This window comes from Lissotriton vulgaris, chromosome 3_1 (genome assembly GCF_964263255.1).
Source record: "Lissotriton vulgaris chromosome 3_1, aLisVul1.2, whole genome shotgun sequence".
NCBI lineage: Eukaryota > Metazoa > Chordata > Amphibia > Caudata > Salamandridae > Lissotriton > Lissotriton vulgaris.
In genome coordinates, this window is record NC_141689.1 from 1,188,853,420 (window position 1) to 1,190,006,852 (window position 1,153,433).

A 1,153,433-nucleotide genomic window follows, 5' to 3' on the forward strand; every position below is an offset into this window, starting at 1 on the left:
AGGGAAGCCCACTCTGGAGAACACTCCAACTAGGGCTCTTGCCACAACAGGTGCTGTAGTGGTCCTAAGGGGAATAGCTTCAGGATACCTGGTGGCATGATCCACTACCACCAGTATAAACTTGTGCCCTGATGCTGTCGGTGGTTCCATGGGACCGACGATGTCGATCCCCACCCGTTCAAAGGGCACCCCCACCACAGGCATTGGTATAAGGGGGGCCTTTGTCGTGCCACCTGACTTACCACTGGCTTGGCAAGTGACACAGGAGCGGCAAAACTCCTTGGTATCTTCGTTCATGTGAGGCCAGTGAAAGTGCGAGACAAGCCTGTCCCACGTTTTCGTCTGGCCTAAGTGACCTGCTAAGGGAATCTCGTGGGCCAAGGTAAGTAGGAAACCACGCTGAGACAAGGGGACGACCAGCCTCCTGGTCATGCCAGGCTTGGGGTCTCTTGACTCAGTGTACAGGAGTCCATCTTCCCAGTATACCTTGTGGGTACCTGTGGCGTTCCCAGCAGCCTCAGCAGCAGCCTGCTGTCTGAGGGGTTCAAGAGAAGGGCAGTCTAACTGGTCCTTCCCCAGATCTTCCCTTGAGGGTCCCCCTGAGCCCAAGAATTCAACTTGATCAAGTTCGAACTCTCTCGGCTCAGTTTCCCTCAATTCCTGTAGGTCAGCCTCCTCTGAGACTTGATCCTCGACCTGGGGCAAGGGGGAAGGCGCAGCCTTAACCCTACTGCTCTTTTTCTTGGGAGGTGTCTGGTCCGTTGTTCCAGGATCCAGCACCTGTTCAGTGGGGCATCTCCTGACCTGTGACCTAGTCACAGCGAACACATGTGCTGGCAGACCTAACATTTCCATGTGAGTCCGGTGCTCCACTTCTGACCATTGTGACGACTCCAAATCATTGCCCAACAAACAATCCACTGGGAGGTCTGGACTAACTACAACCTTCTTTTGGCCAGTTACCCCTCCCCAGGAGAAAGCTACAATTGCCATACTGTGATTGGTAGTGACATTGCTTGCATTGGTCACCAGGAATTCTGTACCTGGCATGATCTGTCCAGGGTCCACAAAGTTAGGCGTCACCATGGTGACGCTGGCACAAGTGTCCCTATAGGCCTGAGCCATCTTGCCATTTATGAAAGGCGTCTGTCTGTATTTGCCCAAAGTATTGGGGCTTACGTCAGGGGACACGTCCACGTCCCCTGTACTGACAAGGACAGCCTGAGTGAGCGTGCCAACTAAGTTGTCACGCCCCTCAGAACCCAGGGTTAACCCTACTAAACCCTTGGGAGGCGCACTACCACTGCTGACTGTACTAGGGGGCACAGGTGCCTTAGGGGCTGCAGTGGCAGGAGTCTGCCCTCCTCCTTTCTTGGTGCACTCACTAAACCAGTGAGATTTACTTTTACAGTACTGGCACCATCGTTTGGATTGGCCTTCTTTCTTCTTTTGGGGAGCCTGACCCCCACCCTCTTTGGGTTGTTGGGGACCTGTCGAAGACTTCTGGTCATTTTGATCCCCCTTAGAATCTTTACCCTTCTGGTCTGCTTTCTTCTGACCACCTTGATTCTGGCCCTGGTTCTGTTTAACTCTCGTACGAACCCATTTGTCTGCCTTCTGCCCCAATTCTTGAGGAGAGGTCAGATCCGAGTCGACAAGATGCTGATGCAACAACTGGTTCTGACAATTGTTTAAAATGTGTTCTCTCATCATCAAATTATACAATCCTTTGTAATCAGTAACCTTACTGCCCAGCAACCAGCCCTCAAAAGCCTTAGTGGCATAATCGACAAAATCAGACCAATCTTGAGACTGCGTTTTCTGGGTATCCCTGAACAGCACCCTGTACTGCTCAGTGGTTAGGCCGAACCCTTCAACGAGTGTATTCTTCAAGACTTGGTAATTGTTAGCGTCCTCTACCCTTGTGGTGAGGAGCTTGTCTCTTCCTTTACCTTCAAAGGAGAGCCACAAGATAGCCGCCCACTGACTCTGGGGAACGCCTTGCACAGTGCAGGCCCTCTCCAAAGCAGTAATCCATTTGTGGATGTCGTCCCCTTGTTTAAAGGGGGGCACTATCTTCCCAAGGTGTTTCGTATCGAAACTCTTTTCCCTATTACTAGGTACATTGCTGCCACCAGTGGGGACTGCCCCACTTAACTGTTGCTCTCTAGCAAAAGCAAGCTTCTCCTTGGCCAGGGCAAGTTCTTCCCTTTCGATCCGCAGATTAGCTGCCCTTTCCTTCGCTTCGTACACTCTCCTCTGAGGGGATGTCATCCCTCTTTGAGAAGAGTTGTGAGAGCCGTTGGTATGAAGGGATCTGCCAGAGCCTCTTGATAGAGATCTGGCTCGTCCATTCCCCATGTTAAGCGGAACCGACAGTAGCGCCGGGGTTCCCCCAGTACCACTATCGTGTCTGCTTAAGTTGGACCGTGTTAGTCTGACGACTTCTACCTGTCCCTTATCTGCCTCGTCCCCTGAGAGATCCTCATCCTCATCCTCCTCCACATCCTCGTTCTCGGTTGCGAGGTGAATGAGGTCAGGATCGTCCCGGGTTCCCTCGAGGGGAGGCATGCCTCCTTCTGGATTAGAAGGGCTAAGAAGCTTCTCAGCCTTTCTGGCATCATAAGTCTCTAGGAGACCAATCAGAAAGGAGGTGGTGGGGTTAGCCCCTTGCTTAATCTTCCTAGAGGTACATACTTGTCGTAACTCGTGGAAGTTAAGCGCAGTATATCTTGACGGGATGACCTGTGGAGGGTCAACTGACACAAGGGGAGACTCAGAGTTTCCTCCTTTGTCCGACATACTGTTTCTAGTGTGGTGTAAGTGATGCACCTACCTACACTATGTGTTTACCTACTTTTCCCTTGCTAAGAGTTGTAGCCAAGGTGTGCTAAGCCTTGAGGAGCTACAACAGCTGGTTCAGTAGAACTCAGAGTATTCTAAGCTTTAGTTATATGTACTAATAGTACTCGTGTGATCTTTCAACAAGATATTCTTAGGATACGTGTGGTAAAACAACAGCAAGCTCAAATCCCACCCGCTGCTCACCAATGTGAGAAGTTGGCCCGATATGCAACGTTCGCTATTCTAGCGACCGCTATGTATCGTTCCAACGACCCTTATGGTGTTTGGTTGTAAGTCAACCTATAGACCAGCTATCCTAGTAACGTGGATACGAGCAGTCTAAGGCTAAAGACTCGAGAGGGCGCGTTAAGCCAGCTGTTTACCACACATGTACCCCTTGAACACCCAGTGAAAGGACACCACACAAGTGTTATGAAAATAAACAGTATATTTATTAAGAATCACAACAGCCCTGTACTCTTTATGAGGACAGGGTACCAAGCACAAACCAAATCTCTTTAGTAAATACTTCAAGTGCACAGTTTAAAACAAGTGTCCGGGGACACGGAAAGGTTAAGGCAAGTCGGAAGCGAGGGACTCGGGACCCTAGAGTAAGGAGGCTATGCAGGCACTGAAATGCCGAGTTACCTAGCCACGAGGGCTGCGGCTGCAAGTCTTACAGGCGTCGGGGTCTTCGCTGACGAGCCAGGAGCCGGAAGAAAAGGAGTTGCTGGCCGGCGACCAGTGATGAATAGTTCGTAGAGATCCAAGCCTGGATCGGAGATTGATGAAACCTGAAAGCAGAGGGGACCAAGTTCGTACTACTAGCCAGTAGTCAGAGGGTACCAGGAAGGCACCAGTTGGCCGTCACCTCGACCAGGTGAGTGGGCGACGCTAGGCTCTGCAGTCTCTCGGACCAGGAGGCGTTGTCGGCGACCACGGTGGAGGTGCGAGCTGTCCCACGACGGATGTCGCTGTCGGCGTCTTGAGTGGACCAGGAGGGTCCGGGGTGCTTCTCGAAAAGATGGAAGCAAGGGCCAGTCTGGAGCAACCAGACCGGCAGTGTTGATTTTCGGATGTCGTCACAGAAGGACACAAGCCAGCGGCTAGTGACCAGACAACGTGCTGAGCAGCGAGCAGAAGGGCCCCACGCAGATCGTGGAGATGCTGGGAGACTGCACTTCGGTGCTGGAGCGGCTCAGGGTCGGGGCTTCTCGGACCCCAGAGCACTCACCAGAGAGTTACCTCGATGGTCGTGCTGGTTTTTAAGAGCGTGCAGGTTCTGATGATGGCCGGTCCCTCGAGGTCTCGTCGCACCCACAGATCACAGCTGAGCTGATGACGTGGGTAGAGGTCAGAGGTGCCAGGGAAGCCGGTTCTCGTCGAGCTGGGCCGTCGGATTCCTTGAGGAAGGACTTACAGCAAACCGCAGAGTTCTTAGATGGTGCCCGCTGATGCAGGGTGACTACTCCTTAGCCACAAGGGAGAAATCTTGAGAAGAGTCTTGAAGGTCCTTTCGTAGAAAGTAGTTCTTGATTCAAAGATGATCTAATTTGGAAGGGTCCCCGCTCCGGCCTTTATCCTAAAGGAAGGGGTGGGTACATGACTAGGTCCTGCCCTAAGGGTGGGACCAGGAAGGGGGGTAGTTACACCCCTCTCCCCTGCCGGACTTTCCCCAGGCCAGGGCTGTCGCCCCTGGAACTGGTTCTAACCGGCAGATGCGTAGTGAGCACCGGGGTGCCACTCCGCAGTCACCTTCTCGCAAAAGCCCTACCTACCCAGAATACACAAACCCTGTCTGGGACGGTGCGAACACCGCCCTTGACAGGAAACCCTTTGTCCAAGTGCTCCTCGCTGGAAGGACTCCCAGCAGCAGGAGGTCAGACTCGTGTCTGTGGTGGCAGCATCCATTTTGTGGAGCTGAGGCTTTCGTTAACTTTAACCGGGGTTCACAGTTACGTACATGTCGTGTCCCTCTAGAAGGGCGGAATGCTAACCTCGTCGCCAGGGTTGGTGAGAGGGCAGCATCCCGATTCGTATGACACCTTACTCGACATGTCTTGATAACGCGACACCGAAGTTACCGATATGGTACGCGTTATCATGGAACAGCCATTGGGTCTTGATTCCGCAAGCTGCAACCGGGCTCGGCTCGGGCCAGAGCTTAGTTCACACGAGCCCATGCACTCTGCCTTCAGGATTGTCAAGGCCTGCCATAGGAGTGACTAATAGGAACTCGGGTGTCCATTGGAGGGTTAGATATAGGGCTACTATATCTAAAGCAAAGGGTGATTACACGACTTTGCCCCAGCTGTCATGCAGCCAGTTGTGTCAGATTTAGGAGGCCAGCCAGGGGTGGCAAAATACATGCTGCAGCCCCTGGCGGCCCTGGGTACACCTATGCCCTGGGTTACAGGGTCTGATAAGGTGGCCCAGTGCCAATTGGTAAATGCACCTAGGGTACATCTCGTAATTTAGAAAGAGAACAGCCAGGCTGTGGGTCTGATTGGCAGGCCCACAGCCAGAGAAAGTCGTAAACCAGTGAAACAAAAGCAAAAAATCTGGGTGATCATGGGATTGCAGACCCTACTCTCCTACAATCAGGTCGTCAATGGGTTCAGAAATCATGATCCTTGGATTACTCATGGGTGTAGCACTGCGTAGTGCAAAAAAATCGTTTTTTCTTCCTCCCTAACCAGTACAGCTTGTTGTGAAGTCCAGTGTTGGGATGAGAACCTGAGAATCAGGGCAATTTCACTGAGTTCATGGTCTCACCTCCAACGATATGTGCAGGATGTAGGGGCGCTTCACAGAGTCTCCATTAAGCCCACAGTCAATGAATATAAGTGAGATATGGGAGACTCAGGACCCCTCATCAAATTCTGCAGGGGGGCACAACATTTTTGGGTACGCCACCGGCAGGAGATGTTTATAGGGCCTGTATGGGACCGACTGTAGCACAATATTCCTCACAAAACACCACCATGACATCAGTAACCCTGATGTTGCATGATTTCTAGTCCACCAGCTTGAGGCACATGCGCTATCTCCCCAGCTCGCTCAGCTTCTGGTCTCCCGCCTCTGGTGCTTCACATTTAGGGCAGCTGCTCCAGTTCCACAGTGGCTGTCCCATGTAAAGTTCCTCAACAAAGTTCTATTGGCCAACAAAATCCACCGATGCACTGATAGCCACTCCTCTCACCGGGGAGAGCTCCTATGCCAAGATGCCGCCATCAGCTCTAAAAACAGTTGCCTATCCACGCTTCTCAGAATGTCATCCGGGGTCAACCTGGGAAGCCACATTGGAGCTTGACCAGTGCTTTAAAGGGGCCGGTACTGTACGGTACCGAGTGCCAGCATTTTTTTATTTTGAGAGGGAGAGTACATGCACTTCTCAAGAGCAACATAATACTTTTAATTGGAGAGTGCCTGCACTTCCAAGAAACAAGCAGGTACTCTGGTACAGAGTACCTGCACTTCTATTTTTCCATTTCAAGCACTGAGCTTGAAACTCCTGCTGAGTTCCACTCTCAAGCCCTACAAAGTCAAACCATCTGCCTTCAGTTCACTGAGAGAGGCGTTACACAGACATCCCACTGTGTGCAAACTGGCATCAGTACGTGGGCGCTCTTTCAGGAGTCTGCAAGGAACAAGACCATCTTGGGGCCAGGTCAGTTTGCCCCTAACTTACAGATTAGGAAATGGTATTTTTTTTTTCTCCAGAATTTTCAAAAGGAATATATGACATTGTAACATAGAGTACACAACACCATAGATTGGGTGCTTATATATGGTAGGTGAGATAGATTAATATGTGAAGAGCGTGACAACCACAAGTCATACATTGAATAAATGATCAATTCCAATGCGTAGTAAATAAAGACATTGGAATATTTTCTGGTGATGCATTACCTGGTACGACAGGCTTGGCATAAAGGAAGATGGGGCAGTGGACACTGAGAGGCAATCTGTCAAACGGGTGTTCCATGGACCCTACATACAGCTTCAGGGTTGTTTTGAAAGTTGTGAAAGGAGTGCTGACCAAGAGATTGATGGGACGGTTATTCCAATAAAAGGATTTAGGCAAATTGAAAGAGCACGGCCTACATGAGAATTTGGGGTCACAAGATAGTTGAGACTGATGGATTGCAGAATTTAAGTGGTAGCTATCTAGATAGCAAGAGAAGAAAGCTGGAACCAGTGCTTAATTTGAACCGGTGGTTTCCAGTGCTCGGCACTTGTCAGCACCAGCACTGATGATAGTCTGCCACAAGGTGTCTCTGTTTGTCTAATTTAACGACAAGCCCAATAACAGTTGTTTGTTAATTCAATATACCTTAAAAATGACTGATACCTACCTTTCTTATAGCTTTGTGGGCCTGGAATAGTCTGATTCATCACACTTGGAGGAGCCCGATGGTCAGCAGTTGTGTTGACACTGTCTTTGGCAGCGCTGGCAGGGGCAATGTGTGGTGCAAGCAGCAGTGGCCTCCTGACAAGGGACCGGCACCTATTTTTTCACAAATAAAGCACTGGCTGTAACAGTGCTATTGATTGTTTTAAATACCCGGGGCCTCATTTATGAAAAGTGACGCATTGCTGCGTGAAAACAGCAATGCGTCACTTTTCACTGCGCCCTACTTGCGACACCAATGATGCGTCATATTTACAGTATGACGCATCATGGTGCAAGGAGTTACAGATGCGTCAGTATTTCTGACGTATCTGTATGGTGCAAAAGTGACGCATTGCTGGAGTGTGTCACAAAAATGACGCAACTCCAGCAATGTGTCCTTTCACATGGGGCAAGCCCAATGTGTTAGTGCCTGCGTCAGTCTTACGCCTGCTGTGAGGCAGGCGCAAGATATTGACGCATTTGTGACCTAGAAGTGGCGCAGTGAAATCTCATAGATTTCACTGCGTCACTTCTATGACCCTTTCTTGCGTCAGAACGCCCCCCTGCATACATTATACCTGGCGCAGGTATAATGTAGCGCAGGGGTTTAAAAAGTGACTTGTAAATATGGTGCATCAAGGCACATTTTTACACTGCTGGTGCATCACAAAAAGTGACGCACCGGCGGTGTAAAAGTGACGCACAGCCTCATAAATGAGGCCCCCTGAGCTTAATTCTGAATGATTGTGGTATGAGCGGGTGTGACTTACTCTTGTTGCACCTGTGCTTAATTGCTGAATTCCAGACGTAAGCCAGGAGTAATCCTTCTTCATCCAGAAGCATTACGTTGAGAATCATAACCACAATTCCAAATTGTTTTTTCTCACTAGATTCCCGTGCCAAAGTGTTACACTGAGGAAACCACTAAACAAACATTGACATTTATCAACAGTTGATCTGCCAATAAAGATAAACTCACTCCCAAGTCTGGTTTGTCTTTGCTGAGAAGTAACAATTTGAGGGACAAACTAACAAATAGCCTTTCAATGCCCATGGAAAGTATGGTGTACATGGACAGTAAAGTAGGGTTTCTTTAAATGCATAAATTGTTGTTTATGTGACTTAGCACTTAACAAATGTGAAAATATATGAAGTGTGAATGGTAAAAAAATGTCATTGATGCTTTTGTCAACTGAAATAGCAAATATGTCGTTTTCATACTACAGTAACCTTGTGGTCTGTTGTATGTAGGGTGTACTGCTAAACACTTCACATTGTAGAATATAATCGGCCCATCAGAAAGAAGGATAACACTTTTCTCATTTCACTAAAATGTTTCAAAACTCTAATGAAAGAATCACTATCAAAGTCGCTGGAATAGGTGCAGAGAATTATCACACCAGAGATGATAAGAGAGAAATAAATATGAGGCAAAAGAAGTCACCAATGTTCAATAAGCTACCTACCACAAACCCAAACGGACTTAATTCTGATGAACTTTTTTCATATTTTCTTTTAAATCATAACATTTGATGGACCCTTAACCGGCATGATGATTTGTAATCACCGTAAAAATGTTGATATACTATTAATACTTAGCAGCATGAATATTACATTGTAGAACCGAGTGCTGTTTTTGCTTTTTCCTGCCTTGTGTCCGTCCTTTCCTTTTCCCTTTTCTTCCCCTACCCCGTCCCCTTTTCCCTTCCCCTTTCAATCACTTTATTAACCTTCTTTTAAATCCATTTGAGTCATTTATATTGTTTTATTGGGGCTGTCGCTCAATACAACAAAATCCACATTTGTAGCATGCATTCTTATTGTTATTATTATTATTTAGAACAATTATGATGACCAATGCTGCACCAATAAACCACAAAGACCTTTTTTTGCATTAGATTCACAATGTGGCAGGGATCATATGTCGCCACAAGGTGGCGCAATATGATGAAGCTTGTTTATGACATGGCCTTCCAAGAGCTTCTGGTAGCCGTGGTGAGGTACGACAAAGTACCACGATGTCACCAAAGCCCCCAATTTAATGTCGTTTTGTTCCAGTTATACATAAAAGGTTGGAAAGCGTTTTTATTTGACATAAACTATAAACACAGGGGCAGATTTACAAGCCCCTTGCGCCTCTTTTCCATGTTAAACGTGACGCAAAAGTGGCGCAAGGGGCTTGTACAGCTGCCACAGTATACACTTTCGCCTTTCTTTTGAAAGAAAACAATTCGACTCTTCAACTTGATGATACCTTTGTTTCAAACTTGAGAAGGGCATTTTATGACTTACAAAGACAAAATGAATTTAACAAACTACTTTCACGTTGTTCATTTCCAAGCCTGCGTGTTCTTTAAGCTACGTCGACTTACTGTTAACACGTTTCTGAATGCAACATGTTATGTCAATATTAAGTGTGTTTAATCAAAGGCTGGAAGTATTTGGCCGCCCAACCATTTTTTCAAATATAAGATTTCAAAAAAATATAGATGTCGAAATTACATTTACAAAGTCATCTCCCTTGTATTTTCTTTACTTTATATCTTGACTGCACATTATTCTGTTTCACCTGTGATATTATAATTACCTAGTCAAATATTTAAAGTAAAATGAATGCAGCGCACGGAATTAAATGAAGCAGCTGCAGATGGTGTTTTGCTTCTTAATTTCTTTTGAAAGCGGGAACCCTGATACGGCGTACGGGCGCCACCAAGTGGTTCATTGGAAAATAAACGGTAGTTAAACTGGAGCTTCAACTAACGCATTTTTTGTGACCTGGGAGATATCTACGTTGCGTTTGTGTATCATGCATTGGAATCTTCGGAGACAAACACTACTAATCTTACCGTTTTAAACCGTAGATACTTGAATTATTTTAATCTGAACCATGAAAGGAACCAAAAACTTCTGGTTCATGCCAATTTATGATGACCGTATTCATTCATGCCAACATTTTAGAAGAGGAAAGTGGGATATCTTAAGAAAATAATCAGGAGAATGTACTTCCCCCACTGACTTCTCTTGCAGCGGGTCTATAGGTATGTATGGGACTTGCAAGTGTGCTGCTGCAGGATCGCATATCAGAAATGCAAATATATGTTTTTTCATTACCTGCCAGGAGCAAGCAAAAAGTGCTATGGTAGGCAGAGAGAATGTGACAAACATGTGGTGCACTGGTCTGAAGGAGCAGGTTACTCACAGTGCATAATCAGTCTCACAGAAGGCCAGTCCCTGTCAGCTGAAGCCCATAGAGGAATCCGATTTTTGCATGTAGATATAGGGAGGTGGAAGACTAGCCTTGAAATCAGTAATCTCCCGCCTGAATCGGGAGGGTTGGCATGAATGCACCATGTTGCAAGGGTGCCTGCATTGGTGTTAGGCACCACATTGTGCACCAACACAAGGAAAAGACAGGAATATGTTGTATAATGTTAAATACGGCACATTCCGTCCCTTTCCCTATCCCACAGTATTCTCTTTGTAATTGAAAATGTTCACCATGTCCCAGGGCCCTCGATCGAGGTCATGAATGTGACCAAGGGCTATAATTGCTTGCATCCTTAATTTCAGAGATTAGCACACAGTCCTTACAATGGCCAAACTCGATGGAACTGTTAAATTAGATAATACTCACTTGTTGCTGCTCCCAGACTATACTCAGGAAGTGCAGGTGAAAAGAGAATACTTCACCAAGGCAAAGGTAGAACTTAGTAGAAGGAGTGTAACATATATGACACTCTGCCCTACAAAACTGCAGAAGTGTCAGAAGGTAAATCCTGTTTTTTCCCGAATACAGGGGCATATTACCAAGCTTAAGCGAAAAATATCGCTAAGCTTGGTTAGCGGCCAAAATTATATCGCCAAGCTTCGCCTATTTTTATCGCTTAGGAGCTGTGCTATTATCAATGTTTATCTCCTAAGCGATAAAAATCGGCGGAAATGCATGAATATCGCTGAAAAGTCCGCGATATTCATGCATTACCGAGCAAATGCTCTTAGCCATATTATCCACCTTCCATTGGATAACATGGCTAAGAACTGCTCAGGGGCAGGCGTTAGCTTTTGGAGATAATCACGCTTAGCGCGATTATTCCCAAAAGTTGGTAATAGGGGATAGCGATGTTAGCGACTGTTTCCAGTCGCTAACATCTTGGCACGCCCACTTTGCATGTCATTAGTGATAATTATCGCTAACATGCAAAGTGGGCCCCTAAATGCCCGCTATCGCCTATTAAATGTTGCTAACTGGTGTTAGCGACAGCTAGGTAATAGGGAGATTTAATTATCGCCGCTTTAGCGGGAAAAATTCCTGCTAAAGCGGCGATAAGGCCCTTGGTAATATGCCCCACAGTCTGATAACGGTTAGAAGATTGGAGGAAAGTAGCTGGCACCAAAGAGCCTGCTTCATAGAGGTGCAGAAGAAGAGGTAAATCAAGAGAGAGGGAACTGCAAATGGAACCCACGGATGAGGGCAAGAAACACAGGCTTGACCAGCTGTAAGAAGTAACAAAAACAAATCAGACCTAAAACTTTATGAAATGATATACAGAACCTTATAAAAGCCTGTTCAAAGATATAAATTATTCAGAATTGTAAACTCAGTGTGAAGGATAATATCTTTACTACCGTTAAATATATCTTTGCAGATAAAGCAAAACGAAAATGTGGAAGTTGCCATTGGGGTTAGAAGCTCAAACAGGCCCCCAGAGACTGTTCTCATCCCTGGAATAAGCACGGCCCAATGAACAGTTTGCAAGCTAATCAAGGTGTTAAGTTGGGATTGACAGCTCACAGGTGTCTCAAGCATGGGGAGGTTAAGAGTTTTAAACCTTCCATGAGTGGCAGAAGGGTGGTAGCATGGTATTTGGGGAAATGCACACAGTTTTTGAGGCAGTTACCCAAAGGTTAACAGCAGAAAAAGGAGCTCATGAGAGGTCCAAAACAAACACAAAGTCTGGTTAACCCACAGGGGAATATAAACTACAAGAAGCCCTTCGTATATTGACTTAGAACATAAATGGCCTGGGTTTAGAAGAGTGGTAGGGGCATAGGGCCCGATGTAGGCAAATCTAATTTACCACTTCTAAAATACTGAATCATACCGATTCAGTATTTAAGAAGTGGTAAATTAGAGGGGGGTAAATGTAGGTAATTCTGTTTCGGTAAATACAGAATCTGTAAGATTCGTTATTTACCGATTCTGTAATTACCGAATCGGTATCCCCTATTGATTCCTATGGGCCTTGAAGCCCATAGGAATCAATGTGGAATACCGAATCAGTATTTACCGATTCGGTAATTACCTATTCTTGCAAGGGTGCAGGGGGTGTCACTTTGACACCCTCTAGCACGCCAATTACAGGCATGTGTGCCATGTGGCACACAAACATGCCCTAAGGTGTGCATGCACAGATGTCCATGCACACCTGGATTCGGTATTTTACCACCCAATTGGATTGGGTGGTAAAATACCGACTCTTGAAGGCCTGTGGCACTCTTCAGAGTGCCACCTACATCTCTATTTACCGATTCGGTATTTTACCGAATCGGTAAATGTACAGAATCGGTAAAATTACTGAATCTGTACTTATGTAGCCCCCGACCGGTATTAGGGCTCCTACATCGGGCCCATAGTTTCTTAACAGACATAACCAAGACATAACCCTCCTCCAAGAGATGCACCTTGTGGGCAATAATTTGAGGTTCCTGGGTCTGGGAAAATACAAAGTCATGGAACACTCATGGTTTACTTCTGGCACCAGTGGGATTGGAATCATAACCTCTAGAGGACTCCAAGTGAAGGTAAGCAACACCTTTATACACAAAAGGAGATGTTATGTGGCAACGAATGAGAAATGAAGCGGGGAAAAAATTGCAGTAATCTACACATATTTACGATCTGGACTGCAATTGACCACACTAGAGCAAATAGGAGGAATCTAATTCTCCAAACCCCAGAGACACTCTTGAACTTAGCAAAGATTTCAACCGAACGATGCAGGAAGCTCTAGCTATAGCTACTGCAAGCAACTGGAAATTACATGAGACGGAATCCCAGTCCATTTATATTTTTCCCACAAGCCACCTCTGTTTAAACAAGCCATATGCATATCAGTCTTGACCCTGCTCCAATGGGAATAGTCCAGACCTAACTGCCAGGCTAGGTACTACTACAAAACTACAAGGTAGGAATATACACAGCAACATAAATTTAGTAGGGCTATGGGACTCATGTTTTCTAGAAAAAGATATGATATAACACAAAAGTAGTCAGAGGACTACTTTTTAGGCATGATTGTATCTTCATCCCACACATTAAATATTTAGCATAGGGAATTTCTTAACATTCTCTACTGATCGACAAGGTAGAATTACTGACAAGTACAAGCTAGCTAGATAGAGATTAGACCCCTGGGACCCTATACAAAATTGTACTTTTAAGAAATGCATGGTTGGTACAATCAGAAGTTGCAATGTGGGAGGAATACTAGACTGTGATTGGGGGCTTGTCATGTTAGTAATCACCAGGTGTTGCAAGGTGAGAGAAGCAGAATGACTAGAAATGGAACAGCAGTTAATCCAATGGGGGTCTGAGATGATGCTGGATCCAACAGCAGACCTATCCCATCAGATAGGACTGTGCAGATAAGATGGCATGGCACAATATAGGGGAAAACAGCATTGATTATATGAAGTAGGCGATAAGCCTCCTGGCATGGTTGTCTAAGTGGGCGGAGGGCCAGAGGTGAGTATAATACATTAGATCCAAAATAGGGAAATTAGTGAAGTCTGCCAAGGATATTGAACATGTGTTTGTGCAATACCTGGAGACATGATATAAACCTAGACTCCAGTGCTTCACAGACGAAGTAGATAATTTTGTAGAGGACATCCCACTTACTGATCTATCAAGAAAAGATAGAGACGAAATGGAGGAGGAGATAAGGTTGGAGGAAATCTCAGAGGCGAATAAACAACTCAAAAGTTGAAAAACCCTTGGCCCAAATGGACTATCTATGGAGTTCGTCAAATGTCTCAGTAGTAAACTGTGAGAGCCCATCCTTCATTTGCTGTATGGAAAACTGCCCCCAGATGTAAGAAAGGCTGCTAAAGTAATTATTCATGAATAGAGGAAATTGCCTGAGGAGTGTGTCTCATATAGGTCTTTCGAAGGTTTCAGCCATTTGCTAATACACAATTGTGAATAGAATTATACTCTTAAACGAATAAAGGCTCAATCCATATATGTCTATACAATCTCAGGCTATTACACAGATACCTACTGGGAGAAACAAGATACGAGAACAAGCAGTGATATTGTCAAGAGATCCTGTAAAGGTATTTGACTCACTGCAATGGCCCTTACTTTTATCTATTCTGAAAAAATCGGCTTTGGACCGGAATTCAAGTCTTGGATATCTCTCCTTTATGATGGTCTCATTGCTAGGGTCAACAGTTCTATGTCAGAGGTGTTCCCACTGGGTTGAGGTATGAGACAGGGTTACCTCCTTTTCCCCTTGCTGTTGGCGCTGGCCCTGCAGCCATTGGCAAACTGGATGAGGAAGGATGCATTGATTAGAGGGCTTAGGTGGGAAACCAAATGGGAGAATGTTGTCTGCCTTTATATGTAGGTGATCTTCGCTATCTCGCAGGCCCCAAGGATTTGATTTCCACAGTTCTTTAACCCCTCCCCTGCTGATGACGGAACCGCTCCGTCATCAGCCGCGGTGGCGCTGTGCTGATGACGGAGCGGTTCCGTCATGGCCCGCCCGACGCTCCTGCGCGGCGCGAATTCCGCGCCTGCGCTGAGCGTTCTATTGAGCGGGCGGGGCCATGACGGAACCGCTCCGTCATAAGCTCAGCGCAACCGAAGCTGGTGACGGAGCGGTTCCGTCACCAGCATGCCCCCGTCGCATTTCCGCCCCGCCCCCTTAGCACTGCGGCGGAATAGCCGCCTCAGTGAAGCGGTTAAATAATAAACAGGTTTGGTGATTATTCAAGCATTTGCAATAACTGGACCAAACAGATTGTGTCCCACAGCCTACAACAGGTCAGTGTAATTTATCTGCACCGTCTGGTTTGCCGATGGGGTACTCTCCATACCCAACTAGGTCAGGGACCTCACAGCCCACTGGCAGGGGGACCCTGCCTCGAGCCAGTCTAACCGGCCACTGGGACTTGGTTGTGTTAATCCTAAATCCTGAAACTTCTCTGTATCTTCCCTGTTCCTACATTATCCGGGATGGAGAATTTTGGGCCAATCACTGTTTTCAGGACATTGTCGGTATACATTCTGAGGGTGAGAACCTGATTTTTTAACTATAACCCTTGAATATAATGTTTTTTCATAATCTATCCACCAACGCTTCCCTCATCAAAGTAAATAGGAAAGGGAAGGTGGCAGCCCTGTCTAGTGTTGCTCTGGATTGCAGTCAGTGGGGAGATACATCTGTTGAGTCTGACCTGGGCAGTAGGGTGCATGTACCTGAATTTTACCAAAAACTTGAATGTCCCCCCTATTCTGAAGAACTTTATAGTTTTTAGGCCGAGACACCAGTTCACAAAGTCACACGTTGGTCTACAACCAGTGACCACACCAGAAGATTCTTCTCGTTTTAAATATTGTATATTATTTGTATTCACCTTTCCATGGTGTCGCCACAGTTCCACCCGGGGACATAGTAAGATAGGTCTGAATGTATGTGTATATCTATGTATGAATGTGGTATTTGTATAGAGCAAACCTAGACAAAAGCTGCAGCAGAGCACTGTACAGAGAACCAGACAAGCATAAAGTCAATGAGAAATAGGAGAGGTCGCTGGTTATGGGATTGTTACTGCATTGTGATGTAGTGTTCTTTAAAGAGGTGTGTCTTTAACTCTTTCCTAAACTGGAGAATTATTGGGGCTGCTGCCTTGTGTTTTGTTACACTTCTTAGTCCCTAGTCTGATGATGGCCTTGCTGCAGGTGTTCTGGGAGTCACCAGAGATGGTGAGTTTATCCGCCTGATAAGCGGGGCTGCTGCTCATGAGAGCTTTACAAATGTTACGGCTAGTTTTGAGAGATGGGGCAAGCTTGCAAGAGGAGCCAATGGAGTTATGTCAGGTCGGGGTGGTGTGATCATATTTCTTCCAGTCCTGGATGCGACGTCCTAGGATTCCCTTTGGCCAGTGGTTCCCAAACTTTTTTGACCCGTGGCTCTCTTGACCTAATTGGCAGTTGGCACAGGCTCCCCACCATTTTTTTACCGGCACACCGCGGCGCAAAAACCGTACTAAATACACTTGTATTCTATAGCGCTATTTAACCCAAAAAGCGCTACTATTCACAGTTCCTACTACATCACCAATTATGCTGACAGCACTTTTACATGTGCCTGTATTTCAGTTCTCTTGCTGTCCAACCACCTCGCTTTACTAGAATTCAAGCTTTCTTACTGACAAGTTTGTGACCCCTCTAATCTGGCATTGATTTACAATATTCATTTTCACTGCAAGACTGCTTACCGTAACATGCTGATCTGTCTCTAAGTGAGACCATATTTAAAAGAAAATGTATCTTCTCGCGTTTCACTTTATTGCCGTCCATTTTATAATGAAGACCCGTGAAATACTCCCGCTCCTCTTGTGCATAGAAACAGCTTAACTACATCAAACGTCATCTTTCCTTCACTCCACCAACTCGCCCCAGGTGAATTGTCACGTGCCAACCAATAATACACGCTAAACTCAGCACCGGATTTCTAAGATTGCTCATTGGCTTTTCCAATGCAGTTAATTCACCAAACTCTATTACCCAGAATGCCCCAAACAAAAGATAAAGTTACACTTGAACTAATGCTCCCCGTCCTGGTGAACTGAAATGCTAATATTCTATACAAAGCAGTATTTCAAGCATAAATCACCACTTGAACTGACAAAGTTAGTGCTGTTCATATCACATTTCACAAGTGCATGATGATTACCAATGAGCATTAAAAAAAAGTCTGTTGCTGTATTAATTCTGTTACATGATCAAAAGAAATGTTTTTCAAAGTCTTTCATGACAAAGCAACATCACTCCTGCATCTGCAATATCTTGAACAATGTGTTCATATTAATGTTCCAACATGTAAATCAATATTTCATAAATTTCACTTCTCCTGGGTGCAATCATTCCGGTTTTGGACAGAAAGTTAATTCAAAGGCAATTGCAGATTGGTAAAATGCACACCTGACATTAGCTGTAATCACAGAGCCCCCACCCTGGCCGGCCTTATGTGCACAGACAATGGGAGTCCAGTAATTAGCAGCTCGTTACTGGGGCAGCCGGAGCAGGTAAGGCGCTGGGGCTGATTAGCGCAGCCCTGGAGCAACTCAAATGCAGAGGGCGAGGGCTGGGATCAATTGTCCAGGCAGCACAAAGGAGGGGGAGGACTTGTGGCTGCAGTTTTCACGACCCACATCCTGCACGGCGTCGCGGCGCCCCTGGCTTCTCATCACGGGCGCCGCGGCGCACATTTTGGGAACCACGGTCTTAGGGTTTGCCAGTGTGGAGTCTGAGAGGCAATGGAGCAGGGCATTACAGTCATTTAAAAATGAGAGTTGAGGGCTTAAACAGCAGTTCTATAGTCACTTTCTGGAAGAAACAATATGACTTTTTTTTTAGTAGAGATAGCTAGTTGTCTTTGCTGTTTTCAGTAATGTGTTCCTTGAGGGTGAGGTTGATGTCCAATGTGAATCCAAGTAACCTGACATGCACTAAAAGTTGTGTTTAAAAGTCATCAAGTATCATGTGTGTGTACTATATCTTGCTTGTTGCTCATGGTAAATAAAAGGAATTCTGTCTTGGTTTGGTTCACCCTTGGATACAGCACTGAACATCTAGTTCTAAAGGATTAGGCATTGGATGCCTGGAGCAGAGAAAGCTTTCAGGTAGAGTTATGTATCATCACCATAGTGGGGAATCATGATGCTCTTACCAGTGAGTAGAACCCCCAAGAAGCACCATGTAGACAGGAGAAAGTAAAATGCTCTTAGTTTTATGTAGACATTTGGGATCACATGGATGACAAACACAAGCTGGTAAGCAATGGCTAACATCTTTTGATGAAAGTGTTTAATTTATTAGTCAAGGGTATTTGATATGCCAAAAATGCAAACTGGTAAATAATTGCTGCTGTCATAAACAGTTCTGCCAGTGCTTGCATGTTGAGCGCAGCACCAGCCACAGAGACAAACTACAAGCAAACAACAAGCACCAAAAGATCCAATGCCTTCCATGTCAGTAAATGTGTGAGACCCCTTTATGAGGGCCAAAGGCCATGCAAGAGCTACTGGGCTCCAACCCTGAGGTTGTTAGCCACTGGTGTCCTGGGGCACAATCTACTGTGGCTCAGCATACTGGCCACATACACATTTTCTGCACTTGCCTCACTAGGTAGTAAAAGCAAGCAATAGGAGGCTTTTCAGGGAGGTAGGGTGGGTTGTATGAGACAGAATTCTACAACTAACCAACAGACATAATAAATTTACCTCCCATCCCGGAGGTTGTCTTTTGGAAATGAAATTACTTTTTAGTTACAGAACAGTACTCAACACTACACAATTCAATCCAAGTGGTGGTACCCCTGATCAGAAAATTCTCTTTTGGGTGCTACACCCTCAATTCATCCTCTCTCCCACATGAGTGACCCTAGTTAAATCTATCCCCCAGCAAAACTATGGTAGAAGCATGAATAAGGATCAGGTGCCTACTTCCAGTGTTGTAGCAGGTAGGATAGCAGTATTTAGTCCTTCACATTTTCTTTAGCACAGGATCAGCAGATCAGTCCTATCATAGGTGGAGGCCTACAGTGATCAGCTTCAACTTCAGCAGTGATCGCCAAGGGAGTCATGCGAGTCTCGAGTCTTCTCCAAGCATGGCCACCCTGGATTTTCTGGCACTGGTCGTTGGACCCTTGTAACAATGGGCATATGCTCCAGGCTGTTGTAACCACTTCTAGGCTGATGCAGACACAGCCTTTATGTCCTCAATCTGGCCCGGTGTGGATGTTGAGGCAGTTGCAGCCCAACCCGGGCAAGTGTGCTTGCAGTTAGGTTGGTTCAGACCAATCTCAGCCAGGACACAAGGCGTAGCATATACAGACTGACCAAAAGCAATACATACAGCAAGGCAAGTACCGTCCTGACTTTTTCCGATACAAATGGCAAGGTAGATGCAACCCTGACCTGGGATGTTGCACACGGAAAAGTAAATGAACCTACCTTGGGCCCATTTGTGGATGCATGTAGTCTTTCGCAGTTCTCATCAGGAAGAATGAAGAGACAGAGAGACCCTCTGCAATACGGATCACTCCTGGCTTTGCTCTCTGTTAGAAATTGGAGGTTATGGGTGCCAGAGTTATGCATCCTGTCCAAACAGGAGCACAATCCTAGTCAGGGTAGGTCACAGCACAACCTAAATTATCCTGTGCTCACCTTCTGGTAGCTTGGCACTGAGAAGTTATATCTAACTTAAGAGGCAATGTGTAAAGTACTTGTGCAGGACTTTATAAAACAACACAGTGAAAACACCTAAAAAAGACTCCACACCAAGATAGAAAAATAGATTATGCGTTTACAAATAAAATAAGACCAAACGACCACAATCCAATGAGTGGAAGTCCAGATATGAGTTTTTAAAGAATAAATGCCAAAATAATGTTTAGAAGCAATAAGTGCTTAAATGGGTTATCTGGGCATGCTAGACCGCGGCCTAGTCAAATGTCCAGGCCAACGTCTTTAGAGCATGGGCCAAATACAGGGACCCACTGGGGCCAGCTGAACCAAAGTACCTTGATCCGGGATATGGCATCATCAACGAGAATGTACAGTGCAGCAGAGGCGATGCGTAGGCATCCAGCCACGAAGTGGAGGATATGCATCGATTTTCTCCACACAACTGTGGCGATGTGTCGGTTCTGAGTGTGAGTGCTGGTCCCAGATGCAATGTGCGGCTGCTGCTTTTGCAGTAGGAGATGCGTCAATGCCACCGAAGGTGATGCGCAGAACCTGAGGATGATACATCAGGTCTACTCCACACAACAATGAGGAAGTGCTGTTTCCAAGGGTGAGGCTCTGTGTCCACTCCTCACAACAACGAGGATGCATGGGGTTCGACTCACACAAAGGCAAGGATAAGCCAGTACATATGAGGATGTGTGGGTTCTGGATGAAAAAGCATCTTAGGACTCACTTCCAAGGGGCAAGGACTGGGGTGGCACCACTTGGCAGGGCAGGCTCATAGCTTGCAGAGTCCAGGTGCAGATGCATGTGGTTCAAGTCTTTGATATCCCTGGGACTTGGGAACAGAAGGCAAGCCAGCAAGCCCCTTGGAGTTACTCTGGGTTCAACTGATGCATGTTTAGTCCTTCTCACCCACGTAGGAGGACAGCGGGCAGCAGGGCAGCTCAGCAAGGCAAAAACACAGCAAGGCAGAGTTCATCGATGCAGTGGCCAGCAGTGTAGCAGTCCTTTCAGCAGCATATCAGGTATTTTTCCTGACAGAGTAGTCACAGGTCCAGATGTGTACTCATTTGGTAGTGCCAGAGGTCCAGTACTTATACCCAGTGGTGCTTTTGAACTGTGACAGATGTCAAAGAAAGCTTTGAAGTGCACAGAGGTTCTCCCTTCCCGCCCTTGCTCCAGACATACCACAGGGAGGTAATCTATCTAATGTGTGGGGGCAGGACACAGTCCTTTCAGGTGTAAGTATCAGCTCCTCCTTCCCACCCTGCTCAGGATGGCCAATCTGCATGCAGATGACCACTTAGGCACATCTACCTTTCCTTTGTGTGTGACTGCCTAGAGGAAATGCAGGAATACAGCTGTCACACACCACAGATGTGTATTCCAGAAACAGGTAGAAGGAACCAAATGCCTAAAGTAAGTAAATGTCAACATTCTAAAAGTAACAACAATCATTATTTAGTCAACACTACTTATGAAAACGGTCAAGTGATTTATTTGTCTTGACCTTATTTGTAATTTCGTTACCCTTTAGTTTTATTCAAGCATTATACATATGCACTTTTCATATTCATTGGACAACTCTACCAAATTATTGTCAATCTTTTCCAGAAATGTAATGATTTTTTGATGTTTGGCCATACTAAATTTGATTTCTGGGATTGGTCAAGAGTGTGTTCTTCTCCAGTCCTTATACACCATATATCATCAATAGATCTAAGCCATTTTTTTACATTCTTGTGAAAAGAATTGTTGTTATATATGAACTTTTCTTCGAATAATGCCATTTACAAATCTGTCATTTATGGCGCATGAGAACAACCCATGGCAGTCCCCTTTATCTGGAAAAATAATTATTCTTCAAATTTAAAATAGTTCCTCTTTACTTCCAAAACTTCTAACTTTAGAATAAATTGTGTAGGAAGTCTGTGTGGCCTGGGCCTTGTCTCCAAATAATACTCTATGACCACTAGGCCATCATCCTGAGGAATTTGCATATACAAGGAAACCACATCAAATGTGATTAACCACTGTGTACTGTAGTCAAATTGGTGCCCTTCAATTTTATTGATGAAGTCAATTATATCTCTGAGATATGTTGGTACCTCATTAATACATGGTTTTAAGAATGTGTCCATGTATTGTAAAATTTGTTCCAAGACCGAATCACACTCCGAGATGACAGGTCACCCTGGTGGGTTGTTTTCATCTTTGTGTATTTTTGGTAGGAAGCATATTACCTTTTTTCAAAAAATTGAAGTCTTCACAATTGGGAGTACAATTAAAAGATGTAATAAGTGTCAGAAAGTCATCCTTTTTGCCCTGATCACCCTCATTTTTTGACTAATACTGGTGGTAAGTGACTCTGATTTCGCCCTGGGCTCAACTAACCAGGGCCAGTGCTCTGATTAAAAAGGTACACGGTAATTATGTGTAATTACCATCGGCACTGACAGCCTACCTGTAAGTCCCTAGTATGTGATAGGACGTGTAGGTGTAGAGGCCCAGCAGTTCTGAGGCACTTATGTGTGCACTGCTTGGTTGCCTGCTGCCATTGTAAAAGTCAGTTCTGCTTTGTAAGCTGCTTTTGAAATGAAAGTATATGCAAATTCGGCTTTGGATTTAAAGGTACTTTCAAAGAATTGAACTACCTTATTTTTACATATAGGTCAACCCAAAGGTCTAACCTTGGGGCATTTTAAAAGGTGCTTTATGTGCGATGGTGAGGGAAAAACTATCACTTTCCTTTGTTCCCCATTGTATTCCTTTTAGCTCTATTGGCTAACATGGTAATTCTGTAATACATTGTAACTAATGACTGGAGTGAGCTAAAATAATATTTTGAGGACTTGAAGATTGGTAATGATAAATTCAACAACTTGCCACTATTGAATTTGTAACTAATACAGAAGTTAAAGAATATTTTCTGTAAGCCAAAATCCAGCCTTCTAGCAGCCTCTCCTGATTGGCCAGCCCTCAACAGGCTTAGCCAAACTGCTTGGTGAGGTGATAAGCTGCCTTCACAGAGACAGAGGTTATCTGGTAGGGGAGCTCTGCAGCTACTGAGAAAGGGCTGGGTAAATCAAACTGGGTTTCAAAGAGAGAAGGACAGTAAGGAGTGCGAGCCAGGCCTACCTACTCTTCCTGGATCACCAGCCAGATGGTTGCCACAGGACTGGCCCATAGGAATGTATGGGGAGTTATTCCTTATTTGCGATTAGCAATTTGCTAATCGCAAATAAGGATGCGATTTCAAGGGTGCCAGGGGTGTCCAAAGGGCACCCTGTAGCACCCCTGAAATGTAATCTACATTGGTGTTGCGCACACAAATGTCCAAAGGACATGTGTTTGTGTAACATGCAACTTAGAAAAATGCATTTAAATGCATTTTTCTAAGTTTTCGCTATTTACCATGAGGTTTGACCTCGCGGTAAATAGCGGCCAGAATTGCGAATTCGCAATTTTAAAATAGTTCAAGAATTGCATTTAAGGAATCTCAAATAGAGATTCCTTAAATGCAATTCCTCGCAAATGTGCGAATTCTTTAATAGCGATTTTTGCATTTGAGATGATGAATCCCAAAACCAAAAATTGCACTCGCAAAGGGCCATATTCTCAGAATCTGGCCCTTTGCGAGACCATTTTTCGTTGATGAATCGAGCTGATATTTCCTATTTTTATCAATTGACTAGCAGCCTGTACCGACATTGTCCGGGTATGAATTGCTGCCGGCCAGTAGTATATTGTTTTGTAGGATTTCGTTTTGATAGCATTTCTTATCTGTGACCGGCCTGTGAAACGCTCCGATTCACAGTGCACTGCAGATGCACTTAAGATTGCGCGTTCAGTAGTGTGTGAACTCGAGTTTCCCTACTTTATTTTTCCTTGCAATATTATATAGCGCAAACTCGACAACATGGCATGAGCACTATTTACATTAAAGAAGAACACATTCATTTATGGTAGGCACGGGGAGACAAAGCGATTTGCCTGGAATCACAGGATGTTGAGCTGATGCCGAGATTCGAACGTAGCTCCCCAGCTCTAAAGTTCGCAATTCTAGAACTTGTGGCGTTAGGTGTGTCTAAAAGTGTATGTCCGTGCTGGTCATCAATGAGACAGACCTGTGCATTTTTCAAATGGATGGTGAAAAAATATGAGTATGTTGCTGGAGATGTGGGCCGCCGTGCCACCAATGTACTTACCGGGGGAGGGTAAACACCCATTATTCCGCAACTTTCTTTCCGCATACCATCACTCCGCATACCATCACTCTGCATACCATCACTCCGCATACTTTCATTACGAAAGTACCATGACTCCGCAATGCCATTATAACGCATGGCATTACATTTTATATGCTTTTACCACGCATACATTTACAACGAAATTCGTTGTAAATGCATGAATGTAAAAGCATTGTTTTTTTAATGTTTGGATAAGGTAAGTATGGGTATAGGGGTATATGTTTTGGGGTACTGAGGTATATGTTTTGGGGTGTTTGGGTACTTTAAGGGTTCAGATATAGTTTTGGGTTATGGGGTACAGGAGTAGTTTTAGGGTTTAGGGATAGTTATTGGTTTTGGGGGTACAGGGGTATTTTTAGGGTACAGGGCTAGGTTTGGGTATAGGGTTATTTTTAGGGTTCAGGGGTAGGTTTGGGGGTTCAGGGGTATTTTAAGGGTTCAGGGCTAGGTTTGGTTTTTGGGGTACAGGGGTATTTTTAGGGTTCAGGGCTAGGTTTGGGTTTTGGGGTACAGGGGTATTTTAGCGTTCAGGGGTAGGTTTGGGTTTTGGGGTACAGGGTTATTTTTAGGGTTCAGGGCTAGTTTGGGGTTTTGGGGTACAGGGGTATTTTTAGTGTTCAGGGCTAGGTTTGGGTTTTGGGGTACAGGGGTATTTTTAGGGTTCAGGGGTAGGTTTAGTTTTGGGGTACAGGGGTATTTTTAGGGTTCAGGGGTAGGTTTGGGTTTTGGGGTACAGGGGTATTTTAAGGTTTCAGGGCTAGGTTTGGGTTTTGGGGTACATGGGTATTTTAAGGGTTCAGGGCTAGGTTTGGGTTTTGGGGTACAGGGGTACTTTAGGGTTCAGGGGTAGGTTTGGGTGTTGTGGTACAGTGGTATTTTTAGGGTTCAGGGCTAGGTTTGGGGTTTGGGGTACAGGGGTATTTTTAGGGTTCAGGGGTAGGTTTAGGTTTTGAGGTACAGGGGAATTTATAGGGTTCAGGGCTAGGTTTGGGTTTTGTAGTACAGGGGTATTTTTAGGGTTTAGGGATAGGTTTGGGTTTTGGGGTACAGGGTATATTTATAGGGTTAAGATGGGTTAGTGTTTAAGGGTGTTGGGGTATTTTAAGGAGTAAGGGTGGGTTATGATTATGGGGTGCAGGGGTATTTAAAGGGAGCAGGGTGGGATTAGCACACGATATGAGGCATGGCATGAAGGGCGGAACGTACCACACTCCCCCAGCGTTTGTCACGCCCCCAGCACACGCCCACAGCACAACGCAGACACGCCCACAAGGGGCTACTTTCTGGCACGGTTCTTTTACCTTTTAAATGTATATGGTGGACGTCTGCATAGCCTATGTCCTTCTGCTGCAACTGCCCTTTCCAACGCTGTATTGGGTGTTGTGATTGGTGCTGTGGTTCCTGAGATTACCCGCCTAAAAGGTTTGGGCTCTCTCTTTATTATATTAGACTGGATGTAGATTTTTATTGTGTGTTGTGCCTTACTTATTCAATATATTGGTGTTTTAAAATGGTACACACACTTGTTTCCTAAGTTAGGCCTGCCTGTTCATTGCCATCTGCCATGAGTTGAGCAAGGATACATTTATTGAGACCTTGGCTCGACCTTATACTTCGTTGGTGGCCTTATTGCTAGTGGTGGGTGCATACCCACCCCTACTAATGATCCACCTTCCAACAATAAGATAATCCTAATGTTATTCCATGGGTGAGATAGGCCTTGAAGGAGTGAAAAACGAAATTGGGTGTTTTTCACTACCAAGGTATGTAAAGATCAAAATTACTGACTTTTAAATACACTGCAAACTGTCCTGTTGGTTATACCGGGCCGATTTTAGGAATGACTTATATGCATAAGAAGGGATGATTTAGGCCTGGCAAGAGTGTTTAATTGCCAGGTCGGCATGGCAGAGTAAAACTGCACATACAGGCTCTGCAGTAGCAGACCTGAGACATGGTTAAGGGGCTACTTATGTGGTTGGCACAATCAGTGTTGCTGGCCCTCTCATAGCATTTAATTTACATGTCCCGTGCAAATGTTTTTCACTTTACTAAGGACTTATAAGTAAATTAAATACGCTAATTTGGGGTGAACCAATATTACCATGTTTAGGTATAGGGGAACAAGCACATTAGCACTGGTTAGCAGTGGTAAGGTGCGCAGAAACCTAAAGCCAGAAAAAAGAGGTGAGAAAAATGGAGGGAGGCAAGCAAAACAATGGGGGAAAACTACCCTAAGATAGTCAGGTCTAACATTGTCTCAGCAATATGCTTTCTCTGGGTGCTCCTCATGCCAGGTACATCTTGGCCTTCTCCAGTGCTTAAGTTGCAAAACACTGAGTGAAGTTTTGCTGAGAAGCCCGAAGACATTGCTATTGAATGTTGAGGGAGCTGACTGTCAAGGCTGCAATATCTTGATTCCACCTCATTCTTCTTCCATTCCCCACCAGCCACTCACCGTCCCTTCACAACTGCATTTTGTTTTTCATTGTTGCTTTCATTCTTTGCCATTGTTTCACCATGTTTGTTTCCTATTGCTTTTTCCCTTTTGTGATGTACTTTCTCTTGCCCTGGCTGAAAGTCTGATTAGTAAAAATAAATGCTAGACCCCCAAAATAAATGCAGGTGGCCCCCACTCCCAACCACTAGTTCAAATTAAGCACTGGACATCTCCTTCTGGATAGGCCATCCTCCTGTTTGGCCAAGGAGATTCCTTCCCTTTCTCAGTGGACAGGCAAGCTTCTAGACACTAGGCAGACTTTTATCTACTTCATCAGAAAGTACAGACTTCTGGTGATGCCCCCTCTCCTCTCGGAGACTGGCTGTCAGACACACACATCCATTGTCACGCAACAGTCCTTTGACTGCTCTACAGAGCATATCTTCCTTGGCCATAAATAACTTAGAACTTGAGCAAATTTAGGATGGTTTGGGTCTAACTTTTATGACCATTTTTTACACAGGGGATGTTGATTCATTGTTTCAAACTTCAAAAACAGGTAATGGTCGTTCTCAGCGAAGTGTCCTTCTCAGGTTAAGCTGCTCTAAACACAGCCTTAGTGTAAATGTATGCTTCGCACAGCATGTAGTACTGGAGTTGTCTCACAACTGGAGCACTCACAACATGGGAATAATAAAGTGTGAGGTCTCTGGACCTGGATATCAGCATCCTCTCTGAAACATAATTAGGGACAGAAAAACCCCAACACTACCTAGACACCTCCTCACCTTGAACAACAGAAGCTGCAGTCCCATCCCTCACTTTTACCATCTACCAAATGGCAGTATTCAGGAAGTACTAATCATATGGCCCCTGCTAATGATGGGGCTTTTCCACAAACTTCAATCAGTAGAATATTTAGTAGTACTACAATAGTAGAACGCACAAACTGCGGAATGCTTTTCACAAAACCTACATGCTTAGGTCTATACCTTCTCCTGTCTTTTCTGTATGTTGATCTCTGCCCCAATTGCACAGATCTCCACAGACATTCACCTATATTTATGTAGTAAATGGGTTAGAGATGGGGGTGGCTGAAAAATGGGGAATCCTTCCTACTAAGGGGACTATTCCGATGTCGGACGGACCTGAGTTCGTCTGACATCAGTCAGTAGCCATAACCGACCGCCCTGCTGTCGTCGGTTGCGGCCCTGCTAGTACGATGCGACCGAACAGGGTTCGGTCGCATTCGTATACTTCACAATGCAAGCATGCATTCCGAGCGGAAAGCATGCTTGCAATGTGAAAAGCAGGGGTGCAGTTCATCCCTTCACCCTGTGGCCGGCACCCCAAGGTGCCTGCCACCGGGTGCAGGGATCCACGGAGGGGCACCATAGGTGCCATTTGGCAGCCTTGCACCCATGGGGGCCCTACTGGGGCCCCCAAAAGACAGTTTCTGACTGCCTTTTTGTGCCGGAAAGACCGTCACGAAAAGGCAGTGAAAAACTGCCACCATTCTCCCTCGGTCGCAAAGAGGCGGCCGGGGGAGTACTGAGGGATTTCTGGTTGGCAGACAGGCTCTCTGAGCCTGTGGTCCCCAATCCGGAAATCCACATTTGATTCCTTTCCGAGCGAGCCCATCAGAATGGCTTGGTCAGAAATTAATCTGTGCAACACGTTCCGGTTCGATCGGAGGGGCTCCGACCATCGTTCGGAGCCCTTCCGACCGAAATCGGAATCGGACCCTATGGTTATAAAATTACTACCAATGTGACATTATGCTCGTATTTTCTTTTTTTGCTGAGTGCGTCCTTTTTTCAGGTGGTGTGAACCTGTAAAGCTGCACTTTCAGTATATATACATTTTTAACTTGTGACTAGCAAAAGGTACTACAGTTACTCTACAGTGTAAGAGTACATTTTACATTTGTAGATTTAATCACGTGTAAATTTACTTTTGTAAATAGCCTCCAAAAGTGACAGATCTGCCCAGGTCTGAGAAAGGAACCGAAACTGTTTCAAATTATAAATGATTTAGTTTGTCACAATATGATGGAAAAGGGGATTATTCGGTGCTATGTCCTGATGCCACGGATCTTAAGGCCATATGCATCAACCCTTTTTCCCGTTTGCAAACGGGCCGATTCTCAGAATCTTCCCGTTTGCGAATGGGAAAAAGCCTTTTGGGATGTATCAACCTAAAAGGCTATTGTAAAATTTGCGATTTTCTATTTTGCGAATGCAATTAAGGAATTGCAAATTGAATGCAATTCTGGAAGCACCAGAAATTTGCTATTTGGCCTTAAGGAATCGCAAATTACCACCAACTTCAAGTTGGTGGTAATTTGCGATTTTCTAGAAAAAAGCACTTAGGGCATGTATGTGCGCAACAAGTGCACACATGCACATTTCAGGGGGTGCAACATAGTGTCCTTTTGGCACCCTTGAAATTGCATTTGCAAATTGCGATTACCTATTTTGTTATCGCAAATAGCGAATGTCTTCCCATTCATTCCTCTGGGCCTCTAGGCACATAGGAATGGATGGGAAGATATTACTTAATTGAGATTCACAATGTGTCAGTTGCAATTGAGGAATATGTAGGATTCCTAAATTTGTTTGCAAATCCTACATTGCATTTTGCGATTCTCAAATTTCGAATCGCTAAAAATCGCAATTTGAGAATAGCAAAACTCTTTTTTGAGACATATGCCTATGTGTGTAATTTTACTGAATGTTAAATTAACTGTATTTTACTTAATAATACAAAAAACCTTGCTTAAGATTGATGTACTTGTTTGATTTAATTTTCTTTGCCTTAGTTTAGTTTCAGTTTCAGTTTATAAACTTTATTCCGATTTGTTAAACAAATCACAAAAGTTAAAACAACATAAACATAGAGGCCGGATAAATGATACCACATAATTCTAAAACAGGAGACTTATCAATTAAATAGGTGTAAAGCTAATACCCTGGATGTCCTACGTAAAACAATAAATAGATTTAAAAAGTTTAAAACAAACCCATTGTTTGGGAAACTGATTAAAAAAATGTACGTTAACATTCAACTTTATATGCATGGGGGAGTGGAACCACGATACAAGAATGTGCATAGTGCTATAGTAGATATACAGGGGTATAAAACAACATAGACAGTTACAAATATCTCATATTATTCCATCATATCACCCACACCCAGCCCAGGAACTTTGCAGCAGCAACCACAATCGGGCCTTCCACAGAGGTTTTTAGCATTCTGAAGGCCTCGCTACTGGATCTAGTGTTCAGACTAGAGCCAACAGGTTTCAGCCAAGTGCGTCTGGGTTTTATGTAGGCTTGACAAACAATAAGAATATGAGCCGGCGAATCAATCATATCTGGACAAAAGGGACAAACGCTGGTGTTTGTGTTGCTCCATTTAGAGGTAAAAGTATGTATGGGCAAAGACCCCACCCTAAACTGGTGGAATAATTTCCTGTCTTGTGTAGAAGTAATTAGGTCCCAATACCCCTCAAACTTGGGCTCGTGTTTTATTTCAAGAAAAGCTTTAGACCGAGTGCGGATGGAACAAGATGCAAATCGTTTCATGTTAATCAAGTTCCAATAGGCTGCCTTTTGCTCGGGTTTACTAGGAAATGCACTTCCGGCTGGGGCGGTTCACAAACAGCTCATCCCTAACTCACATAATGCATTTTTAACAGAACTAAACCACACAATTTTTCGGTTAACATCTAAATCCCTCACTTCTAAGAGGGCCTGAGCATAATGTGCAAGCTCAGGAGTCACCCAAAGCCGCCTCCAATATACTAAAAGCCTGTAGTGTGCCGCATCCCTTATTGAATGGCTTCCCAAATACAGAAAAAAGAGGTACTAATGGAGTGGATTGGGGAGGCCAATTAGGGACCTTAAGAATTTATTCTGCCCCACCACTGAAGTATCCAAATTAGCATGTCCCCACAACTCCACCCCATATAGAATTGAGGCGCCAATTTTGGCATTATAAATGTGTAGCACCGGAGCTATTGGTTTAGTATGTGAGCGTCTATGCTCCTTAAGCAAGGCGCCAGAAAGTTGGGCATGTTTAACAGAAAGGCAGTCTAATTGTGGCTTCCAACACAATTTTCTGTCAATTAATACACCCAAATAGGAAAAAGTCTCAGTTTGACCCTTCCTTCATTGTAACGTCGCCAATGACTTTTCAAAAATTGTGCTAGACCATATACTTTGTTTTGTCGACATTTACAATAAGGTCGTGGTCTGCGCAAAACTCTTCAAATCTTGTAAGGGCACATTGGAGTCCCTGTCTTGACTTTGAAAGAATGAGAGTGTCATCGGCGAACATTAGTACTGGGGTCTTGACCCCAGCTAAAAATGGAGCATCTGTGGGGTAATCGTTCAAATAATTCACTACCCCATTGATGTACATGGAGAAGAGGGTAGGTGCAAGGACGCATCCCTGTCTTACCCCTTCTTAACCGGGAATTTTTCAGTGGTACCGCCTGCCGTGTCCATCTGACCTGAGCGAAATTATCTGTATGAAATTTGACCACAAGAGCCAAGAGCTCAAGCGGCATACCCAGTTTCAACAGGGTGTGCCACAACTTGGGTCGTGGGACGAGGTCAAATGCTGACTTCAGGTCTACAAAAGCAGCATAGATAGGACTTCTCCTCAGGGTTACAGTACGCCAGTATATAAGAATAAACTTTAAAACCTGGTCCACAGTACTAATATATTGCCAAAACCCCGCTTGTAGATCAGAAAGGATATGACGATCCTCCATCCATGCCTGAATTCTGCATAGCACCATCCTTGCTGAGACTTTTTTGATGCAGTCAATCAGGCTTATGGGCCTATAATTACCCGGTATTGAATGTCCCCTTTTTCGTGAATAGGAAGAATTACTGCTCCTGCCCAAGAGCTGGGCAACGATACTCCGTTAGCGATGTCATTCAGTAACAGTTGAATATACAGTGCCCAGGAATCAATATCTTGAAGGAACAGGTCCGCGGGGATACAGTCTAGCCTAGGAGTCCTACCTATTGGAACCAGGAGGAGGGCATTTTCCACTACTTTTTTAGTTATATATAGCGGGAATAAAATACAGCATTACAAAATTATTTTGGACTAGTGAGCCACATGCAAACTGGCCTTTATAATAGAGAACCCACTGTTCGGGCGCCACATATTTGTTAGCATTATACTTTGGTCCCCACTCCCCCACTTCACCAAATGCCAGAATGCCGTCATGTCTCTCCCGGTACAAGCTTTAAGCAGGTCAGCCCAGTGCACTTCATCCCAGTCCGTTTTGGCCTGGGATTGAGCTGCCTTGTAAGTCGACCTTTTCTCTCTAATTAAGCCACCATCTTTACTCCTGATGGCAGCTGCTAAAGATTTATAAGCAATGCGGCAAGAAGAGTTATACCAGACGGCAGGCTTCTGACAAGAAGGTTTAGCCAGTTTTTTGGGTTTGGCAATAAAACACTTTTAAGATTATTAAAAAGTTGACCATGAACCTGTACGGCTGTAGAGGTGGATACATCTTGCGCAGCATCAACCTGGAGAGTAACTATGGCGTTGGCTAACAGTGTACTCATTTGATTCACATGGTCTGCCTTATTTATCACATTAGATCATTTGAGGCGTCGTGTATCATTTGCCGAAAAAGATTCTACAAAGTCGACACGTGGTATCCGAAATTCTCCATGATTTGGGTGCTGATCCCGCAAGGAAAGGAGCAAAGGGTTATGGTCACTTTCCGTGCGAGAGTGGACCTTCATGTCTAGAAGATAGGTCCAAAACTCCTTATTAAGAATAAAATAGTCTATGTGGCTAATGGGTTGACCACAGACGTAAGTTGGCAACCCCTTTTTGTCTGATGTAGTACGCCCATTAGCTGCTCTCACGTCATGTTCCAAACAAAATACTTTTAATTGGAGTGCTGCGCTGGACCACCTTTTTATTGGCATAAGATCAGGAGAGGGAATCAACCAAATTTCATCCTCCTCTGCACTAAAATGCATATCCTTGAAATCCAGGGGTTCGAAAGTACATTTAAAATCTCTGTCTATTATTATGTTGTTTTTGCCTCCTTGGTTAAAAAAACATTGAGCAGTGCTATGGTGTTTGAGGCCTTCCCACCTTGCAGACCCCTGGAGTAAACAATAATTAGTAGGAAATCAGGAAGATTACCCTGGTATAACCTGATGATAGGAATATCCCTAGAAGCAATGTGAATTTCCTCTTACTTATAGTGAAGGCTCTGCCTGACCCAGGTTGTCAGGCCCCCTTTGGGCCTGCCCCTCTCGCCCTGTTCCGCACTTTTAAAAAAGTTAATATAACCTGGTCCGAATACCTGGTCCACTGCCCAAGTCTCTTGGAAAACCAAAATATCTTGTTCCTCAATGAATAAAGACCAATCGGTTGAGGCTGTTTTGCTTACAAGCCCCGCGATGTTCCATGAAGCGAATTTTAAACCAGCACAATTGTCCTTAAATGGGGACATGGACTACGCCTAGTCACAAGGGAGTTGGCAGCTTTTGGAGTGAGATTCACAGTAGGAAGCGTGCCACAATCTACTACCCTACTTGGTCCGAGCGGACCAGAATTGTTACACTGAAGTGACCCAGAGGTAACATGGGAAAAAGAAGGGTCGCTTCGCGTGGGGGAAAACTGAGTCTCCCACACTCAGGACGGACGCAACCTGGGCTTCATCCTGGACTCCTCCCTTTCCATGACCAGACAAATCAACGCCGTCTCCTCATCGTGCTTCAAAATCCTGCGCATGCTACGTAAGATCTCACGTTGGATCCCCACAGAGACCAGGAAGACGGTCACCCAGGCCCTCGTCACCAGCCGTCTGGACTACGGCAACTCCCTCTATGCCGGTACCACCGCCAAACTCCAGAAGAGACTCCAGCGGATCCAAAACGCCTCAGCACGTCTCATCCTGGACATCCCCCATCGCAGCCACATCTCCGGACACCTGAGAGACCTGCACTGGCTCCAGGTCAACAAGAGAATCACCTTCCGCCTCCTCACCCATGCACACAAAGCCCTGCACAACCAAGGCCCAAGATACCTCAACAGCCGCCTCAACTTCTACACTCCCACACGCCAGCTTCGATCAACCAGCCAAGCCCTCGCCGCCGTCCCCCGCATCCGAAGAGCCACCAGAGGGGGAAGGTCCTTCTCCTACCTGGCCGCCAAGACTTGGAACTCCCTCCCGACCCACCTCCGCCTGACCCAGGAACACTTCGCCTTCAGGAAGCAGCTCAAGACCTGGCTGTTCGAGCAGTAGCGGACCCCCCCTCCCCTAGCGCCTGGAGACCCTCCGGGTGAGTAGTGCGCTTTATAAATGCTTTGATTGATTGATTGATTGATTGATTGACGGCCACTGGAGATGGAATCTTTTTAGACGCAAACAAACAATCCAGTCAATCTATATCTTCCAAGTTAGAGAGTAGATTATAACTGTTGTGGGTGAGTACATTGTATTCATAGGTTCCCTGAGCATGGGAGATAGCCCGATAGTCACCCATCCCAGTTGGCAGTGTTAGAGGGTTTGATAAAAAAAAAACAACGGTAGGATGCTAATGTCTTTCTCACTCAAATGCCTTGACCCTGCCCTAACTAGAATAGTTTTCACTAGAAGGGAGGACCCAAAGTACAACACCCCACAATCACCTCTACTAATTTTTTGCAATCTACCAATCCATGGGATTCTGCGAATCATTTTAAACTCCTGAAATAGATGACTACCCAACCCAGTTTTGTTATTTAAAAAGTGGAGGGCCTTATTCCTGAGCGATGCCCAGTGTTCCTCATTTTTGGATTGTAATGGGGGTACGTTGGATAGTATGATAGTGTAGGGCGTAGCATCAGGAGGTAAATTAAGATGGTCATTTTGATTAGCCAAGTTGCCCCATGTCCTTCTTTTATTTTTGCCCCCTGTTAGTTCCCTCATGGGGACAACCTTTGGAATGCTAGGTAGTGTGCTACTGGGGTTCACGAGCGAGGTTGACACAGGTAAATTAGTGCTGGGGCCAACAGCAGTGACAGATGGATTTACTGCCTGGGCTAAAGTTATACTATGATCAATAGGATCACTAGTAGCTCCTTTGGAAGAAGTAAGTTTTGAAAGGTGCTAAGGTGTTGACGGTGGCAGAGTCTCCCCGGATCCGTTTAGACGCCAGCAAGCGCTGCAGGAAGCGAACTAGACTCAGTGGAAGGGTCAGCGCTGCACAATCTTTATTTCTAATGAAATTTTAAAATTACGATTCTTTTAAAAACGGCACTGTAAACTGATTTAATAGTTTCCACTCACTCGCACAGATCCGGTAGGGAAGTCTGGGCTCAATTGCCAGCCTGCATGCCTCGGTCCGACTCGGTGATTGCAACCGTTGAGCGGAGGGCGGACAGGCAGACCCAGTTACTTCCGCATCATGAGCGGTTAGCGCTCTAGCTTTTCCAGCTGCGAGGACTACATAGGCAGCGAGTAACGGCGGGCTCTGGGCGGTAAGGTGTTGACGGTGGCAGAGTCTCCCCGGATCCGTTTAGACGCCAGCAAGCGCTGCAGGAAGCGAACTAGACTCAGTGGAAGGGTCAGCGCTGCACAATCTTTATTTCTAATGAAATTTTAAAATTACGATTCTTTTAAAAACTGCACTGTAAACTGGTTTAATAGTTTCCACTCACTCGAACAGATCCAGAAGGGAAGTCTGGGCTCAATTGCCAGCCTGCACGCCTCGGTCCGACTCAGTGATTGCAACCGTTGAGCGGAGGGCGGACAGGCAGATCCAGTTACTTCCGCATCACGAGCGGTTAGCGCTCTAGCTTTTCCAGCTGCGAGGACTACATAGGCAGCGAGGAACGGCGGGCTCTGGGCGGTAAGGTGTTGACGGTGGCAGAGTCTCCCCGGATCCGTTTAGACGCCAGCAAGCGCTGCAGGAAGCGAACTAGACTCAGTGGAAGGGTCAGCGCTGCACAATCTTTATTTCTAATGAAATTTTAAAATTACGATTCTTTTAAAAACGGCACTGTAAACTGATTTAATAGTTTCCAATCACTCGCACAGATCCGGTAGGGAAGTCTGGGCTCAATTGCCAGCCTGCACGCCTCGGTCCGACTCGGTGATTGCAATCGTTGAGAGGAGGGCGGACAGGCAGACCCAGTTACTTCCGGTTCACGAGCGGTTAGCGGTCTAGCTTTTCCATCTGCGAGGACTACATAGCCCTCTCGTCACTCTGAGCGCGCAGCGATCGCGCGCAGGGGTGCGCCTAAGAACGCACCTAAGACAAGCCAAAGAGAAGCCCGTCTGCGCCCGTCCGCTACTGGACGAGGCTAGGGGCTAGAGGTTATGGCTCTTACATCTGCCCTTCCCGTTGACCAGGCCAAACCTCCGGTAAGATACTCATCACTGGATCTATTACGTATCTGGACGCCACCACACCAGGGTTGCTCAGGAGGAGGAGGAGTACCTCCAGAGGGACCTTTTGCCTGTCGCAAATGTAAATTCCAAGCCCTATATGATAAATCGCCATTCCTTCCATATGAAGCCACCGTTCTAAAGGCAATCCCACAGGGCCCTTTAAAAAGCAGAAACCTTTTATGTAATATCAGATCACTGTCTAAGCATTATAGTGAAGTATGGGACATGATCTCCTCTGTGCAACCGGAACTCTGCTATCTGACTGAAACATGGCTAAAACCCCACTCGGTCCCAGCTATTACCCTAGGGATCCCAGAAGGCTACAAAATAGTCAGGTTAGAATGTCCAACTAAGATTGGGGGAGGTATTGCGATCGTATATAAACACAACTTATCGATCACCATTTTAGAAGAAAATAGCACCCCAGATCTAGAAATTCTGTTTTTTAAAGTCTGCATCTCTAATAAAATCAGTTATAAAGGGGCACTAGTTTATCGCCCCCCAGGCCCTTGTGCCTGTTTTAACATCTCACTGCTAGAGATATTAGCCAGACACATTGACACTGAGAATGAATTCATACTCCTAGGAGATTTCAATGTACCGAGCGATCTGAAGGAAAGTGGAGATGCACAGTCCTTACTGACTGATCTTTCCTTGTTTGGACTAACTCTAATGAATACCGGTCCTACACATCTAGCAGGACATACTTTGGACCTTATTTTTACGAATAAATCTAACATCATGACATGTGTTCCTCCAACACAAGTAAACTGGACAGATCATTTTGTTATGGAATTCCACACCTCCCATTCAGGTAAAGCCCCCCCTCAGGTGCAAGCCTTTCTTACTAGACGCAGGCAATGGCATAAGGTCACCCCTGAAGCGTTCCAGGAGCAATTTGTTGAACCTTTCATTAGCTCTTCAGAGGATGTAGATACAGTTAAAGCCAATTATAATCATGCCATTCTTAAAGCGGTCGACTGTATTGCCCCCATGAAAACGTTTAAACCACGCTTAGCTCGCAAACAGGAAGCATGGTTTTTGGAGCATTTAAGATCACTTAAACAATCGGCTAGAAAGCTAGAAAGGGTGTGGAGAACGACCCATGGTGAAACTGACAGGAACCATTACTGGGCAGCCCTCACCACTAATCACAAAGAAATTCGATGCGCCCGAAAAACACATATTGAGTCTCTACTCTCAGGAAATACCCCCAGGATTCTATACCAAACCCTCCAGTTATTTGTGAAACCAGCTGCTTGCGAAACTCCTGAACTAGCGTCACAACAATTGTCCCCCAAGTATTGTATGGCGCAGAGGTGTTATACCTGAGCGGTAAACATGAGTGGGTCCAGGAAGAGGGAAAAATCTTAAAAATATTATTGTCCTTACCAAACTGTACTATGGTCCAAGCAATAAGAATAGAGCTTGGGCTAACTTCATGGACCGTACAATCGCAAATGGCCCTGGTAAGATTCTGGAAGCGACAAGACCCAGGAGTGACACTAAAGTTCTCACAGTGGTGTAGGGATGAGATACAAATAAGTAACCTTGCCTGGGCAAAGGATGTGAGCGAAACCCTCCAGAAAGTAACTGGGCGCCTTAATGTGAAATTCTCTCAGGACGCCTTGATAGCCGAGTTTACTAAGAAAACCCTTAGGGAACAAGGCCTGTCACTCTCCAGGGCGCAGGACTTAGATTATATGTCAGAGAAAAAATCGGTCCAGTGGTTAAAAAAGTCATGGGTTAATGATGGCTGGTTCCCGTATTTGGACATTCTGCCCAATCGAGTGCTGAGATATGAAATTCTTAGGACTCGGGTTGGGGTTAACCCATGGAAGATAGATGGAAAATAAAATCTGCACTGATCGCCCCAGAAGGTAATTGTAACTGTGGGCGTGGACTAAGACATGATATGCCACATATTTTACTTGATTGCTTATTTGTACATGATATAAGGAAATTGTTTTTACGTCCGATATTTCTATCACATAAGATATTTTCACATGCACAGGCGATCTGTTTACTTATCGAAATACCCACGTTAGAAATTGCAATTGGATTGGGTACATTTTTGAAGGGTTTAAAAGAATATGGAAGGGTCATTTCGAAAGAGGGGCACTGATTTTAACTTGTTTTAAAGTTTTATAAAATGAAAAATTTTCTTCTTATCCTTTTAGTGATTTTGAGATTTCTGTAAAAATAGGGCGTATTGTATGTTGTGTTTCTGAAGGCGTCACCCTCTTTTACCGTTCTTTTAACAAGTACTGAATTTTACCTATTTAAGATGTAGTAGAATTTTGTCTGTCCGTACTTTTTGAGCCTAATTGCGTGTGTTCTGTACAGTTTAAAAGACCAAGGTCTAAATAAACAAGTTTCTCTCTCTCTCTCTCTCACTTAAACAATCAGCTAGAAAGCTAGAAAGGGTGTGGAGAACGACCCATGGTGAAACTGACAGGAACCATTACTGGGCAGCCCTCACCACTAATCACAAAGAAATTTGATGCCCCCGAAAAACACATATTGAGTCTCTACTCTCAGCCGCAATAAATACCCCCAGGATTCTATACCAAACCCTCCAGTCGTTTGTGAAACCAGCTGCTTGCAAAACTCCTGAACTAGCGTCACAACAATTGTGCAACGAAGTTGCTCAGTTTTTCACTAACAAGATAAATAGGATACAAGACGACATCACTAGAATCAATTCATCCACTACAGGAGTTACACGCTTATTCCTGTAAGAAGGAAAAGAACCAGGATCGATGACCTTGGACACTTTTCCCCCCATCTCCCTGGTAGAGATTGAATGCTACCTAGGCCAGATTAAGAGCGGTAGTCCCTCAGACATCATCCCGGCCAGAATCATACCGGTAGGAGGAAAGATTCTTAGCCCACAGATTCAATGTCTTGTGAATCTCTCATTGATGGAGGGTCAAGTTCCTGGGGAATGGAAGAAAGCACTAGTGAGGCCCATCAGAAAAAACCCTTCCACTCCCTGGACTGATATGTCTAACCTTAGGCCTATATTCCTACTTCCTTTTTTGGGGAAACTTATAGAGAAACATGTTAATAAACATGTATCAAACTATATTGAACAGACCGGTAGGCTAGATTGTTCTCAGTTTGGCTTTAGACCAAAACACAGCACCGAATCTGCCCTGCTATCGGTGACTGATGACCTTCACATGTACCAAGATAGAGGATACTCTGTTATCCTGGTACTATTAGATCTGTCGGCAGCGTTTGACACGATATCCCATAAAATCTTAATCGAACGCCTGACCATGATCGGCATTGAGAGCACAGCATTAGCCTGGTTAAAGAGCTTTATATCTAACCGTACCCAAGCTGTCAGCATGGGCTCATTTCGGTCGGTTGAGACTAACATCACGAAGGGGGTGCCACAGGGCTCTTGTTTGAGCCCGACTCTTTTTACTTTTTAACATCTATGTGGCACCCCTGGCCAGAATTCTGAGAGAGTTTGGGTTCATCCCCGTCTCCTACACGGATGATACCCAGCTCTTATTTCCTTTCAAAAGTCTCACCGACGAAGTGAGGACGGCCTTTTCCGAAGGCATGAAAGCTGTGGCAAAGTGGATGACATCGAACTATCTCCAATGTAATGTAAATAAGACCGAAGTCGTGCTTTTCGGGGAGGCTAGAGCTTTTTGGACGCCAGACTGGTGGCCACGTGAGCTTGGCCAAGTGCCAGAACCTAAACAGGTTGTAAAAAACCTAGGGGTACGCCTCGATCGAGAGCTCTCTTTTAAACAACATGGTAACTGGGTGGTTGGCCAATGTTTCCATGTTATTGGACTCTTACGAAAAGTTTTTCCAATATAACCGGACTCCACCAGAAAAACCCTGGTACAGGCATTAGTATTGAGTCGCCTGGATTACTGCAATGGACTCCTGTTGTCAGCCAATGAAGGTGTCCTAGCAAAACTCCAGGTGATACAAAATACTGCAGCGAGGCTAGTATTGAATGCCCCTCCAAGAACGCCATCGAAACCCCTGCTGGATAAATTACATTGTCTCTCAGTCCGTAAGAGGATCAATTTTAAGACTTGCTGCCTGATCCACAAGAGCCTACATGGATGTGGGCCCTCCTATTGGAAGGAAAAATTCATCCCATATAATCCCACACGATCTCTCAGGTCAAGCAGCCAACTTTTATTCCAGGTCTTGGCCGCCAGGTAGGAGAAGGATCTTCCTCCCACGGTGGCTTTCCGGATGTGTGGAATCGTGGTGAGGGCTTGGTTGGACAATCGAATATGGCGGGTGGGGGTGTAGAAGGTCAGGCGAGTGTTCAGGTATCTGGGACCTAGGTCGTGGAGTGCCTTGTGTGCGTGGGTGAGGAGACGGAACGTGATTCTTTTGTTGACGGGGAGCCAGTGCAGGTCTCTCAGGTGACCGGATATATGGTTGTCTAGGATGAGTCTAGCTGAGGCGTTCTGAATACGTTGAAGTCTTTTCTGCAATTTGACTGTGGTTCCCGCGTAAAGGGTATTTCCGTAGTCCAAACGGCTGGTGACAAGTGCTTGGTTGACTGTCTTCCTTGTTTCGGTGGGGATCCATCGGAAGATCTTTCGGAGCATGCGTAGGATGTTGAAGCATGATGAGGAGACGGCGATGATTTGTCCGGTCATCGAGAGGGAGGAGTCTAGGATGAATCCCAAGTTGCGAGCATGGTCCTTTGGTTTTGGTGCGTTGCCTAGTGCCGGGGGCCACCATGAGTTGTCCCAGGCAGAGGGAGATGTGCCTAGGATGAGGACTTCCGTCTTGTCAGAGTTCAGTTTTAGGCGGCTATTCTTCATCCATTCGGCTACGTCTTTCATCCCTTCGTGTAGGTTGGTTTTGGCGGTGGTTGGGTCTTTGGTGAGGGAGAGGGTCAGCTGGGTGTCGTCTGCGTAGGAGATGATGTTGAGGTTGTGTTGGCGTGCGATGGATGCGAGGGGACACATGTAGATGTTGAAGAGGGTGGGGCTGAGCAATGATCCTTGTGGAATGCCGCATATGACTTTGGTGGCCTCTGATCTGAATGAGGGGAGGCGGATTCACTGTGTTCTTCCGGCGAGGAACGAGATGATCCAAGCTAATGCCTTATCCTGTATCCCGACGTCCCTGAGGCATTGTACAAGGGTGCGGTGGCAGACCGTGTCGAACGCTGCGGAGAGGTCCAGGAGGATGAGGGCCGCTGTTTCTTCGTTGTCGAGCAGGGTCCAGATGTCGTCTGTGGCTGCGATGAGGGCGGTCTCGGTACTGTGGTTGGCTCGGAAGCCGGATTGTGAGGGGTCGAGGGAATTGTTTGATTCAAGGAAGGCGGCGAGCTGACTGTTAACGGTCTTCTCTATGACTTTGGCGGGGAACGGGAGGAGTGAGATGGGGCGGTAGTTTTTAAGTTCGGTGGGGTCTGCTGTAGGTTTCTTCAGGAGGGCGCTGAGTTCGGCATGTTTCCAGCTTTCTGGGAAGGTAGCGTTGTCGAATGAGCAGTTGATGATGTCCCAAAGTTGTGGTGCGATGACGGAGTCGGCCTTGTTGAAGATGTAATGGGGACATAGGTCGGTTGGAGATCCGGAGTGGATGGTGGCAAAGCTTTGTCGGTTGTCGGACCAACTTTGTGGAATAAACTTCCTCTCGAGCTCAGGCAATGTCCAGAACATCTTAATTTTAGAAAAAAACTTAAAACATTTTTATTTTAGACCTAGCACATGTACCCTATGTCCATACTGAACTGAACTGTAAGCTAAACTGATGCTGCTGGTCTCTTTCTTTCTCTCTCTCTCTCCTCTTTCTGTGCGCAGAGATACTCTGTATAGAGTCGATTCTAGCGCGTTACAAACCTATAAATAAATAAATAAATAAAGAGAGAGCTGTTGCTCGATAATGACCAGTCGTAAGCCAATGTCAGACAGCTTGGTAAATAAAGGTTTACACATTGTAGTTAGTTTATCTTAAATGTTAGCTAAATTAAAGGCTTCAGAGTCGCTTAACACCTCACTAGGTCGAGCCTGTACACTGGTCTCTAGTGTACTAGATATACTAGTATCTACAATTCCCTCAGAATTACCTTGTGCCACTCCTCTAGTCTTAGCCACTTTATTAGCCTGATAGGTAGGAAGTGGCCGCCCAACCGCCTTCCTTTTCTTCGCTGCGGCTGTGGAGACATCCTCCCTGCCCTTTGCCTGTGAAAATCGTTGATTGCGAGTCAGAATCTTGGCTGGGGGAGGGGGAGTGGGGATGAGCACACTAACTGGAGTGGGGGGATCGGCTAGTGACACTATTGGAGACAGGATACCCTGATGGTGTGTGCATTCTGGAGATGGGTCAGTGATTAACAGAGGACCAATGAGGTGAGCTTCGGAGGAGGCTTGACGGGGCTCTAAGGAGAGTATCCTTTCTGTAAGCTTAATTTCGTTGATGAGGACAGATTCAGCCCTTGTCAAGAATGCATCGAGTGTGCCAACAACGCCTTGCCCCCCCTCACCCCTTTAGGACTACCCTTGTTCATGGTAAATAGCTATAAAAGAGAAACAAAAGCAACAACTAAATTAACTGGTAAGCAACAATTATGATTATACTTAAAAGGCACTAACCAGAGTTATTGCTTGCATACAGTGTCCAACGAAAGAGGGGTGGCCCTGCCCTGCCTCCTCCTGGCTACGAAAGGCGCGGACGGGCCCGCCCTTGGCTCGGGCTTCGCCAGGGCACACCCGCGCACGCCCCGCGCTGTGGGAGGCACCAAGCAAATTTAAGCGCCTCATGGCGCTTTTGAATGACTGTGATGGTGTTCGCCAGTGAGGGTTGCTGGGAAACAAAGTCCTTGGCCGCCCGCGTCCGGACCAGCGGGATCAGCGGGACTGCCATCAGGGCACAAGTTGTGCGGGCAGCGTCCGGACCTTTATGGCAGGTAGTTCAAATCCCGGCAAAGAATGTCCAAGTGTGAGCAAAAAAGAAACCCGCGCTTGTGGAGGCTCAGTGCAAATTTAAGCGCCTCCTGGTGCTTTCGAATGACGCTGATGGTGTTCGCCAGTGAGGGTTGCTGGGAAATGGAGTCCTTGGCCGCTCGGATCCAGACCAGCGGGATTAGCGGGACGGCCGTCAGGGCACAAGTGGTGCGGGCAGAGTAGCGGACCTTTATGACAGGTAGTTCAAATCCCGGCAAAGAATGTCCAAGTATGAGCAAAAAAGAAACCCACTCTGCAGGAGGCTCAGGGCAAATCTAAGCGCCTCCTGGGGCTTTCGAATGACGTGATGGTGTTCGCCAGTGAGGGTTTCTGGGAAATGGAGTCCTTGGCCGCCCGCTTCCAGACCAGCGGGACTAGCGGGACGGCCGTCAGGGTACAAGTGGTGCGGGCAGAGTTCCTAAGATTATTTGCTTGAGTGCTGAATTTCTAGTCCATTTACACACCCCTGTTTTAACCCTTAATTTAGTGACTGCTTTTAATGTGGAATGCAAAAGATATCTCAATCTCTTTTGCATAAGGATTTGCACAGGCGTAGAAATGAAAGTGTTATCAGTTTAACAACGTGTAATCTCCTATAATGAAACTCACAGTTTTACTTGTAGAAATTACTTTTGGGCAGCCATAGTACTATGCAAGGTTAGATTTACTGTGTAGTTACTCAATTAGATTATCTGGGCTTATGCTTTAGATAGTGATGAAGCCCATGGGACAAGGAGCTGCTGGAAATAAACGTGGCGACGAAGATAGATGAAAAGCTGCTGCAGCTGTGGAGAATGATGCTGGACCTGCATCAGCCAATCACGGATTCACTCCAGCTGCATAAACTGACTTGCACAACTCCCAGTGGTGATCACATTTCTTGCCATGCACAAAAGTTGAACATTGATTAGTGCAATACTTTGTTTGAAATGCATGTGGTGATGTGTCAAGCCCTAGTAACATACCTAATTAGAAATTGGGCATGACACTATGTTGCAATACATACAGTCATAGCATTTGCAGTGCATTCTTAGCACTGTGCTGCAACATTTGCAAAGTGGTATTAGAAATGTACATATTCTCAAAGGTAATTAGGTTGGTATCACTTCTGTTTCAGCCGGGGTGGGTGCAAATGCACAGATTATGACCTTCTTCAGGTTCCCAGCAACTAAGGTGACTTGAGTGAGGCTGCATTTATGGTCTGCAGAATCCATTGAGGTAAGGGTGCAGAAAGCCATGGAGCAAGGTGTGGCGTTATCCATGAGCTCCGCAGTCTTGGACAATATATTAATCTAAATTGAACCACTCAAGTTGTTAAAATCACACAGAAATGGCCCTAGAGTTGGTGTAAGTGGAGCAAAGATGAGATCATCTGAGGCTTTGACCTCCCGGTCCTTTAGAGCCAAGTAGTCCTACACAGAAGCCTAGCAATGGGTGCATGAGAAAGAGGTGGAGCTCCCATGACTGTTTTGCCGCACAGCGTGGACATGTGAAAAAGGCTCAGGGGGAGGAGTAGTCTGTCTTTCCCTTTGCCCTTCTCGAGACACTGGAAGCCTTTTGTCTGGTAGTTGCCTTTTAGGGGGTGTTGTGGCCCTTTGATAGTGCTGAACAAGATCTGCTATGTCTGATAGCTTTGGAATTTGCATGACGGCAGCACATGGACATTGAGTGTTTGCTAGAAGTGAACATCTTTGGAGCCATTCAGAATAACTCTTCTAAATACTGCACATGCTCCCTCACAATTTTAGGAAGAAGTGTCAACAACTGAAATAAGAAATACGGACTAGATCTTAATGGCAGAACCCGTCCTCATCACTGAATAGCATCAAATGGCACAAATTGGAAAAATTGCTCAAAACAAAGAAGTTGGCCTTCGACTGGAAAGGTACCAATGTGGGTCCATTGCACTGCAATCCAAATTCTGCAAGGGAAGTGACTTTGGACTGAAAGCAATATTCAGGGAAACAATATGAGCCTGTGCACCATCGATGGTAAAGATGCGTTGCTCACATCATGGCTAGACCGAATGAAGAAGAGGATGAACAAGCATGCATCACAGCTGGACATGGCCGAAATACGGATATCAGCAGCTGGAAGACGTTTACCAACACAACCAATGATAAAGTGTGTAAACTTGAAAAAATGTTCCTGAGCATCCGGGCCAAAAATGAATACCTAGAAGGGTGATCCGGCTCCAAGAACATCAGCATACAAGGATTTCTGTGAAGCAATTCTGTAAAAACTTGCTGACATCGATATTTGACCTGGGATCTCTGTCACTAGTATTTATATTTGAATGGGTACATAGAACGCTTGCACAACATCACAATTATTACCAGACTGTTTAGCTTTCAAGGCAGAGACTCTGTTCCATAAAGCTGATCTCACGTTCTAGATTCGCTCGAGAACCTCAAGTTGATGGTACTTTTTCTCAGCATGATACCGTGGGGGGGAGAAATCGTTAACCGGTAAATCAACTCAATTGAAGTTCGCTAGCATCATTTAAGAATCACAGACAGCTAAATGGGGTTAGTTAATTTATTACAAAGCCAGAAATAACTGAACTTACAGACACCTCAAGATGAGGCTGTAGAAATACATTGGAACTAATACAAAGCGAAACCTACGAAGGAAATTAAGGCGGGGTAACATGGACAAGATAATTCATTCAAGAATCAAGATACAAAAGAGCAGAACACAAGAGTTCAGGTTCCCCTGCTTTGGAGATTTTCAGAGAAATAAGCATTAATCTATCCCTACACTAGTGCTAAGGTGACATCCCTAGATAAGCATATTGTGGGGCAGGGTCAGTTAAGGTGTCAGCAAGAGGAGTCTTCCTTAGAAGTCTCTCCACATCAGTTGGTTCAAATAGCATGAAGCTACAGAGACAGAGCTCGTTCTAAGATGCTATCTCTCTCCAAAGACAGAGAAGAAGTAGGGCTCTTTCCCTAGTTACCTCACATCATTATTACAGGTGACTTCCCAAGATCCACTTTGGATAGTGCCATACGATCAGGCCACATTCTCATAGGTACTTTTCCACTGGACAGCGATACTCCCGGATGGTGGCTAGATGACCTTGGTTTCCAGGCTTTCTCTGGTGAGAAAGTACAACTGTTCTCCATTTTAGTATCAACGTTCAAGGTATCCCCTTCTCTCCTTGCCTAACTAGAAAAAAACATAGACATTATTCAAGCTACCAAGGATGCTTTTCCACCTGCAACATAAGCGAGCGAGAGAATGAGACCCAATGTGCACATGAAATTCAATGTATCAATTCTAATGCTAGAGCTTTCAGGGAAAATGAATTTCAGGCCAACATAATCCAGCTATCATAAGAGAAATGGAACATGATCTTTATGGAGTTATATGGAAATTGAATCATATAGAGGTAATAATTTCATCTATATATAAAATGACACGATTAATAGGCACATTCAATAGTGAAATGATTGTCAGTTGCGCAATACAAAGGTTTCAGTTAATGGTTTCTGCTAGTTACATTCATTTTCCACGTTATTTCTTCACGTATTCTACATTTTGGCCTAAAGATTAGGTTAACACGACAAAAGATTATATGAAGACTACATATGTGATTATAATGCAACACTAAAATGAAAAATTGATTTTGTGCTACATCAAGGCCAAGACTCAAGGATGACATTTATTACATGGTGTTCACTTATCCTTACTTTCAGATTTCACTGTTGCAGTACGGGAAGCAGGGAAATCCTTCTTAGAAGTATTGAAGTAATTGCAAGAAGTAAAGCTAAGTATACAATGTTATTCCAGGCCAATGTAGACATAATTTAAAGGAAAAGCTAACTTTTTTGACTTCCGTAACTGGGTTATGAATGGACCTCATGAGCAGAGTAACATTTCACCTATATGCGTGGCAGACAGGAAGGAGGGACATATTTATCAAACTTTCATGCAGCGCAACGGAGCAAGCCAACTTGCTACGCTCCATGAAGGGAAGGGCTGGAAGGCCGTCTTTAACATTATACGGTGCGTTCTTGTCCTTTCCTTGCTCTGGCACACTTTTGGCTTCCTGGCACCAACACAGGCATCATTGCGTCTTGGTGCAAGGGTGCCTGCATTGCAGGAAGGATTGTTTTGTGCAGGATGGGAAACCTTCCTGCACAAAAACAATCCTCAGAGGCATTTCCCTATTTCCATGTGTGCTACAGAATACTGGTCACGTAGAAACAGGAAATAATGAGGGGAGTAAAGATATGTCTCCTCGTTACGCCTCTCCTGGGAGGCATAGTATTTTGTCACATTATCAGGTCTACCACTAATGGTAAATCAGGTTTTTCCTGTCCTGGACGTGCTCGACTGACAAGGACCGACACACCCTGTGACTTTGGTGCACGTACCACATGGCTAATACTCCTGGACACATGTAGTGAACTGTACAACACACTGCGGTTGTATGTAGTCCATACTGAACAGTCAGACTACTGGTTCAGTATCAAACTTTTGATTTATTTACGCTTTTTTTTCAAGTTATTTTCACGTACACATACTTTATAGCTGCAGTAGCTAAACAAATTGACCCTGAAGAAGGCCGCAACACTACTTAGGTCATCCTGGCTGAAACATGTTGGTCTAGCTACACATGTGTCTCTAATGTTGGCACTTGTGTCCTCAACTCCTCACTGTTTTGGATCCTGACACTGGGTAGCTGAAAAAAGTTACAATATAGCTAACCCTGTAGCCAGTTTTAATCTTTCACATCACAGCACTGCACTATCTTGTTCCACCCACACACACACACACACACACCGGTTCACATAGGGGTTTAGTACACCCTGCCTGATCAAATAAAATCATCCCTGAGCTCCTCCCTCATAGAGAGGGGGTTGCAGCCCACATGAAGACTAGGTCTTTCGTGTGAGGAGGCACCCTCATGATGAAGCATGACACCTCTGGTGTGTGAGGGGAACCGTCCTGAAAAGGGAATACCCCCCTCCTGCATGACATACTAACCTGCTCCCAATCTGGACCCATGGCTCGTTTTGTGTGTTACAAATCTGGGAACGTACCAAAATCCATGGGTGGATGTGTGGCGCTCCACACATGGAATCCCTCTCTCGGGCAGAGTAATGGAAGGCAGCGAGTTGCGCTACCTTGAGTTACTCCAGATTTATTAAGCCATGCAGGGGCATTCAAGGTGGCTTTATAACTCTGACTTTAATGTTGTGTTGCCTGTTCGCTCCCTTGCATGGCACAAGGGTGACACAACACTATGATAAATCTGGCTCTAAGTAATAGATTTATAAGCTATACTTGATATGTTTGCTGAATAATAATCTGGGCTATATGTTTCCAGATATAATGGCATTGCAAATAATAAACGAATGAGAGAATATTAAATGGGAATTGGTAGACATTGAACTCAGAAAACAGTTCAACGCCACCATATCTGTGGTTAAAATGGCAGTCAAGTCATTGGCCAGCACCTAGAGACCACAACTCGTTGGCCTCAAAACAGAGTTTTATATATAATATATAGAACTATTGGTAAACCTCCTAACTATGTATGGAGAAGAGTAACAGGCAGCATGTATTCCACCCTTTCCCCCACCCCACAGTCAGAGAAGTAGTTTTCATAACTCTACAAAAGTCTGGAAGAACCAACTAACTACTCCTCCTACAGACCATATTCCCTAATACACCTTCATAATAAAAATATCTACAAGGTTTTGGCGATTAGGCTGATGCTGCTAAAGCCTCATTTGGCTTTAGTTGGGTTTATCCCAAAAGTGACCTGCTTTATACAACATACACTCACTGTTGTTCTCCACCACATAGACTTGTCCTCCCAGAGGCAGCCATTTTACTTGGTACTAAAAACAGTTTGATTCCTTTGAATGGTCATTCATATTGTAGGTATTGAAGAGCTGCAGGGTGGTTACATTCTCTCTGAAAATGATTTGCTGGTTATACACCACCTCTACTGCTTGTGTAAGTATAAATGAGCAAATATCTGAACTGCTGAGCATGAGTGGTGGCCCTAGCAATGGATACCCACTGTGACCTCATCTCCTTCCATGGGCAATGGATAATGGAGTTGATAGCATGTTGAGGTAACACACACACACACATATATATATATATATATATATATATATATATATATATATATATATATATATATATATATATATATATATATATATATATATATATATATATATATTCACTGAAAAAACCATAGGTTATAGACCATATATAGTTAGGAATTCGCATTTACAAAACCTTATTTTACTCACCCAAAACCATTGAAATTCCATATATAGTTAGTTGCACTAACTATATATCGCGCACCCGCAATTCACTGCTGATGATGTCACATATTACATCATTCATGACATGGTCAGTGACATCACTGATGACATCACTGATGACATCTCAAATGACATCACTGATGATATCTCAAATGACATCACTGATGACATCACTGATGACATCTCAAATGTCATCACTGATGATATCACTGATAACATCTCATTTGACATTACTGATCACATCACTGATGATATCATTCATGTGATAATACGATGAACCTCTTCAGACTCTAATATAACCTTAGATACACTCAGTGTAAACAGACACTCCCAGATTGTCACTCATCCATGGAGTTACTCATACATCTAGTCAGTCATGAAAAGAATCAGTCACTCCTCCATTTCCTCAACTATACAGTTATACACACCTTATTTATTCAAACATATACTAACACATATTTACTCTCTTATACAATTCCTGATACAAGTTTTCAATGATCCATTCAGCCACTCACACATTCACTGGCTCTTATACACAGTAATTTATATATGTGAACTCTCACATGTACTGTGTTTTACATATTTACTTACTTTGACATGTAGCACACAGATATCCATTCACTCACTAATACACTCGTACACAGTCAACCACCCATATAGCTGTTTCAACATGCAGTTTTGAACCCATAGATCGAGTGAATCAACTGTTCACACATGTATACACAGAGTCACACACCTCCCAGCCACCCCCACACACACACTTACTCTCCCATAGAAATACTTAGGCAACCAATCAATAACCCATATAGTTACTTATATAGCTACTGATTAACACATGCAGCACTTCATAGAACAACATGAAGTGCAATGATGCACAAATTAAGACAGTTTAGTCACTAACCCATGCACTCAGTGAGACACATTTAATCATTTACTCATACAGTCAGTCATACACCTACTAAATCCTTCATCCAGACACTTATACATCCACTCATTCTTCAATATGTAAGACATATTTTAACTTTACAGAAACATACAGTCACTGGATGATGTCATCAGTGATGTCATCAGTGATGTCACTGACCATGTCATTAATGATGTAATATGTGACATCATCAGCAGTGGATTGCGGGTGCGCGATATATAGTTATTGCATCTAACTATATATGCGAATTTCTATGGTTTTGTGCGAGTAAATTAAGGTTTTGTAAATGCTAATCCCTAACTATATATGGCCTAAAACCTATGTTTTTTTCAGTGAATATATATATATATTCACTGAAAAAACCATAGGTTTCACACCAGTTATAGTTAGCTGGAAATTTTACTGATATAAAACCATTGAAATTCCCACGTTATAGTTAGATGGACTCACTATAACTTGTGCGTGCAATGCACTGCTGATGACATCACATATTACATCACTCATGACATGGTCAGTGACATCACTCATGACATCACTGATGACACCATCCAGTGAATGTGTGTCTTTCTGAAAAATAAATATATTTTATATATGTATATGTAAAAGTTGATGGAAGAATAAATGTTTAAATAAGTGTCTAAATGGATGGTTTTTAAAAATTGATTGGTTAACTGGCTTAATAAGACATCATCAGCAGTGCATTGCACGCGCAAGTTATAGTGAGTCCATCTAACTATAACGTGGGAATTTCAATGGTTTTATATCAGTAAAATTTCCAGCTAACTATAACTGGTGTGAAACCTATGGTTTTTTCAGTGAATTTAATAGGTTTTTTAAATGCTAATTCCTAACTATAACTGGTGTGAAACCTATGGTTTTTTCAGTGAATTTCATAGGTTTTTTAAATGCTAATTCCTTTGTATGTCGAGTTTCTAACCTTTTTTTTTTTTTACAATTTGCTGTTTTTTTTTAAGTATTCATTTTTTTTATATAATTTTTTTCTTTTGCGCTCTGGGTGCGCGCTCCGGGAAGCTTTCAGCTAAGCTCTCCGGTAAGCTTTTCCGAGAGCTCATCTGAAAGCGCACCCAGAGCGCAACTGTCGTTCGTGAAAAAAAATATGAATGAAAAGTTAATAATAATGCAAAACATTTCGTACCATACAAATAAAATTAGTTTTTTTAATAAGGAAAATGATTATGCATTTCTATAAAAGATTGATGACGTCACTTCGGCGCGCAACGTAAGTGCCCTCGGAAGCGCCTACGTTCGCGGCGCATAAACGCACGCAAAAGCGCCTACGATCGCGCCACGTTTGCGCCCCGGAAGCGCATACGATCGCGCTGCGTAAACGCACCGGAAGTGCTCCGGAGCGCGCAGCGTAAACGCGTCGGGTCATGTGACCCTACAATAACACTTTTCATTGGTTGCTAACAGTTTTTTTTTACAATGAATGAAATCCCCACCCATTTCCTTCACTTCTTCTTTCACTTTTGTGACTGAAAGACCTGCCTTTTTTGCTGTTCCATATTCCTTGATTAATCATGGCTGCCAGACCATCCAGCAGTGAAGATGACTCCAATGATTTCATTGATGAAGAGCCTCCTCAGCCGAAGGTCAAAGAACATTTCATCTGGAAATTTTTTAAGTTTCCAGCAGACCAGAAGAAGGTGAATGCACCAAAAGTAGAGTGCAGGATATGCAAACAGGTCCTGTCACGGGGTAACCCCCCAAAAAAATACTCTTTTGGCAACTTCACCATGATTCGCCATGTGGAGAGGAGGCACCCCCAGAATTTTGCCCGGGAAAGTGTCAGGGCTCTGGCACAAGAGGTTCCCAGAGATGGGGCCTCTACATCAACAGGAGGAGCAACTTCTTCTGGGAGAGAACAATCACAGGAGCAGGTAGCAAACATACAACCTGCATTTAACCATGGGGTCATCAAATGCAGATACTGCAATCAACTCCTCACCTATGGGGAGCAAAGTGTCCTGCTCATGGTTCGAGCATTGGAGAACCATCGCTGCCCTTCCCACCCCTAATTTTTTTCTTTTCTTTTTGCTCCTGTTGAGCAGTTTCCATTCCCTGTTTTTGTTCCTGTTCAGTTAAAAGAAGAAAACCAAAAGTTCTTTTCAGAACTACCTCCAATTCTCATCAAAGAGCTATATTCTTAAAAAATGAAGAGTAAGTGAAATATAGTGCATTGATAATTGAAAGGAGAATGAGTAAGAAAGAACAGAAAGGTATGAGAGGTGAAAGGAAGTGAAGTAGGAGGAATGAAAGAAGGTGAGTGTTAGAAAAGAAAGTTATGACACAGTGAATAAAATGGAGGCCTCATTTCTGAAAAGTGACGCATCGCTACGTGAAAACAGCGATGCGTCACTTTTCTGGACGCACTCCTTATGACATTCCAGATATGTCATATTTAATATATGACTAATCAATTCGCAAGGAGTTACAGATATGTCAGTATTTCTGACGTATCTGTAAACACAAAAGTAACGCATTGCAGGAGTGCGTCACAAAAGTGACGCAACTCCAGTAATGTGTCCTTTCACATGGAAAAAGCACCATGTGAAAGGTTTGCTGTGAAGCAGGCGCAAGATTTTGGCGCAACAGCATCCTAAAAGTGACGCACTGCGTCATTATTACCAAGCTTTTTGCAAGGAACACCCCCTCTGCATGCATTATACCTGACACTATTTTTTAAAAAGTGACGCATCTAGGTACATGGGTCACTTTTTAAAACTCTGCGCCACATTGTATCTGCATCAGGTATAATGTATGCAGAGGGGGCAATCCCTCGCAAAAAGCTTGGTAATAACGACGTACTGAAATCTATGAGATTTCTCTGCGTCACTTTTAGGATGCTGTTGCGTCAAAATCTTGCGCCTGCCTCGCGTCACTTTCATGTTTACAGATATGTGAGAAATACTGACGTATCTGTAACTCCTTGCAACATGATTCATCATACATTAAATATGACACATCTGGAATGTCATAAGGACTGTGGACAGAAAAGTGACGCATCACACCAGCAGTGTAATAAAATGTGCCTCGTTGCACTATATTTAAAGGATGCAACAGCATCCTAAAAGTGACGCAGTGAAATCTCAAACATTTCACTGCGTCGCTATTACAAAGCTTTTTGTGGGGGAACACCCCCTCTGCATGCATTATACCTCACGCAGATATAATGTGGCGCTTGATTTTAAAAAGTGACCCATCTACCTAGATACGTCACTTTTTAAATATAACGCAACGAGGCACATTTTTTTACACCACTGGTGCGATGCGTCACTTTTCTGTGCGCACTCCTTATGACATTCCAAGTAACGCATTGCTGGAGTGCGTCACAAAAGTGACGCAACTCCAGTAATGCGTCCTTTCAAATGGGGAAAGCAGCATGTGAAAGGTCTTGCCTCAGTCTAACACCTGCTGTAAAGCAGGCACAAGATTTTGACGCAACAGCATCCTAAAACTGACGCAGTGAAATCTCAAAGATTTCACTGCGTCGCTATTACAATGCTTTTTGCGGGAGAACACCCCCTCTGCATGCATTATACCTGACGCTATTTTTAAAAAGTGACGCATCTAGGTACATGGGTCACTTTTTAAAACTCTGCGCCACATTATATCTGCGTCAGGTATAATGTATGCAAAGGGGGCATTCCCCCGCAAAAAGCTTGGTAATAACGACGTACTGAAATCTATAAGATTTCTCTGCGTCACTTTTAGGATGCTGTTGCGTCAAAATCTTGCACCTGCCTCGCATCACTTTTATGTTTACAGATATGTCAGAAATACTGACGTATCTGTAACTCCTTGCAACATGATTCGTCATACATTAAATATGACACATCTGGAATGTCATAAGGAGTGCGCACAGAAAAGTGACGCATAACACCAGCAGTGTAATAAAATGTGCCTCGTTGCACTATATTTAAAAAGTGACGCATCTAGATAGATGCGTCACTTTTTAAATATTGCATAACAATGCGCATTTTTTTACACCGCTGGTGCGTCACAAAAATTGACGCACAGGAGGCGCAAAACTAACAGCGCAAGGCCTTCATAAATATGGTCCTGGATTTTCCCCGTGCTTTGCCGGTGCGCGTACCATGCGCTTCCCCCGCGCAAAACGAAAAAAAAAATTTAATGCCCTGCAGGACCCTATTTTAGTCCCTACATCAAACCTAGGGGGTCAGAGGGGGTCTACTCTTCCCCCTTATGGTCATTTGCCCCTTTTTTTTTCAAACCCCTTGTGTCTCGATTTTACCAAAACACAAGATGGCGGCCGCTCCAGACTGTTTAGAATGTTTACAGACACCCAAGAGCCAATCAGCTTTCTGCGCGCAAGTCGCGTGTCGCGCCAGGAGCGCACTCAAGTGCGCGCACCGGAGAGCGCCTATAGATATATATATTTTTTTGAACCTAAATTACTCAAAATCCACTGGAGCACATATCTTGAGACATAGCAAAGGCACATCGGGCTACCAGTCCCTACAATTTTGCCAAGTTTGGTGTAAATCCATTCAGCCGTTCGGGCTAAAAGTGAAATTGACCGCCCTATGGAAATTAACATGGGGAAAATGCGTTTTGGGACCCCCCTTTTATCTCGGCCCCCGCTTGACGTATCCCCCCCAAACTTTCAGGGAAGGACCGGAGCTCGACGAGGCCATTTTCAGGAAATTTTCAGGCAGATTCGTCAACCGGTGCCAAAGTTATTCCAAATAGAATTTTGAGATTTAACATTGAAAAAAATCCTAACTATAACTACCTACTGGCGACCGCCAGTAGGTAATATATATATATATATATATATATATATATATATATATATATATATATATATATACATACATACATACATACATACATACATACATACATACATATATATATATTACCTACTGGCGGTCGCCAGTAGGTAGTTATAGTTAGGACCTAGTTTCCATAGGAAATCGTCAACATTCTATTTGGAATAACTTTGGCCCTGGTGGATGAATCTTTGCGAATTTCTCAAAGAAGATGGCTCGGTCCGTTGCGCTCCTTCCCTGAAAGTTTGGGGGGATTGGTCAAGGGGGGGCTGAGATAAAAGGGGGGTCCCAAAACGTGTTTTCTCCATGTTATTTTCCATAGGACCTTTAGACTCGGCTACAGGTCGAACGGCTGAATGGATTTATAAGAAATTTGGCGAAACTGTAGAGTTCGGTTTGCAGATTACGCTTTTTTTGGAATGGTGTAAATTCGTTCAGTAGTTGCTGAGATAATTAAAGTTAAAGTCAATTATATATCTATACGCGCGCACAGGTGCGCGCATCCAAGCGGCTGCGCGTGAGCGGAATTTTTTTTTTGCTGCGTGACATCTGTTAACGTACGATTCGAAGGAAATCAGGAAGTGTTGACCGCCATTTTGTCACTGCGCGTAAATATATTGTTCATTTCAAAGCGTTGAAACATGGAAAGGGGAGAAGGTAGAGATTGTCTTGCTGCATAGGTTTTCTTAGGGTGTGCAGTAAGGCCCTTAAACGCGAAAAGATATATATTTTTTTTTTAAAGTTGCGGGGTGCGCGCACCCGGTCGCGCACACCTATTTACAAGAGTGTGAAAATAGAGATAAAGTAGAAGTTTGAGTGCTTAGATATAAGGTGGCTCTGAAAAGAGCCCTTGTGTTAATTGAGTTTTTTCTGCATTTATAAGTAAGTACCGATGCAGAGCCTGATGTTGCAGAGGAAGATTCTGTTTCCCTCATCCGTGAAATGAAAACCGTCTCTCCTATAGACCTCTTGCATGTGGTAACGCAAGTGGTTGTGGTAAATAGAACCCATGCTATAATCTCTGAGGAAAGCAGAACAGATTTATTTACATGTCTCCTTGCTTTCTCAATTTGTGCACAATGTTGATTGGACCAATTCCATTTCTGTCTTTGGCATATATTGGAATATACCAAGGCAGATCGAGGAAAAAGTGTCATCAATTGTCGAAAGGTGTCTTTTAGAAGCATTTCCAGACCTACCCCAGTGATTGTGCCTAGATCGTTCCCACCACAGTGCACAATTATAAGGTCTGGTTCTGGGAGATGCATAAAAGTTTTCACCAATGGAATCAATTGGTGACATTTCAATCCTCTTTGGCCAATCCACGTTATGTGTACATTTGTTAAATCAAGGTTGCAAATTCCTCTGCTTGCTGCATATTTTCCACTCCAGTGAATATAACTGTGTCCTATAAGCCAGACCTTCATTTTCAAGGGATATGTAGTCGTACTCCGATCGGTTCTGGAAGTGGAATGGTAGTTAGAAGCTGAAAGTCAGGATAAAAAAAAAGGATGAGGCTGGGTGTGGTTGAAAAAGTAAAAATGATTGGTTGATTGTAATACTTTGAGATTGAAGAGTACGTTGCATGTTAATGTTTATGTTAAACGAAAAGTACTATTGGGTGTGAAAAAAATGACATGTAACAGAGCTGTGGATTGGCAGGTGTTTCTGGAGGGAAAACAGTCTTCTTAGTTTGCTGTAGAACGTTGAGACATGAACTTTTGACCTGTGCCTTCAGCCAGGTGCAGAATGAGGTGTTACCATGGAAACAGCCAGTGATGGCAGTTGGTGATGGGTGACTTTCACGTGAGATTGAAAATATTGTGAAGGACAACCAATTGAAATGTAAATTTGATTTTATAATTTTGCGTGACAAAATGTGATTGGCTGAAGAGAGTTATATGAGTGTGTATTGACTGGATATCTGTGCCATTGAATTTTGGTTGCAGTGATAGAAGCTTAATAGAAAGTTCCGTCAAACGAATATCTGTTTTGTGTCTGTCACTGTTGTACATCGTACAAAGCATTGGTAAAGGTAAGTCTGTAACAGTTTGTTTTGTCATGTACCGTAAAATATAGTTTAGTCACAAACATTGATTGATTTTCCTCGTAGCCTGAAAGAAAACGAATTTTTGGGTGTCATAATGTGTTATATTTCTAAAAGTAATTTTTTCATTTAAATGTTGAATACGCAGTATAAAATATTTTTAATATAGAGAGTAATTATTTTTGAGATTTTGAAGCTTTTATATATAATGAGAGAAGTTGTTCAGGAAGTGAAAAAATGATATTAGCAGAGAGACAGATAATGCAGAAAGAGAGAGAAATGGTAAATTACTAGTGATACCGTCGTCAAAAAATGCTAATGGGTAATGAAATCGTAAACTTTTTGTCAGTCGACAAAATTTCAGGCTGGTTGGTGGCCGTGGCCTGCACTGGTGGGGGTGGGGCGAGAGGGAGGGGGAAGGGGGCTTAAGTGGTAATGATTAAGGTATTCACAAAGTTTCTGTTAGACGACAAAATTATAGTGCGGTTTCTGGTCGCGGTTTGCACTGGTGGGGTGAGAAAGGGAGGTGGTTGAGTGAAATAAAATGAAAAGTTTTGACCATGAGGTTGTACACAGATTTGTGCAATAAATGTGTTCGTACATTGAGGTAGCAAACGGAATATAAAAATAACTCTCTCAGTCCTGCTGTTTGACTGCATCTTGATGTCCCTTCTGTTTTCCGTCTCCGTTGCCCTGTGTTATGTTATTGTGTGTGTGTGTCTGTCTGTGTCTGCCTTCAGTCCGAGCTGAGGAAGTTTGCTGTGGAGGCACACACAGATAGTCCTATCAAAGTAGTTGGAACGTTTTCAAAAAAATAATTATATAATTGCATTGCTATTTTTAACGCGCTACTGAATGTTTTGTTTCACAATTACCGCTTGGTTGCTTTCACAGAGCAGAGGGTATGTCGTATTTCACTAGTTAGTGCCTCTGCATCTGCAGTTTGTTCTCTGGTGGCTGGCGGAGAACTGTTTGTTATTGTGGAGATGAAAGCGTGATAAGGAGTGAAATACGACATAGCGTCTGGCCTGTAGAAGTGTGGGAGCAGTGATTAACTCTGAGTCAAGCGGAACTGTGGCGGTGCTTGGTAACAGTAATAAAACATTTTTTAACAGAGGTACAACTGTCTGTACGGTGCGCGACCTACTAAGAAAGAGTTCACGGGCCGTTATAGGCTTGCGGGTTTTAGTATTAGTAAGTGAGGTCGACAAAAGAAAATATTAGGTTAGTACAGCTGAGGTTACGTGGAACACATGAATAGTTTTTCAATATATAATCATTTCAGTTGAGATTATGGATTAAAAGAGAGAACGTGAAAATTTGAAATGTTTATTCAGAAATGCACTGTTTTGAAGGCAAATCATTATGTAATATGAGTACAGACATTGCAAAAAACTCAGTAATCGGTATTGTCAGTAGTACATGGAATACAAACGCTATAGTTGAAGAAAAATGAATATAGATTCGCAAAATTAATTGTACACTCTTATAAGGAAGTATATTATATTTTAATAAATGGAAGAAGGTCTCTGGCCTTTCAGTTTAGGAACGATATATGAAAATGCTAGTGGTTATACATCATCACTTTATCAATCAGCTGTCTACATGCGAAGCATTATCAAGTTTGTGTTATGTTACTGTGCGAGGGGAAAAAAAGGCGCCAAAAGCGACAAAATGGCGAGAGGTGCATGTATGTAATCTGTTGGATGGTGCGCAAATCACTGTTGAGAAGAACTACTGTATTAAGATATCTTTTGAAGGTTGCAGTATTGCATTTGAAATACAGCACAAAAAACAATGAAAATATTATTGAAAGAACATATTTTTCTCTTATGTATTTAAAAAAATATATTTTTAGGGAAAATTAAAGGAGCAGAGGCGTGTGAGGCGGAAATAAACAGTTGAGAGGCGAAATGGCGTTTACAGTTATAAAAAACTCGTTTTATATTTGCACATTAATTAGGGCACATGTAGCATATATAAGCGAGTTTTGCATCAAGTACGTTTGAAATAACATAAGATAAGATATGCAATAGAATTGTTGAGATTAGAGTTTAAAAAAAAATAAAGTTGAAAATCGAGTAGCTGAAGAAAAAAATGTTGTCCACATAAAAGACCAAAATTTAACCAGCACGAAATCATAATGTCCACTGTTAGTAAAGCCAATAGGTCTGTTCTTCATAAGAAAATATCCAAAAGAACGTGAAGAATATAGGGAGGCAAAAGTAAATGAGAACGTCAATGGCTTGCATAAGAGTTATCGAAGCATTGTGTAGGCAAAGTAGGTAGCTTCTGCTTCTAACAGGAAATCACTGTTATCATTTCAAAATATGTCAGCTATCCAATGGAAAAGAGGAAAGCAGCATTAATGATCTGTTATTATCGGAGCCTCTATTACCATCAGAGGACAGATCGGTGGGTTTTCGATGTAGATCTCTGTTAGGAAAGAGTTATCCGTCCATTGTGTAGGCAAAGTAGGCAGCAAGTGCTTCTAACAGGAAATCACTGTTATCATCTGAAAACATGTCAGCCATCCAATTGAAAAGAGGAAAGCAGCATTCATGATCTGTTATTATCGGAGCCTCTTTTACCATCAGAGGACAGCTCGGTGAGTTTTCGATGTAGCTCTCTGTTAGGAAATCTTGCGCCGCTGCGAATATATTCCAATGACCCAGAACTCCTTGTATCGCTGCAAAGGCCATAAACCCTCCGTTGTAACAAAGCTGTTCATGATCAATTAACGGATTCATGAGGTGATTGTAATTCGCTTCAGGAGGTACCAAGTTGCAGAGACATAAGTCCAGGGCCCACATGAAATCACAGCTCAGGCAATGAAATACAGGCTGCACACAGGTGAAATACGAATATCGAAATGATAATCGATATGAAGTATTCAAAGTCAAGAGTGCTAAGGTGCCGTAGTAGAGAAGCATTCTCTGTCGAAATAGTTCTAAGTGGTCCGGCTCGTTTGCGAAGACAGGAGGGACATCCATTTTGAATTTCCCAAGATGGTAGGGGAAACGTCGCAGGACTGCCAGTTGAACAGGAACTCCACAGAAATAGGTCGCCGGCTATGCAGTGAAGAGTAGCAGAATGACTTGATACATTTTCTAGCAGACTAGTCACTTAAATATTGCTTAGTAGTTATCAAAAAAATAGCTTGTCTTGAAGTGGAGGATGCGTTAAAAAATAAGGGAGTCATTTGAGCAAATTGTAAAGGAAGGTAAATTTTTTTTACACGAATGCTGTTCTCTGTGAATATTAGCTAAGTGAAAGATATGTGTGTGAGCAGATGCTACGTTAAGTTTTAAATGTGACTATGGAGCTCATGTTCATGTCTTCCGGTTCAAGGTCGGTATTCGCTGCCAAATGCAAATATCAAGGATCGCAGGCGTGGGGTAGATAATCTACATTCTTAAAGGAAAGCAAATGGAGAGTTATTTTTACCGCGTTAGCTTTGTCGTTTAAAAAGTTACAGTGATTTTCATTATATGTTAAGAAAGTATCACTGATGAAGAATGAAAAAAAATCCTTATAATAACAGGGACTGGTGTATTTTAGAAAAGGTGTGTAACATTACAGGAGTTGTAATTAAATAAAAAATGTAATTGAAAGTGTATGGTTTAAAAATGAAATGTAAAGGTTCAAAGCAGGAGTTTTGAAAGCGGTTCTGGAGGGCCAGTCGCATGATAGATTTAAAAAAAATACTACATGTTTTTCAATGGGATTATGTAAACAATATGTGTCTTTATGTACTATTTAGTTTATCTGCCTGTTGCTTATTCTTTGAGTTTTAGTAATGCTGTGTCTTATAACTTTACCAGGGGCGGTTCTAGGCTCATGGTGGCCTTGGGTAGGGAGGGTAGGTAGGGGGTTTGTAACAGGGGGTCCGGGTGGGGTGGAGTGCGGAGTTCAGTGAAGGGGGGGGGGGGGGGTCAGGGTGTTTGGTAGTGGATCACAGTCTGAGGTTGCCAAATTTCTGGTATGGGCTGCCACGGAAATATGTATCCATTCTCAGAGGCTTATTATATTAAGGATATATATTAACATGGTGGCCCTTGGGGTTTAGTCGTTCTGTGCAAGTGTACTGCTTGCATGTGTATAATGCTGGCCCTGTATTTTCTGTCTATGGAAATGGGGCCTTATTTATGAAGGCCTTGCGCCACCGGTGCGTCACTTTTCCTATGTTAAAAGTGACGCACTGGCGGCGCATGGTCTTCGTAAATAAGGCCTTTGTTTTTTTGTGACTTGGCCTTTTAGTTATGAAGGCTTACTGTTGCAGGTGCATGAATTTTAACATGGGGAAAAGTGCATGTGTATAATGCTGGCCTTGTATTTTTAGTCTATGGACTTGGGGCCTTATTTATGAAGGCCTTGCGCCACCGGTGCGTCACTTTTCCCATGTTAAAAGTGACGCACTGGCGGTGCAAGGTCTTCATAAATAAGGCCTTTGTTTTTTTGTGACTTGGCCTTTTAGTTATGAAGGCCTACTGTTGCAGGTGCATGAATTTTAACATGGGGAAAAGTGACATATCTGTGGCGTAATGGTTTTATAAATGAGAAATGTTGTATTTGGTTTTAATGCAGAGGATTTTGGGGAACTTATTAGTTATGCTTGTTCAATGCTATAATGACTGTATTTTGTGTAGGAAATAAGTTTGTAATAAGTTAATACAATTTTATTATTTCCTTTTTTAGAGTGTTTGGTGCCTGAAAGCAACAACCTGCCTTTTCAATTATATAATTTGAGGGAATATATTCTTTTTTTCAGGTGAGTTACTTTTTTTGCTTTGGCAATTTCTGTGGGTGGTGATGAAAATAATAAAGAATATTTTTTTAAATGTTTGGAACATGATTTTATCTTAAATTTTTCACATGTGGTTCTATCTGCTTATATTAGATGTGTATTTTCAGATGTTCTCCATTGACAGTTCAAATTATCTTTTAATGAGCTTGGTGCATGTGTTCTTTTGGAAGGAGTTGATATTTACAAATCATTGGAGTATAATTCTTTCAGGTTTCTTTTAATTAATTCTTGTAAAGTGCTCATTATTTTTGAAATCTTGTTGTATTATGTTTGGCAGTGTTTTACCTTTATTTACAGAGAGGTATTATGATATGGATCTAAATGTGATGGTCATGTTTCCTGCATATCTGTGATTATACTATGTATAGGCACTTTTTTACATATTAATGTAGAGCTTTATTATGAGGTGGTTCTTCATGGTTAGTATGACATTTTGCATATGCTAAGACATTTACATGGTGAGTATGCTGTTGTAACATAAATGGAACTGTCTCTGTGGGAAGTAGTAATCTGTTAAGTGAATGCTATGGTTTGTATAGTGTGATCCTTTTCTTCAGAGTGCATACATTTATATTGCACTTTGTAGTGATGAACTAAAAAAATGGGTCTCTAAAAATTATTGTACAGGTAATAAATATTTCAGATATCTAGAAAATCTAAAAATAAATTTTACAGTGAAATGTCTTTTAACAACAGTAATTATTTAATGGAAAAAAAGCTCAGTGTAAATGTTTAGAGTTATATTGCCAATTTCTTTTTCAAAACAAGAGGAATGTGGTATCTTACAATATATAGATTTAATAAGTTAGAGTTTATAAAAATATATGTAGTTTGAAAATTAGTAAAAGTACTTTTCAGTTAAACACTTATGGAAAAAGATATAATTTAGTCTCTATATTTTTTTAAAAGGATACAGAAGAATAAAAATAGTCTAGTTATGGAGAATTGGTCAGAAGATAATGAAATTCATTTTGACATCATTAACGAACTGATGGAGGAAATTTTAGACGCGGTGTTTGAAGAGGAAACAGATGAAAATAATGATTTTATGGACATATCTTTAGATTCAGCTTATTTAGAGCTGGTAGAAAAAGATGAGGACAATGGACTTGAAGAAGTTCCTGATGAACTAATGTTGGAAGTTCTTCTAAATTATGAACTTATAAATAAATTTAAAAAATTTGATAGCAAAGCATTCGTGACAACAGTTTTCTTGATATATTCGTTGATGATGTGCTTTATGAGAGTGATAAGATATGTTCTCATGAAGTGTAAAAGAGATTGTAGTAAAAAAGATTAAAACACCTATGATGACCGATAGTTCTTGAAAAAAGCGTACTGTTTGTATGCTTTAAAAATAAAAAAATAAAATTGTCTATAATGTTAAAACAGATATGGAGTGTGATAAATTTACAACATCCCTAGGGGGACGTTTTCATTGGACACCAAGATATTTGCAGTATTGTACGGGTTACCAAATTTACAACTAAAACAATCTGTTGGACCCACAAGTACTATAGAAACCTCATGCACACGGACAAAAGTTTATGTAAAATATCATTCATTTATTTTATAAAAGTTAAAAATTCATAGTAACATTGAACATGTTATATGAAACAACAAGGAATACACTTTCAATTTTTGCAAAAATATACACTCAAATGTTAAAAAAAGTTATAAGGTTAAAAAATGCTATTATAGCACTATCTGCATCAACATATTAAAACATCACATTTATTGGTCAAACAATGATAAAGGAACAAACTGTCGACGCGGCGTTTCGGTGCCCTTTGTTTTATTCTTGCACCTTCTTCAGGACTCGTTCCCTGTATTGTCACATCTACAAAGATCACAGTACATTTCATTAGGTCCCATTCCATTATAACATCAAACGCACTTAGTTTGCTACATCTATTCAATTTTGCCCTAGTATTTGGTAACCCTCACACATTACAATCCAAAGTTCATTTATATTGTTCTAATGCATCTCTAGTTTACTGCATATTCTCTTAAGAATTTATATTGAGGACATATATCATAGTTTTGCACTCTAGATACATGTTGGATGTTTATTTAATTAACATCAAGGACTGTTTGCTTTATTAACTCTGCAGTCCCCCCCACACGTTGACTTACCCAGGTACAATGGTGATATTGGCATAATTTGGCGATAGAGAAATGCCCATGGCAGTCCCACAGATTTGCTTATAGAGTTGTTTTTCAAAGAGAAATACATTATTTTTTAGGCATAGGTTGATCATGGTAATTATGCCAATATCACCATGGGATGGTGGGAGAAACATGTAGCCTGGAATCAAAACAATCAACAAGATCTTGACCGAATAATATTATGGGTCCGGTACATAGACGACCTGTTTGCTATTTGGAATGGTACAAATAAACAGTTCCTAAGCTACTTCAAAAAACTAAATGAAAACGATTTGGGTCTGCAATTCACATGTAATACCAGTGCGCAGGAAATAGACTTTTTGGACACTAAAATATACGTGGCCAATGACAAGCTTGAAACCACACTATTTCGAAAGAAAACAGCAACAAACAGTGTGTTGCATGGAACTAGTTTTCATCCCAAATCCCTTCTGGAAAGTATACCATATGGCGAATTTACACGCTTGAAGAGAAATTGCTCGTTACCAGAGGAAGCAGAAAGAGTAATTGAGGAAAGCAAAAGTAGGTTCAAATCCAGAGGATACACAGAGAGGGTGCTAAGTAAATGTAAAAGAAAAATTGACTTGAAAACCAGAACTCAAACACTAATTGAGCAGAACAAAAAAACAGAAACCGGCAAGTCTCCAAGGTTCGTAACCACATTTAACAAAGAAAGTGGTCATATTGCAGGCATCATGAAAAAATATTGGCATCTCTTGCAAGGAGATCCCGATATCGGCAGCACCCTCGGAGAAGCGCCGCTGATAACCTATAGAAAGAACACATCCTTGAAAGACCTGTTGGTCAAAAGTTATTTCCAAGAAAAACAAAAAACAAACTGGCTGCAAAATCAAAGAAAAGGCTTCAAACCGTGTAACTCATGCAAAGCATGTAAAATCGGAAAGAGCATGAAAGAAATACAGTAACCTGATGGAAAAACACTGAGAATTGACCAACAAATCACATGCTCATCAAAAAATGTGATATATATTGTGGAATGCAAATGCGGCATGAAATATGTTGGATGTACAACCTGCATGTTAAAAAAACGGATATTGGAGCACATCCGAGCGGTGAAAAATTCTAACATGCAATATGCCACGGCTAAACACCTAAGTCTATGTCAAAATGGTGACTGGAGACAGATGCAGTTCTACGGAATAAAAATGCTGGAGAAATCGGAAAGAGGCGGGGACACAGTTCGGAAACTCCGCCAAATGGAATCAAAAATGATTGTCAGACTCAGAACAAAGCATCCGAGAGGGATGAATTTCGGAGAGGACCTGCATGTTCATCTGGACTAATGTTCTTACTCACATGGGTACTACACCCAATACCTTTAACAAGACTGAGAAAAAGATTGTGGGTACTAAACCCAATAATAAGTCAAACATAGCCACAGTGGACGATTTGTCACTTTAGTGTAACAATTGTAAAAGCACACTAAGTCTTTCTTTTGTTTTTAATGTTTAATTTTCACGTTTAAAACTACATATCCCACAATGCCTCATAATTGGCAATTTGTGGGAGTATAAAAAGCAACACTGTGGAGGGACTAACCGACCGTGAGCAAGGCCAGTTGTGGCTGAAACGCGTTGGTGGGGTGAAGTCTAATAAACAGACTTAAAAAGTATCCTGGTTGTGCCGCCTCTTTTGTATGACAAAAATATATATATATATATATATATATGTATATATATATATATATATATATATATATATATATATATATATATATATATATATATATATATATATATATATATATATATATATATATATATATATATATATATATATATACAGAAGGCTGACTACTAAAATGGACCGTTTGGGAGTTCCTGTTTCTCGTTGGAGCAGCGACGGTCAGCCCCTTGGTCATCGATGAAAGCAGGCATTCTGACACCGCAGCGGGAGCACCGAGAAGTCGGAGGACGTTTCCCGGGAAGCTGCCGCTGTCACTGTGAGAGACGCCACAATTGTATGTGGTGAATTGACCAGGTCGGGGAGGTGCACAGAGGCGAGCAACAAGGGGTTTTGATAAGCAACACCCCTCTTTTCTGCCGAAATAACAACCAACATAACTAAGTGGGTAATATGTCTGAAGAGCGGGAGCGTGAAGAGGCTTTTGAGGAGCTCTTTCAAAATTTGCCGACGGTGGGGGCAGAAGGCAAATCTCACAACAAAAAAACAGATACAAATGAAAATCTGGATGTCAAAATGCTGCTGAAGGCTTTAGAGAAAAACAGCAGAGGGGAGCTCACTAAATGGTGGAAGATACGATCGCTAGAAAAATACAAAGTAGTCGGGCGGGTGCCTCGCGGACTCCGCATTATGTTGGTGCCTAGCTTTGAAAGCCCCAACCCCCTTTTATTAAAAGACTGGGCTGAATCAAACTTGGACGCCTCAATGTGTTTGCTTTGCCTTCTGGTAAAATACGCTAAGATCGACAGACAAGTGAATTTAGATGAAGTAATGCGCATTAACAACGAACTTTCAAAAGAGATGTACATCAAGGATAGAATGTACATTGATAAGACAATTGGCGAAATGAAAGAACGCTTAAGGAAGCAGGAAAATGTAATAAAAACGCGCAAGGCTTACAAATTTGCCTGAGATCAGCAAGATTACCAACAAGGGCGCATATATACTTTTGCACGTAAGTTTGATCATCTAAGGAACCAACGCAGCGCTACCACACGAAAACCGGTGGTTACAGTGCAGCACACAGAGGCAGGTGCAAGTGACCCTGAAGCATCAAGTTCGGATGCGAGTTTAGTTCCAAGTGAAGAAGATTCAGTCGAAGGTATCCCAGGTGCAAAACAAGGGGATCTGGGGCAATTGGCCCTTGGAGAAGAAATGGAGTATATGAGATTGCAACGCAAGGCGTCGCTTCGTCCAAGGAATCCAAATGTGAATCAAGGCAAAGGCGTAACCAACGACGAAAACAGCGACGCTGGTGCACAGCCTCAAATAGGAAAGAAACAGAAGAAAAAATTCTGGCGCAACAAGAACAAGAAAGTATAGATGAGAACACAATTATCAATCTTACAGATATTGATCTCAGTAAAGCAGAAAAACAACTACTGGCGCTTGGCTTGTCCTATTTTCCGGAGAGTAATTTCAATTATGTAAATACCCGGATTGACATCTTTAAATTCATACGTAAAATACAATTAAAAAAGTACTATGCGGTGAAAACATGTTTGGAAGCAAAGAAACAATCAGGGATTGCACCGGCAACTGAGAGAACTGGGGTGCAAACAAGAGACTTAGGGTTACTGAGAGATTTACAAGACCTGAGAAATGATGACAACAGCGATAACAGCACTCAAGAAGTGGCTATGGAGGAGGGATTCAACATCAATCATCCAGCGGAAAGCCCGTTTAAACCACTGTCAACATTTAACCCAAGTATGCCACGTGATTCAATAGATGTTTTTGCAGATCGAGTTATAGAGGAGATCAATATAATGCAAAGCAGGACCATGAAGTCTCGCAATAAACCCAATGACAGAACACGACCGTATACTGCCCTTATGAAAAAACTGAAGGATGACAAAAAAATTGTCATCAATAAATCGGACAAAGGGGGCAATGTGGTCCTGTGGGGCAAGCAAGAGTACATAGAGGGGGCCAATAGGCAGTTGGGAGACACTTCTTGTTATTCCAAGATTGACATGGCTACAGCAAGAAAAATCAATGACTCCTATCGCTCAGATTTGCACAGATGGAAACGTGAAGGCCTTTTGAGTAAAGATGAGTTTAAATTTCTCCAAAAGGATTTCCCTGTTTTGCCGAACATGTACTTCATACCTAAAGTGCACAAACAGCAGTCACCAGTGCCTGGTAGGCCAATTGTGTCCGCGATAAACAGTGTGTTTGAAAACACATCAAAGTACATTGACTTCTTTTTACAAGAATATGTGGTCGCATTGCCGGCCTACATTAAAGACACATCTGACTTTCTGTATCGATTGGGCCAGTGCATTTGGTCAGATGAGTTCCTGTTGATAACAATGGATATATCGACTTTATACACGAGCATAGCTCATAATGATGGTCTTCGTGCAATGAAACATTTTTTAGATAGACGCCCTGTGGAACTATGTAATCACAGTACAATGTTATTACACATGACAGAGAAATGTTTAACCAACAATACTTTCCTGTTCAACAATGAAGTGTATAAACAAATGAGGGGTGTCGCCATGGGGTCGTGTTTCTCCCCCAGCTACGCGGGGCTCCACGTAGGCTGGTGGGAGGAACGTGTCCTCATGGTGGAACACGAAGACTTTTGGTCCAATAAAGTGATTGAGTATTGGCGATATATCGATGATATCCGTATCATCTGGCGAGGGTCAGAGGCATCAGCTAGGCTGTTTGTGCAGGCAATCAACGTTTACCAACTGAATCTTCAGTTCACAGCCAACATCAGTAGTACCACAGCTAGCTTCCTAGATGTAAAAATAGACATTATTGAAAATGAGATTGTAACTAGTCTATTCAGGAAGGAAACTTCAGGCAATTCAATTTTACATGCGGCAAGTTTTCATCCGCAGCACACCATTAGGAGCATCCCCTATGGGGAGTTCCTGAGAATCCATAGGTCATGTAGCTGCCCTAAGTTAAGAGAAAAATGTCAGCAGGAAGCTAAAGCTAGGCTAATCAGCCGTGGTTACAAGCAAACTTTGCTAGAGTCAGCAATGAGGAAAGCGAACCAATTGTGCAGACAGGAACTGTTGAATCCCAATAGGGAGACAAAAACAACTGCCAGACAGACAGAAGATAGCAGTGCCCTTAGGCTCATCACATGCTACAGTCGCCAGGCCAGACAAGTCACTAAGATCATTAAACAACAATGGCCCATCATCTTGACAGACCAAGTTCTCAGAGACATTATGCCCAAAACGCCAACTGTCACATTTAGACGTGCATATGCCATGAGAAATGACTTGGTGAGTAGCAGTCCTGAGACCATCAAGGCCAAAGACTGGCTATCCCCCCGAAATGGGTTCTTCCGCTGCAGCTCTTGCAGAGCCTGCAAGTTTGGCGTCAACACTAGATCGTAGGTAACTCCTTTTGAAGTCAACCCCATAGCTTTGCATGACCATTACACCTGCCGCACTGAACTAGCTGTCTATGTCCTTACTTGTAGCTGCAATTTACAATATGTTGGCAGCACAAAGTTACCAGTGCACCAACGAATATTGCAGCATCTACGCGCCATAGTGCATGCAGATCAGAGTTACCCGGTAGCTCAACATTTTCAATGCATGCATAATAAAAATTTGGCGCACTTGAAATATTTTGTCATAGACGTGGTAGTCCCCAATAAAAGAGGTGGTGACTACGAGAAACAGTTGCGGCAACTGGAGTCATGCTACATAGCATTACTCAACAGTAAGAGTCCTGGAGGTCTCAATATGGGGGAAGACCTTCATAATTTTTTATGATCTGAACCCTAGCAATATTTATTTTTCATGAGGGCATAGATCATTTGTAAGAAACTCTGTTTTTGATATGCCATTACAGCAGCATTAGGACGCATGTACATGATTATAATTGTGAGATAGCCCAAACTCCCCCAGAGTCGAGATTGTTAGATCTGTTACATTAGTATGCACGAGCACTTTTTCACAACAAACAATGTTTATTTCTTTTTTCCTCATTTACTAGTCAATTCACAATTAGAGCACCCAGCTTTGCGAAGCACACAGGATGTAATTTAGTCACACACAAAGCCTAGAACGTAGACATACCGAGAAATGAAGGCAGTATTGTGATGCCGTGTCGTTTTCCAGTATGGTAACATATGGCTATCATAAGGGAATTCATCTTTAGTAGTCTTTGCTCATATATTATTCATGGGATACATCGATTATTATAAGCATTTATTATGAGCATGTATATAATGTGTTTTGAAATGTGGTAATCCCGATGAATGCATTGGCAATTTTGCACATATGCGTATTTGCACAAATCATAACTTATAGCATCGATGTTTTTATATGTTTCCCCTTTTCTTGATGAAATGTAATGCCATTCTAATTGTCTATAGTAAAGACGGTGATATGGGCTCATGTCCCCGTGACATACTACCATACTGATACAGAAACGTAATGTGGTATCAAATGCAGATACGTATCCCCTTGGGTCATTTGCGGGCATATATTTTTAACAGTATCATCAAAAGGGTAATACCTCGATAGTCACTTTATATTATAAAATTTATGCATAGTTTACGCATTTGTGCGGGATAAAAACAAGGCTTATAAGGTCACTTTATAATATCAAACATATGCATAGTTTAGGCATTTGTGCAGGAAAGGGGAAAAAAACATGACACGAGGTTTATTTGTTATACCCTTTGCAATGGTCTTTACATTATGAGTAACGTTATAAAATGGCGCCCGCAGTCTCAGCCCGAAAACAGTACATGCATATTTGTAGTCCTTCTACTCTGTCTATTGTTATTGAGCCTTGGCGCGAAAATGTGCAGCTGTTGTGATTTTAAATGTGTGCATACGCCGTCTGTCTATTGTCAGTGAGCAAGGGCACGGACGTGTCCGAAACGCGTCTGATGGCAGCTTTTACCCACATGTTGCACAAATAAATTTAGCAGTTGGAAATATACCTCGCCTTGGAGTGCTAATTCTGTTGTCTGCGTGCCTTTCTGTGCGGCAAGCACATCGGAGACGGGCTGGATTTGCATATATATATATATATGTATATATATATATATATATATATATACATATATTCACTGAAAAAAACACAGATTTCAGGGACTTTATAGTTAGTTGGACATTTTACTCATACAAATCCAGAGAAATTCAGCCATTATAGTTAGTTGAGCTAACTATAATTTGTTCCCCCTGCAATGCACTGCTGAGGATGTCACATCACTCATGATATCTCAAATGACATCACTGATGACATCATCCAGTGACTCTGTGTGTCTGTAAAGTTTAAATATGTTTTTAATGTATATATATATATAGGCCAAGATGTATTGAAGAATGAGTGGGTGTATGACTGTCTGAAGGATGATTTAGTAGGTGTGTGACTGACTGTATAAATGTGTGAGTAAACGTGTCTTACTGAATGCATGGGTTAGTGACTAAACTGTGTGAATGTCTGTATCAGTCTGTCAGTTGGTGTGTAAGTGGATGCATGGGTTGGTGAGTAGCTACATAAGTGTCTATATGGGTTATTGATTGGTTGTCTGAGTATCTGTATGTGTGACTGGGTATCTGTGTAGATGGGTTGGGGGTGTGACTGTTAATAGATGTGTGAGTGGGTGATTCACGGGGTGTATGGTTTCAAGAGTGAATCTGTGAAGGGCTGTATGGGTGGATGAGTGTGTGTATGGATGTGTGGTGAGTGAATGGATGTCCCAGTGGTACATGTCTGAGTAACTACTTATGTGAAAGGCAGTATTTGTGATTGTTGAACTATATAAATGACTAAATGTGAGAGTGAGTGATTGTGAGAGTGGCTGTATGGATGATTGTGTTCTTGTGTCAGCGATTGTATAACAGAATAAGTATGTGTTAGTATCTGTATGAATAAGTGAGGTGTTGTGTATATAACTGTATAGGTGAGTAAATGGGAGTCTGAGTCTTTGCATGACTGACTAGGTGTGTGAGTAACTCTATGGGTGAAAAGAGGCATGTGAGTATCTGTATAGGTATATGAGTGCATACATCAGTGGCTATATTGATGAGTGACTGCATGTATAAGTGACTGTATGGGTGAGTTGATGTGTGTGTAGACCTATGAATCAGTGAATGGGTATATACTAACTGGTATTGGTGTGTCTATGGTTCCAAGAATGGTAGTCTGTAATTTAGAGGGGTGTATGAAAGGTTATATTAGGGCATGAGGAGGTGCATCAGATGCCCATGTGGATGATGTCATCAGTGATGTCATTTGAGATGTCATCAGTGATGTCACTGAACATGTCATCAGTGATGTAAAATGTGACTCCATCAGCTGTGCATTGCGGGGGCGCGAGTTATAGTTAGCTCAACTAACTATAACAACCAAATTTCTCTGGTTTTGTACGAGTAAAATGTCCAATTTAATAAAACGTCCCTGAAACCTGTGGTTTTTTCATTGAGTTTCCAAGGTTTTTTTAAATGCTAATTTCTAACTTTAACGTCCCTGAAACCTACAGTTTTTTTCAGTGAATTTCTACGTTTTTTAAATGAAAATTTGTAACTATAACGTCCCTGAAACCTATGATTTTTTCAGTGAATTTCTAAGGTTTTTTTAAATGAAAATTTGTAACTATGACGTCCCTGAAACCTATGGTTTTTTCAGTGAATTTCTAAGGTTTATTAACTGAAACTTTATAACAATAACGTCCCTGAAACCTATGTTTTTTTCAGTGAATTTCTAAGGTTTTTTAAATGCTAATTTCTAACTATGCTTACAGAGGTAGGACATGTGCAGAAAGAGGACAAAATGTGAAGAAAGAAGCAAGAGAAATGCAGAAAGAGGCATCAAAAGTCCAGAAAGAGAAAGAAAGGTGCAGAAAGAAGCAAGAGATACGCAGAAAGAAACAACAGAGATGCAGAAAGAGGCCTTGTTGCAAAGTCATCCTGAGCCCTGGGCACCCCCAACGTTTTGCTGACTGGTACTCGTGGTAACTGACTCTGACAGACCCTGGGCTCTGACTAACCAGGCCCGGAGCCAGTGCTTTGATGAAATACACTTAGCGTACTGTGAAAACACCTACATACACTAGAGTGATTGGCAGGACCTTCCCTCTAAGGCCCTCGTACATAATAGGGCAGGGGAATGAACCCTACCTCCTAGTCCCTAGCCTATAATATGGCACGGCAGTTTAGAGGGCAGCAGCCCTTTTCTGCACTTGCATGTGTGCACTGCTGAGTCCGAAGTCCGTTTAAAAGTAGCCCTTTGTGTGCAGAAAGAGGCCAGAGAGGTGCAGAAAGAGACAATAGAGGTGTAGAAAGAGGGAAGAAGGGTGCAGAAAGAGGCAAGAGAGGTACAGAAAGAAGCAAGAGAAGTACAGAAAGAAGCAACTGAGGTGATAGAAAGAGGGAAGAGGGTGGCAGAAAGAGGCAAGAGAAGTATAGAAAGAAGCAACAGAGGTGCAGAAAGAGGCAAGACAAATCTAGAAAGAGGCAGCAGAGGTGCAGAAACAGGCAGACAATGTGCAGAAAGAGGGAACGGGTGCAGAAAGAGAGAAGCGGGCGCCAGAAGAGGCAAAAGGGGTGCAGAGATTTGCAAGAGAGGTGCATAAACAAGCAAGAGCAGTGCAGTAAGAGACAACAAAGGTGCAGAAGGAGGCGAGAGGGTTACAGAAAGATACAAAAGAAGAGCAGAGAGGGTTTGGAAAGCTACTATCAGAAGCTATATCAAAATGAAGATCAATTATCATTATCCGATACAAAAGATTTTTTAAATAACTGGCTTTCGGAGACAAACTTAGGCAAGACTATTGATGATTTGACTAGGGATGACCTGGATAAAGAGATCTCAACTACTGAGGTGGAATTAGCACTGTTAGAACTTGCTACTGGAAAGGCCCCAGGTCCAGATAAAATCCCTCTTGATCTTTATAAAGTGCTTGGAAAGCAGATCATACCATATTTATTAGATTTGTTTCTCGGCGTGCAATGGCATGGTAATCCTTCCTGAATTATGGAAACACACAAATATAGCCATTTTCCCTAAAAAAGGTAAGCCTCCTGAGCTACCTTCCTCATATCGACCCATCTCACTTATTAATTCTGATTCGAAGCTTTATGCCAAGATCCTTGCCAACCGCCTCAGCAGGGTCATCGAACATCTGGTCTCCCCGTGGCAGCATGGCGTCATCCCCTGTAAGGGTACTACAGATCACACCCGTAGAGCCATCTCCCTTTTTGACACCATGGAAGTTTCGGGGGGCCGGATGTCGATGATCCTGCTGGATGCCGAGAAGGCTTTTGATCGGGTCTCTTGGCTGTTCCTATGGGAAGTTCGGGAGTTAAATAACTTCGGACCGGCTCTTGCAAAATCCATCAAAGCATTGTATGTTGATCCTAAGGCTAAGCTCACCGTCTGGGGCAGCAAATCGGAGGTTATTAATATCCAGAGGGGCACGAGGCAGGGATGCCCGTGCTCCCCAATCTTATTCGCTCTTTATATCAACCCACTTATTTTAAAACTGCTTACCTCCCCTGTAATTGAGCCTGTGAAAGTTGGTAGTTTCTATACCAAAGTACTGGCATATGCTGATAACGTGGCGGTATTAACACCTAACCCCACAGAGGCAATCCAGGAGATTGAATTAATTACCCGATCCTTTGGCTCCTATTCAGGATATTCCCTGAATAGAGACAAGACAATGGTCATATGTACTGAAAATACAACTTTTGAAAGTACATATAGAGTTAATAATGCGGTATATCTAGGTGTATCCATTTCTCCTAAAGTAAATGAAATTAATCAACTTAATTACGACCCACTTATTAAGAAAATCAAAAAGGATCTTAACAGAGTTAACAATCTTCACTTGTCAATTATAGGCAGGGGGAACTACCTCAAAATTAGTATTTTCCCGAAAATATTGTATTTTTTCCGGGCAATCCCATTCTTGGTTGAGGAAGGTATTATTACTATCCTTGATTCCTGCATGTCGAAATTTATGTGGAATTAGGGAAGAATCAGGAGGGCCTTGCCAAAGCTAACATTACTGCAGCAAAGAGGAGGGTTAGCTATACCAAATCTGACATATTAATTATGGGCACCTCTCCTTCAACAAATGGCCCCTCTTTTTGATACTAAACCAACTGCAAACACTTTACCAGGCCATACTATACCCTCAATATATGAATTGTTATTAGGGGACAAAGCCATAGGACTGCTTTTAAAGCAAGTTGAACCCTCGTATTTTAAAAAGACTAAATTTAAGATCATTATTGATGCATGGAAAATCTAGAAACACACTAGCACACACCTGAAAATACCAAAGTATACTCAATACACTCCTCTCTGGCACAGCTCAATTATACCAATGCAACTAAATGACAGCATTTCTACGAAATGGGAGAGTTTGGGGTTCGTGAAAGTAGGTGATTTCCTTGGTCAAGATCTTACACCATCTTTTGAGGAACTACGGGAAAAATTTATGATCCCCTTTACTGACTATTTGAAATATATACAAGTTTAGACGATCATTAGACAACTTGTACCCAGAATAGAATTAAAAGATATCCCATTTTTAGAATTAATAGTTAGGCGGACCACCAGGATAGGAAATATTTATGAACTACTGATGAATAACCATCCTGACGATTTAGAACTGGTTGAAAGAGGTTGGGCTATAAAACTAGATAATCCAAATACTGATGTTGAAATGTCCTTGATGTTATCCTCTAAACTGTTTTTAGCTTCTAACCTAACGGCCCAAATCTATAAAACAATACATGATCTTTATTATACCCCTGCAAAACTGTTTACCTGGGGTAAAAGGCCAAACGATCAGTGTCCAAGATGTGCTCTTGGCCCAGCTAATCTTATACATATGCTCGCTGACTGTCCTAAGTTAGAAGTAATTAAAAGAAAGATCTCTGAATACTTGCCAGAAATTTTTGGGCTTGAATTAAGAACATCGTCAACACTCTATGTTTTGGGTTATGATGATTCCCTTGGATACAGTAAGGAGGAAGTAATATCCGTTTTTTTGGGTACAGCTGTACTCCGAATTATCCTGACAGCTCGTTGGAAAGAGGCAGATGCTCCTACTTTTCAAATGTGGTTACGCAGACTTTTGGGAATATATAAACAGGAGACTTCCATCTATAAAACCAGGGCGAAAAAATCTAGAATTCTTGGGGCTCAGATATGGGCTCCTGTTTCAGCCTGGTATGAGTATAAAAGAAATGTATAAGCTGCTAAAACGACTTGTTATGTTAACTCAGTATTTATCTGCATGTATGCTACAATCTTACTCAGCCATGTTTTTCTGTCTGATTAACCATGACTAAAACTATGATTATGAGTATGCAGTGTGATTTTGTAATGCTGGATGTAATGTAAGGTTTTTTAAGTATTTATACCTTTTCTACCTATAAATTGCATGTTGTATATTTTTGAACTTGCTCAAATGAATATATATAAAAAAAAAGGAGAGCAGAAACAAGTAAAGGAGACGCAGAAAGAGGCTAGAGGGGTGCAGAAAGAAGGAGGAGAGGTACATAAAGAGGTAAGAGAGGTGCACAAAGAGAGAAGAAGGCTGCAGAAAGAGGCAAGTGGTGTGCAGAAAGAATTAGGAGAGGTGTAAAAAGAAGCAGGAGAAGTGCGAAAAGACACAACAGAAGTGCAGAAAGAAGCAAGAGCTCTGCATAAAGAACCAACAGAGGTGGAGAAAGAGGCAAGAGGGGTGCAGAAAAAGGCAAGAGAAGTGCAGAAAGAAGCAAAATAGATACAGAAAGAGGCAGGGAAAATTCAGAAAGAGGCAGCAGAGGTGCAGAAACAGGCAGAAGAGATGCAGAAAGAGGCAGAAGAAGTACAGAAAAAGAGAAGAGGGGTGCTGAAAGAAGCAAGAGGGGTGCAGAAATGTGCAAGAGAGGTGCAGAAAAAAGCAAGAGCAGTACAGCAAGAAACAACAGAGGTGCAGAAGGAGGCAAGAGGGGTGCAGAAAGAAGCAAAAGAAGAGCAGAAACATACAAAAGAGATGCAGACAGAGGCTAGAGGGGTCCAGAAAGAGGCAAGAGAGGTGCAGAAAGAGGCAATAGAGGTGCACAAAGAGAAAAGAAGGGTGCAGAAAGAGGCAAGTGGGGTACAGAAAGACGCAAAAGAGGTGTCGAAAAAAGCAAGAGAAGTACAGAAAGAAACAAAAGAGGTGCAGAAAGAAGCAAGAGCAGTGCAGAAAGAACCAAGAGATGTGCAGAAAGAGGCAAGAGGGGTGCAGAAAATTGTAAGAGAAGTGCAGAAACAGGCAAGAGCAGTGCAGTACAAAACAACAAAGGTGCAGAAGAAGGCAAGAGGAGTGCAGAAAGAGGCAAAAAAAGAGCAGAAACATACAAAAGAGATGCGGACAGAGGCTAGAGGGGTCCAGAAAGAGGCAATAGAGGTGCACAAAGAGGAAAGAAGGCAAGTGGGGTACAAAAAGAAGCCAGAGAGGTGTAGAAAGAAGCAAGAGAAGTGCAGAAAGAAAACAGCGGTAAAGAAAGAAGCAAGAACAGTGGAGAAAGAACCAAAAGAGGCGCAGACAGAGGCAAGAGGGGTGCAGAAAGAATCAAGAGAAGTCCAGAAAGAATCAAGAGAAGTGCAGAAAGAAGCAAGCGAGGTACAGAAAGAGGAAAGAGGCATACAGAAAGAGGATAGAGACTTTCAGAAAGAACCAAGAGACATGCAGGAAAAGGGAAGACGCGTGCAGAAAGAGGCACGAGGGATGCAGAAAGAAGCAAGAGACGCTTATAAAGAAACAAGAGAAGTGCAGAAAGAAGCAAGAGAAGTGCAGAAAGAAGCAACAGAGGTGCAGAAAGAGGCAAGTAAAGTGCAGAAAGAGGCAAGAAAGTTGCACCAATAGGCAGAAGAGGTGCACAAAGAGGGAACATGGGTACACACAGAGGGAAGAGGGGCACGGAAAGAACCAACAGAGGTGCAGACAGAGGCAAGAAGGGTACAGAAATGATGTGCAACAGAGTAGCAGATAGAAGCAACAGAGGTGCACAAAGAGGCAAGAGAAGTTCAGAAAGAGGCAGCAGAGGTGCAGAAAGAGAGAAGAGGGGTGCTGAAAGATACAAGAGGGGTGCAGACATTTGCAAGAGAGGTGCAGAAAGAAGCAAGAGCAGTGCAGTAAGAAACAACAGAGGTGCAGAAGGAGGCAAGAGGAGATACAGAAAGAGGCAAAAGAAGAGCAAAAACAAGCTAAAGAGATGCAGAAAGAGGCTAGAGGGGGTCCAGAAAGAGGCAAGGGAAGTGTGGAAAGAGGCATGTGAGGTGTGCAAAGAGAGAAGAATGGTGCAGAAAGAAGCAAGTGGGGTGCAGAAAGAAGCAAGAGTGGTATAGAAAGAAGCATGAGAAGTGCAGAAAGAAGCAAATGAGGTGCAGAAAGAGGCAAGAGAAGTTCAGAAAGAGGCTGCAGAGGTGCAGAAACAGGCAGAAGAGGCGCAGAAAGAGGCAGAAGTACAGAAAGAGAGAAGATGGTGCTGAAAGAGGCAAGAGGGGTACAGAGATTTGTAAGAGAGGTGCAGAAAGAAGCAAGAGCAGTGCAGTAAGAACCAACAGAGGTGCAGAAGGAGGCAAGAGGGGTACAGAAAGAGGCAAAAGAAGAGAAGAAACAAGCAAAAGAGATGCAGAAAGAAGCTAGAATGGTCCTGAAAGAGGCAAGAGAGGTGCACAAGATGGGAACAGAGGTTTACAAAGAGGGAAGAAGGGTGCAGAAAGAGGCAGGTGGGGTCTAGAAATAAGCAAGAGAGGTGTATAAAGAAGTAAGAGAAGTGCTGAAAGAAAGCAGAGGCGCAGAAAGAGGCGAGAATGGTGCAGAAAGAGGCAATAGAAGTACAGAAAGAAGCAAAAGAGGTACAGAAAGAGGCAAGAGGGGTGCAGAAAGAGGCAAGAGACCTGCAGAAAGAACCAAGACACATGCAGGAAAAAGGAAGAAGCGTGTAGAAAGAGGCACGCGAGGTTTAGATAGAAGCAAGAGAAGTACAGAAAGAGGCCAGAGAGTTACAAAAACAGGCCAAAGAGGTACACAAAGAGGAACAGGGGTGCACATAGAGGCAAGAGAGGTACATAAATAACTAACAGAGGCAAGAGGGGTGCAGAAATGTGCAATAGAGTAGCAGATAGAAGCAACAGAGGTGCAGAAAGAGGTAAGAGTAGTTCAGAAAGAGGCAGCAGAGATGCAGAAACAGGCAGAAGAGGTGCAGAAAGAGGCAGAAGAGGTGCAGAAAGAGAGAAGTGGGGTGCTGAAAGAACGAAGGGAGTGCAGAAAGGTACAAGAGAGGTGCAGAAAGAAGCAAGAGCACTGTAGTAAGAAAACAACAGAGGTGCAGAAGGAGGCAAGAGGGGAACAGAAAGAGGCAAAAAGAGATCAGAAAGAAGCAAGAGATGCAGAAAGAGGCTAGATGTGTCCAGAAATATGTAAGAGAGGTGCACAAAGAGAGAAGGGAGGTGCGCAAAGAGGGAAGAAGGGTGCAGAAAGCAGCAAGTAGGGTGCAAAAAGAAGCAAGAGAGGTGTAGCAAGAACTAAGAGAAGTACCAAAAGAAAGAACCAACAGAGGTGCAGAAGGAGGCAAGAGATGTGCAGGAAGAAGCAAAAGAGGTGCATAAAGAGGCAAGAGGGGCTACAGAAAGAGGCTGAAGAACTGGGTTATCAAATACCCAGCGGCGCCGGGGACACGCCCAAAGTCCTCTGGGTTCCCTTGCCTTGGTATACAGAGACACGGAATACTTCTAGGTGGCATCAGAGATCAAATTTATTAGCTGCAGCTAGTAGCAGAAATCCCATCAATACTACATGGTGTACAACTCAAGAAACTGCTCAATTTTACTAAGGCGAGACATCCCTATTTATACACAAAAAGGTACATTTAAAATGCACGCCCCTGCACCAAAATTCAACCAATAGAAAATACATGACATCACACAGCATCATACAGTAAAGCTCATTTTACAGTGTCCCAACCCACAAGTTAATATTTAGGCATATCTAAATAATAATCTGGAAGGCCCGGACAAACCCTTAATTGAAAGCGTAACCCATAAAATGAAGAAACAGTAAAGAAAAGTAGTTTCAGATAATGTGCAAGATAACAGCAACGTAAAGAAACTTAAAAGTTAACAAATGTCTTGAATGGTGATTGGGAAAGTGGATAACGATGTTGCGGGGAAATTGGCTTGGCAGGGTCAGTTCCAGGTGAAAGGCCAGCTTCTGAAATTAACTCCAGCGCACGAAGAAAACCTTAGTTATTGTATACATGACCCACAAAAGGTCAGACTGCTTTGCTCGCAAACTAACTTCTGAGGCCTACGTAAAAGGCAACACCAGATGGTAGTCACGACGCATGGCAAAAACCCATGTTTAGAAAAGAAAGTTGTGAGGAAAGAAACAATTTAGATATTGTTTAGGATAAGATATGTGCAAGGAAACTAAAGGTTAACAAGGTCCTGAACAGTGATTGAAAAACTCAGACAATGATCAGCTAGTGAAACTGGTTTTGCAAAAGGTCAGTTTCAGGTGAAAAGGGTCACTCTCTCTGCAGTTCATTCAGAGTCAGAAAAACCCAAGTTAATATATGCACAAACTCAGAAGGCCAGGCCACTTGTTCGTTGGGCCTACTTCACAGGCCTACGTGAGGGCAAGACTAAAATGGAGTCAGGTTTGAGAATTACAGAACCATAGACCCTCCTTTTGCCATTACGTAGGCAATAACCTAAACTCATGTTAATCTGAATCTAGGTCTATATCTATTCTCATCAGGTCATCAAGGTGTTGCTGTAACATCATCTTATTATCCTTCACTTCTCTCGGGACTGGTCTTCTCACACAGATCGTAGCACAAAGACTACAAATGGCGGGACCACACTGGATGCATAAACAACACGAGAAAAGGCTAGCTAACCCCATACCAAGGAACATCAGAATCTTCCATCCCATTTGGACAGCGATTCCCATAACCATCCCATCAACGACCAGTTACCTTCGTCCACATGAATAGACTCAGAGATCTTATGTAGTCTAGAGATGACTTGGTACACTGTTGGGGTATAATCTGGTATGAAAACGCAGCAACTAGATCTAATCAATTTGCATACCCCAACTCTATCTGCAAGTATAATATCTAAAACAAAACGGTTCTGCAATGTCATAAGGCGATCCGCTTGAAGCTCAGCTGTAATATTGCTAAGGGCACCTGCAGTCTCACTTATAGTGGCCTCAACCACTCTCGTAAGCTGATGAATATTCCTGCTATTAGCCATAGGACCCCAAAAGGGTAGGAAACCCTTGAAGAAGTCTCCAGCTTCTTGTGCGACAATATCTTTTGCATCGATAATACCTCTACCATATCTTGTCTTATGGTAGTCGAAAACAGCAGTGTATGTAGGGGGAAGCAAAAATGCCACGTAACATGTGCCTGAAAAATCAGATGGCAACCATGTGTATGCTCTATCGTGACAAACAAAATACGTGCCTTTAGCTGGCACGAACGGAGGAGATTTCTGGGACGTATAAACGTATGTGTGAACACACACACTCTTACCAAGCTGAGCTCTCGGATTCTGACCATTACCTTGCAAACAGAGATGACCTCGGTGGGGCATAATCCAAATAGGAGGAGACCTTCGCTGCCTTTCTTTCTCCGTCAAGCTAACACTATATGTCGTCTTATTCCAACTGACATATGCTCGTACCTCATCTCTAGGGATAGCTTTATACGCATCGATATCTCTAATCATATCAACTATTCCCCGTATCAAGGCATTATTACTTGCATTGTCTTTGACAGAACGTACAGTAGAGGCTTCATTCGCATAGATAAACATTGATTGGAGTGCCCAAACTGACCCGTTAGGTGAAAAAGGCAAAACCAAATAGGGCATTCCCTTATCTGTAGTATGTGGCATAAGACCACACACCCAACAATTTGTGGTATTTATGACTAGCTGATGCTGATGCAACATCTGTATAAACAAATTGTTCACAAATTCTGATCTTCGTGTCTGTTCATGTTCAGGTAACGTATGAAACTCATGTGGAGAAACAGTAGAAAAAGAAAGAGTAGGTTGGGAGGTAGATGTAAGTGGCAATTGTGTGACATAGAAAATCCAACCCACACAAGCTAACGTAATATTCACAAGCATAAGAAAACACATTATTAAAAAACATTTGCTATGAATCAATATACATATTCGGACTTTAGAATCCACTTTCCTAACACATTTATCAGACTCAAGAAACTCCATCCTCTAACGTGCAGCTCACGGAAATGTTCATTCTTCACTTAAGTGTGCGCCAAGATCGCACTAACAACCCTGAACCACAGACCTTGTGTCAATACGCGGCTCACCCCTTAAGAACTTCCTACCGTGACCCTGCAGCTGAGTCCGGATGGTGACTCAAAAAAGGAAAAAGCAAAAAAGTCTCCTGATCTGACAAGGTGTAATTCACTATATAAAAAAATTTGGTTTTATTTGTCCATGGCAATAGGCTTTCTTGGCCTTAAATCGTAGCGTTCTTTATCAGGTACAGTTGGATCCTCAAATAAAAGTTCCGGATTGGTGGTGTCAATCTTTAGATGAGGAGGCACAGCAGCTTGCAGAACATCATCATCCTCGCGTTCTGATCGTGTCCATGTCAAATGAGCATCACTAAAGGGCACAAATGTGGGGACTCTCTCGCAATCTGTGTCAGCTATACCATCCCTCACCCACTGATCATACGGTAAAGGCTAAGGAACTTTTTTTGTAGGGGTGGCATGCACCCAGTTCTTTTTACCAGCTACTCTAACAGCAGTTCTAGTGACCAGCAATACCAAATAGGGACCAGTCCATCTTGGTTCCAAATTCTTGGATCACTGAAAATTCTTCGTCAAGATAAAATCACCAGGTTGGATCGTGTGCCCTGGATCTGTAGTAGCTGTTGGCAAACTGTCATAGACCTGTTGGTGGAGAACACGTAATTTAGCAGTCAAGTCATGTAAGTAATCCACCAACATAGGGTACTCAATACTGCTGTATTCTTTAGGACGAGGCACACCCAAAACATTCGAAGGACGACCAAACACAATTTCATACGGACTAAGTCCCACTCAAGAATGCACAGTCGTCCTTGTTGACAAAAGAGCCAACGCAAGGCATCCGGCCATGTAAGACCAGTGCTCGCTTGTACCTTAGCTAATTTCAGCTTCAAGGTACCATTGTAACATTCAACAAGTCCAGCAGACTGGGGGTGATTCGCTGCATGGAACTTCTGATTTATTCCCAAACCAGCACATACTTTCTTCATGATTTGACCCACAAACTGCCATTGTCCGACCATACAATTCTCGGCAAACCATACCTAGGGAAGTACTCTCTCAGCAAAACCTTGGCTGTAGACAAGGCAGTATTATCCTTAAGGGGGTAGGCCTCTATCCACCTGGAAAAGGCACAAACAACCACAAGTACATACTTCAAATTATTGCATTTCTCCATATGTATATAATCTAGCTGTATCACCTCAAACGGATACGTCGGAGGAGCAAAATGACCAGCTGGAGTTGGAGTTCCCTTACCAGGATTATACTTCAGACAAATCATACAATGTTTCACCACATTCTCTGCACATTTCGGAATTCCAGCATTCTGCCAAACTGGAGCCAACAACTTGCATATTCCCTTCGAACTTATGTGAGCCATTCCATGAGCCATTGTAACCACTGGGAGCACATACGCATCTGGCAACAGCCATCGCTGGTGTTCTGACAACTCAACCCAACAACCTGTTGAATCCAAAATACCCGTAGTTTCTCTCCAAACACTCACATATTTCTCAGTCGCTTCAGTCTGAATCATTTTCACACTTTCTATTGTGTCTTCGCACATTCCACCAGCCATAACCCAATTAGCTGGGCCTGCAACATACATACGGCTCATCATGTCTTTCGCCGTTTCCTTCGCAACTTCATCTGCAAACGCATACCCTCGACCAACATCGTCCACAACTTTCTTATGCGCACTGCATAATTGCAATCTGCTTTGGGAGAGTGAGAGATTCCAAAAGTTCATTCACCAACTGCCCATGCTGTATTTTTGTTCCGTGCGAAGTAAGGAACCCACGCTCTCTCCACAAACGCCCAAAACTATGGGCAACACCAAACGCATACTGGCTGTCGGTGTAAACATTCACTCGCTTTCCTTCTGACAACACACACGCTCTAGTCAGTGCAATCAACTCTGCTGCTTGCGCAGAATTCTGTGGTATGCGTGCTGTCTCAACAACTGTATGTAAAGTTGTAATAGCATACGCTGCAGTCGTTTCACCATTCGGAAGCTTAAAACACGAACCATCTACCCATAGGGTACCATTAACATCCGTAAGGGGAGTATCCCTTAGGTCAACTCTAGCCTTCGTTTCTTCCTCTGTACGAAGAAAACAATCATGCTGTTCCTGAGGATCCGTCTCTGTAGAGATCGGTAACAACACATTATATCTTTTAATGTGCACATGACTAGCCAACAATGTCAACTCGTAACCTGACAGACGTGTACTAGTAAGGTGCTGTGTCTTAGTCCTGTTTATTAAGGTATCCACTGCATGTTGGACCATCACAATGAACGTATTATCTAATACCAAACCAGCAGACTGTCGGATAGAAACAGCCGCTGCAGCTGTAGCTCTCAGACAACTCGGCAACGCCTTAGCAACTGGGTCCAACTTTGCTGAAAAATTCGCACATGGACGCTGCTTGTCCCCAAATGGTTGTGTCAACACTGACAACGCACAACCTTCTCTCTCGTGCACGTACAACGTGAAAGGCTTACTATAGTCTGGAGTACCCAACACAGGAGCCGAACACAATGCATCGCGTAGTTCAGAAAAACTTTTCTGACATTCGTCAGACCAAGGAAGAGGATGCGGAGTATCTTTCAGAGTCAATGGTAACAGAGGTTTCGCCAACAGTGAAAAATTGGGATCCACTGTCTACAATACAATGTAATACCTAAAAAGGCACGCACTTCTCTCTGTGTGGGTGGTACATTCATTTGCGCAATTGCTTGAATTCGTTCTGGGGTCAATCTCCTTCCCTCCTTCGACAAGAGATGACCTAAGTAGGTCATTTCTTGGCGACAATATTGCAACTTTGAAGGTGACACTTTATGATGAAGGTCAGACAAATACCGCAACAAGGAAAGAGTAGCCTCTTTACAAATTTTTTCATCATCAGCAGTAATCAACAAATCATCGACGTACTGAATAAGAGTAGCACCAACAGGTAACACAAAACCGTCAAGCTGAGTTTTCAACGCCTGACTATAGATGGAGGGACTTTCACAATAACCTTGGGGAGCTCTCTTAAACCGGAAGCTTCGGCCTCCTAATGAGAAGCCAAAAATATCCCTGCTCTCCTCAGCAATAGGAATACTGAAGAAAGCATTCTTCAAATCGATGACAGAAAACCAAGCTGCCAAAGCAGGAATCAAAGTCAACAAAGCAGTAATATCAGGTACCACAGGAAACTGTGGCACAACAATCTTGTTTACCTCTCGAAGGTCGATCACAAACCGGTACACAGGTGGCTGAGAAGCATCAGTACGTTTAAGGACAGGCAAAACAGGACTGTTACAAACATTACCTCTCGTTTCCTCAACTACACCCTTCTCAACCAGATCATAGACAATCGCTAAAAGAGCTCTCTCACCATCACTCGAGATCTTGTATTGGGGAATACGAGGTAGCCTAGCATTTGACTTAAGGGTGACAACATGAGGTGGAATCTGCGAAAGACCAACATCATTTGGACCTGTAGCCCAAAGTGTATCAGGAAGCTAACGCAATTCCAGTGGCAAACAATCCTTAGACAAATACATTGGGGAAATCACTTTCTTACCGATGGTAAGTTGTACTCCTGAAGGAGAACAATGTAATGTTGCATACAATCTTTTCAGCAGGTCCAAACCCAACAGATTCTCACCACAACCAGTCGTTAGAATAAGTGGAGCTTCCAATTCACAAGGGCCAATGGAAAGGGACAAAGGACTAGAAACCGGATTACGAACTGGGGCGCCTGAAAATCCTACTGAAACATTGGTCAAGCCAGACAAAGGTGCGCCAGGAAGTTTAGAGTACATAATAGAACTCTTCATTGCACCAGTATCCAAAAGAAAAGGTTCTGCCACACCTGATGTAATCACTTCAACATAAGGTCCACTCTGATCTACTGGAGCTGACACTACTCCATCACTTTGTCCTTGGCTGTCCTAGTTATCATTATAACCAGAACTCTCACCTTCGACATAGTAATCCTCAACATAGTACTGGGCAGACTGACCACTCTGAACATTCTGTCTGTCAAAATAATTCGCAGAATTCTGTAGGGAAGAGGAACGCTCATTCTGAGGGATCACACCACGTCCCCTACCCCTAGGAGCTTGCTGAAAACTACCACGACCTCTCTGACCAGATACACCATTCGCACGCTGTAACGAAGCCGGGCAACTATTCTTGTAATGACCTTCCTCTCTGCAATAAGCACACTGATTAGGGCCAGGAAAGAATCGCTGAACATAAGGCTCAGGCTTCTGTAACAATCTCTGAAATTGTGGAGGTTGCTGAAACTGAGGCTGATTCTGACGAGGCGGATAAGCTTGCTGCAAAAGAACTTTCGTCTTTAACTCTTTAGTTTTCTTCTCCACTTTATCCTTCTCATCTTTATCCCTATTCTCGTAATATTGTGCAGTAGCCAATATGTGGGCCGACGAAGAGACAGCCCATGAACTCTCAGAGTCCTTTAACTTATTAGAAAGTTCAGGAAGCAAATTAAAGACAAATTTATCCACAAACAACCTTTGACCACCCTCCGTACTCATATCCTGACCACTATGATCAATAAACGTTTCTTCAAACCTCGTGAAGAAATCAGACACACTGTTGTCTTTCTTTTGCTTACATGCTGCTAACTTATCCCAATTCACTCGTAAAGCGGGCATCATTGTTTTCATCAGATTAATAATTCTACCTGGTAATTCTGAAACTAGAGGTTCAGGTTTAGCACCTCCCTCCTGTCTACCATCTGCAGCAACAATATTCGCCCAGGTATCACCTAATTCAGCAGCATGCTTCTCATGACGAATCTTTGCCCACAAAGGTTGAGGGACTACATTACCCATCAACATATCGATGTCAGCTAAATTCATAATACACGCTTCAACTGTCTGGGACAACTCCTTGTAATAACCAGCAGTATTCTTACGAGGGTCAGGTAAGGTCTGCTTAAGAGCCAAGACCTCTGCTCTCTTCCAAGGGACATGTACCCATACTCGCTGAATATGAGCCGGAGCGGCCTGAATACCCAAATTTACATTAGCCTAAACTGCTTCTTTCCAGACAGGAGGAACTTCTCTCATAGGGTACTGTTTCACTTTCCTCCTAACAGAGGAATCAGGTTCATACAATGTCTGAGGCGAAAGTCTAGATCTGAAAGCAAGTTTTGTCTCTACTGCATCTGTAACATCAGATTCCACTATCATCCCTTTAGCAAAATCTGACTGAACATCGAGCACATCCTGCGGAATCGGACCCAACTCATTATATTCACATTCCTGACGCAGAAAAGTACACATTACATCAAAAACATACCTTTGCTTAGGCGGTTCCCACTGAAAGAAAACATCCATAACTGCTGGCAAATCATACCTCGGAGCATTTAAAATCCACCTACGAGCCAACAAATCCAACACTGTCCGTTCTTCAAAACTAGGAAGCTACGAGCCAACAAATCCAACACTGTCCGTTCTTCAGAACTAGGAAGCTGACTACGACTCTGTTTACGTTCCGAAACAGGGGTCATATTCAGTGACCCAAGCAATGGTGACAACAGATTAACAACAGTCTCGGTCATTCGTTTTCGAGCAGAAGGGGAAGAAGTAGCCATAAGAACAGGAGAATAAGTATTCTGAGGCAAAGAAGGTCTAGGGACAAGAACAGTAGAAGTCGAAGATGCAGAAGCAGAAGGCAAAGGAGTTTGAGGCAAAGCTGGTAGGAAGGCTGGCGACCCTAGAATGGGTTGCGCAGGAGGAGGCAAAACCATCTGTGGAGTAGAGGGTGGCTGAACAACAGCAGGAGGTTGAACAACAAAGGGTGGAACAACCGGGGGTAATAGAGGCGCAGTAGCACCCTGCACATAGGGAGGAGGCAATCTCAGTAAATGAGAGATCAAAGGATCTTTTTCAAGGTCTTCCATCACATTCGGAGGAGAAGATGGCAAGGCCGGATAACATTTATCTATGGCCATGCAACGCTGTCTATCTAAGACTTCACTCGCACGCTCTTCTCCATCTTCCTTAAACTGTCTAGCAGCTTGTAGTACTGACATATTCTTATCTTTCCTATCTCTCTTTGCTTGCTTAATTTCTTGCTGTTTGGCTTCCTTATGCCAAAGGCAGAAAGAGTCAAACATTGCCGGCCGGGCTTTCTTCCTAAATAGCCTAACTTCTAGATTGTCTAAAATCTCTGTTTCAAAACTTCCATGTGGGGGCCATTGCAAAACACCATCTTTTTTCGTGTAGGGAACCCATACTTCATTATAATAGGGCCCACTCCGTGTTTAGAATAGAGCTCATAAGTCGGAGTTCCAAACGGAGGTATCGGACATGAATCCTCCAATCGGAAATCCCTGTTACTACCACAAACAAACCAATTACCAAATTTACCAAGACCAGGCATCTTGCTCACTAGTCTGGTTTCAAACTTCAAAGGGAATCTAAAAATGATACAGTCATAAATATACAAGCCCTTCGGCTTTGGCTACTGCAGCAACCAAATCAAAACCAAGGAACCAAACAAAGTCGTGGGAGCGACCCACTTATACTTAACCAAATATCTGTCACGCCACCAGAAGACCGTCTATCGTCTCGCATTACAAACATCAATCGGAGGGTCCAAGACAAGGCGACAGTCAGGGCAGCAGTCCTTCGTAGCTGTTGGAAAGCGGGAAGCCCCGCAGAAAAGACCTTTGGTCCACATCGACATGCAGGGGTCGATGAAGTGGGGGCCCTCCTCCAGAATTTCCTCACGTGGCTCCTCGCAATCTTCGGGCTTGGACCGGTACCACTGAAGTCGCCCCACGTTGGGCGCCAAATGAAGAACTGGGTTATCAAATACCCAGCGGCGCCAGGGACACGCCCAAAGTCCTCTGGGTTCCCTTGCCTTGGTATACAGAGACACGGAATACTTCTAGGTGGCGTCAGAGATCAAATTTATTAGCTGCAGCTAGTAGCAGAAATCCCAGCAATACAGCACGGTGTACAACTCAAGAAACTGCTCAATTTTACTAAGTCAAGACATCCCTATTTATACACAAAAAGGTACATTTAAAATGCATGCCCGTGCACCAAAATTCAACCAATAGAAAATACATGACATCACACAGCATCATACAGTAAAGCTCATTTTACAGTGTCCCAACCCACAAGTCAATATTTAGGCATATCGAAATAATAATCTGGAAGGCCCGGACAAACCCTTAATTGAAAGCGTAACCCATGAAATGAAGAAACAGTAAAGAAAAGTAGTTTCAGATAATGTGCAAGATAACAGAAACGTAAAGAAACTTAAAAGTTAACAAATGTCTTGAATGGTGATTGGGAAAGTGGATAACGATCTTGCAGGGAAATTGGCTTGGCAGGGTCAATTCCAGGTGAAAGGCCAGCTTCTGAAATTAACTCCAGCGCACGAAGAAAACCTTAGTTAATGTATACATGACCCACAAAAGGTCAGACTGCTTTGCTCGCAAACTAACTTCTGAGGCCTACGTAAAAGGCAACACCAGATGGCAGTCACGACGCATGGCAAAACCCATGTTTAGAAAAGAAAGTCGTAAGGAAAGAAACAATTTAGATATTGTTTAGGATAAGATATGTGCAAGGAAACTAAAGGTTAACAAGGTCCTGAACAGTGATTGAAAAACTCAGACAATGATCAGCTAGTGAAACTGGTTTTGCAAAAGGTCAGTTTCAGGTGAAAAGGGTCACTCTCTCTGCAGTTCATTCAGAGTCAGAAAAACGCAAGTTATTATATGCACGAACTCAGAAGGCCAGGCCACTTGTTCATTGGGCCTACTTCACAGGCCTACGTGAGGGCAAGACTAAAATGGAGTCAGGTTTGAGAATTACAGAACCACAGAAAGAGATGCACAGAAAGAACCAAGAGATGTGCAGGAAAAGGGAAGAAGCATGCAGAAAGAGGCACGAGGGTGCAGAAAGAAGCAGAAGAGGAGTAGAAAAAAGTAAGAGAAGTGCAGAAAGAAGCAAGAGAAATGCAGAAGAAGCAACAGAGGTGAAGAAAGAGGCAAGAGGGGTGCAGAACGAGGCAAGAGAAGTGCTGAAGGAAGCAACAGAGGTACAGAAAGAGGCAAGAAAAGTGCAGAAAGAGCTAAGCGAGTTGCAGAAACAGGCAAAAAAAGGTGCAAAAAAGGGAACGGGTGCACACATAGGCAGGAGAGGTACAGAAAGAACCAACAGAGGTTCAGAAAGAAGAAGAGAAGTGCAGAAACAGCAAAAGAGGTAAAGAAAGAGGCAAGAGGGTTACAAAAAGAGGCTAGGGAGGAGCAGAAAGAGGCAATAGAGGTGGACAGAGAGGCACAAGGGATGCAGGAATTTGCAAGAGGGGTGGAGAAAGAAGCAAGAGAAGTGCAGAAAGAAACAAGAGAAGTGCAGAAAGAAGCAGCAGAGGTGCAGAAACAGGCAGAAGAGGTGCAGAAAGAGCCAGAGGAGGTGCAGAAAGAGAGAAGAGGGGTGCCGAAAGAGTCAAGGGGTGCAGAAAGTTGCAAGAGAGGTGTAGAAAAAAGCAAGAGCAGTGCAGTAAGAAACAACAGAGGTGCAAAAGGAGGCCAGTGGGGTACAGAAGAAGGAAAAAGAAGAGAACAAACAAAGGAGATGCATAAGAGGCTAGAGGAGTCCAGAAAGAGGCAAGAGAAGTGCACAAAGAGAGGTGAGCAAAGAGGGAAGAAGGGAGCAGAAAGAGGCAAGTGGGGTACAGAAAGAAGCAAGAGAGGTGTAGAAAGAAGCAAGAGCAGTGCAGAAAGAACCAACAGAGGTGCAGAAAGAGGCACGAGGGTGCAGAAAAAGGCAAGAGAAGTGCAGAAAGAAGCAAAAGAGGTACAGAAAAAGGCAAGAGGGTGCAGAAAGAGGCAACAGACATGCAGAAAGAACCAAGAGACGTGCAGGAAAAGGGAAGAAGCGTGCAGAAAGAGGCATGAAGGGTGCAGAAAGAAGCAAGAGAGGTGTAAAAAGAAGCAAGAGAAGTGTTGAAAGAAGCTAGAGAAGTACAGAAAGAACCAACAGAGGTGCAGAAAGAGACAAGAGGGGTACAGAAAGAGGCAAGTGAAATATAGAATGAAGCAAAGGAGGTGCAGAAAGAATCAACAGAGGTGCAAAAAGAGGCAAGAGGGGTGCAGAAAGGGTTAGGAGAGATGCAAAAAGAGGCAAGAGGGGTACAGAAAGAGGCAACAGAGTTGCAGAAAAAAGCAAGAGAAGTGCAGAAAGAAACAACAGAGGTACAGAAAGAGGCAATAGAAGTGTAGAAAGAGGTAAGTGAGTTGGAGAAAGAGGTAACAGAGGTGCAGACAGTGGCAAGAGAGGTGCAGAAAGTGGAAGAAAGCAGACCGAGGCAAAACAAGTACAGAAAAATGAAAATTGCAGAAAGAAGTAACAGGAATGCAGGAAGTGGCAAGAGAGGCGCAGGAAGAAGCAAGAGTGGTTTGCACACCGTTAGTGCCAAATTCCAATGTAATACCCACATTTACCAGTAAGTAACAAGTGACCATTCTAGGTTTGCAAAGATCCTTCAACCATGCTGTAAAACTTGTCGCTCCATTTTTGGTAACGTTTGAGCTAGAAACAAGTTTTATTTGTTCAAATCTACAGATTAGGCAGCAGATGATGGATTATCTGGCTAATGCGAAAAATGTATAATTGTACGAAAGTCGGTGCAGTCAAATAGTTGCATAATTCCAGTGGCCCCTCTGACTGAGTCCAGAATTGCTCCTCAGTTATTCCTTCTTTTTTTGTCTCATATAGTTCATAATTTAGCTTCTATGGAACTGGAGAAGACTAAACCTGAGGTTACCACTCCACAAAACAGACTACTATACCACATAATTACACTCCATAACACATACTCCCACTCTACATAATTCCTATACAGTTAATATCACATACTTTCTATCCACATAATTTCACCTCACAACATACCACATAATTCCACTACAAAAAGTACATCCACTCCACTCCAAAAAACATTAGTAAAAAAACTTTTAGATTTACAACACCAATAGCTCTAACTCTTGCAAATGCGAGACCTATTACATTACAAATGCTTCTTTAACTAGTAGTCGCGTTTGCAGAGTGGTGGAGAACAGGGGCTGGGCCTCCAACCAGCGCTCACTAATTCCGCTGCGTAGGACTTACAGGAGGTACCAGGAGGGCTTCTTAGCCCCCAAAGTCCCTCAGGAGTAAATTAGACTTCAACCCCCAACCAGTACTGTGCCGGAAGCACATTTGCACAGTGGTGGAGAAAGGAGGGGCATGGCCTCCAAAGACCTCTTAGCAATCCCACCGTGTGGGACTTAGTGGAGGTAACAGGAGAGGTAGTTGGCCCCCAAGGATAACCTTTGGGGCCAACTACCCCTCCTGTTACCTCTAGTAAGTCCCACAAAGCAGCGTTGCTAAGATCTCATAGCAGGCCACAAGCCCTTTCCCCACCACTCTGCAAACACGCTCCCTAGCATGCTCTTGCATGGGGATTAAAGTCACATCGCTGCGAGGGTCCTAAGGGGGCAACTAACCTACCTGTTACGTCCAGTAAGCCCCACATAGTGGGATTGCTGAGAGGTGGACACAGGCCATGCCCCCTTTGTTCACCACTCTGCAAACGTGTCTCCTGGCATGCTCTTGGTTGGGGGTGAAGTCCTCTTGCCTCCTGAGGGTCCTTGGGGCCAACTAGCCCTTCGGTTAACCTCAAGTAAGCCACACACAGCTGGATTGCTGAGAGTGGTCTGAGGCCACACACACTTTTTACACCACTCTGTAAATGTGCCGCCTGGTGCACTGCTGCTCAGGGGATGAAGTCCACTGCAGTCCTGAGGTCCTCAGGACACAAGTTGACCTCATCACCAGACCACCACCAGTGCGCCAAGAGGCCCGTTTGCAGAGTGGTGTAAAAAGGGGCATGGCCTCAGACCACCTCTCAGCAATCCCACTGTGTGGGGCTTACTGGAGGTTCCTGGTGGCCTAGTTGGCTCCAAAGGACCCTTAAGATTAAAGGGTACTTAATCCCCCAATTCAGAACGAGCCAGGAGATGCGTTTGCTTAGTGGTGCAGGGAGGTGGTGGGGCCTCCGGCGAGATGCCGGCTTTTCTTTTTTGTATGTATTTTTAGAAGGGGGGGCTGTGTGGCCCCCCTTCTTTTTGTATTTTAAATTCCTCCTTATAGTTAGTTGTACTCACTATAACTCGTGCACCCGCAATCCACTGCTGATGATGTCACATATTACATCATTCATGACATGGTCAGTGACATCACTGATGAGATCACTGATGACATCACTGATGACATCACTGATGACATCATCCATGTGACAATCAAATACACCTCATCACACAATCTTTCATCACTCACTGTAAAATAGAAAGTGCCATATTTGAAACCATTGACACACCAATAGAAATTTCTAAACACCCACTCAGTTACTCATAGAACTATACACACATCTAATCACTTACCTATAGATTCAGTGTTATATGCAGTGAATAATCAACAGAACACTATCAAATATACTTATACGGCTATTTCAACATTGCACACCAGCACACATTGTATTCATTTATAAAGACATCCTTCTGACTTATGCAAACAATTGATTATACTTATATTTACTCACCTACAGACTTATACAAACACCACTTCCTCTATTTATATAGATAGTAACTCACACTTAGTGTGTTATAAAATCACTATTACAAGTATACAGTTATCCATATAGTGACTCCTACAATCACTAAGTTTTAGGCACACTTATTAGATATAACTGTCGCATACAATGCCTTTTTTTCAAGTTTAATGGAGATGTACCATTGAGAGAAATATTTCATCACCACCACACCCATAAACATATACTCTCACTGAAACAACTGTTATAACACGTAGTCTTAACCTCATATACCTACTGAATGAACTATTCACACATTTTTTTGCAATCACACACTCCCCACCAAACCACATAGACATTCATTTACCCATACAAATACTCAGTTAAGAAACCAATAACAAATATAGTCTTTAACATAGCAATTAAGACACAGTTTAGTAACTACACATTATATATAGTGAGACTCTACAAATTAGTCAAGGAAACAATCAATGACACTGTTACTAAATCCACCATCCACACATTTATATTTTTATATCCACTCATTCTTCAATGCAAAGTAGTGTATTTATAATACATATTTAAATATCAAAGCAAACCACATTCACTGGATGATATCATCAGTGATGTCATCATTGATTTCATTTGAGATGTCATCAGTGATGTCATCAGTGATGTCACTGACCATGTCATGAATGATGTAATATGTGACATCATCAGCAGTGGATTGCAGGCGCGCGAGTTATAGTGAGTACAACTAACTATAACGAGGAATTTCAATGGTTTTGTATGAGTAAAATGTCCAGCTAACTATAACTGGTGTGAAACCTATGGTTTTTCGAGTGAATTTCAAAGGTTTTTTAAATGCTAATTGCTAACTATAACGAGTGTGAAACCTATGGGGCCTTGTTTACGAGCTCCTTGCGCCTCCGGAACGTCACTTTTTGTGACGTTCCGGTGGCGCAGAAGACTGAGTGATATTTATCAGGCAGGACTAAGCCACTTTTTGTGGTGTAATCCTGCCTGATAAATATCAGTCCCTTTAACGTAGTGTGCTGCATTAAAGGGGCGTGCAATGGGTGTTGCTGGGGGCGTTCCCAGCAGCATCCATGGACTTGAGTAATTTATAACATCCTCAAAGTCAGTCTTTCAAAAATTCCAAAGTATAGGACAACATACTCCTGAGGCGGAAGCCGGGAGCACGCTCGATTTTAAAAATTGAATTGTAATCATAGACTGTTTGTTTTTACCTTGGTACACTTCCCCCTGAGCACTCTCCCCCCCCTTACCTACTTCATAATTCCCGCGCAGCCGATCTTAACGCTGCCGTGGGTTGGAGATTTCTTTGCCACCATTCGCTTGAAGCCCACAGGGCATGCCCACGGCCGTGAGGCCACGCCCCCTCGAACCACTACATAAGGCGCGCTGACGCCAGAGCCCGCATTAGAGACAACATACTCCTGAGGCGGAAGCCGGGCACTGGCTCGATTTTAAAAATTGAATTGTAATCATAGACTGTTTGTTTTTACCTTGGTGCACTTCCCCCTGAGCACTCTCCCCCCCTTACCTACTTCATAATTCCCACGCAGCCGATCTTAACGCTGCCGCGGGTTGGAGATTTCTTTGCCGCCATTCGCTTGAAGCCCACAGGCCACGCCCACAGTCGTGAGGCCACCCCCTTTTCCCCTAACATAAAACTTGTGTCTCCCCTGGACGCGCCGACAGGGGCCAGGGGCCACCCCCTTTGGTCCCTCTCTTACGACTCAATATAGCACCAGTGCCCTCCTCAAACTTAAACCCCCCATGGAAGCAAACTGCCATCATCGCCACCACCCCTTGGACCTTCCCATCTCCTGCCAACACTGTGACGCTAGGCTCAAACTCGCCCGATACAAACCGGAACAGCAAAGCTTCACCTTACTCCTCCTAAACTGCAGATCCCTGCCTAAGCATAGCGCAGAAATCTTCCTGTTGATTGATGAGCGGAATCCGGACGCCGTCTTACTAACCGAGACCTGGTTAACCCCAGAATGCGATCCAGACGTAATTCAAGCACTCCCCCCTGGCTACCAGATCGCTCGCAGGGACCGCACTCGGGGAAAAGGAGGAGGTCTTGCAGTCATCCACAAGTCCCTATATCAGTGTCACTGTACGCCGGACCCTATCCCAGATTGTGAAAGCATGTCTTTCTGCCTCAAATTCACCCCCAATGACAGCCTAACAGGGATACTCGTGTATCGCCCCCCAGGCCCTCTGAACCACTTCCACTCCTCACTACCTTCGCAAGCGGCCGAATCTGCCATGTCCTCCTCCAACGTCACGGTACTTGGCGATTTTAACATGCACTTTGACAACTGCACTGAAAGCACCGCTAATGAGCTAGTCTCTAGCCTGGCTGCCATCCAACTGGAGCAACTAATCTGGTCCCCTACTCACAACAAAGCTCATTTGCTCAACCCTGTTTTTAGCAACTGTCCCAACCTCTCGGTTGGCACCATCACACACACCTCCTCTGGACTGATCACTTTGTTATTCCCCTCACTTGGTCCACCCACAAAGTCACTCTCCGTACCCCCACCCCATGAAAAATGAGAAACTGGTCAAAACTCCCTTTAGAGCAATGGGAGAACTTACTGACTGCCACGAAACCCTCGCTCTCCCAGGACCCCTTACTCGATAGCGGGAAATTCAACAAATGGATTGAGGACTCTCTCGACTCTATTCTCCCCAGCAGGAAAACCGTGTTAAAAAGATCACGAGAGACCGCCCCTTGGTACTCGGAAGAGCTCAGAGAACAAAAACGTCAGTGCAGAAGGTTTGAAAGGAAATGGCGCCTGGAATATACCGCCACAGATAAAATCAGATATAGGGAAGCCATAAGGGCGTACAAACTTGGAATTACTACAGCCCAATCCACTTACTATAAAGAGAAAATAAATCGTGTCCGCTAGATCCAAGCCTTGAGAAATTTACCAAATTGTCAAAAGCCTTTCCAAAATCTCCCCCCCCTGCAGTCCCAGCCGATAACCCCACGGTGCGCTGCAACGACCTAGCTGACTTTTTCTATCAAAAAATCAACAAAATATACTCATCCTTCATGACTTCCGCCCCCGAGCCCAGCATCAGTGAGCCCCAGCCTTCAACAGCTACAGAACTCCCCCGCCGAGTAACCATGAGCAACCTCCCACCATTAGACCTAGAATAACTTCAATCCCTCGTGCAACAGATAAAATCAGGTTCTCCCTCCGACCCAGCACCCCCTGTCAGATTTTATCACGCCTCAAGGAACCACCGGGTACCGCCGGGGGGAAAAGACTACATTTCCCAGAAGGCTTAGCGGCCGAGAGGCGGAGCATAAATAGACACTACTTCCTGGAGCCGGTGTCGGATATTCCGGTTCGTGTTTCCTGGCGTTCCTGTCGACTGTGCGCGTGTCTCCGTTGGCGAGCCCCCATTGCTCAGGCTCTTGCGGAGGACACGCTTTTGCTTCTTCCCGTTTCCTCCGTTGGCGAGCCTTTTTGCTACGGCTATTGCGGAGGAAACAGTTGTTTGTTTTCGCGCTATTTGAATTACCAGATCCTCTGTTGGACAGCCTTCTTGCACCGGCTATTGCAGAGGGTCTGCTTTATTTAGTTCCTGGCTGGGACTAAGAGTTTACTCCATCTGAAATCACTTGCCTTCAGGTAACTTTTGTCTCCTTTGTTTGTGGGTGACGTAACCCTTATTTTACTTTGTGGGAGTTACTGTATGCGTACTGCGCAGTCCTTAGAACCTGGTCTACGCTTCTTCAGGACTTTGAAGCACAAAGATTAGGGTACGTAGTGTCCTTCTTCCCCCATATAGGTATTGCTATTTGCAGGGTCTTAAGGGGGTGTTTTACTGTTCAGTTTTGTGTGTTCACAGGGAAAGGCAATCACAGGCTGATATACGTAACCTCAGTATAGAGAGGCATCTTCTGAGTTCGGGCGGTCAGCTTTCATCATACAGGTATAGCATGGTATAGCCTGATTGGTAGCTTAAGTAAGAGGGTACTTTCATGAGAATTGACACCAATCCCTTGTTTGTTTTCTGTCTTCGCAGCTCTCCCTCCCTGCAGTCCCATTCCTTTCCTTCCTGTTTATTATTTTTGCCCTCACCTGATCCTTCTCTAGCCCACGGCTATTACAGCATTCGGGGCTTGGATAGATCTGGAGGTGGCCTACTTGTACCACAAGCTGATCCTGAGGACGGAGAGGATAACAGAATATCCGACCCAAGTTATTTAGTCCTCCCGATCAGTTTAGGGTGATGGCAACCCTGGACGAGGTGATGGCAGCGTTAGTCGTGGTGCAATCTGAATTGATAGCATCCAGACAAGAAAGCACTGAATTACGGAACCGGTTGGATAACATCCAGAAAAACCCCTTTAGTGCTGGGGCTTCAGGGTCTGGTACAGCCGGTTCGGTAGTGGTGGAGATACCCCCTAGCATTCCGTTAGCCCATCCAGAACGATTCAACGGTGATGCTGGATCAGTGCAAGTGTTTTTGACGCAAGTTTTGATGCATTTTTCATGCAAACCCCGGTCATTCCCTACCAATCAGTCAAAGGTGGCGTTTGTCATCTCGTATTTAGTAGGAGACGCGGCTCAATGGGCGGTTCCCATGGTTCAGAGAAATGACCCAATGTTACATGACTGGGACGCATTTCAAGCAGAGTTCACCAAGGTATTCGATAGGAGAGCTGATACATATACGGCAGATAAAGAACTATTAGGCCTACGTCAAGGGAATCAAGACCTGGTAACATATTTGAATAATTTCAGACGTTTAGTCGCTGAAACTAAGTGGCCGGAAGCCAAACAAGCGTCAATCTTTCATCAGGGTTTAACCGAAGAAATGCAAGACATCATCGCTCAAATCGACCCTCAACCGGTGTCATGTGAAGATTTGATTAATTTGGTATTAAGACTAGACCATAGGATGAAGAATCGTAAAGGGGGTGGTGGAGCCAAGAACCGTCCTATTCCCTCTTCCGTGGCGGTAAAGACCCCGGATAGTTCGGTATCGCATGCCGCTGAGCCTATGGATATAGGAGCAGTTCGTGCCGCTTTGACAGCCACTGAAAAGGAACAGAGGCGCAAGTTGGGCCTTTGTCTTTATTGTGGCAAAAAAGGCCATTATGTTAGAGAATGCCCTGTCAAACCCAAATTTTCCAAATTTCGCTTGAATAGGGGGGTGTCAGCGGCCACTGAGAAACCAGCGGAAAACTGAAGAGCTCTGGGGGTGTTGAAGGGGTTCCCTGGAGTCAGATTACTATCCCTTCCATGTTGAGTATGGTTGTAGGAGCGCAACATTTATTCGTTAAGATAGTCTTGATGATAGGCATGATTGAGGTACATACACAGGCCATGGTGGATTCCGGGGCTACGGGTTTCTTCATGGATATGAAAGAAGCAGAAAGGTTAGGCATTCCTCTAATCCCCAAGGAAGATGGTACTGATGTGTTTGCAGTAGATGGGAGGAAACTGAACACAGGGCCCATAAGTTATCAAATGGCCTTAACTGAGATGAGATTCGGTCGTCATAGAGAAAGAGTGTCTTTCAGCATCATAGAGGCACCGCAGTATGGGGTGATTTTAGGCATTCCCTGGCTGAAAAGACACAACCCCGACATCAATTGGGAAACCGGCAATATTTCGATGAATTCTGCACATTGTGAAGAGCATTGTTTTAAATATGCACAATGTCCTTCGTTTGCTTTGGCCGGTGGGGGTGTAATAGCCACGGCCGCAGAAAAGGCAGTGTCTCTCCCAATGGCATATCAGGACTTTGAAGGGGTGTTTGACGAAGTAAGAGCTGAAGAATTACCCCCACATAGGCCATACGATTGCCAAATCGAGTTAGTTCCAGGGGCGGTGATCCCTAAGGGACGGCTGTATGCACTGACAGAGCCAGAGAACGCTTACTTGAGAACCTATTTAGACAAGCTGTTAGAATTAGGGTTCATACGTCCTTCAAGATCGCCAGCAGCATCCCCTTTGTTTTTCATCCCTAAGGCTAACGGGGATCTGAGAGCCTGTGTAGACTTTCGAGCCCTCAACGCGGTAACAATCAAGAACAGATACCCTTTGCCATTAATAAACGTCTTACTGGAGCAGGTGAAGAAAGCCAAGGTATTCACCAAATTAGACTTAAAGGGAGCATATCATCTGGTTAGAATGCGAGCAGGGGATGAATGGAAGACAGCATTCCAGACCAGGTATGGGTTATTCGAATACCTGGTCATGCCCTTCGGGCTCTGCAATGCCCCTGCTGCATTCCAGTTTTTCCTGAACGACGTGTTAAGAGAAATATTGGACAGACATGTCATTGTATATATAGATGATATCCTCATCTATTCAGAATCAGAGGACATGCACATACAACATGTCAAGTCTGTTCTAAGGATATTACAGAAAAACCATCTCTATTGCAAATTGTCCAAATGTGACTTTCACGTCACTACAGTTGAGTTTCTCGGGGTTATGCTTACCCCTCAGGGACAGGAAATGGCGGAGAGGAAGATCCAAGCAGTACGAGATTGGCCAAGTCCTAGAAACATCAAGGATGTCCAATGCTTCCTAGGATTTGCCAATTTCTACAGACGTTTTATTAACCAGTTTTCGAAAGTGGTGGCTCCCATAACTAGACTGTTGAAAAAAGACCAAGGGTTCATGTGGGATATGAGGGCTCAGGAGGCGTTTGCTGCTTTAAAGGAAGCGTTTGTCACCGCTCCAATATTGACACACCCCAATACGGATGTCCCTTTCAGAGTCGAGGCAGACGCTTCAGAGGTAGCTACCGGAGCCATTCTTTCACAAAGAAATGAAATCACAGGACAATTGCATCCCGTGGCCTTTATGTCACATAAGCTTACGGGGGCGGAACTTAACTATTGCATAGCTGAGAAAGAACTCTTAGCTATCAAGCAGGCGTTCACTGAATGGAGGCATTTCCTTATGGGGGCAAAGCACGTGGTGACGGTTTATACCGATCACCGCAATCTACAGTTCATGTCAGCAGCCAGACATTTAACCCCCAGACAGTTGAGATGGATGCTTTTCTTTTCGGGATATAATTTCATTATCACTTTCAGACCTGGAGCAGACAATCGAAAGGCGGATGCCTTGTCTCGGCAATCATCTACAAAGGTCTCGGAGGCCAGAGCAGAAACCTCTATAGTGGACCCTGTCAAGGTGGTTTGTGGCATCCAACCTGATGCCTTTCTGCAGGGTATACGATATGGGATTAGAACGGATCAGTGGAAGAGATGGCTACAGACGCATCCTGAATGGCAACTACAACATGGCTTTCCAATCAACCAAGGACGGATGCTGGTGCCCTCTGAATCCTTGCGTAAACAAATGTTCGAGTGGTGTCACGCTTCACCCAGTGCTGGACACGTTGGGTTAGATAAGACTATGGATCTGATTCAGCGTAGGTGTTGGTGGCCTACGATTAGGGTTGATGTTAGAAAATGGGTGACTGAGTGTGATGTTTGTGCTCGCGCCAAGTCTGATCATCGTCGGCCTGCAGGACTACTGCAGCCCATGCCTACCCCTTCTACTCCCTGGGAACGTATATCTTTGGACTTTGTGGTAGGTCTTCCCAGGGATCAGGGTTGCACAACAGTGTTGGTAGTCATTGATTATCTAACTAAGATGGGGCATTTCATTGCTTGTCCTCAGATGCCGACAACAGGTCAACTGGCACTGCTTCTTATGAGACATATCGTACGTCTGCATGGCCTACCAGCAGTCATAGTTTCGGATAGGGGCTCTCAGTTCACCGCCCAGTTTTGGAAGGCATGGTGCTCCTCTCTCCACATTAAGACAGCGTTGTCTACGAGCTTCCATCCCCAGACCGATGGACAGACGGAACGCCTCAACCAGACGTTGAAGCAATTCTTGCGATGCTATGTTTCTCAGGGGAAAAAAGATTGGGTGGAGCACCTTTGGCTTGCTGAGGTGGCATACAACAATGCGACACATTCTGCCACGAGAGTATCGCCATTTTACTGCACTTATGGTCATCATCCCCGATTTCTCCCTTTTGTGCAGCCGTACAGTGAGGAGACCGTGCCTGAAGCCGCCAGAAGGGTTTCTCGACTCAAAAGAATTCTGGAACAGGTGCAGGAGTCCCTGAGGACCTCCAAGGTGGCTTATAAGAACACGGCTGACAAGAGACGTCGTCCTGGTCCTTTGTATCGTGTGGGGGACTGGGTGTGGTTGTCCACCCGGAACTTCAGGTTTAGACATTACAGTGTGTTTAACCCTCGATACATAGGTCCCTTTCGTGTGGTGCAGCGCATCAATCCTATGGCAGTGAAGTTGCTGTTACCTAAACATCTGCGTATTCATCCGGTTTTCCATGTGTCCCTGCTCAAGCCTGCAGCTGCGGTGGTGCGGCGCCTCCCTCCCCCTTTGCTGGTTTCTGAAGGTCTGGAATACGAGGTGGAGGGGATTCTGGACTCCAGGTGGTGTGGCCGTGGCCTTCAGTATCTGGTGGCCTGGAAGGGCTACGGTCCCGAGGAGAACTCGTGGGAACCTGCATCGGGTGTTCATGCACCGCGCCTGGTGGCTGCTTACCATCGCCGTTTCCCTGAGCGCCCTGGTCCCCTTCGGCGCTCTAGGTGAGGGGGGATGTACTGTCAGATTTTATCGCGCCTCAAGGAACCACCGGGTACCGCCGGGGGGGAAAAGACTACATTTCCCAGAAGGCTTAGCGGCCGAGAGGCGGAGCATAAATAGACACTACTTCCTGGAGCCGGTGTCGGATATTCCGGTTCGTGTTTCCTGGCGTTCCTGTCGACTGTGCGGTGAGGATTCTTTGGAGCTTTGTTGTTAACTTCGGTTTCTCGGATTCACCCAGTTGTGTGTAATTCCGGCGCTGTTGCGTCAGTCCTGTCCTCTGTTGGAGAGCCTTGTCACCGGCTATTGCGGAGGACGGTCTTGTATTCTTGGCATTGTTTCTTCCGTTCTGTCCTCCGTTGGAGAGCCTTGTCATCGGCTATTGCGGAGGACAGTCATTGTGTTTTCCCAGTTTTGTGCGCGTGTCTCCGTTGGCGAGCCCCCATTGCTCAGGCTCTTGCGGAGGACACGCTTTTGCTTCTTCCCGTTTCCTCCGTTGGCGAGCCTTTTTGCTACGGCTATTGCGGAGGAAACAGTTGTTTGTTTTCGCGCTATTTGAATTACCAGATCCTCTGTTGGACAGCCTTCTTGCACCGGCTATTGCAGAGGGTCTGCTTTATTTAGTTCCTGGCTGGGACGAAGAGTTTACTCCATCTGAAATCACTTGCCTTCAGGTAACTTTTGTCTCCTTTGTTTGTGGGTGACGTAACCCTTATTTTACTTTGTGGGAGTTACTGTATGCGTACTGCGCAGTCCTTAGAACCTGGTCTACGTTTCTTCAGGACTTTGAAGCACAAAGATTAGGGTACGTAGTGTCCTTCTTCCCCCATATAGGTATTGCTATTTGCAGGGTCTTAAGGGGGTGTTTTACTGTTCAGTTTTGTGTGTTCACAGGGAAAGGCAATCACAGGCTGATATACGTAACCTCAGTATAGAGAGGCATCTTCTGAGTTTGGGCGGTCAGCTTTCATCATACAGGTATAGCATGGTATAGCCTGATTGGTAGCTTAAGTAAGAGGGTACTTTCATGAGAATTGACACCAATCCCGTGTTTGTTTTCTGTCTTCGCAGCTCTTCCTCCCTGCAGTCCCATTCCTTTCCTTCCTGTTTATTATTTTTGCCCTCACCTGATCCTTCTCTAGCCCACGGCTATTACAGCATTCGGGGCTTGGATAGATCTGGAGGTGGCCTACTTGTACCACAAGCTGATCCTGAGGACGGAGAGGATAACACCCCCCGTACGATGACCATGGCCAGCCAAGCCATTCTCCCTACTATCACGGAGCTATTAAACAGCTCCATGCAAAAGGGAGTTGTACCTCTCACCTGGAAACAGGCGATGGTGAAAGCACTATTGAAAAAGCCCAATCTCAATCCGAACGACCCTAACAACTACCGTCTCATCTCCTTGTTACCCAGGGCAAGCAAGATTCTGGAGAAACATGTCAATCTCCACCTCACAAAATTCCTCGAAGAAAACCTTCTACTGGACGCCACCCAAACAGGATTCCGCCCAAAACATGGCACGGAAACGGCTCTTCTAGCCGTAATGGAAGAATCTAGGAGGATCTTGGATCGAGGGGGATCAGTGGCAGTGGTCCTCCTCGATCTTAGCGCCGCGTTTGACACGGTGTGCCACAAAACTCTGTTGCAACGACTGTCCGATCTGGGAGTCTCCAGAGATGCTCTTGCCTGGTTAGGACCTTTTTTGAGCAGAAGGACTTTCCAGGTCTTCGACAGTGACTCCTGTTCCATCAGTAGACCTCTGATCTGTGGGGTACCGCAGGGCTCTTCCTTAAGCCCCACGCGGTTCAATGTGTACATGAGACTGCTGGCTGGGGTCGTCCGTCAATATGGCATCAAGATCATCTCGTATGCGGACAACACTCAGCTCGTGGTCTCCCTGGCACAGAAGAACAGCGAGCACCCGCAAGTCAACCTGGCTGCCTGTATGGAAGAGGTAAGAAGATGGATGACGGCATCCTCTTTAAAACTGAATGGTGAAAAAACCGAGATCATGCTTCTCGGTCCCCCCTCCCCTACCACCATCGACCAGTTATGGCCCTCCAGCTTAGGCCCACCCCCATCCCCGAAGGAGGACATCAAAAGCCTAGGAGTCTGGCTTGATAAATCTCTTACCCTCAACACAAAGGCAACAAAAACATCAGCAATCTACTTCAGGCTTATTCGGATGCTAAGAAAAATCCTACCGATCCTGCCCCTTGAAGCCAAACAAGTTGTCATTCAGGGCCTCATTCAGTCCCAGCTTGACTTTAACAACGCCCTCTACTTGGGAGCCCCGAAATACGTATTGCAAAAGCTTCAGCGGACCCAGAACTGCGCAGCTCGTACCATACTCCAGATTCCTCGCAGAGAATCGGCCAAAGCAGGGATTCGATCACTCCACTGGCTCCCTGTTAGGGAAAGAATAAAATGTAAGGCCCTCTGTATTTCCCATCAAGCCTTTTATAGAGCCAGCCCCGAGATCAACCACTCTCTTCTTACCCCCTACTGCCCCGGCAAACAACTTCGATCATCGAATGCATGCCTTGCCGCAGTTCCCCGAATCAAAAGGTCCAGGGTAGGAGGCAGGTCCTTCGCGCTCAATGCCGCCAAACTCTGGAACTCCCTTCCCCCCTCCCTAAGATCCAACCGGATCCTCTCGTCCTTCCGCAAAGAGCTAAAAACTTTCCTCTTTAGAAACTAACTACCCCCATTCCCCTCAGAGTACTACGCCCTCTATTCAGCGCTTGGACGCCCTCTGGCAGCAGCCGCGCTATACAAATCCCCTTTTCATTTCATGATAATCCAAATCCAAATGTTTCTCAAGAAAAGTCATAAACCGTGTCCGTGGGTCATATCTGCCCAAACGCCGATATTCCGAACGATTAAAAATGACTTTTCTTGAGAAACATTTGGATTTGGATTATCATGTCCTATATTTTGGAATTTTTGAAAGACTGACTTTGAGGATGCTATAAATTACTCAAGTCTGCCCGAATTGTGTGGGTAAAATTGATAACTAGTCACTTTGAATAAGAATGTACTTACGACTCGTCTAACATTTGGAAGAAATATCTAGTTATATGACAACAGGATACCGACATAACTTGAAGAAAATAAGAACGCCCTGAATAAGTTCTGTTGTACAGAACGAAACGCATAGGCTGGCTGTGGTACATAAACTTAAGGAAAATAAAAGTATTTGAATATACACCAAGATTCAGCGCTTTAATAAGGACTCTAAGTGATATGATTTGATCCGACTTGTTGTGCAAGTGGTGCTGTGCCAAACTTTTGGAATATTCTCCACTACTCTCTACTACTCACTCTCTACTACTCCACTACTCTCTAATACTCCCTCTCTACTACTCATTCTCTACTACTCTACTACTCTCTACTACTCTCTCTCTACTACTCACTCCCTACCACTCACTATCTACTACTCTCTACTAATCACTCTCTACTGCCCTCTACTACTCACTCTCTACTACTCTCTCTCTACTACTCACTCTTTACTACTCACTCTCTACTACTCTCTACTACTCACTCTCTACTTCTCACTCTCTACTACTCTCTCTACTACTCTTTACTACTCACTCTACTACTCACTCTTTACTACTCTCTACTATTCTCTCGCTCTTCTACTCACTCTCTACTACTCACTCTCTACTACTCTCTACTACTCACTCTCTACTACCTACTCTCTACTACTCTCTACTACTCACTCTTTACTACTCTCTACTACTCACTCTCTACTGCTCTCTACTACTCACTCTACTACTCACTCTCTACTACTCTCTACTACTCTCTACTGCTCACTCTACTATTCACTCTACTACTCTCTACTGCTCACTCTCTGCTACTTTCTCTACTGCTCTCTACTACTCTCTACTACTCACTCTCTACTCTCAATTACTCACTCTCTACTCTCTACCTCTCTATCTCTCTCTACTTCTCTCTCTACTAGTCTCTACCTCTCTACCTCTACCTCTCTACCTCTACACCTCTACCTTTCTACCTCTCTCTACACGCACACATATACACATATATATGCATATGCATTTATATATATATGTATGTGTATATATATATATATACATACACATATAAACATATATATTCTGCATATCTATATAAATACAAATATAAATGCATGCATACATATACATATGCATGGTATTTACATGAAAGTTTGAAAAACACTAATAAAAGCATATATATATGCATATGCATTTATATATATATGTATGTGTATATATGTACATACATATATAAACATATATATTCTGCATATCTATATAAATACAAATATAAATGCATGCATACATATACATATGCATTTTATTTACATGAAAGTTTGAAAAACACTAATAAAAGCAAAGCTAAAAATCCACCTCATTACAAACAGAATGGCTTTAACTTAAACGAGGGCGTGATCTATTTCATTTTCAATGCTTGTTTACTTTGGTTCCATCAAGAAGGCATTCAGATGTGTCACACATTTACCATACATTCTGAATGTTAGCACTCTAGTTGCTCATTAGATCACTGTAGTAAAGCTACTGCTCACCAGGGAAGACTGCTGCTGGTATTCAAAGTGCATGTTTCAGTCTGCATGTCAGAATTTTTTTAAGAAATAGAAGAGGATTTGAGACGTCAAAATGTGCCCTATTTTTCTTTCTTCAGCACTAATCATAATTTCTATGGCAAAATGAACCCCCTCATTGTGTTCCTTTGCAAATTAAATGTTTTAAATGTTACCACTTTATTCCAATCAAGATGACTTCAGGTGTGCCATTCTTTTGTCATAAGTAAGACTGTTAGCGCTCTAGTTGTTCTTTAGAACACTCTGGGACATTCTGTCATTGGGCTATACTTGGGCTACATCTGGGGGTATATTTGTGCTACATTTGGGCTCTTTTGTCTCTGGTGGCCATCTTGAGAGAATTATTTGTTATGAAGCTTCCTAATTTCCTCATTTACTAGTCTCCTCAGTAGGAAATACTTTCAGTTTTCTACTTTGATTCCATCAAGAAGGCATTCAGATGTGACACACATTTGCCATAAATTCAGAATGTTAGCACGCTAGTTGCTTATTAGATCACTGTAGTAAAGCTACTTCTCACCAGAGAAGTCTGCAGCTGGTATTGGAAGTGCATGTTTCAGTCTGCATGTCAGAATGTTTTAATGAAATAGAAGAGGATTTGATAAGTCACTCAAAATGTGTCCTAATTTTTCTTTCTGAAGCACTAATCATACTTTCTATGGCAAAATGAACCCCCTCGTTTTGTTCCTTTTCAAATTAAATGTTTTCAGATTTACCACTTCATTCCAATCAAGAGGGCTTCTGGTGTGCCATACATTTGTCATAAGTAAGACTGTTAGCGCTCTAGTTGTTCGTTAGAACACTCTGGGACATTCTGTCATTGGGCTATACTTGGGCTACATCTGGGTGATATTTGGGCTACATTTGGGCTCTTTTGTCTCTGGTGGCCTTCTTGGGAGACTGCATGTCTTAATTTATAAATGAAATAGAAGAGGATTTGAGAAGTCACTCAAAATGTGCCCTAATTTTTCTTTCTGCAGCACTAATCATACTTTCTATGGTAAAATATACCCTCTCATTTTGTTCCTTTTAAATTAAATGTTTTAAGAGTTACCACTTTATTCCAATCAAGATGGCTTCAGGTGTGCCATACCTTTGTAATAAGTAGGACTGTTAGCGCTCTAGTTGTTCTTTAGAACACTCTGGAAAGCTGCAGTAGAACACAAAGGAATCAACTGACAGTCTCTGTCCTTGTTGGATGTACATGTTTTACTGAGAATGTCAGACTTCATTCTCACATGACTGAAAAAGATAATGTGAATTTACAGAAAATATGCTTTCAGTTTAGCTTATAGATCCCCTTCCATACAACTGTGGGAAAAGCATGAGATAATAGTTTTCTTTCAAACATGATTCATTATATCCCAGCAGAAGGCTTTTTTCACATGGTAATATTACCTTAGAACACACCACAATTCCTAAAATGAGTATTGTACCATCAACAAATGATTTATAATGTAACTAAAGTCCTAAAACCTTCTATTAACTACAATGTTTTTTAATGAGGTGCTATCATGTATATTGGTCCCAACATGGCTGCCAACACTTCTTGGATGAAGTGCTGAAGTGCTGACTGCCCTGCTCCCGGCACAGCCGGGAGCAGGGCACAGATTGTTTTAAAACTGCACTAAATTGCTGAAAATAACTATTTTAACTCGCCGTTTCTGTCCCTCTTTCCCTGGCCAGCAGATTGCTTGCTGACGTAGGCAGGGACTTCCAGCTGCACCGACGGGATTGGCCGGTCGCTAGAGACACGCCCACTTCCGTAGCCACGCCCCCTTTAGTTTATAACGCGCGCTGATCTCGAGCGCGGCGTTTGTATAGCTAGAGCTCTTGAGGCACAGCCGGGAGCAGGGCACAGATTGTTTTAAAACTGCACTAAATTGCTGAAAATAACTATTTTAACTCGCCGTTTCTGTCCCTCTTTCCCTGGCCAGCAGATTGCTTGCTGACGTAGGCAGGGACTTCCAGCTGCACCGACGGGATTGGCCGGTCGCTAGAGACACGCCCACTTCCGTAGCCACGCCCCCTTTCTCTCCCACTCCACATTGCTACAAAACATGTGTCCCTACCGGAAGCGCAGCGGACGGGCGCAGCGGGCGCGCCGGCGGTGCGCCGAAGGCGCGCCAAAGGCAAGCCCGTCTGCGCCCGTCCGCGTCCAGACGGGACCAGGGGCCAGAAACCCTGGTTCCCCCACTCCTCAGAGCAGCACATACAGCTCGGCAGTCCTACATAGCATAGGAAGCACAGCTGCTGTCCAGTGCACTCACATCTATGCACCTACAGAGCTCCCCCCCCGTTGCCCTGACTGCAAACACTCCTTCCGCAATACCTCCCCGTCGGCCTTGTCACAGAAATACTGTATGTATGCGTTAAACTGCCGATCACTGCCGAAGCATAGCACACAAATCGCTATGCTGCTCGAGGAGCACAAGCCAGACGCGATTTTCCTGACGGAGACTTGGCTCACTGCTCAATCTGAGCCAGATATAGTCTCAGCCTTACCCGCTGGTTACCATATCTTTAGATTGGACAGGCCGGAAGGGAGAGGCGGAGGTCTGGCAATTATACTCAAGGACCAGTATCGTTGCCGTACTACAGCGGAAACCATCCCTGAGTGCGAGAGTGTCAATTTTTGCATAGAGTTTAATGCCAACAGTTCATTCTCTGGCACTTTGATTTATCGCCCCCCTGAGCCAGCAAAACTCTTCCATAGATCTCTCCCAGAAATTATAGCAAAAGAATTTTGTCTTCTGCCAACTATACGGTCTTAGGGGACCTCAATTTTCATTTTAACTCCCCCTTAGACCACATCGCTATGGAATTAATAGATGACCTAGGAGCTCTTCAACTGTCCCAGCTGGTTACAGCCCCGACCCATGAAAAGGGTAATTTACTCGACCCAATTTTTAGCAATTGCACCGACCTGACTGTTGACCAACCCACCCCCCTCCCATGGTCAGACCATTTTTTGGTTCCCTTCACCTGGATTACTCACAAAACCCCCCAGCTATCCCCCCTAGTCACAACCAGGAGGAATTGGACAAAACTCCCCTTGGAATCATGGACGCACAACCTGGACTCCACTCGTCCACCTCCCTGCCCTGACCCCAATGTATCAAACAAAAACTATGTGAGCTGGATTACGAATTCGTTAGATACGATCCTCCCTCTCTGCAGATCCTCTTCAAAAAGATTGCAGAAATCAGCTCCCTGGTTTTCCGACGCTCTGAGAGAGCTAAAACGCCTTTGCAGGCAACGAGAGAGAGCCTGGCGATTAGACTTCCTCCCGGAAAAAAAGGTATCCTACAAAGAGGCGATTAGAGCCTACAGAGAAGGGGTCAAGGCAGCCCAGGCAGCCTTTTACTCTGATAAAATCTTGGAAGCCAAATCCAAGCCCAAGGAGATTTTCCACATAATAAAGCAATGCACTAGCGTCAACACTGCTCCCCCCCCGAACAAAACTCAGGATCAATGCAATGAGCTTGCGGAATTCTTTTACAATAAAGTTTTGGAAATCTACTCCACTTTTCCAACAGTAGTCACAACCCCCGATGCGACTGACCCTTCCCCCCCCAGACCCCCTCCGCCCCCAGACCAGCCAACTCTTGAGCACTTCCCTCCTCTGGATCTTGACACTCTTAGCAAAGTGGCGTGCCAAGTCAAGTGGGCTCACCACGTGACCCAGCTCCACCGGAAGTCCTGATGCAGGCATGTCAAACCACCTTGCCTGTAATCTTGGAGCTTCTAAACTCATCCATATCCGCATGCACAGTCCCCTTAGCTTGGAAGCAAGCCATGGTGCGGGCGCTGTTGAAAAAACCCAACCTGGACCCTGACGATCACTCCAGTTACCGCCCCATCTCACTCCTCCCATGGGCAAGCAAGGTGCTGGAGAAATATATAAATGCCCAGCTGGTCCAGTTCCTAGAAAATTATTCTCTATTACACACGTCCCAGGCAGGCTTCAGACCGAAGCATGGCACTGAAACCGCCTTACTAGCGGTCACCGAAGAATCTCGAAGGGTACTGGATCAGGGAGGATCAGTGGCAGTGATCCTCCTTGATCTAAGTGCTGCCTTCGATACGGTCAGCCATGCCACCTTGCTGAACCGTCTCTATGACATCGGAGTATCAGGTGACGCACTTAGGTGGTTTGACTCTTTCCTGTCAGAAAGATCTTTTCAGATCTTCGACGGTGACACAGTGTCACACAGCAAACCACTCAGCTGCGGAGTACCGCAGGGCTCCTCTTTGAGTCCTGCGCTATTTAATATATATATGAGACCGCTGGCTGGGGTCGTCGAACCGTACGGCATTAAAATTGTGTCGTACGCCGACGACACTCAGCTAGTGGTTTCATTGGCCCATGAGAACAACGGGCAACCCCTGGGAGGTCTGCTGAAATGCTTAGAGGACGTCAAGGAGTGGATGACCAACTCCTTCCTCAAATTGAACGGAGAGAAAACGGAGCTCATGCTTCTAGGCCCAGCTCCGCCAGTACCTTTCACTTCCTTGTGGCCCCGCGGGCTGGGCGCTCCTCCCACCCCTAAGGAAAATGTAAAGAGCCTAGGAGTGTGGCTCGACAAAAAGCTCTCTTTTTCCACCCAGGCTACCAAGTTGTCCGCCACATGCTTCGGCCTGCTCAGAATCCTGAGGAAGGTCCTCCCGCTTTTACCTCTGGAAGCAAAAAAGGTAGCAGTACAAGGCCTCATCCAGTCCCGCCTGGACTCAAATAATGCTCTATACGTAGGGGCCCCCGAGATGACCCTCCGGAAGCTGCAGGTGGTACAAAACTGCGCAGCACGTACCCTGCTACAGATTCCGCGAACCCAGTCTGCCAGACCTGGACTAAAGAGTCTGCACTGGCTGCCAGTGAGGCAGAGAGTGGCTTTTAAGGCGCTATGCATTGCGCACCTGGCCTTCTGGAAAACAGGACCAGCAATCTTTGACAACTTTGTCATCCCCTACCATCCAAACAGGAACCTCCGGTCCACGGAGGCTTTCCTAGCAGTTGTTCCTAGAGTAAAGCGAGCCAGGACCGGGGGTAGGCTATTCTCCTGGAACACTGCTAAGCTTTGGAACGCTCTCCCCCTTCCACTTCGGTCCAACCCAGATCTGCTCTCGTTCCGGAAAAAGCTGAAAACGTTACTGTTTGCCAAATCCTTTGAGTGCTAACTCTTCTGCTCCGTCTCTTCTCTGCTTGAACTCAGCGCTTGGACGCCCGTGGGCAGCAACCGCGCTTAATAAATTTATTTACATTACATTACATTACATTTACATTACAATCAGATCTCACGATGAGATGTGTGGTTAGGCTCCACCCAGATATATACATTTTTTCTTTTGATTTTTTCAGGAACTACTGGAGGGATTTACACCATTTAACCAAAAGGGTGATCTGCGTACCGGACCCTACCATTTCCCCAAATTTGGTGTAATTCCATTCAGCGGTTCGGGCTGTAGCCGTGTATAATCGTCCTATGGAAATTAACATGGGGAAAACACGTTTTGGGACCCCCCTTTTTTCTCGGCCCCCGCTCGACAAATCTTCCCGAGACTTTCAGGGAAGGGAAGGGGCGGAGCGGGCCATCTCCTTAGAGAAATTCGCGAACATTCAACAACCGGTGCCAAAGTTATTCCCAATAGAATGTTGCGGATTTCCTATGGAAACTAGATCCTAACTATAACTACCTACTGGCGACCGCCACTAGGTAAGATATATATATATATATATATATATATATATATATATATATATATATATATATATATATATATATATATATATATATATATATATATATATATATATATTCACTGAAAAAAACATTGGTTATAGACCATATATAGTTAGGGAATAGCATTTACAAAACCTTAATTTACTCGCACAAAACCATAGAAATTCGCATATATAGTTAGTTGCAATAACTATATATCGCGCACCCGCAATCCACTGCTGATGATGTCACATATTACATCATTCATGACATGGTCAGTGACATCACTGATGACATCACTGATGACATCTCAAATGACATCACTGATGACATCACTGATGACAACATCCAGTGACTGTATGTTTCTGTAAAGTTAAAATATGTCTTACATATTGAAGAATGAGTGGATGTATAAGTGTCTGGATGAAGGATTTAGTAGGTGCATGACTGACTGTAAGAGAGAATGATTAAATGTGTCTCACTGAGTGCATGGGTTAGTGACTAAACTGTCTTAATTTGTGCATCATTATTTCTGTAGTTCTGTAAACTGCTGCATGTGTTGATCAGTAGCTATATGAGTAACTATATGGGTTATTGATTGGTTGCCCAAATATTTGTATGGGAGAGTGAGTGTGTGTGTGGGGGTGGCTGGGAGGTATGTGACTCTGTGCATAGATGTGTGAGCAGTTGATTCAGTAGATGTATGGGTTCAAAAGTGCATGTGGAAACAGCTGTATGGGCGGTTGACTATCTGCATAAGTGTATTGGTGAGTGATTGGATTTCTCAGTGCTACATGTCAAAGTAAGTACATATGTAAAACACAGTACATGTAAGAGTTGACATATATAAATAAGTGTGCATAAGAGCCAGTGAATGTGTGAGTGGCTGTATGGATCATTGTGAACTTGTATCAGTAATTGTATAAGAGAGTAAATATGTGTTAGTATATGTTTGATTAAGTAAGGTGTGTATAACTGTATAGGTGAGGAAATGGAGGTGTGATTGATTCTTTGCATGACTGAGTAGGTGTGTGAGTAACTCCATGGATGAGTGACAGTCTGTGAGTGTCTGTTTACACTGATTGTATCTAAGGTTATATTAGAGTCTGAAGAGGTTCATCGTATTATCACATGAATGATATCATCAGTGATGTGATCAGTAATGTCAAAAGAGATGTTATCAGTGATTTCATCAGTGATGTTATTTGAGATGTCATCAGTGATGTCATCAGTGATGTCATTTGAGATGTCATCAGTGATGTCATTTGAGATGTCATCAGTGATGTCATCAGTGATGTCACTGACCATGTCATGAATGATGTAATATGTGACATCATCAGCAGTGGATTGCGGGTGCGCGATATATAGTTATTGCAACTAACTATATATGCGAATTTCTATGGTTTTGTGCGAGTAAATTAAGGTTTTGTAAATGCTATTCCCTAACTATATATGGTCTATAACCAATGGTTTTTTCAGTGAATTTTCATGGTTTTGTAAATGCAAATTCCTAACTATATATGGTCTATAACCTATGGTTTTTTCAGTGAATTTCATTGGTTTTTTAAAAGCTAATATCTATAGCTGTAAAATATATTCTTTATTACGTGACGTATCACGTAGCCACGTGAGACGCCTCATGACGCGTCGCATAAACGTGACGTATCGTCTCTGCAGCGCAAACAAAACCCGTAACCTAAGCGCGCCAGAGCACGCTTACAGATATATATATATTTTTTTAACCTTAATTAGACAAAATCCACACGTGCACATATCTTGAGGCCTTGCAAAGGCACAACAAACAAACAGTCCCTACAATTTTGCCAAGTTTGGTGGAAATCTATTCCTTTAAATTTTATTTTACTGTTTCTCTTGGTTTTCCCCTTGTTACGCTTACCGGAACGCTACCCGGTACGCAAACCGGACGCTCCAAAAACACAAGATGTCAGACTCCCGTTACGCTGCTGGTTAGCTGCCCGGTTGGCGTACCGGGAAGCTCCTCTACCGCGAAAAATCGCAATTTTCTTTTTTTTTCTTTTGCCCCGCGGGGCACTTTAATATCCCCCTCATCAATCCTAGGGGGTCAGGAGGGGTCTACCTTGCCCCCTTTCCTTCATTTCCCCCTTTGTTTTTCACCACCTCTTGTCTCTCGATCCTACCGAGAGACAAGATGGCGGCCGCTCCGGACTGTCTACAATGTTGACAGCCAATCAGCTTCTCCTCAGACTCCCGTTACGCTGCCGGTTAGCTGCCCAGTTAGCTGCCCGGTTCGTGTACCGGGACGCGCCTCTACGGCGAAAAATCGCAATTTTTTTATTTTATTTTTTGCCCAGCGGGCCACTTTAATATCCCCCTCATCAATCCTAGGGGGTCAGGAGGGGTCTACCTTGCCCCCTTTCCTTCATTTCCCCCTTCGTTTTTTTTTCACCACCTCTTGTCTCTCGATCCTACCGAGAGACAAGATGGCGGCCACTCCAGACTGTTTACAATGTTGACAGCCAATCAGCTTCTCCTCAGACTCCCGTTATGCTGCCGGTTAGCTGCCCGGTTAGCTGCCCGGTTCACGTACCGATTTGCGCCTCTACGACAAAAAATCGCAAATTTTTGGTTTTTTTTTTGGCCCCGCGGGGCACTTTAATATCCCCCTCATCAATCCTAGGGGATCAGAAGAGGTCTACATTGCCCCCTTTCCTTCATTTCCCCCTTCGTTTTTCACCACCTCTTGTCTCTCGATCCTACCGAGAGACAAGATGGCGGCCGCTCCGGACTGTTTACAATGTTGACAGCCAATCAGCTTCTCCTCAGACTCCCGTTACGCTGCCGGTTAGCTGCCCAGTTAGCTGCCCGGTTCGCGTACCGGGACGCGCCTCTACGGCGTAAAATCGCAATTTTTTTTTTTTTTTGCCCCGCGGGCCACTTTAATATCCCCCTCATCAATCCTAGGGGGTCAGGAGGGGTCTACCTTGCCCCCTTTCCTTCATTTCCCCCTTCGTTTTTCACCACCTCTTGTCTCTCGATCCTACCGAGAGACAAGATGGCGGCCGCTCCAGACTGTTTACAATGTTGACAGCCAATCAGCTTCTCCTCAGACTCCCGTTACGCTGCCGGTTAGCTGCCCGGGTAGCTGCCCGGTTCACGTACCGATTTGCGCCTCTACGACAAAAAATCGCAATTTTTTTTTTTTTTTGGGCCCCGCGGGGCACTTTAATATCCCCCTCATCAATCCTAGGGGGTCAGAAGAGGTCTACCTTGCCCCCTTTCCTTCATTTCCCCCTTCGTTTTGGCCTCCTCTTGTCTCTCGATCCTACCGAGAGACAAGATGGCGGCCGCTCCGGACTGTTTAGAATGTTGACTGACACAGGAGAGCCAATCAGCTTCGCTTCGCAAAGCTCCGTTACGCGAAAAGTACGCGAACTGGTGCGCTATCGGGCACGCTGTCACAGATATATCTGTTTTTTTAAACGTTAATTTCTCAAAATCCACTGAAGCACATATATTGAGACCCAGCAAAGGCACATCGGGCTAATAGTCCCTACAATTTTGCCAAGTTTCGTGCAAATCCATTCAGCCGTTCGAGCTAAAGTGAGGCCAAACGCCCTATGGAAAAAATGAATGGGAAAAACGTGTTTTGGGACCCCCCTTTTTTCTCGGCCCCCCCTTGACGGAACCCACCCAAATTTTCAGGGGCTGCTCAGAAACAACATGTGCCATTGTCCTGAAAATTTCAGCCGATTCCGTCCACAAACGCCAATGTTATTAGACATAGAATTTTCAAAAGTTCCATAGAGAAAAAATCCTAACTAAATATACCTACTGGCTATCGCCAGTAGGTAATATATATATATATATATATATATATATATTTATATATATATATATATATATATATATATATATATATATATATATATATATATATATTACCTACTGGCGGTCGCCAGTAGGTATATATAGTTAGGATTTTTTCTCTATGGGATTTTTGAAAATTCTATGTCTAATAACTTTGGTGTTTGTGGACGGAATTGGCTGAAATTTTCAGGAAAGTGGAACATTTTGTTTCTGAGCAGCCCCTGACAATTTGGGGGGGTTTCATCAAGGGGGGGCCGAGAAAAAAGGGGGGTCCCAAAACGCGTTTTTCCCATGTTAATTTCCATAGGGCGGTTGGCCTCACTTTTAGCTCGAACGGCTGAATGGATTTGCACGAAACTTGGCAAAATTGTAGGGACTGTCAGCCCGATGTGCCTTTGCTAGGTCTCAATATATGTGCTCCAGTGGATTTTGAGTAATTTAGGTTCAAAAAAAGATATATATCTGGGCGGAGCCTAACCACACATCTGATCTGATTGGCTGTCAGCACTTCATCCAAGAAGTGTTGGCAGCCATCTTGGGACCAATATACATGATAGCACCTCATTAAAAAGCATTGTAGTTAATAGAGGGTTTTAGGACTTTAGTTACATTATAAATCATTTGTTGATGGTACCATCCTCGTTTTAGGAATTGTGGTGGGTTCTAAGGTGATTTTACCATGTGAAAAAACCTTCTGCTGTGATATCATGAATATTGTTTGAAAGAAAACTAATATCTCATGATTTTCCCACAGTGGTTTGGAAGGGGATCTATAAGCTAAACTGAAAGCATATTTTCTGTAAATTCACATTATCTTTCTCAGTCATGTGAAAATGAAGTCTGACATTCTCAGTAAAACATGTACATCCAACAAGGACAGAGACTGTCAGTTGATTCCTTTGTGTTCTACTGCAGCCTCCTAGAGTGTTCTAAAGAACAACTAGAGCGCTAACAGTCCTACTTATTACAAAGGTATGGCACACATGAAGCCATCTTGATTGGAATAAAATGGTAACTCTTAAAACATTTAATTTAAAAAGAAACAACATGAGGGGGTATATTTTGCCATAGAAAGTATGATTAGTGCTGCAGAATGAAAAATTAGGGCACATTTTGAGTGACTTTTCAAATCCTTTTCTATTTCATTAAAACATTCTGACATGCAGTCTCCCAAAATGGCCACCAGAGACAAAAGAGCCCAAATGTAGCCCAAATATCACCCAGATGTAGCCCAAGTATAGCCCAATGACAGAATGTCCCAGAGTGTTCTAAAGAACAACTAGAGCGCTAACAGTCCTACTTATTACAAAGGTATGACACACCTGAAGCCATCTTGATTGGAATAAAGTGGTAACTCTTAAAACATTTAATTTAAAAATAAACAACATGAGGGGGTAAATTTTGCCATAGAAAGTATGATTAGTGCTGCAGAATGAAAAATTAGGGCACATTTTGAGTGACTTCTCAAATCCTTTTCTATTTCATTAAAACATTCTGACATGCAGTCTCCCAAAATGGCCACCAGAGACAAAAGAGCCCAAATGAAGCCCAAATATCACCCAGATGTAGCCCAAGTATAGCCCAATGACAGAATGTCCCAGAGTGTTCTAAAGAACAACTAGAGCACTAACAGTCCTACTTATTACAAAGGTATAGCACACCTGGAGCCATCGTGATGGGAATAAAGTGGTAACTCTTAAAACATTTAATTTAAAAAGGAACAAAATGAGGGGGTATATTATGCAATAGAAGGTATTATTAGTGCTGCAGAAAGAAAAATTAGGGCACATTTTGAGTGACTTTTCAAATCCTCTTCTATTTCATTAAAAAAGTCTGACATGCAGTCCGCCAAAATGGCCACCAGAGACAAAAGAGCCCAAATGTAGCCCAAATATCACCCAGATGTAGCCCAAGTATAGCCCAATGACAGAATGTCCCAGAGTGTTCTAAAGAACAACTAGAGCGCTAACAGTCCTACTTATTACAAAGGTATGGCACACCTGAAGCCATCTTGATTGGAATAAAGTGGTAACTCTTAAAACATTTAATTTAAAAAGGAACACAATGAGGGGGTATATTTTGCCATATGAATTATGATTAGTGCTGCAGAAAGAAAAATTAGTGCACATTTTGAGTGACTTCTCAAACCCTCTTCAATTTCATTAAAAAATTCTGACATACAGTCTCCCAAGATGGCCACCAGAGACAAAAGAGCCTAAATGTAGCCCAAATATCACCCAGATGTACCCCAAGTATAGCCCAATGACAGAATGTCCCAGAGTGTTCTAAAGAACAACTAGAGCGCTAACAGTCTTACTTATGACAAAAGTATGGCACACCAGAAGCCATCTTGATTGGAATGAAGTGGTAAGTCTGAAAACACTCAATTTAAAAAGGAACAACATGAGGGGGTTAATTTTGCCATAGAAAGTATGATTAGTGCTTCAGAAAGAAAAATTAGGGATCATTTTGAGTGACTTCTCAAATCCTCTTCTATTTCATTAAAAAAATTCTGACATGCAGACTGAAACATGCACTTTGAATACCAGCAGCAGACGTCCCTGGTGAGCAGTAGCTTTACTACAGTGATCTAATGTGCAACTAGAGTGCTAACATTCAGAATTTATGGCAAATGTGTGACACATCTGAATGCCTTCTTGATGGAACCAAAGTAAACAAGCATTGAAAATGCAATAGATCTCGCCCTCGTTTAAGTTAAAGCCATTCTGTTTGTAATGAGGTGGCTTTTTAGCTTTGCTTTTATTAGTGTTTTTTCAACTTTCATGTAAATAACATGCATCTGTATGCATATAAGTATATGTATGCATGCATTTATGTTTGTATTTATATAGTTATACAGATGATATATGTTTATATATGTATGTATATATATATATATTCACTGAAAAAACCATAGGTTATAGACCATATATAGTTAGGAATTAGCATTTACAAAACCTTGAAAATTCACTGAAAAAACCATAGGTTATAGACCATATATAGTTAGGAATTAGCATTTACAAAACCTTGAAAATTCACTGAAAAAACCATAGGTTATAGACCATATATAGTTAGGAATTCGCATTTACAAAACCTTATTTTACTCACACAAAATCATTGAAATTCCATATATAGTTAGTTGCACTAACTATATATCGCGCACCCGCAATCCACTGCTGATGATGTCACATATTACATCATTCATGACAAGGTCAGTGACATCACTGATGACATCACTGATGACATCTCAAATGACATCACTGATGACATCACTGATGACAACATCCAGTGACTGTATGTTTCTGTAAAGTTAAAATATGTCTTACATATTGAAGAATGAGTGGATGTATACGTGTCTGGATGAAGGATTTAGTAGGTGCATGACTGACTGTATGAGTGAGTGATTAAATGTGTCTCACTGAGTGCATGGGTTAGTGTCTAAACTGTCTTAATTTGTGCATCATTATGTCTGTTGTTCTGTAAACTGTTGCATGTGTTGATAAGTAGCTATATGAGTAACTATATGGGTTATTGATTGGTTGCCCAAGTATTTGTATGGGAGACTGAGTGTGTGTGTGGGTGGCTGGGAGGTGTATGACTCTGTGCATAGATGTGTGAGCAGCTGATTCACTAGATGTATGGTTTCAAAAGTGCATGTGGAAACAGCTGTATGGGCGGTTGACTGTGTGCATGAGTGTATTGGTGAGTGAATGGATATCTCAGTGCTACATGTCAAAGTAAGTACATATGTAAAACACAGTACATGTGAGAGTTGACATATATAAATAACTGTGCATAAGAGCCAGTGAATGTGTGAGTGGCTGTATGGATCATTGTGAACTTGTATCAGGGATTGTATAAGAGAGTAAATATGTGTTAGTATATGTTTGAATAAGTAAAGTTTGTATAACTGTATAGTTGAGGAAATGGAGGTGTGATTGATTCTTTGCATGACTGACTAGGTGTGTGAGTAACTCCATGGATGAGTGACAGTCTGTGAGTGTCTTTTTACACTGATTGTATCTAAGGTTATATTAGAGTCTGAAGAGGTTCATCGTATTATCACATGAATGATATCATCAGTGATGTGATCAGTAATGTCAAATGAGATGTCATCAGTGATGTCATCAGTGATGTCATTTGAGATGTCATCAGTGATGTCATTTGAGATGTCATCAGTGATGTCATCAGTGATGTCACTGACCATGTCATGAATGATGTAATATGTGACATCATCAGCAGTGGATTGCGGGTGCGCGATATATAGTTAGTGCAACTAACTATATATGGAATTTCAATGGTTTTGTGTGAGTAAAATAAGGTTTTGTAAATGCGAATTCCTAACTATATATGGTCTATAACCTATGGTTTTTTCAGTGAATTTTATATATATATATATATATATATATATATATATACATATATATATATATATATATATATATATATATATATATATATATATATATATATATATATATATATATATATATATATATATTCACTGAAAAAACCATAGGTTTCACACCAGTTATAGTTAGGAATTAGCATTTAAAAAACCTATTAAATTCACTAAAAAAAACCATAGGTTTCACATCAGTTATAGTTGGCTGGAAATTTTACTGACATAAAACCATTGAAATTCCACGTTATAGTTAGTTGGACTCACTATAACTTGCGCGTGTAATGCACTGCTGGTAACGTCACATATTACATCACTCATGACATGGTCAGTGACATCACTCATGACATCACTGATGACACCATCCAGTGAATGTGTGCCTTTCTGAAAAATAAATATGTTTTATATATGTATATGTAAAGGTTGATGGAAGAATAAATGTTTAAATAAGAGTGTAAATGGATGTTTTTTTTAAAAAAAATTATTGGTTAACTGGCTTATTAAGTGTATCTTAGTGAATACATATATTAAAGAGTAATGTTTAAATATTTAAATATATGTATCAGTGTTTCACTTTGTGTATAAATGGCTGCATGGGTTGGTGAGTAGCTACATGTGTGTGTATATGGGTTATTAGATGTTTTTTTAGTATCAGTATGAGTGTCTGTATGGTTTGGTGGGAGTGTTACTTAGCACATAGATGCATCAATGACTGACTCACTGTTTGTATGTGTTTTGAAGACGGCATATGTGCAGGACTGTATGGGTGGATGAGTGTGTATATGCGTGTGTTAGTGAGTGAATGACTGTCTCATTAGTGTCTTTATCAGTAACTACATATGTTTTAATCTAGTATATATGAGTATTGATGTATATGAGTGAGTATATGTGAGAGTGAGAGATTGAAAGAGTTCTTGTTTAAATAAGTATGTGTTTCTATAAGTGATTGTTTAAGAGAGTAAGTATGTGTAAGTTTCCTTAGAAGTAAGGCGTTAGTGTGTGTATAGCTGTATATGCAAATAAATGGATGTTCAATAGTTTATTTGCATGTGTGAGTATGTGTATGAGTAACTTTTGGATGACTGTCGGTGTGTAACAGGATGTATGGGTGTATCACTACATATGATGAGTGTATATATGTATGAGTGCCTATATAGAACTGTTGGTGAATGAGTGTATGTGTATATAGATGGTGGAATTATTGAATTGGTTGTTGTAACTGGTATGGGTATCTCCATTTTTAAAAAAAATTTAATTTATATTTTTCAATATGTGTTTTATGGGTTACATTACAGTGAAAGGAGGTCTGTCACTCTGTCACAAGGATGATGTCATCAGTGATGTCATGAGTGATGTCACTGACCATGTCATGAGTGATGTAATATGTGACGTCATCAGCAGTGCATTACACGCGCAAGTTATAGTGAGTCCAACTAACTATAACGTGGAATTTCAATGGTTTTATGTCAGTAAAATTTCCAGCTAACTATAACTGATATGAAACGTATGTTTTTTTTAGTGAATTTAATAGGTTTTTTAAATGCTAATTCCTAACTATATCTGGTGTGAAACCTATGGTTTTTTCAGTGAATTTCATAGGTTTTTTAAATGCTAATTCCTAACTATAACTGGTCTGAAACCTATGGTTTTTCCAGTGAATTTCATAGGTTTTTTTAATGCTAATTCCTAACTATAAGTCTCACTTTATAAGTAAGACTGTTAGCGCTCTAGTTGTTTAGAACACTCTGGTACATTCTGTCATTGGGCTACAGTTGGGCTATATTTGGGCTATATTTTTTTGTCTCTGGTGGCCATCTTTGGGCTACATTGGGCTACATTGGGCTACATTGGGCTACATTTGGGCTACATTTTGGCTCTAACATATATATAGCCCAATTTCAATGGTTTTATGTCAGTAAAATTTCCAGCTAACTATAACTGATGTGAAACGTATGTTTTTTTTAGTGAATTTAATAGGTTTTTTAAATGCTAATTCCTAACTATAACTGGTGTGAAACCTATGGTTTCTTCAGTGAATTTCATAGGTTTTTTAAATGCTAATTCCTAACTATAACTGGTCTGAAACCTATGGTTTTTCCAGTGAATTTCATAGGTTTTTTTAATGCTAATTCCTAACTATAAGTCTCACTTTATAAGTAAGACTGTTAGCGCTCTAGTTGTTTAGAACACTCTGGTACATTCTGTCATTGGGCTACAGTTGGGCTATATTTGGGCTATATTTTTTTGTCTCTGGTGGCCATCTTTGGGCTACATTGGGCTACATTGGGCTACATTTGGGCTACATTTTGGCTCTAACATATATATAGCCCAATGTAGCACAATACATATTTTTTCAAAGTTAATTTTCGTAAAAACCACTTAAGAATAGGGCTACCAGTCCCTACAATTTTTCCCATTTTTTTATTTATTTTTGTATTTTTTATTTTTGGAGCGCTCCCGGTGCGCACCCCGGGGAGCACCCCGAAAAGCGTACTTCTATAAAGCGCCCCGGGGAGCTCTCCGGGGAGCGTCCCGTAAGCGCCAATATCGCGAACGAAAACATGATTGTGACGTATCGCGTAGCCGCATCCGCGTGATACGCACGGCGTAAGCGCACCCAGAAGTACTCGAGCGAATACGATCGCGCAACGTAAACATCCGACGCGCTTACGCGACGCGACCCGGGGCGCGCCCCCGGGCGCAGCGTAAGCGCTTCGGGTCATGTGACCTGAAAATAACACTTTTCATTGGTTCATAACAGTTTTTGTTTCATAATGATGAAGCCCCTGGTCTTGTGACCTGAAAATAACACTTCTCATTGGTTCAGGACAGTTTTTTTTCCCAAATGATGAAAGACCCCCACCTTTTTTCCTTATTCTGACTTTGTCCTTTGACTTAGGAAGACCTGTTTGTACTCTCTGTACCTTTTTGTTTTTATAATGGCTTCAGTAGCAGCAGCAGCTGGTGCATCTGCCCCACCACCACCACCACAACAACCAAGAGGACCAGCTCAAGATTACATTGGTGGTCAACAAGAGGAGGAGAAGGAAGAGGAAGAGGAGGATGGTGGAAGATGGCTGCCTGAACAAAATACCCCATACAAGCCCAAGTCACACATTGTATGGGAGTTTTTTTCACTCCCAGATGGCAAGAAAAAAGTGAATGCGGCCAAGGTAACTTGCCTAATCTGTAAGGAAGAACTCTCAAGGGGCAACCCAAACAAAAAATATTCCTTTGGTAACAATACCATGATTCGACATATGACCCGTAAGCACCCTAACAACTATTCTCGTGCAGAGCTCAGGGAACTGGCCAGTAACCTCCCCCAGTCTTCAAGGACCACCTCCAAAAGAAACGAACCCACTTCATCGGGACCAGAAACATCAGAGATGATGCTTTGTATTCAGCCACGATTTGCTGATTTTAAAATCACTTGTACTGCATGTGGCAAGCTTATCGCCTATGGTGAAAAGAGCGTAAAGCTCATCGTCCTTGCAGGTGACAATCACAAGTGACCCAAAAAGAAGTGATTTTTTGGGTTTTTTGTTTTTTTGCTCCAGTTGAGCCAGTTTCAATTCCCTTTTTTTTTGTTTCTCCCCCTAAAAAAATACAAAAAAAATATAAAACTGTTTTGAAAAGCCAAAAAAAGTACAAAATGTTCAAAAAACACCAAAAAAAATATAAAACAACAAAAAGAAGAAAACAAAAAGTTCTTTTTAGAACTACCTCCAATTTCTAAAAAAAGGCTTCATTTTTTAAAAACTCTGTCATTCTTTTTTCCTCATAGTACGCTCCCCGGTGCGCGTACCGGGCCCTCCCCCCGCGCAAAACGCAAAAAATATATATATTTTAAATGCCCCGCGGGGCCCTTTTATAGCCCCCACATCAAACCTAGGAGGTCAGAGGGGGTCTATCCCTGACGCCTTATGGTCATTTCCCCCTTTGTTTTAGCCACCTCTTGTGTCTCGATTTTACCAAGACACAAGATGGCGGCCGCTCCGGACTGTTTCGAATATTTACAGACACCCGAGAGCCAATCAGCTTTCCATGCGCACCTCGCGTAGCGCGCCCGGAGCGCTCCCCGGGGCGCTTTCATAGATATATATATTTTTTTTAACCTAAATTACTCAAAGACCACTGGAGCACACATCATGAGACATAGCAACGGCATGGGAAGATTTGTCGATATATATATACATTACCTACTGGCGGTCGATAGAAAATCTCAAAATTCTATTTGGAATAACTTTGGCGCCGGTTGACGAATCTGACTGAAAATTTCCTCAAAATGGCCTCGCTGCGTTCCGGTCCTTCCCTGAAAGTTTGGGGGGGATTCATCAAGCGGGGGCCAAGATAAAAGGGGGGTCCCAAAACGCGTTTTCCCCATGTTAATTTCCATAGGGCGGTCGATTTCACTTTTAGCCCGAACGGCTGAATGGATTTCCACCAAACTTGACAAAATTGTAGGGACTGGTAGCCCGATGTGCCTTTGCTATGTCTCAAGATATGTGCTCCAGTGGATTTTGAGTAATTTAGGTTAAAAAAAAAATATATATCTATAAGCGCTCCCCGGTACGCGCACCGGGGCACTAACCAGCGCGCTACGCGAGTTCGCGCGCGGAAAGCTGATTGGCTCTCGGGTGTCTGTCAACATTCCAAACAGTCCGGAGCGGCCGCCATCTTGTGTCTCGGTAGGATCGAGACACAAGAGGTGGCAAAAACAAAGGGGGAATAGCCATAAGGGGGCAGAGTAGACCCCCTTGACCCCCTAGGTTTGATGTGGGGGCTATAAAAGGGCCCCGCGGGTCAAAAAAAATTTTTTTTTTTTTATTTGCGCGGGGGGAGCACCTGGTACGTGCACCGCGGAGCGTACCGGGAAGCGATAGAGTTTTTAAAAAATGTAGCCTTTTTTATAAATTGGAGGTAGTTTAAAAAGAACTGTTTTTTTTCTTCTTTTTGTTGTTTTATATTTTTTTATGTGTTTTGAACATTTTGTACTTTTTTTGGCTTTTATGATCTATTTTATATTTTTTTTTTGTTTTTATGGGGAGAAACAAAAAACAGGGAATTGAAAACGGCTCAACTGGAGCAAAAAAAAATCAGGAAAAAATTAAGGATTTTTGGGGCATTTGTGGTTGTCACCAGCACGGTTGATGAGTGTTATGCTTTGCTCACCGTAGGTGATGGTCTTGCCACAAAAAATACAAGAGATCTTGTATTGCCCAAACTTTGATTGAATGTTTGGGACCGCCTCCCTTGTCTCTGGTCCCGATGGAGTGGGTTGCTTTCGTTTGGAGGTGATGGGTGAAGATTAGGGAGGGTTGCTGGCCAGTTCTCTCACCTCTGCAGCAGCATAGTTGTTGGGATGCTTGCGCTGCATGTGCCGGATCATGGTGTTATTACCAAATTAATATTTTTATTAGGGTTCCCCTTGAAAGTTCAATGCCACAGATTTGGCAAGTCACCTTTGGCGCACTCACTTTCTTCTTTCCCTCTGGGATGGAAAAAAACTCCCATACAATGTGCTGCTTTGGCCTGTATGGGGTATTGTCTTCTGGCAGCCACCTCCTCCCCTCCTCCTCCTCCTCTTCTTCTTGACCACCAATGTGAGGTTGTGGTGGTCCTCTTGGTGGTGGTGGTGGTGGTGGTGGTGCAGATGCTCCAGCTGCTGCTGCTACTGTAGCCATTATAAAGTCCAAAATATAACACAAAGATCTCCAAACAGGTCTTCCTCAGTCAAAGGACAAAGTCAGAATAAGGAAAAAAGGTGGAGGCTTTCATCATTTGGAAAAAAAACTGTCCTGAACCAATGAAAAGTGTTATTTTCAGGTCACATGACCCGGGCTTTCATCATTTGGAAACCAAAACTGTTCTGCATCAATTAAAAGTGTTATTTTCAGGTCACATGATCTGACGCGCTTACGCGACGAGCCCCCGGGCGAGCTCGGGGGTGCGCCACGCGTCAGATGCTTACGTAGCGCGATCGTATTCGCTCGAGTGCTTCCGGGTGCGCTTACGCCGTGCGTATCACGCGGACGCGGCTACGTGATACGTCACGATGATGTTTTCGTTCGCGGCAATAGCGCTAACGGGACGCTCACAGGTGCACGACCCAGGGCGCTCCGGAAAACTGCGCTTTCCGGTGCGCACACCGGGGCGCGCACCAAGAGCGCACCACCGTAAAAAAATAAAAATAAATAAATAAAAAAAATAGTATTATATACATATATAGTATAGGATTCATTATAAAAAATATTACATTTCATAGGTTTAAGGTCCTATATATAGTTAGGAATTAGCATTTAAAAAAACCTATGAAATTCACTGAATAAACCATAGGTTTCACACCAGTTATAGACACACATTCACTGGCTGGTGTCATCAGTGATGTCATGAGTGATGTCACTGACGATGTCATGAGTGATGTAATATGTGACGTCATCAGCAGTGCATTGCAGGCGCGCTTGTTATAGTGAATCCAACTAACTATAACGTTGGAATTTCTATGGTTTTATGTCAGTAAAATTTCCAGCTAACTATAACTGGTGTGAAACCTATGTTTTTTTCAGAAGTGGCCCCCCTCCCCCGGGCCACTTCTGGTCATGGGGACCCCATCCCCCAGGCCCTAGCCTTGTTTTTTTTTATTTTCCCAGGAGGGGGGCCGCATAGCCCAAGTCCCCTTGGTCACTTCTGGGCCCGGGGACACCATCCCCCAATGTCGGGCCAGCCTGTTTTTTGGGGGGAAGGGGCCACATGGCCCCGTCCTGAGGCCAGTTATGGTCCCGGGACCTCATCCCCCAGGCCCATTCTTATTTTCTATTTATTTATTTTTAAATATCAAAAGGGAGGGAGCTGAGTGGACCCCCTCCCGGGCCACTTCTGGCCCTGGGGACCCCATCCTTGGCCCTCAAGTTTTGGACTGTGGGGGGAGCCCCAATGCCCCACGGTCCCAGCTGGCTCCCCACCTCCTGCAGGAGCCGGCATTGCTTTTAAGCAAGGGGAGCTGCTAACATGCAGCTCCCCTTATCCAAAAGCAATTCTGCTTGGCTTGTTGGAAGCTGGAGCAGGTTTCTTGCTTTCGCTTCCAACAAGCAAATCCCTGTCATTGCAAACTTCAATGTCCCGGGGATGGGCTCCCGGGACATTGCTGGAGCCGGCCCCTTTCCCTTCCTGTGCAAAGCCCCGGGGAGGGGATGGTCCCTGGGGCTTGGGGGGATCTCGAGGCCCCCCAATAATTAAAATGCCCCGGGGAGGTGGCGGTACCCAGGGCAGTGTGGTGGGGGTTGGTGCTCCCCCATGCATTTTTTATTTAAGCCCCGGGGAGTTGGTGGTCCCCGGGGCTGCGGGGGGCACATGCCCCTGCATATAATTAGGTGGAGAATTGTGGCTCACTGGTTAGAGGAGGCAGACCTGGAAGCAGAGGTCAGCTCGGGACCAGGGTTCAATTCCCAGCTCGGTGGGGTCTTGAGTCCTAAAATGTTCATGGACTCGACAATTCTCGCTCCGGTGCCTACTCGATTCACGGGTTCACACTCTGTGACTCTGGGCAATAGCTTGCTTAAATTCCTGTACATTTACATAATTGACTAAGCCCTGGAGAGGTGGTGGTCCCTGGGGCTGCAGGGGCTCCCGTGGGCCCCCGCTACATAATTGCATATTGCCTCAGGACCATGCCCACCTTGGGGCTTAAGGATAACAAAGCTTCCGCGCTTCATTTTTTTTCCAGCCGGATTCGCACACCAAGTGCCAATTTGTCCGATTTAAAAAAAAAATAACATTTTTTGGTCTTGGGGGTACTTATGGGACGGCCTGAGCAGACCTAGGGGTCAGGGTGTTTCTACCCTGCCCCCTTTTCTTCTTTTTTATCTGTGTTGTATTGTTTTCTTGTGACACGGTTACCAAGTCCCAATATGGCTTCCAAAACATTCTGGTTTGGAGTGTTGGCAGCCAATCGAAATCAAGCTTGCACTCGGGAGGATTCGCGACGCCTCCTCAGTGCTCAGATATATACATTTGTATTTTTTTAATTTCTCAGCAACTACTGAACAGATTCCCATCAGTTAAAAAAAGAGTGCTTTCTGAACCAAGAGCTACCTTTTTACCAAATTTGGTGTAACTCCGTTCAGCAGTTCGGCTGTAGCCTGTTCCAAAATCTCTTATGGAAATTAACATTGGGAAAACTCGTTTTTGGACCCCACCCCTTTCTTCTCAGACCCCGCTTGACGAATCACCCTGAAACTTTCACGACAGTAGCTGACCAGAGCTTGTCATTAGTTTTGAAAATTTTGTGAAGATTCGTCAAACGGTGCCAAAGATATTGGCAAAAGAAAAAACGCTTTTGAATAGAAACAAGATCCTAACTATAACTACCTACTAGTGACCGCCAGTAGGTAATATAATTATATATGTTTTCATAGTAGTACATTTATAAAAATAACCCAATACATTTAATATAATGTAAAATATATATTTTTAATATCAGTGCTACATTTTATATATGTATAAAGAAACATACAATGTCAACAAAGAGAGGAGGGGGGCCAGGAGCTAGTTAATGGTCAAGTGCCCGTGCTCCAAACTAACCATGAAATCAACAAAAGGGGGGCACTGTTCCAGAGTGAGTGATGCCAGAAGTCAAGCCCTCACTAAGGGGGAAAGAGAAGTGAGAGAGAGAAAGGGAAGGGATAGGGTGCTAGGTCTGGGACTCAGTGGAAAGACATATCTATTCTCTTGTTGCCCTCATACACCCCGAAGGATGCCATGCTTCATCTCCTACAGGCAGGCGTCAGGACGGGGCAGGTTTATTGGAGCCGACACCCGAGCATAGACACCAATAAGGTGCCGGCTTGACTTCTGGCATCACTCACTCTAGAACAGTGCCCCCCCTTTTGTTGACTTAAAGAAACATACACTCAAATATATGTTTGCTTATATAAGTATTTATGTATGTATAATATTAAATATTATTTAAATGTATTTAATTTACTTTATATCAATTTTATATATATTAAAATTATTTCATATTATATGATTATATTATTAGAAGCGAATTATTAAAAAAGGATCTTTTGTATGTTTTTTAACGATATTAGTGTGCAATTATATTTTTTACGATATTTTTGTACTTACCATTATAAGTATAGGGACACGATATTGTTGAAAACACTATTTTTGACAGAATATTTCTGTTTCATGATATTGTTGTTTTGAATGTTGTGTCAGAGATTCCCTTTATCTACTAGGGGAGCAGATGTAATAATCTCAGCTGTACCAGTTGTCCACTGCCAGCTTTATTAAGAGATTTCTACCAGCTTCACGGAGATCTGAATGACTTGAATATTTGCTGAGAAGAAGCCATATTTCATGTAGCCCTCAGCAAAGATTTTTGTTTTACAAAAAACAAACTCCCATGTTCTTAGTTTGTTACTGTAAACAATATTGACCCTGTCACCCTGGAAGTTTTTTTGTTTTCAGAACTGCTAGTAATTTACTGGCAGTTACAGAGTGGAAAAAAACCCATCTAATCTGCTCTAAATAGAGCGGATGGTCTGATGCACCTATACCAACGGACCCATGTCCATCAGAACATTAGTGTAGGGTTTCCGCTGGCTAAGCCATCTGAGGCACCACCGGCAGAAACATAATGGTTCATCTGACTCTAAGTAGAGCAAGTGAAGCATCAGTTCAGTAGACAGAATACTGTATTGTATTGTATTGTAATTTGTAAAGCGCGATTGCTGCCCAAAGGGCGTCCAAGTGCTAGAGTGCAGAGAACAGAGCTAAGGGGTAACGGAGATTGAGAATTAGGTGGGCCTGGCAAATAAATAAGTCTTCAGTTGTTTACGGAATGAGAGTAGGTTGGGATTGGACCTGATTTGCAGCGGGAGTGTGTTCCACATCTTCGCGGCGTTTAAGGAAAACGACCTTCCTCCGGTCCATAAAGTTTGTGACAAAGTACCCTGTCTGCCAAACTGTAAATCGAGCATTAGTCTTAAATGATGAATTCATCCCAAGACAGATCTTTAAAGAAATTTGTGGACTTTCAGCACTAACCATGCCATTTTAATACAGGCTGAAACAAGCTGCCAAACCAGCCTGGTAATCATTCTCTCTGCCTCCAAAAGAATAAGAAGTCCTGCCTGAACCAATTATGAGAGAAAACACTAGACGAATCATATCCTATACACATACAAACAAGTTAATCGAACCCGCCAGGTAGCAAACCCAGCTGCCGGACAACACCGGATATCAGACAAGGGACCAGTACTAACTAAGTAGAAGCTCCCCATCTCCATTCACAGTATAAGTTCCTACCTGCCGTTCCAGAAAGCGGTGAAAACTAACCTCTTCCCTCCATTATAAGCTGTCTCGCTCTGTGACTTGCTTCGCAGTTTTCTGCTCTTAGCGCTGGGACGCCCCTTTGCTGGGGCAGCCGTGCGCTCGACAAATTTATAACATAACATAACATATAGCTGCATTCTAAAAAAGATTTCCATTTAACAGCAGACACATATTAGTGGATTTCGAGTTTGTTCATAGATTTTGACATTTCACCTCAGAATTTGACAAAGTATGATATTTGCATTGGCCATAATTGCAAACCATATACTACGGCTGGTACTGATGCTGATTGTATGCATAATGTATGGTAATGTCCGACCATTGCGAGCTACTGGAAGTACATTTTTACTTCACTGAATGAAATGGTGAATTCGCATTTAACTTTATTCCCATTAACTGCATTGTTGGGCTACATAGCAAAAGCCCACATGTCCCTCTAAAGATGTGAATAGACTAAATGTGTTTGTGTAGAATATATGCAGAGTAACTGTCCCCACTAGTCAGTCAGTCAGTCATTCAACAAGCTTTATGCGACGATTGTCATAAAAGCATATAGTACATATAGGAATGTTTAAAACAAATAAATATTCTTAAAATTTAGATAAAATAGCGCTAATAAAATATCATGAGTATACGCTTCAAAGGTACTATATCACAAGTCTTGAATAAAAAAAAAATTTGCATCCATAATATTAAATTAATTTGTTAACAATTTGATTCTTATGGACCATGCCCACCCCAGAAATGTTGCTGTGGCTACATACACAGTCGAATTGCTGCAGGTACAGATTATTCTAAGTGCAACCAATTCACTGTTGGTACCCAGCAACCTGCACATTGGGCGCAGCCAAAACCGGCGGGGGCCGCATAAACTGGACATTCAAACAATAGGTGGCCAATAGATTCAGAGAGTGCCGGACAACCAGGACAGGAAGGTTTATCCCCTGAAGACCATCTGCTGGTAAAAGCTCTTACAGGAAAACTCACAACTCTCAATTGGAAGTAAAGTTTACGGTCCAGGGGTTTCAGAATAGTGTCCCAAAAAGGTTCCAAATTTGGGCCCTCTTTAATGTCAAAAAACATACCGGTCAAGGAACAAGGGTCTGTTTTCCTAATGAGTTTCTGGGCCACAGTCTTCCAGTATAGGTCCTTGAATACCTTCTTGGGGGTAAACCTTGCGTTCACTGGGCCCTCCCACAATTCTCTTAGGCCAAGTTCACATAAGACACCCCGAATATGCACCAGCCACTTAATTTTATGTGAATTGCCACTGGTAATTATGTCCAGCAATCCCTGAGTATAAGTGGCCAGTTCTGGCGTGGTCCAGATCCGCCTCCAGTATAGAACTGGACGTAGGGATGCAATGAGGGCTATTGGAGACAGCCCTAGGTCATAAAAGAGGGGAGTCAGAGGGGTGCTCTGAGGTAGTTTAATTAAATACCTTAGAAATGAATTTTCTGAGACTGACATCCCCCTGAGATTCTCGTGCCCCCACATTTCTACTCCATATAGAGTGGAACTAACCACTTTGCCCTTATAAACCGTTAGTACTGGGGCTATCGGTTTAGTAAGGGACCTCGAGTGTTCCAGACACAAGGCACCTGCGAGCTGCCGGTGTTTTAGAGTAATGTGTGACATTGATCCACATTCGGTCCATCATCTGTTTTGTTTGCAATTGGTGTTTTAGAGTAGCCAGCTCAATCTGCTGCTTCCAGCATAAATCGTTCTGGATACACACACCTAGGTAACTAAAGGCCTGGACCCTCTCCAGGGGGCGTTTATTCATAGTGACAGTGCCTTTAAAAGCTTTGGGAGCATTAAAAGTCATAAACTTGGATTTAAGTACGTTAACTTCCAAACCCCGAGTGGAGCATAATTCATCAAAAAATACCAACGCCTTCTGCAATCCAATTGGGGTTTTTGCTATTATGAGACAATCGTCTGCGAACATTAAAATCGGTACTTTAGCTCCTGCAAGGATAGGGGCATCAATGTTAGAATTAATTAATATTCTAGCCACATCATTAATATAAAGGGAAAATAAAGTTGGGGCCAAGACACAGCCCTACCGCACTCCAGATTTGACAGATTCGACAGGGAACTGGGCAGTGACATTGCCGGGGCTTCCCCACCTAATCTGAGCGTAGTTGTGGTCATGGAGTTTTATTACCAATGATAGAAGGGGCCCGGGTAAACCCATATCTTTAAGAACATCCAACAAAGTTCGGCGGGGGACCAGGTCGAATGCCGCTCTCAAGTCTATGAATGCAGCATATAAGCTGCCACAGCCCAAAATCACAGTCTTCCAGTACAGCATAGTGAAGTGCAGTACCTGATCGACTGTGCTAATGGATATTCTAAAACCCGCCTGCAAATTGGACAAGATGTTATAGTCCCGTTCCCATGCCAATATTTTATCAAGGATCAGCCTGCCAAAAATGTTTTGGGAGGTGTCGATCAGGCTGATCGGGCGGTAGTTTCCGGGCAAAGAATTATCCCCCTTTTTGAAGACAGGAATAATTTCTGCCCCATACCATGATTTCGGTATGGGGGCACCCTTAATGATCATGTTTGACAAGAGGAGTATGTAATGGCCCCAGGAACCTCTATCCTGCAAGAATAGATCCGCGGGAATACCATCGATACCTGGCGCTCTACCAGGGACCACCAGATCTAGGGCACATTCCACGTCTTTCAATGTAAATGGATCTTCCGTGAAAGGCGATAAGGGAACCCCCATTGGGAGATGTATGGCATCGCCCTTCGCGTATTGTGGTTCAAAGTATAATACCCATTTATCCCGCGGAACCCAGTTCTGCGGCGTCTCCGGGTTGCCATCCACACCCCACTTGTAAACATTCCAAAACCTTTGGGTGTCTCTGTGGGATCCTGCCTCCTTTAGGTCATTCCACCTTTGCTCGTCCCAATTGCGTTTAGCTTTTGAGATGGCATTTCTATACGCAGCCCTGGCCAATCGGATATTTTGGCTAGACCCAGTTTTAATCGCTATACCCAAGTCCAAGCGGGCCTGTCTACATTCCCCTGAGTACCATCTTGGTGGTTGAGGTACGCGGGGACCATTTGGCCTACAAGGCCTAACAAAATAGTTTTTTAAATCTCAAAAAAGGCCTCATGGATCCCAATTGCCTCATTAATTACAACGGGTAATGCATTCTTTTTAAGTAAAATCTCTAAATCGCAAATTGCTTGGGCTAGCTTGCTGGATATAGAGTCAGGGCACTCTTTATTTAATAGAACCTTGGAGCATCAGACGTGACGCATGTCATTTGTTACAACAGTATCAGTAAGAGGGGTGGCACCCATCTCCTCTCCGGGTTGGTCAGGAGAATTCCAATAGGCGAGAGTTAAACACAAGGGGTTGTGGTCGCTCTCTATCCTTTCAGTAATTAACATATCTTGGAGGAATCTCCATAGACCCAGACTGACCAGGATATAGTCAATTCTACTAGTTCGGGGACCGTTCTCAAAGGTATTTTTCCCAGCCTTGTCACTAGCGGTTCTGCCATTGGTTGATCTTAACCCTTTATTAAGACAGAGTGAATTGATTTGAATCGTTACTTGAGTCCATCTTTTGATTGGTTCAAGATCAAGTTTGGGTACGCCCCATTCCCTATCTTCTTCGTCCGATATGTTACAATTATCATTTAAAAGGGGTTCAAAAGTTACGTTAAAATCTCCCCCTACAATTAGATTAGAATGTGCAGGTTGGGATTCCAACATATCTTCCAAAAGTGCTATGACTACAGATTTCTTCCCTCCAGTGCTGCGAGCATAAATATTAAAAATATAAATGGGCTCTTTATTGGAAAACTCGAGTTTTAATGCTTGCAGATCACTATGATTTGTAGTTATGGCTTTAATTTTTATGGCAAGATCCTGTCTGACCCATATTGTCAGACCACCAGATGGGCGGCCTCTCCCACGCCTCTCTGCTATAATGCTATAATTCAAGTATCCTGGGAAATGCAGTGGTTCTAATAACCAGGTTTCCTGAAATAAGCATATTTCATACTGATTTATAAAGGATGCCCACTCTGGTGATTCTACTTTGGATTTTAGGACTGCTGTATTCCATGACAGAACCGATCCAGGTTTGCCATTGGTAGGTGCAGTACCGTCAGTATGAACTTCCTCTGCGATAGCAAATGGAATAATAGACAGGGATGGTGTATAGGCCATCTTGGGGGGAGTTTTAGGGGCATCGTCCGAGACACTAGTAGGATCCTGCCCAGTGATTTAGTCATTAGTTTGCTCACTGGATACTTCTAAGGGGACTTGTGGTTGTAGTCAATCATTGCAATCTAGACTTGAATTTGCCATAGGGGAGCCCCTGTCTTGGTTTCTACTGTCGCTTAGCCAATTCGAGGGAGAAGTTGATCTCATCTGAATCTTGGAATGATCCGGGGAACAAGATCTAAATTCTACATTTAGTAATTCTCCTGCTATCATAGGGTCTTTGAAGAAAAGTTTGATACAATCATATGCATCACCTGGAAAAGAAAGCCTTACTGCACGAAGAATGTCCTCCCTAATAACTGACCTACATCCTCTAATATACCTGATCCAATGTATAGCTTTATTGGTTAATGCTTCGGGTGTTTCACGGTCCATTCCAGTAGGCAACTTTGGTATGTTAATTAGGTACACTGATAGGGACTTATTTAGGTGAATGTTATATGTTGAAACATGAGAGCTCATTAGAACAGATCCTTTTCCCTGGTAGCCGCCAGCAATTTTCTTCCCTCCCTGGCTTTCTCTGAAAGTATTCTTACTTCCTAGTTTCTCTGGAGCGTTGCTTGGTGGAATTACGGGGACTATGCCCCGACTTTGGGGTTTAGGTTTAGCTTGGGTTACTCCCCTCCCGTTTCTAACTACCTCGCTGAACGAGGAGCTGGGGTCTAGAGAGTCTCCCCGGGAGGTCGGTGGAGCGCAAACATTCCGGGTGCAACTCGTTGCACCCGGAAGATTTAGCCCCGGTGATTTGGCTGCCATAGGGCCACATAAACCTTGATCAGAGACTACCCTCATGTTAATTATTACGGTAGTCAAATGGTCAATCTTAGATTGCATACTTTTTACCATATTACATAGATGTTTTACAACTGATATCAAGTAACTATCGTTTGTTTCATCTAACCGGGACACCTCAGAGTGGTTGTTTTCAGCAAGAGCTAGAATAGAAAATCTATTGCTGCAAGGCAAGGCGTATGAATTTTCAGGGGTCTGTATGGGACTATTATGGGTTGGGTTTGATCTAAATTGGATTCACCCCCCCCCCCCCCAATGTTAGAACTGCGCCCATTTTTGCCCCAGCAGTGGGTTTATTTCAAAACATTCCAGGAATGACTGTTACCCCCCTCTTCTGAGGCCTCCCTTCGAAAGCCCCCTCAACACTTTCTCCCTCGGAGGCCCTCTCTCCTTCAATAGGGGCAGTTTTTAACAAGTCAGTACAGTCTTGAACCAGGTCATCAATCCTATCATCACGCAGTTTCCTCCTGCGTGTGGCAAACGTATTTTTGGTGGTTTGCACTTTTGTTTCTTGGCTTGCTTCCCTCCCTTGGACACCACACCAGAAGATTCAATTGGGTCATCAGTGGATTTACGTTTTCCCATTTTTAACGGGATGTGAACCAGCGTGTGAAAGTAGACAATGTATAGTACAGTACCTTCAGATGAACTTTACAGGGGGATGGCCCAGCTCTGCCTCCTCCTGCCCCGGACGGCCACAGACGACCCTCCCTTTGCCCGGGCTTAGCCCGGGCGCGTCCTGCGACGCGGTGGCTCACGCTGGACTTTGAGCACCTCCGGGGGCGGGACAGGGCGTGCGCGACTTCCGGTGGCGAGCGTCACTGGGAGTTGTAGTTCCTGGTTGGCCACGCCGTGATGTCCGGTGGTTGCGGCGGCAGGAAGGCTGGCAAGAGTTGCGGGAATGCTGGCGTGAGGATGTGGCGTCCCTCGGCGACCTCCGCTACACACAGGTCAGTCTGCAAGTGTCCCCACTAGATAAAATAGAGAACTGACTGATGGCTTGGGGTAAAGTCTGGGGCAGATATTGGGAAAACACTTTTACACCCCTCAACATACACCCACTGAATGACAACTGTATTGGGACTTGCATGATACATAACTGCTGTGTTAATCCATGTGGAGTAATATATAAATATGTGACTATGGTATTAATGTGCATATGCCTATAAAATACCTATAAAATGTAATATGACACATATGACACATAGACTAAAGTGTTAAGAGAAATTAATACAACTGATAGAATGTAGTTGTACATTAATAAACCTAAAAATAAAGTATAACATATGTGGAGCTGCACTCTTCGGTTCTAAAGATAAGAATGAGAGGGAGCATATTTCCTTCAACCATCGTTCTTATGTCCAATGTGTTTTGACACTGGGTCGAGGGGATATTTTCAAACTCGAAATCTGTTCACAATACAACTTTAACTTGCTCCCCCAGCACTCCTTCATCATTTGGGACCACGCAATTCGTTCAAACATAGTTTTTTTTTGTTAGGAACTGTTTCTGTATTGTAATGCTTGTTGTGTTTTGATGCGAAATAATCTTGGCGTGGGTACTGTGTTTCTCTTGTGTGTCGTATTTTTCTATTGTTTTGGAACACAGAAAAATGGTGCACACTGATCGATGCAAAGTCAAGCTCCATATGTCACAATGATGTGTTGTGTATCTCAGAGGGTGGATGTTTGTGGTCGGCCAAGGCATGGTCTTTCTCTGCGCTGACGATGGGATGCATGATATCTATAGCTCGTGCAAGTTTTTATCCATGATTGGGTGCCACAATGGAAGTGGGGTGAAGTAGTTTGGTACAAAGTGAAACTCTTATATTCCCGTGTGACGTTATGTGTGTCAGCTGATCTATGATTATTGTCTGCCAAGGTGTAGGCATCGCTAAGGCTACCCTTGGGGAGTGTGCTTTGCATATTTTTGTCCAGTATTCACAAACTCCATAAATGGTGAAAAGTGGCTTGGAGTAAACTCAGTGCATCCCAGAAAAGAATTGAAGGTCTTATAGGAAGTATGGTTATCATCTGCCAAGACATGGTCATTAGCCCCGTTGATCTTGTGCATACTTTCAAAATTGCTTGCGAACAACGACAATGGCGCAAAGTGCTTTATCGCAAAATCCAACTTTACATATGACGCACAGATGGGTTATGTGTGTCCGAGGACTTGGTTTAGGGTTTTCCAAGGCTTGGATATGAGTGATGGATTTTTACTCACCCAAGCAAAGGCAACAAATGACCAAAAGTGCGATATGTCATTTAAAATTCATAAGGTGAATCCAGCTATAGTATCCCCTTTTATCATTTTTGAAGCACCAAATTTAGCGAAGAGTTAGACGTGCTATGCATTTTTCTCTCCTAAACTGGTACAGATCGGTCATGGGGTGCCAAAGTTATTTAGGATACCAAAATCTGATTTCTTCTCCAGAAAGTTGTTAATCTTTGAACCTTAACTGAAAAGGCGCGATTGCGCCTCTGTAATTACATGGGAATTATATTTAATTAAAGAGAAACACGTTTATTTTTATTAAAAAATACAACACTGCCTGGACATTGACTTATTGTGCTGCTTGGGTTTAATGTGCTGTTTAAGTTAAATGAAGTAGAATTTACACAGCGTTGCACACTAGCGGGGGTGCGTTGAGTGTAGGATGGGCTGCTATGACCCAACCCATGCCACCATTGCCCAATTCGAGTCGTAACCACCAACTAAGTGGGGCTGCTTTGAAAATTTTCGCAGAACTTTATTTTGTTTTCCAGTTTTGCCAGGGACAGTGACAGCTTGTCATAAGAATTGCCTGTTTGTCTTTTTTGTTCCTAAAGCAGTGGGGCACTGGCCATATGTAAAGCATTAATCAGGAAATAGACTTTCTTTGTTAAATTAGTTTTACTTGCACGAAATAGTTTATAAACAATAAATGTGCTGTGTATAATTATCAATGGCTACCTACTGTCAATAGACTTCCTTTTGACCTGGTACAAAATATATTATTGTATTATGGTCTTGGGTAGGTTCAGTTTCCAATCACATTACAAAGAAAAAAACAGTGCATAATGGCGTTTCCCTATATTTTGCACCAGTGCAAGTATTTCTAATATGGCCGAAGACACATACGTTATTAAAAAAAAATATGCTGCCTAAGTAATCATGTGAATCTAACTGTAGAAGAATCGAATCAGATTTATGACAACGATCAAATCTTGTAGAAAACATGTAGGAGTAAAACACGTGGAGCATCAACTTGACCACCAGATGGCGCTATATCGTGCCCGATTTCAAGAAACATTTGAGTTCAACAAACTGGTAGAAAAATAAAACATTTCCCGCAAGTCAGTTGAACTTTGCTTCCGCTTACATTCTCTTTGACACTCGTTTATTGAGTGCAAACTGAAAAATCTCTTTTTTCAGGCTTCCTTTGTGTTCATGCAATTTAAGCGGTTAGATAGAGTTTAATCTGGTCACGAGATCTGACTGTGCAGAATGGTACAGTCCGCTAGTGATGTTTCCTGGTTGTTGAGTGGTTTCTTCGGGGTGTGTGTTGCATTCCAAGAGGTGTGTGCTACGAGTCTGTGCTCAGCTCTGTGGTGTTGACTCGGAGCCCAGCTGACACTGCAACCTGTTGTCTAGAGACAGGAACGCAGCGGTTCGAGGCTGCCAGAGGGTGGGCACTGTCTAGAGTTTCCTTCGAAAGAACTTGACTCCTGCGGTGTGTGGGCAGCCGCTGTGTGTAACTCGGAGGGAGCAACTTCCAGCGCACAGGTGACAAGTTGGAGCATGAAACGGGGATCGGCTGCAAGAAAACACATTCCGAGGAGCTCCCAGACAGCAGAGACCCTGCAGGAAGATCCCGAGCGGCGATTCTCGAGATAATGAAAAGTCGCAGTGTCTCAACGCACTTTGCGTCAAGGTAAACTCAGCACAGACGCTCACGCGGTTCTATAACTCTCGCGACATTGGGTTGTTTTAGGATTCAGCATGAAGTATTATGCGCTCGTTTAGTTATCTAATAATGCTAAAGTACAGACTGTATTGTTATTCAAGATGCAATGGTGTTACTAAGCAGCAGGACGAAAGAAACACTAGCTGTTCTTAAAAGATTGCATCTTTGTAATCAATGACAGGGTCGAGTGTATAGTTTAAAGTGCAAGTCTGTTCTTTTTCCCGTGCATTGCTGCGAGCAAACTGATTTAGCTCGGGGCCCTTAATTTAGCGCCTGTAAAAGGGAATGTATGGGAAGCACAAACTAGTTTAACTAGTATTGTAGTTAGTGCTCAGGGCGCAGTTGGGGTCACCATACTTGAGCAGGTGTGTATTTAGAACAGGCTGTATGTATGTTCATTCAATCTGTGGCCTCTGTGCGGAGGGTCATAAATAGGACTCTGGTGATTTTGGTGGGAGCTAGACTCCAATGGGGCTTATTTACAAGCCACTTGCGTTTGGGAAACAAGCCCCAAGACCGCTAAAGCAAGGGTTTAAGTGGGTGGTCCCTCCGGGTCTCAGACCAGGTTGTAATTAAATGTTAGCTTTGAATCTGGTGTCACTTTTGGGCCTTATAATAATGTCCCTAATTCTACAGACACGCACTGCTCTATTTCTTTTTTTTTTTATATATCTTTATTTGGTTTTTTACAACAAACATGCATTTTGTCTCCCCCCTCCCCCCTCCAGGACAGGCAATATTGATATGAATTTAGAAGATGATAAGAAAAACAATATTTTTGTAAAAGGAGGAAAGAAATGGAAGCTAGTAATTCGTAAGAGAAACAAAGAGAAAAAAAAACATTGAGAGATTGTGCTCTTCAATTAAAGTATAGCAAGTTATTTAAACATGATTTAGATATACAGATACTTCGATTTTCTGATATATAATCTGTAGTGTAGCTAAATGCTATTTTGGCGTTGAGACCATTCCCTTAGAGGAAGCCAAATTTGGAACCCTTTTATCCGTCGCTTCCTGCCTTTTGTCTTGTAAATAGCCATCTCTAAATTATATATGGCTAGCAGTCTTGAAAACTATTGTTGGAATGATGGGGCGATGGGGTCAAGCCAGGCAGAGGCTATGCAGATTCTTAAAACAGCCATTGCTATAAAAATTAATTTGTGCCCAATTATTGGATTAGTCAGATTCGTTATACCCAACATAACTGTTTCATCGGGGAGGGTGATTGCTGCATTTAAAACCGATGATAAAAAGCGTTCAATACTTAATTTCAAAGATGTTAAGCAGTCACACGCAGAGAATATATGTAAACAATCAGCACTTGGTAAATTGCATCTAAAACAACATGTACCTCACCCACTCCCCTGCTCTATTTCTGAACAATGAATGTAATCCAAATCTGTGATTTAGTTTCTGTTTATATTGCACGTGTTTTACATAGTCTTCCATTCCCTAGGAGCGTTTATTAATTCTTGGGTGTTATGTTTATGTAGTTTTTGGTGCAGCATAATACCATTGTATAGGGAATACTTTGTATTAAGTCGCATCCATGTGTTTATAATGGACTACCACTGAGTGTCCTGGAATTGAAGCAGAAGTGCGATTTTGTCACAGTTCCTGTCATTGGGCCAAGGTGTTCGGAATACGCGGCCATCCAGTCCTTGGCCTCTCTGCAGAGCGCACAGAGCAATGGCCACCTATGTCAGTTGCAACTGTTATTGTATGCAAATATGTGTGAAGGAGATGCACAGCTGTCAACATATTGACAGGTGTAAGTAGATGAAAAAATGCAGTGCTTAAGTTAGTAGGTGTGTTTTGTGTGAGGGGTCGTAAAGTGAAGGTCTAAAACAATACAAGCCACATCTATCATAACCCATACACATACATGAAATGTATTCAATAATCACTCAATGAGCTCAATTATATGTATCAGTATAGAATGGTTGCCTTAGAATTTACATTCTAATTATTGTTTCCCTGCCTCAGAAACGTTCACCTTTGCAGGGAGTCCCCTGGTATGTGCGTTGTTGTAGGTGTAGGTCTGTTGGTGTGTTAAATACCTGGAAGCAATACAGAACGCACAGCTAAGCAGCAAAATACCACTTGAGCAGCACACTTTGTACATTGTACACTGTTAAGGCATATCCTTAATTACATAGGCCAAACCCTTTTAGAGACCCCCCCCTCCACATTTTGACATCCCGATTAAAGCCCTGTAGCACAATTGTCACTCTGCTGAACCAGGCACAGGTGTGCTTGTGCTACATTCATTATTGAATCCTTAGAAGTAAGAGTTCATTTTGCTTTAAAGCGTCACTTTGTTTGTGGAAAACATTCTGCAAATGTGCAGCACTGAATAAAGGTCGAACTTCATTCCAGGACAGGGAATGTTCCTAAAATCTGAAGATTCTGGGTCATCCCATTAAGGCATGCTTTCATTCTCTATGATGTATGAAGTGCAGGAAGGGGAAAGAATACTGTTTTTTCATGTTCTGTTTTAGATGCTTTTTTATTATGTTTCTTGTCTGCTAGTGTCTGTAGTACACAATGTGTCTACTCTACAGACATGGTGCTTTGAGCAATGTGAGTGGCATGTAGCATAGCCGAGGTATTACTCGTTGACTGGTAGTTCCATATGGGAAAGAACTATAATACACAAGAGCGTGCCTTCCCCTAATAAAAGCCTTAATCTAATTTCCTTACTGCAGGCGAATTGTGACGTATCTGATGTCTTATTTTTTGCACTCTATAGGTCATTACTGGTCTGTGTGTTTCTACGCGTTCTGAGGTGCAGCATTTTTTAAACCTAATATTGAGGAGATTCTTATATCTGGGTTTTTTGCAGCAAATTGCTAACTGCTTTTTTGGTGTGTTTAATTTTGCACTCAAGATTCGGCTTATATTCTTCAAGTCTTCAACATTGCCACATATTTCTTGTGAAATAGCAAAACACCAAGGGTCTGTTTATGGTTTGTGGACAGGGTGAAGACGTGACAGTGCATTATAAGGATCAATCTGCCACCTGCCATACATTATAAGAATATTGCAAGTCACAGAAGAGCTCCATGACCTTTTAAACTAACTCTTTGGCTACTTGCAGTATTTTTCCAATGTAGAGCTGGGTACTTTATCCAGAGAAATATTGCACTGCACCACCTTGGTATATATATATATATATATATATATATATATATATATATATATATATATATATATATATATACCAAGGTGGTCAAGTCCGGGTTTCCCGGACGAAATGCGTCATGTTGCCGTTCCCATCGATGGAATAAAAGCACTCTATTTCACCAAGAAACCCTCGTTGTGGTCTGTACCTGGTTTGTGTTCGAGCTGTCTTCGGATTGCTGGTACTACAGGATTGTGGAGTCATATATATATATATATATATATATATTACCTACTGGCTATCGCCAGTAGGTATATATAGTTAGAATTTTTTCCCTATGGGACTTTTGAAAATTCTATGTCTAATAACTTTGGCGTTTGTGGACGGAATCGGCTGAAATTTTCAGGAAAATGGCACATTTTGTTTCTGAGCAGCCCCTGAAAATTTGGTGGGGTTTCGTCAAGGGGGGGCTGAGAAAAAAGGGGGGTCCCAAAACGCATTTTTTGCATTGAGTTTTCCATAGGGCGGTTGGACTCACTTTTAGCTCGAACGGCTGAATGGATTTGCACGAAACTTGGCAAAATTGTAGGGACTGTTAGCCCGATGTGCCTTTGCTAGGTCTCAATATATGTGCTCCAGTAGTTTTTGAGAAATTAACGTTCAAACCAAGATATATATCTGTAACAGCGCTCTGGGCAGCGATCCGGTCCGCTTACTTTTCGCTTATCGGAACTTTGCGCGCAGAAAGCTGATTGGCTCTCCGGTGTCTGTCAACATTCTAAACAGTCCGGAGCGGACGCCATCTTGTCTCTCGGTAGGATCGAGAGAGAAGAAGAGGTGGAAAACGAAGGGGGAATTTAATGAAAGGGGGCAAGGTATCCCCCTCTTGACCCCCTAGGAATGTTGTTGGGGTTATTAAAGGGTCCCGTGGGGAAAATAAAAAAAAATGATTTTTCACGGTAGAAGCGCGGCCGCGAACTGGTAGCGAAACGGGAATTCGCCATTTTGTGCTTCGTAAATTAAATTACTAGTTATAAGTGGGTGCGGGAGACGTATCCTAATCCCCTATGTTTCCTGAGGGTGGGTGAGGAGGCTGATATATGTTGATACATCTCTTCCAGCGGCTGTGCGTGAGCTTTTTTTTTTTTTTTTGCTGCGTGACAGTCCGGAGCGGCCGCCATCTTGTCTCTCGGTAGGATCGAGAGAGAAGAAAAGGTGAAAAACTAAGGGGGAATTTAATGAAAGGGGGCAAGGTATCCCCCTCTTGACCCCCTAGGAATGTTGTTGGGGTTATTAAAGGGTCCCGTGGGGAAAATAAAAAAAAAATGATTTTTCACGGTAGAAGCGCTTCACGGGCCGCGAACTGGGCCGCAAACTGGTAGCGAAACGGGAATTCGCCATTTTGTGCTTCGTTAATTAAAGTACTAGGTATAAGGGGGTGCGGGAGACATATCCTAATCCCCTATGTTTCCTGAGGGTGGCTGAGGAGGCTGATATATGTTGATATATCTCTTCCAGCGGCTGCGCCATCTTGCCTTTTTTCGAATGCCACAATTTTGTCGTGCACGGCAGCCATTTTAGATGCCAGGCTGGTCCCAGGCTATCACCTACCCCTGCGGATGTAGTTTATGGCCCCAGCTGTAGAGAATTCAGACATGCCAATCCTCCTGATTCAGGCGTGTGAGTACTGATTTCAGTGCTAGTCTCCCGCCTCCCGATTTCTGCAAGCAAAAACCCGGGGGCATATTACGAACAACTAGCGATAATTTTTGTCTATAACTTGTTTAGAGACAAAAATTATCGCCGCACATCGGCGATTTTTATCGCAGATAAACCTTGCTATTATCGCAGAAAAGTCAGCGATATTCATGTATTATCGACCTAATGCTCTTAGCCATGTTATCCACCTCCCATTGGATAACATGGCTAAGAACTGCTCAGGGCAGGTGTTAGATTTTGGAGATATTCGCGCTTAGCGCGAATATCTCCAAAAGTTGGTAATAGAAGGTAGCGATGTTAGGGACTGTTTCCAGTCGCTAACATCTTGGCACGCCACTTTGCATGTCATTAGTGATAAGTATCACTGACATGCAAAGCCGGGCCCAAGATGGTCGCTATCTCCTTTTAGGTGTCACTAACTGGTGTTAGCGACAGCTTGATAATAGGGAAATAATTTTATCTCCGCTTTCATGGTTTTTAAAGCCAAAAAAGCGGAGATAAACCCCCTTGATAATATGCCCCACGATTCCTTGGGGGTTTCAGCTGACAGGGCTTGGTATTGTGTTACATGGTAATTTTTCCATGAAACGTCAGAGGGTCGATGTAGGGGTTCTAGAAGAGGTGATAAACCATTTAAGCCTCATGAACAAGCGCATGGTCTTTTAAAGATTTGTGAAGTACTCGGGGCGGCGGTGTGTGTGTGCCCTCTTTCAGGAGCGGGCGGGGGGGCACTGCCAGCAACTTGCCAGGTCAGGTAGTGTTCAACACGTGCATCACCCTTTCTCTGCCTGCTATTGCGCTCCATGCTTCGGAAAGGTAAGAAAAAGAACGTGCATTTGAGTTTGAAATGTCCGATCCTGCAGCAGCACACTTCCAAAGCCCACACATGACAATAACCCGATTCAAGGCCCCATTCACCCGTTTTTCAAAAAATAGATAACACTCCAACAAATTAAGGTTATAAAACTTTATTAACTTTTAACGATAATGAACAGAACAAAAACTAAAAACATTTAAACATTTATTAACACAAAAAGCAACAATGGTTAGAAGCTGTCTTTTGTGCGAATAGTCCCAAGGCAGCACAACGTGCAGAGTTCTGGACGGCACCCAGGTGATGTCGCCTGGGTGCCGCACTGGTTTAGGGATCCTACAATGCTGCTCCGAAAATTGGCGTGGGGCGTCCCGGGTGGGGCGGGGGGAGGCCTCGTCAGTAGCGGTCTGTTGTGCGAATAGTCCCAAGGCAGCACAACGTGCAGAGTTCTGGACGGCACCCAGGTGATGTCGCCTGGGTGCCGCACTGGTTTAGGGATCCTACAATGCAGCACAGAAAAACAGCGTGGGGCGTCCCGGGTGGTGCGGGGGGAGGCCTCGTCAGTAGCGGTCTGTGTCCAGTGTCACATGGCTGACACAACATGTACGACAGGCACCCAGGTGATGTCCAGTAAACTGCCGCACTGGTTTTGGTATCCTACAATGCTGCTCCGAAAATTGGCGTGCGGCGGCCCGGGGGGGGGGGGGGGGAGGCGGCGTGAACGGGCCTCCCCAGGTGGCGGCCATCTAGCTGAGTTGCGCTCGCTCTTGCGGCCACAGCGTCTCGCTCACCATGTTGTGGAGTTGCTCCCACTCTTGCAGTGCAGCGATAGGCGGCTGCCACATGGCTGTCAAAATGGCGGACGGCTCTTCGGTTTTGGGCCTGGTCCACTGAAATGGCCCTGGGACACCTTGGAAGTCGGACGCTTGCCTGCTAGGGCTTGGGCTCCATTCTCGAAAAGCGTCCCCTCAGCCGTGAAGATTGTATAAAAGTCTTGGGGGCCCCCGACTCCCGCAGGCTTCCGGTGGGGAGCGGCTGACATGATTGCTCGCGGAATGACCACGACGGAGCCACGAGATGGTGGTGCTCTCATGCTGACGCCAGCTTCAGTCTGAATGATCCAGAAACAAGGTGGGGCTTTCATCGTTTGGGAAAAAAAAATGTTCTAAACCAATGAAAAGTGTTATTTTTAGGTCATATGACCAAGCCTTCCATCTTTAGGAAACCAAAAGTAAAATGAACCAATGAAAAGTTTTATAAACAAGTCACATGACCTGTTATGCGACATAGGGCTACAAAAAGCGTAGAAAATCCGTTGGCACGTGAGGCGGCGTTAGTAGCGGACCGATGTGCGAATAGGCCGAAGGCAGCACAACGCGCCGAGATCCGGATGGCACCGAGGTGGTGTCCAGCAAATTGCCGCACTGGTGTGGCCATCCTACAATGCTGCGCCGAAAGACGGCGTGTCCAGCTGAATTGCGGTCACTGTTGCGGTACAGTGACTCGAACGCGCCGAGATCCGGATGGCGCCGAGGTGGTGTCCAGCAAATTGCCGTACTGGTGTGGCCATCCTACAATGCTGCGCCGAAAGACGGCGTGTTCAGCTGAGTTCCGGTCACTCTTCCGGCACAGTGACTCGAACGCGCTGAGATCCGGATGGCACCGAGGTGGTGTCCAGCAAGTGGCTGCACTGGTGTGGCCATCCTACAATGCTGCGCCGGAAGTCGGCGTGGGGTGCCCCGTTGGCTTATGAGGTGATGTCAGTAGTGGACTGATGTGTGAATAGGTCGGAACCAGCACAAGGCGCCAAGATCCGAATGGCAAGTCCTGGATGTTGAGTGCCTCAGTTGAGATTTCTGAGCAGTGCTTGTAGAACTGTCTGAAGCTTATTTGCACCTGCTGCAGCTTCACTAGGTCCGGCGGAACTTGTTGCCTTTTCCTTTCTGCTTCTTTTCCTACAATGCGTTTCTTCTGAAGACACGACCAGGTCCCTGAATGTGTGCAGGGGGACGCTATTGAATGAATGAACGCGCCGAGATCTGGATGGCACCGAGGTGGTGTCCAGCAAATTGCCGCACTGGTGTGGCCATCCTACAATGCTGCGCCGAAAGTCGGCGTGGGGTGCCCCGTTGGTTTATGAGGTGATGTCAGTAGCGGACCGATGTGTGAATAGGTCGGAACCAGCACAAGGCGCCCTGCACTGTTGAGCCTTTTTCAATGTCTGTTTTTTGTTCTTTCCCCTCCATCAAAAACAAAACAAAAATACAAGGCGCCAAGATCCGAATGGCAAGTCCTGGATGTTGAGTGCCTCAGTTGAGAGTTCTGAGCAGTGCTTGTAAGACTGTCTGAAGCTTATTTGCACCTGCTGCAGCTTCACTAGGTCCGGCGGAACTTTTTTCCTTTTCCTTTCTGCTTCTTTTCCTACAATGCGTTTCATCTGAAGACACGACCAGGTCCCTGAATGTGTGCAGGGGGACGCTATTGATTGAATGAAAATGGCGGCTTGACACAAAGCTGACTCAAGCGTTACTGTTGGTGCTATACAGACAAAAATTGGTTTTCAGTTTGTACATTCTTCAGGTTTTTTTTTCCATCCAAGTCTGATTGAGAGTTTGTAGAAAAATGGCTTCAGATTTTCCACATACTACTCTTCAACATTCTTCCTAAATGTAACAATGTGAAACTCACTAGGAGAACGGCTGTTTCTGTTTCCTTTCAAAATGCTGCCACCAATATTTTCTGAATGGAAGACACCATCTTGTAACATAAAGGGCCGAAAGGGGTTCTGGTCTGGCCGATGGTTGGTGGAGACATTTTGACTATATCTTGGACCTGCCCGGCCTCGCCCAAAATGGCGCCGGTATAAATGGGACTCGTAACTCTTTGCCCGCAAATGTATATCTAGAAAATGTTATTGTAAGTGGCCCTGTCGTATTTTAATTACAAAATGTACGTCCACCGATTCCGCAACTGTTAGACACCTTTGTTCTTGTCACCTAATGGCCCGCTCGTTACGTTCTTCTACAGTGTAAATGTCTCCTCATCATATACGATTTGAGTTTGCTCCGTGGCCGGCCCACGTGGTTATAGGCCCGTATTTGTATACTGACATTTTCACAATAAAGGTTTTTAAAACAAAACACGGTAGTAGTATTTTCATTTGTAAAGTTTTTACTTTTAGTGACTGTTTTCGAATCAGTAAAAGGCAAGTGAAATAAAGCAGTCCAATTACATGACGGATAAAAGGTATAATATGTAGGAACGCAGTAAAGATAAATGGTCAAGGGCAGTTGTGTTTTTCATGTCTGCAACATAAAGTGATCGATAAGAATCTGATAATCAGGCGTATCGGCGACTAAGACAGCAGGCCGAATCTCTTTTACTCAACGGCTCCGTCATGGAAGGAAGAAACGCCCTTTTTCTCGAAAAAGGAATATATTTTACTTGCAAGACAGTTGTAAATTTTCCGGGAAAGTACATTAGCCTGGAATATTATAACATATGTTTGAAAAAAAAATATTGTTCGAAAATAATAAAAAGCGTAATTTTTAGGTCATATGACCAAGCTTTTCATCATTAAATTAACAAAAGTAAAATGAACCAATGAAAAGTTTTATTAACAAGTCACATGACCTGTTATGCTTACGTTACGCGCTGCGCGCCGCGCCTCGGATCACTTCCGGGTGCGCTAACGCGGCGTGTCATAAAACGCATTACGCGACAACGTAGGTCAAGAATATAGTCTAAATGTCTCCACCAACCAGCGTTCAGAACACAACCCCTTTCAGCAGTCCAAAAAGTTCTGTTAAATGACAACAGAGGGGACAGGCAACAAGAACCATCAGTCAAAGAGGGGAGGGCAAGTTCTTCTCTTCCGGGTCATGTTGGGGCGCTACCGGAACTGATCGAATTGGTAGTCTACAGTGTTTCTGGATGTTTCAGACTAAAGCTGGCGTCAGCATGAGACCACTACCATCTCGTAGCTCCGTCGTGGCCATTCCACGAGCAATCATGGCAGCCGCTCCCCACCAGAAGCCTGCGGGAGTCGGAGGCCCCCAAGACTTTTGTAGAATCTTCACGGCTGAGGGGACGCTTTTCGAGAATGGGACCCAAGCCCTAGCAGACAAGCGTCCGAGTTCCAAGGTGTCCCAGGGCCATTTTAGTGGACCAGGCCCAAAACCGAAGAGCCGGCCGCCATTTTGAGAGTCCTGTGGCAGCCGCCTATCGCTGCACCGCAAGAGCGGGCGCATCTCAACTACATGGTGAGCGAGACGCTGTAGTCGCAAGAGCGGGCGGAAAACAGCTGAATGGCGGAAGAGGCACAGTGTAGCAAAAGCGGGCGGAATGGCAACTAAAACGATAAAGGGGCGCCTCACTACAGCTTGTCTTCAGGTCAAACGGATTGTGGGACAAGGTCCAGAATTGAAGAGTCATCAAAAGGCAAAAAGTACCGCCGGACCCCGGGAGCCGGCCGCCTATGTCGGGGGCGATCTCAGGCTACACCAGTGCTATAAGACTTGGGGAGGGTGTCGGAGCCAAGCATCTTCTCCGAGTCCATGGCCATCACAGCGCCCCTCAGGGGCCTCCGTCAAGCTGTTTAGGAAGGTAACATATCACATTGTTTTCTAATGCAGTCAGGTCCACAAACGACACTCACTTACTTTGAGAATAGTGAAGCTGCAGTAGGTGGAAATAAGCTTCAGACAGTGTTACAAGCGCTGCTCAGAACTCTTAACTATGGCACCCAACATCCAGAACTTATGCTATTTGAGAATGGTAGTGACATCGAAGCATCTCAGGGACCAAAACCATTAACGTACTTTCACGTATGAAAATCTTACTTGGGGAGGGGGCAGGAGCGAAGCGCCCCCTCCCAGTCAGCGCCACCACACCGTATGTTGAAAATCTGAAGCCATCGTTCTACAAAGTCAACCAAACTTGGATTGAAAAATCTAGAAAAATGTACAAACTGAAAACCAGTTTTGGTCTGCATAGCATCAGTAACAACGCTTGAGTCAGCTTTGTGTCAAGCCGCCATTTTGATTCAACAAAGCACAGGCATTGAAAAAGGCTGAAATTCAGAACTCTAAACTATGGCACCCAACATCCAGGAGCTTGCTATCCGGATCTTGGAGCCTTGTGCTGTTTTCGATCTATTCACACATCGGTCCACTACTGACATCATCTTATAAACCAACGTTATGTAAATAGTTTTTTAATAAAATGTTTTACCCTGTTTCTTTGCTGGTATGTTGTCTATATTTTTAATATTTGCATAGGGTTTGTCATTATTTTGTGCGGGATGGGTGATGGAGCCGAGCTGTCTTGCAGCCCTCATGGTGTGGAGCTCAGTTCATCTCACTATTTTCGTATTTCTCAAGAAGGGTTGTTCCTAATATTTCTATTTTAGCGAGGTCAAAAAGAGATCCAATTAGTGGCCTACTGATTTTGCTCGATTACTTTTATTTTTTTACACGATTTTTCACTATCTGCAAAGACTAAACAGAGTATTGCGACTTTGTGCTTGTTTGTAAATAGAGAATGATCCAAAGAGAACCAATTCTAAAACAGTAAATGCTTGGACAACAATCAATCAAATGGAGAGACAAGGAGGTACGACGGATTACAACGGGGGTAAAGGCCTGCGTTAACTACCCTTCTGTATCTGCAAAGAGAGAGTACTACTAAGGCAAAAGAGGGGAGGGGGGGGGGCAGCGTTCAAAGCACATCAGCGTGCATAAATACGAAAATGTTTTTATCTATCACGTACTTGACATTTTAAAGCTTTTCATATTTGCTATTAAAAAACCAATGAAATTCACAGAAAAAACCATAGGTTATAGTGGATATATAGTTAGGAATTTGCATTTACAAAACCTTGAAAATTCAATGAAAAAACCATAGGTTATAGGCCATATATAGTTAGGAATTAGCATTTACAAAACCTTATTTTACTCGCATAAAACCATTGAAATTCCATATATAGTTAGCTAACTATAAGCGCTAACTATATATCGCGCACCCGCAATCCACTGCTGATGATGTCACATATTACATCATTCATGACATGGTCAGTGACATCACTGATGACATCACTGATGACATCTCAAATGACATCACTGATGACAACTCAAATGATATCAATGATGACATCTCAAATGACATCACTGATGACATCACTGATGACAACTCAAATGACATCACTGATGACATCTCATTTGTCATCACTGATCACATCACTCATGTGATAATACAATGAACCTCTTCAGACTCTAATATAACCTTACATACACTCAGTATAAACAGACACTCACAGACTGTCACTCATCCATGGAGTTACTCACACACCTAGTCAGTCATGCAAAGAATCAATCACACCTCCATTTCCTCAACTATACAGTTATACACATCTTACTTATTCAAACATATAATAACACATATTTACTCTCTTATATAATCCCTGATACAAGCTCACAGTGATCGATACAGCCACTCACACATTCACTGGCTCTTATGTTCAGTTATTTATATATCTCAACTCTCACATGTATTGTGTTTTACATACGTACTTACTTGCACATGTAGCAATGAGAAATCCATTCACTCACCAACACACCCATGCACAGTCAACCGCCCATATAGCTGTTTCCACATGCACTCTTGAACTCATACTCCTAGTGAATCAACTGCTTACACATCTATGCACAGAGTCACGCACCTCCCAGCCACCCACACACACACTCAGCCTCCCATTCAAATATTTGGGCAACCAATCAATAACCCATATGGCCACTCTTATAGCTACTGATCAACACATGTAGTAGCTTACACAACAACAAACATACTGATGCACAAATTAAGACAGTTTAGTCACTAACCCATGCACTCAGTGAGACACATTTAATCACTCACTCATACAGTCAGTCATGCACCTACTAAATTCTTCATCCAGACACTTATACATCCACTCATTCTTCAATATGTGAAACATATTTAAACTTTACAGACACATACAATCACTGGATGTTGTGATCAGTGATGTCATCAGTGATGTCATTTGAGATGTCATCAGTGATGTCATCAGTGATGTCACTGACCATGTCATGAATGATGTAATATGTGACATCATCAGCAGTGGATTGCGGGTGCGCGATATATAGTTAGCGCTTATAGTTAGCTAACTATATATGGAATTTCAATGGTTTTATGCGAGTAAAATAAGGTTTTGTAAATGCTAATTCCTAACTATATATGGCCTATAACCTATGGTTTTTTCATTGAATATATATATATATATATATATATATATATATATATATATATTCACAGAAAAAACATAGGTTTTAGGCCATATATAGTTAGGAATTAGCATTTACAAAACCTTGAAAATTCACAGAAAAAACCATAGGTTTTAGGCCATATATAGTTAGGAATTTGCATTTACAAAACCTTATTTTACTCACACAAAACCATTGAAATTCCATATATAGTTAGTTGCACTAACTATATATCGCGCACCCGCAATCCACTGCTGATGATGTCACATATTACATCATTCATGACATGGTTAGTGACATCACTGATGACATCACTGATGACATCTCAAATGACATCACTGATGACATCTCAAATGACATCACTGATGAGATCTCAAATGACATCACTGATAAAATCACTGATAACATCTCATTTGACATGACTGATCACATCACTGATGATATCATTCATGTGATAATACCATGAACCTCTTCAGACTCTAATATAACCTTAGATACAATCAGTGTAAACAGACAGTCACAGACTGTCACTCATCCATGGAGTTACTCACACACCTAGTCAGTTATGCAAAAAATCAATCACACCTCCATTTTCTCAATTATACAGTTATACACACCTTACTTATTCAAACATATACTAACACATATTTACTCTCTTATACAATCCCTGATACATGTTCACAATGATCCATACAGCCACTCACACATTCACTGGCTCTTATGCACAGTTATTTATATATGTCAACTCTCACATGTACTGTGTTTTACATATGTACTTACTTTGACATGTAGCACTGAGATATCCATTCACTCACTAATACACTCATCCACAGTCAACCACCCATAGAGCTGTTTCCACATGCACTTTTGAACCCATACATATAGTGAATCAACTACTCACACATCTATGTACAGAGTCACACACCTCCCAGCCACCCATACACACACACTCAGTTTCCCATACAAATACTTGGACAACCAATGAATAACCCATACAGTTACTCATATAGCTACTGATCAACATATGCAGCAGTTTGTAGAACAACAGATATAATGATGCACAAATTAAAACAGTTTAGTCACTAGCCCATGCACTCAGTGAGATTCATTTAATCACTCACTCATACAGTCAGTCATGCACCTACTAAATCCTTCATCCAGACACTTATACATCCACTCATTCTTCAATATGTAAGACATATTTTAACTTTACAGAAACATACAGTCACTGGATGTTGTCATCAGTGATGTCATCAGTGATGTCATTTGAGATGTCATCAGTGATGTCATCAGTGATGTCACTAACCATGTCATGAATGATGTAATATGTGACATCATCAGCAGTGGATTGCGGGTGCGCGATATATAGTTAGTGCAACTAACTATATATGGAATTTCAATGGTTTTGTGTGAGTAAAATAAGGTTTTGTAAATGCAAATTCCTAACTATATATGGCCTAAAACCTATGTTTTTTTCTGTGAATTTTCAAGGTTTTGTAAATCCTAATTCCTAACTATATATGGCCTAAAACCTATGTTTTTTTCTGTGAATTTCAATGGTTTTTTAATAGCAAATATCAAAAGCTGTCAAATGTCAAGTACGTGAGAGGTAAAAACTTTTTCGTGTTTATGCACGCTGATGTGCTTTGAACGCTGCCGCCCCCCCTCCCCTCTTTTCTCTTAGTAGTACTCTCTCTTTGCAGATAGTGAAGGGTAGTTAACGCAGGCCTTTACCCCCGTTGTAATCCGTCGTGCCTGCTTGTCTCTCCATTTGATTGATTGTTATCCAAGCATTTACTGTTTTACAATTGATTCTCTTTGGTTCATTCTCTATTTACAAACAAGTACAAAGTCGCAATACTCTGTTTAGTCTTTGCAGATAGTGAAAAATCGTGAAAAATCGTGTAAAAAAATAAAAGTAATCGAGCAAAATCAGTAGGCCACTAATTGGATCTCTTTTTGACCTCGCTAAAATAGAAACATTAGGAACAACCCTTCATGAGAAATACGAAAATAGTGAGATGAACTGAGCTCCACACCATGATGGCTGCAAGACAGCTCGGCTCCGTCACCCACCCCGCCCAAAATAACGACAAACCCTATGCAAATATTAAAAATATATACAACACACCAGCAAAGTAACAGGGTAAAACATTTTATTAAATAACTATTTACATAACTATTTTATACTTTTTGTTGCCCGATCCGGCTAGCTCAATCGATCGAGCATGAAACTCATGCACTCTGATAGCAAGCGTTGTTGCTGATGCTATGCAGACCAAAACTGGTTTTCAGTTTGTACATTCTTCTAGTTTTTTTCATCCAAGGTTGGTTGAGTTTGTAGAACGATGGCTTCAGATTTAAAAACATACGGTGTGGTGGCGCGGACTGGGAGGGGGCACTTGGCTCCTGCCCCCTCCCCAAGTAAGATTTTCATACGTGAAAGTACGTTCATGGTTTTGGTCCCTGAGTTGCTTCGATGTCACTGCCATTCTCAAATGGCATAAGTTCTGGATGTTGGGTGCCATAGTTCAGAGTTCTGAGCAGCGCTTGTAACACTGTCTGAAGCTTATTTGCACCTGCTGCAGCTTCACTATTCTCAAAGTAAGTGGGGGTCGTTTGTGCACCTGACTGCATTTGAAAACAATGTGATGTGGTACCTCCCTAAACCGCTTGACGGAGGCCCCCGAGGGGCGGTGTGATGGCACGGACTCGGAGAAGACGCTTGGCTCCGACCCCCTCCCCAAGTCTTATAGCACCGGTTTAGCCTGAGATCGCCCCCGACATAGGCGGCCGGCTCCCGGGGTCCGGCGGAACTTTTTGCCTTTTGATGACTCTTCTATTCTGGACCTTGTCCCACAATCCGTTTGACCTGAAGACACGCTGTAGTGGGGCGCCCCTTTACCGTTTTAGTTGCCATTCCGCCCGCTTTGCTACACTGTGCCTCTTCCGCCATTCAGCTGTTTACCGCCCGCTCTTGCGACTACAGCGTCTCGCTCACCATGTAGTTGAGTTGCTCCCGCTCTTGCGATGCAACGATAGGCGGCTGCCACAGGACTCTCAAAATGGCGGCCGGCTCTTCAGATTTGGGCGTGGTCCACTAAAATGGCCCTGGGACACCTTGGAACTCGGACGCTTGCCTGATAGGGCTTGGGTCCCATTCTCGAAAGCGTCCCCTCAGCCGTGAAGATTCTACAAAAGTCTTGGGGGCCCCCGACTCCCGCAGGCTTCTGGTGGGGAGCGGCTGCCATGATTGCTCGTGGAATGGCCACGACGGAGCTACGAGATGGTGGTGCTCTCATGCTGACGCCAGCTTCAGTCTGAAACATCCAGAAACACTGTAGACTACCACTTCGATCAGTTCCGGTAGCGCCCCAACATGACCCGGTAGAGAAGAACTTGCCCTCCCCTCTTTGACTGATGGTTCTTGTTGCCTGTCCCCTCTGTTGTCATTTAACAGAACTTTTTGGACTGCTGAAAGGGGTTGTGTTCCGAACGCTGGTTGGTGGAGACATTTTGACTATATTCTTGACCTACGTTGTCGCGTAATGCGTTATATGACACGCCGCGTTAGCGCACCCGGAAGTGATCCGATGAACTTTTTATTGGTTCATTTTACTTTTGTTATTTTAATAATGAAAAGCTTGGTCATATGACCTAAAAAATACGCTTTTTATTGATTTCGAACTTTTTTTTTTAAACATATATGTTATAATATTCCAGGCTAATGTACTTTCCCGGAAAATTTACAACTGTCCTGCAAGTAAAATATATTCCTTTTTCGAGAAAAAGGGTGTTTCTTTGTTCCATGACGGAGCCGTTGAGTAAAAGAGACTCGGCCTGCTGTCTTAGTCGCCGATACGCCTGATTATCAGATTCTTATCGATCACTTTATGTTGCAGGAGTGGAAAACACAACTGCCCTTGACCATTTATCTTTACTGCGTTCCTACGTATTATACCTTTTATCCGTCATGTAATTGGACTGCTTTATTTCACTTGCCTTTTACTGATTCGAAAACAGTGACTAAAAGTAAAAACTTTACCAATGTAAATACTACTACCATGTTTTGTTTTAAAAACCTTTATTGTGAAAATGTCAGTATACAAATACGGGCCTATAACCACGTGGGCCGGCCACGGAGCAAACTGAAATCGTATATGATGAGGAGACATTTACATTATAGAGGAACGTAACGAGCGGGCCATTAGGTTGCAAGAACTAAGGTGTCTAACAGTTGCGGAATCGATGGACGTACATTTTGTAATTAAATTACGACAGGGCCACTTACAAAAAAATCATCTAGATATACATTTGCGGGCAAGTACCATGGGTGACGTTAATTCGAACTTTCAATACTACAGTAATCAATAACATATCAGAACTTAATATCAATAGGGATGTCAAAATATTCAATCAATTCTTGTCCCCGCCCGCCATGAGCATCAAAACTGCATTCATATCTCGTGATATCAAGGTTGTTCAACCAGTACACAACAAGGAGTTACGAGTCCCATTTATACCGGCGCCATTTTGGGCGAGGCCGGGCAGGTCCAAGATATAGTCAAAATGTCTCCACCAACCATCGGCCAGACCAGAACCCATTTCGGCCCTTTATGCTACAAGATGGTGTCTTCCATTCAGAAAATATTTTTGGCAGCATTTTGAAAGGAAAGATAAACAGCCGTTCTCCTAGTGAGTCTCACATTGTTACATTTAGGAAGAATGTTGAAGAGTAGTATGAGGAAAATCTGAAGCCATTTTTCTACAAACTCTCAATCAGGCTTGGATGGAAAAAAAATCCTGAAGAATGTACAAACTGAAAACCAATTTTTGTCTGTATAGCATCAACAGCAACGCTTGAGTCAGCTTTGTGTGAAGCCGCCATTTTGATTCAATCAATAACGTCCCCCTGCACACATTCAGGGACCTGGTCGTGTCTTCAGGTGAAACGGATTGTGGGACAAGAAGCAAAAAGGAAAAGGAAAAAAGTTCCGCCGGACCTCAGGAGCCGGCCGCCTATGTCATGTGCGATCTTTGGCCACACCAGGGCAATAGTGAAGCTGCAGCAGGTGCAAATAAGCTTCAGACAGTCTTACAAGCACTGCTCAGAACTCTTAACTATGGCACTCAACATCCAGGACTTGCCATTCGGATCTTGGCGCCTTGTGCTGGTTCCGACCTATTCACACATCGGTCCACTACTGACATCACCTCATAAGCCAACGAGGCACCCCACGCCGACTTTCGGCGCAGCATTGTAGGATGGCCACACCAGTGCGGCAACTTGCTGGACACCACCTCGGTGCCATCCGGATCTCGGCGCGTTCGAGTCACTGTACCACAAGAGTGACCGGAACTCAGCTGGACACGCCGTCTTTCGGCGCAGCATTGTAGGATGGCCACACCAGTGCGGCAATTTGCTGGACACCACCTCGGTGCCATCCGGATCTCTGCGCGTTCGAGTCACTTTACCGCAAGAGTGACCGCAACTCAGCTGGACACGCCGTCTTTCGGCGCAGCATTGTAGGATGGCCACACCAGTGCGGCACCTTGCTGGACACCACCTCGGTGCCATCCGGATCTCGGCGCGTTGTGCTGCCTTCGGCCTACTGTAGCCGCAAGTGCGGACGCAACTCAGTTGGACGGCGAGTGAAACGCTAAGGGGCGCTCCACTGCAGCCGAGGAGCCTCCATCTTGGGGGAGACGCACAGCCCCCACTGACTGACGCGACCTCACAGGCCAATGGGGCGCCCCACGCCGACTTTCGGCGCAGCATTGTAGGATGGCCACACCAGTGCGGCACCTTGCTGGACACTAACTCGGTGCCATACGGATCTCGGTGCGTTGTGCTGCCTTCGGCCTATTTGCACATCGGTCCGCTACTGACGCCGCCTCACGTGCCAACGGATTTTCTACGCTTTTTGTAGCCCTATGCCGCATAACAGGTCATGTGACTTGTTTATAAAACTTTTCATTGGTTCATTTTACTTTTGGTTTCCTAAAGATGGAAGGCTTGGTCATATGACCTAAAAATAACACTTTTCATTGGTTTAGAACATTTTTTTTTCCCAAACGATGAAAGCCCCACCTTGTTTCTGGATGATTCAGACTGAAGCTGGCGTCAGCATGAGAGCACCACCATCTCGTGGCTCCGTCGTGGTCATTCCGCGAGCAATCATGGCAGCCGCTCCCCACCGGAAGCCTGCAGGAGTCGAGGGCCCCCAAGACTTTTGTAGAATCTTCACGGCTGAGGGGACGCTTTCGAGAATGGAGCCCAAGCCCTATCAGGCAAGCGTCCGAGTTCCAAGGTGTCCCAGGGCCATTTTAGTGGACCAGGCCCAAAACCGAAGAGCCGTCCACCATTTTAAGAGTCCTGTGGCAGCCACCTATCGCTGCACTGCAAGAGTGGGCGGAAGTCAACTACATGGTGAGCGAGACGCTGTAGCCGCAAGAGCGGGCGCAACTCAGCTGGATGGCCGCCACCTGGGGAGGCCCGTTCATGCTGCCTCCCCCACGCCCCCCCCGGGCCGCCCCACGCCAATTTTCGGAGCAGCATTGTAGGATACCAAAACCAGTGCGGCAGTTTACTGGACATCACCTGGGTGCCATCCACATCTCAGCGCGTTCTGCTGCCTTGGGACTATTCGCACAACAGACCGCTACTGACGAGGCCTCCCCCCGCACCACCCGGGACGCCCCACGCTGTGTTTCTGAGCTGCATTGTAGGAAACCAAAAACCAGTGCGGCACCCAGGTGACATCACCTGGGTGCCGTCCAGAACTCAGCACGTTGTGCTGCCTTGGGACTATTCGCACAAAAGACAGCTTCTGACCATTGTTGCTTTTTTTTGTCAAAAAATGTTTAAATGTATTTACAGTTTTTGTTGCGTTCGTTATATTTAAAAGTTAATAAAGTTTTATAATCCTACTTTGTTGGAGTGCTATATATTTTTAAAAAATCGGGTCAATGGGGCCTTGAATCGGGTTATTGTCATGTGTGGGCTTTGCAAGTGTACTGCTACAGGATCGGACATTTCAAACTCAAATGCACTTTCTTTTTCTTACCTTTCCGAAGCATGGAGCGCAATAGCAGGCAGAGAAAGGGTGATGCAAGTGTTGAACACTGCCTGGCCTGGCAAGTTGCTGGCAGTGCCCCCCCCCCCCGCCCGCTCCTGAAAGAGGACACACACACACCGCCGCCCCGAGTACTTCACAGATCTTTAAAAGACCATGCGCTTGTTCATGAGGCTTAAATGGTTTATCACCCCTTCTAGAACCCCTGCATCGACCCTCTGACGTTTCCTGGAAGAATTACCACGTAACACAATACCAAGCCCTGTCACCTGAAACCCCCGAGGAATCGTGGGGCATATTATCAAGAGGGTTTATCTCCGCTTTTTTGGCTTTAAAAGCCAAGAAAGCGGAGATAAAATTATCTCCCTATTACCAAGCTGCCGCTAACACCAGTTAGTGATAGCTAAAAGGAGATAGCGACCATCTTGGGCCCCGCTTTGCATGTCAGTGATATTTATCACTAATGACATGCAAAGTGGATGTGCCAAGATGTTAGCGACTGGAAACAGTCCCTAACATCGCTATCTCCTATTACCAACTTTTGGAGATATTCGCGCTAAGCGCGAATATCTCCAAAAGCTAACACCTGCCCTGAGCAGTTCTTAGCCATGTTATCCAATGAGAGGTGGATAACATGGCTAAGAGCATTTGCTCGATAATGCATGAATATCGCTGACTTTTCAGCGATATTCATGCATTGCGGCCGTTTTTTATCGCATTTGCGGTAAACCTTGCTAATAGCAAGGTTTATCTGCGATAAAAATAGCCGATGTGCGGCGATAATTTTTGTCTCTAAACAAGTTAGAGACAAAAATTATCGCTAGTTGTTGGTAATATGCCCCCGGGTTTTTGCTTGCAGAAATCGGGAGGCGGGAGACTAGCACTGAAATCAGTAGTCTCACGCCTGAATCGGGAGGGTTGGCATGTCTGGATTCTCTACAGCTGGGGCCATAAACTACATCCGCAGGGCTAGGTGATAGCCTGGGACCCGCCTGGCATCTAAAATTGCTGCCGTGCACGACAAAATTGTGGCATTGGAAAAAAGGCAAGATGGCGCAGACAATGTTTATCAATAAGGATTCATTTATAACAAAATATTTTATCGCACTGACAAATTGGCGGTCAACACTTCCTGATTTCCATCGAATCGAACGTTAACAGATGTCACGCAGCAAAAAAAAAAAAAAGCTCACGCACAGCCGCTGGAAGACATGTATCAACATATATGAGCCTCCTCAGCCACCCTCAGAAAACATAAGGGATCAGGATACGTCTCCCGCACCCCCTTATACCTAGTAATTTAATTAAAACAAAACACAAAATGGCGAATTCCCGTTTCGCTACCAGTTTGCGGCCCGGGAAGCGCTTCTACCGTGAAAAATCAATTTTTTTTTCCCCACGGGACCCTTTAATAACCCCAACATCATTCCTAGGGGGTCAAGAGGGGAATACCTTGCCCCCTTTCATTAAATTCCCCCTTCGTTTTTCACCTCTTCTTCTCTCTCGATCCTACCGAGAGACAACATGGCGCACGCACAGCCGCTGGAAGACATATATCAACATATATGAGCCTCCTCAGCCACCCTCAGAAAACATAAGGGATTAGGATACGTCTCCCGCACCCCCTTATACCTAGTAATTTAATTAAAACGAAGCACAAAATGGCGAATTCCCGTTTCGCTACCAGTTTGCGCCCCAGTTCGCGGCCCGGAAAGCGCTTCTACCGTGAAAAATAATTTTTTTTTTATTTACCCCACGGGACCCTTTAATAACCCCAACAAAATTCCTAGGGGGTCAAAAGGGGTATACCTTGCCCCCTTTCATTAAATTCCCCCTTCGTTTTTCACCTCTTCTTCTCTCTCGATCCTACCGAGAGATAAGATGGCGGCTGCTCCGGACTGTTTAGAATGTTGACAGACACCGGGGAGCCAATCAGCTTCGCATCGCAAAGTTCAGTTTCGCGAAAAGTAAGCGGACCGGAGCGCTGTTACAGATATATATCTTGTTTTGAAAGTTAATTTCTCAAAATCCACTGGAGCACATATATTGAGACCTAGCAAAGGCACATCGGGCTAACAGTCCCTACAATTTTGCCAAGTTTCGTGCAAATCCATTCAGCCGTTCGAGCTAAAAGTGAGGCCAACCGCCCTATGGAAATTAACATGGGGAAAACGCGTTTTGGGACCCCCCTTTTTTCTCGGCCCCCCCTTGACGAAACCCCCCCATATTTTCAGGGGCTGCTCAGAAACAAAAGGTGCCATTTTCCTGAAAATTTCAGCCGATTCCGTCCACAAACGCCAAAGTTATTAGACATAGAATTTTCAAAAATCCCATAGGGAAAAAATCCTAACTATATATACCTACTGGCGACACGCCAGTAGGTAATATATATATATATATATATATATATATATATATATATATATATATATATATATATATATATATATATATATATATTCATGGACAGTTTTAATTCATCGTGCATCCATCTTTGGATTTATGAATGTGACACAGACTACAATGCCCAGTGAACATTCCGTTTGAAACCCATCTGTGGGGAATTAATTTTGAATATGGGCGTGCCATAGCACGAACTTTCGCCGAGCCTCTGATGAAGAGTATTTAACTCAGAAACGCGTCAGGCTTCTTAATGATCGGCTAAAGAACTGTGAATCCTATCGGAGGACGAATTCCTGCCTTGCCTGGTGAATGCCGTTGTGCGAGCTACTGGAGGGTGCACCTTTGTGGAGGGGCAACTTGGAGCAGTGATATTAAACGCGGCAGCCCAGCCGCGAAAGGCGCACCATCCCGTGATTACTGGGGGTCCCGAGGCTCAGAATATTCGGAGTCTCATGTGGGAACCGGTAGCTGACAGGATTATGGCTTGGTACGAGTCGCCGAGGCCCATCCAGGGCTTTCATGGACAGTTTCAATTCATCGTGCATCCATCTTTGGATTTATGAATGTGACACAGACTACAATGCCCAGTGAACATTGCGTTTGAAACCCATCTGTGGGGAATTAATTTTGAATATGGGCGTGTCATAGCACGAACTTTCGCCGAGCCTCTGATGAAGAGTATTTAACTCAGAAACGCGTCAGGCTTCTTAATGATCGGCTAAAGAACTGTGAATCCTATCGGAGGACGTATTCCTGCCTAGCCTGGTGAACGCCGTTGTGCGAGCTACTGGAGGGTGCACCTTTGTCGAGGGGCAACTTGGAGCAGTGATATTAAACGCGGCAGCCCACCCGCGAAAGGCGCACCATCCCGTGATTACTGGGGGTCCCGAGGCTCAGAATATTCGGAGTCTCATGTGGGAACCGGTAGCTGACAGGATTATGGCTTGGTACGAGTCGCCGAGGCCCATCCAGGGCTTTCATGGACAGTTTTAATTCATTGTGCATCCATCTTTGGATTTATGAATGTGACACAGACTACAATGCCCAGTGAACATTGCGTTTGAAACCCATCTGTGGGGAATTAATTTTGAATATGGGCGTGTCATAGCACGAACTTTCGCCGAGCCTCTGATGAAGAGTATTTAACTCAGAAACGCGTCAGGCTTCTTAATGATCGGCTAAAGAACTGTGAATCCTATCGGAGGACGAATTCCTGCCTTGCCTGGTGAACGCCGTTGTGCGAGCTACTGGAGGGTGCACCTTTGTCGAGGGGCAACTTGGAGCAGTGATATTAAACGCAGCAGCCCAGCCGCAAAAGGCGCACCATCCCGTGATTACTGGGGGTCCCGAGGCTCAGAATATTCGGAGTCTCATGTAGGAACCGGTAGCTGACAGGATTATGGCTTGGTACGAGTCGCCGAGGCCCATCCAGGGCTTTCATGGACAGTTTTAATTCATCGTGCATCCATCTTTGGATTTATGAATGTGACACAGACTACAATGCCCAATGAACATTGCGTTTGAAACCCATCTGTGGGGAATTAATTTTGAATATGGGCGTGTCATACCACGAACTTTCGCCGAGCCTCTGATGAAGAGTATTTAACTCAGAAACGCGTCAGGCTTCTTAATGATCGGCTAAAGAACTGTGAATCCTATCGGAGGACGAATTCCTGCCTTGCCTGGTGAACGCCGTTGTGCGAGCTACTGGAGGGTGCACCTTTGTCGCGGGGCAACTTGGAGCAGTGATATTAAACGCGGCAGCCCAGCCGCGAAAGGCGCACCATCCCGTGATTACTGGGGGTCCCGAGGCTCAGAATATTCGGAGCCTCATGTGGGAACCGGTAGCTGACAGGATTATGGCTTGGTACGAGTCGCCGAGGCCCATCAAGGGCTTTCATGGACAGTTTTAATTCATCGTGCATCCATCTTTGGATTTATGAATGTGACACAGACTACAATGCCCAGTGAACATTGCGTTTGAAACCCATCTGTGGGGAATTAATTTTGAATATGGGCGTGTCATAGCACGAACTTTTGCCGAGCCTCTGATGAAGAGTATTTAACTCAGAAACGCGTCAGGCTTCTTAATGATCGGCTAAAGAACTGTGAATCCTATCGGAGGACGAATTCCTGCCTTGCCTGGTGAACGCCGTTGTGCGAGCTACTGGAGGGTGCACCTTTGTCGAGGGGCAACTTGGAGCAGTGATATTAAACGCGGCAGCCCAGCCGCGAAAGGCGCACCATCCCGTGATTACTGGGGGTCCCGAGGCTCAGAATATTCGGAGTCTCATGTGGGAACCGGTAACTGACAGGATTATGGCTTGGTACGAGTCGCCGAGGCCCATCCAGGGCTTTCATGGACAGTTTTAATTCATCGTGCATCCATCTTTGGATTTATGAATGTGACACAGACTACAATGCCCAGTGAACATTGCGTTTGAAACCCATCTGTGGGGAATTAATTTTGAATATGGGCGTGTCATAGCACGAACTTTCGCCGAGCCTCTGATGAAGAGTATTTAACTCAGAAACGCGTCAGGCTTCTTAATGATTGGCTAAAGAACTGTGAATCCTATCGGAGGACGAATTCCTGCCTTGCCTGGTGAACGCCGTTGTGCGAGCTACTGGAGGGTGCACCTTTGTCGAGGGGCAACTTGGAGCAGTGATATAAAACGCGGCAGCCCAGCCGCGAAAGGCGCACCATCCCGTGATTACTGGGGGTCCAGAGGCTCAGAATATTCGGAGTCTCATGTGGGAACCGGTAGCTGACAGGATTATGGCTTGGTACGAGTCGCCGAGGCCCATCCAGGGCTTTCATGGACAGTTTTAATTCATCGTGCATCCATCTTTGGATTTATGAATGTGACACACACTACAATGCCCAGTGAACATTGCGTTTGAAACCCATCTGTGGGGAATTAATTTTGAATATGGGCGTGTCATAGCACGAACTTTCGCCGAGCCTCTGATGAAGAGTATTTAACTCAGAAACGCGTCAGGCTTCTTAATGATCGGCTAAAGAACTGTGAATCCTATCGGAGGACGAATTCCTGCCTTGCCTGGTGAACGCCGTTGTGCGAGCTACTGGAGGGTGCACCTTTGTCGAGGGGCAACTTGGAGCAGTGATATTAAACGCGGCAGCCCAGCCGCGAAAGGCGCACCATCCCGTGATTACTGGGGGTCCCGAGGCTCAGAATATTCGGAGTCTCATGTGGGAACCGGTAGCTGACAGGATTATGGCTTGGTACGAGTCGCCGAGGCCCATCCAGGGCTTTCATGGACAGTTTTAATTCATCGTGCATCCATCTTTGGATTTATGAATGTGACACAGACTACAATGCCCAGTGAACATTGCGTTTGAAACCCATCTGTGGGGAATTAATTTTGAATATGGGCGTGTCATAGCACGAACTTTCGCCGAGCCTCTGATGAAGAGTATTTAACTCAGAAACGCGTCAGGCTTCTTAATGATTGGCTAAAGAACTGTGAATCCTATCGGAGGACGAATTCTTGCCTTGCCTGGTGAACGCCGTTGTGCGAGCTACTGGAGGGTGCACCTTTGTCGAGGGGCAACTTGGAGCAGTGATATATATATATATATATATATATATATATATATATATATATATATATATATATATATATATATATATATATATATATTACCTACTGGCGTTCGCCAGTAGGTATATATAGTTAGGATAAATTCCCTATGGGACTTTTGAAAATTCTATGTCTAATAACTTTGGCGTTTGTGGATGGAATCGGCTGAAATTTTCAGGAAAATGGCACATTTTGTTTCTGAGCAGCTCCTGAAAATTTGGTGGGGTTTCGTCAAGGGGGGGCTGAGAAAAAAGGGGGGTCCCAAAACGCGTTTTTTGCATTGAGTTTTCCATAGGGCGGTTGGACTCACTTTTAGCTCGAACGGCTGAATGGATTTGCACGAAACTTGGCAAAATTGTAGGGACTGTTAGCCCGATGTGCCTTTGCTAGGTCTCAATATATGTGCTCCAGTAGTTTTTGAGAAATTAACGTTCAAACCAAGATATATATCCGTAACAGCGCTCTGGGCAGCGATCCGGTCCGCTTACTTTTCGCTTATCGGAACTTTGCGCGCAGAAAGCTGATTGGCTCTCCGGTGTCTGTCAACATTCTAAACAGTCCGGAGCGGACGCCATCTTGTCTCTCGGTAGGATCGAGAGAGAAGAAGAGGTGGAAAACGAAGGGGGAATTTAATGAAAGGGGGCAAGGTATCCCCCTCTTGACCCCCTAGGAATGTTGTTGGGGTTATTAAAGGGTCCCGTGGGGAAAATAAAAAAAAAATGATTTTTCACGGTAGAAGCGCGGCCGCGAACTGGTAGCGAAACGGGAATTCGCCATTTTGTGCTTCGTAAATTAAATTACTAGTTATAAGTGGGTGCGGGAGACGTATCCTAATCCCCTATGTTTCCTGAGGGTGGGTGAGGAGGCTGATATATGTTGATACATCTCTTCCAGCGGCTGTGCGTGAGCTTTTTTTTTTTTTTTGCTGCGTGACAGTCCGGAGCGGCCGCCATCTTGTCTCTCGGTAGGATCGAGAGAGAAGAAAAGGTGAAAAACTAAGGGGGAATTTAATGAAAGGGGGCAAGGTATCCCCCTCTTGACCCCCTAGGAATGTTGTTGGGGTTATTAAAGGGTCCCGTGGGGAAAATAAAAAAAAAATGATTTTTCACGGTAGAAGCGCTTCACGGGCCGCGAACTGGGCCGCAAACTGGTAGCGAAACGGGAATTCGCCATTTTGTGCTTCGTTAATTAAAGTACTAGGTATAAGGGGGTGCGGGAGACATATCCTAATCCCCTATGTTTCCTGAGGGTGGCTGAGGAGGCTGATATATGTTGATATATCTCTTCCAGCGGCTGCGCCATCTTGCCTTTTTTCGAATGCCACAATTTTGTCGTGCACGGCAGCCATTTTAGATGCCAGGCTGGTCCCAGGCTATCACCTACCCCTGCGGATGTAGTTTATGGCCCCAGCTGTAGAGAATTCAGACATGCCAATCCTCCTGATTCAGGCGTGTGAGTACTGATTTCAGTGCTAGTCTCCCGCCTCCCGATTTCTGCAAGCAAAAACCCGGGGGCATATTACGAACAACTAGCGATAATTTTTGTCTATAACTTGTTTAGAGACAAAAATTATCGCCGCACATCGGCGATTTTTATCGCAGATAAACCTTGCTATTATCGCAGAAAAGTCAGCGATATTCATGTATTATCGAGCAAATGCTCTTAGCCATGTTATCCACCTCCCATTGGATAACATGGCTAAGAACTGCTCAGGGCAGGTGTTAGATTTTGGAGATATTCGCGCTTAGCGCGAATATCTCCAAAAGTTGGTAATAGAAGGTAGCGATGTTAGGGACTGTTTCCAGTCGCTAACATCTTGGCACGCCACTTTGCATGTCATTAGTGATAAGTATCACTGACATGCAAAGCCGGGCCCAAGATGGTCGCTATCTCCTTTTAGGTGTCACTAACTGGTGTTAGCGACAGCTTGATAATAGGGAAATAATTTTATCTCCGCTTTCATGGTTTTTAAAGCCAAAAAAGCGGAGATAAACCCCCTTGATAATATGCCCCACGATTCCTTGGGGGTTTCAGCTGACAAGGCTTGGTATTGTGTTACATGGTAATTTTTCCATGAAACGTCAGAGGGTCGATGTAGGGGTTCTAGAAGAGGTGATAAACCATTTAAGCCTCATGAACAAGCGCATGGTCTTTTAAAGATTTGTGAAGTACTCGGGGCGGCGGTGTGTGTGTGCCCTCTTTCAGGAGCGGGCGGGGGGGCACTGCCAGCAACTTGCCAGGTCAGGTAGTGTTCAACACGTGCATCACCCTTTCTCTGCCTGCTATTGCGCTCCATGCTTCGGAAAGGTAAGAAAAAGAACGTGCATTTGAGTTTGAAATGTCCGATCCTGCAGCAGCACACTTCCAAAGCCCACACATGACAATAACCCGATTCAAGGCCCCATTCACCCGTTTTTCAAAAAATAGATAACACTCCAACAAATTAAGGTTATAAAACTTTATTAACTTTTAACGATAATGAACAGAACAAAAACTAAAAACATTTAAACATTTATTAACACAAAAAGCAACAATGGTTAGAAGCTGTCTTTTGTGCGAATAGTCCCAAGGCAGCACAACGTGCAGAGTTCTGGACGGCACCCAGGTGATGTCGCCTGGGTGCCGCACTGGTTTAGGGATCCTACAATGCTGCTCCGAAAATTGGCGTGGGGCGTCCCGGGTGGGGCGGGGGGAGGCCTCGTCAGTAGCGGTCTGCTGTGCGAATAGTCCCAAGGCAGCACAACGTGCAGAGTTCTGGACGGCACCCAGGTGATGTCGCCTGGGTGCCGCACTGGTTTAGGGATCCTACAATGCAGCACAGAAAAACAGCGTGGGGCGTCCCGGGTGGTGCGGGGGGAGGCCTCGTCAGTAGCGGTCTGTGTCCAGTGTCACATGGCTGACACAACATGTACGACAGGCACCCAGGTGATGTCCAGTAAACTGCCGCACTGGTTTTGGTATCCTACAATGCTGCTCCGAAAATTGGCGTGCGGCGGCCAGGGGGGGGGGGGGGAGGCGGCGTGAACGGGCCTCCCCAGGTGGCGGCCATCCAGCTGAGTTGCGCCCGCTTTTGCGGCTACAGCGTCTCGCTCACCATGTTGTTGAGTTGCTCCCACTCTTGCAGTGCAGCGATAGGCGGCTGCCACATGGCTGTCAAAATGGCGGACGGCTCTTCGGTTTTGGGCCTGGTCCACTGAAATGGCCCTGGGACACCTTGGAAGTCGGACGCTTGCCTGCTAGGGCTTGGGCTCCATTCTCGAAAAGCGTCCCCTCAGCCGTGAAGATTGTATAAAAGTCTTGGGGGCCCCCGACTCCCGCAGGCTTCCGGTGGGGAGCGGCTGCCATGATTGCTCGCGGAATGACCACGACGGAGCCACGAGATGGTGGTGCTCTCATGCTGACGCCAGCTTCAGTCTGAATGATCCAGAAACAAGGTGGGGCTTTCATCGTTTGGGAAAAAAAAATGTTCTAAACCAATGAAAAGTGTTATTTTTAGGTCATATGACCAAGCCTTCCATCTTTAGGAAACCAAAAGTAAAATGAACCAATGAAAAGTTTTATAAACAAGTCACATGACCTGTTATGCGACATAGGGCTACAAAAAGCGTAGAAAATCCGTTGGCACGTGAGGCGGCGTCAGTAGCGGACCGATGTGCGAATAGGCCGAAGGCAGCACAACGCGCCGAGATCCGGATGGCACCGAGGTGGTGTCCAGCAAATTGCCGCACTGGTGTGGCCATCCTACAATGCTGCGCCGAAAGACGGCGTGTCCAGCAGAATTGCGGTCACTGTTGCGGTACAGTGACTCGAACGCGCCGAGATCCGGATGGCGCCGAGGTGGTGTCCAGCAAATTGCCGTACTGGTGTGGCCATCCTACAATGCTGCGCCGAAAGACGGCGTGTTCAGCTGAGTTCCGGTTACTCTTCCGGCACAGTGACTCGAACGCGCTGAGATCCGGATGGCACCGAGGTGGTGTCCAGCAAGTGGCTGCACTGGTGTGGCCATCCTACAATGCTGCGCCGAAAGATGGCGTGGGGTGCCCCGTTGGCTTATGAGGTGATGTCAGTAGTGGACTGATGTGTGAATAGGTCGGAACCAGCACAAGGCGCCAAGATCCGAATGGCAAGTCCTGGATGTTGAGTGCCTCAGTTGAGATTTCTGAGCAGTGCTTGTAGAACTGTCTGAAGCTTATTTGCACCTGCTGCAGCTTCACTAGGTCCGGCGGAACTTGTTGCCTTTTCCTTTGTGCTTCTTTTCCTACAATGCGTTTCTTCTGAAGACACGACCAGGTCCCTGAATGTGTGCAGGGGGACGCTATTGAATGAATGAACGCGCCGAGATCTGGATGGCACCGAGGTGGTGTCCAGCAAATTGCCGCACTGGTGTGGCCATCCTACAATGCTGCGCCGAAAGTCGGCGTGGGGTGCCCCGTTGGTTTATGAGGTGATGTCAGTAGCGGACCGATGTGTGAATAGGTCGGAACCAGCACAAGGCGCCCTGCACTGTTGAGCCTTTTTCAATGTCTGTTTTTTGTTCTTTCCCCTCCATCAAAAACAAAACAAAAATACAAGGCGCCAAGATCCGAATGGCAAGTCCTGGATGTTGAGTGCCTCAGTTGAGAGTTCTGAGCAGTGCTTGTAAGACTGTCTGAAGTTTATTTGCACCTGCTGCAGCTTCACTAGGTCCGGCGGAACTTTTTTCCTTTTCCTTTCTGCATCTTTTCCTACAATGCGTTTCATCTGAAGACACGACCAGGTCCCTGAATGTGTGCAGGGGGACGCTATTGATTGAATGAAAATGGCGGCTTGACACAAAGCTGACTCAAGCGTTACTGTTGGTGCTATACAGACAAAAATTGGTTTTCAGTTTGTACATTCTTCAGGTTTTTTTTTCCATCCAAGTCTGATTGAGAGTTTGTAGAAAAATGGCTTCAGATTTTCCACATACTACTCTTCAACATTCTTCCTAAATGTAACAATGTGAGACTCACTAGGAGAACGGCTGTTTATCTTTCCTTTCAAAATGCTGCCAACAATATTTTCTGAATGGAAGACACCATCTTGTAACATAAAGGGCCGAAAGGGGTTCTGGTCTGGCCGATGGTTGGTGGAGACATTTTGACTATATCTTGGACCTGCCCGGCCTCGCCCAAAATGGCGCCGGTATAAATGGGACTCGTAACTCTTTGCCCGCAAATGTATATCTAGAAAATGTTATTGTAAGTGGCCCTGTCGTATTTTAATTACAAAATGTACGTCCACCGATTCCGCAACTGTTAGACACCTTTGTTCTCGTCACCTAATGGCCCGCTCGTTACGTTCTTCTACAGTGTAAATGTCTCCTCATCATATACGATTTGAGTTTGCTCCGTGGCCGGCCCACGTGGTTATAGGCCCGTATTTGTATACTGACATTTTCACAATAAAGGTTTTTAAAACAAAACACGGTAGTAGTATTTTCATTTGTAAAGTTTTTACTTTTAGTGACTGTTTTCCAATCAGTAAAAGGCAAGTGAAATAAAGCAGTCCAATTACATGACGGATAAAAGGTATAATATGTAGGAACGCAGTAAAGATAAATGGTCAAGGGCAGTTGTGTTTTTCATGTCTGCAACATAAAGTGATCGATAAGAATCTGATAATCAGGCGTATCGGCGACTAAGACAGCAGGCCGAATCTCTTTTACTCAACGGCTCCGTCATGGAAGGAAGAAACGCCCTTTTTCTCGAAAAAGGAATATATTTTACTTGCAAGACAGTTGTAAATTTTCCGGGAAAGTACATTAGCTTGGAATATTATAACATATGTTTGAAAAAAAAATATTGTTCGAAAATAATAAAAAGCGTAATTTTTAGGTCATATGACCAAGCTTTTCATCATTAAATTAACAAAAGTAAAATGAACCAATGAAAAGTTTTATTAACAAGTCACATGACCTGTTATGCTTACGTTACGCGCCGCGCCTCGGATCACTTCCGGGTGCGCTAACGCGGCGTGTCATAAAACGCATTACGCGACAACGTAGGTCAAGAATATAGTCTAAATGTCTCCACCAACCAGCGTTCAGAACACAACCCCTTTCAGCAGTCCAAAAAGTTCTGTTAAATGACAACAGAGGGGACAGGCAACAAGAACCATCAGTCAAAGAGGGGAGGGCAAGTTCTTCTCTTCCGGGTCATGTTGGGGCGCTACCGGAACTGATCGAATTGGTAGTCTACAGTGTTTCTGGATGTTTCAGACTAAAGCTGGCGTCAGCATGAGACCACTACCATCTCGTAGCTCCGTCGTGGCCATTCCACGAGCAATCATGGCAGCCGCTCCCCACCAGAAGCCTGCGGGAGTCGGAGGCCCCCAAGACTTTTGTAGAATCTTCACGGCTGAGGGGACGCTTTTCGAGAATGGGACCCAAGCCCTAGCAGACAAGCGTCCGAGTTCCAAGGTGTCCCAGGGCCATTTTAGTGGACCAGGCCCAAAACCGAAGAGACGGCCGCCATTTTGAGAGTCCTGTGGCAGCCGCCTATCGCTGCACCGCAAGAGCGGGCGCATCTCAACTACATGGTGAGCGAGACGCTGTAGTCGCAAGAGCGGGCGGAAAACAGCTGAATGGCGGAAGAGGCACAGTGTAGCAAAAGCGGGCGGAATGGCAACTAAAACGATAAAGGGGCGCCCCACTACAGCTTGTCTTCAGGTCAAACGGATTGTGGGACAAGGTCCAGAATTGAAGAGTCAACAAAAGGCAAAAAGTACCGCCGGACCCCGGGAGCCGGCCGCCTATGTCGGGGGCGATCTCAGGCTACACCAGTGCTATAAGACTTGGGGAGGGTGTCGGAGCCAAGCGTCTTCTCCGAGTCCATGGCCATCACAGCGCCCCTCAGGGGCCTCCGTCAAGCTGTTTAGGAAGGTAACATATCACATTGTTTTCTAATGCAGTCAGGTCCACAAACGACACTCACTTACTTTGAGAATAGTGAAGCTGCAGTAGGTGGAAATAAGCTTCAGACAGTGTTACAAGCGCTGCTCAGAACTCTTAACTATGGCACCCAATATCTAGAACTTATGCTATTTGAGAATGGTAGTGACATCGAAGCATCTCAGGGACCAAAACCATTAACGTACTTTCACGTATGAAAATCTTACTTGGGGAGGGGGCAGGAGCGAAGCGCCCCCTCCCAGTCAGCGCCACCACACCGTATGTTGAAAATCTGAAGCCATCGTTCTACAAAGTCAACCAAACTTGGATTGAAAAATCTAGAAAAATGTACAAACTGAAAACCAGTTTTGGTCTGCATAGCATCAGTAGCAACGCTTGAGTCAGCTTTGTGTCAAGCCGCCATTTTGATTCAACAAAGCACAGGCATTGATAAAGGCTGAAATTCAGAACTCTAAACTATGGCACCCAACATCCAGGAGCTTGCTATCTGGATCTTGGAGCCTTGTGCTGTTTTCGATCTATTCACACATCGGTCCACTACTGACATCATCTTATAAACCAACGTTATGTAAATAGTTTTTTAATAAAATGTTTTACCCTGTTTCTTTGCTGGTGTGTTGTTTATATTTTTAATATTTGCATAGGGTTTGTCATTATTTTGTGCGGGATGGGTGATGGAGCCGAGCTGTCTTGCAGCCCTCATGGTGTGGAGCTCAGTTCATCTCACTATTTTCGTATTTCTCAAGAAGGGTTGTTCCTAATATTTCTATTTTAGCGAGGTCAAAAAGAGATCCAATTAGTGGCCTACTGATTTTGCTCGATTACTTTTATTTTTTTACACGATTTTTCACTATCTGCAAAGACTAAACAGAGTATTGCGACTTTGTGCTTGTTTGTAAATAGAGAATGATCCAAAGAGAACCAATTCTAAAACAGTAAATGCTTGGACAACAATCAATCAAATGGAGAGACAAGGAGGTACGACGGATTACAACGGGGGTAAAGGCCTGCGTTAACTACCCTTCTGTATCTGCAAAGAGAGAGTACTACTAAGGCAAAAGAGGGGAGGGGGGGGGCAGCGTTCAAAGCACATCAGCGTGCATAAATACGAAAATGTTTTTATCTATCACGTACTTGACATTTTAAAGCTTTTCATATTTGCTATTAAAAAACCAATGAAATTCACAGAAAAAACCATAGGTTATAGTGGATATATAGTTAGGAATTTGCATTTACAAAACCTTGAAAATTCAATGAAAAAACCATAGGTTATAGGCCATATATAGTTAGGAATTCGCATTTACAAAACCTTATTTTACTCGCATAAAACCATTGAAATTCCATATATAGTTAGAAGCGCTAACTATATATCGCGCACCCGCAATCCACTGCTGATGATGTCACATATTACATCATTCATGACATGGTCAGTGACATCACTGATGACATCACTGATGACATCTCAAATGACATCACTGATGACAACTCAAATGACATCACTGATGACATCTCAAATGACATCACTGATGACATCACTGATGACAACTCAAATGACATCACTGATGACATCTCATTTGTCATCACTGATCACATCACTCATGTGATAATACAATGAACCTCTTCAGACTCTAATATAACCTTACATACACTCAGTATAAACAGACACTCACAGACTGTCACTCATCCATGGAGTTACTCACACACCTAGTCAGTCATGCAAAGAATCAATCACACCTCCATTTCCTCAACTATAAAGTTATACACATCTTACTTATTCAAACATATAATAACACATATTTATTCTCTTATATAATCCCTGATACAAGCTCACAGTGATCGATACAGCCACTCACACATTCACTGGCTCTTATGTTCAGTTATTTATATATCTCAACTCTCACATGTATTGTGTTTTACATACGTACTTACTTGCACATGTAGCAATGAGAAATCCATTCACTCACCAACACACCCATGCACAGTCAACCGCCCATATAGCTGTTTCCACATGCACTCTTGAACTCATACTCCTAGTGAATCAACTGCTTACACATCTATGCACAGAGTCACGCACCTCCCAGCCACCCACACACACACTCAGCCTCCCATTCAAATACTTGGGCAACCAATCAATAACCCATATGGCCACTCTTATAGCTACTGATCAACACATGCAGCAGCTTACACAACAACAAACATACTGATGCACAAATTAAGACAGTTTAGTCACTAACCCATGCACTCAGTGAGACACATTTAATCACTCACTCATACAGTCAGTCATGCACCTACTAAATTCTTCATCCAGACACTTATACATCCACTCATTCTTCAATATGTGAAACATATTTAAACTTTACAGACACATACAATCACTGGATGTTGTGATCAGTGATGTCATCAGTGATGTCATTTGAGATGTCATCAGTGATGTCATCAGTGATGTCACTGACCATGTCATGAATGATGTAATATGTGACATCATCAGCAGTGGATTGCGGGTGCGCGATATATAGTTAGCGCTTCTAACTATATATGGAATTTCAATGGTTTTATGCGAGTAAAATAAGGTTTTGTAAATGCGAATTCCTAACTATATATGGCCTATAACCTATGGTTTTTTCATTGAATATATATATATATATGTCTCTACTTCAATGATGATGTCCCTGATGCTGCAAATGATTATTTATTCTTTTCCCTGTTTGTCGTCTGTCTTTGGAAATGTAGATATTTAGCCCGTGTGCTAGGAAAAGGGGTGGTAAAGCCTCCCCATTGCAAAGTATGTGGATGAGAATACATGAGTGTGACTGCCGCCATCTTCTACCCCTAAATGTGTGTTATGATGTCATAATAGTGATGTGACTTTTGATGTTATCTGTAAGATCGCTTGAGGTCATGAGATGCTATGGCAATTCAGTTCTTGTAAAACAACTCACGCACCCAGGCGAGGAGCCTGGAGCACGTGCTGTTTTATCAGAGGCTTTTATCAAAGCTTTGACCAAGAAGCACTGTCTTGTGCCAGAGGATCAGCTGCGGAAGTAGGAATAATAAAAAAAAAAAGTCAAGGCAATTGGTATCCGGTCCTGATAAGGTACAAGGTGTGTGCTGGAAGGTTTGTGTCAGCAGTTAGTTAGATTGTATGTTTACAAAGGGTACTATTTTGGACTGTGATTGTTTGTTTGTGTGCATTGCAGAAACCTTGACACCAAGGTGTCTATCTGACATAGCGAAAAACGATGAAATCACAGAAATTAATCTACCAGAGTAACCTCGGAGCTTTGAGCCTTACAGCCTATCAGTATACCAACGCTGACTGCAGGAGACCCTGGTTGGAATGTTTGATTCCACCAGCAGCCCAACCACCTTCAAAGCTCTTTCCTTTCCTTGGCTTGGTCATCTTTTCATTGCAGTCAGCATCAGAGTACCAACATGTAGGAACTGCAGAAGATTATTTGTCGAGGAATGCAAGTTCATTGTTGAAGATTCTGAAACTTGACTCCCTGGAAATGGTCGTGGCCAGCCCAGTGGTCGAACTGGGGGAAAAAAAAAGTAGGGGAACTGTGGTTGGAGAATGGGGACGGGAATAACCTGAGGATGGGTCAGTGGATGGGGTCAGAGGTGTGGCCAGAAAGAGTAAAACGTCCCAATTTTTAGTATTTGCCATTTCACTGACCAATTACAGCTTATAATGTTATTTAATTGATCCAATAGATAGTCAAGTTTATTTAAGGTTTTTGGCATTACAATACATTCACAAAGTGGGATGTGTTTCCAATCATAGATTGTCCCAAATTCACTTAAAAGTGGAATCACAAGCTATTTGTCTACGAACCATGAAGTTTCTGTCATCATTACTTCTCCTTTTTTCCGCAAGAGCAGTTCAAACACAACTAGTAAAATATCCTTGTTTGCAATTGTTTTCCACATAATTATGTCTCTCCCATATTTGACACATAATACATCATCTGCTGCTTAATCTGATGATTTTAACTAAACAAATTGTTTGTAGCTCAAACGGATCAAAAGTTACTTACAAATGTGACTTGTGTTGCTAAGAAGTGGATGGCCCTTTGAAAAGCTTGATTAGTCACCTTTCTCACTACTGCATTTGTATGTTACACTGGTACTAATGAGGCAAAATCTTAGCAGAGACTATTAGTATGTGTAAAAATTTCAAAATTATAAAGTATCAGAATCAAAATGAATCTAGACAGCAAAGCATTTCATATCCCTCGCACCAATACAGCAGTTCGAAACTGGCATGTTCAAGAGATTTTCCTTCAAGCAAGTGGAACCAGAGGCCCAATGTGTGCCCATCACATTATAGGCAAGGATTTACTGTAAAACAAGAACAAAATACTTTACCTAACCTGGTGTGGTAACCAGTTTTTGAAACAATTTGGCAAAGTTCTCCCCCACCTATAAATACAAACATGATTTGGCCACAGCATAACATTCCACATTTCTATTGCCCGCTATACTCAGTGCCTCCACTACCTCCTCCATCACTACACCACCCACCACCTTTAGCCCCGATGTCTGCAACGGAAAGCCCTTACCAACAATCCCATAGCCACCAATTCACAATTCCTCCTCCAACTCAGCAACTTTTACACACACATCAATTCCCATCACTGCCCCCTCTTCCATCTGCTTCAACTCCCCACTCATGTAACACTTCATATTTATCCATGCCACTAGTTTTCTCATCAATGCCTCAACCACTATCTCCACACCAGTTCCCACATTTTCAGGGTCCTCCATTCTCATTAATGTTTTTACCCCCTCCATCACCTCCTCTGGGTGATTTAAATTCATCTCCTCCATGTTGTCCTAATAGAGCCTTTCCTCAAGGAAGTATGATGAGTTCATTGCCACTCCCAATGAAATTGGTTTGTGTGATCTGCAGCTTTTGTTTAACATGGTTATTCTTTCCCTCCCTATTCAATAGAATTATTTATATGTCAAAAAATAAATACATCCTTTTTAAAGTGTGAACGCTATATTTCCAGAATATTTGCTATCAGTTCCTCAGTTTTGGGCATATGCAGTGAAATAGTGAAAGATATTAGAGATGACCTGTAGAAATGTATTTCAAAATATCTGTTTTCATCTGTTGCCCAGTGCCATCCTCAGTTTTTGCATATGTAGCAGTTCACTGAGTATATAACCATATACCCATGCCCCTGCACACTGTCTTTAATTAAAAAAAGTCCTCCATATTTAGATATTGGCGGAAGATTCAGACCTTCTCCCAATTATAAAAATGTTTAGATGCAGCTATTCTGCTATTTAGATGCCGTAATCCAGGTCCTCTATAGAAGCTGCCAATGGAGTGGCCATACTTGTTACATGATTGCAACATGCTTGGTTGATGATACAGGGCAACAGTGGAGCCCATGGTTCTCATTTTCCTTTCCTTTCCATAGAGGGTCAATTAAGGTTGCCCCAAACCCCACAACCCCGCCCTGCACACATGCAGCTTGGAAGCTATTCATGTGATGTTCTTGCGCATGACAAATAATTAAAAAAACTGAATTCTAGGGAGAGATCATTGGTGCTCTCCGAGTCCCAGGGAGGGGAAACACGGGTCCAATCATAACTGCACCATTTGGGTTCCAGCAGTCCCTAGCGTTGCCTTCTGTGGGGTACTAGGAAGAGCAGATTTACTCCTTGGCGTGGATTTTTGCAGTAAATTGTAACCCCTATTGGAACTGTCTTTTTAAATTCCTGTAGCTTAATGAATATTTTGTCATGATGTAGCTGCTTTACATAGAACTTGCCAGTAGAACTGTTTAATTATTTTATTTTTTTGCTCGATCGAACCTTTAGTTTACAAGTTACTTTAACATTGTATGAAGTTGGTTTCTTTTCTTACTAAGTCGCATGAAAGTTTTGACGACAGTAGTTTAAGTAACACTGATTTTGAAATAAGTACGAAAATGCCCATTTTAACTTGCATTACATTTTGAAAATTTACCAAATACAGATATGTTTGTACTTGAATATGTATTAATTCTGCCACCGTTTTGGTTCAGCTTTGTCAGTGATGTATTATTTACCTCTATATATTTTTTAATAAATCCACATCTTCGGCTAAAAAAAGATGGCATTTCCAGCAAAAGTGTTTCTTATGTTTTTGGATCCATTTAATAGGGGAACGAATGAAGAAAAAGAGAGAAATTGGGTTAGGAGACGTTTTTTGAAGTCACAGGTTTTGACGATGGGAGGAGAAGCGAGACAGAGACAGCAAGAGACGGGGCAGCTGCCAGAGGCAGAGCAGGAAGAGTGGATACTTCCTTCTCTGGGCAAGAAGGAAGAGACAGAGCCCTTTTCCTTCTCTGCCCACCCACCCGTCCCCGAACGGCCACGAGCAGCCAAGCCTTATCTATAGGTCTTGGCTATTTCTGCCATCTGGGGACGAATTTTTAAAATAAAAAAGTAGGGGAACGGTTTCTATTAAATTTAAACAGTAGGGGCACGCCGTGCCCTGCCGATCCTTCCCACTTCGACCACTGGGCCAGCCCGACCACATCAGTTGCTTGACCTCAGTCCCTCAAAAACTAAATGAATAGCTGTAGGAAGCCCTCAACACTACTATCCCACAGAAAAAAAAACTTCACTCAACTTGCACCCCTTCAGCTAAATGATTCACCAAAGAGCTTGCATTCCTTAAAACTGGGAATACAGTTCTCAAAGGAATTTGGAGAAAATATCTAGATTAGACAGCAGGAATCGATACTTCTGTCGACTTTACTTCCATAGGACAACTATGAGAAAAGAAAAATAGAAATACTACTCTCGCCTCTCCTTTGCAACTTGCCCTGTAAAGGAGATCTTCTAAATTGTCTCAATTCAGGAACCTGGAGGTTATTTTCAATGTCCCTTTATTTTCTTAATTTCTATGATGCCCTGCCTGGCTGCTCGTTTTGTGGAAAAGGTAAAAAACAGAGCGCTTTCGTTAGCTCAAACATACCACTGATCTTCCTTTATTTTTTAACAGACTTGCAGACTTGGAAAACTGAAGGAGGCACCTTCAAGATAATCCCTCCCACATTGAAACAATCCTTTCAACAACTAATTATCTCTTAGCAGAAAAATCTAGATCCCCACTGGCACATATCCACCTGCCAGCAATTTTAAAGGATAACAAATATATTAAAGTGATTAAAGGAGCTGTACGGGTTGTAGCCAATGCTTCACTTTCTACGGGTACTATGCCAAATTAGCTCAAATGTTCGTTCATAAAAAGTTGCCTAGAAAATCCAAGTTTGAATGCTAGTGAACCAGCCCTCTACAGAACAAAAAGCAAACGGATGCCTCCTGACCAACCTTTCAGAAAGTTGGCCTACATGTAGTTGCTGGGGTATACTGAAAAGAATACAACTTTCTCAGAGGCATAATCGTGTTTTCCCCCTTACATAGAGATAGAATGTGTCCTAATCTCTAGAATGGATTAGATCAGGCTAATTCAAATTAGGCAACAATGATCCTGTTAGACCCTAGCTGCATTTGTTTCGGTCTAACACTAACACCACTGAGCACACTCTGGAATGTGGGCATTCACAATAGAGCATTTGATTGGATTGCCAACCTTCCTACATAATCTCCATACCACTACATACCTATAAACCTTGTAGTGTGGTACTGAAAATTCTGGACCCAGCTATTCTGTGGTACCAAAGTTCTGCACCCGTGTCATAAATATCATCGTATCATGACGATTTTGGTACTAGCAGACCGGTAATGACTTAAATACTATACATAAGCATTTTCGTCATGATCGAGTGACGAAATCACCCTTAAATCGAAGTTTTCGTCTTGAACCCTCGGGTTCCATTTTGTGAGCGGCAGCCATTTTGTGATTGCCCTCACATAGCCAAATAACTAAGGCCGAATTCGATCTGAAGGACACGTACACCTTTTCTGACTCCTCTGTGACCTGGACGAGCTGACTCCACTGCCTCAAGCCAAACCTGTTCGGGCAGTTCCTTTCCCAGTGGCCGAATGAGATTAGTATCAAGGCACAACATGTGGGTGTACTTGTAAAGCGCACTGTGACTCCAAGGAGTATCCTGGCGCTGAAGACCGATGGGGAACCCGTCCTGGTTTTCCCTGTGAGATGGTCCCTTTCTGGGTATCTCCAAGGTGAAACCAGGCATCCCCGGCTTCTGTGGGGGGCCGTTGTAGAGATGAGGCAAGCTTAATGCCCAGAGTTGCCGAGTGTGTTCCCTGGTTAGAGTATGCACCGAGGTGAGAATTATCGAGTCCGTTTGACCCTGGTTCACGACCCTGCCGCGTCGGGGATTGAACCCTGGTCTCGGGCCGTTCTCTGCTTACGGGTCTGCCGCCTCTAACCAGTGAGCCACACCACTCCACTCCATGTCATAAACCTTTCATCGCATACAAACCATGCCTAATCTTGCACACACCTGTCCCTGTTTCTTGCTTTACGAGGAGGAGGTGCCCGATTTTATTGGGGGTCCGTTGATATCTGATTGAAATACTGGACCTTGCCGGGTAATTAATTATGAGCTGGACGAACAGAAATGTGGGCTTGTCATCATGACTCTGCTTTTTCCTTTGTAGTAAAAATATTTAGATGGTCAACTGTAAAATAAAGAATGTTTGCCTGAAGCTTATTATTTTGTATAAAAAGAGAAGGCTGGCTTTGTAAATTCGAGCAGTCTCCTGAGAACATACATGCTGTTGTACTTCTAGGATACCTGTTACTGGCTGCAGCCAATAAATACGATCTTTGACTTCACCCAGAAGACTCTGTGTTTCTGTAGTCTGAAACAGGAAGGACTCGAGGTCTTTGGGTGTTCTCCCTGGCACCGCCGGGTCCATAAAAACCCGGTACCTCAGTAGCCTGACCCCAGTGTTACTCAGCCAGATCTTCCCTTCTCTTTGGCATCTGCCTCAGCCTTTTTCACTTGGATCGTTTTAATTCTTACTTTCTTCAAATATGCTGATAATGCACAGGTTATTGTCAAGTCCCATCATGTGAAATACACCTTGGCCTCCAGATTGACACTCTGACTTGTCACCATAACAGATCAGGAGACCTCTAACTGTGTTAAAGTCAGCCCAGACAAGGCTAAACTCTTCGAGTATGGATGTTGACTATCAATACGAGATCTCAGCATGCCCTCAGATTTGTGACCAGCACCTCCCTCAGTGGACATCTCAAAAAATTTTGAAATCATCTTGGATGCACATTTGTTAGGAAATCCAGTAAGAATATGCTCAGAATCCTAAAATTAATATTCCTGCGCCTATGAATCCAGCACAGAGTTCAAGGCAATTTTTGCTTTTCTACTTGGATCACTGACAGAACATCGACTGTCAAAATATCGAGAGGACAAAATATCGAGGTAAAAATATCGATTGCAAGAATATCGACTTCCTATCTTCAAACAGGTAAGTACAAAAATATTGACTCCAATATATCGAGTGTAAAAAATATAGACTGTCAAAATATCGAATTTTTTAAATGTCCTAAAAGTTAATTAAAAGTAATATAATAATAAATTAAATTAATGTAAACATATTTAAAATACTTAAACGAAAAATTGAGAAATAATTAATGTAACTAAAAACATATATATATATATATATATATATTTTAATACATATATATATATATACATCTATACTACTATTATGAAGAGAGAACTTGCACCTTTAGGCAAGGTAAACTCGGGAACTACAGCGCCAATCCACACACCCAAGACATCTTAGAAAACCTCAGGGCAAGCAGAAGGACATAGGCTACATAAAAATCAAATTAAAACGTTTTTTAAAATATTAATAAATTTAAAAAAGTAGTCCCTTGCAACTAGCGCCGGCCGCGACGTCTGCGTGAGGGGAGGAGCGGCGTTTACCAAAACCAGGAAGAGCAGACGACATGAGCGACGTGAGGGGAGGAGCAGCGTTGACCTGAACCAGGAAGAGCGGAGGACAACAGCCCCGGTAGGAGCTCCGAGAACCGGAGGAGCAGTGGCAGTGAGAGGTACGTTGCTGGGGCGGGAGGCGGGAGGCGGGAGGCGGGAGGGAGACAGTTATGACAGAAAGGATTTGTGCAACTTGCCAGAAGCACAGAGCGCGGGAGTGAGGCGAGGAGAAGCTTTGGGTTCACGTGTTTCCCACTGCAGCTAAGATGTGTAAGTCGTAGCCTGCCTGCAGTCCCCTCCCTGGCTGGCGTGTGTGATACAGCCTGTCTGCCTGCAGCCCCCTCCCTGGCTGGCGTATAAGGGTGTAGTATGCCTGCAGCCCTTTCCCTGACTGTCGTGTAATGTTCAGCCTGTCTGCAGCCCCCTCCCTCCATGACGAGCATCCAAGCAGAGGCAAGTAGCAGGTGCAGGCCGTCACTGCAGCATCACCGCCCCGAGCAGTGCATCTCTCCAGCCCCCACCCTACAGCAGCACCGCTGGGACTGCCATGCGAGGAGGGCGCCTTTCCCGACGCTGTCGAGGGGCAAGCTGCCACTGCACTGCCAGGTGTGCAGCACTGCTCCCGCTACACTGCCGTACTGAGATGGGCTACAACACTGATTTACTTTAATTGCATAATAATGGCGATCGGAAATACAGACTGTGTCATCTTATACAGCATTGCATAATGCAAAGATCGGACACCTCGGCGATGCAATATAACTCCCATGCGCTGCAGTGCAGTGTACTGCATAAGGACAGCAGCCCCACTGGCAACACTGCATGGAAAATGGCACATCACAGCCACACTGCGGCGTCTCCGAGGTGTGTGCCATGGTAGACGAATATACGTGCCCCATATGTATACTCACCCAGAGATACACGCCCCTACACAGATATGCGCATCCGGGGATTTAACTAAACAATGGTACTGAGCTGCACACAGATCTGGAGGGCCCCAGTTATATACCTAAGAACAGAGGCGCTCCTGTGCTCGGGTACAGCGCCACCAGATATATACCTAGCCAAGGAACATGTGCATGGGCGTATCTGCACCAGGGTACATCACTACACACACAACATACGGGTACTCGAAGAGATCTGCCCTCAGTCAGATATACACGTACACATGGGCACCCGTGCCCACACATATCTATTCCTAGATACATACCTGAAGATGCGGGCGGGAGGGAGAGAAAGGATTTGTGCAACTTGCCGGTAATAACAACAAAATCACGCGGAGCCACTGCAATCACATTCGAAATTGGATATTCTTGGTCCGTGTCCGTGTCCATGCAGGAGGCCAGGCGACAGAAGCACGGAGCGCGGGAGTGAGTCGGGCGGAGGGGGGCGGGAGGGAGACAGTTATGAGAGAGAGGATTTGTGCAACTTGCCGGGTTGGCCCTGAAGCCTCATTGCCCCCAGGCAACGCTGGGGCGGGCTGCTAGTATTATATAAAAACATATACAATATTTTTTAAGTAGGATAGCAAAAGGGTTAAATTTACTGTAACAACTCCAGGGAGTGCAACAGTAGAGAAAGCATTGGATAGCGTAGGGGTAAAAATTACTATTCCCACTCCAGAGAGTGCAACAATAGGGAAAGCGTTGGATAGCGTAGGGGTAAAAATTACTATTCCTACTCCAAAGAGTGCAACAGTAAGGAAAGCGTTGGATAGCCTAGGGATAAAAATTACTATTCCCACTCCAGAGAGTGTAACAGTAGGGTAAGCGTTGGATAGCGTAGAGGTAAAAATTACTATTCCACCTCCAGAAAGTGCAACAGTAGGGAATACATTGGATACCGTAGGGGTTTAAATTACTATTCCAACTCCAGTGAGTGTAACAGTAGGGTAGGCGTTGGATAGCGTAGGGGTATAAATTACTATTCCCACTCCAGAGAGTGCAACAGTAGGGAAAGCGTTGGATAGCGTAGGGGTTTAATTTACTATTCCAATTCCAGTGAGTGCAACAGTAGGGTAAGCGTTGGATAGCGTAGGGGTAAAAATGACTATTCCCACTCCGGTGAGTGCAACAGTAGGGAAAGTATTGGATAGTGTAGGGGTAAAAATCACTATTCCAACTCCAGTGAGTGCAACAGTAGGGAAAGCAGTGGGTAGCTTAGGGCTGAAATTACTATTCCAACTACAGTTAGTGCAATAGTAGGGCAAGTAAATACTTCTTATTTAAATATAAATAATAGAAATAGTAACACCAATTACAAATTAATTAAAATATTTTACAATTGTGTAAAATATATTAAATAATTAATTTAAAATACACATTTTTTACGTAGGATAGCAAAAGGGTTAAATTTTCTGTAACGACTCCAGTGAGTGCAACAGTAGAAAACGCATTGGATAGCGTAGGGGTAAAAATTACTATTCCCACTCCAGCGAGTGCAACAGTAGGGAAAGCGTTGGATAGCGTAGAGGTAAAAATTACTATTCCAACTCCAGAGAGTGCAACAGTAGGGAATACATTGGATAGCGTAGGGGTTTAAATTACTATTCCAACTCCAGTGAGTGTAACAGTAGGGTAAGCGTTGGATAGCGTAGGGTTAAAATTACTATTCCCACTTCAGAGGGTGCAACAGTAGGGAAAGCGTTGGATAACGTAGGGGTAAAAATTACTATTCCCACTCCAGTGAGTGCAACAGTAGGGAAAGCATTGGATAGTGTAGGGGTAAAAATTACTATTCCAACTCCAGTGAGTGCACCAGTAGGGAAAGCGTTGGATAGCGTAGGGCTAAAATTACTATTCCAACTACAGTGAGTGCAATAGTAGGGCAAGTAAATACTTCTTATTTAAATATAAATAATAGAAATAGTAACACCAATTACAAATTAATTAAAATATTTTACAATTGTGTAAAATATATTAAATAATTAATTTAAAATACAAATAAAAATTATTTAATAATAAAAATTACCTACTAATGCAAATTATTTACCTATTAATAATAAAATAATTAACAATTTAAACGTATTTTGAAAAATTAACTCAATAAATGTTTTATTCAAAAATGTAATTACTTACAAATAAATTACTTTACAATCTATTCCCCTAAAACATACAACCCACTACAGAAATTAATTTAATAAAAGTAACATAATTATCAATTAATCAATAACAATAAATTACAAAATATATTTTATTTAATTACAAATTAATAATTAATTTACAATTAATTCTAAATAAATACCAATAATTAAAATAACATATTTAATTAATTATAATAAATTACTTGCCACCCGATTCCCCTATAAACCTACAACCCGTTACATAAAATAAATTACTAAAATTAACATAGTTATCAATTAATCAATCAAATTTAATTACCAATTATATTTTAATTAATTGCCAATTAATATTTAATTAACAATTAATTCTAAATAAATACGCAAAAATTATATTACATATTTGATTAATTATAATAAAATTACTTCCCACCCTATTCCCCTAAAAACCCACAACCCGCTACAGAAAATAAATTACTAAAAATAAAATATTTATCAATTAATCAATTAAAATTTATTAGCAATTATATTTTAATTAAATACCAATTAATTATAATTTAACAATTAATTCTAAATAAATACCAATAAATAAAATAACATACTTAATTAATTATAATTAAATTACTTCCCACCCTATTCCCCTATAAACCCACAACCCGCTACAGAATTATATTACACAAAAATTAAATATTAATATTAACTTACCTTAAATTCGATATTTTTGTTGTCTATATTCTGTCTAGTCGATATTATGTCCATTCTATATTTTTGATTCGATATTTTTGCAGTCTATATATGTCTAGTCAATATTATGTCTATTCTATATTTTTAACTCGAGATTATGTCTAGTCGAAATAAAAAGCTCGATATTTTGACTAGTTACCATTCTACTCACTTCTCTGGACTATGCAAATGGACTCTACTTATGAATGCAAAAATCATCTGAAAACAATTATAATGGGTGCAAAATACAATGGTCGTACTATACCTTATACACTGGGGTCACACTACCTCAGCCATGATGACTTTGCACTTTTAGTAACTCACAGGATCACAATCAAATTTCTGCACTTAGTGCACACAGAACTCTCAACCAAAATTCCAGACCTGCTACACTAGATGCGGCCTTTGTCCCAACACCCTGTTGCAGATTAAAGTACCACACTTTAACAAAGCCTGACCTGGAGTTCTTTCATTCACAGGTGAAGCCTGCAGACTTTGTAACTTCCTCCCCATCCAAATATTAAAAACCACAAACCTACCTCACCTCAGTGAGGACCATAAACCATAGCCCTTCAAGCTTCAGATCACTGTGTGTTCTCAAGTCTAATTAAAAACATGCTTTCTATGAGATGCGTCATCTATGAGGTATGTTCAAACAAAGGTGAATGAAGCAAATCCTGTCACTTCTCACATACCGTATAAATATTGGTGTTCATACCAGCAGTGATAAATTTGCCACAAGAAGACTAGACTATGCGTCAGGATTTAAAGTGCTGCTTCCATCTTTTTCCACATCAGACATTCTACATCATACCTTTCCAACCAAACATAACTGTCTGCATGTATCTGCTTTGCATGGTTTGTGGGCTTTGCTGCACACAAGTAGTACTAGTTACAGACTTTCAAATGCTAGCTTACATGTAATGAACAGTGCAAAGTGACGATGTTGAGGGTGATTACCTAGAAATAACTTCGTATTTTCAGTGGTTTTTAGGTTTTGGACCTTGAGCACAATATTTCTTCCACTTAAGTATTATTAAAGATATCTGAAATGTTTTATAATTATGTTTGTAAGCTGTGGGTCTCAGTACTACATTGAGACAATATTAATTGTAAGCTTTTATTTTTGCAAATTTTGGTATGACATACTGTTGGACTTGGCCCTCTCTGCAGGGTCCCCCCAAACCTTTGTACCTTCTCCTCCCATTTACTGAAATTAGTTTTTGTTAGCTTTAGGTCCAGGGTACACTTTATCACTGTTAACCAGTGTTAAAGTGCTTGTGCTCACTCCTTTAAAGTTGGTAAAATTGGCTTACACCCAATTGTCACATTTAATGTACTTATTCGTCCCTATTAAAGTGGCACTACATGTACCCAGAGCCTGTAAATTAAATACTACTACTTGGCCTGCAGCACTTATTGTGCCACCCACTTAACTAGCCCTTTAAATCATGTCTCAGGTCTGCCATTGCAGCTTGCATGCAGTTTTAAACTGTCAATTTGACCTGGCAAAACAAACATTTTTTCAGACCACCTAAACTTCCCTTTTTAATACATATGCCACCCCTTAGGTAGGCCCTAACATGCACATGGGGCTGGATGCTTTGTAATTAAATGGTAGGCTATGTGTTTTTTCAGTTTTACATGTCCTGGTAGTGAAAAAACTTCCAAATCTGTGTTTCACTACTGTGAGGCCCACCTCTCCTATAGGATAACATTCAATTATCTTACTACACTTATTAAGTGCTAACTTCTGATTTGAACAGGTAAAATGTCATGTTTGGCATTCAAATAACTGTAACCTTAAAAACATAATCATTTTGTAAAGTCAGATTTTAATACCCTGTTCTGAAAATGTCAGTTTTAGAAAGTTATCTTGCGAGAAGTTAGGCCCTAAGACCGTAACAAGGTAGGGCCTTTTAAGTGAAAACTGTAACGAGAACCTAGCTACTGTTTCGTGGTACTGCTATTTGATTGAACAGACACACTACAAGAACCAACATGGGTAAAGGCTTGGATCTGGTTATTTATTTAACCTTTTCTTTTTGCATTTCAGGAATACTTCTGAAATATTTTCAAGCGTCTGAGAATGAACATAACACTATTCGTTTTAACATCCAAATACAAAATTGTTTCAAACAAATCCATACACACATAACAAATAATACTGTGACAACAAATGTGTAACACTTAAAACATACAGTAATGCACCATTCTTTTTGCATACTAGTTTTTACAATAAACCTTTAGGTTTGATATTTGTACACTGAAGAGAAGCAAAAAATATCAGTCTGTTCTTTTAGAAAACATTTTTCCCAAAATGCTGACGCGTTTCAAGTCCCAGTGTAAATCATAGGGCTCTCATCAGGGCTTCTTTATTTGTTGTCTAACTCAGTTTGCAGATAAATCTAATGGATAAACATAAATAAAATATGTGTAAGTGCAATATACCCTCGTCTTTTTTTAATTTATATACGCTATACATTAGAAGGGTTACTGGCTGTATCCAGCTTTTAGTCACCGATTTTTGGTTGAACTGGAGTCATTTCTGTCTTCATTGGGGGCTGCAGGGGCAAAAGGATCGACTGTTTAATATTATAAAGTATCTAGGGCCCGATGTAGGTAATTAGTATTTACCGATTGGTAAATACCGAATTTTACCGATTCAGTATTTACAAATCGGTAAATGCTATGTAGGTATATTTGCCGAATAAATTAACGATTCAGCATTATTCGGTAATTACCGAATCAGTATTTACCGATTCAGTAATTGCCATTGATTCCTATGGGCCTTGAGGCCCATAGGAACCAATGGCAATTACCGAATCGGTAAATACTGATTCGGTAAAATTACCGAATTGACAAGGGGGACAGGGTGTCACTTTGACAACCTGTTGCACCCCTGATTCAGGCTTGTGTGCCATGTGCCACACATACATGCCCTCAGGGCATGTATGTGTGCCACATGGCACAGGTGTACATGCACAGATGTGCATGTACACAGGAATTCGTTATTTACCACCCAATAGTATTGGGTGGTAAATAACGAATTCTTAAGGGCCTGTGGCACTGTTTACTGTGCCACCTACATCTAGCTTTACAGAATCCGTAAATTAACCGATTCAGTAAATTTACCGATTCTGTGAATCTCAAGCCCCCTACATGTCAAACACCAAATACCGGTTGGTAATGGCCGAAATCAGCTGTTACCGACCGGTATTTGGTCTCCTACATCTGGCCCCTAGACTGCACTAATGATCAATTGCACAGTGTGTCTGAGCCGTGTACCTGAATCATAGAAGGCGATGTTTTTCCTTTCATACAGGCATATAGTTCACGATGTTTGCAGGCTGGTCAAATTAATTCTTCCCTGCAGGGGACATTTGTGACATCTACTTAATATCACTGTACTCTTACAATACATTAATGCATTCGCTAATACTGGTTGTTGCTGGGGGGACGTAGCGCATGCCTAATTGTTAACGGGCAGCGTTTCCTTTTTTGTACTGAATGCTTGCGGGTGCCGTTTAGAAAATTATTTACATTTGCCATTATTTTTGTAATGCATGGTTGCAACTGCTGATGTTTTGAAAGCGGGCCGCATACCTGTTTTTCATGAAGCGGTGTCTCCCTTTTGATTTGTGTTGCTTGCGGGTGAGGTACCGTATCAATTTTCTGCCTGCGGGCGATATTTCAATAATTTTTTTAGTAGCTGAAGCCAACACTGCACATTCATAACCGCTATAGCCCCGCTTCTGAATATTATGGTCTTACTTTTGTTATGAAAGCCCTTGCTTGCATCCATCTTCTCTCATTCACCTTAAATGTAAATGTGGGATATTTGTAAAGCGCACTGTTACTCTAACCGAGTGTCCTGGCGCTGTAGACTGCTGGGGAACCCGTCCTGGTTTTCCCTGTGAGATGGTCCCTTACTGGGTATCTCCAGGGTGAAACCAGGCATCCCTGACACCATTTCCATTTATGCAGCAGCAGTAACTTCCTGTTTTGCTCTCACTTTCCCACCACTCGTCTCCAAGTGTATTATGGGTTCGTAGTCTTTGTTATTAGTTTGTTTCATGTCCGTGAGAGTTCTGTCATCTCATTCAGGCCAGAGACAGTGCAATCTTTTTGGAAGAGCAACTCCTCCACATCGCCTCCTCTTGCGTTTACTGTGATTCCTGCTAGGACAGTCCATCTTAAGTAATTTTCTTCATGTTTTTTTTCAATATAATGAGTAACCATGGGCGCGTTTAGCACTTTCTTTTTAATTCTCGAGCGGTGCTGGACAATCCGTTGATTTGTTGTTTTGTTTTACCAATGTAGATCTTTGAACACGGACAAACTACGGTGTAAATTACATTTTTTGTTTTACAGTTGATAAATTGATTGTGTTTCCATTTAATGGTTTATTGGCAGAATTCTGTACCTTCTATCGTCAATTCGCACATAGAGCAAATGCCACACTTATGGTGGCCCTGGACCAGTTTAATTTTCCATTGTGTTCTTGAATCACTTTTGGGGCGGTTCGATGACATATCGCCTCTAATGGCAATATTATTGGTGGATTGGAGGGTTGTAGTGAGGAACTAGTGCACATTTTGTCGGTATTCTCAATGTCAATGTCATTTACCTCATCGGAATCTCTACCCACTATAGGGGGGGTAGATACATTCTGGGCGTAGTTCGTACCACACAGGGCATTCAGCTCCTCCCAGATGGACATGATGTGAAAACAGTGCAATGTCAGAATCGATATGAAGAGATACAGTACCTCCAACTTCGTAGCAGCCAAATGGGGTGGCCCGACCCGGCCTCTTCGTGCCTCTGAGGGCCACAGAGGGCCCGCCCTTTGCCCGGGCTTAGCTCGGCGTCCCGCGGAGCGGAGGAGAGTGCTGTTTGTAGGCGCCGCCTGGCGCTTCCGCCGTGTCAAAGAGCAGCGCCACCGCTCAGGCTGCCGGGAGATGTGGTCCCGGGGCGGCGGCGCTGTGGACTGGGCAAATTGACTCCTGGCGGTGGCGGCTGCAGTGGGGGCCTCCTCGCCTCCCCCCTTCTCCCAAAAGGTAAGTTTTTGTTATCGCCTCTAATGATTTCTTGCCCAATGGAGATGTTCTTCATCATTGCGAACAGCGGTCTTGGGACTGGACATTTGATCCCTTGTAACAGATGGCAGTTTTTTTAGGATTATCTGTCGAAACTTATTAGTGGCGGGACCATATGTAGACGCACACACCAATTTTTATAGCAGTTGTTTAACTTTTTTTTGGAAAGTACTTCATGTGGGTTAAACCCCGCCCTTTTGGTTGCAAGTTTAAGTGATTTCTTCGAATACCCTCTTTCCATCATTTGTTGGCAGAAAATGGACGCATGGATTTCAAAATCTTCACTTGGTGAACAGTTCTTACTCCCTCTTTCTAGCTGTCCGTAAGGAAGATTGTCCTTAAGATTATGGAGATGTGAGCTACTGTGATGCAAAATTGTATTCCTGTTGGTGGCTTTGCAATGTAATGTAGTCATCAATATTCCTCCTGGAACAATTTCAACATCCAGGAATGTCAAGCTGGTCTTACTCTTGGTAATACTAAATTTGATATCTTGCTGCCCCACAGAGTTCCAACAGACTTTATTCTATGGTTGGCAGAAGTAGCTTTAAAGAAGAACTACTTTAAATTTGAGGAATCATTCTACTTGCAAACGAAGGGCACCGCTATGGGGTGTCCCTTCGCACCAGAAATGGTGGGGCTCTTCATGGCCAAGTACGGGGAGAAATTCATTTTCAACAACTATCCGTTTGAAAGAAGCATCTTACAATGGCATCGATATATAGATGACATTTGGTGTTTGTGGATGGGCACAGAAGAAGACTTGAATATGTTCCATGGATGGCTGAACAACATGCACCAATATATCAAATTCAGTATTACCAAGAGTAAGACTAGCTTGACATTCCTGGATGTTGAAATTGTTCCACTGGATGAAGTATTGATAACTACATTACATCGCAAAGCCACCAACAGGAATACAATTTTACATCACAGTAGCTCACACCCCCATAATCTAAAGGACAATCTTCCTTACGGACAGCTATTAAGCATGCGTAGGAACTGTCCACAAAGAGAAGATTTAGAAATCCATGCGTCCATTTTCTACCAACAAATGCTGAAAAGAGGGTACTCGAAGAAATTACTTAAACATGCAACCAAAAGGGCGTGGTTTACCCCACGTGAAGTACTTCTCCAGAAAAAGATAAACAACCGCTAGAAAAATTGGTGTGTGTGTCAACATATGGTCCCGGTACTAATAGGTTTTGGCAGATAATCCTTAAAAACTGGCATCTGTTACAAGGGCTCAAATGTCCATTCCCAAGACCGCTGTTCGCAATGAAGAATAACATCTCCATTGGGCAACAAATCATTAGAGTCGATATGTCATCGAACCGCCCCAAAAGTGATTTAAGGACACAATGGAAAATGAAACTGGTCCAGGGCCACCATAAGTGTGGCAATTGCTCTGTGTGCGAATTGACGATAGAAGGTGCAGAATGCTGCTACAAAACTATTAAATGAAAACACAATCAATTTACCAACTGTAAAACAAAAAATTTAATTTACGCCATAATTTGTCCATGTTCAAATATCTACATTGGTAAAAGAAACCAACAAATAAATAGCTCAAAAATTAAAAAGAAAGTGCTATATGCGCCCATGGTTACTCATTATTTGGAGAAAAAAATTGAGAAAATGACTTAAGATGGACTGTCCTAGCAGGAATCACAGTAAATGCGAGTGGAGGCGATGTGATGGAGTTGCTCCTCCAAAAAGAAGCATATCTTATTCTGAAATTCAATTGCACTGTCTCTGGCCTGAATGAGATGACTGAACTCTCAAGGACATGAAACAAACTAATGACAAAGACCACAACACCCATAATACACTTGGAGACGAGGGGTGTTAAAGTGAGAGCAAAACAGGAAGTTACTGCTGCTGCATAGACGGAAACGGTATGACAGTGAATGAGAGAAGACTGCTGCAAGTGAGGGCATTCATAACAAAAGTAAGACCATAATATTCAGTTACGGGGCTATAGAGGTTATAAATGTGCAGTGTTGGCTTCAGCTACTGAAAAACTATTGAACTATCGCCCGCAGGGAGAAAAGTAACACAGAACCTCACCCGTAAGCAACACAAATCAAAAGGGAGACGTCGCTTCATGACAAACAGGTATGCAGTCCACTTTCAAAACAATGGCAAATGTAAATAATATTCTAAACGGCACCCACGAGCATTCTGAACGAAAAAGGAAACACTGCACGTAAACAATTAGGCATGCGCTCCGTCCCCACAGCAACAACCAGTATTAGCGAATGCATTAATGTATTGTAGCAGTACAGTGAAATTAAGTAAATGTCACAAATGTCCCCTGCTGGGAAGAATTAATTGGAACAGCCCGGCAACAGTGTGAAATATATGCTCATATGAAAGGAAAAACGCTGCCTTCCATGATTCAGGTACACGGCTCAGACACACTGTGCAATTGATCATAAGTGGGGTCTAGATACTTTAAAATAATAAACAGTCGATCCTTTTGCCCCTGCAGCCCCCAATGAACACAGATATGACCCCAGTTGAACTGAATATCGGTGGATAAAAGCTGGGTGCAGCAGAGAACCCTGCTAATGTATAGTGTATATAAATAAAAAAAAAAGGCAAGGGTATATTGCACTTACCCATATTTTATTTATGTTTATCCATTAGATTTATCTGCACTCTGAGTCAGACAACAAATAAAGAAGCCCTGATGAGAGCCCATTATTTACACTGGCACTTGAAACGTGTTGGCATTTTTGGGAAAATGTTTTCTAAAAGAACAGACTGATATTTGATGCTTCCCTTCAGTGTACAAATATCAAACCTAAAGGGTTTTTGTAAAAACTAGTGTGCAAAAAGAATGGTGCATTACTGTATGTTTTAAGTGTTACACATTTGTTGTCACAGTATTATTTGTTTATGTGTTTATGGATTTGTTTGAAAAAAAAATGTCTTTGGATGTTAAAATTAATAGTGTTTTGTTCATATTCAGATGCTTGAAAATAAGTCAGAAGCATTCCTGAAATGCAAAAAGAAAAGGTTAAATAAATAACCAGATCCAAGCATATCCCCACATTGGTTCTTTTAGTGTGTCTGTTCAATTAAATAGCAGTACCACAAAATAGTAGCTAGGTTCTCTTTACAGTTTTTACTTTTAGAAAGTTGGCGCTTTCTTGTCCTACCCATTTGGTGGTACCTACAGCCTGTGTTCTGGGTCACATGTCTGTGAATAGTTGGCAGTTGCCCTTTGTGTATTCCTCCCAGCCAGAGAGACAAAGGGGTATTAGGTGTTGGCAAGATTGGCCATCCTGTCAGGATGGGTGTGGTGGAGCTGCTCCCTGCCCCACTTACATTTCAAAGGACTGCTTCAGGTACACTAACAAAGGAACTTGATGCCAGCCTTTTCTCACCCTAGACTGCTTGGAGCCTGTGCAGTGGGAGGAAGGAAATCTCCAGAATCAGATGTGGGGATAGTCTATAAGTGTTACCCACCTTACAGGATGGCACCAGGTATAACTATTGGACCCTCAGGCCAACGTTTCAGTACACTCATGGACCTGTGGCAAAGCCCCCAAAGGACTGCTGTGTACCTCGGATGACTGCCCTGATGCAACCAGAGGATTTTCCTGCTGTTTGGAGCTTACTTTATACCCTCAGAAGACTGCCCTGCTGCTTGAGGCCTGCCTTGCAGCTTGATCTCAGGGCTGCCAGAGTGACTCAAATGGCTAATTGGAATTGACTGGTCTCCTGTGTGAGTGACAGTGTCATAGCAAGGTTCAGAGACCTTAAACCTTGCACATGGGCTCTGCCTGGAGTGAGTCCTGGCCTTCTAAGTTGTGCCCACCCAGTCCTGCTTCTTTGGAAGCAATGCTAATGGTGCCTTCCCAGCCAAAACCTGAAACAGAGTACTTTTAAAAATTCACCAAAAAGTGGCCTAAGAACTGGTAGGAGATATGGACCTACCTGCTCATTGATACATCGAAGGAGCATCACCAGTTGACCTGCCATCACAGTAGCTCTGCTACATTCTTCTCAATGCAAACACAAGGAGATGATGTACGGAGCGCTGAAACTTTTCAGACACTCACCCCAGTCACAGATCTGGGTTGAGTCTGTCATTGTTCTTTAGCTCACTTCGCCACCGCAGTTCAGACCAAGCTATATCCAAATCATTCTTGACTCTGTGCCTCATGGAAACAGTCCAGCCCGAACTGCCAAGCCAGGTCTTCCCTGAAACGTAAACAAGCATCCTGGGACTGTTCGGGGTAACACCCTCATCAGTCAGGATAGCTTGAATACAGTGGAAAAGTGAGCAAGGGACCCAGGTCTGGGCATACCCTGCCAACTTAGGGTGAACAAAGCAAACAAAAGGAGATAATGGAAGGAGAGCTGAAATGTTTCAGACACTCACCCCCAGTCACGGATCTGGGTTGAATCCATCATCGTTCATTATACTCACTTCGCCACCTCAGTTCAGACCCAGCTATATGCAAATCAGTCTTTGACCCTGTGCCTCATGTGAACAGCCCAGGCCGAACTGCCAAGCCAGGTCTTCCCTGAATGGCAAACAAGCATCCTGGGACCGGTTTCGGGATAACACCCCTCATCAGCCAGGCTAGCTTGAATCCAGTGGCAAAGTGAGCAAGGGACCCACGTCTGGGCATACCCTTCCCACATAGGGCAAACAAAGCAAACACAATGAGATGATGGACGTAGCGCTGAAACTTTTCAGACACTCACCCCCAGTCACAGGTCTGGGTTGAATCCATCCATCATCAGCAGCAGTTTAGGCTGGACTGTTCCCATTGGGCGCAGGGTCAAGACTGGTTTGCATATGGCTGGGACCAAACTAGAATGGCGAGCAAAAAACAATGGATTTAGGCCCAGATCTCTGTTCTGGGGTGAATGTATGACATTGTTCTGCATTCTGTCCATCAATTGTTCTTTTTGCATTTGCCAGCCAGAGTGGGACGGGTATGCCCAGACGTGGGTCCCATGCTCTCCATGCCACTGGAGTCAAGCTATCCTGGCTGATGAGGGCTGAAAGCCCGAAACCGGTCCTAGGATGCTTGTTTCCAGTCCAGGGAGGACCTGGCCTGGCAGTTTAGGCTGGACTGTTCCCATTTTGGCAGGGTCAAGACTAATTTGCATATGGCTGGGACCAAACTGGAATGGCATGGTGAGAAAAACACGATGGATTTAGGTGCAGATTTCTGTACTGGGGTGAAATTATGACATTGTTCTGTATTCTGTCCATCAAGTGTTCTTTTTACATTCTTCTCAACAGCAGCAAATCCTGTTCAGTAGGACATTTGAGGCAGGACCGATTAGTCCTCCTGAAGATTCACAAATCTCCAAAAAGTGATAAAGTCTGAAAGTAGAAATGTTCAACATCACTGCATCCAGTGGCTCACCGACAATGGCAACGCTTCGTCAGACTCCGCCGGCTGCTTTGGCCTGCTTAACTTTACCTTCTCAAGAAATTTTCTGGGAAATTTCTTCTAAATACGAAGATAAGCCAAGACAGAGCCGAATCCACTGTGTGTAACCAACACGCGCTGCATTGCGTTGGACCTTATCTTTTGACTTTGCCTCATGCATGCGCGACCATATACCCACGGTTGGTGCTTTGATCTTATAGGTGCTATTTTTCACATACAAATGTTAAAAATCATAAATCCAGTTCAACTAACTTGATCGAATTCATTTTTGGTATAATTTTATTTATTACATTTTACTCTATTTATCGAAATTGGTGTGATGTTTTGTTTGTGTTTTCACTTTAGCGCTGGTTGTGTGCTGTCTGACTGCTTTTGTGCCAAACTACTAGAAGGTTAAGCACAGGTTAATTTAGTGACTATTTGCTTCACCCTGACCAGGATTGCGATTGTTCCATGATTTGGGTTTTTGCCCTCCTCAATCAATAACCCAATTTCCTACACATACTGTATGAAGCCCAGTAGTCCACCACTGTTCCTATTGGGCATTAGCTTCAGTGGGCTTTGGGTGTTCCAAATCCTAGAGCTCAATGTAGGTGAAGGGCCCGGACCTTCACTGTACGTTGTGTCCAGTCCCATTTCCCCTGAAGCAGGTTTTGAACAGTGACCACACATTACATGGATTGGCCTTTGGCTATGACTTGTGCCCAATGCACCTCCACCCAGAACCCCCAACCTAGTTCCCTAACCATAAAATCAACATTTGGCCATGGCCTGAACCCAGGCCATACACTTAGCCCAACGTTTATTTATTGCTTTTCTGGCAACCTGTTTCTAACCAACATTTCCCTTACACATACTCCAAATGAAGGGCTAGCCTTGGCTTTCCACTCCACACTGTCCCACAGCACAAAATAGAAGGGACAGCCTTTGGCGCTGGCCAGTGGCCCCAAGTTATAGTCCTTGGCTATCGACCTAGTCCCCCTCTACACAGAGCTCTTCTTACAAAGACAAGGGGCAATGCATTCTGTTGTGTACTGCACCTGATCTACATGCACCCAGAACCCACTGGGGCACTCCCCTTCGCACTGCATGTCAATCATTATGTGCAGAGTTTACTTTCAATCACACTGAACATCCCATTGTCCGGCCACAGAAGTTTGATCACACCCACCCCGTGGAGTCTGCTGGGTAAGACCTTTGATCTTCCCAGTGAATTCTGATTGCAGGGCATGACCCAGAGCCCACCTTTGTTATGGCCGGGATCAAGTGCCCTTGCCTCCAGCTTTGTCCGTTGGTGCTGGGGTAGCATTTGCCAGGACCTGCTCCTAGCCTCTCCTTTATTATATTATTTTTCACCAACCAGGCAAACCCGTTCCTTAAACAGCCTTTTCTGGAACTTGGTTTTCAGAACCAGCCAGTCCTTTTATGAAAATCTTGCATGTTTATATGTACTTTTTGTTGGTGGGCACAATTCCAAATCTTTCATTATAGCAATATGTTGTTCTGCAGGAAGATGTATTTTTGTTCATCTTACTTTGATCACACATTATTAGTAGGTCAGATTTGGGACTAAGAGAAACAAGACTTAAGGAGGTGGTCTGCCTCCCCAAACCCCTCTTCCTGTATCTAGGTCTCACGAACAGAGTTGAGCCCTAGCTTCACTAACTGATTCGCAGGAAAAGCGCTTGGCCAATTCACCACTTACCATAATTAATTTTTGAACTTTGCGAACTATGTGACGTGTCAAGCTAAAAAGGGACATATTTTGTGATAGTTCCTCGCTTCTCAGAGCAGGTGAAGGATTGCCGCCACGTGGTTGCTTTTCGTTATCCCTTTGTTTGAACCCCCATACATGGCACCATTCTCTGCCAGAAACGTAATCCTGCTTCTCTCCTTCAAAGTCTCATCCATGGACCTCCACTATCTCTACCAGACTTAGCACTGGCCCCCTCCCTGCAAAAGGTCCCATGCCCAAAGTTCCTCCCACTACCAGCCTGGCATATTCTACCTTCAATCTTGATTATTGCCTGTTTTTTAATGCTCCACATGCCCCCCTGCTTACAGGAATGAATCCTCCTGAAAAATGGAAATGATCACTCTTTTGGGGGGTAGGAGGGCTGTGGGGGGGGGGAGAGAAAGTCTGGGAAAGAGTGACATTCTAGACTTTGCAGGTGACGTCTAATCTTTTCCCACCTCTACATGGAACAGGAGTACGTGTGCACAATTTGTGATGCAGGTTTAAATGTAATTTGTGGGAAGGTAGAGAGGAGAGAACAAGGATAGCTAGCTCTGTGGACAACAGCAATAACTATGGAGTCAACTAGCAAATTGGAAGGCTTCTTGGGTGGATCAGATCCCATTAGAATTCTATAATACCTTCTCTGGTGTATTTACACCAGTTCCGATAGATCTCTTTAATTCTCCCAACTTCCTTAGTCAAACTCGGCCGTCGTAGGGTGAGACTAAAATAGTGATTTTTAGTAGGAAAGGGAAGGATCCAAAGAGCTGTATTTTTTTAAAGGCTCTTTGCTAAACATTGAGTGCAGTGCTGATAGGCCCTATCAACACGTTAATATTCTATTTGCTAAACTAAGCTAAGACTTCAAACGGGTGCAGACTTTCCTACATCTGTACTACCAGGACAGAGGGCATAAATTGCATCATGAGTGGCCCAGTGACAGTTTAGTATTGCCTGCCCTCTTTGAGAAACTGTGTGGTTGAATGTGCCATTAGCCAAACTAAGTCTTGAGTATCTGAAAGGCATTTCATTTGATAATATGTGACAACGCCATGGAAGAACTAACATTTGAACATTCCAGTCCTTCCAGCTTCTTCCAGATATGTCCACTTCATGTGTTCTATGGACTCGTACATTTGCACTGAGTATCTGACCAATGCTTGTCTAATGTGCTTTTTTCTACCTACCCCTGCTTTCTGAGCCCAGTGAGATTTATTCTTATGTCATGTGGTTAAGAAGAGAGAACCAACCCTAGATCTATTAAGTCTGAGCACAGGATTTATATATAGTTATTGTCAGTTTTGTAGTGAAATTATATAGTTGTCGGTTTATCTGCCACATTAGCTGTGTATGCTGGAAATAATATCTGACAGTGGTTGAACTGTTTGACGAAATAACTTTGGCAACAGTTGGAGTAGTAATTGTAGGCATGCTTTTATTTGTGGCCCATTAGAGCCTGAATGTAGACACAAAGCAATGGAACGTTTTACAGTAGAGAGAAGAAACTGCAGCAAGTGAGGCATGGGGTTAACTCAAAAGGGAGTGTGGCAACGGGGTGGATGAGGGAAGTTTTGAGACATGGGCAGCTGACACCTGATTTCTGGCAAGATGGTGAATGTGCTTGGCCATAGATGTAGGGCTGCAGGTGTTTCATGGAACTTAGGCTTCGCGTAAAAGGCATGCTGACAAGATCCATGGGCAGGGTTCCCCCAATGGTAAATCATGGTTTGACAAAGATCGTAGGGCAGCAAATGATGGCCTGCATAGGGGCCCTAAAGCAAATCCCTAGAGATCAGAGCATAATTTCGGCCAGCAGAAAGGCATATGCTTTGGCATTGCGAAATAGGAAGTTACCCGTCAAGTATAAAAAATGGGAGGCTATTGTTGTCACCTGTCAGAACAACGATTCTCAGGGGTTCGTAACGGTGGTTCAGGCAGGTCTATTACCAATCCTGTCCCCAGATAAAGTTACCATTCACATCGCCCCCGAGGTTTGGACTGAACACTTTTCTTCTGTTTACTCCTCCAATTAAGTGATCTCAGATGAGAGACGGATTGAGGCTTCTTCATGCAACAGGCTCCCTTTTAAGGAAAGTTCTTAAAGCCATCCATGATAGTTATGTTATAAATGTTTTTATATCGCGTTCTGCTACTACAAAGTATCCTGGCGCGGTGATTGAGGTTATCCAGAAAAGAATGCGCTTAGAAAAAATGATTATATGGTAATGTTAAACAAATGTGTTTTGAGCCCCTTCTTGAACATAGAGGTTGTAGGAGACGCTCTTAGATGCAGTGGGAGAGTGTTCCAGGCCCTGGCAGTCTGGATAGAAATGGATTGACCATCCAGTCTTGAATACTTAAATTTGGGCACGGTCATTTGGTACAAATTTGCAGAGCGAAGAGCGCGACGGGGAACATACATGACAAACCTTTTTTGCAGATACAAAGGACCTAATTGGTGGGTGGCCCGAAACGAGAAAACCAAAGATTTAAACAGGATTCGATGGGCGACTGGGAGCCAGTGAAGACTGCGAAGGTGAGATCACACACTGGCTCTCCTAGAAAGTTGGAATAAAAGCTGCACAGCCGCATTTTGGATGACCTGGAGCCGCTGGATAAAATAGGCAGGTAGGCCACTGAACAGTGCGTTGGCATAATCGAGGATAGAAAGAATGAGGGCATGCAAAACCGTTTCTTTAGCCTCTCTCGGGAGGAGTGGGAAGAACCTTTTTAACGCTTTAAGAGTGGCAAAGCAGATACCAGTCAGTTTTTTTTCGATGGTCTTCAAACTTGAGATCCTGCCCGAACCAGACCCCTAGATTTTTCGCCGGGCCTCCTATTTATTTAGGGCAGGGCAGATCGACTGGCCAAATGACGTCTCTGAAATCGTCCGGGAAGGTACCATAAAGAAGAACCTCTGACTTTTCCTCATTACACTTAAGCTGTGCCAGGGCAAGCCAGCGGAAGACAGAGACAAGACACGAGCGCACCACCGAGGCATCCAGATTGTCCTTCGGCCAGGTGAACAACAACTGGGTGTCGTCGACGTAAGCCATTATTTTGGCCCCCAGCTGCTCTGCCAGATGAATTAAGGGGGTCATATATATGTTAAACAACAGGGGACTCAATGTGGACCCCTGGGGCACACCTGTAGTAAGATTCTTTCGCCGCGAGGCATAAGGCGGCATCCACACTTGTTGCGTCCTATTGGTCAGGAAAGAAGTAAACCAGGAGAGGACACGTCCAGAGATGCCCACTTCCGCCAACCTGGCCAAGAGCAGAGCATGGGGCACCGTGTCGAAGGCGGCAGAGAGGTCCAACAAAATCAGGACCGCTCTTATAGTCTTTGCAAAAAGTTGTTGGGCCCAGATGGATTTATTTAAAGAGGATCCTTGGTTTTGACCCCTGTGCTTACTAGTGTCATTAACCCAATTTGTCAGGAGAGTACTCCGCCTTCTTAGCGTATATCAATTATTGTACTTATCCCCATGACCCACAGTGCTACCCACCATTAACCATGCTCGATTCTACAACCAAAATAATTGGCAGAGGTATATTGGAACGGATTCTTTCCTGGCTAGGTGAGAATAATATCCTCTCTCGAGTGCAATTTGGTTTTAGGAAGGGCCTTGGGGTAATCAAACAGTGCCTTAATTCACATCTTATTGTGGCTAAATACAAATACTCAAAGGGCACCCAAATCCAAATCCATTTTGCATTTATGTATTTATCAAGTACATTTGATTGTATCAACAGGTCTAAACTATGTGCTACCCATGTGTCCAAGGGCCTCAAGGCAGGTCTGGTTTCCTTCCTAAAACTCCTCCACCAGGATCTTTCGGCTGCACTGAGATTTGCGAAGCCTGGCAAGAGTACTGCACCTTTTAAACTCAATCGTGGAGTACGCCAAGGGTGTGTACTTGCCCCCATTGTTGTTTTACTTTATATTAATGATCTTTAGAGAACACTGGTGTCTGTTGAGGCAGACGTCCCGCGTGCTGAGAAAAAAGGCTGTGCCCGCATTATTATAAGATGATGGTGCGGTGCTTCTTACCAGAATGGCTAACAGCCTAAGAAATTAGATTTTATGTTTCAGAAAATGTATGAATGGGCTTGATTTGGAGACTTCCTTCTCAAAAGCTTTTTTAATGGTGCGTGGCCCTAGAAACACCAAAGCTAGTACTAGGAGGGAGGAAATTTGACAGGGTGAGCTTTATTTCATATCCTGGATTTTGATGATGCTTGAACTTGGTCTGTGCAGGCTGTGCAAGCAGACTGACTTGTTTCTCTTGTGCTGTTGGAATCCGTTTTTCTCTTGCTGCCTGTATTGGTAGAAACCTTGTCACCCAATCTTAGAAATATATAAAGCGAAATGCCTCCCAACTGTGACGTTTGGTATGGGGGTATGGGGCTACAGAGATGTTGGGTGTATCCAAGCAGAGGAAAATAGATTTTGCCAACGCCTGCTGGGGGTCCCTCCTTCTACCCCTCACTTCTCTATGCATCAAGAACTAGGCCTTGAGTATGTTCAAGATCTCATTAATGTTGCTCCTTTATTTCTCTGGTGTTCAATTTCGATGAGCCAGGAAGCAGGGCTTCATTGGGCAGTTGTTAGAGATTGTCTTTTATGTGATCATGGGTTGAACATCCAGTGGCTAAATATAAGAGTGCTGTGGCAACAAATGAAGGACAGAATGCTGAATAAATCAAACATTTAACCCTAGTCAAGAGATCTGGGTTAAATCCATGGTTATTTGCTCACTACACCACCCCAGTTTGGAACCGGCAATATGCATATCAGTCTTGACTCTATTCCTCATGGGAACAGTCCAGTACAAACTGCCAAGTCGGGTCCTCCCTGGACTGGAATAAGCATCCTAGAACCGGTTTCTGAGTAACACCCCTCATCATCCAGGCTAGCTTGGCATCATTTGTTGTCAGAGCATTTTTTGCCCTAAGTGGGGTGGGTATTCCCAGACATGGGTCCCATGCTCGCTGTACCACTGGAATCAAGTTAGCCTGGCTGATGAGGGGTGATACGCAGTAACCAGTTCCAGGATGCTTGTTTCTGGTCCAGGGAGAACCTGGCTTGGCAGTGAAGACAGAGGTGGTACATGGTGAGCTATATCTCATGTCTTTAATTTAATTGGTTCAAATACTGCACAGTGTCACATAAACAGGATAGGGTGTTGGCCTTTTTTGGTATTTTTCATGTGCGGGATGGATGATGCCTTAGAGATTGCGTCTGGATAAAATTTCCAGTTATGTCATGAAATCAGGTTTTTTTCCTTTCTGCATTTTTTTATTCTAGACTGACAGTTCCACTATTGCACATCTTGCAAAGCCACCCTCACAACTTGACCCTGGTTGTCAGGTATAAAGGGGTGCCACCCTTGAATGCCTTAATGCCTCAGTGTGCTTGCTGAAGGCATGATTAGTATCAATGAAGAACCCTGTGGATTTTACTGCCTGTAATTAATAGCACAGAGAGTCCAATATTCATCTTGTTTAGCCATTTCTGAGCCTAATGTTGCTTAATATCTCTGGAGATTATACCAAACTCCATCTTGGTTAGGTTCAGCTTCAGTAAGATTTTGGAAATCCAGGTGTCAGGTATCCTTTTTGTATTGGGAACCAATGTACTGAAGTATGTTCGCCAGGTCTTCTGCAGAGAGGATGTGGAAGGTAGGCCATTTGGGGTATTGCATGATAGAATCATCACTAAAGTCTTCGAAGTAGATTTGTTGTCAATGTGTTTGGCAACTTTTGTCAATCTTGCCCTTGAAGAAAATATTGATCGCCGAGCACCTCTCGTTGAAATTGGTGAGCGAGGGGTCTTGTGGATTCAAGCAGTGCCCAGTTGTCTTGAAGGGTGCCCTTTTTTGTTGGAAGCCTCACTGATAACATTCTGGTAGTAAGCAGGCTTAGCCTCGGTGGCGCGTTGCCTGCATGTTGGTAGAGTAATTTTTAGGCTTTTGAGTAAGCTTGTAGCTATCTGCAACACTAGTACTTTTATTGCTTACTGACATTGAATTGTGAGCAAATGCAGAGGATTGGCTTTCATAGGTTGGGGTATCATCTGGCAATGGGTGTCTGTTGCCATCTAGAAGTTCCTGTTGAAATCCTGTTGCAGGATCACAACATCTGTTTTGGGGTCACTGAAATCACCTCGGGGTATCAGGTCATTCTGAAGAGCATTTTGTTGGGATGTAGAGATTACTGTCCAGTTGTGTCTGAGCTAAGATTGCTGGCTAGTTCTTAGAGGTGTGGTCTGTTGAGGAATCATGCAGTCGGAGGCAGCTGTTCATGTTGGTCTTTAAGTGCAGACGCGGTCCAAGATGGTTATCCTGCAATGCGTGAGTCATCAGCTTTAGAAGCTGGACAAAGTTGGCCAGCTAAGAGGACATCCGTGAGTGTCTTACTGGATGCAATTCCTTGGTGGTTCAAGTCAAACAGAGATTGCTTTCCCTACGGAAAACTGCTGTGCTTTGGCTCTGAGCTTGAATGAGATGAATTTAAGTTGCTAGGCGTTTGCAAGGCCAATACATTCTTGAATGTTTCTGAAGCCTCGTCCTAAGTCAGTCAGTTGATTGTGTTAGTTGTTGTCATGAAGAATTAAATATATTTGTTGAAATGTATTGGAGGAAGGAATACACAATCTTGTCTACTTTCTTTGAGCTGAACGTTAATGACCAGCTATCATATCCAAAACCCGGCTTTTAAAACACCAGCACAGGGATCAACTCTTGATGGCGATAACAGATTATTAAGAGGGGACAAAATAAAGCTAAGCAGTAAATGCTCCCATCCTCTGGGAAGATGCCACTGTTTGTTGCATGAGGGAAATTATTTGGTTTTACAGATTCTATGTTGACTAATACTATCAACCTCCTGTTGCCCTTAATTCACATCCCACTGAGTAATCTCTTTAAGACGTTCTATTTCACATTTATATATTTAGCTGTGGTCAATAAATCTGTTCATAGGATCCAAGTATTATTTTTTTAATACATGGTTTACTTGCAAAGGTTAGTGAATCTTAGGAAACTAACATAAAACTGGAGTTATGTCTTTTAACCCCTTCACTGCGGCAGCTATTCCGCCGCAGTGCTAAGGGGGCGGGGGGGCCACGCGGCGCGCCCATGCTGGTGACGGAACCGCTCCGTCACCAGCCGCGGTTGCGCTGTGCTCATGACGAAGCGGTTCCGTCACAGCCCCGCCCGCTCAATAGAGCGCTCAGCGCAGGCGCGGAATCCGCGCCGCGCAGGCGTGCCGAGCGGGCCGTGACGGAACTGCTCCATCATCAACACAGCGCGACCGCGGAGGAGTGGTTCCGTCACCAGCAGGGGATGGGTTAAACACAACAACGGAATCTGGAGTAAAGGTTCATTTAGAGAAACATTGTTATTGAAGCTTGAATGAGACACAACAAAATTGGAAGATTCATAGAAACAATAGCCAGTTATAACGTTACAATATATATATATTTAAACAGAGCGTTCTGAAACAAAGATTCATCAGTCCATAATCCTTGTTGCTCTTTGTTGCACATGATGTATAATTCAGTTGCAAACATGCATAAAGTGCGTTATTTCTAGATGGGTTTAGGATAATAATGATAAGCTGGGAAAACCCAACTGTGTAAATCCATCTTGTTAAATATGTCCCTTACAATGGTTATTTCTCATTTATATTTCAGGAGCACATTGCCTTATATACCTTTATAAAATGGAAGAAAGTCACATTTTGAATTCTGGTGCTGTAGAAGCCCCTCCTGAAATGACTTTACCATATCCTAAATATAGTGCAAGTTCCACTGAGGGCACCACAGACTCATTTAACAACTACGAGAGCCCTTTACAGGAGGCAGAGGACAATGCCTGTCTCAAACCAATTAAAGATGGAGCTCGGGTGCCCAGGAAGAAACTGTGTGGTTATCTGAATAAGTTTGGCACCAAAGGACCAATGAAGGGATGGAAGTATCGTTGGTTCTGCTACGATGAGAAGAGATGTCACTTGCTATACTATAGGACAGCAAATGATGCCAATCCCCTTGGTAGCATTGACTTATGCAACGCGGTGTTTGATTGCAAGATGGAAGCAGAAGAAGGAACCTTTGAAATCAAAACACCAAGCCGAGTATTTCTGCTTAAGGTAAAAAGTATATACAGTAAATCATGTCAGCAATCTTCTAGTCACCTTTTTAATCTTAGATGTAGCACAGGGTATAGGAGCAGGATCTAGCTTGTTTAGAAAGGTATGTCAAAACATCAGAAATGTTGTCAGTAGGATGGGCAAACTACATATCCTTGGACAATTTCCATTCCTCTGCACTGGTTGTATGCACTTGTGTGAGCACAACTGTACTGTAACCTGCTATATTTCTCTTGTTTTCTGTGTGTGGATTTAGCCATTCCTAAATGGATTAGGAGAAAGCTCTAACATGTGCTTTGTTCTCAACTCTGCTGAGAACATTTCTGATATGATTACTGTTATCGCTGACGTAGATCAGATGCACTTTCTTTTGCAATTATGTAATTAATGGTAACTATGTTAAGTTTACATTTTCTTGTACCTTAAACATTTTCTGACATCTTCAATGTTGAAAGACATTCTTAATAATACCTTAATATATATTTTTCCTGTAACCTTTTCTGATGTATTTAAACAAGCTGTAAGATCTTGGTATACAGAGGGAGGGTGTTGTATATGAATGTTTGTGTGTCAGCAACCTTGTAATTGTAAATTGTATTTGTATAGCATTTACTACCCCTGACGAGGCGCTGAAGCATTTTGCTGCAAGTGCATGCCTGTGCCTTTGTGAGTGCATTTGACTGTGTGTGCGTGGGATTGTGGGCCTGCTTTGCCCCTGTGCACCTTTGCTTGTGTTCATACATGTGTACATCTAATTCTGACTATGTCTTTTCTTTACTATATCTGTTTCTGATGTTCTTTGTATGTACTTTGTGCTTGAATCTGTCTTTGTGTGTGTGCTTATGCACGCTTAAATATTGTGTCTGTGCCTAGCTCTGAGTATTGTGCACATTAATTTTTTTGTTGCAATCACCACGCCTTTTTTTCTTTTGCACTTTTAAACCATGAACGTTAAGTTGGAAAAGACGGAACTTTAAATATATTTTTGCATTCTCTCTTGAGGCACTCTTTGTCATGTGTCTAGTGAGGAGGCTACGTGTGGCATACCTCAGCCTTGCTGGTCCCTTTGTATTGTACACAATTGTATAATTGTTCACACTGACTGAGGAGGTCATGATTTTTTTTTTTTTTTTTGTTTTTTTTATTTATTAAAGGAAATGTTTTCCAACAAACATTGTGTATCACAGTACAACCACCTCGGAGTGTAGGTTAAGCATAAACGTAAACATTTGAGCATATGAAAAAACAACATATAAAACAAAAAAGTAAGGTTACCAACAATCTAGATTGTCCCTTAGGTTACATATCTCTTCGAGAAAAAGGAGCATAAACGAGGAAAAACAAAAAGCAAAATACGGCAAGGATAAGAGTAATATCCAAGTATAAAATAAAGAGTAGGTATTAGATATCTAAATCATTCACTCAGATCATCTCTAATCCCTCCTTCCACCTCTGGATAGGGTCCCGGATTCTCAATCCAAGCAGCCTCCCTCTCTTACCTCTCCTTGCATATATTGCCTTTTCTAAATTGTAAGCCGCAAGCAGGCTTGCCAACCATTGCTGAAGCATCGGGGGTCTATTGTCTAACCAGGCCCTAGCAATTGTTAATCTATAGACTGCCATAGCTACAAACATGAATACACGCTGGGGAGTGTCAGGGTCTAGCCTAACCCCTAATAATATTAAAGTTGGTGAGAGTGCAATTTGAATTCCTAGTAGTCTACCTGAGAACGCCTCCATACCCTGAATCAATGTGTGCAGTTGTGGACAGGTAGCAAAGATATGTACAATATCTGCCTCCGGGAAATTGCATCGTGGACAAGTAGTCCCTGCGGTGCTGCCCCATTGTGCTAGCCTGGCAGGGGTATAGTAGAGGGAATATATTGTTTTGTAATGTTGGGACTGGAGCGGGGCAGAGCAGAGAATAGTGCACCCTAACTCCAACGACTCCTGGAACCAATGTGTTTCAATACCCAGTCTCTGAGCCCACTTATTACCCTGCGTGCAGAGAACGTCCGGTTTTCCTGCAGCTAAACACGCATAGAAACCCCTAATAATGCAATCACCCCTTTTCCCTATTCTCTCAAGAATTTCATTATTACCAAAACCTGTGGGGCCTCCCTGCTTAGTACTCAAAAAACTTCTAACTTGTAAATATTTAAAAAAGCTCCTACTATCTATATTGTATTTGGTGAGTAATTCTGTAAATTGAACCATCCCCTCTACATCCATAACATCACCAATCTGTACTATTCCTTTTCCGGCCCACCCCGCCATAACTGCATCTGCAAAGACTGCCTGCAGGAAGGATCTGTTTTTATATAGACGCGTATATCTATTGAATCTCTCCAATCCATATTTTTTCAAGAATGCAGGCCAGATCTTAACAGCAGCAATAACTGTCTCAAATCTAGTCCTTTTAAAATATGCAAAATCAGTACAGTTTAAAAAAACTGTTTTCAACCTCTGCTCCCAAAACCACTGCATAAACATCTAAAGAGGAGCTGGTGATCCTTTGGTCTACTCCACCACCTCCGATCAAACCTTGCATGTATTGCAGTGCAGACGCCCAATAATATAGCTTAAAGTCCGGTGCCCCCCAACCACCTCTCTCTCTTGGGTGGGAAATAAACCTGTATGCCCTTCTGGTTTTCCCCTGTGCCCAGATGAACCTATTTAAAATTAACTATAATGCGTGAAACCATTTATTCTCAGAAAAATAAGGGGATAGCTCTAAAAAAATAAAGAAATTTGGGCAAAATTATAATTTTGATCACATTAGTACATCCCACTAGGGATAGATGAAGGTTATTTATTTTTTCCAAGTCTAGCTTTACCCTTGTTATTAGTGGAGCGATGTTCAGTTCCACGACCCTATCTAGCTCTGCAGATATCTCAACCCCTAGGTATATTGCTGCGCTGACTACCCGGACATCATTGCAATCTGCATGCGGGCTTTTAACAACATGAGTCTTAGACCTATTAATTCTATACCCTGAGACCCTCCCAAACCGTTCACCTTCGAATTCCACCTCCCTGATTGCTATAGTTGGACTTGAGGTTAAGATGGCCACGTCATCCGCGTAAGCCAAAGTTTTAAATTTCTTACCACTCACTCTTAATGGGGGGATATTGATATTAGCTTCTAAACTTCGGAGCAGTGGGTCCATATATAGTGCAAACAACAGGGGAGATGAGGGGCAACCCTGCCTTGTCCCCCTACTATATTTGACCAGCGCCGAGTGCCCTATATTGACTCTAATTCTGGCTGTTGGTTCTTTATATAAAGACTGGATAGCCTTTATATAGACCTTCCCCTATTCCATACTGCTCCATTACGAACCAGAGGTAGTCCCAGGAGACCCTATCAAACGCTTTCTCTGCGTCTAAGAATAATACTGCCATAGGGTCTCCCGGGATCGCCGCAGCGTCGAACAAAGAAATAACTTGTCTGACATGCTGGGTAGTGCCTTTGCCTGGAATAAAACCATGTTGGGACGGGCTAACCATGCTCTCAATAATTCTTGCCAATTTCTTGGGAGAAAAATTTGTGTCCACATTCATTAGAGTAATTGGCCTGTAGGACCCAGGAACTGATGAGGGTTTCCCTTTCTTCAAGATTACCATGATGTCAGCGCCTCCCATGAAATGGGAACCGACTCCCCTTGCTGTGCCTGAGTTAAAGTGGAAAACATATCTGGAATCAACACACCTTGAAATACTTTATGAAATTCCACAGGGATCAAGTCGGGGCCAGCAGCCTTTCCAGAGGGCAGACTGCTCAAAGCTTCTATGATTTCCTCTACTTGAAATGGTCTATCTAAAGCCACCTTCTCCTCCTCAGGGAGGGAGGGTGCTGGAACATTACCTAAATACCCTAATATATCCACTTGTTCATTTCCATTATCTAGACTATAGAGATCTGTGTAGAATCGTCTAAAAACTTCCCTTACCTCTTCGGTTGTGACACGACGTTACCCTGTTCATCTATGATCTCCTTAATATCTGATGAGGAAAGCCTCTTCCGAGTTCGAATGGCTAGTACATGGCCCACCCTCTCGCTCAGTTCATACGCATTTTCTTTTTTGATTAGATAATTCACTGCAGCTTTGCTAGCAATACACTCTAAGTTTTTTGACTTAAGAGCAACAATTTTTAGAAGCTGCTGTTCTAATGGTGCATGCAGTTGGATGCCAAGGTTTAACTCTTCTCCAGCTTTGATCAAGCTTTTGATTAACTCCTCTGCCCTCTTTTTCTCGAACTTCTGTTTAGGAAGTACATAGCTCAGTGTCTCTCCCCTAGCACTAGCTTTAAAAGCGTCCCTTACGATGCCTGGGTCTGCAGTCCCTCTGTTCTCCTCCCAGAAATTCCTTATCCAAATATTCATATGCTTTATATATAAATCGTCCTTAAGCAATGCCCTCTCGAAAGTCCACTGTATGTCTTGTCTACGCCCCTGACCCAATTTAACTGTTAAAATCAGAAGATTATGATCCAAAATAATTTCTGGCTGTTTTTCAATCTGGGTACCACCAATCATAGAGTTAGATATCAAAAAGTAATCTAATTTGACCAAAACTTTATGGGGAGCAGAGAAGAATGTGCTACCCTCCTTTAATGGGTGTAGTTTAGCCCAAGGGTCTATCAAAGAGTTATGTAATACTAAGTCAGTCAGCGCTCTATGTGTTCTCTTCTTCCTCCCTGTGTATTGCCCCCCAGTTTGAATGAATGAGCTTGACGGGCCATGGATATTAAAATCCCGACAGCAGATTATGGGTTCCGGCCAGCAAGCCAACTCTGAGTCTAAGAATTGAAACACCTCTGGGTCATCCTCAGTGGAGCCATATATAGAAGCCAACGTGAATTTCTCCCCTTTATAGGTTAGCTCAAGCAACACCTACCTACCCCATTGGTCTTCTTTCTTTCTATCAACCTTCACATCTCTGCTTTTCCCCAGAACTGCAGCTCCTCTTGTCCTTTATCTCTGTTTAGAATTTGCTAATAGCGATAACCCCAGCTGTTCCAAGAGGTATTTGCACCCGCAATGTGTGTTTCTTGTAAGCAAGGCAGATCCAAGCGGAGTGGTTTAAACAGTGCAGCCAATCTCATTCTCTTATTGACATCATTAAGTCCGCATATATTGATTGTCTCAATTCTACAACTCATTAAAATATAACAAATATGCAGCCAACCAATACAGACGGTACCTTAAACATATTCAACATATTCAAACTCAGAAAAAAGCAATTTAAGTTATACTGTAGAACTTGTGCTCTGTGTGCTGTACTGTGCATCCTGTGCGTGATTACTCTCTTCTCTCTCTGCCCCCGCCTTCCCAAAATCCCCCTCCCACCCCACCCTACCCTCCCTCCCTTCCTACGGACAAATAGGTCACTCATTACCTATGTGTAACAGCTTGTGAGTGCAGTGGTCGCCGCCCCCCCCTCCTCCAGTGTAACTCCCTAGTGTACGATTCCTGACCTTAGACCAGAGAAAAGTAAGGTAGGCAACTGAGCCCTCGCCTATCTAGCCACCTTTCTGCTTTCTCAGCTCATGAATGTATTCCTGTACCTTCACTTCGGATGTTAACATCCTTACATGCCCCTTTACAATAGTCTTCAGCCTAGCAGGGTATAATAGATATGCCTCATGCCCTAGATTCTGGAGTGGTGTAATCAGCTGTCTGAGCCGCCACCGTCTCTCCACTGTGACGTGGCAGAAGTCGGGTCGTGCGAAAAAGGAAATCCCTTCAAATGTCCGCCTAGCCTCTGGTTTTGCTTTGTCCATTATATCCTGCCTAGCGAGAAAGTTGCCAACATATACAAGGATGGCTCTGGGTTTTGTGTCCTTTGAGGCCCCATAAGGTTTTCTCTGTACTAGAGGAAACCGATGTGCCCTTTGTACCTCACTTTCCCAGTTCCATATCGTGATATCTGGGAATGCTTCCTTTAACAACTTAATTACAAATGTCCGTCCTGGCATCCTGTCCCTCCAGTCCCTCCGCCACCCCCAGAAGTCTTATAAGGTTGCGCCGTTGGCGATTTTTGAAATCTTCCATTTTCCATCTCATGTCCTCTGACATTTTTTCTTGGGCTTCTTTAAATTCCTGCCAATGACTAACGTCATCTTCCAATCTGCCAGTCCGTTCTTCTACGCGAGATACTCTATCTGCCATTTCCTCATAGAGTTTATTCATTTTTCTCATGGAGCTCTGCATTTTTTTTGCCGCCACTTTAGCTCGCGGCTCTCTGATCTAGCCTCCGATTGCATTTGTTTAAAGGTTATGTATAGCAGATCCAGTGATGGGGTTTGAGAAGTATTTTCCGTCTCCTTTCCCTCAGTCTGGGCTCCCTCGTCTGCATCCTCTTGATATAGCAGAGAGGTAGCTGAGTAATCCCAGCAAAGCTTCGAGTCAGAGCCTTGTGCAGGGGGGCTATGTGAGGAATTCAGTTTAGATTTGGCCCTTTTTCTAGGTTTTTGTAGAGTTTTGTATCCTGGTGGTGCTCTATGAACTGAGGACTTTGCTGCGACTTCTGACCCAGAGTCCGACGTTAGAGATAGGCTACTTTCCCCCTCGCTTGAGAGGTAAGAATCTGAGTCCTCCTCTACTGAGTAGAAGCGTTCAGCATCCGGCGTACCTGGGATACCTCCACCAGCAAGGGCTGAAGCTCTACCCCTGCCGGCCTCCATCGAACCTGCCTCAATGTTTACTCCTCCTCTGAGTGTACCATTGGCCCCTTCAGAGCAGATTACTAGGGCTCCAACATTATTAGTACTCATGCCTGCCTCTTTACTTGCATACTGGGGTTGTGTGTTCATCGCTACTCCAACTGTACTCTCCACACATTTGTCCCCTGCTGCATCTCCGTCTGCGTATGCTACAGCCTCGCCTCCTTGCATGTTCTGTCTATGCCCCAGTTGTTGCCCAGCTACCAAGTTCCCAGTGTCTTTGATTCGCTCTGTGTTACTTTCTACCATACCGCTTGTCAGTGCAGAAAGCTCCGGTACCTTTGTTGAGAAAGCTTCTCTCAGTGTTGGCTGTCGAAGCGCAGAATCTTTGATAGCAACAGCCAGAGATTTCTTCCCGGTACCGCTGCTTGCGGTATCTTTTGGCATTTCCTTGACAACTTGCGTCTCGCTCCCGGTGCCATTACCCCGAGACGACTCCGCTTATCTGCCGACATTCTTCCACAGTTGGAATGAAGTGCGTGAAGCCGGCGCTGGTACATCTTTTCTCTCTCTACCGGCGCTCTCTGGCGGCGGTCGCTTTGGAGGATCCCCCTCCTTCAGTTGCCTGATCCCCTTCGGTGCCATTGCGGCGCCACTTTTACGGATCTTCCGAGAAAAGGAGATAAGGAGCCGGGCCGCGAAAGCTTTCCGAGCCCTGCACAACCAACGTACTGGAGCCGATTCTTGTATGAGGTAGGAGAGCTCAATAGACCTATTCATATTGCCATGTGTTCAGATTACTCCTTGGGAGGAGAGTGGGCTGATACGACCGTCCACCGCAATCAGTCCGCGGCCATCTTGCCTCTCATGTACTACGTTTTCCAGGAGGTCATGATTTCTAATACTGTATGAGGGGCCATTATTGCTTAAACTGCCTGGGCCTGCGATGTACAATTTGTTACAATTGTAGCACAAAAATAATTATTTTATCATACTTGAGTGAGCTTGGGGTACCCCCTAAAATTCGATACCCCAAAAGACACCTCATTACCATGCCCACATGTCGTAGAGTAGAGTGTCATAGAGTGGAGTCTCATGGTATGTTAGCACATTGACATTACAGACAACACATTGTAGACAACACACTTTTAATTGAAATGACCATTACATTTACACATACGGTTTTACTGATAAAACTCTAAAGCGCACAAATGATAATGTATGGAAATGGCATTGCCTAGTGTATTGATATCTTTTGATCGTATTAAAATATTTGTTTCCATCACACTTCAGAATTACAAACATTGTGCTTCATTTCTGCTTTCATAATTCAGACTTGTTCTGAAATATTTGTTCAGTTTATTTCCAGACATTTAAATGTGTGCCAGGAAAAAAACGTTTGTTTCTCAGTAACCAGCTGGATTGTCACATAGCTCTTCTCACTTTGAAACCAGAGAATGGATAGTAAGCACCATGCTCCTTTGGAAGACAGAGCCTGACATTTGTCGTCTGTCTTTGAACATGCAGCAAATGTGACAAGATAAGAACAACATTTAAAGGCCTGTGTACAGGAAGTGAGCACTTGTGGAAGAATACAAGAAGTGATTGTGGACAGGCTATACTCTATGGGAGGGACAAAGACATGCTGGGAATCCTAAAGCAAATAAAGTTAGCAAATAGAAAGCCATACAATGTGAGCTACTAACCACAAAGCCAATAGCTAGCAATGGATGGAATGCACTTCCTTGAGAGCTTTCAGAATGCCCACTAGAAGTCTTTTTGCAACCAGACAGCAGCGCTGCCTGGTAGGTTTTGACACAAAATAAATCATGCCTTACAGTTACAGTGTTATCTCCCACAAGGGTGTAGAATGAAAAATGAGTCCTCTGATCTGCGCGGTTTTCGGCACCAGAGAGTGAGCTTCACCCCGAGTCCCGAGACACACACAATAGATGCAAGAGGCCATTGAGCCATACCAGATCAACCCAAGGCACCCCTGCTTTGATCTTTAAACCATCCCCCCCTTCCCCTCTGTCTTGAGAAAGACCCGCCGTGACCACCTACAGGGGCACACCAGGGTCGAAACGTCGACGAATCCATAGGTACAGAATCACCAGGATTCCCACAGTAACCAAAGGAATCCTCGGTTGAGACCAAACCATCATCTGACCAAACCCTAATTATACCTATATATAAATCTGTATAGATTTATTTCCCGCACTGTGTATATTATCCTGTTCACTGAGCACCTATTCACAAAAAGTCACAAAATTGTTTATCACGGTCTTGCTATGTATGTATGAAATAATTTAAGAATGAAGTAATTCAGTTTTGTAAAGAATCAAACTTGTATTAATATGTACAATACAATACTTTTGAACATATAACTTCGTTCTTCCGTGTTTTGAGCAATTGTTTTCTCACTAAACACTATTCCCTGTATCAGAGAGCTGATTTGCTTTTACTTGCATCTATGAGCATTGTTCAAATAACTTGACTTACGCAACAAAACCAATTCTTGTTGAACCTCTTCCTTTGTCTGCACCAGGCGCGCCCAGTTGAAGGTGCACTGTAGCGAAAACAAGGATAATGTGCACTATATGTAATAGGTGCCGTGATTCTCACATTCATATAGTTCATATCTAACCTGCTCGCCCAACACTTGTGTCAGTCAACCTGCTTGAATTTTTGCCCAATAAATATTTTTTGAAGTGTAGTGATTTTACGTTTGTCTGTTTTACAATCCACAGCTATCTTCATGCAGACTTATGCATAGTCAGATTGTAATGTTGTACTCTAAAATGCTGGTACTATTTATGTTTTCAAAATAATATTTTGAACATCTGTATATTTATAAGCTATACCATCTTCATGAAGGTGACCCACCTTTTGGATGTCTGTTCTGCATAGGCTGAAAAGTCAATAGAAATGGGCACCTTCTACTTGTTTATGCAGCTGGAGCAGCTTCGTTTGGCTCCACCCTTACACATCACTTATTTACGTTGATTTATGCAAATAGGCATTTATGTTATTTGGTGTATTCTAATTTTCTAATAAACATGGGGATTTCAAATGTATTCCTGAAATGCTCTATGATACCTAATAGAATAATTTGACGTGTGTTTTAGTAGAAAGTTAGTTGTCATTCATAAGTATACCAATGTTTTAATATGTAACACACCATTCTATGTAGTCATGATTTATTACAAATGCTGTTTCATATGTGTCTTAATTGTGAATATGCATGTACGTATATTAAAACATCAAGTGCACTTTAACTGCTGTGCTAAATTAGCATACCTCAAAGCCTGAAGCTTTTGAATTTCAATGTTTAACTTTCACGTGAGAATCATTTTGCTTGAAAATTCTCTCCTCTGCAGTTGTAGATACAAGGCATCGGTAGATAGAGCAAGGCATTGTTTGTTTGTAGTGACAGTAAGGTGCAGGAGGAATTTCTCTGCAAGGAAGAGGTGTGGCGCAGCGGCCAGGGTGACTGACTCCAGAAACCGGGGGCTCACGTTTCGATCCCCGGCGCCGACAGCAGATTAGCCCAGCACCATGTGACTCTGGGCAATAGCTTGCTTAATCTTCCCGACGGCCCCCAGCGCCTAGAGACCCATTTGGGTGGGTGATTGTTCGCGCTTTACAAATGTAGATTATTAAGAAGACACGTTAACGAGGTGGGAGACAAGTTCTCTTGGTGGAGAAGGGATGCTCAAGGACAATAGAATGTGCCCAGTTGAAAGTGTGGGAGAAGAGCTGGGTAAAGTGGGAATGTACTGGAAAATGTTGACGCTGCTTATCTTGATTGTTTTGTGTGCTAATAGATGTTGTATAATTAGCTAGATAGCATAGACCGTTAGGATTTCACAAGGTACAGACCTCTTATGCGTGCGATTCCTCTCACAGTGTGGCTTTGTGCCCCTACTCTTTAGATGTGGAGTACTTTTACGAACGACTCCATAATGCTGACACCAACTCCTGATTTCCATAGCTTACTAGGTTTGCCTGAAGCTAGTACAGAGTAGGATAAGTTAGACTTTATCAGAGATACTAATGACTAGGCAGGAGGATCGAATTCTGCAAAAAAATGTTCAGATTCCTTTTCTCATTTTCTGTATCACATCCACTGAGTGTTTGGTGTGCTTTCTATTGTTTAGACTAAATTTCATCAGGGGATTTGATTTATTCTTGTGATGCTATATTTCTATAATGTGCTTCTTAGACTCATCTATATCACTTTGTTTCAGAGTCTGTAATAAAACCTTTTAACTTTCTTCAGTAGTACAAGTTTTATTGTGTGACTTGTTTGTTACACTGTTCTTGTGATATGAAATTTAGGTTTAATCCATTTTACCTCTCATGCAACTAATAAAAGGTCCAGAGACCAAGAAGAAAACATATTGACAGTTTTGGAGGGTACTCACAGATAAACCTACTGCTGTAACTCTTTGTGGAGCAGATATTGCTTATGGCTTCTGTCCACGATGTTAATTTTCAAGTTTAATTCTTCAGCCTCTTCATGCACAGCTGTTTTATAGAGATTCATAGTAGAAGGTGGCTACATTTACAAAGAAGAGGACAGATCGAAGATGCTTATGTGATCTTCTAAAAACCCTATTTTATGCTCTCTTTGCTGAATTGTAGCATGTTTATCCTCAGCAGTAGCAGAGATCTTAAATGTTGAACCGAACACCATTTCTACAGGCGAAAGAGCAATTTAGGGGTCTGTGGGCCTCTCACACCATCCTTAGAATTCAACAATCGGTGAACTCACTCTCTTAAGTGTCACTGCAGCATGCTAGTGAGATGTGTGTCACTTACTCTTACTTACTCTGTAATGTGTTGAAATTGGCTCCAGTACTGATACTAGTGTGCTGGAAATGATATTTTTCCAGCATTAATGAATATTTTTGTACAATTGTGCATACCTGATATTCGGTTGGAAAACATGAGATTGTAGGATTGCGCGAACGAAAAGCTACTCTAATTTCAAGGCAGGTTAACTGATCCACTCTAAGATGTTTTTATTAGTCACCCCAAATCTGGATTAGGTGAAAGTGGCAGTAGGGTACCTCCAGCCCAGCTCAGTCCTCCATTCAGAAATCATGCATTTTGTGATGTTTGTATTTTGGCTGATTTACTGGACCCGATAACCAGTTGCTATGGACTAACACAACAGCAAGGGTAATAATGTCGGTAGAGGCTTTTGCAAAGTTATCGCCATTTTATTCCAATGTGAAGTCCCAGGTTGGTTGCGGCTGCCCTTTTGTGCTGCTCCTGGATTTGGTGTGGAAGTGTGGGTACACCTTCATGAGAGTTGACAAAGGTTTCCTAGAGTGAGCTGCTTTGGGTCAAGGTCCGAAGGTCATAAATGAGTGGGATTTCTTATCCTGTGCTCTCCACTAATCTTGGCAGATTGAATCTCTGCTGTGTGAGCGAATTGAACTAGGGTAACTGAGTGTGTCTTTGTAGTATTTATACATGTCATGTGCAAGGCATTTCAAAATGCCTTGGATTGAGGTTTCTCGGTGTAAACAGAATTAAAACTGGAGTGATTTCAATGACTTTTAGCTTTGTTTGATACGGAATAGTTATTGACAAAGCATTATATGTTAATTGGTTTTGGGCTATGATTGGATATTGATGCTTTTTATTTGAAGATATTTTTTTAATTGGGAGGAAAAAATATCAGTGACTCTGGTGGTAAGTAGCTTAGGGCCCGATGTAGGTAAATCCCATTTACCGATTTTGAAATACCGAATCCTACCGATTCGGTATTTCAAAATCGGTAAATGGTATGTAGGTCCCAACATCTGGATTCGTTACCGAATCCTTAACAATTCTTTAATTACCGATTCGGTAAATACCGAATCGGTAATGCCCATTCATTCCTATGGGCTTTGAAGCCCATAGGAATGATTAGGCATTACTGATTCGGTATTTACCGAATCGGTAATTAAAGAATTCACAAGGGTGCAGGGGGTGTCAATTTGAAACTCTCTGGCACCCCCAAAACAGGCACAGGTGCCATGTGGCAGGCATACCTGCCCTAAGGGCAGGTCTGCCTGTCACATGACATAGGTGTGCATGCACACATGTGCATGCACACCGGAATCGGTATTTTACCATGGATTTGTATTCCATGGTAAAATACCGATTCTGTAAGCCATGTGCAGAAGGTACATTGCCTACCTACATTGCATTTTCGGTAATTTTACCGAATCGGTAAATATTACCGAATCGGTAATTATTTTACCGATTCGGTACATATTACCGAATCGGTAACTTTACCGATTCGGTAATGATACCGATTCGGTAAAATTACCGAAAATGTGCCCCTACATCTCGGTAGCCCTTTACCGATCGGAAACGGCTGAAAATCGGTATTTTCGGCCGATTCGGATCGGTAAAGGGCTACCTACATCGGGCCCTTAGTGACATGAAGCTTGATTCAGACCTTTAGGAAACGCAGTAGTAGATTTTCTCCTGTAGGGTGTTATGCGTTTTTATATAGCGCAGACTTTACCCGAAGGTAAAATTAATTTAAATATAGTCTAATGAAGAGAGCATGAGATGCAGGCTCTCTAATCATTCACACACCTGCAACTCTGTCAGAAAAGACACTGCTTTGATCTGAAACACATTGTGTTGGTGTGATGCCACATGCTGTGGATGTTTGGCTGATTTACTGTTGTTTCTGTAATATACCTGAATGGCGTACAAAAATATTAAATTGTAGATAGATTAGTTACTTTTCACAAATTTACTCCATATTCTTGTAGAGCTTGTAAATTTTGATAGGACAAAGCACTGGCTATCTGTTAGCGGGAAGCGGTGTCTGAAAAGTGTTGGATTTTGTGGACTTTGTGGCTAACATGCCTCATTGCTGCGGTGCACTGCACTTTAGAAGTGCTTGCTAGAGGGGATGCTTGACTAGTAAGCAGGTATGGTAGAACTCTAGCCTTTGGAGCTAATTTCCCGTCCTTATGAGACCCTCAAATTTTCTCAGAAGTGCCCTCTGCGATTGTTTCCAAAGAATGAAGCAGTCTGCAAAGGGTATATGAATGCCCATAAACTAATGTGTTTGTGAATGTTCACTTGGTGCTGTCCACAACAAAGGCACCCAGCATTGTTGATTCTGAAAATGTGACTGCAGGGGTGGAATTTCCCTATTTGAAAATCCCATGATTGTGAGAGTACTATTCTGCATATACTGATTCTAGTATTTTGCCTTATGTTAAAGTTCATTCTAGAAGTAGCAAAGCTTGATCCCCTCCTTATTCGTCTTCCTTGACCCAGTCCTCACACATGAGATATATCTTCAAACTGCAGAACAGAGGGGCATATTATCAAGAACGGCGATAAAATGATTAACACCAGAACCTGGGCTGCTATGGGAATTCACAAGAGCATATTATCAAGTCCATTATCGCTGCTTTAGCTGCAGTTTCCTGCCGCTAAAAGGGTGATAATTTTATCGCCGTTCTTGATAATATGCCCCATATTACCTTACTAACAAATAATAATTCCCCAAATATGGCTGCCATTTACCCAGCCATCCCATAAAAGGGAAAACCGTAACATCACTTCCTGTTGAAATACCAACCATAAATACAAACCCAATAGAGAGCAAAATATAATGAATCTCACTTCTGGGAGGGCATGAACCAGGAGTAAGTTCTGGAAGACCAGGACTTGAAGTATTGGTATTGGTAAGTAACCGGGGCATTCTGTAGGGTGCGGTGTTTCTCATACTGAGTTTGGCATGGTTTTGTCCATGATTTGACAAGAGAGAGCTAGCAGACACAAAAGCCCAGGATTAACCAATATTTGACGCAATGCAGTAAGACAACTTGCTGCACTGCATCAAATGGAGAGAGCAGGAATGCACCATATTTACTAACATATGGTGTATTCCAGCTCTCTCTTTGTGCTGGCGCACTTAGCGCTGCCAGTACCAATGTGGGCACCCTTGTGCTATGGTGCAAGGGATGACAAATGCAAAAACAACAGTTGATGGACAGAATGCAGAACAATGTCACACATTCACCCCAGTACAGAGATCTGGGCCTAAATCCATCGTATTTTTGCTCACCACACCACCCCAGTTCAGACATGGCCATATGCAAATCAGCCTTATGGGAACAGTCCAGCCCCAACTGCCAAGCCATGTCTTCCCTGGACCAGAATCAAGCATCCTAGGACCGGTTTCTGGCTATCGGCCGTCTTCAGCCAGGATAGCTTGACTCCAGTGGCGTGGAGAGCATTGGACTCACATCTGAGCATACCCTTCCCACTCGGGGTGACAAACGCAAAAACAACAGTTGATGGACAGAATGCAGAACAATGTCATACATTCACCCCAGTACAGAGATCTGGGCCTAAATCTATCGTTTTTTTGCTCACCACACCACACCAGTTCAGACATGGCCATATGCAAATCAGCCTTGACCCTGTGCCTCATGGAAATAGTCCAGCCCACACTGCCAAGCCATGTCTTTCCTGGGCCGGAATCAAGGATCCTAGGACCGGTTTCTCGCTATCAGCCGTCTTCAGCCAGGACAGCTTGACTCCAGTGGCATGGACAGCATGGGACTCACGTCAGAGCATACCTGTCCCACTCGGGGTGACAAATGCAAAAATAACAGTTGATGGACAGAATGCAGAACAATGTCATACATTCACCCCAGTACGGAGATCTGGGACTAAATCCATCGTTTTTTTGCGCACCACACCACCCAAGTTCAAACATGGCCATATGCAAATGAGCCTTGACCCAGTGCCTCATGGGAACAGTCCAGTGCAAACTGCCAAGCCATGTCTTCACCTGGGCCGAAACCAAGCATCCTAGGACCAGTTTCAGGCTATCAGCCGTATGCAGCCAGGATAGCTTGACTCAAGTGACGTGGAGAGAACAGGACTCATGTATAAGCATAGAAGTCTAACAAAAAGTGACAAAGTAAAAACAAAAGTTGAAGGACAGAAAGCAGAACAATAAGATACATACACCCTAGAAAGAGATCTGGGAATAAATACATCGTATTTTGCGAAAACACACCACCCCAGTTCAGACATGGGCCATGTGCAAATCAGCCTTGATCCTGTCAAGCTATCAGCTGTCTTCAGCCAGGATAGCTTGACTCCAGTGACGTGGAGAGCACGGGACTCACGTCTGAACAAAAAAACGATGGATTTAGGCCCAGATCTCTGTACTGGGGTATGCTCAGACGTGAGTCCAGTGCTCTCCATGCCACTGGAATCAAGCTATTCTGGCTGATGAGTGTGAAAGCCCGAAACCAGTGCTAGGATGCTTGTTTCCAGTCCAGGGAGGACCTAGCTTGGCAGTTCGGGCTGGACGGTTCCCATGGGGCACTGGGTCAAGACTAATTTGCATTTGGCTAGGTTCAAACTGGAATGGCATGGTGAGCAAAAAGCGATGGATTTAGGCCCAGATCTCTGTACTGGAGTGAATGCATGACATTGTTGTGCATTCTGTCCATCAACTGTTGTTTTTGCATTTGTCACCCCGAGTGGGACGGGTATGCTCAGACATGAGTCCTGTGCTCTCCATGCCACTGGAATCAAGCTATCCTGGCTGATGAGGGCTGAAAGCCCGAAACCCTTCCTAAGATGCTTGTTTCCAGTCCAGGGAGGACCTGGCTTGGCAGTTTGGGCTGGACTGTTTCCATGTGGCAAAGGGTCAAGACTGATTTGCATATGGCTGGGTTCAAACTGGAATGGCATGGTGAGCAAAAAAACGATTGATTTAGGCCCAGATCTCTGTACTGGGGTGAATGCATGACATTGTTTTGCATTCTGTCCATCAACTGTTGTTTTTGCATGGTGCAAGGGAGCCTGTGTTACAGCCAGGATTGTTTTATGCAGGAAGGGACACCTTACGCCCCACTTTGGAAAGCATAACATTTTGACACATTCCCAGGTTTACTAATCTTGGTAAATTTGAGAATGCAGCAAAAACCATGGGTGAATGAATGGGAAAACCCATGTTCGCCCCATGGAACGCCTTCTCCACAAAGAGCAAAGCAAGGTAGCGACTTGCACTACTTTGCTTTACTGCAGAATTTCTGTGCCACTAAGAGCATGCTAGGTGGCTCTTAGTGGCATAGTAAATCTCAGTTAAGGGTGTGCATCACCTTGCATGACAAAAGGGCAATGCAAGCCCTTGATAAATCTGGGCCTCTGTCTTTTGAGAACATTTCTGTATTCTCCTCACACCCGCAGGGCTAAATATCCATTTGAGGGGCTTGTGTGCATTAGTCAATATATGCCAAAAATGTGGTATGCTGTATTTTTTCCATAGACAAGACTTAACCTCCAGTTTCTGTTTCATGCACATTCAGGCGGTGCACAAGGAAGCTATGATGTATTGGTTGCAACAGTTGCAGTTGAGACGTCGGGAATTTTCCAGTGGTCAAATTACACGAATGGTTACCCCAGTCCTGCCTGTGACGGAATATGAGCACCGCATGCCAGGTATGCATTAAATGTGCTAAACAGTTTGCATTATTTGATGAAGTTTTTATCACTGTGGTAGTTTTATGCCCAAGGATATTTCTGCTTTTATTAATGTGTTGACACCCTGGGATAACTTGTCATAACTACTTCCCTTTTTATTCTATCTAGTATATGTGGGGGTTGAGGTTGGAGAGTTCAGGGCTCACTAGGGGTATGAACTGTTAGGAAGGTCCCACCATAGGTATTTCCACCCCCACCTTCATGTACCTTTGTAACTTAATGCGTAGTAGTGAGTAGTGTGTATAATATAGTACTTTCCTTTTTATAAGCAAAAGCTTCGACTGACCAATGATTTATTGTGTATTGTTTGGTGTGTACTTGCGGTACTAGCCAACACCACCTCCCCGGAGTAGTAGTAGGTTTTGGACTGCTCTGCCTCGGTACCCTGAGAGAGTCAAGTGCTAAGTTGGGGTACTTGGTTCCCAGTGGACAGACTGGTAAAGACTTAGCAATTGGGAAGCATCTGCATCCTTCACAACTAACAGCCCACTTTCTTAAAGAGAGATGTGTGAATGGGAGCAACACATTTATCTGTAGTGTATATTTACGCCACCCACAGAACAAACTAATTATGTGGTTGCAGGGAACACCATTGTGTGTTGGATAGGCTGCAGTTAAAACCACTCCAGTGGCAAATGACAAGAAAAAGAGCAATTGAAATATAGAAAGATCTATTTTGATATATTATCCAAGTTACCATAATATGTCCCTTGTAAACCCACAGTACTAGGCTCTAAATATAAAAAAGTGGCATACTGGACATTTGAGTAAAGTATACCCTCACAGTGAATACTCACAGGAAGCAGTATTCACTGTGTAGCCAAAGCTGCAGTTTCCAATGCCATGCTACTTATGAATAAACTATTTTTTCATAGGTAATTATAGGAAAAGTTTAGAGCAATGACCAAAAGTATTTTTCAGTTAGTTACAAAAATGGAATTCAGTGACGAAAGTAGAATTTCGATACGTTTAGTGAAAACGTGACTTCGAGAGCTTGTTCTTTGTGCTGCCTGAGGGGGAATTAGTTTAGAACTTGTTTGGCTCTCGGGCCTGCTGCAGAGGCCCCATGCATAGCCTTGACTGGCTTGCTAATGGCATTCCTTTTGAAAGACAATGGATTGCTTGAATAGCAGCGTTGTGATCAACAAGTGATCACTTAGCATAATTTAGCCATCTGGGATGGGCTGTAGTTTAAAAACACTCCAGTGTCAAATTGCAAGAGAAAGTGATTTTGACATGTAGAAAATCTGTTTTTATATATTAGCTAAGTCACTTTAAAGTGTCCCATGTATGTCTACTGGACTGGGTGGTTAATATATATTTTTTAAAACATACTAGATATTTGAGAAAAATATACCCTCCCAGTGAATTCTCACAGGGAACTGTTTTCAATGTGTAGATAAAGCTGCATTTTCCCTGCATCATGCCTACTTATGAATGAGATATTTTTCATAGCTAATTATGGGGAAATTATAGAACAATGTATAAAATTTATTTTCACTTAGTTTAAATAATCTAATTAAGAGGCAAAAGTAGATTTTTGGTAAATTTAGTGGATATGTGAATTTGGGAATGTGTGCTTTGTGCTGACTGAGGAGAAACTAGTTTAGAACTAGTTTGGTTCTCATCCCTGCTGCAGATGCTCCATGGATAGCCTTGGCTGGCTTGCTAACGGCATTCCTCCTGGAAGATAATGGCTCGGCCTCTGGTGGGAGAAAAGCATGGGAGTGGTCAGCAAGCGGTCACCTACCATAGATTAGCCTTCTGGGATGAGAACAGGATGAGCTGCTAGAACACATTGCTGCTTTCACATATCATCCGTTGACTTATAAATGCCAAATGATGCTTCCAGGAACAGCAGCCATTGGTTCTCAGAGACTCTCTATCTAGATCGCCAGCAGGAAGGAGAACCAGGTCTACCACTGACAGAGTGTGGTAGAACCCACTTTCTTGGGAGATAGGCAAGAGGAGGTGCTACAGCTTCTGTAGCTGAAAGATGTGCCATATCAGTTGAGGGATTCTGAGAAGATTGCAGTAAGCCATGAGAGGAAGTAGTAAAAAAGGAGGTGGTACTTTTGTAAGTAAGTAGTCAGGATTGGCTGCAGGAATTCTCCAATCATGTGCTGCTGCACAGAATAGGACTGACACTTCACCACTAACTGCTCAAAACAAGTCTGGTCTTCGGAAGAACTACCTGGAAAAATAAGACACTGCCTGAATGCTACACGAATGAAGATTCACATACACCTCCTACCACCCACAAGCTGGGACTGTTCTTCTAGGGTCAATCAGCTGCCTATTTTCTGCTCTATAAATGCGAAAAGCAGAAAACCTCTGGACTTCATGAAAATCAAGACTGGCCTTTTCCAGCAGCTGTAGGAAGAAGGACTTCGTCATTTTTCCACCTCTGGAAGACTGGAACACGGCGCTGAGGCTTCCATGGTGATGCAGGCAAGAAAAACAGGTTTGTCCAAAGCGGAGCTTTTTGCCACACTGATTGGGTTAGCTGGACCTTGTGGTAATAATATCAGGCCTAGCGGAAGCCAGAATATTTACTGCTGTCAGCCTTACCCACTGGTAGATTTTTGAACCAAAAAAGTGACTAACTTTGAAGGACTGAGGCAAGGCTTGGACTAGGGTGAGGCTTCTATTCTACCCCAGCTGAGAAGCGAGTGTGTGGCTATGACTTTCTGTTTTGTCCCTCTCTGAGCTTTTGGCTAAAAACAGTGGCTTTAGCGGGAACTCGATAACAGCATATCTGACTTAAAGGGGCTATTGCTTTCTTCATATTCTTGCCTACCTTTGCTGGAGGATGTGGAACTTCCGAAAAAAGAATAAGCCCTAAGAACAACAAAATAAATTACCATTGTGACTTGCTTGGCTTGCCCAAACCCTCTCCATCACAGTCAGCCTAAAAAATGTGATACATTTTTATCTCCAGTTCCAATTATCCGATTTGACTTTTTAAGTATCTTTTTTTAATTACATTCTTCACTATTTTCCTAAATTGTTTCGGAAATTATATTACTTTATTTTATTGCATGATCTTAATAAGTGTTGCCCCGGGGAAGTGCTTATTGCTTATACCACTCCTACTAAGAGTTAAGCAAACTTTATCTTAGAACTGTGTTGTGACTTAACCAGGGTGCATTCATTACATTTGTAATTGTTCCCTCGCCCAAATTAGTAACCCACAAGCCTATTTACTACCACCACTCTGTCCAGCTAGAAACTGATCACCCATCTGATCTTCCTGCTTGGCAAAAATCAGTTCTTGAAATATGTAAGGCTTCCCTCTTTGCCACAGTCACCATGCTAATAAAAAAAGAAATTTCTGCCGCTCTTATGTGCCACTTCTTCATTCTTGTCACCCATTTCAACATGATTGGGCAATAGTTCTCATCTCAAAGTTTGATGAGAACATTTATCACCACTGTCTGCTCGTTTCACATTTGTATGAGTTTTTTGCTGCTCTCTCCAGACGCCTTGATCAGTGGTGTTTCTGAGAAGCCATAGAAAAAAAGTTAAATGGATTATGTTAGAACATCCTCTCTTTCAGACACCGACCAGCCAGTCAGACCAAGGGCAGCGGCTCTTTGCTTATTCTCCAGCCATTCAAATATTTCTTGTTCAAATATGTCTCGGAGCTAAGATATGGATGTCACAGCACATGGCTGGAAATAAGTAGATTTCTTAGTTGCATGCTGCTGATTTGCCATGAAGCTGTTGCAGGGGCGGCCTTAGGCATGTGCAAGCTGTGCACCTGCACAGGGCCACCAACCCCCAGGGGCCACCACGCAATATATATCCTTAATATAATAATCCTCTGAGGATGGATACATATTTGTGTGGCGACCCCTGGCAGGGAATTTGGCGGTCTCAGCCTCTGTTCCACTTCCAAACACCCTTCCCCCCCTTCTTCACTGGCCTCCACGCTCCACCCGGACCCCCTCTTCCGGGGCCCCCTACCTACGCTCCCTGCCCAGGGGCGCCATGAGCCTAGAGCCGCACCTGGCTGTCGTCTGTGATTACCTTCTGCTCCAAGGCCTGGAAAGTAATTTTGACCCCATAGCTAGCTTTTCAATCCCCACCAGCGTGTCCTCCAGGGCTACAATTCTTAAATGAAAGTTATCCGTCTGTTTATGCAGTCTGTTCACGGATGGCATAAACACTTATTGTCACTTGGATGGCATGCCCATCACCGTGATTTGTCTTCTCCTGAGACTGAGAGTGCACATAAAAGAATTTATCTTGTGGGGTGGTGCTGCTCACCTTACTTTCAGCTTCTGGCATGGTCCCTTAGAGCTGCTTCATTTCGATTGGCGAGCTAGTGAAATGTATAAATAACTCTGTGCTTTATGATGTCACTCAGCTGAAACCTTACCCCGGCACTTCAAAATCTCTAAATCCAATCCACTAGGTGCCTTCCCTACACTGATGAACAAGGGTAGAGGTCTGTGCCCTGTTTTCTATTTGATGTGTTATGGGAAACCTCATCTCGAACCCATATCAGTGTCGCACTCGTGTTGCACTTCAGTCATGGCCTCTGGTTAACCATAAGCCTTTCTTCCAGAGGACCCCTCTAAAATGCAGACATTCCACTTGGTCTCCCACAACCAGATTGTGGCAGCTCCAAGAAAGAAGACAGCTGACTCTACCATTTTGACATCACTTAAGAAGGGGGGGGGATTCTTCACGTGGCAGTCCCTCATCACCATGGACTCAGTTTGCCCTCCCATGTAGATTAACAGAAGCACCTCAGATTCAGTTCTTGAGAGGTGTAAGATTATGAAGGAAACACTGGCTCGTTGCAGCAGCATGACTGGTTCAAAGCAGACATTCATTTTTGTTTTTTTGAAAACAGTTTTATTACTTTTCTTCACGTGATATAGGACTTAAACGGAACAAACTAAAAATTATAAACCAACAAAGCCAAGCCTCTGTTCAGTTGCATGAATTATAAACCAAGTGTTACTTTGTGCAGTGTAATAGTAAATGCACTCCGATGGATGTTCTTCTGCCTGGCCAAGTAGGTGTCTTTATATCTCCACCTCATAAACAATATTTAAAAATAACTAGCTGTGGCCCGTGCAGGTAAGAGAGGTGGGGCAGTGGGTCCAGGTTGGGAGACTTCGACAGACCACCACCAGGAAAAATAAAAGAAATAATTAATTTTCCCTTGTCTGTCGAAATCACGCCTGAATGCTCTTACCTGCACGGGCCACGGCTGAAAGTAACTGTAAGTAGTTGTTATATACCTCTTCATACTACACTGCCAATGTTTCTTGATATACTAAGAGACAGGTTTAAAAAAATGAGTTGCAAATTGCGCACTGCCTTTTTTGAGGTGTCTCTGATTTTACAATGTGACCTATGTACTAATAGTTTGCATCTCAAAATCTTCAGTCGCAGGGATTTGTAGAATGTTGTGTCCAATTAATATGGCTACAATCACAGAGATCATGGTTTGCAAGAAACGGTAGACCACTATCCCAGGGACTGTGTTCCCTATGGGAAAGTTATTTTAGCAGCTTGTGTCCCTTAAAGTAATTGGACCTGGAGTAATAACACACTACACTACACTACATAATCACACTATGGCCCTTATCCTATTGGACCTGAGTGCGGCATTCGACACTGTAGCTCACTCCACCTTGCTACAGTGTCTGAATGATGGAGGTATAACTGGAGCCGCACTCCAATGGATCCAATCCTTCCTAACGGGGAGAAGTTTCCAGGTCCGTCAAGGGGACCACTATTCCCGAGACATAGAATTGGGTCAGGGCGTTCCTCAGGGTTCGTCCCTGAGCCCAACTCTTTTCAATCTCTATGTCTCCCCAGTGGCTCCAATTGTAGTGGGACACGGACTACAAATTGTTACCTATGCCGACGACACTCAGCTGGTTGTCTCCCTCTCGCGTGCACCCGGTCTTGCTATGGACAGTTTCAGGGCTTGCATGCAAGATCTTGCAACCTGGATGTCCACTAATTGCCTGAAATTAAATGGCAACAAGACTGAGGTGCTCGTGGTGGGAGGCAGCCCATCTGTCTGGACGTCAGCATGGTGGCCACCATGCCTAGGCGAGGCCCCCACACCTCGGAAAGAAGTCAGAAATCTCGGGGTCTGGCTAGATACTGATCTGTCTTTCGGACCACAGATTAACAGGGTGACGGGCATGTGCTTCAGCATTTTAAAAACTCTGTGGAAAGTCCTAATTCTCCTCCCTACGGCCGCCCGCAGAACGCTGGTGCATGCTCTAGTCACCTCACGCTTGGACTTTGGCAACCTACTCTATTTGGGAGCTACCTGTAAAGCGATTAATCGACTTCAGGTGCTACAGAATGCTGCAGCTCGCCTCATTTTAAACCTCCCAAAAAGATCGAACTCCAAGGCCGCCCTCCAGTCACTCCATTGGCTGCCAGTGAGGAGCAGAGTTGAATTTAAGTCCCTCTGTACCTGCCACCGTATCCTCGCTAAAAAGGCGCCAGCACCACTCCAGAACCTTATTACAAGGTATGCACCAACTCGTGCACTGCGCTCCTCGCATGGAGGCTTACTTAAGGTCCCTAGGGTGAAAAAGGCCCGTATGGGAGGAAGATCCTTCCGATACCTGGCGGCAAAAAACTGGAATAATTTACCTCTTAATCTCCGTCTGGACCCCTCCGAATCTAGTTTCCGGAGGAAATTAAAAACGTACCTCTTTTCTAAATAAGTGGGCTCCTCCCCTACTTCTCTCTCAGAGTGCTTCAGTTCAGCGCGGGGACACGCATTCTGCGTAACCAGGCGCTCTATAAATGCCCCTTAATAATAATAAAATTAATAATAATAATAATAATAATAATAATTAATAATAATAATAATAATAATAATAATAACAAGCATTTGCAATGCAATAGGTCTCGCATTTACACAAGTTTAAGCTATTGCCATTGTAAATGACAATGCATTTTATTTATCTTTCAGAAACCAAAACATAAATAAAAGGCATTGTCCTTTTCAATGCCAATAGCTCAAACTCGCGTAAAGGCGAGACCTGTTGCATTGCAAATGCTTGTTTGCCAGTGCTACACTGAACTGAAGTGGACCGCGCTGCAAATTAATTAAATAAAGCAGTGCGGCCGCTAAAGTGAAAGCGGACTGTGCTGGAATATGGAAAGGCCATTAAAGAAAATAGTGCTCACCCACTAAATAACGGAGACTGTGTAATGAGCCAAGTAAAAGGTCCAGTCGTTATGGGCAGTAACAAATGTAGACAAGGTGGTACCAAGGCGGGACTAACAAGCCTATGTACTAATCAGAGGCCAGTATTTTCAAAGCACAATTACACAAGCCAATGACAAATATGGGGGGAGAGTGGGCGGGTCTTCTAGTGCATACCTTAACACAGCATGCCTCGCAGAATGAGTAGCACATGCCTGCTACCGCTAGGCTCGACCTAAAAAGTTTCCTGTGAAGAAAAACATTGAGGGAGGGTAGTAAGCTGAAGTTCCGAGGACACTTTTCCTTTGCGGAACAATTACCACATCAGAAATTCATAAATCCTTTGAGGCAACCGTTGAATATATGCCATTGCAACATATAAATCGAATGGGATGCCACTTTCACGCCCCCTCTTAATTACAATTCGAAATGGATCGCAACATTTGTTTATTATATAGAAAAAAAGCCCATTTACAGTCTCAAATCCTTTGACTGTGGGAATCACAGGGTATACAACTAAAAAGGGCTTTGTATTTTGGGGGCTCAGTGCTGTACAAACAGGTTCTCCCATGACTGAACGTATTATCTGGAGTTTTAAGACTTCACAATGTTTGCGTTTAATTATTGAAATTCAAATGCCTGTTTTGCACACGATGGACAGATGGTCTGGATCCAGTGTGGATTAAGGAGCAAGAAACTAAAATGCATATATTGTGTGAGTTAAGCATAAGTGTAAGAACTTTTGTTTTTTTGATGTCAGTAGGTGAAAGAACATCCTTCTGGGACCTTATTTATTACACAAGTTAAGAAATACCATGAATTTCTGAGTTAAGGATGATATGAAAGGGCCTATAAAAATAGAATGTGTGAAAGGGAAATAAAGTCAGAATTTCAATGTGCCTAGGTGAAGCAGCGCCATGTTCTCATTAATCTTCCCTTTTCCGCACGTGTCCCAACATAGCATGTCTCTTTGTTGGCTGTCATTTCATTGTTATCTGTTTTCCTTTTTCTTTGCCTCATTTTTCAATGTAGTCTTGCCTTCTTTCCGCCTTGTATTTTGTTTCTCCTATAGCTTTACTTTCCATTTAGACTTCTCCACTCTACCTCGCAAACACACTCTCTTCTTATTACCTGTACTACTTTAAGTTATTTGCTCTTCTTCGATATACACTTTGGAATTCCCTCTACAGCAAAACCGATCTAAAATGGCAATGGCAATGCTCTAAAGGTGGGTGACCCCCTCCTAGCTATCGGAAACATCATTCCATAATACTGCCCCCACACTGCTTCAGCAGATCCAGATTCTCGAGTTAAATTTGGGAATTACATTCACTTGGAGTTTAGGACAGTACCATGCACTGAAAAATTTAGAAAAGGTCTTCAAAAATCCTCTTTTAGTTTGAGTCTCAGCGAGGAAGGATTTTTGTTGGAGCCAGGATACCCTTGGGCTTAAGCGACTTACAAATTAATTTTATGACTGAGAGTACTAGGGGGTAAGTGTTCACAGAAGAGGGGGGAAAGCAAGACATCAGGATCTACTTTCTGAATGATTTGTGCCACGTCAGCAGCATTGCAGTGCCTTGGAGTTGTACCTTTGATGGGAATTATGGGAAGTGAAAATACTAGAAGGTTCTGCTGTGAAGCAAATGTGGTGGTGGAGGCTGTGCAGATAGTGGTGTGTGGGAATCGAAATTCGTTTTCCATAAAGGAGAAGGAACTGTGAAAGGTTAGACGACCTGAAAAACAGGTTTTCAGGGTTTATGGGACTGTGGTAAAATATATTGTGAGACTCTCCCAACTTGTTTTGCACTCACTCGTCATGGAACATTAATGTTTTATGTTACTGTTTAATGGACTTGCTATCCCCCTGCTGACGTTATTCTGCAAATTTCCTGCTGCTGTGTCCCTCTTCCTTTGCGCTTTCTTTTCTCCTCTTTGCCTCCTTTTTTAGGTCTCGCCTGAGCCAGTGCATGCCCTGCTCGGAGAGACATCTAGTATACGAGTTTCCAAAGTGCTACCAGACCTCGCTGGCCTAACGCTTGCGTTCACGCGAGCGCGCACATGCGCAGCCGCCATCTGCCTCTCTTACAGCATGATCACTGCTGCGCACGCACCACTTACCACACAGTACGTCCAGTCCTCGTGATCAATTTAGCTTTGATGGCGATCGCGATCACCTTCGCTTTCACGGCCGCGCAGATGTTTCTTTTATGGCCGCGCAGCCAATGCTTGTTAACTTTTCTATTAAGTATTCCATGAGAGTGCATGTTTTTTCGAACTGATGAGATTGTGTACTTCTCGTCCATGCACTTAATGTGTTCCTTCCCACCCGCCTCCCTGTTGTGCACATTTGTGTACTTCTTCCATCTGCCCTCCACTTCCTGTGTTGCTCCTCCCCACCCACGGTGCCTTTTTGTTTTGTTTTCTCATCTTCTCCCCCACCCCGTGTTGCTTTCCCATCCCTCCCAACTTTCCATTGTTGCTTTGACCCTCCGGCTTCCCCCAATGTTGTAATGGCTTCCTACCCTCTCAATTTTGCATTGGCTCTCCCACCCACATTGTTTCCGCACCTAACTTCCCCACACTTTAAATAACAAAATAAAATGTTTGCAAGTTGGATCGGCAACTAAAATGAAAGTAATAAATAAATAAAACCATGATTCCAATTTGTAGCACCCCGGTATGCCTTGTTCTGCACCTACAAAATGCCATAGTACTCCTGTCAATGGCATTTTTTATTGTTGCAATTTTTACACAAGCCATGTTCACACTATCAAGGTTGCTGTGCAGCGTGGTTACAAAATATTGTCAAAGCTAACAGGTCACATAAGCTAGACCTATTGACTTTGCCAATGCTTGTATATCTTAGCGTCAGAAGGGCACCATATGTATCTCCGCCCAGGGTGCCATCTTAACAATGGCCGTCTCTCTCTACTTACATTGTTGAGAAATACTTTACAGTTCAGAAGAATTTGGAAGCCATATAATTAAGCAAAAAAAAGAAAGCAGAGAATGTAGGAAAACATCCACACAGCGTGCGCTGGTTGTCGAGTGTTGGCGGATTATCAGTATTACAATGGCGGGAAGGAGGGGTGGAGGGAGGTGGTTGTTGCCAATACAAACTGTGCTTTCATTTCTTCATCACGTCTCAGTATAACAAGTGTCTCTGCTTCACTTACCGTGCCACCTTCTCCCATTCGTGTGAAACGACTAGGATTGGCTCCTGGATGGTTTTTACTGGTATTTAATGTCCCAAGCGGAACAAAAACACCAGTGCAGACAAGCAGTAAAAACAAGAAGGAAACGCTTTACAATGTTTTCTAGGTATGCATTGACGATCCCTGACTGATAATTAAAGTTAACTAACAGAGAAAAAGCATGGTAAAAATGAATCAGGCGGTTTATGCAAAGGTATATTAAAGTATCATGTTCGGGTCATTGCAGAATCTTTACACATGAACACGTGGCCAGTATTTTACTTTGGCAAAGGTGGCAGCCCGAGTAACAGCAGGGGCAGCTGCTGCCAACGGGCGTCTCCTACTGCTCAGCCCTGCTGTGCTACTTCAATAACAAGCATTTGCAGTGCAATAGGTCTCTCAGTTACACAAGTTTAAGCTATTGACATTGCAAATAACAATGCCTTTTATTTTTAAAAACCCCAATAAACAGCATTGTTATTTACAATGCCAATAGCAGAAACTTGCGTAACTGCGAGACCTATTGCATTGCAAATGCTTGTTTCCTTTGCTTACACATGTCAGTCTCACATTGCTCTTACATCTGCACTTCCCTTGTGTCTCTTACATGTACCTCACTCCTACTGCACCTCTTACTTATCCCTAGTCCACTACCACTCACATATCCCATGATACTCCAAGCATACTTGTCACCTACCCAGACGGGAACATTACAAGAGGAATCCTCAGAAAAATAACTCATGGCTCCCTCTCTGCCAGAGCTACATGTCTGCCAACTGGCCCAATGTCATGTTTGTCATATCAGCTCGTCCCTGCTTTTTAAGCAACAACCCTTTGGGCTCAGGGACTTGTGACTTCCCCTTCTCCTACATTTTAAGACCAATCCTACAACCCCGGCATGGAAAGTACTGTTAGCTTCAAAAAGGTTCACTGTCGATCAGGACTCGAGTCGGGGTACCACGCGGGTGGACGGCGTCCCCCACTTATTTTACCGGGAGCTCGATAACTGAACCAAACGGAACCACACATTCACTCTTTGTCCTCTATGGGGCGAGATCGGAGCTCATTCAGAACGCTGCTCACGCGCTGGCTTCTCTGATGCAATCGCATCTAAGGGGTGAGCAGGGGTGAGCGAGGGGAGGTAATGAGTCTGATGGTACCAGCCACCTTTTGTGATGTCAATTCCTGTCGTGACGTCAGCTTCCCCCCACTTCTTTTTTTAGGACTTGTGCCCTGCTGGCGATTGCCTTCACAAAAAGGTGTTACCTGATATATATGCGTGTGTGTGTGTGTTTGTGTGCGTGCGTCTGAGCATGTGTGTGTGTGTGTGTGCGTGTGCGTGTGTGTGTGTGTGTGTGTGTGTGCGCAAAGAGACTGAGAGGGTATTGGAAGAAGAGGAATATATTAACATTTGAGGAGTTTTTAATCTTTTGTTTGATATGCAACCTTGGGGTGTTTGCCCAGTAGACCGGTGTCAATATTTTGTTTATGAGGAAATCTTGGTGCCAAAGGAACTTGCAGCACCAAGCTGGGTAGACCATATGGGAAGGGTTGCAAGCTCGGTGAAAGTCGAGGGGGACAAGAGTAAATTGTCCTAACATTTAAGACCAACCACAGTAGTTACTAGGCTAGAGCTAGATATGGGTGTTACAATTGTGAGCAAAGGGTCACATCAAGGACAAATACCCAAACATAACTAGTAGGACCATCTGAAAACTTGTTCTTGCTGCCGTTACTGCGGGGGAACTGTCTACAGCCCTGTACTGCCCTGCTTCTGCCCACCAAAGTGGCTTATTGTTGTTTCAAGTCCCGCAAGAGAAGGCTCAAGATACAGGACTACATCGCCCAGGTACCTTTGAGCGGCATGCACTGCAGACGTCATCTTGCAGAGCCCGGAGGCGTTTAAAACACCGGTGCGCCTTCCGCAGCGCGGGACCGTCTGAAAACTTGTTCTTGCTGCCGTTACTGCGGGGGAACTGTCTACACCTCCTAGCCCTGTACTGCCCTGCTTCTGCATCACTAAGTCCGACACTATTTAACATTTATGTGCCGGACTAAGCAAGGGTGATTAAACATCACAGACTGAGCCTAACCACCTATGCTGATGACACCCAGCTTGTGGTGGCAGTGCACAAGGACGGGCCAGCCGTGGCATCCAGATTTCAGGAGGGGATGCTCGCTAACGGCTCCTAGATGGCGAGCAACTGCCTAAAGTTAAACTTGAGCAAGACCGAGGTCATGACCTTTGGAAACCTTTTGCCTAGATGGTCCCCCACTTGGTGGCCAAGCGAAATAGGCCCCCCACCAGTCCCAGTTACCAAGGTCAGAAACCTCGGGATTATGTTTGACGGCAAGTTGTTGTACAAACAACATGTTAATTTGGTGGTATCTGCATCCTTTCATATGCTAAGAAAAATCAAGAAACTACTGCCATACCTCCCTCCATCTGCAGGAAAAACGCTTATCTCTATCCTGGTTTTCTCTAAACTGGATTATGGTAATGCCCTGTTCCTTAATGCTCAGGAACAGGTTCCCCACAAATTACAATCAATTCAAAATGCGGCAGCGAGAGTTCTGCTTGGCATCCCTAAGCGCCAATCCACCTCAGCAGCCATATGTTAGCTGCACTGGCTAAGGGTCAGAAGCAGGATCAAATTCAAGGCGCTCTGCATCACCTACAAGGCAATGCACAACGTAGGACCACAGTTTCTGAGGAATGCATTTCACATCTATGCCCCCAGCAGATCATTGCGATCATCCTCGTCATGTCTTCTTTCAGTTCCCCGCACTAGAACCTCCACATGGGGAGACAGAGGTTTCCTGGTGGCAGCCCCCAAGCTCTGGAATTCGCTTCCTTTGCCCATCAGATGTAGCCCCACGGTCACCAGCTTCCTCAGATTGCTCAAGACGTGGTTATTTGATCAGTGATTCTCTCAGCGTGCTCTGCCATAAGAAACACATGCGCCGAAACACCTCCAGGTATTTGCGCGCAATACAAATCACAAGAACATAAACATAAACATAAACATAAACACCAAAGCGGCTCCTTGTTGTTTCAAGTCCCGCAAGTGAAGGCTCCCGATACAGGACTACATCGCCCAGGTACCTTTGAGCGGCGCGCACTGCAGACGTAATCTTGCAGCGCCCGGAGGCGCTTAAAACACTAGTGCACCTCCCGCAGCGCGGGACGCGCGCGGGCGTGCCCGGTCATGCCCGGCCGCTCCCGTGCCCGTCATAGCCTGACAGAGACTGGACTGGGCCACCTCTCTAATATTTGGACATTGCTAGAATCTTAGCTGCTTGGTAAGCTTTATTTGTTAGAGTGGTTGGACCTCCTTATTCCATTGCATCTTTTGCTTGGTGTCTTACTCTTCTCTTTTCCCCATATCTGTGCTAAAGGGAAGTGTCATGAGCAAACGCAAGGGGCCTGCTGTTACCCTAGATGCTTTCATTTTTAGGGCAGAATCCCTATTAAACCACGAGATTCAAATTGCCGAAAGGAGACTGTCCCTCGAACCAATACATACACAAAGGTGCTCGCCTAGGCTCTCTGGTACACCACACATTTCACCATTGGTATCCCTAGATATAGGGAAGGAAGATGGACTGGTTCTTAACTGTTCTAACCTGTCTGGTTCTACAGGGACAACCGATACAACCAGTTTGCCAATGGGAACCAGATTAAGAAACCAAAGCCAGACATTGGTGAAAAAAGTAGATGCTAAGTGTGCAAAAAAGAAAGGTCAGCTCCTAAGAAAGCTAGGGCCAGGGCTGTTGGGGGTTCGGTACAAGGAGGAAAAAAATCTAGTTTGGACTTACTAGAGTCCTTGTGAAGAGTGTATGCACCCAGACAGAGTCCCATGGCGATCAGATTTATCCTGTCACAGCCAACTACTTCCGGGATCTCGAGTCTATTGTAAAGTGATCCCTGGATTCCGCCAAGGAAGGTATGTTATCCGATATAGTGGACCATATTAGTGAGGCTTTAAGACCGCTGGAAGAGAAGCTGGGCCTATTGCAAAACACTATAGGACTGCTGAGCTTTGGTAGCCACCCACCTGGCGGCTGTGCCCAGAAGAGTGGGGTGGAAAAACACATGGAGATCCACCAAAAGTTAGTGCACAAGCAGTGAATAGGTCCATCCCGCTTGAACCAGAGATAATGATATGTCACGACAAGATCAGAAACAGTCCCATAATACACAATAAGTCCATCGCGGATAATAGAGCAGTAGCAATGGTGACTGAGGTAGGAGCCAGTATTGAACTACAACAGAATTTAGGAGGCACCCTACATGGTGTTTCAGTTTGTGACAGTTGTGGCACTCAAATAGATAAACCACTACTATATAGTCCGAAAGGTACAGACCATCATCCCCAACGAGGATGTCTTAAAGGTACCACCTGCCTCATGTCCCTATACGCTAATTTTAGCCAGGGGACCAGCGCTTTGGAGGGATCAGAAAGAGAACTGGACGAATTTGAAAAATAAGATGATTGACTAGCTAGTAAAATTCAGACAATTCAACCCAATGAGAGAAGCAGATATCCTAATGGTACGCAGGGTAGGCTGGGTGGGAGAATCTAGGAAGAACATCAGAGGGTATTGTGTGGTGGTAAACTTCAGGCGGCCATATATGATCAGGGCCATTCTAGCCACCAAAGAGATGACTGATTTGGGGAATACCAGCATTAGCGTGCTACCGCTGGGCTATTTTTATAGACCAATGGAGAGAGGTAATATAAATAGTACCGACCCAAGGGTCTCATTGAAAAAAAATTTTGAGGTCCTATCAACTTTTGAGGATCTGGATTGACATTTAAAGTCTATACATCCTTGGTCGGAAATACTAACAGCGTCCAGGAAGGACGGTTGTCTGGATAGGAGACTTGTATCTGAGTCACGAATGGCGGAGGTTTGCCAGCCACAAGGGCTAAGGGATTCTAGGGTTGAAATATTGACCCCGGTGATGGCAAAAATGTCTTTGTGAACCACAGGTGGCAAACATTGAGGTTCCCCTGTTTAATATGGTAGACACTATTGATCGATCCACAAATACTGGGACTTTGGGAAATTACTCACTGCGGCTTAGGGCCTCTAGTAGTATACCGAATCTGCATGTTACATCATGGAACATTGCAGGTTTAAAGAGGAATATGTTGGACCCAACATGGAATGATTACATAGAGGCTAGTGACATGATACTCCTGCAAGAGACCTGGCTCTTAGATATACCCCACAGAGTTGGTTTTAAAACATTTTGGGTGGGGGCGAGCCCCTCAGTGAAGGGAAGACCGTCAGGGGAACTGGTGGTTTGAATCCGGGTTTCTTTAGAGATCACCATTGTGCCTCTGAATGTACCGTCTCAAGATATATTGGGCCTAAAATTAATGACAAAGGATGGTGTGGTTGTACATATGTTTAATGTCTACAATAGACCTAGCCCTGCACATCGTGAGTCACTAGTAATAAGTCAGCTGGACCTCTCCCTTGATTCACTAGTATACAGACCAAATATTATAGTAGGAGGTGATTTTAATTGTAATTTTGAGCCTGTATCGGGATTTGGTAATTTTCCTGGCGTACAATATCCCAGAGATAGAAAGTAACAAAGAGGTTAAGTGCACAGTAGCTGTGACTCGGCTATTAAGGTTAACAATGGCCCATAGTCTTAGAGCCTGTAATGGGCGTCTTCCATCTGATAGACCCAATGCCTATACGTTTAGTAGAGGCAAATCACGTAGCAATATAGACTATATTTTAGTGTCATTGGGGTTTTGGAGCCACCTGGTGGACTTCAAAATAGTTGCTAGAGTTGAGAGTGACTATCGACCCTTGAGTTTGACGGTATCACCAGAATTCTTTCTCTCACCTCAATCTGGTTCTGATGAGATCGGTAGTAAGGATGATGACATTTTACTAAAGAGAAATAACCGAGCTGTAAAATGGCCACACATTTTAGAGAATACGAAAGCAATGGACAGTATTTTTTCAATTTTTGCAGACACTATTGCACCTCTTATAGAAAATCCCATAGACCAAATTAAGATGACAGACTTGCATGGTAGGTTGGTAAGTGCCCTAGGACCAGTACTAAGTAAAATTCCCAAAGAAAAGAAGATAGGAGCAATAGACAGGACTGGCCTTGGCAATCCGTGGTATAACAGGGATTGCCGAATAGCCAAGCAAGAGTTAATTAAGGCTATTCAGAGTGAAGATATAGATAAAATAAAGGAAAAAAGGAGCAACTACAAACAGATCCTAGAAGATGCAAAGAGGTCATGGGATGAGGAGATCTGGGCAGACCTAATCCGTGCGGCTAAAGCCAAGGATCAGGCAGGAATTTGGAACTTGATGGCCAAAGACAATAGGTCAGGGAGAACACAAAGAGACCTATTCCTTGATGAAAATACATGGGTGGACCATCTTTCTGCACTTTACTCCGAATCTAATGGTTAACAGAGGATATGAATAATACCGCAAAGGCAGCCAATTTGAATTTTACACTAAATGAAATGATTTTGATATTGGAATCAGTTAAATCTGGCAAAGCACCGGGACCGTAAAATATTCCTGGTGATCTTTTAAAACATAATTCGAGTATTTGGGAGTATTTGGGGTCCCTATATTAACCATCTCTACAACGCGATAGCAAATTTCGAACCAATACCAGTGGAAGGGGGCGGAAATAGTCACAATTTTTAAAAAGGGAAATAGATATGATCCGGCAAAAATATTGCCCCATTAATCTGATTGACATTCCGCAAATTATTTGCCAGGCATTTATTATCTCGGCTATCGACCTGGATTGAAGAGGTTGACTTACTCTCAAAATACCAAGCTGGGTTTAGAAAGAAGACTAGTAACATCGACCAAGTCTTCAGATTTTTGTGTCTTTGCTGGAAATATATAACCTTAAGACAAGGTAGTCTATATATTGCCTTTGTAGACTTGAGGGCTGCGTCTTTGGGGCTGCCTGAAAAACTTTGGGGTACCAATCGAATTGCTTGTACAGATAATTAGGCTACATGAGGGAAATTATGCTAAAGTGAGATGGGGCTGAGGGGAGAACTTACCAGGGAAATACCTGTGAGACGAGGTGTACGACAACGTTGTGTGCTGGCGCCCACCTTGTTTACATTGTATGTAAATGACATCCCTTGTTTCCCGGAAGGTTGTAAAAATGATTCCCCCAAGCTGGCAGGGGAAGTGATACCTGCATTACTTTTTTGCAGATGATACCATCCTAATCTCGCACACCCCCAGTGGCCTTCAAAACCTACTGAATTCCTTCCATTTGTACCGTACCAATAAGGGACTTTGAATAATACCAGCAAGACCAAATATATGTCTATTAATTCACAAAAATCGTTCAAAAAGAATCAAGAGTTAAAGCGTCTATTAAGGTCTGATACCACGTAATTGGTGTTTTTTGTGTATCTAGATTTTTCTGTAGTGTGATGTTTATTAGAGCCAGAAATGGTTTGAAACTTTAAAAACTGTTGCATAAAATTCTAGCAAATAATTGACATATCTGTTTTTAAACTTGATAATTGTCAAAAATAACCCAGTGATGAAATTTTCAACCACTCATTATCTGTGGAGCAATTAGATATTATATGTTATTGGCAAATAGTAATTTTGAGGTGTGCGACCAAACGCTTTTATATATAACTTCTTAATGCTGTGTTTTTAATTGTTAAAATATTTTTTATATATTTATTGTATCTATGAATTAATTGATTTTAATTGTAAATTTAGGACGGATCTGGGTAATTGTGACGCTTTCCACCCAACCATTGTGACAAGGATAGGCTAAAGTTAAGTGTAGGATGGAAATGTGTTATTTTTTATTCATGTACTTTTATGGCCTAAAAAGACCGAAATAAAGTTATAATTGAATTGAACTAGTAATCCACGGTTGCCGTACCTACTGTTAAATTTGGACGAGGGTTGCCTGCATGGCTTTATAGGAGTAGAGTTGGTCTCTGAGGCATTACTTTAACCACATCGCTGCTGTGGTTATTTTTCCCCTGTGCTGAAAATTGCCAATTTGCTGGTGTCATGACGAGCTCAGCTCGTCATCAGCACAGCTCAACTGTGCCTCATGACGAGCTGAGCTCGTCATGAGCATGGAAGGGTTTGAGACACTGTTGTGCCATGAGTTCCAATGATGTTGAGGTTGTAAGGTGGGCTTTGTGATGCCGATTTGACTATACAAGCATAGCAGGATGATAAGAATGTAATTTATCAAATTTCTTTATATCAGGCTTAGTTAATAAAAACAATTACTCGTGTTTATAAAAATAATAAAGTAAAAAATATTCTTGAATGTTAAAATTTTTGAGTAAGGCGCACCAATAGATAGATAAAATCTACATTCTGCGATTAATTAAAAACATTATAGTCAAAATCCCCACTGAATGGAAAACAATATAAAATAAAATGAACAATCGAAAAAAGAGCAGTTATAAACGGCATAAAAAGTAATATGGTGGGTTAAACTCAACATTGTAAAATGTTTCTAAGAGGTGGATGGAGAGCCCTTACCACCACAGTTTGGGGGATTCGTATTTTGAACTCCTTTTTCGGTTCAATCTTAATCTGAAACTTTCCTAACCCTGGCAGGAAGTCAAGTGTGAGATTCAGGAAATGCCCATGGCAAAGTCAGATTGCTGGGGGGGGTTGAGCCACTGTTCTGGACCGCATAAAGTGCATGTTGATATAGTGCTTTTAGGTGCAGTTATCATCTCGAGAGGTGCTGCTGCAGGTATGGAAACCTGTGGTGCAACAAAAAGTGCTTTTTGTCAGGAGCAATTTTCATCTCAAGCGCAAACAAACTTTTCTAGGTATAGACACAAAAAAATTAGTTTGATTAAATGCATATATAGGAGATAAAACCATGCCAAGGATTGAACCAAGATGTTATTGTCTTGTTATTTCACCGAGGGGCTTGGGGATCTACAAATCTTTGTAACTGGCTCTGAAAACATTGTGAAAAACAAATAAATATTGCAAAGTGGTCACAATTGTAAAGTAATACGAGTTAAATATGATTATTGTACTTCCAGTTTCTTTTATACCTGGGACATGAATTTTTATCAAAATAAAATGTAGTTTTGTTTTATCCTCCATCAATCAATGCGTGTCTATAAGTGTGAACTTCCATTTATTTTAAGCTCGACGCAGCTGTACTCTCCTCTCCTTTGCTAAAGATGGACATATTCAAACTGTTGCTTGTCTCGACATATTCATTACACAGTATGTAGTTTATAATGCTTATTGGTTTAATCCATGCCATTGTTAGATCAAATGTGGGAATTACTCCAAATCGTAATTTGTGTTCAACAATTTATTAAAGCATATACCATATACCATGGTAGGACTGTCCAAGCATGACAATGCTTTGAACATTTATTTTCGTCTTGAAAAATGAGATATCGCATTCATATTTGTATTTAAATACCTTTTAAATGAATTGAAGGAAGCCCACACGACCAGAGCTCTGTCATTTCCAAGTTTTGCAGGGCTGCTCCCAGGTAGTTTCGTGCCAGGGGTTTTTAGTCAAGTCTCATGACATGTAGCCAGTTAAAGTGGCCTAAAGTGTCTCCTTTAGATCATTTAACTTTAACGCACAATCTTATATAGGCCATTTGTTTTGCTATTTTTATTTAACCAATCCAAATTCCAAGCAAATTTGTGCTTGCAAGGTGTTTTTAGGTTGGCCAAATATATGCCTTAATATATTTCCAATAGTTGCGTCCTGTTGCCATTATATGGAGATGCCCCGGGGACGCAACCGGCATGTGCGCATGCTTTACGCACCCCTCGTGCAGTTTGATGTGACAGAAGGGATCAAAGACGCTTGTGTGGCCCTTTCTGTAATACAGAACGCACTGGTGAACATCTTGTGCATGGGGCATGACCCAAGCAGTTGAGCAAATCACTTTGCCTCTGTGCACGTGGTGTTTCATAGACGAGGGTGCAGAGCAAACACAACTTTAGGAGGAGCACTGAAAGTGTGCCACAAAAAGGTGGCGCACTTTCAGTACACCTCCAAAAGGCAGCCCTCTGGAGGGGAAAAAGTGGTGCATAAGGGCCGCCGCCCTCCCCTTGCTGGCGGGTGTAGTTACTCAATGCACCCCCCTGCCAGGGGAACTCTCTCACTTCTTAAAAGTGCAGGCAAGTTGCCACCTCCACAGTGAAACAAGAACTGGCTTGAAGCTCTGTATTTCAGTTGAATACGCTGCCCCCAGGGCAGCACAAGTTTGCGGCTGCCCTCAGGGCAGCACATTCACTTTAATACAGCGCATTCTCTCTATCTGCACACAGCGCTCCTATGTAGAGGTGCAACGTGGTGCAAACAGGGAAGGTGCACTTTATATGTAATATGGCCCCAGGAGTTTTGCTTCTCTTCCACATAGTGCCTGGCAGCCATATGAGATGTTTGGAAGTACCTTTGTGCTTATTATTTTCAACATTGGATGCGATTTATATTGAAATCTATTCATCTCTTTTAATGTTATAATGACCATGTTTGAATTATATACCTCAGAGTGTAGTATACATTTGTTTGATCACTTGAAATGTTCTCTTTGGCATGAGAAATGCCACTTGGTAGTGCAGCTCACATAGGAAGTGCTATTTTATTTTTGATTCAAAACCATGTCGGTCCCAGAGATCATTTCTACTCGTCTTCAGGTTGATTCGAATGGGATTTCTTTGGATTGTAGATATCAATCAATAAATCAATCAATCAAAACATTTATAGAGCGTGCTACTCACCCATGAGGGTCTCAAGGCGCTAAGGGGAGGGGTGCTGTCACTGCTTGAATAGCCAGGTCTTTAGGTGTTTCCTGAATCCTGATATCGCCTAGTCTGATGATAGGTTGGACCACTGTGTCTTCCATGGCTTTGAGTGGCAGTGCATCCTGACCTACATAATGTACCGGGCATGAGTTCAAACCCCAGCAGGTCTAACAAGGTCATTCACCTTTACTAAATTGATATGCAGGGTATCAATAATTTGGATGTTATTAATATAATTTATATGCTATAGTAATCCTGACTGCCACTAGAACAACTAGAGGTGTAACAGCAGTAATAGAGAAGTGAATTGTATTCTAGATTCGTCAGTTTCTTTTTAGTAAAAAAAGCAATTCTTAACTCTGTTGCACATTTTGGTAATTCATAGTGATTGTAACAATAAACTTTATTCGATTTCTTTTAAAACCTTAAACAGTCAGAAAATAACACCAGACAAGTACTGTGGAGAGGTGTGGTGCAACGGCCAGGGCGGCTGCCTTCAGAGCACAGGTTCAATCCCTGGCTCCGGCGGCAGCTCAGCACCATGTGACTCTGGGCATTTGCTCACTTAATTTCCACGAAGGCTCTTCAGCACCTTGAGACCCGTAAGGGTGAATAGTTTGCGCTTTACAAATACCAATTTACCTTTTACCCCAAGAGAGTAAAAAATCAGATAAATACAGCTATACATTTATATAAATATAATCTGTGTTTGTAAAGAATGAAAACAGCGTTGGCCTTTAAAAAATAAATAAAAACAGCTTGACACGTAAAAGTGGAAACTGCACACATTTTTTTTAATGAGTCTAGTTGTCGAAGAAATATCAAAGCTGTTATGCACTGCCTACACATTGCATTTTCGCAATAAAGGTAGAACAATATGTCTTCTAGGCACTTCATAATATTTACAAAAATAATAAAAAGTGCAATGTACATAGATCCATGTGACCATCACAAGGACAATTGACTAAAGGGTCAGATCATTCATTTGCCTTAGGGAATGTTACAAGTTGATGGATCATATTGGACCTGAATCTGGTTAAAACAAACCTGTGCTGATGATTGTGTACGTATTCTAAATAGGGTTGGAGACCGACCTTATTTGGGGCAACATGTCTCAAAATTGTAAATTGTGAATTTCTGAGAATCGCAATTAGTTAATCACAATTTACAATGTATGAAACAAAGAATTTCATGTAGCGATTCCTAGGTGGTCGCAAAGCGCAGTACCCCATTAATATTAATGAGGTAGGTCGCAATTTGCAACCCCATAGGAATCCCTAAAATCACGGGGATGGTGACCTGCTGGGGTCAGCAGACCAGCATGTCCATAATTGCTTTTGAATAAAGCAATCTTTTTTTAAAATGCAGCCTATTTTCCTTAAAGGAAAACGGGATGCGTTTCAAAAACAAAAAGTTTTCTTTTCATGTTTTAAGAGTAGGCAGTGGTTCCTGGGAAAATTGCCTGCTCTTAAAAATTGCTGTAACAAACATTCACAAAGGGGAAGGGGTCCCTTGGGTACCCCTTCCCATTTTCAAATGGTTTACCACCTACTTTAAGCAGGTGGTAAAATGCGAATGTTTTGCGACCACATTTCGGTCACTAAACATTCTTACATACTGATGCGATTCGGTATTAAGGAGGGCCGCCCTAAACACGCCCCTTCCTAGTAGTGAATCGACCATATTCCTGCCCCATATGCTGGTATTGATACACATTTCAGCCTGTTTATTATACACATCTCCTTCAATGGTTTCATCCCAAATGTTAACAAAAAGTTAAACAGTGCTACTATACTTTTTCTAATTAGTATTTTCTCATCATAGCCAACTGTTTCCAGGAACCTTGTATGCCAAATAGTACATCCAAGTACATGAATGTAGTGGTTTGCAATACATTTACTTGTCAAACTTTAAATTTGTAGGAACATTTTGAATTTTTGAGCCACACTCCTGAATAAGTTTTACCCAAAGTGACAATCAAAATCTAAGTCTGCCATAAAATCCACAAAGACATTAATAAGCCGTTGCAAACCAATAGGAGTCCGAACCATGAGTAACGTGTCGTCAGCATACAGAAGGGCGGGGACTGGACAATGGCCAATCTGAAGCAGATCCAGACACCAATCCTCCAACCCCCTGCCCAAGGTATTAATGTATAGGTTGAAGGGAAATGGTGCAAGGACACAGCCCTTCCGCACTCAATCTGTATACCGAACTATGGCATACATTTCCCCTTTGTTAGACCCGGGATCCCTGGCTGGCTGAGGTAGGTACCTTAGGCCAAATAGGGACCCGCGTTTCAACGTCAGGGAAAGGAAGGTCACCTTCTGAGATAGCCCCGCTCACACTGTCTCGGTAGGTTGGCACGGGCAGCCAGGCTTATATTCAAGGCAAAAGTGTAAAGTATTTGCAACCATGCTCACAGCAACCCAATGATGACACCACAAATAGACTCCACACGAGTTTTATAAAAACGGGTATAAACTTTATATAAAAAGATGTACAATAAGACCACACAATATAAATCCAACATATGCGTATTTGTATTATTTCTCCTGGCCGGTTGTTAGGCCAGCCAGCCCTTGTAAGTTCTGGCGATATTAATGAGCACTTCTAAACATTCTACTGTAATCCTAACACCATGTTATGCAGATTGTAATGCTAGAATCAGGCACTTTTGCAATGTAACTACTAAAGGCTACTTATGTGGATGGCACAATTAGTGCTGCAGGCCCACCAGTAGCATTTGCATTACCAGCCCTGGCACACATAGTGCACTTTACGAGGGACTTTACTAGTAAGGCAAACATACCAATCATGGACAACCAATTACCATTACACTTTACACAGGGAGCACTTGCACTTTGACACTGTTTGAGGAACACGGGTCTTACACGGTGGGCCGCGTCGCGCTCTTCCACTTAACTGTCCAGAATATGGGACAGTGCGAGATTACACGCGAGATTAAACGCCCTGGAATTTATTGGTTTTCCACCTACGCGAGCGGGATTTTAGCTAAGCGGTGTCAACAATACCCAGCTATATGGTCTTGATCCAACAACTGAACCACCGTTTGATTCCCTGTGTGCAGTATCCTGAGGCGATTCAACCTTGGGAATCGTGATTATCCACCTGAAGCAGACTATTTATGCGTGCAACTCCGGGCTACTAAAGGAGCTATTCCAAAGGACCAGTGGATAGGAATTGGTCTCTTTTTTCATTGACGCTAATATTCCTTCGTCACTTCCAATAATCCTCGAACTTCGATTGAACTTTCACTCTTACATTGCCCTGAGGAAACTCCCTGTGAGGGAGAGAAACGCGTTGGCTGATCTATTTTTGACACACATGATTAGCTTTTCTACGAACTTTTAAAAAATAAAGAAGAACTATTTTCATACATTTTTGCTTGTTTGGACTTTGTTTTTGTGCACCCCTATCGGTACCTAAAAACTGTTTAGCAGTGGCAAAGTGTTCAAAGCCTCTAAGTTGGCAAAACAAAATCTATCATAAATCCAAAAATGGAGGAGGTAGAGGCAAAAAGTCAGGGGTAATCACACCAAGAAATGCCAGGTCTTACACCCTTTATACTAAACATCACCTTGCATTGGTTCCTGAGTAAATCTCCCTAAGGAGGCTAATTGTAGATGTCTCCACCCCATATCACTGTCTACTGTCATTAGCACAGTTGAACGCCATGTTCATTGGACCCTTCTTGGCCACTGTGCACTTCCTAATAAGAAGTCTTAAGTTACCCATTGTTCGACAGTCCCTATCCCCTTATGAAACCTGTATTGGTTATCAGAGAGTGTTTCCCCTTCACACCGCGCTGTTTGCGGTTCCAGCGCCCCTCCAAAGGCTCTAAATCCTTCCTGGGAACCCAGCACTTCAGGACCTCGCCGGACCCGCTTCGCGGGTCCCGCAGCGCCCCCTGACATAGGCGATAGCAGTCCAGACCAGTAGGGGCACTTTGCTGGCATCCGGCAGGGCTGCGAGCATCAGCAGGGACTCCAAGGACCAGGAGTCCCTGCGCGCCCTTGGGACCAGCTGGGCTGCTCTCCCTGCCGGCCCCGCCCGCCCGCTCCTGATCTTAAACCGGCAACACCTGGGACTCAGTGCTTTCCCCTTCACACCACGCTGTTTGCGGTTCCAGCGCCCCTCCAAAGGCTCTAAATCCTTCCTGGGAACCCAGCACTTCAGGACCTCGCCGGACCCGCTTCGCGGGTCCCGCAGCGCCCCCTGACATAGGCGATAGCAGTCCAGACCAGTAGGGGCACTTTGCTGGCATCCGGCAGGGCTGCGAGCATCAGCAGGGACTCCAAGGACCAGGAGTCCCTGCGCGCCCTTGGGACCAGCTGGGCTGCTCTCCCTGCCGGCCCCACCCACCCGCTCGACTTCCTTCCAGCGATTTATTTAAAGAAGGCGTAGACCCCGCTGCGCGGGAGCGCGCGGGAGGGCGCCGGGAGAAGCCCGGGACAAGGGCGGGCCCTCTGTGACCCTCCGAGGCCTGTGGAGGCCGGGACGGGCCACCCCGCTTGGTTCCATCACAGAGGGAGGTATTGTGCCTAAACATTTTGTTGTTTTGTCTGACATTCCTTAAACTATTACAAACATGATGTCCATATGGGAGGATCTCAACGCCCTGTGCGGTACTAAGTACGCCCCTGATCTTATAACCTCCCCAACTGTGGACTCTTTTTGTCTTAATGCTAATGGCCTCACTGACAAAGCCCATAGCCAAGTAAATGCCGCGCCCCTGGGTTCCTACAATAGATGGAAGCATGACATCGAAACTAACTTTGGGAACAATACAAGTATACCATCACTTGCTAATCCAATAGCATTTATCGAGGACCCGGCCGCGGACATACCAGAGGACCCTCTTTTTTTCTCCCAACACGACTTTATTGGCCAAAATTGAGCAATTGCTGGTTGCTACTATCTCTCCCTTGGTCACTAAAATAAATGATTTAGGGGAAAGGCTGACCAATATTGAGTCAGTAATAAGAAAGCTCCCGCTTCCAGCTACCATTATGGCCACATGCGTCTGTCCTAACCCTACCACCGCCCCCGAAACGTTTAAATCTGGCAATGGGGCCATCCAAATACAGCCATTACGCAAACCTATTCATATAGGCCCCAAAGTATCTGTCAAACCTGCACCAAAAACCCATACTGTGGCTAGATCCGCACTGGCAAGAATGCCACATATCAACCTGCCCCCTGAGGCCGCCCCGTATGTCTCTGTCCTCTCCGGGGTCCCTGCCCTCACTCAGGGAACACGCGAATCCCAGCAGGATTTGTTAAATAAGGCCACCTATTGGCTAAATAAGAATAGACCGTTGCCGCCGGGGCTAGACGGGGGTATCTTGAGTGTCAGGAGGGTGGGATGGTTAGGGACGCTGCCCAAATGCATTGCTGGGGATTTGGGACTTATTAAATTTAAAAACACCAATGTTGCCCCCTTTTTACGAGTTTGTACCCCCAATGAAAGTGAAAGACAAGGCACAATTCGCATTTGGGATCTATATGATTTTTACCCGAGCTCCCCTCACATTACATAGGACAAACTCTTAAGTTTTTTAATGGTAACTGAATTTTGCACAATAATTGTTGAATGATGGCTTTTTATTGTGTCTATGAAATGAAATGTCCATGGTTTTTGTATTTTTTTGTTAGTATTTTTGTATTGTTGATGCTTTTATGATTTTTAATTTAAAAATCGAATAAAGCTTATTACTACTACTACAGAGAGTGTTTGTTGGTCCTTGGCCTAGGGTTATGTATATTAATGGTAATGTGCAACTGGTTCACGAAGAAACAGGCACCCCATACATCCGTGATACCCTGGCCATGCGTCCTCTAATCTTTTGGCTCAAATGTTGGCTAAATGAACATCTTGACCTTACACATAACATTTTAAAAGAGATTTTGAGCCTAGATCACATGATTTCTATTCCCTGGCTTAAATATCTTCAGGGGAGCTTCAAAGAGTTGGGACGTCCAGAACAGTTTTTATCACCAGGGAAGATGTGGATCTTGTAAAGAGCTCCTTTATGCTACGTAAAAAAATGGAAAGAGAGGAAAGAGAACTGTTAAAGAACAGTGTACGTATACATATACTACTCAGGACCTCTCTAGAGCTGGAACCATACCTACAATGGCCAGTACCCTCTTATGAGCGTTTTCTGTTAATCGGGTTTAGAATGGATTATTTCCATCTTTTATTAGCTGTTCCTAGAGGGTGTCACAAAGGGAAAGTGCTAGCTCCCTGTGACTGCGACAATATGTCTCCACAGGATCTGCCGCACTTTGTGTTCTTCTGTAAGTTCTATGAAACCCCTAGGAGCTTCTATTTAAAACCTCTTTTTAAAAAGTTACATTTTAGTTAGACCGGTACATCCCGCTCTCTATTATCTATTATTGTTAAGACCAGAATGTATCCCTTTTATAGCAGGCTTTTTGAGACGTTCAATGAAACTTAGAAAATGTTTGGACCCTTAAAGGATTTGGAATATGTATTGTACGACAAATCTGTTTAAAAAAAAAAAAAGATTTTAATATTGGAATCTCTGTGTCCTTCCCCCACATACCCCTACTATTGAACACTCAGTAGAACTTTTGCATTGTACACTCGGGCCTGTACTTTTAATGTAATGTAACATGTAACATGTCTTATGCTTTTAATAGATATGTATCAGAATTTGTAAGTTGTAACTTTTATGGTTTCATAATGTGTGAACCGCATAAAGTTTATTTGACTTGACTTGGTTCAATAAAGAGGCCTTTTACAACTTACAAGTTATCAGTGGTTTGTGTTCACGCCCTTCTAATTTTGGTGCTGAATTCTATTTATTTGTGGACGTTTTGGGGTACTGTACTTCCTGGTACTTGATATTCTTTACTACAATTGCCCTAAAATAATGCATTTGCTATCCTGCTTCATGAAGAATAAAAAGCGATAGCAGCAGCACCAAAGAAAGGTGAAATAATCTTATCTCATTTTGTGCAAAGCGGGGTCAAAAGGTTGTGCTTGCAGTTGTGTGGCAGAGCGACATGATTTATTCCCAGGTCTTGGATTCATACTGCTAGTGATAATTTCTATTGTGATGAGATTGCAGGTGGTTTGAATGTGGATTGCTTGCACAATTTGACTTGTTAAACTCTCCATAATTGGGTGTGCCTTTATCTAGATTTAGAGACGTACATAGGTATGGCAGTGTGCCCGGCTCCAGTGTTTCTCAGGACGTTGTTGTTACAAATGAAGATATACTCTGTAGACAGGTCATGTAGATTATGGCTGTAGGTTTATTCTTTAAATTGTGTCTTAAGTTACATGTTATCAGTAAGATGGTAGATTCCTATGTAATACCCCACCAGTAGCAGCCTCCTTGCTGCTCAGCCAATCCACTCCAACTGACACTCCTCCAAGCATAAACACTCTCAAAGTTCCAGTAACTTCACACGCTGGGAACATAGAGACTATGGGGAGGATGCATTATACAGCAACAGGTGAAAACAGGTGCTAAGAAGATTCAGGTGGAATGAATCAATCACTTACCTGTAATCTTCATTTCCTCGATTCGTAGTCCTCCTCGTCCCGACCCTTATTGAATGAAGTTTCCCCACCTCAGAAATGTTTAACCTCACAATGGGATTGATGATCCCATTATCTTGTGTGTTTCTTCTCCTTCCTTCAGATGGAAGTTTGAGTCTCTAGCCCACATCACCCGTCTGAGTAAAACCCTAACTGCGGGTCAGGCACTAAAATGGATCAGTAGTAAGGTTGGACCTGGGTATAAGACGTAAAAAGCTCTACTGCACAAAATTAAAACCCACCATTCTCTTCCACCCCTCTCTTCCTCCCCCTCAAAAAAAGATCCTTTATGGTTGGAGTACAAAACAATATGCTTTGTGATTGGATGACGGAAGACATTTGTGGCATTCAATGTATAGATGTTGCACCAATAATGTGGGACTTCCTCTTGTCACTGATGTAGTGCCCAAATTATCAGTTGCGATTCAAGCATTTGATGTTATTGCTAGAGTGTATCTCACCGCATTTCTGATGGAATGAAAAAAGATGCATGTATTGTGTTTTCCCTGAGGTACGCACAATATTTCATATCAGGCCTGCTTCTCTGGCAATTAAATCATTCATTTCTTCTATGGTAGCTGTTCTGTCTTAACATTTACAACATGTTAGCCCAGTTTCCCAAGTAGGGCGAACATTGGAAGCCTACTTAAGTTAGACAGGTATAGCTTTGTGCATCCTGTGGAAATCATACATACAGATCATGTTTTGTAAGACCTTACGAAGATGAATAGCAGACAGTACAAATGTTTGATCAAGTAGCTAGTTTGTTCGCTTTTGTGCTCTTACCTTGGCAGTGGGTGTTTTCTGATAGTAGCGGGTCTGCTGGCGCAGTTTCATATCCTGACAGGAACAGGTATGTGTAGTACTCAGCTGTCCTTTTCTATACCGTGCCCTATCAGTACTGGATGCACTACACTGATAGCGGGAGCAGTAGTCCGCTTAGTTGTGTATCGTGTCTGCCGGAGGAGGTGTGCCTTGTTCTGTGCTCTATTTTGGCAGTGGGTATTTTTGTTGCTGTATCCAACATTATTAAGGGAATCAATGCTCTGTGATGTACCCTATTCAATCACCTGGAGTGTTCTGTGACGTTCCTTGCCCTGAAACTATGTGCTCAGTGCTGCGCCCAGTACCCACACCAGCGCGTGTCCCCTTTGCTGTGCTTTGCCAATTTAATGCTGTACCCTAACTCAAGTGACAGTGTGTGACTCTTCCTTCTTAGTTCTAAGCATTTGTGCGGCTGCTTGCACAGTGGGTTATATTAAAATAACGTCACTCATCCCAGCTCTGAACATTTGCAAAGAAAGTAGTGCATTGACAAACCAATAAAAAGCATAAAGACGATAGGGAGGTGATTTGAAGTCAAAACCTGCCTCAGGTAAGTTAATCAACTCTGCTATTCATGTACAAGCCTTTGCATAGCAAGGATGCCACTGGTCCTACTGCACGCAACGGAAATGCTCTCCCGCCCTCACGGTTTGGTGGTAAGAACAGCTATAATTGGGGAAGAGTGGGTCCTTTCCCAGGTGCAACTGCATCTGGTGCATTATAGACTGCTGCCACGCACTTGTGAAATTCAGCACTGTCGCCTGGACAGAACGCCCAAGATTTTGTCGACCCGCTCCAGAAGAAATCCTCTTCCTGAATTCTTATTTCCGGTTGCCATTCACCGAACCTGGGAATTGATTGACAGTGTCCTGGTGCGATGCGTAGATTCACGGAAAACAACTCATGCAGTCCCTGTGAAAAGGAGGAGGGGGCAGGTTGCACACAAAAGGGGCTCACTCTGCAGCAGACATTTTTCCACAGATGCAGACTGAATTGATCACTGATCCTGTGCTCACAGATGCCTGGCTGACCATGGGGCAACGTCAGGCACTTAGACCCTTTGTTTAATGACAGAACACTGACTGTCTACTAGTCTGCACTGCAGGGGGGACTCTACCCAGAACAGAGGCCCTGAAGCATATAAACCCATTAATGGCTTCGTCCTTTCATGTGAATGAATGTAACATGGTGATGTGGTCACAGTTTGTGTAATCTAAATTTAGTTTAATTAAATAAATTCAACGAACAAATGAAATTTTGTATTAAAAAGTGGGCAGCCTACAATTTGCTTTCGAACTTTGAATTGTGACTCAAATATTTGTAACATCCGGGTATGCCTAATTGCAGCAAGTGCTAAACAAGTAGAGCATAATATAAGCAATTATTTATTAACGAAATATTATAATATCTATTTAGTGCAGCTAGTACTGCTGCTCACTAAAAGTGTTGAAGTCCTGCTGAGAGTACTGCCACTGCCCAGTAATACTATAACAGCTCTGCTAAGAAATTCTGTTCCTGATCATGATGTGTACATCTGACAGGAAGTGTGGACATTGGCAAACTAAAAATATAACAGACCTGCTAAGAAAGGTCTTTGCAATGCTTCTATATTAGCCCCGCTCAAAGTGTTTGGCAGTATCCCACTAAAAGTATAGAAACTCTGTTGAGAAGAACTAGCAATGCCAATTATCAGAATATCAACCCTGTTAGGATTTTTTGCAGTGTAACATTAGGGCCTCATTACGATGTCGGACGAAAAGCCTTCCGACCGACTCCTTGTCGGAAATCATTTCCGACTGACTTGGGTTCGGGGAGTCCGACCAACCGATTACGATGATCCTGAACACCATTCAGTCAGACTCCCATTGACTTCAATCGGAGCCTGTGTTCCAAACGAAAAACACATGCTTCCATTGAAAACTGGGGTGGTTGCCTAAAACCTTGCACCCTATGGCGGGCACCCCATGGTGCCTTCTGCACTATCTATGGTTGTAAAGAAGAGTCCCATGGGTGACCCACAGGCCCCAACCGGAGGCCCTCGGTGAAGGGTGCCAGCTACGGGCCGCCAAAGTCAGTTTCTGATAGCCATTTTGTGTCGGACAGACCGATTCGGAATGGCTGTCGGAATCCGACATCGTAATCGGTCGGTCGGAAGCGCGGTCCGTAGACCAGTACGATTCAGCTCCGACCGACTTGGAGTTTCCGAATGCCGGTCGGAACCGAGTCAGACAGACCGAACGGTTACTAAACATCGTAATCTGTCGGTCGGAAATGTTTCCAACTCGGATTGGGAAAATCCAAATGCCGTTCGGAGCCTTTCCTACCGACATCATAATGAGGCCCTAGATATTTGACAGTTATTTTAAGATGTATGTGAACAAATAAGCAAGCAGATTTGAAAACCCAGAAGAGATAGCAGGTATCCAATCATGAGTTGTCAGCTGCAGCTAACCAGCAGGCACCTTACATCTGAGCTCATGGGGCTGCTTTACAAGTCTGGAACTGGCCAATGGAAATTTCCTCATGGGTGCTGCCAGGTAGTGGCATGTATAAGATTGTGCATTCAAAGAAAATAAACACACATGAACTCATCATCATTTTATATGCATTCGCAAATTTCCATCTTTATGCCCTGACAGATTGTAGCTGTGACTCCGTCTTTGGTGTCAGACTCCCTCCCTTTTTAATCAAGGATTGACAATTTTAATAATGTAATAACCCGAATGACTCTTCCAGTTACGTAAAATTTTAAACAAAATCTCTGGTTGGTACACCATTTTAAAGTCAGTTGCCCCTCACTCAATTGTTCAAATTACTGGAGGTTTACCACCAAAACATGGGACAGTGCCCACAACCTGAACCTTTAACCTAAATCCTGCATTGTCAAACAGTGATTAACTCACTCTGTTACAACTTGCAATGCCTAGAAGCTACTAAGTATACATTGTCTGTGAAACCCGACTTATTCTGGAGTAACAGCATTAACCCTTTAACGGCCTATTGAACTTAAAATTGTACAGCGTCAATACCCAAGGACTACTAACCTTTTCTACTTCAGGCGCAAATTGTTTGAACAAAATCAATCTTTTTGTAGCTGTTGTGCCTTACTCCTGTTTCATGAATTTCCAGTAGTAAGAAATGCCCATTCATAGAAAAAATGCTTTTTGTGAGCCACGCCCTATATGGTTATCTTAACAGGGAAGTTGTTGGGATTGTACAATATTTTCCACGCGCTCACTACCCAAGCCTCAAACACTCAGATCCGTAATTGGCACAAACTGAGATCTGGTCAGCCTTTCCTGTAATACAGAAGTACCATGAATAATTGAGGTGTCATTTAGCGTTAGCCAAACAACTTAATGCTCCTTTATTGAGTTAAGTATTTTCCACTTGTGTGCCTTATAAGCAATCGTGTTTGTTTTTCATATTAACAACCATAACTAGACCTCGTACTCAGAACGTTCACAGGAGATACTCTGTGTGCCCTTATTTACTCTAGTAAGTTCTTAATGGAAGCAGGCAATCAAACCATTGTAATATGGATCCCTATTTTCCCTTTGGTGACAATATTATATATACACAGGGAAGCGAAGCAGTGGTGGCAAATGACCTCCCTTACCAGATATCTAGAATACAAGAGGATCCCATGAGGATTAAGAATCATGCTATTACCGACATATATGAGGACATATGAGGATGATGACCTAACAGAGAAATGGTGTGAAAACACAGAGGAATTCTTAGTGAAATTAATGAGGACTTTAATCAAACCCATTGAAAGAAAAATGAACATACACACTACTAAGATTGAGACAATCAACAAGGAATTGGATAAATATAAGGATGATACAGTCACCAAAGATCACATTAACATATTGGGAATATCATTACAAAAATATGATGAAGAGATCATGGAGCGAAAAGCGAGAAAATTCACTAGGGACAGGTTGGACTACCAATATGGCCGCATGTACACTTTTGCAAGGAAATATGACAGTGTAAGGGCAAAAGAAAAAGCGGGGCCCCAACCCAAAGGTAATTTAAGTGCGAGTGAATTGAGCTCTGGAGCGGGATCTAGTGCAGATGAAACACTGAGTGATAAATTGGATTTTCACAGGGAACTGCAATTATTAAGAATCACTACGCGGAGGAGGAGCTATGCTTGCAAACAAGATGGCTGCTTAGGCTCCCGGCTCGGCCGACCTCTGTATCCTGCCAGATGATCCTGTCGATAATCCTGATTTTACGCCCGACCTCCGTGTAGATGAACTGATGTACACTCCGATGGTGCAATTCCGAAAACTTAATCGGCTTGCTAGACGGAGTTGCGTCGAGTTGAAGTTTGCGGCCTAGTCCAGCAGGACAGCAGGGGCCTCGAGTTTTGACCCAGCCGGGTTGCAGTTGAACAACATCGGCCGTGATAATCAAGCAGGATCCGGTCTATCGCAGTGGAGGTCTTTTTTGCCCGAATTTGACGGCGGTCGTTCTGATTGACTAACATCGATGGAGGAGTGATGTGGCACGACAGTGGCTGTGGGTGGAGGTCCCTGTCCCGCGGACCCGGTTTGCCACCGCCGGGGTTCGGTGAGTCGGGGTCTTCGCTTGCGGCACCGGAGTGCAGATTGCTGCCGTAGAAACTGATCTGTCACCCTCCGACGCAGTCCGTTCCGCTCCTGTCTGTTCCCCCAGAGAAACCGGGCTCTCTGGGGGAAGTGAATATGATCGGTACTGAGCGAGGAGAAATGGACCGGACGGAGCGTGAGCCGTCGCTGAAGACAGTATTGGCAGCCATCAGGGCATTTCATTCACATATGGATGCCCTGGTTCACAAAATGATTACAGGCCTATTTGAGACGGGGTGTGTGGAACCGGACCCTGCTCCACTGCAGGAACTGCAACCAGCTACGATTCACATGACGACCATTTTGATTCTCGACGAGGACCCCGTGCGACAAGAGGCGCCGAAGCCCTTGGTCAGTACTCTGGAGAATCATGAACCCAGTGTTTCGAACGTATTGCTACGCCTACCATCATTTCTGATTTTGGGAGAATCGATTGGCGTTCCCTTCCCGGAGACTCCTGTTGGTGATTGTTCTTGGACTTCAGTTTCATCCTTTCCCTCTTTGGTGACTATACGATTGTGGAGAAAACAACATTGGGACTATCCGTCCATGAGGGAGCGTTTCTGTGCAGATGGGGTTCTTGAGTACTTACTGACTTTGATTTGTTTTGGACTGAATTTTTTCGGACTCTTTTTGCACTTTGATTCTCCTGTAGACGTAGTGGTCCTACCGGGAGGGGTTCGCATGATGGTTCGGAAGGGCCAAGGCTGAGATCGATTGACCGGAGTTGGTACTATGGCCTTAATGGAGAGGGGATTTGTAACAGTTGGACTCACGGGAGGCTGGGCTGTGTATCACAGCTCCCCCTAATTTACTTTTTTCTGTGATCTCAGATAAAGTTGTATTTTCATCATAGGGCGTGCTTGTCTCTGGCAGGGGGGAAGGGGACCGGGAGCCTATACGGAAATGCCCTCCCCCACTTTTTATCTTTTCTACTTTTAGAACTTAGTTAGTTAGGGCGACAGGCACACTGCTGGCTGGGGTTAGGCGATAGCCATATGCAGGGGTGCAGGGTGGGGGCATGGGTTTATTGTTTTATTTCTGTTTTTTGTTCTTATGGTTTTCTTTTTCCTCAATCTTTTCTTTAGTGTCTCCCTTATTAGTAATATTGGTGAAATATCCTGATTTTGTTTAAATTCCAGTGTCTGGTTGCCATGCTTCTTCTACTATTCTGATTTCATGGGTGGGCGGATTCTGAGGGCCTGCGCTTAGTTGTTTGTTGATTGTAATGCTGCAAATTCTGCTTCGTACTCACTAGCGCAGGCGATTTTTTTGTTGTTCCACGGTTATCCTGTCATTGTACCTGTCCACCCTATTATTATGTATGAATGTATGGCACCGGATATGTCTTCTTTTTCCTTGTTTTTAAAATAATAAAAAAGATTTTATTTTTTTTAATGAATGACTACGCAACAAGGAGCACGAGGCAAGCAACAACCGAATCACAAAAAAGGAGCTGCAGAACAAGAAGAGGCAAAAGGAAGAGGATGAGGGAACACAAAGCTCGCAAGTAGATCTGATGAATGAAGATAACAATTAGAAGCCACTGGTGGTGAACATTTCATCGGCAATATAGAACTCAAATCAAATAAGATTATTGAATTTGACCTTAACGTTTTGTCCAACAACACGACCAGACTTCACGTATTCTAGAATAGAGATTTACAAATACATCAGGAAATTAAAATTGCATAAGTATCATCAGCTGCAACCCAAAAAACTTGACCATAAATATAAAATGCCGAGGTGCCTCTTGTCGTTTAGAAACGCAGATTCCCCAGTCTCCTTGATATATATATACTGGAAACAATGAACTTGTCACAAATAACCAAGGATAATGGTTTGGACATAGGTGGTGGGTGTCATGAGACAAGTGCCATTAGGAAGTACGTTAATGGATATGGGATTTGAGACAGACCACTAGGTTGGGAGAAGTGTGAAACAACGTAGCAGATTTTGCCCCCAAATAAAAGCTTGCATTCAAATTGACCTGCTGTAATAACTAGTGATAGAAAATCTGATGGAGCTCTGAAGAAAACGGCAAAATGATCAAAAGAAAAGTAATTTTAATATTAAGGATTGGCAGGATATCAATGAATTGAAAAATACCCCCTCACTGATTATAAAGCCCTCTGACAACGGGTGAAATATTGTCCTAGTGGACTGCCAAACATGCTCCTCTGAAGTTAAGAGACTGTTGAATAATAGGACACACTATACCTACCTAACAGCTAATCCTGTGAAGGTTTTGAAGGGGGAGTACCATCTAAAATTGAAGACCTGGTATGACCTGAATCTCCTTGATTGGGAACAATTCCAATATTTGAAAGTGGAGAACTCTAAGGTTGCCACTATATAGCCTCCTACCCAAAATACATAAAAGTATCAGAAATCCCACAGGGAGACCCATAATCTGTTCTCTTGGTTATTTATTAGAGAACTCCTCTAGATGTAACACAAAATGAAGATGGACGGAATGTTGAACATTGTCAAACATTCACAACCAGTCACAGATCTGGGTTTAATCCATTGCTATTTTGTTCACCACGCCACCCCAGTTCAGACATAGCCATATGCAAATCAGTCTTGACCCTGTGCCTCATGGGAACAGTCCAGACCGAACTGCCAAGACATGTCTTCCCTCGACTGGAATCAAGCATCCTAGTACTGGTTTGGGGCTTTCAGCCCTCATCAGCCAGGATAGTTTGACTCCAGTGGCGTAGTGAGCACGGGACCCACGTCTGGGCATACCCTTCCCACTTAGGGTGAAAATACAACACAAAAAGATGATGGACGGAATGTTGAACATTGTCAAACATTCACCACCAGTCACAGATCTAGATTTAATCCATCGTTATTTTGCTCACCACGCCATCCCAGTTCAGACATAGCCATATGCAAATCAGTCTTGACCCTGTGCCTCATGGGAACAGTCCAGTCAGAACTGCCAAGCCATGTCTTCCCTGGACCGGAATCAAGCATCCTAGGACCGGTTTCAGGCTTTCAGCCCTCATCAGCCAGGATAGCTTGACTCCAGTGGCGTAGTGAGCACGGGACCCATGTCTGGGCATACCCTTCCCACTAAGGGTGAAAATGCAACACAAAAAGATGATGGAGGGAATGTTGAACATTGTCAAACATTCACCCCCAGTCACAGATCTGGGTTTAATCCATTGTTATTCTGCCTACCACGCCACCCCAGTTCAGACATAGCCATATGAAATCAGTCTTGACCCTGGGCCTCATGGGAACAGTCCAGACCGACTTGCCAAGCCATGTCTTCCCGGACCGGAATCAAGTACCTCGTGTGCTCCGGCCCCGGTCCACCACAGCTGACGCTTCTTTTGTGGAGGGCGGACCCGCACGGCCTGACACACCCCCTGGCACGTCTGACGCCTCGTTGCTAGACAGCAGATTCCCAGTACTTAATCAGTCAGGAGCGAGCGCACAGTGAACGAACGAATTGTAAGTACTGCGAGCGTTGCTTGTGTTTTTAAAAATACGAAGCCCTTCTTTTTAAAGTCTGATTTACCTGATTTTTGTAATTCTTATTATGTCCACAAACCCCACTTGCACTAGGCACTTTGCTGGCACGTGTGCTCCGACCCCGGTCCACCACAGCTGATGCTGCTTTTGTGGAGGGCGGACCCGCACGGCCTGACACACCCCCTTTCACATCTGAGGCCTCGATGCTAGACAGCAGGGTCCCAGTACTTAATCAGGCAGGAGCGCGCGCGCAGTGAACGAACGAATTGCAAGTACTGCGAGCACTGCTTGTGTTTTTAAAACTACGGTGCCCTTCTTTTTAAAGTCTGATTTTACCTGATTGTTGTAAGACTTATTGTGTTCACGGGACCCCAAGTGCACTAGGCACTTTGCAGGCAAATGTGCTCCGGCCCAGGTCCACCACAGCTGACGCTGCTTGTGTGGAAGGTGGACCGGCACGGCCTGACACACCCCCTGGCACATCTGATGCCTCGTTGCTAAACGGCAGGGTCCCAGTACTTGATCAGGCGGGAGCGAATGCGCAGTGAACGAACTAATTGTAAGTACTGCGAGCGTTGCTTGTGTTTTTAAAAATACGAAGCCCTTCTTTTTAAAGTCTGATTTACCTGATTTTTGTAATTCTTATTATGTCCACAAACCCCACTTGCACTAGGCACTTTGCTGGCACGTGTGCTCCGACCCCGGTCCACCACAGCTGATGCTGCTTTTGTGGAGGGCGGACCCGCACGGCCTGACACACCCCCTTTCACATCTGAGGCCTCGATGCTAGACAGCAGGGTCCCAGTACTTAATCAGGCAGGAGCGCGCGCGCAGTGAACGAACGAATTGCAAGTACTGCGAGCACTGCTTGTGTTTTTAAAACTACGGTGCCCTTCTTTTTAAAGTCTGATTTTACCTGATTGTTGTAAGACTTATTGTGTTCACGGGACCCCAAGTGCACTAGGCACTTTGCAGGCACGTGTGCTCCGGCCCAGGTCCACCACAGCTGACGCTGCTTGTGTGGAAGGTGGACCGGCACGGCCTGACACACCCCCTGGCACATCTGATGCCTCGTTGCTAAACGGCAGGGTCCCAGTACTTGATCAGGCGGGAGCGAATGCGCAGTGAACGAACTAATTGTAAGTACTGCGAGCGCTGCTTGTGTTTTTAAAACTACGAAGCCCTTCTTTTTAAAGTCTGATTTTACCTGATTGTTGCAATACTTATTGTGTCCACGGACCCCACTTGCACTAGGCACTTTGCAGGCACGTGTGCTCCGGCCCCGGTCCACCACAGCTGACGCTGCTTGTGTGGAGGGCGGATTTGCACGGCGTGACACACCCCCTTGCATGTCTGACGCCTCGTTGCTCGACGGCAGGGTCCCAGTACTTAATCAGGCATGAAACGAGGACGCAGGCCCGTCTGCGCCCGTCTGCGCCCGACCGGGACCAGGGTCCAGGACCCCTGGCTCTCCTAGGGGAGTGCCCGCTACTATACAACCGTGCAGCTGGCCAGTCTTAGGAGTTTGCAGATCTGTCAACACAGACTTGGGCCTCCTTTCACTACTAACAAATGCCCACACTGCACCCTAGTCCTGGACGCTGGCAGGCCACTCGACAAAACCCCCCTACCCAACGGCGATCTCAAAATGCTCCTGTTGAACTGCCGATCCATGACGAAACATGCCTCAGAAATCAGGTTGATACTGGAAGAAAAAGACCCTGATGTGATGTTCCCAACAGAAAACTGGCTCAACAACTGGTCAGATTCAGTTGTTGTTCAGACCTAACCGCCAGGCTACAGCATACAAAGGCAAGACTGCCCATTAACCAGAGGAGGATGTATTGCCATTATACACAAGAATACCCATAGCTGCCGCTTGAATGAGGGGTTGATTTGTGACTGTGAGAACCTTGTTTTCACCATCGAGTTCTCACAGATATGTACTTTTTCCGGGGTCCTAATCTATCGCCCGCCAGGAGCCCTTGGAAATTTTAATTCTGATCTTCCCGAAAATATAGCCACCTTAGTTAGCTCCCGATCCAATTTCTCTATAATAGGAGATCTGAATATTCATTTTGATGATGCCTTCTTACCCAGCACCAAGGAGCTAGTGGATAATCTCGCGGCCTTTGCCCGTGACCTTATAGTGAATGGCGCTACCCACATCAAAGGGCACCTACTTGACCCCATTGTTACTCATACCAATTTAATAGCTGACAGCCCAATTCCCTTACCTTGGAGTGACCACTATCTAATACCATTTACTTGGTCAACACCAACTAAGAAACAACCCGAAACATCCACAAAAAAGCTTGGACGGAATTGGGCCAGGATTCCTACTGAATACTGGGCAGAAATCCTGAATAACACCCGACCAGTACTAAAACGGGGTACAGAATTAGCTAATTCAGAACTCAATGGCTGGCTGGAAGCCTCCCTAGATTTGGTCGCCCGAAGAAACTCAGGAAAGATAAGACAGGTTTAAAAAAATAGCATGGTATACCCCTAACCTTAGAGAACTTAAGCTTAAGTGTAAACAAACAGAGAGACAATGGAGGAAGGATTTCTCAAAAGAAAAGAAACAATCTACAGGGAAGCTGTAAAATTATACAAATTTGAAATCTGCAAAACCCAAGCCAAATATTACGAAACAAAAATCTCCACAGCCGCCAACGCCCGCGTGAATTGTTTTGAATCTTTAAAACTATCACAAACCTGATTCCACCATCACCTCCTGCAGCTAACACATTAAAACGCTGCAACGACCTTGCAGAATTCTTCCACACTAAAATGCAGTCCATTTATCTAACTTTTCCTCCGCCCATCATCTAAAAAAAAAACCACAAATGGACACAGAGTAGCCGGTTTGGAACAGGTCTAGAGGTGTTTTCTCCAATGAACCTGGAATCCCTAATAGCCCATCTCAGTAAATTAAAATCAGGATCCCCAGAAGACTTGGCGCCTCCTACCGTCCTTAATCAAGTCTTGCATACAGTCGCCCCTACCATGCTAGAACTTATAAACTAATCCTTAAGCTCAGGCAGGGTCCCGTCTGCTTGGAATCAAGCAATGGTTAGAGCACTACTCAAAAAAGTAGGAGCCGACACAGAAGTCCTCTCGAACTATCGCCCCATCTTGCTGTTGCCTGGGATTGCCAAAATCACTGAGAAACATGTGAACGCCATACTCTCTTCATATCTTGAAGAAAATGGCTGCCTGGACCCTACACAGACAGGCTTTAGACCCCAGCAAGGCACAGAGACAGCCTTGATCGCTGTCACAGAGGAAGCCAGAAAAATCATGGACTCCGGATGATCGGCCGCCATTCTCCTCCTGGATCTGAGCGCAGCCTTCGATATCGTGAACCATCATCTGCTTATCTCCAGGATTAGAGAGGCCGGGGTATCGGGGGTTGCACTGGGATGGCTGGAGTCCTTCTTGGAGGGCCGGTCATTTCAAGTATTCGATGAAAACTGTACCTCCAATAGCATGCCTTTGAATTGTTGGGTGCCACAGGGCTCATCCCTGAGCCCCACCCTTTTTAACATTTATATGAGCCCGCTGGCCAAAATATTGAATCATTTGGAATCAAAATTGTTACCTACGCGGATGACACCCAATTGATAGTATCCCTCAACCAACAAGGACAAAACCCCGACAATCTAGCCAACTGTCTCACAACAATCACAGCCTGGATGGAGGGGTCCTTCCTCCAACTTAACGGAGCAAAAACTGAACTAATGTTTCTGGGTAAATCATTTCCAGAGGGATCAACTCCCTTGTGGCCCAACTGTTTAGGAAATGCTCCTGCCCCCAAAGATCAAATAAAAAGTTTGTGAGTCTGGCTGGACAACAAACTAAATATGAAAGTCCATGCACAGAAAGTGGCAGGTTGCTGCTTTGGACTGCTAAAGATGATGAGGAAAGTCTTTCCAATCCTATCCAGGGAGACAAAAAAACTAGTGGTCCAAGCGTTGATTCTCTCCCGCTTGGACTATGCTAATGCTCTCTTTATTGGACCACCAAAATCCACAATATTGAAACTGCAGGCAGTGCAGAACTGTGCAGCTAGACGCTCCTGGGCATCCCCCGCAGAAAATCAGCCCGAGGAGCTATAGCCTTACTTCACTGGCTGCCCGTAGCAGAGAGGATACAATTCAAGGCCCTCTGTGTCACCCACAAGATCATGACCTCTAAATGTCTGGAAATACTTCAGTCAATCATGGTCCCTTATCATCCTAATAGAGCACTACGATCTGGAAACAAACGCCTGGCGACCATTCCGAAAATCTGCAAGTCCAGAAGTGGAGGATAGCGATTCTCAAATGTCACTTCCAGAAGGTGGAACACTCTTCCAGATCAGATTCGTCTGGAAGAAAACCACCTGGTCTTTCGTAAGCGGCTAAAAACACTGCTATTTCCATCCAGCTAAATTGTGTACCTACAGTCCGGTTCCTCTGCGCTGGGAGGCCTTGTGGTAGCCATGCGCTTTACAAATACCTTTCCATTCCATTCCATTCTTGTGAAGGATCTCCAAGGGCTTGGAAAAGAGCTTGCCTCCTGCTGAAGTCTTAGGGACAACAGACTTCACTCCCCAGAGTCCTTTGGAAGTGCCTGCTGCTGTTTTGGGCCTTCTTAGGGACTGCGTGTCGCAAGAAGCTGGAAGCGCGACTCAATGAGAAGAAGCGTGTCACCGTTGCTGTGCCTGCCGTTGCAACTCCGAAGGAGGGTGTCGCCGCTGTAGTTGTCGCACTGCACCGCATCAGGAGACGTTGTGATGTATTTAACTTAATTTTGAAAAAGATGAATGTCATTTGAATATTATTTTGAATATGTTTGATGCATAGGTGAAACACAACATATAAATAATGGAATAAAATATAAGTTGAATGTCAAAAGCATACTAAGAGTTAACTCATTTAAGAGTGCACCCTAGAGCCCTGGTAGCCTTCAGGTGCCAGGCTAAATACATGTTTCACTAAGTGTTGCAGGCACTAATCAAAGGTAGCACTCGTACCGGACTAATCTTGTCAAAAGCATAAATACAGTGTGCAGTACCCACACTCATACATTGTTCTCAAGTTTCTCTGCAAACGGTGGGCACTAGCACCAGGAGAATGTCATTTGATTCAATATCAAGTATAACAGAAAATAGAGCTAATACCAAAATATATACCTCAGATGAGGCAGACTCAATTTATAAATTGATCAAGGAAACTAAAACTTTTGATGCGAAGAGCGGATCAGTTACACAGCAATTGAAACAACTTGAATATTTAACAAAACGGGAGTTAAACCAACGGCTACACGCCTCCACGCTAATTCAATATCACCGCGTGAGACGAATACCCAGAGGACTCAGACTAGCCATTAGACCGATGTTATATAGACTTAACAATAACCCGCAATTTATGGAAAAGTGGTTTTGTATTTTGAATAAATGTTCGCTCGATTTAATCTTGCTACTAGTGGAAGAATTATCAAGAATCATCAATGAGTTGGAAGAAGAAATATACAACATCAAAACGGATTTAGGAACACGAATGGAAAAAGAGCCTTGGGACAAATTTCTAGCAGATTTGGACATAAAACTTGATAAGTACGGAAAAGAGCTTCAAGAAATGAAATTACGAAAATTCAAACGTGACACGATTGACTATAAGCTCAACGAAGCTTACACCTGGGCAGAGGTCTATGCAAAAAGAAGATATACAAGCAAAAAGCAGCAACCAACAACATCAGATGAGAGTGGTGTTTCAGACAGTGATACTAGTACATCAAGGCAACCTCTAACAAAACAACAAACCGCCCCATCAACTTCAGCAGATACCACAAGCAGTACAATTCCCATGTCGGACCCTTTTTTAGAGATGGGCCCCCAGGCCAGCAAACCACCAGACCAGGCTACAATAACACAGGCAGACAAAAAACGAGACGAGGAAAAGGAAAAGGAAAAACAAAGGAAAGCGAGTTTAAGGAGTCAGACCAAAGCCTCGTGATAAATATATCAGAGTATCCTTTGACGCTATTTGAAAGAGACCTACTGAACAAAGGAACATCATTTGTAAGCACCTACCAAACGAATGAGCTAGAAACAGAAGTCGCGTTCTTTAAATTCATGCGTTCATTAAGGCTCAAGCACTTTTTCACGATAGTGAACCCGATACAAACTGAGGATAATGAAGATATCAAGTTCAAACCAAAGAGCACTTTTTTAGCTCCTATTTCACACAAAACACTTGACACCTTCGAAACATTAGTCAAGGCGGACCTAAGCAAAATACATTTCAAAAGAAAACTAAATAACCTAACCAAGGCTGAATACAGTGCTTTACAAACATTAGCCAAAAATCCTGCAATCACTATCCAGAAAGCGGACAAAGGAGGGGGTCTCGTGATAATGGATTCTACATTTTATCAACAAAAAGGTACAGAGCATGTAAATGATCCAACAACATATGCTAAATTGAGTAATGATCCGACAGCAATGATAGCGCAAACTTTGGACAAAATACTAAATAGAGCTGAAGAACTAAACTGGATCAACCCAACAGTTAAGCGTTATCTGAGACAAATCTATCCAAGGAGGCCGAGAATTTACTTCTTGCCAAAAATACATAAAGATCTGTACAACCCACCATTCAGACCTATAGTGTCTGGCTGTTCTTCAATATTTGAGAACTTAGGCATTTTCATTGACAGCCATATGCAGTCGTTCATACAACAATGGCCCACATATTTGGAAGACACTTCTGATTTTTTAAGAAATCTCAAAACCATTGATGCTAAATCAGCAAGTGAATGGACAATTTGTACAATAGATGTCACAGCATTGTACACATCTATACCGCACAAACAGGGTCTAGAAGCCATGGAATGGGCTCTGCAAAAGGGAGAAAAATCAGAAGAAGTCAAATGCATGGTTATCCAACTATTGGAATTTTGTCTAGAAAATAGTTATTTCACCTGGCAAAAGGATTTCTTTCTACAACTAAACGGTACAGCCATGGGCTTTCCTGGAGCCTGTATCTATGCCAATGTTTTCATGGCGAAATTTGAAGATGATCATGTTTTGAAACACCCAGAGTGGCAAGTAGGCTTGGTCTACTACAAAAGATATATAGACGACATCTTTATAATTTGGAAAGAATCACAGGCTAAACTCATTGAAAATATTCAAAATTTGAATACTATTGATCCACGAATTCAATTTACATACAGCATGAGTGCTGAAGCTCTGCCATTTCTAGATGTTCTAGTTGAAATCAAGAATGAGTCCATACACACAAGTGTCTATAAGAAACCTACAGACAAAAACAATGCGCTACTATATGGGAGCTTTCATCCTGCAAGTTTAATCAACAATTTACCTGTGTCGCAGTTCATGCGGATTAAGAGAATTACGTCAAATTCAGAGATTTGTGACAAAACTATTGAGGAGCAAAAACAGAGGTATTTGGAAAGAGGATACCCAAAAAAACTGCTAGAGGCACATGTTGAAAAAATCAAAACTATTCCGAGAGATGAACTATTACAAAAAAAACCCAAGAAAACAAACACAAGGATGGTATTCGTGACAAAATATTCAACAGCATCTTGGGAGATTAAGAAAATAGTCAACAAAAGATGGGAAATTTTACAAGCCGAAAAAGACTTTGGTTCTCTCTTTAGTGAACAACCTCTATTCGCCTACAAAAGGGCCCAGAACCTCAAAGAAATGCTCAGTAAACCCAGCAGACCTAAGGAAGACATTGGACCAACAACTTACAAAGGCACAACAAAATGTCACAATTGCAAAAACTGCAACAATGTAATAACAGGGAATATAATTCTGCACCCAAGAACTGGAGAACAAATCCAACTAAGGCACAATACTACCTGTAATTCTGAACATGTTATTTATACCATCAAATGCCCATGCGGACTCCTATACGTAGGAAAGACAGATAGAAAAATAAAAGTGAGGCTGACGGAACACAAAAGTCGCATAAGACTTAAAAACACAACGTCCCCATTGGCGCAACATTGGACTGAACATAGACACTCAATTGCTCAATTGAGATTTCAAATAGTTGAGCAAGTCCCACAAAAACTAGGCTTCGACAACGCAAAGACCCTACTCCAGCGAGAAGCTTACTGGATACGGAGGTTACAGACACTGGTCCCCTCTGGGCTTAATGATAAAATGGAAATGATATGTTTCCTTTAAACAGCTATATAATAAGGCTGGATCTGATACCCTGAGCATTCAGGCACCGCGATGATTTGAATAATAAAGTACACACACAAAGGTTCTATAAAAACACATAGAAGCATATCATCATAAGACATTTTTTATAGAATAATCACACATGAATTAGATTGTAAATAGGCAGGCATATAAAAAAATCTTTTTGTACATATGAGTGTTCCATAGCAATTGCCTTTCAAATTCACATGTTATTTTTCATAATAACATAATGACTACCTTTCTGATTTCTTTTTTCTATACTACTCATCTTTTCTTTGGTTTTCAATTAATATTTTTTCTGTTCGTGATCACATAACTAATAGCCATTAAAATTGCTTAAAATCCGCACTAGAATCCGAAGTTACGAGCATACATGCTTCAAAGACTTTCAAATATGGCCGCCCCAAATAGATACGCTAGTCCTTTATTTATTTTTATGCAAACACTGCCGACCAATATAGATGTAGGACTTCGAGTCCGTGGACGACAGGAAGCTACCGAGCATAGAACTCAGCAGGACAGAGCACCTATCGGTAAGACGCGTGAGCGTTCAAGTAGAAAGATTGAATGCCTTTGGGCATCTTTACGGCTTCGCCGGTAACAATCTTCTAATACGTGGTTCATATTTTTACAGACCACGCTGCCAAACACAGACTGCGGAACCGAAGCGCCTACGCCTAGGACCGCAGGTAGAAGCCACTTTGAATGTTTGGATAGACGCGTTAGTAATTGTCAAACAGTTAGCGAACGGGTTTTAGGTAGCGTGTTTGAGCTACCAAGCATACTAAAATAAGCTTCTCCGCCTTTTCGCTAGGTTGTTTGGAGCTGGTTATACAAAGAGAAGAATGACGCAACCAATACTACATTGAGAGGTAAACAATGGCTCATTGTAAATATAATGGACCAACACTTTTTTACAAACCAGATTTTAATTTGGTTTCTTTTTTCACCAGAAAGTTTTATTTGTCCTGAACACTGAAGCGAGACCAATGTGCCACATATAGGCTCGTAAGGTAACCATAAAAAGGTGGAATTCGACATATTTTCTATTTTGTTTTTAAATGGAGTAATAAGTTACCCTATTATTTTAATTTTTTCCAATATAGGCAAGCTGCATATCTTCAAAATTTTCTTCAGAATAACGGTAGGCAGGCTTTAAATTAAGTAAAGCACGCATTGTATTATATGTCTCAATCAGATTAATGTGAATATATCGCACTTTGTACAGATAAATAGCTCCCAAAGCTAAATGAAGAGAGTAATAATCTCATTAAATTCAAGAAATTGTAAATGATATAATATTAATATAACTGTGAAACCTCTAAGCATTGAGAGTAACGAGTTCTCTTGTTCTCTTTTTTCCTTTTCTTTTTTCTTTACTAACCTTGGTTTTCCTTATGTATGTTTACGTAGACCCCTGACGAAGGGGCCTAATGGTCCCGAAATGCATTGGGTTGATGTACTTTATATTGTACTTTCTGCTTGATTACGTTGTGATGTATTTAACTTAATTTTGAAAAAGATGAATGTCATTTGAATATTATTTTGAATATGTTTGATGCATAGGTGAAACACAACATATAAATAATGGAATAAAATATAAGTTGAATGTCAAAAGCATACTAAGAGTTAACTCATTTAAGAGTGCACCCTAGAGCCCTGGTAGCCTTCAGGTGCCAGGCTAAATACATGAAGTCTTAGGGACAACAGACTTCACTCCCCAGAGTCCTTTGGAAGTGCCTGCTGCTGTTTTGGGCCTTCTTAGGGACTGCGTGTCGCAAGAAGCTGGAAGCGCGACTCAATGAGAAGAAGCGTGTCACCGTTGCTGTGCCTGCCGTTGCAACTCCGAAGGAGGGTGTCGCCGCTGTAGTTGTCGCACTGCACCGCATCAGGAGAAGAATCTTGCAACAAGGTCGGAGCGTGTCGCCGTCGCTGTGCCTGCCGTCGCAACTCCATGGAGGGTGTCGTCCCTGGAACTGTTACATTGCACCTCATCGACCAAGAGCACCTCGCAACCCCGAGAAGTGCGCCGCCGTCGGAGCTGCTGCCGTCGCATCTTGGATGTCGCCGCTGTCGTTGTCACATCGAGCAGAAGCTTCACGCATCGTGGGAGAAGAGCGTCGCCGCTGGAGCTGCTGTCGTCGCATCGGGAGGGAGTGCCACTGCAGTCCACGCATCGAACCGAGAACTTCTCGCATCCCCGAGAAGCATGCCGCATCTGGAAGATCTTCACGTCTTTATTTTCTTGTATCTGAACTTTGACGCATTTCCCATCACTGCGACATTTCTTGTCGTGAAAGCGCAATGCAACCTAAGGTACATTGACGCAGAGTGTCGCATCTAAGAACTGAACTGAACGAAGCTTAAATCTACCATCTTAAAGTAATCGTATAGTGTACTTTTGTCATTTATGGTCTTGTGGTAACTCTATATAAAGTCTACTTATTTTTTATATAAAACTTGTGTGGTGTCCATTTGTAGTGTTGTCACTGGGTTACTGTATGTGGTCACAACTGCTTAACTTACAACGCCTCTGAAGTAAAGGCCTTCTGCTCGTGCCAAGCTACCAAGGGGGTGAGCAGGGGTTATTTTAGGAGTGTAATCCCCTTATCCTGACTTGAGGAGAGGGTCCCTATTTGTCACAAGTACTTACCTGTGCCAACTAGAGACCCCCAAATCTAACAATTAGGTAGACATATGTCAACGCTTATCCTAACTTCCCTGGATTGTTTAGGTTTTCGAGCTACCACAATTGGGGATACCCATGAAGCTGGACCATCAACCCTCTTGACGATTTTGCCATGTTCCTATTTCGTTAGTTCCTATTCCACCTTTGGTCTAAGGTGGAAGACAATCCTGCAGTGTTTCAGGGCAACAGGTTGGACCTAGTGGTCGTCACGAATATGTATCATGCAGTCTTTGAGGCATCCTATCTCCTCGGAAAGAGGTGCAAATTCTGCCAACAGACAATCTACACTTTTCTGATGCACGCAGAAGGCAAAGGCAACAAGCTGCAGACGCTCTGTGGTTCGGCAAGTCAGGAGCATTCCTGATCCCCCTTTTGTGACATACACCTTGGCACGAGTGGAAAAAGATTCATGGGCAATCTCTGTGGTGAATACTCCGGCCAATGGGAGGGGAATGGTGTACCCACATGTAAACACCTGTGTAGAAGTTCAGCGCAGTGTGCTTGATTAGGGAGTGCCTACATTTATGATTGAGCTATAATATTGATGAATGCTCCTGTATCAATCAACGGCTGGACTTGATGTCCTGCGAGGAGTGCACTGCGTTTCTGGACACGTTTTGTAGGATATACGCTTGGTTGCATAGCATGATTGACATGGACCGCCCCTTCAACGTCATCATCATCCATATCTTCCTCATCATCTGGGACATTTGATGTGTGGGTAGCATTGACAGGCTTCGTCTTCGGTCCCTTCTGGACCGTTGTGAGTACAAACCACCACACCCAAGCAAGTTTTGGGCACAGGATTATACTTTGTGCGCGTTTTCTTCTTGTGTGGGGTTCCGGCAGTGACAGCATTGGCAGGTTTTATCTTTATTTAGCGCTGTAACACTGCTTCCATGAGTGCTGCTCACACTTTGGACAGTTCTTTTGACCTACCCATTGTTAGCATATCTGCCATAGGAAATTTTGGGACCTGCAGAATGCTTTCCCTTAGCTTTACCGAGACTCACCCCTGAATGAATTGGGCTCGTATTCCATTGTTTTTGTCGGGTAGCATTTAGGTGCTAGCCAGATCTTTCAGGTGGGCGTGGAAGGTATCCACTGACTCATTGAATAGTTGGCCTGCTTGGCGCAATAGGAAACTTTCTAAAGTCCATGGGCCTCATTTATGAGGCTGTGCGTCACTTTTACGCCGCCGGTGCGTCAATTTTTGTGACGCACCAGTGGCGTAAAAAATGGACCTTGTTGCGCCATATTTACAAATTGACGCATCTAGGTAGATGCGTCACTTTGTAAACCCCTGCGCCACATTATACCTGCACCAGGGATAATGTATGCAAGGCGGGCTTTTGACGCAAGAAAGGGTCATGGAAGTGACGCTGTGAAATCTATAAGATTTCACTGTGCCACTTCTAGGACACATGTGTCAATTTCTTACGCCTGCCTCACAGCAGGAGTAAGACTGACGCCGGCCCTTTCACATGGGGCTTGCCCCATGTGAAAGGACACATTGCTTGAGTTGCGTCACTTTTGTGACACACTCCAGCAATGAGTCACTTTTGCGCCATACAGATGCCCCAGAAATACCGACGTATCTGTAACTCCTTGCGCCATGATGGGTCATACTGTAAATATGACGCATCATTGGTGTCGCAAGGAGGGCGCAGTGAAAAGTGACGCATCGCTGTTTACACGCAGCGATGCGTCACTTTTCATAAATGAGGCCCCAGGTTTGCAAGTGACTCTTAGTGAGCAGTTAATGCTTGTTGTAGGGTTCCATAAGTGAACAGACTGCTTATTGGAAGTGTAGCCTTGTTCTGTTGAGTACCATATCCTAGAGGTCAAGGAGCTTAACATCAATCTGAAGTCTGACAAGTTTGAACTCATGGCAGTCCATCTTTGATTTGTGGGAAGAGGTACAGTGGGTTCATGTAATTTCAAGTTCTCTGTAGGTGCAGGACATTTTTGACTGCCTGGAGAGACTAATTGTGCAAGGGCAGAAGCAGGGCAGACACACAGAGCTCAATTGCGGCCTTTGTTTTGCCTGCCCACCAGTAGAAAGGGCGCAGCTGTCAAGCTTCACACTCTGGGATGATTTCTTATTGTATGTAATGCCTTTTATACTTGTTAAAATAGTTATTATAGACTCTCTTCTGGCTTTGTTTGTGTAACATGCTCGTTACCATAGGAATGCATATTTCTTTTTGGGCTAGGCAGGACGCTCCTTTAAATCGATAATTAAGCCTACAAGCAAGGTATGATTCATGTAGTTTTTATATTTATACAACTGCTGTTTGAACACTGTTTACCATCAATCAACAATTCTCCATACTTCATTTGTAAATGTATGCATTTAATATGTTACGCTTCTATTGTCTGTAAGTGAGGATATTAATGTAATATCCTCTTTATTAATGCATACCTTGACATTTTTATGTTGTCCGTTTTTTAATGTATTGCTTTATATTTGTTGTCGCTTTGTGTAATCCTGGTTCACTCATCTGTGTTTGCACTCCCCTTGCTGCTTTCCTTTAAGAATGTGAATTTTTCTTTTGCCCCTCTTTGGCTTGGGGGTTTCTTCCGTTATTTGCATTTGTATTGTTGAGCGTGGTGGGTTGCTTCGTGAGGATGCATACTGGATGTAGCTGGACCAGTCGGTCGAATAAAGACGCACATGATTATGCCTTGATAGATAGGGGCACCTTTCATCCATTAATTCATTTGCTAAATACCTCGTATGAAACTACTAACTCTTGCTTATTGGTTTTCTAATTTTTATTATGGTATCAGGCCAGCGCTACCGATAAGGATACATGGTTTATTCCCAAGTGGCAGTTGCTCAGAATGCGAAGTGGTGGGGCAGCACGGCAGAAATACAAAAATTAAAAACACAGACAAAAAAATGAATTAAAAAATATAAAATAGTACTCACCTGCCGCTGTTGCCGCTGCCTTGCTCCTCTCCTGATCCTTGACTCCCACTGGCTGGTGCACACTGTGCAGGCTTCCAGATGCCAATCCTGATGCTTTCTTCGTGCTGGAAATTCTATTACCCAGTATGAGAGACGTCCTGGGTAGGGTCTGAGCTACCTGGTTTGCCGCTCAGACAGGGTCTGGGAGCTTGTGTGTTCTCCACCTGATGGTGCAACACAGCTCGGGTTCGAGAAAGGCTAAGTGCGCATGTCAGTTTGGCCATCTTAAGACGGCCAGTCAAACCAACATGCGCACTTACAGTATTTATTTATTTATTTATTTATTTATGGGTTTTATATAGTGCCTGAATCACCCCCGGATGGTTATCTCTGTGCTTTGGACGAAGCTACTGTGCGGGCTGACAGAAAAATTCAGAACAAGGTGGTCTTAAATAGTTTCCTGAACCGTGTATAGTCGGGGCATTGTCTCAGATGAATGGGAAGTTGGTTCCAGTGCAGGGGAGCAAGGTAGGAGAAAGATTTCCCACCTAGTCTCGTTTTCCTAACCCTGGGTACTAGTAGAAGAGATTCTGATCTGAGGGTCCTGGAGGGAACGTAAGGCTTAAGTTTCTTACAGATGTAGAGAGGGCCTTTCTTATACAAGGCTTTATGGACAATACAACAGATTTTGAATTTCATACGCTTGCGGATTGGGAGCCAGTGGAGACCCAGTGGAAAAGGGGAATGGAGGCAGTTTTGAAAGGAGCATTTGTGACGAGCTGCGGTGTTCTGGACCACCTGCAATCTACTGAGGGATGACTCATTTGCAGAGACAAGGAGAGCATTACAGTAGGTGAGGCGGCTCATGAGAGGCGGCTGCATGAGAGTTTTGCGGGTATGATCTGGCAAGAAGGGACAGACACGTCTAAGCAAACTCAACACATAAAAGCAGGTGCCAGCCTTGTGGGCAGCATGCTCCTTTAGTGTGAAGGCACGATCAAGGCGAATACCCACGTTTTTAACTAGATCTTTAGGGCCAGGAGGGGTGTCAAGGGCTGCAGGCTACCAGTCTGGGGACCATAGGAGAGGAGCGTCCCCAAAGATCATAATCTCCGTCTTACCTGCAATAAGTGTGAGAAGATTGCTTTTCATCCAGAGGGCAATTGCAATCATTCCCTCTGAAAAGGTGGACTGAGCCGACGAGGAAGATTTGTTAAAGGAGAAGAGGAGCTGGGTGTCATCCGCGTAAGAAACAGGCAAGAAGCCACAGGATCTAAGGAGGTTGGCCAAGGGGGCAATATAGATGTTAAACAATGTAGGGCTTAAGCATGAGCCCTGAGGCACACCCTTGGTCAGTTTCATCTTCTTAGCCAAAAAAGTCCTAGATTGCTAGTCTGAATTCGGGAGTACAGGAGGACAGGAAGCTAGTCATCCACTGAAGGGTAGGTCCTATAAGTCCAATCTCCTCCAATCTCCTGAGCAAAATCTGGTGTGACTCCATGTGAAACGCGGCAGAAAAGTCCAACAGCACGAGGATTGTAGTGTGGCCTCTGTCTAAGGTCATTCAGATGTTCTCCGTGACCCCCAGAAGGGCCGACTCCGTACTGTAGTTGGTCCTAAAACCAGGCCTACCACTCCTCTCTGCTGCAGCTGCCGTCAAAGAGTGACCCTGCACACGTTCAGCAAGTAGTGTCACTTTTACACAGAATGGGATTCACAATAAATGCAATGAAATCACATCTCTGTCTACAATAAATACAATCCTTCTCCACATGCAGAATAGACAGCAATCTCTATTTAAGAATCCAGCGGCAAAGGAGTTCATGGAAGGTTTACAATAGAGATTTATCCACCAAGAAAACCGCCAGTCCATTCATGTGGCAATGTCATTCTCACCTGGCTCATGGGACCCTCTTTTGAGTTATTACTTTCGTGACAACTGCAATTTATTTAATTTAAAATAGCCTTTTTCGTTGCAATCAATTTCTTGTATAGAGTCAGTGAATTGCAAGGCCTAAATGTAGAGGAGCTGTTTATTTAGGTGTACAACAATTGGGTCGTTGAATGAAAAAAAACGTGTTTTCTGCCTTAGATTGTCTTCAGTTCCATGTTAATCAAACTATTGACTTACAAAGTTTCGTTCCACAATGCCAGTCAGTTTCATAAAGAAAATTACAATTATTAGATGTCAAAGGAGCCCTTATTTATTTCATTGATCAAACAAAATCCTCTTGGAGGACAAACAAATTTGTGGCTTTTGCGCCTCCACACTTAGGAAATCCTATTTCTAAGTCTGGTCTTGCATGACGGATAATTATGCTGTAGATTCTCATTTCCATTCACCTCCTGGGATGCAAACGTCTATTAAAATATTAACCACATTATACACACATTAATATCACATTCTCAATACACTAGTACAAATCAGATTTCCTGGTTCGCTTCATTCCAAATAAAATCTCTAACCATAGAGCACTGTTTTCCAAACTGTGCGTCACATCGAAAGCTGATTTTTGGTGGGTTGCAAAACTCCAAGCAATAAATGAAGATGCCTTTAAATTCTTTATTTATCTTACCTCACTTGCTGCACTTCAAAGACAGAGGTCAAATGTCTGGCTATGTCTTCTGACAAATTCCTACTTATGTATTTACGGATATGTGCATACTAACTCCTCTTACTCTACAGTCTGAGAAAGAAAGTAAAGTAAATTGTGTGACAATCTTGCCGAGGTACAAGGAGTGTGAAAGGAAGGGCTATAAAATGTCATTTTTTTGTAACACAACAAAAGTTAAATACCTGTAACTGAATTGTACTGATTAAACAGTTAGAAAAGCAAAAATTGAGCACCTTGTTTGTAACTCCGAAATATGATGGAAAACGAGATTTTATTAGGATCAAAACTAATCAAGACACTTGAATTAGTGAAGCACACACGATAAGTTATCTCTTTAAATCGATTTCCACACATTATCATTTGTGTGCAATACACTTTTATCAGTAAAATGATATATGTAGGTGCATATTTTAGTGGAAAATGGGCTGCCTGGAATTGACAGTGCACTACTGCACGTTTCTTTAATTACTTTAAAAAAATTGCTTGCCACATATTCAGTAAAACTAGATAGGTTGCGAACATTTGTTGTTGGAAAAATTGGGTTGTGGTTAAAAAATGTTTGGGAAGCACTGCCATAGAGGGTGGAGTTAGCTGTTGTTTGGTTTGAGAGTTGTTTATGCTTCTCTGTGCTACTGCACCAGAACTTTAAAAGGCCTAATCTGTGAACAGGCATAGGCAGGATTTACGCCTGTTCGATTTTGCATCAGCCAGAAATATGTTGCTTGACTGTTGAACTAATTTTGGCACTTTTACTTGCTGTTCAGGATCATAAACAACGGTATCACTTATGCTCTAAACTTGTCCAGACTCTGCAGTGATCCTGAAAATCATGCACCATATTGGTGTACGGGTGTCCAACCTTTTCTGTAAGCAGAGCTAATTATGAACAATAAAAATCACCCTGAGCTATTAATATTCGTTTTGTACAGACAATATTACGAAAGTATCCTCAGATGCAAACTAAGCACCAAGCAGGGTTACCATCAGCAATGTAAAAAAGGCTTTGTCATTTTGGAATGCATCTAAATGGGTAATATATTACATATATGTAATGCTTCTGGCAATAAGGTAATATTATTAGTAATAAGCCTCCCCAACTCACCATGATTTATCACTCAAATTTAATCTTTAAGTATATTTTGGAAACTCAATAATTTTTCTCCAAACATCAGCTTATGAGTTCTGAAAATTCACAAATTATTGTCTCAAATACACACTTTTCAGTTTCCTATATATGCATTTATCCAAACAAGCAAAAGTTTCTAATTTAGTAGGCTGGGCTGGAACAAAGGTGAGCCAATTACTCATAGCTGGAGAGCTGCCAGTAGCTCGCGAGCTACTCGTCGGAGAAACATGGAAATACAGTTGTTTTCAAAACTCTTTAAGCTGTGCAAGAAAGAAGGTTGCTGGATATTATAGACATCCTTGGACCAATGAAGACTATGTTAACTTCCAATTCGTGCATTTTGTTTTAGTCTTGAATCTCTTTGAAATCCACTTGTTAGTAAAGACATAGGCCCTAGTGGACATTCAAATTATTGTACATTATTAACACTCTTAGGTTTTCCTGAGTCACATTCATTAGGATAAAGGCCATGACACTTTCATTCTGTGTATCACAAAAGGTTTTTAAGAATTGGTTGTTTTCTTGAATCAGTAAATAACTCAGGCCCTCATTTGGAGTTTGTTTTCATATTAAGAGATCTTCATCAACCAGGCAGAGATCTCTGTGCCTTCATGGGAGCTTCTGCCATGGCGGCTCCTCTGAAGGCACTAAAAGTTACCTGATTGGCTACCATTTTCATGACGCCTTTGCTGTGACATAAAAACAAACTTCCAATGGGTGAATTTTATTCTGTAAAACAAAATACTAATGACACTGATTTCTGCCAGGATATAGCAGGTTATTGTTCTTTTTTTTCTATTTGAGAACGCCAGACTTTCCCTGGTAGTCCTGAATAGAAGAAAAGTACATTTGACTGTCCTCGCTACATAGGCGGAATGGTCTGATGTACTTAAAGCAATGGCCCCAACTCTATCAGGATGTTGGTGTAAGGTATCTGCCGGCAGATCCAGCAGGGGCACCGCCGGTGGAAACTTGACAGGCCGCATGACTCTAAATGGGGTAGATGGACAAGCAGTTTGGTGGGCAGGTCACTTCTCTATTTTTGTGCCGGAGTACCCTGTCCTCCAAATTCTAAGTATCCCCTAAGTGTCAAAAGCAAAGATTGGTAATACAGTACTATAAGTCTCTGCACCTTTTGGAAATTCTTTGGTTGCGCCTGTTCAAGTTGTAGCCTAATTGATACTGGAAGCTGAGTTTTTTTTTTATATATATAAAATGCCAGATCACAAAATGAGCCTAAGATTTGTTTTCGGAATCGTTTTGAATGCATGATCTGTGACATGGATTTAGGCTGATTGTCATTACTAAAACTATAGAGCATGCAGTAGACAGTATTCTGGTATCTTGTTAAGGGTTTGTTTTGCTCAACACTCCAATTAGACATGCTGCTTTGTGACTAAAATATTGTAATTCTAACAAAACTATGCCACAAAGCAATATAATGTAAACTTCTAGACACACCCCGAAACGAAATAGTAGTTGCTGGTCATATTTTATTTTTGAGCATCTAGCAATAAGAGCTTGGTGGGAGTGGAAACAGCCTTTACAACGAGGTTTTTAACCACGTTGTGCATGTACTTTGCCATTTTTACCATGCATGTTTTTACAACGTTTATGCCTTTACCACACATTTAAGCTAGGTTCAGGGATGTGGGGGGTCTCCCCCGACAAATTCATTGTTTATATATATTATATATAGAGAGAGGAGGTGACACAGTTCGAAAATTGCGACAAATTGAGTCCCGCCTAATCATCCGATTACGAACAAAGATACCGAGAGGCATGAACTTTGGGGAGGACCTCCACATACATTTAGAGTGACCTTGATAGTACCAGCTGAAATGTGTAAAACTTAGTAGGGTACTATACCCGTCAACTAAACTAACAGTAACTGGGAACTATTCCAATTATGAACTACAATGAATCATTCTGCCCATGTGACTTAACCTGTAGGGAAATGTACTAATGATAGCACAAATGTTATAACAAGCCAGTCTTTCTTTTATTGTTTGAAATTTTGTATAAATTTGTTTCCGAACTACATATCCCATAATGCCACCTAAGGCTAAGATGGGCTAGTATTTAAAGGAAAATGGTAGAAGGACTAACTGACCGTGATCAAAGCCTTGTGTGGCTGAAACGCGTTGGTGGGGTGAAGCTCTGATTAAAAGGCTTCAATAAGGAATCTGGTTGTGCCGTTCCTTTTGTGACAAAAAAGTAATTTTGGGTCAGGATCCGACCCCTGGGCTGAGCACACACTGGTGAGCGCACTCGACTTCTGCTGGATCACATTGTGGCAAATATATATATATATATATATATATATATATATATATATATATATATATTACCTACTGGCGGTCGCCAGTAGGTATATATAGTTAGGATTTTTTCCCTATGGGATTTCTGAAAATTCTATGCCTAATAACTTTTGCGTTCGTGGACGGAATTGGCTGAAATTTTCAGGAAAATGGCACATTTTGTTTCTGAGCAGACCTTGAAAATTTGGGGGGGTTTTGTGGAGGGGGGGCCGAGAAAAAAGGGGGGTCCCAAAACGCCTTTTTCCCATGTTAATTTCCATAGGGCGGTTGGACTCACTTTTAGCCCGAACGGCTGAATGGATTTTCACGAAACTTGGCAAAATTGTAGGGACTGTTAGCCCGATGTGCCTTTGCTAGGTCTCAATATATGTGCTTCAGTGGATTTTGAGAAATTAACGTTTAAATCAAGATATATATCTGTAACAGCGCTCCGGGCAGCTATCCGGTTAGCGAACCTTTCGCGTAACGGAACTTTGCGATGAGAAGCTGATTGGCCCTCCGGTGTCTGTCAACATTCTAAACAGTCCGGAGCGGCCGCCATCTTGTCTCTCGGTAGGATCGAGAGACAAGAGGAGGCCAAAACAAAGGGGGAAATTACCATAAGGGGGCATAGTAGATCCTCGTTGACCCCCTAGGTTTTATGTGGAGGTTTTAAAAGGGCCTAGGAGGGTCCAAAAAAAAAAATTTTTTTTTGCGTGGTAAGCGCCAAGTTCGCGAACCGGATAGCTTTCTGGGCAGCGAACTTTATGGATAAAAGAATGAAAGACTTTTCTAATACTGTATGTTAATTGTTTGTTGTTTTTCTTGTTTTTTTTTGTTTTCTTTATTTATTTATTTTTTTTATTATGATTGTGTTTCATACTTTATTAAATTTTCTAACATTTCATTGTCAGAAATGTCATAATTTATTATAGGGTGTAATTGTTTTTCATTTTGAAGCAAGTTGTCTACTGCTTCAACACATTGTAGAAGTTCGTGGTCTCTACTGTCATCCATAAAGTCATCAAGTTTGTCTTGGCTGCTCTCCTTCAGTTCAATCGAAAATGAAACTTGCTGCTCGCCTTCCATTTTGCCTGAAATTTGGATTAAAAAAATATATATTAGTAGAGATAGGGCACTGTTGGGATTAATTTTAGATAGGCAGTTTTTATCAGTGAATTTATCTTTTGGCAGTGTATAGTATGAGAGTGGAAATAGGACTAAAAAAAAGTGTATGTGATTTAACCAAGACACTACTACTACAGAGGGATAGTGTATATGTAGCAGAAAAAGTCTACTATATTAAGTCATAGTGCACAATATATTAAATTATAACTTACCTTCACAAAGAAGTTGAAGTTTTTTGAAGCTTTTGAAATAGGAGGTACAACAAGAAGTAGTAGTCAAAATGGCTGTGTTTCCTTCTCTCCCTTTATATATATACAGGTATATAACCAATCAAATGTCAGGTAATAAAAGTAGAAAATGAAAGTAACATTTTCATTGGTTGTCAATTCCAACAATTCAGATGTGTTTTGTGAAGTAATTTACCTCACGGTACTTGGAGAGGTCTACAGGCTAAATGGCTAAATGGAATTTCAATGAAATTTGTGAGAATGGAAGGGATTGTTATGTAGTATGAGCTAATCTATATTTGGTGAGAGTGTTTCTAGTCGTTATTCTGTAAATTACTTTCCCGCCTTTTTTTAGGACCGCTTTCCGGGAAGCTGCCCGGTTAGCGAACCTTAAGCGTCACGGGAGTCCACCATTTTGTGTTTCGTTCGCATTAAGATACAAGATGGAGGGCAAATAATGTTTAGAATGGGTAGAAGGGGTCATGGTAGACTTATCTTGACCCCCTAGGTTTTCTGAGCGTGGCTGAGGAGGCTTATATGTGCGGAAAAAAATTTTTTTTTAAAAAAATTCCGCGAGGTTAGCTTTCGGTTAGCGAACCGGGTAGCGCTCCGGGGAGCGAATTTTGTGGAAAATTAGTGAAAAAAGTTAGAGAAAAATAATAATTGTGAGTGATCAGATGTAGGGTAGCTCTGAGAAGAGCTTTTGGGTTTATGGTACATTTAGGTACTTATAAGTAGGTACCAATGCACAGTCTTAAATTCAGAATGAAAATTCTGTTGCCCTCATCTGAGAAGTGAACTCCATCTCCTCTGTAGATATCTTGCATGTAGTAACGCAAGTTATTGTTGTACAGAGAGCCCATTCCATGGTCTCTCATGTAAGCTGAAACAGATTTGTTTACATGCTTCCTCGCTTTCTCAATTTGTGGACAAAATTGGTTGGACCACCTCCATTTCTGTCTTTGGCATATATTGGAATATACCAAGGCAGTTTGAGGAAAAAGTGCCATTAATTGCTCCAAGGTGTCCTTTAAAAGCATTTCCAGACCTACCCCTGTCAAAGTGCCCAAATCATTACCTCCACAGTGCACTATTAACAGGTCAGGTTTTGGCAAATGCATAAAGGTTTTCACCAATGGTATCAATTGGTGACATTTTAATCCTCTTTGGCCCAACCACTTAATTTCCACATCTTGTAAATTGAGGTTGTGTAAATTTCTGCTCTCAGCATACCTTTGAGCCCAGTGGATGTAACTATGTCCAACAATCCAGACGTTAAACATGGTGGAAGAAGGTTGTTCTGCAGTCAGATGAAGTGTGGTAATGAAAGGGCAGTTGAAACAGTAGGAGTTTCTAAAGAAAAAAAACTGTGGATTTACAATGCTAATGATTCATTAGCAGTGATTGGTGCATTTCCATTTCTGAAAACAGAAAGTTAGGGTGCATGGATGTGTTCTTTGAAAGATGTAATTTGAATGGTCAAGGAAGAAACATTTAATGAAAGATTGCACTGGATACGCAGGTGCACTGAGAGTTCAGAGTTCAATTGAAACATTGTTGTGTGAATTTGCAAACATGAGAGGTCTTCCAGGAGGTGGTTGCTATGGAAACAAGGCAGACAGGGCAGAGGGGGGAAGGGTTTTGATTTGAAAAAAGTGAGGGAAGAGGTATGATTGGCTAATATGAGAGATATGTGAAAAGAATATCTGTATTTCTGTGCTTTCAATAGCTGCAGCCTTTGGAGTGCATCCTTTTTCTTCTGCTGAAGACAATTTGGTGTATTTCTGAGACTGTTTTCAAAACTCAAAAAATATTTGCTAAGGTGAGAAAAGATTTATTTAATTTAGATAGAGAATAGTATGATTTAAGGAGAAAATGATGAAGAAAGCTGTGTTTTTAAAATGTGGTTTTGTCTCTAGTGATATACTAATAGAATTAGTTTCAAAGAGAAATTATAATTGCATATTTGGTGTAACATTCTGGCATGCAGTTACACAAGATATTGTAATACATGGAGGCCATTTCATGGTCTGTTATGTAAGCTGAAACAGATATGTTGCTTTTAAAAACGATTTAAGAAATCAATTACATTTCTAGATATGTACTGCTAGAGCTTCATAGGTTGTTTTGGGCCATATTTATAAGGTATTTGAGTGTCTAAGATGTTGTGTTCGCCTTTTAAAATGTAAAGTGTTCCTCATGGGACAAGTGTCTTGTAAATACGCTCCCACTTGTGCTTGGCAAATTTAGATTTTGATTATGGGAGTTACCTAGCCATGTTAATAGTGTCCCAAAAATGGTGCTAGGGCATTCCAGAAAACACTTTCATGTGTCTCAAGGACATTTTTAGTCATTTCTTCATGAATGCAGGTATACAATTGATTTATATGCTGTGTTTAAAAACGAATTTTGAAATGAATTAAATTTCAGGATATGTACTGTTAGAGCTTCATAGGTTGTTTGGGGTCATATTTAGAAGGCATTTTAGTGTCTTTGAAGTTATTTTTCCCTTTTTAAATGGAAAGCGTTCCTCATGGGGCCCTGAGCAGTTCTTAGCCATGTTATTTAATAGGAAGTGGATAACATGGCTAAGAGCATTTGCTGGGAAATGCATGAATATCGCTGATTTTTCTGCTATATTCATGCATTGTGGCCGTTTTTTTTCACATTGCTTCATAGGTTGTTTGGGTTCATATTTAGAAGGCATTTTAGTGTCTTTGATGTTATTTTTCCCTTTTTAAATGGAAAGCGTTCCTCATGGGGCCCTGAGCAGTTCTTAGCCATGTTATTTAATAGGAAGTGGATCACATGGCTAAGAGCATTTGCTGGAAAATGCATGAATATCGCTGATTTTTCTGCTATATTCATGCATTGTGGCCGTTTTTTTCACATTGCTTCATAGGTTGTTTGGGTTCATATTTAGAAGGTATTTTAGTGTCTTTGATGTTATTTTTCCCTTTTTAAATGGAAAGCGTTCCTCATGGGGCCCTGAGCAGTTCTTAGCCATGTTATTTAATTGGAAGTGGATAACATGGCTAAGAGCATTTGCTGGAAAATGCATGAATATCGCTGATTTTTCTGCTATATTCATGCATTGCGGCAGTTTTTTTTCACATTGCTTCATAGGTTGTTTGGGTTCATATTTAGAAGGCATTTTAGTGTCTTTGATGTTATTTTTCCCTTTTTAAATGGAAAGCGTTCCTCATGGTGCCCTGAGCAGTTCTTAGCCATGTTATTTAATAGGAAGTGGATAACATGGCTAAGAGCATTTGTTGGAAAATGCATGAATATCGCTGATTTTTCTGCGTTATTCATGCATTGCAGGCCTTTTTTTATCACATTTGCAAGCACTTCTTAGCCATGTTATCCAATGGGAGGTGGATAACATGGCTAAGAGCATTTGCTTCAAAGGTTGTTTGGGGTTATATACCATTTTTGGGAAATTATTAACATGCCTATCTAACTCCCATAATCAAAATCTAAATTTGCCAACCGCAGGTGGGAGCGTATTTACAATAAATTTGCACCATGAAGAATGTAAAATAGCATACTAGATACTCAAATAACTTATAAATATGATCCAAAACATCTTATGAAGCACTAGTAGTGCATATTTCCAGAAATGTATTGGTTTTCATTTAATGATTTACTTCATTGGTAGGCCTTCACATGTTTTTTTACCTTGGTTTTTTTTCAGTGAAAATCTTATCTGCAACCATGTGTTGGCCTCACCTCAAATAAACAAAACAGGTGATGGACTGAATGTGGATCAATGACACACATTCACCCCAGTCCAAAGATCTGGGCCTAAACAAACCTTTAGATAGGCTACATCTTATCGTCATCCTGAATTAATGATTTAAAATATTAGGGAGTGATTTATGAGTGTTGTATGCCTGTTTTGTACCATTGAGTGTCATTTTTGTGATGCAGTGCTGGTGGAAAATATTTGCTATGTTAAATAATTAGTACAGCATTAAGTTTTAGATGACTGTTATTTATTTACTGTTTGGTAATAGTGGTTAATAACATTTTATATTATATTTTTTCACAGATTCAACTGCAGATTCTTTCATAGTTTGGAAAATGCCTTCCAGAAGTCGAATACGAAAGGCTAGAAAACGTCAAAGACAGCAGGATGATGTTTTATTGCAGCAGTCCTCTTCCCCAAATACTTGTCAAAACACCAAGAAAGGTCCGGGTAAGAGCACGAAATCATTCTTAAGAAATATTTGTAGTAAAAAAAATTTTGCTCAAAAAAATGTGTCTCTTAACAAAAAGAGAAGTAATTTAAATGGAAAGGAGAGACCCATCACAAATGTTACTGGTAGAGGAAGAGATAACTCTGTGCATGATAGTAGAAGGAAACAACAGTTTAGGGACATTCGACAACGAATGTTCCGTAATAGGATATTAGTTAATTTATTGAAAAATATTAAAAAGAAAGGCCAACAGAAAGCGGCATTTTATAGGAAGAAGAAAAATGTAGAGAAAATTATTGATCATGCTTTTGAAATCAAGCGAAAGTTGTTTATTTTGGTAATCAATAGAATTAGGAAACTAAGCAAGGTAATTTCTGATTTCAAAACAAAAAGTAGATGGAAGAGAGTAGTAAATCGTACTAACTTTTGTGAAGTTTTTTCTGGAGAATGGATGCATAGTTCAAGTTCTGAGGCATTTTTTAATGAGGAGACTTATTTTCAGGATAATGATTTGGTGCATGCAGTTGACATCAGTGGTCGAGCTTATGAAGTGAAGGATGGTTGTCCAGTTGAAAAAGAACAACTTGTGACAACAGAGACAGAAGAGGCGCTAAGTGATGAGGTTTTAGGAAGACGTCCTAAGGGTCCTGTGTACATTTGGAAGTGTAGTTCTATTTGCAGTGTGCGACAGGTTTCCATCAATTTGCTATGTGATTTTATACGGACATTTAATAAGAAAAGTTTGAAGCAGAAAATGAAGTTGTTGCAAGATTTAGATCCTTGCAGAGTGAGACAAATGACAGGTTTGCGTGGTCATTCACTGGCTTGTCTTTCCAGGAGAGTATGCCAGAGTGTTTTTCATCATTTCAGGATGCTAGCAGTGCATCATAATAAAGTGAGAAAATTAGTGAGAATGTTGTATTATGCTAAGAGTCCAGCAATTATGCTTAAACAGTTATGTGCTGCTCTTTTGCATGGTTCTGAAATAGATGTGAAGAATCTTTGTGAAGAAATTGAGTTTTGTTACTTTGGTAGTAAAGATGAGAATGTTCAAATTGACCCTGAAGTAGAGGGTAATGTGGAAGATAATGTACAGGTTTCCAGTACAGATAATTTTCAGAAGGAAATTGCCACGTTTCAGATGAAATCAAGTGAGAGGCCTAATTTCACTTGTGTATGTTGTCGACGCACTTATTATAAGAATCAGACTAAGGTAGTGGATTTATATGCAAAAAGTGAAAGGGAAAATAATAGTGAATGGAAGGATTTAGCCACATACTTGATGGTAGAAAATTATTTTGATTTGGGATCGGATCAACGTGTGTGTACTTATTGTTGTAATAAATTAAACCAAAACCAGATGCCTGCTAGGGCAGTTCATAATAATCTGGAATTGGTTGAGATTCCTTCTGAATTGAAGGATTTAAATACTTATGAATCTATTTTGATTCAAAGTATCCATCCCTTTCAGGCTATTGTAAGAATGGAGCCAAAGACAGGGAAATTGCCTCCAGCAGATTTACAGAGAGGATTAAAGGGAAGAGTTGTTTATTTGCCTCTAGATTTGAACAAAAACATTAACACAATTGGAATAGAAAAAGTGGAAGAGGAACCTCTGGTTATCTTGGTTAATGGGGTTCCGACAAAGAATAAGAAAATATGGCAAGATTTAGTGGATGTTAGGAAAGTCAAAAAGGCAACAGTGTATTTGAAGAAAAATAATAAGTACTATAAGAATGTATATGTTGCAGAAGAGGAAGTAAGTGATGAAGAGGATAGCGATTTGTGTGCTGGCCAAATTGAGAAAGTAGAGGCCTCTAAAAGTGAAGAAATATATGAACATTATAGTGTTCATCCTTTGCATTCCAAGGAAGTGATGGGGAATGCTATTGAGTTGTTTCAAATGAAACAAGCCAAAGGGAGTCCCATTAGTGTTTGGGAGGAAAGTTTGGAAGCTCGGTGTTTCCCACAGCTATTTCCCACAGGTCAAGGAGGAAGATATGATGAGCGACCTCGTGAAATTCCTGCGTCTGAATACCGGACTTTACGATTGTATGCAGAAGATCCTAGGTTTCGGCAATGCATTCCCTATTTGTTTCATCTCCTGTTTGAAAGCGATCTGTCTGGACTGTCATATGCAGTGAACCACATCTTAAAAAGTGGTATACAGATGCGAAACATCTCGGCAAGTGACTTTATGCATAAAGTCAATGTCCAAGACAGTATTTTGGATTCTCACTTAATTAATCTCATGGCGTGTCAGCGTGGTACTAATGAGTACTGGTACCGTCGTCATGGTGACTTAAAATGTATGCTGAGGAACTTAGGAACTCCGACATGGTTCCTCACTCTGAGCTGTGCCGAGTATGGCTGGGATGACTTACTTGAATTTCTACGAGAGGCAAATGGAAATATTGAAAACATTGAATTCAAGACACCTGGAGAACTGTGTTCTTTGGATCCTGTGAATGTATGCAGGTACTTCAATCATAGATTTGAAGCTATGATGTCTTTCATCACAAATAAAAAGAATCCACCTCTTGGAGAGGTGTTGGATTTCTTCTGGAGAAAGGAGTACCAAGCAAGAGGTGCCCCTCATATACATATGTTGCTGTGGATCAAGGATGCACCTAAATTTGGAACAGATCCGGATGACTTAGTGATGAATTTCATCGAACAGTATTCTACGTGTGCTGTTCCAAACGCAACGGAGAAGAAAAGTCTAAGAGAACAAGTTCTACGTTTCCAAAGCCATCGTTGTGGAAAGTACTGTCGTCGTAAATTCAGAAACAAGGACAAGTTCTACACCAAATGTCGTTTCAACTTTCCACGACCGGTGATTTCTAAAGGAAGAGTGAACAGTTTGATGTCTTCGCTGCGACATAATGTGACGAGGAAATCACCCAAGAATACATACAATTTGAAAAGGAACGAAGAGTCCAAGTACATCAATGACTACAACCCAGTGATTTTGTCCATGTGGAATGCCAACATGGATATACAGTTTGTGGCTGACAACTGTATGGCTGTGGCTCGGTATGTGACATCTTACATCACCAAAAAAGAAAAGACCGAACTGAAGGATATGTGGGAGGACATTTCCCATGAAAAGAGCCTCAGCAAGAAGTTGTACAGTTTCAGTCTGAAGATGTTGTCGCATCGAGAAATCGGAGCTTACGAATGTTCTGATCGATTGTCTTCAGCAAGTCTCTATGCCAAATCCAGGAGTCTCGTTTGGGCGAGTCTTGGTCTTGCTGCAACGCGAAATCGAGTTCTAAAACCTGTTCGGGAAATTGAGTATTTGGCAGAAAAGGAACCAAACAGTACCGACATTTTGAAGACCAACATGTTGGATACATATTATCCAAATCGAAGCAGTCACCTTGAGAATATTTGTCTATATGAGGTTCTCCAAAATTATATATTCAAGAGGAACATCAAAGAAGATATTGAGAAAGGAGTGTATGCTGTAATTGGAAGTGAGGGATGCCTGGTCAAGCAAAGAAAATGCCAATTAGTAAACCATCGAAAATTAAGTGGCGAATCTCCAGAAAAAAAGGAGTTTTTCTATTTAGCACTTTTGCAACTTTTCAAGCCTTGGCGTGCAGAAGAGGAACTGCTTGGAGATTTCCTCTGTTACGAAGACTCTTTCAATGCAGCCAAGGAGTCCATAGAATGTCCTGCTTTTTCTAAATATCAAGAAATGCTAACTTTGGAAATTGAGCAGGAAGCAACGATTGCAGCCGAGATTGCCAGAGACAGTTCTCAGGACAGTCAGAGTTCTGTTTCATTGAGTCAAGATCCACTTGGAGGACCTATTATCGAAAATGAAGCTGCCACTGCTATGAATGAAGTAGAAAGAGCCATGGCACATGCTCAGGAGGATTCAGTTAACTTACAAGACTTGGAAAAACAACTCAACGTTGAGCAGAGGAAAATATATGATGAAGTTACCAAGGAAATTGAGCACGGATTAAGTCATGAGAAGAAAGAGTGCTCGTGTACGTCGTTGAAGCCTGTCCGACTGTACGTGAGTGGAGAAGCGGGAACTGGAAAAAGTTTCCTCATTAAAGCAATCTCTTGTTATTTGCAGGAAAGGACTGAGTCATCGCTGTCTTGTGTTGTCACCGCTCCTACTGGACTGGCAGCACATAATATTAAAGGTATTACTTTGCATCGTCTATTGATGCTGCCGGTGGAGCATGACAACAAATTACAATACAACAAGTTATCTGGAGATGCTTGCTGTGAAGTTTCAAGAGTTTTGAGGAAAATGAAACTACTTATCATTGACGAAGTAAGCATGGTTTCCAATGTCATGCTTGCCTTTGTGCATTTGAGAATGCAAGAAGTACTTAAAACTGAATATGATGTCTTATTTGGTGGGAAACACATTATTGTTTTCGGAGATCTTCTACAGCTGACACCAGTAAAAGGTCAACCTGTGTTCAAAATACTCACGCATGAAGATACCAGGAAGTGCCTAGGGAGCATTGGCAACGTCAATATATGGTTAAACTTCAATTATGCAGAACTGCATCAAAATATGCGTCAGGCAAAGGATGAAGATTACAAGAATATTCTACAAGATATTAGAATTGGAAAAGTGACCGAGCATGGGAAAGAAGCTTTAAATGCACGGTTACTGTCAAATTTGTATCCCAAACAAGATATTGTGCCTGAGAATATTTTTCAGAAAATTACTGAGAAGAAATCCGGGATATGTCTCATGCCAACTCTTGCAGAATGTGCCATCTTCAACAACAAAATGTTGAATTTAGAAAAGCAAGAGATTGTGAAACTTGAAGCTATCGACAAATTAGAGCATATGGGATCAACAATTATTTTGTCAGACAATTTGAAATCAAAATTGGATTCATTAGAGAAGACTATATCTAAAACAGCGGGTTTTGAAAAGACTTTGAATGTGTGTTTAAATTGCCGAATTATTTTGAGAAGGAATTTACATGTAGAAAGAGGTCTGGTAAATGGATCAATGGGTAATGTTGTTGATTTTGAGAAATACAGAAATAGAGATGGAATAGAATTTTTAAAAATTAAATTTGATGGCATTGAGGAAGTACAGCAAATTGGTCGTTGTTCTGCTAGGTTTTTGCTTGTTAAAGATTTATATGTTCGCCGTAAACAGTTTCCTGTTTGCTTGGCATATGCGGTGACAATCCATAAATCGCAAGGTTTAAGTGTAGACTGTGCATTGGTGAATATTGGCAGTTCTGTGTTCAAGGAGGGTATGGCATATGTGGCATTGTCACGAGTTAGAACTTTATCGGGATTGTACTTGATTGACTGTGATGTCACAAACATTTGTGCGGATCTAGATTGTGTTAAGGAATACAATAGGTTAAGAAGAGAGTATGCGCCACATTTGCCTCAATATCCTTTGTTTGAGAAACGTGTGGTAGGCCGCAAACGTAGAAATAGCAGTAATAGTAGGGAGGTTGTTGCAAAAAGACTAAAAGTCAATGAACCGAAAATTGTTAGCAGAAAGAAAGTGGATTCTGTTGAAGATGTTGTCGGTTTTCAATTTGAAAACAGTTCTGGTGTCAACTGCTATGCAAATGTAGTGGTTAATGTTCTCTTTTCACTAGAGAGTTTAAAAGAACAGATTCTGTTGAATTCTGAACAAATTTTATGCTGTTTGTTGAATTCTGTTTTCGAGAAATGTAGCAGTGATCGAACAAAAGTAGAAAGTGTGTCTGAAGTTCGTTATCTGTTAGATGAATGTTCAGGTCAAACAGACTTCTCTGAAAATAATCAGCAAGATTGTCAGGAGTTTTTAATGTATATGCTTGATATATTGCAAGTTGAGGGTGTAGATGTAGATCACCTGTTTGGGCTTTCTTATCAATGGCAGCATGACTGCGAGAACTGTATGGTATCAAGTACTACTAGTGTAGACTCAGAAAGATTTATATATTTAACTTTGCCAGACAGTAAATCAGTCTCCTTTAATAAGCTAGTAAATGCAGCGGATCACAACATGGAGTGTAGCCAATGTAAATGTGATATGATGTCAACATTATTTATACGTAGATATGGCCAGTATGTCATTTTAATGATGCAACGATGTAGGCCTGATGGAACAAAATTGTCAACTTTAATAAAAAATTTTGTGGCTTCTCAGCTGTCAATATCAGGGAGGACTTTTGTTACTGTAGCAATTATCTATCACGATGGTCCATCAACAACATCAGGACATTATACAGCTTACTTAAAGTCTGGAAACGGCTGGTCATTCTGTAATGATTCTGTTGTAACGTTCAAAAAAAAATTGCCGTTTGACCTTAAAAATTCTTACCTGGTGTTTTTAAAACCAAAATTTTAAGTAGAGGGAATGTAAGTCTGCAATGCTGTCTCGATTAAAAATTCAACTATATAAACCTAATGCAAGTAAGTCTGCTTCATAGTAAGCAGTATCAGTGTCATAGGAAAAGGAGAACATGACTGACAAAGAAGAGTAAGATATTAGTAGTCCAGGATTGTGAAAATAATCTCAAATATTTTATTTTTGAAAGTTGCGAAAATAGAAAATGTCGGGATTTGATTGGAAGAATTACAAGATTTGCGAATCGCGGCAACATGATTTGGCCTAGTGGAAACATGTGATATAATGAGAGAAGTTTTTTTTCTATGTAACATATTTCACGTATCGATGGAGGTTTTCTTTCAGAAAGTGGCGGGCTGAAAATATTTAAAGCACAACAGAGTGGATGCTGTTTATAGGAGATCCTTCGACGTCATTGAAAGTAAGTTAATTTTAAGAAGTTTTGAAATCAGATTTCTTAGGTTGTATGGGTTTTTTAAACACAGTCATTTTGATTGTGTTTTTTTTTCCCCGCTGTTACATGATGAATACCTTCAAGTCACTGATTTAAGTGAAATTTGATACATTCTGAGAACAGCAAAAATAAACCATTTAACATGTATAATTAATGTTATGCTTTTTGTCCTTATGATATACATTTAGAAATGTGTGGTACATATGGGTAAGGTGAGTTCTGTAAATATCAATTTTAATGCTTAGAGTGCTGTACTTCTGGGTAGTGTTTTTTTTTTATAAAAAAAAGAGGCCTCACCTCAAAGAAAGCTCTTGAAAGCACACATCTTATTTGCATCCTAAAACAATCATTTACAATGTTAGACACAATTTTATTATGACTTTACATCTTTTTTGCGCTGCTATTGCATCACTATTGTGAGACATTAGCAGTGCAAGAAAAACATCATGTTTCAAAATAGGCCTCAGTTCAGCAATATCAAGATACAGTTTCTTTCGAATATATATCTTTAGGATTGTGTAGGGAACGTAGAGAAGCAGAGACTTCTGTAAATGTCAAAGTTGTTGAAAAACTGTTTGTTTTTGAACCTTTTCCCTTGTCTTTTCTAATTTTTAAATACATGTTTTAATATTTTTTGAAATGTTTGTTCTTTGTTTTACAGATTGAAAGTATGAAAAAATATTTAAAAAAGGTAACAAGAATTATAAGGTAAATGTTTTCCACTCTTTTTACCCGCAATGCACTGCTGATGATGTCATTGACAGTATCTCTCATTTACTCTCTCTAGCTGTCTTTCTTTTTACATTATTCTCTGTTTACTTCCCTTATACTAACTCTTCTTTTTTTTAAAAAAAATATTTTTTTTAGTTCGCTTAAAGTTCGCGAACCGGTCAGCGAACTTGAAGCGAACCAAAAGAAATAGAGCTTGCCAGAGTGATAAACATTCTAGCAATTTTGTTTGAAAGGGGAGGTAGTTCTGAAAAGAACTGTTTTTTTTTGTTTTTGTTGTTTTATGTTTTTTTTGTAATTTTTTGAACATTTTTTGATTTTTTTGTATTTTTAGAACTGTTTTATGTTTTTTTTGTGTTTTTTAAGGAGGGGAGACAACAAAAAACAGGCTTTCAAAACGGCTCAACTGGAGCAAAAAAAAAGAAAATTACTTTTTGGGTGCATTAGGGCACTTATGATTTTCATATGCAATGTTCATGAGGTTGACACTCATGTTGCCATATGACAGCATAGCACCACAGTAAATACAAGACAACTTCATGTGCTGGAAGTTAGGTTGGATGTTTGGCACAGTCTCTTGTGCCTCTCTTCCCGTCAAAGACAATGTGGATGTAGATCTTGCCACAGGAGTTGCCGTCGGATTGTCTTCAAGATCCCTCAACTCAGCCCGGCTGTAGTTCAAGGGATGCCACCTGCTCATGTGACGGTGCATTGTATAGTTCCCCATACTGTACTTCTTTTCTGTGCCTCTCGACAATCTGTAGTCACAGATGAGGCAGGTGGCATATTTTGCATTCACTTTCTTGGTTCCAGGAGGGATGGTGAAAAACTGCCAGATGAAACTGGTTTTTCGTTTAGAAACCCGGGGCAACTCATCAACAAATTGTTGTCCCTCTCTCTCCTCTTCTTCTTCTTCCTCATCTTCCTCCTCTCTGTTAGTCATAATTTGACTGGGTGGTCCTCTCTTCTTATGGGGAGGTGGAGGTGGTGGTGGGGGTGCACCAGCTGCAGCAACAATGGAAGCCATTGTGGATCTTCAGATAAATGGTCTTTCTCTCACCAAGATGAAAGTCAGAGTGAGGAAATAAGGAGGGGTTTACTTGATTTGGGGAAAACAAAAGTTCTGAGCCAATGAAAAGTGTTATTTTTAGGTCACATGACCTAGTCATACATCATTTGGAAACCAAAAGTGAAATGAACCAATGAGAAGTTTGATAAACAAGTCACATGACCTGTTCCGCTTACGTTACGCGGCGCGCGCCGCGTCCCAGATCGCTTCCGGTTCGCGGTCCGGAGCACTTCCGGGAGCGCTAACGCGGCGCGTCATTAGACGCATTACGCGATAACGTGATACGTCGCGCTTCCGCGGCGCGTCACTGTTCCGCTAACGTAACGTTGACCGGTTCGCGGACTAGATCGCGGCATCAAGATGAGCTAACGGAAAGCTTCCCGGTTCGCGAACTAGAAGCGAAGAAAAAAAATATTAAAAAAAAAATTATCAATAAACATCTAAATATATTTTGGGATTTAAAGAATAATACATTTTACAGCTACAGATGTTAGCTTTTAAAAAACCAATGAAATTCACTGAAAAAACCATAGGTTATAGACCATATATAGTTAGAAATTTGCATTTAAAAAACCATTGAAATTCAATGAAAAAACCATAGGTTATAGACCATATATAGTTAGGAATTCGCATTTACAAAACCTTATTTTACTCGCATAAAACCATTGAAATTCCATATATAGTTAGTTGCGCTAACTATATATCGCGCACCCGCAATCCACTGCTGATGATGTCACATATTACATCATTCATGACATGGTCAGTGACATCACTGATGACATCACTGATGACATCTCAAATGACATCACTGATGACAACATCCAGTGACTGTATGTTTCTGTGAAGTTAAAATATGTCTTACATATTGAAGAATGAGTGGATGTATAAGTGTCTGGATGAAGGATTTAGTAGGTGCATGACTGACTGTATGAGTGAGTGATTAAATGTGTCTCACTGAGTGCATGGGTTAGTGACTAAACTGTCTTAATTTGTGCATCATTATGTCTGTTGTTCTGTAAACTGTTGCATGTGTTGATAAGTAGCTATATGAGTAACTATATGGGTTATTGATTGGTTACCTTAGTATTTGTATGGGAGACTGAGTGTGTGTGTGGGTGGCTGGGAGGTGTATGACTCTGTGCATAGATGTGTGAGCAGTTGATTCACTAGAGGTATGGTTTCAAAAGTGCATGTGGTAACAGCTGTATGGGCGGTTGACTGTGTGCATGAGTGTATTGGTGAGTGAATGGATATCTCAGTGCTACATGTCAAAGTAAGTACATATGTAAAACACAGTACATGTGAGAGTTGACATATATAAATAACTGTGCATAAGAGCCAGTGAATGTGTGAGTGGCTGTATGGATCATTGTGAACTTGTATCAGGGATTGTATAAGAGAGTAAATATGTGTTAGTATATGTTTGAATAAGTAAAGTTTGTATAACTGTATAGTTGAGGAAATGGAGGTGTGATTGATTCTTTGCATGACTGACTAGGTGTGTGAGTAACTCCATGGATGAGTGACAGTCTGTGAGTGTCTGTTTACACTGATTGTATCTAAGGTTATATTAGAGTCTGAAGAGGTTCATCGTATTATCACATGAATGATATCATCAGTGATGTGATCAGTAATGTCAAATGAGATGTCATCAGTGATGTCATCAGTGATGTCATTTGAGATGTCATCAGTGATGTCATCAGTGATGTCACTGACCATGTCATGAATGATGTAATATGTGACATCATCAGCAGTGGATTGCGGGTGCGCGATATATAGTTAGCGCAACTAACTATATATGGAATTTCAATGGTTTTATGCGAGTAAAATAAGGTTTTGTAAATGCGAATTCCTAACTATATATGGTCTATAACCTATGGTTTTTTCATTGAATATATATATATATATATATATATATATATATATATATATATATATATATATATATATATATTTCCAACACACAATTTCCATCCGTGAACTGCTCCACAAATAAGGATACTCCAGCCCAGTTTCTCGGTCTCCGCTTATTAGTTTATTTCCTGCGCGCACACACAGTCAACAAGCAAACGCGTTTCGGCGTTGCCGCCTTCGTCAGTGCTCGCTAACAGAGCCATTTTTTGCGTTTAAATAAAGTTAACATTCAAAACATCACATGTTAAAATGATAAACATAAAAGAGGCACACAAATTCATTCGCGTTTGGCAGCCATCTTTGAATGGTTAAATCACCACTTACAATCTAGTATTCTGCTAAGGATTTAACCTCATTATCTAGAATTGCATTATTGTATACAGCGCGTTTTCTTTAATTTCAATCGGTTACATCTTTTGTTCAACCATTTATTAGTGTTAATCATTGTCCATATCAGCTGTATATTTGCCTATATTACTTTGCCTAGTAATGGGATATTATCTCATCTATCCAGCCCTGAATGGGCTTACTCACGCATTCTTAATTCAGGATGCGTCAGAAAACAATTCAAACAATGTGCCTCAGGGTATCTTAATTCTTATTCTGCCCTGGATGGGCTAATCATTATCTCCATTATCCTAGAGGGATACCTTTTCATGGGATGGTGGGGGCAGCATGCAGTGTCATAATTTCCAAAAATCATAAGTGATCAGTACGGGGGGTTCTTAACAATTTATGGCATAGTTGTACCTATTACTATAAGTGTGCCCACATCTCCTCTTCGTTGTTCAGGCCTATCGGGTTCTTGGTCTGCAACATAATAATGTAGCGAGACTCCAGCGTTCTTAACTTCCTAACCCAATCTCCTCCTCTTTCTGTCCTCACCAACTGATCTAGTATGAAAAAGGATAGCAAGTTGTTATTGCTTTGGTGTTCTTTTTCCTAGTGGCGAGCCACTGGGTATGAAAAAGGGAAAAAGGGGGAACACTCAGTGTTGTGTAAAATACCCCTCACACACCAACAGGCCCCTTGGTGTCATGCTTCATCATCGGGGTCTTCGCACCCCGCTAAGGGGATGCGGCACGCTACGACCTGCGACTACGCGGGAGCGTTGACAGATCGGACTATGTGTGGTGTGTGTTGAGTGCAAGTGAAGGGGTTTAGATGTGAGTGGGAGGTGGAGTGAAAAAATTAAAAAGTACCTGGCTAGTGGGTAAAAAAGAAAAACTTTATTTCGTACCCCTGGCTGGTGCTGTTAAAAAACTGTGCAAAAGAGCAAGGTTTTCTGTCTTAATTAGGGACAGAACCTCTGGTGTGCGTCGACATGTTTCGGTACCGGAAATCAACTGTTTGGGGCTCCAGGTGACTGCACCTGTCTGAGCCAACCCTATATGGTAACCAAACCTAATGGTATTTTTTCTTTTTTCAGGACATGTAATTACATGTTCCAGAGAACCGCTGTAGGCACATTGTAGCCGTCTTTAATGAGTGTAATCACTTTTTAGAAAAATTAGAATAAAATCCAATTTCTTTAGAAAAACGTGAGTAGGGTTGGGAGTTGTGCCCCGTCCTGAAGAAGGTACACCGGTACCGAAACATGTCGACGCACACCAGAGGTTCTGTCCACACTGGTAGTAGGATTCTCCTTGTTTATGTATCAGTGCCCGTGGAGTAGGAATCCTACTTTATACTCTACCTCCCTTCTTTGTTAAGCAGAGCCACTGGGTATGCCTGATCTTTCAAGTTGATGGCCCTCATGTGCTCGAGTACCCTCAACTTAGTCTGTTTTATGGTACTACCCACATATTTCTTACCACATGGGCATATCAGACAATAAACCGTAAACTCTGAATTACAGTTTAACAGTTTGGAGATTTGTTTCTTTTGACCCCTTCCCGGTACCTCATACTCTTTCACTTTGTGGGAATTTCTGCAGGCTTTGCATTTCATGCATGGGTAGAAACCCAATGCAAGGGCTTTCTTCTTCTTCTTACTCTCATAGTGGCTATTCACTAGATGGTCTTTCAATGAGTGACTTCTGCGATATGTTACAAGTGGATAGTCAGATAGTGATTTCCCCACTATGCCATCAGATTTGAGTATATTCCAATTCCTGCGTAGGATTTGGAATACCTCTGATGATTTGTCATTGAAGTTAGTTATCAATCTCAATGACGTATCTCCTGTTTTCACTTTATCTATCAGAAGTTCCTCCCTTGGGCGTGCATCACTCCTTCTCTCTGCCTCATCTAAGACCCCTCTGAAGTAGCCTCTTTTCTCAAATCTTTCTCTGGACTCTTTTTTGGCCTCTCTATATTCTTGTTCTGTGGAGCAGTTCCGCTTGATGCGCAGGAACTCCCCCAATGGTATGTTGTTTACTACAGACCGGGGGTGGCAGCTTCCGGCATGCAAGATCGTATTGCCGGCGGTCGGCTTCCTATACAGGGATGTTTGTATTTTGCTATCCTGTATGTAGACCCTTAAGTCTAAGTAGAAGACCTCCTCTTTGCTTATGTTGCTAGTAAATCTCAAATTGAGATTGTTCTCATTGAGGCTTCTGATGTATTGTTCAGCCTCATCCTGCGATCCCCGCCACACAATGAAAAGATCATCAATGTAGCGGGTCCACAGGGAGATCTTTTCCACCCACTTCTCATTTGGCCCCGCCCAGGCCACGTGCTCCTCCCACCAGCCCACAAATAAATTTGCGTAGCTGGGGGCGAAGCACGTGCCCATCGCGGTCCCCTGTAGTTGTAAGTATAGCTGGCCTGAGAACAGAAAAATATTATTTTTCAAGCAGAATTCTGTTAATGCAACAATCATGTGGTTGTGTGTCCTGTATTTCAATTCCCTTCTTTGCAAGAAAAAGTTCAATGCTTCCAAACCATCATCGTGTCTAATTGATGTGTAGAGGCTTGTAATGTCTAGTGTGATCAATAGTAAGTCCTCTTCCCACATCACACCTTGTATGGTTCTCAGAAAGTCCTGTGTGTCCCTCAGATAGGAACTCAGATCCTTTACCAATGGTGCTATAAAGGTATCTATATATATCGAAGTTTTCTCCAGTAGGCTGTCTATTGCTGATACTATTGGTCTCCCGGGTGGCCAGATCTTACTTTTATGCACTTTTGGCAAGTGGTAAAATGTCGCCAATTGTGGATGTTCGTTCTTCAGATTTGCCCAGTCCTTTTGATCTAGGATGCCCTTATCTTTCCAATCAGCAATTAATGAATGAAATCTTGTTATGCTCTCAACATATTGTTCTCTTCTTATTGGAGCATCGTGTTCAGGTTTCTTCAATTGACAGAAGGCCTCATCCTCATATTGCTGTTTGTTGAGTAGCACAATATTTCCCCCTTTATCACTGGGTTTGATGACAATTTTCTCGTCATCCCGGAGATAATTGATCATATCCCACTCTAATTTGTTGAAATTCCTTTTAGCACCATTGAACTTCTTTTTCTAGCCGCTGTTTCATCAGCTTGTGTAATTCTTCACTTTTCTTTGCATCCTTATCCTCACTTATTTTTCTCTCAATCTCCTTGATTTCTTCCTGGAGTTTAGTTCTATCACTCCATGCGTGTTTGACGAGGATTTTAGCATTTGATGTGTTGTTCCCTTCATGAACTCCGACCATTCTTCAAGAAGTTCTTTATTTGGGCACTCGTAGGAGGGAACTATAAATATTCTTAGCCCCCTCGGGACTCTCCCGACCTCCAGGTACTTCTGGAGACTTGTGGCCTCCCACCACTTTCGAATCTCCTTCTCATACGTTTTCTCTAATGTGAAGAATAGATTTTTTAAGGTACCTGGTACAGTCTTTTCTTTTAATTTTTCCTTGCTTTTCACAATTGTCTTTAGATCAAACAAACTGCCTGCTGCTTCCTCCCTTTCGCCATCCGTAAACATCTCTCAGGTGTGCGCGTTATATTTAGAAAGCACCGCAGAGAATTCGATTTCTAGGGCTATGCGGGGTTTACCAGAGTCAAAATAATGGAGTTGTAGTCACTCACCAACTCCGCGTTCCCTCCACCCTCGGAAGCCTCCTCGAGCTTGGTACACGCGTTGCCGGTGATTTCTCTGTTTTCTCCTTTTTCTTTCTCCACAAATGCGAGCGGCGTTTTCCTGGCACGTCGCTTCGTTCTGGTGGGGCCGGCGGTATTTACAATCCGTAACTCCAATCCACCTCCTGCCGCTCCGCTTTACACCGGGTGCCTCCTTAACGCGCGGTGGGGCGCGTAATATATTTCCAACACACAGTTTCCATCCGTGAACTGCTCCACAAATAAGGACACTCCAGCCCAGTTTCTCGGTCTCCGCTTATTAGTTTATTTCCTGCGCGCACACACAGTCAACAAGCAAACGCGTTTCGGCATTGCCGCCTTCGTCAGTGCTCGCTAACAGAGCCATTTTTTGCGTTTAAATAAAGTTAACATTCAAAACATCACATGTTAAAATGATAAACATAAAAGAGGCACACAAATTCATTCGCGTTTGGCAGCCATCTTTGAATGGTTAAATCACCACTTACAATCTAGTATTCTGCTAAGGATTTAACCTCATTATCTAGAATTGCATTATTGTATACAGCGCGTTTTCTTTAATTTCAATCGGTTACATCTTTTGTTCAACCATTTATTAGTGTTAATCATTGTCCATATCAGCTGTATATTTGCCTATATTACTTTGCCTAGTAATGGGATATTATGACAAAAAAGTAATTTTGGGTCAGGATCCGACCCCTGGGCTGAGCACACACTGGTGAGCGCACTCGACTTCTGTTGGATCACATTGTGGCAATATATATATATATATATATATATATATATATATATATATATATATATATATATATATATATCCTACTGGCGGTCGCCAGTAGGTATATATAGTTAGGATTTTTTTTAATAGGGATTTCTGAAAATTCTATGTTGAATAACTTTGGCTTTGATGGACGTAATTGGCTGAAATTTTCAGGAAAATTGCACATTTTGTTTTTGAGCGTCCCCTGAAAGTTTGGGGGGGTTTCGTCAAGCGGGGGCCGAGAAAAAGGGGGTCCCAAAACGTGTTTTTAACATTGAGTTTTCCATAGGGAGGTTGGACTCACTTTTAGCTCGAACGGCTGAATGGATTTCCACAAAACTTGGCAAAATTGTAGGGACTGGTAGCCCGATGTGCCTTTGCTATGTGTCAAGATATATGCTCCAGTGGTTTTTACAAAAATTAACTTTGAAAAATATATATTGGGCTACATTGGGCTATATATATGTTAGAGCCCAAATGTAGCCCAATGTAGCCCAATGTAGCCCAAAGATGGCCACCAGAGACAAAAAAAACAAATGTAGCCCAAATATCAGCCAGATGTAGCCCAACTATAGCCCAGTGACAGAATGTCCCAGAGTGTTCTAAAGAACAACTAGAGCTCTAACAGTCTTACTTATGACAAAAGTATGGCACACCTGAAGTCATCTTGATTGGAATAAAGTGTTAACACTTAAAATATTTAATTTGCAAAGGAACAAAATGAGGGGTTTCATTTTGCCATAGAAATGTTATATATATATATATATATATATATATATATATATATATATATATATATATATATATATTACCTACTGGCGATAGCCAGTAGGTATATATAGTTAGGATTTTTTCTCTATGGAACTTTTGAAAATTCTATGTCTAATAACTTTGGCGTTTGTGGACGGAATCGGCTGACATTTTCAGGAAAATGGCACATTTTGTTTCTGAGCAGGCCCTGAAAATTTGGGGGGGTTTCGTCAAGGGGGGGCCGAGAAAAAAGGGGGGTCCCAAAACGCGTTTTTCCCATGTTAATTTCCATAGGGCGGTTGGCCTCACTTTTAGCTCGAACGGCTGAATGGATTTGCTCGAAACTTGGCAAAATTATAGGGACTGTTAGCCCGATGTGCCTTTGCTAGGTCTCAATATATGTGCTCCAGTGGATTTTGAGAAATTAACGTTCAAAACAAGATATATATCTGTAACAGCGCTCCGGGCTGCGCTCCGGTCCGCTTACTTTTCGCGAAACTGAACTTTGCGATGCGAAGCTGATTGGCTCCCCGGTGTCTGTCAACATTCTAAACAGTCCGGAGCGGCCGCCATCTTATCTCTCGGTAGGATCGAGAGAGAAGAAGAGGTGAAAAACGAAGGGGGAATTTAATGAAAGGGGGCAAGGTATACCCCTCTTGACCCCCTAGGAATATTGTTGGGGTTATTAAAGGGTCCCGTGGGGAAAATAAAAAAAAAATGATTTTTCACGGTAGAAGCGCTTCACGGGCCGCGAACTGGGCCGCAAACTGGTAGCGAAACGGGAATTCGCCATTTTGTGCTTCGTTTTAATTAAATTACTAGGTATAAGGGGGTGCGGGAGACGTATCCTAATCCCCTATGTTTTCTGAGGGTGGCTGAGGAGGCTCATATATGTTGATACATCTCTTCCAGCGGCTGTGCGTGAGCTTTTTTTTTTTTTGCTGCGTGACGTCTGTTAACGTTCGATTCGATGGAAATCAGGAAGTGTTGACCGCCAATTTGTCAGTGCGATAAAATATTTTGTTATAAATGAATCCTTATTGATAAACATTGTCTGCGCCATCTTGCCTTTTTTCCAATGCCACAATTTTGTCGTGCACGGCAGCCATTTTAGATGCCAGGCTGGTCCCAGGCTATCACCTAGCCCTGCGGATGTAGTTTATGGCCCCAGATGTAGAGAATCCAGACATGCCAACCCTCCCGATTCAGGCGTGAGACTACTGATTTCAGTGCTAGTCTCCCGCCTCCCGATTTCTGCAAGCAAAAACCCGGGGGCATATTACCAACAACTAGCGATAATTTTTGTCTCTAACTTGTTTAGAGACAAAAATTATCGCCGCACATCGGCGATTTTTATCGCAGATAAACCTTGCTATTAGCAAGGTTTATCGCGAATGCGATAAAAAACGGCCGCAATGCATGAATATCGCAGAAAAGTCAGCGATATTCATGTATTATCGAGCAAATGCTCTTAGCCATGTTATCCACCTCCCATTGGATAACATGGCTAAGAACTGCTCAGGTCAGGTGTTAGCTTTTGGAGATATTCGCGCTTAGCGCGAATATCTCCAAAAGTTGGTAATAGGAGATAGCGATGTTAGGGACTGTTTCCAGTCCCTAACATCTTGGCACGCCCACTTTGCATGTCATTAGTGATAAATATCACTGACATGCAAAGCGGGCCCAAGATGGTCGCTATCTCCTTTTAGCTGTCACTAACTGGTGTTAGCGACAGCTTGGTAATAGGGAGATAATTTTATCTCCGCTTTCTTGGCTTTTAAAGCCAAAAAAGCGGAGATAAACCCCCTTGATAATATGCCCCACGATTCCTCGGGGGTTTCAGCTGACAAGGCTTGGTATTGTGTTACGTGGTAATTCTTCCAGGAAACGTCAGAGGGTCGATGCAGGGGTTCTAGAAGGGGTGATAAACCATTTAAGCCTCATGAACAAGCGCATGGTCTTTTAAAGATCTTTGAAGTACTCGGGGCGGCGGTGTGTGTCTGTCCTCTTTCAGGAGCGGGCGGGGGGGGGGGGCACTGCCAGCAACTTCCAGGCCAGGCAGTGTTCAACAGTTGCATCACCCTTTCTCTACCTGCTATTGCGCTCCATGCTTCGGAAAGGTAAGAAAAAGAACGTGCATTTGAGTTTGAAATGTCCGATCCTGTAGCAGTACACTTGCAAAGCCCACACATGACAATAACCCGATTCAAGGCCCCATTCACCCGTTTAAAAAAATATATATAACACTCCAACAAAGTAGGATTATAAAACTTTATTAACTTTTAAATATAACGAACGGAACAAAAACTGTAAAAACATTTAAACATTTTTCACAAAAAAAAGCAACAATGGTCAGAAGCTGTCTTTTGTGCGAATAGTCCCAAGGCAGCACAACGTGCTGAGTTCTGGACGGCACCCAGGTGATGTCACCTGGGTGCCGCACTGGTTTTTGGGATCCTACAATGCAGCAAAGAAAAACAGCGTGGGGCGTCCAGGGTGTTGCGGAGGGAGGCCTCGTCAGTAGCGGTCTGTTGTGCGAATAGTCCCAAGGCAGCAGAACGCGCTGAGATGTTGATGGCACCCAGGTGATGTCCAGTAAACTGCCGCACTGGTTTTGGTATCCTACAATGCTGCTCCAAAAATTGGCGTGGGGCGGCCCGGGGGGGGGGCGTGGGGGAGGCGGCGTGAACGGGCCTCCCCAGGTGGCGGCCATCCAGCTGAGTTGCGCCCGCTCTTGCGGCTACAGCGTTTCGCTCACCATGTTGTTGAGTTGCTCCCACTCTTGCAGTGCAGCGATAGGCGGCTGCCACATGACTCTTAAAATGGCGGACGGCTCTTCGGTTTTGGGCCTGGTCCACTAAAATGGCCCTGGGACACCTTGGAACTCGGACGCTTGCCTGCTAGGGCTTGGGCTCCATTCTCGAAAGCGTCCCCTCAGCCGTGAAGATTCTACAAAAGTCTTGGGGGCCCTCGACTCCTGCAGGCTTCCGGTGGGGAGCGGCTGCCATGATTGCTCGCGGAATGACCACGACGGAGCCACGAGATGGTGGTGCTCTCATGCTGACGCCAACTTCAGTCTGAATCATCCAGAAACAAGGTGGGGCTTTCATCGTTTGGGAAAAAAAAATGTTCTAAACCAATGAAAAGTGTTATTTTTAGGTCATATGACCAAGCCTTCCATCTTTAGGAAACCAAAAGTAAAATGAACCAATGAAAAGTTTTATAAACAAGTCACATGACCTGTTATGCGGCATAGGGCTACAAAAAGCGTACAAAATCCGTTGGCACGTGAGGCGGCGTCAGTAGCGGACCGATGTGCGAATAGGCCGAAGGCAGCACAACGCGCCGAGATCCGGATGGCACCGAGGTGGTGTCCAGAAAATTGCCTCACTGGTGTGGCCATCCTACAATGCTGCTCCGAAAGACGGCGTGTCCAGCTGAGTTCCGGTCACTCTTGCGGTACAGTGACTCGAACGCGCCGAGATCCGGATGGCACCGAGGTTGTGTCCAGCAAGTTGCCGCACTGGTGTGGCCATCCTACAATGCTGTGCCGAAAGTCGGCGTGGGGTGCCCCGTTGGCTTATGAGGTGATGTCAGTAGTGGACCGATGTGTGAATAGGTCGGAACCAGCACAAGGCGCCAAGATCCGAATGGCAAGTCCTGGATGTTGAGTGCCATAGTTGAGAGTTCTGAGCAGTGCTTGTAAGACTATCTGAAGCTTATTTGCACCTGCTGCAGCTTCACTATTGCCCGAGGTGGTGTCCAGCAAATTGCTGCACTGGTGTGGCCATCCTACAATGCTGCGCCGAAAGACGGCGTGTTCAGCTGAGTTCCGGTCACTCTTGCGGTACAGTGACTCGAACGCGCCGAGATCCGGATGGCACCGAGGTGGTGTCCAGCAAGTTGCCGCACTGGTATGGCCATCCTACAATGCTGCGCCGAAAGACGGCGTGACCAGCTGAGTTCCGGTCACTCTTGCGGTACAGTGACTCGAACGCGCCGAGATCCGGATGGCACCGAGGTGGTGTCCAGCAAGTTGCCGCACTGGTGTGGCCATCCTACAATGCTGCGCCGAAAGTCGGCGTGGGGTGCCCCGTTGGCTTATGAGGTGATGTCAGTAGTTGACCGATGTGTGAATAGGTCGGAACCAGCACAAGGCGCCAAGATCCGAATGGCAAGTCCTGGATGTTGAGTGCCATAGTTGAGAGTTCTGAGCAGTGCTTGTAAGACTGTCTGAAGCTTATTTGCACCTGCTGCAGCTTCACTATTGCCCTGGTGTGGCCAAAGGTCGCACATGACATAGGCGGCCGGCTCCCGAGGTCCGGCGGATCTTTTTTCCTTTTCTTTTCTGCTTCTTGTCCTACAATCCGTTTCATCTGAAGACACGACCAGGTCCCTGAATGTGTGCAGGGGGACGCTATTGATTGAATGAAAATGGCGGCTTGACACAAAGCTGACTCAAGCGTTGCTGTTGATGCTATACAGACAAAAATTGGTTTTCAGTTTGTACATTCTTCTGGATTTTTTTTTCCATCCAAGGCTGATTGAGAGTTTGTAGAAAAATGGCTTCAGATTTTCCACATACTACTCTTCAACATTCTTCCTAAATGTAACAATGTGAGACTCACTAGGAGAACGGCTGTTTATGTTTCCTTTCAAAATGCTGCGAACAATATTTTCTGAATGGAAGACACCATCTTGTAGCATAAAGGGCCGAAAGGGGTTCTGGTCTGGTCGATGGTTGGTGGAGACATTTTGACTATATCTTGGACCTGCCCGGCCTCGCCCAAAATGGCGCCGGTATAAACGGGACTCGTAACTCATTGTTGTGTACTGGTTGAACAACCTTGATATCACGAGATATGAATGCAGTTTTGATGCTCATGGCGGGCGGGGACGAGAATTGATTGAATATTTTGACATCTCTATTGATATTAAGTTCTGATGTGTTATTGATTACTGTACTATTGAAAGTTCGAATTAACGTCACCCATGGCACTTGCACGCAAATGTATATCGAGATAACTTTTTTGTAAGTGGCCCTGTCGTATTTTAATTACAAAATGTACGTCCACCGATTCCGCAACTGTTAGACACCTTAGTTCTTGCAACCTAATGGCTCGTTCGTTACGTTCCTCTATAATGTAAATGTCTCCTCATCATATACGATTCCAGTTTGCTCCGTGGCCGGCCCTCGTGGTTATAGGCCCGTATTTGTATACTGACATTTTCACAATAAAGGTTTTTAAAACAAAACATGGTAGTAGTATTTACATTGGTAACGTTTTTACTTTTAGTCACTGTTTTCGAATCAGTTAAAGGCAAGTGAAATAAAGCAGTCCAATTACATGACGGATAAAAGGTATAATATGTAGGAACGCAGTAAAGATAAATGGTCAAGGGCAGTTGTGTTTTCCACTTCTGCAACATAAAGTGATCGATAAGAATCTGATAATCAGACGTATCGGCGACTAAGACAGCAGGCCGAGTCTCTTTTACTCAACGGCTCCGTCATGGAACGAAGAAACGCCCTTTTTCTCGAAAAAGGAATATATTTTACTTGCAGGACAGTTGTAAATTTTCCGGGAAAGTACATTAGCCTGGAATATTATAACATATATGTTTTTAAAAAAAAGTTCGAAATCAATAAAAAGCGTATTTTTTAGGTCATATGACCAAGCTTTTCATTATTAAAATAACAAAAGTAAAATGAACCAATAAAAAGTTTTATTATCAAGTCACATGACCTGTTATGCTTACGTTGCGCGCTGCGCCTCGGATTACTTCCGGGTGTGCTAACGCCGCGTGTCATATAACGCATTACGCGACAACGTAGGTCAAGAATATAGTCAAAATGTCTCCACCAACCAGCGTTCGGAACACAACCCCTTTCAGCAGTCCAAAAAGTTCTGTAAAATGACAACAGAGGGGACAGGCAACAAGAACCATCAGTCAAAGAGGGGAGGGCAAGTTCTTCTCTACCGGGTCATGTTGGGGCGCTACCGGAACTGATCGAAATGGTAGTCTACAGTGTTTCTGGATGTTTCAGACTAAAGCTGGCGTCAGCATGAGAGCACTACCATCTCGTAGGTCCGTCGTGGCCATTCCACGAGCAAACATGGCAGCCGCTCCCCACCAGAAGCCTGCGGGAGTCGGGGGCCCCCAAGACTTTTGTAGAATCTTCACGGCTGAGGGGACGCTTTCGAGAATGGGACCCAAGCCCTATCAGGGAAGCGTCCGAGTTCCAAGGTGTCCCAGGGCCATTTTAGTGGACCACGCCCAAATCTGAAGAGCCGGCCGCCATTTTGAGAGTCCTGTGGCAGTCGCCTATCGTTGCATCGCAAGAGCGGGAGCAACTCAACTACATGGTGAGTGAGACGTTGTAGTCGCAAGAGCGGGCGGTAAACAGCTGAATGGCGGAAGAGGCACAGTGTAGCAAAAGCGGGCGGAATGGCAACTAAAACGGTAAAGGGGCGCCTCACTACAGCGTGTCTTCAGGTCAAACGGATTGTGGGACAAGGTCCAGAATAGAAGAGTCATCAAAAGGCAAAAAGTTCCGCCGGACCCCGGGAGCCGGCCGCCTATGTCGGGGGCGATCTCAGGCTACACCGGTGCTATAAGACTTGGGGAGGGGGTCGGAGCCAAGCGTCTTCTCCGAGTCCATGGCCATTACACCGCCCCTCGGGGCCTCCGTCAAGCGGTTTAGGAAGGTAACATATCACATTGTTTTCAAATGCAGTGAGGTCCACAAACGACACTCACTTACTTTGAGAATAGTGAAGCTGCAGTAGGTGGAAATAAGCTTCAGACAGTGTTACAAGCGCTGCTCAGAACTCTGAACTATGGCACCCAACATCCAGAACTTATGCCATTTGAGAATGGCAGTGACATTGAAGCAACTCAGGGACCAAAACCATTAACGTAATTTCACGTATGAAAATCTTACTTGGGGAGGGGGCAGGAGCGAAGCGCCCCCTCCCAGTCCGCGCCACCACACTGTATGTTGAAAATCTGAAGCCATCGTTCTACAAAGTCAACCAACCTTGGATGGAAAAATCTAGAAAAATGTACAAACTGAAAACCAGTTTTGGTCTGCATAGCATCAGTAGCAACGCTTGCTATCAGAGTGCATGAGTTTCATGCTCGATCGATTGAGCTAGCCGGATCGGGCAATAAAAAGTATAAAATAGTTATGTAAATAGTTATTTAATAAAATGTTTTACCCTGTTTCTTTGCTGGTGTGTTGTCTATATTTTTAATATTTGCATAGGGTTTGTCGTTATTTTGGGCGGGATGGGTGACGGAGCCGAGCTGTCTTGCAGCCCTCATGGTGTGGAGCTCAGTTCATCTCACTATTTTCGTATTTCACATGAAGGGTTGTTCATAATATTTCTATTTTAGCGAGGTCAAAAAGAGATCCAATTAGTGGCCTACTGATTTTGCTCGATTACTTTTATTTTTTTACACGATTTTTCACGATCTGCAAAGACTAAACAGAGTATTGCGACTTTGTGCTTGTTTGTAAATAGAGAATGAACCAAAGAGAATCAATTGTAAAACAGTAAATGCTTGGATAATAATCAATCAAATGGAGAGACAAGCAGGCAGGACGGATTACAACCGGGGTAAAGGCCTGCGTTAACTACTCTTCACTATCTGCAAAGAGAGAGTACTACTAAGAGAAAAGAGGGGAGGGGGGCAGCGTTCAAAGCACATCAGCGTGCATAAACACGAAAAAGTTTTTACCTATCACGTACTTGACATTTTACAGCTTTTGATATTTGCTATTAAAAAACCAATGAAATTCACTGAAAAAACCATAGGTTATAGGCCATATATAGTTAGGAATTTGCATTTACAAAACCTTGAAAATTCACTGAAAAAACCATTGGTTATAGACCATATATAGTTAGGGATTAGCCTTTTCAAAACCTTATTTTACTCACACAAAACCATTGAAATTTCATATATAGTTAGTTCCACTAACTATATATCGCGCACCCGCAATCCACTGCTGATGATGTCACATATTACATCATTCATGACATGGTTAGTGACATCACTGATGACATCACTGATGACATCTCAAATGACATCACTGATGACATCTCAAATGACATCACTGATGACTTCTCAAATGACATCACTGATAAAATCACTGATAACATCTCATTTGACATGACTGATCACATCACTGATGATATCATTCATGTGATAATACCATGAACCTCTTCAGACTCTAATATAACCTTAGATACAATCAGTGTAAATAGACAGTCACAGACTGTCACTCATCCATGGAGTTACTCACACACCTAGTCAGTTATGCAAAAAATCAATCACACCTCCATTTTCTCAACTATACAGTTATACACACCTTACTTATTCAAACATATACTAACACATTTACTTTACTCTCTTATACAATCCCTGATACATGTTCACAATGATCCATACAGCCACTCACACATTCACTGGCTCTTATGCACAGTTATTTATATATGTCAACTCTCACATGTACTGTGTTTTACTTATGTACTTACTTTGACATGTAGTACTGAGATATCCATTCACTCACTAATACACTCATGCACAGTCAACCGCCCATACAGTTGTTTGCACATGCACTTTTGAAACCATACATATAGTGAATCAACTACTCACACATCTATGTATAGAGTCACACACCTCCCAGCCACCCATACACACACACTCAGTTTCCCATACAAATACTTGGACAACCAATGAATAACCCATACAGTTACTCATATAGCTACTGATCAACATATGTAGCAGTTTGTAGAACAACAGATATAATGATGCACAAATTAAAACAGTTTAGTCACTAACCCATGCACTCAGTGAGACACATTTAATCACTCACTCATACAGTCAGTCATGCACCTACTAAATCCTTCATCCAGACACTTATACATCCACTCATTCTTCAATATGTAAGACATATTTTAACTTTACAGAAACATACAGTCACTGGATGTTGTCATCAGTGATGTCATTTGAGATGTCATCAGTGATGTCATTTGAGATGTCATCAGTGATGTCACTAACCATGTCATGAATGATGTAATATGTGACATCATCAGCAGTGGATTGCGGGTGCGCGATATATAGTTAGTGGAACTAACTATATATGAAATTTCAATGGTTTTGTGTGAGTAAAATAAGGTTTTGAAAAGGCTAATCCCTAACTATATATGGTCTATAACCAATGGTTTTTTCAGTGAATATATCTATATATATATATATATATATATATATATATATATATATATATATATATATATATATATATATATATATATATATATATATATATATATATATCTATATCTATATCTATATATATATATATATATATATATATATTACCTACTGGCGGTCGCCAGTAGGTATATATAGTTAGGATTTTTTTGAATAGGGATTTCTGAAAATTCTATGTTGAATAACTTTGGCGTTGATGGACGGAATTGGCTGAAATTTTCAGGAAAATGGCACATTTTGTTTCTGAGCGTTCCCTGAAAGTTTGGGGGGGTTTCGTCAAGCGGGGGCCGAGAAAAAAGTTTTGTGGAAATCCATTCAGCCGTTCGAGCTAAAAGTGTGTCCAACCGCCCTATGGAAAACTCAATGTTAAAAACACGTTTTGGGACCCCCCTTTTTTCTCGGCCCCTGCTTGACGAAACCCCCCCAAACTTTCAGGGGACGCTCAGAAACAAAATGTGCCATTTTCCTGAAAATTTTAGCCACTTCCGTCCATCAACGCCAAAGTTATTCAACATAGAATTTTCAGAAATCCCTATTCAAAAAAATCCTAACTATATATACCTACTGGCGACCGCCAGTAGGTAATATATATATATTTTTTAATTTTTTTAATTATTTTTATGTGTGGTAAATGAATACGTTGTAAAAGCATATGCTTTCTAAAAAATGCGGGGTAGAAAATGCGATGTAAAAGCATGCAAAGTATTTCCCTGTGTTGTTCCGTCATACAACTAGAGTTTTCAAACAAGGATCTAACCGTAGAAAGTAAATACTTCCCATGTCTGTTTCAGACTGGAACAGCTGGGAACAAATATTTTACTTGTTGCTGAAAGGCTCAAGTAACCCCTGCATGTCTTTGGATCAGTAAGATGCTGGATCTAACTTCACTAAAAGGAGGTTCTGTTGCTTAAATAACAGCAGGGGGGTTTGAATCTATCTGCAGTGACTTTCTGGACTTACATTCTCATTTAAGACGTCTGGTTTTGTAGTGGTTTGATAGGGTCTGTTTTGAATGTATCCCCTCTGTCCATAGTTTTCCTTTTTCTGAGGTCATATTTCTCATCCTGGAATTGCATATCTACTTATTATTGCATCGTTTCTTCTTTGTGTAAACGTTAAATGAAACTAGAAAATGTCAAAAAATATATATGTAGAATTTTGACTGATTGTACCCTAAGTGAGATCGTTCGGGGGTCCAGGGGGAAAACCAGACCACCAAACCATTGAAGACAGGTATAATTATTTCTAAAGAGAGTATGTGAAGAGAAACAGTAACCAGAAGCTTTGATCTTTCTGATGTTTCTTTATTGTTTCAGAAGATGACACTGCTGAGGAATTTCTGCCTCCAGTGAAAACACCAACGGAAGCTGTAGGGCTGACAGTTTCTTTCTTACCGGTACCTCAACAGTCGACCGCCCTGCAGAATATCTCCCTGAAGCACCCATGGACAGAAATACAGTAAGACTATCAGTAATTCTTTCAAGTAAACTCATCCTTTGCTTTTGCGCGGAGTTACTTCCTTTCCAGTCACATAGGCGTGACCTTTGTCGTCTGCCGCACATAGATAAAGTCATGTCTACATCCAGTCAGAGTGACTCACATTGACATCAGCGTGGCACGGCCTTGCGGCGTGCCTGACGTCCGTGCGTACACCGGCGACCACAACAGCATCACAGTATGGAAGAAGAGGCGAGTTGGCAAAATGATTTCCGAAATATTGAAACTTGATTGTGAGGTTCCGTGACGGTTCCGTGACAATTTGAACCCGTGTTTTCAAGTTTGTCAGAAATACATAAAATTGGTATCAGTGAACCGCAAATGATCCATTTAGTATATCCTGGTGTTTTCGCTACGCTACAAGCAAGAGCACTCCTTCTATTGACATATTTCTGATCTACCCACGGCATCCATCTTAGATCATGGCCGCCATTTTGTGATTCTTGCCCTCACATATGCAATAGCCTCTGATCACTCCACTTTGATTAAGGACACGTAGCCTTAGCCGGAGATTCACCTCTTACATGGACACGTACACCTTAAACCAGATCACGCTGTAGCTGCATGACTCGACAAAGGCTGCCTCCTCTGCCCGAGGCCAGCCCTGCCAAACTGGTCTTCGTGTCCATTGTACCTGATCATGATTAGGCGGCCGAAGCCGGTAGCCTTGCCCATTTACAACCCACAAGCATCTCTTATCCCGCTTTCCTATCTTCCACACCTGGCTCTGTTTCTTTCTTTCTGAATCTTTATTAGGGGGAGGTAACGAACTTTACGATGAGGCGGTCCGGGTCCTGAATGCAATATTGACAGGGAATTGTGACAAACTAGTGGGAACCCCTCTCTTCGCAATGTTTGGCCTCAGATATTATCGACGGTTCCTGTGTAACGTCAAATATTTATTGTTTTAGACACAAAGGTTTTGGGAATGTTTTACATGTAAAGAATTCGCCCCCAGCTTAAAATTTAGTATATAAGGAGCAACCCACTTTGTACGAATTGAACAGGCTCCTGGTTACTGCCCGTGTGTAGTATCTATGACTTCTGTGTCCCTGCAGTAATAAACCTTTGGTCTTTGACGCCACCATCGAGAAGCCCGTGTTTCTGTTCATTTGTGCACCAAGGCAGGTGGAACTCCGGGGTCTTTGGGTGTTGTACCCTGACACCTCTGGACGGAACCAAAAAGTCCAGAACTCCATTTGGCGCCCAACGTCGGGCGACGTCATTCGGTACCGGTCCAAAGGCCTGAAGAGTTCGAGAAGCTTCGTGTGAAGATTCCTGAGGGAGGCGCCCCACTTCATCGATCCCGGCATATCGCAAAAGTGGCCCGAAGTTCTCTTCCACGAGGGTTTCCCGTTCAGGACGGCTGCAGTGGGCCGTTGCCTTGACCGTCGCCCTGTCTTGGACCCGAAGAGGTGCAGTCCTTAGTACGGCGAAACGTGACGGGTTTCTCCTTGGTGACGTCTTCAGTGACTCAGTTAAGTATTTAGTGATAGCTAGCTGGTTACTTTTGTGAGGATTGTTAAAAATCCTTGATCGGTTCTTGGTTTGGTTTGGTTTTGTCAGATTATCATTGGTTGTTCTAGTTACGATAATCTATTTGGTTTAGTTTGGGTATCGATACATCAGTTCGTTTTGGTAGGCCTAAGTTCTTGGTTCGAGTGCACATATTTGTTCTGTGTTTTGTTTGTTTTGTGTTCCGGACTGAAAATGGTAAGTCGGAAAATGTTGTCTTGTTTTAGTTGCAACAGTGACTCACGATTGGAGGACTCTTGTCTGGTTCCTCCGATTGGGACTCCTCTATATGATTTATATTGCAAGTATGGCGTGGGTCCTATATCTTATAATGAGATATGGGTCCGTTATTGTAAGAAGGATGGTGTCCTTAGTTGGCCACTGCATGGTAGTTTTGAACCAGAGATTCTCGACAACTTAGAAGCGAAATTGTTTAAGAAGAAAGCCCGGCCGGCAATGTTTGATTCTTTCCGTTATTGGCGAAAAGAATCCAAACAGAGAGAAATGAAAAGGTTGAAGAAAGAACAGAAAGAACAAGAAGAGTTAACTCTAGAGCAAGCGACTAAACAGTTGCAGGCTAACGAGTGTGAGAAGGCCATAGATGTAGCAATTAGAGAGCATAACTTAGCGATCGACAAGTGCTATCCTGCCTTGCCATCGAAAATGGCTAAGATATTGGAGGATTCCGAAAACGATCCTCTGTTATCTTATCTGTTACGGTCACCTCCACCGTATGCACAAGGTGCTGCGGCTCCACTCGTCCCGAATGTTCAATTGCCGGTTGCTGGACAACCTGGTGCTCCTGCTCCTGTCCCCCAGAATCAAGTTCCTGTACCTCCTGTGATGAATGTGAATGTTCCTACAGCTCCTCCTCTTCCTATACTGCCAGCCTCTATATCTACATCTGTACCTACTGTTCCTCAAACTATTTTTCTCGATACTCCTACTGTTCCGTTATCTATTCCTACCTCTACTGCATTTTCTACGTCTGCGAGTGTGCTAACTCCGCTTTCTGTTCGTCGAAGAATCACTGATTCTGTTACTAATATGCTGTCTCCTATATATAAAACTTTGATTAAGACTCCTACTCCTGATTCAGTTCAGAGACGTAGTCAGCTACCAAGTACTGAGGAACGGGGAATTTTAGATTCCACGGCTCTCAGATGGATTTCGAAGGGTAGAAGGTATAGTACGAGAGATGTGTTAGACACATTTATGCAGTGGAAGGAACCAACGCAACGGTACGTCTTTGATGAGATGTGCTCGTTGTTACGTGAAGAGATAGAAGAAGACGATGTTGAATCAGATTTGGAAGATTTAATTAGGGTTCAAAAGGAGTTTGCTGCTGGAATGATAGTGGGTGAGAATATAAAGGAAGCGATGGAACTCATTTTAAGTTTCAGGAATGATCCATCTCTTCGTTCACCGAGAGATTTAGAAAAAGGTAAAGTGAAGCAAAGTCGCCAATATCCTATGAGGGAGGTTCCTCCAATTTGGCGCGAAGCAATACAACGTGATGATAATGCAGGTATTGCAGCTGCTCCAGCACAGTTCCAACGAGTGTGGATACACATTCCATGGAAGCGAGCAGAAGTGTTAGCGGTGAAACAGGCCTTGCCAGATCCACGTAAAAATCCAGCCGGATATTACAAGGAATTAACACAGACAGTTGAGGCTTGTATAATGAACCTAGCCGACATTGATATGTTGTTTGGTAACGTAGTTCCGCAACCAGTGTGGGCTAAAATTCGTAGAGAGGATCATCAAGCTGCTTTAGGTGGTGATTGGGCAGCTATCACTGCAGCAGATGGTCAACAAATAGGTGGTGCGAAACCCGAACCTTTAATTGCTAATCTGCCAGGTAGAATAATTGATCTAATGAAGACTCTGATGCCAGCATTGCGTGTAAATTGGGACAAGTTGTCAGCATGCAGGCAGAAGAAAGACGAAAGTGTCTCCGACTTCTTCACGAGGTTTGAAGAGACTTTTGTAGATCATAGTGGTCAGGACATGAGTACAGAAGGAGGACAGAGATTGTTTGTCGATAAATTTGTGCATAATTTGTTACCTGAATTATGCAATAAATTAAAAGACTCAGAAAGTGCGTGGGCTGTATCTACGACAGCGCAAATACTTGCGACTGCACAGTACTACGAAAATAGAGATAAAGAGGAAAAGAAAAAACCAGAGAAGAAAACGAAAGATTTAAAAACTAAAGTTCTTTTGCAGCAGGCGTATCCGCCTCGCGCGAATCAGACTAATACGCAGCAAAACTCATACCAAAGGACAGATTATGGTTCATCAAGACCTCAATATCAGTGGAATCAGTGTGCGTACTGTAAGAAAGAGGGTCACTATAAAAATGAATGTCCGATTTTAGCGCAAAATAATGCAGCAGCAGCTCAGAGAGGTCGTGGTGGTTTTGTGCAGAATTCTAGAGGTCGAGGGCGAGGTGCTATGCCTCCACAAACAAATGATCGTCCCTCCAATCACTTTGATCAACGAAATGGACAATCTACTCAGCAAAATAGATCTCAACAATATCTTGTCGAGGACTATAATGAAGTAGATGAGGGTTATCAACAAAATGGGTACTAGGACAGCCATGGACAGAGAGAGGGAGTAGTATCAGTTCCAGTGGATCAGAGTGGGCCTTATGTCGCAGTAGCAACATCAGGTGTAGTCGAACCGTTTCTGTTGGATACTGGTGCCGCAAAAAGTTCTATCATTCATGCGAAACTCCCTGGCGCACCTTTGTCTGGCTCAACAAATGTTTCCGTAGGTTTTTCAGGCGCCCCTGTTTACAACCCGATATCTGGTCCGTTGTCTATTTCTGTTGGACCGTGCCAATTAAAAGCACCTCTGATTTTGACGACAGGTTGTAATGAAAACCTGCTTGGTTTAGATTTGTTAAAAAGACTATATGCGACATTGTACTGTTCTCCGGAAGGAGTACAGCTTACATTGGGTAAAAATATCACCTCTCCGATGTATTTGTCAATGGACGCACTCCCGCCGGAGCTACGTTCACTCCCTGATTCTGTTTGGGCGACTGGTCCTAATGATGTAGGTCTCCTAGAAATTCCACCGTATGTAGTGACTTTGAAAGCGATTGTGAAGTTTCCAAGAATTCCCCAATATAAAATATCGAGTGAAGGTGAGCGTGCACTTTTATTGATTGTGCAAGATTTGATTAAGAAGGGTGTGGTTGAAGAAACTAGAGGAAATGTCTGTAACAGTCCTGTATTACCGATTCTGAAGCGAACTGATCCTACAAAACCTCCAGTTTATAGGTTTGTCATAGACCTTAGAGAAGTTAATAAGATTGTAATCCCGCAGTTTCCTGTAGTACCAGACATTACTGCCTTGTTAACATTGATTCCTGCCACAGCTACATGGTTCTCAGTTATTGACCTAAAGAATGCCTTTTTCAGCATTCCGATAGCTGAAGAAAGTAGGGATATTTTCGGCTTCTGTCTAGGAGGTCGCAGTTTCAGATTTAAACGCGCTCCACAAGGCTATTGTGAAAGTCCATCAATTTACAGTCAAGCTTTAAAAAGCCAGTTAGATTCTTTTGTCCTTCCTCCAGGTTCTGCCCTAGTACAGTACGTAGACGATCTTTTAGTGGCTGCCGATGACAAGGAAACTTGCAAAGCAGCTACAATTTCCCTATTGCATCATTTGTCTAATTTGAATCACAAAGTGTCTCCTTCGAAAATGCAATACTGCTGCCAAGAAGTGACCTACCTAGGTCATCTCTTGTCAAAGGAGGGAAGGAAGTTGACCCCAGAAAGAATAAAAGCAATTACGCAGATGAGTGTTCCACGCACACAGAGAGAAGTACGTGCCTTCCTAGGTATTACCTCTTACTGTAGGCAGTGGATTCCAAATTTTTCTCTGTTAGCGAAACCATTGGTAGCTTTGACTGGGAAAAATGTTCCGAGTCCGGTGCCATGGTCTGATGAATGTCAAGAGAGTTTTACTGAATTACGAAAAGCATTGTGTTCAGCTCCTGTATTGGGTACACCTGATTACAGTAAGCCATTCACGCTCTACGTTCACGAAAGAGAAGGTTGCGCGTTGAGTGTTCTGACACAGAAGTTTGGTGATAAACAACGCCCTTGTGCGTATTTTTCATCAACATTAGATCCGGTAGCCAGGGCGTTACCTAGTTGTTTGAGAGCTACAGCGGCAGCTGCAGCTTCCATTCGACAATCTGCTGGTTTGGTGATGAACAATATGCTAGTGGTCATGGTTCCTCATGCAGTGGATACACTCATGAACCGAACAAAGACACAACACCTTACTAGTGCGAGATTATCTGGTTACGAGCTGACATTACTAGCGAGTCATATTCAGATCAAAAGATGCAATGTATTGAATCCAGCAACATTGTTGCCGACTGATCAAGAGTCGAGTGATTCCGAGCCACATGATTGCTATTTCAAAACGGAGGAAGAGACAAAAGGACGCATCGATTTGAAGGATACTCCGCTATCCGACCCAGATGGTACGCTGTATGTGGACGGGTCATGTTTTAAATTGGAGAATGGTGATGTGACTGCTGCTTACGCGGTAACGACTTTGAAGACGATTGTAGAGACTGCAAGAGTGAGTCAGAATTCTGCACAAGCTGCAGAATTAATAGCTCTAACGAGAGCGTGTGTTTTAGCTGAGGGAAAGAGAGTGAATGTGTTTACAGATAGTCAGTACGCATTTGGCGTGGCCCATAGTTTTGGCCGGTTGTGGAGAGAAAGAGGTTTCATTACGTCCCATGGGACTAAGATCCAGCATGGTCAGCTAGTTAACGACTTGTTGGAATCTCTAACCTTGCCGACTGAAGTTGCGATTGTGAAGTGCAGTGCTCATAAAGCAATCATGGATGATGTTGGTTGTGGGAATGCTTTTGCTGATGAAACTGCTAAACAGACAGCTAGAGACACGATGAGCAGAATGTATGTTGCTACGTCTGCAAGATGGATTGCTGAGTCTGGAATGTGTGAAGACACTATGGAAAGTGTGAAAGAGATTCAGAAAGAAGCGACTGAGGAAGAGAAACGTGTATGGAGAGAAAGTATGGGCAAGTTGGACTCGAATGGATGTTGGATTGATTTGACAGAACAGCAGCGTTGGATGTTGCCCGATGCGTATGTGCTTGCAGTAGTGACGATGGCGCATGGAGTAGCGCATATAAGTTCTAAAGGGATATGTAAGATGTTGGCTCCGGTCTGGAAGAATGAGGGAATCGGTAAGTGTGCAGAGAGAGTGGTGAAAAATTGTATGGTGTGCTTGATGCATAATCCTGGCAAGGGAACTCCAACTCCAGCTGGTCATTTCGCTCCTCCTTCCTGTCCCTTTGAAGTGATTCAGTTAGACTTCATTCACATGGAACGCTGCAACAATTTAAAGTATGTCCTGGTGGTAGTTTGTGCTTTTTCCAGGTGGATAGAAGCATACCCACTAAAGGACAATACTGCCCTATCTACTGCCAAAATTCTTCTCAAGGAATTTTTCCCTAGGTATGGAATGCCACGGATTGTATGGTCAGATAACGGAAGTGAGTTTATAGGGAAAGTTATGCAGAGTGTGTGTGCCGGTTTAGGATTGAAACAGAAATTTCACAGTGCAAACCATCCCCAGTCTGCTGGTTTAGTTGAGGGTTACAATGGCACCCTCAAGCTAAAAATAGCCAAAATACAAGCATCCACAGGTTTAGCCTGGCCAGACGCACTTCCTTTGGCCCTGTTATCAACGAGAGCAACAGTGCATTCTAGAATAGGGCTTAGTCCATACGAGATTGTGTTTGGCCGCCCGGCAAATATCTGGGGTGTGCCAAGGCCTAAACAATTTTGCTCCATTGAATATCCTATGTTGATAGACTACCTTTACGACTTGACTGCTAAATTGAGTCTTATTCATCAACAGGTTTTCGATGCTTTGCCAAAACCTCCGGAGAGTCCAGGGCACCAGCTGAAACCGGGTGACTTCATTGTAATCAAGAACTTCGCGAGGACGAAGAACCTTCAGCCAAGATTTGTGGGGCCTTTTCAGATCTTACTGGCAATGAGGACAGCAGTTCGTGTAGCTGGCCGCAAACACTGGATTCACGCTTCTCACGTAAAGCGTGTTCCGTTGCCGCTCCCTTACGACGACTGGGTGAAAAAGGGAATTGGTGCCTCCGAATCTGAAATCACACCGAAGTTCATCTCTTTCAGCGATGCCGAATTGATTACTGACACTTCGAAACCTGACTCTCCTCCTGAAAAAACTCCTTTGAACATTGAACATTTGTCTCCAGCATCAGAAGAAACTTTGCTATCTGCGAACTTGAACTCTGCAACAGCTGCTAGTGATACACTATTTTCCGATCAGACAGTACCAGCAAAGAAGAGATACAACCTACGAAGCCGTAAAATGGACAAATAAAGCAGGCAACTGCATATTGTGATTTTGATATATATATTGAACTTTTGCCTTCAGCCAGGAAGTTTGCTATTGTTTATTGTTTTTAAAATTGCCTTGCCGTCTGGGTAGCCGTAGGGTCGTGGCTGTGTGCCTAGTTTGAATTTGCAGGGGTCTGACACAAGGTCGATCTTTCTATTGGTTCTGGGAACTCCCAGGGCTGATAGAGGCATTTTCATCTACGTACACATCATCAGTGGTCGCGAGCGGATTGTAGAAGATGGAGCTTCCTGCGCTGCAACGAGAAAATGTGATTTATGTTCGCAGAAACAGACTTAATAGAATTCTTCATAGCAAATGCTTTCTGATGCAATGTGCCATTACATTCTTGATTGTTTTAGCAACATTGGTGGGTGGAATCGTCTTTAGTATAAATTTGATTTTTGTGCCAGTTACTACAGTACCTCCCCTTGATCCTGCTATTTCTACTGTTTCTTCTATACACTCTTTTCACTCGTTTCCAGAACATGAGCAAGCCCGACGCTCAGAATTTACCAACAACACTTTTGTACAGCTCTTGCACCAACACCAACTGGTAGTTAACACTACAGACTGCTGGGTGTGTGGCTTGATACCTCACACCATGGATAAAGGTATTCCCTATCTGGTTTTGCCTTACAGCTATAATGGATCATTTCAGGCCTTCCAAACCATCTTTGCTTATGCCCTTGAAACCTATCCTCCACGTCCACCCCGTTCCACTAAATATAACTCTGCCAACAAAGCTTTAGTCCAGGGAATTATTGACATGGTCAAGGACGTCAATAATACTCCATCTTACCCTAGAGACGAATTGCGAGTATATTTAAGTTGGAATACTTCAGAGTATCGCCTTAGTTTAGGAGAAAGCAAGCGTAAAAGCTCAACTCCAATCTGGGTCGTACCTCACCGAGGTCAGGTCTGTTTGCAAGGTAATGGGAGAAATCCGAAAGCTCAGCTAGGGAGGAGTGAGTGCGTAGAGACTTACGTGTTTCCGGCTAACTCTTCCCCTGCCTTTCTCACTGCTAGGGGTACCTACTTCATTTGTCGAGACAGAGCTTATACATGGTTGCCTGCCGACTTTTCAGGATCATGTTATATTGCTCGACTACTGCCTCCGACATACACTGCTTCACCTGATTACCACAGAACCAGAGTAGCGAGAGGTGTCTTCAGCAAGGAAGATACCGCTGGTCAGGAAGCTGGAGACTTCTTCAAAGGCTTCCTTCCGTTCTGGGGGCCTATGGCCAATAGTAGAAACATACGTCAGCTAACACGGGTAGTTGAATCTACTATTACCGAAACTGCTGGTGCCCTTAGCAATCTAACAGCTGAGCTTCAGGCGGATAGGCTCATGACGTTGCAGAACCGTATGGTTCTAGACGTTATACTTGCAGATCGAGGTGGGGTATGCAGAATGATCCAATCGAGCTGCTGTGTCTTTATTCCTAATAATGCTCCAACAGTCTATGAGGCGATCTCTAAGTTGCACAAGATTTCAGACTCCATACATGTAGACAAGGGAAACTGGTCCTTCATGGAGTGGTTTTGGACTCTGATCTCAGCGTGGGGATGGAAGGTTCTAATGGTCATTGGTGTCATCTTAGTATTCCTATTCTCATGTTGTCTGATTATCCAGTGTGGTCCTGCTCTGTGTAGTCTTTGTGCTGCGACTTGTCTCAGAAAACCACCTGCGTTTGGAGAAAAGACACGAGAAAGGATGATGATACAACAGCATGTCACTGACCTGATGAGCATAGAACTAGATTCTGACATAGACTGAGTAATTGCCTATGTAAGGGCAAAAGGAGGGTCTGAGGTTCCGTGACGGTTCCGTGACAATTTGAACCCGTGTTTTCAAGTTTGTCGGAAATACATAAAATTGGTATCAGTGAACCGCAAATGATCCATTTAGTATATCCTGGTGTTTTCGCTACGCTACAAGCAAGAGCACTCCTTCTATTGACATATTTCTGATCTACCCACGGCATCCATCTTAGATCATGGCCGCCATTTTGTGATTCTTGCCCTCACATATGCAATAGCCTCTGATCACTCCACTTTGATTAAGGACACGTAGCCTTAGCCGGAGATTCACCTCTTACATGGACACGTACACCTTAAACCAGATCACGCTGTAGCTGCATGACTCGACAAAGGCTGCCTCCTCTGCCCGAGGCCAGCCCTGCCAAACTGGTCTTCGTGTCCATTGTACCTGATCATGATTAGGCGGCCGAAGCCGGTAGCCTTGCCCATTTACAACCCACAAGCATCTCTTATCCCGCTTTCCTATCTTCCACACCTGGCTCTGTTTCTTTCTTTCTGAATCTTTATTAGGGGGAGGTAACGAACTTTACGATGAGGCGGTCCGGGTCCTGAATGCAATATTGACAGGGAATTGTGACAAACTAGTGGGAACCCCTCTCTTCGCAATGTTTGGCCTCCGATATTATCGACGGTTCCTGTGTAACGTCAAATATTTATTGTTTTAGACACAAAGGTTTTGGGAATGTTTTACATGTAAAGAATTCGCCCCCAGCTTAAAATTTAGTATATAAGGAGCAACCCACTTTGTACGAATTGAACAGGCTCCTGGTTACTGCCTGTGTGTAGTATCTATGACTTCTGTGTCCCTGCAGTAATAAACCTTTGGTCTTTGACGCCACCATCGAGAAGCCCGTGTTTCTGTTCATTTGTGCACCAAGGCAGGTGGAACTCCGGGGTCTTTGGGTGTTGTACCCTGACACCTCTGGACGGAACCAAAAAGTCCAGAACTCCAATTGCAGAGTTAGGAGAAGGCAATGTGGTGTGAATTGTTTCCCTGAAGTTATAATATTAAGAAGGAGCTCTTTAGAATTTATTGATTTGAGCAATTTATTTTAAATTCACACAAATTAACGATTTTAATTCCTTCATTTTTTTACATTTTGCATTTTATGTTGATATATTTAATGACTAGAAAAATGCCCATTATGCCACACGTAGTTATATCATTTCTAGTTTATGAGCATATTATCTAACACTCAATTGCCTTCTATGCTCTGAGGCTCCTACAAAATGCTTCTGCCGCCTAAGAAATCACAAATAAATAAATAAAGCAGCATTTCATGCCACATCTACATTTCCTGTCATGAGTGGTGCAGTTTGTACATTTTGGAGAGACATGAGGCAAATCACCTTCAAGCAAGTACCTGTGGCTACACAATCGTTCGCTGGAAGTATTGGAATGCACAGTGCCTCCCTAGGGCACCCATAAAAAGTACACCCCCCTGACTAGATTCAGGGCAAAATATATAATCTTAAGGCTAGCCAGTTTCTCCTCCAGGGCGTCTCCGTCACCCTAGAGGAAGTGCCATCCGCTAGATTTAGAATTGACTGTCACGAAGGTGGTCATTTATTAAAGCTTTGCCAGGAACCACTGTCACAAATCGCAGTTGATTGCAGGGCTCAGTCCTCTGTCAATATGACAGAACCCTCCAATAGACGGTTTTATTTTTTATTTTTTAAAATAAAATCTCGAAGTCAAATTTTCTTTTTGAAAATAAAAAAAGAAAATGCTCCCCTCCCCATGGTAGTTATCCCCCATAGTGAGTGAAGCATTTAGCAATTTTCACTGCTCCTTACTGGCAGGGTTTTCGACCCTTACTCACGGCGCCCTCGAGCCTCCAGACGTGGGGCGAGCTCCGGGCTGGATAATTACCGCCTGGTTGCCGCTGTAGCCGTCCACACGCTTGTGGTTGTAGTCCTTCGCCGCCAGTTGTAGTGTCTCACCATAAAGAACTCAGGCAGACACAGTGAGTGTAATAAAGGACCTTCTTTATTACAGCGTCCTTCCTCTTCAAATCCCAACGGCTAACTGACTAGCTGCCCCTTGGTCTCCCAGCTCCTCCCTTTCCGCCCGCCCTCGTCCCTCATGCGGGCTGGTCCTAGTGCCTGACCAGTTTGGTCACTGGGCACTCTCACTGCTGCATCGACATCATTACACTCCACATGACTCTTAGAGGGATTTAATCAAGGCCAAGATGGAATAGTCTTCATCGTGATTAAAACAAATATCTGTCTGCATCTATATTTGACGGACGAACCATTATGTTGGTGGTAAGCATACTCCTTCACCGTTTTGACAGAGTGTGCTTACCACCAACCTATACATCAGGCCCATGGTCCTTTAGCTGCTTCATGGCATGTCATATACTAGACCTGCATATACCTTAATGTCATTTATCTTCCCATATGCTTTCCTCTATCTCTTTGGCCTATTTTCATTGATTTAAACAGGGTCTTAAATTATGTTATTTTAGGCATTTTTTATGTAAATCACTTTTGCGTTTTACAACAATCTGAAGGTGGTGTGAGCTGTTTTTCAGGAAACTGTCAAGTGCATGTAAATTTTCCTAAATGGGAGGATTTTGCGTCTTTCTGAACCATATGTTTGTGGGTTTGTGCCCGTAATGATGTATTAATTTGTGAAAGTCTTATGTAGCATTATGGACTGACAAAAGTATTTGAACAAAGCAAGTACCTTGGTTCCCCAACAGTAATTGGTAACGACAATGGATCTCAAATCTAAAAGACTGAGGTTTGCCAGTGTTTTTTGACAATTTCATACAAAATCATGTATCAAAATACTTTTGCATTCTTGGCCGCAATCTTGCAATAGATTTTGTAATAAAGAAAACCCATCCTAAGTGCTCACACGTGTTGTAATACGTGCATGCAGATGCTTCGTGACCTAAGGTGGCCAATTTTAAGTTACTATTCTAACATTGCAGATGACCATGGTAGAATGGTAAATTGACATTTTTTTAAAGTGAAAAAAATGTGTGCACCCGTGCAAAGAAAGAAGCAAGCAGCTGTCAGCCCTCGTAAAAAATAAATAAATACAAAATGTTTGTAATGAGGAAGAGTGAAAGAGGTGAGGAGAGTGCATGGGAGTGTGCAGAGGCTCAAGCGGAGAGAGGAAACATTAACTCCTGTTGAGTCCTCTCTTCAAAAGAAATAGAGAAGTGAAAGGGTACAACTCATTCACTCTGAACACTGATTGCGAATTGCTCCGTGCGGTAAAAGCACAACAGTAAGGATAAAAGCCTTTGATAACTGAGATAGATAACAAAGTCATTCATTCATGAGCGCAGGACTGGCTCAAAGCCCACTCAAAGTATGCCATGGATTGGAAGCAATAGGTCTGTCAAAAAGAAAACTAAGGCTGTCTGGAGCCTAGAACCAAAAAGGAAGCCATTAAGACAGGACACAAAAAAGGTTCAGATTTCATAAATAACAGGAAAAGGTGGTCTTTAAAATGTTGTTTGAAGGACACCAGTAAATGCCTGGTCCTTAAAGCAACAGGAAGGAGAAACATTCGTTTTGAACATGGGGAGTTCGGAATCATTTTACATTTCAGTATAGACAGTGCTTGCTTCCGAGTCCTCTTTGTTCACCCGATATCATGAGCAGACTGGAGAGACAGGGAGGCCCATACAAATGCGAGGCTTTCTAGACTGTGCAGTCCATATTGTACCATTCAGTGGGGAAACCAAATCAAGTTTCTCATGATAGTGGTCACAGGATCACCTTTTCTTGTTGCAAATACAAGTCGGGCTATGGATGATAACATTGGCTTGAGGTGTCTGAATGTATGAATTAGATTTGCAGAGTGGGACCCTAGTTGTAAGGCAGAGGAGCACTGTGGAAAGGGAGGTTATTAAGTAGGTGGCCCTAACAAGAGAGGGCAGAGCACAAGGGAAAAGGAGATTCTGGATAAATGGGAATGGAAATGTGTGGTTAGTCGGGAGTTTTTACAGTGTGGAAAGATGCTTGCACAATAGAAGTGTCATCATTTCTTTGCAGAAGTGGAGGAGGGAGTTACCTTTATCTATGCATCATATTCCCAGCAGCTAAATATATGAGGCAATGTTTATGTGGTATGTTTGACCTGGATTTTTCAGAGAAGTTAGACGGTGTATGTTGGTGTGGTGTGAGACATTGTGTTTAGTTGTGCAGCACTTTGCCTTCTACAAGGTTTTGGTGGCTATGCACAGCACATATGGGGGTGAAGTCTCTGTCTATTATGTTCTGTCTGAGAACGTCTATATGTAGATATGTCTGGATGCATTCTGTGTAAGGCTAGAACATAACTAATATAGAGAAACATAGGGACTGGGAGTTATCAAGGTCCAGCACATACACTCCCACTTCTATAATGATTATCAAAACAAAGTGCTGTTCTTAACCAGAGTTATGGTTGACACCAATTGTGTAACCTAACCTAGCTCGGGCTGGATGGGATATCGAAGATATTGTAGCAAGAGCCCTCACCCATTGTATCCTGCTGCAGGAGGAAGCGCTGGCCCCTTTACTGTGGCTAGCACACAAGTCTAGCTATTTCTGGATTACAGTAGAGTACAGTACAGAGACAAAGGATCTCCCTCTCAGCATCCAAGAAGAGACTTTGGGAATTAGGCGTGTTGTAGGCACTGTTATTTCCAGCCATACTGTGATGTCAGCTGGAGGGAAGGTCCACCTTCTTCACTAACGCGGAGGAGGTCTGGTAGTGGATCAACACCTATGACTTGGGTAGTCACTCGCACCCTCACTCAGCACCCTCTTGACACCTCAGGCTTAAGAGGCTCTGGCAAAGCGGGGTCCTCCCCACTCAGCAGCAGGCCAGAGTCAGCAGAGATGATGCGGTGGTGGTAGCAGCGACAATTCCACACTCTTGTGGGAGCCCAGGAGGGGCCATCATTTCGGAGGTAGACACTGACTCAATATTCGGCAGTGCCCACAGATCCAGTGCCAGTGTACAGCTACCCAAGGTCACCCCTGGCACAGTTGACAATATAATCTGACCTCCCACATGGTCTTCCTCATTGTTTCTTTAGGAGGCTCCACTACTTTACTTTCTTGCCCAGGCACTTGACTACAAGGTGATCCAGATCAATCCCTTCCTTGAGGTCAAGCTGGGCTCTCGATTTGGTAACTTTGAATCTCCCTCCTCCCTCCCTTCATGGTACCAAGGTAGCATGGCCGAGCATCGACTTTTCCAATGGTGCCTGGATGCTGACATGATAGTCCAGGGTGGGGTCAGTTGGGGCTTGTTTTGGAGGTTCTTTATTTGTATCCCTGTTGGAACAGTAGCAACTCCTGAGCTAAGGTGGAGGAGTGTCACCCCACTGCTATGTAGCAGTGAAATAAAGAAAATGATAATAACTCGAGGTTATTATCTTTTTATTTTTGCTGTGCTGCAGCAGCTTTGCGGGCAGTGTGGGTCAGGGCTGCACTGCTGACAGAGCAGGAGAAGAGTGGTTTGCAATCCCCAAGTGGGTAGGAATGTTTGACCGTCCGTCTCCGGCCGGCCAAACATTCATGCGCACTTTGCATGTTCTCCACCCAGGCTACATTACAGCCTTGCTGGAGAACATGCCCAGGCTCCCATTCCCTGACTGAGTGCCACACCACGACATTCAGACCAATCACAACACTGCATGCAGCATTGTGATCGGCTCAGGGGAGCCTCAGCCCGGGTGCTTCCTGTTCCTGGAAGACCGGCAGGGAGAGACAACAGCGGGACGAAGGAGGAGAGGCGCAGCAAAGGGGTATGTTTTGTTTTCTTTTTTTACACCCCCCAACCCCTGCCCATGCCCCCTGCCACCAACAATCCATGGCGGCCACCCCTGTGTTGGAGTCAAACTTGTTTGAGAAGGTCCATCTATTGGCTGGACCTATTACTGTAACTATTGACCATGGCTATTTCTCCCTCCACTGTAAGATTACTCACATGGAATGTGAGGGCTTTTAGCTCCCCGAGCAAGAAAACAGACTTCAAGCATTCATCGAGCGGTGGAAAGTTCAAGTCGGCTTCTTTCAAGAGACTCACCTCACCAAGGGGCAAGAGCTTGTACTACAGAAGAGATGGCAGGGTCGGATATAATTCACATCCTACTCTGCCTTCTCTCTGGGTTGTGGGTGGTCATCTGGATTTTCCTGGGCATACCCTTACTCCCACAGGATTAGGTTGTTGACCCTGAAAGCAGATTCATTGTACCTAGGGGACAAGCTGCTGGGAACATAGCACTGCTAAATCAGTATGCCTCAAATACATATCAACAATCCATCCTGACATCACTAGCCCCACTCCTCTCTACACTATTACACGTCCTGCTGGTCACAGGGGGGAGGGGGTTAATTGTATAGCAGATGCAACCCAAGATAACGTGCACCAGCCATTGCCTACTTCCCCAGTACATGCCAGAACAAGGTTTTTCTGAAGTTGGATGTGTGGATGGGGGTTGGTTGATGCTTAAAGAGAATGGAGCCTGACTCTTGAGAATATTACTCTGGAATGCATATTCTCTATGTGCGTTTGGATAAACTGCTTTGTAATGGACTGATATACAGCAGGACTCTTCATAGAGTGTACCTGGCCAAGATTCACTCAGATCATAATCCTTTCCTGCTGGCACTAGCCTGTGGCTTCCCTACAGGGGCGGCCTTAGGCATGTGCAAGCTGTGCACCTGAACAGGGCCACCAAACCCCAGGGGCCACCACGCCAATATATATCCTTAATATAATAATCCTCTGAGGATGGATACATATTTGCGTGGCAGCCCCTGGCATGGATTTGGCAGGCTCCGGCTCTGTTCCACTTCCTAGCACCCTAACCCCCCCCCCCCGCCCACTTCACTGCCCTCCGCGCTCCGCCCTCCCCGGACCCCCTACCTACGCTCCCTGCACAAGGCCACCATGAGCCTAGAGCCGCCCCTGTTCCCTAGATCACCAATCACAGCCTAGAAACTGAACATTGATCTCTAAGAAAACTCAGTCTTCCAGGGCTGTCTTGCAACAACCATCTGTAACTACATTCCTGAGAATGATGGCACTGTGTCCTCTGCACTGGCTGAGTGGGAGGTGCTCAATGTAGTGGTTCGAGGACAATTCATAGTCTCCTCGAAAGGGATCTGTGCACACCTTCATTTTGGGATCCTGCATCAAGAAAGGCTACTTGATAGTCAAAACAGAGCTGGCCCCAAACTCTTGCTGCACTCTAGCAGGCGATGAATGAAAGCGAGAAATTACTGAAGTTAATAGAGAGTGTGAGGCGTGATGACTATGGTCAGTATCTTCTCAAGGCACATAGTGAGCGAGACAGGGCTGGGCTATTACTCGCATGGCTCACTAACCCCACCACACCATACTCCAATACCAGATACTATCCATCCTTCACCCTGCGGGGCACAAGTTATTCAGACAAGTGGAAATCAACCTCACTTTTCAGAACTATTATGCCAGTCTCTACTCTGACTGGCCAAGCCTGGGTGCGCAAGACTGACCCAGCTATGTCTTAGTTGCTGGGACCTGCAGATTGAGGAATGACATGGCCACCTTATTAAGAGGGAATATACTGGTGCAAGAGGTGAGAGGGGCCATCAAGTCTTTGGACAATTAGAAGGTGCCAGGGTCTGATGGTTTATCGTTTAAATTCTATTCACCATATGCAGACCTGGCTCTTATGCTGGCCAGACTGTATAACCCCCCCCCCCCCCACCAAAACCTGGCACTATCACTCTTGCCATTTGTGAAGTCCTGATCATCCCGCTTCTAAGGTGAAGTAAGGCAGAGGGACTTGCCGCTTTATACAGACCACTCTTGATTTTAAACATGGACTATCAAATTCTCAGTAAAATATTGGTCAAGCAATTGCTGCCTCGGCTCTAGGATCTGATATACTTGGATACATTTTGATTTACTGTGACTCACAGCTACTATCAGATGACTGATACGTGTCTTGTATTCTTGTCTATGGGAGTATCCAAAAGCCTTAGCACTGGCAGTCGACATACAGAAGGCTTTCTATGCCCTGCATTGAGACTTCCTGTACAGCTGTGGCCAGGATGGGCCTGGGGAGCGGGTTCTTTCATTGGCCGGACTGCATATACTCCCGAACAGCATAAGTTAAGAATGGAAGGTTTATTTCAAGCCCCTGCAATGTTGAAGAGGCACCAAGCAGGGCCTCCCTCAGTCCCCAGTACTGTTTGTAATGGTAGTAGAGCCCCAGGCATTAGCATTCAGGCAGGGTAATTTTTTCCATGGCCTAGACCTCGGTGGCACCTGACTCTGTGTATTGCTGTATGCAAACAACGTGCTGTTATATTTCTGTGTGAAGCTATCTGATGTAGAGGGGGCTGTGTGTCACTCGTGCACTTCGGTGCAGTATCAGGCCTCCAAGTAAACTGGAGGCAATGTAATGCCTACTCCTTGTGTGCGCCGTGCACAGATGATGGGCCTTAAGAGTTGGGGAACGAGATCCACTGAGAGCACCATTTGGGTACCCAGGCCAACTTTTGAGAAATAGATGAACTGCTTCTGACTACATTAGAGCACGAAGTGACATAGGATCTCACTGGTCAAGTTTTGGCTTCCTACTGCCAAGTGCAGAGTAGTAGTCCCAGACTACGAGCTATACTGTTTGGTTATGCAACTGCTATGGGCTACATGGAGAGAAGGGCAATGGGTAGCCCTTGGGATGGGAGATTTGGAGGTTCCTTTGTGTGTCAAATGGCTCCAGCTGTACCCCTCTCAGAAGCTACAACACTCGACAGGCGGTATATAAGTCACCACACTCAATTAGTTTTGGGCCAGAGCACTTCAGCAGACCCACTTCACCATTTTATACAATCATAAGCTCCCACTCATTGACTTGTCTATCTTACACTCTCACGGAGACGGGCGTGGCCTGTGGGAGTGGGAGAGGGCCGGCCTATGCTCCCTAGGGGGCCTTTTTGAGTGGGATTTACTCAGAGACTTTCAGGGGCTTGTAGAAGAGTTTAGGTTCCCCTGCTCATCGCTACCTACTATATTTGAACTGTTAAGACCATGCTACGAGTGAGCTAGAAGGCCGACACTGCAAGCCATCATCATCACATGAGGGCCCCTGAACTATCTGTGCAACAGATAGAAAGCCTCTGGTGGTGCAATATACAACAATCCTACAACAGGCTAAGGTTGCCCTATAGGTACTATAGGACTCCTGGATAGGGGACATCAGCACCCCAGTCACTGATAAAGACTGAGAATCAATTCAGGAACCTACCCCTCAAACACCACGGAATACCAGTTTTAAGCTCATATAATATTACTTTCGACATCGGTTATGCATCATCCACAGGTATTAATGCTATGCACATGCAGCATGTCCACTGTGTGATGTAGAGAGAGCAGATGTCTACCATTTGGTGTGAAGCTGCCCTGTACTCCTCCATTACTGGGGGGGGTGGGGGGGGCGCTGTTACACAATACATAGCATTAACCATTGGGTTACACATCTTGAACACTCTGGTTTATTGTCTGTTGGGACCTTTCCTGAGCCCCAGGGCTAAAGTGGCCACGTCCAGAGGCATAGACCTAGCATTGGTCTTAGCTTGTCATGAATTTTCGATCTCCTGGAAAACCTCACCAAGACCCAGCCTCATACAGTGTTGGGCGGAATGGATCGAATTCGAGGGAGCTCCTCTGCAGTGAAAGTGAGGTGGAGTATCTGGGCCCCGGTGTACAAGGAATCATGGGATACCATCTTGCAGGACTGCCCCCATATGGACAGGTCTGGAAGACTCTGGACTCCCCCCTAGAGAGAGGGGGATGACTCTGACTAAATGCACACCCCTAACCACTGAAAAGGCCACCTGCTCGACCCTACATATAGCTCTCATAATACCCGTGACATACTAGATTGTATAACACATCTACTGTGGAAGACTCACAGCCAATATAACCCCAACACTGCATGTTCTACATTATTACACTCACTCCAGCAGGTTGATTATTTTCTGATTCATGTTTTATTATGTGTTGGATTGCTATTGTTTTCCTGAATCACCTATGGACTCCTCATCAACTATGCTTCCCCAACAATGTGATAGAACTGGAATTCCTAGCACCTTAATATGTATTCCTCCTATCAGGGCCCCCCCCCCCCCCCACCTTCCCTCCTTATCACAACTACTCTCAGATTGTATACTGTACTGATATACATAGATGATGGGCAGAACTGCAGGGCTGCATATACTTTTTGTTAATGTCTGTATAACTACGGAAATCAATAAAATTGTGTTGCATAATAAACAAGCACTGGCAAGGCCAATAGATTGTGCCTATCCAAGAGCTATGCCAATATGTTTCAGCCATGTTGCACACCAGTATGGCTGCTGTTCAGCATGGCTAATGTTAGTGGGGTAAAATAGAGTTGCATGGAGTGTTGTAAAGTGGAGTAGAGTGGAGTGTTATGAAGTGATGACGAGTGGATTGAAGTGGAGTGTTACGGAGTAGTGTGAAGTGGTATAGAGGGTTGTGGATGGAGTATAGTGTAGAATGTAAGAGCATAGAGTGGATTAATGTCTCGGAGTTGCATAGAGTGTTGTAGAGGGAGTGGCATAGAGTGTGTTGCATAGATTGGAGAAAAGTGTTGTAGAGTGGCATAGAGTGGAGCGGAGTAGATTGTCATAAAGTGAAGTGGCATAGAGTGGAGTAGGACAATTGGCACAGAGTGGAGTAGAGTTGAGTGGCGTAGAATAGAGTGGAGTGGGATAGAGAGGATTAGTGTGCCAAAGAATACAGTGGAGTGAAGTATCATGAAGTGCCATAGAGAGAGTAGCTTAGACCGTCGTAGAGTGAAGTAGTGTTGTAGAGTGATATAGAGTGGAGTAGAGTGTTGTCAAGTAGAGTGTCTTAGAGTGGAGTTGAGTTTAATGGAGTAGAGCATCATAGAGTGAAATATTGTAAAGTGTAGAGTGGAGTAGAGTGTTCTAGAGTGAAGTGGTGTAAAGTACAGAGGTGTCGATTAGATTGGCGCAGAGTGCATTGGTTTTTAAGTAAAGCGGTGTAGAGTACATTGGCATAGAGTACAGTAGTGTAGAGTAGAGTGGTGCAGAGTAGAGTGCAGTGGCATAGATTAGATTGTTTCAGAGTACAGTGAAGTGGCGTAGAGTGGAGTTGTGCAGGATAAACTGCAGAGGTGTATTGTGCAGTGGCCTAGAGTACAGTGGTGTAGAGTACAGAGGCATTGAGTGCAGTGAAGCAGAATAGATTTGAGTGTTGTGAAGTGAGGCAGAGTCTAGTGCCGCAGAGTATAGTGACGTAGTGTGCATTGATGTAGAGTGGCATAGATGTGAGTGGTGCAGAGTAGAGTGAAGTGATGTAGAGTGCAGTGGTACAGAGTAGAGTGTTGCAAAGAGCAGTGGAATTTAGTACAGTTGCTCATAGTAGTGGTTTTGAGTTCAGTGGCAGAGAGTGCAGTCTCGTAGAGTGCAGTGTCCCAGAGTAGAGTGGTGTAGAGAGCATTGGTGCTGAGTAGAAAAGAGTGGTGTAGAGTACAGTGACATAAAACACAATAGTGTAAAGTGGCATAGCATGCTGTGGCATAGAGTGTTTCAGAGTAGAGTATAGTGGCATAGATTGCAGGTGTGCAGAATAGTTTGGTAGAGCACAGTGGCATAGTCGTTTTGAGGAAAGTGGTGTTGAGTGACTTGGCGTAGAGTGCAGTGGCTTACAGTAGAGTGAAGCAAAGCACAGTAGTATAAAGTAGAGTGGTGCAGAGTAGAGTGGCGTAGCGTGATGCAGCATAGAGTAAATTATATCCGAGTGAAGTGGTGCAGGATAGAATGGAGTTGTGCAGTGTTATAGAGTAGTGGCATAGAGCTCAGTGGAGTAGAGTGGTGCAGAGTAGAGTAAATTGGTGTAGAGTGCAGTGGTGTTGATTGGAGTAGTGCAGAGTGGAGTAGAGTGGCATATAGTGCAGTGGCATAGAGTAGGTTGTTTCAGAGTAGAGTGAAGGGGCACAGAGTACATTATTTCAGAGTAGAGTGAAGTGGCGTAGAGTGAAGTGGTGCAGGGTAGAATGAAGTTGTGCAGTGGTATATAGAGTAGTGGCGTAGAGCGCAGAGGAGTAGAGTGGTGCAGAGTAGAGTAGAGTGGCGTGCAGTTGTGTAGACTGGAGTGGTGCAGGGTGGAATAGAGTGGCATATAGTGCAGTGGCATAGAGTAGATTGTTTCAGAGTAGAGTGAAGTGGCATAGAGTGTAGTGGTGCAGTGTAGAATGGAGTTGTGCAGTGGCATAGAATAGTGGCATAGAGCACAGTGGTGTAGAGTGGTGTAGAGTAGAGTGGTGTAGAGTGCAGTGGTGTAGAGTGGTGTATAGTGCAGTGTCATAGAGTAGATTGTTTTCAGAGTAGAGTGAAGTATAGTGGAGTGGTGAAGGTAAGAATGCATTGGCATAGAATGCATTGTGTAGGGTGCATTGGCATGGAGAGCAGTTCTGCAGAGTAGAGCGTCATAGAGTGGAGTGATGCAGAGAAGGGTGGAGTGGCTTAGACTGGAGTGGTGTAGTGGTGCATAGTAGAGTGGGTGTAGAGTGGGGTAGAGTGCACTAGCATAGAGTAGAGTGGCGCAGAGTAGAGAGGCCTAGAGTAAAGTGATGTTGAGTGCAGTGCCATAGAGTGCAGTGGTGCACAGTAGATTTGATTGACATAGTCTGTAGTGGCATAGAGTGCACTGGCATTAAGTGCAGTAGAGTGGCATAGAGTAGAGTGGTGCAGAGTAGACTGTAGTGGTGTAGAATAGAGAGGAGTAGAGTGGTGCAGAGTTCAGTGGCAGAGAGTGTAGTGTTGCGGAGTAGAGTGTTGTAGAGTGCAGTGGCATAGAGTATAGTGGAATTGAGTTCATTGGTGTAGAGTGGTGCAGAGTAAAGTGATGTAATTTGCAATGGTGTATCGCAGAGTGGTGTAGAGTGTTCCAGAGTATAGTGGTGTGCAGTGGTGCAGAATAGATTGACATATAGTACAGTGATGTAGAGTGTATTGGTTTTGAGTAAAGTAGTTAAAGTACAGTGGCGATGAGTGCGGTGGTATAGAGTGCTGCGGCGTAGAATATAGTGGAGTGGAGTAGGGCAGGGTAGATTGCAGTGGTGTGCAGTGGCATAGAGAAGAATGGCATAAAGTGGAATAGAGTGGCACAGAGTGCAGTGTTTCAGAGTAGAGTGCATTGGTGCTGAGTACATTAGAGTACCTTAGAGTAAATTGACATAGAGTGCAGTGGCATAAAGTGCAAGGTTGCAGAGTAGAGTGGTATAGAGTGGAGTGGTGTAGAGCGGATGGGTGCAGAGTAGAGTGGAGTGGCCTACACTGGATTGGTGTAGAGTGCAGTGGCAAAGAGTGCAGTGGCGCATAGTAGAGTCGGTAGAGTGTACTGCATGGAGTAGAGGTGTGCAGACAAGAGTGTAGTGGTGTGGAGTGCATTGGCATAGAGTGCAGTGGTGCATATTAGAGTGGCAAAGAGTTTAGTGGCACCGAGTTCAGCGGCGATGAGTGCACTGCTAAAGGCTAGAGTGTTGTGGAGTTCAGTGGTGTAGAGTACAGTGGCATAGAGTGCATTGGTATAGAGTGAAGTGGAATAAAGTGCAGTTTTGAAGTGTAGAGTGGAGTTGTGCAGAGTACAGTGGAGTGGCATAGACTAGAGTGGTATAGAGTGCAGTGGCAAAGAGTGCAGTCATGCATAGTAGAACAGTGTAGAGTGCACTGGCATAGAGTAGAGTGGGAGTGCACTGGCATAGAGTAGAGTGGGGCAGAGTAAAGTAGAGTGACATAGAGCCATAGAGTACATTGGCATAGAGTGCACTGGGACCACTGCAACAGCTGGGGATCAGAGATCCCTGGCTGTGACGCAGCAGTCTTGAGGCCACAATATGCTTGACGGGGCCCCTGCGGCCCACCAAGCATATTACGAGTTTCCTCACTGCCACACTTTTCATGGCGGTGCGCACCGCCATGAAAAGTGTGCAAGGGCCCCTCTTCTGCTTCTGCACCATGTGGAGGCACAAAGGGGGCCATAATATGTGCCCACCTGTGTGCATTCACCCCAGTACCTGCACGGCATAGACTGCAGCAGTCCATGCTGTGTAGGTACTGATTTTGACGTTCCCATTGCAGTGCCTATTTCATAGGCACTGCAGTGGAAACACCAAAGAACCACCTTAGAGACAGGAGAAAACTCTTAATCTGGCAGGCGGTTCAAACATGGCTTTGGTGGTGCGGGAGCGGGCGGCCTGCTCTTGCACCGCCAAACTCATACTAAGGCCCTTAATTTGTGCCACAGTTCTCCAATGGCTCAGAGGGGGTTTAAGGGCATGCACCCTTGTTAGGTAGATGTGTTGCTGGTGAGACGTATAGGTGGGTTTGGTGTAGATCCACGATGTGCTAAATTCAGTGGTGCTAAGGGGATGCTCAATTCAAGCAGCAACAAGTGAGCAGTTTCCTTAGTGGGCAATGCAACATTTGCGTTCTAGGTGGAGGTGTTTCTCAAAACGGGAGAGAATGCAACAGTCTCTCGCACTGCAGTCAAATTGGGGGCTGCACAGGAACTAAGAGCACCTTGGGCATTCTCAAACTTGACGCCAGTTTACCCTCTAAATCTTTAGTACACTTGTTTTTTTCCCTACTAGATAGACACAGCAACAGTTGGGTTCTTTTTCTCAACAACATGTGAAAGAGATTTGAGTACTTGCTTTCCCTTGTGATTATCCGTAGGCAGGGCCACTTAATTTATGAGGCAGGAGAAGAACAAAGTATGTGGCAGAGTTCACTAAATTATGCAACATAATGAGGCACTTTTTGTGAAAGCAATGTCATTATTTTATCACGTTTATTCATGTTAACACAACATTAGCAAAGGTTTAAATTCATTAGTACCACTTTAATAGCCAAATACAGCAAGAACCCTTAAAGGTGACAGTCAACTTTTCTGAAATGCCTTCCACTGCGCAGCAACACGTGTCCTGCTTTTACCGTACCTTATGCGCCATTTGAGTTAGAAATCATTTTTTGGGGGTAAAATCTGCAAATTATGCAGCAGATGGATTATGTGGCAAATGTGGCACATCTATAATTATGTTGAAAATTCTGCGGCTGCATCGGTCCTCTCCATCGGTCAGGCTGCCTAATGGCAACATGCCTGTGTGGACACATTCCTCCTGTAGCCTGCAGACTACACATGAGCACTAGAAGCAGCTGAGCTTCGCAATACTGGAGCTAATGAAAGGGACCGTCTAGTTAATGGCGTATTTATTAATGTCACCATCCAAACCAGACATTAAACAAAGGCACATTCTGGAATCCATGTTTTTGGAGATTGTACAAGTTGCGAGATTGTGTCAGAGGACACTCTTTTTTCTCTTCGCTTGATGGAATAAAGCTAGAAAACAAACTGCATATCTGCTCATTAAAGCGGTCCCACATCAGCTGTGCTTTTGCAGGGTGTCGGACTAGCCGTGCTATTTCACCAGACACGTCCTATGACATTTGACTCGTTTTCTAACCTAACCTACACGTGACGTGTGCTTGCCTCCGGCTAATAGGGACTTTCTCCTCGATCGGACATCACGTCTCCCCAGGCCCTCTCATTAGAAACTGCATTTTTTGAATCAGGGAAGGTCAACTAATCTCCTACCGATCTTTATGCAATCTACAACTATTTCAGTGCTTGCCTCTCTGTGCGTCATTGATGTCCTCTTTTCAGTCTACATAGACAGGTAGTAATCAGTTCTTTGCGAGTTAAAATTATTTTTGCTTCATTTCTCTGTTCTGGGTCATCTAAAACACATCACATTATTTTGACTCACTTGTGGAAATACCCTGCACTAATTAGCACACAGGGTGCTGCTCTATGACTCCCTTTTTATGGTCTCCTTTGATAGCGCTGGTGTCCCCAGACAATCATGTAAGCATCACTAAAAGGGCTTTGGCTCCACCCACATGTTGGGAGCCAGGGGCACAAGTACTGAATGGAAAGAAATTGTGTGCTTCCACAAAAATGTGCTTGCCCACCACACAGCTGTGATCATTTTGTTTATTTATCTAGCTACTTGATTTCAGGGGCACACGGAAGACATTGGAATGCTATTAAAGTGTTTTAGATAACTAAATAATTTATGCTGACTTTCTACGGCAGCAGCAGCACAGATGGGAGGAGGGCAGTCATTAACCTAAATGGATTTTTAGATCTGGCTTGACAGTACAGTTGTCATCTGACCTTTTGACTTACACCAATATTATTCTACAGTTCTTTGCATCTACACAAATACATATCTATTCCCATGCTATTTGCTTGTAATGCTTCACGGTACCATGCAACAGTCCTTTAAATCCATACCTATTGCCATTGCCAATGCTTGTTATGTATGGTGATGGCATGTCACCACTTCCTGCTCTGCCTCTCTGCCCATGCTTGGAAACGGAGAGACCTGTTTAGCTATTTCACTCCATAATGCCCTTAGCTCCTTACTACCATGGTGAAATCTCCATGGAGAATTCCGGATTGTGTATTTCCCTCTGCCTGGATGCCTGTGAAGAATTCAGTGTTTATCGTAGCAGCAGCCGCGGCCGCTGCAGGTAAGAGCGGTGGCGCTAGGTGGGGGGGATTTATTCTCACCCCCACACCCGGCCCTACCGCCTCACCGCCCTTACCTGCAGCGGCTGCATAGCAGCCAAGAGTTGCGTGCAAAAATCCAGAGTATTACTCGATTTAAGCTTAAAGAGGAAAACAAGAATTGTCAATGCAAATAGGTCTGGCTTATGAATGCTCCGTCATGCCAAACCTAAAAATGTACGTACATCAATAACTGCTGTCCTCCCCAGAGAAAAGCACCTTTAATTTTCTAGGTATCTAAAACATTGAATAGCATTACAATGACATATATGTGCCCCTGAAAGTTCAAGCTCAGGCAGCTAGATAATTACATAAAATGATCACAGCTGTGTTGATGGCAAGCAATTTTTTTGTGGAAGCACACAACCTCTGCCCAAACAAAACATGTACTTCTGGATTCCAACATATGGAGATCATATTCTGGTGATTCTCACCATATATGCCTGGCGACAGCTGGGCTGTGAAGCCAAACCATAAACATGGAAAATGCTCTCAGTCAGCTATCAAACAGACACCACAATTTTTTGTTTCTTAAATCCCTGCCTAGTGGCAATCGGCAGACCAGGTGCTATGGGCGTGATCTCTGTGGCTGAGCGCAGTGAATATTTGAACAACTACACAATAGCAGTGAATGACAATCTAAAGCTTGCCTGCAGATGACTAATCAGTGGCGGCTAAAAAGTCTGGCAATTAGAAGGGCGGGGAAAAAGTTGCACATCTTTCAAAAAGAACATGAATACAATTACATGCACATTACACTGCGTCTCATGACATATTGCTGAGACACCTGGAGGAAGTGGGAATTACTGGCGCAGCCCTGGAGTGGCTTGCCTCTTTCCTCCATGGGAGGTCATTTTCGGTTACAGCCCCCCCCCCCGTTTGCCTCTGGCGAACATTCTGTTAAACAAGGGGTGCCACAGGGTTCCTCCCTTAGCCTCCTGCTATTTAATATCTATGTCCAACCCCTGGCTACACTAGCCACTAGCAGGGGTCTGACCATGGTCTCCTATGCTGACGATACACAGTTGGTGGTGGCACTCTCGAATAACACCAAGCGGGATGTCCTTAAGTTTCAGGGCAACATTGCGGCAGTGGCCGGGTCGATAACCACCAACTGTCTCCAGCTGAATTCTAACAAGTTGGAGGTATTGTTAGTGGGAAAGGATCATGGTCAGTGGAGTGAACTCTGGTGGCCAGATAGCCTGGGCAGGGCCCCCTCCCCCAATCAGGCAGTGAAAACTCATCTCTTAACTATTGAATCCAAACTAAAAAGAAGTCAGGGACCTGATTTGGACTCCTACGGGGGCTTAGATCCCTATTGGGCTTCTTCGATGCACCCACGCAGCAGGTTATCATTCAGGCGTCTGTACTGTCCAGACTTTATTATCCCTGTTCTCTTTATCTGGGGTCCAACAAGGCGGAGATTCAAAGCCTACAAAGGGCACAGAATGCGGCAGCAAGAACCCTTTTAGGTTTGCGCAGGCCTTGCTCTGTGTCCGAGGCCATTTGCCATCTTCATTTGTTACCTGTAGTCAGGTTTATTGAATTCAAAGCCTTATGTATCACCTTTAAAGCTTTAAAACTGACCACCCCCTCTATTTTGGCCAACATCCTTTTGCCATATGTCCCCTCGCGACATCTCCTCTCACTGGGTCAGCACTTGGTGGTGGTTCCCCGGACACAAAGAGTTTGTGCTGGCGGCTGCTCCATTCGTAGTAGAGCGGCCATCCTTTGGAACTCACTTCCTCTGCATATTCGTGGCCTTAGCACCTACTTAGGATTGAGGAAGACCATCAAGACCCTGTACCATAGTCCGTGTCCGCTCCATCTGCTTATGTCAGTCTTTTTGGTATTAGCGCCGGGACGCCCCTTTGCTGTGGTAGCTGTAGCGCTCTACAAGTTGCAGTAACATAACATAACATACCATAACAACATACACAAAAGAAAAGAAAAAAAAGGCACTTACCACGTTTTCTGTTTTCCAGAGACACATCCTCCTCGCTCCGTTCGTCTTCTTCTCCCCACATCACATTACATCCAGCTGGGCTTAACCAATCATTGCGCTGAATGTGAGCAGTGCCCTGATTGGTGGGAACAGCCTCTCTTACCACTCCCAAGGACACTGGAGGCTTGTGTAAGCTCTCAGCTAGGCTATCTAAGACAGCCGGTTTGGAAGGTTTATAAGGCTCAAGTCAGGCTGGGCATTGCAAGATGGCCGGCCGAAGGGACATGCGCACTATAAACTAGCGCACAGTCAGGCAGCCCACCACTGCTGCCAATCAACAGGCCCCGCCCTGTCCTGACACTCGGTTCAGGACGGGTTGACGGAAAATAAAATGGAACTGAATTCACTTCATTACCGTTTTAGTTTTTGGTCTCTGAGGCAATTAAGTGGGGCGAAGCTCCTCTGCTCAAACGGAGGACCCGACCCTGTGACTAATAGAAGTAAATTAAAACGAAAAGCTTCTGCCAAACTCGAAGTTCGTCAGACTGCCGAAAGTAAAAATATATATATATATGCTTGATAGGTAGCCCAGGTGCTACATTTCTTTGATTTGGATTATGCCAGTACACTGTTCTTTGGAAATAAACATCATACAGTTTGAACGGATGAAAAATGCTGAAGAAGAAATGGTATTTTTTTGTGTTTCTTTTACAAACACAAGGTGTTGGTACGTTCGCATCTCCAGAGAGAACTCATTCTAGGATTTGACTCTAGTTAGAAATGTTGGCTTACAATCACGTGCAAGAATCATATTGGTCTTTACCACACATCTGTAGACTAGATCTAAGGATAGATGGATGTAAGTCTGTTTTTTTAATGAATTTTTATATTGTTCGAACTTGGCCCAAAGACTTTAGAGTGCTTTTCATGACCAATGGATTACATAACACTTTCTTTTTTTTTGCCAAGGGAGATTAGTGATTTGGCCCTAAACCACAGGATGTTGAGCCTGGACCACGAATAAAGCCACACCCCTCATCCACACACTCAAAGAGTAAACAAGTGTTGGTTGCGGATGGCAGGTCATTGCTCTTATTGTTAATAATTGTCTTCCCATGCGGAATTTTGAATCTCTCTATGATTAAGAAAATAAGTAAATAATTAATTATTTAAAGAAATTACTCAGGTAACTCTGCTTTCTAAAGCTTCAGCCCTTAAACGTTGTGGGCCTGATTCACACTTTTGTGTAAGGTTACAATTGTTTGCTATTCACAAATAGATTTACGGGTGGAATCTTTGAGAGTGTGTAGTGTCTGCACATAAAAGATAAGACTTTTTATGTGCGGAGACTCCGCATATGTAAAGATACTGCTCGTAAGTCCAGATGTGCATAAAAACAATTGTAAACATACACAAAAGTGTAAGTTTACATTTGAGAATCAGGCCCTAAATGTCTAGATGTGAGGAGCCATGCTAATTACATATAATTGACTTTAACAATTTCATATTCCAGTCTATTGTATCAGGAGGAGTATTGCACTGTCTCAATGCCTTGCATTTTCCAGGTTACATAGGCAATTCAATATTTTGTATACAAATTAAAAAACGGTGTTCTTGTGTTGTAAACCACTTCTACGGAAGTAGGTCGAGAGACCTGTTTGTGTGTCTTGTTATGGAGTACTTGATTTGTGTACGGTGTATTACTCAATGCCTCTTGAGGAAGGAAACTCTTGCAAAACAATCTGGTGGTTTGTTTACTCTTGAGAAAAATTATTGGCAATTCATATTATTATTGCATAGCCATACAAAATATAGATGTTAAAATGTTGGCATTTTTTAATCATGGGCTTCTTTGCTCATTTTCAGAAGATGACACGATTTTCATTGCGGCCTAGGTGCTATGTTTGAGTATTTTTCAAGTTCATGTTTTTGTGTGAAAAATAATATTCGGTAATTTTGTACTTTATGTTGAATTCCATGCACAAAATAATAAACTGGTTTGCTTGCAGTTAACACGAGTTTAATACAATGTATAGAATTACGTTTAATAACATGATTTAGTTATACCACATTTTGGTGAATGATCCATATTGGATAAAATGGATGCCTCTCTTTCTACTCCTTCATTTACGCCCTCCAATTAGGTTCCCCCGCACATCTTTACTCCCCACAGGCGTTGCGAAAGCAAAGGCAAATGATGTAATGTTTTTCAAATAGTCATGAATACAAGGGCGTGTCAATGAAACGTTTGGTGTACTAGATGGGTTGCAGCATCGAAGCTTCCTTCCGCTGTATTTCCGCAGCTCAGTTTCATTTTGTACGTTTATGAATCGCCTTTTTTCAATGTCATATTTTCAGAACATCTCTTGGTGACAGTGACATGGAAAATAGTGCTTAAGTGTAATGCTGTTGACGTGAAATACTCTGAATTGCTAAAGAAAGTTTACCTGGGATCATGCTATCCTAAAAATGGACTTTTAGCCAATTCCCTATGCAAGAAATGTGTATAAGAACCTTTGATTTTTTGGGGAAAGGGAGAGACTCTTGATTTTCTTATGAAGTAGGCTGTCTAATTCTTTCTGAGTGTTTGATGCTCTCTTGGGAATTATTTCTGATTTTGACTACTCTGAATAACGCTGCATTTGCGCCTTCTTGACACTTATTCTCTACCACTTTATTTTGATACTTATGCAATAAAACCTTTGACTTTTTTCTGAACTCGAATTCAAATATTGAGTGGTTGTCATTACTTATTTTTAATACTATGTTAAACTGAAGTTGGTTGAGGATTCCCTTTTGCATGTGGTGTGATCAACCCGGAGTAGTACTTACAGAGGTAAATTGTAAAGATCTGAAATTGAGGGGGGTTATGATTATTGGGGAACAGTTCTAATTACTCAGGTACAGGGCTCCACTTTGACAGCTGTGCTTCAGAACTCAGACTCTGAAGATGGCTTTATAGCAGAACATCATTGTCAGAATGACCTGTGACATCATTATCATGTCCTAAATATAGGCTACCAAAGTGTGGCTTATTGTAGTTAATAACAGAAAATCTACATCTAGTGGAAAGTTCTTTTTGTAAGCGATATTTAGCACAAGATTTTTATTTCAGACAATATATCTTTATGCCATATACTGACATACAACCACAGGAGATCTGGGGCCAGATGTACGACCCTTTTTTGTGGCCGCAAACGGGAGATCCTCTCGTTTGCGACCGCTAAAAAGGGTAATGGCATGTACAAATGATATTTTGCATTTATCACAGATCTCCTCGGTTGTTTCGTCCTGTTTCTTTTCCCTGAGAACCATTAGGAAGATTTCTCGGTTCTTCTCTCTGCCTGCATTAAAAATTATAGTGATGGCCATGGTGCTCTCGCGCCTTGACTACTGCAACATCATTTACAATGGCGCTCCAGCCTACGCTATTCACCGTTTGCAGCTAGTGCAGAATCAGGCAGCCCGCCTGATCCACGGTCTGCCCAAATTCCATCGGGTTACCCCCTTAATGCAGGCATTGCACTGGCTGCCGGTAAAAGAGCGAGCCTTGTTTAAACTTGGCTGTACCACCTTCCAGGCCAAAATGGGCACCGCCCCGGAGTTTATTTGCTCCGCCATCAAACCTTACATACCTGGAAGAGAGCTTTGATCTACCAACTTGGCCCTGCTAACTACCCCCCGTTTCCGAAAGAAAAAGGCCGGAGGAACAAAATTTGCAGTTCTCGCTCCTGCTTTCTGGAACTCCCTCCCGACGGAACTCCGGATGACATCCTCCTACACTGAGTTCCGGAAGGGCCTCAAAACTCTGCTCTTTTCCCAAGCTTACAAGGTCTGATCCCCCCTGCTCCTGTCACTCCTTGCAGTCCAAAAGCGCCAAGAAACCGCTTGGTAGTAGAGCGCTATATAAACATTTTTAAATTCAATTCAAATTTATACTAGCAAATTAGCATTTGCGACTCCGGATTTTAGGAAGGGGCATTTCTTCCTAATAGCGAGTCACCATGCCATGTACAAATGTCTTTGACCACATTTGCGGTTGCAGTTTACCACCCTTCTCAGAAGGGTGGTAAAGCACTCGCAAACGGGAAGGGGTCCCCAGGGGATCCCTTCCCATTTGTGAGTGCATGCACAAATATTTTTCAAGGGCAGGTAGTGGTCCCAGGGACCACTGCCTGCCCTTAAAAAATGAAACTGAAAAGTTTCATTTTTATTTTTTAACTGCATCCCGTTTTCTTTTAAGGAAAACGGGCTGCATTTAAAATAAAACTGCTTTAGTTAAAAGCAGTCCCAGACATGGAGGTCTGCTGACCCCAGCAGGCCACCATTCCTGGGAGTGCCAGACATTCCCAATGGGTTTGCAAATTGCGACAGCCTCATAGATATGTGTGGGGCATGCAATTTTTAACCCCTTTAGGAATCGCAAACAGTGTCTCAGACACTGTTGTGCATCCCAATTCGCGAGTCGCAAATTGTGAGTCGCAAATGCGATGCAATTTACGACTCGCTAATTGGCGGGTCATACATCTGGCCCCTGGTTTTGAAAGCTATTTTCACCCTTTGAGCAGAAATTAATTTGATTCTGCCTCAAACTGTAAATATATGTAATGTGAATATATAGAATACTGTTCAGTATGTTGGTTAGCAATGTCCCAGTTACATGTTCCCACACCTCTACATCACACTTTGGTTTCCGTAAGCCAGGCTCAGTAGGTCCCCACCCACTATGCTATTCTGTATCGCTTTATTCTGCACATCAGACACCATAGCCATGTGGCAGGAAGAAGCAGTGGAAAAGAACATTGATGTGCCCTTAATACGCTAATTAATGCAATCAGCATTTGTTAATTGCTGTATTTTACTTATGTTAGGTAATTCAATCTGGATTAATTGACTTGGTGGGTGGAAGGAGTGGTGCAAATGGTGGTTGCGGTAATGAAGATAGGGGTGGTGAATATGGTGGTGACAGTGGTAATGATGGTGGTACTATGGTTGCAGTAATGATGTGTTAATGACAGGGGTGGTAATGTTTACGGTGATTTATGGTAGTAGTGGTAATGGTGGCAGTGGTGGTAGTAACTTGGTTGGGGTTATTGATCGTGGCACTGGTAGTGATGTTAATGGGGTAGTAGTAGTGGCAATGATGGTAGCATTTCTAAGACTACACTGAAAAGCTGCCTGCTGTGCTGAAAGTGAATGCAACAGCCCCTCTGCAGAAGAGAATGATAAGAATGTGGACAGGATTAAGCTGAAACTGTGAGCACAATTCAGCAGTATCACATGAGCTGCTGGGACAGAGCTAATGAGGATCTGCAAGTGGGAGCTGAAGAGGGGAGCACAATGGAGCAGTATCTTGACAGTTGCCGGGCGCTCTGAAAGTGTACCTAGTGGTCCGGCAGCAGAACGGAGACATTAACAAGGAGTGTGGGCTTCATCCTGGACTCCTCCCTCTCCATGACCAGACAAGTCAACGCCGTCTCCTCGTCGTGCTTCAATATCCTGCGCATGCTACGTAAGATCTTCCGGTGGATCCCCACCGAGACCAGGAAGACGGTCACCCAGGCCCTCGTCACCAGCCATCTGGACTACGGCAACACCCTCTACGCCGGAACCACCGCCAAACTCCAGAAGGGACTCCAGCGGATCCAGAACGCCTCAGCACGACTCATCCTGGACATCCCCCGTCGCAGCCATATCTCCGGACACCTGAGAGATCTGCATTGGCTCCCGGTCAACAAGAGAATCACCTTCCGCCTCCTCACCCACGCACACAAAGCCCTACACAGCCAAGGCCCAGGATACCTCAACAGCCGCCTCAACTTCTACGCTCCCAAACGCCAGCTTCGTTCGTCCAGCCACGCCCTCGCCGCCGTCCCCCGCATCTGCAGGGCCACCACAGGGGGACGGTCCTTCTCCTACCTCGCCGCCAAGACATGGAACTCCCTCCCCACCCACCTCCGCCTGACCCAGGACCACCTCGCCTTCAGGAAGCAACTCAAGACCTGGTTGTTCGAGCAGTAGCAGATTCCCCCCCCCTCGCCCCCCCCCCCCCCAGCGCCTTGAGACCCTCTGGGTAAGTAGTGCGCTATATAAATACGATGATTGATTGATTGATTGATCTTGGATGACAGGATTGTCATTTTGGTGTCAGTCCATTGCAGTATGTAAAAGCGAAAATGCAATTAGGCCACCATCTTAATGTCAGACTCCCATTTGAGTCCTTGCAAAACATTTGGAAACCAGGAAAGCCACTAGGTGTCATCTTTTTAATCTTTCTGGTCTGCTACTGCTTTTTGCTGACACTGCCCATCATTGGCAAAAGTAATGCTTTTTTTCCCAATGCTGTGCAGCATCGGAAAAAGAAAAAAAAGTAGAAAAAATGCAATGATTTGATCATGCCTGCATTCCCAGGTGTACTTGTGCCTTAAGTATAACCTGGCTACAATGTTGTTTATGTTTTTTTAATGTAACATTCCTAGGTACCAACTTTGGATTGGTGGATTAAAAAATAATTAAATGTGTGCAAAAGCACATTCACTAAGGAATGGCCCAGCAGTAAATGACACTTGCCAAGGCCACAAATTCTCTTTTTTTTAAAAACTTTTTTTAAGACCTTGACTGGAATATTACACTATTCGCTATTACACTCTACACCACTCCACTGTTCGCCACTCCATTCTATGCTACTTCACTCTTCGCAATTCTACTTAGTGCCACTCCACTATTCCACTCTACACCACTCCAGTGTACTCTCCTCCACTCTATATAACTCCACTCTACAAGACTATGCTTCATTGTGTGCCCCTCTACTAGACTCTGGTCCACTCTATCCCCGTACACTTCACTTCTAAATTTGCACTCGACTCTAAGCCTGTACACTCTATCGTACAACACTCTATGACAGTTTCCAGCACAATAGGACACAGCACTCCACTCTACTGTAGAACGCACCACTCCAATGTATAACAGTTTCCCAACTCTGTTCTACACTACTTCAATGTATTCCACCCCACTCCATGCTAATCCACTGTACCCTACTCCACTCTATGCCACTCCTCTGTACACCACTCCACTCTATGCTATTCCACTCTATGCCATTCCGCTCTTCTACACTCCACTGTATAATATTCCACTGTATTCTACTGTATGCTGCTCCACTTTCTGGTGCCACTCCACTCTACGTCACTCCATTGTATGACACTCTTCCCACTCTATATAACTCAAAGCTATAAAAGTCAAAAACAGCTCATGGCACTCATCGACATTCTACTCCACTCTATCTCTGTACACTCCACGTCCAACTTTATTCTCCACTCCGTGGCCAAACATTCCAATGTACAACACTCTATTCCACTGTACAACACTTTTCTATGCAGCATAGCACTCCACTCTACTGTACGAGACCTCAATCAAAATTATAACAGTTTACTAACTACGCTGCACCACTACATTCCACGCCACTCCATGACAATCCAGTACACCCTATCCCACATTACTCCACACTACATTACATCAATCGACTTAACTCTACTCCACTGTACGAAACCTTACCTCACTCTACGCTACTATACTGCAATCCACTCTACACAGCTCCAGTGTTTCACACACTACTTAACTGTATGCAGCGCCAATCTACAACACTATACTATGCTGTATGCCACTCTCTGACACGTTACTCCTGTCTATACCCCTTCACCCCACTGTACAACACTATACTATGCTGTATACCACTGTACAACACTCTGCTCCACTGTACTGTACAATACTCGAGTACACTATACGACACTGTACGCAACTCTTTGTATCCCACTGCACCCCAGTTTGCTGCACTCTACTCTGACATAGTACTCCACTCTTCTCTACTACTCCACTCTATGCCATTGTACTCTATTACACTGTATGCCAATCCACTCTACCACACTCTACAACTCTGTACAGTACTGTACACCACTCCACTCTACAAAAATTAACTTGACCGTATGGCGCTCTGCTCTACTTTAGTCTATGTCACTTTCCAATACTGTACGACACCCCCCTACACTCTACTGTGCAACATGGTCCCCCAATTTATAACACTTTACTCGACTGAATGCTACGCCACTCCACTGTACTGCATTCCACACCCCTATATTCTATGACAAACCACTCCATTCTACATTAACCCTCTCCAGTGTACTCTACTCCACTATACTCTACTCCACTATACTCCACTCTACTATGCTTTATCACACTCTACGCTACTGTACTATTTTTTCTGCTCTACCTCGCTCCACTGCCCAACACTCTACTCCACTGTTTGCAACTCCACTCTACAACACTTTACTACACTCTATACCACTCTACTACACTCTATGCCCATCCACTCTCCACCACTGTACTACATTGTATGACACTCAAGGACAAGCCACTTAATTTCTCTACGATACGTCATTCCACAATATGTATGACACAGCAATCCACTCTACAGCACTTTCCTCCACTGTATGAACCACCCTGCCACTACACTGTATAACACTTTACTACACTGTACGATACACTACTACACTCTGCTTTTCTTCACCCTATTCCAATGTACAATACTCCACTCTATGACAATAGACTTTCAAACATTCACCTTCACTCTACTGCACCACACTCCCCATAACAACCCACACTTGCAACATTGGACTGAATGATTTAAAAACACATTTTTATTTTAAAAAAAATCTAACTAACTTTCAATAGAAAAAAAAAGGTTACAGCATAGTGATTGTTAGCTAAACTTATTTTCCCTATATAAACCAAGTTTAAACAACACAAACTTTGAACATTCTAAAGTTATAGTTATAACTTTCACATATAATTTATCCACCACTCCGAGATGGCTTTCACTCCTCTATAGTTGAGTATTTTGAAAAGAATGTTGGCTCTGTGGAGGGTATGGATACGCTATGAAAGCGTTTAAGGTTACAATTGGAGGGGTGTGCATAGGCACACAGGCCGGAGTGCTGCATGTAATATGCACCCAATTACAGAATACTGAAAGCCAATTGTGGTCTTTAGAAAGAGACTACAAGGTAAATCCTAGCCCTGCCACTCTGGCTACCATTCAGGAATACACCACTGCCTTCCATGACCTGTACTTCTTATCCAAATGTCACAGGGCTAGAGCCTATGGAGAAGGTGGACGCCTAGGCCAGAGCTTAGTTACACGGCTGAGTTCACTGAAGGAGCATGCATATGTTGTACAGATAACCAACCCGGAGAGCATGGACCACTATGATACCCCTGCCATACTCACTGCTTTTCGGAAGTTCTATACCTACCTGTGCGAAACTAGCCATGCTACTGTGGGAAATGAACTGAGGAGATATATTGATGACATAGGGTTGGCGTGGCTGTCCCTAGGTCAGCTGGAATTTTTAATTCAAACTCTTTATGAAGAGGCATATATTAGGCACATACTACCCCCCTCCATACGGGAAGCCCTTATTGTTGCACTGTTGAAACCAGATAAGGCACCGAAATGCAGTGAATTGCATAGACCACTGCCGCTAATAAATATTGATGGAAAGATACTGGCAAAGACATTGGCGTCCCAGCAGCAGCAATTACTTACTAACCTTGTATTGCTGGATCAGTCAGGCTTCTTTCCGGCCTGCTCTGCTACACAAAACTAGCGCACATTGTTCGCACTGTTACACCAGCTGAATCCATCACTTCAGGATACCTGAGACATTCCTGAGATGAATTTGATTACTATATACAATCCCAGTGGCCTACGTGTGTATAAATGATAACACAACCAAGGGGTTCCCATACACAGGGGTACGCAACAAGGGTGCCATTTGTCACTGATAATATTTGCTATTGCCCTGGAGCCCTGACTTGTGTGATCCAACAGCGTCCTGCCACTTCTACACTGTGGGTTCAATTGCGCCCTCTGGGTATCTCATTATAAGTGTCCAATCGATGCTTTGTCACTGTGGCTTTACTGTTAGCAAAGCAAAGTACTGGTATGCATTGGGTCAAACGTAGTGCACCCTCCAAAAGAAGGGGCTTTTGAACATGATATACAGCAAGAAACAGTTGGAATTACATGCGGAAGAACTGCCCGTGCTCTCGAGGCCAATTGACTTTTGGGTCCCCCTCACTGCTTATCTGCTCTATGTCCAGGAGCAATGTGAGGGCTAATGTCTATGGGAGGATTAAGCTCATCATCTGTATGTGTTATGTATTCTTTTTATTTTTTAAATCTTTACAATTGTGGAAGTGGTGCTGTAGAGGTAGAAAAATTCTCCTACATTGTCGTTTCAAAATGCTTTATTCGGTTTGTACAAGTACAACCATATAGCAACATACAACAATACTGTATGAAAACATATTTGTGTAGGTTGAAATAATGAAACTTATTTAAAATTATATCAATAACCATGCCAATCTTGTTAAGTCCATAAGATATATCTCATTGATATACAGAGTTCAATTTGGTCACAGTATATTATTTAGCAGCAGTTAAGGTTTAGTGCAAAACACGCCAGGTATAATAGTGCAAATCAGAAAAGACCTTTGATAGGCATAAAGTGCAGTTGGTATGTGCAAATATGCAAAATTATAAGTAAAGTGCAACGTCTGTATGGTCTCGTAGATATTAGATATCATAGGTATTTTAGCAGCGGTTTGTTTTAAAAGAATTTGAAAAAAGACATTAGTGCAAAGAAAAAGTGCAAAGCCGGAAGGTAATCATTATCAAGGACACAATCAACAAGTAAAAATACAGAGTGGATAATTCTCCTACATTGTCAAAGTCACTGTGGGTCGCTTTGTAGGTGTCAGTTTTGTATGTTCTGAAAAAGCAATATATATATATATATATATATATATATATATATATATATATATATATATATATATATATATCTATATATATTGTCACTATATATATATGAGAAAAGAGATTCCTCCTCAGCTTGCTCTTCGCTCGCAGACACCGCCTCCACGCCAGCAAAGAATGAGGACCGGACCAGCAGAGTCAGCAAGATGGTAATTTATTAAAACAGAACCAGCGACGCGTTTCGGGCGGAAAGCCCTTGATCACGCTACATATATATATATATATATATATATATATATATATATATATTACCTACTGGCGGTCGCCTGTAGGTAGTTATAGTTAGGATTTTTTTCAATGTTAAATCTCAAAATTCTATTTGGATTAACTTTGGCGCCAGTTGACGAATCTGCCTGAAAATTTCCTCAAAATGGCCTCTTCAAGCTCCGGTCCTTCCCTGAAAGTTTGGGGGGGATTCGTCAAGCGGGGGCTGAGATAAAAGGGGGGTCCCAGAACACGTTTTCCCCATGTTAATTTCCATAGGGCGGTCGACCTCACTTTTAGCCCGAACGGCTGAATGGATTTACACCAAACTTGGCCAAATTGTAGGGACTGGTAGCCCGATGTGCCTTTGCTATGTCTCAAGATATGTTCTCCAGTGGATTTTCAGTAATTAGGTTAAAAAATATATATATATCTATGGCAGCGCCCCGGTACGCGCTCCGGGGAGCGCCCCGGGCGCGACACGCGAGGTGCGCACGGAAATCTAATTGGCTCTTGGGTGTCTGTAAACATTCGAAACAGTCCGGAGCGGCCGCCATCTTGTGTCTCGGTAGTATCGAGACACAAGAGGTGGCCAAAGCAAAGGGGGAAATGACCATAAGGGGGCAGGGTAGACCCCACTGACCCCCTAGGTTTGATGTGGGGGCATTAAAAGGGCCCCGTGGGGCAAAACATTTTTTTTTTTTGGGTTTGGCACGGGGGGAGTACCCGGTACGCGCACCGGGGAGCGTCCCATGAGGGAAAAATGAATGATAGAGTTTTTAAAAAATGTAGCCTTTTTTTAGAAATTGGAGGTAGTTCTAAAAAGAACTGTTTTTTTTCTTCTTTTTGTTGTTTTATATTTTTTATATTGTTTTTTTTAACATTTTGTACTTTTTGGGGGTTTTCTGAACAGTTTTAGATTTTTTTTGTATTTTTCATGGGGAAAAACGAAAAAACAGGGAATTGAAAATGGCTCAACTGGAGCAAAAAACAAAAAGAAAAGAAAAAATTAGGGTTGATTGGGGCATTTATGGTTGTCCCCAGCAAGGACGATGAGCTTTACGCTCTGTTCTCCGTAGGAGATGGTCTTCCCACAATATTTACAGATAATTCTGAAATCTGCAAATCGGGGCTGAATGCACAGCATCGTCTCACTTTCCTCTGGTGCAGACGCAGTGGGTTGCTTCCTTTCTGAGCTGGTTCTTGTTGATTGGGGAGGGTTACTAGCCAGTTCCCTCATCTCTGCAGCAGAATAATTTATAGGATGTTTGCGCTGCATGTGGCGTATCACTGTGTGGCTCCCAAATGAATATTTTTTATTTGGGTTTCCCCTGGAAAGTTCCATGCCACAGATTTTGCAAGTGACCTTGGCTGCATTTACTTTTTTCTTCCCCTCTGGGAGAGAAAAAAACTCCCAAATAATGTGTGGTGTGGCTGGTATGGGGGATTGTGTTCTTCCAGCCATCTTGAACTCCCCTCCTCCTCCTCCTCTTCCTCTTCTTGAAGACCACCAATGATATCTTGAGGAGGTCCTTTTGGTGGTTGTGGTGGTGGTGGTGGTGCAGATGCACCAGCTGCTGCTACTACTGAAGCCATTATATTGAGAAAAAAGGTAGAGAGAGCTACAAACAGGTCTTCCTAAGTCAAAGGACAAAGTCAGAATAAGGAAAAAAGGTGGGGTCTTTCATCCTTTTGAAAAAAAAAATGTATTGAACCAATGAAAAGTGTTATTTTCAGGTCACATGACCAGGGGCTTCATCATTATGAAACCAAAACTGTTATGAACCAATAAAAATTGTTATTTTCAGGTCACATGACCCGACGCGCTTACGCTACGCGCCCCGGGTCGCGTCGCGTAAGCACGTCGGATGTTTACGTTGCGCGATCGTATTCGCTCGAGTGCTTCCGGGTGCGCTTACGCCGTGCGTATCACGCGGACGCGGCTACGCGATACGTCACGATCATGTTTTCGTTCGCGATATTGGCGCTTACGGGACGCTCCCCGGAGCACGCCCCGGGGCGCTTTATAAAAGTACGCTTTTCGGGGCGCTTCCCGGGGCGCGCACCGGGAGCGCTCCAAAGCAAAAAAATAAATAAAAAATTTTTTAAAAAAATTTGGGAAAAATTGAAGGGACTGGTAGCCCTATTCTCAAGTGGTTTTTATGAAAATTAACTTTGAAAAAAATATATATTGTGCTACATTGGGCTATATATATGTTAGAGCCCAAATGTAGCCCAAATGTAGCCCAATGTAGCCCAAAGATGGCCACCAGAGACAAAAAAAAACAAATGTAGCCCAAATATCAGCCAGATGTAGCCCAACTGTAGCCCAATGACAGAATGTACCAGAGTGTTCTAAAGAACAACTAGAGCGCTAACAGTCTTACTTATAAAGTGAGACTTATAGTTAGGAATTAGCATTAAAAAAAACTATGAAATTCACTGAAAAAAACATAGGTTTCACACCAGTTATAGGTAGGAATTCGCATTTAAAAAACCTATGAAATTCACTGAAAAAAACATAGGTTTCACACCAGTTATAGTTAGGAATTAGCATTTACAAAACCTATGAAATTCACTGAAAAAAACATAGGTTTCACACCAGTTATAGTTAGGAATTAGCATTTAAAAAACCTTTGAAATTTACTGAAAAAAACATAGGTTTCAGACCAGTTATAGTTAGGAATTAGCATTTAAAAAACCTATTAAATTCACTGAAAAAAACATAGGTTTCACACCAGTTATAGTTAGCTAGAAATTTTACTGACATAAAACCAATGAAATTCCACGTTATAGTTAGTTGGACTCACTATAACTTGCGCGCCTGCAATGCACTGCTGATGACGTCACATATTACATCACTCATGACATGGTCAGTGACATAACTCATGACATCACTGATTACACCATCCTTGTGACAGAGTGACAGGCCACCTTTCACTGTAAAGTAACCCTTGAAACACATATTCAAAAATAGTAACTAACATTTTCAAAAAAGTGGAGATACCCATACCAGTTACAACAACCAAATCAGTAATACCACCATCTAATACACATCCACTCATTCACCAACAGTTCAATATAGTCACTCATACATATATTCATTCATCATATGTAGTGATAGACCTATACATCCTGTTACACACCGACAGTCATCCAAAAGTTACTCACACACATAATTCCACATGCAAAAAAACTATTGAACATCCATTTATTTGCATATATGGCTATACACACACTACCACTTTACTTCTAAGGAAACTTACACATACTTACTCTCTTAAACAATCACTTATAGAAACACATACTTATTTAAACAGGAACTCTTACAATCTCTCACTCTCACATATACTCACTTATATATATCAATGCTCACATATACTAGATTAAAACATATGTCGTTACTGATAAAGACACTAGTGAGACAGTCATTCACTCACTAACACACACATATATACACACTTATCCACCCATACAGTGCTGCACATATGCCGTCTTCAAAACACATACAAACAGTGAGTCAGTCACCAACACATGCAGCCACTTATACACAAAGTGAAACACTAATACATATATTAAAATATTTAAAAGTTACTCGCAAATATATGTATTCACTAAGATACACTTAATAAGGCAGTTATCAATCAATTCTTTTAAAAAAAACATCCATTTACAAACTTATTTAACCATTTATTCTTCCATCGTCCTTTACAAATACATATATATAACATATTTATTTTTTAGAAAGACACACATTCACTGGATGGCGTCATCAGTGATGTCATGAGTGATGTCACTGACCATGTCATGAGTGATGTAATATGTGACGTCATCAGCAGTGCATTGCAGGCGCGCAAGTTATAGTGAGTCCAACTAACTATAATGTGGAATTTCATTGGTTTTATGTCAGTAAAATGTCCAGCTAACTATAACTGGTGTGAAACCTATGGTTTTTTCAGTGAATTTAATAGGTTTTTTAAATGCTAATTCTTAACTATAACTGGTCTGAAACCTATGGTTTTTTCAGTGAATATATATATATATATATATATATATATATATATATATATATATATATATATATATATATATATATATATATATATATATATATATATATATTGCTCCTATATAGTTAGTTGTACTAACTATATTTCGCGCACCCGCAATCCACAGTTGTACTAACTATATTTCGCGCACCCGCAATCCACTGCTGATGATGTCACATATTACATCATTACATCATTCATGACATGGTCAGTGACATCACTGATGACATCTCAAATGACATCCCTGATGACATCCTCCAGTGACTGTGTGTTTCTGTAAAGTTTAAATATGTTTTACATATTGAAGAATGAGTGGATGTATAAGTGTCTTAATGAAAGATTTAGTAGGTGCGTGACTGACTGTATGAGTGAGTGATTAAATGTGTCTTACTAAATGCATGGGTTAGTGACTAAACTGTCTGAATGTGTGCATCAGTATGTCTGCTGTTGTGTAAGCTGCTGCATGTGTTGATCAGTAGCTATATGAGTGGCTATATGGGTTATTGATTGGTTGCCCAAGTATTTGAATGGGAGACTGACTGTGTGTGTGGGTGGCTGGGAGGTGTGTAACTCAGTGCATAGATGTCTGATTCACTAGGTGTATGAGTTCAAGAGTGCATGTTGAAACAGCTATGTGGGTGGTTGACTGTGTGCATGGGTGTGTTGGTGAGTGAATGGATATCTCAGTGCTACATGTCCAAGTAAGTACATATGTAAAACACAGTGCATGTGAGAGTTGGCATATATAAATGACTATACATGAGAGCCAGTGAATGTGCGAGTGGCTGTATGGATCATTGTGTACTTGTATCAGTGATTGTATAATTGAGTAAGTATGTGTTAGTATATGTTTGAATAAGTAAGGTGTTGTGTGTATAACTGTATAGTTGAGGAAATGGAAGTGTGATTGATTCTTTGCATGACTGACTAGGTGTGTGAGTAACTCCATGGATGAGTGGCAGTGTGTGAGTTTCTGTATAGGTGTATGAGTGCATATGATAGTGTTGTATTGATGAGTGACTTTTTGTATGAGTGATTCTATGGGTGAATGTGTGTGTAGACCTAGGAATCAGTGAGTGCGTATGTAGTAACTGGTATTGGTGTGTCAATAGTTTCAAGAATGGTAGTCTGTATTTAACAGTGGGTGTATCAAAGGTTATATTAGAGTGTGAGGAGGTGCATCGTATTATCACATGAATGATATCATCAGTGATGTGATCAGTGATATCAAATAAGATGTCATCAGTGATGTAATTTGAGATGTCATCAGTAATGTCATCAGTGATGTCACTAACCATGTCATGAATGATGTAATATGTGACATCATCATCAGTGGATTGCGGGTGCGTGAAATATAGTTAGTACAACTAACTATATAGGAGCAATTTCAATGGTTTTTTAAATGCTAATTCCTAACTATATAAGGCCTGAAACGTATGGTTTTTAAGTGAATTTGCAAGGTTTTTAAAATGCTAATTCCTAACTATATAAGGCCTGAAACCTATGGTTTTTTAAGTGAATTTGCAAGATTTTTTAAATGCTAATTCCTAACTATATAAGGCCTGAAACCTATGGTTTTTTAAGTGAATTTGCAAGGTTTTTAAAATGCTAATTCCTAACTATATAAGGCTTGAAACCTATGGTTTTTTCAAGGAATTTGCAAGGTTTTTTAAATGTTAATTCCTAACTATATCAGGCGTGAAACCTATATTTATTTTCAATACATTTCAAAGGTTTTGTAAATGCTAAGTCTATTAGCGGATACCGTTTATATATGTTATTATCCTTCTGGGACCACCTGAGCAGCCATCTTGTTTCTCAGGAGAAGTGAGGCACAAGAGAGCACAAAACAAGAGTGGAAATCGCGAAAAGGGGGCAGGGTTGAGAACCCCTGACCCCCTAGCCCTTCTCAGGGGGTCCCAGAAGGACCACCAAGTGCAAAAAAAGTTTATTTTTCTTTAAACTCGCGGGTTACGCGCACAGTACTCGTACCCTGCGATTTTTTTCGATGTTTTTTTTTTTTTGCCCTTGGGGGTCCTTTTGGGACCCCCTGAGAAGGGCTAGAGAGTTGGGGGGTCTCTACCCTGCCCCCTTTTCGTGTTTTCCACTCTTGTTTTGGGCTCTCTTGTGCCTCAGTTCTCCTGAAAAACAAGATGGTGGCCAACACTTCCTGGTTTGGACAGTTTGGAATGTTGACAGTCGACTGCCAGCCAATCAGAAACTCGCTCGCGCACGTAAGGGTACGCGCACGTACGCTTACGGTGCGCGCATATAGATATATAATCTGCTCAAATTCAATTTTCTCAACAACTACTGTAGGGATTTTCACCAAATATAGAAAAGGCACTACTGCATACCTGCCCCTACCATTTTGCCAAGTTAGGTGTAATTCCGTTCAGCCGTTCGGGCTGTAGCCGTGTCTGAAGGACCCATAGAAAATGCCATTTGAAAAATTTCACATTCAATTTTCTCAAGAACTACTGGAGGGATTTTCACCAAACGTAGCAAAGGCACATATGCATACCAGGACCTACCAACCTACCATTTTGCCAAGTGTGGTGTAATTCCATCCAGCCGTTCGGGCTGTAGCCGTGTCTAAAGGTCCCTATGGAAATTAACATGGGGAAAACACATTTTGGGACCCCCCTTTCGGCCCCCGCTTGACAAATCCCCCTGAAACTTTCAGGGAGGGAGCGGAGCAGAGCTGGCCAAAATTCTGGAAAATTTCACACAGATTCCTCAATCGGCGCCAAAGTTATTCCCAATAGAATGTTGAGCGCATATAGATATATAATTTGCTCAAATTCAATTTCTCAACAACTACTGGAGGGATTTTCACCAAATATAGAAAAGGCACTACTGCATACCTGTCCCTACCATTTTGCCAAGTTTGGTGTTATTCCGTTCAGCCGTTCGGGCTTTAGCCGTGTCTAAAGGTCCCATAGAAAAGGCCATTTGAAAATTTTCAAATTCAATTTTCTCAAGAACTACTGGAGGGATTTTCACCAAACATACAAAAGGCACTGCTGCATACCAGTCCCTACCATTTTGCCAAATCTGGTGTAATTCCGTTCAGCCGTTCGAGCTGTAGCCTTGTCAGAATGTCCCTATGGAAATTAACATGGGGAAAACACGTTTTGGGACCCCCCTTTTTTCTCGGCCCCCGCTTGACGAATTCCCCCGAAACTTTCAGGAAAGGAGCGGAGCGCCGCAAGGAAAATTTAAGGAAAATTACAGGCAGATCCCTGAATCGGCGCTAAAGTCATTCCCAATAGAATGTTCGGAATTTCCTATGGTAACTAGGTCCTAACTATATATACCTACTGGCTATCGCCAGTAGGTACAAAAATATATATATATATATATATATATATATATATATATATATTTTTTTTTAATGTGTCCACCACCTTCACATTATTATATGTAGCAGACCTCATTACAGTCCTTTTTAAGCTTGCTAACCAGACAACACTAACTATAACTTGCCACTCTACCATGCACTGTGTTCTGAGAAATAATGATACTCCACTGTACACTAGACAGTATGAGACTCTCTGCCACTCCACTGCATGAGACTACACTCAACCACACGGAACTGTATGGCACTCTACTCCACTGAACCCTACTCTATACCACTAGACTCTACAACACTCTGCTACTGTCTATGCCACTCTATGAAACACTACTCAATGACATTTCACCCCACCATACTCCATATCATGGCACTCCAGTGGACCGCACTCCACTGTACAGCTCTACTGTTTGACACACCACTACACTGTACAACACACCTCTCCACTCTGTGATACTCCACTCCAGGATACGACACACCAAGCCACTCCACTGTATAACACTTTACTCCACTGTATGCTAAATCTGAAAGAGACGTTTAGCTGCAGATTCCTTACCTTAGAATTAACCCTAGGCGCCAGACTGGATCTGTATATTTTTCTACAGCAGTACCTCTGCGTGTCACTAGGGGGTGCCGGAAGATTCCATACGACATCGTCCACCAGATGTAACATTGTCAGAGTCCATTTAAGCCCTCCCCTGACGCGCTGACATAATTTTCTTCACACTGATCAGGAGTTCAGCCCCTTTGGCCATATTTGGCCTACGTCGATGTTGTCGATGAACCAGTGTGCTTTTTTCTGGATATGTTTGGGGTCATGGGGTCAATACAATGTCGACCCCTAATCCTATTTGCATGTTGTGTATAGGCTTACACCCTGACTCTGAATGGTGTAGCTTGTGTCTTCAGCTTCGGTCGTGTGGGCTGCAGTATCGCCACATGACACTGGCAGCTGCACAGTGGTTGATGGCCCCTCATCGGTCACAGTCATCTTCTTCCGCCGAGGAATGCTCATGGGCGAGCTCCCGAAGTCCTTCATCCTTGCAGTCACCTGGTAAGTCATGCCATAGGCAGTTGGTGCTGCAGCCTTCCCCGACTTTCTTGTGTACACATGGTGTCCCTGGCTCGCCTCCTGTTCCTCCAGTATCAGAGCCAGAGCAAGTGTCTGTTCCACGCTTTCCAGTTTTTCCCAGCACCAAGGCGACTTTGGCTCAGATGAGGGACTACAACCTTTCCCTTCATGCCCTTTTTGGCTCTCAACCTCCCTCTGGTGCGCCTCTCGGCCCCGAAGAGGTCGGTGAGGGCCTGGCTGACTCTATGCCGGTGGGTCCTCCCATGGTGTAAGCCACCCGAATCCATACTCAGCTCCTTTTTGGCTCTTATACACAGCCTTACAAGGTTCCCACGTGTGACGCCCATATTGGATCCACAGACTTTGGCATTGATGGCACGATCACCCCTACTTTGTCTCTTTTCCCCAATGCCGAGGTGTCATATTCTCGACGCCGGTCAACATTGGTAATGGTGCCAGTAAACAAATCCCCTTCGGGCTACCTTCCTTTGCTTTCGGAGGCACCCCCTGCTATTTTTCCATGGCACACTGGTATTTTGGTGATGTGAATACACACATAGATGAGTCTCCTCAGAGTTTCATTGGGTTTCTGAACTGGGTGATGCTTGTGGCCTTGAATCTTCCCCATCCTTTGGCCTGTTTTCTTCTCCTTGCCTCACTTCAGAAGCTAGCTCAGCTTTTGCTGAGCTTTTGCAGAGAGTTGATGTAGTTCTGGGTAGTTCTGGTACTGCAGCTTCCATCTGGGGTAGTGACCATTGATTCCCTACTTGAAGTGCTTCAGCAGAGCCAGCTGAGAACTGAGCCTGTGCTTCCCTTCAGTGAAACCATCTTTGATATTCGTTGGGCACTTGGGCTAAGCCCATTTCAATGGCCTCTATGGACTTGTCTATAGCTCATAGGCACTATCCTGCCAGTGCATATCTGCTCTGCCTTTTCCGTCAGCCTTCTCCGCGAAGCTTTGTGGTTCAGGCTGCTACAGCCTCCCTCGACATGGGCACCATACCAAATGTCCTTCCGGACAGGGAGCCTAAACGTCTGGGCACTTTGGGCAGATATATATTTTCTGCTACAAGCTCTGCTCTGTGGTCCCTTAATAAGACTTGTGTTTTGGGACATTTTTCTCATGTAGTGTGGGATTCATTCTTGCGCCTTCTCCTCTCATTCCCTGATAACTTTCGGGGCACTCTTGCTCAGTTGATCTAGGATGGCCATCATGTGGCTACATTGCTGATTCATGGTGCCATGGATACCACAGATTCTGTCTGGTGGGCCATGGCCCTTTCGGTAGCTCTTTGTCGGCGTGCCTGGCTATGTACCTCCGGCTTCTCTGAGGCTGTTCAGTCCACCTTGGTGGATATGCCTTTCGGTGGTCAAAATCTGTTTGGTTCTCAAGCTAACTTTACGCTGTTTTCGGGATAGTCGAAGTGGAGCAAAATCTTAATACCTGATTGCCATACCATCCTCTTCCTCCCTGTATTCGGTTGAGTTGGAAATGGTCTCTTGCATTCCCGTGTGTGTGGACTGTCATAGGGTGGTGCCAGTCAGTTTTGTCTTCTTCTTCCTCTTTTCACTTGTCCCTTCCACATGGCATCTGGTGTGCATTTGCCCTCGCAGGTAATTTATTTTTTGTCAATGACATGTTGTGCTTCCTGGTTGTTTTTTAGGGCGCATCTTACTTTTTTACCCTGTTTGGTGTCCACACCCGTGGCTGCACGGTGTTCATTACTTCATGCCCCATTTCTGCTTGGGGTATTTTGTTGGTATTGTGCTGATGCACTGTTGCAGTGTTCCCTGTCTGACAGTGTACTTCGTCTGTATGCCTTACAGGTACTCAGCCATCTGTTTCCATATTCAGTGTTTTATTCACCGTTGTGAGTCAGTGGATGATGCATTAGGGTTCTGCTCCCACTTCCACCGCATTGTTGAGTGCTTCCCCACACCTGCCAGTGGGTTTGTTTCCTCCACTCTTTTGGGTGCCCTTCTTCCCCAGCAGACGTGAGCTAAGGGGCATGGTTCTTGGCCTAGAGTGCATTGTCGGTTACTGTCTGTCCTTAGTGGTGTTTCTTCTTTCTCTCTTCAGCCATTAGCACTTCCTATGCTAGTTCTCACTCTGCATGGGTAAGACGGGCTCCTGCCATTCTCTTGTCTCTCTCCAAATCCTTGTGGTCATCCCTTGTTCGTTTCTTGGCCGGAGTGTCCTACTCGACTGCCCTACCTCTTCTGTGCCTCTGCATGAAATGAATGAATGAAATGAAAGTAGTTCTTTTAGAGCTCTTGGCTACCCGGAAGCATCCCACGCTTAAAGCCACGGCGACAGGAGGTCTGAGAATGAAAGATGAGGTCTAATTATTTAGTTAGTTTCCGGGAAAAAGCCATGTTTTTATTTTCTTGCGAAATGTGAGGAGATTGGGTTCCTGACGAAGGGAGAGGGGCAGGGAGTTCCATAACTTTGAGGTATTATAAGAGAAAAGGCGACCACCAGAGCAAGCCTTATTGATTCTTTTGACTTCTGCCAGATTGAGATCCATGGAACGCAGGTTCCTGGGCATTTTGTATGGTTGGATCAGGTTAGTAAAGATCAGGGGGCCTTTGCCTTGGAGATTTTTATGGGCAATACAAAGGGCCTTAAAGTGTATCCGTTCTTTTATCGGTAGCCAATGGAGTGATCTTAGCGCGGGTTTGGCTGAGGAGCGGTGGTTGGTGCTCGTCAGCAGTCTAGCTGCTGAATTTTGGACTACCTGGAGTTTGCAGATCACAGAGGCCTGGGATCCCAGATAGAGCGCGTTACCATAGTCAAGCCTAGATAAAATCAAGGCTTGAATTAGGATCTTTTTGGCTCTATCAGGCAGTTGAGGCAGGATTTTGCGTATGGATCTTAACAGGCCGAAACATGTGGCCGCAGTTTTCCTGGCTTGTACTTTAAATGAGAGATCCTCATCTAACCAGAATCCTACACTCTTGATCACGTTTCTTGGGGTAGGACCAGCGCCCATAGAAGGGGGCCATAAAGTGGGGGAATTGAATGATGCCTTCTTGCCCAGTAACATCAGTTCGGTCTTCTCGTTGTTAAGTTTGAGCTGAGACTTTGCTACCTCCTCAAGACAGTCACTCAAACTCGTGTGGGACGAATCTGCCTGGTTCAGAGAGACCACGAGCTGCATGTCATCAGCATAGCTGATTAATTCAATTCCGTAGGGGGCCACTAGCTCAGCTAAGGGGGACATATACACATTAAAAAGTGTGGGGCTAAGGGAGGAGCCCTGTGGTTTCCCACACTGCAAGGGTATCGGCGATGAATGGCAATCCCCTTCAAATACCTTAAAAAACCTTTCCTGAAGGAAGGATTCTAGCAATGAGAGGGCTTTTCCCGAGTCTCCAATTTTGTTTAGACGGGCTAAAAGGATACAGTGATTTACCGTATTGAAGGCAGCGCTGAGGTCTAGGAGGATAATGGCCACATTGCCACCTGCGTCCAGGATCCTCCTAGACTCTTCAACCACCTTAAGAAGTGCCGTCTCCGTCCCTTGTCCAGGGTGGAAGCCTGTTTGAGAAGGATGGAGTAGATTAAAGGCTTCCAGAAATGAAGACAGTTGGTGGTTTACAAATCTTTCTGCCAGTTTACTGATACCCGGGAGAAGGGAGATGGGGCGGTAGTTGGATAGGTCTCCAGGGTCCAGGTTAGTTTTTTTTAACAATGGTTTGACCATGGCCATTTTCCAGTCCCGTGGGACTGTGCCTGCTTCGATCGAGGAGTTGATCAAATTGATGACTGGAGTGGCGATAATGGGCAGGACTTATTTCAAGATGTTAATTGGGACAGGATCAAGCGGCGAGCCACTTTTTATTGCATTGAGGAGGGGGGGGTAACAATTCCTCAGTGAGCGGGGCGAAGGAAGAGAGTTCAGGAGTAGTGCCTTGAGAGGGAGGTTTAGTTGACGATAGTGGTTCGGAGATGGGGATGGGTGGGAGACCCAGAAGAATCTTTTGGATTTTAGTGTGGAAGAAAAATGTGAGTTCTTCACAGCGGGGCCCTGGTGCATTTGGGGCAAGAGGGGGGTCAGGGGGTTTCAAAAGAGTTTTGACAATTCTGAAAATCCCTTTCGATGAGTTAGGCAATCATTTTCTCTGCATAAAAAGCTGTTTTAGCTGCCTTTAGCGCAGATTTATAGGCTTTAATGGAGGCCCTGTATTTAGTTTTTATCTCTGAATCAAAGTCTTTTCTCCATTATCTCTCCTCTTTTTTACAGCTCTGCATGGCCTATTTCCCCTTGCTTCTGCCTTGTGCAAAGATGCAATTGCTTTTCCCTTTGATTGGAGACATTCATTTGACTTCTCCAATTCCGCCCTAATGTTTTGTTACTGGACTAGATGTTTTTGGATGTGCCTTCTCCACCTCTTTGGGGGTATATGCCTGTTTTTTTCCATCCCCTGTTCTTTTTGGACATGGGTTCCTTGTCCATCCTCTCTGGGTTTTCTCATACAGAGTCTTGTGATCCTTGGGATTCTTTTCTGGGGTGTTTCCTCTGCTTCTTGCATGTGCTGGTGCAATTTCACCCTCTGGGGATTTGTCTCCCTTGTAATAGTCTACATACTGAGTTCGGTTTTGGGTGGCATCGCAATCCTCACCCATGTTAGTCACTTGCTTTTTGACTGGGCGCGGGTTGTCCTGGGCACCCAAGATTTTTCCTTGATTCTTGCCTTCATGCTTGTTCGGCTGTAGGCGCTGCCTCTTCATCTGTGACATCAGATCTTTACACTGCCCTTTGGCTGGTCCTTCAATTGTGGCGTTGTTCTTCCCAAGCTATTTTTGCTTGCACTACAGCCTACTTCTCTGACTAGGCCTCCCCTGTGTTGGCCCAGTTCCACTCTACCCTTTTTTTCCAGTCCGCCATTGTGGTCTTTCGTTTTTTTTGTGGTGGGGTTGCCTCTCCCCTGCAGGTCTCTTCTCAATTGTCTTTCAACTTCCTAATAATGATTTTCAGTCTGTAGTGCTGCTTCTGTCTGCTTATTTGATTTTCTGGGGCGTTGGTGTGGTTTCCACCACACCATTTTCCTTTCGAATGGGCTCTGTGGCTGGTGTCCACCTCAGCGTTGTCTTGCCTTCTGACCACTGTTGTGGTCACTTGCATGTGCCCCTCTTCGCCACATTTTGTTATTCTGTGAATGTTTATGTTTAGATAGATTTCTATGTCTATATGTCTTTAGACCTGTCTATTTATTATATCATGCCTTATTTCATGGGATTCTGCATTGCATGGCCAGAGAGGGCATCCAAGTCACTTGCAATGTTTCCTCTACCTCATGTGGTCTGTGGTCGTGATTGTGATTTTGGCTTGCAATGATTCTTGAGCTTTAGCTGGTGCCCTCTGGGAATCTGTGGCCATCGCCTCTTTCAGATGAATAAGTTACGTACCTTTGTTAATGCCTTACCTGGTAGAGACTAGATATAGCTGCAGATTCCGTACTGTCCCTCCCATCCTCCGCACTCTGGGAACTGATTCTCCCCTTCTTCCGGGTTCCCTCTTTTGCACGGTTGTGCCTTTTGTTTTTAAAAAAACACATTGAAAGGAGAACAAGAAGGACCATCCAGACTTCCAGTCATTCTTTATATGAGCATTTTTCAAATGGAGAACTCTTTTTGGCATACTGTTTCCATACCAGTTTCCATACATGGCTCCACGTTGTAGCACGGAATGTAGATGAGAAAGAAACAGACGTCAGTGCATTAGTGGAGGGCTTATATGTACGTATCCAGTCTGGCGCCTGCAGATAATTCTTATTAAGGAATCTGTGGCTAGATCTAGTCTCTACCAGATAAGGTGTTAACAAAGGTAAGTATCTAGTCTCTACCAGATAAGGTGTTACCAAAGGTAAGTAACTTATTTGTCACTTCAGTCTACTCGACCCCACTCTATTGTGCACCTAGAGTGTAAATGTAAATGTACAGGAATTTATATAGCGCAAATCACCACTGGTTTCTAAGCGCTTGCTTAGGGAACCCGTCCTGGTATTCACCTGTGGGATAACCCCGGCAGGGTATCCGCAAGGTGAAAGCCAGGCATCCCGCCGTGAGGGGCCGTTGTGGAGATTAAGCAAGCTATTGCCCAGAGTCGCAGAGTGTGAACCCATGAGTTGAGTAGGCACCGGAGCGAAAATTGTCGAGGACATTGAAAATTTAAGGACTCAAGACCCCGCCGAGCAGGGAATTGAACCCTGGTCCCGGGCTGACCTCTGCTTCCAGGTCTGCCTCCTCTAACCAGTGAGCCACACTTCTCTAGAGTGGTAAAATGCCTCTGGTGTTTATCAATTTGGGGTGGACTAGCAATAGTTAATCCTGTGTTTAAAAACGTTGGTGCAAAAAAAATCAAAAGACTGTCACTTTTTAAAACTCAGTGTGGATAACACCTTCCTGAACTAATGCTTAGAAAATCTGCTAGAAAAAAGGAATTTTGAGGTGGCAATTTAGAGTGCTGTTTGTGTTGTAGATGTGCTCCTTAAACAAGAGCAGCTCCCCGCCTACGATAAGAACTATACAGTGCTCCTAGCTAGTGATCTGCATAACTTACTGAAAGCAAACAAAATGACTGGTACAATGCTTAAATAAATATCAATCACTGATTATCACTCTGGCCACATTCCAATGCAATGTGTTTTTTGGTTATGATGTTACCTCAGGCATGAACCAACCATATGCAAATCAACCTTGGTCCTGTTCCAATACGAACAGTCCAATCTGAACTGCCAGGAGGGGTCCGATCCAAGCTGGAACACACACAACCGGTCACTGGTTTCGACCTATTGGGGCCTCGCCAGGAGGGTGCAGGTCAGCTCAAGTGCTACTAAGAGCAGAGGACTCCGGCCTAAGCATACATTTGCACTCAGGGTATCGCTCTGAGAAAAGAAATGATGGATGGAATACTTGAACTACTCTCAGTCACTAGCAATTTAAAGAACTGTAATCCATAAATGGTTTTCTTTGCGCACCATGACACCTTAGACAAGAACGAACAAAATATAAAACTTAGCCTTAGTCCTACTGCAATCAGAAAATTTCAGCCCAAACTCCCAGGAAAGATGGACTGTGAGCCAGAACATAATACTAATGTATATAGCACTCTAAGCCTGTTACTGTTTGAGATGTATATGAAAAACGTTACTAACCTTCAGTAACGCTCTTTCTGGTGCATACGCCATCTAACCTTCAGATTCCTTACCTTAGAATATTCCTTAGGAGCCACAGTGGACATGGACACCTTTCATAGCAGTGCTCATGCATGCCACTGGTTGGCGCCATGAGGCTCCACGTAGTCTACATATCGCCCCGGCATTGATGGAGTGGAACTGCATATACGTTCCACTGCTGCACGCTTTCACCAGCTTTAAATCATTTCCCTTTCCAGGCCTTAAGACGCGGAGTAGGAATAATTGTTGGTTACAGTATACTGAGGACCTTTTTAGATTTAAAAAGATGCAACTTAACAGAATGGGGAGGTGTCAGGGCAGTGAAGTATCTGTTGGTATATAGAATATCCACAAAAAAAAGCATTGCAGAAGGGGGGTAACATGTCCTTCTGATGGATACTTCTAACCACAGATTGCTCACATTAGAATCAATACCAAAGCAGTACCTCCACTAGGAGGAGAGTCTGTGGAGTGCACTCACCCCAAAAGGTCGTGCAGGATCGGGCTGGTAGTGTCCTTCCCTTTGGACCTGTCTGTCAAGGCAGTAGTGCTTTGTGAACATATGTTTGGATGCTTATCCAGGACAGTCTGTCCTTGAGCCAATGTAGTAGTAGGTGGAATGGGCTCACAGATGCAAAAATAACAGTTGATGGACAGAATGCAGAACAATGAGAATGGGCTCACAGACCTTCGGGGGGCTGCTTCTTTGCCAGTGCATAGCAGATTCTACTGTAAAGGACTGTCCACCTCAGTAGGATCCTCTTCTACACCTCCTTCCCTTTCTTTGGTCCAGAGAAACCCACCAAAAGCAATAGTGGCTCCTCTGCGGAAGACCCTCACAATTTTTTTTTTTTGATATTATAGCGCCAGAGAGGTGGCGTTCCCTAGGGCTGTGGAGACCCGTACTGGCCCCTGCATCTATTTTAATCATTGCCCCTGGGACCTGGCCCACCCGGGGGCTTAAACAAAACAAAGCGCGGAAGCCCGCACTTTGTTGTTTTTTTTATTTTTAGCCGGATTTGCAGATCCAACGCAAATCCCACCGAAATGTTTTTTTTAATAATGATTTTTTGGGACCTAGGGGTCCCTGTGGGATTCCCTGAGCAGGCCTAGGGTTCAGGGTGTTTCTACCCTGCCCCTTTTCTTGTTTTTTAATGTTTTTTACCTTTTTTCTCGTGACTTGTTTTAACCGAGTCACAAGATGGCTGCCAACACTTCCTGGTTTGAAGTGTTGGCAGCCAATCAGATCGCAGGCTCGAGATCGGGAGGGTTCGCAAATCCTTTGAGGCCATATTTGTACATCTGAGATATATCTAAATTTCTCAAGAACTACTGAATGGATTAACAGCATTTAACAAAAAAGAGTGCTTTCTGAACCAAGAGCTACTTTTTAGCTAAATTTGGTGTAATTCCGTTCAGCAGTTCGGACTGTAGCCTTGTCTAAAGTTTCCTATGAAAATTAACATGGGGAAAACGCGTTTTGGGCTCCCCCCTTTTTATCGGCCCAGCTTGACGACAACATACCAGCCTTAATTTTGAAAATTTTGCGAAGAGTCATCAAAGTACACCGAAGATATTGGCTAATCAAAAAACTCTTTTTCTATGGAAACTAGGTCCTAAATATAACTTCCTAATGGTGGCCGCCAGTAGGTAATATATATATATATTCAGAATGGTTATCATATTTCTCATCAAGGTGCAGCTAATTGTGGACATTAATTATAATTAGATTTTTTAGATTTTGATTTCCTTTCATAAATAGATTATTGATAAAATGATGAACAACGGTCAGAGGCAAAGGAATTAACCATTCGTGTGGTTGTGGCATTTACCACAAAATTATTATTTTATCGGACAGACTACATCATTTGCTGTATAATGTACAGAACATATTTCTAGTTCAAGTGAATCAACTTAACATTTCAGGGATGGTGCCACTTAATTTGCAGTTTCTTGCCACATAATTTTGATCACTCTGCTACATAATTTGGTTATCTGTTGCTGAATAATCCCTGTAGCCCTGACAATGGTAAAGCTCTGCAGAATGGTTCAGCACTCTTGATAAAAACCCATACTCCACAGATTCTTAAAAAATCAGGGTTTATTATATCGCTGTATTTTATATTTACTGGAAAAAACAATGGATATAGTGACGTTATATCAGGAAAATATACCAGAGGCTAAATGTGGCAAATACATTTTACATTTAAAAATAAATTTGGCAAAGTAAAATATTTTATTAGAACGGTAAGGTTGTTTCCTAACATGACGGTGTACTTGGAACAGTGATAGAAACCCTTTTTAGTTTAAAAATATGATTATTATTTCCACAGAGAAAGCATCCTTGTCTTTGAGTTTCTGTAGCCCGAACACAGAAGGGTGACTAAAAAATACAACAAGCATTTACAATGCAATGGTCTCAGCATTATTAAAGGTAGAGCTATTGGCATTGCTCATGACATTTTGGTTCATTTTTTTTAAAACATAAATAAATGGTATTGTCATTTACAATGACAACATGTGAGCATTAGAGAGTAGTAGAGTGTATTCGCGGACACAGAACCACACACACAGAAAGCCACACACACACACACAGAGCCCCCCCACACACACAGAGCCCCCCCACACACACAGAGCCCCACACACACACACACAGAGCCCCACGCACACACACACAGAGCCCCACGCACACACACACAGAGCCCCACGCACACACACAGAGCCCCCCACACACAGCGAGCCACACACACAGCGAGCCACACACACACACACACAGCGAGCCCCACACACACACACAAAGCCCCACAAACACACACTGAGCCCCCCCCCACACACACAGAGCGCCACACACACACACACCGAGCCCCACACACAGAGCCCCACACACACACACAGAGCCCCACACACACACACAGAGCCCCACACACAGAGCCCCCCCACACACACACAGCGAGCCACACACACAGCGAGCTACACACACACACACAGCGAGCCACACACACACACCGAGAGAGCCCCACACACACACAGAGCCCCCCCCCACACACACACACACACACAGAGCCCCCCCACACACACACACACACAGAGCGCCACACACACACACAGAGCCACACTCACACAGAAAGCCACACACACACAGAGCCACACACACACACAGAGCCACACACACACAGAAACCCACACAGAGAGCCCCACAAGGAGAGCACCACACACAACCACACAGAGCCCCACACACATTTCTTCAGCCATAACTGTTTTCTAGGAGCTGCTTGTCGACAAAAAAAGTATATTTTGGTGAGATCAAAAGCCCGTATTGCCACCATTACGTATTGGACTAGATTAAAAACAAAAGAGGGGCTCCAAGCCCGGGCCCTTGGCTGCTACAAGGGTCACAAGTTCAAAACTGCCCATTTTGTAAACATGGGTCACATTTGAAGCTAATTCACTAATGTTTGGGACATGGCCGTTTTTCTGTTCTAGTCCGACCCTGCAAAGGTGGCAACCTTAATTCCACCCTGAATGACTGACATTGGCTTCCACATAATTTATTCCATCCCAATGAGTGATACGGAGTGCCACATAAACTTCAAAAGCTTCTGTGTCACAAACAAATCAGTAATTACCACCCCCCCCCATCCCTGCCTGGCAGAAAAATGCTTCACCTCCGAAATGACAAACTACCTCCAAAGCGTCAATAGATGCGGAGTTGCCAAAAAGGAAAAACCTCAAAAAAGCTACCTATATTTTTCAGGCTAGAAAACAGAGCAACAAACCGTCAGCCAAAAACCTTGACCCTGCTTAACGTTCAGGTACTGTGTATAGCAGTACACAGACAGCGTTTGGGACGCGCTGCTCTTCTGGTGTTTACGGTGCAGAAGTTCATGACTTTGTCAGGTTCCAGGTGCAGCGCGGGGACTGGTCTAAAAAGTCAGCCAGACTTGGAAAGTGCATAAAGTGGTGGAGCTCGGGTGATGAGGCTAATGGAGCAGCATCTTTCCCTGCATCCTGAGTAACAGCACCCCTCGAAGCCCGGCATGGGGTGCAAGGGCAGCAAAATGAGAGGCTGTCTGCGACCCAGGAGGAAGGTAACGGGCGGGAAATCTGCATCTTTTTTGTTTGTTTTTAGTTTCCTTTTTAAATGTTTTGCACAAGTTGAGGAAGTGGTTGTGAATGGGGGCGGCTACAGAGGGGGCGACGGAAGATCCACGGAGGGAGTGGGGGCGGGGGGGCAAAGGACCGGGAGAGTAGAGTAGGACGCGGAGCCGTGATGGTGGGGAAGGGGTATCTAGTGGAGAGGTTTCCGTTATGCAGAGAAGAGGGTCAACGAATAGGGGCTCAACAAAGATGTTAGACAGCAGAATGGACTTTTCGTGTAGTTTAATTGTCTCGCATAAAAAGACATTTTACTCGATTAATTTAACAGGAGAATTTTGAATCGGTGCCTCTTCCAAAACACACGATCCTCCCCCACGCTCTGCTGCGGTGCGAGGGCACGCACTGGCGTGGCTTCTGATAACCCCTGCCTCCTCCACGCCCCCAAATCCTACCTCCTGTCAATGATGTCAGGATCTGTCAAGCCTCCCTTTCTGTCTCGCATCCTTAAAATAGTCAGAGGGGTCCTTTCTTCCGTCGAGCTCGCGGCTTTCGTCAGAACATTACAGCGACCGAGGGGATGACGACTTTCCCCTTAAAAGCACAACAATAGGCACTGACCCTGTGTCTTGTTTCTGGCCCTGAGAGGCAACATTTTTAATATTTACTGCATCAAATCAATAGCTGGAAGCCCCCAGACTTCTCCTGGGAGTGTTGCAATAACACTCAGTAGTGCATAACTGTAGTGCCTGTAGTATGTGTACACATAACAGCACGTGAAGGGGGACTTTTCAGTAATGTAGACAACAGTTGCTGAGGGCCCCTACCATTTACTACAAGTCAGCAGTAGCTATAATATCTTTTATTTGGTGTCTTCAGTGGATGATATAAGTAAGTAAATCTTTATTGCTCAGTTAATTAAAACCATTGCAAATTTTAGCGTATAAAACATTAGTTAAATACAATTGTTGTAAAAGATATAAAATAAGAATGACTTCATATAAAAAAATAATAGTTAATACAAAAATGTATGCTTCTTTCAGGCTGAGCGTAGATTTAACATAAGGTGAGTCACTTGTTTTGCGCCTGAGTTTAGACCGAACTGTAGTGTATGTTTCAAACGTAAAAAAGAGCTTGTTTTTCAACAAAGTTTGTCAGTTCATTTCGATCCCTTACTGTTTTGTTGTATGCTAATTAGTCTTCAGGAGACTGTCCGTTACCCATGTCATATGATTGATTTCTATTCAGTGGATGATATAAGACTCCCACGGTGAAGGCCTGCTTGCATCCAGAAACAAGCGGATGGATGCAAGGGCCGCAAGCGGTCGGGCAGAAATGGCTGCCGTAAAGACCCAACATTTTCGGAATCGGGGCGTGTTTTTTGCTGATTGACGGATGACGTCACGGTTAGAAAGAACGCAAAAAACACGCCCCCGAATTCAAAAAAGATGGGGCTTGAACCGAGTGACGCCCCTCTCCTCCAATGGCTGGCCTCCGTTTAGGAAGCCAGCCAATGGAGAAGAGGGGCGGGTTTAATCCCCCTAACTAAGAAACATAAAATCTCGGAGCTCAGCCCACACTGCTACGCAGTGCGACGTAGTGCTCGACCTACAAAGGGTAAAGAATGGAAAGAAAAAAGCTAAGTATTAGGCCACCATCATGGCCCTGGCTTGCAGGACTATTTAGATAGATGTACATGTGGTCAGACAAAATGCTATCGCTCGCAATGCAGGACAGACTGCTTCCTAGGAGACAGGAATACTTAGAAAAGGTAAAGAAACATTTCTAGTTTTAATGCACATAACGGGAAAATATGATTTTATTGCTGGACAGAAAAGATACTTAGTAAACAAGAAAAGAGTGTCAAATGGTTATACCAGACCATAGTCAGGAGCAGCTAAGAAAGGGGTCCAGTTGAGGGTGATGCAGGTACACTGAGGGTGCCGAGCGTCGAGGGCGGTGTGCCAATTACGTTCCCACCCCCCTCCTGTGACCCATGGTGTACTTCCCTGACACCACAAAAGTGCAGAAACCATAAAGCTGAAAGCCTCCTAAACCAGCAGTTATTAGGAAGCAAATCTAACTTCCTAATTTTTTGCACTTTTTCACCTATTTGTTATTTTCACTTTCACTAGGTAAGGGTGGGCCTTAGCGCGTCCATACCGCCAGGGTTTAATACACCAATAAGTCCTGAAGAATGCCTGGTAACATTACACCGTTTCATGGCTGAAACATGTCGACTGATTTGTAAGGAAACTACCACTCAATTAATTGTGGACTATTTTCCAAACACATAAATTTTAATAACCTGTCCTTAGTGATCAAAGAATAAAATTATTTCTGATACACTACTGACTTTTTAAACCCTCACCACTCATTAGTCAAATTTCCTTTGCACAACACGTCTGAATCTCACTAGTTCAAGTTCAAGTTCAGGAATTTGTTTAGCGCACTACTCACCCAGAGGGTCTCAAGGCGCTTGGGGAAGGGGTGCATTATTTATCGAATAGCCAGTTTTTAAGTTCCTTCCTGAAGGAAATGTGGTTCTGGGTAAGGCAGAGGTGAGAGGGGAGAGAATTCCAGGTTTTGGCCGCCAAGTAGGAGAAGGATCTTCCTCCCATGGTGGATCTATGGATGCGCGGGACTGCGGCGAGGGCTTGATTGGAGGATCTTAGATGGCGGGTCGGTGTGTAGAAGGACAGTCGTGTGTTGAGGCATTCGGGTCCTAGTTTGTAGAGGGCCTTGTGTGCGTGGGTGAGGAGACGGAACGTTATTCTCTTGTTGACGGGAAGCCAGTGGAGGTCTTTCAGGTGACCGGTAATGTGAGCTTGGCGCGGGATGTCCAATATGAGTCTGGCTGATGCGTTTTGGATGCATTGGAGTTTTTTCTGTAATTTGGCTGTGGTTCCGGCGTAGAGGGTGTTTCCATAGTCCAGTCGGCTGGTGACCAGTGCGTGGGTGACAGTCTTTCTTGTTTTGGTGGGGATCCAACAAAAGATTTTTTGAGCATACGAAGTACGTTGAAGCAAGAGGATGAGACGGCGTTGACTTGTCTGGTCATCGAGAGGGAGGAGTCTAGGATGAATCCTAGGTTACGTGCGTGGTCTGTGGGTATGGGTGCTGTGCCCAGGGCCGATGGCCACCATGAGTCGTCCCAGGCAGAGGGGGATGATCCTAGGATGAGGACTTCCGTTTTGTCTGAGTTAAGTTTTAGGCGGCTGTTATTCATCCATTCGGCTACTTCTTTCATGCCTTCGTGAAGATTGGTTTTGGCGGTGTTAGGGTCTTTGGTAAGGGAAAGTATCAGTTGGGTGTCGTCAGCGTAAGAGATGATGTTAAGGTTGTGTTGTCGTGCGGTGGATGCGAGGGGACTCATGTAAACGTTGAAGAGGGTTGGACTGAGTGAAGATCCTTGTGGGACTCCGCAGATGACTTCCGTGGCCTTTGATATGAAAGGTGGGAGTCGGACTCTTTGGGTTCTCCCGGCGAGGAACGAGATGATCCAGTCCAAGGTTTTTCCTTGTATGCCGATGGTGCTGAGACGTTGTATGAGGGTGCTATGACAGACTGTGTCGAAGGCGGCGGAGAGGTCGAGTAGGATGAGGGCAGCTGTTTCTCCATTGTCCAGTAGTGTTCGGATGTCGTCTGTCGCTGCAATAAGGGCGGTTTTGGTGCTGTGTTTGGCTCGAAAGCCGGATTGTGAGGAGTCGAGGGAGTTGTTGGATTCAAGGAAGGCGGCGAGCTGTTTATTGACGGCTTTCTCAATGACTTTGGCAGGGAATGGGAGGAGGGAGATGGGCGGTAGTTCTTAAGTTCAGAGGGGTCCGCTGTGGGTTTCTTCAAGAGGGTGTTGAGTTCGGCGTGTTTCCAGCTTTCTGGGAAGGTAGCGGAGTTGAAGGAGCAGTTGATGATATCACGGAGATGGGGTGCGATGGTGGAGTCTGCTTTGTTGAAGATGTGGTGGGGGCAGGGGTAGGTTGGCGAGCCTGAATGGATGGAGTTCATTAGGTGGATGGTGTCTTCAGTGGTGATTGGGTTCCAGGCGTTAAGGATGTTAGAGGGCGGTTTAGGTTCGGAGGTAGGTGGAGTGGACTGTTCTTTGGAAATGTTCTCAAAGCTGTTATGTATGTCGGCGATTTTGTTGTAGAAGAAAGAGGATAACGAGTCGCAGAGGTCTTGGGAGGGAGTAATGTCGTTTGAGGCTGCGGTGGGGTTGGTAAATTCTTTGACGATGTTGAATAGTTCCTTGCTGTTTTGGGCGTTGTTGTCGAGTCGAATCTTGAATGCTGATTTCTTGGTGGATCAGATCAATTGATGGTGTTTGCGGGTGGCTGTCTTGAAGGTGGTTAGGTTGTCAGTGGTTGGGTTTTTTCTCCATGTTTTCTCGAGAGTACGGCATAGTTTCTTGGATTTCTTAAGGTCCTCGTTGAACCAGGGGGCTTTTTTGCTACCCTGTTTGGTGTGGTGGTTTTTCAAGGGTGCTAGTTCGTCAGCGCTGTGAATGATCCATTGTTTGAGTTTGGTGGCCGCTTCGTTTGGGTCTGAAGAGAGGGCGGGAGGGTTTTGGTTGAGCGATGTGAGGAGTTGGTCGGTGGAGATTTTGTTCCAGTTTCTTCGTGGAATAGGTTGTGGGGGGTTGTGGGTCGAGGTAGTTTCGTAGCTGAAGTGAACACAGCTGTGGTCCGTCCAGTGGAGAGCTGTGGTGTGATCGAAGGAGATGTGCTTGATGGAGGTGAAGATAGGGTCGAGCGTATGTCCGGCTATATGGGTAGGGGTGTCAATAAGTTGTTTAAGACCAAGATTGGCCAGGTTGTCCAGAAGGGTGGTGGTGTTGCTGTCGTTTTTCTTTTCCAGGTGGAAGTTGAGGTCTCCCAGTAGAATGTAGTTCTCGGAGGCGAGGGCATGTGGGCTGATGAAGTCAGTGATGTCTTCGCTGAATTGTTTACGGGTTCCTGGTGGTCTGTAGATGAGGGTGCCCCTGAGTGTGGTCCTGGGTTCGGTGTGGATCTGAAAGTGGAGGTGTTCGGCGGTTGCAAGGTTGTCGTCGAGGCTGGTCGTGATTTTGATGGTGCTCTTATGGACGATGGCGATGCCTCCTCCTGTTTGGTTAGTGCGGTCTTTTTGGATAATCTTGTAAGCGTCCGGGATGGCTATGGCGATGTCGGGCGCTAAAGAGACATTCATCCAAGTTTCTGTAAGGAAGGCGATGTCCGGTGAAGCAGTGTCGAGTAGGTCCCAGAGTTCAGTGGCGTGTCTGTGGACCGAGCGGGTGTTCAGCAGGATGCACTTCAGGTGGTTAGGGTCGGAGCTGTGTTTGGAGTTAGTGGATTTGGTGTGGGTCTTGATGCAGGCAAACTTGCAGGAGTGGCAGGCGAAGAGACCGTGGGTACGTCCTGGGGCAGCTTCATAGCATTGTGGTGTGCGTCCGCGGTTAAGGGCTAGGAGGGTGGCGGCGCCATACGTTAAGCGGGATGATTGTGGTTTGCGGGGGACAGGGGGTCTGGCGCTGGGCGCGGTGCAGGCGCGGACGGGCGTAGGCGGGCTTACCTTTGGCGCACCTTCGGCGCGCATAGGGCGTGTCCGCTGCGCGTGAACGCTGCGCGCAAAAGCATCAGTCATATATGGATGGTGGAGGGGGCGGGGCGAGGGAGGGTCAGCTGGGAGGCGGGAGCGGGGAGGAGACACGGGCCAGGGGTGGACACAACAACAACAAAATGGCTACTTAAGCTGAAAAGCGAAACGGGGCACAGCTGAGGACCGGCAATGAACAAATAGCAGGCTACGGCAATTTAATTCCCAACAATGAAGCGCTAACGTGCACAATATTAATCAGCAGAAGCAATTTCAATTTTATAATGAGCAGGCTATGTTAGTTTTGAATCGGCAATGCTGCGCAAATGGGCACTATTAGCTCTGTGCAGGCTACGATACCAGGCGCTATGTCAATGCGCGCGGTCACGGGTCCAGGCAGCAGGGTAGCAGGCACCAATGAGGCACACGATCAGGCAGCAAGAGATGGAGCGTGGGGGAGCGACCGCTTTGGGGCAAGCCCAGGTGGTCACAGCGTTAGGAAGGAAGGGACGAGCTTACTCTGTCTGTGGGAGGGAGGGTCAGCTGGGAGGCGGGAGCGGGGAGGAGACACAGGCCAGGGGTGGACACAACAACAACAAAATGGCTACTGAAAAGCGAAACGGGGCACAGCCGAGGACCGGCAATGAACAAATAGCAGGCTATGGCAATTTAATTCCCAACAATGAAGCGCTAATGTGCACAATATTAATCAGCAGATGCAATTTCAATTTTATAATGAGCAGGCTATGTTGAAACATGTCATCACAAGGTGGTGAGTGAGGGAATTCCTTAACGTCCTGAGTGAGGCCGTCAACCCCTTTCTTAGCTGCTCCTGACTATGGTCTGGTATAACCATTTGACACTCTTTTCTTGTTTACTGATTATAACCGGGGAATAAGAGTGTTGCTTAACTCTCCCTACCTCTCCTCTTGTTGAAGCAGAAAAGATACTTGCCAACTGCTGTATCCTGAAGACCTAGTTTAAACACAGAAGAATAACAAACAAAAAAATACAAATATAAAGAATGGAAAGAAACAAAGCATTGTCAAAGCAAAATATTCGGCCCTCATCCCTGGTACTAAAATAGATGTGCACATGTGATCAGACCAAATGCGTTGACTAGTGCAAGAGGGCCAATGGCTGAAATGGCCTGACCCTTGCTGGTCACTCTGTGAATTCTGCGGCTGCAGCACATTGAATAACAGATCAACAGACCAGTGAATGAAGAAGGCTAACTCCTATCTGACAACCCTTAAGAAATTACTTTTTTCTGGAGGATCCCGTGCTCACCACTAGCTAAAATGTGTAAGAATTGGTTAATCGAGAGATGACCCTCCCCCCCTATAGACAGCTTTAGGTATTGCAACCCGTAAAAGATGATAGAAAGTTAGAGAAAGCAGCAATAAGAATGGAATAAGATCAAATACCATTGCCTGAATGATTTCCCACTTCTCAGATTGCTGTAAATTCAGCTTTACGGTTGCTTAGCGTCTTTGATGAAGCAACTTGTTGAGACTTGCACCCCCGCATACCAAAAGGATGTGCATTGACTGCCTTCCACGGCCTGCCTGTTGTTATTTTTACATCATCCGTTGCTAACATGACTAAGTGTTATACAGGGGACTTAGTTCCTGACTGTAATTGAATATTCCTGCTCTAGTAAGTAGCTGTAATGCCTGTCTCAGAATTCCTCCCGAGAAGATTCGTAATCTCGTGCTCTTGGACTAAAATGGAGGCTGAATGCAGACATAGGCACATGAACCAAGTACCTTATGTCTTGGACTCCGAGTGCCATTTTGTGTCGTAATTTCAGTGAATTTTATCAAATTTCGATTGTATGTATGGTGGGCGAGACCGGTAGTGTATAGGTTTTCAGATGAGTGTCAGGTCGGGTGCTACTAGTGGCAACTAGGTACCCTACAAGGACTAGTGACATTCAGTAAGAGTTACAATTTCGCCGGTGACTATTTTATTTATTTATTTATGTATTTGTATCGCGCCTGAATCAGCCCCGAAGGGGTATCTCCGCGCGTAGCTTCTGGTAAGGTATTAGGAAACAGCCTGAGATATGAGACTGCGCAGCTCTAGAATGTCTATATCGTTTTCTCAGAAGTTCGTAATACCAGGCAGCAAGCTAGCGGCATGGAGACACTGCCACCGTCTCCCACCGCCCTATGTGGCCTGTTGGCTAAGAAGCTAAGCAGTGGACCTTATTTCTAAACCCTCCCTTGGTATTTTGCTGAAATTCATGTAACTCTCTTATCCCATCACTTAAACCTCCTTGGTCCAAAAAAGAGGGATTCGTGAAGTATAATGCGCCTGTAAATATGTAATCTACATGCATGTTTTGAGATTAGGAAAGGGCCACAACAAGTGAATAATCCTTTTTCAAAGTCCTCTGCATTCCTGGTTAAAAAGAAAATTTCATCACTGATCACTTTTATATTCGTCTTGCAATATTTCAATAAAGCGCCAGGAATCATTCGAATTGGTATCTTGTTGTATTTACTGTTTAAATTCACACGGAAAAGGGGGAACTGAATTCTGCACATCTTAAATATTTTTATACCAATTTTAATATTAGAATACAAGTTATATGTCAACATACATTAAAGTAGGTGAAGTTTTTAGTGTAAGAATGGAAAGGTAAAACCAATTTTAGCTGTATAAATCATCAGTTCCCCACCTGAAACAGACATGTTCAGTGCAGCTTTCATTTGTGCAGCAGGTATCACATGATGATTGGAGGTGTCTTGTACGACTTTGCTCTGGCTGTCTTTTATTTTACTGTGGATCTGCCCAAAAATATTGACAAACTTGATTTTTTAGCTGTCCAGACATAGTTTATTGATCACATAAAGAATGAATATTAGGTACAATTAGAGACCCCTAACCGATTGCCTCCGACGTCGACACGTGTCCCTTCCATTAATACTAATAATATAGCTATGGCGGAAAATGCATGTATTTATATATTGATGAGTGGTTACAAACAGGGCTGACAAGATCCAAATAGTGGCATAAGCACTGCAGAAGAGATTGGTGGGTCTCCTCTGGTCACACTTGTCATCACTCTTCTATCTTTAAAGAGCTTAGAGACTTGATGTGCCTTTTACAGAAGAACATCCTGTGTTCCATACATGTGAAATATTAGCAGTCCCATTCTTATTTTTTAAAGTTGCTGGACGAACTGGCTAACCTCATTCACTGAAACTGGGTATGATTCCATCATTCTCTGCTCTTTTCTTTTACTATCATGTGAATTCACTAATGGAACTGGAGGCATAGGTGGCATTAAATGTTAACAAGTTCTGAGTGACTCCTTGGGTAAACCACTCTCCTCATTGCCTAGGCCATGTGTCCTTGATATATGGGGGGCCAACGACCTGAATGTCCAGGAGCCACAGTGTGCAACACTGGGATTTCTGCTGGCCAAACGCTCCATCGCGATGAAATGGGGCTCCCAAGACAGACCGCTGGTGGTGGGCTGGGTGGCCGAGATGGACCGCTGTATGATTGCAGAAAAGACAGTGTACAAAGTGCGTGGCTGCCCTAAGGTGTGGGATAAAAAGTGGGGTCACTGGAATGCTTATAGGGGGGACCTTTGTGACTCTCCTACGGAGGAACTAGCTATGTCGCGTATTGGACCTATAGGACGAATCTTGCGCTAACTTGTGCTATGCTTGAGCTAGATGCTGATTTCTATATGCTGCACTAACTGTGACTATTATTTGACTCTGCTTTTCTTTTCAGTTATGTGTTCTTGTTATAAGATTGTCCTTGTTTGTAAAATCGAGAAAATACCAAACAGTCTGTTTACATTTACTATGGTCATGTACTGGGTCTTAGCATTTTATTATGATATACAATCGCCGCCGAGCCCCCGGGATGTCGGCACGAAGGCCGTGTATTCCTTTAATTTTTTCGGTTGTCGCACGCTGCCAGCCTCAAGGTTGTAGGCAATGACCAGCTGTGTATGCTAACCCACCTGCAATAAAAACTGTTTTATTAAAAAAAATATATATGTTAACAAGTTCATTCTTAAAAACTCACTTTTAATAAATGAATTTCACGGCATTGATATAATTTTGTGCACTATGTTGAAGAGTTTTCACATGACATGCTTAAAAAAATCTTTTTTAAAATTGGTGCCCTTGGATGCTAGAACCAACAAAGTAACAAAGTAACATGAGAGACGAGCCAGAGCTGAGCCTAGCATTGGCTCTGACTCTAAGAGGCTGTGTATAAGCAGCGTCGAGCCTTGGAAATGTTTGAATTGTTAATCGTGGAACAAATATCATGTTAGAATATGATAAGGAGGGATGTACGTTGTTACAACGCATGCTTTTACCACGCATGCCTTTACAACGCAGGTTTTTCAACGCAAGTCGTTACGACTTGCGTTGGGGGGTGCTGGATAGTGAATAGTTTAATTTACTATTCCAACTCGAGTCCCCGTGGATAGTAGGGAAGGTGTTGGATAGTAAATTAAACTATTACCTATCCTACAGCGCCCCCAGCACAATTTGTTGTAATGACTTGCGTTGAAAAACCTGTGTTGTAAAGGCACTGCGTGGTAAAAGTTGCGTCGTAAAGGATGTTTCCCATAAGGATCCTTCAAAATTCAAAGCGTATTTCTTTAACTCGCTGAACCATTTCACCATAGTACATCAGATTATAACACTGCATTCAGGCATTTATGAACAGTGAGTTTTTCAGACATGCACAGAGAAACATTCCTGCCACCACCCTGATGACAGTGCTATTTGTGAACTAAGAAGCAAGTTGGTTGTCTTATGTACCCTACATATGGCCTATGTTATTATACATGCAGCAACTTTAAAGGCTATTAAATCAAACACAAGAAGGGTTTTTGTACAGTGTACATCCTGAACTGACGTATTTAAAGGTGCTCTCCTATGTAATATTGAGCAAAATTGAGGCTCATTGAGTGACGTTATTGTCTAGGACTACAGTTTGGTCAAGTAGGCAATCCTGTATACTGTGCAATTCAGCCATTGGATGGCTAGCTGTTGCTGTCATAAAATGTTAATGTTTTTTGCTTAATTCTTGGGCGATGATTAAAGTAGCAGTGACGGCAGAATTCACATTATTTTATGGGCAGTTTCCCATTAAGACCCTTGCCGAAGGATAAAAGCACTTCACAATGTACAGCGACTACATTACACGTGTGTTAGACACAGGAGGATTTGCAGAGATTCCCAGAATGTTGAGCCAAGTCCTAGATTCGAACCTGGCACCCGTGCTACATGGTCAGCAGCGGTAGCCAGTAGGCTACACAGCCTCCCATGAAGCTTCCGCTTGTTTTGAACTAGAGTTCCCAAGTAGACCTTGTTCCAAGAGGACCTCGAGCTGAGCCAGAAGAAACTGGCTTGAGTGTTCAGTGGCTCTCCAACCTCTAGTGAATGCCACTAGGTAAAGCAAGAAGCGGTTTCAAGAGAGAGATATTCATTTCTTTCAACTGTGACCATGTGAACCCGGTGGCCTCCACGCGGTTGTCCAAAAAGTTTTTAAATGGTATTTGTTTGACTTAGTGGATAAGTTGAAGCAGTTCCCATGTGTTATGTTTAAAGAAATATATATTTTTTTTAAATGTTGTCACCACAGCCCGAAAAGAAACAAGGAGAGCCCATGCGAGGGTCCCCTGCTACCACGCGAGAGAGATGACAGTCGAAACATGCAGACATAGATAGCATGGGCTATCATAGGCAATGTGCATGGAGGCTCAGGCGCATCGTGCACCCACAATATTCTAAAACTTGGCTTGACATTTCATATACATTTTTAAAACAGGCTGTTCCATCTCTGCCAAGCCGGAAGGTAACGTGGCAATCACGGGACTGAATGTCAGGTGACTGGTCCAACCGTGGACGATGATGGTTTTTGGTGCGCCGTCACACCTGTGAGCACCATCCATCAAGCAATGGCTATATGACTCAAGCATGAGCAGCAGTGCGGAGGGACTGTGTAGTGCGCCACAACTGTGCAACTTACTCACTTGCACATGCAATTACTGTAAGCTATGGCTTGCACCATCTGTATGGATCAACGAATGACTTTACAACGCATACATTTACAGAGAATACATTTACAATGCAGATTTTACATTGCAACATCCTTTACAACGCACTCCATTACATCGCATGACACTACATCGCATTTTTAGAAACAACATTTACAACTCATTCCATTACATTGCATTATACTTTTACAACGCATACCATTACAACGCATACCATTACACTGCATTTAAGGTAAGTATTGGATAGTATAGGGGTAAAAATTACTATTCTAACTCCGTGAGAACTAAACCCGCACCCACTGGCACATCTAATAAGGGATAGGGTCCCTCTGTGCCCACCAAAAATTGAAGTTTAAATTTCCTTCTTCATCATCCTGCATAACTTTGGTCCGTAATTCATCTAGGATGAGGATGATTAATCGTCAAATCTGCAACCTAAACTGGCATCTGTGAAGTGGCAATTATCACAAGACTGGGCTTTACAAACAAACAAACAAAAACTAAGGTCATTTGAATTTCCCTCAGAATTCCTCATGGTGTATTCATCATCTTACTGAAAAAATGTAATTGAACATTCATGTTAGATTAACATATAACACATACCAACTACTATCCCTTACTAGGCAGTTCATGCTGTACAAGTGCTGCAAGATACTTGCATACCTGTGATCATGAATGGATTGCTTTTTTTAAAAATCAGAATGAAGCTCCGACTACCCATTATTTGAGTCTCCTGATGGCTGATTTGCAACACTCTGCTTGTGCAGTTCACCGACGAAATCAGGGCATAGCTCCAGATAAATTCTATTGTAGCATTTGTATAGCGCTTAGTACTCCTACGTGGGCCGCTGAAGTGTTTCCTCACACGGATGGCAAACTACACTTTGCAGGGTGTGTGGTTGGAAGGGTGGTGTTTTTGTTTTTAACCTATGTGAGAAGAGATGTCATGTGCGTGATGACCACCGAGATGCAGTTATTGTGTTGTGGGACGTGCTCTGCGATGGGTATGTAGGAGACACACTCTCAAATTATAATTGTAATAAGGGATAAAACCTACAGGCAGCTATAGAGCACCAGCTTGGCCATAAGGACAATGTGTTGCTCAGGGATGTACCATGTTACAACGCATACCATTACGACTACCTACTGTTACAACGTGACCATTACAACGCATACCATTACAACGCATAGCGCTTTGAGGTGCTGGATAGTGGTAAGTATAATTTACTATTCTAACTCCAGTCCCCGTGGACACTAGGGAAGGTGTTGGATAGTAAATTATACTTATTCCCTATCCTAGAGCGCCCCCCAGAGCAATGCGTTGTAATGGTATGCGTTGTAAAAGTTGCGTTGTAACAGTAGGTAGTTGTAAAAGTTGCGTTGTAACAGGTGTATACCGTTGCTCAGTGTGTATATGCCAAAAAAGAGGTGGTGACTAGAAAAGACCAAGTAATTGATATTGCAACATGCTTTAAGCAGAGATGGTGTTGAATAAGTAAAAGGAAGCTAAAAGGGTAAGAACTGGAACTGGAGATATAAGCCGCAGCCATGAACAATTTGTACGTAAAGATACTGCCTATTACTGAACAAATGCAGCACATGAATGAGGACGAAATTGGAAGAGCAGTCAAGGCTGGCAACCTGAACAGGAAGTACACAATTGTTAAAAGGCCCAGATTCCATCTACACCTGCTAGGCCAATGGAAGCCAACATTTTGAGAAGGGGTTCACAACCCTGCCCCTCTCAAACTCGTCAAGGCTCCCAGAGGCAGGTGAGCAACAATCGGACGAGCCCTAGTCAGGTTGTGGCTCAGATCCTAGCCTGACTGGTATCCTGGATATGGAAGTGTGAGAGACACACTTCAACGTGCTTATTGTCCTGACAGTGCAAGAGCAGACCGGCCTGCCCTTAACTACCATTCTGCCTTCCCCCTTCCATGTGAGCCCCACACTTGTATTAGATTCCAGAGGCTCTTGCTCTTTTTAGTGTACATGAAGAGGCATCCCTGACCCTCTAGAAGTTCCTCCCAGAAAAAGCCCCTTGTGAATTCATTCTTCCTATGATTAATGTAATTTCATGTTCACTCTTTATGTATTTATTTATCTAGAAGTCTATTTATTGTTGTATAAGGCGCACAAGCAACAGGAGGAAGCAACACAGTGTGTGCTATGGGGATTAGGGCTGGGAGTTGCTGTCTCAGTTGGTGTTCTCTCTCAAATAATAGGGTACCCTCAATTCAGTTAATAAAATTAGTCTAATAAATATATTTCTAATCATTTTTATGAAGTATAATCCAAAGTCCATGATCCAGGCCTAGAAAGACTTTTTATTAAATTACTGTCTCTTTCTCTAATAATGCAGGGTAATTTTCTTTGCTAAATATATTTAAAGTTGTTTTCACTGCCAGTAAAATGAATAGCATGCTAGTGCTTAGCCGCCCCTGCTGTGCCACTGAGGCGATGATATTCAGCTGATTAAATTTGATTTAGCCAGGTCTTCTGGCTAAGTATTAGCTTTTAGATCTGAACGCAAAAAAAGTACTGAAACTTTGTGACATTCACTTAACAGGCTCTAGGGCTACATTATTTCAACCGATGGGTTCCCTGAGAGGGGGACATTATGATTCTAATAGCTACATCCAATTATTCAATTCTAGAATGAGTACAAACTGTGGGAAAAAACAACCACCATAGACAGAAGTATAGTATCTTTCTAAAAATGGTGATGCTTGTAAATCCTTGAGACTTTCAAGTGCATTTGAAAAAATTGATTATTGTGATCCTCTGCATACTCAAGTGGCTCACAAAGCATTTGAAAATGGAGATTATTCTTTGTTATTTAAGCCTTCTGGGGCAAGAACATGTAGAAAGAAACTGAATTTTCTCTGCCTGAAAAAACAGGGTTTTTTTTCTATTTGGAAATGTACACTATCCCGGGTTACTTTTCTGTTTATGCTTAGAACAAGAGGCACTGATTTTGGAAACACAATTATAGCGCAGATATGTACATGTGTGGATGTGAATAGCAAAAATGTTGCTGAAATAAATATTGGTGCCTAAATTTTGCTTCCAAAAATAGAGATTTATTGGGTGTATAGTTTATTTTGTCAACTTCAACAGGGAGATGTGTTTGTAAACAATATTTAGGACACCATATATTTAACAGATAATGTTTAGGCCACAAAGTTGTGGTACCACAGCCCGCAGAAACCTACATTATTAACTTCTTTCACTATGGAATTAATATATTTGCGTATGTTGAAGTGGTGCTCCTAAAATCTGCAATTATCTCTCTTCTGCTATCTATCCATGCTTTGAATGACTTAATTTCTCAATGTACTTCCAAATAGGATTTGATACCTTTGCTTCTAGCTCTCCCCTTGTTCAGTTATCTTTTTTCTCACAGTACACCTCTCAATACTACTTTAGGTTTCATTTTTCATGATGAATCTCTTTAGTTTGAATGAAGGAAATCTGAACTTTTTTGTATATATTAAATGTAGGTGATTACATGTTAGTTTGTGTCATTTGTTTTTTTACTGTCTAGTTATTTGTTCTTTTTTCTTTGTTATTGACAGTGTCTTGTTGTGTGGTTTACCTTGTTTCTTGATTACCTTGTTGAAACTAATTTGCTGTTGATTTTTGTAGGTTTACTGACTCATTAAATGCTCTAATATGATTGGCGGACACAATCTGATGCACCTTAATGCATATTATTGTAAAGTACCATGAAGCTCCATAGGTCTGGCTTACACTATATAAAGCTTCAAGTAAAATAAAGACAAAACTCCCAAGTGTCCCAGGGAAAAAAGCAATAATGACTCATTTGTTATTTATTATTATCTGAATATTCAAGAAAGTTGATATTTGTTTTCCATTTTTTTACGCTGGGTAAGGAAATCTTGTGGGGCTAGCACAAATCACTCCTCCCTGTATTCCACTTGATGACTACTTTTCAGAAATGTATGGCATTGATGATTTATGTGGTTGTAGGGCTACCACAAACAATAATATGCAATCTTATATATTATGTGCCCTCACACATGGTGTACAATATTTTTTCATTAGTCGGAATTTGTTGAATAGATCTCTTTGTACTGGAAATGTCAAGTCAATATTTCTAGATTTGCAGTGAGTAAAAATATGTTCTATACATTGCAAATCTTGAGACATATTTGACTGAAATTCCTTGAGCAATGAGTGCAAAAATGCGAACGCTTGCTTGCCTGCAATATTTGCTGTCGGAAACTATTTTGCCTAAGGTTGTCATCTTGGCAATAAAATCAGAGAAAAAGACACCACTGATGATCTACTTTTCCTAAACCATAATCCACTGCTTTCTTCTGTAGAAATACAGTGCTTAACATCCGTGGCAGCAAACCATTACGTGAAAACGTCAAGCAGTTTTTCCGTTTTGAGGATGCCCAGCAGAACACTACAAGGCAGAATGATGAACAGAACATCCAAACAGCAAATGAGATCCCAGGTGTGGTACTGGCACAAATGCAAAATAGTTAATTTTACTAGCGATAAACTGAGGGTAAACCATTTTGTGATCGCTAATGGTACAACTGTGAAAATCACAGTTTTGCAACTGAAAAAAAACATATTGAAAATACCAAATCTATTTGCCATTCAGATATTGATTTTATGACTCACTCCAAATTGCAGTTAGGAGCTGATGTGACAGGGATGTTCCCCCCTAAATGTGAACAGCTGTAGTTGTATCAATAGTTTGCACATGCTCACAAACCATTGAATGTTACTGAATCCTCAAAGAAGATGGCAACAAATTTGCAAAATGGAAATTGGCCCTGTTGGACAGCTTTGTGGTCACAATCATATTGGGCGGCCTCATGCGTGAGAGTGAACCTGGCAGTGGTCCAGAAGAGAAACACTGCCTGCGCTCCCACTCCTCCCATTAGGCCCTCAAGAGGGGGCAGCACAGACCAGCTTGTTGGTGTGAAAAAGGCTGCTTTATTGGAAACAGGTGCACCTTACAAATAAATTCCCTTGGCCTGTGCCGTACAAAACGAAACGTTGCTAAATATATTCTTCCTAACATACCCCCCCACACCCCTCCCCTAAACATGGTTCCCCCTGCAACAATTATAAACACAAACTTGCAATTTCCAACTTTCCTACCTACCTAACTAGATAACTTATTGTATCTACACCAACAGTAAACCAGGGCTCCGAAAATCCCCCATTACTTAGAAAAAAACGCCACCCTGAAGGACTGTACCAAAACACCAGCACCTGCTCCAGCGACAAAACCCCATACAATGAACCTCCCTGATGCATCCGTTCCGAACAAGGCCACCTTACCATGCCACAGCTCGCTAACTCCAATAACTATAAAACCAAAAAAACTCAAAGTAGGAACTAGCAAGAAAAAAGGGGGCGGGCGGGCGGGAAAACAATAATTTCCCCAGTACCACTCACAACCGGCTGCTGGGTCACTACCACCAAAATGGTGGGTAGTGCTCTAAAATGGCCGTCTATATACCACCCAAGCTCAAAACCAGCCCAAAGATTGCCCACCCAGCCCAAAAGTAGCCTACAAAGCCCAACCAGCCCAACTGAGGTCCTGGCTCCCCCAGGCCCGAAACCCCCGGGAGGAGCAGGCCTCCCGCAAGTCGGCTGCCCAAAGCCCTATTGGGCCCACAAGAGAGGAGGCAGCACAGACCACAAACCAGCTTGTTGGTGTGAAAAAGGCTGCTTTATTGGAAACAGGTGGACCTTACAAATAAATTCCCTTGGCCTGTGCCGTACAAAACGAAACCTCGCTAAATATAATCTTCCTAACATACCCCCCACCCCCTCCCCTAAACATGGTTCCCCCCTGCAACAATTATAAACACAAACTTGCAATTTCCAACTTTCCTACCTACCTAACTAGATAACTTCTTGTATTACCCCAACAGTACACCAGAGCTCCTAAAATCCCCCATTACTTAGGAAAAACCACCACTCGAAAGTCGTCCTAACGGCTTTCCACCCCCCCGTAGGACTCCTGTCTCTTCGGATATCTGCATACCCCTATCACCCTGTCCAGAGCTTCCTTCAATTGCACAATGTACAGCTCCATCCCATACCGAGAGAGGTGGACTCCGTCCTCCCTAAAAAAGTACACTGCCCCATAGCTCAGCTCTGGATATTCCATCCTACCCAGACCTTCCTTCTTGCAGAAACTCCTCATCTCCCTGTTGATCTTCCTACGTGCCCTATCTATGGCCGCTGGCCGCTCCGCTCCCCTCCAACATCGCCTGGGTATAATTTCCGACCATATGATATGGCAGCCTGACGACTGGCGCGGTACTTCCAACAAATCCCTCTTCATCTGCTTTACCAAAGCTAGGCCCTTGCACTGGACTAAATCGTTCTCCTCCAGGTGGATGACTACTACATCAAGGCACACTCCCTTCCTGACTACCTTATTCAGAGCTGGCAACAGTTCATGACACCTAATACCCCCCTTTCCTTGCCAATGACATGCAAAAAAAAGTTGGATCCAATTCAAGATTTAAACTCCATTTCTTGTCCCACTCTGCCCGTTCCGCTTGCTTTACAAATGAGTGTCCTATAATGAGGATAGACAGGACAGCTGCATCCGGCCCCACCACCGTACCTGCAAAGACACACATGTAAGACAGCGTAAAACCCAATCAACTTAGTCCTCCATTCCTACCCCCCCTCAACCTGATGTACATCTTGTAGCAGTTCGACTTCCAATGCCCCAGACGCATGAGCTCATCCCTCACCCAACCCTGTCTTGCTGCATCCGTCGCCACCCCTATACAGAACGAATATATCCCAAAAACCCCGGGTCCTCACCCATGGCGCGTAGGGCGCACCGCAGAACCCAGAGCAGCTGAGCCACCGTCACCCTGCCCTTGTCAAACCGGCCAAAGACTTCCCCTGTCACCGCCCGCCGTCCGGATGCCAGCATCCCCCCTCCAAAGCGCCGGGCACACCGCCTCTGTCTTCACCGGGCCCATCACCACCCACTTTCCCGCTCCCCATTGGTCGGTCTTGGAACATCGTAACAGCACCACCACCTCCCGAGCTCTCAGCTCCACCTCCCCCCAAAGGACCCCTGGCCTACCCCTGAGCCCCACCAACTCTGAAACCCGAAAAGCCCCAAAATACATCTACGACATAGGCGTAGAAAACAAAATGGTCTCCTCTCTGTTGGGGCAAATCGTCGGCAAAAGCCGTAGCAAACCCTGAGGCATACCCATCGTGATGGGCCGGCGCCGGCTAACCTTGGCAGCCTTCTCCTGCACCCAACCTTCCAATAGCCGCGTTCCCAGTTCCCCCGCTGACGGCGCATAACCCCACCACAACTCCCCCATGAAAGCGACGGCTGACAACTTGCCGGCAATCGTTGCCTTCGACATCCCCTGTCCATCATCTGCAGCATAAACTGGGCCACCTGTTCACTCCGTAGCCAGGGGTCATCCTGACGCACTGCCCCACTTTCCAAAATTCCCGCCATGCCTGCTCGTACGTCCTCCAGGTAGAACGGCCACTGGCGCTCTTACCTGCTGTACGACCCGGTCTCATCCACTGACCACATTTCCAAAGGCACCGGAGTCTTGCACTCGTCCGCCTCCGTCGCTAGCCCATGGAACCTCTGCCACCATGAGACAAAGCATCCGCAATGTCATTGTCCACCCCTGGCACATGTCGGGCTTGAAACAAAATGTCATGTTCCAAACAACGCAGCACAAACACCCTCATCAGCTTGAGAACCTCTGGGTCCCTGGCCAACTGTCTATTGACCACCTGCACTACCGACATGTTGTCCACTTTGAAAATCGCCTGTTTGTGCGCAAGCTCGCACGCTCACACTGTCACCGCCACCACCAGCGGGATCGGTTCCAGGAATGTGATGCTCCACCCCCACCCTGCCACTGCTGCGGCCATTCCTCCGGGTACCACATCCCCCGTCAGTAAAGTCCGAAACCGCCCACCCCAGCCGCATCCGACGAGATAGTGACGTTCCATTCCCATGGGCGCACCATTGAAATGCTCCAAGAAGGCCGGCCACATGCGCAGGTCCTCCTAAGTCCCTGCCGACTAACACAGGTGATGATGTGGTAACGTCAAGTCAGACAACGCCAGACCTAGCCGTCTGCAAAAAGTGAGGCCCACCCGCATGACACGGCATGCAAAATACAAATGCTTCAGCAGAACCTGGGCCTCCCGCACCGTCACCTTCTGTTTCCTCAACATGTTGTCCACCAATGCCATCATATGCACCTTCTTATCCTCTGGTAGGCATGCTTCCATGGCCACAGAGTCAAGCTCTATTCCTAAAAATGACAGCACCGTACTGGGACCCTGCGTCTTCTCTGGCGCCAGGGGCACACCCAGGGAGCCCATAAGTTCAGTAAAACTGTCCAGCTGCTGCTGGCAGTCTGCCGAACCAGGTTGTCCCACCAGGAAGAAGTCATCCAGGTATTGCGTCACCATCTCATTGCCTGTGTCACTACCACCAAAATGGTGGGTAGTGCCCTAAAATGGCCGTCTATATACCACCCAAGCCTAAAACCAGCCAAAGGAAAGCCCACCCAGACCAAAAGTAACCTACACAGACCAACCAGCCCAAATGAGGCGCTGGCTGCCCCCCCGGCCCAAAACCCCCCAGGAGGAGCAGGCCTCCCGCTGGTCGGCCGCCCCTCCCAAAGCCCTTAAGTCTTCTGAAATGGGAAACATTTTTTTCTCATTTGATAATGCAAACACAGGGAAAGGTTTCTGCTTGTCCTTGCAGGCCACTATCCATGTTTATAGCCAATCACATGGGTTCACAAATAGCGGCATGTCTAATGATCAAGAGTGCGAATGAGAAGAAGGATAATAGTCTGTTGAATAGGTGTTTTATTTGTTTTTTAAAAACAATAATCTTTCTCATTAATATCAGCAGGCCATTTCAGAGAATAAGTGCTTTTCACAAAGTCAATGCATGGGTTTTATAGGGGTGTTTTGTTCCATCACAGATAAACAAGAGGCCTTTGTTAGGTGCATGAATTTTTTCCCTAGTAGTGAAATTGCAGCGCGCCACGAATATGATGGTGTAATACACTCTAATTTTAGTTTAGTGAGATGGTAGAAGAGCAAATGCGATCAGAAGAAGAACTCAAGCAAGCAGCTAATCAGTGTAGGGCAATACAGGAAGCAGCACATTAATTTTGCAAAGTTTATTCTCAAATCCTGAGAATGTACACTAATTAGTTCCTGTCAAAAGTAGGAGTAAGTGTTTCTAGCATAATATTGGGCAGGGAAAGCACTCATATTTAATATTAATCAAACTGTTAGATCTGTTTCTAACTTATGCATTAAGTGACTGTTTTACCGAAGAACAAGTGAAAAATCATAGGCAAATTATTTATAATTTGTCGCTGTTCTCTTTCTTCATAAAACCTCTTGCAACTTTTTAACAGTATTTAAAGTGTAACAACGTTATCTGATCGAGACTTTTAGGTGCAGATTCCTTACCTTAGAAGGAAACTGCGGCTAGATGGAGTCTCTACCAGATAAGGCGGTATGGAAGGTAGGTAACTTGTTCCTTTCGGCTTAACATTAAAATTGAACTAGTTTCTTCTGAGAAAGAAAGTTAAATAAAACTATGGATTGCATTAAAACGATTTTGTACCTACCAGCCATGTGATGTTGCCTAGTGACAATTTAAATGAGGAAATTAATAAAGAAGTACTTTGTGGGAGTTTGTCATTTTAGTAGCAGCTGTTGAGCGAGGAAAAACATACCCACATTTTCAAAATCATAGGGCCTGGTTTCGAGTCTGGCTATCTTGGACCTCCAGACTGGCGGTGGCGCAGCAGTTGCGCTCCTGCATACACCCTATTCTGAGGTGGCTTTTTGGACTGTCCACCGCTGCACAGGCTGCGCTAGGGAACAGCACTTCCCTGGCAGTGGTGCAGCGCAGAGGACCAATATAAAATGCAAGGCTGGACCGCCAAGGTACGCCGAGCATAATATGAGTTTCCCTCCGCCAGTCTTGTAATGGCGTGCTCCTCACCATGAAAAGGCTGGCGGAGGGAAAACAAAGTGGGCCCCACAGGGACCCCATTCCTCTGCCACCTTGGGGATGTAGTCAGGGGTGCACAACATCTTGCTCCCTGTTTGCATGCACCCCAAGTTCCAGGGCAGCATAAACTTCACAGTTCATTCCCGTCTAGAACTTCCTTTTGCGCTACCATTCTGGAAAAGCCTGCCAGATACGATTTCAACTCATAATCTGGTGGTTGGTCCCTGCACAGCTATGGCCGTGCTGAGCTGGTGCAGCACTGCCAAAGTCGTAATCGGCCCATTACATTGAACACAAATAAGGATTCTTCGGGCAACCCCCGCTGCGTCAGAAAGTTTGATAGAATTTGGAATTAAGTAATTTGTTTGTGCTCGGTCAGAAGAAAATTCACATTTTACAGTGCTTCCGTGCAAAAAATAAAAGGCAAATACAATTATTTAAGTGAAATTCTGTTTCAGGGGTTGCAGAATGATCTGATAGTAAATTGGACATACAGTAGTGGAAAATCCACAACTATTTACTGTCTGTCCACTTGTGCCCTGCAAATTTCAGATAAAATTTAGCGAAAAAATAATAGCAATGTTTCAGGTACACTGTCATCTACTGTGCAAATGCAGCACAACCCATTCCATCACACCCCATTTTACCAGAGTTTTTGAAAGTGCATGTAGGGAAGCAAGATATGTAGTCATGAAAACTTTGGTTGCCTCTGGATAGAGTTTGGAGTTGCTTTTTAAAAGGAGCATTCGGTAAATGAGGTCATAATAGATCTCAAAACCCAGTCTAACACCAACAAACAAAGCAATGTTCTAGAACCCCTTTTGCAGGGCCGGACTGATTACCGGGCAGTTTGGAATGCTGCCGAGCTGGGGGCTGATTTCACAGCGGTGGGGGCTGATTTCGTTCATGAAGACCTGCGTGTGCTTCGAAATAATTAATCCAAAACAAATTTCGTTTAGTACATGCAGGTCTCCATGAACGAAATCACCCTCCAGCTCAGCAGCATTCCAAACTGCCCGGTAGCCAGTCTGGCCCTGCCCTTTTGGTGATTGTTAGCAATGCAGTAGGCTACGATAACTGTGTTTTTATCTTTACACTGGAAGCCATTTTAACTTGCTGTCGGTGGGTAGTGCAGTAGCAAGACCCTAACAAGATGGAGTTTGTCTCCTCCTCAGTTACTATCTGTTGTTCACCTATGATCAAGGAACTTATGTTAGATTCTTGTATGTCTGGCTTTTATAACAGCCATTATGTTCACTAACATTATATTAATTCACTCTATTTATTGGGTGTGTTTTACATTATCTTCCTTAGCGATGTGGGATCACAGACATGAGGACGTTGCGAAGACCTATGTTCAGAAGCTGTCACCATCATTCAACCGTGCTAGGAAGGGTATACGGCTGAATGGTGCTATGAACCCTTTCCTTGAAGCGATATCCCAGGAGAGAAGCCCACAAGACAAGACGACCAGTTTGCAGCAGCAGGTCTCTAGTCTCACCGAAGAGCTCAAGTCCCAAAGGGTAAGAAGGATACCTTCTGTTAATCCACTGAACAATCTAAGTTCTGTGTTAGTGCTTAAAACGGTTGATAAGGGAGTTTAAAGTCTCATTAGAAGGTTGATGTATAAGGATATGGAACCTTGTGTGTTCCTTGCTGATGTGACATTAGAATGAAATTCCTTTCGAATTTTCTCAAGGAAGTGAGAACTAAATCAACAGAGTTACTGACTACTGTTAGACCACTGTTAAAAGAATGTTTGTTGAGAAAAAGCCTTGATGGCAAGCGGATATCCCTATATGCAATAAACATATAGTAAATATGGGTCTCTGGCGGTATTATCAAATGTGTCTTTGGAGCACAATGGTGGTGGGACACTTTTGTTTGCTACCCTGCGTCATTTTGGCATTACAGGAGTGACTGATTCTTCTGTAATGCAAATCTTTCTTGTGGATATGTAACTCAGGCAAGTTCTCAGGGAGGGCATTCCATCATTTGGATGAGATATGACCCCATGCAAATAATGAAACCCTTCCTCCCATCCCAAAACATAGATTCACATGTGAAGCAAATAACCTGTCAGGTGACACGCTGATTGTGGTAAGTGAGATCAGCTAGGATCTCAGTCCTGGAGTCCTGTGAAAAATTAAACATTGGATCAAGGTCGCTACTGTCATTACTTTTACACATATGTTCTGTGTTATGAGGAACTCTTTCTTTCTGGTACTGAATCTGTTATCTGTGTCAGAAATCAACCTGCGTGAATTAATCTCTCAAATCTCACTGAAGAAAAATTTAAGGATGGTGCACACTTTATAAAATAATCATTCCGGAAAGGAGATACGTTGAAGTTCTAATAGTGGTTGTAAGAAACAGGAATTACTTAGGTCAGTAATGACTACTTATTGCGGTGAAGTAACTAATATGATGTTTCTATTTTTGTAATACTCTTTTTTTCTTTTCTTATTAAAGGAAAAATGCATAAATGTACTTGCCGAGTAAAAAACGCACAGGATAAATCAAACTAGCTTACCTCGTAGGCTGGGAGGCAACCTGGTCAGGGACACGAGGTTAGATGAGCAAGAAACTAGTGAGCTGGTCCCCATATGAAACAGAACTTGTACTTAAAATACAACCATTGGATCTTTTGCGCTTACTAATAGCATTTGTAGGGCTGCGGGTTAGGCATAAGTGTTTGGCAGAGCACATGTTGCTCCTCAAATCACAGTGAAGCCTTTGTAGGTACAGCAGGACAGTGACAAATCCCAGCATGCAGTGCTCTACATGACAGCCTATGAAACCCATGCCTTGAGATTTACCTGATGCAGTGCACCACTATTATGCAACATGCCCTACAACAAAGTTGTTGAGAGTTGTTGTCCCTCTTCCTCCAACTGGACTGGCAATGTGGCCAAAGATGGAGAGACTGAAGTCGAAAAGAGGATTCTTCTGCTCACCAGAACTGCAGGGTATAGTTCTTGCGTGCTGGCAATCTGTGGCAACGTGAACAACAGCAGAGCCAGGTGAGTGGGGTAAACCATCTCTTATATTTCCCAGAGTGGCCTGTGGTATGTTCCTCTCTTGAGACAAGACAGAGGATACAGAACACCACAAGGCCCTCCTGATCAATGATCTCGGATTGAACTTTTGAGGTGAGTACGTTTGTAGTGCCCGTCTCATAGTCCCTCAAGTAACACTCTGTGCATGACAACACTTCGACAAGTGTGTGATTGAGTTAGCTGGTATTGTGGCGTTTACACCCCCAAACAGTATGATGATGTCTTCCAAAGAAACATCATTGGTTTTAAAAGATAACCAGAAGTCTCCCCTCTTCAAATCTGAACATGTAGTGGTAGAAAATAGGCAACAGGCATGAAGAACACAGAACACTCATGAAACCAACTGGACACAGAGCCAATTCGTAGTTGAGGGATCTATTGATGTAAATGAACATATTAAGTGGAGGCACATGTAGAGTATTGATATGTGTTAAATATATTACAAGCATCACACTTTTGGTGGAGGGGTCGATGAGGTCTGATGGCTAAGATTATTTACATATGAAATTATTTATATAGAACTTTATAGCCAAATATTGCAATAAGAATGGTAAAACATGTATGTAAGCATAGAATTTATTACAGGAAAGTAATGAAGTTAAAATTCAAGTTTCCATCGGATTTGTCAAGGACAGACAAAACAATTTAAAATTCTTGTGCAGTAGAAAAGTGAATAGGGAGCATATTTCGGGACGAATTTGGGACAGTGAGAAAACAAGCAAAAATATATGGGTGTAGACGGGGGACAGGAAGCAAGAAGAGGAACCTGAGTGGACGCGTTTTATTTGCAGGATTTATTCATTTGAACACCACCCATCAAAAACAGAAGCATATATGCAGCAGAGTAAAGACTGTATTGTAAGGAAGAACTAGAAGTGGTAGGTGGTCAAATGAAGGTTTGGAGAAGTTTGTATATTTGGAGAAGTAGTTTAAAGACACAAAAGCTGAGAAAATGAAGATTATTTAGAATATTTAAACAAAGCAACCAAGAGATATGAGCAACTGTAGTAAATGAAGAGAAAGGAGAGGGGCTATAGATGTATAACCAATGACAAGAAGCGATGAGAGTTATTATGAGAAAGGTGGAGAAGCCTGGACAATACACAGCAGTGATGGGTAGATGAAAAGGTATGGTTGAGAGTTTTGAGGGAAAGCGAGGTTAAAGAGCGTCGAAGTATGAATTTAGGCAGGCAGACATTTGAGGATGGATGGATTGGTTGAATGATAAGAAATAGGGAAAGATTTGTTATTTCTGCTACAGTATACTTGAAACCCATATTTTATTCTCAGGCCTCATGTGAGGAGATGTTTTAATTAATGGGCAGACCATGTTACCGCCACATATTTAATTTCTGCTATGTATTAAACTCGGAGTACTTGGCATATTAACAGTGGCTATCCCTCCAAGACTTTTTAAGAAGCTCCTTCTGACGTGAGAGGAACAGCTAGTAAAGTGTGGAAGGGTACAATCTTGCTAAAGTCTTCATACAGTTTCTTCTGATTCAAGAAGGACATCTAGTAATTACTTGAGGTACTAAAGCTATGTAAAACGCCAGACAGAATGGTTTTGCCAATGCTTGCTTTTGGTGCACTAAAACTTATATATTTAAAACACCAGTATCGTGCTCTCTCTTGCAGTTAGGTTGTTGCTTTTACATCGATGCAGTGGCTGAACAAGGTTATTGCTGTTTTGAGTGTATGACTAGTAGCTCAAGCAGAAACCAGCCAAGCCAAGTTTTCAACTATTTATGGTACAATGACAATCATTGGCAACACCAATAGGTCTTGTCTTTGAGGCCTATTGGCTCTGACAGTGCCTTTTTTTTAATCCTGTATAGCATCCACAAAAATGCCGAAGCTGTACAGTATGAACAAAAGGACGAAAAAAGTCACTTTGTAGGTGCATTTTTGCGCTGTGACGTATGCTTGTGATGAAATGCCATTTTGTTACAGATGCAGGATGGATTGATGTACAAACAAAATATGAAAATTAAGTAGCGCTAAAGTGCTTTCATTTGTAAAGTATAAGGGCCAACAGCAATTTGCTGCTTGACCATTTTAAAAAACAAAAAAAAGCTACAACGAGAAAAAAACAAGCATTGGCATAGCCAATAGGTCTCGCAATTGGAACCTTATAAGTGGTTAGGTAGAGGTACAAATCTTCCTGCTGAGCCAACTGAGCACCAACCTTCCGCCACCAGCGTTCACTCAGCCTCTTAGGGCCTTCCAGAAGACACACCTCTTCCTGTTGAACAAACAGACTTCGCACCTTGGAGCACCCACGTTCATTTAGCCTCCCTCACGCCGAGAGATGCACCCCCTAAAAATGTATTCATTAACATGGAATTAAACCAACCTACAATTGTTTTCACCATCTTTTATATTTCCTGAACAACGATGTTACTTGTTGGTGATTTATGGGGCACGTTCATAGCCAAATGAGTTCAAAACCACCTCCTTGAAGCTTCTTGCTTCAAAGAGTGGGGAGGAGGGTGCATCTTCTAGCAGGCCAGAAAAGGTACAGCCAGGGTAAGGAGAAATCTGTGATTCAGGGACTGCAGTGTTTGCTGCATAATTATGTATTAACCATATTTGCTGCATAGTCTGCCATATGCCGCACGATTTGGCATTTCAACAAAATATGTTTCTTTTTTTTTTTTCAAAATGATTTTATTGAATTTTGACAAAGGAAAAACACAGAGGTACATACAGAAAGACTGATAAGTTAATTCATTAAATTACATGGAAGCGAATAAAAAACAATCATAAATAAGCAGTCACAAATAAAATACATCGCATATTACTATCGTCAATGAAAGGATAACTAAAAACAGAAGGGAAAGAAGGAAGGGAAGGGAGGAAGGGAAAAACAAAATATGTTTCTAACTTCAACAAATCAAAGCTACTAAAACACTGTGCATAAAAAAAATGCAACCCAGCCCCTGACATCGGTCGCCTTCCACCTGTTGCTCGCTGCATTAATGATGTCATGATTCAGGCCACATGGGGGTAAAGATCCCACATGGAGGGAGGGGCCTATATGTCGATAGCAGAACATTACCCCGGGTGTTTAAACATTACTGAGCATGGGAAAACGTGTTCATTCCCTTTTGTGAGAAGGTTTTGTTTCCCTGCTTATTCAAATTCATGTTTACATGGCGATCCCAGGACTGGACCTCCTGGAGTGGGGGGGTGGGAGGGGGGCAGCAGCACCCTCATGTGCAGTACACTGCTCTCATGGGGGGCACGGGGAGGGCTTCAGCCTCGCCTCCCACGGAGGCCTCTCCAGTTCACCACCTGCAGATGGTCACCACAGGCCGCTATATGAACACACTGCTCCGTTACCAGCTGCATCTGGAGGGTGGTTAATTCAACATCTCACTTATCCTGCGAAAAGCGTCTCTTTATGACGGGCACGTCTTGTAAAATATGTATAAATCCCCCAACCCCGAAACAGAATCCCTTGGGAAAATAATGTCTCCATATTAAGCAGACAACATGAAATATATTCTTTCCGGAGTTCAGACGGTCAGTTAGCACCTAGCTCATCAATACGCATTTAATCGACATCAGAAGGACAAAAGGCTGAGTCAGCCCCGTCAAGAATGAATCCTATACTCTCTCTGTGGGTGATGACCCACTGAGTTACTGAGCTTCTAGAAATGTATTGTACATCGTCAGCTGGACTTCATAGCAGGCACTGGTGATTTTTGCACAGCAGCAGAAGTGCCCTCCCTGGCGACAATGAGACCTGTAGGCTATGTAACGCCAACAATGGTGACATCATTCACGTAACTTGTCCATGTGAAGAACTGCAACAGGCACGCCAACTGCTTCTCAAAGACCAATTTAAGCGAAGAGGGATTGGCACCAGAAAGCAAGCTGTGCTTGCCTGCCTGAATCCATCAAATACGCAACTAAACTGCAGATTTGTGAAATTCTTGAGAGTGGCTGAACAGAGAATGCCAAAACTGGCAGAAAATATTAGACGCAGGCCGATTAGCAGATGGACAGCAGGACTAAATGGCATGTTATTGAACGTGATTGCCTAGCACCAGTGCGATATCGTTCAGCAAGTAGAGCACGTGGTGCAAACATGGCGTATGTCTGAACAGGATGAGATCTTTTTAATAGAGAGACTTGCACTGTCAAAAACTTGATTTATCCTGCTTTGCTGAGTTTCTTCTTAATTCAAAGAAACTGACTACTGGATGAATAATTTTAAGTGTTTTTATAATGATGTTTTAAGAACCTTTGAAATCTGTGTTGCAATGGTTTTAATTAACTATGCAAATAAAATAATACCTAAACCCTCCCTGACGTCCAGTCCTTTCAGTTTTTTTTCTCTCAATCTTTGGGTTACCCAAAGCCACCACTACAGTTTTTTTGGTTCAATTTTTCGTCTTGCTCCTTGTAGGGATCCAGTAAGCCTTCCCTACCTCAACTTCAGAAAGGGAACGTGGAGAGAGGACATTGGTCCAAAAGCCTTAGTATCTGATTGCGAAGGGTCAAATAACTCTCAGTCTCCAAAGGAAAACCCAGGATACCAACGCTGACGGCCCGGAAAGTGTCTTCCATGTGATCAACTTGTGATTCCACACAGAACAATGCGCATGTGGCTCCAGATGGAAGATTGTCATCTTCTTGGACTGGTTCTTCCCTATCTTCCACTGAGGAGTCCAGCTCAAGGACTTCTGTCACCACTTCCTGCAGCCCTGATTCTAACAGATAAGCCATTTATCAACAGAGTTTACAGTGGAAAACGTGGAGAACTTTGCTTCAATTACTGAGGTAATTTGTTGCAAATTCCCATAGAACTTTCAGGATTAAGGCTGATTCTCCTGTTGGGACATTAGCCATCTCTTTCCCCAGGAGTTGTCCAACCATATTCTCCTCCTTCAATCTCCTAGAGGATTTCAAACAGAAAAAAAATATCAAAAGCCTCACCTTTATTTTCTTCGTTGTATCAGCTTTCGGACGCATCCCCTTTAGTTGCACCCTTTGGATTTCGAGTCACTTCAACAATTCTGCTGCAAAGCACCTCAGTTCTGAAATACTCAAGGCACAGCACCTTCAGGCAATCACAAGTAGGGCTCCTCGAACAGTGTACCTGCGGATTCCCCATAGCTTCACTGGCCTCCTCTCATACCCCTTCTCCATGATACAGTCCTGCGCGGGGAGCCTGCCATAACTGGTTGTTTCGGTTCTCATGGTTGCAGGCTAGATTCCCACAATTACACTCAGGTTACGGAGATCCCTCTCTTCTAAAGCTATGTTTATTGAGCCAGGCCTTTCACTTCCACACATCGGAGACCACTCAGCGCCTCCCTGAGTCTGCTAGCTGCGCGGGAACTCAGGTCTAACTTGATCTTCATGGTATCAAAGTTCCCCCGATCCTCAAACCCAGTCTTTTAGCAGAGAAAGCTGACCCGTCACATCTTCCAGCTGTTGTGCTCTGCTCCTATCTCCAATGCTGTCACATGGGACCCTAGAGCTGGATCAACACTGGAGCACTGATAGAACACATCAGCTCCTATGCCTGGCTGGCTCCGTCGACTCTCAACTGCCTTTAATACCAGGCTTAGCAACACATGGTACTCACAGGAAAATACCTAAGGTATATTTTAAGATCTTCCTCATAGATGCACTGTATACATCTATACTACTATAATAAAGGAAGAACTTTCAGCCTTTGAGGCGGGTAAACTCAGTAACCACAGCGCCAATCCACATACCCGATACACCGTTGGAATCGTCAGGATGTGTAGATGGTTATAGGCTATATACATTTTTAAAAAAACGTTATTTAAAAAATTTACAGTAAAAAAAAAAATTGGCCCTCCGAAGTAGCGCCGGCCGTGATGTGCGTGCTCACGTCAGGAGCGCGGGGAGGAGCGGCGTCCAGGAGCGCGACGAGGAGCGGCGGACATGGCGCGGGGGAGGAGCAGTGACGTGAGGAGCAGCGGACAGGCCAGCGGCAGTGCGAGCAGCGGACAGGCAGGAGGAGCGGCGGCTGAGGTAAGGGGACCCATGTCGGGGCAGGCGGAGGTTGAGGCAGGCCGGGGTGGGGGCAGGCAGGGGTTGGGGCAGGCGGGGTTGGGCGGGGGCCCGGGCTGCTGGACAATGTCGGGGCGGGCGGGGGTCAGGGAAGCCTGTTGCTCCCGGACAAGGTCGGGACGGGCTGCTAGTACATGAATAAAATAGTTTATTAAGCATATCATTTTGTAGCTGGTATTTTTCCCTGCAAAGCACCTAGAAACGCTAGCACTCATGATGAAAGCATCCACCCTTTTGGTGAAACTGTGTTCGACATTCTGCATTAAGGAGATTATCTCCACTCCCACCCTGGTTATCATAAAACTACGGAATACCTTAATAAATAAGGCACAGCTCTCCATTCCGGAGTGATATCTGGGGAAGTGAAATAAGAAGATAACTGCAGGAATATGCAAAACATCACAACGTTCTACACAACTGATAATCAAGCTGCCAAGCTATGAGAGGAAGTGAAAATGCCTTGCCCAACAAAACAGAACATCTGCTCATTGCACTGGATGAAGACAATCTGGCCTCAATGATTGCATTATAGCCTGCTAACAGATTAAATACAATCAGCCACAATCTACTTATCAAGAGACTGAAGAAACAGGAGGGAATATCAGGAACAGTGGAGCCAAACATTCCTTCGGGACCACCTTTAACAATTGTTAAATCTTGTGTGAGTTGACTTGTGGCATCCCACAAAGTTCTATGCTGTGCCCACTATTTTTCAACAAATACATGTTTCTACTGGTGCAAGTAAATGAGAATATCCTAAAATGTCAGATGTACATTGACAGTGTTCAGAATGGATTAAGGAACAAACAAAACGTATCCTTACTCACAGCTGCTTTTTAAAGAAGAAAAGGTTTGTCTAAGTAGTGCTGAAACAGAAATGTTGCCGGAGAGTGGCTTAAAGGATGGATCTGTCCCCTTTATTTGACCCCAGACTTTAGAACATGCTCCAGACCCAACACTAAAAGTTAACATCTGAGCTTCAGAGACACAGATATTTCCCTTGAAACATTATTAATAAAGGTGTAAAAAAACACTGAAAACTATTGTAGATGAGGAAATTCCTACCCTTCCTGCAACCAACCAAAAGCATAGAAATAACACAGAACTAACCAGTGCTGTGGTGATGGCATAATTCCATTATTGCAATATAATTGCATACCTGACTAGCTTATTAATATACTTCAATGGTTTCAATCAAACTCAAGCAGCTTCGACAAGCCTGAAGTGTAGAACGAAATCACGAAGCATCTATGACATGGGTATATACTCGCTGTGCACAGCTTACTGTTTACTCATGTTTTGTGCCCAACATTATGTTCTGTACCTTGGGCAGTAAAAGTCACAGCAAGAAGCTAATCTTTTGTGAATCCTCATTCAATTCAATTCAATGATCTTTATTCGGATATGCAGTATCCATAAAAGCACAAACATTTCTCACATAATTATTCACATAAACATTTGAATCCTCATTCTAAGTTGCCCATCAATCACGAACACCATGCTAGGATGCCCATCAAACACCATTCCAAGATGACTATCACGCGCAAGCATTGTTCCACGACAGCTACCAAACATAAAACTCATTTCAGTATTACAAACCCTTCCGATAAAGTGACTCCAGTTCTGCTTCGAGACACTTCCTGTTAGATCATTCCTGATCCTAGACCAGGCCGCTCCTCTCGTCAGTAGAGGCCTCTGTGTACAAGCGTGTTGCAACTCCTAGGGCTTGAATTCACTCTTGTATTGATTGTTGCAGCTCTTCTAGCTTAAGGGTTGTTCCTGTCACATCAGCTCCTGTTCTACTCCAGTTCCCCAAGCTGTAGCTTTCTCCACATCTTACCATCTCGAAATATTACGCAGTGACCAGGTTTAAGTCCAATAACAGCAGATAATCCCAATTATGTCCCATTGCAGTCTGCCAACAATGTGACACATGGAGTTGTAAGTGGCTCCAGTGTAACCCATTTTAAGAACCTCTATTACACTCTTCCTTTGCCTCTTCACCATGAGTCTTAAATAAGATCATGTCACTAACAACTGAAGACAACCTATTCTGCTAAACTTATACCAGACTACTTTAACCTGGCATTTCAACTCCACTACTCCTCATCCCTTTCTATCCAGCATGCTTCAGCTTCCAATGGTAATAAAAGCGTCTGACAAAACACAAATTAATACAATTAAATAATCGAGTTAAAAACTGCAAGGATTCAAACCTAGGCAGGTTACATGCATCTGCTTACAGCAGGAGCAAGTGGAACTTGTAACCTACAGGTCATACATGGATCAGTGCTTCTTGCACAAAAAAAAAGAAAAACCATAAATCAGTGAGCTACGTTACACCGAGTACATACCTGCAACCTGCATGTTAAATATAATGCTCTGCAGCAGGCTATGAACCGCTAAAGTAGGTTTTGATTATTTAAATTAGGGTTAGTGTTTTCTCAGATATATCTGCAGCGAGATTATGTACCTAAACTACAATTCTGACTTTATATGCAGCAAATATCTACCCCTAAACAATTTTAAAATGTGGCTTACTCATAAATAAAGCAAGAGAGCTTTATTTTTTTTAATGGATTTCTTGGCATACTCACCTCTAGATTCTACCAACTGAGAATGTGCACATAGGGGCATGATGGTAGGATGCCTTGCAAGATGAGAAAGGAGAGTGGATAGGTTTGTTTTATAAGAGCCACAAAGCGGAGATTATGAATTAGAGATACCTGAGGCGGGTGATGGACAACTATCTCAGAAGAGAGAGGTGGCTACTTATTATAGGGGTCTGATTTCCGAGTCTGTTGCTGAGCCTAGTAAGGGGGCTGTTGTGAGCAGAAAAACACAGGACTAGGGTGCCAACGTCATTCCGTGTCATCATGGACACTGGTTCCAGTCCCGAACTTTTCACCAACAAATACATGCTAACAGGTGTGTCAGTTTAATTAGTTCTAAGGAATCAAAGTAATACAACAACAACCATAATGCATCTGGATGGCATACATAAGGCCAGGATTGGAAATCGTGCCTGTTCTTGGAGTCATGCTTGTTGCGAGCTCTAAGGATGTCTTCATGCTAGGTTAGGAAGTTGAGCTTCGCGTGGTCAAACCTGCTAGATACCTAAACTACTACCTCGCTATCACACAGACGAGCTCCTATTAAAAAACCCGGTTAATGCATAATTCCCCATCATCAGGCAGATGTAAACACCAGCTCACGTTACCAGAACACCATCACGCGCTACCACTTTTATAGCACAGTGCCTGGCTTCCTAATAAAATCCCTGTGCTCCCTACAGATTAACCCTTTTCATGATTTCTGTCCGGCGGTAAACCCTGGATACTTACACTGGTCCTGTTCGTCCTCTGGGTCCAAGAGGTTGGGAAGAGGGTTCAAAAGCTTCTCAAGCTGCTCTGACAAGGGTGCTGCCATCTTGAACAAGCAGGCATCCACTTCTGTCATTACAGCTGATCACCGCAGAAAGACAGAAGTGGATGCCTGCTTGTGCACTGGGGGGACTGACATAAAAAACAAGCGTGCTGCACCTAGCGCTGGCAGTAGGGGGGAGGGAGAGAGGACGGGGCCTGCACCTGCTTCCCTTACAGTAACGAGCGCTGACACCATATGTTTGCAATTTAATTATAAACATATGGTGTCGGCGCTCGAGCCCGCAAGGAAATCTTCAGACGTGCACGCGTTTGCATTGCCAGCAATGCAACGCATGCACTTCTTTGCTGAAAAAGTGGTGCAGATGGCATTAGGTCTCTCCTATGCAGCGCATGCGCGCTGCATAGGCGAGACCTAACAATAGGGCCATTTGTGGGGGAGGTGGAGAGGGGAGGCCAAAAGGGAAGTGGGTCATGTAGCAGAGGGAAAAGAAGCACACAAGGGAGGAAGCAAAAAGGAATGAGATGCACATGATGAAGAGAACAACACAGGGAGAAGCTTAATAACTCAACCAATAAACATTATTCCCTCAACAATTCAAATAAAGCCCCCCAAACACCTCCACATATCCGCCACACTGTAAAGTAACAGATTCACGGAGAATGCTCATGTGAGCTGCATATATCTTTTCTCTGAAGAAATAAGGGAGGGATGTCTTTGTGCAGCAGTGTTGTTCACAGCCTTATCAGGGTAGAGGATGTTTAACCTTCAACATGATGTCCTTGACTCATGCAGTGCTTAATATGAGCCGTTGTTTCCGGTGCTTCTGACAGTCTACCACAGGGTGGCGTTGTCTGCCAAATTTGGGTATGAGCTCTGTTTATTAATTTAATATAGATGAACAATCATTAATATGTGCCACTCAAGCCATTGTTAAAGGTTTGGGGGCCTTGAATAGTATGAATTGTCACACTTACAGGAGTGTGATGCTTAATAGTTGTGTTGGTACTGTGATTGGCAGCACTGACAGGGACAATGGATGGTGCAAGCTGCTGTGTCCTCCTGACGAGGGACCTGGCACTTATTGTTCAACAAATTAACCACTGGACTCAAGCATGTGCCTTTGTCGTTAGAACTGTCTGCTGTTGGCACCAATTGCCCACAGTTGTAATCACAACCTTACGTGCACAAACCCAGTCACATTTGGGGCAATGCATTTGCAATATGGACAATTTATTGTCTGCTTTTGTTTTGTGACAATTTGGTACAATCGTCAGCAATGAAAAGCAAACACAAACTAATTTAAAATACAATTTAAAGTAAAATGTCTAATTAAAACACTCACTATGTTAAGCAACCCAAGAACAAATCAGGGGAGTCATGCAGCAACAAAGTGTAACTCCTGCACCAGAGTATACATTGTGCACAATTGTTGCTTTGTATACAAGTTGGAACTTGAATAGCATACCGGTCTCTGAGAACAGTCAAGTAAACAATTGTGGTAACACTTTGTGTCATTTTGACCACAGACTGCACCATGGTACTCTTGGAGCACAAACGAAGCGCTTAGTGCCACAAATGCAGTTTAGCTCAATCTTTGAAACCTGTGGCACAACAGGAGCCGTTCGTGACTGCTCAGCAGGGGGTGGGTACCTTAATACAGGTAGTGCCTGTCCTTCTCTTTATTCCTGTTTGCAACATTGTCATAAGTAATACTGAATAAGCTGATAAGTGTTTTGGTGAGTTATGACATCCACATTTGCGATCTTTGTGCATTTTGAAAATACCAGATATGTACGTGTATCATAAATGTATCAGGATAAATTCTGACTTAAGTCGATAGTGTGAATATTATTACTTATGTTATAATAGCACTCATCACTAAAAGCACCATGAAGCTGCTACATTGTGGCAGGAATTGCAATATAAAAACTTCATAATTAAAAGTACTTTATAAAAAGTACACACTTAGAAGATGAGCTAAATTGGTGTGTGCAATAAAAGAGGTTATTAGTTGAGATGGGTGAAAGCCCCACTCAAGTAATAAACACAATCCTTGTTATGGTAAACCACAAAAGCCACTAAATAAACGTGCGTAATCATCTGGTAGATTGACACAAAAGCCGGTAGACTTAACTTAGAGGCAATGTTTAAAGTATTTGTGCTGCACTCAAACAGTAAAAAAGTTAAAACACAAAACAAGGAAAATCCTAAACCAATTTAAAATAAATTGTGTAAATTTAATTTTAATAAATAAAATGTCACCAGAATGACAAGCTTCAAATAGGTAGAACTGGAGATCAGAATTTAATTTTTTTAAATACATCTAGCACCTAAAAGGGCAAAGCACCAATCACAATTATCGGGTTGCACTGTACCAGGTCAAAGTCCAAGTAGACAGCGATGAAGCACGGGTCAGATACAGGAACCAGTTTTGTCCTAGTGGAAAGAGTACCTGCTAACTTTTAGTCCAGTTTTAACCCCTTCGCTGCTGATGACGAGCTCAGCTCGTCATCAGCCACGGTGGTCGTGTGCGGATGACGAGCTGAGCTCGTCATCTAACGCGGCTTTTGGAAAAAAGCCGCACAGCGCAAAAATAACCGCCGCAGCGATGCAATTAATGCAAGAAGCACTCGTCAACGGGGTTGTCGGCGGAAGTTCCTCAAGCAGGGTCTGGAGAGGGACTCATACATGGTGGATTCCGGAAGTCTTAGGCCTCAGTCATGGTGGCTGTGCAGTCGCCATTGGTACGAGGTGCTGGTCACAGTTCTGTACTTCACCTTGCCGGGGTACACAGGGGGTTGTTGTTGCATGGATATGTGAAGTCTGCGGTCTGTATCCTTGGAAGGTCGCATCAGCAGTTGGATGCAGGTCCTGTGTTGGCCTTGGTGTGGTCCGGCCGTGTTCGCTAGTAGACCAAGGATGGTTCTATTCGATGTGAAGAGCTGAGACCTCTGGAATTTCAGCTGGAGTTCAGTTGTTGCCATTGTGCGGTTGAAGGAGTACACTCTGACACCAACCAAGGGTCCAGGACCTGGTGATGCACTTCATGGGGGGTCATGACTCACTCAAGCAGAGGCCAGCAGCAGGGTTCAGGCAGACCCAGTTGGTGTTGGTCAGCTCGACAGTTATAGGGAAGGCCTAGGGAAGCTTGTTGTGTCCCTGTAGCTCAAACAGGAGGACAGCCAACTGAACAATAGAGTCACTCCTGGGGTTCTGGGTTCAAGGCAGGCAGGTCTAACTTTCCTTTTTCAGACATCAGGTAGTGGTCCATATTATGTAAACCTTGATACATGGGTATTGTAACCTGACATAGGATAAATACAGAGGTGCACCAGTCAGATCATGTTTTAAAGAATTCTGTTTTGGGTATATAATAACTCGCCCAACGACTGAGTCTCCTACCTTGTCTGTTGCTGTGCAGGATAAAGTACAAGACCTACAGCATGCAGATCCGGGCACTACAAACTGCCCAAATTCGGAAAATTCCAAAGTAGTAATGAAGACCTGGAATATTGCAGGAATAAAAAACAAATTATTTAAATCCTGAGTTGCTGGAGATCATCAATCAAACACAACTAGTTCATTTATGAGAGACATGGTCATTAGAAGATTTTTATGTGAAGGGTTTTATTTAATTTTTGACCCCGACAACTTCCTCAGTGGGGAGGCAGGCTAAGGGAGTCTTGGCAGTATTAATATCTAATACCTCTTCATTGAAAGTATTACGGTCCCATCTGTCCTCCTCCTATTTCCAACTTATCCATTTAATTACACAAGAAAAGGTTAATTTGGTTATAATTAGTATTTATAACAATATTTTTGATAAAACCAAAGTAAAAGTTATAATGGATTTAAGCAGGGAAATTGAACTATTCCTAGCCCATATTAAGGATGATTATATTTGACTAAGGTTAGGAGATTTTAATATGAGTAAATGTTATTTATAGACAGGGATCTGAAAGTTGTGGTTATGTTAAAAACAAAATGGTGAGTGTATGCTACACTTTTTGCATAAACCATACGGAGAAGCATTAAACCAATTGATTTAAAAATATAGTTTGGTTGTCCTGGAACAATGTATTGGTGAAAACCAAATGTTACTACCTACATATTATATGAATGGCAGAAGCTTTGTCATTGATCACATTCTGGTGACAGAAAATTTTGAATGTCTAATAGATACTTTTACCGTTACCCCAAATGCCATTAGTGATCATGCTGCACTGACATTGTTCCTTAATATAAATATTTCAAGGTCGAATACCTTGCAAATTATGAAACAAATTGAAGTACAGGGTAAAAGTGGTTGTACTTTAAGATGGGCTAATATTGATGGTATAGCAAAAACAGAGAAAATGTGGCAGAATCCCTTAGAGATTTCTTTGTAAGCACAGATTTTATTGTCTCCCCCGATGTTTATTATGGAAGCCTTCTGCAAAATCAGGGCTAGAATCTCAGAGAAAGGTAAGTGTCTAACTAGAGCAAAAAGTAATAGAAACACAAGCTGGTTTAATACAGAATTTGCCTCGATAAATAGAAGACTAACGAAAGCCTTATAGGACTCCCAAGGGACAGAGGAAAAATCAATAAATTGAGAACTATGTATAAAAATGCTCTAGATAAGAGGAAAAGAGAGATAAAGGAAAAAAAATATGGGAAGACCTGCTCCAGGCTGCTGATTTAAATGATAACTCTTTTTTTGGAAAATAATAATTCAGCCATCCTAAAAGAGAGAGGAGACCCAATGATTGAAACATCTGTACAACAGGGGATTGGATAGAACATTTTCATACAATGTTTAATCCAGAAAGTAGTATTTTAAACCCGCCTTTTACACATTTATATCAAATTGAAGCTGTGGACATCTGTGATATAACTCTAGAAGAGGTGGTTAAGGCTCTAAATAAAGCAGCAAGTGGAAAGGCCTCTGGTCCTGATGGTGTCCCAATAGATATTTTTAAAGCACGTGTCACTTTATAGGCTCCGCTGCTGACCCAAGTATGTAACTCTACAGTGAAGGTTTTCTTTTACCTGTTTCGTGGACAGAAAGTACAATAGTCCCAATATTCAAAAAAGGCAACAGAGGTGATCCGAACTGCTACCTTCCAACATCTCGCCTGGACTCCAGTTCTAAATTAATGGGCAGAATCCTCCTGGGTACGTTAGAACAATGGGTGGAAGAAAAATGAATACTTACTGATGCACAATATGTGTTCAGGACTGATATTGGAACCATAGAACAATGTGCTAATTTACATTTGTTAATTAATAAATATACAGTAGCATAGACATGCCAGGTGAACTTATGCTTTGCAGATCTGAGCAGTGTGTTAGATCTGGTTACTATAACAAACTCTGGGAAGCAGTTGCGGATCTGGGAGCCCCTTGGGGCATTATTCATTATCTGTCCCAATGGTATTCCTACCATACTGCGCAGGTGCCATACAGACCAAATGGGGAATGCACAGATAGCTTTAAGGTCACACGAGGGATTAGACAGGGTTGTGTCCTTGCTCCCGTGCTTTTCTCACTATACATAAATGGGGTGGATGAAGGCCTACAAAAAAACAAAGTTGATGCCCCTGAGGTCGGCACTCGCCCTGCCCCCATCTTATTATATGCAGATGATGTAATTCTCTTATCCAGAACAGCTAATGGGCTGCAGCTACTGATAGATAACTTTGTTAAACTTATGGATAATAAAGATATGAAGGTTAATTTGAAGAAAAGTGTTATCATGGTAGCTGGAAAAAGAAGAGCAAAAAAGAGGGTACATCTTATAAAAGGGGAGAGGTTAGAGGAGACACAAATATTTACATACTTCACCATTCAGTTTACTGCATTGGGGACTTGGGAAAGTCAACTAAATATGTCTAAAAGGAATTTTTTAAGAGTGATATAATCATTCTTCAGGTTCTCTAAATAAGCCAAAAACCAATTAGAAAAATGTTGATGCTGTACAAAAGCAAATGCTAACCAAGCGCTGGCTATGGTGCTGCCCTATGGGGTTATACAAACTGTACTAAGTTGCAGATACTTGAACATTTGTTTCTGGCTCCGCTTCTGGCCGTCTTGAAATCAAGCTCAATGTCGATAACACATAAGGAAGTGGAAGTTTCTTTTTTAAAGGACAGCCTACATATCAGGCCCATTATTTTCTGGTACAACATATGGAGTCAAACATGGGCACACTTTACATAGGTAATAATTTTAGATTGCCTCCGGCTACATGCTTGGAAGAACATTAAGTGGCTATCCTAACTAGATGCCTGTTTAAGAAAAATGGACCCCGCTGTAATATAGTCAACAGACAGTGCCCAGTGACCACACTGACCAGGCACTAGGACCAGCCCGAGGGAAGGCTGAGGACGGGAGGAAAGGGAGGAGCTGGGGGACGAGAGGGCAGTTCACTGCTGACCACCATGGCTGTAAGACCTGAATAAAGAAGCTCCCTAAGTAAGAAGTTGTCCGCGTGGTTCATAGTTCACTAGGACACTACAACTGGCGACGAGGGTTAAAAGACACCCTGTGCGTGTGACTACCGCCTGCAGCGACCGGCGACCGACTGACCCGGGCTCGCCCCACGTATGGAGGCTTGAGCGCGCTGCGACCGGAAAGGAAGGAGAACGCCCACCGAGTGCCCACCTCGGCGGCATGCAGCCAAGAAGATCGCCCACCGAGTGCCCACCTCGGCGGCGTGCAGCCAGAAAGAACGCCCACCGAGTGCCCACCTCGGCGGCGTGCAGTGAAGAACAACGCCCAACGAGTGCTCACCTCGGCGGCGTGCAGCCAGAAAGAACGCCCACCGAGTGCCCACCTCGGCGGCGACAGCGTGGCGAGACGCGGACCTGAGGAGCGCCCACCGAGTGCCCACCTCGGCGGCGACGGCGTAGCAAGACAACCACCCACCGAGTGCCCACCGAGTGCCCACCTCGGCGGTGAAAAATAAAGACTGCCTTACCACTGTGCCTCCAGCGGCGGATCCCGGTCTGGGTGAGTGAAAACGCCGACCCAGCCAGGCTCCCCGTCAAAATCGGAATCAAATAGGCCGAAATCCCGCCAGAAACGAGATTCCCGGCGGCCATCTTGGAGTCAGGCGGCCTCGACCAATCCCCTGCGAGGGATTGCCGGCGGCCATTTTGAAGTCAGGCAACAGTCTTGAGGTACTAAAAAGAAAAAAAAAGCACTGGCGAGTGCAGAGAAACAAGCACTGGCGAGTGCAACAGAGTACACAAACAAGCACTGGCGAGTGCAACGGAGATAACGAACAAGCACTGGCGAGTGCAACGAAGGTATGAAATAAGCACTGGCGAGTGCAACGAAACTTGCAAACAAGCACTGGCGAGTGCAACAGAGATAACAAATCAGCACTGGCGAGTGCAACAAGAACGGACAAAAGAGTGAACACAGACTGCAAAAGGCGTCAAGACCTACGAGCAAACAATGCCCGACCCCGCCCCGGAAAGCATGTCGCGAGCATCTCTCCTGCGGCGTCCCAAGCCCCTTATTGTCGAGTCTGGCAGGAGTATGAGCCTGCGGTGGCAAGAATGGATAGAAGACTTTGACAACTTCATGAAGGCGTCCAAGATAACGACCGAGGAAGACCAACTACTCTTCCTCAGGAACCTGATTGGCAGGGACGGTGGACGGATCATAAAAGAACTGCCAACAGAATCGCTGGTGTCCTACACTAAAGCACGGGAAGCCCTGAACGGTAAATTCCTGCACAAGAAGAATGTTGACTATGAGCGGTACACTTTCAACCGGGCCGTGCAAGAGAGAGATGAACGAATGGAGGCGTTTGTGACTCGTCTGGATTGCCTAGCAGAGCATTGCGAGTTTGATAAATTTTCGAAGGAAGACGCTATGCGACTAAGAGTCATAGAAGGATGCCTCTCCGAACCATTGAGACGCAAGCTACTGAAGAAAAGCTATGCACTAACGGAAATCGTGGACATGACGAGAATAGAGGAACAAGCTGACGAGCATGCAAAGAGCATGGAAAGCGGGAAAAGCGAGCAACCGGAGCAAGCCTTCAGGACGCAGTCTCGGCGCGAACCTAGGCGGTCTCCGCCAAGTGATCGTTCATCCAGGTCCAAGAAACACCACCACTAATCTCACCGGGGGCACAAAGACGCAAGATACACGAAAGGACGGTCGGACAAGCACACCAAATGTTACCGATGCGGCTACGACTTCCCACATGCAAACGTATGCCCAGCGCTGGGAGAGCAATGCCGGAAATGTGGGAGAGACAACCACTTTGAAAGCATGTGCGGGGCCATATCAAAGAGTGACCACAAGAAAAGCCACCGACGATACCCGAACTCAAGCAGTCGCCATCATGTCAGGGCTGTCGAAGACAAACGTGACTCGTCCTCCGGGTCTTCACAATCAAGTGACCGCTCCTGCAGGACATGTCAGTCTCGGCGATCATCCTCCAGAGAATCTCGATCTCCACCACCTGCTCCTCGAAAAGAATACCTCTATCGGGTAGCAGACCTAGACCAACTGAAAGAATACCCGCGTCTGGACATCAACGTTGGCTCTCACCCCACCCAGTTTGTGCTTGACAGTGGGGCAACGCTCAACTATTTACCAGCCACTGAATACCGCCGGATGAATCCACAACCCAAACTAATGGAGACCCATGTGCAAGTGTATACGTGGATGGCTGAAAAGCCACTGACGTGCCTCGGGAAGTTCGAAACTGACCTATCCTATGAAGACCGGACAATACCAGCATACATCCACGTCATTGACGGGCCCGAAGCAGACTGCCTCCTGAGCCTGGCAACTGCCGAACGGCTGAAACTGGTGGATATCCTATTCAGCGTAACTGACAAACCAGCACTCATCCGAAAATTCCCAAAGCTGTTCCAAGGCCTAGGAAAACTGAAGAACTGTCAAATAAAATTACATATAGATGAACAAGTCACGCCGGTGGCACAACACCACCGAAAAATTCCATTTCACCTCCAAGAAGCAGTGGAGAAGGAACTCGGAGACCTGCTAGAGGCAGACATCATCGAGAGAACGGAAGGGCCGACCCCGTGGGTCTCCCCGGTCGTAGTGGTCCCAAAGAAAGGAGAAACTGGCCGAGTTCGTCTGTGTGTAGACATGAGAGCGCCCAACACAGCCATTGAAAGAGAGAGACATCCTGGCCCACACATCAGTGACATGATCACGTCCCTCAACGGAGCAAAGATATTCTCAAAACTGGATCTCAACAAAGGATACCATCAGCTAGAGTTGCACGAAAGGTCAAGATACATCACAACATTCTCGACACATCTTGGACTATTCAGATATAAGAGGCTAAGTTTCGGAGTGTCATCAGCGGCTGAGATATTTCAAGAGGCCATCAGGAGAACAATACACCACATCCCACAGGTCCTGAACTACAGTGACGACATCCTCGTATACGGAGCAACGGAGGCTGAACACAACAAGGCGCTGATTGAGGTCTGTCAAGCGCTGCAGGACGCGAACCTCACAGTTAACGAAGCTAAATGTGAACTGCACAAACCAACACTAAAATTTTTCGGACACCTGTTCTCTGGAAACGGAATGAAACCAGACCCAGAAAAGGTAGCAGCGCTGAATGACACACCAAGCCCGAAGGACGTTGGCGATATACGATCGTTCCTAGGTATGGCCAGCTACTGCTCCAGATATATTCCCGACTATGCTATACCATTAGTTTCTCATTTTGTGTTGTGAAAGCTCTTCAATTTAAGCTGAAGGCTACCAGTCTGACTCGGAAATGGTCCTCGTTGGACATGTCAGCTTTTTTAAATTTGTTAAAGTCTACTCTGCCAGAGCAGAGCTCAGATGTGGAGATAGCCGATTGTAGGCTTCAAGATTGGCTAAACTCGGCCATTAATGTCTGTGTCCCCCTCACTCGCTTTGATAACTCACGCGGCGCGGACGCACATAAGTGGTTCACGCCGGAGTTGAGGAAATTAAAACTTGAAGTGAGGCAGCAAGAGAAAACATGGCGTACCAATTACTGTCCTCAAGCAAGGATCGCATACTGTTCAACTCGTAAAGCCTACCAAAAGACGTTGCACACTCACAAAACTGCTTATTTCTCTTCTAAAATACTTAACGCGACTAATAAGTCGAAAGAAATTTTCAGGATTGTGACTGAGTTGTGCAATGATGAGAGAACTTCTCCCCCGGTTGTCCCCTCACAATTGCTCTGCAACTCGCTGAATGACTATTTTAATGATAAAATAGTGTTGATTAAGGATACTCTATCCAAGCTTCCAGTTTGTGTCCCGATAGATGATACCTTTTTAAACCCTCTTACTTTGCATTCCTTTCCCTTAATCACTGACCAAACCCTTCAAGATTTGCTCACTAGAGTTAAATCAGGATCTCCTCAGGATGTCTGCCCTCCCCAAGTAATGAGAGAAATTGGTCGGGCATTCCCAAGTAGCCTGATTCCTCTGCTTAATAACTCCCTCATGTCAGGGAATGTTCCTAATAGTTTTAAACAGGCCTTATTGATCCCTTTAAAAAAGAAACCTGGCATTGACTCCTCAGACCTTTCTAATTATAGACCAATATCGCTACTGCCTTATTTATCCAAAATATTGGAGGCGCATGTAACCAACTGCCTATCAAGTTTTGTGGAAGCCTCTGGCTATTTACAACCCAACCAGGCAGGTTTCCGGCCTGGTCACTCTACTGAGGCAGTGATATTGGCCGTTCAGAATACTTTAAGGTCTAACGCAGACAGGGACTTGCACCAGGCTTTGGTGTTATTGGACCTGTCTGCCGCGTTCGACACGGTTGACTATACCATCCTGGTCAACCGTGTCGAACAGGCCGGTCTTCGGGACTTGGCCTTGGCCTGGCTCAAGTCCTTTATTTCAGGACGTACCCAATCGGTTCGACTGGGTTCTTTCACAGCCCCTAAAAACATTTCCTTTTGTGGGGTTCCTCAAGGATCCTCCTTGTCCCCTTTATTATTTAATTTGTATATGCGGCCTCTGTTGTTCTCCCTACGAGAGTTTAAGGTTGATGTATATAATTATGCAGACGACCTGCAGTTGGTTTTTGTGCTAAATTCTCACAATGCTGCCGAGGAATTTTGAGCAACTATGTCTTTTATCCAGAGGTGGATGTCTCTAAACCACCTTAAGTTAAATCCGGGAAAAACGGAGCTCATTCTACCTGGGAAGAGTGAGATCAGTTGGAGTCCTAGCTTTTGGCCGTCGGACATGGGCTCGCCCCCAAAAAAATCCCGTACAGTAAAAAGTTTGGGAGTGACTCTTAGTGAGGATCTTACCTTGGAAAGTCAAGTCGGAACTGTGGTCTCCTCGGGGTTTTTTCAACTGAGGAAGATCAAGAAAATAGCACATCTCCTTACAGGTTTGACCTTAATTCAGACGGTTAGTGCTCTAGTCCTATCTCACATCGATTTCTCAAATGGCCTCTATTTGGGGGCGCCTATTGGCCAACTTAAAAGATTGCAATACTTGCAAAATCAAGCTGCGAGACTTATCTGCAAAGTCCCGAGGTGGGAATCAATTAGACATGGACTAGAGACTTTGCACTGGCTGCCTGTGGAACAGAGAGCTACATTCAAGGTGGGCTGTATTGTGTTCAAGGCTTTGGAGGGTAAGGGTCCCATGTTCCTTAGACTACTACTGCGCAAATACAAACCCTTGCGCAGCTTGAGATCAATCCACAAAGACCTACTTGAGGTCCCTCGTTTCAAAAAGAAACGTCAGGGAGGCAGCAGTTTTCAATTTTTAGCTGCTTCATTGTGGAATTCCCTCCCTTTGACTCTGCGACACAGTAAGGACCTCCTTGCCTTTAGGAAGGCATTTAAAACTTTTCTTTTTTCTCAGGCTTATTGTAAACAGTGATTGTATGTCTTCTATGTATTGTTATGTTTGACTCTCTCACCAGCGCCAAGAAGCCCTTGGGCGTATGTGCGCTTCACAAATAATAAATAACATAACATATGCTACACTAAGCTACCCATTAATGAAGCTCACTAAACAAGGGCAATCTTTCCAGTGGTCCACCCAGTGTGAAGGAGCATTTCGGGAAATTAAGAGAACTGTTGAATCAGCAAAGAACCTAGCATACTTCAACCCAGCAATGAAGACGGAGATAACGGTGGACGCCAGTCCCGTAGGATTAGGTGCCATCCTGGCACAGTATGACAGGGACGAAGACCAAAGGCACATAGTAGCGTATGCTAGCAGAAGCCTGACGGACACAGAGAGGGCCTACTCGCAACCAGAAAAGGAAAGCCTGGCGGTTGTCTGGGCGTGTGAACACTTCCACATCTTCATTTTTGGAAAACACTTCACACTCATAACGGACCACCAAGCCCTAATCACAATCTTCGGGAACCCGAAAGCAAAAATGCCACCAAGAATAGAGCGGTGGGGCCTAAGGCTGCAAGAGTACACATACACCATCATCCACAAGCCAGGCAAGGATGCAAACCCAGCAGACTACATGTCACGACACCCCATCAAAGACAACAAACGAGAACAATCAATAGCGGATGAATACATTCACTTCGTAGTGAATCAAGCGAGGCCTCCGGCTGTACCACTGGATGCAATCTGTGAAGCAACACAAACGGATACCACCCTGCAAGAAGTGAAACACATGATCCAAACCAACGGCTGGAGACGCAAGTCAAGCAATGGACAAAACAACACTGACATGGCGGCATTCAAACATGTCCATGAAGAACTGTCGATAGCCGCCAATGGACTCATTTTACGAGACACCAGAATAGTAATACCACAACAACTCAGACAAGGGGTTGTCAACTTAGCGCATGAGGGACACCGGGGCGTTGTAGCTACAAAAAGAGCACTCCGCGAAAGGGTCTGGTTCCCAACACTAGATCAGATGGTGGAAGCGACATTGAAGGACTGTCTGCAATGTCAACTCGTAAGTCGTCCAGACCCCCCTGCACCGCTACAAATGTCCCCACTACCGGAGGGCGTCTGGCAACACAATGCCATTGATTTCTTCGGGCCGATCAAATCGGGCCAATATGTCCTGGTCATCATGGACGAATACTCCAGATTCCCCATCGCCCAGCTGTGCACCTCCACAAAAGCATCGAGTGCCATACCCATCCTGGAAGAGGTTTTTGCCGCCTGGGGAATACCCCTAGTGGTAAAGTCGGACAATGGACCACCTTTCAATAGCCACGACTTTGCTGAGTTCGCCCAACACCTCAACTTCACACATCGCAAGATCACGCCACTGTGGCCCCAGGCCAACGGAATGGTTGAACGTTTCATGGCCACGATCAAGAGGACCCTACAGCAAGCAGAACTGACTGGAAAGCGCCCGCAGACAGCACTTGACGAGGTGCTGCGGGCCTATCGAAACACGCCTCACTCCACCACGGGCTAATGTCCCGCTACCATCATGCTAGGACGCCCAGTGCGCACCAGAATACCAATGATGAATCTGATTGCGCCAGAAATGGATTCTGACTCTGATCACGAAGAGATCGCGGCAAGAGACAAAGAAAAAAAGGAAAAGATGAAAGACTATGCGGACGAGCGACGTCACGCGGCCCCCCCGCAAATAAAAGAAGGAGACTGGGTGCTGGCAAGACAAGAGCAGCACCGAAAGACTGACTGTCGATATAACGAGGTTCCACTCAAGGTAATCCAACAAAAGGGAACCATGATCACCGCGGAGACTGAAGGGAAGAGACTCACCAGAAATGTGACATACTTCAAAAAGTGCGGACCCACTGTCACCGAGTCACTGGCCAATCCCAAACGGGAGCCGGAAGACCATGAGATACTGACAACCAACAGCTCACCACCAATGGAGGTCACTGATGAGAATGAGAGCGACAACCCCGACCTTCAAGCACGCCCCAGACGTGTGATTAAGAAGCCATCGCGTCTGATCGAAGAACCTTAAAGAAATGAACTTGTGATCTAATCAGGGACACGTCATTATGCCACCATCCACCGAGGGGGGAGGTGTAATATAGTCAACAGACAGTGCCCAGTGACCACACTGACCAGGCACTAGGACCAGCCCGAGGGAAGGCCGAGGGCGGGAGGAAAGGGAGGAGCTGGGGGACGAGAGGGCAGTTCACTGCTGACCACCATGGCTGTAAGACCTGAATAAAGAAGCTCCCTAAGTAAGAAGTTGTCCGCGTGGTTCATAGGTCACTAGGACACTACACCCGCTATGGGAGTAAAGGACACAGTTAAAATCCTTACCTACTCTAAAACAGAAGTTAGGACTTTACTTATGGGACAAAGAGAGAGATTTTAACGAAAGTAAAAAATCTACGGTAGCTAGCTACTCGCTACATTGTGTACATGAGGGCCAACCAAACTATTTGAAAATTGTTAAAAATAGCCTGCAAAGATTTTATCTCTCTAGACTCTGATTAGGCACATTGCACATACAGCTTGCTTTCCCAAAAAGTGGGGCATGGACTATTATTAGTCTACCAAAATTCCCACGTGATGGTAGTTTGTGACAAAGCACAATGCACCTTATTTTATTTTTTGTTTTTTATAAAGATCTTAGGAACGTTTTTTTAGCCCCCTTTTTCGTTAGTCCCTAAGAGATGATTCTATGGTGTCAAACCACAATTGTTACAGGGAATCTGCACAAGAAATACATATTTTGTATGTAAATGTGAAATATGAATTGGTATTTATTATAAATGTTTTTACTTTGTACTTTTATGGTTTAAGCCTATGAACCGAATAACATTTTTGAAATTAAATGACATCAGGGCAGTCCTTCTTCTGAATCTTCTCATGTCCAGGAGTGTTCTGATGAGAAGTTTCTAAGGGTGCTGCTTTTATACACAGTGCCAGCATGTGTGTGGGAGGCCTTTCTAGGGTAGCAAACGGCAGGCTGGTCTAGGTGTGGGCTGCATTTACCATTGTCAGGGCAGGCATCTTCAGAAGTCAGAAAGGGTGTAGACACAGCCCTCAGCCTACTCTTTGAAAATAAGGAAGGGCTGATTACAACCCCTCAGGCCATCCTGCTCAGGAGAGGAACAACCTTCCCCACACTCAAGCCCCTTTTTTCACCTGTCTGGAAGGAATGCACAGTTCCTAACAGGAGAGCCATTAACATTTGTGTGACCCTGGACACTGGCTTAGGCAGAAAAATGCCAACTTTTAAAGTCCCATTTTAAAAATAGTAATTTAAATTCTACCACTACCATTAAAGAGGATGTTAAATTACAATTCAAATAAATAGAAGAAGTATTTATCTATGTGATTCCAAACTGAAGTCATCGCTTAATGAGTGTAATAAGGTAATCTAGTGTTAGCCTGTAAGGGAGCTAGCCTAGCTAGAGTGAAAAACGAATTTAGGGCTTTTTGCATCCTGCCATATGAACCTTTAGTCAAAATGCAAAACTATGACCCCCCTTACGAGAGAGGAATAAGCCTAGCCTTGCTTGGCTAGTGAAATCTGTGCAAAAATCTGAAGGGCTCCGCGAGGTATATAATTATTAGTATTGTTCAGTGAACTCAATTTGGACCCACTAACATCCACAAAGCAACTTGTGGTAACATGGCAGGTGTTCTCTTTATGTTGGAAAAGTAATTGCAGCAATTTCGATGATTTGTTCCCTCACTGATACACCTGGCTCAGAGAGGACAACCAGGCCACCTTCACCTCTCCCATCAATAGTTAACGTTTTCTGGTTGTAATGTGCGCAATATTGCGCTGGAGAACTGGGTCATGAGCCAAATGATGCCAGGACTCCAATCCCAGGACAGCGGCCTCCATACCAGAGAGCTCCATTTGTTTGTTGGCAGAGGTGACCAGCGAGATAACTGATGCTCCACACCCATATGTGTGCATGTAAAGGCCTCCCAGAGGAAAGCCTGTGTTCTTTCTAAAGTACCCCTCAGATTAAGTAGGGAGATATGCCTAAAACTCGAGAATAGTCAACCACCGAGCAGATAATCTCCAGCCATGGCGTTTGTGACATTGTGACCCAGTTACACGCAATTTAATAGAATGATCAGAGAGGCCTCGAGCCATGATCTTGTCATCACGACCTGGTGCATATTACATTCCTGTACAAAGACATAATCCAGCCTAGAATAGGAGCCATGTGGGCTACAGAAACTGTCCTCAGCGTGAAACCTCTGCCAAGCATCATAGAAATCCTTAGTGTCTACAAAGCATGCCAATGGGCTAGGACAAATGGTCACCCCTTCCCTCTGGATTCATCTTATTCTAGATCAACCACCCGTTAAAGTCCGCACCCGTCACCAAATGACCCATTGGAAGTTGTGAGATTACACAGCTGAGCTGTCCAACCATCAACTAGGAGAAATGAGCTTTGCCTATCAGTATTCATCTGTAAGGAGAAATATGGTTCCATGCTTTCCCAGATCACCTAATTAGGCAGCTACAGCAACACACAATGTAAATTGGGACTGGGACGTCAATAAAAGACTACTAAATACTAACCAAGCAGAACATTTAACATCCACCCACTTCATACTCCAGAACCCGAAGCATCTGTCGTGTGGCTGTATGTAGCCGAAACACCCAACACATCCCTAGGTAGAACATAGCCAAACAATATCAAAGAAATGCACACTTTCTAAACAATACAGAGGCCCAGCACCACTGCTCCCTGTCCAGCCATGTGAAGTATCCGGTCCAAGTCAACATCTCCACCATGAACCATTTTCCACCAGAGCTGTCCCTCACCCATCATATTCGGATTGTCATCAGTCTGGCCCATCCCCAGATGGGAGTGGTTCAGCAGAGGCCAGGAATGCCGAGGTCGTTGAGATGGTGCAGACCTCTACAGCAGAACAGACACAGAGGCACAGAGGCCAGCCGCCAACCGGCTCCCACAAGCCACCTACACCACGTCCAGCGAGCCCCGGTTAGCCAGCAGAGTACCCACAGCTAGGTCCAACTCAGTCCCAGGCTCACCGCCCATGTTTTCTCCCACACCCCGTAGGGCAGTGTCCTGATTGCCTTCTCTGCTCCCCAGGCTTCAACGATCATAGGGCCTTTGTGCCGGCCGGGAGAGCCAGGGGCACGCAGTGATTTTTGTTCAGCTTCCCAAGCCACCTCTGGTATTTGAAGAAAGTCTTGGAGTGCCAGATGATCTCAAGCTTGGCCAATCATAGAAGACCGTAATCAAGATACATTGCCCTCAGCTTCTACATGATCCTTGAACGACTGACGTGGTGCTGGACCGGCCTCGTGTAATCAGGGAATGTCTGATCTTGCTGGATTCGTACAGGAGCTGATCCTTTCTCCTGCCTCCCAGAGTATAACATCATGGTCCCTGTGATTAAGGATCCTGGCAATGATTGGCCTGGAGGGAGCCCCAGGAGGCTGTTGCACGGCCAGGGCCCGGTGATCCCTCGCTCTGATCAAACAAGCCCAAGCACCTGGCTCTTGCTGCTGGGGATGGTGCAGAGGAAATACCGCTTTGGGCTTACCGATAAATGTCAACAAGCAGTGGCTGAAAGGAGATGACCTAAAATAACTACTGAAAAAATGTGTCTGACCCAGAGTCCTTTTTTGCATTACAATACAACTTTGGCTTCCCAGCGTTAAAAAAGGGCAAGAGAATGCCACAAATATATATTTACATCCGAATATTCCTATGGGATGCTAAAGATGCCCCATTATCATTGACTGTGAGCAGAGTCACCGGTAGAGTGTGTGATGTTTTCACTGTCTCTCTGGCAGCAATGAGTTACTCTTATGCTGTTAGAGCATACTAAAGCAATGCCATATGCCTTACGGATATACTTGGATTGTTATGTTATGTATATTGTACCGTGGCTGAAGATGGAGGCTGTAGAGGCCGAGGATGCAATTGTTGCAGTTTTGTTCGAATGATTTTTTGTTTTTTAATCTGCTCTCGTTAATTTGTGTATACCTCTCAATGCTGTACCATTTATCTGGCCGGCGAAGTTGACGATGGGTATGAACCCACAATGCAACTGAATTGATCTCAGAATCCGTCCATGAATCTTTCACTCCTGCCAACCCCCATTTAAGAAAAACAAATCTCGCTCCAGGTTAATACCTTGTAGACATAATCACAGAGTGCATTACATCTGATCAAAAGTACAGGTTGCCATCTATGGGTATAACTTCCCTTTGTTCGCCGCACAGCCTGTTGAAAAAAAGTAATGTTCTCTACTTTTCAAATGTTACATTTTTTGCTAACTTCCAGGCAAGCCCGGTTTGCCACTGTCTGTGTTGCGCAAGCAGCAGAAATGCTACATATGTGTTTGCACGTTTTGGCGTTTTTATTTTTGCACCAGTGTCCAGTTTCACTGATGTTTCCCGAGGACTGAAAGTGAATCATATCTGCGGCACCAAATCGGCCTTAGCGACCCTTTTCAAAACAGGGCGTCTCCAAGGCTAGTCTGTGTCAGAACACGTTTTGAAGACAGTTCACAAAAGAAGTGTTAATAAGACAAAACCGCAGACTGCCGGTAAACCTGCACTTCAGATGGTGAAATAAAAAGCCAGCAGGAAGTGCACGTCATACCCCAGGGCAAACTTTAGAATGCAAACAAAACATTTTGAGGATGAGACGCACCCAGCCGGCACCCACTGTGTATATTATGTTAACATTAGGGTGCATTGTAGTTTCAGCGTTCAATCGTTAGTGACGACAAGTTCCTTTAATGGCTAGAGATTTGATTTCAAACTAATACTCCCCTGGCTCAAGAAAGAGTGCTGCAAATAAAGGAACGCCTCGCGGACAAAAGGGAGGAATGAATGAAAGATGCACCCATTGTGCGACAACCCCTCCTCGCCATTAGGACCTGACCTGTACTACTTTGTTCGAGTGCATAGCACCCCTATCGTTACGCTGCCACCCACATCATACCACAGCATCCATACAATAACTGCACAACACAAAGTTATTTGGTAAAAAAGGAGCTGCAGGTTTATTTGTTACACAAATAATTCCGTGGGTTATCTCACGGGCGATCCACCGGCCCAGCAACCCCTCGCTGCTGGACACCTGAAGTTTAGCCAAATTCCACACCTTGGGCCATAGCCCGGTGTACTTGCTGGGAGGAGCCACTCCTCCCGCCGGTGAACCTATCGTCCACCATTGCTCCTACCCTACTGGGACAAGGGAGAGTTACTCACACCTTCCCCAGCCAGGGCAGAGCGCTTTAAGACAAGCCCCTGGTTGCTCAGGTTTACAACCGCCCTAAGGACTAACGGGGCGCCGTCGTACTCCAGGTTCCCTAGAAGGACCCCCTGGAGCTTCAATGACTTAGACACGCGTGTGCTTTAGTAAGGGGCTCCAGGTTACGTTCCTGCACCTTACTGCTTTCGGGATCGCCCTGTAACTCCTCCTGCAACAAGAGACAAAATTGAATAATAGCTGCCCCCCCCCCACTTCACACCCTTATACCGGGTGAGCGGTAGGGAGGGGAATTATGTAAGGAATGAAGAAGGGAATAAAGTCATGGCCCTAGTGAGCCAATAGATAGCTCGTGGCCGTAGTGCTCTATTGTCGGGGAGCGTCAGCAAGAGAGGCCGCGAAGGAGGAGGGGCAGCTACTTATACCTGCTGCCCAGCCCCCGGAAGGATGCTCCCCGCGCCACCCCCAGGTTCCTGATGCCCCGGCTGACTAACGGGGCGCCGTCGTACTCCAGGTTCCCTAGAAGGACCCCCTGGAGCTTCAATGACTTAGACACGTGTGTGCTTTAGTAAGGGGCTCCAAGTTACGTTCCAGCACCTTACTGCTTTCGGGATTGCCCTGTAATTCCTCCACAGCCCTGGGTGTGGCGACCGCTGAACACAGGGCCCCCCACCTCTTAGCGAGCTACTTACATCCTGCCGCTTCTGAGTCATACTCTAGTGCTAGTGAACAGTGCCATGCCCCTTGACCCGCGGACGTCATCAGCTTCCCAGCAAGCTGTAGCCGTAGCGTTTAGCAGCCCATGCTTTATGTAGCTAAACCTCCTTGTTCTGTGACCCGGAACAAACGTCCTTGTTCTGTGAAACGGAAAAGGCTGTCTAGGCACCTGTGTTAATCTAAAATCCTACAGGCACTGCGACTGCCTCACATTTACCTGTAATAAAGTGCCGGCTTCCAGTTGAGGAATCCTCTCTTACCTCAGAGTTCTAAGTGGGACATACATACCCGCCTGGCCAAGGAGACATGCGTCTCTGTAACTTGCTACTGTTGGATCCTGTAACCCCAGTTGCCAGTACGGATGCAACCCCTTTACGCGGGCCGCTAGGACCCCTCTGCCTGGCGCATGTCCTCTCCCGCCCCCTGCAACTCCATTCTGCTAGTGTTTTACATGCGTGTTACTATCTGATGAACTTGTAGCGCATGACAGAAGACATTGTAGCTTCCTGGCTATCCCTGGATCCCTTAATACATCCAGGCATTACAACCACTCTGAAGGAAAGGCAGAAGAATTCCCAGGTCGCTGGGACCAAACTGCCTGTTGCATGTCCTCTCCCACCCCTTGCAACTCTATTCTACTCGTGCATTACCTGGTGGGCGACTATCTAACGAGCTTGTAGAGTGGCCTCCAACCTTCTGCCTCCCAACTGTGAGACAGGGGCCCAAGTGCTGGACGCCCACCTCTGCCTGTGTATTAGCACTCAGGGAGCGGAATGGGTGCTGGGCTGAAGCCACCTGTAACTTGCCCCAGTGCTGTCCTTCTAGATTGGCAATTCATGGCGTCCTAGAGCGGCTGATTAGTGTAACTATTCTAGAACAAGGAGGCCTACTGTGCTAGCCGTGTGTATACTTGCCTATGAGTTAAACCCAGGTGAGGTCTCGCCACCCTGAGATGACGGGCCTGCGCCATCTAACCCTGTCCCCGCCAAACCACCCTTTTCCGCTCATGCTGTAATAACTATGCCAATATAACCCTCGGCTACTGAACTATCGTGAGCAGGAACCCATTATGTTCTGAAATGCAACAAAAGGCTTGCATTGCTCTACAGGTGGGCGCCCCGCGCACCTACAGAAAGCCTTGACCTCCTCAGCACACCTTTCCTTGCCATTAGTCGCGTACTGTGGTGACCCATAGTGGTGAGAGCACAAGCTCATCGTAAGCTACAAAACTGAGGCACAATATTTTGATTTCCGAACATAAGTCAACACAGGCATGAAGTGCCTTCTGCCTGGGTGACCTGATTCCGTGCCTCCCCTTAGCTGGAGAATTCCACTATATCCTTTAGAAGAAGTGTCACCTTAAGCTGCAATACCCAGGGTATTGTGTGTCTGTCATTAACCTAGGCTACAAGACTGAAGTACGATAAATTAAACTACAGACACAAAGTCACACAGGCATGCAAGTGTCTACTGCCTGGTTGCCCTACTTCACATGCCCCACAGCTTAGCTGTAAGATTCCACTTGGGGCACCTAGTTCCAATATTCTAAGGGACTAACCCCCCCCCCCCCCCCCCCCCTGGTTTGTGGTCGAGGCGTGGTGCAATGTCCATTGGCAGCAAGCAGTGAAACCCGGTGTGGGTGCCCTCGAGAAAACCAGTCAAAGCACCAAATAATACTAAGATTATCCCGTTGTCCTAAATTCCTAAAATTAACTCTAAAGATTACAATCTATCCTAAAACCTTACTACCTGGCAGGTTCCTGGTTTGAACAGACTCCAGACAGAAATGCTTGTGATGTGCCTTGCTGTCCCCCACCCCATGGGATTAGCTATGGCAGCTGGCTGAGTTAATTATACCGTGTGCTCCCTTGCCGGTATCCTGGCGCTGAGTACCGATGTCCTTTGCTAAACCTAATTGGGTTTGCCAACGAGCCTACACGCCAAGTCCCCTACCGCCCGCGCTGGTAAAAATGGCCGCCGGACTGGGGCGCCATAACACTACCACTTTGACCACCCCGCCTAACGACATGATCACCCCGCCCTTTGCATATATGAACGTAGATAGTATTACTGACACTGATACTCCACGGCAGATGAAACAAACTGTCGTGCACTGGTAATGGCATTAATCATGGAAATCAGCCCGCGCCACGCCGCCTGTCCGCAGAGAAGCCGCTCAGTGTAAGCCGGAGTGCAAAAGAACCACCCCGTAAAGCGCGAGGGTATGATTCTGGTGCGAGACTGACGGGGCCGAGTGAGCCTCACTTGCACAAGCTCACCCCAAGCACAAACCGGCCGCCCGACCAACTCCAGCCCCCCTGAGGTGGGGGGGGGGCAAGCCCGAGGGGGGGAGGCTAACCCAAACGGAGCATTCGGAAAATAAGCCTCTGCACATCCTAACTTCCGCAGTCCAAAATTAGGCCGCCTGACCACCCAGCCCTCCTGGGCACACAGGGGGGGAGCAGGCACAAATGGGGCACATTTGCACAGCCCACGGAGTGGAATCAGGGATTAAGCCTGAAGTGATCCCGCGACTCGAACCCCCAGACTCCCGTACCCTAATCGGCAAAAAAAAACACAAAAGGGGGACGGACGGCCGACGCCACTGAAGCTTCCTAAAGTACCAAGTAATCTATGCGGGCACAACAGGTCAGAGTTCCGTGCAAGATTCCCCCTCGGGCGAACAAAGGGGGGGCGCTTACAAGGGGGTTCTAATTGTTAAAATCGGTTGCAGAGGCCTAAACACATGTACCTGTCCTATGACAAGACAAGCGTGTAATGCAGGGAGAGGAAGCAGAATGGATTGCCTCTCACAAGCCAGCCTAAGGAGGCAAACTCCCATTGTAGGTAATCAGTCCACAACAGAATGTGTTGAAAACAAGACACATCGCACCAGCGGCGTGTTGAAAGGCAGCTGCCCAGGAAAAACGCGTATACTGCCCAAATGCGCTCCCGGCGCTACACTGCCGGATTAAAATTGGAAATCATCAAATATTGCGGTCTACACGGAGTCATGAACCCTGTATTCCTGCACCAACGTCACCCGCTCTCTCTATTGACGAGACACCCTTTCGCGCCACAAGTGAAACCACACCAGGGTGCGGGGTTTACCATGCCCGACAATCGCAAGCTATATTCCCCCAACTCCGGCCCGTGAAAGAGAGTCTGATGGCTAACCACTCTGCATCCTCGTCTGCACTTGAAATACATGCCAGCCATTGCATACAACTGGGAGGTCAGTCAATGCGGAAAACAGCTGTTGCTGTGGAATACACATAATTCCTATGCAACACTGCGCCTGATCCCAAGCATAAACAAGCAAAGACGAGTAACTTGCCATCAGAAAATGCCCAAAATGGTGCAACAAGACCCCTAAGTTGAATGTACCCCTGCTGAAAGCACCCGAACGGGAGGGCCCTGCATACTTGCATATTGCTGTGTCCGAAATAATAGCAGGCAGATAGCCGAAGGGACTCACCGTCGAGGCTCGAACCCGGGCCCCCCGGCACAAGAACAGCCATTAGTCCAGCCGCACAGGAGCTGACTGCCCATGCCGTCCCACATTGGAAACCCTCGCGACAGCGGCCCCAGGCAGAATGAGTGTTCAGGCAATCTGGGGTATGTGCCTACATGGGCCCAAGCTCTGTCTGTGGCGCAAGACATGTATACGGGGATTGGCTAACGACATAAAAGGCCCCTTCGTAATCTTGCACCCCGTGGGACCTATTTAATTTTAAAACCTTTTTGGTGTCATGTCTATAAGTAAGAAATTAATTGCACAAACATGGATTTGAACAGCAGTGGTTTGACCATGTAAAATGAGGAGTTTCCCCAGAATGACTTCATTATATTGATTGTAATAATCTGAACTTGTAAATTCTCCAATTTCACACTCTTGGCGTCCTCTACCCACCATCTTGTGTTTTTTACTGTTCAATCACTTTCATATTGAAGAACCGATACATATCAATCAATCAATCAATCATAGCATTTGTATAGCACACTACTCACCCGGAGGGTCTCAAGGCGCTCGGGGGAAGGGGGGTCTGCTATTGCTCGAACAGCCAGGTCTTGAGTTGTCTCCTGAAGGGGAGATGGTCCTGGGTCAGCCGAAGGTGGGTGGGGAGGGAGATCCATGTCTTGGCCGCCAGGTAGGAGAAGGATCTTCCTCCGGCGGTGGCTTTTCGGATGCGTGGTACGGTGGCGAGGGCGATGCTTGTCGAATGTAGCTGGCGGGTGGGCGTGTAGAAGGTCAAGCGGTCGTTGAGGTACTTGGGGCCAGGTCGTGGAGGGACTTGTGTGCGTGGGTGAGGAGTCTGAACGTGATTCTCTTGCTGACGGGGGCAGTGCAGGTCCCTCAGGTGGCCGGAGATGTGGCTGCGTCGGGGGATGTCCAGGATGAGTCGGGCGGAGGCGTTCTGGATGCGTTGGAGTCTTTTCTGTAGCTTGGCTGTGGTTCCGGCGTAGAGGGTGTTTCCGTAGTCCAGTCGGCTTGTGACGAGTGCCTGGGTGACCGTCTTCCTGGTTTCAGCCGGGATCCATCGGAAGATCTTGCGGAGCATGCGTAGGGTGTTGAAGCATGATGAGGAGACGGCGTTGACTTGTCTGGTCATCGAGAGGGAGGAGTCCTGGATGAAGCCCAGATTGCGTGCGTGGTCTGTTGGCTTGGGTGCGCTGCCTAGGGCCGGGGGCCACCAGGAGTCGTCCCAGGCGGAGGGCGATGGTCCCAGGAAGAGGACTGCTGTCTTGTCTGAGTTCAGTTTCAGGCGGCTGTTCTTCATATGGTAATGGGAACTCTGGGAGTTGCGGGGACTGAGTCCAGGTATTTTACCGAGAGCGTAACCAACAATATGGCTCCAACGCTTAAACTAAAATCTGAGCTTAGCAACCTGCCTTGTCCCCCTGGGTTTTTGCTGCCTCTGTCCCTTCATCCCGATATATAACACCTGTAACACTACACCTGAAACCAGCCCGGACTATTGGCTTTGTCAGCTGTTTTTTTGTTGTTGTTGTTGTTGTATACCTTCAATAAGCAACAACTATCCCTTTCTTGTGTATAGTCTGAAAATGTGTAGGCTCTAGCGGCGAGGTTGTGTGTTGAGCTTAGAGTAATCGACCTTCGACTGAGAAAATAGGTGTGTGCATGTATCCAGACTCCCGGGCCCGCGAGCCTCCGCTCGTGGTCCGAGGTAAACAGCGTGGCAAGCGAGATTACCATTAGGCCGTCATGGCACGTGGCCACCCGCTTCTCATCTGCGTTTCCCTTTGCCGCAGGATAATGGCCGCGCACAGCAGGCAAGAGGTATTAAATTACAATACACCCTGTGGGTCTCACGGCCTCCCTAGAATACTACCCGGAGCCGCAGTGTCCACCGGCAATCGGCCGGAACAGCAGTGTCCCTACCTGCAAGAGGAAGGCATGCAACAAAGCTGGAAATTGAAACCAGCACCAAGCCGTGGAGCTGATCCCTGCGGCATACCTCCGGAGATATAATGAGGTCGCAACCTAATTCATGGCGCCTTAAACACCATCCGCTCCTGCTCAAGCTGTTCTTAACCCGATCGCATACGGCATCATTGCAATCTAATATCTGCATCCCGAAGTCATATATAATGCTTACTTACGTATTAAAGTCAACGCATAACCAAAATGGACGTGTGCAACTGAAGCGGCAGTTTTCTGCTGCTAAACCGGCGATAATTGTAACGTCGTTCTTGATAATATGCCCCCACATCTTTAACTCAAAGTAGGCCCCAGCGACCCTGGGCCTGTTTCAATTGCACCTGCCGCGTTGTTGATAGCAGCGTCTCAGAGGACCTGACTGGCCACTCTGCCACCTTGGCATTTTATTTATTTATTTTTATTTATTTATTTAATGCGATTTTCTATAGTAAAACTTTACCCGAAGGTGTCAGAGCACTTTACATAAGAACCAGTTGCAAAATTTAAGGACTTAGGATTACATGCGTTACATAAAAGATACAAACAGAACAAATTACAAAGGTACAAGATGTAAAGTCACACAAGGAAGAGATACAAACAGAAAGAAAATTTGCAAATGTACAAGTAGTAAAGTCACTCAAGGAAGAGATACGCATGGATATACTCTAAGAGTCACATTGGAATGGTAGAGAGTACAGTCTACTGCATATACTAGTGATTAGAGTGATCTCTACATACATAGGGAAGGGATACAACTGTATATACTCTAAGAGTCACATAGAAATGGTAGAGAGTACAAAGGTCTACTGCATATACTAGTGATTAGCGTTATCTCTATATACATAGGGAAGGGATACGAGTGGATATACTCTAGGAGTCACATAGGAATGGTAGAGAGTACAAAGGTCTACTTTCAGGACCCAGGGCTACTTTCAGGGCAGGTTGATGCCCGGATCTAACCATGTCCGATCCAACCTTCATGCGCCTGCCCCGTGGCCTCATTCTAGTAGAGGTCTCCTGCATTGTGGAGCTGGTTGGAACATCTTTTCAAGACTGGTTTTGATTTGCAGTCCACCCCTGCATACTATGGGATGGGATGGCATTGATTATTAGGAGAGAATTTTAAGGCCTGTCCCAGCTACGAGAGATCCATAACACTTGTTTGTACATTTTTACCTCGGCAGTGCCATTTCAAGGTATTTTGACGTAGAATAATATAAACATTTTTACACCCCTGATACAATATTTTATTCGAGGAAAATTTTGCCTTGTCCCACCCCATCGCTTGCTCTCATATTTAACCCCAATGTTGACTTAATGCTGAGCTAAGCCAAATTCTTTCTAATTTTTTACATTAGCATATTACTGTACGTGTTGGTCTAGTTTTCATAATGCTGTAGTGTGATGTATGTTTTCAGTCAATTCTTCACAATGATATAGTAATGCACACAACTTTCCAATTCGCACAATGTGAGGAAAGCACACACTTTTCCTAATTTTCACAATGCTAGCATAATACACGTTTGTGCCAGGCTCCCACACTTGTCCTAGAAACAGACATGCGTCCTTCACTCACACAAGCTCCCAGCACAAATGTTCAGGAGTTTCAGTACGGGAAGTTCACACCACGGCCTACATTACAAGCTCATTCGAGTTTCTATGCAGTGATATATATATATAAGTGGACGAGCTACAGAATGCTACAATCAGGTTCCTAATCCTGGCTCAGCTCGAGGTCCTCTTGGAACCTCGAGCCAAAAGCGAGTCGCGGCTACCTGTGGTTTCTGCCGTCCACCCTTTTACCTCAATCACCATTTTCTAGAAAGTCTTCTACTTTCTGATCGATTTAACACGTAATGTGTATTTATTTGACACAGAGTACTGACGTAGTTCATGAGAAGTAAAGACAAACCATTACAATGTGATGAAAAATGGGCGAAAGATATACACACACATTTAGGAGCTTATTTACAAGCCCCTTGCGCCGCCGGTGCGTCACTTTTAATACGGGAAAAGTGACCCACCCGCGGCGCAAGTGGCTTGTAAATAAGCCCCTTAGTGACTGAATTGCACAAGCAGGAATCCTGGGTTCACACCTAGATTTCATACTGAACCAAGTTGTGCGATCCTAGCAATTACTTTCTTTTACAGTGTTCTCTTTTTGCTTTATTAATAGATGTGAAAGCACCTACCAATACCTCAACCCAGGAAGTGATTTGAGATCATTTATTTTTAGTGGACTTTACCGCAGGTCTCTCTACACCAACCTGTGCTACATGCACTTTATATATATAATAACGGCCTTGCCACATGGTTCACTTATGGCATCCTAATATGACGGTGGAGGAGGGGCATGAATGTTTTTAAGGTATTGTTTGGAAATTATCAGTTCTGTTAAAGGCCACTCCATGTAGTGGGGAAATGTACTGCTCTAAAGTGAAACTCCTCAACATGTTCTAAAAATACACTTTTTAAAAATTCTGTCGAGCCTTTATCATACACGGTGTTGTTTGCACAACTTACTTGCTAAACAGGGTGTTTGCTCGTGTTAGACCCATAGGAGTCATGCCAGACCTTTGGCACGGCTCTATTCGGCTCTGCTAATGCAGGCTCGGTCACTTCTAATAGATTCGCAGCTGTCATTACTGATATTGGAGGCATCAAAAGTTCGGGGACGCTTAATTACAGGGCCTTGATGTGGTGTGTCCAGACAAGCGAGGAACAGCTGTGGAAGTTGGCATTATCACACTGATTCCCGCGGGGCAGCCTCCTGCTTGTGGTCCACTTACCATCTGGAGATATTGGTTCATTTTTGTAGCTGAAATGGGTGTTGGACAAACAAAGTGGTGTAAAGTGGGAAACAGTAGCACAGACCAGCTTAGAGTCCAGCTCCTACATAAGAAGCGTCCAGAAGTATGCAGGTAGTAGTGGCCATAAATAAGGCCTATCACATGGTACAGAATTCCCCAAAAACGTTATTCAGTTTATCTTTGCAGGAATAATATTTTGAAATGTAATTTTAATGGGGCTGCAGCACACTCTAAAACATTTAAACTCGTTTTGTTAGATCACACGCACACTTAGCCAAAATGCTCTACAGTTTAAGAGATTCAACTAAGAAATTGATTTTGCTCTGTGCTTGTTAGACGGACCGGGAGGGTCGGCCGAGATTACGGGGAGAGGTCTCCAGGGAGAGCCGTCTCCAACGACTGTACAGATAAGTAACTTCCCCCCCACAGACGGACACCACACAAGATTGAAGGTTAACGAGACTTTATATGCACTTCTTAGGTTACGTTGATATAATACAAGGAGGTCTGGACTCAGGGGTCCCCTCGGTTCTGATCTCTGGTTGAGGAAAAGGGTAGCGGGACAGTCTTAGTTACCAAGGAGTTAACTAGCTCTCAATCCTCGAGCTCGGCGTGGTTGCTGATCGGGCCGTGGAGGAGCCAAGCAGGTCCCGAGATGGATGAAGGATGGTCGACGGGCCGTGGAGAAGCCAAGCAGGTCCCGATGAAGATGATGGTTACAACGGTCCGCGGCCTCGCCAGCAGATCCGGACGACGGTGAAGAATGAAGGTTACGACGGCTGTGGCAGCGCCAACAGGCAGGACGATGGTGCACAGGACAGAGCTACGGCAGCGCCAGTAGTCCGTCCAGGATGAGTTCCTCTTACGTCTCTCGACTCCAAGATACAACTGCCTTCCTGTTCTGGAGCTGCCCCAGTTATAGGGCTGGCGTGCTTTGATGTCCGGACCCTCGCACTTGGAGGTCGGGAGGTCCGGGATGAGGGAGTCCAGACACCCAGCAGGGGGGTGGAGCCAGCGCCCGGGGAGGCGATGGGCGAGCGGCACTGGCCGGGGGAGAACCATCGACACCTCTTTCTCCCATTGACTGGCCAAGTAGCTCGCTCACCTCCTGGGTGGAGGGTGGTGCCGGAATGTCTGAGGCCGGGCTAGGCCCAGGGTTGAGGTCGATCGGGGGCCAGGCGGCCTCGTGGCGAAGTGTCCAAGATGGCGGCCCGGGCTGGGCGCGTGGGTCGGCCGTGGATCGGACCCACGAGGTTATCATGCTCGGGGGCAGGTGTCCCTGAGGGGACGTAGGACGTGTAATGGTGGTGTGTGGTGCTTGTATGACTGGCTCGGGCTTGGTCGAGCCGGGGGAGAGCGGCCCGTCACGTGGCCTGTCCAACATGCGTCCCCCCCAGCTGAAGGCGGGGAGAGTTACCCATCCTCTTGGGGACTCTCTTCGTCGAGGCGGAAAAACCGGGACAGGCCATCCGCGTTGGCGTGGTCAGACCCAGGCCGGTGTTCAACGGTAAAGTCCATACCTTGCAAGGAGATGGACCAGCGTAGCAGTTTTGGGTTTTCCCCCCGCATATGCATCAACCACTGCAGGGGTCGGTGGTCAGTCTGCACCCGGAAGTGGGTGCCAAAAAGGTAGGGTCGGAGCTTCTTGAGGGCCCATACCACAGCGAAGGCTTCCCTCTCTATGGTGCTCCAGCGTTGCTCCCGTGGTAGGAGTCTCCGGCTGATGAAGGCCACCGGTTGATCAAGGCCTTCGGTGTTCACCTGGGACAGGACCGCCCCAATGCCCTGGTCGGAGGCGTCCGTCTGGACGATGAACTCCCGGCTGTAGTCTGGGGCCTGGAGTACAGGAGCGGAACACATGGCGGCCTTTAGCTGTTCGAAGGCCGCTTGACACTCTGGGGTCCAGTTCACCTTCTTGGGCTGATTTTTCGACGTGAGTTCGGTGAGAGGCCCCACGATGGTACCATAGTCTTTCACGAACCTTCGGTAGTAGCCCGTGAGGCCCAGGAAGGCTCGCACCTCAGTTTGAGTGTTAGGGGGTTGCCAGTTCTGGATGGCGGCAATTTTCAGTTGAAGAGGGGCCACTAGACCGCTTCCCACTTGGTGTCCGAGGTAGGTCACTGACCCTTGTCCAATTTGACATTTGCTGGCCTTGATCGTGAGGCCAGCTCGCTGAAGGGCTTGCAACACTGCTTGGAGGTGGTGGAGGTGCTCGGTCCAGTGGTGGCTGTACACCGCGATGTCGTCCAGGTAGGCGGCGCTGAACTCTTCGAGCCCCGCCAGGACCTGATTGACGAGCCGTTGGAAAGTCGCTGGGGCATTTTTCATGCCGAAGGGCATGACCGTGAAGTGATAGTGGCCATCGGGGGTGGAGAAGGCAGAACGTTCTTGTGCTCGGGGTGTGAGGCCGATCTGCCAATAGCCTGCCGTTAGATCAAAGATGCTGAGGTAGCGGGCAGCGCCCATTCGGTCGACCAGTTCATCTGCCCGGGGGATGGGGTGTGCGTCCGTTCTGGTGACTTCATTCAGGCCCCGGTAGTCGACACAGAACCGGAGTTCGGGTGTGGTTCCGGGGGCGGCTGCTTTGGGGACCAGTACGACCGGGCTGGCCCATGGACTGTCGGAGGGCTCGATGACCCCGAGCGTGAGCATCTTAGTTACTTCCGCCTGGATGCAGGCCCGTACCCGATCAGGTACGCGGTAGGCCCGGTGGCGGATAGGAGGGCTGTCTCCGGTGTCCACATCGTGCACACACCAGGAAGTGACACCTGGGGTGAGGGAGAACAGGCTGGCAAATCGTGATAGGAGGGCTTGGCACTCTTGGCGTTGTTCCTGGGTGAGGGTCTCCGAGAGTCGGACCCCATCCACGGAGCCGTCTTGCTCCTGGGTCCGCAAGAGGTCAGGGAGAGGCTCGGAGTCGTCCTCAACCCCGTTGTCTGTGGCCATCAAGAGGCTGAGTTCTGTTCGTGCAAAGTGGGGTTTCAGTCTGTTGGTGTGGAGGACTCGGAGCGGATTCCGGGCGGACTCCATATCGATCAGATAGGTGGCGGGTCCCTTGCGCTCGATTACCTTGAAGGGTCCCGTCCATTTGTCTTGGAGAGCGCACGGTTCTGTGGGGGACATTACCCAGACCTGTTGCCCCGGCTCGAATTCAATAGATGAGGCGTTCTGGTCATACCATCTCTTCATGTCCTCTTGACTGGCCTCTAGGTTGGCTTTCGCTAGGTCTCTGAACCGCTGGGACTGGTTGCGGAGGGTGAGGAGGTACCGGAAGACATCTGGAGGACTCTTGGCCGGAGGCAACTCCCAGCCTTCTTTGATCAGGCTGAGTGGCCCCCGTACTGGGTGCCCATAGAGCAGCTCGAATGGGCTGAAGCCTAGGGACTTCTGTGGGACCTCCCGGTAGGCGAAGAGGAGGCACGGCAGCAGCACGTCCCACTGGCGACGGAGGGGTTCTTCCAATCCCCCGATCATCCCTTTTAGTGTGCGATTGAACCGCTCAACAAGTCCGTTTCCTTGGGGGTGATAGGGGGTTGTGAAGCGGTAGGTGACCCCACACTGTTGCCAGAGGGACTTCATGTATTTGGAAATAAAGTTCGTGCCTCTGTCACTGACGACTTCTCGGGGGAACCCCACACGGGAGAAGATCCCCATCAGGGCCCTGCCGACCACTGGGGCTGTGACGGTCCGGAGAGGAATAGCCTCAGGGTAGCGGGTGGCGTGGTCCACTAGTACTAGGATGAAGCGATGGCCTTGTCTCGTACGTGGGTCTAGGGGTCCCACAATGTCTATTCCGACCCTCTCAAATGGGGTCGTGACTACGGGAAAGGGTTGCAGGGGGGCCTTTAATTTGCGGCCGCTCTTCCCACTGGCTTGGCACGTGGGGCAAGATCGGCAATGCTGGTGCACATCGTTTCTCATTTTTGGCCAGAAGAAGTGGGTCACTAGGCGGCTGTAGGTTTTATCTTGTCCCAGGTGCCCTGCCAGGGGGACATCGTGGGCCAGATTTAGCAGGAAGTCTCTAAAGCGGAGTGGCACCACTAGTACTCGGTTGGCCCCCAGCTCGGCGATTCGTTGCTCGCTGTACAGTAGGTCATTGTCCCAGTAGACCCAATGAGTTCCGGAGGTATCCCCTGCGCTTTGGGCGAGCGCTTGTTGTCGGAGTCCCTCAAGGGAGGGACAGGTCTTCTGCTCCTGACGAAATTGTTCTTGTGTGGGCCCCCCTTCTTGAGCCCACTGGTCGAGATTAGCAAGGTCGGAAGGTTGAGCAGGTTCGAGGGGGATGCCCTGGTCGGGGGTCTCGGCGGGGGCGACCGGAGGCGGAGGCGCCGGCCATTCTGGTTCTTCCGGGTGATGGTTGGCACGGGCGGCCATAGACCGGGTGGTGACGCACGCCCAGTCTGGGACGCCCAACATCCCCAAGTGTTCTTTTCGCTCCACGGCTGCCCACGGGGAGCTTTCCAGGTCATTTCCGAGGAGGCAGTCCACGGGGGCGTCGTCTCGGACCGTTACTTTCAACATGCCGGAGACCCCTCCCCACTCAAAGGGGACGCAGGCCATCCGACACAGACTCTCCGAGTTGTCGGCTGATCGTACAGGGCAGAGAATGTTCGGTAGATATTGCTCTGGGGTCACCAGATGACAGCGGACGGCTGTCACACTGGCCCCGGTGTCTCGAAGGGCTTCGGCCCGTTGTCCATTGATGCTCACCCATTGGCCGTACTTTCGGGTGTTAGCGGGTAGGGGGACCCGCGGGACCATGTCTCTTCCCCCTAAGCACGCGAGAGTCATGGCGGCTGGCTCCCACCCTTGATACTCTTGCTCGTCTGTTTCTTGTTCCTCGGAGATCTGTTCTTCCCCTAGTGCCGCGGCGGCCACCTGGCGGGGTCTTGGGCTCTGATACTGCGGGCAGCTTGGGTCATTTGCATAGTGGCCGACTCGTTGGCATCGGTGACATGTAACATTGGTTCTGTATCCCGGTCGCGCCGGGGTGCTGCCCCGGTTGGCCGGGGGGGTGGTGCTGGTAGTGGGGGCGGCCGGAGTGTTGTCTCTTCCTCGTCCTTGGCCCCCTCCTCCTCCTCTGGATCGGTGGTGACCATTGTTGTTCCTGTTCTGCTCGTAGGACCCATTCCGGCCCACTCGGGTGATCTCCCACCGGTCAGCTTCGGCTGCGAGCTGCCGGGGATCGGTTAACTTGCTGTCGAGGAGGTGTTGGCGTAGTTCAATGAAGCAGTTGTTGGACAGATGCTCCCATACCATCAGATTGAACAACTGCTCGTAGGTCGTGACGTTGTTCCCTCTGATCCAGCCTTCGAAGGCTCGGCTAAAGTACGTTACATAGTCCACCCAAGTTGTACCTGGAATGCGTGTGCAGTCTCGGAACCTCTGACGGTACATCTCGGGCGTGAGGCCATAGCGAGTGAGGAGGGCCGCTTTCATATGGTCGTAGGAGGTCATCTGGTGGTCTGGGAGCTGTAACAGAGTATCGCGGCCCTCATTGAGGAATTTGCCCCATAGGCCGGCTCCCCAGTCGGCTCTATCGATCCGGTGCGCAGTCATCGCGATTTCATATGCTTTAAACCATTGCTGGATGTCGTCTTCTCGAAAATATTCTCGGACCACATCCTTGGGGATGTGCACTTTTTTGTCCGTGGTCCCGGGGGTGGACGGTCTGTCGGGCACCCCTAATTCTTTATTCTGTTTGCGCAGGTTGATCTCGGCTAGGTTCCGCTCGTGCTCGTACGTTAGTCTTTTTTCCTCGAGCTCCCTTTGCCTCTGTTTCTCCTCTCTTTCTTCTCGGAGGCGAAGGTGCTCTAAGTTTATTTTTTGCTCGGCCAATTTGAGTTCTATGTCCATCTTGAGTCGGGCCATTTCAAGTTCGTGTAGTCGGGCTTTTTCTCTTTCTTGGATCTCGTCTTGCGAGAGACCCGTTCTTTGCTCTTCAGGGGCCGTGTTGGTCTTTTTCGCGGTGCTTTGCTCCGGGGCTTCGACATCCCCGGTCTCTGCCCAAGATTCTAGGGCATGCTTAAAATCGTCCTTGGTACTTAGTCCGGTGGTAGCGATACCTAGTTCGATGCAGAACTGCTTTAGTTCACGATGGCTGTATTCCTCTAGCTTTTCCATTTGGAACTTCTCAGTTGATCCGCTCTCTTTAGTCGACATTGTTGTTCGTTGTGGGGTGAGCTACTCTCTGTACGTTATGCGGTGATTCGGATCGCGCCGCTGGCCACCAATGTTAGACGGACCGGGAGGGTCGGCCGAGATTACGGGGAGAGGTCTCCAGGGAGAGCCGTCTCCAACGACTGTACAGATAAGTAACTTCCCCCCCACAGACGGACACCACACAAGATTGAAGGTTAACGAGACTTTATATGCACTTCTTAGGTTACGTTGATATAATACAAGGAGGTCTGGACTCAGGGGTCCCCTCGGTTCTGATCTCTGGTTGAGGAAAAGGGTAGCGGGACAGTCTTAGTTACCAAGGAGTTAACTAGCTCTCAATCCTCGAGCTCGGCGTGGTTGCTGATCGGGCCGTGGAGGAGCCAAGCAGGTCCCGAGATGGATGAAGGATGGTCGACGGGCCGTGGAGAAGCCAAGCAGGTCCCGATGAAGATGATGGTTACAACGGTCCGCGGCCTCGCCAGCAGATCCGGACGACGGTGAAGAATGAAGGTTACGACGGCTGTGGCAGCGCCAACAGGCAGGACGATGGTGCACAGGACAGAGCTACGGCAGCGCCAGTAGTCCGTCCAGGATGAGTTCCTCTTACGTCTCTCGACTCCAAGATACAACTGCCTTCCTGTTCTGGAGCTGCCCCAGTTATAGGGCTGGCGTGCTTTGATGTCCGGACCCTCGCACTTGGAGGTCGGGAGGTCCGGGATGAGGGAGTCCAGACACCCAGCAGGGGGGTGGAGCCAGCGCCCGGGGAGGCGATGGGCGAGCGGCACTGGCCGGGGGAGAACCATCGACACCTCTTTCTCCCATTGACTGGCCAAGTAGCTCGCTCACCTCCTGGGTGGAGGGTGGTGCCGGAATGTCTGAGGCCGGGCTAGGCCCAGGGTTGAGGTCGATCGGGGGCCAGGCGGCCTCGTGGCGAAGTGTCCAAGATGGCGGCCCGGGCTGGGCGCGTGGGTCGGCCGTGGATCGGACCCACGAGGTTATCATGCTCGGGGGCAGGTGTCCCTGAGGGGACGTAGGACGTGTAATGGTGGTGTGTGGTGCTTGTATGACTGGCTCGGGCTTGGTCGAGCCGGGGGAGAGCGGCCCGTCACGTGGCCTGTCCAACAGTGCTCAACTATCAGCAAGCTCAACGTTTTCCATATTTGTGGTACCAGAAATTGACCAGCCAGTAAAAAGGGCAGAGGACATGGCCATCGGTTGCTGGACAGATGTCTTTCCCCAACCCTTGGCACTCTTTACTAAAACTGGTGTATTCAAGCTTCCCAGCTAAAATTGTATTTTTGTCCAACCTGCAGTATGGTTTTCTCATTCTTGTTGTATTCCCAACAGGAACTTGTGAAGCTCTTGCACAGGGCCCTCGAATCAGCACAGCAGGAAAAGAGAGCATGCAGTGCCTACCTCACCGCACCCGATGAGCAAGACCGGTTGGAGCTGGTGAGGCACAAAGTAAGGCAGATTGAGGACCTTACGAAGCGTGTGACGGAGATGGAGCAAGTCAAGAAGGTACTGGCGGAAAGCAATGCAGAGCAAGAGAGAGACATTGCTGAACTCAAAGAGCATGTTCAGATGCTGATGGAGAAGAACAGCTCCAAGCAGCAGGTTATCCTGAAGCTCACAGAGCATGTTTGCGAGAGTGACTCTGGCTTTGCAAGCGATATTGGCCTTAATCCATCGGAGACATTGCGTCAACAATATGAGACGATTGAACATCTTAAGGTAAGTAACTTAAATCTCCTTTTTTAGGATTCGCCTGCACAGCGCTTGCGCTGTGCTTAAGAAATCTATTATTTTTTATATAAACTTAAACGGGCCATACATCCCTCTCCTCTCTTTCTTGCCTTCTCATTGGTTCCTGTGCATGCCGCTTACCTTTCGTCCATTTTTATTGGCTGTATCGTATTTTCCTGCATTTACTAATGCTTTATCCTTGTCTGCTTCTCTTATCAGTTTCCTGCCACTGAAATACTGTTAACATCTGCTTTGGTGGAACTATACTTTCATAGAGATTGGCCTTTAACTCTTGCAGCATATTTATATAACAATTTATCACCCGGAGAGATCAAGTGTTTTGCATAGAATTACAGGATGTTGTGCAGACTCAAACCGGGATCCGCAGCACTCAAGTCAGCAGCTCGGGCCACTGCACCACATCACCTCCACTCCCATGTTATCTGTCAGGGAGCTCTTTCTTTCTCCCCGATGATGACTGATGAAAAAAACTCTTTATTCATTACATAGGAGAAACCGATGCATCACCAATGCTTGTTTTATATATCACACACTCAAAATGGAGGAATGCTCTTTTCTTGAAGCTGGATAACTGGATTATAATAAATATTGGCGTGATCTGCAAATGGGCATACCATCTACCATAACATATACTATAATTACTTTATTAGGATGTTATTTACCGGTTGAACTTTTTCTGTTTGTGGTAAATCACAATAACTTTTTGAGCAGAGAATCACACTAACCCCCTTGAAACCCGGTGTATCACAAAAAGTAATGCTAATTAGAAGACATACTCCCATGTTCACAAAAGAGTGCTTTGTAAAATAGACTAGGATTCCGTAACCGTTGGGATTATATGTGAGCAGTGTGAGCACAAAAAAAGAGTACAGATTTATGACGTCATTTTGTAAACCTTCACTGTGCAAAATACGGGGATTCTGCATTTATAGATGTGTCCTTGGCGATATTAGTGTAGCTGCTGATGCCATAATATGGAAGAATTAACTTTATAAACCTCTAAATAATAAGCACTCGTGTATATCCCTGAGATAAACACCGGCGTTGTGTAATTCCACAAGTACATCTGAAAGGGAAATAAGAATATTTTATAAAGCATTGTCACTTTACTGAGTGTTCGCCGTTGAGTGTGTGCCTGAGTTTTTGGTAAGCAGATAAGCCTTTGGTAAGCAGATATGCCTTACTCCTGTCTCATTATCAGTGTAAAAACATAAACACTGAACCTTGCCCCCCATCCTCCTAGAGACCATAACATTAATTTAATATATTACTCAGGAGGAATAAAATAGTCCCCTAATGATGCAATCTCATTCAAAGGCACTTAGAGGGCTTGATTTAGAGTTTTGTGGGTGGAATGCAGTCCCTCTGGGTGATGGAGGATATTACCTCAGCTACCCTGATGGACTACCTCCTGTCAAATTTAGAGATGGCCGCCAGCCCAGCAGTCATCTCTGTACATTGGAGGGAACCTCCATCGGAGCAGAGGTGGAAGAGAAGAGGTGTGGCGCCGCGGCCAGGGCGACTTACGCTGGACGCTGGGGATCACGGTTCGATCCCTGGCTCTGGCGGCAGGGGTCTACCCATTACCATGTTACTCTGGGAAATAGCTCGCTTAATCTTCCCAACGGCCCCCCAGCGCCAAGATACCCTTTCGGGGGTGATTTGTGCTCTATACAAGTACTGGATTTTTTTTTCAGTGTACAAATGGTTTGGTGGATGCACACCATTGGTTTTGATGGCTGTTCACCAAACCTATCAAAAGGTTTTGTTTTTCTGAAACAAACTCCCAACGTGGGAGCTTGCTTTTGAAAAACAAATAACTAATGCCCCGCACAGCCTGGGAGTTTGCTCCCAGGTTGTGGGGATCATAATAGTTTTTTCCTGTCCCTCGCTACCAGGTCCTTGTTGACAGAGACCAACAGGAAAGAAAACCCTCAAATATGCTAAAATGGCCTATACCACACAGCAGACCAGAAACTAAGCACACCCTTAGCAGGCATTAAAATAAAATAAAAAATGAAGAAATTAAAATGAGATATGGCGAACTAAGAACTGGTCTAAAATAGACTTTGTACCCAGATACTTTGCCATTGATTCTGTACTACAGCATAACTGGCACCCATAAAAAACAATTCCTTTCTACACTTGTGGGTGACATTTCAACCATTATAAATGCTTCCCCTTGCTCAGGAACAGATCCCAGTTACATGCAACAAGCGGAATGACTCCTATTTTAAAGAAACATACAACAACTCTATAAGACTCCTCAAGTTATCAGTCATTGTATAGCCTGCCTTAGCTCATCAAAACCCTGGCGATTAGCTAATTACAACACCACATCAAGCAAAACGAACCCAATCAGGCTTCAACCCAAGGCTGTCTTAACAGCATTAGAAGCCTCCTGGCAAAGCAGCACACTTGGCCCTACCTACACAACCACCCACAGGAATAAAAATGTTTAACGCAAAATTAGTGTTAAATTCTGGTCTGCTTGGGGGCCCTATGCTCGTGGGGCCCCCGGGCAACTGCCCTGCGTGCCCATGCATTATCACGGCACTGCTCCAACTCCATCAGGCTTCGGCTCCATGAAGGGGGTCAGAAACCATCCATGCTTGTAAACATCTTGTCAGATTTCCTTATCGCTCCAGATGAAGGAAAGCAAGCCTCACAGTTGCTCCTGGAACTACGAGCAGAATATAGTGCTATCGATCACGAGACCCTACTGGAAACAACTAATGACGTAGTGGGGGTATCTAGCACCCAGTCCTTCACAATCAAAGATGGCAACCTCTAATTGGAGTGAAGGAATCATATGTTCTCAAGATGGTGTGTAGTTCCATTGTGAACCTCTGCCTCAACCTTATTGTTTAATGCTTCCCCTCGAATACACACCGCACTGCTGTCATCGGCCATTTATTGAATGCGGTTTTCTCTCTGAAAGATTGCTGAAGCAGCATGGACTTTCAATATTCCATGGCCATGAGCTCCTCCAGTGGAAGCGGCAGCGGAGAGGTGGTCTGCTGCAGCTGGCTGCGCAAGTCTCCGCCCGAGAAAAAGTTGTAGACTGAAACGGAAGCCAACTTGAAGACACTGATCTCGAGAAGTGAAGTGAACTCCTATTCCTTTCTTGGAGCCCGTGGGGAAGGCGGCTCGGGCAGCCCAGCGCCTCTCGATGGAACTCGAAGCGCTCTTGATTACAACGAAATCTGCCCTTAGGACTTGGGATGGGGCCGTCCAGGGGCTCGTGGACCACCAGGGAGAGCCCCCGAGTTCCAACTCTGTGTCCGTGGGGCAGGGAGGGGGCACCGCAAGTCAGGGGGACGCGTCTGTGGCCCCGCAGAGGAGGAGGAGGGCGACCTGGCCGACATCAAGTCCTCCCTGGTGAACGAATCCGAGGTCATCGGCCACGGGCTCGAGGTGAGCGCATGTGACTGGCAGAACCCTGCCAGTTTCAATATAGCGCTTAGATCCTGCGGCATTCAGTAGCACGCTATAGTATTCTTCTAATTGAATGTTGCTCATTATTCGCACACGGGGAGGATGAAAGGCCAAGGCAGTCACGCTGGGGTTATCACACGTGACCTCCAGCATTTTAATAACTCGAACTTCCGTCTGTGACTTTTATTTTTCTTTTCTTTGTTACTTTCACTTTATTTGTTTTACTGGCCCTGTATGTATTTAAATGTTATGGACTCCTCAACATAGTTGTTTAACACCTTCCATGCTCATGACGATCTCAGCTCGTCATGCAGTACACTGCTCGTGTGCTCATGACGAGCTGAGCTCGTCATGAGCAACGGGATTCAAAGGAGTGCAGCATCCAAGATCAATCACTGTAGCATTGAAGGTGTTAATTTAAAAATGCTGCTTGCTGGTGTGTTCCCACTACCCTATGACAACTGAGAGGACCATAGTCCCTACAATCACTAAACAGAGTAATAGGACTCACCAATGCTGGACACTAACAAAGGACTATATATCCGGGCAACAAGTCATACTAAGGATTCGGCCATCTTGGAATGTCCTCATTACATTGCTTTAGACTGACCTATCACATAGGTACCCCAAAGACTAGACTTTTTGACCACCTCCTGATCCTCACTCTATTCTGGCGAAGTCCGAAACGCATACATGACCGACTCCCGGTGGAGCTGCTCCGACAGCTATAGGGCAGACTGGCTCTGGCACACCGCTATGGCCGTCACCTACCCAGCCGGACTTTGGACATTTGTCTCGTTTTCTTCCCCGCTGCTGTCTCCTCCTGTGGTTTACCAGCTTTCCCCGTTCTTTCTGATCTTGATTTTCATGTTCATCTGTTTTTTTGGAACCTCATGTAAAGCCGTTGAGATGACATGGCCATTGCCCGGTGGAGCCGCTTGGTTCGGCTATAGAGGAGCCTGGCGCCCGTGGCCGTCACCTACCCTGCCGGACATTGGTGCATGGCACTCCTCGTCCTTTCGCTGCTGTCTCTTTATATCTTCCTCCGAGGACCTCCTCTCCCTCTCTCAGAATCCCTTTTCTTGTCCCCATCTTCCTTCTCACCCTCTCCTCTGATCCTGACCTGCCATCTTGTTCCGTCCTTTGTCCGTTCCTTTCTCCCTGCTCCCACTCATTCCCACGTTTCCCTTCTCTTATCCCCCTTTTCCCTGACCCCTATTTTCCCTCGCTCCCATTGCACCTTAATATCTTTTGTCTTTGTAATGATCTAATCATTAGATGTATCTGTATAACCTTGTTTTTCCTCTTCCTCGCAACGATCTTTCATGTAAATTTTGTAACGTTTGTAATATGCTAAATGCTAAATTCCTCATGTAACTTGTAACTGGTGTAATTCTATAATTTTGTGGAAACTTATGTACAGACTTTGAGACAACATGGCCAATGCCCGGTGGAGCCACTTGGTTCGGCTATAGAGGAGTCTGGCGCCCGCGGCCGTCACCTAGCCATCCGGACATTGGTGCATGGCACTCCTTGTCCTTTCGTTGCTGTCTCTTTATATCTTCCTCCGAGGACCTCCTCTCCCTCTCTCAGAATCCCTTTTCTTGTCCCCAGCTTCCTTCTCACCCTCTCCTCTAATCCTGACCTGCCGTCCTGTTCCCTCCTTTGTCAATTCCTTTCTCCCTGCTCCCACTCATTCCCACGTTTCCCTTCTCCCTCTTTTCCCTTACCCCTATTTTCCCTCGCTCCCATTGCTCCTTAAAATCTTCTGTTTTTGAAATAATCTAATCATTAGATGTATTTGTATAACCTTCTTTTTCCTCTTCCTCACAACGATCTTTCATGTAAATTTTGTAACGTTTGTAATATGCTAAATGCTAAATTCCTCATGTAAAGCGCTCTGATACCTCCGGGTCTAGCAGCGCTATACAAAACTCTTAAATAAATAAATAAATAATAAATAAATGGACTGATGATTCCAGAGCAGTGTGTCTGGAACAAACAATAAACTGAATAGATCCTACCAGCCAAATTGTGCATTCACCTGTGAGGAAAAAGGAAATCACGGCATGGCTCAGTATGACTGCGGACGTGGTGCTCCCTTCACACCTCTGAAAGTAAGAAATGCACCTACACTTTGAACATCAGGGTGAGACCTGATTGGCAGGAGTGGGTTACTTGAGAGGAAGCTGGATCTAGAGAGGCAAACACAAATATTAGAACCCAACATCAATGTTTTTTACACTGCTCTTGAACTTGACTGTCTACCTTATTGATTTGTTCTTCAGAAGTGCCTCGCAGATAGTGCTGCTCTCCACTAATGGGGTGTTCCATGAATATGACATTTTATAAAAAAGAATGTAGCACAACAGACAAATCTGGCTGATTTGTCTCAGTTTAATACAAAATGGACAGTATACCTATAGTTAGTATGGTTTGCCCAAGATAACCTTAGAGTTTGTTGTAGCTGATGAGATAGTACATCACTTTAAGAATGACGTAACTCATACAAGTGGTGTGGCTCACCAGTTAGAGGCGGCAGACCCGGGAGCAGAAGTCGGCCGGGACCAGGGTTCAATTTCCGACGCGGCAGGGTCGTGGACTTGGGTCAGCGGACTCGATAATTCTCGCTTCGGTGCCTACTCTAATCTGGGGTCACACTCGGCAACTCTGGGCATTAGCTTGCCTAATCTCCACAACGGCCCCCCCCAACGCCGGGGATGCCTGGCTCCACCCTGGGGAATCCCAGCAGGGACCATCCCAAAGGAAAGCCAGGACGGGTTCCCCAGCGTTGCACAGCGCCAGGAAACCTCCGGGTAGCAGCGCGCTTTACAAGTGCAAACATAATAATAATAATAATACAAGGTATAGCGGTAAACATGGCGGAAGTGAGGGAGCTGCCGTAGCGCTCCCGAAATCCAGGCATCTACCAAGTGTCTGCCGAGTGTCAGAATCGGCGCAATAATGCACTTCTTTCCCTAAATGCACTGGGTTAGAGTGCGCTTACCCCGAATGTTCTTCTGCAGGTGTTTTTCCCTCTGTGGCGCCTCTCGGAGCTCCGTGGTGGGTCTAGCCGGTCCTATGCCGAGTTCTGCCGGCGGCAGTACGGGGTCTTGCGAGAGGTTTTTTTTAAAAAACTTTTTTACTTCCTTGTGCTCGGTGTTCGACTGCCTGCCTGCCCTAGGCATTCATGTGTTGGCCAGAGGAGCTAGAGTTGGATTTTGCGGATCTGCCTAAACCTCAGTGCGACCTGCGGGGACTTCAGCACTGCCTCCTGCATTGGAATTCAGCCGCCCTGGAGCTGAGAAGGGGGTGCAAGATCCAGAGTCTTCTCCGTGACGCGAGAGGCAGCACTATCAACTCCTCTGTGGGTGAGGTTAGCCTGGCATCGATTGGGAGGCGGCAAGAGGTGGGGGGCCCCACAGCAAAGGTGAGTGTGGGTCCAAAACAGCCGTTAGAGCAGCAGGAGCTGGATCAAGGGCAGGAACAGCGTGGTTTAGCCCCTTTGAACTCTGTGCTTGTGGTTACGGAGGTAAGGGAGAACCGGAGGGCTAAGCGAGAAGCCAAAAATAACCCTGCATCGAGAATTACGACAGTGTCACAAGGAATTAAGGGCCTTGGAGGGATCGAAAGTAGGGGTGACCCCCAGATTGATATTGCTGATATTGTACGCGGTGTTAAGGGGGATCCCCCTTTCCCACACTCGCCTAAGGGCACCAGTGCTAGTAATGCCATCTGGTCACAGGGTTTGAGCCCTGTGGTCGGTTGCACTACTAATAAAGCGTCTTCTTTTTTGTGTGCAGAGGTTAAATCCAAACATTCTAAGGGGGGTAGGTCAGCAAAAACCTCTAAGGCCTCCAAGGTTGTTAAGGCTGCTATTCTTGGTTCGAGGCAGGGTTCAAAGAGAACACCTTCTCTCCGATCATATTTTAAGGTTGTTCTTCAGATCTTAGATCTGGCTAAAGAGTTTCAGGTTACTTCCTCTCCGACCGTACCTTTTTCTATCCCTACTCCTCCGCTTGTTTCTGTGATAGTCTCTGAGGTTTCCATAGAGGGTAGTCCTTTAGACATGAGCAATATGTCTGCTAGTAGTGAGATACAGCCAGTGGAAACCAAAGGAACGCCGACTGAGAGAAACTTTGATGAGCAGGTTGAGCAGGCAAAATTGGTATTAGAATCAGAATCTGATTTGCTAGGACACTCTTCCCTTAATAATCTTAATAGTGTCAGTGACCCCCAGCAAAAACAACAACAATTACAGTTGCTAACAGAGACACCAGCAGAGATAACAGCGCAAGTAGCGGTAGTAGCGACTCCTGAGCGTTCGAACCCTTTAGAATCTCCACTGGGGAATTAGGCCACAGGCGCTGATTGTGCTGATTCTATAAAGGAGGGAATTATTGGGGATTCTTCAGACACCTTACTACAATCTATGTTCTTATCCCTGACATCTGACATTAAAAGGGGTTTTGAGGTCTCTGCTGCTCATCAGGCGGAAATAAGGAGCTTCTGTGAGTCGCTTGATAATAAAATTGATGGTCTTACTCTAGAACTACGGCCCTTGAAGAAACAGTGGCTGGACTTTCACTTTACTTGGATCAGGCCAAGGTTGATATTGCAGCAATTAGAAAGGAAGAGATCGACCTCTATGATCGAAGGAGACCTTGGAAAATAATGCCTGACGCAGTAACTTGCGGATTCTGAATGTACCAGAGGGAAGTGAGGGTATGGACATAAAGCAATTTGTCATCATGTTATTAAGGGAGTCTTTGGAGCTTGAGCAATCAGAAGAACTCTTGAGCGTGGATATCCAAAGGATTCATAGAGAACCTTTTAGGAAAAGTCCTCAAAGAACTAAACCAAGGAAAATTCTTGTCAATTTTCATACCTATAGCCTTAAGGAGTTGATTCTCACACAAGCCCTGAAACTAAAGTCCTTAAAGTATAAGGGTTTTACTTTCCAGGTTAGGTTAGATCTATCCAGGGCTACATTAGGCAAGCAGTGGGAATTTGGGAGGAGATTAGACGCCTTCAGACAGTTAGGTGCCACTGCCCAACGTAAGTTTCCGGCTGCATTAAAGATCATGCACAGGAATAAAATGTACAACGTTAGATCGATACAAGCAGTTGATGAATTGTTGTTGGCCTTGGGTGGTAAAGGTAGGTCGTCAGGTTAACTAAGGTTCAGACACATTTTGATACAAAACTTCAAGAGGACTCCACTGTCTCCTACATTTTGGTATTGTTTGACTATTTTCTGGTTTATTCCTTTTTGTTTTGAAGTAATTTAAAAATAAATAGAATTTTAAAAAAAATCACCACGTAAATGTAAGATTTCCAGGAAACATAGGAGATGTATATATACACGATATGGAGGCTTCACTTTTCCTCTTCCAATACGTATTATATTAAGAGGGTAAATTCTCTTATTACGTACACTCCTGGGTTCCACGGGTTATCTTCTAAGGGAAATAAGGAAAAAAAAGAAATAAAAAGGAAAAACTAAATAAAAAACAATACACTTGGTTGGTACCTGGAGGGAGGGGCAGTATCTCTGGACATGTTCCGGATTGATAGGGCAAGGGTTTCCCAGGGTGGGAGACGGGGTAGGAGTGGGCACGGGGTCAGTGGGTGGGGGCTGTGGGGTGAAAAAGTAAAAAAGTTCCTAATTTTTTTCCTGGTTGCTCTTGTTCTTTTGTTTAGTTTTCAAGTGGTCTTTGGCATGATCTTACCATTTTGAGTCGGCATTCCCTTTTTTTAGGCAGGCTCTTGTGGTATAGTAGGTGACTTGCAACCCAGCTAAGAATAGTTGGCAATTTCTATCCTGGAATATCAATGGCCTTCGTACTAGTCCCTTTACGGATAGGATTTTACAGTATTTACGTGATTGTGAGGCACGGGTCATTGTTCTCCAGGAGACACATTTGACTGAGCTAGAACTTCATGCTCTTGTTACAAAAAAAATTCTTGGTTTGATTTTTTCATTTCTACAACGCAGTCTACCCATAATAGGGGAGTTGCAATTTTGTTTAAAAAATCGTTGAAAGCTCGTTTAATATCTAAGCTAGTAGATCCCTGTGGCAGATGGGTTATTTCTACAGTTATTACTATAGGGGGCAAATTACTATAGTTGGATACTACGGCTCGAATTTGGATGATCCCTCTGTCCTAGAATCTTTATTTCTTCACCTACTTTCCTTTCCATAGCCTGTAATCTTTGCTGGTGATTTTAATTTAGTTCTTGACCCTTTGTGAGATAAATCACCAAGCAGCCGAGCCTTGAATCACTCGAAGTCTAGAACACTCCTATTGGCCAATATGAAACTATATGGTTATCTAGATATATGGAGAACAAGGTCGGGGAGGCAAATGGGAGTCTCTTTTCGCAACTACAAGTACCAACATCAATCCAGGATTGACTATGTTTTAATTAGCCGGTCACTGGAAAGGGTAGTGAAGAGCATCAAATATCTCCCTTTACATCTATCCAATCACTCTGCTGTTCTGATGACATTGCCTATGACTGATTCGCTTAGAGTAGTTCCTAGAAGTTGGTCCTTTGATCGTTCATTGCTTGCGATTCCAGAGGAGATTTCCTTTTTGTTCAAAGAAAGTGAGAGTTTTATGAACGTCAACATCGGTTCGGCTAACTCTGTAATAATCTGGGATTCATTCAAGGCCTTTCTTAGGGGCCAAATACCTACCAGGGCCTCTCATAGGAGTAAGGTTTATGAAATGGAAATATCCTCCAGCGAGGTCGAGATTGCTAGACTCCAAAGTGAAATAGATTTGCATTCAGCTGCCTCCCCTTCTTTTTTACGAGACCTAAAGAACAAATTGGTCCGCGCAAAGGGGGAGTTAGATTCAGCGCTTAATGCTTGTATCCTACAAAGGTGGGAAGTCAGTAAAATCGCCCATTTTCAATATGGCGAAGGTGCAGGGAAGCTTTTATCATGGAAAGCTAAGACCGATCGGGTCCGGAACAACATTAGTCTAATTAAGATGGACAATGTGTCATATTCTTCAGATGAGGATATCAGGACAATGTTTCAATCTTTTTTCGAAGAAATTTATACTGAGGATAAAACTATTAACTAAGTCTCTGTTGATGAATGGCTAAATGAGATCTCTCTGCCGTCAATGACCCCACAACAATCTATTTCCTTAGACCAAAAGATCACCCAGGAAGAAGTTAAAAAGGCTATTCAGAGCAGCAGATCCGGGAGGGCGGCTGGCCCGGATTGTCTGCCCGCTGAGATTTATAAGGTCCTTGAACATATGTTTGCACCTTTTCTAACCATCTTATTTAATCAAATTTTTCATCAAGGAGTGTCACCACCAAAATCTTGGGATAATGCCTCCATTACCTTAATCTTAAAGCCAGGCAAACCACCATCATCTTGCGAGTCAAATCAACCAATTTCGATTCTAAATGCTGATTATAAGCTTTTTTCTTCCATCTTGGCTAATAGATTGGGTTTAGTTACCGGGGGTATTTTACATCAGGACCAGAGAAGCTTTGTTAAGGGTCGACATCTCTCTGAATTGACATACGATCTTATAGGGGCCATTGATATCGCCTCTCATGCCTGTTTACCATTGGCTGTTCTCACACTCGATGCTACCATGGCCTTCGACAGGGTGAATTGGTCATACCTTTTGGGGGTCTTGGCTAAGTTCAACATTGGAGAAGGCTTCCGTCGAGCAGTGAGACTGCTCTATCAGAACCCTACAGTCTCCCTTTTGGTGAACCGAGCACAGACTGACCCCTTTAACATCTCGCGTAGAACGCGGCAGGGCTGCCCTCTCTCCCCTCTTTTGTTCGACCTATATATTGAACCCTTTGCACAGCAGTGAGAGACAATGCTAACATCAAGTCTTTTAGTTACAGAGGTTGGGATAAGAGGGTGGCCCTGTACGTGGACATTTTGATTTTTTCTTCAGACCGTAGCTCTGCCTTGCCAGTTGTCATCAAGTTGGCTCAGAATTTTTTAGCAAAATCTCCGGATATGAGGTCAATGCCTCTAAAACGGAGATTATGACTTGGAACCATGAGCACTTACCAGTTGGGGTTCAACCCAGCTCACGAATGCGATATTTGGGGTTGGAAATGGTCCAGGACATTAATAAAATTGTTGACACTAACTTTTCTCGCATCGCTAGGGAGTGTTGGCAACTTATGAGATCCTGGACTTCGTTGCCATTATCAGTCATAGGAAGGGTTAATCTCATAAAAATGACGGTCTTGCCAAAGATAATTTTTTTGTTTAATACCATCGCTCTTTATTTTGAACCTTCATTGTTTGTTAAATTACAGAGTGATATTAACGCTTTTATTTGGGTACAAAAAGCATCGAGAATAAGTTGGAACAAGTTAAGACGCCGCAGAGAAAAGGGAGGGTTAGCAGCCCCAGACCTTCAAATATATGTTTGGTCATTTCAACTTAGTCACTCCCGAATGTTGCTTAAAGTACCTACTAGTTGCGGGATTGGGGGTATGTTTAGAGCTATGCTCAGCGGGGAAGGTTTTGCACGGGAAGGGTTTCTTTTTAAGTTCGTGAATCCTACATTTAAAAAAAAAATTACATTGAAGTTTCTACAGTGGCTCGCCAGAACATGGGCCAAGGTCAACACCATTACAAAGACGGGTTACTTCTCAAGCAGGGCACCCCTATGGGATTCACCCGGGAGCCCGAGCTGGCTCATGGACAGTCTTGCTTTGCCCTTGAGGGAGGCCGGCCTGGCAGTTTGGGGTGATCTGTTTCTTGATGGAGTTTAAATGCCATGGGAATATTTGAGTACTATAGTTGGCCCTAATCTTTCTAGATTTAAATACATCCAAATAGCTAGCTGGACATGTTCCCAGGCCACCCCTAGATCTAAATATCAACTAGGTGGTGGCACCTTGATAGAATCTCAACTTGTTGACAAAACTCCAGCTAAAAAGGAGGTATCACTTTGGTATCACTTAATTTTGGAGGAGATAGATGGCGACTTTCATCTGCCCGAAAATCTCTGGGCGACATCTTTTCCAGATGGAGGTGGGAAGCCTTTGGACTACCTCGTTTAAATTGTTATGGGACATTGTCAAGCCAGCATGGCTTCGAAGAAATCATCTTTTTGTATTGCATAGGGCCTACTATTCGCCCAAAGGCTTTCTAAATTCTCGACTGACCACCCAGTTTCCTGTGCAAAGTGTGGGCAATTGCAGCATCTGACTTACATATGTTTTACGAATGTCCACTTCTAACTCGTTTTTGGCATTCTATCAGTATGTTTCTTACAGCCAGTTTGGGTTGTCCGGTCATGTTTAATCCTGCTTTAATTATCTTTGGAGTCATGGAGGGGGTAGTGGGTCCCTCAAAAAGTCTGCTCTTTTATTCCATTCTTTTGGTCAGGAGGGAGATCTGCATGAAGTGGAAGGACTCGACTCCTCCTTCTTTCTTCGATTGGCAGGCCTCAATATTGCAGGTATCGAAACTCGATCTATTATGATCTGGCAACCCAAATAAAAGAGCATTCTGGCATCTTTTAAAGTGGGCATAGTCTACAACCAAATACGGGGTTTGGTCCAATGATTACGCTGCTTTTGGTTATCCCCGATACCTCTGCGGGCAGAACCCAGACCTGCTAGACTTTATCTAGGTTGTGGGTGCTCGGGTGCAGCAAACCACTACCCCGAAGGTCTCTGTGTGTGGGTCTAAGAGAGTTTGACTTCACTGATTGGTGGGCTGGTTTATATCTTGCCCTCCAAACCAGTTTTCTGAGGTAGTGTGTCACTCTCGTCTGATTCTTACAACGGACCAGGATAGAAAATGAGGACCATAAAAAAAAGAATGACGTGAGCATGCGTTACCAGTTCACTTCGTAAGCACCAAAAATAAATAGAATAGCTCTTCTGCACCAGCAAAGCAAGCACCATTTACAGCATTCATCATTGTATTAGAGTGATTGCATTTACTGTTGCCGCAGTTATACAACAAGCATTTGCAATGGTAATAGATCTGGCTTTCTAGGAATGTTGTATACTAATGTGAAGCATTACAAGTAAATAGCATGGGTATGGATATTTACGTGTGTGAAATCAAAGAACTGTAGAATTATATTGGTGCAGGTTAAAAGGTCAAATGACATTTGCCCTGTCAAGGCAGACCTAAAAAATCCATGTAGTTTGATGACTGCCCTCCTCCGATCTGTGCTGCTGCCAGAGAAGAACATCACACATTGTCTATTTATCTAAGACACTTTAATAGCATTCAGACACTATGATCCAGCACTCTCCACAAAGAAATATTCGGTGACAGACAAATACATAAACAAAGACAATAAGGTATTCTAGAATCCGTTCTGTAAAGCTTTAAAAGTTCTTTATTCTTTTTTCTTCACAAACATGCGTAGCCAACGCGTTTCGTCCAATGGGACTTCTTTAGGGCAACAGAATGATGATTGGGGCTTTAATGTCCGTTTTCCACAATGTCCCCGAGAATAAATGTTCTTTAAGAACAGCACACTTTGGAGGACACGGATGCGATTGGAGACTACGGCGCTCTTTCTAGAATAATGGGAACCAAACTAAACCACAGAGATCAGATGTGGACCCTATTCTAGACTATTAACCACTTGTCATATATAGTAAGGTGGTTGTCCCCGCGCACTAACTGGTTAACTATATAATATACTCCAGGATCAAACATAGTCGTATATATAAAAGGACGAATAAGTACAGAAAGGATTTGATGTGCATTTTTATAAGGTGCTGTTCTTAAAGAACATTTGTGAAGAAAAAATAATAAAGAAATTTTAAAGCTTTAAAGAACGGATTCTAGAATACCTTATTGTCTTGGTTTATGTATTTGTCTGTCACCGAATATTTCTTTGTGGAGAGTGCTGGATCATAGTGTCTGATTGTAATTTGTGGGTTTTTTCCCTTGGAAGGTTAAGGGTATATAGCTTCAGATTTCTGGCACCCAAACCTTTTTCCAATACTTAGACAACTATATAGATAAGTGCAGTCACGATTGCCCTATACCCAGGATTTTCCATTTTTTTTTACTTTAATAGCATTGCATTATCATTTGTGTGCCCCTGAAAGTTTAGGCTCAGGTAGCTAGACAAATAAAGAAAATATCACAGTTGTGTGAAGAGTAAGCACTTTTTTGTGGAAGCACACGACTTCTGCCCAATCAAAACATGTACTCCTGGCTCCCAACATGCGTGGAGCCAAGCTCCCTCTCTCCCGGTGGTACTCACATAATTGTCTGGCAACAGCTGCGCTATTAAGCCAGACCTTAAAAAGCACCACTTGCATTGTGTCAGTAAACATGACCTGCTTTCTATGAACATTGTGGCCAAGTTGTACAGAGTTCACTGCATGTCATTACAGTCAATAGACCATCTCTGTACTCCTCTACACGTAACTCTGGAGACTGGATGTTGCTGCACTGGGGTCTCCTGGATGCTTTGTGGTGATGGAGACAAGGAATAAAGTGGTTGCACGTATAAGCCCCACTGAGGATTCTTAACCCCTTGGACGCTCATGACGAGCTCAGCTCGTCATGATGTACACCTCCATACACTCATGACGAGCTGAGCTCGTCATGAACAATGGGAATCCAGAAAAGTCAGCATCCTTAAAGAGCAGCACTGAGAACAAGAGGAACGTGGCTGAAATACACTGTCTGCCAAGAAACTAAGAAGTCCATATCCTGTGAGAGGGTTCAGATCTTGCAGGATTTGTGCAGTAGCACCTCCCTACCGTCACAGGTCCTCTGGTCCCTCAGTGGGAGGTTATGAAAGGCTGTGGAAACTACAGAAAGGTATTCAGAGCGAACCAGTGAAAAAACAGGATGCTCCTAGCAGGAATGGCTGGTCAACTTGACCGTCCAATCACTTGAGACCTCCTTCACACACACCCAGACCCCTGGCCCACCAAGGACACACCAACGGCCAGACCACCTGGAATAACAAAGAATACCAACAGTGATGCAGCCTGTGAGACCATAAGGGACACCACTCTACCACCCATGACCCTGGAACAAATCTGATCAGAACAATATAATCTGGATGTTCCATTCACATGCCCATGTATACACCCTGCCAACGTGTCTTCGGGTATGCGTCCTAAGATTCCTGAAAACACCATGAGCTTAACTTCCACATGTAGACTGAAAATGCAGAAATCTTTAAGCTACCAGTATGCAGGAATACAGGTGGTGGTCATCTTGTAATGATTCCACTGTATTGACAACAAAACCATTGCATGGTGGCCTCCGCAGATGACTGTGCTTGCGTGGTGACAATTTGGGGGGAGCACAAAGCGAATAGGTTTTCTGCACAAGAAGTCTTGATTTTGCTAGTGTTTGTTAACTTTACAGATTATGTTAGTTAGATTTTAGAATATATTTTGTCCCATCTGTGAATCAATGCATGAAAGCCTAACTGGTTTGTATGCATTTGTATTTACCTCAGTTTATTGTAATTAAAGAGTAAAAAACATCTTATTTTCTTTACTAACATGGCCATTTTATAAGCGTATTTTTGAGACATAAGATAGCCTAGATCTATTTGTTTTGTGTCCAGGTGATCTCGGTGCCTCTGAGGCATGTGTTGGCTGCTTCTAATGCACATACTGGTAACAGAATCAACCCCAGACACTTTAGTGCATTATCAGTCACTACGTTTCGTTGAGACATTCGCGGGAACTTGCGAATGGAATTCTGAGATTTTTGAGACTCAGGGGCAGATGTACGACAGTTTTTTGCTGCTGTCGCAAAGGGGAATTTGGCCCCTTTGCGGCTGCAAAAAACAGCTGGCCATTGTACTAACACTATTTTGCGAGTCGCTAACCTTTTAGTGACTTGCTTTATATGGTTAGCGACTCGCTATTAGGAAGGGGCATGCCAAGGGGTTCCCTTTCTAATACCGAGTGCACTTGCAATGTACCATTGTTTTGCGACCGCAGTGTACCACCCTTGTAAAAAGGGTGATTAGCCACTCGCAAACAGGAAAGTGTCCCAGGGGACCACTTCCCCTTTGTGAATGGGTTTGCAATTTTTTTTAGAGCAGGCAGAGGTCCCAGGGACCATTGCCTGCCCCAAAAAAATGAAACTGAAAAATGTAATTTTCATTTTATTTTTTAAATGTATCCCGTTTTCCTTTAAGGAAAATGGGCTGCATTAAAAAAATTGCGTTATCAAACAAGCAGTCACAGACATGGTGGTCTGCTGACCCCAGTGGGGAAAAAGAGTTTACAACGCTGCCAATACATCGCAGTGCTTTTACACTGCGGTCGTTACAACAACCGCGTTGTTAGTGCGCGATACTTTTACATCGCAAGTCATTAGATCGACTTGCTGTAGGGGGCGTGCAGGACTTAGGAATAGTATAATTTACTATTCCAACACCTTCCCTACTGTTGCACACGCTGGAGTTGGAATAGTAAATTAAACTATTCCTAAGTCCTGCACGCCCCCTACAGCAAGTCGATCTAATGACCTGCGATGTAAAGGTATCGCGTTATAAGAACGCTGTCATTGTAACAACCGCGTTGTAATAGAACGCGATGTAATAGCATACATAGTAACATGCTATATTCGACCCCAGCAGGCCACCATCCGTGGGAGTGCTAGCCATTCCCAATAGGGTCGCAAATTGCGTTAGCCTCATTAATATTTACGAGGCCTGCAATTTGCGACCCCATTGGGAATCGCAAACAGTGTCTGAGACACTGGTGTACATTAAGGTCAGCGAGTCGCAAACTGCGAGTCACAATTTTGCGCAATTTGCGACTCGCTAAATTTAATGGTCGTACATATGGCCCTTAGTCTTGCAGATCTGCAAATCTCCAAAGCTGAGTGCAACACATAAACAAAGTCGCTCAGTGTGTCTTGCTTTAAGGAGATTTAAGGAGTTTCATTTTTCTTTCTCTTTAGGATGATCTGGAAGCTTACAAGACACAGAACAAGTTTTTGAACTCGGAGATCCATCACATAACGAATATCTGGACAAATATTGCAGAGCGAGAGAAAGCTCTTCAGATGAAGGCAAGACTCATTTATATTTTTACTTAACCACATCTGGTTTTCATGACAGCTTGAGGCGTCTCACTGTATGGATAACATATGAGACAGCAGCATTTCACTTTAGAATAGCATATGAGAGACAGCAACGGGCTACCTTGTGAACTAAACAATCCGGAGTTAAATGGAACAATGGAACATGTAAAATGGGCGTCCTTAAATAATCTAGTTAACACTTTTCAAGGAGAAGGGCTTGTCCACTTCTGGATCCTCGTTGGACACTAGAGATTGTCAGTTTCTCCGTTAAGTAAGAGGAAGCAGTCATTTGAGTGTTACAGGCTGTTCTGTACTGTGCTTGTGCTTCTATTGGAGCCTTTAAAGCAGTGCTTAATTCTTAAGTGCCGGGTCATTGTCAAGAAGCCACTTCAGTTTGCACTACTCATTGCCCCTATACATGACTCCAGTGACAGAATCATTACAACTCCTAATTAACAAACCCTACAAGTATGACATTTCAGACTATTGCAGACCCCAAAGCTACAATATTGGCTTGGGCAGCAGATATTATTCATGATTAATGCTCATTGAAATATTAAACCACTGTTGTGTTATCTCTAATTTAGATAAACAGTGCAGATTGTCATAAGTGCCAGTGTTGACAATTAAGTTCCTGTGCCGAGCCCTGGAAAACACCGGCTCAAATTAAGCATTGCTTTGAAGTGAGGTGTTGGCCCACTTACTGTGGTTGAATTTCTTGCATTTTGAAACGAAAGCAGCAGCAGCACTTAGCACCAATGTTCCCTCTAATTTTTTTCCTCTGTGTGCAGCAGTGGAGGGTCTCTGTGCGCTGCAACCATGGCTATGTGCGCCAGGAACCCGACCGTGCGCACCTACAGTGCCAAATGTCACTCCTTTACTGCTTCTGTCAGACAGCCCCTTTTGTTATTTGCAGTTTATAAGTTTAAATCCGAATATAGAACAGTGAGCTATTAACTATCAAAGAGCTGCATTTCCGTTCATTGCGATGGCAGAAACCCTGCGACAGGCCACCCGAGCGGAAGAGTAACATAGCTTTTGATTGTAAGAACTTATGGGTGTTTTTGAACAGGAAATTAAAAAAAAGCCTAAAATTTAAAAATCAGCATCAAGAGGAATAACCTTCAATCATGTTTTACTTGCAGATACGTTTAAACAGATCAAGGAACAGTAGGGCGGTGGGGCGTGGCTTGGACGGCAATGTGGACGGTCGTCTAGGTCCGTCAGCTCCGCATCCCTGAGGGGAAACTAACACGCCAAACGAACCAAAATCCAACAACAAGCAGAGAATCAAGCAGGGGAAAGATCCAGGAAGCAGGGAAGCTGACCAGAAGCAGGGAAAACAGTAACAGCACCAAGAGATCAGCTCTTAAAACTTCACCAAGAGCCACAACAACAGGAACCCAAAATGGCGCCCTATGTTTGCCGATACAAGATTTGACCAGCGATTTGCGATTTGCACAACTGAGCAACTTTTCGGCAAGCAGAGAGAAGGGGAAAAAAAAGAAATGGAACACCACTAACACGGAGAAGCAGAAACGAGGTGGTACAGCAAGCACTGTGCGGCCGAGACTACTCACCAGAGTGGCGCCGCTGCGGACACCCCCACCGCCGTAAAAGAAGGCGGACACACAAGGCAGGCGAAGCGAGGTAAGCCTGCCAGCCCCCGTTGAGCGGAGCGAAGTGATTCGTAGCGGGGGTCAGGGAGATCGGCACCGGAAGCGACGGGAGGGAAGGCACCATTACCGGAAGTCTTCTCCGACTCCGGGCGGAAGCTCCGGACCGGAAGCGGATGCGCGTCAGGTTTCAAGCGCCGGAAGGTCCTGATCGAGAAAAGATACTGCTGATCGGTGATCGGTGAGTCGCGCGCCTGCCCTCGCCACAGCGAGGAGAAGCGGAGAGGAGCGTGAACGGCGTCTGACCAAGAGGCGCAGGTGGAAGAGGGACAACTGTCGGCAGAGCAGCGAGGCGACGCAGAGCAGTGGCGAGCAACAACGGAGCGGGGGAGGAAAACGCAATAAAACACAGAAGACACAGCGCGAGGGCAGCGCGAATACAGCACCAAGCGAGGGAGGGTGCTCACAGGAAACATTGAGATAAAATATATAAATATAACCAAAAGGCATAGGCAAACGAAGCACTGCGCAGCAACAGCGTGCCCTGCAACGGTCAGCAGGTCAGGCCAGTAAGGCAACAAGTGGAGCCGGATGGGGGACTGAGGGACAACTCAGAATACGGCAAGAGCACGCCAAAGAGCAAACCAGAAAAGGGCAAGATCCCTAAAAGAGTACCAGCAACGAGGCTAGTACAAGGCAAAGGTCAAGGACAGGATCAAGAGCCCTAAAGGCACACACCGCAAGTGCGCAAGAGACGGGGGAGGAACCAGGCAGATCAACCTGGCAAATCAACAACAAACACAACTGCATGCACCAGCCTACTCCCCAGTGCGCCAGATGCTAGGTTGAGGACCTGAGCATTGGGTAGCAAAAGAAACTGAACAGAACGCGAACGAGACAAGGCACACGCTGGCAGGTCTTAAGGCAAAGACCAGAACGAGGCACATCCGAGAGCCTAGCAGATATAGACTGCAGGGCATCTCAGCACCAACGTCAAAGGCAACAGACCTACCCAAGACATCCCTAGCGGGAGGGCGGCTAGGCGACATCCTATCAAGGAGGGGCATTGCAACAATGGCAGGCAACGAAGGGAAGGCAGCTGGAGAGCAGCAAAAAAAAACCAAGATAGACATCCACAGATCGCCTCTGAAAAATAATAAGAGCGAGACGGCCACCCTAGAAACGATCCTGCGGAGAGTTAACGAAGGGATCGAAGTGGGGAAAGATACAAAACTCAAGGTGGAGAACATGCAGCTTGAGATGGCAGCTATAAGAGCGGACCTTCATAAAACAAATACAAGAATTGAGGTGACAGAAGGCAGAATAAGCGCTGTGGAGGACGAAACAAGGGGAAACACCGAAGCCATAGCTGATCTGCAGAAAGTCACGAAAGCCATGCAAAAACAACTAGCGGAGAAGGATGACAGGGCAAGAAGAGGCAACGTAAGGATCCTGGGGGTACCGGAAGGGACAGAAGACAAGGCGGGATCATGCGCGGCAATGCTAGAGGAGATGATCCCCAAACTCACCGGCATCACATTTGACAGAAGGTTCGAGGTGCAGAAGGCATACAGAATACCGGCAGGAAAACCATCAACAGGCAAGGGGCCGAGGGCAATAATATGCAACCCGCTCAGGCTAAGCCAAACAGACGCCATCTTTGCCTTTGCTAGGAAAAACCACAACTTGAGTTGGGAAGGAAGCAAGATTATACTGACCCAAGATTACTCCAAACCAACAGTAGAGTCAAGAAAGGGATTCCTAGCCCTCAGAGATACACTGCGCAGAAGAGGCGCCACCTTCAGCTTCGTCGGCCCAGCCAGATTCAAAGTAATAGATAAGTGGAAAACAATGATTTTTGAATGCCCGGAGGAACTAAGGAGATACCTACATGGCCCACCCGTGGAAGAGATGGAGGACAACAGGAGCCCGGGAGCGGCGAAAAGAAGTGCCTCACCGGATGAGAACGCACGCTCTGAATAAGGGAACACTGTATACGCCAAAGGGAAAGAAAAGGAACAAAACCACCAAATGGCACAAGGCACAAGGAAACATATCTACCTCATTAAACCCAAGAGAGGAAATTAAAAGTACTATAATCAGAACGAAGAACCCGACTGCAGATCCAGGACTATGGATCAGAGTCTTCCAGCAGCTAGCAGCCGGTAGCGAGTACAACAAACCCAAGGTCAACAAGGGCACTATTTGACCGAGACAATCAAGCGATAACAGAGTACGGTGCCTTGCTCTGTCCTTGGTCCCATTTTTTACCTCAAATCAAGTTTCACCTCAAATCAAGCTACACCAAGGAAGAAAACCGACTCTACCTCAGGGAAAGACGAGGAGCGAAGGAACTTTGTCGTCGCACACCCACTCAGCAAGTAAGGGAGGGGACGGGCGGGGGAGAGGGAGCGAAGGAATCGGGGGGGGAGCGGGGAGCACATACATGGGCCGACTTACTATCATCTGTCTTCTCTATACTTTATCTTTCTCTTTACACTCACATGGGGGAGCAGTACACACAGGAGAAGGGGGATGGTCCCACACACAACCCAGAGACCGAAAAGACGCAGAGAAAGGCCATTGCAAAATGCGGAAAAAAGAGCAGTTTAAATGACAAATAGCAACCAGAGTAGCATAGCGTCCGACATTAAAATTGTGTCCCTAAACGTCAAGGGTCTGAATAGCCCGGTGAAAAGGAGGAAAGTGCTCGAGCACCTTAGGAAACTTAAGAGCGACATATATGTACTCCAAGAAACGAGATTACAAGCAGAAGACATCAGCCGCATAGGGGCAAATTGGATAGGTGAGGTGCAGGGCTCACCAGCACAGAATAAGAAGAATGGGGTAGTAACAATTGTAAGCAAACACTCCAAAATAGAAGTTGTAGACTCTCAAGCAGACACGCAAGGGAGAATGCTTATAACGACACTCAGAAGAGCGGGGGAGACATTCCATGTAGCTAACATATATGGACCCAACAGTGATGACAGATCATTTTGGGAGGGGGTGGGTGCACAACTGTACTCACTACCGCTAGGAGATCTGCTGATCGTCGCAGGGGATATGAACCAAGTCCTAGACCCAGCAATTGACAAACATCCATACAGACCAAGCCAATCAACAAGCAATCCATGCATACTTAAGAACCTCTGCTCCAAACTATGTCTAAGAGATCCTTGGCGCATAAACAACCCAGATGCTAGGGAGTACACATTCTACTCCAACCCACACAACTCATATAGCCGAATAGATTACATCCTAATGTCGGAAACACACACCCACCTCATAGACCACACAGAAATAGGACCCAGAACTGTATCGGACCACTCACACATAAGCCTAACACTATCGGGCAAGCACAACGACGAGCCGACCCGCAGATGGCGATTCGATGACAGTCTGCTCCAACACGCCCCAGCGAAAGCTAAGATAGAGGAGGCGATAAAAGAATACCTACTATTGAACGATAAACCAAACACAAACAGGGAAGTCCTATGGGACGCCCTGAAGGCCACCATCCGGGGAACAGTCATGACAGTCAAGGGAGGGATGAACAGAGACAGGAATAAGAGAATTGCAGACCTAGAGAAAGAAATTAAAAAACTTGAGAACAGCCACATAGCCAGAATAGAGGACAAGAACACACTCACAGACCTGACTAAATTGAAGTATGAACTGAACAGAATACTGAGCGAGAGGGCGGGCACTTGGATCAATAAATATAAATCTATTAATCTTTGTACCGCAAACAAAGCGGGCAAAAACCTAGCATCCTACCTGAGAGGGAAGCAGAAACACCACACAATAGGAGCCATCAAAGACAAACACGGCATATCCCAGACCTCGAACAAAGACATCCTAGAAGTCTTCAGGGACTTCTACGAGGGACTGTACACCAAAGATGCCACACTGCATGAAGATGGGGGACGAGAGTTACTAGCGAACATACCCACACCCACACTGTCGGACAAAGAGCGAGACATCCTGGAAATGACCATAACGGGGGATGAGATAGAGAAAGCCACGCAAAGCCTCAAAGATAACAAGGCACCGGGACCGGACGGCTTCACAGCTGGCTTCTATAAGCAGTACCTGAACATACTCAAACCCACAATGAAGGAGGTATTCACAGCATGCGCCCAGAGCGGACACATGACACCCGCAATGGCTGAGGCAAACATAATAGTGATACCCAAGGAAGGGAAAGACACAACAGAGGCGAAGAACTTTAGACCGATCTCCCTCATTAATGTAGACTGCAAGATCTACGCAAAAATACTAGCCAACAGACTCAACGCATACCTTCCGAAACTCATACACAACTCGCAAGTAGGCTACCTTAAAAATCGCATGTCACACGACAACACGAGACTTCTATGCCACGTAATTAACCACTCCTCCCGTAGCAACAACGCAGCAGTCATGATAGCTTTAGACGCTGAGAAAGCCTTCGATAGAGTCTCATGGCCCTTCTTAGATCAATGTATGGGGAAATTCGGGCTAGGTCCAAACTATAGGAAGATGGTGATGGCCCTATACGAAGACCCCAAGGCAAGGGTGGTGGTCAACGGAGGCACATCAAACATACTCAACCTGGGAAGGGGAACTAGACAAGGTTGCCCCCTGTCACCAGCCCTATTCCTACTAGCCATAGAACCGCTCCTCACGATGATCAGAACCAATGCGGACATTGTAGGGATACCAATAGGGGGAGAGACTTTCAAGCTAGCGGCGTACGCGGATGACGTACTAATAGTCACAGAAGACCCAGAGGGATCCATAAAAGCACTGACTGACACCATTGACAAGTACGCCCAGGTCTCGGGGTACAAACTCAACAGAGACAAATCTGAATGCAAACCTCTAAACATCCACGCAACAAGGACAGTACTAGGAACATCAGGACTAACATGGCAACCAAAACCTATAAAATATCTGGGTATCCTCTTCGAGAGAGACCTAAGAATGACATTGGAACAGAACGAACACGCAACATTACAAAAAATCAAGGACAAAGTAGAAGGGTGGTCCCCCAAGTTCACAACATGGTGGGGTAGGATAGAAGCAATTAAAATGATGCTGACACCGATGGTCAACTATATGCTAACCATGCTCCCACTGACTAACACAGAGAGCTTCCACAAGACACTTGACAAGATACTGAACAGCTTCCTCTGGAGGGGAAAAAAAACCAGAATAAGCCTACACAAGCTAAGGCTATCAAAAGAACAGGGCGGCCTGAACATAACGAATTTCAAGCGATTCCAAACGGCATGCATAGCTAGACAGGGACTACACTGGCTAGACCCAAGACAGGAATACACCCCGGCATGGCTATCATTTGAGCGCGGACTACTAAAAGGCATGAACCCTATAACCCTCCTGACAGCCACACGACACCCAGCAGTGAAGGATAACCCCGTCCTCAAGAACACAAAGACAGCTCTTCTGAGCGTTGACAGAATACTGTCAACAAGCATTAGGGGAGGCCAATTTGAATCCCTCTGGCACAACCCCATTTTAAAATACAAAGATAAGGTTCTGGACATGCCAGAATGGTACAAACATGGCATATCCACGGCCCATGACCTCCAAAGACACAGCGAGAACACAACTTTCGATACACTCAAGGAAGCCCACAACCTACAAAACATAGAACTATACAACTTCCTGAAAATGAAAGTAGCAATTAGGAAGGCAAACCTTACAAGCCAGACACCTTCACTCATACAGCTTGCAGCCAATCTCAACACAATAGGACATCAAATAGCACACCTATACAGAGCCCTACGCCCCAAAAGCACCAAACTCAATGATAAGATCACAAACTTTTGGGGGACTTTAGCAGGGAAGGAACTAAGCGAGACCGAAAAGGCAGAATTATGGAGATCGACCACTAGGAAAAAGATAACTGCTTCACTAAATCAGACCAAATACTGGTTAGTGCACAAGGCATACTGGACACCGGCCCGTCTATCCACCCTGGGGATCCGAGAGAGCGATACATGCTGGAATTGTGACAGCGGAAGAGGGGATTTAGAGCATCTCCTACTCAGCTGTCCTCAGATCAAGGATTTCTGGAAAAGAACGGGGAAGCTTATCAATGACATCACTGGAGTAGCCATACACATAGATTTTCCTAGTCTAGTCCTGGGCTTTGCATCCCCGTCCATCAAAACAACAGAAGACCGTGACCTCATTGATCTACTGCTGACGGCTGCAGTCAAAATAATCCTAAGCAACTGGAAAGATACCACAAAAGCTACACCGCAGGCGTGGCTCAACTGGGTCACTTTCCTAAGAGGGGCAGATAACATTACAGCGAAACATTCACCGAAAACACACAGGCAATCAAACATGTGGAAGCCCCTAGACCTCTACCTTTCATCACATAAACCACCCTAGGCGCAGACACTAGACACTGGACAGCCATCAAGGGACACACTATATAGGGACCCACACCCTAACAAAAGAAACCTGCGAGGAAGAACACTCTCCTATCTCCATTCCTACCTCTATCCCTCTCTATCTTCTCTATCGTCCGGGGTGCTATACCCACCAGGCAGCGCAAAGGGGGGAAAAGGAGACAACGCCAAGCAAGACTCGGAAAAAGGACTTTCTTCTTGTTTTTTTGGACTAATAGAACTATCCGACCCCACACACCATGGCAAGGAACGAACGAGGAGAAAAGGAAAGAAGAAAAAGAGGGCGCCGGGGGGGGGGGGTATAGTAATATTGTCCTGTAATAACAGGACAATATTACTATACCCCCCCCCCCCGGCGCCCTCTTTTTCTTCTTTCCTTTTCTCCTCTTTCTTTCCGCCGCTCTTGTATGCTCCATGTAAATATATATTTTTTTTATATACAATAAAAAATTACAGAAATAAAGGAACAGTAGGGCGGCCTATTCAAGGGAGTTCCTCAAATACTAAATTAGATATCTAAATAACAGCCAAATAACAGCTAACCACTATACGTCTCAAACCACAAAGTGACCAGCTAGAATTCAAGTTCTGCATGTTCGACCCCATACCTCCTGCTATGCTGTAGGTACCACGAGGGAGAGGGGGTGCAGCTTGCACCATACACACTACAGCCTCGCAGAGGAACTACATTTAATACAGTTAGTGAGAGTGCATGTGCCAGACTATGGGCGTGCATGCCTGAATGTTTGTGACTGGTGCATTTCCAGTATAAAGCCGGCATAATGTTGATAATTCTTTGCAAGTTAAGTGAATCCATGGTAGGATGGTGCCTACTATTTGAATAAAACTAGCTCAAGCATAATGATGGCAGCTACGGGCATCTATGGCACGATGATGCCTAACCCTGGGATAATGCCACCCCCCTCTTGTATAATTGTAACCCTCAGTATGTTGTGGGCACCCATGACTTGCAAGGCCTGGACATGCACGCCAAAATCCAGCACTGGTAGCAGGAAATGAGAGTCTTTATCTATGCTCAAATGTGTTTGAGTGTCTTCATCTATGTTTACACTTTGCTAACATACAAAAATAGTTAAGAATATAGGCCCTGCACTGTTCAACCTTGCAGCAGTTAAAATATCTTCTTAGAGCTTCTTGTTACTCAAATGGGTGTTTTTTTTTATATTTACGTTTCCCTCGTCTTTATTGCTTGAATTTACTCCTGGGAAAGTGTCACTCAAAGTCGTTGAATGTCACTCAAATTACACTGCAGTTATGAAAATATCACACATAAGCAATCCGAACCCTTGGCAGGTATGATGTTTACTAACTAAAGAACACTTGCTCAAGTTTAAAAACACAGCGTGTACTTTCAAAAGTACACAGTGTGTTTTTAAACTTGCTCTATTCTTGTTTGTAAAGCGCTGTGTGGGGAAGATTGTGGACTTTTAAGTATTCACGTTAATCAAAGTCCCTTCATGAGCTGTGAGTAACATGAATACTTAAACAAACGCTTTGGTTTAAGTATTCATGTTAATCTACCCTGCCAGATGATTTCAGCCTTTGCTGCCTCTGGTGCCTCAAAAGTAGGTGTTTGAAGGCTTGTTTCACACAGTTCATCTCATAGTTCCATTTTAACTTTCACCATATTCAGTCTTGACTAAATAGCTGGGGCATAGTTCACCAGTAATATGGAAGTGACACCGCTGGATTTGAAGATATTCACTGCATCTGCTATACTCTAATTCTCGCTGGCTTTAGGAAGAATGCAACGAGGGATGGCTGATCTCTACCTCAGATTCAATTCCTAACACATTTTCCTCATTCTCTCTGCAGTCACCGTCGTTTTTCAGCGGTCCTGGTTGGCCCACAATCTCTCTCGCAGCCGCGTTTTACAAACAAAAGAGTAGTGCAAGTTTAAAAATTCAGCGTGTACTTCCTGAAAGTACACGCTGGGTGTTTAAACTTGCTCTATTCTTTTGTTTGTAAAGCGCAGTGCGGGGAAGATTGTGGGCTTTTGTTGAAGTATTCACGTTAATCACAGCCCCTTCACGAGCTGTGATAAACATGAATACTTAGACAGAAGCCCACAATCTCTCTTGCAGCCGCGTTTTACAAACAAAAGAGTAGAGCAAGTTTAAAAACCCAGCGTGTACTTTCTGAAAGTACACGCTGGGTTTTTAAACTTGCTCTACTCTTTTGTTTGTAAAGCGCGGTGCGGGGAAGATTGTGGGCTTTTATCTAAGTATTGATGTTAATCACAGCTCGTGAAGGGGCTGTGATTAGCATGAATACTTAAACAAAATCCCACAATCTGCCCGCAAGTACCAACAGCCGAAAGCCCCAAAGCCAGCCTTACCCGCACCCCGAGTCCCGATTCTTCCACCGGCACACCACATGCAGGCAGTTATTGATTTTTGCGCCGCTCGCTTTTTCAAAGCAGCGGCGCAACTATTTTGTGCAATGTTCTGTGTGTGTGCACACTGCACATACGGCAGTGCGTGCTCACTTTAAGAGAGGTGCACGCGCACATTAGTGGGAATAGTGCTTAGCACTACTCTAAGGGGACTAGACGTGGGAGTAGAGAATTCCCATAGTCCAGTCCAGAAAGCACCAGTGCCTAAAATATTGATTTTAGATCATGGTCAGGAAGAATTGTCTTAATTACCAGAGTTCAGAATCAGAATACATTTATTGTTTAGTTAAATTAAAACCATAACAATGTACCAATGAGTCGCGATGTATAGCACCATTAAAAGTCCATAAAATATTTTTGCCCTTTTTCTGGTTTGTTAAAAAAGGAAACAATTTCTTATTACAAAAGCTTGCACTTATTCCTGTTACAAAAAATCAATATGAAATAAAAGTTAACTAATACATAAAAAACATAGGGGCATATTACCAAGCAATAGCGATAATTATCTCTATTGCTTGGTTAGCGGGGAAAAAAATATCGCCGAGCACCGAGGATTTTTACCGCTGAGATACCTTGATATTATCAAGGTTTATCTCAAACGCGGCAAAAATCCTGCGAAATTCATAAATATCGCTGAAAAATCAGCGATATTCATGCATTATCGTGACAATGCTCTTAGCCATGTTATCCACCTTCCATTGGATAACATGGCTAAGAACTGCTTTTGGCAGGCGTTAGCTTTTGGAGATATTGGCGCTTAGCGCGACTATTTCCAAAAGTTGGTAATAGGAGTTAGAGATGTTAGCGACTGTTTTCAGTCGCTAACATCTTGGCACGCCCACCTTGCATGTCATTAGCGATAATTATCGCTGACATGCAAAGTGGGCCCCTAAATGCCCGCTATCGCCTACAAGCTGTCGCTAACTGGTGGTAAATTATCGCCTCATTAGCAGGAAAAAGTCCCGCTAATTGGGCGATAATGGCCCTTGGTAATATGCCCCTTAGTATTTAAAGTTTCATCATGCAACTCCTTTTACAGTATCTGATCGTATGTTCTATAATACTTAATGTATTAGTTACATTTGCACAAACCTAGCTAGGTAGAGAGAAGAGACTGGACATTTTGCCAGGTCACAGGCCTTGTTTCAATTCTTCCTCGTGCTTGGTTAGAAATGTTGTCACATAACAGTTTAGCTGTGGATCTTCTTGATCAAGACATTTTAATATTGCAGTTCTACAGGAGCGAATGCCTCTTGCGTTGAATGGTCCCTTTAGCAATTTCCGGCGATGCTCGCCTAGTGCTGGGCAGATGCAAACTAAGTGAATAAAATCCTGTATTAGGGATCTGCAAAGACAACATGACTTTGGGCACTGATATTTCCAACTTGGCTGGTCTGCATTTAATGGCAATTTTCCAAAACGTATTGCTATAAACTTAGACTTTAAATAGTTTGAGAAAGGCTGACCCAAATATGACGCTGGTTGCAATTTCATGTAGGATTGCAGAGCCATCCATGCGTGGGCCCACTTGCTCAGGATGGCCTTATCCACGAGTAATGAGTGTTGCTTTGCTTCTTTCTTTAGCATTTGCTGGAAAGTGGTAAATGGAAGATTCTGCTGCCCAAGATCTACCATATTAGAGGACTGTAGTGAAGATTGAAGATATTCGGAATGGGCAGACTGCGGGTCGCCTTGAAACACCTTCCAGAGTGCATTATTGATCTCATTTTCTCAGTTGCACTGGACTTTGTACCTGGCTTTTATTGTGACATATCTTCTATGAAGCCGTTGCTGTTGTAGCCCAAAGTCTAACTGAACCTGCGCCGGTGAGGCATTATGCAGAAGTGAAAATACTTTTTTATATGCTCGAGTTTGGACTCTATCCATCGTCGTAGCGTCTTTCTCATACTGGCCTTCAATTCTGTATGCTAGAGTAGGTAGGAGTTTTGATTTCATGATGGCTAGTAGTGGGGTAAAAGAGGGACTTTTTAAACTTTTTGATATTGAGCAAAATGCAAATGTAAATCCATTTTCCCTTTTTTTTATTGCCTCATTCTGTATTTCAAAAGTTAGTTGTATTGTCCAAATGTAAGCCTAGATATTTGTAGCTACTCACTATTTCCAGATTCACGTTTCCAAGTTTAAAGGATGTTTGTTTATGGATGGCTTGACTTATAATCATAGCTTTTGTTTTTGTAACATTTATTTCCAGCAAGTTCTTCCAGGCAAAATTCCCTAACTCATCTATTGCTCTTTGAAGGCCAATCCTAGTGTGACTTGCTAGGACTATATAGTCGTCGTAAGATAGATAGATGAGTAATCTGTAAAGTTCCCAAGCGAGGGGGGTGCGAGTTGATTTTGTCAAGCCTTGGTGACAGGTCCGCCATGAATAGATTAAATAAGTGTGGTGCTAGGATGCACCTTTGCTTGAGGCCCTCCTTCGTATACATTTTTCTTAAGAGCCTCGTCTCGTCAGCTATTTTCACTTGCATCAACGTATCCAAGTATAATTCAATTATCGGTTTTAGTATTCTTTCTGGCAGGCCCCACTGTTTTAGCTTGTGCCATATAAAGCCACTGTTGACTCGATCGATTGCTGCTTTAAAGTCAATGAAGCATAAAAACAAGTTCTTTCGTTGTTGAACGCTTTTTTCTGCCATTAGAACTAGTGCAAGTGCATTCGTAATGGTACCAGTGCCTCGTCTGAAGCCAGACTGGTTAATGGGAATGATTTTATTACTTTCGGACCAGCTTTTTAGATCTGCTAGGATTAATGAGGAGTAATACTTTGCTTCAGCATCAACTAAAGCTATCAGATGATAGTTGGCCGGATCGGTTCGCTCCCCTCCCTTAAATAGTAGATTTATTATTGAGCCTCACCAATTATCTGGCAAGCGGTTTAAGGTGCTCACCTCATCAAACAGGCGAGATAGTGGTGCCGCCCAAACATTAGGGTCTTGTTTATATATTGCCTGTGGTATGCCGTTCGGGCCTTGGGTGCTGTTTAACCTGCCCTTGGCTATAACGTTTGCTATTTCATCTTGGGGCGTAGTGCGTGCATAAATGATTTATGCTTCCTCAGTCCTTGGGGATGTTGATTGTGATATATGAATTTTCCTCCTTTGTTTTTGTCCCTACGACCTCAGTTATTTGTGTTTGTGCTCTATAAATAGCTGGTCTTAACTGTGTGGATGTTGTTTTTTCCTTTACATGCTAAAAGTATGGAGATACATGCAATGTGCTCGCTCTCTCTGATGTTATTGAAGATGTAGCCGTTAGATGATCTGCCCAGACTTGTTCAGTCACACATGTCATGTTAATCACTTTTGGCGTTCTTACCAGGGAATTCACTTGATCCCAAAAGGCTTTGTGGTTTGATCTTCTAGCGTTATACAAAAGTTTCACCCAAAATCTGTCCTGTTGCATTTTGTTATCCTCCCAGATTTGTTTTTTTGTATTGATTTTTGAGTTGTTGTATGTGCTCACATTTTATTTTTGATGCAGTGTTACCCCTTGTTGATCCAATAACAGTGGGTAGTTTTTTCCGTAAATGTTTGGCATTCAGCCTCAAGAATCTTTGTTCATTGTGCATCGTGCTTCGATGTCAATTTGTTGTTTTGGCATCCCTGGGGAGATTTGTTAGAAAGGTGACCCAGGTTTCTATCATTGAGCCATTTTGTCTGTCTTGGGATGCCCACAGTTGCTTTGCCCTCTATTTTTATTTAAGAGATTTGTAGAGTGCGACAGCTGCCTCAGCCAAGAGGCGTCCCGGCGCTAACAGCAAATAGGCAACCACAACGCAGGGAGGAACCAGAGCAACCTACACAGTGGGAAAGAGAAAAGTTTTAATAGCTTTCCTAAATTCGAGAACGTTGCTGAGGCCTCGAAAATGGATGGGCAGTGAGTTCCAGAGTATAGCCGCTCTGTACCAGAAGGAACGGCATCCGGCCCGGGTCCTCCTAACACGAGGGACCACTAGCAAATGTTGGCCCATGGAACGAAGCTGACGGGAGGGGACATAAAAAGAAAGCAGATCAGTCAAAATGTAAGGGGAGGCGTGCTTCAGGATTTTAAAGGCTATGCAGAGAGCCCTAGACTCAATCAGTTGAGCTACAGGCAGCCAATGAAGGCGACGGATTGTGCTAGTCACTGAGCAAACTCTGTGCAGGCCCAGAAGAGCTCTTGCTGTGGCGTTCTGTACTCTCTGTAGCCTGTGTACTTTCTCCATGTTAGCCCCCCAGATACAGAGAGTTCACATAATCAAGCCTAGATGTAATCAAGGTCTGAAGGATGGTCTGTCTGGTCGGGGCATCAAAAAAAAACAAAATAGTTTTAAATAGGTACCCGCCACCTTCTTCGTTTGGGTCTGGAAACTGGGAGAGGTGTCTATCCAAACCCCTAGGTTCTTTACAACCTGTTTAGGAGGAGCGGGATGCCTAGATTCATGGGCCACCAGCACTCATTCCATAACCCAGTATCCCTACCCACCAGCAGCACCTCCGACTTGCTGGTGTTCAGCTGTATGCAGTTGGCTATCATCTACTTGGCAACTATAGCAAGATCACCTTGGAACTTACAGGTGTCATGCTTAGGGATGCTCAAGGGGGCTACCACCAGCTGAATGTCGTTGGCGTAGGAGACCACTGTCAGTGCTCTGCTCTTAGCAATTGCAGCCATAGGTTGTACATACAAATTGAAGAGCGGAGGGCTCAGAGAAGAACCCTGTGGCAACCCGTGCTTGATGGGAAAGGTGGACGAGGAGAAAGTTGGAGCGATCACCTAATACAGTGGTTCCCAAACTGTGCGCCGCGGCACCCCGGTGCGCCATTAGGAGAAGCCCGGGGCGCCGCGCACGATGAGGGAACAAGCTTGTAATAATGTTGAGAAAATGCATCTGAGCAATTAAGAAATGATGCGTCTTTTGGCGCCCTACCTGTCGCCCTGAACGAAGGATGCAAGTGAAGCTTAATTAAATAATACCCAGCCGCAGTGCAACACAGGGAGGTTGCAAATGCCACTTATTTAATCCAGAATCGTCTTTTGGCCCAAGAGAGAACGACCTTCATACGCGCTTACTTGCTTTCACGCAGCCTCCGCATATGGCCCCCATTCACAGCAATGTCTGACGAGCGTTATTACTGCCGGTGTTTTAAAAGTAAGTACCAGGTTGGTTGCACACTATAATAATCATTGCTTTAACTTTATCTGTAAATAAGGGGAAAATGACAAACTCGTGACCCCCAAGCCTGTGTATTACTTATATACAGGCTGCTGTTACTGCATGTATTTCGTGTGAAGAAACCCTGCGCCTAAAAGTCCAGTATGCAAACTCGCTGTGGAAATAGGCCGCATGCAGCCAGTATTCTTCTCCCGGACCCAGTCTGACCCTCATCCAAGGGCAGGAAGGAAGCACGTAATAAACTGTTTCCTTCTCCGCCTCAGTGAAAGCAGTACCCTCGTTCTTCCCTCCCTATATTTCTCCATGTTAGTGACAAGAGTAGGGCATCCCAAATTAAATGAGTATTATAAAACCTTATCTACTGGTACTATCCTTTGAAGGCATAAAGCTATTTCTTCCACCTAGAGCCGTAAAAATGTAGTGTTATGAAACCACTGGAAGTTCTTCATTTTTCTCCACTTTTGTCCGATTCCGGAAAGCGTTCCTTAAACTCAGGATAATGATTTTGGAGCTCATTCTGTGTGGTCTGGCGTGGTTATTTCTGCTTCATCTTTAGGTTAATTACTGCTGCGCAATTACCATCTTTACACGATTGTATCGAAGTTTAAAAACAAAGTGTATTTCTGCTCACATTTTGCACTTGCTGAAAGCAAGTGAGAAATATAAACAGAGAAGTACCTGAACTTCAAGGGTTGCATGAGTTAAATATCCTGTTGATTCTGAAACTGACTGTATTCCCCATTGTGGCCCAAAACTTCATAAATCTTGGTAATTGATCTGGTGCTAATGGCCAGAGTTGGTAACCCTGGGCCTGCAGATTTTAGTCAGATATATAAAAAATGGCAGGTCACCTCTGTAGAGAAAAACAGGCGTTTCATCAAGCAGTTTATCCCTCCATGTATATTCACCTATTAATTATTCAATCATTCCATTCTCCGCTTCACACACATACAAAAAAATGTGTATAGGATATAAAAATTTCAACTGCTTTTGAAATTCATATGGTTACATTTTAATCACTGATACCAAATATTTCAAAATAACAATGCTAATATCTGAAGAAGCGCAGCTGACTAAAAGGCCAGCTTGCATTGTTAATAGGTAAAAATTCTTGATTTCTAGGAACATTTTACGTTAAAAAACAATTAAAGGGCACAGCTGTTAAAAATCTATCAACTATGACTGTGCTCTCAGATTGCCCCAGCTGTTTTGAGTTGAATCTGTGGCTCTGCATTATAATTTGCTATTTTATATAGCGCGGACATGGCCCTTAGGTATCGGAGCGCTTTACGAAAATAGCATGATAAAATGGTACAGCAAGTTACTGTTACAATAATTATGTTCAGTTATTGTCACTGCTGAAAAGGTGAAAAGCCTCAAACACGCCTGTTACTTTCCTCTTGGGCCAAATAAGGCCTCTCTAATTGTATTGTAATTGCATGAATATAGCTCTCGAACAAGACATCACAGCGTTGATACGCAAGTTTAACTCGTCGTCGGAGAGGCTGTTAATTCACCCTAGACTGGGCCACCTATGTTTTGGGAAGAGGAGTGCAGCAGTGGGATGAGAGAAATACAGGAAACTAAAAGTGACACCAAGACTTTCAGTCTCAGAAAACAAGGGCAAGCCCCCCCAGGTGGATGATGGAATACACAGGGGTAAAACAAAGTGTGAAAGATTCAAAGAGGAAGAGAAGGAAAGCAGGACATTTAGGCAGAGGGAGGGGAGAAAAGATGTCTGAAGAGAAAAGGCTTCAACAAGAGGTGGAGAAAAGAAAAGGATTAGGGAATAGAAGACGCTTTAGCTTTTTCATAACTAACATTTTTATCATTAACTGACCATAAACAGATACAGCAGGGGTTGCAACAATGCAAGCTTCCTTAAGTGTGATTAAAAAAGGTAATGGAAACATATTTGGCAATTAATATTGTATAGTTTCTCACTTAACCAAATAAAGTTGTTATTAACCCCTTGCATGCTGATGACGAACCCCAGCCGTCATGCACTACGGTGCTCGTGTGCTGATGACGGCTGGGGTTCGTCATGGCCCGCCCCTGTTCATTTGTTTACAGCACAGGGGCGGAAACGGGCCAGCAGTCAAGGGGTTAAACAACTGTTATATATTAATTTTGTTACAAATATGATTATAATACCTTCAACAGCTCTATCCCAAGTAATGTAAGGGAGGAAACAGGAAAAACTCCCGCTGTCGGGGTTACATCCCCCCAGCGATTAAATAAAAAAAATAAAAGTGACATAATGGGGAGCCATGGCCAACTGCCAATTAGGTCAAGGGAGCCACAGGTCGAAAAAGTTTGGGAACCACTGACCTAATAGGTCCTATCAGAGAGAAATGACGCTAGCCACTTCAAAGCAAGGCCACCGATGCCAGCCTCTTCCAAACGGCACAACAGGATTGCATGGGACACAGTGTTGAATGCGGCACTGAGATCCAAAAGGATCAGTGCCGATGTCTGTCCTGCGTCCAACGCTGTCCAGCTGATGCTCTGTCACTGCCAAAAGCGCCAACTCAGTACTATGACCGGAGTGAAAGCCATTTTACGAGGGATCTAGAGTATTTTTGACGGTCAAGTGGTCTGACAGAATGGAGTTGATATATGCCTCTGTGATCTTAGCAGGCCAATGGGAGCAATGAAATCTCTGTTTTTTTTATCCAATGAGGGTTTTTTAAGCAATGGTATCCCTCTAGCTTGTTTCCATGCTGTGGGCACAATTTGGGGAAGTGTGTTAATATTCCATCAAAATCTTTTAAGATTTATCGTTGTTGTGGTTCCGATCTCTGGTACAACTTCCATATGCCTAGGAAATGAGTTTAGTAGTTCGAGGTGTTGAGTAGAATGATCACTTTCTGTGGAATATATAATTGAAAATACCTTTATTTGTTCTAAAAGGGGTAGTGTGACAATTGTATAATCCAAAATGGAGCAAACACTTGGGCCGTGATAGGTGCTGATTGGCGTTCTGCCTTGAGCTACTGTGCCATTTAGTACTCACAGATGCTCTAAGTCTGTCACTAGTTGTTGCCAAATCCGATCTGTCCGTAGGGAGGTGGTGTGCTCTTGATTTTGTACTACCCATATTGCATTAGCCGCAGTTAAGTGGTCGTCTTTCTCTGGAGTGTATACCAAATTGGAATTGAAATCTCCTGTTAGAATTATTTCCCATGCGGGATGCTCAAACCGGAGTTCCGATATATGGTAGTAATTAAGGTTTTAAATAATTATTTTTTTAGTCTTATGCTTTGTATGCACTTAAAGGTTGATAAGAATAATTGTCCCAAAATTTTTATTGAGTTCCAGATCCATTTTTATAATTTGCATGTCTGTTGTTGTTGTGGGCAGTTCGGCAGATGAAATGTTTAGAATTGTCAAGATGTACACTTCTAGGCCACCCTCTGGTCTCCCATATCGTTGGGTCCTTACAGCCTTTACATGATGAAAAATGCACCCTGGTACCTGGACTGGAGCTAGTAGCCATGTTTCCTGGAGCACTACTATTTCAAAGTTTATTCCAGTACTCTGGGGTTACATTATCCTGCAGATCACTCTTAGCCCCTGCTATATTCCATGAAAGGATGTTTATTGACCTATGGCTGTCTCTGCTGTTCATCCGCCTTAGTCATTCTCTTCATGCTGGTGGTTGAGGACCCTTAATATCCTCTTTACCTCTTACGCCGCGTAATACCGAATTAACATGCCTTCTGTCGGAATCTTTGGATTTGATTTGTTGCTGCTGTAGCAGGGGTACAGGTTACCCATTTGTATCAGAATAGACAATGATTTACCCCAAGCCTCAAATTGAGGAGCGTGATTTAAAATGGCTAAAACCATTTCCTCTGACTTCCAAGTCGACAAGGTGTTTTCTATTATTTGTTGCCCTCCTGGTGGATGAACTCTATTGACAGCAAGTCATTTGAAGTTAGGTGCTTTAATGGTGGAATAGCTGCCGTTAGGCTCAGGATGTTTCCTCTGTTTAAGTAGTCTTGTGAGCCTTGTGAGGTATAATGTGGGATTAATAATACCTGATTGTTTGGATGTTGTATTCCCTCATTGGCTCTTAATTGAACATATAGGGCAAGGCTACTGCTTTGATTCCCAAGGTGCCCATACGAACTGCGACCTTGCTCTTTAGCATTTTGAAGAATAAATCTTATCGCAACTCGCTCACTCAGTTCTCCACCCGGCAGGAACTCTTTCTGTAATGTGATCTCTTTCTCACCCCCACGGGGGATATTTGTCTCCAAGCAAGGACGTGAGTCATGAACTAGAGTCTGAGATTTAGGGCCCGCCTCTTCTACATTATTTTTAGCAGCTATCCTGCGTACGTTGGTAGCGCCTCCGCTGAATCTATTTGATATGCCATCAGTTGCTCCTATATTATTCGTGGAAGGCGATTTCTTACAGCCCATAGGATCCCTTGTTTCTCAGTGTACGGCATTTGACCCGGGTCCCACTCCTGTGCAAATTTTGTGTACCTTTTTTTAAGCAGATGATTTATTTAAAACAAAAGATTCTCCACCTATTAGGCTTGACATGTCCGTCATCAGTGATTGATCTTTAAGATGTTTCACCCCTACTTCATTTTGGCCACTGTCTGTTGCAATAACGGTTAAGGGCTGATTTTTTTTTTAAGTCCTTAAAGTTGAAAATTGGATATGGGCCTTCTGGCCTTCCTAGCCCTCTACTTCTGTCTTTTTGTTAGAGCGGCTGGAGGTATATTGAAATCGTCATTGATTGGGTTTGTTAGCCCATCCACTGAGCTTCTGTCCACATTGCCAAATGCAACGGGTAGTAATGGCTGCGGCTCTTTAGTTAAAACCTCTTTGTCTGTTCCTTTTCTGTGCGTCCCTTTGTCCATTGATGAGAGGATGTTGTCGTGAATTGTTGACCAGAGTTGTTTAATTTAACAGCTTTCACTTCTGGGCATTGCATGTTAATCTTTTCATGACTCTGAACCTACACATTCGTTCTCCGGAGATAAAGTTGAGGCAATTAAGAATGCTTAATGGGTGCACCGAATTAGTTAACCTGTCCAAAACAAAAATTTTAAGATTTACACGAGCCATTCTAATCGACGACATCTTTATTAATTTGACTATTAGATGAGTGTAGTTGCTTTTTAGGTGACCAAGACTTACTTCTCCACTATGCATTCCCCAAATTAGAGTGCTTATCATCAGTGGAGAAGAAACTATGATAGCCAGATGGTTGCCAAAAACCGAAAAGCACTGAAATGGGATTCTCTGGAAATGGAAAGTTTATTACTGATAATATGAATTGAAATCATGGAGCACTTAAATACAGTTCTGGATGAAGAGATGGTTACCCCTATGTAATTACCCAAACAACATTAGAACAGCATAAGTGGTATTCAATGCAACTTGAGTAAATCAGTAAAGCAATGTAATAAGGCTTATCGGAGTAAAAACAAACTGTATGACCTAAAAGGCAAAAAAAGCTGCTGAAATCAATGAAGGTACACATGAATATTGTATATTAAGGTGCAGGTTTACAAAAGGTTGATTTCAGGAAGAAAGGTGATGCAAATCGGGCCACCCAAAACAGTCATGCGCACTTCCTATATTCTCCATGCAGACTGTATTACAGCCTGCATGGAGAACATGCCCATACCCCCAATCCCTGTCTGAGCACCGATCCACGGCACTCAGACATATATCAACACTGCTCTGCAGTGTTGTGTTTAGCTATCGGGAGCCTGGGAGTCGGGTGCTTCCTGCTGCTTCCTGTATCCTGCTGCAGGACTGGAGCAGGAAGAAGAGGACGGAGGAGAGACAGTGGCTGGTCATCACAGGTAAGTGTTTTTTGAAAACTTTTTTCTACCCCTCACCCACCTGCCACTGCCTCACCACCGAGTCTGGTAGCAGTCGCTACTGGTGTCCCTGAAAGCACAATATATATTAAAGCTCCTGGTAGAGTCACTGTACCTGCTGACGTCTTTAAGCCTGAAGCTTTGTTATTAGCATGTTACATACTTAAGCTGGCTAACACTGTGCTGTGTCTAATATGCTTGGAAGCGATGTGATTGGTGCAGTTTATAAAAAGGTCCTAAGGGGATGTGGGCCAACTATTGATCATTGGACACAGTTTAAAAATGATATATCTGATCATCAAGCAGGCCTTGTAAGCGGTGTTGAGATAGTACTGCAAGACCTTACACTCCATCTAGAGATAATGAAGTATGAACACCTACAAAATCGAGTTAGGCATTACTGTTCTCAGAACACTGTGGGGCATATTACCAAGCAGGGCATTAAACTTATCGCAGTTTTAGCGGCATAAACCTGCCGCTAAAGCGGCGATAATGGGCTTGATAATATGCCCTGGAGAATTCCAATAGAAGCCCATGTTCACACCAGAACATGGGTTTCTATTGGAATTCACACGGCCATATTATCAAGCCCATTATTGCAGCTTTAGCAGCAGTTTTCTGCCGTTAAAACTGTGATAATTTTTAACGCCCTGCTTGATAATATGCCCCTGTGTTAGGTAGTCTCTTTCGTAAATATCCATGGAGAAATCTAAACACACCAGGAATACCCACCAACCTTTTGGCAGCTGTTTGAAATGTGGGTCTCTAACTGGCAGAGGTATACACCTCTGTCCAAGTAGACTCTAGCTTCAGGTCAGGGTAAGGGACTTACACTTTAGATAATCCCTGTTCACCCCCTTGGTAGCTTAGCACGAGCAAACATGCTTATCCCAAAGTCAATGTGTAAAGTATTTGTACCCAAACTCACAGTAACACGGTGCAAAACACCACAAATGGACACCACACCAGTTTAGAAAAATAAGGTATCTTTATCCAAACCAAACAAGACCAAAACTACCAAAATCCAGGAAACATGTATCAATATATCACTTTTTGAACAGTTATTTTAAAAATAGAACCTGTAGAAGCAAAATAGCTCCACCTGGGGCTATTATGACATTGTGACAGGCATAAATCCAAAGTACTCCACCAATCGCGAGGTGAGTGTCATCCGGCACAAATTTTTTGCAAGGACCCCCATCAACTGTACCTTGGAAACAGAGTCTATGGACGATGCACGGTGTTGTGTCAGTGACAAGGCGAAGCTGGTTCCTGAGGGAAGACAAGGAAAGTTAGTCGGCGGTGAGGCAATGCAACGTCGAAGAGTTCATGAAGTCACCCTCGTCGGTTATCAGCTCCAAGATAACGGGATGCTTGCACTGGCGATGATGGCATCGGCGTCAGCACTTGAATCTGGAAGGACAATACCTGCAGGCGTCAAAGGGCGTCAGAGCTGCGGTGCGTCGTGCACTTCACAAATGGTACCCTCGGCCTCTGTGCAAGTTGCTGCATCACTGGCAACGTCGCTGACGGCATCCAAGTTGTTTTTCTTGCTTTGCAGCACCCACCACACAACTCCCAGGGCCCAGGAAGTGGAATTGGCTGCCTTTTGAATGCTGGAGTCCACAGAGGAGTCCAGGTATTGTTCAGTGGGTTGCAGGTGAAGATTTTGTGTCAGTGAGACTTCTGAACAGGAAGTGAGCACAAACAGGCCCTTGGAGATTCTTCTTCAAGCAGGATCACAGCAAATTTCCAGTATTTGTCCTCTCCTTGGCAGAAGCAGCAACTGCTCCCAGCTCTTCTACTTGGCAAAGGTTCCTCTTGAGTCCAGAAGTGATCTAATTCTCTGGGGTTTAAGGTTCAATATTTATACCCCATTTTCTCTTTGTTCTCTTTCTGGCAAAGGTCTCTGAGCCCAGTCCAAACCAGTTCTGTCTTCCCTGGTGCAGCATGACCACAGGAGGTGGAGACAGCATTGTGCAAAGAAGACACAGCCTATTCAAGTGCAAGTGAAACTCCTCCCACCACTCTTAATGCGGCCAAGGTCTATTCAGCACAGCTATGATTCACCCAGGAAAGGCCGGAGACACCTCAACCCTCCTTGTGGCTGTCTACAGTTAATCCACATCCCCAACTCCTGTTACATGCAAAACCAGACAGTCAATATACAAATTGCAGAGGCACACAGAATGGTTAAACAAGAACATGCCTACATTCTAACAGTGGCATTTTCAAATACACAATTTAAAATCCATCTTTCAGAAAAGATGTGTTAGTAAATTCTGAGTTCAGAGAACCTAAACTCAATTTCTTTATCTTGTCCCAATAGAAATGTATACTTGTAAGATATTAGAAAAAGTAACTTCCATTTTAGCCTATGGGACAGATAGCCTTTCAATAGTGAAAAATAAAATGGGCAGTATTTCATTATCAGGACATGTAAAACACAAGTAGGACATGTCCTACCTTTTACAAACACTGTACTGTACCCTGCCCATGGGAGTACAGTGGGGTTACCTGAGGGGTTCTTTACATGTAGGAAAAGTGAAGGTTCAGGCCTGGCAAGCGGGTGCACTTGCCAGGTCGACATGGTAGTTTAAAACTGTGCACGCAGACTCTGCAGTGGTAGGTCTGAGATACACTTAAAGGGCTACTCATGTGGGTGGCACAATCAGTGCTGCAGGCCACTAGTAGCATTTGATTTACTGGCCCTGGGCACGCACAGTGCACTGTACTGGGGACTTACAGTAAATCAAATATGCCAAACATGGATAACCAATCATAATAACATAATAACAAAATAACAATTTACACAGGGAGCAGCAGTGGCAAAGTGCCCAAAGCATCTAAGCCAGCAAAATCGAAATCCATCAGATAGTAAAAAAATCAGGGATGTAGAGACAAAAAAAGTCTAGAAAAAAGGCGGGGGTAAACACCAATATTTAATAACTTGGCAGGTATTATACACAGAAATAATTTGTCAACACCCTTGTTAAAACTAAATTGATGGGTTTTAATAACAAGAAAAAGGTATGTGGCCAAGCAAGGTTTGATGAAACAACAGTGTCCACATCTTTGTATCCAGCAAAGCAGAACTGATAAATCCGCTTTGTTTGTGAAACCTATCAAATTTGGGATTTAGCAAGGATCTCTTGTTTCACCTTCTTTACAATGTCTATATTAGACCACTGGGCCACAACCACCTACCCATCTAAATGTACGCAGATGATATCGAACTCCAGATCCGTGTGGCAGGGCAACAACATCAGAACAGAGCATGACCATCAGTTCCAATCAATAGAAGCTATTGATGCAGTAGAGTTAGCTCCAGCTCAGCGTCGCAAAGACGGAAATCCTCAGAGGAGATGACACCTCAGTAAACAGTCTGACATTCAGTTGGCCAGAGGAGACGGGATCCACTGCAACACTGCTCAAGAAATGAAAAAAACAACTTGTGGGAAACAAATTGCAACAGCAATTAAAATTGCCAACTTCTATCTCATTTTCTGAGAAGGATTCTTCAACAACTTTGGTTACCGAATTGACCAGACCCGTGGTGCTGATGAGGCTTTATTACATATTATATAGTTTATGCCGGAGGAGTAAATAAAGGTAACTGGAAACCCTTTAGGCTGTTAAACCAAGTTGACAGTCTCTGCTGTAACCGTAAACAAATCTTTTCACATCAGCCTTCCCAAAAAAATCTAGGAAATTCTTTTTGATGCATAATTTACTTTTTCTCCCCAGGTCAATGAAGTAGAAAGGCTTTAAACTTGCAGCTATGTCTTTTTTGCAGAAAATCCTCCTAGACCTACAGATTGACTACAAAGTCACGTTGACAGTAGCCCTTATTCTGACATGCCTAGACTGCTGTCGTATCATCTACTATGCCCTCCCCAATAATCTCATTACCAGGCTCCAAAGTCTTCAGAGCCAAAGCATCCAGAGCGTGAAGTAAACTCCAGAAGTGGGACTGCATGAAGCTTGCCCTCACAGCACAAACATGGTTCCCAATTGATGTTAAGATGAAATTTAAATTTGTTTGCACAATTGGCAGAACGTAGTACAGCCAAGGAGGCACTTTATTCCTCCAGCATTCCACACTGCACAGAATCCTTCAGGGGATCAAACATGGAGGAAGGCCGCTAGACTCTGAAATGCCCGTAACCTAAACTTACAATCAGATCCCAATTAAATGCGCTTCAGGAAACCTTTGGAAATTGAACTCTTCAAAGATGCCTTCATTTGCGTTGGACACCATACAGGGTTTGCCAAAGAGGAATATCGGACACAGTTGCATGCTCCACAGCAGTGGACTTTACCTCCCCCTCCTAGTACTTCACTGGATTCCATTGCCTCTGTCAGCTCTTCGTATTTTTCCACAGGGGCAGCAGGGATATCTTAAGGATTTGGGGGCCCTGGACCAAATGTATTTTGGGGCCCCCTGTTCTGAACACTTTGAATGTATGATCTGGTTTCAGCTTGTTGATGCCTTCTTTGGCCAGATCCCTGACAGTGCACAGGCACACTTGTCCAAATTCTAAATGTGTTTACATCTAATATCCACTTCGATGCTGATGACGAGCTCAGCTCGTCATCAGGCTTACCTGACGTGTGTGGATGACGAGCTGAGCTCGTCAAGTAACGCGGTAATTTCAAAAATGCAGCACACAGCGAGAAAAGCCGCCGCAGCGATGCGGATATACAAGGATAGTGATGGGTGTTTTCCAATATTGTAACACAGCAGTAACTCATTAATATTACTGCAAATTTCTATGACATTCTCACATTTCTCATATGTGAGAGCCTGTTTTGGTCTAAAGGAAACCTTTTAATGAATATTACATGAAACACAAAAAGAGCATCCACTGCATAATGTCTGTGAGAAACTCTCACACATCAACCACATAAAAAATAAATGAAATTAATCCGTACTTCAAACTATTTGTTTAGGAATTACTCAAGATCATCAGGTTAAGACTCTGCAGAACATTGCTGGGTCTATCAGGGGCCCTCCTGAAAGGCTGGGGCCTTGGGCCAGAGCCCCCTTTGCCTACGCTTTAAAAAGGCTCTGAAGGGCAGACAAAATGCCTCAACAATTAAATATGTAGGGGCTTATTTACAAGCCACTTGCGCCACTTTTGCGTCATTTTTAACATGGGAAAAATGACGCAAAAGTGGCGCAAGGGGCTTGTAAATATGCCCCGTAGAGTATTGTTTTAATCTAAAAATTCATGAAGCTGGTTCTTTAACCTATCTCCATGATGTTACTAGTAAAGGAGAGATAAACACATGGTTTTACATTTATATTAGTTCCAGTGGACTGGCTGAGGGTTTCTTTAACTGCAAAGTATTTTAATGTTTTTGACTTATCCTGTTTGAAGCATTTATAAACTTATAACATTTGGGCAAACTTCTGAATGTTTTTTATTGTTGTCGAAGCTTAGACAGTAATGTTTGAGGCTTTACTTTCTGGCCGCTTTGCACACTAGTTCACTGCTCAGTGTTGCAAGGGATGATAAGGTTTAAATGGTAGGAGGTTTGAGCAGGGCACAACTTGATTTTCAGAATTTGTCTTGAAAATCTGATTTGCAAAATTTATTTACGCTTTGAAAAGACGGGACTTCTTTAATTCCAATGATACTCTATGGAATAGTTTTGATGGTGGGTTAGGTTTAGTTTTGGGGCTTGGTTGAATGAATTTTATCTTGTCTGTTAAGAAAGCCCTTTCCTTGTTACAGCTAAGTACGGAAGATTCTGGAGAGGGTAAAGTCATGAAGTGAGAGTGAAATTGAATCAATCACCAACTGAGTTAATAGACGAAGAGAACTGGTCTTGTGTACAGTTAGCTTTGGCAGTTAGGATTATTTTCTTGTACATTTTTAGGTCGAGCATAGGCAGCACATACTTGAAGTCCTGCCCACTCTCCGCGCCTTATTTGTCATTGGCTTGTGTCATTGTTCTTAGTAAATGCTGGCTTCTGAGTGGTTAATAGGCATTTTAGTCCCTCCTTAGTACCACCTTGTATCATTTGTAACCTCCCATGAGGACTGGCCCTTTTACCTCTGTTGTTACACGGTACGTTTTATTTAATCTTTGAGAACTATTCTCTTTAAGGTGTTTCTCCTACTGCAAGCACGGCATGATTTCCTGCAACATTCAGCATGTCGTGCTTTACAGGCTTCACACCACACAAGTTTTATATACACAGGTTCCGCTCCGTGTTTCAGTACAACGCCCACTTTGATGTTTTTTTTTATTTCATTACTATGGCGCCCGCTTCACGTACATTGTGTGTTTACGCAATGCTTGTTTTTCCTGTAACTTGAAAAATATATATCTATAGAGTCTCCAAGTTTCCCTCTGATACTGAGCCAGGCTATCTGTGCCTGCTGCCCTTTTTAAAGCTGGAAAACACCTCCCCTCCTCCTCCTTCCCTGTCGCTTCTTTTCCTCCCCCGGCAACCAGGGCACAAGTCGGAAAAAAAGAAGTGGGGGGGACGCTGTCACCGGAAGTGACGTCACGACCGGTAGTGAAGTCACGAAAGGTGCAGAGCTCCTCGTCCCGGAGAGGCCAAAGAGTGAAGTCCAGCTGTTTGGCAGGGGGATGGCGTTCCCCGGGTAAAATAAGTGGGGGACCCCGTCCACCTGCGTGGTACCCCAACTCGAGCCCTGTCGGCAACCCTTCACACCCTCTTCCATTTGCCCAAAGACTACCGAGGAGCCTCGGAGCTTCCTTCACGAGCCGGCTGAGGCAGTAGGAGACGCACAACCACAGACCTCTCCTGCTGGCACATGAGCAAAGTCTCTTTCCTCACTCAGCGCACTAGCCATATTTTTGGGGGTAGGAGCAAGATTTGCGCTTCAGAGTAACTTTTCTTTGCTGCAGTCACAAGGTTTTGTGGGTCAGCTGCAGCCTTTCTAAACGTTTTTTTTTTAAATTTCTTTATTAAGGTAGAGATCACAAATACAAAATACAGCATATTATCTTATCATCACACTGTTGTGGAGTTACAAGAGCAGTGTACTAGATTTTCTTTTCAAAAGAGAAAACATAAAAGAAACAGTAAGAATTAAAACTGAAAGAAAAGAAAAAAGCATGTACACAAACCAGGTCTGGCCATAAATCGACAACAAAGCAGACTTTCAATAAATCGGATATTTTGTACATTATAACGTGGAACAGATACTGCAGCATTTCAAAACAGTCCGCTAAGGAAACCATTTTTGGATATTAAACAAGACAAAAAGAATGTCAGGATTATTCAATCTTCTGCCTGCATGTATGCTCTGACCGGTCTCTATTTAACAGAAAGGAGGAGTACCACCAGAAAAAGGCTCAAAAAGCGATTTTGGTGGGATGGTTTTCTAGTGGAAAAAAGAAGAAAGTCCTTCTTTGATTTTAATAAACCCCTCACTCACCGACGTAGTCGGTGACATGCTTCATCATCGGGGCCACCTTGACAGCCGAGTGCCATCAAGGTGTGCTGCGACACCTGGAATACAGTGGAGCTGGTATATGAGTGATGAGTGCAAGAAAAAAGTAAGTGTGTTAAAAATTGTCCTGGTATGGCTTATAGGAGAAATATTTTATTCTTAAGACTACTGGGCAATATTAAAATTTTGTGTGTAGATACAATAATAGGTTATTTATGACCTTTTGTATCTGTAAATAAGTGGAAGGTCTACATGTTTCAAACCATAATGGAAATTGCCGGTTTTTCTTCAGGACCAAGAAAGAAAATGGGTGGTCAGGGTACACTAACGCCCTGCCATACCTGCATTCCTTTGTTCCTTGATAACAAAAATAGTTACAAGGCGAAAAAAGCTGTAATCCGGGGGTGGTTACGCTAAGAGTAAAAAATGACCTGTAAGGAGAGAAAGAGTATAAGTCACAAGAAAACTCGTTACGTGCCTGCAACGTAGTGAAGTGACGAAATCTGCTGTCTCTGTGAGTCATCCCACACTGAGTTAATGCGGACTATTTAAGTGCATTGTGCTGCTCAAATACATGGAAATAACGTATAGGCGCAATACAGCCAGTTTGGCTTCCTAGCACACCTATCAATAGTTGTGTGCTTAGTGAAAAAGATCCCTGATTTTTTCGTCATTCGCATCCATTAATTATAGGTGCGTGGCTAGGCAACAATCATATCCTTAGAAGTGAAAGGAATAACGACGTGCTATTGCTTCATCATGATCCAATCGAGACAATACAAAACAAACACGACATGTAACACTCAGTATACTTAAAAAGTGCTTACTCCTAATTTAGGGTCATTAGGCTGCACGGGATTAAAGGGAAGGGAGGCCACTGCTGGAAAACATATTCTGCAATGAAAAGGGAGAAGGTGCTTAGTACCGGGTTGATTGGCCAAGGGTACTGGAAAGGTTCGGAAGAAGAAACGGAAGGAATCGCGTTTCATCCGAGGACAGCAGAGTTCTACTTACAGTTTTCGAGTGGTATAGTTAGGCGGTATACCTAGTTTGCCCCTCCATGCGCCCGTGATGAGAACGCGTAGAGAGCCGGGTTAAGACTGCCGCCGTCGGGGTGGGCGTGGTCTCCTCAGCGTGATGACGTCACGCGCTTCCAGAAGCCTTGGTACGGAAGCCTATGAGGCACACGCGGTGGCGTTGCTATGGAGACGCTGCCGCGTTTGGAAAAAACAGTGAAGGCGGAGATTAATTACCATTATGATAGAGGCTGATGCTCCAGTATATGAAGCAGTAGAGCAGTGAAGCGCTTTTTTTGGTAATGCGTCTTACTTGAAGAGACTGGTAAATTTACAAGATTGGAAGTTTAGAAAAAAGACGTTCCCTAGACCGACGACTACAAGGGGGAGTGTAGTAACTCTTGCTAGTTCAGTATAGAGGTGTTAATTCGAGCAGTAGGTCTAATGCCTCACAGGGAGCTATGGTCCTATTGGTCACTATACAAAGTGAATACTATATGGGCAGCCTGAATAGGGGCTGTACTGTAAATTAGACGGACACATTACAGGCGTTTCTCACAGCAATGCAATGGGGTTAGGTATAAAAGAAAGGGTCAATAAACCGGGGGTGCGGCTTATTGTGTGTTAAAATGGGCCAGACAGGGATGAGGGGGAGCAACAGGAGTTTATTGAGTTGCAGATTTTTAGGACATAAGCCATGGGATCTTAGGGGCTAGGTATATATTGATAGAGAGGGAGAGCAACAAAGTTTTGAGGTGCAAGTTTATAGGACATTCGCCCATGGGATACTATCATTTAATCCATTGATATGTGTAGATAGTCTGTAGACCCATCTTTGTTCCTTTTCCTACAGACGTTTCTGTAAGTTAGGTCCAGGTGATATCTGTTCGATGATTGTCCATACCATGTCGTTTGGAGTATGATTGTTCTCTAGAAAGTGGTCTGTTAACCTGGTCGCACTTTTCCTGCAGCGGATGGTGCTGCGGTGTTCACAAATCCGTTGCTTTACCTTGCGGGTAGTCATTCCTATGTACTGTTTCTTGCATGTACATTCAATCAGGTAGATCACGTTACTGCTATTGCAATTTGTATGGGAAACTTGTCTCCATACTTTTCCTGCTTCAAGGTCCAACGTTTTTGTGTTTCTCATCAGATGGCATACGCTGCAGTTTCTGCAGCGGTAATGTCCAGTGACATCAGTGCTCTGACCAGTCCCCATATTTGCTGTCCCAGTGCCTTTTTCCGCCTTCCCTTGATAGCATACAAGTTAAATTCCATGTTATAAGTAAATAAAAACCGAGTTCGCCATGCTTCAAATTAGGGGGGGTCAGTTTGTAACCAGCAAGAGGCAATGCAGAGTCTTAAAACCGCTGTTGCCACAAATATCAAATAGCCTATGTTATCCATGGGGTCGTCTCGAGCACCCCCGCTGTCTATACCCAGCAAAATCTGCATTAATGACAGCTGGAAAGGAGTACTCAAAATCCCAGATAAGAACTTATTTACAAGGTTGAGGAATCTTGGTTCCCCGACAACCAAGACCTCGCTTTGGTAATCCTCAGAACGGCCGGCCTGTCCTTGTAAAAGGAGAGTTTTCAACTTTCCTTCTGTAGCTGTAAAGTACCGGGTAGCGTTTCCTGCTCTTGGACATTGTACAGCGCTTTAAAGACTTCTGTTCCTTGGTTCCTTTTCATTCATGTCAGTAACCAAAGCCATGTCATGCTGTGGAGCATACTTACTTGTTGGAGTTCCGAGAAGCAGTGTGCAGCTTAAACCTCTCTACTTGTGTTGTCTAGATGGAATGTCCCTGGGTGCCGACCAGTTTCAAGTGTGGGTTGATAAAGCATTTTAGATGCATTTAACCGGGGTAAAAGAACTCATAGATGGCCCTTTGTAAAACTCAATAAAAGGCATTGTTATTTACAATGCCAATAGGTCAAAATCTCGCAATAGCAAGACCTTTTGCATTGAACATGATTATTCTTAATAACTTTGACTCTGTCGGCGTGATGGGCTACTGTAAAGGAGTGCCACTTCATTGAGTGGCATTCCATTTTTTTCCGCACTTTTGCGGTGTTATTTTAGGGATGAGCAGGGAGTTGCAAAGCCATTGGTGAGTACAGTACGAGAGGGTGTTTAGGAGGTACTGTGCATTTTGCAGATCAATAAGTCAATAAAAACACGAAATAAACTTAAAAATGAAAATACCACCCCCTTGGCTCAGTTCCTTATCCATATGGTTTAGGTTTACTTAGACATGCAAGAGGGTGATTTAAGATTGGGATGGGCTTTTTTTGTTTTGCAAACACGCAGTGATAGGACTGAAGACTTAGAGGCCAGTGACTCAGTGAGATGTCGAAGGCTAGAAATGCCTGCCATGAAAGAGTGGGAATCAAATCATCACGAGTAAGAAATGTCATAGCAGAATGTGGTGACTTTGGGAAAGTAAAATATAGGAAAATATAGCCAGACTGTTTATGGCTTGAAAGAACTAGGAAAGAACGTCAGCAATGGAGGCAGCAGGAAATTGTTTGTGAAACAAAGTCCACTTGGGACTCAGCCACAAGGGCAAAGGCCAAAGGGAAATCTTTTATGACCTTGAGTTATTGATAAACAGGGGCTGGTTCCCAAGAGGGACAGGGTCAAGACTGATTTGCATATGGCTGGGTCTGAACTGGGGTGGCGAAGTGAACTAAAGAACGATGATGGGTTCAACCCAAATCTGTGACTGGGGGTGAGTGTCTGAAAAGCTTCAGCACAGCATCCATCATTGTATTGTGTTTGCATTGTTCATCCTAAGTTGGCAGGTTATGCCCAGATGTGGGTCCCTTTCTTACTATGCCACTGGGTTCAAGCTAGCCTGGCTGATGTGGGGTATTACCCCGAAACAGGTCTCAGGATGCTTGTTTCCGGTCCAGGGAAGACCTGGCTTGGCAGTTCGGGCTGGACTGTTTCCATGAAGCACAGTGTCAAGACTAATTTGCAATGGCCAGGTCTGAACTGGGGTGGCAACGTGAGCTAAAGAACGATGAATGGTTCAACCCAGATGTGTGACTGGGGTGAGTGTCTGAAAGGTTTCAGTGCTCCATCCATCATCTCTTTGTGTTTGCTTAGTGTGTAGATAGACACGTTGTTGGCTGCACCTTCTCTCTAGAACAAGGATTAGAACCACCAGAAAATACTACCCAACCTGTTACATTTAATTCATTTATTTAATTTGAAATAGGTAATCTAATGAGGGCTCACAGTATGGAGAGATCATACGGAAGTTTGCCTAGGTGTGCAAGAGTTAACATTACAAAGAAGGGATAATAAGCTTCTGAGGCTCAGCTAAGTCTGCAGACCGACCATCAGTGCTGGATTTAATCGATGTAGGGATCAGAGCATTTGGAGGGAGTGGGAGTGGTCTGACGACACTTAACAAGTACCGGAACCGAGGGGACTTGCCCTGTAAAAAGTAAATTACATTGCTACCATACTTTAATAACGTATAACAGTTAAGTTATGACTTTGTAATGCCTGCTGTGGGATCCAGCACTGTGAGAGGCAGATCACTGAGAAGTTTTATGACTACCGTTAAAACATAAAAGAGATAATCAGCTTTCAGCTCGTCCTTATGAGGTCTTATTCCTTGAAAACGTACTCATTAACTGATATGGGACTTTTTGATTTAATACACACAGAGAATCATTTTAAAACAGCAGTCATCTTTCCTCATATTATCACAATTTCTGAACCACTTTCGAATGGCTTATTAAACTGTCTTATAAATATTTTGCACACAGTGATAGGTGGATGTTGGTTGTTTATTTTGCACAGTTGCAGGGTCAGCATTATTTATTATACATATCTGCCACCGTAGTGGCTCTTTAATAGGAAGAAGCAAAAAAAATAAGGGTTAAGGTGTATAATCAGTCCTGCAAATTCCTACAGAAATGCCCTCACAGTCACCAGACAGTATCTGGTACAATTACTAAAGCAGTGTGTGCGGCGGTCACCAGTGCAAGGTGGCAATCTCTAAAGGTGGAATTGGAGTCTCTCAAATCCAAGGGAAGGGAAGTGATACTTCGGCTACACAACGATAGGCATCAGGCATTTTTTTAACCCCTTCGGTGCTGATGACGGTTCCCGGTCGTCCTCAGTTACGGTGGGCGTGTGTTGGTGACGGCTGGGAGCCGTCATGACCACGCCCGCGATCGGAATGTGCCGCACAGGCGCAGAATTCCAGCCGCAGCCAGGGGGTTAAACGTGTTTATTTTGGAGTATACAGCCATCATTACACATTCAGATCCCACGTAAACACATCGTGCACAAATAGTTTCAAATCAAAGTACAATTAGTGGATTTAGGCTCCCTCCCTGGATCTATGATGCCCCAGGAAAATCTTGATTTCGGACCCTGAAGGACATCATGAAGTATTTTTGTAAATGCTGGGAGCACTGTACAGCCCCAATAAGGTAAACAGCTGGCAATGACACACAAAAGAGGTAACCAAGAATATAAGAAAGAAAAGAAGACCTAGTCAGCAGTTGGCAGTGGTAATCTGTCCAGTACATCGCTAAAAGGCATAGACAAGCTCAACACATACCAGAGTCCATTCCACTCCTCCCTCCGGATGAACCCATAGTACACTGTGTAACCAGTTGACAAGGCCACGCCTTGCGGCATCTGTTCCAATCCATGGCCATCTGATGACACAGATTTCTTGTGGTTTCAACAATCATGCTTTCATGAAGAAGAAGAAGAATACTTTATTTGATTTGTTAAAATCATAAAAGGGTGGAACTTACCACCATATGATACACATCAACATCTTTGAATCAGCATAAAAAAACATAAAACAGCATCTTTAAATCAGCATAGAACAACATAAAACAACACTAGCCCCCATGTCCTGAGCGACTTTGCACAAATATATATAATAAGTAAAAACAGGGAGAGAGTTTTTAAATGTTCAAAAATAAAAAAAAATACACAGGGGTAGACTATTGTAAGGCAGTCGCCCTCTCGTTGAGGTATAGGAGCCTGCAAATGACTGTTATAACAGGTGGTGCTGCACACATAGGGGCTTATACTTAATAAAATGTAACTGTCCCCTCTTGTCTCAAATAAAATGCTTGCAGTGTATAAAAATAGCAGAGAAGGGGAGGGGGAGATGCTTTCATGAAGACCATTGCCCCCCTGGAGGAGGGGGGGTGGATGTTCTAAGCCATCAAGCCTCTTTATATTGTGGCTCCACAGATGGAAACCAGGCGCTGTTGACGTTTTCTTTTCCAGCTTTTCATTTTTCGATCTGTAGACTTAAATCTTCTGAATCATGATGAGTTTCATCCCTGTAGGTCTTGTTGTGGGCCTATGTAGTTGATAGACCCTTACTCCGAATGGCTGTGGTGCTTGGGGCAAAGTGCATTAGAAGAGAAAGTGGTCCCTTTTTCACAAGTACTAGAATGTCACATAACCAAATGGTATTTTAATCAACAAACATAATCAAAACTTATAAAAACAACGGCCCAGGGTGTGCTATTTACACACATATACACTGCCAACACACACACACTCACCATGTGCGTGCTGCACAACACTTCACCCATCATGTATTGTACTTCACACAAGCACACATACCCCCAGCACATTCTTCCATTGAACATGCACTGCACAACACTACAACTTTCATGTAATGTCACAGGCATACATACACTCAGTACATGCACTACCAGACATATATTGTACATCACTGTTCTGTCCCTGTACTGTACCCTCCCAGTCACATATACATCCACCGCAGGAGTTACTACTCTGCAGCACTCCACATCTACCTGATGTAGACCAAGGGTGAGTTAAGCTCACAGCTGCAGAACTTTTAAAAGATGAGCGAGCCTGTAGGCCACACTTCAGTGGCACAGGTTAAAAAGGACCTGTTCACTACTTGTGATCACTACATGCTATGCTGTTATCATTGTACGTGTGCTGCTTAACTCTTCGTGAAAATAGTAGTCATTCCACTGCTAATAGAGTAGCACTTTGGGAGCCCCTCCCGGTCCAATAAGACAGTCATCCATGAGACAGGCCTATGACATGGCGCACACACAAGATCCGTGTTCTCCCATGACAAAAGATCAACATAAGGGATCCAGACAGCAGTGCAGTTGGCAGGGCATGGGTACACGTATTTGACCATGCAGAGGAATGTTCTGTCCCAACAACCGCCTTGCTTGGTTTCCAGCTAAGTGTGTCCTGTATATGTGCTGCTCTCTCTATTGGGCCACCCTAATACCTTGCCCCATATGTAGGGATCGAAACACCATTTACTGGAATTGGGACCCATCACATGCATCATTTTGACCCGACCTGCTGTTCTTGTTGTGACACATGTTGATCACACTTTTTCACTTGTGTGTATCAGGTATATGAGAGCACAGAGAACGTTTAAGCACAAATACCCTCTCCTCTGTTGTTTTTTTGAGAAGTTTTCATTATTTTTGTTGATTAAAATACCATTTGGTTATGTGATATTCTAGTACTTGTGAAAAAAGGACCTCTGTCTCTTCTAATACTACGTTACCCCAGGTCCCTAGTGATTCCCGGGACACTCATGTATTTTCAGTACTACTGGGATAAAATGTAGAACACTTCGCGATGTGATGCATGTGCACAGATGCACAATAATGAGATGAGTAAGAGGGAGTACGGCATGGCATGCTTTTAAAGGTAAGTCAAGGTTGTCTTAGTAACATGCAGTTTGGGCCGATTCTCCCCTCCACAGCTTGCACAGCTGTTTGCAGGAGAAGGCACATAAAATCAGGTAAAGGAGCACAGGCGCTCCTCACAGCCAGCAGAAGATCAGGTCTTCTTTGGACCAGGGACCTACCTGCGGCCGATTCTGCATAGGTGAGTTGCCTCTCCGCTGTCCCAGAGCTTCATCCGGTCAGGTGGAGGTCTCTCAAAGATTATTTTTTGCTGCTCTGCCCTCTGGTGCACCTGATTAAGCCTCCATGATCCTCAACTTTGGTCTCGGTACTGCTGTCCTCTGAGTCTGTCCCTTCCAGAGCCCCAAAGTTTCTATCAAAGTCTCCTTTTGGTCCATCTCCTGCAGTGTTCATTACTGATGTCTGGTTTTTTTCTATTACCAACTGCACCAGATTCCTCACTGTTTAGTTTAGTTCAGAGTTGGACCTCTAACAAATAGAATTCCTACAAATGCCAAAGGCCACTAGGGTAGAGACATTTTCCCAGTTTAACAACCTCTTTGGTTCTAGTACAAAAACTGCACAGCAGCCTGCTCATTCCGTGCACGCCAGTCATGATGACCAAGAGGTCAACAGCCTCCTACCCGTTGCAGATCCAAGTATGGCTTTTCTAGCGGATGTATGACGGTACCACGCGTACTTTTACAACGCGTACCGTTACCAAGCTACTTTTACCACGTAAGTGGTTACAACGACTTGCGTGGAGGGGCGCTGGATAGTAAATTATTTATTTTACTATTCCAACTCCAGTCCCCGTGGACTCTAGGGAAAGGAGTTGGATAGTAAATTAAAGTATTTACTATCCTGGAGCGCCCCCCCAGCGCATTTCGTTGTAACGACCTGCGTGGTAAAAGTAGCGTGATAACGGTACCGTGTTGTAAAATATGCGTGGTAACCGTTGTATACCTTTTCTAGCAGATCGCCAGAATCCCAGTGACTTGGATACCGCATCAGAATTCTGACTTCAGGGTGACTAGTCATTGCAGAGCTGCATAGCTGCCAAGTTTTCAAATTGTTTATGTGTGCTATATCTATGGGTTCAGGTGGCGTATGAGTGACATCCTACTGTCAAAAGTGTGACACTTCTACTGACACCGTCTGCAGCATAAATCATAGCAATAACTAGTACTGCATGTTGTAACAATGCATGCCTTTACCAAACATGGTGTTACACCGCAGTCTTTACAACAAATGTGTCTTTACCATGCATTCTTTTCCCACGCATATCGTTACAACAATATACCTTACAAAAAGGGCTGGACTTTGGAGCAGTATAATTTACTATTCCAACTCCAGTCTGTGCAACAGTAGGGCAAGAGTTGGATTTTAAAGTCCAACAGCGCTTTCACTAAGGCATATTGTTGTAACAACATGCATGGTAAAGGAATGCATGTGAAAGACGCATTTGTTGTAACGGCCGTGTTGTAACTGCAGCACGTCGTTCAGCCATCATGGTAAAGGCTGTTTCCCAATAACTAGTAATTGAGTAACTATGTAAATTTTCTGTTGTTCGGACATATCATACAGCAATACACTGTTCCCAAACTAGCCATTTCTATATTGGCGTTTTCAATGCTTGTTAGCAGTATCATATCAATAAGTAGGACCATTGATTCCTTTGTGAATAAATAGAATTAAAAATGTTTCAGAGAATTTTAGACTGTGAATTGAAAAATGACTATGTTTGTGAAAGGCGTTGTGATCTTCGGAGTGTCAAAACCACTCATGCTCTTAACTTCACACTACTTTCTTCTGCATTTTCTCAAACCTGTTAGGCACTTTTCTACTTGCCTTTTTTTGGAAATCCTCCATTTACATATCTCACACGTCATCTCCTTCCTCTTCACCATTGTCTTTTCACTCTGTCTTTCTGCATAACTTCCTTAATTTGGCTACCTCACCATGCTCTCTCTCTCTCTCTCGTGCTCTCACACATACAGACGCACAAAGCACACACTTTCTGTCTCTCTCTCCTCAACTGTAAATATAGTAGTATTCACACTACTTCACATAAATTGGTAATTACAATTGGCATGTGTTTGGAAATCTGTTTGTACACTCTGCAGCGAGGAGGTGGGTTGGATAAGCATATAGTAGAAACAAATGTATGAACACTCAAGGAGGCACTATGAGAAGCAATTACTGACTTCAGCCTCACCTCCAGACCTCTCATATGAGCTCTGTTATGCACACGACCATAACCTGAATTTATCTAGATACATAGAGACAACTGTGTTCACAGTTGCACTATACAAGAGTCTGATGTTGCAGGAAAAACCTTAACACAACATCTTCAAAAAGGTTGTACTGCAAGATCAAGTAAAACATGAAATGTAAACAGGGAACTTCATCATTGACATTGATTACTATAAGGGAGGAGTTTAACATTTGGGGGCCCGATTCACAGAACTAACTTAAGACAAAATCCTAAACTTACTACTTTTGGTATTCACAGAATGCACTTACTACTTTTGGTATTCACAGAATGGATTTATGACTACTAACTTTACGTCTGCACTCGGGCCGGAGGCGGAGCTTCCGGCCCAGAGGCGGAGCTTCCAGTCCAGAGGCGGAGCTTCCGGTCCAGAGGCGGAGCTTCCGGACCAGAGGTTGGACTTCTGGCCCGGAGGTGGAGATTTCAGCCATAGCTAAATCTCCACCACCGGCCGGAATCCCCACCTCCGTGCTGGAAGCTCCACCCCCGGACCGGAATCTCCAGCCTGAGTGCGGAAGTAAAGTTAGTAGTTCTAAATCCATTCTGTGAACACCAAAAGTAGTTAGTGCATTCTGTGAATACTAAAATTAATAAGGATATTTGTCTTAAGTTAATTCTGTGAATCGGGCCCATTCTGTGCCCTTTGGAGAGAGGTCAATTATTGGATGAGCAAGTCAAGGCCAGACTAGGAACCCAAAGCAGCCCAGGCAATTTTCTCAGACCATCCCCTGGGGTAGCTCTGTCTGGCCCCAGGAGGCTGGAACCGCTTGTTTGCTGCTTTTGCTACTGGAGGGCGATATTGCAGCACTGCTGCAAAACTAGCCCCAAGTAACAAAAGCAGACCCCACGGGCACAAAACTGGCCCCCAGTACCAAAACCGGCCTCACCTCTCCAAAACCGGCCCCCACTCTTCCAGCCTCCCGGGGAAACTCCTGATGCCTGGTCTGGCCAGTCTGGCCCTGGAGCATGTGGTCTGAACAGCTTCAGGAGCCACCAATAAGCACTGTGGGAAACTGTAAGTGGCTTAATCTTCCCACCTGTGCATTCGTGCTCTGCTATGTACACCCAACCATATTGTGAACTTCCACAGACATGTATAGGCAACTCAGTTTACCTTTTAGGTATTATACAAGAATGCAAGATTAAGTAAAACTCGGAAGATAAACGGAATTACACCTCTTACTTGGCATACCTGATTTAAGCATTGAGAATTCTATATGAAGCCACTGCGCTGCTGGCTAACAATCCAAGCGGCAGTCTGGTCTGGGCTCGCCGGCCTGGCTGCTGCTGGGTGAGTGCTTCAAACAGTCAAAAAATAAGCCCACACACTGACCTGTCAAACGAGCCCTCTGACTCTGCAAGATTACCCTATATGATAGACGGACAGGGACTAGAGGTCTGAGCCGAGCACAGAGAGCATGGAACTCGCCGGGCCAAGTGGTGCACAGAGTGCTTGGCTGAGCATCAGTTGCACCGCTCAGAAGAGCTAAATGTGAATGCACTGTCCTCCACACTCTCACTGGGCGTCAAAAGGTCTAGCTTCATCACTGTGTGAATGACTGCACTTTAGTGTGGCAATGCAGCAAAGAGGCGGACTGAAATGCGCTAGAATAACCCATAATGCATAAGGTTTTAGAGCGTTTTACTTGAGCACCCGATTACATTACATAAGGTCACATTTCTGCTTTTTAGGCATGGGGAGATTAAATGATTTGCACAGAACCACAGGATGTTGTGCCAAAGTCAGCAGTCAAACCTAGTTCCCCATTTACAAAGTCTGCAGCTCTAGCCGTTTGTCCAATCTCTTCTTATAGTCACCATTATATGTGTTGATCAGGTAACAAAGTTAGGGGAACAAATGGTATATCCTGAGCTAAAAAGTCAATATCATAGTCCATCAATTAAATCCAATGAATCAAATAGTCTTCATTTCATCTTCATTTGTTTTCCAGTTCATTAATTAATCCAGTCTTCACCAAGAGAACATACATTAGCCGCTGCCCAAAGTTACTGAAAGTTCTAGTGTACAACACACACACACAGTTCAAAATTATATCCTGCAGCAAGATATTGTTCGGAAATGTTAGCCTGCCTGCATGCAATCATGATTGCAGGGAAGGGCACTGATAATATTTCCATTCTGTGTTCCATTTGGTCTTCCGTGACCACATTTACTGTAAGCAACGCTGATGGCTGTTTATGTTAAAAAAAATACTTCGACCCTTCTACATTCAATCTGCATTGTGCCCAAAGACTCAGATTGTATTTCAGTGTTTCATAGGTGCTATGTACAATAAAACAGTACACACTGAAAGCCAGACCTTGCTTTTACAATGTTTGTTTTAATAGTTGGCCACACGTGAGCAGATTTACGGATCCTTGGCATTTGCTCAAAGGAAAGAAAGACTTGCTGTTGTAAAACGCTGTTTACCATTGTAGAGAAGCTTCCTCTATGCATAGGGCCAGTGTATATATCTGGGTGTGGCAGCAGCCTTATACTGCCTCAAAGTGGTGGTGCAACATTACAAACCAATGCCCTGAATATTTCCTTCTTTATTAGGATATAGATTAAGTCCCATAATGCAAAATGTCATTTGCCTGGCCCACTGAAAATCTTCTATACAAAGCTGGCTTTACTGCCTGCAATATGTACATATTCTGAACTGTTTGCACTTAATTTTAAACCACTGTTTGGACCTACCCGGCTGATTCGGACATGTTGGTGTCCAAGCTTCAACCTAAAAATCCAAGGCCTGCTGGGGGAATCTTTAGCGAAGGCCCTGGCTGGTGCTTGAATACAATTGTGTTACAGGATAGTGTAAAATACAAACAGGAGATCCTAATGCAACTCAGCAATACTGAAGAGTGCTGTAAATTACACAAGAAACCCACTAAAGGCATACAAAATGAAATCCTCCAAATGACCACACATGGTAAGGAAGAATGTCGCTTAACGCAGAATGGATTTAATTTCCTGAATGTAAAAAATCCCAGAACTTCAGACTTGTATACCCTACCCACAATTCCTGTGAATACTGAATCCCCCTCAGGGATACCTATAATCTCTGGGTGTGGGTCCATTTTAGAACCCATTGGACGATATATAGACTTTTTCATTAGTACCCTTATGCCACCGACTGCTTTATGTGATACAGCTCTGATTTAATCAATATGGTGGTAGATAATTCCTTTAACCCCTCCCTTTTGTTTTTGGTGATTCTTGACATGGAGTCTTTAATCATGTTTGCGCTATATAAAACGTTCTACATAAATAAATATATCAACATCGCTAAGGGAGGATGGGTTACAGGTGATCCACAACCTACTTGATGCCAACCCCAACAGGGATGCTCAGAGTTCATAATGTCCCGTTTACAGTTGGCCCTGTCAAAAACATATTTTCCTTTGACCGTAAATATTACTTACAGATCGAAGGCACATCAGTGGGAGCTACTTTTCTTCCAAAATTTGCTGTTCTCTTCATTGATAATCCTGAATCTACTTCTGGCAGTGACAGACCCTTTAGACAGTTCTTATCATGCTGGAAATGATATACAGACAATATATTTTTAATCTGGCAAAGTTTAGAAACCCTCTTGCCTGATTTCCAAGATGGGCTCAATAATAAATCTAAGGGACTGCTTTTCACTATGCATCACAACTCTTAGTTCTAATTTTTAGATCTTTGTGATGGCCAAAAATAATCATTTATACACAAGTTTATACTGCAAGCCAACTGAGAGGAATACACTACTTCAATACTCCAGTTCTCATCCCAGATCCCTTCAGGACTCACTGTTCTATGGTAAAATTTTGAGTATCAGATGCAATTGCAAACTTAAGAGAGACTTTTTTTATTGAAGCTGCCGTGTTATCTTTTTTTTTATTGAAACTGCCTATTCAGTCCCTTGGTCCATCACTCCATGAAGACAGCCTTGTACTGTTCCAGGCATGAACTTCTATCTCCAATTGAGAAATAAAGTAAACAATAAAATTATGTCTGTCTCCACTTTCTCACCTGCATTCAATCTCATTACTGAATGCATTAAAAAAACATTACCATTTATTGTCTGGAAGGGACCTGAAATGTAAACTACCTATGTTTGCTTTACACAAAGGCAAGAATATGAAAAACCATTTAATGAGGGGGGCACTCCCTATCAATAATGCCCCAAAAATCTAAATGACCCGTGGGACTTGACACTACCGATGGACGTGATATAAATGTGGTCAATGCAGCATTTGCCACTTACCACTGGAAAATAAACAATTTTCTAATTTAGAAACCAAAGTGATACTGAAGCAGTTCTCCAACTGCAACAAGAGTAATGCTATATATGGCCTTTTTTGCCCATGTGGGTTACTATATATAGGACAAACTAGTCAAGCAACCCGTTAGCCAACACAGGAGTAGGCTCAGATGTAAGGTCCCCATTGTGCCCTTGGTTGCTCAGTTTCAACTGAGGATGATCTGAGATGTCATATCATCAAGTAGGTCTTCTTCACCATGGACCATATTTCTAGACTCCTGATCAAAGGGAAACTCAGATGAATTTCACTTATGATGCTTTAAATACAGGCCTGATGGTATGGAGGGCTGGCATTCCCTGAGGTCATCATGTACTGTATGCTCATGTACTGTATGCTCCTTTATACGTGAACAATTCTACAGGCTTGAATACCAAATACAATGGAGTGCTGCCAGCTCCAGACGTTTTCTATTAATGTTGCCCCTCCATGACAGGACAGCATCACTGTAAATGTAATGTTCCGTTTGACCATTTGACACTCATTGCGTATCACCGGACACATATGTTATAATCTGTAAATCTAAATTTCACATTACCATATAATTCCTCTTTTCTTCTTTGCCCATGAATTAAAAAAAATGTCCAACGATACCTTGCCCCTTAACCATTATTCTCAACATGGCCACAGCTTATTATCATTCTTCCTTGTGTCCTCACTGTATTCAGGCCCAGCCTTTCCAACTTTGTTGGTACTTCTGGATGAGGCATTTGCGTCTCGCCAAGCCACCTCTGAGATGCCTCCAAAGCCACAGTTAATTCGTCAGCGTGTGCCTCATTTCTCCATTCATTGGAGAGAGCACCCCATCTGACTCTCAGTTTAGCACTGCCTGTAACTAGGCAGGCCACAATCCTGTTCACAGACAGCCTATCCCTGCAGTCAAAGGGCAATTCGCTCTGCCGTCCCCGCAACATTCAATCTTCTAGTTGGGTCACACCAGTCTCTAAAATTGCAACTCGGCCAGTGGAAGCTGGTAATTTTAGCAGGGAGGGGGCAGGTGGGCCACACATACACACTCACTCTCACCCATGAAGTGACATTCACAAACACACACCAGGGGCGGCCTTGGACATGTGCAAGATGTGCACCTGCACAGGGCCACCAAACCCCAGGGGACACCACGCCAAGATATATCCTTAATATAATAATCCTCTGAGGGTGGATACATATTTGCGTGGCGGCTCCTGGCAGGGATTTGGCGGCCTTCGGCTCTGTTCCACTTCCTAACACTCTGACCCCCCCACCCCCCTCTTCACTGGCCTCCATGCGCCGCCCCGCCCGGACCCCCTATTCCGGGGCTCCCTACCTACGCACCATGCCCAGGGCCGCCATGAGCCTAGAGCCGCCCCTGCACATACTCCCATTCACAACACTCACTCACAAATTCATATATACAGTCACGCACACACCAAACATGCAACCACATCAAACTTACCTACGCTGCAGCTCGGCAAGGAAGCCTCGGAGGTCCCAGGAGGATTTGGACTGCAGTCATCCCTCATTGGCTGATCTTAGGTCAGCTAATGAGAAGACGTAGCAGTTCCTCACTCATCACAGAGTAGTTTACGGTTCAGTGAGGCTGCTGACCCTACCCCATTTTGTTACAAGGGGTCACTGACTGACACTCGGCCATGAGCTCTTCAGGACTGAAAAACCAAAGCACCCAGGATGAATGCAATCAATGATGCATCCCTTTGTGATGAGGGGGAAAGCTTCGAAGCATTTTTGCTAAGCCGAGGAGTTCACACTCACAGGGCTATGAAATTCTCAGTGGCAAAGTTCAACTAAGGCAGCTAGGCGCCTGCGCATTTCGCGCATGTCTAGCTCCTGTACGCCTGATCTGAAGAAGAATAGTGCATGTCAGGCTAACCTTTGCTCAGCCTGACAGACACTCGTCTTGTCAGAGGGAAAAGGTGGGAGCATGGCATCTCTGCCCATGCGAACAGGCCGTGACTGTGCTGGGCCACATAATAACTGTAGTCCATGCCAGTAGAGACTGACTATTAATATGATGTGCCTCAGAAGGTAAATTGCACCTCTTGCTGTTAGATTTTTCAAATCTGAGAAACTGCAAATGACTTTAATGTATTACTCTTGCTTAAATTAAACAACCACATTCATACAATTGCCATATTGCGTTTTCCAGCATTTTTCTGGTGACTCATAGAAAATATATTTTTGCATGAGTACAACTCGTCCCTTGGCGTCCTGGTTATTGTGCACCCAACAGATTGTCTAGTTCTCCCTTAACCTTTCCCTTTCTTTGCCCATTAGACCGATAATAGACAAACTTGAGTGTTTCATGGCGTGATTTTCCCTTACAATTGTAAGTAATGTGTTGTCATTAAAATAGGGCCCCTTACCCTCCTCTAAATTGTCCTTTCCTGGTCTCTTTTGTGTATTGACAGCTGTATGATCATACAATCTGTTCTTGGGCTTTGTCCAAATACTGCCCAGTCCTGATGATGATCCCTCATCCATAGGGGATTGAAACATGGACGACCATACCTTTCAAACCTATGACTGATTGAATCTAATGTGATTGATATGGTGGTAAACACTACACGCCATACACTGAACACGGGATTAATTACCTTTGCATCTATAGGGTAGATAATTGTTGAAGTGGACAAGAGTCCATATCAATGGACATATAAAAAGAACAATTATCCTACAGGAAATGTGTGTAAAGATAAGTGAATATTTACACCTGCACTTGATTAACTATTTTTTGATGATTTTCCTAAGATGGTACTCTTTTGAAATATATATATATATGAAAGCATGTATTAGACCTTTGAGACCACATTGCCATATGTGCCCTTTGTCCTATTGTAGTGTGCCTACCTGCAAGCCAAAAACTGTCAGATAGAGAGCAAGTACCTCATAGTCCTGCGACAGCTCCAAGAGATGCTGCCAGATCTGGACGCTGACGACCGTGAAATGGTGAAAAGCCTCGTGGAAGATGCTCTGCAGCCTGACGTGAGAGAAGGAACTGAACCCTCCTTTGTGCAAATGGATGTTGTTGGGTAAGTGCACCGGATGTGACGTGGAGAACACTGGCATACATAACCGTGTGACTTGTATAAAGAACTTCAGTTCAGATTCTAAAAGTAGGTGCTTTTATACCACTTTTGCAATACAGTAATATTCAAAGAAATACTAAATTACTCACACATCCGTTGCTTTACACGGCAAGTCCAAACAAAGTCAAACTGACTCTTGAGTACAAAGCATCTTTTTTTTTGGTGTAGCTGACTGTGTTACTTTTAGAATAGTTCCTATTCACAGTTATGACATGGTTCTTAGCCTTATATTATACTAGTTTTCTCTTTTTTTATTATGGATAGGTTGTGGTAGTTTTCTGTTGCGAAACCTGTCTGTTTCGTCACTTATTTAGCATAGTATAGAAACGGTGTCCAGTCTATAGGCTCTACATTTATCAGTGCACATTTGTGCAGAATATTACATTTTATTTTTAGTCTGTCGAGGAAGTATACCATCACACGCATAATTTTACTTATTACACATTATTTGTGATAAAAATAAGACTGCACGTCAGCAAACCAAGAAAGTGATACCCTAGAAAAACAAATAGTTTTTTCCTGGACTTAAAATCATCCATTGATGTCTGGTGGGAAAACCTACATCAAAAGTGAAAGGTGCAGCTTTTTACAGGTGTTGTCACATAGTGCAATAGCCCATGTAACGATGCTGACCTTCTGTTGGGGCTGCTGATGTCACTCCTAGTTACCCTCACCCTTGTAATGTGAAGGAGCCTAGAAATCTCACAAAGATGACGCGGGCAAAACTGTGACAACATTCAGATTTAATCTACCAGGAGATCCTGAAGGTAAACTACCACCAAAGAACACTTTTTCAGTTATTGAATAATCCCTCGTCACAAAGCCACAAAATCGGACACTCCTCCTGCCCTGGAATGTATACAGAGAATGAGCTGTGTAGTTACTGGACAGAGGGGTTTGTAATATATAAGTCTGTAGGCTTTAGTATAAAAAAGTCTACTCCTTCATCATTACTTTTGACTGACCTTCATTTTGTATGCCTGCCCAGATCAGATGATGTCCGATCCAATAAATGTAGTTATTCCAGAGTGTGATCCTCATAGCGTACGGCTCCTTGCAACCGTATTGTGGAACAGCCGGGTGACAAGAACAGAGCATTTTACTTTCCCACTTGCATTGAGGATAAGGAATTTTAAGCGCTACTGTTCACCCACAACAAAAATGAGTCTGGAATAATTTGTTTTTACATACAGTTCTTACTCTCCTCCCCTCCACCATTCCTAGTTATGCAGGTTTAAAGGCAAAGATACAGTCATTGAGTAATTGGAGGGACATATGGGCTCAGAGAGTTTAGGTGGACTGTTTCTTCTTTGTGATGTGGTGTTCTTTAAAAAGGTTTGTCTTCAGTTTTTTTCCTAAATAAGATCAGGATTGGACCAGTCCTGATTGATAGAGGATTGTTGTTCCGGATTCGGGGATCATGACCGGAGAAGGCCTGTTTTGGGGTGCTTAGAGTCAGAGATGTTGAGCTTGTCATCCAGTTAGACAGCAGTGTCCATCAGGATAGCTATGCAGATGGTGCGTGCTGGCAAGGGGAGCAATAGAGTTTGATCAGGGTGGGGATAATGTGGTCACATTTTTTTTTAGGCCCTTGATGAAGCATACCATTATGTGTAGATGGCATTAAGGGGGCCAGTGTGGACTTTAGGATGCAAAAGTTACAGAGGTTTGAACAGCAGTTTTGAAGTCACTTTCTTCGAGGAATGTTTCACTTTCTTCAGGAGAAACAGCTGGTACCAGGCTGACTTGGTTTTCTTACATTGTTCCTTGAGGGTGAGTTCAGTGCCCAGGGTGAATATGAGTGACTTGGCATTGGGTGAAAGTTGGGTAAATGGTAGGAATTCTGCAATGGGGTTCTGCTTCAGGGAGTTATTGGGTGATCCAAATGGGTTCCATCCAGTTAGTTTTATTTTAAAAGGTTCTCTGCGCACACTTATATTGTATAACGATCAACGGGACTAATCCAAATTCATTTAGTGCTGCTCCATCAATTGCACTTTGTCAGAGTGCCTTAAATCATAAGTAAATAATGGTCTGGTTAGGAAAATCCTTCCCTGAAGAATGTGCGCACTTGTTACACGGAACAGAAAGGGTTCCTTATCAATACTTTAGGCGACGTTACATTATGAACTGATCATAAACTCTCTTGTTCATAAATCAAATCTTCTTTATTTTCCAAAGTTATTCAATTGTTCAATTCTATTCCAATCCACTCAACATTATGTGGATATCAAATGAAATTTTCAATCCATAATTTCAATCACCCAATGCATTTCGGGTCACTCCATGGACCCTTCTTCAGGGGTCTATAGAAATGATAAACCTGAAGCTAATTAATCAAAAATGTCTAAATACATATCTTACGCATTGAACGTTCAATGCTGATCAATTAAAAAAACATATACAATTATTGTCACATCTATGTTGTAATACCAAAGAATCAATCCCCCTAAATCTTTATGGTCCATCAGTCTTTGTTGTCCAGATGCACATATCTTCATAGTCAAGTCTCTCAAGCAGCCACACAGCTCTCTAGGGCAGCATGCGGTCAGTGCGGGCTTGGCGCCAGATGTCATGGGAGAAGGACAGTTAAACAACAGGAATCGCACAGAGGGTCTACATGGGCAGCTTCACCGGACCATTCATTTGGGCATCCGCGGCCCAAGCAGGTAAGAACGGTGGGACGTGGGTGGGGGTTGACAGACTACGAAGAAAATTATTTATTTATTTATTTATTTTCCCTCGTGGTCGTCTGTCGAATCTCCTTGCCCTCAACCCAGCCCCACTGCTCTTACCCGCACAGGCCACAGCTGCCTTTGGGCAGGAACAGCCCCTTTGGAAAGTCGCATTTCTGCTGGGAGTCCCCCTGTAGGTTTCTTGAGCTCTTCCCTTGCACCAGGCATTTTGGGCACTGCGTTGACTACGACTCTCTCTTAAAAGAACTAATAAACTGGGTTTCCTTCTTATCAATGTTGTTTTGGAGTCACCCTACTCATTGTCTTCAATATAGACTCCTATCCAAGGCAGCAGTCTTCATGAAAGCATATATTGCAGATAGGTTTCAGGGTTCTTTTATTTATTGATATCTAGAGAGAGAGTACCACACTACCACCAGGGATCAGGGTACAGTGACAACCAGTCTGAGAAAAATCCCTGGGTACACACTATCAAAGAAGTTCACTCTATTTCCATACCTTATCAGGCTAGGTATTCATACACTCATGCTCCCACCAACACAACCCAATCAATCGCGGTGATGGTAAATGGTCAATTTCCACACTAAAATTGAACGTTCACAGTCTCTTTAATAAAAAACCATAAAAAGATCTTTACACATAAACAAATTAAAATTTCAAAGAATAATCTTTGAACATATACATAAAAAAACAGATATTCATAGCAATTTAATATAGACATTGGGCAAGCACAATTTCATTTATCTAAATTAATGTATCAAAATTATAAACATGTTAAAAACCAATATAACAAACAGAAATACTATACAATCATAAGAAAAAACCCCTACACAATGTGGCCTTTAAATTCCTTCGCCACTCTAATTTCTAGATCCAATGGTCTTTAGTTGATTTACAAGTGGTATAGTCAATAGTACCCTAAATGTGTAAGTATCTATTGCTTCCAAGACTCTACTTGGATTCTACACAAAAAAAGGAATGCGTCGACGCGTTTCGGTGCTGTGGACACTTGATACTGTAGCACCTTCTTCAGGACTGCCGTTTCTTTGGGATCACCGGCTTCAAGGACTACTACTTAACACCCTCTCCTGTGGGTGTCGGTGGATATCCCCTGCGAATATTTGTTAGGTCTACCACCTCAGTTTGTGGCTTCTCATATGGGGTGAAATCCTTCCTCTTCACTGGTATATGGCTGAAGTAAAAGGGACCTCTCCCATTCTTTGTAGATCTATAGAGACCCTTCCACTCTTCTTATTGGACTGTATATGTCTCTTAAAAGTCAGTAAAATTATTTCTGGACGGGCATATGTCGGCGTAGTTCCGTTGATCAACTGGATATCAGAAACGCGAACGCCGAACAAACGAGAATATATCCAGTTGATCAACGGAACTACCGGACATATGCCCATCCAGAAATAATTTTACTGACTTTTAAGAGACTTATACAGTCCAATAAGAAGAGTGAAAGGGTCTCTATAGATCTACAAAGAAGTGGAGAGGTCCCTTTTACTTCAGCCATATACCAGTGAAGAGGAAGGATTTCACCCCATATGAGAAGCCACGAACTGAGGTGGTAGACCTAACAAATATTCGCAGGGGATATCCACCGACACCCACAGGAGAGGGTGTTAAGTAGTAGTCCTTCAAGCTGGTGACCCCAAGGAAACGGCAGTCCTGAAGAAGGTGCTACAGTATCAAGTGTCCACAGCACCGAAACGCGTCGACGCATTTCTTTTTTGTGTGTAGAATACAAGTAGAGTCTAGGAAGCAATAGATACTTACAAATTTAGGGTACTATTGACTATACCACTTGTAAAGCAACTAAAGACCATTGGATCTAGAAATTAGAGTGGCGAAGGAATTTAAAGGCCACATTGTGTAGGGGTTTTTTCTTATGATTGTATAGTATTTCTGTTTGTTATATTGGTTTTTAACATGTTTATAATTTTGATACATTAATTTAGATAAATGAAATTGTGCTTGCCCAATGTCTATATTGAATTGTTATGAATATCTGTTTTTTTAATGTATATGTTCAAAGATTATTCTTTGAAATTTTAATTCGTTTATGTGTATAGATCTTTTTATGGTTTTTTTATTAAAGAGACTGTGAACGTTCAATTTTAGTGTGGAAATTGACCATTTACCATCACTGAGATTGATTGGGTTGTGTTGGCGGGAGCATGAGTGTATGAATACCTAGACTGATAAGGTATGGAAATAGAGTGAACTTCTTTGATAGTGTGTACCCAGGGATTTTTCTTAGACTGGTTCTTTTATTTATTCACAACTTTTTGGGGAGTGAATAAGCATAAAACAGCGATGACAGCACCTCTTGATATACAACATACCAGTAGATGAATTCCATACATTCCTCATACTATTCAACCTGCCAGGCCTCTGCATCAGTACCAAAGTGACAAGTCCCTCCATGCAGCAGCTCTCGATCCAGTAACCTCGGATCGACTCTAGTACAGGTGTGCACAACATTCTCCTGCTTTCATTCCAACTCTCCAAGACCTTTGTTCATTTGTGTGGACATTCTCTGCTCTCATAGACAACCCTTTCTGCCTGCATGCGCCAGTTCATGTCTGCCTTCCATTCCCCCAACGTCGGGGAGGATGCCGCCCTCCACATCCTTCCTTTATTACTCTTGGCTACAATGAAGCCTAGTGCAACGCAGAGCCTCTCTGTAAATCTATTGCCTCCCATACGTTTAATAGGCACCACTTTGCCGAGACCATCAGGTTCCCTCCACACATTGCAATAATGCAGGAGGTCACTACAGCCCAGTAAGCCCGGAGTACCGGGCAGGATTTCGGGTTCTTGAGCCGATTAAGGCAGGTTGTTCTTACAGAACAGACTAAACTATATCTTGCAGGTTTCAGACACTGCAGGCCTTCGTTCTCAGTCTTCATGTCTTGCCCCACCTCTAGGGGTCATCAGCCATCTTTACGGCTTGGGTCTGTAGCAATGACAGACATTCGGTAATGCTAACCGGGAGCGTGTATTTCTCTAAAGCAGCCCTCCAGCCAATCAGAGACTGTGGCAGAAGGTAATCACATGAGGGCAGGGATTCCTGTTATGACAACAAGCATATATTTATCAGGTGCAGCAAGTAGCTGTTTTACCAATCTGGGACCGAATTACAGAAGGTGCCCCGGGGGCGCAACAGGCATTTGCACCTGCTTTGCGTGCCCCTGGGGTACTTTGGTATTATAGAAGGGGACACAGATACTTGTGCGTCTCCTTATATAGTACCGATAGCGCTAGTGCACTTAAGGTGCCAGTGCTATCCACAGAGGGCGTTCCCTCATTTGCATAGGGGCATGCCCTATGCAAATGAGGGAATTCCTCTGACTGCGCCCACGCCATATTACAGATGCGGGGGCAGAGTCAGTGCGAACAATCAAAAGGTGGCGCACTGTTAGTGCGCCTCCTGACAGCAGCCCTCTGCAGAGGCTAAAGGGGGTCGCATCGACCCCTCAGACATCCCCTTGCAGGCGGGTAGAGTCACTGACTGCATCCACCTGCAAGGGGATCTCTAAACCCCTTTGAAAGTGCAGGCGGATGCTACTTGCACTGTGAAAACACAGAGCAGCTGCTCCGTATTTTCACATAAATTAGTTGCCCCCAGGGCAGCGCAAGTTCGCGGCAGCCCTGGGGTCAGTGCATACACCAAAATGTGGCGCATTATCATCCGGTGCACCTTTTGATAGGTGCGCTGGGTGCAAACAGTGATAATGTGTAATACGGCCCATGAGGTACAAGCTGAAACGTGACAGTTAGCTGATAGGGGAACAGTAATCGCCAATAAATGTGGTTTCCTCCAGGAGTGCACCCCATCTGTGGAGTCAAAAACCAACTTCTACAAAAATACGTTCTTTCAGCATCGCTAAGTGGACTTTTGGTGAGTTCCCTTGTCACACATTAATGGTAAAAGAAGAATCCGGGCGATACAGGTCTAATGTGCCAGAAGCTTTCATTCCTATAAAAATACAATAGCGGCTGGTATTTCACAATTTTGTCTAGCCCCAGGTACATACATCTTGAATAAGGTCAATATACAGACAGCCTCAGTGTAATACTACTCTCTATGCAGGATGCAAGTCGCAGTACCGACATCTCATTGTATTCACCATTACTACCAGGGACGCTGCATCAAACAACATAAAAGGTGCTAGAGGGCAGAATGTTCTAATTTGTAAAACAAAGGCCTCACGAAGCCCAAGGGGGTAAAAATCCGCACAGCTCAGTGAGGCTTTTGTTCACAGCAACATCTGTGAACAAACATTGGAATGTTGATGCTCCGGCTTTCTACCAGCCGGAGCACTCCATAGTCTTCAACGGAGCGTTCAACATTTCAATGTTCTAATTCTCCTTAAAGCTAAGAATTCTTCTTCAGATTCTTATTTCTGTATCATCCAGACCTACAAGTTAATGCCATTTCCCTCACCCTGTCACCTTTCTGGCCTGACAGAGAGACTGCGCTTTGGTTTCAAGATGCAATTATAGACTCCTTTTCATAATGCATAAGTGACTTAAACTTACCTTGAGGCCGGGTCCTGTATCTCTGCTCCTGCTCTCCTGCCTCCGACTCTAAGAAAAGGAAGCAGGCAGCCAGGCTCCCTCCCCTAAGCCAATCACAACACTGTAGTGTAGCGTTGTGATTAGTCTGAGCGCCATGACACGGCACTCAGCCAGGGCGTGGAGGGGTGGGCATGTTCATGGAGAACGTGGTAAGTGTGCATGACTGGTTTGGGCGGCTCGAGAGGGCCGATCAAACAGTGATTGCGGACTTAGGAGTGGGCGAGCAACTCCTCCCCTGCTCCGAAAGCAGAGCAGCCCCACCCACCTGCAAAGCAGCAGGACACGAAGAATAAAATGATAATAACTCTAAAATATTATTATTTTATGTTTCTACTTGGCACTGCTTAAAAGCAGTGGGGGGACGCTCCTCCGCCATAGTGGCAAAAAACATATCAGAAGTTTCAATTTCCAACGGTTGCTTCTTTGTCTGTGGAACTCAGTGACCTGTGATTTCATTCTCACTGAACCTCTTTTATAGTGTGCATGTCTGATCATGGTTCAGTGTCAACTGATTCCTTCCACAGTGTACTTTAGAATATTTTAGTAAGCCATAGTATTCCATCAGCACAAAAAAGGGAAACTACATTCTCTTCTCTCTTCAGTTATAGCTGAGTTTGTGTTTTGAATCTGCCCTCAGGTTACAGGCAGCTGGGCACTGATGTGATCTCAACTGGAGGACTGACTTTGTTCGCTGTCTGCTTTTGCATTTTCTTTCTCAATAATTGCTTGTTTTATTTTTTTCAGTGCCAAAGGAAGATAGGTCTTCCTCTTTTTTTTAAATTCATCTGTAAAAATTGTAAAATTGTAAAATTGATACTTGTATAGCGCACTACTCACCCGCAAGGGTCTCAAGGCGCTTGTACGAATACCGCTGTGGAACCCATCCTGGCTGTCCCTGTGAGGCGTCCACTCCTGGGCAACCCCAGGGTGAAGGCCAGGCATCCTTAGCGTTGTGGGGGCCGTTGTGGAGATTAAGCAAGCTATTTCCCAGAGTTGCAGAGTGGGACTCTATGATTAGAATAGGCACCGAGGCAAGAATTATCAGGTCTGTGAAATTTTGAGCCCAAGACTCGCCGAGGCGGGGAATTGAACCCTGGTCCTGGGCTAGACCTCTGCATCAGGGTCTGCCGCTCTAACCATTGGCCATTGTCTATCTTCCACAAACTTTTGTTCTCTTTTTTCCCTCTTCTGATTTTGATGTCCAGTCAGCTAAAATCATTGATGTTTTTTCTGCCCTCAGCTGTGGTCTTGTGACTGCTTCGAAAAACAGATATGCAAAATTCTTCTTCTCCCCCTGGGATCCCCAGGTGGTGTCACGCCATGGCTGTAGTAATACTTCTTGGGCTTTGTCAGCTGTCCTTTGTTACCTGATAGAAGCAGCATTCTGGACTTTCTGAAGTGTATTCAGGTGGTACCCTGTGAAACCCCAAAAGTGAGACAGCAGTGCAGTTAACATATAGAGCCTACCAAGTTACCAACTAAAAGCTATTTGATTAGAGGAGGTAAAGAAAAGTTGGGCTTGGCAAGGACATCAGCACTGAGTGTGCAAAAGTTTCAGAGTTTGTGCACTTAATCACTGATAAATTCTCCATGACTTCTCTAGGTGGACTATCCTGGAGGCCTATTAGGGAAAGTCATTGCAAAAGAGCCTGCATCCTTGTGCGCACTTACAAACGTCGCGCAATGCAGTTACCAGGGGTCTACATAGTGAAGCAAATTTTGTGGTGGGAGGGGCCACACCAGTATTGCCCATTTTGCTGGTGTGTGTCCGGTAAGGGAAGATATTGAAAGAACTTGTATATTTGTCATGAGGAAAAACAAGGACATAAGTCATTTCAAATATCGCAAATTCTCTCAAATGTTTACATGTGGCAGCTCTGGTTCAAAACGTAGACTCCACACTCAGTAATGTCTTCGGATACTACACCTTTCCAGGAGAAAGTTTCCACACTTGTTGGGTGTGTGACTGAGCAGTACATGTGTGAAAGTGTTAGTTATAGACACACTTATAAATTACGACCTCGCGCGGATTGCACAACAACCATTCAGTAATTTGTGACTCTCGCGTGCAGATCGACTGGAGAAACCCTTTTACCAGCCCTTGTACGAGAGGAGGCGAGGGCTGTGAACCTTTATCTGAAATCCAGACTGTGTGTTTTACAAATGCACAGCTTGGTTGTTAAATATACGCATTCATCCAGCTCAGTTCACGTTTGTTGCTTTCTATTGATTGCGCTCATAAAGTGGATTTATTTGAGTCGATTTATACACGAGGCATTGTTCTCCAAGTGTGTAAATGTCTCGCATGCAAAAACGGCGATTGTATGAATGATAGAACGGTGCTTGTGACTAACAGTCCTCAGTTGTGATACTGGCAAGGCTCTTGTTGGGTAACAGTTCCACATTGAAAGGCGAGAATTAGCATTAGTTAAAATTCTTTTGCTTGGCCAGGGGACATTTAGAGGGCTTGTAACAAACACCACGAAGGGGGTTACTATACCAGACATAGAACTAAAATGGTTTAATATGTGTCCATGCTTCAGTGACCTCACTATAGGTGGGCCTGGCACTGAAAGCCCCAGCCATATCCCTGACGAGTTGAGCCATCTGTCTCTGCACCCCCGGCAGGGGTGTAACATATGCCCCCGCAGCCCCTGCGCGGCTGTGGGTGTCCCCGAGCTCCAGGGGCCCCTCAGCATAGTACCCTGGCCTGAGAGCTCCTGATTGAGTCCAGAGGAGGCACCTCCATGTGCCCTGCAGGGGGCCCCCCAAGTTTCGTCACGCCACTGACCCCCGGCCTCTTCCTGGCATGCAGGTCTTGTATTGTAATTGTATTGTGCTTACTACCCCTGCCGAGGTGTGTCTCCAGCTTTGCCTTTGCTGTCCCCAGGGCGTTTTAAGATGAACTGTGAACAAGTGTTGACAAAGCAGGTAGGTCTCACATTTCGAACCTATTAACTTTGATGTATAAGATCTGCAAAATGCTCTGCAGCATTGTCAAATGTAAAGAAAAAAACAAGCATTGGCAACCCCAATTGGTCTCGCCTATGCAAGAGCTATAGACTTTGCCAATGTGTTTCAGTCATGCTGTACACCAGCGTGGCTGCTGTTCAGCATGGGTAAAAGTTAGAGGCGAAGAGGGGAGTGGCGTGCAGTGTTGTAGAGTGGAGTGGAGTAGAGTGGCATAGAGTGGTGTAGAGTGTCATTGGGTGGTGTGGCAGAGAATGTCATGGTGTGGATGGTTTTGAAGTGTTGTTGAGACGAGTGGAGTAGAGTAGTGTTGAGTATAGTGAAGTGATGTAGGGTGGTGTGGCATGGAGTGGAGTGGAGGCGTGTAGAGGGGTTTAGAGTGGAGGGGCGTAGAGTGGAGGGGAGTAGAGAGTCATAGTGGAGTGGCATAGAGTGTCATAGTGTGATGTAGTGTAGAGTGATGTAGAGTGGAGTAAAGTGTCATGGAATGGCAAAGAGGGAGTTGCTGAAGTGGAGTAGAATGGAGTAGAGTGTATCATAGAGTTTAGTGGCATAGAGTGGAGGGGTGTAGAGTTGAGGGGCATAGAATGCAGTGGCATAGAGTGGAGTGGCATAAGAGGAGTAGAGTGTTGTAGAGTGGAGTGGCATAGAGTGGAATGATGTAGAGTAGAGTGTCGTAGAGTGTCGTAGAGTACAATGCTGAAGAGAGGAGTGTCATTGCAACAACCGCGTTGTTATTTCGCATACCGTTACAACGCAAGTCGGAAAAATGACTTGCGTTAGGGGTAGAAGGTGTTGGATTTAAAATCCAACACCGTCCCTAGTGTCCCCACAGACTGGAGTTGGAATAGTACATTTTACTATTCCAACATCCTGCGCTCCCTAAAAGCAAGGTGTGGTTCCGACTTGCATTGTAACGGTATGCAAAAAACCAACGTGGTCATTGTAACGACCGCGTTGTTAAGGCATGCGTTGTTATGGCATGCAAAAAAAAGGCCTATATTCGTCATAGAGTGGAGTGGCAAAGAGTGAATTAGAGTGTCGTAACGTGAAGTAGCATAGAGTAGAGTCGGGTGGAGTACAGTAGAGTGTTGTAGAGTAGTATTTCAGAGTGGAGTGTAATGGGGTAGAATGGAGTAGAGCGGCATACAGTGGAGTAGAGTGGTGTAGAGAGTCATAGAGAGCCATAGAGTTGGAGAGGTGCAGAGTGTAGTGAAGTGGCGTAGAGAGTCGTGGAGGAGTATAGAGTGGCATAGAGTGGAGTAGCATAGAGTGGAGTATGCCTGGTGTGGTAGTGCACTGCCATTACAGACAACACTTTTTCAATGAAATTACCATTACATTCGGAAATATTTGCACAGTTCATTTACTCACATTTTAATTTTGTTGTGTTCTAAAGAAAAGCCTTTCCTTTCACACTCATAAATTTTCAGATAAAGTGAAAATCTTCTCACTTTGAAGTAAAAGAAAGAAAAGTGAACACCAAGCACCCTGGAAGACAGAGCCTGACATTTGACATCTGTCTTTGAATGCTTAGCAAATCTGACAAGATAAGAACCAAATCTAAAGGCCTGTTTGCAGAAAGCGAGCACTTGTGAAAAAATACAGTAAACAGGCTATGCTCCAAAGGAGGGACAAAGACATGCTGGACAACCTAAAACAAATAAGGGCAGCAAATAGAAAGCAAGCACATGTACATTAATAAACACCAATTCAATGGTAAGCAATGTGTGGAATGCATTCTTAGGTCAGCTTTCAGAACGTCCCCACGAAGCCTTTAGCGGAGCTATATTTTAGGCTTTGATCTAAAAACAATGGATTCTGAACCTGCCTCTAGAGTTTGGGCAGAATGCAAAACCCTGAATGGACGAGTGTACAGAGTTTCCATTACACAAACTGGAAACCTACTCTATGTATTCCAACTCACCCAACGCTTACTGTGTGGTATTCGGCTTTCACCGGATGAATGTCTGAAAAAGAGTCTTGAAAATGTGTGGCACACAATGTCTCTGTCTGAATGATCAGGTCTGCAATAGCAGGGCAAGGCTTCCCGTGAGTGGAGAGTGCCGGACCACAGCTGCAGGTAAATTGTGGGTGATTCACACATATTCCACAGCGTGTCGAGTATTCAGCAAAATGCAGCCTTCCCATTATCCTTGAACAAATGGCCTTGCATTCCACAACCTGTTGTATCTGAAATGATAAGGCAACGTGCCAAGAACATGAACCACCGCAGCAAATTAAGTAACAAGTGGTAAAACCAAAAACAGGTCGCAAATGAAACCAGGACCAATTCTTGCCCTTTTCACTTTGTCCACAAAGCTGCAATCTACCTCAAAATGTCAAGTAAAGTAATCCAGTGCAGCATGGATTCGGGGTCCACAAATGGATTCCTGTGGCAACTTCGCACAATGAGTTTTGTAAAAAAACGAGATTTTTTTTTCCCCACAGACATTTAGCCAAGTAATACTCAGGGAAATGCATTATTTAGAGTTCTGAAAGCATTATTACGTAGTTCCACACTATCTCAGAGTCTGAGGTGCGTAACGGTCAGGAAATACCAAACCTGGTAAATAAATACTACACCTAAGGTATTGGTATTTACTGAGGGTGGGATCAATGAAGCAAATACTAGGGCAAGAAGGCCCAACAGGTTTTCTTTACCTTTTCATCTTCCTTTTCTAGTAATAATGTCGTTGTAATGCGGTTCTGCCATTGCTACGCCCTCTGGACACTGACAGCTGCACATGCGAAAGTTGCCCTATGTTGGGGATGATCTGCTGATTGTGGAGTCTGCTATGGTCTTGCCCTTTTGGAGCTGGAAGCTGTGCATGTTAAGAGTGCCCATTGCACCTCTCCATCAGTGATTGGGAGCCGCTATTGTGTCCTCCATTCTCGGAGTATACCTCCTTGTCGCCCTACATTGTGCCCTTGAGACTGGATTACCTGTGCCAGATCTCTGTGACAGTCTAGGACAGAGAAAGAGTTAATGTTTTCAGAGACGCAGGTATTAGAATCCGAGGATATCCTTTTACAAACCATTGTAATCTGGTCCTACTTTAGTCTACTTGGTTCCAGGAAATGAACAAAGACCACAACTCCCAGCATGCATGTCATTGTGAAATGAGTACAAGGGGCTAGAACCGGGCATCTCTCTGTTAAAATTGAGTCATCTAGTAATGATAGCTAAACCTGTGTTTTTATTTTGGTGGTATGTTTTTCTAACACACTCAATTTCTTCAATAAAATTCTCCATGTGGTAACTGTAATGGTGAATTGCAAAATATGCAGGAATGGAAGGACTCAGCAACAGTGTACCAGACTTGAGGAAAAAAAGAAAACAGGACTCTATTGTCTGAGGTGCCAACTGCATTCTAGGCCTCGTAACAAACTTGGTGCTAGGCATCTGCTCTCACCCAACAGAATCAATCAGAGCGCACTGCCTATTTCTAGGGCATCAATCACAAACCAGCAAATAGAGGAAGAGGTGAACTGAATAAAATTGTAGTGTAATTGTATTTATATAGCCCTTACTACCCCTGATGAGGCATCAAAGTGCTAAAATACAGCAAGCGTTTGGAGGACTAGCCGATTAAAAAGACAGACACTACATGCACACTAAATGAAACAGAAGCGGAGACAGAAAAGGAAACGTAAAGAAAGAACAGGCATACGAGGAACACACAGCGGGGACATGAGCATATGCACAACAATGTCAAATGGCTGGGAGGGGTTAGAGGATAGTAGGCATTAACACGGAAACAGTGATGCAGGAGGATTAAAGCAGAGATAAGAAGCATGCACTGTAAGAGTACCAGAAACAAATGTAGAAATAAGAAGAAAACAAGCAACACCTGGACATTAACCCTTTGGGTGTGGCTGGAATTCCCCCGCTGTGCGGGTGAATTCCATGCGTGCGCAAATGGGACAACCCCTGGCCGTCCAACAGACACGCCCACCGTGATGGCAGACAGCCGAGGGCTGTCCAAAGCATGCAAGGGGTTAAGTAAACAAGCACCCTCAGAAAACATATATGAAATTTGATCTCAGTCTTTCAGTGCTCAGCAAATGTGATGAAATAAGAACAAGATTTACAGGCCTATATACAAAAACGTAGCAGAGCAGGGAGTGGGTTAAACAGAACTGATCATGTGAATTGCTTTTCAAGAAAGAAATAAGTAGTTCTTAACAGATGTCAAAACGGTGGCCAGTGGATTGATAAAAAACTTGGTCCCTGCTCTCGAGAACAGATAAACACAGGAAGAGCCATGACAAATGCATGCCATGGACAAAGGGGGAGAAAGAATAGGAGAGTGATGATGGAACCAGTAAATGGTAAGCCTATGGACGGGCTGAAGCCCACAAAGTATATACAACATGTCAAGTGCTGTCTAGAGGAGACATAATATGCAAATGAAAATGAGTGATGACGCAGCTGGAGGGTGCCTACAAAAAGGTGTGGGCTGTATTTTTATTATTTATCACTCTGAGATGGATCAGTAAACTACAGAAAGAAAACAAGCATTTGCAATGCAATAGGTCTCGCATTAGGAAAGCTTGAGCTAATTGAGTTGTAAATGCCAATTTTTTTTATTTATGTGTTGACTTTGAAAATAGCTAAATTAATAAGTTTGTCATTTACAATGCCAATATTTTTAAGTTTCGCACATGTGACACATATAGCATTTGTAATGCAATATGTGTTGTATTTACGTGACTTAGATGTATTGATATTACAAATAAAAATGACTTAATTTTTTTAATAATTAATACTTAAATAAAAGTTATTGTAATGTATAATGGCAATAGCTTTTCTAAATAACTTTTGTGAAGATTATGTTCATTTTATTTTATTGTGACGAAAATCCAAGAACAGCAGTGAAATATTAACACCTTTTTGGGGACATTTGTAATAAAGCTTGAATTATTGAGAGAACATATTTGAACTAGTTGTTGTTGAATGGTTGCACAGATTGGTGCTGTGGTGGTGTTGAGTGATGTGGTGGCGACAAGTGATGCTGTGGCATTCAGTGATGCTGTGGTAGTGCATAGTGATGTTGTGGTGCCCCTGAGTGATGCTGTGGTGATGTGATAGAGTGAGTGCGATTGATAGTTATAGTGAGGGCGATAGATAGAGTGAGGGTGATAGATAGATAGAGTGAGGGCGATAGATAGGTAGAGTGAGGGTGATAAATAGATAGAGTGAGGGTGATAGATACATAGAGTTAGGGCGATAGATAGGTAGAGTGAGGGTGATAAATAGATAGTGTGAGGGTGATAGATAGATTGAGGGTGATAGATAGAGTGAGGGCGATAGATAGAGTGAGGGTGATAGATAGATAGAGTGGGGGCGATAGATAGATAGAGTGAGGGCGATAGATAGAGTGAGGATGATAGATAGATTGAGTGAGGGTGATAGATATATAGAGTTAGGGTGATAGATAGAGTGAGGGCGTTAGATAGATAGATAAAGTGTATTTATGTTGCATTGAGTAGAGTATGAGGTGTGTAATTATATGGCACTGAGTGGTATTATGTGTAGTGTATTTATGCTGCATTGAGCAGAGCGTAATTATGTGGCCTGTAATTATGTGGCACTGAGTGGTAATATGGGGAGTGTATCTTGGATGCAGTAGAGTGTAATTTTGTGGCGTATAATTATGTGGCACTGAGTGGTATTATTTGGAGTGTATGTTGCATTGAGTGCAGTGTAATTATGTAGCACGTATGTAATTATGTTGCGTGTAAATATGTGGCACTGAGTGGTATTATGAGGAGTGTATGTTGTATTCAGTAGAGTGTAATTGTGTGGTGTGTAATTATGTGGCACTGAGTGGTATTGTTTGGAGTGTATGTTGCATTGAGTGCAGTGTAATTATGTAGCACGTACGTAATTATGTTGCGTGTAATTATGTGGCACTGAATGGTATTATGAGGAGTGTATGTTGTATTCAGTAGAGTGTAATTGTGTGGTGTGTAATTATGTGGCACTGAGTGGTATTGTTTGGAGTGTATGTTGCATTGAGTGTAGTGTAATGATGTAGCATATAATTATGTGGCTCTGAGTGGTATTGTGGAAGTGTGTTTCGCATTCAGTAGAGTAATTATGTGGTGTGCAATTATGTGGCACTGACTGGTATTTGGAGAGTATGTTGCATTGAGCGCAGTGTAAGTATGTTCCATATAACTATGTGGCACTGAGTGGTATCTGGAGTGTATGTTGCATTGGGGTGCAGTGTAATTATGTGGCGTGTAATTATGTGGTACTTACTGGTATTTGGAGTGTACGTTGCATTGAGTGCAGTGTAATTATGTGGCATGTAATTATGTGGCAATGAGTGGTATTTGGAGTGTATGTTGCATTGAGTGCAATGTAATTATGTGGCACTGAGTGGGATTTTGAGTGTATGTTGCATTGAGTGCAGTGTAATTATGTGGCGTGTAATTATGTGGCACTGAGTGGGATTTAGAGTGTATTTTGCATTGAGTGCATTGCAATTATGTGGTGTGTAATTATGTGGCACTGAGTGGTATTTGGAGTGTATGTTGTGTTGAGTGCAGTGTAATGATGTGGGGTGTAAGTATGTGGCACTGAGTGGTATTTGAATTGTATGTGGCATTGAGTGCTGTATAATTATGTAGTGTGTAATTATGTGGCACTGAGTACTATCTGGAGTGTATGTTGCATTGGGTGCAGTGTAATTATGTGGTGTGTAATTACGTGGTACTTACTGGTATTTGGAGTGTATGTTGCATTGAGTGCTGTGTAATTATGTGGCATGTAATTATGTAACACTGAGTGGTTTTTGGAGTGTATGTTGCATTGAGTGCAGTGTAATTATGTGGCACTGAGTGGGATTTTGAGTGTATGTTGCATTGAGTGCAGTGTAATTATGTGGCGTGTAATTATGTGGCACAAAGTGGGATTTAGAGTGTATTTTGCATTGAGTGCATTGCAATTATGTGGCGTGTAATTATGTGGCACTGAGTGGTATTTGGAGTGTATGTTGCATTGAGTGCAGTGTAATGATGTGGGGTGTAAGTATGTGGCACGGAGGGGTATTTGGATTGTATGTGGCATTGAGTGCTGCATAATTATGTAGTGTGTAATTATGTGGCACCGAGTGGTATTTGGAGTGTATGTTGCATTGAGTGTAGTGTAATTATGTGGTGTGTAATTATGTGGCATTGAGTGAAATTTGGAGTGTATGTTGCATTGAGTGCAGTGTAATTATGTGGTACAGTGGGATTTGGAGTGTATGTTGCATTAAGTGTAGTGTAATTATGTGGTGTGTACTTATGTGGCACTGAGTAGTATTTGGAGTGTATGTGGCATTGAGTGCAGTGTAATTATGTGTTGTGTAATTATGTGGATAGAGAGAGAGCGCTATAGATAGAGAGCGTGCGATAGCGAGAGAGAGCGCGCAATAGATAGAGAGAGAGCGAGATAGACAGAGAGAGAGAGAGATAGAGAGAGAGCGAGATAGATAGAGATAGAGAAAGTGATGGATAGATAGAGAGAGAGAGAGACACAGAGTGTGCGATAGATAGATAGAGAGAGCACGATAGAGAGCGAGAGCGTGATAGATAGGGAGGCTGCAATAGAGAGAGCGCGATAGATAGAAAGAGAGAGCGCGATAGAGAGAGAGAGTGCAATAGATAGAGAGAGAGAGAGAGCATGCTTGTTACTGTAGTTCCTAGTGTTTAGAATTAAGTGTACATACAATCCCCGTTTGACTCACCTAACAAACAAGAAATGAGACTGAATACACAACATATGCAGTGTAATTATGTGGCGTGTAATTATGTGGTACTTACTGGTATTTGTAGTGTATGTTGCATTGAGTGCAGTGTAATTATGTGGCGTGTCATTATGTGGCACTGAGTGGTATTTGAGTGTATGTTGCATTGAGTGCAGTGTAATTATGTGGCGTTGAGTGGGATTTGGAGTGTATGTTGCATTGAGTGCAGTGTAATTTTGTGGCGTGTAATTATGTGGTACTGAGTGGGATTTGGAGTGTATGTTGCATTGAGTGCAGTAGTATCACAAAAACGTTGCACTTGACACCCATAAGTACAGTAAAACATGCAATATTTAAACTACCTTACTGAAGTAATCTTGAAATTTAGGCACAATGCGTACAAAAAGCTTACTCTTTTTAATATGTTTGTACGTTAGGTTAGCCGTTTCTTTGGAACCAATAAGAATGCAGTATTTGCATGACGCAACTTAACTTAATAATTGGTGTATGTAGGAAGCATATGGTGTTTAATAGTCATTGTAAAAGGAGTTTGCGTACTGGCAAGGATGGCTTTTCTAGGTAAATTTGAAATAACAGCAAAGCATAGCAAAAAAAAGGGTTTTAAGAAATAAAAAAGCGCGTAGGTGCATTACTTTTTTTGTGCATACCTTTGTGAACTACAGTATAGGCGTTTCTTTGTAGCCAATAAGAGGGCAGTATTGCATGACGCAATGTAACTTGGTGATGAATGTACGTAGCAAGCGTATGCTATACGGTACTGTTTCTAAAAGGAGTTCGCGTGCTAGCGGTGATCGTTCTTCTAGGTAAAGTAAAAAGAACAGCAAGCGATGGCAAAAAAGAAACGTTTTAATAAATAACTAAGTGCGTAGGTGCGTTAGTCATTCTTTCTGCATGAGATTGTTAACAACTGTGTATGAATGTTAGCATAGCCGTTTCCTTGGAACCAATAAGATTGCAGTATTTGCATGACGCAACGTAACTTAGTAATTGGTGTACGTAGGAAGCGTATGGTGTTTGGTAGTGTTTGGAAAAGGAGTTCGCGTGCTGGCAATGATGGCTCTTCTAGGTAAAGTTGAAATAACAGTATATTTATTATAGTAAATGGTACGTAGAATTAAAAAGGCGGCTTTAAGTTGTATTGCATAAACGGAGACGTACTACATAGGCGTAGTATTTTTTTTTATGGCAGTTATCTACTTACAATACAAATACAGATTTTAATAAAATTATTGTAATAGATGGCACGTTTGATTAGCAGTATAAACAAGAGTTGTTTAAGAAAGTGCGTTGTTTAGCAAGTAGCTGTTTTTAAGCGAATAACAAACCGCATTGTTGTTTTAGTTATTGCTCATGCAAAATTAGATATGGAACGAAAGCACTAATTTATCAATGAATTTACTGTAGCAGACCGTAAACAAAACATGAAGTACAAAACGCGCCTTTTTATTCAACTGCTACATACTGTTATTATTTTTTATAATCTATTTAAATTAATATGCAGTTGTTATGTACTTTTAATTGGAAGAGAGCTTTCTAAATAATTATTTTAGCGAGGCGTGATATGGTGGCATTAACTTGAAGTATGCAAAGGAAGACGTAGCATAGTGCAACGCATGTAAATGTTAAAAGACAAAATACGCTTTTTCATACGACTGCTACGTCTGGTATATTTGTTACTTCACTCAAAAAATTGTTTGCGGCTTTTGTACACATCTAATTTTAAAAACAGCCTGCTAACTAATTGTTGTAGCGCCCAGTAAGCAGGCCGTAAAATGGCGGCTTTACTTTAAGGTGTGCATGTAAGCACCAATACTTATTTTGCCAACTCAATTAGATGTAAAAGTACTAAAAGAAAGCTTTGTAATAATACTTAGACAGTGTTTAATATAATAGAAATTATTGCTGCAAGTATGCGAGTAAGTGAATGTAGAGCGCGTTTTACGCTGCACTGCACGTTGTTTAGTGTAGCAGAGCGTAAAGAAAACGTGTAGTACAAAAGGCGTTTTTCTATATAACTGCTGCTTATTGTGCGAAAAGAAATCTAGTGATAATGCAAAGGCAGTATCCAATTTAATTGAAATGATTGCAAGAAAGCGTAAGATGGCGGCCTAAAGTTGAATGTATATGAATGTTGCCAACTCATCCGCGCACGTATTTACAAGTACAAATAGAAAGAGAACTTATAATGATAATAGAAAGGCACAAACCTTTCAAACAAATTACGGTAGCAGTGCGTGAACATGAAAAAAATTACTGTAGCAGAGCGTGAACAAAACATGAAATATAAAATGCTCTTTTTGTATGCGACTGCTGTTGTTAATTAAATGAACGTAGCACACTATAGCAAATGTTAGCGTACAAAAGCGTTTTTTCATACGACTGCTATTTTTTTGCTAGTATATTTTCACTTTGGTTAAAATATTGTTTGCAGCTTTCTTAAACGTTTTTTTTAAAAAAAAAGCCTGCTAACAAATTCTTGTAGCGGCCAGTAATCGGGCCGTAAAATGGCTGCTTTTTGAAGTGTCCATGAAAGTAGCAATACTCTTTTTACGCATACAGTTAGACACCACAGCAAATGTTAACATACTAAAGCGTCTTTTCATACGACTGCTATTTCTTGCTGATATATTCTTACTTCGCTTAACATATTGTCTGCAGCTTTCGTACACGTTTAATTAAAAAAACAACCTAATAACCAATTTTTATAGCGGGCGGTAAGCGAGCCGTAAAATGGTGGCTTTATGAGGTGTGCATGAAAGTAGCAATACTCTTTTAGCGCATACAGTTAGATGTAAAAGTACTAAAAGAAGGGGTAGTAATAATACTAACACAATGTTTAATATAATTTAAATGATTGCAGCTTTGTTGTAGCGGCCAGTAAGCGGCCCGTAAAATGGCTGCTTATTTTACGAAAAGAAGCCTAGCGATAATTCAAAGACAGTCCTTAATTTAATCGAAATGATTGCAGAAAAGCGTAAGATGGCAATCTAAAGTTTAATGTACATGAATGTTGCCAGAACCATCTGCGCACACATTTACAAATGTAAGCAAATTACAAAATGCATTGGTGAATTCCACTCTGTACTTACGTTGTTGTTGCGAACGTTAAGTGCAAACTCTTATTTTGTACACGTTTAATTAAAAAACAACCTAATAACCAATTCTTATAGCGGGCAGTAAGCGAGCCGTAAAATGGCGGCTTTATGAGGTGTGCATGAAAGTAGCAATACTCTTTTAGCGCATACAGTTAGATGTAAAAGTACTAAAAGAAGGCGTAGTAATAATACTAACACAATGTTTAATATAATTTAAATGATTAATGATTGCAGCTTTGTTGTAGCGGCCAGTAAGCGGCGCGCCCGGCAATGCACGTTACACATGAATGAAACTGCAACAAATTCAAGGCTTCTCACTAACTTCCAGACGCGTTGACGCCAGCCCCTTTGAAGAAAAAAAAAAAAAAAGCGAAACTGACCATGTAGCGCGCGCACCGCGATGCACGTTACAAGCAGCCAAGGCGCCAAAGCGCGCCCACGAGGTCAAATCTCCGGCAGGAGAAGCGCTCATCAGTCTGCTGTCCACATTCCCCCCCAGAGTGTTAACATAAGTAGTCGAGGCCTAGACAGCAAAAGCTTTGCTTTTGCTTTCGTCTAGGCTCGACCTAAAAAGGAAAAAAGAAGTGAAAGTCCTTTTTTTCGAAGGCGGAGGGGCCATTAACAATTTGCTGCCTGTTCCTACCCACACCTCCCAAAAAAAAAGTGGTGAAGGGGTGTATCGGTGGACAGATGGTGGGGGGAAGTAACAGGGAGTCAGGGAGAGGAAAAGCAGTACACTAGGAGAGCAGGTCCCCATGGCTTCAACCCTTGCTGACTGTTTTTCTTCCTGGTTTGTAACTTGATATTGTTTTCGTTTTATTTCCTTTCTCCTTTTTGTGCCATATTGTGTATTGGTTTTGTCTGCGGTTTTTTCTTTGCCATACTCTGTTGTTTTTCATTGTATTTTCCCTGCTACCTGCGCCCTTCCTGCTTTTTATCTCTTCTGCCGTTCATACACACCACCTCCTAGGACCTACTTAATGGAGGTCGCAGCACAACTGCACAGTAGACGGGTGCAGCGGGCACGATGCTGGCACACCAAAGGCAAGCTCAACTGTGCCCTTCCGCAATTGGACCTCACTTAGCGCTTGAAATCCTGACCCTTCGGCAACCCACAGATAATCGAAACAGAGCTCCGAGCCATAGAAACCAGACGTTGCAACAACAAGAGCTGCATCTCATCTCCCCGATCAACAGTCGGATCCTTTTCCTGCCGTCGTTGCCAACTCACTTGCAACTCAGGACTTCCTGGCCACACGGAAACCCTTATCATGCCCACATCACCGACCACGGCCACCCGGGATCTACTCCACTGCTTCCTGCTCAACACCCGATCGCTCTGCCACTACACCACCTGAAATCTGGGACACCATCACCACCCTCACCTTGACATCATTTTCATCAGAGACCCAGCTCAACCCCTACTCCGCCCCTGCTGTTGCCACCGTGACAACCAAAGGGTACAAGATGGCACACCAGGACCCCACCAACAAACATTGAGGAGGAAATGGCATCATCCACAAGAAGCCATTCAGTGCACCACCACCGAAGATGATTCCACACCGATCATGAAACACCTTAACTTCCAACACCAAACCGACAGCAAAACTACCATTAGAAGCACCCTCATCTACAGACCCCCAGGAACACACCCCGGCTTCTGCAAAGCCATACCCGAATTCATAGCCCCACTCGCCATTGACTCCAAGCACTACATATTCCTCGGTGACTTCAATGTCCACCTCGATATGACCCCAAAGAGAAAACTCTACCAACCTCCTTGAAAGCATGAGGAACAGCGGCCTCTCCCAAATGATCACGGACCCCCCACACAGTGCAGGACACACACTTGACCTGATCTTCACGACAAGCAACAGAGTCAAGAACAGTCATGTCACCAAACTCACCTGAACCGACCATGCTATCATCCAGTTCACCATCACAGGATCCCCATTCACCACCACTAGGCCCACCAGCTCCTCCCACCACTGCTGAAGCAAGTGGCTGGGACCCAAGGGACAGATGCCCTCAACACCACCCAGTCCGATACTGCAACCAACCTCAAACAGGCCATCCAGAACTTGTCAGCCTGGATCACCAACTGCACTGACAAAGTCACCCCCATCAAGCCAGCCAAGTGCATCAAACAAGCCAGTTGGTATACACCAGACTCAGGGCAACGAAACACAACTGTAAACGGCAAGCAAGAAGATGTCACACCAGCAGATATCCACCATCTACAGTAACGATGAACCTCAACCCACTGACTTCTACGAACTCCTCACACCAACTGACGCCACCCATAACCACCCACTCACAGCATGGAAACAGCTCACCACCCAAAGCACCACAGCCACAATGAACTCCATCCACTCTGGAGAACCCGAGAACCCCTGCCCCCACCAGTTCTTCAACCTCAGGAGTTAGGAAATCAGTGGTGAACTCACCTCCATTTTCAATTCATCCATCACCACAGCCACCTTCCCCAATGGATAGAAGCATGCAGAAATCAGATCCGTCCTCATGAAACGGTCCGCCGACCCCACTGAACTCAAGAACGACAGCCCCATCTCACTGCTGCCCTTCCCCACCAACGTTTTCGAAAAGGCATCAACCGCCAACTCACCAAACACCTGTAGAGAAACAACTTGCTGGACACTTCCCAATCTGGCTTCTGTGCTTTTCGCATTTTATGTACGCCCTGATGGCCCACCTTGCATGAGAGCGAGGGGATGGAGTTTAGGGTGGAGGACTGGGCTAAAGTCGGGTCGTTGTGTCGGGAGGGTTTGGTGTCACATATAATAACATTTTACTCTATGTTACAAACCTACAAAACCCTAGAATTAACCGAAAAAAGATAAGATAAAGGGTAAAGTAACTATAACTCACGCCCTCGCTAAGCATTTGCTAATTGCCTCCCATATTACGTTGCTCATGACATTTTTTACGGCATCATTGGTTACATGACTGTAACATCTGAAATGACATGATTGATGACAAGACTGTGCGTGGCGAGGGCGTGAGTTGTAGTTACTTTAGGGCACAAGTTAGAGTTACTTGAGATAACCATGACTGGTGAATCTTAGTGGTTTTGTTCATTTAAAACAGTATGTTTTATCGGATATTTTCAACAACTAACTCTATTGTCCCTTTAACCTTTATTTTTTGTGAATATATATATATATATATATATATATATATCACAAAGGAAAGAGCCCAACTCCGACTTGTATGCAGGCTGACGTTTAATCATCGTATGCTCAGCAGCCTCATCACACTCCTTTCTTCCCAACCGGTTTCGGCGACCTCGCCTTGTTCACAGGTGAGTGTAATTAATAGTCTCCTAGTGGTCACATGGCCCGTAGTGGAATACTACAAGTCCCAGAATGCACCAATATGTGAAAATCAATGTCTTGATGATAATAAAATCTCGAGTGCAAACATTGTTCAAAGTTCATCACGGGCACAGTGCCCTTCGCTGCCTCGCATAATATGGTATGCTTGCAATGCGGTGTCACAGAGAGAGAATCGCCTCTCTCCTCTCCCTTTTTCCCTCACGTAGTCAAAGCACCTCGGTAAATCCTGTGGCTGACACGTTACTGAGCGGGTCATGCTCCCTCATTTAACTGTTCCCAAAAAAGCTCCATTTTACTGGGGGCCCCCGACCCTGCAGGGCGGACTCTTGGTAACAGGAACGGACAATCCTGTCATTTCAACAACATCACAAAGGAAAGAGCCCAACTCCGACTTGTATGCAGGCTGACGTATAATCATCGTATGCTCAGCAGCCTCATCGCACTCCTTTCTTCCAAACCGGAGTTAAAAAAGCAGTATTGTTTAAGGTCAGTGTTTGCTAGAATGACAGTGCTTTCTTTTGACTGTGACGTAGCAGGTGGGTGTCTAGTGCTGTTTCAGGTCACAGACATGGCCTACATGATTGACAAGAGTCCAGAGGCGTGCGCGCAAAACCGGATTGGCCTGCTTTTCTTGTTTCTCAGCATGCCTTGTGGAGGATAGTCGAGGGCAGTGCAAGGGTGATGGGTGCAGTGTTAGCGGAGCAGCACTACATTTAGGAAGTAAGGCTGTTCACCATTGCTTCCTGGGTCAGTAAAGTGCAAAGGCTGTGAACATGCAGCCATTGCTTTTTCAAAAAAGATTCCTACACCTTCATACTGACTACTAAGTCAGGTTACATAAACAAAAGGAATCCTACTGACAGTGTTAGGAAAGCATTTCCCACAATGGTGTGGGAGCACTTAGTGTAGTCCGGCGGAGCAGCGTGTGGGGTGAGACGGAGGACATCTCATCCCGAGTTTATTGCACAATAGCAATCAACCCCCAGACGTTCTTGAATGCTCATGAAGCAAGCAAGCAATACCTATTAAGTCATGCAAATAGCATTGAACTAACCGCTGTAGGCACATTATAGCCTGTATTTTTATACACATAATTTCTCACTTTTTTGTAATTAATACAAATTTTTGTTACAAAACTAGTGAAACGTGAGTAAGGTGGGGAAGTTGTGCCCCGTCCTGAAGAAGGAGCGTAAGCTCCGAAACATGTCGACGCACACACGAGGTACTGTCCATTAACACGACAGGTCCAACCTCGCACTTCACTTCTTTTAGTAGTACCAGCCCGGGGTTGTGAATAATTTTTTTTTCATAAAACCCACGAGCCAGGTATCTTTTTAATCCTTCACTAAATCCCACCTTTCACATTAAATATCCCTATCACCTGCATCACATACACCACACATAGTCATTACTACAAGTGCTCCCGAGTAGTCGTAGGTTGTAGCACGCCGCATCCTGCTAGAAGGGTGCGAAGACCCCTATGATGAAGCATGACACCAAGGGGCCTTTTGGTGTGTGAGGGGTATTTTAAAAAACCCTAAGTGCTCCCACACCACTGCGGGAAACGCTTTCCTAACACTGTCAGTAGGATTCCTTTTGTTTATGTAATTAAGCCTGTGGAGTAAGAATCCTACTTCATTACTCTACCTCCCTCCTTTTGTTTATTTGTAGTAAGTCAGGTTGCCATCCAGAAATACCTAGTCTACTCTGGAATCATCTACTCTGCGCTGCCAAAGACCCTCAATGCCCGGTTCCAAAGAATCTCAATGCCCGGCGCAAAAGGGTGATGGACCCAGAGCATGCAGTAAGCTCCGGAAGCAGGATGAAACCTGCCATCATAGCACTCAGTTGGCTCCCAATTGTTACTAAGAAGAAATTTAAAGTAGTTGACACTATCCATGTTGGGATCGGGCCATAGGAGGAAAGGGGTGTGTTAGAATTGGGGGTCTTTAGTAGGCACAGGTAGGTACTTGTGACAAGTAGGGACCCTCTCCTCTAGTCAGGGTAAGGGGGTACGCTCCTAAAATAACCCCTGCTCACCCCATTGGTAGCTTGGCACGAGCAGACAGGCTTATCTCAGGGGCAGTGTGTAAAGCATTTGTGAACACATACAGTAATCAAGTGACAACACTACAAATGGACACCACACCGGTAGTATATCAAAAATAGTTAGCTTTTATATAAAGACTTAGCACAAGAACAAATAACGACAAAAATAATCCACAATACTATCAGCAATAAAGAGTTCTTGTTAAAATTCTTATTCTTATAGTTCTGTGCAATTCGTACCCTTTGTCCGGCTCTCACGGTGATAAAAAGAACACAAAGAGTCTAACAAGCGCAGCCATCGCTTCGGTCCGATGCGTTCAGAATGTGGTGCGAGTTGTACACAGTAACTTTTCTTGATGCGTCCGGCACGACGGCGTGATGTAAAAAGAAAGCGTGGTACGGTTCGTTGTCCTCCTGTCACGGTGCGAGCTACGGCTCGTGGAGTTCGTCTGTGCGGGTCATGGAACTCAGAGCTGCGATTATTGAGGGGACGGTGCTTGGTGCGGTGCGTTCAGTTTACGTTGCGGCGTACGAGCCATACTTTGGGAGCTGGCTTCCTTGAACGCGGTGCAAATCAGGCAGTGCGACGCGGACGTGCGAAGCGTACCCGACTCTGGTGCGATTGTAGATTCGAAATCAGCCGCAATGTACGTGTCGTTCCGACCAGGGTGATTCGATGAGGCAAAGCGTTGTAGGCTGCGTTGTCTGCCAGTCGCGGTGCGAGCTTCGGCTCGTTGATGTAGTAGGTACGAGTCATTGGGCGCAGAGCCGCGTTGATTGAGAAGGACGGGCTTCGTACGGTGCTTTGCAGGACACAAGTCGATCGTACGAGGTGTACAAAGCTCCCTGCCTCGGCGGCCACAGAAAACAGCAGTTCCAGCAGCTCTTTACGAGGCGGGTGAAGTCCACTAGTCTTGGGACTTCGTTCAGGGGGCAATCTCTCTTACAAGCCCTTGGAGATCTTTGCACAAGTTACAATAAAGTCTTTCTCCTCTCCTTCAGCAGCAAGGCTACCACTGCAGGCCAATCCCCCAGGTCAGGGACAGTATTTCTCCTTCAGCTTTCCCAGTTCCTTCTCTTCAGGCAGAGGTTTCTTCTTGTAACTTCAGAGGTTTCTGAAGTATCTTTGTCTGATCGGGATCTAATTTCTTGGGAGCAGGGTCCCAATACTTTTACCCCTAAATCCTTTGTTCCTCTGGGGCTGAGGGGCCTCTGCCTAGTCTAAACCAGTTCTGGAGCACTATGTTGACATGACTCTGACTTTCTATTCATGGAGCAGGCTACAGACATCAGACACTCCACAGGAGGTGGAGCCAGCATTGTGGTGGAAAGGCACAGTCCTATTCAGATCCCAGGTGCACTCCTCCCACCCATCTGGATGTAAATCTCTCTATTCACCACTGGGCTACCTAGCCCTGCCCTTTGGAATTCCCCAACCCTGTCACTCACAGAAACCAGACAGCAAATACACATCCTAGCAGAGGCAGGCCTGGATAGGTTAGTCAAGCAAATACCTACTTTCTAAAAGTGGCATTTGCAGACACAGAATACTAAAATAAATTTTACTAAAAGATGTATTTTATTATTCTGAGTTCAGGCATACTAAAGTCGAATTTCTACCAGGTTCCCTGAGTCTGTTAGGATTATGAAATGTAATAATTCTAACAGCCCATTCTGGCCTATGGAGAACCGGTAGCCTTGCAATAGTGAACAACGAAAATGGCTGTAATTCACTATTAGGACATGCCACACACATCAGGGCTTGTCCTACCTTACACTTACAGTACATCCTTCCCTTGGGCCTACCATAGGGGTGACTAACATAAAGGTAAGGGAAGTTTTAGGGACTGGCAAGTGGGTGCACTTGCCCAGTCAGCATGACAGTACCAGACTGCACGCAGGCTCTGCAATGGCAGACCTTAGACATATTTTACAAGGCTGCTTTTGTGGGTGGCACAACCAGTGCTGCAAACCCACCAGCAGCATTTGGATTTACAAGCCCTGGGCACTCCTGGTGCACTGTACTAGGGTCTGACAGTAAACCAAATAAGCCAATCATGGAATCCAATCAATATAGTAATTTACACAGGGAGCACTTGCACTGTGGCACTGGTTGGCAGTGGCACAGTGCTCTGAGCATCTAACACCAGCAAAAACATATGAGGTACAGCAACAAAAAGTGGAAGGGAGACCCACGCCAAGGGGCCAGGTCTAACAGGGTGAGAATGAGGCTGTTCATTGGGTCTGATATGTCCTGGAATCAGCCGCTAGCACCATCTATTGACCCTAGCGGCTCCTGCAAAATGTGTTCCTGTTGGTTTGAACAGTGCTGTGTCCTTTGCACCTATTGCTGGCGCTCTTCTTATCATTACCCAGGGTGCCGTCCGTTGTTCTAGTCACCTGGATGGCTAGATCAGAGGTCTTCAATCTTTCTTCTTCCAAGCCTCACTTGAAACATACGCATTCATGGCGGATCACTTTCAAAACTTTAGGGTCAGAAAGGTAGTGGAGAAGGAGGAACTGAGGACTAATAAATTACGTTGACTGGCAAAAATAGAGGAGAATCTGCCAGTGTTTTTCATCTTTATAATCTTAACGCAAAATAGCAACTTCTAACATGATTTCTTCTGTTTTAGTGCTTTCTAATCTATCCTAAATGGACTACTAAAGTAAACAGATGCAGCACCGGCGCCAAAAGAAAGTACAGCTTGTAAAAGTTAAGGCAGGATGCATCCCTCTCAATCTTTTACGTCTCCAAGGACTTTGAGATTCTTGATAGTGATCTTTTGAAATCAATGGAAAGTAAGGCTTTTTAAAAGAGTGAGGGAGGTTTCTAGAGCACTTGAGCTGAAGTGCAGGGAGGTATGTCCCTGGTTTGGAGGGTGGTGAGTCCAACGAAATTGTCACCCTCCGAAAGAGGGCGACATTAGGTGAATTAATGATGCTCTCAGCCTCATTGCTACAGACGCATAATTGTTGGAAGACAGAAACAATGGATCTCAGAGCTGATTTTCTTTACCACGTGCTTTCTAATATGTAGCATTTTCAGTATGTTTACAATACTTTAACAAATTATTTTAAAGACAGTTCTTGGTAAAGAAACGCAGCTCAGATCTGCTCCTGTCCATTTTTGCCACATCAGCTGCGTTTGTGTGTTTTTCAAAGCAACAGTTCTGAGATCTGTAGGTACAGTTTTTTATTAGAACATTTATCTCAGTAGTGTAGGTCCCTCTCCACTGCGACAAGGTGAGCTGACATGCTGCTGCAGGCAGGAGTTGCTCCCCTCTTCTGTGCCACGGGTCTGAGGCCTCAGCAGACAGCGCCCTCTTTTTGTTTGCAAAACATGACAATGAGGCCTGCCCTTGCTCTGTACCATGGGCCATTTCCATATGGCCGCCAACAGGCACTTGCCTCTCCCTATTTGTAAATCATCACATTGAGCCTGCCCGTGCCCCCACCTCCTCCAAACCATGCCCTGCTCCAATCAGCCAACATTAATAGTGCCCCAGGAGTCTTTCCATACAAAGGGTAGTGCTGCTGTCTGTGGGTGCCCGTGCCAGTCTTATGGGGCAGCAGGTTCCTTCAATCACTCCTAGCACTGAAAATTAAGTGTGACCAGGGCTCGAGTCGGGTACCACGCGGGTGGACGGCGTCCCCCCACTTATTTTATCGGGGGGACTCCGTACCCCCTTCCAAACAGCTGGACTTCACTCTTTGGTCTCTCTGGGACGAGGAGCTCGGCACCTTTCGTGGCATCACTTCCTGTCATGACGTCACTTCCAGTGACAGCGTCCCCCCACTTCTCTTTTTACCACTTGTGCCCTGAGTGTAACGCACAGGCTGGAAATGCACCAAGCAAATGTCACACTTCCAGGCAGCCTTTCAAGCACTGGTGAATTACCCTACAATCACCCCCCCCCCACACACACACACACACACACCTTGTGACTCCTCTAACTGTGCCCCAATGGAAATAGCACCATAGACCCCCAGGGGTCCGCGCTCCCCAGTTTCAAGACATAAGACATGTGACCTGGATGTAAATCTTAGGATCTGGAAGCTGGTGGAGCCATGGCCTTGTTTCTGATGGCACCAATCGGCTGGCTCTAGAGAGTTTTCAGTTGTCTCTGAACTCTTAAAATACATCTTGAGGCCCGGCTTTAGTGATTACATGTATATATTTCAGCAAAGCAATCCATGGGCGAGTGCTGCCCTCTTCTTAGCTGGAAGCTGCTCTAGCAGCAGTTGCTTCCCAATATCGACTTGGTCCAGGCTCATTCTCTGAGAGAGGTTGCTGGTGACTGCGATTGGTAGTCATCTGATGACAGCTCTGGCTTCAGAGGGTGGCACTGGCATTGACTGAAAAGTTGTCTGAACCCCCGATGTGGTTCACACAGCTTTGTTTGAGCCCACCAATGGCTTTCAGGCTTGAGCATCCATCATACTCAAAATGGACCTGTGGCTCTCCTCTCTTCCCAGTAGATGCTTGAGTAGGGCAACATCATCTATTATTTCAACGTGTAGCTGTCGTCAGCTTCAGGGAGAAATAAGGAGTTATTTGTCATGGTAGGAAGAGGGTTCAAGTCCTGTGTTGTGTAATTTTGTGCACAAGTGCAGTCATTCTATGCTACTTCACTTATTAGAAAATGGATCACATTTTATTAACCTACGTGGAGTTTACAGCTCTTTTTTATTCTCAGAATTTTCTTTTCTGTCAAATATAATGCACTTTTTTACCGTTGGTCACTACTACTACCAATTACGTTTTACTGAAATTGAAAATTGTCTATGAAGTATAGGATTTCTGATGAATAATGTTTGGAAAAGAAAGAAGAAAATAGTGTACTTATGAAGCACTCCTGGACACCCAGTAGGAGTAGCCAAGGCAGCGTCTGCAGTTTGAGTGAAATTATGTCAAGGTAAAGATGAGTAAAGTATGCATTACTAATCTGGCAAAGCAGGTAGTAATATATTTCCTCCTCAGTAACAAGGTTGGGAGTAATATTTTTTTTTCTGTGTGGCAAGGCTGACTTTTTTTTAAAGGTTATTTTGACCTTTTTGGTGCACCAAGCCCAGAGCATTCCCAGGAATTTCACAGAGCTTAGCTTAACTCAAAGTACATTGTGTTTTTCCAATTTGGCATTCGTGTAGCGACAGGTAGTCAATTTTCCTGTGTTGAGTGCCATTTTCAATTACAATATGCCTATTAACAGTATAGGTTGATTTAGTTACTGTTTGTTTTTTATTTCATGTTTCTGGTGGATACTTCTATCCGCAGACCCTTCACCTTAGGACTATCCTAAGGTGCCAGACTGGATCTGTGTGATTTTTCAGTACAGCACTAGTGCTCCAGTGAGTAGCTCTGTGTCAACTATGCTCTGCCGCAGAAGTGACAGCTTGATCTGCATATAGGTGCCACCTAATTGCTCTGACTTTAGTTAACTTCTTTCCATGCCTTCGTAGGAGGATCCAGAGTTAGCTCCAGCTTTTTTCTCGCCAGTCAATGAACTTTTTTCTGAATTGTTTCCAATGACAGTGTTCAAGCCTCCTAAAATGACAGTGTTCACGCCTTATACAGACTGTTGCAAAGAAAGGGCTGTTCAGGACAGATCCTCACAAGATGTGCATTTCATATTTGGGTTCAGGCCATGGCTCCAAGTTGCGCGGAGAGGGTGATCTGATAAACCTGTGTTCATTAAGCCAAGCGTTACCTCGCTGAACACCACAGAAATTCATGTAAAGCTCGTTCCGTCACAGAATCGAGGGCACAAACTTGTTCCCCCTGTTGGGGCTTATCCTGTGACAGGTCATCACCGAGATCAAAGTCTTCATGTAAGTCCATGACGAAAGAGAAGCACAAAAGTGCAGCAGGCCTAGTCTCAGCCTTGCCATTCTCCCTCTGAGAATTCGCAAAGACTCCAAGTTAACTGCCCCGCGTCTCGCTCCCAGTCCCCTACTGAGGAGCCGAACCTGCTGCTGGTTCCCATGCATCCTGAATTCTGAGGTTCATCAGCGATGCCATAACAGATTGAGACATTTAAGTATACCATTGTCCACATCTTTGGCACCCTACTGACTGCCTCCGGTCTGCTTTTGTGTATAACAGATCCGTTGATGCCTTGGTCAGGTTACAATCGCTAGTTCATAATCAATACCGACTGTGCCTCTTGAACCCACTTTGGAGTGGACTCAACACCCTACACCAAGATCCTTGCTGGTTGTGTCTGCGTCAACACTGTCACCAATGCCACTGATGCTGGAGGAAGGAGTTGATTCCAATAGTCTGTCCCATTCTGAACTGCATCCGTCTTGACCTTGGCCAAAGCTGCAGTCCGGCACAGTTCTGTTTGTCACGCATGGCTGTATTACATTGTGATGCTGACAAAACATTATCTTTATTGAGGAGCTGCCCTCCAGTGCTCAGATCGGACTCTGACCAGAGCCAAGCACCTTTTGGTGATAATGGTGATAGTGGACATTAGTTTGTCCTTCACTATGATGACAATGTTTAGTTAAACCAACAAGAGGCCAGTGGACTGGATACTTCCCTTGACATGGTGCTGGTCTAAGCCTGTTACCATTCTATGGATGAATCTGCTTCATTTGCTATGGTCATCAGATGGGTGCAAAATGTTTTGGATCTATAGTTACTGTCGATTGAGGTAAAAACACACATCCTCACTGTGGTGTTACAGCCCAGACAGTCCCCACTGGAGCACTTACTGCCTTTCAACAAGGCTGTAGCCTACACCCTTGTGGGCACTTGAAGCAAACCCTGCTTTTGTCTACCAGTAAAAAGGCAGGTGACACATCATCACAGACCTGCTCGGGGAAACCCGTCTTTCCTTAGTCAACACCCTACTCCTGGATCCCTGTTAGTACAGGCTTCCACCAGCAGGGTTAAACCCAGTTCTTTCTGGACTAATAATTCTCAGGTGACGTTTAGGCATCACTCTCAGATATGCCTTTTGATTGGTCTTGCCTCATTGGCTTAGAAGGCCGACTCTGCCCTCAAGCACTTTAACACCTTGGCTGCTATGGGTTTTCCCGCTGGGTGCTGAACTCTTTGAGATCCCATTGTTCATGACAAAGCCAGCTCGTCATAAGCACAGGGCAGGTAACACCCATGACGAGCTGGCTTTGTCATCAGCACTGAAGGGGTTAAAGAAAGTAGAGCTTCTACGCACTCCCTCAGTTGATCCACATCACCAAGGCATTATCCACAGCAGTTTTGCGCTTTTGAGACATTGTTAGGGGTTTTGCTTACAGACAGCGTCAAGGCCCAGGATCTCAACGACAGGTCCCTCCCGGTGCCTAAATAAAGGGAAGAACCCTGAATTGATCTCTTCGACACTGCAGAGAACTGACAGTGACAACACTTTGGCACGTTGTACTTTCCAAGAAGGCTCTGTCTCGGAAACGCATTCCTCAGAGAGTGCAACACGGGACTTCTGCCACTACTTCTCCTTCCCCCAAGTTCTGATGAAGATCAAGAATGACTGAGCCCAAGTCATCCTAGAGACTCTGGTTTTGGGAATGAAATCGGTCCTGTAATCAGGCTGCTGCTTCAGGAGGATCTTCCGTCACAGCAGCATGGTAGGTTCTTGCCCCCTGGCCGGTGCAATGCGCACCTCCATGCATCGAGATTGTGCGATGGCAGTTGGCTGCAATCTATTTACATTCCAAAGTAGTGAATGCCATTTCGGCTGCGAGGCATCCTTTTACAAAATCTGTTTACACCAGTCAGTGGTACAGGTTTGTGGTTTGGTGTGAAACCCATAATGTAGCCCATTATAAGCCAAACTGTAGGATTTGGTACTGTTTATTTTGTCTTTGGCCAAGCAAAGACTTGTTGTGGACACTGTTAAAGTCTTTTGGTCTTTCTGAGGTTGCCTGACCAGCCATCCTTGCTCAAATCGACCAATATGATATGTTTCCGCAAGGTTTGGCCCACATGTTCACCACAAAGCCTTTCACGATGCCTGAGTACGACATTAATCTTGTCCTTACTTTCCTTATGTGTAATCTGTTTGAACTATTGAACAGCAGTGCCCTGCATCTCCTGAATGTGAAGACTGTTTTCCTCTTTGAGATTGCTTCAGCTCATTGCATAGGTAAGCTTCAAGCTATTTTAGTGCAGCCTTCCTACACCACGTTCAGGGCAAATTGGTGCTGCGGCCTACAGTGGCCTTTCTACTGAAGGTTGTGACTCCCTTTCTTATTAGCCAGTCTATCCCACTTCTGATATTCTGTACTCCTCCTCACCCTTCGAAGGAGGAGAAGAGATTCAATTTCATGGACCGCAACAGAGCGCTGATCATTTTCATTGATCTCACCAAAGACCTTTGGTGAACGATCAGCTCTTTGTGGGTTTCTCTGGGTCAGAGAAAGGCAAGGCAGTGCAGAAGAGGACACTGTCCAGGTGAATAGTACTCTCCATCAAGATATGCTACGCGTTGACCAAGATGGAGGGAGCAATCTATCAGAGCCAAGGCTGCTAATACTGTGATTGCACATGGAGTGTCTGTCCAGGATGTTTGTCAAGCTGCTTGTGTGCATCAGTGCACATGTTTGAAAAAACACTACTGCCTTAACAGCCATGTCCCATGAGAAGGATACTTTGGCTGAATAGTCCAGCAGGATTTTTTGGTCTGAGTCATTCCAGAGACCGACCACCAGGGGAGGTACTGCATTGGTGTCTGTTCTAAAGGGGAGGAATATGCAGTTAGAAGTATCCTTCAGAACGAGTTACTCACCTTTAATAGCTACTCTATCTAATCATAGGTTCCTCACTGCCCTCCCTCCATGTTCTATGGAATGGACTATTTTCCATCTAAAAAGGTCCCAATCTACAGATCTGCAACCAGATGCAAAATAAATTCTTTGTGCTCTGCATCTGAAGGTGTGGACGCTGTGCAGAAAGAAAGAAAGACAACGCCATGCTTAGGTGGCGCCTACCTCTAGTTCCATCTGCCACTTCATTTCACGCAGAGCATTACCAAAGGTAAGTAACATTTTCATTTCACTTCTAATGTGCTATTCTGCATATCAATTAAAGTAAATGGTGAACTTCCACTAGCATGCCAGTTTCAGGCACTGAAAAGATAATAAAATAATTTCAGCTGTGTTTTTCCCCCTTTACAGGAAGTACGATGAATATGGATTCCTGACCATTCCTGAATATAACTTTGAGCATCAGAAACTTCTGGCCAAAATCCAAGCACTAGGAATCAAATCCAATAATCTTCTGAACCATGAGATTGTAGAAAAGCCTTTACATATGAGGTGGAACAACATTGGCGAGCTAGCTCCCTCTGTGGAGCTGAAGAATCTAATCCGGATGGGAATCCCTGTGGAGTACCGGCAGGATGTATGGAAATGGATAGTAAGTCGACGGGTCCCAATGTCCCAAAATTCCAACCACTACGAGAATCTCCTGAAGAAGTGTGAGGACAAGGAGAATCCAGCCTCAAGGCAGATAGAGCTGGACCTTCACAGAACTTTGACCAACAACAGGCACTTCTCCGTACCCACATCTCAGTACATTCAGAAGCTACGGCGGGTGCTGCTGGCATTTTCGTGGCACAACCCCACCATCGGCTACTGTCAGGGGTTAAACAGGTACTTCGCTCAGTTAGACAGTGCATGTGCTTTAGAACTTTGTTTTCCCAGTTTGTGATATGTTCTTTTTAATGTAAATCTATGTCTAGTGATGAGCTGTGGTAAAGACCTTTAGTCCCGATTGACAAAGGCAAACTGAGACGAAAGTCTAACTTTATGACTTTTGGTATTCACAAAGGGCATTTACGAGTAGTAAATGCCCTTTGTGAATACCGATGCACTTTGTGAATACCGGGAGTTGTAATGTTAGACTTTCGTCTCAGTTTAGCTTTTCATGAAGGCTTTTTAACTGTAGGTTTGCGTTTTTTTTATTTTTATTTTTTATCTTTGACCTTGAAAGATTTGAGTTGTGCCCTTGGTGTTGAACTCAAATATGTATTCCTCTCCTTCCTTTCCCTGAAAAGCTGGGTCCTACAATTGCTCATAGATCCTTAAAAGGATATGCCCACACTTCCGTTTTCTGCGCCTGCCCTGAACACGTGGCTCGTGGCGCCTGGAAGGCTGCATCCTCCCACATTGCCGGATTCTAAGATGCTTTTGAGTGGATTCACTGAAACACTAATTGTGTTACTTGAACAGGCCTTACAATAAGCACTATTGATTCAGGCTAGAGTTCAAATGTTCCACCGAATACTTTCGAATATATTTTCCATCACAAAAAATGTTTCATCTGATACTTTGCAGACTTTCAAATACGTTTCCCATCACAGTAAACTATTAGGATGTGTACTGCCTACTACTGGGAAGGCCTTACAATTCACTATCTACTGTAGTACTGTTAAGTTAAAGGCTATGGCTCTCTACTAATCGTTTTCAGATATTAATTTTCAGTACTGCAAAACGGGTCACTCACATTCTTAGACGCCTACGAACTTGCAGTGTTGTCAAAAACTGCAACAAAAACGTTTTTTTTCTCCACGGTTCGACTAATTTTTAGTGACAAGGGTCTGTATTAATTACCCTTATGCACCACCGGATGAAATCAGAGTAGCATAAGGTCTAAGCCATTGAACGATTGATCAATATGTTGTGGAGTAGAACGTTAAATAAAGTTGCACACGGTTAACATACAGTAAATGGACTGCTCTCAGTCAGTTTCATTACTTTAAGTAAAGGAATTAACCCTTTCACTGCGACGACTATTCTGCCGCAGTGCTAAGGGGGCGGAGCGGAAGAGCGGCGGGCGCATGCTGGTGACGGAACCGCTCCGTCACCAGTGTCGGTTGCGCTGTGCTTATGACGGAGCGGTCCGTCATGGCCCTGCCCGCTCAATAGAACGCTCAGCGCAGGCGTAGAATTCACGCCACGCATGAGCGGCGGGCGGGCCATGACAGAACCGCTCCGTCATCAGCACAGCGCCACCGCAGCTGATGACGGAGCGGTTCCGTCATCAGCAGGGAAGAGGTTAAAATATATTTCTGTTAAGTTCCTTTTCTTAGTAGAGACGGTATCAATACCTCTACTAAACTTTTAATTAAGGTCAACAGGTTAATGCACGAGGAACCTTCCCCATAGGGACCGTCCAGCTCTGTGGAAACCAGCTACCAGAAGGTGCACTGTCGCTCTGGTTTGCTTGGGGACGACAGAGAAGCTGCTGCAATGTCCCCTGCTATTTGTATAGTTTCCAGACAGCACCAACCTATGAGGGGTTTTGGCTCATTGCCTGCTTCATTGGCACATCGGGACACAGATGTTTGTGAGATAGGCAGGCGGCCCCAGTCCTATGCAAAGGTGTGTTACCATGGCTCCACCCTCATCCAAAGTCTTTTGTTCAGGTCTCATCTCTCAGATTCCAGGTTGTCTTGCTTTACTTGTTTTGATCCAGAGAATATGAACTCAAAGAGCCTTATCCATGGAGCAGATGCAAATATAAAATCCTGTATGTACACTAATCTTACTATGGCTACGACAGTAAACAGCGGGGAGAGGGAGGCGCATGTCAATAAACCTTTGAAGGTCTTCCACACCCCTCTCATGACCAAGCACTCCCTTACATGTACCTGGTAATCTTTGGGAGCAATTAAGGCAACCTAGTCATGAAAAAACACAGATTTTAACAGAAAGCACCAGTAGACAGTCTCTCCACTTTGGGAGAGCAGGTAAAAAGGCAACCCCATGACTAGGCTAGCCTTCCTTATTTGCAAAAAGATACACAATTGATGGACGGAATGCAGAACAAATCAAAACATTCACCCCCAGTCAACAGATCTGGGTTAAATCCTTCATTCTTTTGCTCACCATGCCTCCCCAGTTTAGACCTGGTCATATGCAAATCAGTCTTGACCCTGTGCCTCATGGGAACAGTCCAGCCCGAACTGCCAAGCCAAGTCCTCTCTGGACCGGAAACAAGCATCCTAGGACAGGTTTCAGGGTTTCACCCCTCTTCAGGCAGGATAGCTTGATTCCAGTGGCACAGTGAGCCCAGGGCCCACGTCTGGGCATACCTGGCGCACTTAGGGCAAGAAAGCAAAAAGATACACAATTGATGGACGGAATGCAGAACAAATCAAAACATTCACCCCCAGTCAACAGATCTGGGTTAAATCCATCATTAAATCCATCATTATTTTGCTCACCATACCTCCCCAGTTTAGACCTTGCCATATGTAAATTAGTCTTGACCCTGTGCCCCATGGGAACAGTCCAGCCCGAACTGCTAGCCAGGTCCTCCCTGGACCAGAAACAAGCATCCTAGGACCGGTTTTGGGGTTTCACCCCTCTTCAGCCAGGATAGCTTGAGTCCAGTGGCACGGTGAGCCCAGCACCCACGTCTGGGCATACCTGGCGCACTTAGGGCGAGATAGCAAAAAGACACACAATTGATGGACGGAATGTAGAACAAATCAAAACATTCACCCCCAGTCAACAGATCTCGGTTAAATCCATCATTCTTTTTCTCACCATGCCCCCCCAGTTTAGTGAATGTTTTGATTTGCTTTGCATTCCGTCCATCAATTGTATGTCTTTTGCTTTCTCACCCTAAATTCGCCCTTAGATGAGCCCATTGTGGGTTATTGATCCCCACTCGCCCCATCAACCTTTGGTCATTACCCAGGTTGCAAATGCTAGCTACGGGTGGAAGATGCTTTGCAATAGAAAGTAAAATGGGATTGTTTGGCTGTGAATTCTGTTAGAATTGATGGTGTGATAGGTGGCCCATGGGGTTCAACTCCAAATTTTTGCTGTTTACGTCGCTCGCTCTACCCCCGAACCCCTTCTCTAAATCTCCTTTCTGCTTCCTAGGGCCTCCCTGATGTACATAGACGTCCTGGCGCGATAGTTCCACTCTATACTCTATTTGGCAGCTGGGACTTAGATATAGAGGCCCGGCATGTGTTAATCCATCAATTCAGTCTAGAAGGCTGTATCTAGTTGCAACAGGGATGTTATAAAAGAGTGGTCTAGGGGGATCCTGGTTCTGTCTGAGGGGTGGCCTATTCTGATTTTTCATCCTCCTGTCAGTACCACGTCTTCTCATGTTATGTGGGTTTGCCCCAGAGGGGGAAAGTATCCCAGTGGGAGGGAAACTATACCTCCATTCTCTCTCTTGTAGCCACAATTTAAAAGGATTTGCACAGTTCGTGGATCTCTAAAATGTATCCCTCTACAATCCTCTCGGAAATATTTTGGTCTCCAACCTACCCAGCTTAACCTACGTGTAAAAATGATTTTGTTTGCGTCATTGTAGGAGAATTACCTATGTTTGACCAGTCAGAAAATACATTTGTTTTGTAATTCAAAAGGAGACTCCCTACACCCCTTGTTCAATTCTGGTACTCCTGATAGCACAACAACATATGGGGGTTGAGGCCGAAGGGAGATTGATGCATGGAAGGGCAGTCCCTACTTCAGGGAGTTCTTCAGAGGGTGTTAACTTTTCCCTAATTCCAAGGGTTGTGCCTTACTGCCGGGGAGCACGACTAGGGATCAAGTGCTACCACTACCAGGAGTGTTTTGGCCAGATGATGGGGACAGTAGTCACTTATTGACAAAAAGAGGAACATTTTGGAGGTCCCCGATCATCCAACAGTGTACAACAATGCCAGCAGAGGGCTTGCAGAGGCTAGCAACACAGGTCCTTTGTGTAGGAAAACATATCAGATGGACCAAAATGGTGAATTGAGGAACTGGATGGAAATGCAGTGAGTCTGGGAGTTTCAGCCTAAAAGTGAAGACATCATTGCATCTGAGGCTCATGAGACTATTCGTATAAAAGAAAAGAAATAATAGTCACACTTTATAAGGCTTTCCACTGAACAAAGTTGTGTCGTATCCCTATTATCCCACGGCATAATGCAGATGAGACCCTTTCAGAAGTAGCTAAACATTCACTGGAAACGGGTCTAGGGATGATGGGAGGATTAATTGTATCTGTCTACATGTATGCAGCAAGTGCTTCATACATGGAAGAAAAAATAAAATAGACTTGTCAAGGCCTCTGACAGGTGTCACAGCCCCAGACAACAATTATTATAAAGCATTGCTGTTTGTCAGGTGGGGAGTTATCTCAGTACATGACTTCCCAAAGCCATTGGGATCAAGAAGAGAGTAAATTGCACAGGAAGGTCTTGGAACCTAGTGCAGTAGGCTGGAAAGCAACTGCTTCTGCTGAATATCTATAGATTTAGAGGGAAAATCTCTATAGACAGCAAAACATCTATGTTTTAAAAGTAGATCACAATCATTGTAGTTGTTAGTGGAGTCTTAAAGGATGTGGGGCTGGTGTGTGTTTGTTACATGTAATAAGAGACTACAAAAAAGCCACCTGGGGCCGCATTGCATAAAGTTCCCTGGGTGTGTAACGGGCGTTTGCGCCCGCTTTGCGTGCCCCGGGGATGTTATGGTATTAGAGAAGAGGCTGCAGATGCTTGTACAGCCCCTTCTGTAATACCGATAGCCCTGGCACACATAAAACGCCAGCGTTGTCTTCAAGGGGCATTCCATGATTTGCATGGGGGACTGAGGGAATCCCTTTGCCTCTGCACCCATGCTGTATTACAGACGTTGGCACAGAGGCAAAGAAGCTCTCAAGGGGCACACTGGGGGGCACACTGGAAGGTGGTGCAGTGTGAGTGTGCCCCCTGAGAGCAGCCGTCTGGCGGGGGAAATAGGGTCGCATGGACCCCCTAGAGATCCCCTTGCAGGCGGGCGCAGTCACTGACTGCACCTGCCTGCAAGGGGATCTCTAATCTCCTTTAAAAGTGTAGGTGGCAAAACGCAGGCAAGTTGCCGCCTGCACTGTGAAAACACAGAGCGGCTGTAAAGCAGCTCCTCCATTTTTTTCACTGAAGGCATTGCCCTCAGGGCAGTGCCCTGGGGGTAGCGCATTCATCATAATAGGTGGCATTTTCATTATTTGCCCCTAGGGCAGTGCCCTGGGGCCAGTGCATTCATCATAATAGGGGGCATTTACATTCTTTGACATTGGCGCACCTTTTCAAAGGTGCACCCGGGGCAAACAATGAAAATGTGCCTTGTCTGTAATGCGGCTCCAGGTGCATAATCGTCCTGACGGATGTCATGAGCTATGGGTCAGGGAATCTGCCACAAATGGGAGCTGTATTAAAGGCAGCCAAAGCTGCTGCTTCATCAAAGAGTGTGCTTTGTGAACTCTGTTAAATCTTGAAGGGGGAACTTTGTTTTTGTTCATTTGGGAAGGGATTCACGTACGACCTGACCCAAACCGTTTTCGATCTGACATGTATCAATAGAATTATACATGTACATATTAATCTTGATGTGAAGAGAAAATCATTAGTAGACGGTGGATTGAAATTGAAATAATTAAAACATGTAATGAATATATGGAAATTGCACAGCTAAAACTTTCAATCAATGTGTTTATTTTGAAAGTGTAAGGAAAAACAGAAAAAAAAAATCAGAGGAAAAATTCTACCGTTATAAATGTAAAAATCAAAAAGGTAAAACTCTTTCCTCTCAGAAAACACAGAAAAATCAGATGGTTCTGTAAAAACTGCCCGGGAGACGCTTTATCCTGCAGCCAATGAGATTCATCTGGACAATCCCTCATCCCGTTAGAGATTATTGTAGCAACATCTTGCTTGCCTAAGACTTGACAGAGAAGAGTGCCACACAGACCTACAACATATATGAGATCAACAGCCTCAGAAATTCAGGAAATACCACAGCCTGCCCACAGGATAGGTGGAGGTAATCGTACCTCCCACTGTGCTTCAGGGAATTTACAAATCTGGCACTTAAACAAATGGAGTTTGGAGACATAGCAGTTTGGGAGACTTGTAACCCTTTCCCCTCTAGAACTGAGGCATATTGAAATGCAAGCAGGGGCAGCTTCTCCGCTAAGATGGAGGAGCGTCACCCCACTGCTTTCAGAGTAGTGAAAGAGGGAAAATAATATAATGATAACTGAACATTATCATTTTATTTTTGGTTGCTGCGGGGCTAGGTTAGGGCGGGGTGGCCTGGTGGCTCAGGGAGGAGGAGTGGACTATGCACACTGAGTACGCATAACTGCTTGGCCTGCCATTTTGGCCAGCCAAGCAGTCATGCGCACTTTGCATATTCCCCAACAGGCTGTAATGGACAGCCTGGTAGGAAATTGCACATGCTCCCTGACCCGATCTGGTCTCTCAGACCAATCACAATGCCTAGCTGGTGGTGGTGCCTCTGACCTGTGTGCGCCAAAGGGTGGGCAGCTGCTCTGCTGAGTGTACACTGAAAACTCTTGCTCCCCGCAGACTCCAGGAGACAGTAATTGACATCAAATACTGCTCTGAGAACTCATGCATACCCAAATGCTTCATTCTTGCTTGCTACTACTAGCTACAATGTCGCAAAACTGCACGCTGCAGAGTGCTGGCTGATTTCCGCCGTGGCGCCGACCACATCATGTGACGTCATCAGACATGCCAACCCTCCCGATTCAAGCGTGAGACTACCGATTTGAAGGCTAGTCTCCCGCCTCCCGATTCCTACAAGCAAAAACCCGATTCCTCGTGGGTTTCAGCTGACAGGGCTTGGTATTGTGTAAAGTGCTAATTCTTCCAACAAAGAGTGGCGATGCAGGGGCTCTCGAAGGGGTGAAAAACCAACAAAGCGTCATTAACAAGGGAATCGTCTTTTAAAGACCTGCGAAGTACTGGGGGGGGAGCTGTTTCAGCCCGGGCTGCCACAGGGTGGTGGGGGGTGCATGTACTGCCAACAACCAGGCCAGTGCTCAATACTTGCATCACCCTCTCTGCCTGCCTTATGGCTCCATGCTTCTGAAAGGTAAGAAAAAAACGTGCATTTACATTTCAAATGTCCGATCCTACAGCAGCACACTTCCAAAGCCCATACATGCCGTTAACCTGATTCAAAGTCCCATTCTCCCGATTTTTTTTTTTTTAATCTCCCGATTTTTTTTTTAAATCTCCCACTTTTTTTTTTAAATCTCCCACTTTGCTCTCCTGAAATGTTGGCATGTATGCATCATGACTCACCCCTGCCCAATTAAAATTATCGGGACCCCATGGCCTGCCCTCTCAGACACAAGTCTTGCGTTAACTGGCTTCCAGTGCAGCGCCTGGCGCGATTACCTCACGTCCTGGCCAACACTGTGCAAGCGCCTAAACATAGCTGCCAAGGTTTCAGATTGCCATGTGTGACATTTTCAAAATTTCTGTGTAATTATGAGTGACATTTCAACAACTACGAGTGACATCAAGTAATGAAGACCAGGGAAACAAATATCAGAAATAACAGACATGCGGAGAGGCTCCCCCCACAGTAGCCTGTGGTTAACGTTAAAGGTATTGGTAAGGTTTTCCCAACTCAACGTTATAAGTCACAGCTGTTACCTTTAATTGACTGTAGGATCATGTGATCAGCTAAATGGAAGAACTGTACTTTTCAATACAACTTTAAACTCAAAATTATGTAATATAAGCTCCCTCAGTTGAGCCAGTTTGCGCAGCACATAAACAAGCTCGAACCTGGAAAATCACTGCTTCCACATTAGCAATATAGATATCTCGGTAGTCAGTATTTCAGCTGCTCTATCATTGCCCGCCGTTATACTCTAAAAGCCAACACCGGGTTCCCAAATATACATCAAACATGATCTGCTAAAAGAAAGTATTTCGTCGAACTCTTGCCCCGTGGTAGCTTCACGCTTTTCCGACAGAGCTCGTTAAGCGGTGTAATAAATCAATAGATGCGCACTCACACTGCCCCCGTGGTCTGGTGTGCAGCTGCCCGCTACACATCCAGGTCCTACCACGCAGCAAAAAAAAACGGATCCTCCAAAGACACTGGAAACTTTAATTTCAAGCGACTCCACCTGAAGAGCAGGACGTCACCACAGGATAGAAGTTGGACAGGGGGCAGCAGCACAGTGGGATTCAGATCATGCTGCAAAGGAAGTGAGAACGGCACGAGCACCCCTGAGGCTCTTGTTAACACCTACCAACACGCCAAACTGCCAGGCTGGCAAACTTTACAACAATGAAATTACAGCATGGCAAGTTTTAACTATTTAATACAAATACTCACTCCGACAGCACTTACTGATGGCGCCATGGTCCAGGCTGGGGTCAGTTGCATGGCCAGGGTGGGAAGATCCACGTTGCTCCAACCACGGGCTGTGGCGGCGACGAGGAGCACTTGGCTCTCACCTAATCTCTTTCCCCCGCGCCAGCTAGACTCTCACCCCCCACTGACCTTTGCCTAATTAACACTGACAAGGCGTGACTACCCAGGCACTGATTTTGACGTCATTTATGCTGGGTATTGCCCGGGGTGTCAAGCTTGGAAACATTGTTGTAGTGAGCGAGAAATCTGACAGACCCTTAACCTGCCGGGAACACCGCTCTACTGCTGCTCACACAGTTATGACATTATAGTGCATTATAGCAGCGCTCTGCAGTGACGTCTGAGCAGCGCTATAATGCGTGACTAATGCATTTCAGTGCGGTGATGCGGATCACCACACTGAAATGCGTTAGAATCATGCCTGATACGTGACACTTGGCAGGACTGCCTAAATGGACCGCTCTGACGGCCGCTGCCTCTCCCAAAGGTGCTGTGCTCCTTACTGTGTGAGTTTGAGGCATTGGGGAGTCTCTGTTCTACTACCAAGATGGATCACTGAAACAATATCGAAGGACCGAATATCGAGTACAAAAATTATCGCCGTAATTATATCGAATACAAAAATATCGACTCCCAATACTTAAACATAAAAATACACAAATATCGACTAAACAATATCGCAAATAAAAAACATCGAAAACAACATTATCGACCCTAAAAAATATCGCAAACAAAATATATCGACTTTCAACATACATAAAGACAAAATCAAAAATATCGAAAACAAAAATATAGACCACTAAAATATCGCTAAATCAAATTATCGACTTTACTATACATAATAAATAAACTAATATATCTGATAAAAAACACCGTAAATCGTAACATAAATCAGCATACTTATATAAAATATAACACTACAAACAAACAATAAATAAACAACATTTATAACATATAAAACATTTTTACAATACAATAGGTTCACATAACATAATCATAAAAAACATTATACAGCTCACATAACAAAACAATATTAAATAAAAAGAATGAAAAATAAAGACATCACAATATAAAACCATTACCGAGCATCTACAAAACGAATCACATAACTATCAAAAAATATCTCTAACAACCAATGAAAAACACCAAACAATTACATTGACCAATTAAATCAACCAACACATAATTCAAACACTATATAAAGAAAAAAAACACACAATTAGATACCACTTGGTGCTACAAAATGTGAAGAAGGGGAAACTCTGCCAAATTTTCACCAGAACAGAATGCTGCTACCATCAAACAAAGGATAAAGAAAACAAAAGTAAGTACCTAACAAAAACGAAACTTAGAAAGAAAACTACCAAATGAAAAGAAATCCAATAATTGTGAACAAAACATATACAATAAATGATTTTACTTTCACCAACAGATCTATCAACAAAAAAACAGAGAAGAAAACCATCAAAAAACAAAGCACAGCCCTCCAAACAACTGAAAAACTGGTAAATATAATGTGAAACTGTGATAAATGTAATGATAAACGTAAAACAAATCTTAATTTCTCTATGTAACATTTATTTACTGTAGAAAGAAACCAGAACAATGACAGAAGAGGCTACATTTGTAACTTCACAGAAAGGCAAAATGCTTCTTTGTTATATGGGCTATACATATACCCAAGAAAAACAACATCAATTGAAAGTGTCCTGGAAATGCAGCAAATATTACAGTAATAAATGTTATAGTCGTGCTATAACTCATGAAACAACTGTGACTAACACAACTGAACATAACCACCCTCCCAACGTGACAAAAATAAAAATTAGACAAATGCTTGACTCACTAAAAGAAGCAAGCACTAACACAGACCGCCCATCTACAACTATTCTTAAAGACCATCTAAGAACTCTCCCCCAACATGCAGCTAGCCAACTCCTTTCTATAGATTCTCTAAAAAGGACAATAACTAGGCAAAAAAGAACAACTACAGCTACACCACCTGCCCCAAAAACATTTGAGCAAGTCCAAATTCCCCCTGAACTAACAATAACCCATAATAATGAACCTTTCATCATATAAGACAATGCATCTAAAGAAAAAAGAATTATAATGTTTGCTACAGCAGACAATATGGTGAAATTACACCAATGTGAAACATGGATGATGGACGGCACATTCTCAGTCTGCCCAAAACCATTCTACCAATTATACACCATCCATTGACACTATCAAAACTGCAATATCCCCTTCATATATGCCCTACTACCCAACAAACAGCAAACAACCTATACCGAGGTACTAAATAAAATAAAAGACCTAACAAATAATTACTTTCCCCAAAAAATTATCATTGACTTTGAGAAAGCAATGATAAATACAATTCTAAAGACCTACCCTCACACAGCAATCCAAGGTTGCTACAACCACTTTAACAAATGTATATGGAAACATATACAAAAATCTGCCCTAAGAACCCAATACTGCACTGACAGTACTTTTGCCTACCGGTAAAAAAATGATTAGCACTGGCCTACGTTCCAGTTACAGACGTAGCGGAACATTACAACCTACTAATAGACAGCCCCTATTATAAAAAAATGAAACAAAACTAAGCCCTCTCTTAGATTATTTCGAAGATACATGAGTAGGGAGACTACATAGATCAGGACACAGAAGGCAACCTAAATTCCAAATCCCCTGGTGGAACATCTACCTAAGTACATTAAATAAACAAGCTAAAAGCAACAACGCTGTCGAAGGATGGCACAATGCTTTCCAAGCAGGTACAGGCAGAGGTTCCCTAACCCTATATAAACACCTTCAAGCATTACAAAAGGAGCAAAGCTACCAAGAACTCCGAATGGAGCAATCTATAACACAAATAGGCCCTAAACTAACTAAAGAAACGAAGAAAATGTACAACACCTTACAAAGCCAAGTAACCCTATACCCAACTACCAGAGACCTACCATTCCTATCTACCATAGCTAAAACAATTCTTTAAACTTAACTCACATACATACACTATTCAAATAGTGAACATAAAATATACATATTAAACACGTTAGAAACTGTAAAAAAATTATTCAAATATATTTAATATATTTATTTGAATATATCTAAATAATTGTCTTACAATTTTCTTACAATTTCTAACATATATCATACAATTACATACAAAATAAAATGAAAATCCCGCCCAGAAAATAATTGAAAAATACTTACTCACTTTGTTGCTGAAGAGAAACCTTTGTAACAAAATAAATCATTCCTTAGAATTAATCCACCCAAACAATCCAAAGGAGATCATCCAAAAATAACACGAAATCCAAAAAACTTCTGCTCCTACACAATCCACTCGAAAACCCTTAAAAACCCGAAAATAGTTCACAAAAATTGAAAAAACGCTCCATGGAAATGTAATGTAAATAAAATTAAAAAAACACATCCATAACGATTCTTCTCCATAATAGATCCAACGATAACCCATTAAAAACCCGAAAATAGTGTAAAATATAAAAAACGCTCCAGAAAAAAACGAATATGTTAGAAAGTGTGTCTCTAATATATTTAAAAATAATAGAGACCCTTCTTGGGAAAAAAAAACGCTATCTTCTCCCAAAAACGACATCCACATGAAGTACCTGTAAAATAGAACAGAAAACATACCCACCCCACACAATGCACCCCAACATACAATATAAAACATTTTAAACATAATACAAAACATTAAGTTACATTTCTAATCCTATTCCTACCTCATTAACAAACTAACCCAAAACTAGTAAACCGGAACCAAAACGATAACCGTAACTACCGCCTAAAACACACACATCCTACAACTACCAAAGAATAGAAAACCTACACACACTCCACAAACACTCAAACTAAACATATAACTTAAATAAAGTACTTAAAATTAAACTTACCCTTCCACACGCGAAGCAGCCTCCAACCGCGAGCTCTTCCAAGTCAAAATGACCCAAAATAACATGGCGCGGTTACAAAATAGTTCCAAACAAACAAATAGTTCCATTTATATTAACATTAAATAACATTCTAAAATTATTTTACACATGTTACAATATACATTATGTAACTATTGTATTTTTTTAATGAAACAAAAATGTTACATTTTATAAAAATGTATTCCAATGTACTATATGTTATTTTTAATGACTGTACATTAAAAAACAAACATTTACCTTATTAAAAATTACTTACCTAACTGTATGAATATACAATACTGTTATTAAAAGTACTATTATTTACTGTTTGTATAAACCTATATTTTACCTAACAACATTAGCAATGTATCTGTAAAAATTATTATTAATATTTTACATATTAATAATAACTTATTTCAAAAATCAAAAATGTAAATATTATATTAATGTTAACAAAACCTACCTTTTGTGTTAATGTTTATAAATATGTGTACTACAAAAAATGTTTAAAAATACTACAACAGTGTAAAACAATTATAAAAATAATTGTTGTATATGACTTGTCTAATTAATCTTTATTTTTACATTAAAAACTGTGAAATAAACAAAAAATGTACACTTAATACATATTATTTTACTTAAAAATAACTGTACTGAATTATGTTTGCAATAATAATTTTTGGAAACAAATGGACAATTGTAATGAAAATGTCAATATTTTTAACATATTTCATGAAAATAAAAATGTACAGATAACATTTAAAAATGTCAATAAAATTATTTTCTGATTTCTTATTTTATTACCTATTTTTTTAAATAATAAAATATTTAAAACATGCTTTGACTGATTAATTAATTTTTAATTACTAACAATTACAACAATTAATTAGTATTATTATATTAATTTCACCATACAACATGAGTTAAACATACTCAATATCATTATATATACTCTCACAAAATACTAAACATTTATATATTAAAATGTACTATTCCCACTCCATCAACTATATATTCTACCAAAATGCTGAACAGTCAACTCAAATAATTTATCATTCCCACTCCACAAAGTATAAAGTCAGAGAAGGTGCTAAACCCTTAACCCAAATAAATTACTATTCCCACTCCACCAAGTATAAACTCAAGGAAGGAGCTGAACACAAAACCCATTTAATTTACTATTCCAACTCCACCAACTATAAACTCAGGGAAGGTGTTGGACACTCAAACAATATAATTTACTATTCCCACTCCACCAAGTACTAACTCAGGGAAGGTGCTGGACACAAAACCCATATAATTTACTATTCCCACTGCACCAAGTACAAATTCCGGGAAGGTGCTGGACACAAAACCCATATAATTTACTATTCCAACTTCACCAACTATAAACTCAGGGAAGGTGTTGGACACTCAAACAATATAATTTACTATTCCCACTCCACCAAGTACAAATTCAGGGAAGGTGCTGGACACTAAACCCATATAATTTACTATTCCAACTCCACCAAGTCCAAACTCAGGGAAGGTGCTGGACACAAAACCCAGATAATTTACTATTCCCACTCCATCAAGTACAAATTCAGGGAAGGTGCTGGACACAAAACCAATATAATTTACTATTCCAACTCCACCAACTATAAACTCAGGGAAGGTGTTGGACACTCAAACAATATAATTTACTATTCCCACTCCACCAAGTACTAACTCAGGGAAGGTGCTGGACACAAAACCCATATAATTTACTATTCCCACTGCACCAAGTACAAATTCCGGGAAGGTGCTGGACACAAAACCCATATAATTTACTATTCCAACTTCACCAACTATAAACTCAGGGAAGGTGTTGGACACTCAAACAATATAATTTACTATTCCCACTCCACCAAGTACAAATTCAGGGAAGGTGCTGGACACTAAACCCATATAATTTACTATTCCAACTCCACCAAGTCCAAACTCAGGGAAGGTGCTGGACACAAAACCCAGATAATTTACTATTCCCACTCCATCAAGTACAAATTCAGGGAAGGTGCTGGACACAAAACCAATATAATTTACTATTCCAACTCCACCAACTATAAACTCAGGGAAGGTGTTGGACACTCAAACAATATAATTTACTATTCCGACTCCACCAAGTACTAACTCAGGGAAGGTGCTGGACACAAAACCCATATAATTTACTATTCCCACTCCACCAAGTACAAATTCAGGGAAGGTGCTGGACACAAAACCCATATAATTTACTATTCCTACTCCACCAAGTACAAAGTCAGTGAAGGTGCTGGACACTAAACTCATATAATTTACGATTTCTACTCCACCAACTATGAACTCAGGGAAGGTGTTGGACACTCAAACAAAATAATTTACTATTCCCACTCCACCAAGTACTAACTCAGGGAAGGTGCTGGACACAAAACCCATATAATTTACTATTCCCATTCCACCAAGTACAAATTCAGGGAAGGTGCTGGACACAAAACCCATATTATTTAATATTCCAACTCCACCAACTATAAACTCAGGGAAGGTGTTGGACACTCAAACAATATAATTTACTATTTCCACTCCACCAAGTACTAACTCAAGGAAGGTGCTGGACACAAAACCCATATAATTTACTATTCGCACTTCACCAAGTACAATTTCAGGGAAGGTGCTGGACACTAAACCCATATAATTTACTATTCCAACTCCACCAAGTACAAACTCAGGGAAGGTGCTGGACACTAAACCCATATAATTTGCTATTCCAACTCCACCAAGTACAAACTCAGGGAAGGTGCTGGACACTAAACCCATATAATTTACTATTCCCACTCCACCAAGTAGAAAGTCAGGGAAGGTGCTGGACACAAAACCCATATAATTTACAATTCCAACTCCACCAACTATAAACTCATGGAAGGTGCTGGACACTCAAACAATATAATTTACTATTCCCACTCCACCAAGTACTTACTCAGGACGGTGCTGGACACAAAACCCATATAATTTACTATTCCCACTCCACCAAGTACAATTTCAGGGAAGGTGCTGGACACAAAACCCATATAATTTACTATTCCTACTCCACCAAGTACAAACTCAGGGAAGGTGCTGGACACAAAACACATATAATTTACTATTCCTACTCCACCAAGTACAAACTCAGGGAAGGTGCTGGACACTAAACCCATATAACTTACTATTCCAACTCCACCAAGTACAAACTCAGGGAAGGTGCTGCACACTAAACTCATATAATTTACTATTCCCACTCCACCAAGTAGAAAGTCAGGGAAGGTGCTAGACACAAACCCATATAATTTACTAATCCAACTCCACCAACTATAAACTCATGGGAGGTGCTGGACACTCAAACAATATAATTTACTATTCCCACTCCACCATGTACTAACTCAGGGAAGGTGCTGGACACAAAACCCATATAATTTACTATTCCCACTCCACCAAGTACAATTTCAGGGAAGGTGCTGGACGCAAAACCCATATAATTTACTATTCCTACTCCACCAAGTACAAACTCAGGGAAGGTGCTGGACACAAAACCCATATACTTTACTATTCCTACTCCACCAAGTACAAACTCAGGTAAGGTGCTGGACACTAAACCCATATAATTTACTATTCCAACTCCACCAAGTACAAACTCAGGGAAGGTGCTGGACACTAAACACATATAATTTACTATTCCCACTCCACCAAGGAGAAAGTCAGGGAAGGTGCTAGACATGAAACCCATATAATTTACTATTCCAACTCCACCAACTATAAACTCATGGAAGGTGCTGGACACTCAAACAATATAATTTACTATTCCCACTCCACCAAGTACAAATTAAGGGAAGGTGCTGGACACAAAACTCATATAATTTACTATTCCAACTCCACCAACTATAAACTCAGGGAAAATGTTGGACACTCAAACAATATAATTTACTATTCCGACTCCACCAAGTACTAACTCAGGGAAGGTGCTGGACACAAAACCCATATAATTTACTATTCCCACTCCACCAAGTACAAATTCAGGGAATGTGCTGGACACAAAACCCATATAATTTACTATTCCTACTCCACCAAGTATTAACTCAGGGAAGGCGCTGGACACTAAACCCATATAATTTACTATTCCAACTCCACCAAGTACAAACTCAGAGAAGGTGCTGGACACTAAACCCCTATAATTTACTCTTCACACTCCACCAAGTAGAAATTCAGGGAAGGTGCTGGACACAAAACCCATATAATTTACTATTCCAACTCCACCAACAATAAACTCATAGAAGGTGCTGGACACTCAAACAATATAATTTACTATTCCCACTCCACCAAGTACTAACACAGGGAAGGTGCTGGACACAAAACCCATATAATTTACTATTCCAACTCCACCAAGTCCAAACTCAGAGAAGGTGCTGGTCACTAAACACATATAATGTACTATTCCAACTCTACCAAGTACAAACTCATGGAAGGTGCTGGACACTAAACCCATATAATTTACTATTCCCACTCCACCAGGTACTAACTCAAGGTAGGTGCTGGACACAAAACCCATATAATTTACTATTCCCACTCCACCAAGTACAAATTCAGGGAAGGTGCTGGACACAAAACCCATATAATTTACTATTCCCACTCCACCAAGTACTAACTCAGGGAAGGTGCTGGACAATTAAACAATATAATTAACTAATCTCACTCCACCAACTACAAAGTCAGGGAATGTACTATACCTAAAACCAATATAATTTTCTATTTATGCAATATATTTAGTTTTTTTTATAATTTAACAATTTTTTTAATCAAATTTACAAATTCAAGTTTTTTAAAACACTCCCCACCCTATTCACCTAAAAAGCCACATCCCATTCCTAAATTTTAAGTATAAATTATTACAATGTCAATTTTTTTTGTTAATTTTTAATTTATAAAAAAATATTTTCAAATTTAAAATTTTAAAACAATCCCGAACCGATTCCCCTAAGAACCCACATCCCATTCCTAAATTTTAGTACAATTTTTTTTATATATAACAATTTAAAATAAATATTACAAATTTCTAATTTTATAAAAATCCCCACCCTATTCCCCTTAAAAACCCACAACCCACTCCTAAATGTTATTCCAAATTTTAAAGAAAATTCAAAAATGTTTATTTACAAATTAATTTTTTTTAAAAAAACATTTGTAAAACACTCCCCAAACATTTCCCTGAAAACACACATACCACTCCTAAATTTCTTTATACATTTATTTAATTTAATTTTTTTTAATTTTTTTTATTCGATTTTCACTTCTTAAAAACAATCCCCACCCTATTTCCCTAAATACACACATCCCAATTTTCTATTTTCTTATACTTTTATTGAAATATTTCTAAAATTGTTTTTTTTTAAATAAAAAAAAAACTAATTTCAATTTTTTTAAAACACTCCCCACCCTATTCCCCTAAAAACCCACATCCCAATCCTAAATTTTATTATACTTTTATTTAAATATTTTTTTTAATTTTATTTTTTTACAAAAAAAATTCAAATTTCACTTTTTTAAAACACTCCCCACCCTATTCCCCTAAAAACCCACATCCTACTCCTAATTTTTATTATACTTTTATTTAAATATTTTTTTTAATTTTTTTTATAAAAAAAAATCAAATTACCTTGTTTAAAACACTCCCTACCCTATTCCCCTAAAAACCCACATCCTGCTCCTAAATTTTATTATACATTTTTTTAAATCATTTTTTTATTATTTATTAAAAATTATATAAAAATATATTTTTTTAATAACTGAAATAACATATTTTACCATCTAAAATAATATTATAAATATTCTTACACTCTATATTAATAATTTCGATATTCTAACTTTCTATATTTTTACATTCGATATTCTGGCACTCTATATTTTTACATTCAATATTCTGACACTCTTTATTTTTACATTCGATATTCTGACACTCTATATTTTGACTTTCGATTTTAATTACTTACAAACATAATCAATATTTTACACACTCGATAACAACTCGATATTACTGCCTTCGATATTTTTTTTTTACTATAAAAATCCATATTACATACCTCGAAATTACTTACCTCGATTTTATTGCAGACTCGATATTCCTGACTCGATATTATGTCCACTTGATAAAAAAACTAGATATTTAGACTGCATACCTACCAAGATGTCGGAGTTAATTAGGTTAAGGTCAGTGGGGCGTGAGAGTCAAACGCGGCGGGGAAAGGAGATTAGGTTGAGAGCCGAGTGCTCATTGTCGTCACCGCGGCCGGTCATTGGAATGACGTAGATTGGATCTCAGCCTGGCCATGTAACTGACCCTAGCCCACTGGATCGTGGCGCCTGAATCATCAGTAAGTGTTCTGCTTTCGGAGTGAGCATCAGTATTTGTTTCTTTCAATAGTTAACACCTGCCATGCTGTAACGTTTGCCTGGAATTTTGGCGGTGGTAGTACTAGTTAACAAGAGCTACAGGGGGTGCTTGTGCCGGTCTCACTTCATTTACAGCATCAACATCCTGCTGTGCTGCTGCCCCTGGCCTTTTTTTTTTGTTGCATATTTTATATAGCGCGAACTCGACCCGAAGGTATTGGAGCGCTTTACATGAGCACCGTATTTACATTACACATTCAGGCATGGGGAGATTAAGTGATTTGCTCTTCAGATGGAGTCGCTTGAAATTAAAGTTACCAGTTTCTCTGGGGATCAGTTTTTTTCACTGCGTGGTAGGTTCTGGGTGTGTAGAGGTGCATGCAAATTGTTAAACATAGCGGGTGGCTGCACACTAGAGACCACGGGGGCAGTGCGCGTCTATTGGTTTAATTACACTGCTTAAGGAGCCCTGTCAGAAAAGTGTGAAGCTACCACAGGGGCAGGATGCTTGAAGAAATACTTTCAGGAGATGTTTGGTGTATGTTTGGTAACCTTGGTTTTGAGAGTGCAACTGGCTCAACTGAGGGAGCAGCTTATAATAACTTTTGTGTCTGGTGCAAAATATTTATTGATTTTCCAGTCACGCTCGCAACTTCGTAATTTTAAGTTTAATGTTGAATTGAAAAGTACAGTTCTTCCATTTAGCTGGTCACATGAAATAGTCAATTAAAGGTAAAAGCCATTGCTTATAGCTTTGAGTTCGGAAAACCTTACCAGTACCTTTAAAGTTAACCACAGGCTACATCTATGTGGGGGGGAGCCGCTCGGCATGTCTGTTATTTCTGATATTTATTTCCCTGGTCTTCATCACTTGATGTCACTCATAGTTGTTGAAATGCCACTCCTAATTACACTGAAATTTTGAGAATGTCACCCATGGCAATCTGAAACCTTGGCAGCTATGTTGATAAAAGTGTATGTGGCAGCTATAGAGGTATAAGGAAATCTCTGTTTTTAAACGTAACAATGTTTCAAAAAAGGTCTCAACTGCAGTGGCATAGCGTAGGGAGTCCACAATGGCACTTGTACCGGGCACAAAATTCTTAAGAGCACAACATTTTAAAAGAAAGTATTGCACCCCCTAACCGGTCGACCATTAGCTCTTCCTGAGCTAACGGTCCATTGCTTAAGGGGCGCAATGCTTTCTTTTAACATTTTGCTCTAGACGCTGGCAACCCACACCACACCGCTGCATCTGAGCGTTTCCCAAATTGCCAATGCTAATGTGATGCAGAGCTCAAAATGGTGCTATAAAAACAAATGAGTGCAACACCTTTGGACTTATGTCTGAATCAGACATAATGAGTGTTTGTGTGTGAAAACTGCTTTGTACTTAAGAAAATGACAGCCGAATACATTAAGGAAGACCGGCGTTGACTAACAATGAGTCACACATGTGTTTCTTGAACTATAAGGTTTTGTTCAGTAAAAATCACTCCCTGATGCCAAAGAAGTCATCCGAATGCGACTTGAGCCAACATATTGTCCAAATCCTACTAGAAGAGGATAACATATTTGGCACACTGAGGATGCCTGGAGGTTGCTTGAATATTATTTGGAAATGATTAAAGATTTCATCAAGGCTAATTCAACTATTTTTGGCTTCGGTAAACATAACTGTGGCATCTTCGTATCTAGGTTACATGTACCACAGTTCTATATTTCATCATAGTATTCCAGAACTAGAAGAGGACAGTTACCTGATAGGAATAGCTGTTAGAGGATGTGTATTAGGAACCTGCTTGTTCATTAAACATATTACTTAAGAATAATCTTGCTAAGCAGTCATTATTACAATAACAAGGGAAGTTGAAGTTGAAGTTGAAGGTGCTTATAGAGCGCGCTGTGACCAAGCGGTTTCCTGGCGCTGGGTGATTACGGGGGAGGGAAGGAAGCAAAGGTGATCAGTGAGTGGAAAATGCTTGGGCAAACAGATGGGTCTTGAGCGCCTTGCGGAAGTGCAGATAGACAGTGATAGATCTAATAGTAGGTGGAAGACTGTTCCAAAAGCGAGGGGCAAGAGTGGAAAACCTAGTACCACCCGCTCTAGATTTGCGAAAGCGGGGAACCATAAGGAGAGCCTGGCTGGAGGAGCGAAGATTGCGAACGGGGAGGTAATGAGTGACCATCAAGTTAATGAAGAGAGGGGCAGTGCGGGCACGGGTCATGAAGACTATACATCCCATTTTGAAAGGGGTTCGGTACAGAATGGGAAGCCAGTGAAGGGATTTAAGAAGGGGAGAAGTGTGGTGAGATTTAGGGAGCCGGTAAATGAGGCGAGCAGCCTCATTCTGAATGGTCTGGAGGCGCCGCAGCTCATAGGCTGGAATGCCCACATACAAGCAATTCCCTTAGTCCAGATGGGAGAGGACCATGGCTAAAATGATAATTTTGAGGGCGTCGAGGGAAAAAAAACCAGGAGATCTTATAGATAATCCGGAGAGACAGAAAGCAGGATGAGACAACGGAGCTGACCTGAGGGTGCATGGAGAAGTCCTGGCTGACTTTGATGCCAAGGGTTTTAACCGAGGCAGAGGGGACCGGGGGAGGGCAAAGCTGGAAGGCCAAAAGGCAGAAGTCCAGGGACTGGAGGAGCCACCAGTCAGGACCAGCTCTGTTTTGTCCGGATTAAGTTTGAGGTGGTTTAGGCTCATCCAATCAGAAATAAAAACGAGTGTGGTTTGGAATTTAAGAAGGGAATCAGTAGAAGAAGAAAGGTCAAAAATTAGCTGGAGGTCGTCAGCGTAGTTGTACACGGAGACCTACATGCTGAGCAAAGAAACAATAAGAGGATGGATGTAGAGGTTAAAAAGAAGAGGGGAAAGAGAAGAACCCTGGGGGACCCCACAGGACACCGGGCGGGACGGGGCAGAGAAACCGGAGAGCCGGACAGCCTCCGACCGGCCATGGAGCAATGATGCAAGCCAAGAGAGGGCGTTGCCCTGGATGCCCGCTGCCCTGACACGGTCGAGAAGGATGGAATGGTCGACCGTGTCAAAGGCAGCGGACAAATCAAGAAGCACCAAGGCTTGAGGAGAGTTGGAATCCGCCTTGCTCTTTAGCTCATCCAGGACAGAGAGGACCACCGTTTCGGTCGAGTGAACCGGACGGAAGCCCACTTGATGGGAAGCCAAAAGATGGTTGTCCTCAATGTAGGTCGATAGGCAGGAAGTGATATGGCTCTCTAGGATCTTGCCTAAGTAAGGGAGAAAGGAGATGGGCCTGAAATTAACAGGGAGAGTAGGATCAGAACCAGGTTTTTTTAAAATGGGGATGACAATGGCCGACTTAAATTGGGACGGAACTGTTCCCTGAGAGATAGATGAGTTAAGAAGGGACAAGGGGGGATCAGGGCAGCCAGCGAATAGCTCCCTTACGATGCGTGCAGGTCCGCAATCGGACCGGTAGCCAGACTTGACCTTCCCAAGCAAAGCAAGAAAGGATTCTTTCGGAATTGGGGGGATGTGAGTGAGAGATGAGAGCAGACGGGGGAGCAAAGGAGGTGAGGGGGAAAGATGGCCAGGGGATGTTCCGTTTGATGTTGACAATCTTCTCAAAGAAGTAGTCATTAAGGGAAAGACAGAGGGCTTGGGAGGGGACAGGATTGGGGTTGACTCTATCGGATGCGGCCAGATTGTGGACGATGGAGAAAATCTCCTTAGATTTATTGGCCGCTGATAAGATTTTGCCAGAAAAATATTCTAATTTGGCCGAGAGAATAGCTCTCTTGTAGTTGTTTAAGAGAGACCTATATTGATCCCTCAGAAGGGGGCAATAGTTGCGCCTCCATTGGCGCTCTGACTGTCGAAGAGCCAGTTTGAGGGCTTTAAGATCGTCAGAAAACCATTTGTTGGCTTCATGGAGGCGGCAGGCTTTAACCGTCCTAAGGGGGGCGACCAGGTCGCAGGAAGTAGATAGCCAGGTGTTAATGGCGTCCACTTGAAGGTCGAGGGGGAGGGATAATAGATCCGGGAGAGAGGTCGCCAAAGAGGAATCAAGAATATTGAAATCCACCCGATTCCAATTCCGTGCAGAGACGTTCTTGGGCAGGGGGGGGCTTGTCTATAGCTGCCAGGTCAATGGAGAAGGAAATAAGCGAATGGTCGGACCAAGTACAGGGAAAAATGGTGGTAGAAGAAATGACCCGATTGGCCGACCAAATCTGGTCAAGAGTGTGACCGTGAACATGGATGGGGGCGTGGATGTGAGGAGTAAAGTTGAGACAGCGAAGAGTGTCAGAAAAGTCTTTAGAGGCCTGATCTTCTCTGGGGTCACCGGGCCAATAATTGAAATCGCCCAGTAGGAGAACTGACGAAAGCCCTTTTATACTCATTACTTGGCAAGGCAGATAACAAAAGCTACTTCACTGCGTCGTTGAAAGGAGAATAGAAGCAGCAGAGGCAGGTTCAGGACTCTATGTACAAGAATAGTAATTGTGACTACTGGCTTACCTCCTCTGGACAACTGGAGAACAACAGCATGAATGGGTAGACACTATCCTCAAGCCCTCCTGTCTGGGTGTACAAGTCAGAGGACTGAACAAGCAGTGTTACAGAGTCAGCTTATCCCTACCTCTGTTTAGGTCGAGCCTGCCGCGACTGCTGATTGTACTTTGTGGGCTCTGGAGTATTGCCGCAGGACTTGTCTGTTTCAGCTTTCTACTTTCTGCTTAGGGACTTTTTTTTCACTGTCTCTGTCTGAGTCAGTTGCGATTGAGCACACTCCACCGTTCCCCTGGGGCACAAGCAGGGACCTCCTTGCGGCCTCCCATGTTCTTTGTGTACTCTCCAGTGCCCCTGGGTCCAAAGCAGACATCCACATCCGTGTGCCTCTGTAGTGCTTCCTACCGGCAACATGCCATCCTCTAAGCCGTTGCAGGGCTTGCGCTCAAGCTCGGGTAGAGGTGTTACTTAATGCAGCTTCAGTGTTGCTTGCTCCCGCTCCCAGTAGTGTATCACTTGGGGATATTCAGAGTGCACGCTTGCTGGGCCGTTCATTGCCCTAGCCCCTCCCCTTCAGTTACCACTGCAGCCTCTTTCCTCCCACAGGCAACATGGCCACCTCTACACCGAAGTAGGGTTCACACGTAGAGTCAGCACAACAGGAACCCCTCTCAGCCCCACACGCCTTTCGCAGCTGCAGGAAAAGGAGGTGCTGCACCACCTCAATGAACATTCTGAATGCACATAAGCACCAGCAGTGATTACGGGTCTTTTCTTTTTAAATTCTCCCTCGGAGCAACTCGGATTATGCTCCGCATCCAAACTAAAACTGTTTCTTTTCCTATTCCAGGTTTCACAGAAATAGTTCATCCAATGATAGCCAAAGGCTGTGTACAGTGAATGGTAGTCCAATAGTAGAACCTTAGACTTCAATTTGGATAGGAGTGCATTGTGTGCATCCCCCCCTTTAGTTATCACAACAACATGTTATTGTACCTAAGTGGAGGTTTGCAGTAGGCATGTCCAGTTTCATAGGCAACACTGGTAATTAAGAATGCCCCATAAGACATGTCTCATGGAGTTTGTGTCACAGAGACACGATCCTTCTGAGAGGAATGGAATTATGTGATCAAGCTACAGGGTAAAGTTGGCACGTGTTAAAGCGTAGTCCGCCACAGTCTCTTCCAGCCACTGTCTCCACAATGGGCGCTTCTTCGTAGCAGTTTTTAATTTATGGAAAATTGCCGCTCTTCATACGACACAGTATTGTTTTCTTTATGTGCATGATCACTGCCACATGCTTTGCATCTGCAACCTTCCGCATGCAGCATAACTCCAATCAATGCTGCTGCTCACTTGGTAGCAGAGTGTAAGCAAGACTGTGTCTATGTCAACAAGATCCTTCATTCCAGCCTCATACCTCAATAGTCAAGGGAATTATTTACCTAAGTTACATCCTTCCTCTCAAGATGGTGGCTTCTGCCTTGCAACTTGCTGCTCTTTTTCACAAACTGGAACAAGGATGTGACGCTTACCAGCAATGTGGCCAACTGTGTCCTCACAGTTGACGAGGCTGCTTTTACAATCTCATTTTTTTCTTCCCTCCTACTCTGTGTTTCTGGATTAAAACATGAGTGAGCTGAGACAATATGGGAGGTGATATCTCAGTCCAACTGTTGTTCTCTAAGTCGACATGGAGGCGCTTTTCAGGCTGCACAAATATATTACCCATGTTTATCACTGCAGAACTAGAGTGCCACAGAAACCGGGTGTCTCCGTTTTTTTTGCAGAGAATTTAGCTTGCTTACTACGATGCACCTTAAAGTATTTTGTTTGACACCGTGCTATTTGTACCACAAATTCTTTTTTGTTTGTTTCCCAAATGTGTACTGTTGGTGGGTATTTTCTGATTCAATGCAGGGGAGGTTGCAGGACTGTCGTAAGTGAAATGTTTATCCACCGTCCAATCAGGGCACGCTAGTAACCAGTCAGCCAGTGTTGATAATGGTGACCTTTCTGTTGCTTACTGATATATTTGAGTGTCAAATTGGCACTACTGTAATGCAACCCAGGCCCAAAAAGTGTTACCAAGTTTAAAACTGATGAAATAATGAAGTAATACTATTAAAAAATGTGTGAATTATGCTGCATAATTTGCCTTTTCTCGCTGAATAATTTACTCAACCCAGCGGCATAAATTGGCCCTCTCCTGGCGCATAATTCCAGTGGCACTGTTAGTAAGATTAGGTTTAATTTCCTGGTCATTATGGTTCAGAGAAATTTGTCATTAAAATGGAAAGTTGTGGAGAACCCTACTGTTGCAAAAGCTGTTAGACAATTTTGAATTGGAGATGCAGACCTAGATGAGGAGTATCAGCTTTGTAAAGACAATCAATCAAGTTATTAATGAGGTCTTCAGCTGTGACTTTCATCGATAGAGTATGGATGGTACATCCTGCAGTGAAATGTTTCAACATAGGCTTTTGAGAAAGTGTTGATCATTCTTCAATTCCTTATGGTGAGAGGAAAAGCGGAACAGTGAAATGCGGGCCTTTAAATGCTTATGTACTGGACAGTGTAATGTAGAAAAATTAGAGCTGTATTTACAAATTTCAGTGGATGCAGTGCTTAATTTGTAAAATATGAAGTGCAGGTGCTCAATTTAAAAAAAAGGCCACACCCACTTTCCTGGCTCCGCCCACTCCATCCAGAGGCTCCACCCACTTTTTTTATCGGTTCCACCCACATCCACAAGCCTCAATACATCATAGCCACCTCCTCACATCTTGAGTTCTGCAAGAAGCTGAAGTCCTGGCTCTTCACATAAGCACCTCTGGGACCTCACGCCTACACAACTACCCAAGTGCCTGGATACCCTCTCGGGTGATTAGTGTGATAAATACATCAATTTATCATAACATAATGTAACATATGGGAAGGCACTTTCACACTTGTAGAATCACGTTTATAAATTCTGAAAGCCTTTGTGGGTTGTCATTCCCAGAAGATGCCACAGGGCACAATCCACCTAGCTCTAGAATATTTTGGGCAAAAGAATAGCAACTGTTCCTCGGTCTTATAGAAAAACATGCATGACAGACACAAGGTAGACACTGACTGTGCAGGATCTCATGTTAATGTAAACACAACAATCAGCAAAGTCCTGGACCTAAACAGCAAAGAATGTGAGTCTGTACATACTAGTCAGATACAGTTTGGGAATTTATCTGCCTAAGGCTCAGTCTTATGCAATAGAAAAAGCCTTCTGGAGCTGCTGATGGAACTAGGCAACTCATTCTGAACAGCAACTCCCTACCAGTATTTTGATTTGACAACAGTACCCACAGTAGGTGTGAAAGAGGAGGGCTCTTTCCAAAAATTACTTGGGCCCAGGTCATACACTTATTTTTTGACATAGGCCAACCACTTTATCTTCTTGGAGCGGTTTATACTGAGAAAATCAACAAAGCCCTCTCTAAAGGTTCGCAATTCCTTAATTGCCCATAAGTGAACCCAACAAAGTACCGCCGTTAGGGTTGCAAGCGCAGATATAGGCGTATGTTCCAGGTCCAATGTTAAGGGAACTAAGGGGGTGCCTCTCTCCATTACTGTTAAAGCTCTTATGAAGTTGTTCGCACTAGTTCCCAGTTGACCTGCAGGGCAGTGGACCCATAGTTCTGTCACTGTGCCATACCGCCTGTTTGGGCTTTCTCTATCTCCACTGCTGGAAGAGTCTGATACCAGGGAGCCTTTGTAGCAAATCTAAGAATAGCCCCAGCTCTATGGGTTAAGAAAAGTGAGCTTTCAGAAATCTGTGGGGCCCATGATCCAGAATCAGGCAGATGAAGCCCTAAATAGTAAATTCCTTGACCCTTTCCAAAACGTCCCTTCCCAAGCTTATGGTACCCCCTCGACCCCCTGAAATAAGTTATATGCTTGATTTTGGATGCATTAATTATAAGACCATATAACCTACAAAACAGATTCAAATCGGTCAACATGTCTTAGTAAACCAGCCCTGATTTTAGCTAGCAGAAATGTATCATAAGCAAAGAAAAGGGCCAGAACGCTATGGCCTGCAAGCATGGGGGAATCATTGGCAGTTATCCATTGATCCTTTCGGTCTGACTTCTGGTTAACACTGAAGTATAGTTACCATTTTGTTCTCAAAATATATAGAGATAAAGAACCATATTCATGTTTGTATATGGCCTCACTAATACACTACATCTCTTTAATACCTGCCAAATTGCCCTTATAAAATTTTCAAAACTCAAAGGCCCTCGTTCTGGGGGCTGGGTGATATTCATTTCTGCTGGTAACAAATAGAGCAGTCGAATAGGGAATGACAAGTAATGCAGCAAGTAATGAATTCCCAAAGTCTTCTAATCTGGTATCACACAGGTTTAACTCTGGTGAAATGTTCAATTGGGAAGCAGCTGAAAAATAAGGAATTAGCCTGGCAGTTAATTGTGTGTACTGATTCCTGCAATAAGTCCCTCAATTTCTAAGGGCGCTGTCGGGATCCCAGTGCAGGACATTGTGATATTCCTGCATCCAGGAAATACTGGTACCAATGGTATGCAGCTCAAACCCCATTCATTACTATGAGCACCAAAAGTGCTGTTTCCTATGAAAGTAAAAAATATGGAGGGAAGATCTACATAAATGTATGGAGTAGTGCACATTTTTAATAATACATTGCATTTGCAGAACGCCTAATACAATGCTTATCTGTCTATGTAAACCCCTACTTCCCCTGCCACTAGATTGCCAAAAATGCTGAAATATATGAATTCTAGCTTTGCACATACGATTTACCTAAAATTCCATATTTTTGGAGTTACAAAATTACAGATAAACCTTTCTGGCAAGTTCACTCATTATGCATAACAAGAGTAACTGTAATTCAATAACAAGTGAAAGTCTGACAGAAGTCAGCATCTTTTGCAAAATTCACTTGTTTCTGCTTTTTCTTCTTATGCAAAATAATCTCCAATCTAAATTAAAGGCTTCTTCTATACATTCTGAAATTAGGAAGGAAGGGGATTGATTATTTCATAAACCCAATTTGAAAACTATGTCAGCATTCTTTGTATATCAGTACGAGTGACTTTTCAAAAAATGGTTTCAGGCTTGCTTGGTTTTCTAAATCTTTACATAGAAAATCTCTTTGTTAGAGTTCTGCAATATCTCATACCAGGTTCCTGATAGTAATTTAATGTTTCCTAAACACATTGTTTCTCTGCAGGTTTTGAATTGATGTTTCCCCCTCATCTCATATTTAAGATTATTAGCTACTTAAGATGTATTTTAAATTCCACGTGTCATTTAATGTATTCCCAACAAGTAAAGCAATAACCTGCACACACGCAAGTGGAGCCGGAAATTTGCAAAGATGCTAGAGTAAAAAAAAAAGAAAATGGGAAATCCTGCAGAGTATTTACGTGAGAATTTTAGTTTGTTGCCCCTTAAAAAAAAGTATTACCACCGGTTGTCACTATTACAAAACCATGCCAGACAGAATTAGACAAAGATTTTGGCAGGCTTAGTGCGAGCAGAAGGCAATCTGCTTTAACTTGTTACTTCACTAAAACACAAACTGACCCAGAATGAGTGCAGAGCAGCACGTGCACTATGAGACTCAAGCGCAGCCTGCCCTCTGGCAACCATCGTCTGATTTTACAAGGCTTAGACAATAAATCAGAAGCGCAGACCGAGCCCTCAGTACAGGAGATTATAAGAACGTGCCTAAATGCCGGAAACGTTTTTTTTTTAACGTTCAGCTCCTTTTGCTTTTTACGAACAAGTAAAGTACATTTATTAAACAAAAATGATACCTGTATTGATTGTGGGCGCCAGCGCTCATATGTATTCAGTATTTCACTCATGCTGGACAGAACGTCGTATATTTTAAAACGTTTCTTGGCACTTTGGCTGTCCTGCTGCACACTTCCAACCTGATATGCCCCCAGCTCAGCCTAAAACCCGCTCGCAACCATTAGTCAGCGAAAATGAAACACATTTTTGTGAGAGGCAGGCCGGTCGTAACTGCTCAGGACGTGGCATCACTAACGTGATGACAACGATCTTCAAGTATGCCTGGACAAAGGTGGGACTTCCGAATAGACATTCCAGGCAGCAGGCACCGAGGGAGAGCAGCGCTGCGCAGGAAATTATTTCAATAATTACCGGGACATCGATCTGCCAGAGGAGAATTGTATAGACCCGGCCCTGTAAAATATGTGCCGGTGCTAAGCACCGGAAAGCTCCGGCACAAATTAAGCACTGAGTGGATGTCAAAACATAGGTTCAAGTTCAACCTTATAGAACTTCCAAGAAGTTCCCAGACTTGTAGAGCTCTGTGGGCAAGACATTTGCCTCCAATTATACAATAAACTTTTCCACAATTTCCTTGATTTATTGCCATCCACTGTTGCGAACATCACGTTTCTTTAAAAAGGGGAGAAATCCTTTCTCTGCAATAATAATCTGTAGTGGTTTCCCAAGATGTTCATATATACATCCTGATTTTGACTAAGGCAATAATTTCATTACATTTGACAAAGGTAATGCCACAATCTACCCTTTATTACCTCACAGACATTCTCGAGCCACATGATGATAATACATTCATAACCTTTCGGAATTTAGAGACCCAGTCATCATACTCCAAATACATCCACATAATGATACACATGTGATTTCTCTGTTATTAACTAGCCTCTGAACCACTCTCATATAAATTTAAATAATATTAGTGAGCCCTAGGGACTTTGTCCCACAACCAGTTCATACATTCATTTTTAGGTCGAAGCATACCACAGAGCGCAGCTGTCTGGTTTGCTAACAACGTCTTGGGGACATTCCGAAAGCCTCCCGGGAATGCATTTCTCTATTTGCTTTGTGTTTTGTACCTTACATTTGCTTGCTTTCTATTTTCTGGCATTATTTGTTTTAACCTGTCCAGCTTGCTTTTCCTCCTCATGTGGAACATAGCCTATTTACTGCATTCGTCCACAAGTGCCCGCTTTCTGCAAAAAGACATTTACATCTTCTTCTCATCTGGTCACATTTACTGTGCATTCAAAGACAAAGGTCATATGACTGGCTCTGTCTTCCAAGGGAGCGTGGTGTCTAGTTTGTGTTTTTTAACTGTTCCATTATCCAACCATTGCACTCCTACCCATTTATCCACAGACACCCACCCCCCACCCACTCCGTTACCCATCCTACTGCCTAAGCCAATAGTAGCTGCCCACAGCCGAGACCTATTGGCATGGCTAATGCTTGTTTTTATGTACTGCTGAGTATTCTAATTCAAAACATGTACATTTATAAAAAGACAGTTATAGTAAAGAAAAATCTTCAACATAGCCACAGTTCTCCAACCCTAGTATCTTTTAGAGATTCAAATTAGAACCATGTACAGCCATAGGTTTAGCATACTAGTGTCAAGAATTTCAAGGCTGCTGCAGAAGGTGACATCTAGGCCGGCCCACCCAAATGATTAAATAGTGGAATGAAACACAATTAAGCACATAACACTAAAACATGAGTGATGTTTGACTTTCTTCTTGATATGTTATTGGGGCTGAGAGAAGGTGGGTCCTATTGACTGATTTTTCTGGATTAAGAAAGTTGACGGTTCTTATAAACGCACAGACTCAATAGGAATAGTAAAGGACTAGACAACCGTGGCTAACCCCGTATGCCTTAAAAATAAAGAAAAAAACCTTGGATTGTGAAAGTTAAATTCTTCTCTGAATTTTACTAACTTTTGTGATACTCTGCTAAGTAGTTTGGAGGAGAAAGGAATCCTTTATTTGTGATTTTTCCTTACTAGCCGAGACCCTGGAATCAATGTTGGCTGCAAGAGAGCCAACACTTTTCTGGACAAATGCCAGTCAGGGCACATGGGAAGGGGAAGCTGCTTTGAATGCAGCGGAGAATATTTTCTGTGCTCTCAATTTACAAAGTAGGCAGGACTGAGGCCCTGTGTCCTGTTTCCAATCACAGAGCCCACCAGAAATATGTTTGTGTTGCTGGGCTTCTGTAGAGGACTGTCCCACAATCCCTTGTGTAGCATCCTAGAAGACAGCCGTGTTCCAAGTCCCCTTTGCTGGTGTGAGATAAAGGGTCAGAGCTGTGACCTTAAATTTCTCAGGACTGTGGGTTCACATGGGAAGCTTATTCATATACCCTCACATTCATGAGTGGGGTGAGACTCAGGGAGGGGAAAACTCCGGAAAGTATGCAGGGGAGAATCTGACTCAGGGTAGAAGAGCAGGCATTATACCAAGGGGCATATTATCAAGGGGGTTATCTCCGCTTTTTTGGCTTTAAAAGCCAAGAAAGTGGAGATAAAATTAACTCCCTATTACCTAGCTGTCGCTAACACCAGTTAGCGACAGCTAGTAGGAGATAGCGACCATCTTGGGCCCCGCTTTGCATGTCAGTGATATTTATCACTAATGACATGCAAAGTGGGCGTGCCAAGATGTTAGCGACTGGAAACGGTCGCTAACATCGCTATCTCCTATTACCAACTTCTGGAGATATTTGCGCTAAGCGCAAATATCTCCAAAAGCTAACATCTGCCCCAGAGCAGTTCTTAGCCATGTTATCCAATGGTAGGTGGATAACATGGCTAAGAGCATTAGCTCGGTAATGCATGAATATCGCAGACTTTGCAGCGATATTCATGCATTTCGGCCGATTTTTATCGCTTAGGAGATAAACCTTGATAATAGCAAGGCTCCTAAGCGATAAAAATTGCTGCAGCTCGGCGATAAAAATATTGCTGCTAAACCAACATAGCGATAATTATCACTAGTTGTTGGTAATATGCCCCCAAGTACCAAAGGGGGAGGAGAAAAGAAAGAGAAGGGAGGAGTAATGAAAAAATCGTTCTATTTTAGAACAAGAACCCTCACTCACCTAGGGTGACATGCTTCATCATAGGGCTCCCTCCTCACACTGGAACCGCAAGGTCCCAAAAGTAGGCTATGACTCTCCACTGAAGGGGAATTAGTGGGGAGGAGCTGAGGTGTTTAAAATGGGGTTAGCTGATGAAGTAGGTGAGTCAGGGGCAGAGTGCAAAATAAAACAGGCGATTAAAACTGTCTCAAGGGACCTAATAACTTTAATCACTGGCACCCAGGGGCAGGATTAAAAATATAGAGAGCCAGGGATTAAAAACAAACATACCCCTATAAAATGGTCAACATGATTCTGTCCTCACTCAACTCCAGCTGGAGTTCATGGGCATTCTTCGGGAACAAATGACATCTGAGTCACTCTGCAATCATATAAAGACTGTTCAGGTGATTATACCGGCCGTGAGTTTCATGCAAAAACGCGGGTTTTTAGTACACCGTCTTCAGTGCTTAATTTGTGCCGGAGCTTTCCGGTGCTTAGCACCGGCACATATTTTACAGGGCCGGGTCTATACAATTCTCCTCTGGCAGATCGATGTCCCGGTAATTATTGAAATAATTTCCTGCGCAGCGCTGCTCTCCCTCGGTGCCTGCTGCCTGGAATGTCTATTCGGAAGTCCCACCTTTGTCCAGGCATACTTGAAGATCGTTGTCATCACGTTAGTGATGCCACGTCCTGAGCAGTTACGACCGGCCTGCCTCTCACAAAAATGTGTTTCATTTTCGCTGACTAATGGTTGCGAGCGGGTTTTAGGCTGAGCTGGGGGCATATCAGGTTGGAAGTGTGCAGCAGGACAGCCAAAGTGCCAAGAAACGTTTTAAAATATACGACGTTCTGTCCAGCATGAGTGAAATACTGAATACATATGAGCGCTGGCGCCCACAATCAATACAGGTATCATTTTTGTTTAATAAATGTACTTTACTTGTTCGTAAAAAGCAAAAGGAGCTGAACGTTAAAAAAAAAACGTTTCCGGCATTTAGGCACGTTCTTATAATCTCCTGTACTGAGGGCTCGGTCTGCGCTTCTGATTTATTGTCTAAGCCTTGTAAAATCAGACGATGGTTGCCAGAGGGCAGGCTGCGCTTGAGTCTCATAGTGCACGTGCTGCTCTGCACTCATTCTGGGTCAGTTTGTGTTTTAGTGAAGTAACAAGTTAAAGCAGATTGCCTTCTGCTCGCACTAAGCCTGCCAAAATCTTTGTCTAATTCTGTCTGGCATGGTTTTGTAATAGTGACAACCGGTGGTAATACTTTTTTTTAAGGGGCAACAAACTAAAATTCTCACGTAAATACTCTGCAGGATTTCCCATTTTCTTTTTTTTTTACTCTAGCATCTTTGCAAATTTCCGGCTCCACTTGCGTGTGTGCAGGTTATTGCTTTACTTGTTGGGAATACATTAAATGACACGTGGAATTTAAAATACATCTTAAGTAGCTAATAATCTTAAATATGAGATGAGGGGGAAACATCAATTCAAAACCTGCAGAGAAACAATGTGTTTAGGAAACATTAAATTACTATCAGGAACCTGGTATGAGATATTGCAGAACTCTAACAAAGAGATTTTCTATGTAAAGATTTAGAAAACCAAGCAAGCCTGAAACCATTTTTTGAAAAGTCACTCGTACTGATATACAAAGAATGCTGACATAGTTTTCAAATTGGGTTTATGAAATAATCAATCCCCTTCCTTCCTAATTTCAGAATGTATAGAAGAAGCCTTTAATTTAGATTGGAGATTATTTTGCATAAGAAGAAAAAGCAGAAACAAGTGAATTTTGCAAAAGATGCTGACTTCTGTCAGACTTTCACTTGTTATTGAATTACAGTTACTCTTGTTATGCATAATGAGTGAACTTGCCAGAAAGGTTTATCTGTAATTTTGTAACTCCAAAAATATGGAATTTTAGGTAAATCGTATGTGCAAAGCTAGAATTCATATATTTCAGCATTTTTGGGAATCTAGTGGCAGGGGAAGTAGGGGTTTACATAGACAGATAAGCATTGTATTAGGCGTTCTGCAAATGCAATGTATTATTACAAATGTGCACTACTCCATACATTTATGTAGATCTTCCCTCCATATTTTTTACTTTCATAGGAAACAGCACTTTTGGTGCTCATAGTAATGAATGGGGTTTGAGCTGCATACCATTGGTACCAGTATTTCCTGGATGCAGGAATATCACAATGTCCTGCACTGGGATCCCGACAGTGCCCTTAGAAATTGAGGGACTTACTGCAGGAATCAGTACACACAATTAACTGCCAGGCTAATTCCTTATTTTTCAGCTGCTTCCCAATTGAACATTTCACCAGAGTTAAACCTGTGTGATACCAGATTAGAAGACTTTGGGAATTCATTACTTGCTGCATTACTTGTCATTCCCTATTCGACTGCTATATTTGCTACCAGCAGAAATGAATATCACCCAGCCCCCAGAACGAGGGCCTTTGAGTTTTGAAAATTTTATAAGGGCAATTTGGCAGGTATTAAAGAGATGTAGTGTATTAGTGAGGCCATATACAAACATGAATATGGTTCTTTATCTCTATATATTTTGAGAACAAAATGGTAACTATACTTCAGTGTTAACCAGAAGTCAGACCGAAAGGATCAATGGATAACTGCCAATGATTCCCCCATGCTTGCAGGCCATAGCGTTCTGGCCCTTTTCTTTGCTTATGATACATTTCTGCTAGCTAAAATCAGGGCTGGTTTACTAAGACATGTGGACCGATTTGAATCTGTTTTGTAGGTTATATGGTCTTATAATTAATGCATCAAAAGCATATAACTTATTTCAGGGGGTCGAGGGGGTACCATAAGCTTGGGAAGGGACGTTTTGGAAAGGGTCAAGGAATTTACTATTTAGGGCTTCATCTGCCTGATTCTGGATCATGGGCCCCACAGATTTCTGAAAGCTCACTTTTCTTAACCCATAGAGCTGGGGCTATTCTTAGATTTGCTACAAAGGCTCCCTGGTATCAGACTCTTCCAGCAGTGGAGATAGAGAAAGCCCAAACAAGCGGTATGGCACAGTGACAGAACTATGGGTCCACTGCCCTGCAGGTCAACTGGGAACTAGTGAGAACAACTTCATAAGAGCTTTAACAGTAATGGAGAGAGGCACCCCCTTAGTTCCCTTAACATTGGACCTGGAACATACGCCTATATCTGCGCTTGCAACCCTAACGGCGGTACTTTGTTGGGTTCACTTATGGGCAATTAAGGAATTGCGAACCTTTAGAGAGGGCTTTGTTGATTTTCTCAGTATAAACCGCTCCAAGAAGATAAAGTGGTTGGCCTATGTCAAAAAATAAGTGTATGACCTGGGCCCAAGTAATTTTTGGAAAGAGCCCTCCTCTTTCACACCTACTGTGGGTACTGTTGTCAAATCAAAATACTGGTAGGGAGTTGCTGTTCAGAATGAGTTGCCTAGTTCCATCAGCAGCTCCAGAAGGCTTTTTCTATTGCATAAGACTGAGCCTTAGGCAGATAAATTCCCAAACTGTATCTGACTAGTATGTACAGACTCACATTCTTTGCTGTTTAGGTCCAGGACTTTGCTGATTGTTGTGTTTACATTAACATGAGATCCTGCACAGTCAGTGTCTACCTTGTGTCTGTCATGCATGTTTTTCTATAAGACCGAGGAACAGTTGCTATTCTTTTGCCCAAAATATTCTAGAGCTAGGTGGATTGTGCCCTGTGGCATCTTCTGGGAATGACAACCCACAAAGGCTTTCAGAATTTATAAACGTGATTCTACAAGTGTGAAAGTGCCTTCCCATATGTTACATTATGTTATGATAAATTGATGTATTTATCACACTAATCACCCGAGAGGGTATCCAGGCACTTGGGTAGTTGTGTAGGCGTGAGGTCCCAGAGGTGCTTATGTGAAGAGCCAGGACTTCAGCTTCTTGCAGAACTCAAGATGTGAGGAGGTGGCTATGATGTATTGAGGCTTGTGGTGGAACCGATAAAAGAAGTGGGTGGGGCCTCTGGATGGAGTGGGCGGAGCCAGGAAAGTGGGTGTGGCCTTTCTTTTAAATTGAGCACCTGCACTTCATATTTTACAAATTAAGCACTGACCGTCTTCATCTGATAGTGGAATCAAGTTTTACCTCTCTTCAGCCATAAAGTACCCCACAACAGTCTTGGCTGCCACTGTCAAGCCAAGACTTCCTCAAAGCTCTAGGGTCCTGGCAATATCTTTGAGTTTATTATTACTCACCTGGGTGCTATCTTTCACACCAACTAAAAATCCCGGCACATATATGTTTTTTGATTTTAAATATCATTGTAGTAAGGCACCTAAGCCCTGGACATCCTCAAGCCAAAGGCTGATTTAATCTGTGTTAGATTCCTGAGCTTGTTTGTTACAACTATTGGCACTGTTTAACTTTGTCGATCATTCAGTTATGGTGATTTGCACAATCAAGAAAGAATGATGTCATAACTGAACCCAGCTGGAAAGCTGGGTTCAGTTATGACATCATTCTTTCTTGATTGTTCCATCCAAGCAGTTTATATACAAATCTCATTTTCATATACTGACTTGTGGAGTGCTACTGGGGTCAGAATTATGCCCTCACCCTTTCAAAATTTACATGGAGCCTCTAGCTAGATTCATCCACTGTTGTACTTTTTCCTCAGTAAGTATGCAGACAACACACATTTCTTTGCTCCACTTATAAGTTAATTGTGGAGGCATTTTTTGAAGCAGGAATGGCTCAAACTGAATGAATATATTTTAGACTAGTTATGGTTTCCACTGACCACAGTTTGAGGTTTAAGTATGATTCTTGTATTGTTCTGACTATAAAGGTGTCTACTGTTTTGCCATTTTCCATGTTTCATCTTCAGCATCTTAATACAATACTTCTGTATGTCTGCTGCATTGCTCCCGTCCACAAGGAGCAGATAAAAATGCTGCTCCCAGTGGGTGGGAGCTACATTCAGATCTGTTTCCCTGCCCGCAGTATTTTTCAAGCTCCCGCCAGCGAGTATGGACTTTGTGTTTGCTCTTGCATGGCAGTAGTTTAGAAATAGCTCCCACCTAGGAAGAGCAAACATAGGTTACCCTTCCTGCGACAGTGCAGGCCGGGAAACCGATTTGTACCAGGGGTGAGCACACCAAACATACTAGGATATGGCCCTGGGGATGGATTCCCTAGACCATTACTGGCTCTTGAGGGTCAGGAGTGCAGCTCCCTCCCATTTGTTATTGCGGCTAGGACCTGGAGATGGGGCCTCTGGGGCGGTAATCGGGCCAGGGATGGGGAAGAACATGCAACCCACCTCCCCCTTTTCAATATTGGCTAGGACCCTGGGGAATGCTTCACCCAGGATCCACAGTCCCTCCAAGTTTCTAGTTGTCCATAATACTTTTTCTTAATTGCTTAAAAACTACCAAACATATTTACACTAAATTACAAATAGAGATCTTTCTGTACCTAGATCTAGCTTTCTACCAAATATGGTGTAATTCCGTTAAGCAGTTCGGACTGTAGTTGTGTCTAAAATCCCTATGGGAAATTGCCTGGGAAAAGTGTACTTTGGGATGCCTCCTTTTTCTCAGCCCGCTTGACGAATGACCCCAAAACTTTCCTGATATCAGCTGCAGTGACTGGCACACTTGTTTTAAAAATGTTGTGCAGATTTGTCAAACTGCGCCAAAGTTATTAGCAAAAAAAAAGCTTTTCCTTTGGAAACTAGGTCTAAACTATAAATACCTACTGGCGACCGTCAGTATTCACTGTACAAAGCCAGAGGGTGAAGCAATATTTTAGTTAGGTGAATATGTCAGTGACAACATTAACATTTTGAACTAAAAAAAACCACAGAAATTCAACTAGAACTTGCACCCCACCATGCACTGCTTATGACTTCACATATTACAACACTCATGACATGTTCAATGACATCACTGATGACATCCCAAGAGAGCTTAGTGGACCCAACTATCTAGATATACAATAATTTTTTAATCTTCATTTCTGAAAAACTGGTAAATGGATTTACACCAAATCACAAAAAGTACAATCGGCGTACCAAGATCCAGCCTCCTGCCACATGTATTGTAATTCCTTTTAGCAGGTTTTGCTGTAGCCCTTCCTAAAGAAGTCTATGGAAATTGCACTGGGATCAGCATCCCTTATGTGGTCCCCATACCTGCCCTTGTGGTCGGTGGGAACTATCAGCACCGTTGCTAGCCCCCAGCCAGGTACCATTACATCGGAAGAAGATACCTCCTCCTCCCAGTACCTTTAAACTCTGGCACCATAATGTCAGGTCCCTGTCGAAGCACCATCGAGATATATACAAACTGATCTCGTTAGAAGGCCCTGATGCCTTCTTTATGACGGAGACCTGGCTAGGCGATGAGGACGTGGCTATTATCAACTTGGCCCTTCCTCCGGGCTATGCAATCCACACCTTAAATCGTAAGGGAAGAGGAGGCGGTATAGCCGTAGCTTTTAAAAACTGCCATACCTGCACCTGGAAGCCCATGGACTTGTTCGGGGCTGAGTGCGCCCATTTTTCCATCAGCGTCGGTCAGACACAAACACTATCAGGCCTTCTGATATATCGCCACCCAGGGAGTGACTGTGCCTTTAGGAAAGCTCTTCCAGAGCTGGTCAGTTCTCTGTCTCTGTCCTCCTCCAATATAACCATCATCGGCGACCTTAATATACATTTTGATGCCATGGAGTTACCGTCGGTTAGTAGTTTGCTGGATGATCTCGAAGCAGTGCAGTTATCTCAACTGGTCCGTCTCCCGACCCATGAGGGTGGCCATATCCTTGACCCGGTTTTCACTAACCTCCAACTGGTCGAGGTTTCTCCTCCTAGACCTATGGGATGGAGTGATCACCATCTCATTGAGCTCTGTGTCACAATGGTAACACGCTCTACCGGGAAGCCTGATAAAACATCTTTCAGGCGTCCCTGGAAAAAGCTCAAACTAGAGGACTTCCACCGTCTTTTGGCCACCACTCCTCTGGTTCTTAAAGATGACGTTGCAACTGGTTACAACATCTTTTGCACCTGGATTGTCCAAGCGCTTGATGCACTCATTCCGGCCAAATGGAGCAGAAATCGCTCTTCTCAGCCTAACCCCTGGTACTCGGAGGCACTTAGGCGGATTAAAGCCACCTGCCGTCAAGCCGAAAGAGCATGGAGGAGAAACTATGACAGAGATCTAAAGGTACGCTACCTGGCTAGGGTTAAGATATATCATAGAGCTGTCTGCCGGGCCCGGGCTGACTACTATGCTGGTGAGTTCCAGGCTAGCTCCAATCCGTCCAAACTGGTCTTCAAGGTCTTGAAGGAGCTCACTGCGAACAGACTTCCTACTACGGAGATTTGCTCCCTTGCTCACTGTGAGTTGTTAGCTAGCTTCTTTGTGGAGAAAGTTAACACCATCTATCGCTCTTTTTCTCAAAGCTGATTCTGACAATACGACTTTTATATTGCGTACATCACAGTGCTTGGCTACGCTTCCCATACCATCGGAACCGGAGTTTAGTCTCCTAGCGGCCAAGGTTAAGTCTGGTTCGCCGGATGACCCTTTGAGACCGGCCCAGTTTTTGGACTCGGCGTCTATTTGCCTCCCACCGATTCGACAATTGGTGGATCAATCCCTCACCACCGGGTCAGTGCCACCTAGTTGGAAGGCTGCCTGTGTTATGCCCATCATAAAGAAGCCAGGACTGGATCCAGTGAAGCCGGAGAGTTATCGACCTATCTCCCTCCTTCCATGGGTGACAAAGATCACAGAGGCTCATGTGAATAACATCTTAACGAAACATCTGACCTCTGCACACCTACTGGATCCCACATAGAATGGTTTTAGATCTGGCCATAGTACAGAGACGGCACTCCTATATATGGTTGAACATCTCCGCTCTGTACTAGATGCAGGTCAAACGGCGGCACTGGTCTTATTAGACCTCAGTGCCGCCTTCGACACTGTATCCCATACCATTCTTATCCGTAGGCTTGGTGAGGCAGGCATATCTGGTAAGGCGCTGGATTGGTTCCAATCGTTTCTCTCGGAACGATCATTTCAGGTAGGAGTGCCACCGTTCAGATCAAAACCTCACGCCATTACTCAAGGAGTTCCGCAAGGGTCGGCGTTGAGCCCCACTCTTTTCAACTTATACGTCCAACCTTTAGCGGCGGTTGCGAAGAGTTGGGGTCTCACAATGGTATCTTACGCCGATGATACCCAGCTGGCAGTGGTTCTCAATGGGGACTCTGACCAATTGGCATCAAACTTTGCGGATGGTCTGAGGGCTGTTGCTGGCTGGCTTACCACCAACTGTTTACAGCTCAACGCCCTCAAAACCGAGGTGATGGTGTTAGGGAAACATCCAGATCTGTGGGGTGCGAGCTGGTGGCCTAACGAGTTGGGACCCCCTCCTAAACCGGTCTCCGAACTTAAAAATCTTGGCGTGTGGCTGGACTCCAAACTTACCTTCTCGTGTCATACTAAGAAGGTGGCATCTACATGCTTTGGCATCCTGCGTGGTTTGAGGCCTATCCTCAAATTTTTTGATGCCCCCACTCGCCAGTTGGTGATTCAAGCCAGCATTGCATCAAGGCTTGATTATGCAAGTTCACTGTTTTTGGGTGCCAATCAGGCGGAGGTCCAGCGACTCCAACGGGTGCAGAACGCGGCTGCCAGGGCTCTGGTAGGCCTGCCACGGTTTTGTTCTGCCCGCAGCACAATTTGTAAATTAAATTGGCTGCCAGTAATCAGGCGCATAGAGTTTAAGACTCTGTGTTTCGCGTACAAAATCCTCAAAACCGACACCCCTACCATTCTCCAGCATCTTCTGACCCTGTATACGCCATCTCGTAGCCTTCGCTCTGCGGGTCAAAATTTAGCACTTGTTCCGCGCTTTAAAAAAAGTAGATTAGGTGGTCGCTCTTCTACTGTGTTGGCTTCCAAGCTATGGAATGCGCTTCCTGCGCACATTCGATCTTTAGAAGATCTGTTGGTTTTCAGGAAGGCTGTTAAAACGTATCTCTTCCCCCTGCCTTATTAAAATTTTCTGACCTTTTTACTCTGTTAGTTGTGTTGCCTTTTCAGTTATAGCGCCAGGACACCCCTTCGCTGGGGCAGCTGTGCACTCAAAAAAACTAAGTAACATAACAAACTAAGTAACATAACATTGTGCATTTTGGAACCCTCCTTTTTTCCTCACCACCCCCCCTCCACTTGACAGATCACCCCAGAACTTTCCATGCGCTAGTCAAAAAGTAGCACCCATTCAAACGTTTTGCGGAGATTTGTCAAATGGAGCCAAACTTGTTAGCAACACAAATAACTATTTTCCAATGGAATAACTATAGCTATATATATATATATATTCACTGAAAAAACACAATGCTTACAGGGACGTTATAGTTAGACTCAGATTTCACTCGTACAAAACCAGGGAAATTTAACAGTTATAAATACCTAAGCTAACTATAATGTCTGCCCCCACAATACACTGTTTATGACCTTACATATTACACCACTTATGACATTGTCAGTGACATCACTCATGACATCACTAATGCCATCACTGATGATATCATCAAGTGACTGTAAGTGTTTATAAGAGTTTATGGGTGTTAAACATATATACTAACCTAGTACAACAGTTACATTAGTATACTAGGTGCACTACTATTGACTGATAGTACTTCTAACATATATTATGTGAGTGGCTGTGTGAGTGTATGTATCCTTGTATGGGTGTGTGAGTTGCTATATAGGTGTATAAGTGGGTGTGTGAGTAGCTGTGTGGGTGAGTGAGATGGTGTGTGAGTGGCTGTATTGGTGAGTTAGTGTCAGTGGCTGTATGGGTGGTTAACAGGGTATGTAGTGACTGTATGGGTATGTGAATGGGTATCTGAATAGCTGTATGAGTGAATTACTGGGTGTGTAAGTGGCTGTATGGGTGAGTGTGTGGCAGTTTGAGTGGGTGTTTTTGGTTAGGTAAGTCAGTGTGTGAGTGGCTGTATTGGAGAATGAGTGTCTGTGTGAATGGCTGTATGGGTGAGTGAGCTAATGTGTGAGTGCTTATATGGATGTGTGAATGAGTATGTAAGTGAATATGTAGGTGTGTGAGTGATTGTATGGGTGAGTGGCTGTGTTGAGAGGCTGTAAAGATGAGTAAGTTGGTGTGAGTGTATAGGTGAATAAGTGGGTGTGTCAGTATCTGTATGAGTGAGTGTAATGCTCTGTGACTGGCTGTATGGGTGAGTGACTGGTTGTATGAGTAGCTATATGGGTCAGTAGATGTTTGTGCGAGTCTCTGTATAAGTGAGTAAGCAGTTGTGTGAGTGGCTCTATGGAGGAGTGTGTGAGTGCGTGAGTACAGGTATGGGTCTGTTAATAGGTATGGGAGCGGCTGTGTGGATGTGTGAGCGGGCATACAAGAAGTTGCATGGGGGTGTGAGTGGTTTTGTGGATGATGTCATCAGTGATATAATTTGAGATGTCATCAGTGATATCATCAGTGATGTCACTGACCATCCCATGAGTGATATCATTTCAGATGTCATCATTGACCATGCCATGAGTGATGTAATATAAGAGGTCCTAAGCAGTGCATTGCGGTGGCATAAGTTATAGTTAGCTCAAGTAACTATTACTGCTGCATTTCACTGGTTTTGTACAAGTGAAGTCTGAGCCTAACAATACTCTCTCTGTAAACTTTGTTTTTTTCAGTGAATTTCAAAGGTTTTTTAAATTTGATTTCCTAACTATAATATAGTGAGTGACTGGGTGTGTAAGTGGCTGTATGGGTGAATGTGTGGCAGTTTGTGTGGCTGTTTGGTTAAGTGAGTCAGTGTGTGAGTGGCTGTATTAGAGAATTAGCGTCTGTGTGAATGGCTGTATGGGTGAGTGAGTTTATGTGTGAGTGATTGTATGGATGTTTTGAATGGATATGTAAGTGATTGTGTAAGTGTGTGAGTGAGTGTGTGAGTGCTTATATGGGTGAGTGAGTGGCTGTGTAGATAGTCTGTATGGGTGCTCTATGGGTGAGTGCCTGGTTGTAAGAGTAGCTGTATGGGTGAGTGAATGGTCGTTTGAGTCGCTGTATGAGTGAATAAGTGGGTGTGTGAGTGACTCTATGGAGGAGTGAGTGGGTGTGTGAGTACTGATATGGGCCTGTGAATGGGTATGTGAGTGGGTGTGTGAGTGAGCATACAAGAGGTTGTTTGGGTTTGTGAGTGGGTTTGTGAGTGGGTCTGTGGATGATATCATCAGTGATGCCATTTGAGATGTCATCAGTGATGTCACTGACTATGTCATGAGTGGTGTAATATGAGGGCCTCAGCAGTGCATTGCGGGGGTAAGTTATAGTTAGTTCGGGTAACTATAATTGCTGAATTTGACTGGTTTTGTACAAGCAAAATCTGAGTGTAACTATAACGTCCCTATAACCTTTGTTTTTTTCAGTAAATTGCTAAGTTTTTTTTAATTCTATTTCCTAACTATAACGTCCTTGTAATCTTTGTTTTTTACAGTGAATTTCTAAGGTTTTTTTAAAATTCTATTTCCTTACTATAATGTCCCTGTAACCTTTGTTTTTTTAAGTGAATTTCTATTTTTTTTTAACTGGTAGTCGCATTTGCAGAGTGGTGGAGAAAGGGGCCAGAGCCTGAAACCAGCTCTCAGAAATCCTGCTGTTTCTGTCTTACTGGAAGAAACAGGAGGGCTTCTTGGCCCCCAAGAACCCTCAGCATCCAAGAGGACGTCATCCCCCAATCAGCAGTGAGCCAGTAGACGTATTTTTAGAGCGGTGGAGAAAGAGGGTGTGGCCACCAAAGACCTCTCAGCAATACTGCTGTGTGGGTCTTACTGCAGGTAATAGGAGGGCTTCTTGCCCCCTCAGGACAGTCTAGAGCCAAGGGGGCTTCATCCCCCAACCAGCATTGCTCCAGTAGGTGCACTTGCAAAGTGGTGGAGAAAGGGGGCGTGGCCTATGAAGTCTTTTCAGCAATTGCACTTTGTGGGACTTACTGGAGGTAAAAGGAGGGCTTGTTGGCCCCAAAGGACCCTCAGCATCCAAGAGGACTTCATCCTTCAACCAGCAGTGCACCAGGAAGTGTTTTTGCAGAGTGGTACAGAAAGGGGGTGTGGCCTCCAAAAACCTCTCAGTAATAAAGTGTGGAACTTACTGGAGGTAACAAGAGGGCTAGTAGGCCCCAAGGAACCTCTGCAGCCAAAAGCGACTTCATCCACCCACCAGTTGTGTAGTGGTAGTGAAATGGGGTGGGCCACATGCACCTAACTGGTAGTTTTTTAAACAGATTTTTTTTCATTATTACGGACCCCGTTTCCACGGATGTTTTTGGGCCCGGGGACCCCATCCCCCAGGGCAAGGCCTTTTTTCAAAGGGGAAGCGTGGCCGTGCGGTCTCCCTTCCCAGGGCCAATTTTGGCCCTGGGTCTGGCCTCTTTTTGGAATATTTAACCCCTTGTATGCTCATGACGAGCTCAGCTCGTCATGGCATACACCTGTCGGGTGCTCATGACAAACTGAGCTCGTCATGGCCCGTGGAACGCTCAGGTGCTGGGGGAATGCTCAGGTTCCACGGGAGCCAATGCACCTGTGACGAGCTCAGGTCGTCACAAGCACCCGAGAGGTGTATGCCATGATGAGCTGAGCTCGTCATGAGCAATCCCGGTGCTGTGCGCCCCCCCTCCCCCCCAGCACAGCAGGGGAATAACACAAGCAGCGAAGGGGTTAAAGTAAAAAAGGGGAGAGCTATGGGCGCCCCTCTCGGGACGATTTTAGCCCCAGGGACCTCATCTCCCGGGATCTAATGTGGGTGCCCTGGTCCCACCCAGGGCACCCACTCACCACAGATGGGAACCAAGGAGGGAGGCTGAAGGCCCTTGTGGTCTCTGCAGGCTCCTCACCTTTTGCAGGATCTGGCATTGCTTTTACAGATAAGGAGCTGCTAACATGCAGCTCCCTCTTTGAAAAGCAATTGTGCTCCTCTTTCAGCCAGCAAGAGTATTTTTAATGTTCTCACCAACTTAAACCGAAGCACAGTTAGCTATGTCTTGGCAGGAGCCGCATAGCTCCCACCAAGCCATAGCAAACAGCTTTGTGCCAGGAGTGGATACCCCAGGATATAGCAGCAGCCGGCCATGTGGGGTGGCAGTCCTCAGGGCCCTCTGTGGCTCTAGGAGGAAGTTTGCATGGCCCGCTACTTTGTTAGAATTTTCACTGGGAAGGTGGGGGTCCCAAGGGCTGCTGGAGGGCCACACGGTCCCTCTCATTCAATGTGACTTAAGGCCCAGGGAGGTGGCGGTCCCTGGTGGTGTCCATGTGGCCCCTGACCATTACTCAAAATTAAAGCCCTGAGTAGGTGGTGGCCCCTGTGTGGCCCCGCATCCTTTATTCTTAAAGCCCCAGAGAGGTGGCGTTCCCTGAGAATGGGGCTTGTCTAAGTGACCTCTCCATTGATAAACAAATAAGCCCCAAGGAGGTGGTAGTCCCAGGGGCATCAAAGAGCCCCAGGAAGGGGGGGGGGGATGTGCACACCCCTCCTTTATTAAATGCCCTCAAGACCTGGCCCATTATGGGGCTGAAATAAAATGAAGGGCGGGAGCCTGTGATTCATTCTTTTAAAAAATCAGTGGATTTGTGGATCCAGTGTGACTACCGCTGAAATTAAAAAAATATATTTTTGGGCCCTGTGAGGTCCTTGCGGAATCCCCCAAGAGGCCTAGGCAGTCCGGGTGTTTGCACCCTGCCCCTTTTTCTTTTTTTTAATGTTTGTTTTAGGTTGGATTCAAACGAGTCACAAGATGGCTGCCAACACTTACTGGTTTTAACTTTTGGCAGCCAATCAGATCTCAGCACAAGTTCAGGAGGGGTCGCGGATCCTCCACGTTCCTAGATATACAAGTGGAAATTTCATTAAATAATTCTGCAACGTTTGAACAGATTTACAGCAAAACAATAAAAGGCACTTCCTTGAACCAACATCTACCTTCCTGCCAAATCTGGTGTAATTCCTTCAGCAGTACCGGCTGTAGCCGTGTCTAAAGTTCCTAGGGAAATTAACTTGGGCAAAACACATTTTGGGACCCCCCCTTTTTCTCGGCCCGCACTTTACGGATTACCCTGAATTTTTCAAGATGGCAGTTGAAGTTATTGACAAACTAGTTTTGAAAATTACGCGAGGATTTGTCAAACTACGATAAAGTTATTGGCAAATGAAAAATGCTCTTTCTATGGTAACTACATGCTAACTATGACTACTTTCTGTTGATCTTAACTATAACTATCTACTGGAGACTGCCAGTAGGTAATACATATTACTTCCTGTCCATCGCTAGTTACAGTTAGGATGTAGTTTCCATAAGAAGATCGTTTTTTAATTTGCCAAGAACTTTGGCGTCGTTTGAAGAATCCTCACACATTTTTATATATATATATATAGGGGCTGTTTAGGCACCTGTTGCAATATTCTATCTTATTTAAGATGGTGAGGAAGCTATAGTGGATTAATTTGAAATGGTACATTGAGTATGTTGTGGAAATATGAAAACGACCCCGTATTCAAATGACATATGTTGTAAAGGAATGTTATGCACATTATTACCTTATGAAATTATTGAGCCTGAAGGCATTACTCCCAAAGAACGTATATATTGAGGACGGAAGCTTTCATGTATTATTTATTAATGAGTAGTTAAATTGTAGTGCGTTGGCTTAATAGATATGTTGAACATGATTGTCCATGTGCAAAGGATACATGGAAACTGCAGATAAGATTGTAGCTGCAGACATGGCATTATTTAATAATTCCCAGAAAAAGAGTTGCACTGAGTGGACAGGTTAATGCTGTTCATTCACACTGTCCGAAAGGCAATACGCTTTCCTGGATGTAAAGTTAGAACACACATGCAGAGAAATCAAGTGGGTTTTTCGGAGGAGAAGCGGATTGCAATTTGTGAGAGAGCAAGCAGGAGACCTGGAAGGGCTGTGAACTGTACCTGGAAAGAAGAGATGACATTGTGTGAGGCACCTAAAATTTTGTACGAATACTTTTGTTTATGGTTATAAAGAGAAAAGGCTATATATTGTACTAGACACTAATGCAAGAAAGAGGATAGGCCGCCTATAGAAAGGAACCATCTAGGGCCGTTATACAGTAAATGCCCCTGGGGCATAACGGGCGTTTGCGCCCGCTTTGCGCTCCCGCCGGGCACTTTTGTATTACAGAAGGGGGCGCAGATGCTTGTGTGTTCCCTTCAGTAATACCGATAGCGCTGGTGCACCTAAAGCGCCAGCACCACCTTCAGGGGGGATCCCTCATTGCATAGGGGCATGCCCTATCCAAATCAGGGAATTCCCTTGCCTCTGTGCCCATACCATATTACAGATTCAGGCGCACAGGCAAAGAAGCTGTCAGGGGGTGCACTCACATTGCGCCACCTAAAAGGTGGGGCACTGTGAGTTCGCCCCCTTAGAGCTGCCCTCTGGAGGAGGAGAAGGGGGTCTATGGACTGCACCCGTCTACAAGGGGAATTTCTAATCCCCTTCAAAAGTGCAGGCGTTGCCATCTGCACTGTGAAAACAGGGAGCGGATGCAAACAACCGCTCCATGTTTTCACATGAACGCGTTGCCCTGTGGACAGCACAAATTTGCGGCTGCCTTGGGGGCAGCACATTCATAGTAACAGGACGCATTTTCATGCACAAAAAAAGGAAAATGCGTAGTACGGCCCCCATGTCTTTTTGCGTCTGAAATTTCATAGGTGGAAAAGTGAGGCAGTTTGGTTCATGACATTGAACCTGGGTTACTTTAGGTAAAAAAATAATTTGAAAGATTTCTATTTTGAAGAGTTTACCTACTGAAACCATTGGGGATGTTGATACAGGTCTTTTGGTCATTGGAAGTCGTGAGGGCAATTTGAATATTGAGCTACTGCCTGTGTACGGAGTTGTTTTAAGTTCAGTGAACTGGGACTTCCTGGCCGTCGCTAGTAGATATTTACAGTTAGGATGTAGTTTCCATAAGAAGAGCTTTTTTTCATTTGCCAATAACTTTGGCATTGTCTGAAGAATCCTCGCAAAAAAAGTATATATATTGGGACTATTTAGGCACCTGTTGCAATATTCTATATTATTTAAGATGGTGAGGAAGCTATAGTGGATTAATTTGAAATGGTACATTGAGTATGTTGTGGAAATATGAAAACGACCCCGTATTCATATGACATATGTTGTAAAGGAATGTTATGCACATTATTACCTTATGAAATAATTGAGCCTGAAGGCATTACTCTCAAAGAACTTATATATTGAGGGACAGAAGCTTTCATGTATTATTTATTAATGAGTAGCTGAATTGTAGTGCGTTGGCTTAATAGATATGTTGAACAGGATTGTCCATGTGCAAAGGATACATGGAAACTGCAGATAAGATTGTAGCTGCAGACATGACAATATTTAATAATTACCAGCAAAAGAGTTGTGCTGAGTGGACAGGTTAATGCCGTTCATTCACACTGTCTGAAAGGCAATACGCTTGCCTGGATGTAAAGTTAGAACACACATGCAGAAAAATCAAGTGGGTTTTTCGGAGGAGAACCTGAATGCAATTTGTGAGAGAGCAAGCAGGAGACCTGGAAGGACTGTGAACTGTACCTGGAAAGAAGAGATGACATTGTGCGAGGCACCTAAAATTTAAGTTGTTGCTCTTTAAAAGAAAGACAAACAATAAGAATGAATGTTGCTTTCAGAAAATAAAATGAGAGAATTGTTTTCCTATCGTTCAATATGGAAAACATTTTCTCTGTGCTGGTTCATTTAAAATGAAATTGTATGTGTTATGATATGTTTATTGTCTTTTGATTTCCTGTGCATTGCTGATGTTTACCTTATTCATATTTTACCATTTTTAAGGACTCCTAATAAAGTATTAATTAAAAGCATGTTTTCCTCTGTTCCTGGTTTAAAAATAAACTAATTAAAATGTACCATATCGTGCAGTATTTCTAAAGATGTCAGAGGCTGATGTATAAACGACGATGTTAACATACAATGTATATTGATTATAATTAAGAGCCCATTTGCTGCTTCTTTTGGGGAATAATAATAATAGCGAAATTAGTAATAATAAAAATAATACACATTTGCACAGCGCACCTATATGCAACAGTGCGGGTGCCTTGGCGCCAATTGAGACAGCAAAGAGAAGACTAGAGGTAGAAAAAAGGAAAGGTTTTCAGAATTTACGAAACCGTCATGGATGTAGCTTCAGTGGAGTTGTATGGGATGGGACACCCCCCTAATAATTACTTAGTTGGTCTTGCCTGTGAGTGTCAGTCGAATCGGCTGTCTGCAGCATCACTGACACCAAGTGCCTGTTGTCACTGTCTGGGTAGAGACAGGTGAACCAACATATTAAAAGGGTGAGTCGAGCCAGGGTTTGGGTTTGGCTCTAAAAGCTTGTGCGCGTACACGAGTAGAGACATGAAAATAATTGCCATGTAAATATTATCAAGTCGCTTTCTGAAGAAGCATATTTTTTTAACAGGCAGATGTGTTTTACCTTAGTACTTCAGATTATATCAATGCTTTGAGAAGCGTATATAAAAAGTGATAGTTTAAAAAAATCAAATAAAATATATTCATTCCTCCATCCTTCTTCACAACAATGCCAGTATTGAAATCGGAGGAAAGTCACTTGTCAAGTGCACCACATATGTGGCGTAGATTATTGTAGACCAGGGTTCTCCAAAGTCGGTCCTGGATGGCCGGATCCATGCCAGAATTTTAGCATATCCACATTTAGATAAATGTAGTTATTTTAAAAACTGGCATGGATCCGACCCTCCAGGACAGACTTTGTAGATTCCTGCTCTAGAGAGAGGAAAGTTATATAGTCTGTTAAACGTAAGTGGTTTATGTACAGGGCACTTCCTGAACTGTCGCATATGAAGGTATTTTCATGTGTGATAATGGAGAAAAAGGAGACTCTGTAACTTAAGTATTTGCCTAGGATCACGCTGTTTATTCAAGCTGGGATTGACCCCAGATTTTCTTGTTTTACTTTATGCAAATCAGCTACTAGATGAGTAGTTTTTTCTTAAACATTTTACATCAAAGCTCACTGCTTAGTCATTAATTCTTGGAGCATGAGGTTAGAATGTGGGGGCAGGCAGATGCCACATGAAAGCTCAGCTCGTTTTGGGATTCAGGATCCAAGAGGAGCTCGAGATGAGATTTATTGCAGAGTAACATACGAATATGTGTGGTGCACAGGCTAGGTTGAAGCATGGACCTGATTGCGCCCCTGCCTGTTACTCACTCTTCATCAGAGTGCTGCTTGCATGGATTTATGTGGTTTGTGTCCTGCCAGGTCTGATATAAAAACTTAAAAAATGGGTCCCTGTCGTGTCTCAAATGCAGGTTTTTGTAGGTAAAAACAGTGTTTGAATTCCTAGCAACAACTGTAGAAAGCATTGAGGTAATCCATAACAGAGAAGCAGTCCCGGTTTACGTTACATTTTAACTTCATCATCCTAAAAGTATTTTATTTTCTCCATATGCTGTGTTTCTGGAGTTTGTTCATGCAACATCAGAGTATTTCATGTAAGCAGAGTCATTTCTAGGCATCTGGGTGAATTCCAGTTGTGGCTGAGTGTTCATGATGGGACATAAGTGAGAGCTCTGGGGAAGAGTCTGAAGGTAGTGTGAATTTCTCATAGTGCCTGTTACATGTGCCATACAGATATTCAGACTTCATGCAGTTGCAATCTGGGCTTCTAAAAGGCCTGCTGTCACTGCCCACCCTAAGCCTGGTCTACTGCTGTAGGTATGGGCTTATGCTAGCCTGCTCTCCTGAGCCTCTCTGGCCTACATTGCTCTGAGGAAGAGCTGGACTAGAATGCACAACATAGTCCAGTATATCCCTACATTTCCTGGCTTTAGTTTTCCAAATAACCGAAACATAATGGCCCTTAATCCAGTCCATTATTACTGTCTAGTGGTGTTTTAGCCCGCCTTATCCTTTTTAGTTAGATACACTTTGTTACTTGTTGGGAAAACTTAGCCTCACATCTCCCTAACATTATTAACTAAATTACGCCCCTGATAACTGTATATGATTGGTTACAAGATGTAGCAAAAACAGAGGCTGTTCCTGGTCCTAAGTGCCAGAAAGGATAAGGATCTGCCACCTGTTTTGACCTTACCAATCGTGTGTACTTTAAGCACATTTTGAGAAGAAAATCAAAGAGTCCTGACAGGATGATAGAGGGAAAGCTACTATCTGATGTAATAGATCAATATTTTTCAAGTTGGGAGCCAATGTAGAGCAGCAAACCTGTTAGAAATATGGGAGTTCATGGCAGTTGAAGAAGAAGCCTGGCAGCTGAGTTTTGAACTAGCTGAAAGCAATAAATAATGTATTTATTTAGGTAAAAAATTAATAGAATTAGCATAATCTAACCCAGAGATGACAATTGAGGTAAACTTAGACCTGAAGTCTATATTTAGACCTGAAGAATAACTTTTGATCTAAAGTCTAACTTTTGGCCTGAAGTCTAAACTTAGACCTAAAGTCTAAAGTTAGACTTCAGGTCTAAAGTTAGACTTTAAGACTAGACTTGGACTTTAGGTCTAAACTAGACTTTAGGTCTAAACTTAAACTTCACGTCTAAAATTTGATTTAAGATCTAAAGTTAGACTTTGGGTTTAAACTTAGACTTTAGTGAATCGGGCTTGGGTGTACAACGTTCTTCTTTGTGAACAGGTAAAAAGTAAAGACATAAGAATGGAGAAGCCCGTGTCAAAGGCTGCCAGCAGGTTGAGGATGACTGGTGCTGCCATGCCTACCTGGTTCACTACAAGTCTTAATCAATCAATCAATCAATCAATCAATCAATCACAGCATTTGTAGAGCGCACTACTTACCCGCGAGGGTCTCAAGGTGCTGGGAAAGAAAAAAGGGAAATAAAAAGGGGGGGGGGTGCAGCTACTCTTTGAACTGCCAGGTCTTGAGTAGCGTCCTGAAGGTCAGCATGTCTTGGGTCTGTCGTAGGCTGAGTGGAAGGGTGTTCCAGGTCTTGGCGGCGAGGTCGGAGAAGGATCTGCTGCCTGCGGTGGTTCTTCGGATGTGGCGGACGGTGGAAAGGGAGAGGTCAGCGGAGCGGAGCTGGCGGTTGGAGACGTAGAAGAAGAGCCGTATGTTGAGGTAGGCTGGGCCGGTCTTGTGGAGTTCCTTGTGTGCGTGGATGAGGAGTTTAAAAGAGATTCTCCCGTCGATGGGGAGCCAGGGCAGGTTTCTCAGGTGGCGGGTGATGGGGCTGTGGCGTGGTACGTCAAGGATCAGGCGTGCCGAGGAGTTTTGAATGTGTTGCAGTCGTTTGATGAGCTTGGCCGTGGCTCCTGCATAGAGGGCGTTTCCATAGTCGAGTCTGGGTGACTGCTCTTCTTGTATCTGTCAGGATCCACCTGTAGATCTTGCTGAGCATGCGTAGGGTGTTGAAGCAGGAGAAGGAGACTGCGTTGACTTGCTTGGCTATGGAGAGCGTTGAGTCGAGTATGACTCCCAGGTTGCGTGCGTGGTCGGTGGGTGTCGGGGCTGCCCTCAGTGTCGTAGGCCACCAGGAGTCATCCCAGGCTGAAGGGTTAGAGCCGAGGATGAGGACCTCCGTCTTGTCCGTGTTCAGCTTTAGTTGCTGCTCTTCATCCAATCGGCGACGGCCTTCATTCCTTCATGGAGTTGGATTTGGCGGTGAGGGTGTCCTTGGTGAAGGAGAGGATCAGTTGAGTGTCGTCGGCATAGGAGAATATGTTGAGGTCGTGCTGTCAGGCGATGCGTGCGAGCGGGGCCATGTTGATGTTGAACAGTGTCCAGCAGGGTCTTGATGTCGTCGGTGGTGGCGATTGGGCAGTCTTGGTGCTGTGGTTGCTGCGGAACCCTGACTGGGATCGGTCCAGGATGCTGTTTTCTTCGAGGTATCGGGTTAGCTGCCTGTTGACGATCTTCTCGATGACCTTGGCTGGGAAAGGAAGCAGGGAGATGGGCCAGAAGATATTGAGGTCTTTCGGGTCTGCCTTGGGTTGTTTGAGCAGGGCGTTGATCTCGGCGTGTTTCCAGCTCTCTGGGAAGGTCACGGTCTCGAAGGAGAGGTTGATGATGTTGTGCAGGTGGGGTGCATTTGAACTGCTGGCTTTGTTGAAGATGTGGTGCGAAAAAGGGTCTGACGGGGAGCCGGAGTGGATTGTGCTCATTGTCTTGATGGTTTCATCGATGTTAACGTTGGCCCAGGCTGGCAAGGGGTCGTGGTCTATGGTGTGTGGCGAGTCTGGTGTGTCGGTGTCTGTTGGGGCTGTCTGAGAGTAGAAGCTGTCATGGATGTCGGTGATCTTGCGGTGGAAGAAGGTGGCGAGGGAGTCACACAGGGCTTGCGACTGCAGGATGTTGTTGGTTTTGGAGCTGGGGTTGAAGAGTTCATTCATGATGTTAAAGAGCTCCTTGCTGTTGTGTGCGTTGTTGTTGAGGCGGTCTTTGAAGGAGATCCTCTTGGCGGCCCTGAGGAGGAGGTGATGGTGGTTGCGGATGACGTCTTTGTGGGCTGCGTGGCTGTCCGTTGTCTTTTCACTGTGCCATTTCATCTCTAGTTTCCGGCAGGTACGCTTCGATGCTAGGAGTTCCGGGAGGAACCAGCTGACTCTCCTGCTGGTGTCTCCGTAGGTGGGGTTTTTCAGCGGAGCGAGGGTGTTGGCGCAGTCGTCAATCCATCTTCTGAGGTTGCGGGCAGCGTCGTCGGTGTTGGAGAGGTCGGTGGGTGGGCTGAGAGCGAGGTTTCCCTGTAGTTGGTCTTCAGTGACTTTGCTTCAGCAGCGGCGTTGGAGTGGTTGGGTGTGGTGGTGTGTGGTAGGTGTCTGGAAGGTGAAGTGGATGCAGTGGTGGTCGGTCCAGGGGAGTTTGGTGGTGTGGCTGAAGGAGACTTGGGAGTTGGAGGAGAAGACAGGGGCGAGCATGTGGCCTGCGGAATGGGTTGGTGTTGTGACGAGCTGTCTCAGTCCGAGGTTGGTGAGATTGTGGATCAGGGTGGTCTAGTTGCTATCGTTGTTGTTCTCCAGGTGAAAGTTCAGGTCTCCGAGGAAGATGTAGTCGGTGGAGGTTAGGGCGTGCGAGCTGATGAAGTCGGCGATGAAGTCGCTGAACTGGGGTCGGGGTCCGGGGGCTCTGTAGATGAGGGTGCCTCTTAGGGTGGTGTTGGGGTCCGTGTGGATCTGGAAGTGCATGTGTTTGGCATTGCTGAGATTGTCGTCGGTGCTGGTCGAGACGAGGACGAGGAGGCAGTGGGGGACAGAGGCAAGAGCACTAACCAGCAGCAGCAGGACAGCACCGGCGGAGCTGTGTGGTGGGAGAGCAACCTACCTGGCAAGGTCAAGGTCTTAGGTCGTCAGCAACTGACAGCAGAGCTGACTCAGTGCTTAGCATGGTTCACAAACCTGATTGAGTAGAATGAAGTCAAGCACTGGCGACTAGTAATGGTGGAATTTGCTCATTGATATGAATTTCTAGTATTTTTGAAGGTAGGACATGGAAACAGACTTCAGGGCCACAGATTAACATTTGGACACAAGAGGTGACTAAACGGCTGGTGCTGAAGGTAGGGCACTGCACAGAGAGGAATTAAAGGGCCTGCGCCGACATCCGATTGCAGGTCTATGGAAGTATGCCAGCTATATCTGGGAGTATCCGAGCCACACTAATAGCTCCGATGAAGACAGGGAAACTCCCACGAATTGACTCACTGGGGCTGCTAGAAATAAATTGAGATAGACTTCGGAGGGGTTGAGAAACACCTGTGACCACCGTTATGCACCCCTCCCCTTGGGTCCCCTCTCCCCCTCTGGTACCTCTCACTCCCTCCCTATGAGAGACACATTACAATACCATGCGGCTAGACTAGGTGTGCCCACTTTTCAGGCCCACCTGGAAATATAATACAGCGCCCCCCACTCACACACACCCTTTGCCCCCCTTTGGATGCTCCCAACCTGAGTTACTTTTCGTTTTAACGGTTTGCGTACTGTTTTTACCTGAAGTCTAACATTAGATCTAAAGTCTATCTTTAGATCTAAAGTTTATCTTTAGACCTGTAGTCACTTCAGGTCTAAAGTTAGACTTCAGGTCTAAACTTAGACTTCAGGACTAACATTAGACTTTAATTCTAAAGTTAGACTTTAGGTCTAAAGTTAGACTTCAGGTCTAAGTTTACCTTTGTAAATCTGGGCCTCAATGTTCAGGATCTTTTTAAGGTATTCTCTCACTTCATTCCAAAAAGATTTATTGTAAGAGGTATCCATTAGCAAACCTGTACCCATTCAATATCTTCAGTCTCCTGTTACAGAGAGGCAGGTCCTACATTTATCATTATCCTTAATACGTAGTTTATGGAGTTGAAGAGGTCCAGGATGCTTAATTGGCTGACCAGAATCTGAAGTAAGTAAGTGGGGGAGATATTTTGGATGAAGTGAGGGCCAGTCGTATATTCACACATGAAATGTTAAGGTGGGTATTGAGGAAAAATGGGTCAAGAGGTCCTCCCACTTTATTTGTGGTATGAGAGTAATTGGTGCTGCCTTGGGTGTAAAAGGGGAAAGCCTCACTCAGGTAGAGGTGACATTTTAGAGAGTGAGACTTTGAGTTTTGAAAATTGATATAGCCCATTGTTTTTCTAGGTTGTTGTTTCGTTTAGATAGGAGAGAAGGGAAATGGGGATACTTTAGACCCAATGTCTTATATTATCATTATCCGTTTTGTAGCTCAGGCCTTCCAGAAGTATGTTTTCCCTTTTAGATTTATTTATTGGTTATGCCCAAATGAAGAGAATGTTTAATTTTGTTTTGAAGCTTATTATCCAGTATGCACAAGGGTGAAATAGCTGTGTCATTTATTGGTGTGGAGTGTTTTGTTTTAGTATGTGTAATATGATGGTTGATTTTAAGCTCATGGGATGGAGTCTTGCTCAATCTCAAGACACGGAGCAGGACTGCGGTTGTAACTTACCAGCCACTCCAGGCCCTGTTTCACCAGAAAAGCAATTTGTGATTGAAGAGGGAGGCTGGGTTGAGCCGCCGTAGATGCTTGTGTAGCAATAGTTTGGTTAAAGAAATGATGGTGGTTTTTGAGTGCTATATGAAACCCAAAATAAGCGCATCTATGTTTTTAAAGAAGTCTCCAGACAATTGGATTGAGGACATGTTTATGAAGAAGTTGACAAGCTGGTAAATAAATTTTTTAACTGGTTAAATCCTTTCCCGCTGGCTTGGGCGATTAATTTAGGGAACGATTGGTCCAGAAGGTACTTTATCAATTGTAGTGTAACCTTTTCATTATGTCATATGAATTTGTTTAGATTAGATTCAAACCAAATACGGAGGTATTTCATCATGGGCTCTATCCCTTCTCAGGAAAGCAAAGACACAGATTGTTTATTGGCAGGACTTTTGTTCTATCCTTGTTTACGCAATATCCCAGGACTTCAGTATATTTTGTCTACTGTCTCTAGAATTAGAGGAATAGTCCTCCCTACATCCTCAATAAATTACAAATATGAGACTGCCATCTGTGTATTCCGCTGTCTTATAACAGCCCAAATTAAAGGGAACACTCATAATGTTTGAATTTTCTCTAATAGAGATTACAAGAGGTTTTTCTAATAGATATTACAAGAGGTTCTGTAAATGGCAAAAACAACAGATGGGGAAAGGGGTCACTCCTGTTGTCCTTGTAGCACAAAGCTGTTGAAGAGAAAGCCATTAATGCTGACTGTGGCTGAGAGAATTTTGTATGGTGTCAGGATTGTACAGGAAAAAGCCTCTCCCAATGAGAAGCTCTCTGGTATAGCATGCAGAAAAACCCAGGAAACCTTGTCAAAAGATTTTCACCATGATGGTGAGTGTTGGGGGCGTTCAGTTGTTTGCCTTTCTCAATAGCATTGTTAAACAACCCAGTATCATTGGAGGAAAGAATTTCTGGCATGAAACACGTTTTGGTGAGGCGGTCAACATAGTGAACAGGGGTGGCCAAAGCGATGTCCCGTTGTGAGGCCTCATGAAGCCAGGTTTCACTAATGAACACAACATCTACATTAGGATCTGATATATTGTCAGTGGCCTGATGTTTGCGGCATGCAAGGGATTGAGCATTCACCAGATCACACGAGAGAAACAGAGTGAGGGAAGAGTTGAAAACTGATTAGTTAGAAAATAGGAAGAAGAAACAGTCTTCATGGCAACTGCTGAGGCTAATCAAGTCCTCAGTTGAGTATTGCAGTGGAGAAGAAGAACCAGCGTTGCCAGCTGTGGGCCCAGCTGGTGTGTGGAGACGGGTTATCCTTAGACATCCCCAAAGGCAAGCCCCTCTGGCTATTAGAAAAGATGATTTGCCTTTATTTTGAATTCATGAATCATTGTGTATTATAAGCTTTTAAAATGTATGGAGGTTTGGAAGTGTTAAAATAGACACTCACAGTGCTGTCAGACCAACCAATCTAGTAGGTAATTCATTGAGCTCAATATAGAGGCGGTTGATTAGTGTGCGGCTACTCAGTGGCAATTTGATGATCACGGACAACGGCAAACTCCATATTTATTACTCACTTTAGTTATTCAATAGGAGGATATGGCTCCTTAATTTGCATTGAATTATTCCAACTTATCAAATGTAACCTATTTAGATCAAAAATATAACATATACATTTTCTTCTTTTTACAATCATATTATTTCTATTGATAAGAATTTCGAGCTCCAATCCACCTGCAACTGTACAGATCTCATGTGATGCTACGCCTCTGTGCTTTTCCTTTTGACTTTTCAAGTCATCTTCTGTCCAGTTTCTTAGAGCCCAGTTGAGGAGGATGCCTCATTATTTGAACCTTCCACTGCTCGCTTAGTTCTTGTCCCAGTAGTTTCAATTACTATTTAGGTTTAACTTGTATGGTGAGCAGCTCCAGTACTGGCAAACCCTATGGATTTGCTTTCCCTGAATAGACTCCTAATAAGTTGAACAGCTGATCCAGGGTGTTGTCAGGGCAAACAAAGTACCGTTGCTACGCGCGGGAAAGACAAAAAAACATCAGCAGGAACTGGATGGGTGAAAATAATCCCACATAGTCTTGGTGCAAAAATGTCGCCCTGGTTATGAGGTGCTGTTTCATCTTCTTTGCTGTTTCTTGGTTCCTAGTTTGTACTGCTACCTTAGTTTTTTTGTGTGATTTGAATGAAACGTATTTGAATAACTGAATGAATGAATGAATGAATGAATGAAACATGTGTTAAGCACAGCTGTCACTCCAAGGAGCATCCTGGCGCTATGCTAGAAAACTGCTACAGATCCAGAAATGAATGCAGATGTCACTAAATTAGCGAATGACAAGAGTCTGAGGCTGAAAATAACCACTTTTTTAAATTTAGTTTTAAAGTTTGCTTCAGAATCTATAAAGCACACGCTGTGATGAGGAAGATTATATATGTTAGACCCTAGAACATTTATGTTGCAAAATTGCATTTTCATAATGTAATAGCAAAAACGTCTGAATGCAAAACGACTGTATTGATGCTATAGGTATATTGTCTTTGGTTTCAAGGTATTTTAAGTCAGTGACTTTTCCAAGTGTCATTATAGACTAGTTTTGAGATGTTTGCATAACGGGTGGTTCTGACTCCAAGCTACCTTAAGGTAAACTATAATTAAAAAAATATTGTTTCCAAATATTAAAGTATTCTGTACACAGAAAACATGAATAGGTTTCAAGCTGTGAATTCGAGAAACCGTATACTCTAAAAAACGTATAACTTCAGAAGAAATATGTTACCCGCATTCTTATTTTCGTGACTACTAATTACTAGCTTTAATTGATTATCAGTTTAAACCATTTTTGTTTTCTATTTTCTATAGATTAGCAGCACTTATCCTGTTGGTCATGCAAGAGGAGGAGAGTTCTTTTTGGTGCCTTGTAGATATTGTTGAAAATATAATGCCAATGGAGTACTACAGCAAAACCTTAGCTGCATCCCAGGTAAGGCTGGAATGTCCTACATTCAATCAATCAATCAGGGATTTGTAAAGCGTGCTAATAACCCGTGAGGGTCTCAAGGCGCTGGAGTGGGGGGGGGTGGGGGGGGGGGGGGGGGTTGCGGCACTGGATCAGTCCAAGAGCCAGGTGTTGAGGGTCAAGTTTGCGCTATATAAAATTGCAACAAAAAATAAATAATGTGTACATTGGAATTGTATGATTAACCCCTTCCATGCTCGTCATGAGCCACAGTTGCCGTGTGCTCATGACGAGCTGAGCTCGTCATAACATCTCCAACGCTCGCACGCGGGGCGAATTCCCCTGCTGTGCTGAGCGTTTCAAAGAAACAGGTGTGGCCATCATGAGCACACGGCCACCATGGCGCATGATGAGCTGAGCTCGTCACGAGCACTGGAGCGCTGTGCGCGCCCCCAGCACAGTGGGGGAATTACCCCCACGGTCAAGGGGTTAAGCTGTCAGCCGGGGGTATGGAGCACTATGTATCATGTTGTTTCTTTCTTCCGCTTACAATTCCCCGATTGCTTGCAATCTCGGAAAGCCATCTCTCACTATCCTCCTAAAATCCTGCATCAAAAACTGACATTGACTTACTCTCGCTTGATTCCTCGCCTTCCTTTCTTTAGAGTGACTCTCTTCTTACCTTCCATCCATGTCTTCTATTCCTACGTGTAGCCTCCTCTCAGTCTCATGTCTGTCTGCCTTAAACCTTATTGTTGTTCTGAAATTGGCTGACACCTCATTTCATCGATCACAACCTCTCCTCTTTAAAACCCTATCCCTGTAAACCAACATCACCTAATCTCCACCAGCCTATTCATCTCACCAACCTCTCACCTGAAACCACACAGCCCCCGCTAATGATGACACCTAACTGCTATTAATATAATATATCACAAAGTAACTGGATAAATGCATGTAATTTTCTGGAGTGCACATGTCTAATCACAATAGTCACTAGATTAACCTCTAACTTTGGGTTCCGGAGTAGCGTGCCAGTCATCGTAAAGCACCTCAACACCTTGTCTGGGGTAGTAAGATCTTTTTTTGATCTAATTTCAATAACAATGTTATAAGTAATTTATCAGAAACTCAGATTTCATGGTGGAATCCTGATTCTAAACATCAACTTCCATATTCCCTACACCATACACTATAATGGCATTTCTTTAAGTGAGACCCCATTTAGCTGATGCACATCAGTGGCCGGTGCTTTAACTCTTCCAAACAATGCAAATCCTAAAAAATGATAAAAATCACAGGAAGGGGTGTCCCGCCTTGTACTATCCTTCACTTTAAAGGAAATGGACCAACTGAGATTCAAACTTTGCCAGATAGAATGTATGCTTTCATAATAAAGGGCACCAAAAACAAGGTAATGGATGGAATTCTTGAATTAATCTTCAACAATAGAAACAGTCGAGCCCCAACTGCCAGGCTATATTCTCCCTGAACCCGAATATTAGCAACACAGGACCGGTTTCACTGTTATTAGGGCTCATCAGCCAGGTATAGCTTTGTTCCAGTGGCACAGTGAACACGGGACACCTGTTTGGGTAAACCCGTAACATGTAGGGCATCAGAAAGAGCGTGAAGGTGATGGAATGATTGTTTAAATTAATCTCAGCCCTGGCAATCGCACTGGGCCATATCCCAATACATCGTTTTTGCTGACCATGGCACCTCAGTTTGGATCCAGCCACATGCAAGTTACTCTTGGTTTGCTCCAATGGGAACAGTCCAGCCGGACTGCCAGGCCAGGTCCTCATGAACCAGATCACAGGCAACTTGTCCGTCATTGCAATGTAGTGAATCTTTAGTGCAATGTACGAGTCTTCATTTAAATAGTAAATCATGCATTTATAAACTTGTAATCATTGACATTTGCATATTATGAAATATGCAAATACACATCCATTCCTTACAATTAAATATACATAAGTAATGCATATATTTCCTAACAAGCCATGCCCTCTTTAAGTTATGTAAATTTGCAACTCATCAAGTTTAACTCAGGGATTGCATATGAATTCGCAGAAAATTATTTTCTTACAGCTTGTAGTGGCCTCCTGACTCCATGAGCACAAAACAGGGGCAAATCAGTAGTTTTGATCAGTACATTTACAATACAGTGGGATGCTAAATACTTCTATTGTGAAACTCGGCTGACACCCCGACGGGCCCTCTAAAAATAAATAAGAATATTCAGTTAGTACTGGATTTGTGGTTATGCGGCAACATATTACACAATTTCGTGGATGACCTAGTAAGTCTATTAAAGTGTTTGGTATTGGTAGAAAGAGCATCTTGGACTCAGTGGACTAAATAAGTCTTATGTTCTGAGTTTAATTTTAAGCGTACTGACAGCACCGGTTGTCTCATCAACAAGAGATATCACTGGAAGTTTGTTTAATAATCTAATCCACATAAAAATATACAATGTTGCTATGGAAATATTAGCTCACACAAGCTAGGCGACCTTGCATTTGAATGCCAGAGAATACTTCATGCTTTATCTTTATGATAAAACTAATTTGTTAAAACAAAGGTCAAAGAACAAATAAACTAACAAAAAAGATGACAAATTCACTTAGGACCCTATTTCGAATCTGGACTCTGGACGCTGGTTAACATTCGATAATACTACACAAAACCTCTAGCAATTCATAAGAATATAGGACTTGTAAGTTCGTAAAGAAGCTATTTAAAAATAAAACATCAAGAAGTAAATCACTAGAATTAAAAAAAACAAAAAAAACAATTTATTGTTGTTAGTCTTAATTCTGTTCTGCCTCGTCTCTAAACTGTTAGCAAGTAGCCGAGACTGATCATTCATTGCATACTGTGGGGCAGACAGCAAGGTACAGAAAAATGGAAACAGTATATGGTGGCAGGTAAGGCTGAAGGGAGGTGAGAAAAAATAATCAGGTGCAGAATAAGGGGTCCCTATTAGTTTAGTAAAAACACAACAAATGTGTTGGATCTCAAAGAAGTAGGCATGTTAAAGGTAGACAAAACATAAGACAGGAGGGAACGTGAGCATTACGGGAGGTATTTTTATATACTGCCTCTATACTAAAAAAGGGGTTTAAAAAAGCAGGAAGTTGGCGGGAGGGAGGGGGAAAAGTAGGGTAGATGAGAAGGAGAAGCTGAGTTGAAACAGTGGAAGGATGAGTGAATATAAAGTGAATATAGAGCAAACTGCAACAAAAGAAATAGGGAATGAGGTTGAGGGGGTTACAAGAGAGAATTGAGTAAAATTTAAAATTGGAAAAAGGGGACAGGCAGCTGGAGAACAGAGTAAGACAAATAAATTATCTCAATGAAAACCCTTTCAAGATAAATGGCTGTCACCAAGTTAGATTTAAAAGCTTGGTAAATGACATCTCTCTTGGAAATTTCAAGAATGCAGGTTTGGAGAAATTACGTGATCGAGTTGGTTTTACTCTAAGATCAAATGCGATATAATCAGAATTTTGACAACCAATAAGATGCCCAGTTTAGGTATATACCCTAAATTCTTTAAATCTCCTATTTAGCAATTTTTTTTTAAACTGTGTTGAAAAATGAGCTAGTCTACCATCATATTCTTCATTTTTTCTAAAAGTAAACGTCACAATGCCCCTTTTGAAGGTTTGGTTAGCTTTTCAGCTAGTAAATCTGGAATATGCACTGTAAAATGCAACCATCAACCCCACATTTTCAAACAGAATCTGAGTTGAGAACGCTCTCTAGTTATCTACCAAACTTACTGTGGGATTTCCGGCTTAGTCGATTGATGCAATCTGAGTGCTCCACCACATTCAAAATTCACCAGGTGCCAGTGGCCAGCAGAGAGAGGCACATGATTCCAGGTTATTCCATTTGTTTTTGAGCTGGGGGGATTTGGTGTCTCTAGATGTGTGTGTGCTGGCTGAAGAAGGTGGGATGGTCCGGCACACCTGTATCACCAAGGCACACCTATATCACCATGCTTTATTTATTGTATGTAAAAAGGACATTTATAAATCACTTTTACTGTTTTCTCCAGGTGGATCAGCGAGTGTTCAAGGACTTTCTGGCTGAGAAGCTTCCTAAACTAACAGCTCACTTTGAACAGCACAAGATTGACCTCTCTCTGATCACCTTTAACTGGTTTCTAGTCGTCTTCGTGGACAGCTTGGTCAGTGACATTCTCCTCAGGGTCTGGGATGCCTTTCTTTATGAAGGGACGAAGGTAGGTCACTGTAGATGAAGGTTTGTTTATGAATGGGAAAATAGCACAAGAATAACAAGGAACACCTTCTCATCTGATGCTTTTTGAAGTCGGATAATGTACAGTGTGCCCTTTTGATTGGATAGTCTATTATTTGTTCTTCATTAACCTGTAAAAACTGTATCTATCGCAGGTATGTCTTACTGGCGCATTACTCTGTATTGAGTAATCAGAGTGTGTGCTTTACCACAGGTACCTTTGGTGATTTACATAAAGTTGTGTGCTTCTGCAAAAAGCTTTTTGTTCCAGTGTTTAAAATATTTTATTAAAGTGTTTAATAAAACTATACAGAAAATAACAGTACCAAAGAAATATCAATCACTGTATAGAACTGGAATAAATACTATACTCAAATCTAATTTATCGGCAACCAATATCAAAAACCAATATCTGATACACCAAATCAGTAAAACTAAATCAAGCTATAACCACAAATGTAAATATAAGAAGAATATTAGTCAAAAGTTAACAAGAACTGAGAGACGAAGGGACTTTAAACATATATTTATAGTATAGTGAGAATACCCACTGTTATAGTTAGGACCTCATTTCCATAGGAAAAGTATTTTTTGTTTTCCTAATAACTGTGCTACCATTTTGGTGAATCTTCACAAAAGCTTAAAACATTTTTTTTCATCCAGTCTCAGTCCTAAGAAAAATGTAAGGAAAAGACATAAGGTGTCAGGCTAGGGACCCTCTGACCTCCTAGGCCTGGTGGTGGGATCTCAGAGAGACTGCGCCTGGGGCCAGAAATGTTTTATTTTTATTTTACAGCAAATGCACAGAAGATCCTATAACTTATGGTGGATCCAATAACTCATATAACTGCCCCCCTATTGCTAATGCTACAACTATTACTCTCCCTTTCTCCATGTACTAGTTATACCCTTGCATATTATATAACTTATAGCATGTGTAATCATAGCAGTCAGACTTATGACATCTGAAATGACATAATTTCTCAGAACACAGTGCATGGTAGAGTGTCGAGTTATAGTTAATGTAGTGTGGCGATTGATGCAACAAGAATGTGTGCGGAGGTGCATGTCGTATAGTAAATTGAATGTGGTGCTTAAATTATAAATTTAAGATAGAACTATAACTTTATATTTTCTCCAGTTTTTATAGGTTAAGTTGGGTTTCTATATAAAGAATAGATAAAGTTTCCTTAACTATAACTTAGATTTAAATCATGAATATATATTTTCATACATTTAGTGACTATAAACTATAAAACATTAGGAATATAGTCCTCAAGACGCCCCAAAACTGTTGACAGCATGGTATGGCTTTATGAGGTTTTAATTTACGAGCCCCATGTCTTGAAAAACTAATCCATGCCCACCAAGTATGTCCAGAAGCAAAGTTGCATCTTTCCAATGAGAAGTAATAGATTTTATCACAGTTACCTTTAGGGAATTACATACATTTGGTGTGCTTCTCCAAAAAGCAGTTGGTTCTGCTCGAGCAGGTATTTATATGCAAAATGGAAAGGAAAGAGGTAGTGAACTGGGAGCTTGAGTAAACGGTGAAAAGTATTGACGGTAAAGACTTGTCAGATCTTCTGGAGCCTAGTTTGCCTTCTCTAATCTGTGATGTGGAAGAGGCCACAACTAGATTTAATGCCTGGGTCATTGATGCTTGTGATAAGCTTGCCCCAAAGAAATCCGTATACCCTAGAAGGGCCCACCCTTCCGCCCCATGGTATACTCCAAAATTAAAAATTCAGAAAGGTATTTGCAAGCATTTCGAGCGGGACTGGAGGAAGGAGTATTAGGTGGAGGATAAAATTAAGTATAAAGAGAGCCAAAGAACTATGTAAAATTGTTTGTAAATTGGCACACCCACAAGTAACACGAGTGGCAGAGAGTCAGGACTTATGCTACAAGATCGCTAGTTTCTTCCTGGACAAAGTGGAGGAAATATTTTCAACTTTTAATAGAGCCAATAACAGCTCTCCACTCAAGCCCTGCGTTGATAATAAGACTGTTCCTCAAACTCAGAACTCCCTGATAGAATTTCCCCTTTTAACCGATACTGATACTGTTAAACACCTCTTAAAAATGAAGTCAGGATCCCCCTACGACCTGTGTCCGGTCAATACAGCTAAATTGGCTCAGTGGATTTTCGCGGCAGCCCTTACCCCTCTTTTTAATTCAATAATTGAGGCAAGTAGGATCCCCATTAGTTGGAAAACAGCGTCATTGATTCCTCTCCTAAAAAAAACCTAATCTCGATCCTAAAGATGTCCATTATTTTAGACCGATTTCTCGCCTTCCCTTTCCCGCTAAAATGCTTGAAAAATGGATTAACAGTCATTTGAGTACTTACCTTCAAGATGCTGAAAGACTTGATTGTACCCAATATGGCTTTCATGAGGGCCATAGCACGGAAACTGCCCTCCTGAAATCCACTAATGAGAATAGGAAAACTTTGGATCGGGGGGCAGAGCGGCGATCATTATGTTGGACCTCTCCGCAGCGTTTGACACGGTCCATCATGGTATTTTGATGGACCGATTGTCAGCCTGCGGAGTAGAGTAGGAGGCCTGGAGGGTCTTAAATTCCTTTCTCTACAATCGTCAGCAAATAGTGGCATTAAGTGATATTTTTTCGCCCCCTTTCTGCCTGCCATGTGGGGTACCACAGGGGTCATCGTTAAGTCCTACATTATTTAATGTCTACGTATCGTCTTTGGCTCCATTGATTAGATCTTTTGGTTTCCATCTTACCTCCTACGCAGACGATATGCAGATAGTGGTATCACTTCTTCCAGAATCAGAAAGGAATACAAGCCACAGGCTACACGACTGTATGGAGGCAGTCGGTAAATGGATGGCCAGTAACTGCCTAAAATTAAATTCAGGCAAGACTGAAGTCATCCTGTTTGGGAATGACCTCAACCTGTGGACCCCTTTGAATACTGGCCTGATTTTTTGGGTTTATTCTCAGCACCTTCCAAGCAAGTGAAAAATGTGCGTGTACTTAGATGATAAATTGGACATGAAAAGGCAAGTTAACGCCATTGTATCATCGACTATGTTCACTCTCAGGACCACCAAGAAAATTCTTCCTTTTCTGCCTAAGGAGAGTCGGCAGACGGTGGTTACTCCATTGATTATGTCACGTCTGGACTACTGTAACAGCCTCTATTTAAACATGCAAGAGAGCCTGATGCACAGACTCCAGATGTTGCAGAACACCGCTGCTAGGCTGTTATCTGGCATACCAAAATTGGCCCCGATTTCTAATAAAATTCGTAGACTTCATTGGTTGCCAGTGAGGCAGCGAGTGCAATTTAAATCCCTTTGTCTAGTTTATAGTCGCTTCACAATCAAGGACCATGCTACCTGCGGGAACAATTTCAATGGTACACCCCTACTAGACTGCTACGTTCATCGGCTCAAAAACTGGTCAAAGTTCCACCCGTAAAAAGAGCACGCTGGGGTGGGAAAAGTTTTATGGTAGGTTCTGCAAAGGATTGAAACTAGCTTCCTTTGCATCTGAGGAACAGCACAGATTTGCTGTTATTCAGGAAAATGCTTAAAACCTGGTTATTTTAGTCTCTTCCTCAGTTTTTTCTGCATCAGGATAGCAGTTAGCGGCAGGACACCCAAGGGTAACAGTTGCGCTTAATAAAATATTTAACATAGCACATAGCATAACAAGAATACAGTTATGCACCTGGCACCGCATGCAAACAGTGTTTTGGCTAAGCATACTTCCATAGGCAAGGCAGATGTATCCAATATCACAACATATGGCCCAACAGTTCGGGGCAGATGTATCAAGATTCCATTTTGCGAATCCTAAATAGCGTTTTTTTGCGAATCGCTATTTAGAATTCGCAAAATGGAATGTATGTAAAAAAATCGCTATTTTTTAGCGATTCCTTAATATTCTTTATTTGCGAATTCGCATTTTGCGAATTCGCAAATAAGGAATACTTTCCCATGCATTCCTATGGGCCAGGAGGCCCATAGGTATGACTGTGAAGTAATTCTCAAATTGCAAATTCGCAATTTGCTAATCGCAATTTGAGAATTATTTCAAGGGTGCAGGGGTGTCTCAAAGACACCCTGCTGCACCCCTGAAATGTACATGTGTGTGCATATGGCGCACATACATGCCCTATGGGCATGTGTGTGCGTCACATGCCACCTTAACAAATGACAAATTGCGCTTTTTGAAAAGGATTCGCAAATTACCATCAACAACAAGTTGGTGGTAATTTGCGATTTCTTAATCAAAATTTGCAAATTGAAATTGCTTCATACATAGCATTTAAGGAATCTCAAAAATTGCGATTCCTTAAATTCTATGGCAAAATAAGGAATCCCAATTTTTTGCCATTCCTTAAATTGTGATTTTTTTAATACATTCCAAAACATGCAAAAAGGCCGTTTGCGATTCGCAAATGCCAAAATTCAGCGAATTTCGGCCTTTGCGAGTCGCAAAAGGCTTGATACATCTGCCCCATAGTGTTCTCATGCATGCAGAATTTGTCAGCAAATTAGCTCTGTGGATTAAATGTTCGCATCTGCAACCTGAAGTACAGTTCAAATTTAATCATGCCAAAGCTAACCAAATAATCACCAATATCTTATTTTGCTTTTTATAGGAGTATTTCTAAAAGGCAAACTACCTTCAAGAAGCAGTGGAGCACTGCATATACTTTAAAGAGGATAGTTCAACACTAATAAAGTAAGGAGTCTTGTAGTCAGTATGCAAATACCCTACAGGCATGTTGAGTGCATAGCAGAAGGGAAGGTGGGAAAAGAATTGAGGATTTAAGTGGATGGATTAAGGAGGGGCGGGCTTTCACAAGAGCTCAGATTTGCAAATGTTAGAACCATTGGGATAGGATTTCTGTTAACTCTTTATGGAAGCACTATTGTGATTTTGGTGGGGATACTGTTCTATAGTCTTTAGTTTAGGCTTAAACCCCTTATCACCAGTGATGTGTTTGTGGTCTACAGATTAGCTTCTGATAATGTAGTTGGTCTGGGAGATGGTCAGGTTCTCAGCTGGATATGTTGGTTGTTTTTTTACCTTTCAAAACTTAATAACTGTGCCGCTGGTCTTGAATATAATACACAGTTACTTTAGTAGCCAGAGTGAAGATAAAAATAGTCATAATATGACTGAAATCATATTGACCTTGGTTGAGGAATGCTTCCATGTAGAAGACTACCTTCAAAGATGACGGGTATGTCTAGGGTACTCCATGAGTAAAGCACTTCTTCTATAAGGATGGTATAGAGCCAAAGACAGTTTGGTTTCAGGAATTAGGGTTTTGTGTTGCTAAAAAGTGTGAAAGATACCGGTCAGCTTGTGTTTTCATTGTAGTGAGAGTTTTAAGAGTGTTGACTGTTTGTGCTAAAGCTGAGATATTTGGTGCACGAGGTTAGTTGAGGAGAGACCATGTTCCTTAGGTATTTTGGGTTAGGAAACATTTTCTGTTAATGGATTTAAGCTTTAAGTGTTCAGTTGTAATCAATGACCTTAGGTCAAAGCACACAGTCCAGCATGTGTATACAGCCCTTCTTGGAGGGTCAGCGAAGAGGACCTCCACAGAAGACTGGCTATGGTGTGGTCCAGAGCGGACCCTTCCGGAAGATTTTCCGTGTTGCTTAGAAAAGAGGTAAAGCATTACGTGGCTTTACAAAATGTGCAGATGTGCATATGGAGTAGTCAAGAGATGAAGGAGCAACAGTGGGCACAATTGTTAACAATACAAAGGGCATCATCTGCAATGTGGATTGTAGTTGTCTTTGTTTTGCAGCAAGGCTCACATATATAGAGATAAAATTGAATCAGTGTCTTCAGAAGAAAGGGTGGAGGCCATTTTAGGTTTGGCAGCCATCAAGTAGTGCTAAGATGAGCTAAAGGGGCCTCTAGGAGAATTTTAGTATGGAAGGGCATTATCATAGAGATTACTTTGCTTATACTCTTTTGGGAAGGAAGCCCCCCACCCCTAATCTCTCTAGCCAGCCTACAGAGGGCGTTCATAATGCAGAGATTGCCCTGCCTGATACTAGGCGGTACTAGTGGCCTCACACTTAACAGTCATAAACTAAGTATATGCACCCCTTCAATAGCCATCCTTGAATATAAACTGAGAAGCAGTGGGATAGGGAGGATATTTTAGTGCTGTATATGAAGGAAAGGAAGGAGTATAGTATCTCCTGGCAGCAACGGCAACTCTAATTCAAGAATGAAGACTGTCCACAGATTAATTGAAATATGATGCAATAACCAGTGAAAAGATCCCCTTGTGGTGAAGTGTTCTTATACCTGATCTTGGGAAGTTGACAGGCTTCACAGTATGGGATAGAAACAGATTTTCAACACTAGAAGATCACTGGCGGGGGTGGTGTGGGCCTAATGGCCTTTGCACAATTACAGAGAAAGTTGAATTTGCAGATGCATAGAGATATTGGAACATAGGATTTAGGCATGCTTTGTATCAGTGCTTCAAACTCACTGCCAATATACCCAGAGACTCTCCCTCACAGTTTAGACTCTTTGTTACTCTTTTTAGGATTAAAATCACCTCCCAACCACACAGAACATTATAGAGTAACACCCCGGTGATGCAGACCGGGATTAAGTTTATATTTACGCTAGAAAGATAGAGATACAATTTGGTTTTCGTCTGGTGCAAAGCAGGATATAACATAGGATTTATTATTCATGCTTGTTTGCATAAATTAGGGAGGGTGCAGGACAAGACAAGCTTTAATGGAGTGATGGGTAAATATGTTCCTATGGAAGGAAGGCTCATAATAGTCCGGATTTAGGGAGATGGTTGCCAAAATACCTTAACATATTTCAGAGCATGTGGGGTACAGTGGCAAGCGGGACATTGTAAGGCTTTGGGGAAGCCATGAAAAAAAATTTCACCTGGTGCAGCATTATGCAATGTGCATAAGGCCAGAGGCTGACTTAACAAATCCTAATGATTTGGGATCCCTGAATTCATTATTTTGGGATGAGCTGACAATAAATAGTAGGGTCTAGCATATATTTTCTGACACTTAAAGATATAATGATAGCTATGTTTTAAACCAAGCCAGGTACTTTCACCAAAGAATTACTGGTGAAACTCTAAATTTGCTATCTAGCGAGCAAATGCTTTGGCCACTGCAAAAATAAACGAATACTATTTAACCAGCAGCTCAGAAATGGAATGTAGTTTATCGTCTATTGAGCAATATAGGTTTTTTGTAGAAATGTTAATCCATCCAATTGTATCCTCTCTCAGCACTCAAAGGCCTGACTATAGGTCAACCCATACCTAAAACTGAGGAATTAAATGCCTCAGTTGGAACATTTGTACACTTGTTGTATTTAACGTTGGGGAGACGAGTTGGCCTAATGGCTAGGGCGGTCGACCTCAAATCTAGGGAACTGCGTTCGAGTCTAGGCACTGATGCTGAACATCCTGTGATTCTGAGCAAATCACTTAACCTCCCCGTGCCTAACAAAAATGAATGTGTCCCCATGTATTGCATCTGGTGCTATGTAAAGCGCTCTGATACCCGATTCGGGTAAAGTTCGCGCTTTATAAAACTCTGTAAAAAAAATAAAAGAAAACGTTAACAGCAACATGTGGAAAAAGAGCAATGCATTACCTTCCAACAAGCTGTGTATGACGTGCAAGTTTGTCACACCAGGGATCTGGAACTATTTTCACTTAAAGAACTTGGGGATCTGGTGTACAAAGTTACTGATCGCACAAAGGGTCACAAATTTGCTACCCTTTTTTTTGTAACCTGTATCTAATTTTGCAAACCGGCCTATGTAATTAATACGTCAGTTTGCAAAATATGGAATTTTATAGGGCGCAGAATGACCGGTCTAATGAATATTAATTAGGGAGGTCGCAATTTGCAAACCCGCGCAATTGGCTTTAATCACAGGGATGGTGGCTTGCAAGGAACAGCAGACCACCTTTCCTGTGATTGTATTTCAAAGTGCAATGTCTGATTATGTAGCAGGTTGTTGGCACTCCTTATAAAACATACCCAAGCCCACCACATATGGTATAAGATGTTATTACAATGTTTCCAGTTACAAGGATTGTTTAAATGCCCATTGCAAGCAAAATATCAATAAGGAAACAATCCCAAGATGATAGTGAGTTTGTGTTACAGAGCCAGACACTGCATGAATACCTAGAGAGATTATGGTATGTGATAAAGGAATCTGTATGTTGAATGTGTTTGATATCGTAGCTTGAATAGATAAGCAGAAAGGGTTAATGTGTGTGCAGTAAAACAGCAAATGTTCTATATCACCTGTGGAGTGTTGCCAAAGCCAACAAGCAGCTCACAATGAAAGACCACACTTTTTAACCGTTCGGAATCCATAATGTTCTTAATGTTGTCCAAAGTTTGCATTGTAAGATGAGAGATAAAACTATTATGAAGTAGCATAGATTTCCAAATTATGGGCCATTGTGATGGTAATATGGGGTCAATGTTACATTTAATGCATGATGCATCCCATGTTTTTTAGATGCCATCTGTTAAAGATGGAGAACATTTTTAAAGTATTTTTTAGATTATGGAGACTTTATAGTTTTTGGTTATTGAGACAGTCTGCTTCATTTGGGTTTTTAAAACCTCTTAGAGCCACTTTAAGAAACAGGAAGTCATAGAATTCACTTGGTTGGAGAGCGAATTTAGATGATAGTATGGCAAAAGATAGTGATTCATCCGGGGATATAATGTCTTTAACATATAGTAAGGCAAGAGAGGCTTATTTTTCCCAGAGGGGCTAGGATTGAGTTGTATGGATGGATTGTTCCATAGCGAGGCTAGCTCTGAGCCTCTGATTTGGTGAGGAAGCATTTAATAAATATTTTGACAACAGCGATGGAGTCTTTAAGTATTTAGTAAGAATGAGGTACCTTCATTTGTTTTGTTGTTAGGATATTTATAGGTGAGAAAGGGGATGTTGTGTCCAACTCTATGTCCACCCAGGTGAGGCAATGAGGAACTGATGGGTTTAACAACAAAACGGTTGGCCTAACTAAGAAAGCGGTTTGATAGAACATGAAATTAGGGAGGTTAATACCACCCTTTTGTTTATTTGATTCTAATTTGCGAAGGGAAATTCTTGCCTTTTTCTCTCACCAAATAAAATCTGATATTTGAGCGTTCAGAGATGGAAAGAACGAGCTGGAGAAGTGCGGTGGCAGCACATTGAGATAGAAGTTGATGTGAGGGGCAATTAACATTTTAACAGTTTCAGCCCTACCCCACCATGTAATGAACTTCAGAGGCTACTCCTCACATAACTTTGTGATTTTTGCGAGGAGGGAGGTTTTGTATGAATTATTATTATTATTATTATTATTTTTAAATAAAAGGAAAACATTGGGATCATGGGGATTCTGTGTTGCAATATCTGGATCTCCTCCTGGGGCTTCACAAAGGCCTCCACGATATAGGTTCCAAGCCCCCCAAACCTTCCCCCACTTCCGGGGGCAGCCCCTGGCAACATAGAAAGCACGTTCTCTCATCATACACCAATTGAGGTCCTCCTCCCATTTATGCACCTGAGGCGGTTGGCGGGTGCCCCACAACTGGGCAATATTCCGCTTGGCCACCATGCATGCCAACGTCACCCATTGCTTCTTGTAATCATTGAGATCTGTTGGCTCCCATACATTCAAGAGGCACCTACGGACTTCCATGCGTACTTCCAACCCCAGCACAGCTCTCAACTCCTCGTGAACCTTCTCCCAGTAAGTTTGTACGAAGGTGCAATGCCAAAGAATATGCATCAATGTACCCACTTCTCCACATTCTCTCCAGCATGCTGCGCTAGATGCTCTACTCATTCGCACGAGCCGTGGCCCGGTAACATAAACTCTGTGGAGCACTTTCAGTTGGACCAGGCGAAGCCTCATCTGAACAGCGACTACCTTGGGGGAGGATAGCGCCTCTGTCCAGTCCTTGTCATCCATTTTAAGACCATCCGCACACCATTGCGATCTAAGCCTAACCAATGGGTCTTCTGCATTGTTAATTAATTTTCGATATATCAGGGAGATAGTCTTGTCTGGGATATGACCATCAAGGAACAGGTCCTCCAGAGGAGACGCCTCGGGGAGTTCCGTGCCCTCAGGAATATGAGCTAACAACGAGTGCATCACCAGTAAATATCGAAAGTATTCGTTCTGGTGGAGACTGTATTGGTTTGCAAGTGAGTCAAACATATGTATCGAATATTTCCCCCACACATCCTTAATCTGAGGTCCCATTTATCAAACCCTTTGGATTTCCATAAGCTACCCAGTTTTTCGGAATTAAGCAATCGAGTGGCCAATGTAAGTCTGCCCTCCCAGCCCAAGCTTTTGGTGGCAATGTGCCATACTCGTACGGAGTGTGCCGTTGGGCCCGTAAGGGGGAACCTTCCCGGTCTAGAATACAACGCTCTATCTATCCTGCCACCCGGGGCTGACCTCTATCCATAGCATAGCCTGGATCTCCGGGGACTCCATACACAACGTGGTTCAAAGCAGCCAAATGTGATGCCCAATAATACCTCCACAAGTAAGGCAGCCCTATACCACCGTCAAACCAGGAGCGCGTTAATTTGTTAAAAGCTATACGAGCCCCACCATCCCACAAGAGGCACCGCTGAAGGGCCTCTATCTCTCTGAAATAAGCCGCTGGTACGGGGTCCATTGCATTCTGTGAGGCATATAAAAAACGTGGCAGTGCCATCATTTTAAACAGGGTTTCTCTGCCAGCAAAGACAGTGGGAGAGTCCGCCAGCGCTCCACATCCCCCCGGCACCGAGTCAAAGGAGATAAAAGATTATTATCATAGCGCCGTTTTGGATCGAGCGAGACATAAATTCCCAAGTATTTAAAACCGTCTTTCTCTATACGGATGGCGCATGTATGTGGGCTCTCCGAGGGATCTCCAGCAAGAACATAAAGTATCTCCCGAATATAGTAAGCACATCTAAAAAATATCGGAAGGAGGTCTTAGGTTTAGTAAGATAGAGCAGAACATCATCTGCATAAAACGATATTTTGTCTTACCATTCCGGCGTCCAGCGCAATCCGCGTATAGTGATGTCCCAGCAAACCCACGCCGCTAACGGTTCCATTGCCAAAGCAAAGAGCAGCGGCGACAGGGGGCACCCTTGCCTGGTACCTCTTCCGAGGGAGAAGTCTCGGGATTTGCAGTTGTTAACCACTACCCTCGCCAGCGGCTTAGTATACAGTAAGGGCATCAAGTTAACAAACTCTTCACCAAAGCCTAGCTTGGTGAAAACTGCGAACAAATACGGCCATTCCACTCTATTGAATGCCATAGTGGCATCCAAGGACACCAGAACTGTTGGTTCCCCTAGCTTAGAAGCCCCTCCAAGTACTCCATGCAGCCGACGCAGATTCAACGCTGTGCTGCGCCGCGGCATAAAACCGGATTGATCCGGATGGATCAAGGTTGTCATAACCTTCAGTAATCTGGTGGCAAGGAGCTTGGCCAGGACCTTGGGCTCTACATTGAGGAGCGATATGGGCCTGTCAGAGGAGCAACATGTCTTAGGTTTAGCTTGTTTATGAATAACAGCTATATTGGCCACTCTCTGATCATATGGGAGCTCTCCTTTCTCTCGACTCTCGAGAAACATGGCGCGGAGATACGGTGCTACTCTATTGGCATTCAACTTATACAGCTCGATAGGTATTCCGTTCGGACCGGAGGCCTTGCCAGAGTTAACTTGCCGTATAGCCTGAGCGACCTCATCATCCGTAATAGCAGAGTCAAGAAAGCTCTTATCCTCGTCAGAAAGGCTTGGCATGACAATATATTTGATCATATCTCTATTGTCTTGTTCCGTGAAATCATTCCCTGCCTCATAAATCCCCCGATAATACTCTCCAAATTCGTCTGCCACCACCTGTGGGTCTTAATTCAAACCTCACTCTTGACTATCCAATTTAGGAACTAATCTATACGCTCGCTCCCCCTTCTCAAGCCATGCAATCAGTTTCCCGGCCTTATCGCCATGCTCATATATGCAGCTCTGTGTCGCATTATGTTGCGCCACGGCGCTCTCTCTGGCCACAGCTCTATATTCTTCCTCCCGGAGCCTCAGTATGTGGAGGTCTGCCGCTGTACGTGATTCTGCGACCTGCCTCTCTAGACGTGTGACCTCTACCTCCTTGCTGGTAATCGCCGCCTGTTCTTCCCTTTTCCGCCTCGAAACAATAGACAACACTTCGCCCCTCACAACGGTTTTATAGGCTTCCCAAAGTGATCTGGCAGATTCCACTGATCCCTCGTTCTCTAGGAAGTATCTATCTGCCACCTTAAGAATTTATTTTCTTATCTTAGGGTCCTTCAATCTCCACGCCCCAATGGGAGCCACTCTACCTGTTGCCGGAAGTTCAAACGTGAGACTAAGCTATAGTGGGGAGTGGTCAGATATACCTCTCCCCAAGTGTCTGACCTGTACAATCGAAGGTGTTGCTGCCGCTGGAATTAAAACATAGTCAAGGCGGGACAGGGACCTATGCGCTGCCGAGACATGGGAGTACTGTACGGATTTCGGGTTGCGCGCACGCCAGCTATCAATCAATCCCAAAGTACATAGGAACTCTGAAAGCCATCTCTGTGATTGCGTCAGCACCCAGGGCGGACTGCGGTCTAATTCACCATCAACAACTGCATTAAAGTCTCCACCCAGTACTAGCCCACCCAGGGGAAGCGCAAGGAATATATTACTCAAGTCTCTAAACGTCTCGGATTGAAGGGCTGGCGGCACATATATGGACAGAAGAGTAAACGTGCGTCCCCCAAGCTGGCCTGTGACGCCGGCATATCTACCCCGCTGGTCAATCCAAGTCTTCTGTACTGAGAAGGAGAGGGAGTTTTTGATCAGTATACCCACCCCCCTGGACCCGGATGTGAAACCCGCATGCACCACCATTTTGTTTTCCCCTCTGAGTAAAGCCATGCATTTGTTACCAATTAGGTGGGTTTCCTGTAACAATACTACAGCCGGGGAGCGTCTCCCAATGAGTTGACTAACCATCCCCCTCTTGATCTTATCTCCTAAGCCATTCACATTCCAGCTCAGCACATTTATCCCCGATCCTTTTTTTTCACGTGCCTCCGAACCCATACGTGAGTAAGATCAAAACTGGATAGTCACCTGAGTCAAAAAAATTCAGACATACACAACTCAAACCAAAACTAAAACTCAATCTCTCTAACAAACACATATTCCCTCACCTCCCCCCTCCCTGCACTCCTGCATAAGGACAGCACCCAACCCCAACTCACAGTGTGCCCGTCGCCCTACCCCTACAAGTTAACTAAAGATAGTACGAGGGGGACTCAGACCCCGGCCCCTACACCCCCCTCCAAATAAGACCACCCGATTCACAGTCATGTATAAGTTCCATTTGAAAACCCTTCTCCCTCTGCGACATTTGTGGATCAGTTAAATCCCGTCTTACTGTTACTCTGCAGCCTCCTCCTGTCTTTCCTCAGATTGAAGCCATCTGGTGCTGTCCAACCAGTCCGATGCCGCCTCCGGATGATCAAAAAACCATGCTCTCCCATCCATCTCCACCCGAAGCTTCGCTGGAAAACGCATTGAGTAGCGCAGTCCCTTTTCCCTGAGTCTCCTTTTAACAGGAAGAAAGCTCTGTCTTTGCAGTTGTACCGCCTGGGTGAAGTCTGAAAAGAAGGACAAAGTCGTGTTCTCAAAGCGAAGCGGGTCTGCTGAACGTGCCGCCTGAAGAATCACATCTCTGTCTCTGTAGTTCAGCACTCTAGCTATCATAGGGCGAGGAGGCGCGCCGGGTCACGGCTGGCCACCAGGCACCCAGTGGGCCCGCTCAATCGAGACAAAGTTACTGAGGCCCTTCGGTTTTAAGTGATTCAGCACAATGTTCTCTACAAATAGGTCTGGGGCCTGTTCCTCCGATTTCTCCGGTATTCCAAGAATTCGGATATTATTCCTCCTATTACGCCCTTCATACTCATCCAGCTTCCGACGCGTTTCCTCACGGGCCGCTTGCAAGGCTCGGACCTCCCGTTGCACCTCCGCCATGTCGTCCACTAGGCTGGATGTCTTAATGTCTAGCGATTTAACTTTTTTGCTCGTCTTGGCATGATCAGCTTGCAATAAGTTAAACTCCAGTTTCACTGCGTCCAACTTATTATCCAATGCGTCCATTTTTTCCACCATAGAAGTCTGTACTTTGTTGATAGCAGCCATGACATCGGCCAACATGGATTCCACTGCCTCTCCCAAGGAGTCTCCCTCAAGCGACGTAGACTTCCTTCGTTCCACTGGCGAACCCTTGGCCTGTGCATATCTGTCCATCTTATTGGATTGTACATTCTTCAACCCTCTTCCACCCCGCGAGGGGGGCTTTTCGTTGTCTGGTTTCGACGCCATGAGCGGGATCGTAATGGCCACCACTTCCGTGTTTCGAAGCAGGACTTCACACCTTGGACTTTGTATCACAACTCAGTCGTGCATACAATACACAGCCGGTGTCTGTGGTGCAGCGTCGGTCGACTCCGATGTCGCAGCTTTCCAATGGGCGATAGGGGGGTCCACGCTCGTACCGAGCCGGAGCTTCCGGTGTCACAGGCCGCTGTTGTTGCATTAACATCCGGCTCAGAGGCACACCACAGCTCCCGGACTCCGAAGTCACTCCGATGTCGCTCCGGAGGGGTAGAAACGTCCGTTTTCGTCCCAATTTTCGGCTACTACTATCTTTTTGACTCAACCGTCGAAGTTCACTTTCGGGTGGCAGGATCAAGACAGGATAGACTTAAAGGAGGAGCGGGCTCTACGGAGCTACGGTCTCACACTGCCATCTTGGTCCCGCGCGTAGCTCCTCCTCCCGAATTTTGGTTTTTGAGATATATTTTTGAAACTCAATTCCCAAATATTTAAGTTTGTTAGGTTGCCATTTAAGGTTTGAAGTTGAGGCCATAAATGGAGGGCATAAATTATTATGGGGGAATATTTCAGTTCTTTCCCAATTTAAGGAATAACCTGAGACTTTGGCAAAATCTGTGTTCACATTGAGAATTACGGGGATGGTGCTTTCAGTTTCAGTGGACAAGATTAGGATGTCATCTGCATAGGCAGGCAATTTCTGAGATTTGCTTTTGAAAGGAATACCTTACATTTTTGCATTAGTACAAATAGGCTGTAGCAGGGGTTCGATTTATAGAAGCAACAATAAAGGGGCAAATGGGCAGTCTTGCCTCGTCCTTTGAGCAAGATTAAAAGCATCAGAAATGTGTCCATTAAGTTTAATGCGGGCTGTCGAGTTATAGTATATTGCCATGGCCAAGCGAGTAAATCTTGAACCTATATTGAATTTTTCCAAAGTGGCTTATAGGATGGGCCAAGAGACCTTGTCACATGCTTTTTCTGCGTCTAGAGCCATAGCCATGACCAGAGAGAAGAGTAATTTTGCTTTCTCAAAACATGGGAAAACATGGAGAAAAAAAAATCCTAATCCTAAAAATCCGATTAGGGACCTTTTACAAAGCCTGTCTGAGATGGATGTACAAGCATAGGTGGGACTTTCTCAATTCGGAGTGCCAATATTTTAGTATAGATTTTGTAGTCTGTATTTAATAACATAGGCGGCAGCGATAATATTATCGTCGCTATCGAGCCCGTTTTCGGGCAAAAAGCAGCAATAATATTATTGCATTATCAACAAGGACACCCTAGCGCGTGTTTCCCTGCATTAGCACACCTTGTCAGCACGCCTCCCATCGCATCGCTAATGAGATGCAAATGAGGCGTGCCTGACAAAACACCATGGGTAAATATTGCTAACCCAGCTTCGTGAAATTAACAACGAGGGTTAACGATCGCCTTAATGCAGGAATTTAATGTCTGTTAAATTCCTGACTAAGGCATACCTAACATGGGGGGGGGGGTGGATTGTGTGGCTAAGACCACAGGCCCTATCACCAAGGATATCGCCATTTTCCATGGAACATCGCTGGAAAACCAGCGATGTTTTATGGAAAACACTGCTATCACTGAAATAATTACCGCCATTGTGCTATGCGTTGTTGATACAGAGCTAGTATGGCGATAATTTCCAGCGAAATGCAATCTGACGCTCAGAGCTGCCAGCAATAATTATCGCTGCCGCTTGTTGATATGCCCCTAAATAGGTCTAAAATTCTTTGTGTCTAGGGGGTCCTTTACCTCCTTGGAAATGACCACTATATGTGCCTCTGAGAAGGAGCCTCCAAGTTTACCCATCAAGTCAAAGTTATGGAGTAGGGTAAGAATGTGTGGAACTAATATTTGCTGATAGCTGTGATAAAGGAAGCAGGAAAACCGTCCAGGTCTGGGGCTTTGTTAGTTTTTAAGAATTTGATGGCGAGGCCAATTTTGTTAAATTTAAGGTCTTTGATTCTGTCTTCTTCTAAAATGTGGATTTGTTTCTCTTGATCAGGGATACTTAAAGTACGGCCCAAAGGCCACATGCGGCCCTCCTGACCTCTAATTGTTGCCCCCTGGTGAATAGCAGCATTGGGCTGTTGTTCACTTCACAGAATAGGAACATTCCCAAAGCTGTGAAACCGGGTACAATATTTGCATGTTAACTTAACTAAGAGCAAAGAAGCAAAGAATGTTTCTAAAATAACCAAAAATGGGTAACCTAGGGTAACCTAGAATAACCATAGATTAACCATAGAATAACCTATAGTATGATATGGTAACAATTTTAATGTAACCATAGATGGTTAAACACAGCTGAGTTAACCATAGATATTTGTTGTAAACAGCAATATTTTGGTATGATAGCATCTTTAAATTGACCAAAGATGGTTAACCACAGATAAGCAACCATAGATGTAAAGGACCTAAGGAGTTTGCAAAGGATTGACCCTAATACAGGAGAAAACACCAGGCTAATCCTAAACGAGGAGCACATATCATTATGAAAAGTGTTGTTAAAGCGCATCTTTGAACAAGAACATGTATCGACTGAGAGAACATATAACTGCTGAGCCACAAGGGCCTATTTGAAGAATATCTTATAACATAAGGGAGAGTTATTCTTTACAATATGAATCATGGTGACAAAACCTTAAGTATGCTAAATACCATAAGTAATACATTGGGCATACCATGGGTGGCAATGTAAGGTAGGACATAAAGACATTTTTTGTATTAGAGGAGTGGCATTACAGAGACGTAAGGGATATCATATTATTTAAACCAATATTCAATGTGACATTTGGTTTTCAATTATTTGGTGTATGCAAGTTTCCAGATCCTCTGGTTGGTCAAAAATATGTGGGATATCCCCAAAGATGAGCCTCATCTTCACTGGACCAATAAAGGAGAAAGGTATATTGAGGGAGTGGAGATCTTGGCGAAGAGCTAGGAACTTTTATCTTCGCTCCACTGTAGGCCTTGCATAGACTTGTGCAATACCAATTTTGTGATCTTTCCAGCTGAGAGTTTTTGTTTTTGTTTTTATAAACATTTTATTGTTGTTGCGTTTTCATACATTTCCATATGATCAATGAACAGTAGCCAGCTGAGAGTTTTGATTTTCTTCATACGTTCAAGGATCATTTCAGTATACTGGTACCTTAGGCCCAACTCTATTTAACATCTTCATGACCCCTCTGGCGGCTCTGGCGGAGTCTTTCGGGGCTCAGATCGTTTCCTACGCCGATGACACCCAGCTCCTCTTCACCTGTGAGAGGGGTGCGGATTTCGATGGACGTAGGATCCAGGGTTGCCTTGAGGCTGTGTTTCAGTGGTTCCAACATAATAGCCTCAAGTGCAACTCGGATAAATCCGAGGTCCTCTTTTTCGGGTGCAGTTCGGATCCGGACTGGAAAGTGTGGTGGCCTGAGAACATGTTTCCACCAGCTAGTTCGTCCCAGGTGGCAAAAAACCTTGGGATTAAGATCGACAATGGCCTCACACTGCGCTCACAGGTAATCGGTCTCACTGGCACCTGCTTTGGCCTGCTCCGGATGCTGCGTAAGTTTCTCCCCCTGTTATCGGAGGAACACAGGAAGATCACGGTGCAGGCGATCATAGGCTCGAGAATTGACTACTCTAACATTCTGTATCTCGGCCTGCCAGAATACCTGCTTCAACGGTTACAGGTGGTCCAGAATTCGGCAGCACGGGCCATCTTTGGATTATCTCGCCGTGCCAGAGCCTCGGGGCTTCTGGAAGCACTGCACTGGCTTCCTGTCCGGAAGCGGATAGTTTTTAAGACCCTTACTCTGGCACACAAAGCCTTGCACGCCTCCGGAGCGAAATACCTCCAAAAAAGGCTGACCTTCTACCATCCAGCCAGGTCGCTGAGGTCAGAATCCTTGTTTTTTGCGGCGGTGCCTCGGGTGAAGAGAGCACGTATTGGAGGCCGCTCTTTTAAATTATTGGCGCCCCAGTTGTGGAATAAGCTGCCTGTGGCCCTGCGCAGCACTCCAAACCTGTTGGCCTTTAGGAAGGGGCTCAAAACCTAGCTTTTTACCTCTTAGTTTTCTGGCCTTGTCCGGTTTCCTTTTTCTCTGTCTTTTATCTGTTTTTCCTGTTATGTTATGAGTTTGGTGCGCAATTCAAAGCGTCGAGACACTCTTCTGAGTAGCCGTACGCTATATAAAACCCTGGTAAAACCCCGGTAAAACCCCGGTATTAGAGGTATGAATATGAGGCCCTTGGTTTGTTCAGGGAGATAGAGGTGACATGTGTTGGCATCCTGTGGGCCCTTTTAATTTCAAAAGTTCAATCAAATGTAAGTTCAAGGACCTGAGCAATCCACGATTCTAGGAAGGAGACGCAAGATTTGCTGGAGTCTTCTGTGTTTTTTCTAGTAAGCCAAATATTCAGATGTTGCCTTTATTGTTTCTATCTTCCAAGGCTGATATTTCTTTGTCTACAGAGAATATTTTCAGCAACATTATTTCAGATGATTTTGTAATAAAGCACTGCTTATCTTCAATTTTTCTGATACGAGATGCTGCTATCTCCAGCCTGAGGCCGACCATTTGAGGAACTCAATATTTACTTTAGTTATTATCACTATTATTATTATTATTATTATTATTATTATTATTATTATTATTATTATCATTAGTTGACTGAGACCATGGAGAGCATTGAGTGTTGATAGAATAATGTTCATTCCATTCGAGAAGCCCTGTTTCCCTTGTATCGGGGAACTGGAGAAAGCGGATCTTGTTTTGTTCTCTTTTGACCCAGATTTTGATCTTTGGGGTCTTTATAGTATTTGGCCCTGCATGATTCAACTCTGTGTTCTTCCTCTCTTGTTACTGCCATGATCATGCAGCCTTGAGCGTAACGAGAGCTCTTGGAGAAATTCCCTTGTTACTTGGTATTTGGCGATATCGGACGTCGAGGGTTGTAGTGCTGTAGCCTGGAACTTGTTATGGAACTATAGGAGTGATGTCATTCATTAACTGCATACAGACTCAGTTGAAAGTCGAAAAAGCCAACAGGAAGATAGCGATATTAACAAGTTCTTTGCCACGATGCTGATTACGTAGAAAGGCAGAAAGCATGAGCTGTATGCGTTGCCAGGCATGATGGAAACAAAATCCCAAAATTAGTGTTCAAAGAGCTTTCGAGTGCAGAAATAAGAATTTTTGTGTAGTTGAGCCTCAAAAAGGGAACGTAAGTCAGATGCAGACAAGGAGATCACACTTAACCTTTTGGGCTACATGCAGCTGATTCGTATTAGTCGTTGAAGCATGAGAGACTTTGAGCCAACTTTAAGTTAAATGAGTGCTGTATTTGCAGACACTTGAAGCCACTAGTTAATCACTACCTATCACTGCTTGCACTCACCACTAGGATTTAGCCACTTGACATTTGCAGACATCACTAATTACTTCTACATGGCACAGCTTACCACCACTTGTAGTCACCACTGGGATAGGGTAGCCACCCCTGGGATATGGCAGTCAGTCTCAGAAACAGTGAAAGTAACCAGTTTAAATTCACAAATGCTTCCTTACAATAGTTTCTCTTTTGTTGCTTCTCCACATGAAGCAGAATCGCAATAGACAAAGTAACATGAGGTACTTCAAACTGTAGATGAGTTAAATAAGCGGTGCACTTTTATATTTGCAGACAGCACAACTTGTCACTGCTTGCCAATATTTGATACCATTTCTTGTCACTACTTCTCACTGCATGTGACTACTTGCCACCACTAGCCTCCACATGCAGTCAGCTGTACTTTGCCATATTATAGAAAGCAAGATAGCAGAACACTGTGCCAGAACCAATCAGATAGTGCCACTTTAGAAAGTTTAGAAAAAGGGGGTGTTGAGATGCATGTATAAAGCGTATGAAATGCTCACAGCCCCCATTTTATATTGGAACGCTTTAGGAAGCAAGGTGTTCACATAAAATTTCCTTTAGCGGACTAACCAAGATAAGGCAGTACACCAGAAGAGATTAGGGATGTCGCACTGGCTTGCTTAACTATGGGATGGTTTTATTGTTTAAAATCAGACCCCTCATCGCAATGTATGAGGCAGGTATCAACGGCCTCTGAGGAGAAATTGGTGCCATTTTGAAGATTGCTTCACACACATTGGGTGGCAGACGCGTTAGCCAGTTGTTTTGAGCCATAGGTCACATACCTCTTAAAGGAGACAAACAACCACATGAGGAACACTTTGGACATGCGGGAGGTCCATTTCTATGGCGGCAGGGAAAGGCAAAAAATGCATTATAAATCAGTCCGGGTCCAGATCTCTGCGGTTACGCTGCTATCTTCGAAGGGTACCAGACACGCCCTCCAACTAGGAAAGTATGTTTAGAATTAATCACATACCGTTTTCTGATGTGCACTGTATGATCCACATACTTATAAATCCTTGCTTACTTTGTATGCGGTTCACCTTTATGGTCCCTTATTTTGAATTTTGATGCTACTTATATATTCTCCTTTTTATCTCATTTTTCCCATGTACTATATACCTTCCCAACCAATATGTTACTTTCTCTCTTGAAAAGAGAATGTATGTGACCGAATGCTCTCTGGAAAGTGATGGTATCAAATCTGGGAAGAGATGAATGCCACTGGAATTTCCCTTTCATAGTAACGTTACAAAGGTGATATAGGTCGCAACCATACCACTCACCAATTCCCATGATATCATAGAGTTGATGTTACAATGTGGGTAGTGCAGAAGGTTTCACTCTACATCTAGTAACACCATTTTAATTTTTTAAGCACAGTATATCGGCAGAGCTGCCTACATTTAGTTACAAATTGTATCCCTTAGCTCTTGCTAAACCTCTAGTCATCTTAGTCTGGGTCAACTTTAACAATTTTCTGCCAAATCAGTATTCATGTACTTTAGAAGAATAAAAGGCATAATCTATCAGTTCTATCCATACCCCATCCCATGTTTGAGAATCTAGCATCCTAACATTTCCCAGGCACTATTAATATAGTAAATTGCAAAAATGCTCTAAAATCCAATTTAGAAATGTCCAATAAGCCACAAAATATACCTCTCTGGTTAATGGGAGACATGAACAAACTTCACTTAGTTTCTGTTGCGAAAATTATGCTAAATGGTCACAAAAGGTGAAAAATAATGCATTATTTTGTGAAATGCCAATCTGGCCTTTTGTACTGTTTTGTTTTAGCTTGAAATGTGTCCTAGTGTCCATTTTGAAGTACAAAATTGATGTGATGCTAACAACAGACACTCACGTATGGTTCGGTCATGTTTTTATTGTGCTACCATAGTAGTTTTTTCATCCCAACTAAATCTCAATTACAAGACATGGCATAATGGCATAATCTCAGACAATAACAATCGTAGAGTGAAATACTGAAACGTATGTGAGACGGATCTATGACAGAATATCGACAGACAAAATATCGACCTACAGAAACATCGAGGCTGGAATATCAAAGGCAAGTATATCGACATCCTATCTACAACATGGTAAGTACAAAAATATCAAAACAAAAATATCAATGTTAAACATATCGTTTTATATCTGTTAAAATATAATGTGTAAAAAAAAGTAAATAATACTTATAAATAAAATAAACATTGTTAAAAATATTTAGTAATGTTTAAAATTATTAAATAATAATATAACATTAATTAAACACATATGTAAAATATATATTATATATTTACTTAATACATTGTAATAATTACTATAATTACTTATAAATTATTTAAAAATACTGTAAATTACAAATAGATCTCCACATATAAAATAATTACATAAAAAGTAAATAATTATTTTTAATAAATTAAAAAAATTAAATATACTTTCAATATTTTTAAAATTAATAACATAATACATTATCTAAATTCATTCTAAATAATAAATAAAACTACTATTTAAAGTCCAAAAAAATCTACAGTATTAAAAACATTGGATAGCGTAAAATGTAAAATTACTATTCCCACTCCAGAAAATGCAAAATTAGGGAAAACATTGTATGGCATAGAGATAAAAATTACTATTACCACTCCAGAGAGTGAAACAGTAAAGAAAACATTGGATAGCGTAGGAGTAAAAATTACTATTCCCACTCCAGAGAGTGCAACAGTAGGGAAATCGCTGAATAGCGTAGGGGTAAAAATTACAATTCCAACTCCAGAGAGTGTAACAGTAGGGAAAGTGTTGGATAGCGTAGGGGTAAAAAACTACTATTCCAACTCCAGAGAGTGAAACAGTAAGGAAAGAGCTGGATCGCATAGGAGTAAAAATTACTATTCCCACTCCAGAGAGTGCAACAGTAGGGAAAGCGCTGGATAGCGTAGGGGTAAAAATTACTATTCCAACTCCAGAGAGTGAAACAGTAGAGAAAGCGCTAGATAGCGTAGGGGTAAAAATTACTATTCCCACTTCAGAGAGTGCAACAGTAGGGACAGTGTTGGATAGCGTAGGGGTAAAAATTACTATTCCCACTCCAGAGAGGGCAACAGTAGGAAAAGCGTTGGATAGCGTAGGGGTAAAAATTACTATTCCCAATCCAGAGAGTGCAACAGTAGGAAAAGCGTTGGATATCTTAGGGTTAAAAATTACTATTCCAACTCCAGAGAGTGCAACAGTAGGGAAAGCGTTGGATAGCGTAAGGGTAAAAATTACTATTCCAACTCCAGAGAGTGAAACAGTAGGGAAAGCGTTGGATAGGGTAGGGGTAAAAATTACTATTCCCACTCCAGAGAGTGCAACAGTAGGGAAAGTGTTGGATAGCGTAGGGGTAAAAATTACTATTCCCACTCCAGAGAGTGCAACAGTAGGGAAAGCGCTGGATAGCGTAGGGGTAGAAATTACTATTAAAACTCCAGAGAGTGAAACAGTAGGGAAAGCGCTGGATCGAGTAGGAGTAAAAATTACTATTCCCACTCCAGTGAGTGCAACAGTAGGGAAAGCGCTGGATAGTGTAGGGGTAAAAATTACAATTCCAACTCCAGAGAGTGCAACAGTAGGGAAAGCGTTGGAAAGTGTAAATTACTATTCCAACTCCAGAGAGTGAAACAGTAGGGAAAGCGCTGGATAGCGTAGGGGTAAAAATTACTGTTCCAACTCCAGAGAGTGCAACAGTAGGGAAAACATTGGATAGCGTAAGGGTAAAAACTTACTATTCCAACTCCAGAGAGTGAAACAGTAGGGAAAGCATTGGATAGCGTAGGGGTAAAAATTACTATTCCCACTCCAGAGAGTGCAACAGTAGGGAAAGCGTTGGATAGCGTAGGGGTAAAAATTACTATTCCAACTCCAGAGAGTGCAACAGTAGAGAAAGCCTTGGATAGCGTAGGGGTAAAAATTACTATTCCAACTCCAGAGAGTGAAACAGTAGGGAAAACATTGGATACCGTAAGGGTGAAAATTACTATTCCAACTCCAGAGAGTGAAACAGTAGGGAAAGCATTGGATAGCGTAGCGGGTAAAAATTACTATTCCCACTCCAGAGAGTGCAACAGTAGGGAAAGAGTTGGATAGCGTAGGGGTAAAAATTACTATTCCAACTCCAGAGAGTGCAACAGTAGGGAAAGCGTTGGATAGCGTAGGGGTAAAAATTACTATTCCAACTCCAGAGAGTGCAACAGTAGGGAAAGTGTTGGATAGCGTAGGAGTAAAAATTACTATTCCAACTTCAGAGAGTGCAACAGTAGGGAAAACATTGGATAGCGTAATGGTAAAAACTACTATTCCAACTCCAGAGAGTAAAACAGTAGGGAAAGCATTGGATAGCGTAGGGGTAAAAATTACTATTCCCACTCCAGAGAGTGAAACAGTAGGGAAAGCGTTGGATAGTGTAAGGGTAAAAATTAGTATTCCAACTTCAGAGAGTGAATCAGTAGGGAAAGCGTTGGATAGCGTAGGGGTAAAAATTACTATTCCAACTTCAGAGAGTGAAACAGTAGGGAAAGCGTTGGATACCATACAAATTTTTAAAAAAACGTAGAAATAATTGTTATATTTAAATTTATTAATGTTTTAATATTTTAAATAACTAAACATCATTTAAAAATACCCATTAATATTAAAGAAAAAAGTAGATTTGAATATTTAACAATAAATTAACAATAAATATCAATTAATAAATAATAGTTACCAAATAATAAATATTAAGCAATAAAATAATGTAAAAACAAATCAAATATTATTAATAATTAATTACCAAATAAAAAACATTAAACAATAATATTATTGGTATGCCAAAAAATACTTTTTATAACACATTAATTACAAATTATTTACAAATAATTTCCAATAAAAATAATTTGATTACCAATTAAATAAATTAATTACCAATTACAAAAATTAATTACACATCAAATACATTAATTACCAATTACAACCATTAACTACCAATTACAAACATGAACTACCAATTACAAACATTAATTACCAAATAACTAAATTAATCACCAATTACTAATATTAATTACCAATTAAAACAATTAATTACCAATTAAAATTATTAATTGCCAATTAATAATTAATTAAAAATACATAAATTATCAATACCAATAAATAAAAATAATTCATTACTTAATTACAATTAAAATACCTCCCATCCAATTCCACTACAAACCCACTACCCGCTACAGAAGTTAAGCGCAAAAATTAACTAAAATGAATTTATAATTCCTAAAAAGTAATAATTTATTTAATATAATTATATTACTTCCCACCCTATTCCCCTATAAACCCACAACCCGCTCCGGTACTAAAACATAAAATTGACTTAAAAATAACATTATAAATATATGAAAATAGTTCACATATAACTTAAAACAAGTAAAATACTTAACAAAAAAACATAACACATACATATTAAATACATACTAAAATACATAACAATAGTACAAAGATCGATATAGTAACATCGAAATTACTAACATCGATATATTTGATATCGATATTACTGACTTCGATATTACTTACATCGATATAAAAAAAATCAATATTATTTACCTTAGGGTCAATATTCTGTCCCACGATATTCTTGACCTTCAATATTTCTAACTCGATATTTGTGTAGGTCGATATTTACAACTCAATATTTTGACTGTGTACCATGTGAGACTGTGCTGGTATAAACAAAATTACACCCAAACTTATTTATTTGACTGTTTAAGGTTGAGCCGTTCAGAGGACAAAGTGTCCAAGGAATCCTAAGGTACATTATAGAGCAGGCTTCTCCAACTGGTAGCTTGTGAGCTACATTTAAGTAGCAATCATGTGATCCAGTTATCTTTCAGAAGCTCTCTTATGTACAGCCCAGCTTACTAATTTAAAAGCTTTGGGCCTGATTCAGATGTTGGTGGGACCGCAACAGAGTGGGCTTTTTTAGCAGCCTTCCCATCCTCCGCCACTCCGACTCCGCCAGGACTTTGCCCCCGCCTCTGAGGCGGGATAGGCTGCAGCAGGCAGCGGCAGAATTCCAACCAGGATTCCCACCCTCCAGATGTGGATGGGGGCTGTTTCGAAGGGAATTCCGGCCTGATTCCCTCCTACTTTGAGTTGGCAGAATGGGATGAAAAGGAGTGAAAAACACACCTTTTTGTGGGATTCAGACTGCGATTTTGTCATCAACTCCTTCACCTAGGCCCTCCCTTACCTGCTGCACCTTAACTGCGACATACCAGCACCCCATTAGATGGACCCGAAAGTAGGTGTTTGTGGTGTGTGCAGGTATACATTGCATGTCGTGTGTAGGTTGATGGGGTGCAAGGAAGAATGTACAAAATATGCTCACTACACATAATCTACATACATATATGTACACATACACAGCATATGTTTTATGTACATAAACAAATGTTACTCAGCTTTCTTCCCCCCACCACAGTCGCTCTCCGTCAGTACTCCACCGACAGGACACCGCTAGCCCAACAGGAACTTCCAAATCAAGACTGTGACAGCGGGCGGTTTGCCAGCATTTAAGACCGCTGCCACAACGTTCTACGGCGTATCACATATACATCTAAATGCGGCGGGTGGAAGACCATCAGTTCGGCGGGGTACTCAATCCCGCGTAATTAATATTGGTATACCACAATGGACAGTTTTATTTGAGACGAAAATGGGTGTATTTTCAGACCTCATCAGTACGTTTGGAGAAAATGACAAAATTTCCAAAACATATTTGAAGCTGATACTTCAGTGAAAAAACAAGTGGCATTGAGGAGATTTATTACAAATATTGTTACTTTAGTGCCAAGGCATTGTAGGTATGGCACTTAACTATTACCAATGTAGAGGCATTCTAAGATGACAATGTATTTTTTCCACTACTGCTTGCAAGCCTGCTTAATGCACTGAGGTGCTCATTGCTGATTATCTTGCATATGGTAGCCGTTAATGTCATTTTGCCTGATGTGATCACTCTGACTCCAATAATAGAAGCTCTGGATGATTTTTATTGAACGTAATTAGCTCTTATTACAGACCACTGGTATAAAGCCTGTGTTCATCTTACGGTCTGTTGGAAGGAATCCACACCACATTTCAGGAACCACTGTCGATCAAAAATTCTTCTCAGTACAAAAACAAATTTCTTTGCGGCCAGGGATTTTATGGTGTGTGATCTACCACTGGGCACTAAAATTGAACTGTCCCTTAAATGTTTACCATTGAAGTTGATTCGTGATGGTTGCTGAGAAAGACTTTTTTTCACTGAGAGTAATCTACTTACCTGTTTAGGTACATTCTCACAATAAATCAAGTGCCAATTTTTTAATGCGCTAACACTTTTACGGCAGTTGGGAAGTGGGAATTAACCGTACATTTTGAACTTTCTCCCACAGATTTTTAATTTCTTGTGGAGATATTGTTATGTTGGTTTTTTTGCCTTTTTGGGAATTTAGTTATATATGGAGCCAGACATGGTGTTTTGGTACTCTAATGCTTTACAACCACTTGTTTGAAATGGTAAAACCAAGTTACTGTAAATCTATGGAAAGGCAGAAATATGTTGAAGCTAAATTATTTTAAAACAAACACTCAAAAACATCTTATTGTGGCATGTTAATTAAGGCAGTTACTGGTGAAAGGCATGATCTTGTTTTTTGTGAATGTTTTCACTAGCTGGAGTATTTATAATAACACTACACGTTCCATCTTCAAGTGCTTCATGGCTCTTCCACTCACCACTGTGGCTCTCGTTAAGAGTCGGATGGTAAATGGGCTCGATTTGCCCACCCAGACATTATTGATATTGGGGTTAACAGTAACTCTAGGTTGAGGTGAGAAATGTGCCCATTACAACGTGACCATGAAGGTCAGATAAGAAATGAAGAATTACCAAGGAACTGAGGGGCATATTATCAAGGACGGCGTTAAAATTATCGACGGTTTTGCTAAAGCGGCGATAATGGGCTTGATAATATGCCCTTGAGAATTCCAATAGAAGCCCATGTTTACACCAGAACATTGACTTCTATTGGAATTCTCAAGGGCATATTATCAATCCCATTATCGCCGCTTTAGCTGCAGTTTTCTGCCGCTAAACCGGAGATCATTTTTAACGCCGTTCTTGATAATATGCCCCTTAGTCCCCTGGTAATTCCTTGTTTTGAGCCAGACTTTCACCCAAAGATTTTGGCTAAAAAATTAAGAGATCCCTAGTGTTTCCGTAGATCTCACAACTCCAATGGGGCCAGTAAGTGCTTTTTTTAACTAGCCGCATCAGAAGTGAGAGGCCACTCAGCCAGTCAAGTTTTATTATTTGGCAAAAAAGCCATAAAAGATAATACACAACAAATAAAAAGAGATAAAATCTAAACAATTATATAACCATACTAAAAAATCCAAATAATAATATTGACGGCTCTTTAGCTAAAAGTTGGAGTGATGTAAACAATCTTTGTAAGATTTAAAAGAAAGGGTGCGTAAAAAGTGTAATAAATATATGTGTCTAGGGTAGTCCTAAAATGTGCAAAAGAACATAAAATGTGCCGTTGATTGCTTAGAAATGGTATCACAAGGACAGGGGGGCAGGGATCGAAACCAAGTGCCCTGGTGGGGAAATTTACAATAAAATGCAGGATGCTAAATCTAAAACGGGTTAGATAAAATCTGTGTTCGTTATTAGTAACCCAAGTTAAATAAATGTTCCTTCCCTGCCTCCAACTTTAAGTCCAGATAGCACTGCACTATCCTTAATCATTGGTTTTTATCAAATCTATCATGATTTTTAAATTGCCAAAATAAAGTTTTCACCATAGATTTAGGTAAATTATCAATTTTATCGGGTGAATAAAATAAATTAGAGAAACCTATGTCAGTAAGGCCCCTTTTAACACGGGCAAGACAATGAATTAAAAAGGCTCCATCTTGCCTCAGTCTTCTATAACAGTGCAAGAGAAGCTAGTATATCTTGAGTGCCATTAAGAATGAGGTCTTAAAGGTGATGTTCTGTTGCCAGAGAGTCTATTCTGTGTGTAATGCAATGCTTTGGTACTGAGTGTTTGAATTTTTACAGGTGATATTTCGTTACGCCCTGGCAATCTTCAAGTATAATGAGGAGGAGATTTTGAAAAAACACGAGTCCACGGAGATATACCAATATCTGGCATCGTTCACCCAAACTATATGTGACGGCAGGTGAGGTCAAAGGTCATTTGCTGATACTCCTAAAGGTTCTGTAGCTGCTATCTGTTTTTAACTTTTTATATTTACTATTGCACTGTTATTTTTGCTAAACTTTTTAATCCGTGTGTGGTGAATAAACAATCATACTGTAGTGCTTAGAATCTCTAGAACAAAGCAGTGTGTAAATGTATTTGTTACATTATTTTTGGAGACATGCTCGGGTAAACAAGTTTATTTCTATGATAAAAAAATGTAGGCAACGTATCACCATGTATTCATCCAGAAAATGTAGCAGGAAATCGGAAAGGGTGCTGGAACAAATGGCAATACATAGATTAAAAACGTCGGATAACAACATACTAAAATGAAAAATATGTGTTTTATTGAAGACCCAAAATACGACCTAGAGCTGTGCATGATGTGATTTTTTTTATACTGACTAGCTTACCCAGACAATCTACCACTTCTCACAGCCTTGAAACAAGCCAGCTGGTACACCCAGAGCTCAGAACAACCAAGTGCACCTGCTACTGACTCGAGAAGAACTGGCTTCTCCATAAAACGTTATAAAATATTTTTTTTTTAAAAGGACCCTTTCAACAGAGCTGCCCTTAAAGCACCCCTTAGCTACTACCACTGGTGCATCAAAGAGGCAAAGAGAGCAGCCATCGCCAACTGCATCGACACCGCAGCCAACCAGACAAAAGAACTATTCAAGATTGTCAAGGAATTTGCCAGCCCTCCAGCCACAGAGAACACTATCCACCCCTCCCAAGAACTCTGCAACTCCCTCTCGGACTACTTCCACAGCAAGATAGTCATGATCTACAGCAACTTTCCACTCCCCAACCCACCAACTCCAGCCTCGACAGCCTCAAGCCACCAGCAATCACCAGCATAAAACTATTCACCTGGTCTCCACTCACTGTACTGACCACCACAACCATCATGTTGTCTATCCACTCTGGGGTGCCCACCAACTCTTCAACCTTAGAGCCAACCCTATCAGCATGGAGCTCACCAGCATCCTCAACACCTCCATTCCCACAGCAAACTTTCCAGATTGATGGGAGCACGTGGAGGTCAGACCCCTCCTGAAAAAGCCCTCGGCCAACCCCAGCGACCTCAAAAACAGCCGACAATCTCCCTTCTCACCTCCCCAGCCAAAGTACTGGAGTAAACCACCAATCAGAAGCTCACCGAAGTCTTGGAACTTAACCAACTACTTGACGCCTCACAATCTGGATTCCCTGCCAACCACAGCAGCAAGACTACGCTGATCGGCCCCAGAGACGCATCAGATCTCTCCTCTTCTGCAGAGAAACTGTGGCTCTGATACACCTCAATCTCTCCGCTGCATTTTTCACCATCTCCTACCACACCCTCATCTCCACACCGCCTGCGTACAGTGTAATGTCCGCAAATGGATCACTTTTTTCCTCTCAGGACACACACAGAGCATCCAAATGTCTCCCTTCTCATCTGCATCCAAGGATATCACCTGCAGCATACCCCGAGGATCATCCCTCAGCCCCACCCTATTCAACATCTACATGACCCCCCTTGCAGACATTGTCAGATCCCACAGCCTCAACATAATCTACTACACCGACAATAGTAAACTCATCCTTTCACTCATCTAGGACCCTACCAATGCCAAAACCAACTTCCTGAGCACCATGATAGACATAAACAAGTGGACAGTTGCCTCAAGCTCATCTCCGACAAAACAGAAGTACTGATCTTTGGGAATAACACCTCCATATGGGACCACAACTGGTGGCCAGCAGATCTCAGACCAACACCCACACCGAAAGACCACCCATCCATCCTCAGCATCATCCTCGACAGGCAATTACCAATGAGACGACAAGTCTAGGCAGCCGTCTCTTCATGCCTCCATACCCTCCACATGCTCCACAAAATCTTCAGATGGATCCCCATCATCACCAGAAAGACCGTCACGCTGGCCCTCGTCACCAGCCAACTAGAGTACGACAACGTTCTCTATGCTGGAATCTCCAACAATTCCTCAAAAGACTCCAGACCATACAGGAACACATCAGCTAGACTCATGCTGGACCTCCACAAATGGTCCTACATCATCCCCCAACTCAGAGAACTCAGCTGGCTCCCCATCCAGAGAAGATGTCAGTTCAAGCTCCTCATGCACGCCTACAAAGCACTACACAACCAAGTACCTTCCTACATCAACTATTGATAAACATCCACGTGCCCGCAAGACACCTGTGCTCCGTCGCATTAGCACACACCCTCCATCCACCATAGACACAGAGAGGGCAGCTCCTTCTCCTACATTGCTGCCAAGACCTGGAACACCCTACCCCTTCTCATCCGTACAGATCCCACCCTGGCGGAGTCAAGAAGAAGCTCAAGACTGGGATTTTCAACGGAGACACTGCACCTCAGCACCCAGGTGCCCTTAGGGGTGAGCGTGTGCGGTCTAAAAATACTGATTGATTGATAAAACTATATCTCTATCATTGAAGTATAATCACCAGTGAAAACCATGGTCCCCAGTCACCTGGACCAAAGAAAGCATATAGACGTTTAAAAGAAGGGGTGACAAGGCTGAGCATTGGGGACTTATCAGTTAAGAGGCTACTTTATCAGAAACAGAATTTCAAAAAGATACCTTGTATCCACTTCCAGGCAGAAAACAGCTACCCTGCTCTAAGGACCGGCCCTAATTCTCATTTAACATAACATGTACATTTGTTAAGCACACTTATCACCCGAAGGTCTCAAGGTGCTGAATAACAGATGTATATTGTTACCCAACTCAAAGGTACTCATTTTATCAACCTCAGATGGATGAAAGGCTGAGTGGACCCGCCGGCATTAGAACCTGTGACCATGAGGTCGAACATAGGCCCCTACAGTGGATGCATTAGTCCTCTGTGCCACCAGACCCACCTAATGTTATTGGCATTGCCCACTTCTTAAGAACCTCATTGAGCTAAATGACTAATATTATGTTGGAACACATTTTTTCTGGAGCCTAAGTTTTTGTATAGATTCTGATGCTCATCTTTACAAGAAAGTTTAGACGTTACTTTGTCTTGTCTCTGGGTCTGAGGTACAAACCAATTTTACAGTTGCAAACCCTGCATTTTGCAAAATTACAGAAAGGAAAGATGCTGTTTTACAGTGTCCTCCTTTGTTATTAGGAAATCCTTTCCAGATCGCAAAAGGGGTTTTGCAACTCGTTCTGAATTGCAATAAGGGGTGGCCATGAAAGGGGCGTCCCCACCTACTTTTTGCAGTGTCATATATAATGGTTTGTGATGCTTTTGCATGTACAAACAATTGAAAAGTTATTCATATCTCAGGGGAAGTGTGAACCGATTCAGAAAGGGATGTTGTCCCTATTGCACAGACCCCCCCATTGGGAATTGTGTCTGGCAGTGAGGGAACCACCACATGTCACCTCTAATGGTTTCCCAGCCCGTTAGTATATACTCTAGTCACAAAATGAAAAGCAGGACGCAAAAAGTTGCTGCACAATCTGCAGCCATTATTTGCTGCCTGCTGTTTCGTACATCACCGCCCAAGTTAAGTATTGGCACTGTCATCAGACCATCTGGGCCAGGAGATTTGTAGTTTTTTGGTGGTGTGTACTGCTTAAATACCTTTTTCTGTACAGAGGGGCAGTTATAAATTGAAAAGGTAATCTTAGCCAACTTAAAACTCTAGAAGTATTTGTCAGTAATATCTGTAAGACACAGGATCCTTCACACTAATAACAAACACTTCATTCTCCTATATCTGAGCAGAGATAGATGTTTTAATTTTCTTAGCTTTAAGATATTTGCCAGCTTTGTTGGTACTTGTTAGAAATGGGATTTCTGGTTGGCTTGGGCTTGCGCCCAAGCCATAAAGGACATGCCCTATGCACACTGCAATGAGAATCAAACATGGGATTGTATCCTGTTAAGTCAAAACATATTAGCAACACAGCTGCCAAGAAAAACACAGTTCCTTTAGATAGATGAACTCTTCGTTTAATAGTTCTTGCACGCCAGCCGACACGTGTTTCATCGCAATTGGAATGTAATTTCCGCGACTCCTCAGGGCTTTAGGAAAGGAAAGGTGTAGATTAAGGTCGCTAAGCCGGTGATAATTCCGACCCGGCTTCGCTCAAGATCAGGTGTGTTATGTAGAAGGTCCACGTCAAGGACCCATGAGTTCGGGTATCAAGAGCTCGTGTGTGAGATCTTGGTCATCAACTTTATTCAGAGGTACGAAAGTGGGGCTTGTTAGGTCCTCCACGGAGGTCCGAAATACCGTAATGGTGTTTCAGAAAGTCTCTTATCGCAGGCTGGTGGTCGGTTACATACGGCAACGTATCAGTTCCCGTGTGTTCAAGATAGAGGTCCACTACCAGGAACACGATCTACCAACCCTATGAACCTGCAGCGCTGAGGAACAAGCAAGACCGGCAACCCGGGTCCTGGAAGCCCCAAAAATGCGGGGTAGGCTCCTGCTTTACTCCTGGAAGCACCTCAAAGCAGGGTAGGCTCCCGCTTTACTCCTGGAAGCACCACAATGCGGGGTAAGCTCCTGCTTTACTCCTGGAAGCACCACAGTGCGGGGTAGGCTCCCGCTTTACTCCTATGCAGTGCAGGGTAATCTCCATGCCTGAATTCCCTCTGGACACTTTTGCAGCCCAGCGCTGCAAGGTACCAACGCCCCTATCATCCTGGAGCAGCCGGAAAAAGATGCAGCGCTCATGAGGTGCTAGAATCCTAGAGTTTTTGAGGGGCAAAGCTGGGCCTAGGCAGGCCAGCTCACAGGGCCCTCCTGCAGAGGGGCTGTCCCTCATGGTAGTTCCTCGTGGGGCAAGCGGGTACAGGCCAACACCACTAAACTGCACACAGACATGGGGTCACAGCCCCCATATTTATACTAGAGATGGCTTTGTTCTGCCCTGGCACAGGGCTTGGGGAACCAGTCTCATTTGGTTCTGGGGGGTACTGAAACACTTTCCTTACAGTGCTTCTACTCCCCTTTATCAGGTGGGGCTCGGTTCTCAGGCACACCACAGGGGGTGGAGCCAGCATTGACCCAGGCAGGCACAGCCCCATTCAGGGTCGGGACTACTCCTCCAACTACTCAAAATGTAGTTCTGCCTATTCAGCCTAGCGCTGGCTCACCCTGCCCCTCTGGGGCCACACACCTCACCATCCCCTGTCACTCCAGAGCCAGACATGCAATACACATCAGGCAGGCAAAGACACATAGCACACAGAAATGCCAACTTCTAAAAGAAATGAAAAAACTAGGACAAGAGTCGTAGACTCTGCACTACCAAAAAGCACTCAAGTGAGTACTCAACAGTGTGGCATACAAGTAATCAATTGTCACAAATCAGATGATCAAAATTAACACATTCACAAATACAAAAAGTCCATTGAAGGAGTACTCTGTAGAAACAACAGTAGTAAATCAAAAGAGTCTTTTAATTGAAGAGAGGCTTGTGAAGGTCCCGAGGGATATTTCTTTCAAATGCGCGGACCAGCAAACATCTGAATCCCACGAGTGACACTTAAATCCCAATGCATTTCCTGCATGAATGTGGCCCTTCTTCAGGGAGTCTACAAACAAAGTAACTAAATGAGATCATTTTCCGAAAGTTTATCACAATCAGTTAACAAAATCAAATACGTATCCAAGAGGTACAGAGAGGAAGTCAACATGATGAGTCAACATAATGAATGCGCCAAACACACTAAATAGCTCTAACCCCAAAGAAAATATTACTTAATGTAAAACCTCAAAAGTAAGAGAGGAAGAGTAACAAACAAAAGGAGGAAAGTGATAGACGTTCAAATCAACAGTGTGTGTGCCCATTGTCAGGTGCTTGAGTGCACAACAAATTTCACTACTAAGTAGATGGTGCAAATTAATTAAAAAAACGACCATTCGTGCCAATGCTGCTAAAGTGCCTGAATGAAAATGCATGCTCAAAAAGTAATATGCAGTTGCCAATGCAAAATAAAACGCCACCCACTTGTGCCCCCAGTGGTAAATATGTGAAGAATTCATTACTTGAAGCCTGCATCAAACAGCGTCATGTAAAACGAACACTAACTCAAAGGATAGTGCTGTAAATAAAGTGAGGAAAGTGTGAGTGACCAACTCAAATCCAAATGCAACACTACTTGTGTTAAAAAATGTAACTCATCAGCGAAAACAGTGGTAAGAGACGCCAAACCAAGACGTTACAAGCGTTATTTGCACAAGGTGGGCCGAACCTGCCGTCGGGCCAGCCGGTAATGTCAAACACTACCACACGTCTGGATCAACAAAAAAATCAAATTACTTATCAAGTACGTCAAAGGCGTGAATTCAAAAACATAAAGCACTGAAGTGCCAAGACTCACTAAAATCTAAAGTCCGGTAGTGACATCAGCAGTTAAACCATTTAGAGAGGAGACGGAGATTCTACAGCCGTCCCAAGAGTAACAACGCCTTGAGCGGAGCTTGCGTGCACACGTATGTGTGCTGGTCAAGGATTTAATGCCAGCACAAGGCCATATGCTTCTAATTAAAGGAGCAGTGTAGTCCGCAAAATAATATCAGAGAACCAGAATGGAAATAAAAGGAGAAAGAACGAAAGTTATGCTCCCAATACCAATGTGAGCAATGAGTTTAAATGTAACATGCAAAAACGAAAAGTAATCATGCAGACATGAAGAATATCGATCTAAGTCCACAGGTGCAAAAATAAAGACATGTCAATAAGTGATGGGAAGGGGTGATAGAAAATCGCCATATAATAGCAGATGGCAATATAATAGCAGATGCATACCCGACCAACCAGAGTCGTAGGTGTGCTAACTCAAAGAATCCTGGATGGCCAAGAATAGAAGATAAGAGATAACAAACAAGAACATATAGTGTCAAAAAAATGTATCATCTCTCTCATAATTGAATGAAAACCATCCATATCATTTGAAGATGAAACAAATGTAGTCAAATACAAATAAATACAATATGCAGGGCTTCCATGGCCTTATAGAAGCCCCAGTACAAAAAACATATACTGAATGAAATTACAAACAAAAAAATAGTGAATAAGTAATAAGTAACGAGCTAAAGACAGCAGTGTGTTTGTTCACCCAAAATGTGGAAATGGTAATAGGCAAGAGAGGTGGCATGTTGAAAAAAACTGTGACCAGAAACAGCGTTATGAGAAACAGGAAAATTCGAGGTTGTCATTCCAAACTTTAGGCATAAGGGTATCCAAAAAGTGTATCCAATACATTTCACGCTGAGACAAAAATGTAGACATGTCCCTGTCTGCTTGAACCCTTACTACTTCTAGAATCGAAAAGCGTAGTTTAGCTACCATGTGGTGGTATTCATGCCAGAGGACTGCAAGAGGAGAGGTAGTAGTCTTGGTTCTAATTCGACTCTTATGTTCCGTGATTCGTGTACGTAAAGACCTCTTGGTCTTTCCTACATAATACATCCTGCAAGGGCATCGAATTATGTAAATGACAAAGGTGCTATTACAATCTCCAGTGAAATGTAACTTAATGCTTTTTCCAGACCATGGGTGAGATATACAGTCCAGAACTAGAACATTATTACAATGGGAGCAGTTGTAACATTTGTGCATGCCCTCATGTGTCCCTTTTTCATCAGATTCCTGCTTCGATAAGAGTTCTCTCATATTGTGTGATCTCCTGTATGCAAAAATTGTGGGTTCTGAAAAAATACCTCAAAAATCCGGTTCGGAATGTAGTAGTTCCAAACGCTTTAAAATAACTTGCTTTATTGCCATGGATGAGGTGGAATACGTGGATACAAACACTTCTCTGCTGGATGTTTTTTTTTATTCCGTTTCATCAGCAGAGATTCTCTATTTAGTTTCTGTGTGCGTTTTTCAACCTCCTCAACATTCTCAACTGGGTATCCACAAGCCGAAAATTTCTTTTTTGTTTCATGCATAGAGGGTTCCAATTTAGTCATGTCAGAAGGAATACGTTTGACACGAAGAAACTGAGACTGGGGAAGATGACGTTTGAGTGATGGTGGGTGGAAACGGGTGTAAAGCAGTGAGTTATTGCGATCAGTAGGTTTCTTAAACATGGAAGTCTTGATGACTGTTCCAGCCACTTCAGTGTTAATATCCAAGAAAGTAATATGACAGCGGTCCATATTGTAAGTGAACTGTATTCGTGGGTGTCTGGTGTTAAGTCGTGTTAAGTTCTCCAAGAGGTTGTTTTGGGCACCTTGCCATACTATCAGTATGTCGTCTATGTATCTTCTATACAGGATAAGGTGTTCGGACAACCTGGCATCAAATAAGATGTGCTGAAGTTCAAACTGCATTATGAAGATATTGGCGTAGCTGGGTGCTCCATAAAAACCCATTGAGGTCCCGTTAGTCTGAAGATAATATTTCTGTTTCCATTGGAAATAACTGTGAAAGAGGGTAAATTGCAGTAGCTCCAGTAGGAATATCTTGTTGGCTTGTACATCTTCTTGTCGCAAGAGAGCCCACTCTCCCGCCTCAATTCCCTCTGAATGCGGAATGGATGTGTACAGGGCAGTAAAATCAATTGTACATAGCCAGATCTCTGACGCTGCTGCTTCTAAAAGTGGCATTTTTAAAATAGTGATCATAAATCCGCGCACACCATTACGCAGCATTTATTATCACTATTCCAAACATATCAAACTTGACCACGCTGTTCCTCTCATATCAGGAATTACCACTGAAACTCTTATCAGGAAATCCCCAATGCATTCCTATGAGAGGGCAGCGTCACAGCAGTGAGAAACCAAAATGGTTGTTTGTCACTACCAGGACATGTCACACATTTAAGGTACATGTCCTACCTTTTACCTATAATGCACCCTGCCCATAGGGCTAGTTAGGGCCTACTTTAGGGGTGACTGACATGCAATAAAGGGGGGATCACAGACATGGCAACCACTTTAGGTGCCACGTCACAGTGCCAGTAAACTGCACGCACAGGCCCTGCAATGTTAGAGGCCTGAGACAGGTTTGAAAGGCTACTTTGGTCGGTGGCACACTCAGCGCTGGGCCTGGGTATCTGAGATATCACTTTACAAGGGACTGACAGGTAAAATAAATATGCCAAACAGGTGTAGACCAATCTTACCTTGTTTATCACTGAGAGCACACAAACTTTACACTGGACAGCAGTGCTACAGTGCCCAGAGTCCTAAAACCACCAACACCAGGTCAGAAAAAGACTAGGTGGAAAGCAAAAAGTTCAGGGATGACCCTGCAAAAAAGGCCAATTCCAACAGTACTATACATTATTTTTGTGTTAGAATTGTTCATCTACAGGGTGTCTCTTCTGTACAGTAATTTACGGAGATTTTAGCAAGGAACTTTGTAGGTTCAGATAATATAAGCTCAGCCTCTAGCTTTTTAATCTACTTTCTCAGAATGAAAACATGCTGATTGCAATATTTATTTTTATGACATTAAGATTTTTTATTGTGTGTTTTTTGCAGCCTTGCTACAGTCAGCTTTCACTGTTTGTTGTAGAAAGCATTGTAACCAAAACTTGAACTTGCACTTGAGTGGGCTGGGAATATGCCACTTGCTCATGATTGATTGGATTCCCATTTCATTCCAATTACGTGCTCCTCACTCAATGGCTTTCCTCCTTATTTGTAGGTTTATTCTTCCCCAGTAGTTTTTTGGTTGACTATGGTTTTGATTGGATGTGCCAGGAACCTCTATTTACTTTTGCATGTTTTAAATACATTTGTCTTTTGGTACTTGATGTTAGTGCGTTGGCCTAGCCTTTTTCTCTCTGCCTTGGCTTATTTCGGGCCCTGTCCTCTCTCTTTCCAAACATCTTGGCTCTCTTTCTCTCGTCCATACTAATGTTTCTTTCCCAGCTGCACACTATTACTTTTCCATACCTCCGTCATTTCCTCAAAAAATGCTCACATACCACCACCACCTCTGGTATTGGATTTGCTATTGATTGCACAACTACAGTGCAAGTATTGGCAGACCCAATACTATCGGGCCAACTTTTAAATCTATTTGCTTGGTATTTCTTATTATAGTTATGTAATTTTAATAAGGCTGTCTTGTTTTTTAAAGAATCAATGCGAGTTCCACCTTCAAATGCTTCTCCTTTGTTAAAAAAGACAAACACGAGAATTCCAAGATGGTCATCATGTTAATCTAGATGCCACTTGATGACCATCTTGAAAGGGTATAACATAAATAATACAGATCAAATAGTATTTAAAAATTTACACCCAATACTAATGGCTTAGCTAAGGCTTGTGCCGCAATTGTACAAATCTTTGCAAAGCCTAAACTGGTATCAACATTGGTAGCGTTGGCATTCAGTCCTGAGGGATCCATCATATTCCCTCTATTATTCAACATCTACCAAACCCTCCTTACCAAATCTGATTAAATTATACAACTTCCCATGTCACAACTATGCAGATGACATCCAAATCATTTAAAAAATGGATAGCATGGAAGACCTCTACAATTAACATATCAGTGACTGCCTTCATGCCATGAACACATAGATAATGAATAACCATCTAAGCTCAATACAGCAGTATGTTTTAACTGACATTTTCACCGAACTATAACATTCCTTTAACATTTGTTTTCAGTGAATATATTTATATATCAACGGTCCACAGGTCCCATGGTGCAGTGGAAGGAAATGCACCCTCCAGAGGTATTTGCCTTACAAGTTTATTAAATAAGAAATGTTGTGGCATTCCAAGATACAGGGGCACGGAGAACCCAACCCGTTTTGGCGAGCAAGTCACTGAAAAGCGAAGTGCGTATTTCCTTCCACTACAACGTGGGACCTGTGGACATTTGATGTTTCTCAGCACTCACGCTGACTGCGCAGAGCATCAGTGAGGCTGGAGTATATATATATATGTTTTACTTACCATACATCCTTAAATATACTTACAATGCATAATAAAGGCATCTGCATGGTGTGATAAAGGCTAAATTGTAAAGGCATCAGTGATACTGTCATGCATCCCTCAAACAAGAAAGATGTAACTAAATAAAACTTTTTTACCAAAAAAATTAAATCCCCTAGATACGTGATTGAAGCTTGTGAGCCCGATAGATAACTAGGCTGTAGCATTCTGCTACCCCAGAGCAAGGCAATTTAAAACATTAGCTTCCATAATATTCTGTTCAGCAGACAGAAATGTTATATGTCACCGGCGGTTAAGGTGATAGAAAAGGCTGCTGGCAACAGCATTGACCTGGTCAACTAATATTAGATTGCCATCCAGTAAGTAGCTCAAGTTCCTTACTGCTTATTTCATCAAGTGGCAAACCTGAAGGATACATCCCATAATGTTAGTTGACAACCTTTAGTGGCACTTATGTTTTTTTAGGGTTAAACTTGAATAAGTTGCTGGGAATTTACCATCTGATCATACACAACCAAAAGATTAATGAGATTGGTGGACACACAATGAACAAAGGTATAATCTTAAAGTGGTCTTAGAAGTTGACTCAAAAGATGGGCATTTTCCATTAGAAAGTGTTACGACTAATTGTTGCTTGTTGGTAGTTGGGCAGGGGGTTTGTTTTTACTGAAAAAATAAATGCTCTTTTATTGATGTATTTGTTGTATTGCATATGAAATGTTGTATTGTGCTGTTTGCTTAGAAGACATTTTAAGTCGAATAAAGTTTTATGATTGACTGACTCAAAAGATGGAAAGATCCGGTTTTATTCTATCAGCAAGCGCTGAATCCAGCTCAGTCGCTCATAGGATTAATGATTATGGGATTCCCTCTGAAGAGCAGTTCCCAGCCAAGCTTCTCTCTCCTTTGAGAACCACCTAGAACAAAAAGAACTGAACTGAGCTCTTTATAGGTCATAGAATTGATACTGTTTTTCATGCGACACCACACTAAATTTAGCCCTAGCCGTATGGCCTACTTGAATAACCTTGGAGATTAAACTTGCTTGGACTGTGTTTTCTCCCCTCTTGTCTTTACTGTTACTGAGACATTCATTGGAGTGAAAAGGTTCATAGAGCAGGAGTACATTTCAGAAGAAAAACAGGCTATGAAGTAATCCCCATCGCACTGACAGAGCAATGCAAGAGGACTGAGTCTTTTTTGTTGGTAAACTCCCACCCCTCTTGGCTATTGACACTCACTGTAGTGCAGCCATGTTCCGGTTGTGGACGGAAGGTGATTCTGTTGACATTGGCTCATTCGCAGTGCCATTTTATCGAAATCTGAGCTTTGAAAACCTCCAACTCACATACCTCAGTATTAATAAAATATTCCTTCTCACCAATATTTTATACGGTCAGGGGCAGATCCCTGTGCATACATAGCCCTTGATCTGAATGAGCCAATGAAATTACGCTACTGAGGGCTGTCATTTGACTATAGTCTTTCAATTCTCAACTCCAACAGGTTTCAGGGAGAGCTTTGCGAACTTTCTCACCAACCCAGCAACGTAGCTGCAACTCCAAGTGAATTACAGAAAATCCCATACACACCTCAGCTGTTAAAGGTTGCTCAAAGTGTGATCAATGTTAAATGTAGGACTCCAGGACAGTAGCGACTGGTGCCTTTAACTAAGTGAACTAAATACTTTTATGAACTGATCTTGAAATAAGATTTTATTGTTGGTTAGATTCCCAATGATTTGCAGCCTGATTCATGAAGTGAAATTGCGCCCGCAATCGCTGCGAAATCGCAAATGCGGGCGCAATTTCCGTTATCGGCATTCAACAACAAAATAGCGAATTCGCAAACACATATTTGCGAAATCGCTAATATATTCGCAGAATCCCAGCCGCTGAGCATTAGCGATTCCGAAATAGCGACACACCACGGATTCTGCGATAATAATAGCGAAATCGCAAAATAATCGCTATCGGTATTCAAGAAAAATCACAATTAGCGAAAAACCCAAAATTCGCATTTTGCACCGCGCAAAATAAGGACAACTCAAAGCAGGTGGTAACCATGAAAGCCATGGAAAAAAAACTTTCAAAAAACCGTTGTCCTATCACCAACAGGTACTGGCCTGACCAATTACACATAAGGACCATCAGCAGCAGCAGCATTAGGAGTCCCACAATGCCAGGAATGTACATGGTGGTGAGGCGTCGCAGGCTACAGCGATTAGCACGGAGGAGACGCAGGATCCAGGACAGGATATTCCGCCAGCGGGTCACCTTGCTGGGCCAAACCAGGGAGCAGATATATGCTAAATACAGGCTGAATGGGGAAATGATAATGCAGCTAATACAGGACCTTGACCCCCTGATGCAGCACCCAACAAGCCGTACCAATGCTGTGCCTACACATGTGCAGGTATTGTGTAGCCTGCACCTCCTGGCCTCCGGAAGTTTCCAGGGGGTAGTAGCGGCTGCTGGGGGAATATCCCAGCCCACCATGTCACGCTGCCTCCACACTTTTGTTGACGCCATGCTCACCCAGCTACACCGTCACATCAAATTCCCCGCCAGCCAACAGGAATTGGACATGACAAAGCTACAATTCTACAATGTAGCCCATTTTCCCCATGTGCTCGGATGTATAGACTGTACCCACGTCGCCATCTGCCCACCAGCTGGCATGGAGTATATGTTCCGCAATAGAAAGTGCTACCACTCCCTCAACATCCAGATGGTCTGCAATGCCAAGACATACATCACTGACATCGTCGCACGGTACCCAGGGAGTACCCATGACTCCTTCATTTTCCGGCACAGCGGACTCCACACACGACTGGTCAGGGGAGAGTTTGGGGAAGGACACCTACTTGGTAAGTACACTTTGATTGACATGTCACATTGCAAAGATGTAACAGCGCAGCACAGGCAATCACCATCTGCTCCTCTCATTCAGGTGACAGTGGCTACGCCCTCCGTGAATACCTCCTGACCCCATACCTCAACCCTGCTACACCCCAGCAACGGCGCTACAATATTGCACACATACGGACAAGGAATTGCATAGAAAGGACATTTGGCCTGCTCAAGAGCAGGTTCCGCATACTGCACAAGACAGGTGGGGCCATGTATTACAGTCCTGAAAAGTGCTGCCGCATAGTGGCTGTCTGCGCAATACTACATAACATTGCAACCAAGCGCCGGATACCTGTTGACATCTCTGGCAGTGAATCTGAGGGGGACAACCGGCCACCTGCACATGCGCGCCATGCACAAGGGGAGAACCCAGCAGAAGGGCACAGACGTCGCAACCACATCACAGTGAACAGTTTCTAGTACAACCACTTCCATCACCCCACAAATCAACAATGCATGCAAAATGTAATGATGACACAACGCTAATGTGTGTAGGAAAATAAATGTATTTGTTAAATTCACAAAATGAAATATAAGGTTCTGTCCAAAGAGCAAAATAAAAGTACGTGTTCCATTCACAAAATGAAATATAAGGTACTGTCCAAAGTAGTCCAACAAACAGTATTACGCCATACTGCTGTGCATGGCAGGCTTGACCTCAGCCTGTGCCATTGGTGAAGTACAGTTCTCTAGGTGTGCCTAGTGCGTGTTCCTCCATAGCGCCTCTGAGGGGCTTCCTCCTCCGGGGCTTCAGGCAATGGGGGGGTCCTGGTGCTGCGGGTGGGTAGTGGGGCCTGTGAGGCAGATTGTGAGCTCTGGCTGGACGCCCCCTCACTCGCATCATCACCCCCCACAACAGATGGAATAGGTGGAGGGTGAAGAGCCACGACGGCCGTGGTGAGGGTCTCCAGCACCCTCGTCATGTCCTCACTGCACTGGATGATAGCGTGCTGCTGGGTCAGACTGCGCCGCCCCAAAAGAGATGTCGCATTTGCCGACACATAGCTCGCCCTGCTGTAAGTGCCAAGCTGGGTCAACAGTTGGCGGTGGTGCCGGCGTTGCCCACTGCGCACTCTCAACATGGCACGGGTGTTGGCCTCCACGGCTGCAGCAATGCGGGCCATTCCTTCTCCCACACCGGCCAGGTCGCCCCTCATGCCTTCAATGTGGCCAGCGACAGATGCCACGTTGCGGCCAATATTGTGTAGTTGGAGCTGAATAGCTCCCTGCTGCTGAGCCTGGCGCTGGTGTATGCGCAGCATCCGTCTCTCGATGCTGAGCCGCGCCTGTCCATCAGCATTGGCCCACCTGGTAGCTGCTGTGGAGCGCTGGCGTGACCTGCCACGCCTGCCCTGCTGGCCTGATTGTGAGGCTGGCCGCTGAGTGGACAGTGGCGCAGCCCCGGATGTTGAGGCGACAGCTGCTGGGGGTAAGGCCGCCGGTGTTGCAGGTGAGCTAGTCGCAGGGGGTGTGCCTGCTGGTGTGGCAGTAGCAGTTGATGCAGGGGCCACAGGAGTGACTGCCCTGGCTGCGGCTCTGGGAGGAGCAGCGGTGGCAGGAGGCACAATGGGGGCTGCCATGCCAGCGGATGTGGGCGCTGCACCAGTTGCAGGGAGGACGCTGCTGGTGGTAGTTGCTGGTGGTGCAGATGCTGCGGCAGGGGCTGGTGCCTGGGTAGGTGTTGTCACCTCCACGTCCGGGACGCCCTCATCAATCTCCAGCCTGTCACTGTCACTGGTATCGCCACCTGTGGGGGTAAGTGGTGGACCATTAGTTGCATGCATCTGGCAGACGTGCAGTTGCTACATGCATGCTGGGTGACATTCCCTGAATGGCAGTGGCTTCGTGTGCATTGGGACCTGACTGGCTGCATTGTGGTACTACAACATTGTGGCCAGACTACATCTCCCACAATGCTTCAGGACATTCCTTGATGTGCAACTATGGCATGCCTATGGGACATTGGGGGAGACTATTTGGTCATGGACATCCATAGGGGGCAGGGTCGCAGTCGCATGCCACTTACCTTGGGTGTCTTGTGTGGGGCAGGATGAGTCCAGTGTAGTGAAACCCACACAGGCCTCCCTCTCCAGGGTGTTCTCAACCTGGTCCTCCATGGCGGTGTTTGGTGGTACCGTTGGTCCTCCTCCTCCTGTGCCCGAGGACTCCCCAAGGCGCGCCGCCACCTTCTCCTTGGCACGGCCTCGGAGGTCGTACCACCGCTTTTTGAGTTCTTCCAGGGACCTGGCCGCCACTCCCACCGAGTTCACTGCTGAGGCAATCCCCTGCCATATGCGCCGCTTCTCCATTTCTGGGACCCTCCGTGAATTAGCGCCAAACAGTTGGTCGTGGTTGGCCACAACCCCCTCGATTAGGTGTTCCAGCTCCTGCTCAGAAAATTTGAGCTTTCTCTTTCTCCCAGACGAGCTGCTGGTCCCAGGTGCAGCTTCCTCAGCCATGGTATGGGTTGTAGATCTCTGGATCTGTTTACTTGCCAAGATGTGCTGCAGCTCTCCAATGTGCTCCCTCTCTCTGTGCCTCAATGTGCAAAATGGTGGTGGGAACCGGCAGCTTCCTGGTTGTGATGTCATCACTGGGCTCGAAATGCGACTTCCCGTTTTCCCGATCTTGCGAGTTTGCGATCTCGCAAATAGCGATATCGCAAATAGCGATATCGCTATTTGCGAGATCGCAGTCCAGGCGCGGGTAGGCGGAAATAGCGATTAATCTGCGATTAATCGCAATTTCGATCGGATCGCTATCGGATTTTGCGATCGCGTGCGAATCGCTTTTTTTAATCGCAATTATTCATGAATTCGGATTTGCGATTTCTGAATAGCGATTCGCTATTTTTCGCTATTTCAGAATCGCAAATGCCGATTTTCATGAATATGGCGGTTTGTGACTTTTAACAACTTGCAGTACATGATATGTGTAGTGAACATGAAATCCTCATCCCCCCCTCTTTTAGCACCATTCCTGCATCTTCCCCCACTCCCAAGTTCCACATTGATTATCCTAGCCCCTCAAAGGGCTTTGGCATTTACCTTCCAAAGACAGTGGTTTGTCTCCACTGCAAATTTCATGTCATTCATTTTGAATTAGCTAGAAACGGCCTTCGACCTTAGTCTTCCAAGAGCACATGGGTGGGTTTCCACACTTTATCCTTCAACAAGTTTGCAATGTCCTTCCATTAATGAACAGTTTATAGTGGAGATGGCTGGCCCAGGGGCCCAGGTACAAGACATTCACTGCAGAGCTGTGATGGACTTTTGGAATGTGTTATCTTCCATTACATACTGTATGTTAGAGAGATGGAAGATAGGTTTGAAATTAGCACAAACATTATGTCTTCTGTCTCTCTTGTTTGCGTTTCTCTGGAGGCTGGTTTTGAGAGCACTGAAATCGTGATTTGTACGATTTGGTATTGTGTGTCCTAGTAACAGTTGTGCTGCTTGGAAACATAATCTCCGAGTAAGGATGGGGTAAGAACATGACCTGAGGAGGTGCTATCTGATTACAGGAATATGATCTTCTTTACTCCAATGGTAGTCCAGCTCCTACATTATGTTTCTCCCTCGATTTCGAGGTAAAAACCTGCCTGATCAGAGTTTGTAGCTTGGTATATAAGGAATTTTATGGGATACTGCTAGAAGCAATGGAAATAAGCTAAGCGACAAAGAGGCAAACTTGGTAAATTAAAATAGCTAGGAGATGACTGCTGGGAGGTCGCTACACTTTTGAGTGAGAAACAGGACGAAGATGAAACCAGGAATATTGAAGTTCACCGGTAAGCAACCAGGCTATTAGTATTTTGCAGACTTCAATGAAAGTTTTATACACATAAAGCATGAGTAGCAGTTACTCTTTTTCTGTGAAATGCTGCCCCAGGAGTAAAGTAGGAGGTCTTCTGTTGAAGATTTGATTTGATTTGATTTGATTTGATTTGTCCACTTATAAAGCGCACGAATGCCCGAAGGTGTCTTCCCCCTTAAATACATCCTGGTGTAATTAAAGTATTAAAGATCTCGGAAAGGCCACATTTAGGAGCGCTTACTAGCCGGCCCATGCGCTGTCTGTTACAAGGTACATTGTAGTTTACAAAGAACATAGAAGGTCTTAGAGCTCACCCTTTGCTTTCAATTGGTTGGCTTTCCTGTCACTCTAGTTTGCCTGCTTCATATTTGTATCCAAGCTTGTCAGTCTTGTGGTTGTCCCTCTCGTGGATTTACTATCAATTTGATTGACTGGCATCTCTGCTTGTTTTTCAGGCACTATAGTTTTTTTAATGTTAAGCAGTCGGTGAGAGTGATTGTGTTTTGAACTGCCACACTTGTGTACTTCTCTCCCTGCACTATATGTTGATCTCTGTCGTTGGAGTACTTCTCACCACCCCTCCCTGTTGCTCTCGTCTGTGTGCTTCAACCCATTGCCTCATGCACCTTCATGCTGCTTCCTCTCACCCATGCCCTCCCCCATTTTTCTTTAAGTTGTTGTGTTGCTTTGGCTTCCCCTTCGTGTTGCTTCAGCATTCGCCTGCTCTTTCCAGTGTTGCTTCAGCCCCCCATTGTACTTCTGTTCCAACCCCCTGCTCGCTTAAAACAAATCACTTTGCATGGTTCATTTTATTTTTAGTTAGAAATTCAACTTGTCAAATTTAACCACACTGTACAGCATTGGGGATGATGTGCAGCATTGATAAAAGCCATTGGCAAAGCAAATAAGTCTCAACGGGGCAATGTGTTGGCCTTGCCAATGCTTGTTTCTGTAGTGGATGCAACGAAAGATGTACCTCTGTAACCTACAATTAATATACTCTCGAATACCTTCTATTTTATATAAAACTAAGCTCACAGAGCTAACTTATTAGCCTCTCTCATAGACATTTGTTTTCTTCCTAGGAAGTTGACGAACATAGCATTTAATGAAATGAATCCCTTCAGAATGAAGCAGCTAAGAAATCGGCGAGCAGCCCATATGGAAAAACTGAAGGCGGAGTTGAGTGAGCTGGAAAGGATCAAGGAGGAATATGTGAAAGAAAAAGTGGAACATGCAAATATGCATCTGGATGTAGGCGTCAGTGAAGATGAAGAAGAAACATAAATGGAACACAGCATATTAAAATTAAATCACAGACATTTTTATAAAGATTTCAGAGCATTTTATAGATATATATAGTCTTATATATTATATGTATATTTCATTTAGACTTCTAGAAAGTAATTTATGTACAGAAGAGTAAAATTAGAAAGCTAAAGGTGTCACCTTGGCATTTCACTGATCTATTTTCAGCTCACTCCTTCCTGAGCACTAATTAAAGGGTCATGAACAACTTCTTCGCCTCTTTTTACAGACCTACTTGGTCATTGCTGTTTCATGCTTTTTAGTTGTTTTTGATTTTTCCAAAAGCCTGTGGGCCAGATGTATCAAGCTAAATTCAATTTCTAAATGAAGCTGTGTGCTATGTAGGTAGGCAAAAACCTACTTGCAAAATAAGGAATCGCAAAAATTGTGATTCCCTATTTTGCGCATGCATTTAGAGAATGGCAATTTGCGATTCCCTAAATGCTATGCTAGTATGCATCGCAAATTGCGATATTGCCTTAAGGAATCGCAAATTACCACCAACTTCAAGTTGGTGGTAATTTGTGATTTCCTTGAAAAAAAGCACTTTCAAAGTGCAATGTGGCACACATACATGCCCTTAGCGCATGTATGTGCGCCATATGTGCACACATTCACATTTCAGGGGTGCAACAGGGTATCCTTCTAAAATACTTGCACCCCTGAAATTGTGTGCGCAATTTGTGAGTACCTATTGGGTACTCGCAATTTTTGCATTCAATTCTCATTCATTTCAATAGGCCTCTTGGCCCATAGAAATGAATGGGAAGGGATTCCTTAGTTGCAAGTCGCAATTAAGGAATGCGTAGGAATCACAATTATTATTGCGATTCCTACATACATAGATTGCGAGTCATTAATAGTGATTCGCAAAAAATCGCTTTTAAGGACTAGCAAATCTGTTTGTTGATACATATGCCCCTGTATCTCTTAGTTGAAGAAAAAGTTTTTTTGTTTTCTATTAAACATGGTACTATTATTCTAGACAAGACACCGAGGGCCCTATTTATCAAGGTAGTTTTGTCACTTTTGTACCACACAACGTGGTGCATGGGCAACACAACCCCAAAATGTGATTTATCAAGCCACGCAAGTCCACCGTGCTTGGCCCTGAGTGGCTTGATAAATCAGGTGTAACACACAGCAGCGTAAATTGATGCATTGCATTGCTCTGCCACAGGGAGGTGTTCCTTGGGCACTGCATGGTTGTTCCCACGCAACTCCCATGTAGTTTGATGCATTCCCAGATTTACCATAATTGATAGACCCGGGAATGTGCAAAAATGCAACGGCTTCCAAGGGGAAGCATAACAAGGAGAAATATTTGTATTTCTTCTTGTTACTTTCTCTTTCTATATCATAGCTAGAGGAATATGCCTCAGGGGATTGATTTTGTGCAGGGCCTTTCCTGCACAAAAACAATCCTGCATGCAACGCAGACACACTTGCACCATGGTGCAAAGGTGCCTATGTTGGCGCTAGGCAGCCCGTAGTGCACCAGCGCTGGGAAAAGTGATAAATACAGCACATTCCTCTACTTTCCCTGTAACGCGCTGCTGTCTTTTAGATAAATATGGTCCTGAATGTTTATTCCTAATACCACTTACTAGATAATGCAACAGTGCCACAATTGCCATTCAACGGCATCCCAGCAAACCAGAGTGGCAAACTAGATATGCTACTTTGGAAAATAGCAAGTCAGTGCCTGTAAAATTAATTGAAACACACAGGTGAAGAGCCTTTCAAAAAAGCACAGCACTTGAAGTGCGAATGTGCCACTGAAAAATGATGCAACATTTCAGAGGCAAATTGGCACGCTGTAAAAGAAATGGACTCTTGAAGTGAAATGCTCTTGGCAGCTTGCTGTATGTGAGATCAGTAAGGAAATGGGTATGGCTACAGAGTAATTTAAGCAACAGTATGAATGGTCTTTGCATAAATACGGAATTCATTGCAATAATATGAATAACTAAGTAGCTGTTGCTTGCATGTAGTATTATAGCCTTATAGCCCGCCGTAGAGGGCTATACCGGCTATTAAAGGCCCTCTCCAGCGTTGAAGGCCCCGAGCCGAAGGCGAGGGCCTTTAACAAGGGAGAGGGACTTTAATAGCGGTATAGCCCATCTACGAAGGCCTATAAGACTATTAGAACATTCTGTCACTAGAGGACAGAATGTTCTAACAAAAAACACAAAGCCTTTTGGAAGCGTGAGGGGATTGGAATCCCCTCAGGCTCCCTGAAGCCTTTGTTCACAGACAGAGCTGTGAACAAAGAAACATTGGAATGTTGGAGCTCCAGGCTTATACCAGCCATTATAAGCCCAGAGCACTCCATTGTTTTCAATGGAGCTCCCAACATTCCAATGTTCTAATATTTGTTTCATATAGTAAAAGGAAACATAATGTTATTAAAAACCTCAACAAAATTCCAAATCATATTCATTCGTGCGTGTGTGCATTTTTAAGCTTTATGTGACCTAATTATGGCAGCTATTGGAGATAATTGAGCAGTAGTATTCAAGGGGAAGGTCACTTCTTCTGTAGTTAGGGAGCTGGGTGAATATGGAGGGCCAGAAGTGAATCCAATGGCTCTACACTGTCCTGGTCAATAACTATCTGCAGGTGAATGAGCACCCCCGCTTGTGATGGTATTGTATATCAAACCCTCGAAATTTCGGATATGATTCTTACTAATGTTTGTTAGAAGTGTGTTTTTCATGGTACCGCGTAGCTTAACAGTAACTCACAACGGAACTGCTACATTACTTACAGTGATTAGGAACCGTCATTTTTGTCCTGTAGCAACTTTAGCTTGAAATTAAAATGCCCTGGAGTTACCGCTGACTCTTTTCAGGGATCATAATAAAGGAATCTATAAAAAGGGTGATAACAGATTTTAGTCCTAATTGAAATAAATGAGTTACTGGTGGCGTGCACTCACTTTAGTAATTGCGGTTAATTTTAAGGTGATCTCACCATGTGAAAAATGGTGATCCCTCTCCCTGGATATTTATAAAATAATATATATTTATTAATCCGCAATGCAGAACACGTGCCATACATTCTGCCTGAATATAAATTCAGAAATATATTCCTTATTTGTGGCAGAAAAAGTGTACTTCTAATAGCATCAGTCCACCACACGCACCCACTTAATTTACAGAGTCCAAAAAAACAGCTGGAATGCTAGCAATCCATATTCATGGCAAAAGTGGGGCACACCTGAACTCCACGTTGTAAATATGAACTGTGGGGCAGATTTACAATAACTGGCGCATCCCTCCATATCAGCAGGGATGCGTCAGTTATTGTGCGCCATGCCTCCTCCAGCATCGATGCGCCGCATTGTCTATGGGGCAAAAACGGCACAGATGCGTGACGCATCTGTGTCGTAAAAGCGGCGCATTGCTGCAGTTGCGTTGCAAGCACGACGCAGCTCCAGCAATACTCTGGGGGGCCCTATTCTTGCAATGCTGCATCAATCCTTATGCCTGCTTGAAGCAGGCGCAGGGTTTTGACGTAGCATGGGCCCAAAAGTGACTGAGTGAAATCTTGTAGATTTCACTCAGCCACATTTAGGAGGCGCTCCTGCGCCGGAACGCCGCCCGTGTAGGAACGCCTCCTTCTGGCGCAGGGCTTTACAACGTGACACATCTCCCAGATGTGCCACGTTGTAAGTACCCCGCACCATGGGGCATCTTTTGCGCCACAGCTGCGTCACAAAAGTGACGCAACGGCGGCGTAAAAGGGGCGCAAGCGGCTTGTAAATCTGCCCCTATGAGTTTAAAGAATGTCCTAGAGCAGGCTGGGGGAAACGGATTAAATAAGGAGTATAATGGTATTGCATAAATCTAATACATATTTGAAACTGTTTATTTAAAATATATGAGATGAATTATGGATTTCTATTAATTTGTGATCAATACAGTGTTAAATGGCTAAATATAGTTAATGAGCAAGTTTCCCGCTTATGTCAAGCATTTTCTTTTCACATCAGCTTCCTCAACAATCAGTCCCCTCTACATTTTGACCCTAGGACCGTTTTGGTAGACAAAGACCGGTTCTTTAAGTATTCCATTGTAATGGAGTTGGAGCGGTTTTTATGGAGGAGACCAATTAAAATCCGTGGGGCAGATTTACAAGCCCCTTGCACCACTTTTGCGTCACTTTTAACATCGGAAAAGTGACCCAAAAGTGGCGCATGGGGCTTGTAAATCTGCCCCTGTGTTTTTTGTGCTCTCATTTCCTATTCCAAAACCTTATCCCCCTGCATGAAAGCACACCAACAAGGACTTTTTGATGAAAAATGTATGACAAATATGTTGTCACCTGTAAACATAAATGTTTATTGTTTACAGAAAACATGTCTTTGTATACCTTAGAATTTGTTACAATCGGAGTTAATTATCATGCAGGTATTTTACAATAAGTACACTTATTGGTCATTTTGCTGTACAGTAACAGAAAAAAATGGCAAAACACCAGAAGCAAAAAATCCATCTCCTTTACTTACAAACAATAATAGTGCTACTTTGTAAGCAAAAGAACATTCCCTCATTGTCTTGTGGTCTTTTTCCATGCTACACTGTACCTCTGGCCCCATCTTTGTAATACTTTCATTTGTAAAGCAAACACAAAGAGAAGATGGGCAGAGGTCTGAAATCTTTCAGACACTCACCCCAGTCAGTGATCTGGGTTGAATCCATCATCGCTCTTCTTCTTAATTAACCACCCCAGTTCAGACCCAGCCATATGCAAATCAGTCTGAACCTGTGCCTCATGGGAACAGTCCAGCCCGAACTGCCAAGTCAGGTCTTCCCTGGAAACAAGCATCCTGGGACCGGTTTCGGGTAACTTTCCGTTGTGCTCAGCTGAAACATAGGAAGCTGCATGTACCTAAACAAGAGCAGTTCATACTTCCCTGTTTTCATTGGCTCCTAAATACTAAAGATATTTCTGCTTTGAAAATGTTTACAGCGATCAGTTCATATACTATCTCTTTACCAAAGTGCAGCATGCATGGACAATAAAAGGAAATACTATTTGATAAAATGAACAATACATAATCCAAAACTAAAGGCCGCAGCCCCATCCTATCCAAATGTCATTTTCAGAACATTGTGGCAACGATTTTAAAAAACACAGTGAGAGCTGTGATGAACTGTAGAGTTTACATCAATTTTCACTGACTGGACAAGCTTAGGGCCCAGATTTACTAAGCCTGTGCATCGCCGTTGTGTCACATAAAGTGACGCAAGGGCTTAAATGAGATTTACTATACCATTGTTCTGCATGGTTTAGTAAATTCAGAGTTACGCAATGTTGTGAAAATCACTGCTTTGCATTACTCTGCATTCGGAAGTCTTTCCATGTGTGAAGCATGGATGTTCCCATGCATCCATCCATGCTTTTAGACCAGCAGTCAAAGGGCATTAAAAAAAAGTAAGGGAACTATGATACTGCTCACAATATGGGAGGGGTGAGTGAGCATGGTGCAGGATCAAAGGCGTGGCTAAAAAAACAAAATATTCTGCAAACGTTTTTGGTTTTCAACCTTCAGATAACTACATATAAAATAACCCGCAGCTTAAATTAAAAAGAAAAGTTAATTAGTGGGAAATGCACTGTCATATATCATGAAACCTCTATTGCTTAATGCACTGCAGAGGTCTGTGTGTGTAACCAGAAAATCACAGAATGTAATCCTGGTTAGTGCAGTGGAGAATAGTTACTTGTGTATGTTTAGTGCTATTGGGTCCCTGTCTGTGAAAGGAAGCACTGTGAAAATGCAAGTCATTATTTTAAACTTGCATTAAACACAGTATAAGGTAGGCTGCTACGAAATGTGTAAAAAGGTTTAAGTTGAAAAAGTGCTTCCAAAATATAGATGTTAGTAACACCCAGACTGTGTATAGCACACATTGTTGTATAACTGTCCTTTGAAAGCACACAATTCACAGCTCAGCTGGTACCCCCCTTGCAATACCACTCAAAAAGAATACATCTGTGTCACCAGGAAGCTTTAAGTGATTCAATCAAATAAAGCACATTAGCAGTTTAACCAGCTGCACACATTTACATTTCTTTCAGGTAAGCAGGCACAATGTTAAGAAGGCTTGTTTCTTGCTTAGCTGTCTGGTACTCCCTTGTTTTTACAACACAGGAGACTCTCTGCCGTAGACATCACCTTAAGCATTTAAACTTTCGAAATGAACCATCCTGGGGTGATTGCCTTTTCATAAAAAAGTAGCGGAACGATTTTCCTTTAAAAAGTATGGGAATATTGGGGCCTTCATATTTTCCCACTTTGACCACTGATTTTGACGCATTCCCAGACTTACTGAGCATAGTAAACCTGGAATTAGGTCAAAATGGTACCCTTACCAACAGAGGCCTAACAAGGGGAAATATCTTCATTTCTCTATACTATTTAAATGTTTACTTTTTCTGTGTGCTGCATTCTGCAGCCCATGTAGACAAGCATTGGCATAGCCAATAGGTCTCGCCTTTCGACCTTATAAGTGTTTGGCCATGCCACACATTATTCATCACATTATATGAGATATTAAAGACATCAAAGTTTGTGGTAAATCAATGGCAGGTGACAAAATTATTATGCTGCAGAAAAAAAATCATATGAATGAATATGTAAACACATTAAGTAGCACAGCATCACAGACACACCACCCGTTTTGGCTACGCTCTCCATGAACGAGTGTTGATAGGTCAGGTCACCACAACCACACTGAACGATAAAAAGTAAAGTTAGCTGCACACATCTATACAACTAATGCACCCAAAAAGTTCTTTAGCAGGGAAATAACAAACTGTTGGAAAAAGAAGAAATACATACTTTTCAAAAAGCAAAAGGACTTCAACTTGACAAACCTAGAACATGAATATTGCAGGACTCAAAAGGTCGGGTAGTATTCGCTTTCTTCTGAGATTTATCTTGGGAAGGGTTGCTTGACACTATAACGAGGTTCGGAATATCGACCTATATTATTGCACCCAGTATATAGCCCATCACTACAGGGTCATACTAATAAGATTACTTAATTAGATTACTATTTTCATCACCACATTGTGTGCCTAACCTTATTAACTATATATCCATGTATAATTTCCCGTGCTTCCCTTGCAATGTAGTGCTTAGGTCGATGCAATGGGTGAGATATTACTGTTATGTGATATAATCCTAAATATAATGCATGCAACAGAACGTGGTATATACCAAGTAGGAGTCAGTGAGACATTTGTACTTGTGGAAGCCAGCAAAGAAAAATAAGCGATTTGCTAAGTTAAGTTTACTTTTAAGAAAGTCAGGTTTCATGTTTTTTCAAAGTACAGAAAAGATAGTTATCACAAGTCAAGTCCAAAAAGCAAATGTAATGTTAAACTCCGCACAATGCCTAGAAAGTACACAATTAGAAATGCACAGATAATCTGGTCAAATTTCAACACTTACGGTATACATTAAGCTCACGGTCTCCTTTCTTCAAGTGCTGAGAGTGAATTGTAGGTGTCATTTTCCTCCACTTAAACCTGCCCTCATTCCTCAGCTAAGCCACAGACCTATGGTGCTCTTTTCTCTATCAGGGAAGAGCCGAGGCCTAACGGGCCTTCAGCGTATATGAACATGCCTGGTTACCAGTCAGATCGTCAACAGAGAAAACTAGTTATAATTAACATCTTTCTATGTTCCATCCCATCTGCTGAATGTGGATTCCATGTCGGATCTGCATTGGCACTGCAAGAAACACATGCACCTTCTGTGAACTTGGCACAACCTTAGAGAAGTTGTTCCCTTCTGAGGCGGAAGCCGGGAGGTGGTATGATGTATGCTAAGCCTTTCTGGCTATTATGTTCATTTGCCTGACTGGAAAGCCAAATACTTTTTAATTTTGTCGTGTTTTTAAGATTTACTTTAAAAACGCATTTGGAAAGCCAATAATTGACCCGCCCTGCTAGCGACCAGCCAGCTTCCCAAACCGCTAACTCACCTAACAGCATCACTGGTGCCCAGCCGATTTGGGGCTGAGGCACACGGACCTTCAGATTAGCAGCCGCCATCTTAGGTGGGTGGGAGGATTCTCCTGCAGCGCTCTAGTCGTCAAGCCCATAAAAGAGCCCTAGAAGCAGGCACGAGTCTTGCTGAATGTTGTTCCCTCCTGAGGCGGAAGCCGGGAGGTGGTATGATGTATGCTAAGCCTTTCTGGCTATTATGTTTATTTGCCTGACTGGAAAGCCAAATACTTTTTAACTTAGTCTTGTTTTTAAGATTTACTTTAAAAACGCTTTTGGAAAGCCAATAATTGACCCGCCCTGCTAGCGACCAGCCAGCTTCCCAACCCGCTAACTCACCTAACAGCATCACTGGTGCCCAGTCGATTTGGGGCTGAGGCACACAGACCTTCAGATTAGCGGCGGCCATCTTAGGTGGGTGGGAGGATTCTCCTGCAGCGCTCTAGTCGTCAAGCCCATAAAAGAAACGGTGATGCCTCCGCGTGTTGCGGACGCGCCGGATCATCGCCGGAGTCACGCCAGAGTCCAGTCCGTCTGCGCCTGTCTGCACCCGTCCGTGCTGAGGACGCGCTGCAGGACGGGCAGGACGGTCTCTTTCGCTCTTCTACCAAACAAGAGTCAGGTATTTTTTCCATCTTGCTCTCACTAGGACCCCCCACTTTGCCGTGTCATCATACTATACCACCAGAGGGTATACTCCTCAACAAGTGTGGCTGCAACCCCTCCCCACCCGCTCGTCCCAGACCACCTAGAAAATGTCAGGCCAAGGCTAAGTCCCCTGAACATCTGGAAAACCTAACTGGCTTTCTCATTAACGCCAGATCTTTGATTAAAAATAAGACTGAATTTAAGGGTCTTTATAACTGAGACCTGGGGTTCTGCTTCATCTGGACCTGATCTATTCGAGGCTATTCCAGATGGCTATGCCCTGATCAGAATGGTTCGAACTGGGCGTAGGGGTGGAGGACTGGGAATAATTTGCAGAGATTGTTTTACCTGTCGCATTGACCCCCTCTCATCCCCCACGGAGAACCATGAGGCACTGCATTTTACCATACAGTTAGCTCCCTCTGTTTCCTTTGTTGGTATCCTTTGTTATAGGCCCCCTGGTCCAAGGACTAATTTCTGTCACAATCTACTCACATTATTAGAACCGTTTATCAGTAGGCCTAAGTTCACTCTCCTTGGTGATTTCAATTTTCATTTGGAATTACTAGAGGACAATAACACCAAAGCTCTAATAGAGGGTCTAACTTCCTGTGGGCTCGACCAACTTGTTGACCGCCCTACTCATACTGCTGGACATACCTTAGATGGTATCTTTTCCAATGATACCAGACTGGTGATCGGAACACCGATCCCCCTGTCCTGGTACAATCATAGGGCTATTCCATTTTATTTTCCCATGACTTCCTCTGGTCCTGATCAAACCAATAAATAGGAGATTAGGAGGAACTACAATAACATATCCAACACTACACTCATCCCCTTCCTGACAGATATTTATCCCCTTTCTCTGTCTGATGCTAACGAAGCCGCCCTGGGTCTGTCGGCTGCACTTACTAACGCCCTGGACTCGCTAGCACCCCTTAAAAAAACATTACTCGGCCAAGAAAAGTCCCTCGTCGCCCTGGTTCTTGGAACATCTAAGATTATTACGGCAGAAATGTAGACAGAAGGAGAGAGCCTGGCATGCCTGTCCTAACTCCCTGCGGAAAAACATAGATAAGTCAGCCCTGAGAGAATACAAAAAAGCCATAGCTGAAGAAAAAAAGGAACTATTTCAGCAAGATTACCACCTCACTGAAATCATCTAGAGAGCTTTTTAAAATTATTGACACTTTGTCTACACCTAAAATTATTGAAGCAGTGAATGAGTCGCAGGAGCTCTGCAATGATATCGCAGGCTTCTTCCACTCCAAAATTTCCGATATTCATACCTCCCTCAAATCCCTCAATACTAAACTGGATGCCAACAGTGCACTCCTTTCCCCCCTTCCTCCTCTTCACACATTGAGTCCCCTGAATTGGGTTCCTCGTCCAATTTCTCCAGCTTCCCTCATTTGACGCAGGACGAATTAAAACGCCTTCTCGATGCCACCAAATCATGTTCGCCTCTTGATCCCTGCCCTTTAAAAAATCTTGAAGTCCTGCAGAGAGATCGTCCTCCCTCCCCTCTTGCAGGTTATGAACATGGCCATTGATGAGGGGTCCTTTCCAATTCCTTGGAAATTGGCAGTTGTTAAGCCTCTTTTAAAGAAACCTTCCCTAAATCCTGAAGTCTTAAAAAACTTTCGGCCAATATCTTTGCTTCCAGCCCCGGCAAAGATACTCGAGGCCCACCTTAATTCTCATCTGACCACATATTTAGAAAAGACATCTCCCAGCACAGGTTTCTTGCTGCTCACAGCACCGAGTCCGCCCTCACTGTCGTAGTTAATAACATCCACTCTGAGGTAGACAGAGGGCGGACCACTTTATTGGTGCTACTTGATCTTACAGCAGCATTTGATACCCTATCCCCTTCTATCCTGGTGGACCGGCTGAAGGGGATAGGGGTGAGGGGAAGTGCCCTGAGTCTCCTGTCTTCTTTCCTCTCTCAGAGACAGAAAAGGGTCCAGCTCGGTAGTTTTCTTTCTTCCTCCCAGGCCATGCAATGTGGGGTTTCTCAGGGCTCTTCCCTGAGTCCTCTGTTATTCAACATCTATGTAACCCCACTTGCCGAGATGATAAGATCATTTGGGTACCAAATATTGTCCTATGCAGACGATACCCAAATTATCATCTCTACCACCTCACCGTCCAAAGAGGCTGCTTCCAAATTTCGAACTTGCATGGAAGCGGTCTCTCAATGGATGGTGCGTAACTACCTAAAGCTCAATGGGGAGAAGACGGAGGTCCTAGTCTTTGGAGGAAACCATGACATCTGGTCCAAAGACTGGTGGCCCCCCTCTCTGGGAGACTGCCCCCAACCCACCAACTCGGCCAGGAACCTTGGCGTTCTCATTGACTCGGCCCTCTCCTTTGACCTTCAGGTTAATAGAACAGTATCCACCTGCTGCAATACCATCCGCATGCTGAAAAAGATCGCCCCCTTCTTGTCACCCGTCACCCGCAAGCAGTCAACAGTTGCCCTGGTATCTTCCAGGCGTGACTATTGCAATGCGCTGTATGGGGGCATAAATAAGAAATCCCTCCATCGTCTTCAGATGGTTCAAATTTCTGCTGCTAGGATGGTCCTAAACCTACCCAGGCTATCATCTGCAACTCAGGCCAGGAAGGATCTCCATTGGCTACCCATACATGCCAGGATTTCCTTCAAGCTCATCTGTCTGGCCCTCAGAGCTGTGTTTGGTTCTGGCCCCGAAGGTATAAAGACTCTGGTTAGTCCCTATTCTCCCAAGAGAACCCTTCGCTCATCCTCAAGAAATCTGCTTGCGGTCCCCAGATTCAAAAAGGCGAAATGGGGAGGAAGAGCCTTTTCTACTCTGGCCCCTAAACTGTGGAATAACCTCCCCCCCGAACTTTCCAACCAACCCTCCTTGATGACTTTCCGGAAGCTCCTGAAGACTTGGCTCTTCTCTCAGGCCTACTAAACTACTTTCTGTCTGTATTTTTTATATACTTTTATGTTGTAGTTTGCGCCTTGATGCCCTTTGGGCTAAGTTCGCGCATTATAAATAAACTTTTATTCATTCAAACTTTCCTACTGTAGTTCACACAACAAGTATTTTCTTCACTGAGAAGACACACGGTTCTGCGCCTGCAGCATTTAGCCTTACCTAAAGGATTTTTACTATGGTCAGTTGGTTACACCGTGCAGATAGGTGAAGTATTGACACACATTTGTGGTCTTCAATACGGTCCTTTATTTAACCACATGCCACAAGGGTGAATGTAGGTCCTGCCAGCCAACAGTGGCCACTTGCCTGCTGGAACTCATTCTGTGATTTCACTGGACTGTAGGGGACATGACATTATAATACCATTTAAACAAGATCTAACCGTAAGTTTCAGACCAACTGTAAAGTTTATTGTAACACACTTGGGAGTGGTTTCCTTGTACGAGTTTTTGATTAATACATTTATTTTGCATTGCTTTTTGTCAGGATACCCTTTTTTCTTTATTTACTATTTTGGGTTGCATAAACTCCTTGCATCCCTAACGCCTTGTGGGGTTAATTATTTGACCAGAGGCAAGCCTGATAAGGACTGAAGTACAAAGGTGGGGCGTAAATACTGCACTGTGGCTTGCGAGAGTAGCGAGCAAGCCTGAACCACCAAGCAAATTTGAGAAAGAGGTTGTTTGCGAACACATCTCTGGGAGTAGCCAGACAAGTCAATTTGCTCTTGCACAGATACATCACTCTCCCTGCATTCACATAGGCACACTGCTCACCCTGGACTCATAGACCCATTACTCACCCTTCCCTGACACATCACTAAGCCTGCATTCACCCATCCACATGATTCACCCTGGACTCACACAGACACACTGCTCAACTTGTACTCACACAGACATCACTTACCCTTTGCTGCACTGCACTCAAAGATGCACACTGTTTCGCTCTCCTACACTCACAAAAGTAGACTGCTCACCCTGCACTCAGAAGGGCACACCACTCCTCCAGTGTATTCAAACCACTCAACTCAACTCTCACTCATGAGGGCATACAGCTCACCTAGTGTACTCATACAGCCGCACAACATAATCGTCTAATTCATAATACAGCAAACCCCTGGCATTTACATGCGCTTTTCACTTCCACCCACTTAGCTGGTCGCAGATCCCTCAGTGAGCTGAAACAACTGTTGCTTTGTTTCATGTCATTTCAAGATGGGCCAATAAGGTGAGTGCTAGCCTCCACCGACAGCTCTTGTGGAAGTGAGCATCTGCTGCAGAACATAGCGAATTAGAACTAGCGCTGGAAAACCTTTTTAGGACATCCATGCGCTTTATAAATCACGTATAATAGAGAAGTGCCCTGGTAGCACAGTGAGCTGAATGACACTTACAGCTGTCTACAGGGCACAAGTTAAGAACCTGGCAAGGAAGCTCTATAATTATTATTACAAAGCGCAGACACGAGCATTGCAAGAATGCAGAAAAGAGGTGGCAAATGAATGTTATTTTTCACTTCCATCACTTTGAAATAATAAGTTGTACACCCGTGGCTGGGCGGGTCAACCAGCTGTTTAATGGGGGTAAAGTGCACAGCCACGTGCAGGATGTGAAGCAAGTGAGCACGAGGCCTGGCAGGCAGAGCTGGGTCTGCCTCGGTCGCCGAAAACTGAAAATGAGCCACAGGAATTGTTAGGAGAGCAATGATGTAAAGCCTGAACAGAGATACCCAAAAAGCAAAAGTGTGGAATGAACAAGCATATGCAGAGCTCGGATGCACGGAGTTCAGTGACCCCAATGACGACTTTTCCATTGGTGGCGCCCTGGGCGACAGTCTGGATTGGCACCCCTCCTCTCACTCACAATGACCTCCTCCATGGATTCTGTAGCGCCCGTCAGTGGTGCCCTCATCTCTCCTTAGCCCCCTCTCTCACATGTATTCGTTTCATAGAGCTACTCATTGTAACTTACAGTGGCCGAGCGCTTTAATTCATGCACATATACAGAGGCAATGAAATCAATGCAAGTGTGTCATTGTATAGGAAGTGTTACTTAGGCCAATAACGACTCCAGTGTGTACAGTACGAGTCACATGTCGTCCATATGGATGTTAAGTGTGCAGTCATGGCCGGCATGACGGGCGGGTGGGGGGGGTGGGGGTGGGGGTGGAAATGGGGTCGTCTCAGGATGGGGGGGGTTTGTTTAATTAAAAATATATCTAAAATTATATTAAACTTAACTTACCGTCCTGCGCCACTGTCTGGATGGGTCCACAGTCCGACTTCCGCCGTCCTGCCTTTTCAGAATTCAATTCCTGCATCGTCATGAGCCAGCAGGCAGCCTCCCTACCCTCCGCCAATCACAATGCTGCAATGGCAGCGATGTGATTAGTGACCCGCACAGGTGGGCCATTTTCTCTACATAGAGAAAACAGGGAGAGTGGGCCGTCATGCTCGAGCTCAGGGGGGAGTGGCTTGGCCAATGTTGTGCATACGGACTGTTTGGGCGGTCTTAGGCTGCCCAAACAGTCCGTATGCACAACAATCAGGCACTTCTGCTTTCTCACTGTGCGAGAAGGCAGAAACATACAATGGTAGTTATTACCATTTATGTTTCTGCCTTCTCGCAACGCGAGAAAGCAGCGGAACAACGCCCCCTTGCCCCAATGGGAGAGCCGCCACTGAGAGCCACAGTGGTACAAACGCCATTACAGTGCACAGAAGTCTACTTTTACGCTTCTACTGAGGCAGCGGATACCTCGGGAATGGGTAACCCAAATCATACATCCAGGAAATCCACCGTGGAGCATTCAAAGAGGAGTGCACAACTAAACTTGGAAGTGGCGACTTTAGTGACAGTGTTTACTATACAACACCCCTGGTGGAATCATGAGTGAGCGCAAAGACTGTCTTGGCTCTATTATTGTGCAAGAGACTATTTGCTATCAATAAACCCTGGTACTCTACCACAACACACAACTGTGCTACTGAGTTTTATTTTACATACTCGCTCTTATCGGATGGCAAATGGTACAGTTTTGGCGTTATTACTATAATCTCCAAGAACATATGATCGGTACATCTCAAAAAGATGCAGACAAGCTCCAGATGAAGTTCTAAGGTAGAAGGGACAGGAGCAGCTCAGATGTATCAAAGCATCTGTGTTCACCCGCACAGAAATGTGGTTTACAAATATAACAAGCACGGTGAAAGCAAATCGTGCAGCACTTTGTAATTAAATAAATAAAAAAGTGCCGTCCTAAAAAGCTATCGCCACGCAAAGATAACAAGCTTGCAAATCACCTCTAAGCAAGCAATAAACACAAAACAAAACAAGTGGACAAACTTCGTGACAAGCCCTCTGAAAACTGCGAACACAGCAGAACATTTTGCATTGAACACCAGGCACCTAACCAGATACCAGAACACACACTGCCTCTCTTTCCATCTTTCATTTAGTTGCTTACCTGTGAAATGGATCCAAAAAAGACAGGCGCGTGCCTCGTGCTGACGAGGAGAGGAGGAGGCAGCAGTTGGAGGGAAGAGAGGAGGGGGCCTGCACCGGATTCCCTTGCGGGAGTGAGCAGGAACCATATGTCAAAGCTCGGTCCCGCAAGGGAATTGCCAAAAGTACACAAGTTGCCATTGAAAGCAATGCAATGCGTGCACGTTTTTGGCAGCCAAACTGAATCGATGGCTAAAGGTCTTTTCTATGCAGTGCGCACTGCGTAGGCGAAACCTAACAAGTGAAAATGCCTCTAATGATTGTTTTTGTGCAAGAAGGCATTCTTTCCTGCATATAACATCCTAGCACCGTTGGACCAAGGCGCAGGGGGCCTACGCTGGCACTGTTACAATATTATGCATTCCTGCTCTCTCCCTTTCGCGCAGCTGAAAAACACTATTGAAGACAAAAAATGAGTTCCCAGAAGCAAGCTCTGATGGAAGAATAGGAGGATCCATTCAAAAAGATGGTAAACACGCTATGCTCATGGGATCAACAAAAGATGTGCTTGATGTGCAAAAACAAATAAACTGAGCAAATAGAAATTAAGCAAGTGTGAGCGACAAAAAACAAAGCCAATGGTGAGCAATGGGTGGAATGCATTCTAGGTAAGCTTTCAGCATGTCCCCAATATGTCTTTGCAACCAGACAACTGTGCTGTCAGATTGGCTTTGACCTAAGAAGCACAAATGGGCATTTTCAGCCAAACTAACTACAGGTATTAATTGGCCTTTTTTGAGCTTCATCATAAAAATATTTCACTTGGGATATCCAATGGATAAAAGCAACAAATAAACAGTTAATTGGATTTTTTCAAAAGAGAGAATGAAGAGTGGGTCACTGGGGGTTTTCTGTGCCAGAGCCAGTGGGCTATCTTTACAACAGAGAATAGAGAGAATATGTTCAGAGGCATCCACTAACTAGGCCACTGTTCCTGCAAGTTCTTGATTCAGGAGCCCTACATGCCCCCCAGAAACGGATGTATGCCGTTACTACGCATGCTTTTACAATGCATGTCATTACCTCGCAGGTTTTACAACGCAAGTCGTTACAACGACTTGCGTTGGGGGGCGCTGGATAGTGAATAGTTTAATTTACTATTCCAACTCTAGTCTCCGTGGATAGTAGGGAAGGTTTTGGATAGTAAATTAAACTATTCCCTATCCTACAGCACCCACCAGCGCAAGTCGTTGAAACGACTTGCGTTATAAAAGTTGCATGGTAAAGGTACTGCGTGGTAAAAGTTGCGTTGTAAACGCTGTTCCCCCCCCCCACCCAGCCACAAAAAACTGTTGTCAATCAATCAATCAAGGTGTTTGTTAAGCGCGACTACTCACCCGTAAGGGTCTCAAGGTGCTGGTGGGGGGGGGGATTCTCAGGTTCCAGTCCATCAAGGAGGCGGTCTGTCGAAGAGCCAGGTATTGAGGTTTCTTGCGAAGATGGGGAGTGATGTTGTCTGTCTGAGGTGAAGCGGAAGGTCGTTCCAGGCTCTGGCCGCAAGGAAGGAGAAGGAGCAGACACCTGATCTGGTCTTTCTGGTGCGGGGGACTGTGGTGTAGGAGAGCTGGACTGATCGTAGGGTCCTTTGGGGTGCGTGGAATTTGAGTCAGCTGTTCAGGTATGCTGGTCCGGTGTTGTGGTGGGCCTTGTGAGCGTGGGTGAGCATCTTGAAGGTGACTCTAGCTTCGATGGGGAGCCAAAGGAGTGTGGGCAGTTGCTGGGAGATTTGGCAGTGTCTTGGCAGGTTGAGGACCAGTCTTGCAGCAGCATTTTGGATGTTCTGTAGCTTGCGGGTGAGGTTTTTGTTTATTCCGGCATACAGTGCGTTGCCGTAGTCGAGTCTCCTGGTGACCAGGGCGTGAGTGTCACTCTTTCTGTTTTCGATGGGGATCCTTGAAGGACTTACGTGGGCGGTGGAGGGTGTGGAAGCAGAAGGACGAGACGGAGTTGATCTGGCGGAGTTACTCCAAGCCCTTCCTTCAGCATCCTCTATGGTCCTTTACCACCTTGAGCTTTGTCAAGAGGTGAGTAGCTGATGCCTTGAGCTTTTTTGATTGTGCTGTGTACCTCAGATATGTGCCCTTCAGCATCCTTCACTCTATCCACCATATTAAGCAGGTCCGGCTTGAGAAGTGCTATATCCATTCCCCCTTCGCCAATCCTAGTTCCAGGGCTTTCTGATGCATGGATAGCCTGGATTATTGTTTATTTATTTATTTATTTACTGACATTTATAGAGCGCGAACAATTACCCGTGGGCGTCTCGGCGCTAAACTGCAGTGATGTCCCTCCCTAAGCAGGAGAGAAAGTAGACATGTGAGCTGTATTTACTGGTTGAATAGCCACGTCTTCAGTTTTTTCCGAAACTGAAGGAGTGAGGGGCTTGTTTTTATGTGGTATGGCAGAGTGTTCCAGATTTTAGGAGCCGCGACTAGGAAGCGGCGGTCGCCCCAGGAGACTGTTCTGCTGCGAGGGACCACTAGTTGGTTAAGTGATGTGGATCGGAGTGTTCTGACCGGGTTGTAGAGTATTAGTTGGTCTTTAAGGAAGCGATCCTGCAGTATTTTGTAGACTGTGCACAGAGATTAGAACTTTATCCTGTTTTGGATGGTAAGCCAGTGGTAGCTTTTCAAGGTATCCGAGATGGGCACAAATTTAGTTTTTTTTGACAGCAATCGTGCAGCCGCGTTCTGGACAGTCTGCAGCTTTTTGGTGACTCTGCTTTGTGCATTAAGAAAAAGTCCATTGCAGTAGTCTAGTGATGTCAAGACCAGAGAGGTGACTAAAGTCTTGGCGGCCGAATCTGGTAGGAAAGGTATGATTTTCCTTATCATTCTGAGTTTGAAATGGGCAGTGGCTGCCACCTTATTTGCATGAGCCATAAAATTGAGCTGGTCATCAAATGTGACTCCTAGGTTTCTAACCTTAGAGGTTGGGCAAGGTGGAGTGCCAAAAGCCGATGGCCACCAGGCTGCAGACCAGGCTGGCGAAAGAGTGCCAAAGATAACCACCTCCATTTTATCGGAATTGAGCTTCAGGCAATTTCTTGCCATCCACTCACCAATAGCAATCATTCCATTTTGGAACCGTGCTGCCACCTCTTGCCCATCTCCCTTTATGGCCAGCACCAGTTGAGTGTCGTCTGCGTATGAGGTTAGGCTCATCCCGTGTGCTTTGATGACACTAGCAAGGTCCGACACATATATGTTAAATAGTGTCGGACTTAGGGATGAGCCTTGAGGAACCCCACACGGTAACGACAGGTTGGCCGATTGGAAGGGACCTAATGTGACCGCCTGGGATCTGTTGGCCAAGAAGGAAGCAAGTAGGTCTCTCGCAGTGAGCTGAATACCCATCTTCTCGACACGGTCGACCAAGATCTTGTGGTCGACCGTGTCGAAAGCTGCCGAAAGATCTAGGAGTACCAGCAATGCTGTTCCTCCTTGGTCGCGGATGATTCTAATGTCATCCGCTGCTTTGATGAGAGCGGTTTCCGTTCCGTGGTATTTACGGAAACCGAACTGGGTGTCATCCAGCAAGTTGCTACTTTCTATGTATTCCGATAACTGCTGATTCATGGCCTTTTCTGTGACTTTCGCTAAATAAGGGAGACTTGCTATAGGCCGGTAGTTTTTTAATTCTTCCTCATCTAGACTAGGCTTTTTAAGCAGAGGTTTGATCAGCGTGTTTTTCAAAGAATCAGGATAGGTTCCAGATGTCAATATCGTATTGCAGACATGAGTGATGATTCGGATGATTGTATCTGATACCATGGCGAGCACAGAAGTTGGGCATGGATCCAGAGCTGATCCGGATTTGATAGATTTAACTATGCCCTTTGTTTGGTCAGTGGTTAGGGGTTTAAAACTAGTCATGGTATTTCTTAGGATGGTCGTGGGGGTGGTAACACTACTGATGCTAGGGTCTGAAGTGAAGGCTTGGTATAAGTCGTTTACCTTCGAGAAGAAAAACTCGGACAAGGCGTCGCATAATGATTGTGATGGGGGCGGATTTAGGTTCAGTGTGTTACCGGAGAGGGTTTTGGCAATGTTGTATAGTTGTTTGCTTGAGTTTTTCGCTTTCTCTATGTGTAGTGAGAAAAAATGCTTTTTAGGGCTCGCCTGCTGATGCGCTTCTGCGCATCGCTGGCGAAGCTCTATTACGGCTTATCCAGTGTTGAACCACCACTGGCGATTCCACTGGCGATTCCTTCAAGTGCATGTGCTTTTTAGGTCATTGCGCAAGCGCAAGCCCTAAAAAGCGCGTGCACAATGCCACCAGCCGCCTGCCTGCCTGCCTCGCATTACCAGATCAAAGGCAGCCCAGCCCCCCTCCCACAAGCTTCTCAGCGTGTGCTCTGCCTCAGGCCGGCATTTCTCCTCCCCTCGGGCAAACAGATAGCCGCAATAACACCCTCCCTGCTCAGCTTTTTTCTCAATTTCTCCCCGTCTACACTTCCCATTAGGAGCCCTTCCTCCCCCCAGATAATCTATCTCCATAAGAGATAAGCAGCTCTTCCACCATCTCAAACCCGTTTTAGTGCACGATTAATGAACCAACAGCGCCACAAAGACACCATTTGTTAAAGCAATGGACCTAGCGGCTCCTCACTATGCATGTTTTTACTTAGAAAATCAGCACAATGCAGCAGTGTGACATCAAGCCAGGTTCATCGACATCACTGCAAAAGTAAAGTTTTTATTCCCCATTTCCTTTTCAAGAAAGTGACTGCGCATCAGCCTCTACGGATCAGAAAGCGGAGCCCCCCCACTGACCGGGCTGCGAGTCAAATGGCCATGTTTCACAAATTATGGTTTTCGTGGTCTTATTCTGGAGTAGCCCTGTTGGCAAGAGAGGAAAGAGCAAGGCTCTGACAGTCAGTCCTCCTCTGCTTCATAGTATGCCGCGCCACTATAGTAAGTTGAACAAGGGATATTATTTGACTGAAAGAGGCAACCTGCATCTATTCACGGAAATACATTGAGCAGTCTACATTTTTATTTTTTAAAGCTACATACAATGCACCATAACTATTCTAGGTCTACAAATGGAAATACATAACGAGCAACATTTTTATTTATTTTTAAAAGGTGCATACTTAAAAAAATGATTACAAAAATTAAACATCAACTAGTAATTAAAAAACCTAGCAATTAAGATATGCCACGTCAAATAATAACTTTTGTCGCCAATTAATTATCAGTGTCTGGAATGGATATGGTCACATGAAATCTACACGTTAGGTTAAAGAACATCGAAATCCTCAACAACAGGAATAACGTTGAGATGCAACCTCCTGTTAGGTTCTCTTACCACATAAGCTTGACAGCACTGCTCTTCCTCCTATTGGCGATGGAAGATATGTATTTTTTACAAAAATCTACTTAGAAGTACATTTCCAACACACAACCGCCGAAAGTTGACTGTTGAAATATTGGTTAATCAATCATTGAAGGTTTGTATCATTCACATGAAAGCCACTTTCTCTTTCTATAACCATAGTGGAATCGTTTGTGCACTATACACAGGACCCCTATTTAGCTTCAGCAGTCGTATGTAAAGATGTGGAATCCTGTTGCTTACTCTATGAAGAGAATGCATTACTCTGGACGGCCAAGGTCCTTTGTTTAGAACTAACTTAGGAAGTGCAATAATTACAACTAAAATAAACGATCTGCTGAATTACTTCATGAACTCCAGAAGCATTTTGCCAATTACAGGAAGTGGAGAAAAAGCATAAAGAAACTTACCACGGGAATTGAACAAGGAGTTCCAAGTCCTTGACGTTTCAGAACACAATCACATGACACTTGAAACAATGCCACTTATAATGTTCTGGCTCTTCCACCATCTCAAACCCGTATTAGTGCACGATATATAGCTCGGGTGTAGCTACATCTGAAGGGATTTAACACGAATACAAAGTGTGAACTGATCACCTGGGACGCTGCACGTCACATTCGATGTACTGAAGGCGACCAGTACTGCTATAAACCATTCCGTTTTCGACGTTGAAAGGATGAAATGCGAAGTCAGCCTGTCTGCATTGGGACTTCTGACATGGTATGCTTACGAGTGCTTGCAGTGAGGTCACAACAGTGGTTAAAAAAACTCACTCTGAAGCGTTGACATTTGGATCTTTAATAAGCAGATGTTGCTTTTATCATTGGCACTCTAATAGACGATAGCCTGAATAGACCCGGTTGGGACTTAAACTTTTTTTTTGGGGGGGGGTAATGCGACCCCCATTAGCAGTAAGCAGCAACCTGAACTATTTGGCCGATTTACTTAAAAAACAATTACATGGCATGTAAATGCCACATTTGAGCTAGTATAAGGTCCTCTCCTGTAATGGCATTACAAAATATTTTTGCTTTCTCACTTAATGTGAGCGGGCTCTTTCAGCAATGCATCAGGCTGCCCTTCTAATTGTGACTGAGTTTACAGTGCAAAGATCATAGAAGACGGTTCTTGGTTTATTTTAAAATCTTCATTTGTCCAAATAGTTGTCTTTATAATGGACCATGACCATACCACAGTCATATTTTAACAAGCATTTACAATGCAACGGTCTCGCCTTTGAAAAAGTTAGAGCTATTGGCATTGTAAATAACTTTATTTGTGTTGGTTTTGAAAACAGATAAATAAATGCTATTGTCATTTACAATGCCAATAGCTTAATCTCTCGCAAATGCCACACACAAACACACAAACCCACACCCATATATACCTACAGAGCCGCACACATAGCCACACACAGTCACATACACACACCGCCGCAGACACACTATCTATCCTACTACCGCCACCTCTCGACACACATGCATTCGAAACATGCACATGTTCATGTGCTTACTCGTACTTGCAATATTTTTTGTATTTTATATAGCTATATGACTTTGTGCAGGTAGTAGCTTGATATAACATACCTATATCAGATATATAATGTGCACTTTCATGAAATATCGCTAACAGATACTTTTGTAAAGACATGCTGCATGTTATACCTAAAGTAACCCACAGCTGCCTATATTTGTGTGCGAGTTTGTGTGTAGTAACCACTCTTAGTGAGTGTTTTTACAAACGTGACTAAAGTTATATACACAAATGACATTTAAATACGGGAATAATGTTGCAGCATTATATACAAGGCGTAGTAGCCATGTGTGTGACAGTGTATAGTGGGACATGCACTTCACATACATATTTACGTACTCCGGATTACACGTAAGGCATGCTTTAAACATGCAATGTTATAAAAGTGTTAAAGTTGGTGTAATGAAGGCAACCCATGATGCACCCACCACACAGCTCCACCAATGCAGCCACCACACAGCTCCACCGATGCACCCACCACACAGCTCCACCGATGCACCCACCACACAGCTCCACTGATGCACCCACCACACAGCTCCACCTACACAGCTCCACAATGCACCCACCACACAGCTCCACCGATGCACCCACCACACAGCTCCACCGAGGCACCCACCACACAGCTCCACTGATGCACCCTCCACACAGTTCCACTGATGCACCCACCACTCAGCTCCACCGATGCAGCCACCACACAGCTCCACCGATGCACCCACCACCCAGCTCCACCGATGCACCCACCACACAGCTCCACCGACAAAGCTCCACTGATGCACCCACCACACAGCTCCACCTACACAGCTCCACCGATGCACCCACCACACAGCTCCACCGATGCACCCACCACACAGCTCCACCGAGGCAGCCACCACACAGCTCCACCAATGCACTCACCACACAGCTCCACTGATGCAGCCACCACACAGCTCCACCGACACAGCTCCACCGATGCACCCACCACCCAGCTCCACCGATGCACCCACCACACAGCTCCACCGATGCACCCACCACACAGCTCCACCTACACAGCTCCACCGAGGCACCCACCACACAGCTCCACCGAGGCACCCACCACACAGCTCCACCGATGCACCCACCACACAGCTCCACCGATGCACCCACCACACAGCTCCACCGAGGCACCCACCACACAGCTCCACCGAGGCACCCACCACACAGCTCCACAGATGCACCCACCACACAGCTCCACAGATGCACCCACCACACAGCTCCACAGATGCACCCACCACACAGCTCCACAGATGCACCCACCACACAGCTCCACAGAAGCACCCACCACACAGCTCCACCGATGCACCCACCACACAGCTCCACCGATGCACCCACCACACAGCTCTGCCGAGGCACCCACCACACAGCTCCGCCGAGGCACCCACCACACAGCTCCGCCGAGGCACCCACCACACAGTTCCACCGATGCACCCACCACACAGCTCCACCGATGCACCAACTAAGCTCCACCGATGCACCCACCACACAGCTCCACCAATGCACCCACCACACAGCTCCACCAATGCACCCACTAAGCTCCACCGATGCACCCACCACACAGCTCCACTGATGCACCCACCACCCAGCTCCACCGATGCACCCGCCACACAGCTCCACCTACACAGCTCCACCGAGGCACCCACCACACAGCTCCACCGATGCACCCACCACACAGCTCCACCGATGCACCCACCACACAGCTCCACCGATGCACCCACCACACAGCTCCACCGATGCAGCCACCACACAGCTCCACCGATGCAGCCACCACACAGCTCCACCGATGCACCCACCACACAGCTCCACCAATGCACCCACCACACAGCTCCACAGATGCACCCACCACACAGCTCCACAGATGCACCCACCACACAGCTCCACAGATGCACCCACCACACAGCTCCACAGAAGCACCCACCACACAGCTCCACCGATGCACGCACCCACCACACAGCTCCGCCGAGGCACCCACCACACAGCTCTGCCGAGGCACCCACCACACAGCTCTGCCGAGGCACCCACCACACAGCTCCGCCGAGGCACCCACCACACAGCTCCGCCGAGGCACCCACCACACAGCTCCACCAATGCACCCACCACACAGCTCCACCGATGCACCAACTAAGCTCCACCGATGCACCCACCACACAGCTCCACCAATGCACCCACCACACAGCTCCACCAATGCACCCACCACACAGCTCCACTGATGCACCCACCACCCAGCTCCACCGATGCACCCACCACACAGCTCCACCTACACAGCTCCACCGAGGCACCCACCACACAGCTCCACCGAGGCACCCACCACCCAGCTCCATAGAGGCACCCACCACACAGCTCCACCGAGGCACCCACCACACAGCTCCACAGGTGCACCCACCACACAGCTCCGCCGATGCACCCACCACACAGCTCCGCCAAGGCACCCACCACACAGCTCCACCGATGCACCCACCACACAGCTCCACCGATGCTCCATCTAAGCTCCACCAATGCACCCACCAAACAGCTCCACCAATGCACCCACTAAGCTTCACCGATGCACACATCACTCAGCGCAACCACAGCATCACTCAGCGCAACCACAGCATCACTCAGCGCAAACACAGCATCACTCAGCGCAACCACAGCATCACTCAGCACCACCACAGCATCACTCAGCGCAACCACAGCATCACTCAGCGCAACCACAGCATCACTGGTTCAAATATGTTCTTTCAATGTTTCAAGCTTTCACGCTTTATTACAAATCACAAAAAGATGTTAATGTTTCACTTCTGTTCTTGGATTTTTGTCACAATAAAAAACACTGAACATAATCTTCACAAAAGTTATTTACAAAAGTTTAAGCTATTGCCATTACAAATTAAATACATTATTTAAGTATTAATTATTTAAAAAAATTAAAAGCCATTGTTATTTGTAATATCAATACATCTAAGTCACGTAAATACAAAACATGTTGCATTAAAAATGCTATAGGTGTCACATTTGCGAAAGTTATAACTATTGGCATTGTAAATGACAAAGCTATTAATTTAGCTATTTAAAAAAAAAACACATAAATAAAAAAAATCATTTATAAGACCAATAGCTCAAACTTTCCTAATGCGAGCCCTATTGCATTTCCAATGCTTGTTTGCTGCTGTTATCATTGCTTTGTAGGTAGCGAGAGCTTCTTTATATTTTTCCTTGTTTTCGCTATCATAGGTTCTGCGCCAGTGCCTTTCCCTGTTCCTTGTTAGTTGTTTTTGGGTTTTTAATTCATCTGTGTACCACTGGGCAGTTGGCATGCTCCTGTTTCTTGAGTGGGATTTGGTAGGTGCCAACTGAGTCGAGGCATCACCCAACCATTCATGGAATTGGTGAGTTGCGATGCTAGGATCACTGGATAGGTCAGGTGTTGTTTAAGAGTACATTTAGGTCATTAGGATTAATGTCCTTCCATGCTTTAAACGTGCCTAGTCTCGAGTATGAGGCCTTCTTCCTCAAAGAGCCTTTGATGGTTAGGCTACTAAATATGACTGAGTGATCTGTCCAGGTCATGGGAAGAACTGCCGTTATGTGTAAGCCTTCAGCGTTTGTAAATATACCATCCAGCGTGTGACCTGCCTGATGGGTAGGAGCCGTGACCAATTGTCTAAGGCCCATTATTTCTAAATCTGATGTGAGGGCAATGGTATCCCAGTCACTGTTTTGCTCCAGGTAGAAATTGAAGTCGCCCATAATTGTGGTGGACTCTTCAGTAACCATGGATTCAGTAATGGTACTTAAATTGGCAAGGAACGCTGATCTGGTCCCGGGGGTTCGATAAAGGAGTACTCCCTTAAAGTTACAGATCGGTGTGAATTTTATATTGAAATGTATAGCTTCACATGATGAGATGGGAATAGGCGAGATGCGGACCTCATATTGGTCTCTTATTATGATGGCTAGCCCACCTCCTTTCTTTAGGGCCCTATCCTGCCGATAGGCAATATAGCCTGGAGGAACTGCCGTAACAAGGTCGGGGGCAGATGCCTCGTCCGTCCATGTTTCTGTGATGTAGAGAGCATCGAGATTAAAGTCGCTGATAAGGTCAGCTATTTCTTGGCAATGTTTGCTCAAGGATCGCCCATTGATAAGCGCCATAGTAACGTGCTTCTCTCTCTCATGTTTTAAGGTTTTAGCTGAGGTGGTAGAATTGTAAGTAGCGAGTAAGGTGTTGTAGTGAGAGCATTCTGCATTAACCTCCGAGGGAATATGCGATAGGTCGAATTTGTTGCAAAGGGGGGCGTAGGTGGGGCAAAGCTCCAGTAACGTACTGCGATTATACGAGAGTGTACGAGCAGGGGTTATGGCCCTGGGCCCGGTCCCGGCGCGGACGGGCGCAGACGGGCTTGCCTTTGGCGCGCATTCGGCGCGCCACCGGCGCGCCCGCTGCGCCCGCCCGCTGCGCGGACGGAACTGCATCTCATTATATCTGGTGTGATGAGGGCGTGAAGCGTCCAGCAACTGCAGCGCTAAACCTCCCTCACCCAAGATGTTGTTGTGGAGGATTTGTCAGGTGATAGTGTGTCAGTGCTCACGTTCATTGGAGGCCTCCGACAGGGATTTATCGTATTTGTCAATCCTAGCATGCCCCTGGCCAGGGGTGGCCATGTCCTTTCCCATACTGCCCATTTATTGATCTTATATTGACTGAGTCATTGCCAAGATGTACTCCCGTTATGTCTAGGTCAGCCCCCCAAGCAGAGGGGAACAATGTTTCTGGGTGCAGTAAACAGGTGGGCAGTGACCAAAAGTGGGGTGACACGAGTGAACAACAAGGATCCCCGCAGTAGGTTTACTATGCCTGTAACTGGTATATCCTCTTAGGGAGTCAGACTCAGGATTCAGGCACAAATAGCTGTTCCACTGCCAAGATGTCAGACACAGGGAGGTTGGAATTAGTGCTGGACTTTGCGAATGTGTTTCCCACCTGTTAGATAAATATTCGTAAGTTGATTAATGATGTGCACCTTAAAGGTCCATGGTGCATCCCCACAACTGTTCCACTCCTGAACATTTTCAATTCTCTATGTCTCTTTCATCTCTCTCTTATTTTGTGTCTGCATTCCAGACCGCCTTTTCCCTCTGCTTTTCTTCCTCTTTTGCGTTCTCTTTCCCCAGTCAATCCTTTTTAGACTGCCTTTATTTTGCTTGTTGGCATGTCGCACCTGCATCATTTGCATGCATTGGTTGGGTCAAGGACAAGTGTAGTAAGTGCGATCTGCCCTTATGTGCTCTTGTGATCTTTGCCTGCTTTGACTTGCCTATGAGCATCGATGTCCCAGGCACTTGGCTGTGTACATGAGGCTGCCCACTCAGCTGCCTCGATATTGGGCTTCTGAAGCCCGCCTCCAGCAGTTTTCTACAACCCTGGCATCATGCAGGTGCAAAAACAGAGCATCACAGACGAGCTCTCCTTCTCCAGGTGCAGGTGACAACAGCTGCCGCTTCGAAGCACGAGGACTCCCCACACCACAATGCAGCAGAAATGGGTGTCAGGTGTGTTGCAGTATAGGGGGGCTTATAACTGGCAATGTAGCAAAGGTGTGCAGAAAAATATTTGTTTACCAGCCGACCAGGGCTCTGCTCCCATACACACACATGTCTGTGTGTTTTATATCTAACCAGTATCATAGTGCCTACAAGAGCATGCTGACTGCTGTTTAGTATTATGTCTTGTCACTCATTTCTGCCTGCTCCTTAAACCCTCATGGTGGATCATTCAGAGACAAGATTCCTTGTATAGCTTTATTCCTAGAATTTAACTAACTCTACCACAAGCTGACACTATGACCAAATATGTCACAACTCAAATACACAAATTTTGCATTCTGCAGATCTCCTACTCCATATCTACTGGTACATACAATAAGAGGTGGGAAAGTTGTTTTTATGTTCAGACCGCCTAATTATGGATACACGGACACTGGTGGCAAAGCAAGAGCGCTTTGGACCCTATGTCAGAGAATGAAAATGGGCGATCCCAGACCCTAGTTGGGTAGCAACGGTTAAGCATATTTAGAGTGCAAAGGCCCTTAAACCTCTTGGCCCCAGTGCCAAGGCATCTGCTTCACCATTGGTAGCTAAATCCCTAACACCCAAGGTTCAGGACCTCCATATACTAACCCTCTTCTGGGAGATTTGTCAAGAATTTGTTTCATTGAGTACATTTTCCTTCCGAATTCACATGCTGACTGTATGATTTGCACACACCAACGGGGGGGAAGGGTGGGGGAGTTGTCACTTTGAGTGTTCACACTATCAAACTTACAAACATCATAGTGCAAGAGGCCATCAAATTCAATATCAAATGAGGCATTACACTGCCAAAGTTATGTTTAAATAATTTTGCATGAACTAAATGTAAATGTATGTATAGGCATTTATATAGCGCACTACTTACCCGTAGGGTCCCAAGGCGCTTCGACCGCTGCGAAACCCTTCCTGGCTTCCCTGAGAGATGGTCCCTTAATGGGTATCTCCAGGGTGAGACCAGGCATCCCCGGCGGTCTGGTGGGGCCGTTAGTGAAGATGAGGCAAGCTAATGCCCAGAGTTGCCGAGTGTGATCGCTGATCAGAGTGGGCACCGAGGCGAGAGAATTATTGAGTCCGCTGACCCTGGTCCAGAAACCTGCCGCGCCGGGAATCGAACCCTGGTCCCGGGCCGTCCTCTGCTCTCGGGTCTGCCGCCTCTAACCAGTGAGCCACATTACTTCACCTATCACTGTCAGCTACCAATATCGCAAACAAACAATGATTTCTCTGAATGACATTCTACTTTATCTATATTCTCAACTCTCACCATCCAAATAGTCACCAGCACATGAATGTAACATCATACCTCCCTGACTCTGTGGAATAAAGAATGGCTCCAGAGGAAACTGATTAAGAAAGCGGTTTATTAGGCCCCCACAACCAGGCAAATCTGTGCTTCACAACTGCAAGGAGTAAAAGCCAGGAATGTAAGAGTCTCTAAAGCATAACATAGCATCAGTAGTAAAGAGGCGGCGTGAGGACAGGGTAACAACACAAGGCAAAGTATTCACAAGGATAACAGAGAAAATAGAGGAAAGAGAACATAGGAAAGGGAAGATACATTTAATAAATACAACACATCTGCTGCCTTTGAAACATAAAAAAACATAAACAGACTATATTACAAAAGGGAAAAATGCAAATAGCAACAATGGGATATTAAACATACTCTTTCCCAGGAATTCTAGTCGCTCCATTGCTTCTTCTGAACTTGGTGTTGATAACAAACTGAGAAGGAATGAACTTTGAAGAATAACCATCATCCATCAAATCCAAAGAAGAATCCAAAGGTGAACAATTAACAGCTTGATAATTACTTGAATGACTATTGTGAACAGAAGTGAAAGCCATAACATTAACCTGAGAAAATTCTCAAATTTGTTAACAAGGGATACCTTTGTCAGGAAAACCACTTTCCTTGGATAAAGCCACCCTGGATAATATCAACCACTTCCCATCCTCTAACATTACAGATGAACTGGTTCTTCTCGCAACTTTTGGGGAAGGCATGAAGTTAGGACTACCTTTGTTTCTAAAAACAGGGGCATATTTGTCAAGGTTTTGCATCACTCTTACTTTCACATGATGACAAGCACAAGCATTTGAAGAGGACTCGCTTTTGTAACAGGCACCAGAGGCAGTGGAGGGATCTTTACAGATACAAAATCTAAATGAGACGATCAAGTCACACTAGGCCACCATGCAAGGCCCTGCATGGCAAATCTGGAGTTACGCTGGTAGTACAAATCACTGCCTTGCATTACTCTCCCCCAGGGAGGCGTTCCATGGGTGGAGTGTGGATTTTCCCACGCATCCAACCATGGATTCTGACATTCCCAGATTTATCAACATTGGTAGACCTGGGAATGCGTCAGAATTGTACACCTCCCCACCAGAGGCGCAACAATGAGAAATATCTTTATTCCTCCTTGATATTTCCTGTTTCTACATGTCCTGCATTCAGCACAGTTAGAAAGAGGAAAGTGCCTCTGAGGTTTGTTTGTGTGCAAGAATGAATCTCTTACTGCACATTAAACAAACCTGCTTGCAACACAGGCACCCTTGCAACATAGGCAACCTTGCAACATGACACTATGGTGCCTGCGTTGGTACTAGGCAGCCAAAAGTTCTCCAGCCCTAAGAAAGGGCAGTATTGGCCATATATTGGTAATTGCAGAACATTCCTGTCCATTTCAGCACAACAAGGTGGCTTGCTGCACTGCATGATTTTTTCATAAATATGGCCCAGGATAGTTTACACTTACAAAATCACCAGAATTCACGCAAGAAAATTTAGCACCAAATTTCTTGTCATGCCAAACTTTCATCTTATTTTGTTTCATTAATACATTTGCCTTAGCTTTCTCATGCATATCTTTCTCAATTAAAAGATTTTTATTAAACAAGGGGTGGCCCAGCGCTCAAACTAATATATCATGTAAGTGGTATATGTATCTCCCTTCTTTCGTTAGAAGGGAGATACATATCCCAAATGATTTAATCTAAAAACTGGAGTAGAAACTAGAGGAGCATCACAAATACACGTATTTGTGTTTTCGTACTATACTGTCTTTCTTTTTAAATTCAACTGGATCTCATATAAGAATCCTCAAAGCCAAACAAAGATCTTAAAATACATCGGAACCCTGTAGAAGTCCGTATGAGGACAAAACGTGTTGGCGATTATGAATTTTAAGAAATTGAAAAAGGAATAAAGACTTTTCATAACTACAATCAAACCTCATCAGCGTTCTTATTTTTGTTTGGGAGGATCTTGATACACTGTTTACTTGATGTTGAGCTTCTATAATTTGTGGATTACCAACACGTTCCACTTACATGATATATTAGTTTGAGTGCTGGGCCACCCCTTGTTTAATTTCTCTTAGTAGCACTTGTGTCACTTCTTTTTTGTTGAAACATACGGAGGTCATGTTCTGGAACCCTGTGCACCATAAAATGTAATGGTAGAGTCAGCCTAGATAGGGTATTGCTGACAGGTGCGGGATCTTTAGCATTGACTCTCCTCTTCTTTTGAATTTCTAAAAGATTTTTATATTTGGACAACCATGATGGATTAATATCAGAAAAAGGAATTCCATTTCTAAGCTATGCAAATAGTAAAAAAAAAAAACAGTGGTAGAGTTGGGTATCAAATGATAACACCAACTTTTTTATCTCAGAAAACCTTTAACATAAATCCACTACAAACACACTGCCTGCATGTTTTTACTAATTATGCAATTATACCTTTCCACAAATCCATTAGATTTGAGGGAATACGGCAGGGTATGTTTGTGAGTGGTGCTGGGTTTGTCAAAGAAATATTGCATTTCATGTGAAACAAATTAGATCTAATGGTTTTGGGAAAAGCTTCTCTGTAAAAACATTCACCCAAAAATTCGACTACATTTTCTGATCTTAGTGCTCTACCGCTAAAATAATGTATTCTGAGAGTTCTTTAGCAAGTAGAACGGACCAAGAAAGTCAGTCCACACCAGTTGCCATGGCTTTTAGGATACAATACAGGCTGCAAAGAAGTGAATTTATTTTTCAAAGTTTCGTAAGAATTAGAACAGAGAGAGCAGTTCTTGACAGTAGAAATGATCATGGCATCCAGATAAGGCCACAAAATCTAGCCCTAACCAGTTTCTTAGAATTAGTTTCACCTAAATGTCATTTATGTACCACTGAAATAATTTTAGGGCTAATGTTAGAAGGTGGCACACATTTATCACCCCGGATAACAAAATTACCTTCAAGAGAAAATTCATCGTTAACTTTACAAAAAACTTCAAGATCACCAGGTAATGCACTCTCTCTTCAGGCTGTCTATCAACCATCAGGTCTTTGACACGCAAAAGTGTGGTATCATTAATCATGGCATCATCCCTCTCTTTTACAGAAATGTGAGATTCAAGAATATCAGAAACATTAGTCACAATATACTGTTGAATATGATCTCCTATTTCCTTCAAAGTTTCACACGGAAGCTAAACAATTTGCTCTTGAATTTTCCTCACCAGAAATAAATTGTACGGCAAACGTGTACTCTTATAATTAGGATAAAATATGAATCAACCTAGAAGTACCCATGCCTGGCCCGTTGCTTCATAGTAAACACAAAGAAAAGGTTTGTAGTCTGCCCTAATAATAAGATGTTTAACCCACAGAAATGTTTTGAAATTTTCAACAGCCCACATACAACTTAAGGCTTCCCTTTCAGATGTGGAGTAACGTATTTCAGCTTCAGATGAAGTTCTTGAACTATATGCAATGCTGAGTTCCCAATTTTCATACAGGCGGATGTTTGCGAAAGAACAGCACCCAAGCAAACACCACTGGCATTTACCATAACAGTAGAAATTTCATTTTCTGAAAAAGGAGCAAGTGCAGGTGCATGATTTTTGACTCTATTGAAATACTGCGTTATAGCTTCAGACCAGAAAAGAGTATTTTTTTCTGTAACAATTTCTGCATTTCAAAGGTATGGGAAGAAAAATCAGCCATAAATCTAGAATAGTACTCATATAAACTTAAAAAGTATGAAAACCATCATTGGAACTAATACCTTTAGAAAATTTAGAATGACCCAGATATTTAACTTCACTTTGTAAAATATTACATTTTCTTCTCTGTTAAGGTTTGTGCCTTTATCTTGTAAAGCAGCCACAACTTTGGTAACACTATGATTATGTTCCTCCATGGTCACAGCAAAAATGAAGATGTCATCCTGAAAAGCTGCTACTCCTTCCATACTTTCAAATAAGGAATTAATTAATTTCTGGAATACAGAGGCAGCAGAAGCTGATCCAATGGCATGCGTAAACAACAAAACGGCCCAAAACGTGTTAAAGAAGTAGTAAGATGATATTGAATGTGGTAAAAATATAGCCTTTCTCTTTTTTTGCAAAAATATCCTGAATTTGAGAAGAAGGTGACAGTTTACTAAGATCTGCTTGTTATGAGATCTTAAATCGGTTCATAGCCTATAATCTTCTGGTTTTTTTAAACTAAAACAATAGGAGACACCTACTGAGATGACTCAATAGGTTGAATGGTTACTTCTTTGCACATATTGTCCAATGATAGAAAAGGTTATTTGCAAACATGAGCACATTCCTCATCTTGCATAACACTTGTATGCTATTTTCAAGTCACTTAATTTTGTGGGTACAGCCCTTGACTTTTCCTAGTGTGCCCCTAAAAATAACAGAACATTGATCCAATATAATGTCTATGGAATTAGTCACAAACAAATACAAGAAAGCAGCATCAGTGCTAGGTTTAAGAGTTATCTCTAAATAGCATTGTCATCTCCATCCTAATAAATGCTGTTTCGGATGAGAAACATAAATATTGCCATGACATGAACCTTTGCAATAAGAAATCCAAGAAAGTCAATATTATTACCATAATACAAAACATCCTTAATGTCTGGTTCGAATAAAAGGTACACCAATACAGTTATTTGAAAAAAAAACATGTCAGAAATAACAGGAAAAGGAGAACCACAGTCAACTAATTCCAAGGTAACCACATTATCAATAACAATTTCACATTGGGATGGTACATATGGTTCCAAATCAAATATTTAGATGGAATAGGACAGGTTTCAATAATAGAAATATTTTTACATTAATCATGATTTTGAAGTGTCTGTTTTTTGAACGGCTTTGCTGATCACATATGGTGAGGATCATACCGAAGGCTACTCCATCATTCTTCTCTTCATTTTCGGCTTGAATAAAGTTGACCTTCCTTAAACCATTGTTACAAACAGTGACAAAATGATCTATCTTCTTGCATTTCAGACATATCTTTCTTAGAGCTGAACAAAGTTTGGAATTAGCTAAATGAGAATGTGAACAACATGTATAGGACCTGCACAAAGACTGCAGAGAACCAGACATCTCTAAAGACAGACTTTTACCTGACTAGCCCTTTTCTCGAGATTTATCATAATTTGTATACTTTTATCTCAGTAGTATTTTTGCATTTGATTAAACAAACTTCCTCTTCGAGGTTTTCATGCTCCGACATTGCTTTAATGGAATGAATAGCGACTTCTACACTTTTAACAATGTCAATGGAATTGTTTCAATGAAGAACTGTGTTGTATCAACAGCTGTTCCTGATTTGTTTTGTTGAAACAATGCACAACAATTTGACAGCTGATTTATAAATCAAGCGTACCATCAAGTTTACACTGAGAAGCTAAAATGAGTAATGCTGCCACATAAGAATCAATGGACTCAAAGCTGAGGACAATAAGTGGTTCATCCTTGAAGAGCAACTTAAGTCTATCAATTGCCTATAAATACTTGTTGTAGTCACAAGAAGATGAACCAGGTGGGGGATGTCATGGAGATAAATGTTCAATTTTGTTTTTTGCTTCTCTGCCAAGCAAATACAACAACATTTTGCCAAACATAGCGATTAAATAAAACAAGTTTATCTAGGAGTTCCATCTCATGGAGGGTCACTAGGCATATCCAAAAACACAGGAAGCAGGTTACACGGCATGCTTGTGACAAGGAATAGGAGGAGAAATATTATTAACGTGTATATCAATCAAACAGCAATCTTTTAATATTTATTTGTGAATGAATAATCCATCAAAAATCTTACATAGTTAAAAAATCAAATACTACAGAATTTCAATCATTAAATGTCTGTCTTGTTTTAAATACTGCAGCTGAAAAATGAGTAACAAAATAACGTAACATCTTCATTCAACAGTTGTGAATACATTAAAGAAAGGCGCACATGTCTAAAAATGATTAATAAAAAATGGTAAAATAAAATTTCTTTAAGGCATGAGGTAAAGCCACAAAACATGACAAAATAAAGCAGGTCTTGTGGAGGCACTGGGTCACAGTCACAAGGTTTAGGCTTAGATCCCTCATTCTAGCCCTTAGGGACAGATAAAAGCCAATGTAATCGTTCAACCTAAACCATGTCAGTAAACAATGATGGTTACCATTATTCATCCAAGGTAAATACAGTTCCATCATGCTGGTGGTTTTTAAAAGTGTATAGGCAAGGACACAAGGTTTAGATAATTCCTGGCCAAATCTATTGGCCAGACACCAGGGTAAAAAAGCATGTGTGGTCCATTTTAGATCCACATTCCTTATATTCTCTGGGCTATCATTGGGGTGACCTAGAGAGGAGAAATAACTTTTAAAGTATTTTAACCAGGGAATTTTATGGGCATTATCAAGGGATAAACAATCCCTTAAGATATGCTGATCATGGTTTGTCTCAGGCCAAGACCAAATTTTTAAATAAAGTTAGCGAGGGGGCAGAGTATCACATAGATAGTTAACTCCTAGTTCTTGATGTACAATAAATGCTGGGTACACTACAGGACATTCAAAAGAGGTCTACAGAATTTATTTTCAACTGTCTGAAAAGGAGACACATCCATGTAGCACCAGATGTCACTGCCATATTAGACAGAGGTACATTTAGCATGGTAAATTTTAAGGAATTTCCCAGTCACGCCTCAGAATCAGAAGCTAATGCGGTAGCCCTCAAAAACTATTTTTTATTGGTCTTAACTAGAGAAGACCAGGTCCGTGCAGAGCCAAAATGCACTCCAAATTGAGAGAAGGAATCATCTTAAGCCACCACATGCCCCTGAATACAAAAAGATGTAGCTCTAGATGGCCTAGGCCCCACCATCCTCCTAAACAACTTAGGGGCTTATTACGATGGGGGTTGGAAACTCTTCCGACCAAATCGGTTTCGGAATTGTTTCCGACTGACTCAGGTTCTGCGAGTCCGTCCGACCAATTACGATGCTTTAGGACATTGCTCGTCGGACTTGCATTGACTTCAATGGGAGCCTGTGTTCCAAATGAGAACACAGGCTCCCATTGAAAAAAAGGGGTGGTTGGGGAAAACCTTGCATCTTGTGACGGGCACCCCATGGTGCCTGCCACACTGTTGAATGATGGAAGGGGGTGGCACATGGGTACACTCACAGGTCCCAACCAGAGGCCTACGGGTGAAGAGGGGCTTGCTATGGTCCCAAAGTCAGATTCTGACAGGTGTTTCCTATCAGACAAACCGATTCGGACAGCTGTCAGAATCGGACATCGTAATCGTTCGGTCGGAAACGGTGTCCATAGATTTGTACAATTCCGCTCCAAACAACTCGGGCTGTAAGAATGCTGATCAGAACCGATTCGGACAGCCGGAACAGTTTCCTTGCAACATAATCGGTCATTCGGAAATGTCTCTAATTTGGTCGGAAACACAGGTTCCGAATCGGATTCTCCAAATCTGAATCCCATTCTGAGCCTTTCTGGCCGCCATCATAGGAGGAACACGGTGACCCGGGAGAAACGTTCTTATCAAGACTTCTAAAATATAACCTTTTTCATGAGGGCATAGAGCTACCTCTATTGCTTTTCTACACACCACAAACCTACCGGATACGGAGGTTACCTGTTCAACTGTGCCTATACTATATCTCCCAGGAGTTTTTAAAGCGCACTTCGCTTTAAGTCTTTTAATACCATCGAACATTGGAACAATTGCTGGTCTTGGGCCCTTCCGGGTCGGAATTATCACCGGAAGAGCGACCAATTGGCTTAAGTACAGCCACCTAGAGCCCTGAAGATTCGCGTGATGCGATGAAACACGTGTCGGCTGGTTGTTGTCAAGCTTTGATAATTAAACCAGGACATCAAGATTCTTTTTTGTCATCATATTTACCTGTTATTACCATCTAATTGATATCATTGTGTTCTACTGCTGTTCCTCTGCATACTTGTGTAATTTTGAAGTATTTATACATTGACCAACGTATTTAATATCACCAAGTGTGTGCATAAGGTACTTCTCTTTTTTCACCATCATAATCGGCCCCTTACTGTAATTTGTTGCTAAGTTTAGAATACCCAGAAACATTGTAAATGAGTCCACCATCTTTTAGAGATCTACCGCTGTTCTGGCTAGAAGAACCGCATCAAGTTTGTACCGTAATACAGGGAGAGGCCATTTGCCCACCATTGGGAAATCCTGATCATTATCAATGAGGTTCTGTTCCAGACCATTAATATAAAGAGTGGACAAAAATGAGGCAACTATACATTCTTGAGCATCCCGCTCATGTCCCTAAAAAGACTTCATACAGGAGCCATAAGTATTATACCATACAACCGACCGCCAACATGTTAATATTCAAACCTCTAAGAAATATTATAATATCTGGATCTACCCCCATAGATAGGAGAAAGTTCCGCAATTTACTTCTATTGACTCTATCAAACGCCTGAGTCAAGCCTATGAAGATCATATACACAAAGCCAGATTTCGCCACCAAATATCTGGTAATAATAGGATTGAAGTTCAGGCATTGATCGATGGTGCTGTGGTCTGACCCATATTGAAGACCCAAAAGATATGGTTCTCCTTGTCTCATGTTGAAAGCCTGTTAAGCACCATTCGACCAATAACCTTAACTACGAGTCAATTAAAGAGATGGGACGGTCGCACTTTGAGCTATCATTATTCCCTTTTTTAAATACTGGAATAATAATCAAGGTCGACCATGAAGAGGGAAGAACTTTCTTGACAGCTGCATTAAGTGTTTGGGCAAGTACAGAGGCCTAAATCTCCAGCTCACCTAACTACAAATCAACAGGGATACCATCAGGACCTGGACCTTTGTTTTTTGACAACCCTATAATTCACGTCTTCACTTCAGATAGCAAAAATTCTAAATAAGATTCTCCGAGCCTATAAAGACTGTGTGTACTATCTTTCTGAAGGCAGAAAGCATGGCAGAATATCTTCATGAATTGACTAGCCCACAAATCAGGGGAAATGTGGGATGAAACCGCCCCACTAGAAGAAAGGGAAAACAAAGGGCAGTTAACAATCTCCCAGAACTGACTGCTCTTACCTACATAACTAGCACCAAGTAATTGATCCCAAGCGGCCTCCCTAAGTTTTTTGACCTCATGTTTATAAGATGCACCACGTCGCTATTAATAGTTTATCCCTCAGTGAGGTCTTAATGGCCTTCTGTAATCTCCTGTGTTTTCTAGAACATAGGGGGGCAGATTTACAAGCCCCTTGCGACATTTTTACGCCGCCGTTGCGTCACTTTTGTGACGCAGTGGCAGCGTAAACAATGCACCACTATGTGACAGATTCGCAACATGACGCATCTAGTGAGATGCGTCACGTTGCAAAGCCCTGCGCTACATGATACCTGATTCAGGTATAATGTATGCAGGGTGGGTGTTCCGTCACAGGAAGCCACGTAAAATTAGCGCAGTGAAATCTACAAGATTTCACTAAGTCACTTTTACGTCCATGCTGCGTCAAAACCTTACACCTGCTTGTAGTAGGCATAAGGAGTAACACAGCACTGCAAGTATAGGATGCCCCTGAGCAGTGCTGGAGTTGCGTAGCTCTTGCGACAACACTCCAGCAGTGCGTCATCTATACGCTGACAGATGAGTCATGCATCTGTCTCTCCTTGACCCACCGTGTGCTGCATTGTAAATGCTGCGCAACCATGGTGGCGCAAGGGGTTCCTAACGTCACAAAAATAACTGTCGCATGCCTGCTGATCTGCAGGGATGCGCTAGTTACTGTAAATCTGCCCCAGTCTATTTAACTATCTACATGTATTTCTGCCAGAGAAGTTAAGAATTGGATGTGTCAAAGGGTTGTGCCCCTCTTTAGGTATGTTGTTAAAGGTTTTCAAGATGTCAGAACCTTCTGCTTCAGCCACTAAATATTTAGTGAGATCAAGATCTTCACTGCAAAACAGTTTGGCCCATTTTATTTTTCTCCCCTGGTCTATAGGGGCCAACTCTGTGCATATTACATTTTATTTCTAATTGGTCGATCCTACCCCAAAGACAATCCTATTGGATTGTGGTTGCTAAAGACTGTGTCTAGAACCCTAGGTTCAGAAACAAATCTAAACACAGAAGAGAAAAATAATATACATTTGATTATAGAGACACACCCATGTCCTGGAAAGGTAGGAGATAAAGACAGTCTCTTAATTAAAGAAAAGCTCTATGGAGAAAACCAAATCAAACTGATGAATTAAATAATTTAAAACTTCTCTTTGACTAGTATGGTCCATATGCAGACTACTATTATATAGTACAATGTATAGACTCCGACAGAAAGAATACATTTGAAAAAACTTCTGCAAAAGCATGAAACAATTAGAAAGTGAGTGCAATAAGGTAGAGGGAAATTGAAGAAAACTGTCTCCATCCAGGAGAGAAGTGCAGAATAGTGAACTGATGCACTATTTTATTTTAGAAAAAGAATTTCACAAACATGGACACATTGATCAAAAAGTGCTTGGTGTCCCAATTGAACTTAAAACCTACATTTAAAAAGTAACATTTTTGTGACATAAAATAGGTTTCAAAATATACAAAACCGACCCTAAAATAGGTATACCGTAGTTATTAGCAACCTTCTAATACAATAATGGGGGCTGGAAGATGGTTCGTTTTTAAGTGTGTGTCAATGGCGTTTCGACCCCACAATCAGTAGGGGGTTTCATCAGGACCTAATAATAAGGGATACCTGAAATAGAATAATAAAGAGATGACTAAATCGGCTAGAATGAGGAGAAACTCTATTTGGGTAGTATAATGACAGAATGGTTTACCTGAAGAAATAACAATAGGCTGTCAGTGTGGCAATGAGCACAACAATACAGGAAGTGTCTCAATTCAGAGTATTAGATGGGGGGTACTCACATGGGGCCCAACAGGACAATGTAAGGAACAGAGGAATTGAAAATTAAATATAAGGCTTGATGTGTTGTATAGGAAAGCAGATGGCATTGTCTGTAATTATCTACAACTCACTCCCTGGGAAGGGGCTGACAGTCCTTGTGACGTGTCGTAAATACACACGTCCGTATTTCCATCACATACGACAACCCGTGGTGTACATTACCATCCAAAATTGAAAAAAATAAAATAAAAAGGGGAAATGATTGAGGAGAGCCGCACTCTGAAGTGCTGTTTGTCTTAAGAAAAATGATCGAACCGGAGGGCGAGTTTAAAGGTACTTACCCGAGGTGAGAGGAAGAGAGAAGAATCATCTTAAATTTAATCTAGAAATGGGCCGCCGTAATCAGCCGTATTTCCGGACCGTTGTCAGAGGAGCGATCAACCCTTCTACAGAGGACCACCGAAGTCGACATCCTTCAGTAAAATGACAGTACGCAGCGCGCGGCTTACACAGCTAACTAAAGAACAGAGGCACGCCTGCAGAGCCTCGTTTGGTGCAACATGGCAGGCATTACTGGGAACAGGGAAGAGCGCACAAGCATCGTGTTGTTCTGGGCTCTTACAAAAGAGGGCCACACTAATTTGTGTACTGAAACGATGTTTATTGTTGCTATGGAATTATATTAAGGAAAGGGGATAGATTGAGGAGGAAGAATAGGAAAGTTTTCCCGCAGTTTACACATAGAAACAATGCCGGGAAGGTGCACAAGCATTGTGTTGCTCTGGGGTCTTGCAAGGTGGGCCACAGTAATTCTCTTTCTATAAAAATATTTTAAAGAAAGGGAATTTTCAAATTGGAACAATGAATAAATAGAAGTATCTACATACAAACAAATAGAAAATGAATATATAAAAATTTGTGTGAACATTTTCACGAGAATTTCGAGAAATAGTATTATTATGTTATCACAATTTTCAAAGGTAGCATCTCATTCTGCTACTTCTCAGTCATACAGTTCAAAGAATTGTTGTTGAATCAGTTCAACCGAGTAGCTCCAAACCACGCTATTCTTCTGCTGTTTTGTGTCCATGGGTACTTGAATTAACCCTTTCTATCCAACAGCATCCCATTCTTTGTAAGATCTCCAATATGTCTCCTCCTCATTCTGGAATGGTAGCTATGTCAATTATGTGCCATTTTAGGTTATCCGCTGTGTGGTTCTTTTCAGCGAAGTGAGTGACGAAAGGTGCGTTCAATACAGCACATCTTATTCTGCTACGATGTTGGCAGATGCGTGTCTTAATGGGTTGTGATGTTTGCCCAATATAAGGTAATCTACAAGGACTCCATATGCAGTAGACAACATTGTGTGGGTTGCAGTTGGAGCATAAATTCAAATCTTGTCTAATGTTGTCATGCTCAAAAACCTTTGTGTAAAAGGAAAAAGTACAGGCAATACAGTTCCCACATTGGAAATGACCTTTCCCTTGGGGGAGGCCCCATGCTGTTTCTAGGGTCCTAGGTTTACGAATAGTGCTGCATTGTGTAGAAGAGTGCCTCAGATGGTCTTTAATATCTTTGCCACATTTGAACGCAACATGGGGGTTTCTATAGTGGGATCGATGCTTCTAATCAGATGCCAGTTTTGTAAAAATCAAATTTCAGATCTTATTTGTATGGGAGCCAAAAGTGGTGACACAAATCTATTTCTCAAGAGGTGTTTTATTTTTTGGTGATAAGCAATTCCTCTCTCGGACAGAACCATGCATGTTTTAGGGAGTTCTTCACTATCTTGTTAGGGTAACCCCTGGCAACAATTTGGCTTTCAGAGTTTGGGCTTCTCTCATGTAGTCCTCCTTATGGGAACAGTTTCTATGGAGACATAGAAATTGGCCGAAGGGTATGGCAGACGTGAAGGTCAGATGCTTCTGAGCACCATTTAGGTATGTTACAAAATCATGGAAGTCACATTCAAAGCCAGACCAGATAAGGAAAATATCATCGATATAACGTTTACAACATAATGTGTTGGAACAATATATACTCTTGTGGTAAAGGGCATATGTTTGTTCGATATAGTCCATATAGATGTTTGCCAGATTGGGAGCAAAAACTGCTCCCATCGAAGTTCCAGAACATTGCTGGTAAAAGTCACCCTCAGACATAAAGTAGTTGTGACCTAGATCAGTTACTAAGGATTTCACCATCTTCCTCCGGAGACACAACTGTGCCCCAACACATCTAGACTATTGGGTTAGTGCACTCCATTGAAGGACTGAGTTTATTGGGCCTCCCAGTGACAATGTACATTATTTCTTATTTCTATACTGCAACCTTCTTTCCGTAGGTAGAAGAAATAATGGTTTCATGTATTTCTTGCCTCTTGGTGCTTAAATAGTTTAGAGGTGTAGTGATATTTTTTTATTTTGAGTCAGTGCTCATTAATCCAAGACAATGTTTATTATATTCATCCGAAGAGATAAATGAGCTAATTGAAATATGTGTTAACCAGTTGTAGATTTCTCATCAAACATACCTTGCTGCCTACTTGATTGAGAACTGAGACCATGAGAGTAAATCTCGGATCATATTTACTAGGAACTTGCGTTGCACTTGCATGACGCAAGTCATCGCAAAAACTTAAGTGGGATTTCCAAAGCCACGCAAGGGGCTGTCTGCTCCGCCGTGCGTGACTTTATAAAGAAATGTAACACAATGTAGTGGATGGAGTCTGTAAACCACACAATTGACCTGCGGTTTGTATTTATAATTTGACATGTATTGTTGTATGCTGAGCAACTACTGAATAAAAAGATATATTTAAAATATATATTTTTTAAAGCCTTTAATTTTCACTGAAAGGAGCATTAAAATAGAAATTATGTAATAGGACACGAGTAGGGCTAAGAGTTGACATCAAGAGTGTACTCTGACGAGCTGGATGTAAATCACTAAACAAATGTTGATAAGCTTAGATATTATGGTTCATCATTATTGACTTGATTGACGGTTTTGATTGAGAAGGCATACGATTATGGACGAAAGGCTCAACTCCAGGGCACTGACGGAAATTTTCTACATAAGAAACAGAAGTGGAGATCCTAATGACTGTTCTTCAAAGTTGGCTTAACTGACACTTATTTGAAGAATTAAGGTCAACAAACATCACCAAGGGATGGGAAGGATGAGACCTCCATTTCCTGCCCAGAAAACACCAATCAGGCGACTGCTGATAGTGGACGTACGCCCAGTGACTTTGACTAACAGTGTAGAGAAAGGAAAGAGTGGGCACTGCAGAATGAAAGTGCACTGCTGAGTGCTAATGGGCGTGCATCAACATGTGATCATGCTCTTGTTTTTATTAACACTCTGATTCTTGCTGTACTATACTGATGCATTTCATTGTATGCTTTTATGTTAATTTGCTCTAGTGCTCTAGGGCACCGCTAATACCCCCAACGTTTAACCTCATCTATTTCCCCCTTTGTTGTAACTTCACCTACTGTCCCATTGTGTTTTGTACCCTTTCTTTCGTCAATTCTGTAAAGCGCTCTGATACCTGTATGAGTCTTGTTCAAGCTTTATAAAACTATTCAAATAAATAAATAAAATAAACCAGCTCCAACAACCCATCAAGAAGGAATGAGAAGCGCGCCAAAAAAAGTGCAAAGGTTTGCGAGCATCAATGTATATCTACAACATGGTCAGGGATCCCCAACATCTGATCCTTTCATGCTGTTTAGTACACAAGGTGATGCTTGCTGGTCCAAGTGGCTATGTTTGTATAACACCACAGCATAAGGCACTAGGCTCACAATATAAATACAAATATATCTACTCTACTCAGTATTATTTTGTAACATAGTTAAAAATGTACAGATCTATAAAAACCGTTAAACTATGAGCCCTCAATAGGTGAAACATTCCCCAATCAGTGATAATTTAACAAACCTTGATTAAAAAGACAGTATAAAACCATTTTTGTAATATAAATTGCAGTTAATATCCCTTTTCCCTTCTAGGAGACGCATCCCCTATGCTTGAACCTTGGCTGGCCGCGTCAGTGTTCGGATGCATGTCTTCAGTAAACCTTCATAGGCACAAGGATTTTTTTTTTAATAAAACCTTGCTGTGAGTAGCTGTAAAAAAGTACGAAGATAAATAACTGAGATGTGGGCACTAGGAGGAATCCGCTTCCCTTTGTGTGATGGCCGCGCTTTCTGCCTCAGCCTGCAGTCTCTTGTAGTCTGTGTGGAAACACAGGACGAAGAAGCACGACCCCACGCTCATTACACCCGCCAGTAGCAGCACTGGAACTGGGAATAAATAAGAAAAAACATATTAGACAAAAGACAAACTTAGACTATTTTAGATAAATGGAAAGGCATATTTTAAACTTTAATTTGGAAGTGAGCTTATAAAAGTCACAAGACGTGAGCTGAGCATGTCATAACACCGTCTTTTGAGAGGAGTTTGGATGAAGACCACCCCTAAAGGATGTGAGTTTTAACCCACTGGGCAGATGGGAGCCTGGGGCCAGGGTTAGAGGTCATAGAGGCACTGCTTGAACTTATGGACTACCTTTTATGGACGAGGGAGCCTTTCACTGATGCACTATGGTCTGCATGTTATGGGTCTGGGAACCAGGCAGGGCTGAGTTCCTGTTCTGTACGTGTTAGTGAACCTTGAAAAATCGTTTCCATAATACAAAAGGCAAAACGTTTGGCTTTGGCCTTCCTTTACTAAGAGTTGAAGCATTTTTACACACATAAAACGAATGCATCAAACAGGAATGCCTTTTCTAGACTACAATGTGAGGGTGATTGTGGCATAGGAAGAGAGCGCAGTGTATGTTCCCTAGGCCCAGACAGGTACATGCTGCTGAGCTGGGCCCCTCAGTACAACAAGAGGGAATTGGGCAGATAGAAGATTGTCATAAGAGGTCATGGCTCTGGTCTATTGCCTCTCTTTCGGTACCCTGCTGTACTCAAGAAATTCAAGGCAAAACATTTTGTAACTTGAAAATGGTCAACAAAAATACAAAATGGAACCGAGTCCATACCTTTCCAGTCTAAGTCTGAATCCATTTCAGAGCTACACGTAGACAATGGCGCATCAGACAACTGCTTGGTGGTGGCTTGAAACAACAGCATGTAGATAATTCCTTGGATCTGCCTGGAAGAGGGGGAGAGAGTTACTGTCAAAAAGGGAGTCTGCGAGAAAGAAAGGTGGGAATAGAAAGGCAGATATATATATATATATATTTTTAAACCTTTATTTTCAAAAGTTTTTGCGAGAAATACAAAAAAGCAAAACCCCCAACCTCCCACATGGGCATCATTACAAACAATAGTACACAGGTAGATGGACTCATTATGGCACTCTACAGAAAGGACTACATCTGCAAGCAAGGAAGTTCATGTGACAGAGAAACATTACCAGAATTACAGTTCAAGTGTACGTGAGGAAGTTAGAGCAGGACCCAAGAAAAGGCAGATATATTAACATTCCGAGCTCTGTTTGTGTCACAAAAGTTACACAAACTGAGCACAATGTTTCCTTGGAATTTGCGCTGCTTCGCATTACTTTGTAACAGGGGACGTTCCATGGGTGGTACATTAGTGCTTTCAGGCAATCACCCATTGTTTTTGAAGCAAACCCCTATTTGCTAACAACAGTAGACAGGGTTTAGAGACAAAAAATAATGCCTCTTTGAGACTAGCATTTACTTGGAGAAATGCTTTTCCGATTTTGCATGTGTGCTGTACTGGACAGCACACATCGGAAGTGGGAAATGTTTTAAAAGTTTGTCTAAGCATTGTATTTTGTACTGAAAATGGTACCCTTCCAATACAAAACGTATGCTAGACATGACACCGACATCTTTGCACTATGGTGCAAAGGTGTGTGCTTGGTGCTTGGCAGCCTGATTATGCGCCAGCGCAGTGCAGAGAGTGGGACAGTACCATATCTCTGTCGATATGGTGCTTCCCTGCTCTCTCCCTCTACCCAACGTAGAGCAGCAAGTTTGGATGCAGCACTCCATTTTTTGAGATCTTTGTAAATCTGCTCCTGTATATTCTAGTTCATTTACATTATAATGCAGTGCAGTCAGAGGGGCCCTGCCTCAAAGAATATGGAAGAGCAAAATGAAGAGCGCAACATGCATGTTCTAGTGAGCAAAGTAGCACATTGAGCGTGCATGCACCAGGTGCACTAAAGAAGCCTCTGGTGGCAGTGATGAAGGACAGAGGTTAGGACATGGATAAGCCAGGAAAGGTTGAGCAAACACTATATCAGCAGCAGTAATCTTAAGCATTCTTCCGACTTCAAGGCTGAAAGGCCATCAAGCGGTGGCAACGAGCCTTCAGTAGAGAAGTGTGACTCAATGGTTAGAGCGGCAGACCCTGATGCAGTAGTTTGGCCGGGACCAGGGTTCAATTCCCGGGTCAGCGGGTCTCGGGCTCAATTTCCTCAGACCTGATAATTCTCGCTTTGGTGCCTATTCTAATCATGAGTCCCACTCTGCACCTCTGGGCAATAGCTTGCTTAATCTCTACAACAGCCCCAACAACGCTGAGGATGCCTGACTTCACCTTGGGGGTGCCCTGGAGTGGGCTCCTCACAGGGAAGGCCAGGAAGGGTTCCTTGGCGGTATTCATACAAGCGCCGAGATGCCTACGGGTAGTCGTGCGCTATACAAGTGCGTAATCATTTCATCACTTCATTTCATTTCATTCTTGATCTTCCTTTTTTGGCCATTATTAGGCCACAACACCATTAATAGTTGGTGGCAGCTGATCTATAGTTGTGGGAAGCAGCCACCCCAGTGGAAACATTACCTACTGACTCCACCTGTGTACCATGTAGTCTGTCAACCTGGACCTCCAACTGCCCTGAATTCTACAGGCATGAAAGGCGTGGGACAGTACTGGGATATACGAGAAAGGGAGACCGGTGTGTTTGTAGCCCAATCTTGTAGGGTGTTTCATCTTTAAAACAAAATACAACCAGCAACATGTTCTGTGGTATTCACACCGCTCTCTAAGAACTGGATTAAAAGTTTTTGTTTTTTCAATAACAGTCAAGAAACGAGCATTTGCAATTCAATAGGTCTCGCATTAGGAAAGTTTGAGCTATTGGTCTTGTAAATGACACATTTTTTATTTATGTGTTGGTTTTGAAAATAGCGAAATTAATAGCTTTGTCATTTACAATGCCAATACTTTTGCAAATGTGACATCTATAGCATTTGTAATGCAACATGTTTTGTATTTACGTGACTTCGATGTATTGATATTACAAATAACAATGGCTTTTCATTTTTTAAATAATTAATACTTAAATAAATTATTGTAATTTATAATGGCAGTAGCGTAAACTTTTGTAAATATCTTTTGTGAAGATTATGTTCAGTGTATTTTATTGTGACGAAAATCCAAGAACAGAAGTGAAATATTAACATCTTTTTGTGACATTTGTAAGAAAGCTTGAAACATTGAGAAAACATATTTGAACCAGTTGTTGTTGAATGGTTGCACAGATTGATACTGTGGTGGAGAGGAGTGATGCTGCGGCATTCAGTGATGCTGTGGTAGCGCATAGTGAGGTTGTGGTGCCCCTGAGTGATGTTGTGGTGCCCCTGAGTGATGTTGTGGTGCCCCTGAGTGATGTTGTGGTGCCCCTGAGTGATGTTGTGGTGCCCCTGAGTGATGTTGTGGTGCCCCTGAGTGATGCTGTGGTGCCCCTGAGTGATGCTGTGGTGGTGCGATAGATAGATAGAGGGAGGGCGATAGATAGCTAGAGGGAGGGCGATAGATAGAGTGAGGGCGATAGATAGAGTGAGGGCAACAGATAGAGTGAGGGCGATAGATAGAGTGAGGGCGATAGATAAATGTGTGTGGTTGTGTGTGCGTGTGTGGTTGTATGTGTGTTTGGTTGTGTGTGGTTGTGTGTGTGGTTGTGTGTGTGGTTGTGTGTGGTTGGGTGTGGTTGTGTGTGGTTGGGTGTGGTTGTGTGTGGTTGGGTGTGGTTGTATGTGTGGTTGTGTGTGGTTGGGTGTGGTTGTGTGTGTGGTTGGGTGTGGTTGGGTTTGTGGTTGTGTGTGGCTGTGTGTGTGGTTGCGTGTGTGGTTGTGTGTGTGGTTGTGTGTGTGTGGTTGTGTGTGTGTGTGGTTGTGTGTGTGTGTGGTTGTGTGTGGTTGTGTGTGTGTGTGTTTGTGTGTGAGATTGTGTGTGAGATTGTGTGTGTGGTGTGGTTACGTGGTTGTGTGTGGGTGGTTGTATGTGTGTGTGTGTGTGCGTGGTTGTATGTGTGTGTGTGTGCGTGGTTGTATGTGTGTGTGTGCGTGGTTGTATGTGTGTGTGGTTACAGAAGGATGTATGTGGAAGAGAGCAACAGAGCAGCACAGGAGAAGAGAACAGGGAGTTAGATAAGGAGGAGGTGGAAGGGAACAGCAGATCAGATCAGCATGGAAGAAGAGAACAGGGAGTTGGAGAAGTGGGCGGTGTGGAAGAGAGCAGCAGATCAGCATGGGAGAACAGAACAGGAAGTTAAAGAAGAAGGCGGGTGGAAGAGAGCAGCAGATCAGCACAGGAGAAGAGATTAGAACAGGGAGTTAAAGAAGGTGGTGGGGAGGGAAGAGAGCAGCAGATCAGCACAGGAGAAGAGAACAGGGAGTTAAAGAAGGAAGCAGGTGGAAGAGAGCAGCATATCAGCATGGGAGAAAAGAACATGGAGTTAAAGAAGGAGGCAGGGTGGAAGAGAGCAGCAGATGAGCACAGGAGAAGAGAACAGGGAGTTAAAGAAGGAGGCGGGTGGAAGAGAACAGCAGATCGGCACAGGAGAAGAGAACAGGGAGTTAGAGAAAGAGGGGAGTTAGAGAAGGAGGTGGGTGGAAGAGCGCACAGATCAGCACAGCAGAAGAGAACAGGGAGGTAGAGAAGGAGGCGGGTTGAAGAGAGCAGCAGAACAGCACAGGAGAAGAGAACAGGGAGGTAGAGAAGGAGGCGGGTTGAAGAGAGCAGCAGATCAGCTCTGGAGAAGAGAAGTGAACAGGGAGTTAGAAAAGGAGGTGGGTGGAAGAGGGCAGCATAACAGCACAGGAGAAGAGAACATGGAGTTAAAGAAGGAGGCGGGTGGAAGATAGCAGAAAGATTATTACAAGAGAAGAGAATAGGGAGTTAGAGAATGAGGCGGGAGGAAGAGAACAGCAGATCAGCATGTGAGAATAAAAAAGGGAGTTGGAGAAGGAGGTAGTGGAAGGGAAGGGAACAGCAGATCAGCACAGGAGAAGAGAAGAGAACAGGGAGTTAGAGAAGGAGGTGAGTGGAAGAGAGGGAGGGTGATAGATAGAGGGACGGAGGGCGATAGATAGAGGGAGGGAGATGGATAGATAGAGGGAGGGAGATGGATAGCTAGAGGGAGGGCGATTGATAGATAGAGGGCGGGCGATCGATAGATAGAGGGCGGGAGGGCGATAGATAGTGAGTGAGGGAGGGCGATAGATAGTGAGTGAGGGAGGGCGATAGACAGAGTGAGGGAGGGCGGTAGAGTGAGTGAGGGCGGTAGAGTGAGTGAGGGCGGTAGAGTGAGTGAGGGCGATAGAGTGAGTGAGGGCGGTAGATTTGTAGAGTGAGAGCGGTAGAGTGGTAGAGTGAGAGAGGTAGAGTGAGGGTGGTAGAGTGAGGGCGGTAGAGTGGTAGAGAGAGAGGTAGAGTGAGGGCGGTAGAGTGAGGGCAGTAGAGTGGTAGAGTGAGGGCGGAAAAGTGGTGGAGTGAAGGCGGAAGAGTGGTGGAGTGAGGGCCGTAGAGTGAGTGAGGGCCGTAGAGTGAGTGAGGGTGGTAGAGTGAGTGAGGGCGGTAGAGTGGTAGGGTGAGGGCAGTAGAGTGGTAGGGTGAGGGCAGTAGAGTGGTAGGGTGAGGGCGGTAGAGTGGTAGGGTGAGGGTGGTAGAGTGGTAGAGTGGGGGCGGTAGAGTGAGTGAGGGCGGTAGAGTGAGTGAGGGCGGTAGAGTGAGTGAGGGCGGTAGAGTGAGTGAGGGCGGTAGAGTGGTACGGTGAGGGCGGTAGAGTGGTAGGGTGAGGGCGGTAGAGTTGTAGGGTGAGGGCGGTAAAGTGGTAGGGTGAGGGCGGTAGAGTGGTAGGGTGAGGGCGGTAGAGTGGTAGGGTGAGGGCGGTAGATTGCAGAAGTGAGGGCGGTAGATTGAGGGCGGGAGAGTGAGGGCGGTAGAGTGAGGGCGGTAGAGTGAGGGAGGGCGGTAGAGTGAGTGAGGGCGGTAGAGTGAGTGAGGGCGGTAGAGTGAGTGAGGGCGGTAGAGTGAGTGAGGGCGGTAGAGTGAGTGAGGGCGGTAGAGTGGTAGGGTGAGGGCAGTAGAGTGGTATTGTGAGGACGGTAGAGTGGTAGAGTGAGAGTGGTAGAGTGAGGGCGGCAGAGTGAGGGCGGTAGAGTGAGGGCGGTAGAGTGAGGGCGGTAGAGTGAGGGCAGTAGAGTGAGGGCGGTAGAGTGAGGGCGGTAGAGTGAGGGCAGTAGAGTGAGGGCAGTAGAGTGAGGGCGGTAGAGTGGTGAGGGTGGGTGAGGGTGTGTGAGAGTGAGGGTGTGTATGGCTGAGGGGGTCTGAGGGGGTGAGGGCGAGGGTTTGTGAGTGGGTGAGGGTGTGTGAGGGAGAGGGCGTGTAAGGGAGAGGGTGTGTGAGGGGGTGGGCGTGTGAGGGTGGTGAGGGTGTGTGAGGGTGGTGAGGGTGTGTGAGAGGGTGTGAGGAGGGTGAGAGGTTGTGTGAGGGTGACAGGGTCGGTGAGGGTGTGTGAGGGTGAGGCTGTGTGAGGGGGTGTGAGGGTATGGGTGAGGGGTTGTGAGGGTAAGGGTGTGAGGGAGGGTGAGGGGATGTGAGGGGGTGAGGGTGTGTGAGGGTGAGGGGGTGTGTGAGGGTGAAAGGGTGTGCGAGGATGAGAGGGTGGGTAAGGGTGAGGGTGTGTGTGAGGGGGTGTGAGGAGTGAGGGGGTATGAGGGTGAGGGTGTGAGGGAGGGTGAGGGGATGTGAGGGTGAGGGGTGTGATGGTGAGGGTGTGTGATGTTGAGGGTGCGAGGGTAAGTGAGGGTGAGAGTGTGGGTGAGGGTGTGTGAGGGTGAGGGGGTGCGTGAGGGTGTGTGTGAGGGGATGTGAGGGGATGTGAAGGGGAGGGGGTGGGTGAGGGGGTGTGAGGGTGAAAGGGTGTGTAAGGGTGAAAGGGTGTGTGAGGGTGAAAGGGTGTGTGAGGGTGAGGGGGTGTGAGGGTGTGTGAGGTTGAGGGGGTGTGAGGGTGAGGGTGAGGGGGGGTGAGGGTGAGGGGGGGTGAGGGAGGCTGAGAGGGTTGTGAGGGTGAGGTTTACAAATACCGGGCTTATGTAGAGGAAGGTGGGACCCGGAGGGTGGGATTGCTGCACGGTGAGGTGAGGGGGGCTGCTGTTCGCTTTAGGGGCTTGTTGGGGGTAGTAAGCACTATGCATGCATTCCGTACAAGCATGAGGGAAGTGAGTAGAAGGGGACGGTGAGAAAAAGATTGAAGTGGGGGTTTGACAGTTGTGCAATTGGCGAGCTTACTGTGGGGGACTGGTGGGGTGGGAGAGAGACGATCAGAAGTGGAAAGTGAGGGGTCGAACTAGCAGAGTGATTAGAAAGAAGGGGGGGCGGACGGAGATGATGAGACCAAATGGGACTGATAAGCGAAGATTGTGAATCTGGACAGATGTAAATAGGGTGAGGGTCAAGAGAATAGGACGTGCACAGACGCGCTGATGGGGTGGGTGGCAGATGAGACCTAGAGCTAGAAAGTGATGTGTTGTATTGAATGTGCATAGCAGGAAAATGGGAGGACAGAGGCGTGAGACGGAGGGGAGGCGAGAAGGGGGTGGGGCAGCAGGCGGCGAGGCGGGGACAGGTAGAGAGTCACTCGGGGAGAAGGCGAGTTAAGAGGATGGAACAATGGGGGCAGAGAGCCAGGAAGAGGGCGGAGAAGGAGAAAAAGAGAAAACTCCCGCTTGGATATCAGTTAAAAGGAGAGGAGGGAGAGGGTATGCTAAGGGGGCGGAAGAAACATCTGCAGGGGAACAGAGACATAAGAGAGATGCACAGAGACAAAGGGGATGAGAGGAAAGGGCGAACGAGGCAGAATCGGACGTGGGAAGAGAAGCAACAGAGAGCAGGGGACATGGGTGGGACATCGAAAGCAGCAAAGAAGGTGGATAGCAGGCAAATGGTGGTGCGCGGTGTGCAGGGGGGATTGGCAGCCTTTGAAGTCTGATGCAAAGGCATAGACAAATGGTGGTGCGCGATGTGCATGTAGGGGGCGGGGTAGCGGCAGCCTTTGAAGTCTGATGCGAGGCACAGACAAATGGTGGTGTGACATGGCTGCCTATGGCGTGCACGCACATAGCTCACATGAACTGTACGTGATCCGCAAGATTGGTAGAGTTTTTGAAGTGCTTACTATAATTCTTGCCTATCTATCCTGCAGGACAGAATACTCGAGACCTAAAAAGGAAGGGAGCAGGGCAGATGGGTCTGACTGTCTTTAGATTGTAAATCTTTCATTCAACGAGTTTCAACCTATTTTCGAATCACATTTCATTGAAGGTTTGTCAAGTGGTCGTACTGCTAGCTCCCCTTATAACATTTGCCCAGCAAAGTAGATGCAGACAATTATTGTGCTATTATGCAGAGTTCTGTCACACTTTTTTTAGTTTTGAAAACAGGTAATGTTCCACAAGCTTGGAAGAATTTTGGGAGTGAACCACTACTTTAAAACTTTCCCTAGACCCAAATGGCTTGAGCAATTTCTGTCCCATCCCATATCACTCCTTCCGTATATGTCCAAGTGTGGGAGAAGCTAATTTTTTCCAGTTATTCAACATTCTGGAGTCTCAAACTAACCTTGATTCGAATCAGGTGAGGTTTTGCCATGGTAAAAGTACTGAACTAGTTGTTGTATTGGTCCAGAATGACATTTACACTCTATGGATGCAGAGTCCGGGGACCCAATTGCTCCTGGATCTCTCAACAGCCTTTGACACTGTTGCCCATGGGGTGCTTTATTTCAATACTTAAACACATTGGTTTAAATAGTGTGGTACTGATGTGGTTTATCAAATTATTGACCAATCGTTACCAAAATGTTCCCGTTTCAACTTTTGTCTCAGAATCTAAAACCACCAACTGTGAAGTTCCCGGGTTCCCAGGGAATCCGTTCTTAACCATCACTCTAATTTCTATGAGACCCTAGGTAAACCACCTCAGTTGGGTATGAGATTTTGTATGTATGTAGATGGAACGCAGGTCCTTTCCAGACTCTCTCCCTCATGACAAACTGTGCTGTACCCGAGAGTCCTGTTGTCAGATAACAAACATCAACATTTAACCCGGAGTAAAACACAGATGCTTTTAACATCACCAGCGGTCACCACTGGTCTGAGCATGACCTTTCTAGGATTGTCACTAGATATCTCTCCCCCCCCTTCTCTAGCCAAAGAACAGAACCTGGGCATCTATATTGCCTCAAACCTTACTCTCCTGATCCCATATATCTCAAATAGCATAGACCTGCTTATTCCAAAATGAAATTCTAATCTAAGTAGATTAATGCCATGTCTATGGGAACGCTGCTGCCAGACTTGACGTTTGGCCGAAGGAAGTGTGACTCCGTTCCCCCTGGTCTGAGGGATTTACATTGGCTTCAAGTTTATAAAATAATTATTTTTAAAGTCCATAGTGTATAAGTGCGTTTACACAAAGAAGCCGGAATTGCTTGCAACTCAAAGTGTTTGTTTTAAACCAGTAAGACATTTATTGTACTCGGAAAGAACATGCCTTCTTCGCCTTCCACGAGTCCGCGCGGTCATGTACGGTGATGAAGCATTTTCTTCTGCAGCAGCTGGGATCTGTGTTTCCCTTCCACTATCGCTGCGCACGATTTACAAAGGCGCTCAAAACCTATCACTTTAACCGTTGGCTAAGGCCTGGTCTGAAACCTGGAGTAGCTCAGGTAGGAAGATGGGAACTGTGGTAGACAGGAAGCAACGAGCTGGATAAGGTCATAGGGGCAGATAGGGGGGAAGATAGGAGGGAGGAGGTCGAGACAAATAGAATGGGTAAGGGGCAAATTGGTAACTGGGGAGAGAGGGGGCCGGGGCAGATAGCACGGAAGTGAAGCAGAACGGTGAACTGGGACACCCGAGGTGGCTGGGGAAGCCAGGAGTCAGGCAGCGATTGAAGTCTGCGTGAAGAAGCAGCAATTGGAACACGTGCAGCTAGGACAGCTGGGGAGGTAAGAGCTGGGGCAGTTAGGAAGGCAATGGGGCAAATATCAGGGAGCTGGGCGGACAGCAGGAGCTGGGCAGGTAGGAAGCGTGGAGTTGGAGCAAACATGAGGGTTAGTGCAGGGTTCCCTGCAGCTGCAGATGTGAACCGTTCGCTGAAGAAGATAAGAAACAGGAAGTTGGGGTGAGGCAGTAGGCGAAGATGGAACAGACAGGAGGCAGGGATACAGAAATGAAAACATGGAACTGGTGGAGGAGATAAGTGGGACTCTAAGGCAGCTGGAAAGCAGGGGCCTAGGAGAGGCTGGAGGGTGCCGGGGCAGGCAGGGGGTTGGGGTATATCTGAGGCAGGGAACAGGGGTTTATAGATCGTTTGAGTCTGGGGAGACAGACTGGATGCAGGGAAGTAGAGCTGATGGGGCAAGTGTGAAGTAGGGCAGAGAAGAAGCATGATGCTTTGATAGAGAGGAGGCAGACCGCTGAGAGAGGAGACAGGGAGCTGGGGCAGACAAGAGTGGGTGTGCAGAGAGCCCGAGCAAACAGTAAGGGTGAAAGGGCAAGTAGGAGGAATGAGGCGGGCAGCTCGGGTAGAGAGGATGCAAGGAGCCGGCCAGAAAGGAGGGAGCTGGAAGACAAGAATCGTGAAGCTGGGCACACAGAAATCAGGAAGCCGGGCAGATAGGAAGAAAGGAGCCGAGGCAGATAGTAAGAAAGGAGCCGGGGCAGATAGGAAGGAGGGAGCTTGGGCAGACAGCTGCCCGGCTTGCCACGGAGCGCCCTGCTTTGCGTCCCCGTCCCCCGAGCCGTGAGTTTATTGGGGGGGGGGCATGTAGCACAGTAGACATGTTACCTTATGGCCACATCAGAGCAGTTAGCGGTAGGAGGTGCCTGGAAGTGCACAGGTGCTCAAACAGCAGATGCACACCGAGGGTAAGCACAGCACAGGCCCAGCGTTGTTGTTGGCAAATTGTTTTACTATTTTTTTTATGTGCGGTACAGCCGCTAAGTGACGTCAGGCGGGCGCACGCACTTCCGCGCAGGCGCAGAGTGTTCTTGGCCGTTTCTCCGCTTGCTGATATTGTAGAAGAGGCGTCGGATGGAGAAAGAGCGGGGACCGGTGAGTAGGAGGATGGGGGGGGTGTTACCCCTGATGGAGTACGGGGGCAGGGGCAATGCCAAAGAGGGGAGGTAGAGCAGAGAGAGGGAACAAAAGCAGAGACTTTGGGGGAAATTAAGAAAAATGAGTGAAAGTTGCGGGAGGTGTGTGTGCCTGTGCGTGCGTGTGTGTGCGTGCGTGTGTGTGCATGCGCGCGCGATAGGCTGACTTGCTGGGAATGTGGACAGGAGATGTGCACGGCGCCGGGCTGGACGTGCGCGTACAGGCGATGACATCGCCGAGGGAAAGCGCGTGCCCATCCCCTGTCCACCATTCCCAGCAAGCCGGCAGCAATAGTTCTTTCGGTGATGCGAGACCTAAAAAGAGGGTGTACATGGTAAATGAGTAGTGGCAATTTTTTTTCAAGACTTGGAAATAAAGAAATTGAGAAGTTAATGGATAAGAAGTAATTTTAGATTATGAATTAAAATAATGAAACTTGAGTAAGAGGCATTTAGGAAACTACTGAGTTTTGGACTCCATTCTTTGAAAAACCCTAAAAGGACTCTTCTTAGGTGCCTCCTTCTCAGTGTTCTAAGTTTTAAATGACCCCACTAGAGAGGGTGGTCCGGGATTTTTTTCAGGTAGAACACCAGGGAGGGGCCCTCTTCTCCTGATAAGAAACACTCGTGTTTTTCTTGATGACTGAAAAGGTGGTCCGAGTGAGAGATTCCATTTGTGGGAATACCCAGAGGGCAGATAGCTGGGGTGCAAGAGATATCAGGGGCTGCAGCAAGTAACAAAGGCAGCTGGAGGAAAGCAGAATTAGTGTGAACACAGCCTTAAGGTCGTTGGGTCCAGCCGCATGCGCAGATCCATGCCCACACTACCTGCCCCATAAGACTTACTTTTGGGTGTCCACTTACCCAGAGATGTAGATGAGGCCTGTTGAAGTGCCCTCTCCCACCGGATAGGTACATTCCACGGCGAGCTCCATTGAGATGGGATAGATAGAAAATGTTAATAATCCAAAGAGAGAACAGAATACAGCCACCAAAGCTGGCTGCCCTGGCAACCTGGACACCTGGGGAAAAACAAAGAACCATCTAAAACCATTCTTTGTAGCTGTACTTTAAATGAGATTTTATGGCAAGAATATTTTAGTCAATATTTTTAAAGATAGAGAATAAATACAATTTCGAGAGAGTCAATGCAATGTCAAGAGAGTATAAAAGTTATCAAAAACTGTGATGACTGAGTTTCATTATCAGATATGAAATAGTCCCTCTAACACTCAAAGGAGGCGGATGGATACATAGAGAGCCACCAGAAAGACAGTGAGACCAAAAAAATCCTGTGTGCTGGTCGATGATGTGATTGACAGTATAAACAGAAATAGTATGCAGTTTCTAATATGTAGTGCAGGCGATGGTAAGAGATCAAAGGGAAAACCCAGTGAGAGAAAAGTCTCCTCCTTTTGGAAAAAGACCCTCACACACCCAACAAGCAGGTGTCTTGCTTCATCACTTGGTCTGCTCCTTATCGGGTAAGCACTGCAATACCTGATCAGGTGCCTGTGATGGGGCCTTCTTGGAAGAGATCTTTATTCCTAATGTTGTTGGGTGCAGTGCGTGTGAGGGCCCTAGCGAATGTGTATAGTGTAGGTGGTGAAAATGTGTCGGTTGTGAAAAATAAAACAGGGATTAGTGGTCCACTCAGAACAATTTTAATGAGTTGTGGTCACTACCCTGGTTAAAACTAGAAAACGCCCACTCTCACTCTAAGGTATGCGAGAATATGTGCTAGTGCAATAGATCAACCTGTTTCTAGCCTGTTATCTATTGATGGCAATTCCTCAGGACCATAATTAGATCTACCTACACTTTTTGGTGGTGGTCAGGACCTAAGTGAAGTGTATAAACGACCAACCATACAGCACCCTGAAAAATTGGTACCTGTAGATCTATACCCGAACCCTGGTTGAGTCGGGGGCTAATGGCATTGTGTACCGGTAGAGGCAGCTGGATAGCTTTAGAACCCGTTTCACATTTGATCATCCGTTTTCCCTTAATTACAAAATCTCTCATGCAAATAAATGGGCTAATATATTACTGGATAAAAGAAAACTCACTGTTCAACTTTATTTGTGCATTCCCCTTAGAGAAAATACTGTACCGCCCTGCCATAGCAAACGGCAATGTCCCGGGGGTGGGCACCCCGGGACATTGCAGAAGCCAGCCCTGGGGGTGGCGGTCCCCAGGGCCATCAAGGGCTCCAGGTGGGGGGCATGTGGCCCCCTCTCATGTGTTTAAAGCGCTGGGGAGGTGGTAGTCCCCGGGGGTCCGCAACTGACGCCTGTATCTGAATATTTAGTGCTCCAGGAAGGTGGTGGTAACTGGCTAACTGGGGAAGTGTGGAGGGGCTTGAGTTAATTTTAAATGTAGCCCCTGGGATGTGGCAGTCCCTGGGGCTGCGTGGGGCCCCGTAGCCCCCGCATTTAAATCAGGTAGCCTGGGGAGGTGGTGATCCCCAGCGCATGTGGGGCCGCGAGGCCCCCCAAATAATCAAATGCCCGGGAAGGTGGCGGTCCCTGTGGCTTGGGGGAGGCCACGAGGTCTCCCGACCCTATTTCAACAAACCCCCCGGGGAGTTGGTGGTCCCTGGGGCTGCGGGGGGGCCGAGTGCCCCATGCATAAATTATGAAGCCCCGGGAAGGTGGCGGTCATAGGGGCTGTAGGGACCCCATGGGCCCCCACACCTTAATTTAGAATTGCCTCCGGGACCTGGCCACCAAGTGGCTTTTTAACAAACGAAGCGCGGGAGCCCAAGTCTTGTAAAATAACTGGGTGTGCAAATCCGTCCGAAATTTTTTTTTTTTAAATGCTTTTTTTGGACCTAGGGGTCCCAAGCCTAGGGGGTCAGGGTGTTTTTATCCTGCCCCCTTTTCTTTTTTTTCAACCTTTTTTCCACTCTTTTCTTGTGACTCAGTTACAGAGTCAAAAGATGGTTGCCCACACTTCCTGGTTTGGAGTGTTGGCTGCCAATCAGAAGTCAGCTTGTGCTCTGGAGGAGTGACCACATCTCCTCGGTGTTCAGATATCGAAAGTTTTCTTTTTTTATTTTCTCAGGAAGTACCAAACGGATTTACACCATTTAAAGAAAGGTCGCTTTCTGAACAAAGAGCTACCTTTTTGCCAAATTTAGTGTAATTCTGTTAAGCAGTTCGGGCTGTAGCCGTGTCTAAAATTTCCTAAGGAATTAAAATGGGGAAACCACGTTTTGGGACACTTTTTTTTCCTCGGCCCACGCTCGACGAATCACCCCAAAACTTTCAAGACAGGAGCTGACCGGAGCGCCCCATTAGTTTTGAAAATTTCACGAAGATTCGCCAAACAGCGCCAAAGATATTGGCAAATCAAAAAACGCTTTTCCTATGGAAACCAGGTCCTAACTATAACTACCTACTGGCGACCACCAGTAGGTAATATATATATCATAATTACATGATGGCCGAAATAGATGATTTTGTATTTGTGAATTGTGCTGTGGAAGTTAGCAAATCAAAACTTTTTATTTGAAGAAATGATGACATTTCAACAAATAGCATTTGCACTTTATTCCCCTACACACCCACCCGTAAGGATATCAGCATTGTGAGCATATGCTTGTACGTTCTTAGATACACGTGATGCACTGGAGAGCATTTGCTTTCCATAATGGCCACAATTTTGAAGCCACTATGCTAGAGGCATTTTGTTTACAACCCAGTAACCGCTAATATAGCACTCACACTTTATCATTGATTTTTATTGCAGGACAATTGATCAGGGGACTAACTTTTGTGAAAGACAGTGGCAGAGCCTTGGAAATATTGAAGCATTTGCACTTTGTACGATGGCACTTTTGTGACACAATATTGAGGGGAATATTGACTTTGCAAGGATTACCTCGGTCATTTTATCAGCTTTTGAACCATAATTTTATATCTATTTTATTCTAAAATGTATCAAGGTTATTTATTGTGGACATGTATGATTTTATGGTATAAAGCACGAGCTGAGGCACTTACATAACGATGAACTCAACTCTGATTCCGAATTTTTGAAAAAACAATAGGAACTGGCTATCACATTGTGATGCATCCATGCTAGATCAAGTAACAATGGAAAATAAGCACCCAGAAACAGTTTATTTATGTTAATATTTATTTATATGAAATGGACCTAATGAAATTTGGCGAGAGATTCTTGAAATGTAAAGATCTCTCAATGCGAAAGATGGGTGCTGAGTCTGTTTTCCATGGCTTGTTCGCCATAAGTTGGCAGGGTATGCTCAGACGTGAGTCCCTTGCTCACTTTGCCACTGGATTCAAGCAAGCCTGGCTGAACACGGCTGTAATGCCAGAAACCGGTCCTAGGAAGCTTGAATCTGGTCCAGGGAAGGCATGGCTTGGCAGTTCGGGCTGGACTGCTCCCATGAGGCACAGGGTCAGATTGATTTGCATATGGCCATGTCTGAACTGGGGTGGCAGAGTGGGCTAAAGAACGGTGATAGATTAAACCCAGATCTGTTGACTGGGTGTGAGTGTTTGATTGGTTCAGATGCTCCGTCCATCACCACCCCCTTTTGTACCGCTATGTTTGCCATAAGTTGGCAGGGTATGCTCAGACGTGAGTCCTTTGCTCACTTTGCCACTGGATTCAAGCAAGCCTGGCTGAAGACGGCTGTAATGCCAGAAACCGGTTCTAGGAAGCTTGAATCCGGTCCAGGGAAGGCATGGCTTGGCAGTTCAGGCTGGACTGTTCCCATGAGGCACAGGGTCAGACTGATTTGCATATGACCATGTCTGAACTGGGGTGGCAGAGTGGGCTACAGTACGGTGATGGATTAAACCCAGAACTGTTGACTGGGTGTGAGTGTTCGATTGGTTCAGATGCTCCGTCCATCACCACCCCCTTTTGTACCGCTACATTTTTGTTATAGCAGATCTGAATATCATTTTATTTTAGCTCTAGTTTCTTCTTTCTAGCTTTGTTAAACATTGTAAATAATGAATACTATGTAGCATAAGTTAACATGTTTTGAGGGGATGAAAAGCCTCTGCCCAGATGTAGCAACCTTCTCTTAGTTTCTGGGTTCTAAAAAGTAAACGTAATGGGAGCTATGGTCTTCTGAGCTCTTTTAAATCACTTGTTATTGATAAGAAAAAGACAGTTGTTTCTGGTTTTTTTCTTTTAGTAAAGTAGAGTTACACAGATTAATCAAAATCTGCCCTTTCCATCTTCCAGTAATGGAGGGGAAAATGAGATGTGAAATAAACTTATGAAAGCTTTGCTTCAAATAATCTCAAGAAGCAGAAAGAAATTGACACCCGAGTTCTGTTTTGAGGTTATAGTGCTTTGTACCGACTTTAAAGTAATTTACAGAGTTGAGTAAGGCGCTGCAATACAGACAAATACAGACATAGCAGAACTGCTTGAGGGAATTACCAGGTATTCGGCGTTTGACAAAAATGAGTGATTTTGGCTAAGAAGAAACGGAAAGAAGGCTTTCTCAGACTCTTAGATACATTCCTGTAGGTCAAATGGGAGTAGAGATGGAGGGAGACAGGCAGTGCCAGATTCAACTCTGTAGAGACCCATAGGCAGTCGAAATGTCGGGCCTCCCTCACAAATTATCTCCTAATACCCAATGTTGCGTTTTTTTTAACAAACTTACAGCTGCCAGAAGATGAGCTTTTAAGAGAAAAATTGTTATGTGAATCTGAAGTCTCTGGTTTATGTACTTTCAGTTGGTAATGAGTACATTACATGTATACAGCATTTTCTCTGTCGTCTTTAATGTAAAGTTTTCATTTCATTGAGTTGATTTTTTTTTTTTTTTATCTACTGAAAACAATATTAAGAAAGCTTGATTGTAATTGGTGCCGACTTCGCCTATTTGGTAATCCGGAACGGGAGACAAGAAAGGAACACTACGCAAGTGGGACAGTTTGGTGTCAATGTCATCTTCTCGTAGAGCAGGAACAACAGGGTGGCTTATGCTATGCTCTTGACCTTGTTCCATTTCAGATGGTAAATATCATTGCTCTGAAAAAAGAGTACCGCGTTAATACCAAATTTGGGATAAAGGCAGTCTTCAGACCAATCAGATCAGGTTACCACGTTCACCTCTGTGAATGACATCCTGCAAATCCCGAAGTTGGACTGGTGAAGGAGAACAAACCGAACTATAAAAGGAAATAGTGTCAAAATGTTATAATATTGGGTCTGGATTGCCTAAGGAATTAGGAGCCAGATTTATCATAGTGTTAGGTTGTCCTAGCATCACACTGGGTAACTAAAGCAAGGGCAACACTAAAGTCAAATTTACCACTCGTCGCAAGGGCACCTTGCGTGGCCTTGCAGTGGTTGGTAAATCTGGAGTAACGAAAGGCATTGCAGGTTGCGGCCTTGCGCTACTCTGCCCCAGGGAGGCGTTCCATGGGTGGAGCGTGGGTGTTCCCATGCATCCGCCCATGGATTTGGCGCATTCCTAGATTTACCATTAGTGGTAGACCTGAGAATGCATCCGAATGCTACGCCTTAAAAGGTGAGGAGTAACGAGTATTCAATAACTGTACATCATGGCTATAAACATCCAAAAGTATAATACATTTAACCAAAATATAGAATTGTGGCAAAATCTCAACGACAGATGTCCCCGGTCCCCAACAGTTTGCGATAAAACTAACCAACCCAAAAAAACCACGAGATTTAGTTAATCGATCTTACCAATGCAAAAGCAATGCTTGCAAGTGCTGCTCCACAGAAAAAGACCTTGGTTGCCTCTGTAAACATTTTAGTTCTGTCAATGTACAGCCCAAGTAAGAAAGCACCAAGCAGTCCAAAGGCAATAAGTAGAGCCCCGCAAAGTCCTGCAAATGACTAGAAAGAACAGAGAAAATTGGTTAGCCTTAGGAATAATAAGAGTCAAATACCAAAATATATTCTATTTTTCTATCTGTTCCTGAAGTACAACCAAACACTTATAACAAAGTAAGTCAGATTCAGAAAAGGTTTACCCAGAAGAGGTGGAAGTTGCGGTTGCACAGCAGTAAAACCATTGTCAAAATACTTTCAGAGTAAAAATAGCTGAAATCACAGCAACTGCAAACACTGTCAAAAGTCTATATTCAACAACAGTAAAAGCACTAGGGCAATTAATTACATTTTGTGGTAGCTTCTCAAGCTATGGTCATTAGGGGGCATATTTATAAGAGGGTTGCATCACGTTTGCACCACCACATGGTACATGCATGACGCAAACCTTTAAGTCAGATTTTTGAAGCCATGTAAAGCCACTTTGTGTGGCTCCAAGAATCCTGAGTAATGCAACGCAGCGCAAATCATTGTGTTGCGTTACTCTGCTCTGGGGAGCTGTTCCATGGGCATTGCATGGGAGTTCCCACACAACTCCCATGGTTTTTGACGCTTTCCCAGATTTACAAGACCTTGTAAACCTGGGAATGCACTGAAAAGACACACCTCCCCAGGAGAGGTGAAACAAGGAGAAATATCTTTATTTCTCCTCATTACTTCCTCTTTCTGTGTGTTCTGCATTCTGTAAATGACCGGAGAGCAGAGGTTCTGCTGGTTGAAGCTGGTTTACCATTCAGAGCGGCACCTGGTTGCAACTGCTCAGATTCAGCGCAAAGGGCTGTGGTCGAAGGCCATTGAAGTCATCGACTGTCGGCAGGGCAGGGCTCGAGGTGAACTGCACGTTAAGCTACATTCCGCAGAGTAATGACCGGAGGAACCTGTGACAGGGAGCCGAGGAATCGCAAATGGCTAAAGAAGAGCTCCCAGCAGGGTGCCCTGTGATATTATGGCAGCCGCATTGCTGCTCCCTTGTCTTCAGCCCACGTAACCACCCCCTCTACCCAGAAGTACAGGGAAGTTCAGGGGCGTAGTGCACAGTGCCGCATCCCGCCACCCAATTGAGGCCTGAATGAGGAAGGGCTGCAAGCGGCCAAGTAGGTGCTGCAGTGTTTCTGTAGTAGAGTGGAGAGTGAGGCCGCGAGAGAGCGACCGAAGAGCGAGTAAGCCTGGTGTGGACCATGGAGATAGCACCCCCGGTAGGCCTGTTTGGCAAGCCGGTTTGGAGCCACAGAAGAGTGGTGTAGTAGTGGTGACTAGCTGCCATCTAAATCCTGGGAAGCCTGGAAGCAAGTAAGGGTTTTTGGTGGAACTTTTATAGCATTTACAGATTTTGTATAACTTTAGCAGCAGCCAGGACCTGTGTACTGAAATGCCATAATTAAGCTTTGCCCTGCCTCAGACCCCGCCCTCCACCAACCGCTACAGCCCCCAGTTCCTCTGGGAAGGAAACCAGATGAATGTAAGCACCCTTTATTGCTGGCAAGCCTTCAAGGGGAAAACTGGAAAGTGGGTGAGAAGAACTTAATGAGTGATTTTAATCGCTAGGATTAGGTGGGGGAGCCAGGGGCAGCTAACAGGGAGGGTGTCTGTGAACAGGGGTGTACGACAGGGCTGTGTGATGGCCCCGACACTGTTCTCCCTCTTTGTTAATGGGGTTGTGGACCATTTGAGGGAGGACAGTGCCGATGCCCCAGTCCTGGCCAGGGAGAAAACACCCACCCTCCTCTTCGCGGACGATACTCTGCTGCTGGCCAAAACCCTAACGGGCCTGCAAAATTTTTTGGATAAATTCAGCCTGTTTTGCCATGAACGTGGACTCACCATCAACACGACAAAAACAAAGCTGATGGTGTTACCCCCCCAAAAAGGGAAGGAAACTTCAGATATCTCCTAATGGATCCCCTCTCGAGGTGGTCGAGGAATTTGACTATCTGGGAATCAGGATCAATAGTAAATTGAGGTGGGATTCCCATATAGCCAAAATGTTGCTAAACCTCAAGAGAGTTTCGGGTGCCATCTTAAGGAGCCAGCGATTATCAGATAGTAGGCCCATTGCCCCGGCTCTCGCTGTGTATGAAGGAAGGGCCCTGCCTTCTGCGACATATGGGGCAGAACTATGGGGTGGTGAAAATGTCCAAGACTTGGTCAGAGCTGAGAATACATTTATAAGGGATCTAGTTGCCTTACCAACCTCAACCCCGCTGAAACCACTGTATTTAGATATGGGCAAATGCTCTATCTCAGATGTAGTCCATCTGCGCCCGTTGCTGTTCTGGGTGCGCCTAAGGAGGACCCCAGAGCTAGCAAACTATGCCCTGGTGATGGACGAACTGATTGCTTTGAACACCGGGAGTAAAATACATTGGGTAAACAAACTTAAACAGATGGTTTTGAAGTTGGGTCTGGCTGAATCCTGGACCACCCAGTCCCCACCCCCAAAGCAAGTAATAAAGAAAATTTATTGGGAGTGGGTGGAGGCAGAAGAACAGAGGAATCCGAGCTGGGGCCCCTTAACCTCGCAGTTTTTAGAACACAAGCCAATTAGAAAGTTGGAACCGTTTCTAGACCTCATCAGAATACCTAGAGACAGATTGATCTTTTTAAAGATGAGGTACAGGACATTATCAATCAACAATTTCACCAAAGGTTGGAAAGGCTCAAGGGCCCCAAACGGTGCATGCCCTTGTTGTCCTTGCAAAATAGAATCCCTTCCACACTTTCTGTTTGGCTGTAAAGCTTATAAGAGGGCAAGACATAGATGGCTGAGACCGGTTTGCAGGGAGCTGGGCGTTAGAGGTTGCCCTCCGCATCATTACAACTAACACGTCTTCCCTCTTTATTGTTTGTGGTGTGGCAAAATATTTATCAAGTGCTTGGCTCATTCGCACGAGGATGTTTATTGCTACTAAAGCTTAGACCCTTTGGACATGGTCATTAACTCATAATGTTTCTAAATACCGTCGTACTTTAGTAGTGTCATGTAATTATGTTTTAAATGTATATAGCATTTTAGTAATTTTTTAATATGAAATGTACATTTTTAGCTCCAATTTTTGTTTTTGTTTTTTATGAATGTATGCACTTTTATGATATGACAATATCGAATAAAGTATCGAACGATTTTATTATTTTGAAACACTACCAGGCTTGGATAAAGCTGTGGGGGATGAAGTGGGTAAAAATGATGGGGGGGGGGATGTTTCTGCCTGTCCCAAGGTTATCGTCAGCACCATGTCTTTCCCCCTTTGGAATCAATAGTAACACAGAGGAGAGTGAGGCCGCGCAACAAGCAGTGACTAGGCAAGGGAGGGAGGGAGCGGGGAGAATGAATCATTAGAAGAGGCAAGAAGGGATATCCCTCGGCAATGCACTATACCCCCTGAAACATCACAGTCCTTCCTGGCCTTAGATATGACCGCAACCTCAGCATCGTCAATATTAGAAGTAATGTTTCTAATGCTTTTGACACTTCAGGGAATATAAGAAGCCCTAGTCGAGAATAACTGACAGGGGAAATTTAATAAAACAACTACAGAGGATCACAGAGGAGCTAAAACAAATTAATAGTTGCAAGCCCATCCTAGTACGACCAGTGACAGAAAAAAGACATCAGGAGGTATATGTAACATTTGACATTGATGAGACAACTCACACACAGACTGTAAGTTCCCCTTTGGTAAGTATACTGTTGATAATAAAGAGATGACAGCACTGGGGGCCAAAGAGGTATGTACCTCATTCTGAGATAATAGGGAAAATACAGAAGACACTGAATAAGAAAGGGGGCATAAAACAATGCTGGAGGAAAGGGCAGTGTGTAGCCCCAGAGCTAGCGAGCCAACAGAAGAATGGAATGGGAAGCAAAAAGAGCATGAGTGGTACTTTGAGTAGAAATGGAGTAACAAGTCAAGAGGAGATGAAGGTGTTGACGGAAAGTATGCAACCCTGTAGAACTGTAGAAGAGAGAAGAAAAGGAATAGTTGGATTAAAATAAGAGGGAAGTAGGGTGAAGGGAGAGTTGCCTCGAATAAGTAAAAGGGGCAAGTCCACCTTAGATCATCTTGGGAAAAGTAAATGCTTACGGTCAGCCAGAACTTCAGGAAGAGTGAAAAAAAGTATAATAGGAGAGACAGTTTATGGTTATTTATGGAACCGTGGTGAAGAATAGGGAAGAAACGCCAGAGGAAGCTAAAGTTCCTGAACCGCCCGCACCTTGTAGAAGTACTTTCTAAATGTCTTAGCCTGGGTGAGATTACAACCGGCGATATAAGGTAAATAGCTTGTGCAACAAACTTGAAAGGAAAAGAGGTAACAAAGGACAAAGGTCCTTTTTTATCCAGAATGTGTCAAACAAATGGTGGTGAGAGCCGAGGAAGAATTATAAAAGGAGGGTATGAGATTGGAAAAAAATGTTGAACAACGAATGGATAGGAGTGGTCCTAGGAGCCTTGGGGCTCTTACCCACCAGGCAGGAATATGCCCTGATCAAATACAATTTGGCTTATCAGGGGATCAGCAGAGAAGAACATTTATGGATAGAAGCAAGGGTGGTCTACAAGTAGCTATAGTAAATGCTGTAAAAGGACCAATGTTGAGGAATTGATTCAAACCTCTATCTTATTCAATAGCAAGTTGTGAAGATAATACATTAGGAGGGATGAGTGATCTGGATTAGGAAGCAGAGTGCTTGTACAGCCGGCATGTATTGATTTGGAACACAGGGGGATACAGGAGACAGTTAACTCAAGATACCTTTAAAGAGATGTTAGGAAGATATGAAATAATGTGCTTTCAAGCGACTTGGCTGTGCGAAGTACCTGATCCAGTAGATGGATTTGTAATGCTTACTAAATGCATAGCGTATAGGCCCAGGATGTCCTTCAGGGGAACTGTTCACTTTAGTATCGACTAAAATAGCCAATAAAACAACTAGGCTAAAAGTTAAAAGTCATTGGCTATTGGCTAGTTAGATAGAACTCTATAGTGGCCCTGGCCAAGAAGACAAATAATTGTGGTTAATATATACATCTGGCCAGCAGGGTACATAATAGATTATGAAGCACAGTTGGGATATTAGAAGAGGGTTTGGAGTTAATCTGCTCAGCAAATGCAACACAGTTGGTAATGATTTTAGCGGATTTTAATCATAAATTGGATCCCTCTTTTAGTGAGATAATTCTTTAAAGAATTATTAGCCATGGTACAGGTCCCCCCCCGGCTAGATTCCCCAAGTTCAGGAGGTACTGTATGAGATAAAACCCTAGTAAAGCTCTTAGGATCTATAGGGCTGTTGTGTGTCATTGGACGAGTAGATGCCAACCACTCAGCAACAAAGACTTTTAACATAGGTAATCAGATCTGTGCAATTGACTATGCCTTCATAAATACTTGCCACTTTTCTGAAGTAGAGGGTTAGAAGTGCTGCAAATTGAAGGTAGCGAACACTGGGCTCTACAGGTAATACTTAGGAAGGAGCAAGGGGTGCAAAGAAACAGATTGGCCCCATTGCTGATTGAGTATCCCCGACATATAACTACCTGGATAACTGAGGATAGTCTGAAATTGCTTTATGTGCTGATGGTCAACAATACGTCTTTTGATAAACCAGAGGAGCTGAATAATATCCTAATATGGTATGGCCAGGTGATTGAGCAAGTGGTAAATTGTTTGAGGGTGAAATTAAAATCAGGCCCTGTGACTAAGGAACATGTTCATGATAAGGAGCTTAAAATTGGAGGTACAGAAATTGGAAAGGCTGCTTCAGAAAAGGCATGATAAGGTAACAGTGGAGAGCCTCCGCTCTGCAAAACTTGAGTATAAAAATAAATTGAAGGAAAGGAAATCAGAGTATATGAAAAATTGTGAAATTATGCTTGAATTGATAGGCACATTTAACATTAGGACATTTTAGCAACTGGTGCGGGAGGGGAATGTGCAAGGCGAAATTAGGTGTTTAGCGGGAGAAGATGATTGGATTAATCACTTGAACAATCTGTATGATAGTAATAAGGTAGATGAGAACCTAGAAAATATTATTAAGGTTGGTGTAGAAAAAGAGTTGCACTTCTCCTTCCGGAAAATACATAAAATCATCAAATCCCTAAAGCTAACTAAAGCTGCAGGCCCAGATATCCTACCGGCAATTATATTGACACATAATGTGAATCGGTGGGCAAGTTACTTTAATGACATTTTTCAAAAAGTCTTTGACTACTGGGCACTTCCCCAAAAGCTGGAAAGGGGCAATAGTGAGACCAATATATAAAAAGAATGATGCTAAACAGCCCAAGATGTATCGTCTAATTAGCCTGTTGGATATGGGGGAGAAAATAGTCTCAAAAATACTGTTAGGCGTAATGAAGGCCTGGGTAGAGCAAAACAACCTAATTCCGATACAGCAAAGTGGTTTTAAAGAGGGCCAATCAACAATAGACCATTGGCTTAGTCTAAGGGCAATGGCAAAAAAGGCAAGTGAGCAGCGGGGCAGATTATTTTGCTGCTTTGTTGATTTCAGGGCCGCCTTTGATTTGATAGATCATACGTTTCTGTGGGATATGCAAGGGCGGCTTGGCATCAACAAGGCGTTACTCTTACTAATCCAGGAATTGCATTGGCAGAATTGGGCACGGCTAATCTTTGATACCCATGGGAGCCTGTCAAAGAAAGTACTGATAAAGAATGGTCTACGACAGGGCTGCGTCCTTGCCCCCTACTCTTCTCATTATTCCTGTCCGACTTACCAAGTATGTTACATAAAGCTGCTGGTCTATGCCCGAAGATGGGCGGGACCCATATCCCTGGTCTACTATATGCCGATGATTTGGTGATAGTCGACATGACAGAATTGGGTCTGCAACAGAAATTGGACATTTTCCAAAATTATTGTTTAAAGAAATGCCTTACAGTTCATTTGGACAAGACTAAAATAATGCTTCTGGGGAAAGGAACGTTTTTTTTTATAGGCATCTGGGGGAGGTCAATGTTGTGGTGGTGGACAAATAAAAATATTTGGGTATGAGGATCGATACCAAATTAAATTAGAGGGACCACACAGGATCATTAAAATCAACTGCACTATCTTCAGTATGGGGCATAAAACAGTCCAAGCGAAAATATGGAGGGCCGTCTTTACGCCCCATTTTGTTGACCTTTAACGCAATGGTCCATCCACGGTAAGAGGTGGATGTATTAGTCTTAGGCAGTAAATTGGGTTGGAATTTTGAGGAGGGTAAATGTGTGAAACAGCTCCTTGCACTTCCACCATCAACCATAATCCATGCTGAAAGGGCAGAATGCCAAATTTTAGACAAATGCTTGCTAAAATCTGTGTCAAACTATCACTAGCGTGAGAACAGTGGAAGTTAGGGCAGCAGATCCCTAAGCAGGAGCTATGCGCTATTATAAGTAACTGTGCTAAAGAGGAGGATTTGTTCACTTTGGGGGCAAACTGTCCACCCAGTTCTTGGTAAATAGCTGGATCAATGATAACACGTTCCCTTATATCGAGTCCCTGGAAAGTCCCAAGCTTAGGAAGGCCATTTTGAAATGTAGGGTTGGACTTAATCCATTCAATGCAGATATGAAGATAAAAGCTGCAATGAGAAATGATCAGGGCTAATGCACATGAGGGCTGAAAGTAAAATGCAGCGGCCCACATATTTTATTGGATTGTTTGTGGTTCCTACAGGAATGGAAGGAGTTCTTAAAGCCTTTTTTTATTGTTTATAAGATTATTAATAGGGATCAAGCCTGCAGCCTGTTGATAAATATGAGATTTTTAAATGCTGTATGCGCAATAGGAAGATTTTTAATTGCAGTACAGGAGTCAATAAAAGAGCTGCTACTATAACTTGAAAGGGCCCAGGGGGATGAGCAGTGCTATAAAAGAATTAAATGTAAAATAAATTAGTAGGTGCCATTTAAATTCTTATTGTATTTACCAATACACAAAGAAAGTCGTTCATTCTTGCAGTACAAGCACATTACATTCATAGTCTTACATTACTCTTACAGTAATAGTTTCTGTCAGAAATGGGGTCTCCAGTTGGCAGAGGTTTGCACCCTGTCCAAGCAGGGACCCTCATTCTAGTCAGGGTAAGGGAGTCACACAGCTAAGATGGCATGTGCTCACCCACTTTGTAGCTTGGCATGAAAAGTCAGGCTTATCTCTAAGGCAATGTGGAAAGTATTTGTACATATACAGTAACACAAACAAAACGCTACAAAATGAGTCCACACCAGTTTGAGAAAATAACCAATATGTATCTTAATAAAACAAGATCAAAACAACAAAAAAACAACACACATAAGCAAATATATCACTTTTTAAAGGTTAAGCAAATGTAGTCCATAGGAATCTATGGATGTGTCACTTTTAGCACTAAGTACCTCGGATAGTTCAAATTCAAAGAGGGTGCGAAGCGCAGGGGAGGCGAGGCGCCAGAAAAGCAAAGCAATGCATTGGTTTCTTACTCCCAGGGGAGGATACCAATATTTGTCCTGCCTTTTAAATACACTCCACACTGTCCATCAGGCTGTGTTGGGCCTACCTTATGGATGGCTTACATATAGTAAAAGGGAAGGGTAGGGCCTGGCGAGTAGGTGCACTTGCCAGGTCGACATGGGAGTTTAAATCTGTACACAAAGACACTGCAGTGGTAGGTCTTAAACATGTTTCAGTTCTGCAGGCCCACTAGAAACATTTGATTTACAGGCCCTGGGCACACCTGGTCCATTTTACTAGGGACTTACTAGTAAATCAAATATGCCAATCCTAGATAAACCAATCACCAATACAATTTACACAGAGAGTACTTGCACTTTAGCACTAGTCAGCAGTAGTAAAGTGCCCAGAGTCCTAAATCCAGCAAAAACAGGTCCGAATAAATAGGAGGAAGAAGGCAAAATGTTTGGGGATAACCCTGCAAAAAGGGCCAAGTCCAACTGTTTCTCTAAAGCGGTGGTACTCAAAGTACGGCCCGCGGGCCACTTGCGGCCCACCAAACCTTTCTTTGCGGCCCCATGGAAAACAACATCAGTCACGGACTTGGTGCCATTACTGCTGTTGCGATTCCTCAGGGACCGCCTTTGCTGTGAAAAGGTCAAAGGGGCATGGGCAGACAGTTAGGGGCTCATTAGTATAGCCCGGGAAACGGGACCACCCGCAATGCGTGCGGCGGTCTCGCACCAGCAATTAGGATGCGCCCGCCAGACTGGTGGGGGCATCCCGCATTTGTAACATTGCGGCAGGCGATGCTGAAAGCACCACCCGCCGCATTGCCACAACTGCAAGTTGTGCGTTTCAATGCACAACGTGACAGGCACCGCGTGGTGCCTGCCACGTTGTACATTGAAATGCAGGGGGGTACCATAGGTACCGCCCATGTGCACCCCCACCCCCTAGAATCCCTGGGGGCCCGCTACGGGCCCCCAATGTTGAAGACTGCATGCCTTTCTGTGGAGGCGTTGCCACCCCGGAAAGGCATTACACAACCATGATGCTAATATGGATGGAGGTGCCTGCAAGGCACCGCCACCATATTCCTGGGCTTTTACGCCCAGTACGCAATCGGGCAGATTGCTTACGGGTGGAAAATCGGCGGATGGTCTTCCCGTCCGCCGGGGTCCTCCCACGCCATCATAATGTGGCGGGGGAAAGTCATGCAGGTGGTGGATTTTGGCGGGTAGATTTCAAATCGACTGTTTTCATTCTTTCAGTCTCATCATTTCAGACCTGAAGCATTCTCAATATTATATACAACAAAGCCATTGTTTTTGCTTATTTATCTTATGCAACAAACAACTAATGGGGGTCTCCATTTTCGCCCTTAGATAAATCTCAACTCAACAGCAGCACAAAGCCTTTGATGTAATTCCAAATAGGCTAGTTTTAGTTCTTTCACAGTTTCATCATTTCAGAACTGAAGCATTTTCAATGTTATATATTATATACAACAAATCCATAGTTGTTGCTTATTTATCTTATGCAGCTAACAACCATTGGCAAAACCAATAGTCCTGACTTGTTGCAGGTATAATGTTACTGGTTGTATCTGATATTTCTGGATACAATGACAAACAGCAAAATACCAGTACGGTGGCACACTAGGCTAAGCACAGATTTTTTGTTTGCATGAGAGAGGGAGACTGACTGACTGACAGAGAGAAAGAGACTAACTGACTGGCAGAGAGAGCGAGAGAGAGAGAGAGAGAGAGAGACTAACTGACTGACAGAGAGAGAGAGAGACTGACTGACAGAGAGATAAAGACTAACTGACAGAGAGATAAAGACTAACTGACAGAGAGAGAGAGAGGGAAGCGACTGTGATGGAATTGGGGTCAAAGTGTGTATGAAAGTATTATCAAAATGTGCTCTTTGTAGTTACAGCTGCTTTTAAAATACAGCATTATCGCACTGTCTAATGTTTTGAAACGGGTTTGATTTCTTTTACTCTAACCCCCCCCCCCCCCCCACTAACCCCACCCCCCACTGACCTCACCCCTACCGATGGGGCCCTCGGCCACAAACCACTCTGTAATTTTGGCCCCGACAGAAAGTTTGTGAGTACCCATGCTCTAAAGTAATGTAAAGGGATAAGCTATGTGTCTTAGTTTCCTTCCATTGCATTGGCGTCTAGGTGGTAGGCTCCGGATGGCTCCCAGCCAGAATGATACTTGAAGAAAAGAAGGGCTGATCGATCTTATGATCAGGCCTTTCTTTTTTGGCCCAGCTGGAAGTTGATGTAAGAAAGCTTCCTCACGCCTGAACGTTGCTACTACGAACACATGTAGATGTGCGGGCGTTTCTGAATTATGTTCTGTTGTCTGAAATGGCACCAGGACAAATTCAGCATGGTTCCCTGGATCGGCCTGATCCCACATCTTTTCCAGAAATAACAGCCGTAACCTGGATCCAGCGGGATCCCCCTACTTTCCAGCACTGCTCCTCATAGAGTAATGACTGGAGCAATGATGTGAACGAGTAGGCAATGGCATTTACACAGGTCTTAATGCAAATAGGTACTACTAAACCCACATGCCACTAAAGCAATTTACGGTACATTGTCTAAGATTGACATTTTCACAAGCTAAGAGCATTTTAGCGAGTAAGCTTTTAAGATTCTTCTTGGTAAATAATAATTTGAAAAACTGTAGTCTATTAAAATGTGTTGCAGGCTTCTTTATCTTTTTTTTTTTTTTAATTAATCTCGACTGGCCACTAGATGGCAGAAGCATACAAATATGTGAACCTAAAACAGTTTAATGCTGCGAAAGTAACAGATAGGAATGCCACCTTTCAGAATAGATAACACGGGCCATTTGTTCATGTTTTAAGATTCTGCAAAGGCCCAGGCATAATACTTAAATTGAAGTTCATATAAAATGGTGCGTATTCATTTGTAACATGGCGTTGTCTTAGTTTTCTTTAACTATTAATGACTCAATAAGGCGACTCTGGAATACAATTTTGAAGTGCATTCTTCTTCTTGTATATTTGCTGATTTAAGTATTACAGAGAAGAGGAAAAAATACCAGCTTTAGGTGATTTTCCTCATTTTTCTACCGCCTGGGTCATAAAAAGTCTGGCCCTGGGGCCTCTCCTTGTGACTGTATCCCATTCAATTCCAGTATGGGACTCTATGATGTGTGGCTACCTTCTTTTCGGGATGATACAGGTCCTTTTCGGTTATTGAACAGCCCCTGGTGCCCATAGTAGATCTACTTCATATTAAGGAATTACATCTACATGCCAGAGGCCTGTCAGATCACACCCCTATTGGGTTGCATTTACATGGACAACCTATGCACAACACACATAGTTCGAGGAACTGATGCATATGTTCTGTGACCTTAAATGCATGCTTGCATTTTCTGGTTTAAGTTCTTACAAAAATGTAAATTATTAAAAAAGTATAATTTGTGAATACCGAAAATTAGTAAACATACTCAAAAGTGTAAACTTATTATCAAGTGTTAATTACCTCTGTGAATCAGATCCTAAACTTTAATGATTTAGTCTAAATGGAAATGCCAATAAAAAAAATTCGAAGAAAAAATATATTGCACATGCCGGTAAAAACCACAACCATACTTCTATGGGAGATGAGGGAGTGCAGCAGACGTTCCACAATAGTACGCTTATTGGTATGTGTACAGGATAGTACACATTCTTTTGGGAGGGTGGCCACAAAAAAGATATCAGAGCAATTTCTACTTAAACTACATTATCACTGTGGCCCTGATTACCAAAGGTAAGCTACACTTTTGAGTAATGTAATGTAATGTAAATGTAAAAGTACTTGTAAAGCGCGTTTGATGCCCGAAAGCGTCCAAGCGCTGAGTAAAAGCAGGGAGTACCTGGAGGGGAGTACCTGGAGGGGATCTAGGGGGAGGCGGATTTGGCGAACAGTAGGGTCTTTAGACTTTTACGGAATGAAAGGAGGTCTGGGTTGGACCGAAGTGAGATGGGGAGGGCATTCCAGAGCTTGGCGGTGTTCAAGGAGAACATCCTGCCCCCAGACCTGGCTCGCTTCACTCTGGGAACAACCGCGAGGTACGCCTCTGTCGACCGGAGGTTCCTGTTAGGTTGGTAAGGAATGATAAGAGTAAATTTACACTTTGTAGTACGTTTAGTACTTTCGGTATTCACATACTTTGAATGTAAACTTACTACAAAAGTTTAAGTTGCATGTCTCCACCCCCAGAGTAATCAATTGGATTACTCGAATGGGTGGGTGACATCCCTGCCTAAACTCCTCGATGACCCACCATAAATGTCCCCTTAATCCCATCCCCTTTAGTAAATCTGCTCTTTTTGCCACCATTCTCCTGTGCTCCTCTCACATTTACTTTTAAAATCTACACGCACATGTGCGCAGACTCCACATTTGGGGCGGAGAACTCCACACATATAAATATAAGCAACATTTACACTTTGTAGTATGTTTTGTACTATAAAGCACTACAAAGTATTCTCAATCTTTAACTACTGTATCCCCGATAAAAGGATTAGGCCCACTTTACAAAAGATTTCATTAAAACGTTTTGTAAAGTGTACCCAATACTTATAACAAAGACAACATAATTAAGGATTGAGTGTTGTAGTCTGGAATATCAAACTTGAAATCTTGAGTTAACAGAATGTCGAAGCTAAAATATCAATAAGGTAAGTGCATATATGATTCAGTTATTTGTTTTTATACAACAAAACAAATATACTTCATCATAGCTCCGACATGAGAGACTGATAAGTAACAGGTAAATACGTCTTGGTCCACTCATGTCTAACAACCCGACATCCTACCGAATTCAGTGTGGTTTGGTCTTGGTGATCCCACCAGGCACCCATTACCTTGTGGTACAAATGCGGGCAGACGCACACTTTATAAACATTTTTTTTAGCTGCTGTGCACATGTCCATATGCCTGGTTCATTATTCATCAGTCGGGGGTAGGCGCAATTCAATGTTTGGGGGTATCCCTTTTCCTCCACCAAAAATTAAATGGCCAGTTGGCGGAGTTCTATATGTCAGCGGAGTTCCACCATGTCTGCCCCCTTTCCCTCTCCCCCTAATATAGCATACTTGGGCATGCGTTAGCGTATGACAACAACATCACTCAGACGTTGATGACTGGCCAGCCCATATCTAGAGTTGCTATTTTTAACTCCACAGCTACTGACCCAATGGCGGTTGCGAGAAGGTAGTTATAGTTATGACCTAATTCCCAAGATCATTTGTGCAACTGCAGGGCTTCGGAAGTTTACAACCACACAATCCCCCCCAATGTTCTTTGGAGTCTCCCCCACCCACCCAGCTCTGGGCACTATTATGATGTTATTACTCATGGCTACCCTAAAGCCTTTATGCCTGGATAGCCAGTCAACAATTTTATTTCGCAATTGGGTCCAAGATTCAGGTTGGTCTGGTCTAAGTGGGGGAACACCGGCCAGGACCACAACATAAGGACAAGCTGCTGGTGGCAGGTCTAAAATGTCCCGCAAAGACTTAATAATCACAGGGTTTGTTATGATAGGGCCCTCCCCAAGTCGATTACCAGAATTCAGTGACGGTTTGGCCTGTTCTACCGTTGATGGTCCCTGAGGGAGAATCTTTTGGTCTGTACGGGGAGCATTCACCTGTCCGCCTAATCCTTGGCTTCCCATGGCCATTAGCGGACAAGGCAATCGCAGCCTTACTAGGTGCGCATTACCAGTAAGATTATTTCCTGACCCATGTGCCACATCCCCCGTAAACTCCCCAGCAATGCCACTGAACCTTGGCAATGAGGGTGCCGCGGGTGCCATGCCACCCTCCCTGGTAGTACTATGGGTCCCAATTGCTTCCGAGTTATCAGAGACTTGAGAATCTTTTAAGAGGAGAGACAATTTTTCTCCAATCGCCCCTAATTTATTCCAAAAAGGTGCTAGAAGAACAGTGATTAAAGTCTCCAGGCGTTTCCAATGGTCAGGATCGCTTCCATAATCCACCAACATGGGGGAGTTAGAGTTCGAAGTAAAAAGCAAACCATTATTGGATTTAGGGGAAAAATTCTCATGTGGTCCCGGGATGCGATGTTTGAGTTTGGTTTCGGCTTTACCCCTTTGTGCCACACCACTCCTTGTGCGATTTGCGGGTGGTTCCCTGTTCCCTCCCCCATTGTTAATTCCCCGCCCAGAATTCGATGAACATGCCACATTTTCCCTTTCTATAGAAGTTCTTTTGGATCTAGTGGCTCGATCACCCTGGCTACTCTCTGCGTCATTAAGGTGTGGACTTGGGATATGGCAGGGGAGACAGGGAGAGCTGGGTTCTAAACATGGGGCGATCCAACCAGAACCCTATGAGCACTCAACCTTGGGCCTTGATTGGATTTCACATTGCTTAAAATATCCGCCTCTACAACCTCTAAGTTGGCAGTGGAACTTTTATCCGGTGCGCCAGCCGTGCACCAGCCGTACCAGCTTCTAAAGACTCCATACTTGGGCGTGTCATATCTTGCAGGACGCCCATGGGAGATTTGGCCGTAGTTATTGCCCCCAGGGATAATCTTTTTTGTTCTACATATGACCCCAGAGAGAGTTTTTCTCTGTGAGCCGGACAGACTCTGCCCTAGATAGAAACGTGTCCAGCGTACCCACCTCGCCCCCCCACCTTCTGACCAGTAATTTTACGTTTGGAAGCCATTAGAAAGCACAAAAGATAACTTGACAGTCAAGCAGTATTGGAGTCGAGAGCAGTTTTATCACACATGAAAAGGGGTTGGCCCAGCCCAGCCTCCTTCGGCCTCAGACTGGCCCGCCCTTGGTTCGGGCTTTGTCGGGGCACCGTCCCGCGCGCGTCCCGTGCCGCGGGGGGAGAGGCAACGCTTTAAGCGCGATAGACCACGCCTCCCCCCTCACTCGCAGCAGTTGTGTGCGGTCTAGTGCACCCTGGGGACTGTAGTCCTCGCCCCGGGTGCAGCACTGTACTGTGGGGTAGCAGATGCGGGAAGCGACCCTGAAGGTTGTAAGAACAGGACATCCTCCAATCCCAACCCCGGTCACTCTGGAATATTCAGCTGTAAATCTTTCGCGTTCATGAATTGCATAAAACTTTCTATTAAACATTGCATTCGTAGACAATAGGACTGCATCATCTGCATATAGGAGTACTGGGGTTACACGTGTACCAAAGCTAGGGCAATCAGCACTTATATTTAGTCAAAATAAATCGACATTGTTAATATAAAGGGAGAATAAAAAGGGCGCTAGGACACATCCTTGTTGTATCCCCCGGGTGACTCTAAAATCAGAAGTGCATTTGCCTTTTGGGCTAAAACGCACTCTTGAGGTTAGAAGAGTGTATATTTGTGATCGATAAATTATAATGCTGTGTGGTATGCCCACCCCTTTCAGTGTTTGCCATAGTTTGGCATGGTTAACTAGATCGAAGGCACTGGTGAGGTCAACGAAACAGAAGTGCAATTGTCCTTCTTTAGCGTGAGTATATTTCCCTATCAATAGCTCAAAGTTGACGCACTGTTCTACCGTCCCTATGCCCCTTCTAAATCCGTACTGGGCATCGGTTAAAATGTTATACTAGGTTGTTCAGCTTTCCAGTCTTTCTAACATGATTCTGCACATGAATTGAGATGTTGAATCAAGCAGAGATATGGGCCTATAACACTTTCCCCTATCACCTTTTTAGGTTTCGCCTGGGGCACGGAGCGTAAGCTCCGCCCCCAGAGAAATCTCTAGTCTTCAGTTAGGGACTCTTGAATACGCCCCTCTGTTCCATTGGCTAGCTCCATAAATGGAGGCTAGCCATTGGAACAGAGATCTGTCCGTCAAGGCCGGACCAGATTCGGGGGCGTTCCCGACATTTTTTCCCTCTCCACCCACTTCTGTTCGTCATCACGGTGGTGAGTGTGTGTTATTTTTTTTTTGAGTCTGCCTGTTTTCTTCTTTTGCTAAGTGTTTGTTGTTGGAGTTGGCTGCAAGATTCGAGTTCCCACGAGGCGATCAGGTAAGGAGCATTTTGTTTAGAAATATGCGTGCGCCGTGATCCTTCCCCCCCCTCCCGCTGTCCGTGCGCCGTTCCCGCCCCCCCTCGCTGTCCTGTGCACGTTCCCGCCCCCTCCCGCTGTCCGTTCCTTTCCTGCCGTTCGTGTCCTCTCCCGCCCCCCTCCCGCCGTTCGTGCCCTCTCCCGCCCCCCTCCCGCCGTCCGTGTCCTCTCCCGCCGTCCGTGTCCTCTCCCGCCGTCCGTGTCCTCTCCCGCCGTTCGTGTCCTCTCCCGCCCCCCTCCCGCCGTCCGTGTCCTCTCCCGCCGTTCGTGTCCTCTCCCGCTGTTCGTGTCCTCTCCCGCCCCCTTCCCGCCATCCGTGTCCTCTCCCGCCCCCCCGTGTCCTCGTAGGTGCTTGTTTAATTTATTTGAGGACCAGATCAGTCAATGTCCCCGAAAGGCCAGGAAGGCCGCTACAGAGTTTATTACACTGAACCGCTAGCAGGACTGAAGCAATGAAACTCACATGTAAGGCCCGTCTTGCCAAAAAGACCAGTATGGACTGGAACTCAAACTTAATTCCACTTCCATCGTTGAGCTCTCTACTTTAATAGTAATAAGTGAGCATGCGCACATCTCCTGTTTACAACCTCGTGGGCATGCTCACCCCTACACTACCGTTTGTAGAAAAAAAACGGACCTGCTCAGGGTATGAAAAACAGAGCCAGATGGGGACCCAGTTCGATACCCCTTTTTGCACCGGCAGGACCCGGCCCGCTTCAAGTCATGAGTAAGAAGAGTACGACCCTGCTCTGTTCCCTCCTGCTCCCCTTAATTTCTCTTTTTGTCTCGTCTCTCTATCCCATTGTACTCTGCACCCTCCCGCCTCTTCTTAGGTTTTGGGGGGAGGTCGGGAAGCTCTCCTTTCTCCTTTCTTGACGTCCTACCCCGCTGCAATAATACACATTTTATGGAAAACGGCTCATACCACAGGGTCAGACTGGCCTCCTGCCTTCCCTTTCACAACCGATTGATACGCTCATTATATAATGGGTGTGCCTCTGGTGAGGTAAGAGACAGGGTGAGAAGGGATAGCGGTGCTTGTGCTCAACGCAGGGACAGAAGGGGGTCGACAGAATCTACAACGAATGTGGGGCAAGATGGGGGGCAGAAATAAATGCCTGGTCGTGCCTGCGGTGAATGCAGTGAGAGGGAGATGACAGAGTGAGACTGTGCTCAACCGAGGTACAGTGAGGAAAAGAGGGAGACATATTAGTCGTCAGTGGAGGTTCAAGGTGAGAGGTGAAGTGCTAGTGGCGGAAGAAGTGGGCAGGCAGAGTTGCGGTGAGTAGATGGACAGGATGGGAAGAACTGACACCGTAAACAAGAGCGACAGGATCAGTGGTTAATATTTAGGTGGTCTGATCCATATTCTTGGTCGAACAATCCTACACAACACGTGCAGAAGCACATTATATGCTATTTCAACATGTATTTCTTACAGTGTGAATTATGCCACAAAAAATATGAGCTTTTTTGTGAAGAATTGAAAATGTATTCCACTCCGAAATTAATTACTCATTCTGTTTTGCTTTTTGGAACATAGCTCACATTTCCAAAAGGGCAGACTAAACACAACATATACGGTGTTTCTGTATGTGTTTTTTATTACTTGTATGATATTCTGATAAGTGTATTGCATTATACATGAATGTAATATTTCCTGTAAAATTAAAGCAATTATTAGTGCATGACAACTGAATTTAAACATGCTAGCGAATCTTTCACTGGTTTGTTTGATGTTAACCCTTATAATCTGCTATGAAGCCCTAAACAGTACACTGGACAAGGTTATTTTAAGGACATGAAGAGCACATTGGGCCGGTGACCAGGGAACTAATTCTCCACAGTTAAAATGGTGCGTCAAGGTGAACTAGCTTAAAAAAACATATACAATGTTTATTTATACTTGATCTGTCTTGTTGTGGAAAGATGAGGAGGTCAATTGTGTTTACATTTACTTGTAAACCATGCTCCATGCACATTATGACACCAAGGCTATTTGTTCTGCCCTGAAATTGCACTTTTACACCCATTAGATCTGACAATAATGTTGCACTCTGTGCGTTGGGCAGGTTCAGACAAAATGGAATCATTTGCAAAGTGTAGCACCATCTGGAACCCAAACTCAATGAAGTAATCAAATGTGGCTGTCTTTATGAAATTATTCAGAGGGGCCACAAAGAATAAGGCCTCGGCATACAAACGTACAGCCGTAATGTACCCAAGCTCGAAGATTCCTCTTCTGCTCCCGTCCCTTACACTACGACTGCCTACCCCTTCACTGTCTCCCCGCCTAGCCTCTTCGCTCTTCCTTTCTTTCCTATCCTTCCCACTCTCTCCTCTCCCTTCCCTCTTAAAAACCCATAAAATGCTGCAGTTCACTTTGTTTGGGTTACTGCAGTGCAATGTCTTTTCTTTACTTATTATGGTGATGTGTGTCTGTGATATGGTCATGGTGGTGACTTATGCATGTGGTAGTTATGTACCAGTGTGACGTGTTTGTGATGACATTTGTGGCAATATCTTGTATGGGTTATGCTATGTTCTGCCGTGACTTGTGCATGTAATGATGTACATCTTGGTCAAGTGCATTTTAAAGTATGCGTTTATTTGTATGTAATTGAGTATGTGGCTCCTGACTGTGAATTATGTATTTGGTGATGTATGTGGTACTAGTGTGTGTATATGATGACGTACATTGAAGGAGGCAAGAGTCAACATAGCATTTATGCTCAGCACTTATTATTCTAAGCACAAGCCTTTAATGGCATACAATACTTTATTTGTTAACAAGGGTTTTCCATTTCCGGACTCAATATTTGGTGTATATTTATGGTTTCAGTACATTGAAATCTAGCCCACTACTAACCACATACTTTCAATACCCCAGCTGTCCGGCTGGTTTGCACTGCTCACCAGATATTGGCCTTGATCATAATATTATAATGTGGCCTGTGTATTAACTAATTAAACATTTTACTTAAACACTTCTGCATTTAGACTGCGGTTACATAAACAATGTCAGTCTGTCATTTATTTTATGGGTTCTGATGTTTTCCTCACTTTGCAAATTTGGTTGCAGTGCTTCTTACTCTCCTGTTTGTGGATTGGGTATTCCCTCCATGATCATGCCCATCATTGCCAGATCTCTGATTTATTCTTATCAAGTAGAGCTGCTTCCCTGCCCCCTCGGTTTTGTGTGTGCCTCTGTTGCCTGCTTGCGACCCGGTTTTGTGTGTGCCTCTGTTGCCTGCTTGTGACCCGGTTTTGTGTGTGCCTCTGTTGTCTTCTTGTGACCCGGTTTTGTGTGTGCCTCTGTTCCCTTCTTGTGATCCAGTTTTGTGTGTGTGTGTGGGTGATAATGCAGTAGGTGTCGCATTTGCGAGAGATTAGGCTATTGGCTTTGTAAATGACAATGCCATTTATTTAGGATATCAAAGCCAACACATAAATAAAAATGTTGTCATTTACAAAGCCAATAGCTTTAACTTTTCCAAAGGCGAAACCGTTGCATTGTAAATGCTTGTTTAATATTGGGTACAATTATGCTTTCCACCCAAGTTGCAAGTAACACCCCCTCTTAAAGTAGCATTAAACCCATCTGGTCCTGCAGCTTTACAATTTGCGCTTTTGTTACCATTTGCGCTTTTGTGTAAGGCAGTTTTAATTTCATCTAGAGTAATGGATACTGTCTTAACTGTGTCCACTAAAATAAAATTACTTTTTCCATCTCTTGTAGAAACCTCATTTTTGGGATTAAAAATGTACTCAAAGTGCATCAGCCAATCTTCCGGAGTTATTAAGGTTTCTATCTTAGCCACTGACATATCTTTAAAGAAAGGGTGGTCTATAGTCTTATACAATAAAAAAAGAATCGGGTGTTTCGGCTGATTGGATCAGTTTTTCCCATGGCCTCTCCCAGATTTCTATTTTTCTAGTATGTAGGGTGTGTTTATAATGTTTCCGATATATACGAATCCTTTCTCTGTCCCTAGGTCTCCCTTTTAGTGCTACCTTTAATTCCTTGTTTATCTTTGAGCACAGCTGATCAAACCATCTGAGATTATGATCACTATATTTCTTGTTTTCCATTTTCATTTTTTTTTTTAAATTATTTTTATTGACTTTTTGCAACAGTTTTTCCCCCCCACCCCGCGCCAGACAAAAAATGTATCATTTCTCATTTCTCATTTACAGATGGTACATATTGCATTAATAACATTTCTTACAAAATATGATATAAAATAACGGAATCGACAAAGAAATCCTGAATAAGACTACCAACTAAAACATTAAGCATTTAAAGTAGAAGGGAAAGAAGAGATGACTTAACATTCAATTCTTCAGGACCTGCTACCTTGCATTGCCCCCTTATACATTTAACATCCTATCTTTCCAATCGGCAATCGGCTTCCACAACTGTAACCCGAATACTCTCCCTTTTTTCCCCTTTCTAGCGTAGATAGCCCTCTCAAGGTTGTGCATGTACAATAGCTTAGCCAGCCACTGCTGAAAGGAGGGGGCCAATTTATCTTTCCATACAGCTGCTATGCAAAGACGTAGTACGGCCATTGCCACAAATATGAAACCACCTGTAGTATGTTGTTGTATATTAGGATCCTCAAGGCCTAGTATTATTACATCAGGTGTCAATTTCACTTTAAAGGCCAATGATTTATCACAGAACATTTCAATACTATTTATAAGTGGTGAGAGGATTGGGCACCCTGCGAACATATGAATTATGTCCGCCTCTGAGCTGTCACATCGCGGGCACCTCACCCCCTGTGTTCCTCCCCACTGAGCGATCCTAGCTGGGGTATAGTAAAGTCTAAACAGGGTTTTGTAATGTTGTGCTTGCAGTGATGCCAGACATAATATCTCATGCCCCAAGGTTAGTGATTTTGTAAATATCCCCTCAGAAATTCCTAGTGCCTCCATCCATTTAGTCTCATACTTCCCTAAGTCGTCCCCTCTATGTTCTATCAATGCTGCGTACAACCGTTTAATTGTACATGGCCGCTCTGCTTCAATCATCTTTAATATTGGGTTCTCCTTGAATCCCGCCTGGCCACCACGTTTATTACCTAAAAAACTTCTTACCTGTAAGTACTTAAAAAAAGTCCTATTACTAACCCCAAATTCCTGTTGGAGCTCTGTAAATTGACGTACCCCTGATTCCCCCATTATGTATCCCATGTTTCTAATACCTTGTCTGACCCATTCTTTAAATATTACATCCGAAAAAATATCCGAGGGTAATGTTGGGTCCCCTACTAATCTTGTATGTCCATGAAATCTCCCCAAACCAAAACTCTTCTTAAATGCCTTCCAGATCTTATTGGCGGCTTCCAATGTCTTAAACCTAGTTTGCTTGAAATAGCTTGGCCCCGTGTATCTCAGGAAAGCGTTATTGGTTTCATCTCCCAAAATTAAGCCATACACTTCTAAAGACCCTGTATGTAATTCCTCCTCTCCTTCGATCCCTCCCAGTAAACAGGTCATTTGTTGCAAAGCCGCTGCCCAATAGTACAACCTGAGGTCTGGTAAAGCCCATCCTCCCTTGTCATATGGTAGTGACATGTATTTCAGTGCCCTTCTCGTCTTCCCTTGCGCCCATACAAAACGATTTACCATATTTTCTAGTTTCTTAAACCAGATCAAATTAAAGAACAGCGGAATTGTTCTAAACAAGTATAGCACTTTGGGTAGCAGGTTCATTTCCACATAATTGACCCTTCCGACAAGTGTCATATGCAGATTGTGTATCCTATCCAGGTCTTTTTTCGTTTTTGTAAGAATTGGAGTGATATTAATTTCCACCAATTTTCCTAAATCTGCTGTAATAGTAATACCCAAATATTTCCCTTCATTAACCACCCTTGTGTCGGTGCAATCTGTGTGTGTGTTTTTAATAATTTGTGTCTTATTTTTGTTCAATGCATATCCCGCTATTCGCCCAAATAGCTCTGCCTCTGATTCTATTTCCCTTATCGCGTACATTGGGTTGGGTGTTATAACCGCTATGTCGTCTGCATATGCAAGAACCTTTATATCTCCCCTCTTAGTAATTAGTGGTTCAATTTGTGCGTTTTGTTCTAATTTATATATTTGTGGGTCTATATACATTGCAAACAATAGTGGTGAACAGGGGCACCCCTGTCTTGTGCCCCTGGTAATGTTTAAGGGTTTCGTACGGCCTGTATTTATCCTGACACAAGCTGTTGGGGTTGTGTAGAGTGCTTGTATTACTTTAATAAATGTTTCGCCCACTCCCCCTCTTCTCAAAACAGCCCATAAGTACTCCCATGCCACCCTGTCGAATGCTTTCTCAGCGTCGAGTAGCAAAGTGGCCATTGGGTTCCCTTCCCCTTCCTGAATATCAAACAATGTTATCATTTTCCTTACATGTGTTGTGGTATCTCTGTGAGGTATGAACCCGTGTTGATTGACACTCACCAGTTGAGTGATTACCCTGGCGAATCTGGCTGCCTGTATTTTTGAGAATATTTTTGTATCCGCGTTAATTAATGTAATGAGTCGATATGATCCAGGTTCTGTCGGGTCCTTCCCTTTTTTTAGTAAAATTACAATGTCTGCTCCCGCCCAACTGCCTGGGATTGCCTGCCCTCGCTGAATCCCTTTGAAAGTTCTTGCTAATTCTTTGAATATTGATGATAAGAATATTTTATAAAATTCTCCTGGAATCTGATTGGGTCCAGCTGCTTTCCCATTTGGTAAACCCAATAAAGCATCATTTATTTCCTTGTCGCTTATGTCATTATCCAGGTAATCTCCGTCCTCTTCGCTAAGTACTTTACCCGGGATGTTCTCTAGATAAAGCTCTATTTCCCCCTTATCCTGGACTAGCTCCTCCTTATATAACCTGCTATAATACTCCCTAAATACCTCAGCAATTCCCTTATCATCAGTAATTATCTGGCCTGTTCCGTCTTTAATTTCCTTGATTTCACTTTTGGCTACTCTTTGTCTTGTTCGTGCAGCTAACGTGCGTCCTATTCTTTCGCTGAATTCGTTACTCCTCTCTCTCTGCGTGTCATACAATCTGGCGGCCTTGATCGCCACCTCTTCCAGAGCTGCTGCCCTAGCTACTGCTACTTCTAATAGTCGTTCCATGAGTCCCCGCTGTTCTATGGTAGCTAGCTCAAGGCGTGCTTCTGCCAAAATCAGGGCATTGTTCAAACAATCTCTTTCTATTTTTTCCCTCCTCTGTTTAGCAATGGAGTAGCTAAGCGTCTCCCCTCTAATACAGGCCTTGAATGTGTCCCAGGCATTCCCGATGTTGGTGCTCCCTCAATTAATGTCCCAAAATTGTTTAATCCATACATGCATGTATGTAACATAATCATCGTCTTTCAGCAAACCCCTTTCGAACGTCCATGATCCCACCACCTTCTTGAACCCTACTCCTTCTATTGTTAGTTTTAGAGGGTTGTGGTCTGACAATATACGCGGTAGTCTCTCAATTGTTGCATTATTTAAGAATACCCGGGATGTAAAAAAATAATCTAACCTAACGCATTTGTGGTGAGGTGCTGAATAGAATGTGTATCCAGGATCTGACGGTTTCTTGGCCCCCCATACATCATACATTCCATTGTTTCTTGCTAAACTCTGTATTGCCCTGCAGACTCTTTTCTTTCTTCCCTTGTATTGCCCTGTTGTATCTATATCTAACCCCTTGGCCCCGTCAATATTAAAATCTCCTGCCAAGATCACCCGTGACGCCCAAGATGGCAACTCAGTATCCAAAAAGAGAAACAACTCTGGGTCATCCTCGGTTGATCCGTAAATAGAGCCTATGGTAACCCACTCCTCTCCTATAAAACACTCGATCAGAGCACATCTCCCCCACTCATCCTCAAACTTCTTCCTCGTTTTAATGTCTGTATGTTTGGTTAGTACAGCCACTCCCCTAATTCTCGCCCCTTGTTTTGAACGTGCTAATACCCTTAACCCCAGTTGTTCCAGTAAGAATGACCTGTTCCCTTCTACGTGCGTCTCTTGTAGGCAGACAAAATCAGCCCCAGTATTCTTTAACAACAATGCCAGTCGCTGCCTTTTTAATCTATCGTTCAACCCACACACGTTCATAGTGATAATTTTAATACTCCCACTCATGGAGGGTTGTGTAAGCTTTCCCTACGACCTCTTCATCCCATTGTATTTTCTTTACGAATGTTGAAGTCGTTATGCACTTTCTCTTGTGTCAACTCTTCCCACTGTTTCTGGTATGCGTTTACTCCTTCTACCTGTGCTACGTCAACTTGCTGTGCTGCTTGAACTTGGTATGCTACATGTATCATCTGTATTGCATGTTTTGTCTTCTCTTGTTTCGTCTTTGTCTCTCCCTTATTGGCGCTCCCCTTCCCCTTCCCCCTCCCCCCCCTCCCCTGTCCACAGGCAATTAGGTCAATCCTGACCTATGTATGACTGGTTCCCGATCCCCTTGAGTGGAGCTGCCCCACCCCTCCCTACCTATATAATAATAGATGTGAATGCAGAAATAAAAAGAAAAAACAAGAAAAAAGAGAACGAGGAACAAAGAGAAGGAAAATATATCTTCTTGAAATCTCCTCCGTGCTCCACCTAATCCCCTCTAAAAATTCATTACTCAGTCCATAACAGTATCCCACATATAGCTGATTCTTGCTAAGTCTATACAGAGTGATCTAGCCCTTCACCTCTTTAGGTTCTCTTTAACCCTATTCAATACCACTCAGACCCTGTACAAAACCATATAAATCCATATCAGTTACGGTCGTCAGGCTTACCCCCCCCTTTTCTTTTCTCTTTTTTCCTTTCCACTCTTTTTTAAATATTGTTTATTTTCTTCTTTTCTCCTTTAACTCAGACAGGAAGCTCTGTGCTTTAATCTCCGAGAAGAACATTCTCGTATGGCCCTCTACTATTACTTTCAACCTTGCGGGGTACAGGAGGTATGCCTCACATCCAGCTTTCTGAAATGGATCTATCATTTGTCGCAATCTCCATCTCCTCTCCACTGTGGCATGACAGAAATCCGGACGGGCGAAGAATGAGTTCCCTTTGAAAGCCCGACGATCTTGTGGTCTTGCACTATCCATAATGGCTTGTCTTGCCAAAAAGTTCCCTATGTATACCAACATAGCTCTTGGTCTCTCACTCTGATTGTCACCATAGGACTTCTTGATTGTCAGCGGAAATCTGTGTGCCCGTTGTACCTCAACGTCCCAATTCCAATTGGTGAGCTCTGGAAATGTTTCTTTTAACAGTGTGACCACGTAGGCCCTAGGGTTCTGCTCCTCTACCCCCTCCGGAATCCCTAGAAGTCTTATATTGTTCCTCCTCTGTCTATTTTCCGCATCCTCTGCTTTCCATTGTAGATCCTCATTGAGTTTCTCCTGCGCCGTCTTAAACTCTTTCCACTGCGAGACCTCATCCTCCAATTGGCCAGTTCTCTCTCTTGTTTTCCATTTTCAAATCACCAGAGATTTCAAATGTGATGTTTTGAAAAGCAAGTACGATATCTCTGTTTAAGGACGATCAGGTATTTATATCTTTTTGGTTTTTTCCAATTAAGTTTTCCATACATATTGTGGGATTAATGCCCAACCATTTAATAGAAACTCAGTTTCCTCCTTGTGTTTTAATATCTGTAGCAGCAACCGTCCCTTTTCTTGATGTGACACGCCTAGCTTCAAAATCAGGAATAGCGGATGATGGTTGCTAAACAGGCTTAGCTGAATAAAAAGTTTTCCTACTAATCCCTTGCAATTCCGTGATTCAATTACATGGTCAGTGTTCGAAGAGCATCTAGCTACTTCCTACGTCTGAAAAATGGTTTCTCCCTCATGTAAGCCTGGCTCCACGATTTATAATTTATATTTATATATGGCAGTATTAATTGCTTCTCCATCTGTATTATATGGGAAATGAGGGCTCTGCTCACCATGTTGATCACTATGGCTACATTGTTCCCTAGTCTGGATGTTACACTTTTCGCAATTGAAACCACGGCCGAAATGAGCAAATAATCTCCCTCCGCCCCCTTTAAAAAATCGTCTAAGCTCTTTTTTCCAGTGTCATGATAACCCTATGTCTTGTACTGTCAAAAACATTATTATAGTAATTTATTACTATTATGCACTGTTTTTACAAAAACATAAAATATGAAAAAACTGTGATTTGGTATAGACTTTCCATAAAGTTAATGATGAAGTTACTGAAATTGGGTCTGCTAGGCCTCCTTTTAATCTCCCCGCCTTTGAAGGGATCGCCTGTATGAAGATCGTTTTGAACCCATCAATAAAAAAGGGTTCTGTATGCCAGGTTTCTTGTAGAAAGATTAGTGCATGGTCATGTATTGTATTAAGCCATTCCAAGTCATTTAACTTATTTTTTACCCCCACCACATTCCATGACATAATGGTTAAAAGCCCATGTAGTTGATGACGACTTCAATTATTATTTTTAGTACTAGGAAAGGTGGAATCCTGATTACCATCTAATGATCGCACTGCATTCTCCCTCTGTCAATTAGTTTCTCTACAACCTCTTAGAGGGGCAAACCTACTATACGTGGGAAGTATATGGGAAGGATCGATGTAATGAGATGATTTGTTTTTATATTGTGTAGGCTCATTTATAGGTTTATAAAAATATCCTAGTGGGACAGGCGGCTGGTGGTTGACAGGCCCAACGTATTGGTTTGAAAGTTCTTCAATCAGGGACCCCACCACCTCTCTACTTCCGAAAATCACAATTACACCGCCTCCCTGACATGATTTCCTAGAGCCTTCCACCCAACTAACTCTTCTTAACAATATTATATTCTGATAAAGTACATTAGTCTTACATCTAGTATTTGAGGCAAACCAATGAACAACCTGATTTTTTAAAGTTTTCCATGTCTCTGTGGTATTGTCATCTCATTTCGGGGCGTTTTTCAAAACAATAACATAGGGAGTTGCCTGCGGTGGTAGATAAAATAGAGCCTCGCCAGGCTTCGTAGGTCAGGAGTTCCGAATCATCTTATTCTCCCGATTGGCACCTTCAAACTGTATAATTTATATTGCTTGTATTACTTGTCTTATAGTCCCCAGGTTGTGTGTTGTGGGGTTCCTTTTGTTGGTAATGTCGCCTTCAAGTTGGTTTGTTCAGGTGTAACTAGGAAGTCTCCCCCTGCTTTTGGTCTCTCATTCAATTCTCTTGCAGGTATCACCTTATGGGAGGTTTTTGGAAGGAATAGTTCTGTAACTAGATCAGTTAAGTGGATAACATCTTTTTCCACTAATTTGATTTCCGACATCAAATTTCTTTCAATGTTATCAAGTTTTCAGAGCAATTTTTTAAAAAACCTTTCAAAACTTTGCACATAGTTCGTTGACTCACAAACCCCAAATCTTTTTACCTCCCCTTGATTTTTTTTTCCTTTCTTTGGCTTAGACTTAATTTTTAAATTTGTTGGCTGGGTTAGAGATGTTTGCAGTAGCTGTATATTTAAGGTCCTGAAGAAAGCAAGGCTATTGGCCAGTTTTTGCTGAAACATGTCGACCACGTTACACCACTAGACAGGTCATAAATTTACCCTGTCTTGGCTATTTTTTAATATTGGTGCTAGGAGCTATACCCTATTAAATTATTTTTTTGCTCCTTAAAACCAATTTTATTCACCCTTCTATATTTGTCCTGGTTTTCCTTGCACTGCACACCACACCTTTTTTCAACCCTGTCAGTTACTTTACCAACACATATGGTCTCAACCATAACACCAACACTTACTGACTAACAGGAAGGTTAATCCCTCTCTGCTAGAGCACCAAGATCTAGTACAGTGTTGGTCCTCGGAGCCCCAAATGATGAAGGGCGGTTCCGAGTGGTGACTGATGGGAGCCAGAGACCAGACACTGATCTTGATCTGGCATGTTTTACAGCACTCGTCTCTCAGTCATATGGCCAGTGGGAGCGCTACACCTTCTCTGTCTTTGATAATTAGCCTGTCTCACTCTTGACCCTCTGATACTCTCTTGTGATTAATGTTAGATGGGCATGTATTCAGAGCTGGTCATTAAACTGCCCATGGGTCCCCTTTACTGTATGTGGTTTGGATGTTTGTGAGCAGTCGCTAGACTGCGGACCCTTGTTGTTTTTTAGTGTATTGATCTTGAACAGACTACACTGTTTCCACCCTCAGTTGGGTGGTTTTTTCGCTCTGTGAAGTGCCTGGACACGGTCTTTTTTGAGCACACTCAGTCTAGCTAGAATGGCGGAAAATCATGGTCTGTCATTTGATGATGCAGATCTCCAGTTGGCCTTGGCCGATTTTCCGGACTTACTAGATGTCACACCCCAAACAGTTGTGACCAGTGAAGAGGAATGGGGGAAGCTGTTAGCCCTTAAAAAATCCATGACCAGAACATCCTTACATGGAACCATCATGGCCCAGTACCTACGCAACGATTGTGCCCCCACTGGGCTTATAGTTACCAATGCCCCCAGACTATTTCTAAATGACAAAGAGTTCTTGAAAAGCTGGGCTATGATTGCTTGGCGCTGCACAAGGGATTGGCTGATCTTGATCATCAAGACTTCCAAATCCGCAGCTGATGCCATATTGATCGAAATACAGATCACCGAATCTAAAATCAAAGCTACCCTCTCAGATAAAATCTTTCGGAAGAAAAAAGAGGAGTCTGACAAAAGCAATAGCGATTACAAAGACCATATCCTTTTTACCAAAATGGAAAAATTTAAGAAGGACCTTGAGAAATTCAAATTTGAACGAGTGTACCCCTACACCAGCGATTCTTATGTCCCACCAGTATACAATTCCAATAGTCGCAAAACAAGCTCCAACTATGGTACTTCTGACTCAGATGGTAGCACCACTGGTAGTGATTCTGGTAGTGATAATCAATCTAGACCGAGTAGAGGTCGAGGTAGAAGAAACTTCAATCAGTTTTGGAGAGGTAACCAACACAATCAGGGCCCACAACAGTGGTGGCCACCGAACCCGTGGCAGTATGGGGCTCCTAATTTTCCTCCCAACCAACAGAATCCCTTCCAACCTCCTATGGGTCCTTTCCCTCCCAATTTTCCACCAGCCTTCCCCACCAACTTCAATGGGCAGCCTTTTTTAGGGTATGGCCACGGCAGGTCACGGGGCAGAAGGAGAGGCCAGTCCACAGCCAAAACACCAGCACAACCACAACCCCAAGTGCAGTTCAACTCTCCGCCGACAACGAGCTCGACTCGGAATTTATGGAGCACCACGGCCAGGAACAAAGAACAAACCCCCACGGAGACAGCATCGTGATTAATCTGAGTAGCCGCACACTCACCCAGATTGAACAAACGGCTCTCAATAGAGGATTGGGCTTTGTTCCAACATACAGAAATGAACATTTTGAAACTCGTGTGGAACTGGCCAAATTTATCAGAAAGGTGCGACTACACTTCTTCTTTATGGACAAAGAGAAATCGGACCAAGAAGAAGCAATGACTAACACTGGACTAAGACCCAAATCGACTTTTAATCCACCTACTCATCTTATGCCAGCGAATGTCTTGGCTTTTGAACAGGCGATTGAAAGGGACATCGATGAGCTCTTCAAACACGAAGGAAAAACTTTTTGTAATCTTCCTAAGGCTGAGCATCAGGCTCTTAAATCTTTATCAGTCGATAAATCCATAACGATAAAGCCAGCCGATAAGGGAGGAGCAATCGACATCCTCGATACTGAGACATACAGGGCTGAATGCCTTCGTCAATTAAGCGACGTTAGATCTTATCGCCTCTTGGACCAAGACCCCACAGCAGATCTGCAGAGGACGATTCGCGATATGACAGAAGAGGCAGTGAACGAAGGATGGGTAACTGAGCCAGAGGCACGGTTCCTCAATACTGAACATCCTGTGACTCCTTACTTTTATATACTACCTAAAGTACATAAGGAGAAACGCCCACCACCAGGTAGACCCATCATTTCGGGCATTGGGTCCGTTCTGGAACCCCTATCTACGTTTGTCGACCACTTTCTACGCCCCATGGTCCAAACTATGCCAACCTACCTCAAGGATACCACCGACGTCTTACGCTTATTACCTGACCTCGATTTCAACATCAATACGGACCTGCTGGTCTCGTTTGATGTAGAGGCGTTATACACCTCTATACCCCAGGACGAAACCCTTGAGGTCATTCATTCCCTACTGGACACCACGGAGAGAGACACCATCACTCCAGTACATTTTATCATGGCTTGTGCTACCTTAGCCATGAAGAAGAATTTATTCAAGTTCGAAGATAACATCTATTTACAAGTGTCTGGAACCAGCATGGGGAGCGTTTATGCCCCCAGTCTGGCAAACCTCTACGTACACTACTTTGAACAACGGTTTGTCCTAAATGAGTCCAACCCATACCGTGAACAAATAAGAACGTGGAGACGATATATTGATGATATATTGGTGGTATGGCGGGGCTCCAAAGACAGCTGTCAAGACTTCCTGGGTTGGTTGAACAGCAGGAATGCCTTTTTACGTTTCACTGTTGAGATTGGCGAAAACAAGCTAGCCTTTCTTGACCTTATGATTAAGGCCACTTCCACGGGCTTAGAATCCGAATTGTACAGGAAGCCTATGTCCAGGAACTCCCTGTTGTTATATGACAGTCACCATCCCAAGTCCTTGCGGGACAATCTTCCGTTTGGACAGTTCCTGCGAGTCCAAAGAAACTGTTCCACTAACACCGCTTTCAGAACACATTCCTCTGCACTTAAAAGCCAGCTCGTTGAAAGGAAATACCCTCCCCGCCTGGTACATCGAGCTATGAAACGTGCCAGCAACAACAATAGGGCAGCACTTTTAGAACCTACCACTCTGAAAGCACCTCTTGAAAGGCTGACCTTTGTAAACACCTTTGGCACACTGTCCCACAGTATTAAGAAAGCAGTTAAGAAACGCTGGTCCATTTTAAACTCAGGACCGCATTCCATTTTACAACCGTTATTTTCCTTTAAAAGGGGACCCAATCTGCGGGACAGAATGGTACACACCAGACCCCCTGATGAGACTCCGAGAGCAATAGGTACCCTTTGGGATCTACCCCCAGTGTCTGGCCACCATCCTTGTGGCACTTGCCAATCATGTGCCCAAACGTCCAGAACAACTGAGATAGACATCGGGACTTCCAGGCCCTGGAGACAGCTGAAGTTCACGAACTGCAACAGCGATAAATTAATCTATCTCATAACCTGCCCTTGTCAACTTAGGTATGTGGGGATGACCACCCGTAAAATAAAGGTGCGACTATCTGAGCACAGGAGTACCATTAATTGCAGGAGACAGGCTACCAAACTCACCAACCATTTCATCACACAAAGTCACTCACCCACGTCTTTCAAATGGACGGTCTTGGAGAAACCGTTCATTCCATCTCATATCACCAATGTGAGTGATTTCTTACATAAGAAAGAACAGAAATGGGTACTGAGGTTGGGGACTGACCGCACGGGGCTGAATGATGACATTCCCTGGTCCTCGTTTTGAATCATCTCCTTGATGTGTATTCAACTTAGCGTGGCAACTAGACTTTGTTAATATGCCCCAGTAGCTTGGTCATCTAGCATATACACCTCTGTGCAATTGGGCTATATATTTGATGTCAATGTGACAGCTGTTTCATCCAGCAGATACACCCCTGTGACACTGTGCTGTATATATTGATACCAATACTATTCTCTTTGCCTTCCATGTCCTCTACCACATGACGAACTAATGACCATGACCATATGACTTTTGATATGGTCGTAACTATCCTTGTTACCTGAGTGAGATCAATTATTCCGCTGCTTTGGCTAGTTATGTATAACTTTAGTTGTCAAGATGATGACCATTACTCTGCTCGCGCGGCTGCACCACCCCGATTTTCGGCCGTTAACACAAATAAATATAACAGCTAACTTCTATTACCGAAGGTTCAACTCTTTGTTTGTGTTTACACTGACCGAGCATGTCATTGGTTAGTCGGTCGAGACGTTGCTCAAATCAGATACTCCATTTTATCACGGACGCATGACGCACAGAATGGCGCGTCACGTGAGTGTCTGGGACCAATGAGGGCAGGCGTGATATAATCCCTACAGCAACAGACCGCCGGCACCTCCCCAGACGGCACAGATGCCGCTAGGAAGTACCGACGGATAGGTGAGTGCGCGCTGCAACCGGACCAAGTCCAGGTGCCTGGATTCTGATGTATCTGATTTGCAATTTTATGAAGACGTGTAATAGCTTGATATACCGTTGGCGCGTTTTCTGGGATGAAAACACAGCAACTTGACCCGATGACCTTACAAGCTCCGCCTCTGTCTGCCAAGATGACGTCAATAACAAGACGATTCTGAAGAACAACAACCCGCATGGCGGATTGCTCCTCTGTTAAGTTACCTAGGGCGGAGGCAGTTTCATTCACTACTGCTTCAAGTGTTCTAGTTAATCTGTGTATTAGTTTACTATTTTGGACGGGACCTGTGAAAAAAAAGAATCCTTTATTGAAATCTGTGTATTGCTCCCATGCCGTTTCAGTGTAGTCGACAATCGGGAGATCTCTTCGGAGTCTATTCTTTACTAGATTTGTATTTCTGTGATAATCAGGAGGGGCTAGAAAAACAGGAACAGAAGGAATGCAATGTAACAGGTACCATCCCAATCTGGAGGCAAGCGTATGTATGCGGTATGGCCACAAACAAAGTAGGAATGACGAGTAGCTCTAAAGGAAGATTTGCCTTGGTCACTGAATTCGACCACAGTAGTACATTTGCTATGACCTAAGTGTACTGAACCTTTCTTACTAACACATAAATCACCAGTGACTGGTAATACTGACATAGCAGGGAGAACTGGTGCGGCTTCGGATTCAACAGTAAGAATCATAAGGTTAATTGTTTAATTACCTAATCCATATACTTCATTTTCTAGATCAGTTCCTACTCTAGTGGGGAGTCCCTTCTTGTCAGGGTAACAGACATTAAGCAGAACTAAGTTCAAGTTTCCCCAAACCCAGCTCCCTTTAAAAACAGCGACATCGGGATTTAAGGAATTAATTATTCTAAACCATGCACCACAGGAGCCATTGTGAGTGAACGGGTACGGAAAGAGGGGCAGAACTCCCTTGTATTTCTGGTAGGGAGGGAGTCGGCCACATATCCAGCAGTTTGTAGCATTGTTAGTCTGATGGGAGTGATGTAACATACTAATGAATGTGTTGTTGCGCAGCGCGAGTCTGTAAGAAAGTTCATGGGGAGGTAATTCACTAAAAGAATGTTCAGCAGTAACATTGTAAGCAGATTGTTCACGTTTGAAGATAGGGTAGTATATGGGAAGCAATATACTAGCAACAATAATCAGAAGGCTTAGAAAAAACATAATCAATAATGTCACTATACAGTGACTACGGAGTGATTTGCAATATGTACGTTTCTTGAGTTGTCTCTCTCTCTCTCTATCTCGATCTAGGGGATACATGTCAGAAACTATTTAACCGATTCACCTAGGGGAGGACTTAAACAATTAAACTGTCTGACTTGCTAGATCGAAGTTTCAATCTGTACTCCTCTTGGGGAGTTTTCTCTTGTTTCGGAACTTTAAAGTCACTAGGTTCGATGCAGTCTTTGGAAGGGGTGGACAAGTCTTTTTCTGGCATCAGTTCATTGCACTTTTTTATATGGCTTGTATGGATCCACCCCTTTCGGCCTTCCACTTTGATAGCGGTCCGCGTTGTAAGAAGGACGGTCTTCGGCTCTTTCCAGCGGGGCTCCAGCGGACTTTTCCTGTCGAAGTTCCTAATTAGGACTGTATCACCGGGACGGACATCATGCGGCTTTACATCAGTGTTGTCAGGGAAGGCTGCGGCAACCTGTGAACGACATGATTGGAGTGCAGACATCAAGGAGGCAAGGTAATCTGTCAGCATATTACAATCAACATCGGTAATTTTCTTAGGTATGGGCGTCCCCCACATATTCGGTGGTCTGCCAAAGACCACTTCATACGGCGATAGTCCTGATCTCGAGTGGGCGACCATTCTCATATAGAACAATGCAACTGGCAGGGCGACTATCCAGTCGACCCCTTTCTCTTTACAAACTTTAGCAAGGCGGGTCTTTAATGTCTGGTTATGCCTCTCTACGAGGCCAGCGGCTTCGGGATGTCGGACACAATGGAATTTCCACTGATATCCTAGCAACAGGGAAACCTGTTTCATAAGTTCGGACGAGAATGGCTGTCCGTTATCTGAGTACACGACACGAGGCAAGCCGTATCGTGGGAAGAATTCTCGAACCAGCTGCCTGGCAGTGGTCGGAGCAGTGTAATCTGGGACTGGATATGCTTCGGTCCAACGGGAAAGTGCACAAACAATTACGAGGACATATTTGAATCCTCGACAACGGTCCATCTGGATATAATCCATCTGGAGGACTTCAAAAGGGTGATCTGGAGGATGAAATCCACCTTGCTCTACAGGGACGCTTTTACCTGGATTGAACTGACAACAGATCATGCAAGTACGCACTTTCTGTTTTGCTGCTGCTCGTAAGTGTTTGTTGTGCCAGAGATTCTGTAAACTGTCTAACATCGCTTTCTCTCCTAGATGTGCTGGACTATGTGCTGTATTGATTATGACTTGAACCATAGAGTCGGGGAGAAACCATGTAGATTTTCCCTTCGTCATCCAACCTTGATCTGTCTGGATCCCTCCTAGTTCAGTCCATTTCTTTATTTCATCTGCAGTAGCATGTGTCTGAATATCGATTACATCTAGTGTGGGATCCCTGACTGTCATACAATGTGTCGGTACTATTGTCTTTGTCACGTCAGTTGTCTGAGTGTGAGTCAATGCTGTATGTTTTGCTGTCTGGTCTGCCAGGTCGTTACCCTGGGAAACAGAATCTGTAACTTTAGTATGTGCTTTACACTTCATGACGGATATGCCTGAAGGCAGATGTATTGCCTCTAACAGTGCTTGAATGAGGGGACCGTGTTGGATCTTGGCACCGTGAGAGGTCAAGAAACCTCGTTCTTGCCATAACATTCCGAAGTCGTGTACAACTCCAAACGCATAACGGGAATCAGTGTATATGTTAACATTTCTGTTCTTGGCTAGTATACAGGCTCGGGTCAGAGCAATAAGCTCTGCTGCTTGAGCGGACAGTGTATCAATACAATATGTTTCTTTAACTTCAGTTTCAGTGGTCACTGCATACGTGGCCACTAATTCTCCTGTACTTGTTCTCATACATGAACCATCCACATAAAGTGTCAGGTCTGGATTTGTCAATGGAACATCGGTTAAGTCTCGTCGGGGCTTTGTTACTGCATTAATGATCTCTATACAATCATGCGGGGCTGGATCTGTCATAATTGAAGGTAACAATGTTGCGGGGTTTAGAATGCTGCAGCGTCTGATTTCTATGTGTGGCTGGAATAGTGTCAATTCATAACCTGTCAGTCGTGCTATAGTCAAGTGTTGAGTCTGGGTTCTGTTTAAAAGAACCTCTACGGAGTGTGGAACTTGAACTGTTAATTGATGTCCTAGAACAATTGAGTCGCTCTGTCTGATTGCTAGTGCTGTTGCTGCTACTGATTTTAAGCACGCAGGGAGTGCCTGGGCTACTGAATCCAATGTACTTGAAAAATAAGCGCAAGGCTTATGTGAACCTGCTTGGTCTTGAGTGAGGACAGGCAATGCTGTACCGTCACGTTCTGTAACAAAAAGTGTAAAAGGTTTGCTGTAACATAGTGTCGCTAAAACTGGTGCTTGGCATAAAGCTTTCTTTAATTCCTCAAAGGCTTGTGTGTGTTCCTGAGTCCAAGGAAGGACAGTCGAAGTCGCTGCCTCCTGTGTTGTCAACTGAATGAGTGGTTTCGCTAGAAATGCATACTGAGGGATCCATTGTCTGCAGTACGAGGTGAGGCCTATAAAGGCCCGCACTTCCTTTTGTGTCTGGGGTTGCGGCATATTTACAATTAACTGGATGCGATCAGGAGTGAGCTGTCTCCCCACTTTGGACAGCAAGTGACCCAAGTACACAACTTGCTGAACACAGAATTGTAGCTTCGAAGGGGACACCTTGTGTCCCTTGTCGGCCAGAAAATGTAAAACTGTCAGTGATGCTTGTTCACATTCGGGCTCACTTCGTGCGGTGATCAACAGATCATCGACGTATTGCAGTAAGGCGGTGTTAACTGGCATTTGAATACAATCTAGTTGTCTTTTCAGTGCTTGACTATAGATGCTGGGGCTTTCTGTGAATCCTTGAGGTGCGCGTGAAAATTTGAAACTTCGTCCATTTAAACTGAATCCGAAAAGGTATTGGCTCTCTGGGTCAATAGGCACACTAAAGAAGGCGTTCTTGAGATCAATTACAGTAAAGAACGTTGCTTCAGAATCAATAGCAGTCAATAGGGAAGAGATGTCCGGAACCACAGGGTACTGTGGTACAATGCATTTATTTAGTTCTCGTAAATCAATCACCAGCCGATATACTGGCGGTGCATTGGGATCAGTACGTTTAAGAATCGGAATGATAGGGGAATTACAGATATTGGAGTCGGTCTCTACGACCACTCCTTGGGCAATGAGCTCTTCAATGATTTCCAGTAAAGCCACTACAGCATCGGGTGGTAACTTGTATTGTCTGATTTGGGGTAAAACAACACCTGGTTTCAGTGTAACACGGTATGGTGTAATGTGCATGCAGCCTACATCGGTTGGGCCTTGTGCCCACAGGTGATCCGGTACATTTTTCAATCTGACATCAAACTCTCGTAAAACATAGTGACCCTTGAAATCTCGCAGAAAGAGTCTAACTCCCTCCGGAGAGCAACATATCACTGCTCCTAGAGCCTTCAATGTTTTGATACCTAACAGATTTTCTGGACATGATTTTGTAAGTAACAAGTCTGTAACACGTGATAATGGACCCACAGCCAGGGGGACTGGTTCTGATACCTCATTTACAATAGGCTGTCCTGAAAAACCAAGGGAAACATTCTGTGAGCCTGAGAGGGGTGCCCCTGGGACTTCGTCATGGCTGATTGTTGTGCGGCTTGCCCCTGTGTCAATTAAAAACTTTCTATCTTTTCCCAATACTTGACTGTGTACATAAGGACCCTCTTGATCTACAGGAATCTCAATAAGAGGCAAGCCTACCTCCCTCTCCAGGCTGTTTCGCGGTATTGGTGATCAGCGCTGCTCTGCTTTTGGCTGCTTTAGCGCTCTAAGTGTAGCTATCGTATTTGTGCATTTGTTTATTTTCAGACTTTACTTGCATTTATAACGCGACTTGCCCCGGCGCCCTGCTTTGCTCCCCCCTCCATTTTAGCTCCGGTGTTGTTGTTTGCTCACTCCCTGAGCCCGCCCCGCCTCCCAGCTGAGACGCCCTCCCACTACCTACTTCAGCGCCCCCCAGACCACGAAGCGCTGTGACTCCTCGTCGCTCCTGCCCGAGTGGTAGCTCCCTGGTCTGCCTCCCTGCCACAACGCGGTATTGGTGATCAGCGCTGCTCTGCTTTTGGCTGCTTTAGCGCTCTAAGTGTAGCTATCGTATTTGTGCATTTGTTTATTTTCAGACTTTACTTGCATTTATAACGCGACTTGCCCCGGCGCCCTGCTTTGCTCCCCCCTCCATTTTAGCTCCGGTGTTGTTGTTTGCTCACTCCCTGAGCCCGCCCCGCCTCCCAGCTGAGACGCCCTCCCACTACCTACTTCAGCGCCCCCCAGACCACGAAGCGCTGTGACTCCTCGTCGCTCCTGCCCGAGTGGTAGCTCCCTGGTCTGCCTCCCTGCCACAACGCGGTATTGGTGATCAGCGCTGCTCTGCTTTTGGCTGCTTTAGCGCTCTAAGTGTAGCTATCGTATTTGTGCATTTGTTTATTTTCAGACTTTACTTGCATTTATAACGCGACTTGCCCCGGCGCCCTGCTTTGCTCCCCCCTCCATTTTAGCTCCGGTGTTGTTGTTTGCTCACTCCCTGAGCCCGCCCCGCCTCCCAGCTGAGACGCCCTCGCCCCTCCCCCCCCCTACATCCACTTATGGCCAATGACTCCACGCGCAGCGTCCACGCGCTTCGGACACGCCGAAGGTGCGCCAAAGGTAAGCCCGTCTACGCCCGTCCGCGCCTGGACCGCGCCCAGCGCCAGACCCCCTGCCCCTCGCGCTGCCCAGCCCCCCCGCATTAGCTACGATGCCGCATCCCTCCTAGCCCTTAACCCCAGTCGCGACCCCAACTGTATCCAAGCCGCTCCTGGACACACCCATGGACCTTTCTCCTGCTACTCCTGCAAATTCAGCGGCACCGACAACATCTCTGCTACGACCACACCACAGATTCCCGACACCAACCACCTACAATGCATCCTTCTCAACACCCGATCGGTCCACAGGCATGCCATTGACCTATGGAATCTACTAGACACCATCTCTCCAGACGTCGCCTTCCTTACGGAAACATGGATGAACGCTTCCTCCGCACCAGACATCACCATTGCCATCCCTGAAGACTATAAGATCACTCGCAAGGACCGTACCGGCACAGGAGGAGGAATCGCTATCGTCCATAAGAAATCAATCCGCATATCAACCAGCTCGGACGCCAACCTCGCCAACTCCGAACACCTTCACTTCCAGATCCACATCGACCCCAAGACTACACTCAGAGGCACCCTCCTCTACAGACCACCAGGACCCCGCGCAAAATTCAGTGAAGACATCACGGACTTCATCACTCCACACGCGCTCCCCTCCAAAGACTACATCCTTCTGGGAGACCTCAACTTTCACCTTGAAAAGAACAACGACCGCAACACCGCCACCCTTTTGGACAACCTCGCCAATCTCGGACTTAAACAACTTGTCACCACCTCCACCCACATCGCAGGTCACACACTCGACCCCATCTTCACATCCAGCAACCATGTCTCCTTCAGCCACACCACAGACCTCCTCTGGACTGACCACAGCTGCGTCCACTTCACCTACAACAAACCAAAACCCAGCTTCCACCTCCAACCTACCCTGCAAAGAAACTGGAACAAAATCACCACGGACCAAATCTCCGCTTCGCTCCTTCAAAACACCCCAGCCCTCTCATCCAACGCTAACGAAGCCGCCGCCAACCTCACCATCTGGCTATCCAAAACCGCTGACACCCTAGCGCCACTGAAAAAACGTCAAAACAAACCTGGCAGCAAGAAGGCCTCTTGGTTCAACGATGATCTCAAGAAGTCCAAGAAACTCTGCCGCACCCTTGAAAAGACCTGGAAAAAAGACCCAACCACCAGCACCAAGGACGCCTTCAAAAACGCCACCTGCATTCACCACCAACTAATCCGGAAGGCCAAAAAAACAGCATTCAAGGATCGACTTGACAACAACGCTCACAACAGCAAGGAACTTTTCAACATCGTCAAGGAATTTTCCAATCCCTCGGCCAACTCCAACGACATCACCCCCTCTCAAACCCTCTGCGACTCCCTAGCCTCATTTTTCCACAACAAGATTGCAGACATCCACAACAGCTTTGACAACCAACCCGGAAACCAACACACCCTACCAGTTGCTGATCATCCTCCCCCGGCGAACACCCTTAACGATTGGAACCCAATCTCCACTGAAGACACCATCCGCCTAATGAACTCCATCCACTCAGGATCTCCCACAGACCCATGTCCTCACCACATCTTCAACAAAGCAGACTCCATCATAGCACCGCACCTCCGAGACGTCATCAACTGCTCCTTCAACTCCGCCACCTTTCCGGTAGACTGGAAACACGCTGAACTCACCGCCCTTCTGAAAAAACCCACAGCGGACCCCACCGAACTCAAAAACTACCGCCCCATCTCGCTCCTACCATTCCCGGCCAAAGTCATCGAGAAAGCTGTCAACAACCAGCTCGCCGCCTTCCTCGAAGCCAACAAATCCCTCGACCCCTCACAATCCGGATTCAGAGCAAAACACAGCACTGAGACCGCCCTCATCGCAGCCACAGACGACATTCGAACTCTACTGGACAATGGTGACACCGTCGCCCTCATCCTCCTTGACCTCTCTGCAGCATTCGACACAGTCTGCCACAAAACACTGTTACAACGCCTCAATAACATCGGAATCCAAGGAAAAGCACTTGAATGGATCACCTCATTCCTCACCGGAAGAACCCAGAGAGTCCGTCTTCCACCATTCACGTCAGAGGCCTCTGAAGTCATCTGCGGCGTACCACAAGGATCCTCTCTCAGTCCCACCCTCTTCAACGTATACATGAGCCCCCTCGCGGCCATCGCACGCCAACACAACCTCAACATCATCTCCTACGCGGATGACACACAACTGATCCTTTCTCTCACCAATGACCCCAGCACCGCCAAAACTAACCTACACGAAGGAATGAAAGAAGTTGCCGAATGGATGAAACTAAGCCGTCTGAAACTGAACTCAGACAAAACAGAAGTCCTCATCCTAGGTACATCCCCATCTGCATGGGACTACTCCTGGTGGCCGGAAGCCCTCGGAAAAGCACCCATCCCGACAGACCACGCTCGGAACCTAGGCGTCATCCTGGATTCTTCACTTTCAATGAACAGACAAGTCAGCGCCGTATCCTCTTCCTGCTTCAACATTCTTCGCATGCTCAAAAAAACATTTCGCTGGATCCCCTCCGACACAAGGAAAACAGTCACCCACGCTCTGGTCACGAGCCGACTGGACTATGGAAACACCCTCTACGCAGGTACTACCGCAAAACTCCAGAAGAAACTCCAACGAATCCAAAACGCCTCAGCCAGACTCATATTAGACATCCCACGCAACGAACACATCTCTGGCCACCTTAAAGACCTCCACTGGCTTCCCGTCAATAAGAGAATCACTTTCAGACTGCTTACCCACGCACACAAATCACTCTACGACATCGGTCCAGAATGCCTCAACTCACGACTGTCCTTCTACACCCCCTCCCGCCAACTACGTTCTTCCAACCAAGCCCTCGCCACTGTACCTCGCATCAACAAGACCACCATGGGAGGCAGATCCTTTTCATACCTGGCTGCTAGAACATGGAACTCACTCCCCGCCTACCTTCGCCTTACCCAGAACCACCTAGCATTCAGAAAGCAACTTAAAACTTGGATATTTGACAAGTAATCCCCCCCTTCCTAAGCGCCTTGAAACCCTCTGGGTATGCAGTGCGCTATACAAATTCTTTGACTTTGACTTTGACTTTATCGTGGATAATCGGGGTAAGCAGATTGGGCATACTGGTACATCTGTTGTGAAACTTGCTGAGTCGCGGCAATGGGCTGTGGCTGTGGTACCGCTACCGTCTGTGCTGTATGTGATGAAGCATGCGTGGGCTGTGAATTCTGCATAGGCTGTATATTCTGTGAAGTCTGTTGCTGAACCTGGTCTTGTCTAGGTGGACGCGGTCTTTCTTTAGTTTTACCTGTTGATATATTATGTTTCAAGACTGGACATTCATGTACGTAGTGACCTGGCTGCTTACAATAGTTGCATGTCCCTTTAACGGGAGCTGCTGAATTCTGGGTCTGGGTCGTACCCTTTCTCTGGCCGTCGGCTGGAACCGACTGGGCCACTAACATTTTCATTTTCGTGTCTTTCATACGTTTCTGTTCATGATCCTGTTCTTCTCTAATTCTGTTCTGATGGTATTGTAACATTTGTAACATCTGGGATGGCGTATTTGCTTGCCATGTACTCTCGACCTTGTATACACGACTTTTAACTGCTGCCAGGGAATTTTCAACTAACTTTGATACAAAAAGATGTGGGTACGATTCGCTACTTGGTTTAAGGCCACTATTAATAAGGAAACATTTCTCGAATCTGGAATAGAAGTCACTAGTATCTTCATCGTGTTTCTGTTTACAGGCTGAGATAGCGTCCCAGTCTTCCTTTCTAGTTGTCAGTAATCTTGGCAGAACCTGTACTATCAAACCTGGTAACGCTTTAGTCTTCTCCCCAAGGCCTAGCCCTGGGGTACGAAGTTTCTCCTCGTCTTCTATTTCTGTCCATACAATCTTTTTGTCTCCCACCTCCCATTCTCGTTCCTTAAGTTTCTCGTAGATGCCTGTAGGCAACAATACCTTTAACATTTTCATGATATCTTCATATGTGTAATCTCCCATCAGTAACATGTCTTTAAGTTCTCTGTGAAAACCTGCAGGGTCTTTATCATGACAGGGTACTAGTTTCTTCATTTCTAATAGTTCTAACTTGGTCAGAGGTGTGTGTACATACACACGTTTCAAGTTATTATCGGTACCCATAACTGGATGTACTTCTCGTAAGGGGTTCTGACTTTCAATGCCATGCAGACGCTCCATATGATACATTTTTCTTTCTGGGGGCGGAGCGGGAACATATTCGGAGCTTAGGAAAGTGTTGTATCTGTGCCGTTGTTCTAGAATTATTTGTATTAACTTGGTACTTAGACCTCTCCATCTATCCATGAGTAGTGCTTCTAATGTATCGTGTAAGGGACCTGGATCAGAACGTTGGTTTCTGTATAACGTGAGGAGGTGCTGAATCATGTATACACCTGCTAATTTCTGTTCGTCTGGGGAAAGGTTCAGAAATGTCTGCGCTACCGTGTCATCATTGTATATGTTCGGATTGTCAGCCCATAGTACTGCTGACCGGGCTAGTTCTTGTTCATCCATAGAATTGAGTACATGGTACCCCATTCGTTCTCGAAGCATTTTATCAGTCTCTTGGAACTGATGTTCAGGAGAATTCGGTTTCGATATGCCAGAGAGAAAAACTCTCTTGCTTTCTGGACGAATGCCTTTCCTAAGGTAAGTTCCCTTACCTACATACGCTATCGTATCTGTAGTTTTTTCTGGTTCTTCAGGTTCTTCCTCCTCGGAGGAGGAAGCTTTTTCTTTCTCTTTTTCGTGTATTTCTATCACTGCTTTTCGTATTTTCTTGTACATACTGGCTATGCAACCCCCTTTGTCATGTTTTCCTTCGGATATATTTTGACCCCACCTGTTGAGTCCTTCTAGTTCATCCTGTTCTGTTTCAGGCCTGTCTCGTTCTCTTATTAAACAATTTATGAAAAAACGTAGTATATATGCTTGAGTGTCAACTTTCTGATATGCCATGGCCTCCTTAATACTGTCAGGGTCTTCCCCAGTCTGGACAAAATGATATATTCTATCTAGGTGCTCTTTCATTCCTGAAAAAAACAGTAGGTAATCTGTAGCTTGTCGTAAGCGTAGTGATGCTAAAAACATCCTATCATCTTTGCCGGGTACTGGATTGTATCTGCAAACTTGAAGCGGTTCTTTGAGTATGTCGAGACGGGGTGATTGGAGCGAAAAATGCTTCTGCATATCCCTAAGGTGTAATCGGTGTGTTGCTGGCGGGGTCTGGTGACCCCCGGTCGCACCTCCTGAGGCGGACGCTTGAGCAGTATCTCTCTGTGGAGTCTGTATCTGTACTTGAACTTGTCTTTTAGTAGGATCAGGCGTGAACGGATTTGGTATCTTAACCTTAGGTGAGGGAAGTGGTGGGGGTGGAGGAGCAGGCTGTCGGACGGGGGAACCTTGTTGCGGTAGTGGCGGAATGCGATCTTGGGGCGGGTTGCCATCTCCGTCACCGTCAGTAGGCGGGACGTGGGCCTGTGGATTGGTGTAAGCGGGTGCTACATCGTTTAGATAGGAATTCAGAAATATGTCTTTAGTAGTCCTGTGATTTACTTTAGTTGGAACCAATGGTGGTGGCAGGTTTTTCTGTATTTCTGAAGTGGCTTCAGGCGAACCCTCGGCCACAAGATACATACCATTTACGAGATTGTTTCGTGCGCGGTCTACTTGTTCTGATTTTACTCGAATCCCTTCAGTGACTAATTCGTTTTCTCGGGCTTTATCTGATTCTTCTCTATGTCTGTCTTCTCTACGGAGTGCTTTTTCAGCACGTTTATGTGATTCTTTACGCCAAAATTCTATGGCGTCTTTCTGAGATTGTCTGGCTTTCTTTTTCCACAGTGCTTCTTCTACCTTCATGATGCACTCGGCATCCCATGTTCCGGTAACAGGCCACCTGTGTCTCTCGTCTAGATGCTTAGTATAATCGGCCCATAAATCTAGATACAATATGGCGTCTATGCCATGTTTCTGATACATGAAATTTCCAGGAGTGTCCCTAGGGGGATAGGAATTTCTTCCTCTAGTATCCCTTTCCTAGTTCCTATCTGCTTTAACTTGTTGAAGAACGGCATCCTGTTTACTCAGTACTGAATGTTCAATCCTTGCTACTTAACTCTGAACACAACTAGTTACACAAGAACACAATAATGCACATAAAAAAACAGTCATTCATACCACGACATTAATCACATGAAAGACATTTGAGACATTTATGACTACCCCCCTATACTGGATGTACTGCTAAACAGCACAGATACACTGCTAAGAACAGTGCAAGAACTAGGATAACGGATATACTGCTAAACAGTACAGATACACTGTCTAAAACAGTGCAGACCGAATTTGTGTACCCAAACCCGTCTAGATACGTCCCAGCAATGGTACTCACCGGGAAGCACGGAAACAGAAGGCCTCGGAAAACTCGACTGGACTGGACCGGACTCGACTCGACTCGACACGTGGATACTTCGGAAACTGGTGGGCCTCTTGACACCTCAGACCTTGCTTCTTTCGGCTAGGCTCTGGTCGGGATCCTCCGCACTCCTCACCGCCTCGTCTGGGTGCTGATCGCAGTCTTCGTCACCTCCGTGGGCCAGAGGGAGATACAGGAAATCCTGCCAGTACGCGTAGTTCCGTCTAACTGATGGCAGGGGACAGAGCTTGCAACGCACCAACCGGCGCGTGGGGTGGGGGAGGGGTCCCTGTTCGGGCGCCAGAATAATGTGGTAAATATTTGATTTACCGTCCTAATTTCTATGCAGGTAAGTACTTAATCAATAATAACTCAATCGGAAAGAAAAAGGCAGAGTCCGTGGTGTTAGAGTTCTTAGGGGTTTTATTCCTTAAAAAGGAATGGTCAAGACCGGATATCTTGTTCCTGCCACCACTGGGGTGCAGGAAGGGATAGAGCCATATTTTATTGACAATACATAGCTTATATACTTAAGTTACATTATGGAAACCAATACAGTAGGCGTAACAGCTGAGAGAAACAAGATAACAGCATCCACGTGTTAGCAATACGTAATTAGAAGGCGTGAACTGGGCGTGAACATAGAGGTGTGTGCTAGAAACGTCACAGGTAGGTGTCACAAGTGGGTGGCAACAAAGCAGAATCTTGTAATGTCAGCAGAAATCTGAGGCCTGGATGCGCGCGCAGCTGCATGACGTGTGATTGACGTGAAACTGGAGGGTGCAGGGGACTTGACATTTACACTGGCGGAAAGAGACAGAAGTCTGGCATGTCAGATCAACTCGTACTTCTATCATATCTGATATCTGATGTTTGGGAACCATATTATCTAAACGGAAAAGGTCTCTGGGGCAGAAGCTATTCTATACTGACTGTGAGTGCGTGTATAAGCGCCTAAGTGTCTACATGAGAATGCGAGGGGCATGGGCCTACCATGGTAACAGAGGCTATGAATTACTTGCACGGAGACAGTGAGGCCGGGCCCTTTGCTCTGCAGCTGGGGGGATGTTTACTTAAACTAGTAGGCAGGAATGCATTTTCGAGGAGCGGAACAGATAATTCGAAGGTTGAATACAGTCTTGGCAGGCAGCAGGCTGAGCTAAGCGCCGTGAGCCGCACAGGGAGTAAGGCAGAGGTCACGGGTACAGAGACAGCCTGGGCTGAGGTTTTCGGAGTCAGAAGGCAGGAAAAAAGGCTCGATGGCAGAATTCAGGGCCTACTTCGCCAGAGCTGAAAAACGTGTAGAGTACACCACAAAAAGACGTTGGCATAGCATACTTAGAAACGGAATATTCAACCCATTCAGGGTGGGTCTAAAAGAGGACATGTTAACGTTGGACGCAAATGTATTTGCGTCTTCATAGCTGGCACAGGAGGGAAGTTACATGCACTTTTAGCTGGTACATGGAGACGGTGGGGTACACGGTAGGGAACATTACTTGACCATAAAATGTATATTTCCTCACTCAGTTGGGTGGTTTTTTCGCTCTGTGAAGTGCCTGGACACGGTCTTTTTTGAGCACACTCAGTCTAGCTAGAATGGCGGAAAATCATGGTCTGTCATTTGATGATGCAGATCTCCAGTTGGCCTTGGCCGATTTTCCGGACTTACTAGATGTCACACCCCAAACAGTTGTGACCAGTGAAGAGGAATGGGGGAAGCTGTTAGCCCTTAAAAAATCCATGACCAGAACATCCTTACATGGAACCATCATGGCCCAGTACCTACGCAACGATTGTGCCCCCACTGGGCTTATAGTTACCAATGCCCCCAGACTATTTCTAAATGACAAAGAGTTCTTGAAAAGCTGGGCTATGATTGCTTGGCGCTGCACAAGGGATTGGCTGATCTTGATCATCAAGACTTCCAAATCCGCAGCTGATGCCATATTGATCGAAATACAGATCACCGAATCTAAAATCAAAGCTACCCTCTCAGATAAAATCTTTCGGAAGAAAAAAGAGGAGTCTGACAAAAGCAATAGCGATTACAAAGACCATATCCTTTTTACCAAAATGGAAAAATTTAAGAAGGACCTTGAGAAATTCAAATTTGAACGAGTGTACCCCTACACCAGCGATTCTTATGTCCCACCAGTATACAATTCCAATAGTCGCAAAACAAGCTCCAACTATGGTACTTCTGACTCAGATGGTAGCACCACTGGTAGTGATTCTGGTAGTGATAATCAATCTAGACCGAGTAGAGGTCGAGGTAGAAGAAACTTCAATCAGTTTTGGAGAGGTAACCAACACAATCAGGGCCCACAACAGTGGTGGCCACCGAACCCGTGGCAGTATGGGGCTCCTAATTTTCCTCCCAACCAACAGAATCCCTTCCAACCTCCTATGGGTCCTTTCCCTCCCAATTTTCCACCAGCCTTCCCCACCAACTTCAATGGACAGCCTTTTTTAGGGTATGGCCACGGCAGGTCACGGGGCAGAAGGAGAGGCCAGTCCACAGCCAAAACACCAGCACAACCACAACCCCAAGTGCAGTTCAACTCTCCGCCGACAACGAGCTCGACTCGGAATTTACGGAGCACCACGGCCAGGAACAAAGAACAAACCCCCACGGAGACAGCATCGTGATTAATCTGAGTAGCCGCACACTCACCCAGATTGAACAAACGGCTCTCAATAGAGGATTGGGCTTTGTTCCAACATACAGAAATGAACATTTTGAAACTCGTGTGGAACTGGCCAAATTTATCAGAAAGGTGCGACTACACTTCTTCTTTATGGACAAAGAGAAATCGGACCAAGAAGAAGCAATGACTAACACTGGACTAAGACCCAAATCGACTTTTAATCCACCTACTCATCTTATGCCAGCGAATGTCTTGGCTTTTGAACAGGCGATTGAAAGGGACATCGATGAGCTCTTCAAACACGAAGGAAAAACTTTTTGTAATCTTCCTAAGGCTGAGCATCAGGCTCTTAAATCTTTATCAGTCGATAAATCCATAACGATAAAGCCAGCCGATAAGGGAGGAGCAATCGTCATCCTCGATACTGAGACATACAGGGCTGAATGCCTTCGTCAATTAAGCGACGTTAGATCTTATCGCCTCTTGGACCAAGACCCCACAGCAGATCTGCAGAGGACGATTCGCGATATGACAGAAGAGGCAGTGAACGAAGGATGGGTAACTGAGCCAGAGGCACGGTTCCTCAATACTGAACATCCTGTGACTCCTTACTTTTATATACTACCTAAAGTACATAAGGAGAAACGCCCACCACCAGGTAGACCCATCATTTCGGGCATTGGGTCCGTTCTGGAACCCCTATCTACGTTTGTCGACCACTTTCTACGCCCCATGGTCCAAACTATGCCAACCTACCTCAAGGATACCACCGACGTCTTACGCTTATTACCTGACCTCGATTTCAACATCAATACGGACCTGCTGGTCTCGTTTGATGTAGAGGCGTTATACACCTCTATACCCCAGGACGAAACCCTTGAGGTCATTCATTCCCTACTGGACACCACGGAGAGAGACACCATCACTCCAGTACATTTTATCATGGCTTGTGCTACCTTAGCCATGAAGAAGAATTTCTTCAAGTTCGAAGATAACATCTATTTACAAGTGTCTGGAACCAGCATGGGGAGCGTTTATGCCCCCAGTCTGGCAAACATCTACGTACACTACTTTGAACAACGGTTTGTCCTAAATGAGTCCAATCCATACCGTGAACAAATAAGAACGTGGAGACGATATATTGATGATATATTGGTGGTATGGCGGGGCTCCAAAGACAGCTGTCAAGACTTCCTGGGGTGGTTGAACAGCAGGAATGCCTTTTTACGTTTCACTGTTGAGATTGGCGAAAACAAGCTAGCCTTTCTTGACCTTATGATTAAGGCCACTTCCACGGGCTTAGAATCCGAATTGTACAGGAAGCCTATGTCCAGGAACTCCCTGTTGTTATATGACAGTCACCATCCCAAGTCCTTGCGGGACAATCTTCCGTTTGGACAGTTCCTGCGAGTCCAAAGAAACTGTTCCACTAACACCGCTTTCAGAACACATTCCTCTGCACTTAAAAGCCAGCTCGTTGAAAGGAAATACCCTCCCCGCCGGGCACATCGAGCTATGAAACGTGCCAGCAACAACAATAGGGCAGCACTTTTAGAACCTACCACTCCGAAAGCACCTCTTGAAAGGCTGACCTTTGTACACACCTCTGGCACACTGTCCCACAGTATTAAGAAAGCGGTTAAGAAACGCTGGTCCATTTTAAACTCAGGACCGCATTCCATTTTACAACCGTTATTTTCCTTTAAAAGGGAACCCAATCTGTGGGACAGAATGGTACACACCAGACCCCCTGATGAGATTCCGAGAGCAATAGGTACCCTTTGGGATCTACCCCCAGTGTCTGGCCACCATCCTTGTGGAACTTGCCAATCATGTGCCCAAACGTCCAGAACAACTGAGATAGACATCGGGACTTCCAGGCCCTGGAGACAGCTGAAGTTCACGAACTGCAACAGCGATAAATTAATCTATCTCATAACCTGCCCTTGTCAACTTAGGTATGTGGGGATGACCACCCGTAAAATAAAGGTGCGACTATCTGAGCACAGGAGTACCATTAATTGCAGGAGACAGGCTACCAAACTCACCAACCATTTCATCACACAAAGTCACTCACCCACGTCTTTCAAATGGACGGTCTTGGAGAAACCGTTCATTCCATCTCATATCACCAATGTGAGTGATTTCTTACATAAGAAAGAACAGAAATGGGTACTGAGGTTGGGGACTGACCGCACGGGGCTGAATGATGACATTCCCTGGTCCTCGTTTTGAATCATCTCCTTGATGTGTATTCAACTTAGCGTGGCAACTAGACTTTGTTAATATGCCCCAGTAGCTTGGTCATCTAGCATATACACCTCTGTGCAATTGGGCTATATATTTGATGCCAATGTGACAGCTGTTTCATCCAGCAGATACACCCCTGTGACACTGTGCTGTATATATTGATACCAATACTATTCTCTTTGCCTTCCATGTCCTCTACCACATGACGAACTAATGACCATGACCATATGACTTTTGATATGGTCGTAACTATCCTTGTTACCTGAGCGAGATCAATTATTCCGCTGCTTTGGCTAGTTATGTATAACTTTAGTTGTCAAGATGATGCCCATTACTCTGCTCGCGCGGCTGCACCACCCCGATTTTCGGCCGTTAACACAAATAAATATAACAGCTAACTTCTATTACCGAAGGTTCAACTCTTTGTTTGTGTTTACACTGACCGAGCATGTCATTGTTTAGTCGGTCGAGACGTTGCTCAAATCAGATACTCCGTTTTATCACGGACGCATGACGCACAGAATGGCGCTTCACGTGAGTGTCTGGGACCAATGAGGGCAGGCGTGATATAATCCCTACAGCAACAGACCGCCGGCACCTCCCCAGACGGCACAGATGCCGCTAGGAAGTACCGACGGATAGGTGAGTGCGCGCTGCAGTATCTGTTAACTCTTCAGAGCTGTAGTACGCTATTTTCAGCATGCGATCCGCTTTTAAACGGGTTGTTTGGCTTTTGGTTTTTGTTCTACTGATTGGTGGTCCTTCATTCACGGGGCACACAGTCTTATTTGTGTGGTTGTGGACATTAGATGGTTTTACTCTATTGCACAGCTCATTGGGCACTGGATTCTACAACCAAAGGTAGCATGTAACAACAGCTTAATAACGTGATATATCCTTTGTTTACAAGCGGTTATGACACCTTCCACCGCTATACACTAATTGCTAGCATCTATCTATGACAAGTGCTCTCATTGATTAAGTCCAGGCATGATATGGTGGATGATTCTTGTTTTTGAATTTATTCACCTTTTTAGAGCGGTGCTTCACCAGTCCTGAGCCGTAGCCAGGCGGGGTGAGGTGTACACTTCTTACTAATCAGGTAAGAAGCATCCTGTGAACCTTGAAATGGTTCAATTTCTACGATTTGTATTCTACACTAGTCTGGTCAGTGTGCTTGTTCAGAGTCCGAGACATGGACTACACCTATGTGGATAATTGCACCAGGTGTAATAGACAGGCTTATCTCAGACAGGTATGGGGGGATTAGCTCATGCCATGCTTTTTTATTTCAGCCCACTGCTGATTGTATGAAGAGATCTGGAACAGACACAACCTGGAGGTTCAGGTGACTCTTCTGTGTCGTTCCTACACTACATTTCACTTATTTGTCACATTGGGTTTCTTTGTTTGCAGTAGCTGTATATTTAAGGTCCTGAAGAAAGCAAGGCTATTGGCCAGTTTTTGCTGAAACATGTCGACCACGTTACACCACTAGACAGGTCATAAATTTACCCTGTCTTGGCTATTTTTTAATATTGGTGCTAGGAGCTATACCCTATTAAATTATTTTTTTGCTCCTTAAAACCAATTTTATTCACCCTTCTATATTTGTCCTGGTTTTCCTTGCACTGCACACCACACCTTTTTTCAACCCTGTCAGTTACTTTACCAACACATATGGTCTCAACCATAACACCAACACTTACTGAATAACAGGAAGGTTAATCCCTCTCTGCTAGAGCACCAAGATCTAGTACAGTGTTGGTCCTCGGAGCCCCAAATGATGAAGGGCGGTTCCGAGTGGTGACTGATGGGAGCCAGAGACCAGACACTGATCTTGATCTGGCATGTTTTACAGCACTCGTCTCTCAGTCATATGGCCAGTGGGAGCGCTACACCTTCTCTGTCTTTGATAATTAGCCTGTCTCACTCTTGACCCTCTGATACTCTCTTGTGATTAAAATTTGGGTTAGAGATGGACCATTTATTTTCAATATTTGTTGTTTGATCTTTTTACCCGGAGGAGAGACCAAGTCAGAGTTATTTGATAAAACATATCTCCAGTGGTAGCGTTGATATACAAGGGTTACATAAGTTCACAGCATTGTCCTCCTTATTTATACAGTTCCCCTGTGCCTCAGTTAAATTCTGTTTCAGGCTCTAATTCCACAGACACTGGCCATTCTGTCCCGGTCTCTTATAAAGCAGCGTTGAGTGTCGTTTTGGTGGCAGCCAAGAGCTCCTCTACTTGGACAATTTCATTGTTAATCAGCCCCATCGCACTTTTTAAATAGTTAGTTATAGGGACATTGCTGTTTACTTCCCAGTGGGAGGCAGTAATTTCCTTTTACCCAGTGTCCCAAAACCAGTATTTATGCTTGGATTAGTGTAAAGAAAAAGAGGTTTTCTCACCAGTTTTCTGTCACTACCGCTATCGTTAAGCTAAGAGGGGTGGCGCAGCCCAGCCTTGTCCTGTCGCAGCACAGCACGCATGCCCACGAGCATCCTGCACTGCGGGAGCCTGCTGGGAAGTTTAAAGCACCTCCTGGGGCTGGTGAAGACGCTGGCAGCAGGGATCCGCTTAGGAGCCTGATATTCGTGATCCCTGTAGAGGCAGTGATGCGGCAGTGAGTTTCTGGCAGTAACAGGCTTGGATCGTTTTTTAGCTAACCCTGCACAAGTCTTCCTAAATGTATTTGGCCCTGTTCCTCACTGCAGTGTTGTTGTAAAGCTCTACATGTTAGTAGTATATGCCTCACCCAATCCCACCCAGTGAGGGTGCCATGTGGCCTACATGCGGAAGCTATGGTTACCACCTTTCTCAACAAAAATATCTGCCATTTGTTAACCTGTTTTACCTGGGGGGCCAAGAGCTGACACGAAAAAGTTATTAGTGTATAATGATCAATATTCTTTTGTGACAGAGCAAGTCCCCCTCTGTTTGCTTTAATAATTAGGAAATAATTTGGGGATTCGTCTTGTTTTCTGTTTTAGGCATGTATCATAAAAGGGGAAAAATATGGGATTACAGAGATTTCCACACTTTTTCATTGGCACACACAGACCAGGCCGGTAGAATACTAGTCTGGTGACTGACCAACAGATGTCCTCCTCTGGGAAAGCCCACAAATCGCAGCCCTAAACTTGTGCCCTTGTGCCCCTTCCCAAGACGTTGAAGCACAAGAGAACCTCTGAAAGTCCAAGGTATTGCCGATAGTCATACTGATGCTTAACACCTTCCCAACCCTCAGTATAAACCAGAAGATAAAGTTTGGTTATCCCCACATTTTTTGTCATCTCATCTTTCTTCCAACTTAGTCAAGTCACAATTTTACTGTCTTTTGAATAACACAATGTATCGATCCAGGGGCCTGTAAACTTCCATTACCATTCACCTGGAAGAGTCATATTTTTCATGATTCGCAATTAAAGCTCTACTGAGTTGATATATATCAAATTTTCTCTTTCAATACTTCCACCTATTTTGGATTAAAGATTTTCCATAATATGAGGTAAAAGGCATCTGCACCTCATATTTTTAGAGGGAAAGTTAACTGTTGATCAATTGGAAACCTTATCTGCCGAGTGAACAATCCTGAGGGTATGCTTCAACTGTTCATGCACCTCTGATAGACAGTTCATTTTTTTTTAACAATCCCAAACAAGCCTGGAGCTTTAGAGAGCAGTTCTACTGTGATGCTGGTTTTTCGAGTAACATGCTGGGTGACCTAAAATATTAAGCATTTGAAAACACTCAGACAATTTCAGGGAAGCTGATAAGACAATGACTTCTGTTCGACTGCGCCCTGCTTACCTCGGAGGCCGCTCCCACTCAGACATCTGCTTCTTGTTTCTCGAGGATGTCAGTGTGCTGCCAACCACCCCCCTTCTCAGTTCCCCTTCATAAGTGGAAACAAGTTTAGACATTCTGCAAATAATTTTTTTGAAATTAAACTTCTGGTCAGATTTCCTTGCAGGAAGACTTGAGTCATGGGAGGATCACCTACTTCTTTTCCTCTACCAAACATGATGGTAACAAATCCCTCGACCCCTCACAATCTGGCTTCCGAGCAAAAAACAGCACTGAGACCGCCCTCATCGCAGCAACAGACGACATTCGAACTCTACTGGACAATGGAGACACAGTCGCCCTCATCCTCCTCGACCTCTCTGCAGCATTCGATACAGTCTGCCACAGCACCCTTCTACAACGCCTCAATAACATCGGAATCCAAGGAAAAGCACTTGAATGGATCACCTCGTTCCTCACCGGAAGAACCCAGAGAGTCTGCCTTCCTCCATTCAAGTCCGAGGCCTCTGAAGTCATCTGCGGCGTACCTCAAGGATCCTCACTCAGTCCCACCCTCTTCAACGTATACAAGAGCCCCCTCGCGGCCATCGCACGCCAACACAACCTCAACATCATCTCTTACGCGGACGACACCCAACTGATCCTTTCTCTCACCAATGACCCCAGCACCGCCAAAACTAACCTACACGAAGGAATGAAAGAAGTCGCCGAATGGATGAAACAAAGCCGTCTGAAACTGAACTCAGACAAAACAGAAGTCCTCATCTTAGGTACATCCCCCTCTGCTTGGGACGACTCCTGGTGGCCGGAAGCCCTCGGAAAAGCACCCATCCCGACAGACCACGCACGGAACCTTGGCATCATCCTGGATTCTTCACTCTCAATGAACAGACAAGTCAGCGCCGTATCCTCTTCCTGCTTCAACATTCTTCGAATGCTCAGAAAAACATTTCGCTGGATCCCCTCCGAAACAAGGAAAACAGTCACCCGCGCTCTGGTCACGAGCCGACTGGACTACGGAAACACCCTCTACGCAGGTACCACCGCTAAACTCCAGAAGAAACTCCAACGAATCCAAAACGCCTCAGCCAGGCTCATATTAGACATCCCACGCAACGAACACATCTCTGGTCACCTTAAAGACCTCCACTGGCTACCCGTCAATAAGAGGATCACTTTCCGACTGCTTACCCACGCACACAAATCACTCTACGACATCGGACCAGATTGCCTCAACTCTCGACTGTCCTTCTACACCCCCTCCCGCCAACTACGTTCTTCCAGCCAAGCCCTCGCCACTGTACCTCGCATCAACAAGACCACCATGGGAGGCAGATCCTTTTCATACCTGGCTGCTAAAACATGGAACTCACTCCCCGCTTACCTTCGCCTCACCCAGAACCACCTAGCGTTCAGAAAGCAGCTTAAAACGTGGATATTTGACAAATAATCCTCCTCCCCTTCCTAAGCGCCTTGAAACCCTCTGGGTATGTAGTGCGCTATACAAATTTTATGACTTGACTTGACTTGACTTGGTTTCTCTGAAGCCATTCCCCAATCCAATATGGAAAATCCAAAGCCTTGTGGGATAGCTTCCTTTTCTTCCACTATAAAAGGATAGGGTTGACTGAGGATACATGCACCACAACACATTTCACTTTTAGTTGTTGTTGTGTGCACTGCCAGCTGTTCATACGTTTTATTTATAAAGTTTTATATAGCGCGAACATGACCCGTGAGGGTTTCAGAGTTCTTTACAAATGATCGGAAGGAAGAAACAGGAACATAATCAAGAGTGGTACCGAATGTAGTGGCTCACAAATTCAGGAAAGACACTTCCACAGGACAAAGCCGACTAGACATTAGACAAGGGCCAACATTCTGATAATAATCATGGGTGTAGACACATTCATATTGTGTGAACTAGAGCAGGAATGAGTTCACAAGTAGTTCTTTACCTTCTTTTTTGAACAATGCAGTTGAGGGAAGCAGTCTGATATCAGGTAGGGAGTTCCATATTCTCGGGAATAAGGCTCTGTTGCAAGTTTTCTTTTTATGGAATTGCTGTGATTTCAGCAACATGGTGCTGGTGCTTCTAGAGAATTTGCATCCAGCAGATAACTAGTTTTGTGCCAAGTACATTGGGGTGTTGTAGTGTAAGGCTATATAGGTCCGACTGGTAATTTATAACTAATTCCTTGGCTCGTATGGGAGCCAGTTTGGGGATTTTACATTCAGAGTGATGTGTTTGTCTCTTTTAGTTCCTGTAATGAGTTTTGCAGCTAAGTTAAGAGGCCCCTAGAGAAGCCGCCATAAACCTAGGCATGCCACAAAGGTTTCCGTTTACATAGTCCAGCCTGGGAATAATTAGTTCTTGAGCAGCTGCCTTGTAGTCGTCAGGGTGGAGGAAGGGTTTTAATTCCCTAAAGATGTTCATTTGGTAGCTTGCTCCTTTGGTAGCAATACTGATGTGCTCCTGTATGTTCATGTTCCTGTCAAGTGTTATTCCCAGTGATATTGTGGAATCTATAATGATTGGTGAGTAGTTAAGAGCAGTTAGTTGCTTCATCCATAATTAGATATTGAGAGAATGATTGGGTAGGACGATAAGGAGGAATTCTCTTTTGAGGGTTTGAGGTGGTTGCGGGTCAGCCAGCTTTAGGTTTTTGCATAGCATTGAGGGACCTAATACCTTCAGCGGAGGAGATTTCCAAGTACAGTTGGCTGTCATGCGCACATATGTGATAGTGGCTGTTAGATTTCAGAATTACAGTTACAGGCTCCATGAATAGCCTAAAGAGAGTGAGTGACAGAGAAGACCCCTGTGAAACCCTTTACATGACCAGTGTGGCTTTGGACAGGGACTGGTTAATCTGGATTCTTTGAGTTCTGTTGTGGAGAAACAAGGTGAATCAACTTAGGACGGACCCTAATAGGCCCATTGTTTGTTCCAGTAAGTCTAGGAGACTGTCATGTCTAGCCATATCGAAAGCAGACAATAGGTCAAGGAGGATTAAAATGCAGGATTCGTTCTGATCAAGCATTTTTAGCATGTTGCCCACTATAAGCGTGAGAGGCGATTCAGTGCTGTTGCCTTGGCTGAAGCTGGATTGAAATGTATCTAGGAGTTGAAATTGTTCTAAGTGGTTGCATAGTTGGACCTGGATATATTGTTCATGGAGGTTCGCCAAAGTCGGAATGTTGGAGACTGGGTGGAAGTTGTTTAGGTCCGATCTGCTGTGGGTTTTTAAAAAAAAAGGGTTTACCTGCTCAACTTTTAGGCAGTTCAAAATAGTGCCTTGGAGTACTGAGGCATTTACTATCTTGGTCCAAAGTGAGAATATAGATGATTTGATCTCCCTGAAGATATTCAATGGTTACATGTCACTGAAGTGGTTTGAGGGTTTCAGAGCTGTTAGAAGTTTGAGAATGTCACTTTCATCAAAAGGGTTTGAATATGTTCCAAGAAGAGTTGTTTTTGGGGGGTGCCTTGGGAGACATGAGGGCTCAGCTATCTGGGGAGGAGGGAGGCTGATATGCGGTGTGACAGGAAGGTGCTCCCTTGCTGTCCCCAAATCATTTTCAATTATTTGTGTCTTTCCCAGGCAGAAGGCAAATTCCTCGCAGTTAGGCAGCAAACTAGACCCAATTGTAGAAGGATTAGAATGGTTATTCGACTGGAGTTTGACAAGTACAAACCGTTATGGGCCGATTTCTGGCTAGATCTAGTTTGGTTCTAAAGAAATTCGCTTTTGCACTTCTGATGCGTTTGTTATAGATGTTTCTCAGCGATCCTAAGCGTTTGAGGTGTTTGAGGGATAGAGAGAATCACCAAGATTTTTCATCTGGTCTCATATTACATCTTTCTTCATTTAGGCTGCCATTAAAACACAAATTTGGAGTCGTTGGTGGACATTCTTTACAGTTGTCAGGGTGCAATCGAATCTAGAATGTTCATCATGGAATTGTTGTTGTGATCTGTAAGGACTTGGACATCTAACATGCCCACCGGAGAGGGCAGGATGCTATTGCTGAGGGCTGTCAGTTCATTGAGGTTTATGTTTGTATGCTCCTTTTTCATTGGTTTCTTTAGTTGAGCTTTTTTGTTCTCACAGCATCTGTGATGAGGAGGGTAAAGCGGTGGCGGTCTGTCAAGTTGCATGGGACGATAGATTCAAGTTGGATGGTGTTCATCTTCACAATGATTAGGTCCAAGGTCACACCCTTGTTATATGTAGGGCTATTGTAGATTTTGGTCAGATCAAGGTCAGCTAGGAAGGTTTTAAGACTGTTTGCTGTAGGGTCATTGGGGTATTTCCAGAGTAGGTTGACATCTCCAAGAAAGATTTGGGTGTCTTGATGCTCAGCGTTGGTTGAGATGATTTCCATGATTTGTTCAAAGAATGGAAGGTTGTCTCCCAGTAGATGGTATATCATGTAAAGTTTGCAAAGTGGTCTGATGTTACTTGTAATATCCATTCAAAGGTATTCGCAAGAGGATAGAGTTTGTGACTGTTTCCCTAAGAGATTGTTACGGTAAGCGCAGGCTACTACACCACCCAGTCTGTTAGCTGTAGCTAATCTAGTGATGTTGTGAACAGGAGGGACTAGTAAATCCAGTATGGGTGCAGAAGAATTCTCTCACCATGTCTGGTCAGGATTAAGAGGTCAAGCCCATGTGTAAGGATGAGGTCGGCGATATCTGGTGCTTGTCTTACAGACAATCTGCAGTAGAGTAACATGCAGTTCAGGTGAAGATTGTGGTGAGCTGAAGGAGTCTGTGTGATGGCCACACACTTAAGGTTGGCTTTGTTAACGACTCTGGCATTGTGCCTAGGTTCTCTGTGTGGATTAACATGAATAGTTTGGATTTGGCCCAGAGTGTCCATGTCAATGGAGTTTGTGGGGTTATATGTAAGGAGAAGGGTGTAAATGTCACAGTCTGGTAGTCATTCGTTCAGTCTACTGGGCCGTAGGGGGTGTTAAGTTAGGGTATGCTTCTCCATCTCAGTTGAGGAGAGGAAGAGATGTGTGAAGGCAGCCTGGTTGTGCAGTACAAAAGGGGGTGGTGATGGACGGAGCATCTGAATCAATCAAACACTCACACCCAGTCAAAAGATCTGGGTTTAATCCATCACCGTTCTTTAGCCCACTCTGCCACCCCAGTTCAGACATGGCTATATGCAAATCAGTCTGACCCTGTGCCTCATGGGAACAGTCCAGCCAGAACTGCCAAGCTATGTCTTCCCTGGACCGGAAACAAGCTTCCGAGTACCGGTTTCTGGTATTCCAGCCGTCTTCAGCCCGGCTTGCTTGAATCCAGTGGCAAAGTGAGCAAGGGACTCACATCTGAGCATACCCTGCCACACTTATGGCGGCCAAAAGCGGTACAAAAGGGGGTGGTGATGGACGGAGCATCTGAATCAATCAAACACTCACACCCAGTCAAAAGATCTGGGTTTAATCCATCACCGTTCCTTAGCCCACTCTACCACCCCAGTTCAGACATGGCTATATGCAAATCAGTCTGACCCTGTGCCTCATGGGAACAGTCCAGCCCGAACTGCCAAGCTATGTCTTCCCTGGACCTGAAACACGCTTCCGAGGACCGGTTTCTGGCATTCCAGCCGTCTTCAGCCCAGCTTGCTTGAATCCAGTGGCAAAGTGAGCAAGGGACTCACATCTGAGCATACCCTGCCACACTTATGGCGGCCAAAAGCGGTACAAAAGGCGGTGGTGATGGACGGAGCATCTGAATCAATCAAACACTCACACCCAGTCAAAAGGTTTGGGTTTAATCCATCACCGTTCTTTAGCCCACTGTGAGCGTGGTTGTGACTGATGTTCATCAGAGTCCTATTGGGCCATTGGTCACCACCTTTGCGGTGATGCTTGTGAGGCTCTGTAGATCTGCCTTATGTTGTTGAAGATTTAGTTTAATATCACCTAGTCTGGATTCAAGAGATGCGTGGAACTGAGCAGCTATAGTTTGAGACAAGGGGCCAGGTGATGAGTGGGTGCTTCTGGTTGTGGTGTTGGAATATTGCTTTTCTGGGAGAACCAGTGAAAGATATATATATATTTTTTTTTTAAGTCCTCATACGTGCCATCAGACCTTATTATCTCTAGATGGGATCACTCTGTGCCTTCCACACAAACAGAATTGATGGCCGCCCTGAATAGATCTGTGCCCGGCAAGCAGAGTTACCCCAGAGGTAGGGCTGCCTCCTGGTCCCACTCCCGTTCTCTTGACTAAACAAGAGGCAAGTTACTAGGGAGGACCGGAGAACAAACCTCTGGCATAATCATAGGACTGGTGTTATTTTATCCTCCAGGTCTCCAATGCTGCCCAGACCTTATTACAACTAGATTGATCGCAGGCCATATCAGATTGGCTCGTCATGATAATATTTTTAAGACAGTCTGTAAATGTGGGTGGGGCCTCAGATTTCCATGCCCTGCAGATTTCCCTCCTGACGATAACTATTACATAAAACTATTCACAACAAGGGGTGGTGAGGGACAGAGTCTCTGAATTAAGCAGAAAGCTCTCACCCAGTCAAGAGATCAGGGCTAGATCCAACACCGTTTTTTAGCTCACTGCACCATCCCAGTTTCAGAACCTGGCTGTATGCAAATTAGTCTGTTCCTGTCCCAGTGCATGATGGGAACAGGGCAAACCAAACTACAAAAGCCAATTCTTACACTGGGAAGGAAACAAGCTCCCGGGGACCGGTTTCTGGCATTACAGCCGTCTTCGGCCCGGTTTGCTTGAATCCTGATGGTGCAATGAGCAAGGGTCTCACATCTGAGAATACCCTTCCACGCTTAGGGTGGACAAAAATATTTACAACAAGGGGTGGTGAGGGACAGAGTCTCTGAATTAAGCAGAAAGCTCTCACCCAGTCAAGAGATCAGGGCTAGATCCAACACCGTTTTTTAGCTCACTGCACCATCCCAGTTTCAGAACCTGGCTGTATGCAAATTAGTCTGTTCCTGTCCCAGTGCATGATGGGAACAGGGCAAACCAAACTACAAAAGCCAATTCTTACACTGGGAAGGAAACAAGCTCCCGGGGACCGGTTTCTGGCATTACAGCCGTCTTCGGCCCGGTTTGCTTGAATCCTGATGGTGCAATGAGCAAGGGTCTCACATCTGAGAATACCCTTCCACGCTTAGGGTGGACAAAAATATTTACAACAAGGGGTGGTGAGGGACAGAGTCTCTGAATTAAGCAGAAAGCTCTCACCCAGTCAAGAGATCAGGGCTAGATCCAACACCGTTTTTTAGCTCACTGCACCATCCCAGTTTCAGAACCTGGCTGTATGCAAATTAGTCTGTTCCTATCCCAGTGCATGATGGGAACAGGGCAAACCAAACTACAAAAGCCAATTCTTACACTGGGAAGGAAACAAGCTCCCGGGGACCGGTTTCTGGCATTACAGCCGTCTTCGGCCCGGTTTGCTTGAATCCTGATGGTGCAATGAGCAAGGGTCTCACATCTGAGAATACCCTTCCACGCTTAGGGTGGACAAAAATATTTACAACAAGGGGTGGTGAGGGACAGAGTCTCTGAATTAAGCAGAAAGCTCTCACCCAGTCAAGAGATCAGGGCTAGATCCAACACCGTTTTTTAGCTCACTGCACCATCCCAGTTTCAGAACCTGGCTGTATGCAAATTAGTCTGTTCCTGTCCCAGTGCATGATGGGAACAGGGCAAACCAAACTACAAAAGCCAATTCTTACACTGGGAAGGAAACAAGCTCCCGGGGACCGGTTTCTGGCATTACAGCCGTCTTAGGCCCGGTTTGCTTGAATCCTGATGGTGCAATGAGCAAGGGTCTCACATCTGAGAATACCCTTCCACGCTTAGGGTGGACAAAAATATTTACAACAAGGGGTGGTGAGGGACAGAGTCTCTGAATTAAGCAGAAAGCTCTCACCCAGTCAAGAGATCAGGGCTAGATCCAACACCGTTTTTTAGCTCACTGCACCATCCCAGTTTCAGAACCTGGCTGTATGCAAATTAGTCTGTTCCTGTCCCAGTGCATGATGGGAACAGGGCAAACCAAACTACAAAAGCCAATTCTTACACTGGGAAGGAAACAAGCTCCCGGGGACCGGTTTCTGGCATTACAGCCGTCTTCGGCCCGGTTTGCTTGAATCCTGATGGTGCAATGAGCAAGGGTCTCACATCTGAGAATACCCTTCCACGCTTAGGGTGGACAAAAATATTTACAACAAGGGGTGGTGAGGGACAGAGTCTCTGAATTAAGCAGAAAGCTCTCACCCAGTCAAGAGATCAGGGCTAGATCCAACACCGTTTTTTAGCTCACTGCACCATCCCAGTTTCAGAACCTGGCTGTATGCAAATTAGTCTGTTCCTGTCCCAGTGCATGATGGGAACAGGGCAAACCAAACTACAAAAGCCAATTCTTACACTGGGAAGGAAACAAGCTCCCGGGGACCGGTTTCTGGCATTACAGCCGTCTTCGGCCCGGTTTGCTTGAATCCTGATGGTGCAATGAGCAAGGGTCTCACATCTGAGAATACCCTTCCACGCTTAGGGTGGACAAAAATATTTACAACAAGGGGTGGTGAGGGACAGAGTCTCTGAATTAAGCAGAAAGCTCTCACCCAGTCAAGAGATCAGGGCTAGATCCAACACCGTTTTTTAGCTCACTGCACCATCCCAGTTTCAGAACCTGGCTGTATGCAAATTAGTCTGTTCCTGTCCCAGTGCATGATGGGAACAGGGCAAACCAAACTACAAAAGCCAATTCTTACACTGGGAAGGAAACAAGCTCCCGGGGACCGGTTTCTGGCATTACAGCCGTCTTCGGCCCGGTTTGCTTGAATCCTGATGGTGCAATGAGCAAGGGTCTCACATCTGAGAATACCCTTCCACGCTTAGGGTGGACAAAAATATTTACAACAAGGGGTGGTGAGGGACAGAGTCTCTGAATTAAGCAGAAAGCTCTCACCCAGTCAAGAGATCAGGGCTAGATCCAACACCGTTTTTTAGCTCACTGCACCATCCCAGTTTCAGAACCTGGCTGTATGCAAATTAGTCTGTTCCTGTCCCAGTGCATGATGGGAACAGGGCAAACCAAACTACAAAAGCCAATTCTTACACTGGGAAGGAAACAAGCTCCCGGGGACCGGTTTCTGGCATTACAGCCGTCTTCGGCCCGGTTTGCTTGAATCCTGATGGTGCAATGAGCAAGGGTCTCACATCTGAGAATACCCTTCCACGCTTAGGGTGGACAAAAATATTTACAACAAGGGGTGGTGAGGGACAGAGTCTCTGAATTAAGCAGAAAGCTCTCACCCAGTCAAGAGATCAGGGCTAGATCCAACACCGTTTTTTAGCTCACTGCACCATCCCAGTTTCAGAACCTGGCTGTATGCAAATTAGTCTGTTCCTGTCCCAGTGCATGATGGGAACAGGGCAAACCAAACTACAAAAGCCAATTCTTACACTGGGAAGGAAACAAGCTCCCGGGGACCGGTTTCTGGCATTACAGCCGTCTTCGGCCCGGTTTGCTTGAATCCTGATGGTGCAATGAGCAAGGGTCTCACATCTGAGAATACCCTTCCACGCTTAGGGTGGACAAAAATATTTACAACAAGGGGTGGTGAGGGACAGAGTCTCTGAATTAAGCAGAAAGCTCTCACCCAGTCAAGAGATCAGGGCTAGATCCAACACCGTTTTTTAGCTCACTGCACCATCCCAGTTTCAGAACCTGGCTGTATGCAAATTAGTCTGTTCCTGTCCCAGTGCATGATGGGAACAGGGCAAACCAAACTACAAAAGCCAATTCTTACACTGGGAAGGAAACAAGCTCCCGGGGACCGGTTTCTGGCATTACAGCCGTCTTCGGCCCGGTTTGCTTGAATCCTGATGGTGCAATGAGCAAGGGTCTCACATCTGAGAATACCCTTCCACGCTTAGGGTGGACAAAAATATTTACAACAAGGGGTGGTGAGGGACAGAGTCTCTGAATTAAGCAGAAAGCTCTCACCCAGTCAAGAGATCAGGGCTAGATCCAACACCGTTTTTTAGCTCACTGCACCATCCCAGTTTCAGAACCTGGCTGTATGCAAATTAGTCTGTTCCTGTCCCAGTGCATGATGGGAACAGGGCAAACCAAACTACAAAAGCCAATTCTTACACTGGGAAGGAAACAAGCTCCCGGGGACCGGTTTCTGGCATTACAGCCGTCTTCGGCCCGGTTTGCTTGAATCCTGATGGTGCAATGAGCAAGGGTCTCACATCTGAGAATACCCTTCCACGCTTAGGGTGGACAAAAATATTTACAACAAGGGGTGGTGAGGGACAGAGTCTCTGAATTAAGCAGAAAGCTCTCACCCAGTCAAGAGATCAGGGCTAGATCCAACACCGTTTTTTAGCTCACTGCACCATCCCAGTTTCAGAACCTGGCTGTATGCAAATTAGTCTGTTCCTGTCCCAGTGCATGATGGGAACAGGGCAAACCAAACTACAAAAGCCAATTCTTACACTGGGAAGGAAACAAGCTCCCGGGGACCGGTTTCTGGCATTACAGCAGTCTTCGGCCCGGTTTGCTTGAATCCTGATGGTGCAATGAGCAAGGGTCTCACATCTGAGAATACCCTTCCACGCTTAGGGTGGACAAAAATATTTACAACAAGGGGTGGTGAGGGACAGAGTCTCTGAATTAAGCAGAAAGCTCTCACCCAGTCAAGAGATCAGGGCTAGATCCAACACCGTTTTTTAGCTCACTGCACCATCCCAGTTTCAGAACCTGGCTGTATGCAAATTAGTCTGTTCCTGTCCCAGTGCATGATGGGAACAGAGCAAACCAAACTACAAAAGCCAATTCTTACACTGGGAAGGAAACAAACTCCCGGGGACCGGTTTCTGGCATTACAGCCGTCTTCGGCCCGGTTTGCTTGAATCCTGATGGTGCAATGAGCAAGGGTCTCACATCTGAGAATACCCTTCCACGCTTAGGGTGGACAAAAATATTTACAACAAGGGGTGGTGAGGGACAGAGTCTCTGAATTAAGCAGAAAGCTCTCACCCAGTCAAGAGATCAGGGCTAGATCCAACACCGTTTTTTAGCTCACTGCACCATCCCAGTTTCAGAACCTGGCTGTATGCAAATTAGTCTGTTCCTGTCCCAGTGCATGATGGGAACAGGGCAAACCAAACTACAAAAGCAAATTCTTACACTGGGAAGGAAACAAGCTCCCGGGGACCGGTTTCTGGCATTACAGCCGTCTTCGGCCCGGTTTGCTTGAATCCTGATGGTGCAATGAGCAAGGGTCTCACATCTGAGAATACCCTTCCACGCTTAGGGTGGACAAAAATATTTACAACAAGGGGTGGTGAGGGACAGAGTCTCTGAATTAAGCAGAAAGCTCTCACCCAGTCAAGAGATCAGGGCTAGATCCAACACCGTTTTTTAGCTCACTGCACCATCCCAGTTTCAGAACCTGGCTGTATGCAAATTAGTCTGTTCCTGTCCCAGTGCATGATGGGAACAGGGCAAACCAAACTACAAAAGCCAATTCTTACACTGGGAAGGAAACAAGCTCCCGGGGACCGGTTTCTGGCATTACAGCCGTCTTCGGCCCGGTTTGCTTGAATCCTGATGGTGCAATGAGCAAGGGTCTCACATCTGAGAATACCCTTCCACGCTTAGGGTGGACAAAAATATTTACAACAAGGGGTGGTGAGGGACAGAGTCTCTGAATTAAGCAGAAAGCTCTCACCCAGTCAAGAGATCAGGGCTAGATCCAACACCGTTTTTTAGCTCACTGCACCATCCCAGTTTCAGAACCTGGCTGTATGCAAATTAGTCTGTTCAATCAATCAATCAATCAATCAGTGACACTTATAAAGCGCGCTACATACCCGTGGGGTCTCAAGGCGCTGGGGGGGAGCCGCTACTGCTCGAACAGCCAGGTCTTCAGCTTCTTCCTGAAGGAGAGGTGGTCTTGGGTCAGGCGCAGGTCGGTCGGGAGGGAGTTCCAGGTCTTGGCGGCCAGGTGGGAGAAGGACCTTCCTCCTGTAGTCGCTCTTCGGATGCGGGGGACGGCGGCGAGGGCGTGGTTGGCTGATCGGAGGTGGCGTTTGGGAGCGTAGAAGTTGACTCGGCTGTTGAGGTAGCTCGGGCCTTGGTCGTGTAGGGCTTTGTGTGAGTGGGTGAGGAGGCGGAAGGTGATTCTTTTGTTGACGGGGAGCCAGTGAAGGTCTCGCAGATGTCCGGAGATGTGGCTGGTTCGTGGGATGTCGAGGATGAGTCTGGCTGAGGCGTTCTGGATCCGCTGGAGTCTCTTCTGGAGCTTGGCGGTGGTCCCGGCGTAGAGGGCGTTGCCGTAGTCCAGTCGGCTGGTGACGAGGGCCTGGGTGACGGTCTTCCTGGTCTCGGTGGGGATCCACCAGAAGATCTTCCGTAGCATGCGTAGGATGTTGAAGCATGCCGAGGAGACGTTGTTGACTTGCCTGGTCATGGACTTGCCTGGTCATGTTCCTATCCCAGTGCATGATGGGAACAGGGCAAACCAAACTACAAAAGCCAATTCTTACACTGGGAAGGAAACAAGCTCCCGGGGACCGGTTTCTGGCATTACAGCCGTCTTCGGCCCGGTTTGCTTGAATCCTGATGGTGCAATGAGCAAGGGTCTCACATCTGAGAATACCCTTCCACGCTTAGGGTGGACAAAAATATTTACAACAAGGGGTGGTGAGGGACAGAGTCTCTGAATTAAGCAGAAAGCTCTCACCCAGTCAAGAGATCAGGGCTAGATCCAACACCGTTTTTTAGCTCACTGCACCATCCCAGTTTCAGAACCTGGCTGTATGCAAATTAGTCTGTTCCTGTCCCAGTGCATGATGGGAACAGGGCAAACCAAACTACAAAAGCCAATTCTTACACTGGGAAGGAAACAAGCTCCCGGGGACCGGTTTCTGGCATTACAGCCGTCTTAGGCCCGGTTTGCTTGAATCCTGATGGTGCAATGAGCAAGGGTCTCACATCTGAGAATACCCTTCCACGCTTAGGGTGGACAAAAATATTTACAACAAGGGGTGGTGAGGGACAGAGTCTCTGAATTAAGCAGAAAGCTCTCACCCAGTCAAGAGATCAGGGCTAGATCCAACACCGTTTTTTAGCTCACTGCACCATCCCAGTTTCAGAACCTGGCTGTATGCAAATTAGTCTGTTCCTGTCCCAGTGCATGATGGGAACAGGGCAAACCAAACTACAAAAGCCAATTCTTACACTGGGAAGGAAACAAGCTCCCGGGGACCGGTTTCTGGCATTACAGCCGTCTTCGGCCCGGTTTGCTTGAATCCTGATGGTGCAATGAGCAAGGGTCTCACATCTGAGAATACCCTTCCACGCTTAGGGTGGACAAAAATATTTACAACAAGGGGTGGTGAGGGACAGAGTCTCTGAATTAAGCAGAAAGCTCTCACCCAGTCAAGAGATCAGGGCTAGATCCAACACCGTTTTTTAGCTCACTGCACCATCCCAGTTTCAGAACCTGGCTGTATGCAAATTAGTCTGTTCCTGTCCCAGTGCATGATGGGAACAGGGCAAACCAAACTACAAAAGCCAATTCTTACACTGGGAAGGAAACAAGCTCCCGGGGACCGGTTTCTGGCATTACAGCCGTCTTCGGCCCGGTTTGCTTGAATCCTGATGGTGCAATGAGCAAGGGTCTCACATCTGAGAATACCCTTCCACGCTTAGGGTGGACAAAAATATTTACAACAAGGGGTGGTGAGGGACAGAGTCTCTGAATTAAGCAGAAAGCTCTCACCCAGTCAAGAGATCAGGGCTAGATCCAACACCGTTTTTTAGCTCACTGCACCATCCCAGTTTCAGAACCTGGCTGTATGCAAATTAGTCTGTTCCTGTCCCAGTGCATGATGGGAACAGGGCAAACCAAACTACAAAAGCCAATTCTTACACTGGGAAGGAAACAAGCTCCCGGGGACCGGTTTCTGGCATTACAGCCGTCTTCGGCCCGGTTTGCTTGAATCCTGATGGTGCAATGAGCAAGGGTCTCACATCTGAGAATACCCTTCCACGCTTAGGGTGGACAAAAATATTTACAACAAGGGGTGGTGAGGGACAGAGTCTCTGAATTAAGCAGAAAGCTCTCACCCAGTCAAGAGATCAGGGCTAGATCCAATATTACATAAAACAGCAATTTCGAAGTGGGGGTATTTATACAATAATCCGATGAGTCCAAAAAAACCAGAGTAGTGTTAAGTTCAATTGGTCTTAGTAGAACCTCCTCTAGGAAACCACATACCACAGCCCAGTATAAAGCAATCTTTGGACACCCCATGAACATATGTTGATCGTCCACAGCCTGATCTTAACATCTGGGGCAATAGTATAACCTTGTGCTCATCTTGGATAGTTTCCCCGGTGTCCAATACACTCTATAAGTGGTATACAGGTGGTTCCTTCTAAGATTTGCTGGTTTAATCACTGTCTGAGACATGGTGTAGGAATCGCACCAAATTTTCCGAATTTCCTCCTCTTTTTCTGTAAGAACAGTACCCCAAAGATTCTCCAACTCGGAATCCAAACAGGCCCCTGCTTCTATAAAAGCTGTATACCAGAAGGAGACCTCCCGCTTCCATAAGCTCACTCTAGAGATAGAATCAGAAGGCATACTATCTTCTTCATTACCCCATGATTGTGTTGCCCACCAAGCAGAGAGCTGATAGAACTTAAATCTCGTTAGAGTCCCATTTGTCAAATTGGAGAGGTACTCCCAGCTCATAAGCTGTGAGCTTTTACATAAGTCCCTCCACAACCTCATACCAGCTAACTTAAGCGGCTGAGACAGTTGGTCTAACAGACAATCAGGAGGCCCGGGGGAATCCCAAATTAGGGCCTGTAAGGTGTAATATGATATCCCCAGTATTCTCCTAATATGTCCCCAATTTTTAAGAGTAGTCAGAAATATCTTAAGGCGGACCTTCTTGTAAAATTTGGGGTCCCCAAACTTATAAAGAAAGAATTCCTGTCCTTGCAGTAGATCATATAACATTGCGCTAAATAACATGCCCTGTGCAGAAGAATCTAGTTTATTTGCCAAAATTCTAAAATTCTTAAAATGGAAGGCATAACAGTAGGAAAGTAGGTCGGGTAAGGCTAAATCTCCAATCTTCATCCCTCTCCTTAACTTCTTCCACGCTATCCTGGGTGTCATTTGAAAGAACCAATGTTCCCTTGAAGACTGGCAATATCTTTAGAGTTAAAGGGTAATGGAATTGTGTTGAACAGAAAGGTTATTTTCGGTAGGATCGTCATCTTTACGAGATTAACTCTCCCATAAATATTCAATGGTAAGCTCCCCCATTTTTGTAATAGCTTGCAAACTTCCTTTGATACCTTCTGCTAACTAATCTTTGGTATATCCATCCATTTCTGGGTTATATAAATCCCTAGATACCTCATCTGATCTTTGGCTCCCTGTATGATATCTGTAGTATTCCACCCCATTACCTCAGTTTTTTCTCTATTAATCATGTACCCAGATATTTGACCAAATTCCTCAGCTAATTCAAATAACCGTGGGATTGCGTCAATATGGTTTGAGGTATAAAGAAGATGATCATCTGCATATAGGGCTGTTTTAAGCTCCAAGTCCCCCAATTTAAAAGGTAAACTGCTATGATCTATTCTGAGTGCGCACACGAGGGGCTCAATGTAGACATTAAACAATAGGGGGGACAGGGGGCAACCCAGCCTGGTGCCTCTAAATATACTAAACCACCCCGTAAGGGCACCATTAACTAAAACTTTCGCCCTGGGGTTCAGATATAAAGATTTAACGGCTTCTATAAAATTTAATGGGAAGCCAAACTTCTTCATGGTCTCCCATAAGTACTCCCAATTAACCTGATCGAACGCCTTAGCGGCGTCGACTGCAATGATGGTAAGTGGCAACTTCCTCTCCTCCGAAAAATCGATTGCGCCGATCACCTGAAAGGTAAGCCCATTAAGCTGCCTCCCTGGTATGAACCCTCTCTGGTGCGGGTGTATAATTGTTTTAATGATTTTGGCCATCCAAATGTCTGAGTGGGGATAGTGTTAGGCATGAAGGGGAAGTGGGGAACTCGAGAGCTAATTGAGTAGGAGCGCTTGGTTCTTCTGAGTCTTAGACCATGAGGAGTTTGCCTGGAAGTAGTCATTAAGACCAAAGAGCATATATAGGGCTTTCTTCCTTTATGCTTGTCTTTTTGTGTAGGAGATAAGATCACTAATTATAGCTCCTTTATGCGAACAGAAGTATGGGTAATAGATTAGAATTTCTGAGTGACATATATGGAGTCTGTGTTTTAAGCTCTTAGATGCATTTTTGTTTGATAAGAAGGGCTCTTAATTTCATAAGCATTTAGGCTGATCCGCTCTAGTTTGATGTCAGGTTCTCTTACGGAGTTAGGAGCCACATTTGGGCGAGCAGTTAAAGCCAGATGGAGGAACTGGGTTAGGCAAATGTGGAGGGGGGTTCAAGATTTATTCCATGCAGCTGCGATAAGAAGGGGGATAAGGGTTCCAAAATTGACCTGCTGCGAGTCAAACCGGTCTATTAACAGGTGGTCCCAACAACAGGAGTTGTAGTCAGTGATACGGCACTGGCGAGGTAGGTGTCACTCCAGGCTAAAAACAGGGGACTCAAACACAAAGAGTATTTTCCTACTGCCTGGTCAATGCTGTGGATGGTACACTTTAAACATGCATATGGAAAGAGATGTAGAGTGGGAAATCATGAAACCTCTGGATGACAGAGTTGTCTTCTGCCTTGACGGATATCAAAGTAGATAACAAGTGGTTCTAAGAACAAGTATATAGCAATTTATGTAACTGATCGTAAACAAGCAGTCAAACCTTTATTAATTTCTGAGCGACAAGGAAATCTTCAGAAGCCATAGTTCGATGACCATGAATTCACAGAAGCGTCTTCAGCACCAAAAATATTTCGCAGAAAGTCACAATCATATAAAAAAAAAAATAAGGTTGATGCAATTAGGATTTGTTTGTTTTTTTGCTTCACTAGGCCTGTTAACAAAATGGAGAGATGCACCATCATCAAACAGTTGCAGACTGTGTTTGCAAGAGACTGTACTGCATTTATTGTGTCTGCACGTGTATCTTACCGCAACAGAGATATTGGCTACAACCAGTATTTCGTCAGTTCAGAATAAAGACATGTCAATAGGCAATCATTTTTTGTTTGAGAGGTGATTTTCCAATGCTGTCCATTCCTTTCCCTAGAGTTATGAATACATTTGGCCAGCTTATATTGGAAAGGAACTAGATGAGGGCAAAGGAGGCAGTGCAAATCATATATAGCTGGATTTGATGTACAGAACATTTTATGCTGAGACTGTATTTTATAATGTGCTGGGCACTATTATATGTATTTTAATTTATGTTGTGTAAGAGGACACTAACGGCACATTTGGCTTTTATTATTTTTAAAGCACCCATATCAGTGTGCATAGAATCCAGGGAAATATATTTTGGTGCCTTAGTTGGCCATGCATGCAATGGGCATAGAAGGCTTTGTTCTGTGGGTTGACTCTGGGGAGGGTTTTGTACATGTGTGAATTTTAATTGTGGATGGTTATTAGCCAAAATAAAATGTACTTACTTAATATAAATCGAACATAATTTAAAAACTCAAATCTAAAAATATATTACTATACGTTCTCTTTTCTTATATATATTAAATACTTAAGGGCCTATTATGATTGCGGGTGGATCAACACCGCACGACCGGCAGTGGTGATCCACCCGCCATAACTACCTGGAGGGGTACCGCGGCAGACTAAAAGACCGTCGGCTGCTTGTACCCCAGCAGGCAATCGTCACGATTGCCTGGTGGGCGGAAAAGGCCCACAACAAGGCACCGCCATCCATATTAGGATGGGTGTTTGGGGCATGCCTTTCCATGGTGAGACTCCGCCATGGATAGGCATGCAGAGAATGCCTTTGAGGGCCCGTTGCAGGCCCCCGCGAGAGTGAGGTGTGAATGCCTGCGCTTGGGATGTACCCATGGTACCACCTTCATTGGCATGCACAGGGTGGCAGGCACCGAGCGGTGCCGGTCACGTTGTGCATGCCAATGCACAACATGCTTATTTTGCATTGCGGCGAGTGCTGCCGACAGCCCCGCCCACCGCGATGGCGGTCCCGTTTACCGTTACGGCATCGTAATGGGGCCCTTTGATACAAAAGAAGCACTTCAGCATAAACTAAGCACTTCACACTGAGAAATCCAACTCAACACTCGCAAACCTGGACAAAGGCACTTTTAAAGTAAACAAAAAAAACACAGTTGTGAAAATAAAATAACCCCTAAAGGTTCAACTTAAAACTAAAATCCCACCACTTGGGTTGGCAGACCGCAAAGCTCTGGAGACTATTCCCACTCCACTGCAAACCATTTTGGGGAAGGTGTTGAATGCTAAAAGGGCAAGATGTGCTATTACAACTCCAATTTAAACTATTTTGGGGAAGGTGTTGGACACTAAAGGGGTTAAATTTACTATTCAGAGTCCAATCTCAACCATTCTGAGGAATTTTAAACACTATGGGCCATATTATCAAGAAAGAGCGATACATTATCGCCGCTTTAATCGGCAGGAAACTGCTGATAAAGCGGCGATAATGGGCTTGATAATATGCCCTTGTGAATTCCCATAGAAGCCCAGGTTCTGGTGTTAACTGGGGCTTCTATGGGAATTCACAAGGGCATATTATCAAGCCCATTATCGAAGCTTTAGCAGCAGTTTCCTGCCGATAAAAGCGGCGATAATGTATCGCCCTTTCTTGATAATATGGCCTTAAGGAACTCATTACAATGGTGGTCGGATGAGTGTCCGACAGCCATTCCATCGGCCAGGTGTCAAACCAACGATATGTTGGCCATCCCTTCTACCTGATTCCAATGGGACCACCGTGCAAGCGGTCGGAAAACGGTTCTTTTCCATTGCAGCTTGTGCTGCAGCCTTAGAAAAAGGGAAAAAGGGCAGTTCTAAAACATCCATGTACTGTATGCCAGGCACCATGTGCTGCCTGGCACACGGTGCATGGATGTTTGGTGGGGCACCACATGTGCCCCCCTCGCCCATAGCAGAGGCTCCCGGGGGAAAAGGGTCCTGGTAGGGCCCCCAAATTCCCATTCTGTCTGCCTTTACGTGGCGTTTGGAGTGAAAAGGCACATCGTAATCTCTACGGTGGTGCCTCTGCAGGCACCGCTCCTATTGTAGAGATTATGCTCCGATCCTTCACTCCAATGCGCTCCTGGGGCCTTTGGAGGTGTTGGTAGGTCCCTCCACCTGCTGCACTCCGACCGACCACATCTTTATGTGGCGGTTAGACTGCAGTCTCAGATGTCAGACAGACCACCACCGATGGCATGTTGGTGGTGATCCATCTGACATCATAATCGGGCCCTATGTGATCAGATGTACTGCTCCCTCTCCAATCTAAACCATTTTCAGGAAGGTGTTGGCCTTTCAAGGGGTTACAGTTGCTATTCCCACTCCTAACTAAACCATTTTGGGGAAAGGTGTTGGGCACTGCAGTTGTAACATTGACTATTCCCTAAAGACGGTATATAATTTTTCAAAATTATAAATAAAATAAATATAATACACATGCATACTTACAATTTACATACATACTTAAAAAATAAAAATATAACAATATAAAACAAAACAAAAATATGAACATTTATTAAACAAAAATGACTTTTAGCAATCATAACTAAATTTAAAAATAATACAAATAATAAAATGAGTGAAATATTTATAAACTACATTTTAATTCTTTACAACACCTTGCTAACAATATAAATATCATACAAATTAGAAACTATTACATTATAAACTTAATTTAAAATGTAAATAAATTATATTGTTTAACAAATAAATACATTATTAAAATAACATAATTTAATTACAATATAACACAATTTATACATAGATTAAGTACACATATATAGAAAAGTACCATATTTTGTATACACACATCAAAACATTGAAAAAAATGTAAAATTATAATTAAAATTCTAGCTAAAAATTACAATATTTAAATTTACATTTCAAAATAATATATATTTAGAATTGATTAAAACACAATACTTAAACACTTTAAATAAAATATAAATCTACTAGCAAATACTTAAGAAATCTCCTCACCCAATTCCCCTGTAAACCAAACATCCCACTATTTAAATATTATTCATCATTTTATTTCAAATAAACTATTCAATGCTTTATATACATTTAGTACTGAAATATAAATTCACATTTTTATTACACAATAAATGAAAATAAAAATGTTGTTTAAGAAAATGTATATCATTTTTTTGAAATTACTGTAATGAATATTAAAACAATTCAGACACATTTTTTAAGTATTTGCCTTTTCATTATCATAAGCACAAAATATACAAAAACATAGCATAAACATTAAATTAAATAAATAATAACAATATAACATTTTAGAAATACGATTTCTTTAGCATAAATATATAACTTACATTTAAAAAATTACAATTCTAACATTATCAAGGACAGATGTGAAAAATTTTTCCCTCTGCAAATATATTTAAAATTGTAAATTTCCAATTTTTACCATTGCTAATAAAAATCTGAAATATATATTTAAAATAACGAAAAATATTAACACATACTTTAAAAGTTTCCCTACCCTTTTTCCCCATAAGCCAAACATTCAGATAATAAAAATGTTATTAAAAATATATTGTTATGGGAAAATAAATTCATTTCCAAAGTATACACAATACCTATTAAAACATGTTTTTGTAAAAAATATAAATATCATACTATTGTAAAATTAAATACATAAAAATTTCACAACTGCCACAAATATTTAACAAATATATAATCGAAAACGACATGCTACATAATATTTTAGTAAAGTATATATTTTACTATGATAAGCCTAATAACGATATACTTACACCCGAAGTACTATTCATTAATGTAGTCTTAAAGTCTACAATTTGCGAAGCCCCTCACTTTGCAAGTGCAAAAATGCAATCCAGAAATGACTTTACAATTCACAAAATACTATTTGCGAACAACTGCGCATAAGGAGCAGAGATCTTGAAAGGTACATCCAAGTCCTCCATGCAAGCCGCAATGTAAAGAATCAATCATTTGGGACCACAATTGCAGTCAAAACTCTTGATCAGATACCAACTCTGGACCAGGGATGGTATCCCGTTATCATAAAGGAGGACAGCTTCCAATTTGTGAATGTGGGCCTTTGGCATCAAGGGGATCAGACAATGGTACAGGAGACCATTGGCAAGCTTTTGCTGATGCTATTCGCTGAATGCCATTTTTTTATTTTTAAAGCAGGCCCTATCCTTCAGTAAATAAGAAAGCAGGCATGGTAGCCATGTCAGAGTATCCAGCAGTTTAATTACTTTTTTACAATGCAAATAAAAGTGAATGCTTTGTTTAGTGTGCAAATGCCCCTCTCTTAATATCTTTGTTACAGCAAACAATTTAGCAGAGATTGAAAACAGAACATGAAAGATGGGTCTGGTGACTAGTTCATGTGGTCGGAGTATTAGAAGAATGGTAGGTTAAATAGCAATACACAAGATCTTGGAGAGACGCTTGTATATGGGAAAGGAAGTTGTTTCCTCCATGGCAGTAAAACTTGAGAAAGGAAATCCTTTAAAGAAACAGGTACGTATTTCATAAGCCTGAGAGCCTTTACTAAAAATTAAGTTAATTGTTGATTTACCAATTAAGTACACACTAACCCTTTTAAAGTTGGGTAAATGCTGAAGTATATATGTTTTTAACGTTCTTGAGATGAAATAGCGTACTTTCATTTTACTAGACTCTAGATGAAAGACAGTTGTGGCTGGAATACAGTTCATAGTGGCGAAGGCAGGCCTTTTACCCACCTGTGGCAGAGAGAAGTGTCAACTATACTCTCACACTTTTTAAAGTTTTCTGCCAGCCCCTTGCACCGGGTCCTTTACCCAGCCATGAGCGACATGGATGTCATAAGTGTGTACTGTATGTTTTGTGTGTTTAGAAGATGCATGTAGGAATCGTATGTCGCAAAGGTGGCTGCAGCTATGCTGGGTTCGATGTAGTATTAGCTACGTTCAATTGGTATGTGGTGGTGTTGAAGAGGGTCCAGACAACAGATGTGAACTGCATGGCTCTGTCCAGAACATTCCAGAGATTCTTTGTAATAGGTCAGACTGTGGCGGCTTAAGGAAAGGCTAAAGATGGCCTGTTTGAAGCCAGAGACATTCCCCTTGTTCTATCATGGCATAATATTCTCTAGCAGGTACTTAAGTAGTACAACCTTCCTTGCTTGCCAGCCCTTGTGTTTGGGTTCTTCTGCCTGCAGATTATCAGCTATACTCTACCTTCCAGCTCACATTTTTGATAAAGACCCAGGCTGGACCAGTCTGAGTGGAATAACAGAATGGGACACAACCAACGTAAAAGCATCTGAATACTCACCACTGCTATAACACGTTATTTAGTAAGTGTGTCTGGTGACATAAAAGTATTAAACAAAAAAACTATGCAAAGAGGCTTACATTTGAGTACCCCATGACACAAAGGATCTGCTCCAAAAGTGCTGAGAAGGCCGTTATTATTCCAATTCCAGCTCCAACACAGACCATCAGGATAAAGAATGCTTTATTTGTCAGGAGCTGTGAATATAAGGAAAACACAAACAATAAATAACTCGAGACAAGAAGCAACCCGCAAAACATCACAAAGATGGAAGTGGGACTGAAAAGGACCATTAGGGCACTGAAGCCCTCTGTCCCTCTAAAAGAAAACTGTAATGCTAAATTCATTAAAAATAAATACGCAAAGCTGCAGTCTTTACTGCTTTTGCATTGTTTATCATCACTCCCTAGAGATTTCACGGACAACGCCACTGATGAAGAATCATCATGATGGCTCACTAAAGCCATCTTAGGCATCCTCTTCATGGCCTGGGCTCTTGGGATGGTTAGGCTCAGGCAACACCGTCTCACTTGCATTTGACTGAAATCATCCATGGACCAGTAAAAAGGAAACATTGCCTTCCCACTATTTTATTTTTTATTTATTTTATATTCTTCTATAGCGCCTGAATAGACCCCCGAAGGGGTATCTCCGCGCTTTGCCAGTAAGAATATCCTCAGATGATTATAGATAGATGAAATGGTACATATTAACAGAGGGGGACCAGTTACTGGGGAATAGGTGTGTTTTTAGGACCTTTCGGAAGGTCAGATGACTGGTGAGTGATCTCATCTCGAGAGGTAAGGAATTCCAAAGCTTTGGTCCTAGATGGGCTAGAGCTCGCCCTCCTTGTCTGGACTTTTTTATTCTAGGCACCTGCAGAAGCTGCTGGTTGCCTGAGCGCAGGGTTCGTCCAGGGGCATATGGCTGGAAGATTTTGGCTAGATATTTTGGACCTTTGCCTATCACACTTTTGTGAATAGTGCACAGGGTCTTAAACTGCACTTGCTTCCTCACTGGTAACCAGTGGAGCCTAATCAGCAGCGGGAGGGAGGGAGTCCTGGGGGGAGCATTAAGGACTACCCTTGCTGCCGTGTTTTGGATCACCTGTAACTTTTTAAACTGCCCTTCATTTGCTCCTAATAGAAGGCCGTTGCAGTAATCCACTCTGCTGATGACTAATGCCTGCACAAGTGTTTTCCTGTGGCAGTCTGGCAGATAGGGAAACACTCTTCTTAGCATTCCGATGGCTCGAAAACAGGTACTAGCCACCTGATTTACGTGGTCCTTGAAAGTGAGTGTCTGATCTAATAGCACTCCAAGGTTTTTCACCGTGTTTTTAGGGCTAGGAACAGGACCTAATTCCAGGGGCCACCATTCAGGTGTCCAGTGTGCTGCTGCTTGTCCAAACAACATGACCTCCGTTTTTCCTATGTTGCATTGGAGACAGTTTGATGACATCCATGCAGATATTGCTCTCATTCCCTCTGCAAAAGATCTTTTTATTGCAGGTGTCAGGTCTTTAAAGGGAAAGAGGAGTTGGGTGTCGTCGGCGTACGACACCGGAGTAAACCCAAATGATCTTGCTAGGTTGGCCAAGGGAGCCACATACACGTTGAAAAGTGTCAGGCTTAAGCAAGAACCCTGTGGCACTCCCTTATTGAGCTCCCTATAGATGGATTTGTGGGAGCCCAGCCAAACCTCTTGAGAACGGCCTGACAGAAAGCTTTCCATCCATGCCAGAGCCACACCTTCCATTCCTACGTCCTTTAATCGCTCAAGAAGCACTTTGTGAGACACCGTATCAAAAGCGGCGGAGAGGTCCAACAGCACCAGAATCATAGAGCTGCCTTCATCCAGTACCATTCTGATGTTATTGGTCACTGTTTGAAGGGCTGATTCGGTGCTGTGGTTCGGCCTGAAACCAGATTGAGAGTAGTCCAGTCCCTCCGTCGCTTCGAGATGTTGTGACAGATAGGTGTTCACATGCTTCTCAGCTATCTTGCTGATGTATGGCAGGAGTGAGATGGGACGCAGGTTGGAAAGGTCGGTCCATGGGGATGCCGCTTTCTTACGTATTGGGTTTACCACCGCCCTTTTCCAATCTGCTGGGACTTGTCCTTTAGTGAGGGAGATGTTAATGACATTCTGTATGAAAGGCCCCAGGAGAGGGATCAGAGGAGGAACCATCTTGGCAGGGAGGAGGTCATTTGGAGATCCTGATTTGATATGAGTGATGAGATGAGGGAGCTCTGTACTTTCAATTAGAGGGAAGGAAGATAGTGGATGTACGTTATCTTTAAGCGAGGTTGGAGATGTGATCTTATTGATGTCACTCGTGCTGTTATTGGCAGCCACTATTTTTTCATATATAGTGTTTATTTTACTCTCGAAAAAAGACGATATCTCGTCGCATAAGGTCTGTGAGAACTCATCAGAGCTCTCACATGCGGCGGGTTTAACAAAGTTTTGAAGGATTTTAAAAAGCTCCTTGGGACAGTTAGCAGCTTCTTCTAGCTGTTGCATAAGGCGATTTTTCCTAGCCTGCTTGATGTTTTTATAGTATTTTGATTGAGCATGAAGAAAAACCGCTCGAGTCTCCTCGGTCTTATGTTTCCTCCATTTTTTCTCGGCTCGCCTACATTTCTGTTTTTCCTCCCTTAACTCCTGAGTATACCAACTTTCTTGTTTAGAGGAGGGATACTATTCCTAGAGGAACCAGGGTACATTATAGAAATACAGAACAATGGCTCCCAAAGATTGATTTCTGTATAGGGTTAAAATTTCGATAACATCTGACAGGACTGAATTCTTTATGGGGTACCATAGAGGCCTTGAAAAGGCATCCCTCTGAATTTCGACAGCAAACTCGTGCTCTGCTTGCAGGTGGCTTGTGCCTTGTCTATACAGAAACAGCTCAATATTAATCGTACCCAAAATGGGCTAGAACAACTGCGTACTATTCTGGGAGATTAGTGCAGAAATAAGGCTTAACCCCTACATCCTCATCCTGCTTCTAAACATTTTCTGTTAAGTATAGGTAAAGTAGGAAAAAATTATTACCATCTCTAGAGTTACTAGCCTTACACACTTCTTACAGCTAATCATAGACATATATCCATATGCAGACAAGCCTTGAACAGAAAATTTTGTTTCATAAAATTCCTAAAGGGCAGAAATTAAAAATGATGTGAATGGGGTAATGTCAAACGACCAGCAAGCCAGTGGATATTGTGCAGATAATTCAGACACGTGACTCCTATCATCCTTCCATAACTACTGACACGAAAATATATCGGAAACAGGTCACAAGTAGACAGTTATCTGGTTTTCGCTTATCAGAAAGAATAGTAATTGGCCATTTCAGAGAACAACAAGTTGTGTCTGCTCATTCATCAGATCCACCTCTACACAATTTGTAATATCAGTTGATGAAACGTATTGTAGTGTCTTATGAGTTAGAAGTTAGAAGTGACGGAACACTTTTGGCTTACAGTGGACTCCGTAGACGGATTATGTGAACATTTAAATGTGAGGAAGGGAAGACAGGTTTAGGATGTTGAGTTTGCGTTTACACGCTGATGAATAAAGGCATGTAACACAATCCTCCATGTGTGGCACAGACATTTGCAAGTGCCCGGGCCGGGAAGAACACTACAACAGGCGACGAGTAAGGAATAGTTAACCTGAAGATTGAAAGTGCCCTCCCTGAGAGTTTGCCGTGGTCAAGCAAGCTGCTTATGCATGCAACCTGTGCTGCAGTCGAAATGCAGAATCGACATTGGTGTATGCGGAGTTACAGCACAATCTCAGCCTATATAAAGCATTGAAGATAAGGGAGGCTTTGGTGAGAAGTATACATGGTGATGGCCGAGAACTGAATGAGAAGGCTGCAATAAAAGTAATATGCTGCTACGCAACATAATACAATGCATTATACAGAGTGATAACGCTAAAGGCAAATGTGACTAAGTTTGAAAGTACAAAAGCAAAGAAAATTCCAAGAACAAGCTAACACTACGATAGGAAGCGCTGCCAGGCGATGATTGGACAGGTGTTTTAAATGTAATAGAGATTGGTTACTCACCATAACCCAAATCGAGGTAGTTGTACAACCTCAGTGTCTGGCACCACAACCCCAGAAGCCCTCGCATTTGTGCTTATGGAGCTGTCCGTATACGAAGCAGCGAGCCACCAAAGCTGCTGGGTGGTGGCTCAGAACTACTCCAAAGATCTCCACCACAATAAAAGAAGGACTTCAATTGAGACCTAAAAGAAGGTCAATGTTCCATTGATGATCAAGGCAACTGAGAGAGAATGACATCCTGGTCTGCCCATTGCGGACATGATAACCCAACAGAATGGTTTGAATGTTTTTTCTCGTCTCGGACACCACCAGTTTGAAGTGGAAGAAGATTATGCATACCGTACTACCTTATCTACATACATTGGTCTATTTTGTTACAAGTGACTGAGCTTTGGTGTGTCATCTGCTACCGATGTTTTTAAGATCTCATGCGACGTATAAGACAGCCTGTTGAGAATGCTTTTAATTATAGCAATTGAATCTTAGTTTTCAGAGCTACTCAGAAGTAAAATGACATGGCTCTCATGCATGTCTGTCATTTGCTAACTGATGCTGGCTTAACTCTAAATGCTGATAAGTGAGAATTCCATAAAACAAAGTTGAAATTCTTTGGCAAAATCTTTTCTGAAGGGGGCATGATACCTGATATGGTTAAAGTGCAAGCTATATCTACTGCTACAAGACATTTCCATGTTACGTTCATTCCTTGGCATGGCCACTTACTGTTTTATATATATATATATATATATATATATATATATATATATATATATATATATATATATATATATATATATATATATATATATATATATATATATATATATATATATATATATATATACACACACAATGAACGCAAAACTAGAACCAAATGACTACATTGCAAAAACGCGCAAGGAGATTAAAGATAGGCTGCAAAAACAAGAAGAAAAAATCAAACAGCGCAAAGTATACAAATTCGCCCGTGACCTGGCAGACTATGAGCAAGGCAGAATTTACACATTTGCAAAAAAATTCGTTGTGGCCAAAAAACTGAAAGCTAACTCAAAAAAGACTACAGGGCAGGAAATGAGTGAACAAGCAACATTCTCAAATCAACAGGCTCCTGACACCAATAATCCCGCAAGTGAACAAAGTGATGATAGTTCAGTTTATAGTGCCAGCGGTACTAACAGCACGGACGATGAGGATACTACTCCCAGAACCCTAAACCTCGGTGAGGAAATAGATTTTTTAGTCGAGGACAGACTAAAAACACTAAGGCCACGGAAACAACAACAGTCACAACCACTGGTGACACAAAAACCCGAAATGCAAAAAGGAGGGAAAGGTGCAACAAAAACAAAAGGAAGAGGGAAAAGAAACTATTGGCGCAACCAACAGTAACTAATGCAATGGATAAAACAATTATCAATATGACATCATTGACATTGAATGAAAATGAAGAACACATTTTAAAGTTGGGGCTATCATATTGTCCCCCAAGAAACTTCAATTTTGCTCAGACTCGAATTGACATCTTCAGTTACATCAGAAAATTAAAACTGCTTAAATTTTACAAGATTAAAAATGGACTGGCAAAAAAACAAATAGTGGAACAACCATCCTCGGACATCAGATTAACAGCCACTGATGTTGAAGGAATAGTGGCAGCTCAAGCACTAGAAGAAAACATCGATGAAGCAATTGAAAGCAATATGTCCACCCAAGAACACCTACAATCAGCTTTAATAGCTCAATTGGGGGCAGGCAAGAGCCCATTCAAGCTAAATCAGTGTTTGTACCAATCATGCCCAAGGATGCAATTGATATATTCCACGACAGGGTAACAGAAGACATAAAGGATTTGCATCATCGAGTCAGTCATCACCCTAAAAAATTAAGTCAAAACCAACTGGAATACAACCGACTAATGACCAAACTAGGTAACAATACTGAGATCATTATAAAAGCCTCAGACAAAGGCGGTAACATAGTATTGTGGCCCAAGCAAGACTATATAAGAGAAGCCAATTGACAGTTGTCTGACACTATGTGTTATGTGGAAACAACTAACAAAGAATATACAAAAGCATTGGAAACTTTGCGGAAACATCTACTCCAATGTAAAAGAGACAATATGATTTCCAAAGAGGAATATACTTTTCTATGGAATGATTCACCTGTTTTGCCATCAATATACTTTCTCCCCAAGACCCATAAGGAGAGAACCCCAGTCCCAGAACGCCCGATAATATCGGCGATTGAAAGTGCAAGTGAGCACCTATCACAGTACATTGATTTCTTCTTGCAAGATTTGGTCAGGGATTTGCCATCATATGTCAAGGACACCGGTGACTTTCTAACAAAAATCAGCAATATCAAATGGGAAGACGGTATGAGAATGTTAACATTGGACATTGAATCCCTATACACTTGTATAGATCATCAAGTGGGACTAGATGCTATTAAACATTTCTTGTCCACAAGACCAATCGAATATTACGAACACAACAAAGTAATTATGATAAGCATTGACTAGTGCTTAAATAACAACTATTTTGCGTTTTCCAAAAAGATATACAGACAATGTAGGGGCGTAGCGATGGGGTCTTGCTTCTCCCCCACCTATGCCTGTTTAGTGGTTGGCTGGTGGGAGGAGCAGACACTGAGAAAAGAACGGTCGTCAAAATATGGTAACATTATAATAATTTGGTTACGTTTTATAGACGACGTCTTTTGTTGTGGAAAGGGGACAATGAAAGTGCAAATGCTTTTTTACAGGACATTAATGTGAACAAAATGAATCTGAATTTCACTTCAAACATGAGTTGTAATGAGGTTGAATTTTTGGACACAAAGGTCTATGTTGAAAATGGTGAGTTACAAACAACATTACATAGAAAAACAACAGCCGGTAACTCGACGTTACATGCCTCTAGTGCCCACCCCAGACACCTAATTGACAGCATTCCCTATGGTGAGCTTCTCAGAATAAAACGCATATGTAGTGATGAGAAACAACAGACTATATGCATGCGAGAGGCTGTGGAGAGATTCCGTAGGAGAGGCTACACAGCAAAAATTCTACAAAGGGCTTTGGATAAAGCCAACAGTAGATCTAGGGAATCATTGCCATCAAATACAGAAGAAAATACCCTGCAGGAAAGTGAGGACACTCCCAATACGCCCAGGCTGATATTAACCTACAACAACCAGCATCGCCAAATTCGATCAATAATTAATCGAAACTGGGCGATAGTGCAGACAGATGCAGTCATGACACCAGAATTGCCTCAAAAACCCATAATAACCTTTCGGAGAGGCATTTCGATGAGAAATGAAATAGCCAAAAGCGTCCCAGACCTTAGTACCAAAAAGAAGAGCACTCTTTGGTTACCGGATAAACAAGGTTTTTTTAAATGCTCATCCTGTCGGGCTTGTAAATTTGGTATAACTACCAAAAAATACACCACACCTTTCAGCCCGAGGGAATTCAAAATTCAGGGATGCTATGACTGCAAGACTGAATATGCAGTTTACATTCTGACGTGTACTTGCGGGCTCAGATATGTGGGCAGTACCAAGCAGCAAGTACACGTCAGAATTCTGCAACATCTGCGTGCTATCATGAATAACGATAGCACGTACCCTGTCGCAAGACACTTTAAGGCAGTCCACCAAAACAACTTAGCAGACTTAAAATATTTTGTCATCGGAGCAGTGAATGAGAATCAGCGCGGTGGAAATAGAGAAAAGTGCCTTAGGCAGCTGGAATCTAAATTCATTGTAGAATTAGATAGTAGACAGCCCAACGGTCTAAACAATACGGAGGACCTACACTATTTCCTTTAAGAACTCATTCATTTGGTTAGGATGTCTCCGACAAGGTACCTTCAAACTTTTGTTTCCTGTTTTGAAGTCTAATAATCTTACTGCGGCCCCAGTGCCTTTTCCATTTATCTCAATTTTGGTTTTAGTCTTTCACATTATAAGTATAAATTATTTTTATCTTATAATTTTTTTAAAAATACGAATCTTGTTAATATCAAGTTTCTTTCCTTAAAAAAGAGAGCACCAATATTATGGAATGGGGAAAACATCACTAACTATTAGCACTTTAATTGAAGAAATACTCTTATGCTGCTATAAATACATTGTTTGCACTCAATTTGTATTTTGCACATTAGCTCTATTTTGCACAACTCTTTATCTTGACTAGTTCAAGATTAATGAGGTCAGGTCCTTATAAAATCTAGGAATTTATTCCGATATATATGTATAGCTATTAGTGAAATACCAATATTTTTATAGCATATTTCTATTTTTATATTGTATATAACATGCATATTTATTTATATATATATATATTTTTAATGGAAAAGAGAGATATATATATTTTTGTATGTTATGGGTACATTCATGAAAATCAATGGAATTACACATAAGTGACCAAAATTGTAAAGTATGATATGCTTTGTGCTGACATATCAACACATCTGTGCATTATGTTTTATTTATCATCAATGAACCGGCATTCATGCTGTTATGTTGTTTTGATTTTAACATGCAATATAATTGATTTGGGGTTTTTGGTTTGAAACTACAAAACCCAGCATGCACATGTATATAGTATTTCTTCTATTTTTGAAAGCATTACACCAAAAATGTATAAAAACAAAAAGCGGACCATCTGTTTGTCAATTGAGAAAGAATACGGAGTTATTCGAAACGCGTCTGACAACATTTGTAGAATAAAGACCTGCTAATCCACGAAAATGTATTTTGTTCCTTTGGCTGTTTTCCGGCTGGGCACTGCAGAGGGGATTCGGAGATATCGATATATATATATATATATATATATATATATATATATATATATACATATACATACATATAAACAAAAGGTGCCCTGAGGCAGGAACCAGCCAGCTTGCAGGGTGGTTTACACCACGAATTTATTCAAACAGCTTGCACAGTCCAAAGTAACAAATAACCTTCCTTACGCGTTTCAAAGCTTGGCAGCTTCTTCATCAGAGGAAAGTCACAAATGTCTGGAAAATGCTGCCTCTAAGCACTTAAACGCATGCGCCAATGATTATTCTCAGGTGTGCTCCGTGAAAGGCATGCTGGTGCTTGTAGTGAAATGACAGGCAAGTTTTACCTCCGTGGGTTTCCATTTCATCTGCGACATTGATAAAGTTGATTAAAACACCCATGTGGGCCTCCGGGCCGTGACTGCTGTTTAGTAATATCTTTCTGCCCTGCTGCGCCAATTATATCCACAGGAAATGTCTGTCGAATGGCTCCGCACAACCAGCGGTGGCCAGTTCCTTTCACGGAGCACACCTGAGAATAATCATTGGCGCATGCGTTTAAGTGCTTAGAGGCAGCATTTTCCAGACATTTGTGACTTTCCTCTGATGAAGAAGCTGCCAAGCTTTGAAACGCATAAGGAAGGTTATTTGTTACTCTGGACTGTGCAAGCTGTTTGAATAAATTCGTGGTGTAAACCACCCTGCAAGCTGGCTGGTTCCTGCCTCAGGGCACCTTTTGTTTGTATATAAATTGCGGCAGCCTGGCCGCAGGGAACTGGCCACCGCTGGTTGTGCGGAGCCATTCGACAGACATTTCCTGTGGATATAATTGGCGCAGCAGGGCAGAAAGATGTTACTAAACAGCAGTCACGGCCCGGAGGCCCACATGGGTGTTTTAATCAACTTTATCAATGTCGCAGATGAAATGGAAACCCACGGAGGTAAAACTTGCCTGTCATTTCACTACAAGCACCAGCATGCCTTTCACGGAGCACACCTGAGAATAATCATTGGCGCATGCGTTTAAGTGCTTAGAGGCAGCATTTTCCAGACATTTGTGACTTTCCTCTGATGAAGAAGCTGCCAAGCTTTGAAACGCGTAAGGAAGGTTATTTGTTACTTTGGACTGTGCAAGCTGTTTGAATAAATTCGTGGTGTAAACCACCCTGCAAGCTGGCTGGTTCCTGCCTCAGGGCACTATATATATATATATATTTTTTTTTTTTTTTTGGCGAAGCCTTGAGCGAAACGCGTCTGTCGGGGGTGCTGGGGGGTTTGGAAATAAATTAATTTAAAGATCACGACATCGGAGTGCTTGCCGTTTCTTTCCGAACACCACAGTTTGGGAGCGTGTGGCGATATATATATATATATATATAAGATTTTACCATGGTCAGTGCTCCACTGAAAGAACTAACATAAAAAAGGTATTGTTTCATTGGTCAAATGAATGCGAGCAGAGTTTCCAGAGAATCAAACAAGCCATCGAGAACCCATTCGAAATGGCCTACTTTGATCGATGCTGCATGCAGAGGTGGTGGAAGATGCTATCCCTGTCAGGTTAGGTGCAATACTTTCACAACACAATGGACGGCCAAATGCACAATGACGTATCATAGCTTATGCCAGTAAAAGCTTGTCCCAAACTGAACTTTCTTATTCACAACCTGAGAAAGAGAGCAGTGGTGTAGGCTTGTGAATACTTCCACCTGTTTTTATATGGAAATCTTTTCACAGTAGCGACTGATCATCAGGCCTTGCTGACAATATTTAGAAATCCAAAACTCATGATGCCTCCTCATACCGAAGGTTGGGATTTGAGATTAGAAGAATACAACTATACGATTGTACATCAACCAGGAAAACATCGAAATCCTGCTGACTATTTCGCAAGAGTACCATTGCAATGACCTGGTAATCCATCTAAAACAACTGAAGCCTACATAAAGTTTATTGTGAAATCAAGCACACCAGCTGCCATGTTATTGGAACAACCTGCCACTGCCACCAGCCACGATAGCGGCATGCTAAAATTGAAAGACGCTATTACTCGCCAATCTTCGAACCTGCATTCTAGACAGTGAATATTTAAAATTTAAGAATATCAAATATAAACTGTCTGTAACTCAAGAAGTTCTCATCTTGAGAGATTCACAAATTGTTATTCCATGGAGTGTAAAACAACAGATAATTGAGATGGCCCATGAGGGACATCAAAGAATCATTGCCATCAAACGCGATCTCCAAGATTGAGTCTGGCTTCCTCATTTCAACAAATGGGTCTCGATCTCAGTCTTGTTTGAGTGTAAAAAATAATATTCCTCTAAAGGCATAAAACTCAGGGAATACTTGCTTGTAGTTGCTAGTTGCTCCTCCATATTGGAATAGCTTTCATGTTGCTAATTCGGAATCGGGCCTACCTTTTACATCTTTAGAGGAATATCATTTTATACAATCAAAGAAGACACTGAGATCAAGACCACCAGATGGAGGAGGAGCAAGAAACGTAAACGCAGAAGGAGGAAAATCTGGAGGGCAGGGCGCAAGCACAAAAGACATAATGCTGCATGCGAGAACAACTCAGTAAACAAGGAAGAAATAATGGAGTCGCAACAACCCCCAGAGGGGGAGATAGAGAGAAAACTGAGGATAATGGAGTCCAATAACATTGTCCTTGTCAGCAGCAAGTCTTCCTATGGCCTGAATGAGGACGAGGCACTTTTTGTCCACATTGGATGAGTACCTGTTTTTGATCCTAGTATTAAACCTGCTTCCATTGTGCGCATACTGTCTCTCGGTGGGGGCTCCCAAACGGTATTCAGTATCTCCAGCTTTGAAAAGCTTCACTGGAAGCCTAGTCTTTACAACTCGAATCAGTTGGTAATGTGCAAACGGAACATTGCCAGTATGTAAAAGTTAATCCGGGTGGTGCAGTTACGCCGTGGGTTCAAGCTAGAGCCCCTCTTGATTTTAATTCCCCTTTCCACAGATAAACGGTGTCCCTACTTCACATCCCTGTTGATTTTATCATTAACGTAGTATGGGCTGTTGTTTGATAAGTAGGAAGTCTTGGGTTATTTACTAACAGAAAGAGGCTGAGGCAACCTGGCCGAAATCACCTAAGTAGATTGCCATTACGAGAGATTTATATTCAAATCCAAAATGGTGAATGCACACCTGTGCGTAATTTTATTAATTAGTATCCTGTGACCTGAAAACTTAATAATAAGATATAGGATAAAAGTAACATATTTGATATTGTTATCTCAGGCCAAGCAATTGTTTGAGTCTGATGTATATTCGTTGTGAACTGATATGCCCACTTGTACACTATAGTATAATCTGGTTAATGGATATTTTAATGCAATGTTGAAAGGTAAAAGAAAGGTAAATGTAGTACAAATCTACAGAATCTCAATTGTAGAGAGATATTTTTTAGGCACATGTTTTTTCTTCTCGATTTATCATAGGTTTGATGTTAAAACAATTGGTTTTCATATATATGTTGATATGACCCTGCACGCATTGGTGAATTTGAATTTGAATTTGAATTTTGACGGTTGATCATACCATCTTACTCTCCCGTGTCAGGGCGGCGGGGATCGGAGGTACTGCACTGGTCTGGTTATCCTCCTTCCTGAGGGACCGCACCCAGGCTGTTCGCCTGGGTGATTTTACCGCAGATTTCCGGAAAGTTCAGTGCGGGGTCCCCCAGGGCTCTTCTCTTTCTCCCCTCTTATTCAATCTCTACATTGCCCCGCTTATCTTTTCTCTTCAGCAGATGGAGGTCGCAGTATATAACTATGCTGACGACCTCCAACTTGTTTTCGATCTGTCCTCCTCTCTGTCTTCTATCTCTAATTTCCAATCCACTATGACCCACATTCGTGACTGGATGAACCACAACCATCTAAAACTTAACCCAGACAAGACCGAACTGGTGTTAACGGGTGGTTCATCCAGCCCCTGGTCTTCTTTGTTCTGGCCCCCTTCTCTCGGTTCCTCACCCGTTCCCTCTTCCTCAGTAAAAACTTTAGGTATTAAGCTCAACTCTCAACTCACTCTTCACTCCCAGGTCAGCTCTGTGGTGTCCTCTTCCTTTCTCTCACTGCGTACTATACGCAAGGTGTCCCGTTTTTTTTCTTTTCAAGCCCTTAAATTGATCACCTTGGCGATGGTCATCTCCCGCCTGGATTACGGCAACGCCCTATATGCCAGTATACCTGCATATAGTCTTAGGCGGTTGCAACAGATTCAAAACCAGGCGGCCCGCCTGGTGTTCAAATTACCAAAATTTCACCATGTCACCCCCCTCCTTAAATCTTTACATTGGCTCCCCGTTCGTGAGCGTGTCCAGTTCAAGCTGGCTTCCATCACTTTTCAGGCGAGACTGGGCACGGCACCGGCTTTCATCTCTTCCGAGATTATTCCCTACGTCCCCACCAGAGACCTCCGTTCATCCACCCAGGCCCTTCTTACGGTCCCGCGCTTTCGGAGGAAGAAATGGGGCGGTTCGAAATTTGCGACCCTTGCTCCACTCTTCTGGAATTCCCTGCCCCATGAGCTTAGGACCCTGACTCTCTACTCCCAGTTCAGAAAACAACTCAAGACCCTTTTGTTTTCTAAAGCCTTTAATTAAATTACTCCTCCCACAATCTGAATTATTTACTTTACATGGGCCAGTCCACCCTGTTTCTGTTAGTTGTAGCGCCATGAAGCCGCTGGCGAACGTGCGCTTTATAAGTAATTTTAAATTCAAATTCAAATTCATACGCATTGGTACAATTATTTTTGGTATTGAGCATCATGATTTGGTCAAATGTATAATCATACGATTCGAATGGCTTGTAAGGAATCTGCAAAAGTTATGTAGTCTGTCGTCAGTATCCATGCAAGCATCCAAAATATATTGTCTATCTTTTATGTTTCTACACTTTAAATGGTTGTTGTATTTACTTGCAAATCGGCTTTTGAAAAAGATTGAGGTCCAAACGCGTTGCTGTTAGAATTAAAGTATCTATACTGAGAAACGCGATCCTGGAGTGTGAGTCTTGTGTATTCCTATTGGAAAATACATGGTGTCACATTATATTTAAAAAGGGCCACGCCCAGATGGATGCAACCAGCAAAGTATGGAGGTTTTGTTTAATATATATCAACCAGAAAGTGTTGCTAGCCATCTTGGGACTCAGCTTCAGCTACGTCCCACAAAAAACAGAAAGAAACTGCAGGGGGCAGGGTATGAATACTCTGGGCCTCTTGGGGGTGGTCCACAGGACAAAGAAAGCATTTTCAAAAATAATAATTGGCGGAACACGCTCAGGTTCTGCAGCTCCAGCCGAATAAAAAAAAAAGAGGAGTGTAGGGTATCATGTCCCTGTAATATTGCCCCCCCCCCGGTGTGCCTGGTTCCAGAGGCATTAGAAAATATATAAAGTAGGAGAAAGTAGGAGGAAGGGCGTACGTGGCCCCCCTCCGACAGCTAATAAAAGCCTCGGGACTGCCATATCCTTGGGGCAAATTAAATTAAATTATTGTGGGTGGCCCATGCGGGCACCACCTCCCTGGGTACTATAAAAATATATATGGGGGAAGGTACGCCATGCCTGCACCCCAGAGACCGCCACCTCCCTGAGGCATATTCATTTAAATTAATGTTAAGGCTTGAGCAGCCCCCAGTCACTGCAACTCCGGGGACCGCCACCTCCCTGAGGCACTATAAAAATATATATGTGGGCAGTCACGCTGCACTCGAACCCCAGACACCGCCACCTCCCTGGGGCATATTAAGTTAAAATAATGTGGGGGCCGTGCAGCCACCACAGCCCTGGAGACTGTCAACTGCCCGAGGCACTTTTAAAATATATAGGCAGGTGAGCTCTCCCACGCCCCGGGGATGGCCACAACCCCCGGACAAATCAAGTTAAATTAATGCGGGGGCCACACTTCCCCCCCCCGCTGCCCAGAACAATTTATTGAATTTAAATGGGGGCCGCACGGCCAACCCAAGCCCCACCTCATGGGGCTGGAATATATTAATGTAGGGGGTCCTATGCCATTCATGACCCTGGGGACTGCCACACCCCAGGGCCAGCTCATGCTACCTCCTGAGTGCCAACCCTCGGGAGGTAGCGGTTTGCTTTTGCTGGGTGGGAGAGAGCAAACATAACTCCGCTGTTAGAACTGTAGGCCTCTAATTGGCTGAGGACGTTGCCTTAGTCCAAATAGGGACCCTTGCTTCAAGTTAGGGAAAGGAGGGACAGCCTCTCTGATAACCCTGCTCACCCCTGGTAGCTTGGCACAAGCAGCTAGGCTTATCTTTAAGGCAATGTGTAAAGTATTTGCAACCACACTCCCAGTGACACAGTCATAACACCACAAATGGACATCACACTGATGTATGAAAATAGCGGTATCTTTATCAAGAAGAAAAATATGATAAGACCAAACAATAAAAATCCAACATATGCACATTCGTAATATTTAACTTTGCCGGTAATTAGGCAACAAACACTTGTAGTTCTTGCGGTATTAATGAGCAGTTCACGATGCTCAAATGCAGTCCTAATGCAATGCTATGCAGTTCGTAATCCAGTTTTTATTGTCAAACCAATGCAGTTCGTTCGTAATGCAAGAATAATGCAATCCTTAATGCAAGTAATCAGGCAGTTCGTAATGTAAGAATAATGCAATCCTCAATGCACATATTCAGGCAGTTCGTAATGCAGGAATAATACAATCCCTAATGCAAGTAATAAGGCAGTTCGTAATGCGAGAATAATTCAATCCTGAATGCAAGTAATAAGGTAGTTCATAATGCTGGCATAATACAATCCCTAGTGCAAGTAATAAGGCAGTTTGTAAGCTAGGAATAATACCAGGCCAATCAACGCAATTATAGCGGGCACCACAAGGCAACACACAGACAACAGTCCTGAACCTTCGAGGGCGGCCCCGGTTCTGCCAGCCAGGTCCGGGCCGCTCGAGGTCTCAGGCTGCACACGCACAAAGCATCGCTGAGACTTGGTTGGGTTTCGGGCCACACAGTCCCGATGCAGTTCTTACGAAGGTCTCAGGCTGCAAAAAGCACACGTACACAGAGTCTCTGAGACTCACTTGGGTTTCAGGTCACACAGTCCCGGTGCAATGCTGACAAAGGTCTCAGGCTGCAAAAAGCACACGCACACAGCGTCGCTGAGGCTCACTTGGGTTTCGGGTCACACAGTCCCGGTGCAATGCTTACAAAGGTCGCAGGCTGCAAAAAGCACATACACACAGTGCCACTGAGACACACTTGGAAACTTTGATGTTCCTGAGTTTCCACAACAGGGAGCCAGCTCTCCTTGGGCCCTTGGAGACAAGTTACTTCAGGACACAGCACAGGACAAAATCCTTTCAAGCAGGGGAGACAACACACAGCAAAGACCCTTAGCCTCCCCCAGTTGAATCAGCAAACTGCAGGCCAGCTGGAAAACACAAAGCAAGGGTCAGTCCTTCTCTTCAGTCTCTTCAGCTGTTTTTACTTGGCAGAGGTTTCTCTTGACCACAAAGTAGTTTCAATCCTTTTCAGTCTTGAACAGTCCAACGTTCAGAGGTTTCAGCTCTCATAGTAATACCCCTAAATGTCTTTGAAGTCTATGGGGACCATTAGGATCTCGGGCGGATCGCCACCGCCCACAAGGCAGTGGCTATCCGACCGAGATCCGTCCCTGCCCGACACCCATTTCCCCTCGCCACTTTTCTGCCCAGTCAACAAGTTTACCAGGCGGAAAAGAGTTTAATATGGTGGCGGTGTCTGTCAGACACTGCCAGCCATATTATCATGGGTGAGGAAACATGTCTTTCTGTGGCGGCATTGACTCTGGGGGTTGGAGGGTGCACATGGGGGGTACCTATGGTACCCCCCTGCAGTTCCATGCACAACATGGCAGGCACAGCGCAGTGCCTGCCATGTTGTGCATGGAAGTGCACAACATGCCTTTCTGGCATTGTGGTGGGCGGTGCTGAGTGCACCACCCGCCACAATGACAGGAATGCAGGAAGCATCCGCCACTGTGGCGGGCGCATCCTAATGGTCCCCACAGGACCCCCGCCCTTATGGCGGGCGGTCCCATTTCCCGATAGGATGGCGGGCGGACCTTGTCAGCCCACCATCCTAATGACCCCCTTTGTGTTCAGGGGGGGACTGACCCCTGTTCAAACCAGTTCTGGGTGTCTCCCTGCCAGTCAAACTTTCGTCCTTTGATTAGTGGGGGTCTGGTTCCTCAATCACTCAGTAGGAGGTGGAGCCATTCTTTTATGGCAGCATCCCATGTCTCTTCACCTCCAGGGGCTACTCCTCCTCCCCTACACTCCAGATGCAGGTCAGCCTGTTGCTGTCTCCTACTCATCCCCTGGTACAAGACATTTCCCAGACCCTATCACATTCAAATCCAGACTGTCAATCCACAACCAGGCAGAACACACAGAATTGTTAGAACAAAGAAACCAGCCACTTCTAAAGCGCAGTTTCTAAACACACAATACAAAAACCACCTTCACAAAAAGATGTGTTATAAAATTGTGAGTTCAGGCACACTAAACTTCACCTCTCCATCTTAAGCCTATGGGAAGATAGGCTGGAAACATATTACACAGCCTTCCCCATGCTGTCCTATGATCAAGATGGCCTTGCAACAGTGAAAAACGAAATGGAGAGTATTTAACTGTTAGGAAATGGTATACACCTCCGTACATGCCCTACCTTTCACAGACACTGCACCCTAAGGTCTAAGGTACCTAAATGGGGTACCTAAAACCTACCATAGGGGTGTCTGATGTGTATGGGAAGGGTAAGGCCTGGCAAGTGGGTGCACTTGTCAGGACAACATGGCAGTTCGCAAACTCCGCGCAGGCACTGCAGTGGCAGGCATGCGTTCTCTCTTTAAGGCTACATGTGTGGGTGGCACAATTAGTGCTGCAGGCCCAAGAGTAGCATTTGCATTACCAGCCCTGGCAGACATAGTGCACTTTACTAGGGACTTTATTAGTAAGGCAAACATACCAATTATGGACAACCAATTACCATAACACTTTATACAGAGAGCATATGCACTTTGGGCACTTAACTACTGCTGATCAGTGCTAGAGTCCTAAAACCAACAAAAACAGGTCAGAAACAATACAGGAGGAGGGTAAAACGTTAAGGGATGACCATGAAAAAAGGGCACATGGGTGGGGGCAGGGAGCCACCTTCCCAGTATTAAAAAACTAAAACATGTACTTCTGGAAAGTACAAATCATCCAAGTGTGTTCTCTCTGAACTTCCACCTTGTAAAGTTAACTGTTGAAGATGCTCGAGCTACAATCACATTGGCAACATTACAGAAACACAAGGTCACTGGAGATATTTCCTCAGCATTCCTTACACAGTTATAGTGTAGGAGATGCACTATACATTTACCCGATGGAGTAGCACTAACAAATTAGTCAGTAGAAATTTTTCTAGTTGGGTAGAGGTGGATTCTTCTTGGATAAATACGCAGGGCAGGATTCATTCATTTCACAGAAATTAACCCTCAATAGGTTGCAGTTAGGAAATAACATTTTAAAAAATGTTGAAATTCACTGACAGAAACAAAGATTACAGGAATGTTATAGTTGGGAAATAGAGTTTAAAAATCCTTAGAAATTCACTGAAAAAACCAAAGGCTACAGGGCCATTATAATTAGGAAATACAATTTTGCTGGCTTTGTACGAGTGAAATCTGGGCCTAACTAGAACGTCCTCTTATCCTTTTTTTTCAGTGAATTCTTTTATTCTATTTCCTAACTATAACATCCCTGTAACCTTTTGTTTTGCCAGTGTATTTGTAAGGTTTTTTAAAATTCTATTCCCTAACTATAATGTCCCTGTAACCTTTGGTTTTGTCAGTGAATATATATATATTTATGTAATGAAACATTTTCAATAAAAAAAAAGGGACAGAGCTAGTGTCTTATGAGGTAGAAGTGGCAAAACCCTTTTGGTTCCCAATGGACTCCGTATACTGATCACACTATTTAGGGGACCAGTCGGCCTCGCGCGGACAAACAAACAGGATTGTCACGCTGCTGCTGCCATTGTAAAACTTGTGCAGTTTTAAAAATCGTTTTTAGGAGGTTTCTGCTCGTTTTTAACAAAATTGAAAATTGTTTGTGTTGTAGTGCTATATTAATGAAACTGACTTCGTGGCTATTTACATTTATATTCCACGCTCCCCCTGTGTCCACATTGCTTAAGAGAGACCACACAGGACTCACCAATTGGGTGAATTTAGTGCTGCCTCACTCCCGACCGCCATTTTGGGTGTAGGCTTAGAAACGCACCAGGGGCTTGCGCTCTAGTGTTTGTGAATGCCCTTTGCCACACCTCATTTAAAGATCAGTATGTCAGCGCGCACGCGCACAGCGTCGCGCCGGAGGAGCGCCAGAGGAAAGCCCGTCTGTGCCCGTCCGTGCTCTGGACGTATTTAGGGCCAAGACCCCTGCCGATTTCAGATATTCCAAGGACGAGCTATTGGCCATAGGTAGGAGTGTGGAAGGAACATCTCTAAATGCTCTACCACAGTCCTCCGTAATGCTGGATTGTGGGCTGATCAATAGCAGATCCCTGGTAAAACATCACCAGGAAGTGTCAGACTTACTAATTGACATGGACCTAGATGCCCTATTCATCACGGAGACGTGGATTAGTGTGGACACCTCTGTTGAGTTGGGCTTGTCGTGCCCGGAAGGGTACAAGCTATTCCATAAACCTAGGCCACTGGGTAGAGATGGGGGGGCTTGGAATGATTTATAAAGACAAGTGGGATTTTTCCCCTCTACAGGTTGACGGGGTGGCGGGGGTGGAACTACTGGGGTTCTCCCTGCAAGAACCAAAAGGTAGGATCCTGACTGGATTTTTATGCTATAGACCACCAGGTGCGGACACTCAATACCAGGCGCTGTTTGACACTATTGCTGCCCTTGCCCTGTCTCACTCCAGAATGTTGATTCTGGGAGACTTTAATCTATGGGACAATGGGTCCCTGGGGAGTCATCTGAAGGATTTGAAGGACATTTGTGGTAACTGGGGTCTTGATCAGCTGGTACAAAAACCAACCCACTCAGGGGGACATATCCTAGATATGGTGTTTGCCAACCAGACTGAGACTATGGTGACTGATATCCTACCTCAGTGCTGGAGCGATCACTCCCTAATCCATTTACAGATCTCCATACTCACTGAGGGGAACGGAAGTGAGTGCCCGGTGACTTATAGGAAGGGACGGAATTGGTCTAAATTACCTCAGGATAAAACAAAGCCTATCTTTATAAGCAACATATCCTATGATCCAGAGGAATCGGTAGACCTGAACTATCAAAAATACTGTAAACACATAAATACCCTGGATACATTTGCTCTTCTGAAAAATATACAAAATAAGAGGAAACCATCTGCTCCCTGGTTTAATGAGGAGCTGAAATCCCTACGCAATGCACGCCGACAGGCAGAAAAGAAATGGTGTAGATGCTATTCGGAACCGGATAAAAAACTGCTGAAAATGGAACAGGCAAAATATAAAGGAGCTATTGCCAAAGCTAAGGCACTCTTCTATGCCACCACTATTCTCCAGTCCCCTAACAGTACTAAAACCCTTTTTAACATCATAAGGGATCTCTCACACTCCACTTGTACAAGCAACAAGGTGGTTGCTACCCAAGAACTATGTGATGAGATTGCATTCCACTTTGAGGAAAAGATTGCTAAAATTGTAGGGGGACTGAAGGAGGAAACGACTAACTGCAAAGAGGTGCAGATAGAAGAAGAGGAACCTAAACCAATTTCGTCATCATTGGAAAATTTCATCCCTCTTACAGAGGAGCTCTTTTTTACCCTGGCCCATAATGTGTCATCAGGATCGCCTTTAGACCCCCTTCCGCATAGGATCTGGAAGGAATATGGGCCACAGCTGTTACCTTGGATGCATCAGATTTGTCGCCAATCCCTTGAGGAAGGCACAGTGCCGGAAGCATGGAAACAGGCAGTGGTTACCCCCCTGTTAAAAAAGCCTTCGCTGGACCCTACTATTCCGGCACACTTCAGGCCCATATCCCTCCTGCCCTACCCGATAAAAATTGTGGAAAGACTGGTCAGCAGATCCCTGTCAGGATATTTTGAAGACAATTGTCTACTGGACAAGGACCAATTTGGCTTCCGCCCAGGCCACGGAACAGAAATTGCACTGGCAACCATGTTGGACAACCTTCGAATGCGAGCCGACATTGGCAATTCCTCAGTCTTGGTGCTGTTGGACATGTCGGCCGCATTCGATACGGTTAGCCATGCAGTTCTGCTAAGTAGGCTGGAAAAACTGGGCGTGAAGGGCAAGGCCCTGAGGTGGATACAATCCTACCTGACAGGCAGACAACAGATGGTGACTCTAGCACCCTTTTCATCTTCCAAGTCCCCAGTCAGTCATGGAGTACCTCAGGGCTCCTCAATCAGCCCTATTCTTTTTAATATCTATTTGCAGCCTTTGATCCCTATGATCAAATCTTATGGAATAGATTTGATAAATTACGCTGACGACACCCAACTGGTGTTCTCCTTAGAAGGACGACAGGCGGGGACAATGGAGACCTTTCAGAAATGCATGAGCAGGGTCTCCAGATGGCTGAAAGTAAACTCCCTCCAATTTAACGAGAGTAAGATAGAGGTAGTCTATTGCTCGTCAGCCAAACTGAGTCAGCAACCTTCCTACGAGATCAGGCTTGCGCCGGGAGCTGATCCTTGCATCCCAGTCAAGACCGTGCGTAATTTAGGGGTAATGTTTGATGCGGATCTCCAAATGACCTCTCAGACCAATAAAACCATCAGTGTCTGCTTTGGATTGCTCAAAGCGCTCAGATAGATTTTGCCCCTTCTGCCTGATGAGTCTAGACCGCTAGTGGTTAGGAGTGTGATCCTGGCCAGACTGGACTACTGTAACTCCCTATATCTAGGGGCCCCCTTATACATCTTACAGGGGCTCCAGAGAGTCCAGTCCATAGCAGCCAAGCTGGCACTTAAAAGACCTCGCAGCTCCTCCACTACGCTGGCGCTCAGAGATCTACACTGGCTGCCAATCGGGAGTAGAGTCGCTTTTAAGTCCTTATGTATTGTGTATAGAGCCCTGCACAACACGGGACCTATTCCTTTACAGGAAAGGCTCAACTGGTATAAGCCTACCAGGTCCCTGCGTTCCTCTAGCCTGGGTTTGGCAGCAACCACCATGATCAGGAGATCGAGGATGGGAGGCAGAGCCTTCTGCACCTCCACATCTAGGATGTGGAACAAGCTTCCCCAGAACATCAGGCAAATTGACACCCTGCTTGGATTTAGAAAGAGTCTGAAAGCATGGCTGTTTGCCAAAGTTTAATCCCCTTAACTCCATTTAATGGAACTGGCGGCTGTTTTACATGTCATGACAGCCAGTGTATTGTGGTTCCATCTGACTACTTCCTGTTTGGGCGCCAGGATACCCGTAGGGTGACAGTTGCGCGATACAAATACAAATACAATACAATACAATACAATACAATGAACATTCACTTGTTGGGAAGGGATGACATGGTTTGAATGTTGAGTTCACGTTCACATGCTGATGAATATAGACGTGTAAAACTATACTCTGTGTGTGGCACATTCATTTTCGAGTACCTGGGCTGGGGACAATGCTACATGTATGACTTACCTTTTTCAAACCAGAGCAGAAAGGCTCGGAGGTGGAGTTGATCGCACTAGCTGATGGGGGTGTTAGAGGTTCACTGTGGCAAACACCTCCTGTGGCAAACGTGCAAGCCAACACTGCTGGAATGGCATAGATGCCCATCTAATGAAGCAAAAACAAAAACTAGTATCACTACAGTCTTTCTGTATCAGAGGACACAATTCATAAATCTAAAGCCATGGTTAAGATCACAGAAATGCCTCATAATTACCATTAAAGTCATGTCCTCCGTCTTATGAACCAGAGCTGGTGACAATAAGTTAGCTACAAGTACGCCCATCGGATTTGCTAAAGTTAAGCAAAAGGAAAAATCTGTGAATTTGCATCACTATATGTTTCAACAAGATCTAAAGAAAGTTCTAGAGCCCAGATGCACTTGGGGCAGCACCAGACGGAAAACGCAATAGAACCACAAGTTATCTGTTGTGAACATGCAATGTAGTAACAGAAAGTTAAAACACAGAAAAGCACTCATTTCCAGGCCATGGGCATGGTGTTTCAGCAAGTGAAATGGGGGTGAATTATGTTTCTCAGCCGAAAGCACAAAAGAGTCAGTTCACAGATATCCTCAAGCGGCTCCACCATGTGTTTAGACATTATAGCTGATCAGGAATAAACATTTACTGAGTTAGAATTTGGAAAGACACTGAGGTTAATCCATGGATCAGGAACTGTGGATTTCAACCCCTTTGCAAATTATACAAAAACAATAGAAATCCACGATCAAACCGCACATTGATGCCTGGGTACACAGGATGGCACACATAGTTCAACTAAAGAAGATGTCACTTCAATTAAAAGGGGAAAAAGAATAATTAACTATTATGCGGAAGGATTTCTTGCATCTATTGAACTTCAGTATCATGACTGACAATCCAGTCCTTTCTCATGGAACTCTCTCAAAGAATATAACATAATACATGTATGGCTTTGATATATGTTTTTTAGGCTTTATGTAATTTGTTAAAAGGATTAGGGAGGTTAACATGAGAATAATTAGATCATAGTATACTAAACTGTATTGTGTGATATGCAGAATTTATGATTTAATGGTCTTTCATCTTTACATCACAGGCAGTACATCACAAGCCATTGTTTGGCAGGCAAGGTATGCTACATTTATTTTGGGAGTCACTAGTTTGGAGGGAAATATTAAAAAAATTACCTTTTCTAATTTACATATATTACATATTACACTGGCAACGACATCGTTAGTGAAGTTATGGTGAGTCCAAGCCTCCATAAAAAGGCATATTTTGTTTCCTTAGTAAGTGTGCGGCTTTTTGAAGAATTAGCACAAAGCTTTTAACAAAAAAGATCATTGACTTTGGGTCCTTTATGGCAAGTTTCATTCAGATCCCTCAAGTGGAAAAGGAGAGCTCCCAAAATGCACTTCTTATAAGGTTCTCTGCTCTTCAATACAGAAAAAATGTCAAAGTGAAATTAAGCCAACTTTGCCACAAAGTAAGAACTTTAATCAAGGATTGTGCCTTTAATAGCTTAGTATAAATCCATTTAGTAGTTTGAGAATTATCATTTAAAGAGGTCCGTATTGACAGTTGGAAAGCTGTATTTTTAATTAAGCAATAACTTCACAATTGTTTGACGAAGCTGCACAAATGTTGGCAGATGCTTAGCAAGTTTAATCACTGTTTGTATTTTTAAATGTGTGCAGACTGGTCAAGGGGGACACTTTTAAAAGAGAGGGGTTAAAATGTGTTCATTTGCTAATGACTATGGGATCATTTTACTAATCCATGTGAACTTTGGTAGATATTAAGAATGTTTAATTTACTTTGGGTAAGGCAACTCTCGTGCCGATCCATCAATTGGGGATGGCAAAGTTGAAGGGGGTACTACTAAGTCCTAATGACACTGGTGCTCTATAATGAAATTGCATGATATCTGGCAACCCCTCTGCATGTTAAGCCCAGTGGAGAATCTCAAGTTTCATGCAGATTCAAAAAGAGTAGCAAAGATAAATAGTGTGAATAGTCAAAAAATGATTGATTTGCTGACAACGTTGGTTCAGTTTTTAGACCTGAGCAACACTTGGCAGGCACTTGCCATTTTAAATTTACATGTGATATTTTGAGATTCATGCATACACTTCAAGGAGGGTACATTTAACAAGATGGTAAAAAAAACAGCAGTTTCAATTTAGCTCCAATAGGAATCTTTGTTAACCGACGCAGAAAGAAACTCAGAAGGGATTTAAAGCAATCTTTGAATGAACCTAAACCGTCCCTCAGGGAAATGCTTCTCCCTCTCTGAAATCCTCCCCAAACCTTATCAAAGGTCAAACCTCTAGACTACCCTGTTAAGTAATGAAGACCCTGCCTTTGGGTGGGAAAGAAATAATTGAAAGGCTTGAATATATCTAAATATATTACATATTTACATATATTGAGTCTATCTGAACCAGTGGGAAGGGCTCTGGGTGCACTGCACCATTTATTGCCCACCTGTGCAATAACCGACAGGCAATCATATTCAACTGAGTCTTGAACCCACTACAAAGGAGACACACCTGACTGAATTGGTAGGTTATTTTCCCTGTGAATCGGAATGCATATAACCTTACATTGGTGTCAGCATTGTTGGGCCTCTTCATTGAGGTATGGTTTGCATCCTTTGGCATAGCGAGCTAAAGGACCACATTTGGGCATATCGGTTTCCTTAGGAAAAAGTGAATGATGGAAATTCCATCCCTGGCGAGACCATTTTATAAGACTTTTCTTTCTTGACTATTCTCTTCTGGAATACCTAAAAACTCCATAACCCCTGTATCAATGATCTTCCAAGCTTTTAATACAGCTTACACCTTGTGTAAAATATTTTCATTGAGGCCTGTGAAAATGACAGTCTATCTTCTAACAAGCAAGCTAAACAATTTTGATGGGGTTACAGACAAGATTACAATAAATACATGAAATGCATATCATGTAAACCACGTTATCGAAATTAGATCACAGGGTAAATAGGCAGTTTAAAATAATAGAACAAAAGCAACATTCATTGTTTCCATACAATAAATACCATATGTGAAATAAAAAATAAGTTGTAGACTAAGAGAGCCAAAAAGCATGAGAGAATTTAACAGACATCTAAGAATTTTGGGCAATTTGATGTTCATTCTTGCCTTTTATTTTTCCCATTATCATACCAAACTGGCAACTGACCCTAAAGCATGTGTGACGCTTTAAACCAGCCCTCATATTTTAACCAGAAGCACTTTTCATGGTAGGATTGTGGCCCTGCACAAGACATGAAGCCACTAGCAGACATGAACATGTTAAACACTGCAATTATATCCAGTTATCCCTTTAACAAGTACACTACATACGTGAATATCGACATCCAGCGGGCATGCCTATCATCTTACAATTGCGTGTAGTGTGATTCTTTTTCAAAATTGAGGGGGGTGAGGTAAGTGGGTATTATTTGGTAGGAGTCCCTTTATTATCTGTTCCCTGCCAGTACAAAATTCACAAAATATGCTGGTGTTTGCCCTCTACAGAGTGGCTCACTGTAGGACCATCTTTTTAAAGTGTTAGCCAGGGAGGAATTAAGTATCCCTCATGTAGAGCGATGCATGATATTCTTATTGTGTTACAAATATCATTTGGCACAAATATTGTCAAAAAATATTGTGGTGATAAGAATATACTGGTGCAGAATGATGCAGGTAATAATATTGTGTTATAGGTGTTTAATGCTGGTTTTAAATATAGTTATCCTCAAACAAGGAGAATGGCTCTTTGAACCAAAGGGAATAGAGCACCCAAGTACTATATAATAAAAGAAAAAGGTTTCCCTTTGGTGTTGTCTAACATAAAGGTTAATCACGCCACACCTGTTCACTCATATCAAACACACTTTTTGAACCAACAACAAATTATAAAACACTTACAAGGAAAAATTATAATCAAAATGTATCACAAATATTTATTCATCATTTAAAAACATTGCCCCTACTGTACAAATACATTAAAATAAATCACATGAAAAGATTTAGTTAAAAACACACTGCATGTTCACAAAAGCTAACAGGAGAAAACCAGACAATTGACTGTCTTGCTGATGTTAATTCAGATTAACTTGGTACAACAGAGGGCATGAGTTTTCATTCCCTGTCACCACAACACTGTTGACCCTTCCAAATTTAACAGGAAATAGCGCATCCACGCGTTTCAGGGGTGTTAAATCGATAAAAACCACCTTCATTAGGACAGATTAAGTATATTTCTCCTTATTACTGGTGTCACCTAGTTCAAGATAAAACAAAACATTCTTTTACCTTTAAAAAATAAAAAACAATTTCAAAAGCTAAGGCAATTTACAAAAAGTTCATGGAGTTTGTAGGGCTACTGCAATCTAGTCTAAACAAAGCTCAAATGTACATTCACAATGTGTATAGTAAATCCTATGTGATCAGAGCTATAAACATTTTTAACACATAATTAAAAAAATGCTTCCTGCCTCAACCAATGTTACTCTGCATACAATTGCTCATTGCCCGTCCCAGTTCTCTATTATTCTTTGTAAGTGCTTCACTCTTGGTCCAATTACAGACTACACAATCATTCATCCTCACAAACCAATTAGATTCATACTATATAAATATTCTAACTCACTTGTGCATTCGCACATGTGTGAGAATCCTCCTTGGTTTTGTTAAAAGGGGTATTTCAGTATCACAGTTAAAAAATCTGTGGAATATAGCAGAATTGCTACTACTAATCCAAGTATGAGAACGTTGGACAATCCTAAGGTTACAGATAAAATCCAAATGGGTTTTATACAATATAAATTTACCTTTTATAAGCCCAATATTTGTTCTTTAAAATGGTTTCCTTGATCAGTCAACGGGATAACCTTGTAGCCAACCCTATCAGTCAAAGCATAAATACACATAGATATAATAATAAGGCTCACTAATTTTGACATAACCTAAATCAGCTGCACAATATAAATCCTTTTATTATTACCTTATTCATTGGTGCATGGTAATAATCTATTTACCACTAAATGGGATATTGCTTTCCCAAAGTCCTCGATCGATTCACCTATTTGAAAAGAAAATGACCTGTTTTATTTTGGTTTATACGCCCTATTTTACGGACAAGAAAACCAATAATCATTGAAATAGCATAGATATGGCAACCAAAGTCTCACCTTTTTTAAGTCACAAGGTCCTACATATGATGTTAATTCTGAGACCAGGGGTATTTTATGGTTGTGGCTGTATCTATCATCACAGATATATAGTAAAGAATCAAAACGAGATGGTTACTCTCTATTTGGGACTGTAATTAAGCAAATATGCATGGTATAAGACATCCCTGACATTCCCTTACTCTTGGGTCGATAATACAGACCTCCCAGGATGTTTATAACTCACTGCATTGTCCTAGTTGAACCTTAAATGTCCTTCCACCTCCATTATATATACCCTTCTGGGTATTGACACTCCTTCGCTAACATTTTAGATTAGGTTTGGTTTATTATTTCGGGGTCTGTCTATAGTGGCTGCAATGGCAAAAAGAAAAGGCCAAAAACCCTGCCCGTATCATCTATAAAGGTCCAAAGGCAGATCCTTAGGTTTAAAGACCAGTGACCTAGGGTAGCAAGAGAGTCAGATCACAGAGAGCCTTGATTTTATTACTTATTCCTTTCTTTATTCATCATTATAATAAAGGTTTATTGCGGTATCAAAATCCAGCTATATAGTGGCTGCAATACCTAAAGCTTACTACCCTCACCTCAATAACATACTAATGTACCCCATTAATGCCCCCTATGTTACCCGCTCACCTTTTTAATCCAACAACCGACTTTCCCCGATGTCGACTTGCTCTGTAATGCGTATCGCAACTCGATAATGAAGAGAACGCGCCCGGCCGGGATGGCTCTTTTTAACTTCGTCATTAACTGACGCCCTTGGCGTCAACACGCCTCCTTCCGCCGATACACGGCTTTCAACAATAATTTATTGCTCCCTCTCGGCTAACAGCAACACTGCTTTAAACTCATATTGTCCATTTGCAGTCTAATCGGGGTAAACCTTTGACCTTCAGCGCTAATCTCAATATTCAGTTTTTTGTATGTGCGGTGTTGTAATTATATATAAAAATACCATTCACAATTACAACACTCCTTCAACTCCCTAAATGATAATATTATCAAGTCCTTACTTTTTAGTTGGCTAGTAAATTATAACGCTCATTTTAAGGCGAATCACTTATTTTATGCACAAGTATTTTAATATGCTATTGTGCCCATATAATGATACACATTGTCAGCCCCAGAGGCTATAGTACCCACAAGCTATCTCCTATTACACAAGGGTTTTCATATAGATGCTTAATGGAGAATGTCATGCTTATTACGGCAGTCCCACAAGATCAAACCTAAAATGCTTACTACACATTTCTCTAAATCACAAAATAAGGGTTAAATACTATATTCTACCAATCCCACAGCATATATTTATGTACTCATTTCGTTGATCTGTACTTATAATAAGGATTATATGAATATTACTGAGGCACAATTCTCATCCAGTCTTCCTTGGAGTTTACCCCCTTATTGACAGTATCCAAGGTTGAGATGTTTCACTGCTCTTTCTTTTTATTTCCACATTGCCGCCCCTTTTTGGGCACACAACTTTTTTCAATAAGAAACCAAGAAAATTCAGTATGTTTATGATTTAGTCTAACAAAATGATCGATCAGTGGGGCATTAATTTTTCTGGTCTTTAATGCTGACCTGTGTTCAAGGAGTCTCAACCTTAGTTCTCTTCCTGTCTCCCCGACATACGCAAGTCCAAAGGGGCATAGTAACAAATATATTAAGTTACTGCTCCTGCAGTTATTTAGACTCTTGGCTGTCATGATATAGTCATTGTGGGTCAGGGATTTAGTAACGAGACAATTCTCGCATATAGAGCAGTTACCACATTTGTGGTTTCCGACTGCTTTATTGCCTGTGATAGCCTCAGGAATACCTGAAGACGAGGAACCAGAGATATTCGAGGTAGCGAGATCCGAGACAAATACATGCCCTATTATTAACCTCTCATCATATACTCTTAGTGAAGCAGAATTGGCAGTCCTAGAAAGAGGGTTCACGTTTGCACCCACTGAAAATGTGAAAAAATTTAATCTAGAAAAGGACCTCAAAGCATTCTTTCGTAAACTAAGATTAAATACATTCTTTGAGGATAAGGAATATACCCCAACAGTGAATAGTTCAGGTCTCTGGGAGAAATCCACTTTCACACCAGCTATCACAAAGGTGTGTAAAAATGTGGAAATCTTCAAAAAGGTTGTGGAATCTAAAGTTAGACAGATTATATGTGAAGTGCATCCAGATGAGAACAACATGTCAAAAGAACATAGAAAGGCCATGATGAACCTTAAGAACAACCTGCAGCTTACGATTAAGCCTGCAGATAAGGGGGTGGGGTTATTATTTTTAATACGAAAGGCTATGATATAAAAATTTTGCAGTTACTGGAAGTAAAAGAACATTATTCCAGAGTACAAGTTTCAAAATTGGAAAAACTAAACAATGAAGTGGCTTATACTATTAATGCCGCCCTGGAAAATGGGTGGATTTGCCAAGCACAATATACATTTTTAAATAATAAAAATGCAAGAATCCCTGCAATATATGATCTTCCGAAAATACATAAAAATATATACGACCCCTCCATGAGACCTATAGTCAGTTGCATTGGCTCACTCCTTGAACCTCTAAGTCAATATGTGGACGAATGTCTTAAGCCATTAGTTGTACAACAGAAATCTTATGTTCGTGATTCAGCACAAATCATCTCTATGATCAAGGGCATGCCTTTTTAATAAAAGAAAATCTGATTTTAGTCACCCTCGAAATAGAGGCGTTGTACACGAACATACCCCAAGACAACACAATTCAGGTAATAAGTGAAATTTTGGACAGTCAGGACCTGAGAGGGGCTAGTAAAGAATTCATAGTGCAATGTAGTACATTAGTACTTAAAAACAATTTGTCTTTATTCAAAGATGAATTGTTTCTTCAGGGTAAGGGCACGAGCATTGGGAGCAACCTGTGCTCCCAGCCTGGCATGCCTACATGTGGCCAAATTTGAGGAGAGACATGTCTTCAATGAGGCGACGCCCTGCTTTGAAAATATCAAGATGTGGCGCCGCTTCATTGATGACATTTTCTTAATTTGGGAAGGAGACACAAGTACCCTAGATGAGTTCCTTGAATGGTTGAACCTTGGGGATGTCAACCTTAGATTTACAGCTTCATATGACTACCGTGCGATTCATTTCTTGGACATCACGATTAAGGTTGTAGAGGGATTTTTGGAAGTGGAATTTTTCACTAAGTCCACTGACAAAAATGCCCTCCCACACTACAAGAGTTATCACCCCCGGTCACAGCGTGACAATGTACCGTTTGGACAGTTCCTCAGATTGAGGAGGAACTGTACAAATATTGAGGATTACTATAAACACGCAGAATGTTTAAGCAAGCTGACAGCGGGGAAAGTTGGTCATTGGATTAAAAAGGGGAGCGAGTAACATAGGGGGCATTAATGGGGTACATTAGTATGTTATTGAGGTGAGGGTAGTAAGCTTAGGTATTGCAGCCACTATAGACAGACCCCCGAAATAATAAACCGAACCTAATCTAAAATGTTAGCGAAGGAGTGTCAATACCCAGAACGGTATATATAATGCAGGTGGGAGGACATTTAAGGTTCAACTAGGACAATGCAGTGAGTTATAAACATCCCAGGAGGTCCGTATTATCGACTCAAGAGTAAGGGAATGTCAGGGATGTCTTATACCATGCATATTTGCTTAATTACAGTCCCAAATAGAGAGTAACCATCTTGTTTTATTATTTTCTATATATCTGTGATGATGGATACAGCCACGACCATAACATACCCCTGGTCTCAGAATTAACATCATATGTAGGTCCTTGTGACTTAAAAAAGGTGAGACTTTGGTTGCCATTTCTATGCTATTTCAATGATTATTTTTTTCTTGTCCGTAAAATAGGGCCTATAAACCAAAATAAAATAGGTCCTTTTCTTTTCAAATAGGTGAATCGATCGAGGTCTTTGGGAAAGCAATAGCCCATTTAGTGGTAAATAGATTATTACCATGCACCAATGAATAAGGTAATAATACATGGATTTATATTGTCCAGCTGACTTAGATTATGTCAAAATTAGTGAGCCTTATTATTATATCTATGTGTATTGATGCTTTGACTGATAGGGTTGGGTTCAAGGTTATCCCGTTGACTGATCAAGGGAATCATTTTGAAGATCAAATAGTGGGTTTATAAAAGGTAAATTCCTATTGTATAAAACCCATAGGGATTTATTCTGTAACCTTAGGATTGTCCAACATTATCATACTTGGATTAGTAATAGTAATTCTGCTATATTCCACAGATGTTTTAACTGTGATATTTAAATACCCCTTTAACAAAACCAAGGAGGATTCTCACACATGTGCGAATACACAGGTGAGTTAGAATATTTATATTGTATGAATCTAATTGGTTTGTGAGGATGAATGACTATGTAGTCTGTAACTGGACCAAGAGTGAAGCACTTACAAAGAATAATAGAGAACTGGGAGGGTCAATGAGCAATTGTATGGAGTAGCATTGGTTGGGGCGGGAAGCGTTTTTTTAATTATGTGTTAAAAATGTTTGTAGCTCTGATCACATAGGATTTACTATACACATAGTGAATGTACATTTGAGCTTTGTTTAGACTAGATTGCACTAGCCCTACAAACTCCATGAACTTTTTGTAAATTGCCTTGGATTTTGAAATTGTTTTTTATTTTTGAAAGGTAAAAGAATGTTTTGTTTTATCTTGAACTAGGTGACACCAGTAATAAGGAGAAATATACTTAATCTGTCCTGATGAAGGTGGTTTCATCGATTTAACACCACTGAAAAGCGTCAACGCTCTATTTCCCGTTAAATTTGGAAGGGTCAACAGTGTTGTGGTGACAGGGAATGAAAACTCATGCCCTCTGTTGTACCAAGTTAATCTGAATTAACATCAGCAAGACAAAGTCAATTGTCTGGTTTTCTCCTGTTAGCTTTTGTGAACATGCAGTGTGTTTTTAACTAAATCTTTTCATGCAATTTATTTTAATGTATTTGTACAGTAGGGGCAATGTTTTTAAATGATTAATAAATATTTGTGAATCATTTTGATTATGATTTCCTTGTAAGTGCTTTATAATTTGTTGTTGGTTCAAAAAGCGTGTTCGATATGAGTGAAAAGATGTGGCGTGATTGGCCTTTATGTTAACACCAAAGGGAAACCTTTTTCTTTTATTTTAATATAGTTATGTATAAAATTGATTTTGTATTATGTTATATTGTGTTATGATTTTGAATGTTTTAAGGTAATACTAGGTTAATTTTAGCTCTCTAAACATTTTAGCAGGTTTTTTGTTTAGCAATATTTTTTAAAGTTTACTTTTTGAATTTATTTCATTTTTGCAATGATTGTGGATTGCTGGATTTGTAAGGGTGTAGGGTGAAAAGATTTTTGAATATATGCAAGGAAGTTGGGTGGAAAGATTTAAATATATTTATTTGTATTCTTTTTTACAATTTGTTAATTAGATTATTAATTATGTAAATGATGTAACTGTTACATTATCTAATTAAAAAATGTAAAACTGTTATTTAAATTCCCTCCAATTGATTAACAAATTAGAATAAACATAAATGTTTCAACTGATTAATCATGCAATGATTCTTTTTTGTAAATTAATACATTTTTCATTTTACTCAGAAAATGTTTTTATTTTATGCACATTATTCTATTTCCTGTATTTAATGTGTTACTTTCTTTAAACATGTTCTATTTGCTGTGATTCAAAGAATGTTTTAGTATAATTTCACATTTTTGTGACTTGTTGGGACTGTAGAATAGTAGGGTGGGAGATGTGTTACGTGTTTTTAATTAGTTTATAATAGTTAAATGCGTTTTCTTTTTAAAAAATAAGTACATTTTTTTTAACTTATTTTTTTAAGTAAAATGCTTGAGATGTTATTGTTTATAGTAATTGTTTTTCTAAAAAAAATAACTCCATGAATATTCATTTGGTATTTTTTATGTTGCTTTTTAAGGTTGTAATGTTTTAACAATAATTTTGATTATAATAACACTTTCCATACTGTTGCTTTATTTGTAGAGTCCAACACTTTCATCCAAAGTTGCTTACATTGGAGTGGGTATAGTAAATCTGGCCCCTCCAAAGTCCAACAGTGTCTCTACTGTTGCTTAGGTTGGAGGGGGAATAGTAGATACCACCCCTTCAAAGACCAACACATTTGCTACTGATGTCTTGGTTGGAGTGGGAATGGTAATTCTCATCCCTACAAAGTCCAATACTTTCCTTTCTGTTGCTATGGTAGGAGTGAGAACAGTACACCTCCCTCTTTAAAGTCCAAAACTTCCCTACAGTTGTTTAGGTTGGAGTGACAATAGTAAATCTTACTACATCTGCGTGGATTCTATGATTAAGCCTCATGGATGCCTTTTGACTTTGCTTTGCCCTCCACGAAGAGCTTTTTCCAGCTGGCCAACAAAAACAGTCTCCGGTCAAAGTATATCAGAAGAGAGCGAGACCAGCCCCTTTATTTAAAAGGGGTGACAGTGACTCTAGTTGGGATTGTCATTTGCCTGTAGGTCCAATCTTGATGCCTAAATCTCCTTAAAACTGAGTAACGGCAATAGACATCCTATTCTTCTGTCAATTGAGGTCTGAGGCAAATGAGGATAAAAGGTAAAAAAATTAAAATAGTAAATCTTACTGCTCTACAGTCAAACAAATATGTTCACCAAATTTGCTTGGATTGGAGTAGGAATAGTAGGTATGACCCCTCCAAAGTCCAACACTTCCTCTACTCTTGCTGAGATTGGATCAGAACAATAAATCTGAGTCCAATACTTGCCCTACTGTTGATTATTTTGAAGTGGCAATAGTAAATCTGACTCTTCCAGAGTCCAATACTTTCACCAACGTTGCTTAGGTAGGTGGGGTTGTTTAGTTAATATTGTTTTTAGGTCTCAGCTCTAGACATCGCAATCGCTATCTCGAAGAGACATGTTGTATATTCTTTGAGAGCTTCAGCCCGCCCATAGGCTTCCCATTTTTCCCATTTCCCGGCTCCATCATCGCACTACTATTCTTTCTCCTCATTTGTCCATGGCATGCCTACATCAAGTCTTTTCCTGGGTTTAGCCCTCCCCGAAAGCATGGACCAATTATTCCTATCTATCCCCTGCTCTTAATTGAGGAAATGTTTTGGGAACTCTTTTTTCTTTGTTGAAGAGCACTTCACACAACGCTCGTGTTTTCACTGGTTCTGAGCTGCTGTTTTCCGAGGGCACCTTTTCTTTCTTTGATTTCAAAGTGATTGCTTAAATGTTTGTGTCACAGGCGCTGGGGGTACCTCGCTGCTAAGTTTACATTCTTTGAGCAGCCCGGAAAACCCCTTCCTCCTCGCTTCTCATCTAAACTCCTCAATGTTTTCGTGTAGTGCTTTGTTACTAGGTTATGCTGTAAACATGCCGGGATTAGCCCGCCCCACCAAGTGTCCAGTTCTAAATGTCAATACTCACCATGCACCCCTGTACAAATCCAATGGAGCAACACTTGAAGCAATGGAATGGGGTGCGGTTCATATAAGGACATTGATGCCTCAAATCAATAGAAAATAAAGTTGGTTATCCGCTACTAAAACTTACTCAAGTTTGATTTTCATTGTAGCAATTCTGAACCTCTGCTTTCTAATGCACAGAAACTGAAATTACCCAGAAGTAGGTAATCTGTTTGCTCACAGCTATGATAAGCATGTGATGGGTGTTCCATTGATTTGAGTGGCTTGGGTTTGTTGTTTTTCTGTTTTTCAGAAGCACAAACTTGGTGACGGACCAGAGAGAAGCCTCCTCATGGCAAACAGCACCTCTTCTTCCCCTCCAACTAAGGGCTCGATTACATGTCTGGCGGCCCACGGATCACCAAAGTCGCGGAGGGGGAGCAGTGGCAGTGGCAGTCTTCCAACTGCCCTATTACAATTAGGGTGGTTGGACAACTATTACCCTGCCTCGGCAACCAGGGAACTGCTGTTGCCGGGCGGTGGTGAGATGGTGTAGAGGCAGCTATATGCTTGGCAGGACCGCCGTGGTTCCGCCAAGCATATTACAAGTTTCCTCTCGGCCACGGTTTTTATGGCAGTTCCTCCTCGATGAAAACAATGGCGGAGAGGAAACAAAGGGGCCCTACTGGGCATCCTTGTGCCTCAGGGCCATGGGGTGTGTGCCCCCCTGTGTGCAGGCACACTAGTTCCTGCACAGTATGGAGTTTACGGTCCATGCGGTTCAGGAACTGCTTTTGATGTTCCCACTGCAATACCAAATTTTCAGAGGCAGCCCCATGGGAGCGTTAAAAGAAAAAGCCAAGCAGACGCAAGAAACACTCATAATGTGTTGGGCGGCCCAACCCCGGGTTTGGCGGTGCGGTGGCAGGGCGACCACTTCCTTCGTTGTGTGCCTCTCCTCCATCCCCCTCCCACTTCCTGTTGTTCTCTCCACGTAGCTTCCTAGTCTCTACCACACCTAGATGTTACTTTGCATATGCTAGCGTACACATGCTTCTGCTTTTTTGAACAGTGTACAGTGCTTGTTTTATAGTTCTATAAGAATGTGCTAAGCAGAGCTGATGGCAGCTGTGTTGATGAGATGTTGCCGATAAACTATCTCTGCTGAAGGATGGGGAGAGGCAGACTGTGTGCCCAAGAACCAAGGCCACGATATATAGTGATGTAATGATTTATGACCCTGAACGAGAAACAAACTAAGCTCTGCTTTCTTTGTCAAACAATCAGTGACAAATGCGAGAATGTTTCTTAAGATGTAATTATTCATTGAGAGATTTCACAGATTGCGCATAAAGCAAAAGAGCATTGTAAAGATTTCAGATACATTACACGTTTGTGATGCAGGCCGATTATTTTAGTCAATTTTTTATGCAAACTGCAGTGGGGGGGGGGGGGGGGGGGGGGGGGTTCACGATTGGTTGGGCTGCCTGGAGTTTGTGCCAAGGTTTGTCGATCTGCACTCAAAATATTTTTCACTGCACTGGCTGGACTTTGGCACGCTTTCTGCGCTTCTTAATGGTTAAGGGTGGGTGGCAGTATGGTTAGTACATTTGCATCACCGCCCACCCCTCCCTTATTGCTATTTGCCCCCTCCATCCATTTTTGCTTGTTTCCTTTGAAATGGATGCTTATTTGCACAACAGATCATATGCTTCCAAATGTATTTTCTGATACCGCACCGGCACCTTAATGTGTGCAACAGAGAATGACCCGGAGTCTGGACTATCTAGCTCTTTGGCCTTGTTAAAATCTCAGAGTGAGTAAACTGTGACTCGCGCCGATTCACATGTGCAGTTTTTGTACTATATTCATAGCGCTTTCCAATTTTGTGCATTTCTTTTTAACAAACAGGACACACACGTAATCAGCATTTTTATCTCAACATGTAAAACGTGCTTTGATTTTCTAGGCCCTGACTGCATGCACTGTCTGGATGTTTTTTACCAAGGTACTAATTAGCACCATGTTACACAGGCGCACTAGGTAAAAACAAGCATTTACAATGCAATGGTCTCGGCATCATTAAAGGTAAAACTATTGGCATTGCTCATGACATTTTTTTTTAATCATAAAAAAATGGCATTGTTATTTACATTGCCAATAGCTTAATCGTTAAATAAATGGCATTGTCATTTACAATGCCAATAGCTTAATCGCTCGCAAATGCATGACCTATTGCATTTACACCCACACAGAGCCACACACACAAAGCCACCCACACACACACACACACAGAGCCACTCACACAGTCATTCACATAGAGCCCCCTACACAGAGCTACCCTCACACAGACAGAGCCACCCACACATAGAGCCACCTACAAACAAAGCTATCCACACAGAGCCACACACACACACACAACCACACACACACTCAGAACCCCCCCCCACACACACAGCCCCCCCACACACAGAGCCCCCCCCCCACACACACACACACAGAGCCCCACATACACACCCAGAGCCACATACACACACAGAGCCACATACACACACAGAGCCACATACACACACAGAGCCACATACACACACAGGAGAGGAAGCACAGCGAGGGGGCAGGGGAGCAAGCACAGGGGGCAGGGGAGCAAGCACAGCCAGGGGGCAGGGGAGCAAACACAGCCAGGGGGCAGGGGAGCAAACACAGCCAGGGGGCAGGGGAGCAAACACAGCCAGGGGGCAGGGGAGCAAGCACAGCCGGGGGAGCAAGCACAGCCAGAGGGCAGGAGAGCAAGCACAGCCAGGGGGCAGGGGAGCAAGCACAACCAGGGGGCAGGGGAGCAAGCACAGCCAGGGGGCAGGGGAGCAAGCACAGCCAGGGGGCAGGGGAGCAAGCACAGCCAGGGGGCAGGGGAGCAAGCACAGCCAGGGGAGCAAGCACAGCCAGGGGGCAGGGGAGCAAGCACAGCCAGGGGGCAGGGGAGCAAGCACAGCCAGGGGGCAGGGGAGCAAGCACAGCCAGGGGGCAGGGAAGCCAGCACAGCCAGGGGGCAGGGAAGCAAGCACAGCGAGGGGAGCAAGCACAGCCAGGGGGGCAAGGAAGCAAGCACAGCCAGGGGGGCAGGGAAGCAAGCACAGCCAGGGGGGCAGGGAAGCAAGCACAGTCAGGGGCGCAGGGAAGCAAGCACAGCCAGGGGGGCAGGGAAGCAAGCACAGCGAGGGGGCAGGGAAGCAAGCACAGCCAGGGGGCAGGGAAGCAAGCACAGCGAGGGGGCAGGGAAGCAAGCACAGCGAGGGGGCAGGGAAGCAAACACAGCGAGGGGGGCAGGGAAGCAAACACAGCCAGGGGGCAGGGGAGCAAGCACAGCCAGGGGGCAGGGGAGCAGGCACAGCCAGGGGGCAGGGGGCAGGGGAGCAAGCACAGCCAGGGGGCAGGGGAGCAAGCACAGCCAGGGAAGCAAGCACAGCGAGGGGAGCAAGCACAGCCAGGGGGGCAGGGAAGCAAGCACAGCCAGGGGGGCAGGGAAGCAAGCACAGTTAGGGGGGCAGGGAAGCAAGCACAGCGAGGGGGCAGGGAAGCAAGCACAGCGAGGGGGCAGGGAAGCAAACACAGCGAGGGGGGCAGGGAAGCAAACACAGCCAGGGGGCAGGGAAGCAAACACAGCCAGGGGGCAGGGAAGCAAACACAGCCAGGGGGCAGGGAAGCAAACACAGCCAGGGGGCAGGGAATATATGCTCTCTTTTCCTGGGATGCATAATGACATGATGCAATGACATGCACGCACACATATTTGGTAACCCTATAAATGTGCATATATGAAAAAATACATAGCTTGATTCATAAAGATAATATAAATTATGAAATGACACACGCACATAGTTATATATTTAAGAAAGAAACGCAGGAAGAAAAGAAAGAAAGAAAGAAAGAAAGAAAGAAAGAAAGAAAGAAAGAAAGAAAGAAAGAAAGAAATGAAGATAGGAAAAAAGAAATGAAGGAAGGAAGGAAGGAAGGAAGATGGAGCGTGGGAGGGAGAGAGGGAGTATGGAATATGAAAGAGTCTTTCAGAAACTGAAAAAATGCTTAATTGCATATGACACTTATTCAACCCAAGCCTCGAGAAAGTAATTCATTCCAGTGTTTATTGTAAACATGCCTCATGTGGTGTTGATAAAAAGCCTTATTTGCTTGATTCAATATTTTGTCGACTTGTGCTCCCTATAAATATCAGTGACCGTACCATATTAGTTGCCAAATCGACCTAACGGCGAAGAGCTCTGTAATTTTTTTTCAACAAGTTAATGAATATGCTCTCTAAAACGGTATCCTCTTAGATAAATAACACGAGCAGATACCGTTCTAAGTGGCACATTGCATTCACACAACATCTGTACGGGTGGAAGACTCGGAGCTACAGGTTTTTCCAGACGGGTATGGAGAAGTGTCTATCGGAAGTCACCTGGGATTTTTACATGCCCACACTAACACACTTTCACTGTCTCTGTTTTGAAAGCCTTACAAAATGCTGATTGGTTGGATTTTTTTTAAATGCCATTAACCATCTGCCCTCATCTTTATTCCAGTCTCATTTAAGTCTCCCTCAGCTTGATTATTGAGAAATCTGAGGTTTGCACCCCCAGTCTTATTGACCAAGAGATGCCCCTGCTCGTAGGGTGTTGGATGCAGACTGGTGGAGGAGGGGGGCGGGCACTAGTTATCGGGAGTAAATGGCTGTTATTTATTTTATCCAGAGGTGTTAGAGCGCTTTACATTAGAACGAAGAAAGTTAAATAAGGAATGAGTCTTATAGGTACTCCTGGTGGAATTGACATATCTAACAAAAACGGACTCGGTTGTTCCTAAAGAAAAGAGAGGAGAAGTATGGTCAATGAGGGAAGAAAAATAGGAGGGTAGTGCTCAGTGGAGGGCTACCCTGGGCATCCCATTAGTTCCACTTAATGGCCTCACACACTCTTGCGAGTGTCATGCTTCATCATCGGCCGTTGCTCCTCGTTGGGCAGGCGGTGCAATGCCCTACGGGCTCACCTCTATGAGGGGCTCTTTATCGGAGATCTTTTTTCCAACAGCCTGTGGTGAAGTGCAAGTGAGGGGCCAGGTGGAGGGTGGATAGTGTAGGTGGGTGCGTTAAAATATAGCACGAGGTACCGGAGATCAATTTATTCTGGTGGTTCCCATGCTATATATTAAAACCAGTGGGTAGCCTATGATCGCCAGAAATTAAGATTCCGTATCACGATCTAGGACTACAATGCGTTCTGTGAGGTCGACATGTTTCTCGCTTATGCAATTATGCTGCGATTCTTCAGGACCTAATATATTTACATCTATCACAAGGGGTGACCTAGTAAAGTGTCAACCTATAATACATATATTTACTGTTGTACTACCTGGTTTGGACTGCTCTTGCCTAAAGGAGACAAAAGAAAGAATTACCAAAATAAAGAGACAACAGTTTCCCATTCTTGACCGTGAACACACTGTGGTTGTGTGGAGAAAGTGACTCTGTGGCGGTGACATTCTGTGCACAGTGACCATCTAGTATCAGCTATAATCACATTACCACATGTCACCTCTTTCACAATTCAAATAAAATTAAATTAAAATTAAAATTAAAATTAAAACAGCAGCAGTTTCTTCATAGTGTCTGATTCGCAAACCTACTGTGGGGTACTTAGTTACTCACCTAAAGGTCAAGGAGTACGGGTGTCAACAGTACCCGGTAGGTGTGACTTCAAGGGGGAGAGCCAATAGGGGTTTAATGGCTATAAGGGAGACAAATACACGCAATTCCGGTGTGTCAGTAATCCCTAAAAGCCAATGAAACTCGAGGTTCTAAAATGGTGTGTGCCTCATGATTCACACTCATAGTATTGGACAATTCCACTGTTAAATCACACTTATCCCTTCATTCATCCATCCGGTACTGTGCAACCTATATGGTAAAAGCATACTCTAAATATTTGGGAGCACATCAGTAAAGTTTAGACGAGCTCCATTCAGTTAATACACACCAAATGCTCTCCAAGTCGCATTGTTAATGATTGGCTTAGGTGATGGGATACTTGTATAAGCGTTTAAAGTACCGCGTTAAAAGTTAAACACCAAGCACCCACGAGGTAACAATGTGTATGCCTGGGTCACGGATTGCTTGCATCAGGGTGAAAAAAGCATCCATGTAGTTGTTATAATGATGCCCGGCCCCTAATGTGACTAGGTATAGGGATTAGAGGCAGCCGTACAAGCGCGTTTACAACACGACAAAACAAACCCAAACCCAAAGCAAACCCACAAGTGCCCCGGTATCGAGACGGAAGGTTCAATCTCAATGGACCCTCAGCAGTTAGCAGGTCGCAAGCGCCGGGTACTTACTTCTCGAGGCCTTGGTCAGGGCTATTTTGCCTCCCCTTCGCTACCGGGATCCGGATAGTAACGGGTTCCCGGTTCTCTGGCGATTATATTGAAAGTTTGGGGCGTTAACAAAGCGCCTAGTATGTCATGTGACTAGTAGCGCTAGCGTGGGGGCCATCTTGGAAAGGGCAATCAAACGTATTGTATCAATAAACAGAGATGGATTAATGTAAAGGGTAATTGCATGTTTACACTAATTGAGATCATTGTATAATGATCAACGATGTATTTCCAGAGGCATTGTCAGTGAGTGTCCCTACGTTTGGAGGGGCACATCGTTATTACTGTAGTCACAATAGTCTGGTGAGGGTTGTTACAGGTTAGAAATCAGTGAAGTCATAAGGACGTCAGGATGCAAAATGCAGGGCATGGGATTGAAGTAAACACCCCATTATATTGAAAGTTTGGGACGTTGTCAAAGCTCCTGGTATGTCACGTGACTAGTAGCGCTAGCGTGGGGGCCATCTTGGAAAGGGGAATCAAACATATTGTTTCAATAAACAGAGATGGATTAATGTAAAGAGTAATTGCATGTTTAAACTAATTGAGATCATTGTATATTGATCAACGTTGTATTTCAAGAGGCATTGTCAGTGAGTGTCCCCACGCTTGAAGGCGCACATCGTTATTATTGTGGTCAAAATAGTCTTGTAAGGGTTGTTACAGACTAGAAATTAGTGGAGTCATAAGGGAGTCAGGATGCAAACTGCAGGGCATGGGATTGAAATGAAACCCCATACCTTGGACTTAGAGATATAATTTCGCATCATTGAAGTCATAGGCTGCTCCACGGGATGTCCTCATTGAGTCCCCGCTTGTCTGAGGATAGCCTGTGTATCCACCGCTGTTCCTTGTGGAATAAATCCTGTTTAGATTTTTTATTCGGGATTTCGAGGATGAGCCACCTTATGGAGTCGGCAGTGTGGTTGTGTTCCAAAAAGTGCCGACACATCTTAGTGTTAGACTTCTTACATCAGATGTTACTTCGATGTTCCGATATACGAATCTTCACGGGTCGAGTGGTCATGCCCACGTATTGCAACTCACAGGGGCACCTAAGTAAGTAGATGCAATTTGAGGAGTTACAATTGGTATGGTTTCGAATTTCCCAAGTGAATGTCTCTGTTAATTCGATAGACTTGGTAAAGTTCGTGAAAGGGCAGACACTACAGGAACCACACGGGTAGTGTCCCTTAACTGGAGGGAGTTGCCAAAGTGTGTTCTTTCTGCGAACTGTACTTTGTTTCGGTCTGGTGTGTACCAAAATGTCTTTTATATTGTTGGACCTTTTGAAGGCAAACCTGGGGGTCTCAAGGGTGAGTTCTCCTGTATTAAGAATCTGCCAGTGTCTCTTGATAATTTTCTTAATATCATTAGAGATAGGTGTGACAGTTGTCACACAGGTCAGTGGATTGTTGTCTTGTGTGCTTCTGGCATTATCCTCCAGAAGTGCCTCTCTATGATTGTTCTGTGCCCGTTTCCGTGCCTTATAGATCTCCCTTGTGGGGTAACCTCTTTCTTTCAAATTTCGTGAAAGAATACTAGACTCATTCCTGTAGTCTGTAAGGTTGGTGCAGTTGCGCCTAACCCGCAAAAATTGCCCAAAGGGAAGGTTCAATCTTAAGGCTCTTGGATGGTGGCTTGAGAAGAGTAATAAACTGTTCCGGTCCGTGGGCTTCCGATACATTGTGGTGTTGATCTTTCCCCCTTCCAATCTGATGGTAAGGTCCAGAAATGCTATCCTGGAATTTGAGGCAGTGATTGTAAAGGTAAGGAAATTATTCAAGGTATTCAACCACGTGAAAAACTCCAGGTACAGGTGTGATGTCCCTGTCCAGAGTATGAGGATATCATCAATGAACCTCCTCCACAGTATGATATTAGAGTGGTAAGGGTTCATTGGTCCATTGATGTATTGTTCCTCAAAATCTGCCATGTAAAGACAGGCCACCGAAGGGGCAACGGTGCTGCCCATGGACGTGCCCTGGGTCTGTTGATAATACTGCCCTTTGAACTCGAAGAAGTTCTCTGTCAGGGCAAGATCAGCACATTCCATGATAAATGAGGGTGGTGTTGCCGATGTCCATACTTCCATGTTGAGAATCCTCTCTATCACCCCGAGTGTGGCCCTCTGTGGGATGTTGTTATAGAGGGCCTCCACATCTAGGGTCATAAGGAAGTCAATTTGAATGTCCTCCTGTAAGTTGTCAAGGAGGCGTAAGACGTCCTTAGTGTCTTGGACATAGGAAGGGATTCTCTTCACTAAGGGTTGCAGGAAGTAGTCACAAAATTGTGACAGAGGCTCCAAAACTGAGCCTATCCCTGAGCCAATCGGGCGTCCGGGCACTGGTGTTGTCCCCTTGTGAATTTTAGGGAGGGTGTAAAAATATGGTACCCTTGGATCTTTCTTCACAAGGAATTCCGCCTCTTTTTTAGTGATCCAATTTTGGCACTCTGCAGATTCCACCAACCCTGTTATGGTGGTTTTGAGTCGTTCTGTGGGGTCAGTTGGAATAGAAGTCTTAGACACTCTATTTCATAGTCCTTGGTGTCCATTAAAACCGTGGCTCCACCCTTATCTGCCTGCTTAATAGTAATGGTTTCATCATTCCCCAATGAATTGAGTATCTGTGTCTCCATGTTGGACAGATTGTGGTATTTCTTGCACGGTCTCAGGGCTCCAATGTCCTTGAGCACAGCCTGCTCATATGTTAGGACTTCGTTAGGTATCATCCCGCTGTGTGGCGTGAAAGTCGATGGATTGTGGAGACCTGAGTCACAACGTATTTCGCCGGGTCTACCGTCGAAGAAAGCTCTGTCTGACTTTCCTGAAAATTTTTTGAATTTCACAGGTCAATTCAAAGTTGTCTATTTTAGGGGTGGGTACAAATCCCAATCCTTTCTGGAGGACTTTTTCTTCTGGTATTGTAAGTTGGCGTGATGATAAGTTCACAACCAAACTCACTTCCTTCCTGTTCTGCTCCTTGTTTCCATCCCTAGGGTTTGTGTGTCCTCCCACTGTACCCTCTTGTCTGGAGCGTTTCCTCGCCTGCGCCCGCGCCCTCTGCCCCAACCTCCGTCTAAAAAAGGCTGCTGATTCATGCTTAGTGGGGCAAACTGAGGGGGGTACTGAGGTCCAAAGGGGGTCATGGGATGTTGAAAATTTGGAAATTGCCACATTGGAGGACCTTGGTAGGGGGGGTGTTGATAAAAGGGTTGTCCCCGTCTCCCTCCTCTATTGCCTCTTCGGGGTCTAGGTTGCCACTCGTCTCCACTCGAGTTGTTATCGCTATTGGAACCTCGTCTAGATGAGGTAGTGCTTGAGTCGGAGAGATATCCTGTCCCGGTCGGGACAAAGTCGTCCTTAAGATATGGATACACTTTCTCTTTGGAGAAACGTTCAATATCTTTTTGCAATTTCGCCACTTTCTGTTTCATTAAGAAATCTTTATGTTCTGTGATTTCTTTGTTGAGCTCTGTTAGCTTGGTCTTAAAACCGGTGTTCTGTCCAGAATTTTTGAGGGCACTTTCTGCTGCCTGGATTTTAATAAGGAGCTCACCTGCCAAACGTTTGGCCGTGTTCACCAGGAGAATGAGTAAGTCATGCGTACATTTCCAAGAAATGAGAGACCATTCTATCTTGAACTGGCCGTCCTCCCAGAAGATCCTGGGGAAGTTTTTAACAATAAGGCCATTCGGTGCTATTTTCGCCTTAAAGTATTCGGCCATAAGTGCTCCATGTAGAGTGATTCTGACCCACTCTCTTTTCATATCGGAGAGTGATTTCCAGTCTGAGGAATTGCTCCCTGTGGCAATTTCTATGTCCATGCCCAACATAGATGGAAGCCTATGAAAAGCTGCTGCGTCATCATCACCAAATCTAAGTCCCTGTCCGTCCATATTGGAATGGTAAGGAGTTGTTGGTGAGATGGGAGGTAAGAACAAAAAGGAAAAGGGGGGGATAATAATGAATAGTATATCAACCCTGTCCGTGGTATATTAGCCAGGGACTCAAAGAGATATGGGGGATAGAGGAACACTTACCCACCAAGAGGTATATACCCCACGGTTGTTAGCCGTACTTGGCATGTAGCAAAGGAGGGGTGAAAAGAAATGGATCAATTGTTGATCCTAAGGCTCAGATTACCATTCCAGAAAGGGAGAATGGAAGGTCCAACCAGAGTCAGAGCCCCAAGCAGCAATGACTAACAAAAACGGACTCGGTTGTTCCTAAAGAAAAGAGAGGAGAAGTATGGTCAATGAGGGAAGAAAAATAGGAGGGTAGTGCTCAGTGGAGGGCTACCCTGGGCATCCCATTAGTTGGAATTAATGGCCTCACACACTCGTGCGAGTGTCATGCTTCATCATCGGCCGTTGCTCCTCGTTGGGCAGGCGGTGCAATGCCCTACGGGCTCACCTCTATGAGGGGCTCTTTATCGGAGATCTTTTTTCCAACAGCCTGTGGTGAAGTGCAAGTGAGGGGCCAAGTGGAGGGTGGATAGTGTAGGTGGGTGCGTTAAAATATAGCACGAGGTACCGGAGATCAATTTATTCTGGTGGTTCCCCATGCTATATATTAAAACCAGTGGGTAGCCTATGATCGCCAGAAATTAAGATTCCGTATCACGATCTAGGACTACAATGCGTTCTGTGAGGTCGACATGTTTCTCGCTTATGCAATTATGCTGCGATTCTTCAGGACCTAATATATTTACATCTATCACAAGGGGTGACCTAGTAAAGTGTCAACCTATAATACATATATTTACTGTTGTACTACCTGGTTTGGACTGCTCTTGCCTAAAGGAGACAAAAGAAAGAATTGCCAAAATAAAGAGACAACAGTTTCCCATTCTTGACCATGAACACACTGTGGTTGTGTGGAGAAAGTGACTCTGTGGCGGTGACATTCTGTGCACAGTGACCATCTAGTATAAGCTATAATCACATTACCACATGTCACCTCTTTCACAATTCAAATAAAATTAAATTAAAATTAAAACAGCAGCAGTTTCTTCATAGTGTCTGATTCGCAAACCTACTGTGGGGTACTTAGTTACTCACCTAAAGGTCAAGGAGTACGGGTGTCAACAGTACCCGGTAGGTGTAACTTCAAGGGGTAGAGCCAATATCAACAAGTTGCAGATACAATCAGGCTCACAAAAACGAAAGGCTGTTGGGTACTGTGCCGTGGGGTGGTGAATCGAGGGTTGGGTAGTGCTCACCAGGAAGTGGGCAGGGTATTAGTTATCAATGGGTAATCAGGGTTGTTAATCTCAGGTGGGGGTGTTAGGGGCACGAGTAACATGGAGTAAATACCTGTTAGGTTCTGGGTCGTGGGGTTGGTGACTCGAGGGTCGGGTAGTACTGAGGATAACTGTGGCTGATGACTGATATGAAGTCAGTGGGAGTCTATCGCCAGAGGCGGCAGTGAAACAGAAAATGGAGTGTTCATTAGGATGCATTTCTATGGCTGATAACTGGAGGCTGTCATTAAACAACACCAAACCCTCCCAGTGATAGCGAGTCTTCCCCAGGGGGGAGTGGTTCTCCCTCCTCACCAGCTCATGTCGATCCGGAGCCCCTGCACTTCCGCCTTCGACTCTTCCTGAGTTCTATAAACAATTTCTGTACTTGTGCCACCCACACCGGAAGTGACGTAACACACAGATGGCTTCCCACATCAAAGTAAAGGAGGAGCCCGTGAACCATCTCTATTGAAACCTGGCCACACGGTCCGAAGGAGGAGGTGGTGTGTAAATAGAGCAGCAAAGAAACATTAGTGTATTTTACACCAGAGGGCCCGAGTTACTCGTTTAAGCTCTCTAGCATCTAGTGATACCAGCACTCTTACACCGCTATTGCTGCCTGTATAGATGTTAATCTGCCCATCCTTGTTTCTCATGGGAAATTATAACTAGCGTGTTATTTTCCAGTAAAACTCAATGGAAAATTAAGGCGTGCCTCTTCGTTTCCTTTCATAATCAATATATTTATTATGTTAAAAAACGGTCAACCTTATTTCAAATAAAAACCTCGTATTCAGTGCATGCCAATGGCTGTTCCTAGGAGGAGAGGCCAGCAGGCAGGTGGACACCCTCGGCCCTTCACCTGGCGCCCGCCTCGATCCCTCACCTGTGCGCTTGACAGCCACGCACCTCTTCCCGCATCCCTTCTGCACGTCCCATCCGCCTCGAGGCCTCTCTCCCAGCCCTACACCTGAGCGGGGCCCCTCCCATCAGATACTGTTTCTGTTCGAGTTCACTGTTCTCTTTCAGGCCCGCACCTGAGCAGCCCCCCAACTGCTGATCTATCCCCACACTCGAGCAGTCTCAGGGTGCCCCTCTCACTGCCCCCCGCACCTGGGCAGGCGAACCTCTCTTCCAGTGGCGGTGCCTCCGTGGGGGGCAGGCCTCCACTCAATTTTCGGCAACAATGCAGACCCTCTCCATCAAGTGTGCGGTCGTGGGAGACGGGAAAGTGAAATGCTTTTCTGTGTCTTTTGGGGGGGTTAAGGTTGGGGGCTGAGGTTTGGAGTGGGAGGGGTCAGTCATGGAGTGCATGCTTTGTGAATCTCGTCCCGGCTCTCCTCTGACTGTGTGAAATTTCTGTTGCCTCCGTGCCTGCCTGTACCAGCGAGGGGTTGAGTAAGGTGTACACATTGAGCCACAGAAGCACACGATGTACCAAGCTCTGCTGTAGGAAGGTCACACTGGTGGCACTGCTGGAAGTAGCTCACTGCGGGTCGTGCTGATCCGACTGGGCTCTGCTGGGGGATGTTCACGCTGCCGTGTATGCAGTGTAGTAACAGACCGGGGCAGAAAATAAGAGACAGACCCACCTTCAAACGGAGCCGGCGGCAGCAGTGATCTCCGGGCGCCCAGGGGACAGGAGGGTGGGGGACTGGGTAGAAGAGGCAGCGGCAGGGTCCTGCGGCATAAGACGATCGATCCTCACCGCAGACGAGAAAAAAATGGCACCCGCCAGCTTCTGACTTTTTCGGATTCGGGGGCGTGGTTTTGCTGTTTTGAGGGACAGACAACGTCACTGTCTAAAGAACAGCAAAACGTACGCCCCCAAATCCGAAAAAGACGGGGCTAAATCGGAGTGACGCATCTCTCCTCCAATGGCTGGCCTCCATTTAGGAATCCAGCCAATGGAGGAGAGACAGGGCAGGGAGGCGGGTTCCAAAGCGCTACTAAGGGACATTAAATCTCCGACCCCAGACTGCGCAAGCGCAGCCTTTGGGTCCGAGACCTAATAAGGCATCAGATAATAACAGTAGTAAAGGGCAGATATCATAACTCATTCCAGCATTGCTTAGTCTGCACACTGCTGGTGCGCCATCATTTGGACAGGCAGAAGCAAATGTTGTAACTTGTCAAACACTGCAGATTTCAGCACTAAATGACACCAACGCAACATTTTATCTATGCAATCTGAAAACATTAGCCCTGCTTTGCTCTTCTTTTTGCTTAGTCAGTACTTTGTTGTGCAGCAGCTATCATTGTGCGTGTTGCATTCATGTTGGCGCACACACACACACAATGATTCAGGTGTTGTAAAACAGCATTGTGTGTACTAAAACTGAGCTAAAATAGCACACGTACAAAAACTAATTAGGTGCTGAACAGCACTTTGATGCAAATTACCACCACTTGTAGTATTATGTGATTTAAGAATTGGTTTTCTGAGGCCAATAACTGGCCACAAGCCGGACGTGCGGTGTTCCCAAATTGACAGCTACGGACAGCAGTTTCCAGGGCCAAGTGTATATTGTTTCTACTTGGAATGGTTTACTGCTATATTTTCAATGTAGTTTTATTTTCCTCTCAATAGTTAATTATGCATTTTGTACCACGTTTCTCTTTCGTCACAGCAGCAGCTCTATATGTCCAGTAGTTCACTCAGGCTTCATATCATTTTCCAAAGACTGATTTTCACCTCAGCACTTCGTGTCTGTACTCTACACCTTTAATCTTACCTTGTATTGAAATGTGAATTTATATCTAAAATAAACTACAAAATGGAACAGGGATAATTATTTCAAACTTGAATACAGCTTCATTAGCCTACCGTCTGTCAACAGCTCTCCAATGGTTATTAACGTACCCGGAGCAATTTAGCAAAACCTTCACTTTCTTGTGCAAGTTAAAAATATTATAAACGCCATCGACAGTGTCAAATCTAAAAAAACATAAAACACAATTCAGTGCAATGCACCTGCATTATTGACTCTGAATCCTATTCCTACCCACAATTGGTGTGAAACAGAAAGTTTGCCCCAGAATTACTGTGACTTGACTGTGTTATTTTGTGGACTGCCCCCAATTATAGTGCCGTACACAAACACATTAACATTGACAACACATATAGCTCTCATATTGCTGAGACCTATTGGCTTTGCCAATGCTTGTTTAATATTTTTTAACATTTTATTCCACAGTATATTTTATTGCAATTCAATATTTTTATTTTATTTAGTAACTGTGGAAAGTGATATGTATTAAATTATGTATTTTAAATGTAATTGCAATCTAATAATTATATTGTATACTTTTCTCACTTTCTTTTAGTATGCATATGTTGCATTTTTATAAAGTGTTGATTATTAGTATTTGTTTTCAATCTTTAGAAAAAAAACTATTGGATTATATTTTGTTTAGTATACATTTATTTCTTTAAATGTATTTGTATTATATATTTAAAAAAATGTTTTACCTTTTAACTTTTATGAGGGCCCGATTCACAGAACTAACTTAAGACAAAATCCTAAACTTACTGCCATTTTAGTATTCACAGAAGGCACTATACTCATTTTGGTATTCACAGAAGCCACTTACTCTTTTCAGTATTCACAGAAGTTAGGAGTCCTACCTTTAGGACTCCTAAATGCCTTCTGTGAATACCGAAAGTCTTAAAGTTAGGATTTTTCTCAGTTTATGAGTAGTAAAGTTAGGACTCCTAACTTAAGGACTCCTAAATGCCTTCTGTGAATACCGAAAGTCTTAAAGTTTGGATTTTTCTCAGTTTAGGAATAGTAAAGTTAGGACTTCTAACTTTAGGACTCCTAAATGCCTTCTGTGAATACCAAAAGTCTCAAAGTTAAGATGTTTCTCAGTTTTGGATGATTCATCAAAATATAAATAATTTAATTTTAATTTTGATTGTTCACTAATCAGTCACTATTGTTGGGCTTGACAGTAGATGTATTCATTCAATTGGTGTTAATATCATTATTTTCTACCAGAGTTTTTAAGCAGAGGATCAGCACAGTGCCATTCACGCTGAGCTTGAACATGACAAAGTCTTTTGCCATGTTTACAGCAAAATCTGTATGGATAGAATTAGCAACTGCCATCCACGCCGAGCTGAAAAACGTCAAAAGCCTTTTACCACTTCAGGCACAGTATTACAGGTTTGGATTGGTAAAATATCATCCTGGCCAACCTGGCCAATGCTTTACACGTGATTCACTCTTTATTAGGCAAGTCAAAACAATGACAATAGAATGCTCTCTTACTTATTCTTCTGTCTGTTGTCATCAACAATGTTTTATATGCCATAATGCTGAATCACTCTGCAATGCTTGACAGATTATTTATCTACTGAGTTGGCTGTAATGGTGAGGGGTCGTATTAAACTTCCATCAGGCTGTGGGGACTGGAATATTTTGAAGCTGAGAAAATGGCCCTTAGGGTGCCTGGTTGAGTTACTGAAAGTTTGATTTAAGAACCATGTCAGTCTGTGAGTTGGGAAAAAGGTTATCATCAATCCGGAACTCCAGGTCTTATAGCCTGTGTTCAAATTAGTTAAAATCCAAAATTAAGGGCCAGAATTCGAGAAGCAAAGAAAATGCGTCCCTCGAAGACCAGGATTCTGGATTGCCATTATCTTAAGTCTTTCATCCATATGACAGGTGCAAAAACTGCCTTGGTGATTCCTATGCAATCTCAAAGTATTTTGGTGACCAGAGTGGTCTTGTCACCCAAACTAGAACTGTGTGAAATATGTCTGGTAAATATTCCAAAAGGGAAGCACTTACAATCCCATTGTTCTCTACCCAACACAGGTTGGCCACCAGACCATCAGCTTCCATTTAGATTTTCTATCTAAGTACAACTTATCCTTCGGGGAGTACAACGTGAGTGTTCTCCTCTACAAACCTCATGATCTGATAGATCAAAACCCTGTCCATCAATCAGGCCAGACCCACAAAGGGAGCATGCATGCACATTATTCACCACCCACGCATGCTTTCCACCAATAAATAGATTAAATCCACTGCAACTACATGTAGAGGAAACTTTGTGTCACAAATGTTCCAACATAAGTATATGCTTACACCGCTGTCCACCACAACTGTTGTGACCAAACTGCATGTTGTACTCCATTGTTGAGGTAAGTGCTGTAAGGGGTGTGTACCCTAGCTGTACCTAGCCTTCAATATTGTGGTCAAATAATATTTTCTACAGCACACCAGCAAAGTGCATGACTTATGTATGACATTTCACTGTGGTGGTTTAACAAAATCGATATGCCCTTCCTAACTTTACAAGCAGGGTTTAGTGTGTTATATGCCATCGCTCCATAATTTGTACAGAGTCATATGAGCTCGGAGAGGGAGCCTCTCCCTTCGGAAAGAGACCCTCACACACCCAGCCAGCTAGGTGTCTTGCTTCATCATCAGGGCTGCTCCTTATCGGGTTGGCGGTGCAATACCCGATCAGGCACCCGTGGTGGGGCCTTCTTAGCGGAGATATTTTTTTCCTTTTTGCCGGTGGGTGAGGTGCGTGTGAGGGCCCTAGGTCAGTGTAGGTGTAAGTGGAGTGTAAGTGGAGTGTAAGGAAGTGAATTAAAATAGGGGAGGTGGTCCACTCAGAACAATTTTATTGACCATGGCTCCTCCCCTAATAAAAAAATGAAACAAGTCGCGTATCTTCACTCGAAGGATGTGGAGTATACGAGCTTGTGGAATGTAAATGTAAATGAAGTTTTTATAAAGCGCATTCTATCGCTCCAAGGAGCATCTTGGCGCTGTAGTCCGTAGCCTAGAATGGAGGGCCGGAAAAACGACTCACATCAATTTAATTTTACCTGAGAATCATTTAGAGCCTAGACTAGCAGTTTGCTGACCGTGTCTGGTAAATTAAAAATCCAGGTCTATCCAGGTCTTCAGGGCTTTCCTGAATTCGCTCTCAGAGGGAATTTGCCGTAGGCTTTGTGGGAGTTTATTCCAGGCCTTGGTACCTAGAACGGCCAAGGATTTTCCTCCTTTGGTGGCCAATCTAAATCTGGGGACTGTCAGAAGACACATATCTGATGACCTCAGGTTCCGAGCTGGTATGTACGGCTTGAACCGTGAGAGCAGATATTTAGGCCCTTTTTTGTGGTACGCTCTAAAAGTAATTACCAATATCTTAAAAAGCACTCGCTTATGTATGGGGAGCCAGTGTAGCTGTTTTACGGCAGCAGAGGAAGAAGACCTCCTAGGAAGGTTAAGCACCAGGCGTGCAGCAGCATTTTGGCCCACCTGCAGCCTATGCAGGGTAGCTCTATTCACTCCTGCATATATGCTATTGCTATTGCAGTAGTCCAAGCGTGATGAAATTAATGCCACTGCAACTGTCTTCCTTGCTTCCAAAGGGAGAAAGTTAAAGAACTTTTGAAGTCCACAAATGATGTTGAAGCAAGATCCTGCCACTGCAACCGCTTTCTGTTTAAAACAGAGTTTTTCAGCAAATCTGAAGGAAGAAGGTCAACATGTTTCTTGCCTTTCAACTTTTTAGATGGCAATTCATCAGGACCAGGGGATCTACCTACACTTTTGGTAGTGGTCAAAAAGGGTATATAATGTATAAGTGACCACCAATACAGCACCCTAAAAAGTGGTAACTTGTGATCATACAAACACACCTGCAATAAAAACAAGACCAACATTAAAAACTGTAACAGAGACATTTCTCAGTGTTCTCAATAGAAATTAGGGCGAGCGAATCACCCAAATAAGCAACACAGTCAAAACATGCTGGAGAATGCAAGTGACTCGCGCCATGTAACGTGTGAGCACACCGTGTCAATTCAAATGGTATTATATCATAAAAACAGCAGAGAAAGAGAGCAATAAACATCATGAGCTCACCCTATTAGGGTCAAAACTTCACGTCAACAGTACCGGCTCGTGTCGACACTCAAGTGTAGTGTCCTGCTTAAAGAGACATGTGTAACCAGTGAGCAAGGTGAAAAACAGAAAGACCCGGGTGTACTAGCCTCGAGTAGAGATAGTGAGCGCACAGTGCCATGACTAAGTACCCGCGACAGGCCGGTCAGAGGAGGCGGGACATCTGGTGGCAGCGCCAGTACAGCGCTCGAGAGGCTACAGTGCGAGCATCACATCGGGCGCCATATTGGAGAGCCCGGAAGCACCAGAGGCTTGTGATGTTGATGCCAGATAACCACAGGACCCTCAGTAATCCGCCTGGCCCAGGCGGTGAGTCAACTTCAAATGTTTAGCATAAATGGTTATGGTGCTGCATGTCAATGAAAGCGCTAGGAATCCCTCTAACATGTATAGTGGGGTTTATGACCGGCACGAAGAAGATAGCGTGTGCCATCCTGTCGGGGAGCCTCATAACTGTCAGGAGATAGGTATACCAGGCCTCAGTAATGGTAGTAGTGCCACAGCTGTACTCAGGAAAAGGTAGGAGCGCATATGAAAAAACAATGATCAGTTGAGTTATAAAATCTGGTTCACGTGCACATGTGGTAGCTATGGATGTGGGGGCTAGTTAGCTGTGTTGGAACACCATTAGCCAAATGGGTCTGTCACATGTCACCAGTTAATTGTGAAAAACTTGTTGTGTGTTTCTTGGCCAGAGCCCTGTGGCATTCGTGTGGCGTAATGTGTGCTTGAGGCCAACAGTAGCAGTGTGTATACCCCTAGGTGTCTCGCTATGAGTTGGTGTAAGCGAGATAGAGCTACTCAAGTCAGTAAACTCCAGGCGATATTTTCATTGAGTCCTGACTGGTCAGTTGCCAGTCGTAGGACCCATCGTTGCTCCATGCGGAACAGATCATTCTTAGATAGTCCCGGATGTGCTTCCAGTACACCCCATTCAAATGAGTCTGGTGAGTGTTGCGCTTCTTTGAAATGGGTGGTCATTTTGATGTTGCTCTTCTGACATCTAAAATTGCTCCCATGTTCCATTATGCGGACTTTGACCGGTCTGGTGGTCATGCCGATGTAAAGCAAACCGCATTTGCACTTCATGATGTGAATACAGTTTGAGGTGTTGCAGTTGGTATGAGTGGCCATTTTCCAACGGATCTCATTCTGGATGTTTAGACATAATGTAAAAGCAAATGAAGAGGGAGTACCTTAATAAGGTTTAGATAGTTTGCCAGTATTCCAATTCACAGATGATGCTTACTCACCGGCCAAGAAGGAGGTGGCCCTCTTAACAATGGTTCCTACTTTCTAGGGCTACAGCATTTCGCCCAACCCACTGATTAATTCTGATAGATAATAAAACAAAAGCAATAGGCATACAACTACAAGAATGGTTCTAATATATGGCAATCAGATGGCAAGGTGTGTATCATCAAATCTAGGACTTCAATTGGCAGATTCCATTGGATGGGCTGCTCTGATGCAGAAAAGCAAGATGTTACTAAAACATTACTATTACACTGTCCAATTCAACAAAAAATATAGGGGATACTCTGTGGACCACCATTAGATAAATAGACAGAAAAGGTAGTGTTTGGCATCCTTGTTTGGAACAGAACTAATGGTGGTGGCATGTGAATAACACACTTTAGATTCACACTGAGAAGATCAACTTTGATTTTCACATACGATCATTACTTCATATGAACATCCCACTTGGTGTGAAAATGATGAAAGAGTTGGCAGCACTCAAATCATCCTTACCAGGGTTACAATCTGGACCAATCTGGAAGCACTACAGCATAGACCAATAATAAAATGTTTCCTGCAGGCACCTAGCCTGGTTGATGTTCCTGACAGAAATCTGAAAGTAAACTGAGGAAGGTTACATGTTTCAGTTTCTCCGACATCACAAATGGATCCTCTTTATAAATCTGTAAAGCTTTCTACAAGGAATCGATGGATGCCAGCTTCACATATTTAATTATGTCTAGTTACACAGCCGTGTTTCATAACAAAGATAAATTGCTGAGCTTCAGGGAACCTTAACTGGATGTGATCCACAGATGGAGATGTGACTGCGCTTAGCGAACTGACTGGCCAGCTCGATTTGTAATAACCTGGTCATGAAAAGTCCTGGTGGACCCATGGGCTTCGCTGCTGATTTGTCGCTCGAGACTGTGTCGAGTCATTAAGTGAACAGCTGTCCAATTAATTTGTGAATCCTGGGGATACCAGAAGTACCAACGAACACTCATTAAACAGAGACAGATTCTTGCAATCTTACAATCTTTTACATGCCCCAGAAACACCAAAGGATACAAAGTAAGAAATACCCAACACAGAGCTTTTAATTACACTTCTCTAATTCGTAGATTTCTTATCTCCATTAGATACCCAGCTGGATATATATTAAAGGACAGAAAAACAACAATAAAGTGAACAGGTTAATGTTAAACTAAAACAAATGACCCAATGTTCGACAGCCAACAGCTTAAGAAATGCATCTGAGGAGCGAAGTACTTCCACATAAAATGAAACTTAGATTATTCAAAATGTGGTGAAGGTTCAAGTCGAACAACCAATAATACAGAAACACAACTCAGGTGCATTAGTTGAGTCTGCCTTGTTTTAGCCTGCCCTGTATTCAATTGTGTTTGAAATGGTCCTCTCTGAAATGCAATATAGGCGGCAAGTGGTGAAACGCGTTGCTACTGTAGCATGTTAGCACGGTCTAACATAAACAAACTAATAGTTCTAATAATTTATTGAGGTTTTTGTTGGAGGCATTGGTTACGGTATTTGGACAAAATATGGAGCTGTAAATATCGAGAGACAGAAATATTGGAAAAAAATATTGTGATACAAAAATATTGTGATGCAGAACTATTGCTGTCAAGAATATAATTCTTTCAAGTAAGTAATATTGTTGTTAAGAATATTTTAGTTGTTAATACTGTTTTCAATAATATCGTTGTAAGGAACATCGTTTTTTAATTATTTTAGGTCATATATTAATTTTATGCATTATTATTGTTTGTTAAATTGTTATTTTTTTAAATGTAGATTGTAATTTTAAGTGATTTAGAATTTTTTATTTAATTGCTAATCCCGTGGCTGTTGGGTTTGTAGGGGGACAGAGTGAGAACTTAAGTTATATTTATTAATTACTAATTTTTAAGTAAGTATGTGATTGAAATTAATTATGTATATTATGCAATACTGATTTAATTTACTTATATTTTATGGGGGGGTTGCTACGTTCATAGCAGGGCTGGACTGGCCATAGCGGGCATCGGGCATTTCGTGGGGACGATTTTGCAGTGGTGGGGGTCGGTTTTGCAGTGGGGTTCTATATCGGCACCCAGTAACAGAATCAGCAGGGGGTATGTTCCATTAACATTGCCTGGGCTGCTTTTGAACATTTGTGCATGTCTTGTATACTTTCTATGAAAATGTCAGATAAAACCACATACAAATTTTAAAAAGTCACTGAATATCAAATGTATTAAACCCACACATGTTGGCAAACCACAAAGTAAAGGCTACATTTAGCAACCTTCAAAATAATTTGGATAACTATGGACTTCTTTTTCAGTTTCAGCCAGGCCCAGGACCCTTTCAAAGGCAAGAATGTGCAACCAATCACATCTGCTTATATATATATTGAGCTTTTAATGGCCACATTGAGCTAAAAAAATATAGTGCTCTTTGATATGTCCATGACATTTAGCACTTGACGTTTGTTCATAAGAGAGTTAGGAACTCCCAAATATTTTTTAAGATAATCATCTAAATTTGAGATCACCAGAACTCCAAATGGGAACTGACTGGGGTTAATTATGTGGTAGGGGTAATGATGGCTGGCCCTTTGATTTATTGATTGATAGCCATCACATTCTTACCACTTTTTTTGATATTCAACAACCAGTAAAAAAGATGATGGCCTGTCACTATTAAGGCTATCAGATTAGTTAGGATCTTTCAGGGGTACGGTTTGCATGTTAGAATGTTGGGGTTCTGAGCTTTTCATCCTGCTTTTACAGGCACAGTTTGCCTGTAAAAGCATGTAGGTAGGGAAGAGATAGTGTATTTGCCACAACAATTGTCATAGCATGGTGAACCATTCAACAGAGGTAAAGCCCACCGAGGCTTCCACCTCCTCTCTTCTCTTGATGGCTCAACCACATGAAGAAACAATAGCCTGAAAAGGGAAATCAGACATCCAATGAATTCCTCTCTCCATTAAACTTTTTTTTAAAAACTATCGTCAACTCTTGCAATTTACAGCACAACTTTTAAATGTGATTGCTTAAAGATCACAGATTTAAAGAAAGTGCTGAATGGGTGCCCAACCTGATAGGTTAAGGAATAGGGTATAAAACCTTCTAAAAAATAATTAGAAAATCACATTTATTTTCACAGTGAGTGAATGAAACATTGATTTAACTAAACAAATAGTGTGTTCCTTTTGCAGCCCTTTTATACAAAGTATTTTAAACAGAATATTGGATATACAAATTGTTATTATCTGTGCATATTTCAGGATGTCGCTATCTCTAGACCCTAAGGGCCTGATTACGAGTCTGGTGGTCCGTCTCATGGGAGTGCGGTGGTCTCTCTATTACGATTAGGAGGGTTGGACCGACATTGCCCGCTGCAGCCACCAGAGAACGGCCATCCCCTGGTGGTGTTGTGGTGGTCTGGAGGCATCAAAATGCTTGGAGGGACAGCCGCTGTCCCGCCAAGCATATTACGAGTTTCCTCTCTGCCATGGTTTTCATGGCGGTTCTTCCTCCATGAAAATCCCGGCGGAGGAAACAAAGGGGGCTCTACAGGGCCCCCTTTTGCCTCTGCACCAAGGGGTACATGCAGTGTCTCCCTGTGTGTATGCATCCCAGTTCCATGCAGGAACTGTTTTTGGCGTTCCCATTGTGGTGCCCATTTTCAGGGCACTCTGTAGAAACGTCAATAAAAAAGCCTACAAGCCATTAATTACACTCATAATCTGGCGGGCGGCCTAACCATGGGTTTGGTGGTGCGGAGACAGTGTGTAGATGGCACCGCACCCCTAAACTCGTAATCAGGCATTAAGGAGGGCAGGCGGTACCATCAGCTTCCTTCAAGCCAAACTCTACACAAGAGCCTCAGTCTTTAAAATTGTAAAAACACTTTTTGCTCAAGGGTCTTGACCACACTCAAAGAGCTGCCAAGGAATAAGCGCCATGAAAAGAGTACAGATCTGTGCTGACAAATCCTGTGTGCATCAGATCTTCTCTACATCTCTAGAAGAGCCTTCCTGGAACGCTTACACATTTCACGTACACAGTGCTGGCCTGCTTGTAAGTGAAGTAAAAGCTCAGTCCAATTCAGGGACGTCATTTATGTCCCAACCCTTTGGAGGTTCACGAGATGCTACTGGTGAGATGTAATACAACACGTATAAACTGAAAGTTGTATGATTGGTGACAAATACTCCAGACGGATAATCTTTATTTAAGTCACTCTGATGTTGTGCCAAGAATCCAAAGCTGCCGGCACAGTGCCATATTATTTATGACTATGTATCATCCATTAATACAAACAAAATATACAGACTAAATAGAAAAATAAAATAATAACTAGGCAGATTGAAAACTCATCCAACATAAAAAAAAACTATGTGAACATTCAATTTATTTTCCCTTCCCCTATAACTAGACTATAGAGATACTGCCTTGATACATCATGCAAATTCAAAAACCTTTTGGACACATGTTTGTTGACCCTTAGTCAAACTTTAAGTCAGACTGCTTAGGATTATGAACTCTACTTGGACTGAATAATGCTTATTTGAGAAAGCAGTCTGACATAATATCAACTTATATAACCTCTGTGAGCAACTGTGTAGTATAAGAGCTATGCATATCTCCCACACAAAAGAAAACAATCTCTACCAAGTGAACAGTACATTTTGAATCCCAAGTGGCTGACAAATGCTGGAACATTTTTCTGAACTGTTTGATGACAGATACTTACACATAGACGCTATCATGTTTGCTGTTGCTCGCTGATGTTCCGGAAACCAGATGGCAGCCAACTTAGTTGGCGAGAATAGGACAAGTGGCTGAGCCACAGCACACAGGCACTGGCCGGTTAGGAGGATACCGTATTGTATACTCTTATAAGGTTGACTAATTAAACCCATGAAACGGATGACACTGCCAACCATGTTCAGCCAAGCGCCGAGGATCACCTGCAAACCCAAGAGTGAAATATGGAAATTAAAAAAATTCTTACTTAAATAAAGTAGAAATTACACTGTTGCCCATTAGTTGGTTCTGAGTCTTTTTACACACTATTCACAGTGCAATTACACCATTAAGTGTGCAGCTGCAGTTTGCAAAAATGCTCTTTATTGTACTTTTTACCAAACTCAAATATTACATATACAATTATATGCATTCAATCTTACCTTACTTGAATCAAAACACAATTAATTAATTCAAAACTAAAATTGTGTTGCCAGGCTATTACCTTTATTAGGAACTCATCCAGATTTATAATGGAGTATTGATGCATCACAATATATTAATAGGGAACTAATATAAAAATAAGACAATTTAATCCCTGCATCTAAAAATATAGAATCTTGCTTGCTGTGCAATAAAAACACAAATTAAGGATTGCAGATATTGTCAAAATAAACTGTATATTCTTATATTACAATTGAGTCTATAAAATGTGACGGTACGGGGTTTCTCACTGTGCACCCAAGGGGAAAAATCTCTCACTAGTATATTCATAATTAGAACAATATCTAAGTGCACACTCTACCTCCCAAGGTACACAGTCACAAACCTCAAAGAATACAGAAAATACTAGAAAGAAGAAGGGAGTGTGCTACGTCCAAAACATGAAAAGTCAAATATTCTATTCAAATAATCTCAAAAATGGTTCTTGAAACCAACACTACTAAACATTTGATATTATTTTTAGGGCTCGGGCCTACCGTCCCACTGCGTCAGCAGTGGGCGTGGCCTAAGAGTACCTTTCTCAGGGCGTTCCCGAAAACATACCTAACGAATTCCAGGCTGCTCGTTGTTTTTTGTGATTTTTTTTTGCTAGCTGCATTGCTATTGGCCTTCGTGTGCTTTAGAAACAGAACACGCAATAGGCCATAGGCGGTCGAGTAGCTCCGCCCATGGCCTATTGGTGTCGGTTATGCGCACCATAGGCCATATATCTTCAATTATGACGTGACGGCCGCGGTAATTGAAGATAGATTCTGCCAGTGGCGCGCGCGCGTGCACCACTCGCCGGCGTTTTTTTTTTTTTTTTTAACAATAGCGATCGCGAAATCGATCGCTTTCAGTGTATGTTCCTTGTGGTTCTTCTTGCACTCAGTGCCGGTACACTGCTAGGAAAAGCAGTGCGTTTTCAAAACCCACGCGATAACGAGCGGCTGCTCAAGCACATGGAGCTGCTCTCGCAGGACCTGGCCGGCCTGCAGCACTTCTTCGAGCGGCAGCCGCCACGCAGGCTTCAGCAGCCCCCAGCAGCAGCAGTCCGTCAGCAGGCCCAGCGGCATCGACTGCCGGTGACTGCGTGCCAGCAGACCGGGACTCTTAGGACTATAAGCGGGCAAGCGGGAGGGGCAACCTCTTGTTAAACAGGGCGCCTCCCTTCCTCACACCCACCTAAGTCAGTGCCAGGTGTACCAATCACACAGTCCTAGGAGTACACAGAGTTTTAATAACACTCATAGGACAAACGTACACATGAACGCAAACACATCAGTGCCAGTCATCCCTCCGTTACTCTGCGGCAACTCGGCTTTCTGTCCCCAACTCACTACAGCACAGAGCACAACGCCAGGGGTGACATCTCGGAGCAGGGTCACTTCCGGCGTCATGCTTAGTGCCGCAGTCATGTAGAAGTAGAGAGCCTGGCTGCAGGACATTAGTCGATGGATAACTGGCGCACATAACTACCACGTGTAAAGAGCACCGTGGGAGTGGCGGAAGGATACCTTACACCCCCCTCCCCCTCCCCCTCCACGCCGCATCCGTGCAGGGAATGGTGAAGGGGGCCTCACAATACCAATGCCCTCGAGCTGACAAGCTGACTGAGAGGACTGCCTTTATGCTGAGATGCCGCCCCCCCCCAAAGCACCACGGGGATGTGGGGGTGTGAATGAGCACTCACCGCCGTCGTGTGAGTGACTCAGATGGCCAGGAATAGATAGATCTGTACTGAGGCTGACACACTTCTGAGCATTCTCAGTCCAGAAATGCACAAAGGCGGTAGCAACTCCCTTGTTTTTCCTCCTGCCCCGGTCGTCCGTTCTGCCTGTTTGTCACTCCTGGGACCTTGCCCCCATTCTGTTTTTCAATCGGTCTGACGTCTGGGCCACCACCAATGTACTGAGGGGCGACTTGTTTCGGACTTCACTTCATGCAAATTACCCTTGTCTGCTGGAGCATTTGCATACCCTACGCGGGGACATTTCTCTTGTTCTCTCCTTAGAAGGGTCTCTGTTGGAGATATTTATTCAACAGAAACGAGAGCGCATGTGGATTAGAGCGGCTGACTTGGGAAATGGGGAAACCGTGTTTGAGTCTCGGCGTCGGCTCATCATGTGATTTTTGGCAAATCAGTTAATTTCCCTGCGCCTATAAAAGTTAATGTGTCCTGGTGTAGGTAACTGGTGGTCATGTAAAGCGCTTACTACCTTCGGTCAAGCTTGCGCTATATAAAACTGCAACAAAAAAAAACACATTAACGGCACTCCCTTCTGACAACATCTGTTCTATTAGCACAGTAGTCAGTCGAATGAAATTAGGAACCGAATGGCAAAGCCTTTCACACACGTCGGTAAAATAGCTCCTGGGCCTAAGCGCTTGCTGCAGAGACCTATGGCACCCGCAGTGAGTGACAGCTTTGTTTCAGCCCTTAGTCCTTGCGAGAATTACATGAGTTCCACTGCCTCAAGTAATGCTAGCATCGGTTGTTAGAGTGCTTGTAATGGGAAGACTCTGGCATGAAGAGCTATAAAAAGAAGATATGTTGCTCACATATGCTAAAATGCGCAATGGTGACGTAAATCGGGCGAAGCACAAAGTACGTTGTGTCCTGGCATCCAAAGAATAGTTTTATTTGTCCAACAGAATAGTAATAATTGTACCCACTTCCCAAAGAAGAAAGACAGAACGTGCACCACTAGAACGCAAAGGATTAAGACTGGTCTTTATATTACGAACACTGTGCAGCAGGTGTTCAACCCGCTGAGCTAAGTATGGACAATAGACAAGCGCGGGGAAGAAGGGCACAAATATATTTCCAAACCCAGGAATTAAACAGATTCGGAATGTATATGTGCGACGGCGTATGTAATTCCACCAGGCCATCTCCTTCCCCACAGACCAGCTGCTGCTGGGTTGGGGGGAGATGTAACAACCTGGGCCTCGAGGACATGTCTCCCCCTAAAGTAGTCCGGGGGAGGGACCTTCTAAGACAGAGGTCTTCAAACTTTTGTAGGCTGAGCCCCCCCAGCTGAATTATTTTTAGATGTTGGGCCCCCCCACCACTTGACGGAAATGTCTGGAATCAACCCCCACATGCATATTCCGGGCATATCCAGCAAATAATGTTCAATACAATAAGAGTGTTTAGTAAACTGCAGGTTTGTGAGTGGGTGTGGTGAACAGAGGCTTATTACACAGCTCAAAACACCACTTTCCAAGATAAAATGTGCACAAATTGTTTTTACAAGAATGCTTTGTTTTACACAGAACATAGATTGATAATAACACCACCAACATAAATGTGACAGGTGGGCCTGTTTTTCAGAGACGGTCAATCTTTGGATGGATTTGGAAAGAACTTTTCATTGTTTTCTAGAGCTGCCTGAAGGATCCATGACTTATAATAACAGGGAACAAAGACAGAAAAGTCACATTACAAATGAATACGTACAGGGCCGGCTTTAGGGCAGTGCAACAGGTGCAGCCGCACTGGGCGCTGACCTATGGAGGGTGCGCAGACCACATGTGGAGGCGCTGTGTTTAGCAGTAAGTTATGAATGGCACATATGTCTGGTGGTAGTGAGAGGATCTGAGGAGGCAGTCATGGATTGTGGGGGCACCAAAAACTATTCTTGCACCAGGCGCTACAGACAGCCATGAATACATACTTTTTAGTGTCAAGACAGGCAATTTGCAGGCTGTTTAAACAACACATGGCTGGTTGGCATTTTGCGCGCCTGCCTGTGTAATTTTAAAAGAAACTTTCAGGGATGTTTTAAGGATTTTGGGGGCCCTGGGCCAAATGTATTTTGGGGGCCCCAGTTCGGACCAGCTTTGATTTTATGATCCATTCTCAGCTCTTTCATGCCTTCTTTGGTCAAATAATAAATGTATGTACATCTGATATTCAGGGATAGTGATGCGTGTTTTCAGTATGTAACACAACAGCAGTTCACTAATATTACTGCAAATAATCTGTCACACCCTCCATTTCTCATGTGTGAGGTCATGTATTGATCTAAAATAAACTTTTTATATGGATGTTGCATGACACAAACACATTTTGTCTGCAAAATGTCTGTGATAGACTCTTACACATTAAAAAATTAATTAATGAAAAACACTATTTACAACACTGTTTAAAAAAATGTCAAGGCCATGAGGGGAAGACTGTAGAACAGGGCTGGCTTTTTCAGTTACCCCCCCCCCCCCCCAAGTCCCCCTCCCCCCTTTTAAAGTCTGGGGCCCTGGACCAGAGCCCACCTCGCCCATGCCTTGAAACATCCCTGGAAAGTTTGTCTCCTCTCTGGGAACAGCTAACTTTCCCAGGAGGGGGTTAACTCATAGAGCTGTAATGCTTCAGCTGCAGTGCGAGGCAAGGGATCTCCTCTGCTAAAACTGAAAGCGTGTCTGTTGGTTTGTTTTCGGTTTTAGCAGAGGAGTAATCCTTCCTCCCACTGCAGATGAAGCATTAACCCCCTCCTGGGAGGGTTAACATAACAAAAGTATGGGCGCTTTGTGCCCCGTCGATTTCCCCTCCCTCCTCCCTCCTCCCTCCAGCCTTACCAAAGTTCTCCATGGGGAAGGTCAGATTACAGTGGAGTGCGCCCCCCCCCTGAGATGGTGTGCGCCCCCCCCCCCTGAGATGGTGTCCCCCCCCCCCCCAGGTGAGCACGCCCCACAGATTGAAGAACTGTGTTCTAAGACGATCAATCGCTGGACGTCAGAACACCTGCAAATCAATGCTGGACGGATTCTTTATCCAGTAATGAATTTCTCAACCAAATGTAGCACTCCGTATTTATCGGACCGGGGGCCGGAAAGAGGACTGAGGACTGTCCTTTTCTGTTTTTTTTTTGACTGGGAGGACATTGACACATGCGGTACGGTTTTGTGAACAAGGATCTGGACATTACTAGTGTTGTTGGACCTTACTTTTGGCACACTAGCCGAGGAACGACAAACTTCATAAGGATAAGGGACTTGTATATGGAACTTTGGAGGAATAAGTTTGTTTCATGAGATTAACCATATGATTGTAGGTGTGACGGGCAGCGCAACCAGAGATAGGCGACAGGGTTCTCACAAGAGAATGTGCAGGCAATAAATTTGGTTGAGAAATTCATAACTGGATAAAGAATCAGTAGAACCAGTTGATTCATTTAGGAGGAACTTGAATTTATCTAGATGTTTTGGATAACAACAACACTTATACAAAAGAAGCCCTGATGATGTCCCAGATGGGGACGAAACGCGTCGGCTGTTAAATGTGTTGAATTGTCATATAAGTCCAAATTTTGGAAATGTATGATTGTATTTTTATTAAGCTGATCAACCTGATTCAGTTAATATGTAAAGCTGACTGACCTGAAGACTGATCTGAGAAATAAAAAGTAATATCAAATGTTTAGTAGTGTTGGTTTCAAGAACCATTTTTGAGATTATTTGACTTTCATGTTTTGGACGTAACATACTCCCTTCTTCTTTCTAGTATTTTCTGTATTCTTATATTACAGCCCTTAATATTTGGAACCCTGTCAAAGGTCGAATTTGAAGGGCCAGACAGGTTACTTTGTAATACACAAATAACACCTCCGCTGCGGCGGCGGGGGGGCCGCGCCCATGCTGGTGACGGAACCGCTCCGTCACCAGCCTCGGTTGAGCTGTGCTCATGATGGAGCGGTTCCGTCATGGCCCCGCCCGCTCAATAGAACCCGCACTGTCATCAGCACAGCGCCACCGTGGCAGATGACGGAGCGGTTCCGTCATCAGCACAGAAAAGGTTAACACCTACAAAATCTAAAAGCGACAAAGAATAACAGAGACCATAGCCAATTGATTATCACATAATTGATGTAGTGGAAAAAGTAAAGTATTTTTGGCGGTGCACCATCCTAACCATAAGGCAAACTGTTTAGATGTTATTAGAAATACAACAAGAAATAGCACACCAAACTGTACAAAGCCTACACTTTGAAATGATTCGCTATGTGGAAGCTTTTAGCCTTCAGCACTGATGAAAAATTTACCATACTCGCAAATATTGAGGGTAAAAAAATTATGGGGTTATTTGTATTGGGTGGGTGAGTATATTTTACAGGTCTTTCGTTGAACACAACTATTTTTCCCATGTTTTTTGATGTTTTATCCATTTCCTATGAAGAATTTACGAGTTGTTATATGTTAACCAATATTGTTCTTAATTTCCCTTATTTTCCAGTTGTCCTGAGTTTTTCCAGTGTTATTTTTCAGGTGTTCGATGGTTCCTGTTGATTATTATTTTTGGCATTCAATCTATTTTGTATAGATTGAATTTCTGAATTTTTAGGGGGATTCGTATTAGCTATTTTTGTGAATGCATCCTTTTGTCGAATGCTTGAAGATCATGAACTTTCGCTCCAAAAAGTTATATTTTATTTTAGTTTTTATGGCTAGGAAATATTTGTTTTAAAGTTGTGTGTTATTATTTTGTTTTGTTTCGTATTTCTGCATTGCACACAATGCATTGTATTTCGGTTTTAAGGTCTCTCATACGCAGCGCGCATGCGCTGCATAGGAGGGCCTTCAGCGTCGCTCTGCTAATTTTCAAGTACACACTCGTGCTTGTGGCAACATCCATCTTGTGGGAGCGAGCAGCGGCCGTCACAAGCATGAGTGCAGTGCTTGAAAAGTGAAGACTGCGCGCGCATGCACCACTACCGAGCTTGTTTAATGACTTTCACGTGCGCGCTTGTTTTTAATTATTTGCTCACCATCTACCTTTGCAGCCGTCTTTTACTCCTCTGCCTGTCCTCGGTGTCATTCTGTGCCCGTTAGTAGTTCCGCTCCTTTCTTCGTCTCTTCTCCTCCTGGCTGTCGTTGTAGGTTTAAGAACCTAAAATATCTTGTATTTCCTACCTTGTGAATGTCCCAAAAATTTATTTAGAATTGGAAGCACAATGCCAGTAAGCCCCGCACACTTTATTATCTCAGTACTCCACTTCAGTTCCACAGTGATTGCAGCTTTTGTCAGTAGTCCAGTAACCCCAAATGCTGGCTGTCTGCTGGTATTGTAAGCATTTAAAGAGACCTCAAATGATTCATCTGCCTGCCCCTTCCAAAACCTTGGATTATCTTCCCTTCTCCTGCATTACACCGCCCACTAATCCTAAACAGATGAGCTAGATGTCCACGGGCTTCCAAAGGTGCAAAGCCTCGTTGGGAGTCTGGGCATGCAGCTCCAACCCCCGCGGGCCTCATTATCGGATTGCCAAATTTGGGCACTCTAGTTAGTTTCTGGCAGCAAATAGTGGCACATATGCATTCCATAGGCAGCCAGGCGCCATTCTTGGACTGGGCATAGTTCCACAGTAGTCTAATCCTGCAAGTGCCAGGCACAGGCAAAGTCCATGATTAAAAACTGCCAAGTCTTTCAGTGTAGTATTAGTTCCGGTACGCATGTTTCTGCTTTGCTCTGGTTCGCCACCATTTTGGATACTGTGCTTATTGTGCTTACATTTACTCCTATTTCAAACCCTCCCTAACCAGCTGCCCTTGTAAGCGCCTTTCCCCGTGTCAACCAGGAGGGGAAAGTCTTATGGTAGGATTGTTACTATCTTAATCTTCGTCTCCTTGCTGAAGAGAACCCTAGCTAAACTCGAGGCAACTATAAAATAAATACATCTCTGTGAAGCTGGACATCATTCAGTTACACATTTCCCTTTTAGGCGGTTCCTCTGCCTCTATGAGGATTTTGACAAACTGGTGGCAAAATGGTACATATCTTAGCACAGTTTCCCTAAAACGTCTTAAGAACATAGACCAACTTTTGTTGTTGCTGGATAGACAGACAGTCCGGAGCACTTGAAGAAGAAAACTTACTCTGATCGGAGCAGACCGGAAACCTAGACCAAGGGAAACGCTGTGTGTGTCTGTTTTTAGGTCTCACCTATTCTACCCCACAGGGATAAATAGGCGAGTTTATAGTAAGCGGAAAAGAAAAGTTTACCTAGCTGCGGATCGCGTACAGTTCATGTGAGCTATGCGCGTGCACATCATCGCCATCCACATCACACATCACCATTTGTCTGTGCCTCGGCATAAGACTTCAAAGGCTGCCACTCCCCCACCTCCTGCATCAGACTTGAAAGGAATGCACTCCCCCGCCCCTACCACAGCAATGCCGAGAGCTTTTTTTTGTTTTCTACATGGCTTGTTACTTATTTCCTGTCTTTCTCTGGCTCACATTTTACTTTCTTCTCTGACTCATGCTTTTTTCGTCGGATCGTGCATTTCTTTCCCCACTCATTCGTCTGCTAGTGCTTTTTTTCTCCACTCTTGTAGGCTCGAACTTTCCCCCCCCTCTTTTGTTGGTTCGAGTATCCCCTCCCCCACTCTTTTGTTGGCTCGTGCTCCCCCACTCTCTCTCAGTGCATTTTTCCCCCCACGCTTCACACTGTTGCACGCCTCACACTGCTGCATGGGACACGCTGCTGCATGCCTCACACTGCCTGCACGCCACACACTGCTGCACGCCACACAACACCGCCACATCACTCAGGGACACCACCACAACACTCTAGGACACCACCACATCACTCTGGGACACCACCACATCACTCTGGGACACCACCACATCACTCTGGGACACCACCACATCACTCAGGGGCACCACCACATCACTCAGGGGCACCACCACATCACTCAGGGGCACCACCACATCACTCAGGGGCACCACCACATCACTCAGGGGCACCACCACATCACTCATGGGCACCACCACATCACTCATGGGCACAACTCAGGGACATCACCACATCACTCTGGGACACCACCACATCACTCAGGGGCACCACCACATCACTCAGGGGCACCACCACATCACTCAGGGGCACCACCACATCACTCATGGGCACCACCACATCACTCATGGGCACAACTCAGGGACATCACCACATCACTCAAGGACACCACCACATCACTCACAGACACCACCACATCACTCACGAACACCACCACGTCACTCAGGAACACCACCACGTCACTCAGGAACACCAGCACGTCACTCAGGGACACCACCACGTCACTCAGGGACACCACCACGTCACTCAGGGACACCACCACGTCACTCAGGGACACCACCACGTCACTCAGGGACACCACCACGTCACTCAGGGACACCACCACGTCACTCAGGGACACCACCACATCATTCAGGGACACCACCACATCACTCTAGTACACCACCACATCACTCAGCCTAACCACATCATCACTCAACACCACAACAGCATCACTCAGCACCACAACAGCACTGTCCTTGCTTGCTACCAACAAGCATTGCCATAGCCAATAGGACTCGCATTAGGAAAGTGTAAACTGTTGGCTTTGTCAATAACAATGCTATTAATTTATATATTTTCAAAGCCAACACATATTAAGAAAAATTGTCATTTATAATACCAATAGCTCACACTTTCCTAATACGAGACCTATTGCATTGCACATGCTTGTTTTGTTTAGCTATTAGCTCGTGCCTTCGCAGTTCCTCTGTTTCGCCACTGTTCTCTCTTTCCGTTCTGTTCCCTCCTTGCCTGTCCTATTCCATCTTACATCTTTCGTCCATTGCTCTATCTTCTGTTCCTCCCTAGTATCTCTTGATCCCTCTTGCCTTCTGTCCATCCTCCTTGGTTCTAACATTCCCTCCTCTCCTCTCTCCTTTGCCTCCCATTCCCTTTATGCATGTCCTGGTCTCTCTTTTCGTCTCACATTCTCCCGTTTTCACTCTCATATACCCCATTCCCCATCAACAGTTCCTTCCTTCTCTTTCTTCTCCCTATTCTTGCTTCTGTTCCCTTCTTCCCTATCCTGTTTTTTCTTCCCTTCGCTTTTAACCTCTACAGTCCATTCCTTGCTCCTCCGTCTCCTCGTTCGCTGGCATGTTCCCTCCTTCAACACCTGCTGCCTCTCGGTGCTTCGAAGAGTCATTTTGTCGGGATAAGCGCTATTCCTCCCAAGTGGGGAGAGGATGTGTCGTAACGACCAGAGCTGCAGAGCCCTTCGTATTGCTTGTTTTATTCGGTACTGCGACGGAATGTCTAACTCTCGGAGCCATTTCTGGATCTCCAAACTGCAGCAATTTTTCAGTAGAAGAGCCCGTGATTGTTTTACTAAGCAGCATGCAGGATGCAGCTTTGGAAATGGTCTCTTTAACTGCAGATTTTATGCCACTGGCTCTGCATGTAAGGCGTACCTTCCTCGCTGTGTTAGGTGGCAATAATAACACGACAGCAAGAAAACACTTTACCACATCTAAAGGATGGGCAATGCTTAGAAAAGTAATCATTCACCTGAACACCAGATTTGGATAATTTTGCCCTCCCTCGCTCACTTTTTCCCTCGTTTATCTCCCTCCTTCTGTTTCATGTTCCCTCACTGTGGTTCGAAGTGTCATTTTGTTGGTGTAAGCACTATTCCTCCTATGAGGGGAGGGGATGTGGCGTAACGGCGCGAGCAGCTGACTTTTCAGCTGGAGAAGCAGGTTCGAGTCTCGGCGCCCACTTAACATACTGTGATTCTGGGCAAATCACTTTATGTCCCCGCGCCTACCAACAAAACTGCAGAAAACAAGCATTGGTATAGCCAATAGGTCTCGTAAGACCTTGTAAGTATTTAGTCATGCAACAGTTGTTGCACCAGGATATTGTGCTGCATAATTAAATACTTATAAGGTCCCAAAGGAGAGACATATTGGCTATGCCACTGTTTGTACTGTTTTGTATTAGGTGTGGTGATTTGAAGAACTGTTATTAATATGGTTTACTTTTTTAAATGTCTTCATACTTATTTTAGTAATTTTTACTTTCATGTGTGACTGAATTTTGTTCATAGAAAAATATATAGTTTTGACTGATCATTAGCAAGTAATTTATTAATATTTCTAATTAAATTAATTTGATGTATTTTGCTATTTAGGATTTAGATTGTATGTTTTGATTTATTACAGCAGTGTTCTTGCTGTGGATTTTAATTATGGTTATGCCTTGATTGTTAGCATGCAATTAACATATAGTATCCCAACTGACCTAACTTGGAGACAATTAGAGAAGATATGTCAAAAACATTATCAAAAAGGAGATAAGGAGTCTCTTTTGGTATTTTATGTAAGTGCACACGGCATCATATTTATTACAAATATAAAAAGGGGAACACACAGTAAAAAGAGATAATTTTGCAGTTATTGCAGCACTGCAAAAAACAATGTAATGCATTCAAGAAAACCCAAATTGTACTTGGTGCTCAGTGCAAGTGAGTGAACGACACAGTAGCAACACAAGTGACTATAATCAGCGATGGCGGCGCAGGTGACTGGTGATAATTATGTACAGTGAGTAAAAGACAGCAAAAATGGTTCCTCATTTGTTTGAAATGAACTCCAGTGATACAGTTATTGTTTTAGGAACCATATGGTCTGGGGCGCCTATGTTCGCGATCTCTTTTTACTGTGTGTTCCCCTTTTTATATTTGTAATAAATATGATGCCGTGTGCACTTACATAAAATACCAGAAGAGACTCCTTATCTCCTTTTTGATAATGTTTTAGACATATCTTCTCTAATTGTCTCTAAGTTAGACCAGTTGGGATACTATATGTTAATTGCATACTCTCTACCCCAATCCCAACGTGGTTGAAGGGTTTACTCCTGTTGCTTTTACTTGATTGTTAGCAAACAGTTTGTTTTTGCATCATAGTATTTTGTACACTTCTGTTGTTTGTTTTGATACTGTAGGTTTTAGTTGTGTTATATATTGTTCTATTCTGAGTTGTTGATAACTTTGTTTCTTTTTTAATATTTGTAGGAACCTGCAGAGTGTAGGATGGCTTAGGCCTAATGTCCCTTGCAAGGAGATGTACTACCCTTCCACTGTTATTTATTTTTGGTTGTTATGCCATGGTAATGCCATGTGTGTTCCACCATGGTATGTGATACTTGGGTTGGCGTCTCTGTCTGAAAAGGTGCAGTCTGCCAACACAAGTTTCTTTAAAGTAGTGTGTTAGGAAACTTAGTTTGTCTTTGTTTCTTTGGCAGTATGGGGATTAACCCCGGGTGTAGTGGGTATAGCGGGGCTACGCCGAGGGCCACGGAGTTGAGAACAAACTCCGTGGAACTCCATGGAGCTCCGCTACACCACCTGCCTCCCACCAGCCCTATTAACAATTGTTTAGAAGTTAGATAAAAGGACTTTACAGTAAATAAAAACAACTTACCTTAGCTGCAGCATCCCTGGGCTGCACTCCTCCTCTTCATTGTGTTCTGTGGAAAAACTGCACACGCCAGAGCATGCGCATTTCTCGCGAGGAATGCGTGGGCGTGCGCGCTTGTTATATTAGTGAGTAGAAACGCTCCCTTTTGGGCCCACGCAGCAAATTAATTAAATAAACAAGTGCGGCCTAAAAATGAGAGGACAACACGAGTGGACGAGGGCCAGAGCCCACTCTGCGCGTGCCTTAGAATGTCTCTGGCTCTCCCTTCACTTAGCTTCCCTTATTTCCCTGGCGCTTTGGAACAAGGACAAATCACATACGCCCCAGGAGTTTGGAAGTACTACACGTTTGAAACAAAGAAATGTGTGCTTCTCCTTATTGAAACAACTATTGCCCAAAATGTCTGCATAGAATTTTAGGACGGTCACAAACATATCTCGTTGCTGCAGGCAGGTCATTCTACCATGGCTTTGTTGATTCAATGGAACATCGAATATTGAATTCCTTTGCCCCAGAGGCTGAAAGGTGTCTATGTTTATTGAGCATCGTTGAGGGATGTTCTCTTTGGTTAACAGTGAAATTAAATAAAGTGCCACGACCTTTAGGTCATGGCATTGCCATTCTTAATATTTGTATAAAATTAATGAATATATCAGTGGACACCCATCACTAAAGTTTGCATATTCATAGATTCTGCGTGTAGCCCGATTAAGGATCACCCTTCCACATTCGTGATACACATTTGCACTGTTATGTGTGCACTGCGTGGATTCAATTTGACCAGCGCATAGTTTCCCGTCAACAATATTTAAAACACACAGAAATTTAAAGCATCGTGGTCACAGGTTTGTGTGTTCTCCCTGTTTCCATGGAATTTCTCAGGTAGATTGTTCTCAAGCGGAGAGCTTGTTATGGGTTCTACCAAGTCTAATGTATATTTTATTTGTTTTCCCAACTTGGAAACGCATATCTTCTGATCTGATTTCCTTCCACCGGGCTGCATATTTTCTATCTGAACCCCAGATAAATGTATTTAATAAACGCAGTTTGTGATTTTTTCTTAATGAGGGAGGCATGTATGTGTATCTTTTTTGGAGGAGAAACGCTTTAATTATTTCGAATACAGCCCAACTACCTTTTTTGTGGATGTCAAAAATGTGGCTCCACATTTCCAGGACGTCATCTTTTTCCATTAACGGGGAATGGGTGGGGTGCACAATCCACTCAGTGGCGCGGCAAGGGTGGTTGTGAATCATGACCCTTAATGCAAGCAAATAAAATTCCCACGTCTCCTGTTGGTTAATAAAGCATAGCCTTCAGTGGTGTGCATTGAGCCCCTCACACTCCTGTGCGCGGTGCACTGCATCTGCTGCACCAGTAATAGACGCGCTCCTGACAAAACCGCCCGACCGTCAAACTAAGTTGCTCACGAAAGGCGTTTATATTTTTTTAATGCGTTTTTTGTCTTTCTGCATAAAGACAAGAAATAATCCGCTCCTTGAATGGAATTCCTTGCCAAGGAACAGCCCAGAGTTCAGGGAGGGAGCAGTGTATTGAAAACCCTCTGCTGACTTGATCAGGCCACTGTTTCCCCATCTGCCCCCCTCGGCAGAAACAATCACAGTAAGAGCAGAACCCTGCCTCCTGCCTGCAGCAACTTATACCAACTTTTAAACAAATAGAAAACAAGCGCAGTCCCGAAAGTGAAAGAGGACCGCGCTGCAGCCGGAGCATGGGGATCTCTTGTCTTTATGGAGTCATGTATTTCTAATTAGAAACACATGGCCCCATAAAGTTAAGTGCTTTGCAACAGCAACAAAGCACACCACCGAGTCCGGATCGGAGGCGAAAGGGCGTGAACCAAAAACCCTAATTTCCAATGGCAGGCCACCGTTTAGCATAAACGGAGACGCTAGCCAATGGAAATGAGGGGCGGGGCTTCAAGCCCCCTTCTGAAAGTTCTCCTGAACAATAAATCTCGCTGAGCGAGCAGCGCATGCGCTGCAACGCATGCAAGACCTAAAAAGGAATATGTGTCCAATAATAGTTTTTGTGCAGGAAGGTATCCTTTCTTGCACAAAAAGTATTCTGACCACAATACAGGCACCCATGAGTCATGGGGCAAGAGTGCCGTCATTGGCACTAGGCACTCAGAAGTGCACCAATTCCACTAATGTATACAAAAAAGCGATGGATGGAAAGTTTAAATTAATCTCATACACTGATAATGGCCATGTGCCACATCCCAGTTCATCATTATTTTGCACAACATACCACCTTAGTTTGGACCGAACCATATGCAAATCAGTCTTGATCCGGACAGCCCAGCCCGAAGTGCCAGACCAGTTCCCCCAGAACTGGAAAACTTCTTTGTATACCTCAGCCCTACAAGAGAGCATAACTGCACCTTACCTTAGTGGATATGGCACATTTCTGTTCTGTCCACACCGTGCAGCATCTTCCCTTGCTGCGTTGTGATTTATTAAAGTTTAGTAAATTTGGCCCAATATTTTTTTAACATTGTTGCAGTAGGTTCTTGTGTACTAATGCTGGCTTCCCTCAGGTGTTTCTGACTTTGATTTCTGTAATGTTTGGGGGTGGTTTTGCTCTCTTAACATTTTCAAAAATTGCAGGTGTAGTAATAGCTATCCCATTATGTGCATTAGAATAACATTTTGTACCTTTCCATTGTGTTTTCTCACTGCTTGTATTTTCTTCACAGTAAGTAAAACCCAATGTAAATCAATAACTATTTTCCTTTCTGGAATTAAATGTATGTGACACCTTTTGACATGTTAACTATGGGTTCGGAAATTATGTATTATTTATTTATTTTAAATAACTATATGTTTAAGTTGCATTATTATTTGAACATGCACTACATTTTTTTAAAGTATGCTTATGATTTGGTTGTTATATTTTGTTAGAGAGGTTTATTGAGGTTTTCGATATAGTTTAGGTGCTTACTTTTTGTGTTGCAGAAATTACACTTCTTAGTGTTATATTCAAAAATTATTTGTGCATTTTCTTAGGCTTTATTTTATGTATGTTTACATTTTGAACCATTGAGTGTTTTTTGATGTTATGTTATAGTGAGTTGTATAGTGCACTAAGCACCCGAGAGGGTATTGAGGCGCTTGGGCAAGGTGTGCAGGTGTGTAGTCCCAAGGTGCTTATATGAAGAGCCAGGTCTTCAGCTTCTTGTGGAAGGAACTCAAGAAATGAGGAGGAGGCTCCGAAGTGAGAAGGAGGCTCTGATGTGTTTTTAGGGTGGTTGTTCCATATCTAGGGCACAATATAGGAGAATGAGTGACCTCCTGTTTTGCTTTTGTGGCTGGGGAAGTGTGTGTAAATGAGAGTGAGTCAGAGCGTAGGTGTATGGTGGGTTGGTGAAAGTGTATGAGGCTGTTCAGGTATTCTGGTCATGTGCTGTGTACGATCTTTTATGTGTATGTGAGAAGTTTGAAATGGGCGCGCTTGTGAAAGTTGAGCCGGGGAAGCTTTCTGAGGTGTGTTTTGAGAGGAGTACGGTGTTGGAGCTCGAGTATGAGTCTTGCGGCTGCCTGAATTCTGGATGCTCTGGAGTCTCTGTAGTAGTTGTTTGGAGATTCCAGCAGGAAGAGTGCTGCTGTAGTCCAGTCTGCTGGTGATGAGTGCTAGTGTTAAGGTCCTTCTGGTGTTCTGAGGCAATCATTTGAAGATCTTTTCGCAGCATGCGTAGGATTTGAAAGTTGGAGTTACACACAGCAAAGACTTGAGCCATCATATTGAGCTTGTCATTTACGATGATCCCTAGATTTATTGCGTGATCTGTGGGTGTGGGTGTTTGTCCCAGCTCTGACCGCTACCACGTGGAAACCCATGGGGAGGTTTTGTTGCCAAAGACCAGTAGTTCGGTCTCGTCAGAGTTGAGCTTCAGGCAGGACGTTCACATCCAGTCTGCTACCATGGTCATGCAATTGTTGAAAATGGTTTTGTTTGTCTTGTTTTTGTTTTGTCTGTCAGGTAGAGGATGAATTGGGTTTCAGCGGCGTAGGAGCTGATGGTGATTTCTTGTGATCGGATGATGTTATTGAGGCATGTCATGTAAATGTTGAATAGAGGGAGGCTGATGGACGATCCCCGTGGGACAATGCACATCAGTTTGTTGGTCTCTGATGTGAAGGGTGGAAGCCTGACCTTTTGGTCATTTACTTTTTAAATTATGTTTGTTGAGTTAGGCTTTTGAAATTATGATCTTCTTATTTTCTTCTTTTTGTATTTTCAGTTTTTCTCCGTTGTTGACTATATAAAGAAAATATCAATAGAAATGTTTATATTGATGTTTTCATTTGAGCTGCAAGTTTGACTGTTGCTGCTATGTAGTTATTAGCAATTTAATTTATATTGCTTATCATTTTGATTTGGTATTCTTTTTTGGAGGTGAATGTTTTGTTTCTTCTGTGCAGAATCCAGCAGAGTGTTGCGTTATTGATGTGTTGGCTTTTTAGCTGCAAATTATTGGACGTTTGCTGTCCTTTTTATAATTAATATTTGAATAGTGATGTGTTTGTGTTAATTAGTTTGTTTGAAGTTTAATTTAATTGGTTCTTTTGTTTGCTGTTTGAAATGTATTATGTATAAAACGTATTTATGTTTATTCATTATTTGGTGGATGATAATTAGTGCTTATGAGTTAATGTTATACATATACATTTTGAAGATATATTTAGGATCATTTACATATAATTAAAGCTTAAATAAATTATTTTCTTTTTATAGTTGTTTGGTTTAATATTTTGGGATTAATGTTGTGTTAATGTGAATTTTTGTTTATGCAGTTTTAGTTTGGTGTTTTTTTAAATAATATTTAGAAACATTTAATTTACTGTTTAGTTAATGGCAACTATATCATTTAATATATTGTTTTATGTTTTCCATCTTTTTCAAATATTTTTACTTTAGTATAAATATTAGTGGTAATGATATTTTCGTTAGCAATAAATTAATTTGTGATATTAGTGTAGTGTTTGTATATTTAACGTAAGAGTTATAATATTGTCTATGTCTTTATTTTTGATTTTCATATTTGGCTATTTTAGATATTTGTAACTGTGATACTTTTGCAGGCAACATTTGTGAATTTCTTAGTGTAGGTTCAGAATATTTTTGCAGTCAATATTTATTTGTCAATATTTGAGTGTTTTTATATTATTTTCCACAATATACTGTTATAGAAGCCATTTCCACAAGGACAGGGAATAGGGGCAACTCAGAGAAGACATATAGCAATACCAGCATCTTTGCAGCATTGACCTACCTTGCCATTGGCTTTTGATGCTGAAAGCAGAACAAGGGTTTCAATGCAACCTCTTATTACATAAAAGGTAAAGGTCTATGTAAACAAAAGCTAAAGTAAACAAGCCCGCTTCAAATTCTGATAAATGGGAGCTATAACTGATTCTATTGAGAGGATACACCTGATAACTGTTCACCACAGTATGAGACTGGACACCCAATATCACATATGCCTCAACCCACAAAGTAAAATGTCCACTATCTGTGAATACTTTTCTTCCGATCTGTGTAGCAATGCTTTGTGCATCACATTATCTAGGCAACTATCAATGCAGTCCCCATCAGCTAGACTGCAAACTTATAGGATAACCAAATGAATGGTTGACCAGTCTTCCCAGGTGAAAGAATTTTGTACAGTTAAACATACGACCATCCCTGAGGCAAAAGCTTGATCAGACTGGCACTCCATCCTATGCCACTAATATCTGTTGTAACCACCATCTGATGCAGTAGTTCAGACCCAAATGCCCACCGTACATAGATTTGTAGAAGGCAGGCATCATTGTAATCTGTATTTAAAACATCTTTGAGTTGGATTCCTATAAAGTTAGAAATTGAGGGATTAAGATCTCAAGTTACAATCTGATCTATGGAACTATGATTAAAATAGCCAATGTCTTCTTCAATACACAGCCACTCGCAAATTAGGCCAATGATAAAAATAGTAGCGTCGCAAGCCAAGATTAGAAGTCTGGTTACTCTTTCCATGGTAAACATATTGCCAAGGCTGTATGAAAAAATGCCATATGAATTCCAGACCCTGAGCTCATGACATTCTGCAACTATTTACATTCACAATCAAGTGTGATCCCCACTCTATCACTTTGGACACCGTGAGCTGTGCAAAATAATTCAAAATCACAGTGGGGCATTAGCTTGAATCACACACTTTTCAGTGTGATTTGTTTCTGCAACCAGTACTATGTAGTTACTTTTGACTCTGTGTTGGATTGACTGCCTTGCTTTACTATATGTTAAAATGGTACATCACAATTAGGATTTTATGGAATTTATTTTTCTGACATTTCCGTCTGTATTTATCTATAATTATTTTTTGTCAACTTTATATGTAGTTATCTATATTTATCATGGGCTTGTGAAAAAAATAAAGTTGAAAATTGGTATATTATTTAACCAATAAATATGTAGTCATGCTTGAATGCCTGCCAAGTTTAAGTAATATGAACACCTGTAGAAGATAAATCAATGCACTTATATGAAAATATGCAAATTTCAGTATCACCCTTGTGCATATCTACTGCTGTTTAAGCCTCTTTACCAAAATTCCTTTTTTTACCCCCTTACCTATCAATCCACACAGTTATTAGCCGGGCAGTCATGGCAAAGTGTATTTAGAATCACTCAAAAAGCACACAATTTCCGTTTTTATCCACATTTAAAAATAAATATAGACAAGAAAATAAATGGTTTTCTGTCTGTATTTACCTGTAAAAATCCGTAAAAACGGAAAACATGGAGCCTTAATCACAATGCCTTGATGTCTTGTTTCCAATCACACCAAGTGTGCTTCCTCAAACGTCTCAATCACTTTGTGAATGGCTTCTAAAGACTGGTCTCCAGATGGAGAATGTTCAAAAGAAAATCAGCCAAACATGGGCACAACATCACATTCAAGCTGTGGAGCACCCCCAACAATAGAGCCACTAGAACCAAAAAAACATGAATGTCTGTCTAGAAATTGAGCTCCTCTCTTTTCCGTGGCTGCTAGTTGGACTTGAATTACATTTTAATTATCTTTGAGACTTGACAGATCTCTGAAAGCACAAAAACGTGTTTTTATAAAGCAAACAAATATAATTTTCTCACTTGAAAGAAAGCACGAGTGACTACAGTTATGCCAATTCACAGTATTATAGATACCAATTGTTACTAACACACAACATTTTACTAATGTTAAAACAAGCATTTGCAATGCAATAGGTCTCACATTAGGAAAGTTTCAGCTATTGGTCTTGTAAATGACCATTTTTTTATTTATGTGTTATTTTTGAAAATAGCTCAATTAATAGCTTTGTCATTTACAATGCCAATAGTTATAACTTTCGCGATGTGACATCTATAACCTGGGGTTGCGCTGAGTGATGCTGTGGTGGTGGTGAGTGGTGCTGTGGTGTGCTGAGTGGTGCTGTGGTGGTGCTGAGTGGTGGTGCTGAGTGGTGCTGTGGTGCTGCTGAGTGGTGCTGTGGTGCTGCTGAGTGGTGCAGTGGTGCTGCTGAGTGGTGCAGTGGTGGTGCTGAGTGGTGCTGTGGTGGTGCTGAGTGGTGCTGTGGTGGTGCTGAGTGATGCTGTGGTTGTGCTGTGGTGGTGCAGAGTGATGCTGTGGTTGTGCTGTGGTGGTGCAGAGTGATGCTGTGGTTGTGCTGTGGTGGTGCAGAGTGGTGCTGTGGTGGTGCAGAGTGGTTCTGAGTGATAATGTGGTGGTGCTGAGTGATAATGTGGTGGTGCCGAGTGATAATGTGGTGGTGCTGAGTGATAATGTGGTGGTGCTAAGTGATGCTGGGGTAGCGCTGAGTGATTATGTGGTGATGCTGAGTGGTGCTGTGTTGGTGCTGAGAGGTGCTGTGTTGGTGCTGAGTGGTGCTGAGTGGTGCTGTGGTGGTGTTGGGTGGTGCTGGGTGATAATGTGGTGGTGCTGAGTGAATGTGGTGGTGCTGAGTGATAATGTGGTGGTGCTGAGTGATAATGTGGTGGTGCTGAGTGATAATGTGGTGGTGCTGAGTGATAATGTGGTGGTGCTGAGTGATAATGTGGTGGTGCTGAGTGATAATGTGGTGGTGCTGAGTGATCATGTGGTGGTGCTGAGTGATCATGTGGTGGTGCTGAGTGATCATGTGGTGGTGCTGAGTGATGATGTGGTGGTGCTGAGTGATGATGTGGTGGTGCTGAGTGATGATGTGGTGATGCTGTGTTGGTGCTGTGGTGGTGCTGAGTGGTGCTGCTGAGTGATGCTGGGGTGGCGCTGAGTGATGCTGGGGTGGTGCAGGGTGGTGTTGAGTGATGCTATGGTGGTGCTGAGTGATGCAGAGTGATAATGTGGTGGTGCTGAGTGATGATGTGGTGATGCTGAGTGATGCTGTGGTGGTGCTGAGTGATGCTGGGGTGGTGCAGAGTGATGCTGGGGTGGTGCAGAGTGATGCTGGGGTGGTGCAGAGTGATGCTGGGGTGGTGCAGAGTGATGCTGGGGTGGTGCAGAGTGATGCTGGGGTGGTGCAGAGTGATGCTGGGGTGGTGCAGAGTGATGCTGGGGTGGTGCAGAGTGATGCTGGGGTGGTGCAGAGTGATGCTGGGGTGGTGCAGAGTGATGCTGTGGTGGTGCTGAGTGATGCTGTGGTGGTGTTGAGTGATGCCGAGTGATAATGTGGTGGTGCTGAGTGATGATGTGGTGATGCTGAGTGGTGCTGTGGTGGTGCAGAGTGGTGCTGAGTGGTAATGTGGTGGTGCTAAGTGATAATGTGTTGGTGCTGAGTGATGCTGGGGTAGCACAGTGATGATGTGGTGCTGCTGAGTGGTGCTGTAGTGGTGCTGAGTGGTGCTGTAGTGGTGCTGAGTGGTGTTGTAGTGGTGCTGTGGTGGTGCTGAGTGGTGCTGAGTGGTGCTGAGGGATCATGTGGTAGTGCTGAGTGATAATGTGGTGGCGCTGAGTGATAATGTGGTGGCGCTGAGTGATGCTGTGGTGGTGCTGATTGATGCTGTGGTGGTGCCGATTGATGCGGTGGTGGTTCTTCTACAAATCAAAGGTACTACGCAGTGCATTGACCTAGGGGCATGCATACCTTAATGTACGTTCATAGCTCGTCATTCCTACAACATCCTCGGCTCTAAAAAAACGAACTGGCTGCTTAACAGAGATATAAACAGACGAGGAAAAAGGAGTAACATCTGAACATGGTGTTTTAGGGAGGAGATTTTAACCAACCATCCGTCTGTAAATGCTTTCAGCCCTCTAGGAATCGCAATAGCTACAGTGCGGCAGGGGCTAAGGGGAAAGGAAATGAGCCGGGACAGGGGTGGGGGCGTGCCACGGAGAGAAAGGGAGTGGGAAAGGGTGGAAGAGAGGAAGGGAGAGAAATGAAGTAAAGAGGTGGGGTAAAAATGAATATGGCGATGTGAGAAGGAGAAGGGGTGGATCCGAAAAAAGAGGAGAGAATGAAAAGAGAGAGAGCTGGGGAAAATAGTGAGTGTAGTGAACTGGGGGGCCGCGGGGGGAGGGGGGTGTACAATGAGAGACAGAGTGGGGCTGGGCGAGTGTTGACAGGGAGGAGAGTGGGGCAGGGGACCAAAGCCAATGCTAATGGAAAGTTGGAATGCAGATGGGATTCTAACTGTATACCTATTGAGGAAAAAACAAAATGGCATTCTGTGAAAAGGCGGAAAGCACTGTTTTGACATCTGACAAAGGTAATGAGAGCTGCATGGTGCGCAGACAGTGGCAGAGGTGACGGGCGGCTGGGGTGCTGAAGCAAATGGGCACGTGAAAGGGAAGAGCGGCCGTGGGAGGTGAAGTAGGAGAGTGCGATGTGCAGGCGGGGAGCGGAGCCTTTGAAGTGTGATGTGAGGCACTAACAGACAAATGGTAGTTTGTGACGTAGCTGGTTTGTGCAGGTCCATCTTTAAAAGCTATGCACTGCAGTACACTCGCACAAGTAAATAGTACACCTTAAATTACAGGTGGGAAACAGTTAGTGGAATGTACTTGTTAAAATTATAGCATGCCATTTCTAAACGGTCATTCAATTAGGTCTATAGTTTGACCAAATATGTATGCCATGTAATTTTTTCATTTTACGGAGTTTTATATAGCGCAAACTTGACCCGACAATTGTAAATTGTTCCTAAACTATAGATCTACAAAAGTAGACATTATGCAGCCTAAACCAGAACAGAATATCCAATGAATTGCAGTATGCAGCCAAGATTCCATAATGGACGTTTGACCAAGTCACTTTGTTTGATGTACACAGAAAATGTGGAGAGAAAAAATGTGAGCGAACGGCGATATCTCGTGGTACCTAATAGTTTAAGTGTAGTTTGATCGTGACCAACGCCTGACAAGATGGTTTAAGTACAAGAGAAGTGGTCCGAGTTTATACAATGATTACACAATTGTTCTGTATTACTCCATACAGACGTTCACCACATATGTGTCAATAATTATAAACTAAACAAAGTGAATAAAAAAGTTTACAATATTCAAAGTCTGAATTGCATTTATTTTTGCATTCGTGTACTTTTGATAATTCTTCATCACAGAAATGCTTTTTGGTCTTCAAGGTTTGTTGATGTAAATTTCAAGTCATTACATCAAAGGTGCTCTCAGTGAGGAAGGGAAGGGATGTGATAAGGTTTGTGAGGGACTGGGTAAAGGTGGTGTGACATTAATAACATCACATTAAAATCAATAAGCCTTTACAATAAAGCTAGTACAAATGTTCCCAGATTACATCGCACATAGGTTAGATAAATCATTTTGTTAGATCCTATGATGTGCTAAGTTGGCGTAGTTACGTTTCGACCCCCATGTACGCTTAAGGGTTATTCTTGCCTCATGTTGGGGTCTTCATCAGGACAAATGAGAGAACCTAAAATATATAAAGTCTAGCATTAAATGCTTGTGGTGAGCTGTATTCAGTATATGATCTGTGTGTAGGGAATACCTACATGAAGTGAGACGGTCAGCGTCTGAACCGTCACTGCGTGGGCCTGCGTGGGCTCCTTAGAATTCTACAAAGAAAATGGGGGAAGTCTCAATGGAGGGCAATAGCACAACAGCCATGCAACAACAAATGGTGGGACTGGGAGACTTACTTGGGCAATGCTCCTGTAGTTGAGCATAAAGTATCTTGTCACGATTTGCAGAATCAATAGTTCTCACTTGCTGGGTTCAGTGCACAACCGGCACCACTCTGAGGAATCAAAGAATTAGTAAACATAATGAGGGCTGGTTTGGTACCCTAAGGTACAATATATTACAAAACAAGCTGTTTGTATCATAGGGGCTCATTGGGGACCGAGTGGTAATGCACTCTTGGCCGGTAAATTATGTTAGATGGGTACATATACAGCATGCAGTAAGTTTAAAGGTCCGCTGTATAAAAATGGGCTCACATGGTCATGTTCGCTATGGTAGTGGCCACTACAAGAACCTCATTAGATCGCTGCAATCGGAGTCACAATAGTCGGGCTAGATTCAGACAGGTAGGGAGATCTATGCGGTCGTAAGGCTTGTATCATTGCCAAATTAAAGTTTAAGAAAAGGGGTTAGAACGAGTAACGGGACTCGCGAACAGTATCCTACCTGATCGGCGTTGGCTCTGCCGTCAGTACGAGGCACTCCCTGGATGTATATGGAGTTACTCGCGGTGCCGCCGCTGGATGCTGGTTGAAGGGGCTCGGCACAGTGGGACCAATCACCTGCCTGTATCCCATTACACCGTAACAAAGGGTGACGCACGTTCAAGGGGGCGTCTGAAAAGATGCCTCCTGAGATTAAGGGATATTTTTGCTGGTATTACGATCAGTTGGAGATCAAATTACTCCATCATAAGTTTTGGGTAATCAATGTCAATATCTGGCTACAACTTAATGTAGTTTCCACTCGTTGTCATAAGCAAAAGTTAACAGGGCCCTAGTACGTTTATATTTATGCCATTAAACCTTCCAAGAATTAAACCAAAACATTCATATAAAATGTGTGACAGGCCTTATAGTTGGCCGAAGCTTATTACATATTCTAGGTGATGCCTTAGTTGAGACTTAGCAAACCATAGGATCTTACGAAAAGGATTTATCTAACCTATGTCCGATGTAATCTGGGAACATTTGTACTAGCTTGATTGTAAAGGCTTATTGATTTTAATGTGATGTTATTAATGTCACACCACCTTTACCCAGTCCCTCACAAACCTTATCACATCCCTTCCCTTCCTCACTGAGAGCACCTTTGATGTAAAACTTGAAAATTACATTAACAAACCTTGAAGACCAAAAAGCATTTCTGTGATGAAGAATTATCAAAAGTACACGAATGCAAAAATAAATGCAATTCAGACTTTGAATAGTGTAAACTTTTTTATTCACTTTGTTTAGTTTATAATTATTGACACATATATGTGGTGAACGTCTGTATGGAGTAATACAGAACATTTGTGTAATATTTGTATAAACTCGGACCACCTCTCTTGTACTTACTTATTGACCCAGGTCCATGAGTTTCCAGGGCTCACCCCGTTAAAACTCAATACTTACAAGATGGTTAAAGTACTGTGTGCATAATTTAAGATGTTTGTTTTTTAGCTTTAATAATATATTTTTAAAAAGGCCCGTTTGGTACTACACAAAAGAAGCACGTAAATTGATACGGGACAGCAGTCGAGCGTTGTAGTCCACTAGATGCGTCCAAATTCATAAATAAATTGCACCCTAATCCAAAAGGAGAAGATTAACAAGGCTATGAAGTTTGGGACTGCGGGGCATGTCAAAAGAGAATGTATTCGATAGCTTGAAGAGGGTACAAGGAGGCGCTTGATGAACCGAAAACGGCCTGGGATTGCGACGGGCAGAAATAAAAGTACACTGGGAGGGGGGAGGAGAAATGCGAGACACGGCCTGGCGGCCGTGAATAATCTGTGAATGGAGGTAGCAGGGTGTAGTGACATGGAATCAGGGGTAACCCGGGAGCAGCAGTTTTAAAATTAAACGTGAAGGGACCTCAGAAGCACTTGCAAGGCTATGATGTTTGGGACTGCGGGGCATGTCAAAAGTGAAGCACTTGCAAGGCTATGAAGTTTGGGACTGCAGGGCATGTCAAAAGTGAATGTATTCGATAGCTTGAAGAGGGTACAAGGAGGTGCCTGATGAACCGAAAACGGCCTGGGATTGCGACGGGCAGAAATAAAATACACTGGGGGGGGGGGGGGGGGGGGGAGGAGAAATGCGAGACACGGCCTGGCGGCTGTGAATAATCTGTGAATGGAGGTAGCGGGGTGTAGCGACATGGAATCAGGGGTAACCCGGGAGCAGCAGTTTTAAAATGAAACGTGAAGGGACCTCAGAAGCACTTGCAAGGCTATGATGTTTGGGACTGCGGGGCATGTCAAAAGTGAATGTATTCAATAGCTTGAAGAGGGTACAAGGAGGCGCTTGATGAACAGAAAACGGCATGGGATTGAGACGGGCAGAAATAAAAGTACACTGGGAGGGGGGAGAAGAAATGCGAGACACGGCCTGGCGGCCGTGAAAGTGAAAGTAAGGCTGGCCGTGGGCAGCAACAGCAGGCGTGAATAATTAGGGGGGAGGAGAAATGCCTGAGGCCGAGCGCACGCTGGGGGAAGCTTCAGATGCCTGTTGGAGGGAGGCGGATGGCTTTGATGTGGACGCGCTTTCCGCTCCAGTGCTCCACACGAACTGTAAGACATCCGCATGGTTTCAAACCTTGGTTTAGCCTCTATATCTCTCGCCAGCAATGCGCAAGCGCATTGGCAGGCGAGATCTAAAGATGAAAGGCTGAGTTGATCCTGGCATGATTTGAAATTAGGTCTATGACGTTCATATACAGATGTCTGTAGCAAATGGTTAATCCACTGAGCTACTTTGACAACTACCAAATTCAAGAATCAGTGAAATATTTCAGGCTTCCCTTCATTGCAAACATGTCAAGAACTTCTGCGTCACTTCAAACACTTTCTTCACGAGGTGTCTAAATTAAACGTTTACAAAATAACGTAAAATATACAGTAGATAAGTTTGACGAAGAAAAATATAATTTTTAGAAGGGTATCTAAATGACAGCTACAGGGCCTATAGTGTTCTATAAATTAGACTATACAAGTCTTATTAACAGAAAAGGACGTTCTCAAATTGAAACCAAAACAGAAAAAAATTTGATTTCGATCGATTTCTTGAAAATTGCATCCTACAGAGTCTTCTTTTCGGAAAAATAAAATTAAAAGTCTAACCGAAAATTATATTACCTTCATGTAGGTTTAAATTATCCAAGGTAGGCAACTGTAATTTGTTAGACTATTGACAAAGTAACAAATAGGTTAGAAAGAAATGAATTATTGAAGCCACTGTGACTAACAAAATAATGGTCCTCAGAAAAAGAAAATCCCAATTGCCTCTTTTTGTTGCCAAATGGAATTTAGAACTCAATAATCTTTGAAATCTTTTGAGAAATGTGTTGACTTGCAAAAAGTATTTAAGGAAATCTGGACGCACTGCCCATAAGATTATGAGTAAAGTTAGTGTGTGGTGCTTACATTTTGTTTGAATTTTTACTGTTGTTAATTTTGGGGTACTATTGTTGTGATATTAAATAACATTTAGGGACCTATTAACTTTGTGCATACTATAAGATGTAACCTGAGACTGGAAAGCAGTGAGACTCATCAGTATGGCCAAGAGGTATTAAGCAGGATTGTCTTTGCCTGATTTCGTCCTTTGAACAAGAAGCAGGGGTTTGCGGATGGGACTGATTACAGCTTTAAAGCCTTTACGACATGTCTTACGTTTCCTCTAAACATCCACAGCATGTTTGCAGAGTATAGCTACCACGTCTTTCTGGTATGCACTCACTAACCTTTGCAGGGGGCGTAACACAGGCCCCCGCATTGCGGGCGGCCCCCAGGCACCAGGGGCCCCCTCACTCAGCTGAGCCATGGCAAGCCTCTTCATGCTCACACCCGGCATATTAACCCCTTCGCTGCGGCGGCAATTCCGCTGCAGCGCTAAGGAGGAGGGGAGGGGAGTGGGGGCGCTCCCATGCTCGTGACGGAACCGCTCCATCACGAGCCTCGGGGGGCCGGCTTCACTGCTGCTTCAGGTGGGCCCACGGAAAATCAACATCTAGAGGGGTCTTTGAATCATTGAAAACTGCTGTGAGGGAGAACAAGCATTGTTGAGGAGACCTGCCAGTGGCTCGCTGTGTGCTCAGAGACAGTTTTAAACTGCAGTTCTGGAATGGCAGCACTCTGGTGAGTCATGCATTCAGAGTTCACACCTTTCCAAGAGAACATTCTAGGCCATTTATTGTTATTTTAGTCTGCAAAGGCCTGGATCCTGGACATGCCTTATTCTAACTGGAAACACAGTCGTATTTACTCATTTGTAATGTGCAATTTCTGTGTTTATTTACTTTAAGTATGACACATTTAAGAGTGCTTTCTATTTATATGTGTGAAGTATACGGATAAAGGGTAAAAATATGTACCAGCTGTGATTTTGCTTTTTCTTTTACTGTCTGGAACATCAACATATCAACCCTGTGTTTTTTCGATCTCAGCAGCACGTACTTCACTGTACTAATAGGAAGCAATAAAATTCAATAGCATCTGGGTGTAAGAGATTTTATGGTGATGATTGCTTTACTTTTCTAGGTTCTTGGTAGACAAATAGTTTTGTATCAGTATTTTAACCTTCCCTTTCATTGTTTTGATGCTGTTGAAAGATATTTTAGGGTTTTTCATTGATCAAAGGGGTATAATTTCTAATATTTATTTTTTCCTTGCACTTTATTGCTTGGTTTTGCTCGCAGGATAATGTCACACCAAGTGTCACACATTTGGCAGTTGGGGGTCATTCATAAGTGCAATGAATCCATGGTAATGTCACTCAATCTGAACACTTGGCAGCTATGTGTATTTAGCCTTCTCACACGCCTCTGACAATGACAATGATTAATAAAAAACCAATACAAAAGGAAACGATCAATTTAAAAGATATAGTTAAAATTAATTAATATAATGATGCATATACAAGACTTAGTCCTAAAGACACCATTTGGTGTTTTGTTTTCTAAGATGTACTAAATATTAGTCCTTTGGGTGCACTGGGCAAGTTTTTAGTGGGAGCCAGACTGCACAGGACCTTCCTCCGGATGAGTTCCATGCAGTGGCATGGCTGACCTGTCCGTTAAGGCTAGACGAGCATGATAGATGTACTTAGCGAAATTGGCCATGTGCTTCACTGTGTCCAGCGAGTATAACAGCCTACTTTGCCATCCGCATGCCCAGTTGGAGGACAATGGGCATTAGATGGATTTGGCGGACTGGTTGCAGGGCGGGACAGCATAGTCAGATGTGGGCCACATCTCACACGCCTCTGCTTCCCTCAAGACCCCAGAATCTGGAGCCTAGCTGCAGTGACACACAGTCTCCAGGTAGCAACCCAATGCTTGGAGCCTTCTCACACCTCCCACTTTCCTCAAACCCCTGACTCTGGGGCCTGGCTGCAGCAAAGCACAGCCTCCATGTAGCACTCCTATGTAAGGGAACTAGGTTAGTGTCATTACATTTCTTGTGCTTTTTGGTGGTTTGAAGATCTTAGCGTTTCTTGTCGCCTCAATTGGTGTAATTTTTGATATTTATATGTTTCCCTCGTCTTCATTGCTTGATTTAGCACACTAGAAAGTGTCACCCCTAGTTGTTGAAATGTCACTCATAATTACACTGAAATTATGAAAATGTCACACATAAGCAGTCTGAAACCTTGGCAGCTATGCCCCCAGCAGCCCCCGTTTTCCTGCCTCCAGGGGCCCCATCAGCGCTGTAGCGCACACAGGCAGCACTACACTCTCTCGCCGGCGTTGGTTGCACCAGTGAGTTGCCTCACAACAGTCCTACCTCATAAATTAAATGGTGCGTGCAGTGTGCGGTGGGTGCAGGTGACCTAAGCTTCCAGGCCCAGAAGCAAGGGGGTTGAAGGCAACTGCCTCGAGGCCAGAGACCATTTGCATATTTAGATACCTTTAAAAACTGGTTACCAAGGCTTAGTTTTTTTCTGGTTCCAGGATCCTTTTTGCCCGCACTCTGCCTATCCCTTACATTTGTATTTTACATTTATTGCCGTATGTGAGAATGCATTTAATGAAAAGGAATATAAAATAAGGTTGCCAAAAAAAAATGGCAGCAATGTGTTGTTCAAAGAGCTTGGAAAGACCTCGTCTTGACACTAAATAGGGTTATAAAAAAAATTATGGATTGACTTGTTATGTGAATTTCCTGTCTTTGTTCACTTTATTAATCAGTCATGGATCATTCAGGCAGCCCTAGAACAAAATTAAAAGTGCTTTCTATTTATATTTGTTGTTTGAAGTATGAACAGATAGGTGCTGAAAATACGGCTTTAGGTGACTGCTTATATTTGTCCCATTTGGGACATTAAAATAATGAGCTGGCAACCCTAATCATAAGACAGGAAGTTTGTTGCAGGATCAGCATATGATTTATTTCCTCAACCCTCGATCCCTGATTAACGCCATAATAGCAATAGTTTAACCTATATCTGAAAACCCTACGACGCCATCAATAACATGCTGAGTTACTTCAAGTGTCTGGGAATGCACCCTGCATTCAGACAACTCACTGGTCATTCTCACCCTTCACTTTCACGCTCACCCTGCACTCACAGCAATCACAATGCACTCACTGATCACCATGTACTCCCACCATTTACCCACTCACCCTGCACTCACAGTGATCACTACGCACTCACAATGCACTTGCGCTGTTCACCCTGCCTGTATCTCACCCTGCAATCACACGAGCACACTACTCGCCCTGCCCTCATGTCACACTTCACTCAGCTGTCCCACTCACTGCTCAATCTACAAACTCACTTAAACAAGCCCATCACTAACCATGCATTCTTTCGTCCCACTCTGCACTTACATCGCATCCAAATTTATATGGTCACCTCACTCACCCTGCAGTCACTCCTCTTACCCTACTCTCACACTGTCGCATCACTCACCGTGCACTCACATGGGCACTCCAACCACCCACAAAGCAGATAGGGTTAATATGCCTGCTACAAAGAATGTGTACCTTACAGATCACAGAACTGAATGTGAGTAAACTATGAGTAGAGCTATAAAAAATGAAATGTTTGTCAGAAAGGTGCTATAGGGAGATGAGGTGCATTATTGGTAAATGGTACAGAGGGAATTCATGGAAAAGGAGGAGGTAGGGTGCGCCAAAAAAGACTGTCAGATGCCATTCAGAGACTTTTTGAGGCATGGGCAAAGTGGGCTCCGGCAAGACTTTCAGGGGGCCCCCTGATAAAACCAGCTCGGTTCTATAGAGTCTTGCCCTGATGGCATTAAATGATTCTTGAACAGATTGTTTTAAATACAACTTTCCTTACCTTTTTTAGGTCAAGCTGATGTTGCATTCATGCGAAGCATGAATGCATCAGCTCGACAACTTATGCTGCCCGTATTTAGGAGAGTGGACAGCTACCAGACGCGCGCTTTGACGAGGTCGGATTTCACCTCGGGAGCGAGTGTCTGATAGCTGCGCATGCGTGGTGCAAGCCCTGGCTCTCACACAGACACAGACAGCCCCCACCCCTCTGCATGCACGCACACACACACACACACAGGTGCGCGCATGCACACGCAGGCATACGGCACACATACAGGCACACATATAGGCACACTATCCCCTACCTCGCATTCTCTCTCAATCACACACAGTCACGCATGCGCACACATTTTCCTTCGCGCACACACGCACACACGCGCGCACACACTCCCACCTCCCCACCCCCCCAGGCATACACACAGGCACGCACGCACTTCACATCAGCCCTGGGCCCCACTCACCGACTGCGCTCTTCCGGCGGGGCTCCTCACGGCGCGGCGCGTCTCATCCTCTAAATCGGGGCTCCCTCAGGTCAGAGGAGCCCCGCAACAGGCGCCACACTCCTCCTTCTCCCCGGCCCCCTCCTGGGGACCCGGGCTACCCCGGACGTCAGGGCGCTCCATGCGCCGGCAGCTCGCAGCTCGCGGACCTCGGGAGGTGGGACTTCCGGTCGGCCGCGAGCGGATTGGCCGGCCGGGCAAGAGCTTCCGGGTCGCCGCAAGATCAGCTTTCAGCGGCGCCGGCACACGGAGCTCGCTTCCATAGGCTCGGACTGCCCCTGTGACTTGGATTTTGCCCACCAGGACCGTCCAAGGGAAGGCGGTGAGGACTCGTTTTTAAAGGTAGTTCTATTTGTGATGAAATGCAGGCTGTGAAAACAAAAGTTCCACAATCGGGTGCCTGAATCTGAATGTCTCACTCCACATGTGCAAGTATTAAAGCAACCGGATAGCAAACACAATCACAGTCATATGAAAACGAAGGAAGTACTTCAGAACATGGGTAACAAAAATATTTTTTTTTGGATCCATTTCACGGCGAAGCCTGCAACACATCTTCCTGCCAGCAGGTCTCCCAGCCTGTTCCCAACCCGTAGTTATCTGTCAGCCCTTCTCCCAGCGCACAGCTCTCAGAGCCCATACCGTTCCCTGGCCGCACAGTTCCCTTTCCCTGTTTCTGCCCACATGTCTCGGTCTGCACCCCTCCATGCCTGTACCTCTCCCCGGCTGCTCCGCTCCATCAACCTTCGCAGCCCATTGCTCTTCCTGCCCACACATCGCCATACATTTTCCCAGCCGGTTCTGCCCTTTCTTCCCTCCTCCTCCTTTTCCCCCCTTCACCTCTACCCTGTGCTGTCCTGACCTACTCCCTTTTGTACCTCGGCCCCAATGCCTGCTACTCCCAGCTCCATTCACCGCGCCTTTTCGCCTCCTTCCTCAGGTAATAATAACTCCTGCGTCACATAGCGCTTCATAAAGCGCCGCTGCCATATCTAAGCCCATGAAATAAGAGAAGGTAAGAGATGGTACTATCAGTGAGTGCTACTCTCCGGTTTACTTTGAAAACATGGTCACACAATTCGGGGGTTTCCTGCAGCTTGTGTTGGGGTCCTCCAGCCTCAGTGACGTGTGGGCGCCCTTCACTGGAGCAGGCTCCCAGGGTCACACGCTGACGCAGCGCTTGCACTGCTGCGGGCACCGAGGGTGCTGCACTGACTGTGGTGGTGGGCCTGGGCCAGGCCAGAAAATAGCCGAGCTTGAGTTGTGTACTTCCCTCAGATTCATCCAGTGTTTTGTTAATGACCTTTGAATCCTCCTGGCATGCGGCTTCCTGTGTTTGAGGGGGGAGGAAGAGGGAACAATGGTGGCTGCGGTGCTCTTACCTCACTTTTTCTCAGAGATAGAGGCTCAGCTTTATCTCGTGGGCTAGGTGGAAAGTCTTCCCCAGAGAAGGCTCCGGGGACCGGCCTCTCAGACACACACTGGCTGGTGGTGGTGGAGTTACTCTACGCCCAGAGTCTAGCCTCTCAGATAGAGTCAAACACGGCCTCTGTGGTGGGGTTACCCGGCCTCTCGGACACAGCCTCAGTAGTGGGGTTAGCCGTCCTCACGCACAGTGACTGTGGGTTCTCTAGTGAGAGACAGTGCTGCGGCACTGCGAGTCCTCTAGTGAGAGTGCTGCAGCAGTGACTGAGTGCACCAGTGAGAGAGAGGGATGCAGCACTGTGAGTGCTCTAGTGAGTGCTGCAGCAGTGACTGCGTGCTACAGTGAGAGAGAGTGCTGCAGCAGCGACTGCGTGCTACAGTGAGAGAGAGGGATGCAGCAGTGAATGATTGCTCCAGTGAGAGAGAGTGCTGCGGCACTGCGAGTGCTCTTGTGAGTGCTGCAGCAGTAACTGCGTGCTACAGTGAGAGGGAGTGCTACAGCAGTGAAAGAGTGCTACAGTGAGAGAGAGTGCTACAGCAGTGAATGAATGCTCCAGTGAGAGGGAGTGCTGCGGCACTGCGAGTGCTCTTGTGAGAGTGCTGCAGCAGTGACTTAGTGCTCCAGTGAGAGAGAGTGATGCAGCACTGTGAGTGCTCTAGTGAGAGAGAGTGCTACAGCAGTGAATGAGTGCTACAGTGAGAGAGAGTGCTACAGCAGTGAATGATTGCTCCAGTGAGAGGGAGTGCTGCGGCACTGCGAGTGCTCTAGTGAGAGGGAGTGCTGCGGCACTGCGAGTGCTCTAGTGAGAGTGCTGCAGCAATTACTGAGTGCTAGTTTTAGTTAGTCATATACCATATGAATGTTACAGTCTCTTAAAGTGAAACTCCCCCAAAAGGAGTGTTATCTTCACAATATTGAGATTACAGGGGTATCCTAATAAACATAATATTGGCTGGTGATCAGGAGCGATCTGCTTCTACTCTTGCCCTTCCGGAGCAGCTATGCCAGGCTGTCTAGGGTATCTCTTTTCCAGTTTCCTAAGGTGTGTATATCTAAGATGTCTTTTATATTTGAGTTTTATTTATACCATTATTTGCCGCATTATTGACAAATATATATGATTTAGTATCCTGAAGGCATGCCTTACTTCTCTTCCCATTTAATAGGCTGTTCAAATACACTGAACATAATCTTCACAAAAGTTATTTACAAAAGTTTAATCTATTGCCATTATAAATTACAATAACTTTTATTTAAGTATTAATAAAAAAAAATTAAAAGCCATTGTTATTTTTAATATCAATACATCTAAGTCACGTAAATACAACACATTGCATTACAAATGCTATAGGTATCACATTTGCGAAAGTTAAAACTATTAGCATTGTAAATGACAAAGCTATTAATTTCGCTATTTTCAAAACCAACACATAAATAAAACATTTGTCATTTACAAGACCAGTAGCTCAAACTTTCCTAATGCGAGACCTATTGCATTGCAAATGCTTGTTTTCAATATTGGTGATGTGTGGTTTGAGCAGGTCAGCGTGGCATCGTTGGCTCAAAATCCTGTGATACTGGGGATTGGGGGAAAATCATCAATCTCCCAGTGCCTAATAAAAAAGTATGTCGTTCTTTCCAGTGAGTCCCTGTGTATTTCGTTCCATCGTGGACTTTGCAAACTCACTTTTAACACTGTTAGGGAGCTCGCAAAGTTCATGATGAAATGAACTAAATACTTTTTTGTTAACACACTCTTTGAAGTGCTTCAGAAAGTGTTTTTTGTGTTCAAATCATTTTTATTAAGCAAAAACAAAAATTAAAACAGCAATAAAGCATCATTATCATACAGACATAGTGGAATAGTGCCGAGATCAGTCATGGGTAAAAAGCATATAAAACAATGTATGAATAAGCGAATAGATGAATAAATGAATAAGTGGATAAATGAATAAATGGATAAATGAATAAATAAATAAATAAATAAGACTGAATACTAAAGTATAACATTGTATCAAGTGAGACAATAATCACTGCATCGTTTTAAGAGATGAAGAAAAGAAGTTCTAACAATTTAGAAAACAGTAAGCAATCAGCATCACATTATCATCAATGCATACAATTCCGTAGAAGTTTCCATCTATAACTAGGCATCCCTGCACATTACGACTCTGGTTATCATGTTCAATCTGTATAGGGTTTACCCCATGGAATAACTGAACATAAGTTTCTCGGACAGTACTTTGCGGTGGGTCGAAGGTGAAGGAGGAGGAAGCCTGGTCCAAGGAGGACCACAACTTGTTGTTGCTGACCTGCCATGGTGATGTGTGTAGGGCAGGGTTGTCAGTGCCCCTAATGCAGGACAGCCACTCTCTCCAAGCATTGAAAGAGACCTCTGTCGCTGATTTCCAATTGCATAGGATCACCTTGCATGCTAGAGTTAATAAGAGATCTAGAAGCTGGCGGTCATGGTCTCCCTTTAGTCTCGGGTCTATGGCTCCCAGGATAATATAAGAGAATTCCCTTGCGGGTTGTATCCCAAGTATGTGCCCAATATAATCAAAGATCTTGGACCAATAAGTGTGGAGTATGGGGCAGTTAAATAACATATGTGGGAGATCACCAACATCCAAAGAGCAGTTCCAGCATGTTGGTGTATCTCGTAGGCCAACCTTATGCAGTCTCTGTGGGGTCCAGAACGTCCTGTTGAGTATCATATACTTTGTTTGCGACAGTATTGGTGAAACCTTGTGTGTGAGCGCCGATGCATGTATCCTGGCCCAGTCTATGTCTATACCAGTGTTGTTTGCTTCAGCTTCCCATTTGAATTCATTACGCCTCAATGATTTGTTAGGCGAAGGTGCAAGTAGTTTGTATATTTTGGAGACAAAGTGTCCGGAGGATTGGAAGTGCGGAAGCATAGACGTTAGCCACGGTATCGCTGGCTTGAAGGTACGTGTGGACAGAGCCGATATTATCTTTAGGAAGGCGTAGAAGTCAATCGGAGATAGGGAGTGTTTAGCTTGTAGGGTCGAGAAGGGCAATGGCATATTATTGTCATATAGATCTGCAATTATGTTAATACCGTTATCAGACCAGTGGTCCCATATGGGGGGCGAGCCGTTTATCTTAATCAATGGGTTGCGCCATAAGGATGCAGAGGTTGATTTATGGAATTGCAGACCAGTCTTATGGAGCTGGTCCAATCTCAAAAGTGCTCTCTTGGTGTTGAGCATGATGTATTTAGAGTGCGTGAGGTGTGAGAGGTCCATTGTGAGCACTGCGGAAAGCGGGGCCTTACCTATAATGGATTTCTCGATATCGATCCATAAAGGCGTATATGTAGGATCTGCAGCAAACCAGGAAGCACCTTGCTTGCAGAGAAAGGCGGCTTGGTAATTCCTGAAGTTGGGTAAACCTATACCGCCTTTTAGTTTTGGAAGTTGTAATTTTTTCATGGCAATTCTCGGTTTCTTTCCTTTCCACAGGAAGTCCGTGAATGTCTTCTCTATTTTGTGCAGGAAATCCTCAGTGAAGGTCATGGGAAGCATACATGCCATATAGTTAACCAGGGGGCTAATCATCATCTTTAGTGTCTCTGCTCTACCCCACCATGAGAGAAATTTCGGCGACCAACCATCTAACAGTTTTTGTATTTTCTTATATAGTATATCTTCATTGATTTTCAAGGTGGTGATCAAATCCCTCTCAAATTCCATACCTAAATACTTAAAACTCTTCTGCTGCCAGGTAAGTCCAGAGTCACCCAATATACGTTTGCTACCCAGGTTGTTTAGTAATTTCACTTCTGTTTTATCTTTGTTTAGGGAGTATCCGGACACACTCGAGAATTCTTCAATTGTAGTGAGCAAGGCGGGTATAGCTTTATCAGCCTTCTCACTCAGGACCAGTACATCATCGGCGTAGGCCGTGAGTTTGATTGTGCAGTCTGTGAATGGAATCCCTTTAATCTCTGGGTTTTCCCGTATATAATACAGGAAGGGTTTGATTGCCAGAAGGAACAAGGACGGGGACAAGGGGCAGCCTTGCCTAGTACCTTGCTCCAGGTTGAAAGGGGAGGAAAAAGCGCCACCATCTCTCACTCCAGCGGAGGGACAGGCATAGAGGGACATGACTAATTTAGTAAATAGGGGGCCTAGGTCGAATTTATGTAATACCGCATTCAGGTATGTCCAGTCCACTTTGTCGAATGCTTTCTCAGCGTCTAGTGTAATCGCTACAGTGGGCGTGGATAAAAGCCTCGCCTTTTCAAATTACGTGAGCCAGAGTTCTGGTATTATCGCTCAACAACCTGTTTTTCAGGAATCCCGCTTGCAACGGATGTATTAAGGACGGCAAGACCTTCTGGATGCGTCTAGCTAGAATCGAGGCAAGGAGCTTGCAATCTAAGTATATCAGCGAAATGGGCCTGTAGTTTTTAGGGAGTTTAGTGTCCTTGCCCTCTTTGGGTATTACTGCAATTACTGCTTCGGCCATGGTGCCTTTAACCTCTCCCGTAGTACTTATTTCCTGGAAGACCTCTAGTAGCGGAGTGGCAAGAACATGAGCAAAGGTCTTATAAAATGATGTCGTATAGCCATCTGGGCCTGGGGCTTTCCCCTTTTTGAGGGATTTGATTGCGGTAATAACCTCATGTTCAGATAGGGGTACGTTTAAGGATTCCTTTTCTATTGGCGAAAGTGTTGGAAGTGTACAATTTGAGAGATACTTCTCCATTTTTTCTTTGTCAACGTGTATGTTTCTGGCGTAAAGTTTCTCATAGAAGCCTTTGAAGATGTTCGCGATTTTATTTGGATCAGAGCTAGGAGTGCCATTCTAATCTATCAGAGAAGTGATAGCATTCTTTTGGATTTTAAATTTGAGATATGCCGCAAGCCCTTTCCCTGCTTTGTTAGAATCACAAATTTTAAAGCGTTTCCTCCTATCTAGCCAAATGCCTGCCTTCTCGCTTATAAGTTTGTTGTAGGTGTATTTTCGGTTGGACAGTTCAGTTAGAGTCTCAGGGTTCCTATCATTCAGGTATCTGCGTTGAAGTTGTGAGATGTCTTTTTCTAATTGTAGTAGGGCCGCGGTGCGATTCCTGTTAATAGCAGAGGAAATTTTTATAATTAATCCCAGTATGGTGAATTTCAGCGCCTCCCACCGTATGGTGTCTGAAGTGTCCCCTTTTTTGTTCGTCAATAAGAAATCTGTAATGGCGTTGTCAATGGTTTCTTTGTGTTTTGTGTCATTGAGATTTGTGTCATTAAATTTCAGCGCCTCCCACCGTATGGTGTCTGAAGTGTCCCCTTTTTTGTTCGTCAATAAGAAATCTGTAATGGCGTTGTCAATGGTTTCTTTGTGTTTTGTGTCATTGAGAATTGTGTCATTAAATCTCCACATGGATTGACGAGTAGTTGGCTTAACATTAGATAGTGTGAGAGAAATGCAGGAATGATCAGACACTAATCTGGGAGCAATGTCCGAGTCCTCAACTCTGGCCACCGCGTTTTTAGATATGAGTATGTAGTCAATTCTCGAGAACGAGTCATGAGGCGGGGAATAAAAAGAATAGTCTCTACCATCAGGATGTAATAAGCGCCATGTATCTATCATATGAAACCTACTGCATAGTGTCATGAACGCTTTGTGGGCCTTACCTGGGCGAAAGATACATTTGGAGTCTCTATCTATTATCGGATCAAACGGAAGATTGAAGTCGCCTGCCAGGACATGCACTGCCGTGTCTGGAATGGAGTTGATTTGTTTCGTGAGGCCCAGCCAGAAGGAAGGGTCATGTACATTGGGGGCATATATTGTCGTGATGAAGAATTCAGTGTCATCTTTAAGTAGCTTCGCCGAAACCCACCTAACCTTCGTGTCTGATGTAGAGGAGATCACCTCGACGTTTGCAGATTTTGCAATGAGCATCACCACCCCATTTTTCTTCGAGATTGCTTCCGAGCCTATTACCTCAGTGTAGTGTTTGTTGCGTAGAGTGTGAAATTGCTTCGTGTCCAACTTCGTCTCCTGCAACAGGGCTATGTCTCCACGTTACCTACGTAAATAATCAAGTATCTTCTGCCGTTTAACTGGTTGATTAAGGCCTTTCACATTCAGTGATAGTATTTTCAGGTTGGCTATAGTGGTTGTCCCTATTGGAGTATCTATAGCAGAAGCCATCGATTTTCTGAGGTCTGATATTGTCTCATGACACATCTATATGCATAGGACTTAGACAGTAAAGAGAGCATTAGACATTTGTCAATATCTGCAGCAGCATAGTTTGTATTGATTGCAGGGCTAGAACTATATGCACAAAATGCAGGAATTTGAACGATAGAGTGCAAACTTCGGAACGCAGTGTGATGCGATGGATGCAAAGTAGGATGCAAGATGTGATGCAGAGTAGAAAAAACAACAAAACAGAGCAAAATACAAAAAGTGAAATCAATCCCCCCCTTCTCCCTGCCAACCTCCCTCCACCCTCCTCCCTCTCCCACAGCCCACCCCTCCCTCCCCAGTAGTAGAAAAGAAATATGGCGACTCGGGAAAGACGACCTCGAGACCGCCTCCGTACAGCCTATCCATAACTATTAATCCTTGGGGCTGCAACCCCAGATTACTGAAACAGTGAAACAGGTATGAAGGCATCGAGAAACAGCAACGCCTTAACATTGAACTCAGCAGAAAGCTATCACATTAATTGTGTATGCGTGAACAAAGCACACCAGAGTAACAGCGAAAGCCTCACTTACTAAGGCTATAGCGCAATACATTATTTAAGGCATCGGAGTATTATTATGGTATCTTAGACAAGAAGGTGCACAAGAACTCACAGAGCAGAACAGAACATAATATGCCGTTGACTGGGCACATTTTAAACTATCAGTGAACAAATCTATTCGTGACCAGTAACCGCGTGCCACATTCGGCCAAAACCAGTCTTACTCAGTTTCAGCCAGAGTAGGTACATTATGCGGGGTTAGGAGCAGTAGATTAACAACACCGTTAGACACAAGAGACTCATCCTAGGCCGGATGATGAGGCTCCCTGTTGAGTTGAGGGGGAGACCTCCATGTTGCCATCTCCATGGCTGGAAAGGTGTTGACGCAGTTTTCGCGGGTCAGAGAACACATGGGTCACGCCTTGTATTGTTATTTTAAACTTCGTCAGATCTATAAAGCCATACATATAACCAAGTGTCTTCAGCTGTGGTCTTAATGCAAGGAACGCTTTCCTGATGTCCATAGTCTCCTTGCTAAAATCCTGTGAAATGAAGATCTTGTGGCCTTTCCATAGTACATGGTTATGCTTGCGGACGAAGGTGAGTATTTGCTCTGTGTGTTGGTATCTTAGTGGTTTGCATACAATCGCTCTCGGACCCTTCTGCTCTTTGGTTATTCGACCCGGTACTCTATGAGCTCTATCGAACTCCAGTGGTTGAGTGAAGGTTAGATTTGCGGCCTGCGTGAACCACTGCTCAAGGAAGGGTATGCAAGAGCCATGGGATTCCTCTGATTTCTCTGGCATGCCAAAAATTCTCAGGTTCCCCCTTCTATTTCTATCCTCCAATTCCGCAACTTTCCTCACAAGATGGTCCGAACATAAGGAGAGATTCTTGATGGCTCCACATGTTTTATTCTCAAGGTCTTCCAATTTACTTATCCTGCTCTCAGACTCCGTTAATCTCGTATTAATGACTTTGATGTCCTGGCGGATTGCAGCAACATCTTCTTTGGTGGATTTGGCTAAGTCCCTGACCTCTTCCAGTCTGCTCAGTATTGTGTCCATAGCTTCTGCCATTACCTTATTTCCTTTGACTGGCGTCGGTGGGTCAGATTTCAGGCGCTTTGAATTTTTACCATTTTCCTTATCACCCATTGTTAATTTGTTTACTGCAATTTGGCTTCGTTTAGCCGTCGGTTATCACTGTACGTCACCGAGCTCACCTAGGACGCAGTTGTTGATCTGTATCTGTCCTGGTAATGATTTGATGTTCACCAACCTCACCAACCTCACAGCACTAAGACTGAATTGCTTTAAGACAGTGCAGGGCAGCACGTTATATCCTCTCCTGGTTTATTCTGGTGGTTGTGAGTAGTGAATAGCGATTTATTAATGAGGAGTATGCATATATCACCAGCATGGTAGTAGCAGACCGCCCCATGTACACTCATTTACATTAGCCGCCATTTTGTACATTGCGTGTTATTCCTTGTAAATATCAGATGCAAATGGCTGCTATAGAGGTTCAACCAGCACTATTCACAGCATTACAGTGTTTATCTACACAGAGGTGTTACAGGTCACAGAGTCTCAAAGCCGTGGTGTGAGTGGCACAGTAGATCCTCTTAATTATCCCAGTAAAGCCTCGTAATTATTTCAGCCAGTTCAATGCAGTTCTGTTATTTTCAAAAATACACTGCAGTTCTGTTATTCAAACACATTCCAGTCTCTATGAGCTATTACAACTGTGTACTCGATTGCAGCGGGAAATGTGCATGGGCACAGTGATTAGGGTGCATGGTAATTCAAGCGCAGTTTTAAACGTGCGAGGGAGCCGCCATTTTCGATTGTAATCCCTCGCGCCGGTTTCCACATAAATGCACATTTATCAGCGCCTCATCTGTAAGGTCCGTCTACTCACAGTACAGGTGTTGCCGCTCGCTGGTCCGTAGCCGTGTTTTCCGCTTGTGTGGGCATTCCATTCAGCGCATTGTGGTTCGGCCGAAGCTTCGGGAGATTGCGTGGACGTTTCCCGGAGGCGGGCTCCGCAGTGCAGTGCAGGTTCCTCTGGTCAGGGTAAAACGGCAATTTATACCCGTTTCCTTGGACGAATTCGCCTCAGACTTCCCTCATTGCTGGTTCTAATGTTCCGACAGGCAGGCACTCGTTCCTGGGCAAGAGTGAAGTCGGATTGCAGCTCTTTCGGCACACTTAATTACGGCCGCATGGAGGAGGAAAAAGTTACGCCGCCATTTCTCCGGTGTCCAAGCCACGCCCCGTGCTTCAGAAAGTGTTAATGTGTATATAGTGGGAACGCAACCCGAAAGTATTAGTGCAGCTGACTTTAAATGAGCGCGCCAGTCAGTTCTTGACTTTGTGTGTATGAGGACTGGAGGGAGGACACTGACTGATACCAATTGTATCCTCCGTGTGTACTGACTGGCGCGCTCATCTAAAGCCAGCCGCGCTAATACTTTCGGGCCGCGTTCCCGCTATATAAAGAAAAACACTTTCTGAAGTGCAGAGTGACTACTCCTCTAGATTTTGTCTACAGAAAGTGAACAATACATTTATCATAATATTTCTTCTTGAATGTTTCTGTTTAGTTGTTTGTTTAGTTGTTTGCAGTTTAAATTAAAAAAATCTGTGAGTTTTTCTGCATTGTATCTTGAAGTCTGTTATGAAGCTCTGTGGTTATACTGAATAAGCAGCTACCATGTTGTTGTTATAGGACATCCCTTTATTAATGTAATAACTGCACTTTCACAATTGCTTTATTAACCTTCAAGCTTCTCACATTTGCTTGAAAATGCACCATTTACCCACTTTTTTTTTTTTTTAATTTTTGAAAACCTTTATTCGTGCATCAGTAAAAGGACAAATACGGGCCCACAACCATCAGGCCGGCCACGGATACTGTTAAAGCACTAGAGCACGCAATACGGCGACACAGTAACACATTATTACATAGGCAAGCATTTAAAAGTTACACTGTAGATCATCGTGATACCATGTCTCAGGAGCAATGAAGGTTAATTTTCAATGTTTTTGTTGCAGCTATTAAAGTTCGACTTTTCCGTTTTTCTAATTTTAAATTATAAACTATAAACTAAGAAGGCAGAGTCCGTGCAGGCGCAGCATAACATTAGCAACAAATTCACCACCTAGTCAACAAGCCAAAAGTCAAGTCCCCCCAGGCGGAATGGGGATCAAAGTATATGCAGCAGGGGTATCAGATCCAACATCTTAGCCAATGTCCACCGCCACCCGCCCGCTAGCATTCCCAAACACGGACCCAAGATAGAATAAAGAAGAAGAAACGAAGAGAAAACAAGGCACCATAGAAACTGAAACCGGAAAACTAAAAACCCATCCCCCAACCCCCCACCCTACACGCATGCAGAGGCTACGGCCTACCCCCCCCCCCAGCAGTGTGTCTGTCGCCCAATAAACCCGAAATATAGAACGAGAAAGAAAGAAGTGAAAAAGAAGAAAGAAGTACAGTAATACCTAAAATACAGGGAGTAAGAAAAGAGTATCCTAATCTAAAACTCCCATAGAACACATAAGATCACTTAATCCCTGACTCCCCAACCCGCACCGAACCTCCACCCCATCAAATAGGATCAATAAAAGAAACAACCAGCTTGTGAATCCTCGGCCACCCATTCCCGGATCCCCGAACCGTAGAAAAACACAAATAATCAATTCCACAGTTTATGTCCTGCAGCCCCGACAGTACACTCTACCGCAAGTAAGGATAGAAAGAGCATCCTCAGCCCTGGCCCGTGCGATCAGGGGCACCGACGCGGTCCGGTTGCACAGTGGCCATATTGAACTGGAGAGATAACCGGAGCGATCCTGGCAGGGTACAACGCCGCCCAGCAGAGCCTGTCCACACCAGAGTCATGCGAGCAACAATGATAGGAAGGGGGACCTCATGTTGTTTCAGTGCACCCAAGTCATTTGCCAAAACAAAGCCATCTGCTTCAGGAGAAAGGTGCAATCGACACCAGCCGAACACAAAGGAAGAGCCAAACATGGCGTCCAGGGACGATTCACCAGCCGTATATCAGAACCCCCGTCCTCAGGCAGCCGCTCCGTCATGTCAATCCGCGTCGGAACGCCACCAGGCTCACTCACTCCCAATTTATCTGGACACAACTGGGTAGGCTCCCCACTATGATCGGGGAAAGGATGTGGAGTAGTGTCCTGCAGTCGGGCGCCACCAAATCCCATCGGAGGCACATAGGGGAAATTAGCATCCAGGCGATCTATTAGGTCCCGGGCATTATCCAGCATTTCAGATCGGAAGGCGCTCAATGCCCGCATGATGTCTCCTACTCTCAATGGTGCCGCAGAAGTGTACAGGGCAGCGGGTCTCTGCACACAGGGCTCGCAATGGGGTTGCAATCCTCGAGGCCGGTCACCACTGTCTCTCCCACCTAGATAGACGTCCAGTCCGGGTGCCGCAGGATATGTGGTATCAGGGAGCACAGAAGCAACACACGCCATTCTGGCGCCATGCACGGCGCCGATGCAGCAGAAACAACCGGACATCTCGCTGGCAGCAACCCGGAGGAATCGCAGGAGCAGGGAGCACAGTCAGCAATATGGCTTCCACCTCTTCGCCGGCAGAGACTAGCGAGCCAGCAGCGCCGAGCATAGACCAAAGCGCAGATACAATGCTTCACTACCCATCTCAGTAGTATCGAAGCGCGAGGGTGATCGAGGCTAAGCTGAGCCCCGCAGCCGTAAACAGAGCGCCGCAACTGTTCCCTGCCGGTCAGTTCTTCTCTGCTTCAGGATCCGAGAAGAGTTCAAACATGGCCGGCCATGTCGAGGACAAAGAATCGTCCCGCTGCCACCAGCGCCGAGGAGGAGACAAGGGCGTCCCGGCACTTCTGCTGCACGGAACGTTCAGGGAAGCACACCGCTGGATGCCGAATCGTCTCCCGGTCCCGAGGATGCAGTTTAAAAGCAGGATTGGCAGCAGGAGAAGTCACGGACTGGGAGGAATCGGCGGAGCCGAGGGATCAGGCGGCCATCTCGGATGTAGGCTAGGCTCCTCCCCCCATTTACCCACTCTTATTTCAAAATGTTCTCAGGGGGAGCAATCTTGCCCCCCCCGCAACGCCACCCTTTAATGGTCCAGGCTCGCACGCTGTGCTCGCTCGCCATGGTGATCTCCCACACAACATTTGCGCCCCAACATTTTCAAATGTCACCTGCCACCACTGGTTGTCAGTCGAGTTTTTATGGAATTCCAGGTTTGGGTTTGTCTTTCAAAGTTTCATGTTATTGTCCATTAATATCAATTCTAATTCAGACCCTTCATAGTTACCCTTCATAGTTATTCTTCAGCCATAGGCAGTTCCTGAGACAATAGGACCGCTCCTTGGCATGGTTCTGATTGCTGCCGTTCCTGAGACAATAGGATCGCTCACTGGCATGGTTCTTATTGCTGCAGTTCTTGAGACAATAGGATCGCTCCTTGGCATTGTTCTGATTGCTGCCTCAGTTAAATAATCTGCTTTTGACATTATTGTTACAAATGGTGTGTCACGCCTGCCAGTATTCCGGCCAGTTGGTGCTGCCTGACAAAGATGGCCGCCCAGTAACGCGCATGCGCGAGTAGGTCAGGCAAGAGTCTAAAGCCTGACTTCCCCGCTACTCTGGGCTTCGCGTTCTAGTGTTCTCGCTTGCAGTTGCAGCGCGTCACTTCCGTAGAGCCCTTTCCGTCGATTCACTGCTGTCCTGGTTTGGCGTTCTCCATCTGTTGCTCCCTCCTGTGTCTCTTGCTGAGTCGGGAGCTTAGTGTGATTCTGGCTTCTGTTTGGAGCACTTCTAGTGTCTCCTCATTGCCTCCGTCTTCCGAGCTGCTTGGACGGTCCTCCGTCTCCACTGCCTATTTGACGGACCTGATTTTCCCTATATCCCCTGACCTCCTGAGCCGACTGTCTTCTCTCCTTCCCCTAGGGGGACTCTTTGCCTGTGTTGCGCGGTTCCACCTATCGGCCGGACACACAGTTCCTCGATCGGCCGGACTTGCGGGGCGTGGGTTTTGGAGTTCTCCAGGAGGATTGTGGGAGTTGTGGTGTTCCAGGTTGCTTCTTCCCATTTTTATTTCTTTATTTGGACTCACTGGTGTAATTATGGAAGCTGGCATTCGTCACAGTGCAGGGGCATGAAGATCTGGTAAGGTGCTTTTGTGCCTAAATCATTATAACTATCCTGACATAAGATTCCCTTTTTGCTTACTTTTGCATTGCTATGTTTTAGATAAGCCCATCAGAAGACCAATATTTAGTACAAACCTGATACTTAGTTCGCCCAAGAGCACTGCATGGTAAGAAGAGTATAGAACCTTCTCTCTTTTATAGATGTTCATTAAGAGACCTGGGGAAATATTTTTCTTCTCGCTTTAATAGGCTGACATCAGGCTTTTCCATTTAGTGGCGTTGTTCAGTAAATACGCTTGAATACAAAGCAACCTGTAGACCTAAGTGACCGCTTGCCTTCTTCTAGGTAAGATAAAGACGTCTATGTATCAAGTATTTGATGATTATTTATTGTTGCTTTGTATTAACCTAACCCATTCCTTTTAGCACCTGCTACCGCCTTGAGGAATGCCAGACCGTGGAGTCCTGTTTTCTCCCTTTCCTTCCCTTGTTTTGTTCCCTCCTTTCCCTCCATACCACCATTGTGTTCTAGAGTTTGATAGACACAAGAGGTGCAGGGGGGACGGGTTGGGCTTGGCTTCAGTTCCTGGTACTCCTGCGGAAACTACTCTTGGATCTTTACAGAACGCGAAGCCAACGCTGTTATTTCCGCCCGAGTGCCATGACCCAAGTGACTATGGAAGATTTAGCCAATATGTTGGGTAATCTCCAATTAGAGACTCAAGCATTGTCTAGTAGAGTGGATGCTCTACAAAGAGAGAGAAGGACGGATTCTGCAGTGGGAGGAGCTGGTCCCAGTGCTTCCTCCCCGGTTGTACATAGATCCACTCCTCAGACCATCCCTTTAGCCCCACCAGAACGCTTTTTTGGCGATACCGCCAAATTTGCGGCTTTCATCAGCCAGTGTCAGCTACACTTTATGTGTAAAGCTAGTTGTTTTCCAACTGATCAGTCAAAAGTGGCCTTTGTTATATCGTACTTGGGAGGGTCAGCAGCCAATTGGGCCATACCTTTAATAGAGAGGAATGACCCTCTGTTACATGACTATTCGACATTTAGGGGCGAACTGAAGAAACTCTTTGACAGACATACATTCACACATTCCTCAGATCCTGAACTGTTGTCCCTAAAACAAGGAACTAAGGAGCTCTCAGCATATATTACAACGTTCCAAAGATTAGTAGCAGAAGCAGGTTGGCCAAACGAGAAACGCAGTGCCTTGTTTTATAGGGGGTTACGTGACGACCTTAAAGATGCGTTGTCCCAGGTAGTAGACCCGCCCGACTCTTGTCCGGATCTCATTGATCTAGTTGTAAAGTTGGAACACAGATTACAAGACCGAAAGAGAGAGAGAGGGCGTTCAGATTACAAGACCTATGTCTATCAGAAAAGAACTGAAACTGAAAAGGCTGTAGACGAGGCAGAACCAATGCAGATAGGAACAATAAAGGGACCGTTAAGTACAGAAGAAAGGCAAAGGTGAAGAGACAATAAGCTGTGTCTCTATTGTGGTAAATCTGGCCATTTCCTGAGAACCTGTCCAATCAAACCATCTCAAACCAAGAAATCTGAAAACTAGAAAGCCCGACACCCTGTGAGACTGGGGTTTCGGGTAATTCCGGTTTGATAGTCTCTTTCCTTGATATGAGGTCGGATCTTCCGAGTCATTTCTTTGTGCCTGCTCACTTATCATATGATAACAAAACCGTGGGAGTCCACATCATGGTGGACTCTGGGGCTACAGGAAAATTCATGTGCAAGAACTGGGCATGTCAACATTTCATAGAACTGAAACCTAAGGAAATTTGGGAAAAAGTCACTACAATTGATGGTAGTGTATTAAAATCAGGACCCATCACCCATGAAACTGTAACCCTGCACTTAGTACTTTTACAAGGACATCAGGAACATTTAACATTTGATCTTATCCAATCCCCTCAGTTTCCTGTTTTGCTTGGATTGCCCTGGCTCCGCACACATAACCCACATATAGACTGGATTAATACCACCCCATAGACCATATGACTGCCGTATTGATCTTCAGGCAGACGCTAAAATACTGTGTAGCAGGGTGTATTCTCTCACTGAGGAGAGCCTATATTTGCGTGATTATCTCGATACCATGCTTAGAATAGGATTCATTAGACCCTCTCGGTCTCCGGCCTCTTCGTCTCTTCTTTATAGCTAAGAGAGAGGGAGGTTTGAGGTGCTGCATCGATTATAGGGCTTTAAACGGCATAACCATCAAGAACAGGTACCCCCTTCCCTTGATTTCCTCCCTCCTTGACAGAGTAAAGGACGCTACCTTCTTCACTAAACTAGGTGTAAGAGGAGCTTACCATCTTGTGAGAGTCAAGGAGGGGGACGAATGGAAGATGGCTTTCTGTACCAAATACAGACTATATGAGTACCTCGTTATGCCGTTTGGGCTCTGTAATGCCCATGCGGCATTCCAGTTCTTCATCAATGAGGTGTTGAGAGACTTACTAGATGAATGTGTTATCGCATACATTGATGATTTACTCATTTTCTCTTCCTCCATAGAGGAGCACAAGAGTCACGTTCGAAAGATATTAAAGAGGCTGAAAGACAATAACCTCTACTGCAAACTTGAGAAGTGTTTGTTTCACGTTCCTGAAGTTGCCTTTTTAGGTTTCATTGTGTCCTCTACAGGGTTACGTATGGATCCACAAAAGGTGGAAGCGATTCATAAATGGCCTACACCACGGTGTGTAAAGGAAGTTCAGAGCCTTTTAGGTTTTGCTAACTTTTACCGTCGTTTTATTGACGGGTTTTCAAGAGTAGTAGTGCCAATTACCGCTTTGCTGAAGAAACGAGTCCCCTTCCAATGGTCCCAGGCAGCCGATACCACATTTGAGATTTTGAAGGCGGCTTTCACTCAAGCCCCTATATTACGTTATCCCAACCCACAGTATCCTTATCTGGTAGAGGCAGAGGCTTCCGAAGTGGCAGTCGGAGGTGTACTCTCTCAGGCAGATCCAGAAACAGGGATATCTCATCCGGTGTTTTTTTTTTCACGTAAACTTAATCCTGCTGAGGTGAATTACTGTACAGGCGACAAAGAACTACTGGCCATTAAGAAAGCTTTCGAAGAGTGGAGGCAGTATCTGTTGGGGGCTAACCACACGGTGACCGTGTTGACCTATCATCGCAACCTCTAATTCTTGAAATCTGCCAGAGCACTCTCTATGAGACAGCTAAGGTGGACTCAGTTTTTTAGCGAATATGATTTTATCATCATATATCGAGCTGGGCGCAGGAATGGCAAAGCAGACGCCTTATCTCGTTTAGGTTATGATCCTGTTGAAGAAGACAGAGAACCACCTCCCATCATTGCCCAAGACAGATTCAGAGGAGGGGCCAGTTCTGAAGAGGATTTCCTAAACAGAGTGAGGATGGAGCAAGAGACAGATGAGATGGAGCAGATCACATGGACCCATGAATCTGTTAAGGTGGGAGAATTCTACTATGTTGATTGTGGACTAGTCCTTCCATCGGCAGTCTTACAAGGTCAAGCACTTGAATGGTGTCATTCCCATCAGTTAGCTGGACATCCGGGTTACAAAAAGACCATAGAAACCTTGAAGAGATATTTTTGGTGGCCAGGGATGGGAAAAGACACCAAGAGGTACATACAGACTTGGCACGTCTGTGCTCAGAGTAAGGTCTCCCATCAAAACCCTGTAGGATTACTCCATCCGTTACTCACACCTCCGTGTCCATGGCATACGGTGTCATTAGACTTTATAGTGGAACTACCTCTCACAGTCAAGGGACACAACACGTTATTGGTTGTGGTCGACACTTACACCAAGTTCGCTCATTTTATACCTTTGACAGGACTCCCTACCGCTAAGACATTAGCCTCTGTATTTTTGAAACAAGTAGTTAGGTTACATGGACTCCCTTCTGTTCTGATCACAGATAGGGGTACCCAGTTTGTTTCTAGATTCTGGCAAGGTCTGTGTGCACTCTTATCAGTAGATGTGAGGCTCTCATCAAGTCACCACCCACAGACAGACGGGCAGACAGAGAGGGTTAACCAGTGCTTTGAACAATATCTCAGAAGTCAGGCATTACAATCATTAACGGAGTGGGATGAGTTTGTTTGGTTGGCAGAAATGGCGTACAATAACAGTCATCATGCATCCACGGATTTCACGCCTTTCTTCAGTACTTATGGTTATCATCCAAGACTCATCCCCAGCTTCTCCTCCATGGTCACTTCTTCTTCCCTTTGTTGCACACCAGCAGCCAGTGATTTGATACAAGAGATACAACGCAATCATAAGCTCACACAAGACAATTTAGAACAGGCTAAGACCAGGTACAAGAAGGGAGCTGATCTCCATAGACGTCAGGAGCCCCCGTATACTCAAGGAGATGAAGTATGGCTATCAACCAAATACATTAACATAAAGGATGCCTGTAAATTCAAACCTAAATATATAGGACCTTATAAGATCCTGAAGGTCCTAAATGCAGTAGCCATGAAACTTGACCTCCCCACATCCATGAGAATACATCCTGTGTTCCACGTGTCATTACTGAAACCTGTTGAACCAGGTACTAGACTACCAGTATCTCCTCCACCTATAGACCTAGATGGTGAGTTGGAATACGAAGTAGAAGCCATCCTAGAATCCAAGAGAGTCAGGCGAAGGCTACAGTATCTCGGAGAGGGTATGGGGTAGAGGAACGTACTTGGGAACCAGCTAGTCAGGTACATGCATCTAGGTTAGTGAGACAGTTCCACAGACAACACCCCAACAAGCAAAATCCGGTGGGGGGGTCCGTAGGGGGGGTGTACTGTCACGCCTGCCAGTATTCCGGCCAGTTGGCGCTGCCTGACAAAGATGGCCGCCCAGTAACGTGCATGCACGAGGGGGTCAGGCAAAAGTCTAAAGCCTGACTTCCCCGCTACTCTGGGCTTCGTGTTCTAGTGTTCTCACTTGCAGTTGCGGCGCGTCACTTCCGTAGAGCCCTTTCTGTGGATTCACTGCTGTCCTGGTTTGACGTTCTCTGTCTGTTGCTCCCTCCTGTGTCTGTTGCTGAGTCGGGAGCATAGTGTGATTCTGGCTTCTGTTTGGAGCACTTCTAGCGTCTCCTCATTGCCTCCGTCTTCCGAGCTGCTTGGATGGTCCTCCGTCTCCACTGCCTATTTGACGGACCTGATTTTCCCTTTATCCCCTGACCTCCTGAGCCGGCTGTCTTCTCTCCTTCCCCTCAGGGGACTCTTTGCCTGTGTTGCGTGGTTCCGCCTATCGGCCAGACACACAGTTCCGTCGATCGGCCGGACTTGCGGGCGTGGGTTTTGGAGTTCTCCAGGGAGATTGTGGGAGTTGTGGTCCGCCAGGTTGCTTCTTCCCATTCTTATTTCTTTATTTGGACTCACTGGTGTAATTATGGAAGCTGGCATTCGTCACAGTGAAGGGGCATGAAGCTCTGTTAAGGTGCTTTTGTGCCTAAATCATTATAACTATCCTGACATAAGATTCCCTTTTTGCTAACTTTTGCATTGCTAGGTGTTAGATAAGCCCATCAGAAGACCAATATTTAGTACAAACCTGATACTTAGTTCGCCCAAGAGCACTGCATGGTAAGAAGAGGATAGAACCTTCTCCCTTTTATAGATGTTCATTGAGAGAAATGGGGAAATATCTTTCTTCTCGCTTTAATAGGCTGACATCAGGCTTTTCGGTGGACAGAGGCGAGGAGGCCATGCTAGTCCTCCTGGACCTGTCCGTCGCATTCGATACTGTGTCTTATGATATCCTGGTGACTAGGTTGCAGCAGTTGGGGATCGGAGGCACAGCCCTGGCCTGGATCAAATCATTTCTCACAGGGAGATCTCAAAGGGTACTTCTCCGTCCTTTTGAGTCAGAAGACAAACCCCTTCTTTGCGGGGTGCCTCAGGGCTCTGCCTTGAGCCCTCTTTTGTTTAACGCGTATGTGGGCCCTCTTGCCAGGGTAGTCGAATCGTGGGGAGTCAGGGTGGTCTCTTATGCTGATGATACCCAGCTCATTTTTTCTTTTAGAGACCATTCTGACTCGCATTTTTCCAACTTTCGAAACTGCCTTGGCAACATCTGCACCTGGATGGCTTCCAATCATCTGGCCCTTAATACAGACAAAACCGAGGTGCTTTTCTTTAGTCAGAAACCAGCCCCCCCAGCCAACCTGTGGTGGCCTACGGTGCTGAACCCCCCTCCCAATCCAGTAGAGTCAGCCCGTAATCTCGGCTTCCTTTTCGATAACACCTTGTCCTGCAAAGCCCAGGTTAACAAAGTCACCGCAGCTTGCTTTGGCAAATTGCGCATGATCAGGAAGATCTTCCCTTACCTTTCCCAGACTTCCCGTAAAACAATTGTTCATGCTCTCATTACGGCACATCTGGACTACGCCAACAGCCTATATGCTGGAGCCCCCCTCTATCTCATTGACCGATTACAAATCGTTCAAAATGCGGCTGCCAGGCTTATTGGAAACATCCCTGCCCGCAACTCAGTCAAAGCATATCGGAAAGATTTACACTGGCTCCCTATCGCTCGTAGAGTTCAGTTTAAAATCCTTACCCTTGCCTTTCGAGCCATTCACGGAATTGGCCCATCCTACCTGAGCCAAAGACTCAAACTATCGAAGTCTGATAGAAACCTAAGGTCCAATAACCTACGTCTACTGGTTGTTCTCAGATTCAGGCTAGCCCGGAGCGGTGGCAGAACGTTCGGTGTGACGGCGGCTAAATTCTGGAACGACCCCCCTCTGGACCTTAGGTTTATCGAGTCTGAGCAGATCTTCAGACGCAAATTAAAAACTTGGCTGTTCACCCAACCTTGAGTAGGAGGGCTTCTGCTACACTGGGCTGGAGGGTAGGACCCGGGTTGCCTCCTCTGGTGATATTCTTGCTCTCTCACCGCCGGGACACCCCCGACGGGGGTAGCTGCGCGCTTTATAAGCTTCTTAAATAAATAAATAATAAATTTTCCATTTGGTGGCGTTGTTCAGTAAATACGCTTGAATACAAGGCAACCTGTAGACCTAAGTGACTGCTTGCCTTCTTCTAGGTAAGATAAAGACGTCTATGTATCAAGTGTTTGATGATTATTTATTGTTGCTTTGTATTAACCTAACCCATTCCTTTTAGCACCTGCTTCCGCCTTGAGGGATACTCAACACACGACTTTCCTTCTACACCCCCCCTCGCCAGCTACGCTCATCCAACCTAGCCCTTGCTGCGGTCCCTCGCATCAACAAAACCACCATGGGAGGAAGATCCTTCTCCTACCTGGCAGCTAAAACCTGGAACTCACTTCCCATTCACCTTCGCCACACTCAGAACCACCTAGCATTTAGAAAGCAACTTAAAACCTGGATATTCGGCATGTAATTCCCCTCCCATCCTCAAGCGCCTTGAGACCCTCTGGGTATGTAGCGCGCTATATAAATTCTTACTTGACTTGACTTGAGACTGTGGAGTCCTGTTTTCTCCCTTTCCTTCCCTTGTTTTGTTCCCTCTTTTCCCTCCATACCACCATTGTGTTCTAGAGTTTGATAGACACAAGAGGTGCAGGGGGGACGGGTTGGGCTTGGCTTCAGTTCCTGGTACTCCTGCGGAAACGACTCTTGGATCTTTACATGGTGTAGCTTATATGGTAAGAGGGTTTCCCACTTTCTCATCAGAACTGTGAGAAAGACTGTTGGACTTGGCCTTTTTCCCCCAAAATTTATCGCTTTTGACCCCTTACCTAGGATGTCTCCCCCATGGGATTAAACCTGTATAGGCCATGAGTGGTGTGAGACACTTTGTGAAAATGAAAAATTACATGTTGTAAATGGTGTACAGAAAATATCACCCATTTTAAAACTGCACCTGACTGAAATGTATTGTATTTTAAAATGGATGCCATGGCCTGGGTAGTGCCACCTGACTGCGTTAGGTTGGCGGTCTAGTCATTAATACCAAGCTACCCCTAGCTTTTGGAGGGAAAGCCTGGCACCCAGGGTGCTCACCCCCTCCCCTAGAACCAGTTTAGGCTAGATGTGCCAACATTCTAGAAGGTCCTGGCACTGCCTGGGAGGAGGGTATAAATAGGGGGAAGTGTCACCAGAGAGTCAGTCAGCGTTGGGACAAGGAAGAGAGGGGACCTGCTGTGAGGTGCTACCGCCACATGGGCCTGTGAGCTGGGCCCTGCACCCCTATAAACCCCCCCTCTGCTGTCCCCATGGGCCCCTACCCAGGTCACTGAAGCTGTTTGGACCGGGTAACACGCCAGCGCTACGTGAAGAAGCGCCCTGGAGGTGAAGAGTATGCCCCTAGGAACTGTCACCCCCTGGTAGGCACTGCCTGTCAAGCGCTATAATTGAGAAGCGCTAGAAACTCGAACTGTGCCCTGCATAGCGCTGTGTGGTGAAGTGCTGGAGAAGTGCTAAATTCCTGCCCCTCTGTGTGGCCTGAGAGAGAAGCTGAGAGCTGCGTGCAGAGGGAGGAGCAGTGCGCTGTAAATAGCGCCATCTGCTGAGGAGAATCGCGCTGTGTGGCCTGAGGGCACTGTGAGGGGAATCGAGCTGGAGGAGCCTACCCTCGTTTTGGCGCGCTGTCCGCCATTTAATTAATTAATTAAGAAGGGAGCCTACCCCTGATCGCAGCCGGAGATCACCGTCGCAGCCCGGGCGCTGAGGAGACTGTGAAGGGACTTTATAACAGGAAAGGGAGCCTACCCCTTGTCCTGTCCTCGCGCTGTGTGGCAGCGCCGAAAATCACCGCCGCCGCCCGGCGCCTCCGTGAGGAGACCCCCCTTCTGGGGTGTGCATCGTTGCGGCAGCCCCCGATGCCAGGAGGGGGCCGCCGAAGTAGAGTGAGGGCCGCGCTAGGCCTGGAAGCCGTCCAGGCCCGTGTCATGTGACGGGGGCGCCTGGTGGCGTCATTGGCCACGCCCCCGCCACGCCTCGCAGGGATTGGTGGACGGCCGGGAAGGCCAGAAGAAGCGGAATCGGAGCCCTGGGTCCCCGTGAGGTAGGAGGGGGACCCGGGTGAAGAGCTGGAGCAAAAGCGACCGGAGCGGGAGGCCACCCCGCCGGTCTGTGCCCGGGTGAGGACGGAGAGCCGCCCAGCAGACTGCCCCGCCCGTAGGACTCTGTGTGAGAGGGGGAGAGGAGGGGGCATCGAGGCACTCTGTCGGTGCCGGCCCCCCTCCACGGAAGAACGCCCCGCCGGGCAGGGCACCCCGAGAGTAGCGAGTTACCTGCAGGGCTCCGTGTGCTGGAGGAGCCCTGCCATCACGCACAGGAGCCGGCCGGAGGAAGTCTGAAGTCCTGCGGGGCTTCCAGCCAGTGAGAAGAGTCCCTAGTGTTGCCGCAAGTCCCGTGGCTGGTTGCAAGAGCACAGAGGGGGGGCCTCGAGACACATTGTCGGTGCCTGCCCCCCCCTTATCACGGGAGCCTTGGGAGAAGGCCAGCAGCGAGGATGGAGCCTGGAGCCAGAAACCTGGAGTAGCCGGTGAGTGAGGCCTCAAGCACACTGTGGGGAGGGTAGAGAGGGCAACGGGACACAGGGTCGGTGTCCGCCCCCCTCCCTGTCAACTTGTAAGGGCCTAAGTGCCTGGAGGCCGGGTAAAACCCGCTAGTGACTGCTGGGGGACTAGTCAAACCCAGGACTCCCATTAGGCCTTTTTGAACTGCCTATAGAGACCCCTGCTTACCAGGAAGGCGAAAGGGGGAAATACAAGATGTCCTCGTGACCCCCAAGGAACAGTTGTACATTCATCAACCAAGGGTGATAGGCCTAAGGAGTAGCACGTGTCACCGGGTGCCTTATTCCCTGTGCCTAATGAGATGGTTACTTCCCCCATAGTGAAATGTAGGTTAAGTGTCTACCCATAAATGATGAAATGTTCCACGCTGGTCTCTGTTATACTAAAAAACTTATTAGAAGGTAAATGAGGGCTAGTTCTTTAGTGAGATGTGTGCATTGTTGACTTGCTCCCTTTACTCTACTCTAAGAGAATGTATTGCGGAAATGTTTTACTCCTTATCCAGGGAAGGGTAATTCCAACTTAATGTTGCAGCTACTGACAGGTGTTTCATTTGGGAAAGTGTTTACATCTAATGAGATCTTACATTGAAAGGAGGGTTATGTCCTCATGCAATGAACCGGTTATTCCTACTCACGGAAAATGTGATGCCGGCCTGGTTCAAATGTTATTGATGCCAATGCACTGCTTAAGGTTTGTGTTGCATGTTGCGGGGGGGGCTGAGGAGTCATGTTCCTGTCTGGTATTATATGATGCTTTTCCCTTACAGGGGTTGGGTTGGCATTGTCACGCATGAGGTGTACTTACGCTAATGTTGCAACTTACAATTTCAGCCAACCCCCTAAGGATGAGATCCTGAGTTGGCCCCGCCAGATTGGCCCCAGGTCTAGTGTTTTATTAACCATCCTTTTTCCTTACAGCTATGGACTATGGACTCAACCCTTTTGTCCCATGTAGATAATTCCCCTGATGTACTTGGCTCCGGTGCCAGTTGGCGCCTTGTTGTGACTACCACTATTTTGTTCCTTTTTACCTTGCAGGTTGGAGATATAACTAAACTTAATCTTTTTCCAACCAAAGGTGGGGTTGTGACTCTTTTGTGGTGTGATTGGTGTGTCGTCTGTGGGTACTGCGTGAATGCTTCACATGTCCTCGAAGTTTGGCCTGCCCGCTTGATGCCATGCTACCCCGTTGGAGATTTGGGTAACCCCCATTTCCTACATTGGTGGCAAGCGGTGGGATAGGACTTGTGTTTGCGCAGTACCACAGCGGCCACGGGTTACACTGCAAATAGAGCTTGGAGGTAATCACAGCCTTTTTGTGGGGATTATTGTTGTTTGGCAGAACATCGTGACTTTGTATTGCTTCCTCCTGAAGAGTGTTCTGAATTGTCCCCTTGTTCCACTGGGAGGGTGTGTCCCGGGTGTACCTCGCCACGATGGGGTTGATCTACCAGGAAGTGGAACTGATGGAGTACACCGAACAGGAGGTGATAGACTTCCTCCTAGAGAGAGGGATACCCCCAGTAGGGAACATTAGGAGGAACCTGTTTCTCTATGAGGCCCTCCAGAGGGGAGAGCCCTTAGAGATTGATGGGGACTTGTCTGACTACCCCCCCGAGGTTTTAAAGGGTCAGTGGGTTAGAGACCAGAGAGAGGGCTCCCCATCCAGAACCCTGGGAGGTAATTACTCCGATGAGGAGGAAGAATTTGAGAGGGCGGAGATACCAGGAGCTGATGAGGACACTGTAGATAGGGAGTCCAGCACTGGGTCCAGCCCCGGGGCCACTGCCCCATCCCTTTCCCTGTCCCCAGAAGAGTGGGTAGATAGGAGAGAAGAGAGGGAGTATCAGCTGGCGCTGGCAAAGCTCAGGCATGCCGAGGGCTTAGCGCAGCTGAGGGTAGAAGAGCAGCGACTAGAGACTGAAAAAGTCCTAGCGCTGGAAAGGATGGCGGAGGCGGAGAGGGCCTTCGCCAGAGAGAGATCAGCTCAGGTGGGTAGGTTGTCCCCTGAGAGTGGTTTCAGGAGTCTGGATTCACCAAGGAGGGTGGGATCCAGTGGTGGCAGCGAGTAAAGGTCCAGTGCAAGGTGTCCCACTCCCGAAGCCCAGGAGACTGTGCCTGATTCCCCGGAGGAGGAGGACGGGTTAGTGTTCAGGGGCAGGGGAAAGCTGTCCCATCAGTCCTGGGGAGAGTTTGAGGAGGAGTGTTGGACTGTACTGGAGGATTGGGTGGTGAGGAGAGCAGTGGAGGATTGGGAAGGGCTGTGCCATGCCGTTATCCGGGAGCACATGCTGAGGAGTTGCTTCCCAAGACTGCGTCACCATCTGTTGCAGTGCGGGTTCTCAGACCCCAGGGAACTTGCACGGGAGGCAGACCTCTGGGTAAGTGCCAGAGCGTCTGGGAAGGCTGAGGGGAATGATCCCGAAGGGAGTGAGACGGGGAGGTGTCCCAAGGTGCCCCAGCTGCGGCCACCAGGCCTGGAGTGTTCTTTAAGAGAACCCCAGCTTGGGAGGCTAGGCTGCCCCGAAGTGTCATCCAAACGGAGGGATCCCCTTATGTCAGGAGAACCCGGAGCATCATTAATCAGAGCTTCGGTGGTTCGGGGGACTGACCAGTCACAGGGTCTAGATCTTGGACTGGGGTTCCAGGTTCAGGGGTTGCCTGACCTGGAGGGTGGGGTTCCTGTGAGGCAGGTCCCTACCAAGTTGACTCCCAGGGGTACCACTTCCAGTGGGAGGGTGCGGAACTCTGGGAGGGGGTGCAGAGGGAGGAAGGTCTCTTCTCTGTCACCAGCTCAGCCACAGGGCGCAGATCCCGGGTTGGGTGGCCAGGGACAGGAGTTGCCTGCCCTGGTGGGAGGGACATCTGTAATCAGAGTCCCCCCGGAAGTGACTCCCAGGGGTACTTCTCCGGGTAGGAGGGTGCAGAATTCTGGGAGGGGGTGCAGGGAGAGGGAGGACTCGCCCCTGTCACCGGTTCAGCCAGTGAGTTTCGACTCCAGGTTGGGGAGAGGGTTGTGTGAGGGTGTCCCCAGGCGTAGGAGATGGAGGAACCCAAGGAGGAGAAGTAGGGGGAGGGGAGCCTCGCCCCTAAGGGCTGGTCAGTCTGAGGGTGTAGACCCCAGGTGGGTGGACCAGTGGAAATTTGGAGAGAGGAGAGTGGTTCAAGAGAATTCCAAGCCTGAGGCTAGAGCCTCCCACTCTAGGAAGGAGAAACATCCCACTAGGGAACACCAGTGGGGTGGTTTTGTTGGTGAAGGGAGGGTTGCGAAAGAGAACCATTGGGTTCCAGAGTGGAGGAGAGACTGCAGGTGCTCCTGTAGTTGCAGGCCTGCGTCCACCTTTTTCCGCCCCAAGCAGGGAAGCCCATCAAGGCATTGATCGGTCTACCCTGGCTTTTGGCTGGGGGGGAGTCGTGTTGGACTTGGCCTTTTTCCCCCAAAATTTTTCGCTTTTGACCCCCTTACCTAGGATGTCTCCCCCATGGGATTAAACCTGTATAGGCCATGAGTGGTGTGAGACACTTTGTGAAAATGAAAAATTACATGTTGTAAATGGTGTACAGAAAATATCCCCCATTTTAAAACTGCACCTGACTGAAATGTATTGTATTTTAAAATGGATGCCATGGCCTGGGTAGTGCCACCTGACTGCGTTAGGTTAGCGGTCTAGTCATTAATACCCAGCTACCCCTAGCTTTTGGAGGGAAAGCCTGGCACCCAGGGTGCTCACCCCCTCCCCTAGAACCAGTTTAGGCTAGATGTGCCAACATTCTAGAAGGTCCTGGCACTGCCTGGGAGGAGGGTATAAATAGGGGGAAGTGTCACCAGAGAGTCAGTCAGCGCTGGGACAAGGAAGAGAGGGGACCTGCTGTGAGGTGCTACCGCCACATGGGCCTGTGAGCTGGGCCCTGCACCCCTATAAACCCCCCCTCTGCTGTCCCCATGGGCCCCTGACAAGGGAGGGCCCCTACCCAGGTCACTGAAGCTGTTTGGACCGGGTAACACGCCAGCGCTACGTGAAGAAGCGCCCAGGAGGTGAAGAGTATGCCCCTAGGAACTGTCACCCTCTGGTAGGCACTGCCTGTCAAGCGCTATAATTGAGAAGCGCTAGAAACTCGAACTGTGCCCTGCATAGCGCTGTGTGGTGAAGTGCTGGAGAAGTGCTAAATTCCTGCCCCTCTGTGTGGCCTGAGAGAGAAGCTGAGAGCTGCGTGCAGAGGGAGGAGCAGTGCGCTGTAAATAGCGCCATCTGCTGAGGAGAATCGCGCTGTGTGGCCTGAGGGCACTGTGAGGGGAATCGAGCTGGAGGAGCCTACCCTCGTTTTGGCGCGCTGTCCGCCATTTAATTAATTAATTAAGAAGGGAGCCTACCCCTGATCGCAGCCGGAGATCACCGTCGCAGCCCGGGCGCTGAGGAGACTGTGAAGGGACTTTATAACAGGAAAGGGAGCCTACCCCTTGTCCTGTCCTCGCGCTGTGTGGCAGCGCCGAAAATCACCGCCGCCGCCCGGCGCCTCCGTGAGGAGACCCCCCTTCTGGGGTGTGCATCGTTGCGGCAGCCCCCGATGCCAGGAGGGGGCCGCCGAAGTAGAGTGAGGGCCGCGCTAGGCCTGGAAGCCGTCCAGGCCCGTGTCATGTGACGGGGGCGCCTGGTGGCGTCATTGGCCACGCCCCCGCCACGCCGCGCAGGGATTGGTGGACGGCCGGGAAGGCCAGAAGAAGCGGAATCGGAGCCCCGGGTCCCCGTGAGGTAGGAGGGGGACCCGGGTGAAGAGCCGGAGCAAAAGCGACCGGAGCGGGAGGCCACCCCGCCGGTCTGTGCCCGGGTGAGGACGGAGAGCCGCCCAGCAGACTGCCCCGCCCGTAGGACTCTGTGTGAGAGGGGGAGAGGAGGGGGCATTGAGGCACTCTGTCGGTGCCGGCCCCCCTCCACGGAAGAACGCCCCGCCGGGCAGGGCACCCCGAGAGTAGCGAGTTACCTGCAGGGCTCCGTGTGCTGGAGGAGCCCTGCCATCACGCACAGGAGCCGGCCGGAGGAAGTCTGAAGTCCTGCGGGGCTTCCAGCCAGTGAGAAGAGTCCCTAGTGTTGCCGCAAGTCCCGTGGCTGGTTGCAAGAGCACAGAGGGGGGGCCTCGAGACACATTGTCGGTGCCTGCCCCCCCCCCCTTATCACGGGAGCCTTGGGAGAAGGCCAGCAGCGTGATTGGAGCCTGGAGCCAGAAACCTGGAGTAGCCGGTGAGTGAGGCCTCAAGCACACTGTGGGGAGGGTAGAGAGGGCAACGGGACACAGGGTCGGTGTCCGCCCCCCTCCCTGTCAACTTGTAAGGGCCTAAGTGCCTGGAGGCCGGGTAAAACCCGCTAGTGACTGCTGGGGGACTAGTCAAACCCAGGACTCCCATTAGGCCTTTTTGAACTGCCTATAGAGACCCCTGCTTACCAGGAAGGCGAAAGGGGGAAATACAAGATGTCCTTGTGACCCCCAAGGAACAGTTGTACATTCATCAACCAAGGGTGATAGGCCTAAGGAGTAGCACGTGTCACCGGGTGCCTTATTCCCTGTGCCTAATGAGATGGTTACTTCCCCCATAGTGAAATGTAGGTTAAGTGTCTACCCATAAATGATGAAATGTCCCACGCTGGTCTCTGTTATACTAAAAAACTTATTAGAAGGTAAATGAGGGCTAGTTCTTTATTGAGATGTGTGCATTGTTGACTTGCTCCCTTTACTCTACTCTAAGAGAATGTATTGCGGAAATGTTTTACTCCTTATCCAGGGAAGGGTAATTCCAACTTAATGTTGCAGCTACTGACAGGTGTTTCATTTGGGAAAGTGTTTACATCTAATGAGATCTTACATTGAAAGGAGGGTTATGTCCTCATGCAATGAACCGGTTATTCCTACTCACGGAAAATGTGATGCCGGCCTGGTTCAAATGTTATTGATGCCAATGCACTGCTTAAGGTTTGTGTTGCAGGTTGCGGGGGGGGCTGAGGAGTCATGTTCCTGTCTGGTATTATATGATGCTTTTCCCTTACAGGGGTTGGGTTGGCATTGTCACGCATGAGGTGTACTTACGCTAATGTTGCAACTTACAATTTCAGCCAACCCCCTAAGGATGAGATCCTGAGTTGGCCCCGCCAGATTGGCCCCAGGTCTAGTGTTTTATTAACCATCCTTTTTCCTTACAGCTATGGACTATGGACTCAACCCTTTTGTCCCATGTAGATAATTCCCCTGATGTACTTGGCTCCGGTGCCAGTTGGCGCCTTGTTGTGACTACCACTATTTTGTTCCTTTTTACCTTGCAGGTTGGAGATATAACTAAACTTAATCTTTTTCCAACCAAAGGTGGTGTTGTGACTCTTTTGTGGTGTGATTGGTGTGTCGTCTGTGGGTACTGCGTGAATGCTTCACATGTCCTCGAAGTTTGGCCTGCCCGCTTGATGCCATGCTACCCCGTTGGAGATTTGGGTAACCCCCATTTCCTACAAAGACAATATAGAGGTATTTCATTTAGATGTTGGATGTTTCAAATCGAAATTTGCCAGATTTTTGGTCGGTGAGGCAAAGTGGTAGGTGGGGGGCCTCCATGTGTTTTGCAGGGGGGCCCCCTCAAGTTGTGTTATGCCACTGAACCTTTGGCATAAACAGGCAACTTAAAGAAGTATTCTTTAATATGCCACAGGCCTTACAATTTAAGTGCCTGTGAAACAACTCAAGTGCACCAAAAAAGTTGGCCTGAAAGTCTGGCAGCACCTCTTGGAGAGGAGGCTTCATACTTTGCAAAATAACGGTCTATTTTGTACCGTCAGAGCGTGGAAGTTCTTAACCACAGACCATGAGTTATGTGACACATACAGGACAAACCACAATGCCAGTTTCATTATTTCTTGAGTGTGCTTGCAGTCTACCAAAGCTGATTAGAGATGCATTCTCTGTGGGCACTAAATCATAATCACATTCGAGACAATAGAGTTGCAGACTGTGTGGCATGTCAGTCGCCACTCACTGCTAAAGAGCTCTGTCAGGAATCACGACGGTAACACTAAAAGTTATCTTTGAAGACGATAAATGTTCAGGTTCGAATCTAGTTCTTTTCTTCTTTTTACCTTCTTTTTTACCAGAACCATTATAACTTTATCTGCCAATATATTGCAGATCTTAAATGTATACCCTTTTTGATTTGCTGTGGAGCCCAAACTCTGCTGGTAAAACCTTTGGGGCCATATTATCAAGAAAGGGCGATACATTATCGCCGCTTTTATCGGCAGGAAACTGCCGCTAAAGCGGCGACAATGGGCTTCATAATATGCCCTTGTGAATTCCCATAGAAACCCAGGTTAACACTAGAACCTGGGCTTCTATGGGAATTCACATGGGCATATTATCAAGCCCATTATCGCCACTTTAGCGGCAGTTTCCTGCTGATAAAAGCGGCAATAATGTATCGCCCTTTCTTGATAATATGACCCTTAGATCCTCCTCTGCTCCTGTCTCTTTGTCACACTAGTGAACATGCTTGGTTACAGGAATCAGCCTCCCTTTCTACGAGATTGTCAAGCTTTTACTCAGGGGTGCGGTGAGCTTGAGGAAAGTTAGGCATTTTTTCAAGAAATCTAGGCGCCAACTGCATTTTCTTTGAATTACCAAGTACTGATCTTTATACTTTAGATTTCAATATGTAGGAGGGTAAAGTCAAGAATTAGTCCTATAGCATGATGCATGGTAGGAAATCTAGTACATGTTACACACAATTGTGATTCTTTTTGTGGTCTTTCAGTACCTGCATGAACTTAAAACAAAAATGCAGTTACAATTGAAGTCTGGATGGTACAGCCAAACTGCTTGGTTATGGTGGCCACAATCACACCGTTTAATAGCTCATTCAGTTCCTTTGATGGACCACAATCGTGGCCCTTTGTGGATTGCATTGGGAGAGGCATCGTAAAGCCCAGGAATCATCTATTTTGGCTTTGATCTTACGTCACTTCCCGGTCACATTTCAGGTTGAAAGCAGTTCCAATTCTCATGAGTGGATAATAAAAGGTAGAGGATGTAGCCTTACGGCTAGAGAGGTCAACCTCGAAGCTGGCGAACTGGTTTTGAGTCTCGGCAACAGTTCAAATTCTGTGATTCTGTGCAAATCACTTAATCTTTCCATGCCTAACCAAAATGATTGTGTCCATCTGCAACAAAACTGGTGCTCATGTAAAGACATCCGATTCCCGATTTCTCGGATCTAGTTCGCGCTATATAAAACTCTAAAAAACAAAAAAAAACTTTAGAAAACAGGACAGCACCTGTGGTGGAGGCCTACAGCCTTATGATTCGGTTGATAATGTTTAAAGAATGAGAAATAAGAGTACCATATTAATTTGCAGAATCACAGCTGCCCTAATGCTGGGGCAGTGCTGCTCACCAAGAGGCACAAATCCAGCAATGAGTGCCACTATCAGGGAATACTCTCTTCCTCACTAACCGACACAGCCAAACTTAATGCGTTATGTTCAAGCCTACCTCTTCAAAAAAGTACAGAAGCCTTTAAAGTGAACCCCTCAGTAAGCTAAGAGATGGGGAAGCAGTTGGGCTCAAAATAACTGGCCACTCAAATTCAAATTGGCTACAAATATTTGGAGGGATCAAATTATTGAATAAGTTACTTACCTTCGGTAACGCCTTTTCTGGTAGAGACCCTATCTAACCACAGATTACTCACCATTGAATATTCCCCAGGCATGAGACTGCATCTAGAAAATCTTGAGAAGTACCTATGCGAGCCTGTAGGTGTTGTCGATCCACTTGGTGCTGGCATCATCCACATCTAAATGTACGCTGTGGTGCCAATATAAAAGCTCTCCTGCTGCACTTACCTCAGTTTCTTTTGTGATTATTTCTACATCAAAACACAGAGCCACATAAAAAACAATGTTTGACCAATGCGCAGTGTCCAATGAGATATTTAGAGGGAAGAGCTCAGATCACAGAACAGTGAGGACAGAAGGGTCTTTGAGGAATCTAATCTGCAGTTAAATAGAGGCTCTACCAGAAAATGCATTACTGAAGGTAAGTAACTTGTATTTCTGATATAGACTTTTAACCAAGGATACTTCACATTAGAATAGATGCCCAAGCAATACAGAGGCTGCAAACTGGCTCAAACCAGAAAATCCTGGAGGACCGAACAGGCAAAAAGCCCATCTCAATGGTCATGACTTACCAAGCAGTAGTGCTTGATGAATGTATCAAGTGACGCCCAAGTAGCGGCTCGGCAGATGTCCAGGACGGGCATCATGTCTGCCAAGGCAGTAGTAGTGGCCTTGGCCATGGTGGAATGGGCCATCAAGCCCTCAGGAGGATGCTACTTAGCTGATGTGTGGCAGATGTTAATACAGAGTACAATCCATTGAGAACTGGCCTGCTTCTGCATAGCCTTGATTTTTTTCGCTCCAATAAACCGGATGAAGAGTTGATCATCCACCCGATGGTCCTTGGTATGATCAATGTAGGACGAGAGAGCTCTCTTCAGGTCCAGATGATGGAGTCTCTCCTCCTCCTTGAATGGATGAGGTGGATGAAAAATGTATTCAGAGTGATGCTCTGACCGACATGAAATGGGATGACAACTTCGAGCAGGAAAGAGGTCTGTGTCCGAATAACGTTTATCGGGGGAAAAGGTGGTGTAAAGAGTGTGAACTGAAACAGCTTGAAGCTCGCTAAACCTCCAGGCCGAAGTAATGGGCACTATAAACATTATTTTAATATGCAAGTGCTGCATAGAACATCTAAGTGGGGGCTCGAAGGGGCAACACATGAGAACTGTGAAGACCAGATTGATGTTGCATTAAGGCATCACGAAAGAGGTAGGTGGGGACAAGTGTAGCAAACCTTTCTGAAAACAAGTCACAGGTGACTGGCTGGTGAGGGGTAGGTTAAGCAACCACAGGGAAGCTGAGTTGGCCTACAGGTAATCCTTAACAGCACTCAGGGAAATGCCTTGCCGGGCTAAATATAAAACAAACAGCAGCACCTCTACAGTGCAGAAAGGGGATCCACATAGTGTGGGGAACTCCAAGCCACAAACATATCCCAATGGCAGGCGAATAAAGTTTTAGTGGAGAGACACCTAGCTGCCAAGATGATATCATAGGCCTTGGGAGGTAGATCGAATACTCTCAACTGTTGTCACTCAATCTTCAATGTTGGACCCGGCCTCGTGGCGTGGTCCGACCCCTCCCGCATGGCGGGTCCCGGACTACCGTTACCCCTGTTCCCCGGACAAGAGCCGCACCTTCCGCCCCTCCGGGCCGCCCCCCAGCTCTTCCCCGACGGAACTCAGACTCATATCCGCAACCTTCTCGGCTGGCCCGGACCATCTTCCCGGACCACCGTCTCCGGCCCGGCCGCCATCTTGAACCCTCCACGACCAGGCCTCATGGCCTTGGGTCGACCTCTGGTTAAAAAGAACAATGGTCATGGGTGGCCTAATAAGGTCCTGGTTGAGACAATTATTTCTAGATGGCCTAAAAAAGGTCCAGATAAGAGAAATTATTTCTGGTAGATAAGTTAAACTTGGGAGACAGTTTTGTAAGGTTACAAACAGAGGAATTTATTAAAGCTTACACAGTTAAGTATTTTCGAATGTTTCAGGTGCTCACACATGTGACAAAAGTGCTTATAGTGACTGAGTGAAATATAAAAAAGCTATATACAAGGTGTCACAAGCAAGGGTATTCCCCGAAAAAATATATACAGTAGGGAAGGGGAGTTTTCCTTGCAAGGGTCGAAGGCGTTTCGATCTAACATGACTTTAGATCATCATCAGGACGTGAGCTTTCCTGAAAAGATTAAATTAGAATTTTACTATATCCTTACAAAAACATAGCTTCAAACAATCGAGTGAAGGGTGCTCCCAGTGGCATATAATTCATGCACATTTCTATACATATAGAAATAGGGCCAACCGTGAATGTAGCGCGCTTCTATTTTTATTCAAGGGAAGCTTTTGGTGGGAGTTTATTTTACGCGCTTTTTTGGTATTAAGCAAAATGGCTTACTTTGCACGTGGCGATAGATGTATTATCTGACTCAACGGTCAAGTTGTTAATACTTTGAGGTACTTGGAGGTATATGGTCCAACTGTATAAAGCAGGAGGATCAGAAATAGTTAATATAACGTATATTCAAATATTCAATACTTGTAGCTGTAGTGGGCTGTATTTTATGAAACTTACTTAGATTACTACAGATATACACCATATAATATCAGTAAAGAAGAAAGAAATAGTCTCATTGAACTAAAAATGAATGACACTATTGTGATCAAACCCTGTGATAAGGGTGGTGGGATTGCAATTCAGGATCGCTCTATCTATGAAGCTGAAATTGAGCGACAGATAAACAATACAGCACATTACGAAAAACTGAGACAAAACCCCACAAAAGAGATAAGTGAAAAGATCCAACAGATCACTAAGAATGCCTTAGAAGAAGGTTATATCAGTAAGAATGAATACCTGTTCTTAAACAACAAGGAACCCCGCATTCCAGTACTATATACCCTTCCCAAACTACACAAAGACCTGAGTAAACCACCAGGGAGACCTATCCTTTCGGGATGTGGTTCTATTCTGGAACCCCTAGGGAAGTATATAGACTTCTTCATAAAAGACTTGGTTAAAGACACAACCACATACATTAAAGACACCACACATCTAATAAACCTTATTGAATCTCATCCTTACCACCCTGAGTCAGAACTCCTTGTCACCCTTGACATCGAGTCATTATATACGAATATTCCTCAACAAAAAGGAATGGATGTAATTCGTAACCATCTCAATAAGCGCCCAGCACCACATCAAGTGCCCACAGATTTCATCATGAATCTACTCGAGATTGCCCTTACCAGGAACTATTTCCTCTTTAAAGACTCATACTACAGACAATGTAAGGGGACATCCATGGGGGCTATTTTTGCCCCCAACTTTGCCATACTCTTTGTGGATGATCTAGAATCCAACATCATTCTAAATAGGGGCAACCCGTACAGAGATAACATACTTAGCTGGCGAAGGTACATAGACGATGTGCTTATGATTTGGAAAGGGGATGAGGATACCCTAAAAAAAATACTGTGAGTGGCTGAACAACAGCCAACCTGACCTAAGATTCACTTTTAATTTTGATAAAAACCGTATTGATTATCTAGATGTCACCATCAAGTGTCATGAGGAGGAACTATACACCACCCTCTTCAGGAAGCCTACTGAGCGTAATACGCTCCTAGAATACCACAGTTCGCACCCTAGGGCCCTACGGGATGGCCTTCCCTACGGCCAATTCCTTAGAATCAGGCGTAATTGCAAATTCAAACAAGATTTTTTCCTAGAGGCAGAAACTCTGTGTTCAAAACTGATGAACAGAGGTTACCCCAGAAAACTGGTGAGAAGATCTATGAAGCGAGCCTGGTACGCCCATAGAGAACATCTTCTACAACCAAAAAAGAGAGAAGCATTAACAAGAATAACCTGTGTGACAACCTTTGGCACAATCAGTAATAAACTATGCAAAGCGATTAAGAAACATTGGCCTGTACTGTCCCCCCTGGAACTTAATACAGGACTGCCCCTTTTCTCATTGAAAAGAGGCCGTAACTTAAAAGATCATTTAGTACGAGCAGCCACCATCGCCAAAAAAAACACAACAATAGAGACATGTCTAAATCTACCTCCTATTGTAGGGCACCACAAATGCAACAACTGCACTGCATGCGAATTCACGATAAATACTAAGGTGTTTGAATATGAGAACTGTAAACACACATTAAAAACTTTTACTAATTGCAACTCTAAGAATGTTATATACTGTGTCAAATGCCCCTGCCAACAACTGTATATTGGCCAAACTACTTAACAGATAAAAACTAGGATTTCGCAACACAGGAGCAGAATTCGCTGCAAAGTTTTATCGGCACCCTTGGTGGAACACTATGTTGAAAAAGGACATTCAGAAAACGATCTACAATGGCAAGTGGTGGACCAGCTTTTGCCTAATACCAGAGGAGGAAACCAACAGACAATCTTGAATCGCCTTGAGTGTAAATGGATTTTTCTTTGCAAAAGTATTGAGAAAGGACTCAACACTCTGGATGAGTGGAATAGCTATACCTAACTACAGACTTTTATTCTTAAGAGTATGGAACACAAATGTTTATAACGCGAAGCTCCTATAATTCAAAATGTATAGCATTTTATGTTAAGGGCAACCGCAATGACCCATGTATACTCTGCAAGCATTTCCCCAATGAGCAGGCGCGTAAAAGACACTGCACTCTCAGACATGCGCGTTGGCTACTCGAATTAGGGTGACGCTAGCAACAACGAGTCTGCGCATGCGTTAAAAACATAACCAGGAAGTAACTGCTGCAGCGCTCGCATTCGCCGTAGCACTGAAGCAGAGGTAGTCGCGCCACGGACCGCGGCGATCAAGTAAGTGAATGCGCCCTCCTGATCGGTATCCCTTGCCTACGCACCACGTTTGGCATATGATGGGACCATTAATCTACAGCTAAAATGCCTCCCGCTTTTTTGTTTCTTGCAGTTCCCGCCGGAACGTAGGACACCAAATGATACCGGGTATTGTAAAAACTTCCTTTTAAAACCCAGACAGGATCAGCATGTACATACTGAATTCGTAATTGTAATCCTTACCCCTTAATTGTTTACAGATAAATAAACCCGCTCCCATTGAATATCCCTACCTCTACAATTACGAGTAAATGGATCATTATTGGTAACGTTTTTTTACCTTTTTAATTGCTTTAACTTAACCCAGTTAAAAAAGTGTTAAAGCAGGCCAAAAACCTGTAATTTTTTCTCACTTCCAGACTCTGAAGAAACCCCCTTCGTGAGTTAGAACTAGCCTAGAAGTATGAATAACTAATATTTCTTGGCACAAATAAAATCTAAGTAAGTTTCATAAAATACAGCCCACTACAGCTACAAGTATTGAATATTTGAATATACGTTATATTAACTATTTCTGATCCTCCTGCTTTATACAGTTGGACCATATACCTCCAAGTACCTCAAAGTATTAACAACTTGACCGTTGAGTCAGATAATACATCTATCGCCACGTGCAAAGTAAGCCATTTTGCTTAATACCAAAAAAGCGCGTAAAATAAACTCCCACCAAAAGCTTCCCTTGAATAAAAATAGAAGCGCGCTACATTCACGGTTGGCCCTATTTCTATATGTATAGAAATGTGCATGAATTATATGCCACTGGGAGCACCCTTCACTCGATTGTTTGAAGCTATGTTTTTGTAAGGATATAGTAAAATTCTAATTTAATCTTTTCAGGAAAGCTCACGTCCTGATGATGATCTAAAGTCATGTTAGATCGAAACGCCGTCGACCCTTGCAAGGAAAACTCCCCTTCCCTACTGTATATATTTTTTCGGGGAATACCCTTGCTTGTGACACCTTGTATATAGCTTTTTTATATTTCACTCAGTCACTATAAGCACTTTTGTCACATGTGTGAGCACCTGAAACATTCGAAAATACTTAACTGTGTAAGCTTTAATAAATTCCTCTGTTTGTAACCTTACAAAACTGTCTCCCAAGTTTAACTTATCTACCAGAAATAATTTCTCTTATCTGGACCTTTTTTAGGCCATCTAGAAATAATTGTCTCAACCAGGACCTTATTAGGCCACCCATGACCATTGTTCTTTTTAACCATACGTTAACCCCAGGTTTTGACTAAAGGGGTACCCTTGTTTCCCATAACTACTTGGGTCGACCTCAGCCTCAGGCCCAGCCAAGCCCCGACATCGAGGCACCACCATCCACCCAGGGGGTAAAGAGACCACTTGGCGAGTCAATGGGAGAAGGAGTTTCGATGGTCCCCCATCCGCCTGGTTTCAATCGCCCCCGGCCTCTCTGGGCGCTGGCTCCACCCCCCTGCTGGGTGTCTGGACTCTCCCATCCCGGACCACCCGGCCTCCCAGTGAGAGGGTCCGGACATCAAAGGGCGCCAGACCTATAACTGGGGCAACTGCAGAGCAGGAAGGCAGTTGTATCCTGGAGTCGAGAGACCCCGAGGCGAACTCATCCTTGGAGGCCTGCTGGCGCTGCCGCGGCTCCTCTTCGTGAACTATCCTTGAAGGCCTGCTGGCGCTGCCGCGGCTCATCTTCGTAAACTATCCTTGAAGGCCTGCTGGCGCTGCCGTGGCTCATCTTCGTGAACTATCCTTGAAGGCCTGCTGGCGCTGCCGCGGCTCATCTTCGTAAACTATCCTTGAAGGCCTGCTGGCGCTGCCGCGGCTCATCTTCGTGAACTATCCTTGAAGGCCTGTTGGCGCTGCCGCGGCTCATCTTCATGAACTATCCTTGAAGGCCTGCTGGCGCTGCCGCGGCTTATCTTCGTAAACTATCCTTGAAGGCCTGCTGGCGCTGCCGCGACTCTTCTTCGTGAACTATCCTTGAAGGCCTGCTGGCGCTGCCGCGGCTCATCTCCGTGAACTATCCTTGAAGGCCTGCTGGCGCTGCCGCGGCTCACCTTCATGACTATCCTTGAAGGCCTGCTGGCGCTGCCGTGGCCCTTACCAGAGAACCCTCCAACTCGAGGATTGAGAGTTGTCCGCCCGATACCCCTGTACCAGACCGGTACTGAGACTGTCCCGCTACCCCCTTCCCACAGAGACTAGAATTGCAGGGATCCCAGTATCCTGCTCTTTCTGTATCATTACGATAACCTGCCTAAGAATACTGATAAAAGTGTTGAGAACCTATCTTTGTGTGGTGCCCATCTGTGGGGGGGTGGTTGCCCGTCTGTACGATCTGAGGAGAGGACCCGCGCCAGGAGGTCTCTCCCCCTTGCTTGGCCGACCCTCAGGTTTCCCGTCTAACATTGGTGGCAGCGGCGGGATTCGAGCCGACGCAAATCGTACGGAGAGTAACTCGCCCCACTACAAACGAAAAACACACAGAGACCATGTCGACAAAAGAAACCGGAACAACCGCAAAATTCCAGATGGAACGGCTAGAAGAGTACAGTCACAAGGAATTGAAGCAATTCTGCATAGACTTGGGTATCGCTACCACGGGACTAAGTACCAAAGACGATCTCAAGCACGCTTTGCAGACTTGGGTGGCGACGGGAGCATCACCACCCCAAAACGAAAACATTGCGACCACAGAAACCATTGCTACCCCCGAGGAAGAGAGAAGCGCGGGCCTCTCTCCCGAGGAGGCCCGAGAACGAGAAAGGAGCCGGCTCCACGAGTTGGAACTGGCTAGACTCCGCTTAGATGGGGAACTGAAACTAGCGGAAAAAAGGATAGCCCTTGAACACTTACGATTACAGGGAGAACGGGAAGAGAAAAAAAAACAGAGGGAGCTGGAAGAGAAGAAGCTCGCGTACGAACACGAGCGCGGTTTAAAAGAACTAGAAATTAGAAAACAAAACAGGGACCTCGGCGTCTCCGAGAACCAGAGCTCCACTCCCTATACGGACACCAAGGTCCACATTCCCAAAGATGTCGTTCGAGAGTACTACCGGAACGACCACATCCAGCAATGGTTTAAGGCCTACGAAGTAGCCATGACCTCCCACCGTGTCCCGCGAAAAGACTGGGGAGCCGGGTTGTGGGGGATATTCGTCAACGAAGGAAGAGATGCCCTGCTACAGCTCCCCGACGCCGAGATGACCTCCTACGAGCATATGAACACTGCCCTTCTCACTCGCTATGGGCTCACCCTCGAGATGTACCGGCAGCGATTCCGCGACTGCAAAAGGATCCCCGGTACCACCTGGGTGGAATATGTGAACTTTTTTAGCAGAGCCTTAGAGGGGTGGATCAAAGGCAGCCAGGTCACCACCTACGAACAACTAGTCAATCTCATCGTGTGGGAGCACCTCTCCAATAACTGTTTCGTTGAACTAAGGCAGCATCTCCTCGACAGCAAACTGACCGAGCCCCGGAAACTCGCCATTGAAGCGGATCGATGGGAGAGCACCCGGGTCCCCCGGACCTGGGCGGGTGACCAAGGCCGAGCCTCCCAGGGGTTCCACCGTCCGCGAGGCGGAGGAGGAGGCCAGGGTCGGGGCAGGGACACCGCCACGGTGCCCCCCACCAGCACTCCCCCGTCCCCGGCCGGAAGAGGAAGCCCTCCGACACGACCGGGATTCCGCCCCCACGTTACCTGCCACAAATGCCAGCGACCCAGTCATTACGCCAATGACCCCAACTGTCCAAGAAACCAACCCTCCCATGCCACGGGTCCGCTAAACAGCCAGATCACCGCCGTCGCCCTAGGGTAGGAACAAGGCGAAGAAGAAGCCGAAGACTGAACAATACCAGACCGAGTGGGAACCCGCAGCCATGTCCCTGGTGTGTCTAGGCGAAAGAGACATGGTCCCACGGGCCCCCATCCCGGCCAACACACAGAAGTACAGCCAGTGGGTCACCATTAATGGACACCGGGCCGAAGCCCTCCGCGACACGGGAGCCAGTGTGACAGCCGTCCGCTGCCATCTGGTGACCCCAGATCAAATCTTGCCCAACGTACTATGCCCCGTATGGTCTGCGGACAACTCTGAGAGCCTGTGCCAGATGGCCCGCGCCCCCTTCGAGTGGGGGGGGAGTGTCGGGCATGTTGAAAGTGACCGTCCGAGACGATGCCCCCATAGACTGCCTCCTGGGAAACAACCTGGAGAGCTCCCCCTGGGCGGCCGTTGAACGAAGGGAGCACCTGGGGATGCTTGGCCTTCCTGAATGGGTCTGTGCGACGACCCGATCCATGGCCGCCCGCGCCATTCCCCCCACTGAAGAACCCGAGTGGCCCGAACCTCCACCGCCCGTCATCACTGAAGACACCACCCCCGAGGCCGGTCCACCGGGGCCCAACGACGAAGCATCTAAGCCACTCCGCGACCTCCCGGAGCTGGCCCAGTGGCGCCAGGAAGGTGGCCCCACTCAAGAACAGTTCCGCCAAGAACAGAAAGCGTGTCCCTCCCTCGAGGGGATCCGACAGCAAGCCGCAGCCCAGAGCGCAGGGGATGCCTCGGGGGCCCACTGGGTCTATTGGGACAATGAGCTTCTCTACAGCGAACAGAAGATTGCCGAGCTAGGGGCCAGCCGGGTGCTGGTAGTCCCCCTCCGATTCAGAGACTTCCTCCTGAACCTGGCTCATGATGTACCTCTCGCTGGGCACCTAGGGCAGGACAAAACTTACAGCCGACTGATGACCCATTTCTACTGGCCCAAAATGAGGAAAGATGTGATCAACCACTTCCGAGCCTGCCCCACCTGCCAGGCCAGCGGGAAGAGCAGCCGAAAACTAAAGGTCCCCCTACAACCCTTTCCAATCCTCAACACTCCCTTTGAACGGGTGGGGATCGACATTGTGAGGCCCCTGGAGCCCCGGACATCGCAAGGTCACCGGTTCATACTCGTCCTGGTGGACCATGCCACCCGCTATCCCGAAGCCATACCTCTCCGGACCGTGACCGCGCCCGTGGTGGGCCGAGCCCTGATGGGGATCTTCTCGCGGGTGGGCTTCCCCCGAGAAGTCGTCAGTGATCGGGGCACGAACTTCATCTCCCGATACATGAAGTCCCTATGGCAACAGTGCGGGGTCACCTACAAATTTACGACCCCCTACCACCCGCAAGGGAACGGACTAGTGGAACGCTTCAATCGCACCCTCAAGGGTATGATCATGGGCCTGGAGGAGCCCCTACGACGCCAATGGGACGTGTTGCTGCCCTGCCTCCTATTTGCCTACTGGGAGGTCCCACAGAAGTCCCTCGGATTCAGCCCCTTCGAACTATTGTATGGGCACCCCGTCCGGGGTCCCCTAAGTCTGGTCAAAGAGGCATGGGAGGCGACCCCCCAGAATGCTCCTCCTGATGTGTACAGGTACCTCTTGACCCTCCGGAACCAGACTCGGCGGTTCAGGGAACTTGCCAAAGCCAACCTCGAAGCCAGCCAAGAAGACATGAAACGTTGGTACGATCAAAACGCCTCGTCCATTGAGTTCGAGCCGGGACAACAGGTCTGGGTCATGTCCCCGGTCGAACCTTGCGCCCTCCAGGACAAATGGACAGGACCCTTCAAGGTGGTGGAGCGCAAGGGCCCCGTCACCTACCTGGTAGACCTGGAGTCCCCCAGGAACCCCCTCCGGGTCCTCCATGCCAACCGACTTAAGCCTCACTTTGTGCGCTCAGAACTTAGCCTCCTGATGGCTACCGACAGTGGGGCTGAAGAGGACTCCGAGCCCCTACCTGACCTCCTGAAGACTCTCGAAAAAGACGGCTCCGTGGAAGGAGTCCACCTCTCTTCCGCCCTGACCCCAGCACAACGCCAAAGCTGCCAAGACTTGTTATAGCAATTTGCCGATCTATTCTCCCTCACCCCCGGGGTCACCCCCTGGTGCCTCCATGATGTCGACACAGGTGATAGCCCACCTATACGGCACCGGGCCTACCGCGTTCCCGATCGGGTACGCGCCTGCATCCAGTCGGAAGTATCCAAGATGCTGGCTCTAGGAGTGATCGAGCCCTCCGACAGCCCATGGGCCAGCCCGGTCGTGCTGGTCCCCAAGGCCGCCGCCCCTGGCGTCGCCCCCGAACTCAGATTTTGTGTGGACTACCGGGGCTTGAACGCCGTCACCCAAAGAGACGCTCACCCCATCCCTCGGGCTGATGAGCTGATCGACCGCCTGGGGGCCGCCCGCTACCTGAGCACCTTTGACCTGACTGCGGGCTACTGGCAGATCGGCCTCACCCCAGGCGACCAGGAGCGATCCGCCTTCTCCACCCCTGATGGCCACTACCACTTCACGGTGATGCCCTTCGGGATGAAAAACGCCCCCGCCACGTTCCAGAGACTCGTGAACAAGGTACTGGCAGGGCTCGAGGAGTTCAGCGCCGCCTATCTGGACGATATTGCCGTGTACAGTCTCCACTGGGCCGAACATCTCCAACACCTCCCGGAGGTCTTGGCCGCCCTCCGGCGGGCAGGACTAACAATCAAGGCCAGCAAGTGCCAAATCAGCCAAGGAACCGTGACCTACCTGGGGCACCAGGTGGGAAGTGGCCAGGTGGCCCCCCTCCAACCCAAGATCGCCGCCATCCGGGCCTGGGAACCTCCGGTCACTCAAACAGAGGTCCGAGCCTTCCTGGGGCTCACCGGATACTACGAGCGCTTCGTGAAAGACTATGGCAGTATTGTGGGGCCCCTCACAGAACTCACGTCAAAGAAGCACCCACCGAAGGTACACTGGACCCCTGAGTGTCAGGCCGCCTTCGAGACCCTCAAGACAGCAATGTGCACCGCCCCCGTGCTCCAAGCCCCCGACTACAGCCGGGAATTCATAGTCCAGACCGATGCCTCCGATCACGGCGTCGGAGCCGTTCTCTCCCAGATCAATGCAGAAGGAGTTGACCAGCCAGTAGCCTTCATCAGCCGACGTCTGCTGGCCTGAGAACAGCGCTGGAGCACCATAGAGCGAGAGGCCTTCACCGTGGTGTGGGCCCTCAAGAAACTCCGACCCTATCTTTTCGGTACCCACTTCCGGGTGCAAACGGACCACCGACCTCTGCAATGGCTGATGCAGATGCCAGGAGAGAATCCAAAGCTGTTGCGTTGGTCCATCTCCCTGCAGGGGATGGACTTCACTGTGGAGCATCGCCCAGGCAACGACCACGCCAATGCAGACGGCCTGTCCCGCTTCTTCCGCCTCGGCGAGGAGAATACCCAAGGAGATGGGTGACTCTCCCTGCCTTCAGCTGGGGGGGACGCATGTTGGACCCGGCCTCGTGGCGTGGTCAGACCCCTCCTGCATGGCGGGTCCCGGACTACCGTTACCCCTGTTCCCCGGACAAGAGCTGCACCTTCCGCCCCTCCGGGCCGCCCCCCAGCTCTTCCGCGACGGAACTCAGACTCATATCCGCAACCTTCTCGGCTGGCCCGGACCATCTTCCCGGACCACCGTCTCCGGCCCGGCCGCCATCTTGAACCCTCCACGACCAGGCCTCGTGGCCTTGGGTCGACCTCAGCCTCAGGCCCAGCCAAGCCCCGACATCGAGGCACCACCATCCACCCAGGGGGTAAAGAGACCACTTGGTGAGTCAATGGGAGAAGGAGTTTCGATGGTCCCGCATCCGCCTGGTTTCGATCGCCCCCGGCCTCTCTGGGCGCTAGCTCCACCACCCTGCTGGGTGTCTGGACTCTCCCATCCCGGACCCCCCGACCTCCCAGTGCGAGGGTCCGGACATCAAAGGGCGCCAGACCTATAACTGGGGCAACTCCAGAGCAGGAAGGCAGTTGTATCCTGGAGTCGAGACCCCGAGGCGAACTCATCCTTGGAGGCCTGCTGGCGCTGCCGCGGCTCCTCTTCGTGAACTATCCTTGAAGGCCTGCTGGCGCTGCCGCAGCTCATCTTCGTAAACTAACCTTGAAGGCCTGCTGGCGCTGCCGCGGCTCATCTTCGTGAACTATCCTTGAAGGCCTGTTGGAGCTGCCGCGGCTCATCTTTGTAAACTATCCTTGAAGGCCTGTTGGAGCTGCCGCGGCTCATCTTTGTAAACTATCCTTGAAGGCCTGCTGGCGCTGCCGCGGCTCATCTTCGTGAACTATCCTTGAAGGCCTGCTGGCGCTGCCGCGGCTCATCTTCATGAACCATCCTTGAAAGCCTGCTGGCGCTGCCGCGGCTCACCTTCATGAACTATCCTTGAAGGCCTGCTGGCGCTGCCGCGGCCCTTACCATAGAACCCTCCAGCTCGAGGATTGAGAGTTGTCCGCCCGATACCCCTGCACCAGACCGCTACGGAGACTGTCCCGCTACCCCCTTCCCACAGAGACTAGAATTGCAGGGATCCCAGTATCCTGCTCTTTCTGTATCATTACGATAACCTGCCTAAGAATACTGATAAAAGTGTTGAGAACCTATCTTTGTGTGGTGCCCATCTGTGGGGGGGGTGGTTGCCCGTCCGTCCGATCTGAGGAAAGGACCCTCGCCAGGAGGTCTCTCTCCCTTGCTCGGCCGACCCTCAGGTTTCCCGTCTAACATTCAAGCATTAAGGTGGAGAGTCAGAAGGACCCTACCCTGTTGCTGCGACAGCAGATTCTCCTGAAGGGGCAGCCTGATCACAGGACTGATGGTCATGTTGGGAGTTTGTCATACCATACTCTCCATGCCCAACCCGGAGCCACTAGAATGCCTTGGGCCCAGTTTGTCTTGATCTTCTTGAAAACTTGAAAAGGCATACAGGACTCCTGAATTCCACTCAAGACCAAATGTGTCTCCGAGCAAGAGCCACTTTGAAAACTTCAACCCATAGAAGTACTGTCATTGTGTGTTCTCAGCAGTGGAGAACAGATCGAGCCAAAATTCTACTAATTCTTGGAAGAGGCAGCGTGCCATCTCTGGATGTAGTCATCATACATGATCCGCAAGACACTGTGTTGCTATATTAAAACGGCAAATACATTCCTTTGTATTGGTCACAAATAGACTTTCTTCAGGTAGAAATCATATATATATATATAGATACCATCAAAATTAAAAACACAATTCATACATTTCTATAGGTAATTTCACCATCAAGACAAATAGATATCACTTTAAGCATGTAAAGTTGTCTACATAATTTCACCATAAAAATACACAGAGCTAGCACAATTAAAAAAATGAACAAATCAATGTATGTGTCGTTTAATATAGCAACACAGTGATTTTAATAAATATATTTTTTATACTCTAACAAATGAGACATTCTTACACATAAAGAAGTTCAGTGTGTAGATATTGGAGTGAATGTAGTAGAGAGTCAGAACGAGAATGCAAGGCTTTATTCTATTGAATACATTATTAGAATAAGTGACACAAGAGGGACTCTGTTTTGTTTTGATTTTAACTGACCTTGTCCCTTTCGGATATAAGGCATCTCTCACATTTGTGTGGGGAAACAAGCTACACCAGACTGATAAGTCTAAGCCTAACTCCCACCGCCCATGCCACCTTGTCCGGTAACTCTCCTCGACCCCCTTCACGCCCTGACCCTAACTTCAGTCGTTAAGACTATACAACAGACTGTCAGAGCTATGGACACTGGGGCTGCCACCAGATTGGGCGTTACCCCTTTTTACTCCTATCGTAAATAAACGGTATGTATTTCACTTAGTAATCGTTCGATTTTAAAACATGTGCACCACGCTTTTAAGGAAATATGAAATCAAGGTATACATGTATTTTATTTACAAATTTTATATTGATGTGTGGACTGCTAAGATTTTAATTAATCAATGCAATAAAATAAACTAAAACTAAACTAAACAGACTGATAAGTCCTAATAAGAGTGAATCTCTTATTGATTTGCTTATGTTCCAGTTAGGGGAGGACCTTGCCTTGCAGTTCGGACCGGACTGTTCCTATTGGAAAAGGGTCTAGACTGATTTGCATATGGGTGGGTGGCATGGTGTGCAAAATAGCAATGATTGGGAATATGCAGCCTGAGTAATTACTAGTGGCTGAGACTAATTCACACGTTCCATCCATCACTTTTTTGTACATTTCAGTGAGACGCCCAAAGTAGGATGGGTATGTCCAGACATAGATCATGGGTGTACACTTTGCCCCTGTAACCAAGCTATGGAAGTCTATTACGGGCAAAACTGGTCTTGGATTGCTTGTGTTCTGGTTCAGGGAGGACTTGGCCTGGTAGGTTGGGCTGGACTTTTCCACTGGACAGGGTCAAGACTGATTTGAATATGGCTGGGTCCAAACTGGGGTTGCATGGTGTGCAAAATAAGGATGAACTGGGATGTAGCCAAAGTAATTGGTTAATTCAAGCCGACCATCATTCAATTTTTTGAACACTTCACTTTTTTTATTTACTTCAGTGAGACTACAATGAATGCATATGCTGCAAATAAATATAAGAATATTGTTTGACATAAAGACCCTATGGTCAGACTCCATTTTGAGCACAACAAGACTCCATGTCTGCCTATCTTATACTTCAAAGGCCCTGTGAAAGTGTCAAATCATCCAGATAATGACATTGATAAGACACCTAATGAGACATCAGTCTGGGACAAGTGCCTTGGTATGTATATTTCAAGGTCAGATAGTGAAAATAACAAACAATGTAGTCTGAATTGACATATTTTTTTACCACACTTGCTTATACTAGTGTGTCTTAAGACTAACATATTGATGGATGCAAGGTATGTCAGAAATTCCTCAAAAATCCCCTATGCAAGATAAGATTGGTGAGCAACAGCATAATAGGTCCATCAATTGGCCACTCAGTCAGAGAGGTCCCTCATCCAGTTTATCGCACAAGATACTGACAGAGATTACCAGATTGCTGAACTCCCTCAGCACGGAGTCCTACGCTCAGAGCTGATACCAAGCCAAGTCTGAGAGGAGAGGAGCTGAGTCTAGCTGATATTTGTTTTCCTTTTGAGAGAACAGTCTCTCCTGGCTACTGATAATGACATCTACTTACTGTAAACAGGTATGCAAAGTGCTGAATCCTACAAAACTCCAGATGCAAGTTAAGCTACTCCTTCCTCCAATAGTATAGCTCATAGAAGTAGACTTTAGGGTGTTGGTTGCCAAAAGATATTTCAGCTATGTTAGAAATGTTCATATTATTTTTCTTTTTAGTAACATGCATCAGTGCTATTTTAATAACATTCTGTTTGGTTATTTTACAAGTACTGAGCAACTGTATGGGACTGTTCAACTAAAACACATTTCAAACATAATGTGTCTTTTTTTAGTGCAGAACTTGTGTTTGCTATTCTAAGGAACAAAATTGAGTCTGAATTACCACTGCATCCTTGGCCCCTTGTTAAGGGACTGTTAATTATCAGGAAAGCATGGACACCACATCAACTATGTTTTGAGTGGGGTTGCGTGGGGCTACAATAACCTGTACTTTCATAGTCAAGCGCTGGTGCACTGAACTAAGTTCAGGAATCTGTCGGTGGGAAAGTCAAACTTTGTAGAGTTAAGCCAAAGCCTTAGTTTACGCATCAGTTTATTTGCAGTAGATAGTTATCATGTATGTTCCTAATCAACTGTTAACATCACTACTGAAGGTCAAGAGGTCAGCCCCAAATTCAGAAAAAAAAATACTTTTAGGACTCCTGGAGCAAAGCATATAATTCAGCTTGAGTTCCTTTGTAAACATGGCAGCACTCCTATACAGACCATTTTCTTCAAATTCCATATAGACAGAGTAGGAGGGTGGTGCTCCATACAATATTTTGAGTATTTGTAGTGTCTGTTTACACATAATTATCTCTAATACAATCCTGATTATTCGTCATCAACCTAACAGCATTTGTAAATGAATGCTCTACCCTCACACATTGTTATTTCAAATAACATGACCTAGTTCAGACATATTACGAAAAAATATCATATATTTTAGATAGGTATTTGAAATAAAACTTACAGCAGTTCTCAGTCCCATTATATCCAGCACCCACATCGTACAAAGCCCAAATGGGATGGCTAGTATAAGGTATACTTGTGATAACCAGTTGACTTGATCCATGGTGATGTCAAAGAATTTTGCAGTAATGTCAGCGACTGGAGCAAAACTAAGCCATAACTGCAAGACAACAAAATCATGAGGAAAGGTGAATATTTGCTCTCACTCCATTGCATATTAAGTCTAACAGAGGAGATGGAGAAGGATGTAGTAGTGGTTTGGTGAAGATGGAGACAGAAAGTTGCAGTGTTAAGTAGAAAGCGTCGCATATTATGTTACTTGTTTTTGACAGTGAAAACAATGTCAGTTTCAATTTCATTTTTTGATTGTTATAAGTTAATAAAAACCGTCACAATATTTTACAGATAATACCAAATAATAAAAACTGTTTCGAATAAAATAATTCATGATTAATTTTCTGGTTTGTCCATTTCTTAAGCGTTCACATTATTATTTCAACAATACAAAATAATAACATTTAGCATCTCAGGTGTTATTGTTTCGTTTTCTTCAAATAAATGACCAATAACTTTCGACGGAGTTATTATAAAGTATCATTGTGTGTGAAGATGACAAGTTAAGTTTTATTTCGATTTGTGTAAAATACCGGAGTCCGACATTTTAAAAGAGTCATACAGCTAACTGTCTTCTGCTCACACCCTTCTTATTGTTTGATCGTTATGCGGACCCGCTTTCTCGTGCTAGAGCTGTGCCCTCAGGGGCCTGTTTGAGTAATTTGTCACGAAATTGCAAAAATTTCAAAAGTTTGCAGTTTAACCGAGGGTCTGTAGGGTCAAGGCTCCTCTTATTGGCGTTCGACAGGTGCAAATCCCCCTCTCGATGAATATCAGTCTTAAAAATGAAAGGCGTGCTTTCTTTAATGGGGGGCATGCAGTATTTCTAAAATATATCTATGACACTTAAACTACAGTATATTGACGGCTCCTGAAGTCTACCTTGTCTTCATTACAGTGCAGTTTCTCATGCGATTTGAGCTGGCACTTTAAGGTCAGGGACAGGAGCGTATCTTCAGGGGTGTGTATGGGGTGAAGCAGCCCCCAATCTTTTCTCAGGGTTGGGTAGTGGCTCTTTCAAGTCGTGCCAGTCAGGTCAGGTTGCCATATCACTGGTGGTGTGTGAGAGGCCCAGGCTGGAGTCAACTTAAGTCAGTCTAGAGTTTATTTTAAAATTGACCTCCAGCATTACAGGTCCCGGCCTCACAAGTGAAGTAGTGTGGCTCACTGGTTAGAGGCGGCAGACCCGAGAGCAGAGGACGGCCCGGGACCAGGGTTCGATTCCCGGCGCGGCAGGTTTCTGGACCAGGGTCAGCGGACTCGATAATTCTCTCGCCTCGGTGCCCACTCTGATCAGCGATCACACTCGGCAACTCTGGGCATTAGCTTGCCTCATCTTCACTAAGGGCCCCACCAGACCGCCGGGGATGCCTGGTCTCACCCTGGAGATACCCATTAAGGGACCATCTCTCAGGGAAGCCAGGAAGGGTTTCGCAGCGGTCGAAGCGCCTTGGGACCCTCCGGGTAAGTAGTGCGCTATATAAATGCCTATACATACACATACATACATTTAAACTGCTCTGCCAGCATGACTCTAGTTACCTGTTCTGACGTTCAACGGAGGATGTCAGATCTTTGCACCTTACGTCAGACTCATGGCAGACATTGCTCTCTCCAGGCAGCCAGTGCAAGTCAGGTCTTAAACTGACTTTGTGTTCCTTACTGCTGCAGTGTCTCTCTTCTGTCAGTGATGTCAGAGCAGCGCTGCCAGTGATCCTTGCCTAAGGGAATCTAGCCAGTGCAAAAGCAAGGAAGATAGGAATTTAACAAATAAGAGATCTTAGGTTCCGTCCTGTGCATTCTCTGGTATGTTTAAATCAAGCACGACAAATCGCTAGTCTAAGACTGTGCTCCTACAGAGCTGTGCATTGAAAGGTGTACTCAGGGTTACAAGACCCTGAGGAAATATAATACTGGGGCAATGACAAGGGTATTTAGAATGACAATCTACTCCACTCTATACCACTCCACTCTACAGCACTCTACTCCACTCTATACCATTCTACGACACTACTCCACTCTACAACACTCTATGCAACTCCCTCTAGGACACTCCATGCCACTTCACTCCACTCTGTTTTATAATACAGTGCTCCACGCCACTCCACTCCACTCTACGACAGTCTATTCGACTCTACTTCTCTCTACGCAACACTCCCGATGATTCTCCACTCTGCTCTAAGACACTCGATGCCACTCCATTCTACAACACTCTACTCAACTCTGACACTGTACTCAACTCTATGCCCTTCCACACTACTACACTCTACTCCCTGCACACTTCACTCCTACCACTCAACTCTACTGTACTTCACTCCATGCCACTCTACGCCACTCCATAACACTACAACACTCCACTCTACTCCACTTTACGACACTCCACGCCAAAGGTCTTTTACCCCACTAACTTTTACCATACTGAACAGCAGGCATTATGGTGTACAGCATTGCTAAAACATATTGGCAAAGCCAATTGCGCTTGCGTAGGTAAACCTTATTGGTTTCACCAATTCTTGTTTCACATCTCTCCTCTTTTCCAAGTCTCGGTGCTCTGCCTACACAGGCTCACAAGGGCTGAGTCCTGGGTTCGCCTGGAGACATGTGCAGCGGATTTCGAAGGTTACTGCAGGGCTTTTCCTCAGGATGCGAACCTGTACTGCTAGTCCGTCTTTTCTTTACTTTCCACGGTGCGGGGGCAGCAGAAGGCGGTGATCGGACCGGACAGGTCCTCTGCTTTTCGTTGTTTCTTCCACTCGGTGAGACAGTCACAGTGCTGGGGTCAGACAGCGCTGACCTTTGCGGAGCGAGCTGCGGCGCGGCGGCAGGAATTCACGGTGCTCGGCAGGACAGGGGTTAGCACAGGTTCTTTAGGGCAGCGATGCAGGGTCAAAAATACACAGCAGTTGTTCCTCTTCCAGGGGGGGATAGCGCCCACTGTTCCTGGGGCGCAGTTCAGGGGGCAAGTTCAACAGCAAGCCCTTGGAGATCTTTGTAGAAGTTTGGCACAAGTTGAAAATAAAGTAAAGTCTCTTTAGTCTTTGTCCTTCTCTCCTTCTGCAGCAAGGCACCCACCTTAGGCCAGTCTCTCAGGATTAGAGACAGGAGTCCTCCTTGTGGCTTTTCCAGGTCCTTCTCTTCGGGCAGAGTTTCTTCTTTAGCGCAAACAGGATCTGATCTCCAAGGAGCAGGGCTCCTACTTTTATACAGCATTTTCTTTGTTCTTGCAGGCCAGGGGGGCCTCTGCATAACTTCTTTCAGTCTCTGAGCACTTTGTTGGGTGTACTCTGGTTTCTGCTTTCAGTGTGAGGGGCAGGCCCATCAGACGCTCCACAGGAGGTGGAGCCAGCATTGTGTGGACAGGGGCAGCCAGGAGTACCTTGTTGACAGTGCTTCGCCTCTCCTGGGCCAGGTGTCTGACTGAGTCATCAGTCGCTCCCCAGGGGGCGGAGCCAGCATTGTGGTGGCAGAGCACAGCCCTATTCAGAGTCCAGGGGCACTCCCACCTCCCACCAAGGTGTAATCCTGGCATTCACCACCTGTCATCCCCAGCCTTGTCACTCGCATATCCCAGACAGTCAGATACACATCCTAGCAGAGGTGGGCTGAAATGGTTAGGCAAGCAAATGCTAGCTTTCTAAAAGTAGCATTTGCAAACACAGGATATTAAAATAAACTTTACTAAAAGAAGTATTTAAATATTCTGAGTTCAGGCATACTAAACTTTACTTTCTACCATGTTCCCTGAGCCTGCTGGGATTATAGAGTGTAATAATTCCAGCAGCCCATCTTGGCCTAAGAGAACAGGTAGCCTTACAATAGTGAAAAACGAATTTGGCTGTAATTCACTATTAGGACATGCCACACACATCAGAGCATGTCCTACCTTACACTTGCACTGCACCCTGCCGTGGGCCTACCATAGGGGTGACTAATATGAAGTTAAGGGAAGGTTTAGGGGCTGGCAAGTGTGTGCACTTTGCCAAGCCAGCATGACAGTACCAGACTGCACGCAGGTTCTGCAGTGGGAGACCCTCGACATATTTTAAAAGGCTGCTTCTGTGGGTGGCGCAACCAGCGCTGCAGGCCCACTAGCAGTATTGGCAGTTACAAGCCCTGGCACTCCTGGTGCACTTTACAGGGGACTGACAGTAAATCCAATAAACCAATCAGGAACATCAATCATAGTTACACTTTACATTGGGAGCACTTGCACTGCGGCACGGATTGGCCGTGGCGCAGTGCCCTGAGCAGCGGACACCAGCAAAAACATCTGAGGCACATCAGCAAAAAGTGGAAGGGAAACTCACGTCAAGGTGCCAGGTCTAACAAGAACTCTGAAGGTATAAAGGAAATATCAATGGCACAATCAGCCAGGGTGGAGAAAACATTACTTGTGAGTACGGCCCAGGCAACACAGAGGGGAGTAAAAGGAAGCAGATTGAGGGCCCTCTGCCAAATGAATTTTGGGGGCCCCTCTTACTGTTCACATTTTTTATCCAAATTCAGCTCTTTCATGCCGTCTTTGGCCAGTTCACTGACAGTGAACAAGTGAACTCATACAAATTCTAAATGTGTTTACATCTATTATTCAGGGATAGTGACTGTGCTTTCAATATTGTACCACTGCAGCAGCTTACTAATATTACTACAAGTAATCTCTATGACACCCTCCCATTTCTCACATGGGAGATCCCGTTTTGTTAAAAAAGAAACCTTTTTTATGGATGTTGCATAGAACATAAACACAACATTTCTCTGTAAAATGTCTGTAATAGACCCCCCTACACATCACAGACATTAAAAATAAAGGAAAGGGAATTTAAACCAATGTTTTTAAGAATTATTCAAGGTAATCAAGGCAAAACTCTACACAACAGAGCTTGAAAAACACTTGAAAGGTCAGAGCCCACTTTGCCCCTACCTTAAAACGTATTTGCCTCTCCCTTAGAGTTGAGTTCACTCTGTATTAAACTCCCCCGAAAAAATAAAGTCTGCTGCAATTTTATGTTTCTGGATAATCCCTGGTCTTTGAACAATGGTGGGCATTATAACACATCCTGACATTATTTGAAAATGATGTTTGCCTCCTTTCAAAGAGTTTATGCTTAGACTTTTTCCGTGAAGGCACAATGTATTAGATAAGCATGATTTGTTAGCCGTACATCACTGGTTCAACGATACACCGACATGTCATGTCTTATTGGCACATACATTTCTCAGCAGCTGAACAAGGAACAAATCCCCCAGTAACTGTGGCGGACCATGAAATATTGAGTTGTTTCAAGGCTGCTTACAACTTATTCTTAAATCTATGGATTTTAAGGACTAAACTTTATTTCATTCGTACAAATTACACAATTACTCCACATTGTATTAAAAAAAAGCATTTCTTAAGGACATTTTATTTATTTTTCAATCATGTATTTACATATATAGCGCTACTCTTACTCGGGAGGGTGTCCGTACTGCGTAAAGAACACAAGTGCGAATATCAAGATACGAAAACAACAAAAAATGTGTAAAAGTAAGGAAAAGGTGAGCAGGAAAAGGTAGCCAGCGGTGAGTGAGAGGGTAAAATAGAGTATACACGATCATGGAGGGGACAGTCCTTCATGTTAGTGTGGGAACGAGGAGCTACATATTGAGGTGAACGCTGAATAACAGAATTTTCATTTCGAAAAGGGGGTATTTTTTCAGAAATCACAGCTCCAAACAGAGAGTTCTTTAAAAATCTGGAAAAAAACAATGATTTTTACAGCACAATTTTCAACTAATTTTCCTAAACAACCATAGGCTTTGAAAGGGTAAGCGTGAAATATTTCAAACTTTCATTGTCCGGTTTTTGGGGGAGAGCAATTCCCCATCATACCACTTACTAAACCAGCCAACACAACAGTAGCCAGTATTACACAGCTGCCTTTCTTTGCTTTTTCAGTGCAACAATTATTGCCGTTACAATCTAGCACTCCCGCCATGTGACACTCAAGGCAATTTTCTACATCTAACATGGTGGCCATCTTTGATTTAATCTTTTCTGCCCCTTATGTGGCAATAATCATAGTGAGGAGTCTTGCTGTGCTCAGATAAAGCAATACTCTGATAGGTATAAACCGCTGTCAGCATGAGCTGAATGAGCAGTTATGGAAATGGTGCCATGTGGCTAGCGAGCACTTCACGGTGCAAAACACTAAAATGCCCAATTATTTAATAACATGAGCACCTACCCTTTTCATTAGAGGTTCTATTAAATCAACAGGGAAGCATTAGATGGACTATACATTAAAATGGCGGCGGATCAATCTATTTGAGTCACTGCTAAACCTCCAGGTGCATATTATATGGAGTGCAATTGCTGGACCAGCTAAGACAGAGACAGAGGACCTACTCATTGTTGTCCATAGACACTTTTGTGGTTTGAATAGGGAAGGTGCTACTGGTAGTTGCCCATAACCTTCCGCTCTGCTCGTGGATGCATAAGCCAGTGTGGATGTCAGTCACTTGAAGTGGAGGTAAGCCCAATGACGCAAGGAAGCTACACCAGTGGCCCAAAATCTATGTCCTCCAAGCCTTGAAATGGTGAAGCAGAATGAGACCAAATGGAGCATCTGGAACAACAAAGGGGTAAATCTGCAAGAGAACAACAGCCTGCAAGCTATCAGCTAAGAAGACAGCCCAGAAACTGCTTCACACAATCACCACTTCAAATTTGCTTAAATGGCCCAATTGTGTCTCCACGTACTCGTAAATGTCAAAAATAGTGCACATAAAGCAGTCTTTACACTATTTAAAGAATAAGGGCCTACAGTACAACATTTCCATTCCCAAAATACACACCAACTTTTTGCAAACGTAAAAGAATTTTGAAAAACAACCTGTGTTGTTTCACAAAATTCTGATTTATTGTGAGTCGTAAATCCAACCAACCTCCTCAATATTCATGGAAGTAGTTCCCAAATTGCGACTTACTATGATTGAATGCCATCAGCAGACCCTCATGTTTGTGATCACATTTAAATAAAGTAAAACATTTTTTAATGCAGTATCTTTTCCTTAAAGTGAACAGGGCTGCATTAAAAAATAAATAGTCATTTTTGTCTCTCCTCTATCCAACACTTTCCCTAATGTTGCACTCTTTGGAGTGGGAATATACATTTTTACCTCTCCGCTATCCAGCATTTTCCTTACTGTTGCACTCACTGTAGTGGGAATAGTAATTTTTACCTCTCCGCTATCCAACACTTTCCCTACTGCTGCACTCGCTGGAGTGGGAATACTAATTTTTACCCCTTTGCTATCTAACACTTTCACTACTGTTACACTCTTTGGAATGGGAATAGTAATTTTTACTCCTCTGCTATAACACTTTCCTTACGGTTTCACTCTCCGGAGTTGGAATAAAAATCTTTACCCCTCTGCTATACAGCACTTTCCCTACTGTTGCACTCACCGGAGTGGGAATAACAAAATTCACCCCTCCGCTATCCAGCACTTATCCTACTGTTGCCTTCAGTGGAGTGGGAATAGTAATTTTTACCCCTATGCTATCCAACACTTACCCTACTGTTCCACTCAGTTTTTAAAGAAAACTTGGGCTCGATAAGCTCCTGTAATGCTGTTAAACACCTCCGTACACCGCGTGTGTTCGCCGGTGAAGAAACTGGCGAACACACGCGGTGTACAGAGGTGTTTAGCAGCATTACAGGAGCTTATCGAGCCCAAGTTTTCTTAAAAAAGAAAAAGCTCAAACAGTAGTCTACATCTGAAAGACTAAAGTGTCACTGACAGTTGTGACAACGGTACATATTTAAGAATCTTCATTAAAATCAAAGGATTGTAGAATTAAAGAGTCCTTAAATTTATTTTAATACCAGAAGTGTGAGTTAATACGAAGGCAACTGAAACCCTTCACACACAATTGTTAAGGCGTGTGCCATCCTACCGTGTATCCGGCCTCGACCAACTGGATCTTCTTAATATATGAGACAATAGGAGTCAAACTAAGATATACGTATTGAACCTCAGAAATAAAAGAAAGGAATATTATTTATTCAAGTCCTGAAGAAGGTGGCATTATCGATTTGGCCCCACCAAAACGCATCAACGCAAAACATTTCTGTTAAATTCTAATTGGGACAAGAAATATAGAGGCCAGATCCTATTGCCCCTTGCCTTGTTTACAATCTTCTCGAATTAACTCTGCAAAGGCACAGCTGATTTGCCATAAGTATGATCCTTCCAAATAGTGTCTGAGTTTTGCTATAACTATGTATTGTGCTATGTAGGATGTATGCATTGAAGAATTTGTCTGTCCTTGCTGACTAGAGGGAATTTTGTGACTTTTACATGTTTTTATTATGCACTTAACCTAATGATCTGACATTGTGATTTTTTTCTTGAATTTCGATTAAATGTATAAATATTTTTTTAATTATTGTTTCGTTGTATTCCTTATGGAGGTTTTCCAAGTATGAAATATAATAGAGAGTGACAGTATTGATATTGAGTGGAGTGATTTGAAACTGTGTAGTCCAAAGGGAATCTTTTTATTTGCTTGTCAATTTAGGTGCTCTGTGTCTTTGGATTGTTTGAGCCCCTCTCCTTGTTTTCAAACCTACAAAACCCCTTACTCCATCTGGCCACAGTAGAAGTTTGACCACTGGGGAGACTGAGTAAAACTATGGCCCAACCGCATTTATATCATTCAGGCGGACCATAGTCTTGGCAGGCACAGTTGAGACGGAGTTTCCTCTGCCAAGATCTAAATTGGACCTATAGTCATTACTGGGCAAATAAATTAAACAAATTACAGAAGACTACTGAAATTTCAGATTTCCTTTTTGCAATACATTTTTTGAACTCGCTGCCAGTCCCTGCTCAAAAATCGGGTTTTCAAAGCGCATATTTTAGAATGTCATCCCAAGGCCGAAAATATAACGCAGGAAGATTATTTGAGTGAGTGCTGTCATAATCTATATAATTTTTAAAAAGTGGTTCCTTTTCAACGGTTTATTGAAGCTATTTTGATTACAGCAAAGCATGCTGTTTGTTTAGATGAATCGGCATGTTTGCCACTGACTTCCTCTGCAAATTCATTTTGTTGGGAACATACAATATTATTACAACAAGGCGTACATTGAAGTACGGTTTGAGATAAAATAGTCCTTCTTATGAGATAAAATAGCTACATACAAGGCCGTATTGGGAACCAAAAGCATCCATGGCAAAAAAATTCAAACCAGCTCCAACCTCTTCCTCCTCTCCCTCTCCTTTAGTATTTCCTCTCTCTTTATCCAGTGTCTTCCTGACGCACCATCTGGATCTAACCTGGTGAAGCTGGAATAAAAGAGCCCAGGTGCCAGCGGCGGCTCTACCTTCAAACCCCGGCCTCCGAGGGCTTCAGCCCAGTGGAATAAATGGGCAGTCCACCACTGGCTATATAATATTGCTGAATCCCTGAGTTTGTGTATGTGTGTACATTAATGAAGTGCATGTACAAACCGAATTGCCGCAGGGCTCTGATCGGACACATTTGTGTCCTAAATTTGGGATCTTTTCGTGCAAGAGGGAAGAAGTCTATTAATTTAATTAAAGCATAGTACTAATCCTCATGACCGCACGAGAAAAAATTCTACGATGATAGGCAAATAGAATTTTTTTTTATTTCAAAAGATTTTATGAATTATAGAAGAAAAAGAGTTACAGCAGCTAAGGGGTATTAATAAACAATAAGTCAATAATAAAAAGGGAACAAAGAATACAAGGTCATTTGGTTTATGGTGTCACATGCGGCATGCCAGTTACCATATGAATGAATCGGTACAAACACTAACTACAGTGTCGTACACATATTGGAAAAAATAAAATAATTTTACATATAGTAAATTTTATATTGTAGTTTACAGGGAGCTTGTCATTGCAGTGTATAATCGCCATCTTGATATACTGTCATGTTAGAACATAACTTGCAGTGCAATTAACAGTGAAGATTATAGTAAATGTATATATGTTTAACAATCATCGATTCGTCAAAACAATATGTAGTGTAATGCACCGTACAATATAGTTTGCAATGTAGTTTATATTGTAATTGGTAGTGTATTTTACAGCCTTGACGATTGAAGAGGATTGATTGGGTCTCTCAAAGACTAGTGGGGAGAGAGTGTAGATTGCGAAGGGCAGTTGCAAAATGGGCATATTTATGTTTTTTTTTGTGGTTTTTTTGCGATTGAGTTAGTCTTGCGTCTAAATTTAGCACAGTTTAGAAATGGGGTGTGAGCCAGCTCTAAATAATACATTTTAAATTAAGAATATTATTTTTTGCAGTGTAGAGGAAATTTACTTAATGATGTTTTGTGTTGGAGGGGAGGATTATCTTCTGAGCTTGCACTTAAAATATGCACACATAGAGGAGCCCTGATCCAGCCCTCTTCATTCAGTGGCCTGTTAAATTGTCATTCATGTTTAACTTGTGCCCACCACTGGATGCAGCATGAGTAGTGGTTTAGCCCCACCATCAGACATGGTCTCTCTTGCACTGAACGTAACAGCATTTTCCCAATCACATGTTCACATCCAGTGAAAAACAGGTGCACTTCAGTGCCAGGACATTTGGGGCAATCAATCCTTTCCTTTTTAAACAATGTTTAGGCTTTAAAACGTTCAATTTCTATTGTAAATGCTTGAAAAAATATGAAATAAATGTCATGCTTGACAGGGTCTTTGTCAAGGTTTGTTTCAGTATCTGTTCATGGTGGCCTGCAATTTAATTGTCTCGGGAATGGAAAAGCGGAGTATTTATTAGCGTGATTAGTGTCACCGACACTACTCTAGTCAGCATTCCAGCCCTCTTCCCTGGGGCACCTCTGTCTCTTGCAATTGCCTGATTAAGTGATTGATTTATGGTCCTGCTCTATAACCCCATGAACAAGGAAGATAAATGCACAAAATACCTCTTGCTAAAGTGAGAAACTGGCCACTGATGCCCATATCTTTAGTTTTTCCAAGTTAAGAAATTCTACAAAGATCCATGTCATTTTTCAGGTATGAAAAATGCATAGCAGGCTTTAGAGAAACAAGCTGCTTCTAAATGTAAGACAAGTGTATATATTTCAAAGTAGGCACAAAGTTATATAATTATACTGTGTGCCATGCTATGCCTGTTGTATAAATAGGCCCTGACTTAGCACAGTTTTTGTGATGTATTTATACTTTTCCTTTTTAGGTCTGGCATAGGCAGTGCTTGCGCTATCTCTTTGAGACATGCTGTGTTCTGGTATGGGCTTATAGCTCTGCCCATCTTTTTGATTGGCTCCTGTCACTGTCCTTTGTAAAGTGCGGCTTTTCATTGGTCAATAGGCTTAGTAGTCCATCCTTAGTACCGCCTTATCTCATCTTGTAATCTCCCATGAGGACAACCCCTGTTAAATGTGTTGTTACTCAGTAGGTTTTAATTACATCCCCTTGGAACTATTTGGTTAAATGGTTTTCTACTGCCAGTTGTTGCAGGCAAGACACGCTCTCGCACAATGCTTTCTTTTTTTTTTTCATAGCACAGCATGCCTCCTGGCGGCTGTGCCTTTGGTTAGTTGTTTGCTGTGCTAAACACGGCCACATGTTTTTTTCTTCTTCCTATTTGTTAACTTTTTTTAGGTCTCGGACCGGAAATGCTGGCTTGCCAGCTTCCGGTCAGAGAATTAATGATTTTGAGTACGGAGCTTGAACCCGCCTCTGTACTCGACCTCTCCTCAATTGGCTGGCTTCCTAAACGGAGGCCAGCCATTGGAGGAGAGATCCATCACTCCGATGTAGCCCCGTCCTTTTCGGATTTGGGTGCGTAATTTTTGCTGTTCTTTAGACAGTGACGTCATCCGTCACTCAGCACAGCAAAACACGCCCCCAAATCCGAAAATGGCCGTGCGTTTCTCCAAGGCATTTTCTCCTTGCCTCGGAGAAACGTGATGGTGTTTTCGGAGCTGCTCGCCTCCTTAGGAGCTGCTCGGCTTCGCTCGCCTCCTCCATTCCCTCTGCCCTCCTCGTTGCGCTGCAGCTCTCCTCCGTCGTGCTAAAAATCACATCGGACCGCATTTGGTCCACTTCTTCACTCCTCCCTAGGAGCTGCTCGGCTCCGCTCGCCTCCTCCCTTCCCTCTGCCCTCCTCCGTCGCGCTCTCGCCTCCCTCCCCCTGCTGCAGCTCTCCTCCGTCGTGCTAAAGATCACATCGGACCGCATTTGGTCCACTTCTTCACTCCTCCCTAGGAGCTGCTCGGCTCCGCTCGCCTCCTCCCTTCCCTCTGCCCTCCTCCGTCGCGCTCTCGCATCCCCCTCCCCCTCCTGCTTCCCATGCACGCAGCAGCAGCATCCCCGGGCGGAGGATGTGCGCGCGGGGGTCCCTGCCGGGAGGAGATGTGCGGCTGAGAAGGGAGGAGCCCCTCTCCCGTCTGTCCCCGACTCTGCCCATGACTGTGTCCGGCGCCTAAGTCCTCTTTCCTCTCAGCCTGGATCCGACTCTTTCCTTCTCCTATTCGTCGGTCCCGTCTCCACAGTTCTCTCTCTGGTTGGTGCAGCCTTTTAACTTATAGCGCTTTGCAGCCCTCTGAGGCGCTGTACAAAGTCCGCGTGAAGATAGTGGCCAGAAGCGCCGAGTTTTCCTGCTTTCATTGCTCCTCGTTTGCTGCGCTGCTTTGTGGAAGCGCCGCGAAGCATCTGCTAGCGCTATATGTCACGCAGTGAACCTAGCGACTTTAGCGGATGCAGGACATTACCTCCTCGTTACCCCCTCACCCCTCCTCAATTTATTACTTAAAGAGGCAGCCGCTACCCACAGACACATCCACTTCCCAAAAAGTTGAAAAGCCCCCTCCCCCCATAACACCTCCTGTTTTAGTTAACAAAAGCCCGTCCCACACATATAAAGTTGGCCTCGTCCCAATAGAGAGGGAGGGGTTACATAATGAGGGTGAAAAGAAAACCTCACTGTAGTAATGTAGGCTCTCAGGAGAACAACGTTACACCACAAAACCCACACCCTCGAGTAATTAAACCCCTGGCATCACGTTATCAATTGAAATACGTCACAAGATACGTGGAAAGATTAATTCCTTTCTTTTCTCCAGCCAGGATCTCTGCGCACACAGCCCTGCACTGCGTTTGCATCTTGATTCGCCTTCTGCACTTCATCAGATTAAAAAAAGTGTTGCTGCTCAACAAATCTTATTTTATTGGAGCGTGTGGCGTTGGCACCGCTCCTGCCAGACACTTGCAGTCACTGCCCGCTTCAGACTTCCAGGAAGTGCCAGTTTCAGGGAGTCCGTGCCAGCCTTCCCCGGTGAAGTGCAGTGCCCGTGTCTGCCACGGGAAACTAAAACCAAACATGTCTTTATCTAGGCAATCTTTAGTTTTTCTGCCGGCACATCCACGTTGTCACTCTGATGCTGTGACGCGCGAAGAATGAAACACCACAACAGCACAGTCATTACCAAAAGAAAATACTGCTTCACTCCTAAGCATGGGGGGTGCAGCAGACGACCTTGGCGTGGGGGCGGGGGTCACCTCCTGCGGGGGGCCAGCCACCAGAGTAAGGGGGGGTGAACCAAGGGGCTGGCTCGGATCGCAGAGCCCGAGCCCTGAAAATGCGTCATGCGAACCATGCAACAAACATCACGTAAAATATGACTGTCAAGTTCAAAAAGTGCATTTCTTTAAAACGTGGACTCTTAGACATTAAAGGGCACAACAGACCCCTGCACTGAGAAGTGCTCACTAAAAGGGATACTTTCGTGCAAGTGGTGTCACACTTGAAAGCACTTTCATACACGACCATGAAGAAGAAACCTTTGCTGCAAAACAATGTGCAACGTAGTCTGTTGTGAAGTGATCTTAAATCCTTGGGCACGGGTTGTGCTCTGTAAAACTGACAACATATAGCATGGATTCTGCCTATGCCCCATTCTGTGGTATCGTCCATACAGAAGTCAGAACAACGCATCAATCTTTGATGTCAAGAGCTGCCCATCCAGAGACTGAATTGCACGGTGTAGATAGTTCCAGCTTCTGTGCATCACCGAATTGCGCACCCCCAATTCAGATCGAACTCTCTGGTATAGCACCTCAATTGAGCCCTATTGCATCCGAACGACCAACATTTCCCCCAGTTCCCTCCCACCTGCTGTCGCTTGATCGCCACTTCTGTCCACTGAGCCACCCCTTAATCTCCCACACCCCTGCCGCCCTTACACCCACTCCCCCTCCCCCTCACCCTCACCCCCCTCAAGGCTTCGCTCCCCCTGCTCGTGCCTGAAGAGAAGAGGTGCTTCTGCTGTTGAGCTATGATACATCTGCCTGGCTGACAATGGAAGTGCCCCAGTACAGCAGGCCTATTAAAAGAGATGGCCAGGCCCGGACTGGCCGTTGAGGGCACCGGGCAATTCCCCGGTGGGCCGCATGGTTGGGGGCCGGTTTTGGGCCCCTGGGGCCGTTTTTGTTACAGGGCAGTTATGCTGCAAAAACGGCCCTGTAACAAAAACGGCCGAAAACCGGCCCTGTCACAGAGCGCGGTCGCACCTCTCCCCCCTCCCCTCTCCTCCCGGAGGGGGGGAGGGGGGCCGGCCGAGTACTTTGCCAGGGCCGGTTCTGGTTCCCAGTCCGGCCCTGCACTGTCTATTTAACAGCAGAGCAGCCTGCCTGCTCAGTCCCGTTGAAAGAAAGGAAACTCCGCTGAGAGGGCAGCAAATGGTTAATTTAAAGGACATCAGTCGAGGTAAAGTCTGAAAAGTTCAGCTGCCTGCTCGGATGCGCTGGTCCTGTCCAACTGAAAGCACAGCGCCATCGAAGTAGACCCACCCTGTGGAAAAGTGCTTGTACTGTCCAAATGAAAGTACAGCAGAAACATTCTGGTACTCTCCAACTGAAGGCCTAGACCCGCACATGAGAATTTCATGTGGTGTTCAGTTTAAGATACACGAGCCCTGCTGAGATGTCTATGCTGTGAAACAAACTTTTCTGAGGCATGCTTGTGCTCTCTATTGAAAACCGGCAATGGCAATGCCACTGTTTGACTTATAACTAAACGTGCATATTCAGTCTCTGATGAGTTTAGGCACTCATTCACTAACTCATCTCACATGTGCCCTGTAGCTCTTTCTTCCACACATGCATCCTTCCATTCTCTGACTCATTATTGCATTCACCCACTCACCTGAATTCATTATTTCACTCATGATTAGTAAAACACACACTCCATGTAAGCAAACATATACAAGATACATTTATACAAAAGCAGAAAAAAGTTTTTAAAAAATGCTTTGCATTAAAGAATAAGGTAAACATAACTGGGTGGCCATCTTGGAATGGTAAAGTGTATAGTTTATCATTGTTTTAAGGTGCCAACATTGCGACTCATTTAGAAGCAATATCTCAGCCATCTTAGAATAGTGAATAGTGAACCAGTGATTCACCAAGGACAATACCATTGCACGAACACTGCAATAGGTCTCGCATTTGCGAGAGATTAAGCTATTGGCATTGTAAATGACAATGCCATTTATTTTGCTGTTTTCAAAACCAACACATAAATAAAAAAATTGTCATTTACAATGTCAATAGCTTGGAACGTAATCAGAATAATCTAATGATGGGAAATGTCAAATGCTACTGATGAATCCAGAAATATCTTGAGCACTGACACCAATGAGATATATGATATATGATATGTGTGGCTGTGTGTGTGTGTGTGGCTCTGTGTGTGTGTTTGTGTGTGGCTCTGTGTGTGTGTTTGTGTGTGGCTCTGTGTGGATAGCTTTTTTTGTAGGTGGCTCTATGTGTGGGTGGCTCTGTGTGTGTGAGGGTGGCTGTGTAGGTGGCTCTATGTGAATGACTCTGTGGGTGGCTCTGTGTGGGTGGCTCTGTGTGGGTGGCTCTGAGTGGGTGGCTCTGAGTGGGTGGCTCTGTATGTGTGGGTGGCTCTGCATGGGTGGCTCTATATCTGTGTGTGGGTGGCTTTGTGTGTGTGGCTCTGTGTGGGTGTAAATGCAATAGGTCATGCATTTGCGAGCGATTAAGCTATTGGCATTGTAAATGACAACACCATTTATTTAACGATTAAGCTATTGGCAATGTAAATGACAATGCCATTTATTTATGATTAAAAAAAAAATGCCATGAGCAATGCCAATAGCTCTACCTTTAATAATGCCGAGACCATTGCACTGTAAATGCTTGTTATCTTAAAGCGCCCCATTTCGCGATTTCATTTTAATGGCAGCCACCCCCATTTCTTTAGACACTGCTTGCCTAAAGAAACATGTGTGCCATGAATAAAGGGGCATAGGGCACTTTTACAAAACAAATATACATTTGTTTGTCAACTTGACCAACATGCCTTTTTTTGTGAAAACGCCCAAAACATTGTCTGTCAAGTTGACACACGAATGCTTTTTTTTTTGTAAAAGCGCAACATACTGTGCATTCACTTTAATGGCAGCCGGCATTAAATAGAAAGTGTGGCATGGGGCACTTTTACAAACAAGAATTAGCAATGCAATAGGTCTCACATTTCCAAGCGTTTAAGCTACTGGCATTATAAATGACAATGCCTTTTATTTATCTGTTTTGAAAACCAACACATATATAAAAGGAATTGTCATTTACAAAGCCAATTGCTCAAACTCTCGCAAATGCGAGACCTATTGCATTGCAAATGATTCTTTAACGTTGCGCAGAGCTGGGCTTTTATGAAGGTCTTAATCGTAATATTTTGTAATTCCATTTTTTATACATTGCAAGGCTACTGCTGATGACAATTGAATAAATAAATCAAATATGTAGGCACTAAGCAACAGAAATTTTATAAATGGCACAGAAGGTATTAAGTTAAAAGTTCAAAAAGTACTTTATTCTGTTAATAATTAATAACCATAAAAGCAACAACATGGAATTTAATTTACAAAGAAATGTAAAAAGGAGGCAGTTAAAAAGGATACAGTTAAATTCATACAGACCAATTGATTTCCGCAATTTAAAAACATGTCTAAAAAATAGAAGGTAATAGAAAAATTCCAATCTTTATGCTTCCTTTTTTAAGGTCTCTGACTTTGAACCTTACAAAATCCACATTTAGAGTGGGCATATGCATTTAAATGTACAACTTGTATAGATATTTTTCTATATAAAACATTTTATTTAGTTTTGCCACTATATAGTAATACAGCAGTTGACGAACCACATTGGAATTTACATCCCACTTACAAACAGAACCTAGCCGCGGCCCCTCAGGCAAGGGTATGATAAGCTACCCATTTCCTCTACACCTGCTCATATTTCTTGGGGCAGCCTCTTGACATATAAACCAAATCTTTGAGTTTGTCGCAAGCCATTCCTGCCCTCCAGCTTGTAAGCAGAGGGGGTTTGGGGAACCCCAATGTTTAAAGATATCGCGTTTGGCCAAGAGAGTTCTGATTCCAAGGAGGCTCTGATCCCCCCCCCCCCCCTTAGACCTGCAAAGACCTCAATAATACCGAACAGTGCTATCCTCCGGGAAGGCTCAGTGACTACTACCAGTACCCCAGAAATCTTACCTGTGTAGATTTGTATGCACATTTTCTTGAACATCTATGAGTCACCAGATTCAGAGATTTACCAGATCGCAACATGAAAACAGAGAACTGTAGTTTTACAACTTTTTGTTTCTGTTTTGGATTTTAGCCTGAAGAAGTCAAACAGTGATTGAAGAGGAGGGATCCAAAGTTTTGAACCTTTCATTTAACAATAAAGAAATTCATGCACATTTTAGATAATACAATGATCTAAATCTGTTGTGCAGGGTCTCCAGAGAATTGTAGATATATCTGCCTCCAGATTCTATAACAGTATCAGTGGGAGACTTGAAAGGGCGTTACATGGAGGCCAAGTTACTGTTCGCTATGTATAGGGTGGGCCAGGACAGGTTAAGGCGGGGGGCCCAAACCTTTCGACCAACATTTGTGAGTCGGCCCAATTGGAGAGCAACATCTAAGCCACTACGAAACATATTTGCATTGATGTAATATAAACATATGCAACATGAAAAAGAACAATCAACGCCTTATGCAAAAATAATACAACTACACTGCAGTAATCAACAATATTTGATGGGGATATTTACTGGCATATTGTGTATTTAAAGCATAATATCCAGTGATAGTGATCAAAATTAGATTGCATCTAAATATCAATTTATCAAAGATGTGGGTTCTTCTCAAGGATTATTTGAAAAATAATTGCAGATTCTGATTTTCAACACTGCACAAGGAAAATTGGTCAACATTGGAATGATTTACAGACTACCCTCAAAGGTCCTTGCTGCTCTCCCCTAGTGGTTTATGAGATATTAGTGACAGATGTTGCATTGGGCAGTGCATTACGCTAGTAACATTGGTACACACATTTTGGGTTCTAAATACACCTAACAATTGGGTAAATTGACTAATTCCTTTAATCCATCTTTTCTGAATGATAAATTATTAGATATGTTACTTGCAACTTCCTTCCTGCAAATCAGTTTTAAATGAAAATCAGCATCTGAATTATCATTCAAGGTTTGGTGGGATTCTGTATGTTTGCATCATAAATTAGATTCTATGTACACTATGCAATATTTACCATCTCATAATGCCCAGTTGTTATCGTTAATCTCTTACTGTATTTCTTAACCAATACGAAAGAGTTGTATCAAATACTAATACTATATTATCTGACAATTTTCAACCTCAATGAATATTTTATCTTTATTACTTCCTTTTGCATTTGAGTAGGATACTGTGTTCCTAATTATATGGTTTCTGAGTAGTTTATATACAGTATGGAGTAGATAAGGAGGTTGCTTCTTGTCCTTATATTCATATATAGAATGTTTTGTTCATGATTTTCCCTCTCTTCATTTTCCTTTCCTCCCACCTTATAAAATATAAAGACTTAAATGTTTATTTTAAGTTTTTTTGTTATACAGTATATTTGTTGATATTTCTTACTTATCATATTAAGTATCTTTATGTTATGCTGTTTATTGTTATACTAAATAAATTATTTTTAATACGCCAATGCAACCAAATAAGGAGATCTGGGGCAATTTATTATTATACAACTTTCAGATATATCGAATTATGAGTGCCTCAATAAATTCCGATATGGGCGGTCACTTGTGTTGCCACACATACGGTAATTAAGATTTGCATGAACTTTATTGCACCTGGTCATTTCTACGTGAAATAACATCTGCATCACCTACATAAATCCGGCAGGTGCAATGAAAGATCCAGTGCTGAAGAACTGCATGTTGTGCCCCATGTTTGAGGACACAATTCTGTACAGGCAACAATTATTGCACACAAAAGATTCAGAACACAAGGTGTTGGATTTGATCAAGTTCAATAGTTATAGCTTCCCACATCGTCACACTGGGGTTCAAGGCCTTAGTGGTAAACATTTAAAGCGTGTAATGCCAGCAACATTGCTAAAAAATGGGTACGATTACAATCACTGTACTTGGGGTGATAGTGGGGGTAGATCCCCCCCACAGAGGCTCTTGTAAACCCAGAAAAAAACAGTTGGGTCACTTTAGGTACAATATGGTATGATAGAAAGACCACCTTACAAGGGGAGGGTTGTGTTCTGCCCGAGGATATTTTAGAATATATCATGACAACTGGTGCATTTTATAGCATGCTAGTACAGTAACTTTGTGATAACTTAGTAAGCTGTATAACCAACTTACACAGGGTTCTTAGCACATTTAGTAATATTTCATTGTGCCCCATTTACAACAGTTAGCAAGCTTCTAAAAAACATTATTTAATACACTCTGGTCAACAAGCATTCAAACAAGCATTTACTATGCAATAGGTCTCGCAATTGCGAGTTTTTGAGGTATTGGCATTGTAAATGGCAATGCATTTTATATCAAATTAAAAACCATTTTCATTTTCAACACCAATAGTTCAAAGTTTTGCAAAAGCAATACCTATTGTATTGCAGAGCGCAGTGTCCGTGAAGCGGGTGCCGCGCTCATCAATAAAGTTTAAAAAAAGAAAGAGCTCTTAGTCCCTGAAGCGAGCTCACACTCATTATTAACGTTTTTTTTAAATGAAATTGAGGGCAGTGTCCCTGAAGCTAGGACCGTACTCAGTATTTAAAGTTAAAAAAAATAAACCGAGCCAGTGTCCTTGAAGCGGGCGCCAGGCTCAACATCAAAGTTTTAAAAATGAAATTTAAACTGAGCGTGGTGTCCCTAAAGCGGGCGCCACGCTCAGCATGCAAATACAAAAAAAGCAGCCATCAATGTCCCTATCAGTGTTAATGTACAAAATAGTGCTCATCCACTTATAATGCAGACCGTGTAACAAGCCAAGTAAAAGGTCCAATCGTTATGGGCGGTAACAAATGCAGACAAGGCGGAACCAACCAGGGACTAACAAGGTTATTTATGAATCAGAAGCCAGCATTTAGGAAGGACAATGACACAAGCCAATGACAAATATGGGCGGAGAGTGGGCAGGGCTTCTACTGCATACTCTATTACAGCATGCCTCGAAGACCGAGCAGCGTATGCGCGCTGCCGCTATGCTCGACCTAAAAATGACCCCTTTTCCAAACTCTTCTAATTCCATAATGGTACTTTGGGGAAATCCACTGGCAGAATCCACCATGTCTGACTTCCATTGAAGTAAACAACTTTCATCCTTTTGGGTCGTGGAGAGAGCAGTCAGGGTTAAGTGTAGTTGTGTGTATGCACTTGGAATTAGTGGGGAAATATCCTGCTCCACAATCCCACGAGTGATCCAGATGCAGCAGGCATGGAGGTCTGCACATTCACTGCTGCCTTAAGATGAGATAGATATTAATATTTAATTATTCTCTATTTTCCACCAGTGAGCCGACAGGCAGAGGCCGTCAGGCTAGTCCCACTGGAGAAGGTGGTGCACTTGGACAACCACAGACAATATTATAGAAGAACTGGTGCCAGAGAACTGTTTAACGGGCCTATAGTAGAAATCAGAATTCCAGAGGTGCAAGTGAAAATATAATAGTGGAATCATATACCTAAAATCCCCGCACTCTCTTGGTTAACAGTTTTCATTATGCCCCAATTAACACACCTTGTAATTTCATAACTTTTACAACTAACACATTTTGCAAGTCTTGGCAAAGCCCACTATACACACGTTGCTATTTTCTAAAATATCCCAGCTATCACTTTACATTAATCCATAATTCTGCTGCACAATTTACTATGCAGACTTCCACAATGCCTCCATATGCATACTGCCAATTCTGTGCCATAGTGATCACATTTGTGTAGCTTTCTATAATGCCCCAGTCAGGTCACTTTCCTGTTTTCCATAGCCCTGCTGGTGTGCAAAGTGCACAAACTTTATAATACATAAGGTTCTTGCTTGCCTGGTAGTTGTCCAATCGGTAAGGTCACTTCAGTGGGGCCAGACTTTGCTTGTCGTTTAACTGACCCTACCTTCCATTACTAGATCTACTCAAAAATAAGAAGGAATCAGCACTGGCAAGACAGAGGCATCGTGGTAGGACCAGTGCTAAGAAACAGAATGGAGGATGAACTGAGGCATTCTGTCTGTTGTTCGATGTCTTCCTGGCTCCCATGATGCTTTGCTGACTAGCAGGCATCGAATGGATCCTACTCTGACTTGAGTGGGGACTTCAGCTTCCGGTTCCGGTTCCTTCTAGAGATTGAAGCCCACCATTAAGGGCTATCCAGCTTGGATGCTTCAGATCCTGTAATCATGAAACCTTTGTGCTTCATCCAGGCAATCGATCAGGAAGAAGTATTGGGCTGGATGAATCCACCTTTTCATAAGTCCTTACTTAACCCAACAATAATAAACGTGTTAGCACTGTGTGACAAAAACTGACAGGGCACCTTTTAAGAAATCTATAACGCACAGTGCAGCTAGCAGTTTTCCTCTAAGGCCCCTCCCCCACCACTTCAGTGCATCATCTGGAGTCTGAGGAAGCTGCCATGCACGTAATACCATGACAGAGAAACTGGCATACAATCACTGTTACCTTTAACAAATCCAGGGCACTCACCTTCCCTTCCAAGAGCCCAACTGGGCTCAGATAAAAAGCATGGCTTGCTAGTAGAAAAAGTATTCACCCTTTCAAGGAGTCAAGTTCACCCAAAGTGACAGTGCCTGAAATGCTCCATGACATAGCAGGGAACCCTAGGCAAATGGCATTGTGTAACATGACAAGGTGTTCAGGAACAAAAAGGCAATGGCACTGTCCATACGGACTATAAAAAGAGGGGATTTTGTGCTGTCACCCAAATAGTACCCAGGGAGAGAGTGAGACCACACCATCCTCTATTGAGGAGGTGGATGCTGTAATGTTTTAGTGCATTTTAGGTGAAACCACCAGAGTACGGGATATATAGCAAGAAATGTATAGTAGAGTGTCGCAGGTGGATGCCGCAGCATGCCCTGGTATAGAAGTGAATACGAACGCACCAGTCCAAGACCTGTGCAAAAAGCTTCTTTCCTTAACATACAACATCAGTGAATACAAGGCACACATGCACGCAGCAATCCACCACTTGCAGAGAGACAGCTAAAGTTTTGACTTCTGAATTCTAGAATCCAGATATAAGCTCCTGGGTGACCTTAGAACTGCAATCTGCATGCAAGCGAGAAAGGGACAAAGGAAGACATGGACCTCAGTGATGGACAGCCAAGGCAATGACAAAAAGTCAGGATCAGCCCTCTGTATGCAGTTGGTTTTCCGATTCTCCCTACTATCTATACTAAGTGATAACTAACTTACAAACAGGCTCTCAAGAAGACGACAGCAAAGACCAGGGCTGGAAATTAATGGAACCATCCTTATCCCGCTTCAAAGCAAACATCAGGCATACGGTAACTAAGCATGGGCGAATTTTGCGAATTCGCGATATGCAAAAATTCGCGAATTTGTGCGAATTTGCGGATTTTTGTTTTTTTGCGCATTCGCAGGGTTTTTTGCATGTTCGCTGGGTTTTTTGCGTGTTCGCGGGGCTTTTTGCGTCTTCGCGAGCCACTTGCATAGCAAAGTTACCCATGCAGTCGTTTATGGGAGAGGGAGAGAGAGATAGATAGATAGATAGATAGATAGATAGATAGATAGATAGATAGATAGATAGAAAGAGAGAGAGAAAGAGAGGGAAAGAGAGGGGGAGAGAGAGAACGAGAGAAAGAAAGTGAGGCCGGATCTCTGAAGGGCCAGATTCCTGAGTTGCCCTACAGAACATACAGCTTTTTATTTTTAGCAAAATGCATATGAAAATTGTGCTTTAAAGGTCTCTTTTAGTTTAACCCCTCCTGACAACTCAAAATGGGTGTATTTGCCATCCTCTCCCTTCTTTCTGTTTTTTATATCTGTAAGTGCTTCCTGATGAGGTTTAATTCCTTGGACAGGTGCCTCGTTGCCTACTTGTAACTATTCTCTGACCCTGCTTCAAGTGTCAGAGCAGGGTCAGAGAATAGTTGCAAGTAGATAAGGAGGCGCCAGGAAGCAATTAGCAGCAGGTGTCCAAGTTGACGGTAATTTGTTTGTAACCCTTTTGTAAAAGGTTACAAAGAAATTAGGTTCAACTTTTGCACCTGCTGCTGTAACCCTTGCTTGACTGAAAATTCGTCCCCGCTGATTCGCGGATTTTACCGCGATTTCGCGAGATTCGCGGATCGCGAAATCACGGAAAATCCGCAAATTCGCCCGCGAAACAGATTTTACGCCCACCCTTAACGGTAACCTAGTCGACATCTGGCTGGGAGCCAGCGCCTGCAGTGAAAACCGGCGATAACGCACGCATTTTATTTTTGTTTGTTTCTTTGTCCATTGGCCACGCCCACCTTCAACCATCATCCCCCGCCACCACCACCTCCGGCCCCGCCACTCTGCCCGGGAACTGGCTGCTGCTGCATGGCAGAGATCTCCACACAGAAACCGTAGGAGAGGGGAGGTCACAGTGCGCAGGTTAGTGAATAGCATTTTGTAGTACATAAGTAGTAATATGGCAGTACAACTTCACTTACTTCAAACTGCTCTTTGTGACTAGACCCTCGTGAGTTACCTCTCCCCTCACATGCATATTCACCAACAGTAAGTCGAGGGTCTGGATTAATCGATTACACTGTAAAACAAGGCCATGTCCAACTATCTTACTCGCTAACGTTTTCCAGTAGAGTTGCCAAGTGCCTCTTATAAGGGGAGAAATATTATCAAGAAGAAAAAAAAACAGTTCTCATCGGAATTGCGTGTATCCTTTCTCTAGAGTTGGGCGACCGAAGAGTTCCTGCCCACTTACTCCCTCGTTGCCACCTTTACTGTTCCATACCCATACACCTCATCCTTTTCATGCAGCCTCTACCTCTCTGGCCCTGAAGGCATCTTCACCTACTCTGCTGACTGATATATTCTCCATCTATGGAAAGCTATCAATAGCCTGGTCTGGCAGGGAGGAATACATTTCATGTACTGCAAACCTGTGGTGGTTTTTAAATGCCTCTGCATTCTTCAGATGTAGAAGTCCATTCAATATTTATGTTTGTGACCTTATGAAAGTGCCTTTGAGGCAACCTCTCAGCAGACAAAATGTGCAAAAATCTCACGTCTTCTAAAAGCAGCAAAAGATGTATAGACCTTCAGAGTAGGAAATAAAGATGTGAATAATAGCCAGTATCGCAAAGAATAAAAAGCAACCTATAAATGACTTTAACCGAATCAGCTTAAAATGGACCGCATCGCTTTTTGAAGACAAAAATAAAAGCGAGATTTGAGGAGTGTTGCTACCATGCTTTAGCGAATCACCCAACCTCTGCTCACTCTCTTGCTTCCATCCATCCCGCCCTCCTACCCTCTCGCCCTGTGCTTAGCTCCCCTGTACATTGTGTTGCTTCTTTCCCATAACCGACAGTTGCGATCCCCACCCCAGGCTTCCATATTGCTTGCTCCCTCCCACACTGGCCCTTCACTGAGACGTCAATTAAAAAAAATAAAAACGTCTGCATCATTTTGTAGGCGTGTGCATTCATGGTGCACGCACCTACATGATGTAGTGTTGAGCGCTCTTTTTTTAACTTTATTTTCTTTAGCTATGATGCACAGCATCTGGGATGGTGAATAGCATGGCTGAAAACCATTGGCAGAGCCAAAAGGTCCTAAAGGCAAGACCTCCTGGCCTTGCCAATGCTTGTTTGCGCAGGGAAAGGGGTAGTGCCAAGGAAAGAAGACACCTGTATAGACTCGAAAGACTGGAAAGACTTGTTGCAGCATGAGGCCATATCAGCACAGGTCAGTGAATGAATACTAGGCCTGGGTGGTAACTTCTGTTCCGCTCGCGGAATTTGGGTAATTTCACATTCTACGTGAACGCAGAGTTGCAAAAAATTCTGCGATACGCGGCTTCGGGGAATTATTTGCCTGTTTGCACTTTTAAAATGTGTGTTCGCGAGATACTTCCCCCCGAGCACGCAAACGGCGTTCGCGAACAGGAAAAAAGCATCGCGAACAGGCGGAACTCTGTGTGCTTGCGGAGATTTTTTACCGTTTCGCGGAGCTTTGCATAGAGCAACTACGCAAATTACGCCCACCCCTAGTAAATACTCAGGGGAGAGCCTCACTTTGTTGGTGTTTAACCCACAATTCGGGTGTGATACCTGCAATGGGGATTTGGGGGGCAGTCGACTGGAGAGAGGTCTGCCCTACACACCCCCCAACGTCCCCCCCCCCTCCCGGTCTTTGGGGAAGTGGTGCATTCCAGTGGACTGCATAGCGGGTTTGGGCTCTATTTGGCATATGTGATAGCCCAACACATACACATAGTGCCTCCGTTTTTTGTGCCTGCCACCATTTTAATGTGGTGGCATGGTGGCTGGGAAGTACCTGCCCTATCCCTCCCAAATTAAAGAAGTGCAGGTACTGAGTGCCTTAGATCCTCTACCCATCTGCTGAAGAGACCTTTCTGTGCAGAGCAATTTTCAGGTAATTATAAAAATGGTAAGCTAACTCTGGTGGTTAACGCAGTTATAGGAGAGTTTGGTGTTTTCTCCAGTCACTGTGTTGTCTCATAAACTACCACAGAGGGGTAATGTGCTAGCTGCAGAGCACATTGTACAACATGCATATCCTGGATTTGCCTTCTAAGAAGATAAGTACGTTGGTTACTGCTTTTGTCACCGAGATCCTTTTGTTAGTTTGCAGTTCCTAAATTGCAATCCTAATATATAGCCCAGTGAGCTATGAACCCGCATGAATGAGCTGCGTGCAAACAACAGGCCATGGTTTAGATCCTCATTGTCTCTTGTAATATTTCCTGTCCATTGATTTATACACTTATATGATTTATTGTCTGTTTGTATGTGGTGTAAAGCGCTCTGACACCCTAAACTGGGATGAGTAGCGCTATAAAATAATTAAATAAAAAAATACATTAGTAAGTGACATTTAAATGGTTAGTTGTAAAATTACTCATGCACACAGATACAACCGGCATTCTTACCGTCCATGCACACTTCTTACATAGGGCGTTTTAGAAAAAGTTGAAATTGCCTCTAAATGATATTTTCTCCAAAGTACTAGAGAAGTGATAAACTGTGTGTCTTTGTTTTCTTCCTTTGGATTAGGGTAGAGATGGTAGGCTACAGACAGCTCCCAGCCACTATCATACTTGAACAAAAGGAGAGCTGATGGTCCTTCAAATCATGCCTTGGTTTTTAACTCTGCTGGAAATGAAAATAGAAAGCCCTCATGCCGACTGCATGTTGCTGCTCAGAAGGCAGGCAAAGGGTGGGCACTGCTGAATTGTTTCGAGATGCTTGAAAATTACACCAGGTCCAATTCAACATATTTTACTAGGTCGGCGGGACCCCAGAAATGGCTCAGAAACAGATGCCGGAACCAGGGCCCAAGGAGATTCCATACATTTCCTGCACATATTACCGAGGATGAAACGACTAGACTTTCTTTTCTCACCTGAAACACTGGCTGCTGTCTCCAATAAACTCATAACAGATGGAGCATATGTAAACATATTACTTTTTTATTCAAACTTGTCAAATGCCCATAAGAGGTAGATATCTGCAGTGTGTTAAGTCTCCCTGATAGCTTACTCGGATTGGAACTCATTACCTGCATTTTACAAGCAGATCTGAAGTTATCCTACAGGGACATGAATGTGCAGCTTGCAGGGTTGAGTGGTCCTAACAGAAGGTAATGTAACGTTTTAACCTATATTACTGCTAAGGAAATAGGTAACTCCCAGACTTCACAAAGTCTTTATTGTCCATACATTTATTTATTCAAGAGTTTTATATAACGCTAGCTAGACCCGAAGGTATCAGAGCGCTTTACAACAGTAAAAGTTCATATCAAAGATAACAGATAGATTGTTTCATCAATTTAACCCATTGAAGGGGGCGTGAATTCTGCCGTGGTGCGGGTGAATGAGTTGGCATGTTAGGAGCGGCCCCCAGCCGTCCTCTGCACACGCCCACTGTGACGTTGGACGGCTGGGGGCTGTCCGACGCACCGAACGGGTTAAACAAAAATGTTAAAATGCTATATCTTTTTTTTTTATGAATAATTTTTTTTTAACTTAACAAATATATCATAATAGAACATTGAATAATTCAATAAATTAGATAAATTCGATTTGAAGTAAACAGCACCCTTCAACCACACTCCGACAAACCAAACACAAAACAAATGAATGTAACATGTTATGATAAAAAATATCTTAATTTGTATTAAACTATAATCTAACTTTAGTAAAAAAAAATGTAAATGCTTATTCCTCCAACATACACTTCTCCCAAAAATAAATTATAAAATGATAAAACATGTAAACAAATAACCATGTCAAACATTACAAATATAACATACCAATTAATAAAAATTCATCATTTAATTAACCTCCTGAGCTATCTGACTGGGATGGCAGTTGACGTCAGCAAGTTACCCAAAAGGTTTCTGCACAGGAAACATAACCCCTCTTACCTAAACTAATGCCCCAGAAAACGCCCTTTATGTATTAGTAACAGGTATCCCAGCCAGTGCAGTCATCATATGTCACTTGTAACAGTAACATCTCTACAGCAGGTGCATTAACCCACAAAAAAACTAACTGGTACTGGAGCCCATGACCTGCAAGTTACAGACATGTAAGCTTGCAGATATATTATCCCCAGAAAGATAAAAATCTGTGAAGTACTTCTGGGCATTAAAACCATCAGGCTATAGGCAGAGTAAAAACTCTGCAGCAGACATTTTACATTTAGGAACATCTTATCAACAAGCACTAGCAAAGCCAACAGGTTTGGCCTCTGAGAAATCTATTTGCTTCGGAAATGTTTTTTTACATGTGGCTAAAGGTAAGAAAAATATGTTTTTAAAGCATTGGCCGCGTTCTAGTACTTTTTTCATTTCAAGCCATGTTGCACAGTAGCCTGTGCTGCTGTAAAATATGTTTTATAATAGTGCAGTGGGGTTGGGACGGGCTTAAGCAACACAAGGGAGGAATTGGAAAACACCAGGTTAAGCGAGAGGAATGGGTGGGGGAAACACAACGGAGAGCTGGACAAGGGTCAGCCAACTCAGTACATTGGTGATAGAGATCAAGAGCATTATCAGAAGCCGGTCAGTACTCGTAGAGGTAGCTCTCTGTAAGGAGAATTGGCAAAGCCAAAATGCCTTGCCTTGGAGACTATTGCCTCTGGCATTGCTTTTTAGGTCTCAACTATTCTATCCCGCAGGGATAGATAGGCGAGAATTATAGTAAGCACTTCAAAAACTTTACCAAACTTGCGGATCACACACAGTTCATGTGAGCTATGCGCGTGCACAAACCAGCCACGTCACACCACCATTTGTCTGTGCCTCGCATCAGACTTCAAAGGCTACGGCTCCCCCCGCCCCAGCATCAGACTTCATAGGAATGCGCTTCCGCTCCCCCGCCACTGCAATGCCGAGAGCTTGTTGTTGTTTGTTCACCCCCATGGATCACCAGGATTACTTGTGGCATACAAACTTCTCCCATTATAAGCTCTGCATACAAGTGTTCGTGTTTCCTTTCTCTTAATCAGCGCAGCTCCTCTTAACGGCCGTCCCGCTTCATCTTTCCCACCAGACCACTTACATTTTTTTATCGAATTTTCCTGATTAATGCCCACATAGGCACATGCGACAATGCGCTAGTCCTTCCATCTTAAACTTGGTTTTCCTTGCATTATAACCGAAATAAACACAGAGACAACAGAGGAATTTCTATTTGCGAGAGCTGACTCTGCTCTGATGCTCCACGACGTGCTGCCACTCTGCACCACACATTAACTGCACGGTGTCGGCAACAAAAGACAGAACCACTCCTCTGTAAAAGTAGCACGTCTGTGCTGCTTCTTCAACCATGGCCTGGGCTTTAATCAACATGCAAGCATTCCCATAATGTACAAAGTCACCTTTATTTAGTCTACAGCCTCCCCCCCAACTCCCGCAGTAACAGATTTGCTTTTGGCGTGAGGCGATGTTTTGGGTTTTGTTTTAGTCTAGCTACCCCGCATTTGTTAGCCCGCATTATTCTTCACGCCACACACTGCTGCACGCCTCACACTGCTGCACGCCTCACACTGCTGCACGCCTCACAATGCTGCACGCCTCACAATGCTGCACGCCTCACAATGCTGCACGCCTCACAATGCTGCACGCCTCACACCGCTGCACGCCGCTGCACGCCACACACTGCTGCACGCCACACACTGCTGCACGCCACACACTGCTGCACGCCACACACTGCTGCACGCCACACACTGCTGCACGCCACACACTGCTGCACGCCACACACTGCTGCACACTTCACACTGCTGCACGCCACACACTGCTGCACGCCACACACTGCTGCACGCCACACACTGCTGCACACAACACACAACACACTGCTGCACACAACACACTGCTGCACACAACACACTGCTGCACACAACACACTGCTGCAGGCCTCACACTGACTGCTGCACGCCTCACACAGCTGCACGCCTCACACTGCTGCAGGCCTCACACTGACTGCTGCACGCCTCACACTGCTGCACGCCTCACACTGACTGCTGCACGCCTCACACTGACTGCTGCACGCCTCACACTGCCGCACGCCTCACACTGCCGCACGCCTCACACTGCCGCACGCCTCACACTGCCGCACGCCTCACACTGCCGCACGCCTCACACTGCCGCACGCCTCACACTGCCGCACGCCTCACACTGCCGCACGCCTCACACTGCCGCACGCCTCACACTGCCGCACGCCTCACACTGCCGCACGCCTCACACTGCCGCACGCCACACACTGCTGCACGCCTCACACTGCTGCACGCCTCACACTGCTGCACGCCTCACACTGCTGCACGCCTCACACTGCTGCACGCCTCACACTGCTGCACGCCTCACACTGCTGCACGCCTCACACTGCTGCACACCTCACACTGCTGCACACCTCACACTGCTGCACACCTCACACTGCTGCACACCTCACACTGCTGCACACCTCACACTGCTGCACACCTCACACTGCTGCACACCTCACACTGCTGCACACCTCACACTGCTGCACGTCTCTCACTGCTGCACGTCTCTCACTGCTGCACACCTTTTAGAAATGGGATCTCTGGCTGGCCAAGGCTTGCGCCAAAGTCAGTCAGAGACCACCACTAAGTCAGGGCAAGGGAGTTACACGCCAAGATAACCCCTGCTCACCCTCTAGGTAACGTGACGCAAGCAGCAAGGCTAATCTTGGAGGCTATGTAGGTTAAGTGTTTGCGCGGGCACCCAGCAACAACACCCAAGGCCCACCAAAAAGGAAACTCCACACAATGTTATATATAAAAACAGCCTTTGTATCATACCTTAACACATTAGATAAAATCACACACTTTACAATGTGCCAACAGGCACAGGCAGAATTTACAGGGGATATGTACAAGACAGGGCCACATGGACCACTGTCAGGAATAGGCACTTTTAGAACTAGCACTTGGTAGAATTAGCACTTGTAGGAATAGTAATTAGCACATATAACACTTGTAACATCAAATAGCTAAGGTAGCACAAAATATAAAAATAGAGCACACAACCAGTAACTACTGGTAACAGGTAAGTACCACCTACGCAACCCTAACCACCTTAGGAAAAAGGTCACGCAGGGAACGAGGACCTTACTAGCAGGACCTATAGAAGGAAAAACAATCACCTAAGCATATAACACCTAGCAAAGGGAAAGAAGCAAAACACATGATGCATAAACACATTCAGAGGTGTGAGAAGAACGATTGCGCAGCCCTCACATAAGTCACCACCTATGACTGTACCCAGGCCAACTGGCCTTGTTGGGGCTAGGACGTCCTATGTCCCAAAGTCAGGGGACTAAACAGGGCAGCTGCCCACTAAGTGCTGGGCAGCTGGATGAGGACGTGGCCAACACACTGGAGCCTCGCAGGCTCTGGCCAAATCAACTGTCCCCTTGGAGCCTCGCTGGGCTCTACATCAAAGCAATGTCCCTGAGCCCCACGTGGGCTCCTCAACAAAATGGGGCCTTTGAAGACGGGGGGAACATCTCTGGGCTCTAAATAAATGGGGCCTTCTTGAGCCTCTTGTGGGCTCCGAGCAGACAATGTGGGCAAGGTGGGGGCGGCCCGCTGCCTTCTGGGGCCGCTCTGCCACGGAGAAAGGGTGCCCCCAGTGCCTTTCGGGGCTCGAGCAAATGTGGCACCCAAGAGCCTCTCAGGGCTCGTAAACAATGTGCCCTCTTTGAGCCTCGCAGGCTCGGAAGAAATATGCCCCCATAGTGATGGAGCCTCGTGGGCTCTAACTAACAAAAGTGCGGCTCGAGCCTCTCGGGGCTCTGAAAACAACTGCTGCCCGGTTTGCTGGAGTCCCCCTCCTGGGGACTCAAGAAGACAATGGCCCCCGGAGCCCTCGTGGGCTTCGAAATCAAGGTGTGGCACTTCGGGGGAGCGGCCCTCTGGGACAAGGTTCGGGACAGACTGGTACGCTTCAGGCGTATGGGCGCGAACCTCCCGCACTTCTAGCTGCAGTGCGAGTCGTACCTGGCTGATAACCACACGCCGGTATGGCTCGCAGGAAAACAGAGGCGAGGAAGCTGGTCAGTACGCCTCCAGCGTACTCGAAGCACTTTGGAGACCCGGCAGGCGAGGCGTACTGGGCAGACGGTCACGATTTTGTACGCTTCTAGCGTACGGTGCGTGCTCCGGTCGTGAAGTGGGCGCAAATGGCAGCGCGGCCTCTCGGGGATGAGCCTGAATGCCCGGCGCTGCGACTCTTCTCCAAAGCACGAGGTAGGTTCCCGGGACAGAATAAGAACCACGGGGAACGTGGCAATATGCGGCGTGGGCAGCCGCACCAATGGAAATAAAGCGCTCCGAGCGCTCAGGGAAAGGTAAACCGCTCCCAGGCGCTTTAGAAGACCAGCAAAAGGTTTCAAGTAAAAATAAAGCGCTCCCAAGCGCTAGCAGGAAACACAAAATCCAACAAAACGTTTGTTAGGTAGGCAGGGGGGCAAGGCTGGGCCCAGAGCCAGCTCACTGGGCCTCCAGGCAGGGAGGCAGTCACCAGTGCGGTCCTCCTGGCACCCAGCAGCAACAGCCCGCCTCAGCAAAAGGATCCAGGAAGAGAACAGATTGTAAGGGGACACAGCCCCTTTTTATATACAGTATTCCTTTGTATGGTTTCAGGGTGAGGGGAAAAACCAGTCGCAGCTGGTTTGTGAGCACTCTTGATGTGCTCAGCCCCTCACTCTATTCACTGGCTGGGCTAGGGACATTAGACGCACCACAGGGGGCGGAGCCAGCATTGTGTGGGGAAAGCCCAGCCCTATTCAGGACCCAGGTGCACCCCTCCCTCACATCAGTATGCTAATCTCTCCATTCACCACCGGGGCAGAGCCATCCAGACTCCTGGAGCCAGGCTCACCAACCAGCTCCAGCCAATCACTTGCCAGCACACTCACTGCACACGCACACCCATGTCTAGAAGTGGCACTTCCACACTAGACACATACACGCCGCATACATCATTGCGCAGCATTCAATCACACGAGTCCGCACATACCAGACTCGAGCCTGCACACCTGACGCATCAGGAACTACCAGGGACACAGACATTCCCCATGCATTCCTATGGGAGGGCAGGCCTATCTCACCACATGCACTCAGACCACACGTGACACAGGTACCAAACTCTGGGCGCGGGGTGGGGAACAAAAGCACTGGACACAAAAATGCTGCTTCCACTGGATCCCACCCTCTGGTGAATCCAGAAAATTTAAAACAGCACTTAGGGGATAGAAACCACCGTGAGCTAGTGACACCTAACTCACAGTGCACCAGAAACACATTTCCCAAGAAATTACATTCAGAACAATTCATAAACAATAATAACCAAAAATGTGATTTATCTAAAATGCAGAGTTTTGTGGTGCGGCCAGCTGCCACTGCAGTACAGCGCAAACACAAATCCGGATCCTTCCGCTGCTTCCAATGTTAGAAATGGGACCCCTGGCTGGCCAGGGCTTGCGCCAAAGTCAGTCAGAGACCACCACTTCTACGTCAGGGCAAGGGAGTTACATGCCAAGATAACCCCTGCTCACCCCCTTGGTAACGTGACACGAGCAGCAAGGCTAAACTTGGAGGCTATGTGAGTTAAGTGTTTGCGCGCGCACCCAGCAACAACACCCAAGGCCCACCACAAAGGAAACTCCACTCGAGGTTCTATGTAAAAATAGCCTTTGTATTATATCAAAACAAATTAGATAGAAGCACACAATTTACAAGGTGCAAGAGGTACGGTCAGAATTTACAGGGGATATGTACACGACAGGGCCACAGGGACCACTGTCAGGAATATGCACGTTCAGACTTAGCACTTGGTAGAATTAGCACATTGTAGGAATAATAATTAGCACATAGCACATATAATAATAATCACTGTAGAACCAAATAGAACATAAAGCACACAACCAGTAACCACCGGTAAGTACCACCTACGCAACCCTAACCACCTTAGGAAAAGGTCACGCAGGGAACCAGGACCTCACTAGCAACACCTGTACTAGGAGAAAAACAACCACCTAAGTATCACAATACCTGTAGGGGTATAAGCACATTACACATGATGCATCACAACTCATTCAGAGGTGTAGGGAAGGAAAACAATTGCGCAAAACTCACATGGGCCACCACCTATGGCAGTCCCTAGGCCAACTGGCCTCTCTAGGGCTAGAACGCCCTGTGTCCCAAAGTCAGGGGGGCCTAAACGGAGCAGCTGCCCACTAGGTGCTGGGCAGCTGTAGAGATAATGATGGGGCCAATGTTGGAGCCTCGCAGGCTCTGAGTAAATGACTGGGGCCTAAGAACAACGTGGGAGCCTCCAGGGCTCTGAACAACAATGCCCTTGACGTTGGAGTCCCCCCTCCGGGGACTCATGACACAAAAATGCCTCTGAGCCTCTCTGGGCTCTAATGAAACAACTAAGCCCCCACGAGCCTCTCTGGGCTCGCAAAACAAGGTGATGCCCCCGGGGCCTCTCTGGGCTCTGACAAAGAAATGCCCCCACGAGCCTCTCTGGGCTCGCAACCAATGCCCCACTCGTGGGAGCGGCCCTCTGGCAACCAAAGAAAGAAGAAACTGCCCCGCACTCACCGGGACCTCGCTGGTGCTGCGGGGGGCGGGAAACACTGCCGGTCTCTTCTGTCAGGCAGCGGGGGTTCCTCTTCAACACCGGAGCCCCGCCTGCACTCTCAGCCATTCTCCTTCCATGGCGGGGGCGTCCTGGGAGGCGGGGTGGGCTCCCGGCCTCCCTGGAGAGCAGCCAAACCTCTGGGGCTCTCCCTACACTTGGGAGCCCCTGGGGACCCGGCAGGCAGCTTCCTTCCCTCGTCTCGCGGCTGCGGTGGGGGCGGGACTTCCGGCCAGGCCGCGCTCGGATTGGCCGGACGGCCAACCTCTTCCAGGTCGTCGCAGGCAGCGCGGCGGTCTGGCGGGGACTGCACACACTCCTGGGCTGCGGCGGTGAAGTCTCTCCGCGATACGGGGTGGGCTCCCATGAATAAAATAAAGTAGAAGATGGGCACAATAAGCGGCCAGCAATGCGGGGTGAGCACCCGTGCCGGAAATCGGCAAAGGGGGGATCCCCATGCCGGGGGAATCCCTCAGGGCTGAGATTGCAGCTCCGTGCTGCTGTTCAGAAAGGGAAGCACTGCCCCAGACAGCAAGCGCTCCCCAGCGCTGCGGGAACCAAGAGGTAGGGGCAAAGCGCTCCCCAGCACCAGGATGCCCCAAAGTGTAGCAACAAGTCCTTCAGGAGGTTGGGGGGGCAAGGCTGGGCCCAGAGCCAGCTCACTGGGCCTCCAGGCAGGGAGGCAGTCACCAGTGGCGGTCCTCCTGGTGCCCAGCAGCAGCCCCCCTCAGGAAAAAGGATCCAGGAAGAGAACATTTTCATGGGGTCACAGCCCCTCTTTTATACACCTTTTCCCTTTGTCTTTGCTCGGGGTGAGGGGAAAAACCAGTCGCAGCTGGTTTGTGAGCACCCTTGATGTGCTCAGCTCCTCACTCTATTCACTGGCAGGGCTAGGATCATCAGTCACACCACAGGGGGCGGAGCCAGCATTGTGTGGGGAAAGCCCAGCCCTATTCAGGACCCAGGTGCACTCCTCCCCAGCCATCAGCATGCTAATCTTCACACTCACCACCGGGCAGACCCATCCAGACTCCTGGAGCCAGGCTCACCAACCAGCTCCAGCCAATCACTTGCCAGCACACTCACTGCACACGCACACCCATGTCTAGAAGTGGCACTTCCACACTAGACACATAAATGCCGCATACATCATTGTGCAGCATTCAATCACACGAGTCCGCACATACCAGACTCGAGCCTGCACACCTCACGCATCAGGAACTACCAGGGACACAGACATTCCCCATGCATTCCTATGGGAGAGCAGGCCTATCTCACCACATGCACTCAGAGTGCGCACGCACTTTCCACTGGGACACAGTGAAAGTGCGCAGAAACCAAAAATCGCCATCACCAGGTCACCATTAAAAGCAAAAAGTTTAGGGGTGAACCTGTCAGAAGGGCCAAGTCCAACAGGACTGGAGTGGAAATATGTGGCATGGGGTTGTATGGAGTTCATGTGTAATTTGAAAGAGGGTCAAACCACTCCGGTATATTTCACCCTGATGGGAGATTTTAATGTACATTTATGTCAACAGATTTGCCAGTTAAGAGATACTGTGAATATAGATATGTTGCCACTCCCACACTTCGAACATTCTGTAAAAGGGTCTGCCCTAGAAGAACTTCTTCTAGAGAATGAACTATTTGAGCCAGAGTTCCTCGATAGTAATGAAAGGGTCCCAACTTACAGTGCCAGGGATAGCAACACCATTATTGACTATATATCCATATAACATATATAACATAATGTTATTTTTTATAATGCTATACATACTACATTTAGTGATCATAATCCGGTTGTGTTGAAAGTAGACAATAACAACCTGTTTTTATTTAATAAAAATACTAAAACAGAAATTCCCGCAGACTTAATTCCAAGGGACCAGGGGAGGCGGGTGAAATGGAGCAAAGTCATCCCAGAGGACTTTTTCCACTCCTTAAATCAAAAAGTGGGTAAAGAATTTAACATCTGTAGGGAACCACTTAAATTTTGAGGGGAATATAATCCGGTCTTTTGAATCCATCTGCCGCCAGGCAGCAGATGATCTAAAATGTAAAACGAAAAACAGGGAGAAAAAAGTAAAGGGGTGGTTTAATAACGAATGCTCCAAATCACACCGAGAATTACATAAAGCATTGAAAATGATACCCCGAGATAGATCTGAGGTGGCCAGGCTTAGGAAACAGTATAACTTGTATATTCTAAGGAGAAAAAAGAAATAAAAAGACAGGCTTGGGATGATTTGTACGAGAAGGCTACCCTGAGGGATAGCGCAAAATTCTGGACCATTGTTAATACCCCCTTGTTTAATGGGAAAGAACATGCGCCACTAGAGGTAAATATTCCAGAACAGGATTGGCTGTATCACTTCCAAAGGATTTATGGCAGTAATCTTAATCTAGGACCCATAGACCCTATACCAATTGACATACAAGACACTCAAGACAAGTTTTTACTATAAAAGAGGTACAGAAGGCAATTGAGGACACGGCAGCCCAGAAGGCCCCTGGCCCAGATGGCGTACCTGCCGATATGTTCAAAGCAAACTGGGCCATGTGGTCAGTTGTACTCACAAATGTCTTTAATGTAGTCAGTATAGATAAGACAAGACCCCCAACTACATGGTCACAATCCATCATTATCCCCATATTTAAGAAGGGCCAAAAGGGGGACCCAAGATGCTACAGGCCCATATCATTGCTAGATTCTTCATTTAAAATCCTAGGTAAGGTTACCCTAGAAAGAATCTCAGCTTGGGCCACTAATAAAGATATTCTGTGTGAGGCTCAGTATGGCTTTCGATCTGCCAGAGGCACAGAAGACCAATGCCTAAATCTACATCTCACACTGAGCAAATATACAGTAGCATCAAGGGGGATGATGTATCTGGCTTTCATGGACCGGTCCACAGCCTTTGACCTAGTTAATAGGTCAAAGCTGTGGACAATACTCCTTGATAAGGGACTGGATCGAGCACTTGTGAATTTTCTGGCGCAACTTCACAGTGATCTAAGAGCGACTATTCGTATGTCCCAGGAGGGAAACTGCACCGCATTTTTTAAATCTGGAAGGGGGGTGCGCCAAGGGTGCATCCTGGCCCCCATGCTCTTCTCTCTTTATATTAACTCACTGGGAGAGTCTTTGGAAGCCGCCTCTATTGATGTACCGCGCATGGGTGGTTCCATGATGCAGGTCCTATTATATGCCGATGATACGGTATTGTTGTCAAGAACCCGTAATGGTTTACAACATCTACTAAATGCATTTGGGGCTTTTATGCAAGATCTGGATTTAGTAATAAATACGGAGAAATCACATGTCATGGCAGTGGGCAATCGCAAGAATAACATTAAAACCCTCTCTTGTAATGGCTCCGTGCTCTCTAAAGTCAAAGTTTTCACCTATCTAGGAGTGGTGTTTGATGAGAAAGGGACATGGGCACCACAAATCCAGAATAAAGCAGCGGCAGTAAAAAGATCGTCTGCCGCTATTCTGGGTTTCGCAAAACGACTTGGTGGCAAACCAGCCGAGGCTATCTTGTCTATCTATAGAGCCAAAACCCTGGCTATAGCCAGGTACGGGGCCTCGATATGGGGTTTTAAAAACATGTCCCATATCCAAAGAGCGGAGAACATGATTTTACGATCTCTTATGGGTCTTCCCCAATCTACTCCTGCTTTTTCAATTCATATGGAATTGGGGATGGGGTATATTGAAGACACGCTGTCCTTGGCCCCACTCTTGTCATGGATTAAAACATGGCTTAATCCCAACCTAACTCTAAATCATAAGATCATTAGAGACTGTATGGGGCGGGACAGAGTGGCTGAGATCGAGTGGCTAACACATATTAAAACAACAGCAGGATATCTGGGCCACCCTGATCTATATACTAAACCCGAAGGTCTAAAAAGAGAAGACATTAGCTGGGCCAAGTCCCACTTTATAAAGAAAAGGGAAGCAGAAAGAGAGTCATGTGAAATAATGAAGCCAACTGTAAGGTCTCACTATATGACGATTACAACTTTAGCTATCCAACCATATCTGATGATAGTAAATAAACCATATCACCGGTGGCTCCTTACGAAATTTTGTTTTAATCAAGCTCACTTTCTGCTGGGTGAATACGATAAGTGGTGTAGGCCCCATGAGAATGCTCCCTGCAGTTGTGATGATTTTTCTGATCAGGATTTATTGCATTTTCTGTTTTTTTGTCCTTTTTTTAAATGTGCCAGGGAGAAGTTTATTAAGCCTATATTGAAAGACCAAGAGTTTATGCAAGTTAAACCGGCTTTATTGTTCCTGCAGCTTATGGAATCACCATTAGTAATGTACGGGGTAGCCAATTTCCTGACAATGTCTATTCGGTCCAGGCAAAAAAGACTTCGACCACCACTAGCCTGATAGTATGGGAATTGGCATTTTGACCGAAATTTTTCTAGGCTATTACCATCTGACTTAGTTTTCTGAATTCCTCAAAGTCTGCATACCTCGCCAGGTTATGGTTGTAAATAGAACTGTAAATAGAAAAGTAAATAGACTTGTAGTAAATTCAATGTACAAACTATGTAAATCCCTTGAAAGATCTGAACAATCTACAGTGGTTCTGAAAATTATGTAGTTGTATATAATTTTTTGTATAGTTATCTTGATCACCATTGAAGATTTGTACATAACGTATTCCTGTTTAAAAGAATTTTATAATTTCCTTTTTTGTTGTGATCAGAAATGAATGTATAGCATACTTTTATGATTTTAAAATAATCGAATAAAGTGTATTTGACTCGGACTCTGACTCTGGGTTGTATGGAATTATGTGTGGAATTTTGGGGTGTGGTAGAGAATTGTGTGGAGTGGAAATGTGACATGAAGTGCAATTCTGTGGAATGGAAGTAAGGGGCGGGAAGTGGAATTATGTGACAGTGTGGAATTATGTGGTGTGGTATGGAATTATGTGGCATGGCTGCTACTGGAAATAGTGGTATAGAATTGTGTGGTGTGGAATTGTGTGGTGTGGAATTGTATGGCGGGAATTGTGTAGTACAAATGAGCTTAGTTGAATGGAGTAGAATTATGTGGTACTGAGCGTAGTGGAATTATGTGGTATAGAGTAGAATTATGTGGTGTGGAGGGAATTGTGTGGCATGGAATCGTGGGGCACTGAGTGGGAAATAATTATGTGGGTTGGAGTGGAATTATGCGGGTTGCAGTGGAATTATGTTGCATGGAATTGTGTGGAATTATTTGGGATAGTGTGAAACTAGATGTCTTGGTACTGAATTTTGTGGTGTGGAGAAGACTTGTGTGGGGTGGAACTATGCGGAATGGAGTGGAATTAAGTGGTGAGGTGGAATTTTGTGACATGAAATGGTGTGCCACACAGTGGAACTTATGTGGTGCACATTTATGTGTAGTGTAGAGAATTACGTGGGGGGGAAGGAAACCGATAGTCATAGAACTGTGTGGCATGAACTGCAATTGTGTGATGTGGTGAATTGTGTGATGTGGTGTGCAATTGTGTGGAGAGGAAGTATGTGACAAGGAGTGGAATTATTATGGTGTGTGGAGTAGAATTATGTGGTGTGTCATGGAATTGTGTGGTTTTGAATTGTGTGGCGTGAAATTACATTGGCTTGAATGGAGTGGATTTATGTGGTACAGTGTGGAATTATGTGTCAAGGAGTGGAATTATGTCACATGGAGAGGAATTATATTGCATGGTGTGGGAGTATGTGGTAGGGTGTGGAGTGAAATTGTGTGGTGTGGAGTTGAACTTTGTGGCATGGAATTGTGGGGTGTTGACTAGTGGAATTAGGTAGTTTAGAGTAGAATCATGTAGTGAAATTGTGTGGAGCAGAATTGTGTTGCATGGAATTGTTTGACATGGTATTGTGTAGCATTGTGAAGAATGGAATTACGTGGCGTTGAGTGGAATTGTGTGGAGTGGAATCATGTTGAGTGGAATTTTATAGGGTGGAGTGGATTCATGTGGCGTGGAGTTGAATTATGTGTCATGGCATGGAGTGGAAATATGTGGCATGGAGCAGGATTATGTAGCATGGATTGACATGGCAATGTATGGAATAACATGCTGTGGATTGGATTTATGTGGCGTGGAATTATTTGGCGTGCCATTGAATTGTGTGGTGTAAAATTGTGTGGCATGGAGTGGAATTGAGTTGTGGAATTAAAAAGAGTGCAATTGTGTGAAGTAGGATTATGTGATGTGGATTGTAATTATGTGACTTGGAATGGTATCATGTGATGAAGAGTGACATATAGTAGACTTATGTGGCATGGATTTGTGTGATGTGTAATTGTGTCACATGGCGTGGAATTGTGTTGATTTGAATGGAATTATAATGAATTCAATTAAGTGGCACATAGTGTAGTGTCATTATGGGGCACAGAGTAGAATTATGCTGCTTTGACATGATGAGTCTCTTGCACAGAGTATTTCCTCTCCTTCCATTCTCGGTCTGAAAAACTCTCATTCAGGCACTGATAATCAGTTGCCTGGACTATTAACATACTCTTGGCTGTGGAAAGTGAATCATTATTGGAAAAAACTCTAGGTGGTCCAGAACACAGCAGCCCGACAAGTCCAGAATATGCCAGCCAGAACTGCTTCTCCCCCCCCTCCTGCGCTTATTACACTGGCTCCCTATATGCAGGAGAAGTCAGTTCAAGATTTGCTGTATAGTACATAAAGCATTGAATGGCAGAGGACCCAGTTATTTAACAGAAAAATTGATCCCATACCAGCCGAGCAGATCTCTACGATCTGGGGAGAAATCCCTCCTTACTGCTCCCCGTTTTAGGAAATCTCGTTCTGGGGGCAAAGCCTTTTCCTACATGGCTCCCCAGGTTTTGACTCACTTACCCTTTCACCTTCCCTTCGGGGTGGTTCAGGCACTTTATAAATCAAATCAAATCAAATTATGTTGTATGACGTGGAATTATGTGGTGTGCATTGAAGTGGATTTATGTGATATGGAGAGGAATGATGCAGTGTGGAATTGTGGCATGGAATTCTACGAGTGGAATGTTGTGGCATGAGTAGAATTATAAGATGTGGAATTGTGTGGCATGGAACTCTGTGGCGTTGAGTGGAGTGGAATTATTTGGCATCGAGTGAATTTATATGATATGGGGTGGATTGAAAATATGTGGAGTGGAATTATGTGGAATGGAGGGGTATTATGTGGCATACAATTATGTGGAATGGAGTTGAATTATGTTGCGTGGAACTGGGTTGCATGGTATGGGATTGTGTGGCATGTAGTCGAATTGTGAGACATGGAATTGTGTGGCATGGAGTGCAACTGTGTAACATGGAGTGCAATGGTTTAACTTGGATTGCAATTGTGTGATGTGTAATGCCATGGTGTGGAGTGGAATCATGCAGCGAAGAGTGGAATTATGTGACACAGTGTGGAATTATGTAGTGTGGCGTCAAATTATGTGGCATGTTGTGGAGTAGAATTATGTGGCATATACTTGTGTGGTATGGCGTAGAATTGTGTTGCATTGAGTCGAATTGAATTATGTAGCATGTATTGGAGCGTGATTGTGTGTAGTGGAGTTGAATTATGTGGCATGGAGTGGAATTATGTGGCACAGAGTGAAACTATGTGGAGTGGGATTATGAGGCATGCAAGGGAATTATGTGGCATGTAAGGGAATTACGTGCAGCGGAGTGAGATTATGAAGCACAGAGTGGAATTGCGTGGCATGGAATTGTGAGCCATGGAACTGTGTGGCGTATAATTTTTGGGCATATAGTGGGGTTGTGTAATGTGGAATTGTGTGGAGTGGATTTGTGTGGAGTGGATTTGTGTGGAGTGAAATCGTATGGGGAGAAATTGTGGAGCATGTAATTGTGGGGCGTAGAATTGTGTGGTGTGGTATTATGTGGTGTGGAATTGTAAGGCATGGAGTGGAATTGTGTGCAGAAGGAGCAATGAATATAGGTAGTTAAATTTAACAGCCGATGGTGAAAATAAGAGTATTTATTTATAAACACAACATTTTTGTGGAATGTGGCTTGGACATCTTGGAAACAAATGCAGGGCCACGTATTGTGTGAAATATACGTGCATGCGTTAAGTAAATGAAACAAGATGTGAATTTAAATGAAGGTACCCTGGCTATTGCAAATAAGAAGAGACGAATGTAAACATGTATATGCTTTCAAAATATGTGCTTTGTAAATAGCAGTAAAAGCACATTGTTTTTTAAACTGGGGTAACAGGTTGCATTTTAAATCAAAGTGGCCGTGCAAGTAGGTTTCCTACAATAGGGTAGCAGTTGGAGAAATGAGTCACACAGCCAAGTGTGCGTGCTCATGTTTAAAGAATAGAGCGAGGAGAGGGATGCAGGAACAGGGTCAGCAACACGTAATAGTGATCAGGAAGCTGTGGTGGCTGGTGACATTTCAAAGTGGTAAGGCATAAAAATCGGGCTGAGCCATAAAAATCGGGCTGAGCTTTATGTAGGGAGCGAGTGAGGCCAGCAGCCCCAACTAAAAAGAGATCGCAAACAGTAGCAGACAGACAAGCTGGGCAAGGCCCATTAAATGCCAGAGGGACCTACTTTATACACAAAGTAAACACATGGATGAAATATCAATATCTTGTTTTCTGTGTAAACCAGCAGCCCCTATAATAGGTTTTGCAGCGCTGCGGTAATAGCAGGCTGAACAGGGATCCCGGATTTTCCCAGACAGTCCTGGTTCTTCGCCAGCTGTCCCGGCAGATTTCAGGAAATTAAGCTCATGTCCCAGTTTTCAGAGGGTCGGCGTAAAACTGTGGGAGGTATCTTTTGTTTTGCAAAGCAGGGGTCGTTAGCAGCTTATAAGAAAGCAAATTAATTAACAGGCATACTAGTGTCTTTAAAAATTGCATTTTATGAATGTTCTGACTGCCTCTTCTGTAATTCTCAGCTAAGGAGCACTGTCATGCTGTGCGCTGGGTTGAAGTCAAATTGTAGTCCTTCTTCTGTTTTTTGGGAAATGTCCCGGATTTTGGCTTAAAAACTATGGTCACCCTAGGTTATAAGCAGGGCCGGCCATGGGCAGTGTGGGCAGCTGCCCAGGACCTCGCACTCAGCCCACCAGCATGGGGCCCGGCATGGGTGGTGTGTCCTGTTGTTTCCCTGGCGATCCATTTTAAAGAAAGGGGTCGCCTTTCAATTAGGGTCCATGGGAAGTCCCCCCCCCCCCCCCCCCTCCCCGGGCCTCTCAGGGAATGTGTCTGGAAGCTGGAAGGGGGGGGGGGGAGATGCTTCCTCTTGTCCCAATTACAAGGATACCCATTCAGAGACACTGCAGGAGGCCCATTGTCCAGCATTTTTGCCCCCACAGTTTTAACTTTTAACCCACAAGCAATTCTCACACCTATGGACTGAAGGTGTGAGAATTGCTTGTGGGCTAAAAGTTAAAACTGTGGAGTCACAAAAATGCTGGACAATGGGCGTCCCGCAGTGTCTCTGAATGGTCTCCTTGCAAGGGGCCACTTATCTAAATTAGAGGGGCCTCGCAAATCCTAGAACCGGCCCTGGTAATAGGCACTACCAACAGACACGAACCGTTCACTTTGAAAAATGATTATAAAACACGGCATAGCGAAGGAACATAAAATAAATAGTTCTTCTTTTTACGTTGTATTGGGAGAGTTGGTGCTCGAATGCAGGCGGGATTATAAAGTCACTATGACGGTTTCAGGTAGTTGTGCACTAGAAGCTGTTTTTCACATTATTGGCACAAAGCTGGTTCCCTGCCAGCTTTTAAATGCTGCCCCTCGGTTTTTACACAGCGTACTAGGACTCCAGGTCAATATTGATAAAGGGCTCTTGCAGGTGCGAACCTGCCTCTTTGCGCCCTCTTTACCACTCAATGACCCACGCGGCTGCAAGAGCAGGAGCAGCCTTCGACGTCAGAGCCCCTTCCCTTGGATGCAGGAGGTGTCCCAGCAATCAACCCCTACCCCTCCCTTAAGCTTTTGTAAAGGCCGTGCCGAAGGTCAAACATGGTGTCAAAGGACACTTTTAATAATGTAGATCAACTCCTGATTCTCTTTATGGATTCCAAGTTCTCAAGCAAATTAAGAGCACCTACAAAGTGTTTGTTTTGAAACAATCTCAAGAAAATAAATATAAATTATTATCATTTTAAATATGCATAAATCTATTAGTGCTTTAAAGCCCTTTGTGTACAGAAGCTGCATTTACCACACAGTGAAGATTTTTATCAGCTTGGAAGGATGGCCGTTTGAGTCAGCTCTGCCAGGAAACTGCAGGTGCATTAAACGACTAAGCAACCATACTAGGTTCAAAGTAATGGCACATAAGACATCGTCGACAAATAAGGACAATGCATGTATCCAATGCATTGAACAGCATATGAATGTTTTATGACATCAGCTATTGTAAAATTAACAGGCACTTCAATATTTAGAAACAAACCAACATTTCATAGCACGAGTTGTCACTCCAGAACTTTCCGGACTCTTACAAACCACCAGAGGTGAAAACTGTTGGTTGAACCTAGAGAAGTTAAACTTAATTTTCAATGCTTTGCTAATCCTTTTCTATTATACACCTTTACCTCCCATTTTCAAGTTCCTTAAAGGTTTGAACCAATGTATTATATATATTTTTTTTTATTAAACTTGGCAGCGTGCAGAATTGTACAGCTCTGTGTTCTTCACTCAATTTTACCCTCTTATCTTGCGCCCTGCAGGCTGTGTTCCCCAAATTTTAGCCACGCATGGAAAAGCCTGCAGCCAACTGGACACAGTTGTCTTTCTACTGCTGAGCCCACGCCTCTTAGGACCCGGATCCCCCAGCATGCTCCCCGCTCCCTCCTTCTGACTTGACAACCCACATGAGAATCAACCACAGAGATTTGTGTGGGTGTAAAAAACGGCCATGTTTAATATTTTTGACATTTTCATAAACATGACAAGGCATTTCAAAATTCATTAAATGCAGTTATCTACACAATTTTATTCTTGTCTTCCTGATCTTCTTTCGCCAGATACAGCTTTTAATCTTCCAACACCAAGGGGGTGGGACTTCCGGCTCCCCTCTTCCATGCCGTGCATCCACGCGAGGTGCCACCCACCTGCGACTCATGAGGAGAGGGCCCCCTACCTCTGATCCTTGTCCGCCTTCTCCAGGGGCCCACCCTCCGACCACCAGGCTGACCAGGAACCCAGGAGGCTCGTAACCTGTCGCCCTAGCCTCCCCAGCCGGGGCCCTATTTCACAGCGGGGACCTTACCGTCTCCCCCCTCAGTGCTAGCCTAGGGAGTACGCAAGGCGGACTCCCGTCCATTCCGTCGGTCAATTGTACTGTTCCAAGGTCTTTCTACCGCAACACGCCCCTCTAATCCACTGAGCTAAAGGGACGGGTGGGTGGGAGTTCAAATTATCCTAAGGGCTGTAGGAGGGAGGACGCTTCAGGGAGGCCGCCACGATCCGGTGCCACAGAGGAAGGAGAGGCCGGGGTCACTGCCCCCAGTGCCTAAATAGGTCACCAGGCTCCGCCCTCTGTTGCACCGGAAGTGCGTCCTCCTGACCCCGGAAGTGATAAGCGGCCGGTCGCCCATTGGGGCAGACCGGTCGCCCCTATCTGAAACAGGTAGGAGGGCGGGGCCGGGGGGCCGGGCCCTAAGGGCGCGCTTGCCGATGCTCAGCTCGCGCTTGGCATAGGACCCGGATCCCCCAGCATGCTCCCCGCTCCCTCCTTCTGACTTGACAACCCACATGAGAATCAACCACAGAGATTTGTGTGGGTGTAAAAAACGGCCATGTTTAATATTTTTGACATTTTCATAAACATGACAAGGCATTTCAAAATTCATTAAATGCAGTTATCTACACAATTTTATTCTTGTCTTCCTGATCTTCTTTTGCCAGATACAGCTTTTAATCTTCCAACACCAAGGGGGTGGGACTTCCGGCTCCCCTCTTCCATGCCGTGCATCCACGCGAGGTGCCACCCACCTGCGACTCATGAGGAGAGGGCCCCCTACCTCTGATCCTTGTCCGCCTTCTCCAGGGGCCCACCCTCCGACCACCAGGCTGACCAGGAACCCAGGAGGCTCGTAACCTGTCGCCCTAGCCTCCCCAGCCGGGGCCCTATTTCACAGCGGGGACCTTACCGTCTCCCCCCTCAGTGCTAGCCTAGGGAGTACGCAAGGCGGACTCCCGTCCATTCCGTCGGTCAATTGTACTGTTCCAAGGTCTTTCTACCGCCACAAAGGTGACCAGGGCCCACAGGTCCGTCACCTTCCCCACCTGCACTCTGCATGAAAGACCCTAATGTACTAACCCGGCCCAATGTACCGATGCCTGATAACTGCACCCCATCATTGCGATACTTCACCTTACCGGAAAAAACCATCCGGTGCGGAATGTGACACCAGCCGCCCTTCACTGAGCCCACCTGGTCACTTCCAACCTTGTGATACCTCACCTCTCCGGAGACTGGAGACCATTCGGGGAATGTTACACAAGCGGCCCTACACTGAGCGCAACTCGGGCAACTCCCACTTGAGCCGCCTCACCGAGACATTCCAGGCTCACGACTTCTTCCCAGGGCCGCGTGCCCCCACCACATTCGCGGGCACACCACTGAACAGGAGAAAAATAGAAAAGTCAAGTATGGTTATGGGCAAATCATTGGCATGTCTGACACCCCCATTCTGGCCCAATGGGTCTCATGCAACCGATGGACGACCAGCGCCCGACCTATTCCATTGTGCTGTCTGGTAAGCCTGCCTCTGCAATTAGCATTGCCCCACCCATCTTGCCCGAGAGGGCCGGGTATCCCAACACGCTCAGTCCCAGTCCCCCTAACCCTACTCTGAACGGCTTGCTTTGGTACTGTTACCGAGAGTCACCATACTGCAAGTACAAACAAGAAGTCTTTCCTACCCCTGCTGCGCGCCAGGGAAACTGTTAAATACATTCTTAAGGAAATGGACAGCGCAAATTATCCTGCATATTCCTGAGACAAACTAAGTGAGCCTGAGTGACTGTATAGTTTCCATGCTCATTGGATTCAGGGCCGTCCTGTTCCGTGGATGCTAGAAACTGTGCGCTCGCTGATTCACATAGCCTAATGTATTCGGAGGGGGTGCATGGAGGCTGTCTGCCTACAAACCTAGTCTATGATATCCCAACTTGACGGACCCATCTACGGTATATGGGAACTATACGCCAATTGAAGGCGGGGTCCTATGTTATCAGACAAAGCGATCAGACAAGTGAATTCTAGCTACTTCTTATTTCCCTGACTCTGGCCTACTCTCAAGTATGCTAATTGACAATTAAAAAGCACAGCTTATCATATAGGGTTCCACTCCAGAATCAGCCGTACGGTGAACCCCATGTACACGCTAAACTATACACCACTGAGACTACCATGCAAGATACCCACATGGCGCTATCCTCCCTTGTCTCCCAGACCAGCAATAAACCTCTGAACTCAATGGTAATGGAGCACTCCTTCCCTATTTAAATCACCCAGAGCTGAAGTTCAACTCTTACACGTTCTGCCCCTACTGGTCCCTTTGTTCGCTAATAAATCCCCTCTGACAACCTAGTAACAACTAACCCCCTCTCGACAGTCTGTTCCCCTTAAGTTCCTCTCTGGTGTTATTGTGCATCCGCAAACCATATGCACTTACCAACCACACCCAGCCATCGGGAGCAAGATGTGAACAAATAATGGCCCTTAATTACATCCAGGATTGATTACAGAAATTCTCGCAAATGCAGACCCAAAGGTCACAGTAACTCAGCCTGGGACCATTAAAATTGCTAAAACCACAATTTTTAAGAGAAAATTTGTTGTCGCTTTTAAAGAAAAGTAACGCAGTAAATTATGCCGCCATAACATTCATGTCTTTTTCTCCTTTATAGGAGAGGGATGCTTACTAGGGAGTGTTTACACTGGCATGTAGCCGCGATAACCTTTCTAGTCCGTAATGGACCTTGCGGTGGCCTCCTGAGCAGTATCTTGGTCCCTGGCACTTGTTTATTTACAAATAAGCAAATCAGGAGATTCAACGAGACCAGTTTATGTACCCAAGTATCAGACTTAACTCTGTACGCAGTGTACCCCAATTTTAATAACGGTTCATCCTTCTGAACTTAGTAATTTTGGTTAAAGTATGTAAGTAATGCAGCAGACGGTGGATTATGCGCCCAGTGTGGGAAATTCACGTTTCCTTAGAAGAAAGAAGTGAAATTATACTTTCCTTGCGGATTCCGATATGTGACACGCCCTGACTCTGAGACAGGCAATCACACTGCATTCAGCCAAGAACATAGGCACTGATACAAGAATTCTGTGACAAGTGACCCCATCACAGCAGACACAAAGAAAACAGGAACCCGCGACCCCGACACCCGTTTACACGAACGGCACACTCACTTTTAAATAAAAAACGTCTTTCAAATACACTCCGAAGCCAGGGCAACAAAGTGCCAATTGTCTGCGCCCTCCTTTCAATGCAGCGCCAAGAAACGACCCCAGCTAATTTTTTGACTCAAAATTGCAGCCACCACTGCCACAATAAACCTGAAGCGGGGCGGGGGGGGGGTGTCTGCTCACAGCGGCTCATCAGCTAAGGAGAGGCTAGTAATCCAAGCGCTATCGAATAAATGCTACATTAACACTAACAGAGCCCGCGGCCACTTAGAGACACCACACTGCTGAAAAAAGGCCACATTTGCCCCAGTTTTGCTACAAGGACGCAGCACTGGTGTGCCTCCAGTCCAGATACCTGCACCACGATGTGTTGCAACATACGCACTATTCACTATTTAGACTATTCAATTAACAAAACGTGACAAACTAATTCTGCTTTGAAAACAGCCCCGTGTTGCACATTTGGGAAGTTGAATACATTTATTTAATTCCCTTTTTATTGCTGCGTTTTCCTCAGGTGCAAATGTAACGTGCAACGCTCCACATCATATAAAAAGAAAAAAACCTGCAAATCCATTTTCCCGTTTTTTAATTGCATAAGTAATGAACGTGACATTTGGTCTGATGTGGAGTGTGTTGGTGTGGTACTCTGCTGGAAACGCGAGAGATATCATGCCCGCCTTATTACGTGTGCTACAGATCATATTACATGTTTGTGATGCAGTGCCTGTCCACCAACTCTACCCAGGCTCTCCGTATTTCTTAATGCATTGCGGGCTAAGCAAACGCCAACAGCCTGATTAACAAAGGCACTTTTAATAGCACAAGTACTGTTTCTGATGAAAACCTTGGACTCAAGAACTGTGACCCAGAAGTCGTAAATTCATTTACTCCCTTGTAATATTCGTCATTATTAGAGTAAAATTCCACATTTGCAAGTGCCACCCACTGGGGGAGGAGGGAGCAGTTCACACAGTGCAGGCGCCAATTTTTGGAAGGCCCAAAGATGAAAGGCTGAGTAGGCCCCACCGAATCCCTGCTACGCATGCACACACATAATTACCTACGGCATGATTCTCCACCATAAGAAACGTGGACGCTTCCGATAATAAAGTAACCCAGAGCATGCGCCAATTTGGAAGGCCCAAAGCTGACGGCTGAGTAGGCCCCACCGAATCCCTACTACGCGTGCACACACAAATAATTACCTACGGCATGATTCTCCACCATAAGAAACGTGGACCCTCACGATAGTAAAGTAACCCAGAGCATGCGCCACTTTGGAAGGCCAAAAGCTGAAGGCTGAGTAGGCCCCACCGAATCCCTGCTACGCGTGCACACACAAATAATTACCTACGGCATGATTCTCCACCCTAAGACACGTGGACCCTCACGATAGTAAAGTAACCCAGTGCAGGCGCCATTTTGGAAGGCCAAAAGATGAAAGGCTGAGTAGGCCCCACAGAATCTCTGCTACGCGTAAGAATACGTAAAGAAAAAGAAATGGAACAATGACCTCGGGGTCAGGCGCTTCCTGGCTGTCCATGAGATCTTGGAAGATTGAACACCCGGGCCTTTCTACCAGAACGACAACTACGAGAAAACGGTCTCCGGAGTTCCCCCACGTGGTCAGTGTACCGCGCATGATTATTTAATATATTGCTTCTTCATGCCAACCGATGCAATTCTACATTGTGCACTTAAAGAGAATTACTCGCATGGGAATAACATAACAAATGCTCACGCGCTGGGACAGAAGGAGGTCCAAAGCGGAAGGCAGATGGAAGGTAACGGGGTCTCCCAGAGAGAAAGCTGTATACTAAACATTAGTGAACCCCTGTTCCGCGCTGAATACACATAGTGCGCACTTTATCACGCAGTACACGTGAATCATTACAAAACAGATTCATGTGATAGGGAGCATTCCCCGCACCACTCAGCCCGCCCACGTCGACCAAGAAGGAGCCTGCAGACCTAGGAGCCCTGTCGGCAGCCGCAGACCACGGGAGCAACCTCACCATTATCGCCCGCCCCGGACACCAACTCCCGTACTCCGCGGCCGCACACAGGCCCCCGGCACACCCGACTCCTTACCTGTCGAGATGGACGGCTGCAACCCGACGCGCTTCTCCTCCTCGTCGCCTCCCACCACGGGCTCGCTGGCTGAAACTCCGGCATCCACCTTTTAACTCCGGACGAAGGAAAGTTCAAATTATCCTAAGGGCTGTAGGAGGGAGGACGCTTCAGGGAGGCCGCCACGATCCGGTGCCACAGAGGAAGGAGAGGCCGGGGTCACTGCCCCCAGTGCCTAAATAGGTCACCAGGCTCCGCCCTCTGTTGCACCGGAAGTGCGTCCTCCTGACCCCGGAAGTGATAAGCGGCCGGTCGCCCATTGGGGCAGACCGGTCGCCCCTATCTGAAACAGGTAGGAGGGCGGGGGCCGGGGGGCCGGGCCCTAAGGGCGCGCTTGCCGATGCTCAGCTCGCGCTTGGCAGAGGCTGCTGTCTGGTCATGTCAATACGATGCTAACCAATCCTGTAGCTGCTCTCTTGCTCTTCAGCATGAAAGAAGCATCAGGATTGGATTGAGCAGGCTACCCCAGCGCTCCTTTTGAGACTGGGGGTCTGTGACTAATACTACAGCTGTTGACACAGGTACTGTATTGCTGCAGCAGAAGTGCATATGCCGGGCTGGCCATGGCAAGACCCCCGCTCAATCCGACATGCTCACTTTTTGTGTTATCCCTGCAGCTGCCAATCAAGCAGCAGGAATCACCCCTCACACACACTCACCTGTACCACGTGCAGGATAAAAATTGGTAATCAGACGATTTTACTTATTTATTCAAATCTATTGGTTTACTGCTGCGCTTGCAGCAGGCGGGGCAATGCTCCTCCACCCCAAAGGAGGAACCGCCGATGGGTGGGAGGGGGAAGATGAGATAGTATCTGAATAACAGTGCAAGCAGCGGATGCGCTTTAATTAAAATGAATCAGTCCATGCGCCACACATAGAAAAGAAAAGAATTGGCGTGTGCTGGTCAACTAGGAAGCAGCAAAGAAGAGTGGCAGTAAAGTCAATGAAAGGTATGCAATGGGGGACCCTGAAAGCCCCTTGTTGTACACAATAATCTTGAAGAGACAGTGCATGCCCTTTCTAACTGAGACCTCAAAATGATAGGCAAAGACAATAGCAGCAGCAGCCCATCGAAGAAGGCCCATCTGAGTTCCTTTGGCCCAGAGTCTACATACCTACCAAGAGGAGACAAACTCTACATATACGGGTGTAAGGGTAGGCCAGAGAAATATGGGGAAAAGTGAATAAGTTAGAATCAAGAATAAATGTGAGAGGGGTATTCACTGACTGAAAGTGTTACTTAGAAAGGCTAAAGAATCATGTGTGCTCAAAAAGAGCAGGCTCAGAAGATGGCTATGTGTATGCAAGTAACCAACAAATGGGATCTGTGTTTCTTCACAAATCTTTGTGTTTGTTCAGTTACTCTCATACAGATCCGCCATGCTCTTTTTGTACACTAAGGCTTACGAAATGAGAGTCTGGTGCTCGATTGTATCGGGCAGTAACGGATGAGATATAACAGCTAGAGCTGCCAACAATAGGACTAGAGAAGCCGGCTCAAATCTGACCTTGGCGCAACATACTGTGATTCTGGGCAAATAATATAATCCCGCAGCCTTAAGAATGTGTAACGTCTGGCTTTCATAGAAAACATCAAGGCCTAGATGTATCAATATTTGACCAAACGCAGCAAGACAACTTGCAGCACTGTGTCAAATGGAGAGGGCAAGAATACACCATATCTACTAAGTTCATCAACACAGTGAACCAGGCGACAAAATCTGCCTACATTCAGAGTGTGCTCTGTGAAGCAGCAGTCTGAAGGTGGCTGGCAAAGCCAAATCTTAATGTCTTACTTCAAGAACAATTTGTAATTCTTTGTCTAAATTGGATCCTAACTGGGAGCAGGAATCAAAACCAGGAGGAGCACAGTTTAATGGAAACACCTTGCCACCAGATTCACTAGATCATAAGAAGAAATTAAAATGCACACAAAGCCTGTATGCATGTAAAATAAGTAGGTCTTTGTGTACACCATATTTTCAAGTGTCAGTCTATATCTATAATTACACTAATTATTATGATGTATACAGCATAAACCACAGATGCTCCAGAAAACAGAGATATAAGTAGTCCCATGTTACAGATGATCCCTTCAACCAGCAATTTTATTTTTGGCAAAACAACCTTCACAAAATGGGATTTTTAGCTCTTTTTTTAAACTGAAAAATATGTTAATAAAACCCTGATAAAGTTAGGTACTGCTGGCTAAACAGCTGTCTATTAATTCTGGCCAGGCAAAAAAGTAAAATCTTCAACTCTAGAAGTCCACCCACCTTCTGTTATTAGCCGATCATTTTGAAACTCTGCTGGCTGTGCACGGTTTATTGCGCTCAGGGGTGGGCATGGGAAGCCTGGTGCAAGTTCTGCTCTGTTGAACCAGTCCACTTCCGCTTAAAGGATCATCTCAGAGCCCAACTCGCTATCCATGGGTCAATGACTTCCTGTACCCATGGTATCTTCCGAACAAGTGTCTGTGATAGGCAGGGACTTTTGGGCCAAGATCCCACAAAACCTTCCGCCGTGCCAGAGTACTGGGAGGGATGAAAAAGCAAAATCTCTTACAAAGCCACGAGGAGGGGAGAGATTTTGGTGATGGTGGCAAAGATAACGTCGTTATCTAGTTCTTAAAAGTAAAGTATTGAAATGACACAGAAAGCAACCACTGGTGACTGATTCATGGCAGCTCACTGTCACTGAAAGGCGGAACCTGGTTCAGAGAGTGTCCGCTGCCTTGGTTCATATTTTCGTAGAGAACAAGCTGAATGTTGTATTAAAAGTCACCAGCTGCGTAACAAGCATGTGTAATCTCTTCCTCTAAGCTATTTCACTGATCATATTCCTCTGAAAGCAAGTGCACTGAAGCAAAATTGCTACAAATGCACCATGTATTTTAAGTCACTTGCCTTCGGTGATGCTCTTTCTGGTGGATACTCTATCTATTCAGAGATTCCTCACCTTTACGATGTATCTAGGTGCAAGACTGGATCCACAACTTTTAAACAGCAATACAGAACTCTGGCAGGAGTAACGGAAATGCATGCAGAAGTCCTGTGCTCCACTCATTCCAGAATGCAACTTATAATGGGATCCTTCTTGGGAAGTCCAGCGTGCAAATGTTTTGACAGTGTACATTCTTGGCGGTGGCAAAAAGGTCTAGCCAGGTTCTCCCCATTTCTGGAAGATGTCCGTGACACCTTGGGATGCAACCGCCATTTATGATTTGCTAGGCGCAGCCAGCTGAGTTTGTCCACCCTGGCATTCAAAGATCCCCCAGGTGGTCCACAGGGAAATACCCTGATGTTCCAGCCAGCTCCAGCGACTAAAGGGCAGATTTATCAAATATTCAGGCAATGGAGCAAGAGGCCACCTTGCTGCATGAAAGGGAGAGGGCAGGATGCACCATATTTAATATTATACAGCGCATTCCTGCTCTCATCCAGCACTGGTGCACAAACTGATGTCTAGCACCAACGAAGGTACCCTGGCACCATACTGTAATGGTGCCAGTGTTGTAGGCAGGATTCTTTTTTTGTGCAGGGCCACCTCCCAACACAAAAACTATCCACTGGGCCTTTTTCCTTTTTCTATGTGTGCTGCAACACACCTAGAAAGAGGAAAAAAATGAGGAGATTCTCCTTGTTTCGCCTTCCCTGGGGAGGCGTAGCATATAGACGCATTCCCAGGTCTACCACTGATGGTAAATCTGGGAATGCACCAAAATCCACGAGTGGATGCATATGAACGCCCACGCTCCTCCCATGGGATGCCTTCCTGGGACACTGCCTTGTGTTACTCCAGATTTAACAAGCTCCACAAGGCCATACAAGGTGGCCTTGCGTGGCTTAGTAAATCTGAGTTTAGTGCTGCGTTGCCCGTACGTGACGCAAGGGCAACACAACACATTGATAAATCTGGCCGTAAGTGTCTCTTGGCACAGCAGCCAGGAACCCACCCATTCTGATTATTGCGGTGCCACATGGATGTGATGTTGTCCATGGTAACCTGAACCAGCCTCACTTTGATAGATGGCAGGAAGGCTTTCAGCACCAGGCAAATGGTCTGCAACTCCCACAGACTGATGTGGAGGTGGGTCTCCGTCAGAGACCTGAGTCCTCTAATCTTCCCCTCTCCAGATAACCTCGCCATCTCGCAATAAAACATCTGTCACGACTTTCAACTCTGGGTTGGGCAGGGAGAGAGATCTGCTGATGGTCCTACTGTGGTTAAGGAGACAGAACTGCAGGTCTTGTGCAGTCTCCCCTGAAATGTGGATAGAATCTGACATGTTCCCCTGGTGTTGGGTCCACTGAGACTTCAGGTTCCACTTCAGGAGGCCAAGAGGCCTATAAGCCTAAGAGCCACTCTCAATAAAGCCTTGGAACGAGGTGTAAACATCGGGTCTATGGATGCGTGGGAGGGCGATTGCTGGGATTTACGCTCCTCGAACCATAAGGTACAAAAAACAATCTAGTGAAAGTCCCTAAAAATTGGGCACTTTTGAGCTTATCATGGTTCAAAGTGATACGAAAAAACACTAGCTTCACCTAAATTGCTAAGTTCAAATAATAGGGAGAGCACTTCAATGCAAAATTATAAATTCAAACGCTTGTCAGTAAATGACAAAACTAAATGCTTGTTTCCGTACCCTCTACATACACATCTAATTCCATTAATACTCAGCAATCTCCAGACCAACCTGCACTTCACAATACATGTCACTTCTTATATACAACTTAGATGCGTGTCCCCAGAAGTCCATTGTTTTACTGCATTAATCAGATCAGGTCTGTTACAGGATTTTACACATGTGTACAAGAGGTAAGTTACATTGGGGACACATGGGGTAACTACAGCAGATTTGGATACACACAAGCGTGCAGAAGTGAAGGAAAGAAATTATGTATTTGATGGCCCCTCAAATGTCATGCACAGTTTTGAAGGTTACTCATCACTAGCACAGTTTCTTGATACGGTATCTCTACCATAGGGAGACATAAAAAGTCCGTGTTTGTGTTTAATAAAAAAAAGCCTCTTTGTCACAGCAAATTAACCAAATTACCTAACCTTAACATTTCAGAGTGGATACTTAAAAGGAATATTCCAGTTATATCTGAGGATTAACGATCCGTGCAAAATGAGGTCTAATGAGTTTTTATGTTAAACATTGCATTGCCCTTTATGAGGAAGTCCCTCTACCAAAAAAAGGAAAATCCAGGCACTACAAAGAGTACAACATGCAGCAATAATTCCAGCCACAGAGCTGGATAACAATATTTAGCAAATTGTGGCCAAGAAAAAGAAATTATAACACCCTAATTGAAACCAACTCATTATTTATTATTTATTACTGAAAGGTTTTATAGAGCGCGTAGTAACCCTAGAGCATCCCAGCGCTCATGACTGATTAACCACTATTAGCATCACACCAGACTAACACTGATTACATTACTCTTGACAAACAGGGTGGCTAATGTATCAAAAATCGATCAAAATAGACACCCTGAGAAATTATTTCTCGCAATCCGAATAGATGATTAAGGCAACTGAAGCAACATATAAATCAACATGATTTTACATGTAGGGAGTTAGGACAGAAATTCACTGTAATCTCTAACTACTTGTAAAGGAATTTTCTGGCATAATTAACCATCAAACAGGAAGCTCACACATTTCCCAACCCCATTTGATTAAGACAGAACATGATTTCCAACAAGCATTAGCAACGCAATTAGGTGTCACCTATGCTTACCACTTATTTGGAAGAGCATGAGATTCTTGATCCTTCTCAATCTGAGTTCAGAACCTTTCACAGTACAGACACGGCTCTGGTGGCGAATTTTGACTTCATCAGATTGACCCTGGATGTTGGCAGTCCAGCAATACTGGTTTTGCTGGATTTGTCTGCAGCTTTTGACACGGTCTCTCATGCTTTACTGATCCTCAGGCTGCATGCAATAGGCATTTATGGTAAAGCTCTACAATGGTTATAGATTTTCCAGAAAATCGGCTAAATCTCACTTGACTCTTTCAAGTCACATATGATGCCTATCAATATGGGGGTATCTCAAGGCTTTTCCTTGAGCCCACATTATTCAACATCTATGTGGGTCCCCTCGCTCAGATTGTCAAAGGATGTGGCTCTGAGATAATATCTTAACGCTGATGACCCTCCATCATCTCTTTCGGACAGATATTCATCTCTTTCTGACAGAATCTTGACAAGCTGAAACCTCATTTTATAGACTGTGTGAGGGAGATAGCTGCTTGGATGATAAATAATTGTCTGCAAAACCGAGATTCTGTTGTTCGGAAAACATCTGCAGCTTTGGACACCAGATTGGTAGCCCCCTGAGTTGGGTTCCGCCCTGTCTCCTAGGCAGACAGTAACAAATCTTGGCATGAGGCTTGATCAGTCTCTGTTAATGAAAGATCATGTCTTATTCATTTGCCGCACATGCTTTGCTACTACGCATCTGCTGAAGAAAGTGTTCCCATGTCTGCCATCATCCGCCAGGAAAACTCCAGTACAAGCATTAATTATGAGCCGACAGGACTACGGAAACGCTTTGCTAGTATCAGCCAATGAGGCAAAATGCAAGTAGTGCAGAATACTGCCACGCAACTGGTAAACAATCTACCTTCAGGCTCTGCCTCGGCTCCTTTGTCACAGCCTTGGATTGGCTGCCAGTTAGGCTACGATCCATCTTCAAGCTCTGCTGCCTCACCCAAAAGTCACCGACAGGGAAAGGCCCAATTTACCTGCAGAGGAAACTGAGCTATTATCCTCCTGTCAGAAATCTAAGATCCAAGGACAAGGCCCTGCCAAATGTTCCCTATATCCACACTTCAAGATTTGGTGGCAGGTCATTTTCTTACCTTGAATCCTCATTGTGAAATAGTCTTACTTATTATATTCGCTCCTGCACAGATTTCACCAAATTCAAAAAACATTTTAAGTCATGGCTATTATAATTAATCTGCTGTCCCTGTGCTAGCGAAGCACCAAGATACACCTATGGGGTGGGGTGAGTCACTACGCCACAGCAAGTGTGTTTAACATAACAAAACAACATGCATGAGCTATTGGCTTTAAAATGTGTTTTAGCCATGGCATACACCAACATGGCAGCTGTTTACCATGGCTCAAAGATTGTGGCGTAGAGTAGAATAACGTGCAATGGAGTGTTGTAAAGTGGAGTATTGTAGTGTGTTGAAGATTGTTGAAGAGTGGACTGGCGTAGAGTGTCTTGGAGTGGCGTACTCTGGAGTGGAGGGTTGTGGACTTGTGTAGAGTGGAGAGGACTGTCATGCAGAGTTGTAGAGTGAAGTGTCATGGAGTAAACTGGAATGTCTTAGAGGGGAGTGTCGTGAAGTAGATTGGAGTGTTGTATAGTAGTGTGGAGTGTCATGAAGTAGAGTGGTGTAGAGTGGATTGGTGTGTTGTAAAGTAGAGTAGAATGGAGTGAAGAAGAGTAGAGTGGTGTGGAGTCGAGTAGTGTAGAATGTAGGGGCAGTGCAGAGTAGCATAGTGTGTCAGATTAGAATGGTGGAGAGTCGAGTTGTTTCGTTCGTGGGGTGTTGTAGAGTGGCTTGGAGCTGTAAAGTGGTGTAGTTTAGAGGGTCGTAGAGGGAAGGGGCCTAGAGTTGAGTAAATAGTTAGAGTGGAGGGGTGTAGAGTGTCATAGAGTGGAACGGAGTGTCATAGAGAGTAGTATTGTAAAGTGGAGGGGCGTAGAGTGTCATAGAGTGGAGTGTCATAAAGCAGCGTATCACAGAGCAGATGGGTGTAAAGCGTAGGGCCATACAGTGAAGGAGTGTTGAGTGGAGTAAAGTGTTGTAAAGCAGAGTGGCATAGCACAGATTGGAGTAAAGTGCTGTACAAAAGAGTGTTGTAGAGTGGAGAGGTTTAGAGTGGAGGGGCACAGAGTATCAGAGTGGAAAGTCATAGAGTGAAGTGTTGCAGAATGGAAGACTGTAGAATGGAGTGGTGTAGAGCAGAAGGGCATAGAGTGGAGGAAAGTATTGTAGAATAGAGTGGTGTAGCATAGAGTGGAATGAGGTGTGTGTGAGAGTGGAGTGATGTAGATTGGAATTGAGTGGTGTGGAGTGAGATTAAGAGGCATAGAGTGTTGTGGAGTGTTGTAGAGTGGACTGTCAGAGTGGAGTAATGTGGAGTGGAGAAGAGTGGAGTAGAGTGGAATGCCAGAGTGGAGGGACATAGAGTGCCGTTGAGGGTAGTAACGTCTTTTAGAGTGGAGTAAAGTGTTATAGAGTGGAGTAAAAGGTCTCCAAGTAGAGTGGAGTGGTGTAGTATGTAGTGCCGTGGAGAGCAGTGGAGTAAAGTGTCATTGAGTGCAGTGGCTTAGCCTTAGCTTAGCCTGGAGTGTTCCAGAGAGGAGTAAAGTGGCGGGGAAGAAGGTGGAGTGAAGTGTCAATTAGTGTCATAGTGATGTATAGTGGAGTGTCGTAGAGTGGAGTGTCATACAAAGGAGTAGAGTTGCCTACAGTGAAGTGGCATAGAATCGTAAAGTAGAGTGGCGTAGAATGGACTTGTGTAGAGTGGTGTGGAGTAGATTGTGTGAGAGTGGAGAGATGTAAAGTGTCATTGCAGAGTGGATGGTCATTCAGTGGGGTAGAGTGGCTTAGAGGGGAGTGGCACAGAGTGTAACACAGTGTTAAAGAGTGAAGGGGCATACAATGGAGTAGAGTAGTGTGGTGTAGGGTGGAGTGGAGAGCATACAGTGAAGTGATGAAGAGTGGAGTAGAGCAGTGTAGAATGGCATAGAGTAGAGTGTCAAAGAGTAGAATATGCAGGGTATAGCAGTGCACTGTCATTTGAAACAACTATTACATTTGCACAGACACACCATTTTACTGATAAAACTACACAGCGCACAGACGATAATGTGTGGAAATGGCATCTCCTAGTGTATTAATTTATTTTGATCGTATTCAAATATTTGTTTCCTGCACACTTCAAAATGACAAGAAAGTGTGCTTCATTTGTGCTTTTCCAATTCTGATATATTCTGAAATATTTCACAGTTCATTTACAGACATTAAAATCTTGATGTGGGCTAGGAAAATACCTTTAGTAAGTAAGTAAACTACATTTGTAGAACGCACAGTACCCAAAGGTGTCACGATGCTAGCAAAACCCAGAGGTTGCCACAAAGGCAGGGAGAGAAAATGAAAAAGATGAGCAAGCCCTGCACAGAATCAAAGGGGGGGAAAAAATCAACCCTCTCACTTCTCCCCCTCCCTCCACCCCAAGAGTGTCCGATTAAGCTTTTCACTTTGTAGTCAGAAAAAGAAAAGTAAACACCAAGCTCCCTCGGAAGACGGAGTCTGGCAGTCTTTGAATGCATAGCAAATGTGACAAGAACATGTAAAAGCCAAGCACTTGTGGAAGAATACTGTAAATAGACTATGCTACATGGGAGGGACAAGACACAGTGGAAATCTTAATATACAAAAGCCAGCAAATGGAAAGGAAGCAAATGAGAGTTACAAGCAGTCACAAAGCCAAGGGTAAGTAGTGGGTGGAATGTATTCCTAGGTCAGCTTTCCGAATATCCCCAAAAGGTCTTTAGCAAACACTTTGATCTAAAAAGGGGAGCTTTCAGTACCTTTGAAGAGCTGGCTCACTTAGAAATGCTCCAACACAGACTCTCTAAAAGTGAAATTAAAGTTTTTCAAGAAGAAACCAGAAAAATAATCTGTTACTATGTACAATCCAGCAACAACATGCTGGTGCGAGATAGTGCCAATTGTCTAAATTTGAGGTGCTCTAACAGCGGCAAATCTCCTTCTAACAAGGAAAATGTGTTATCATCTCTTCTTCCAAGGTATATGGAGACACCATTCCCAATCGAGGACATGAAACCGGATCCAGACGAATGATTCATCCCTAATCTTGGCACCTGCCCTAACGATCACAATCCTGCCCTCGTTTCAAGGTATGGAAGGATCCTGCGTCAAATACCCTCAGGGTGTTGCCACACTCAGTGCACCTCTGCAACAGCTCGCGGGCAACCAGAATTCATTTATTTGGTTCAGGATATTTGTATATCCTGGACCTAATCAATGGAGCAACTGAGAGCTTCACATGAAACCAGAGAATGTAGCCAAACATTCCGAGCGAGCTTGTGTTACAGTGAGAGCAGAGGGGAGTTAGTATTTAATGCAGGCCCTGAAAAGTTGAATTTTCTAGATTTGCAGAAAGGAAAGCAGGGTGGTGTCTGACAGAACATACTCCAGTAAGGGGTTTTAGAGTACTGTGGCTACTGCAAATGACAGAGGGGTATGACGTGCCATACAAATACATGCTAAAAACGGGAAGATATGTCTTCTTCCCATTTATCTTTTTACAGAAGCAGAAAAGAATCAATAAGAAATCATGCAAAGTGCAAAAAGAAACTCTTAAAAATGAACCCAGCCATGCCAAATATTGTAACCCACCCAGCCCGTTCCCAGACAAACTTGAAGTTAGTTCTACTGTGCGAGGTGGGAGGGAGTCAGAGGTGCAACTAGAGCCAAATTTTTGGGGTGGGTAATTCTTCCAGTAACAGGCAGAGTGGAGATGTAGGGGCTCTAATCTCTTCACCTCCAAAAAATGCCGAGGCTTTTGCTGTTCTTGCCAATGTCCTAATAAGATTGTAAAAATCCCTTGTTGGACGTCGTCTTCCTGCTCGCTGTGTGCATACCAGCCAACTCACACAGTGCTAGTGTGCTTGTTCATGACACTCACGAGAGCTACTATGACGCTCGGTCTCAATTTTGTAAATATGTTTTACATATTTGTGTAACCCTAATTGCTCAACCTTTTCTTAAAATGAAACCTTGAGTGAATTTGTAATATATTAATCTGTAACTCTCACCACAAGTAACTGTTGCACATATGTGTAGTGTTACCTACTGCCATGTCACTCTCATTCCTTATGTAATTCACTTCGCTCTATTGTAAAGCGCTCTGACAACTCTGGGCAAGGTATGGGCTATATAAAAACGCATAAATAAATATCGGCTCCCATCACACGGTCTCCCGGTGAGGAGCCAAAAACGAGCTGAAAACCACCTTAAAACGTGGTTTTCCAGCTGGTTTTGCGAGGCCTACTTACTGCCAACCTCCGTTCAAGGGTTTGAAAATACGCAAGAACATGGACACCTGCTTCAGCAAGCTTTTATTTTTTTTGGAGGAGGTGACTTGGGGGCGGGTGGGGTTCAAAAAGTGCCTCGTAGGTACTTCTTGGCACTGTAATGTTTGAAGACTGCAGATTTGCAGTCTAGTTGTTGCGCACGCAGCCGTGCGCTAGCGCGGACGTGATACGTCACGCCCGCGCGAGGTATAAATAAAGGAGGCGTGGTCACGGAGTTAGTCCGGACCACGCGGAGACCATACAGCGTGTCCTGGGAACCGCTATTTATGCGTAGCGGCCACGGCGCTGCGCAACCACCAACCGGGCCAGACAATGGCGACGAGGGCTAGACGAGCCCATGCAGTGCCTCGGAGCACTCTTTGACCTGCTCCGCTGCCCCCCACTCGGCACTCCCGACCCGGGCGAGCCCCGCATGCAGCAACGCGGAAGGAGGCTGCTCACCCCACGTGCACGTGGCGGCGCGTGCTGAAAAGCCTTGCAGGTGGACCCCGCAGTGGCAAGTTCGTGTCTGGAGGAAGTCCCCACTGTGCCCAGACTCGGGGAACAAGGTACCCACGCAGCTCCACGCGCATTGGGTCTACTCATCCCCAGCAACCACATCAGTGCGAGGGGGGGAGGTGCATCCCCCTGAGGCCAAGCACATAGGCCCCGCAGACGGTGGCTGGCGACAGCATCCCCGCCGACCCGATTTGGCAGCTCGTGCAGTGAGGAGCACCAGGACTATATTTGCCCACCCCTGCGTGCCCACAACATCGGGTGGCAAGCTCCCTCTCCACCATGGCGACCATTCCGCCCATAGAACCGTTCGTCGTCGACAGAGCAGCGGCGTCCCTAGCCCCAAGGTGGAAGGAGTGGACGGAGAGGTTGCAGTTTTACTTTGAGGGGGCAGGTACGGCGAGAGAAAGGCGCAGGGCGCTTCTCCTACATCTTGGTGGGAAGGACATTCATCGGATCTATAAGACCCTGGTGGAAGCCACCCCTCATACCTATGTCACGCTTCTCAACGCGCTCAATGCCCATTTTGAGTCAATGGCCAGTAAAGATTACGAGCGCTTCATTTTCAGGCAGGCGCGACACGAAGCGGAAGAATCCCTCGACGCATTCCATGGTCATCTGAAAGAGCTAGCGAGCACATGCGGATTCCGCGACGAGCAAGAAGAAATTTGCGGCCAGATTATTCAAGGCTGTTACTCCTCAAACCTAAGGGTGAAGATCCTCCAAGAGGATGGCAAACCATTAGCGGACATTTTAAAGCTAGGCCGTTCCAAAGAGTTATCCCAGGCGAGAGCATCACATATGGAAGCAGCGCTCCACAGACCGATCAAGACGGAGCAAGTTCATGTGGCTGAGCAAATCAATGTGGTGCGGCCAAAGCAACGTCCCGCCGGGAGAGGAAGACCGCCGGAACGCCGAAAAGAATGCGGATACTGTGGGGGCGCGCCACACAGGGCACAAGACTGCCCAGCGCGCGGGAGAAAATGCGGGTCATGCGGGCGCATGAACCATTTCGCATCAGTGTGCAGATCCTCCAAGCAAAAGCCTGAAGCCGCCCATGCTGTAAGGGAGGACCCAGAGAGTGAAGACATGGACGACGACGCTAACAGCTATCCGGTGCACTATGTGTTTGCCATGGACCAGCTGCAGAGGAAAAAACGGCGGCTCCCGAAGTGCAGAATAAGGATACAGCACCAAGAGGTGAGAGCAACGATCGACACAGGGGACTTGATCGAACTCATGGCGGCAAACGTCTATAACCAGCTGCGAGACAAGCCGATGCTGAAAGCAGCCAAGATCAAAGTCTTTGCCTATGGACAAAAGACGCCAATACCGCTAATTGGGTGCTTCCAAACGGAGATACAGCACCAAGAAAAGAAGACACCATCAACCATCTACGTCACCAAAGAAGGTAGCGGGATGCTACTCAGCGGCCAAACAGCCGAAGAACTCCACCTGATATCCTTCGCTATGGAAATTGGAAGAAGAACTGGACACGATCCTTGAAGAATTTGAAGACGTTTTCAAGGGTATTGGATGTCTCAGTGGAAAAGAAGTATCTCTACATATCGACCGGTCCATTCAGCCTGTAGCCCTTCGGCATCGACGAATAGCATTCCACCTAAGGAAAAAGGTGGAACAGGAACTGGAGACCCTCGAAAAACAGGGCATAATTGAGAAGGTCAGCGGGCCCACCCCATGGGTGTCGCCGATTGTGGTAGCACGAAAACCCAAACAGCCAGGGCAGGTCCGCATCTGTGTCGACATGCGCCTGCCCAACGCAGCAGTGAAGAGGGAGAGACATTTAACACCCACAATAGACGATATCCTGGGAGAGCTAAATGGAGCAAAGTGGTTCTCCAAAATGGACCTAAGGTCAGGGTATCATCAACTACCCCTACACCCGGACTCCCGATACATCACCACTTTCTCCACTCATGTAGGACTCCGGCGCTATCGACGACTCAATTTCGGAATATCAAGTGCCGCTGAAGTCTTCCAAAATACGATTCGGGAGGTCCTGAGCGGGCTCCCAGGAGTCCTAAACGTCAGCGACGATCTGCTGATATAAGCTAACACCGTGGAGGAACATCACCAGAGGCTCAGAAGCGTATTACAAAGGATTAAGGAGTCAGGCCTTACGCTACATCGGGAAAAATGTCAATTCCTACAGAGCAAAATCAGCTTCTTCGGATACACCTTTTCCGACAAGGGAGTGGCCCCTGACCCTGAAAAAGTGAGAGACGTACAAGCAGCCCCAGCGCCGACCAACACATCGGAAGTTCGGAGCTTCCTCTGGATGGTGCATTTCTGCGGGCGGTTCATCCCAGACCTGTCCAATCTCACCAGACCGCTACGGGAGCTCACCAAGTCCACCACCCCCTGGCAGTGGGGAGAAGAGCTGGAGCTAGCATTTCAGAACACCAAGGCGGCCCTGTCAGCTAACACGACCTTATCCTACTTCGACCCTGCCAAAGCAATCAATATAGCTGTGGACGCCAGCCCGTACGGACTAGGAGTGGTGCTAACACAGAGCCAAGGTGGTGAGGACTGGGCGCCCATAGCCTACGCAAGCCGGTCGTTGACCGAAACCGAACAGCGCTATTCTCAGATTGAGAGAGAGGCCATCGCAATCCACTGGGCCTGCAGGCACTTCCATGTGTACGTCTATGGACATCCCTTCACTGTCTCCACCGATCATAAGCCTCTACTTCCCCTATTCAGAGGATCAGCATCTAAACCCCCACCCAGAATCGAGAAGTGGATCCTGCAACTCCAAGAGTACGATTACAAACTGGAGATTAAGCCCGGTGCAACCAACCCGGCCGACTACCTCTCCAGGCATCCCAGAGCGGCAACCACCCGGGAAAAAGAAGATGCCGAAGAAACAGAGGAGTACGTGAGAATAATCTTTGAACGGTCACGACCACTACCCATGGGCATCGGCATGATCGTAGAGGCGACCCGCGGTGACGAAGTTCTCCAGCTAGTGATAACCGCCATGCGACGAAACGACTGGAGGACACTTCAAGCATCTCTAAACCAGAGAACCCCTGAAGCAAAGCGTGCCCTGGAAACCATCCTTAAGGTGAAGGATGAACTGTCAGTGGACAGTCAAGGATGCCTCCTCAGAGGACCAAGAATTGTAATGCCAACAAGTCTAACCCAACAGGCAATAGAACTAGCTCACCGTGGCCACCAGGGAATGGTGAAAACAAAAAGCAGACTCAGAGCAAAAGTGTGGTTTCCGGAGAAGGACACCAGAGTCGAGCAGATGGTCAAGGGGTGCCGCTGGTGCCAAGCGGCGGGTCCACCCGAACCACCACCCCCGGTAATCACCGAAGACAACCTGGAAAAGCCCTGGGAATGAGTGAGTGCCGATTTCGGACACCTCCCGGATGGCCGCTACATGCGCGTTGTCATCGACAATCTGACCAAATATCCAGAAGTGGAAATAATAACATCACTGGCTGCCAAAGAAGTAACTGCAAAATTCGAGAAAATCATTGCCACCCACAGCATTTTCGAACAGTTCAAGACCGACAACGGACCACCATTCCAAAGTCAAGAGTTTGCCGACTATCTCCAGGAGTAGGGGATCCAGCACAGGAAGATCACCCCCAGATGGCCTCAAGCCAACGGAGAAGTAGAGAGGTTTATGCGGACCCTCAACAAGGTCATCCGGATTGCCCACGCTGAAGAAGCACCGTTGGAGAGGGCCATATACACATTCCTGAGGGAATACCGGCTCACGCCCCATCGCACAACCACAGCCGCCCCGGGGCCATCAGCAATGGGTAGAATAGTCCGAGACACCATTCCCCATCATCACACCTGGACCCCAACCGAAGCAAACTCCCGGTAAACCCTGCTCAACAGGAAACGCTCAAATGACTACGCAATCTTCAGACGCAGAGCCAAGGAGTCATCCATCTGGGAACGAGATCGGGTCTATGTGAGAGACCGATACCCAGGGAGCAAGTTCAGGCTCCCGTTTGAACCCAGGCCCTGGACAGTCACACGCCGGTCAGGTACAATGGTAACAGCCCAACGCGACGGAGAAACCGTCACACGCAATGTATCTTTTTTCAAGCGAGCCTCCGTCCCGTCCGAGGATCAGTCCAGTCAGGAACCGGACAGAGCGACGCCAAGCCCTACAACAACCAATACCAGTTCCCCGGCGAGTGTGCCTGGAGGCACCGCGGAACGATCAGCGGTAAGCCCGCTGGATTCTGAGAGGCCCAGCGCTGATAGACCCCACCCCTCCGGGGATGGGCTGTCACCAACCCCAGCCCGACAAGATATTCCACGGAGAATTCTGTTTCGAGGAGAGGCCGCAGGCTACGGGTTGAGGAGGAACCCAGCCCCCTCTTCGCAGCTGGCGGACTTTGCTGTAGGCTGAGACTGTGATGCCTGATCATCAGACTGGTAACAGGCCTGCCGGCCACTTTTGGTTTTTCCCCTGTCCAGATGAAGCATAGTAACTTTTAGCAGGCTATCTGTTGTGTTTTATTTTGTTTTAATAAAGGTTGAAAGGAGTGTTATGTTTGAAGACTGCAGATTTGCAGTCTAGTTGTTGCGCACGCAGCCGTGCGCTAGCGCGGACGTGATACGTCACGCCCGCGCGAGGTATAAATAAAGGAGGCGTGGTCACGGAGTTAGTCCCGACCACGCGGAGACCATACAGCGTGTCCCGTTATTTATGCGCAGTGGCCACGGCGCTGCGCAACCACCAACCGGGCCAGACAGGCACTAGGCCCAACACCTTTGAAGACACCGCCCCCTCCTCCTCACAGGGTCAGATTGTTCTTCAAGTTGTGTGACATTGCCTATTCAGGGAGCCGATGGCGTGTTACACACGGTAATACCAGGTGAGGTGGCAGCTCTGCATTCCAGTGGCATTAGATGTATGCAAAGTTAATATGCACTTTCTGCAAGAAAAGTGTGAGTTGGACGAGAGGGCTGGGTCAGCTGCACAGAACCCCCCCCCCCCCCCCCCCCCCCCCCACACACACACACACACACACACACACACACACACACAGACACACACAGACACACACACGTTCAGCTGAGGTCGTTACACATCTCTCTTTTGTCTGCTCTCGCCCAGTGACAGTGACACTGATGAACACTGATCTCATTGTCCCTGTCTACTTGTGTGCCAAGAATCTGGCTGATAAAGAAACCAGGGGGAGGCAACTGCTGACTTATTTACACTGACAAATAGAGACGACTAAAGACTTAATAAGCAGCTGAAGCCGGTGGGAGACCCGCGCTTTCTCACTCGCAAGTGTGGAGATGAAAAGCAAACGCCGATTCTCTTCCTGACTCATTGTTCACCCACGGAAATTTCATCAAAATGCAGCATTTCTGTAATTTAGAAACAAAACTTGCCTCGTTACAAGGTGTAAAATCAAGGGCTCTTAAATAGACGCAAAATCCAGCCGAATTAAAAACTCAGAATAGTTTTTTCTCTCGTGTTCATGTAAATCACAACGAATTGATATGACACCAGGACTTGTTTTAATTACAAAGGGCAGCAGGCTCCAGTCATTTCCAGTTTTCCATCTGATCTGAGAAATGTTAAGAATTTGGAAACGTAGCAATATACAATAGAAACAGGTCAATGGTAGGCATCCTCTTTCTCAAGCAAATATTCCTCTATTGGCTCATTTGCCTCTTGTTTCCATTGACATAATTTAATGCGACAATACCGATACATTGAGAAAAATAATTGTCAAAGTCCACAATAGCCTTCCTGAAAAAATAGCTTCATCATAGCCCAAGGAATGTAAGAAGATACTTTTTTTCTGTTCAGTGGGCATAACACCAGTATAATCAATAATAGCTAAATACAATTAAAAATACTTTTTCCCTTCAGGTCATTTCATGCAGGACTCTATACCCCCAGGTCAGAATGCCTGAGGAGGGCTAATTGCGAAACTTTGGGAACTCTTAATGAATTGATAAAAGAAGAAAAGTGGAATTGTTCTGTCAACTCCCTTCACCAACAACTGGACTAGATTACTGTCCGCTCTTCCCCACTCTTTCCACAAAAACAGCGCTCAGAACACCCTCCTTAAAGATTTGAGTACATGATCAGCCTTCGCGAACCTCCGAGCTTCTTGGGGTTCTCTCAGCAGATAACACAAAAGGCACTTACCACTGCTTGAGAAACCGTTTCCGACACTCCGTACTAAAATCCCCAAATTCACCAGTATACCTCAAGCAGACCCACAAGAACTTTTAACGACATTTACTACGCAAACTTTACATTGCATGCCATTACAACGCGGCCGTTACAACAACCGTGTTGTTACAACGCAAGCCATTACATCGCAAGTTATTTCAACTACTTGCTGTAGGGGGCGCGCTGTACTTAGGAATAGTATCATTTACTATTCCTACTCCAGTGTGTGCAGCAGCAGGAAAGGTGTTGGATTGTAAATCTCAACACCATCTGCCCTCTACAGCAAGTTGTTGTAACAACTTGCGATGTAATGGTTCGCGTTGTAACAACGCAGTCGTTGTAACAACCGCATTGTAATGGCATGCGATGTAAAGCATGCAATCTAAAAGTTGTTTCCCCTTTTAATGAAGCATAGTCTTGTTTAGTTTCCGGGTCCACTCATCACCACACTGTTGTGTAATTTAAATAGACTGCACAAAATGTGAAGCTTCTTTATTCATTATTGATGTAGACCAGGACAAAAGGAGGACTACAGAAAGCTTGTCACTGATGCACGCACCAACTGGTAACTCTACTACGATTCCAGTACTCACTTAATGTTAATGTTAATGTTATTTGGCATTTGTTAAGTGCTCGTACGCCCGGAGGCTTCATGGCACTGTAGTAAGGAACAGGCGTGGCCATCGGTGGGTGGAGATAAGGCAGCTTAGTGATGCGCCTGAGAGAAGAGCCAGGTCTTCAGAGAATGTCTGAAGCTGAGGATGTTATCACTAAGTTTCAGATGAAGAGGGAAAGAGTTCCAGAGGGCAGCGGCAAGATGGTCGAAGCAGCTGCCTCCGAGACGCTTTTTCTTGTACGGAGGGATAGTCGGAAGGGCTTTATGAGCAGACCGGAGGTTACGGGGGAGGCTGTATTTTTTAAATAGGTTTCTAATGAAAATGGGACCAATGTCGTGTAGAGATTTGAAAAGGATACACCCAGCTTTGAAGGCCACGCGTTGCTCAACCGGGAGCCAATGCAGCTGTTTCAAGCCAGGTCTGACTGATTGCCTTCTAGGAATGTTCAAGAGGAGTCGGGCTGCCTGGTTTTGAACCAGCTGGAGGCGTTTAAGCTCTCCAGTTTGGAGCCCAAGGTATAGACTGTTGGAAAAGTCCAATCTGGACAAAACCAGGGAAATGATGATCTGAGTGAGGGCAGCTTGGGAGAAGAAGCGGGCGATTTTTTTTATTTTCTTCAGCTGAAAAAAACTGGAGGAAACAACAGCTCCAACTTGTTTTTTCAGAGAGAGGTCCTCACTAATGAAAATGCAGAGGCTCTTGACCGAGGATGATTTGGATGTGGGGGCGCCCATGCATGAGGGCCAGAAACTGGGGTTCCAGCTGAGGGTGCTCTGTCCCGGCAAGACCAGTTCGGTCTTGCCTGGGTTAAGTTTCAGGTGATTGCAGCTCATCCAACTCAAAATGTGGGACATGGTGTTTTGGAATTCTACCACAGAGTCCTTGGTGTTCAAAGGAAAGATGAGCTGCAAATCATCGGCGTAATTGAAAATGGTGACCTTAGCGTGCCTGAGGGAATATAAAAGAGGGCGTAGATACAAATTAAAAAGCAGGGGAGACAACGAAGAGCCTTGAAGTACTCCACAGATGGTAGATATGGTGGGAGCCGTGAAGGAGCCTAGTCTGACCGATTGAGTTATGTCAGTGATAAATGAACGGATCCAGCTCAGTGCAGGGCCCCTGAGGCCTGCCTGTTCGACACGGTCGACCAAGATGGTATAGTCGACCGTGTCGAAAGCAGCAGAGAGGTCTAAAAGCACCAGAGCCTGATGGATCCCTTCATCCGCATTCCGCCTCAGGGTATTCTGCACCAAGAGGATGACCGCCTCCGTAGAATGGCAAGGGCGGAAACCGGCCTGATTAGGTGCAAGATATTCCGATTTTTCAAGGAATGTGGAGATGCTGTCGCATACATGAGACTCCAGGAGTTTGGCGCAGTATGGCAGCAGAGATATGGGCCTGTAGTTGAGTGGGTCTAATGGATTGGCTCCTGCCTTTTTTATGAGGGGAATAAGTAGGGCTTTTTTAAAGTTGTTTGGAACTTTACCCTGAGCAAGTGAACCATTCAGCATGGGAAGTAGACCCCCAGGGATGCTGGTACCCACTTCTTTCAGGATGTAAGGGGGGCAGATGTCATCAGGGGAGCCGGATTTGATCTTAGAGAGAAGTTTAGATAAGTTAGCGTTTTCAATGGGGGGGGTAGGAGTCCAGGGTAACAGGGTTATAAAAGGTGTCTGCAAATAAAAGGGGAGGCTGAGTGGTGGGAATGTTTTGTTTAATGGTGCAGATTTTGTCAAAGAAAAAGGAGTTTAAAGAATTACAAAGTTCCTGAGTGGGAACTGTCGGGAGGGAGGTTCTGTCACTGGTACTAAGATCTTCCACAATGTTGAACAGTTCTTTAGATTGATTCTGAGCTTTAAGAATTTTATCCGAGAAATAGTCGGTTTTGTGTTTTAAAATAAGCTTTTGATAGTTTTTGCGAGCCTTGCAGTAGTTGGCCCTATCTTGTTCTGAGTAGGCTGTGCGCCACTTTCGCTCCAGTTGACGGACTTCAAGTTTGTGAGTTTTCAGAAGGGGTGTAAACCACCTGTGGGCGTCATTGGGGCGGGAGCGAGGAAAGCAAGTACAGGGGGCGTGAGCGTCCGCAGCCTGGAGTAGCCACCCTGAGAAAGCCTCTTCCATCTTTTCGATGTCCTGATCTAACTGGGGAAGGGAGGAAGTAAGTGAGCCAATAAAAGCGGGGACATCAACATTCTTCCACCTTCTGGTTTTTCCTCCTGGCATGGGCAGGGGATTTTTACTTCTCCCGGTGGTCATAGTAAAGTTGATCAGATAATGATCCGACCAAACACAGGGCATGATGGACTTAATAGCCAAGGGAATGTTTTGGGACCAAATTTGGTCTAGGCTATGCCCTTTTTCATGAGTAGGAAGGTGAACATGTTGGGAGAGATTCATATCGAGGAGGGTTTCTTTCAGCGTAGCAGCCTGAGAGTCAGAGTCGGCAGAGTCCAGCCACAGATTGAAATCTCCTAGCAACACAATTTTGTTATGGGCAATTATCAGAGGGGCAATTTGTTCTGCTAGGGATGCCGAAAAAGAGGGCATTTTTTGGGGGGGGCGATATATAAGGATGAGAAGTAATGATCCAGTATTAGTATCCTTTTTAAAGATCAAGTTGTCTGTTCCTGATAAGTCGAGGGATGGTAAAGAGGAGACTTTGTGGGTGCTGCGAATGATCGCAGCAACCCCCCCACCTCTTTTGCCGGCTGGTCTGTCGACATGTAGAATATAGTAGTTTGAGGGAACTGCCGCTAGGATATCGGGTAGGGAGTCCTCAGTAAGCCAAGTCTCAGAGAGAAACAAAAAATCTGGTTGTTCAGCCTGGAGCAAGAGAAAAATATCCAAATGGTGTTTAACCATGGATCTAGTGTTAAGATATAGGCATTTGAGAATGGCCTCAGAGTCATCGGGAGTAGAATGAGGTGCATAGGACCTAGGCTTAGGTGCCTTGCCGAGAGAGAATTCGGGTTTCAGAATGCCGTGAGTAGCGGCACGCTTTAAAACAAAGGCGGGTGGGGCGGGTCGGGCGCTGTCAGTGGGCCTAAGTGACAACAGTGAGGAAGTGGAATATGTGTGAAAATGACCAGGGGTTATGGCCCCAGGCCCCGGTCTGCCGCGGACGGGCGCAGACGGGCTTGCCTTAGGCGCGCCTTCGGCTCGCAAACGGCGCTCCCGCTGCGCTCGTCCGCTGGGGAGGTCGACACATTTGTAATGGACGTAATGGGCGTGGCCTCGCAGTGGGCGTGGCTACGCCTTTGGCGCGCTGGCGGTGATGGCGTTTCCCTGAATGTGGGGGGTCTGACTTAGCGCGTAGCAGCAGCGCTTTCAGCCAGGTGAGCAAGAGCGTTTTGTTTTTAAAAGTACAGCAGATAAGTGACAATTTTAAAAGTAGAGTAGTTAACAAAACCTCCGGCTTTCCGCCTCAGAGGGGTTCCAATGAATGAACTTAAATACATTTAATGGTATTGAGAATGTAAAACAGCTGACGTGTGTCAAGCAAGATGAGAGCACAACATAAAAGTGTTGCCACAGGACAATCATCCAAGAAATTCCCCATCTACAAGAGATTACACAGCACCTCAGGGGTCACTGATTACCCCGCTGACCTTAAACCATAAAAATTCCATGTCAATTTCAAATAACTGAAGCATGAGTTTCAGTTTCAGTAAACATCATTTATAATGCTGTGGTGTCCCGTGGACTCCTGTACCACTATGGTACTGCATGTGGAATGGAGGTTTGAAGTTATTAAGCCACTGAAAGCTCGAGCCAGGCTCGAACCAGGTGCCTCGCTCTTGCTCAGCTCGAGATCCTCATGGACTCTCAAGCCCAACACTAGCCGAGCTTGCCAGTGCTTTGGCCTGTCACCAATGCTCTAGCCTCATGCACAAAGAATTAAAAGCAAAGCAGTGACCTTTGATGTAAAAAAGTAGAGAGAAAGAGACACCTACCTAGTAAATGAATTTCACAATGTGAAACCAGAAAACCTGTGGTAGATTCCAGCATTCCACTTGACCAAATTATATATTCCTAGGCAAATCATTTATTTCAACAAGCTTGCTTTTTAGGTCTCGCCCAAAAATGAGTTTATGTTGTCTCTTGAGAGCTTTTGTTACTGTACAGTGGGCTTTGAGGCTACCCATTGTTTATCCTTGGTTGGATTCATGTCTCTCATTTCCTTGATTCTTAATTCATCAGCTTCAGTAGGCTTTCTTTTCTTTTCCTATGTTTGTCCCTCCCCTGGAGCAAAGACACATTACAGTGTCCTTCCACTGCTCGCTTTCTCAGGTGCTACTTATTTTCTTCATGTTAAAGCCTTCTACAAGACTGTGTGTGTTCCAACTGCCTCCCTTGTGTATTTATTCAGTTCCTTTCCCTCCCCTACTGCCCACTCTCCATCATCAGTGTAAATACCACATTTTATTTATATAGCACTTAATACTTCTGACACGACAACAAAGCGCTACCCCATCCTCTTCGTCCGAGTGCTTCCCCCAGCCCTTCAGCCCTCACTCCGTTGTCCGTGTGCTTGTTCCTTTGCTTCCCCTGCCCCTCCCATGCACCCTATGTTGTTTATGAGCTTGCCCTAGTCCCACCCATCACACACTCGGTGTCTGTGAGCTAGCCCTCACCCCTCCTGCTCAACCTCCACTGTCCATGTGCTTACCTCAGCCGTTTCTGCCCTCCCTCCGTTGCTGTGTACTCCCCATTCCCTTTTACCTGTCCTCTCCCGAACCCACCTCCTTCTCTATCACCATCCCGCTGTGTTACCTCGTCCCCAAACCCACTCCCTCGTTTGTTAGGGAAGTAGACTGGGGTACACGGCAAAATGGTTAACAAGGACGGCAGTTAAGTAGGATGTGCATTGGATAGAGGACAGGCAAGAGGGGATGAAGTGCAAATGGCTAAAAAGTATTTTTTTTTAAAAACGATATGACTCGGCCAGCGCAAACAAACAACATTAACGTTGGCCTTGTCAAGGCACTTTTAAAAAATATATATTTTAGCCAAGTTTCCCATTAACTGTCCTGCTGTACAGCATGGCAAGAAATCATTGCTAAAGCTAATAGCTCTCATAGGAGAGATCTTTTGGCTGTGTCAATGCTTCTTCTGTATTGCCTTTTTTTTTCCTCTCTCTCTCTCCCCCTCCCCCCAACTTGTCCCTGCCAATATCTCACAATTAAAGGACAGCACACTTTGTACTTTATTGCGCCCTACTTAAGTTCCGCCAGGAACCTTTTTTTATGCCTCAATTCTGTGTGACACAAATATACCACAGCACAAGATTGCTCGAGTCTTCCTTCAACAATTAAGCTCTCCACGTACATGTCAGGCAGTAATAAATTAGATTAGATGTTCATTGTCTACAAGGAAGAGGTATAGGGGTTCTGTATGTTTACAAACTACTTAAGACCAGCATGAGGACTTTTTTGGGATGATATGTCTTTTATTGTCTGTTAGTCCTGTATTCCTGAATTTTGAAACGTTGTTTATTTTAATGTATATTTATATAAGCCAAGGCTCTGGTATGAGATCAACAATATGGACCTTTGCAATGCAATCTCATATATGATCCATGAACCTGTAATTGTTTTATATCGGGGTCACCTGGTGTCTAGCTGGCTCTTTTTTATTAATTGTCTACAATGTACTATTACAATTTAAATCTCGTCTGCACTATAAGGTTATGCATATGATGTAAGGTATTGTTATAGTATTTTATCAAAGAGCATTCTTCTATAAAAATTGCGGTTTTCATTATTCCTTTTCTTTAGATTTTTCATGGTTATGCAGATGTTCTGAACTTTTATGGCTCTATTTGAAGGCGAAAAAAGATGAATTGATCCCCTAGGCCTGGTGGTGTCCCAGAGGGACCCAGCCGGGGACCAAAAACGTACAAAAAAATGTTTTACTGCAAATTTGCGGCAGGTCCACAGATCCAGGACAACATAAAATTAAAAAAACAAAAAGGAATATGCTACTTACCAGTATGCATCTGTTCTTGGCATAGAGGGCTGCAGAGTGGTACATTATGAATAGATCGCCATCTGGTGTTGGGCTCGGATGATTGCACTTTGTTTTTCTCTTGGAGAGTCTTTTGTATCTTGGTGACTCCTCCCTTAGTTGGTAGTGCGCATGGGCATCGGCTCCATCCTTAGATTGTTTTGCCATAGTAGGGTTAGATGGAGTAGTGTAGTAGAATACAGATAAGAATGCCCATGTAAGTGTATCTAAATAAGAATAATGTTGGAACAGACACAGGTTTCCGGGGAGGCTGGGAGGGCATGTACCACTCTGCAGCCCTCTATGCCAAGAACAGATGCATACTGGTAAGTAGCATATTCCGTTCGAGGCATATGGGCTGCAGATGGTACATTATGAATAGACTATGCAGCAGTTCTCTCCCTAGCGGTGGTCGCCAGTGTCTGTTGCAACTGTCTGAAATAAAGTTTGTAATACTGCCTGTCCCACTCTAGCTTGTTGTGTTGTGTGCACATCTACACAATAGTGTTTTGTGAAGGTGTGTGGTGTAACCCAGGTAGCTGCTTTGCATATGTCATCTAGTGGGATGTTTCCCAAAAATGCCATAGATGCTCCTAGTTTACGTGTAGAGTGAGCTCTAGGAGGAACAGTTAATGTTCTCTTTGCTTTTAAGTAGCATATTTGAATGCATTTTACAATCCATCTGGCAATGCCCGCCTTAGAGATGGGATTGCCTTTGTGTGTTGGAGAAAACGCAACAAATAGCTGTTTTGTCTTTCTGAAAGTTTGTGTTCTTTCTATATAGTACAATATGGCCCTTCTAACATCTAATGTATGTAGGGCTCTTTCTGCTACTGTCTGTGGTTTTGGAAAGAAAACTGGTAATTCCACTGACTGATTGATGTGGAATGCTGAAATTACTTTTGGTAAGAATTTTGGGTTTGTTCTAAGAACCACCTTATTTTGGTGTAACTGCATAAATGGTTCCTGAATTGTAAAAGCTTGCAGTTCACTTACTCTTCTAAGTGACGTGATAGCTATGAGGAAGGCCACCTTCCATGTGAGGAATTGTATTTCACACCTATGCATAGGTTCAAAGGGTGGCCCCATTAGTCTGGTAAGTACTATGTTGAGATTCCAGACTGGGGAAGGTGGTCTTCTTGGTGGAATGACTCTTTTGAGTCCTTCCATGAAAGCTTTAATTGCTGGTACTTTAAACAGGGAAAGATGTTGCCTGTTTTGTAGGTACGCCGCTATAGCTGCGAGATGAACTCTTATAGAGGTATATGCTAAGTTACATTGCTGTAAGTGTAGTAAATAGCAAATGATTTGTTTAGTGGATGCGTCCAGAGGGTTGATTTGCTTACTGTTACAGTGTATAGCAAACCTTTTCCATTTTGCTGCGTAGCATGCTCTGGTGGTAGGACGTCTTGCTTGTTTAATGATTTCCATACATTCTGGTGGTAGATCTAAATATCCAAACTCTATGACCTCAGGAGCCAGATCGCTAGGTTCAGTTGTTTGGGATCTGGGTGCATTATTTCTCCATGGTTCTGTGTAAGATGCATGGGTAATAATCTTAGCTTTTGATGTGGTACTTGTGAGAGTTGTAGCAGTGTGGTGAACCACGGCTGTCTTGCCCACGTGGGTGCCACTAGTATCATTGTCATTGAGTGTTGCTGCAGCTTCCGAACCAGTAACGGAATTAGTGGTAGAGGAGGGAACGCGTAAGCAAATTTGTTGGACCAATTTATCCATAGTGCGTTGCCCTGGGACCGTTGGTGTGGGTACCTGGATGCGAAGTTTTTGCATTTTGCGTTCTGATGATTGGCAAACAGATCTATCTCTGGTTGCCCCCATTTTTGGAAGAATGGCTGCAGTATTTGGTCGTGCAGCTCCCATTCGTGTACTTGCTCTGACTGTCTGCTTAGGATGTCTGCTATCTGATTTTGAACTCCTGGTAGGTGTTCCGCTAACAGATAGATCTTCTGAGGAATGGCCCATCTCCAAATGTCCTGTGCTAGTTTGGATAGTTGGAGAGAGTGTGTCCCCCCCTGTTTTTGAATATAATACATTGCAGTCATGTTGTCTGTTCTGATCAGGACTGCCTTGCCTGTTATTTGCATTTTGAAAGCTTTTAGTGCTAGAAACACTGCTAATAGTTCCAGGTAGTTGATGTGCAGTTTCTTTTGCTGCACACTCCACTTCCCCTGCACTGTGTATTTGTCCATATGCGCTCCCCATCCTGAGAGCGATGCGTCCGCTGTTATTATTACTTGTGGAATTGGCTCTAGGAACGACCGTCCCTTGGAAATGTTTTCTGTGTTCCACCACTTCAGAGAGCGGTACGTCCGGTCGTTCACCAACACCAGATCTGTAATCTGACCTTGAGCCTGATTCCACTGTGTCGCTAGACACTCCTGTAGTGGACGCATTTGAAGTCTGGCATGTGGTATTAGCAGTATGCATGAGGACATCATGCCTAATAGTTGCATAAACACTCGTGCTGGTAGTGAGTGTTGTGGTTGAAATCTTTGTATTAACCCGACCATTGTTTGTATCCTGACTGGGTTGGGGTATGCTATTGCTTTTTCTGTGTCTACTGTAGCCCCCAGGTTTTGCTGAATCTGGTTTGGTTGCAGGTGCGATTTTTTGTAGTTCACCGTGAACCCTAGGTGGTGCAGCAATTGAATTGTCTTCTGTGTGTTGTGAAGACATTCTTCTTTTGACTTGGCCTTTATTAGCCAATCGTCCAAGTATGGGAAGACATGTATTTGTTGTCTTCTTAGGTGTGCTGCCACCACAGCTAGACATTTTGTGAAAACTCTTGGTGCTGTTGTGACACCGAACGGAAGGACTTTGAACTGATAGTGTTGTCCTTCTAACACAAATCTTAGGTATTTTCTGTGGGCTTTGTGAATTGGGATATGAAAGTAAGCGTCTTTTAGATCCAGTGTAGAAAGAAAGTCCCCTTTCTTCAGTAAAGGGAGTACTTGTTGGAGCGTGACCATGTGGAAATGCTCCGAATTTATGTAAGCATTGAGAGGTCTGAGGTCTAATATTGGTCTTAGGGACCCGTCCTTTTTGGGGATCAGGAAGTATAGAGAGTATACTCCTGTTCCTTGTTGATCTTTTGGGACCTTCTCTATTGCATGCTTTTGTAGAAGTGCTAGAACTTTTCTCTTAACAATGTCAGATGATCTTGCCTCATTGGACGCTGTTTGGGGGGGATGTTTGGTGGGGTAGCTGTGAGTTCTAGGCAATAACCATGTTGGATAATTTGTCTCACCCACTTGTCTGATGTGATGTCTTCCCAGACAGGTAGGAACTGTGATAGACGTCCCCCGACCGGTGTTATGTGGTCTGGGGGAAGTTCTATGAAGTCACTGTTTTGGTGTTGAGGCGTTGCGGTTGTTATTATTTCCGCGGCCTCTGCCCTTGTTGTTGTTACCTCTGTAACTGCCTCTTGAATTACCTCTGGGTGATGTTGGTGTGAAAGAGGTGGATTGCTGATTTGTTCCTGTATTCTTTGAGCCCCCTCTATAGGTGGATCTACGAAAGGAACCTCTGTGTGTTGGCTGTTGCAATGCTCCCATTGACTTAGCCGTTTCTGTATCTTTCTTCATTTTTTCTAAGGTCTCGTCTGTGCTTGAACCAAACAGTGTCTTTTGATCAAATGGTTTGTTCAGTAGGGCCGTTTGTACTTCTTGTTTGAATCCTGAGATTCTAAGCCATGCATGTCTTCTTAGCATGACACTGGTGTTAATAGATCTTGCTGCAGTGTCTGCTGCGTCTAGTGCGCATTTAATGGAGGTATTAGTTATTATTTTACCTTCCTGTATTAATTGATCTGCCTTTTTCTGATGTTCTTTGGGGAGATGTGTGATAAGTTTCTCTAACTCATCATAATGTGCCCTGTCATAACGTGCGAGTAGTGCTTGTGTATTGGCTATACGCCAGCTATTAGCTGCCTGTGATGCTACTCTTTTGCCTGATGCATCTATTAACTTTGACTCTTTATCTGGTGGAGGAGCCTCTCCTGTAGATAATGAGTTTGCTCTTTTACGAGCGTTTGAGACCACCAGCGAGTCTAGAGGTACATGCCCTTTAATAAATATTGGGTCCTTTGGAGCCGCTTTATATTTTTTATCAATTCTTGGGTTTAACACCCTGGCTCTCACTGGGTTTTCGAATATTTCCTCTGTGTGACTAAGAAGACCCTTCAACATAGGAAGAGTACCTGATGTTCTCTGTGCATTAGGCAGAGTCTCTAACAAGAAATCCTCTATTTGAGGTTCTGTATGCATATCTAGTTTGTGATATTTTGCTGCCCTATTAATGAGCTGCACAAAACCTGTGTTATCATCAGGTGGTGAAGGCTTTGAGGGATATAGCTCTGGGTCGTTGTCCTCATCTGACCCTACATCATAGTTTTCCCATGGGTCCTCCTCATCTGGGATAGTTTCGTCATCCCCTTGAGGTTCTCCCTCCCCTAGATCACTGTCTACATCTGACTGAGGTGTAGCTGGTCTTGGTGTGGAAGGTGTAGGAATATTTGTCCTATTGTGAGGAATAGGAGAAGAGGGTGTGACTTTAGGTCGAGGAGAAGCAGGAGGAGTTATATTTGTCCCCATTGTTCTCTTTTTTGAAGGAAGAGGTTTATCTTCTGACTGTTCACTCTTTCTCTTCTTCGTGACCACTTTCCCAGTTTGCGGATCAATAAACAAGATCTTTTGTTTGGGATCTGTCTGTTGCTCCTGAATCGGTACCGAAGGTCCTGGTTCCGAGAGGTGTTTTTGTTTTCGATCGTCAGATCTTGTTGTTTTCGACACCGAATGTCTGCTCGATTCCGACTTTCTGGGTATCGAGTGTATCTTGGACGATAAATCATATTTATGCTTCGACATGGAATGTTTCGATACCGAGCTTTCCCTTGTATGTAGCCTCGGTGTCGAAGTCGATGACGCCCTTTTCTCGGATCCGACATGGTGGGGGTCCGAGTGTTTCGGTTTCAGTTTCAGTTTCGTTGCCGGGCCCGAGGGCGGGGCGTCGGAAACTTTTTTCTGCGGTTTGACCGGGCCCGAGGGCGGGGTCGTTACCGCACGGGGTCGGTTTTTCGGTAAGGGGACGTCGTCACTCACGGTTTGTTGCTCGATGAGTTCTTCAACCTCCGACTGGTCCCCTTCCGACCCCGACTGGTCCTCTTCTTCCTCGATTTGCTCGTCTCCGAACAGCTCCGGGATCGCCTCCGCCTGCATTCTGGAAACCTCGTGTCTTCCAGCTCGACGATTTCTAATCGTTAGCTTGGAGGAGAATGCTGCACAGGCTTCGCAGTCCCTGGATTCGTGTTCAGGCGATAGACAGAGGTTGCACACCTCGTGTAGGTCCTTGTGTGGGAACTTAGCACCACACGTTGGACATTTTTTGAATGGAGTCCTTTCCATGGACTCCGGGCTTGACTGCGTCGAGAAAGGCCTCCTGTTCTTCGACGTAGATCCAAGTTTTTCTCTTCGATTTTGAATTTGCAACGCGTCGGAATGGAAATGAAACACGTTCGATAACAATACCGTCGAATTGGAAAGGGAATACGTGCCGATAAATCACTTTCTTCTGAAGTTGATCTGGAGCGTCTCGATCCTCATCCGAACCCAATGGCGGAAAAAAACAATCTAAGGATGGAGCCGATGCCCATGCGCACTACCAACTAAGGGAGGAGTCACCAAGATACAAAAGACTCTCCAAGAGAAAAACAAAGTGCAATCATCCGAGCCCAACACCAGATGGCGATCTATTCATAATGTACCATCTGCAGCCCATATGCCTCGAACATACATTTATGGTGGGAGAAGAGATTTTCAGTAACACCAAAAGGTCGTTGCTGTGGCTCACCTAACTTCAAAGTATTATTTAATTTTAGTAACATCAAAAAGTCTTTGCTAACACCAGACCTAAAATGTAGGCTGAGAAGATTTAAACGAATAATCAACTGAGATTCGGTTTGTGCTTCTTTTGCGGCTCATAAATTCAAGGAAGAACATATCTAACATCAAAGTAGGCCTGTGTGGCTTCTGCACAGCATAACTACCAGATGATTGTCGAACATACAATGATCACAACATTTGTGTACTGTTATTGCTTCGATTGGATTATGTCCCTATGACAGACAGGACTTATTTTGCAATAACGGCGAATTTATTTATATCCTCTTTGTCTTTTCATTAAAAAAGAGGATCTAATCCAGCTATTAAAGAAAAATAAAACAATTGCACAGCGAATCCGTTACATTTTACAGCCAAACTGCCTGTGCCTCAAGGTCATTTGCATTGAGAACTGTCCTATTCAATGGCTCTAGTTTACTCTCGGTCATAAATTCTAGATTTAAGGGCTAAAATCAACCTTCTACTGGGGTCACACGGCAGAAGCGTCAGTGTGTCACCGCTGCAGAGGGGCCTCCTATCGCGATATATTCAACCGATCCTAGGGTTTTAGTCAACAGCATGCTGCATGCTGGAACTTGACCTAGATTATTCTCCATCACATTCAGGGCCTCTGGAATTACGCAATTTTGCACACGTTATGTTTTCTACAAAATTATGGATTTGCAGAATTCACTACCCAATCCATCATTTGCTGCAATATCTGTAGATTTTAACAATCAAAAAAATGTTTCTAGCTCAGGTGGGAAAAAAAGTTACTAAAATTGCAGTGACAGTGTTGTCGCGCAGTGGAATGCCCTTCAAATAGGTGGACTGGCTACTTTTCTGTTGCTTATTGCTACATTTGGGAGTTAAGCAGGTAGTAATGAATTGAAACATGCCCATACGGTGTTACAAAATGGCAATATCATGAATTGTTACTATAAACAAATGTGCCGCATAACACCGCTTAATTTGTATTTTCTTGACATAATTTTATCAACCCTGACAGTCCTCGACAAAGTTGTCAAACAGGACATAGGGTCACTTGACAGCTATCAATAAACCTGTATGCATTAAAAGATCCGCATTCAACCTCAATAAGTGGAAAAGTATTACATTCCGAAAACTAGCATTGGCAAATCCAATATGTCTGGTCTATAACTAAGTATCTACGATTTTTTATTTTTTTGGGATTCTGTGGATGGGTGAAGGAGAGTTTAAGTAAAATTGTAAGACTTCATATGATGGTGGTGTACCAACTAGCAAGGGTTACATCACACAAGAAAACTGCATCCATTACTTCGACCTAACATCTATATTGCAGGGTAAGCATAGGTAAGTATTTGTGGAGGTAAGAATAATAGATACATACTCTGCAGTGCATTGATAAAGGTCAATGTACTGCTGGAGACTTCAACCTTTTCTATAGTGAGAGCTACTTCTGATCAATTAAAATGTGTCCTAGCTACTGCCCAATATAGGGATTAGACTAGGGTACTTAAAGGCCAAGCAGCTTTAAAGTTGGCCTTACAGTACGCAGAATTAATGGCACAAGACGTATTGGGAAAGGTTTCCCTGTGTGATCCCATAGACGTGTACTGTCCCTTTAGTCTTGTTTATAAACCAACTGTCATTGGGGCTTGTTTCTTTCCCATACAATACATGGGAAGAAAATGCCCTCATTTTCCAGCTAGCACATCTTCCATTACCTGAGTAATGCCCTAAGATCCATTGGTTGATTTCAGAAAATGCCGCCGGCCTAATACCTCAAAGTAAGAATAAAGAAATAAAGATTCCTAGTGGCAACAATGGTTTAAGGATTGCCGGCAAGACCAACCCTTGAAATTTTTGATGCTCTAAGTGAAAAGGCCCAAGTACACCACTTCACGCCTCCTCTTTCCAAGTAAGGAGACACACATATGAAAACAAAAATCAGAAAGATTGTTTTTTAACATATTCATTGCACCCTGAACTAGAATCATTGTCAATAATATAATTTGCTAACCACATGTTGATACCATAGATGTCTACAAGAAAAACACATGTGAAACAACAGAAGGTTGTTTTTAGAACCAACACATTCTTAAAGAAAGGAAAGAGGAAAAGAAAGGAATAGAAGAAGGAATCGAGAAAGGGTGGGAGTTGGAGAGATAGAAATGGAATGGGAGGGGGCAGGAAGGAAAAAAGAGCGAAAAAAGAAGAAGGAGAGGGAGAAAAAAAAGAAATGGGGAAAAATAAGCAAAAAGAAAGGTAGAAAGACAAAAAATAGAATGAAAGAGAAGGGGAGGGAGAAAAAAGGAAGGGCGAAAGCAATGGAGAACAACAGGAAGAGAAAGAGAATGAAAGAAAAAAAAAAGAACAAAACCAGAGAGAAAGAAAGAAAAAGTGGAGGGAGGAAGAAAGCAAGTAATGGAGAAAGAGTAAGAAGGAAAGAAAAAAGGTGAAAACGAGAAAGAAAAAAAGAAAGAAAGAAAGTGTTAGCATCAGATCAATTTATAGCAGAGACCCGCTCTTTTTAGCAGACAACAGAACCGTTGCCTGCACTACCCAAATGATTCAGAAAAGGGGGTGGTGATGAACAGAGTGTCTGAATTAAGCAAACCACTCTTACCCAGTCCAAAGATCAGGGCTTCATCCATCACCGTTTTTTAGCTCACTGCACCATCCCAGCTCAGAACTTGGCTATATGCAAATTAGTCTGACCCTGGCCCAGTGCATCATGGGAACAGGGCAGACCAAACTACCAAGCCAATTCTTATACTGGGAAGGAAACAAGCTACCGGGGACCGGTTTCTGGCATTTCAGCCGTCTTCGGGCCGGCTTGCTTGAATCCTGATGGTGCAATGAGCTAGGGACTCACATCTGAGTATACCCTTCCACGCTTATGGTGGACAAAAATGATTCAGAAAAGGGGGTGGTGATGAACAGAGTGTCTGAATTAAGCAGACCACTCTTACCCAGTCCAAAGATCAGGGCTTGATCCATCACCATTTTTTAGCTCACTGCACCATCCCAGCTCAGAACTTGGCTATATGCAAATTAGTCTGACCCTGGCCCAGTGCATCATGGGAACAGGGAAGACCAAACTACCAAGCCAATTCTTATACTGGGAAGGAAACAAGCTACCGGGGACCGGTTTCTGGCATTTCAGCCGTCTTCGGCCCGGCTTGCTTGAATCCTGATGGTGCAATGAGCTAGGGACTCACATCTGAGTATACCCTTCCACGTTTATGGTGGACAAAAATGATTCAGAAAAGGGGGTGGTGATGAACAGAGTGTCTGAATTAAGCAGACCACTCTTACCCAGTCCAAAGATCAGGGCTTGATCCATCACCATTTTTTAGCTCACTGCACCATCCCAGCTCAGAACTTGGCTATATGCAAATTAGTCTGACCCTGGCCCAGTGCATCATGGGAACAGGTCAGACCAAACTACCAAGCCAATTCTTATACTGGGAAGGAAACAAGCTACCGGGGTCCGGTTTCTGGCATTTCAGCCGTCTTCGGCCCGGCTTGCTTGAATCCTGATGGTGCAATGAGCTAGGGACTCACATCTGAGTATACCCTTCCACGCTTATGGTGGACAAAAATGATTCAGAAAAGGGGGTGGTGATGAACAGAGTGTCTGAATTAAGCAGACCACTCTTACCCAGTCCAAAGATCAGGGCTTGATCCATCACCGTTTTTTAGCTCACTGCACCATCCCAGCTCAGAACTTGGCTATATGCAAATTAGTCTGACCCTGGCCCAGTGCATCATGGGAACAGGGCAGACCAAACTACCAAGCCAATTCGTATACTGGGAAGGAAACAAGCTACCGGGGACCGGTTTCTGGCATTTCAGCCGTCTTCGGCCCAGCTTGCTTGAATCCTGATGGTGCAATGAGCTAGGGACTCACATCTGAGTATACCCTTCCACGCTTATGGTGGACAAAAATGATTCAGAAAAGGGGGTGGTGATGAACAGAGTGTCTGAATTAAGCAGACCACTCTTACCCAGTCCAAAGATCAGGGCTTGATCCATTACCGTTTTTTAGCTCACTGCACCATCCCAGCTCAGAACTTGGCTATATGCAAATTAGTCTGACCCTGGCCCAGTGCATCATGGGAACAGGGCAGACCAAACTACCAAGCCAATTCTTATACTGGGAAGGAAACAAGCTACCGGGGACCGGTTTCTGGCATTTCAGCCATCTTCGGCCCGGCTTGCTTGAATCACTTGATGCACTGGGCCAGGGACAGACTGATTTGCATATAGCCAGGTTCTGAGCTGGGATGGTGCAGTGAGATAAATAACGGTGATGGATCAAGCCCTGATCTTTGGACTGGGTAAGAGTGGTCTGCTTAATTCAGACACTCTGTTCATCACCACCCCCTTTTCTGAATCGTTTTTGGCCACTATAGGTGTGGCAAGGTATACTCAGACATGAGTCCCTTTCTCACTGCACCATCAGGATTCAAGCAAGCCGGGCCGAAGACGGCTGAAATGCCAGAAACCGGTCCCCGGTAGCTTGTCTCCTTTCTGGTGAAGAATTGGCTTGGTAGTTTAGTCTGCCCTGTTCCCATGATGCACTGGGCCAGGGACAGACTGATTTGCATTTAGCCAGGTTCTGAGCTGGGATGGTGCAGTGAGATAAATAACGGTGATGGATCAAGCCCTGATCTTTGGACTGGGTAAGAGTGGTCTGCTTAATTCAGACACTCTGTTCATCACCACCCCCTTTTCTGAATCGTGCACTACCCAAATTCACCATAAAACTCATTATGGTTTCAGAGTGACACTTTATCAGATCAACATAACACAGCTGCCCTCTGTTCACTTTGAGCCTTTCCAGTGATGGAGACAACCACTATGGAACAGGTGTCAAACAAACTTGTAAGATTACAGCAGATAGCCCCTTCGATGCGTGTGACAAGGTCAACTCGTCATGGGCGTTACCTGCGCTGTGCGTGTGACGAGTTGACCTTGTCACGTAACGCGGGATTTTCAAAATCGCAGCGCTCAGCGGGAAAACCGCTAGCGCGCATGTGGTTAATCACATATTGCCCCAGTACGTAAGACCTAAAAAACGAGTCAGATGCACACACTCAAACACAAATGAAGGCACTGCAGAAGGCCTGCGTTCGGCACAAGGACATGATGCCAGAGCAGCCAGTCAGCTGCATTTATCAGATAAAGCCCAAATAATGCCCATTAGTAAGCGTCACCCTAGATAACTTACATGACACACTCTGCCACCTGGACCACCTCAGAATATCACCTCTAGTTGGTATTTATAACCCATTCTATCAGATTAGTATCACACATCTAAACACACAATTTCACTGTCCAAGTATTTAATGCTCACAAGGGGATGAACTTCACTTTATTGCACCCACTGTACAGTATAAAGCATGCCATGTACCTAATGCAAATTGAATTCCAGCACACAACTGTAAGATATATGGCTGCTATTCCCGGCCATTATTGTTTAATTAAACTTAATCTATATCTGATTGCAAACCTTGCTGTTCTCCTTTTTGATAATCAGACCCTGCTTCAACAAACGTAATAAAGAAAACTGGAAATGGAAGGTGAGAATAAAAGCAGAGGAACATGACAGAACAAAGAATAGAGTGGCCAAGGAGATGAAATGAATCTAAATAGATAGTAAAAGGACAATAAGGGAATGCAAGGACAGAAAAGGAGGAAGAAGGACAGTCCTATTCATCCTTAGAATGTCTGATTGTGACAAAGCATGTGAGGTAAATTGGAAATTGCACCCTCAGGTTACTCTGTAAAAAAATATGGCGGATATCCTGTCCACCAAGTTACAAGTGCCATTGGATATAATGCATTTGTAAAATAATGTATGGGATAGCCGTCATGTCTGTGAAAGAGTAACACATTAGCCCAGTGGTTCCCAAACTTTTGACTCCTGAGGACCCCAATAAGTCACTGCTGGAAGCCGGGGACCCCCAAACATTTTGTACTATTTAAATTTCAAAACACAAAAACAGAAGTCACAAAAAAATACACAGACAAGTGCATGCCAAACAAATACTCTAATAGCTAAAGATTTGATTATTTTATATTGAAAAAAATTGCTAAAATTTAGAGATTTGAATGGGAAGGTTGGTGCTGCACCTCGGCAACTAACTTTTCAATGTTTGCTTTTATTTTGCAGTAGGAGGCTCCTGCTTCTGCCAGGGCCGTACAGGAAACCCAAGGCATCCCTGGCAAATGTTGTCAGAACCGTCCCTCCACTGTGCGCACCTAGTGTAGCGAGTGAGCCTGACCACTACGAAGGGAGCTTTGGGGGCTGCCCCCTAATACAATTTGGAAAAAATTGTGCATTTCTCATACATTTGTCATTATATATTGAACTGTATTAGCTTTTAAAGCATAGTAAATGATGACCTTACGGTGTAGCAGGATACAACTCTTTTGTTGGGTCTCCTCAATGATTTCCTCATTATCACCCTCCAACAGTGCTTCTTGTCTCTCCATAGCTCCTCTGTCACATGTATTGCATTTGTTTCATAGCATCTCTCATACCAGTGTAGGGCAGAGACAATGAATCATACATTTGCAAATCAGTGTATAGAAAATGTTACATAAGGCAAAGGGGTCTTTCAGGTGTGGGATTTATGTAATCTATACCTGTAGACCTTTTTTTTTTTTTTTTTTTTTAAGAGTGCTTGGTCTGGAGAAGCACAAACTCGGGATTCAGAACATAACAGTGGTTAGCATTGAGGTTAATAATAAGAGTTTATTTCTACCCAAATAAACCTTTATTAGCAGCATCAGGATAATGAAAGATTGAGAGAAAACATAACTTACTACCTTGTACCATGCAGTTTGAATGCAGCTCTTTGATGGCAGTTCATAGCTCACTGTGCTAGTTTATGATTGTAACTTATGAACTTCACAGTAACAGAAGATCTGTGACAAAACCCGTAACCCAATGAGCTATGAACACAAAATATTGTTTTTTTAAAATGCATGGTACATGTTCTTTGCAGCAGGCATATTAAACCTCTGCGCTTCCTTAGAGGAGTCAAAGCTGCTGATGGACAAAACTCCCATCTCTCTCTCCAGCAGGTGCATTAATCACCAGAGTTATCTTGACGCTTTTATTGTTGCTTTGAAATCTGCTGATTACAAGGAACTTTGCAGTGCTTTTAAAACTGCTGCCTGGGGACCCCTGGGAATGTGTCAAGGACCCCAGTTTGGGAACCACTGCATTAGCTGAACTCTAAATCATTCCCTCAGTTGCTATAAGTAAAGGTTATTTTGTCTTAGTTCCACTTTAGTTGTTTAAGATTTTTTTCGTCTTCGATGTGATTAGTAATGTAATGTAAAATAGCTCTTCTATAGCGCATTCTATCACTCCAAGGAGCATCTTGGCGCTTGATACCAACCCAGAGTGAAAAAGGTGGTTAGCTGGAGCAATTCCCAAGAACAGAAACCTTTACACTAAAGCTCTACAGGCAGAATCGGTAAGCGTGAAGACCCAGGTCTTTAAAGCTTTCCTAAAAAGAGATTCTGATGAGATTTGCCGGAGCGCAGGAGGCAGTTTGTTCCATGCTCTGGAGCCTAGCACCACAATGGATTTTCCACCTTTGGTGGCTAGTCTGAATTTTGGGATAACTAGCAGGTTCAGGTGAGAGGATCTCAGATTCCGGATAGGGAAGTGTCGTTTGAAGTTTTGTGAGAGATACCTAGGTCCTTGTGCGTGATAGGCTCTGAAAGTAATGATCAAGATTTTGAATAGGATATGCTTATGAATAGGAAGCCAGTGGAGGGCATGTAGTGCAGCTGAAGCAGATGATTTCCTGGGCCAACCCAGAACCAGGCGGGCGGTGGCATGCTGGACCATCTGCAGCCTGTGGAGCACGGACTTATTGGCTCCCGCATACAGGCTGTTGCAGTAGTCCAGTCTTGATGTAATAAGTGCCACCGCTACCGTTTTCCTGGTGGACAATGGGAGGAGATCAAAAAATGTTCTAAGCATTCTGATGATATGGAAGCATGTACTGGCTACCCCAATGGCTTGTTGCCTGAAAGACAGTACATCATCAAACTTCACACCTAGATTGCGGGCAGAAGAGATGGTGTTTGGGGGAGCTTCAGCATCTTCAGGCCACCACTGCTTAGGGGAGAACAGATTTTGCGGACCAAATGGTAGGATTTCTGTTTTCCCAGAATTGCACTTGAGATGGTTGATCTTCCTCCATTCAAATGTAGCAGTCAGGCATGTTTTAAGGTTTTCTTCTGCTCCTGGCAGCTCTCTGTCAAGTACCAGAATAAGCTGCGTATCGTCAGCGTAGGATATGGTGCTGATCTGATACGAGGAAATAAGCTCGATCAGGGGTACCATGTAAAGATTGAAAAGTACAGGGCTCAAGGTAGAGCCCCGAGGTACCCCTGTGCTGATGGATTTTTCATCAGAGCTAAATTCGCCTAACACCGTGATTTGTCGTCTTAGGCTAAGGAAGTTTTTAAACCAGTCTAGCACTACTCCTCCTATCCCTGAGCTAAGAAGACGGTCAATCAGGATGGTGTGGGAGACCGTATCGAAGGCCGCTGATAGATCGAGTAATATCAGGACGGCCTTCTTCCCTTGATCCATAGCGGAGCGCAGGGATTCAGCAGAGAACAGGAGTGCAGTTTCTGTCAAGTGCTTGGACCTAAAGCCCGACTGATTAGTATGCACGATGTTGTTGTCTTCCAAGAATGTTGTAAGTTGACTGTTAACGAAGGATTCGGTCAGTTTAGACAACAAAGGCAACAGTGAAATAGGCCGCAAGTTAGAAAGAGTCGTGGGATCATGTAAAGGTTTTTTTTTTAAGGGGTTTGACGGCGGCTAATTTCCATTCAGGTGGGATCTCTGCAGTCGCCAGTGATGAATTGATGATACCATTGACTATGGGATTAACCTCATTAACCAAGGCTCTTAAAAACATGGGGGGGCAGGGATCAAATGGTGATCCTGATTTACTAGATAGAATGGCCTGATGTGATTCCTCTAGAGAAATAGGTGTAAACACATTTAAATGTGGCTTGTTAGGGTCGCTCTTTCCATTTACTTCCGTCATTTTATTGTCAAGGGAGGTCGAGGTTGGAGGAGTGAAATCCTTAACAATAGCTTGAATTTTGTTTTAAAAAAAAAATCAGCTATAGAATTGCAGAGGGGTAACGAGGGAGGAATATCTTGTGCAAGTGCCCTAGGATTAGTGAAGCTATTGACAATCCTGAATATTTCTTTTTGACCATTTCCCGAAGAAGCAATGGCCTCTGAGAAGTGGACTTTTTTGCTAATTTAATTGAGGCATGGTACTGCCTGCGTGCTACTTTATAGATCCTACGGTCTTCTTCCTCATACCTTCTGCGCCGTCTACGCTCTAATGATCTTACTTTACCTAATTCAATCTTCAGGGTGGGGGAGAACCAAGGGGCGCTCCTTTTGTTTTTAATGCCACCTGAAGTTTTCGCCTTCATCAGGTCAGGTTGGTTACTTCAAGCTGTGATCCAGTCACAGAAATGTTGATTGTCTGTCGTAGTATGGCCAGATAGTATGGGTTTGGTCTCTATTACATTCGTTCGAAGATCTGGTTGAGCAAGGACTCTTTTCCAATCAGGTTTGTTACCTCCTGTAGTTCTTATTTTTGTGTCTCCTTGAGTATTATGGCTCAGATTAGAGGTCAGCTCAAAAAGAATGAGTTTGTGATCTGACCAGGTTTGGACCAATGGGGATTTACTAGTCAGCAAGTTAAAATTTGAACAGATACAGTCCAATATGTGGCCTGCGCTGTGCGTAGGTTTATTGGTCAGCAAGGTTAATCCAAGGACATTAATTATTTCCATGAAACACATTACTCCTGGGTCTTTAGAGGAGTCTAAATGGAGATTTAGATCCCCTAGTAATGTAAAGTGGGCAGATCTGAGCGTGAGATCGCTCAGTACGTCCCCAATACTCTCCAGGAAATCATGGGATTGTCCCGGGGGGCGGTATACCAGAGCTCCAGAAAACGTCAGGGAATCGTGTATGTTTAAGCAGAAGGTCATAGCCTCTGCCCCCTTGATGTCTGGCAAGTCCTGGATGGTACATGTTATGGTATCACGGTGGATAATAGCCAGACCCCCCCCCCCTTTGTTCTAGTCTATCTAAACGTTGGATTTGAAATCCTTGTGGGAGAGCCACTGCTAAGCCTGGGTTACACCAGGATTTTAACCATGTTTCTGTAATAAAAAGCCAATCAAGGTCCCTTTCCGTAATTAGATCGTGAATGTGTTGTGCATTTTTACACATTGATCTGGCATTTATCAGTCCCCCCCGTAGGGTGAAGGATTGTGGCTTCCTATTAGAAGCTGAGTCTGGCCAGAAGGTTGTCTTGCAGTGTTGGCAGTGAATTGGGCCATACCAAGTGTCAGGTTTAAGGGTGTTGTGACAGTGCGGGGAGGGGTTATTCAAGGATAGAAGATATGCTCTAGATAAACCAGAGCCTCTATTGTGAGAGACATTACTCCTGGCCCTTGGCGCTTCCTTAGCGCTGACGGGCGCAGACGGGCAGGACTCTGGCATGACTCCGGCATGACTCCGGCATGACTCCGGCATGACTCCGGCATGACTCCGGCGTGAGTCCGGCGTGAGTCCGGCGTGAGTCCGGCGTGAGTCCGGCGCGTCCGCAAGACGCGTCCGCTATGCGAAGAGTGGACGTCCCCTTTTATAACAAACTAGAGCCCGTCAGAGCGCTTACCACCCCCAAGATGGCCACTGCGTTTCACTTGGTCTACTCGGGACCAATCTCTCAGCGTCTATGCTCAGCTGAGAGTGGCCCGAGTAGCGGAGGAGGGAAGTTTCGTAAGTGAGAAGCTTCTAAATTATTTTAAAAGTGCCACAAAATACAAAAGTAAAATACGCTGCTTATTCAGTCAAACAGGGTACAATCAATTCGCTAAAACAAAGCTTGAGTAAGGATAGTGCAGAGAAACCTCCCGGCTTCCGCCTCAGGAGGGTGAGCATGCTCTGTAATGACGGATGCTACAGCTTTTCATTGGGAACAGCCCTTAGCATGCAGCTGGCACCCCGCATGCCTGTACTCCACATGCTTAACCACACAGGGGACATTACCACGTAAATCTTTATCACGCATGCTTTTACAACTAATATGCCTTTAACACGCATGCCATTACCACCTATTTCATTGTAAAGTCATGATTGGGACATGCATATTCGTTGTAAAACTTTTTAACGTACGTGTATGTTAGTATTATAGGTTTTAAGAGTTTTTTAGATAAATATATATGTGTGTGTATATATATATATATATATATATATATATTAGGGTGGGTTTTGGATTTGGGGAGGTAAAGAAAATTTGGGGGTTTAGGGTGGGTATGGGTTTTTGGGTGGGAAGGGTATTTTTAGACCTTACGGTGGGTGTGGGTTTTTGGGTGGCAGGGATTTTAGGGTGGGTATGGGTTTTTGGGTGGCAGGGTTATTTTTAGAGTCTAGGGTGGGTATAGGTTTTTGGATTGTTAGGGTATTTTTAGGGTTTAGGGCAGGAAGGGGGTTTTGGGTGGCAAGGGTTTTTTAGGGCTTAGGGTGGGTGTAGGTTTTTGGATTGGTAGGGTATTTTTAGGGTTTAGGGCAGGTAGGGTTTTCTGGGTGGCAAGGTTATTTTTAGGGTTTAGGTTGGGGATGGGTTTTTGGATGGTAAGGGTTTTTAGGGTGGATATGGTTTTTAGGGTGGGAAGGGTCTTTGCACATATATATATTCACTGAAAAAACCATAGGTTATAGACCATATATAGTTAGGGATTAGCATTTACAAAACCTTATTTTATTTGCACAAAACCATTGAAATTCCATATATAGTTAGTTGCACTAACTATATATCGCGCACCCACAATCCACTGCTGATGATGTCACATATTACATCATTCATGACATGGTCAGTGACATCACTGATGACATCACTGATGACATCTCAAATGACATCACTGATGACATCACTGATGACAACATCCAGTGACTGTATGTTTCTGTAAAGTTAAAATATGTCTTACATATTGAAGAATGAGTGGATGTATAAGTGTCTGGATGAAGGATTTAGTAGGTGCATGACTGACTGTATGAGTGAGTGATTAAATGTGTCTCACTGAGTGCATGAGTTAGTGACTAAACTGTCTTAATTTGTGCATCATTATGTCTGTTATTCTGTAAACTGCTGCATGTGTTGATCAGTAGCTATATGAGTAAATATATGGGTTATTGATTGGTTGCCCAAGTATTTGTATGGGAGACTGAGTGTGTGTGTGGGTGGCTGGGAGGTGTATGACTCTGTGCATAGATGTGTGAGCAGTTGATTCACTAGATGTATGGGTTCAAAAGTGCATGTGGAAACAGCTGCATGGGCGGTTGACTGTGTGCATGAGTGTATTGGTGAGTGAATGGATATCTCAGTGCTACATGTCAAAGTAAGTAAATATGAAAAACACAGTACATGTGAGAGTCGACATATATAAACATCTGTGCATAAGAGCCAGTGAATGTGTGAGTGGCTGTATGGATCATTGTGAACTTGTATCAGGGATTGTATAAGAGAGTAAATATGTGTTAGTATATGTTTGAATAAGTAAGGTGTGTATAACTGTATAGTTGAGGAAATGGAGGTGTGATTGTTTCTTTGCATGACTGACTAGGTGTGTGAGTAACTCCATGGATGAGTGACAGTCTGTGAGTGTTTGTTTACACTGAGTGTATCTAAGGTTATATTAGAGTCTGAAGAGGTTCATCGTATTATCACATGAATGATGTCATCAATGATGTGATCAGTAATGTCAAATGAGATGTAATCAGTGATGTCATCAGTGATGTCATTTGAGATGTCATCAGTGATGTCATCAGTGATGTCACTGACCATGTCATGAATGATGTAATATGTGACATCATCAGCAGTGGATTGCGGGTGCGCGATATATAGTTAGTGCAACTAACTATATATGGAATTTCAATGGTTTTGTGCAAATAAAATAAGGTTTTGTAAATGCTAATCCCTAACTATATATGGTCTATAACCTATGGTTTTTCAGTGAATTTTCAAGGTTTTGTAAATGCAAATTCCTAACCATATATGGTCTATAACCTATGGTTTTTTCTGTGAATTTCATTGGTTTTTTAAAAGCTAATATCTATAGCTGTAAAATATATTCTTTATTACGTGAAGTATCACGTAGCCCGCGAGACGCCTCATGATGCATCGCATAACCGTGACGTATCGTCTCTGCAGCGCAAACCAAACCCAAAACGTAAGCGCGCCAGAGCACGCTTAAAGATATATATATATTTTTTTTTAACCTTAATTAGACAAAATCCACACGTGCACATATCACAAACGTTCAAAAAACACAATATGTCGGACTCCCGTTACGCTGCCGGTTAGCTGCCCGGTTAACATACCGGGAAGCACCTTTACCGCGAAAAATCGCAATTCTTTTTTCTTTTGACCCGCAGGGAACTTTAATAGCCCCCTCATCAATCCTAGGGGTTCAGGAGGGGTCTGCCTTACCCCTTTCATTCATTTACACCTTTTTTTTTTCCACCTCTTGTCTCTCGATCCCACAGAGAGACAAGATGGCGGCCGCTCCAGACTGTTTACAATGTTAACAGCCAATCAGCTTCTCCTCAGACTCCCGTTACACTGCCGGTTAGCTTCCCGGTTAGCTGCCCGGTTCGCGTACCAAGACGCGTCTCTACGGCGAAAAAAATCGGATTTTTTTTTTTTTTGGGCCCCGCGTGGCTTTATAATATCCCCCTCATCAATCCTAGGGGGTCAGAAGGGGTCTACCTTGCCCTCTTTCCTTCATTTCCCCCTTTGTTTTGGCCTCCTCTTGTCTCTCGATCCTACCAAGAGACAAGATGGCGGCCGCTCCGGACTGTTTACAATGTTGACAGCCAATCAGCTACTCCTCAGACTCCCGTTACGCTGCCGGTTATCTGCCCGGTTAGCTGCCCGGTTCGCGTACCAAGACGCGTCTCTACGGCGAAAAAAATCGGATTTTTTTTTTTTTTTTTTTGGCCCCGCGGGACCCTTTAATATCCCCCTCATCAATCCTAGGGGGTCAGAAGGGTCTACCTTGCCCCCTTTCCTTCATTTCCCCCTTTGTTTTGGCCTCCTCTTGTCTCTCGATCCTACCGAGAGACAAGATGGCGGCCGCTCCGGACTGTTTAGAATGTTGACAGACACCGGAGAGCCAATCAGCTTCGCATCGCAAAGTTCCGTTACGCGAAAAGTACGCGAACCGGAGCGCTGTTACAGATATATATCTTTTTTGAACGTTAATTTCTCAAAATCCACTGAAGCACATATATTGAGACCTAGCAAAGGCACATCGGGCTAACAGTCCCTACAATTTTGCCAAGTTTCGTGCAAATCCATTCAGCCGTTCGAGCTAAAAGTGAGGCCAACCGCCCTATGGAAAAATGAATGGGAAAAACGCGTTTTGGGACCCCCCTTTTTTCTCGGCCCCCCCTTGACGACCCCCCCCCCCCCCAAATTTTCTGGGGCTGCTCAGAAACAAAATGTGCCATTTTCCTGAAAATTTCAGCCAATTCCGTCCACAAACGCCAAAGTTATTAGACATAGAATTTTCAAAAGTTCCATAGAGAAAAAATCCTAACTATATATACCTACTGGCTATCGCCAGTAGGATGGATGGATGGATAGATAGATAGATAGATAGATAGATAGATAGATAGATAGATAGATAGATAGATAGATAGATAGATAGATAGATAGATAGATAGATAGATAGATAGATAGATAGATAGATAGATATACTAGCAGCCCGTCCCGACCTTGTCCGGGAGCAATCAGGCTTCCCCGACGCCCCGACATTGTCCAGCAGCCCGGACCCCCGCTGCGATCATTAGTGCCCATTGTTATTTGGGGTTCTTGGTAATGAGCACAGTGTACTTTTCTTTTGGAGCGATGTGACATTGCTGCTGCTTGGCTCTATCCATGACGTGACCCCCGCCCGCCCCGACATTGTCCAGCAGCCCGGGACCCCGCCCGCCCCGACATTGATCAGCAGCGCAGGCCCCCGCCCGCCCCCTGCCTGCCCCGTCCTCCGCCTGCCCCAACCCCTGCCTGCCCCGACCCCCGCCTGCCCCGTGAGTCCCCCGGAGCCTTACCTCAGCCGCCGCTCCTCCCCCGCGCTCCTCAGTTCACCGCACTGCCGCTCCTCACTGCTTCTCCCGCCTGTTATGTTATGTTATGTTAATTTCGATTTATATAGCGCCAAATCACCGACAGGTCTCTTAGCGCTTGCTTTGGGAACCCGTCCTGGTTTTCCCTGCGAGATAGCCCCTACTGGGCATTCCCAAGGTGAAGACCAGGCATCCCATTGCGGTGGGGCCGTAGTGGAGATTAAGCAAGCTATTACCCAGAGTTGCAGAGTGTGAACCCATTATTCAAGTAGGCACCGAGGCGAGAATTATCGAGTCCGGGGACATTTTGAGCTCAAGACCCTGCCGCGTCGGGAATTGAGCCCTGGTCCCGGGCCTGACCTCTGCATCAGGGTCTGCCTCCTCTAACCAGTGAGCCACACTTCTCCACAGTATCCGCCGCTCCTCACTGCCTGTCCGCCGCTCCTCACCGCTCCTCCCCCACGCCATGTCCGCCGCTCCTCCTCATGCTCCTGGACGCCGCTCCTCCCCGCGCTCCTGACGTCAGCACGCAGGTCGCGGCCAGCGCTACTTCGAAGGGACTACTTTGTTTTTAATGTACATTTTTTAATTAACGCATATTTGTATAGTTTATATAGCCTATGTCCATCTGCACACCCTGACGATTACAATGATGTATCGGGTGTGTGGATTGACGCTGTGGTTCCCGAGTTTACCCGCCTCAAAGGTTCAAAGTTCTTACTTTATAATAGTAGGTTAGATATATATATATATATATATATATACACACACACACACACATATATAGAGAGATTTGGCTATAAATATATATTTTCTTTAAATGTATATATATACACCTGTAATTATTGAAATATATATGCTTTTAAAAAAACATATTTATTTGTAAAACTGGGAGAGAAAAAAAAAAAAAATATATATATATATATATATATATATATATATATATATATATATATATAATTTAATTTGGGGTTATACTTACCTAGTAAGTTTTTACCACCAATGTGCCTTTACTATACATGCCTTAACAATGCAAAATTCGTTGTAAAGCCATATGTGGTAAAGGCATATGCGTGGTAGTGTAATGACAGCGAAGTAAAGCCATGTGTGGTAATGGCTTGCGTGGATCTGTCATACATCCACTTGTTACAGACGATTTTACAAGATCAGGGACATTAACATTTCCTTTAATCCAGTTATTTTGTGTTAAATATATTTATGGACCACAACAAACACATGATATAGCCACTTTCAGTCAACAGTCCAACTAGCAATCAAAGTGTTCTGTATTACAACACTGGGCAGGAAAGAATAAAATCACACAATACATACAATTGGCTACAACACATCGTCTGCTGCCTTGCTCCTCGAGGTAGGCAGAATTTGAATATTTTTAGAACATGATCCCAACAGATACTGGGAAAAAAAAACACATTTTTAAACCGTGATGTACATTTGCTGATAACATCCTCTGCCGCCCACTAAAGTATATTCGAAGCAATTAGGATGTTGGAGAATGGAAAGGATGTCATAGTGCATAATTACATGCTGGTATTTCAAAACCTGGCTTCTAAGTTTTCCTGTCTTGTGTTTGAATGAGCAATATGTCAAATATATATTGGAAATTGCACTGTCATGCATGCTTTGAGGCAGTTTATTTCAGCACATACACTCTCACTCTATTTAACACTCTCAAAACACACTTTTCTAATCGCCTTCTATTCATCTCGTACACATGCACCCTTTTCCCTGACCAGATCACTTGGCGCTCAGTAACATAAACAGTCAAAATTAAATATTCAAAAATTAACCTTTGTAAGCCTGAATCTATGCACACTTTTGGGTCCTTTATGATGGCAGGCGGATTTTGTCCACCCGCCGCTGTAACAGTACATGGGACTGGCTGCCATGGGTGTAGGTGTGGTGGTCCCGCCAAGGCAATTAGGATGCCACGACCACGGTGGCATCCCGCATATATTGTAATGTAGCGGGCGGTGCTGTAAGCAGCACCCGCCACATTACAATATATGCATGTTCAAGTTCAAGTTCAAGAATTTATATAGCGCACTACTCACCCAGAGGGTCTCAAGGCGCTTGGGGATGGGTTCATTATTTATCGAATAGCCAGGTTTTAAGTTCTTTTCTGAAGGAAATATGGTTCTGTGTAAGGCGGAGGTGGGTGGGGAGTGAGTTCCATGTCTTGGCCGCCAAGTAGGAGAAGGATCTACCTCCCATGGTGGATCTTTGGATACGCGGGACTGCGGCGAGTCCTTGATTGGAGGATCTTAGTTGGCGGGTGGGTGTGTAGAAGGATAGTCGAGAGTTGAGGCATTCAGGCCCTAGTTTGTAGAGGGCTTTGTGTGCGTGGGTGAGGAGACGGAATGTTATTCTCTTGTTGACGGGGAGCCAGTGGAGGTCTTTCAGGTGGCCGGTAATGTGATTTTGGCGAGGGATGTCCAAGATAAGTCTCGCTGATGCGTTTTGGATGCGTTGGAGTTTTTTCTGTAATTTGGCTGTAATTCCGGCGTAGAGGGTGTTTCCGTAGTCCAGTCGACTCGTGACTAGTGCGTAGGTGACAGTCTTTCTTGTCTCGGAGGGGATCCAACGGAAGATATTTTTGAGCATATGAAGTACGTTGAAGCAGGAGGATGAGACGGCGTTGACTTGTCTGGTCATCGAGAGTGAGGAATCTAGGATGAAGCCCAGGTTGCGTGCGTGATCTGTGGGGATGGGTGCTGTGCCCAGAGCTGAAGGCCACCATGAGTCGTCCCAGGCAGAGGGGGATGATCCTAGGATGAGCACCTCCGTTTTGTTTGAGTTAAGTTTTAGGCGGCTGTATTTCATCCATTCGGCTACTTCTTTCATGCCTTCGTGAAGGTTGGTTTTGGCGGAGTTAGGGTCTTTGGTGAGGGAAAGGATCAGCTGGGTGTCGTCAGCGTAGGAGATGATGTTGAGGTTGTGATGGCTCGCGATGGATGCGAGTGGACTCATGTAAACGTTGAAGAGGGTGGGACTGAGTGATGATCCTTGTGGTACACCGCAGATGACTTCGGTAGCCTCTGATTTGAATGGCGGAAGTCTTACTCTCTGGGTTCTTCCGGCGAGGAATGAGATGATCCAGTCCAGTGCTTTTCCTTGTATTCCGATGTTGTTAAGGCGTTGTATGAGGGTGTTATGACAGACTGTGTCGAAGGCGGCGGAGAGGTCGAGTAGAATGAGGGCCACTGTTTCTCCGTTGTCCAGTAGTGTTCGGATATCGTCTGTGGCTGCGATGAGGGCGGTTTCGTTGCTGTGTTTGGCTCGGAAGCCGTTTTGTGAGGTATCGAGGGAGTTGTTGGATTCGAGGAAGGCGGCGAGTTGGCTATTGACGGCTTTCTCGATGACTTTTGCCGGGAAAGAGAGGAGGGATATTGGGCAGTATTTTTTGAGTTCAGAGGGGTCTGCTGTGGGTTTCTTCAGGAGGGCGCTGACTTCGGCATGTTTCCAGCTTTCTGGGAAGGTAGCAGAGTTGAAGGAGCAGTTGATAACATCACGGAGATGGGGGTGCGATGGAGTCTGCTTTATTGAAGATGTGGTGGGGACATGGGTCGGTTGGCGAGCCAGAGTGGATGAAATTCATTAGGCGGATGGTGTCTTCGGTGGTGATTGGGTTCCAGGCGCTGAGATTGTTAGAGGGCGGTTTATGTTCTGAGGGGGGTGGGGAGGATTGTTCGTTGGAACTGTTTTCGAAGCTGTTATGTATGTCGGCAATTTTGTTGTAGAAGAAAAAGGATAACGAATCGCAGAGGTCTTGGGAGGGAGTGATGTCGTTTGAGGCTGCGGTGGGGTTGGTGAATTCTTTGACGATGTTGAATAGTTCCTTGCTGTTATGGGCATTGTTGTCGAGTCGATTCTTGAGTGCTGATTTCTTGGTGGATCGGATCAGCTGGTGGTGTTTGCGGGTGGCTGTCTTGAAGGTGGTCATGTTGTCGGCAGTTGGGTTTTTTCTCCATGTTTTCTCGAGAGTACGGCAAAGTTTCTTGGATTTCTTAAGGTCATCGTTGAACCAGGGGGCCTTTTGGCTGTCTTGTTTGGTGTGATTGTTTTTCAAGGGTGCTAATTCGTCAGCGCTGTGAGTGATCCATTGTTTGAATTTAATGGCAGCTTGGTTTGGGTCCGATGAGAGGGCGGGTGATTTTTGGCTGAGCGATGTGAGGAGTTGGTCGGTGGTGATTTTATTCCATTTTCTTCGGGGAATAGGTTGTGGGGGGTTGTGGGTCGAGGTGGTTTTGTAGCTGAAGTGAACACAACTGTGGTCCGTCCAGTGGAGAGCTGTGGTGCGATCGAAGGAGATGTGTTTGCTGGAAGTGAAGATTGGGTCTAGCGTATGCACGGCTACATGGGTGGGGGTGTCAACAAGTTGTTTGAGTCCGAGATTGGCCAGGTTGTCCAGAAGGGTGGTGGTGTTGCTGTCGTTTTTCTTTTCTAGGTGGAAGTTGAGGTCTCCTAGTAGAATGTAGTTCTCGGAGGCGAGGGCGTGTGGGCTGATGAAGTCAGTGATGTCCTCTGTGAATTGTTTACGTGTTCCTGGAGGCCTATAGAGGAGGGTGCCTCTGAGTGTGGTCCTGGGGTCCGTGTGGATCTGGAAGTGGAGGTGTTCGGCGGTGGTAAGGTTATCGTCAGAGCTTGACGTGATTTTGATGGTGTTCTTATGGACGATGGCGATGCCTCCTCCTGTGTGGATGGAACGGTCTTTTCGGATTGTCTTGTAATTGTCCGGGATGGCTATGGCGATGTCGGGTGTTGATGATGCATTCATCCATGTTTCAGTGAGGAAGGCGACGTCTGGTGATATGGCGTCGAGTAGATGCCAAAGTTCAATAGAGTGTCTGTGGACCGAGCGGGTGTTCAGCAGGATGCACTTCAGGTGGTTAGAGTCGGAGCTGTGTTTGGGGTTCGTGGATGTGGTAAGGGTCTTAATGCTGGTAAATTTGCAGGAGTGGCAGGTGAAGGGTCCGCGAGTACGTGCCGGGGCAGCTTCGTAGCATTGGGGTGTGCGTCCGGGATTAAGGGCTAGGAGGGTGGCTGCGTCATATGTTATGCGGCCGGAGTGCGGTTTGCGGGGGCCAGGGGATATGGCGCTGGGCGCGGTCCAGGTGCGGATGGGCGTAGACGGGCTTACCTTTGGAGCACCTTCGGCGCGCATGGGGCGCGACCGCTGCACGTAAACGCTGCGCGCAAAAGCAACTGTCATATGTGGATAGTGGGAGGGGCGAGGGGTGAGGGAGGATGATCTTGGAGGCGGGGAGCGGGGCGGAGAGCCGGGCTGGGGGTCACCACAACAACAACAAGATGGCTGCTAGCCAAAATGCGACCGGGACGAGCTAGGGGCACAGGTCAGGCAATGGCGGTCAGCAAACGCCAGTGGGATCGGCGCAATAAGGCGCTGCAGGCCCAGGCAGCAGAGTTAAATAATTAAATAACAATGTCCAATGATAACAAGCAAGGCACAGGTACAAGCAGTGCGAGCAGCGCTAAATAAATTATGTCCAATGATAACAAGCAAGGCCCAAACACAAGCAGTGCGAGCAGCGCTAATTAAATAATGATGTCCAATGATAGCAAGCAAGGCACAGGCACAAGGAGTGTGAGCAGCGCTACGATACCAGGATGGGATCGGCAGCAATGAGGGAAGCGACCTCCTTCGAAGATCTCGGGACGGTCACAGCGCTTCGTGCGATGGGACGGGCTGAATGCTCACAGTGGGAGGGAGGATGATCTTGGAGGCCGGGAGCGGGGCGGAGAGCCGGGCTGGGGGTCACCACAACAACAACAAGATGGCTGCTAGCCAAAAGGTGACCGGGACGAGCTAGGGGCACAGGTCAGGCAATGGCGGTCAGCAAACGCCAGTGGGATCGGCGCAATAAGGCGCGGCAGGCCCAGGCAGCAGAGTTAAATAATTAAATAATGATGTCCAATGATAACAAGCAAGGCACAGGTACAAGCAGTGCGAGCAGCGCTAAATAAATTATGTCCAATGATAACAAGCAAGGCACAGACACAAGCAGTGCGAGCAGTGCTAATTAAATAATGATGTCCAATGATAGCAAGCAAGGCACAGGCACAAGCAGTGCGAGCAGCGCTAGATACCAGGATGGGATTGGCAGCAACGAGGGGAGCGACCTCCTTCGAAGATCGAAGATCATTGGCACAACGTGATAGGCACCTCTTGTATGCCTATGCAGGGGGGTACCCTGGGTAGCCCCCAAGTGTATCCCCCCACCCGCAACGGGCCCACAAAGTGCACACTGCATGCCTTTCCATGGCGGAGTCTCTGCCATGGAAAGGCATTAAACCGCCAACAACATAATATGGATCGCCACCATATTGCAGGCCTTTTCCGCCCGGTAGGCAATCGTGATGATTGCCTAGCGGCGAACGGTCTTTCCGTTGGCCGCGGTACCCCCGCCATGCTAATGTGGTGAGGGGTAAAAGGCCGTCCGGCGTGGTGTTTTGGCGGGCGGATCACACCGCCGGTAGGGAGGTGGCGATCCGCCCACCATGCTAATGGGCCCTCAAAGTTTCTTTCACATCTATATGGAGAGGACTGGTCTGGTGGCAAAACGGAAAGTAAAGAATCCACGGAAACAGGAATTTTATGTCGATTTCCCACCTTTGCCCACATTGTATGATGCTGCATAAATGGCTTTCTGAGCTGAATAAATAGCTTGTTGTTTACACCAATAAAGCCTGCTACCCTATGACCTACTGGCCTAGAAAAGGTGCTATGGGCCCTGGTGAAAGGATGGAAAATGGGCCTCCTTAACCTCTACTTGGGCATTAAACCACAGCCATGATTGGGGTGGGTGGGCCCTAATGCCCCTATACCCAAATTCCTCTACACCTGCTGCATTATTAAAAACCACGCTCCTTTAGCTGAACATCGAGTGAAGGAAGAAGCCTGCTTCTGATGCTTATGCAGCTCCTGCCGAAAGAATACGAACACAGGAATTCATATGAGTAGTGATAGTGGCTAGAAAGATGCACATACCTATTACAGAGTTTCACCTTTTTGTGGTGCATTACTGCTTTTCTTTACACTATCCAGCTGACTAAGAACCGAAAGGGGGGGGGGGGGGGGGGGGGGATAAACACGCGCCTGGCAATCGTATCATGTAACGTCGCAGGGCTAAAAAGAATGCTCAATTGCAAAGCAGCATGCTCGTATCTACAAGAAAACGACATACTATGTCTACAAGAGACTTGGACAACTGAACCTCTAATCTTCTCAGGTTACTATGAAGTTCACACTGCTGCAATAAAAAGCAATATTTTCGGGAGAGCAGCAGGTGGGCTCTCAATTTACATCAATCACAACCGCAAATTAGAGGTAAACTCAATAGAAACTAACTCTGCTAATCTCCAAGCAGTTTTGATTTCCGGTCTTAAAAGTAATAACAACGCAATCCGTCTGCTGATAATCAACTGTTACATAAACCCTGATACAAAGCAAAAAAAGCAGGTTATAAAACTATTATCTGAAAAAATGGACAGTTTGATAAACAAACATGTTTCTCATCTCCCAATTATCACAGGGGACATGAACATCAGGGGTCTAGGAGATGATATAAGGAACAGTCCTAGTGCAACAGAAGTGGTGCCTCTACACCGGCTGCTGAATGAGCACAACATGGTTTCCACTCAGGTTCCCAAGAAGGCAGTGGACACTCAATGGCTGCCCTTGCCTATATTCAAGAACAAGTCAACAATTGACTACATCTTTATCGCTGAGAAATTGGTAACTTACTTTAAAGACTTTGAGGTGGGAGATAGAGAGGAAAGTGACCATAAGCCACGGAGCGTCATACTCGACATAAAGGGGGAAACTGCAAAACACCCCGGGACCTTGGGTACGTCAACCAGGGAAGAGCATCACACATTGAACAGAATAAAATGGACCATAAAACTAAGTCCGGTTCTCATGGAATGGGTCACCCATAAAGAGCAGTGCCAATCTTTGGCTCCTCCCCTGGAGCACTGGAAGGATCTACTGGAGGAACTAAAATTGGTTCTAGGACAGGACAGGGGTAACTGGAAAGCTCAAGGCCTACACCCGCAAAACCACCCATTACAATTAAACCCCATGGACTTAGATCGAACAAAACGAAGACTAACAAAGGCACTGAAGGCGAGAAGAAAAGGAGAGACAAATCATCTCAGTGCAGAAATAAAAGTGCTACGAAGTGAACATAGGAAAAAAAATATGGGATCTTCTGAGAAAGAAAATTGAGGAGGAGTGGCTGAAAATATTTAATATGCTCAAAGAAAAGGGCCAGTCTCGACTTTGAAGATACATCAGTAAACTAAGCCACAATGGTCAAAGTAAAGAAAATGGGGTGGCAGCAGTGGTGTGGGTCAAGTATGCACAGCAATTGTACACAACAGATCTGTAAAAGAAGGTTAAGCAAGAACAAGAAAATCTACTAGACAAAGAAGAAGAAGACACATGCCTGACTATTAACACAAAAGAGATAATCAATCTGATCAAGAAAATGAGGTCAGATAGTGCACCGGGCCCCAATGGAGTGCCAGCGGCAGTATTCAAATTGGCACACAGATTCTGGGCAGACCAGCTAACCCCTCTCTTCAAGCATGCCTTTGAAACGGCCTCCATTCCATCATCGTGGAAAGGTTCAATTCTATTTCCTATACATAAAAAAGGAGACCGCACAAAACCTGAAAATTATCGGCTAGTGGCCCTGTTAGATATCGAGGCAAAGGCATATGCTAGAGTGTTGCTGAAGGAACTCGAAAGCTGGGCAGATGAGAACAACATCCTTCCTTTTTTCCAAACAGGATTCAGACCACAATGTTCCACAGTAGACAACTTCATAGCACTGGGATATCTGTCCAGACGGGCGATCCAGCCCGCTCAACCTCCTTTGTTTTGCTGCTTTGTAGACTATAGTGCAGCATTCAACCGGGTAGACCGTGGCACACTATGGAGAAAACTCACCAACTGGGGTATACCACAAAAGCTACTAAAGGCAATAAGATCACTATATGATGGGACCTGGGTAAGGATCAAGACTAGCCAAACATCACTGACCAACAAGGTCTACACCAACAGCTGCCTTAAACAAGGGTGCGTTCTTGCACCTCTCCTTTTCAACATCTATACATCCGACCTGGGTCAAGCGCTGGAGGGCGCAAACTTAGTCATCCCGAAGATGGGGAACGTGAGACTGCAAATTCTTCAATATGCCGACGACCTTGTAATTTTGGATCATACCAGGATTGGCTTGCAGAAAGCCTTAGATGCGCTACACAGCTTTAATCAAAAGAACAACCTACTGGTAAACCAGGACAAGACCAAAATCCTTATCTTTGGAAAGCACCATCGAAAACAGACAGCTCAATGGCGCCTAGGGGATCAGCAAATTAGATCTTGCAAAAATTACAACTACTTGGGTCTCAGGCTCACGGAAGGGGCAAAATCAACCCCCCTGTTTTTTTTGGCAGAACAGTTTGGGGCTAAGATAATAGGGTATGCAGATGATACCCAACTGCTGTTTACCTGGCCGGATGATAATCTGGACACATCAGTAGTTCATCTGTGCTTGTCCGCTGTATTTCGCTGGTTAACACAGGCCCAGTTGAAATGCAACGAGGAAAAATCTGAAGTACTTTTTTATGGTTCCTTCCCCACCTCGTTTAAGAACTCACTGTGGCCTCCAAACATTCCCTGCCCGAAAGAGATGGGGAGACCTGCAAAAAACCTCGGCATCTGGTTCACAGAGGATCTCAGATTCGAGGTCCATATTAAAAAACTTACAGGCACCTGTTTTGCTACCCTAAAAATGCTCCGCAAATTCTTCCCTCTGCTCCCTACGGATGCTAAGGAGACGGTTGCTAGAGCACTTATACTGGCTAGGCTGGATTATGCGAATGCATTGTTTAGTGGCATCCCGGCCTATCTGGTGAAACGCCTTCAAATTATCCAGAATGCGGCAGTCCGACTCTTATTTAACATCCCAAGATGGAAGAGCGTTCGCTCTGAGATGCGCACGCTCCATTGGCTTGCGGTTGCTCAATGCATTCTATTTAAATCACTGGTGCTGGCGTTTCGTGCTTCCCATGATCAAGGCCCCTTGTATCTGAGGAAGAGATTTACCAGCTATGTTCCTGCACGTACCCTAAGATCCTCCACCATGTACAAATTGTATCTTCCCCGCTTCAAACGAGCAAGAATTGGCGGCCAATCGATCTCAGTGATCGGGGCCCGGGCCTGGAATGCTCTCCCTCTCCAGCTACGTTCTATGTCCTCAGTGACTGTTTTTAAAAAGCATCTGAAAACACATCTGTTCAAGAGTGTAAGTTAAGTTTTTCTTGTATGTCTCACTGTCTGCCTCTCCTTTACCCGCGCCAGGATACTCTCCAGTAACGGAGCGCGCTATAAAATGGTTTATACATACATACATACATACATACATTTGAAATATCTAAGAAATAAAGGTGCCAGGATCATTTGCAGCTTGAGAAATCTCAATCGAAAATTACATAGCCCATCCACGGAACCCATCTTGAAAGTTCTAAAAGCAAACACAGTGCCATCAATTAATTACGGCCACCTAACCTTTCCTGGCGCCTTTGACAATTTCTAAATGAGCTTTCAATCTTCCATATATAAGAAAGTGCTGGCAATCCCACGACAGGCCAGGAGAGCCAGAGTAAGGCTGGAGATGGGGCTTTCTTGCCCAGACATCTCTTGCCTGGGGGATACAATAAAATACTACATCAGCACTTTGAGAGCTCCAGCAACAGCCTTGAAAGCACAAATCAAAACAATCTTTGAAGAAAATGGTTCACCATGGCAAGTACAATTGACAGGAGCTATTCAATCGCTAGAAATAGAGGAGCAAAACCTGGTCAATATTAATATTTCAATTGCAGCATGGAAAAAAGCAGTGAACAGACAGGTGAAAAACATTTCATTCGCGAGAGATCTGGAAAGTCTGCATCACCATCCAAATCTTTCCACACTGGATGCCTCTTACAAAGTGGGAAAAGCACAGCCTTATTTTGAGCAAGCACTATCAGTTCAATCTCGAAAAAAGATCACTTGTATGAGGCTCCTGGCATTACCCATTGTGGAGTTTAATCAAAGTTGGGCCCGTGCGGACAAATTAGTAGCATGCAGACTTTGTGACTACCATCAGGAATCTTGGTATCATTTGCTATGTTGCTGCCCATAGCTAGCCAGTGAGAGGCATCACTTGGTCATCCCTATCTGCAGAGCTCAGGGCCTCAAGCGATGCAGCGAAATCTCGGACTTGTGTTTTTCGTCCACAGAAACTCAAATAGCAGCACGGCTGAGGAAATTTACAGACCCAATCCGTGCAGGACTGTCCGCAAATGCTTAGCCACAGAAATAAATCTGTAGGACTGGAAGTAGGGGAGAGGTGGACAAACCCCTGTCTCAAAAACGAATGTTCTTTGTTCTAAAACTGTATTACTAGAATATGATACTGTAACAAATGTTTTAGGTCAAATAGGACTGTGGCAATAATCAGGAATTTTAACCTATTTGGTTTTTAGATAATTATTTTAGAATGTTCGCATATTGTAATGATTTTAATTAATCGAACAATAAAAGATTTTTCACTTTTCACTTTCACTATCCAGCTAGGTTGCGCTTGTACCGCAGGGTGCTTAAACATTGAAAATCCGGCTGTTTTCTCGTTCTGAATACAAGATAACGGGAAGCGCCAGTTCTCTGGATAGATTTACATCCTTTATTCCTTTCAGGGTTGAGTAGAATAGAAATGCTATATCTTTGACATGCCTTCCAAGCATTTAACCATCCGCTGTTCTTCAGGCTAGTAAAGCGAGAGGTAGGGAAGATGTTAGAGTGCTAGGAAGAAAATGGGCCTACATGGCTGCTGTTTGAATTATAGCAATAATCAGGGTTAAGTGTGTACCTCAGGCCACTGGACTCGGCGCACTGAACTTGTTGCACCAATTAAAGTTACGCTTCTGACTGAAGTTTTATCAGGTCCTAATAGGTCTTACACTGGTTCTTTCTGCATCGCCTTTAATTATTGCAATACATTTAAAAAAATCACATGCAGTAATGTTTTGTGTTGAATGGACAGATTAAGAGGGTAAAGACTGACTTGCATTCAGCTGTGTCTGAACTGGGGTGATGAAGTGAGCTAAAGAACGATTATGGATTCAACCCAGATCTGTGAGTGGGGGTGAGTGTCTGAAAAGTTTCAGCGCTCTGTCCATCACTTCTTTGTGTTTGCTTTGTTTGCCCCAAAATGGCAGGGTATGCCCAGATGTGGGTCCCTTGCTCACGTTGCCACTGGATTCAAGATAGCCTGGCTGATGAAGGCTGTTACCCCGAAACCAGTCCAGGATGTTTGTTTTCGATCCAGGGAAGACGTGGCTTGGCAGTTTGGGCTGGGCTGTTCTCATGAGGCACATGGTCAAGAATGATTTGCATATAGCTGTCTGAACTGGGGTGGCAAAGTGAGCTAAAGAACGATGATGGATTCAACCCAGATCTGTGACTGGGGGTGAGTGTCTGAAAAGTTTCAGCACTCCGTCCATCATCTCCTTGTATTTGCTTTAAGAGGGTAAATCCCCAGGCCCTTTTATCTCCTTTCCGTCTTTGAAACAAGTGAAATGTGTGGCAGAACCACGCTTCAGGATTGGAGAGCGGTGGTGGAAATCCTGTTAAGGGTCATGAATCTTAGCGGGTCTTCCTCAGGACTAAAAAAATCAAAAACTGGACGACCTCCAAAAGGAGAATCCAGGATCACAAAATGAGCATCCTGCAAAATATCATCATTGAATATATCATGTTCTCATGGTCCCCAGCCAAAGAATACCAGGTATGTAAAAAGGGGCACCCAATCATCCTTTTCTGTAAAGTACACAAAACCCTTTCAAATGAATTCTTGTTGATTGTGTGGGGAAAGCGATCCCTATCAGCAGCTGAAAGATTGCTGTACACCCTCTTCAGGCTGGTGACCAAGAGGACATGGAATATGCATTGATTATATTTTACAGGATGTACATTTTGTGATCCTGTATTCTCCTTTTGGAGGCGGTCCCTTTTTATCCCTGGTCTAGTCCTGAGGAAGACCCGCTAAGATGTATAACCAATAACATGTTAACGGAGGGTAGTAACATTGGCGTAATTATCCAATGTCCTGCGTCAGCTATCCTACAAATATATAAAGGAAACATTTCAAGGATACCTTGTGCGTCACAAGTGCGGACATTTGACAATGTGTGTCTTTTATGTTTTCATGTCTGTATATGGGAACACTGTAAAAAATGTTGTTAGTTTAATTGATTGTATTATCTGTTCTGTGTGTTTTGGACAGCCAGAATAATACATGTTAATTGATGAATCTCTCTTCATTATCGTGGTTTGTGGACATTACAAAGTACCATGTGCGGAGGCAAGTAAGGAATCGCTAAGAGTTCCTCTTGCGCACTGGCTTTTAGGATCATCATTGGACCCTTAATTTCCATAGTTAATATTATGCATTTCTCAAAATTTCTCCTGAAAAGGTAACAGCCGACTGGACCTCTTGTAGCTTATACTTATATACCCAGGTTCTGAGGGACAAAGGCAACCCCATTATACATAAGGGTTAAAAGATTGGGCCCACCGAGGGCTGTTATTACAGCGATCTTTTTGGTGACACTTTCAACCAAACAGAATAGGGCCCTGTTTCACACCCAGTCTAATCAGCTGTTGTCAAAGAATTGCTTCAGAATAAACAGACTAGGAGTGGAAGCAGGCTTGTAATTCATAATGGTAGTGGTTGATCAATTGGTGCAGAAGACCAACTATTGTGATTTTATAAAATTAATCCATGGTTGGCCATTGGGGATTTGCCTTGGGATTCACTTCCGCTTAATGCAGAATAAGAATTACAACAACATGTCCAACCTTAACAAGATGGTAATGATGTGATGCAGATCTTTTAGCTACAGGAGGCCATGCATGTAACCTTTAGTCAGGTGCAGCACCAGAGTCACCCAAGGCTGAATCCGCACCACAGACGTGCCGTACACTGAGCCTTTGTGAGAGCGGTATTTGCATACGTGAACCAGAAGTCGTGTCTTCAGCTTGGTGGTGATTATGGACAGAGGTTAGTGGCAAGGGACAGGCTTCAGTGCAGCATGGGATTCTTAGCTCATCTATCTTGATAAGTAGCATTAAGGGGGAAGCATACTTTTAGGCACATGTACGATCTGCCTCTACTGAGAAATAAAGCTCCTTTGCGCGCTATCATACTGTGAAAAACAGAGATATGTCAAGTTAGTCTCCACAACAGAACATATAACCTACTAATTTTTAGGGATTGGTTTTGAAAATTGTACTATAAAATTAATCACTTGCCCATTTAAAAATGGCGGAGTGTACACACAATTTCCTCTGATGAAGGTTCAGCCTTGAACACTTGGTAAAATATGAGCTAGCCTTAAAACCACTCTGTAGGGGTGCTCCTTGCTCACAGTCTAGCCAATGCAGCTAAGCACAGGAGCATGTTAGCTTCTTTCACACACCTCACATCTTCTATTGGGCTCTCGGCATGTATCCTGGGCTGACGGCTAAAAAGGGGTCTCAGAGGAAGGATTAGATTCTTTTTGCCTGGTGATAGTCTGAATTCTACCCATCTCTCTTTGATTTACTGTTATGTGTGTTTTAAGTGGTTATTGCTGTTGTGTCTTTAAATCTCGTTTTCTTGTGTTTAATGGTGTTCAGGGAGAGAAGGCACAGTTGTAGGACAATCCTAAGGCGGCACAGAGCAACAACAGTCTTCACCAACTAAAACAGCCTGCAATGTTTATAGCCCAGGTCTTCTGAGAAATCCATCTGTACTTGGCATTCCTTTGGGACAGCTGAAAAAGCCTATACAACTGTGGGGATGGCCTGGTATAGCTCCATCTAGTGCTGGAGTATTTCTGTCTGGTAAAAAGAGCACCACCCTCAGCAGCCTCCTCTTTGGCGGAAACAAGAGGGAACTACAGAAAGCAAAGAGGGTCCTGTTCCTGCTCTCTGCTGCTGCACTCATGACCCCTGGGAGTGACAGGGGATTAGCCTATGCAACAGCTATTGGCTTTGCCAATGTATTTTAGTCATGTTACATAACAGCGTGGCTGCTGTTAAGCATGGCTAAAAGTTAGTGGTGTAGAGGAGAGTGGTGTGGTGTGGAGTGGAGCGGCATAGACTGAAGTAGAGTGGCTTGGAGTGGAGTGTTGTAGAGTTGCATGGAGGGGCATATTTTGGAGTGGCATTGAGTAGAGTATCGTACAGTTGAGTGTCAGAGTGGAGGGGTGTAGAGTGGACTAGAGTGTCATAGAGTGGAGTGGCATAGAGTGGAATAATGTTTTGTAGAGCAGAGCAGTGATGCTGGAACAATGTTCAGAGTGGGGTGCTGCCTTCAATGTTAATCACTGAAGTAACAAGAATTCTGAAAAATCCAAGCTTCACACAAAAAAGGGTAGCAAATGAGCAACAAACATTCAGCGGGAGAGTGCTACCGTAGCTAGTGGTACATTGGGGAGCACACTGACACAAATGTATTGCTAGAGCATGGTGTGAGATAGCACCCTGTCATTTACAGACAGTACGTTTGCCATTGAAATGACCACTAAATTTGTACAAGGGTACAGTTTTACTGATAAAACTATACAGCACACAAATAATAAAAAAGTGGAAATCGGCTTTGAGTGAATATTTATCATTTGTGCATTACAAAGGAAAGTGCTCTTATTTGTTTTGATCCTATTAAACTCCTGCTTTCCATCACACCTCAGAATCACAAAAAAATTGCTTCTTGTGCTGACATAGTTGTGCATGTTTTTAAATTATGTTATACACTAGAATATAACCAATATCCTTCAGCCTTTTCTTTTCACACCCTGTGCTCGCTTTACAAAAGCCTCTTACCCTGAGGTCAGAGAAAGAAAAGTAAATACCAGTTTTCATGTTAAAAGAATAAGCAGCAATTTGTCATAAGACTCTTTGACCTCGGTCTTGAAATGCACAGCAAATGTGACAGGTTAAAAATTGCCTTAAATAAACGCCCCTTTCCTGCTCATTTACCTTTAGAAATCCATCTTGGTTATTTTTGGGGTACTGCAGCAACCCTGCATCCCTACTTTCAGCGCCTATGGATCAGAGTGGAGTGGAGTAGCGTTGATTCACACGGTGGGAGTTCGCATAGATTGGAGCAGAGTGCCGTAGAGTGGAGTGAGGCAGAGTGGGGTAAAGAGTAGTGGCACAGAGTGGAGTAAAGTGCCATCAAGTGGAGTGGCATAGAGTACTTTGGAAAAGAGTGGAGTGGCGTATAGTGTCATGGAGTGGAGTATCGCAGAGTGGGGTCTTGTGGAGTGGCGTAGAGTGGAATGGCGTAGAGTGGAGTGGCATAGAGCTGAGTATAGTGTTGTAGAGGGGAGTAGAGCAGCACAGAGGGGAGTGGCGTAGAGTGGAATGGCACTGGAGGGGTGTAGAGTGGAGGAAAGTGGTGTAAAGTGGCGTGGAGTGGCTTAGAGTGAAGTGGCGAAAAGTGTCAGATTGGAGTGGCATAGAGTGGAGTTCCATACAATAGAGTAGAGTGTTGTATGGTGGAGAGTTGTAGAGCTAAATAGAGTGCAGTTTTATAGAGTAGAGTATAGTATAGTAGTGTGGAGTGTCAAAGAGTGGAGTGTCAGAGTGAAGTGGGAGAGAGTGGAGTCCTGTAGAATGGAGTGCTGTAGAGTGGAGTGTCTTAGAGTGGAGAAGACTGTCAGAGAGTGTCATGGAGTGGAGTGTCAGGGAGTGGCGTAGAGTAATAATAATAGTTTATTAGTTAATTAAAACCATAAACAAGATCATACAGTACCTAGAGTTTAAAAATACATACAAAGAGGATTTTAAAAAATCTATCATGCAGCTATTACGGCCAATTAGCATCGCACCACCAGCCCTTCACTTTCTTCAACTTTCCTTCCTAAGTATTTTAGTGGAGGTGCCAACTACAAAAATGCATTGGATAAAGTGGCTAATCAGGGGCTGGTCTTTTCCCTGGTGTATAAAGTGCAAGATTACCATACGGGCGGCTAAAGTTCTCTTAAGTAGATTGAGATTGGTAATTACGGTGCTTATGTGCAGAACTGAGGCGGGTATATATACGATGCTGGATGGGCTATGAGTCCCCTTGTAAAAGTGCAAGTGTGCAAGACTTTGCTTCGCATCATTAAAACTCCAAAATAGACAAAATAATTATCTGAGCATAGAGCGATGGAGAACAGCTGCTTATGGCAATCCCTAGCAGCCCCTCCTTGTTGAATATCCACTTGTGTTAAGTTTGCCTTCGAGGCTGCTAATTTATCATGTTTTAAAATTAGACTTGGGAACCCCCTCCAGATTACTCATCGCATAACCTAGTAGCTGATCATCCTTTTGAAAATATTCAATAACTGGGTTAGTCTAATGTTCAGCATTGTATTGTATGGATTCATAGACTCCACCAGTTCAGACCTACATGACCTAATTCCCTGTTCAAGGAACTCCCAACTTAATAGAAATGTTCATTGAACCATCAATACAAGACAAATGCATACGATATGGAGCAAAGTTTCATTCCCCTGGTGGCATAGACGGCAGGACCGATCTTTACTTAGTCTGGTCATTCTCCATTTTGGCATGAGGTCTAGTGTGGGTATTTCTCTGAATCTTAAGGCCAGAAAGGACTGTTTCATCTTCCAATGGTAGGGTGCTGCTTACAGGGATGATTCTCTTAGAATGGAATACAATTTCAACACCAGCCACCCATAGCAATGTCTAGACAGGCTTTCCTTATCTGCGGCCCAGCTTTGCAGTTTAGTTGATTCATTTACTAGTTTTATAAAGGTTTGCCGAGAGGTATTAGCGGTCCAAAGGTCACCCAGTTCAAGCGTCCTAATGCTGTTTTCTAAATATTTCTTGTGAGTGTCATTACCCCGCTGTAAGTTGATTTCGGTCCAGACTAAAGTAGCCAGGGTTTTTTCAGCTGCTGCTTGCAGGTTATGACAAAGCTTTATGAACGCCACTGGCCTAGTAAGTGACTCCTTTGTAAGCAGAAATTCTAGCCGGATCTGTGTAGGAGAGGCCAACCTAGGTGATGGCCTGTGCTTTCACCCTTATCACCTTCTTCTGGGAGCCAAAAGAGACGCTTGCCTCCATTTCTTCTCCTAGGTATAGGTAGAGTTTGAACTCGTCAATTCTGTTTCCCTTAATAAGCCATTTTTGATTGTTCTGATTAGGACGATTACATACCATCACACTCGTTTTTGAAACATTTATTTCCAGGCCATTCTTTTCAGTGTAGGTTCCGAGAGTATTAAGCAGCCTTTGAAGGCCTATTCCAGTGTTACTAAACAGAACCAGGTCGTCAGCATAGAGGATATGTGACATTTGTTGTCCTCCAATGCTCAGTGCCTGCACCTTCTGTTCCTCGAGCTCAGTAGAGAGATCTGCCAAATATAAATTAAAGAGAAAGGGGGCTAGAACACAGCCCTGTTTTACGCCAGACGTTGTTTTCACCTTCTTTGATACGCACAAACCCTCTCCACTTTTGATCTTGACTCAAGTATCGGAGTATACCAGTCGAATTGCTCATAAGGTGTTCGGTGGGATACCCCCTGCTGAAGTTTGACCCATACTATGTCAGGAGGGGCACCATCAAAAGCTGCTTTGAAGTAAAAAAAAAGCACATGTAAAGAGGTGCCCTAGTTGTTTTTGCTCTGTTCCTAATTCGGCTCAGGGTCATAAAATTGGTTGAAGTACCTTGGTCCCGTAGGAAGCCAGTTTGGTTTAAGGGGGGTCTTACTTTGTCATGCACTCATGAATACAGCTCATGCAATAACAATGTTGAAAAATACTTTGACTCAACATCCATCGGTGCTATTAATCTATAGTTGCTGGGTGAACATGCCGAACCTTTTTTCTTTAAATGGGATAGAATATTGAGCCTCTCCAGCTGTCAGGAATAACCTTGTTTTACGGAGTGAAATTAAACATGGACGCTAAGAAGTCCACCCAATGCGGTGTGAGGTGTTTGAATAATGCCTGTGGTAGCCCATTTGGTCCGGGGAGAAGTCGGCCCGGGACTTTTTGATAACCTTCTCTACTTTGGTTGCTGTAATAATCCGCTGTGCCACAGTGGTTTTAGCAGGACGGTAGGGACTAGTTTTAAGCAACAAACAGCTCTTGAAGTAAGACTTTACATAATGCACCCATTCGGTCTCACTGAAATCAGCATTATTTGCAGCCACAGGACCTTACTCATTCCTATTACCTGCCAGAATCTTTTTGAGTTGTTTGTTTTATTGGCGTGTAATAACTGGGCCCATAGCGTTTCTGGTTTAGATTGTTTATACTTCCATATCTCTTTTTTTAGTCGCTGTCTCTTATTGCGGAGTTGCTGTAGTAGATCAAGATCTCCTGGATGTTGACGTGATTGCCGGAAAAGTTTGCCTGTTTTCTTTTTTATGTTCCGAATATGAGCAGGCATAGTTGACGATTTACAATGGTTCAGTCGAGATCCTTTTAGTGGCTGTTCTCACTATGGTTTTTAGTCATATTATTGGTGAGAGTCTCCCATGTCACTATTGGATTGGAGTGGAGTCTAGTTGAGCTAAGACCTGCAGACTATATACTGCATCCTCTGCTAATGAGTTGATGGAGCCAGAGTTCCACTTGAGGCGTTTCAGGTTTTCTGAGAGTGTTTCTCCTGACAACATACGAAGTGCCTCAAGTTTGCTCAGAAATGCATTCACCATGATGACCTGAGGTTTATGATCGCTCTCCAGACGATGGCATATACTATAGTCGCAAACATGGTTTTAGCGGGGCATTGAAACGAGGGTGTAATCTTTGATTGAGTCTGCGTTACCAGAGACCCTTGACCAGACAGGTGGAATGTCAAATGGTTTTCGGCCATTTAGTGCCATCAGACCCAGTAGTTCACTGGTCTTTATGAATTCTTCTGCTGATTTGTCCTTCCGTGTTTTCAATGGCATTGCTTGCTCAGGGAGGGGGCCAACTGCATCTGTGTGGTCCTCTGTGGGACAATGAAACAGGTTGAGGTTGATGTCTCCAGAAACTAGCCAATGTGACTTATTATGGCTGTCTTTCAACTGAGATAAGTGAGCTGCTATTTTCCTGCATGATGTCGCTTTTTGCTTTGGGTTGATATATATGTTGATGACGGTAATTGGATCTTTAGAATTAGTAGCCCAACCTTCCAGATTTAATATCAGCGTGTTTGGGTCGTCCACGAACCCTTCCACCGTTTCACATCTTATGTTGGTGTTTTTATAAATTTCCAAGCCTTCTTTTTCCCTTCCATAGGCGCTCTTTCTTTCTGTTTGTTCTGTGTATTCTTTGTAGCCAATGAGAGGGATACTAGTCTGTGTCCAGGTTTCCTGGAATATTAACCCCTTCTGTGCTGATGACGGCCCCCAGCCGTCATGCATCACGGTGCTCGTGTGTTGATGACAGCTGGGGGCCGTCATGAACCCGCCCACTCATTAAAAGCGCCGCACAGGCGCAGATTCGCAACCGCGCCCAAGGAGTTAAAATATCAAAGGATCTCATAAATCAAGTGTAAATGTGGCAAATAGCATTCGTCACTTTTGGTTGACGTTTATCATTCTTATTTAGTTGCTGAATAGTGTCATGTACCCTTGATGGCCGGAAGTAATCTGTTATTTTTGACAAGTTATGCTGAGCCAACAATTTTATATCTTCTTTATCTTCGTCAGCAATATGGCCTGGCCTCAAGCCTGCAGTACAGTCTAAAATGGTTTGAACCTTGTAGCTACCTTCTAGGTGAAGCTTCTGGCTCAGGTAACTTAATCGGTGAAATTGATATAGGTTCATAGGGTTGGGGTAATAACGGACGAGAAGGCTAAATGCTCGCTGCCTACTGCTAGATACAACCCCATGTATTCGCTGAGGCCTGGGAATGTGAAGTTGTAACGGGAGCAGAAACACGTGTGAGAGGAGTGTTGAGGAACTTCAGGAGCTGGGTACCACACAAGTGGGAGCTCACCAGACCCTTATGGGCCACTCCCAAACCTAGTTGGGCTGCTTCCACGGGGTCCTGGGCTCGCACTCTGCAACAGATGCTAAAAGCCACCACGCTCAGGGTATGGGTACACACCCACACAGTCTCTCGCTTAGGCCCACTTAATCCACATAGTCCACTATCTCTCCGCAGAGTGCCTCAAATCGCCGAAAACCTGCTGCTGTCACTGGGGTGCTGTTGCTGAGATGGACCTTTTTAGCTTGAATTATCCTGTGTCAGACATCAGTAAGAAAATATGGTGGATGGGGGGGGGGGGTAAGGTCTAGAATCACCCCTTATTTGTGAACTTGCACCACCTCCAGGCAACTGGCACACCTAACACAGCAGCCCACAACAGCCCACTGGCTTACGGGAAAGCGGCTCACCTCCGTTGCACTTCCCTAAGGCCGCTAGGGTATGGCCTGTGTAGATGTGGGGTGAGAGATGGAGGCCGTGTGGCTGAGTAAAAAACTTTACGGGCTCCCGGACAGCTCGTGGTCAACTCCAGGGACGGCTACCGGTACTCAGCGTCACCGTAGAGTACTTTAGAATAGAAAGTATCGTAGAATGGTGTCTTGTGGAGTGGCTTACAGTGGGATGGCGTAGAAAGGAGTGGAGTAGAGTTTAGAAGAGTTGCGAAGAGTGAAGTGTTGTGGCATAAAGTGGAGTAGAATGGAGTGTGGTAGAGTGGAGCAGAGTAGAGTGTCACAGAGTGGAGTATGCATGGTGTAGTAACGCATTGCTATTACAGGCAACACATTTTCAGTTGAAAGGACCATTACATTTGCACAGACACAGTTTTACTGATAGAACTATAAAGTACACAACCGAAAATGTGTGGAAATGGCATCATCTAGTTTATTTATTTATTTTGACCATCTTAAAATATATATTTCCACCACACTTCAAAACCACAAACAATTGCTTCATTAATGCTTTCCCCATTCTGGCATATTCTGAAATATTTGCACATTTCCTGTACAGACATTAACATTTTGTTGTGTGCTAGAAAATGTCTTTTCTTCCTGACCCCCCAGAACCCAGCAACATTGTCACATAAATCCTCTCAGTTTGAAGTCAGAGAAAGAAAATAAAACACCAAGCTTCCCCTGAGTTCTTAGCCTGACATTTGATATTGGTCTCTGAATGCACAGTAAATGTGACAAAACGAGAACAAAACGTAAAGGCCTGTTACAGAAAGCAAGCTCTCGTGGAAGAATACCAGTCAAAACAAATAAAGCTAGCAAACAGAAAGAAAGCAACTGTGAGTTACAAAACACAAGGTCAATGATAAGCAATAAGTGAAATGCTTCCGAGGGAAGCTTTCAGAATACCCAGAATGTCTTCCGCAACCAGACAGCTCTGCAGTAGCTCAATTGCAGGTTTAATAATGCAAATCATAAAACATAATTGAAAAAGAAATCTGAAGGTATATTAACTAATATGTCACACAACGCAGTGCCTCAAGTGAAGTTGCTATACTGTGTTGCGTGAAAGAGAAATAGCAGAACAGCACCATATTTTCAAAGTGGTGCAGTTCTGCCTTATCCTAGCACTGGTGCACTTTTGGCAGCTTAGAGTCAATGCAGGCACCCTTGAATCATGACGCAAGCGTGCCTGCGTTGAGGTCAGGATTGTTTTAGTGCAGGCAGCACACATGAAAAGAAGAAATAGCAAGGAGAAATAAAGATATTGCTCCTCATTACGCCAGCCTCGGGTAGGGGCACCACTGTGGTGCAACCCCATGTTTACAAGACTTTGTAAATATGGGTTTGTGTCAAAATACATAGACGGATGCATGGGAATGCCCATGCACCACACCACCAATACAACTCTTACTACTGCAAATCAGGATTTGTGTGCCTTTGTAAATCCCAAAATGGATTCTGCAGTGGGGCTGCACCAAATAAGGGATTCAGTCATGATGCAAAATCTAGGTAAATCCGGGCCCTGTTGTGGAGCTTCGAAGGAATCTTCTAATGTCGAACCAAAACACTTCCTCTGAATATGTATAGCGCAAAGCAAGTTACTTATTCAAGAATAAATACATTGTGATTGCCTGCACATAACTGTGCACAATGTGAAGTATAGACAAACGGAATGTCCATGCTGGGTCATAATTCATCATGCAAATAATTAAACAATGTAAAAAAAAAAAAAAAAGTATTTTAAACAATTGTCTTTACAGAGAACTCCAGTGAGTTGCAGGTGCGGGCAGGCCGCTTGAAAGCATTGAGTTGATTGTTCTAAGTCCATAAGACTTTGTTTGTTTTAGCAAGAGGACAAACAATGTAATGGTTAGCTTGGTTTTATGACTCCGCGCCTCCTGCGATTGCAGGTCTACGTCTTTCACTACATACATTACAAATTTACAAAGCTATTGTCAGGACAGATTGAAGATCAGAAGAACATTTAACCTACTGTCTGAGACCTGAGAATAGCCCTCGAGCTCTGCCAGAGGTCTGGACCTGCTCTCCTTCTTGTACCCAGGACACCTAAGTGGACCCTAAGAGTCATGAGGCTGATCTCCAGGACACCTAAGTGGACCCTAAGAGTCATGAGGCTGATCTCCTGATAAAGCTATATAAACATCATAAGCTACAACAGGTCTTTTCCTGCAACTGCCCAGATGACCAGTGGCAACTGGACCTGGACTGGACCCTCTTGTTGGCCTCTGCCTACCACCCTGTACATGTCTAAGTGCCTCCCCTGAGGTCCTGCGGGGCTTTACAAGTGTACTGCTGTGGAGGACTGGGATTTAAAGTACTCATGTCGGAATGAAAAATCTTTGACCAGAATGAACCTGGTTAGTGTATCTGCTGGCGCTCCATCGCTGGCAGCATTAAATTGTGCCTAGGTCCTGTTCTACTATGTCCACTGATCATCATTGGCACTTTGTGCTCCCTGCTGCTATTTCTACTTACATTTTAAAATTTTGGATTTTTGTCATTTTTATGGAATTTTACTTTATTTTTCTGGTTTATTTCGGGATTTTTATTGTTTTGCGTTTCAACTTCATTACTTTTTTTGTACTGCATAAATATTGGACACATTGCCTCTGGGTTAAGCCCGTCTGGTCTACACCATAGCTACCAGGGGGGTGAGTTGAGGTTAAGTTGCTGGCTTTAATGGTGGTTACTACCTGAGGTAGGTATCTACCCCCTCAACAAAATAACCCAATCTCTTACAAATACAATGAGGGTGGATTATATACCAGAATGTGTAATTGTAAATTACCTGGAAATTCTTAAATGAGGCATTTGGGATAAGACGGTGGCTGAGGTGGATGAATAAATCTTAACCATATAACGCCATCTCGAATTGGCTGTCAAGCATTTATGTTTAGATGAATCAACTCATGAATAGGCAATGTCTCACAATCTGTTACCACAATGTGATTCTAGCAACAAAGTCAAAATCTGTTTGAAGATTTAATAAAATCAGAATAGATTAGCTGATTTTTAAAAAAAACATTGTATTAATCTACCAAAGAATGCACCACTGCTGCGTTATTGATAACTTATCAGTCCTCCAAAAATCCTCATTACTGGAATGGTAAAACTGTAATCTCAATAACCCAGTGGGGCGGTAGCTGGATTTGTTGAGAGGCTGGGCTCGTGGTCTCAGCACACCCTAGTTAAGCTTTTCCATTCCAAGTGCATCTCTAAGGTGCTTTAAAGGAGTGAAGTTTGGGGTTACAAAACAGCTGATCAGATTCAACTCGCAGAAAATAAGTTCTTAGGATGCATTCTGCAGGTCCCACAAATTATTCAGGACTTCTCTGTTCAGGAGGAGCTAGGTTGAATGTATGATGTTACAACGCATACATTTACAATGCATGCACTTACAACGCAGTTTTTACATCGCAACATCCACTACAACACATTCCATTACATTGCATGACACTACATCGCATATTAAAAAACTACCTTTACAACGCATTCCATTACATTGCATGCTACTTTTACAACGCATACCATTACAACGCATACCATTACATTGCATTTAAGGTAAGTATTGGATAGTATAGGGGTAAAAATTACTATTCTAACTCCAGGGGGTGTAACAGTAGGGTAAATGATGGATAGTGTTGGGGTACTATGCGTTGTAATGGTATGCCTTGTAATGGTATGCGTTGCAATGCCTGCATTGTGGTGACATGCACTGTAGTGTCATGCATTGTAATGGTATGCGTTGTAATGCCTGCGTTGTAGTGACATACGTTGTAAGGGACGTTGCGATGTAATGACTGTGTTGTGAGGGTAGTGCGATGTAATGACTGCGTTGTAAAGGTTGTTTCCCGCTTGGTGTTAGATACATTAGGGGTTTTTTGCCCTCAGGCCCTTGCTGTGCTGGATCAAGACGACGGTTACTCTGGCCTAAACAGATTGGTTTTGTCGGATTGCTTATCCCTCAATTACATGAATAAACGGCCACATGCATCAAAGTCCGGTTTTGCGATTCCTTATTTGCGATTTTTAGGGAATCGCAAATAAGAAATCGCAAAATGGGATGCATGATTTAAATCACATAATATTTGCGATTCAGTAAAAATCGCAATTTTTACCGAATCGCAAATATTATGCGAATTCTAATTTGCGATTTCGCAATTCCCATTGATTCCTATGGGCCAAAAGGCCCATAGGAATCAATGGGAAGGCATTGACATTTTGCGAATTTCAATTAGCGATTTGCAAAATGTTAATGCATTCCATGGGTGCAGGGGGGTTCCAAAGGACCCCCCCTGCACCCCTGAAATGTATTTTGAAGTGCATGTTTCGCACACACATGTCCTAAGGACATGTGTGTCTGTAACATGACAGTGTTTTAAAATGCAAATTTGAGCATTTTAATACATTTTCGCAAATTACCACGAGGTTCACCCTCGTGGTAATTTGCACCCCCTAATTGCGAATTCGCAATTTTAAAAGTAAACATGCATTGCTTTTAAGGAATCGCAAATTTGCGATTCCTTAAAAGCAATCGCATTTTTGGAATTAGCTAAAAATAGCGATTTTTCCAAAAATGTTTGATGCATCCCAAAAACCTATTTAGGAATCGCAATCGGCCGAATTTACGGATTCGCACCGTTTGCACTTCCTAAATAGGTTGATGCATGTGGCCAAAAATCCCTAGGTCTGCTTATGTGAAAGCAGCTTTTACCAGCTTGGGGAGTGTGGACATATTTTACTATCACTCTCTGAGACCCTTGGAGCATAAAAGAGTGAGAGGCTTGTGTTTCTTAACGTGTCTTATCACAACATGAACATTGAGAGCTTGTGAAACCTATGGTACAGGCCATCTGGTATTACAAACTGTTCAGAGTATGGAGCCATACTTTTCCCTCCAATCCAACGAAAGGGACAGAATTGTGGTGGCACGATTAAGGTTCAACTTGTTACATCATCTTTTAGCCAGCCCCAGTGGTTGGTCGCACCCTGGCTCTTTAGGGGCCTGTGGCTATGACAACGTGTCTCCACAGGATACCCTACATTTTGTGTGAATATTTCAGTGTTCCTGGGAAGTCATTTCTCCTCCCGTTACTGAACTTGGCACAAGCCCATCCGGCACTTATGTCTCTGCAGCTCCTGCCAAACGAGCATGCTCTTTTTGCTGTTTCACGTTTTCCACATGCTACTTTGCGATATAGACAATCTAGGCCTGATTAACTCTGATGTGGTACATCCATCCGATCATCTAATGCATTTTACTGTTGACTTAATCTTTTTAACCTTTTAAGCTGGTACATGAATCTGTGTATGATTGTTTTAACTGTATTAACAAATTTGATTTTGTGATTGTAAACTCCTTTATATTATCTATAGTTGAATTAAGATGTATATGATGAGTTGGCCTACTCCTAAAAACTACATAAAAGGGGATTTACAGAACAATTTACAACTGACCTCATGGATCACCAATTGCCTGTAATTTTTTGGTAACAACATAGAATCCTTTTTAGGTCTTGACTGAAACTGTGCAAGTACTGGAGTTGACCTACCATATTTAATTACATGTTGCATAAAACGAGCACTTCCAAAGTAAGGTTGGTGGCAACCAAGCATGCACATAATGTAATTTGTCATTGTTAGGGTTAGAAAGAAGAGGAACATTTACAGTGACTTTTTGCCTCCCGCTGCACCTGTTACCCCTAAAGCAGCCCACTAGTTAACCATCTAATAGCCCATAGGTACGGTTTTACAATGCCCAATACATTCATGTTACCCTGCCTGTAGCTGCCAGGTGGGAACATAACATGTGTGGACCCTTGAGACACTACTGCCTTTTTAATGAGAAGCTTTTTGTCCCTGTGAATGTGGAGTTGATCATTAAAAAGGTAAAACAAGACTACAATTTCCACAATACAATGTGCTGTTGCTGCACATTGCAAGGAGGCAGATACATGCAGAGGTCTGGGCTGGCAAGGGAATAAGCTATTAGATAAATGCTCCGTCAAGAAGGTAGATAAAGGCAGGATCCAGTTTCTGGTCACCCAATATGTGTAGTAAAAAGAGCAGTTATACGTATGTATCTCAATATAACTAGTTTTTGTATTATTTATTCTTCTACGTGGCAAATCTGTGATTAATAAGGTCTCACAATGCTTCACGTCTCACTGTTCAAATTTGACAAGGGAATGACATCATCTCGAATTATGCTGTATCTTCGCCTGCCTTTTTAAAATATCTCTTTTTGTCTATTCAAAATTATATTTCACATTGGTTTTGGGAAAACGTTTGCTGGGATATTTTGTTCAGGGATATTGGGGATCATAAACATCAAAACCGACTCTCTCACACTGTTCAGACACCCACATGTATACCGAACACAAGCACCACCTACACCAACCAGCCATTAACATACCACCACCACCATGACGCTACCACCACTACCCTACCCACCTCCATACCACCTACTACCACCACCACTCTACCACCAACCAACCACCACCATTGTACCACTACTAACTTACTACCACTCTACCACCACCAAACTACCACAATCGCCCTACCACCATGTACCACAATGACACTACCAACAGTCCACCACATGACCACACTCTCCTACCACCACCACACCACCATCATCCTACTACCCCTTCACTCTACTACTACCATCATCCTAAGCATCCCCACCACATCACCACCATTCTATCATAACAACCACAACCACTCTAACCCCCTCCACCCTAACCACCACCACCCTACCATAGTCACAACGACAATCCCCACCTTACCCACCACAACCATAAGCAAAATCAACTTCAGTTTTTAAGAACAATTTTCAACGTATTACTACTTTAAAGTATTTTTATTGGCATTTTATTCTTATTAGAATGAAGTCATATCATATCTTTCATGGAAAAATTATATACTCTCTTATTTCCAGTAATCATCGTCCTTTCCAGGTAGGTCCATATATTGCTAACAATTTGCATCATGGCACGAGAGATAGCCCCTTGTTTTTACGAAAGGGGGTGGGGGTATGTGAACATCCCATGAGTATAATGAATGCACATTCAAGGGAAATTAAAATACCAGATATATTACAGGGAATCAAAAAAAAACAGAATAGTACTTTAAACAAACAAAAATGCAGTGAATTAAAACAGTTGCCATACCTGAACTTCAGTGGGTGTGGGCCACCAATTAGTATGGGTGTGAGTTTGGGGGACAAAGGTTGCAAGATTCCTTCCTAGTGGCATGGCTGACTTCTCATATGCCTCAAAGTCTACCCTTTATTAAGTAGGCCTGGCAATGCAATTTTTAATCAGTGTCTTGTCCGCACATTATATTACTCGTAAGGCATTAACTGCGGATCCCGAAACTCCCCAAGGACAGGCCCATTTCCTAATCTCCCAGCTCCCCATCCATTTAATCATTTAGTGGATCAGTACTTTCCCCAAGGTCTACCTCGTAGCCAATCTCTGGGTGTTCCCACACCACCAATATTTCTCTCCAAAGGTCTGCTGTAGGGCAAGCTCGTGCCCACCTAGCTTCTTCTCTAGCCAGTGCCCTTTCCTCAGCCCTCGCCCATTGGGAAACATCCTCCCCCCAACTTTGAATCAGAGGTGTCAGTCCATTTGCAGGTCATGGCTATTCATCTTTTTGCCAGCACTAACAACAGATCTATAAAAACGTGTACCTACTTTTCGGGTAGTCGGTCTCTGGAACAGGCCTAGAACGCACATCTCTAGAGAGCAAGGAGGGGAACGGCTAAGTTTCGTCTCCAGGGCCGCAACTACTTCTGCCCAATAAGGTCGTATTGTGGAGCAAAGCCATATCATGTGGGTAAAATCTGCATTTAGGGGACCAGACCGAGGGCAGGGGCAAGCTCGACTCCGTACATCACCTGGATTTTGTGTGGAGTCATACAAGGAATGTGTATAAATGGAAACTGGGAATATTTCAGCCTGGTATTCCTGGAGATCTTTCTAAGGGAGGCCAAAATGTTGTGCCATTCCTAGTCTGATAGTTCCCCTTCCAAAACTCTCTCCCACCTGCCCCTCTGAGCCAGTAATGGAAGGCCACAATGGAGCGATCAAACCAGGTCACCAGGTGTCTGGTTGATCCCAAAGAGACCAATAACTGCATCACGGCATGTGCCACAGCTTCATGAAGACCCCTGGACCATAAAGTCTCGCAATGTCCATGTGAGTGCCTCATACATAAAGAATTGCCTTGATGAAGCCATTTTGCTCCATCAACTCATCTAATGTAGGAGAATGCCCTGATGGTAACAATCACCCACACTGACAATCCCAGCATCTGTCCAGGCCACCATTTGCCCAGCAGTAAAGTGTGTTACAAGTCACAATGAGAGAAGCCCACCAAGGACAGCGTATAACTGCATCCCCGCAGTCCTCATCAAGCATCTATACCATCACTTCATAAGCAGCACTCCTGGGCGCTGGAGGCCCATCAGGGGGGCAGAGTAAATTAGCCAATAGGAGGTCCCTATATGTTAAGAGCCCAATCGGACAAAGTCCAACCCGAGCGGTGCGTTCGAGCCATCATACAATCCACTAAAGTTAGGCAGCCAGAAAATAAAGCTTGAAGCCCGGATCTCCCAGGCCTCCATCCTTTAAGGGGCTCGGAAAAACAGCCAGTGACACCCTATGGCGCACTCCTTCCCATATCAAATCCCACAACAGGGTATCCAGCTGCTTAAAACAAGATATTGGTACCCCCACCAGTAAATTTGTAAAAATAAATATGAGCCTTGGGAGAATGACCATCTAGGTAAGCGTAATCTAAGCCATTATGGACAATATGAGGAACCTCCAAAAAAAGAGCACGTTTTTATGGAGCAGAGGGCCTTTCCCCAAACTGGCCTCCCAAAGGTCATCCAAGCGATGAAAAACTTGGATACCCAAATATCGAAAGGAGGTGAGCGACCACATCAAGTCTGGAGGGAGGCCTTATGGCAGTTCTACACCAGAAGAGATAGAGAAGACGTGTCTTGGCCATATTACTCTCAGCCCGGACACCATCCCAAACCTCCGCAAATAATCCAAAGCCTGCGTTATATCCTGCACTCCGTCCTTCAAATGAAGAATATCATCTGCATAAAGGGAGACGATATGTTCTCATCCCTCAACTAATACACCGGAGCCCCGACATTCCTGTCTAAAAAGCACGGCAAGGGGTTCGATGGCCAGAGCGAATAACAGTGTGGAGAAAGGGCATCCCTGCCATGTGCCTCTACAGATCACATATTGTGGGGAATATATGTTGTTTTCCCACAAGTCATTACCACGCATACCATCACCCCGCATTTTTTACAACGCAAGTGATGTTACAACGCAATACAATCACCCCGCAAACTTTTACTCCGCATATGCCTTTACATCGCATGCCAATACAACGCAAAGGCATGCATGGTGAAGGTATACACTCTGTAAAAGTGGATACGCTAAATATATATATATATATATATATATATATATATATATATATATATATATATATATATATATATAAAATATATTTTTTTTAAATATATTTATAAATATATATAGTATTTAGCTCTATAAATATTATGTATATATATATATATCCACAAACTTGGCTCGATTCTGCGGTTCAATGGCGCTCTCTCCACCGGTGCTTTGACTTCCAAGCACAGCCCCGCTTCCATATATTCCACAACTCCCTTCTTCGAAGAGAATAATTCAGCACTCACAAAAAGGTTCCTTTCCCAATCCTTTATTTCGTTGTCAATACTCCAGCATTGCAAAGTACAAACCAACGCGTTTCGCAACCAGCAGTTGCTTGTTCACGGTCAGTGTAATAGTGTTCATACTCCTCCTATATTTCGAAGGACCCGCCAGAACTTCTGATCTCACTTCCTGTTGACTTACAGGAAGTTAGATGGGAAATGTAGTTTTTATCAAATTTCACCAAAATGTTTTTTTATGTGTATATATGTTTTTAGACACAAAATTGCTAATGTGGCAGGCGGCAATTATATTTCTGCGATGTTCCCTCGTATATCTTACGCCCTCATTGTTAATACGGGAGTTCGACATACCTATGCAAATTTATACATCATTTGCGTCAATTAATTATTGACAAAAGACAATTTAGCCCTCCAGTGGGCAAATTATTGCTGTTACAACCGCATTACGAATTGGCTTACATAATAGAAGCGACATTCTCATATTAAAGCCCTCTGGTGGGCATAAATTACTGCTATGAAAATTTACAAGCCCTCTTGTGGCGGCTGTGTTTTCACTTTTACGGCCTATTTGTAACATATCTTAACCACTTTTGGTAACCGTAATTCAATTTACATAATTTTGGGCTATGTTACTGCATCAATCGCTATGTGAAGGAAGCCGCCTCTTCCACACGAATTCACTGTGTACACCATATCATCATAAAACAATTTTTCATTATGTCTACATTTAACATATCTTATTTTCGGTTTCGACTATTGTCTCTTTTTATGTTCCAAAGGACCATCTATTATCAGCCACAGCCCTCCACAGACGATTTATAAATGTACATAAAGTTCTTCACTCTGATTTAATCCCCAAGGGGTCATTGTTCGGAAATTCAGGATTTGTCTTGATTCTCTGCATCTCAGTTGTCGTTCCTGATCTCCACCCCTCTCATGTGGCAATATACACTCGAGTGCATATGTTTTAAAAAGTTTCCAATCGCTGTTATGCGCCACCTCCATATGTTTGGCGCCTGCATTACTCCTGTCTTTGTTTGTCGTCGCTCTAATGTGCTCTAGGATGCGCTTTTTGACTTCATTTTTTGTGCTCCCAATGTATTTAAGCGATTACGGGCACTCAATTACGTATACCACATGTGTGCTCATGCAGTCAATCAATTGTTTTATCTACCATATCTTTTTATTGGGTAGCATAACTTCTTTTTTGTTTACTGCAATTTGGCAAACCTTGCAATGTTGACATTTCATAAATCCTTTGGTGTTAAGCCATTGGATGTCTTTTTTCTTTTTTGTATGGTCTTGATGGTGGCTCTGAATTAGTCTATCTCTTAGATTCCTTGCTCTCCTGAACGCGACCAGGGGATGGTTTCCCATTATTTTTCCAGTTATTTGGTCTAAATGTAACAATTTCCAGTTTTTCCTTAGAATGTTTATGATCTGTTTGGATTCCCTGGTATAATCTAGGATCAATCTTACTTTTCTTTCCTCCGGTTTCAAATCCTCCGTGGTATTTCTTATTTCCTTTTTAGTTGTTAAAGCATCCTTCCGATTGTTCTTGTTTGCTCTTTGCCATCCTTTCATTATGATGTTTTTGTGGTATCCTCTGTTTTTAAATCTTTGGGCCATAGTTTTACTGGTTTTCACCCATTCACTCTCCTCTGAGCATATTCTCCTCAATCTGAGGAATTCCCCATATGGTATATTTTCCTTCACAGATGGCTTATGGAAACTGTCAAAATGTAGAGTAGAGTTAGTAGCAGTTTCTTTCCTGTGTAATGTTGTTTCTACTTTGTTGTTCCGGATATAGATCTCAGTATCAAGGAAAATGGCTTTATCCTTACTGATCTTATACGTGAATCTGATGTTCGAGGTGGAGGAATTGAGGATTTGGAAGTAATTTTCAAATTCTTGGCTTGTTCCTTCCCACACAATTAGAAGGTCATCTATATACCTTGTCCATTTGGCATTTTTTTCCACAAACAAGTCATTATCTGGGTGCCATGCGTACGCTGGACTGAACGAGAAACCCATGGCACATCCATGGATTTGTTGGTAGATTTCTTCTCCAAACAGAAAGACATTTTGTGTTAGGCACATATCCACCATGTCTATTAACATTTGGTTGTGTCTGTTGAACTGGATATCACATTCTTTCAAGAAAAATGCACACGCATTTAGGCCGATGTCATTGTCAATATTTGTATACAGTGATACGACATCCATTGTGACCAATAGAAAATTAGGTTGCCAAGATAAATCCTCTAGATGTTTCAGGAGGTCTGTTGTGACTCTTAAATATGAGCTCAAGTTGGTTACAAACGGCATAAGAAAAAAGTCTATATAGTTTGCCACCGGTTCCATTAATGACCCCTTTGATGACACAATCGGTCTCCCTGGTGGTTTAAGTGGGTTCTTGTGCACCTTTGGTAAGAAATAGATAGTAGCTGTTACCGGATGTTCGGTGCTTAGGAATTTCATTTCATCTAAATCAATCAGATTTTGATTGTTCCAAAGTTTGAGTTTTTGATCTAGTTTCTCCTTGAAAAGTTTTGTTGGATTAGTTTGCAATTTTCTGTAATATTTTTTGTTATTCAATTGTAGATGTGCTTCTGTCACATAGTCCTTTGTATCTAGAATGACGATATTTCCGCCTTTGTCTGCTGTTTTTATCGTTATTGTTTTGTCATCTATTAGGCTTTTTAGAGCATTTCTTTCATCTTTTGTTACATTATCTTTATATTGGAGTCCTTTAATTTTATAGATATCCTTTATGATTGCCTCTTGGAATAAATCAATTTTGTTCCCTTGGGGTAACTGTGGGTAAAATTTAGATGGTACTTTCATCCCACTCAGACCTGCTCCTTTTTGGGGAGCCACCCCTGATTCCGAGATGGCTTCCTCATCATTACTTGTATCCAAAGGGGGGCGTGGCTAGCAGCCAATGAGGACGGTAGCAGCCTAGCGAGGCTCCCGACCCTCCGCCCGATAATCCGTGCAATTCATCCTTTATCTGACCTGGGATCCCCGCAAAACTCCGGGATATCCCAGATATTGTACTCTGGTCTGCTCCGGTTCGGTTGGTGTGCCGGTGGAGCCCCTGAAGCAGGCACAAATCGACCGGGAAAGCCCGCGACGCTGAGGCACAAGATGGCGGCATCATCGGAGCCGGCAGCCGGGGAGTAATGCCAGCTCCGGCCCCGAAGCCCAGCTGAAAGGAGGAAGAAGGACCATAAGTGGCTGGGGCAGAGGTCAGGCCGGCTGGCAAGCCCCTGGCCCCTCCGACTCTGGGGAGACCGGTGCGGCGCTCCGGGCGCGAGTGGCTCCTGTGAGGCTCCGCCCCCCACGAGAGACAGTAAATCTACACCCCGGCTTTTGGGGCCTATCATCCCCGTGAGCGCCGAGGAGCGGCTGCAGAGCTCATCGAACGGCCCAGGTGGGAAGAGACAGCGGTGACGTCCCCCTGGGGAGGTGAGGAGCGGAGAAGGGCGATTGCTGGCCCCCGGCGGCCCGGCCCTGCCGCAGACGGCGTACCGGAGGCGGCTGCACCGGAGCTGCCGCGGATCTGGGGCCTGAACGGAGGGAGCACCTGGTGGGGCCCGCTAACCTCCAGCGGAGCAGACTGCGGCCAGCCTCACCCGGACAGTGGGGCGGATACCCTGAATGCAGGAGCTGGTGAGTGGAACCGCTCCCGGAGAGTACTCCGACTACCCACCCGCGGCACGTTCCCAGAGGGGGTGCCCCGGCTGACCCCCCGGCTCCCGGACCCGGGAGGACTTCGGGACCCGTGAGGTAGACACCTGACATCGAGCCGGCGGGACGCCGGGAGTGCGGTGCCTTAACACGAGCTGTGCCCCACTTGGCAGGCGCCACTGAGAAGGAAGCCGATCAGGGGCTGGATAGCGGGAGGCGGCCCATCCAGGCTGCGGGCCCTCCAGGGGGCCTACTTAACTGCGCGACCCCCCCGGCTTTTGGGCCTGGGCTGGATCTGGTCCGCGGGATCTACCACAGGCCGGCAGTGACCGGGGAGACACCGGAAAAGCTCTGGCTGATGACCGTGTCCTGCCACGCAACCCAGCAGACGGCAACCGCCGCACTTCCTACAGGAGATTGGCGGGGAGTGGAAAACACTGACCTTGTTGCAGGCCCGTGGACTTGGAGGGAGCCTGGAGTCAGGGAGTGGCAACGACGTGGAGCGCAGTCACACCACTGGAAAAGCGGCAGAACGGAGCGGTCTACTCCCATCGCCTGGAAGCACACTTGCGTGGAGCCTGTTGGGACTGAGCCGATGGTGAACCCATAGCCGGAGCGTGCCTCGCACCCCTCATCGCCTCACCGAGGATCAGGGACACCGCCGCAACAGTGGTGCAGCCCGGTGCCCAGCATACGGCAGTTGCACCGGAGGGCCGACCCGGTTGGTACCGGGGACTACAAAGAAGGGAGAGTGCTGATGGACCCCGCGGGGAGGAGAGCCCAATGAAAGAACCCGAACTGAGCCTCTCCTGATAGGCGCCCGACGACTTGGTCACTGCGGGGAGAACCGGCCGCCCCTGCCTATCCTCGTGGTCCCGGGCCGGCATCGCAGGGACAAGATGGGGAAGCCAAGGGGAGCGAAAGGAGATGGAAGCCCCGCCACGGAGGTGCCGGAGGACGCCACACATGCCGCGACAGAACTGCAACAGATGCAGGACCGGATCCTAGAGGCTATCGCAGCCACGAAGGAAGCATTACACCAAGACATTGTGCAGGTGTCGACGGGGCTGGGGCTCCTGCGGGCTGACCACGGGAAGTTGTCGGAGAGGGTCAAGGAAGTGGAAATCACCTTGAAAGATATCGTGCCAGCGCACAAATCGATGGAGGGGAGGCTCACAGAAGCGCTGGACCGCATACAAGCTTTGGAAAGGCGAGCATAGGATGCAGAAAACCGCAGCCGGCGGAACAATGTACGCCTAGTGGGCCTTCCGGAGAAAAAGGAGGGCACAGATATGGTGGGCTACTTGAACGAATGGCTAAAGACGGAGGTGGCCCCGAAGGGCCTTTCTCCCTTCTTCACGCTGGAGCGGGCGCACCGAGTACCGGCCAGGCCCCCGAAACCGGGCCTACCGCCTCGCCCAGTGGTCATCAAACTGCTACACTACAAGGACAGAGACTGGTTATTGCAACGTGCAAGAGATGCGGGTCCTTTTCAGGTGGACAACAGCAGAGTTACGCTGTTCCCGGACTATACATCCGAGACCCAAAAAATGCGCGCCTCATTCCTCTCCATCAAAAAAGAACTGCGCACCGAAGGCATACAGTACTCGCTATTATTCCCGGCCAGACTCCGAGTAGTAGTGGATGAGAAAGCTCTGTTCTTCCCAACAGCGGCAGAGGCGTGGGCCTGGTGGGACACTTATAAAGCAGGGACGGATGGAGCCCGGTTCAGAGCTGAGGAGGAGCGCCAGAAACAAACGGTGAGGAAATCGAGGAGGGTCCGAGGGCGCAGGCAGGGGTCCAAAAAACCGACGGAATCCCAAACTGAAGGCGAACAGAGAGCGGCACTGCAGGCAGTGAAGGACGTCTCGGGATCGGCGCTTACCCAGTCGGAAAGGGAGTCTGGCTCGGAGGGCCAGAAAACGGGCTCGGAGACTGAGTTGTTGGAGCTTGGTGACACGAGGGGCCCGAAGGTCACACCACAGACGTCGGAGGAAATAATCGGACTTTGAGGCCTGGACATGGATGCCTGGAGACGGTGGCAGCGATTGTTGTCACCTCCACGAACACTTGAGCAGACCGCTGTTAGTCTGGAGTATCGTGAGTCATAATGTGTATTGCGGAGCGGGGGTATGGGGACTGCGATTGGAGATAGCAGAGGTTAGCTCACGCTCCCCAGGGCCCATAAGGCCTCCGTAGTTCAGACTACAGGCTAGGAAGATTTGAGAGCACGCTTGCTCAACACAGTTTGGATGGGAGCAACTCTACTGCAGTTAGGTCCTGTTCTGGGGAGGGGGGACCTGGAGAAGTTGGGGAATCTCAAGGCGTGGTTCAGGGGGGGGGGGGGGGGGGGGAGTAGGGACAATGTTGGGGAAGGGCGGGGACAGTGTCAAGTCTGATGTCTGGAGTCCATTCATAGTTGAGCTAAACCGAACACAATGGGACAATGGCTAATGCGGGATCGATAAAATGTGTGTCTTGGAATGTGCGGGGACTGAATACGATGACAAGGAGGCACAAGGTCCATTCTTACCTAGTCCGCAGAGGAGTACACATAGCATTCCTACAAGAAACTCATCTCACAAAGAAAGAGGGAATAGCGCTACAGCGTAGATGGAGGGGGCACCTGTTTCACACCACGTATTCAGCCTTTGCTAGGGGGGTGTTAATTTGGATTAGAGCGGGTATTCCTTTCCAGGTAAGTAGGCACATAATAGACCCGGACGGGAGATTTGTGGCAGTTGAGGGCACGCTCAGAGGCCGACACATAGTGCTCAGTAGCATCTATGCTCCGAATGTTGACCAAGCAACCTATTTCGCGCGGCTCTCCAGGGTACTGGCCAGCTACTTCACAGGCCCTATACTGATGGGGGGGGACTTCAACTCCATAGAAGATACCACACTAGATAGATCGCACCCACCACTGTACGCATCCCCAGTACATAGATTAGCAAGATGCAGGTCAGAATGGCAGGGGAGATGGGACTTGGCAGACGCCTGGCGTGTACAACATCCTACAGAGCGGGACTACTCGTTCTACTCCAGTATACATGACCTCCACGTCCGCCTTGACACCTTCCTGTGCTCTCGGTCGGTACTTCCGGCAGTGGCCCGGACTGAATACCTAGCGCGCACGATATCTGACCACAACCCTCTACTCCTAACGCTAGACTGGATGAACGACATATCACGGATTCCGACATGGCGGCTACGGCCGGACACGCTGGACGACCCACCCTTCCGTGAAGCGCTAGGCGATAGGATCTTACGATACTTTGAGGAGAACGAGGGCACAGCCTCATCCAGTGCCATGGAGTGGGACCCGTTCAAAGTAATAGTACGGGGGCATTGCATAGGTAAATTTGCGGGAGCACGCAGGTCGCTGTTAGATGACTTGGATAGGGCTGAGAGAAAGCTGAGGGAGGCGGAGCAAGAGCGCCCTAACCGCCCTGAGCTCCAGGGGAGGGTAAGTGAAGCGCGGAAAGCAGTGGCTGTAGGGGTGGAGCGCCTTCGTAGCTTCGACTATAAAACATACTTGACAAACACTCTTGCTGAGGGGGACAAAACGGGAACACTCTTGGCTTGGCTAGCGAACCCCAATAGGAGCAGTCAACCGATTATGACCCTGAAGGGGAGTGACGGCAGCACTTATAGTACACAGCCGGACATATTGGAATGTTTTCGATCCTATTATGAGAGGTTGTACAAGAGTGAGATAGGGGACCAGACTGAGGCAATAGACGCTTTTCTGAGCGACCTGCAGTTACCGCAACTAGACCGGGAACAGGCCGACGCCGTAGGCGGCCCAATAGACCTAGCAGAAATAAGAGGAGCGATAAAGCAGATGGCGCGTAACAAAACACCGGGGATAGACGGGTTACCCATTGAATTTTACAGGAGATACCTAGAACAACTGGCCCCGAGGCTGCAAGTAATATACAATGAAGCTAAGGATAAGGGCAGACTCCCCCAATCTATGAGCGAAGCCATAATGATACCGTTATTAAAACCGCGAAGGGAACACACAGACCCAGCATCCTACCAACCGTTATCTATGTTGACGACGGACTATAAAATTTTGAGTACGGTGCTGGCCACCAGGCTGTTGACCCACATGCAAGACCTGGTCCACAGAGATCAATCAGGTTTTAAACCTACACGGAACACGACGCCCAACAGTCTGTCTCTTCTGGCGCATGGCTCTCGTTTCTGTTCCCACTTTTTCTGAGCCATCTTTTTCTTTGCCCCCTTCTTGTTGTTTTTTTAGCGGTGCTCTTGATCTGGGTACCCATCTGCGCCCTTGGGTACCCAGATCAAGAGCACCGCTAAAAAAACAACAAGAAGGGGGCAAAGAAAAAAACGAGAGCCATGCGCCAGAAGAGACAGAAATGAATGGTACAATGGAAGGAGAACTAGTAGTCTTGAATCTGTCTAACCGAAACATCAGTGAAAATGAAACGTCCTTACTGAAAAGAGGAATAAACTTTTGCCCCACCGAATCTATGAATATGGCACAAACTAGAATAGATATATACAAATATATCAGAAAAATTAAGTTAGCTAAAACTTTTGAAGAAAATGAAAAAATGGCTATTTATGCTAAAAATAAAAAAAAGACACGTATGGACATGACTGTTGGAGGAGAAGGATTAACATCAGCAGATTTACCCACGTTGGTGGCGGTGACAAATTTGGATACAAGTAATGATGAGGAAGCCATCTCGGAATCAGGGGTGGCTCCCCAAAAAGGAGCAGGTCTGAGTGGGATGAAAGTACCATCTAAATTTTACCCACAGTTACCCCAAGGGAACAAAATTGATTTATTCCAAGAGGCAATCATAAAGGATATCTATAAAATTAAAGGACTCAAATATAAAGATAATGTAACGAAAGATGAAAGAAATGCTCTAAAAAGCCTAATAGATGACAAAACAATAACGATAAAAACAGCAGACAAAGGCGGAAATATCGTCATTCTAGATACAAAGGACTATGTGACAGAAGCACATCTACAATTGAATAACAAAAAATATTACAGAAAATTGCAAACTAATCCAACAAAACTTTTCAAGGAGAAACTAGATCAAAAACTCAAACTTTGGAACAATCAAAATCTGATTGATTTAGATGAAATGAAATTCCTAAGCACCGAACATCCGGTAACAGCTACTATCTATTTCTTACCAAAGGTGCACAAGAACCCACTTAAACCACCAGGGAGACCGATTGTGTCATCAAAGGGGTCATTAATGGAACCGGTGGCAAACTATATAGACTTTTTTCTTATGCCGTTTGTAACCAACTTGAGCTCATATTTAAGAGACACAACAGACCTCCTGAAACATCTAGAGGATTTATCTTGGCAACCTAATTTTCTACTGGTCACAATGGATGTCGTATCACTGTATACGAATATTGACAATGACATCGGCCTAAATGCGTGTGCATTTTTCCTGAAAGAACGTGATATCCAGTTCAACAGACACAACCAAATGTTAATAGACATGGCGGATATGTGCCTAACACAAAATGTCTTTCTGTTTGGAGAAGAAATCTACCAACAAATCCATGGATGTGCCATGGGTTTCTCGTTCAGTCCAGCGTACGCCAGTCTCACGATGGGATGGTGGGAACAACAAGTGGCATGGCACCCAGATAATGACTTGTTTGTGGAAAAAATTGCCAAATGGACAAGGTATATAGATGACCTTCTAATTGTGTGGGAAGGAACAAGCCAAGAATTTGAAAATACTTCCAAATCCTCAATTCCTCCACCTCGAACATCAGATTCACGTATAAGATCAGTAAGGATAAAGCCATTTTCCTTAATACAGAGAACTATATCCGGAACAACAAAGTAGAAACAACATTACACAGGAAAGAAACTGCTACTAACTCTACACTACATTTTGACAGTTTCCATAAGCCATCTGTAAAGGAAAATATACCATATGAGGAATTCCTCAGATTGAGGAGAATATGCTCAGAGGAGAGTGAATGGGTGAAAACCAGTAAAACTATGGCCCAAAGATTTAAAAACAGAGGATACCACAAAAACATCATAATGAAAGGATGGCAAAGAGCAAACAAGAAAAATCGGAAGGATGCTTTAACAACTAAAAAGGAAATAAGAAATACCACGGAGGATTTGAAACCGGAGGAAAGAAAAGTAAGATTGATCCTAGATTACACCAGGGAATCCAAACAGATCATAAACATTCTAAGGAAAAACTGGAAATTGTTACATTTAGACCAAATAACTGGAAAAATAATGGGAAACATCCCCTGGTCACGTTCAGGAGAGCAAGGAATGTAAGAGATAGACTAATTCAGAGCCACCATCAAGACCATACAAAAAAGAAAAAAGGAATCCAATGGCTTAACACCAAAGGATTTATGAAATGACAACATTGCAAGGTTTGCCAAATTGCAGTAAACAAAAAAGAAGTTATGCTACCCAATAAAAAGATGTGGCAGATAAAACAATTGATTGACTGCATGAGCACACATGTGGTATACGTAATTGAGTGCCCGTGCTCGCTTAAATACATTGGGAGCACAAAAAATGAATTCAAAAAGCGCATCCTAGAGCACATTAGAGCGACGACAAACAAAGACAGGAGTAATGCAGTCGCCAAACATATGGAGGTGGCGCATATTAGCGATTGGAAACTTTTGAAAACATATGCACTTGAGTGCATATTGCCACATGAGAGGGGTGGAGATCAGGAACGACAACTGAGATGCAGAGAATCAAGACAAATCCTGAATTTCCGAACAATGACCCCTTGGGGATTAAATCAGAGTGAAGAACTTTATGTACATTTATAAATCGTCTGTGGAGGGCTGTGGCTGATAATAGATGGTCCTTTGGAACATAAAAAGAGACAATAGTAGAAACAGAAAATAAGAAATGTTAAATGTAGACATAATGAAAAATTGTTTTATGATGATATGGTGTACACAGTGAATTCGTGTGGAAGAGGCAGCTTCATACACATAGCGATTGATGCAGTAACATAGCCTAAAATTATGTAAATTGAATTACGGTTACCAAAAGTGGTTAAGATATGTTACAAATAGGCCGTAAAAGTGAAAACACAGCCGCCACAAGAGGGCTTGTAAATTTTCATAGCAGTAATTTATGCCCACCAGAGGGCTTTAATATGAGAATGTCGCTTCTATTATGTAAGCCAATTCGTAATGCGGTTGTAACAGCAATAATTTGCCCACTGGAGGGCTAAATTGTCTTTTGTCAATAATTAATTGACGCAAATGATGTATAAATTTGCATAGGTATGTCGAACTCCCATATTAACAATGAGGGCGTAAGATATACGAGGGAACATCGCAGAAATATAATTCCTGCCTGCCACATTAGCAATTTTGTGTCTAAAAACATATATACACATAAAAAAACATTTTGGTGAAATTTGATAAAAACTACATTTCCCATCTAACTTCCTGTAAGTCAACAGGAAGTGAGATCAGAAGTTCTGGCGGGTCCTTCGAAATATAGGAGGAGTATGAACACTATTACACTGACCGTGAACAAGCAACTGCTGGTTGCGAAACGCGTTGGTTTGTACTTTGCAATGCAGGAGTATTGACAACGAAATAAAGGATTGGGAAAGGAACCTTTTCGTGAGTGCTGACTTATTCTCTTTGAAGAAGGGAGTTGTGGAATATATATATATATATATATATATATATATATATATATATATATATATATATATATATATATATAAAATTTTATTTAAATACTCCATACTTCCCATAAATGTCCATTTGTATCCCAATGACTAAACTCCCCCAAAAATGTTAAATTACCCATACCACCCCAGAACCCAGAACCACTAAAATCTTAAATTACCCTTGGCACCCCAAAAACACAATGTGCCCTATTTTTACCCTGTGCACCACAAAACCCAAACCCACCCTGATCCCTACAAATACCCCTGAACCCCAAAACCCAAACAAACCCTAAATCCCAAAATCTAAACCCACCCTATACCCTAAAATACCCCAGCCCCCCAAAACTTTCACACCCAGAACACTAAAAATACCTTGTGCATCCCAAAACCCAAATCCACCCTAAAATGCCCCAGTACCCCAAAACCATAATACCCCTTCACCCCAAAACCAAAACCCACCATGAACCCTAAAAATACCCCCTGCACCCCAAAACCCTAACCCACCTTGAACCCTAAAAATACCCCCTGCACCCCAAAGCCCACCCTAATCCATAGAAATGCCCCAGTACCCAAAAACCCAAACTCTGAACCCTAAAAATACCCAACACCCCAAAACCTAAACCCACCCTGAACCCTAAAAATACCCCTGAACCCCAAAACCCAAACAAACCCTGAACCCCAAAACCTAAACCCGCCCTGTACCCTAAAATACCCCAGCCCCCCAAAACCTAAACACACCCTGAACACTAAAAATACCTCCTGCACACCAATACCCAAACCCACCCTAAAATGCCCCAGTTCCTCAAAACCTAAATACCCCTGCACCCCAAAACCCTAACCCACCTTGAACCCTAAAAATACCCCCTGCACCCCAAAACCCACCCTAATCCATAGAAATGCCCCAGTACCCAAAAACCCAAACTCTGAACCCTAAAAATACCCAACACCCCAAAACCTAAACCCACCCTGAACCCTAAAAATACCCCTGAACCCCAAAACCCAAACAAACCCTGAACCCCAAAACCTAAACCCACCCTGTACCCTAAAATACCCCAGCCCCCCAAAACCTAAACACACCCTGAACACTAAAAATACCTCCTGCACACCAATACCCAAACCCACCCTAAAATGCCCCAGTTCCTCAAAACCTAAATACCCCTGCACCCCAAAACCAAAACCCACCATGAACCCTAAAAATACCCCCTGCACCCCAAAACCCTAACCCACCCTGAACCCTACAAATATCCCCTGCACCCCAAAACCCACCCTAAACCCTAGAAATGCCCCGTACTCAAAAACCCAAATACCCCAGCACCCCATAACCTAAACCCAGCCTGAACCCTAAAAATAACCCCTGCATCCCAAAACCCTAACCCACCCTGACCCCTAAAAATAACCTAGTACCCCAAAACCTAAACCCACCCTGTACCCTAAAACTACCATGTGCACCCCAAATCCCAAACCCACCCTGAACCCCAAAAATCCCCCTGCACCCCAAAATCCTAACCCACCCAGACCCCTAAAAATACCCCAACACCCTAAAACTTAAACCCACCCTGAACCCTCAAATTACCGTCCAACCCAAAACCCTAACCGATCCTGAACCCTAAAAATACCCTGTTTACCCCAAAACCCAAACCCACTCTGAACCCTAAAAATACCCCAGCACCCCAAAACCCAAACATACCCTTAACCCTAAAATTACCCCTGAACCACAAAAAATATCCCCCTACACCAGAGGTCTTCAAACTTTTTGATGCCGAGACCCCCATGTCAAAATGTTGTAGTCCTAAGGACCCCCTCCTGACAAAAGTTTCTGGAACCTGGTACTCCTCATCCTCGACATGCATAAACATCCCTAATTCCCACAGCAAATCATTTGTATGGTGGGGAAACTATATTAAACAGTGTTTTATGTTTTGCAGACTTGAGCAGTGCCTTCGACCTTGTGGACCACTCACTTTTCTGGTCCATACTGCTTGAATCTGGGGCCCCAAGAGAGATAGTATTCTTCCTGGTTCGAGTATATGAGAGACTATCCTGTAGCGTACGATATGGGCCAACTGGCAAACGAACCCCCTTTTTTGATGTGAGACGGGGCATTAGGCAGGGATGTGTTTTGGCCCCTCTTTAATTTTCATTATTTATTAATCAAATAGCTATAGTTTTAAGTCAGATCCAAGCCGATGCCCCGATGATAGATAACAAGGCTGTACCAGTGTTATTGTATGCCGATGATGCCGTTTTAATTTCCCGTACCCCGATAGGCCTTCAACGGCTTATCAATAATTTTACACTTTTCTTTAAAGGCAGGAAACTTTTAATTAATAAATCAAAAACATTTAATATGACATGTGGCAGGAAAATAAACTTACCAAGGCCCTTTCTATTAGACGGCTCTAAAATACAAGCAGTCAAGTCATTCTGCTATTTAGGTATCACTTTTTCAGGAAGCGGCAGTTGGACCAGCGAATATGAATATATTACATATAAGATGGCTAGGAATATCAATAGTATATTTAGATTTGCTGCTAAATTAGGGGATCGCATGTTAAAGGATATGGTGACCATATATAATGCAAGATGTGTCTCCTCTGCTCTATATGGGGCTGGAGTCTGGGGACACTGTCCCGCTGATCTACCCCAGCTTGACGAAAACAGTTTTCTTAAACGGCTATTGAGTGTACCAGCCTCAGCCTCGACTGAGTTAATTCATTTAGAAACTGGCCTTAACTACATATCTGATTTGGCCACTCTACGTCCTCTACTTTCATGGCGCTCTATATGGTCTAAGAGTGAAACTGAGTTCACCCAGTTTATAATTAAGGACTGTTTAAGGTTGGACCATTGTTCTCGCATTCCGTGGTTAAGTTATATTAACCACTGGTACAATCTTTTATTTGATTTTAACATTTTTGAAGAGTCTGAACATATAATACAACTATCCAAAAAAGAGATAAAAGATACCTTTTTGGCCTATAAAAGGGAGGACCGAGGTAAACTAACTGGGACCTAAAAGACACTAGTGTTTTATCAACAACTGGAGCTCAAATGTGGTCTCCAGGCCTATTTGGTAGATGTGTCAAGACGTTCCCACCGTTTCGTGTTCACACGCCTCAGGTTGGGAATTGTCCATCACCTCGTTGCTTTCCCCGTCATGAAAAAAAGTACTAATGTGGAGTGCCCATGTGACAATACCTCCAAACAGAGTTGCTGCCATCTTTTACTATTCTGTAAATTGTATATATCTTTTAGGAAATTTTATTTGAAGCCTATCCTTTTAAAGTATAATGTTCGATCTACTACAAATGCTATGAAATTATTATGTTCACTGGAAAGCCCAGAAATTTGCTTTTATGTAACAAATTGTATATTTAAATGTATAGCTGCCAGAAAATCGATAATACTATGAAATTTTTATTAGGACATTTTTGCAAAATTTGCACAAACCCTTTTGGAGTCTTCCCCCACTCTAATATATATTGCATTGAATGTGGATTATGTAATGTAACTATTAAATTGTGATTCTGTACATTTAATACCCTGTAATTAGGCGATCTTGCACATTTTTGATCTTGGCATATGACACTTTATAGCAAAATTGCACAGTTCTATGTACTGTAGCAGCTAAATTGCATTTTTGCTCATTTAGAATTTAGAGCTTTAGCACAAGACACTTTACAGCAAAATGTGCACAGTCCCTGATGGGTCATAAATTATTTTTAAGAGTTATCCAAGTTATTGTGTATCTTTGTAATTCAGTCTGTGTAGGTTATTACTACATAATTGTGCACATTTTCTATCTTAAAGTATTAGTTATCTTGATTTGATAACAGCATAATATATAGTTTAGCTCTAAGTTTATATGAGTTTGATTTATGAAAATGTTTTTACAATATTGTATAGATTGGAATATTTAAAAGTTGATGATTTAATGATGTTGATATAATTGTTCTGTTATGTGGGCAGAACCCCTAACCAGTTTTCTAGATATAATTGTTCAGCTTATATGGTTGTGTTATGCAAATCGAATAAAGCTTTTTGAACTTGAACTTGATTAAACAGTGTTTAGCAAACCAAATGTTTGTGGATTGCACTCAGAGGCTTATTACACAGTTCAAAAAAGAATTTCACAAAAATTCACAATGGTACTTTTTCACAAATAAAACATATTTTGGCAAAACTTATTTGGATGATAACACCTTTCTGAACTAAAGTGATGAGTGTGCTTGTTTTTCCCAGAGGTCTCTCTATCTGTGATTGCACCTTATAGATACCAGTTTAACGCCCAAATATAGCAATAAGCAACAAAACGGGCACCAGTCCCGCTTTGCAAAGCGTCCCTAGTGCGCATTAACACGTGTAGCTGATTTTTAGTAACTAGTGAACCGGTTGAGCTATAAACACATTTTTTGTTGTTAAAATCAGCAGCTTATGTGGCAGATGATTGACTATGTGGCAAATCTATAATTATGTGAAAAATCGCTGCGGTTGCACAATCGCATCATCCCAGTGCCCCTGGGTATAATGCTGTAATGCATGGACTGCAACTTTAGTGCAAGGCATCCAAGGAGAACCATACTATATATCATGGAATGCTGGAGGCTTGGCTTTTACAGCTGCATGGAACTGAAGATTGCTGAACATCATCCATCATCATTGAAACACTATATACAGTCATTAACGATGAACTGTAAGGTCCAGGTAGGATGCTTTCTTTAATTCCAGGGAGAGGAAGTGGTCCCTTAAGCTCATTTCACACTGTTATTCTAAAAAGGTTTTATTTTTAACAATATGAAAACAGACACTTCTATTTTAGCAAAAACTGCCTCCGGGTTATATTAGTTTGCTGGTGTTGTTGATTTCAGCCATGTTTGGGGGGTTGCTGGAGGGCCTTGAGAGTGTGAGCACTTGGGTGTGTCAAAGGTGTGGCTGACAACTAAATACTCTGTACGTTTTTCAGGTACTTCACCATCAGGTAGCTACATATAAATTAAGGGTCAGCCTAAATTTTTTAAAATATAAAGAAATGCTACTCAGTGGGCAATGCAATATTGTACATTATTAAACCTATAGTAGTTAATCCACCTTAATAAACGGTCTGTGTGTAACTAGAAAGCCACTAAATTAAATCTTGGTTGGTGCAGTGGACATTAGTGTCTTTGGTATTTGAACCTCTGCTTTCCTCCCCGGCAGGTTGCCAGCAGGACACCCTGTGCCCTTGTGGTTTCAGATGTACTATTGACACCATCAGCAGTGCAGTTTTGTGGTTTAAGTCAATTGGGGTTTGGTTTTCAACTTGCAAGAGGTTAGAAATTTGTAGGCAGCTCGGAGAGACCTAAGTTTACATTGTGCATACGATGTTCATCCGTGGCTCTGCATTGTGCGTCGCTCACTGGGGTTGCAGGTGTTTACAAACCAGTATTTTGATGGTTTGCTTGTCTTGTAAAAAAGTGTTCACTGATTCAGTGCTGTAGCAGTAGTGCATGGTCCCTTAATCTGCCCCATATTTTAGGCAGCAGGCCTCGTATTTATGACATATACAGACTTTAAAAGCTGCCTTACCGAGAGCAGCACAAACAGCCTCGGTGCACAGATCTGCGGAGCCCTAAGCAAAATTTGAGTGCTCATTTTTCCCTAACAAGGGCTTTTGAGGACACTATTGTTATATGGCCACCTTTTGGGGTCATTTGTTTATGCAGGCCATAAGGCAGCTATTTTCAGTGGCCTTAGGGCCACAGGAATTATTCAGTAGGGGAGGCCCAAATTATGCAGCAGGGTTAGATAAATGATGTGGCAAGCAAAGGCAAATTATGCAGCACATTTTGGGAAAGTATCCCTTCATTATTAGTTGCAACTCATTAGTACCACTTTAACACCCAAACACAGCCTTAAGTTGAAGAAATATGACCAATCAACCTTTACAAAGGACCTTCCTTGCTCAGCAACACCTGTTGCTTTGTTTTTAATAACTTTTGAACCGTTTGACATCAAAACTATTTTATGTTAAATCAGCATATTATGCAGATGATGATGGATTATGTGGCAGATGTATAATTATATGACAATCGCTGCGGCTGCATAATCGCATAATTTCAGTGTCCCTGGTCTTAGTGTTGCACTAGCTCGGAGTACAACTTCACTGCCCGGCATCCCTGCTACTGACACATATGGTAGTGCTCTGCCCCATTTGTGACGTCTGACACAACACTATGCTCCACTTTCAACAGAGCAGATGGGTGACGCACTGGAGGACATGCAAGACACCACGCATCTCTTTCCTAAGCCTAGACAACAGACTTCAAAACACCCAAAGCTCTGGCCGCCCACCCAGATTTCAGAAATACTGGGAGTACTTTTATTTATTTTAATTATGTGGTATTTCAAACTCGAAGAACTGCTACAGTTGGTAAGTAATATAATCCTTGACAGAAATGTGCTTGGGAATAAACTGGCCACAATGATTTACCATAGATTTGCAATGCAATAAGTCTCGTATTTAAGCGAGTTTAAGCTATTGGATTGTACATGACAATGCCTTTTATTTAAGTTTTAAAAACCAAAACATAAATAAAAGGCATTGTTATTTACAATGCCAATAGCTCAAACTTGCTTAATTGCGAGAACTATTGCATTGCAAATGCTTGTTTTTCTTGCTCCTTACTTGCCTTCAACACCTCCTCTGGGACAGTAATCGCTATGTAAATATATTGAACAATCATAAGCGCGCACTTCACAGCTCATCACAAATCTTTCAGTGATTTGATCAATGAAAGCCAGTGTTATCTCCAAAGCATTCTTTACTGCTGCAAATTGCCCTTTGCATTTTCAGATTAACTCATAGCATATTTCCATTCCTTTCAGGCAAGCAGGCATTCTGGAAGGAAACCTTGTTTAGGTGTCTGATCAGCTCCGGTTTCACATCACAAGAGAACACTGCCTGAAGCGCATTGTAGCTTTTAGTATTTTAATTTCATACTGAACTGTCTGGGGATGTTTTTTTCCCCCAGAGTCCAACCAGAAGTGAGGCCCGGGAATGTGCGAACCCTTCCCATGACTCCACGGCCCCGTGGGGGTCGTGACCTACAGATTGAATACCTCTGCCCTACACCCCAAAACCGAAATCCTATACTTACCTTATACTTACATATTAAAAAAATCTGCTTTTACCATTCATGCATTTACAACGAATTTCGCTGTAAAAGCATGTGTGGTAAAAGCATATAAAATGTAATGCCGTGCGTTGTAATGTCATTGCGGAGTAATAGTAGTTGCGTTGTGATAGTATTGGGGGTGATGGTTGTTGTGGTAAAAGATTCGTTGTAATGGATATTTACCATTGTGGGGATATCGTGGTGCCCGTTTGCATCCAGGCCGTCGGTGGAGTGTATAGTAATTGGACACAACACAACGTGTTCTCAACCAAACCCGTTTTACACATCACCTCGAAAAGACAGTCCCAGCTCACTGTGTTGAACGCTTTTTCAAGGTCCACCGACACCAACACTGCATCCCGTTTTGTCTGTCCTCAGGGTGATGCATCACATGGTAAAGTTGCCTAAGATATTGGGAGGTGTTGCAGGTAGGAGTGAAGTCGCTTTAGTCTTCATTAATTAGGAGTCTACATATAGGGGAGCAAGCGGAGGGCCAACACCTTACTAAGTATCTTAAAGTATAGGTTCAACATAGAGAGAGGGCAGAACTCCTTGACCTGCGCACCCGGTGTCTTGGTTTTGGGAAGCGGTATGACCACAGCCTCAGACTTTGGGAGTCCACTAAGGTGCCATACGTAACCATACAGTTCAACCACCTGAGGGATCAGGGTCTCTGCATAAGCCCATATAGAACTCGATTGGCAGGCCCTCGGGTACTGGCGTCTTACCGCTCGCCATATCTTTAATTGCCATTGGATTCTCCTGCGCCGTTAAATGACTTTCAATTTCTCTACTGCATTCCTCTGGGATGGAGACAGGCTTTTATAATAGACATGGAACTCACCATGAATAGCTATGGGTGAATACAAAGAGCGACCGTCTCTTTGTTGGATGTGCACGATAGGGGTCCCGAGAGACTCGGGCCGATGAACCATGCTAACACTCACCCTGCCTTGCCCTCTTTTTCATGAGCCCTAAAGATGTATTGTTTATAATCAGGACTGTGCATTCTCTCTAAAAATGGCCCTGTGTTGTTCTCTTATCTCCTATATTTCCTCCATTACTCCTGTCTGGGTGCCTAGGGTCCCATCTAAAACGTGCAACTTGTCTTTTAGCTTTGGCGTTCACTGTCAAGTACCCTCTGGGTGCCTACCGTCAGTCCAATACACCAACCATGGACCACCACCTTAAAAGCCTCCCACTCCACTATGCTCGAGGATGCAGAGCCCTGCTTCTGAGCAAAGTACTCTGAGATTACTTCTGCTAAAGAGTTGCAATAGCTTGCGTCCTCCAGTGAGATTGGGCTAAGTCGACACAAAAGTATAGGTGGGTGTTCCCCCAATGGCTGAAATCTTAGAAGCACGGGACTGTGGTCAGATATGGTGCAGCCTAAATTTTCTGAGTGTACAATTTGACGGGGAAGTTTCTGAGAACACACAAGTCTATCGGTCCAGGTATGCAGATCATGTATAAAGGAGAAATATGAGAAACCTTGCTCCTCCCCGTGCTGAATACTTCATATATCTACCACCCCTCAGTGCTCCACCCAGTTTCTCAATCCCATGGTCAGCTTACCCGCCCTAGGGCCCATCAGTAGAGGACTTGAATAGTCTATTAACACATCCATCACAATTAAAATAGCCACCTTTCAGCAGAGTATCGATCGGGAGGCTAACCATATTAGCAAGAGTGAGTGGAAGAAGGGAATCTGGTCCTTGTTTGGTGCAGAGACGCACCCCAATGCAATCTTTTTTCCAAAGAATCTCCCCACCACAAAAACAAACTTCCCTTCCTAATCTATAATGGAATGGTTGAGCTAAAAGGGACTGATCCATTTTAAAACTCCCCTGGCATAAGCCAAATAGGAAGTGACACAGAGATAGCTTCGCCATCTACACCGCAATTGATCTATCTCAGTCCCTGTAAGGTGGGTCTCTTGAAGCATGGCGATTGACAGAGGTACCTATGAATTCCATGTCTCTTTGTGGCTGACCTCATCCCCCTAATATTCCAGAACATACATTTCAGGTTTGATCGTTGGTCAGCCGTAAGTGATTACGCCATCATACTCCAGCCACAACCTCTCAATATCCCCCCATCAATTTCCCATCTCCCCTCATACCACTGTACAGTCCCTGTAGGCATAAAGAAAAAAACAGAATCGAAAAAAGAAAAGAAAAAAGAAACGGGGAATAAACAGCCCCCAACTAAGAGCTCCCCACTCCAAGGGCAGCACGGCAACGGCCGGCCGGCCACACCAACCACATCAAACATGTCTTTACTGAATTCTTCCCCCAGTCAGCCTACAAGGGCCACTCTGTGAGGGGCGGGTCAAGAGGAGTTAGCCAGTTCCGTGCAAATAGTCCCAGTATATCATACGTAGAGTAATTGATTTTCTGGTAGACAGCTAAATTCACCCAGGAGACAATATTCCTATAAAATGTACAGAGCAATATGAGGCCGCCCAGGAGTCTCCCCCACTCATCCCTGCCTCCATCCACACTCGAACCCCACGCCCCCTCACAAGAAAGGATATCAGATCAGATAATCTGCTGTCCGAGGTGTGACCACTCGAAGTCCAATCTCGTCTCCATGTGAGGACATACAGTCAGACACTATTGATTTTCCGTCCGAGGCAGTATCCACCCCAGAGACAATCCTGGGCTCCTGTACAATGCCCGCTACTGCCTACAGAAAGGCTGCACGTTCCAGTTTGGTCTGCGAGGGTGATGAGCCGCTTTTAGGGCCTCCTCGCTGGGCCCGGCGTGGACATCTCTGCATCCTCTGCTTGAGAGCCGAAGATCGTGTGTTAGGAAGGGTTGAACCCACCTTGCAGGCCTCCAACCAGGCTCAATCGGATTCAAGGTCCTCACAAAAATGTGTGGAGCCATCAAGGACAATCCGGAGTTTCGATGGGAACATCACATTTTCAACTCATTACTTGATTGTTGTTTTCATGCAATATTGTAGCCAACATTTGCGTTTGTTTACTTTCGAGTAACTGTGAAGGTTAATTAACCCCTTAACTGCTGCCGACGGCCAACGGTCGTCACGAGCACTACCTCCCCAGTGCTGCGCACGACCGTTGGCCGTCCAGCCAGCATTCGTTCTTCGAACGTTCAGCACTGGGCGCTGAACGTTCGAAGCTCTGATGAGGTTAAGAAAATGTTCTTCCCTTGTCAGGATCAGCAAATATCAATAAATGCACTCTTTTTCTCTCCATAGTACTTTACGGAAATCAGCAACTCTGTATAGGACAAATTCTAGTACAATTGAAAACAATTGTCATTGACAAAGTGGAACAATCTATATAAACATGTTTTAACTGCACTAAAATGAACACCTCTTGGAACCGCAAAACTGGAGCAACTTTATTGTAATTTAAAAATGAGTATCCCACGAAGCTCACATAGCTCTGATGTCGGTCTATGTGCTACAAACACTGTACTTTCTAGACGTGTGTGGGGAAAAAAATCAATAGGGAGAGCCGAACCAAGGGCCAGCTCTGGCTTCAAGAGCCCATGCACGAGCCAAGCCTTGAAAATATTTGACATGTAAATTATGTAATAAAACATCATGCTAAAATATGATATGGTGTCTTCAGATTACAACCCCTTGGCATCTTAATATATAGGCCTCCGGGGAATGCCAACACATGGGCGGCAAACCTGGCTAACTCCATTACACCTTTCTATCTCGCCTCAAATAATTTCTCTTTCCTAGGAGACTTAAATATGCACTTCGATTACCCCACTAATATGGCTTGCACTAACTTATTGGACGATCTAACAGCTCTGAACATATCTCTACTCAACTCGGGGCCCACTCACAAGGCAGGGCATCTGTTAGATCCCATCTTTTCAAACATTCCTGAACTGAAGTGGCTAAACTCGTCTCCAATTTGCTGGTCCGACCACCATCTTATCTATTTCAGCCTTAAATTACCCACACCTAAAGCTAATAACGCCTGGCCTGTATCCGTCTTCAGAAACTGGAAACAGCTTGATATTGCTAACCTCAACAGAACTCTTGCCAATAATCCTCCAGCCCCAGCCTCTGACATAGAAAGCATTGCTCTAGCCACACATTCATGGCTAGAAAGTGCCGTCAACAGCTGCCTCCCACTATCTAGAGTCAAAAATAACACCCACCGCCCCCCAGCCCCCTGGTTTACTGAGTCTTTGAAAATTGAAAAGTCGAAATGCAAAGCCCTTGAAAGAAAGTGGCGGAAAGACTACGCCCACGAAAACAAAGTAAAATACCAGAAAGCCAGAAACGAATACCACTCAGCCTGCATAAAAGCCCGAGCACTTTATGTGGCGAACACCATTAACTCGGCGCATAATAAGGCGAAAACGCTTTTCAATACAGTCAAAGACCTTGCAGGGGAAAAAACGACTGCATCGGCCCAGCCTCTGAATAAAAGACAATGCCAAGACCTCGCATCCTTCTTTTATGAGAAAATTGAAACAATTATCTCAGGTATAAAAAGCAACCTCCCTACTCATAATCCTGAAGATGACACCCCCCCTAACTTGAGTGACATTAACACTCTTGAACACTGGCCTGCCATCACCCTGGAATCACTTAATTCCATTCTCAGAACTGTAAAATCTGGTTCCCCTCGTGATCCGATACCTGTCTCTGTTCTTAAACAATTGGACATTCCCTCTCTGACTATCATCGCTGAAACTTTAAACTCCTCACTTGAGCTTTCCGCAGTTCCCTCACTCTGGAAACACGCCATGGTCAGCCCACTCCTAAAAAAACCGACAGCTAACCCTGAACTTTTAGCAAATTATCGGCCTCTCTCTTCTCCCAATTTTTTCAAAACTACTTGAACGACACATTCACACTGCCCTCACTCTTTTCACTGAAGAGAACTCCCTCCTTCACTCATCACAGTCCGGCTTCAGAGCGGGTTTCTCTACGGAAACAGCCTTACTAGGAGTTACTGAAAACATCAGAAAACTCCTAGACGACGGCCAGACAGTCGCACTCATTTTGTTAGATTTGAGTGCGGCTTTCGATACCATCTCCCATTCCAAACTTCTAGCCACCTTAGAGAGAATCGGTATTCGTGGTGATGCACTCAAATGGATTGAGTCTTTCCTGTCACACAGAACTTTCCAGATTACATCCTCTATAGCTTGCTCAGAGCCAGTAAATGCCCCTCACGGAGTACCACAGGGCTCTATTTTGAGCCCCTTGTTTTTTAATCTCTACCTCAGACCCCTGGCTGAACTAGCTGATAAATCAGGACTAACTCTGATGACATACGCCGATGACTCCCAAATCATCTTCTCCTTATCAGAGTCAAGCCCAATGGTCCCATCTTGTCTCAAACAAGGTCTCCAAAATATCTTCAGCTGGATGTCAACTAACCAGCTGAAGTTAAATGGAGACAAGACCGAGGTCCTTCTCCTGGGAAAAAAATAAAGACCTTTGGAATTCATCTCACTGGCCTCCCGAGCTGGGCACCATCCCCACTCCGGCCACACACGTGAGCAATCTGGGACCCACGTCTGAGCTACCCCAGTACACTCAGGGAGAAAATTACAAAAAACAATTTGATGGACAGAATGTAGATCAATGTCTTACATTCACCCCAGTACAAGGATCTGGGCCTAAATCCATCGTTTTTTGCACTCCACACCACCCTGGGTCAGATAATGGCTTTATGCAAATCAGCTCTGACCCTGTGCCCCATGGGAACAGTCCAGTCCGAACTACAACAGCCATATCTTTCCCAGACCGGAATCAAGCATCCGAGGACCGGACCGGTTTCGAGGTAACACCTCTCATCAGCCCGGCTAGCTTGACTCCAGTGGTGTGGAGGCTCTGGGACCCACGTCTGAGCTACCCCAGTACACTCAGGGAGAAAATTACAAAAAACAATTTGATGGACAGAATGTAGATCAATGTCTTACATTCACCCCAGTACAAGGATCTGGGCCTAAATCCATCGTTTTTTGCACTCCACACCACCCTGGGTCAGATAATGGCTTTATGCAAATCAGCTCTGACCCTGTGCCCCATGGGAACAGTCCAGTCCGAACTACAACAGCCATATCTTTCCCAGACCGGAATCAAGCATCCGAGGACTGGACCGGTTTCGAGGTAACACCTCTCATCAGCCCGGCTAGCTTGACTCCAGTGGTGTGGAGGCTCTGGGACCCACGTCTGAGCTACCCCAGTACACTCAGGGAGAAAATTACAAAAAACAATTTGATGGACAGAATGTAGATCAATGTCTTACATTCACCCCAGTACAAGGATCTGGGCCTAAATCCATCGTTTTTTGCACTCCACACCACCCTGTGTCACATAATGGCTTTATGCAAATCAGCTCTGACCCTGTGCCCCATGGGAACAGTCCAGTCCGAACTACAACAGCCATATCTTTCCCAGACCGGAATCAAGCATCCAAGGACCGGACCGGTTTCGAGGTAACACCTCTCATCAGCCCGGCTAGCTTGACTCCAGTGGTGTGGAGGCTCTGGGACCCACGTCTGAGCTACCCCAGTACACTCAGGGAGAAAATTACAAAAAACAATTTGATGGACAGAATGTAGATCAATGTCTTACATTCACCCCAGTACAAGGATCTGGGCCTAAATCCATCGTTTTTTGCACTCCACACCACCCTGGGTCAGATAATGGCTTTATGCAAATCAGCTCTGACCCTGTGCCCCATGGGAACAGTCCAGTCCGAACTACAACAGCCATATCTTTCCCAGACCGGAATCAAGCATCCGAGGACCGGACCGGTTTCGAGGTAACACCTCTCATCAGCCCGGCTAGCTTGACTCCAGTGGTGTGGAGGCTCTGGGACCCACGTCTGAGCTACCCCAGTACACTCAGGGAGAAAATTACAAAAAACAATTTGATGGACAGAATGTAGATCAATGTCTTACATTCACCCCAGTACAAGGATCTGGGCCTAAATCCATCGTTTTTTGCACTCCACACCACCCTGGGTCAGATAATGGCTTTATGCAAATCAGCTCTGACCCTGTGCCCCATGGGAACAGTCCAGTCCGAACTACAACAGCCATATCTTTCCCAGACCGGAATCAAGCATCCAAGGACTGGACCGGTTTCGAGGTAACACCTCTCATCAGCCCGGCTAGCTTGACTCCAGTGGTGTGGAGGCTCTGGGACCCACGTCTGAGCTACCCCAGTACACTCAGGGAGAAAATTACAAAAAACAATTTGATGCACAGAATGTAGATCAATGTCTTACATTCACCCCAGTACAAGGATCTGGGCCTAAATCCATCGTTTTTTGCACTCCACACCACCCTGTGTCACATAATGGCTTTATGCAAATCAGCTCTGACCCTGTGCCCCATGGGAACAGTCCAGTCCGAACTACAACAGCCATATCTTTCCCAGACCGGAATCAAGCATCCAAGGACCGGACCGGTTTCGAGGTAACACCTCTCATCAGCCCGGCTAGCTTGACTCCAGTGGTGTGGAGGCTCTGGGACCCACGTCTGAGCTACCCCAGTACACTCAGGGAGAAAATTACAAAAAACAATTTGATGGACAGAATGTAGATCAATGTCTTACATTCACCCCAGTACAAGGATCTGGGCCTAAATCCATCGTTTTTTGCACTCCACACCACCGTGGGTCAGATAATGGCTTTATGCAAATCAGCTCTGACCCTGTGCCCCATGGGAACAGTCCAGTCCGAACTACAACAGCCATATCTTTCCCAGACCGGAATCAAGCATCCGAGGACCGGACCGGTTTCGAGGTAACACCTCTCATCAGCCCGGCTAGCTTGACTCCAGTGGTGTGGAGGCTCTGGGACCCACGTCTGAGCTACCCAGGTACACTCAGGGAGAAAATTACAAAAAACAATTAGATGGACAGAATGTAGATCAATGTCTTACATTCACCCCAGTACAAGGATCTGGGCCTAAATCCATCGTTTTTTGCACTCCACACCACCCTGGGTCAGATAATGGCTTTATGCAAATCAGCTCTGACCCTGTGCCCCATGGGAACAGTCCAGTCCGAACTACAACAGCCATATCTTTCCCAGACCGGAATCAAGCATCCGAGGACCGGACCGGTTTCGAGGTAACACCTCTCATCAGCCCGGCTAGCTTGACTCCAGTGGTGTGGAGGCTCTGGGACCCACGTCTGAGCTACCCCAGTACACTCAGGGAGAAAATTACAAAAAACAATTTGATGGACAGAATGTAGATCAATGTCTTACATTCACCCCAGTACAAGGATCTGGGCCTAAATCCATCGTTTTTTGCACTCCACACCACCCTGGGTCATTGATAACACCCTCTAAATGAAACAACAGGCAAACAAAGTGGTCGGCCTTTGTTTCACCATCATGAAATGGTTGAGAAAGATCTTATGGATGCTGCCCCTTGCCACCCAGAAGCCCGTAGTCAATGCACTCATTACATCACGGCTTGACTACGGCAACATCCTTTACCTGGGCTCCAATCAAGCCGTCACCAAACGCCTTCAACTTTCCCAGAATGCAGCTGCAAGATTACTTTGCAACATTCCCAAAAAATCTAGTGTGTCTTAACATCTGACAGACCTTCATTGGCTCAGGGTGGAAAACCGCATCAGGTTCAAAGCCCTGAGCTACATGTTTAAGATCAAATCTGGCACTGCACCAAAGTACTTACAATCTCTTGCAACCCCTTACTTTCCAGCTAGAGAACTGCGCTCCCAGACCTCGGCATTATTTTCAACCCCGAGATTCAAACTAGCGAGAATGGGAGGGAGATCATTCTCTGTACTAGGGCCCACTCTGTGGAACAAGCTCCCGCTTCACATTCGCAAGGAAGACAACTATGCCAGATTTAGAAAGAATCTGAAGACCTGGCTTTTCCAGAAATAAATAAACCTTTCAATTCATCAATTTCCTCCTACTTTTGTCCGATCTGTCATCAGCGCCGGGAAACCCTTCTTGGGTAGCTGTGCGCCATACAAATACAAAAAATAAATAAATAAATAAATAATAAATTGCATTTCTTTAACATGCAGAAGCATTTCACCTTAGTACATGAGAATATACCACTACATTCAGAATATATACAAAAAATCAGAATGTGTAACCATTAACTGAAAAACATACCTACCCCCGCCTTGGTGGCAATGCTCTGTTGTCATGTGTTCACTATATATGGCTTAGATTCTTATTATAAATTATTCTTATATGAAATGACGCAGCATTCTAGGCTATTCAATCAAACATAAGAGGTTTCTGTACAGTGCACATCTTAAACTCACATATATGAAGGTGCTCTCATATGTGATAATGAACAAAAAAAGAGGCTCATGTATTATAGTATTTGCCAAAGATCACAAAATGTGTTTAAGCATGTGAGCTAGAATTGGGGACCGAATGTCCAGTTCCACGCTGTGCAGTTCAGCCACTAGATGGGTATCTTATCTCTGACATCAAATGTTAATGCTTTGTACTTAGTTCATGGAAGAGGATATTAGGGTGTGGGAAAGAAACAGAATCTACTGTCCAATAGCATAAGAGCACTTCCCAACAAAGACTGTCAATGGGACATTTGCCGGGGTTCACAGGATGCTGAGCTGAGGCAAGGATTGAACCTTGCGACCCCCTAATATATGGTCAGCACATGTAGACTCTAGGCTATATTACTTCCCATGAAATCTTTGCTCATTTTGGGTTTGAGATTTCAAGAAGCACTAAAGAGGAATCAGAGCCAGGCTTTTGGCTCGAGTCCGGCTGGATCCTTCAGTGGCCCACCCATCTCTAGTACTTTCCAAACCTGTAATTAGACTTGTTTTATATTATTTTTACAGTGGGTTCTAGCACCATACAAAAATAGTGGGAAACACCATTAACATATATGCTTGGTGAAGTACAGCATGTAACAATCAGACTAGAAAAGAACTCCTCTGACTCCTTCGATAAGAGGTTTGAAAAATAGGGACATATATTACATATTGTTTCTCCAAATCTACTATAGGGTGAGGTATGAAAGCCTCCTTTATTACTCGAGTACCTAAGGAAATACATTTGAATTGGGTTGTTTGCTCTAATATTGTATTTCTAAAAAGGAATATGTGTGAATACGCTCTTACATGGAGTCTTTCCTATCCTTATCTCCCTATAGTGTGTTTTCCTATTTTCTCTGTTTTTTATTTTGCTTACCAGTTGAGAACTACTTACTGTTAAAGTTTGCTTTCACATTAGTAAATTATTGTTGGTGATTTGGCAGTTCATTGAATAAAGAACTAGTACTTGATTCAGCTGCATGTACGTGTGAACAACAGCTGATATGTTTAAAAACTTCAGAAATATTTAAACAAAAACATATTTATAAAAAGCACTGCCATAAGAGACACATCCTTCAAATTACTGTCAATACATGATGGTCAGAAACCTTAAGACAAAGTGAACATTGGAAAGGCTACCATAAGACAGTTTTGGACTGGCTGATGTCTTAAATAGTCGAAGAGCTAGAACAGCAGTCCTTAACCACCTCCGGCAGTAGTACATGGTTGCTTATCACAGGAAAGTTCAAGGAATATTCCCCTTTAGCATGGAAATGTAGCTGCATTTGTTGACATATCTAATGTAAAACACATGACAATAACATACACAGAGTGCCATGACAATGCATCTAAAACATAACATAGTACCTCACAACAAAAACAGTACGCTGCACAACAATCACAGTACAACCCTTCACATTGCAATAATGGAGCACAAAAACAGAGCAACAGACAAATAACAACAGAGCACACTACGAAAACAAGATGTAAATATACACATTAGAGGTTCAAGTGCACTGAAAAAAGCATGAGAACTGTGATGCTGAGTGCTATAGGGGCGGGATGAGTGAGTGCAATGTCAAAAGCGTGGCTAAAAAAAAGAAAATATTCAGTAACTTTTTTTCCAGTCTTTAGCCTTCAGATAACTACATATGAAATAGCTCACAGATTAAATGTGAAATAAATGCAAGTTAAGGTAATCAGTGGGAAATGTACTATTGTACATTATGAAACAACTATTAGTTAATGCACTGCAGAGGTCTGTGTGTGTAACCAGAGAGCCACTGAATTGAATCCTGGTTGGTACAGTGGAAAATAGTGACTTGTGTATGGTTAGTGCTACAAAGTTCCAGTCTGTGGCAGAAAGCACTGTGAGCATGTATGTCATTATTTTAAACTTTCATTGCAGACAGTATAAGATACTCTGCAAAAAAAACATGCAAAAAGGTTTAAGATAAAAGAGAGCTTCCAAAATATAGATTTCAATAATACCCAGACTGTATGTAGTGCAAATTTGTTTTATTAACTAACTTTTAAAAGCACACACTTACCAGCTTAGCTGGTATCTCCCTTCCAATAAGCCTCAAAAAGAATAATTGTGTGTCATCTGGAAGCTTCAACTGATTCCATCATTTAAAGCCAATACCGACTTCCAAGTACCCTTTACATTTGCAGATTAACCAGTTGAGCACATTTACATTTCTTTCAGACAAGCAGGCACCCTAGCAAGGAGGCTTGTTTAGCTGTCTGCCCCTACCTCGGTTTCACAGCACAGGAGACCCCTGTGTACCTCTTCAGCCACTGGTATACATATTTGTATATATTCCACGTGTGTGTATATATATATATATATATATATATATATATATATATATATATATATATATATTCAGGTGTATGGAGTGTAATATGCCATTTATCATCATTGATGGGAGCGGGCAATTCCCATAACTCATAGGAGGGGAAAGCCTTGAGAGATTTGTGTTGTCCCTCCGATACCAACGGTGTTAAATAGCAAATTATACATTCCACATCTGCATGCATAGTTTATGCTATATTATTTTTTTCATGTATATTTGTTTTAACAAAAGGTATTTCATCAAAATCGGAATGCAAGGAGTTACATTAGTGCTGAATGGTAAAATCACAATGAAGCGTCCTTGTGAGTAGTGGGAGTGCTTTCCCTATTTAAAGCAACTGTTACATGTCATCCATGAAGCAGTAAAAAGTGTTTGCAGTGCAGCAATAAAGTGTAAATGTGCATTTATTAATACAGTTGCTATAAATAACTAGCGAAGCTAACACAGGGCGAGGAAAAAACGTTTAGGTTTCAATTGAATAACCAAATAAGTTGATAAAAAGCAGTCCCCAACAGAAGCTGGGTAGTCAATTTGTATGAATCTGTGACTGCTGACTTGACTTCTTTACAAAAATTGGCCACATAATTTGCCGATTTCACAAAAAAAGGCTATTTCTGGGTTAAACAGATGGAAATAATACTGCAAAGGAGTGTGCCACATATTTTTACACATATACACAATCGGCGCACTGCTTATGACTGCCCACTATCATGGGTTGTACGTAGGTTGCCCCACCAGAACTAGACAAACGCAGGATTTACAGCGCCATAAAGCAGGAAGACTGTAGCAGCAAGCACTAGGTGAAAAGGATGATTTGTGGGAGCCCTTCTCGCGCACCAGTACATACCATGGCGTTGGAACAGTTCAGCAGGCAGATCACCCCCAGCACGAACCACCGCATCCCATAGGTTTTGAACTCCACCAATTTCTCCAGCTCATTCCTCCTCTGATCTGTTTCCGTAAGAATCGGTCCGCGGTCAGTGGGACACTCATTGGCCACCAGAACAGCCCTATCGCCCATAGTTACCCCGCAAGTGTTCGCCCTCACTAAAATCACCCGGAAAAACAAAATTCACAACTGTGAGACTTCAGAGCTAAACAACAACAAAATGACTCCCAGAGTTCCTCTTGTAGCTGCCCGATGACTGATTATCACGGCTGCAGTCAAAACAGACGAGGCACTTCCTCCTTTGTGTAGATTATGCTTTTAGCAAGCAACCTCAGAGAGGGTTAGACACGAACAGCTTCTGCGAGGTTCAGGTCCCTCTTTCAAGCGCTGCTTGGCTGAGGGGAGTCTGTGCGCTATGCAGGCTGTCACGAGGAATGCATGCTTCTGCTTCTCTCTTTTCCTATTTTCCTTTTCTCTTCGAAAGCAGTCCGCTGTGTTTTTAAGGAATATGTCTCCTCTTGCGGCATTTTAAAGACTCCTCTGTAGAGATTAAAACCCAAGAACGCCCAGGTAACCGTAGGCAAACGGGACAAAGAGTCCCGTGTTTCGATTCCTGCGCCAGCGATGCCTTTCGGAGCACAAGCTTCAGCTCTCCGGTTAGCAGCACTCCCTTCCGCTGTCTCCTGCCCAGTGTAGCCCACTAGAAAAGCTGAAAGCCAACCCCTTCCTTGTGACTCCGCCCTCAGCAGCGCTCCTAAACCTTCCTCTGCAATCTGACAGAATATATTGCCCGGTTAACCATTTACCCACCGGAGAAGTACATTAAAACGCAAGTTTCCCGTGAGAGTCGTGTCGCGCCCAGGGACGCAGATGAGTCACAAACAGGGCTTTAAGTGGGCAGGGTCTCATCGGGCTCTGTTTTGTGCCCTGGCACAGGCGGTCTGGTTTTTTCGAGCATATGGAAAGGGAAATCCTTTAAAGAGAGTCATTTTCTCTCTGGATTTCTCTTCTCTTTTTGAAACTCAGGAGCAGCAACATTGTCCTGGTGTCACCAGGGCGTTAATTTGAAGCTTTTTTAAATATTATATTGTGGAACACGTGCTGGGGGTTAAAAGGGTGCTACCCTTAACAGAAGGTGCTCCACGCAAAGGGATGTAGAGTATCGTTTTATTCTCTATATTCAACAAGGTCTTGCACAGTAACAGGGATTTGGACAATCCAAAAAGGTCCACAGTTCTAGATAGTTATGCCCTCCTGGTCCGGCCGGGTTGGATCGTCTTACTGCAGAGGTCCACTTCTTAAGTAGCAATGACATCCAGCTCCATTCGGCACTCGAAACAAATAAAGAAAAGACTCGGGGTTACTGGTGTTGCTGGACCACTAAATAAGAAGGAGGGGGAAGCGGGGAGTGGGGGGATCACCAGTGACCATTACCAGTGTGAAAACACAGCAAGCGTCTGAGTGAGAACAAGCGGGGATGTGGAGAACGCCTCAGAGTCACACAGATCCCGTGACCGCCCACCACCCCTACCCGTTCCCTCCCTGTGAAAAGACCAGCCCCCGTAATCTGGCCCGTACCTTGTGGAGCCGCACTTCTCCTCCTGAAGTGTGGCGGGGCGGAGCGTGGTTCCGTTGGCCTCCCGGCTTTCCTTCTTCTTGGGGCGAAATGATTCCGGCGTCTTTCCTGGACTCCTGGGACGATACCGCTTCCACGTTCTCTTCTCCTGGAACACCGCGGTCCTGACGAGGTTCCCTGGACAGCTGCTCTTCTCCCGGTCCACTCGCGGCGTTCTCTTCCGCTTCTTGCTCTAAGAGCGCTAGCGTCGTTCCTGATTGGAGGGAGGGTGGTGACGAAGGTGGTGACGAAAGCGACGGCGGTCCCTCCTCCGGGAAAGCTTAGGCCGCCTTAAAGGGACCGTGTCCGAAGGGAGGCTGTGGCGGAAAGGAACACGGGTTAATGTCGTCACCCGACCCGTGGCAGGTAGGGACCCCCTGACACATCCCTCCCCCAGGATTTCTCCGATCGGGGGAAAGAGGAAATCGGGATAGAAAGTCAGCATTCCCCTGCTCCGAACCTTTGCGATGGCGGACCTCAATCTGAAAGGGTTATAGAGCCAAAAACCACCTGAGGATACGGTCATTGTGTCCCCGGTTCCTTTGAAGCCAAGTCAGAGAGGCATGATCCGTATATAACACGAAGGGCCTTCCCTCGAGATAGTATCGGAGTTTGTCCACACTCCAGCGAACCGCCAGACATTCCTTCTCAATAGTAGAATAGGCCAGTTCTCTGGGGAACAGTTTACGGCTGATGTACAAAACCGGTCTCTCCAGCCCATCATTGTCCTCTTGAGAAAGAACTGCCCCGATACCCACCCCAGAGGCATCCGTCTGGAGGAGGAATGTTTTTGTGAAGTCCGGAGATACAAAGATAGGTGCGGTGGTAAGGACAGTTTGTAATGCCTGAAAGGCATTGGTTTCTTTGGGGGTAGGGGCAGGTAACCTAGGGGATGACTGGGTTTTCTTCAACAGATCTGTAAGAGGTCCAGCCATATTCGCAAATTGAGGAATAAACCGCCTATAGTATCCCACTAGGCCGAGGAATGCTCTCATGTCCCTTTTGGTTTTTGGATAGGGAACTGCCAGGATAGCTTTCACCTTCTCCGTTTGTGGTTCTATCAACCCATTGCCTAGGAGATAGCCCAGATACTTCACCTTTTGGAAGGCGACCCTTGTCTTTTTGGCGTTTATGTGGAAGCCTGTTTGTCTGAGACTAGAGAGTATGTTCTCAAGATGTCTTGTATGGTCTTCCCATGTCTTACTGTAGACAACGATATCGTCCAAGTAAGCTGACGAATACTGCTGATGGGAAGACAAGACTTTATCCATTGCCCTTTGAAACGTCGCGGGAGCGCCGTGCAGTCCAAATGGAAGAACAGTGAAATGGTAGTGACCAGAGGGCGTGGAAAAAGCGGTTTTCTCCTGATCTGCCGGGTTTAGTGGAATCTGCCAATACCCCTTGGTGAGGTCTATAGTTGTAATATACCGAGCTTCACCAAGACGTTCTAACAACTCATCCACGCGAGGAAGAGGGTATGCGTCTTGTTTAGAGAGCCTGTTCACAGCTCTGAAGTCAATACAAAAACGGATACTACCATCCGGTTTGGGGACTAGTACTACCGGAGAACACCAGTTGCTGTGTGAGGGTACAATTACCCCAGAACGCAGCATCTGCTTGACCTCTTCTTCGAAGGCTGCTCTTCTGGCTGCAGGGATACGATAAGGCTTTTGTTTTACTACCGTCCCGGGAGCAGTGGGTATGGAGTGTATCGCTATGTTTGTCTTTCCTGGTTGGTCGGAAAGCACATCAGAAAAACGGAGCAGAAGAGATAACACTTCTTTCCGTTGCCCTTCAGTTAAGTCAGGGTTTATAGGGGTGTCATGAACAGTATGAGGGACAGTTGTAAGGGTATGGACTGCTTGGGGAGGTTTTCCTAACCACTTTTTTAACAAGTTTATGTGGTACATCTGGGTTTTATTGCCCTTAAGGCGCAGGATATACGTGGTTTTACCAATTTTCCTGCATACCTCAAAAGGTCCTTGCCATTCCTTCCTGAGCTTATGTGTTGACGAAGGCAACAAGACCAAAGCCCAATCACCAACGTCAAGTTCCCTCCATTTTTTCCCTTATCATAAAAGGTCTTTTGTCTGTTCTGGGCTATGGCGAGATGATCATGAGCCAATGTTCTTAGTTTGAGAAGTCTGGTTTGCAGCTGTCGGGTATAGTCCAGTAGAGCCTCTGCCTCCTGTACTCCCTCCTTTTCCCAACTGTCTTTGGTTATTTCGAGTAGGGTTCTTGGGGTTTGACCAAATAACAGCTCAAAAGGAGAGGTGCCCAAGCTGGCTTGTTTTTGACTCCGGAGGACAAAGAGAGCCAAGGGTAATAACTGATCCCAGTTCTTACCATCCCCAGTTAGGAGTTTCTTTAAGGTGAGCTTTAGGCTACCGTTGTATCGCTCAACCAAACCGTCTGTCTGGGGATGATAAACAGAGGTTTTGATGTGAGTGATTCTGAGTTGTTTACAAACTTGGGCCATCAAACGCGAAACAAAAGGCGTTCCTTGGTCCGTAATAATTTCTCGAGGAAACCCCATCCTAGAGAAGACCTCGACAAGCTTCCGAGCAATGGCTGATGATGTAGGTGCCTGAAGGGGATATGCCTCGGGATAGCGAGTGGCATAGTCCACTAAGACCAACGCATATAAATGACCTCTCGCAGATTTAGGCAATGGCCCTATAAGGTCCATTCCTAGCCTGTCAAATGGTTTCCCTATTATGGGTAACGGGTTCAGAGGAACCACAGGGGGAATATAGGGGTTTCGCCGTTGACAGATCTGGCATTCTTGACAATAGCGCTGTATCTGTGCATGCACCCCTGGCCAGAAGAAGTGTTGTAGAATGGCCTGCCCTGTCTTTTCTGCGCCTGAATGTCCTGCGAGCAAATGTGCATGTGCAAAAAACAGTATCTGGTCCCTAAAGGTAACAGGAACCAGGAGCTGGGGTACCGCATCCGGTTTAGCTACCCTATATAACAAGCCATTTTTTTCGATGAACGTGGGATAGGTTCTATTGACAGGGTCCTGAGCTGATCGGGCTATGTGCCAGGCGTTGTGAGAGAGGCATCATTTAACTGGGCGGTTCTAAAATGGGTGTCCCTAGCCCATGGTTCAGAAGCAAGAAGAGTATTGCTTGGAGTATATTGTAAGGCATCAGACATAAGGGTGGTAAAGCTCGGGTTGTCAGTCCCTATTATCATTGACTCGGGGAGCGCATCCACAACTCCAACCACTGCTTCTGTTCTAGTCCCTGCGGTGGTAGAGAGGCCTACTTTGGCTAACGGATACTCCCTAACGTCCCCATGGACGCACCTGATGTGAACAACTTTCCCTGGTAGCAGGCAAGTAGAGGGAATCAATTCTTGTTTATCTACTGAATGTCTACACCCCGAGTCGAGTAAGGCACTAACCACCCTCCCATAAAGGTACACACTCACATAGAAGACTGGTCCTGTCTCCTGCGCGTATAGAAGAGAATGTGGGGCATAGCTCACATCCATAGGTTCTTCTTCTTTTTCCTTCAGTTTTTTCGGCAATACCTTGCAATATGTCCCCACTCGCCACAGTCATAACATTGAGGACCAGGGTTGGGCTGAAAGTCCGGTTTAGGCAGACGTGGTCGTGGAGGCTCTATTGGTGCCTTTGGGTATTTATTATCGGGTTTCCCAGGTATACTTTTATTGATTTTCTCTGGTTCCCTTAAGGGGGGACGACCTTGGGCCCGAGCATAGCTAGTAGCCATTTCGATGGCGTGTTCAAGAGTCAGGCCTGCATGTTGCTTCAACCAACGCTGTGTCCCATATGGTAAGGCCTCCAAAAACTGTTCGAGATAGATTTTATTCATTACTGCTTCGATGTTCCCTTCCTGTGGTTTGAGCCACAGGTCAGCTGCTGCTTTTAGTTTGTAAAAGAGGGTTTTGAGAAGGTCTCCTGGGCTTCCCCGTTCCTGCCGGAACTTCAGTCTATGTGTCTCTTCATCCACCCCAAGACGGTCAAGGATATACTGTTTAACTAAAGCGTAGACTGTGGTACCGTCCTTATTAGCCATCTGGTAGGCGGCCTGTGCTTCACCCGTTAAGAGAGGTGCGAGGTAAAAGGGCCACCTGTCACCGGGCCATGCACTAGCCCTAGCTGCTCTCTCGAAGTTTAAAAAGAAAGCCAAAGGGTCGTCTCCGGGGGTGAACTTTTGGAGAGGGACAACCGTTCCTGGGGGTGGGGCGTTTGTTCTACCCTGTCCTAGCACCGCCATAAGTTGATTTTGGCCCTCAGCCAACTTCAAGAGACTGTCCGCTTGGGCTTGTATGGCAGTGGAAAAGGCTGTGCGGTCAGCTTCAGCCTGTCTAGATGTCTGTCCTATGGCCCACTCCAGTTTATCCTGGCCTTCTTTCATTTGCTGTATAAGTGTCTCCATCTTGTATCAGAGGGCGGTTATGCTCCTATCTGGCTCGCCAATTGTGGAACACGTGCTGGGGGTTAAAAGGGTGCTACCCTTAACAGAAGGTGCTCCACGCAAAGGGATGTAGAGTATTGTTTTATTCTCTATATTCAACAAGGTCTTGCACAGTAACAGGGATTTGGACAATCCAAAAAGGTCCACAGTTCTAGATAGTTATGCTCTCCTGGTCCGGCCGGGTTGGATTGTCTTACTGCAGAGGTCCACTTCTTAAGTAGCAATGACATCCGGCTCCATACGGCACTCGAAACAAATAAAGAAAAGACTCGGGGTTACTGGTGTTGCTGGACCACTAAATAAGAAGGAGGGGGAAGCGGGGAGTGGGGGGATCACCAGGGACCATTACCAGTGTGAAAACACAGCAAGCGTCTGAGTGAGAACAAGCGGGGATGTGGAGAACGCCTCAGAGTCACACAGATCCCGTGACCGCCCACCACCCGTACCCGTTCCCTCCCTGTGAAAAGACCAGCCCCCGTAATCTGGCCCGTACCTTGTGGAGCCACACTTCTCCTCCTGAAGTGTGGCAGGGCGGAGCGTGGTTCCGTTGGCCTCCCGGCTTTCCTTCTTCTTGGGGCGAAATGATTCCGGCGTCTTTCCTGGACTCCTGGGACGATACCACTTCCACGTTCTCTTCTCCTGGAAGACCGCGGTCCTGACGAGGTTCCCTGGACAGCTGCTCTTCTCCCGGTCCACTCGTGGCGTTCTCTTCCGGTTCTTGCTCTAAGAGCGCCAGCGTCGTTCCTGATTAGAGGGAGGGTGGTGACGAAGGTGGTGACGACAGCGACGGCGGTCCCTCCTCCGGGAAAGCCCAGGCCGCCTTAAAGGGACCGTGTCCGAAGGGAGGCTGTGGCGGAAAGGAACACAGGTTAATGTCGTCACCCGACCCGTGGCAGGTAGGGACCCCCTGACATATATACAAGCCATTTTTGCTGCTTATTTATCTTATGCAACTTACAACTTTTGACAAAGCCAATAGTCCTGACTTCTTGTAGGTATGATGTTACTTGTGGTATCATATATCTGGATGCAATGACAGAAACATCATTTATCTGGATGCAATGACAGAGACAGCAAGCGGTGCATCCTTGGGGCGTAGGGGATTTGCCCCACGAGCCACATGGACCCACCGTCGGCGTTGCATCAATGTGCATCGCGGGCGCAATCTAAATAAAAATTACTGTACTGTACTGTACAATCAGCCGCCGGGAATCCGGGACACACCCGGCGATTTCGGAGTGCGCAGGGGGGTGGCCTGCTGCAGCTTGAGTGACAGACAGTCCACACACAGGCTGCAGCAGACCGTAGTGCGCAAGTGCAATTTGGGGTTGCAACTAGCACTTTAAGTTCCCCTTACTAGAGAGCGAGACCAGGGGGTGCTTGTTCGCCGGCCGCAGCCCCCGGGGTTTACAAAGGGCGACTGGGCGAGCAGCAAATGTGGCCCCCTAGCCAATCCTGGCGCTGCATTCAGCGCCAGGATTGGCTGGTCTACCGCGCAGCATCCATCATTGGATGCCGCACGTGGGGGTGGCACACACTGCCTCAGCCACACTGTTAATGGCCAATCACTGTGTGACTTCATGTGAAGCCATGCAGTGATTGGCCATTTCGCCGGGATGCGTGCGCTGCTGTGGCGTCGGTTTTATCTTGCGTGGTTGGTCCCTGGAGCTCAGCTCGCCACACCTCGTGCGCAGGCAGCAGAGACGACTGTGTGTCCGTCCGTGACCGTGACTGACTGACTTTCTGTACAAAGTCAGTTGACATTAATTATCTAGTATTGGTAAGTAATGGTGGCGGGCACTGGGCTCATTACCAAGGATGTTTTTCAAGCACACACTGGTAAAAACACATGACCATTCTCCATTCACATATAGAAATAAATAACCTTTTTATCTGCCAGTGAAGTGACACTTTTTCAGCATGTTCACGATTCGGAGGCTGCAATAAACCCTGGTTTGTCACTTGTTCAGGTGGGGTGTCAAATATAGCCAACTTGTGTGCCACAATTTTGTATTGTATTGTAATTGCATTTATATAGCACTGACTTCCCCTGATGAGGCATCGAAGTGCGACAGTGTGTATGTGCAATGAAACGTGATGTGAATATTATTGTACTGTTTAAGCGTGGAATACACAATGGTTTGTTGCTCTGACTACAAGTTCTGAAGAACATATTAATTTCCCATGGAAAAATAAAAAGCTGGAGGCCTGGCAAGATGGCTGATCGTCGATCAGCCATCTTGATCGTACACTCTAAGCCTGCGCTCCACAGCCCTGAGAATTAATCCTTCACAATTCCGCTCGGATGAGACCTAGAGCCCATCATTCCGAGGAGTGGCATGCTGCACAGCCACATATTGTCCGCTTATTTGACAGAATTGCCATTTCGGCGCTGTTTTATTGTGTGGTATGACCTAGACCTTAATGTGCACTGTGGTATCAAGGGGAGTAAAACGCAGTACTATCAGGGCAGCCGTGTAGGCCTCTTCCCCAGTGGGGCTGGAGGCTGCGGGGATATCTTATTCCTGCTTATTGCGGGATTACTTTTGGCAAATTCACTATCAAAGGAAGTTGGTGTGCTGGGACGTTAGTTCAAATACTCAAAGATGGGCAAACACAAAGTTTTTTGGTGACGGTTAGCATTTACCTAGGGTGGGGTGGGGTTAGGGACAGTATTTGGACTGGTTGTTTAGGTTGGTTTTCCCCATTCTTTAATGGGGCCTGCCTAGTTAGGCGCTCAGATCGTTCACTAGGCACATTTTGGTAAAGCGCGGAGGGAGGGCCTTCCCCTGTGGAGTGGGGGGTGGGGGCTGATGTGGTTGGATGCTTACACATTGCAGGGATTTGGTCTACAAAGTGATTACGGTGGAATCTCAGGGGCCTTGGAAGGTACGTGAAACAACATAGAGAGTTGTTGTATTTGTGGCTCTATGGCATTAGTATCACCTGTTTGCAGGAAAGACCTATGGTGGATGAGGAAACACAGGAACTGAAAAAAGAAACAGAGGGGACAGTTATTCTTCTCTACATACTCCACTTATACACAGGGTCCCATTTAAACTAGTCTACTCAGAAGCTGGCACCAGTGGGAGGTATGTCCTGGTGCAGGGGACACTGGATGGCATGGAAATCTGTTTTCTAAATGTGTATGCTTCTAATGTGGATGACAGAGATTTTTATATGCGCATACAAGCACTATTTTACAGACTGCATGGATGGCTGTGCAACTGCTGTGGGTTGAAGACTTCAATTGTGTTTTGGATGAAGATATGGACAGCGTACCCCACAAACCTTCAACAAACCCGGTATGATGGTCACACTGCATACCACAATGTACAATTTAGGCTGTAAGGACATCTGGAGGGAAGTGAACCCAACCAAAAGGGAATACTCTTGTCACTTTGTCACACATGGTACGTACAGTAAATTACACTGTCCGTTATGAATGGCGAAACCAAGTGCGGATGTCCAATCGGCTGGGTACTTGGGGTGATACTTGTCAGACCACTCATCTTTACCGTTAGAGTTAAGCAGTGCTGGTGTGCAGAGTAGGCATGAGCGGATTTTGCGGATTGGCAATCCGCGAATTTGCGGATTTGCGAACTCGCAATCCGCAAAATCCGCGAATTCCCGCGAATTTGCGGATTTTTTTTTTTTTTTGTGTTCGCCCGTGTTTCTGCCAGTTCGCGAGGGTTTTTACAATTTCGCAATTTGCGAACTTACCTGTCGGGTCGCAAGTTTTGCGAACTTGTTGTTTCTACGTGTCCAACCTGTTTGGGACACTCTTCTTCATCACTGCCACTCTCTGTCACCACTGCCACTCTCTGACTACTCATGCCACCCTCTGGCCCACCCATGCCACCCTCTGTTTCATCACCACACCCTCTGGTTGTCCAGTGTACATTATTTTCGGCAAAGCAAAGCACACCTTCCCTGCCTCAAGTGACCTGAATTAATTTGGGGCTGATTAATGTGTCACAGAATATTTTTTTAGCTGGCACCTGCTTCCTTAGTGCGCCCTGATTAGTGATCTTTTGCACTTGCTAAGTGCTTTCATTGTTGCAAAATTAGTTACAACACCTGCCCTGCCCCAACTGACAATAATGAATTAGGGGCTGATTAATGGATTTTAACTTCCAGCCTGGCTCCTGCTTGTCTCCCTTAGCTGTAATTCATGACCTTTGTGGCATATGTGTAACTATTCTGAGGTTCAGAGCAGGGTCACATAATAGTTTCAACTGGCAACTGAACTCTGGAGGGGCCCCTCAGGAAGCACTACAGGAAATGGCTACTAATGATGTGCCTGAACTTTTGAACCTGGTAAGTAGTTACTTTCAGTTTTGCTTAGATCATATTTCTGCAATTTCGCACTTATTCGCGGGGCGCGAACTCACGCGAACAGTGCGAGCAGTGCGAGCAAAATCCGCTGCTCGCGGATTTGCGGATTTTGCAGGAAATTCGCAAATCTCGCGGATTGCGGATTTCCCGAAAATCCGCAAAATCCGCGAGCGGAACGGATTTTCCGCCCATGCCTAGTGCAGAGGCTAAGGCACATTTTGTTTCACCTAAACACTATCATCTGGGTGGAAAGACATGCGTGATAAAGTCACATGCGTTCTAATGGAAACGTGGTAAAGGTAAGGCGTGGTTCCCTGCTTTGTGAAGGCTGTTTCCCAACTGCTGTGCAACTTCTTCTACTCTTAGAGCTGAGATTTTCATGAAAGTCTTGTAGTCTGAATTCAGCACCTGAGCATAAGAGGATGGAATGTATGAAGCTCTGTGGTTATACTGAATAAGCAGCTACCTATGTTATGCAATCTATTAATGTAATAACTGCACTTTCACTATTGCTTTATTAACCTTCCTGCTTTCTCAAATTTGCTTGAAAATGCACGATTTTCTTCTCTTTTTTCAAAATTTTCTCGGTGGGGGGGGGGGGGCTAACCCCCCCAAACCCCCCTTATGGGCTTCGGGCTCGCTCGATTCGCTGGCTGTCTACGGTGCAGTATGCAAATCAGTTTACGCCTCACCACATTCAAATGTCACCAGCCGCCCCTGCATACAAGTCGGGGGGCACACTATGCTAAGCACAGATTTTTAGTTTATGTGTTTTAAGCCACGCCCTCAATTACATTGGCCACGCCCACCTGAGAGACTCACCCCCCACAGTTTTTTCCTCCGACTTAAAGCCCTGGTCATAAAGGCTCCTGCGGTACGGGGAGGGGAGGGGAGATACAGCCTTACCCATACTTAGGGGCCCTTCAGCATATTGTGCAGGTGGGGGCCTCGCATTCTGTTGCACCACTTCAGGGAAGTAGATGTTTTTACTGCAGAAGGTGCAGTGATAGGGATGCTGGAGACTCACTACATTTGGATTTATGTCCGTCTTTTACTTTACTATTCAAACATGGGACAGAGTGGATGGCACATTTCTTTGCTTGCAGTAGGCTCATGGGCAAGGGAGTTTTATTTATTTATTTATTTAATGTATTTTTATGAGGCGCAGACTTTACCCGAAGGTGTCAGAGCGCTGTTCAATAGAACCAGATACATGAGAGAAATGTTACAAAATAGAACGTTACAAAAATAAACAGGAGGATAGAAGAGGTAGGGTAAAACCATAGAGTAGCCAGAAAAATAAAATGCCACTTCTTTGAACGTGGTGTCAGTAAACATGCGAGCAAAGTGAGAGAACCCGATAATTTCTATTCAGGGCTTTAGGAATTGTTCCGCCCTTTGCTATGCAGAAAATAGTGAAACAGTAAGCTTTTTAGCACCTAGCTAAATTAGCGCATACGCATTACCAATGTAGAAGTTTTGGAGCCCAGGATTGTTTTTAAAGAAATTAAACTGTACTTTTTTTTACGGATCCCATTAATATTCAACAGCGATTAATTATTGTTTTTTTGCGTGGAGGAAAGGAACATCATTTTAAATACTGTCCTCAGTAATGTCCGTCAACAATCTTGGACTCGGTATTCTACAAGTATGCGCTTCTTATATTAAATGCCACACTTTTCCCAATTGCACTGATAAATAAAGTGCATGTACTGTGGGCTTTGGCACTATAGGGGAGGGGACAATTTAAATATACCAATTTCCCTGCCATTTGGTTTCATATTTCCACATTTGATGCAATCTGGTGCCCTTTACCTTGTTGTGCTCTTTACAGATCCCTAATATTGTACAATTTCACAACAGAGAAGGGACCAACTTGCTTTAGGCAGGCTGACCCTTGTGGAGTACCTTAATGGTGGGTTAAATCTATAAGCAGTGTTTTTATTCTCCACATAATTATGGACTTGCTGCATTTTCCATATAATTCTTCATCTGCTGCATAATCTGCAGATTTTAACAAAATAATACGTTTCTAGCTAAAACTGATCAAAAGTTACTAAAAACAATGCAGCTTTTGTTCGCACATAGTGGAAGGCCCATCGCAAAGGTTAATTGGTCATCTTCCAGTTGCATATTTCTATATTTGGTTGTTAAACTGGTGGTAATGAGTTAAAATCTTTGCCCAGACAGCATTAACATGGGTCAAAATGATAAAATAATGAAGTAAAACTATCAAAAAATGTGCCGCAATATGCAGCATCATTTCCTTTTCCTGCTGCATAATTTAGTCAAACCTGCCGCATGATTTGATGCTCCCCTGCCGCATGATTCCAGTGGCACTATATGTAGGCTCTGAAGTAGTCCTTGAAAGACCGATCAAACTTCTAACAATTGTTCTGAAAGTTGAAAATGAAGAAAAGAACACTATACAAACAAGCATTGGCATGGTCAATAGGCCTCGCCTTTGGCGTGGGCGAGCAACATAAGGACATGTGAGCTTGGACAAGTGCAAAATACAGGGCATGAGGTTGAGTGGGCTCCGCAGGCAGCAAGCAGTTTTTGGGAGTGAGGGTTCTACAGGCAGCAGACTCTATGCGTGAAGGCGTCTTAGGACGCCTGGCCCTGGTGTATTTCTGCCATGTCAGCTCGCTCCTCCAGAATAATGAAAACAGCCCCCCTCTCAATACAAAGTACTTTATTGTCTCAGACAGGCGAGTGCAAGGATCAGTCGAAGAGACATAGGGTAGGTACATTCTGTGCTCTGCCTGTCTCAGGGCACTCTTCTCAGCGCCTCAAGTCCACTCTAACGCCAAGCACGCACAGTACTCTGCTGCTGTCTGTGGAGTACAATCTGTGCACTGTCTGTCACGCCCTGTCCTGGCCTGGGGCACTCTTATTTATGTGTTTATTGTGTAGAGTTATATAGCTTTAGCTCGACACGAGGGAAATATAGAGTGCTTCACAGTGTATTTATTCTGTGCACTGCCTGTCCACGCTCAGAGCATACTTCTCAGTGCCTCGAGTTCACTCTAGCACCATGCACACATTGTGCTCTGCATCTGCCTGTATATACATTTAAGAAAACTGCAGCGTTAAATAATAAGGGTCGGGAAAGTTTGCTTGCAGATGCTTTCAACAAGCAGCCCATTGCCTGCGACGCTCGTTTCCTGTACAGCTCCCGCACACGCCTGTCCCACAGACATTTCCATACCTTTGCGCTCGGAGCGCTTCTTGCGCCTTCACTTAAAGCACCGCCTGACGATGCTGAAGAAGGGGCCCATGCTGGCAGTCCCCGCCAGACGTGCTGCCATGGATGACCTGCGAGTCACCGCCAGCATCAGTCGCCAGAGTACAAACTCTCTCTCTGTCTCACTTAATAACTCGGTGTATAAAAAGTGCGCTGCTTGTTAGCGAGCCGTGGGGAGCAGCGGCACAGTGAACCCAGTGGTAATGCCCCAAGATCTGGCTCCATTCATCAAACAGCAGGAGAATAGCAGAGTGTGCTGGAAATCTCAGATTCACTGTTATTAACCACAAGAGGGACGTGCTCCATTTAACCCTCGAGCGCAACCAGATAAGGTGGCGCTTTACTCGCAACAGCCCCTCTCCGAAGACAAGACCACTCGATTCTGCGACATTCGTAAGCACCATTCTAAAGACAAGCATGATAAGAAGAAGGAAAACAAGCGTGGCCACGCGACCACGCTAATTTGAAACATGATCCACAACAGATGGCACCTGTGCGCCGCTGCTCACTCCCGCAAGCTGGAGCCCATTGGAGTAAACATTTACTGAAAAAGATGGGACATGCACCGGCCTTTGTCCAATTGTGTGCTTTCAGTTTTTGAAAGACAAACGCAAAGGCCAATACTATGTGTGGAAAATCTAAAGCCACACGCACAAGTTTTCTGAAAGCCTGGAGTGATTCCAAGAGGCCCTCTCCTAGAGCGGCCCATGCGCGCTGCGCTAGGTTCGACCTAAAAAGGAGACCTGTGGTGTAAGAAAGGCTCCAAAATAATGCTCCGGTTACTTACCGGTAATTTTCTTTACGCCAAGCCCTGGTCTTCCTGGATGCAGCCCTGAGTCCTGCACTCCCGCATGGGCATGGAGATTGACTATTTCCTATTTTACTGTGGTCGTTTTGGCGCGGTATGTTACAGGAAGTACTTCGGTAGTTCTTTCCTTTTGTGAGGGCTCCTGGGTAATGGAGGCCATCTTGGGGGAACACTTTGGGTCTCAGCTAGGGAATTTGTTCTGCCAGAAAGGAGAAGTATTGCATGCGTAAAGACTGCATCCAGGAAGACGGATGAGGAGGTAATGAAAGGTGTCTGCCCTCAGCTCACAGTCTGCAAAGCTAGTGTTCAGGCACTGCCATTGGATCAAAGGGGAGAAGGGGGAATGAAAGAACACAAAAAGCAAGGCTTTTTATATATTTTCAAAGTACATTATGTGGAGTTTGCAATGGTAACCCGTTTCCTATATATATTTATCTCCACAATCGTAGTTGATACTTTCTGGCAGAGGACACTGATAAAAGCATCTGAAAAATGGATGATACCAAAAATAAATCAAGCCCTATTTTCCTGTGCCATCAATTGTTCAGATGCTTTTGTCAGAGTTTGATCCCTAGTACTACCAGCAGTGGCAGTTGCCTCTGAATGGGGGTGGTAGGGCGGGGGTGGCAGGTGAAAAAAATAGAATAAATAAACTTACCTTCTAAACTGCTGCAGCCGCCGCCGGCACACGCCTCTCCCCCATCTGCTGGAAGCATCAGAAGCACCCGGGCTTCTGGACTCTCCCAGTCAATCACAATGCTGCCTGAGCAGCGTCATGATTGGTCTGAGCGGGCTGTTTGGCCGCTCAGGTAGTGCCTGGGGAGGCTGGACATGTTCTTTACGGGGCTAGGCAATTGTGTGTTAGAAATGGCGATTTCCGGTTGGCTAAGGCTTGCGCCAGAGCCAGGCAGAAACCACCACTCTAGTCAGGGCAAGGAAGTCACCCGCCAAAGATAACCCCTGCTCACTCCTTTGGTAGCTTGGCACGAGCAGTCAGGCTTATCCCAGAGGCAATGTGTAAAGCATTTGCGCATGCACCCACCAGCAACAACATCCAAGGCCCCCCACAAAAGGAACTCCACACAAGGTTATATAAAAATTGCCTTTGTATTATCAGAACACATCAGAATCAGAATCACAGGATGTACATTGTGCCAACTGGCACAGGCAATATTTACAAGGGATTATGTACATAGGACAGGGCCACATGGACCACTGTCAGGAATAAGCACTTGGTAGAACTAGCACTTAGAACATAAAATAATTGTAGCATAAGATAGCAAATGTAGCACACAACCAGTAACCACTGGTAAAAGGTAAGTACCTCCTACGCAATCCTAACCACCTTAGGCAAATATCACGCAGGAACCCATGAACTCACTAGTATAACCCATACTAGATAAAACAGCCTCCTAAGCATAAACATATGTCTACAGGTATCAGAACACAGGGTGCGCAAAACATACTACACACAGTACATTTCCTAACACCCAACACAGCCCATTGGAGAACATTCCAGTTGTGCATGACGGTTTGCCAGCCCTAGAGGGCCAGTCAAGCTGTCATGCGCACGTAGGGAGGGCGTGCAAACCACTCTTGCTCCCTCTGATGGTGGGGAGCCTAGACCCGCCCGACCTGGCTGGAGTCGGAGTCCTGCAAAGAAAAATAAAATGATAATAACGTCTTGTTATTATCATTTTATTTCTCTTTTGAACTGCTCAACGAACAGTGGGCAACACTCCTCCACCTTAGCTGAGGAGCCGCCACTGACAACCAAGCCTCTGTAGACTTTACACCAGTCCCTTGTGTATGATTGCAAGTGTCATAGTGGTCCAAGTGGTCCTCCCTTCACTCCACCAGGAAGAGTTAGCAGTGTGCCAAGAAGATCCAGATCTCCTTCTCAGTAGTCTGATCATTCTGGTGTATCTGTAGGGCCTCTGTTTCTCATAGGACCTCTGCTTCTCATAGGAGGGAGTCCTCTTATGATAGAAAGTGCCAACTGCTTGACTTTGAGAGAGCTAAGCTCAGAATCAAGAGAGAGCAATTTGCCTTAGAAAGGGAATACCTGGAGCTTCAGAAAGCTTCTAAAAAGTTGGGGCTAGAGCCCCATGGTGGCAGAAACAGTGTCCCTAGAGGTAGAGAACATACTCCTGCCCATAGGAACCTGAACAAGATTGTCCCTCCCTATCAGATTGGGGATGACATCCACAAATGGATAACTGCACTTGAGAGGCCTGTAAAGTACAGAGGGTCCCTCAGGAGCAGTGGGCAGCAATCCTGTGGCTCTCCTTTGCAGACAAAGGTAGAGACAAGCTCTTCACTGTTAAAGAAGAGGATGCTGATAATTACAAAGTCTCAAAGAGTGCTCTGATTGATGGGTTTGGCTTAACCACTTCGAAATGCAGAATTAAGTTCAGAGATACCCAAAAGGCACAGACTCAGACTGTGTTGACTTCGTAGATTGTGCTATTAAGGCTCTGGAAGGCTGGTTACTTGGCAATAAAGTGTGTGATTTTAAAGGATCTTACAATTTTATTATGAAGAAGAAAATCCTTAATAATTGTCAAAATCAGTTGTTGCATCAGTACCTGGTGGACTCTGATCTGATCTCTCCCCAAGAATTGGGTCAGAAGGCAGATAAATGGGTCAGAACCAGGGTGAGGCAGAAGGTTCAGAACCAAGGTGGTGACTCCAAGAAGCAAGATTCAAAACCCTCAGACAAGGGTGGGGAAAAGGGTAAAGACCAGAAGTCTTCTCAAGGGCCCCAACAATCTTCTACTTGTGGGGAGTCACAATCCAACAAGGGAAAAGGCAAGAAGAAACCATGGTGTCAAATCTGTAAACAGAAGACATTGGACAAGTGACTGTAACAAGTCCAAGCACTCAACTCCAACCACCACTGCCCCTAAGGCAACTGTTCTTCCTAGTTCAGAAATAAGTGGTGGTACTCAGAATAAGGGTGTAGTAGGGTTAACCCTGGGATCTGAGATGGACTCTGGCCTAGTCAGAGTTCCTACTCAGGCTGTACTGATCTGTGATGGAGGCATGGAAATGGCCTCCTTATTTGTCAGTCCCAGTAATCTGGGCAAATACAGACAGCAGCCTTTGATAAACGGAAAGAGGCCTTGGCATTCAGGGGCACCGCACAAGTGTCATAATGGTGACAAAAGACTGTGTGGCTCCTGATCAAATCATACTTGATGAGATGTACCAAGTGACCAATGCTAGCAATGTCAGGACAGACCATTCCTTGGCAGTTGTTAATCTCACCTGGGGAGGGTAACTGGCCCTAAGAAAGTTGTGGTAAGTGCAGACCTCCCTGTTGAATGCTTGTTGGGCAATGATTTAGAAACTTCAGCTTGGGCTGAATTGGAGCTCAGGACTCATGCAGAAATGTTGAGCATACCTGCAGATGTGTTTGCTATGACCAGGTCACAGGCAAAAATGTCTTCCACTGAAAAGGCCCTGGATCCTGGAAAAATGGACCAGGCACCTTCCAAGAAAAGGAACAGTAGGGACAGGGCAGTGTCTTCTCCCCTTACTCAGAGTCCAGATCAGTCTCTTGAGGGAGATGATCTTAGTCCTGAAGAAGGAACTGTCCCAGAGGAGCTTGAGCCTGATCAGGTTGAGTTCTTCTGGACAGGGGGCACTTCCAGGGCAGATCTGAGCTAGGACTAGCTGAGCTGGCCATCTCTTGAACCCGTCAGACTACAAGCTGTTACTGAGGCTGCTGGGAGTGCTTGTGGGTCTACTGGGATGATGGACTCCTTTACTCAGAGAGTAGAGACCCCAAGCCTGGTGCAGCCAGGAGGTAGGCTATACCTCTGAAATGTAGGGGCTCCCTATTGACACTATTACATGACATCCCATTAGCAGGTCACTTAGGCCAAAGCAAGACTTGGGACAGAATTGTCCCTCACTTTCATTGGCCTCACATGTCTGAAGACACCAGGGAGGTTTGTCGCTGTGTGTCACCTGTCAAGCCAGTGATAAGGCAGGTGGCACAGCAAAGGCCCCCCTGATACCACTACCTGTGGTGGGGGTTCCCTTTGAGAGGGTTGGATTGATATAGTTGATCCCATGGATCCTCAAACTCCATCTGGGCACAGATTTATACTGGTGGTGGTGGACCATGCCCTAGGTATCCAGAGGCAATTCCCCAAGGACTACCACAGCTCCTGTGGTGGCAAGGGCCCTCCTGGGAATCTTTTCCGGGGTGGGTTTTCCTAAGGAGGTGGTTTCAGACAGAGATGTATACTTCATGTTTAGTTACTTAACTGTCATGTGGAAGGAGTGTGGAGTAAATTACAAATGTACCACACCTTATCACCCACAATGCAAAAGGTTAGTTGAAAGGTTCAACAAAACCCTCAAGGGCATGATTAAATGTCTCCCAGAAAAGCTTAGGCACAGAGGAGACATACATTTGCCCTGCCTTCTCTTTGCCTACAGAGAGGTTTCACAGAAGGGGGTTAGTTACAGCCCATTTGAACTGCTGTTTAGACATCCAGCTGGGGGCCATTGTGTCTAGTGAAGGAGGGATGGGAGTTACCTCTCAAACCCCCTAAATAGGATATTGTGGACTATGTACTTGGTCTCCTCTCCAGGATGGCTGAGTGCTTGAAGAAGGCAACTAAAAACCTTGAGGCTAGCCAGGAATTGCAAAAGGCCCGGCATGACCAAAAGGCTGTGTTGACTGTTTATCAGCCAGGACAGAAAGTATGGGTGTTGGAGTCTGTGGCCCCAGCGTCCCTCGAAGACAAGTGGAGTGGCCCTCATACAATAATTGTGCAAAAGGGAGAGGTTACCTATCTGGTTGACCTAGGAACTCCCAGGAGACCCCATAGGGTGCTCCATGTCAACAGGTTCAAACCATATGTTGACAGGGCAGACATGGGCTTGCTCATGGCTACTGGTGAGGGACAGGAGGAAGAGAGTGATCCACCCCCTGACCTCCTCTCACAGAACCCTGATGATGGTTCAGTGGATGATGTAGCCTTGGCAGGCAGCCTCACTGACCAGCAGCAAACTGATTGCAGAAAAGTTCTACAACAGTTTAGGCATATGTTTTCTCTGACTCCAAGTCAGACTACCTGGTGCACTCAAGATGTGGACACTCTGGGCATTCTGCCTGTTAAAAATAAGATTTACAGGCAACCTGACCATGTCAGGGACTGCATCAGGACTGAAGTCCAGACGATGTTGGATTTGGGAGTGATTGGACCCCCTGATAGCCCTTGGGCTAGTCCAGTAGTCTTAGTGCCTAAACATCTCACCCAGAATGGTAAGAGAGAGATGAGGTTTTGTGTTGACTAGAGGAGTCTCAATGCAGTCACTAGGACTGATGCTTATCGGATTTGTAGGGCACATGAGCTAGTCTCAGCCAAGTTTCTGAGCACATTTAACCTGACAGCTGGCTACTGGCAAATCAGATTAGCTGAGGATGCACAGTCAAAAACAGCATTTTCAACCCCTAGTGAGCACTACCAATTTGTGGGGATGCCCTTTGGTCTGAGGAATGCACCTGCCACTTTTCAAAGGTTGGTCAACAAAGTCCTTACAGGCCTGGAAGCCTATAGTGCAGCCTATCTAGATGATATTGCTGTCTTTAGCTCCACTTGGGAGGATCACCTGGTCCACCTGAGAAATGTTTTGGAGGCCCTGCAGAAAGCAGGCCTTACTATCAAGGCCACCAAGTGCCAGATAGGGCAGAGTCAAGTTGTATACCTGGGCCACCTGGTAGGTGGAGGTCAGGTTCAACCATTGCAGAGCAAAATCCAGACCATCATGGACTGGGTTGCTCCAACCATTCAGACTCAGGTCAGAGCATTTTTGGGCCTGACTGGGTACTATAGGAGGTTTGTCAAATGATATGGATCCATAGTGACCTCTTTGAATGACTTAACTTTCAAGAAAATGCCAAAGAAAGTTCAGTGGACAGTTAGCTGTCAAAAGGCATTTGAGGACCTGAAGCAGGCCATGTGCACTGCTCCCATTCTGCAAAGTCCTAACTACTCCAAAGAATTAATTGTCCAAACAGATGCATCTTAGTTGGGGGTAGGAGTTGTGTTATCACAATTGAATGAGGAAGGTCAGGATCAGCCAATAGCTTTTATTAGCAGAAGGCTGACCCCCAGAGAGAAACGTTGGTCAGCTATTGAGAGGGAGGCCTTTGTTGTGGTTTGGGCTCTGAAGAAGCTGAGGCCATACTTGTTTGGCACTCACTTCATTGTTCAGACAGACCATAAGCCACTCTTATAGCTAAAACAGATGAAGGGTGACAACCCCAAACTTTTGAGGTTGTCCATTTCCCTACAAGAGGTGGACTATGCAGTGGAACATAAACCTGGGAGTAACAATGCCAATGCAGATGGACTCTCCAGATATTTCTACTTAGAACATGAAGACTCAACTGGTCAAGGTTAGTTTAATGTCCTGCTGTTTGGGGGGAGGGTTGTGTAGGAGAGTAGAATCTACATCTTATAGTTATCCCCACCTTTTGCTGATGTTTCACTATTTTTGTCTTAGTCTGGCTAGGATCCTGCTATTCAGGACCCCAGCCTAGCTGCTTTCTCTTATAAACTGATTGCATGTACTTTAGGTACACTCCAGATTGGATTCTGGGGTACCCTTATAAGTCCCTAGTATCTGGTATACTATATACCCAGGGCATAGGTACCCCAGAGGCCTCCCAGGGGCTGCAGCATGTATTATGCCACCCCGAGAGGCCGCTAAAATTGACACCACAGGTCTGCTACTGCAGCCTGTGTAAGGTGGTGCATTCACCCCTTACTTAGACATAGGTTCACTATATCACCCCTAATCACTGCACATATAAGCCTATCAGTCACCCCTATGACAAGCCTTATCAATCCTGTAGACAGGGTGCTGGTTTTATGTGAGAGGGTGCCCATGCATGAGCAGAGCCCCTCTGCAGCCTTCGGAATCTATTCTCCGGGGTTGTTCTGTGATGCAACCATACCATATACTCTTAAGCGCATTATAACCTCGCTGTAAATGCTAACTTTAAAACGGCTGCACAGAAAACTATTGTGTTTGGTGTCAAACAACTTGGAATCATACCTCCACACCAGTAACTGGTGTGGGAGGTGTGATTCCACCCTCCTAGAGGGAGAAATATGACAGCACTGATACACTCGGTACCAGCTTTCTTGACCCTGGCATCACAAAATGGATGCTGCCAGCCACAGACACGAGTCTGCCCTCCTGCTGCTGGACAAAACTCTAGCAGCGGAAGGCTAGACAATAGGTTTCCTGTCACAGGGAGGTGTAACCACCTCCCAGACAGGCTTTAGTGTATTGGGGCAGGGTGGGTGCACTCCAAGAGTGCTTTGATGTCTGCACTGGGGGCACATTTGGTGTCCCTGTGCATAGTCCAGCTCAAACCGGTTGCAGGGGCTATCAGCCCCTGACTTGGTGTAAAACTGGACAAAGGATATGGGTGTAGCACCAGTCTGTCCTGACCCTCCCATAGGTGGGTCCCCAGAGTTTGTCCTACCCCTTCCTTGGGTATAAAGTAGGAACCCCTGGCTATAGGACTTTAGATTTACCTGGACAAAACTCTGCTACAGAAACCAAGTACTTCGACGATGTACACTGTGCTAGATGACTGAGGAATCTTCCTTGGAGTAAAGAAGTTACTCCTCTGCTAAGCAGGCACCAAAGACGCATCTAACCGGTCTGCAACTACAAAGCTCCTGAGGACTCTGAAGACTTTTGCAACACAGGAGGTGGGGTTCCAAGCGTCCTGAAGTTGACTAGTGTGCTCAGCAAACCTGAGACCTGTATCCCTTGTGGGGACTGTGCGAAACAAACTCCTGGGCACCATGTCCTTTTTCAAAGGCATCTGCTTTCCGGTGACCTCTGAAGCTGTGCTTTGGGCTACTTGTAGTCCAGACCCGAGCAGTGATTCCACCGAAGATTACCGGCCTACACTCCATGAGTGTTCTTTGGCTGGTATTTTGTGATTCCTCTTGAGGTCCCTTCGTGATCCCTGGTCAGTTGGCCTGTGGGTTTCTGTGATGGCAACTTTAACTTTCAGTGGGCGTACCTGGTTGCTCCAGACCTGCCCTGACTCTCCATCACTTGTGGAGTCCCCAGGACCTTGATGGTCCTCACCAAAGCATCTTTTCTATGACCGCGTGTGTTGCAGTTGTCAAGGCTTGTTGGTGTTCAATCCGGACACTGAGCCCAGCACTCGACATCCTTCGTGGGACCGCTCACCTGCAGACTTTGGTCATTGTCGACGTCTCCTGGTCTCTGTGGCTGCAGAGTCAAGCTTCACCTCTTCTCACCTGAAACACCCAACATCGGTGGGCATTCGTCTACCGAGCCCCTGGTCACTGGCAAGTGACCCAGACTCTGTCCCCTCTGCTTTCAGGTTCTTCTCATCTTCGATCCAGGCTTTGATTACAATGGACACTTTTCCTCTTCACAACAGCAGCACTTTGCAGCATCTCGCCATTGAAAATGACGAAGATTCCAGACACCCTTTGACACCTATGCACTCAGCTTCCCTGGGTTAGGTAACACAAGTACTCCTGTGATCACATGGTTGCTGGACTTAGAACCTTCTAAGTCTAAAAGGATTTGCTCAAAGTCCTCTCCTAAGTGTCCTTAATCTTTAAAATTCCAACCGTGACTTTCCCATAGGATTGTACGGAGCTCACAGCTGTGTTCTCACACTACACGCGTCCCCCGTGGGTCCCCTGTGTCACTACCTTGGGTGGTTTCTTGGTGTCCCAGCGATTCTAAATGCTCTAGGCACTGTGTCTAGTCAAATCATGGTTGTTATACCACTTTCTTAGTATATGGTTCTGTCTCCCCCTGGAGCCCGCTGTGTATTGTGCTATTTACTGTCGTTCTAGTGCTGTAATTTTGTGTGCTTTGTTCTCTAATCTAATAAAAAGGTTAGTAGAGAGTGTCTAGTAATAAATACATATATTTTATATATATACCTTGTGTGGGTCTCCTTTCATTTGGTCATTCAGGAGGTTATAGAATGGTGAAACAAGCTGCTCTACATTCCTTCAAGACTTAGCCTGAAGGCTGCTCTCCATAGCTACCACTACGATAGCTTTCAATAAAGGTTGTCTTTAACCTAATCAGCAATAAGGGTTGTTTGGACTGTGTACAGGGGCGGGAGCAGGGGGTGCAGAAGGAACTGAGTCTGAAACCTTGAGTAGCGATTTTAAGGAGGGTTTTATTTTTATATAGGCTTTCCTTCTTCTACTAGAGAGTCTTTTTTGTGTGAATTCGTCCGGATCCGTTTTCACGCCCTTGGGGAAACCGGGGAGTTCCAGGGTGGTTCTGCCACGCAGGGGAGATGTTTCTGTCCCAGCGGTGATTTCCAGTATGTCGGCCACAGATGACTTCCGCAGTATGCGTCGGGACAGTAAACAAAGGAAAGGAAGAGCAATTACTATAACGTCCTGTGCAGGAATATCGGGGCCAGGAGTGAGAGAAACCTCGTGCGCAAGTGTATTTACAACAGCTCAGTACAGTGCCGACAGTGCTCGTGAGGGAAAAGGTACTGGGAGACTGTACACGTATTTACAGGCTTTCAATTGGTAGGCTGGCCACGCCGTCCCACCCAACCTGCAACTTTTCCCCGTACCTGTGATAGCCACGCTCCTCCTGCGGGAGCGTGGCAGGGCGATTCGCAGATACGTTGGCCTCCTGGCTTGATGTCCACACTGGGTTCGTCTGGGCTTCCTCTTCTTCTTTTCCGTGACTCTTCGACTTCACTCTTCTTCTCCACTCCGCAACACCTTCTTCCTCCGGGGAAACGCTGTCCGTCGTCTTCCGGGTTCCTCCTCCTTTTAGTTCTGTGACGCTCCAGATGGGCGGAGTCTCGTCATCCTGGCAGTCGGAATTAAAGGCGCCTTGTTCCTTTTCCTCCACATAATCCCAATGATGTTCTGTGTCTGCAAGTAGCCACTCCTCTGGGCAAGGGGAGTCAGACTGTTGAAAGGGAACAGAAAGGGGCGACAAGGGAACAGCTGACCACCAGTCTTGGGTATTATTGTGTTCCTCACAGGAACGTCCCGCCCCGTCACAGACTGGTACAAGGTGCCCAATATAATTAGTGGTCAGCATATACCAGGCCAACTTCTCACAATGCATGTCCTGAAGGCTGTTAAACTTAAACGTTGTCTTATTTGGTCTGGTTACAACCTTTTTATTTCACAGGATGTCTCGAATGCAACGAATGCCAGTCGCAAATAATTCTTAGCTCTTCGCCCTCAGATGAGACACTTGACATTCAATATGGCATTCTTCATTCTTATCTATGCAAGATTACACATGAAGGAAACTCACGTTGTTTCGACGATCCAGCAAAACTGAAACTCTTTCTAAGTTGCATTTCTTCTCGTAACATGGAGACTAACGATTAAACTCCTTTTTTATAGTTTGTTGATGTTTCTTATATAGTGTATATCTCTTTTTGTCTCTATTAATCCTTTTTTCTTTTCTATTACAAGGTATCTTTACTTTTTCTTTTTTATATTGTTAACTAATTATTCTCATTCCTCAGTATTCTGTATTCATCCTTTCTCTTTTATTATTTGTTGTGTCTCCATTCTTCAAGAGGCTCGATATGTTCATCTATTGGTTCATTCTTGTCGCCGTCTTTGTTTTCGGTGTTAACATGCTCTTCCTATACCTGTTAATCGTTTCACAGATCTGTGTTTTTCTCCTTGATCTGTCTATTTTTTTGTCCTTCTTTTTTCCTTCCCTCTTTCTCTTTCTATTTTGTTTTGGGCTTTCTTTTTCTTTACTTTCTTTTACCTTTTCTCTTGTTCTAATATGAGTGTATTTCTAAATTGCTCATCTAGTCAAGTTATTGTTCTTGTCTTATATTATGTTGTAGTTGTTGTTAAATGGTGTTCTTTTGTCTCCTTTATTATTTATGCAGCCCCTTATACCTATCTCCAGTTTGCTTCCTCAACCCGCAACATGTTTAATGTTGTTTCAAGGAATGTCCATGGTCTTAGTCACCCCGTAAAGCGTCAAAAGGTACTTTCCCATTTATCTAAGCTTAATTACATGTAGCTTTTTTTTACAGGAAACGCATTGTAATGACATTGAATCTCTCAAACGCAAACGTCAATGGGATAATCAAGTTGTTTTCTCTCCTGCTACTAATCGTAAAGGTGGTGTTGCCATTTTGTTCTACAAATCGCTTAATACTCAGATTGTATCCACTGAATGTGATACGAATGGACGTTGGGTGTTGGTTGATGCTATTATATTCCAAAGCCAAGGATCTTTTTAAAATATTAATGGACCCTTTAAAGCTGATCTGGAATTTTGGCATTGTATAAAAGTGAAACTTTCTTCAATCTCCAACCCTAACATAATTGTTGCTAGTGACATTAATGAATTGTTAGATCCTTTTACTGATAGAAAATCTAAGTGCAAATTCAAACCTGACAATTCCCATAGAACTTTTCAGGCTGCCATTTCCTCTCGTTCATTCTTTGATGTGCGGAAGACTTGTAATCCCGACTTATGTGAATTCAATTTTTTTTTAAATGCACATCACGCTATGTCTCGTATTGATTATGCTTTGATTTCCAAATCCCTACTTCCTTCTATTCAATCATCAGAGATTGGTTCTATTTTTATTTCTGACCATGCTCCTGTCTTATCTTCCCTGGATATGTCCTTCCTTTCCCCCAAACAGGGTCGATGGCACTTTAATAATACTTTATTATTAGATCAAACCTTTACTGCTGAAGTGACCTTGTTTATGAATTATTTTCTCAATGTAATCATTCTAAAGATACCTCTATTCCTAACAACTGAGATGCTTTTAAAGCTTCCTTCAAGGCTTTTACTATTGCTTACTCGGCCAAGAAGAAAAAATATGAAATGCTCAATATCTCTCTACCTTCAAACATATTAAAAATCTTGAACATGCTTACTTTACCTCCAAATCTTCTTCATGCCTAAATGATTTGATTAAGGCTAGTAGTGTGGCTCACTGGTTAGAGGCGGCAGACCCGAGAGCAGAGGACGGCCCGGGACCAGGGTTCGATTCCCGGCGCGGCAGGTTTCTGGACCAGGGTCAGCGGACTCGATAATTCTCTCGCCTCGGTGCCCACTCTGATCAGCGATCACACTCGGCAACTCTGGGCATTAGCTTGCCTCATCTTCACTAACGGCCCCACCAGACCGCCGGGGATGCCTGGTCTCACCCTGGAGATACCCATTAAGGGACCATCTCTCAGGGAAGCCAGGAAGGGTTTCGCAGCGGTCGAAGCGCCTTGGGACCCTCCGGGTAAGTAGTGCGCTATATAAATGCCTATACATTACATTACATTACATTACAAATCTATTCTGAACAAAATTGTCACGACTAATGCTTGTAATGTACTTCTTAAAATCAAGTCTAAGGGGCTGATTACGGTGTAGAGCGGATCTGTACCGCCCGCATGGCGGTGGCGATCCGCCCTACATTTCCCTTCTCCCGCAACCCATTTCCCCCTGCTGTATTGGTATGGCGGAAAGACAGTCCGTCATTTTTTCTGCCAGTCGACCGGGCCGAAAAGGGGCGATGGCGGTATCATAAACTTTATTCAGTTTTTTATACAAACCATAAAAGTTACACAACATTGACACAATTTAAAAAAAACAATACTTGTGCAGAAAAGAAGACCATAATAACAGTAAAGAGTTAATAAATAATTAAAAAACCTGAGAAAAACATACATTATTGATCCTTATAGTTCCCGCAATTAACAGAAACTTAAAAAAATCCCAATATAAAAATTAAACAGTCATCTTTCAGTAATTGCAGGTATACCAATGCGAGACGGGCCTGTCTAAAATTCATTCTTTTTAAATTTGGGACCAGGTATCGTTTATGAGGTAAATCATAAAAATTACATAAGAACATAAAATGCAGCATATCCAGCGGAGACTGTTCGTCGCAGCCGCAGGGAGCTGCCACCTTACCTCTAGTAAAACATTTGGGTCTGGCAAGTAAAAGGTGAAAGAGGTTCAACTGAAACCTGGTTAACAAAAACATTTTGTGCGTAGACAGGGACCCCATAAGGTATTGCTCTGCCCTGGGAGTTGTTTTAAGCATAATATATGTACGCAAACTAGATTTCTCAACCTCCCTGGCTTCCCTTTCCATATTCCTTTCTGGCAAAAAGGCTACCTTTATGGCCTCCACATCCTTCTTCACAATACAGTCAGGGTTACTAAATAAATCCCCCCGTCCCAGCCTTTCTAGGCTTCTCTTCACATAACTCAGCCAAGGAATACGTGCCAAGTTATCAAGGGCCATACAATCTCTTAAAATCAAGTGGGTAAGAGGGAGATCTATATTCAGCCAACTTTTCAACCAGCAGGTCAGGGGTCACAAGGATAGAACATCATTTAAATAAGGGACCCCCAACTCCTCGTGAACCACTAAGTTAGATGTCCCCATGGGACACATAATAAACATTTCAGAAAGTCGTTTTCTGACACTTGGAAGGTCTGACCTGCGTTGTATCCCCATATTTCGCTACCGTACGAAGCTATTGCCAGGCTTTTCGCCTGGTACACTTGCAGCATAGCTCCAGTGGGCTTCTACCTTAGTTTGGTTGCGAAATTGAAGATTGATGAATTAGCCCTCACCAGGCCCCCTTTTGTTTTCTGTAGTAAAGGGCCCCAGTTGAGCTTGTCATCAAAGAGGACCCCTAAGTAAGAAAACACGTTGGTGCGGGGAATCTTTGAATCTCCTACTCTGAATTGGTAGTTCTTCCTACCCATCAACCCCACTTGCATAACATATGATTTAGAGTTGTTAATTAACAAATCCTTGTCTGACATAAAACTAGCAAAAGCAGATAAAAGCTTTTGTAGCCCGTTTTCAGTCCTGGATATGAGAACGGCATCATCCGCATATAGCAGGACGGGATCCCACGCCATCCTACACTAGGGTAATCAGCACCAGTTGCCCTTAATTCATTATCCAGTTCATTAATATAAAAATTAAATAAGAAGGGCTCCAGTATACAACCTTGCCTGTCTCCCTTTTTAATGTTAAAATCCCTCGTTACACGCAGATCCAGTGAAAACCTAACATTGGCTTTAGTGGATTTGTGCATGTCTTCCAAAAAATTAACAATGCTACTTTCCACTCCCATAGCCCTCATGGACTGCCATAGCTTGCTCCTGTTAACACAGTCAAAAGCCGATGACAAGTCTATGAAGGCCAGGTGAATGGTCCTAGAATGTGCGACAGTATACTTTCACAAAATCAAGAACAAATTAGCTGCTCCTCCCTCCCACTGGATACATAAGGTGGTGTCCGCGAGGCGGGGAGCTGTGACCTGACATGACCTGGTCAGAGCCGGTCGCTCCACCCGCCGCATGGCCCATCCTTAGTGTGCCTGGTCTCCGTTGCTGCCGCCGCTGCCCGTTTGTATCTGCCTCACTGTTGTGCCCCTGATCTCGTTGTGCCAGTAATAGTATTTTTCCAGTAATTGTATTGTGCCAGTAATTGTACTTTTCCAGTAATTGTATTGTGCCAGTAATTGTATTTATCTCGTCCTCTGTTGTGCCCCTGATTGCTTTTGTGTGCCTCCACCGCCGTTTCTCTCCCGCTGCTCCACCCCGCTCCCCGCTCCCTGCCGCTGCACCCCCGCGGCCGCACCAACCTCTGTTCCCTCCAGCATCACCGCACCGCTCCCCTCCCCACTCGCCAACCCGCTCCCGCCTCCCAGCTGCTCCTCCCTCCCACTGGATACATAAGGTGGCGTCCACGAGGCGGGGAGCTGTGACCTGACCTGACCTGGTCAGAGCCGGTCGCTCCACCCGCCGCGTGGCCCATCCTTAGTGTGCCCGGTCTCCTTTTGCTGCCGCCGCTGCCCGTTTGTATCTGCCTCACTGTTGTGCCCCTGATCTCGTTGTGCCAGTAATTGTATTTTTCCAGTAATTGTATTGTGCCAGTAATTGTACTTTTCCAGTACTTGTATTATGCCAGTAATTGTATTTCTCTCATCCTCTGTTGTGCCCCTGATTGCTTTTGTGTGCCTCCACCGCCGTTTCTCTCCCGCTGCTCCACTCCGCTCCCCGCTCCCTGCCGCTGCTCCCCCGCGGCCCAACCCCCGTTCCCTCCAGCATCACCGCACCTGCTTCTCGCTCGCTCCGCCCCCCCACTCTCCATTTATGGCAGAGTCCGCGCGTATGCGCAGCGTTCACGCGCAACGGGTGCGCCGATTGTGCGCCAAAGGCAAGCCCGTCTGCACCCGTCCATGCCTGGACCGCGCCCAGCGCTAGACCCCCTGGCCCCCGCAGAGGCCATCCCACCCGCCGGACGTACGACGTCGCCACCCTCAAAGCACTCAACACCGGCCGGATCCCCGGCTGCCACCGAGCCACCCCAGGACGCACCCACAGACCCTTCACCTGCCAATCCTGCAAGTTCTCCTGCATCTGGACCTGCACGGCACCCGCCAAGCTGAGCACCAGCAGCAACCACCTGAAGTGCATCCTGCTCAACACCCGCTCCGTCCACAGACACGCTGTGGAACTATGGAACCTGCTCGACACCACATCTCCAGACGTCGCCTTCCTCACGGAAACTTGGATGAACGCCTCCTCAGCGCCCGACATCGCCATCGCCATCGGGAACGGATACAAGATCACCCGGAGGGACCGCGTCAACCAGACAGGAGGAGGCATCGCCATTGTCCACAAGAACACCATCCGCATCACGACCAACTCCGACGACACCCTCACAGCCGCGGAACATCTTCACTTCCAGATACACACCGACCCCAAGACCACACTCAGAGGCACCCTTATCTACAGACCCCCAGGACCCGCACACAATTCAGCGAAGACATCGCAGACTTCCTCAGCCCACACGCCCTCCCCTCCGCTGACTACATCCTCCTAGGGGACCTCAACTTCCACCTGGAGAACAACAACGATAACAACACCACCACCCTGCTAGACAACCTCGCCAACCTCGGACTCAAGCAACTGGTGAACACCCCCACCCACTACGCCGGACACACTCTTGACCCAGTCTTCTCCTCCAGCAAGTACATCTCCTTCAGCCACTCCACCGGACTCCACTGGACAGACCACAGCTGCGTCCACTTCAGCTTCAGAAGGACCACAACTCACCACCACCCGCAACAGGTTTCCCGCAGGAGCTGGAACAAGATCACCACCGACCAGCTCACCACATCACTGAACCAGAACCCTCCCGCCAGATCAACGGACCCCACCCAAGCAGCCAACAACCTCACACAGTGGATCACCAACTGCGCTGACGACCTCGCACCCCTGAAAAACCACCCCAGCAGGCCGGGCAGCAAGAAAACCTCCTGGTTCAACGACGACCTCAAGAACTCCAAGAAGAACTGCCGTACCCTCGAGAAAGTCTGGCGAAAAAACCCGACTACAGACAACATGACCGCCCTCAAGCACGCCAACCGCAAACACCACCAGCTGATCCACACCACCAAGAAGACAGCATTCAAGGATCGACTAGACAACAACGCACACAACAGCAAGGAACTCTTCAGCATCGTCAAAGAGCTCTCCAACCCTAGCGCGGGAAACAACGACAACACTCCATCACAAGACCTCTGCGACTCACTCGCCTCGTTATTCCACAGCAAGATCGCAAACATACACAACAGCTTCGGCGCACAGACCACGCACCCAACCACAGAACCAACACCCCCCACCACCACCCTCCACGCCTGGACCCCGCTCAGCACCGAAGACACCATCCACACGATGAACACCATCCACTCCGGATCGCCAACCGACCCATGCCCCCACCACGTCTTCAACAAGGCCGACTCCGTCATCGCACCCCAACTCCGGGACATCATCAACTGCTCCTTCAACACCGCCACCTTCCCGGAGAGCTGCAAGCATGCCGAACTCAGCGCCCTCCTGAAGAAACCATCAGCAGACCCCACCGACCTCAAGAACTACCGCCCCATCTCGCTCCTGCCGTTTCCTGCCAAAGTCATAGAGAAGACCGTCAACAGACAGCTTGCCGCCTTCCTCGAGACGAACGGATCCCTCAACCACTCGCAGTCCGGCTTCCGAGCCAACCACAGCACCAAGACCGCCCTCATCGCAGCCACTGACGACATCAGAGCCCTGCTCGACAACGGGGAAACAGCGGCCCTCATCCTCCTGGACCTCTCCGCAGCGTTCGATACTGTCTGCCACCGCACCCTAGTACAACGCCTCAACAACATCGGAATCCAAGAGAAGGCACTGGAGTGGATCATCTCGTTCCTCGCCGGAAGAACCCAGAGAGTCCGCCTCCCCCCGTTCAGATCCGAGGCCACCGAAGTCAGCTGCGGCGTACCACAAGGATCATCACTCAGCCCCACCCTCTTCAACATCTACATGAGCCCCCTCGCAGCCATCACACGCCAACACAACCTCAAAATCATCTCCTACGCCGACGACACCCAGCTGATCCTCTCCCTCACCAATGACCCAGCCACCGCCAGAACCAACCTACACGAAGTGATGAAAGACGTAGCCGAGTGGATGATGAACAGCCGCCTGAAACTGAACTCAGACAAGATGGAAGTCCTCATCCTTGGATCATCACCCTCTGCCTGGGACGACTCCTGGTGGCCCCCTGCCCTGGGCAGCGCACCCAAACCAATGGGCCACGCACGCAATCTGGGCTTCATCCTGGACTCCTCCCTCTCGATGACCAGACAAGTCAACGCCGTCTCATCATCGTGTTTCAACATCCTACGCATGCTCCGAAAGATCTTCCGATGGATCCCCACCGAAACCAGGAAGACGGTCACCCAGGCACTTGTCACCAGCCGACTGGACTACGGAAACACCCTCTACACCGGAACCACAGCCAAACTACAGAAAAGACTCCAACGCATCCAGAATGCCTCCGCACGACTCATCCTGGACATCCCCCGACACAGCCACATCTCCGGACACCTGAGAGACCTGCGCTGGCTCCCCGTCAGCAAGAGAATCACGTTCCGACTCCTCACCCACGCACACAAGGCCCTCCACGATCTGGGCCCCAAGTACCTCAACAACCGCCTGACCTTCTACACTCCCACACGCCAGCTACGATCGACCAGCCACGCCCCTGCCGCCGTTCCACACATTCAAAGAGCCACCATGGGAGGAAGATCCTTCTCCTACCTGGCAGCCAAGACTTGGAACTCCCTCCCCATCCACCTCTGTCTTACCCAAGACCACCTCTCCTTCAGGAAGCAACTCAAGACCTGGCTTTTCGAGCAGTAGCGGACCCCTCTCCCCCAAGCGCCTTGAGACCCTCCGGGTGAGTAGCGCGCTATACAAATTTCTTAATTGATTGATTGATTAAGACATTGAGCTACAGTAGACCGTCCCCGTACAAAACCATACTGGACTTCCGACAAAATCTTATTGTCCTCAGCCCAGGATGTTATCTCTGAAGAAGGACCCTGCCTACCACCTTTACCACTGAATCTATTAATGAGATAGGTCTGTAACACAGGGTGCTGTTGCTGTCACCTTTTTTTAAAAACAGGAACTATTGTGGATGTTGCCCACGACTCAGGACAACCATACTGTGCCGCCGCATTAAATACCGATTTCAGTATGGGCGCCCAGAAAGAGGGATCTGACTTAAAGAGATCTGGAGGGATCACTTCCGGCCCGGTTGCTTTACCAGCCGTTAGACCTATTATGCCTTCTAGGATTTCTCCAATCTCAAATCTTATTACTGCCTCCTGTGTATCATAAGGCTCCCTGTCACTATGCCCAGGCCAACTATAAAACATGGTTTCGAAGTGTATTACCCACTCATCTTCGGTTATGTGAATTTCGAGGCCCTCCCCCACTTCCTGAGTAAACAGGGGTCAGTTCACAATGCTCCAAAACTTCGAGCCGTTTCTGAGGGTGCTGGATTCTATCATGAAGTATTCTCAATAAATCCAAGAGAGGTTGTAATTCATGAGATGAAGTTTAATCCAGGAATAAAGATCCCATCCACATACAATGCCAGCAGACATCAACTGACACCAATTAGGACATTTCCATGACACATACAGTGACATAGCTAGTGATGCCCTTAAGATTCTATTAAAGCTACAGTGTTAAATATCACACATCCTCTTCCCTCAAAACAAACAAAGAAGAGAAAAAAAAAAAATAAATAAACAAGTTATGCAAATTACACAAAATTATCAAGATATACAGATCATACAAAATCAGAGAGATAACTAGGCCTTTTAGACACTCGTGTTGAAGACCTAATGTTACCAGAAACAATTGCTTTACCATTTTCCAAATCCTTTACCGGCCACATACCTAGACTTGTACTCTATAAGACCCATAAAATAACCATGTAGTTTTATCGGTTTTTTGTCATATCCTAATGGAATGATGTCAGCTTTCATAAGAGATACCTTACCTTTCAATTTCTTGGTGAAAAATTCATCAGAAATGATGGTAATTTTGGCACCAGAATCGAACAAAACTTTAGTTTTTTCACCCTCAACTAATATTTCATCAATAGGATCAGGTTTTTTACGTGAGACCCCACCATCCCCAATAGCTTGAACCACTTCGATATCACAATCAGATCCTGAAGAAGTTTTTTCAAAAATATCTACCTCCTTTACCTTAGATCTAATTTTTGTTTTACACAAAGAAGAAACATGACCTTTTAACTTACATTTGGAACATGTTTGTTTGAGAGCAGGACATTTCTTGTCATTGGCAAGATGACCTGGTTTGCCGCATCTGAAACATTTAAGTTCAGAACCAGATTTTTTAACCGAATGGAGATTTGCGTTTATGCATTGATCTCAGACAACTGAATAAATGTGTAATTGTTGATAGATATCCCTTACCTAATATTGCAGAGTTATTGGTATTGTTAGGAAATGCCAAAGTCTTTAGTACAATAGATCTTACCTCTGCCTATCACCAAATTGAATTGGAGGAGTCTTGCAGAGATCTTACTTCTTTTATTACGCCTTTTGGCACGTATAGATTCAAGAGGATGCCATTTGGCTTAGTTTCTGCTTCTTCTGTGTTTCAGCGAGTTATGGAAAAAGTGTTAAAAGATGTTACTGGTGTTTGTATATATCAAGATTATGTATTGATCTTTGCAGATAATGTATCTGATCATGATACAACATTGAACATGGTATTAGAAAGATTCAGCAAACACAATCTCACTGTAAAAGCAAGTAAATGTAGATTTAGGTCTGATTCTATTAATTACTTAGGACATAATATTTCAGGTGATGGTGTGAAACCTAAACCCGAATTGGTAGACACCATAAACAAAATGGTGGCACCGGAAAATAAATCTGAACTTATGAAGCTGTTAGGCATGATAGAATATTATGCAAAATTTGTCCAAGGCTTTGCTGAATTAACAGTAAACATGAGGTGTTTGTTGAGGAAAGGTGTGGAATTTGAGTGGTCTGATCAATGTGAGAATGAGTTTGTTGAAATCAAACAAAGAATAAACAGTGCTCCTGCGTTAAAAAGCTTCAACCCTAAGTTCAAGTCTATTCTAGTCACTGATGCGAGTGAGAAAGGGTTGGGTGCTGTATTGAAGCAGAATGGTCCAGAAGGCATGCAAACCATAATGTTTTTGTCTAGGAGTTTGAGAGATGCTGAAACTCGTTATTCCGTTGTAGAGAGGGAAGCATTGGCTGTGTTTTGGGCAGTGAGGAAGCTAAAGAAATTTCTTTGGGGTCTGGTCTTTGATGTCTATACTGATCATAAACCCTTAGTGGAAATTTTTAGCAAGAAAGGTTTGGAGCAGACGCTTTACACAAACGGTTTGCTGAATTGAAATAGTCATAAAGCCACAAATATTTCCATAATGTGCGAGTTGGACATAAGTAATAAATGCTCAAAGTCAAGGTCTTGACAAAATGTTTGTGAAGATGAAGTTAGAATTTAAGTTCTTCGCACAGCACAAAACAGGAGGACAGTTTGTAAAACGCAGCTGATTATGAAATAAAGTCAGATAAATCAAATATTACTCACAAGTTGATAGGTGAGAACAGTAAGAACCTTTAGTCTTGATTGATGTTAGATATTAGGCAGATAAGTGAGAGTTGACATGCTTGCCAAGATAGAATAAAATTAATTCTCCTTCTCACAAAGATTGGTGTTGGGATCTTCTTCTCCTGATGGTTCAAAAGAGTTCCAAGCCGACTACGCCAGTGAAGTATTCTCAATAAATCCAAGAGAGGTTGTAATTCATGAGATGAAGTTTAATCCAGGAATAAAGATCCCATCCACATACAATGCCAGCAGACATCAACTGACACCAATTAGGACATTTCCATGACACATACAGTGACATAGCTAGTGATGCCCTTAAGATTCTATTAAAGCTACAGTGTTAAATATCACATATCAGTTCCCTCCAGGCTTCATCTTTTAAAGTACCCTTTCGAATGGAGAGGGCCGCTTTGTATTCCCTACGACAATTTATAACCTCAGACTGAATTCTAGGTTTATTAGCCAAAGCTTTCCTCAGCCTCTTTGCAGCTTTGGAACATTGGGAGTCGAACCATCTGGGCCCAGACCTAGCGTGTCCTCTTCCTGGAGTTGATTAAGCACAGACACCTTGTGCGATATAGACTTGTAGGCATCTAAGATCTCTGTTGGCGAGGACCGCCCCCCTAAACAAAGGGACAATTCATTAAAACATGCTATTTTGACCTTGTCATAAAGTATTTCTAGTGTTACTTGTGACCATTTTAGTCTACGTCTACCGCTGGTTGGCCGCAGTAGGCCCTGATTCTTTACCTCCCCACCCTTGTCTGCCAGTAAATCTGACAGATAAACGATTAAGGGATTATGGTCACTAAACTCACTCCCCAGGATTTCAAAGTTATTCACAGAAGACTGTAAGGAGGATGAAATTAAAATGAAATCTATGAAAGACCCCTTACCGTGACCCTTAAATGTGGGCACAGGAAAATTGGTACACGGGGCAGTTAAAGACATTGTGACCACCAGATCTAATTCATTAGTCATATTGTTTAACAACTCACCTTGAACCGAATGTTGAAAGTGGACCCGGTGTATACGTGGGCAACCCAATTCCACCATACAAGCCGTAAGAGGCTCACCGCAGGGGTGTATATTAAAATCACCGACTACGAGGAGACTGTGTAAACAAACACTCATGGTTTTATAGCTTCTTCCAGTAAATTACTGGACTCTGATGAAGACGACAAAGAATTATAAAAATTAACAAATTCCCAACTCGTGCCTCCTTTACGGGCCGTTATCGCCAGGATACATCTGGATGTAAGATCGGCATTACTTGCAGCTTGCAGTTAATAGCCACAGAGATGTACGTGACTAGACCACCCTTAGGTCTCCCACTCTGAGATGGTCTACCAGGAACAAAAAAGGGCTTGTAGCCTTCCAGGAAAAGGTCTCAATCTAACGCCCACGTTTCCTGTAGGCAAATTACCAGGAATTGTTTAACATAAATTACCCATCTAGGATCCTGTAGTTTCGCTGCTAACCTTGCTATATTCCATGAAAGAAAGTTATTAGAAGGCGGCCTTAAAGGCCTTACACCTACATCCCCATGATCCTGGGTCAGTACAACCAGCTCAGGCCCTATTAAATCAAGACGCCCCAGTCAAAAACAATCTTTCATACGAGACAAAATGTCAAATCTGTTGTATAGCCCCAAACTCTGGTTAGTGACAAGTGCCCTATCTACAGATAACAGTGGATGAACCGGGGGTATAGAATAGTAGCTGCGATATGGCCTTACATGGCCACCCCAACTAATGGTTCCTGCATACCAACTGGTGTCCTGTCCCTGCTATTAGATTGCCTATAAAAGAAGCCCAAGGGTAATATCTTAATGGCAGAGCCCGTTAAGGGGGTCAGACTGTATTCCCTAGAAAGTAACCGGCCAGCTATGTGGGGGTTATCAAAATTTATGATGATTTAGCCCCCCATACCTTGTTTGTATTAGCCCCCAATCCAGTTAATCCTGCGTGCCATAAGTATGTTATTAAATATGCACGAGCCAATAGTAGTGTTTTGAGTAAACCAGCTATTTATTTTATTGAGGAGCTGATCATATTCTTCGCTCTTCCCCAATGGGAGAGCAGGGACACCCCTCAGAATCACTACGTTTGGGGTTGATTCTGGTGGAAGATCAATAGTAGGGAGAGTTGTCACATGCAGATTCTTATCTTTTTGTATCTTATCTCTCTGCAAGGTAGGGAGCCCTCTTGATTTCGATGGAAGCTGTCTTGGGACTACAGGGTCTATACTAACGCTCTTTGGGTTAGTAGAACCATTCAAAACAGGCGACATACTTATAAGAGATTGCCTGACATATGGGAGTCCTCCATCCCTGTCTTGCCCTACTCTTCCCCCTTCCGTGATTACAGGAGTTATAAGCTTATTCGAGATTGCCATTGAGTTCACTAAGGGGGCAGGTACCATCAACTTCTCTAGATTAGACAACCTATTTTCAACAGAACTTATTTTCTGGATAATAGGATCTATTATTGTAGTCAACATAGTTTCCATCTTGCCCCAAAAATCTCCCTCTATTCTAGCTTCGGATGGTGACCCTACCTTATTGTGATGCAAAATAAAAGAGTTGTCCTCGCTACTAGCACCTGCAGGGGGAACAACAACCTTGGTTCACCTTGTGGTACATGTCACTGGTTATTTTGATTTCAAGGTACCTCGGGTCTTCCTCGCTACTTCTGGAGAGTTATTTGGGCGGTTAGTTTTCATTATAAATTTCTGCCCTCTAGTTCTCGATTTAGATTTAACTGGGCTGGGTACCGGCTCCGCAGACATGGAGGAAACTGAGATATTCGGTGTTCCATCTGAGCATTAACTCAACCGTTCTTGCTGGTTTATGGTCGGTGAAGCTGCAGGAGGCACAGGGGTGAGAGAAAGCCTACCTTGTGAAGCAAGGGGCTCCAGGGATAGCCTACGTTCTGTCAATAAGATTTCATTATTAAGAACTGATTCAGCCCTCGTTAGGAAGGCATCTAGAGTTCCTACCACGCTTTTCCCTGGATTTAATTTATGCCTGGTCATTCTTAGCAGAATATATAACTTTCAGTAAAGTTTCCAACAGCTCCCTTCTGCTATACATGAATCTATGCAAACCACAATGATAAAATATTCCTCAGGTCTAAAATGACACTTATACTGTAAGCAATTGATTTCTCAACTAGCACAACTACTGAGCGGTCAAGCACATAAAGATACTAAAGTACAAGTGTCTAAAGAAGTAAAATCTTGTTACACCATCAATATCATTCTAACGCATAAAAATGTATTTAATCACTACGAGAAGCAAGTCCAGAAATATCCAAAATGTGAGACTAGATCTGCTGCTGCTGAAACTGAAGCCCCGACCATAAAGCGGTCTCCGACAGGCACAGACGGGCCCGCCCTTGGCCCGGCTTTGACCTGCGCTGCCCGGGCGTGGCCCGCGACGCGGGAGCTCTGTGTTCCTTATAAGCACCTCCTGGCGCTTGGTGGACGCGGTGGCGGCGTGCGCGCCGCAAGTGCTGCCGGGTACTGTAATCCTGGCGGTGGCGGCAAGGTTGTGGAAGGGCTCTGACTCACGGTGGCGGCAAACAGGTCAGTGTCCCGAGGTTTGCGGCAGGGCTCCCGCTCCACCGGAGCCCTGTGTTCCTTATGAGTGCCTCCTGACGCTTGGTGGATGCGGTGGTGGCGTGCGCGCCGCGAGTGCTGCCGCCTACTGTAGCCCTGGCGGTGGCGGCAAGGTTGCGGAAAGGCTCTGACTCGCGGTGGCAGTGGTGGCAAACAGGTCAGTGTCCCAAGGTGAAAGTATGACGTTACAACGCATACTTTTACAACGCATACCATTACAACGCATTTTTTACAACGCAAATACCATTACAACGAATGATATTACAACGCATACCATTATAACGCAAGTGTATTAAATACTATAAAAGTGCAAATACAACGCATGACAATACTCCGCATACCATTACAACGCATATATATTTAAAAAATATATATATATTGTTAATTTTGTAACCTACAACATGGCACGGAATACAGGGAAAATAGGGGTTTTGGGTGGGGAAGTGTATTAAAACGGTAAAAGGAACTGAACTTATTTTTTAACGAAAACTAACCTGTTTTTACTAAATTAATACTCGAGTATTAAAATTAATACTCAGGTATACAAATTAATACTCATGAATTTTTAAATTTTAAATAAAATAAAAAAATAACATTTTTAAAACAAAAACCAAGCAAACAAAATTTCCAAACAATACAGTGTATAAAAGAACGGCAAGTCAAAATCCTTCATTCAGATTAAACAAACGTAAATAAAAGGAGCCACCATTTTGTAAGGTAGCAAATGCCGCAGTCCTACAACAGTTTTAATGACACTAAAAGGAACCCACAGCAAACAAAATGGAGGATAAATGTCGAACCAAAACAGAATAAACACACTTTTTAAATCAATAAATTAAAATATACCTTCACACATCAAATGAAACATCAAAAAACCCCAAATTAAACGATTATTTTTAGAAAATATTTGATTAGACACAATTAAAATCAGAAATACAACTGATACACCATTTTGAAGTCAGTGGTCGGATGACTACGAGCGAGAGCGGACGCATTTTATGCCACTGCTAACGTGACTGAAAGACAGCATTTCACATTCAACTTACATTCAAAATAAAAGTAAGTAAGCTATTAGATAATTAAACTATTATTTTTTTAAATGTACCTAACAAAAATATAAATATACAGGTACTATTTTTGCAGTTTCAGATACATTTATTAAAGAATAATTTTGAAAAAACCCAAACATACCACAATCAAATTAAACAAGTAAGCAGAATATATTTTTAAAACGTTTGAAATGTAATAAACCGATAATATGCAGAGAGAGTAACAGATGAAAATTCTCATTTTTCAACATTTATGAATTGTAAAAAAGAAAGCAAACATTTTCTAACTTAAAATATTGAGAATTTAAAAACTGTCAGGCAGTATATTCCTTAAAAAATGTGTTTAATAATTTTTAAGAAATAGGTTTAAAATATATATATTTTCTTAATTACAGCAAACAGCCTAAACCTTGAAAACAACACCAGAAGAACAGCTTCCAAATAAATACAACCAACTCAGACACATCGAAAAAGCAAATTCTTTGGTAATTATATTTTTAAATAATTAACTAATAAAAATGAACTGATTTCACTAGATAGAATTAATTCTATCATTGTTTTTCCAAATGTTTTTTTCTAAAATAAAAAAGTATTTGAGGTTCTAGTCAAAAAATGTATGTGTGAAAAAAGGTCATGCACACTAACCATTAAAACATGTTTCTTTTAATTCTAAACTAATGGGATATCTATAATGTATAAATGAACATCCTATATATTTTATTTTTTTAAAACAGAAATCATCCTTAATCTTCAAAAACAACACCTGAGGAACAGCATCTTATTCCAGACCAAGCTGAAAGACATTTTAATTGCAAAAGAAAGGGTAAGTGAGCACATAGAATCAATTCTTTATTAAATCTTCGAAATAAATGTTTGAATTTATTAATAAAAATGTTTTGCTGTGCTCAAAAAATGTTTAATTAGAAAAACAGTCATGAATACTAACCATGAAAATAAGAACATTTTAAATCCCAAAACAATAGGGTATTTTGAATGTATAATTGAACAACCTATATATTTTATTTTCTTCTACAGAAAACTTCCAAACAATCTGAAGCAAAACCAGTTCAAGACAAGAACCTACAGAACCTACAGACAACAATCAATCCCAAAACAACCACCATCTAAAAGACAACTTAAAGTACACGACCAAGGTAAATATCTTGTAAGCATGTTTTCAAAACTAATTTTAGGCCTTAAGGTGTACATAAAGTAAAATCAAACCAAAAAATAAAATGACAATGCACAGTAATGAATAAAAACAATTTTCAAAAATTTACAACATTTTTTCCTTTTCAATTTATCATTTCAGAAAATGTCACAAGATAAAGCAGCAAAATACCTTACAAGCAGGAGAGGAAACCGTCTCCTACAGTATGCAGGTTATATTTATTGCAAGGAAAGAATTACTGAACCAAGGAGACATTGGAGGTGCGTGCAATATTACTCATCCCATTGCAAAGGCAGAGCGGTTACTCTGGGTGACACCGTTGAAAAACAACTGAGCATAACCACTCTGCCTCTGCAATGGAGATTGAAGTTAGAGAAACCATAAACGAAATGAAGAATATTGCAAGCACCTCCAATGACTCCTCTGGATCTATTTTGAGGGAGGTAGCTCAACATGTTCCTGACCACATTGCTAGCAGTATGCCTATTATACCTAATCTGAGACGAATTATTCAACGTAAAAAACAGGCAAGTAACCCACAAAGAGTTACACCCCAGACATTCACTGACATTGTAATTCCTCCTGAACTCTCTGTTTCTATTTCTAATGAAACTTTTATCCTGCATGATAACCAAAACGATCAGAAACGAATAATTATCTTTTACACACCCCGTAACCTTGCCAAGTTAGAAAATAGTGATATTTGGATGATGGATGGGATGTTTAAAAGTACCCCCCATCCTTTCACCCAAATATACACTATTCATGCAAAAAATAACCATACAGTAGTACCCCTACCTGATAAACAATCCACAACGTACACTGAACTTTTAACAGTGGTTAAATCAAAAACATCCAACAAAAGTCCTAGGAAAATAATTATTGATTTTGAATTCGCGATGATAAATGTTATTTCCAAAACGTACATGGATACCCAAATTCAGGGATGTTTTTTCCATTTTTCCCAGACATTTTGGAGTAAAATACAAAAAACATCCCTAGTTGTCGATTACATATCAGACAGCAAACTGCAATTCGAACTAAAAAAAATAACTGCACTTTGCTTTGTACCTCCTACAAGTGTAGATGAGTACTACACTGCAATTACTGAATTTGACTTTTTTACTACAAATGAAGAAAAATTGGCACCCCTGCTAAATTATTTCGAAGACACATGGATTGGACATCTAAGCAGGTCGGGTCGCAGGAGGAAGCCACGTTTCCATGTGGAGTGGTGGAACTGCTACACGACCTGCTTAGAAAGAGAGGCAAAGACAAACAATGCCATAGAGGGATGGCACAACTCCTTCAACCACACAATTGGAAAACCTCATTCTAATTTCTATCATTTCTTGGAAACTTTGAGGAAGGAGCAAAGTTTCCAAGAAATGAGAATGTCACAATCATTAACAGATCGTCTAAACCCACGCATCTCTAAAAGATCCAAAGAAATGTCAGAACGACTATTGGTTGCTTTACAACAGTTTTCGTTGTGTGTGGCTTCAGACTACCTAGATAATGTTGCACACATACTCCACTACTAATTCTCCCTATAGTATTACTTTCCTGTTTTGCCCTAAATTACATTACAACACATTTAAATTGACATTTATATTGGCTTTTTTCTAAAATATTTTTTTGTAAATTTAAAGTCGGGTCACCTTACCATAGAAGTCTTCTTTTTTTCTTTTCTTTAATGCAATCCAATGTAATTCAAAGCCATGCTTGTTTTGTATTCCATTTTTTAAAAACCATTCCCAAAAAGCAATTAAAAAAATCTTCTTGTTCCATATTTTTTTTTTTAAATGCATTTCCAAAATAAGGTATTCCTTTTTTGAAGATCGGTTTACAACAAACAATTCCCCAAAAAATATTTTCTTCTATAAAACGAAACAATCTCCAACTCCAAAAAAACCGAAAATGTATCCAATCAGAACTCCCAAAAAATCGAAACAACGATCCATCCTCTTGCTGTACTCGAAATCAGCACTTCTTCAAAATCCATTTCCAAAGATGTTAATCCATCGAAAAACAAACCCCAAAAACAATCCAAAGATGTGTTCCACGATTCCTTAAATCCACCAAGAAAAACGATCCATTTTCCCCAATCGAAATCCAATGTTAGTAAATCGATTTTCTTCTGTGTCCAATGGAATTCCGAACAAACAATAATAATACATTCACAAACCATTGTTTAACTACTTTTTAAATAAATAAAAGCATACATTGCATAAACGTTAAACAAACACGTGACCCGACGTAGCCATACTCTAACAATGTGTTTGTGAACATGCGGAATGTAAACTAAACATGTTATTTACCTATTCTACACCTGCCTTTTCTCTCCTTGCAATAAATATCAATATGTACTTTTTTTAACTTAAATAAAAACTTTATAAACTTTCCTACCTGAGCGCAGATCTCCAGACTTCTGCTCTGTCCAGCGACACTCCTCAATATGGCTGCCTACGCGTTTTACGTTCATGCGTATACGACATCAAAAGCTGCAAAACTCTATTTATTATTAAACAATATTAAAAATTATTTTTATAAATGTAATTCCTTTTTTTTAAATGTTTAAATATGTGCAAAAATGTATTAAAATATATTCTGTTAATAAATAAAGTTATTTACAATTTTACTTTAATAAACTGTGTCGTAATAATTTTTTTTACATATGTTATTTATTTAAACTTGTTTCTTTTATTTTCTTCATAATGTCTAAATATATTAAATATTCTTCTTACCTTATGCATACTCCCTTTTGGATGTGTAACGAACCCCGTTAGTCCCTAGCAAGCTTCTTATTTCATATTCGCGAGATTCACATAGAGAGATATTGAAATAAATGTAGACAATTCTTTACATAGCAATCAATGATCAAGCGTGTGCATTTTTTTAAAATTAATTATAACTTATTTGTAAATCAAATAATACATTTTTATAAAAATCACTTATTTAAATTAAATATTCTAAAAATATATTTTTATTAAAAGTACACTCTTTATTAATTTTAAAATTAAATTATTTATCAATTAAAAATATCTAATTTTTTATTCAAGGGGGGTGTAATACCAGAGTATGTATTGGATAGTGGAGGAGTAATAATTACTATTGTTACTCCAGGTGGGTGTAATACTAGAGTATGTGTTGGATAGTGTAGGGCTAAAAATTACTATTCTAACACCAGATGGGTGTAATAGTAGGGTAAGTGCTGGATAGTGTAGGGGTATAAATTACTATTCTAACTCCAGGGGGGTGTAATAGTAGGGTAAGTGTTGGATAGTGTAGGGATAAAAATTACTATTCTAACTCCAAGGGGGTGTAATACTAGGGTCAGTGCTGGATAGTGTAGGGGTAGAAATTACTATTTAAACTCCAAGTGGGTGTAATAGTAGGGTAAGTGCTGGATAGTGTAGGGGTACAAATTACTATTCTAACTCCAGGGGGGTGTAATAGTAGGGTAAGTGCTGGATAGTGTAGGGGTAGCGCTGCCTTGCCCATCATTGTACTGCTCGCATTGCATTTGGAAATTGTTGTGCTTGTTTATTATCGTAGCGCTGCTTTGCCCATCATTATACTGCTCGCATTGCATCTGGAAATTGTTGTGCTTGTTTATTATCGTAGCGCTGCCTTGCCCATCATTGTACTGCTCGCATTGCATTTAATAGTTTCTCTGTGCCTGACTATCATCGTAGCGCTCTATTGCCCATTACTATCACTGCTTTACTCGCACTGATCGGTAAATTAACTAGTGACTGATTGTGCCGGTGCCACTACTGCCCATAGCTATACTCCTCACTGTGCCCCAATCTTGTCCTGTTTCGCTTTTGTTTTTTGCTGCCATTTTGTTGTTGTTGTGCCTCCTGGCCCGTCTCTCCACCCCGCTCCCGCCTCCCAGCTGCTCCTCCCTCGCTCCGCCCCCTCCACTATCCACTTATGTCAGAGCAACATACGCGCAGCGTCCACGCGCAGCGGACGCGCCCTATGCGCGCCGAAGGCGCGCCAAAGGTAAGCCCGTCTACGCCCGTCCGCGCCTGGACCGCGCCCAGCGCCAGACCGCCTGGTCCCCGCAAAATCCACTCCCCCCGCTTAACATATGATGCCGCAACCCTCTCTGCACTTAACCCCGGCCGACTCCCAAACTGCTACCAAGCCACCCCAGGACACACCTATGGACCCTTCACCTGCCACTCCTGCAAGTTTGACTGCATCAGGACCCACACCAAATCCACCAACTCCAAACAGAGCTCCGACACTAACCACCTGAAGTGCATCCTGCTGAACACCCGCTCGGTCCACAGACACGCCATTGAACTTTGGAACCTACTCGACACCACATCACCGGATGTCACCTTTCTTACAGAAACCTGGATGAACGCCTCATCAGCACCCGACATCGCCATAGCCATCCCGGACGGCTACAAGATCATCCGAAAGGACCGCATCAACCAAACAGGAGGTGGCATCGCCATCGTCCATAAGAACACCATCCGCATCACAACCAGTTCCGACGATAACCTCGCAGCCGCCAAACACCTTCACTTCCAGATCCACACCGACCCCAAGACCACACTCAGAGGCACCCTCATCTACAGGCCACCAGGACCCCGCACACAATTCAGTGAAGACATCACTGACTTCATCAGCCCACACGCCCTCCCCTCCGAGGACTACATTCTACTGGGAGACCTCAACTTCCACCTGGAAAAGAACAACAACAGCAACACCACCACCCTTCTGGACAACCTCGCCAATCTCGGACTCAAACAACTTGTTGACACCCCCACCCACTATGCCGGGCACACGCTCGACCCAATCTTCACCTCCAGCAAGCACATCTCCTTCAATCACACCACAGCTCTCCATTGGACGGACCACAGCTGCGTTCACTTCAACTACAAAAAGACTATGACCCACAACCACCCACAACCAATTCCCCGCAGAAACTGGAACAAAATTACCACTGACCAGCTCTTCACAGCGCTCCACCAAAACCCTCCTGCCAAATCATCAGACCCAAACCAAGCAGCCACCAACCTCACACAATGGATCACCCACAGCGCTGATGAATTAGCACCCCTGAAAAACCATCAAATCAAGCAAGGTAACAAAAAATCCCCCTGGTTCAATGATGACCTTAAGAAATCCAAGAAGATCTGTCGCACCCTCGAGAAAGCCTGGCGAAAAAACCCAACCACTGACAACCTGGCCACCTTCAAGAACGCCACCCGCAAACACCACCAGCTGATCCGATCCACCAAGAAATCAGCATTCAAGGATCGACTCGACAACAACGCCCACAACAGCAAGGAACTATTCAACATCGTCAAAGAGTTTACCAACCCCACCGCCGGCACCAACGACATCACTCCCTCCCAAGACCTCTGCGACTCTCTAGCCTCGTTCTTCCACAACAAAATCGCTGATATACATAACAGCTTTGGAGACCAGTCCACCCCACCCACCTCCGAAGTTATACCCCCCTCCTACAACCTTTGCGCCTGGAACCCAATCACCACTGAAGACACCATCCGCCTGATGAACTCCATCCACTCAGGATCGCCAACCGACCCATGTCCCCACCACATTTTCAACAAAGCAGACTCCATTATCGCACCCCATCTCAGAGACGTCATCAACTGCTCCCTCAGCTCTGCTCACCTTCCCGGAAAGCTGGAAACATGCCGAACTCAGCGCCCTCCTGGAGAAACCCACAGCAGACCCCACTGAACTTAAGAACTACCACCCCATTTCGCTCCTCCCATTCCCTGCCAAAGTCATTGAGAAAGCTGTCAACAGTCAGCTCGCCGCCTTCCTCGAATCCAACAAATCCCTCAACCCTTCACAGTCCGGCTTCCGAGCCAAACACAGCACCGAGACCGCCCTCATCGCAGCAACAGACGACATTCGAACTCTACTGGACAACGGAGAAACAGCTTCCCTCATCCTACTTGACCTCTCCGCAGCCTTCGACACAGTCTGTCATAGCACCCTTATACAACGCCTCAGCAACGTCGGAATACAAGGAATAGCACTAGACTGGATCATCTCGTTCCTTGCCGGAAGAACCCAGAGAGTCCGCCTCCCCCCTTTCAGATCAGAGGCCACCGAAGTCATCTGCGGCGTACCGCAAGGATCATCACTCAGTCCCACCCTCTTCAACGTATACATGAGTCCCCTCGCATCCATCGCGCGCCAACACAACCTCAACATCGTCTCCTACGCAGACGACACCCAGCTGATCCTCTCCCTCACCAAAGACCCAAACACCGCCAAAACCAACCTACACGAAGGGATGAAAGAAGTAGCCGAGTGGATGAAGAACAGCCGTTTAAAACTGAACTCGGACAAAACGGAAGTCCTCATCTTAGGATCATCCCCCTCCGCCTGGGACGACTCATGGTGGCCACCGGCCCTGGGAATCGCACCCAGACCAACGGACCACGCAGGTAACCTGGGCTTCATCCTGGACTCCTCCCTCTCGATGACCAGGCAAGTCAACGCTGTCTCATCATCATGCTTCAACATCCTACGTATGCTCAAAAAAATCTTCCGTTGGATCCCCACCAAAACAAGAAAGACGGTCACCCATGCACTGGTTATAAGCCGACTGGACTACGGAAACACCCTTTACGCCGGAACCACAGCCAAACTACAGAAAAAACTCCAACGCATCCAAAACGCCTCAGCCAGACTCATCCTAGACATCATCCGCCAAGCTCACATTTCTGGTCACCTGAAAGACCTCCACTGGCTCCCCGTCAACAAGAGAATAACGTTCTGTCTCCTCACCCACGCACACAAAGCCCTCTACGACCTAGGACCGAATACCTCAACAAGCGCCTGTCCTTTTACACCCCCACCCACCAACTACGATCGTCCAATCAAGCCCTCGCCGCAATTCCACGCATCCAAAGATCCACCATGGGGGAAGATCCTTCTCCTACTTAGCGGCCAAGACCTGGAATTCTCTCTCCACCCACCTCCGCCTTACACAGAACCACCTCTCCTTCAGAAAACAACTAAAAACGTGGATATTCGATAAGTAATGTACCCCCCCTCCCTCAAGCGCCTTGAGACCCTCTGGGTGAGTAGTGCGCTATACACATTTTAAACTTGAACTTGAAGTACTGGATAGTGTAGGGGTAAAAATTACTATTCTAACTCCAGGGGGTGTAATAGTAGGGTAAGTGCTGGATAGTGTAGACGTTAAAATTACTATTCTAACTCCAGGGGGTGTACTAGTAGGGTAAGTTTTGGATAGTGTAGGGGTAAAAATTACTATTCTAACTCCAGGGGGTGTAATAGTATGGTAAGTGCTGGATAGTGTAGGGCTAAAAATTACTATTCTAACTCCAGGGGGGTGTAATAGTAGGGTAAGTGTTGGATAGTGTAGGGGTAAAAATTACTATTCTAACTCGAGGGGGGTGTAATAGTAGGGTAAGTGTTGGATAGTGTAGGGGTGAAAATTACTATTCTAACTCCAGGGGGTGTACTAGTAGGGTAAGTTTTGGATAGTGTAGGGGTAAGAAATACTATTCAAACTCCAGTTGGGTGTACTAGTAGGGTAAGTGCTGGATAGTGTAGGGGTAAAAATTACTATTCTAACTCCAGGGGGGTGTAATAGTAGTGTAAGTGCTGGATAGTGTAGGGCTAAAACTTACTATTTTAACTCCAGGGGAGTATAATAGTAGGGTAAGTGCTGGATAGTGTAGGGGTAAAAATTACTATTTTAACTCCAGAGGGGTGTAAAAGTAGAGTAGGTGTAGGATAGTGGAAGGGTATAAATTAGTATTCAAACAACATGGGGGTTTAATATGGGGGCTTAATTTTTTTTAATTTTGAATAAAATCTTTTAGTATTAAATTTTTAAAAAATGTAAAACAATTACTACATTTCCTAATCTTTTTTTAAATTTTAAAAATATTTGCTTATTAATACTCTAGTGTTTAAATAAATACCCTTAAAAAAATATTTTAAAAAAATGTAATAAATAATTTCAAACTTACCCAAAAATGCGTTGTAATGGCATGCCGTGTAATGACATCTGCGTTGTACTGGCATGCGTTGTAATGGCATGCGTTGTAAAGGATCCTGCGTTGTAAAAGTAACATTGTAAAAGCAGTGCGTTGTAATAGTTGCGTTGTAATGGTTGTTCCCCCCAAGGTTTGCGGCAGGACTCCCGCTCCACTGGAGCACTGTGTTCCTTATAAGCGCCTCCTGGCACTTGGTGGATGCGGTGGCGGCGTGCACACCGCCGGGTACTGTAGTCCTGGCGGTGGCGGCAAGGTTGCGGAAGGGCTCTAACTCGCGGTGGCGGCAAACTGGTCAATGTCTCAAGGTTTGTGGCAGGGCTCCCGCTCCACCGGAGACCTGTGTTCCTTATAAGCGCCTCCTGGCGCTTGGTGGACGCGGTGGCGGCGTGCGCACCACGAATGCTGCCGGGTACTGTAGGTCTGGCGGTGGCAGCAAGGTTGCGGAAGGGCATTGACTCGCGGTGGCGGTGGTGGCAAACAGGTCAGTGTCCCAAGGTTTGCGGCAAGGCAGGTCTGCTAGACACCGCCATCCATATTAGAAGGGGTGGGGGAAGCAGCCTTTCCCGTGGCAGCATTGCAGATTTTGCTGTCCGGGGCCCGGTGCTGGCCTCCAGGTTATTGGGGGGTGGGGGATGCACACGAGAGGGTACCTATGATACCCCCTTACATTGTCATGGACAAGGTGGCAGGCACCGCTTGGTGCCTGTCACCTTGTGCATGACAATGCACACAGTGCATTCCCAGCATTGTGGCGGGCGATGCTGAGAGCATTGCCCGCCACAATGCTGGGAATAGAGGATGTCACCGCCACCGTGGTGGTGGCATCCTAATTGCAGGTTCAGGACCGCCGCACCACTGGCGGCCGGTCCCAGCACTGCTAGGGTAGCCGCCATCCTAATCGGCCCCTAAGTATCATGGTGGCCAAAATAAAGCTGGTAAATTGTTAGCCAATTATAAAAAAATTTAATCAGAAAAGAAAACTGGTGGTCCCATTTGATGTGAACATAGTAGTGTGATGCTGCATTCAGATCCTTAGTAACACAACTGGGTTCGGGCCCCCAACAATAAGGCCAGGCCTCCGATCTCTATTTAAACAAACAAAGCGCCAATACTGTTTTTTGTATTCATATTCTAATCAGAGCAACCATGTTGAAAGCCAAAAACAACATGAGCATAAGACTGCTAGTTCTGTCTGAGTTGATCACTTTTTAATTAATCTTATTTTGCAACACCGAACATTTTTTAATTTTTTTCAATACATTTAACATTTTATCAATTGCGATACAAATATCATATAAAACATACATATATATACATATACAAATCTCCAAGTCAACATTCAAAATCACAATCTCTTTCACTCCACATTCAAACTCCACGTCTTCACTCAATTCCCACAATCATGCAATCCATTCCGAAATATCTTTTGCTATTTAAATAAAAATAAAGTTCGAATTTTGAATTTACAGAAAAAAGCCATAGAGAAATAAATACCAAAACATTTTTCTTTTTTTGTGCTTAATTCAAGCTCAGTTATAACATTCTTATGGCCGAAAAAGGTCTACGCGTTTCGAACTCTCATTGATATAAGAGTTCTCTTCAGGACCAGAAATCTGCAAAACAAACAGAAGCAAAATTTGTTTTCTACCTCCAATTCATTTCTCATAATACTGCTTAACCCTGCACACATCAGCATCTTACCTTTTTCCTTTATTGGACCTGATCCACCCGACGTTAGACACTATAAAAAGACAAAAGTCGAACAAAAAGCCCACAGCTATAAGTACTCAGGCGTGTGACAAGCAAAGAAAACAACTCTGATGGACCATGACTTACATCGGGGTGACTTGTATATGTGTGCCCATTTCGTGAAACTGATCTGTAAGGTACCTGCGATCCCTACGATGAAAAAGAACATGTTTTACGAATGTTCTTGCCATTTTTTCGAAAATCCTGGGAACTTTTAGTGAAAACCTTCACTTACTTGATTGTAAAAAACTTCCACGCTTGGCAGAACTTAATTAATGTGGATAGGGGCTCTGCGATATCTGTGGAGTGAGAAATGGTGGTCAGTCGGCTGCAAGTAAGCTGTTTGAGCTTTTTAAGAGACTCGCTGTCCTGTATACTTTTCTTACTTGCAATCAGCCGCCAGACAGTACGGGCTTATCTTTAAAGACGATCTCACAGTCTCGCTTAATCTGCGGTATCTGTAAATGGAAAACGGATTATCAATCGGCCGTGTATTAGCCGTACAAGCTATTTATGAGACTCGCTATACGATGTACATTTCTTACTTGAAAACCGCAGCGGCGCCGGCGCCGGCAGAGCATACGGGCTTCTCCTATGCAGGGGCGTAACAAACCTTGAGGGGGCCCCCCTGCAGAGTACGTGAAGGGGCCCCCTCCGGACTCAATCTAGAGCTCCCCAGCAGAAGTGCGGTGCTGACGGGGCCCCCTGGAGGGTGAGGACCCCCCGCACCGCGTGGGGGCCTGTGTTACGCCCCTGCTCCTAAGTGGGTGGTCTCACGTTCTCGCTTTGCCGGCCAAAAACGTCCATAATAGATGACGACTTCCTGCAGCCAAGCATTCTGGTAGCTGTAGTTTAGTCCATCTGTTTTCGTGTTAAGATTAGCTCTGAAACCTGACTGGCTATGGTGCAGCAGATGATTGGTTTCCAAAAAGTTTGTTAGAACTCCATTAGCATATTTCTCTATGGCCTTAGAGAAAAAAGGCAGGAGTGAGATAGGGCGATTGTTGCTGGCAACCTCAGGGTCTGCCGTAGGTCTCTTTAGTAGCGGAAGGATTTTGGCATGTTTCCATGCTAGTGGCATAGACCCTTCCCGTAAAGCAGTGTAAAGAATTGGGTTTACTGTGGGATTAATCACTTCCGCTAAGGCAGACAGAACTTTAGCTGGACAGGGGTCGGAGGGAGAGCCAGATTTCAAAGATTTCAGATGTGCCAGGGATTGCTCCTGGGAAATCACAGGGAACTGAGTAAGTAAAATGGAAGGGGAGGATGCACATCTAAAAGATGTTCTCCAGTATCCTCTTGGCTAAGGAGTGAGACAGTGAAGGTATCCTGGATAGTTTTCATTTTTTTGTAAAAGAAACAGGCCATCCACTCAGTCCACTCGCTTGAAGAAGCAAACAGGCGACGGGTAGACAAGGGGGAAAATAAACTTTTTACAATGTTAAAAAGGGATTTACTTTTGTTGGTTGCCGAGTCAATTTTTGTTACTTGTAAATTTGGATTTTATGTTTTCTACCTTTCACTGGTTTGGGTCATCATTTTATTTCTATAATCAAATTGTTATATACTGACCCACATGCATGTGTGTATGCAAATGGACATTTTCCCCCCTTTTTTAAACTCCATAGAGGTACTAGACAAGGTTGCTCTTTATCTCCATTACTTTTTCTCCTATGCTTGGATCCTTTTCTGAAGCGAATCAGATGCAAACCTGATATAACCGGATTTATGATCAATTCTCAAGAAGTAAAACTATCTGCTTATACAGATGATGTCTTAATTTATATGTTTAATCCCTCTACTTCCATTGACCCATTTTTGCAAGAGATTACTAATTTCTCCAAGGGTTCTGGTTATAAATTAAATTTCTCTAAAACTGAAATTCTACCACTAAATGCCTCTTGTTACCATTATATGTAAAACAAGACAAATTTCACATGGTGTCCCCAAAGGATAAAATATTTAGGAGTCTGGTTTTCGTCCAATATTCCTAATACAATTGCTTATAATTTCACAGTCCTAAAATCCAAAATCCAAAAGTTATTATCTTCCTGGTCTCCACTTTTCTTATCTTGGTGGGGTAGATTAGATACTATCAAAATGGTGATTGTAACTCATGTTCTTTTTTTACTTTCTCTGCTACCGTTTAAAATTCCTAATTATTATTTTTCCCAAATCAACTCCATATGTATTAAGTTCCTTTGGAATAACAGACCTGCTCGTATTGCCTTATTGAAGCTAATCAGATCGAAAACTGAAGGTGGTGTAAGACTTCCTGATTTTTGAGCTATATCATAATGCCTTTTTATTCTGTCAATTGTTTGCTATTACTAAAGATTATTATGATGCTCCTAAACCTAAATGGATTGCTTTGGAACATTCTTTGTTAAATGAATTTTCCTTTAAAAATGTTGTTTCTATGTCTAATTGTACCTTCATATAAAAAAAAACCTATTCTCAAGTATTCCCAGTATTTATTACGCAACCTTTTTAATCAAGGATCTGATTCTCATCAATCCTTACTTGCATCCTCTATTTGTTACAACAAATTCATTACATTTCGACACAAATCATTATACTTCAAACATTGGAAGGAAAAGGGTATTTTTTTGTTCATCAGTTGACCTCCCATAATTCTATTTTATCCTTCCAACAATTACAGGAGAAGTATGGCCTACCTGTTTCCTATACTCCGTACTTATTTATTAAACAATAACTTTACACCTGATGTTTCACCTTTTATTTCTCTGACACCTCTATATGATCTTTCTACTGATTCCACACCTAAAGCCTTCTTTATTTATAAGGCTCTTTCTCCACCTCTTACTATAAGAAATAAATCACCTACCGAACTATTACGGGAAAGTGATTTATCTCAATCTTTATCTGTTGACCAATGGAAATTAATATGGATTAAATTATTTAACACCTCTGAGACTGCCAATATAACTCAATCTTTATTTTTTATCTATAGTAAAGCCGTAATTACCCCTTATTTTCTGCATAAAATTGACTCATCTGTTTCCACTTCGTGTTGGTCATGTCTTAAATCTAATGGTCGTTAACAAAAGAGGGAAGGAGAGGGAATAGTGGATTCTGTCTCCCCTAGCAATTATCATAAACAAAATGGAATCCACTAGGTGGAAGGCGGTTGTTACCACAATGGTGGGGAGCAACCAGTGTTGTTAAAATACCCCTCACACACCAACAGGCCCCTTGGTGTCATGCTTCATCATCGGGGTCTTCGCAAACCTCTACGGGATGCGGCGTGCTACGACTTCACGACTACGCAGGAGCACTTTACGAGTGAACTATGTGTTTGGTGTGTGTGAGTACAAGAATGTGAGTGGTGAGGTGAAAGTGAAGAATTAAAAAATACCTGGCACGTGAGTACCGAAAAAAAATTTATTTAGTCTCCGGCTGGTATTATTAAAAAGAGTGCTAGAGTGGTTGTGGTTTACTGATTAGGGTAACCCAACCAAATTAGTGCGTCGACATGTTTCGGAGTTATGGAACTCCTTCTTCAGGACGGGAATATGCACTACTTATCCCCACCTTACTCACATGTGTGTAGATTTTAAAGTGTGCTCTACAAAAATAAGATAAGGGTGAAAATGTACCTATCTATGTTGAATGCAAGGTCTGTTGCGCCCAATTGGCGATTCAGGACACTTATGAAGGGAGGTCAAATGGCCTCATGAGCCACAGCGTGTTGGGGGGTCCGTTCTACCCGGTATGGCAACGGTTATCCCAGGACTGTCTGGCTTGCTACCCCTCCACGCGGCTCCATACCGGGTAGAACGGACCCCCCAACACGCTGTGGCTCATGAGGCCATTTGACCTCCCTTCATAAGTGTCCTGAATCGCCAATTGGGCGCAACAGACCTTGCATTCAACATAGATAGGTACATTTTCACCCTTATCTTATTTTTGTAGAGCACACTTTAAAATCTACACACATGTGAGTAAGGTGGGGATAAGTAGTGCATATTCCCGTCCTGAAGAAGGAGTTCCATAACTCCGAAACATGTCGACGCACTAATTTGGTTGGGTTACCCTAATCAGTAAACCACTCTAGCACTCTTTTTAATAATACCAGCCGGAGACTAAATAAATTTTTTTTCGGTACTCACGTGCCAGGTATTTTTTAATTCTTCACTTTCACCTCACCACTCACATTCTTGTACTCACACACACCAAACACATAGTTCACTCGTAAAGTGCTCCTGCGTAGTCGTGAAGTCGTAGCACGCCGCATCCCGTAGAGGTTTGCGAAGACCCCGATGATGAAGCATGACACCAAGGGGCCTGTTGGTGTGTGAGGGGTATTTTAACAACACTGGTTGCTCCCCACCATTGTGTTAACAACCGCCTTCCACCTAGTGGATTCCATTTTATTAAATCTAATGGTACCTTGTGTCACCTTCTCTATCATTGCTCTAAAGTTAATATATTTTGGAAAACTATTCAGGCAAAATGTTTATTGATTTTCTCATGTAATATTCCACTTTCTATCCTGTATGTTTTTCTTGGTACCTTGCCTGCTGACTTTGATAACTTATCTCTAAAACCTATTTTATTTGATCTATTTATTGCTTTTGCTTTTAAAATTATTTTATCATGTTGGAAAGGCAATTCTAAGTTATCTACTATGGCTTGGTGGAACCTTATCTTTGATGAACACAGAATATCTACTATTTCTTCTTCTTTATCTCAGAAAATCAAATCTGACCTACTATGGCTCCCCTTCACTACCTTGAAATAATAAAGGGAGTGGCCCAGCTATCCAAGGGACAGGGTACCAACACTACCAGTGTAATATAAGAAATTCCCTTGGGTTATATCTCACTCATAATCATCATTTACCATGCATTCATCTCCAAACCAGAAGTACGTTCCCCTTCCAGCTGTGGATACAAGCACAAAATTAAAGCTCCCAATGTTAGGAAAATATACAATTTTATTTTCACAATTTGATATAAAAAAATATTAAAACAAAAGCATACATATAAAACACATAAACAATCCCCCAACAATTCATAAAAACATTACAATCATCACAAAAGAGACATTTTCAGGTGATTCAATGCGAAAACATCCTAGGTTATTAATTCATCAGGATCTATGAGCACTATTGGGTTAAGGTCATCAACCCCAAAAGATAGTCCCTTGAATTTAATACAGTAGAAGCGTTGACGCGTTTCGTGTATTGCTTGTTACGCACCACCTTTATCAAGCCCAAAGAAGTTGAATGTCTCTTTTGAAAGATTATTTCAATCATCTAAATAAAAAACACTCAAGATTACATGTCAGTATCTTCTTGATATCATATAACATGAGCATTATTCACATTCTTACATGGTTACACCCCTTTCCCTTTTTCCAGTTTCGCGCCAGAGCAGGGGCTGAGTGCCCCTGCAACCAGTTTGAACTGGGGTATGCAAAGGGACACCAAGTAGGATTCCAAAGTGTTTGACACCAAACACAACATGTTTACATGCAGCCATTCCAAAGTTAGCATTAACCACAAGGTTATAATGCACTTTAGAGTATATGGTCTGGCTGCATCACAAAACAGCTACAGAGAAGTGATTCCGAAAGCTGCAGAGGGGCTTAGCTCATGCTTGGGCACCCTCTCACACTAAACCAAGCACTCTGCCTTCAGGATTGTTAAGGCCTGGCATAGGAGTGACTTATAGCTTTATATGTGTCAGTGATATAAGGTAGATATAGGTAGCCTATATCTTAGTAAAGGGTGCATGCACAACCTTAACCAGGCTGCAGTAGCAGACCTAAGGTGCCATTTTGGAAGGCTTCCCAGGGGTGGCATAATACATGCTTCAGCCCCTGGTATGCCTCTGGGGTACCTATGCCCTTAGTACCTAGGGTACCATATACTAGGGGCTCACATGGGTAACCCAGTAACCAATCTGGAGTGTACCTAATGTACATGCAATCAATTTAGAGAGGAAGCAGCTAGGCTGGGGTCCTGGTTAGCAGGGCCCCAGCCAGACTAAAGTCGAAAAACAGTCAAACACCAGCAAAAAGTGGGGGTAACTATAGTAAGCAGATCCTACTCTCCTACAACTTCAGTCAACTTCAGTCAACCCCTGCATGGAGTCAATAGTATTTCAGCAGTTAGGGGAGGTCTGAGGCAGGACATGTTAACACCCAGGCTAGAATCCATGGTTTCTACAAAAACAATTCTTTGCTGTACCTCACCAATCAACAACGCGCATTTTGGTAAAGCTCTCAAACCTTAAATCTAATCTGGTACAGGCGGTTGATCTTGTCGACCAATTTGGAGAAGTGTGAGGATTAGGTCTTAACTGTGTAAAGTCACCCACTTTTTTTACAGGCAAGTTTGTGGGGCTACCGCCTAAGTCTTTCAGGTTTAAGTATTTGGGTGTTATTTTATATAGAACAAAAGCAGACAATCTGAAAAATAACATCAACAATGTAACACTATCGAAGGCAAGTAGATGAATGGGAAAAGATACTTATTCTTAGTTGCTTTCAGAATTGCAATAATTCTCAAAAATTGACAATGCCTTTAGATCTCATCACACAAATCAAACAGAATGTATGAAGCACAACTCATCGCCCATGAGAGTATCCAGATGCTGAGAAACTTGCTGTTTCAGATGGATTCAGTTGAACAGCCAGGTCTTGAGTGCCTTCCATAATTCAAGAAGAAGTTGGGAATTTGAAGGTGAAGGGGGTGGTCGTTTCAGAATTTAGCAGTGAGGTAGGTTGCTTTGGGGGGTGTACGAGGGAGGTGGAGCATAGGTGTCTGGAGGGTTGGTGATAATTCAGTTGATGGTTGATGTTTGCTGGTCCTTGGTTGTGAAGGGCTTTGTAGGTGTATATCAACATGTTGAATTGACATCTCCTCTGTATGGGGAGCTAGTGAAATTTTTTGAGGTGATGGGTTATGTGAGTCCATTTGGGGAAGTCGAGGTTGCTGAGTTCTGAGGTTATTAGTGGTTCCTCCGTAGACTGTTTTGCCGTAGTCCAGGTGACTAGTGAATAAGGCTCGAGTGACAGTTTATCTGGTGTTGATGGGGAGCCATTTGAAGATTTACTGGAGCATGCAAAGAGTGAGGAAACAGGTGGATCAGACTGCTTTGATCTGGCTTTTCATGGTGAGTTTGCTGTCCAGGATGATTCTGAGGTTGCATGCATGGTCTTTAGGAGTGCTGATTGTCCTAGTTCAGAGGGTCACTGTCAGACCACTGCAACCCTTACCTCAAGCTTGCAGTGAGACCTTGCAGAGACAATATGTACCAACTCCACCGTCCCATAACTTTCACTCATAGTACAGAATGCCAGGACGAGGAAGGAGGTTGGAGTGTGGGGGAAAGGGCCAGGTAGTGTGAAAAGGAACTTCCTTCATAAACGTGAGGAATCTCAACCTAGGGAAGAAAGGGATAACATCAGTCACTGGGAACACACATTGGACCCTTGAAATGATCAACCCTTGTAATGATCAACCCACCCCTGAACATAGATAACTACCTGAAAATAGAACCCAAGTGTAGAATGAAATGGTGACTAGCTTTGGTGTTGTGGCAAGAAGTAATGAGGTCGCACCCCTCTGTGTGATGAGTGCTAAGAACAGAGAGAGAAGAAGAAATGTATTATGAGAATTATCTTGAAGCATGTGAACACACACACATTGTCAAAATAACTGTAAGAAGGTGAGGCAATGGTATTAACCATGGTATGGGAGATAATCTTGGTATATCCTTATAGATTCAGTTAATGTCACTGAAGTTCCCTTTCAGTACA

At 44.3% G+C, this 1,153,433-nt stretch overlaps 2 protein-coding genes across 2 annotated transcripts; one reads left to right on the forward strand and one right to left on the reverse strand.

Moving 5' to 3' along the window:
- Window positions 1-139,396: 139,396 nt before the first annotated feature.
- TBC1D2 (TBC1 domain family member 2) lies at window positions 139,397-655,665 on the forward strand. Its single transcript, XM_086961651.1, has 14 exons — window positions 139,397-139,978; window positions 206,604-207,058; window positions 224,092-224,224; window positions 314,101-314,242; window positions 389,442-389,578; window positions 396,461-396,669; window positions 443,279-443,665; window positions 461,068-461,178; window positions 507,240-507,430; window positions 543,151-543,627; window positions 602,955-603,075; window positions 607,121-607,306; window positions 636,362-636,483; window positions 655,238-655,665. Exons 2-14 carry the CDS (start codon window positions 206,633-206,635, stop codon window positions 655,437-655,439), a joined length of 2,844 nt encoding a protein of 947 aa, XP_086817777.1. The 5' UTR covers window positions 139,397-139,978; window positions 206,604-206,632; the 3' UTR covers window positions 655,440-655,665.
- A 40,279-nt stretch (window positions 655,666-695,944) lies between these two features.
- On the reverse strand, window positions 695,945-1,095,188 carry SLC49A3 (solute carrier family 49 member 3). Its single transcript, XM_086961652.1, has 10 exons — window positions 1,094,453-1,095,188; window positions 935,091-935,249; window positions 853,983-854,199; window positions 816,930-817,006; window positions 816,683-816,820; window positions 794,141-794,257; window positions 717,461-717,613; window positions 711,614-711,771; window positions 700,367-700,479; window positions 695,945-699,620 (listed from the first exon to the last, which is right to left on the reverse strand). Exons 1-10 carry the CDS (start codon window positions 1,094,624-1,094,626, stop codon window positions 699,484-699,486), a joined length of 1,443 nt encoding a protein of 480 aa, XP_086817778.1. The 5' UTR covers window positions 1,094,627-1,095,188; the 3' UTR covers window positions 695,945-699,483.
- Between the last annotated feature and the right edge of the window lie 58,245 nt (window positions 1,095,189-1,153,433).

Coding starts and splice junctions, on each gene's coding strand:
- TBC1D2 (XM_086961651.1), top strand. CDS start 206,633: ATGGAAGAAAGTCACATTTTGAATTCTGGTGCTGTAGAAGCCCCTCCT. Junction 461,179..507,239: donor AGAAAGCTCTTCAGATGAAG/GCAAGACTCATT, acceptor GTCCTATTGTAG/TGTGCCTACCTGCAAGCCAA. Junction 603,076..607,120: donor AAACCTTAGCTGCATCCCAG/GTAAGGCTGGAA, acceptor TGTTTTCTCCAG/GTGGATCAGCGAGTGTTCAA.
- SLC49A3 (XM_086961652.1), bottom strand. CDS start 1,094,626: ATGGGCGATAGGGCTGTTCTGGTGGCCAATGAGTGTCCCACTGACCGC. Junction 854,200..935,090: donor TAATGGGACTGAGAACTGCT/GTAAGTTTTATT, acceptor TTGGGTTTGCAG/GTGATCCTCGGCGCTTGGCT. Junction 700,480..711,613: donor GGCCTCATCTACATCTCTGG/GTAAGTGGACAC, acceptor CCCCTCTTCCAG/GCAGATCCAAGGAATTATCT.